The 1,120,865-nt window shown below is 41.0% G+C and overlaps 5 protein-coding genes, 8 long non-coding RNA genes, 1 other non-coding gene and 1 pseudogene across 68 annotated transcripts; 8 read left to right on the top strand and 7 right to left on the bottom strand.

Moving 5' to 3' along the window:
• The first annotated feature begins 68,647 nt into the window (after positions 1 to 68,647).
• CA10 (carbonic anhydrase 10) lies at positions 68,648 to 603,774 on the top strand. The gene is given in 10 exon segments (NM_001266383.1): positions 68,648 to 68,845; positions 69,750 to 70,380; positions 158,236 to 158,310; positions 301,862 to 302,004; positions 488,583 to 488,768; positions 582,690 to 582,785; positions 587,151 to 587,223; positions 598,151 to 598,305; positions 600,508 to 600,682; positions 602,522 to 603,774. Coding segments are annotated over 9 exon segments (987 nt in total). The 5' UTR covers positions 68,648 to 68,845; positions 69,750 to 70,319; the 3' UTR covers positions 602,545 to 603,774.
• A 125,640-nt stretch (positions 603,775 to 729,414) lies between these two features.
• On the top strand, positions 729,415 to 730,388 carry LOC708557 (large ribosomal subunit protein uL30 pseudogene; annotated as a pseudogene).
• Positions 730,389 to 896,619: 166,231 nt separating this feature from the next.
• On the top strand, positions 896,620 to 962,108 carry LOC144335575 (uncharacterized). The gene is made up of 3 exons (XR_013406499.1): positions 896,620 to 896,717; positions 897,518 to 898,046; positions 960,913 to 962,108. It is a non-coding gene; the product is annotated as an uncharacterized LOC144335575 (long non-coding RNA).
• On the top strand, positions 908,336 to 909,462 carry LOC704758 (peflin). The gene is made up of 2 exons (XR_013405859.1): positions 908,336 to 909,003; positions 909,128 to 909,462. It is a non-coding gene; the product is annotated as a peflin (transcript).
• LOC144335586 (uncharacterized) lies at positions 933,262 to 934,483 on the top strand. Its single transcript, XR_013406511.1, has 2 exons — positions 933,262 to 933,767; positions 934,034 to 934,483. It is a non-coding gene; the product is annotated as an uncharacterized LOC144335586 (long non-coding RNA).
• On the bottom strand, positions 941,194 to 977,610 carry UTP18 (UTP18 small subunit processome component). Its single transcript, XM_028836348.2, has 14 exons — positions 977,237 to 977,610; positions 974,500 to 974,612; positions 971,299 to 971,397; positions 969,033 to 969,100; positions 964,243 to 964,331; positions 961,727 to 961,852; positions 960,411 to 960,585; positions 957,632 to 957,732; positions 957,262 to 957,352; positions 951,956 to 952,079; positions 949,338 to 949,512; positions 943,467 to 943,609; positions 942,132 to 942,170; positions 941,194 to 941,344 (listed from the first exon to the last, which is right to left on the bottom strand). Exons 1-13 carry the CDS (start codon positions 977,576 to 977,578, stop codon positions 942,146 to 942,148), a joined length of 1,671 nt encoding a protein of 556 aa, XP_028692181.2. The 5' UTR covers positions 977,579 to 977,610; the 3' UTR covers positions 941,194 to 941,344; positions 942,132 to 942,145.
• MBTD1 (mbt domain containing 1) lies at positions 977,051 to 1,062,014 on the top strand. Of its 50 annotated transcripts, none has more exons than XM_077971124.1 (20): positions 978,081 to 978,328; positions 978,958 to 979,021; positions 1,013,879 to 1,014,080; positions 1,018,206 to 1,018,339; positions 1,019,090 to 1,019,206; positions 1,019,628 to 1,019,742; positions 1,021,320 to 1,021,402; positions 1,029,275 to 1,029,391; positions 1,031,700 to 1,031,817; positions 1,034,770 to 1,034,904; positions 1,035,479 to 1,035,567; positions 1,036,091 to 1,036,325; positions 1,036,959 to 1,037,014; positions 1,037,340 to 1,037,444; positions 1,043,638 to 1,043,785; positions 1,045,485 to 1,045,567; positions 1,045,977 to 1,046,211; positions 1,046,708 to 1,046,785; positions 1,052,489 to 1,052,680; positions 1,058,785 to 1,062,014. In XM_077971124.1, the coding sequence occupies exons 9-20, from the start codon at positions 1,031,706 to 1,031,708 to the stop codon at positions 1,058,901 to 1,058,903; spliced, it is 1,587 nt and encodes a 528-aa protein (XP_077827250.1). In that variant the 5' UTR covers positions 978,081 to 978,328; positions 978,958 to 979,021; positions 1,013,879 to 1,014,080; positions 1,018,206 to 1,018,339; positions 1,019,090 to 1,019,206; positions 1,019,628 to 1,019,742; positions 1,021,320 to 1,021,402; positions 1,029,275 to 1,029,391; positions 1,031,700 to 1,031,705; the 3' UTR covers positions 1,058,904 to 1,062,014. The 50 variants fall into 50 exon arrangements, with proteins under 50 accessions (XP_014974739.1, XP_028692173.1, XP_028692174.1 ...); XM_077971130.1 differs by having other exon boundaries at positions 1,021,323 to 1,021,402; XM_077971135.1 differs by lacking the exons at positions 978,081 to 978,328; positions 1,019,090 to 1,019,206 and adding an exon at positions 977,203 to 978,043 and having other exon boundaries at positions 1,013,905 to 1,014,080; positions 1,021,323 to 1,021,402.
• LOC144335582 (uncharacterized) lies at positions 978,957 to 988,633 on the bottom strand. Its single transcript, XR_013406507.1, has 2 exons — positions 987,593 to 988,633; positions 978,957 to 979,649 (listed from the first exon to the last, which is right to left on the bottom strand). It is a non-coding gene; the product is annotated as an uncharacterized LOC144335582 (long non-coding RNA).
• LOC144335591 (uncharacterized) lies at positions 981,373 to 985,985 on the bottom strand. The gene is made up of 2 exons (XR_013406516.1): positions 985,646 to 985,985; positions 981,373 to 982,318 (listed from the first exon to the last, which is right to left on the bottom strand). It is a non-coding gene; the product is annotated as an uncharacterized LOC144335591 (long non-coding RNA).
• LOC144335576 (uncharacterized) lies at positions 1,038,442 to 1,039,407 on the top strand. The gene is made up of 2 exons (XR_013406500.1): positions 1,038,442 to 1,038,684; positions 1,039,095 to 1,039,407. It is a non-coding gene; the product is annotated as an uncharacterized LOC144335576 (long non-coding RNA).
• LOC144335579 (uncharacterized) lies at positions 1,039,851 to 1,041,964 on the top strand. Its single transcript, XR_013406504.1, has 3 exons — positions 1,039,851 to 1,039,916; positions 1,040,271 to 1,041,030; positions 1,041,397 to 1,041,964. It is a non-coding gene; the product is annotated as an uncharacterized LOC144335579 (long non-coding RNA).
• On the bottom strand, positions 1,052,021 to 1,057,814 carry LOC144335588 (uncharacterized). Its single transcript, XR_013406513.1, has 2 exons — positions 1,057,091 to 1,057,814; positions 1,052,021 to 1,055,199 (listed from the first exon to the last, which is right to left on the bottom strand). It is a non-coding gene; the product is annotated as an uncharacterized LOC144335588 (long non-coding RNA).
• A 6,436-nt stretch (positions 1,062,015 to 1,068,450) lies between the features above and the next one.
• Positions 1,068,451 to 1,074,382, bottom strand: NME2 (NME/NM23 nucleoside diphosphate kinase 2). Of its 5 annotated transcripts, none has more exons than XM_077968403.1 (5): positions 1,074,235 to 1,074,382; positions 1,072,987 to 1,073,116; positions 1,071,620 to 1,071,721; positions 1,070,206 to 1,070,318; positions 1,068,451 to 1,068,708 (listed from the first exon to the last, which is right to left on the bottom strand). In XM_077968403.1, the coding sequence occupies exons 2-5, from the start codon at positions 1,073,110 to 1,073,112 to the stop codon at positions 1,068,591 to 1,068,593; spliced, it is 459 nt and encodes a 152-aa protein (XP_077824529.1). In that variant the 5' UTR covers positions 1,073,113 to 1,073,116; positions 1,074,235 to 1,074,382; the 3' UTR covers positions 1,068,451 to 1,068,590.
• A 3,440-nt stretch (positions 1,074,383 to 1,077,822) lies between these two features.
• On the bottom strand, positions 1,077,823 to 1,086,979 carry NME1 (NME/NM23 nucleoside diphosphate kinase 1). Of its 2 annotated transcripts, none has more exon segments than NM_001204515.1 (5): positions 1,077,823 to 1,078,134; positions 1,078,593 to 1,078,705; positions 1,079,738 to 1,079,839; positions 1,084,830 to 1,084,959; positions 1,086,926 to 1,086,975. In NM_001204515.1, coding segments are annotated over 4 exon segments (459 nt in total). In that variant the 5' UTR covers positions 1,084,956 to 1,084,959; positions 1,086,926 to 1,086,975; the 3' UTR covers positions 1,077,823 to 1,078,016.
• Positions 1,086,980 to 1,087,208: 229 nt separating this feature from the next.
• Positions 1,087,209 to 1,093,129, bottom strand: LOC144335584 (uncharacterized). Its single transcript, XR_013406509.1, has 3 exons — positions 1,093,060 to 1,093,129; positions 1,090,495 to 1,090,561; positions 1,087,209 to 1,087,334 (listed from the first exon to the last, which is right to left on the bottom strand). It is a non-coding gene; the product is annotated as an uncharacterized LOC144335584 (long non-coding RNA).
• Positions 1,093,130 to 1,120,865: the final 27,736 nt, after the last annotated feature.

Here is a 1,120,865-nt window from a genome sequence, read left to right on the forward strand (position 1 = left end):
AGACTCAAAACCCAGTGCTATTAGCTTTTAAATACCAAGTATCTCACATTCTCTTAAATCACTGGTAAGATCACAAGACTTCAGCATAAAACTCTTTAAAATATCCTAGATCATAACCGATCCACCCCACACAAACACTTGAAATACACTGCCTTTTAAAATGTGAGTTGTTAAATCTTCTTCGGCATTTTGTTTATTTTTAGTACAGTAAATTTACCATGGCCACATGTTATCTATAAGACCTGCTAGGGCTTTCTCCTCTCAAGCACATTGTACAGTATATCTTTTGTTCCAGACACTACCCAGTGTGCATGTCATAATATCTTTTCAATAAAATATGTGAACTTGTGCAGAGGGAGTCGTGGGGGGCAAGAAATTGGAAACTCAAGTCACACACTGTGTAAGCCACAGGGAATCAGGCCTTATGTGTTTTAAATGAAATCCTTTCATCTTTGGAGACGCCTCTGCGGCTCTCTACTTAACTGAACAGGTCTGTTTCCAGGACGTTTTACTCATCATCAGACCTCCTCACACTGCAGGGTGACAATGTCGTCAGCACAGAGCCAGAGACTTCTCATTGTTTCTAATATAATTGGTTGCTTTCACTCATTTCCTCATTCTTCTTTATTTTATTTTATTTTTTCTTAATTTCACAGACACCCAGCAGAACTAATGTAAGTGCCCTCACTGCAATCTCTTTTCCAAAAAGAGAAAGGGGGTAGCAGGTGGGGGTCACACATTTGTTCTGCTTGAGTGTTCCTGTGTTTCTCAGCAGAACAATTAGACTTTTTTTTTTTTTTTTTCTGGTGTCTCTCACCAGACCATTTTAGCTTTCCTAAAATAAAAGTGAGGATTTTAAACCCCACTCATCTCTCAGCTCCTGTCTCACTCTCACTCATATGCTAAGGTTTGTAAGGGTCACACGTCTGGATTCCTCAGCACTTTCTTTCCTTTCTTTCTTCTCTAGCTCCTTGTTTCTCATTTGATTCACCAACAGGACATTACCTCTAGTCTCAACTGTTTCTCTAGACCCCAACTAATGGAAACCTAATCGCATTGTCTTTCTTCTCTCCATACTTCCTCAGATTCCTGGTTCTGAGGGCTGGAGGATCTGGAAGTGGGTTTCTGTGTACCTGTTCTGTTCTGGCGACATGGACAAAATATATCTTCTGCTTCGTACTCACCTTCCATGTAGTTTGTTCAGAAGAAAGTAGAGACAGCTGGGAAGTGATCCACATGCCAGATGATATCTAAAAAAAAACTAGTAGGATTTTGAGAAACAATTCCAAAAGAAGAGCTTTTAGCTCAGATCATCAATACATGAAAACCTGAATACCTAGATATCTGAATACCTGAATACTTGATACCCAGTTATCTGAATATCCAGATTCTGAAGAGTGGCAAAATACGCCACCCCCAAATATGCCACTTTGGCATAAAGATTATTTTGAGCTGAAAGTGAGAAGAAGTGGACACAAGAAAAGCTCTCTGCCCTCCCCTTATTTGCCCAAAAGCAGGACCTAAATTTACAAAGGAACCCCTCTCCTCTCTACTTGTGAAGGACAAACTTTTAGGACCTTTTCAGCACCAGCATAGCAAGCTGTACTGACTAGCCTTTATCACCATTTATTTGCTTTCCCACAATTTGCTGTCCCTAGGAACTCTAAGACCTTTTTCTTTGTCTTGTCAGCTCTCTAAAAATTTGCTCTTGTTTGTGGAAGAAGCTATATTAGCTGAAGTTATAAGCTACCTCTTTTGAGATTTACTCATTTCCTAGGTATCTCCCTTGTATATAGGAGATATAAATGTTAACGAACTCCTGTTTGTTTTCTCTCTTCTCAATTTGTCTTTTTTTTTTGAAACAGAGTCTCACTTAGTGGCCCAGGCAAGAGTGCAGTGGTGCAATTATGGAACCCTCCACCTCCTGGGTTTAAGCGATTCTCCTGCCTCAGTCTCCTGAGTAGTTGGAACTACAGGCACATGCCACCATGCCCGGCTAATTTTTATATTTTTAGTAGCGACAGGGTTTCCTCATGTTGGCCAGGCTAGTCTCGAACTCCTGACCTCAGGCAATTTGCCCGCCTCGGCTTCCCAAAGTGCTGGGCTTACAGCTGTGAGCCACCACGCCCGGCCTTCAATCCGTCTTTTATTACAGGGGTCCCAGGTAAAAACTCAGAAGGGTAGAGGGAAATTGTTTCTCCCCTACAACTCTTCCAAGAATATCTGATAAAGTTCCCTGCTACTAGGTTTATGCCTTTCCAAACCTTCATCACGATCTGCCAGAGTCATCTCTCTGAATGTGAAATCTGATGCATCACAGGGCTATTCATATCTTCCATAAGCCCCTAAGCCTCCAGGATAAGGTCTTGGTCTTTAGCAGGGCACACAAAGCCCTCCAAGACCTCGCCCTTCTGACTCCTACAGCCCTATCACTTTCCTCTCAGCTCCTTCTCCCACCTCAACATGAATCCTATGTTCTATTCACATTCAGTAAACTGCAGATCACTGGACTGCATCCTGCTCAAACATCTCCCTCTGCTCAAACTGTCATTCTTGTCTTCATCCACACACAGAATACCTCTTGAGTTTTTAAAACTAAGCTCATACTATAAATCCTGTTCCTCACAATTATCTTCAGGGAAAATTGAAAACCGTATATCTAGAGTCACAAATTTATTTTACACACACATTTCTCAGTACATGAGCAACACTTCTGAGATATTTTTTTTTAAAGTTGTCTTTTCCCAGCAAGACTGTAAGTCCTTTAAGGGCAAGGGCAGGCCTGTCTTATTCATTACTGACTCCCCAAGGTCTAGCACAGTGCCTGGTACATAATAGATGCTCAGTAGCTCAGTAAATGTTAAATGGATGAATGGTGGTAGTACATTGTTGCTCAGGCTGGAGTGGTGCAGTGGTGCAATCTCGGCTCACTGCAACCTTTACCTCCTGGGTTCAAGTGACTCTCATGCCTCAGTCTCCCAAGTAGCTGGAATTATAGGCATGTGCCACCACATTCAGCTAAACACACACACACACACACACACACACACAGACAAACACACATATATGTACTTGTAGTAGTGATGGGGTTTCACCATGTTGGTCAGGCTGTTCTCGAACTCCTGGCCTCAAGTGACGAGCCCGCCTCAGCCTCTCAAAGTGCTGGGATTACAGGCATGAGCCAATTCACATGACCATTTTCTTAAAATTAGTATGGGTTACAATGGTTATTCATTCTCTTTAGAAATCTACCTCTGAGCACCTGAACTAAAACTTAAACTGGAATCAGTTTATACATTTTCCTCCACTGATTCTGACCTGTACTTTTCACCCAAATCAGGAAAGGAATCTTCTGCTAATTTTGATCATTTTATCCTAAGGACCACAGGACCCCAGGGGGAACACTAGGTCAACTGTGACATTTAGTATGGTATTTTTTTAATTATGCAAATATCCATCTGTTCAGATACCATTTGGGGGCTCGTTTAATGTGTATAATTTAGGATAAAGGGGATAAAACTAGAAAAAGTGCATCTCGCTTTGGCTCCATAGAAATCTGAGTGCTACCTGATTCATTTGAAGCTATGAAGGGGCTGTGTTTTAATAGCGCATCTTTTCTCTTTGGTCAGAATTCTAAATCTTTTTAATTGCAGTTTAAACACCTGTAGCCAAATTTTAAATGTCTTTCTCATTTAAATTCCAAACATTAAAATTCCAAACATCTTGATTATGTAAATGGTAAAAGGAAAGGACAGAGTTTTCTTTAAGATTTTTTTCCCCCACTCCCTCCCACTGCTCCCAATTGTGGTTCTTCTTTAAGCCCCCAGCAAGGTGGCTAGGTTTCCTGGATTACCCCGAAGTTCATTTTTGGAATAGAACAGGAAGGCTAAATCCCAGCAATGTGTTTTTAAGACACAAAAAACAGTAAAAAATAGCCACCATTTGTTCAGCACCTATTATTTGCCAGCCACCACAAGGGCCCTTGAAGCAAATCTGTTATATATATTCAATCTTCATAACAGCCTACAATTTAGTATTATCAAACCCATTTCTCAAGTTAGGAAACTGAGGCTAAGGTACAGAAGCAACCTGTCCCAGGTTAGATATCAAGTGACAAGGCTAGGGTTTAGAATAGAAGAGCCTGAGTCTGCGTGATCTCTTTACCACACCACTTCCTTCCAAATGCCTGTTTCTGCCAGGACACATGGGTAGAAAATTTTTAAATAATTAAAATTGACAAAGGAGGTTGATAAAATGGACAGAGACACAGAGGAGTATGCTTTAAAAAGAAGACAATATACAAAATGAATAGCCATTGTAATCCATACTAATTTTAAGAAAATGGTCATGTGAATTGGCTCATGCCTATAATCCCAGCACTTTGAGAGGCTGAGGTGGGCTGGTCACTTGAGGCCAGGAGTTCGAGACCAGCCTGACCAACATGGTGAAACCCCATCACTACACAAGTACGTGTGTGTGTGTGTGTGTGTGTGTGTAGCTGGATGTGGTGGCACATGCCTATAATTCCAGCTACTTGGGAGACTGAGGCATGAGAGTCACTTGAACCCAGGAGGTGAAGGTTGCAGTGAGCCAAGATTGCACCACCGCACCACTCCAGCTTGAGCAACAAGAATGAGATGAGACAAAAAAAACAAAAGGCCTGGCATACATGCCAGGTTGAGGTGAGGAGGGGACACTATCACAAAGATTCATCTACTGAAGGTCTTAAGGAGCTTGCCTTTCAGTTTGAGACCCACTTCTGTATTTCCACCTTACTCTGGCTTCCTGTGAGACCTACTTCAGCTCTGCTCCACCTGATTCCTACATGGAATGGTCTTCATCGTAGTTTCATAACATGATTCTGCTCTTGGATATTTCTGATCTTTTTTCTAGTACCTCATTTATGTACCCTAGATTCAAATGTTTGAATCTATTCCTCCATTCCTTGCCAATCTGCCTCTAAGAACTGGCAATGTCTATACCTGAGTATTCTTTATTCTGATCTGTAGCCTTTATTTTTTTAACCTCGTTATTACATTTGTGCATCAATGGTCCAAATACTTTGCCTTGCCAGCTTGAAGTATCATGGTGTGCAGGAAAGAATCTGCAACAGACCAATTTTAGGAGTCATGTCAGGATATGTAAGCTCTTTGGGTGTCATTTTTTTCATCTATGAATTGTGAAGAGTAAAAAGTTACCGTCCAGATGTACTTAAGATTAATGGAAATAATCCATGTGAGAATGCCGTGACACAAAGCAAGCACTCTGTGAATCTTATTCGCTCAGCACATATTGATGCTCTGTCTTTCTGAATGCTTGGAATATACTGATGAACATAACAAAGTTGAGTCAGATAGCAAACAACAGACAAATTAACAAAGTTTACACTATGTGATAAGTGATTTGTGCCATGTTTAAAAAAAGCAGAAAAAAGTATAAACAGGAGAATCAAGAGTGCAAGAGGGGGTGATGGGAGAGGTGTAGGTCAGAGTATTAAAGAGGAGGATGAGTGAGAGGGTTAGAAAGTTAGCCAACTGATATCTGGAAAAAGAGAGTTATGGGCAGAAGAAATAGCCATTGCCAGTGGGAAATTCAGGGAACAATAAAGAGGACTGTGATCTTGGAGTGAGTGATTGAGGAAGAGACTGGTTGGAGATGAGATCAGGGAGGTTAGAGGGATGGGATATGTAGACCTGAGGACATTGTAAGGGCTCAGATCTTTACTTTGAGTGAGATGTTAGTTGACTTATCTTTCCTTTGGAGCCTGGTATGACAGTTGACTTTTCAGAACTTTTCTTTGTTTTCATGCATACTCTGCGTCTTGATTTTAGCACTAACTACTCAAGGGAAGAAGCATGTCCTATTCATCTTTATAGTGCTAATGCCTAACATGGTGCCTAGAACATAGGCCATACTCAATGAACATCTCTTAAACTGATAATATTGTTTTAGATGCTTATCCTGGGAATTTTTTAAAGATAACATAATGCTTTTACCTGGTTAAAATGTACATGACACTTGAAGGCCACTAGAAAATAAAATCTTATAATAGGCCTTTTCTAGTTTCTCTCAAGTCCCAGCCAGAGATGGATGTGTGCCCTAGCAGCATATTACTTACCCTATATCAGACCATTTAATAAAAAGATATAAGCTTGGAACTCAGATGACCTAGGTTTGACAACCAGAAATACCACTTACTAGTTATATGATCTTAAATAAATTATGTAATTCTTCAAAACCTTTTATGTCAGACTAAATGCCATCCAAATCATGGGATCCAATGAGAATCTAAAAATATAATGTGAAGGAAAACATTTTGGTAAACTGCATTGCAATATATGAATGTTAAATGTTCTTATTATAATTTAAGCATTAGCTAATATTTGACATGAAAATATAAAATTGTCCCTAAAAATTACAAACATACTATTTGGCAGAACCAGAAATTATGTTGTGTTTCTCTGGATGCTCAGTGAGGAAGGACGTCTTTCACCAAAGGAATAAATACTTCTGTTGCTCTAATAATTTGCCATACTGTTAAATTTTTTCTCACTCTCCTATGACAACTTTGCTTATGTTAGGATGTTCTTAAAATAGAATTTTCCCAATTAAGAGTCCATTAAAGTCCGTTAAAGATACAGAAGGTATTGTGCCTGATCATAACTTCAAACCATTCAAAAACTTGGCTATGAGGTGCTAAATAAACTCAGCTCTCCATCTGTATGCTCTTCATTGATTGCACACCTCTCTGGGCACCTACCAGATCCAGGGGTGGAGGCTCCATGATTCCAAAAGGGTTTGCTGAGTTCATCCCAACTAGCCTGTTGGGAACAAGTAGGGAGCTTCCCAGTGCCATTAGCAAGGCAGTCACCCAACTGATCCAGAGGAGTCCCACCTCCCAACTTCAGCCAAATTCTTTTCAAAACTGACTCTGTTTGTAGATATACAGGCTTTAAGCACTTCCCACAGAAGATTATATAAAACTACAAAGAAAATAGAGAACTGCATTCATTTCCCACGACTGGGTGGGATAACATATTCAGTTTTAATTGACTCTGGAGAATCCAAGTCAATTAGATGAAGGGTATAATAGGAACAAGAAGCTGTATTATTTCACTAGCTTGATTATTTTATAAAAATAGAAAGAAATAAATGTAAAATTTGAATAGTCCCACAGCATTGAGATGTGCCATCTATACCAGGCTGTTTTGAGCCACTTGGGGTACATCTCTTTATTTTAAAACTAGCTGAAAAGTGGATTTGAATATTCAATAGTCTGAGTCGTGCACTCTTCTCTAAAACATTAGTTCCGCTCTGGCCAAATGAGCAAGCCACTTCTGGTGGGTGGGTTAAGTACATACGTAAGAGTAGAGCCAGATATCAACATATTTTTTGAAATGGTGAATTTAAAACTAGGAATTCTGAGAGAAAAAAATAATTAAGGATTATTTGACATTAATTACCTACTATGTTCTACACACTGAGCTATGTTCTTTGCATGGAGGGATACATGCATTTCCTGAAGTGATTCTCAAACAGTAGAAATATACAGAAAATCAGGGCAAAACAATTTACTTGCTATGGATTTTTTTTTCTGAGGGGGAACTGAAGAGGAAGTGGTTGATTTTGCACACAAAGAAAGGTGAATTTATGGAAGTTTTCACTAAGTCAGTGAGGTAGGTCTTGCAAGATTAAAAGGATCTCAACAAAGAGAGGTGAAAGAGACAGCTATTCTAGGCAAGAACACCACCATGTAGCTCTGAAAGTACATGGAACATATGGGCTTGAGAATAGCTCTGTGTCTAGATCATAAAGAACATATTGGGAGAGAAAGGTAAGAGAAAGTAAAGACTGGGGAAATGGAAAGAAATAAGGCTGGACATGTTGAGTAAGTTTAGATTGTAAAGAGAATTGTTCTGCTATCGATTTTGAACTTTGTATTATAGGACTTCAAGAGCTACTAAAGATTTAAAAGAAAAGATATGACATATCTAGATTGGAAACACACACAAAAAATATGTATTAGGTTAAATATCATTAAAGAAAGAAACAGATCTCTGGAAGTACTAAGTTGTTTAAATTCTGTGTCAAACTGGTAATATTTTACCCAGACCTTGCATTAATCACTGATTTTTTTTATAATCATCCTTTTAGTCAACAAATATTAAGTAAAATTCCTGTACCATGCTAGATTTCTGGGACATAATGTTGACTATGACAAATGTAGTTCTCGTCCTCATGGAGTTTACAATCTACTGGGGAGATAAACATTAAATATATAAAAGAGATAATGCAGGTAATTACTGATCTTTCTACAATAACATGCTGAATAGCCTCAGGAACTCACTGGTACTGAGTTACAAAGATTTCAGATTTAGTTCATCATTATCCTTCTCACCAAATATGTGTGGGAGTTATTTTTTGTTAAGTAACAGACTACATTTTTTTTAACTATGGTATTTGCCAGTGAATTTGAGGTTTAGCGGCCTCAACACAACCCACTGTAGTATCTGCATGATTTTTTGCTATTGCAAACATTTATAAATTACTGGGAATCATTATATTTTGCAAGAGAAAGAAATAGTCAAGCTTTTCTCAGTTGGAATCTTTGAAATGTATGGGTTCACTGGTAAAAAGGACAGATGGCTGAGCTAATGTTAGTAATTGCCAAGAAAAAAGTCCACTGTTGACCTAAAAATGCAATGAAATCTATTCCTTTATAACTTTCCACTGACTGTTTAGCTTAAGTCCTAATTATTACAAAATTGAGAAAGGATTTCTTAACATTAGAAGATTTCCCTAAGAACATAAGAATATTAGGCCACATCTCTATATGTGCCTGTTAACCCATTTACTTCACAGCTTATTTAACCAATTTTCTTTGGTCTGTAATGCATCCAAGAATTTAATTAATCACATGTCATACTACAGGAATGAAGGTGAAAGTTAGTAGTGAAAGTTAGCGAAAAAGTAACCCAACAATTTAATATAAAAATATTTTTATGAGAGTATCTTTTTATCTAAAAACTTAAATTCTCATTAAGTCGTTTTAAAATGTATAACCAATACCCTTTTGCATTTTGATCATAACAGTGCACTACTTTCCTAAGGCTGATATAGCAAAGTATCACAAAGTGGGTGTTTTAAAAAACAATGTGTAGCCTTACAGTTCTAGTTGCTAGAAATCTGAGATCAAGGTGTCTAGAAGGTTGGTTCCTTCTAAGGACTGTGAAAAAGACTCTGTTCCATGCCTCTCATTTACTATATAGTGGTTTGTTGACAATCTGGAGTGTTCCTGGCTTATAAATGCATCACTAGATCTCTGCCTTCATCTTCCCATAGCATTCCTCTGTATGCTATGTCTGTTGTCTATCTCCAAATTTCCCCTTCTAATAAGGACACCAGTCATATTGTGTCAGGGCCAATCCAAATTACTTATTTTAAATTGGTTACCTCTGTACAGAACCTGCCTCCAAATAAGGTAATAAGGTCGTATCCTGAGGTACAGGAGGTTAAGACTTCAGCATATAAATTTTGGAGAGACCCAATCGAACCCGCAACCAGTATTTTCTGAGCTGAAAAATAAACTTTCTTTTCAGAAAAAAAAAAAAGAAAACCTTCAGCATCTTTGCTATAAGCATCAAATTGCTTTATTTCCTTTTTCATACTCAAGGGGTGTGTGTGTGTGTGTGTGTGTAGCTCATTTTTATTTTTCATGCAGCCTGTACTTGGGAATTTTTTAATTGTGAAAATTAATGTTGGAATACGAGGTGTATAGCAGACAATTTTGGTGGTGGCTGCCTAGCTCAAAACAAATACTCCTTCTCTGAGATGGACTCATAGCTGACAGGATTATGCTCTGGAAGCTTTGCCTTTTCTGTGTGACCCTACCCCACTGACCATCTAATCCAAGGATAGATGCCGGACCTGGAAAGACCCCACGGGATTTTGAAATTTGGAGTAACAACATTTGGAAACTGGGAACAATTAAAGCTGATGTGTTGTTACTCGCCCCCCCAAAAGGTCCAAAACTTCTCCTGAGGAGGTGTCTATGCTGTCCTTATTCCTTTCCCTAGTGAGGTTCAGTTACTCATTTCTTCCCTCATTTCTGTAAGATACCCCATTGTGACTACAATAAAATATTTTTTAGTGTGCTTATGCTTCTCAGGGTTATTTTTGTTGCATGTGACCAAGAGAATCTTAACAAATACAAGTGGCTCTGCAGTAATCTATGTCCCATTTGTGCACTTCTGGTTCTTTAACCCATATAATTTTTTCTGGTTCATGATTGCAGATGATACTCCTGGCTCCTGTCAATCCATGTCATTAGTCATAATGGGAACTCAGGGCAATAGTAAGAGTTTTTGGGCAGAAATCCATCCCTACTCCTAGAAAAGCAATAAAAAGCGTGCATTTTATCCATGTTGGGTCTATAATATAATCTTTGTATATACCTAATTGTAAAAACATGTTGAACTACCAAGTTTATTTTTTGATTTCAAAATAATAGAGAATAATCTGAAATAAGTCAAAGTCAGGAGCCCTTATTGAGGAAAAATTGCAATTAAAGATCCGTGGAAGTTAATATTTACAGTCCATGATTGTCATTCAGCAACTTCCATCAGAGTTTCTGCTTTTACCTTCCACAGAGGCAAGAGCAATTGCTGTTGCCTCTAAAAGAGAATGTATTAAATATGGGCACTGGCACACAGCAACCTAAGCCCTTCTGTCCCACTCATTCTTACACAAGAGCCCCTTGATGACCAAACATTGCACCCAAGACCTCTTTAGGGTTTTGTTATCATTTGCATAAATAAAGGCCAAAATTATAACTTTTTTTTTTTTTTTTTTGAGACAAGGTCTTGCTCTGTTGCCCAGGCTGGAGTGTAGTGACACAATCTCTGTTCACTGCAACCTCCATCTCCTGGGTTCAAGTGATCCTCCCACCTCAGCCTCCCTAGTAGCTGGGACTACAGGTGCACACCACTATGCCCAGCTAATTTTTGTGTTTTTAGTAGAGATGGGGTTTCACCATGTTGGCCAGGATGGTCTCAAACTCCTGTCCTCAGGTGATCCGCCTGCCTCAGCCTCCCAAAGTGCTGGGATTGCAGGCGTGAGGCACCACTCCCAGCCTTTTTTTTTTTTTTTATGTTAAGTTTCCTTAAAGGAGCTTCTAATTAGTTTATCAACTGCCACTTAAGACATTTGCAAGCCTATCTGTAAAACTCTTTGTATAGTGGAATGAGTAACAGCAGAGAAAGTTAAGGGTTCCTCAACTTTGTACAAGAAATATGCATCAACATCAGACAGAAGGGCAGATTTCCATCAATGACTTTGCATTATTTGATGACTCCCTGCTCCATCAAATCTCCTAGGAAGGAAAGAGTTGTAGCACTGAAACTCCACAATAAGTTTCTGAGAACTTAGCTGTGGCTTTACACAGAGAGTTGCAAAGCGTTGTAGCTCAAAAGAAATGCAGGTTATATGGCAATACTAATGCTCTGCACAGATTTGCTTCAACCATGATATCTACATTAATCTTTTCTTTTACCTGCAGATCTCTAGAGAATTCTTAGCTCAAGACAATTTGGTATAGGCAACTATGGAAGCTCATCAGTGAGTGAAGGAAAACAGGTTGGGTTGGAATAAAATCTAGGTGGATGAATTAACTAAATAGAAGACAAGCACTTGATGGCACTAACCCACAGTACAATCACGATATTCAGAAGGATGCGGTAAGGTTGAGTTTATTCTAATCCTGTGCTCTCCTGCTACAGGAAATAGCAAATCCAGGCAGTGGAAGCATTCTGGTTACAAATGAAACATCCACATGGAACAGGAGCACAGTCAGCATCAAAGGCTGTAAGTAACAGTGTCTATCTCTAAAACAGATGGGTGTTAAGGACTTAGTGAGATGTCAGTGTCTCAGCAAAGTGTCCTGGGCTTCACTAGAGGAACCAGCATCTGAATCAAGACACCAATGTAGTAGTTCAGAACCAAAGCTCCACAAACCAATGATTTTTCCTTTGTTTTGTTTTAGTTTTTGTTTCTTAAAGTGGTGATATGGTTTTGTTGTGTCCCCACCCAAATCTCACCTTGAATTATAATAATCCCCATATGTCGTGGGAGGGGCCCGGTGGGAGGTAATTGAATAATGAGGACCAGGTCTTTCCCATGCTGTTCTCGTGATAGTGAATAAGTCTCATGAGATCTGATGGTCTTATAAAGAGGCATTCCCCTGCACACACTCTTTTGCCTGTCACCATGTAAGACATCCCTTTACTCTTCCTTTGTCTTCTGCCATGATTATGAGGCTTCCCCATCCATGTGGAACTGTGATTCCATTAAACCTCTTTCCTTTATAATTTACCCGGTCTCGGGCATGACTGTATTAGCAGCATGAGAACAAACTAATACAAGTGGCAAAACCATACAGGTGGAGTTCCCAAGCAAGTTGGCTAGTATACTGCACTACACAAAGAAGAGTTCCAGGCCCCATCAGCTAGAGTGACTGGTTCTGGTACTCTGCCCCCTACCTTGCTCAGGTCTGACTAAGAACCTAGGCAAGGTATATATACCTTTAGTTGAAGTGCCTTCAACATCTGAGCTGACTCATGTCAAGGGAGGCAGGAACTAACATTGTGAGCATCTAATATTTGCCTACCTAGACTCATTTTTATCAGCCTATTTTCTTTACACTGACACCAGCACAGTACACATTTTTCCAAGTATTTCTGAGTTTATGTAATCCTCATCATCACTTATATAAAAGTTGGGTTTTATGTTACTTGATAAAAGCTACTATTGTTTCAGTACCTACTGTATTCCAGGTACTGCACTAGGTATTTCAAATACAGTACTAATTTTCAAAACAGTGCAAAATAGGTATCCTTATCCTCAGAAGAGGTAGATAATTTTCTCAAGGTTATAACACAGGGCTGAGATATAAACCCAGATACATCTGACTCCCAAGCGTGTGTATCTTGCATGTATCTTGCACTACATTTCCCTGAGAAATGTTTAAATTCATTTTGATGTAAGTTTTCTGTGTGAAGTTTTTAATATAACCAGTTAAACATAAGCTCTTTCCTTCAACTTGAGTTTGATTTCAATGTATGTTCCATCCTTTAAAAATACTTTTCATATTGAAAAGCAGTTTTACCAGAATAAACACTGACCAGAAATGAGATGTGAGATCTCATGCCAGTGAGTCATGTGACCTTGGGAAGTCTTTCACTTATCTAGGAAAATGTTCTTACTTAAAAAAAAAAAAAATGTGGGGGAGTAAAGACTAGTAGTGGGGGAAGGATTAAACTTGAAAAATTAAACTCTGAGAGTCTCTTCTAGCTCTCCCAACTTAAGGGTCTCTCCAATCCTTTAAAATCCATTCTCTTTATATATTTTAAACACTACCTTTTGCAAGGGAGTCATAAGCAAAAAGACAATTTTAAATTTACTTTAAAGAAAAAATTATCAACTGTCTGCATATCTCAACAAGTTAGTCAACTTTCTTCACTTTTGTGCAACTTATGAGCATGGCAATTATGATATTTGAAGTTGACAACTCAAAGCTATTTGAAGCCTTGTTGACCAATGAAAATGTATAAATATAGATAGCAAATAAATCAAGTTCTTGTCTTCAACTAAAAATGCATTTTCAACATAATTCAATTTAAGGAACCAGTATTTTAGTTTTAACCATGAAAATATCATTAGATGGTATATGTGGAAAGAAAAAAAAAAAGGAGACTAGATATAATCATGTCCTTCACAAAAGAGTTGGCAATTGCAATGTTAGTACTGTAAATAAAAGTGTTTTCAGACCTTAAAATAAAAGTCTGTGGAATGCTTCAGGTACACAGCTGTAACAAAATCACCTATCTGACTGCCTTTGTGGCCTAAGCTAAGGACTATATGAAAGAGAGAAAGGAAGGAAGGAAGGAAGGAAGGAAGGAAGGAAGGAAGGAAGGAAGGAAGGAAGGAAGGAAGGAAGGAAGGAAGGAAGACCTAGAAGGAAGCACTTAATAGACTGCTTTGACTAGGTAATTTTTCACCTAATATTAAGTGCAGATGGTTAGAATAGTTCGTCGTGATTTTGCAGTGTGGTCTCAGGTTTATTGCTACAATTAATTTCTACATTTCTGTGAAGGACATTATACACTCCATTCCCATCATTTTAAATAATAAATTAACTTTAGTGCATTTTTGCACTCGCTTGAATGGAAAAGATGAAGACCAATTGATAGGCTCTGAGTTTTTAGAACGCCTTTCAACAAGATTAAAAGCATAAGGCATCCCAAGTCGGCTCTTCTAAAAACAGAAAGTAGCCATCTGCTAGGGCTGCAGAGCTATTCTACCCTAGAGTGCTGAGTAGTCCAGCAGAACAGACAAAGCACAAGGTATACTCCTTGACCAGACTGATCCTTAGACAGATTTGTGGCTTTGTGTGCTTTCAATCAACATATTGTTTGAGGTGCCCTCTATTTCTGTGTGACATAACTAATGAAAAGAAAAAAGCTACTTGTAATCATACCAGAACTAGAAAATGAAAATAACCCCAGTGAACTTGCTAGCAATCCTAAAGAATTCCTGGGTTTCCCTACGGTTATTCGAGCTAGCAGGGGGGACTAGGGAGGGAAATTGCGTTGCTCTTTATAAATGAAATGCTATGTTGGGACTTGGGTAGAAAGGGGAATGAAATTATTTTAATTTTGTTTGTTCATTTCATTTTTTGCTTTCTTCCAGTACTTCTTTCCTGTTTGTAAATCTTCACTCATCTTTAATCCTTTCTTGCTTGCCTTTCTACAATGTATGATACTGAAAATTGTGCTGGAAAGCCAATTCTCAAGGAAGTCTCTTCTCTTAATTTACTCTCCAATTTCTAATGGGTGCGTTTTTCTGAGGTCAAAGCATAAAGCTTGGGTGAATTTTTATTCCGTTAAAGACAGAACTCCATCATCTTTATTTAAAAATGTGTTGATATCTGATGGAAAGACCAGACACCTGAAGAGACATGCTGACTCTTAATTAGTTTTAATGATTAACCCATGTCCACTGAAAGCAGCTTTGAGAACACAATACTACACTTTATTGTTCATCAATGGATTGAAAACAGATATTTCAAGAGATATGTGTGGCAAACACTGTTAGCTGGCAAAGCCAACAGCCATCCTCCAGCCAGCCCCTTGTTCCTTGCCTACCTTCATCTATAGGCAGAGAAGGCTAAACACTTGTCCAGTCTCCCATACAGCTCACAATGGCCATGTGAATTTCAGGCAATGAGAGGGGAGCAGAAGTCTGATGGGGGCTTCTGGAAACGCATGTGCTTTCCTAATAAAAAGAACAAGTAAATTGGCATTTCTTCCTTTATCTCCTTTCTTTCTACTTTGGATGCAGATGTAATGTCTGTAACTGTTGCAGCCACCTTTGAGGCAACAAGTATAAAGACAAAAGCCGAGAAGCAAAAGATAATGGAGTAAAACTAGAAGCAGATCCCGAGACCCTGATAACACAATGAGCCAGCTGAACCAACAACTTACCTCCATATTTCTAGTCAATGAAAAAACAAACAAACAAACAAACAAAAAAAACACCTCTATTTGTTTAAGCCACTGTTTTTCTGGTTTTGTTTCTTGCCATTGAAATCCTTCCAAATGATAGGGCAGTTGTGTTTTCAACATCTAATAAGCTACTTTTTTGTGGTGATCATAAAATCTGGCATTTGTTTAGCATTTCCCAACTTATAAAGTTGGGTTTTGCCATATATTATCTCATTTAATCTGTACAATAGGATGGTAAAGCAGGAATTACAAACATAGCTTTAAAGATGAGCCCATTTAAGCACAGAGGGTTTAAAGTAACTTGCTCAAACTGACAGAAAGAGAATATGGCACAATTTAGGACTTGAACCCTTAGCCTCTGACTCCAGTTCCCAGCTGATCATAATTTTCTCATATTGGAAACCAAACCAAACTCTCGTCTTTGCATATTTATTATGTTCTTCATAATCCCTGAAGTACTTCTGTGAATCAGTCTTTAAAAGATAACAGACAGGAATTAGATAGAAATTATTGAACTCATAGCTGGAATGAACAAAAGCGCTTTGATAAAGCCTGAAGTTTTAAAGAGGAATAGTAGGAAATATTCAATTCTAAGGATTTCACAGGCTACTAAAAAAGACAAACATATAAACAAGTTATTCTAAATATGATATAGAGTGGGGGTAACGGATGGATGTTTATTGCAGTACAGGAATCCTAATGCTTCCTTTAGGGGAGCGGAGATGAGGAATGCGTGAAGGTGGAAGCCATGGAAACAAAAACAGGTCATGCCATTAAACAGTTCTGTATGGCTGTGATATATTTGGAGTGGGGTGATTTATAGGGCTTCAAAGCCGAACATGTCTAGATCATCAAAATTCTTATAGGTAGTAGGGTTTTTCTATTTATGTGGGTGATTAAGATCAATAAAAATATTTCAAACATGGTCATATTATATATAGAATTATATTTTTGAATATATCTTTGGCATCAGGCAATAAACTGGAAGTAGACAAGACTGGAGACAGGGGGCGAGTAGGATGCTGGGGCAAGCTTCCCAGCAAGATATAATGAGACCACAAACTCCAGTAATGTCTGTGGGTTGCATAGAAGGAAACAGATTGGAGACATATTCAGATATTATAATCTATGGGCTATAGTAGACAACTGGACACAGTTGGAGGGGTGGTTGGTATGTGAGAGGGAAAATATAGGATTTTACGCAGGTTTCTGGCTTGGGCTACTAAGGAGGTGGTGGTGCCATTTATAATAGAAAATACTGGAGAAGTATAGAGAGGTAGAGAGGCATAAAAAGGAAAATAAATTCCACATTGCATATGTTGAGTCCGGTAGCCTTTTAGAACCTCCAGATAGGGATGTTCACCAAATAATCAGAAATGAAAGATGTAATTCAACAAATATTTCTGGACTGGAGAAATCAATTTCTGAAGTTATGGAAGTAAATAAAATCTCACTGGGAGCATGTGTAGTCAGAGAAGAAGAAAATAGAGCTTTGTAGGAACACAGACATTTAGTGAGGAAAAGCATGGGATCCAGTAAAGGGAATGAAGTAAGAGAAACCAGAAAGGGAGGAGAAAAGCAAGCAGAGAGAAGTTCTTTCCAGAAAGCTTCCAAATAGGTCTCAAGAAGTTAGTGAGTGGACAATAATAATCTTAGTAATAATATATGACATTATTGAGCACTTACATGCAATATTGCTTTTAATCTCTGTACTGTCAATTATCATGAAGAGGTTAAGTAATATAGGGGCTGAAAATTTACAATTGGATTGTGCCACAAGCGGATCTGAAGAGGTTACATAATTATGACGATGTTAAGTAATATAGGGGCTGAAAATTTACAACTGGATTTTGCCACAAACCAATCTGACCCTCAAAAAAAAAATGGCATTTCCATCAAATGGGGAGTGTAGAAGTCACATTGCAACAGGCAGAGAAGTGAGTGGGAGGTGAGGAAGTAGAAGGCAGTAAGAGGAGTCTATCCTTTTTAAAAAGCTTTACTGAAAATAGAAAAAGAACAATAAAAATTTCAGCTATGGGTAAAGGGTGAAAAGAGGTAACTACAAGAACAAAAGAGAGGGTAGAAGTGATGGAGCAGGGCCCCTGAGAAGGTGAAACAGGATGAAATCATAGGCTGGGCAGAGGAAGAATTAGCCATAATAGAAAGAAGCACACTTCTTCCTCTGAGAACAGTGGGAAAGTAATATGTGCGACTGCAGTATTTGATGACAAATACAAACATATAAATATCAAACTGGAACTGGCATACATCCAGCAGTTAACTTACAACTGCTCCAGTCATTTTTGACCAATGGCCTGTCTTGATTAGACGCTCATCTTCTGTGCCCAGTCTGTGGGAAGTCAGCTTGTGCGGATTAGTTGCTTTCATATTTCAAGCTGATTTGATAACTGAAGAGAACTCTAACATTCTCTATTGGCCCGTGAGCAAAGCTCAGACTTTAAGAAGAAACATCTTAAATTAGTTGCCCCTGGAAGCAAGACCAGAGATTCAAATTTTAGTGCAAGTAGTTTATTTGGGAGAGGAGCAAGTATGGCAGGGAAGTAAGGAACTGAGACAGAAAACAGAAGAAAGTTAATGCAGGGACCACCATAAGCAGATTCCTGTTGTGGGCAATTGAGGTCCCATTTCCTTGAAGAACTCCAAGAGATCGTGCCAAACGCACCTCAGAATTGACCCTCTTCCAGTGGAGGGACAGGAATCTGGAATATTTATCTGCCAATAACTGTTAGTCATTAATGAGAGCTGCCGTGGGCTTGTAAACTCTCTGACACTTCCAGCCTGCCCTGCGTGTGCACTAAAGCATGTTCCCATAGCCAAAGAAAGCTCTAGGCGGAGAGGCAATGATGTTAACAGTGAGAAAGCTTAGGAAACAGGGACCAGACACCAACAGTGTCTACTCAAGCTCCTCCTCATGAATGGCACTTCTTTGGATAGCAGTGGAGTTTGAGGGAAGGACAGATACAGTCCCCTCCAGTGTTTAGCCATAAGGGAATACATTCTGAGGAGAGTACTACCAGAAAAAGTTCCTATTCTTTAGTTATGGAATTTTGATTAGAAATTAAAAATAAGCAGCTTTGAAATCATAATAGACACATAAAAATGTACCAGACTTGTAGTTACAAAAATGTAGGTTCACGTTCCTGGTGCCTGCCACTTACTGTGTAAACTTGGGACAGTTGCTTGGTCTCTGGAACCTTCAGTTTCCTCATCCATAAACAAGGATTATACTTCCTCTGCTATCTAGAAAATCAAGTTATTGTGAAAATCCAATGACATCATGCACATAGGACTTCTCCAGCCATGAGATTAAGGGGAAGAAGCATTCCAATTAGACTTATGGAAACTACGAAACAGCATGACTGTGTGTAGAAGTAGAGGACAACCATGAATTCCAGTAGAAGTAGTTTGGACTTGTTTCTATAGGCAACATGGAGCCATAGAAGTTTCAAGTGGGAGAGCAGGTCTGTAGGCATATATTTTTGAAAGATCACTTTGACAACTATGTGGAGAAGAGTATATATTGCTTTTCAGCAAGAGAGACAGAAACTGGAGAGAGGAAGACCAGTTAAGATGTTATATTAAAAATCCCGTCTCTGAAATTTATCTAGCAGTCTCCTTTTGGGTGAGAAGGTGAGGGTTGAGGAACAGGCAGAAAAACTGAGGAAGGAAGTGATATCCAAGAAATAGCCCAAAGGTTGATTAAGTTATTATTTGATTACTTCCCCAACTCAGTGATCAGGGCTCAATCTACACACAGTAATGAGGACTGAAAATTCAGTTTACAGCTTGAGAAGACATATGTGCAGGGGGACAAAATTACAAGCAGCCTTTGGGGTAAAATGAAGCCTGCACATACGCTTATAAATACACAAGACATCCAAATGGTCTTCCTGATTCAGCTCAAATTAAATACAGTTACTTTTGAAAGGTTAGTGAGCTTGGCTTTTGCTGAAGTGTTCCTTCTCCACACTTTGTTTTAATATTGCACTGACAAATTGCCTTCACTTTGAGGATTTATTTCCCTTCAGATACAGCTCACCAAATAGAAGCTGTACAGTCATAACACTTCAAGGGGGTGATTAGTGGTAACGGGTAAAGGGCGGGGGATGGGAGGGTGGGAAGAGTACTATGTGCAGTGCTATTTCGGGAAGAGGAAGCTCCCCCAGAGCCAGCTGAAAACATCTGCCACCCAGGTTTTCAAGGTGTCATTAGCCCTAGGGCTAGTCAGCACTCTGGTAAGCCACAGAGTGAAATTCTGCACTTGTGACAAAGACCAGGTAATCACACAGCCCAGCGGTCCTCTCTCAGAGCTTGCCCAAGAGCAACAATTCAGTCAGAGCCTAGAAAGGGGAAGCTGCCTTCTAATTCAGATCTGGGCTTCCAAGGATCTTGTCTTGACAGCCGCCAGGCTCTTGTCACTGAGAAATGAACAAAGCCGTTTCAGTGCAGAGCAGGCAGCCCTCTGGGTAGCCAGACTCCTAGGAAAAAATAGTCTGCCCTGTTTTGGTCCCTGCTCATGAACTCCCCTGGCAGCAATGCCTCCAAGGTATTTCTGTACTCGCAGCTGCCACTGGTTTTTCCAATTCATTGAGGAGGAAGCCTGTAAGAAATCAGATGTAAAAGCACAGAGAAAGGGCTGGTTTAGCAAGCCCTTAGCAAGGTGGTGGCATGTCCAAGCCTTTAATAAATCTAAGGTTTTCTTATTTTTCTTTTCCAAAGTTGTTTTTCTAATCTCATCAACTTGATGAAATGCTGACATTACAATTTGGCTTACTATTCTGCCAAACATCTAACCATGTTTAATGGCCTCACTGGGTTTTCATGGATATACAAATAACTTAATCTATTTATTGTATAAAGTTTTATGACTTTGGAAATATGCAAACACCTATGGTACCATCGCCACAATCAAAGCAAAAGACATACTCAACGCCTTCCAAAGTGTCCCATTGTTTTTATTTTGTTGTTCTTGTTTTATTTTTTATTTTTTTACTTTTTGTGCTAAGTACATTTAACATGAGATCTACCCTCTTAACAAATCTTAATATATGTAATACCGTATTAACTGTAAGCACTAAATTGTATAATTAGATCTCTAGAACTTATTCATTTAGCATAACTGAAGCTGTATACCCATTAAACAACAACTTTCCATTTCCCCCACCCCCATCCCCTGGAAACACTCTTATATTCTCTGCTTCTATGAGCTGTGACTATTATATTCAATCCACAAGTTCCATGCCCATGGATTCAACCAACAATAAATCAAAAGTATTTGGAAAAAAATACACATAGATGTTTGGAAAAAAACAGAAAAACAATACAATATTAATAATATAAATTTAAAAGTACACTATAACAACTACATTGTATTAGGTATTATAAATAATCTGGAGGTGATTTAAAGTATACAGAGGATATATGCAAGTTATATGTAAATACTATGCTATTTCATATAAAGAAGTTGAGCATCCACAGATTTTGATACACTGTGGGGTCCTGGAACCAATCCCCTAAGCAACAATTGTATAGATAACTCAAATAAGTGGAATCATGCAGTGTCTCTCCTTCTGTAACTGGCCTATTTACTTAATATAATGTGCTCCAGGTTCACCCATGTTGTAGCAAATGGCAGGATTTCCTTCTTATTTAAGGTTGAATAATATTCCATCGTATGCATATACCACATTTTCTTTATCCATTCATCTGCCCGTGTTCATTTGCATTATTTCCATACATTAGCTATCGTGAATAATTGATGCTGCAATGAGCATAGGAGTGCAGTTATCTCTTTGAGATCCCAGTTTTAATTCTTTTGGATATATACCCAGAAATGGGATTGCTGGATCATATGGTAGTTTTATGTTTAATTATTTTAGAAACTTCTATACTGTTTACCATAGTGGCTACACCATTTTGCATTTCCACTAATATTGTACAAGGGTTCCAATTTTTCTATATCTTTACCACCACTTGTTACCTTGTGTTTTTGTTTCCCTAGTCAACAATAGCTGTCCTTACACATGTGGGTGATATCTCCTTGTAGTTTAGATTTGCATTTCACTAATGATTAGTGATATTGAGTGCCTTTTCATACCCGTTGGCTATTTGCATGACCTCTTTGGAGAAATGTTTGTTCAAGTCCTCTGCCGATTTTTTAACTGGGTTATTATTGTTATTATTTGCTATCAAGTTGTAGGAGTTCCTTATATATTTTGGACATTAACCCCTTATCAGATACATGGTTTTTAAATATTGTCTCCCATTCTGTAAGCTGCCTTTTCATTCCATTGATTTGCAGATTTTTTTTTTTTTTTTTTGTCATATGTAGTACCACTTGTCTATTTTTGCTTTTGTTGCTTGTGCTTTGGATGTCATCATATCATCAAAACATCATTTCTGAGATCAATATCAAAAAGTGTTTTCTCTATGTATTCTAGCACATTTATAGTTTCAGGTCTTACATTTAAGTTTTTAAACCATTTTGAGTTGATTTTTTGTACAGCATGTAGATATTTAGTTTTCCCAGTACCATTTATTAAAGACACTCTCCTTTCTCCGTAGTGTATTTTTGACACCTTGTCAAAGATCAGTTGAACATATATGTATAGATTTATTTCTAGGTTCTCTATTCTGTTTCATTGGTTTATATGTCTGTCTTCGTTTTAACGGTAGTATTGTAATATATTTTGAAATCAGGAAGCATGATGCCTCTAACTTTGTTATTCTTTCTCGAAATCATCTGACTATTTGGGGACTTTGTGATACCATATAAATTTTAGGATTTTTTTTTTCCTATTTCTGTAGAAAAATGCCATAGGATTTTGAAAAGCATGGCACTGAATCGGTATATAGCTTTGGGCAGTGTGGACATTTTGACAATGTTAAGTCTTATATCTCCTTTAATTTTTTAATTTTTTTATTTGTTTGTTTTCAGTGCACAAGTCTTTTACCTCCTTGGCTAAATATATTTCAAAGTATTTTATTCTTTTTTATGCTATTGTAAATGGGATTGTTTTCTTAATTTCCTTTTTGGATGGTTCATTGTTGGTATATGGAAATATACTATGTGTTGATGTTGTATCCTAACAGTTTACTGAGTTTATTTATTAGTTCTAGTTATTTTTCTGTAAAATATTTCAGGTTTTTTTTTTTTCCTATAGGATCACATCATCTGCAAACTAAGATCATTTTACTTCTTCCTTTCTATTCTGGATGCAAAAATTCTCAACAAAACACTAGCAAACTCATTTCAACAGGACACTGAAAAGATCATACGCCATGATCAAGTGGAATTTATCCCTGGGGTACAAGAATAGTTTACCATATGCAAATCAATAAATGTGATACTTTAGGAATAATCTCTAATGCTGATACGGAAGTTAAGAAGAAATTATTTAGGCAGATAATGAGGGTAAGGAAGTCCTTGGTAAGGTTTTCCTTTTAATGAAAAGCAGCCCCCATATCATTTTGTTTTCTATCAAAGTGCAGTCTGTAAAATCAAGCTGCAGACCTACACAAGCAAGCAGGAAGCTTGCACAGGTGAATGCCAACAGCTGTGACAATGGGAAAGGGGTTCCCTGGGGACTAGGCATGCTCAAAATGGCGGCACCATCTTCCCCTTTCCTTGTCAACCAGTGCACAGTAAGGAGCAAGCAACATGGCTGTCAGCCAAGTAGAGACCCCACCTGCATAATAAGATTAGGGTGGAGCGGCCAGCTTCCTCACCAGCTATGTAAATATCACACCTGCTCCAAACAATCTTTGGGCCTTACGTAAATCAGACACTGCCTCATCAAACCTGTCTATAAAACCCTGTGCTCTCGGCATGGGCCAGAAGTCCCACTCAGGGACCCCTCTCTCTCTCTCTCAAGAGAGATATTCTCCTTTCTGTTTCTTTTGCCTATTAAACCTCTGTTCTTAAAGTCACTCCTTGTGTGTGCCTGTGTCCTTGATTTCCTTGGCATGAGGCAACGAACCTCGGGTACTACCCCAGACAACTATTCTGCCTCAATACACTATATTAACATAATTAAGGATGAAAATCACATAATCAGTTCAATGGATGTCAATAAAGCTAGACAAAATTCAACACTTTCAAGATAAATATGCTTAATAAACTACAGAAGAAATGTACCTCAATATAATAAATAAGCCCACAGCTAATACCATACTTAGTTGAAAAATTAAAATATTTTCCTCTGAAATCAGGAACAAGAAGACAAGGATGTCCATTCTTGTCATTTCTATTTTAACACAGTACTAGAAGTTCAAGACAGAATAATCAGCCAAGGAAAATGTTAGTTTTTGTGAGGGTGGTGGTGACTCCTTCTTAGTCAGTAGAAGGTAGGGTAAATTCAATCCATTACCATAAATACAAAAACCACTAATAGGCAATCATGAGCTCCCAGAGGCCAGAGGTGGAACAAAGATTTCTTCACCTTTCTCATCAAATAATCTATCAGTTCACAGAACAAGATTTCTTGTCTCTTTTTTCCTCCTTTCTATCCCTTCCTCTTTTTCTACTCCTCTACTCTCCTGCAATGGTTAGAGCTCCATCTTGGAGAAAGAGAAACAGATCTTCTTTCAAACTTAACACTCTGGATGGTGACGGTCAGTCCTTCTTTTAAAGAGGTAATCTTATTCAACACAAACAAACTCTTCTCTACACTCTGTTGACTTATTTTCATAGCATCACTTCAATGTATTGTTATACAAACAATGTCTCTACTTCACCATTTTTTTTTCTTACTGAACACCTCTAGTCATAAAAGGAATAAAAGTAGGCAGAAGAGTATAAATGGAAAAAACAATGTACTACTACAATCTTGTTTCTGCTGCTGATAGTTGTTATTACTGATGTTAATACTTTATCATTATTATATATTAGATAGGAGCTCTCTGCACAGACCCAAAAATCCAGTAATTGAAAATTTTCAGTGTTCTTATGTAATAAATGTTCAAGTATCCAAAGATTTTCTAGTGAGTAACTCAAAAACTCTTTTGTTATTGCAAAAGAAAGGGCAAGGTATAAAAAGTAAATCTTAGTTCAAAAGCCACCATCTGAAAAAGAGTGGCAACAACAACAAGATAAGGAGAATTGGTTTACAACGCATTAAATCCAGGTATTAGAGGAGATGAAAAAGCAAATTAGGAGCCAAATCATTGGGAAGCTGATTCCAAAGTTGGGTTAGAACTGGAAGCAATACACACTCAAAGCTGAGCCAAAAAGCAAATGATATGGAGCTCCTTCTAGCACCCCTGCCTGGAGCCAGGATTGGTTCTGGAGCCCAGACATCCTGGGCTGCAGGCTGGGATTAAAGAGAGATAGCTGGCCCAGTCAGAGGCTGCAGGAAGTGAGAGCTGATGTTCCTATCATCTGTTAGAATTTGTTATTCACATTTGATTTCAAGAAGATGGGAGCATCTTTATCTTTCAAAAACAAGAATAAACTCTTTTAAATTCTGAATATTGCAATGGTAGTGGTGGTTTTTTAACATGTTTGGATGTACATTATTGTTACTTTACTCTGAATTAAACTTTTAAACCTGCTTGTCAAGCCCCAGCTGGATCCCAGAGAGACAAAAATACGTATTATCAAACTAGAAAAGAAGTACTTGTGCAAATATATATTCTCTGTTTTCAAATAATAACATCTGTATACAATTAAATCTAACATAATAGCAGAGAGTTTTCAATTATATTGTCTGGACCTGCTATATTTTTCTTGTTTATCAGAGAACAGTTAATCATTATTGAATTATTTATCTCTGCTCAGTTTACAGTAAAGTTTCAGCCATAAGGCTAGTGAACGTTTCTTCTCTCTCCTTCCTGCCTCACGTACAAGTTTAGAGAAAACAGAGCTGGTGGGTGTATTAGTTCATTCTCACACTGCTATGAAGAAATAGCCAATACTCAAGACTGGTTAATTTATAAGGGAAAGAGGTTTAATTGCCTCACACTTCCACATTGCTGAGGAGGCCTCAGGAAACTTACAATCATAGCAGAAGGCAAAGGAGAAGCAGGCACCTTCTTCACAAGGCAGCAGAATGGAGTGAGTGTAAGCAGGGCAATGCCAGACACTTATAAAACTATCAGATCTCACGAGAGCTCACTCACTATCATGACAACAGCAGTGGGGAAACCACCCCCATGATCCACTTGCCTCCACCTGGTCCCACCCTTGACATATGGGGAATATGGGGATTATAATTCGAGGTGAGATTTGGGTAGGGACACAGAACTAAACCATATAAGTGGCATGTTTGCACTATTGCTTCTCTCCGTTGTTCCCTTATATACTCTTCTCCACATAGCCAGAGTTATCCTTAAAAACAATTGTTCTCAACTGTGGGTGATTTTGCCTTTAAAAAGACATTTGGCAATGCCAGGGAACATTTTGGATTGTCATAATGGGGGATTGTGGTGGTGCTGGCATCTGAGATGTAGAAGCCATGGATGCTGCTGAACATCCTACAATGCACAGAAATCCCTTCACAACAAAGAATTATATGATCCAAAATGTCAATAGTACTGAAGTTGAGAAACCCTGCTTTAAAACTTTAGTTAGATCATGCCACTCTTCTGCTAAAATCACTTCAATGGCTTTCCATAAGACTCAGGATGAAATTCAATTCCTTTTTGAAAGTACATGATTATAAATACATAAGTAAAAACATACATAAACAAATTACAAGATGTTTGCCATCTTCCATTATCTTGTTAAAAAAATTAAGCTCAACCAAAAGGGTCTCTGGGATAAGTGTCATATGATTTAGACAGAGCATAAAGGTCACTGGGTGTAATAGACATGTTTGAGATGGAGGAAGGACATTTCATGTAGCAACTAATATAATCAAAGGAGCAAAAGTGAAAAAATTGAAGATTCATGAAAAAGTGCACAGGCTAGCCAAAATAGAGGTATCAGGTATAGGAAGGAGTCATAAGGGAAAGGAACCAAAATTCAAATGCTGCATTTATTGTAGAGAGTCTTGAATGTCAGAATTTGTGTTTTAGTGATATGAAGCCATTAAAGATTTTCAGGTTGGGTAACAACAAATTGAAATCTGTGTTTTAGGTAGACTTTTAGGGTATTACAGTACAATACGAATTACAGAAGAATGAATGAAAACAGGAGATAAGAAACTATAAGAACCGTTTGAGTGTGATGTAATTTGTACCTAAACAAAGGTTGTGCAGGTAGTGAGAGCAAACAGGACAACAGCAAAATATTTATAATGTGTCAGGGTTTTAAAATGCATCCAGCAACAACTGGTAAATGCCATGGCCAGAAAAATATTTTGGCACTGAAAATAGAAAGAATAATATTAAATTTTCCACCCCAAAAGCTACTCACATAGGACACATCATTCATGTATTTATTATTAAATACTCAGTGACTGTCTATATGTATCAGACAATGCTCTAGAGGCTTGTAATTTATCAAACAACAAAAAAGACAAATGTTTCCCTCATAAAATGTATGTTCTTGTGGAAAAGATAGACAATAAACACATATGTAATGAAATAATAAGAGAACACAAATGTTTAATTTTATCATTTTAGCAAGTACTTAGTGAGACCCTAGCCTAACTCAGTATTTTTGGAGGTGAAAACAAAAGCATATTTAAAACTTAAGCTCAAAGTCTCACAGTCTTGCTGGCAAGACAAGACTAATGCACACGTCACAGAAAACTACATTAGACAGCATAAGATAGCACCATACAGTTTACAAAGCTTATGTCCCTTAACATATTTGACCATCACAACAATTATTTCAGGCAAAAATTATGATGTCTCTATTATAAAAGAGGAAACAGAACCTTAGTGATTTATTTACTAATCAAAGGTTCCAGAACTAAAAACTGTCATAAGCAGTACTTGCAGTCAACTTTTACCATCTAGCCTTTGCCTTTTTCATATAACAAGAGAAGACTTATAGTTGTTGCCAGTTGTGAATTCCCAAGGCCAGGTGCATGCGCTGATGAGTATTTCTTTGCTAATACAGTTATTATTTTAACTAGTAATTCAAGTGTGGTCTAATGATGCAGGTACATACTACATGCAGTATATAATTTATGGAGTCCGGTTCCCACAGTGTCAGATTATAAAGAGATGATCAATTACTGAGGCTTCTTGGGTAACTTGAGTTGAGTGGGAGGCAGGAGAGTAACCAGCACATGGAGGAGTTGAGACTTACTCATTGCCTCATTTATCATCCCACCATCAGCATCCGTTGGAGGAGCTACCAATTAGGACAAGCTTCCAGAAAGTTATTTTAAAATCACAACTTCCGTTTCAGAAGTGTCATGAATTGGCAGCAAAGTTAAAGTTGTGTGGAATTGCATATGTTGTATAATAAACAGCCTAAAATTTGGAATCAGAGGATCTTTATTCAAGCCAGATTAAATACTTTAGAGAGTGTAACTTCAGGAATCAAGTAACATTTGGTTATTGGCCTCAGAATCTTTGTAAAGTGAGGATTATGACCATTAAATACCATTAATACCATGTAAACAGCACTCAATAAAGGTGCAAAATGTACTGTTAACTTGGGTTACTTTGGAGAGGTTTTTTTTTTTTTTTTCCTTACACTCTCTGTTTTATATGGGAAAAATGTAAATAGATTTTAAAGTGACTTTTCCAGGTTCTTTTGAGCATAAAATAAGACAAATTTTATAAATTTTAAAGATGTGTATGTGTGAATTGTCATCATCATTGTTATTCTTTGAGAACCATCTCCAAAACATTTTGCCCCATGAAACAATGATAAGACCTGTGAGAATCTGTCTTTCCAAATTTAATGCACTTGTCCAGCACCCAAGAAAGATATCACATGGGGCCTAAGAGTGCAGACTTTAAAGAGAACAGAAATTTTAATTCTGGTTCTGCCCCTTTCCAAGGATTTAAACTAGGGTCAGTTTCTTGAAATGTTATTAAAATTATTTTGAGGTGTTTTTATAATTACCTTTATAAGTATCAAATTCTCATCCTTCGTCTCTCTATCGTCTGATTTACTCATCAATCTTCCTCTTTCAATACACTAATTCTCTCTTCAGCTGTGTTTAGTCTATTCTTTGGTCTGTTTCCTGAGGTGTTTGTGTATATGTTTGTTTATAAATTTTATTATTCATTATTTTTATTTAGTTCTTTTTAAAAATATATGTTTTCATCGTTTTCTATTATTTCTCAAAAATTCTATACCTTATTTTATCTGTCTGAACATTTACATGTAGTTAATTTAACACCCATATCAGAGTGTTCTATTTTCTGAAACTCATTGTGCATGATTTCTGTAATTTGCTCAGTTGCCTATTTGTCATGTCACTGTATTTCCTTGTGTGCTTTGTAATTTTTGCCTGTAGAATGATTTTTATTGGTCCTAAGAAAATAATTCTGAGGAAGTTGCAACTGTTTCTATGTTGTGGAGGGTCTCCTAGGGGTAGTTTTATGATCAGCCTTGTAAGGGCCTAATAGGACTCAGTTTCAGACCAATTTTTACACTAGTGTCTGGCTAAGGGCTTTTGCATATAAAGATAGTGTATGAATTTAAGCTTCATAGGCATATGCGGCTCAATATTTTTTATTCCATTTCCCACATTGACTCTCTGAATTCATGCCTTTGGGGAGATGACTGACTTCTCTGAAGCACACTGGAGGTGATAAATTTATCTAAAAAGACCTCCCTTCCTATCTCCCAGAGTTAACAAGGGACCATAGTTCCTATTTCAACGAGAGGTCTAAGGCTTTGAAGCCAGGCTCTATGAAGGTGTTTATTCCCTAACCCTAAGGCATATATCCCATGTAATTGCCCCATCAACCATGCCATTTCATAAACCTCAGGGATTACTTTTTCCATTCTAGTGCAATAGTTGTAAAATACCTTTTAAAACATTTACTTTGGTGCTATATTTATATTATGGTAATGATTATTGTAATCTCACCACTTTCACCAAGCATTTATATGTGTTTGAAATATGAAGCAGGAGACCTATATAATTCATTTGTACATCTTGACTGGAAGATCCCCCTTTACTGTTTTGGAGGTGGTATTTTTATTTTCTTCATTATTATTCTAGATTCAATATAATTCTCATTCTTAAGACATCATAAAAATTTGTAAACATAGGATTATCTAAAATGCTACAATTTGAAAGGATAAAGTTCTAGTGCTATAATGAAAAGACAAAAATAAAACTGTTGAAGCTGTGAGGGGCGGCAATCTCAACGGACTTCTCCTTGTGATGCTACAAACCAGAACTGCCACCCTTGTTGAAAAGGGAGAGAAAGAATGTAAATGAGAACAGATGCTCTCCTGGGAGACACTGGATTCCTAAATACTGGTAGTGTTCAAAGAGAACAAGAACTTCAGCCTTCATAGTAACAGAAAACACAGCTGTATTAACTTTTATTCGCTTTTCTTAAGGGACCAAACAAATCATTCAGCAATTATTTTCAAACAGTTTATCATATAGTTTTAAGATATATATTGAGAAAAGAACAAAAATCAGGGTTTATGTAAGACATTGTCATTTTATAGCCTATATTCTATAGTAGGTTTTTCAGCTTGAGTTATTTGCCCTTAAGGATGGAAAACCAATAAACTTTCTTTTCATGTGAGAACAACTGGAATACATTTGGAGACAGCTAGCCAGATCCCACACTATTCCTGCAGCCAAAATTCAGCCCTCAACACACATGTTTCTGACTTCTACTTCTGCCAAAATAATAGACTGCATAACCAGGAAATGTCCCCACTAAAACACTTAGGAAGTCTACAATAATATGTTGAACAGATTTGAAACTCATAGCTAAAATTCTGAGAAGGGAAATTCTTGGGGACAAGACATAAAAAGAACACTGAAAACTACAAATGTAAATAGGTGAGCAGAAGTTGCAACTTCCCTAGGAGATACTGTCAGCCTGTATGATCTGTATTCGTATTGTTATATTCATTATCACAGGAGTTGAAACCTCAGGCCAGTGGGAAATACGGATATGGAACTGAAACCTGCATCAAGCTGAGCAACCTTGACAGTGGGATTAGTCAAGTATTTCAAAGATACTTTGTCTGCTTTTGCTTGTTCTTTGCATAGGAAGACAAGCCTGCCTTAAAAATTCATAATTATCAATTATGTTACATATGGATTTGGTGTCAAATTTATATCATCTGCATAGAGAATGAACTTCTAAACAGAGAAGAGAATATTAAAATTGATCCCAATTTGTAATACCTGAAAATTCTAGGCAGGAGAAAATTCCAAACCACCTTAGAGAAACATGCTTTTAAGCCAACCAGGATTTTCACAGGGAAAGCCAGTCTAAGGAAACTATCACATCCAAAATCATAAAAGAAGTGAAAAATAGCCAACCATGAGTAAGAGATCGCATGCAGGCATGCGCGTGTGCACACACACACACAAACACACACACACACTGAATTAGGCTACCAAGAAAATCAGATTGTAGAATAATCTGAAATTATGAAAAATTGTATTTAAAATGAGTACGAATAAGAAGTAAGAATTAGAGTAAGCAAGCAATCTGTGAAAAAAGAACAGATGTATTTGAGAAAGAAACACATAACACTTCTGTAATTTTAAATTTTTTTATCGTTTAAATTGAAGGATAACTAATGGGTTAAAGGGCAGATTGCACACAATGTAAGGCAGCTGAAAAATACATAGAAGAAAATTATCCATTATGAAACAAAGGAATTAAAGTAAAAAAAAAATATGAAAGGGAGGTTAACAGGGGAAAGGGAAGGTTCACAATATACCTCAATATATCTGGTAGGATTTCTAGAAAAAGAAAACAGAGTATAGAGAAAATATAATGTTTGAAAAAATAATAGCTGAGAATTTAGTACAACTGATAAAAGACAACAATCCTCAGATTTTCTAAACTCGGAGTCTTACGAATAATTTGAAAAGTTAATGACTAGACATGCAGTAAAATGCAGCACACCAAAGATGATTAGAAGGTCTAGAAGGCCACTAGTGGAAGGAAGATTACAACAAGAGTAGCCAGAAGACAGTGTTATTTCTACATGTTAGCAATGGAAAATCCAAAAAAGAAATTAATGAAGCAATTCCATTTACAATAGCATTAAAAAGAATAAAATACTCAAGAATAACTTTCTTTAAGTGTAAAACTTGCACATTGAAAACTATAAAACATCCTTGAAATAAAGAGCAAAATAAATGAAAACACATCTGTGTTTATGGATTGTTAAGATTGCAACACTCTCCCAATTGATCTATAGATTCAGTGCAATCTCTACCAAAATCTCAGCTCACTCTTCTGCTGAAATTGACAAGCTGATCCTAAAATTCATATATAATTGCGGCATTATTCATTGGGGAAATGCACATCAATACCACAGTGAGATATTACTTCTTATCTTCTAGGATAGTTATAATTTAAAAATGGAAGATAACCAGTATTAGTGAGGATTTGAAGAAATTATAACACTCGCATATTACTGGAGGGAATGTAAAACGGGGTAGCCACTTTGGAAAACTGTTTAGAAGTTGTTCAAAGCTTTAGGCATAGATTTACCATATCATATAGCAATTCTTCCGCTAGGTACATACCCCAAAGAATTGAAGACATGTGTCCACACAAATATGTGTACACAAATGCTTATTCATTATTCATTCCAGCCAAAAAGTGGAATTAAAATATTCATCCACTATGAATGGATAAACAAAATGTGATATATCCATACAATGAAACATTATTTATCCTTATGAACGAATGAAGTACTGGTTCATGCTGCAACATGGACAAAACCTGAAATCATTCTGCTAAGTAAAAGAAGCCAGAAAAAAAGGTCACACATATTCTATGATATCATTTATATGAAATGTCCACAATAAAGAAATCCATAAAGATGGAAAATGAGTTAGTGTTTTCCAGGTGCTGGTGGAAGGGAGGACTGAGGAGTGACTGCTAGTGAACATGAGGTTTATTTTAGAGATGATGAAAATGTTCTGAAATTAGACAGCAATGAATTTAATGTGTAATGATTGCACAAGTTGGTGAATACACTAAAAACCACTGAGTTGCACACTTTGAAAGGGTAAATTTTATGGCAGATAAATTATATCTCAACATCTCAATTTTAAAAAAAAGAAAAAGAAAAAGAAAGGTAGGAGCCCATGAAGGCAAGCCACACTGTGCAAACACATCAAGTCTCTGCTCACACAACCTTTATGAATATCCCATTGTCCAAAGCAAGTCCACATGGTCTAGACCAGAATGAACTGACAAGAAAGAACATTTCACCAATGAAAATGTTGAGGAGTGAACATGTACTGAGCAATCATCCAATGGAACATAACTCATAATAATTTATAACTTTGACTGTATAAAATCATGAAGGAATTAAAATACTAGACAAAATCAACATATAAAGTAAATGACTTAAAGCATTTTAATATTATTGTATTGATTAAATGGACTATACAAATATTACAACCCAAATGTCCATCAGTGACAGACTGGATTAAGAAAATGTGGCACATATACACCATGGAATACTATGCAGCCATAAAAAAGGATGAGTTCGTGTACTTTGTAGGGACATGGATGCAGCTGGAAACCATCATTCTCAGCAAACTATTGCAAGAACAGAAAACCAAACACCGCATGTTCTCACTCATAGGTGGGAACTGAACAATGAGATCGCTTGGACACAGGAATGGGAACATCACACACCGGGGCCTATTGTGGGAAGTGGGGAAGGGGGAGGGATAGCGTTAAGAGATATACCCAATGTAAATGATGAGTTAATGGGTGCAGCACACCAACATGGCACATGTATACATATGTAACAAACCTGCACGTTGTGAACATGTACCCTAGAACTTAAAGTATAATTAAAAAAAAAAAACTTTTAGACTTAAGAAGCATATTTTATATTTGAGTAACACAAAAATCAAACATTTTATACACATATGTATACACGTATGTATTATATATACACATATTCATATTTTCTAAAACAATTGAAAAATAAAAAGGGAATAAAAACTACTTAATTATTTCAAGAAGGTAGAAAAGGAAGGAGAAAAAGAGGTAAAGAGAAGCCTGGTGAATAGAAAGCACAAACTAAGATGGTAGCAATAATCCCAAATACATAATTAGTCATAATGAATGTAAAGTGCTCCAAAACCGTCAGGTAGAAGACAAATTTTGAGATTACAATTTTAAAACAATAAATGCATTTATATGTCATACACAAATGAGAAGACAGAAGGTTTTTTTTTTTTCATTTTTTTGCAAATACAAATACTCCCTTTCCCCTCTTAAAGTCTTAAAGGCTCTAATGAAAACATATTTAATTAGTATTTCAAAATCATATGAGCACTTCACTTCAAATTAAGGACATTTAAACTCTGTACAGGATTTTTCTACATTCACCGTCATATCTGCCCCCATTGTTGGTGGCAAAGAGTAAAGGTCAACTTCTCCAAGTGGAAAAACAGGCAGACTGACAGAAATTTGCAAGTGATCTCCTGAATGCACATTGGGGGAGGCTGGAACATGAAGCATATTGAATCTCCATGTGATGAAGGAACTGAGATATAGTCTGTGACAAGGAGCATATCAGGGGACTCTTTCTCCCCGACTCACTATTTTGAATTGTACAGAAGCTTAGTCAAATATGGAAGCTATTAAGGTGAGGGCTAGAAAAGCAGCAAGAAAACTGTCTGAGGTCAGTTGCTGCAAACCACAATTCCTATATTAGGTTCTGGACACAAAGACTACAGTTCAGCAACCTATTTGATTTGAAAGAAGCAAATAGACAAATAACCTACTAACCTTTAAGATAATTGTATTAAGAAATAAGGAAACAAAACATAAGCTTATCTAACTGCTATATGATTGATTAACCCAGGGGTCCCCAAACCCCAGGCCACTGACCAGCACCATGGTACCATGGCCTGTTAGGAGCTGTGCCACACAGCAGGAGGTGAGTAGCCTAAGCGAGCATTATCACCTGGGCTCTGCCTTCTGTCAGATCACTACTGAAGTATTAGATTCCCATAGGAGTACAACCCTATTGTGAACACGCATGCAAGGGATCGAGATTGCACGCTCCTTATAAGAACCTAACTAATGCCTGATGATCTGAGGTGGAACAGTTTCATCCTGAAATCATCCCTGTCCCCATCTATGGAAAAATTGTTTCATGAAACTGGTCCCTGGTGCCAACAAGGTTGGGGGCCACTAGATTCACCCTTAAGAAAATTCCCATGTCCCTGAGCTCACACTGTGTTACATAGACTGCTAAAGAGGTACAACCACCTATACGCAGAAAATGGCCTTCTTAAATCTAGCCACAGAGAGCAGTGTAAAAAGAACAATCCGTTAGAGAACACCTGGGCCACCAGATTGACTAATCAAGACTTTCTGCCTTTATCAGAGATGAAAATTCCTACTTTCTGACCTGCAGGATATGACAACTGCCATGGATATATAACCACTGTATACTATTCACCAATATCTACCTCTTCAAAGAGGAGTCTTATACCATCTGTACACCACAGTGTATTGGTTAAGTTAGATGTAGATAAATTTATAATTTAGGCATATATTAAAAAATGAGGAGGAGCAACATCCCAAAATGACCAAGAAAGCTATACATCAGTTAAGGAGGAATCCCGGACTTGAACTTTTTCCCTTTGAGTGAGTTTTATCTATGAAAATGTAGGTATGGGAGGGGGCGGAGCAAGATGGCCGAATAGGAGCAGCTCCAGTCTCCAACTCCCAGCGCCAGCGACACAGAAGACCGGTGATTTCTGCATTTTCAACTGAGGTACTGGGTTCATCTCACTGGGGAGTGCCGGACGATCGGAGCTGGTCAGTTGCTGCAGCCCGACCAGCGAGAGCTGAAGCAGGGCGAGGCATTGCCTCACCTGGGAAGCGCACGGGGGAAGGGAGTCCCTTTTCCTAGCCAGGGGAACTGAGACACACAACACCTGGAAAATCGGGTAACTCCCACCCCAATACTGCGCTTTAGGAAACAGGCACACCAGGAGATCATATCCCACACCTGGCCGGGAGGGTCCCACACCCACGGAGCCTCCCTCGTTACTAGCGCAGCAGTCTGTGATCTACCGGCAAGGCAGCAGCGAGGCTGGGGGAGGGGCGCCCGCCATTGCTGAGGCTTAAGTAGGTAAACAAAGCTGCTGGGAAGCTCGAACTGGGTGGAGCTCACAGCAGCTCAAGGAAACCTGCCTGTCTCTGTAGACTCCACCTCTGGGGACAGGGCACAGTAAACTAAGACACACAGACACCTCTGCACAGACGCAAACGACTCTGTCTGACAGCTTTGAAGAGAGCAGTGGATCTCCCAACACGGAGGTTGAGATCTGAGAAGGGACAGACTCCCTGCTCAAGTGGGTCCCTGACCCCTGAGTAGCCTAACTGGGAGACATCCCCCACTAGGGGCAGTCTGACACCCCACACCTCACAGGGAGGAGTACACCCCTGAGAGGAAGCTTCCAAAGCAAGAATCAGACAGGTACACTCGCTGTTCAGAAATATTCTATCTTCTGCAGCCTCTGCTGCTGATACCCAGGCAAACAGGGTCTGGAGTGGACCTCAAGCAATCTCCAACAGACCTACAGCTGAGGGTCCTGACTGTTAGAAGGAAAACTATCAAACAGGAAGGACACCTACACCAAAACCCCATCAGTACATCACCATCATCAAAGACCAGAGGCAGATAAAACCACAAAGATGGGGAAAAAGCAGGGCAGAAAAGCTGGAAATTCAAAAAATAAGAGCGCATCTCCCCCGGCAAAGGAGCGCAGCTCATCGCCAGCAACGGATCAAAGCTGGACGGAGAATGACTTTGACGAGATGAGAGAAGAAGGCTTCAGTCCATCAAATTTCTCAGAGCTAAAGGAGGAGTTACGTACCCAGTGCACAGAAACTAAAAATCTTGAAAAAAAAGTGGAAGAATTGATGGCTAGAGTAATTAATGCAGAGAAGGTCCTAAACGAAATGAAAGAGATGAAAACCATGACACGAGAAATACGTGACAAATGCACAAGCTTCAGTAACCGACTCGATCAACTGGAAGAAAGAGTATCAGCGATTGAGGATCAAATGAATGAAATGAAGCGAGAAGAGAAACCAAAAGAAAAAAGAAGAAAAAGAAACGAACAAAGCCTGCAAGAAGTATGGGATTATGTAAAAAGACCAAATCTACGTCTGATTGGGGTGCCTGAAAGTGAGGGGGAAAATGGAACCAAGTTGGAAAACACTCTTCAGGATATCATCCAGGAGAAATTCCCCAACCTAGTAGGGCAGGCCAACATTCAAATCCAGGAAATACAGAGAACGCCACAAAGATACTCCTTGAGAAGAGCAACTCCAAGACACATAATTGCCAGATTCACCAAAGTTGAAATGAAGGAAAAAATCTTAAGGGCAGCCAGAGAGAAACGTCGGGTTACCCACAAAGGGAAGCCCATCAGACTAACAGCAGATCTCTCAGCAGAAACTCTCCAAGCCAGAAGAGAGTGGGGGCCAATATTCAACATTCTTAAAGAAAAGAATTTTAAACCCAGAATTTCATATCCAGCCAAACTAAGTTTCATAAGTGAAGGAGAAATAAAATCCTTTACAGATAAGCAAATGCTTAGAGATTTTGTCACCACTAGGCCTGCCTTACAAGAGATCCTGAAGGAAGCACTAAACATGGAAAGGAACAACCGGTACCAGCCATTGCAAAAACATGCCAAAATGTAAAGACCATTGAGGCTAGGAAGAAACTGCATCAACTAATGAGCAAAATAACCAGTTAATATCATAATGGCAGGATCAAGTTCACACATAACAATATTAACCTTAAATGTAAATGGACTAAATGCTCCAATTAAAAGACACAGACTGGCAAACTGGATAAAGAGTCAAGACCCATCAGTCTGCTGTATTCAGGAGACCCATCTCACACGCAGAGACATACATAGGCTCAAAATAAAGGGATGGAGGAAGATTTACCAAGCAAATGGAGAACAAAAAAAAGCAGGGGTTGCAATACTAGTCTCTGATAAAACAGACTTTAAACCATCAAAGATCAAAAGAGACAAAGAAGGCCATTACATAATGGTAAAGGGATCAATTCAACAGGAAGAGCTAACTATCCTAAATATATATGCACCCAATACAGGAGCACCCAGATTCATAAAGCAAGTCCTTAGAGACTTACAAAGAGACTTAGACTCCCATACAATAATAATGGGAGACTTCAACACTCCACTGTCAACATTAGACAGATCAACGAGACAGAAAGTTAACAAGGATATCCAGGAATTGAACTCATCTCTGCAGCAAGCAGACCTAATAGACATCTATAGAACTCTCCACCCCAAATCAACAGAATATACATTCTTCTCAGCACCACATCATACTTACTCCAAAATTGACCACGTAATTGGAAGTAAAGCACTCCTCAGCAAATGTACAAGAACAGAAATTATAACAAACTGTCTCTCAGACCACAGTGCAATCAAACTAGAACTCAGGACTAAGAAACTCAATCAAAACCGCTCAACTACATGGAAACTGAACAACCTGCTCCTGAATGACTACTGGGTACATAACAAAATGAAGGCAGAAATAAAGATGTTCTTTGAACCCAATGAGAACAAAGATACAACATACCAGAATCTCTGGGACACATTTAAAGCAGTGTGTAGAGGGAAATTTATAGCACTAAATGCCCACAAGAGAAAGCAGGAAAGATGTAAAATTGACACTCTAACATCGCAATTAAAAGAACTAGAGAAGCAAGAGCAAACACATTCGAAAGCTAGCAGAAGGCAAGAAATAACTAAGATCAGAGCAGAACTGAAGGAGATAGAAACACAAAAAACCCTCCAAAAAATCAATGAATCCAGGAGTTGGTTTTTTGAAAAGATCAACAAAATTGACAGACCACTAGCCAGACTAATAAAGAAGAAAAGAGAGAAGAATCAAATCGACGCAATTAAAAATGATCAAGGGGATATCACCACCGACCCCACAGAAATACAAACTACCATCAGAGAATACTATAAACACCTCTACACAAATAAACTGGAAAATCTAGAAGAAATGGATAATTTCCTGGACACTTACACTCTTCCAAGACTAAACCAGGAAGAAGTTGAATCCCTGAATAGACCAATAGCAGGCTCTGAAATTGAGGCAACAATTAATAGCCTACCAACCAAAAAAAGTCCAGGACCAGATGGATTCACAGCTGAATTCTACCAGAGGTACAAAGAGGAGTTGGTACCATTCCTTCTGAAACTATTCCAATCAATAGAAAAAGAGGGAATCCTCCCTAACTCTTTTTATGAGGCCAACATCATCCTGATACCAAAGCCTGGCAGAGACACAACAAAAAAAGAGAATTTTAGACCAATATCCCTGATGAACATCGATGCAAAAATCCTCAATAAAATACTGGCAAACCGGATTCAGCAACACATCAAAAAGCTTATCCACCATGATCAAGTGGGCTTCATCCCTGGGATGCAAGGCTGGTTCAACATTCGCAAATCAATAAACATAATCCAGCATATAAACAGAACCAAAGACAAGAACCACATGATTATCTCAATTGATGCAGAAAAGGCTTTTGACAAAATTCAACAGCCCTTCATGCTAAAAACGCTCAATAAATTCGGTATTGATGGAACGTACCTCAAAATAATAAGAGCTATTTATGACAAACCCACAGCCAATATCATACTGAACGGGCAAAAACTGGAAAAATTCCCTTTGAAAACTGGCACAAGACAGGGATGCCCTCTCTCACCACTCCTATTCAACATAGTGTTGGAAGTTCTGGCTAGGGCAATCAGGCAAGAGAAAGAAATCAAGGGTATTCAGTTAGGAAAAGAAGAAGTCAAATTGTCCCTCTTTGCAGATGACATGATTGTATATTTAGAAAACCCCATTGTCTCAGCCCAAAATCTCCTTAAGCTGATAAGCAACTTCAGCAAAGTCTCAGGATACAAAATTAATGTGCAAAAATCACAAGCATTCTTATACACCAGTAACAGACAAACAGAGAGCCAAATCAGGAATGAACTTCCATTCACAATTGCTTCAAAGAGAATCAAATACCTAGGAATCCAACTTACAAGGGATGTAAAGGACCTCTTCAAGGAGAACTACAAACCACTGCTCAGTGAAATCAAAGAGGACACAAACAAATGGAAGAACATACCATGCTCATGGATAGGAAGAATCAATATTGTGAAAATGGCCATACTGCCCAAGGTAATTTATAGATTCAATGCCATCCCCATCAAGCTACCAATGAGTTTCTTCACAGAATTGGAAAAAACTGCTTTAAAGTTCATATGGAACCAAAAAAGAGCCCGCATCTCCAAGACAATCCTAAGCCAAAAGAACAAAGCTGGAGGCATCACGCTACCTGACTTCAAACTATACTACAAGGCTACAGTAACCAAAACAGCATGGTACTGGTACCAAAACAGAGATATAGACCAATGGAACAGAACAGAGTCCTCAGAAATAATACCACACATCTACAGCCATTTGATCTTTGACAAACCTGAGAGAAACAAGAAATGGGGAAAGGATTCCCTATTTAATAAATGGTGCTGGGAAAATTGGCTAGCCATAAGTAGAAAGCTGAAACTGGATCCTTTCCTTACTCCTTATACGAAAATTAATTCAAGATGGATTAGAGACTTAAATGTTAGACCTAATACCATAAAAATCCTAGAGGAAAACCTAGGTAGTACCATTCAGGACATAGGCATGGGCAAAGATTTCATGTCTAAAACACCAAAAGCAACAGCAGCAAAAGCCAAAATTGACAAATGGGATCTCATTAAACTAAAGAGCTTCTGCACAGCAAAAGACACTACCATCAGAGTGAACAGGCAACCTACAGAATGGGAGAAAATTTTTGCAATCTACTCATCTGACAAAGGGCTAATATCCAGAACCTACAAAGAACTCAAACAAATTTACAAGAAAAAAACAAACAACCCCATCAAAAAGTGGGCAAAGGACATGAACAGACATTTCTCAAAAGAAGACATTCATACAGCCAACAGACACATGAAAAAATGCTCATCATCACTGGCCATCAGAGAAATGCAAATCAAAACCACCATGAGATACCATCTCACACCAGTTAGAATGGCAATCATTAAAAAGTCAGGAAACAACAGGTGCTGGAGAGGATGTGGAGAAATAGGAACACTTTTACACTGTTGGTGGGATTGTAAACTAGTTCAACCATTATGGAAAACAGTATGGCGATTCCTCAAGGATCTAGAACTAGATGTACCATATGACCCAGCCATCCCATTACTGGGTATATACCCAAAGGATTACAAATTATGCTGCTATAAAGACACATGCACACGTATGTTTATTGCAGCACTATTCACAATAGCAAAGACTTGGAATCAACCCAAATGTCCATCAGTGACAGATTGGATTAAGAAAATGTGGCACATATACACCATGGAATACTATGCAGCCATAAAAAAGGATGAGTTTGAGTCCTTTGTAGGGACTTGGATGCAGCTGGAATCCATCATTCTTAGCAAACTATCACAAGAACAGAAAACCAAACACCGCATGTTCTCACTCATAGGTGGGAACTGAACAATGAGATCACTCGGACTCAGGAAGGGGAACATCACACACCGGGGCCTATCATGGGGAGGGGGGAGGGGGGAGGGATTGCATTGGGAGTTATACCTGATGTAAATGACGAGTTGATGGGTGCAGCACAGCAACATGGCACAAGTATACATATGTAACAAACCTGCACGTTATGCACATGTACCCTACAACTTAAAGTATAATAATAATAAATAAATTAAAAAAAAAAAAAAAAAAAAAAAACACCTAAAAAAAAAAAAAAAAAAAAAAGAGGCTCATAATTAAAATATGCCTAGAGAGGCAAAATCAAAAAAAAAAAAAAAAAGAAAATGTAGGTATGTAGGTATATTTTGAATAGCAAGGAATATACTTTCTTGAACATCTGTTGTTTTCAGCTCAACATCCATTTACCCTCCTTCTGGGGACAAGACCATGAATTTCCTTTGAGAAACTAACTCACTTTCTTTCTCAGCCTGGTGGATTTGGTTGGATTAACCCCATACCTGCTCAATGGGCCCTAACTAGCTAAAACCAATAAATGAATCCTAACTCCCTCGGAACAATGAGATGAACTCCATTATGAGAGAGGGGGAGAATAATGAACTCTTTTTTTTGGTTTGGTTTTTAATTCTTTGTCGGCAACAGAGTATGTACCTATCTCTATGAAATTACTTGGTAGTGATCATTTTGTTTATTTGGTAGCTCTATGATTTAAATAGATTATTTTGATCAATTTCCTTCTTTTTTTTTTTTTTTTTTTTTTTTTGGACACAGAATTTCACTCTTGTTGCCCAAGCTGGAGTGCAATGGTGCGATCTTCGCTGCAACCTCTGCCTCCCGGGTTCAAGCAATTCTCCTGCCTCAGCCTCCCCAGTAGCTGGGAGGGGATTACAGGCATGTAACACCACGCCCAGCTAAATTTTGTATTTTTTAGTAAAAATGGGGTTTTACCATGTTAGCCAGGCTGGTCTCGAACTCTTGCTCTCAGGTGATCTGCCTGTCTCAGCCTCCCAAAATGCTGGGATTACAGTCATGAGCCACCGCACCCAGCCTGACCAATTTCTATACAAACACTGACATTAAGCTTAATGTATGACACTATCTGCAACATTGAAATCACCAGTGGATAATCAAAGGAAGCCTATTTGTAAAATATATGTTGGGTAGAGGAACAAAATCAGGACATGGGTTAAAAAGAAAACAAAATAAAACCTTGGTTAAGAGGGCAGACTGGTCTGAATAAGTTCTCTTCTGGTTCTGAAAACTACTGAGGGTGTTGAATTAATGTCTTTCAAATAAGGATTTGTATTAGCTTTCTATTCTGCCATAACAAATAACCATAAATGTAATGGCTTAAGACAACACAAATTTATCTTTCAGTTGTGTAGGTCAATCTGACTTTTGGTCTCAGCAGGTTAAAAGCAAGGTGTTGGAAGTGTTGTGTTTCTTCTGGAAGCTCTAGGAAAGATTCCAAGTCCTTATTCATTCAAGTGGTTGGCAAAGTTCATTTCCTTGTGCTTATAAAACTGAGGTCTCCATTTCTTTACTGACTCTCAACTGAGAGTCATTCCCAGCTTTTAGAGACTGCCTGCATTCCTTGGTCATGGCCCCCTTCCTCCATTATTAAAGTCAACAATGACAAGTAGAGTCCCTCTCATACTTGGAGTGTCTCCTCTTTCTTCTTCATCTTCTCTCTCTGACTAACCCTTCTGCTTTTCTCTTCCACTTTTTTTTTTTTTTTTTGGAAATGGAAGATTGGGCCCACCTTGATCATTAGGATAATCTCATTTCAAAGTCTTTCCCCGTAATCACAACTGTAAAGTCCCTTTTACCATGTAAGGTAACTTATTCACAGATTCCAGAGACAAGGGTGTGGACATCTTTGGCAGGCCATTATTCTACCTCCCACCACATTGTTACTATAATTTTAGCAGGATTTCAAGGAAATGTGTTTCAGAAATGGAAAACACAGTGGTGAATGTTTATAAGAAGCAATTCAGTCCAGCTATCTTAAAATCAACCAAGCATGTTGTTTGTAACATTTGCACAAAGTGAAAATGGCCCTCACTACCCAGATTGACTGACAAGTAAAACACACTACTTATCTTTCAATGACAGCTATGGTCCACAGTGTGACACACACAGAAGAGACATCCTAGGTCCTTCCTTCCCTATAAATCAAGGGTAATAGTTTGGGAATAATGAATTACTTTCACATTGGGCCACTGAAGTACATGATCATAGATTATTCTCCTCTGCCTAACATATTATCATTTCTCCATCTCCAAATTCTGTTTAGCTAGACATAGCAGGTCCAATGTAGCCTGTTAAGATAAATGTAGAAACTATCATCCTCACATTAAGGTTTGTCTTAATTTTATTGTGTCTGTATCCAAGCAAGATGCATTATTCCTTGATTTATTAAAATTCAAATCCATCTACACAGAGAATAAGAAAAGAGAAAAGCAATAGGGACCAGAGGTGGAGGACTCTAGTCTCTACTCAGTTACAGTAGTGCCCTTGGCCATGCCGCTTCCCTCTATAGATTTTCTCAGTTGCAAAATGTACACATATATTCTTAGGCCATTTGAGTTCTGGAAGTCTACATGATTAACCATGTCAGAAACTGAATCCAAAAAGTTCTTTGAAATCTCATTTTCACTGAGAATCCCAATTTATTTAGGACCCTATGGGATAACGCTATTTTAATATTTAAAAACATATATTAGGCACAAGTATACATATGTAACAAACCTGCATATTATGCACATGTACCCTAGAACTTAAAGTATAATAATAATAAATACATAAATAAATAAATTGTAAAATTTCAAAAAAAAACCATATATTAATTTATGCTGTTAGCTATTAGCAATTGCACATTACTTTTTTCAACTCATCTTTGGAAAGGTTATTTTTCTCATGTCTTGAAGAATAGAAAATGCATATTGGCAGTAAAGTGTGGTTGTCAAATATACAGGATCTATCTACCTCAGACTATCTGGGCTTAATACCCTGACTCCTACTTAGTAGCTATATGATTGTCAAAAGATAACTTAATCTCCTTGTGTATCTGTTTCCTCATCTGTAACATAAGAATAATAATAGTTATTATGAAAGTATATGAGAGGAGTTAATGAGTTAATACTAAATTCTTATTGCTCAGCCTGACAGACAGCAAACATCTAATAAATGTGAGCTATTATTACAAAACTCAAAGGTTCTTTTTTAAAAATAATAATAATAATAACTGAAGGGCCTCCCTTAAAATAGTCACAAGGCCCATTCTCAAATTTGAATCAATTCTCAAATGCCTGGAATCCTCCAGCCTATGGCAATATTCAGCTGAAATTAAAGCAGAAAAGAATCCAGGAATGCACATACAATGAGGCTCTCCTTGTAACAGTGGTGATAAAACTTAATTGAGCCAAAGTTGTTTTTTTCTGTATGCTTTTAAAGCATGTATATAATTTCAAGCAACGCTTGGATCCATCAGAACAAAATATCTCATCCAAAATTAAGGCCTGTGATTCTACACTTAAAAAAAAAAAAAAAAAGAGGGGCTGGGGGAGATGGGTGTGAGAGTCACAGTTAAGCAGGCTCTGAAATGTGCCAGGAATCCTTTGACATTAGTGCTAGTGATATTCAGGCTAGAGCCAATGCTTGCAATGTAAACTCTGGAGCATAACTGCAGCTTCTGCGAAGGTATCATTTTTCCTTCTCTCCAAACATTAGAACTTAATCCTCATTTGTAAGTCTATAACACCAGCAAACTGACAGTGTGCCTCCTGTCACCCTTTTCTTCAAAGGTGAGTCTCAGGGGCTAGGTCTTCTCTGCAGAAACAGGATAGGAACAGATGTGACAATCAGTTCTATTTGTCGTTTCTTCTGGGTCTTCCCAAAGTAAAGAAAGGTCTCTAAGAAGAAAAACTTGGCAGAGATGATGATGATATTGGTAAGAAGAAGAAACACCTTTAAGTGTCAGCACTTTATCTAACTAGTACCTCAACAAATAACAAATTCATGAGATGGGAGTATTTGGGTCATATTCTGTGGAAGAGAACCAAGGCACATCCAGGATTAGTAACTGGCGCAAGGTCACTACATTATTTAAACCTCTGTTTGAATTCAGAGACCCTCACATTGACCACTGTACTTTATTGTCCCCATAAAAACTGCAAGGAGGGTCCCCCTCCACCCCTTCTCACCTCACCCTGGCACAGTGTCTTTCCCTTGTCTCATTTTTCCTTGGCATCCAGGCTCACATTCAGTATATTTGTTTACTTACGAAGGGCTTTGCTCCAGTGATTAAGGACCTAACGCGGATAATTACTCTGTGATTTGCAAGCAGTGCAGTGGCTGGTATTTCAGGAAGTAGCATTGCCGTATAAATATTACCTGTGTGCTGTGTCAGCTTATTGCCCACCTTGAGAGCAATCTCCCTGTTAGTTTTATGGCACATTAAGTCCCCTTTTGGAATGAATTGGTTTTGTGTGAGCCGGAATGGTTACATCAGAATAAAAGAGTAAACAGCAGGGATGACTGGAAAGCTATAAAAGAGACGCATTAGAGGAAGGGAAAGATGGTGGGAGGGGGGAGGCATTTAAAGGAGACGTTTAAAATGATAAACTAATAGAAATGGAGTGAGAGTCCAAGATGGTTATACTTACTGCAGACAGTCTGACTGTTATAGCAAAGGGACGAGTCAGAGGATGAAAAACAGGCCGGGCGCAGTGGCTCACGCCAGTAATCCCAGCACTCTGGGAGGCCGAGGCAGGTGGATCACGAGGTCAGGAGATCGAGACCATCCTGGCTAACACGGTGAAACCCCCGTCTCTACTAAAAATACAAAAAAATTAGCCGGTAGCGGGAGCCTGTAGTCCCAGCTACTCGGCAGGCTTGAGGCGGGAGAAGGGAGTGAACCTGGGAGGCGGAGCTTGCAGTGAGCCGAGATCGCTCGAGATTCAGTCTTAAAAAAAAAAAAACAAAAAAACCGCTCTACAGGAAGGAAATTACCTGGGAGGGAGTGGGGAGAAGACAAATACTAATAGGTATTATATGTCTACCTCTGTCTCTTCTTGGACATTTAAGTCAGCTGCGGACATGCACTTACTTTTAGGGACCAAGGTGACACCACGCGCAGTCTTCCATCTTGCCTCCGCCTCCAGGCCCTTTGCCGTTGCCAGGAGAAAGGGACAAAGAGGGACTTCAGCACCATGTGCCAAGCACTTGTTACAGGAACCAAGGTGCTGATGGGTGTTTCCTCTGCTAACATTATAACCATTGAAGCCAGAGAGAATTTTGCATATTGTGGTATGCCTGATACTGGCAGGAAGCGCTCAATAAACATTTGTTTGTTCAAAATAAATAAACGAATAAATAAGACGATGTACTGAGCAGCAAAGTCCATCTCTAGAAGTGCCAATGAAACTGGATTTCTTGGTATGAATTTCAGTACAAACCTGGAGCCTCTCAAATGCTGTTTTATTTACTAATTACAGAAGATTAGGGGCCTGGAATTTGGTCAAAGTCCCTAACTTTAAAAAATTTATTAATTTTGACATTGCTTTGTGTAGGAATTTATAATAGTACAAAAAAATACAATAGTTCCTCTATGTACTCCTATGGCGGGGGAGCAGTCTCTATGATGTATAATTAAACAAAACCAAATCAAGGTGAAGAAAAATATTTGGAAAAAGGAATGCAAGGAAATATGTGTTTGCTTTGCTTATTTCAAAGAGTCATAGAAAAATTTAAAAAATTAAAATGGTAACCTGTGGGAGGAAGAAAGAAAGAGGATACAGAGGACTGAGATTACAAGTTAGAAATGTCTAAATATATCTTGTTTTATACCTTTGATCTTGGGATAAAATATATATTTAACATAATTAGAAAATAAAAATATAAAAGCAGTTTCTAAAACTAGGAATCGTAATGAGGCCGGGCGCGGTGGCTCAAGCCTGTAATCCCAGCACTTTGGGAGGCCGAGACGGGCGGATCACGAGGTCAGGAGATCGAGACCATCCTGGCTAACCCGGTGAAACCCCGTCTCTACTAAAAAAACACAAAAAACTAGCCAGGCGAGGTGGCAGGCGCCTGTAGTCCCAGCTACTCGGGAGGCTGAGGCAGGAGAATGGCGTGAACCCGGGAGGCGGAGCTTGCAGTGAGCTGAGATCCGGCCACTGCACTCCAGCCTGGGTGACAGAGCGAGACTTCGTCTCAAAAAAAAAAAGAAATCATAATGAAATCAAGGAACTTGTGTATTGAGTTGGTGGCATCGCTATACATAGGATAATTATTTCAAGTGCTTTCAAAACATGTTTATTATACTGAATATCTCTAGTAAAATACATGCTAAGAACAGCAGACTATTACATATTTGGAAAACAGATATATCTTTACATTTGTGGCAGTCTTGATAGTTATTGTGAGACTGTCATGAATTTTAGAATTTCGAAAATTAATGCTTATGTTGCTGACATTGGGAACAAAGATTTTTGATGAAAGAATGAAGTATAGCTCTAAGCTTAAACTAATTTAAAAGTTAGTAGCCCAAGCAAGCTTATTTTGAAGTACCATAAACTTATGTGTTTTATCTTCAAACATAAACATGCACTTATGTGTGTTTACAGACACACATGTACATACATACACACACATGCATACATGTATGCATATATTTCCCCTTCTGATTCTGTGTACTGTAAAGACCTAGAAATTATGGCCAACCTAGGAGCATTGAACACCCCATCATACAGAATATGGTCTCAAATATCAGGACTGTTTGAGAGTTATTGACAGAAATTGTACCAGGTGACCTTGTAGCATTTCATCAGACCAGATAGCAAGGAAGTTATCAAAACCATGTTGCTTTTTTACTTACTAACCTATTCTGGAGCAAGTAAAAATGATTTTTATTAGTCATTGTTTTTTATTTATACTAGTTTCTTCTTCCATTTGGTGTAGTGCACACATACGCACATTTCATGAATTATGGTGGATAAATATAAACATGACTACATTTGAAGGAAGGGAAAAGGAAAACCACCAAAAACCCATTTAGACAATTAGAACCTACTCTTTACATCTGTCATATAAGCTGCTGAGAACTACTCTCTTTAAATCATTGTTATATGCTATTAATTAACTTGAAGTCTTGACTATTCTTTGGCTTTTCCTTTTAGCTTTTGTTTCAAATAAATATTTCAATTTGCTATTGTTTTGCTCACATTCTATGCTTTGCTTTTCAATACAAGTTAAGCACAAGTATTTTTATGTTTTTACTAAAATCAATAAAAGGTTTATGTTGCCTTTAATAGAATAAATACAGAAGAAAATGGATGAAATTGGCTGCTAGAGTATTTCAATTATGCAATTTATAAGGTGTATTAAAATCTCCCACAATTTTAATTTTTTCTATTTTCAAAAGTTATATTTTAAAAATATATGTGACATTTTATTAATTGGTGCACAAGTGTTTACAATTGTTATCTTTTATTGCAGACTATGCTGTTAGTAGCATAAAATAAGCAGCTTTTGGCCAGGCGTGATGGCTCACACCTATAATCCTAGCATTCTGGGAGGCCGAGGCGGGTGGATCACGAGGTGAGGAGATCCAGACATCCTGGCTAACACAGTGAAACGCTGTCTACTGAAAATACAAAAAAAAAAAAAAAAAAAAATTAAATTACCAGGCATGGAGGTGGACGCCTGTAGTCCCAGGGAGGCTGAGGTAGGAGAATGGCGTGAACCTGGGAGGGAGAGCTTGCAGTGAGCCGAGATCGTGCCACTGCACTCCAGCCTGAGCAACAGAGTGAGACTCCGTCTCAAGAAAGAAAGAAAAAAAAAAAAAAGCAGCTTTTTTTCCACTTAATGTTTCTTGCCTTGAATTATAATTTCACCTATGCCTTCATTGTCCTGGTACATTTGTCAGATTGTACATTGCATTCAGTCCAGTCAGCAAATTTGATGATGTAATTTCAGAGATAGTTTTCCTCTGTCTATAGAATCTCTGTGGGGATAAATGTCTCTAAACTATAAAAAGTATCCTTTTCAGCTTAGGTACAATAAAAGGGAAGACCCAGGCTACATACTCTATTGCCTCTTAAAAAGCAGATAATTAAGTGTGGTCTGTAGACTACCTGCATCAGAATCACCTGGGATGTTTGTTAAAAAGATAAGCTGCAAGACCCCACCTAAGACACGTGGAGTCCGAGTCTTTGGGGAATAAAGTCCTGGCGTCTGAAGTTTCAGCAAGCTCCTCAGGTGGTTCCTATGATCATTGCAGCTTAAGAACAACTGAAACTGAAAAAAAATAATGACAAAGCATCACTAAAATAAATTCACTTTTTATGTATTTGGATGATTTTACATGGAAAGCTTCCAAATTAACTTTTTCTCTGTGCAGGAAGAGTTAAGTATTTATTAAGATAAATGGACAATATTTATGGAAAGATTATTTCCTATTCCCTCTCTCTTACTAACTCATAATAGCAGAAGAAAAAGAGGTAGCATAGTATTCAATTTGCCCTCTTTCCTGCCCTAGATTTTTCTCTCATTTTGCCCAAATGTTTTCCATTTTCTACCTTTACCCTATCTTTCGCTATTACTGCCTTCCTATTTATATTTCATGATCCTCACCTATAGGATCTTTTGTATAAACAAACCAAGGCTTTTTTTTAAATTTTTTTATTTTTTGCAAAAGGAAACAAAATAACCCCACACATTTGAAATGATAACAATGTGTTAACATGCTCTGATTACATAATCAAGGTTTCCTGTTTTCGTTTTATTCCTATGCAACAGAATTTCAATTTACCAGACCAAATATCTCAGTACTTTTGCTGTCAATCAATGAAGCTGTAATATGTAATTCAATCATCATGCATTTCTTTCCCCACTGAACAAACATTTACTGACTTTTTAGATTAATCTTTCGGCTGAAGTAACTGGAAACATTGTCAAGCACATAGCAGTGTATAATAACTAGATTAAGTCCCTTCCCTTTGCCCAGGCATTAGTGAGACAAATTTTTGTTTATTCACTTTGTTTTATTAGGTCAGGTCATCAAAATGGGACTCTTTGTAAGCTTTAAATGACATTTCAATTTGTTGAGTACATTCCTAATTGAATTCTATACACTTTCCCCTTGGGAAATATTTGCCTTACAGGCCCCTATGAAGCAAAGCCTGCTGCAATGTCACTAATGAGTTCAAAATATCTATTAGCAAACAAAGGTTTTGTTTGATCCTTAGAGACACAGTACAAATGAAATAAATGGACCTGTAGAGAAAATCTAATTTAACTCTTTCATTTTTACATATAAGGAAACTGGAGTACCTAGAGATGGAAAATTTCTTACTCAAGGCAAAATTATAAGTGACAAAGCTCAGAAAACTATCTGAGTTCTAGTCCAGTGCCACAGTGGCTATGCCTGGCTATCAGTGGGATATGCCAGGATATTATTTTTCACATTACAATAAAACTTTTCCTTGAAACTACTGATTCTCTGCCAGTTTGCAAAACCATTATGTCTTTGTTCCACAATAAAATCTTTAGCTCCTCTTTTTCCTCCATCCCCGTGTGTTGATAGTTCAACACATCCTGTAGACACTACCCTGGAAATAAATTCCAAATCCAACCACTTTCTCTCATCTATGACCCCAACATCTCTTCCCTAGTCTGCAGCTGTAGCTTTTCTCAGATGATCTCTCTGCTTCCACTTGCCATGTCCTCCTCTTTGTTGTTACCTGTGTCAATTCTCTACACTGGAGATAAAGCCAGCAATTTTCTCAAAACAATAAAGCCTTTGAACCAAACACTTAAATGACTTCTACAGTCCGGTAGGAATAGAATCCAACATGTTACCATAGCCTACAAGGTTTGACAGCGTTTGATTCCAGCCTACCTCTCTGACCTCGCCTCCAACTACCCTTCCTCTTGTTCACAAATCTCTTATGGTTTTTCATACCAAGTTCATTATCTTCTGGGTCTTTGTGCTTGCTATTAGCTCTGTCAGAAATGCTCTTTGGACTCTGCTACTTTGTCCCTTGCTTTGATCAGGTCCCAACTTGAGTGTTACCTCCTTAGCAAAATCTGTTCTTATCACTTGATCTCAAAGAGCTACCTGCTCTCCACCACCCCACCACTTTCTATTACCTTATTCTACTTTAATCTTCTCATTTAGCTATCTGATATATAATTATATAATGATATGTTTACTATTCCTCAACTACAATATAAGTTTTATAAGAACAAAAAAAGTGTCTATTGTGTTCATCTCCAATGTTTTACTATCTGGAGCAGTGTCTGTCACGTAGTAAAGACCTTAATTAATATTTATTGAATAAATAAGCATCACTTTCTAGAAAAAGCAAAAGCATATATATACACACTCACCCATACACCCATATACAAACACACCCCATCTGTTCTGGTTAGACCACATGAGAAATACTGCATTTAATTCTACATCCTCTTTAATAGGTTGAATAAATGAGGCTCTTTATCTTTCACAAATGAATAAAAAATTATTTGAAAACCAAAAAAATCACCACCCGAAAAAGCAGTAAATGGAGCATGGGTAGAGTCTGAATAGATGAACATTTTGGAGTAAAAGTTGCAGGCCGAGCACGGTGGCTCACGCATGCAATGCCAGCACTTTGGGAGACCGAGGCGGGCAGATCACCTGATGTCAGGAGTTCAAGACCAGCCAGGCCAACATGGTGAAACCCTGTGTCTACTAAAAATACAAAAATTAGCCAGGCATGGTGGCAGGCACCTGTAATCCCAGCTACTCAAGAGGCTGAGGCAGGAGAATTGCCTGAACCTGGGAGGCGGAGGTTGCAGTGAGCCGAGATCATGCCATTCAACTCTGGCCTGGGGGACAAGCGCGAGACTTCGTCTCAAAAAAAAAAAAAAAAAAAAAAAAAAAAAAAAGAAAAGGAAAGAAAAGAAAAGAAAAGAAACGGCTTTAATAGCCATAAATAACTAAAAATAGAATGGACATCAATATGAAATCAAGAGTCTGCAATTATTGAAGATGTCCAAGGTATAACCCGGACAACCATTAATGAGCACAGCTATAGAAAGTAGTTTAACACAAAAATAGACAGCTGCAGGAGGTGGTCTTATTTGTCTGTTCCAATCCCAAGGTGCTCTGATACAAAGATTTTACTCGCATTAACATTATTTAGAGCATTTATGAAATAGTTTCTTAGAAACTGTTTTCAAAGTCTGTGGTTCATTCTTTAGAATATACTTATTACTGACAAATTCAAGATTGCTGAAGAAAGTGAGTGATAAGGCTTGTTGAAAATACTTTTTTATACTTAAAAAAATCGCTGTGACTGTTATATGGCTACTTCATTTTGCCATGACTTTTAAAATTCATTTTTCAAATAGGAATTCCCATATTATTTTGAGAAATGATAAAATTGGAAACATCCTTTTCTGAGGTTCCTCCTTTGAAGAACGAAATTGTTTCAACTTGCAAATTTTGATTTGCGTGAATAAAAAAGAAACATGCTGAAATCATCAAATTAAATTACAATCTCATCTCTTGCATAACATTCATAAGTTTCCTAATATATGCAAAGCGATTAAACGAAATATCTCATTTTAACGCTTTCATAACAGTAAACATCATTAGTGTCTCTATTTTGGTGATATGTAATTGAAGATAAGACACATTGAATTACTTGGCTCATAGCTAATTGAGTGCAGACCAGGTCTCAAAATTTGATTCTAGGTTAGTGGTCATATTATTCACCTCACCTTGATCACTTTGGTCTAGAATGAAGACCTTAACCAATGCTGCAAAATTCCAGACCCCACCAAAGGTACATGGAAAAAATAATTCTGGGAAGTCTACTTTTTATTTTTTCTCAAACTATGCTGTATAGGAAGTTTTCTATTCAACCTCCTCGTTGGAATGTTCTGGCTGTAAAGCACAATAAAAATGTCAAAAATTATTCTTTCCTGTAATGTGGGCCTTTTCTTGCCAGCGTGTAGAAAGCAATGATGGGTTTTCAATACACTTGATAAATTGTCACACTCTTGTTATTTTGTTTTCCAAAATCTATTTACATTCCATGGCTTTATATTAAGCTTGGGTTACTAACTCGCACATTTATTCTAAACTTAATTGAATTTTTATTACTCATGATAAAATTGGTGTTTTGCATTTTGCACAATATTTCTCTGCTGTGGACTTTCATAAGGTACAATTATGCAGGAATCAGAGCCTGGAGCAATTAATTATTAATGAATGGAATAAAGATATTAATGTTTATTTGTAACAAATGAGAGGCTACATTTGCTTCCCTCAATTGTCACAGCAGACCCTGGATTTTGATAGCCCTTTCCTTGCCTTAATTAGTCAATTCCAGTCCCAGGATTATAATAGCTAGATTGTCTAATATTAAGATACTATCTGAAATAGGTCTTTTATATGTATATGTGTGTATATAGATAGACATGCATATGAAAATATATACACATATAAATATGAATTCACACACATATGTACAAACATACAAATATACACTCATATACACATAGGCACACACATATAAAGTGTTTCCCACTGATATTTCTCGTCAGATCAACCACTGAGTAACTCTGTAAGGTAAGGAGACTCAGTATTACTCTCTTTGTTCCAAAGATGAGGAAAACAAGACTTGGAGATTTTAAGTGACTTACCCAGTATCACACAGCCAATAAGTGGTGAAGCCAAGACTCAAGTTCTTATCTCACTGATTCCAAAGTCCACAAACACTAAATGCTCAGGAGCTGACAATAATGACCCCCATTAGGGTTTGGGGAGTTTATTCTGTACTAGGCACTTTGCATGTAATATCTCATTCATTCTGCTAAACAGCCATAGGTTAGATACTAATTCACCTGTTACAAAGTCAAAAAACAAAACAACAACAACAAAGACTGGGGCTGGAAAAAGTTAAGTAACTTTCCCAGATAACTTCTAAATTGCAGAGCCATGACATCAACCCATGTCTTTTGGTCCCTTTTACAGTTCTTGGAAACTCATCTTTCCGGTGTTTTTCCTCTCTGATAAGAACAAGAAGAAAGACTTGTTAAGTGAATGCCGAATAAATATTTGCTTAACACAGAAATGTCTGCTTGAATAATAATCTATTAGATTATGTCTAATCTAATAATCTATGAGTCTAATAATCTATTAGACATAATAATGCAATAATATAATTATGCCATACTGGTGAGTGGGGAAGGGATATAGAATAAGATGCATGAGAACCATAACTTGGTATACATTAAACATCTGGTAAATACTGTCTTTTTAAATTCCTGGTTGGTATGTTTCATAAACCACATATTACATTTTCCAATTACAATTTCATATAGAATTAGATGAATTAATTATTATCTATGATGTGTTACATGCTTTTTATTTATATTCCATTTCATTGTTTCAATCTATATAAAACATGTTTTTTTCTGCTTTTGCAAAAGAAATTGTGACTTAAGCACTTCAGTGTCTTTTAAAATCTCATAGGTGGAGAATGGCAGACTTCAGATTCAAACGTCAGCCTTCTGATTCAGGGTGCAGTGCCTCTTTATCCACTGTATTCTCCACAGTGCCTGAGGCTGGCACATCTTTAAGTTCAAGGCAACCCATTTCTTTCATCAAAATTTGCCCAAATGTATGGTTGATATTGGGCATTCCTCTTCTGGATTCCTATAATGGTTTCTGAAACTGCAGGTTGGCAGCATTGCTTCTCTCATTCAGATGACCTCAGGGTCAAGTTTCTGAGCCAGAAAACATTTTATTATTATTATTATTTTATCATTAACATTATCTTCTGGTAAGTTCTAGGGACATGGAAATGAGGCAACAACCTTGGTGTGATCAGCTATTTGGAGGCTAGTCCCCACTGTGATTGTAAGGAGGGCTCAGCCATTGACTGTGATGGCAGCAAGCCAAAGCTGTGGGATGACAAATTTGAAGGTAGAAAAGAGACTGTGGGGTAGGCTGCTTAGTTTCATAGGGTACCAAGAGCTTAGCTCAAAAGCAGATTTTTTGGAAAGCCAAATACATACGAAATTGTGGGTTAGATATCAGAACTGCTATTGAATGAGGGAGAAGTGCACTGGTTCAACATCAAGCACAGTGAAAAGCTTCTGAGGAGCAGCACTTCATCCTGAAAACCCTGCAGTATAACAACCCATGTAGCTCTACAACATTAGAGGCTAATTTTTCTTTCACTCAAGTCCTGTCATTGTTGGAATTAATGGGTGTGACCGTTATTAGCCTATAATCTTTTTTTTTTTTTTTTTTTTTGAGATGGAGTTTCGTTCTTGTTGCCCAGGCTGGAGTGCAGTGGCATGATCTCAGGTCACTGCAACCCCCGCCTCGCAGGTTCAAGCGATTCTCCTGCCTCAGGCCCCAGAAGTAGCTGGGATTACAGTTGCACACCACCACGCCCAGCTATCTTTTTTTTTTTTTTTTTTTTTTTTTGTATTTTTAGTAGAGATGGGGTTTCACCATGTTGGCCAGGGTGATCTCGAACCCAGGTGATCTGCCCGCCTCGGTCTCCCAAAGTGCTGGGGTTACCGGTGTGAGCCACCACACTCAGCCTAACCTATAATCTTTTCACTCCCAATCCCTCCATATTCTGTGATGCTATTGCTGAGTCTCAACCAAACACATTTCTCTTTTGTCGACTTGCTCTCTATTAGGTTTTTGCCAACAGGGAGTGCTAGAGGGAGCCTAGAAAACAAACGGTGCAAAGAAAGGACTTGATTCATTCAGTTTTGCATACCGGTTTTGCAGTTGTCTCCCCAGCAATAGCTCTTCACTTCAGCAAGCAGCAGTTGCTTCCACTTTCCAGTTTCTTCCAGCAGTCTCTGAACCAGCCTCCACTGGGTCTCATTGTCAGCTGAGATGGAGGCTGTACTCAGAGGTCTAAGTTACAGCTCCTCCTCTGAGTTCTAAGGTGCCAGTCCAATGGAACGCACCATCTCTTGCGAGGTACAGTTCCTGGATTGTCAGGGACCCCTCCTCTAGGCTTCTAGGTTCTGATCATCCTAACCTCTTTATGTTGTCTGCCTGGTCATAATGGTGATAGCTGTTTCCTAGAGTTATTCTCTGTGTGTTAACTTGGTGTTTCTTGGTGGCTTTTTAGTCCTCCAGTGCCTGTTCAACCAATTCTCTACTTTAAATTCTCTCTGAAAAATAACTTGCTGTTTCTGTTCCTGGAAGGACTCTGCTTGGTTTTTTGGATCTGCATTATCTAGTTTGGGTTTCCACCAGAGTAGACCAAAATGTCTTCCCCTCAGTGTGAATGGTTAGACTGAGGTTCTTAAGTTCCCTTACCCCTAGGTACCTTTATTTTAAATTTGGCCATTGCTTCCCTACATGGATAAAGCATCTCCAGCCTGACTCAAGGTTGCACCCTGCTGGTTGAAAATAGATAGCTGGTAGACAGGAGGTGAAAAGAGGCTATCCTGATACAGCTCAGCTGCCAAACTGGATAAAATCAGTCCCTGAACCAATAGAGACTCTACTCTTTATACCAATGACCCTTATTCAAACTTTTTATCATTTGATTTTGTGACACTTTCATGCCTTATACCTCATTTGTAAATTTATTTTTTATTTGTGTTTTACTTTTTTAGAGACAGAGTCTTGCTCTGTCACCCAGGCTGGAGTGCAGTGACACAATTAGCTCGCTGCAATCTCGAACTCCTGGGCTCAAGCAGTCCCCCCACCTCAGCTTCCTGAGTAGCTGGGAATACAGGTACATGGCACTTGGCTAATTTTTTTTATTTTTGTGGAAATGGGGTCTCACTATGTTGCCCAGGCTGGTCTTGAACACCTGGTCTCAAGTGATCCTCCTCCCTCAGCCTCTTGAAACTCTGGGATTACAGGCATCAGCCACTATGCCCAGTCCCTCTACACTTCCTTAAGAGCCATTGTAATTAAAGTATATTAAAATCAATTTTTCTTTGAAAATATTATGAAACTTCTAATGGTAAATGAGAATTTTAGAGTAGCACCCACTTTCTACTTGATAGGAAGCCCTATTATTTATCTTTGATTATTGAGAACTATCCAACAAGCTAACTCAAGTAGTTATTGATTGAGCTGAATCCAATAACTCAAACATTATTATGGCAACATCTCCAAAATTACTACCATCTTCATCTGAAATGTACTTATACAAGAGGAGAAAAATAGAGCTTATTCTGCTCATTTTATTTCCAACAAAAATTGACTGAAACGAAAAGGGCAAGTTGCCAGTCTGTATCCCATTTCATGGGAAGGAAAATGAGAAACAGCCACCAGAAATTGCTATTTTATCATAAGAAAGGTTGGGTGAACACAGATGAAAAGAATATAAGTTTTTACTTTAATAGTTGATCATTTAAACTATATTTAAGATTTCATTCACATTCATTTAAAAATCTATTTTCCTAAAGAAATAATAATTTATGAAACATGAAAATGGAATATCATCTTATATGTGATATTTATGTTCTTCCACATCCCAAGAGGAAATTCTCAGTATAAGGTATTATTAACTCATACAAGTCTTAAAAGATTCATTAAGAGAAAGCATTTGAACTAATGAGATAAGAACCATTACTTAGTCATATGTTTATGTGACATTTACAGCAACCTTGATATTTTTCAATACCTGACAATGGCATGTTTATATTTTTGTAGGAAAAACTCTACTTTTGCAAGCTTCTTTGATCTCAATTGTTGTTAACTCTGTCATAAAATTATGGCTACTCATAATATCTCCTGTCCTGCTGGGCAGCAGGCTTTTTTTGCTTTCGTTAGTTTTCTTCTCTGTCTAGTAGCAATCAGAGAACACATTCAGAAATTTGAGGGTTTTCTGCTACGGTAACTCAACTCTGACTTTATTACATTCACACAATAGAATCAATGAGAAAAAAAATCTGTTGTTTTGAAGCAGGATACAATTCAGGAAATCTCATTTGCAGGAGAAGAAAATTAACTAGATCTCTATAGCAGGGTCTCATCTTCTGTACTGATTTGGAAATGGAATTCCTTTCAGAGCCCTCCAGTTGCAGTATTCCTCCCTTGCTGAACTTCCTCAATGCTCTGAATAAGTGGCATGTTATTTCACACAAGGATTTGATGTCTAATACTGTTAAGGTGTGTGTTCATGGTGGTTGGGTGGGACCAGGAGGATCTCTTTCCCCAAAAGTAGACTGCAGTGCTGGCGAGTGCATACCCGGGACTGAACCTGTGGTCAAAGAATGGCCCTTTAAGGAGATGTGTGTAAAAGTGTGGTCTTAAGGCACTTGATCTTGAGACATCTCAAACAAACATGAAAGATGCTACATGTGTCCCCTGACCATGAAGACAGTGGCCAGGAGTGGAAAGAGAAGGGGCAAGGGGCATGGGCTTCAGGGAAGGAAGACTCTTGTCCGAGACCTCTGACTTTTCATAGTGGATCTGTCTGACACACCCATTATTTGTTAATTTTCCTAATAAATAAATGAGACCCATAACTCTATAATCTAGCATGTAGACATTGCTGAGTAGAGAACTACAAAGAGTCTTCCAAGTGCAAAATGAAGCTTAATACTTGTAATTTTAATGCTAATCATTGGAAAGGCAATGTAAAAAATAATCTCAGCAAATAGTTTTGAAATCTAACGTGTTAGTTGCTAACTCTAAAATTATGCAAGCTGCGGTGAAAGCAGACTGTTGTGTGAATTAAAGCCTTTCTTTACACCTAAGAACCATTATGAAACTAAAATATTCTATACTGATCTATAACTGCTACCTGATAGTAGGGCAGTTGACTCACAGAGAAGAGCGAAGGGTTCCCATTGGTATAAAACTTCACTGGAAAGTGCTTAATGTAAAATAAACACACACCACCCAATCACACCCACACACATACACACACACACAAATGGTCAGGTAGAGTTGAAAGTGCATTGGACAGAAAGAACCAATCCAAGAAAAACATCTCCCACTAAAATGCATGGTTTTGACTAATACATTTGCCATCTATGTTTCAGCTGTTGCACTGTGTTACTTGGTCACAAAAGAAATAATGATGGGAATGGAAGGTTTATAAAAACTAATAATTAACTAGGAAGGCTGAAATTCTGACTCTGCCCCTGCTTTTGCCTCTGTTTGAACTCGGACACATCACTTGACCTAATCTTAAGCCTCCATCTTTCCACATAAAAAAATAAGGGAGTTGGACTACATTAGGACTGAAAGTATATTAATGTGCACCTACAATGTATTAGGAAACATTTATCATCAAATTCATTACAAAAAATGGAAGAAAAAGTAGATTTATTTGAATAAACAAATAAACAAACCTATTCAATTCTTCAGCAATCTTTTACAGAATGCCTGCTATGTACTCATTGCAAATTAGTCTTCCATTTTTAAGATCTTGAGTTAAGAAGGCTGGATATTTGAGAGAAATTAACTTAAATAAAAGAAGAAAAGTGTAGCATGGGTTTTACTACCTTTCAAAATGATGCCTAAAGCCTTAGCCCACGTGCCACAATCTTAATGTGAACTATTTCATCAAACTCATTATCCATTTGCCAAAATTCAAATAGCAAATAAGGTATAGCATTTTAATTCTTTGATGTTGGACACAAATTATAGTATGGGTGAGAAGAAAGTCTATTTTTAAAATATAATGAGCACTGGTGGTAATTAAACTATTATCTATTCTGATGTCAAAGAGAGGTAAATAATCTATTTTCCTAATGGTGTATGTCATTTCGGCATCCTCACATTCTTTGTACAGAGAAATGAACTGCATCCACTCAAATACCTTAACATCTCCTCTTGATAGACTCATTTATAGAGAACAAGGTCTCATACCAATTCCTCAAATAACTCACATGAACTCACTATTGAAAAATGTAAGGTGCATTACCGTATAGATTGAAAAGCGGCAGCTTTTTTTTTTCAATTACTTTATGAGAAGCTCCACTGATCTACACTTGGCATTCTTCATGTGACCCATATCAATCTGCTTGCGATAGGTAGAATAATGACCTCCTCAAGATGTTAACATCCTAATCCCTGGAGCATGGGAATGTGTTACTTTACATGGCAAAAAACATTTGACAGATGTTATTAAATTAAGGATCTTGAGATAGGGAGACTATCTTGAAATATCCAGTTGGGTCCAATGTAGTAATATAATCCTTATAAGGAAAAGAGAGACTCCGGGGAGAAGATGTGAGGATGAAAGCAGAAAGTATAGGAATATCATTTCTGGAAGACAGCCGTGAGCCAAGGAATATAAACAGTATCTAGAAGACAGAAAAGGCAGGGAAAAGATTCTCCCCTAAAGCCACCACAAAGAATCTGCCCTGCAGATTTGTTTCAGATTTTGACCTTCAGAAGTCAAAGATACATTTTTGTTGTATCTTCTGGTTGGCGAATGCATCCGTGTGCTAAGAGGGTGGCACATCCTAACTCCATGGGAGAAACTCCTGGGCTCAGGGCCCTTCCGGACCTTGTCCTATCTACCTCTTCATTGGTATCTTTTATGATAAACCAGTAAATTTCAGTATAAATAAATAGTATAATAAATAAATATATTTTTGTTATTTTAAGTTACTAAGTATGTACTAATTTATTACAGCAGAAATAAGAAGTTAATACACAGCTCGACAGCCCCAGTCTTCACACTGGATAGCAGATTACTAGTCCCCCTTTTGAAGTTCTTTCCTCCCTATTAACTTTTTTATTTAAATATAATGGTCATACACTTTCTTCAGTGTTTTTATTTCCACCTGACCTTAGTCTACACTGAATATCTTTTAATTTTTTTTTAATTTTTAGTGCTTATGGATATGTAATGGGTCTATATATTGAAAGAGTATATGAGGTATTTTGACAAAGGCATGTAATGTGTAAAACTCACATCAGAGTAAATGGGGCATAGGGTATCCATTACCTCAAGCATTTATCATTTACAAACATTCCAATTATACTTTTTAAGTTATTTTTTAAAGTACGATAAATTATTGTTGACTGTAATCGCTCTGCTATGCTATCAAATATTAGATCTTATTTATTCTAATTATATTTTTGTGCCCATTAACCATCCCCACTTCCCTCACACCTCCACTACCCTTCCCAGCCTCTAGCAAATATCGTTGTACTCTCTATCTTCATAAGTTCAATTGTCTTCAATTTTAGCTCCCACAAATTAGTGAGAATATGTAATATTTGTCTTTCTGTGCCTGGCTTATTTCATTTAAAAAAAAACCTATGGTTTTATCTATGTTATGTCAAATGACAAGATATCATATGTTTTATGGCTGAATAGTACTTACTGTATATATGTACCACACCTTCTTTATCCATTCTTATCTTAACGACCCCTTAGGTTGCTTCCAAATCTTCAGTATGGTAAATAGTGTTGCTATAAATATGGGAGTGCAGATACCTCTTCTATATACTGATTTCCTTTCTTTTGGGTATATTAACTTAAGAGTAGGATTGCTGGATCATAGTTAGTTCACTGCAAAAGTAATTGCAGTTTTGCCATTACTTTCAATGGCAATTACTTGCGTAACTAAAAAAAAATTGTTAATTTTTTGAGGAACCTCCAAACTGTTCTCCATAGTTATTACACCAATTTACATTCCAAACAACAGGATATGAAGTTCTCTTTTCTTCATATCCCCTCCAGTACTCATTATTGCCTGTCTTTTGGATAAAAGCCATTTAACTGGGATGAGATGACATCTCACTGTATTTTTGATTTGCATTTCTCTGATGAATGATAATATGGAACATCTTTTCATATAGCCATTTGCCATTGGTATGTCTTCTTTAAAGAAATACCTATTCAGATCTTATGCCCATTTTAAAATCAGATTATTAAATTTTTTTCCATTGAGTTGTTTGAACTCCTTATATATTTTGGTTATTAATTCCTTGTCAGATAGATAGTTTGGAACCCCTACTAACTCCTGGGGAGTCCCTTCGTGGTTGACTCATCTGGTCATAATCCCTGTTATCACCAGTGTCTTTACCATCCCCCACCTCCGTTCTGCCACAGGTCTGCCCTTTGTGTCGCTGTCCCTTCTACTCCGTGATTTGAGGTACCACCAAGGTTGGTTTCTTCTTCTCCTACCATCTCCACATTGGTTTCAGAACTGTGGCAATTCCCCTCATCATTTTAGTCCATGTGTTTGCAGGAAATTTTTCCAAAATAAATTACAATGTTTGTAAATAGTTATCCGAAGAGCTGGTAGAAAGGAATAACATTGAGGCTAACTTGTCACTGGTCACCAGATGTGATTACTCTCAGATCAGAGTTACATTGCTAATTTTATTAGGTCACTTCAGCGTACCTTTCTGTCTTATAAAGCCTTCCTCCCTGCCTAGCTCACAGCCCACAACCCAATGACAGTAGTCAGCTTTCCCAGCACCATTTCACATCCGCGAGTGTACATAGACACTTCAACCTATCATCCTTGCTTAATGAACAAAGCATTTGTTGCTCAGCCACAGTTTAAGGCTCATCTTTCGAGTCTTTATTTCTATCCCAAGAGCTGCTTCTCTCCAAGTCTGGCAAACCTGGGTATTTTCCACTGCCTCCAAAGGAAATCTGCCCAGTTAATAACAAGGAATTTTACCCTGTGGTACCAACAGGACAATTACTTTATAATATAATAATCCAATACCTGTAAAGCAGATAAAGATATAGCTACAACATCAGAGCTATTGGTTTTACACCAGAGCTTACAAATCGCAGAGAAATACAACTCTTTTAATATTTCTCAAAGTTTAAGTAATTAAACATTTTGTATGGAAAAACAACAGTTCAGTAATGTTGAGTTTCTCTAAGCCTAGTCCAGCCACACTTTTTAAAATATCTATTTATCATTACAGTTTCTGCCTTACATTTTCAAAAAACTAATTCATTCATTTAGCTGGATTATTATCAAGTATAACTGACCTAAAACAAACTGCATGTGTTTAAAATGTATACTTTGATAATTTCTGACATATGTGTACACCCATAAGCCATCAACATAATTAAGATAATTAATATAGCCATTAACCCAAAAAGTTTCTTATGCTGTTTGCAGTCTCTCCCTCCCATTCCTCCCCATTTTCTGGCCTGCCTCCCCAGGCAACCACTATTCTGCTTTCTGTCAGTAAAGATTAGCCTACATTTTCTAAAATCTCGTATAAATGGAATCATACTATATGCACTCTATTTTATCTAAATTGTTTCTCAGTGTAGTAATTGTGAGATTAACCCATATTGTTCCATGTTACAATAGTTCATTACTTTTGTATTGCTGCATAATTATTTCACAATTCAATTGTCTATTGATTTGTTGATGGGCATATGGGTTGTTTTTAGTTATATCTATTACAAGTGAAGAACTACGAACATTTGAGTAAAAGTATTGTATAAACATTAGCTTTTCTTTCTCTAGGATAAATATCTATGAGCAAAATGGCGAGGTCATATGCTTTATATATATTAATATTTAATTTTTAAGAAACTGCCAGGCCAGGTGCGGTGGCTCATGCCTGTAATCCCAGCACTTTGGGAGGCCAAGGCAGGAGGCTCACGAGGTCAGGAGATCGAGACCATCCTGACTAACATAGTGAAACCCCGTCTCTACTGAAAATACAAAAAAAAATTAGCCGGGCACAGTAGCAGGCACCTGTCGTCCCAGCTACTTGGGAGGCTGAGGCAAGAGAATGGCGTGAACCTGGGAGGTGGAGCTCGCAGTGAGCCAAGATGCGCTACTGCACTCCAGCCTGGGTGACAGAGTGAGACTCTGTCAAAAAAAAAAAAAGAGAAACTCCCAAACATTTCTCTAAAGTCGTTGCATAATTTTACCTTTTCACCAGCAATGTATGAGAGTTCCAGTTGCTCCATGTTCTCACCAACATTTGGTATTGTTTTTTATTTTGTTTCGTTTTGTTTTTAGTTTTAGCCAAACTAATAAATGTATACTGCTATCTCATTGGAGTTTTAATTTTTATTTTCCTAATGACTAATAATGTTGAGCATTTTTCTATATTCTTAATTTCCATTACTATATCTTTATAGTAAAGTATTCAAATCATTTGCCCATTTTGAAATTTTTGTTTTAATAAATTGAGTTTTCAGAATTATTTACCTATTTTGCTTACAAGTCATTTGTGCCATATATAATTTTCCAATATTTTTTCTCAGACTGTGACTTTTAAAAATTATTTAAAATTGTCTTTTGAAGAAGATTAGTTCTTAATTCCAACAAAGTTTAATTAGTCATGATGTTGGTGTCATATATAGAAAATCTTCGTCTAACCCAAACTTACAAAGATTTTCTTTCTTTCTTTTTTTTTTTTTTTTTAGCAGTTTTAAAGGCTTAGGTTTTACATTTAGGTTTATTTTGAGTTAATCTTTTTTTTATATAGTGTAAGGTATGGACTGTAGTTCATCTTTATTTTTTCTCAAAAATAGACACCCAAATATTGAAAATGCAATTTGTTAAAAAGACTATTCTTCCTCCAAGGAAATGAGTGTGCACCTTTGTTGAAAATCAACTTAATCAATATATGTCAGTCTATTTTTAGACTCTCTCTGTTGTATTGATTTGTTTATATTGATGCCAGTACTACATTGTCTTGATTACTATAGCTTTACAAGCCTTGAAGTCACATAATTTAAATATTCCAGCTTTGTTTTTCTTTTTCCAAAGTGTTTTGGCTATTTTAGTTCCTTAGTATTTTTATATGGATTTTAGAAACAGCTTGACAATTTCTATTTTAAAATTTGCTGGGATTTTTATTGGGATTATGTTGACTCTATAGACCAGTTTGGGGAAAATTGGTATTTTAACAATATTGAGCTTTCTCATTCGTGAACATGGTATATCTTTCCATTTATTTTGGTAATTTTATCTTTTTGGTAGAAGTTAGGGGTAGCTTCATTGCTAACTTCTCTTTCCCTCTGGCATCTAAGCAATTAAAAATAGAAACATTTTCTAAATGGGTATGGAACTGTCCTTAAATAGAGCTTGATGTGTTTCAAAATGGCATTTTCCAACTATTCACCCCAAATTCAAAATTAGAAAATCACTTGTAAGGATGGTTGGGTCTACAAAGAAGGCTCTAAATATGCTTTCCTAGCTGCATACATGATTGTGACTGGCCCCAGAGCTAAGTACTGCAAGAAAGCAGAGATCTTACTGGCTCTGCTCTTTAAAAGTGGCACAGAAAATAAATATGCATAGGTACACACACTAAAATTGTGAGCTCAGTGTGCCTGAGGGCAGCTTTACCAAGAGAACAGAGAAGTGGGAAAAGTGATAGTTTTCCTTTGTCTTCTAGTACAGTTTGCTTGGCCTCTGATAAATGCACCCTAATGAAAGTCAAACACTTACAAAGTTTACCATCAGATGAGTCATCCCTTCTTCTATGGTGTTGGTACAGGAAGAACCCAAAGGAATTTAATATTATCCTCTCTTGGAAAATGGAAATATAATTCCTTGCTTTCTACAGGACAATTGGTATCTCTCACACTTGGGTGGGCTTGGCCAAGACTCTCTTAAATGTGTAAGATACTTGCACTTAATTTGTAGTGCAGAAATGTAGAGGAGTAAGCAAGGAACAAAAGATAAAGGCGGATATAATGTGGAGAGATTCTTTGTAGTTATTTAGATAAACATATAAGCACATTAAAATACGAAAAGGGCTAAGAATATTTTCTAGCTTCATGGACATTTTTTTCCACATGTCTTTGGTTTGTTTTGTGGACTAAAAAAACAACAAAAAGGGGAGGCAGAATTTACTTAAATTTAAAGGCTTCTACTTAATGCATTTTTTTACTGAGTTATTTTCTGTATTAAGATGGTGAATTTCTCAGAAAAACATATAGCAACCTACTCTAGAAATGTGGTAGCCTAGAAATAACTCAAGAATGTATGGCTCTTTCTTCTAGCAATTGCTAGTATGGAATCAATATGTTGGGGACTATTGTGTTCATTGCTGTATTCCAAGTGCCAAAACCAGAACTGACATCTAGCAGGGGCCAAAATTCTGTCATTAGAAATGCTTTTGATTACTTCTGATTCCCAGTGATCTTTTCCTTCTCCCAACTAATGTAGTCGGGTTCTAAATTGCATTGTCTACTATTACATTTTCATACCACCTTTGATTACCTTCTAGCTGTCATGTGTGTACTTCTGCTCTCTTTAAGTGCAAAATGACCTCCCCAAGATGATATTTTTCATTTTACAGAGCATATAAATATGTGTGACATGATTTCTGAGTTTAGACTTTCCAGCTATGGTCTCTACACTACTGATTAGTAGTTGTGGAACCTTGGGTAAAGAACTACCCAGGTATTGTTTTATTGTCAGTAAAATGGAAGTAATAATGACATTTATGTCACGGTCACATTATGATGATTAAATGAGATAATTTATGTAAGGCATTAATAATGCTTCACACATAATCTTCACACATAACAATCAATACACATAATACTTCATACATAACAATCAATACATTCAAATTTGTTTTTTAACTAACAAATATTCTCATATGAGTTGTCTTTTTAAAAACTGAAAGCACTTAGTGGCTTCAAAATGGAATTTTCTTTAGGAATGCTGGAGGTGAGTATGCAGACTGAAAGGGTGGAAATAAAGTATTGTTTTACTAGCATTGGCTCTTAAAGCAGAATATAGAGGGATATATGGTCTGCAGATTTTTTGAAAGCGAGGATAATGTATTTTCAATTACAAAGCCCAAGCATCTTGCCACAGTGTTTGACACATATAAGACACTTAATAGTTGCAGAATTCATTAGTAAATGAGTGGGTGGTGACGTAAAAATTCAGGCACCCTGCTTCTGCTTCCAGAGAGAGCTCTTCTGCCAGCGTTGTTTCCCCACCCAAGCACAGACGGTAGGTCGCTGTCCACGGTTCTGAACTCTCTCCAGGATGGAATCTGCTCACCTTTGTCAGACTACTTTTTTTTCTCCCGCTCTCCAAAAAAAAAAAAAAAAAAAAAGAAAAAAGAAAGAAAGAAAAAATAATAATAATAATTAATAATAGTTCTTCATTCTTCATGCAGTCTACTTTCAAGGCACGGAGACAAACGCCCCCATATGTTTCCCAAATGGGCTAATTCTCACTGTCCGGAATTCTTTTAATGTTCTGAAGTTTCATTCTTTTCCCTGCTGAGCCTGGAAGCTCTCTACATACGAATGCTGGATTTGTTTCATCTGGGCCTAGATTTTTAATGTGTTGACCACCTAGAGTCCTTGGCCTTTGTTTCACAGAACAGATCTCACGGCCATATCTCCTTTAAGAGTAGGCAAGTCGGCCGGCGGTTCCTTTTTCGAATCCCTAGAGTCGGTGGGACTGCGTAGCTCTGGCTCCTGCAGCCGCCCAGCCCAGACAGCTCAGAAAGCTGCTGATCTGCTGTGTGCTCTCTCTTGTTCCTCCGTCTTCTCCCCGCCACTCAGCAAAAAGACCCATCAGACTCCTGGGCAGTTGGAATCCCTTCAAGAATACCGGGAGCACTGTAATGTAACTCCTTTAGCTCCCACTCCGCACCCTCGGATGCCGCACAGCCTGGGGGCTGGGATCAACACGGGAAGATTCACTAGATTGACTCTGTGCGGATGAACGGCACCCTTTCCTTCCCCTCCTCCATCTCCACTTATCTACCCTTTGTGCAGTTCTTCGACGGAGGTTTATACTGAAATAGCTTCTAAACATCAAAAATTAAAAGTGGATAAAAAATCCCCGCGGGGTATGTGTGTGTTTATGTTTGTTATGTGTGTGTTCATCCGCGTTTGTGCAAAATCTCCTAACGTCACAGTTCCCAATCGGGACAAGCGCGCCGAGAAATCCTGGATCTTCCCAGGGATTCCCTCTACGCTCCCTCCTCTTCGTCAGTCAGTAACCCCAAAGAGGTAGGTTTGAGCTTTCGCAAACCACCACTGCAGCGATGGAAGCAAACAAATCTGTTGAGATTTTGTCTTTCCCCTTTCGTTCCCAGCCCTCTTAGGCAAACAGTCCTGAGCACAGGGTTTTCTTCAATTCTCCTGCATCCACACTGAAACCGGGTGCAAGTCTTTCCTAGGCTATAGACAGCCCGCCTCCCCACGATACCTTCTGCGGACCGGCTGCCCCTGGCCTCGGCCGGGGTGGGCGGGTGGTGCTCGCGCCGCCCCTACCTTCCCCTGGGGCCCTGGAGCGCCGCGCGCTGGGTGTGTGTGTGTGCGCGCGCGCGGGTTTGGTGGGGAAATCTCCTTCAGTGGAAGCTGCTGAGTGTCGTTGGCGGAAAGTATCCTGGAGCCCAGCAAAAGCCTCCAAAGCACTAGAGCTTCCCTAAAGAAAAGCAGAATAAAAGAAAGACAAGAAGGGAACCCCGTTCCTCTAAAGCTGGGGTTTCCAATAGTCCCGAATCCTCCTGGAGTTGGGCGAAGGCGCAGTTGGCAGCAGCTGCTGCTGACACCCGGACTTGGAAAGGCGGTGTTCCCCCCTTTCGCGAGGAGGGAGGCAGGGACTTGCAGGCAAGAGTTGCACCTGGTCTAGGAACCTGCAGAGAAAAGAACTCTGGGGTAAGTAGTGTTCTGGCACTGGAGCGGAAAGGGGGAAGGGGTGGGGGGCATGAGAGGGACGAAATGGAGAGGGCAGGCAATAAATTATGCAAAAAAAAAAAACTCCAATATTTCGCAGCGGAGGGAGAGCACAGCACAGCACTCCCAGGATGAGTCCTGCCTGGGTCTCCCGCGCCGAACCCGCAGCACGAAGTTCTTTTTAAGAAGAGAAACTCGAAAATCCTGGAGGGTAACAGAGGCAGCCAGGGCGGTGCGGAGTGCGGAGGCGGCTGCCAGGGACTGGGGCCGAGGCGGCGGCCAAGGTGGCCTGAAGCTGTAACACCCAGCCTCTTCCTCCTCCTCATGGCCGAGCTCAGCCGCACCTCCCCGCCCGGGCCTCCTGCATCCGCCCCCGGATGCCGGGCTGCGGAGCTGACGCTGGGACTCCCGGCGGCGGCGGGGACGCTCACCTGGCCGAGCCTCCTTCTCCTCCTCCTCCTCCCGCCCCCACCTGCCCTCCTCCTCTCTGAGTCGGGAAGCATCGGGATCCGTAGGCGAGGAAATAACGACCCCTGCAGTTGCATTGCGGAAAATCTCGGCAGCGGCGCTAGTTGCGGGCGATGGAAGCCAGGCAACTGGGGGTTCTGGGGAGTCTAGGAAAATAGCAAAGAAGCAGGAAGCGCGCGCGCGACCTGGAGAGTCCGTGGGCCCCCGCCTCGCCCCAGTCCCCGGGGCCCAGCCCTTCCCCTTGGCGCCCTGGACGCACGGCCGGAACCCGGCTGAGAGGCGGCAGGCTGCGCGCTGACTTGGGGAGCAGGGAGGGTCGGCGGAGGCTGCCGGCGGCTGGCGGTTTCGGGCAATAATCCCTGCCTCTCTTTCTCTGTGTGTCTGCTGTGTCTGCTCCTTCCCCGCCCCCCGGAAGCAGGAGAAGAACGGCCCCGGAGCGCAGCAGCCACCCTCCGACCATGCCCCGGTGAGGGGGGCGGACTTCGAGGGCAACTTGCCGCGGACTGCCTGGGCTTAGCCAGCGAGCTACGCGCTCCCGGGAGCCCGGAATTGCACGGCGCGGCCCGGCGGGGGGCTATCGTCTATGTCTTCTTGGGGCGCCAGGCGAATCGGGGTCTTGTTTTTGCTGGAAGAGCCCAGTGTTGGTGGCTTCAGGTGGCTGCCGCCGCCGCTGCTAGTGCGGTTTCCGCTGCTGGTGCGAAGAGAAGAGACACGCGAGCGGGGAGACCTCCGAGGCAGCGAGGCATCGGACATGTGTCAGCACATCTGGGGCGCACATCCGTCGAGCCCGAGGGGAGATTTGCCGGAACAATTCAAACTGCGATATTGATCTTGGGGGTGACTGTCCCTGGCCGGCTGTCGGGTGGGAGTGCGAGTGTGCACTCGCTCGGAAGTGTGTGCGCGTGTGTATGTGTGTGTGCCGTGTCGGGCTCCCCCCTGCCCCCCCTGTTTTCCCGTCGAGTGATGCACTTGGAATGAGAATCAGAGGATGGAAATAGTCTGGGAGGTGCTTTTTCTTCTTCAAGCCAATTTCATCGTCTGCATATCAGGTACGGGACGCGCCGAAGTCACTGGCTGATTTGGGTTATGTTGTGATGTTTGGGGTGTATGGGGTTTTATTGTATGTAGCCGCGGGGCGGAGAGGGGGGTGGCGAGACCCTTTCAGTTCTGCGGGTTTGCCGCCTTCAGAATCAAAATCCTTCTCAGCCCAAGGGTGTCTGAATGTGTGTGTGGGGGGGGCCGGGGCGGGACGGGGAGGGTGGTTAGGATCTGTGTGCAGTCCTGGAAGGGTGAAGGAAAAAGTGGTGGGGGATGAGAAAGAAGAGCCAGATGGGTGTTGATTTTCAACTGCTTTCCTGGCTGAGAACTCTGGCGCCGAAATCCGAGCCTTGGCAACCACCACCCCCATCCCCTGGCTTTCAAAGTTCCCAAACTCGGTGGTTCCTGGCTGGCAAAATGGACGCGGGGCCCTGCCCGGGTATCTAAACACTTTCAAGAGACTGCGGGAGGATGCAGGACTGGAGAGTACCGGCAGGGATCAGATATGTCCTCCATGCCTTCCCCAAACACATCAGGACTGATTGCGATGTTTTGAAACCTGCTGGCACACCCTCCTCTACCCCTCAATTTTCTTTTTAAAGCACTACAGTGTCACAAATACCACTTTACATCATGGTGTTTCTTAATTCCCAGTAGCAAGGATGTGCTGGCTCAGACCTCTCAGTCTACTTGGGCCTGTCTGTGCTTTTAAGAGCAAACGGGATTTCAGGGTGTTGAGGTGAAGGAGGTAGGGCTTGTGGACACCTGTGCCTGAGTGTGTTAGTACGGGTTCTGGTTTTTGAGCAGTGTCTTTGTTGGTGCAGGGAATTGGGGATGGGAGGAAGCTGGGAGGGAAAGGGGAAAGCCCCTGGCCCAGCAGTATTCCCCAGTTCCGTGGCTCCTCCCATTGAAGGCACCCACCCCATTTCCCTTCACACCTGCCACTTGAGCACCCAAGGAAAAGCCCATTTGTAGTGCTGCCTTCTGCCTGCATTCCTTCTGCAGAACTGGGGACTCGGCCAACTTCCCATGAAGTCATCAGAAGAGGAGAGCAGGATATTGCCCCTTTGAGCAGCCACATTTAAGCAGCATTGGGGTGGAGAGACATGTTTCCTGCCTCTTCCTTCAACCCTGTCAATCCCCTCCCCTTAAACCAGACCTGATTCTTGATAGGAGAAAACAACCCTAGTTCTGCCCTCACCCTGGACTCTGTTCCAAATCCCAGTCTCGCTTCCAATTTTCTCCTCATAGGGAAGGAATGGGACTCTGTTATCCGAAACCATTCTATGTGGGACTTGGTTATCCTATTAAGAAATTTGTCTCTGTGATACATCAGTGAGATGTGTTGTGTACCTGGCAGACAAGAAAATGTGCCCTGGGGTCACCCCAACTCCTGTAGTGGGACTTCTATTATTCCATTCTGCATCTAGGAGTAAAAATTCTCAAGTGACTTGTAAAGATTTGTATCAGTCATATGTCCAGATATGAACTGGGTGGCATCTCACAAGGCCATATTTTACATCTTTCTCTTCTACATGTCTATTTCAAACTCTCTCTCGTTCCGGAATATTTGACTAGTTATAAAATAGCCTTTCCTTACTTTTCCCCAGTATCATTAATAATTTTCAAATCAGACAAGCCATCTGAGTACCTTTAAGATTTATAAAGGGTTAACATTGATTAAGGCTCTGGATTTCCTCCAGCATCCTCTTTGTCCCCAGCCTTTACCCTGAGTTTGGCCAGGCAATCACCGAGGGGAACAGGCTGGGAAAGGGTCTGATCTTAGCCTCCAAAAAAAGCATTAGTGGGATACCTGTCACAGCTATATTTGATTTGGTGTATCAGCAACTAAATTATTCAAATGGAAGCATTAGGAGGGGGGTTATTTCCAACCCAGGAGGAGTGCTATGGAGTACATGGCCTTTCACATGTATTTACTAAATAATCATTATTGCTATGTAATGAGAGGATAAAAGTGTAAGCAAAATTGCTAGCTATTAGCTAAACACAGAAAACTAGGTTAGCGTTCCAAATGCCTAGTTAGGATCTGCATTAATTTGCACTTTATGAAGACATTTAGGCAGGGATGCAACATCATATACTCTTTATTTTACACATCCATAAACAACTTTAAAAGGCCATTTCTTCTCCATGGTCAGGATGGCCTCATCCTCCTGTAAGCAGAGCCACTCATTTAATAATGCCCATGTATGTGAGAATTATTATTAGTAATATGATTATGACTCACAATTGCTACAGTTTGGGAGACTCAGACTCCATTCTTTTTCTGTCTGGCAGCCTTAGAATGTATAGGAAATGCAATGCACTAAGGTTGAATAATTGTGGCTTTGAGAGAGTTTAGTGGATCTTTCTTTTCTGTCTCCATGATTTGCAGTTTTAATTTACTCATGACTGAGCTCTACTGAAAGGAACATAACCCTGTGATCATAGAATCTGCTAAATCTTAAATTAAAAAAAATTTAAAACAAAGCACCTCTTTAGCATCTTGGAATGAATTTTCCTGACCACTAAATGGGTGCTAATCCTTACAGAGTTACCAGACATTGATACTTAAAGCACTGATAGAGTTGGCTCCATTACTGAGAAACACCAGGCTGGAAAAGGCTAGTAGAAGTCTGCAGTCTAAACACTTTACAGAAGGAAAATGTTGGTAGTAGATTTGTCGTATGGAATATATATTGACTGAATTTCATTTGGTGGCATTTGCTTTCAGGAACACACTGGTGCTTTGTAGCTTAGTGTTTTGTTAACAGAAGGTTCCAATACTTCCTCTAACCCACCCTCAAATTTCTCCATGGGCCTATTTGGATATATTGCTTAAAGTACAGACACCTGAGCTTGGCATGTTTGATGGTTCTGCACTAATAATTTGGTTTTGATGAAACTATTGGAAAATGGGACTGTTTGGCCAGGCTTAGCTAGATGCTGGGTCAGTAGCACATATGTCTTTTATTTGCGAGATCACATCAGCTTTGGCTACTTAATGCAACACAGCTAGGCTAAAGGGCATGATTTGGGAGTTCTTCTGGCTTTCCATTAAACTCAGATCTCACTTTGCTGAAAATGTAAGGCATCCAGGGTCTATGAAGAGATCAGAGAGTTAAAGAGAGAGAACCAGAATGATTTTTCTGTGTACTGCAAGAGCACCATTCCCCTCCTACCAAAGCAGCTCAGATCAGCAAGAATGTATGCTTAGCAGCATGAGGAGAGAATTTCCTGGTCAGACAAGAGCTGCCTAATTTAGTTTATACAACGCATCCTACTTCCTCCTTATGTAACTTTACTTCTTTGTCAGTTTATTCATAATAATAACATCAACAACCATTTGAATTATGTGGCATTTTCACACATTTTACATATATTGCACATATTTAATTCATCTATTCTTAGAATTTGTGGGACAATCTTATAGATATAGCAACCAAAGCCCACAGAGCTTCAGCCTAGAGGTTTCACATCCAGGTCTACCTGAGTCAAAATTCAGTATATCATTTACGTTTTGGTTCAAGATTCCTTTCAAATATTTTTATTTAATTTTTTTTATATTGATGTCTCTGAAAGAATAAATTGGGTTAAATGAATGTAAGTCTTAGAGAATTTGGTAGTAAAAGTTTAGATGATTACAGTTTAGAGCTAGAATTAAGGTAGCATTTGAGTTGTACATTACCCTGTCAATCAAACAGATGAGGCTATTACCCAAATGCCTCTAGCATCTTAGGATCAGCAATCTCTACAAGAAAGGAATATTTCCTACATTGTTTTCCTAATCTTAACATTAAAATGGCATAACTTCAGTTTTCTTATGTGTAGAAAAGAGATAATAGTACACATACCACATGTTTGTTCTATCAACTAAATGAGATATTGTGTCCAATGATTTTCACACAGCACAGTTTCTATCACATAGTAAGCAGGCAATAATGTCATTATTTCCTACAAATCTGATATTGTATAGGCTTAGTTCATGGTGGAGTAGAGCTTTTACCTTTTTCCATATCAACTTGTTTAAAAGCAAAAAGAAAACCATCATCAGCAAGCACATCTATAACATTGAGCACAAATCTTATTTTCCAGGAAGCTTTGGCTAAACAATTATGAAAAGTCTCTTAATTTTCCTTCCCATACAAATGAGACTGGTGGCATTAAGCTTTGGTGCATAGTCATGAGCGTAACCCACTTTATCCCTGTAAGTCCAATATGGAGTTGAGGCTTGGAAAGTTTACTAAACTACCTGGAAACCACGTAGTACTTATTACCCAGGGGATTCACAGAATTTTTCTTTCCATTGCATATTATAACGCAGTATAGACCCAACTTTAAAGTGCCTCAAAAATGGCAAACTACATATGCTTTCAATATGGCTCAAAATAGAATGTCCCCCAATAAAAAGTCCCACCCTTACAATGACTACTTATCTGATGATCTCCTTAGCAATGTGGCTTCTTTAAATCCAGTTTCCCATGTGATGTCATATAGCCCAGTTACTGACAGATAACCACCATCATAGATAAAACTCTCCAGATAGTGAGTCAAGAAAGTCTTTTGGAGTTGTATAAAATCTCAAGGGCAAAAATAAATGTCAATGTGGACTGCCAGTCCCTTGGCTGGGGAGAGGGGTTTGAGTACCAGTCCAAGTCAGTAACTAACATCTCAATTTATCACCGTAATTAAGCATTATATACTTGGGCCTAAGGGTTAGGTCAAAAAGAGATCCAAGTATCAGAAATGTGTATGATAGCAAGTCATTATAGAAAGAATATGGAAATCAGAAGACTTTTCCTTCAATACAACTCCACCTTCATTACCTTTATAACTTTGGGCAGTTTTCTTGACCTCTCAGAATCTCAGTCCTCATCCATAAAATAAAAATAATATTTGCTTTGCCTATTTCAAAGCATTGCTGAGGGAAACTTCAGAGAGTTATTCTTGAATAAACATGTTTTGCATTATGCAAGTGTAAAGCATCTGTTTTACACTATATATGCTTTACACTATATATGATCCATACTTAAGATACAGTTATAGAAGCAAAGTTGAGATACATACACACAGTTTATAATGATATAATGTAATATGAGTAATGTTTATTTGTTAAGATATTCTTATAAATGCAATGTTGTAATGCTAAAATGCATTGTGATATAAACGAATAAGAATAATGTCTAATTGTTTAATAATTGGCATAAATTATATAGAAGGGAGAAGTCTAGACATGAAAGAAAAGGAGATTGATTTTGGAGATTTTGATGAAAGAGACAGAGGGGACCTCATCATCAAAAAGGAGGAATAGAAACGAGGATGTACGCTAAAGAATGTCCCAGCTGAAATGAAAGATTCACTTTGGGAGATACTGGAAAGTTGGGATGAGCCCACTTAGGGAGCTATTGAATTGAGAGAATATGAAGTATCCTAATATGGTTATTCACTTTGTGACTTTTGTTTTTTTATTACGGATCTTTGCATCAATTCAATGGATTCTTGGTTAAAATTCATTTGAAATTCTGACATTTCTTCGGATTTTAAATTTCTGTTGCATGTCTACAACTAGCACTGTACTTTACAGAGTTTGTAGCCTGTTTGAGATTGTAGACAGTTGAGTTGGAGTTCTTCTGTAGGGGGTGAACTGGAGGGGACTGGAGGTAGGGTCTCAGCTTGCTCATCTGTAAAACAGATACTTACCTCTCAAGGTTGTTGTTCCTACAAGGTAATTATAAGGATAATAAAACACCATTTGTGAAATGGCTAATGTGGTATCTGGAATACAGTAGCCATTAGCCAATACATATCATATGAGAGCAAGCCTGGGTTTTAGAGCCCAGATAGGCAGACATGTGAATTCTAACTTTGGGATTCACTCTCTGTGTGGTCTTGGATAAGTAATTTAAGTTCTGTGTGCCTTAAGTCCTCATCTGTAAAATGTGAGATCTAGAAAATGTACAAAAGAATCTGCCATACTGCCTGACGTGTTATTAATCATTCAGTAAATTGAAGTTGCTCCCATAAAATTATCATCATCATCATCATTGACATCAATAATAATACTTGTTGACACTTTGGATCAGTTTTTCTAAATGCCAATTAATTATTTAATCATTTATTCTATGTTCAACAAAAATGTATCGACAGCAAACTGTATGCCAGACACTGGAATCACAGAAATGAACAATACTTGGTCCTTAGTATTTAACAAGAGAGTACATGCTGTAAAATAGAAGTGTGTATAAAGTATAATAGAAATATAAAGGAAGAGCAATTAACTCTGTTGTGGGTAGATACAAGTGGGGAAGGGAAAAGATTTATAGAAAACATATGAGCTAGACCTAGAAGAATACATGAGATTTCAACAGAACATGGAGAAAGAAGACATATCATGTGGCGAGAATAGTATGTTCATAGACAAGAAGGCATTTAAAAAACAAAATATCAAAGTATGGTGGATTGGGCATATGGAGTGGATGGGTTGGAATAAATGACTGGATATAGGGGTTACAAAAATAACCTTAGGCCAGTGCGAAGGAGATTGTAAGCCACGATAAGAAGCTTAGACCTTACCTTTTACTTATGAGGAGCTAGCTAATGGGGAGCTAAGGAAAATGACATAATTGGGTTTGTGTGCAACTTAATATTTTTACTTTGATTGTAATAAGATATTACTTAGAAACTCAACTCCTTGTCTTCTTTTCCTGTCAACATTTATTCTTGATCACAAAACCCATTAAAAAAATCCTGGCCTGATAGATCAATTAGGCCATTATGGGACATTCTAAGTGATAGACTTTTTTAAAAATTCATTTTTATAAATCTCTTGTGGCTCTCATTTATCCTGTTGAGATTTGGTATTTTCAGGTTAAGCAAATACAAATGTCTTCAATTTTGTACTTGAAGAATAATAACAATGTCTTTAGCATTAGATGAAGGCTAAGATAAATGAATCATCTGTACATGCATTGGTGTCATGAAGATTAATTGTGGGCTAAGCAATAGATACACTATTTGACATAAAACAGATGCTTGAAGCACTACAAAGCATTGTGTAGCAGTTTTATCTTATTACATTCTGTTCAACTCTTATTTCCAATAGAGTACATATTCACTTAACAGAATATACCCCTGGTTAACTAAATGATATATCCAATTTACCCACTCTATGGTTCAGTTAGTATAGAATGAGTGTAGAGACCTAAATTGAAATGGTTTTCTTTGTCCCCTTAATCATTCAACATTTATTGAGGGCACACTGTACATCAGGTACTCAGAATCCAACCAGAATAAGTAAGACAGTGACCTTTTCCTCCAAAAATTCTTCATCTAGTAAGAGACTGATTTTTTAAATATTGGTAGTCACAGCAGAATGTGATAGGCATTGTAATAAAAAGAGGTATAGAAAGTGTTTGAGGAGAAGAGAGCAGGGACATCTGACTCATCCTGAAAGTAGGAGGGGTAGAGAAGGAGAGTAAGTAGTGTTAGTAGAGGATGCTTAGGGTGAGTCTCCAAGGATGTTAAAGAGTTGTTGTGGAAGATTTTGGCTAATTAACCAAGAGGGATGTGATGAGAGATGGATGAACATATGAAACAGCATTTGCAAAGGAAGGGAGATTAGATAGGACATAGGACATGATTAATTCAGGGGACGGTCAAAAAGTCAACATGGCCACAACTAATGAGTGTAGTGTGATGGATGAGGTTGAGACGGAAGAGTATATAAGGTATGTAATTTCAATAACAGTAATCCCTTGCATATAATATTGTCAGTAAGAATCACCTAGTGCCCCTCTATGCAAGGAAGGCATCTTTTAAAGGCCCAAGGAAGTATGCAGTTTGCATCCTTCATTAGGAAGAGACCAGTCAGTATTAAAGCTTTGGCTCTTGTCCAGCTATGCTCCACTTGGCCCAGATCATTTTCCAGTGTTGTCCATGGTTCCAGATGGTTTCCCAGAAGCTTTGGAGTAATCCAGATATAGATTACAGAGTTTATATCATCTCTTTACTTAGTTTATTGCCATATATTTACACCCTGGGAAAAAAAAGCCAGGACCCTACTGACTGATCGTGAATTTTACAGTATGTCTATTATCATCTTACTCATTGATTAGTGAAGGTTTTCTGTAACTTTTTTGCAGTTTTTATTTCATGTAACCTTAAACAGAACTTTAAAGGATTTCCAGCAGTGAGGGATTGGGGTGGGAAGGTTTGGGTGATGAGAAATGATCTAGGATCACTTTTATAACAAAGCCACAATTGCTGTTTATTAGCAAGATTGGGCTGGTAACGGGATAGCCAGTGTGGGGTTTGATTACATTTGCATTAGGGGGCCATCAGCATGGCAGTGGAGAGATTATCAATGGTTATGAAGGAGACTGCATACAAATGCCTTTGCCTGCTGATCTGGGAGAGGTGGTACTTTCGTCACAGTAAATGAAAAATTAATCTTTAACTTTGTCCAATACTTCATGCCTGGTGGCTGAAGGGGCTGTCAGTAGGAAATGAGGCCTGTGACTTTCAGGTGAGTTTTCCAGAGCCAAGTCTTGCTGGCTTTGCAACACATTTGGCAGCAATGCCAGAGTTGGAATAAACACATTTACTGAAGGATGTGAGTCAACATATTCTCTTTCTGCTCCCCTCTCTCTCACTACACACACAGCTACCTTTTACCCTCAAGGAAAACAATTCTGATAGCTGCAATTATTGAGGGAGCATAGGCCTGTCCTCCAACACAAGGTTAGAATAATAATAAATACCTCAGAGGATTCTTGAAATAAACAGTAAAGTAATATATATGGAAGATTTTTTTCCCTGTGTTTAATATATTTGTTAATTTATTCCACAAATGCTAACGAATGCCTCCTATGAGGTGGGCACTGGGCCAGGCATAAGATACAATGTAGCAAACAAAACAGCAATGGTCTTTGCCCTATAGAATGTGTATGTAGTGAGACACAAATGTGTGTGTGTGTGTTTCCCATTACCCAACCCAGTGCCTGGCATTTAGAAAATGCTCAATAATGAATGACTGAATTAATACATAAATGAATAACAAGGAGCGATTGAGAGTGGCTTTTCCACATTCAGGAGAGACTGGGGGACAAGATCTGAGGCCATGAGGGAGGGGAGATGAAGATGACACCTCTTTCAGCTGTTGTCTTGCTTCTACTGCATGTAGGTTTTTGAGTGTGCAGAGTCACAGAGAATGGGAACCTTCCCAATGAGCAATATGTTTGATAGTTTTCTAGTCCCTGCTCTGACTCATATTTCCATTTGACAAATCATCCTTATTTGGGGCACCTTATAGTTGTTTAAAATGTATTTTGGCTCTTTCTGTATTTATGACACCATACCAAAGGTTTGAACTAGGACAATTAAAGATCGGTGAATACACTGTCATTCTTTTCTCCATGTCATCTCTGTTCCTTCTTGAGGAGATTGCTTAGAACATGTATGGTATTTCTTACCAAGTTCCTACTTGGGAGGAAACAACACTTTAGAAAGCTCACTGTTCCCTAGTTAGTGTTGAACTAGAGTGCTTGAGGGAGAATAGCCTACCCCACTTTTTAGTCTTGATGCAGAGCAATACAGGAAATTACTGTGGTCTCTATGGTGTTTTCAGTCTTGTGTCAGAAAACATTACTTCCCCTCTGGCCTTCTGTAACAGAATTGTGGTGTAGTTGACTAGTTCTTACCAGAGAAGAGCTGACAGCCAAGGAATTGAAAGAACAGAGTGGATTTGCTGTCCTTGGCCGTGAATTCACCCTGTAATCACCTGGTTAATCTTTACAACTGTGAGATTGGTCAATTGGATAATGTTGTTGTTTGCTTGTAATCTTAATTACAGAAAAAAATAAAAAGGGGTTATAGAAAAAAAAGGGGCCCTATTGTTAATTTCTCAGTGGATGTTTGGGGATTTTAAAGTGAGACATTGGTGAGTATCAGGTTTCTATTGTATGACCTGGGTGTGAATAGAAATATGTCACTTGATGTCTAAGTCTTATAATGCACCATAATGATACTGGCTCTAAGTTACAGTGATTCAAAACCCTGTAGAGTGGAATACAAAGTAGTGAAGTCATTATGTTTTATTTCTGTAACAAGTTTCATTCCTGTTTTTCCACTATGGTGTAGTTCTTTGTGGCCTTTTAGTTTTAGTTTTGTTTTAGCACTAAGTTTTATTGGCTGAATGAAAGCCATGTGCTATTTTAACTGTATAAGTTAGTGAAGGCTTTTTTTTTTTTTTTTTTTTTTTTTTTTTTTAAATCTGCTTTCAGAACTGCTGAAATTAGAGCTTGACTAAGCCAGGTAAAGGCATATAATGTGCCACATCCAAAGTAAGACAAGTTGAACAACTTAATGAATGAGAGTTGTGTTTATGCCTTGGTTGTTTAGGCCAATCATGTATTGTTTTTTTTTTTTTTGAGACGGAGTCTTGCTCTGTCGCCCAGGCTGGAGTGCAGTGGCCGGATCTCAGCTCACTGCAAGCTCCGCCTCCCAGGTTCACGCCGTTCTCCTGCCTCAGCCTCCCGAGTAGCTGGGACTACAGGCGCCCAGCACGTTGCCTGGCTAGTTTTTTGTATTTTTTTTTAGTAGAGACGGGGTTTCAACGTGTTAGCCAGGATGGTCTCGATCTCCTGACCTCGTGATCCGCCCATCTCGGCCTCACAAAATGCTGGGACTACAGGCTTGAGCCACCGCGCCCAATCATGTATTCAATTGAGATGTTCTTTCTTGACCAGTGCTCCTCGCAAGACAGGGACTGTATATGCAAAGTGTTTTAGTGTCACAGACATGAGTGAAGCCAGGAATCAATGAGTGTATTTTATGCCAAATATGATACAATATTAGAAAAAAAAATTTAGGAAAAAAATTATTCCCCATAGACCAAATTTTTGTTTACTAAATTTTGAAACAGTGACTTTTCCAATTTGTACTTTAAAAAGAAACTTTGTATCTTAAATATTTTCCCATTTTGCTTCCTAGTTGTGTCAGTTCAGGATATCCTGAACCCTGACACATACACTTTGCAATCTCAGTGACATAACACAATGGAGGCTTACTTCTTATTTGCATTAATTGTCCAATAGATGTCAATGTATGTGTGTGGGCATGTAGGTACTTGGTGAGAGGAAAGAGATACAAGAAAAAAAATTATGTCATTAGTAGTGACTTGGAGTCTCAAGGTTGATGGGGGCTCTGCTACCTCCTGTGGTTTCCAAAGTTTTCCTGGGCATCGATATCACCAGATGGGGAAAAAAATGTGTAGAGGAAGACCACGGGAGGGGTTTTTGTGGGCCAAGAAGGAAAGCTGTGGGCATCCTTTCTGGTCAGTCACATTACCACATCTTATTTTTATTTTTGTTTTTTTACCATGGGGTTTCACCATGTTGGTCAGACTGGTCTCAAACTCCCAACCTCAAGTGATCCTCCTGCCTCCGCCTCCCAAAGTGCTGGGATTACAGGCATGAGCCAAAGTGCCCAACCAGCCACATCTTATTTATTTATTTTATTATACTTTAATTTCTAAGGTACATGTGCACAACATGCAGGTTTGTTACATTTGTATACATGTACCATGTTGATGTGCTGCACCCATTAACATCTTATTTTAAAGCACTTGGAGAGTTGTAGGCTAGCCTTGTAGCCAGGAGCAAAGGGAAAATGGTTTGTGAACAACTAGCTAGTATCTGCTACTTTAATATGCATTTTTTTCTTATATTTCCAGAGTAGTTTATTCATCTAAAATCGCATTATGTATATTTAACTTTTCCCTTGTTTTTAAGCATATATGTTGTTTCTAGTTTATGACATTTTTTGGCATTTGTTTTTATCCAAGTAGATATTTATTGAATTATTTTTAAAAAATAATCTCAATATTGTGATTATTGGGTCAAAGAGTATGAAGTTCCTTATCATTTTACTGTATTATATCCGAAAGTAAAGTATAACCTGTTTATGAGGCTCTAGTAATGTGCTTGAATTCCTTGAGAGAGTAAGCAAGTATATAGAATAGTGACTAATCTTTCAAAGATCCTTTCAGCAATGGTTTACCTCAAAATCTATTAAACAAACCTAAATAGCTATGGCATTCAAGATGTTATTTTGCATAACAAGTTAGATCAGAGACAGGAAACCGTGGTTAAGAATAAACAAATACCTTTTCTAGGTCTAGAATTTTAAACCTTCTTAAGTATTGTTCCTGGAGGACATTTTTATACATTATAGGAAAGCTAGAATTAGGCGATTTGCTAAAGAGATGACTAGGATGGAAGTTAGGACATGTTGTGTTTAGCATTAGTTTTGCCACTGCTACTTCTGTAGCATAGAGGAATTAATTCTACTATTCTGAGGCCAGTTTTCTCCTTTTAAACAGGTTAAGCATATTGGAGTAAGTAGTTTCTAGGTCCCTTTCCAACTTGGGAACTTTAGTATGTTAACAGACTTTTACAGAAAGTTGTTCAAATTTGCTATTCATGCTAAACTTACCCAGTCTTTGAAATGTTGAGGCAACAAGATGAAAATATGGGAAAATCTTTCACGACTTGAGTGAACAGAAAAGTGGCAAATGACTTTCTAGATGGGCAATCATAAGATAAGACATTATGAGAAAAATAACCCAAATAATATTTGTTGAAGATTACCTTGTCACCCTCTAGTGCAACACTGGGAAAGGGTCTAGGGGTCATTGACTGCTACAGATTTATTGAAGAGCATTCATTGAAAACATTATACATTGTTTTACTTTGTAACCTCAACTCTGCTGTTTCTTATTGTGTGACTTTAGGAAGTTATTTAACATCTCTAACTAAGTGTCAGTATCCTCATTTGTAAATTGGACGTAATAACACTTATCTTTGGAGTTAAGCGGGCTTGAAATAAAAAAATGCGGAGCCTGGTGTTTGGCATGTAGAATGCACTTGATAAATGGTGGCTTTTGCTTTCGTTATGGCTGAAGCTAAAATAATAAAAGACACATGGAGCAAAATTAGGAAGGAATTTGGCAATATCATGTAAAACATGGCGATTAAATGAGCCAATGCATGTGAAAATGTTTAGCACAATGTCTGCACATAGCACGTAATCAGTTAAGGCTGGTTGCATCTGATTCACTAGGGGAAACTAGAATGTTTGGGGAATATTTTAAAGGTAATAAAAAGGGAGATAATGATGTCTTTTCATAGCATCATCTTCAGAGACAGTTTACTGGGTCTGGCCCATATGTTCCTTTAATAATTTTTTAAAAATTAAGAAATTAATGCCACCTATTTTTAGTTTACAACTGCACTTTACATTTATCAAAACCTCTCATGTAGACATGTGGTCTCATGTAATCCAATAAATATTCGGCCTTGACAGTAGTGGCATAAATAGAATCCTGGCTCAGGAATTTGCTGCTTATTTTTTCCCACTTAATACATTAGTAAATTCTAGGTCATTTGCCAGAGCAGTAAAGAAGTGAGGTATTATTATGGTCTAATCCATTTATGATAAAAGAGATACTATTTACCCTGCAATTTTTGAAACTGTCACTCATTTTTACTGAAATTTGGCTTCTCTATTTCCTTTTCATTGCTCAGTTTTACCTGCTTCCCCAAGCACTAATTTGTGTTTATGATAACCTTACCCATGTTTTTTTCAACCTATTTACAACATGAAAACATAGCTTTGATTTGTGTTTCATATTCACTTGACAGAAGGATTTTTTTAAATGATAATTAAATGCTGAGCTATTCCTGGGATTGCGGTATGGTTCCTTTTCAAATATATCTGATCTGAGCATTTCAGCAAAAGGCATGAAAGGAAAACCAACAAGAAATAGGACAGATGATAAATACTGTATTGATGTTAAGTAAAGACAAGCAAACTGTGACCTGAGTATGTCTGTCTCTAGGGAGCCTGCTTTAGAGCTTTTCCCAGTGTTTGTTTTTTTTGTGGGATTTTTTTCCTCCAATCTCGTTGGTAGAGGCTGGATTACAACTGAGAATGCAGAGATTAATGGCCTGCTGTGACTAATCCACTAAACCTCTACTCCTGTTTCTCTTAAATTGATTGTACTTAGAGAAGCTGAGTATAGACCCACCCCAGCTAGCCTGATTTTAGGTCCCAGGGATTTAATGAGATCCAGTTGCTTTAGGTACATGGAACCTTCATGGAACATCATCACTTTTTGCATTTGGGCATTATTTCATTAGTTGCTGATTAGTTCCCAATGTATTATTTTTATAACCTCTCTTTTTTTATTTTTTTATTTTTTTTATTTTTTTTAACCTCTCTTTTTTTAAAAAGAACATTTTTCACATGATTATATTTTAAAATTTTAACACTAATATAATCCAATTTAAAATAATTTGGAAAAAAGAGAAAAAACAGATCACTTATAATCACATAACCATAATACAACTATTATTAATATTCTGGTTTGTTTCTTTCTAAGCTTTTATGTATATAAGCATTTTTTACTTATTTAAACTTTTAATTATTATTATTATTTTTTAATTATTATACTTTAAGTTCTAGGGTACATGTGCACAATGTGCAGGTTTGTTACATATGTATACATGTGCCATGTTGGTGTGCTGCACCCATTAACTCGTCATTTACATTAGGTATATGTCCTAATGCTATCCTTCCCTGCTTCCCCCACCCCACAATAGGCCCCGGTGTGTGATATTCCCCTTCTTGTGTCCAAGTGATCTCATTGTTCAATTCCCATCTATGAGTGAGAACATGTGGTGTTTGCTTTTCTGTTCTTGCGATAGTTTGCTGAGAATGATGGTTTCCAGCTGCATCCATGTCCCTACAAAGGACATGAACTCATCCTAACTTATTTAAAATTTTATCACACTATTGTGTTTGGCCAAAAATTCATGTTAGATAAATATATGGTTTGTGTTCATCAAAGCAATATCCTCCTAAAATGTAACCCAAATAATGTGAAAATAATTATATACATAGATGGATAGATTTGCCATTGATGGAAATTAAGATTTAATGCTAAATCAGTGCACTGGGTTTGTATGAAACTTGAACAAAATTTAAATTTACAAATATTTTATTATTAATCTGGTGATCTTAAAAAGTAATTCATAGGAAGATAAAAAGATGACAAATGTAATTATAGTATTGGGGATTTTTGAGGAGAGGGAACACTGGAGAAACAATTTAGAAATGATGTTAAAAGTGTTTTATTTAACTGTTAAAATGCAGAAATATGTTTAAATCCACTGAGATGCCATATAGCTTGAGTTGAGAATGATTAAGAGGTGCATTTAAACCCACACTCTGCCTCTTACAAGCTGGTTGGCTTTGGGTAAGTTAACTTCTTATGTATCTCAGTTTTCTAATCTGCAAAATGGAGATAAAAGTAACCCCATCAGTGATTTCTTATAAGCATTATTAAATGACATATGAAAGTAAAGCATTTAGTACAGTATTATCAGGCAGATAATAATGGCTTAATAAATGTGATTTGGTATTAGCATCAAATTCATAACATGTGAGATGCAGCCAACCATAGTCTCTTTGTAAAGGAGGAAGACTATTTGAGTTGGCTGCTTTGTAGGGGATATGAGCTCAGAAACCTTCAGTACCTGTCACTGACTCTTAAAAATAAAAAGTTCACACTGTTGAAAGTGATGTTTTAAAGTCTTCCATGATGTGCCATAGACTGACCTTTCCAACTTTGCTCCAACTTGCCAACTCAGGATTCTATGCAGCACCTTGCAGATACTTCCCTGTGCTTTTGCTCATGCTGTGGTTTTTACCTTGTTTTGACCCACCTGAATCCTACGTGGCTTACTCATAGGTTCTCACATATTCAACCAGAGGCTCCTTTGTGAATACTGTTATGAGCAGTCCAGCCAGCAGCAGTATCTCCCCACAATGCCCCATCGGCTCTTCCTGTCCCCGGTGCTGCCCATCCACTGGCTGCCTTTCTACTTTCATCAGGAAAATTCACCATGGCCAGGATTCATCTAGGGTATCCCCGCCCTACTCCTAATGCAACATCCTCATTGGTTGGGTTTTACTCTCCAATCCGTAATAATAGGTTTTTCCACATTCTCACCAGTAGTCTCTGCTGGTTTAGGTTTTTTTTTCTCTTCCCTAACCGACCTAGTCCCTTCTAGATATAACACAACTCAGACCAGAGCTCAGCAAACAACAGCCTGTGGACTAAATCCAGCCCACAACCTGTTTGTTTACAACTTAGAAAACTAAGTTGTATTGGGACACAGTCATGCTCATTCATCGATGTATTGTCTGGGACTTGTTTTACATCACAACAGCAGTGTTGAGTAATTGCAACAGAGACCATACTGCCTGCAAAGCCTAAAACATTTATTATCTGGCTTTAAAAAAAAAATTAGTGAGAAACGATTGAATCAAATTCTTCCAACAGTTAGGAGGATAAACTGGGTGCCTGGATAATAATTTTTTCTTCATGCTTCCAACAGGTAGGAGGATAAACTGGGTGCCTGGATAATAATTTTTTCTTCAATAAAGGATTGATTGAATTTTACATGTAATAGTCAATTTTTAAAAGCTTTGAAGCTTCAGGAACCTCTGAACTATCTTGACTTTTGTGGATACCTTGGCCATTTTACTACCCTAAAAATGCTTCAAGCACCTTCTACTCTCAGAAACCAAAAACAAGAAACCTCAGTTTGTGCTGGTTTGCATTTATAAAGCTGCTTTTGCTCTCAGAGGAGCTTAGAGTAGCTCTGGACCCACCCAGGCAAACATTATGGGGGAAAGCCACCCTCCCCTAAGGCATGGTTTGCGCTGGGATGCCAGTTTGGCAGGGAAGGAGCAAGCTTTCTGAGTACTTTGCTTCTGCCAGCTCTTTGAAAAAATAACCCTTCTCTTTGGGGAACGAAGGTCAGACCATATTCAGAAATAAGAACATCACCTGGAGAACAAGCAATTTTAGGAATGACAACCTGAGAAATCAAACCTTTCCCCCTGATGATTGAGACAGGCCAGACTCATAACCCAGGCCATGATCAGCTTTTGCACTTGGATAGAGCATTTTCTCTCAAATAACAAACTCAATGAGCTTTACCGGGCTCTGAAAGATGACTGTTGTCCTCTCTGCACAGATGGCAAAATTGAAGTCAAGAAGCAGCGGCTTAGGCTGGCCACAGAGGGAGTGGGTTCTGGCAAAGACCCGGCAGGGCTCACAGGAGCTGGACTCCCAGCCCTCTTACACATGGTATTTGTACTAAGTCCCTAAAGCAGATTTCATAATGCTGCCTAACAAAGCCTCTTTGGAACTCTAGAGCAGGGGCTGACAAACAGTGGCCCACTGATCAAATCCAGCCTACTGCCTGTCTTTGTAAGGCCCAGGGTCTAAGAATGGTTGTTAGATTTTCAGATAGTTGGGGGAAAAAATCAAAAGAGGAAATAATATATTTCATGACACATGAAAATTATATGAAAACAAATTTTGGTTCATGAATTGTGCTTGACTGAAACACAACCACACCCATTCATTTATGAACTGTCTAGTATCTATTTTCAATGGCTACCTTTACACCACAGTGGCAGAGTTGAGTAGCTGCAACTGAGCCTAAGGTCGGCAAAGCTCAAATTACTTTCTATCTGGCCCTTCCCAGAAAAATGTTCGCTAACCCTTGCTCTAGAATACACATAATACATTAATTAAAATAAACTTTTATTGAAGTGCAATAAGCATAAAATGCACTCACTTTAAGTATATGGTTTGATGAGTTTAGGGTAAAAAATGTAGTCCTATAAGCACCACCGCAACTAAGATGTGGAACATTTCCATCACTCCCCAAATTTCTGTATGTTTCTTAGTAGTCAGTCCCTCTCCAATTCTTGTGCGGGCAAACACAGATCTGATCTCTGTTAGTGGTAACAACCTTTAAACAATTATTTAGAAAGGGTTTCAGATCACTAGAGACCGTGTTGAGGGAAGGTGGTAGTGGTGGGGGATATTTGAAAACATGAAGTTGATTTTATTATTTCATTTGATAATTCCTTAATTCACTCCAAACACCCACTCCAAACAGCCACTTAACTGTTCATAATATTAGAACCTAACAGGCACTGTGCAAAGTGCTCTCCATTTATTATCTCATTTTATCTCTAACCCTATGAGGGAGTTCTTCTCCATCTCTGATTCTATTGAGAGGAGACAGGCACCCAGGTAACACTGGGGAGCACACAGCTGTTAAGATGTAAGCTAAGATTTGAATGTGGACCTGTCTGAATCCAGAGTCTGAGCTCAGCCACCATACCACATACTTATTCAGTCTTCACTATGAGTCTGTTTGGGAGCATAATATCAACATTTTTAGAAGAAGGAAGCTCAGAGAGGTTAAGCAACTAGTTCAAGTCACCCAGCTACTAATTGCTACAGTTAGGATTTGAACCGAGTTCTCCAAACTGCAAGCAGAAGACACTGAAGAGAGAGGGATGGAAATGCATTATTTTGAGGGGAAAAAAAAATCACCTTCTCTTACAGTTGGATAAAGTAAGAGCCATATGTGAGCAAGTTCTAGATAATGCAGAGGCGAGTGAGGCAGTAGGCAAAAAGCAGTTTTAAGCCAGATATAACTTTGCTTTCTAAACTAATGGCTATCCAAGACTATTTAATTTAATATAAACAATTAATGACTGTAAAGTGCTTTGAAAATCACTGAGGGGTGCATCCATGCTGACCAGAATCAGTAATCAAAATGTCTCTTGTTATTCCTTCACAAACAGAATTCTATCTGAATTGGTCTGTTATATTGAGAAGAGATGAAAATCAAAGTCTCAGAACAGACCTCCATAGGATATTCTCTTTCTCCCCTCCCCCTACACCAGGTGTTATAAAGAACAGCGCAGTTTACCAACTCCTAGTTTGAATGATTGCATTCCATTTCTTCAGGGTCTTTTTACGAAGTACTTGGCACCTAAATGATGCCCCAAATGATTGTCTGCTGTTCCAATGTTCTAGGAGCACTCCGTCAGCCGCCCTGAAGGCCCTTCTTACAATCTAGCACAGGAGGCGATGTCCATTGGGTTCCTTAGTTATAAATAATAAAACTTTCAGGATTACTATAAGCAGAAAAAAATTTTATTAAAGCACTGGAGGTGCTCACAAGGTCTGAGGGTAGGCCAAAAAATAGGAAGTGGAAACTGTACTTACAAGGATATATTATGGCATTGCTCTGAAAAGGGTTCCTGCCCTTTTCAGAAATAGCCAGATCTCATCGCTGGTGTGGACTGAGCTCTATACACCATTGGTATCCAGAAGCTGGACACTGCTGCTACTAACCTCACCAGAAGATGGATTTGTTATCAAATCTGCTTCCTCATGCTGTTCACTTTAGAACCATAATCTCAGGCATCTGAATGACTAAGTTCAGTCACACGCCTCCTGTTCAAGGTAAAGTATAGGATTCTACCTGGGTGGGACTGGATACAAAAGACAGGAAATAACTGCAAACATAGTGAGTTGGCTGAAGAATAGCCTCCCAGAGATGTTCGTGTCCTAATTCTAATGCCAGGAACCTGTGAATATGGTTATTTTACATGGTAAAAGGGATTTAGCATTCATGATTAAGGATCTTGAGATTGGGAGATTATCCTAGATTATCTGGGTGGGCCAAATGTGATCACAAAGGTCATTATAAAAGAGGGGCAGAATGATCAGAGTCAAAAAAAGAAGATGTGAGAACAGAAGCTGAGGTTGGATTGATGCACTTGGAAGATGAAGGAAGGGAGTTACCAGAAATGCAAAAGGCCCCCAGTAGCTGGAAAAGACAAGGAAATTAATTCTTCCCTGGAGCCTCAAGAAAGAACACATGCCTGCTGACACCTTGATTTTAGCCCCTTAAGATTCATTGCAGATTTCTGAGCTCCAGAACTGTAAGATAATACATTTGTGTTGTTCTAAGCTACTAAATATGTAGTAATTTGTTACAGCAGCAATAGGAAACTGATGCACATAGGATAGGCATTGAGAGTGTGATGACAGTCCAGGGAGCATGACAAATGTCCACCACAGCTGCTGTGAAGGAAAGCTAGAAAAATTATTAATATTTCCCGCATCCAGTGCTCTCCACTTTTTGAGAGCATTCTAATAGAGTCCTAAAGCTAAGTTGGGTGAATAAGCTAAGTAAAATTGCTTGTGACCGTTCAGATTGTTCGCCCACTTTATTCACCCCATGATTTATTCAATAAATGTTCCATTTATTAAATAAATATTTACTGGAGTTGAGTGCCAAGCACTGTGAAAGATATTATGGCTTCAAAAGAGAATAAGAGAGTAAGACTCAAAGCTAACAGTCAAGAAATTCACAGATACCAGACTTATATTGAGCTGATTTTCAGTTGTCTCTTCATATCAAATCCTACCCCAAATTTATATTGTTTGTTTTGAACAATAGGAGTTAGGATGTTGAGATGATTCACAATTTATGCATAAAAGCATTATACTGAAATGAATATTTTCACTTGAATATCTAACAGTAGTCAATATTTATCTAACAGTAGTCAATATTTATTGAGTGCTTCCTGTGTGTTACAGATAACAGTAATATTTTATATTATTTATTTCATTTAATTGTTACATCAACCCTGGGAGAAATGGATAGTTGTTCTCCCCATTTTGCAGATGAGGAAGCTGAGGTTAGGAAATATGACCAAATTCATATTGCTAGGTAAGAGAGCTGGGATTTGAACTTCCAGTTATTTGACTTTTGGGTCCATACAGTTTTGCCACCCTTCCTCCCTGTGTGCCAAGCTCTGGCCCAGGGACTCACATGTGTGTGTGAAAAAAAAAAAATCCCCACATAAGTAAACCTCAAAATTTAATAGGTATGATAAAATGAGCTATACAAATACAGAAGAAGAATTTATATAGATTTCCAAGTTGACTAATTTTTATAGGGAAAAATTCCTCATTTGAATATTAATTACCAGGTCATTTGGTAAAAGTTCACATTATTTTACAACTGAGGTATTTTCCAAAACAACTCTATGTTGCCTTCACTAATCTAGGTGCAAAATTTATTCTGTTAGATTATTTCCATTTCAAAATCACATCTCACAAGGAATATACATGAAATCTACTCTCCCTATCACCTCCTTCCCTCCATCCATAACAGTGTGAATACTTCGGCCAATGATTTTGTTTATGTTAATACCTTTTGTAGCCTCTTGCGGGAAATTATTAGGCTCAGAAAGGGACAGACGGAACTCTCCAGGACCCTATTTCTAGCTGGATGTCTCCCTTCTGCAAAACTCATCAAGCATCCACACAAAAAAGCTGAAGCTGGCTGGACTGTGAGCAAGACACACAGATAGCACCCTTCACTCCTAGTCTGAGTAGTTAGGGTGCATAGGATTCCATGACCGTGAAGCTAGGGGCCATGTCTTACACAAATAGCACCCAAGTGTTTTGCTCCTTAAATTCTGGGAACTGCTGTTGGCTGAATTACCTCTCAGCAGTCCTGTTGACAGATGGTGTAACTTGCTCATTAAATCAGGATCCTCCCCATTCCGAGGGCCCCAGGCATGTTAGGAGACAGACCTGGTGGTGTTTTCTAATGTTAATGGTCTGCAGCTCCAGAGCGAAGATAAATATTCTACTTTATTGTGCAACCACTAACTTAAGCCTTACTGGGTCTGCTCCCTTCATTTTGACAGGGCACATTTAGAAAAGTGAAATGAAGTGCTTTTAGGCATCCAGTTACTCCATCCGTCACTTTCTCTTATATTCTGCCAGCCTCGTCTTTTTCTCTGAGACTTGCCTCCACACAGTGCTTTACATCAGTGACATACAATATCCTGAACTAAAAAGAGACCTTACTAGTCCAGAGTTCAGGACTTAACTTTGGTTTTAAGGCAGTATTGTGCAAGGCTTATTTATTTGGAGAGCTTGTTGGAAGAAACCACAACAGCCTATGGAAAGAGGGGGCCTGATATAAAGTCAGTATGGCTCCAGCACAGATAATAAGCATGATTATTAAACAGCCATGTTTAACAAGTTGCATGTGTATGCTAAGAGCAATGGGAAGCCAGGAGAGGGCCTTAGGGTGGGGGTTTCACATGATCATAGTTATGCTTTAAGAAGACCTCTCCAGCTACAGAGTAGAGAATTGAGCAGGAATGAGAAGCAGAGAGGGGAGACAAGTATCAGCTGAAGAATGACAAGATTCATAAATTTGGGAAAACAGCTTTATTTCTCATAAAGCATTGCAGCCTGCAGGGTGCCCATTTCCACAGGCTAGGAAGCATAGCCTCTTTCCAGAAGCTAGAAACAGACACTTTCAAGGGAGAGGCAAAGGGAATAGGAGCATGTGCTGAACAGGGTGGCCGAATATACATATTTAATAAGCTATAGGAGCAGTCATGAATATTCATGAAAGGAGAAACGTGGTCCTGTGCAATTGAGCTTTATGCTTATTCATGGGTCCCATGTACCAAAAAAATGGTAGCATTAGCATGATCCAAGGGTGGAGTTTTAAGCTCTCTGATGTCAAAAGGTGAAGCAGAGGACACAAAAGCCTTTACTGCACATTCTCTGTAGGCTGGCCAGAACCACTGCATGGTCAGTGGTCTTATCTCAGGCAAAAAAAGGAGAAGCAGCATCAGGTGCTTGGTTAGTATCAAAAGTGGAGTCTTTCCAAAGAGCTAGTTATGCTCATCCCTTATGGAGGAAAGCCTAACACGGTTAGCAAGGGAGGGGTATACTGAGGCACATCTGACCTCTCATCCTGTCATTGCTGAGAACTCAATTTTCAAGGTTACTCTGGGGTCCCCTTGGCAAATAGAGGGTCCGTTCGGTTGGGGGTGCTTAGGATTCCATTTTTATTTCTCACAGGCGACCTCACGAGGGCAGTCAGGAGGCTCTGGTGGCAGTCTGGGTTGGAGATGCAGGTAACCCGTTGAAGGTGATGGCACACGTGGAGAGCAATGGCCAGCATCAGGAGCTGTTCAGGATGTGGATTAACAGAGCCTGATGAACTGTGTATGGTGGGGGTGAGGGAGAATGGTGAGTCAGAAAGAAACCAGGGTTCTGGCTCATGCATGGTGTGGATGGCAGTGACATCCACGGTGCGAGGGCACAGTGGAAGAGGCAGCTGTCATGTGTAACCTGCACCCTGCTTTGAGTCACACAGAGAATTGCAAAATACTGTGAAGGGAAAAGGCAGATATGCAGTTGTAGGAGGGGAGAGAAAAAGAAATAATAACCCAAGAAAGAGAAGACAATTCTTTCTCCCATAGAGTATACCAAGGCATAAGAACAAACAAACTTACTACTGTTATTATTGTTAACTAATATTGGCAGTGCCGCTATCACTAGCTGCTGGTATTGATTGTTTAGTTCATGTTTAAACTTTACAATAGCCTTCAATTCTTACAAAAATCATGTGGATAGGCATTATTTATCATGCCTATAGAGGTGAACAGATATTAAATAATATAATATCTGTGATATTAAATAATATAAAGACAGGCTGGGCACAGTGGCTCACGCCTGTAATCCCAGCACTTTGGGAGGCTGAGACGGGCGGATCACGAGGTCAGGAGATCGAGACCATCCTGGCTAGCACAGTGAAACCCCGTCTCTACTAAAAAATACAAAAAAATTAGCCGGGCGAGGTGGCGGGCGCCTGTAGTCCCAGCTACTCGGGAGGCTGAGGCAGGAGAATGGCGTGAACCTGGGAGGCGGAGCTTGCAGTGAGCTGAGATCCGGCCACTGTACTCCAGCCTGGGCGACAGAGCGAGACTCCGTCTCAAAAAAAAAAAAAAAAATATAAAGACAGAAAGCTGTGGGTAGATGAGCTAAGATTTGAACCCAAGTTTGACACTAGAAAGTACACTCATAACTCTTAAAGAAAACCATCACTTCCCAAGGGACAAATAAATAGGTACAAGGTTACAATAGGTTAAGAATAAAGTACTGAGGAACAAAAGATGGGAGGTTATTTTAGGATTATTTCTTGGAGAAGTTGAGGTTTAGGATTATTTTCTGGAGAACTTGAAACATTTTGTTTTGAATGAGTCTATATATGTCAAACCTTTGGATGTGAGCACATTAGTTCGAAGTAGGGAAGAAATGAGATTAATAACGTATGGAGTGAAGATGGCACTGGGGAAACAGCTCTTTGAAACATTCTGCTTTACAACCTTTTATTATGCTACCTTGCCAGTGGTTGAAAGCTGAAACGCTTAGCTTGGCGCACATCACCAGCATGATATGCTAAGACACCTTTATAAATCTCACTTCCTGCCTCCCCTTGCATGCACCCTGTACAGTCATAAAGCATCTTCCCTCCTTCGTTCTTTCTTCATTCTTTAATCTGCTATTCATTTAGTGATCATTAATTGAGCATTAGCTAATATGTGCCAGGAACTTTACTAAGGCCTGGGGATATAAGGATAAATATCCTCAAGAAAATGATGAGTGGCTATAATATCCAGAGTCGTAATTCATTGCATAATATTTTAAAATATGCTATTACAAACATTGTATCTATTAAAACAGAGGCCAGAAGAGGGTACGGCTTTGTCTAAGGGAGGTAAACTTTGAGCTAGAGTTAAGAACAAGTAAAAATTTGTCAAATTCATAGAGCAGTCGGAAAAATGGAAAATAGTGTTCTCTGTAAATGTCGATTTGAGACTTGAGCAGTTTCTGATATGCAACTGTTTTTTTTTTCTTGTTACCACTTTTTGCTTCGCTTTCCCCAAATCCTGAAGCCTCTTCTTCCAGTCTCCCATTTTCTGTTTCCTTCCACCTCTTCCCTGACTTTCCAGATTAAACTCAGAATTGCGGATCTCTGACAGTTTCTCTCCTGCTTTGCTAAATGTCTATTTAAAAAATAGACATTTAAAAGCCTTCTGTGTGTCTCCTGCTATGTTGTGGCTCTCCTGCTGTGTGAATTGAAGCTCCCTGCCCAGAGGATGGATGCCCCACTGCTGGGTGCACTGGAGGCTCCAAGGCTTACCTTAGAGGTTTGCACCGTGGGCTGTGATAAATGACAGCTTGGCTTTTGCTCCCCAGGGTCAGTCACCTGTTCCATGCCTGCTTTCACCAAAGGGCATGGTACCAGACTGCTTGCTCACCAAGAAGGTGAGGCCCGGGCAGGGCAGTGAAGCAGCTCCATGCAACATGGATTAGGTCCAGCCCGACTCCCAGCTTTTCCTTACCTTCGGAGTCATAAAATCCTTATCTGCATTCTCAGCCTGCCCATGGTCCTCTGGGCTGCTCCTGAGAAGAGGTAGCACTGATTTAAGCCCTATAATTCCACCCCATATATTAGGCTCTGCTCCAAGGTACTCTTGCTGCTGTCTCACTGTGGTCCTGTGCATCAGCTGAGCCACGAGGTGTCACCTGTGTCTGGACCAAATCCCCAGTTTGTACCCCAGTCCTGATGAGCGCCCTCTCTTCCGTACCTGGTACATGCATTTCTGTTGTGTTAACCTATACAAGGACCTTGGAATCTCTAGGCTTAGGGCCCCAAATCCTCCCTAAATTTGATTCTAGAACTGCCTAGAGGCTAACTTCACTAAAACCAAGTGTGCTCAGATGACCAGAGCCTGAGGAAAGATGCCGAATTCTGCATGTTCACTGTGCCTTCATTCCCTGTTGCTGTGCCCCACATATAAGTCAGAAACCCAGAAGTCAGATATTGGTCTTCATTCTAATTATTCAGAATAATATAGCAGTTAACAGGTACAACACACCTGCTTTCTCCTTTACTGTGCTTAGCACTTTAGAAGAATTGACTCACATAGCTCACAACAGTTCCAGGAGTGGCACTCTGTGGCATGGGGATTCCAGTTTAGGCAGTCCTCTTTCAGAGTCCATTTTCTTAGCCCCCCATGTGCTTTACTGTCTGCCTCATCTGGACCATATCCTGCTGTTGTCATGCTCAGTGCCTCTCCAGTCAAACCATCTCTCTTGCAGCATCTTCCTCTGAGTCCGCCTCTCCACAGCTTCCACAGCTCTTGGGGGCAAGTTGTTGTAATTGTTTTTTAATTTAAAAATAAAAATAGTATATATTTATCATATGTAATATTATGTTTTGATTTATGTATACATTGTGGGATAGGTCAATCAAGCTAATTATGCATATGTATTACCTCACATTCTTATTTTTAAAAACACTTAGAATCTACTCTTTCAGCAATTTTCAAGTATACAATACATTGTTATTCACTATAGTCACCATGGTGTACAATAGATCTCTTGAACTTATTCCTGCTGTTTAATTGAAATTTATATCCTTTGGTGGTGTGCGCCTGTTGTCACAGCTACTCAGGAGGCTGAGGTGGAAGGATCACTTGAGCCCAAGAGTCTGAGGCTTTAGTGAAGTATGGTAGTACCACTGAACTCCAGACCGGGCAACAGAGCAGGACTCCATCTCAAAAAAGAGAAAAAAAAGAAAGAAAGAAAGAAGGAAAAAAGAAATGTATATCCTTTGACCACCATCTCCCCAATCCCCACCATCCAGTCTCTAGTAACCACCATTCTACTCTCTGCTTCTATGAGGTCAACTTGATTGTGTTCCACATATAAGTGAGATAATGTGATATTTGTCTTTTTTCTGACTTATTTCAATTAATGTAATGTCCTCTAGGTTTATACATGGTGTTGCAAATGACAGAGTTTCCTTCTATTTTAAGGCTGGATGGTATTCTATTTGTGTGTATACTACATTTCTTTATTCATTCATCCATTGATGAACATTTAGATGGATTCCATATTTTAGCTACTGTGAACAGTGCTGCAGTAAACATGAGAATGCAGATATCTCTTCAACCTCTGATTCCATATACTCTGGATATATACCCAGAAGTGGGATTTCTGGGTCATATGGTAGTACTATTTTTAATTTTTTGAGGAACCACCATACTTTTTTCTTAATGGCTTTTCTAATTTGCATTCTCACCAACAGTGCACAAGGGATCCCTTTTCTCCATACCCTCACCAACACTTGTTATCTTTCATCTTTTTGATAAGAGCCATTCTAACAGGGATAAGGTGATATCTCATTGTGGTTTAAATTTTTATTTCATTTCACTGGTGATTAGTGATGTTGAGCATTTTTTCATATACCTGTTGGCTCTTTATATGCTTTCTTTTGAAAAACATCTATTCAGGTCCTTTGGCTATTTTTAAAGCGAGTTGTTTTATTGCTATTGAGTTTCTTGTATATTTTGGATATTAACCCCTTATCAAATGTATGGTTTGCATATATTTTCTCCCATTCCATTGGTGTTCTCTTTATTCTGTTGATTGTTTCCTTTTCTGTGCAGAATTGTCAACAAATCTTGTTCCAGTCTGGCCCATTCCCTGTGTCCAGGCTGATGTTAAGTAATTGAAACATATGCAGTTGAGTCTTGAGATGATGTTAGAGAGGACTCAAGGACACCGAAAAGACCATGTACAGCAAACTGTAAATTAGGCATTTAATGAGTACTTACTTTGTACTCATTTATTACTATTTGGTACCATTTATGTTCTCAGCTGTCTTTGGTACTATAAAAGGATCACATGAAAGAAAGTCTCATTGGTTAAACTCTTAGACTCTAGAACCAGGCTGCCAAGATTCAAATACCTGATTCACCACATAGTATATCCGTGTGATCTTAAGCAAGTTGTTTATCCTCTCTGTGCTCAGTTTTCTCATCTGCATTATGAGGATAGCAATGGCATCTACCTCATAATGTTCTTGTGAAGATTAAATGGATTAATTCATGTAAAGCATTCTTCACTCAATAAGTTAAAAAAAATTTGCAGTGGTGAAGAAGACAATTATGAGAAAGGAGAGTATGGCAATATGTTCCCTGCTACAAGAAACTTTTTGCCTAATAAGGGAGATGATGGATCACATAAAACAATATAAGACCATATATAATTAAATGCTAGTTTGGTTGATGAATATCAGAAGTTAATAAGGTTTCTAATAACTGTTGGGGACAGTTGAGGAAGGCAACATGGACTATGGCTTTCAGGATGAGTAGTCTACAAAGAGGTAGAGGAGAAAGTGGTGGCTTAGTCTTCCTGACATGAAGGCCACTTCTTTCAATAAAACACTGTTAGTCCTTGTTACAGTGTTTGTTATACATTATTTCAGTTACCATTCAAATAAACAAGAACTCAAGAGACTGGGTCTAACTGAAATAGTGAGGATTTGCTGTAGTCATGGGTAGGGTATGATTCATCCTTGGGAAGTAGAGTATGAATTGGAAGGTGATTCAAGAGATAGTATCCAGATATTTAGCTGTCATGGAAGCCAGGCAGTCAAATCAGGATTTCCCTCAGCAGCTGAGTTGGAAGGCAGAATGAAGGCATGCCCAAAAGACTAAAATCTGTAGTTAAATGCTAGAAGAAGAAGTCTGGGAAGGAAAGTTAGAAAACAGGGTTTAGAAGTGAAGGGCTGCAAGATATGACAGTCTCCATTTGATCAATTAAGGCAAATTAATTCTACTTAACATATCAGATAAATTAACTCACATGAAGGCATCAGATCTTGCATCAGTGGTGTCATATGAGAACGGGCCATAAAGCAAATGGTTCTCAGTGGTAGAGATAGGATTAGAAACCATTCCTATCTGGAGGTTCTGATGTGAGAATTACCTCCTGAAAAGATGCCACAGTGGGCAACCATGAAGGCCATTGTCAGATTCAGCAGGGGGAAAATCAGTGATCTGGGATTATAAGGGAGAACTTTTGTGAAGCTGAGTGGTAAGTATATCTTTCTTTCAAGATATATTTATCAAGTTCCTACTGTGTTTGAGGTACTGTTTTTTTTGAAATGGTCTTGGAGACAGAGGTGACTCATCCATGCATTTTTCAGTTGAGAAGCTAACAGGCTAAAAGATAAGATACATCCTATTGACGAATAACTAATGAAAGGTAGAAAGCAATGCCTGATGCAAGGGACGCAGAGATAAACAGCCTTAGGAGAGCAGAGAAGGGAATGATTGCCTGCAGCAGAGCCCAGTGGCTCATAGCCCCAGAACTGGTGTTGAAACCACCCAGCCCAGATCCAGATTTCTGCTCTATGACTTAATAGCCATTATGTCCCTGGGTAGACTTACATACCTCTTTGACTGTGTACTCATTTGAAAAATGTAGATCAAAGCAATACCTATCTTACAAAGTTATTTTGAGGATGTATTTTGAGGATGTATTGAGATAGTATGTTCAAAGTATATGTCAGTTCATCAATGGTAGTTGTTATTAATTCCAAAGAACAATTTTAATGGTCAGCTGAAACACAGGTTCACAGGATATCTGTTGTCAAGGATCTAGCCTTTTAAGTACTGTCTGAATTATTGTGAGCATGTGTTCACATCTTATTTCAGCTGAAAACTGAAATAAGAAAGGACAAAGAAGCATTAAAAAGGAGTTCACTCCAGTGAAATGAAAAGGGGGGAACCATTGCCAGCTGAGCTCCTTTCACCTTGTGGGATTTACCTACTGAATGTATGTTCATAACCCTCAGAGAGCTAGAGGACACCAGCCTCTTCTGCCCAACTGATACCTCCCTAAAATAACACAGAGATGCTTAACTGGAGTGGATTCTGTTGGTGAAAGTGTACATTGTTACTTTATTGGAGGGCAAGTCTGCAGTGTCTATTTAAATTTAAATGGAGGAAAGGAAGTGAATACTTCTGAAGCCACAATCATACCTCTTAGTGTATACCCTGGAGAAATATGCATGCATGTGTGCTAGGAAGCATATACAGCATAATACATCAGAAACAGCCCAGAAGCCCACCCGTCAGAAATGGGGTAGGTGAAGTGTAGTAGTGGATCCATGTAATACGATACTATGCCACAGTGAAAAAGAATATGCTAGAACTCGATGTCCCCACATGGTAAGGTCTCCAAGACATATGTCAAAAACAAACTTGCTGGACAATATATAGAGCATGGTATTTATGTAAAATCCATATATATGTTTGTGATTACATACTAAAAACTCTAGAAGGATACATACCAAATTGATAATCAGTTCATGACTGGGGTAAGGTTATGATAAGGGAGGAGAATAGGTAAGAGGAACCTGAGTCTTTTAAGTACTGTCTGAATTATTGTGAGCATGTGTTCACATCTTATTATATAATTGCAAATAAATATACAAATATATAAGTAAAGTAAAGAGGCCAGTGCCGTCCTCCATTTGCTACATTCTCTCCTCACTCCTAGTCAGCTTTCAAAAAGGTTGACATCAAAACATTCTTTAGCAACATGTAATATAGAAAAGGCATTGCTTAGTTTATTTTTATGTATTAATCCTTTATAAAGCTACCTAAAGTATGCTGCCATTTTTTGAAATTTTGCAAACAGTTGCAAAATTAAATTTGATTCCTAAGTTTCATGGGTAATGATTTAATGTTCTCCCATGCATTGCTGGAATTCACATATGCCCCAAATAAAAATGAGCCACATAGAAATATAAATAACATTTATGTGAGATGGACAGTCCTGCTTAGCTTGTTTTTCAAAGTGGGCATGAAAATGCCCATTTAAAATTTATGTTTAGACAGGAAAATTACCATTATCTCAATAGTATAAGAAAAAAATAATAATCCTGGAGATTGATGCTTTCAAGGGCACAACAGTAAATGCATGACTTTTCCAACCATGCAGATGGGTTAACCAAACATTCAGATGAAGACCGAAGCTGTCAGCCAGACATTTGCTTATTTTCAAACATCTAAATGACTGATGGATTTTTTTTTTAAATTCATGTGTTGGCTCTTGGAAAGGGCAAATAGACACTGCATTACATCAAAATTAAAATAATAGCAATAAAGGCATATGCTTGATCTGTTTTCAAAAATGCATTCCTATTCTTTCATATGTGAGCCTCACAGCCACCCTTGCTAGTTATTTAAAGCAGAAATTATTAGCACCATTTTATAATGTTATTTTATAACATTGAGTTTCAGAGAGCCTTTAGCAGGTTTGTCCAGGACAGGATGAGCAATATCATAGCCATGTTTTCCACATAACACTTACCACTAGTATATATTACATTGTATATGTGATTATCTTTTTTTAATCTGGTCTAACTCCCTTACTGGAAAACCTTAGGAGGGCAGAGGCTTTGCTTATTCCCTTTATCACCTAGAATAGTACCTAGCACTTAGGTAGAAAGTGTTCCATAAATAGCTGTTGAAAGAATGAATGAATGAGTGAATGGATAGGACTTGAGCCTGAGCTAGCACCCAATCCAGCATTCTTTCCACCACATCAGTCACTCTCAAACAATAACATCAGTCACCTTCAATCAGTCACCCCCAAACATCAGTCACCCCCAAACAATGGAAGCACTCTATGAAGAATGGAAACTGAAAAGATGGAAACGAATCTACAATAAGGAAAATCAAGGAGAAACTGATCACAGACTCTTCTGGGAAAGGCAGGAAATACATTAAAGAAGAAAAAAAATATTTAAGGATAACTGTTATGGGAGAAACACCTTCATCCCCAAACTGGGAAGGTGTCAAGAGACCGAAGAACGATTTGGACAAGTGCAGCTTGGCAAGCAGATGAGTTAAATTTACATATAGGGCACTCCTGGATGGTAGGCAGCAAGGCACTTCCAGAGATCCGCCCCACTTCCCATCTCTAAGCTGCTTTTAAGCTAATTCTCTGGCTCTTAGGCCTATTGCGCATGTGTGATGGGACTGTTTTTCTTGATAGGTTCTTAGATACTCTAGGATGTTTGGGTTCTCAGGGACACCTGCTCTTTGGCTGGTCACCGTGACCTCAGCTCACCCACCAGCTGGCTGTCAAGATGCAGGCAGTGGGTATACACCCTTAAGTAACCTGATGGGGGATCCTTCACACTACAGTAACATTGGAAGAGTCAGTAACTAAGTGCTTATCAATGAGACACTGGCAAGGAGGTACCATGATGGCGGAAGCACTCAGACAGCAGGGGAGACTGACACCAACACTGACTCGGGGCTTCCAGAAGAATGTGACACCTCAGCTAAGACCTCACAAACACCGAGTTGAAATTTTCCTAGCAAAAGCGATGAGGGAGGCAGAGGGAGCTGTGTGTGCAAAAGCTGTGAGGAGAGACAGACAGTGATGTGTATGTGGAAACCATAAGTAATTCATTATGGACAGAGAATAGCGTCAGAGGGCATGGTAGGTACAGGAGAAGATAAGACCAAGATGTAAGCAGATCCAGATCATGAAGGGCCTTGACTGCCACGTAGAAAGATATAGACCTTATCCTGAGAGCTGTGGAAACTGCTGAAGTAACAGTGTTGTGGGCACAGAGGAGAGCAAGCCTCACTCAGTGAGAAAGGTTCCTAAGTCATACTTAACAAGTTCTAGAAGGATGAGTTGGAATTTGCTAGGTGAACAGGGTGGGAGAGGCATTGAGGATGAAACAGCATAGGCAAAGGCTTAGAGGCATGAAGGTGGAGGACAAGGGGCCTGCCAGGTTGGCATAGTTTGGGTACTATGGGAATAATGAGGAGTCATGAAAAAAAAAAAGCAGGAAATTCAGACAAGCCAAATTATGAATATCTTATATATCATGCTACAGAATTATATTTTTATTCCATAGGCACAGGAAGATATGGCTCTCTAGTATCATCCAAACCTTCTTACATGACTTATGTCACCTCTTATGTCAGGCTTTAAGCAACTGCATGCTGTATACCATGTTGAGGTCCTTGGTAATATAACAGAATCCTGGGGAAAGGAGACCTGGTTCTGAATCCCAGATCCATCACTTACTGAAATCTGAGGTCATCACTCTTAAATTCTCTGACCTTCAGTTTCTCTGTCCATAGAATGGAACCAAAAATAACTTTTGCATTGCCTGCTTCATAGAATTGTGAGGAACCACTCAAAAAGTGTGCAAGAAATTATCCATGCTGGACCCAATTGTGTAGATGGGAAATGGGATGAAGGAGAGAGGATAAATGCAGGACTAGAGAGGGTAAACTAGTGTGTTGGAGTGGCAGGAAGTACAGGATGGAGCACCATAGTGAAAATAAGGAATAAATGAGTGTGGTTAAGGTTGTGTACTATCTTGAACAAGTTACTAGAGAGTTCAAGTGGGACAAATCCAAAAGGAAGCATCTGTGGAACATATCATTGATTTGTTAGCCAACAGGTGTGAATGAATAAGGTGCTTTATAATGTCTCTTAATGATTGTTCTTGACCAAATGCTTTTTAAAAACAGGGTCCCAAGGCTCTGCTCCTGTTGGATGCCCATATCTATCTTAATATGGGTTTCTAATCCTGATGCCTTTTAAAGTTTATTCAGATGTTAAAACAATGGTGATAAAAGAAGGAGCTCCTCATTCATTTATTTATTCAATAAATATGCACTGAGTCTGTCTGGAGAAAACACTGCAGGATATTAGGCCACACAGGTGGTTCCTGCAACTCAGAGAGCTTACATTCTAGTAGATAATCTTGAAAAACTTCTGGAAATATTATTTTCTTAATGAGTTATATCAAGCTTCGGTCAATGGCTTTGGGTCCCTTGGACTGCTTTCCTTCCATGTATTTATAAGCCTTGTATTCATTCACACTTGCTTAGAAACTCATTCCTCTACCAAATCTCTTTCAGTCATTTGCCATAGCTGATTTGTTTCAACAAAACAATGATTCCTACCTAGGAGGTCCTTAGGTCCCCAAAGAACTAGAAAGCTGGTAATGGAGATCTGGATTATTTTTCAACTTTTAAATGAAAACAAGACACACACACACACACACACACACACACACTGCATACATATATATACACACATATATATATACATGCACATATATATACACATATATATACACATATATATATGTAATCCTGTTATTACTATACCAAACTTTTTTACTTATTGCAGTTTTATAAAGCTAGATGAAACATGGTATAACTACCATTTCTTTCATGTCACTCTTTTAAGTTAATATTTCATTATAATTATTTTTGAGAACTCAGTATTTCAAAATACCTAATGAAATTGCAGCATTCTTGATGAAGCTGGGCAGGCTGAATTGTGGGTCAAGTATCTCCGCCTTTGATCACAACTGTGTTGGCTCCCTCTGGCAGTCACAGGTGATCTCCCACTGATCAGAGGATATGACTGGCAAATTTAGATATCTTGGTGTATTAAATGGTGGACAGAATTTATGCACAAATTCATTCATAAATGATGTATTTCAAAACACAAGCCCTAGTTGCAGGTGGGGAGAAAAAGAGTCTTTGATGGTATAAAGCCTGGTAATTATTGATCTGAAAGGACCCTGTTTGCGAAACAAAACCCAACATACAGCAGAAATGGAAAAAGTTGATGTTAAATTTGGGACTTTCCAATTACAGTTTATCTTGAATAAAAGCCATAGCATTTGAACCCAAGAGGCATATTTAAGCTGTTTAAGAATGCTTACGTAGGATCTGCCCTCCATTCCACTTGTACTAATTCTGGGGCCTCTGATTTTTTAAAATAAGATGGGTAGCAATATTATGGAAGGCTGTATCAGAAGACAATACCCTTGTTCTTTCTAGTGATACAAGAATTATCAGTAATTTGGAGCAGGGCAGGGATAAGCATGAGATAAGCAAAGAGCTTGCCTTGGGTGCAAATTTAAGAGGGTGCCACCGAGAAACTCCTAAATCAACATACGTAATATTTTAATAAAATATTTTTAAAAAATCAAACTTCATGCAAAAAAAATCCATGATGAATGAAATATCCAAATTTTTAATGAAAACATAATCAGCATTACTGATTTTCTCTTTTGTCTTAGGCTTTAAAATGGCTCATGATGGTACTGCTGAATTTTATTATTTAAAATTTTGATATTTCGTTCACAATGAATTTATCTGCATTAACTTCTATTTTTAAAAATGTATTGCATTAGAATATAATTTATCTATCTCAATCACCACTGAGCTTTTTAATGCACCTTAAATTTTGCCTTACCTTCCTAACTTCCATCAACTAGCCCCCAGCATCTGTGGGTTCTTAATACAAATTTGACTTTGCAGTTCATTTGTCTGGCTTTAGAACTTTTTCTTACTCTTCTCCCTCTCCAAGCTGTGTTAATGGCTGTTTGGGTAATTCCGATTGAGGTGTGCATAAAAGGCTATTTGCTACACAATGAAAGGCAGTAAGAAGTGTATTCGTGGATGAGATGTTAGTTTGCTGCTGTTGGTGCTAGGATAATAAATACTAAATTCTGAGAGACGCGCCAGAGGTTAGGGACGAGTGAGTAGGTCAAGGCTCCTAATGATCAGCTTCTTGCCTACAGGTTCCTGGAGGCCATTGGATGAGAAGGCAGCACAGGTGTGCAGCAGGGGCAGGATTGTTGTCTGGGAGATGAGCTTGCTTTTGTAACACAGTTTTCACTGTGTTCTGAGCTGTGATTGACCCAGTGCCTTCTAGCAGTGATTAGAAGTTAATATTTTGCCCTGGTGTGTGTGTGTGTGTGTGTGTGATAGCTAGAGATTCCCTCATTGTTTTCCAGTTTATGTGATTTCCAGAGGATGTCCACTGAGGGGCTGCAATTCTTTTTTTTGAAATGAAGATCTCTTTCTAATGAAAATTATGGAATGGGTTCACAGCTTCACATACCTAAGCATTGTAGAATGATTTATGGAAGAACTATTCAGCACCTCTGTTCTGCAGTACATACTAAGTATTAGGCTTTAGTTTGCATGCTAAGCAGAAGTCTCTTTTTTTTCTTTTTGAAGCAATATCCCTTCCACCCTAGGCCTTCTCCCTATTTTAATGCTAATGAGACAGTTTTGCCAATAATAGGAGAATCAAGGAGTTCGGAATGTCACCCTTGTCTTCTCATTTTGTCAAATCAACTAACCAGAGATGAGGCAGAGAAGGTGAATCCTTTAAGAATGCTTGGAAGGAACTCTTAGTGTATTTGCCATAACATTGGCAAGAGAGAAGGTGATTCAACCTTTTGAGGCTATCTGCTATATGGAAAACTCTGACAGCATTTGAGTAGATTAGACACCAAACCACAAATGGCAAAGACATAGAAACCAGTCAGATTATTGAAGGCAGAGGAAGTGATGGGTGAAGATTTCAACAGAACAGTGGAAGGTATCCAGGTTAATATGTAGTCATCATTTGAGCCGTCCTACCATAGACAAGTTCTCAGAAGGTAATGATACAGGATTTTTCCTCCTTAGTTCAGCTAAAATCCAGGTTCTTGTCTCACAACAAGGAAAACTTAGACATGCAGACACATTGCAGAGTGAGGAAGGTGGATTTATCAGGTGAAAAGAAAGCTCTCAGCAAAGAAAGAGTGGGTACTGCCAACAGGATCCCACCTCACAGATTGAATACCAGGCTACCACAGATGAGCTCAAGAGGCCAGCCTCCTCCCCTTGCATGAGGCATGAGTTCCTGGTGGCTCCGCCCCATTGCCCCAGTGCACATGGGCCACCAGTCCCTTGCAGGCATGCCCAAGCAAGACCCTGTGCAGGTTCCCCTATCTGCACAAAGACATCTGGCATAAACACTTGTGGGGCAGGTCAGAGATTCTCCAGGGACCCTTCCTTATCTGCCTCCTGCATCTATCATTCCCCCCACTAAAGAAGTACATCTAACTGCTCTAAGGATAAGGATAAGAATAAGGATAAGGATAAGGATAAGGATAAAGACCAATATTAACTGCTTCCTGCTGACAGGGGGCGCTGTTTTGGGGAATCGGCAATCAGATCTCCCTCACAGGCCTATCTAAGGGTCCCTGGTAAAAGGGTTGATCATTGAAGGCTCCGGTGGCAGGACTATTTGGAGTATTTGGAGTTTGATGGCCTGAAGGTCAGAAGAGACAAACTGGGTTATTGGAAAACATGTATCAAAATGAAACAAAAAGAAATGGGTAAGGGCTGCTCAAAAATCCCAAGGCTGCTGGCACATACAGGTAACTGGTGACTATAGTTATGCTTGCTAAGATTTGGGTGCATGGGGCATGACTTTGGTTAGCTCCCTTGGTCTTATTTTCTCAAAAACGATACCTCTGGGTGATGGGCACCCTATTCACTCCTATTACCTGCCAGGATTTGCAAGGTAACTGCCCAGAACTAGAATATTGATCCAGATTTTTACATTACCCATCTCTTTTGTTTCTTCTGAGCTGCAGCTGGAGATCACTGGTTGGTTCACAGGAATAAGCAGAGTTAGTTTATAATATGGGGAAAAAAATCTTAAAACAACTAATGAGTCTAGAATTTAATGACAAATGTCTAAGTTTTAGAACATAATTTCTGTCTCTCCAGTCCTCATTCTTGTTAAAAACAAATCATGATTGGACTGAGTTGTTTGAAAAATAGACTTTAGTCTTATACTTGGCCTGATTATTTGCATAAAGTACAGCACAAATAATTATTTTTATATAGGCCTTTCAGATTGGCTTTGATGGAACTCTGTTCCACAAAGAATCTGAGATAGGACTTTTTTTTTCTTTTTTCTTTTTTTTTTTTTTTTGAAGATCAGCCTGGCCATAGTTTTGTACCCTCAAATACCTGAGTTGTATGAACTCCTCTCTTCTTGAGGTCCCAAGAACATGGGGTTCCTGGACCTGTTAGAAAGTGACATTCTTTATTTACCACAAGTCAGGAATCCTGTACAGGCTCCTGACCATACAAGGTATGAGGCCAGTCTTCCCAAGGGACTTTTACTGGCTGTGCAAGTTGAGCTTGATTCCTTAATGGGACGCATATCCTTCCAGTCAAAGCTTTGATAAAACAACCAGTTTCTCCACTTGCATTCTGTTGCAAAAGAAAATGGATTCTTATTGCATTGACACAAATAACTATATTGCCATAAGTCACAGATACTCAGGACTAGTTCCCAAATTCTGGAGAAGCCAGGCAAAGAGAAACAATTTTGCTTCAAATTTTGTTCACAGAATTATACTTTACTCAATTATTAAAGGCCATAAATAGCTCAAAATAAGTTTCCTTGACTCTGAAAAACAAAACAAGGATCAGCAATGTTCTAAGCAAAAATTTAAGAAGGCTACTTCAGTTTTCTATTAGTTCAGTTCATTCTGTTAACTCTTGTTCTGTTTGATATTCATTAACATTTCAGCTCTTCATGAACCCTGTGCATTTTTGTTTATTCCAATGTCACAATCTCCAAAATTACCAGAAACCTGCATTTGAGAGCACCTGTCAAGTTCTATAGCTGATTATAAACCATCTTTTGAACAGGATCAAAACAAGACAACAATTGTCTGTGAATAAAAAAAAAATTCCAGGTAGTTACAGTCAAAAACACCATTAACAAATAAATTTGGTTATCTCTGTGGTTTACAATAACTTAACATAATATCAACCTTAATCAAGATTGATAGCATTTACCTAGACATTAGAATTTTAGACATCTCATACAATTTTGGGACATATATTAATATTATTCCCAAAATTATAACCTGAAGAAGATTAAACATCATTTTAGCAATCCCATGTACCTTAACATGTCAAATAATCCTGTTTAACTCTCTTTTGGATGCTCCAGGGGCCATCTGTAGCATCCAAAATCTGGGGTCAGAAAAGACAACCTGAAGCTGAAATTTGATTCAGGGAAGCCTGTTAAATATGTTAAAAGTTTAAAACACTTGATGTTATAAAATAGAATTTCAGATTACCATAAGTTATTTATTTTGCCAAAATGATGACTTAGGAATTTTAAAACAAGGCAAAAAATCGTTACTCATTAAAAGGGAAGACTTAGTTTTCCAAAAAATTTTCCTCTTGTTTTTTCTTTCTTTTCCTTGGCAGTCTATCCACAAGGTAAATGAAAATCGCTCATTATCCTTTACTAGTACATGAAAATCTTGTACAAGGGAGAGAAAGCCAAATTTCACCCTTATGTTAATAGTAATTTTACTCTTACTATTAATGTCAATCCCAATTTTCTAATGAAATCTTATAGACAATTCTATCTAATCTTAACCAGTTTGACCACCAGGTGAGATCCTTATAATCCTTCCATAACCCTCTACAAATTTTGCTAAAGAGCAGATTAGTGCCTTAAGAAAACCTTGTTGTGCTTTTACTTCAAAGTTCCATATACAGAAAAACCATATAATATCCTTTTGAATAAAAACCATATAATATCCTTTTGAATTTAGTCGATGTTCAAACACAGAATTTCTTTTGCAAGATTCTTAGAAACCTTCCACAATATGTTTAAACCTTTAGCTTTATCTTATCTAATTCAAAACAATTATTTAGCCCTAGGCAAAAATTTACATTTCCATGCCTTCTTATAATCTTTTACTAAAAACACATTTTACTGTTCTTACACACCTTGCATGTAAATCCATTTTCAGTGGTCTCAATTACATGTTATAGTGGTAACTCTTAGCAATTTTTAACTGTAATGTAAAATCTGGTAAGTTGTTTTAATTATGTACTAGGTACCGATACACACTTTGACTCCTTCCAGCATAGTTAAGGGAGTGGCTAATTCCATATGTCCCCAGGCCTGACCATTTGTGAAGCAGAGAAGTTGAACAGTTCTCAACAGCTAAAGAAGCAGTTTATAACCTTAAAATATTTAGCAAACCTAGTATTTGACCCATATAATTTAGACCACCTATTTACATTTTAACAACATTTGCATTTTACCAATAATCTTTAGAACTCTTTTTATTTCTCAAAGACTAAAGTCATATTAACTAAAAGGCATTATGGCTTTTATCTTTCCTTCAAAAATATTTGATCTAAGTGCTTATTTTTCTTTAAGCCAATTAATTAGAGCTCTTTTTTATAGACGTCACACACAACACATATATAACTACACAGACAGAAGAAGATCCAGTAGCTATAAAATTTTTCATTTGCCAATCTCAATTCTCAGGGTGGAGAAAAAAGAAAAAAAAAATCCCAATCTCAACAATCCCAATTGGATTATTCGCCTCAGAATGGAGCCCTTTAAGAGCATGCTGTTTCCAGGGCCCAATAAACAGGTATATCTGAAAGACAAAAACAGATTTTGAGAGGGATTTATCTGCTTCTAATTCCTGGGCTTCCATGAGGAAAACAGAGGCTCCTCCCAAAATGGAATCCATGGTGCCTTTTCTGTCTTTCCCAGGGAGTCCCAGGCCATCAGAAATTATCTTGCGGCCTCCCATGCACGCGTTAAGAGTGGCAAGGCAAAATGGAGAAAAATAATTCAGTCAACTGAGGAAAAACCTTTTTTCAGCAAAACAAGATTCAAGAAGAGAAAAACATAAGGGCCTTTTAAATACACCTATAACTTGGTTATACACTTCTAATTAAGCTGAGCTCTCTTTAAGAAAATCCTTTTAAATCCCTTATTAGCTCACTTTAGCCATGCCAAGCAGCCGATATATCTAGCTTTTGAACTTTATCAAAAGTAACCTCACCAGTGAAACCAACAAGCCTCAATTAAGACACACAAAGCATACCAGATTGGCTATAGCTTAAGACCAACCTCATAAATCCTTTTTCATTAATCAGAACTTTACAGATAATAGAAACAGTTATTCTTAGCATTCCTTTTACTGGTTTGCACAGGGAGAGGGAAGCCAAAAGTCCGACTGGTAATAAAAAACTTTTACCCTTTTGCCAGCATGTCAGGCTTCTGGGTTCCTTTCCCCTGAGCTCAACCCCAAGCCAACTAGACTGAAGGTGAATGGCTACTCATCTAGAAAGGGTAACAGGCACCCCTAGTTCCTTTCTCTTTTTAGCGAATACCCAGGGCATATGAGTGAGAGAAGGAAAAAGCACCCTTTTTCCTTCTTCCATCTTTTTATTTCTGAATCCCAGTGGCCATGACAGGGTGCTGCCCATGGGTGTCAATGTGGCTTTCACCCATGTTAATAGGGAGGCCTGGGGGAGGGATTATCTGCTTTTACCCATGAACACCATGTCCTGCCTGCTGTCAGTAGCCTTCAAGTTCCAAAGCCTGGAATGGAGTTTGGGACAAAAATGTGTCTCATGGGGTTGCATGGATTCCTTATAAGCTGAATGTTAAGGCCAAGCTATGGAACTGAGTCCCCCTCCGAAAAGGGAGAGAAAAGAGTGTCTTGTGAATTGGGGTCCTGGCCTAGTTAAAAACACCTTCTAAAAGGAAAAATCTCTCACAAAAGTTAATTCCTGATAGGGTGAAAAAAGAAGAAAATAATAATAGCTTAAGTGCGGGGCTGGAAAGATGCCTGGGGGAATAACCTCTTATTCTTATGTAAATGGGTTTCTCCAACAGGGAGAGAAACTGTTTTGTTTGTTTGTTTGGTTGGTTGGTTTTGAGATAGAGTCTCGCTCTGTTGCCAGGCTGGGGTGCAGTGGCGCAATCTCAGCTCACTGCAACCTCCCCCTCCCGGGTTCAAGTGATTCTCCTGCCTCAGCCTCCCAAGCAGCTGGGAGTACAGGTGTGCACCATGACACCCAGCTAATTTTTGTATTTTTAGTAGAGACGGGGTTTCACCATTTTGGCCAGGATGGTCTTGATCTCTTGACCTTGTGATCCACCTGCCTTAGCCTCCCAAAGTGCTGGGATTACAGGCGTGAGCCACTGTGCCCGGCTGAGAGAAACTTTTAATTGATGTTGGACTGAGCTGGATCCCTTGGCCAGGAGAGGGGAAGACTCCTGGTGCATGGCAGGGAATGCTGGCCAACTGACCATGCAGGGCCCTTGGGCCATGTGCCCAGCCCCAACCGAGAGGAGCAGGGGGCAGAGAGCTGCTGCTCACCCATCTGTCCTGTGCATTCACCTGTGGCCATTGGGGTGGGGGTGGAACACCCCCAATACTGTAAAAGAAAAGATAGCTGCCATTACACTCCTGACAAAAAGAAGGAAATTGACATAGAAAAAACTGGGCTGGATTGAGGCCAACATTCCTGACCCCCAAGAGTGATAAGGTGAGTCTCAGCTTTCTCTACCTTTAGAAGAAGTCAGAGGACAAGAAGGCTACAAAACAAAAGGGAAAGAGATGTTCAGGTCCTCATTTTACTCACCCTTCCTCAGGTCCCCGTATGGGTCATCAATATGATGCAGGATTTTTTGCTCCTTAGCTTGGTTAAGATCTAGGTTCTTGTCTCAAGACCAGGAAAAATTAGGCACACAGACACATTGAAGGATGAAGAAAGTGGATGTATTAGGTGAAAAGAAATCTCTCAGCAAAGAATGAAGGGGTCCTGCCAACAAGCTACCACCTCACAGACTGAATACCAGGCCACCACACAGGAGCTGAAGAGTTCAGGCTCCTTCCCTGCATAAGGGGTGAATTCCTGGTGGCTCCTTCCTATTCCTTCAGTGCATGTGGGCATGCCCAGGAAAGACCCTCCGTAGGTTCCCTTATCTGCACAAAAACATCTGGTGTAAACACTTGTGGGGTGGGTCAGAAATTCTCTAGGGACCCTTCCTTATCTGCCTCCTGCATATATCAGTGGCAGAGCATAGCATTAGGGGACCCCAGTGGATGAAGAATGGCTGGGATGCAATGACTTAGTTTTTAGAATCACTGACATCAGTCAACACTAGTAACTCTTTCCAGAGAAACACAGGTAGTCTGAAGCCAGGACCTGATAGGTAGAAGGAGAATTTTAGAATTAATTATAATATTATAATTAGGTCCTATTAGTGGAAGGAGTGGGGTAAGATACCCACAAGGCCAGAGAGAAGACTACCAGATTGATAAACTCCAACTTGTTATATCTCCATTTGTAGGACCAGTGTTGGTCCCAGAGAAGGAGGCAGGTTGCCTCTATAGCTGACATGTTAAGTAATTAAAAGAATTACTAATTCTACCCTCTTACTTAGCAGTGACAGGGTATGCCAGCTTATATTTATAAGGTATTTACTATGGATAGTTCAAAAAACTTCACATGTATTAGCACATTTGGCCCTAATGACAACTCTATGAGTTTAATACTAGTATCCTTCCCATTTACAACTGGGCAAACTGAGGCTCAGTGGATGGATAAGCAATTAGCTCCAGATCACAGCAGTGGGATTGGGATTGGAACCCAGGTAGTTTAGTCCAGGAGTCACATTCTTTACCGCTATGCTTATGGAGTTTATCCAAGCAGATCATCAAGCTCCAAAATAAGAACTCTAGTGGTCCAAAAGGAACAGAAATCTGAGGGTGTAGTTAAATTTGAATTTGGTGCCATATCTGGAAATAAGCCTCTTCCCCAAACATCTAGGAAACAAGGGTGGCTGCAGTGAATTGGTGAATATGATAAAGAAGCTTCATTCAGGAGACTCACTTGTAAGTGTTTTAGCTTAATCTTTCCAGAAAGTTTTAGAATTCAGGCATGCCTGTTCATTCGTGCTGACTCTGGGGAAACTACTCTGAATTCAATTGAATTCAAGTTGAATGTTCTGTCAACTTGTGGGCCTTTTGATGCTGTTCAGGACCCCATCCCATCCTCCTGTTTTTGCTACAGGAGCATGCCTTCTTCTCAAGACTTCACCATTCCCGGTGTCCTGATTTCCATCTGAGTCTTTGGGTCTAACCTACACATTATAACTGAAGTTGTTAGAAAACAAGGTTCAGTGACTGATTAACAAACATTGTTAGCCTGGGATGCTAGTTAATTAATTTTTATTTTAAATGAAAACACCTTAAATTACTCACTTGAAATGTAAATACATATTTAACTTTAGCGTTTTTTATCTTCCTTCAGTAGGAGGAAGTAGTATGGCCATTTTCTTGTGTTTTGGTTAACAAATTTACGTCATGTGGATTTTATTTTCCCCTGAAATTTCTATAATATTAACTATCTGAATTTAGCAACTAATTACTTAACTGCATGGCAGTATCTTTTCCATTGTTGTCTTGTACTGTCATTGAACTCATTAATTGCTATTTAACTTTTCATAGGCTTGTCTTGTTTTCCCAAGCAGATGATTAACTCCCTAGGATGGGAATTTTACCACATTGATTTTCTCCATGGTGCCCAGGGCAATGCCTTATGCATATGGGCATCAGTATACATGTTTTTAGAACTCAGAACACTGACCTTTTTATTATGAACCTGGCCATAAGGAAAAAGTGGAAAGGAAGTGAAAGAGAGAGAGAAAGAAGTATAATCTGTTTATTGATCTGTATTTCTCAAAAAGGTGGGTTTTCCAAACTTCTACTAATTTTACCCCCACTTTACATTCCTACCTTACAGAGGCTGTGGCCCTCTGTTCATCTTGAGCATCTAATCTGGACAAACTTGTAAACTCTCTTAGGAATTCAAGGTTTATATTCTAAGCCAATCTCTGATCCTACAATCTCTTTACAATCTCTAATTGATTCTAACCATGAGAAAACACTGCAAGTTCTGAAAACAAACCAGTTGTTCTACCAGAGTTGTTAGTCTGGCCATTAAATATTTTAGGCAGAGGAAGGAGGTTTGAAATCTGTGCTTGAGCTTTTTACTGAAGCCATCTTCCAAGAATAAAGTGAGGAAAAGAAATGGCTTCTTCCCTTCTGCACAGCTGTTACAGAATAGCTAGAACACCTAGAAAGTATCCATCTGCATTCAGAATGTTGGAGAGACATTCCAAACTTATCCATGAGAAAAGGCAGAAGGGCCTCTGGGTGGTTCTGTTGGCATGAGAGCCAACCATATATATGGGGAGAAGTTTATTTGTTCTTACTGTTTATAATAATAATGGCTCATAGTTATTAGATCCTGAATACATGCTAGATGCTGGTCTAGGCACTTTGGATATTTAAACTTACTCAATCTTCACATCAATCCTAAGTGGAAGATAGTATTCGTTTCCTCTTGATGATGATATTGAGAAACTTTCTGAAAGTACCACAGCTAAGAAGTGATAGAGCCAGTATTTAATATCATGGAGTTTGGCTATAGAGCAAGAGTCAGCAAACATTTTCTGTAAAGGGCCAAACAGTAACTAATTTTTGGCATTGTGGCCAACATGGTCTTTTTCTCACCTATTCAACTCTACTGTCTAAAAGAGGCATAGGCAATATGTAAATGAATGGGCATGGCTGTGTTGTAATGAAACTTTACTAACAGAAACAGGCAGAAGAGAGATTTGGTCCTTAGTTTATGGGCTTCTAATCTAGGGCTCAGCTATATTCCTTTCCAAAATTAAAGTCTGTTTTTGCCATTACAGTGGATGTATTAATACATGTGAGAGCTAACTTTTTGTATTGCCCATACCAAATTGTGAGTTTTGGTTTTTTTACTTTTTCTTCTTTTCTCAAATACCTCATGATCCTAATAGAACTAAAATGAAAACTGGTGAATTAGGGTAGTAAATCCACTTGTTTTACACACATGAATCTCCTGAAATTCAACAACTAGTCTTTAGATATTCATTTCCTTGACTTCACGAGGGTGATGATGATGCAGAAAATCCCCATTTCCTTTTTATATGTTATCTGTTGGCCGCTCCCAATTAAGACTCTTGAACCACTTGCCAGGTTTGTTTTCTGAATTCAATTTAGTCTCTACCAGTAGAGAGAGTATTAGATAAAAGTACAAGAAAAGAGCTGGTTCCTCAACCTGTTTAGGCTCCTTTTTATTTGTCCCCAGTCACCTGAACAGATGTGAAATCTCTGGAAGGGGCTGATTAATGCAGAAGGAGATGGAGGTAGAGCCAGGAGCACTGAACATAAAGTTGATGGTAGAATAATTACTACTAATAATTGACCTTTATAAATCACCTTGTGATTTACAAAAAGCTTTCCTCCATTCCTACTGATGACCAACCCAGCTCTTTCTTTCTATCCCTGAGTGTCTGGGATTTGTCCTAATGGTGTTTCAGAGTGTAAGGCTGCTGATACAATCTAATCTGAGCAGGTACTGGGACCTGTGTACATTACTTATTCATGCATTTGCTGATGGAGATGGAAACCCAAGCATGACATCAGTAGATTCACAAGGCAATCCTTCACATCTTCTATCTCTTTAAATCTGGGTTCTTGCTTGTCAAGGAGAAGAAAAAGTACATTATTTAAAAGTGCACCTGTCACTTACGTGCTTGGAAACATGTCACAGTGAATGGTGAAACATTATTAATTCCTTTTGCCTTCGAAGAATAATTCATGCACTTACAAGTGTAATCTGCATCACAATGAAATATTTGGACGTAAGCGTAGGTGTAATTAGCACCAGAAAATCTCTGAAACAAGAGAAGCAAGAAAATTTACAGTTAAGTGAGCTTCATACATAATCAGTGTGCCAAGGAATTTAGGGGCGTGCTACAACCTTGTGTAGTCTTAGCGATTCTGAGGGCCGGTGAAGGGGAGGAATGTGACAACTGTTTCCAAAGATTCTGGACATGTAGATGAGAAAAAAGCTATTCATGCTGGCTGTGCGTAGTCTATGCAATTTAGATTTTTTAATTTAGTTCAACTATTTGTTGAGTCCCTGTCATGTCAAAAGCTTGTATTTGGACATAGAATGATACAAATATAATAATAGTGTAGTGGGTGCTTCTGGTGCCTTGCCCAGATCTCCCTTACATGGTTGCTGTGAGTATAGGTTGCTGTCAGCTCACAACTGCCCTATTCTTCATGGAATTGTCTTTGGCCATGGGAGCTGCTTGGACATGGAGGATACATCCTTCTCTGCCCACACAGGAAGGCAGCCTCTATCCAGTAACCAATGGAGATGGAGGGTTTGAATCGGAGGAGGATAGAAATGGCTGGACCCATCCCAAGAGGAAACCAACCTTGTGGTGCAATTTATGCTTCAGACCTCCCTGTGGGATCAGGCTGAAGCTAGAGTTCAGCTTAACTCCTCCCCCGACTCTATCTTACTTCCCTAACTCCTTTCTTTCTGAGACTTCTCCTTCAAGTAAATTGCAGACACCCAAATCTCCATCTCAAATATTACCTCTAGAGAGCCCAACCTAAGATACAGTGCTATTATTCATCACATCAATTGCTAGGGGCAAGCATTGGCTAAGAAATTTACATAAATGTCATTGGATACTTACAGTAACTGTTTTCCTATTGGAATTGAGGCTCAGAGAGGTTAAGTGCCCAAAACCCTACGGTTAGTAAAGTTGGCCTTCCAGGATAGGTCTGTCAGACTCCAGAGGACTCATTTTATCCTGCTGTCTGAGTTAAGTGAGGCACATGATCATACCTGCTCCCTACCCACAGGAGCTTACAGTTTAACAGGCAGAGAAAGCAAATGAAAAGCTATTATCAGAGAATGCAAGAAAGGTTATGGAGATCCAGGGGAGGGAGAGCTAGCACTCAGTTGAAAAACATGACTAGAGATTGTATCACATGCTTATACAGAGACCATGCTGATCTCTCAATTTTTTCAGTTGGACTCATGCCGGTGTCTGGTCTGGGGTATTTTATGCTTTGTGTTTGCAGAATAGTCATGTGGATGAGATTAGGAAGGTATGAGCATTCATAGTTATATTATATAAGCTCCTCATACACCTGTTGCAGATAAAACTTCTGTGATCATGATACCAGAGGAGGCATGGGATGTGATGCCTCTAGGTTCCAGAGACAATAGGAAGAGGGTCTCAAATTCTTTAATTTAAGTCAGAAAGGAAAATGATTCTTCTTTGATATTGCCTTCTCTGAGATTAACTGCCCGAAAGTCATGAAACACACTGTCAATGCTCCTGTTCCTATCTTTTGGACCACTGATCTAGGATAGTAATAGTGAAGATGGAGAGAATAATGGAATGTGAGACATATTTTTGAACTAGACCTGATAGAGTTTAAAGACTTGCTCAAGGGATTGAATGTGACTTGCATTAAACTCCCTCTCTATTATTTTCCAGTCCCTAGAAACTAATAGCCACTATTTTGTCTATAGTCCTCAGACAGAACACAATGTAATCTGCATTAATCTGCAATAGTTTATTCCCCAGCCAGGAAATGGGCTGCGAAAAGATTACAACCTTCTACGATGTTGCACACACAGTGTCTTGTTCTGGAAGATACTCACACTGAATAGAACTCTTGCTTTGGAAAAGTTAGTGCAGAATCACACTCAAACATTTCGTCTCTCTGCACTGTTGCTTTGGTTTTCCCCTGGAAATATGTGGTTTATTTTGTTTTTTTCTCTCTTTGGAAAAGAAGATACACATATATAAATCCATATAGCCCTAGCATCCTTAGAAGGACTTGAATGTTTTCTCAGAAAATCTCTTAGAGCAAAATTTTAGATATCAGAAAATAGTACTTATTATCTGTGGGATTTGGTCTTTGTAGGGAAGGTATATAATCTTCTTAATTATCATTTACAACATGAGTGTAATGCCCCTATGATTCCCTTCCTAGTATTGGTTTTGTTGGTGGTGTTGTAATAAACTTACAGATTAATTTGGGGAGAATTGACAGCTTTATTATGTTGAGTCCTCCAATCTGTGAACATAGTAGGAATGTCTCAATTTATTGAGGTCTCCTTTGATTTCTTTCATCAGCAATTTGTAATTGAATATATAGATCCTGTGTTTTTCACATTTTTTAAAAAAGTTTGTACTTAAGTATTTTATTTTTCCATAACTTGTTGGGGTACAGGTGGTATTTGGTTACATGAGTAAGTTCTTTAGTGGTGATTTGTGAGATGATTTTGGTGAACCCATCACCGAACAGTATACACTGCACCATATTTGTTATCTTTTCTCCCTTCCTCCCCTCCCACTCTTCCCCTCAAGTCCCTAAAGCTCATCACATCAATTTTTTTTTTTTTTTTTTGAGATGGAGTCTCCCTCTGTCGCCCAGGCTGGAGTGCAGTGGCTCAATCTTTGCTTACTGCAACCTCTGCCTCCCAGGTTCAAGTGATTCTCCTGCCTCAGCATCCTGAGTAACTGGGATTACAGGCACATGCCAACATGCCTGGCTAATTTTTTTGGTATTTTTTAGTAGAGACGGGGTTTCAGCATGTTGGTCAGGCTGGTCTCGAACACCTGACCTCGTGATTCACCTGCCCCGGCCTTCCAAAGTGCTGGGATTACAGGTGTGAGCCACCATGCCTGGCCCATTGCATCATTCTTATTTCTTTGCATCCTCACAGCTTATCTCCCACATATCAGTGAGGACATACAATGTTTGGTTTTCAATTCCTGAGTTACTTTGCTTAGAGTAATAGTCTCCAATCTCATCCAGGTCATTGCAAATGCTATTAATTCATTCCTTTTATGGTTGAGTAGTATTCCATCATACACACACATATATATAGATATAGTATATATATACACACACACATATGTGTGTGTTCTTTACATGCATACACATATATGTGTGTGTATATATATACCTAATATTGATTTTTAAGAAGCAAATACAATTATTCATTTGAAAGTGCCTGATAGAATTAGTGCCTGGCTTATTCTTTTAATAGAATAAATGTCTGGCTAATTAAATGCAAGGACGTTTTATTTTTAAAAACAAATTCTGTTCTTGAAACTTGGTAAATTTTCACTAGGCCAGATTATTGCTAAGTCAATCAATTTTACGTTGTTGTATGTGGCATTTTCTGCTTTTTCTCATGGTAGAAAAGAAGTTCTTCCAGCATTGCCTTGCTCTTTCTTAAATGCTCTTAATGTTTGTTGCAAGGATGGAGGATTATACTGTGCTCACCTTGCCTGAGCAAATGTCTTCTTTGAACTGTGACTAGGGACTGGGTAATCCACCAAAACGATGGAAGCAAAAGTTTGCTGATCACATTGCAGATCTGCTTTGAGAAGGGAAGTAGTACGGCTTTTAAATAATGTTTCTGCTTAGGGACTCAGAGCCAACTGTTCTCCCTTGGACTTGAAGGGCCTCATCATTTCATTTTTCCCCCCAAATTATAAGAATCTGCAATAAGTCTCTAGAATCTGGTGTTGGACTTTTTTCTCTCCTATGTTCTAGATAATAAAAATGTTACAGGTTTTTCAAACTGTTCATGTTGAGACAATAGTTGCAGCTACAAGTATGAGGAGCGTTGTAAGGAATAGATTCTATGTTTTCTAGAAAATTGTCATGGGAAAAAAGAAAAAAATAACCTTTTAAAAGAGCTTTAAGAGGACTTATCTTTCTGAAAATTCCTCCCTGTCATTTATATGTGCTCGAGGTTAGTATGACTTGAGTCCTAATATATTGGAATTCAAAGGAACCCTGGAGATTGCATACCCTCCTCATTCACTTTATGGCAAGAGTAAAAGGGAATCAGAACTAAATCTCAAATTAGGACTAGATCGCAGGGCACCTGGCTTCTAACATGGGGTGCAGTCCCTACCACACCAGCTTGAGAGATTAAAAAGGAGCCTTGTGCCTGTCTAGCCCCAACCTTCTCCTTTCACAGATGAGAGGGTAGGCCCATGTGAACTCGGATCTTCTGGCTCCTGGTCATGGTTCTTCTTAAATTACCAAATATATGGAATCGAAAGATCTTTCAGGAAGCAGAATATTCAAAAACAGAGCAGATAATATGGGGTTTTATACACAGAAGTCTCTCCACCGTACTCATAATTGACCTTGAAAAAGTGTGTTCGAGTTGAAAAGGCCAATAGTTTCTAAAAATAGCTGTACTTTTTGTAGGACATGGTCAAAAACAGGCATGTACTCCAGCATGTGGCCAGTAGAGGGCGATCCAGTTAATACAATCTGAACTGTGGGCTTTCAATTAATGCATGGAAGTGAATAAATAAAACAAAGAACCAAGTTAGTCTAAATGTTTTAAAACAAACCCGTTAATCAATATCTGCTAAATGCAGGAAACCAATTTTTCTTTATCTACTGTAGTCATTCACCAAGGAGTATTACAGAGTTATAGCATAGCCTGTTACAGTTCCTTAATTAAGCCCTAGAAATCCAGGCAGCTTGCTCTTCCATCATTGTCAGGGCTCTTGATGGCCATCAGGTGGAAGATAGGCATGGCACTTGGCATGTGTTTTTGTAGCACTTATAGCAGTATCTTCATATTAACAACAACGAAAAGCTATACTCTTCCAGAGTGAAAGGACCTCTTATCAAATGTGATGGGGAGTAGCTCTTAACTCATTCCTCACACCTCCCCTTTCCTCCCTATTCAATTTTCAAGGACTCAGCAATAAACACATCGATGGTGGAGGATTCCACCTCCCTGGCTCACTCCACCTGCAGCATAAATCAGTTCTGCTCTTGATTAGAGCTATGGGCGGGTTGCAGCATTTGGAAACAGAATGAATGATCAGGAAGACTCTCACAATCTTGAGACACAGGCAAAATTAGTGTGGCACGTGAAGGCAAGGGGAAATTCCCTAGTAATCCATTCATTTGTGCATTTAGAAAACATTCCTTAAACCCTTGATGCGGGCCAGCCCCTGTAGCAAAAGCTAAGAAATAAATACAAGGAAGATCTTTGGCTTTACTTAGGAGTCAATCTGGGTATTTTCTTGGGCAGGAAATGTATTAAGAATACTCCAGAGTTTTCGACTTTTATTGAAAATCGACCATTACGTGCAGTTATAACAGCTGGCATTTACTGAACATTTACTATGTACTAGGCCTCTGCTAAAAACTTTTCATACAATATTTCATTGAATCCTCATAACATACTTCTTTTATGCTGTTTATAATCTCCTGATACACAAAGGTGTTAGGTAGCCCAAGGTCACAGACCTGGAGATTAGTCACTATGTCTTATATACACACACACATAAAATGCTCATCCACAGTAAGGGAGGGCTCAATAAATGCTTTAACATGCTAATAATAATAAGGTATCATTTCGTGAGACTTGCTGTGTGTCACACATTATGCTAAGTAATTTCCATCTTACTTAATCGCCATGAACACTTCCGTGGCAGGTACTGTTGTTATTGTCATTTTGTAAGTGAAGTAGGTAAGAACTTTGCTCAAAGTAATATGGTAGTGAGTGCAAGAATAAGGATTTGAGGCCAGGTGCGGTGACTCATGCCTGTAATCCCAGCACTTTGGGAGGCCGAGGCAGGCAGATCATGAGGTCAGGAGATTGATTCCATCCTGGCTAACATGGTGAAACCCCATCTCTACTAAAAATACAAAAAATTAGCCAGGCATGGTGGCGAGCGCCTGTAGTCCCATCTACTCGGCAGGCTGAGGCAGGAGAATGGCGTGAACCCGGGAGGCGGAGCTTGCAGTGAGCCGAGATTGTGCCACTGCACTCCAGCCTGGGCGACAGAGCCAAGATTCCATTTCACCAAAAAAAAAAAAAAAAAAAAAGAATAAGGATTTGAACCTGGGTCTGATTTCAGAGCTGGAGAGTTTAATAGGAAGCCAGTGGGTTTTTAAGCTTTAATGCGTGTAGAAATCATCTGGGAGCTTGAATACAGGTTCCTTGAGCCCGGGCCAGTGATTTGACCCTAATCATCTTACAAATCACCTGAGAAGCTTTTTAAAATACCCATGTGGCCCCACCCCAGCCTAACTGAACCAGAATCCCTGGAAGTTGGGGGTCTAGACTTCAGGTGAGTCTAATGTGCAGCTAGGTTAGTGATCTTTCAACAGTCTGGGTGGCTCTCAGGAACCCCTTATTTTTTTTATAAGTACTCCAGCAAGAAAAGTTGCCTAAGCGCCACTGTTAATTAATCTAAGCTTTATCTAACCTACTGGGAGAAGAGAAAAATGTTGTCATCTGTGCAGCAAATGATGAATCGACGGAAAGCCGTAGCAGGGCCAAGACCAGCGAGAGGCACCCAGGGCCCACAATGCAAGGAGTCAATGCTTAGGACTTGGGAGAGAGTGAGCACCTCCTTAAGTCAGTACCCTCAATGCTTCACTTGCTGTGCCACAGAGTCCAGCACCTGGGAAACATGCCGGTAAGGCACAAAGAGAGGAGGAGAAGGAGGTAAGGTTGGAGATTTCAAAGAGGGTTGGATCTAGGGGTGGGAGAATGGATATTTTGACAAAGTTCTCCCAGTAGTTACTGTTGTTTGTGCCCTTGTTTGAGAAAGAAAGATAAGAACAAGGCAGGGAGGGCCAGACACAGTGGCTCAAACCTATAATGTCAGCATTTTGGGAAGCTGAGGCAGGCGGGTTGCTTGAGCTCAGGAATTCAAGACCAGCCTGGGCAACATGACGAAACCCACTCTCTAAAAAAAAAAAAAAATTGCAAGAATTAGCCGGGCCTGGTGACGCACGCCTGTAGTCCCAGCTAGCTACTCGGGAGGCTGAGGTAGGAGGGTTGGCTTGAACCCGGGAGGCCGAGGTTGTGGTGAGCAGAGATTGTGCCACTGCTCCCCAGCCTAGGTGACGGAGCCGGAACCAGACACTGTCTTAGAGAAAAAAAAAGAAAAGGCAGGAGGTGTGATGAGGGACCCCACCCTCCTTTGTAAAGGGAGCCAAAGCAGGAATGAGCAGGTGCTGATTGCCTAACGGATGTTCTAATATCATCTTAAGTCCATTAGACTTGTGAAGCAGGTGTTCTTTTATTATTATCCTCATTTTATGGATCGCAAATGGAATCTTGGTTAAGCATGGTCATTGGCCTAAGGCCACAGAACTTTAGGTTCTGCAGAGCTAGGGTTTGAACCTAGATCAGTCTGGCTCCAAAGCCCAAGCTTGCTTCACTACATCAGGCTGCCCATGTGGAAACATCTAAGGTGTGAGGCAGCACCCACACAAGTGTGAAATCATGTCATCCAACTAACCACCCCAAGTGCTGGGGGGACTGCCTCGTACAGTAAGGAGAAACTTGGGTTATGAACTTGAAACAAACGAGAGCCTTGGAAGAAGAAATGCAATGAACTGCATCCTTCATTTTGTGTATATGAATCACCAACAGTAGTTCCCAGCTTTGTGACTAAAGACAAACGTCAATGCCGAAATCACCCTAGTTCATCCTAGCTGCAACATCAAATAGTCATGGCCACCTAATCCAGTAGGGAAGCCAGCAAAGGTTGAGTTTCCCTAATTTAAGAGTCAGCAATCTCGGGCACAGGCAGAGACTACTGAGTTGCTCTGATTAGGCAGGAGCTTACCCAGACTCACTCTTGAGCAAGATTGACCAGCTCCCTGTGGGGGAGCAAGAATGAGATTCAGGTGACAACCAGTGGTATAAAAACTGAATGTGTGAACAAGCGCAAACCTGCCTCTCTGGCCTTAGAAGTCACTGTGGATTGTGCCGTGGATGACTGGAAGCGTGATTGGCAGGGATTTGACGCTGGGGCAAATGATAGAGCTCGTGGTCATTGAAAAGCCTTAATTATCTAACCATTGGAGGTGGTGTGCTGGTGCCCAAAGAACGAAAACAATAACGCTATCCTCCTGTGCTAAATAGTGGGGAAGTCTTACAGCTGTATACAAAAATTACCAGGGAAGATGGTTTTACAAAACACAGGTGCTGGGTATAACCCTCAGACTCTGATTCAAAAGATCTAGTGACGTTCTCAGCAATTTCAAAATCTCTAGGTTATTCTGATGATTACCTTAGGCTGAGACAGTTCTAAAAGTGTAAACCCAAAAACAATGAAAAGGAGAAGTGCATGCACATAGCAGGTTAAAAAAAATCTAATAAATGAAAGCCCTCGAGGATGTCTATTCATGTCAAGAGTAAGTGACTTCCATAGAGGATGAAGGATAAATAAGAATATACCTGGGATGACATGAATTTTGGACCTTGTGCAAGGTTTACTCATTAAGAATGATGTCTCTTTCTTAGATCTGTAATGAAGTTGAGGACAATTTTATTTACAAACATTCTTGAGAAGAATACTGGTAAAAGATAAACGGAGGCACAATAAAATTGTATAGAGTTCATCTGAGCAAACAGTGACTCATGAATCAGTCAGCAAGTGGTTCAGGTTTCCACTGAAGAAGTCCGAGGGGAAGGCTTTTATGGTGAACACAGAAGCAAGGCAAGGAAGATATCTGATTGGTTTTGGTTATATAGTTGCCTCATTTTGTCTATACTACTGGAAAGTTTCTAGTTGCATAACTCTGTTGGCAGCTTTTGATTGGTTCAGTTTAAGTTTCATTTTTCTTAATGTTGGCATTTATAAGAAATAGCTCAAGCTAAGTTCCACTTATGATTGCAAATCAAACAAGTTTAAGGTCACTTTCAAGACCTAGCTATCTCTGTCTGCTCTAGAATTTTTCATGCCTGGTCTCCATTTTATTTTGTTTTAACAACACTGCATTTGCTTGAGATAATCGCTCAGCAAAATTGTTTACTAAGGAGGTGAGAAAAGATAGAGACCTCAAGGACATGTTTAAGTAAACAAAGATGTTCCACAGACAGCCTTCTAAGGAGGCCGGCCGGAATTCTCTGCCGGAATTCTCTGGAGGAGTCTCTGTTTTCCTGAGAATCTTGGTGTTTAGGTTGGCAAGTTACGAGCTGAGAGAGTGTTATATTGGGAGTTAGAATACATGGGAAAGTAATTTGAAATTCCACAAGAGGAGGGGACAGGATTCAGGAAAGGTGTCAGGGTGGCTAAGGAGGGATTTTGGAGAGCAAAATTGTCTGTGGATTTTAAATTTTAGTGGAAACAATATGCCCTCCAAAAGATCCTTTATAATGACTCAATCGCTCTTCAGTATGGATGACCAAGGAAAAAGTGAACAGAAGAGAAAGAGAAATGGAAGAAAGGAAAGAAAAAAAGGGAGGGAGAAAGAAATTTATTAATTTAGGTGTTCATTATTTACCTTTGAATATTTCTATTTAAACCCTATGCTATATATAAGTTGATTTCATCCATACCCTAGGAACAGCTAAAATTTGAAGTGCCCTTGAGAAGAATACACACCCCAGAGGGTAGCACTGAAGAGACACTAATTAGTAGTGAACAGTTCAAAAGCAGCCCAACAAGTGATCAACTCTCCATACCTAAATCTCTACCTAGAGAATTTGTTGGTTAACATAAGAATATTATAATTTTTTATTGGTGAAATGGATGGTCTTCAAGACATGTGGATTGGTCAAAAGCATCATACAGGAACCACAGCCCTTGAATAAGCCCAATACAGCAAGCCCAAAAGCTGTATGCTCCTTTCTAGTGGTAGCCCTCACTTAGGGATCTGTTTAATAAGTCTTATGTCCTGCCACTTAATAGATAATTTGCTTGGCTGATTTTAACTGGAATACTGGCTGAATTCTGCTGCTGACATGATGTCACATTTGCCTCAAGTAATCTTTTTATACGAGGGTCCTTTTGAAGGTGTCTTAAAGAACAGAGATTGTGCTTCACCATCTCACATGAGGAAAAAAAATTGTGTACATGCTCATGAATAAAAGGATGTATGTGTTGCAGAAATCAGCCAGATACATGTTTTCATTGCAACATCTCACCTAGTGGCTGGGTTGGGAGGAGGGGACTTAGCTCTCACTTGTGTCTCATTACTGGACGCCATCAACATGTACCCAAAAAATCCTGCCAGCTGGGAATGGTGGCATCAGCTTACATTATTCTCAGGGTCGTCGAGACTAGAATTCTTGGGGGAATATGTTAAAGTCTGAATTTTGCAACTACATTGACTTAGAACCAGAAGAGAGTAAGCCTCATTTGTGCAAAGGATTAGCTAATATCTGGACTGTAAGTCAGAGTAGCAAAAAATATTTAGAAGGCATCATAGACAATGAAGATATCATTATTTCCTCCAAAGCGCCTACCAAAGCTATAATACAGTACAAGAAAGACCTTGCTAAGCATGTAATAAAACTGAGAGAGATCAAAGTAGGGCAAGATCAATGGTGGGTGACATTGATGGATATCAGGAAAGGCTTGATGAGGGTGATATATTTGAGATGTTCCTTGGAGGAGGAGTGGGAGTCTCAGCATACCAGCATAAGAGACAGGGTATGGGGAGAAGGCTGCCAATGGCACCATTTTAAGTGTCAGAAATAGTGTGGGAGAATTGAGACAGGATGAGATGTAGTTCCATAATTTTAAAGCATTTTTATGCTGTTGAGGATATCATATTTCCTCTCCCCATTTCTGTTCAGAACTTGCTTACCTCTTTCTTGCCCTCTTTCATGTAGAGTTTTGCTTTTGTTTTTGTTTTCACTTGTAGTTTGTGGGGTCCCACTAAGTGTCGGCTTGTCTGTTTTTCTTGAGAGTCCTGTTGCCCTTGAGAATGGGTTATGTTTTTTTCTCAAACATAGAAGAAAATTGAGGCAGACAGAAACCCCTATACCTTTTCACTGCCCAACTAAACGATCTGTATCTCTATCCTGTCTCTTCCAGTCCTGTTTCTATGAAGATGATAGATCTGTGCCTATCAGAAATCAATCCTAATGCTTTGGTCTGGATCCCGGTCATTTTCACTTTCTCAAGGTCTTTGCTTCTGCAATGATATCTTCCTTTATTCCTGAATCATCATGTTATCCCCCTCAACTAGTCCATTTCCATTATTATACAAATACACTCTTGGACCTCCTATTAAAAAATTGATCTCTTGTTTCCTTCCAACTACCACTGTCTTCACTCTCTTCACACAAAATCTTGAGCTTATTATCTACAGTCATTATTTTTACGTCCTTTCTGACATTCTCAACCCATCTGATCAGACTTTCCTCCCCACCACTCCACTAGGGCCACTATTATCAAGGTCACCAGTAATCTGTGTATTGCCAAATCTGGTGGGTTTTTCCTTGTTCTTATCTACCATGACCTTACAGTAACATCACATATAGTCAGGCCTTGCCTCCTTGAAACACTTCTTTGAGCTCATAAGACTCCATATCTTCAGTCTTCCTCTTTTCATTCTTCCTCTGCCTGAACTGGCCACTTCTCAAATTCCTTTGCTGGTCTTTCCTCCTCTGATCAATCTGTTAGTATGACATTCCCTATGGATATGCCTTAAGAGCCGTCTGCTGAATGTGCCAGGTCTTTTGCTCTTGCCCAACAGCTCATTGATTCTTCAGGACTCTTATTTCCAACAGTCAGCTTGGCACCAACACATGGATGACTGGCAGCCATCTGAAACTTACCATGATCAAATGAAATTCTGGTGTTCTCTTCTCAAACATCACCCATACGACAACTTTCCCAAACAAAGTAAGTGACCCCAACAGCCAACTGATTGCTGAAGCCAAAAACAAACAGAAAAAGTAGCTACCCAGTAATTCTATCTGAAGCCTTATAGAGTCTATCTCTAAATCCCAAAATCTCAATGATCACTAAGGCTGCATGTCACACTTAGAATAAAATCTATACTCCTGACCCTGACTCATGTAGGTCAGCAGGATCTAACCCCTTTCTACCTTTTCAATGTCAGTGTGTTCTATCCCAACCCCCATTCATTATGCTCCAGGCAGTTTACTGGCCTTCCCGGTCTGTGAGCATATTAAGCTCTTCCCTGCTTCAAATCTAGTACAATCTATTTTCCTGCCTGTGATGCTTTTTTTCTTATTATCTATACACGACTTCTTCCTGCTAGTAATTCAGGTCTGAGCTTAAATGACATCATCCTGACCACCCAATCCATAGGAGCCACCCTGCCACCCTCACCTCTTGCTGTTATTTTCAGCATAGCACCACCATATGAAATTCTTCTTGTTTATTCATGTATTTTTAGAGCATATCCGACCCCAGCAGAATACAAATTCCGTGAGAGGAAGCACTTTGTCTCAGTACCTAAAGCAATGACCACCAGGTGTGAATGCTCACGCACTATTTGTTGAAGGAATGAATGAAACCTTGTAAAGATGTGTCTTAGAGCCTTAGCTCCCTGGAGGATTTCTTTAATATAGCAGTGGGCCTTTGTACAGCTAAAGAAGCTCGGGTGCATTGTTGGATGCATGCTAGGTATACCTTCTCTATGAGCTGGCCCGGTAGAGGAACAGGTGGGTATTACAAGCCCCTCCCAACATCACTAGCCTCCAAACTAGTGTAGCTGCAAAGATATGTGTATACAAAAACATCTCCATGAATGGACGATGAAGTAGTATTGACTTTAACTTTTGCCCTTCCTAAAAAGACTTAGAGGACTTAGGTCAGTACGTGTCTATAGTGTGACACTGTTGTCAAAGAACTGATTTGACATTGGGCTGGGTCGCTAGTGTTGGGTCAGAATCATGGTGGTGTTGGTTCGTCTACATTTTAAGCTGCAAAGACCCTTGCTACTCAAAATATGGTCCTCAGACTAGCAGCATTGGCATCACCAGGCAAGTTGTCAGAAATACAGAATCTCGGGCCCCAGCCCAGGCCGTCTGCGTCATATCTGCAATTTTTTAAAAATGTAGATGTTTCATGCACACACTGAGGTTTGATAAACACTGTGCTTAGACTATTTTCCCATAAACCTACATATTGTTCTGAGCACTATAATGTATGAAGGATAAAGATCTGAAAGAGAGTGATTGGGATGATGAGAATACCTGTAACCAGGACACAAGTGAAAGTAGCTCCTTCCAAATACGACGGTCAAATATGTAACAGCAGTTCTGGGCACCAGCCCATCAGAACAGGCCAGCTTCAGCACAGGCGTAAGGTCCTGGTGTACCTCCTACACCCTGCCACCCCCTTAGTTGATATAGAAATATTGGGGGGCCTTCCCTGGAAGAGTGGCCAGGTGATGGAGGAAAGATACACAAGAGGCCTATGGCAGTGGATACTTATTGCAGGCAAGTTTTATAAAAATGTCTATTTTAATAAATGGTATGGTGACAGGGTGAATATCTGTTAAACTCATCCTCATTCTGTCCTACCTTTGTTTCTTGTGCATACCACTATTACTGGGCTTACCATGTTGTATCGTTAGTTAATTTGATGTCTGTCTCCTCTATTAAACTGTATCTCCTTGATGACTTGATCCAGGTTTTATTCCTGACTTTGATGAGTGCTTAATTTGTGTTTGCTGAAATGAATAAATGAGTAAGTATGTGAATGAATGAATAAATGAACAAATGGATATGTAAGGCAGTGATATGAAAGAAAGGTCAGACTTATTCTGTGTCATCCCAGAGTGCAAAACCAGTGTATTGGATAGAAATATCAACAATGCAGATTTGGGTTCAATTTTAAAAAAGAAACTTCTGAAAATTAGAAGTGTGAGAGAAATTGGTTGAGCTTTGCTGGGAGAAGTAAAATTGAACCAGAATTATTCAAACAGTCTAATAAACCATTTGATGTACAAAATATATAAACAAGACTGTTTATAGATAAATTCCAACAGCCATAAATGTATGAAAAATTTGTTCAGCCTCACTGGGATTCAGGGGAAATTAAAATTGCAGTAGCATGCCATTACAAACCCATCTATTGACACACATTTATGATTATACAAACTGTGGCCAAAAGATGTGGTGTTTTAAATTGTTATAACCACTTCAGAAAGATCTAATTTATTCCAAGATAGGCATACTCTACAATTGAGTAATTCTGCTTCTCAGCATCCATTCTAGATTTTTTTAATGGGATATCCTAGTTCATAAACAATGAGACCTACACAAAGATATTCATTGCAGCATAATTTAAAATAGCCAAAAATGGCAGAAGTGAGGTGGATCCAGCTATTTATTTGTAAGAGAATGGACAAATCCATGACCATTTATACATTGCAGTTAAAATGAATGGATTGTATCTGCATTATGATAAATGAAAAAAGCAAGTTACAAAGGATAACAGGGCTAGATGCATTTTCTATAACTTTAATGATACCCCATACTATATTATATGAAGACTGTGAATAGAAAACAAAAAGCATATATACAAATGGCTTTCACTAACCTCAGAAATGAGGTGCCTCAAGGGAGAGGAGAGAAAGAGAAAGCATACAGAGTAGAACTTCAACCCTATCTGTATTTTTTTTTTCAAGAAAGAAATCTTAGCACATGTAGCAAAATATCAATGGCTCTTCCAGAAGGATCTTGGAGACATTGGTATCTATTCTGTTATTGCCTGAGCTTCTTGGAATCTGATATGTAGTAATTCTTAAAAACTGAGGGATACCAATTGTCATGGTTGTTGATGGGAATGGGGGGATAAAAGATTGTTCACTCTGTCCTCAGAGCCAGTTCTCATCTCTCTCTTCTGTAATCAGATGTACCAGAGTGTCCAGGAAATTTTTCTCTAAAGATGGGGAAAAGAAGGTAGACCAGTGGTTCAAGTTCCTTGGTCATTATCCAGCCAAGCCTTTTAAGACACTCTTACAGGCTTCTTGTTGAGATTCCTTCTTCCTGACAGTAGACGGTGTGTTTTCATTAGTGAGAACACCCACTAAGTTCCAGAAAGGAAATGTGGGTCAGAGAAAAAGTGACAGATGGAGAGCAATGAGATGCTCAAGCTGTAGTGGACACTCAGGTCTGCTGCATTTTTGATGTCAGCCCATTTACCCCTACATTGGCAGCCGGGTGAACCCTGCTACCCATGCTTTCTAGCTCACAGTGCTTTCCCCAGTGCATTATCCCAAGAGATATTCACAATATCTGGGAGGTAAATAGGGCTAGCCTGGTTTTTAGAGGTGAGTGGGCAAAGGTTCAACAAATTTAAACCAAGATTTCACAGGTAATAAAAGGACATCTAGACTCAAGCTAAAGTTTTCTGACACTGAATATTGCTCTCCTTTTATACCACCTTTCAATTTCTGTGCTAAGCACCTTGTTCATTTACTACGTCATGTTATATCCTTACCTGCATCCAACACGGTTTTGAGGTATTGAACAGCATACATAAAACATTTTCATGAGAATGGAAATGGGGCTGGAGTTTGGGGAGTGAGGAGCAGAGAGAATGAAAGTAAATATACCAAAACCTAGGCTAAAATGATTAATTTAGTATTGAATTCGTGTGTGCTTCCTGACACAGGTGAGACATGACAGGATATATGGTTTTATTATCTGATAAAGGGAATATTGCCAGAGTGTCAGGAGAGACAAATGTTTTCCTTGGACCTTAATTATGAATATAAAATGGATAGATCATATAAATTCTTATTGGGGAAACTGGTATAATTACAAGTATATTTCCATTTTCCATGCTCTTCTCACTGACAGAGTGCTGTTTGGTTGATTATTTGCTTTTTAAATTGAGATTAACATACAAATGCACAAATCTTAATTGTACAGATTAATTTTACACATGTATATGCCACATAACTATCACACCAATCAAAATATGGAACATTTTTATCACTCCAGAGGTTCACCCCCACCCCTTCCCAGTCAATTACCAACACCCTTTACCCCCACCCAACAGAGGAAGAAAATATTCTGACCTTTATAACTATGAACTTGTTTTACATGTTTTTAAACTTCATATAAATAACATCATGCAGAATGTACTCTTTGGGTCTGACTTCTTTCACTCTACAATCTGAGACTCACCTATGTTGTTCAAGGTAGGAATTGTTCATTCTTTCAATGTGTAGTATGTATGCCATTGTATGAATGTACAAAAATGTATTTCTCCATTCTTGTGTCAGTAGACATGTGGGTTGTTCAGTCTTTGGCTACGATAAATAAAGCTGATGTAAACATTCTTGTACATGTGTTTTAAGTAGACGTGCACTAATTTTTTTGCATATATACCTACGAGTGAAATTGTCGTCATAGAGTAGACGAAATTTGTAGTTTTTATTAACTTTAGAAGGTAAGGACAAACACATTTCCAAAGTGGCTGTGCTAATTTATATTATCACCAGCAGTATATGAGAATGCCAGTTTCACCACATTCCTGTCAACACTTGCTATTATCCATTGTGTTAATTTTAGCCATTCTGGTGGTGGTAGTGTTATTTCATTGGGGTTTAAATTTGAGTAATGTTGAGCAAGTTTTTATATGCTTACTGGCCATTTGGATATTCTCCTTTATCAAGGGTCTATCAAGTCGCTTGTCCATAAATGAACAAAAGACTTCGTCTTTTCCCTATTAATTTTTAAAGTATTTCTGGATACTGTATGAGTATATTTTGGATACAATATATTCTAAATTCAATAATTTTGCCTGGATGTATGTATCTTCTCCCAACTCATGAGTTACATTTTCACTCTTTTAATGATACCTTTAGGTGAACAGAAGTTCTTAATTTTAAAGAAGTCCAATTAATTGTTTCCCCTAGTGTCCTGCTAGTGAAGCCTTTGCTTACCCCAGTTTCCTGACGATACATTCCTATGTATTCTTCTAGAAACTTTATTGTTCACTGTGACATAATTTTAAGGACATAATTTTTTTTTTTTGCTTTATACATTTAAGTTTTTAAAATTATACTTTAAGTTCTGGGTTACATGTGTAGAACGTGCAGTTTTGTTACATAGGTATACATGTGCCATGGTGGTTTGCTGCACCCATCAACTCGTCCCCTACATTAGGTATTTCTCCTAATGTTATCCCTCCCCTAGTTCCCCACCCCCTACGGGCTCCAGTGTATGATGTTCCCCTCCCTGTGTCCATGTGTTGTCATTGTTCAGCTCCCACTTATGAGTAAAAACATGCAGTGTTTGGTTTTCTGATCTTGTGATAGTTTGCTGAGAATGATGGTTTCCAGCTTCATCCATGTCCCTGCAAAGGACATGAATTTATCTTAAGGACATAATCTTTAGAGTTGAATCTTTCAGGCCCCAACTTTCCAATTTACCAGATGAATGATGCTGATCAAGTAACTTTGAACTTCAATGTCCTCGTGTAAATAAGGTAAAACCTACCTAATAAATTTCTAGTGAGAATGAAACAAGATATACGTGTAAAACATCTAGCACAGAGGAGACTCTCAGAAAATTTAATTATTACCCTCTTTTCCATTCTACCGCATGAAAGCTAGCAATGCTTAGGAACACTGGTCTCTTGCACTCAAAATATTAATAAATTAAACATTTATTTATACTAGCACAATGAAAACACAAAAGTAAGGTTCTCTTAGTTGAAGAGACAATGACAAGAGAGGAGTGAAATGACAACACAAAAGTTAAGTAATGATTAAAAACCCCACAGGGAAGTAAAGGATAAATTGCTAAATAGGTGAACATTGTCATAAACATTTAGAGAGGAAGAGTTGTTTCAATTCACAGCAACACAGGAGATTTTCCATGGGTTGGTGATGGTTTTGGTCAGGATGTAAATAGCATTTGTACAGAGAGGGAACAACCTCAGATGAGGTCTGTGGATGTGAGCACTGCATTTATAGGGGACACTTTTCTAGTTGGCTGGAGCGAAAGATTTGCTTAGATGAAGATGGGGAGATAATTCTATTAGTTAGTTAATTCATTAAGTCAACAAGTTAATATATTAAGCAGCTAGTATGTGCCCATCTCTATGTTGCTTGGTTTTTCCAACTATGTGCCCTCATTTACTTCCTTGATACATGTATGTGTACATATGTATCTACATATACGTATATGAACAGTAAGTCCTCACTTAACATTACCGGTAGATTCTTGGAAACTGACTTTAAGTGAAAAAACAAATAAAACCATTTTTTTCATCAACATTATAAAAATGACATTGAATGAAATGACATTATTGAAAGGCCTACTATACATTGTTTTACTTAAAGCTCCAGTTTCCAAGAACCTATTAACAACATTAAGTGAGGACTTACATAGACAAATTATTTTACCTTTTATTTTTTACAGAGAATAAATAGAAATCAAAGGCCATATTATCTTACCGAAGCTAAGGAAAAAGCAGCTTAAGAAGATGAGCTCCATGGTGCTCAATGCTCAGAGAGCAAGTACAGTAAGGACTGGGTGAAGGACATTGGGTCTACAACATTAGAAAACCCTATCAAGGATACATTTATTTTGTCTTAGGAATGAAGATCAGGTTGCAGGAAGTTAAAAAGAGAGCTGGTAGGAAAGGAATGGAGGTGGGAAGGATGGAGGACTGGTTGCTCTGCTGCCTTTATACCTGTGGGTTAGGTCAGTTTACATCTTAGGCCATGGATTTCCCAGCCTATAGGTTAGGAAGAATAGCCTTTATCACAGAGAAGGTACACTCTGCAAGCATGTCCGCATACCAAGAAGGGTGTTACTCCAGGGTCCAAGGGGACTCATTACCAAACAGCCATCTTCCATTTTCTGTGAATAGGTGGCCTTTGGACAAAATTCTTCTGTGAGCCTCAGTTTCCTGATTTGTAAGAAAAGTTTTTGGTTTTATCTTAAAAAGTTTTTTCCTCCTCTTAGGATTGCTGAATGGCTTGAATTAAATAGTGTATATAAAGTAGCAAATACTAGTGCCAGAAAAAGTAAACGCTATAATAGTCCCCTTCCCTTCTAAGAAAAAAATTCCGTGGACAAGAAGGAAGGAATGTGGTACAGGGAATAAGACAGAGATAGACCCTGAGAAAAATACAAGCAGAGACACTCATAGAAATGCACACAAAGAGCAAGAAACAGACAAAGAAGAGAGTCAGAAGGAGACAGGGACAGATACAGAGACAGATAGGCAGAGAAAGAGAGACAGAGAAAGACAAGGTGTTTTAACTTGTCCCTCCCACAGAAACATGTATCAATATGTAAAAGTTTGCGTAGTGATTTGGAAGCCCAGGTGTGTGAAGAGCATAGGCAGCATATACCTTTCAAAGGTAACATTTATCCCATTTTACACATGACTTATAAAACCTCACTGGCTATGCAGAAAGCAGGTCTTTCCAGGGCACATTTATTTCATTGTGCAGTCCTCTTATGAAGTCCTCTTAGGAAAACCTGCATCGTGGAGCTGGTTCCCTAAAGTGTTTGCAATTTCTTGCTAAATTGAATTCTGGCGCATACAGCAAGGTTCCCCCCCCACAGCAGTGTTCATTGTCTTCTACAACTGCAAATCAAAGTTGAGTCCAAAGTGTCACCAAGTTCCCTGAGCTTAGAGCTTGAAGTAACACTCCAGGCTGTTCTCATCATTAATCACCCTTAGGGTGGTTTCTCTGATTTAACATGTATCTTTTATGCATGAGCAAAATGAATAACTGAGAATGGGGGGACATTATTTAGCCAGGAGCACAGTGGCCAGTGTGCGGGAGTGAGAAATTATGCTCAGAAACGGTCAATGTCCTGTGGGTTTTCTTGCTCCCATCTATAGCACTGAAAATGAAATATTAATGTTGGGAAAACTAATTATTGTTACCACTGAGAAGATTTTGTTAGGGTCCTCAGTGAAATCGGGGTCACTGGTTCTGGGAAGCTCGGCACACACTGGGAGGTTTTACCTTTTTAAAAAATTTTATACCATTTTTATCCTAATCATAAAAAATACACATTACAACAAGAAGTTGGAAAATATTGGTGAGAAAATTAACTTCACTTCATCATCATAAGACTTGAAAATAACCTCACTTAACATTTGGTTGTATTTTCTTCCAGATATCTTTTTCCTTCTCAAAATTATGATCATATTTTTTATACTTTTTTGTATCCTGATTTTTTTTCAGATAGTATTTTTTGGTGAGGATTTTTCTGTCTTTACATAATTTTCAAAAAACATTATTTAATATTTCTTAGTGTGAGTGTTCCATGATATATTTAGCTAATGCTGTATTGTTCAAAATCCTGTTATTTGTAAGTTTATTAATAAGACTGTGTAGTCAGCAGTTATTTACATAAATCTTTATCTTCCTTGGCTCATGGCAACTCCGCTGGGGGATCCACTTATCTTTCCTTTAAAGAAGCCCAGATCATCAGATAATCTACATAGATCTGTAACCCAGTTTTACACCATGTTCCAGTTCATCTCACACAGGGGTGTGGGCAGAATTTATTTTAATTTCTCTGAATGTTCTGTGAGAGTTAGGCTGCTGGTCTACCTAGAATGCACAAAAACCCTTAGGTTTAGGACAAAGAGGAATCTGCATTAACTTAAAGATGCTTTATTTACAGAAAAAAAAATAGTTATATTCTATTCACCTATTTTAAAATTTTCATTTTACATTTAACTTTTAAATCTATCCAGGATGTATGTTGTGACAAATAAAACAATTTTTGTTACAGTTAGCCACTTTTCTTAGTAATTGTTAAACAGCCCACTTCTTTGCCGTAGATTTTGATATTTACACTGTTATATCTTATATAAAAATATGCTAGGGAATATTTCAGCATCATCAATGATATTTCATTGACCTGTCAATTACTTATCAATACCTCATCATATTAGTTATTACAACCTTATAAAGTTTTGAAATCTCCACAAGTAAGTCCCTAGAATTTTCTTTTTTAAAAATCTTGTTTGTTCTTCCATGTAATTTTGGAAACGGTTTAAGTTACTGAAGAATCCCTTAATGTTACTGAATTAGGGTTTCATTAAAACTACACCTATCTAAGAATTGATGCCTATTTGGCCTATCACTTTTGAACTATAAGGATTCTCACTGATCTCTATCTTACTGATTTATCTATCTTACTCTTCCCTTCTGAGGTGGTTTTTTTCTAGCTAATTTTTAAAAACACATGTTTAAGGTTATCTAATAACTTGTTTGTTTACAACTATACCTGTTTTTCCTCACCTATTTTAAATCATGGCTTCTTTTAAGCATACTGGAAAAACTACTGAGAATATGTGAAATACTAATAACCCATCATTCTAAAATAATAAATATTAACATTTTGCCGTATTTGCTTCTGATATTTTAAAATAAATAAAATTTGTAGTAATCTGTGTAACCTTTCCCAATTCTATTCCCCATTCTTTCCCTTCCTCTCAAGGTAGAGAACCAATTTTTCAAAGTTAGTATGTATCCATGGTTTTAACTTTACCACATGTGCATGCATGCATGAAATTTATAGTTTTATTTTGAGAGTTTTAAAATATGCATATTATAAATGTCATATAAAATATATATACATTTCATATTATCAGTGTTCAAGTAAACCTTATTTAATTGTTCTATTGCTTACTATCTACTGCTATTAATCTCTTACAGTGCCTAATTTGTAAATCAAACTTTATCATAAGTATGTATGTATAGAGGGGGAAAAACCAGTGTAAATAGTCACAAACTATCTGAGACTTCAGGCATCCACTGAAGTTCTTGGAACACAATCCCCTGCAGAGAAGGCAAGAATACTGTAACACTAAAGACAGTTGTTGTGAATTTAATGAGTCAATACATATATAAAATGTTTAGAACAGTGCCTTCCCATAAAAGCTATTTAAATGTTAGCTATTATCATTTCTTCTCTTGGCTAACTTTTGGCTGCTAAGAACACCTTGGAATCCAACTGAAGTCCAAGACCTAATGCCAGCCCACCCTTGGTCTCTGTGGTGACACTTTCACACATTGTACACTCACCAGGACCGGCATCTTTTCATTGAACACCATAGTACGTGTACATATAGTGACACAAAAACTCAGTGAAGGTCAATACTGGTGTATTTCTTGCACAGTTCTGTAATCTTCCTATCCTATATTTTTGACCTTGAAAATTAGAGCACAACATTTGCATCGGCAGCATGCGGAACATTTTCTGTGTCTGGTTTTGCCTGCCTTTTGAAATTCATGATTACATGATCCTGCGTGTTCCAAAGGAAGTGAAATTGTAGCACTGTAGAGCATTAGCCTAATGATGGAATTGCTTACTTTCTAAACAAAACATAATCCGAGAAACCTGGCTACCATGATAAAAGTATTTTATTGACAGATTTATATATGATCTATAGTGTATTTTTCACTTTTGTGCTTGGTGATTTTTTTCTTTTCTGAAAGTTAAGGATGCTGTGGCTCTTACTAATGGCATCTGCCTCACCCGTGATTTTAAAAAGCGTAAGGGTTTTCTTCTTTTCATTTCTTGCTTTTGTAACTATATGCTGGCATGCAATATTTATAACAAAAATACGGTGTTCTTGGCATTCCCAGAAATTTGAGAAAACTATTGTTTGAGAGGAAAAAAATGTCTATTTTGAAGTACATTTGCCTTTGTTCATTGAAAGATTAACTTTTAGAGTGGGATCTCAGGGAAAGCAGGTTCCTATTGGTTCTCTCTTTTCATTCGTAATAATCTTTTTGATGTATAAAGTGAGTAGACCTTGAGGGTATGTGGTAGACTGCTGGAGGTGGATAATAGAAGAACAAAAGGTGCTTACTGTAACTTGTGACCCAGGAACGTGCCAAACTGTTCTTCCACTCAATTTTCCTAGACAGGGTGCCCATCCTCCTCTAGGGTCACTTTTCTATATGCCAACAAGACAGAATCTCATTGTTACACGTTTCTTTGGTAGAATGACTGCATGTGATATTAAAAAACTTTGGAGTTTACTGACTACTTAACTAATTATCCTAAATAACCGAATTCAGATGTTCTGTTTAGCTGACAACTAATTCTTCCTTTTACAACTTTTTTAATTCAAGGGTACATGGGCGGGTTTGTTACATAGGTAAACTTGTGTCATGGGGGCTTGTAGTACAGATTATTTCATCACCCAGGTGTTAAGCCTAGAGCCCGTTTGTTGTTTTTCCTGATCCTTTCCCTTTCCCCCACCCTCCATCCTCCAATAGGCCCCAGTGTGTGTTGTTCCCCTCTATGTGTTCCTGTGCTCTCATCATTTAGCTCCCCCTTGTGAAAACATGGTATTTGGTGTTCTGGTCCTGTGTTAGTTTACTAAGGATAATGACCTTCAGCTCCTTTTAAAATCCTTTTGTATGTAGTTGATAGAGCAGCAATTTGGTCACCAGAAGCCCTCATAGTGTTGGCTCCTACCATTAGCTCTTCTGAGTTTTTATTCCTCTAGGACTCTGTTTCCCCATCTGATAAATAAGGGGGGCATAAAACACTGTCTTAAATCTCCCTTTCACATGTATAATTCTATGTTGTATTTTCATTTTTCTACTCATACTGGCTCATAATTAGGGGAAAATAAATAATTTCTGTATAAGATAATTATAACTTATTATATTCAATATTTTGTAATATAACTCATTCCGGCAGCTATTCTCACTGTATAGAACAGAGTTGAAGACAGCATAGGGAATCATGTTGAATATTTGCTGTTGAAGAAAAGTTATTCAGGGAAGAGGGAACCATTCTCCATACCTTCTACCACTCAGCCTTTAATTCCTCTAATAAGCTTATTTTCTTGACATTTACCTCTTTTTATCTAGCATTTAAATACAAGGAAAGGGGCCAGGTGCGGTGGCTCACATCTGTTATCCCAGCACTTTGGGAGGCCAAGGCCAGGAGGATCACCTGAGGTGAGGAGTTTGAGACCAGTCTGGCCAACATGGCAAAACTCTGTCTCTACTAAAAATATGAAAAATTAGCCGGGTGTGGTGGCATATGCCTGTAATCCCAGCTACTCGGAAGTCTGAGGCATGAGAATCACTTGAATCCAGGAGGCAGAAGTTGCAGTGAGATGAGATCAGGCCACTGCCCTCAAGCCTGGGCAACAAAGCGAGACTTTGTCTCAAAAATAAATAATTAATTAATTAAATACAAGGAAAGGTATCTGGGTCATCAGGTTTCTAGTAATTGTGTCTTCTGTAGCCAGTTGAGTTGTTTGTATTGACTTATTGGCTGGCAAATGGTGAGTAAGAAAGCAAGTGAAAGAGATAGGTTGCAGGAGGACTGAGAGAAGGTGCACATTCTTGATTTCATTTAGACAGCAAACATACAAGACAAAATATGTGTCAATATGTGGGTGACCTGGTAGACACCTAAGTTCCCTACAGGCAGAGTCTTCAAAATGGCTAAAGCTGTATGTGGCAAAGACTGCTAAGTGTGGAGATGTTACATAATTTATCATCTAAACTGGGACATCTTTGAGACCCCACTTTATAATAATATTGGGACAACAAATGCAAATAGAATATTCTAGGCAAATTAGAAGTTATAACCACTCTGGCTGCATGTTCTCCAAAACATATTTACTCCTCTTCTTGGTCCATCTTAAGAGGGTGGAAAACTTTCAAATTCTCTTCAGTATCATTGTGGTGTGTGAGGGATTCTACAAGACTTCCCTCAGTTCTATCCAATCCAACACCACTGTGTAGTCCACAGCTGTACTACATTTCCCTAGCCTCCTTTTACATTTAGTTGTATTGAAGAGGCTAAGTTCTAGTCAATGAAATGTGGGCATAAGTAGTGAATATTATTTCTAGGTTTAAGCCAGGAAAACAACTTTTGAGAAATCCTCCCTGCTTTTTTCCATTCTGGCTTGACCTATACAGCATAGTGGCCTTTGAAGTCTCGTATTGCAGATAGCAGAGCCACAGGATAGAAGAAACCTGGGTCCTGACTTGGAGAGCAAATCAGGAAAACCAGTTTGGAAATTTATATGTATGAGAAATAAACTTGTACTACGTCATTGAAATTCTAGAGTTTGCCTATTATTTCAGGTAAACTAGCATTGTCAACACTATCATTATCTTCATTTGTATATTACATACAGTTTAACCTAGAATATATTAAAGACATCCCTTTATTTCTCATTGCACTGTAAACCACTCCAAAATAAAGACCTAGAATGAATATTCAAACATAATGAGTATGTTCTAAATACTAATATTTTCTGGATTTGATTGAATTGAATCATATTGAATTGGACTGAAATGAAATGAATTGTATACAATATGGTAAGAAACTTCAGAGATAATAAAGCTTTCTTTTATCTGGAGAAGCCATGGAAGGTTTCTAGAAGGTAGTGTTTGAGCAGACACTTGAAATGTTGGTTTGCTTTGGATATACAGTAAAGAATATGATACTCCAGTAAAAGTAAATAGTGTGAGCACATGGCAAACATCACCAAGAGCAGATAGTTCAGTCTGACTAGGATGTAGGGTCAGTCAGTGAGAAACAAATGTCTAAATTTACTTCAGCCCAAATACATTTACAGGGCACCTATTCTGATAGGAGGACAATCTCATGAAGAGGTGATTTAAGAAAAATATATATGTGATAAATAAATGTATAAAATAAATGCCATGAAAGCACAGAGAAAAGATGCCCAAAGGAGATAGGATGAGTTTTGGAAAACAGGTAAGTTAACCACACCATACAGTTTGTTGAAAGTTTCATTGGAACACTTGCACATTATTGTGTAACCAATAGGGATTCATTGAAGGGCTTTGTGGAGAGCCTCGAAAGATGATCAATGAGTTTGGACACGGCTTTGTAAATAGTTGGTAAATGAGCTTCGTAGGAAGACTCTGTGCATGTCTTTCACTGCCCCTCAAAAGTGAAAGATGACATGGACACGGTGTTGCTGTAAACAGGAAATGTAATCATGCAGGAGGTGTGAAGACCACAACGGGGAGTATGGATGGACACAGGAGTCCAGTTACTAGGGCCTTTGTCTAGGATCTGTGTCTAGGTGGTAGAAATGTGAAGGAAAGAATGGATTAGAGTTATAGCAGAAGTAGAGTCAATGTTTTCACTCCATGGGTATTGAAGGCAAGTGTGTATCAGCTAGGATTAGTTTCAGCTATGAGTGATGGATAAGTCTAAATAAGATGGGGAGATTTATTTACATCTTATAAATGTAGATCATGCAGGGATCCCAGCTCTTTCTATCTTGATGTTGAAAATAAGGCATTTGCATGATGGTTCATGATGGCTATTTGAAGTCTAGTTATCATGTCTACATCCTAGCTTGCTGAAATAGGTGAGGAGAGGCATAGCATTTTCTTTTAGCCCTTTCTGGAACTCATACATTTCCTAACATCTCATTGACCAGAACTTAGTCACATGTCCACACCTAGCTACAAAGGAGATAGGGCTACATAGTCTTTATTCTGTGATGTCTTACCAGACATCATGCAGGAAACATGTGGTCTTTGCTGGGACAAAGCCCAGGGAATGCCCGATGCCCGGTAGGAAAGAAGGCAAAATGACCTATTAAGTCAATTTGCCATGGTGGGACATAAAGCCACATGCAAACCATAGAAAAAGGCCAGAGCAGATATATGTATATCATAGCTCTATGTATTTTTGTCCTCCATTCTGATTCTGATCCGCACAGCATTTGCTGAGCATGCACAATATGACAGGTACTGTCACATACTTATAAGTGGTAGAGCCAGCGAATTATGACCTTATCTGGGCTTTCCACACAAGAAAACTTTGGCTTTCCAAACCAGAGTTTTCCTTTTTAAGGAAGAAGGAGAAATAAATATTGGGGGATTTAGTAGCACTATCTTTGCCACAGGCGCAGAAGACAGTTGTGATCATGAGGTCCTGGAAAATAGCAATATTCTAATTAGTAGGCTGCTGAAAAGCTTGCATGGAACTGGAATAAAAAATCCAGGTGGGGAATATAAATTTGAGAATCATCCTCATTGAAGTAGTAGCTGAGATAGGGATGGTCCTCAAATATCCTCAGATACAACTCTCCAGACAATTCAAGTTCCAAATTTTAGTTTGGTCTTGGTTATTTATATAATGAAAATCTAGTTTGGCTTGTGTGGAAAGCCCAGATATGGTCATAATTCACTGGCTCTACCACTTATAAGTATGTGACAGCACCTGTCGTATAGTGCATGCTCAGCAAATGCTGTGTGGATCAGAATCGAAATGAAGGACAAAAATATGTTGAGCTATGATATATCTAAAAAATCTGCCCTGGCCTTTTTCTATGGTTTGCATGTGGCTTTATGTCCCACCATGGCAAACTGACTTAATAGGTCATTTCACCTACTTTTCTACTGGACATTGGGCTGTCTCTGGGCTTTGTCCCAGCAAAGACCAATGTTTCCTGCATGAGTTCCCTGAATCAGTTGTTTTCCTGCTGCAAGTCTTATGTTCTGTTCCCCAAGTTTCTTCAGTGACTGTACTTTTACTCACAAATGGCGTGAATGTCCTCAGAGGCTCCTGAAGTCTTTTTTCCGTCAGGCAGGGCTATCTTTTTTCTTCCACAAGTTGGCTCATACTTTACAGGAGTTTTCTTGGTAACTAAAATTAGACTACCATTCACTCTAGCAATCACAGTATTGGGTATCTACTCTAAAAAAGAAATCATTACATCAAAAAGATAACTGCATTCGTATGTTTATAGCAGTACTGTTCACAATAGCAAAGACATGGAATCAGCCTAAGTCTCTATCAATGGGTAAGTGGATAAAGAAAATGGGGTATATCCATACCATGGAATACTATTCAGCCATAAAAAGGAATGAAATCATGTCTTTTGCGGCAACATGGATGGAACTGAAAACCATTAGCTTAAGTGAAATCCGAAACAGAAAGTCAAATATCACATATACTTATAAGTGAGAGCTATAAGCTATAATATGTGTACACATGGAGATAGTGGAATAATGGACCTTGGAGACTTAGAAGGGTGGGAGAGTGAGGGGGATGAGGGATGGGAAATTCCTTAAGGAGTACAGTGTACCCTTTATGGTGAGGGTTACACTAAAAGCCTGGACTCCACCACTAAGCGATATATCTGTATTTAAACAAAAAAAAAAACTGCATTTGTACTTTTTAAATTTATACAAATATTTTTTAAAAAGAGAAATAATTTGCCCAAAGTGACACAATTAGTAGTAAATTTGTGATTTAACTACAGGGTGCCATGTATTTTCCATCATTTCACACTGCCTTCCAAAACAACCATTCTGCTTGATTCCTTTCTTTTCATTGCATTTAGCCTTGCTGAATTCAAGCTTAAGAGAGATACAAGGAGATTTTAGTCTCATTCAGAGATTTTAGCTGTGATAGAAAATTTTATGTGACATGAGATTAATCCCATAATTGACTAACCCATTGATTTTAGGAATTACCAATAGTTTCTTTCCAATTGTAGTTTAAAAATGGATTTATTACATCAGTATGCTCCTAGCATTCTGAATACAGCACATACACATTTTCCTTATGGCTGTGATTTATGGGAGGCTGCATGAACCTGGGCATGGACTTGGACTCTTTTGATCTGAAGTTTCATCCATCTGTTTAAAAACATAAATATACTCTACTACCAAAAGGAGCTACAATATTTACAGAGAATAAGTCTGTACCTGATTCCAAACAGATAAATAATAGTAAAAATATGGAACAGATTTCTATGAAATGTCCATCTCATGAGCTCATGACAGAACAGATTCATCCATTAGAGTAGTGATGCTTCTTAAGTTGCCTATTTGTCAGAAGTCAAAATTATATTTAAATGGTTAATGTTATTTTATTATGTATTTGTCCTGAAGGTACCCCCAGAATTTTCCTTTCAGAAATAATAATCTATACTTTTGTGGCAATGCAGATTGTTATAACATTTTTTACAAAGTAACTTGACATATATACTTCGGTCCCTTGACTCTGATTTTGGCTCACTGTGCTAAAGAAAGGTCTAAAAGAGGATAAGCAAGGGAAGCTTTGTACCTGAAAAGGTTAAGTGCTGTATTCAAACAAGTAGATAACCAATAGGGAAGGAATAATTGGTAAATTATGGCGTATCTACTAAAAGAACTATTATCTGCACATTAAAAATAATGAAAAAACAAGATGTAATGTTTGGTGAAAGAAGCAAAAAAAATTATAGCTATCCTCTTAAAATTACAGAGATTAGAGGTAATCTTTTTGTCCCTTTTCTTTTGTGTTCCACTATTATTGTTTGAGTTATACTCTTCTTTGAATTCTAAGGACCTTTTATCATTAAACTTATTCCAAGGAAATAATAGAGGGTAGTCATCAGAGTGAATATTTCTGTAAAACTTGTCAATAACATTTATAAATGGAGGTTCACATGTCATTCTCCCTTTCCTAGATTTATTAAGCAAATATTTGTTAAACACTGTGCCAGCATACCCCTATGATATGTGTTGCATTATGGAAGACAAAGCACAACATTTTTACCCTTGAGACAGTTTTAATTTAGTCAGGGAGAGAGGAGTAATAGCAAAATATACAATAAAAATATACAAAGAAAGTGTTGCAGCCATGAGGAGACTAAAGAGACATGGCAAGTAAATGTAACATGGGATACTGCACGAGGTCCTAGGGCAAAAGGACATCAGGTGAAAAATGTAAGAAATCTGAATAAAGCGTGGACTTTAGTTAATAATAATGTGTCAGTATTAGTTCACTAATTGTGACAAACATACCATATTCAGCATAGAATGTTGACAATCAGGGAACCTGGGTATGAAGTATATAATGAGAACTCTGTATTATCTTTGTAATTGTTCTATAGATACAAATTTCTATAAAATAAAGAGTGTGTGTATATATATATATATAGAGAGAGAGAGAGAGAGAGAGGAGAGAGAAAGACAAAAAGATAGAGTGGGAGAGACAGAAACGGCACTGGGCTATTTTCTCTTCTTAACTTTAGTGGCCTCTTCCTCTTAGTCTCATTTTGCACTTGTATCCTCTATTCAGCCTTAAAATATTGAATATCCTGGAGTCCATTCAGTGTCCCTTCTGGTTCCTTTCTTCACAGTTCTCACAGTCTTGGTGACCTCTCTTAGATTCACGGATTTAAATATTATGTATATGTCGAAGAGCTGTAAACATAATCTCATCTTGACTTCTCAGAACTCATTTTATATCCAATGGCCTATTTGATGTCTGTCTCCCCATAAATGCTTACTAGCTATCTCTAACAGAACTGTTTACTTTATGCTCCCAAACTACTCCTCCCTTAGTCTCCCTGGTCATCTCAGTAACTGTCAAGTCACTCAGACTAAAAAAGGGAGTTTTCCTTGGTATATGGTCTTCAACTTCCCTCATCCAGTTCATTACCAAGTCCTATCCATGCTTCACCTAAATCTTATGATGTTCTATTTTCACCAGCACTGCCCTCATTGAAGCCACCACCATCTTTCTCCTGGGCTGCTATCTACATTGTCTGGTTTCATTTTTAGCCTCTCTCTCCCCCGTATCTACTATTGTCACACCTATTGGCCACTTTTAGTTTTCTTAAAGAAGCCAAACTTATTTCTGCCAACTTTCAGTCTCTGAATCTACCTGAAATACTACCACTGTTGATCTTCATGAAGCCAGATTGTTTTCGTTATTTAAATCTCTTATTAAGTGTCATAATTTCAGAGACCATCACTGTCACACAATCTAATATGTTCTTCCAGTCACTTTACTACCTCACCCTCTATATTACAGAGTACTTTTCTCTGATTTTTCTTATATATTTGAATTCAGTTCTTTTCTCTGTCTCCCTCCCGGAGAATGTATTAGATTTATGCAAAAGTAATTGTGGTTTTGCCATTACTTAACAGCAAAAACCACAATTACTTTTGCACCCACCTAATAACTTCATGGAAAACAGGAACTTTGTACCCTCAATGCTTAGAACACTTACTGACAATCATAGGTACTCACTAAATGTTTCTTGAATTAATAAGATTGATAAGTGAGGAATAGACACTAAAGTCCTGAAATTCAGGGAAGTGAGGGATTACAGTAGAGTTGGAATGATCAGTACACCTTTCTTGAAAGGAGTGGGAATTGGAGAGGCTTTGAAAATTAAGTAAGACCAGGTCAAGAAAAAGTAGACAAAGAGGGAATTTCAGGGGGGAAAAGTGCAGAGTGAAGGTGTGAAGAGAGTAATAAACATGGTATACTTGGGGACAGCAGGAAGAATGACTCTTGTAAATATTATGAGAAATGATATTAAATGTGTGGTAAACCCATATTGCAGAAATTCTAGAATACTAGGCTCAGAATTAGCCATAATAGGGACCTTCCTCTTATTGATTTTAAACTGTATTTACTTTTGAGCTTCTCTCTCTCTCTCTCTCTCTCTTTTTTTTTGGAGGGGGTAGGGGTGTGGAAATGGAGTCTCGCTCTGTTGCCCAGGCTGGAGCGCAGTGGTGTGATCTCGGCTCACTGCAAGCTCTGCCTCCTGGGTTCAAGCCATTCTCCTGCCTCAGCCTCCCGAGTAGCTGAGACTACAGACGCCCGCCACCACACACCTGGCTAATGTTTTTGTATTTTTAGTAGAGACGGAGTTTCATCGTGTTAGCCAGGATGGTCTCAATCACCTGACCTCATGATCCGCCCGCCTAGGCCTCCCAAAGTGCTGGGATTAGAGGTGTGAGCCACCGCACCCAGCCTTTAGTTTCTTAACAATAGTATCATGCTAAGCTTTTTAGGTGAAAGTAATACAGGCTACCCACCATCAATATTTTTTCTTATCTCCCAACACAAGTGTAATTTTGTCAGCTTGCTTAGGTCTGGTCCAACCTGCAAGGTGATTCTAGGTCATACCCATCTTCTCTGCTTGGAAATAGTTACTTTGTCACCCATTAGCCAGTTCAATTCTTGATGATCTGAGTGTCCTAAAGTTTTTATGGTAAGTGGGGGTGTCACATAGGGTGGAGAGATAGAAATGAGTTTCATCCTGTCTGGAGAATTCAGGAAAAGCAAAGAATGACAGAGATGTAAATAGTTCCAGGTATGACACATTTTCCCCTTTGCTTTTAAATGAAACACATTGTGCTAAATAAAAGTGGGTTTGCTGAGAGGCTTTGATTTCCCTAGGCAGGGTGTCAGCTCCTGGTGCTCTTCCATCTGTCAAGCACGTGTGGGCCTGTCAACCAAGTTGAAACCACTTTTGTCCACATTCCCACTGACCACAAATACAGGCGTCACACCCACAAGTCTTTGGATATAGACTAAAACCTCCCAAGGATTGTGTGAGCTGGACTGCAGGTTGGTATAATATACAACTTCACCACCACATTTATCAGGCATTCACCCAATATTTTTCTGGCACTTTTATGTACTAAGTTTTTGCATAAATAATGGATTTTTTTTTTTTTTTTTTTTTTTTTTTGACAGAGTCTTGCTCTGTCACCCAGGCTGGAGTGCAGTGGCGCGAACTCTGCTCACTGCAACCTCCATCTCGCGGGTTGAAGCAATTCTCCTGCCTCAGCCTGCCACGTAACTGGGATTACAGGCATGGGCTACCACACCCTGCTAATTTTTGTTTTTGTTTTTGTTTTTGTTTTTGAGATGGAGTCTCGCTCTGTCGCCCAAGCTGGAGTGCAGTGGCATAATCTCAGCTCACTGCAAGCCCCGCCTCCCGCATTCACGCCATTCTCCTGCCTCAGCCTTCTGCGTAGCTGGGAATACAGGTGCCTGCCACCACGCCTGGCTAATTTTTTATATCTTTAGTATAGACGGGGTTTCACCGTGTTAGTCAGGATGGTCTCGATCCCCTAACCTCGTGATCCGCCTGCCTCAGCTTCCCAAAGTGCTGGAATTACAGGCGTGAGCCACCGCGCCTTGCCAAATAATGGAATTTTAAAATAAAATATATTCTCTGACCTCAGGAAGGTTACGGGTAGGTGGAAAAGAATGATATGGAAACCGATAGTGTGGGGCACTATCTAAATGTTAGAATGTAGGACCACACATAATACAGAGAGTGCACAGAAGAAAAATACCTTCCCGGTGTTGTAAAAGTCAAGCACTTGAGGAAGGGCATTATCCCCGTTGGTCCAGTGAGTGCCATGCAGCTCAATGGGGCTGACATTTTTGGTTCTTCTGATGATCCACACACTTCTCAATGTTCCTGCTCCCCACTTAAAACACAGAGTTGGCCATTCAAGGAAAGACAGTGATGTCATGGATATGCATCCAATGTTAGAAGTACTTTTTTACCTTCCAACTTATGGTGTTTCCTGGTCAATAGACTTGGTACCTTCCTCCTTGAATTTTCCAGTGGAGAAATGCAGTTTCTGAGGGAAACAACTGTTCAGGGCTTCTACAATTACATTCAAATGAGGTAACTACAGCAGCGTATATACTCTGCCTCTCCTCTATATCTGGCTCCATCTTTGCTAGTTGTAGACCACTTGGCACAGGTATAGCTTGGAAGCTCATTTTTTGCAATGTGTGTGCTTATGGTTTGGTGTGTTTTGACTGATGGTGAAGTTTTATTAAGCAATGTCCCTTCCCTGACTGCATCCCTTTGTGAGGGCTCCTCTGTTCCCTGTTGCACCGTTTCCTTCCCCACCTCAACTGTGCTGTCTCAGATGTTGCTTTTAAGTCTTGTTTCCCACCAGGTCAAGAGACCACTGTAATTTCCAAATGGAGGTATTTCACAGTTATGTTATCTCTGAACCTAAGTTAGTTAAATTAGTTGACTTGGAGCAGTAAGCTCTGTTAATGATAGGGATTTACTTACAGTCCAGATCGCGTCATCTTTGGAAAGTTTTAGTCTGGATCGAAAGACTTGTTGGTGTGATGCCTGTATTTGTGGTCAGTGGGAATAGGAACATAATTTTTTCAGTTGGTTGGCAGGCCCATACTTACTTGAGAGAGTTTATGGACTTGTGGGAAGAATAAAAGGGGATTAAGATATTGTTCAGGTCTTTATTGACTGGTTTCAAAAACCCAACATGGGATCAGGCACGGTGGCTCATGCCTGTAATCCCAGCACTTTGGGAGGCCGAGGTAGGCGGATCACAAGGTCAGGAGATCAAGACCATCCTGGCTAACACAGTGAAACTCTGTCTCTACTAAAAATACAAAAAATTAGCTGGGCATGGTGGCGGGCGCCTGTAGTCCCAGCTACTTGGGAGGCTGAGGCAGGAGAATGGCATGAACCAGGAGGCTGAGCTTGCAGTGAGCCGAGATTGCACCACTGCACTCCAGCCTGGGCGACAGAGCAAGACTCTGTCTCAAAAAAAAAAAAAAAAAAAAAAAAAAAAAAAAAAAAAACCCAACATGGGTTGTGGGTCTTGTTTATATAAGGCTCCACCAACTTTGGTGGTTTAGCCCAATGGAAATCAGGTGGAGAGAGGGAAATACTCAATTTTATGTAGATGCTGGTGACCAGTTTCAGATCTGGAAAAGATTTAGTATGACACATAGCTTCTACAGTACATATTGATTAGATACCAGGTACATGTAATCAGAAACCCATATATTTCAACATTCTGACTTTTTTGTAAAGTAGCTCACTTCTTAACATTTAAGTAAGAGAGAACTGGATAACAAAAATCTTTTAGATCCAAGACAGGACTGAGCAAACTATGGCCTACAGATCAAATCCAGCTCTCTGTTTTTGTAAATAAAATTGTACTGGCACACAGCTACACCCCTGCATATTGTATACGGCTGCTTTTGTGCTACAATGGCAAATTGAGTAGTTGGCACAGAAATAGTATTGGCTTCAAAGCATAAAATATGTATTATGTTGCCCTTTATAGAAAAAATTTGCTGACCTCTGTTTTAAGATCCCAGCCTCTTATAAGTGCGATCCCTTCTCTGTGCAAGAAGGGATCACCAGAAGCCTCTGTTCCATCCAGAAACTTGCAAAACACTTTGCTGTTTCTTCATCCCCAGTGATGGCTTCTTCAGCTATCCCATTCATTCTGAAGTAGAATTATGTAAGATAATTCTGCTTATTTGTATAAGAAGCCATTGGAGCAATGAACGTTGTCTCTCAAAATCCTGAGATTCAGAGTTTCCTTTTGAAACTCATCAGTTCTCAAACTGCCACAGTGAAAAATAAACCAAGAACAAAATTGAAATAGATTTTTCCTTGCTATGTATATCTTTCCTCTGGCAGTGATGACAATTTTTATTTTCAACACAATTTTTTTAATTAGACACCTGGATTTTTCCCAGGGGCTGGTTGCACATTAAAAATTCTGATCCATACCTAGGCAAATAGGAGGAGAGAATGCTGTAAAAGCTCAGGCGGCTCTCTGTTCACCTGTTTGCTCTGAGGAATTCTCAATTAGCTCTTCACTCACTTCAAATCACATGTAAACAACAACAAGATGACTACCAAGGATCTGGTGGGAGGCGTTAAAATAGGAATCCTGTATTTCTCTAGGAGCTCCGTCTATAATAAACTCCTTGTAGTACTGTGGCAGAACTTTAAATGAGTTACCTTTTTAAATGTGCCATCCTGCCTTTCTAAATTGCCCAACAGTATGAGGCTAGACTGAGCATCCAAGGGCATTTGAAAACATTACATAAAACACCTTTATTTTCTTCAACTCTAATCTGCAGCCATTATATTTTGTAATTGACAGACATCAAATGGGCTCTTCTGGCTGATTGATTTTTGGAGGGTGAATTTGGTTCTTCACGAGGCATATCACAGACAGCTAACAGGAGCTCTGCAGTTCTACTGTTATAATAGGCTTTATTCAGATGGTCTGATTGTCTTATTACCTGCTAAAATCTTACATAGTTCTACTTCTGAACGGATGGGTTAGCTGAAGAAGCAATGATTGGAGATGAAGAAAGAGCAAAGTGTTTTGCAACTGTCTGGATGGAACAGAAGCTTTGGGTGATAATCTTGTCAGTTCCAATACTTTTACTTACACAGGGGCTTCTTTCTTCTTCCTTCTAGATAGATGTTTCTTAAATTGATATTTCAGTTTGACTGATAGGTTGTCCTTATAGGGGAGTGTAGAAGATGTGCACATGTAAGAAAGAGATAAAAAGAGGGACTAGGAATGCATCTAAATATCTGAGAACCTAGTCATCTTACTCAGGTTTTATTAGAGTTAGCTTTCCCTTTTTTGCCATCTTGACAACGCGCATCTATGCTTTCTCTTTTTTTCCTTACTGCTTTATCCCTTGTAGAAATGAAAGTTTCTTGATGATATGGTCAAATGGCAGGAAAGAGTAGAAAAAATATTTGAACATATTATGCGGTGGCAAATGTATTCGGTAAGACACTGCAATTCAGATATGTGGGGAAAGATGTATCTTTTGTCTACTTAGACAAAGCACTATCCTCTGATTAGTGTTCAACATGTTTCATTTTATCCTCTTTTAGCACACGTAAGTACTATAAATAGCACCTTTACGTCAGTGACTGTCAATAGGAATGTCACTGTTTCTGGGGGAATATTTTGGAAATAGGTGAGGGCACTTAAGATTGTTATAATGAAAGAGTGGCAATTAGCACCAACTAAAGGGGGACAGAGATGTGATGCTCTGCAACATATAAGATAGATAGAAACAATAATAAATTATCCCATGTCCCAACAGACATTCAAGTGAGTGGAAAAACTTTTATTTATTTGACCCTCCAGTGAAACTCCATTTTGCTTATGCACACAAAGCATGTCTTACAAAGTTTTATTATACCTGGTTCTTTAGCAATGCAAAGATGTAAATCAAGAGAAGGTGGTACTTAATTGTGTTCTCATCTTTGCCAAGAGTTCACTATTTTGGAAAATCATGTACCATTGAGAGCAATGCGACTTGTGGATTCTGGAATCTCTAATAGAATACAAAGTTATTTGTGTCTGTGTCAATCAAACATCCAACTTCTTCATTTTCTCTTCTAGTGCACCATGCCTGAGTATTTACATATTGAAATATGTAATATTTTGTTTTACATTATGTTCCTTGTATTCCCCCTTGTATTATAGTCAAAGCACTCTATTGATTATATTGATTATTTTTCTTTTTGAAATTATGTATGTAAATTAACACTCAACAAATTTTTTTAGTAAAGAGCCATGGAGGAAACATTTTAGGCTTTGTGGACCAAATGGTCTCTGTCATAACTATTCCACTCTGCCATTGTAGTGAGAAAGCAACTCTAGAGAATATGTAAATAAATATGTGTGGCTATTTGGCAATAAAACATTATGGACACTGAAATTTGAATGTAATATAATTTTAACTTTTCAAAATTTTTTTTCAACTCATTTTTTTTCTTTTTTTTTTATTATACTTTAAGTTCTAGGGTACATGTGCATAACGTGCAGGCTTGTTACATATGTATACTTGTGCCATGTTGGTGTGCTGCACCCATCAACTCGTCAGCACTCATCAACTTGTCATTTACATCAGGTATAACTCCCAATGCAATCCTTCCCCACTCCCGGCTCCCCGTGATAGGCCCCAGTGTGTGATGTTCCCCTTCCTGAGTCCAAGCGATCTCATTGTTCAGTTCCCACCTATGAGTGAGAACATGCGGTGTTTGGTTTTCTGTTCTTGCGATAGTTTGCTGAGAATGATGGTTTCCAGCTGCATCCATGTCCCTACAAAGGACACAAACTCATCCTTTTTTATGGCTGCATAGTATTCCATGGTGTATATGTGCCACATTTTCTTAATCCAGTCTGTCACTAATGGACATTTGGGTTGATTCCAAGTCTTTGCTATTGTGAATAGTGCCGCAATAAACATACGTGTGCATGTGTCTTTATAGCAGCATGATTTATAATCCTTTGGGTATATACCCAGTAATGGGATAGCTGGGTCATATGGTACTTCTAGTTCTAGATCCTTGAGGAATCGCCATATTGTTTTCCATAATGGTTGAACTAGTTTACAATCCCACCAACAGTGTAAAAGTGTTCCTATTTCTCCACATCCTCTCTAGCACCTGTTGTTTCCTGACTTTTTAATGATTGCCATTCTAACTGGTGTGAGATGGTATCTCATTGTGGTTTTGATTTGCATTTCTCTGATGGCCAGTGATGATGAGATTTTTTCATGTGTCTGTTGGCTGTATGAATGTCTTCTTTTGAGAAATGTCTGTTCATATCCTTTGCCCACTTTTTGATGGGGTTGTTTGTTTTTTTCTTGTAAATTGTTTGAGTTCTTTGTAGGTTCTGGATATTAGCCCTTTGTCTGATGAGTAGATTGCAAAAATTTTCTCCCGTTCTGTAGGTTGCCTGTTCACTCTGATGGTAGTTTCTTTTGCTGTGCAGAAGCTCTTTAGTTCAATGAGATCCCATTTGTCAATTTTGGTTTTTGTTGCCGTTGCTTTTGGTGTTTTAGACATGAATTTCTTGCCCATGCCTATGTCCTGAATGGTACTACTTAGGTTTTCTTCTAGGGTTTTTATGGTATTAGATCTAACATTTAAGTCTCTAATCCATCTTGAATTAATTTTCGTATAAGGAGTGAGGAAAGGATCCAGTTTCAGCTTTCTACTTATGGCTAGCCAATTTTCCCAGCACCATTTATTAAATAGGGAATCCTTTCCCCATTTCTTGTTTCTCTCAGGTTTGTCAAAGATCAGATGGCTGTAGATGTGTGGTATTATTTCTGAGGACTCTGTTCTGTTCCATTGGTCTATATCTCTGTTTTGGTACCAGTACCATGCTGCTTTGGTTACTGTAGCCTTGTAGTATAGTTTGAAGTCAGGTAGCGTGATGCCTCCAGCTTTGTTCTTTTGACTTAAGATTGTCTTGGAGATGCGGGCTCTTTTTTGGTTCCATATGAACTTTAAAGCAGTTTTTTCCAGTTCTGTGAAGAAACTCATTGGTAGCTTGATGGGGATGGCATTGAATCTATAAATTACCTTGGGCAGTATGGCCATTTTCATGATATTGATTCTTCCTATCCATGAGCATGGTATGTTCTTCCATTTGTTTATGTCCTCTTTTATTTCACTGAGCAGTGATTTGTAGTTCTCCTTGAAGAGGTCCTTTACATCCCTTGTAAGTTGGATTCCTAGGTATTTTATTCTCTTTGAAGCAATTGTGAATGGAAGTTCATTCCTGATTTGGCTCTCTTGTTTGTCTGTTACTGGTGTATAAGAATGCTTGTGATTTTTGCACATTAATTTTGTATCCTGAGACTTTGCCGAAGTTGCTTATCAGCTTAAGGAGATTTTGGGCTGAGATGATGGGGTTTTCTAAATATACAATCATGTCATCTGCAAAGAGGGACAATTTGACTTCTTCTTTTCCTAACTGAATACGCTTTATTTCTTTCTCTTGCTCAACTCATTTTTTTTCAACCATTTAAAAATGTAAATTCATTTTTAGCTCTTGGGCAGTACAGAAATCAGGCAGTGGGTCATATTTGGCTAGTAGGCACTAGTTTTCCAATCTCCGTTCTAGTGAACCATACTCAAGCATTTTCACGTTGAAATACATATTATTATAAATTTCTTGTATTTTTATTTATAGTATAGTTAAAACACTACATTAAATTTTTAAAGTGATGTGTAAATACTGTAAAAATTTTTTTTTGTAAAACAATTAGATAAAAAGCTTAATGTAAAACAAAAATTGAGGGCTAAGTGGATATTTATTTGGGGTAATGAAACACATGCAAGAGAATGCAGCTTCCCCAATGACTGTCTCGTAGAATAAAGAGAGAAGCCTGGATTTATGGTTTAAGTTGTTTGATGACAGTCAGCAATCCTGATTGGATAAAACTTGGTGTGAGTTTTTATAGAACTCTGAAGTTTTTGCCTGTGATAAGGAAAACCAGTCCTGGCTTATCTCTGATGCAAAGCTGTTATGTGATGTTTATCGTTCAAACTTTCAAGATCTTAGAAGTGTGCATTTTTCCCAGGCTTGAGACATTTTACATGTCTAGCAGAGCTAGGCTGAAGTTTAGTGAATTATCAGGGTTGGGGTTTGGTTTTGTTGTTGTTGTTTTTTAGTAGGTTGTACTTTCTGTGAATTTTATTTAATTATACTCAAGGTAAGAATTACAAAGTGGTTGTTTCATAAGAGGGCCATTAGATATCTGATCTCACAGGTTTCTAAGCCTTTTGGATTCTCCCCTGGCTCCTATGATGACTGTCTAATGAACGGGGAGAAGGAGCGTGAGTCAGGCAATACCAAGACCCAGAGGAAGAATCAGAGCCCTTTCTGAACTCTAGAGAAATGTTCTTTGTCTACCCACTTGGGGAATTTTGCAGCCATAACCAAACCTTGATTTGGCTTCTTGACTTGGTCAGGTCTAAAGACCTCCTGGCTGACTTCAAATCTCCTTGTCTTTCCCTGGTGCTACAAATTCCCAGAGTCTCAATTGAATCTTCTGCCTGACTCCCTGGTTGGACAGAACATTTCTGGCTTCTGCTTTGAGGTCACTTCCTCCTTTGCCTGCTGTCCCAGAGCAGATGCACTGGCTTCCAACTCAGTTGACCTCGGGATCTTCCTCAAGGGTTATGGAAATGTCTGAACTCTATCCACACCACAGGGGCAATAAGAATACCAGGAAATCCAGTGTACTTTGGTGTGTCCATGCCTGAGATTTGTGCTGGGCAAATTTGAAGGCATTATTTTTTCCAGAATCTTAAATAAGCTCTTTGTCTCTCTTCTATTTGTTTTTAAAGTCCCCTAAGCCCACTGTCAGTTCCAGAAGGAGTGGGCTTCAGTTTCACTTATCCTATGTCAGAAAATCTTCAACCACAAAGATACAAGCCTCAGGGCTCTTAATATCCTAGGAAGAAAAAGTATCTTCCCTGTACTATGAGAAGAGACTTGAAGCTAAACAGTACAAACTTATCTGGAAGCTAGAGAAATCTAGTAAATCTTCTCTCTATACAAAGCTTTGCATTCAAACCCATTGTCTTAGACCCATTCTTTCTAACTCAGAATGATGAGTCTTTCCCCTAGAACTTTGAAGAGGAAGGTAGGGGGGAAAAACCCCCACCAGAATTAAAGAAGGAAAGAAAAAAGTGAAGGTTTAACATTAACTCTATAGTAGCCAAATTACAAATATGATTGATTCACTTATTTTCTTCCAATGTGGCTAGGAATTGAAATATGAATGTAGTTTAATAAAGGGATAAGCAAATTTATGTAGCATGTATACTTTGGGGTTTGCATGCATGTGTAATGGCATTGTCCCAATTCACTTGTCAACTGTCATGAATTCAAGGGTTTCCCTGAGGTCATGTCAGCATGACCTTACAGATCTCAACAATATTTTCTAATATCTTGAGCCCTCTGCACTTAAGCCCTGTGATGTCAAAAACCTTCACCACAGTTATTTATATTCTTGTTTTCATTTTCCTGGGACCTAAGGAAAGCTGGCTGGGTATACCTTTCAGCCTTCTACACTGGCTCCTTCAGCAAACTTCAATCTCTCCCAAAACAAGGGTTCCAAGGACATACATGGATGGGATATGCCTCCTCTCCTCAATTTCAGCAGGGTGTATGTGTGTGTGTGTGTGTGTGTGTGTGTGTGTGTATGGGGAAGATGATGAGGACAGGTAGCAGGGGACTTAAATACATAATTACTATCTCTTTAACATCAATTAAAATATTTGAGTACTTTAAATAAAAATTTGGTTTTATTTACCCATCAATGATCTATTTGGGAAAAAAAAAGGAAGGGAGAAGGAAGGTTCTGTTGTAGTATGACTTTGGGGTAGAAGAGGATTATTTTATGGTATCCACCCTTGTTGCTTGGACAGCTGGGACACAGTGCTTCTCTACTATCATCTTAGTCTCTCTTCTTTGCTTTTCCTTTAGCTCAACAGAATTCACCAAAAATCCATGAAGGCTGGTGGGCATACAAGGAGGTGGTCCAGGGAAGCTTTGTTCCAGGTAAGTACACATTAATTCTTATTTTTTTTTTTTATTGAAAACAATTAGAATGAAAGCTAGCATTATTTCCAGGATTTTACATTGCAAAAGGTGAGGCAGTCTAATTTATGTGTGCAATGAATACTCCATCAAGACAAAGTTTGTTAAGTAACAGGCAATTAGAGTACTTTTTTTTTTCCATCTGAGCCTGCAGTCTCAATGTCCTTCAATCGATAGGATACCCTCAGGGGCAGGGGGATAGATGATTAAGGGCCGAAGCTCTGTCTGCTGACATTTGGTTAAGTGAGGAAGAGCCACTTCTTAACATTAATGAAACAGGAACTATGAAAAGACTGACCATGGCAATGGAGCTTGCTGGAACACATGCTGTCACTTTAGCAGCATCCATGGCCAGGACTTAGCACATCGGGCCAAGTATCAGCTAAAAATACCAGGCAAAGTGGATCCTGTCAGCATGGGGGCAGAGGACAGAAAACTGAAGACAGATTAAAGCAAGGATTATATTATGACTTTAGTTCAGAAGCAAGGTGGAGGGTCCCTGTGTCTCCTCCCACTACTCTTACCCTCATTATGGTCCTCTTGCTTTTGCTGCTTTAGTAAAGAGAAAAAGCAAGCAAAAGGCAAAGATAGAAGGGAAGGCAGGTGACATATTTCAAAGTATTTTTAACTGCTCAGATGTGAGAATAAGAAATAAAGCACTCAACAGGAGCCAATGTGCAATCCCTACTCAGGCACTGAAAACAGAGGGCTGGAGATGTCAGTTGAGGTCTCTGTAGTTGGTGGCAAATAGAAAGACCAGTGTCCCAGGTCACTTCATTCATTCTTGGCTCCTATGTCTTCTTTTCCTGTCCTTCTGTAGAGTCTATTACACCAGCTGTGCAGAGCTAAGCAAGTCACAAAACCCCTCTGGGCATCATTTTTCTCATTTGTATGATGGGGCAATTATTCGTACTTGTGAGGCTTTGCAGTAGGAGGAAAGCAGGCATGGTAAGGGAGAGTGGGTGACCCAGGAAAAAGCCAAATGGCTGCCAAATAGCTTCAGAAATGAACATTATTAACTTGATAAATTTACTATGGCACATCTATTCTATGGCCCAGTGAACATAGAAACTGAACTTGATTAACTCATCTAGAAGTGACCAGGTTTCTTATGATAATGTTAGAACAATTTCATTGGCACAAGCTATGTTCATGTGAAATAATATCGACAAATGGCATTCAATTCTTACAACTGAGGACACTCCTTTTAAAGAAATAGAATGTTTATGTACTTTTGGCCTAGGAAATCTGTCATATTCAAGATATCTCAGAAGTTACATTTATAATTATATTCTTGTACCTTGTGAGTATGGAATTAGAGAAATAAAGGGTATTCTCTCCAGGTAATAAGAAGTCTTGCTAAATTAGTACTATGCCTGAAGAGAACATCCTCTGTAGTGATTGACATGTCCATGGGTAGAACTGGGTGGTCACCGCAAAATGTTGTGTGTCTGCCTCTTATTTTTTGATGTTTTCTTCTCTGTTGTCACATTCTTTCTTTAATGTGTTCATGGCCCTATTTTGAGTTGGTTGTTGCTTCTAAGACAACCACAGGAAATAATTTTTATTGTCCCCTTATGTGTTGATATAAAGGAACTTAACTTTTCCTTACTCTCAAATTTAATTGAGATACTATGTGTAAACCTTACTACATGGGAAGCAGTGAGGTGTGCAAGTGTGATTATGGCCTCTGAAGTCAGACTGGACGGGACTTGAGTCTGCGTTCTGTGGTTTCTTGTTGGTAGAACTGTCAGCAAGTTACCTACCCATTCTCAGCCCCCTGGGTTCTTCATCTGTAAAATAGAGATAAGAAATCGGTTTTGTGAAGTTTGCTGAGGATTAAATTACAAAACGGAGGTAAAGTGCATATGGTAATGTCTGGTGCATGTTGAGTCAGTGTATGTCCATTGTTGGTATCTGCTTGAGAAGAGGGAGACAATTACAAACTGGAAAGTGTAATAATGTGTGTAAGGGTTTCTCAAGATGCCTGAAACATGGGGGATGCTTGAATTTATAAGGTAAAGGGTTTCTACACAGTGGACAACTAAAAGATGACTTCCTCATCCTCTGAACGTAACAGTTCTAAAGCCTTTTGTCTTTCTGGTAGAGGAGATTGGTATCTGATGATTCCATGTTCTAAACTTTTGGGAACTCCAACTCTGTTGAAAAGGATAAGAGTCATGAGAATTTGTGAATTAAGTAACTGAACCTGGGCTCTAACATCTGACTCCAGATGACCTACTTTATCTGAGTGGGTGGTTGTGGCAAACAATGGACCCCTTACCTCTTATTACTTGACTGTGAAGTTAAGAGTGTTCTTCAATTTGTTACTGAGATTTTTTTCAGGTTATGGATGTGTGAAATAGGAGAGAACTTGATATGACTGAGCTAGTTTTATCATCCCATAAGTTCCTCACTAAAGTGTCTAGAAAGAATAGTCAGTTGGTATAACAGTTGTGAATCTGTGACTTCAACAAAGCTGTGGTAGATAAAAATATATGAGCTCTATAACAATGGTGGGTACAAGGTTAATTCAGCACACAAATGCCCTACTTTGGTCAGTTCAATAGCATTTATGGAGTACCTATCTTGTGCTGAGCACCAAGTTTGGGCGGTTAATAAACAGGTAACTGACACATGATTCTTACTCAAAGGTGAGCCTACAGTCTAAAGGGGAAGATAAGCCATAAATCCATGACTCAGGATAACAAGGGCTCCAGTAGGGTTTGTAAATGTAAAGGAGGCAACACAATATTGGGATTCTGCCTGCCTAAGTGTTTAACAGATGTTGTTTACCTGCTCAAACCTATGCCTTCCTCTGACCTCACCCACAACTAGAATCTGTCTTGCAGGCAGAGCCCTGACTATGCTTGCACATTCACCCTCCATACCATCATACTCTCAGGGAAGGAGCCCCTTATCAGCTGCAGAGGGTTACTCTTGGCTGAGATTTACACCAGCAATGGTAATTCTGGTCTTTTCTTATTGGTTTAGACATTGTGATGGCTAATTTGATGTGTCCATTTGGCTAGGTATGGTACCCAGATATTTGACCAAACATGCCTGGATGTTGTTGGGAAGATGCTTTTTAAGACCAGATTAACATTTGCATCAGTAGACTTTGATTAAAGCAAATTATCTGTATAATATGTGTGGGCCTCATCCAATGAGTTGAAGGCCTTAAGAGAAAAAGACCAAGGTCCCTGAAGAAAAAGGGAAATCTACCTCCAGAAGCCTTAGGCCAGGAGCAGCAATATCAACATTTCCCTAGGCCTCCTGCCTATTGGCTTGCCCTGTACGCATCATCCTTGCCAGCCATCATGTGAGTCAATTCCTTAAAGTAAATAAATCTCTCACTGTCACCCCATTCTGTTGATTCTCTTTCTCAGGAGAACCCAGAGTAATACACTAATATAGACATGCACATGTGATACACAGTTCTATTCACGCCATGTAAGGAGAAGCCTTCTGAATAAACTTGGGTACAAAAGACACACTAAGATGGCAAAATGAAGAGTTGAGAAAATTCCATATCTTCTATGGCTCACTTAAGGGTTGAATTCACCATGGAACTGCCTCACCACTTATTGTGTTAAGTGATGTAACAAACTTCTTACTGCTCGAGCCACTTTGAGTCAGACTTTCTGTTACTTACAGCCTAAAGCAGTCTTCTAGGGCCAGGCATCTCACTACAAGGCTAAAGGAAGAAAAGAAGTTAGAAGTGGGTCCTGACAAGGTTCAGGAATACTCAAATTGGAGAAGGGTGGGAATGTGAGGAATATTTGACAGTACAGGCAAAGAGGGATTGTATTAGTTCATTTTCATACTGCTTTAAAGAACTGCCTGAGATGGGGTAACTTATAAAGGAAAGAGGTTTAATTGACTCACAGTTAAGCATGACTGGGATGCCTCAGGAAACTTACAATTATGGCAGAAGGCAAAGGGGAAGCAGGATACCTTCTTTACAAGGCTGCAGGATGGAAAAGTGTTGAGCAAAGGTGGAAGAGCACCTTACAAAACCATCAGACCTTGTGAGAACTCACTATCATGAGAACAGCATGGGGGAAACCACCCCAAGATCCAATTACCTTCACCTGGTCTCTCCTTTGAAATGTGGGGATTATGGGAATTATAATTCAAAATGAGATTTGGGTGGGGACACAAAGCCTAACTATACCATACCACTTTGGGTCCCTCCCAATCCTCATGTCTCTGACATTTCAAAACCAATCTTGCCTTCCCAACTGTCCTGCAAAGTCTTAACTCATTTCAGCATTAACTCAAAAGTCCATAGTCCAAAGTCTCACCTGAGACAAAGCCAGCCCCTTCTGCCTTTGAGCCTGTAAAATCAGAAGCAAGTTAGTTACTTCCTGGATACAATTGGCATTGTATGGTACAGGCATTGGGTAAATATAGCGATTCCAAATGGGAGAAATTGGCCAAAACAAATGGGCTATACAGACCTCATGCAAGTCCAAAATCCAGTAGGGCAGTCAAATCTTAAAGGTCCATAATGATCTCCTTTGACTCTGTGTATCACATCCAAGGTCATGCTGATGCAAGAGGTGGGTAGCTCTGCCCCTGTGGCTTTGCAAGGTACAGTCTGCCTGCCAGCTGCTTTCACAGGCTGGTATTGAGGGTCCACAGCTTTTCCAGGTGCATGGTGCAAGCTGTTGGTGGATCTACCATTCTGGGGTCAGGAGGATCTTGGTCCTCTTCTCACAGCTCCACTAGGCAGTGCCCCAGTGGGGACTCTGTGTTGGAGTTTGCACCCTGCATTTCCCTTCCACACTGCCCTAGCAGAGGTTCTCCATGAGGGCTCCCCACTGCAGCAAACTTCTGCCCAGACATTCAAGTATTTTCCTACATCGTCCAAAATCTGGGCAGAGGTTCCCAAACTTCAATTCTTGGCTTCTGTGCACCCACAGGCCCAACACAACATGTAAGCCACCTAAGCCACCAAGGCCTGGGGCTTGCACCCTTTGAAGCAACAGCATGAGCTATATGTTGGCCCCTTTTGGTCACAGCTGGAATGCAGGGCACCAAGTCCAGAGACTGCACAAAGCAGCAAGGCCTTGGGCCCAGCCGAGGAAACTTTTTTTTCTCCTAGACCTCTGGGCATGTGATGGGAGGGCTGCTGTAAAGACCTTTGACATGCCCTGGAGACATTTTGCCCATTGTCTTGGCTATTAAAATTTGGCTCCTTATGCAAATTTTGCAGCCAGCTTGAATTTCTCCTCAGAAAATAGGTTTTTCTTTTCTATCACATCATCAGGCTGCAAACTTTCCAAACTTTTATACTCTGCTTCCCTTTTAAACATAAGTTCCAATTCAAAACCATCTCTTTGTGAATGAATAAAATTGATTGCTTTTAAGAGTAGCCAAGTCACATCTTGAATGGTTTGCTGCTTAGAAATTTCTTCTGCCAGATACCCTTAATCATCTCTCTTAAGTTCAAACTTCCAAAGATCTCTGGGGTGGAGCAAAATGCCACCAGTCTCTTTGCGAAAGCATAGCAAGAGTCACCTTTATACCGGTTTCCAACAAGTTTTTTTTTATCTTCTGTGTTCATCTGTTCTCATGCTGCTAATAAGGACATACCCAAGACTGGGTAATTTATACAGGAAAGAGGTTTAATTGACTCACAGTTCCATGTGGCTGGGGAGGTCTCACAATCATGCTGGAAGGTGAAGGAGAAGCAAAGTCTTGTCTTACATGGCAGCAGGCAAAAGAGCTTGTACAGGGGAACTCCCATTTATAAAACCATCAGATCTCATGAGATTCATTCACTACCACAAGAACAGCATGGGGGAACCACATCCATGATTCAATTATCTCCACTGGCCCTGCCCTTGGCATGTGGAGATTATTACATTTCAAGGTGAGATTTGGGTGGGGACCCAGTCAAACTATATCACCATCTGAGATCTGAGCCAAATCATATCACCATCACTGAAATCTGAGCCTAACTGTATCACCACCTTAGCCTGCTATATTTTATTGTCCATATCACTATCAGCATTTTGATCAAAGCCATTCAACAAGCCTCTAGGAAGTTCCCACATCTTCCTGTCTTCTTCAAAGCCCTCCAAACCATTCCAACCTCTGCCTGTTACCCAGTTCCAAAGTCAATTCCACATTTTTGGGTATCTTTATAGCAGCACCCCACTCTCTGTGATACCAATTTACTGTATTAGTCTGTTTTCATACTGCTATAAAGAACTGCCTGAGACTGGTTAATTTATAAAGATTAGAGGTTTAATTGACTCACAGTTCAGCATGGCTGGGGAAGCCTCATGAAACTTACAATCATGTTGGAAGAGGAAGCAAGGCACCTTCTTCACAAGGCGGCAGGAAGGAGAAGAGCTGAGCAAAGGAACCACCACATATGGTGAAACCTCATTCAGTGTCAAGAGAACAGCATGGGAGTAACTGCCCACACAATTCAATTATGTCCCACCAGGTCCCTCCTACAACATATGGGGATTATGGGAACTACAATTCAAGATGAGATTTGGGTGGGGGCACAGCCAAACCATATCAATGGGCAAAGGCCTGAAAGCTTGGAAGAGAATGTTCACTAGTGCAGGAAGAGCTCTGGTAATTAAGAGCAGCAGGGGCCTAATTATGCAGGGCCATACCAAATGGGAGTTTGGATTTTACCCGAAAGGAACTAGAAGTTTGGATTTTACCCTAAAGAATCAAAGGAGAGGTTGAACTCTTACAGAATTCAAAGTCAGAGAAGAGGGCCATATGAGCTAAGATAGGAGCAGGGGAGGGGTCTGGGGAGGGTGCAGCTTCTAGGGTTAGGGACCTTGTCTCTTTCCACACCCTATCCCTCCAGGATATACCTCAGGGCTTCCATGCACCAGGGACTCAATGTTTGCCAAACAAACTTGGGTCAGAACAGACAGCAATCTTTGTTCCTTAAAGAAAAAGACAAAAGCTTGACTCTGGAGACAGTCAAGGGCTGTTCCTCAACCCTTAAATTGAGTTATAAAATAATAATAACAAATACATCAGTACAATCTGCAGTACATGCTATAAAGGGAAAATACTCAAGGTTTTGAAAAGCCTAGTAGAAATAGTCTGGAAATCAAGGAGAGCCTCCTTGTGTAATCTAGGAGAAGCTTAGCTAAGGAAGGACATTGCTAGTGCAGAGTGGTCTTAGACCAGCTGTTTAAGGCAGAAGCATGAGCCTCAAGCATGGGCATGACATGTATGAGAAATGGAACAAAGCTCACTGTGGCCAGAGTGCAAAGTGGTTGGAGATTGGGGTGGTCAGGAGCCAGCTCATAGAGGGTCTTGTGGGCCACATAAAGTATTTGAATGGAGATCCTGGAAATAAAGGACAATACATAGTTATAAGCAATTTATTCTTCCTCTGAGATCTGGGAAGCAGGGATTTCTGAGGAATTAGATCACAACTTATTCGGCAGCTTAAAATCGTAATACAGAATTCCTCTGAATGATTAATAGAGGAACTCATTGCTGCCATTTCTGATCAGCATTGGACCCAGCAGGCTACTTTGGCTCAAGACAGCATCATCTGTTGCATTCTATAAATTGGGTACAAATGATTTACCCAGGTCAATAACCCTCCCAACATGCTATTTCCCATCTCTTTCTTTTTGGGTAGTTTTAAAATGTAAAGATTATTGGACAATGAAGGTAATTATACCCAACCATCTACAGGTTACCACTGATGTCTGTTTATCAAAATGTCCATTTTCTTTTTTGTTTGTTTGTTTTGTTTAAAAAAGTCTCATGCTTAACAGAGGTAAGGAGTATAAGCTCTTCTTTCTCCACAATACTCCCAGGAAAGAAATCTGGCTGGATGGTGAGGGTTACTTGCTGATCCAGGATGGCCAGCCTGGGGCTGTGTATGCTCTTCATTCCTTAATTCATGGAGTAAGTGGTACCTGCACTGATTTTTTGGTCGCTACATAAGAATTAGCACTTATTCAGTAGCTTATAATTACATACATTTATTGTCTCAGTTTCCTTGGGTCAGAAATCTGGACATGGCTTAAATGGATCCTCTACTGAGTCCCATAATGCTGAAAAAGGTGTCATTCTGGCTGCATTCTCATCTGAAGTCAAGCTCATGGAGGTTCTTGGCAGAATTCAGTTCCATGCAGTTGTAGGGCTGAGACCCTTGTCTCCTACAGCCTGCCACTGCTGCATAAGCAGTTCACAACACAGTTGTTTGCATCTTCAAGGTTGGCAGAAAAGTGACTCATTTACTTTGAATCTCCGCATCCTGAGAAGACCTGGACTCTCTTTTAAAGGTCAAGCCTACTCAGTACAACATGCCTTTTTATTAACTCAAAGTCAACTGATTAAGAACGTTATTCACATCTGCAAAATCCCTTCATCTTTGCCAGAAACGACAATCTAATCAAGGAAGTGAAATCCCATTATACTCACAAATCCCACTCATATTAGTGGGTGTGTACACTAGGAGGTAGGAATCTTGGAGGCTGTCTTATTCCATTTGTGTTGCCATAAACAAATACCTGAGGCTGGCTAATTCATAAATAATTTTGAGATAAAGAGATTCATTTGGTTCACAATTTTACAGGTTGGCGTACAAGAAGCATGGCACCAGCATCTGCATCTGATGAGGGCCTCAGGCTGTTTCTACTCATAGTGCAAGTGGAAGGGGGGCAGCATCTGCAAAGAGCACATGGTGAGAGAGGAAGCAAGAGATATAGAGAAACTGCCAGGTTCTTTTTAACAACAAGCTCTTACAGGAACCAATAGAGCAAGAACTTACTGATTACTGTAAAGATGGTACCAAGCCATTCATGAGGGATCTGCCTCTATGACCCAAACACCTCTCATTAGACCCCACCTGCAACATTGCGAATCAAATTTCAACATGAGGTTTGAAGGGTCAAATATTCAAACCGTAGCATTCCACCCTTGGCTCTCCATGCCTCACATCCTTCCCACATTGCAAAATACAATCATTCTACCCCAATAGTCCCCAAAGTCTTAACTTGTTCTAGCATCTACTCAGAAGTCCCAAATCCGAAATCTCATCTGAGACTCAAGGCAAGTTCCTTCCACCTATGAGCCTGTGAAATCAAAAGCAATGCCTCTACTTCCAATATGCAATGGTCGTACAGGCATTAGGTAAGCATTCCCATTCACAAAGACAAAAATTGGCCAAAAGAAAGGGGTAGCAGTCTTCATGAAAGTCTAAAACCCAGCAGGGCAGACATTAAATCTTAAAGCTCCAAAATAATCTTCTTTGACTCCATGTCCTGCATCCTGGGCACACTGATATGAGAAGTGGGCTCCCAAGCCTTTGGAAAGCCCTGCCCCCACAGTTTTATTGGGTGCAGCCCACATGGCTGCTCTTACAGTTTGGAATCTAGTACCTGCAACATTTCCATGCTAGTGTGGCTCATTGCCAGTGGCTATATAATTCTGGGGTCTGAAGGGTGGTGCCCCTTTTCCCACAGCTCCCCTGGGTACTGCCCTAGTAGAGGCTCTCTATAGGAGTTCCTCCCCTGCAGAAGGCTTCTACCTGGGCACCCAGGCTTTCCAATACATCCTCTGAAATCTAGAGGCTTGGCAGCTTCCACCACTCTTGCATTCTAGGAGCCTACAGACTTAGCACCAAGTGGATGCTGCTGAGGTTTATGGCTTGCACCTTCTGGAGCAGCAGCTGGAATAGTATGTGGGGCTATTTGTGTCTCACCTGGAGCTGAAGCAACCTGAATGTTGAGAAAGCATACCAAAGTGGCTTCGGGGTAACTTGGGCCTGTTCCCTGAAACCATTTTGTCTCCTAGGCCTGCAGGCCTATGATGGGAGGGGGCTACAAAGATTTCTGAAAAACCTTTATTCAATTTTCTTGATTCTTCACACCCGACTCCCTTTTAGCCATGCTAATCTCTTTAACAAGTGGTTACCCCTCAGCACCATTGGATTTTTCTCCTGAAAACACTCTTTCCTTTCCTGTTACATTGCTAGACTGTAAATTTTTCATGTTTTTATATTCTGCTTTCCTTTTAATTATAAATTCCACCTTTAGGTAATTCCTTTGCTGCCATATCTTACTGTAAGCTGTTAAAAGTAGCCACATATTAGCCAGGGATGGTGGCAGGTGCCTGTAATCCTAGCTACTTGGGAGGCTGGGGCATAAGAATCACTTGAACCTGGGAGGTGAATGTTGCTGTGAGCCAAGGTTGTGCCACTGCACTCCAGCCTGAGCAACAAAAAAGAGTCCATCTCAAAAAAACAAAACAAAAAACAATAAAAAAAGCTATACCATTTCTTGAAAGCTTTGCTTTGCAGCATATAGTGAATTTCTCCCTCAGAGGGAGAAAGCCTCAGAAATTCACTATGTGACCACCCCTTCCAAGAGACCCACATTCAGTCTCCCTTTGATAAGCCAGTAAGCTTATCCTTCAATACATCCGCATTAAATGATAGTTAAAGTCATTGCATTAGTTTCCTATAGCTCCTTGTACTAGTCCTTTTTCACACTGCTATAATGATACTACTGCTATAATGATACAAGACTGGGCAATTTATAAACAAAGGTGGTTTAATGGACTCACAGTTCCACATGCCTGGGGGAGCCTCAAGAAACTCACAATCATGGCAGAAGGTGAAAGGGAAGCAAAGACCCAAGGCAGGAGAGAGAAGAAGCCAGCAAGGGAGGAACCATCGAACACTTATAAAACCATCAGATCTCATGAGAACTCACTATCATGAGAACAACATGTGGGGAAACTGCCCCCATGATCCAATCACCTCCCTCTACGTCTCTCAACACCTGGGAATTACAATTTAAGATGAGATTTGGGTGGAGACACAAAGGCTAACCATATCGCTCTTGTAACAATTTACCCTAAAGTTAGTAGCTAGAAACAACAGATTTATTATCTTACCATTTTAAAGTTGGACACACTAAAATCAAGGTGTCAGTAGGGCAGCCTGCCTTATGGAGGCTCTGAGGAGAAATCAATCCCTTGCCTTTTCCACCTTCTAGAAGCCACCTGCATTACTTAGTTCAGGGTCCCTTCCTTGCATGGCTCCAGCCCATGCTTCTGTTATCACACATCTTTCTCTAACTCTGACCCTTCTGCCTCCCACTTTTCAGAATGTGATTGCATTTGGCCCACCTGGATAATCTAGGATGCTCTCCCCATCACACGATCCTTGACATAATCATATCTGCAAAGTATATTTTGCCATATAAAGTAACACATTCACAGGTTTGGAGGACTAGAATATGGACATTTAGGGAAGACTGTTATTCTTTTTTTCATACTCACATTGTCTCCAAAGCTAATGGAAGCACAATAACCTATCACATGAACATTCGATTTTGTAGTTGTCAATGCTTCCTCACTCATGTTACTTCATTCAGCCCTTACAAAATTTGCACTCATACTCCCCTTTTTCCAGATGAGAAAACAAGTTAAGTAAAGTTATTGTCTAAATTTCCAATGCAGATCAACATGGAAGCAGGTTTGTAAATAAGCACATTTCGAATCCAGTGCTCTTTCCACTACAAATATGTATAAATATGAGTAACAAATGATACCTCTTCTTGGATAGACAATAGTACTGTTCTGCTTATATTCTAGAAAAAAATGAACTAGAGGCAAAAATAAAATAAAAGGCTATATATCAGATTAATCCACTGAAAACTCAACACAAATCTATCTTCTCTCTAGACATGATTTAGCATTTGGATATCATTTATTACATTTTAGAAAGCCTTTCCAGGTGTCATCTTTCAAAATAAATTTTTTATTTTGGAATGACTTTAGATTTACAGAAAAGTTATACAGGGAGCTTCCATATACTCTTTATCCAAGGTCCCCAATTTAATGTCTTACATTAGCATATACATTTGTCAAAACTAAGAAACCAACCTGGATACATTACTGTTAAACTAAACTACAGATTTTTTAAAATATCCAAGTTTTTCCACTAAGGTCGTGTTGCTGTTGCATAATCCAATTTAGGATACCACATTACATTTAGCCTTCATGTCTCTTTAGTCTCCTCTGGGCTGTGAACGTTTCTTAATCTTTTGATTTTTTATGGCTGGCAGTTTTGAGAAATACTGGTGAGCTACTTTGTATAAAATTCCTGAATTTCCGTGTGTTTGATGCTTTGATTAATCTGGGATTGTGAGTTTTGGGGAAAAGTTTCCTGGAGATAGAGTTCCATTTGCATTACATCCTATCAGAGGGTACGTGGTATCAACATGTGTTTGTCTCATTTGTGACAACTTATAAAAAAAAAAAAAAAAGACACGTATTTCTATCACCAATCAGTAAATGTGGAAGATTCAACAAGGCTAGAGATTGATCTTTAGTTGTAGAACAAATGAATGATGGAGTTGGACCTAGAACCAGATCACCTGTATTAACAGGTAGTACTTCTCAAATTGGACTGTACTCCAAAGCCCCTCCTGAGGTTTTACTTTAGGACATCAATTGTTTTGCTACAAAAGTGTATATAAACCTTTGTGTTTGAGAGTAGAATTTTGTTTCAAGTTATCTTAAGAATAAAACTTGCATTTTAACAAGCCCTGTGGCATACTGAATAACTCTTTCCATTGAAGGTAGTCGTATTTCAGCCATTGAATTTTCTTGGGCAGGAAGTGTGTGGGTGAGCACACCAGTATTTTGTCCCCCAGACTTTGTTTTTGTTATCAACTGTCTTCCTCCTTTGGATAATAGATGCAGCAACGGGTTTTGGAAAATGCTCAGTGGATTGTGTCTTCCACTGACCGAACATGAGATCTTAGGCGAGTCACTTAGTATATCAGGACCTTGTTTTCCTCATATAGAATCGGGGTATTGAGCTGTGTGGTTTTCAAATAACCATTCCAGCTCTGATACTTTTTGTGAGCTTGCTAAGATTGATTTGGAAGTTATAGTTAGCAGCCTTAAGGAATAGAATATTGATTTCATTCACAGGATAATTTTATTATGTTATCAATATCAGTGTAAGTGGAGGCAGTGATGCACATCTCTCTCTAGATTTCTGATTTTTCATCTTCAGGAGGAAGCAAGCAGAATTTAATGGATATATTCTCTCAGTATGAGAGGGTGATGTTACACTGACTCACCCTCAATTAGAAATACTTTGTTTTTTCCCCAGAAATTGGGATGCATAGTGTGTAAAATTTACGCAGAGCCTGATGTGCCAGACACTCTACCAGACACTAGGGATACAAATAAGAATAAATGACAACTCCTGATCTTAGGAGCTCACAGTTGAGTTTAGAGACAGACATGCAAATTAAGAGTTACAGTTTAGCCTAATAAAGCATGTGAGACATGAGTGGTGGGATCCACACATGTGGATTGGCTGCAGAAAACAGAAAACAACTAACCCCACCTGTGGGGTCAGAAAAGGCTTTGCAGATGAAGGCTTCTCTTGACATAGGACTTAAAAGATGAATAGTCATCTGCCAGGTATGCAGGATAGAAAAGATCATTGCTGGTGGCTTAAACATAGTGAAATCTGAACTACTACGAAATAACAGATTGAAAACTTTATGTAAGCAGTAAGCAGTCCTATTTATCATTTCATCTGTGAAAGTCCCTATTATTACCACACATCAGAGCTGCATGGTGGAAAGCCCACTGGACCCAGAAGGTCATGCTTTGGATCCCACTCCATTGTGTTCCAACCATTTGATAAACAGTAATGTTTGAAAATCACCTAATGTCTCAGAGCCTCAGTTTACCCATTTGTAAAATACAGTAAGACCTGTGTCTCAAACATTTTTGTAAAAATAAAATTTTATATTAGAGCTAGTCCTGCATCATAGACTATGAAAGTATACAAAGACATTACTATTTTTATTATTATAATTTTGCTTTAGGCTATTTAAAGTTGCATAAAAGCAACCTGATCAGTTGTGCCACTACTGAGTTCCTAACACATCCTTCTGATCCAGGGAGGCACGTGTAAGGCTTTTCAGTATGTGCCAATGACAGTGTATTGTACTTACAGACACCACCTCGTGTAAGTATATATAAACCTGCATATATATTTCAGCACTGAGAGGGTTTGGGTCATGTTGCAACCATCCAATATGAAGTACTCCTGTTGGGTAGGCTTTTGTACCAATCCTTCTCAGAGGTTCATGGCTTTCCTGGTCACACCAGGAAATTTCTAGCCAATCAACACAAGTGGTTCCAGCTAATCAACCCCTTGAGAAGCACTTTGGAAATTCAGGACCTACACAGTCAGAAGTGCACAAAGGAAGGAACATAGGGAGTCTTCCATGCTGGGTGCAGGCAGTAACAGCATGCACTGTCTGGAGAGACATTTAATAATAATAATGAAACCCACCGAAAGTTTGACCTGCTTTTTATTATCCCCAGGTGCTGGAAATTGTAAAAATGCCAGTGATAAAACACTGTACTTCGAAAAACCTTTTGTTGGTCTAAGGTTTAAACAATTGCTGTAGTTACTGATTTTTTTTTTTTTTTTGAGACGGGGTCTTGCTCTGTCACCCAGGCTGGAGCACAGTGGCACGATCTCGGCTCACCGCAAGCTCTGCCTTCTGGGTTCATGCCATTCTCTTGCCTCAGCTTCCCAAGTAGCTGGGACTACAGGCGCCCACCACTATGCCCGGCTAATTTTTTGTATTTTTAGTAGAGACAGAGTTTCACCGTGTTAACCAGGATGGTCTCGATCTCCTAACCTCGTGATCTGCCCGCCTCGGCCTCCCAAAGTGCTGGGATTACAGGCATGAGCCACCGTGCCCGGCCAGTTACTGTTGAATTTTAACAATACAATTTACCCTTGAGCAATGTGGGGATTAGGGATGCTGACTCCCATGCCGCCAAAAATCCATGTATAACTTTGATTCCCCCCAAACTCAACTACTAAGAGCCTATGGTTGACCAGAAGCCTTACTGATAACAAATAGTTCATCAACACATATTTTATACATTATATGTATTATATACTATAGTCTTACAATAAAGAAAGCTAGAGAAAATAAAATGTTATTAAGAAAGTCATAAGGAAAAGAAAATACATTTACTATTCGTTATGTGGAAGTGGATCATCATAAAGATCTTCATCCTTGTCTTCATGTTGAGTAGGCTGAGGGGGAGGGAAAAGAGGAAGGGTTGGTTATGCTGTTTCAGTGGTGGCAGAGGTGGAGGAGGTAGATAGATGGGGAAGCAGGAGAGGCAGGCACCCTCGGTGTAACTTATTGAAAATAATCTGTGTATTATTGTAATCTATGTATTTCACACCCCGTGTTGTTCAAGGGTCAATTGAACGTTTTTGTTACCGTTTCTTTACTAAGCGCTGTATTTTACATAGAATTTGATTGGGGAAACTCATTATTCAGTTAGCCTCCAACACAGAGGCATTCAGCTACATGACTTTTGTTCCAAGAGAACATTCCAAAGGGTTCCAGATTGGTGGAGCCACTGTAGGACAAGTCGTGTCTCCAATCCCTGTTGTACTACATACTCCTGAATTTCAGCAGTTCATATAAAATGAACAATAGCCCTGTGATTGTAAACACAAAGAACAGAACTGGAATTACATCAACTATGTCATTTTGTGTGACTATTTGGAGCTTTTATTTCTACTTAAAATCAGGTACAGCTTTATTGAAGAGCAGCTTGGTTATCTGTTGATACTTTGTAAGGGTAAGTAGTACTCATTGTGTTGTTGTATGATAATGGGATTGTTTACAGAATACACAGCAGGATACTTTCACCTCAGGTTATTCCTTTTTGTCAGGTAGAAGAAAATCAAAGACAGCAAGACTATAACCCCCAACCAGGAATTCTACTTCTTATAACTGCAAAAGCATGACAGTGATATGCCTGTGGATACTTACAAAATGTAGTTTCTATAACAGTCTTAAAAAAGACAAACTGTATAGCAAAAGCTTTTATGCAGCAAGTATCCAACATGGGATGCTCTTACTTTGAAAATTTCACAACACAAGCAAGCCAGCTCCTCTTTCCCACCCCAGTCTCAGTTGAAGGACCCGTTTTGATGATCATGGCTGAGGTTAGGGGGCTTCTTTCTCCCCACCAACCCACTTCATGACTTCTTATGAATAGACTCCATGGTGACTGATGATTTTTGGATTCCAACTCCAAATTACCCTGCAAGCTGCCTTCTTCCCTCACTGAACGGAATTGGGTCGTCAGTTCCTGCCAAGTGCCCTTGCCTCCTTTCCAATCACCAACCACCAATCACTCTCATTTTGGACACCTCCTATTCCTTTCTGGAGGAGTGCACATTTCTAGGTTTGAGGGCTCCTTTGCAGCCGGCTGTGCCTGCTCTTCCTCATGTCACCTCCTAAAAGGTAGATTTCCAGAGCCTCTTCATCTGCCATCTCCTCTTCTCACAGCTTCCATCAGTGGTCACCTGCTTTATGTGAACTACTACAAAATCTCCCACCCTAGTTCCAGTCACTTCCCAGTTACCTCCTCATATTCCAAGAATTTGGTCAGCTTTACCTCCCCATGTGAGCACCTGAACTTCACAGGGTGTAGCTAATATCAATTATAAATGCTATTATGCTTTATTTGAGGCTATCTGCCTTATTCTTGGAGATATGATGGCTTCCCCCTGAAGGATCTTTCTGACACTATATCAGTTGCCCAGAATTATGTCTCATTTTAAAGAGTTTTATATTCAGACCATGCCATTCTTGCATTTATTTTTACTAGGAAAATATTACCTTTTTATGGGTAATCAGGAGATAACAACCTTTCATCTCATCAGTCTGAAACTGTATCAGTAATATATTATTATAAAACTTTTTATAATATATCACACAATAATATATCAGTTTCACAATGCATTTACACTCTTGATTTTTAATCATGCATTTGGTGTTATGACAACTACTTTTTCTTGAAGACATTATTGGAGCCTCCAACATGTTGTTCTAATGATAGCTTTCTAACCTTGTTTCTCAGATATCACACTAAATTTGTTTTACTGCCTAGATTATTTCTATTCTTTTTCATATATTGTGATATACATTTAAATTCACTTTATAGTTTTGGAAACTCCATATTTCAGTTTTGCTTTGCTTTGATTTTCACAGGAAGGGTATATGAGTGATGAATTTTCTGGGTCCTCAGGTGTCCAATAAAAGGTTTTTCTTCACCCTCACACTTTATTGACAGTTCATCTGGTAATAAAATTCTAGTGTCAAAATTACCTTCCTTCCTTAAGATATTCCTAGGTGTTACTCTATTGCCAGCTTGAAGAGTCCCAGATAAGCCTGATGCTTTTGTAGATAAATGTTCCCTACCAGACCAGGCCTTACTGGCTTTTATGATATCATCTTTATTCTTGAAGTTCAAAAATGTCACTGCGATATATCTAAGTGTATATGTTTGTTAATTATTTGTGCAAGGCAGAGATTTTTTTTTCCTGTTTTGTTTCCTGATCTATAAATGCTAAGAACAATGCCTGGCAAAAAGTAAGAGCTCACTAAATCTTACCGACTAAATGAATATTCAAGTCACTTCTTAGAAAAATTTTCTTCTATTATTTCTTTGATTATCTTCTCCCGTCTGTTACCCCTACTCTCTCATTCTGGGTAGGTTTTGTGACACATGGGTTTTTATGCCTTTTTTTTCTTTCCATTTATAATTTCCATATCATTTCTTTGCACTCAATTTCTATCTGCCTTTTAATATTAATTTTTAGATTTCCTTTCTTTATCTTCCATATTTCTTCTTTGGCTTTCAACAATGTCCATTCTTTTGTACAGGACTTCTATTACCATCTTAAATTTTGACAATTATATCTTAATTTCCAAAAACTTTTTATTTTTCTATTTGTTTATGAGTATTTTCTTATTTTATAGACATATTAGTTTGCTAAATTCTTGCAAGTATATTGATTGAACTTTTTAAAAGTTTTCTTTCATTTTTTATGTTACCTCTCTTTGTTAATCTTGGTTCTTCTCTCTCATGCTGTTGATTTCCGTCAGATGTCTGGTTATGTTTATCTGTTTGTTCCTGCTTTAAACAAAGAGCTCAGTTGGTATTGGAAGCTGGTATGATTTCCTGTGCAGTTATACCTGTGCCTATGATAGACCCCTACTTTTAATGAGAAAAAAGGAAACAATGCTGGTTGCACTATCTTCCTTCAAGATACAGGAGCAGAGGATAAAGAGACAAGTTGGTGAAATCTATTTCTAAAGTAAGGAAAACATTAGGAAGTGATATGTATGGTTGCATTTTAGTCCTCTAAAGAATTGTCCTTATTTTTTCATTTCTGTGTCAGCTGTATGATTCTGAAGTTACCTTGGTTTGGTCTGCTTCTCTCTGGCCCCAGGCACACAGTAGGAAGCCACCACACACACACATCACTCATACTCACTCTCTCTCTCTGTCTCTCACACACACACATACTCACACACGCTGTATTGCTTTACTGGAAGGCCCTTTACATGGTTTCAATATGGGAGCAAATGCCATATCCAGTCTTAGCATTAATATGCAAACGAGGAGAAAGAAAAGCAGCCAAGGCTTTCATAGGTTGTACTCTAGTTATTGCCCTATGTAAGCTGCTTCTGCTCCCAGTACTTTTGTCAGCAGGTTTAACCTTTATCTAAGGAGCCAGTGAGAAGTTAGGAAGAAAAGCGATTATACTGCAAGGAGTTTATTCTCAGTCCTAGTTATTTATTTATTTATTATTTTATTAAATCTGATCCTATCCACTTGATATCTTCTGAAAACTCCTCAAAATTCCTGGTCCTACAAGTACCACTTGTTCATGTTTATTGAAGTTGTTATGTATTCATTTCTTTTCTAATATCTTTTCTGTAATTACATGTGGGGAGCATGCATGGAGGAGAGAGTAAATATGTGTGCCTTGAATGATAATGAGCCAAAACTTAGTGAGTCCTCTTTTCATACCAAACTGGTTTATCCTTCTTAACTCCATTGTTTCAATGCCTTGCCAGATCTGAGAAGCAAGTCAATGGCTACTAGTCAGGGTTGGTGAATGCCTGTCTTTAAAAAAAAAAGAAAAAAGAAAAAGCCTTTAAGTTCAGGGGTACAAATGCAGGTTTGTTTGTTACACAGGTAAACTTGTGTCATGGGGGGTTGTTGTTCAGATTATTTCATCATCCATGTATTAAGCCTAGTACCCATTAGTTATTTTTTCTGATCCTCTCCCTTCTCCCACCCTCCACTCTCTGAAAGGCCCTGGTATGTATCGTTACCCTCTATGTGTCCCTGTGTTTTCATCATTTAGCTCCTACTTATAAGTGAGAATATGAAGTATGTGATTTTCTGATCCTGTGTTAGTTTGCTAAGGATAATGGCCAGTAGCTCCCTTTATGTCCTTGCAAAGTACATGATCTTGTTCTTTTTTATGGCTGCATAATATTCCATGGTGTATATGTACCACATTTTCTTCATCCAGTCTATCACTGATGGGCATTTAGGTTGATTCCATGTCTTTGCTATCATGAATAGTTCTACAGTGAACATATGTATGCATGTGTCTTTATAGTAGAATGATTTATATCCTTTTGGATATATGCTCAGTAATGGGGCTACTGAGTTGAATGGTATTTCTCTCTTTAGATCTTTGTGGAATTGCCACACTGTCTTCCATAATGGTAGAACTAATTTACACTCCCACCAACAGTGTATAGGCGCTCCACAACCTCATCAGCATCTGTTATATTTTGACTTTTTCATAATAGCCATTTTGATTCGTGTGAGATGGTATCACTGTGGTTTTGATTTGCATTTCTTTAATGATCAATGATGTTGAGCTATTTTTTGTAGGCTTGTTGGCCATAGGTATGTCTTCTGTCGAAAATGTGTGTTCATGTCCTTTGCCCACTTCTTGATGGAGGTGTTTTTTTCTTGTGAATTTGTTTAAGTTATCTATAGATGCTGGATATTAGACCTTTGTCAGATGTATAGTTTGCAAAATTTTTCTCCCATTCTGTAGGTTGTCTGGTTACTCTGTTGATAGTTTATTTTGCTGTGCAGAAGTTCTTTAATTAGAACCCATTTGTCAATTTTTGCTTTTGATACAATTGCTTTTGGTGTCTTCATCATGAAATCTTTGCCCATGTCTGTCCTGAATGGTATTGCCTAGGTTGTCTTCCAGGGTTTGTGTGCCTTGTTTCTTTCCTTCTTTTCTTCTCTCTCTTCATCCTTCCCTCATTTCTTCCTTTCCTTTCCCTCTCTGCCTCCCTCCCTCCCTCCCTCCCTTCCTTCCTTCCCTTTTGTTTTCTTTTCTTTCTTGTCAAAACATACATTTCAACCCAGGTACTAAACAGGGTTTGGGTGTATAGCAGTGAACAAAACAAATATGGTCTTGTCCTCTCAGCTTATAATTTAGGAGATGAGGCAAATATCAACCAAACAAGCCTATAATAAATACATATTTTCAAAGTATGCACATTCTATGAAGGAAATAAGAGTTGGGGGGCCTTGCTGGGAAGATGCCATTTGAAGGGAGCCCTGAAGGTTAAGTAGAATTTGTTCGGTGAACCAGCAAGGTTAGTAAGTTGCAACAAGGTGGAGCACAAACCTCAGAAGTCCTTGAAGTGATAGAGAGCTTGGCATGTTGGTAGATGATAGAGAAAGCCAAGGAAGGAAATGAAGGACATGAAAAGATAATGAGAAGCTAGGAAGAAGAGGCCTTGTAGGCCATGTGAGAATATTGAAGCTTAAGTCTTTATTCAGTAGTGAGCAATTAAAGAGTGTTAACCAGTGTAGTGGCATGCATGATATACATTATTGACCAATCTGTTTAGCCGTTGTGAGGAGAATCGACTAGAAGAGGGCAAGCGTGGAGCTGGAGAAACTGATTAGATGTCAATTACAGAAGTGCTGTGGAAATGTTTTGGAGATAATGTCTCCAGAACATACTGATGTATTGAATCCCGGGGCGGGGGGAAGCAATGAAGGGTGAATCTTAAGTTTGGATTTTCAACACCTCCATGAATGATGGTGCTGTTGTCTGAATTCAGGTTTGGGGTGGGGAGAGTCAAATAGTCATGTGTCACTTACCACTGGGGATATGTTCTGAGAAATATGCTAGACTATTTCATTGTCATGTGAACACACCATAGAGTGTACTTACACAAACCTATGCAACATTGCCTACTGTACACCTAGGCTATGTGGTATAGCCTGTTGCTCCTAAGTTACAAACCTACACATTAAATCGCTGTCCTGAATACTGTACGCAATTGTGGCATAATGGTGAGTATTTGTGTATCTAAATATGTAAACATAGAAAAGGTCCAGTAAAAAATATGGTATTCCAGTATAATCTTATAGGATTATGGTTGTATATGCAGTCCACCATCGACTGAAACGTCCATATGTAGTACATAACTGTATTCTGTTTTAGTCATGTTAATTTTGATGCACTTGTGAAACTTTCAAAAGAAGGCATCTTGTTGGCAAGAGAAGTCTGAGGGGACATACACATTTGTCTCCTGCCAACATACAAAAGATATTTATATCCACTGAGTGAATGAAATTGACTAAAGAGAAAATATAGCTTTCAAACAAAAGATTAAGAATGAAGAAAATACAACACTTTAGGAGATGGGCAGAGATGCCAAAAGTTTCACCTACTATGGCAACTCACATTAATATAGGACTGTGTGAACATAGCGAGGTTTTGTTTGTTTTAACAAACACTTGTAAAACACTTACTTTGTGCCAGGCATGATTCCAAGCACTTTGCAAATTTTAACTTATTTCTCATAACTTTCACATAAAGGAATTATTATGATTGTTGGCCGTATTTTACAAGAGGAGGCATGTGCAGGTTTAGTAACTTACTCAAGGTCACATAGCTAGTAAGTAGCAGAATCAGGACTCAAACCCAGGCAGTCCAGCTGCAGAATTCACATTGAGTACTCTGCCACGATACTATTCTGAGCATCCCGTGGTCACACCTGGATTCAGTGAGATTCTCGCAATCATAGGTGAATATGTGAGATGGGAATGAAAGTACATCTGCTCCTGTTAGCCTTCTGGATCTTGATTCTTCCTAACTCCCGCCACTTAAAGTCAATATTGCTCAAACTCATAGCTTTTAACTACAAAATAATTCGTATATATGTCATTTTATTGTATGCCTTCTGCTACCATTGTGGTTTCAGGCTTTCAGAATATTGTGATAAACTCCTACCTTGTTTTTATTTTCTCCAATCATTTTTTAGGCACTACAACAAAATTAATCGAAGCACAACAGCATCCTATTATATCCTTGATCAAAACATTCAGTGACCTCCCATTTCTTGTAGGGTAATGTCTACACTTCTCTCCTGGTAGCCAAAGCCATCTGCAATTTGGCCTCAACTTCTAAGCTCATCAGTCACAATTCCCCCAGCATGTAGCTACTGCTGTCAACCTGGACTAATTAACTCTTCCCTGGGTATGTCCTCAGCATTCTCAGCTCAGCAGCTTTGTCATGCCTCTCAGCATATTCAGATTATTTTCCTACTCTACCCCACCCTGAGGGCTCCTATACCTGCCTGTTGGAATCTGACTCGTTCCACACAAGCCAGCTTTAGAGTCCCTCGTTTCATGACTCCTTGGTTTTTCAGCTGGAAGTGATCAAATTCTATTCTGAATTCTTAAACTTTCTTTGTACTCTTTACAATAGACATCACATTATAGGAATTTGTGTACAGATTGTCAAGTCCTAGAGGGCGAGTAATTTGTATCTTTCCACCCGCTATACTGCCTGCACGGTGCCTGGCTAACAGTAGGTGCTTAAAGTATTTATGTACTTGATAAACAGATGCAAGAAATCGCTCTCAGCTGCTTCTTTCTATCTGATTAGTACCTGCAGAGCACTGCCCCCTTTGTCTTGCTTTCCAGTGGAATGCTTCTGCTTCCCAGAGGCATTTGTATCTTGGAGTGATTTATTACGTCTTTTCCTGAAATATATACTAAAACCAAGAATGTTAAGTGACTGACTCCAAAGTTAAGCCTTTTGCAGACAGGGTGAACTCTAAACAAGACTTTTTTTTCCCCTAGTTGGGCTCTCAGCAAACTGCCTTTCTGATGCTTCAGCAAAATAAATAAAACCAAAAACAAAGGTTTGGTTTTTGTGTGCGTGTGTGTGTGTGTGTGTGTGTGTGTGTGGGTGTGGGAGATTGGAGGGAGCCATTGGTGTATAGATTAGAAGCAAGTCTTGAAAATTCATTTGTTTTCATCTAAATAAGACCAAATGAAACTTTTTCAGGCTTTTATTTTACTAATATTTTTTCACCATAAAACATATTTTCTAACTGGAATTTTTTAAGTTGGAAAGAGTTATTTTGCAATACTTATGGCTAGATATTCTGGGTTTTCATATCAGGAAAATAAACATATATTAAGTTTTAATTTTGTAGTTTTAGTAATAAAAGCAAGATATTAAATCACATATATAGTATGATTAAATTTTTTATATTCTCTCATAACTGTATAAGAAAAACTCTGGAAGGAAAGCTGCAAAAAATAAGTATTTATCTCTGGATGATAGTTACTGTCTTTTTTGTACATTTCTACATTTTCTATCTTTAAAAATAATTTGCATGAATTTTATGTGAAAATTTTGTTAAAATTGAACTTTCATTTAAAAAGACTTATGAAAAAGGGAGATGTTGAGAGTTTATAGTCTAAAATTTAAGACTTGCAAAAACTTGTAGTCTTTTAAAAATCTATTTTATTGAGATATGATTTACTTACAGTAAAATTCTTTAATTTCAAATTTACAATTTTATGAGTTTTCACAAGTGTATACAGTACTGTAAAAGCAGGATATGTAATATTTTTATAATCCCAAAATGTTCCCTTGTGCCCCACTGTAGTAGATGAACTCCTCTGACCCCTTCATCCCTGGAAACCAATATAATTTTACATTTCCTAGAGGTTCATATTAACAGAAACATATGCATATAATCTTTTGCAGCATTTCTTTCCCTTAGCATGGTGCTTTTAAGGTTCATCCATGTTATATTGTTGACTGTATTCGCGGTTCATTCCTTTATATTGCTGAATAGTGATTTATTCTATACATACATCACAATCACATATTGATGAACAATTTGAGCTGTTTCTAGATTTTGTCTATCTGGAATAAAACTGGTATCAGCATTCATCTGAAAAGTCCATGTATGAACATATGTTTTCATTTCTCTTGATTAAATACCTAGGAGAGGAATTGCTGCATCTATGGAAATGGCTGTGTGGTCTTTTATTTTTAGTTTGTTAAAGTGGTGAATTAATGATTTGTTTGTGAATGTTGAGCCAACCTTGTATTTCTGGGATAAACTGCACTTAACTATGATATATTATTCTTTCATATATTGTTGTATTCCATTTGCTAATACTTTGTTAAGGATTTTTGCACTTGTGTTCAAGAGGTAAATTGGTCTAAAAGTTTTTTTTCTATATAATGTGTTTGTCTGGTTTTAGTATCAAGGGGATTCTGTGTCTGGTCTCATGAAATGAACTGTGAAGTGTTCCATCATCTTCTATTTTCCAGAAGATTAAATATTTGGTAGAAGGCATCAGTGAAACCATCTAGGCCTAGATAATTTCTATAAAGATTTATAACTACTACTTCAATTTCTTGAATTGTTATATGACTATCCAGATTATTTCTTCTACAATAAGCTGTAGTAGAAAGTATTTTCAAGGAATTTGTCCTTTTCATATAAGTCGTTAAATTTATTAGCATAACATTACTCATTATATCCCTTTAGTATACTTTTAGTGTCTGTAGAATCTTAGTGATAAATTCCTTCCTTCCCTTTGTACTATTGATAATTTGTACCTTTTATATATTATTTTCTTATTTAAAAAATTTTTTTAACTAGAAGCCTACCAATTTTATTAATTTCTCAAAAGAACAGTTCTTGGTTGGTGTCACCGATTTTCTTTTTTCTTTGTTTTCCATTTCATTGATTTCTCCTCCAAGCTTTATTATATCTTTTTCTTTATTTTGGGTTCAGTTTTCTCTGTTCTAGTTTTTAAACTGAAAGCTAAAAACCTTGCATGCATTATTTTTTCATATAAGAATTTAGTGCTACAAATTTCCCTGTAGGTACTACATTAGCAACATCCCACAAATCTTAGTATGTGTGATTTAATTTTTATTCAATTCAAACTATTTTCTTCTTTCTCTGTAATTTTTGACCCATGCGTTATTTAAAATACACTAGTTAAGTTCCAAATATCTTAAAATTTTCCTAGGTATATTCCTATTACTGATACCTAGTTCATTTCTGTTGTGATTGTCACACGTCTTAACTTTTTAAGACTTGTTTTATGTCTCAGAGTATGATCGAATTGGAAAACATGCCATGTGCACTTGAAATGAATACATATAGTGCTGTTATTTGGTGGAGTTTTAAAATAAATGTCATTTAGGTTCCATTGGTTGAAAGTGTTTTTCAAGTCTTCCATACATTAACTGATTTTTTCATTGTTAGGTAAATTATTTAATAAGGTGTGCTGAAATCTCCAACTATCCTTGTGGATTTCCGTATTTCTTCTTTCAGTTCTAGCAATTTCTTTTTATGTATTTTGAAGCTCTCTTATTAGTATATGGAAACCTTACAACAGTACACTTCCATTGCCCTCCTCTTGGCTTTGTGGTATGAATGTCATATATTTTATTCCTACTTGTGTTATAAACTGTATTACAATTGTTATTTTCACTTTAAATCAAAAGTTATCTTTTGAAGAAATTAAAAATGAGAAAAATCTTATTTATCCAAATATTTAACTTTTATTATGTTTATTCCCTTGTGTAGATCCAAATTTCCATCTATAAAACTATCATTTTCTATATGATTTTAGTACCTCCTTAAATAGTTGTTTGAAATATTGCAGCGCTCTCGCCAATGAATTTTTTAATATTTTTTTTTCCTGAAATGGGCTTTATTTAACCTTTATTTATAACATGTGTTTTTACTAGATAACAAAATCTAAGTAGGTTGGTTGGTTAGTTGGTTTTCTGTATTTGATATTGCATCAGTTAGATTTGTTTTGCATAGTTTTAAGTAAGTTTCTAGCATTCTTTGTATCTCTGTATATAATATACTTTTTAGTTTGCCCACTTCTAAGATTTTTTCTTTGTTCTGGTTTTCATTTATTTAGTTATGATGCATCTTATTATGGTTTTATTTATGTTCAATTGTTTATGGTTCATTGAGCTTCTTGAATTTGTAGGTCTTCATAAAATTTGGAAAGATTTGGCCATGATTTCTTCACAGTTGTTACCGTCACCCACTTTCCAACCTCGATTCCTTCTGGGATTCTAGTTATACATATCTTAGATTGCTTGATAATGTTTCACAGGTTGAGATTCTGTTCAATTTTCTTCTTTATTTATCTTTGCACTTAAAGTTTAATAGTTTCTATTGCTGTTTCTTCTAGTTCAAAATCTTTTCTTCTGTAGCATGTAATCTGCTACTAATCTCATGAAGTGTATTTTTTTCATTTCATATATTTAAATTTTTTATGTCTAGAAGCTCCCTTTGTATATTTTGTAAAGCTTCCATTTCTCTAAAGAAATTCCCAGGCTGGGGGCAGTGACTCACATCTGTAATTGCAGCACTTTGGGAGGCTGAGGGAGGTGGAAGGCTTGAGCTCAGGAGTTCGAGACCAGCTTGGGAAACATGACAAAACCCCATCTCTCCAAAAAATGCAAAAATTAGTCAGGTATGGTGACATGCACCCATAGTCACAGCTATTTGAGAAGCTGAGGTGAGAAGATTGCTTGAAGCCTAGGAGGTTGAAGCTACTGCAGTGAGCAATGAGCATGCCACTGTACCCCAGCATGGGCAACAGAGGGAGGCTCTGTCTTAAATAAAAATAAAAAATAAATTCCCAGAAACATACAACCTATCAAGACTAACCATGAAGAAACAGAAAATCTGAACAGACCAATAGTGAGAAAAGAGATGAAACCAGTAATCAAAAACCTCTTATCAAAGACAAACCCAGGAGCAGATGGATCATGGGGGAATTCTACCAAACATTTAAAGACGAATTAATACCAGTCCTTGTCAAACACTTTGATAAAGTTGAAGAGGACAGAATTCTTCCAAACCAATTTTACAAGGAGAGCATGACTTTCATATCAAAGCCAGATAAGAGCACTAGGAGAACAGAACATTACAGGCCAATATCCCTGCTGAACATAGATGCAAAAATCCTCAACAAAATACTAGCAAATTGAATTCAACAGCACATTAATAGAATCATACACCCTGATCAAGTAGGGTTTACCACTGGAAAGCAAGGATGGTTGAACATACAGAAGTCAGTAAACATGATGTACCACATAACAAAATGGATTATGAAAAACATATGATTATCTCAATAGATGGGGGAAAAGCATTCGACAAAATCAACATCTTTTCATAGTAGAAATTCTCTACAAATTAGGTATAAAAGAAATGTACCTCAACACAATAAAGGCCACATATGACAAGCCCACTGCTAACATTATACACAACAGTGAAAAGCTGAAAGCTCTTTCTCTAAGATCAGAAACAAGATAGGAGTGCCCACTGTCACAACTTTTATTCAACATAGTACTGGAAGTTCTAGCCAGAGCAATTAGGAAAAAGAAATAAAAGAGTCAGATCAGAAAGGAAGAAGTTAAATGGTCTCTCTCTGCAGATGACATGATCTTATTTATAGAAATGTTAAAACTCCACCAAAAAAACCTGTTAGAACCAATAAATTTAGTAAAGTTGCAGTATATAAAATCAACATGCAAAAAATTTTGTTTCTGTACATTAGCAACAAAATATGCAAAAAAGAGATTAAGAAAACAAACAAATTTACAATAGCACCAAAAAGCATAAAATACTTAGGAATAAATTTAAGGAGATAAATGATCTATACAGTGCAAACTATGAGATACTGATAAAAGAAGACATAAATAAATAGAATGATATTCTTTGTTAATGAATTGGAAGGGTTAACATTGTTAAAATGTTTATGCTATGAAAAGTTATCTACAGATTCAACACAATTCCAGTGGATTTTTTTTCACAGAAACAGAAAAAACATCCTAGATTTCACATGCAACCACAAACAGCTCTGAATATCCAATGCAATCTTGAGTTACAATAACAAAACTGGAAGCATCACACTTTCTGATTTCAAACTATATTGCAAAGCTCTGGTAATCAAAACAGTATAGTACTAGAATAAAAACAGACAAACAGACCAATAGAACAGACTAAGAGGTCAGAAATAAACCTGTTTGCATCACTCAACTCATCTTTGATAAGGATGTCAAGAATACACAACAGGGAAAAGATAGTTTCTTTAATAAATGGTGTTGGGAAAAATAGATATTCACATGCAAAATAATGAAATTAGACCCTGTTTTACATCATACACATACAAAAACCTTGAAATGGATTAAGACTTAAATGTAACATTTGAAACTAATACTCCTAGAAGTAAACGTAGAGGGAAAGCTCCTTGATACTGGTCTTGCCAATGACTTTTTTGATATGACACCAAAAGCACAGGAAACACAAACAAAAATAAAGAAGTTGGACTACATAAAACTAAAAAGTGGCTAGGCGCAGTGGCTCACGCCTATAATCCCAGCACTTTGGGAGGCCGAGGTGGGCAGATCATGAGGTCAGGAGATCGAGACCGTCCTGGCTAACGTGGTGAAAACCCGTCTCTACTAAAAATACAAAAAATTATCCGGGCATGGTGGCAGGCGCCTGTAGTCCCAGCTACTTGAGAGGCTGAGGCAGGAGAACAGTGTGAACCCGGGAGGCGGAGCTTGCAATGAGCCAAGATTGTGCCACTGCACTCCAGCCTGGGCGACAGAGTGAGACTCCATCTCAAAAAAAGAAAAAAAAAAAAAAAAAGCTTCTGAACAACAAAGAAAAACATCAAGATGAAAAGGCAAACTATAGAATGGGAGAAAATATTTGCAAATTATACATCTGATAAACAGTTAATATCTAAAATATATAAGAAACTTATACAATTCAATAGCAACCAAACCAAACAAACAAACAAACCCTAATTTAAAATTGTGCAAATTATCTAGATAATTTTTTTTTTAAAGACATACAGTTGACTAACAGGTACATGAAAAGGCATTTAACATCATTAATCATAAAATAAATGCAAATTAAAACCACAACAAGACATCACTTCATACCTTTTAGGATGGCTATTATGAAAAAGACAAGAGATAACAAATGTTGGTGAAGATGAAAGAAAAGTGAACCCTTATACACTGTTGATAGAAATGTAAATTGGTACAGCCAGTATGGAAACAGTATGGAGATTCCTCAAAAAACTTTAACATTGAACTACTACATGATCCTGCTGTCTCATTTCTGGGTATATACCCAAAGGAAATGACATCAGTATCTCTAAGATGCCTGCAGTGTCATGTTCCTTGGAGCACTATTCATTATAGCCAAGAGATGGAAACAAGCTAAGTGTCCATCGATGGATGAATGGATAAAGAAAATGTGATTTTCTCATACACACACACACACACAGGAATATTATTCAGATGTAAAAAAGAAAATCCTGTCACTTGCCATGACATGAATGAACCTGGAGGACATTACATAAGATGAAATGAGCCAGGCATAGAAAGACAAGTACTATATGATCTCACTTATATGTGAAATAAAAAAAAAATTGGAACTCATAGAAGCAGAGGGTAATATGGTGATTGTCAGAGCCTGGAGAAGGGGAAAGAGCAGAATACAGCGAAAATGGGGAGATGTTCTTCAAAGAGTACAGACTTTCATTATAAGATGAGTAAGTACTGAGTATCTAATCTACAGCGTGGTGACTGTATTTAATATCATATTATATACTTTAATTCACAAAAGGAGTAGATCTTAAGTGTTCTCACCACACATTCACACAAAGGGTAATTACATGAGATAATGCATGTAATTTGATTGTGGTAATTATTTCACAATGTACACATGTATCAAATCATCATGCTGTGTGCCTTAAATGTATACAATTTTTATTTGTCAATTATACCTTAATAAAGCTGGGGAGTAAAAAGCTTCCATTTATCTTCTCATCATGCTCATACTTTTTGTCTACTTCCTGAACATGTGGAAAATCATGATAATAGCCATCTCAATGTTTCTGTTTGCTAATTGCATCATTTGTGTTATTTCTACTTTTGTTTCCATTGATTGATTTTTCTCCTGGGCATAGGTTATCTTTTCTTGCTTCTTTGTATGACTTGCCATTTTGAACTGATGGTAGATATTGCGAATTTTACTTTTTGGGTTGCTGGATTTTGTCATATTCCTTTTCTAGTGTTGGATTTTCTTCCAGTATGCAGTTAAGTTACTTGGAATCTCTTGTAGCCTTGGAAGCTTTGCTTCATTAGGGTAGTTCCAGAAATCATTCTAAGGCTAATTTAGCCCCTCTACCAAGACCATGCCCTTTAATGGGTTCTACCTGATGCTATGTGTATTATTTACCTGTGTATTTCCTCTTTACCTGTTGGGAATACAAACTCTTCCCAGCCCTTTATTACCTTCAGAAATTGTTGTGATTACATCTTTTCAGTTTTCTCCCCAGGCTTTGGGTAGTCTTCTCTCAAGCATGCTAACATTCATCCTCAGCCAAAGACTCAAAAAGACCCATCTGCCCCATCTGCACATTTCTGGCAGTCCATCTTGGTATAGTTCCTTCCTCTTCAGTAACATGCACCATGATTTCTAGCTGCCTTGGTCTCTCCAAACTCTGAACTCTGTTCCCTCCACTCGGTGAGGCTACTGGATTTGGTTTGGGTTCTCCCTCTCTGTGCTTTGACCTGGAAACATATTTTTCAGATGATGCTCTGGGCCATTTATAAGGATCATCTTGTTTGTTTCTCTTCTTTCAGGGATCATTGTCCTGCAGAGCCAGCTGTCTAATGTCTGAAAACCACTTTTTATGTATCTATACTAATTATCTAATTGTTTAAGGCATGAGGGTAATCTCATCCCTGTCATTCCATGGTGGTCTGAAATGAAAGTTTCTTTAATCATTCTCTATTTGAAGACCTACATTCAACATCTCTAGAATGCAGAGAAACCTTTCAAGGAAAAACAGGAAGCAAATTACTATCATAGAAAAGGATATGAGGGCCCCCAGTACCTGTAATAAAAATGATACCACTAGTGGAAAACAAACATGAGCACTCATAAGTAGAACAGATACCTGATGTCAGAGTTCCATGTTTACCGATGAAGATGAAAGCTCATGTCTTTCTTCCAGGGGAGATGGTGGTTTTTCTGTTATTGATTTTGAAGGTGACTTGAGAATGACTCCAAAAACAAAAGAGGAAGAAAAAAAGGGATCTTAATTCTATAAAGAATCTTTGTTACTTCCTAGCTATATCATCTCCAACTAATAGCCATTTGACCTCTCCTTACACACATTGTGTGTCTAGTCAGTGTCAGCTTCTGAGAAGACCTGTTCTAACGCAGGATTGCTTGATCCTTTGGAATCTTCTCTGTACCATTTAATCAAATATCTCTTCCTCCTGTTTATCTGCCATGTCCTCCTGAATAACATAGAATGTATTGTGTTCAACATGAATAATTGACGACCATTATGAGGTCTCTCTTAAATCGTCTTTTATCTGAATTACAATCCTCTGTCATCTTATAGAGAACATGACTTTCAGACCCTCTTACTGTGCTACCCATTATTCTTTGGACAAACTCTGATGTGTTACTTTTACACTTAGCAGATGATTACAAGAAATGAATACTCTAACTTAAATATAGAGTGAATGAGTCAATTACTTCCCATGACAAGGAAATTAGATTTCTATTAATGCAGCTTAAGGTGGTATTAACTTTTTTCAAATGTGTAGAGATTTAATTTCTAGGTCTATCTGGAACTGAATGTAATTTAAAACACATTTATTTTCTACCCAATTGATATATGGGTAGCAGAGATGATCACAGGGAGCCCATTGGTTCATCCATCTGTCTGGGCTTTGGATAGAGATTCGTGCTGGTTTCAGATCACTTTAAAAAAAATCAATGTAACTTTCATTCCCTGAATTAAAGCCAGGGCCTACTGTTTAAGATGATCACTTCTCCCCTGAAATTTTCTGTCAGCTTCCAGCTGACAAAAGGTGCTGTGTGGAATGGAAGTATGTTTTTAATCGCTGTCAACAGTGAGAATAGGAACTTAATCCAATATTTAGAGGAAAAAGTTACTCATCCTGGATTTCAGTGCTATAATAATAATACTCATAGAGAAATTTGTCTAGTATGTATTTACTTTCTTGGAATCATATCAAGAATAAGAAAATAAAGACACTCTCAGATTCCTAAGAACCAAATTGTCAAGATGGGGGAGAATTAATCTACATTTCCCTTATCACAGGAATTTCAGAAGAGTAAATAATTATAAAATACATGAGTTGGGAAAATTTTAGAAATGATTTAATTCCATTCTCTCACTTTACAGGTAAAGAAAGAGGCGAAGACAAATAAAATTATTTCCATGTGGCCACATAGTTGGTTTGTGACGGAAAAGGCCTTCTGACCCCCAGTCAAAATTTCTATGACACTATTGAAATATTTCTTGAAATATACCATGTTATTAAATTAATTCAAAACAGGACTCAGAGAAACACCAAGTCTTACTTGCAATCATATTTTGATGCTAAGGCAAAAAGGAAAGGATAAGCAAAAAATTGGCAAGAGAAATGTTTGAAGAGTGTAGAGCAGGGAGGAAGTCAGGAGTCCTACAATTTATTGTCTCTTAGATACATAGAGTTGTTCCAGTTTTGCACAATGCCTGCAAAATATATTGTCTTACTTGCTTCTCATCACAATTGTATGAGGCAAGCAGATGGGACAGATCTGATTTCTCTCCTTTATAAATCCGTTTTTTATACGTGTATCTCTTCTTGCCTCAGCAGTACAGATGCCATTTACTAGATCAGTTAATGGATGCCAAGTCTCTATTTGCATCTTGTTTTAATGTTTAATTCAGTTCAATCTTGTGTATTCTAATTCCTAAAAGCAACATGGTATCAGAACACTGAAGTATTATAAGAATCATATTCAATTGTGTACTGACACAAGCTGCTCAATTTGGGCAACAAATCGGTACCCTCTCCAAGCTTCTGTGCACTCATTCTTGAAATGGGAATAATAACACTATTTTAAAGTTTATGTGATGATGAAATTACTTGTGATAAGTGTGCCTAGTAGGTACCTGGTTACTTTCCTCTTCTTTGTAAGCCATCCCCACTCCCACATCCTCTCTCTAAACTTCAGTTCTCTGTATCCCACTCAGTTGTTAGTTTATGTGAATAACTTCTTGATTACTTTTCTTTTGCTTGTCCTGAATTATTTAGAAATGCATTTTAAGCATGGCACCTATTTCCTCCATGCTTTCAATACTGCTTATTGAGTGCCTTCTGTATATCAGGCACTTGGATACAATAGAACAATTAGATAGAATACAGACCAACAGAGAGGGAGTCGTTTTTCACCTTGAGGCACTGAGGAGGTAAATAAAAGAAGCATGGGTTGTGGAAAAAAAATGCTATAAAGAGTGTTGGGCCAGAGGATAGTAGTAGGTGGGCAAGATAACGAGGGTCTGGTATGGAGCAAGAATCAAGCTTTAAGGTATGAGAGAATTATTTCCTCATTTTAGGAAAAGTTAAGGGAATTCTTCACTGAAGGAGCAGGATGACCAAAGGCACAGAGGAGTCATGGTGTGTATTGGAAAAATACAGACTCTGCATGGTTAAGACAATCTTCATAAAAATGTCTAAGGAGGTAGGTGAGGCTGGGCTAGTGTTGTCTGGGGATCACAGAGAGCTTGGAATGTCCTTGGGGAGAGGGTGAGAGTAAAGCTTTCAGATTTTTATTCTTCTTGAGGTTTTTAGGAGGAGGGTACTTTGTTCATTATGGGGAGAAAAATTGCGCTTTGACTTAATTTCTGCTTATCCCCTTTTACCTTCTTACATGCAAGTGTTTATTTCTTTATGAAATGTACACAATGCATTCCACCCAGTATAAAGCAGAGGTCTAAATTGCCTCTGCTGGTTCTAAATCTAGGTGTTACTCACTGATCTTTATCTTGCTTGATCACTGGAGTATTCTATATTGTTGACGGCAACTCCTTCTTAAAATTATTCTCTCTTAGCTACTTGGATGATGTCTCATGATTCTTCTTTTCTACTTCTCAATGCTGACTTTTTAAGCATTGGTGTGAACTCTCTTCTCCCTACATAGTATTGCAGGGTGATATTTCACTTCCATCTATTCAACTGCCAACCCGGGGATTTCGAATTTGGGTAGCCAAGATCTTTCTTTTGAGTTCCAGACATTTCCATTTCGATATCCCACTGATTTCCAAAATTGACATCATCATCTTTTCTTCAAAATCTTTTCCCAATTCTTGGGTTACCACATCACTTGTCTTAATCATTCTCTGCTCCTTCACTTATAATGTAGACTTTAGCATGCCACTCTTCTGCCACTCTCTGCTCATTGCCCTCCCTGAGTCAGGCAGGGACTAGAGTCCTTCATTTTCTGGCCTTGCCCGCCTCAGTAGCTCCACCTGCACCTCATACTCTAGTTCATTAATGACTGAATGTATCATGCTCTGATACATCACTGGCTATGATAACAACACTAATAACAATTGCCCATATTTATTAAGGACTAATTGTGTTTCAGGCACTAGGCCAAAACACTATACATTCATTATCTTATGTAATTCACACATCAACCCTAGGTGGTCAGTTCTTTTATTATCCCTACATTTGGAAGAAGATACTGAGGTTTACAGGTTAAATAACTGACCCAGGCTTGCAGCTAGTAAGTGGCAGAGCCAGAATTCCTACTGTGAAACATAATGCCATGTTGCTTCTCTTATGCCTTACACAATCTGTTCCCCCTACCTGGAATTTCCTCCCCTTACCTGCCTATTTTTCCTGTTCGATGACTATTTATTCTTCAAGATACTCCAGGTGGCCCCTCCTTCAAGAAACCAGGTAATTATCTGGGGTCCCAATGTTTCCTATGCTCCCAGGAGTCTTACATACTGTATCATCTATTATCTCATTTCTTCCACTAGACAGCAAGCCTCTAGAAGGCAAGGGCCATGTCACATTTATCTTTATATACCCAGAGTCTAGCACAGCACCCAGGATACCATTGTCACTTTATATGTTATTTTAAAATAAACAAGATTTTGAGTGAAACCCAAATTCTTTTACTTGCTGTCTGACCTCACTTTCAAAATTGGATCAGTTCTATTCATTGATCCAATTTGGCCTCATTCTATTCATGTATAAAATGAGAAAGTTACATTAAAACAGTGGACACCCCCACATGTGGTCCTTGGCCCAGCAGCATCGACATCCTCTGGGAACTTGTTGGAAATGCAAATTCTCAGGCTCTACCCCTACAGAATCAGAAAATCTGGGAGTGGGGCCCACCAATCTGTGTTTAGCTCTCCAGGTGATTCTGATGCATGGAATATTTGAGAACCACTAGACAAGGCGTTGGCCAACTACAGCCTGAGAGTCCATGAACCAAATCCTACCCAAGGCCTGTTTTTCTATGGAAAAGTTTTGCCAACTTCTGCATTAAATGCTAGTGAAGCAGGATATTTCCCTGACCCCTTCATGGGACTCACAACATGGGTGCCTCATTTACTTAGCCCGCTTCCCTCAACTCCTCGCAGGAGAGAGTTCATGAGCGAACAAGGCAGGAACTGGAGTGTATCAGTGTTGGAACTGACAGGCTGCATCTGCACCAGCAGGGGTGAACTCCATGTGGGCCCCGCGGCAGCATCTAGGTGGGGGTGCCTGCGACCCCTGAAGCCCCAGAGGATGTGTTACAGTGCCCTTTTAGCACTGCCCTCTGTGGATGGCTTAAATGTTAACAGCTCAGTGAATCTTGTCTTTTTGTGTGAAGCAGCTGCCCTCCGCCAGCGAGGGCAAAGGGCCAGTGCGACAGCTTTTTGTATCCACACTCATGGTTCTCGAGCTCTTGTACAGCATCCAAGAAAGTGAAGTCACACAAACAAATTGAAGAATGGTAAATGCAGGAGATTTGATTGTCGATGAAAGTGGCTCTCATTGGGAAGGGGAGCTGAAAAGGGGACGGATGAGAGGGTAGGTAATCTTCCCTTGAAGTCTAGCCATCTCTGGCCAGATTATTCTCTGAAGTTACTCTATCAAGCCATCCCTCTGAAGTCAAGCCGCTTCTCTCTGACATGCAGCTGCTCCTCCTCTCTGCTGGCTGAATCTGGGGTCTTTATAGGCACAGGATGAGGCGTGGTGGGGCCATGGGTGCTTTATGAAAAGGAAATATTCAAGTGGAAAAGCAGGGATAGAATTTCTTACTTTGGGCTGCTGTTTCAGGCTTTTCAGCTTGAAGGTAGAGCTTCACCAGAGACCCACCCTTTTCTGGCTAGAGTTTCTCTGCCTCCTGTCCCTATGGGTAGTATCACCAAGGAGCCTTCCAGGTATATAGTTCTTTTGTTATGAGCCCAGTGTGATATCTCTGTTTCTACCTTGTAATAAAAGTTAATTCTACTCCCCTAACCTTAGTTTTCTTGTCATGAAAAATGAGATTGAAATAAGGTTATCATCACCCATCCCAGCTCTCCTGTCCTCTACCTAATTGAGCTGTGCACTGCATTGTTTATTTTTATTTCACCATCACTTATATTTATTCCTGTAGTCTCTCAGAGCTTTCAAACACTAACTCATTTAGCCATTGTAGCACTGTTATTAGCCATATTTTATAGGTAAGGAGTTGAGACTTGGAGAGGTAAAATCATTCTCCCAAGGGGTCATGCACTGGTGAAATGGTTGAGCTGGACTGGATTGGACTCAGACAGCTTGGCTGCAGATCCCCACTAATCTCCCCATAAAATAGAGGGGACTGGTATGTAACCATCCCCCAGCTCTATCAGATCTAAAAAGCCTGCCAATTTGTGTTACATTTCCCTCTTCTAAGAAATAAAGATGCGACCGGGCGCGATAGCTCACGCTTGTAATCCCAGCACTTTGGAAGGCCGAGGCGGGCGGATCATGAGGTCAGGAGATCAAGACCATCCTGGCGAACATCTCTACTAAAAATACAAAAAAAAAAAAAAAATTAGCCTGGTGTGGTGGCGGGCACCTGTAGTCCCAGCTACTCGGGAAGCTGAGGCAGGAGAATGGCGTGAACCCGGGAGGCGGAGGTTGCAGTGAGCCGAGATCACGCCACTGCACTCCAGCCTGAGCGACAGAGTGAGACTCCGTCTCAAAAAAAAAAAAAAAAAAAAAAAAAGATGCAGTCACAGTTAAAGGCAACTATGTACATCTTAACTGATTCTCTTCTTTGCTTTTCTACCTAGATCAAACCACTGTCCAAGACTCTATATTTGCATTCTCATGCAAGCTTTAAAAAACTTATATTGAGATATGCTTGACATAGGCTGTACATATTTAATATATACAACTTCATGAGTTTAGAGATAAACACACACTCATGAAACCATCACCACAATCTATGCCATAAACCTATCACCTCCATAAGTTTCTTTCTGCTCTCTTTATCATTATTTCTAGTATTTTGTGTGTGATAAGAACATTTTACATAAGAGCTACACTCTTGACAAATATTTAAGTATACAATACAATACTGTTAACTATAGGCACTATCCTGTACAGTAGATCTCTAGGACTTGTGTATTCCAAGTGTGGATAAAGTGAAATTTGTGCCTTTTGACTAATACCTCCTCACTTACCCCTTCCCGAATTATTATCAACCACCATTTCACTCTGCTTCTATGAGTTTGACTAGTTTAGATTTCACATATACCTGATATCACACAGTATTTGCATTTTTGTATCTGGCTTATTTCACTTAGCGTAATGTCCTCTAGGATCATTCATGTTGTGGCAAATGGCAGGATTTTCTTCTTTTTAAAAGCTGAATAATCTCATAGGAGTGCAAACCCTATTGTATATAATTGATCAAGAAGAGATAGTTTCACTCTCATGTTCATTGCAGCATTATTTACAATAGCCATGCAAGCCTTTTAATGTATATATTAAACAGTTTGTGGTACCATTTCCATGCTGTTAATCTTTATTGGTATGGTATCTTACAGTACATATCTTTCTGTAGCTTGTTGTTTTCTTTTTCCACTTAATATGTTTGTTGAGACTTATTTATTTTGATAGATCCATTGAGTTTTAGTTCATTTAACTGCTGCATAGTACCCTATTAAATGGATTTACTACAATTTATTTTTCCATTCTGCAGTTCATGAAAACTTAAGTTATTTCTAATTTTTCACTATGGTAAACAATATTCAATGAACATTCTTTTGTATTCTTGGATACACACGTGGGTTTATATCAGGAATTTGATTTCTGGATTATAGGTATGTGCATCTTCAATTTTATTAGACACTTCTGCAGTGTTCTCCAAATTAGTTCTATCTATACATGGAGTATTAATCTATATCTTTATCGGTACTTGGCATTGTCAGTCTTTTGTATTTTTTCGGTGTGAAGGGGAAAAATGAAATCTTCTAATTGTTTTCTCTGGGTTCAAATTGGTATGAGCCACAGCATCCAATTGTACTACTCCATATCTTTGTCCTTGCTGTTTCATTTTGTATGAAACATTCTTCTGATTCTCCACTTAACAACATCTATTTTTCCTTCGTGATCCAATGCAAAAATTTTTCTGAAACCTGTAGTGGCCCACCTTCCTCCAAATCCATGGTTGGAGTTGGAGTCATTGCCAACCACTTAATAAGCCAAATATCTTAGTTCTCTTCACTAATGCTTCGATGTATACCTCAATTAGGGTTCTCCTTTGTGTTTCAAGACATTTAGATCCTAATTAGGATAATGTTTATGTCAGTTGTCCTTGCAGAATTATTGATACTGCCCCCTTTCATTCTCAAATGTCACCCTGTTTGGATAATGAATCAATATTGACCCTTATGCTAACTCTATTATGGGCTTTATTGGAGTACATTGACATCCCATGTTGGCCCATTTTTCTCTCTGGCAAATCTGAGATCTCTTAGACTACTGATATTTTCAAAGTGCCTGACTTCCAATATTTGCTCAATAAATGTTTGCTTCTAGCCAGCCACTCCTTTGTCATCCAGAAGGAAGGGTTCCAGTCATACTTTATTATCTTTTCATGGGGCCTGACTTGGCCCAAACCCAACTTTTCCTTGCCAGAGAGAAGTGTAAAGAACCCTTTCTGTGCAGAGGCATAGCCCATTTTCTTATGAGCAACCAGCCAAAAGGAAGGTACCATGAAGACAGTAACTAAAGGAAAAGAAAAAGGCTGCTTTGTAATTTTACTTCAAGCTTTATTTAAGAGTTGAGTTTCATGAGATAGATTAAGTCAGCGTGTTTCTGGCATGCAAAAAGAGGTACAAAGCCTTATGGATTACAATTATTCAGAAAGCTATCAAGCAGACCAATGCATAAAAGGAATTGCTCTTCAAGGAAGGTTCTTTGCAAAATGAAAATAATAATAATAATAAAGTGATATTGATATCCTTTGATTGCCTTGGAAATACTAGTTTATCGGCTCCTATAAGGTACTGTGGTTCATCCCACTATATTAGGTTTAATGGAAAATCACATAACCAGCTATATTTTTAACCATGTCTAGGATTTAAACCATTCACTGGGCTGTAGCAGTAGTGGGTAAGCACAGAATTATACATTTTAGTTTGTGCATTGATATGACCTCTCTGTTGGGTTGAGAGGGCAGAAAAGCCAGTGCTTTTAACTTACTTGATGTTTATTTGTGTGTATTAGAGATGTTTACTGTGTTCGTGGCAGCTCTTGTATTTTTTCAGAGTGCTTTCAATTTCAAATTTCTGTCCCTCTGTTAAAATTCTGTATTGCCCTAAATATGTGGTCATGGTAACTATAGCTCAAAAATTTCAGGGAAGCCAGACATTCTCAATTTCTAATTTTTATCAACTATATGTTTTCTCCATCATTTGATTTAAAGATTGAGTAAGTTATTGCAAAAGGGAAATTCGGGGGAATGGGAGAAGATATTAACATTAATTAAACACATGGCATCAGCAAAAAACTGTGTAAAAAACTCTTTACTTATTATTGTCTTTAATCCTTGAGATGTTAGAAACCCTTGATATTTAAAAAAAAATTTTGAGAAACTCTACTAGAAAATGATAGAGCTTTATATGAATCCTTTACATTAACAGTCACAGAATCCCATGTTATTCCTATTACACAGTGGTGAATTGGTGAACACTACCTATATTCTAAAAGTGTCAAAATTTACAAGATTGGGTACAGTTAAGTAAATGTGTTTGTGCTTTACCTGTCGGAGAGTTGGAGTCACAGCCAGGCACGGTAGCTCACACCTGTAATCCCAGCACTTTGGGAGGCCGAGGTGGGTGGATCCCTTGAGGTCAGGAGTTTAAGACCAGCCTGGCTAACAAGGCAAAATCCCATCTCTACTAAAAATACAAAAATTCACCAGGCATGGTGGTGCGTGCCTGTAGTCCCAGCAACTTGGGAGGCTGAGGCATGAGAATCACTTGAACCCCGGAGGCGGAGGTTGCAGTGAGCTGAGATCATGCCACTGCACTCCAGCCTGGGCGAGAGTGAGACTCCATCTAAAAAAAAAACAAAAACAAAAACAAAAAAAAAGTTGAAGTCATTGCCAACCACTTAATAAGCCAAATATCTTATTTCTCTTGACTTATGCCTTGATATATACCTCTATTAGGGTTCTCCAGAGAGACAGAATCAATAAAATATGTATGGATAAATGAGAAGAAATTTATTAAAAGCATTGGCTCATGTGATTATCAAAGCTTAGGAGTCCCATGACATCCTCAAGCTGGAGACCCTGGGATGCCAGTAGTGTGGCTCAGTCCAAGTCCAAAGGCCTCAGAACTAAGGAAGCTTGTGACAATTCCCATTCCATGACCAAAGACCTGAGAGCCTCAGGTGGGGAAAGGGGTTGCTGGTATAAATTCTGGAGCTCAAAGGCTGGGAGCCTGAAGGTTTTGTCCAAGAACAAGAGAGGAAGAGTGTATCCTGGTTTGAGCAAATAGATTGACACATTCACCTTTTCTGGACTCGGAAGGATGAATGGTGCCTTCTCATATCGAAGGCAGATCTTCCCCACCTATTCTACTCAGACCCACATGCTAATCTCCTCGGAAAACCCCCTCACAGACACCTAAAAATAATACTTTACCAAGTTTCTAGGTATTCCTTATTCCAGTCAAGTTGAAACCTAAAATTAACCATCACAGTACCCAAAGCCTGCATATTTAGAGCAGAGATGGAAATGGAATCCCATTTGTACCTCCTGTGCTTCCATTTACGTGGGATTCTTCAATTCCCACAGGACTAAAGCAAGTTTCCTTTGCCAGCCTGAACATCCCTGTCCCACCTCCTCCTCTCCATGGGTGCTGCTTCTGGGTACACACTCTTTCTTCCTTTCATCCATTGATGTTATCCCACTGTTTTGCAACTCATCGTTAAGCGAGAAAGGTCAACAGGCCCTACGGCATGATCTTTAAAAGGCTGATAATGTCAAGATAAATGCATTCTCTTAAATCTGTTTTTAAAGGCCAGAACCATTCATGCATTTCTAGGAAAGGATAATGACATCAAAATTATTACCAGGAGCCAGTCCCTGTGATCATCAGGGGCAGCCAGGATTTACTGCTCAGCTGGACAGAAGCCTTTGCTACTACAAGCCTGTGTTTCATCCCTGGTGGACTCAATTTTAGGGTATGAAGAGCAAAGTCATTCTCTCTGCACTCTGCAGCAAAGCAGTATGTGCTCTACACAAATGAACAGATGCCCTCACTTGACGTAAAAAGTCTTATAAAAGTCTTTCTCTCTTAAAGTATAAATACATAGTGTGTGAGATGTATACATATGTATTATAATACAATAAATTATAGAGTAGATCCACTTTTTAGTTCAGTTACATAGCTTTTTTCATACTTGGATTTGAAATGAAACATATGGCTAAGGAGTTATAAGTTTCTTAGAATATTTGTGATCAAGGTTCTTAATTTCTTAATTTCTTTACTTTTCTTGAGAGAGTCAAGCTCAAGGTGACTGTGAAAGTCACTGAATGACTGAATCAGGTACCACTATTGGCCAAACATCCTGGCAGGCACTTTATGTCTTGCTGACCTCCCACAACAGTGATGGGGATGGCAATCTTTGGTATTTTACAGATGAGAAACAGCAGAAGCCTTGAGAGGTTGAGCAACCTTCCTAAGCCTGTTGTAGGGTGGTGGGGGGCCGGGGGCGGGTGTGGTTTAACTCCAAGACCTGTGCTGTATTAATACACCCCTGTTTCAATCTCAACAGGATTATTCAAGGTTCAGAAACATGGTGCTCTATCTAAATCAGTGTGTTTGCTCTAGAATCAGGAAGAGCACTCAGAAGTTGTGGGAATAAGATTGGGCTTGTTGACCAAAGCATGTTTTGATACCATCTCTTGAAAACTTAAACGTGAGATGATAACTGTTCGTCTCCTATGATGGTCTACCTAAATTAGGCAAGAGGGGGTCCAGGAGATCTAGGTGGGTTCCTTCTTGGGTTTAGAGAAGTTATGAGAAGGCAAGATCTAAGAGGAACTTCAGCAATGAATAAACATAAATGGGCTCAAGTAAGTTATAGAATTAACTTATAATTTAAAACTGAAGATGTTCAATGTTTACTAGTGAAAAACCTTAGACATTGACATATTTGGGCTATGATAGCACCCTCAAAGGAATTATCTAGTCATTTTAAATAATATTACTGAACAGGGTTGAGGGACAGGAATAATGTTGGAAACGAAATGTTATGCCAGAAAAACACGTTCTCCGGGCCACAAGCTGGGAAGAGTTTTAGTGTAAGCTATGTGGGAAAAGGGAAAAATTGAAATGTAAGAGTTAGTGTTAGCTTCTTCATGGCTCTAAAAGTCCTATCATCACAGCAGAAGCTTTGTGGGCACTCTAAGAGTCAATAATTTTGTGGGTTTGCATTAGAGAAGTGGACGGTACGTCTAAATCAAGGTGATGACCCCACTGCTCTTGACCAACACTGGCCCTTTGCAATACCCTGGCTCATAGCTAAGTGTGGCTCCCTACTTATTTTGTCCACACCCACTATTATTTTTAGTTGCTTTTCCAGAGCAACGGCCTCCAATATTTGCATGTGATGCAACTGGCTGGTAGAATCTTCTCTTGGGAGGGCTCCACTGCCAAAATCTCAAATGGTTGTCTAGGAACTTCAGTCATACCTCACTTCATGCCAGATCTGTACCTTTAAAAGGTTTTCAGGAAATCATTATTTTACAATTCCAATTTCACTGAAATGCCACAAAGCATGAAATATTTTGAAGTTTTTTAATAAGGAAAACTAGAATAGTTTTGTGAAAGACAGCTATACGTATAGATCCTTGATGCTTTTTCTGTTGATTGTATTTGCATAGAATAGGTTTGTTTAAAAATGAGAACCCACTTGTAGTCAGTTTCACTATTGGGAAATACTGATTTCATATCTATATCTCCTTGCTAAAAAATTGAGAAGTGTAAGAATTTGGCCAAATGTAACTCTGCAGCCTCTGCATTTTGTTAATAACATCATAGTACCTCATGGGGTTTTTAACACCATCATTAAGAGGAGCTCATTTGGTTCTCACCTTTATTATCTCATTTATCTTACTATCCCTGGGAGGCATGGACTCAGATATTGCTGCTTGTATTTACAGAGAGGAAACTCTGAGAGGTCAGCCAATATAAAGTGATGGTCAGCAAGATGGCTTTAGAGAGAACTCACCTCAGCCAAAAGCAGTCCAGCCTCCCAGTGTTGAAAGTAGGATCCCAGAAGCTCCTGACACAAGGGTTTGAGGGAAGGGAGATTCTGTCAAATGACTGTCTCTGTCTCCTACTTGTTTCTCTCTACCACTTATTAGATACACTGTGTCACTGTGGACAAATTACTCAACTCTGACTCACAGTTTTCTTATCTGAAAAATGCAAAGCGTTGTATCTACCTCACTTCTGGAAAGAGATTCTTTCCTAAGAAAAATTAGCTCTGATTCTGAGTAGGGGTGAGGGGAAAAAAGTGAATGAGGGTCTGCAAAAGGGAATGAAGTCTCCTGAACATAGCTTCTGTAAGAAGAGTGGCATAGTCACTGCTTCAGCCTCAGGGCTCCCTTCCTTCCTACACTACATAGATTTTTAAAATATAACTTCTCCTATGTGCATGTCGTCTTTCCCCAATTTTAGATCCTAGACTCTCAGAGTACCCAGCTGGGGCAGACTTCAGATAATTATAGTTCAAACCCCTCTTATTATAGATGAGAAAACCGAGAACCAATGAGGGGATTCCAAGAAGAAAGCCAGTCTGTTGCATTTCCTTTCCTCTAGAAGAGGGGTCTCCAACACCCCCACCCTCTACCCCCATACCAGTCCGAGGCCTGTTAGGAACTGGGCCACACAGCAGGAGGGTGAGCAGCAACAGATGAGGGAAGCTTCATCTGCATTTACAGCCACTCCCCATGACTCACATTTCCACCTCAGCTCCGGCTCCAGTTGATCAGCAGCTGCATTCGATTCTCATAGGAGGGCAAACCCACATGTGAGGGATCTAGGTTGTGTGCTTCTTATGAGAATCTAATGCCTGATGATCTGTCACTGTCTCCCATTGCCCCTGGATGGGACCACCTAGTTCCAGGAAAACAAACTCAGGACTCCCATTGATTCTACATTATGGTGAGGTTGTATAATTATTTAAATATTTCAATGTAATAACAGAAATCAAACACACAATAAATGTGATGTGCTTGAATCATCCTGAAACCTTTGCCCCAACCTCCAACCCAGGTCCATGGAAAGAATGTCTTCCACAAAACTGGTTCCTCATTCCAGAAAGGTTGATGATATGGTTTGGCTGTGTCCCCACCCACACCTCATATTGAATTGTAGTTCCCATAATCCCCATATGTTGTGGGAAGGAGCCCATGAGAGGTAATTGAATCATGGGGGTGGTTACTCCCATGCTGCTGTTCTCGTAATAGTGAGCTCTCTCAAGATCTGAGGGTTTTATAAAAGGCTTTTCCTCCTCTTGTTTGACGCTTCTCCTTGTTGCCACCATGTGAAGAAGGATCTGTTTGCTTCCCCTTCCACCATGATTGTTAGTTTTCTGAGGCCTCCCCAGCCATGCTGAACTATGACTCAATGAACCTCTTTCCTTTATAAATTACCTAGTCCTGGGTATGTCTTTATTAGCAGCAGGTGAACAGACCAATGTAGTCGGGGACTGCTGCTCTAGGAGGTTTTCTCTCATCACCTGCCTCTGTTTTTGAAAACTCTAGGTCTCTGGGAGGATTAAGCTAGAAAAAAGGACATAGTAGGTGCTGTTGAGTAGAGAACTATGGGACTAGTATGAGAGAGGAAAGTGAGATTCCTCAAATCTAGAAAGACAGTGGTGGTTCAGAGGAGACTTTGAGGCTTATGTAATTTTACTCTAGTGCACATTTATTCCACAACTCACTTTGATGAAGAATCTTCAGCTGCATGGGGCCCCTAACCCAAGTCACTCTGTTCCACCTCAGTGGAAGACCCTTTAGCTTTCTTAGACAATTTCCTCTGTCTTCACTGGGACAAGTTAACTTATGAATGGGAGCCCATATTTGCTAGAATCTTAACCTCAGCCAGATTAGAGGAAAACTGTTATTCTTCCCTCAATTTAAAAGGTATTTTCCTTCTGTGTGTACATGCATGTGTACACACACACACACACGTATGTAATATACACATTATATATACATATATACTATGTGTATATATATATATATTTCTATGTGTGTATATTTCTTTGTACATAAAAAAGCGTAAAAGTACATCCTGGCCAAGTTTATTTCCTCAGCCTTTCCCGTATGGGTTCCATCTCTTCCCTGTCACCATCAATTCTGTCTTTATCTACAGCTTGAAAAGCAAACATCAAGTCCATTTGTATCAACAAAGTTGCCTATCACATGCTGAAAAGGCTGGTGTTTTATGCATGTTTTACTTCTCTACAATCAAAAATATCTCAAGTTAAATGAAGACAGGAAAGGCATTCATGAATAGAAATGGCAGTGTCCTGATTTTATCATTTTCTATCTAGGTGCCTTACCCATTTGGTTTAAGTGGCAGTTAGATTTTTTTTTTTAATTATCCTCTTCTAAAAATGCCGTGAATTTGAAGCAAAAAATCCATCTAGTCCTATGTAAATGAGCCTTGGGAAAATTGCTTTCTATTATCGATATTTTCCAGCAAGAGCCACAGTGAGGAATGTGTCTCTTCTGAAGCATGTGCTGTTTCTCCTTGGAACCTTGCTTAGTAATCATCCTGAAACTCTGAGCTATATAAACTGGTATGAAGTCCTTCTTCAAACTCTACGACAATGAGGAAGCTTTATTCTCTCCTTGACATTACTGGTATGAGGGAAAATGGAGTAGAACCCAGGTGGACCCAGGTGGAGGCATGTCCTATGTCACAGAGACCCTGTTTAGGGCACTGGCGCCCTGATTAGAACTCAGCAAGTTCAGTCAGATAGAGGCTCAGAAGCATGACCACTTTACAGTAGAAAACATGTTTTAAAAGCAGCAAATATTGGACTTCCCTTTTTACCTTGACCTTAATATACAGTATGTGTGTATATTTAAGACATTTTTTTCCATGGACCGGGGTTGGGAGGGAAGGTTTTGGGATGATTTAAGCATACATACTTACTGTATATTAAGGTGAAGGTAAAAGGGGAAGTCTAGCATTCTGTCATAGCTGACTTTTTGGGAGACTGTATATATACATATACTGTATATAGGATATCCTCTTTCTTCCTGGTAATGATGATCATTCTTACTTTATGACCGTCATCACGGTCGTCAATATCTTAAACACAATAATCATTCTCACTATCACCATTATCATAGCTCTGACTTATTAAGCAATTACCATGAATGAGACACTATTCTAAGCACTTTGCATCTTTGTTATTTACAGTCACTACCAGCTGTAGTATATAATTATTTATGATTATCATTTTAAGAAATCTGAAGCTTAGAGACAAAAAGTTATCTGCTTATAGAGGGAGGCCTGGGCATCATCTGTGAATGAGGAAGTAGCCTGTGAGGGCCCCAAAGTGCTTCTGGATATCTTCCAAGACACAGTATACCACGCTGTTACTTCCTTTACCTGGCTCCCTTCCTCTGCTTCCCTTTGGCTTGGGATTTCTGGCAGTAGCTTTACCCCCTCCCACCCCCCACTGACTCCAGCTTGTGATTTGGCAGCCTCTCAAGCATGCATGGGTTTATAGTGAGGTCACATTGCCCTAGTACTCTCACTTAGGGCAACTGGTGACTAGGACTGCAGATCTTAATGTTACTTAATAGGCTCAACATTATTATCTTCTTACATAACTTAAATTTGGCTCACATTTCACATATGTGACTACATCTAAGTAAAAATAAGTATATTATGTGTTCAGTCTATGGCTAGGATTATGACAGTATAAGAAGTATCACCTCAAAAGGGGATGTTCTCCTTCTGGCTATGGAGGATTAGCTTAGATCAGATTGATCCTTTCACAGAGAACTAGATAATGTGCATAAAATGATTTAAAAATATCCCAGAAGGGATTTTAGAGTAACTGAGGTTACCAAGCCCTAAGCAGCCAAGAGCCCAGATAGAAGGGAAGTGCAGAATAAGGTAGGAGCCATGTTTGCTGAGATAATGGTTGAGAATTTTCTAAAACTGATAAACACACTAACCCACAGAGACAATAAACTTGACAAACCCCAACAAGAATAAAATAAAATAAAACTACATATAGGTAAAACATAGTAAAACTGTTTAAAAAAAAGTAAAAATTTTAAATAGAGACAGAAGAAAAAAGAGACATAACTTTTAAAGAAAAAGAAATAAAATGCAGACTTCATTCAACACAAATTATATCGTTGCCCACTTTTTAATGGGGTTGTTTTTTGCTTGTTCAATTGTTTAAGTTCCGTTTACATTCGGGTTAGTATAGTAAGCCTTTGTTGCATGCATACTTTGCAAATTTTTTTTTTTTTTTTGCCATTCTGTAAGCTGTCTGTTTACTTTGTTGATAGTTTCTTTTGCTGTGCACAAACTCATTAGTTGAATCACATCCCATCTGTAAATGTTGGAGGTTTTTATGTTGCAATTGTTCTTGAGGACTTAGTCAAAATTCTTTGCTAAGGCCATGTCCATTAGGGTATTTCCTAGGTTTTTTTCTAGGATTTTTATAGTTTTAGGTCTCACATTTAAGTCTTTAATCCATCTTGAGTTAATTTTTGTTTACAGTAAAGATACAGGTTTAGTTTCATTCTGCATATGCACAGCCAGTTATCCCGGCACCATTTATTGAATAGAAAGTCCTTTCCCCATTGCTTATTTTTGTTGACTTTGTCAAAGATCAGTTGGTTGGTTGTAGGGAAATGGCTTTGTTTCTGGGCTCTCTATTTTGTTCCATTGGTGTGTGAGCCTGTTTTTGTACTAGTGCCATTGCTGTTTTGGTTACTGTAGCCTTGTTATATAGTTTGAAGTTGGGTAATGTGATGAAGTCTAACTTTTATTTTTTGCTTAGGATTGTTTAGCCATTTTAGCCATTTGGGCTCTTTTCAAGTTCCATATGAATTTTAGGATTGATATTTCCAATTCTGTGAAAAAAGACATTGGCAGTTTGCTAGGAATAATATCAAATCTGTAGATTGCTTTGGGCAGTATACTCATTTTAATGATATTGATTCTTCCAGTTTGTGAGCATGGAATGTTTCTCCATTTGTTTGTGTCATCTGTGATTTCTTTCAGCAGTGTTTGGTAGTTCTCCTTGCAGAAAATTTTCACCCCCTTGGCTAGATGTATTCCAAGGTATTTTTTTTTTTTTGTTACTATTAATAGGATTGTGTTCTTGCTTTGGCTCTCAGCTTCAATATTATTGCTGTTTAGAAATGGTACTGATTTTTGTACACTTATTTTGTATCTTGAAACTTTATTGAAGTTGTTTATCAGTTTTAGGAGCCTTTTAGTGGAGTCTTTAGGGTTGTCTAGATATAAAATCATGTCATAAGCAAAGAAAGATAATTTGACTTTTTTTCCTATTTGGATGCATTTTATTTCTTTCTCTTGCCTGATTAGTCTGGCTAGGAGTTCCAGTGCTCAGTTGAATAGGAGTGGTTAGAATGACATCCTTGTCTTGTTCTAGTTATTAAGGGGCATTGTTCTAGCTTTCACCCATTCGATATGATGTTGGCTATGGGTTTGTCACAGATGGTGCCAATAATTTTGAGATATGTTCCTTCAATGCCTATTTTGTTGAGGGTTTTTATCATGAAGGGATTTTACTGAAATCTTTCTGTGTCTATCAAGATGATCATGTGATTTATATTTTTGATTCTGTTCATGTCGTGAATCACATTTACTGATTTGTGGATGTTGAACCAACCTTGCGTCCCAGGAATAACACCTGCTTGATTGTGGTGAATTAACACTTTGATGTGATGCTGGATTCAGCTTGCTAGTATTTTGTTGAGGATTTTCATATCTATGTTTGTCAGCGAGAGTAATTTGTAGTTTTCTTTTTTTCATCGTCTTTGCTGGGCTTTAATGTTGAGCTGATGCTCACTTCATCTAATGAATTAGGGAGGAGTCTCTCCTCCTTGATTTTCACTTGATCTTAGCCAAAAGGCCGAGAAGCAGTCTCCTCCTTGATTTTCTAGAATAGTTTCAGTAAGAATTGGTACCAACTCTTCTTCGTATGTCTGGTAGAATTTGGCTGTGAATCCATTTGGTTCTGGGCCTTTTTTGGTTGGTAGTCTTTTAATGACTGATTCAATTGTGGCACATGTTATTGTTCTGTTCAGGGTTTCAGTTTCTTCCTGATTCAATCTTTGAAGGTTGTGCATTCCTGGGAATTTATCCATTTTCTCTAGATTTTCTGTTTGTGTGCATAGAGGTGTTCATATTAATCTCTGAGTAACTTTTGTGTTTCTATGGGATTGGTTGTAATGTCACCTTTGTTGTTTCTGATAGTGCTTATTTGGATCTTCTCCCTTTTTTCCTTTGTTAATCTAGCTAGTGGTCTATTGATCTTTTTTATCCTAACAAAAAAAAAACTTTGGTTTTCTTAATCCTTTGTATAGATTTTTATTTTATTCAGTTCTGAAAAGAAGACATACAACATTACTAATTATCAGAGAAATGCAAATCAAAGTTACAATGAGATATCATCTCAAGTCAGTCAGAATGGCTATTAAAAATAGAAAAATAACAGATATTGGTAAGGCTGCAGAGATAAGGGAATGCGTATACACTGTTGGTGGGAATATAAATTAGTTCAGCTACTGTGGAAAGCAGTTTGAAGATTTCTCAAAGGACTAAAGATAGAACTACTATTCAACCCAGCAATTCCATTGCTGGGTATATCTCCAAATCATTCTCCAAAATAAATCATTCTCCCAAAAAGAAACATGTACTCATATGTTCATTGGAGTGGTATTCACAATGACAAAGACATGGAATCAACCTCAATCCCCATGACTGGTGTAGAATTTCAAAATTTCTGTGATTTGCTTTAATTCTTAAAAAAATGTCATTCCATTTATTCTGCCTTCCATAACTTTTATTCAACTTTTATTTTAGATTCAGGGGGTACATGAGTAGGTTTGTTACATGGAATCAACCTTGATACCCATCAATGGTAGATTGGATAAATAAAATGTGGTACATACAAACCATGTAAAACTACATGGCAATAAAAAAAAGAACAAAATCATGTCTTCTGCAGCAACAGTGAGTGATGCTGGAAGCCATTATACTAAGCAAACTAACACAAAAGCAGAAACCCAAATACTACATGTATGCATACATGGTGGCTAAACATTAGGTACACATGGACATAAAGATGGCAACAATAGAACTAGGGACTACTAGAGGGGGTAAAGAAGGATGAGGCAAGGGTTGAGAAACTATTTATTGGGTACTATGTTTACTACCTGGGTGATGGAATCAATCATGCCCCAAACTTCAGCATCATGCGATGTACCCATGTAACAAACCTACTCATGTACCCCCTGAATCTAAAATAGAAGTTGAATAAAAGTTATGGAAGGAAAAAAAAAATGGAATGACATTTTTTAAGAATTAAAGCAAATCACAGAAATTTTGAAATTCTATACCAAGTAAAATTATCCTTTCAGTGTAAAGACAAAATAAAGACACTTTTAGACAAAAGCTGACAAATTTGTAGAAAACAAAATACAAGTGAATTCTTTAGGCAGAAGAAAAATGATCTTAGATTGAAGCAAGGAAATTCAGAAGGTAATGAGGAAAAAGTAGACATATAAATTAATATTGACCATATAAGGTGATATTAAAATATAATGCTACTAATATTGTTTTGAGTTTAAAATTTATGCAGAATTAAAATACCAACCCCCCAAAACAATGACATAAAATATGGAAAGGGCATCATTGGATTTGAAGCTTCTAAGAAACTTGCATTGTTCAGGAAGTGCCAAAAATATCTGAAAATATATCATCCAAATTGTTTAATATGAGGTAATGTAGATTTAAGGCAAGAAATATTACTAGCGGTAAACAGGACATTTTATAATGATAAAAGGGTCAATCCACTAAAAAGATGTAGCAGTTCAAAATTTGTACTCACCTTAAATCAGACTTAATTTCAATAAAGCAAAAATTGACAAAACTAAGTGAAGAATAGAGAAATCTATAATTATAGTAGGAGACTGTAACAATTCTCAACAACTGATATAACAAACTTTTTAAAAAAAATCCAGAAAACACAAAGCAGATTGTGTGTGTGTATATATATATATATATGTATGTATATTCTCTTCACAGTGATATTACACTGTAAGTAAATAACAGGAATATAACTAGAAAATTCCCAAATGTTATTCCCAAATGCTGGAAAATTAGGCAACGTATTTCTAAATAACCCATGGATCAAAGAAGCAATTACATTGGAAATTACAAAATATTTCTTGCATATGCCTACTTTGATCTGGGGCTTCTGGGATGCTGGTAATGCTCTATTTTTTAGTGTAGGACCTAGATTTTCGGTGGCAAACACATAGATGTATTCACTTTGTAGAAATGAATCGGATTATATGCTCATCTGTGCACTTTTCTGCATGTGTTGTATACATCAATTTAAACATAGTAAAAAAATTATAAAGAGTATGCTTGGATTGTTTCGTGTAAGAAAATATCCAAATACCTTCTATCTGCTGAAAACTGCTTGTGGGATTGACAAATTAAAACCAAACCAAAATAACCCTTCTCTCCCAGTATTCAGAGAGGGTGAATCAGTCAAAAATAACGTTTTTGCTATAAGAGACAATGCAGAGAAATATTAACATATTTACAATGTACAAATTAACATAAGTGGCTACCCTAAATTTCATTAAAATATATAATTTCACAACTAACATTTTGTTCATTAAAGAGAATAATGGCAATAAGAATCTTGACCCTAATTTTGAACCACTGAAATGTCTGAATCTTGGTGTTTGTGAAAAGAACCTAGAATTCTGTGTATCTGTTTTGTGCTGCTATAAAGGAACACCTGGAATTTTGTAATTTATAAAGAAAAGAAGTTTATTTGTCTCGTAGTTCTGCTGGGTGTACAGGAAACATGGCATCAGAAACTTCTTGTGGTGACAGCCTCCGGAAGCTTCCAATCATGGTGGAAGGAAAGTGGGAGCAAACATGTCACATGGTAAGAGAGGGAGCAAGAGATAGAGGAAGGAGTGTCAGTCTCTTTTAAACAACCAGATATGTGAACTCACAGAGTGAGAACTCACTCATTATCATGGGGACAGCACCAAGCCATTCATGAGGGATCTACCTCCATGACCGAAACACCTTACACTAGGTCCACCTCCAACACTGGAGGTCACATTTGAACATGAGATTTGGAGATGGCAAAACATCCATATTATTTCTTCCCTGGTCCAAATTTCATGTTCATCTCACATTCCAAAATACAGTCATCCCTTCCCAATAGTCCTCCAAAATCTTAACTCATTCCAGCATCACTCAAAAGTCTAAAGTATCATCTGAGACTAAAGGCAAGTTTCTTTTAACTATGAGATTGTCAAATCAAAAAAAGTTATTTATTTCCTGTACAACAATGGTGGTACAGGCATTGAGTAAACATTTCTATTTTCAAAGGGAGAAATTGGCCAAAAGAGAGGAGTAACAAGCCCCACGCAAGTCTGAAACACAGCAGAGCAGACATTAAATCTTAAATCTCCACAATAATTTCCTTTGACTCTGTTTCTTGCATCCTGGGAACATGGGTACGAGGGTTGGCCTCCTAAGGCATTGGATTGGCCTGTCCCTGTGGCTTTGCAGGGTACAGCCCACATGGCTGCTCTCACAGGTTGGAGTCGGTTACCTGTGGCTTTTTCAGACTGAGGATATAAGCTGTCAGTGACTCTACCATTATTTGATCTGGAGGGCAGCATGACCCTTCCTATAGCTCCACTAGTCAGTGTGCTGGTGGGGACTTTGTATGGGGTCTCCAATCCCACACTTCCCCTCTGTACTGCCCTAGCAGAGGCTCTCTCTGAGGGCTCATCCTCTGAAGCAGGCTTCTGTCTGCTTTCCCATACGTCCTCTGAAATCTGAGTGGAAGCTGCCAAGCCTCCTTCACTCTTGGGCTCTGAGGGCCTGAAGACTTTGCACTATGTGGAAGCTGAAAAGGCTTACAGCTTGTGCTATTTGAAGCAGGGGACTGGAGTTGTACCTGGGATTCTTTGAGCTGCAGCCAGGAAGTGGGGAGCAATGTCCTGAGGCTGTATAGGGAAGCAACGCCCCAGGTCTGACTCATGAAACCATTCTTCCTTTCCGGGCCTCTGGGCCTGTGGTGGGAGGCCTGCCTCAGAAACTTGTGAAATTCCTTTGAGGACTTTATCCTGTTGTCTTGGCTATGAGTGCTTGGCTACCATTCAGTCATGTGAATCTCTCTAGCAAGTGGTTTCTCCACAGCCTGCTTGGACTATTCTGAAAATGATCTTTCCTTCTCTACTATGTGGCCAGGCTGTAAATTTTCCAGAGTTTTGCACTCTGCATTCCTTTTCATTATAAATTCAAACTTTAAGTCATTCCTTTGCATGCACATCTAATTAACTGTAGGCTGTTAGAAGCAGCCATGCCACATCTTGAATACTACTGTTAGACATTTTCTTCCACCACATACCCTAAGTCATCCCTCTTAAGTTCAAACTTCCACGGATCCCTAGGACATGGACACAGTACAGCTAAGTTCTTTGCTAGCTTGTAACATGGGTAAAGTTTACTCCAGATCCCAATAACTTCCTCATTTTCATTATGAGATTTCATTAGCCTGGACTTTGCTGCCAATGTTTCTATCAGCATTTTGGTCACAACTACTTAACAAGTCTCTAAGAATTTCCAAACTTTCCTTCATCTTCCCACCTTCCTCTGAGACCTCCAAACTCTTCCAACATTTGTCAGTTACCAAGTTCCAAATCTGCTTTCACATTTTCAAGTATCTTTATAGCAGTGTTCCATGCCACAGTACCAATCTTCTGTGGTAGCCTGGTTTGCATAGCTATAAAGGAATATTTGAAATTGGGTAATTTATAAAGAAAAGAGGTTTATTTTGCTCACAGTTCTGCAGAATGTACAGAAAGCATCTCACCAGCATCTGCTTCTAGTCAGAGCCTCAAGAATCTCCCAAGCATGTTGGAAGACAAAGGGGAAGCAGGTCAAATGGTGAGAAAGGGAGCAACAGAGCAAGAAAGAAAGTGCCAGGCTATTTTATTTTAATTAATTAAATTATTTATTTATTTTGAGATGGAGCCTCATTCTGTTACCTAGGCTGGAGGACACTGGCATAGTGTCAGCTCACTGCAACCTCAACCTGCTGGTTTCAAGCAATTCTCCCACCTCAGCCTCTTGAGTAGCTGGGATTGCAGGCATGTGCCACCATGCCTGAATAATTTTTGTATTTTTAGTGGAGACAGTGTTTCACTATGTTGGTCAGGCTAGTCTTGAACCTCTAAGCTAAAGTGATCTATCCACCTCAGTCTCCCAAAGTTCTGAGATTACAAGTTTGAGCCACCACATCTGGCCCCAGGCTCTTTTAAACAGTCAGGTGTCTCACAGAACTCAGAGTGAGAATTCACTTGTTGCCTTGAGGACAGCACCAAGACATTTATGAGGATCCACCCCCATGACCCAAACACCTTCCTCTAGACCCCAACATTGGAGGCCACATTTCAACATGAGATTTGGAGTAGGTGAAACATCCAAAGCAAAGCAAATTAGCTTTTTGCAATGAATGCAATGAATACATTTACTGAGTGGTCATTGAAATTCCCAGCAATCAGGAATGCACTGGAAATAGAGTTAATGAAATGGTGGGAATGGTCCTTCCTTAAAAAGATATCTCTCTCCTGTAGTTGTAAGGCTTTTCTTTGTTTCTTCTAATTTCTTAGGACAAATTGTGCAATTAAGAACAGAAAGATTGCCTGTATTATGGGAAAGGCTGGCTACAAAGCACTCTGGATGCTTTGCATAGAGATGCTCTGAGCTGCTTTGAATCTGGTTGTCTGAAAGCCCCAGCCTGTTAAAGCTCTCAGTTCAAGCTATGAACTGAGATACTCCAATGCCTCTCCCAAAGGATTCTCTTTCTCCATCCATCCCAACCCTTCTCCAGTGTCTACTCCAAGGTGAGCAGAAGTAGACAAGGTGAACGGAATGTCTACCTCCACTCACCTGGAACTCTGATGTCTACTTCCACTCAACTGGAAACTACCTTCTCTGAGGAGCTTCCATTCTAAAAATGATCCTCCCCACATCCAACGTGGTTGACCTGAAAGAATATCTGATTTGTTTAAATAAAAAGCAGCATTCACAATTAGATCCTATGCCAACAACTTGTAGCCTAGGACTGGTCCACAGAAATTATTAACAGTGGATGTTCTTAGGTAAGGTTTCAGATCTTAGGCTTCAGAAATTATATGCAAATTTTTCATATATGTGCTCGTTTCTTGAAGAAACGGTGAAATGGAGACTTTAAGCTTCCTTCAGACTCTCAAGGAAGTCTCTGACACGAAGAATTTTATGTACCACAGGCTTAGAAGAAATAACTGGAAACCTGTGGCTTATAAATCCTTACTTCTCATCAGTCACTTGCACCTCTGGCAATTACCTTCCTCCTTAAGCCTTAGTTTTCAATTTGGATAACTTTCTCTCCAGTTCATTCAAGATCTAGCTATTAAGTTTATTAGGATTTGTTCATTTCTTCAGTGTTCTCTGCATCATGCTCCTTGTTGACAACTCAGTTTATGAACTGTATCAGTCATTGAAAATATACTATTTGGGACAAATTCCCTGTTTGCCTTTAAGGAGCTAAAAGGCAAATGAAGAGGAAACTAACAACATCCGTGCAACTTACATCAAGTCATCAGCTTCATGACCCAACCCGAGCAGGATGTCAGTTCCAAGGACAAATGGCAGCAACAAAAAATAATCAAGTATTGTCTCAGAGGTTTTGTTCTTAGAAAAAGTGTCGTTATACATTTATATACTTCTTCATTCCAGTTTGTTGTTTGTTTTTTGTGTTCTGTGTTTTCTTGGTCACTAGAAGGGATCACTACACTGAAGTTAGTACATCACCTTTTATTCTTGGTACATATATGTGTTGTGTTCATAATTATTGCACATACTATATGTGTCCTTTGCAACCTACCTTTTAAATTATATTTTGAAATATATTCATGTTCATATATGTAGGTAAAGTTTATTTATTTGATCTTGAGGATTACATTGTATAAATGTACCACAATTATTCATCCATTTTCTTCTCTGACATGTTTGCCCAATTAATTGCAAGATTTTGCTGATGTGAATAAATATCTTTGTTTTTCAAATATGCATTTCTATGAATTACAAGTGAAAATGAGCATCTAGTTACTTGCTTGGGTATCTTCTGTGAGTTTTTAGTTTATATTATTTGCCTATTTTTTATCAATGTGTCAGAGTTCTGGATACTAACATTATATCACTTATGTGCCCAGCAGATATCTTCTGTCAGTCTCAGGCATTTAACTTTGTTTATACAATTTAAATGACAATTTAAAATGTTAATATGACACATTTATCTACTTAACTAACTTTTCCTTGATAGTTGATAGGTTTTGTACCTTATTTCATTAATCCTTCCCTATGCTAAGATTATAGAAATGTTATATTTCTCTCTAAATTTTATAATTTTTCTTTTCACATTTTGGTATTTTATCTGTATGAATTTCTTGAATTGTATTAATATGAAGTAGGGATCCAATTATTTCCCACAGCCAGTTGAATCACTAAAATTTGTTAAATAGTCTATCCTTAAGTCTGTATTGATTTTAATGCCACATTCTTCATATTCCAGCTTCCCACATAATGCATGTGATTCTGGGCTTTCCCTTCTGCCATCGGTCTAGTTGTCTACAACTTTTACTTGTATAGGTCCTAATATCATCTGGCATAATTAGTCATCATTCCTTATATTTCTAGACTTGTGTTGGTGCTTTCCTTTTTCATATGAATTTATAATTTTTCATTCATAAATTAATATGAATTTATAATTTTTCATTCATAAATTAATATGAATTTATAATGTTTCATTATAAGGTTGAGTTATTTTTAAATGGTACCTGATATTATCTTTTAATATGGAAGTTTAATTCCAATTTTCATCCTGATTACTGGTATATTTGGTCAAACTTCTGCCACTTTCTATCATATTTTTGTCATGATTTATCTTTGCTTCCTCTAGTTTCCTAGAGTTCTATTTATATTCACTTAATAAATAGTTAAACTTGTACTATGCTTACATAAATGAACAGAATTGAAATTTGATCAGTGTAGCACAGTAAGCGCCACATGAATGTGGAAACTGTGGCTATGAAGGGTCAACTATACTATGTTATTTTATGCAAAGGACTTGAGCAACTACAGATTTTGGTATCAGAGTGGGATTCTGAAACCAGTCCCCTGTGGATACTGTGGGATGACTGTAATCTACTTCTGAATATGTAAGTAACTCAGACATCACAAAAACAAAACAAGAAGTCAGTTAAATACTATCATCGAAGACATAAGGGAAGACTAACAAGGCACAAATATATACTTAAACAAGTTATTTCTTGGAAGTTAATCTAATTCTTTCCATGTTCCATATCTCTTCATCTGTCTTTTAAATCTTTCTATACATTTCTCTCTATATGCTGAATTCTATGTGGCTTCTTCACTTCTGTTTTTCAATTCTCTAATGCCCTCTTTAGCTAATCATAGCGGTTGTTTAATACACCCACTGCATTTTAATTTTATTCTTATAATTTTCATTTTTATCTGTCTATTCTGGTTTCTTTTTAAATCTGATTTTTCTTTTTCCCATAGGGGGTCTTGTTCTTTCATTATGATTGTGATTTCTATCTCTTCTGTTACATTTTTATTATAGATATGTTGTCTTTTTCAAGAGTATATATTATTTTTGATTCTTACAGCATACATTATCAGTTTAATTTTAGCTTCTGACTATTCCTGTGTTGATTTATTTACTCCTGTTGTTTCTAATTTTGGTTAGGAATCTTTTATTCAATGGATATCCCTTTTTCTGTGGAAGTTCCTAGTGAGGATGGTTGTAAAAGTGTTTCTATAGAACAATTTTGTTCTTGCTTTTCCAGGTTCCCAGAGAATGATTGTTTTGTCAATTTAAGAGTTTCTCATACTCATTGTAGGATTTAAGTTAAAATTTCTTATATGACATTGATGTCTATATATACACCTTGGCCAGCAAGTAAGCTACATTGGTATTTTCTTTTCTTTTTTTTTTTTTTTTTTTTTGAGACGGAGTCTCGCTCTGTTACCCAGGCTGGACTGCAGTGGCCGGATCTCAGCTCACTGCAACCTCCGCCTCCCGGGTTCACGCCATTCTCCTGCCTCAGCCTCCTGAGTAGCTGGGACTACAGGCGCTCACCACCTCGCCCGGCTAGATTTTTGTATTTTTTAGTAGAGACGGGGTTTCACCGTGTTAGCCAGGATGGTGTCGATCTCCTGACCTCGTGATCCGCCCGTCTCGGCCTCCCAAAGTGCTGGGATTACAGGCTTGAGCCACCGTGCCCGGCCGGTATTTTCATTTTTAGATAAATAGGAATAGTTTTCCTAACTCCCTATCTACAGCAGAGGAAGCCCTCTCAGGGTCAAGCCTGGGCCAAAACAAACAAACAAACAAACAAACCAAAACAAAACAAAAAAAAACCACAATGCTAACAGCCACCTAACTTTAAAATAGGACTTTTTTTATAATTAACACATTTCCATTTCGTTTTTTATGTTCAAACTTACCATTCTCCAGTTTTCTACTCTTACAAAGAGAATTATTTGATATTGAAAAATTGTAGACAATTAATTAGAAAATGTTAAATTTGGTATCACAAAATTACACATGTAGGTGGGACACAATCATTTGCTGTGTGTATGATTCCATTCTTTACATTAAAAATTGTTGATCATACTGAACATAGTTTAACTTTGAACCATTTACATTTCCTGGAGTACTTCCTCATGTATAAAGTAAGCATATTGGAATAAAAGATATCTAAAGGTCCTTTCACCTCTAAAATTCTATAAACTTTGATCTTTGCATATAATAGATATTTCATAACCAGGTGACTTAGACTCGGCTTCTGTCAGTTTGGATAGTAGGAGATAGTGTGTTATCCCAAGTCCTGATATATGCATGTATGTGATTCTCTGTTTTCTCACAGATCCATACTCAAATTTTGATTTTTCTACCTATCTTCTGTGTGGCCATTGTTAAGTGACTCAGTGTCTCCAAATTTTAGTTTCTTACCTGAAAATAAGGTTAATAATGCTGAATTAAGGTTGTTGTAAGAATTAGGGATTTCGAAAGAATCGGCAAAGGTTAACATCTTTTTTCCCTCAGTTTCTTCGTCTGTAATATCAAGATAATAACCATCACAAAATCATTATAAAGATTATGAGATATTGTAATAAATTGCTTAGTATTAATATTAAATCTAATAAATGGCAAGCTACCATAACCAACTCAGTTCATGGCATACTGGGGCTCCCAGGTGGAAGGTCTCCTTGGCCAATCCCTCCCTCATTCATCCCGGATCTGTGAACCCTGTTTGGCTTCACAGACTATTCTGCCACTTTTTCTGTGGATTGCATTAAAACACAACTGTGTTCACCACCATACCCTTGAGACTAGTTACCTGGGAAAAACAATTCTCATTTCTGAGTTTCTACTTATTTCTTCTATGATGCTGAAGTCATTTCTCCATTAGCATGTATTCTGGTCTCTGTCTTCTTTATGACTCTCTCTTCCCCGCCAGTTGATAGACCCTTGTTTGTATCACGATCTCCTGTAGTTCTTCCTGGTCACTTAACATACGTGCAGTCCTTGTGTTGCATGTGTATTTCATATACATTTTTATTATAAATTGGGAAATAGCTCTCCCGTGTTACAGAGCACTGATATATAGTAAAGAAAAAAATCCAAATGTTCTTTTGGCAAAGTAGATTTTTTTTCTCATTTGCTTTAATAAAGCATCTCATGTTTTATATATTGGTTAATAGAACAAAATTATTTGGCTATAACTTCTTCTTATGATGGACTATTCCACTTTATTATGATTATTTATAAAAGATTAATACCCAAACCATTGAGAGTGTAATTTTTAAAATTGCCCTAATTATTTGCACCAGAGCATACTGTCATGATCATGACCCTGAGGACAAACTTCATTTACCTCATCGAAGCAGAAACTCAAGTTCTTGTTTACAAGTCTGATCATAGGTCTGTGAAGCCCATGATTGCTAACTTTGTGGAAAATGTTCATCATCATCTTCATAATCATAAATGATTATGATAAATGATCATTAATTGTAACATAAATGATAGGCTCCATATATGGTATTAGGAGCATATGTACATACATTTTAGTATTCTTAACAAACATTCTCCAGAGCCACAATTACAATTCCCAGTTTTTAGGCATAGAAAGTAAGGCTCAGAAGGGCTAAGTAACTTCCCCATGTTGGTCATTAGCTGACTCAGGACAGGATCCCGTCTCTGTGTCCCCTCTCCCCCTGCCAACTGCTTGTGTGTTTGTAGCATTCCACTTTGCACGCTTCTTCTCACCATTTTCTACAGTTAATTTGCTGAAACTTGACTTCATTCCCTGATCATTGAATTTAAACCTTAATGATATATCTACTGATAGAATGGGTTTAAGTTTTTGATTTGATTACGTCAGCTTTTCTGAGTCTAATTGAAATAGCACTGACATTTAGAAAATGCATTTAGAATGCATTAAATGCATTCTAAAAATGCATTTAGAAAAATGCATTTTTCTAAAATAAAAATATATTAATAAGTCCACATTGAATAAAACATAAAAATATCCCAGGCATTCTTTAAGTTATTTAGTGGTGATTTCTGGGATTTTTGTGCACCCATCACACAAGTAGTGTAACTGTACCCAATGTGCAGTCTTTTATCCCTCACCATCCCCCAGCTTTTCCCCCAGCGCCCAAAGTCCAATGTATCTTCTATGCCTTTGTGTCCTCATAGTTAAGCTCCCACGTATGAGTGAGAACATATGACGTTTGGTTTTCCTTTCCTAGGTTACTTCACTTAGATTGATAATCTCCAGTTCCATCCAGGTTGCTTTGAATGCCATTATTTAATTCTTGTTTTATGGTTGAATAGTATTCCATGGTATATGTGTATATACATACACATACACACACACAGCACATTTTCTTTATCCACTCATTGATTGATGGGCATTTGGGTTAGTTCCATATTTTTGCAATTGCAAATTGTGCTGCTATAAACATGCGTGCGCAAATATCTTTTTTGTGTAATAACTTCTTTTCCTCTAGGTAGATACCGAGAAGTGGGATTGCTGGATTAAATGGTAGATCTACTTTTAGTTCTTTAAGGAATCGCCACACTGTTTTCCATAGTGGTTGTACAAGTTTACATTCCCACCAACGGTGTAAAAATATTTCCTTTTCATGGCATCCATGCCTACATCTATTATTTTTTAATTTTTTTATTATGGCCATTCTTGCAGGAGTGGGGAGGTATTGCATTGTGGTTTTGATTTGTATTTCCCTCATAATTAGTGATGTGGAGCATTTTTCTATATGCTTGTTGCCCATTTGTGTATCTTATTTTGAGAATAGTCTATTCATGTCCTTAGCCCACTTTTTGATAGGATTGCTTTTTTTTTTTTTTTCCTTGCTGATTTGAGTTCTTTGTGGATTTTGGATACTAGCCCTTTGTTGGATATATAGATTGTGAAGATTTTCTCCCACTCTGTGGGTTGTCTGTTAACTCGGCTGATTTATTTCTTTTGCTGTGCTCTCACTTTTTAGTTTAATTAAGTCCCATCTATTTATCTTTATTTTTGTTGAATTTGCTCATTCTGATTTAAAATGTGAGTTTTGAATCATAATTTTTTATCACTCTAAAATTAAACATCTCAGAATTATAAATTTAAAAGAGAAATTATCCAACAAATTATAATTGACCTTTGCTTTAGAGGTACTCTGAAAGCCTGGTAATTTTATGTAGCCTTGCTACAAAGCCAGTGTTGAGGGATTGATTCTTGTTAAAAGGAAGGAAGGCTTTTTAATGATTGCCATTCTAACTGGTGTGAGATGGTATCTCATTGTGGTTTTGATTTGCATTTCTCTGATGGCCAGTGATGATGAGCATTTTTTCATGTGTCTGTTGGCTGTATGAATGTCTTCTTTTGAGAACTGTCTGTTCATATCCTTTACCCAGTTTTCGATGGGGTTGTTTTTTTCTTGTAAATTTGTTTGAGTTCTTTGTAGGTTCTGGATATTAGCCCTTTGTCGGATGAGTAGATTGCAAAAATTTTCTCCCATTCTGTAGGTTGCCTGTTCACTCTGATGGTAGTTTCTTTTGCTGTGCAGAAGCTCTTTAGTTTAATGAGATCCCATTTGTCAATTTTGGCTTTTGTTGCCGTTGCTTTTGGTGTTTTAGACATGAAGTCCTTGCCCATGCCTATGTCCTGAATGGTATTACCTAGGTTTTCTTCTAGGGTTTTTTATGGTATTAGGTCTAACATTTAAGTCTCTAATCCATCTTGAATTAATTTTCGTTTAAGGAGTAAGGAAAGGATCCAGTTTCAGCTTTCTACTTATGGCTAGCCAATTTTCCCAGCACCATTTTCGTGCCCTTAGGACATCTGCTCTCCAGGTGACATATCAGCACCATAGTTCAGCAATCTTCATACTGGCCTGGTGAACAAAATGATTAATTAAAAGGCAAACAAGTGAAAAATCCAAACATGATCATTTCCTTTATGTTATAATCTATTCATCAAATATTTATAAATTGTTTTGCTTTGTATAGAACAAAAATTAGACAAATCCTGGTCTTAGAGAGTTTACAGTCCTATAGAAAAGAAAGTCTATGTCCATAGATCACTGTCTTATGGCATAGAAAACAACAAGTGGCATAAAAGAGACATGTTAAAAAAATTCAAAATTAAAAGAAATTATTTCCAGTTGTCACTATAAAGAAAAGCTTTACAATAGAGGGAGACTGACTCTTGAAGGAGTGAGATTTAGACTTGTAGTGTCTTTAAGGGCTATGTTCATATTTGTAGAGATGAGATAGACTAAGATAAATGGCAAAAAGACTCACTTGTAACTATTAGAGAAATATCTGTTGAGTACTCTGTGCCAGGCACTGTAGTAGGCACGAAAGTCAAAACGATAAGAAGCACTTCCTATTCTCTAAGAGTTCATCGTCTAGTGTTTAGGTGAGGAACTGAGGGAAAGGTGCGATGTTAAACAAAGGAAGGCAGAAAAATGCCAAGCCTTCAAGAGCAGCATCTGCTCTTCTGTTCGCTAAGAGGGAAAGGTATTCAAAAGCAGGATCAAAAAAGAAGCTCAGATAGGAAGCCCAATACATTCTTGTTTCAATTCCATTTTTGTTTTTTACTTGAGCAAGTTAAAGAACTTTATGTATTTAGGCTCTACATGACACTTGAGACAGGTTATCTTTCAAAATTTCCTTAAGTAAAAGAAAGATACTGGAGGATCTGTAACTTACAATATGTAAGTTGTCAAGATGATGTTGCCCTTCTTCTGATTCAAACACATAGCAGTAATAGAAAAAAATAAAAAATTGAAATGAGAAAGCCTCTAGAGTACTCCATTAAATTATTAACACACTTAACCAATGTGTAAATTATTTAGTTTCTCTATGCTGGTCCCTCCAAAAGGCAATCATACATTAAATACCTTATGCACCCTGTTCCCTAGCAATTGTTCTCTAATACCTTATCTTCTCAATAAAAATAGTTCTTATGTTTTTATCTAGTCATGTATTCTGAACCATCTCATATAAAATTTACTTTGTTCCCTCTATGATTTTTATTCCATTTGGAATATAGTCAAATCTTAATCATTGATTTTATCAACTTTCTTTGTAATAGTTTTCCTCAAATGGTTTAGAAATTTGTTTGCAAAAGAATCCCCTGGAAAGAAGCAATAATGAATAGAAAACAAACAAGAGATGATCAATACAAGTAAAACTGGCCCTTTGAAAATTAAAACTGATTGTATTAAAGAATAAATAAGCAAGACTGATTAAGAAAAAAGAGAGACTGAATAAGTAATGAAAAAAATAATGCAACTGTAGATGCAGTGGAATGATAAACCTATGGTACTATTTTGATCAGTTATTTTATTACAGCAAATATTTAAAATGTTAAGAGATGGACAATTTTCTTAACAAATTATTAAACTTGCTTGAAAAATTAGTTTGAAACCAAAATGAACCAGTAGCTATTATAAAATGTCTTCCTTAGAAAACTATAGATATAAATGGATATATGAGTAAATGATAGTATATATATAGTCCCAACTGTTTCAAAGAATAGAAAAATAAAGAATGCTACCAATTCATTTTATAAGGCCAATATAGTCTTAACATCAAGAGGAGATAAAAACAGAAGAGGAAAAAAAAGTATAAGCTCGTGTGTGATCATATATACAAAATTGTAAATAAAACACCAGCAAATTAAATCCAACAGAGTATTAAAAATACATTGAACTATTTTTAAAAAGCCTTTTTCTTCCAGGAATATGACAGTCAGCCACTATCATAAAAATTCACAAAAATCTCTCAGTGTAATTCTGTACATTGATTAAAGAAAATAATCACACAATGACTTCAATAGAAGTAGGAAAAAATATTTCTGAATGTTAGCATTATTCATAATAAAAATTCTTATCGACCTAAGGTTCAAATACACTTAATCTATTGAAGAGTATCCACCAACATTCTCTAGCAAACACCTTACTTATGGATGAAATGTAATAAATCTTTCCATTAAAGACAGGTATTTAGTAAGATATAAGATATTCAGGGCTACTGCTAGCACTTAGATTTGTTACTGGAAAGAAAAGAGAAGAAAATAAACTATAGGTTGATTGGAAAAAAAGAAAAAAAATTGTCACTATTTGAATATGATATGATTATATAGATATTTGAAAATGAATTTCCAGCCAAACTGTTAGAAGAGTGTTTAAAAGGTTTATTGCACATCGGATTAATATAAAAACTTGAGAGTGTTTTTATACATCAGCCATAACAAAATAGAGAATATAATAGGAAAAGAATTGCCATTGATAATAATGACTACAAGCAACCTGTAACTATGTACATAATATGTGTAAAAAGCCTTTAACAGCAATCAAAAAACTGTAACATGCAATTGAAGGATCTAAAAGATTGGATGAAAGAGAAAGAATCACATGTGCATGACTGGCAAAAGTTAATATAATGAAGACATTAATCTCAGATTAACCAATTTAATAATATTCTAATTAAAATTCCAAGAGGGTCCAAGAATCACAATGATACTTTTTAGAGGATGTATTTATAAAGAAATATATTCTTGAACTTGAATGAGCTAGATTTTTCCATTTCAGCAATGAAAAATCTCAACCAATCTTGTGTGAAAAAGCAAATTGCAGCATAAATACTATATGATTACATTTATGTAAAACTTTTAAAAACTCAAATGCTATGTGTTATGCGGAGATGCAGATAGGTGATAAAAATATATGAATAACAATCAGAAAGGATATAAAACAGCTTTGGGACCTTGATTACCTCTAGGGAAAGAGGGAAAAAAATGCTTAAAAGTGACGAAAATTTATCTTCCACTACATTTGCATTTTTCTCACAAAGAGAGATTTGTTGAAAGAATGGTAAGTGTTAACATTTGCTAAATCTGAGTAGAAGCACATGGCATTAGCATTTTAATATTATATTCCAAATTTTATGAAATTTTTATTGTGATATTTTATAATTTTAGCCCCAAATTTAGCCCCAATTTTATTGTGATATTTTATAATTTTCTGCCCCATTTTCTTTTTCAGTATAGCTAGTTGGGAACAAAGGGACAGAATAGAGTAATTTGCCCATCATGAGTTCATCCTTTCTTCTGTAGGAACTGCTAGTGTAATGCTGGAGCAGTCAATAGAAATAATATCAGGTGCTACTTCCTTGTACAGACACAGAGACCAAAATCTCTGATCTCTGTTGATCAGCGATTTTATAGTATGTGCCTTCAGCACCATCTTCTCTTTGGCCATCTCATTGCCTTACCGATTACATGGGATAAAAGTTGCAACATGGCATCACCCCTAAAACCAAACGAAGCTCTGTGTGGGATGGAAATTTTTATACATAAAGGCAGTCTTTTTTCATCTTCTTTTTGCTTTGAACCTTTAAATCAGCTCACCCTCACCTTTCTTACCTCTTCAAGTATCACTCTTCTCCTTCCATGTCCAGATGTTGAAAGTAAATCTGATTTATGGCCCATCATTCTCCAGACCCTGGTTGTTTATCATATGACCAATTAGTATGAGTCAGTAGAGCCAAGAGATCAATACATTTTAGAGAAAGTTCTCTGAAACAGAATTTGTGAGGATATAAAAGGACTCTTTTGAAAAGTTTATCGTTACATCAACATAGCAGACAAAACCCCAATGGCTCCCCACTACTGCTACCCTGGACCATGGAAGTCTGGGAAAGAATTGTCAGTCCATGAAATGGTTTTGATAGCTATTCTCCAAACCAGTTAAAGGGAGCTCTGCCAGGCAGCATGCAACACTCATGGTGTCTCCTATTGACAAAGTACCCTAAAGAGTCATAATGTGTGATGAGTATAATACCACTGAGGCATAGACTGGAAACACACAGTGTGATCTGGCCAATCTCTTTGGCCAGGGAGTAGCCCAGGTGGACTGCCCACCTTCTTCATCTCAATAAGCTTTGGAAGTTGTCTATTATTCATTGTTTAGAGATCAATAATTAATGGAGATTAAATGTTTCTTTTAAGATTCCAGTAACTTCACAATAATGTCACAACAGTAATGTGGAAGCATAATGAGGTGTTGTGTTTATTTTGGAAGCAGAATTTATTTTTATGGATTATTAAATGATTTTATTAATGTATTTGTAGAATAATTAAGGTCCTAAAGGGTTCACTGAATTATTATTTTGTACTTTACTACGTTTTATGGGATAAATGATGTGCTATAGAGGTATTCACAACTTGAGATTTATGGAGATCCATGATCTTGGTTATATACTTCAGAATAACTTGCTAATATACCATTGAAGTTCAAAAGCACTTTAGTACTTGAGGGTCTTATTTCTTAAGTCTTCGTTTTACTTTATTTTAGACAAGTTTATGACTTGAGGGGAAAAAAGAGTCTCATTCTTGACCTAGCTTTGGATGTCTGAGAACAATTAGCGAATTTCTTCAGAGGCTAAAAATAATTGGGGATTTTAATAATTTTATACTAAAAATAGAGAGTTTTGCATTAGAGGATGTGATTGGTCTGTCATCTTATAAAACAAGACCTAGTCTTGTTTTATCATTTAGCGTTTATCACTATCTCATTCGTATTTTTGAGGCATTCTCTGAACTTCTCCATGCCTTACTTTCTCTAAAAGATTGAAAAAGTACATATTAATTATTAAAACACTTCGAGCATTTTGTAGAAATGATGTGAAAATAAGGTAAGATAGTGTCATGTGTACTAATCATGCAAAAGACGTAAATTCCAGATCTCCAATGTTACATCATTTTATTAATTCTCTGGTTAATGTCTAAGGCATAGAATGGCTGTACTAAGAATCTCTACTGTGAACTTCTAAGAAAACACATACATGTGTCTTTTCTACAGTGTTGGTTATAAATTACAGTTTTGGTGGAATGAGCAAGATGTTATACTTATTTTAGAAATATGCAGCTGACTTTCTTATTGACTGGGTAATTTTGTTGTTCTGATTCCTAAACAGGTTGGGTACTTCTCTCTATGTCTTTTGGTTTGGGTTCCAGTTAAGAAATTATGAAGTGAGAAATTTGTTTCATTAACTCTTCATATGCATGTGTGTATATAAAATGCATTGATTGCAAGTGACTGCTAAAGGGTAACATAGGGAAATCGTTACTTATCATGGGGATTTATTCTGGTGCTGAAAAACAAGATATTAAATTATACTATAAGAAGCAGCATAATTCAATGAATTTTTATGATCTGTAAAGCTGGGCAAATTGCATTGCAAATGATAGATGGATTTTCAGCATCAACATCTACAAATAAATCATCATAAGTAGATATTTTGATGTATTAATGTAACTAGGAAGCAGCCCTTTGGGATGTGCATGTTATTTTTGGTGGTCGTCCTCATAGAGACAGATACTTATTAGGTGTTGTGTTAAGTTTTTGTTGTTGTTGTTGTTTTTAGATTTTTACTGTAAGTATCTATTCTGGATATTTTTAGGAAATGTTTTAATCCCTTAGAAATAAGCTTTTTTGCACATGGAAGTGGGAATAGATACTAATTTGATTAGCTCAGTATCAAAACATAGTAAAAGCTGATGAAAGTCAACAGGACAGTTGGGAAGTCTCTTTCTCTGTCTTTTCCTTAAAGAAAGCCATTGCAGCTAAATGTAGCCATTTCCCTTTTGTGTGAACTTTTGTTTTCTACCTGAGTTGCAAGCTCCTTTCAAATCTCTCTATCTGAAGCTTCTTCTACTCCAATATCATTGGATAAATAACAAAATAATGAACATTCCTGTCTGTCTTTCCTTGATCTATTCAAAATTGTAGCCTAAAAATTATTAAAAAGGAAAACAAAGGTTTCATCTACTCATTCTTTTAACGAATACTAACTGACCACCTACGGTAATCAGGGACCATGCTGGAGCCTGGGGAAACAGTGAGCACAGCCCCTGCCTTCAAAGAATTTATAGTAAAATAAAAGAAATACATATGCAGTCTAGCTCTTACAATGTACTGTGGTATTTGCTTGATAGGGAGATGGTAAGGTATTATGGGAACCCACAGGACAGGCATCTTTATAAACTGGGGGGCATCCTTGGGGAGCAATGATGGTGTCACAGCGAAAAAGGGGTGAGGGAAGACTTCCAGGAGGAGCTGATGGTCAAGTTTGACTTGAAAAATATAAATAACAGTCAGGTTATCTGTGGCAATGGGAGCAGCATGTACAGTGGTCCACAGGTTAATGGGACTATATTCAGGGATCAATAAGGAGATCGCTCTGTTGACAGGTCCATCGTATAACCTGAGGAACAAAGTGGAAGCAGCTTGATATCTAGAAAGAACAAGAGACTTGGAGACAGCAAACCTCATTCCTGTACAAACCTTTCTCTCCTTATTTCTGAGGGTAGGATAATCCTACATAGAGAAGGAAGGGTTGTATAATGGAAAGAGGTCAAGGTTATAGCCAGTCATAGAGCTCAAATTCCAACTTTAGAACTTGCTACTTGTGTGGGATCTTGACTAAACTTCTCAGTCACAAATTTTTCATATGTTAAAAGACAACAATAACATCTAAATACACGGTAATAAGCACACTGACTTCTTGCGATGCTTGCATGAGGTAATGTGGAAATGTCTATGGAGTGCCTGAATGTTCATCAGAGGGGTTTAATGGATATGTTTCCTTTACCTTTTTGAAACTTTTCTAATTACTGAAATGCAGAACTTGATTCTTTCTCCCTACATGAATTTTAAGAATAAAATAAAATTATGCATTGAAAATAATCCATAAATAAGTGTAGATATAGTGCGTGCTCATTATTTATTTTTGTGTGGGCATACATTTAAAGAACCCCCTGAAGTCTCACCATTTGTTTAGATACTGGGCTCTCTTTGACTCCATAACTGTCCATCTTCCCTCCTCTACATTCTTTGTTCAAATGACCCCAATGTAGTCCCAGAGGCACCTGGACTTTTTATGGCCCTGTATGAATTTGTAGGCTTGGCTTACATGCCTCTGGCCTCCCCTCTCTCATTGATAGAGATCACTGCTTATCTTTCTCACACACCTTACCTCTGCAGTGGGCCAACCAAGAAGCATTTCCAGGAGATTAATGTGTTTTTTTTTTTTCATTTATAACTTTTCTTTTTTTATTATTATACTTTAAGTTCTAGGGTACATGTGCACAATGTGCAGGTTTGTTACATATGTATATATGTGCCATTAATTGAAGTTTCATGGGAGTCTTGGAAGCACTTGTTTGCTTTAATATCTGTGGGTTCTTTACTCTCTTCCTAACATATTTTTGGTAAAACCAGGATAAATCTCAGAGTGGCTATCAGGTTATCTGTCTTACATGCTTCTTGCCCCTCCTTATTTTTGACCTAGAAAGGAGGCTAGTAGCCTTGAACCTCAGGGTAACTGTTGCCTTCAGGGTCAGCCAAATGAAGGCTGCCCCGAGCTCTCCAGCACAGTGACTTGGCTGTAACACTATTGTGTGTATTTTTCATGAAGATAAATGCTGTCTCCCAAACACATTTTATCATAGAAAGATGTGAATGGTAGTAACTTAAAATCTGCTTCAGGCAGGATAGTTTTGAGAAGATACATATATAACCCTAATAAAGTTGGGCTGCCTTATGGTCTATTTCTATACAGTGTAGTACCCTAAAGAAAACACAAATCCACTTTCTTTTTTTTTTTTTTTTTTGAGACGGAGTCTCGCTCTGCCGCCCAGGCTGGAGTGCAGTGGCCTGATCTCAGCTCACTGCAAGCTCCGCCTCCCGGGTTCACGCCATTCTCCTGCCTCAGCCTCCCGAGTAGTTGGGACTACAGGCGCCCGCCACCGCGCCCGGCTAGTTTTTTGTATTTTTTTTTTTTTTTTTTTTTTTGAGACGGAGTCTCACGCTGTTGCCCAGGCTGGAGCGCAGTGGCGCGATCTTGGCTCACTGCAAGCTCCGCCTCCTCGGTTCACGCCATTCTCCTGCCTCAGCCTCCTGAGTAGCTAGGACTACAGGCGCCTGCCACCGCGCCCGGCTAATTTTTTGTATTTTTAGTAGAGACGGGGTTTCACAGTGTTAGCCAGGATGGTCTCGATCTCCTGACCTCGTGATCCGCCCATCTCGGCCTCCCAAAGTGCTGGGATTACAGGCTTGAGCCACCGCGCCCGGCCAAGAAAACACAAATCCACTTTCAAAAAGTTATAATAATCTTTACTAGGATGTCTTCTAAAAATGGTAAGAGATTACATGGCATGACAGGGAGCAATATCCCCTATAAAAAACAAACACATACTTCCCTATAGTTACTTATCCTTTAATTGCTTACAGAAAGGTGTGACAGCAAAGGCAGAGAATATCTACTATCTCATTTATTCTTATTCACTTCACTGAAAAACAACAAACACAGTTTTCTTCTACTTCTTTCATTCACTCCTCTATCTTCCAAGATCTGTTCGCTGTCTAGGTTGAGCTCTGCCTTTTTAGACTAAATCAGTATAGGCTTTCTGGCTCTTTTAGTTCTGCATCACAAGGTTGAAAAAACAGCATGGATAGTCTATGGTTTGGCAAACTTTTTCTATAAAAGGCCAGGTAGTGAAGATTTTGGGGTTTGCAAGCCACACAGGCCTCTGTTGCATATTCTTCTTTGCTTTTTACAATCCTTTGAAAATGTAAAAACATTCTTACCTCATAGGCCACACAGAAACAGGCCTCAGGCTGGATTTGACCCATGGACCTTAGTGAACTAATCCCTGGTATATGCAATAAAGGCACCAGGTCTTCTTAGACTAAGCCCTCAGGAGTGAGACAATTAACAATAAACAGAGTGCTCAGTACATGTCAGGCATGGTATCAGCAGCTTACTTATCTTAGCTTGGTTAGTTCTCAGAAAAACAGTTTGAGATAAGTACTGTACTGTTTCATTATTAATAAGCTGAGGCTTAGAACATCATACCCACCCCCACCCCCCAGCCAGTTGATCATCTGTACTTGAGAGTTTAATCCTCATTACCATTTAACTTGATACAACATGAAGAGATAACTTAACCTCTCTTAATATTTGAACCTCAGTTCCCTAATCTATAAAAAAGGGATACTATTATTATCCTCATAGGCTTATTTTTGAGAATTAAATAAACTGATATGCATAGGCAATGTCTGACACATGCTTATACGTCCCATACTTATCAGCTCTATCATCATTATTTCAGTGAATTAGATTATTGGTCCTTGTTCTACCACTTGCCAGCCATATGACCTTCAAGCAAGCCATTTTTATACTCTGTGCTTATTTCCTCTTAAGGAAAGTGGGTGTTAACAGCATTTCAAGATTACTCTGAAGATCCATTGAAGAGAGCTAGCAAAAGTCACAGAAACATACAAAAGTAAAATATAATAATTACCATTAATTCACGACTATGTGCCTAGCTTCATCTTGAGGTCTCCAGATACATTATCAATGTGCTTCTCACAGCAACTTTATAAGGCAAACGTTTTGACAGGTGTGGCCACTAGCTGTGAAAGCACTTGAAATAAACAAGGTGTTAAACTCATGTGTGGAGTTATTGCTTTCACTATACCTGCATGAAACCAGGACATTCAGCAACCATAGGTCTTGCTCTCAACCTTCATCTTCATCACAGACTTCTTCACATCACTGGCCCAGGGCTTGAGGACTTCCTTGAAATGTTGCTCACATCATGAAGTCCAAGATATAATTCCCAATGGTGATTCTTACCTTCACAACAGCATCACCTGTTAATTTAGCTTATGATTATTTAAAATGCAAATTGCCTATTTTGTGAACTATCTGTGAACAGAAAGAAAAAGCCCTTAGCACAATTCTATGTCATGCTTCACTTTCACCATAGAGCCAGAGGAACTAATTATTGATTAAGAAACAGTTTCAGAGTTTGATCAGAGAAGCAGACCTGATAGGAGCCATAAATAGTAAAGAATTATAACAAGGATTGGATGTTATGCAATTGTGGGTGCTGGATAAACAGTCTACGTGAAGCTACTGCTTCTGTGTCTTAGTGCTAGAGCCTGAAGCCCACATGTAAAGCAGTAGAGAAGAAAAATGGGATGTGAAGTCGAGGAAACAGGGACAAAATGGACAGGCTGGGACCTATGAGGACAGATGAAACATACATTAGTCTCTCCCCATACCCAGCTTTCAACTTCGATGATGGAATGATCTGCAAGAAGAGCTGGCACCCTTCTTCAGAGATATGAACACACAGAGGATATCCAGCAGGAACTGAAGGTGCTGCAGACCCAGTCACTGCCTCACACTAACAACTCAGGCTGGCAGAAAAGTGACAAGGCTTGTGCACTTCAGCAGTGCCTCATACTCAGCACCAACCTTGCCCACATAAAAAGAACATGGCTGACACCTTACTTCTGCCTTCCAGTCCCACACAAAATATCTCTTGTGGCCCACACTAACTCAGAACTGCAGCAAAAGAACTTTTCAAAAACAAAATTCCAACTTAGCTACGTTGCCACAACACATATCCTCCATTTTCAATACATGTGTGATGCTCTAGAACTGTTTTCCCTAACTCTTAGCCCAGAGATTTTCCCACAATCCTCTGCTTCTCTGAACTTCCTACTCCATAAACTAGAAGAATGCCTTCCTCATGGAGTGATTGCACAAGACAATGTTTATAAAGTACTCCAAACAGTACTGGCTTGGCATTCTAAAAAGTACTATCTTCTTTTTCTTGATGTCTACTTAGAGATCAAGAAAACATCTTTAATAAGAAATGTAAATCTTTTGGAGGGAAAAAGTATGTATTGTGTTACTCAAGACAAGTATCATTAATTCAGAGCCACCCATGATTTTAGATTATTCACTCCATTAATTCCCATTACAAGTCAGTAATAGAGAGTCAGTTCCAATTTCACCAGACCAATTTGGAACTTGCTCTAGCTCCAGTTTATGTGAAGTGGAAGAAATGCACTATTCTATATGGAAGAGAGAGAGAAGAGGTGGAGAGACTCATTTGATTACTCTCAGCTGATGGCCTACCTGACACCCCTGGATTATTACTGAGAATTATTCTGTGATCAAAATAAGGTGATTAAAACCAGAGTCCTAGCATTAAAGTGAAATTAAACTACACAGTGTGATTTTGATATTAGACTCTTTCCCTGTGGTGTGTTGCATAATAGAAACCAATTGAAAATAATAGGTATTAGGACAAATAAATATAAATAAGCTGATATACTGCCAAAAATGGGCCGGGGAGCCCACAGTGAAAGGGGGTACTGCCAGAGTTTAGAGCATTATCTTTTAATTAATAAAAGGAAAATGAGAAGAGAAATCCACTCAAGGAAGAAAGGATGGTGCTCTAATTTTATAAGGTTGGTGTTTTATGGGATAAGAAATTCCCAGGGACAGGCATTAAAAGAAAGTAAAGTTAAATTTATTCTTGGCTGACTACACTCAATGAAGAACTACAGGAGAGCAAATACTTCTATCCCATTTTTTCTGGATGGCCATTCTCTTGTCTCTAGTTATCTATAGCACCTGCAGTCTGAATGTGTAATTGAGCACAAAATTATTATACTGCTTTCATTGTTCCTTCATTTTCTCCCATGAGGAGTCATTTTTATTGTTGCCCAGTATGTAGCAGTCTAGGGTGGATGAACAAAGGACGTGGCTCTGTAAAGAACATAGGCTTTGACCTGGGTCCCCACCTAGTGGAACAACTTAGCATCCCAATACTTCCTCTGTCTGTCTGCACTGGGCTGGGTCCAGGGAGACCTATCTTTTACCTTGGCGGATGCTACAGTTAATATGCTGCTCTCCAGTTTGCCACTTGGTAGCCATAATATCCACCTGTTTCTGTCTCTGTGGTTCCCACTAGGAAAGTGACCTTAGGGTTGTCACGGGAGGCTGACATTGTTACAACAGCTTATGCTGAGTTTCTTCCATTACTCTGAGTGCTTCTTTCCCTGGGACTCTGGTGTGGTGTGTACGCAGTGGTGGCAGTTTTCTTTGATGATCCCTGAAAGTATTGCCCTGTTCTTTTAATTTTTTAGACCAAGTTATTTTAAATATGATTTCTCCCAGTTTGAGTCAGATAATATTTGTCTCAACATTGTGTTACATGTAAAATTCTTTCCCCCTCACACACACAAAAAAATCAACATGTTTCATGAAAGAATCATGGACAGTTTAACTCTCTTCTGCCACCAGATGAGTTTTCCATCCCCTGGAGAGTGTGAGAAGAACTTTGCTGAGCATGATTGCAAATTTCAAAGTACTTTTTTCCCTCTTTGTCTCAAGGTATCCATAGGTTCCTCATACAGTCAAAACTCTTGGAAACCATTTAGCTACCCTGATAGAAGTAGATTTTCATAAATAATTGATTTATCCATGGACCAAACTAAGAACATGCCATCTACTAATTTTTTATACTTTTATGTCACCTGGCATGATGCAAAATGGAATTATATTTATTCCACACATACTTATTGAGGACTTACTCTGTGCCAGGCTAGGGCTAGGTATGCGTGGATAAACAAAACAGTGCTAGGTGTGGATGGATGAACAAATCATTACAAAGCTTATGAACAAGTGCAGAAAAATACAGCAAACAAATAATCTACAATGGTAAATTAGGGTAAGTACTATTAAGGAAAAGAACCAGATTCTATGAGAAAGATGATAGCAGGGATCAATCTGGGTTGAATATCTAGAAAGATCTCTTGAGGTTGAACATAAGCCAAAACTTAAAGGGTCAGCAGGGACCAACCAGACAGAGGGATTGAAAGTCATGAAGCTTAAGGTACAATCTAGTCTCTGTCACCTGGAATCTCTGAACCCCTAGCCTACACCTGTAGGCTGTGAGAAAGTTAGATATTTTCAGAAATTCATAAACATCTTTGGATCAAGGGGAAATAGTTGTGCATATTACAGAAGTTCTCTTGGTGACATTTTTACCACCTGTGATTGTTTTGTGTTTGGCTGGCCTGGGGTCCTCAGCTGTGATTTACAAGGTAAGTTTTTGTTCTCATTTGGAGTGACCTGCTATGGTTGGGTGTAGCTGTCTGTTAGCCCTTTACAAGGTGGGTGTCAAAAAGGCCAAGTGGGCGTGATTTTTGGTCTACTGAATAAGCATTTTTATGAAGAAGATGGAGTCATGAAGAAATTCTTACCAAGTAGAGAAAAGTACATGCTGTAAGCTACAGACAATTTGAAGAAGAGGGCATATTTAGGAAATTAAGAAAAGTTTTATGTATCCTGGAATATGAGATAGGAAATTAGGCTGGAGAAATATAAGAGGACCACACTGGGAAGAGTTAAACCATGGGCCATGTCAAGGAGATTGAACTGTTTTTGTGAATAAGTCAGACCTGATGTAAATTTTTGAACCAGTGCTGCTTAAAAATAATAATAATTTAAGGAAGGAAGATACTAGTGGCAAAGAGGTTATTGTAATTGTCCAGGCAAGCGATATGGAGGATCTAGTTCACTGACGGCGAGAAGAGATATGAGCTATTTCTGAAGGAGAAAACACCATTTAATATGAAAAGGTGAAAGAGGAGAGGGATATGATTGTGAAGTGTGGAGGACAGGGTGGATGATGACACCATGAATAGGGAATGTGGGAGAGTCAGTATTTGAATGAGCTGCTTCCTCATTGGTACTCTTCCTCTGACATGAATAACTACTTACATATTTGCTTCTCTTGGTTTACTGGGAGCCCCTCAAGGACAAAAATGTTTTATTTATTACTGAACCCACAGTACAGGTGACAAGGCACATCTGAGGAGTTCAGTAAGTAGTAACTACTATTATCATTAAGCTTTCAATAGTTGTGTTTGAGTGAATGCATGGATAGCATGCTTTTGACAGTATAATAGTGAGTTCTGAAGACTCCAGAGAGAATGATGGGAAGTTCATTGAGAGAAATTCTCTTTAGATGAATTTATTTCAAGGAGGAGAAAAGTGACAGCTCCCCAGGGAAGAAGAAATGTAATATGTGAGGGGACACAAAAGCTGACCCAGTTTGGTTCCACTGCTAAAAGTCAGCCACTGGAAAGGTTTGAAAGCAAGAATAACACAGGAAATTAGTTCTGAAAATCCAACCATCTCAGTTGAGTCATCCTTAGGCCCGGATAGTCAGAGAACCTTTGCACAAAGAACACATAACTTTCTCAGATATTACATAAATTTTGGAATTAACCTTGGCTATACTTTTCTAAGTTTGCATCCTCTTTTTGTTAGACCTAATTCCCCTTATTTAGGGAATGTCACCAAATGTAAGGATTTAATATAACTTTCATGAAAATGTTAAAGTGGCCTGATGAGGTTTTTAAAATTTTCTCAATGGTTGAATGATATCTCCCTTAATGACCGAATTTCAATTATTTAGTTAAATCATTATTTGCATATCTTTTTTTATAAAAACAATGCTAAAGCACATAAACAAAATTCTTAGTTGAAAATTCAGCATTTGTGTTTCAAGCATCTTATTCCTTATTTTTTAAACTTATTTGTAGTAAGTGAAGCACAACATAAAAGCAATTAACAATTTTAATTAAAGAATGACATTTTTCTAATAATCCAAATGCTGGGTGTTGGGTTTTATTTCTCTTGGTGGTTTTATTTGTACCAAATATTTTATAACTTCAGATGTGAGCAATAAATCATATTACATGGTTTTACTCCTCTATGATAACTTTGTTTATCAATCATAATCTTGATATTTTATCAGTTTTATTCTCTTTCTTCTTATATGGCTATGCCTATTTGTTGATTTCTGGGTACCATCACATTCAATTCCATTCAAGCATCTTTTGTAGTAAACTATAGGAAAGAAAAAAAGACCTATAGAAAAGGAAAATTTGTAAGTGGTAAAAGTCTAGAAGAAAACAAAGTCTGAGAGGTGATTCTTTAACACTGTTTTTAGAAAAGTGTTTCTGGTCCATCTTATTAAAACCATTCCCCTTGACAGACAAAACTCTACCATGAATATGGATATAATGAGGTAGGTGCTTTTAGGATCTAATATCATAAAATATTTAAGTCATTCAATTCTTTTTGCTGGAAGTCCATACTTAAGTAGCTTTTGATTAAAATGTATATTTCCCTATAATTTTTAATAAATTTTAGGGCAAGCTGACAAGAATATTTATTATAAATCAATAAATTGATCTATATTTATATAGCTTATTCTAAATTTAGTCTGTATAGATCAGATACTCAAGTCCAGATCTCTGTAGCATTGATGAGAAGTTTCTGGACTTCCAAAATTAGAAACCAGATACTGAACTACAGTAAATTCACCAAGGTAGCCTTCCAACTTAGCTCTCCTAAAGACAAACCAATCTCATTTCCTACTGTCTCTCAGGACTTCTGCAAACCTTCAGTCAGATGTGTCCTGCCCAAAGCTCCTTATATTAGAGTTGAAAAAAATTAAAGCCTAGAAAAGAAATGTGACTTGACTAAGGTCACATGCAAATTTGGTCTCTTGCCCGATCTATGTTCCTTCCATTGTACCATATAGGGTCTTAATACATCATTATCCTTGGAAGTCTAAGGAAACAATATTATCCAAGTCATAGCGGGAAACAAAACTCTTGGATTATGTATCAACCTAATCCTTACTCTTGTACCTCAGTGGGCAATGGGGCTACATGCAATTGAATACACTGTGTGCTTTTTTCTTTCTGATGGAGTCGGAACCTAGACAATGTCTATTCACTCTTTAAGATTCACCATTTGTTGCCTCCAGTTTCAAAGTTTTTCCTATTTCACCAAGTAGGGTTAGTCGTTCTCTCTTCATCCATGTGCATCTCTGTTACATGCCATATAATATATGCCACATGATATTAAATATGTACCTATTTTATTGCCTATTAAGATGTGAACTACTCTAAAAGAGTAACTACTGGTTCCTTATCTCTGCATGCCAGCCCCCGTCACAGCATCTGACACTTAGTAATTTCTCGATAAAAGAAGAGAGGGAACAAAGGAAGGAGGGAGGTATAAGAGAGAGAAGAAACTTGAATGCATCTTCCCCTGGGAGAGACGAGAAGAGGAGGTGTATAAATTTAGGCAAAACCACATATACGGCTCAAAATAATACTTATTTTTAAGGCTGATTTGGAAGACCTTGAGTTATTTTCTCTTCCTATCACCTTAAGGATAATACAATGATAAATTATTAGAATTTTTCTTCACATTCCATGGCGAATTTAAATAACAGTGCCCTTAGAACACCTGAGGCACTGGGGAGAATTTCTGTTCATGATTACACAGATGCTAATAAATAACTGTATCAGTTCTCCAAAGTGACCTCATGTCAGACCTGAAGGATAGTTGGTTCCAGTGGCAACTGAGATGCTGCATCAGTTGAACAGATGGGAAAGAATCAAAGTGTATGCTTGAGAAGAGATCCTTATAACATTCAGTGTCAGAGACAACAGTAGATGTTAATCCAGCAGAGCTAATTCTGTAGTAGGGAGTGAAATATTATTTAATCAGCAGTGCTTCATACATAATTCAATTAACTGCCTTCACGCATCAGTATTAACGAGAACAGGAGCTTGGATTAATGTGCAAGAGCCTCATAAAAAAGCTCCCAGCCTACCTAAGTGCTGCCAAAACTTAATAAAATCCTGCCAATCAAATCCCGGTATCTGGACCCAATGCATCAGTGCACCGATGTTACAAATTATCCCAAGCACTTCTTATTGTTTCCTAATTCTTTAATTATGCTGATATCTGCACTAAAATGTTTAATTAGTGTATGGGGGAAAACGAGTAAGATTGCCTGCCACTTCCTTGACTATCAGTATTTAGCATCAAGTAAACAAAATCGAATTTTATTGCAAATAATGTTTAAAGGCAAGTTCAGCTTTTTTATTCTGTAAATCTTGATAATTGTAAAGGAAACAGCAAGTTGGGTTATAACAATCTAAAAGGCTGAGAAGATATTGAGGATGCCAGAAGATTGAGTGCTCATCTATCCATTATCTTTCAGTGCAGGCTCTGGACTTTGGGAACCTTAGTTTTGTCCTGGTTGTTTTTGTTTGTCTGGTGTCAGGTATTGGAGATGCGTATGTGATACTAACAATCAGGCAATCAGGGCCCCTTGAAAGAATAAAGAGATCTTCATTACTCTGGATTTTTGAGGATGAATAGATATTAGCCTGCATATTCTGGTCAAGTTACTATTTTGGAGAACTGGTAAATAACTATGCCTAATGTGCTTTAAGACTATGCCTGAAATCAGAGAATGGAAGGCAATCAGTCCAGTCTTTACAGCCTTTATTTACTTTGCAAGTTTTGTGTACTTCCTGTGTATCAGGAACTGGGCTAAGCTATAGGCATATAGAGAAAATATATAGTTCTAGATCTCAGAAAAGCAAAGACTTACTGGAGGAGACATACGAATGTGCAGAGAAACATAATAAGGTCAAGAGTGATGATAACAATGATGGTGATGATGAGGATGACAGAGACAACTATTGTTTTAACTCTTTGTCAGTCACAGTATAAATTTTGTTTTACTTAAGCCTCATAACCCTTTAAGAGGGGTATTGTAACTCCTTTTTTTATAGTAAAGCAAAAATGAAACTTACAGACACAACAGGACAGTGGTTGCCTCCAAGGAGGGAGGAAGAGAATAGAATTGGAAGGTTCACAGCTATATCAGAAACATTTAAAGATCTTTAAAAACCAGAACCAAACTAATATAACAAATGTCAACATTCATGAAAAATTGAGTGGTAGAGTAAATCACGGATGTTTTGCTTCTCTGTATGTTTGAAATGTTTTATAATTAAAAAAAAACAAAGGAACAGTGCCCAATTTGCAGTTAAGTGAATAAGGTCTGTGATGGAGGGCCCCAGAGTAAGATGACAGGGCAGAGCTGGAGTGGGCAGAGGAGGGGGTGGTTATGGAAAGTTTTCCAAAGACTTTAGGCATGCCTAGCATCAACAAAAGGCATTTATTTATTTATTTTGAAATGAAGTTTCGCTCTTGTTGCCCAGGCTGGAATGCAATGGCGTGATCTCGGCTCACTGCAACCTCAGCCTCCCAGGTTCAAGCGATTCTCCTGCCTCAGCCTCCCAAGTAGCTGGGATTACTGGCATGTGCCACCATGCCTGGCTAATTTTGTATTTTTAGTAGAGACAGGGATTTTCCATGTTGGTCAGGCTGGTCTCAAACTTCCGACCTCAGGTGATCAGTCCACCCCAGCCTCCCAAAGTGCTGGGATTGCAGGTGTGAGCCACTACGCCTGGCTTAACAAACGGCATTTACTAAGCACCCGTTTATTCCTGGCATTGTAGTAAATGCCCAAGAAGGGAAATCGAGCTAACCTAGACCCTGTCCTAGGATGTTGATGATGCAGTTGTAAGTAAATACAGGGGTCGTTGCTTACAAAGATTATTCAGCAACAAATACATCTGAAATACATCTAAAGGACAAATACATTTTGGAGGGAGTTGACATGGACATGTTTGCAGTTGGCCATTAGAAAAGTTTTAATAGAGGGATAATATCAAGTTGAGGCCTCAAAATTCCTGTGATTCAGTAGGAAATGTATTGAAGGAAAATGCTAATGGATTATCATTTGTCAGATGCTGGACTCTGCACTATATTTTCCATCATTTTTCTCATTACTGTCGGAAACCCTAGGTGATAAGTTAAAATGCCAAATTACAGATGGAACCTGCGATTCATAGTGGTTATCTAGTTCACGTTGACGCAGTTAAAAACATAAGGTTCAGAGAGCCTGAGTAACTTGCCAGAGGGCATACAGCTCTTAAGTGGTGAAGGTATATGCACACCATGGTCGTCTTTATACCTCTCCAAAAAGGGCAGATTCTTCTCCCTGTTTCTGGCATCTGCTTTATTTGAGGCAAAGACTGGGGCCATCTATGATACAAGTGTTTTTTCTGACCTGGCAACACCTCTTAGGAAAAAACAACTAGATGTTGACAGCCAAAGTGTGCATCCACCTAAGGGCACAAAGAGCTCCCCTACCCATACCTCTCAAGAACATCCCAGCCACTTTATTGCAGTGAAGTGAGAAATAGAGTGCGGAAAGTTCCAACGGAAGAAGAATTGGACCCTTTCCAAAAAGCAGGCATGTTAACTGAGAAAATGTAAATGAAATTAGATTGATTAGAATAAAAAGCAAGAGAATCTGAAAAGAGGATCACTAATTGATGTGCAATAAAACTTATCACCTAGATATCAAGAAAGTGGTTGTTTGGATTTAGAATTATCTCAGCTTTGTACTTTCTCCCCTCCTACTTCCTTTATGGGCATTTCACTGGTTAGCACAACTTCTACTTGTAAAACTCAGATCTGTTAGGTTATCAGTTAGATTAATTTTTTTTAAATTAGGAAAACATTTTAGCAAAAATTCTGTTTGGATATTATACAATTTCATAAATATTTTCTTAATATTAATGTGAAATGATAGACACAGAGCTAGCACCTGGCAGGTGTTTTGACCATGACTGTCACACAATAATATGTCTACTAGCACCTATAAAACAGAGATCTTGAGTACTGGAAATTCTGGGGCAATTGGACCTGGAAGGGCAGTCATAGCAGGAAAACACAAATGAAGCCGTCCCTCCCTCCCTTCTTTACAAACACATTTACTGTATTAAATAGTTGTTGTAGAGAAAAGATGTATAAGATATATATCTTTGAAGAGCTAGATGTATCTTAAGTAGAAGAGACAGATATATAAACAAACAATGGTTGGTTAAGACACTGGATTCTGGAAGCAGGCTACTTGGTTTCAAATCCCAACTCCACTAATTACTAGCTGGGTGATATTGAGCAAGTTACATAATCAATTAGTGCCTGTTTTCTCTTCTGTAAAACGTGGATGATAGATCTTGTAAAGCATTAGCACGTAGTAACCAGCACGTAATAATTGCTTTTTGGAGGAATGATGGATATGAGGAGAGAATTGCAGCAGAAAACAGGTTAAGGAACTGGTAAAGAGCTTCTAGAAAGTGATTGAGCTGGATATAGGTAGTCTTGCTACTCAAAGTGTGGTCTGTGAACCCAGCAGCAACAGTATCATTTGAGTGCTTGTTAGAAACAGATTCTGTTCCTGTGTTAGTTTGCTAGGGATAATGGCCTCCAGCTCCATCCATGTCCCTGCAAAGGACATGATCTCATTCTTTTTTACAGCTGCATAGTATTCCATCGTGTATATGTACCACATTTTTCTTTATCCAGTCTTTCACTGATGGACATTTAGGTTGATTTCATGTCTTTGCTATCGTGAATAGTGCTGCAGTGAACATACTCATGCATGTGTCTTTATGATAGAATGATCTCTATTCCTTTGAGGCCATTATCTTTGGCAAACTAACACAAGAACAGAAAACCGAATACCGCATATTCTCTTATAAGTGGAAGCTAAATGGTGAGAACACATGGACACTTAGAGAGGAACAACACATACCGGGGCCTTTCAGGGGGTGGACCATGGGAGAAGGGAGAGGACCAGGAAAAATAACTAATGGATACTAGGCTTAATACGTGGGTGATGAAATAATCTGTACAACAAACCCCCATGACACAAGTTTACCTATGTAACAAACCTGTACTTGTACCCCTGAACTTAAAAGTTAAAAAAAAACAAAAACAAAACAAAACAAAAAACAGAGATTCTGATATAGTAGCTCCAGGATAAGGACTAAGATTCTGCATTTATTACATTTTCTGGGTGAAGCCAATGCAGCTTCACCCAGAAAGCTGCATTGAAGCTTTTGAAGAGCAAGGATCTAGAACACACTGTCCAATATGATAGGTACTAGCCACTTGTAATTGTCAAGCACTTGAAACAACTATGAATTGAGATGTGCTATAAGTGTGAAGTACACACAGGATTTCAAAGAAAGATATCCAAAAAAAGGTGAAATAGCTCATTAGTATTTTTATATTGGTTATATTGTTGAAACTATAATACATTGGATATAGTAAGTTAATAAAATATTAAATTAATTTCACATTTTTTCATTGTACATACTAGAAAATTTAAAGTTATATATGCATCTCCTATTGTATCTCTATTGAACAGTGCTGCCCTAGGACATTTTTACCAACAGATTTCCCTATAATATTGCATCTCTAAGTATTGTACTTAGAAGCTGACACCAGTAGAAAGGTAAAAATAAAGAATGTTTATTCTTGGGTAAGAGTAAAGAACCCGATACTTTAAAAATGATTTTTATTTTATTTCTTATTACAACAATGTTGCATATTTACTGTATGATAGTTTTTAAAGGTAGAAACAGAATGGAAAATAATTAAATTATCCACAAAAACCACCACACTGAAACAACTACTGTTTAAATTCTGTTTTATAGGTACTCAACATCTAATAATATACTTTTAAATGTACTTTTTAACCTCCTTTTATGAGAATCTTTCTTCATAGGCATTCTGGAAACCATCCTCTCTTGGTTTTTCTCCTGTCTTACTGACTGCTATGTTTCATTTTCTTACCTTATTTCTCTTCATCTTCCCCACCAACTATACTTGCATATTTAATAAGTTTCTCAAAGTTTGTGTCTAAAACCCAGCTCGATTTCTGTCTCTTAACCAGACTTTTTCTTTTTCTTTTTTAACTTAGTGGTTGCACTGGGGTTTGCAAAATACATTTACAACGAATCCAAGTTCACTTTCAAATACAACCATACAACTTCACAGGTAGTGCAAGTTTCTTAAAGTATTCCCAATTCTTCCCTCATTTCCCTTATGACATTACTATTATTCATTTCACCCATCCATAAATTATAGTCACAAGATACATTATTATTTTGAACAAACTTATCTATTAGAGTACTGAAGAATAAGAAGCAGAAAAGATTTTACTTTACTTTCGTTTATTCTTTCTATAACATTCTTCTTTTCTTATATAGAACTTAGTTTCTGACCTATATTATTTACCTTCTTCTGATGAATTATTTTAACATTTCTTACATGGCAGGTCTGCTGATGACAAATTCCCTCAAATTTTGTTTTTCTTTTGAATTTCAATTTTCATGTATTTGTACTGTACCCCTCTCTTAATTGCCTTTGGTGAATAGTTGATCTATTTTGAGTTGTTATTTATTGTTGTTACTTTTTTCCATAGAACAAAATATCAGATTTAGTAGTCAGATCTACAGTTTTTCTGTCTTTCGTTTATTTTCTGCTTTTATCTGGCACACAGAATATTCTGAATAAATATTTGTTGAATGGATTATTAAGTAAATATTTCCTCATCCTTTTCTTATCTTTTCTACATTTTTTTTTATTTCCATAAGTTATTGGGGAACAGCTGGTGTTTGCTGATATCAGTAAGTTCTTTAGTGGTGATTTGTGAGATTTTGGTGCACCCATCACCCGAGCAGTATACAGTGCACCCTATTTGTAGTCTTTTATCCCTTGTCCCTCTCCTACCCTTTCCCCCAAGTCCTCGAAGTCCACTGTGTCATTCTTATGCCTTTGCATCCTCATAGCTTAGCTCCCACTGATGAGTGAGAATATATGATGTCTGGTTTTCCATTCCTGAGTTACTTCACTTAGAATAATAGTCTCCAGTCTCATCCAGGTTGCTATGAATACCATTAATTCATTCCTTTTCATGGCTAAGTAGTATTCCATCATATACATATGTGTATCACAGTTTCTTTGTCTACTTGTTGATTGATGGGCATTTGGGTTGGTTCCACATTTCTCCAATTGCTAATTGTGCTGCTATAAACATGCATGTGCAAGTATCTTTTTTGTATAATGACTTCTTTTCCTCTGGGTAGATATCCCATAGTGAAATTGCTGGAGCAAATGGTAGTTGTATTTTTAGTTCTTTAAGGAATCTCCACAGTTTTCCATAGTGGTTGTAGTAGTTGACATTCCCACCAGCAGTATAGAAGTGTTCCCTGTTTAGCATATCCATGCTGACATCTTCTGTTTTTTGATTTTTTGATTACAGCCATTCTTGCAGGAGTAAGGTGGTATTGCATTGTGGTTCTGATTTGCATTTCCCTGATCATTAGTCATGTTAAGCATTTTTTCGTATGTTCATTGGTCATTTGTCTATCTTCTTTTGAGAATTGTCTGTTCATGTCCTTAGCGTACTTTGTGATGGGATTGTTTGTTTATTTCTTGCTAATTTGTTGAAGTTTGTTGTAGATTCTGGAGATTGTTCCTTTGTCAAATGTATAGATTGTGAAAAATTTCTCCCACTCTGTAGGTTGTCTGTTTGCTCTGCTAACTGTTCCCTTTGCCATTCAAAAGCTCTTTAGTTTACTTAAGTCTCAGCTATTTATCATTGTTTTTTTCTTTTCTTGCATTTGCTTTTGGGTTCTTGGACATGAAAGACCTAAGCCAATATCTACAAGGGGTTTTCTGATGTTATCTTCTAGAATTTTCACAGTTTCAGGTCTCAGATTTAAGTCCTTCATCCATCCTGAGCTGATTTTTGTATAAGGTGAGAGATGAGGATCCAGTTTCATTCTCTTACATGGGGCTTGCCAAATATCTCAGCACCATTTGTTGAATAGGGTGTCCTTTCTCCACTTTATTTTTGTTTGCTTTGCCAAAGATCAGTTGGCTTTAAGTATTTGGGTTTATTTCTGCATTCTCTATTCTGTTCCATTGGTCTATGTGCTTATTTTTATATCAGTACCACATTGTTCTGGTGACTATGGCCTTATAGTATAGTTTGAAATCAGGTAATGTGATGCCTGCCTCCATATTTGTTCTTTTTGCCTAGTCTTGCTTTGGCTATGTGGGCTCTTTTTTGCTTCCGTATGAGTTTGGGAATTGTTTTTTCTAGTTCTGTAAAGAATGATGGTGGTACTTTGATGTTAATTGCGTTGAATTTGTGGATTGCTTTTGGCAGTATGGTCATTTTCACAATATTCTACCCATCCATGAGCATGGGATATATTTTCATTTGTTTGAATCGTCTGTGATTTCTTTCAGCAGTGTTTTGTAGTTTTCCTTGTAGAGGTCATTCACCTCCTTGGTTAGGTATATTCCTAAGTATTTTTGGTTTTTTATAGCTATTGTAAAAGGGGTTGAGTTCTTGATTTGATTCTCAGCTTGATTGCTATTGGTGTATAGGACAGCTACTGATTTGTGTACATTAATTTTGTATCTGGAAATGTGCTGAATTCGTCAGGTCTAGGAGCTTTTTGGAGGAGTCTTTAGGGTTTTCTAGGTATACAATCATATCATCAGTAAACAGTGACAGTTTGACTTCCTCTTTACCAATTTGGATACCCTTTATTTTTTTCTCTTGTCTGATTGCTGTGGCTAGGACTTTCAGTGCTATGTTGAAGAGGAGTGGTGAGAGTGGGCATCCTTGTCCTGTTCCAGTTCTCCGAGGGAATCCTTTCAACTTTTCGCCATTCAGTATTATGTTGGCTGTGGGTTTGTCATAGATTACTTTTATTACATTAAGGTATGTCCTCTGTATGCCGATTTTGCTGAGAGTTTTAATCATAATGTAATACTGGATTTTGTCAAATGCTTTCTCTGCATCTATTAACATAATCATGTGATCTTTGTTTTTAATTACATACATGTGGTGTATCACATTTATTGGCTTGCATTTGTTAAGCCATCCCTGCATCCCTGGTATGAAACCCACTTGATCATGGTGGATTATCTTTTTGATATGTTGTTGGATTCAGTTATCTAGTATTTTGTTAAGGGTTTTCGCATATATGTTCATCAAGGATATCAGTCCATAGTTTTCTTTTTGGGTTATGTCCTTTCCTGGTTTGGGTATTAGGGTGATGCTGGCTTCATAGCAAGAATTAGGGGGAGTTCCTTCTTTCTCTATCTTATACAATAACATCCAAAGGATTGGTACCAATTCTCCTTTGAATGTCTTAGAATTCTTAGAATTCTGCTGTGTATCTGTGCAGTCCTGGACTTTTTGTTGGTAATTTTTAAATTACCACTTCAATCTCACTGCTTGTTATTGGTCTGTTCAGGGTATCTAATTCTTCCTGATTTAAGCAGGAAGGGTTATATTTTTCCAGGAACTTATTCATCTCATCTAGGTTTTCTAGTTTATGTGCATAAAGGTGTTTGTAGTAGCCTTGAATTATCTTTTGTATTTTAGTCATGTCAGTTGTAATATCTACTGTTTTGTTTCTTAGTGAGGTTATTTGGATTTTCTCTCTCCTTTTCTTGGCTAATCTTGCTAATGGTCTGTCAATTTTATTTATTTTTTCAAAGAACCAGCTTTTTGTTTCATTTATCTTTTGAATTTTTTTCTGTCTGTTTCTATGTTATTTAGTTCTGCTGTGATCTTGGTTATTTCCTTTTTTCTGCTGGGTTTGGGTTTGATTTGTTCTTGTTTCTCTAGTTTTTTGAGATGTGACCTTAGAATGTCAGTTTGAGCTCTCACAGTCTTTTCAATGTAGGCGTTTAGGGCTATGGACTTTCCTCTTAGCACCGCCTTTGCTGTATCACAGAAGTTTCGGTAGGTTGTGTCATTATTGTTGTTCAGTTCAAAGAATGTTTTAATTTCCATCTTGCTTTAGTTTTTGACCCAAAAGGAGCGGGTTACTTAATTTCTGTGTATTTGCATGGTTTCTTCTTACTTACATTTGTTTTGTATCTCTTTTTCTATCATACTATTCTGTGAGATTGTATAGAGAATTATAGATGGGTAGATGTATATTTCTTGGTGAAAGGGTAGAGCGCTTTCATTACTTTAGTAGTCTAATAGAATCAGAATTCATTAAAAGTTGAAAAATACCAGATTAAGAATAATTTGGGGAGAATAATCAAAATACAATAGCCATGATAGTTATACTATTCAAAGTTAACTCTTGCATAGAGACTTCATGTTGGAAATATTTGCCAAAAAGAACAGAAATCAAGGTGCTCTTACCAAAATAGTTGAAAAGGTCTTCCACCTTTTAATTTGGCAAACTTCACCTGCCACCCAAGCAGTGACACTACTGTCCTTGATTTGTTGGCATAGGATTTTAAAAATTTTATCTCCAATCATGAAAGTGTGAGGGACTAACAAAGTCATTGACTTTCATTATTGTTGTCCAGGAACTAGACCACCTTGTTGCTGGTTGTTTGCTGAAGCTTTATTTAATTACAGTGTTCTTTTTATGCTTGATATACAGCCAGAGACAGTGTCTTATTTTGTTTTGCTTTCGTATCTGACTTTAAATCAATAAGAAGTATACAAATGAAAGGTGAAATGCATATGCAGTCATCTGGAAAAAAAAAACACTTTTTTTTTTTTGTAAACTGGGGTTCACAAAACTAAGGCCTGCCATACATTCTCAGAGTTATTTAAGTAGAGTATATTATTGCATTCAAGAGACAGAGAAGAGGTACTCTAGCTACAGATAATTTATTGAGATTTCCATGGTACTTTTGATATTGCATATCATACTGGAATAAATCAGCCAGACAAATCAGAAAGCCTTATGTGAGAGAGATTGTGTACAATAATCCCCAATTTGTTTTTAGGAAAGAAAGAAAAGTTATTCATGATGACAGAAAGCACTCTCTGTTATGAATGCCCTAGATAGGAATATAGCTTGAAAAGTGTTCAGGTTTGCTGATGCGCACAAAGCTGACAGGGAACATTAAATGGTGAGTAATCTGGACAGAGTTAGTTTCATGATGGATAAATGGCACACTCTATTAAGGGTGACCAAATATAAAACACAAAAGAGTTCGAAATGAAGGAAATAGAAAAAAATACATCATTTCCTATAACAAAATTGAAAGCAGACTCAAAGATGTGAAAATAGATTAGGCTTGAGATAAAAAGCAATATTAGTGTAAGGGAAAACTCAAGAAAAATAATCTAAAATGTAACTGAATATCTTAAGCTGAAATCATCTTTATAAAGTTGGCACCTAATCTAATTTTAGGAGTGATGGTATTTCAAAATTTCTCTTCCTATAGGTCATTGGTCCCTCATCAAACAGTTATTTGACACTTACTATGAACCAGACCCCAGGGGCAAAGATTAATATTACAAAGTACCTGCCCTCAATGAGCTCCTAGTCTTGTAGAAAAGAGACATGAGCAAATATATTTAAAATATCTAAAGTTGATGGTGTAATTTATTGGGAAAAGGTTGCGGTATTTTTCAGTCTTGAGTGAAGAGTAGGGCAGAGTAGGGCTTTAACCATCAGGGAAAAGGAGGGAGAACATTTCAAATAGAGAAAGAGACATAAAGGAGTCTGGACCACCAGATGTAGTTTGGAATGGCCTTTGCTGTTGCAAATTACTTCAACCAAAGTTTGAACATGTGAAACTGGGATGTTCTTGACTTAATGCTATGTTTTTGAAGGCTGGAATGAGTCAGGGCATTGCATTTCCGTCCCTGGACACCTTTAACTTGTGAACACGAAAGGCTCCATCGTGTATGACAGAATATAGCTGCATGTCTGGATAGACCCTGATTGCACAATTTAAGTCAACCAAAAAGCTGAACACAATGTGGTTGTTGACAGTAGTGATGAGAATCTTCCTAACTTCACTGCCTTTATTGCCACCACAGCTAAATCCCCAGGGGGAAGTTTGCACACAGCAGACACGCTGGCAAATGTTAAATACCAGGTAAAACACTCTTTGAAAGCACAGTGCCTGTATTATTTATGCATAATTTCTCCTTGATGTTTACCTAGTCCCTATAGTTCTACATGTTTGAAGAGGGAGGAAAGGTTCCAAATAATTTGTATAGTCTGACAGTATATTATAAGTTAAAATTTCATGATTAAGAATGTAGTTCCACATCTGGTATTTGTTCAATCTATAAGCCTGAATGGCAATTTTCCAAGTGTGCCTTAATTTCTTGATACCCTCATGTATTATGTTGGGCTTACCTGTAGAAAATGTTAGGGGAAGAAAGATAATAAATAAATTCAGCTGGTTCTTATCATTTAAGTGAGTTATTTTGTCTTATGCAGTATCTTCCCAGTGTTCAGACCAATTTCAGTACTGTCAAAATCTGCTATTTTGATTATCATTTGTTGTACATCCCAGTAACGGGGGAGAAAAGAAATTAAATGGCTGTCCTAGAGCGGGCAGAAGCAAGTATCAAGTTTTATTACTAATCACATGGGTAGTCTTGTAGAAATGAAAATATAATGTATTTACAGTGAAATGCATATGCTGTAACTGTAAAATTCAGTGAATTTTGACAAGTGTAAACATTTGTTTAATACACCTCCACCAAGATATAACACTTTCATGACCCCAAGGAATTTCCTCGGGTCCTTTCTCAATCAACCACCCTCTCAAGTGAGAATCAATGCTCTGATTCCTTTCACCATAGGTCAGTTTTGCCTATCCGAGAACTTAGTATAATATAGTCCTTTAATATGTATTATTTTTCTGTTTGACATTTCTGCTTAACATAATGTTTTTGAGATTCACCCATGTTGTATGTGTCAATCGATCTTTGCTTTTTACTTCCAGACAGCATTTCACTGTATCACTCTATTACAGTTTATCTATTTTCCTTTTGATTTTTGAGGACCATTTGGGGTGTTTCAGTTTGGGGTTATGATCAATAAAGATGCTACGAATATTTGTGTGCAAGTCTTTATGTCAACATAGATTTTAATATTTATTGGGTAAATATTTAATAGTGAAAAGGCTGAATCCTATGGTAAGTATATTTGTAACCTTTTAAAAAACTATTAGAACTTCCAAAATGGCTGTGCCATTTTATTCTTGCAACAGCAGTGCATGAGTATTGGAGTTGTTTCACCTTCTCATGAGCATTTGGTGTCACCAGTGTTTTCATTTTATCTGTTCCATTGGGTGTGTAGTGATAATCAATTGTGTTTTTAATGTGCATTTTCCCTGATGGCTAATGATGTTGAATAATTTTTCATGTGCATGTTGTCCAGTTGTAAATAACAGTTTGTGAAGTAACTGGTCAATGGAACAGAAAAGAAAGTCCAGAAATGAGGCTGCACACCTACAACCATCTGATCTTCAACAAAGCTGACAAAAACAAGCAATGGGGAAAGGACTCCCTATTCAATAAACGGTGCTGGGAAAACTGGCTAGCCGTGTGCAGAAGATTGAAGTTGGGCCCCTTCCTTATACCATATACAAAAATCAACTCAAGGTAGATTAAAGACTTAAATTTAAAATCTAAAACTATGAAAACCCTGGAAGACAACCTAGGCAATACCATCCTAGACATAGGAAAAGGCAAAGATTTTGTGACAAAGACACCGAAATCAATTGCAACAAAAGCAAAATTGACAAATGGGATCTAATTAAACTTAAGAGCTTCTGCACAGCAAAAGAAACTCTCAGTAAATGGACAACCTACAGAATGGAGGAAAATATTTGCAAACTATGCATCTGGCAAAGGTTTAATACCCAATATATATAAGGAACTTAAATGTATAAAAGAAAAGCAACCCCATTAAAAAGTGGGCAAAAGACATGAAGGGACACTTTTCAAAAGAAGACACACATACAATCAACAATTATATGAATAAAAGATCAACATTACTGATCACTAGAGAAATGCAAATGAAAACCACAGTGAAATACCATCTCACACCAGTCAGAATGGCTATTATTAAAAAGTCAAAAAATAACAGATGCTGGCCAGGGTAGAGAAAAGGAAACACTTACACACGGTTGGTGGGGATGTAAATTAATTCAACCATTGTGGAAAGCAGTATGATGATTCCTCAAAGAGCTAAAAGCAGAATTAGAATTCAACTCAGCAATCCCATTACTGGGTATATACCCAGAAAAATATAGATCATTCTAACATAAAGACATGTGCATGTGAACTTTCATTGCAGCACTATTCACAATAGCAAAGAAGCAAAGACTTGGAATCAATTTAAATGCCCATCAATGACAGATTGGGTAAAGAAAATGTGGCACACATATACCATGGGATACTATGCAGCCATAAAAAACAGGACCATGTCTTTTGCAGGATCACAGATGGAGCTGGGTACTTATCTCTGGGTACTAATCCCTAACAAACAATAGCAGTAACAGAAAATGTAGCTCCTGCATTTCATGGAATCCATGAAAACAAATAAGGCCTGCCGTCCATTCTCAGTTATTTAAGTAGAATATATTATTGCATTCAGGAGACAGAGAAGGGGTATTTTACATATAGATGATTTATTGAGATGTCCATGAGATTTCTGTTTTCATTCCTATGAAATGCAGGAATAGAAAACCAAATACCACATGTTCTAACTTATAAATGGGAGCTAAATGATGAGAAGTCATGAACACAAAACAACAGGCACTGGGGTCTACTTGATGCAGGGAGAGAACGGAGAGGAGCAGAAAAGGTAACTATTGGGTACTGGGTTTAATACCTGGGTGATGAAATAATCTGTACAACAAACCCCAATGACACAAATTTACCTATGTAATAAACATTCACATGTACCCCCAAATCTAAAACAAAAGTTTAAAAAAAAATAAGATGTTTATTTTGTATTACTAAGATATTTGTTCTGGGTACAGGTTATTTGTCAGATATATGTTTTGCAAATATTTTTTTCAATCTGTTATAGGCCTCTTTCTCAATAAGGCTGTGTCATAAGTGGGGGAGCAAATACCCCTTGTGGGGTCTTTAAGGTTCATTCCAGTATGGTCATGGAAATTATACCTGGAGAGGCATAAGAAATTAAAAGATTTATTATACCCATAGGTCCTAGAGAAGGAGACACCACATGCTCAGAGAGCCATGCAAAGTCACCCAAAAGCTAAACGCTTATGGCAGGCAGGGACGAAACAGAATAAGGACCTCTAGGCAAGTGGCTTTACTGAGGGTCATGGGTGAAGTAGCTGTGGCATGCAGGAAGCCTTCTTGTGGGTAATCTGAATGTAACTGAGTTATTATGGAGGGGAAAGAAGGAGTAAAATGATGAAGTCATCATGAGACTTACTGCTTGAAAATACACATGTTAGGGATGAGTACCCAGAGACGGGCCATGACTAGGTAAAATTTCAAAACAAGTGGAGTGGGTGCTGGCATTCAGGCAGCCATGGAGACAACAAATAGCTTTACATTGCAAAGGCCTTTTAATGAGGAGAAGATTTTTCATTTTGATGAAATATAATTTATTCATTTTTCAATTAATGGTTAATGCCTATTGTGTTCTGCCTCAGATATTATTGCCTACTTTAAGACCAAAAGGCTCTTTTTGTACATTTTTGTGTAATTTTTATAGTTTTAGTTATCCTGGTTCATTGAAAACGATATGATATGAAGTAGAGGTTAAAGTTTGCTTATTTTTTCCTATATGAATATCTAGTTGCAGCAGCACCATTTGTTGAAAAGAGTTTATTTGCTCCATCATATTGCTTTGGTACTTTTGCGAGCACACGCGCGCACACACACACACAGACACACACACAGAGACACAAATCAATTGAGTATGTAAGCATGGATCTATTTCTGGGCTCTTAATTATGTTCCATTGATCTATTTGCTTATATTAGTGTCAATACCTCACTATTTTGATTATTGAAGCTTTACAGTAAGTTTTTAAGTTATCCAACTTTCTTCTTTAGATTGTTCTGGCTATTTTAGATTATTTGAATTATTATATAAACTTTAGAGTCCATTTGTTTCTGTTAAAAATACAAGGCTGCTGAGACTTTTATAAGAATTGCATTGAATTTTTAGATCTATTTAAAGATGAAAGACTTTTTATTAATACTGAGCCTTCCAAACCCTAAGCATGGTATATCATTCCATTTATTTAGACTTTCTTCAATTTCTGTCAGCAATATTTTAATTGTATCAGAATTCTTACACAGCACCCATTAAATTTAACCCTAAATGTTTTATGATTTGAATGATATTTTGAATGATTTTTTGTTTTTATTTTTCAAATGTTTATTGCTGGTATATAGAATACCAATGTTTTTCTAGATTGGATTGTATTCTGCAATATTAGTGAATTCACTTTAGTTTCACAGGAATTTTTCTTCTGTAGATTTCTTAGAACTGTACATGTTCACAATCACGGTGTCTACAAACAATGATGGCTTTACCTCTTTACAATCTCTATGCCATTTATTTTTATTACTTTATTGATCTGTCTGGGGCCTCTAGTAAAATTTTAAATGAAATGCTGTTAATATACATCTGTGTCTTTTTCTAGGTCTTAGAAGTGTTGAATATTTTATAATGTATGACATTAGCTATAAGTTTTTAGCAGATACATTTTATTAGTTTGAAGACTTCCCCCCATTTCTAGTTTGCTAAGAATTTTTCCATGATTGGCTGTTTAATTTTTAAAAAATAGATTTTTTGAGCCAATCTAAATGATTATATGCTTTTTCTCTTTAATATTTTAATGGAGTAAATTCTATTAATTTTGTATATTTAGCCAACCTTGAATTCCTGTACTAAATTCATTTAGTCATTATATAGAACCTTTTTTAAAAAATGTGTTACTGGGTTTTGTTTACTAATATTTTATTAATAATTTTTGTGTCTGGGTTCATGAGAGGTATTGGTCAGGATTTTGAGGGATTTTTTCCCTTTTGTCTGGATTTGGTATAAAAGATATGCTATTTTCATAAAATAAAATGTAAAGTTTTCCATCTCCTCTATTGTCTGAAAAAGTGTATGTGAAATGGATATTGTACAGTTCTTAAATATTTGATAGTATCACCAGTGAAGCCATTTGTGCCTAAGAAATATTTAATAAAAATTAAGTTTCTAAAATGTATACAGGGTTGGTCACACTTTCCATTTCTTGTTCTATTAGTTTTGCTAAGTTTTGTTTCATGGAATCTGCCCATTTAATCTATATTGTAAAACTAATTAGCATAAATTATATATAATCTTTATTGTCTTTAGAATGTCTGTAGAAAAGTCCCTTCTTTTGCTTCTGATACTGCTGATTCTTGTTTTTCCTTTTTATCTTGATCAGTTTTATTAATTTTAAACCTTTTCTTCAAATTTTGATCTTGTTGATTTCCTTTATTCTTTTTTTCCACTCTCATTTTTAACATTCCCTTTCATTTACTTTCAGTTTAATTTGTTCTTTATTTTATCTTCTTAAGATGAAATCTTAAACCATTGCTTTTATAGCTTTTATTTTCCTTTCTAATGTAGACATGTAACACTATAAATTTCCCCCAGAAGAACTGCTTTAACTGCATTCTACAAATTTTAATATATAGTGTTTGTATTTTCCTTATGTTCAATAATTTTTTTAAATTTCCACTGGGTTTCCTTGTCTGACACATAAGTATTTTAAAACTGTGTTGTTTAATTTCTAAATATGTGTTTATTTTCTTAAAATAATGATTAACTTTTAATGTGTGACAGTGTGGCCAGAGAACACAATCTGTATGATTATTGATAGTCTGAAATAAACTGGTAGACTATCTATCTTGAAAAGAATATGTATCCTGCAGTTCTTATGTGTAATGTTTTAATTAGGTCAAGATGATTTATAGTGTTATTCAAAACTTCTATATCTTACAGACTTTTGTTCATTTCTTCCAACAATTACTGAAAGACTGGTGTTATTGTTTTTAACTACGATTGTGAATGAATCTAATTCTCCCGTTAGTTCCAAAACTTTGAGAGTTTGAGAGATTTTCTATGAAATGAATGCATTTAAGATTTATGTCTTCTTGATGAGTTGTCACTTTCAACATTATAAAATATGTGTCATTATCCATGATAATACATTACTTGGTGAAGTCTAATTTGTAAGATATTTATATAACTATATTGGCTTCTACATGATTAACATCTCCATAATGTTCCATAATGTTTTCTCCATCCCTTTTCTTTTGACCTGTGTCTTTGTGTTTAAAGAATATTCCTTATAAACTGCATATAGTTGACTCTAGCTTTTTTTTTTTTTTTTTTTTGGAAACAGAGTCTTGCTCTGTCACCCAGGCTGGAGTGCAGTGGCACAATCTCAGCTCACTGCAAGTTCCGCCTCCTGGGTTCTAACGATCTAGCGATTTTACTGCCTCAGCCTCCTCAGTAGCTGGGACTATGGGCATGGCCCACCAAACCCAGCTAATTTTTGTATTTTTATATTTATTTATTCATTTGTTTTTGAGACAGTCTCACAATGTCGCCCAGGCTAGAGTGCAGTGAGGTGATCTCGCCTCATTGCAACCTCTGCCTCTGGGTTCAGACAATTCTCCTGCCTCAGTCTCTCAATTAGCTGGAATTACAGGCATGTGCCACCATGCCTGGCTAAGATTTTGAGAGACGGGGTTTTGCCATGTTGGCCAGGCTGGTCTTGAACTCCTGGCCTCAGGTGATCCACCTGCCTTGGTCTCCCAGAGTGCTGAGATTATAGGCGTGAGTCATTTCGCCCAGCCAGACTCTTGTTTTTAAGCATAATCTGACAGTCTTTGCCTTTTAAGTGGGCCATTTAGTCTGTTGACACTTAATATAATTATTTACAGTTAGATTAAGCACACTATGATTATATTTTCTACTTTTCTATATTTTCTCTTTGTTATTTCATTTTTGCTTTCTATTTGTGCTGTTTGCTCTGTTACTTCAGCTTCTCCTTTTCTACCTCCTTTTAGGTGAACTGAATAATCCTTAGTGTTCTATTTCCTCTCCTATATTGACATTTTTGCCATGCCTTTTTGGGTTACTATTTATTACTCTAGAGATTATAATGTGCATGTTTAACTTATTGCAGTCTATCTTCAAAATATTAACTCTCCAAGAAACACAAGTTCTATTTACCTACACATTTTACCATTTCTTGTGCAATTTATTCTTTCAACTAGATATGTGTTCCATTATCCTTTAACATAAAAATCTTATGATATGACATTTCTTGCCTTTCAAATTCTCCTCATTTTAGTTTTTTACTGAAATGTCTTTATTTTACCTTTATATTTGAAAGCTATTTTGTTGGGTATAGAAGTCTGGACTGTGAACAGGAGTTTTTTTCAGCCCTATAATGTGTCCCCTTTTCTTCTTACTTGCCTTGTTTCTGATAAGAGGTCAGCAACAATTCTTATCATTTTTCTCTTGTATGTAATGTGCCTTTTCTGACAGCTTTTAAAATTTTATTTTCAGTAAAATAGTAAAATAAGTTTTCAGCAGCTGGACCATTAATTCTTCAAATAATATTTTTGCCAAATTTCTCTCTCTCTTCTCCTTCTAGCACTTCAATTACACATTAGACTATTTGGACTATTTGACATTGTCTCACAGGTCATTGAAGCTCTTTTCTTTCTTTTTTTCTTCCTTTTTTTTTTTTTTTTTTTTACAGTTTTTTTTGTTTTGTTTTAGTTTGCATGACTCCTTTTATCCTTGTCTGCGAGTTTACTAGTACTAATTTGGCATTGTCCATCTACTGATAAAGCTATACAATTTCTTTTCTTTTTTTTTTTTTTTTTTTTAATGAGATGAAGTCTCACTCTGTTACCAGGCTGGAGTGCAGTGATATGATCTCCGCTCACTGCAACCTCCACCTCACGGGTTCAAGTGTTTCTCCTGCCTCAGCCTCCCAAGTAGCTGGGATTACAGGCTCCCACTACCATGCCCAGTTAATTTTTGTATTTTTAGTAGAGAAGGGGTTTCACTGTATTGGCTAGGATGGTCTCAATCTCCTGACCTCATGATCCACTTGCCTCCACCTCCCAAAGTGCTGGGATTACAGGTGTGAACCACCGCACCCAGCCTACAATTTCTTTAAAAATTTCTGTTGTAGTTTTCAGTTGTAGAATTTCTATTCTTTTTTGGAGCTTTTCTTTAATGAGATTCTCTATATAATCTCATCAAGGTAATAAGTATATGCTTACTTTCTCTTTTTGAAGAAAAAAATGGAACATATTTATGATAGCTAATTTTGCAATCTTTATCTGTAATTATCTGCTAATTACAGCATGAGTCTTACCCATATCTATTGACATTATACTTCCCAATTATGTGTCATATTTTCCTGCTTCACGTTCTAGTAATTATTTTATTTTCTGATGTACATTATGGTCACTTCATATTTAGAGCCTAAATATTACTGTCTTTCTTTAAAAAGCAATGTCTCTTTTTAACAGAGGATAGTTAATTTTCTGGAGAATCAGATTTATGCTGTGGAGACTTGGATTTGGCTTTGTTAGAATGGGTCTAAAGACGACTTTAAGGCTTGTGTATCCTTATTTATTTGCAATTTTTATGAAATTTCAGCTGAATGCTTGAGGCATTAGGAAAGTCTCCCCACTCTGAATGTCAGAAGTATGGTATTTCCCCATATTATGCAGGCTTCAGAAACTCTGTTCAGCTCACAGTTCCCCAGAAGTTATTCTCTGCTAGACCTCAACAAAGTCTAGCCTTGCTTATGTACTCTGTAATAGTCACTACAGTCTAGGAGACTCGTAAGCAGATTTCTGGAGCTCCTTATCTGCAGAGGATCCTCCTGTCCTCTTCCCTGCTGGAAGGTTCCTGCCCGTCACAATCCCTGTAGTCCAATGTGTTTCCTTCATCCAGTTGAGAACGCTCCTCTTTGCATGGGCTCCACTCCATATGTCAAGATTTGAAATGTGCCTCCTGGCAACAATTCAGGATCAAAAAAAAAAAAAAAAATGTGGATCTCACTCGGTGTGTTTTTCTTTCACAGATAACAGCCTTGTCTTCTCTCTTATCCATGTCTGAAAATAGTAACTTCTAGTCATATAGTTGTTTACGGCAGGACATTTGGTCTGGTATTCATTACTCTGTTATATCAGGAACTGAAAATGGTGATGCTAATTAGCATTTAATACTAAATTAGATTGAGACCCTATAGAATGCTGCCTCATCAATTGGCTAGTACTCTGCAGACCCATTTTCCAACATTTTGTAATCAATTTGACCACATCAGCCTGAAGTGATATGAGTAAAATTCTGTCCTTGTGACTCTCAATAGCCTTGCTTGCATTTTTCCTCATTTTTATTTAGGTAGCATTTGGATGGTCTCTTGATAAGCTGGCCTTCATGTTTTGACATGTTCTTTTAGTACTGTTTACTAAGGTTTTGGTTTTTTTCTTTATCATTTCTCGCCTTTACTTACTAATTTAATCTTTTCCATTGTCTTCAGAGGTGGAAAGATTAGCACACTATGCTAGATATTTCACTTTTTGTTTTAAGATGTGGTTTTCAGAAATGTGTGATATTTTCAAACAGCCTCTTTTCGATCACCCAGTACATTGTGCTATTACAGTATATTAGATTTATATGTTCCTGAATCCACTTCCTTTAATGGATGAACCTCTTCTAAGACCAGGAGTCTTACAAATCTCTATATCAATGGTTTTATCCACCTCTATATCAATTCTTATTAATCTCTGTATCTATAACAGTAATGAAGGTCACAACTGTTGTTTTCAAATAACTTAGATGTTCAGAAAAGTGCATTATACAAAACTTAGTTTAGAATACCATCGATAATCTTGAGTATTAACTTCAGATATGGAATCGAAAAGACTGAGGACTTTATTCGTTCTCAATATTAGTGAAGATACAAATATTAGAATTATTTCTAATATTAGAAATATTAGAATTAGAATATTAGTGAAGATATGAAGTAAAATGGCAAATTATGACCATTGCATGGTTTTTCAGCTAGTCTCCAAAAAATTTTCAGTGTTCAGTCTGAACCTTTCCATGACCAGAAAAAAGAAAGGAGAACTGAGTAATCTCACATTTCTTCTGTAATCTTGTTCTTTTTTTGATTCCCCAAATGGCATGCTTCCCTTATATAACTCACATATCACATTTTCTATAATTTCTGGTTCTATTTTGTTATGTAATTACATATGCCCATATCTTTTTCTTCCTCCAAGGCTGCAAGATATTTGAAATTAAAAAATTGTGCTTATTTTTTAATCCCCCTCTAGTGTGATCAAATGACTACTCTGACAAATCAGTAGAAACTAAATAAATGTTGGTTGGTAGAATACAAATATAATTATTATAAATTGAAAGGAAATCTTAATGAAATTTTCAATTTTAATTTTTATAATTTCTAAGAAAAATATTTAAAATTATATTAACTATGTTATACTAGCTTAGGCTAATAAAATAGATGTCTAGTATCTTTAGTCTATGTGTAAACAAGTAAGAATAGCTTTTTATTAACACAGGACACTATGAAACAAGAGTTCTTTTTAAAATGGTAGAAATGTAAAGCTCAAAAATGCATTAGTATTTTTAAATATTTCCAATATCTTGTTAAAATTCTGGTTGGCCTACTAATAAAAATCAGTAAATAAGATTAACTTTCACTCCTACATTAATGTTATCTGAAATAGCACAAGTCCTGATTAAGCAAGTAATAATTTTCTATAGTGGTTGCTCTCTAGCTAGATCATCCCCCAAAAATGTTAACTAAGCTTTATCCTTCAACAAGAAAAGCCTAGACTTTCTGAAGATTTCCTTTATAATACAGGATCCATATCTCATACGCAGATGTATTTTTGATTTATCATGCCCGAGGACAGGCTTAAACAAAATCTCACTAAGTATTTTCTGCTTCTTAGGAGAGAAATTGTTGGGTAGAAGTTTCATATGATTTTTCCGCTCTTAATCCTATGAAAATAGTAAGCATAATGTTGCCTTTTACAGATAAGAAACTGTAAGCTCTGAGTTGCCTGTAAAAATGAATGTGTTGTATTCTAGGTTCATTTCTAGGCAGTCCTCATGGAAATGTAGAGTGGTTTGAGAAAGTCTCAAACCCCTGTGGTTTGAGACTTTCCAAAAATGTTGGTCTGAGATTAATGAACATTTTAGGTCTTTAGTTTATGGAAATATTCCAATCAAGTCAAAAGTCTGATCTGGAATTTATTTTATAGTATATTTTGAAATCCGTATTTAGATCATACCCACTAATGAATGAACACCAGTTACATATAGTACCTACCCAAATATGGAATGATCAGGGCAATATTTCCCATGCAAGTCCATTTTGTAATCAACTAAATTTTCATCACTGTTTGCCCACTTTCTCTACTGCTTCTCTTTCCAGTCTCAAAACCACTTATTATTGCTGATTCTTCTTGGTTTCCTCTGTGTAGGTATTTTACCTTACAATATAAATGTTATTTTATTTTTAAAAGGAAATAGTAAGAAAGCAAACGAAACTTCTCCGTGATTTGTGATAAACAGAATAAACAAAATGCTGAATATTTTCAGGATAAAAGAATAAAGAATCTTTGAAGAATATGCTTTAGTAACTTAGAAAGACTGATGGATTAGATCACAAAAGGATTAATGTATATCATGCTTATCTCATGCGAGCTAATGGTTCAAATAATTCTGAATGAGCCAGATAGGCATTTCAGCATTGGATTAGCAACACATCTATGCTCTGCTATAAAAAAGTATGCAGGGTGATAACAGAATCGCTTTTCCTCTCTGAAAGCTGTATAGGATAAAATTTAAAATAAGCTGCAGTAGTAGCTTTTAATTCCGATTTTTAGACTTTCTGTTCTCTTTTTATTTCTCATGTGTAAGAAGAACAAAAAATAATAAAACTAAAATATTCCTTTTACTTCGTGGAGGACATTTTTTTTTCTTTCCTGAAGGAAATGCCTTTTTGGATAATTCCTTCTGTTTTTCATATATATTTTTAATCCACAGTCTCATACAATTCAATTGAAGAATAAGACTTTCTAGATGTCATAAAAGGATATTTGAGAAGATTGTGCTTTAATAGGATTTAAATGAAGTAAAGACTTAGCTTGGGTAGCTCAGAATTGGACAAGCTTTTGCCCAGCCTTGCATTGTATCTTTTTAATTAAAGAGCCTATGAAAATTCTATTTGGAGTAAAAATTTACATTGGCCTGAGTTGTGTGTTCCATCTCTCCCCTTTCCACTCCTTGAGCTAGCTGTTCTGTGAGCTTATATTACTCTACAAACAGCCCACTCAGTAGCTCCATATGCCTTGGTGGTTTCACTGCAGTTAGAGCATCCAATTCCCACTGTCAGACAGCTGTGAAAAGAAGCAAAGAGCATTTAAGGGGCAGAGAGGGTGGTTTCTCAGAGCAGAATTTTTATTTTTATTTTTCCATTTCTTTGTTAATACTGTTTCCCTCTGCCTGGAGTGGACTTTTTTGCTTATTTCCTACTCATAAGATCCCCACAAAAATTTCTTATGGTTTATTTCTTTTATAAAATTTTTGATCTAAACTCCATTGCTTAACACAGTCCCTTGCACACAGAAGGTACTCAATAAATATCCACCTGCGTGGAAATATGAATATGTAGCTGAGTTGAAATAAGAACTGGGCTGTTTCTTATGGTTCTAATCTATTCTTTTATTCAACATAGCAGATTAGGGAAGACGTTCTAGAGGGGACAGTGTTCTCCTCTAAGACTGTCAATCGGTTTGCTAGAAATAAAGTGAAAAAAGGCATCACATTTGAAGAACTATTAAGGGAAAATAGCAAAGCTATGAGTGTGGTGTAGTAGTGATAGAAAGGATATAGTCATCTAGACTCAGACGCACTGTGAAATTACAGCTCTGTCCACTTACCAAGTATGTGAACCTGGGCAAGTGTTTAACCTAGATGAGTGTTTTCTCATCTGTAAAATAGGAGCCATTATTTTACCTGGACTGTGGTGGCATATGTAAAGCATCTAGCAAAGTGTCTGTCACAGAGGAGATGGTAAATAATTTGTAATAACCATATAATTGTTGTTAATTAGTTCATTGTGGTGGGAGTGTTGAGTGGAGAACTAGGCAGGAGGTGAAGCTCAAAAAGCATGCTTGTTTAGGTTTTGAAGACATTTTACATGATATTTGGAACAGATTGCTGCCCTTTATCCAAATATATGTGGGCTTTTGTTTTCTTTCTTATCAAAGCTGGGCGGAGAGAAAAAAAAAATCCATGCTTCGATGATTCTTTAAGACCTGAGCAATGCCTATTAGATGAAGGCAGCTTAGAAAAAAGATATTCAATGTAGTTCAAGTTAAAAACAAAAGAAAACTAATATTTAATAGGGTTAAAAATGAGATTGTATTCACCTTATAGGTTTGTTTTCAAGGTAAATATTTAAACTGAGTAAATCATTTTTTCCTAAAACTACTTGGTGAGTATTATCATGCCCTTCATTGCCACACAAATACAAATTTGAATTTAAAATCTTAGATTACAATGTAGAAGCTAATTGAAGCAGTTCACCATTTTTATTTTTTATTTATGTACAATAAAATTCACTCTTTTGTGGTGTATAGTTCTGAGTCACGTAACCACTACCAGAATCAGAATACAGAACAGTTCACTCACCCTTCCCTCAAGATCCCCTAGTATTACCCTTCTGTGGTCAATATTAATCCCCATTTCCTAACCTTTGGCCACTACCTGTCTGTCTCTATAGTGTCTGTTTCTTTAGAAAGTCATATAAATGGAAATGTAAAATAGGCAACCTTTGAATCGGTTTTTTGTTTTGAATCTGTTTTGTTTTTGCTCAGTGCAATGTATTTGAGATTCATTCATGGTGTTACATGTATCAGCGGTTCATTCCTTTTTATTACTGAGTAGTCTTTCATCTATAACACGGAATACTTCTCAGCAACCAAACCACAGTTTTTTTATCCACTCACCAGTTGAAGGACATTTAGGGTATTTCTAGTTTGGAGTGATAATGAAGAATGCTGCTATAAATATCTGCTGCTATAAATATCTGCATACAGGTTTTGATTGAATATAGTGTTCATTTCTCTAGGGTACTGCTGTGCTGTGGCCTAGGTGGGTTATAAAAGATGTATGTTTAACTTTATAACAAATATCAAACTGTTTACTAGAGTTGCTGTACTATCTTATGTTTCCTCCAGCAATGTTAGAGTTTCTCTTGCTCCATATCCTCACCACACTTGGAATGTCTCTGACTTTCCTCTCTGTTCTCAGCTGGAGACAACGCTATGCTTGTAAATGGATCATGTGGTTAGATTACTTATACCTCAATAATCTCCCTTTTCAATATAGGGTAACACACAGGAATGATAGCATTAAGCTGGAAAATATTGGGAAGTCATTTTTCGTATTCTACCTCCCTATTTTTTTTTTATAATTTCAACTTTTATTTTAGATTCAGGGGTACATGTACAGGTTCATTACATGGGTATATTTTGTGATGCTGAGGTTCAGAATATAAATGATTCTGTCACCAAGGTAGGACCTGACAGTTTTTCAACTCTTTGTCCCCTTTTCTCACTTTCCCCTGTTGTAGTCCCCCATGTCTATTGTTCCCATCTTTATGTCCGTAAATACCCAAGGTTTAGGCCCCACTTATAAGTGAGAATATGCAGTATTTCGATTGCTGTTTCTGAATTAATTTGCTTACGATAATAGCCTCCAGCTGCATCTATGTTACTGCAGAGGACATGATTTCACTCATTTTTAAAGCTGCATAGTATTCCATAGTGTAGATGTACCACATTTTCTTTATCCAGTCCACCATTGAGGAACGCTTAGGTTGATTTCATGTCTTTGCTATTGTGAATAGTGCTAAGATGAACATACAAGTACATGTGTCTTTTTGGTAGAATTATTTATATTCATATATATATGCGTGTGTGTGTGTGTGCGTGTGTGTGTGTGTGTGTGTGTGTGTGTATATATATATATATATATATATATATATCCATATCCAGTAATGGAATTGTTGACTGAATTGTAGTTCTAAGATTCTTCAAGAAATTTCCAAACTGCTTTCCACAGTGGCTAAACTAATTTACATTTCTACCAACAGTATATAAGTATTCTCTTTTCTCTGCAGCCTCACCAGTATCTGTTGTTTTTTGACTTTTTCATAATAGCCATTCTGACATATCAGATGGTATCTCTGTGGTTTTGGTTTGAATTTCTCTAATGATTAGTGATGCTGAGAATTTTTTCATATGTCTGTTGTCTTCTTTGAGAAGTGGCTGTTCATGTCTTTTGCCTGCTTTTTAATAGGGTTGGTTTTTGACTTGTTAAGTTGTTTAAGTTTCTTTTTTTTCTTTTTTTTTTTAAATTTATTTATTATTATTATACTTTAAGTTGTAGGGTACATGTGCATAACATGCAGGTTTGTTACATATGTATACTTGTGCCATGTTGGTGTGCTGCACCCATCAACTCGTCATTTACATCAGGTATAACTCCCAATGCAATCCCTCCCCCCTCCCCCCTCCCCATGATAGGCCCCGGTGTGTGATGTTCCCCTTCCTGAGTCCAAGTGATCTCATTGTTCAGTTCCCACCTATGAGTGAGAACATGCGGTGTTTGGTTTTCTGTTCTTGTGATAGTTTGCTAAGAATGATGGTTTCCAGCTGCATCCATGTCCCTACAAAGGACACAAACTCATCCTTTTTGATAGCTGCATAGTATTCCATGGTGTATATGTGCCACATTTTCTTAATCCAATCTGTCACTGATGGACATTTGGGTTGATTCCAAGTCTTTGCTATTGTGAATAGTGCTGCAATAAACATACGTGTGCATGTGTCTTTATAGCAGCATAATTTATAATCCTTTGGGTATATACCCAGTAATGGGATGGCTGGGTCATATGGTACATCTAGTTCTAGATCCTTGAGGAATCGCCATACTGTTTTCCATAATGGTTGAACTAGTTTACATTCCCACCAACAGTGTAAAAGTGTTCCTATTTCTCCAATCCTCTCCAGCACCTGTTGTTTCCTGACTTTTTAATGATCGCCATTCTAACTGGTGTGAGATGGTATCTCATTGTGGTTTTGATTTGCATTTCTCTGATGGCCAGTGATGATGAGCATTTTTTCATGTGTCTGTTGGCTGTATGAATGTCTTCTTTTGAGAAATGTCTGTTCATATCCTTTGCCCACTTTTTGATGGGGTTGTTTGTTTTTTTCTTGTAAATTTGTTTGAGTTCTTTGTAGGTTCTGGATATTAGCCCTTTGTCAGATGAGTAGATTGCAAAAATTTTCTCCCATTCTGTAGGTTGCCTGTTCACTCTGATGGTAGTTTCTTTTGCTGTGCAGAAGCTCTTTAGTTTAATGAGATCCCATTTGTCAATTTTGGCTTTTGCTGCCATTGCTTTTGGTGTTTTGGACATGAAGTCTTTGCCCATGCCTATGTCCTGAATGGTACTACCTAGGTTTTCCTCTAGGATTTTTATGGTATTAGGTCTAACATTTAAGTCTCTAATCCATCTTGAATTAATTTTCGTTTAAGGAGTAAGGAAAGGATCCAGTTTCAGCTTTCTACTTATGGCTAGCCAATTTTCCCAGCACCATTTATTAAATAGGGAATCCTTTCCCCATTTCTTGTTTCTCTCAGGTTTGTCAAAGATCAGATGGCTGTAGATGTGTGGTATTATTTCTGAGGACTCTGTTCTGTTCCATTGGTCTATATCTCTGTTTTGGTACCAGTACCATGCTGTTTTAGTTACTGTAGCCTTGTAGTACAGTTTGAAGTCAGGTAGCGTGATGCCTCCAGCTTTGTTCTTTTGACTTAGGATTGTCTTGGAGATGCGGGCTCTTTTTTGGTTCCATATGAACTTTAAAGCAGTTTTTTCCAATTCTGTGAAGAAACTCATTGGTAGCTTGATGGGGATGGCATTGAATCTATAAATTACCTTGGGCAGTATGGCCATTTTCACGATATTGATTCTTCCTATCCATGAGCATGGTGTGTTCTTCCATTTGTTTGTGTCCTCTTTTATTTCACTGAGCAGTGATTTGTAGTTCTCCTTGAAGAGGTCCTTTACATCCCTTGTCAGTTGGATTCCTAGGTATTTTATTCTCTTTGAAGCAATTGTGAATGGAAGTTCATTCCTGATTTGGCTCTCTGTTTGTCTGTTACTGGTGTATAAGAATGCTTGTGATTTTTGCACATTAATTTTGTATCCTGAGATTTTGCTGAAGTTGCTTATCAGCTTAAGGAGATTTTGGGCTGAGACAATGGGGTTTTCTAAATATACAATCATGTCATCTGCAAACAGGGACAGTTTGACTTCTTCTTTTCCTAACTGAATACCCTTGATTTCTTTCTCTTGTCTAATTGCCCTAGCCAGAACTTCCAACACTATGTTGAATAGGAGTGGTGAGAGAGGGCATCCCTGTCTTGTGCCAGTTTTCAAAGGGAATGCTTCCAGTTTTTGCCCATTCAGTATGATATTGGCTGTGGGTTTGTCATAAATAGCTCTTATTATTTTGAGGTACATTCCATTAATACCGAATTTATTGAGCGTTTTTAGCATGAAGGGCTGTTGAATTTTGTCAAAAGCCTTTTCTGCATCTATTGAGATAATCATGTGGTTCTTGTCTTTGGTTCTGTTTATATGCTGGATTATGTTTATTGATTTGCGAATGTTGAACCAGCCTTGCATCCCAGGGATGAAGCCCACTTGATCATGGTGGATAAGCTTTTTGATGTGTTGCTGAATCCGGTTTGCCAGTATTTTATTGAGGATTTTTGCATCGATGTTCATCAGGGATATTGGTCTAAAATTCTCTTTTTTTGTTGTGTCTCTGCCAGGCTTTGGTATGAGGATGATGTTGGCCTCATAAAATGAGTTAGGGAGGATTCCCTCTTTTTCTATTGATTGGAATAGTTTCAGAAGGAATGGTACCAACTCCTCCTTGTACCTCTGGTAGAATTCAGCTGTGAATCCACCTGGTCCTGGACTTTTTTTGGTTGGTAGGCTATTAATTATTGCCTCAATTTCAGAGCCTGCTATTGGTCTATTCAGGGATTCAACTTCTTCCTGGTTTAGTCTTGGAAAAGTGTAAGTGTCCAGGAAATTATCCATTTCTTCTAGATTTTCCAGTTTATTTGCATAGAGGTGTTTATAGTATTCTCTGATGGTAGTTTGTATTTCTGTGGGGTCGGTGGTGATGTCCCCTTTATCATTTTTAATTGCGTCGATTTGATTCTTCTCTCTTTTCTTCTTTATTAGTCTTGCTAGTGGTCTGTCAATTTTGTTGATCTTTTCAAAAAACCAACTCCTGGATTCATTGATTTTTTGGAGGGTTTTTTGTGTCTCTATCTCCTTCAGTTCTGCTCTGATCTTAGTTATTTCTAGCCTTCTGCTAGCTTTCGAATGTGTTTGCTCTTGCTTCTCTAGTTCTTTTAATTGCGATGTTAGAGTGTCAATTTTAGATCTTTCCTGCTTTCTCTTGTGCGCATTTAGTGCTATAAATTTCCCTCTACACACTGCTTTAAATGTGTCCCAGAGATTCTGGTATGTTGTATCTTTGTTCTCATTGGTTTCAAAGAGCAGCTTTATTTCTGCCTATTTTCATTTATTTCAAAGATTTTTTTTAATTTCTGCATTAAATTTGTTTTTTACCCAAAAGACATTCAGGAGCAAGTTGTTACATTTCCATGTGATTGTGCTGTTTGGGGCAGGGGATTTTCTTGGTGTGGATTTCTAGTTTTATTCCATTGTGATCTGAGAGTACGGTTGGTGTAATTTCAAATTTTTTTTGAAATTATTGAGACTTGCTTTATGGCCAAGCATGTGGTCAATCTTGGTGTAGGTTCCATGTGCACTTGAGAAGAATGTATATTCTGTCGTTTCTGTGTGGAGTGTTTTATACATGTCTATTAGGTCTAACTGGTCAAAATGTCTAATTTAAGGTCAGAATTTCTTTTAGTTTTCTGCCTTGATGATCCATCTAATGCTGTCATTGGGGTACTGAAGTCCCCCATAATTACTGTGTGGCTGTGTAAGTTTTTTCTATAGTTCTAGAAGTTGTTTTATTTATCTGTGTGCTCCAATGTTAGATGCATATATATTTAGGATAGTAAAGGCTTCTTGTTGAATTAAACCCTTTATCATTTTTAATTGCGTCGATTTGATTCTTCTCTCTTTTCTTCTTTATTAGTCTTGCTAGTGGTCTGTCAATTTTGTTGATCTTTTCAAAAAACCAACTCCTGGATTCATTGATTTTTTGGAGGGTTTTTTGTGTCTCTATCTCCTTCAGTTCTGCTCTGATCTTAGTTATTTCTTGCCTTCTGCTAGCTTTCGAATGTGTTTGCTCTTGCTTCTCTAGTTCTTTTAATTGCAATGTTAGAGTGTCAATTTTAGATCTTTCCTGCTTTCTCTTGTGGGCATTTAGTGCTATAAATTTCCCTCTACACACTGCTTTAAATGTGTCCCAGAGATTCTGGTATGTTGTATCTTTGTTCTCATTGGTTTCAAAGAACATCTTTATTTCTGCCTTCATTTCATTATGTACCCAGTAGTCATTCAGGAGCAGGTTGTTCAGTTTCCATGTAGTTGAGCGGTTTTGATTGAGTTTCTTAGTCCTGAGTTCTAGTTTGATTGCACTGTGGTCTGAGAGACAGTTTGTTATAATTTCTGTTCTTGTACATTTGCTGAGGAGTGCTTTACTTCCAATTATGTGGTCAATTTTGGAGTAAGTACAATGTGGTGCTGACAAGAATGTATATTCTGTTGATTTAGGGTGGAGAGTTCTATAGATGTCTATTAGGTCTGCTTGTTGCAGAGATGAGTTCAATTCCTGGATATCCTTGTTAACTTTCTGTCTCGTTGATCTGTCTAATGTTGACAATGGAGTGTTGAAGTCTCCCATTATTATTGTATGGGAGTCTAAGTCTCTTTGTAAGTCTCTAAGGACTTGCTTGATGAATCTGGGTGCTCCTGTATTGGGTGCATATATATTTAGGATAGTTAGCTCTTCCTGTTGAATTGATCCCTTTACCATTATGTAATGGCCTTCTTTGTCTCTTTTGATCTTTGATCTTTGATGGTTTAAAGTCTGTTTTATCAGAGACTAGTATTGCCATCCCTGCTTTTTTTTGTTCTCCATTTGCTTGGTAAATCTTCCTCCATCCCTTTATTTTGAGCCTATGTATGTCTCTGCGTGTGAGATGGGTCTCCTGAATACAGCAGACTGATGGGTCTTGACTCTTTATCCAGTTTGCCAGTCTGTGTCTTTTAATTGGAGCATTTAGTCCATTTACATTTAAGGTTAAGATTGTTATGTGTGAACTTGATCCTGCCATTATATTAACTGGTTATTTTGCTCGTTAGTTGATGCAGTTTCTTCCTAGCCCATGACATTTTTTTTTTTGAGGGGGGAGTGGTTTCTCAGCCTCCTAAATCTGTAAATATATGGCTTTCCACAGATTTAAGAAGTTTCTAGCTATATTTTTTTCTGCACCAATCTCTTACCTGTCTCCCTCTGGGATTCTAGTAACACAAATGTAAGACATGTCCCACAGGTCCCTGAGGCTCTGCTCATATTTTTTTATTTGTGTTTTCTCTCTTATTTATAAAGGATTATTTCTGTTGATCTACTTTTCAAATTCAGTGACTCTTTTTTTTTCTGGCATCTCCATTCTACTATTGCATTCATCCAGTATATTTTTTAGTTATTTTTATTTTTAAAATATTTACTTCTTGTTTATATTTTCTATTTTTTTTTACAACATTTCTTTCCATCAATTTAAAAAGAATATTTTTCTTTTCATGGAGGATGGTTACAATAACTACTTTAAAATCTTTGTCCAGTAATTTCAACATATGGGTCACCTTGGGGATTGATGTGAGTTGACTGACTTTTGAGATGCTCTTTTCTATTTTTAGCAATTTGGGATTGTCTTATGGTCTTTTGAGTATTATATATTAGACTCTGGTCCTGTTAAAATCCTCTAGAGAAGATTTTTCTTTTCTTTTCTTTTCTTTCTTTTTTTTTTTTTTTTTTTTTTTTTTGTCTTAGCAGGTAATCAATCTCCCATGGTTCTTGTCATAAGTCTAACCTCAACCTGCTTTATGTAGACTTTGGTTTCTATGTTAGTTTAGTTTTCAGATCCTTTGTAGAGCTAGTTTGTCTGCTCCCACACACATATCAACCACCCAGGGGTCAACCTGAGCTTCGTTCTATATCATGGTTTAATTATTAAAGCGGTTGTTATGCTGCCTTGGTTAATTTCAACACATGTGCCAATTAGTGGTGAGCCTGAGACTTCACACACAAAATTAGGTGTACTTTTTCTCTATCACTTTCTCCTCCATGGTTTCTCTTCACTCACTAGTCCCCAGGGGCTTATTTCTCTGGTCTTCTGTCATAAAAGGCAGGGTTTTAGGTTTCCTGTGCTATTTCACACTTCCCATGATGACTTGCTTTCCTTGAGGGCAAAACAACCAGAGACTGGAAAGAGAAAATTAATGAGGATTCATACACATACACACACACACACACACACACACACAGAGAGAGACAGAGAAAGAGAGAGAGAATTACAAGAACCCAGTTTTCCAGTTTCTCTGCTCATAAAAAAAAAGAATGTCTTTCAGAGTTTGAGGTGTATGCATAGCTGCTGCTTTCACTATGCTAAGGCTTTGTGACTGGGGCCTTTCTAGGATAGAGACGGGTGCATATGTTTCCCTTGAAGCATTTACTGTCTGTGCTTGATGTGCAGTTCTGGGACTTGGGCTGTCCTGGGGTCCAAGCTGGAGGATTAAGAAGAAAACTGAAAATACCTTTAAACTTACTACCATATTGATACTACTTTCCATTTTCATTTTGTTCTGCAATTCACCTGTTATTATTTACTTTTCTGAATTTTCAGATAGACTCCTTACATTTATTTATTTGTAATCAATGGGAAATGGAGGGTGATATACGCTTATTCACAGCCAGAACTGGAACCAAACCAAATTATTATTTTTTCTTCTATTGGTATTCTCATGTTTTCTTCTTGTTTTGTTTTTGCTTATCTGTTTGTTTTGTTTGCATTGTGTTTACATCATGAATATATTAGCCTAATATGTTTGAGTTTTAAAATAATTTTTCTTAGCCTGCCTTGCTAAGGTATATTTCTCTTTTCCTGTAAATTATCTAGAGAAAAGAGCCCAGATATTACTTAGGGAAAAGCCATTCACAACTGTTTCAAAAATATAATGAACTATAATATTGAGGGAAAAATAATACACTTTTATATTCCCTGTCTAGTGTTTTTCTTCTTGCCTTTAAGTTTTCCTCCCTGGGCACAATTTTGAGCTATTTATTTACTTTAATAAAAGCAAACATTTCACCATGTGCTATCTAGGAAAGGTAATGAATCCAGCAGCAAATGGCCTGCTTTGAACATAATTTCTAAATGAGATTCATGTGAAATACCCTCACTTACCCACTCAAACATACACAATTTGGTTGCTTGCCCAGGGAATTGAACCTAAGATCTCTTGGTAGAGCCAAAGAAATGAATGCCAATTACCAAAAAAAAAAATAAATAAAACTCTCAGTTATTTTCAGTAGAATCATACTTACATGGAATTTGACGCAATTATACTACCACTATCTGTTGACTACTCTAATTCCTAATACTACACATATTTTTCTTTTCAGCTACACACGTCATTTAATGAACTTCACATTGAACACTTACTATATGGTAGTACTGTGCCACAGATTGAAGGCACGACAAAGATGAATTAGATGAGTCCCTGCCTTCTGAGAGTAAAGGACACAGAGGCATGCACAATTTACGAGACTATTTGTCAGACTGTGCGGAGTGCTGTATTTTACAGAGACAGAAACAGCCTTCTCTGGGAATGCACACAAGGGAGGGATGATTCACCCCTCTCGGAGGGAGTGAGGAAGGTTTCCTAGAAAGACAATGCTTAAAATTAGCTTTAAGGTTGCATTACACAGTGGATAAGTACAGAATACAGGGAATGTCATTCAAAGCAGGAGTATCAGCAAAGGCTTGGAGGCTTGCAAATGCATCGCACTCTAGGAGAGCAGAAAAATAGTTCAATATAGCTGGTGTTTGGCACACTCCATTTTGTTTTTATTCTCTTGAACTAAGTTGTATTATTTTTCTTACTTCGTGGTTTGGGCAGTGATGGAATTGAGCAAACTATGAAAACCAGGACTTGGACTCTAAGTACATGTGCTATTGCAAGTGCTCCTTGGAGGCAGTAATAGATTGTTATAACTTGGCCTTCACTTGCATGCACCCTCTATGTGGAATGTGCTTCCTATGTGACTCTCCAGAACTCCTCAATCTCCTGCCTTCATCAGTGAACCATATCATCACTCTCTCTTTACAAAAAAAAGTTTTCGTATATTCAGGGAGTAGCAAGTAACTTATTAAGAGTCGACATCATCTTATTCATCCCAATGTTCTACCACCATGTCTATGAAATTAGATGGTCTCATAATAAACAGAAGGAAAAAAGTGATAAATGTAAATGTTTCAGTAGAACCAGTGGGAACAAGGTCTGCCTTGAACACCTTGGAATAACATTTCTTGCTGTTCTTTCAATTTGTATAAAATCGTTAAGAAATAAATCCAAGTTCTACTTTAATGAACTCACAAAATACTTGAGCTCATCTATTACCCTCTATTCTGTAGAATATAGGCATATTTTAAAACTGAGGAAAAAAATCATATTTTTTGTAAAAGAGCTTACTATTTCAAGAGAAAATAAAAGCAATCTGGGCCAGTGCTGAATACAGAAAACTGGGATTTAAAGAGGTAAGACTACAGGTGACATTTGGACTTAATTCTACCATTCTGTACAATAGCATGAACAACATCTCCTACCTCTATTCTTGAGACTTGGAAGAGCTTGGCAGAGGCTAAAGGGCCCCCGTAGCATGTGTAGCTCCCTTAAAAATGCTGACTGATTTCCGTCTGCTTTGGGTGTGGGTTAAAAAAAAAGCCTCTGCTTTTTTGTAGGTCTAAAGAATAAAAAGTTTTTTGCTGAACCAGAAGGAACAGGAAACCTCTCACCACTGCCAAATGTATCATTTTGATTTCCCCATGATTTCTTTTCTACCCTAAAGGCTTCAATGGTGTTTAAGGATGGGTAAGATTCATAGTTAATGGATCAATCCAGATCCACTTCCTGTTTTTGCTAATACAAGCAGTGCTGCAACGTGCACTGTTGTATGTTTCTCTTACTCTACATTAAAAATCAAATGAGAAGCTAAAATGTCTATCCATTGAAGAGAATTATTTTTATGTATTCACACAATAAAATACTACACAGAACATTCAATAAGTGAACTACATCTACAAAAATCACAAATGTATTGCTGAGTGAAAATCAACATATGTACAGCTGATCTATATATAGAATGATGTCATATGTGTCCAACAACATATGAGACAATCAAATATGACTGCTGGGATACATACATGTGCAGTGAATATTTAAACTCATGCCAATTAACCATAAATGCTTAATCAGGAGAGTGATTAATTCTGAGTAGGAAGAATTAGAATAAAGTCTCCTTAGAATCAAGGAGATTTTTATAGAGAACCAAGTATTGTTTTATATCTTTAAAAATAATCTGAATCAAATGGCAAAATATTGAGATTTGATAAAGATGGAAAATGAGTATACAGGTGTTTTTAATATCATTATACTTTTCTATAAAATGTTTCTTCTAAAAATTATTAGGTGGGAACTGTCTATACTATATCTGCAACATTTTTGGAAATCTGAAATTAGTCCAAATAAATTTGTTATTTTAAGTTCTGGGATACGTGTGCAGAATTTGCAGGTTTGTTACATAGGTATACATGTGTCATGGTGGTTTGCTGCACCTGTCAACCCGTCATCTAGGTTTTAAGCCCTGCATGCATTAGGTATTTGTCCTAATGCTCTCCCTCCCCTTTGCCCCCACCCCCTGATAGGCCCCAGTGTGTGATGTTCCCCTCCCTGTGTCCATGTGTTCTCATTGTTCAACTCCCACTTATAAGTGAGAACAAAAGTTGTCAGAGCTGTCATCGGTTTACAAATGACTTTGTCTTTAGGTCTAATCAAAAGAACCAGAACTTAGAGCAGAAGACTTTGAGACCAGAGAAAAAGCTTGGGTGGAGGAGTGATTCATTTTGGCTGGAAGGTTTCTCACAAACAGGAGCCTCTGATCTGAGCCTTGATTCTTAGGGAGAATATTGATTGATGAAGGAAAGAGGGGGAAAAAAGCATACCCAAGAGAGTGGACAGCCAGTGGCATGTTTGAGGAGTGGCAAGTTGTCACTGTGGCCAAAACCTGAGTTACCTGGAGAAGTGGAGCAGAAAATGAGGTTGGACTGGAAGCTGAATTTCCAAAAAGCACGTGGCTTGCTATGCTGAGGAATGCGGACTTTGCAATGTGGAAATAACAAAGGTTTCTATGAGTGGTGACAAAATGCAACCTGTTTAGCAGTGTGAAGGATGGTAGAGATGAGTTGAGGCCATCAGGAAAGCCACTCAGAGGTAATGAGGCTCTGAGATCAAAGAGGTGACCACTTTGAGATCCAGAAGGATGAAGGAGCAGTAGGAAACCAGTTTCTCTCTTCTTTTTTGCCTCTTGCTTTCCTCTTTCTCTTTTTCACTCTTTATTCCTTTCAGTACTTCTCCCAAAGTTTTCAGTTCCTTTATGAAGGCCATCAAATACTCCACCCAAGAGCTGGGCTATTTTTAAAAATGAGGTGCAGTGTATTCTGTGGGAAGGTCACCAGTAATAGAGCCTCAAACTTCCTATCTCTTTTGTGAATCTTGACAGCCTGAAAAGAAGCATACATTATCTGTTACACAGACTCCCTGGAAGGAACTGATGTTCTTTCCTCTGGAGCTGTAATGGGGTCTCTACAGAAAGAAGCCTCATCCCTCGACATGCAACCTCTTTTCATTTCCTTACAGAGGAGCTGCTTTGTGCCTGCAAAGGGCACCAGGGCTTCCAATTTAATAATTCTGAATATCACCGTTGCACAGTATTGTACTCATTTGCAGTCTCTCCTGTGCATCTTTGATGACCTTTCTTGGCTTCAGAGAAAGCGGAATAAAAGCAATCTGATCAGGACTTTATTCCAGCTGGTCACTCTCTGATTAAATCAGTGAAATCAGTGCCAGATTTTACAAGCATCAGAACGCTGGGTTGGGAGTGAGGATATCTGGGTTTTTTACTTGCTCTAGGACCTAGTGCCTTAGCTTTTTTATTTATAAACCAGAGAGCATTATTTAGAAATCCTCTAAGCCCATTCAAATCCTAAGCTTACATGACTCTGTGACTCCCTAGAGTCTACAGATGAACTGTCATCATTTGTTCATATTTTATGACCATCTGCTGAGTGCAAAGAAGTGGATGCCTCAAGTGCTTGGAAATGCTTAGAGAGAGCTGGTTGGCTTGTGCTAAATTTACATTTCAAGGGAGGCATAAAAATGGAAGTAAATGAACTTTTTTAATGTTTAGTTTAATTTTGCTCAAAACAATAAAAATTTAGGAAAGGGAGCATTGGAATTTGAAACTGAAATTGTAATAGCATACAAGCTTTGTCAAACTGGCTTGTAACACTTTAGTTTAAAAAGTCACTTATCTTTGAACCTCAGTTTTCCTTTCTGTCAAATGAGAATAATGTTTGTTTCTCAGACTTTGCAGAAAACAAATGATAATGGATTTGAAAATATTTTATGGTGGAAGCTCTAATCACAACCGAGTAATATTTATCACTATTAAAATTGGTTTTATTTATTGGTTTAACTTTGTTGGAGCACCGAGCAATTGCCAGGTACAGTGTCTGGCACTGAAGTTTTATTATTCAGTATTGAAGCCTTGCTTTTCCTTTTTATTTTTGATATTTGTACTTTTATATGTCTAAGAGCAACAAGTTAAAAAGTTGTAATGTAAGAAAAGATGCCATCACAATAACCAAAATGATAAAATATTTAGGAATAAAATTAATATGCAAGATATATATGAATTAAAATGCTACTGGTATATTATATCAAATATATTGTGCAATATAAATATATACAGTGTTCCTTTTGTGAATTAAAAAATGTTCGGCCGGGCGTGGTGGCTCAAGCCTGTAATCCCAGCACTTTGAGAGGCCGAGACAGGTGGATCACGAGGTCAGAATATCGAGACCATCCTGGCTAACACGGTGAAACCCCATCTCTGATAAAATAATACAAAAAATTAGCCGGGCATAGTGGCAGGCGCCTGTGGTCCCAGCTACTCTAGAGGCTGAGGCAGGAGAATGGTGTAAACCCAGGAGGCGGAGCTTGTAGTGAGCTGAGATCCGGCCACTGCACTCCAGCCTGGGCGACAGAGCGAGACTCCATCTCAAAAAAAAAAAAAAAAAAAAAAAAAAAAATGTTCAATGCTATTGAGAAACACCAAAAGAGACTCGAATAAAAAGTGGCTAGTTCTTGAGAAGACTCAGATGTCAATTATCCCTGATCTATAAATGTAATGCAATTCCCAATAACTCTTCCAACAGGAAAACCAGACATTCTGATAACAAAGTTCAAATAAAAAACACAACAACAATATCTGGGGACTATTCATATCAGATATTAAACAGGTATTCAAACAATGTGGTAGTGGAGATGGAAAAACAGAGTGTAATGGAATACAATTTAAAGTCCGGAAATAAACCCAAATGCATGTGGGAATTGAATATATAATAAAGATGGTATTTAAAATGAGTTAGGAAAAAAGTTTTTCAATAAATGTTTGGATCAACCAGATAGCCATCTGTGAAAAATAAAGTTAGATCCATACTCACAGCTTATACCAAGATAAATTCCTGATGGAGCAAATATTTAAATGTGAAAACAAACTGGTACTAGAACAGACTGTATCAGTCTGAGTCCAATCAGGAGGCAAACCACACAGTGATTTAAACAAGGAAAGTTTGTATAAGACTTTGAATCTAGGCTGCATGCAGTGACTCACACCTATAATTCTAATACTTTAGGAGACTGAGACAGGAGTATCTCTTGAGGCCAGGAGTTCAAGACCAGCCTAGTCATTTTTTAATTCTCCTATTTTGAATGACCTCCACAAAGCAAGTTACTGTAGATAAGTCGCATAAATCTTTGAATGGGTTTTTCACATTGGATGAGTCACTGCTGCTACTTCCCCTCCACAAATGCGTGTGAGTCTCAGCTTTGGGAAGAAGGAAATAAAGGCAGTGTGTGCTTTGGAAAGCACCAGAGCAGAGCCATGTGCCTTGTGCTCTGAGTCTCTCATATGTCACTATTGCTGACAGGTAACTCTGGATAAGTCACTTTCCCTTTCTATTTATCATTAAAAAACAAAAGAGCTGGACCAGGTGTCTCTTAGTATCTTCTTAAGACCTAACTTTTTAAAAAAATTTTTACCATTTGTTACGGTTAAATTGTATTCCCCCAAATTTATTGATCTTCTTTTAGTTTTAATTTTTTTTTTTTTTTTTTTTTTGAGACAGGGTCCCTCTCTGTCACCCAGGCTGGAATGCAGTGGCATGATCCTGGCTTATTGCACCCTTGAACTCTTGAACTCCTGGGCTCAAGTGATTTTCCCACCTTAGCCTCTCAAATAGCTGAGCATGAGCTAGTGTGCAGTTACATCCCCTTCCCCAAATGTACAAGTTGAAGTCCTAACCCCCGGTACCTCAGAATGTAACCTTACTTGGAAAAAGGGTTGTTGCAAATATAATTATTCAAGTTAAATTAGAACTCTCTCCAGAACTGTGAGACAGTAAAGTTCTGTTGTTTCACCACCCAGTATGTGATACTTGTTACAGCAGCTTTGGCAAACTAATACAACATTGGAGAGTCACATCACTGGTGGCAGAGGGAAATACAAATGCCATTCAAGTGAAAGAAAATTACATCTTATTTTGCACTTACCTGTTCATGCAAGCTGTTCTGTTCTGGTTCTAATAGAAAGTAGAGTTCCATTTTAATAATTTTGGCAGTTAATTTTCTCTTCTTCCCAAAGACTGTTTGAACATCACAGTGTTTTGATTTATAGCTCAAGAAACTCAAAACCACATGAGAAAACTCTTACTCATGCCACTATATATAGCCAGAGATGAGCACAGCATTAAAAAATGTAGCCACATGCACATAGAAGTTATTGTGTGTACAGAATGTTTCCTCCTGGATGCAGGATTCAGCAGTTTCTCCCCACTTAGGTTCTCCCTCCCAAGGCAACCTCAGCAGGTTCCACGAGGTTGTCTTGAAGATCAGATTTTGTTCAGTATGGTAGCAACTCTTAGAGTACAGCTGCAGTTATTGATTAGTGCAAAGGAAGGAAACTCAGGCATGTGAAAAATAATCTGGTGTATCCAATAGTAAAGTAATGGGTATGTTTAATAGTCATAGAGCAACTCATAAAGAACCCATCACCCAAATTTTCACATGGAAGACAAAAAGGTATTTGTATATGTTTCTCATTTTTTAAAAAAATCATTTTCTTTTGAGTTAGCTCTTTGCTGTAAGGGATGTTGTTACCAAAGACAATTAAGTCTGATTTGGGCAACTAAGCCCTAGGAGTTATAAGTTAATTAAGTAATGGAGCATCATATGCAAATTAAGTAACTAAGCTGGGGAGCAGGATTTTGATTGATTTTTCCTGTTGCAAGTAGGGACAAAGTGAGTGAGCCAAGGCTTTGCTTCCTTGGGCAGTTTTTATGGTCCTTATTGAAAGAAAAGAAGAAATGTCCTTAAAACAGAAACCAAGAGGGAGAAAGAAAATCTGTTAAAGACAACTTGTAAAGGTGAACTAATAAGGTCCTTCTCATGATTGGCTCAATATCTGTTGGAGTTTTCATTATAAGAATCTTGGAGGAGGAAAGTGAGAACTTTCAGGAGAGTTTGCTGCTACATTACATTTCATGTGCTTTGAAAATAATCAGGGATATGTATCATGTAGGAATTAAGCTAAGTTAGTCTGACACTTAGAAAAGCCGGCAAAGAATGATACATATTTGTCCCTTAAGTTGTTGATCTCCAAAATGGAATGTGCAAGACAATCCATTGGGACCTAGGAGGAAAGTATTATTCATCTATGTATTTGGCAGGTACCTCAATGCCTACTAAGTGCTGTGCACTATCCTAGGAGCTAAGCACATAGCAGAAAACAACAGGTGAAAACTCTCTGCGCTCAGCTATTTTACATTCAAATGGGAGGAATCAGACTAGCAATATAAATATATGCTATGTTTATTGGTGATAAGTGCTGTATCATTCAGGGTCTTGGGAAGAAAAAGGTGGCATGCTCAAAGTAAATGAGGAGAGTGCATGAAAAGCTATTTATAGAAAGCTAGGCAGAGTTTAAGAGAAACTAACAAGGAATGGTGAAGTCATCTAGGGGCTTCTAATAATAGAGAACTATCTCCTCCAGGGGAAGGAGCGGTGGCCCAAATGAAGAGGAAGCAGTGATTAGTGTTAGGAGAAGGACACCCAATAGGAGGTGTGACCTTGGAAGAGGAAAACAGCCATTTCCCATCCATAGCCCTGCAAGGGTGGTTGCTGATGGAATAAATGTCCAGGCATCTCTCCTCTCACCCTCCAGCTCCCTGCGAGTGCTTCCTATTGGCCAAACCCAAAGAGAAGCCATAATTCAGGGGAGCCCAGTTGAATGTAATCCATGCAAATCAGCCTCCTAGGGCACAGAAAAAGGACAAAGAAGGGGAAAGCAGTGTCTGCAAGGTAAACAGAGAAACCCAGCACAAGTGTTCTAGAGTAACAGGAGAAGGAGGGTCAGAGGTAACACAGGAGGTCAGAGAAGGCCTTCTGAGATTGACTTTTGAGCAGTCCTGAAGTAGTTGAGAATATGAACCAAGTGACTAGTGGACAGAGAGGCATCCAGTGCAGGGATGGTGAGACAGGGCATGTTTGGCAAGGCTAATGATCAGTAAGAAAGTCAGTGTGACTACAACTTAATGAGAAGTCGCTGGCTGATATTCAATGTCTTGGAGGGTACCCAATACTAATTGTTCCTAATTGTACTAATAGTGTAACAGCATCCGTATGTAATTTATGAATAAATATTCATATGGTGGCATTGCACGCTACATTTTTTTCCCTGATAGGGATATACTATCCAACATTTTTTGCAACTACTGCCTTAAACTGAGTTGCTTTAAAACATTGCAGTTAAGTGATCTTGTATAATGGCAGGCTGCACAGGGGCCACAAAGCTCTATAGTCCAACATCCATCTTCACAGATGAAGATTAGCCCAGGGTTCCTCTATGGAACATCACCCTCAAGTCTAACCTTCTGTAGTTCCTGCTCAATGTTTGCTTCCATACATCATACTCCCCTCCTACTTTATAAGATGCTGAGGGCCAACTGTCTTAATAAGGAGTTCTATGTTGGCTTACATGCTAAATGAACATTCTTTGGCTGTGGAATCTTGGCCACAGTAAGAGACTAACCTCCTTGCCTGTGCCTTAGAACCTCACCCACACAGCTCTAAGTGGAAATTTTGACAAAGGAATCAGTGTGAAGAAATTTCCAGCATATGTGCAGATATTCAAACACTGTCATTTTCTGACAGGTACTTATGGCTTGATTGAAGGCAGAGGCACAGAGTTAAAATTAATTCATGAATGAGTTTGAAAATAGAAGTGTAAATGAGACCATAATTAAAGTTTTTACTAATTCTTCTTCCCAGCTGTAGACTTTTCTGTGAGTTAGTTTTAGTTATATTTAGTTAAAAAGTTAAATTTTAGATGCAGTAGCATGTGTGCCTTTGAATTACACATATTATATAAATGTTTTGGGTTTCAAACTGTGACAAAGACATAAATTGCATCTTAATTGTTTGATAGTTATTGCAATCCCAACTAAATATTGGGCAGAAGAAAAATCCTGCTTCCCCAATTACGTATGTTAAAGATATTCTAAGTTATTTAAATAGGGATAACAAAATATTCTCATAGAGATCATAGTATCCTGTTTTTTTTTTTTTACTTCTTAACAATTTCATTTATTTTTCTTTAATTATGAAACAAATGCTTACTATTAAAAAATCACTGCTGTTATCACTCAGTATATTATGGACATCTTTCAGGACAGTAATACTGATCTATCATGTTCTTTTTAATAGACACAGATTAATCACACATTGTTAGCATGTAAATATACCTTCCAAAATATATGATATCAGCAATTTAGCAAAAATCTGTGTAACTCTGTTACAAGTAATAAGTTATGTCAATTAGGGCCCAGTGAAGAAAATAGAAACCATGCAATTATCTCAACTGTGAAAATTTAATATAAAATAATTGTTTAATTGGATATTAGAGGGCTGGAAAGGCACACACAGAAAAGACCCTGGTGCACCACAAAAATCATAATAAAAGGAACCAACTACCACTTCAGGGAGGGCAGAACAAGGAGAAGGGACTGGGATAAGAATTTAGAAGCGGAGCATTGGAGACCACAGAACTGGAGACCCAGAGCAAGGCTTTCCCCACCTCCTGTTGAGGACTCTGGAGCTTGGAGGAGGCCCTTGCAGAACTGGAACCCAGTCCTCTGGGAGCGTTGCGGCTGATTGGTGTTGGTGTCTCCAAGGAGTTATGATGAGTCTGGCTCTAGGAATATGGGAGGGTAAATCTGAAGAGTGGAACCAAGTGCCAGGGCAATGACCCATCACTGGAATGATGCCAACAGGAACAGGAGGCAAACAGGAAGAGCTCCAGCCTTCTGGTGTCCCTCTAGATTTCCTATGGGCAGAGCCTGCAGGAATGAGCTGACAAAGCAGAAATATGGCTTATTGAGCCCCAGCCCCAGCAACACAGGTGGAGTGTAGAAAAGTGGATTGAAAATGGAGAGAACCTGACAGGGCTCGTAGTCTTGTTGCTAAGTCCCAGCAGTAAAATAAATTCCACTGTGTCTAAACTTGAGCTCAGTTTCCTTGGCCTCCCTTAATTGAAGTCCTAAAGGATAATTAACCTTGACAACAACTAGCAGGTTGAAGATGGATCTCTTTGCTGTATGCCAAAGTCCCCAAGAATGAATCTAGATAAAAAGTAGTTGGGGTTTGGTCTAACCCCAACTACTTTTTTCTTTTTCCTTGAATTTCTTGAGCCTTGCTAACATCTCTAGGATAGACATGTTTCATATTCTCCTAAGAGGGGAACGTCACAACTGGATATAAGTTGCTGCATGTTATTCTATGGGGATTTGCAGGCAGAAGTGTTTGAAAATGCTCAGAGAGGCTGATAAATAACCTCACAGCCAGCTCCTGCATCATCTCAGGATTGTCAAGGTGTGCTAAGTGCACCGTGGCCCCCGCACATGATGCTACAAGAGGGGCTTGAAAGAAGGAGCAGAAAGTTTTAGTCAGAAAGAGGTAATGACTTAATCGATGCTACAAAGTGCTGCATTGTTAAAACTTTGCATGTGTAGTTTTACCCTAGCTCCAACAAGACCCCTGTCTCACATTAAGAATTCAGATTATAGTGTTATATTAAAGTGAAGTTAAACATCTGTCTGTTTGCTGGGAGAATAATTTCGCTGAGTATAATGTGCCTTTACAATTGAGTAGAAATATTTGCACAGCACTAATATAGTCTGCAAAGAGACCGGCAAGGTCACGTCTACACTGACAAGAACATATGCTCTGTTTACAAACCCCAGGTATGTGAACCTTTGTCAGATTTTATGAGGCTCTCCCATTCACTGTAGCCATTTGGGCTGCTCCTACCAGTCTTTTACAGCACACAAATAAAGGTGACTCAGAAAGTCTAAACAAGGTCTTTGGCCTTTTTTTTTTTTTTTTTTTTTTTGCACATGAAGATGCATTCTAAAATCAAGATGTCGCATTGTAAAACGTGCCCGAGGGCCTCTAAAGAACAAGGTGGATTCTACATACAGGAATACTTGAATAATTACATTATAAAGACCAAGTAAAAAAATTCTGTCATTTCTGAGACAATAGAAGCATTCATCATATTTTTGGTTTTACTGTTTTTCTCTCTGCTTATCAATATTTTATTTTTCAATTTAGATACTCAAATTGTGCTCACTGACAGAAATGTGCAAATATATGAGAGCCAGAGCAAGTAAACAAGCATAAGAGAAAGGTCCATCTGTGTGGTGTAGTAGCATTCACTCAGAATTTGTATTCAGGGTACCTCAAAAATTCACTTCTCATTCATTCATCAAACAATGTTTATTTCATTATCATACTATAAGCTACAAGGAATATTAAGATGCAAAAACATGGTTTCTGCTATTGTTATAAGACATATTACAAATGGTGTAAGAGAGACATTGGATACAACAGAATTTTAGAGGAAGAAGAAAGTACCACTTAATGTAAGGAGCATTGAGGAAAATCCTCAAAGGAAGCAATACTTGAGTCCAGCCTTGGAAAATGAGTAGGATTTGAATGAGTAGGCATGCCAGGTGAGGGACATGGTGTGATGGAGAAAGGAAAGCACTAAGACACACTGGAAATGTCAGACTCTCATCCACTCAGAGGCCAAGATGAGGAGCCACAGAAGACAAGCCCCATGGGGTGGATTGCTGCCAGACAGCACAGGACACTGAAAGCCAGACTAAAGGAGGCTCAATGCACCAGGGGCAATGAGGAGCCATTGACTGTTCTTAATCCCCAGGGATACTACAAGCATCTGATCAGTAGGTTGAAGTAGTTAAACTAAATCAAGTTCATTAACATATGTCTTACCTCACACATTTAGTTTTTTGTGGTGAAAACACTTAAAATCTGTTCTTAGCAATTTCCAAGTAGACAATACATTGTTTTTAACTATAATTACCGTGTTAATACAATAGATTTCTGGAACTTATTCCACCTAACTGAAATTTTATATCCTTTAACCAACATCTCCCCAGTTGCTCCTCTTGTCCTAGCACCTAGTAACTACCATTCTGTTCTCTGATTCTGTGAGTTCAACTATTTTAGAATCCACATGTGAGTGAGATAATGCAGTATTTGTTTTCTGTGCCTGGCTTGCTTTAGTTAATATGCCTCACCCCCTCGGTTCATCCATGTTGTGACAAATGACAAGATTTCCTGTGATCTTTTTAGGATGGTTTGGTCATAGCCCTCATCTGGCCTGAATTTCTTATCTAGCACAAATTTCAATCATCATCCCCACCTTTCCTAAGTGTGTTTTTTCTTATATCTGAACGTAAGTACCAATCAGCAGTTCAGGCTGTGTGACTGTGAGAGGTGTAATCTTGTATGGGGAGAAGGAGAGAGAGACTGAAAGGGAGTGAGAAATGGAAATAGACTACCTGATAAGGGAATCAAGGGGGAGGAGGCTTAAAAGGCAGGTGAAAATATATGGAAGACCAATTTAGCCCACCTCAACATTTTGCAGAAGGCTAGCTCTACTAAGTGGTTTTATTCTGATACTTTGATGACAGTCCCAAGAAATGAGGTTGCTAATCCCCCTGTTAAGTGGTAGAACTGACTGATGTGGGAAAAGAAAGAGCAAACTCAGCTGACATGGGCTTACCTGGCACCTTCAGAAGGCCCACATAATGCAAGAGCCTCAGCCCCACAGAGTCTTCTGTCCCTACCCCAGAATGAGTCTGTATTGATTTAATCTGAATTTAGCATTAGATGACAAAATTGAATGTGTGCCATCGTTTTCAGTTTTTCTTCAACGAGGCAGGAAAGCCTGTGGTGTCCCAGCAGGGATATTTACCCCACCTTTGATGGAGCCCCCAGTCTCCAGGAAAGCTAATACTCTGAGCTCCAGCACCTCAGACCCCCTGACACATAAAATGCAGTCTCTAAAACATCAATTGGTAGCTGAGCCCTCCTGTTATTTGTTTCCTCCTCTGCAATTTTTCTTGAGATTGGAATGGATTCATCAGCCAATTAGGAAGAAAACCAGCCAATTAACTAAATTCCTGTTAGCGTCTCCTGTCCAAGGGCAGGGATGAAAAGGAGGAATTCTTGTTCGGTATAGAGAGGTCTCCCAGGTCTACTTTTTGACAATTGCTAAGTGTGACTGCCCTTTCTCTCCTTTCCTACAAGGGGAGGGCATACCACCTGCATTTTATTCCCGGGTCTACCCGGATCATCCCAGTTGACCCAGAAATTCAGAAAGAGGGTACAGGGAAGTGGAGTCTCTTTATCATTTCCTTGCTAATGAAAAGAGATGTGATAAGAAAAGTTAATTGGTTTAACAGAATATAGTTCTCCGTAGTGTTAAAATTTGACCCAAATAAGCAGTCTTATTTTTCAAATGTTTTAATTGTGAAAGTACTACCTGCTCATTGTAAATAGCTTGGAATATACATATATGTTAATATTTACCTGTAATTTCACTATCCAGAGATAACGTCTATCCGCATTTTGGTTATCTTTTTGTCCCTCCAGTGCACATTGTTTTATATATTTGAGACTATATATAAAAATTTGCTGTATTGTTAAAATTTATGTTAATGATGGCACCAATATTCTTTATGTAAGTATACCTAATTTGCTAAACCATTCCCCTATTACTGTTGCACGTTTAGATTGTTTTCAGGGTTTCATTGTGCTAAATTATGTTCTGGTTAATGTGTTTGTGCATAAATCATTTTTGGTTTTTAAATGCAGCTTGTTGTTTCTAACGTGCTGATGAGTTGCAGACTCCCTTCCCGTAAGGCGGGGGTAGCCTGCAGAGGTAGGCCATTGAGAAGCAGGGTCAGGTTGCTGGCAGTGCCTGTTGGGGGCCACATACTGGTTAAAACTTCATGGCCCCATATCTGATAAACAGATTCTTAATTCCAGAAACAGGATAGTCCTGGTATATTCACTGATTAGGACCTTAGGGCTGACTGGTGATCATTAAAATAGCACAGGATGATGAATAAACCATTATGACAGTTCATTTTATAATGTGGGAATTGGGAAATCCCCTTTCTATAACAGAACTATTCATGTCGGCCATCTAAGACATTCTTTTTCTTTCTTGGGATTAGAACACTCGGTAACCTTTATCCAAAGGTTGTTTGGTGGACAAAGAATTAGAACAAAAGGTGGACAAAATTGAGAGCAATGGTAGGTCCCAGTGAAATTTTACTAACCCCACCAAGAGATACTGTTCTGTACCTCTGTCAAGGGGCAGGGCAGGAGGCAAAATTTGAATGTTTGTTTCTCTGTTCCATATTTCGTTATCGACCCTTTAGTCGACATATTTTTCCTTTTAGGCCTGTCATTGTTAAGGTCATGTTGCTGACCTTGTAAAGCCAAGAAAAACCTGCTTTCTTCCAATAAATGTTAATTTCATCTGCTGGTTTCTCCTATTATCATGACCTATGGACAACTGCATGGGAAGCACCTGGGCTGCTTGTTAAATAATGCAAATCTCCGGATCCCATCATAGACTTATTTAATCAGTCTCTGGTTTGAGTCCCAGATTGCGCTTGCAACAAGCACTCCATTCAATTGTTGTGTATCCTAAAAATCACAAATTAAAACAATATAGGATCACATAGTAGTTAAGGTGTATAGGCTCTGGAGCCGGACTGCCTTGCTTTAAATACTTTCTAGCTGTAATATTTTGGAAATTTGCTTCAAATCTCCTTGTGTCTCCGTTTTCTCAACTCTAAAATGAGGATGGTAACTATACCTACATTCCAGGAGTGTTGTTAGGATTAAAAGAGTTAATACATATGTCAAACACTTAGAATGGGGCCTAGAATGGGTTTAGTATTTAATAAACATTAACCATTTAACCACAGCACTAGACCAACTCTCTGTTTATGGCATCCTGCAAAGACCTTTGACCCTTTAACCATTATTCCTTGTTTCCCTTTCTTTGTCAACATTAGTCTATTCCCTTATTCCCTCGCTGAACTAGTATTAGCCAATGCCTCTTATGCTCATAGTCTTGCTAAGCCCTGAAATTAGTGCTTTATCACTACACTAAGCCTTCATTAGTATATATTTACAGTTATCAGTAATGCATCACTTCTGATTGCTTCTAGATTTGGATTTTGCTTCCTGCTCTTTAGAACAAAAAGAAATTTTAAAAGTTGCCTCCTTCTGAGAAAAGAAGGTGTACAATCTCATTTGGTGACTTGGACTTTATACAAGGGGCTTTTGTTGAACTGCCAAATGAAATCATGCACTACTGTATAAGGTAGTAGTGAAACCTTTATGTTTTGAGAACGTGCTTTATAAACCATAAAGTAATACAAAAATTAGAGCTCCCCTGATTCAGCCAGATTTCTCAATGCAAAAATAAATAATAAATAAATAAACAAATAGAAAAGGGCAGTAAGGGTAGTCTTATGATGAATCTGGAGCTAACGCTTAGGCTGCTTACAGAGGAAGCTTCTTAGAATGTGTTCACTGCTGATCTAATTTCTGAGCAGTCCTTGTGACTGTCTTAGGCATCATGGCCTTTAAAACTCAAATGTTCTTTTCATGTCTTGTCACCATGAACTGGTGTTTCCTCAGGGCAGTTTGAGTTCTCAGTGAAAACCAGGGCAGCACTTCCAGCTATACTGAGAAAACTTCGTACTTTCACTGTTTCACACTTAACACACAAAAATGTTGAACTTTAATGTCTGGAGCCATTGATTTGAGAGAGTTTTCTATGCTTGATTAGTTTCTTAAAAAAAGCTTAGCTTAGATCAGCATGAATTTCTTTTGCTGGATTATTGGGGATCTCCTAGGGAGGCTTCAGGTTGGAGTAGGGTTTGTTAAGCACCTTGGGAAGCAACAGTAAAGGAAAAAGCCAATATTTATGCCATATATTTAAGTAAGTATGACAACATAAATACGTTCCTTGTGTTTTAGTACATTAACTTGAGCTGTGGTCCTGTCTAGGCAGCAAAATTGTACTGAAATACAGAGACCCAACTGACCAAGAGAGTGCTGCTCATTTGTATGCATATTGCAATGTAAATATGAATAATTAGAAACCAAAAATGTATAACAACTGACAAAGCACATCTACATTCATTCTTCATTGAATCTTTGTACAGTAGTCTGTGGAAATGAGAAGCATCTTTAAAAATGAAACCTAAGGACAGGTGTACATTCTTTTATGTTCTAAAGTCATATTGACCAGTGTCAAGGTCTCTTGAGGTGGTACCATTTTACTACTTCTTCTTCCAACTTGATTATTGGACACAGTCTTAAACCTGTTTTTCATGATTGGTACAAGGATGGATCAAATGTTTGCCATAGGGCTATACTTCTGAAAGCTCGGAGCATACCATGCTCATGAACATAGAAATGAGTAAAATGCTTCTCTGTTTATAGTCTAACTCATAAACTTCTTCTATTCCCTTTCCCACTGACCACTGCAAATCTCCTTACTAATCTGCTTTCTTCCTTTAGTTTTGTATCTTGAATCACTCTTTCTTTTCCTGTTCAATTTGGTATCTCAACTTTGGACTTCTGCCTTACCAAGAATGTGGTCAAATCCCCACTGTATCTGGTATTCATACTTTACAACATGGATAAACAACACCATGTTTCTGGAATCAAGCCTTATCTATCACTTCATCTGGGGAGGGTTACAGGATAATAAATAGTCATCCTGAGTAAATGCCTAGCACTGGGCCTATCACAAGTACATGCCCAGTAAAATGACTGCCCTCCCCATTCCCATCATTTGCCTCATCTTCCACTAGTATATATCAGGTTTTTACTAACTTTTATCTCTCTTTTTGTTCTTATTTAAACACCATTGCCTGTGGATCTACCAATACTGGACACTTGTCTTTGGAATGATGAGAGATGGAAGTCTCTGTTTTCAAGAAATGTTTATCCTAGTTGAGGAGGCAGGCATGTACAAACTTACAACATAGTGAGTATTAGAGAAATGCCCAAAGATCACAAGGGCATATGACTCCACTGGAAAGAGTCTAGAACAGAGGGAATGGAAGATGGGAAAACCTGCTTAGAGGAGTCATTGACCTGCACCTTGAAGAATGAGAATATACTCTATGCATAGGAAAGTAAGGAAGGATGCTCCAGGCAATGCAGCCACTGCAGGCAAAGGCTTGTTAGTGGAACTGCCAGGAGCCCTGAAAGGCTGGGCATGCGTTTGGGTACAGGGTGGTGAGGAGTGCCAGAAAGTCACTGAATCTATTTTTCTGCTAGTGTTATTTTGAATACAAGAGATTTTCTTTAAAAACCCTTTAGAGATATTTACTTTTGGTCAGTCACCTTTTATAGGCCCAGGCCCTGTAATTAGGTCTTGTGCCATATCAGAGTTCCTGATCTTGAAGAACTTGCATATACTTAGGAAATGCATTTTTAAAACAGTGAACAACATAACCATGCATAATTAAGTAGGAATCCTCTAGCACCTAACCAGCTTCTCTAGAAATCCAGAGTGATGATTTCAATAGTAAAGGATGATGTAATGCAGGGATTGGGATTTAAATTAGGGATGCTAAGAGGTATAGAATTTGACTAGGGGCTGTAGAAAGTAGAAAGAATAATTAAAGCAAATGCACAAAAGTAAGCGTGAGCATATTGTGTTGTTGCGGGTATTGAAGTAGAATAATTCTCCACTCATTCTACAAATTGTATTGTAAGATCATAGTATGACAAGGACGGGAGGGAAAAATGGTATGCAAAGCAGACACTTGGTCCTGCCCTCTCTCATGCATCTATCCATTCATCCATCCACCCATTCAATAAGTAGTTGTTGCATATCTACATTGTGTCAAGTATTGAAATGGAAACTGGCAACATCACAGTGGCATCAAATCAGAACTCCAGGGCTCTAAGGGAACACAAGTCTAGAGTAATCTCATCCTTATATTGCTGTGCACTAAATTCTGTTGTGGACCATGGACCTAGCCCAGTTGTTAGTCTTGGTTCTTCCTTGTCTGCCAAGCTCTCACGTCATTTGCAAAAGGCCTGCAAGATTTCCTTCCTGGCTAATAGGAAGCGTGATTATACAAAAGTCTAACAGGAAAGTTAAGAGGACAAGTGAAATGTGTTGGTCAAGACACTATATCATAGAAGCAAAATCTAGCCCCTCAATAAAAAATACGTCACACATTTATTGGACAATGAATCCCAGTGCAAAATCATTAAAACACCAACAGATCATATGTGGTTTCGTGCCATCTTTGGTGACCAATTGTGTTGTGTTTGGGCTCCAAGACTCGGTGGCAGCATGAAGGTTATTTCTCCTGATGTCTCATGAAGATAAATAAGCCCTGTTATTTGTGTAAATAATAAAGAAAATACCCTACATCCACATAAACCTCAAGACAGACGAACAGTTGGAGGTTTCTGTAGAATTCAACAAATGTGAAGACAATAAGAAATTGCAAAAACTGAGGTATCCACTGTTGCAATGGGCTCTAAGGCTAAGTTCAACTGACCTCCATATACAGTTATTAATAGGTGATAGTGTTTGCAATTCTACTGTACCCTTCATTATTCACCTACTTTTGACATATGTGTAAGGGTATAATTTTGCATGTACATACAGAGTGAGTGAGTGTTAAAGGGATAGAGGGACAGTGAGATGTTTATATACTAAAATAGATAAAGGATAGTGTATTCCAAGATATCCAGATGTTTTGCAGGATTTTAGAAGTGCTTCACCAGATGTTTGAATTTGTAGGAAAACATCACCTGATACTGTTTTGGTGAACTTTCAGAATGTACAAAGGCTGAAGAAGATCACCTATTTTCAGTGGTCGTATTATTTTATCTGGCATTTAATTCTCATGTCCCTGCTGGTTTCGACATTACTGGTATTTGCTTCTGAAAGTCAAGAAGATTCAGCTTTTGTAGAAACATCAAGGAGGCCATGTGATTATCCAGAGGCATCAGCCTGGTCGTTTTCTTCAGAGTTGAGTAGGTGGAAATAATTAATGGGCTGGTTTATTGTCATACATTGAGACATTCCTCTCTTTGTGGTTTTAATTCCCAGCTTCAATCAACTAATTTCAGGTTTTATCTGAAGCACCCATAATTACCGGGGGCAAGAAAAATTGCCAGCCAAATGTAACCTGATAATGCTTAATACAACTGTTAGACTAAATCTTAAACCTGATACAGGCACACAAGAGCTTAATGCCTACATAAACCAGACTGTATTTTATGCCTTCCCCTGGGTTTTCACAAGAACAAGTCACCTGATTCAGGAGCCTTAATTCTCAGAAAGCAAAATATTGAGGAGGAAACAATGATGGCAGCTTAATTCATCTTAATTCCGTGCTGGGTCTGAGCAATGAATGAGAACAGAATGAGAATAGGAATTTTAGACCTGGATTCAAATCACCAGCTCAGCTGTGCACTGGCTGAATATCATTGGATAAATTACTCAACTTGTTGAGCCTCAGTTTCCTATCTATAAAATGGGAAAACTAGTACCCATCTTTGGGGACTGCAATTATGTAGAATTTGATGTAAATCTACCTTCTTTCTGGTTTCCCACCAACGGCATACTCCATGACTTGGTGAGTAAATAGAATTGGCTATGATGGCCATTGCTAATTTTGTTGTTTTGAGTTTTCACTATCACTTTGGTGGACAAAGATATTCAGCAAAGTGTGTCCTCTTATGACCCTGATTTTACAAAGGAGGAGACTGAGGCTCAAGAGAAAACATGTTTGGCTTAAGTCAGGGCACCAGGTTAGGAAGGAAGTATAGCACAGGAGTTATAAGAACAAGGAATCTAGAGCCAGAATAACCTGAGTTTTGAATTTTGACTTCACCACTTATCAGGGTGTTTTTTGTTTATCTTGAACAATTAGCTTGACATCTCTATGTCTCAGATTCCTATAAGACTGGTGAGAATCAGGGCAATAGTAAGGTCTACCTCCAAGGTGATTAAAAGAGTAAATTTTCCCTTGAGGGCTTTTTGAGGAAAGGGGCAGGCACTGTCCTCTATCAAGTATGACTGAAGTACATAACTACCTGAAGACATGAGGAGGAGCCAGATAACCTCTGACAGTCTTGTGCCCCCAAGAATGCTCCAACAGCATAAGGGTTCCTAGGATCACTAGTCCTAACTCCAGATTTCCCTGGAGCTTGGGTGTTTATGGTCCCATAGTGGTGGCAGGGGAAGAGCAGCGTCTTTTTGATCAGGAAGTTTTGTCGTATAAATTACCATAAATGTTACTACACTCAAAACAGCATGCACTTACACAAGAATACACAAATAGATGAAACAATCTAGAAAGACCAGAAGCAAATCCAGTACGTAAGGAAACTTAATCTGTGATCAAAGGGGCATTCAGTTTGATGGTGAAAGATGGTTTGTTTAATAAATAATGCTGGCACTATTTACTTTTTACCTGGGAAAAATGTTAGACTTCTGTCTCATAGCATATACAGATATTAATCACTGGTATATATTTTAATCAAATTGTAAAAAGTGTAACAATAAAAATATTTTATAAAAATTTAAGGAAAACATATATATAACCTGTAGTTGTAAAGGCCATCTTAAATGAGAGCGAAAACTCAGAAACCTTATAAAGAAAATTATGAACAAATCCAAGCATACAAAATGATAAAATCCTTATATAGCAAAATACCAAAAAAACAAGGTTTAAAAGCTAGAGAAGAGGCTAGGAGAAAATATTTATACCATATCACAAAAGGTCAGTATCTCCATAATTCACATGACAGCTAAAGTTGAAATGAAAAACATAACCCGGAGAAAAATATGTGAAGAATATGATCAGAAGATAAATGCAAATAATCAATGAGCATATAAAATATGCTAGAAATATTTCTAGTAACTAGAAAATGCAAATTCAATCAGTGAGATACCATTTTTTCCTATAGATTGCTAAAAATAAATAATAAATAACATCCAATACTATGGAGATTGAGGGGAAATGGACACATCACACATTGCCGATAGGAGAGTAAATATTCATCACCGTCACTACCAGTATCTTTGAGACTAATTTGACAGCATCTATTAAAATAAAGCATGTGCATACCTTGACTGAACAATACTACCTTTAGGAATCTTTCCTACTGAAATGGAAGCACTAGTATGAAAAAGAATATCTCTGAGGCCATTTATTGCGGCATTGATTTTCATGGTAAGGTAAGATGGAAATAACTTTAATGTCTTTCATCTAGGGAATGATTGAGAAAAGTGAAGTGCATTCAAACTATAGAAGTTCTGTAGCTTTACACAAGAAAGAGTAGCTCTATTAGTATGGACATGGAGGGACATCCATGGCATAATGTTACTTTTTATAAAAATATTTCTTTTTTAGAAAAGAACCTCTCAAAAAAAAAAGTATATATATATATATATATTTGTATGTGTGTTTGTAGGAGCACACTAAAAGATATTGAATGATGCCTAATACACTTTCATACTGGTTTCCTCAGGGCCTCACTGGAAGGAGGAAGAGATGATTACCTCTTGCTTTATATACCTGTATATCATTTGACATGTTACCATGTGTGCATTACTTTGTTTTTTTTTTGTTGTTTTTGTTTTTTGTTTGTTTTAAAGAAATAAACTGATCTCAAATTCTAGTTCCCTAACCTACTTGGCCAGGTGACCTTAGAAAGCCATCTGACGTCTTTGAGTATTATTTTCCTCACCTGTAAAATAACAATATTGAGGAGGATTGAGCAAGATAAGATGTGTCAAGTTCCTAGCACAGAGCTTGTTAAACGGGGTGATCAGCAAAAGAGAAACCCTCCTCTTCCTTTCTCTTTACCTTCAGTGATGTGTTTTCTGGGATCAAGCCAGTGACCACTGGAACCAAGCACAAACAGGAAGAAGGATGAAGCTGCTGCTGCACAAATAAATAATCTGACAACTTCCAAAAGCTACATTAAAATCATTTTTATTTGGAGTTAAAAACCCTCTTGGATGATCCACATCGCTGCTCACTGCCTCCATTTATCCAGACACTGAGATCTATGGATCTAAGAAATAAATGCACATGGCTGATTGAAAGTATGGAATTAAGCAACTAATCCTCTGACCTAGACTCCCATCAGAGCGCCCTGTTCTGAAACCAGGCTGGGTTGGGTGGGCATCTGAAAGTTGCCTCCCTGTACCCTTCTGCCTGGATCCTTCACCCTCATCTGTCTCTGCCCTGAGAATGCCACAGTGTTGGAATCACGGTGTGGTTCATGCTGTTCCCCCTCCTCACTCAACCCCTTCTCCAATGTTTTAAATCCTTATTATAGAGCCAACATTATGCTAGACCATTTATAAATACATTCTCACAATCTTCCCAACAACTCTGTGAAGTAGCTGTCATCCCCGTTTTTACAGATAGAGAATGAAGCCACCTAATAATTTAGCCACCTTCTTTTGGTTCTGTGGTAAGGACATGGTACTACTGATCTTTCCCCCATAGAATAATAGCTGTATGGGAGAAATATTGGAGAAGTCAGAAGATGCAGTGGCTTAAATTTTCCCTGTATAATAGTTTGTATTCTGGTGATAATCCATCTTAGTTGTTAGGACTAGTATATCTCTGTTTGAGGAAATGCTTCAATGTTTTAACTAGCTACAAGATTAAAAACACAACCAAAGCAATAGGATTAAAACAATGCACTCTCTACTAGTAAGGCTTGCCTTAGCACTTGAGAAAACAGCCAGATCAGCTTGCTTCTTGCTCTGAATTAATTTAAGCCTTAATATACACATACCTTTATTATAACACTTATCATATTTTGTTAGAACTATTTGTTAGCTTGCCTATCTTCCCACCATACTGAGTGTCCTGAAGAGTGGGAACATTTTGATTTATCTTTCTATCCCTGGTTTATTAGATACAGTCCATTAATTTTTTAGATGAATGCACAAATTAATGATTATGGGTTAAATAGAATATATGCAATTCCTTAGAGGTTCCCAAGTGACAGCCCTAGTTCTCAATGGGAGAAATTACCTTTAACAATGGGCAGCCCTAGTTAAGGACCCTCCATGTGCTATGAGTCGGAGGCCCTGCAATGGAGGAAGAATTCATCAGCAAAGGGGTTAACTTTAAGGCCAATTCCATCTATGAAATAAATCTGAAATCAGAAAGGGACCAAAAGCCTGCAGCAGTGGATATTTTAAACTTGCTCATTAATAATGGCTCAAAGTGGAGATTTATTACTGTTGAGAAGAGAGGAAGAGACAGTAAATCAGGATTGGTGAGGAAAAGAGCAAGGGAAAGATATGAGTTCTTATTTAAAATGTATTCATATGCTTTATAACCCCAAAGTAGAGATTGCTATATCGAAGTGGAAGGCTTTATTTGTAGGACTGAATTCACTATAGATATGTTTTATGCCAGTGTTCATTTTCCCAACTTTCATTTGCTTTTCCTTGACCGAAAAGTAGGGGACTTAGTTTATAGCTTGAAAACGAGAAAAGATTGCTTTAGCTGAGTGTCTTCATGAAAATATTCCTTGCTTCAAAGAATGGTTTGTAAAGCACTAGTTGGATCCTAGGAAAACACGATTTTATTGGCACATATTTTGAAGAGAATAATTTTTAAAACATTCAATTAGTTCTGCCTTTGAGATACAATTTAAACACACCCAAAGCAATAGGATTAAATTCATGTAAAAACCTATGTCCCCAGCTGTTGCTTGGGAACAAATTCTTTTCCCATTCAAACTACTCCAAGGATAGTCAAGCTTGCTGTTGGCTGTGTTCCACCTGAGGCAGATACCTGCCTTTAATTCAAAAATCAGACCATGGTACTTCCCTGCTAAACTCTCAGTGGCTTTCTATTAATTTGGAGTAAAATGCAAACCCCTTAGTGTGGCCTGCAGAGCCCTGAACCATCTGTTCCTGGTCTACCCAGCCAGCACCATCTCATCTCATTTCGCTCTTCTCCTCATCTGGTTCATCAGGCTTAAGTCAACTGACTTCCTCTCAGTTCCTGAACACATCCAGCTCTTCTCTGCCAAGACCGCTCTCTTTTGCTCTGCCTTGGACATCCTTTCTCCTGCCTCTGTATGAAAGCAACTTTTCCAGTCCTTCCAGAGTCTACCAGCTGACCTTTCTAGAGAGACCTCCCTTGACCATGCTACCTAGGTTTTCTCTCCCATACATGCTTTAAGCTATGATCCATTACCATCTTGTCTCCCACAACATGCTTACCAAAAACTTTACACAGATAGACATATAGAAACTTGTTTGTCTCCCATATTTCCCACTAGCCTGCAAGATTCATGAGAATAGGAACCATATCTCTCATTCATAATTGACTTCCCAGAACTGATGGCAGTGCCTGACACATAGTAGTTCCTCAGTAAAGATTTGTTGCAACAACTTTCAGTGCCAATCCTAATGCCTGGCACATCAGAGGCTGTCAGTAAATGCTTTTGAATTGAATTTATCGTGTTGCCATAGGACTTAGCAAATTCACATAAGCTGTATAAATTAATTCCAAGTGCCTAACATCCTGCCCACAACAGCAAATTCTGCTGGCTCAGGACAAATGAATAAGGAAGATGCTTAAAAGCTCAATCTAACTTTGTAACACCTTCTCTAGGACAAAGATGTCATCAAGGCCAGTTTTAACTCCCTTATCGGACTTGATTCCTCTGGTTCCTTGCTCTTCTGACCTATTTGTTTTTGGTGAAAACTTTGTTGTTTTAATCTGGACATTGCCAAGGTGTGTTATTAAACAGCTGGAGCTTTTTTATTTCATGGGTCTGAACAAGCAGCTGAGAAGTTTTGCTTTGGGTTTGCCAAGGCGCATGATTTAAGCAGTTGAAATCACAGAGTCACTGAGCATCTTTCATAACTCACTGGACCCAGAGCCAAGAGAACGTTTGGGATTTGTAATTTATGATAAGAATGGCAGTAGTGCCATTGGGAAATATTTTGGCAAGATAACACATCGCTGTGATGCAGCAGTTAAGTTCCATGGTTTAGGCTGTGTGAAAATTAATTTGCAAAAATATTCAGGTCTGTTTTGTGTTCTAGTTTATATGTAAATTAGAAGATTGTACAACAAGGATGCCAGGGATGATGGAATTCAAACATCATCAGACTGGTTGTCCATTAATTAGAGTGATTCTTTATTTTGCTTTATTTACATTTTCTGTCAACAATAAGTTGTATTGATCAAGTAAACAAAAGACACAGCATTAGCTAATAAGCCATGATAATGGACACTTTAAAAATAAAAGTTTAAAAATCTGATTTGGGAGGATAGCCATGGAAACTAAGAGAAAGAATTCAACAATATTTCGCTTAGCTTGGAAATAGAAGCAGTGCCTGCCACAGCATTATATAAGCCACTTTTACTCCTAAAGGTCACTTTTATTCCTAAAGGTGACAACATTATATAAGCCACTTTTACTCCTGAAGGATAACACTATGAAGGGTAGTTAAGTATCAGAACCTTGGGTATAAGTGAGAGTTCTGTGCACACCCACAGGGCGAGTTTCTCACTCTAAATACTGAAGCCTTCATTCATACACCCATTCTTGCTCTGCATGTAAAGTGAGCCATCTGACTCCTATGCCCCAATAGGCACGGGCACTTCATGCCCTCCTGTTTTCACAGCCTTCATTCTAAACCATTTCCCGAGAATCTAGATTACGCCACATTTGCAGACCTAGTCTGGTCCATTTGGCGCTTGAGTTCCCTGGACTAGCTTCAATACCTTAATTACTGTCCCAACACTTAACACTGCTTCTAACAGCAAAGACTTCTCATTTTTATCTGCACTAAAACCTTACTCGGTGCAGCTGACCCCAGAAACTATCCCTGGAGCAGCTCTTTGTGTGCAATCATCCCCATCAGGTCTCCTCAGAGGCCTGCAGATGGGACCCAAACACATGCCTGAATTGAAGTATTTTCACACCCAGGCCATTCTGTGTATATTACCCCATGGTTGTATGGCTACTTTAAAATCCTAAGTGTATTCAGAATAGTTGACTTTCAAAGCAGTTTGATTCCAACCTTTGCACTTGAAATTTATTTTAACTGGAAAATTGGCACTAACGTTACTCTTGATTTACCAAAAGAGAAATGATGGCAAAAGTCTTACAGGGGTCTTGGCAACAATTAACTGAAATTTCCTGCAATGATCTGCTCATGTATAGAGCCTGCTGGAAAATAAGGGGTTTAGAGCAGCAGAGGCTCAGTAGCACTGGAAATCTTGAGTTCTGTTCTTTACTCTCTCCTTCCTCGCCTTTACCTGGCTGTGTGACCTAGAGTGGAGGACTTTACTCCTTACCTGTATGGCCTTAAATCCATGTAATGAATTTAAGTCAGACAAACTCTAAGGTGGCTTCTGTTTCTGAAAAGCTATTAATTCATAGCTGATTTAACATCAGCAATCCAGGGGTAAATAAACTTAGATACCCGTTCAGGACTGGATCCAATGAGAGACACAGCTGGGCAGGGGAGAGTGTTTCTCTGTTGTTCCTCGATTGGCTGAGCAGGTGATTAGCATCAGAGACACAGGCTTTGATCGTGAAGTGGGGATATAAAACCCTGAAGCTGTTTGTCATAAAGAATTCCATGCCCAATAAAAGGGAAGGCAGATGTTCGCATAAAGTTTTTGCTGTTTGTGTTTTTGTGGGGGTACTTTTTGGGCATGACGTTTATTAGTGAAGTACAGCAGCAGCTGCCCACCCATGTTGCCACATAATAGCAGTCTTACAATCCATTTATGGGCTTGGAATTATTTTTGTTAATGCTTTTCATGGGAGTAGATGAAACGCAATGTGCACCAGCTGTAACTACTTTAATTATGCAGCTGCCTTCTAGGGAGAGCCCCGCAAGCATCATAGATGTCTTCATTGTCAAAGAGGTTATTGTCTCACAGAGTTTTAAAGGTAAAGAGGTGCTGTATTACTTTTCTATTAGTGCTATAACAAATTATCACAACTGCACAGCATAAAACAGCAGACATTTATCTTCTGTTTCTGGAGGTCAAAAGTATATGTATATGTATGTATATATAGGCATATATATATTCTCAAGGGGTTAAACATCATGGTATCAGCAGGCCTGTATTCCTTACAGCAGGAGGCTCTAGGTGGAGAATCCATTGTCTTGCCTTTTCCAGCTTCTAGAGGCCACCTGCATTCCTTGGTTCATGTCCCCTTCCTGTATCTTCAAAGTCAGCAGAGTATTATCTTCTCTCCTGGCAGGTCTCTGTTTCCATACATATATCTTTACTCTATATCTCTGACCCTCCTACCTTTCTCTTATAAGGACTTTTGTGATTACATTGGGCCCACCCAGATAATCATAGATAATCTCTCCATCCCAAGACCCTTAATTACATCTGCAAAATACCCTTTACCATCTAAGCTAGTATATTCACAGGTTCTGAGTATTAAGATGTAAACATCATTGGTGGGGAGCTGTTATTCGGCCTACCACAGGAACCATGAAGAATGAGTCAGGTCCAAGGGACACATGACTTACCAAGGGCCACTCAGTTCACTTGTGGACGTGCCATGACTGTATCCCTGGCATGCTCACATTTGCCACTTGTGTGTGGGTTACTGAGAAAGACTGCTAGGAAGATGCCCTAATGAAGGTTTTATTTTCATAATTTGAGATGATTGAGGGATAAATAAATACAAGATCAAGTCAGTGTTTTTTTTTAAAAGAGTAGTTTAGAAAAGACAAGTTTATATTTATAATATAAGTGCATTCATAATGCAAGAACTTTCTTAAATATTGTAAGTCTTTCTAGTATATGGTACCTTCTAAAGGTGGAATAACTTGTAATGATAACATATTTTAAGCAATGATAAGAAATGACAGTGCTGAGGAAGCACATGCACATGTGTCAATATTTCTCCTCTTCCTCCTCCTTCTCTTTCTCCCTCTGTAACTCAGGCCATTGCTACCATTTTGAAAGTCATTAATGACTGAAAAGCCAATTCAAACTCCTTAAACTAAAGGAAATGGTCTACCAGAGGCTTGTGGGCATGGATGAAACCAAATTAGATATTTGTCATATTTTAAAATGAGACCCATCTTATTTTGATGTTGAAGTGTTTGTCTAGGCCAAGGAACTTATTTTTAGTTCTCCTCCCATGTCTGTTACAGTTGCCTATAACAAATAAGAGAGTCACAGAATTTGAGTATCTTTGGCAAGTGTCTGCCAAACTCCTCTTTTGCCTTAGTTTTCTCCATCTATGCTATAGGCAAGAATGATGGCTACTGTAAGTTAAAGGCTTTATTCAATTTGAGTTTAATTAAACTTGAGTTTCTGAGAGGACAGATTCATTTAAGAAAGCTAATGTGATTGTTAGGCTCATCTTCTCCAGGAGTCACTCCCTGCCTCCCCTCTACCATGGCAGGGTTGGCTTCCCCTCATCCAGAGTCTCGTAACATACTCAGCCTTACACTAGTGAACCTCCCCAGTGTGTTCGTTATTCTAGTGCTTACCTGCCTTCCTCGAGATTCAGCCTAACCCAGGGTGTGATGCAAAATAGGAATTCACTGCGTGTACTATGGGTGAATGAATGAATGGTCATATAATCTCAGGGGAATTTGAAGGACACATGGATCCAGAGACTCAATGGAAGTACTGAGAGGGGCAGGGAAAGGCTGAAAGTATAGTTTTGATCTTCACTGATATAAAATTAGTAGGCTGGCTTCCCACCCTTGCCCTGAAAACTTTCTTAAATAGAAATAGAACTGGAGACTGCTACAGAAATGTATTCTAATAGATGTTTTAATGTGACACTGAAAATGAGTGGATGGTTTCCTTTGGGTATTTGTGCTTAGCTCTCGATGTCATTTTTCTAGCTATCAAATGAACACCAATTTTTTATCTACAGGTACATTAGGTTGATGACACAGTGTTGAACTAAACAAAGATGAAGTCAAGTTGCTAAGCTCTTGTCTGACACTGATTAGAGAGCTCATATAAGAAGTCACTCCCTCAGTTTAGTCTTGACAGTCCAAAGAAAAACTGTGTATACTGAATGACGCTTTCCTTGAAAAACTTCTAAATAGGATAAGGTTGATTTTCACATCATTCTTGCCAGATAGGAAAAGCAGAGCATCAACTCAAGGGAATTGCTGAATATTTGTACTACCTCAGGCATATCGCAAAGATGATATGACCTGAACAACGATGTTAGCATTAAAGTGGTAATGATGGCTGCACTCAACACAGAAACTACAGGATGAGTAGGCCTCAAACAAGAAAATCTGATGACAAGAGATCATGAAGGTAGGACTTAGAGAAGTGGACCAAGATTCAGGCCAGGAAAATACCGTAGCAACCCCCAAGTATCTCCATGGGTGGGAAGATTTGGTGGTTCTTTTCCATTTTACCACTTTTGTACATAGCTCTGTTTGTTTATGTTGTTTCCCCAACCTGCTACTCAGCCTAATTCTACAATTTCTTTTTGTTTCTAGTTCCTTCTTTCTGGGGATTGGTGAACTCAGCTTGGAATCTTTGCTCTGTGGGGAAACGGCAGTCGCCAGTCAACATAGAGACCAGTCACATGATCTTCGACCCCTTTCTGACACCCCTTCGCATCAACACGGGGGGCAGGAAGGTAAGCCACCATATTGCTTCCATGGTTAACCTGAAGATGGGGCCATCTTGATTCTGAAGGCTGAGCCTCAAGGCTTCAGTCTCTGTGATGAGTTTGTCCTCCCACCTAGGAATACCACAGACTTCAGACCTGCCGCCATTAGAAAAATGTCTACATTGTGCTTTTTCACCCTAGTCACACTTTTGTGCTTCTAATTACCCTGTACCTCCTGGAGGTTGCCTGAAGTCTTATCAGACAACGTTGGTACCCCCATAAAGGACAGAAAGATAGTGGCCACCCCTGCCTATCATGCTGGGAAAATCTTTCCTCTAAGAAACTGCTTTACTAGGCCTTCTTTTAACCTCAGTGAAGTGGGAAAACCAATTAACAAAAATAAAATCAGACGTTTATCATCTTGGGAGGAAAAAAACAAAAATCACCTTAGATGATTTATATAAAAATCAATAATCTTCCTAGGGGCATCTTGCTTGCTAAGAATCCTAGCTCCTGCACAGAAATGCTGAGCTGGGCTTTGTGATTCTCACACCTGAATCCCTCCCTCGCTCTCCTCCCCCCATAACGAGCTCCTCCTTAATTTGTGGAAGAGCACAGTTAGTTGCCCATTGGGTCTTCTCATCACTGGAATCAGCATTTCTCTTGCTGGTTCATGTCTACTTGGCTATCTTTTACTGTTGAGTATGTGTTAAGGGTAGAAAAGAAATGCAGATGCAGAAAGTTGTGTTCAAAGGTAATTTAGCTGTTAACTCAAGAGAAATGGAAAATAATTTGTGTGCAAAAAATTGAGGTTAAAATTATTGACAGCTTTTGTTAATACCAGCAGCTGATACTTTAGGGTTTGGACTCATTGGGCTCTGTTCTGTCTTCCTTTGCACAGTCTGTTCAGTATAAATTCCATGAAGTTTGTATGTTAATTTTTCCCCTTCTGATATATTGAAATATATTTTCTTGTACCATGTAACTGTCACAGACACACACACCCCTAATGACTCATCCAAAAGCTGTAAGTGACTTTGACTCAGGTCACAAGTCAGGTTTTAAAAGACATTGCATGTGTCCCACACCATTTAGTTATGCAGTATTTGTGTACTGTTTTAAATATGAATTGAGAAGCACTTTTGTGGAAAGGTCATATATAGGTCATTTGGTTTATTGCTCCTATTCCATATAAAACTATGTTATCCTAATTATTGTTCCATTTACAGTTTTATTTTTATAAATCCTGCAAGGAACTTGTCATGGCTTCTAAGTATATTTCTCTTTTAAAAGGTGAATTATTTATTTAAAGTCATGAACACGTGTGAGTTCACTGGTCAGTATTTAAGAAGGGAACATTGCAGTTATGAATAAATATTCAGTCATCCTTCCTTTCTTGGAGAGGGTGATGTAGGAGATAATTGCATTCTAGGCAATAGAAAAAGCAGGGAGGAAAAAGCCTGAGACTCAGAATGGGGTTTGGTGCCTGAGTTCCAGAATTCACCTGAAAGGTAGCCAGCAAGGCTGAACCCAGATAGCGAAGAGGGGCTTGCAAGATGGTAGGCTGGAGAGGACAGTAGAAGGCAGGTCCCGAGGCAGTGTTCAGGAGCTGAATCCTTTGCCTGAGAGTTATGGCAAGCATTTGAAGGGTTTTTAGATAAAGTATAGATTGGAATTGAGATGGAAAATGTGTCAAACTAACACAAACAATGGATATATAATTTTTACTTTCCATCAGAATGTCTTAAAGGAAAAATGTTGATGTGAAAGAAACAAAAAAAAAAAGTCAACACAGCTTCTCCCTAAAATGTATTGGGAAAGAAGAGATTGGGAGATAGTCTAGTGGTAAAAATCACTCACATGTTATGATTTGGGGTTTTTTTAAAACAGATGATTTTGTATCTTTCCAATTCAGTAAAGTATACCTGATCTAAACCAATTTTCAAATGCATTGGAGTTTGGAATCTTAGCAACATTTACTTTTCACGATGTAAATATTTATATCTGGCACAATTTTTGTTGTCAGTGGTTTGAAGAGCTGAGAACTGTCTAGATGGTTCCTTTTGCATTTGTGAAAGGTAGAAAATAAAATATAGTTGGTCGTGATAAACTAATTGGTAATGAAATGCCTTAATTTGATAGAAAATAAGTAAATCATGTTTGCATCACGTTTTTGAAGGTGATGTTTAATGAGTTGGAAACTTGTTTTGAAAGTGAGAATTCAAATCGCTGTTCTGAATTTTGTTTTCCCTTAAAGAAATACCCAACTTAATCGATCTGAAAATCACCCTGTAAGACTGGGAAGTTTTGTAGAATTTGGGCAAGATGTCACATTTCAAAGTCTGAGCCCAGCTGGGTGTCAGTAGGTGAAATGCAGCCCAGTAACTATGTGTTTTGTGTTGCATTTTTATCCACAAGCATTATTCTTTCGGGTGTTCAAGTGTATCTTATGCACAAAACTGTGATGCAGCTCTCTGGAAGCCCCTGACTTGTGTTACTATGTTTATTTTAATGTATTTGACCTGACATTGGGCTCAAATGAAGGAAAAAGGGCTTTTCTTACCATAGTTTAAGGCTAAAATTCAACCTCAGTACAAGAATAACAAGGAATAATAGTTATTCCTTATTCTGCAGTAACTTTCTCATTCTATACACTGTGTCTTGAATGTAATAGAAAATATTCATTTTTACTTAAAAATGAGACTTATTTCACCTTTTAGCCTCATGTGACAGGTTGCAGTCAAAATGTAGTTCAAACTGTGTTTCATGCAAAAAGTTATTTAAAATATTGTATATAATTACCTTCAGGCTATGTACATAAGACGTAATGTATATGAAGCATACATGAATTTTTTTGTTTCGACTTGGGTTCCATCCCCAATAAATCTCATTATATATATATGAAAATAGCCAAAATTAATAAAATTTGAAACACTTATGATCCCAAACACTTTGCATAATGGATATTAAATTTGTAATTGTATTTTTACAAATGGCACGCCCTTAAGGCTGGGTTGTATGTAAATATAAGACACCTACCTTGGAACCAATCCCCAGCCTTTAACGCCATTAAATTTAATGCCCAATTGCTACATTGTTTGGAGCTAATTAATCCATTGTAGTTAAAGCTACTAAATTAACTCAAGAATCAAAAAGGAGGATGGGGAGGTAATTCTTTGTAGTTTCAGGTTGTTTAAAGTCTCCGTATATGAAGAAGTTTGATTATGATATAAATGATGTTTTACACTGTGTTAAGCCTCACTGACTGTTTTAAAGATCGAGACCCTTGTTAGCCACTGAACTTGTAAAATTTCACAAAAGTTTCACCTTTCATGTCTTTTTGCTCAGACCAAAGTGAGTGTAAGCAGTGTGTTTGTGTTTTAATTTTAGTGTACTAGTCACATAAGTGAGAATCTTGGTAATTTGAAAATGAAATACAGGATGGGAAGGTTACCACAGAGTAAAATACGGATAACTTCAATGAATTATTTTGGAATATAGATATTTGCTTTGAGCATTTGATATAGGTGGGAATTGAAAGGTTGTGAGTTTAGCTTTCAGGAAGGAAATATGGCACATAGAAACCTATCTGCTGATCTAAAATACCTAAAAGGAGAAAAAACATATTAAAACTGAGACTAAAATCCTCTTGCCGATTCTACCATTTTAACCAAAAATTAGTCCTGCCAACTTTTCTCATCTGTTAACTCATTTAATAGAATAGACACCTCAGTAGTTAATGACATGACAGTTCCTTAAATATAAAAGGTAGGATCTATCATATGTTAAGTATAAAAGGTAAGATCTAAACATACTTATCATATGTTAAGTATAAAAGGTAGGATCATATGTTAAGTTTAAAAGGTAGGATCTGAATATAAAAGGTAGTTAATGACATGACAATTCCTTATATGTTAAGTATAGAAGGTAGGATCTAAAAAGGAGACTGGGATGAAGGATAGTACTGTTTTATTTTTTCTTTTCTAAAGTTTCTAGATTTGCTTAAACAGACTTGCATTAATTTGGTAATCTGAAAAATACTTATGTTCTAACCTCTCTTTCCATTTCATTTCAAAATATATTTGGAGTTATTAAATGTGGTAGATAGAATAATGTCTCCTCCCAAAAATGTCCACATCTTAATCCACAGGACTTCTAAGTGTGTCACTTTACATTGCAGAAGGTATCCTGAAGATATGATTAAATAGAGGATTTTAAAACTGGAAGGTTACCCTGGACTATCCAGGTAAACCCCTTGTAATCACAGAGTCCTTAAAAGGAAAAGACAGAGGCAAGAGAGTCCGAATCAGAGAACAGAGACGTGAGGATGGAAGCAAAGGTCGGAGTGACGCAGGGCCACAAGCCAAGGAGGCCTCTAGAAACTGCAAAGCGCAAAGAAACAGATTCTACCTTAGAACTTCCAGAAGGAATACAGCCCTACTGACACCTTAATTTTAGCCCAGCAAAACTGATTTCAGATTTCTAACTCCCCAAATATAAGATAATAAATTTGAGTTAACTTGAGACACTAATTATGGGGTAATTTTTTGCAGTGCCAAAAAAAAAAAAAAAAACTAAAATAATAGATGTGAACATAAAAATTGTACTGGTTTACTAACCACAAATCAACAAATTATTTTTAAAACTTTTTGGCATTTTTGTAAAATTATAGTCAGAAACAGCCTTTTTCCTATACAACGGGGAAACAATTAAAATGAATTTAATCACAGATTCACAGCAGCTTAGATTTGTGACAGCACCTTTGGAAGCCAACTCCTGACACTTCCAGTCCAGTGCTGGAGTCTAAGTTCCTCTCCACCCTCAGTATCATCTAGTTGTTTCTAGGAGTTCTAAACTACCGGTAGTTCTTCATTTGGGTCCTGTGTTTGGTCTCTGCTGCAGAATATTTGACAGCCATTTTTTTCTTTTACTGTTTTAAAGTGGATGGTTCAGTGACATTGAGTACATTCAGGCTATTGTGCAGTCATCACAACTATGCATTTTTGTCACTTTTTTGTCATCCCAACTTGAAACTCTGTATCCAGTAAACAAGAACTCCCCATTTTCCATCCCCCTAGCCCCTGGTAACCTCTGTCCTACGTTCTGTTTCTATGAATTTGCCAGCTCTAAGTACCTCATAGACGTAGAATTACATAATATTTATCTTTTTAATGTCTGGCTTATTTCACTGGGCATAATGTTTTCAAGGTCCATCCATGTTGGTGCAGGTATCGAATTTAATTCAATTTTAAGGCTCAATAATACTCCATTGTATGTATATACCACACTGTGTTTGTCTGTTCTTTCTGTCGATAGACATTTGGGTTGCATCCAGCTTTTGATTTTTGTGAATAATGCTGCAATGAAAATTGGTATACAATGAACTTTTTGAGTCCCCTGCTTCCAGTTTTTCTGGGTGTATAGCAAGGAGTGGACTTACTGGGGCATATCTATGTTTAACTTTTTGAGGATTGTCACACTTTTTTCCACAGTAGCTATACGATTTTACATTCCCATCAGCAATACACAAGTATTCCAATCTTTCCATATCCTCACAGAAACTTGGTGGGGTTTTTTTTGTTGTTGTTATTTATTTTGAAATAGCCATCCTAATGGTTGTGAAGCGATCTCTCATTGTGATTTTGATTTACATTTCCCTAATGAATTGACAGACTTTCACGGACATCCAGTACAAGTTTTTGGAATACAACCTGTTCCTGATACAGAGTATAGAAGATCTTGAAACCTCTAGGGAGGAGATAGGTGGTAGAAATAATGTGACCTTAGCCTAATGACACAGTCAGGAATATAAGAAGTCAAAAGAAGCAGGGTGCAGTGGCTTGCACCTGCAATCCCAGCTACTCAGGAGGCTAAAGCGAGAGGATTACTTGAAGCCAGGAGTTCAAGACCAGGCTGAGCAACATAATAAGACCCCGTCTTTAAAAAGAGAGACAGAGAAAGAGAGAGAAGCAAACAAGAGAAGAAACTGACCATCAGCAGACTGTGGACCTACATAGGTTATCTCAAAGAAGCAACCTTTCTCCCATATGTTCAGGTTTCTTGTTTGAAATTTTGCCCAGTAGAGGCTAAAACTACTGTTGTCACCAACTTCCTTTTGATTTCTAGATACCTGGGGCTTATATCAGGGAGAGTCTCAGCAGGAGACATGGAACATGGTGAGTCATAAGGATCCCTCATAGAGGGATCATTTGTAACCACCCCAGGTCTGGAAGGGGTGAGGAGAGGGAGTGAGGACCAGAACCTGGAGACCAAATGAACCAACCATGGAGAGGAACACCTGACCTTCAGGGAGGGAAGCAACCAGCTCAGGGCAACCCCTAAGAATGGAGCTGGGGAACAAGGCCCTGACTGTACTCCTTTCCTCCCCTCTTATGGAAAGAAGGCAGAAGCCAAAGGAGCTTACTGAATCAGTCCATGCAAGCCAGCCTCCAAGCCCCTAAGCAAGGTAAAGATGGATCCAAATGGACAATCGGAAGACATCCAACTCAAAGCTATAGGTGTATCTACATTGAAGTTTCCATATTTCCCATGAAATAAATATAAGCTAATAAAACTCATACTTGCTTATAAATCAGGTATAAATGCTTCAGCCTGGCATTCACAGCCCTTGTAATACAGCACCAATTCTCCTTTCCAGAGACATTTACATTATACTTTGTACACACCTTTTATTCCCAGCGAGAGTGTAAACTTTAAAAAACAAACAAAAAACCTGAATGCATCTCACCTTTTCCTGGGATCTGTGCTTTGGCCACAATATACCCTTCACCCCACTTGCCTAAGAAGCCTCAACCCCTGCTTTTAACCTCTGTGGCTCCAATACTATCTCTTTCATTAAATTCCTCTTGATCTCTTTAGCTAACTGTGAAATCTCTCTTTATTTGGCTTCTTAAGCACCTTACTTATATTTATTTTAGGATCTGAACCTTGCCTGTAATATTAATATTGCTTTCCTTGTAAGGAATAGTAAGACAAATATACTATAGATATTAGCCCTTAGATTAAGAGCTCCTTATGATAAATATGCTTTTGTATTTTCATTTTGTATCCTTGGGGTCATCCATGACAGTGCTGGCTGATTTGAATTGAACGAAGAGTACCCTTGCTTACCAAAAAATGTGTTTAGGTGGAATTCACCAAAAGTTGCTATGATACAAGTTGGAGGAATGTGAGAAGGCCCATGATGAAAAATAACTTTGCTATCCAAAGAATCTGTTACTAAAACTAATTTTCAGTTATGTTTTTATGACCATTAAAATAAGTTGAAATAATAAGAAATGTGAATTGGCTCGGTATTTAAAATCTTATCACTTCTCTATTTTAAAATTTTCCTGTGAACCTGATTGCAAAATTTAGTTGACTTTATTTAATCATTGCTATTCATAGCATGTCCACATTGCTATGTTCTGAAACCTTTTATGTTTGAGGCTTCAATGTTCCTTCAAAAAATTTATGATATATTTGGGAGAAAATATAGATACCCAGAAGTTAAATGGCAGTAACTGATTTAAATAACTATTTGAGATAATAATGGAATCAATGTTAAGAAATGATTAATTAGCAAATCAATCATCTTGGCATTAATGTTTTAATGAGAGTAAGAAGTTGGGTTGGTCACACAAGACTTTATGGAAGTGGTAGGATATGAGCTAGCATGAAAAGGGAGGTAGAAGGAAATGTAACTTACAGGAGGATCTTAAATGTCAGATGATCTTACTCCATATGCAGAAGGTGGAAAGAAAGGAAAAAGGTAGATTGATTTTGTCATCTAAATGTGTTGCCATGGTGCTGATTTTTATTGGATAACTATGTTAAATTTTCCTGGATAAGTACCTTACCCATTTAGAACTCACTAGCTGTCTTTAAGCACCAAAGGTCTTTTTACACTGAAACTCTGATATGAAAATGGTATATATAATTGTATGTATATTTGTGGGATAGAGCAGATCTTTAAGAGCTGCTGAAAAAGTGGATGCAATTCTTACTCATCTGTATTTTGTGGATAGACAAATTCCTTTATTGGCATATCAATTATATCCTTTCCAGGAGAAAGTGATGGGGGTCTGTTTATTTAAATTTAATTCTAACCAAAGGCTTAGCGATGTGGAAAGGACAGTAACTCTAGGAAAAAAGTAGGTATCTTATCTTAGAAACAATGGTAGCAGGGTAAAAAAAAAAAAAAAAAAATCTAGGCTAGGCTTTGTCCGACATGGATATGAAAACTTCAAAAGGCAGATTTTTTAAATATCATGATTAAAATTGATGTGATCTCATTGCCTCATGGACGATGGCTCTAGTGGATTGGGAAGCTCTTAAAAATAAGATCATGGTAATATAATTACAAATGATAGTACCAAAAAAGGAACTGGTAGGGGCTAAAGATATCGATGTGGCTGCATGGGGAATTTTATGAGAAATAATATTGTTAAATGGCATGTAAGAGATGTAGGAGAAAGGGCTTACAGCCAAGGAAGACCAGAAGATAAATCATTTGTAAATGGTTTCACAGAGAATAAAGCCCAGGACAAGTTGAAGTTTCCAGAAAATGAGGAGAACTTTAAAAAGTTGTGGTTAGGGGAAAGTAGGATAAGTAAGACAATGTATACCTCCATTTGGGAGAGAATACATGGCCATGGATGACCAGATGTGAGAACTGAGTTTGAATTTTAGATTGCCACTGTCTAGTCAGCACTATCATAGATAAATGTGAGAAGGTACTGGCTGGTTCAAAATGAACCAAGCTTATCTCTGATTACTAAACAAAGGGTTTATTTGGCTTACTTCTCTAAGCTTCAGTTTCCTCATTTGTAAAAGGAACATTCATCATTCTACCTCCCTCTCAGGGTGGTGGTGGAGAGAATTATATGAAAAAATGCACTTATTAGGCAGGTTATAATGCAAGTTATCAAGCCAGTGACTGGCAGAGAAGAACATGTTGTTAGCTACCATCACAGGTATTTTTGTTGTCAGCAAGAAAACATAACTCCCAGTTGAATTTGTCAAACTAATGTTTGCATTAGAATTCATAGCATATGTAGCAAGAAGTGAAGTGATTTCAACTCTTTGGAAGACAGAAGAATTCAGAGCCACCTCGCTAGTACCCCAAACCCAAAAGGCATAAAGATAAAACTTTCCTCCCAAATATATATTTACATAAAATGTCACAGATTCAGGCTGGGCAACATATTCTATAAGAACATTACATATGAAAAAGTAGAGGAAGTTAATGGATAATCTGCTCAGTTGAGCAAATAGCACAGGGACAATACCAAGAGATGAATTCAGCCTAATTACACAGTACATGAGGTTCTACATCCATGAAAACTGAGACCATTGTCATGCAATACCCTTCACCGAGAAGACAGTATCTGGAATGTTAGCATCAGTTCCCCTAGTGCCGACAGTCAGATTAACTAATAGAAAAGACATTGACACAGTAAAGTACAGAAGAAGAGGAAGAAAGTAATGAAAAATGAAAACATTTTATATTTAGTTTTCTCTTTCTATGCAACTATTGGAAAAGAAAATATTTTAAGAAGTCATTACAGCTGACTTTTAAATGTACCTTTTCTGTGCAGGCTCAGACATAGAACTAGTTCTGCTGTTTGGAAGTAGCTTTGGCCAGACTTCAATTCAGAATAGGAATTCGAGCTATGTGAAAATTGAATGACCTTCTGTTTCATTGAGACCCGTGGCACAAAAAGAGTTCTGATGGGCACTGAGGGGTACTTGAAATTGTAGAACACAATGAAGCATCAGATAAGAGCTTTTGACTTGACCTGTGAGTCCCCTTCCAACTTTGATGTACTTTGATTCTGTATGAGCAGTGGTTCGATGGGATGTGTGGAATATATTTGCTTGCAGCCACCCTGGAATGAGGATTTAACTAGGATGTAAATCCTCCTAAAGGAAAGCACCCTATAAAGCACTAGCATTGGAAGAAACTTGCATTGCTTCTCAACCACTATCAAAATTATTCCTGAAAGTTTTGGATACAGGCTCTCTCCTTTGGTATATTGTACTCTGAGTAGCTGGAATGAAGGATTCAGAGCAAAATGAATGTTATAAAAGAGGACTTTGATTACAGATTTTAAAAATGAGACCAAGGTAATTGTGTTTGTACTCAGAGCAGAGCTTTTTGCAGAGAGTGAAAGATTTCAGTGTGTAGCAGTGAAAAGTGATGAAAGATAAGCAAAATGTGAAAGACTAAGATGCTGTATTTTAAGTTGGGAAATGGATTCAGTGCAGAGTCATTCTGTTGTGGATATCAGGTTCTCATGCACCATTGCTGAGCTTAGATCTTGGCTGAGGATTGCCGCTCACTGTCTTGGCGGTTCCTTGTAATGTTTACCTCTTGACATCATCCAGAAAATCAATGCAGAGTCATTAAGCAAATCTCCCAAGGAAACACCTGCTTGTTGGCTTTAGTATTTCATAAGTCTCTCTAATTCTCTCTCATTCTTTACTCCTCTGGTGAGTATTAGAAAGGACTTTGCTCTTCTTTCCTGCATCATGTTCCTTTATTTCTCTATACTTCTTCTCAAATTTTTTTCCATTTTTCATCTCTTTTACTCTCTTAGCCTTTTCTTTTCTCTCCAGTCTTTATCTCCAACCTCCTCTCTCCCTTTCATCATTTCCCTGTCTCTTTCCCTGTCCTTTCATTTCCTCCCTCTTTTCTCCTGGTTCTGTGTACATATGACAAAGGAACCTGTGCCTTCTCTTTTCTGTATGAGTGAAATTGGTTCTCCATTTTCATAGAACACTTTAAACACAGAGAGATTGACAGTTGTACAGTTTTAGTGACAGTACTTAAATGAGAGAAAATTCAAGTTATCCCAGAACTGAGTATAATTTTTATTAAAAATTATGGAAGGACCAACTTCAGATGTTTAATTAATTTATAGGCAGATGAACTCCTAAAAGAGAGAATGTTCTTCAGGAATCTCATGAGTTCAATATCCATCACTTCATACCACTTTAGTTTTCTGGTTACATAATCCCACAGATAAAACTAACAGGCATTTGGCTGGGAGCGGTGGCTCACGCCTGTAATCCCAGCACTTTAGGAGGCCAAGGCAGGCAGATCATGAGGTCAGGAGTTCACGACCAGCCTGGCCAATATGGTGAAACCCCGTCTCTACTAAAAAAAAAAAAAAATAGCCAGGGATGGTGGTGCACACCTGTAGTCCCAGCTACTTAGGAAGCTGAGGCAGGAGAATCGCTTGAACCAGGGAGGCGGAGGTTGCAGTGAGCATAGATCATGCCACTGCATTCCAGCCTGGGTGACAAAGTGAGACTCCATCTCAAAAACAAACAAACAAACAAAACAACTAACAGGCATTTTACAAAACAACCAGCCTCTTAAACATAGGCAACAAAATGTGTTATTCACATAATACTGCTTAGAGCCCAGCTCTCTTACCATCCATCTAAACATGGAAGAGAAAAGAAAAAAAATGACCTAATTTTTACAGACTTCTTTCCAGCTAACTTCACCTGTGTAGCAGCCTAAGACAAATGGTTTTTCATTAGTTAAAAAGATGAGACTTGTAGATCTCCTGGACAGTGGCAGAAACAGCCACACACACCCAAGATAAGCTTTTGATGTTGATCTTAAAAAGCTGGTATCAGTTGTATGTTCTCTCCAAGAAGGCTCTAAAATTGGTTGATCTACTCCTTGTAAGCCTGACCATTTGAATAAACTCACAAAGTTGTTCTATGTAAACCTCAGACACTTTGAATCCTATTAAAGGAATATTATTGCCTATAAACTGGGTATCTTTGGTTGCAAAATAAAAATAAATAATAATGTATCCACTACCTCAGAAAAGAAATATAGTAGATTCTGTTTGAAAGGCTTAAGAAAATGCTCATTTTCTTCTAAGCTTGGTTTCTGAAACAACTAAATTAAAACTGAAAAACTGGAATAAATAATGCAATTTGAGTGGTCTATGCAGCGTAAACAGTTGAACATCTGAGCAGCTCTCAGACTTAATTTTTCTGATGAAGATTTAATATCATATGGATACGACTTTATTAATGTTGCATGAAAGATTAAGAATAGCTAAAATGATCAATCTCTTTCCAGTATCTCATATTTTTAATGTTTTAAAAAGTTAGATGTTTTAGTTCCTTACTCTGTAGTATGCTAGGGCAAAGATCCAAACTGCAAATAATGTTAAAATAAGCCATTCAGCTTAATATCTGTTTTTCTCGTAGAGCAAACCCAGTGTCTATTCATTAAGGCAAGAGTTTTATTTTGTTAATGTTATCTTTGCCCACCTAATGTTCTGAACAGATTAGTGTTCTGTTTCTAGTCAGATCTTCATCAGATGTGACACTTGATATGATGTTAGTCCATCCTGGCCCTTAGCTCTGAAACATGCATGCTCTAACCCACATGAAACATTTACATACAATATAAGATGAAGGTACATGATTTCATTTTTACCAATAGGTGAAAATGTATATACCCACACAGTTTGGTATGTTACATCTAATAGAAACCTATCAAACTAGCAGCATCTCACCTGCCTAAAAATATTTTCTGCCACCTTCATATCAAGAATATTTTTCACATCTCATCTAAGGAGCAGAGATTTTTCTCAATTTGCATTTTCCTCTGAAATATTCAGAAACTTTTTTTTTTTAAGTTAAGGAAAAGCCACTCTTGCTTCCCTTTAAGCCAAGTAGCTATTTTCACTATTCTCAGTATAAGCAAAATGCATTACTTGCACTATGATGAAGAAAATGAATACACATTATGCTTAGTACATTGCTGTTTAATGCATCGTTGCTAGGTAGGTTTGAATACAGAAATCAATTCAGAGTTTGTTGACTCTCACATCATTTATTCTGAGCTTGTCAAATTCAAATAGAATAAGATTTTCACAAAATTATCTGTTCAAAATAAGGGTTGTGTCACCCTTCCAGAGTCTGATGCTCTCTAAGCATAGGTTTAGAGCTTGAGATGAGGATTCTTAAGCAAATAATTTTCTGAAGAAGATTCTCAGGTGAAAGCTGCAAGGGAATGGGGGAAGTAGGCCTGGGGAGAAGTTCAGCAAAGATAATAGTTTAACTGGAATCCAACCATAGCCTGATCCCATGGTAATATAGTTTGGACATTGTACCCTCCAAATCTCATGATGAATTGTTATCCCCAATATTGAAAGTAGGGCCTGGCAGGAGGTAATTGGACCATGGGGGTGGATTTCTCATGAATAGTTGAGCACTATCCTCTTGGTGCTGTCCTTGTGAGTGAGTTCATATTAGATCTGGTTGTTTAAAAATGTGTGGCATCTTCCTTGCTGGCTCTTGTTTCTGCTTTTGCCATGTAACTTGCCTGCTGACACTTTTTCTGCCATGAGTAAAAACTCCCTGAGGCTTCCCAGAAGCTAAGCAGATGCCAGTGCCATGCTTGTACAGCCTACAGAACTCTAAGCCACTTATACCTCTTTTCATTATAAATTACCCAGCCTTGGCTATTTCTGTGTAACAATGCAAGAACAGCTTAACATACACGGGGACCTCCTAAGCATGAATAACACCAAAGTGCTGTGATCCTGCCATGCACTCCTAGGGCCTAGGGAGGCAGCCTTCGGTACCTTCTAAAAGGCACATCTCTTCCCTGGTACTCCCAGGCAAGGTGTCTCCTGTACAGTGGTGTCCTTAAGGAGTTGGCTTATCCTGCCTTTCAGAGCCCATCGTGTGTATCTATTCCCACCTCCACATTGGGTGCTATCAATGTGGTGACTTGAAATCTACCATGGTAGGGGTGTTAACACCACAGAAATCTGCAAATGCTACATAGAAGCCCCCCCTTTTTTTTCTGGAGAGCTGGATGATAGAGATTTATCAGCACATCACTGTTCTTCTAGGTCAGGGGCAATTCCCAGAAGAAAGGTGAGTTGATTGCAGCCAAAATTAATAGAAGCTGGGGGACATGTCCAGTGGCCTCAAAAAGTGAACCCAGGTAGATCACCAACTATTGCAGCCGGTGTTGGAAAGAAAGCCTCAGATTCATTACAAATACTCATATTCGAAAGGACTCCAGTGGCCATGGTTTGGCCTCCTGAAGAATGATTCCAACAGAACTGCCTGTGCCCTGTATTTCAGGTCCCCCAGGCCCAGTTGCCACTATCTCCTTCACAAAGGTGAGGGGCAGGGGAAGAGCACAGGCCTGATTACATGGAGCTATGACTTTTCTTAGTTTCATCTTAATTCCTCTTTTAATACATCTTTGTGTTAGTCTGTTTTCACACTGCTGATAAAGACATACCCAAGGCTGGGTAATTTGGTAATTTATAAGGGAAAAGAGGTTCAATGGACTCACAGTTCCACATGGCTGGGGAGGCCTCACAATCATGGTGGACGGTCAAAGGCGTGTCTCTCATGGCAGCAGACAAGAGAATTTGTGCAGGAAAACTCACCTTTATATCAGATCTTATGAAACTTACTCTCACAAGAACACCAAGGGAAGACCCACCCCTGTGATTCAATTACCTTCCACCAGGTCCATCCCACAACACATGGGAATTGTGGGAGGTACAATTGCAGGTGAGATTTGGGTGGGGACACAGCCAAACCATATCAATATTCTTTCTTTGCTTGCGTCCTCCAAGACCATAGTTCTTCTAGTGGCAGCTTTGCAATGATAAGGTTGGCATATAGGTATGGCTTTTGCCCAGTGCCTTGGCAGTCACAATGTTCTCATCTTCTTTACCAGTTTAAGCTTCTACCCATCCAGAGCCTGGGAAGTCCTGGGCTATTTCACAACCCAGGTGCCAATCAGCTTCTGGCCAATGACACTGTGTTTCCAGCACCATAGCATTACAACACTGTAAATGCATGCTGGAAATATGTTCAAAATCTAAACAGAGGAAATAGAGGGGAGCTTTTAGGCTTCTTCAAGCATGTGATCTTTATTCTACACATTGCCTTTTAATGATTCACAGTTTCTGAATATAAAAGTTAAGGTTGTTTTTTGGTTTTTTTTTTTTTTTTAACCAAAATCTTAATAGCAGTGAGGAAATAGGCCTATGCCAAGCAGTTTTGAGTTCATGCTGTTCAATCAATTCAACGTATTACTAGCATTTTCCTCAAGAGTGTAATATATGACAACTGCCAAGCTTTCCTTTTGCGATTACAAAAAGGACAGATACTGGAGTGAGCCATATTTCTGCACTGCAGGGATATAAAAAATGAACTGCTAAAAACGGCCCGGGAGGAATGAATAGCAATAAGACATCAATGTCATCTGTATACTGATTTGTGATGAATTTTCAAAAGGCTTAATGGTATGATGCTATGATATATAGGGGCCTCCTGAAAGTTAATAACTGTAAGTTATCCACTTGGAGGAATGTAATGGGGGAAAGCGAGTGGTCACAGATAATATATAAATAAGTAACTTTATTAATATAGTCAAACTGTTCTGTGTTGTTGGCCTCTGTGATTAGAAATCTAAAATTAAAAGAATCATGGAGACATGGGAAAGCTGAATGTTACACAGACTCCCAGGATTACACACTTGGTGAGAACTTTAATTTGACTTTTAATACATTGGAATCAATCTGTTAAAGGGAAGAATGTAAGAGTTTGTCAATCACCTTTCAGAGGTGAAGTAGTAACAGAGACTTTGAAGGGAGGCATTCAAGTGGGAGCAACAAAATCTGTTTTGATGAACAAATTGTCCTTGCCAATTACCATGAGATCTGGTATTTCCTACATGGATGGTGTAACACGGTGTAATATCCATATAGGATGGTTGAAATGTCAACAGATATGAGGCATAAGATCTGCATAAAGATGACCCCTTTCAATCTATAGTCTGGGTTCCTTTTGGCCCACTAATTTTTATGGCTGTGTCAGATAGCATCTGGTTAGCAAGGTATGTAATATACAGAAAGCAGTCAATAAATGTTTATTGAATGAAATAATAAATAGATGAATTCTAAAATGCCTCAGATCCTGGAATTACCAAATAGATGAAAAAGGGGAAAGGAACTAAGTATATTGAATACTTACTACTGCCATTTATACATACATATTTTATCTCATTTAATTCCCCAAATGACCTGAGATGGCCAGTTTTACAAACCAGAAAACTGAAATGTGCAGTTGTTAAATAATTTACCCAGAGTTACAGAGATGACAAGAAACAGAGCTGAGTTTTAATCTTAGATTGTCTGACTCCAAAACTGGTTTCCTTTCCAGAACGTTGCACTGAAACTGAAGACAGGGGAGAAATAGATTCCATCCATATCAGGGGCTTAGGAAGAAGGCAGCATGGGTCAGAAGAGTCCTGACCTTCAGCCAATTTCCTTCTCTTTGCCATGTTTTGAGAGCATAAGGGAAGGTGGGTGCTCTGATATCACCATATTTCAGCCTATTAATTGCATCTCTGCAGCCTGTTTGTTTTGGCTCTAGCACTATACATATTTTATCCTTAGGAGTGGTGTTACATGTCTGCTTTGTTTTCTGATCATTGCTCTCTTCCCTGGCAAGGTGGCGAATCACATACTGAATGTCGTTTCTGAATGGGTAATTTTTTTACACCCTTCATCAAAAAAATGGCACATAAAATACCCAAGATAGTTATCATCACTGCAGCAGTTCTGGCAGCTAGAGAGTCAGGGGAAAACACATAGTTTTAATTTCTAGGTCACGATATGTATGTTTTCTCTCTGTAAAAAATGGCAGTGGTGCTCTCTCTGTCTCCTCTGCAGTCTGTCTTCTTGGCTCTGTCTCTTACTTTGAAATGAGGACAGACCTTAGTATTTTTGCAGCTGGGATGTTCACCCCAAAAGCATGACTGTACTTTGGAAACCATAATAGGCACATTTCCAAGTTCTTCAGGGCTCAGAGTGGATCAGGAATAACTTGTAAAGTCATGAGCCTCAAAGGACTAGCCAGTGTAAATGGCCTGTCTCTGTTTCTCCTAGGCAGTCATCCTTTAAGTCATTTCATATGATGTGCATAATTTAACAGGGGCAAAGCTGACACATCCCTGCCATTCATTTCTCAGGCTGCCCTCAGTTCTCTGTGGATAATAATAATGATAATAGATGGAAATTTAAGATTTGTGCGTCTCCTAGTTCAGGGTTAAGATGGAAAGGAATTCAAGGGTGACCCTCAGTTCCCAAGTCACACCAGGAAGAGGACAATCAAAGGTTTTTGATTGCCATAGTATTTGGCTCAGCATCCCCACCAAACACTATTACTGCCAGCTTACCCCAGCCTCCCAGGGTCATCCCTTCTGCACAGTCCTGGGAGACATATGTTTCCTTGGAGGCTGGTGCTTGGGGATGTGTGGTCATTCGGACTTCTCTAACCCGACAGCATTCTACTCCACTCTTGCAAGCACTGTTGAAACATGACACAGCTACTCCCATCATGAGAGTGGTATTTCTCCAAAGAAATAAAGAAATTGTTTATTTCCCAAGCCTGAAAGGTCTGACCTTGAAGGGACTTTAGTCTTTCGAGTTTCCCAGAAGATGGCATGGCTTTCCCAAATTTCACAAAAATCTCAAACAGTTTAAAACAGGATCCCTGAAGACTTGCTAGGATGCCATTTGAGTGAACTACACCAGGTGAGACTCAGAGACTGAGTCACCAACACAAGGATGTCTCTGCTAGGCATATATGTCTTTAGACTCACCCTGCCTTCAATCCTTCAGCTGCCAAAAATTGGTGCATTTCCTCCCCCCTGCTTTTCTAGAGATTCTCACTACCAGTTCCAAAGTTTCCTTTGCTATTTCCTGAGAGTGTCCTGAAAGCTTTATGTAAATGTGTCTTAGAGGCTAGAATCAATACCGTTGTGATTCTAGAGAGATATGCAAATTCAGCTCCTACTTAACTCCCTGTGCACAGGAAAGAAATTCCTCCCACTATCCTGCCATTCAGGAGGAAGCCTTAGTTAATGGATGCCCTCCACTCTGCCCCTTAGCTTCCACCTCTTCCCCAGCTATAAAGAGTGGGTAAAGCCATTGGGTTGAGCTTTTCCTCCTGTAACTGAAGGATAGATTCTTAGCACAGACAAGTGAACTGCCTAAAGAAGGCTATGAGGTTTTTTGAATGCTATTAATGTGAATGCAGCATTATTAGAATGTACTTTGAGTTTTAGATGGATATTTTATCCTTTTGTTACCAAGGCTTTTCAAAAGATAAAATATACATTATACTGCATGGAGTATATGAAAGTTCAGTAAAATATGATAATGTTGCTTCACACGCTGTTCTCTTGGGTATGATATCAGGAAAATGTTTTCCTCTGACAGCCTCTTATAATGGATGAAAATATTCCCTTTCATTGCACACACAGTGCAAGGTTTGAGGCATATTATTGGAGTCAGGTAATCTGCCTCTGAAATACTGGTATTTGAAAAGCAAATTTAAGGCTTAGGACGTTTCAGCTTTATGATCATTGACACTGATGTTAGTAAACTCTTTCACTGGCTATGAAGAAGAGAAATGGCAGGCAAGTTTTTTCTTTTTTTTCTTTTTCATTGCCATTTGCTTTGTAGTGACTGCACCATATGGAGCACAGTAAATAAACTATGAAGGTGGCAGGATGCATGAAAACAAGGAGTACACCTGGACTCCAGGGGTCCCTAGCAAGTTACTTTACTTGTAGTAAAGTACAAGTACTTTACTGACTTGTAGACTGTAGCTAATATTTAAACACGGTGGTGAGGACTACAGTTTACTGGAATGCCCCCATTATTGTACCTAGCACACAGTGTTTCCACAATTTAATTTTAATTTTACAGTGAAATAGCTGACCCTGGAAATCATGTCAATAGAGGCTACTCATGTAATATCCTTGTGATTTGAAGTCGGTGTTATTTATTCCGTCAAGTTTACTATACTACTTAGTCCACGAAAGAGGTAATGATGCTACATATAACATGGTGAAATAGATGCTAGATTTGTGGGCTTTATAGAATGTGGTATCTGTACTTGTTAGTCTTCATGAAGTGCAGTAATTTACATAAATTACTCATGTAATCGCTCATGTAATTATAATTTGTCATATATTTAACCATGTCTAATGGTCTGTTTGCTTATCTCTGAGGCTACAAATTATTTGGCACATAGTAGGTGCCCAATTAATATGCACCAAAATTGTTGGTCAGTGCTTGATAAATGCTTATTATGTTTATTTGGACTAAGATGACCAAACTAGGTTAAGAATATCCAGAAATTTGAATGATTTCATTATCACTTCTATGATGTTCCTCAGAAAATGACAAGTAGATATTTCAGAATTCTACAGATTCCGAAGAGGTGTCTCCATCATGTCAGATGATTAGTGCCTAACTATAGACCAACCAGACTTCCATTTTGGTTTTCAAACTCCTTTTGTAGCTCATTACTATTCTGTCTCATTCTTTTACACTTCTCAATTGTCCTTTTTGTATCATTCCAACCAGAAGTCTCAACTCAGCCTTTCTTTCCTGCTTGGCAGATCAAATATACGCAGGGCCCATTGCAATACAGAACCATCCATATAACATGTCAACTTAATGGATCTGGTAATGCTATGTAGAACGAACCATTTTCTCTAACTCTTCATTTGCTTGTTCAATTTGGATATGCAAATAATATCCAAGATCATTCTCTCACTTAGTCTGCACAACCTCATGAAGTCGTCAAGGCAGGGTGTTAGTTATTGCTGCAATAATGCTCTCTAACCACCATAAAAATCTCAGTGGTATAAAATGTCAGCATGTATTTCTTGCTCATGAGTCTTCAGGTCTGCTGGGGAAGGTCTGATTCAAGCTTCAAGTCAAGATCAGATGTATACTATGGCCCAGGGTGAAGAGGCAGCTACCTAGAGCTTGCCCCCTTGACTGAGATTAAAAGCTCCTGGAGGGGCAAGTGGAACCACACAATGCCACATAATGCCTTAGGTTCAGACTTGGTCCACAGCCATCTCCACTTTTATTCGACTGGCCAAGGTGCATGATCATCTGTGTATCCCACCCACATTCTTTTCACTGCAGAGACTGGCTTTTACTTGAAAATGTAACATAGAACAGTTCAGAGTTGACAAAAGTGATAAATTGAATGTGTCCCAAATGTGTCCCCTCCCTGCAATGACAACCACCTTTAAGATTCATTTTGCTTTACAAAACTTAATTTTATGAGCAGTTTGGGGGAATTGCTATTGGTATTTTGTAAAGGACATTGTGTCATTGGGTCTTCCAGAAGGAAGCCCCAGATGAGAAATTTCTTTAACCCTAAGTGCTAGAAAAACCTCGCTTCCTTTGAACAATCGATGTGTGTGTGTGTTTTGTTTTGTTTTCCTCTCTATAAGAACGGTGTAACGATGCTGTCCATTTCCCTTTGAGTGTCGAGGCCTTCAGAGCCAAATTTTCACTTGTAATAAAGTTAGAGGAACTTTATAAGCTGGTGAATTACTCTGGATCCTGCCATTCTATCTGAATTTGTCTTTAATCTGCTTTGATTTTTGTGTTGTTTTTGTTGTTACATGTAATGTTAGACACAGTATGTTTTTCTTATCCTGTAAGCCATAACAAGTCTTTTGTGAAATGAGGCAGGGTAGAAGGAAGAACAAAACAATTAAATGAAGCTGTGCACCATCAGGAACGGCTGATTCAAAAGAGGGATATCAGCTGGTGTGTTTCCCTGCTCTTTCGTTGTTATCAATTACCATTGGTAGAAGGATATTTTGTTTATAATCAAAATTAAACTAAATCTTTGGAGATTAAGTTTTCTGAAAGAGCTTAAGGGCAGGATCAAGGGGGATTGAGCACATTGTCTCTAATGCTGCCCTCTCACCATGCCCCTCTCTAAGCCTCTCCTCCCCCCACCTTCCAGGATGAACCCACAAAAGGACATGAGCCTCCCCTTCTGTTATTAATTCCTATCACCCTGCTTCTCATGGTGCATCTGGTTTAAACAGCTTCAGTCACCAGGATATGAAAAGAAAAGATGATGATAAGAAGAGGAGCAGATAGATTAAGCAAGCAGTGCAGGGCAACATTTTATTACATGTCCATAATTTTTTAAATTGAAGCGAAAAATATTTCCAATTACAGAGTGGAAGAACTTGCAGTAGTTTAAAAGAGCCAGTGCAGGAAAAATGGTGAAGGGGCTATGGGATGGCGGGCAGGCTGTTGAATAAAGGGGTCTTTCTCGACATTCTTGTTACTTTCTGCAGTTAACATCGATGAGATGCGAACATTGAACAAGAGTGAATACTGCAAATCTCAGAGGTACTAAATGATCTAAGAGAATAGGATGCTTTTTCTGGGAAAGTAAATTATAAAAAGCTGAGCCTCCAGTTGACTATTAAATAAAAAGCTATCAAAAGAACATCTGCAGAAGATTCCCTGAAATGGGGTCTTTGTCCTCTGAGTAGATGATTGGAAATTGACAGGTTCCATTTCATCTCAACACTGTAATTTTGCTCTTATGAAGGGTTGCTTTTTATTTCTAATACTTGCCATGTTTCTTTAGTGTCTTCCCATGTCTCAAAATAGCTCAATAAAAAGAGCAGAGGACGCTGAGCTTCCCCCTTTCAAATTTACAGCGTTTGCCTCTGAATTTCACCTGACTTGCGTGGCTTTCAATTCCTTGAAATCGTGGTAGCAAGCTGGATTCTTGGTCTTCAGATAAATAGTGACTAATTCTGCAAGCCTGACCTCCAGTTCCAAAGAACTCTGAGCTCCCCTTCAGTGTAATTCTACAGAACCAGGGATGACATCCAGTCTTCTTTGGTATTGCTTTAGCTGGAAAAAAAAATGAGTTTTTATCTTTAACAGAGGCCAGGAAAGAGATATCTCAGTACACCTTTCACCTTCTGTCTCACCTGTGACGAGGAAGTGCCTGCGCATTTATAGTGACTATGGGAAAGACAGCACGGCTGCTTTGAAATATCATGTGCGCTGGAGCATGCGTTCACTGGAGGTACAGTCTTCCCTGAAATGTAAGCAGCTGTATCTCTGGCTTTTGCAGAAAACCAGATGAAGTAAAAAAATCAGTTATGAAAGGCAAGGACATTTTATTCAGTGAGAGTGGCCTATTTTACTAATGTCTTTGTGTCGATATCAGATTAACATAATCAGAGTTTGATTCTCTCTGCGTTTGGACAGATGTTACAGTCCATGGCTTTCCTAGTGATTTGGTAAAGTAGGGTACTAAATACATCACTGGAATATAAGTGGTGACACTGTGGGTTTTAATCCAGTGAATGCGACAGGAGTCATTTGGAAGATATAGCATCATTCCTTATCTGAACTGGCTTTTTATTTAGTAACTGGATTTGTGTTTCCCCAGTAGTCAAGAATGAATGTGGTCAGTATACTTAGCTATTCCTATTGGCTGCCTCCCATTTTATTTTGGTGTAGAGCTAGCTAATAGCAAAAGTGTCTCAAGTGGAAGTCCAGAACAAGAAGATATGGAGTTGAATGCTGTCAGAGGAAAACCCGGCTTCTTAACAAAATCAAATCCAGCAGGCAGCAACTGCCAACATGATAAATATTCTAGTCTTTAATATCAGTGTACATACTGGGCAGAAGAAAAGGAGAAATTATTCACACACTCAAAATTTGTTAAAATTATGTCATTTGACTTCAAGGGAGAGAGGCCTAAGGAAATACAAAGTTCAGACGGAAAACTCGGGCTGAGCCTGACTCTGGGCTCTCCAGGGACCTTCTGATGTGTCAACGTGACCAAAGTAATGACACCGCCATGCATGAGCTCTCCCAGGTTCACCATTTGTGGGAATGAGTTCTTTCAATTAATCTGTGTGCCTTAGCAACTGCAAGTTTCATCTGGTACCAGGTGCATGCAGAAGCAAGGGCAGAATTTCAAATGGAACTGAATTTCTAATTGTAAGTTGGAATTGCCTGGATGGTAGTGTTTGTGGGGCAGAGAACACAGTGCCTTTGAGATCATACAGTACTGAATCTGATCCCAGCCCTTCTACTTTATTCATTAATTTACTCACTATTTATTGAACACCTGCTATGTGCCAGGCACTGTTTTAGGCTCTGGGAAGATAACTGAAAATCAGACAGATGAGGTTTAAGCACTGGTAAAACTTACATTTTCATGAAGGTTTTACACGTCAGGTTCCCCAGGAAACAGCCTCTGACGTGGACATTCTGCCACAGGAAGTTCATTGAAAAGGGCTCTCAGGTTTAAGTCCTGCGGGAAAAAGGAAGTAAGAAGGACTGGACCATGAGACAGGCTCAATAAAGGCTGCAGCTGACCCCGTGGAAAGCTCTAAAGCTGGGATGACCCTTCAAAATGGTCCCCCATTGTGCCGAGGGAACCCTCATCTTTAGACAGGTGTATAGGTCAGTCATTGACTGTGGACTTACCGGGAATGAGGTGCAATCTTGGACAGGGGCTCTTATCAGCTAAAGACAATCCTGGGAAAGAGATGGCCACTGAGGACTCCCAGCAGTTGGGGGAATAAGTCCTTCAGCCTTGAAGAGGGATCTGGTCAGGAACAGATATTAAACCAATAAAGTACATAAATATATATACACACCCATATACGTATATATGTAAAATATTTTTAATGTGGTAAGTTAATAAAATAAATAAAACAGAATGAAAAAAGGCCGGGGTTGCTATTTTAGATGGGGCAGCCAGGAAGGCCCCACTGAAGGAAGAGGTGACATTTGAGCCAACCTAAGTGGAGTAAGCAAGTGAACACCAGGAAGTTGATTATTGAGCCAAAGAGAACAGCTGCTCAAAGACCATCAGGTGGTACGGATTTGGCACATTCAATAAACAGGAAGAAGGTTACTATGAACAGAGGACAGTGAGCAGAAGGTGAATTCAGGTTACAGAAAAACGGCCAAAAATCTGATTGTCAAGAGCCACATAGGCTATGGAAAGGAGTTTGGTTCTAATGCTGATGTTATAGGAAACCACTGGAAAGCTTTCAATAGAGATTGGAAAGACTTGGTGTAGGTTATTAAAAGATTGCTCCAAGTGCTGTGTGTGAAGTTGACTGTACAAGGTAAGGATGGAAACAAAACACTAGGAAGCCACTGTGTCATCTGGAAGAGACATAAGACATAGTAGATGCAAGGTGCAGATAAGTGATGTAGTGCAATATCTGTCTCAAAGGTAGGGCAAGCAGGACATGCAGATGGATTGGACATTGGTTGTGAGAGAAAGAGAGCAGTCATTGAGTGAATGGCCCTTTGATATATTGAGATAGAGAAGACGGAGGGAGGAGTGGGTTTTGTCAGGGATGAGAGATCAGGAATTCTAATCTAGAGTTACTGAGTTTGAGGTGCCTTTTAAACATGCAAATAGAAATGTCAAATAGGCAAAACACATGTCTGGAAACTATGAGAGAGAGTGGAGCTGAAGATATAAATTTGTTGGTCCATGACATATAACAAATATTTAAAGCCAGGGGCCTAGGTTAGACTCTCTAGGGAGTGAGTGTAGTTAGAAAACAGGGCTAAGAATTGAGTCCTATGGTATCCCGACGTTTAGAGATTGGCAGGCAAGGGAGGCACCAGCAATGGAGACTGAGACGGCACATCCAGTGAGAAAGGGAAATCCAGAGAGTGTGGTGCCATAAAAGCCAAATGAACAAAGCTTTTCCTGTAGAGAGCAATTAGCTGATCATTTGATTTAGCAAGACAGAAGTCATTGATGGGAGCAGTTTCAGTGGAGAATAGTTGGGGTGAAAAGCTGCTTGGAAAGTTGATAAATGAATATAGAATGAGATAGTGAAGGCAGTATAAAAACCATTAAAAATTTTTTGACATAAAAGGGAGCACAAAATGGGGGTAGGCTAGCTAGAGAGAAATAGGGATCAAAATAAGGATAGATATTCATCCAGGAAATATTAGGATATACTTGTGCTGATGGGAATAATCCAATTCACTGATGATGCTAAGGAAAGACAGATTCTCTATAGGTGTCAAGTCCTCCTCCACGCAAGAGAATGTGGGATCCTATCCAAGAAAAGAGGTGCAGGCCATCAGTATGTGAAGGGACAGCTCACCCCCACAACTGGAGGGACAGAGGAGGGTTTCTGTGTGAGTGCAGCTGGGGAAGTAGGTTTGGTTGTGGGAAGATAAAGTAGCTCTGCTTTATGTTCTCAAGTGAGAATCAAGGTCATCAACTGAGAGTGAGGAGCGGTAATTGGAAATTTGGGTAATGGGGAAGGCAGATAATAAAATAGCTAGCCCTGAATGTGGGAGCGTGAGTTGATTAGGGCAATGTGGGAGAATGGTGAAACACACTTGAGATTTATGGTTACAGATGAAATGATAACTGTATGTCTTTATCCAGATTCATTAAATAGCTTGGGGATAAGAACAGAGAAGACAGAGAGCTAGGTCCAACCAGCTATAAGGAATGACATGTGAGTTTGATGAAAGAGAGCAGCAAAGGGTTGAGTTGTTAAAAAAAAAAAAAAAAAAAAAAAGGACTGATAGGGATGATGGGCCATGAACTCTAAGCAGGTAAGGAGGAGAGCCAGAAAATGATAGAAATACCACTTACTAGCATGTGGCACTTCTATGCCTTGTGCCAAGAGGAGAAAAGAAGTGTGCCCAACTTAACCAACAGTCAAGAGCTTACTCTGTGTCATACACTTTTAGATCACTTCTCAACTCATCTTTACAACAGGCCCAGAAGGTCAGGGGGAATTAACTCCACCTGAGACTCAGCGCAAACCATTTACCCAAAGCCTCCTGTCTCCAAGCCTAAGCCCCATTTTCCACCTCAACGGCTGTCTTAGTACCACAGGGAAGCGTCAACTGCAATTTATGGAGCACTGATGGATAAACTTTTTGATTTCCAATCTTAGGGCAAATATTCAACCGCTTATTTTGTCATCATGAAGAGAATATAGAGAATTTACTTACATCTTTGATGGTTGAAATTCTTGTATGCCTTACAATTATCTATCATGCTGAACATGAGAGCAAACCAAGCAGCCACCTTAGGAGGTTGGGAACATGTAAATAGTATTTTTTAATGTTTCTAGATCTCTGTGAAAATGTAACAAGTGAACCGAGATTTAGAGGATTAAATAATTCATCTAAGTATACTGAACTAAAAAGTGGCAGAGCAACTGACCTTAAACCAGCTCTGAACAAGCTGGAGAGGTCCAAATTCCATAGGGTTTGTATTACATGCACTGCCTCCGATGGGCATGAGAAGCAGAAGCAGCCTAGGATAGAGGCTCCTTCACCGAGCCTACAGGTAAAGGGGGCTTAGGGATAGATTAGAGGAAGCATTGGCCCTCTTGGGTATGAACTTAATACATAAGCAAACTGAGCTAGAACTTGCTCCTTGGGCATATAAAATTTCCAAATGCACATTTTTATTGTGAGGTTTTTTTTTTTTGTCCTTTTTATGACTTAAAAGCTTGTCATGTGACTTTTTTTCTGTACTCTGGTGAAAAATGCCTAGAAAATATAAAAGGAGCTCTGGGCCTTCTTCATGGATAAAGGGTGGGTGAAGTTGGGGGACTTTCTCTCGCTGCAGTGGCTAATTGAGTATTCAGCCCCAAAGCTGTGAGCATGGCCATTAAAAGGCAAGGAGCTGGGCCAGAGGAAAAGAAAAATGGTGGGAGAAGGCTAAGGGGTTTGGATGGATGAGCCAGTTTAGAAATTACAAAGATCTCTGATATTCCTATAAGCAGGTAGCCTCATTCCTCCACATTGGTCAAAGGAGAGAACAAAGGCGACAGCACTGTACTGGTCAACATGACCTTGTAAGCATATAAAAAGAGGGTTTTTTTGTTTTGTTTTTAAAGAGCCATATACTATATACATCAAGGGTTATCTCAGATTGTCTGGGACTTTCTCAGTTTTAACACTGAGATTCTTGCATCCCAGAAAGCCCCTCCATCCTAAGCAAACAGGGTCGGTTGGTCGCCCTGTGACGCATACCAGATAAACAGAGACTACTTATTTCAAATATGCTTGCTTCTAGTCCCACACACATACACACCAGACCACACATTTTCCACATACATGTCAGGTCATAGATTTTTCCATTTTTGTATAGAAGATATGGCAACCCTGCTACATCCAGGGAACCCAGAAAATTTTCTCCCATTTCTAATTATCCAAGAAAGAATTAAGACCTTGATAACAGAAAATAGCTTACTACCTTATTCTCTTTCCTTTGTGTTCTAAGAATTCTCTGCCTGCCAGAATATTTTGGAGCTCTCTTCTCTTGTTCTTGAAAGTGTAGTTTTTGACATAATGTAGATGGGGTACAAGTGTTGGCTAATTAAGTTTTGACACATCACCATATTCTGTGAGGTGGCTACAGCATCCTTCATGTAGGAGGGGAAAAAATTAGAAAGAGTATAGGTTTTGCATTACTTCTAACATACGCACCCTGATGCCATCTGTTACCCTCAGCAGAGGATGCTTCAGGTTGGGAGTTAATGCTTTACTATGAACACTGTGGATATGATTGCAGTTTTCTGTCCATTAGTGTGTGCCTGGCTCATTGGGCAAAGAGGAACAGTCCAACATTACACTCCATATATAAACTGAGAACAGGAAGATTAGCATCTACTATATGCAGGGCTGTAAAGGAGGAAAAGGAAGCAGCAGTGTCGTAAGAAATAGCCTATCAGATTATTACAATAAAGGATATAAGCAATATTAAGTAAGCCACTTCCAATCAGCACCTGCAAACTCTCCTTTGAATAGCCAAGCCTTGGAGGAAATACAAAACTTCTCATGTTCTAGTAGAGGGCTGCAAAGACTCACCCTTGAATCAAAAGGATAGATCACATGCTTCTTACACCACTAACTATCCTTTGCCATATTTATCACTTCTGATTTAATGTAGGTCTATATAATCATTTGGTCAATCTTAAATTTCCCACTAGATGATAATCCTTGAGGATAAATATGTTGTGTCTATATTAACTGTGCATCCTCAGAATTCAACGCAAAGCATGGCAACAAGAAGGCAGTTTTTATTTGTTGAATAAATGAGTTAATGAATGATGAGCGACGTGTCCCTTTTCTGAGAGCCCACGACACTTCATTATGTCTCCTTCACATTACTGATTCTATTGTGTTGTACTTCTAGATTTAATTAACTACTTCCCCCACTATAAGCTACCTGAAGACAAGCATCACTGAATGCCCAGCACTTTCATAGTTCTCTGCATGCGATCAATGAGTGTTGCATGAATGGCAGAGTAAAAGGTGGGATACAACTGATATTCCTTTGATTTTGCTGAGAGTTGTAGTAAACTGAATTTACAGCAGACATTACACAGAACCTTCACCCATAAATATCTTAGATAGCTGATATATTGATAGGCTTGTCTTTCCTGCCAAGAGGAATCAGGGCTCACAGATAAGCTGTTGTCATGGAAGAAAGCACTGAGTTAAGAGTTAAGATTGTGTTCTGTGTTCAGGTTTTTACTAGCTCATTGTGTGGCCTTGGCAGGTAACTATGCTCACTGTCCCTCATTTTCTGTAACATGGGCATTGACAATGCCTAGTGTCCTAGTCTCCCAGGGCTCTTGTAAGGTACAAATGGGGAAAAAAAAGAAGATAAAAATAAATTTACTGAGAAAAGCATACATCATCATGACACCTGAGGTGACATTTCTTTACGTTTCATCAAAGACACCTTTCCCTTTCTGAGCAATCTGTAACCATGTTTCTCTTTTAGTGAATTCTGTAGTGGTGCCTCCAAGAGAGAATGGTAGGAAATACATTTTTACCTGATGAATAGCAAAATCTAACCTAGGTTTCCTCGAGGCCCCAAAAGATCCTTTGAGAAAAAACATTGCCTAGTCATCTCCAGAAAAGAAATTGCACATCGTCTGTTTATTTTAAATACATTTTCTTGTATTTTTCCATTGTAACAAGGGTTTATAAGAGAAAAATAAGGGGGAAAAAAAGAAAGGAAAAACTACACATAGTTTTACCTTTGAGAACCAACAACTATTAATATTATACTGTATTTCTGTCCAGGTTTTTCGGTAAGTTGTTTTTCCCTTATAAAAGATAACATTTTATGTCTTGCTTTTTCCATTTCTCCACTTTATTTTAAACTCTTGGTAACATTATCTTGTACTAACTTTATAACTTAGCTTTGTAAGATTGTTCTGAGGACAAAATGAGAGGGTGAATCTGTTCCTAATGATACCTAATGAGGAATCAATAAATGTTAGCTGCTGCTATCATCAACAACAACATTGTCATCATTATTAAAATTACCATGGTGTACCTAATGTTTTCTTTTGAGACCGAGTCTCACTCTGTCACCCAGACTAGAGTGCAGTGGCACAATCTCAGCTCACTGCAACCTCCGCCTCCTGGGTTCAAGCAACTCTCATGCCTCAGCCTCCTGAGTAGGTAGGACTACAGACATGCACCACCATGCCCAGCTAACTTTTGTATTTTTAGTAGAAACAGGGTTTCACCATGTTGGCCAGGCTGGTCTCGAACTCCTGATTTCAGATGATCTGTCCACCTCAGCCTCCCAAAGTGCTGGGACCTGATGTTTTCTTGTGTTAGACATGTAGTGTTTCTGAAGTTCAGATATTAGAAATAAAACCTGCTACACTGCTAACTCCTTTTTAAATGAAATGTTTAAGGAATTATTTCACTGTTGCTTTGCCATAATCAAACCCTCTCAAAATGCAAGGAACATAAAAAATTGTAAAATTACATAACATTAATAATGTTTCCGCCTTTAGCCTTCCTACACTGGACTCACAAGTAATGTACATGAGTGATATAACTAGGATATTAGGAACGCCCGTGAGAACTTATCAAGTTCCTGGCGCTCATATTCATAGCTCTGTTTGCCAGCATGTGTAGCTTAGAGCATTTAACCTTTCAGTAGACTGTTGCCTTCTTGTCATCATCACTAAATAGAAGCAATACTCCATAGAAGCTGACTCTAACCTGGACACTTTTGCACATACAGAACTATATCTAGATGATTTCTGCCTCCTGGGTCCTGTCCTACAGGACTAGAATGGGCCCATAGGAGAGGATTTGAAGGCCTGGACTAAAGAAGAAAGGGTATTTATAGAGGCAGCACACCAGTGATTAAGCACTGGGGCTCTGAGTTCAAATCCCATTCTGTTATTTTTTAGCTGTGTGATCTTGAGTAAGTCACTTACCCTTTCAGAGATTCATTTGTTGACATATGTAATGGGGATAATAATAATAGTACTTACCTCACTGGGAAGGATTGTGGAGACTTGTAGCTATATGTGAAGTGCTCAGTGCAGTGCCCGCTGAAGAGATGCACCCAAGAAGTGTTAGTGCCTATTGTTGTCGTCGTCAGTATCGTTTATTTTCCTCCTCCTTCCCTGTCTCTTCCACATCCTCCTTCTCAAAGTGACCTGAAGTAGGGTTTCTGAGACAGAACATCAATTATAATCAAGAGGAAGAGCTAAAATTATAGCCTGGAAAGTGGTACCAAGTGAAATTTTAAGGGTAAAATAAGATGAATAAATAAGAACAGGAGTAAAAAAATATCTGCCATAGAAGATAAAGAGGAGGTTAGATTAGGGAAAGAAGTTTAGACCAAGTTTATGAAAAGTGTGGAAAGTTTACATCAAAGATGGTTTCATCTGGCTCTTCTTTGGCCTCTGCCCAAATGATCCACTATTCACTGGGGACTGTTCATTTTTGACTTAAAAATAGATGAGAGAGAGAGAGCTCAGTCTTAGAATTGGCAAAATGCAAAGTATTACACCTAACATAAGTAGACAGTGATATCATTGCATGATTCATATAAGTGAGGGATAATTTTATCTTAGATTTATATTCTTTTTTTACTTTCATGCATGATCCAGCCAGGTGTATCACATGCAGAATATCACAGTATAATATAGAATATATATGAGCTATCAAGTGGAGACATCTGACATGATGGGCTGAGACAGCAATATGAAACGCTAAAGGAAAACTCACCAATAGTGTCTCCTTTTTTTTTTTTTAATTTTTAGATAAGGAACATAAACTGTAGTTTGGGTTTCTCTCTGTATGTTAGACCCATAAAGCCCATATCTTTTTCAACCATATAGCAAGCCCATTTGATTTTAACTAGAGTTACTTAGAAAAAAAACACATTAAAAAAATCCCTTCATTCCATTAAGTACAGACTTTTAAAATATTTATTAAGGCAGGGCACAATGGCTCACACCTGTAATCCCAGCACTTTGGGAAGGCGAGGTGGGCGGATCACTTGAGGTCAGGGATTCAAGACCAGTCCAGTAAACATGGCGAAACTCTGTCTGTATTAAGCAAACATTAGCTGGGCATGGTGGCCTGCACTTGTGGTCCCAGTTGCTCAGGAGGCTGAGGCAGGAGAATCACTTGAACCTGGGAGACAGAGGTTGCAGTGAGCCAAGATTTCGCACCACTGCACTCCAACTTGAGTGATAGAGTGAGACCTTGTTCAAACAAACAAACAAAGAAGCAGAAGAACCCTTATTAAGCAGGTTCAAAATCAATTAAGATTCAAATAGATGGATAAAGTCCCCATCATAGTGAGAAGAAGGAAATCATGTTTTGCTAAGAACACAGTCTAGGCTTGATTTCATGAGAATGATTTGCCATGTGAGAATGTCAATACTTCCTCCTATATACCTCCAGGAATCCATCCACTTCTCTGTGTACTCCCAACTCCATCCTAATCCAGATCATCCTCCCTTTCCAGGGCAACTTAATAATCTTCTCATTGATATGGTCCCCCTTTATGTTCCAATTCATATTCCATTCTCTTTATCCAGAGGTTTTGAAATTAGAATCTCATCACCTCCTACATTAGCACTGTTTAAAGCCTTTCAGAAGTTTTTCAAGTGTTCATCTGATCTCAGAAGCTAAGCAAGGTCAGCCCTGGTTAGTACTTGGATGGGAGAACTTTTCCAAGTGTTTACGATAAAGACAAAATTCCTCATCATAACCTCAGAATAAACTCATTGAACCTTTTACTATTCCTTTGTAGTAGTTATGACCATTATAATTTTACTTTCACTTGTGTAATGATTTAAATTCTACCTGCCTTCTCCACTGTACCAGAAGCTCCACTGGGGCAGAAACCACATAATTTTACCCAGCACACTACTTAGCAAATAGCAACTGTGAAAATGAAAATGTATTCAATAAATGAATGCTATTTTGCCCTCACTTGCCATTGAATCTGGGCAAGGGACACCAGAAGTAAATGCTTAGGAAGCTGGGTTCCGAATTTTTGAACTCCGAATTTTTCCTCTATTGCCAAACTACATGGCCATGCATTTGATGCTTTCTGTGACTTTTTCTGCTAGTGTGGAAGAATGGAGAGGACATGGCCTTGATTTAAATCTCAACTTTGTACTTAATAACTCAGACTTAAAGAAATTTCTGAACCTCTCACTCTTAGTCCATTTGGGGTCCTGGACCCAGGGACTTGGGAACAACAGCCACTGATTTCTTACAGTGCTAAAGGCTGGAAGTCTGAGATGAGGGTACCAGCATGGTCAGGTTCAGGTGAGGTCCCCCTTTTGGGTTGCAGACTCCCAATTCCTTGTATCCTTATGTGGCAGAAAGAGGGCAAGAGAGCTCTCTGGGATCTCTTTTATAGGGGCATTAATCCCATTTATAAAGGGATTTATCCTCATGGCCTAATTGCTCCCAAAGGCTCCACCACCTAATACAGCCACATCGAGGGCTAGAATTTCAACATGTGAATTCCGGGGGAACACAAACATTCGGTCCATTGTACACACTAAGCCACAATTTTGTCACCTGTATGAAGCAAGGAGGCTATGAAGATTAAATAAAATAATGCTAGCGAAGCACTTAACAAAATGCCTAGCAAATAATAAGCACCCACGAAAGGTGAAAGGGTAGCAATTATTTTTGTTATACTATTATAATAATTACTATCACTAATACTTCTGTTATTTTTAATATTACTCTGTCCAGAACTTTGTGATCTGATTACAAAAGGTCTTATGACTACTAAAAGTATAAGCTCTTAGAGGATGACTTAAAGTATTTTTCACCATAATAAAGGTGACAGTGCTATAAATGGTTCCAATCGTTTCAAGGATGTGGTAAATGTCTGGCGGGTGGGGCGCGGGTTGGGATTCCAAATTTGTGAAATGTTTCTACTTACTTAGATTTGGAAATACTCATGACATCAGTTTTATCCCCTCTTATGGTATAAACAAACAAGGCTATTCTTAGTAACTAAAGGTGATGGGGGCAGGGGCAGGGGGTGATCGTATTTCCTTATTAGGGTGATAATTGCTCACAATTTATTCAACATTATTATTAAATTAGTATTGAAAAGCTAATTTCGTGCTTCATGAAGTGGCAAATTCAATTCATATGCTAGGAAGGCAAAAGAACCAATATGACATTGACCTGGATAATTATGTCCCACCCTAAAACAAGGCAAGGTAAACCTTTCACATGACTTTGGAATGAATGACCTTTTCCTTACCATCTTCTTACTAAGTAAGGACAGGACATCATAATGGAAGTCCCTTTGTTAGAATTTATTGGCCTGATCTTTTTCTAAGTAACAAATTGTTGCATTTTGTTTGTCCTGCTCAGGAACAGATTTGTCACTTGCTAACATGAAATGAATGAATTCCCCATATTATGTATGAATGAGGTCGAAACAGTCTCTGCATCCCCAAAGTGTCATCATACTCTTTATCCAGTCTTGGCTTTGGTTTACAAAGAGCTTCAATCTTTGAGGGAGGAGTCTGTGAAAGCAAGCCTTGCTTCATCTCAACCTCCCTCACCAAGCAATCATTTCTTCAATCTTCACTTTGTACAAGTGGGTAGCAATTTTTTTTTAATGAGGCTGCTATGTTTTCTGTCTGAAGAACTAAACTCAGACTCACTGATGTTTTCTCGAAAAAAGGAGTTTTTCTTCCTTGGGACTAATCTGATAAGGGAGTGGTTAGTTTAAGAAGTAGCCTTACAAATTTATCATGGTGTTTATTGTGGATAGAGTTGTTGAGGTTACTTGCCTCAGTGTTTTATATGAAGCCCAAGGAAAAATTTTGGTTAGACCAGAGTACCTAGAAAAATGGTATCACTGGAGACTATGGCCACTGTTTTGCGAGGTTATTATGGTTTCTGGGATCGTTATACTGGATATGTTTTCCTTCTTGCTTTGAACACTGGAATGCTCCGTACTGGATTTATGACTCAACCCTATTAAATCCCTGAATTTCTGTGAACTCATGTACCCCCAGTGTCCTCTTATTATCCTAACCTTATCTTGCTTTTACCATCATCAATTTGTCTATTTTTGTTAATTGTAAAAGTAATGTTACAAGTTCAAGATTAAATACCATAGTATCAAGTTAAGTCCCAAGGATCGCTATCTAGGGAAGTTCATTGTTGACAATTCAGCATTGTATATCCTTTTAGACATTTCCCTAAACATAATCAAATACCTAACATATGTACATATATATATACCTACATGTGTATGCGTAAACAGGTGCGTGTGTGTGCACATGCTTTTCTTTACTTAGCAATATATGGACATTCTTCCACGGCAGTACATAAAGTTCTACTAAATTTTTTTTTAATTGCTTAGTATTCCATGGTATGGCAGGTCTTTATTTTGTCTAGCCATTCTGTTGTCAAAATTGAAATCAACTTTTCTCTCTTCAAATAATCATACACTGAGTATCTTGCAGTATACATTCCTAGAAGTAGTCTATATAGAAGCATCTATATTTTAAAATTTCTAAGGGGTACTCCTAAATATCTATATTTTAAATTTTCTAAGGGGTACTCCTAAATTACCTTACATGAGACTGAACCAATGTAAACACTAACCAATAAGCTATAAGAATGCTTGTCACTTGAGGTCAGGAGTTTGAGAACAGCCTGGGCAACATGGCAAAACCCCATCCCCACTAAAAATACAAAAATTTACTAGGTGTGGTGGTACTCACCTGTAATCCCAGCTACTTGGGAGACTGAGGCACAAGAATTGCCTGAACCCAGGAGGCAGAGGTTGCAGTGAGCTGAGATCATGCCACTGCACACCAGCCTGGGCGACAGAGCGAGAATTTGTCTCAAAAAAAAAAAAAAAAAGGAATGTTTCTTTCTATACACTCTACTAAAATTTTAAAAATGTTTTCCAATCTTTTTGACAAAAAATGCATCTTGTTTTAATTTCCATTTCTCTCATCACCAACGTGAACATTTATTGCTATGTTTGTTAAACATTTCTATTTCTTCCTGGATCAGTTTCTAGTTTACATCATTTACCCATTTCTCTACTGACCTGTTAATTTTTTCTCCTTAATTTGTAGATTCTCTTTGTATGTTATTGGTGCTAAGCATTTATTAAATAGACTGTAACAGTTTTTTCTCTTTCATATTTTATTCAGTTTGTGACTATTGCTACAAAAAATGTTTAATTTTTTGCTTTCCAAACTGCTGTTCTTTATGACATTTATGTCTCAACTTTATATCCTATTCTTAATTCTTCTCATCTCTAAGGAGTCTGGATGGTCACTTTTGACATTCTCTTTACCTAAAATGTTATGTACGTGAGTGCTTAAAAATGTCCAAGAATTTTGATTTTCCTATTTTTTTTTTTTACTTTTCTATTATAACTTTGCTTTTATATCCAACTTTATTGCAGAGAATGTGACTTGTAGGATATGAATCTTTGCATATTTACTGAGATTATCTTTGTGGTCAACTGTAGGATCAATTTTTGTAAGTATTTTATAGGCATATAAAAGGAATGTACAATCTCAGTATGTCTGGAACAAAATTCAATGTTTCCTATTCCTTAATTCCTTTCTTTCTTCCTTCCTTCTTCCCTCCCTTCATTTCCCCTTTTTCTCTCTCATTCTTTCTGGATTGTTAATTATGTTATTGAAATTCTCCATATCCTTAATTTGGTATCTACAAAACTTTTCACTCTCCCCATATGTATTTTATTAAAATTATTCTTTTATTCTTTTTTCTTTTATGTATTCTCAGTATTATTCATGACTATTATAACATTGTAAGAACATATACTTTTATCAATGTGAATTATGCTCTGTTTTGTGTATAATGTTTTCTGTCTTGAGTTCTACTCTGATTATAACTCTTAGGTCGTTGTTGTACTGTCACTGGCTTAATAAATCTTTGTCCTTTTTTTTTAATTTTCAACTTCCTTGTGTGGTTTTGTCATAGGTATTCCTCCTTAAGCAAATATAGTGGTGGTGTTTTGTGTGTTCATTTGTTTGTTGTTTTTCTCACCCTAGACTGAGAGTTCTTTAAATTAAAAAATTCAGACTAGTGCCCCAGCCCTGCCACACCACTGCCACTGCCAGTGCAAGCACATGCAGGAACACTGACACCCCACTCCCACTGGTACCTCTCTTTAGCCAGCACGTGTGCCCCATGATGCTGCTGTAGTTGCTAGCATGTGTGAGTGAGCACAGGTCCCATGGCCAGTGCCCCAACAAAACACTTTGGCTGGCACCCCCCCCTCCCTCATTGAGTATTGTGGCTAGGGAACACCTCAACCCCTCTTGTACAGCAGATTTCTAACCTCAAGGGACTAGAGAACAGAGCTGGGGGCTGGGTACCAGGCCCCCAGAGTTAGAGCATACAGCCCAGGAGTACTGAGCTGAGCCTTTGCCCCCTAAATATTCCAGAAATGAAGCCAGTTGACTGAATCCACTTTATACCACAATCAAACACCCACAGGCCTCAAAGGGGGGGGAAAAAGCAATAAAACCCATCCAAAGGGCAGTAACATCAAATATAAAAAGGAACATCATCCCATACACATAAGAAAAAACCAGCATAAGAACTCTGGCAACTCAAAAAGCCAAGATGTCTTCTTATCTCCAAACAACTGCACTGGTTCTCCAGCAACGGTTTTTAACCAGGCTGAAATGGCTGAAATGACAGACATAAAATTCAGAATATGGATAGGAATAAAGATCATTGAGATACAGGAGAAAGTTGAGACCCAATCCAAGGAATCTAAGGAATATAATAAAATGATACAGGAGCTGAAAGACAAAATGAACATTTTAGGAAATAATCAAATTGATCTGATAGAGCTGAAAAACGACTTCAAGAATTTTATAATACAATTGCAAGTATTAACAGCAGAATTGACCAAGCTGAGGAAAGAATTGCAGAGCTTGAACACTGCTTTTCCAGAATAACTTAGACAAAAATAAAGAGAAAAATAAAACCACCAAGAAATATAGGATTATGTAAAGAAATAAAATCTACTACTCACTGGGATCCCTGAAAGAGAGAGAAAGCAAGGAATTTGGAAAATATACTTGAAGATATGGTTCATGAAAATTTCTGCTACCTTGTTAGGCCAACATTCAAATTTGAGAAATACAGAGAACCTCTGTGAGATACTATATAAGATGACCATCCCCCAAGACAAATAGTCATCTGATTCTCCAAGGTTGAAATGAAAGAAACAAATGTTAAAGTCAGCTAGAGAGAAGGGGCAGGTCACCTACAAAGAGAACCCCATCAGGCTAACAGTGGACCTGTCAGCAAAAACCCTAGCCCTGAAGAGATTGGGGGCCTGTATTCAGCATTCTTAAAGATAAGAAATTCTAACCAAGAATTTAATGTCCTGCCAAACTAAGCTTCATAAACAAAGGGAACATTAGAATCTTTTTAGACAAGTAAATGCTAAGGGAATTTATTACTTCCAGACGTGCCTTATAAGAGGTCCTTAAGGGAGTGCTAAATATGGAAAGGAAAGACTATTATGGGCCACCACAGAAACACACAAATGTATAGACCATTGACACTATAAAACAACTATACCGTCAAGTCTGCATAACAACTAGCTGCATAACAACTAGTGACACAAAGCCAGGATCAAATCTACACATATCAAAATTGAATGTAAATAGGCTAAATGTCCCAATTAGCTGAGTGGCAAGTTGGATAAAGAAGTAAAACCCAACTATATACTATCTTCAAGAGACCCATCTCACATGCAGTGACACCCATAGGCTCAAAGTAAAGGGATGTAGAAAAATCTACCAAGTAAATGGAAAACAAAGCAGGAGTTGCTATTAATTTCAGACAAAATAGACGTAAACCAACAACAATCAAAAAAAGACAAACAAGGGCATTATATCATGGCTAAGGTTATTCAATTCAACAAGAAGACTTCACCTGAATATATATGCACCCAACACAGAAGCACCCAGATTCGTAAAACAAGTTCTTAGAGAGCCACAAAGAGACTTAGATAACCATACAATAATAGTAGGAGACTTCAACACTCCACTGATAGTATTAGACAGAACACTGAGGCAGAAAACTAACAAATACGTTTGGGAACTGAGCTAGACACTTGACCTAATGGGCATAATAGAGACCTACAGAACACTCCACCCAAACACAACAGCATAGACATTCTTCTTATCTACACATGGCACTCTAAAATCAACCACACAATTGACCATAAAAATTCTCATCAAATTAAAAAAATATATATTACCAACCACACTCTCATACTCCAGTGCAGTCAAATAAGAATTAATGCTAAGAAGATTACATAAAACCATACAATTTCATGGAAATTAAACAACCTGCCCCTGAATGAATGACTTTTGTTAAACAACAAAATCAAGGTAAAAAAAATTCTTTGAAAATTTTCTTTGAACTAATGAGAGCAAAGATACACCATACCAAAATCTCTGGAACACAGCTAAAGCAGTTCCAACTTAAGAAAAAAGTTCGTAGTGCTAAATGCCCACATCAAAACATTAGAAAGGTCTCAAATTAACAACCTAACGTCTTAACTAGAGGAAGAAGAAAAATAAGAGCCAGCCAACCCCAAAGCTAAAGACAAGGAATAACCAAAATCAGAGCTAAACTAAATGAAATTAAGATGAGAAAACCATACAAAAGATAAATCCAGGAGGTTTTTTTAAAAGAACAAATAAGATTGACTGCTAGCTAGACTAATAAAGAAAAAAAAAAAAGAAAGAAGATCTAAATAAACACAACCAGAAATGGCAAAAGGGATGTTACTACCACTGACCCCACAGAAATATTAAAAAAAAAAAAACCTCAGAGACTGCTATGAATACCTCTATGCACACATACTAGAAAACCTAGAAGAAATTGATATGTTTCTGGAAATGTACAACCTCCTAAGATTGAACCAGAAAGAAACTGAATACCTAAACAGACCAAGAATGACTTCTGAAATTGAATCAATAATAAAAAGCCTACCAACCAGACAAAGCCCAGGACCAGATGAATTCACAGCCAAATTCTACCAGATGTGTTAAAGAGCTGGCACCATTCCTATTGAAACTTTTCCAAAAAGTTGAGGAGAAGGGACTCGTCTCTAACTCATTCTACGAGGCAAGCATCATTCTGACCAAAAAAACAGGCAGAGACACAACAAAAAAGGAAAACCTCAGGTCACTCTCCTTGAAGAAAATAGATGCAAAAATCCTCAACAAAATACTGGCAAACCAAACCCAGCAACACATCAAAAAACTAATTCATCATGATAAAGTAGGATTTATGCCTGGGATGCAAGTTTGGTTCAACATAGGCAAATTAATAAATGTTATTTATCACATAAGCAGAACTAAAAAACTACATGATCATCTCAATAGATTCAGAAAAGGCTTTCAACAAAATTCAACATCATTTAAAAAAAAAAAAACCCAACAAACTAAGCATTGAGAAAACATATCTTTAAACCATAGGAGCCATCTATGACAAACCCACAGCCAACATCATACTGAAAATGCAAAAGCTGGAAGAGTTACCCTTGAGAAGCAGAACAAGACAAGGATGTCCAATCTCACCACTCCTATTCACCATAGTACTGGAAGTCCCAGCTAGAGCAATCAGGCATGAGGAAGAAATAAAAGACACCCAAATAGGAAGAGTGTAAGTCAAACTATCTCTGTTTGCAGACAATATGATTCTATACCTAGAAAACCCCATAGACTTTGCCCAAAAGTTCCTAGGTCTGATAAACAACTTCAGCAAAGTTTCATGATACAAGATCAATGTACAAAAATCAATAGCATTTCTATACATCAAAAACATCCAAGCTGAGAGTCAAATCTAGAACATGATCTTATTCACAATAGCTGCAAAAAAGAACAAAATACCTAGGAATACAGCTAACCAGGGAGGTAAAAGATCTATACAATGAGAATTACAAAACACTTCTCAAGGAAATCAGAGATGACAAAAACAAATGGAAACACATTATATGCTCATGTATAGATGAATCCATCTTGTTAAAATGGCCATACTGCCCAGAGCAATTTATAGATTCAATGCTACTTCTATCAAATTACCAACGACATTCTTCCCAGAATTAGAAAAACTATTTTAAAATTAATATGTAACCAATAAAGAGCCTGAATATCCAAAGAAATCATAACCAAAAAGAACAAAGCTGGAGGCATTGCATTACCTGACTTCAAATTATACTACAAGGCTACAGTAACCAAAACAGCATGGTGCTAGTTCAAAAACAGGCACACAGAACAATGGAACAGAATAGACAGCTCAAAATAAAGCTGCATACCTACAACCATCTGATCTCCTACAAAGTTGAGAAAAACAATGAAGAAAAGGACTCCCTATTCAATGAATGGTATTGGAATAACTGGCTAGCCATATGCAGAAGATTGAAACTGGGCCCCTCGCTTATACCATATACAAAAATCAAATCAACTCAAGATGGATTAAAGTATTAAATGTAAAACCTAAAACCACAAAATTCCTAGAAGATAACCTAGGAAATACGATTCTGACATAGGCTCTGGCAAAGATTTCATGATGAAAACACTAAAAGTAATGGCAACAGCAACAAAATTGACAAGTCAGACATAATTGAACTAAAGGGCTTCTAAAGAGCAAAAGAAACTATCAACAGGGTAAACAGAGAACCTACAGAATAGGAGAAAATATTTGCAAACTATGTGTCTGACAAAGATCTAATTCCCAGCATCTACAAGCAACTTAAACAAATTTACAAAAAAAAATATTAAAAACTGGGCAAAGGACATGGACAGACACTTTTCAAATGAAGACAAACACATGGCCAACAAGCATATGAAAAAATGCTCAACATCACTAATCATTAGAGAAATGCAAATCAAAATGAGATACCATATCATATCAGTCAGAATGGCTATTATTAAAAAGTCAAAAAGTAACATGCTGGGGAGGTTACAGAGAAAAGGGAATGCTTATACATTGCTGGTGGGAGTGTAAATTAGTTTAGCCACTGTGGAAACAGTTTGACAGTTTCTCAAAGAACTTAAAACGGAACTACCATTTGACCCAGCAATCCCATTATTGGGTATATACTCAAAGATATATAAACCGTGCTACCATAAAGACACATGCATGCATATTTTCATTACAGCACTGTTCACAATAGCAAAGACATGGAATCAACCTAAATGTCCATCAACATTAGACTGGAGAAAGAAAATGTGGTACTTATACACCTTAGTTCGCAGCCATAAAAGGAATGAGATCGTGTCCTTTGCGGTAACATGGATAGAGCTGGAACTCATTATCCTCAGTAAACTAATGCAGGCATAGAAAACGAAATACCACATGTTTTCACTGATGAGTGACAGCTAAACATTGAGTACATGTGGACACAAAGAAGGGAACAACAGACACTGGGGCCTCCTTGAGGGTAGAGGTTAGAGGGAGGCAGGAAGGTGAGGACTGGAAAACTACCTACCAGGTACTGTGTTTATTACCTAGGTGATTACACAATTTGTACAGCAAACCCCCATGACATTTACCTATATACCAAACCTGCACATGTACCCCTGAACCCAATATAAAAGTTTAGAATAAGTTAATAAAAATATGTGCATATTATTGTATGCAAATAATACCTTGATGAAGCTGATTTAAAAAAAAAAAAGAGCATGGAACATTGCATATTTCTAGAATAGTTTAGAAAAATTCAACTGATAGTCATTCACTATATTGTCTCATATATTCTTATTTTATGTTTTTTATTCTTTATTTTCTTGTTTTTTATTTACAGTTTACCTCACAGTAGCTTAAAATTTTCACCTTACATTTTTGTTCTGCTGGTGAACATCCTTAAACTTGTCACAATGAGAAATTGTTTTCATGTCCAAATAAAAATACAGCAGTGTCTACAACAACTTCACTTAAACGAAATACAGGTTGTATCATTGATATTTTAGAACTTCCCTTTATTTCTTCCTTACTACCTCTTTGATATTATTAAAAATTATCTTGAATTTTGGTTCCAGATTGTTAATTTTTTACTTTGTGCCTCTTCTGTTTTATGACTAACTACTTAACAATTCCATTAAATTTCACTGCCATATTTTCAACCATTACTTAGTATTAGCTATAAGTTTTACTGATATCCTTGCACATTTTATTGGTATGTTATGTATTTCTGTTTTTCAACTTTATCTTGCTGAAGTACAACCTGAAGTTTTTTGTTGTTGCTTTGTTTTCAGAAAAGGTTATGTGGGTGGTAAGCTTTCTATGTTCTTAAATGTCTAAAAATGCCATTCCTCTCTACCCCATACTTTAATGATAGGACTTGAGCTTGAAAACGTACTTCTTTAGCTTTTTACAGGCACTGGTCCATTGTTTTCCTGTTTTCTGTATTGTAAATGAGAAGTTTGATGCTAGCAATTAATGTAGTGGTCTTCAGAAACCCATGTTTCTGAACTTGACTTTTAATTCCATTTCTACCACTTACTAACTGTAGAACTGCATAACCTCAGGGATCCTCTTTCTCCATATCCACATACAAATAGATAAGAGTGTGGTATAGGGTGCTAGTGTGGTGAAGATTAAAGTAAAATACTTAGCTCAAATAAATAATGGGCTCAGTGATGAGAATAATAATTCATTTATACCAACCTTACATTTTTTTATGGGAGCTTGTAAGATTTTTCTTTATCCTTAGGGATTCCAATTTTTTACAGTTTTGCCATAAGGGACTCAGTTGGCCTTTCCTTCTCTGAAAACTCAAGTCCCTTTCCAGCTTCGAGTCAGTCTTTCTATTATTTATTTGATTGCATCATACCCTCCATCTATATCTCTTTCTTTCCTTGTGATTTCTCACTACAGAGTTATTGGGTCTATTGAGTCTGTTCTCCATGTGTATTAGTTTCCTATTGCTGCTGTAACAAAGTACCACAAACCTGGTGACTAAAAACAACACAAATTCATTATTTTAATTTTTTAAAGGTCAGAATCTGAAATGGATTTCATTGGGCTAAAATCAAGATATCAACAGGGTGGCATTCCTTTGGAGGAATAAAATTTCTTATTTGCATTTATGAATCAGGATCTAAGAAAATAGAATTGGTTCCTGAAACATAATCCTCCTTATATGAAAAAATTATTGTGTCTCCAACAATGGGTGTAAATTCTTAAGACAGAAGCCCTGGCTCCTCTCAGGGGTTGGGGCACTGGGAAGTCTTTTCTTTAGTAGGTATGAGAATTTATCCTTTAGTAGCCCATTATGGTAATCAAAGTTCCTTGGGAGTTCAGTGCTCAATTTTTTTCGATGCTAGTGCCCACGCTGGGACCCTCTCACAGATGATTCACCAGTTTATTCAGGGAGCTATTCTTTCAGCTTTGCTTGGGGGACAAACGCGGTGTCAGCCTTTTTAATGGGCCAGCTCTTTCAGGTCTCTTTATTCAGTCACCCCTCACCTTTCTCTGCCTCCTGATCTTGGAATCCCCCAGAATTTTGCTGGGAAAATCCCTTCTTTCTTCCATTTTGTGTTATGAAGTATTTAGCTTTTTGATATTCTCAGACAATATGTTACTATCTGCCTTACACCTTTCAGAAATTCCTCAATATTCTCATCTGCCAAATGCAACCTCCCTATACTTTTCTAATGATGTTAAAATTTTGTCCTCTTTGTGAATATCTTGTGTCATCTAATGGAACATGAGGTTGGAAACATGCATAGTCAAATATCTTGAATTCTAAATTCTTTTTTCTATTGCTTATTCTATTGCCATATATGTGTTTCTGTACATTATAACAAATATTTCTCAAAAATGTATACTTGAATATAAATTATATAGACAATAGATAAGTAGATAAAAAATTTTGATCTATTGACCTCACAAACACAGGATCTCTGATTTTGTCTGAATAACCGTGTTATTTACTGGGTCGATTGCTTGTTTGGCAAGCATATCTATGCCTGGGCTATGTTACTCACTGGAGTTACTTTTTTAAAATAAGCCTTTTAATTCTTCATGGTGTCTATTGTTTGTATGATTCAATTTTGTACTTTAGTTTCATTCTGAACATTTAGCATACATTATAGATTATCAATTTATCTCATTCAGTAGTTGGTTAGAGAAGTCTGAAGATCAGAGAATTCATTTCCATGGACCTTAGCTTTTCCTATTTCTAAATTCTTTACCAGAAACCGGACTCTCTTTGGTAGTTTGACTGCTTTCTATCCCTACAAACACTGAACACTGTATTTAAGTCATAGACACAAAATCCCTCTTCTATAGTCCAAATGCTGATTTTACAGTCATCACTCAAAATACCCCAGTAGAAATGCTTCCCTCCCCACATCCCCTGCCATGGTTGCTGTGTTTCTGCATCTTGACAGAGAGCCCTTTACTATAACCCTGGCTTCGGGCTTAGAGCGTGGATTTTCCCAACATCTGTACAGACAATTTCCACCCATGTAGAACCAACGTGGTTTTATGTTACTCTCAATCATTCGTGGTGACTTTATTTTCATTTTTTCATGAGGATATCACATATTTGTTTATGTATTTTGATTATAGTCTTTTTATCTGTAAGTTAGTCTATAACTTGATGTTATGCAACTTACAAAAACAATAACAATAGTGATGATGACAAGAATAATAATAAACATCATTTACTGAGTATGAAGTAGGTACCAAGTGCTTTTATAAACTATCAATTTTAAGTGTTTTTAACTGGAAGTAATGAAAAATAAAGCCATAGTGTCTAATACAAGTAGTTTATTTTTGTCACATAATGAGAAGTTTGAGGATTTGCAGCTGCTAGTGTTGGTCCAGTTGTTCAATGTTATTCATAATGAAGCCTCTAGTACTCACATGGTCTTTTCCCCATTGTGCTAAAATGACTGCATCAACTCCAGCCATCATGCCCACAAGCAGGAAGAAAGGAGTATAAAAGGGAGGAACCTGTATCAGAAAAGTAAAAGTATCATTGAGACTGTAGCTGATCCCATCTATGTCTGATTGGCCAGAATAGTAACGCACCAACTGCCTTAGCTGGAACTGGCTAGGGAAAATAAATGTGGAATGGAGGTTGGGCCAACTAACCCATATTGGCAATATATTTGCCATAACAAGATTATCTCATTTTATATATTTCTGCCATTGTTATTCCTCTAAGGATATCGAAAGCCAGAGAATTTCTGTGATTCATGCAAAATCACACCATTGGCAAGAGAAATGGCTGGATTTGAACCTATCTCTACTTTTCTCTGAATTCTCTTTATTTCCTTTTATTACACTGTCTCCCAGGATTGTTTACAACACAACAGTATTTATAATTAAAGCAGAATTGAAGGAATAAATGAATTAATGGCTTCCTAGCATTGTTGTTTATGCAGATGGCTCTATATAAGAGATCATTGTGTTAAAGGCCTTACTGAGTCAGCTTTGAGAGACAGGTGGAAAAAGGCCGGGAACAACTAGCCTGGATTCAAATCCCAGTTCCACCACTGACTCATATAGGACCATGAATCCAGCACTCATGTCTCTGCATCTTGAGTTCTCATCTTTCTCTTTGTAACTGTTCTCTTCAAGTCCAGGTATGTATTACAACCAAATTAATCATCAAGCAGTGTTTTATTCCCCTGCTCAAAAACCATAGTAGTTCTATGGTGAATGCCATGAGCTAGCTACTCAAAAGGGACTCATAGTTACCTTTTCCCTGAGCTTTCTTTGCCAAAGACTTGGAAAATAGAAAATACTCAATTTATCAGCCTCCCATATGGGTCTGGATGGCATGATACATTCCTAGCCAGTGAGATGTAGGTGACAGTCTTGGGAGGGGATTGGCCAGTATGTCCCTTGACTCTTAAACCGTCTTCCTGCTTATAGTGCAGACATGGGGCTGGAAGGGGAGCAGTCATATTCCCATCATGAGAGTGAAAGCCACCTGTGCAGAATGACAGGGCAGGGCAAAAGGAAAGAGCCTGAGTCTTCCATGGCCTCCTGAGCCACCATACCAACCCTCACCTGCTTGCCTCCTAACTTCTTGTTCCATGGAATAAACCAACTGCTTTTCATGTAAACCACTGTCTGTTATATTTTTCCATCAATTGCAACTGACTGCATTCTTACCTGACAACACTTTCCAAGTAAAATGAAGCCCTTTACACCAATCTTGAAGATGCTCTAGAGTCTGGCCTCAACCTTCTTCCCAGACTTTTCTTCCACTTCTTCCATTCACAAACTCTATTACTCATCCAAACCAAATCGCTAACTGTTACCACCTCTGTTTCAAGGCCAGGCTGAAGTCTGACCTCCGCATTCAACAGGTCTTCCTCATGTTGCCTGACTGGTGCTATTTCTCATTCCTTAGAACTTTAGTCTTCTTTAATACTTAGTACTTTCTCTCTTGAATTACATTTATTTGGCTATCTATCTCATCTCTGCCTTTGTGCATTACTAAAAGTCTTATTTTCACTACCAACAACCCCTCCCCAATCACACACACCACTTCCATCCCCACATGGCACCTTGCCCCGGTGAATCCATAGTGTCTCCATGGTAATAAATGGGTAGTAGTAGATGTGATTGTTTTGGGCTATTTCCTCTTGTTTTAAATACCACTGATAATCATTGGAACCTCTTATTTGTCTCTACTGCCTTTTGCATCTTTTTCAATCAAAATTATTTTCTTAGATCTGGAATTCCATCTTTCCTGAGCTATTGTTGACCTACTTACAAAAACCTGTAGAGGAGGAGAAATGGCCTTGTTTGCAGTGTTTGGTTCATAAGACTCTTTCCGGGCTGTCTGCTGTGCACTGAGCAGAAACAAGTTTTTAATTCTCTCCTTGACAGGCAGGCAGACTGGTCTGTTCTCCTGGCATAACTGTCAACTAGCTCCAAATTCAGTAACCTCTGGATAAGTATAATAAAAGCAGCTTTGCATACAGGGACCAAATTTGAATTCAGTCCTCTATAGAGCCTAGCACAGTACACTATATGTACTAGTGACCCAATAAATGTTTTTATGGGTTTGAAACTATGGTTTGAGTCCAAATTTTCAAACAGGCTTACTTTGCTTTAATATTCTGTTCACTCATTTTTTATTTATGTGTATTATTCATACCCTGACTACTTCTCAAAGAGATGTGTGGTAACTAAAAGCTACAGGTACACCATAACTATTAAATCATTCAAGCGAGGTTAAAAAGGCCAAAAGCAAACAACAAAATAGCCTAGTAGTAGGGAGACCTAGGGTAGGGTCTTAAAGTTCAGCTCCTTTGTTCCTTCCAACAAAATTATGGATTTGGTATTTTTTACAAATGAGGAAGCCAAGGATCAGAAATACTGAGCAATGGCAACAGGTCTTATACTCGTGAATTTAAGAACCTACAACTCAAATCCAATATCTGCAGATGCTATGGTCTGAAGTCTTCACTCAGTTTCATGTTGTGATTGAATAAGATTCTAAATACCCAACCTACTCTATCCCCATGAATGAACCAAAACACAGACAAGAGAGAGATTATTAAGTAAAAATGCATTACAACAACCAGAAGTTAACTGGAGTGTTCTATTCTGTGAAGTTCCCTGCAAAACACTAAGCCACTGGCGCATTAGTGGAATATCAGGAGAGAAGTGCCCCTAAAATTCATCCAGTGTTGCTACCCCCTTTTCTTCAAATGAAGAAAACTAAGTGAATTGAGCTGCCTAAGATAATCAATGTAAAGGGTTCATAGGTGCCAACCTACTTCCCTGGGACCGCTTGGAAACTGGGAGATACCAACTCTCTTTCTGTCTAGAGATTGAGGTCAGAAAGTCTCAAAGCATGATGTCTCCAGTGGGTGTTCAGCTAATGAAAAAGTTTTCACAAAGCTTTCTTTGGCAAAATCATATTTGGTCATATGTTTTGTTACCTTTGATAGAAACCTTCTTTTCATACAAGCAGGTGAAACTTCCATTTGAAATTTGTAGTTAAATGGTAAGTGATCCCACTATTGATCTGGCAAAGATAGAAATGCTCCTATGGGTGGGGAAGTTCAATTATAATGTAGGCAAGCCCAGCAGCTAGTGTCTAAAGATGGCTCCCAATTACCCACACTTCCCAGTAGTCATGTCCTCGTGTACTCAAGTATTTGTGCACTGGATTCTTTTTTATTTTATTTTATTTTATTTTATTTTATTTTGAGACAGGGCCTCACTGTCATCTAGGCTGGAGCACAGTGGCGCAATCGTGGTTCACTTCAGCTTCAACCTCCCAGGTTTAGGTGATCCTCCCACCTCAGCCTCCTGGGTAGCTGGGACTACGGGTGTGCACCACAACACCTAGCTAATTTTTTTGTATTTTTTGTAGAGACAGGATTTCACCACATTGCCCAGGCTAGTGTTAGGCTCCTAGCCTCAAGCAATCTGCCTTCTCCAGCCACCATACCTGCCCACCTGCTTGATTCTTGACTACCCCTGTATAATCAATAGAATGTGGTAGAGGTGACACTGCATGACTTCCACATCCAGGTCATAAAAAGCCTTGCAATCTCCTCCTGGGTCTCTTGAAATGCCCACTTGTGGGACTCTACCTCACAGAATTCAGCCACCATGCCCAAGAAGCCAAAGTCTAGGGAGGCCATGTGTTGTTATTCTGATTGGCACTCCCAGCTGAGCTCCTGGCCAACTTCTAAGAGCAACTGTCAGCCTTCCAAGTGAGCCATCTTAGACAGCCATGCCAGAGAACCTTCAAATAATGTATCTCCAGACTACAATCATATTAAAGACCCCCAAGTGAGAGTCACCCAGCTGATCCCAGTCAATCCATGGAACCATGAGTTATAATAATAAATAACTGTTTTAAGGCACTGAATTTTGAAGATGATTTGTTATGTAGCAATAGGTAATGGGAACAGAAGAACACACTAAAAAGGTTATTTTTCTCTCCAGTTTCCACAAAACTCAGTGGCAAAACATTATCAATATCTACCAAGATCTAGAAGATGGTCAACCTGGAATTTATTTAAACTCCTCTCCCATCCTACCAGAGATTATGTCATTTCCAACTAAGTTATTTGTTTCATTCCTAAGCAAGAGACACAAGGGATAGAAGGATCTTGAAAGAGGAATGCAATTTAAAAATATCTGTTGAGATAGGTATTATGACATTTGAAGGAAGAAAAAACAATTTAGGATGCTTTAAGAGCTTTCCAATGTTTACCTTCAAATTATTTCATGCTCAGCTATAGAAAGTAATCCTTATTCTACTATTTAGTTACGATTTAGTTTGGAGCAGTCTACAATGGCATGGTGTACCGTTTAAAGATTTTAATGTAAATGTTCAGTAAAAGATGGTATTTGCAGGTAGCTTATTTTATCTGCCAAACTCTGAACCAAGCTAATTTTCTTCTATTTATGTATCTTTTCTTTTTTCTATGTCCTTTTCCTTCCTTCGTTACTTCCTCTCTCCTTTCCTTTCCTTTCTTCTCCCTTTCTTTTTTTTTTTTTTCAAATCAATACCACCTTCTGATTATCTCTTACTGGAGACAAAGAAATCTAGAAGATGTCATATTTCAGGGACTTCCCAAGTTTCAACTATCATGTGAAGTGATCACACACAGTTTTGTTTCTGTTTTTGTTTTTTCTTGAGACGGAGTCTCGCTCTGTCTCCAAGACTGGAGTGCAGTGGCGCGATCTCGGCTCACTGCAGCCTCTGCCTCCTGGGTTCAAGCAATTCTTTGCCTCAGCCTTCTGAGTAGCTGGGATTACAGGTGCCTGCCACCATGCCCAGCTAATTTTTTTTCTTTTCTTTTTTTTTTTTTTTTTTGCATTTTTAGTAGAGAAGGGGTTTCACCATCTCGGTCAGGCTGGTCTTGAACTGCTGACCTCGTGATCCACCTGCCTTACCCTCCCAAAGTGCTGGGATTACAAGCATGAGCCACCACGCCCAGCCAACACACACTTTTATTTTATTTAATCTTCACAATAGGCCAGCCAACGGGTGATGTTGTTCCCATTGTGCAGATGCGGAAACTGAGGCTGAGATGAATAACTTACCAAGATTCACTGAACCAAAAGTAATTGACAGAGCAAGGATCCCAAATATGTTATTTGTTAGTCCAAAGACTTTGCTGTTCCCATCATATAACTCTGTACCTGAAGTCTACATTTAGTTCTGGGTTGCTGAAAAGTATACAGAATGGCTGCCCAGAGTTTCTAGTCATCGCAGAGTCCCCGCCTGCCTTCAGGTTTGATTGCTAACAAGCTCTCAAGAACTGCTGCTCTCCTCCATTCTGTGTTTCTGCCTTGTAGGCCTGCCTGCCTCAGCCTACAGGCTGCTTTCTGGGTGTCTATTCTCTAAGGGCAGTTCTATTGGAGGAGGTGAGTATTTAAGAAGACCCTAACTTGAAGACAAATAAACCTATACAAAGACTTGTGTGCGGTTTTTTTTCATGTTTTTTTCTTTCCAGCTTTTCAAGAATAGGATTGTATTAGTCAGAGTTCTCTACTGAAACAGACTTATGGGATATACATATGAGGAGGTTTATTATAGGAATTGGTTTACATGATTAGGGATGCCAGGAATTTTCATGATCTGCTATCTACAAGCTGGAGAACCTGGAAAGCCAGTGGTGTGATTTGATCCCAAGTCCAAAGGCATGAGAATGGAGCAGGGTGCACACGGAGCTAATGGCATAAGTCCAGGTTCTAGTTTGAAGGCCCAAGAACAAAAAGTCCCAGGGCAGGAAAAGATGAATATCCAAGCTCGAACAGACAGCAAATTCATTCTTCCTTTGCCTTTTTGTTCTATTTGAGCTTTCAACAGATTGGATAATTCTGGCCCATTCCGTGAGGACTATTTTCTTTATAGTTCTACTGATTCAAATGCTAATCTCTTCCAGAAACACCTACACAGACACACCCAAAAATAATGTTTTACCCGTTATCTGGGCATCTGTTAGTGCAGTCATGTTGACACATAAAATTAACCATCACAATGGTGACCACAATAAACCATATACATGGATTTAGGGATGGGTTTCCTTAATGTAGGTATTCTCATTTAGTATTCTCATATTCTCCTGGGAGCTTATTGCCAGTGCACATTCTAGTACACTACTGCAAAGATCTGATTCCAGGGCATCTTAGATGAAACCCAGGAATTAGGTTTTTTAAAAGCAGTCAAGTTATTCTAACAGAATGACTCTAAGATTTTGTAGAACACTGTTTAAAGATAAGATCAATTGCACTTTTCAGTTACATTGTGAGAGGGAATTGTTACTCCAGGAAGTTTTTATAGTTGGAAGGTACAGTTTTTATAGCCACTCTGTCTCATCTATATCTAAGACCACACTGCCACATTCACCCACAATGCTCAAAATACCTCTAAAAACAGCTCTAAGGGATGGTCTTTAGAAAACAATGCAAGTGGCTATGGGCGGATTCTCCCCTTCACTTACTGGATGGGCATTGGCTGTTAGACAGCTTAAGTCCATTTTTTGTCCTCCTGAATAGTCTGTTTTGTGTGCTCCTATGCTAATCTCTCTGTACTCTCTGACCATGACTAAGGCCTTTCCTCTAAGGCGCTTGTTTATAGTAACTTCCAAATGCCTTAGTTAGAAACCTCATCTTTCCCACCTACTTATTGGCTAACTCTGTAGTACATACATCCTGGGGCCCAGTGGCCTAAATTATATTTGCTGTTACTTCAAATCTTAAGAAGGCAAATCTACCCTAATTCTTTAATTTGGTCAAAGGTGTTTAGCATGCAACTGTTACAGTGCAAGCACTGGATAGATGCTGGGGGTTGGACTAAAGGAAAAATGAAGAGATAAGGAAGGCATTGGCCCCTCTCTGAAAGATCTCCCAGTTGAATGGAGAAGATCTGGGTTGTCATGATTCTCCACCAATACATTCATGTGCTAAGATGATAAAATTTCTAATGAGAAAAGGGATAACTGAAAGGGACCCAGAAAAAAAGGTTGTTAACTGTTCATATGGAAGGTTTCAGAGTGAGAACTGAGCTGGTCTTAGGAGAATGGGTAAGATTTTCACAGAGAAATATGTGTCATAAAGGAAAAGAGGAGTAGATGGGGCTGAAGGGGAGAGAAAGAGCAAATAATGGGAGTTGTGAACATGTTTGTTTGAGGAAGATCCAGGAGTTCCTCTTAGTAGAAAGGGGAGATACTGAGGGAAGTGATGAAAGCTAAGAGTGAAAACTTCAGTGAGGACCAGTTTGTCTAAGAACATGAATGCTGTATCCAGTGTTTGAACCTTTGTCCTCTTAGTCATGAGGAGCTAGCAGGGGGATTTAGTCATTCAACAAGTCTTTATGGGTTGCATCCCACCCAGGTATAGCAGTGAAAAAAAATCGACAAAACTCTGTGCTTTCTTAGAGCTTGCATTCTTGTATAAAGAGAAAGACAAAAAACTTAAGTAAAAATATTTGTATGTCCTATGGTGCTAGGGGTTGAATTGTCTCCCTCAATAATATATGTTGAACCCCTAATCCCTGATACTTGTGAATGTGATTTCATTTGGAAATAGTCTGCAGATGTAGTGAAACTAAGATGAGATCATACTGGATTAGGGTGGGCATTAAATTCGGTGATTGGTATCCTCATAGAGAAAGGTCATGTGAAGATACAGGAACACAGACAAATAAGGAAGAAAGCCATGTGATAATGGAGAAAGTGATTGGAATGATGTGTCTACAAACAAAGGAACTCCTAGGATTGCTGGTGACTACCATCAGGTAGGACAGAGGCACGGCACAGATTCTCCCTCAGAACCTCCAGAAAGAAACAGCTGTGCCAGCACCTTCATTTCAGAGTTTGTGGAGCAATACTTTTCTGTTGTGCTAAGCCTCCCGGTTTGTGCTAATTTGTTACAGCAACACTAGGGCACTAATCATTTTGTACTAAGTGCTATGAAGAAGAAAATGCTGAAAAGGTTAGGAAATACAGAGAAGGTAGGAGAAGCTGTGTGCTATTTTAAATACCATAGTCATTGGAAAGCCTCAATGAGAATAGAACATAGAGACCTGGACGAGTTAAATTTGCAAGCCATTGGATGTTTGCAGGGGAGAGTGGCCCAAGAAGGGAGAACGGCAGATGCAAAGATCCCAAGACACCTGTTCTAGAGAAAGCTTGGAGGCTGGAGAGGGAGAGTGGAGGAGTAGAGGGCAATGAGGTGAGAGGGAGCGCAAGGATTTTGCTTTCAATTTGAGCACACAGAGGAATTTACGTAGGGCTGCGAGCAAAGTGGCCATATGTTTTAGAGTTTTACAGCATCACTCTGTGTTGAAAATTACTGAAGTTTCTCAAAGACTGAGTCCAGGTGTCCAGTGAAAAGACCATTGCAACAATCCAGGGAAAGGGTGGCTGTGTCTTGACCCAAGGAGGCAACAGAAGAGCTATTGAGAAGTATTCGGAATCCAAATATAATTTGAAGGTAGAGTCAACAAATTTTGCTGATAGGTTAAATGTAGAATGCAAAGAAAAAAGAAGGGTCAAGGATGACTACAAGGTTTTCTCTTGAGCAACTGAAGGGATTGAAGTTATCCTTTATCATTTTGTAGAAGAATATAAGAAAAGCAGATTTGGGAGAGAATATCATGAGATGAGCCAGTTTTGAGTATGCCTAGTTTGACATGTTTGTCAAACATCCAAGTGGAGACCTTAAATAGGAGGTAGAGTGTGTAAACCTAGATTCCTGGACAGGGTTAGGCTAAAAGAAAAATTTTGAGGTGTATTTGACATAGACGATATTTAAAGCCATGGCTAATGACATCATGCTAGACAAAAGGCTTAAGGACTGAGCCCTGGAGCACCTAACATTAAGATGGGGAGGAGTTGAGGTGGAATCAGAAAGGGAAACGAAGATGGAGCTGCCAGGGAGGGAGCCAGAAAACTAGAAGAGTGTAGTATCCTGGAAGACAAAAGAAGAAAGGGTTCTAAGGCAGAAGGAGCTGTTCATGGGTCAAGTATGGTAAAGACTGAAAATGACCACGGAGTCAACAATATGGAGGCCATTCATGAGTGGCCTTAAAGAGCAGTAGAAGTGAGTGGGAAGGGGGATCATTAGCATATATTCATGAGAAAATGGGAGGAAAGGATTTACAAATGAATATGGATAACTCTTGAGGACTTTTAATGTAAAAAGCTCAGAGAAATGGAGTAATAATAGCACAAGTGGGAAGAGTGATCAGGAGGGGATGTTTTTTTAAGTTGGGAAGAATAGCAGAGCATTGAGTATACACTGAGAAGAATGATCCAACAGAAAAGGAAAAATTAGAGGAGAGAAAGAATTATTATTGTATTATTTTTAAGTTGATGTGCATGTGTTTGTGTATGTGTGTGTATGTCCAAGTTTGTTAACCCTCTCAAAATGAAATCAAACCAAAGTTTACTCCAAAGTGCTAAGGAGTAAATGTGACTGACAGTAGTTGTTTAGTTTCACTCCCATTACTGCCCCCCTTCCCAAAAGGAGATGACTCACCACTAATAGTTTAGTGTGAATTCTTCTAGACCTGCACTGTGCACATAAAATCGATCCTACGAACAAAATTTTCCACCAGTACCTTACCCAAGATGTACCCAGCCAGGATTATATCTGTTGGGAGCACAACTTTTTTCAAGAGAGAAGTGTCAAACTATTACTCTATTCTGAGAAAGGAGAACAAACAGCAACTTCTGAGATTTTAAAAAGAAAACCTTCCTTGACCTCTTTGTAGGCTCCCTAGAGAGGGAAGGAGGATGGCAAGGTTAGGTCTCTAAGCTGACAAATTCCAGTCTTGACTCAGGCTCTGGCTGGCAGGGACCGTTGAAATTGTTTGTGTAGGAACAAGAGAGCTGACCACAGAGAGCCACGCTCGCAGCTGAACTCAGCCCAAAAACCATAGGGAGCATCACTGTACGAGTACCAAGTACTTGACATCCCAAATCAGGAGGCATCATCACAGTCAAGTGTTACCATCATAGACTTGACTATGCCAAGTCGATGTAGTCAGGTGACACCTGGAGAAAGCCAGCCCCATTTAGTTCCATCTTTTGAGTCTGGAAGATGGATTGCCATCCTCCCCCAACACCCATACACACACACACAATTTACAATTGGCATTCATGAGGTGCTGAGGTTTTGGGGCAATTCTGGGGATAGGCAATCTCAAGTGGGAGATCCTGGATTTTCTTGTACTAAGGCTTATGGGAATTCAAATGATCAGCTGGGAAAAATGAAAAAGAATATGATGATATAGCACGATAATATGAAACAGTTTTTCATCAGTTACTTATATTTTGTATATATAAATAGATAGCTATCATATAAAATATTTTTATAAACACATATATATGTAGTGAATACTGTACATGTTATATCATTTTGCAAGTTTTCTTTCTTTTTAGCCAACAATGTAACATATGCATCTATTTTAAAGTCAGGCTGTGTAACTCTGTTCTTTTTTTTTTTCTTGGTTTTTTTTTTTTTTTTTTTTTTTTTGCCACTGCAAAGTTTTCCACAGTATTCAATCATGTCTATTGATGAACCATTAGCATTCTTTCACTTTTTTACTATTACAAATAGTATTGCATCTAACATTTTGCACATGTGTCTTTATGCATGTGAGCCAGCATGCCAATAGGATATGTATCTAGAAGTGAAATTGCCAAACCAAAAACTCACAAACTTGTAGTTTGGATGAGTTCTGCCCACTTGTCTTCTCCAAAGCTGTCTTCCTCACATTAACAGTGAAAGATGCTCCGTTCCTACCCACCTCCCACACAGCTTTGCCAAACCTGGATATTACCAGTCTTTGTAATTTTTGACAATTTAATATGGAAAAATGCCATCTCATTATTGATTGAATTTGCATCTCTTTGTTAGTGAGGTTCATCACCTTTTCATGTGTTTGCCCTTTGTATGTAAATTGCCTATTCATATCCCTGTTCTTTTTTTCTATCAGATAGGCTGTGTTTTTCATATTGATCTTTGGTTTTTATACATTATGAATATTAACCATTCTTATGTTTTAGGTGTTGCAAATTTTTTTCTTTTTTATCATTTGTCTTTTTGAGTGTGTTTATAGTGACTTTTGCTGGTGTACAAAAGCTTCCATTTTTAAAATATACACCAATCCTTGTGAATTCTGGGTTTCATCCTTTTCTTGGTAAAGCCTCCTTTAGTGTAAGATTATAAAAATATTATGCTATTAATAATTATGGTTTTTTATATTTGTGTCTATAATCCATCTCAAAATTTTTAGTTCATTGTATGATAAAAAGATAAAGCTTTTTCTAATTACCCAACATATTAAATAGTCTAATCACCACTAATTTGAAATACAACTAAATTTCTACATGTATATATAGAAATATGTTCTGTGCTCCCTCTTTCAGTTTCTTTCTTCATCTATCCATGCACTATGAACATTATCTGTTTTTCATGCTTCCACATAGGTCTTTCATTACTTATTTTTTATTACTGAAACTTACTGGATATGCCAATAAACAAGGTTTCCTATAGGAGATTGGCAGGGAGTCAACAGTTAAGTTGGGAACACCAGATGCACCACAGTAAGGAAGGCTTGCATTCTAAAATATGGTGTATGTATTAAAAATGTGAGGTGCGGTTAGCCCAACAGATCAGGAAATAATTGCCACTGAAAAGACATTTTGTGGCAGGCCACAATGTCTCACACCTATACTCCCAGCACTTTGGAAGGCTGAGGCAGGAGGATCACTTGAGCCCAGGAGTTCGAGACAAGCCTGGGCAACGTGGTGAGACGCCATCTCTACAAAAATTACAAAAATCAGTTGGGTGCATTGGCACATGCCATCCCAGATGCTTGTTAGGCTGAGGAGAAAGGGTCGCTTGAGCCCTGGAAATGGAGGTTGCAGTGAGGCAAGATCATGCCACTGCACTCCACCTGGGTGACAGAGCAAGACCCTGCCTCAAAAAAAAGAAAAAAAAATTTTTTGTTGCTGACAGTTTCTAAGAGGAAGGGTCATGCCAGTCTACTCAGTACCACGCAGGGACATACCAGGGTTGGTCAGGAGGAATAAAGGGAGGAGGGAACTATGGAGAAGAGCCTTTCTTATGGTTTCTGCTGGAAGAGGCAAGGCAAGGAAAGCAGGGTTGGGATTGGCTAATTTGGTAATTTCAGCAGGTTCTGGGGTGACTAGAGCAGGTGGTTAGTGGCCTGGAGTATGAGAGCCCTATAAAGGAGATAGTTGAGGTGTGGATTCTGGATTGGCCAGTTTGCATATGAAAGGCATGCTTAGAGGCAAATTGGTCATTATGTCTAGGAATTGGCTAACACCGGGAGGGGCACTTCCTCCTGAGTCACCAAGGCCCCAGATATCAAAGCATACAGAAAATAGAAGACATGATTAATACACCTTTACTCAAGGAGTGCCATTGGTCAGTGAAATTTACTCATGGACACATGTCACTTCCTTTTCTTTTTAAAAGAATTCTCCTCTCTTATATGGATAAGAATAATTTAATAGGGGACTTGTTTGCATTTCATTCCTGCTCCTCATGCTCACAGTTTCTCCAGGATTCTGTTGGGAGCAATAACTTCTCTGCAGTGAGCTTTTCATTGGTCAACTTTGGGACGCTCTGTTCTCTGGTCTTCACTTCCAGCCAAGCCTATCTTACTTGTTCTTTATCATTCAGAAGTTTCTCAAAGTTTCTATTTATTCCTGTTTTCTAGAGTTTTCATTGATTTAGTTCTTTATTTTAGACCTTTTTGTTCATCTTAATACTATTGAGAAGTTTGGAGTTGTTAGATAAGTGTGCTCAGCTCCACCATCTTGAGTGGCAATCCCATGGTAGACTTAATGAAGTAGAATAGAGAGAGGGCAGAATCACTGGGTTAGATAGATAATCTTGGGAGTAGTAAGGAAGATGAGTAGAAGAAGAAAATAATTAAAATAGGACATTTTAAAGGCTTATGCAGCTATTTGTAGTATTTGTCTCCTCAGTAATTCCAATTCTGGTGGTTTATCTTAAAGAAATAGAACTACACATAAAAAAATTCACTGTAACACCATGTTCAGTGGAAAATAATTAGAAGCCGTCTGAAATATCTGAGAGTAGATAAATGGCTACATAAGTGTGATAACCAACTGATAAGATACTAGTCAGTGGTTTAAGTTCCATTTTGAATAAACTGAATCATGGGGAAATTCTCATGTTATAATGGAAAATAAAAAGGAAAGTTACAAAGCTATATAGTATATGTTTTTATTTAAAAATGAAACCAATAATCTAAAATACCAAAAGTGGTTATTTTGAGATTTGGGAATTATAGAATTTTATTGTTATATTCATTATCTATCTATCTATCTCTCTCTCTCTTTATACACACACACACACACATATATATACACACACACATATATATAAAAATGTGAAAAAGTTGAACTGATGAGTTCCTTGGAAGAGCACCCTGTTTGTCAGTGAATGAATAGTTATAAGTTTGAAAAACATTTCTTTGGCTCATATTATGTATTAAAATCCTGGAAAATGTAGAAAATTCCTCAACACATGCAATCATCTAGTTGAGTAATTAAAATGAATACCTGGATCACAGAAGATAATGGATCAAAGATTCTTATAGGTGGAAGTCCAACTCACACATTTTGCAGGTATGAACCCTGGTGCCTACAGAGTTGAGTTCTGATCTGCCAGTTAGATCAGAGCCAGGGATACATTTCAATCTTGAACAATAATGTGAAAAATATCCTATGACAGATTGTGATTCTGCCAGGTAGGTAGTATAAACTGTTCACATCCCTAAATAGCTGGGATAACTGCAGGAGTTTTCCTGAGTCTTGTCAAGTTTTGTAGGGTCGTACTTCTTACCCTTCTACAACTAATGCAGGGGCTTCTGAACTTGTCTACTCATCAGAATTATATGGAGAACTTTTAAAAATATGTTAAGTCTTAGGCCTCAGTGTGGTTAAATCTTAGAAACAGAATTCCCAACTTTCAGGAAGTAATTCAGATGCACTGTCAGCTTTGAGAATCATTGTGTTTTTCTTTTTTTTTTTTTTTTTTGAGACGGAGTCATGCTCTGTCACCCAGGTTGGAGTGCAGTGGTGTAAGCTTAGCTCACTGCAACCTCTCCTTTCCGGTTCAAGCAATTCTCCTGCCTCAGTCTCCCAAGTAGCTGGGACTACAGGTGCATGCCACCAAGCACGGCTAATTTTTTGTATTTTTAGTAGAATTGGGGTTTCACCGTGTTAGCCAGGATGGTCTCAATGCCCTGACCTTGTGATCCGCCCGCCTCAGCCTCCCAGAGTGCTGGGATTACAGGTGTGAGTCACTGCGCCTGTCCGAGAATCATTGTGTTTTTATATCTCTTTACCGCTCTTTACATTCTTAGGAAATGGACAAGCAGACAAAAAATGTGGAAAAGTTGCTGGTTAATGAAAGACCTTCTATACACTGACCTATAGAAGACAGGTTTTAAAATGTCTTAGTAATACTGATTGTCATTTAGAAGAGGATGTTTGCACCAACACAGTGATGCTACCTCCTTGAACCTTAGATGGTGTGCCAGCACACCTGTTGGTCAGGTGGTCAATTAAATGGGTACTTACTTTACTTCGTATCTTTGAATTTGATTTATGGCCAAGGTACATTGAAGAAGCTAAAGTAGTTCTGCTAATTCTTTACAGAGAGTAAAAGTTGTGAGTTTATCAAAGGGAGAATCATCATGATGCAGGATGATCAGAGAAGGGTAAATAGTTATAATAGTAACAATCATTCACTCCGAACTTCTTTTGAACCAAGAACTGTGTTAAATGCATTACCCACATTTGTCACATAAATGCTCACAATAAGTCTATCACACAGGAATTTGATTTAGTCAAAATAAGCTAGCAAGCAATCTGAAAATACCAGTGGATTTAAACAAAGGTTTATTTCTCACGTGTACCTCATGTCCATTTGAGGTTTGGCAGGGGACTCTCTTCCATGTCATTTCTACTCAGCAACATTGGCTGATGACATCTCCACCATCTGGACTGTAGGTGGTTGCTAAAGCTTGGGGGAGGGAAAATGGAGCAGTGTGCAACAGCTCCTACACATGTCCACCGTGAAGTGACCCACCCCACTTTCACTCTGGCCAAGCCAATTCACATAGTCACATGCAACCTAAAAGGAGCAAGAAATGAAACTTTCTCAAGTGAGGAGAATTGCAGAACTAGAAATATTAGTGAGCTGCATGCACTAATATCTGCCATAGTGTCATTATCCCTGATTTTAAAATCAAGAAACTACCTAATTATAGAATGGCAAAAAAATTTAAGACACCTCCTGATATCAAGTACTGACAAAGATACAGAACAACTGGAGCTCTCAGGTGTAGCTGGGGGGGATACAAAATGGTACAGATGCCCTGCAAAATAGCTTGGCAGCTTCATTTAAAGTGAAACATATACTTACCATATGGACCAGGATCTTATTTATGAGTTTTTACCTTAGAGCACTGAGTCCTCACTGAAGTCAATTTTGCCCCCCAACATTTGGTAATGTGAGGAGACATTTTGGTTTTCACAACTGGCTCAGAGGTTCTTATGGGTACCTAATGGGTAGATCCAAGGATGCTGCCAAACATCCTGCAATGCACAGGACATTCCCCACAACAAAGGGTTATTCCACTTTAAATTCAAGATGGAGACATTTTGCACTGAAGAAATAAAAACTGCCAGGTACCCTGACTCATGCCTGTAATCCCAGTACTCTGAGAGGCCAAGGCAGGAGGATCACTTGAGCTTAAGAGTTTGAGACCAGCCTGGGCAACACAGAGAGACCTCATCTCTACAAAAAAAAAAAAAAAAAAAAAAAAAAGATGAAAAAAGTAGCTGGGTGCGGTGGCATGCACCTGTAGTCCCAGCTACTCAAGAGGCTGAGGTGGGAGGATTGCTTGAGCCTGAGAGGTCCAGGCTGCAGTGAGCTGAGATCATGCCACTGTACTCCAGCCTGGGCGACAGGGTGAGACCTTGTTCCAAAAAAAAAAAAAAAAAAAAAAAAAAAAAAAAAAAAAAAAAACAGAGAGAGAGAAGAAATAAAATTTTATCTTCACATAAAACCTATACATGAATGTTTATAGCTGCATTATCCATATCACTGAAAGCTGGAAACAACTCTCATGTCTTTCCATAGTTAAATAGATAAACCATGGTCCCCCATACAATAGAATACTACTCAGCAATAAAAAGAAATGAACTATTGATAAATGCAATATGAATCTCAAAGACATTGTGCTAAGTCAAGGAAACTGACTCCAAAAAGTTTCATGTTATTCCATTTATAGAACATTCTGGAAAAAAGAAATAGGAATAGATAACAATCAGTGGTTTCTGGGAGTAAGAAGTGTCAGAGAGTGGTGAAGGGGAGTTGAGTTAAAAGGAACTGCTTGAGGGAAAGGTTGGGGATGTTGGAATTGTTCTGTATTCTGATTTTGGCAGTGGCTACACGAATCCACATGTACTAAAACTCGTTGAACTATATACACCACCCCCCAAAAAAAATAAACTTTAGTAATATAAATAAATTTTTAAGTTGAAAAAATTAAAAATAAGTAAAAACACAAAAGAACAGGGCTGAGAGACTTGTCTGTGTCCCAGAGATTGGGGTGCAGAATAAAGAATAGAACCCAGATTAGAATGACTGCAGAGACAGCCTTCTTCCCCATTGCATAAAGCTGCCTCCACACGAAGAAGGACTGTGAGCTGTAAACAGAGCTTAAATGACTTTTAAGTTCAAAAGTATTTGTTGTTCCATTGTGTTGACTCTTGAAAGTGTTAAGTGTATTATGGTGACTTGGTAACCTTGTAATAATACCATGGTTCTCCATCAGTCTAAGAACACAGATCTAGATCCAGGTCAAAACTACATTTCTAGGCTGGGCACAGTGCCTCATACCCTTAATCCTAGCACTTTGGAAGGCCAGGATGGGAGGACTGCTGGAGCCCAGGAGTTCAAGACTAACTTGGGCAATATAAGGAGTAGAAGCAGCTCTCCTGGTTCCTGGCAAATAAAGGGAGACCCTATCTCTAAAAAACATTTAGAAGTTAGCTGGAAGTGGTGGCTTACAACTGTAGTCCCAGCTACTTGGGAGGCTGAGGTGGGAGTATGGCTTGAGCCCAGGAGGTCAAGCCTGCAGTGAACCATGATCACACCACTCCAACCTGGGCAACAAAGAAAGACCCTAAGAAAAAAAGAAAAGAAAAGAAAAGAAAAACAGAAGAAAACAACTACCTTCCTTACTCACTACCCCTCACCCTACCCTATACAGGATGCCCAAGTGTAAGCATGGAGACATATCAACTGGAGGAAAGACCCAGTTTAAGTTGCAATAGCCTTGGGTAAAACCAATACTCTATAGGAGCAATAGAAGCAGATGCTGAATTTGGTGTTAGAGTTATTTCAACTCAAATCTACACTTCATTTTTCCAGACCTTCATTTTGTAATAATCTTGCAATGGTTAATTCCAATAGTGAGCCATTGCTTGAGGTATCAGAAACAAAACCAGGAAGAGCTGAGTATCAATGCTTTCAGTACATTTTACATGTGGAACAAGGTTAATGTAATAGACCACGTTAATAATGAGGTCACCTGGTGCTCTCTCATATGGCTTTCCTGGTGCATGTGGTCAGAGGCTTTTCTAATCAGCTCTGCCCACCTCCTGACATTTTAATCACTCAAACAATTACTATTGCCTGGGAAACAAATTTGAAAATGAATAAAAGAGCAGATAAAGGGGAGCTGAGTTTTCAATTTTTTTTTTTTTAATAGTTACTCCAAGAGTAGATGCTCAGATGAGAACTTGTTTAATGGAATTAATAAGATGGTGTTAGGGGTTGGACACAACCTCCACTAAGAATGGACATAAATGAACCCAAACCTGATTCTTAAATCTCAAGGAAAATACACCACATAGTCCTGGCCATGAAAGCCACAGTCTTGTAATATTGTTTGGTATCCTTCAAGTATTTCTATGTACAAAAATGGACTTAGAGCATTGGTCTAGATTCTTCAGGAAACAAATATAAACATTTCCCCTACACTGTACACAGAAAGTTCATAAAACAAACCATGCTGATTACAAGCCATAGTTAACTGGGTCTTTTTCTTTCATCGAGAAAGGAGGGTTGGCAAGTCTGGGAAGAAAAGGAACTCAAATTTATTAAGAACACACAACAGTAGCCAGGCACAATAATAAGTGTTGCAAGTGCAGTGCACTATCCTATGTGCCTGTGTAATCCTCCCAAACACTGCTTATCAATCAGGGTTTAGTTGCAGAACACAAACACGTTTTTGGTCGTTTTAGGCAGTGAACTGTGTATTTACATCATTGAGAGAGCTGAAGAAAAACACTAGGCTGGACACTCAGCAGTGACTCCCGGAACAGCACTGTGGAAACCAGGAGAGTTGCTTCTACTGTCACAGTCAAAAGGAGTGGAACCAAAGGCCCACCCCATCCAGCACAATTGACTCTCGGCACCCCCACGGCCATCATGGACACTAGAATTGTGCTGCAGTGAAGCCCAGCATCTCCACAGCCATGCTTGCCAATAAAACCAAAAAGCAAAAAAATGGCCTCTCTCTTGTATCTGCATTTCAAACAAGTACATCGCATTGGTGGAACCTAATTCTCTTATGAATGCTAACTCCAAGGGAGTGTGGGAAATGTAGTTTTTAGCCTCCCAGGTTCTGTAATACTGAGATCAGGATGATAGAACGATTGCTGAGTGCCAATTACCTAATACACTGCACCCTGTGAAGGAGTTTATGTTTTTCCAATTCTTTATAAGAAAAATATCGAGGCTCAGAGAAGTGAAATAAGTTTAACAAGATGGTACAAACTGAAAAGTAGCAGTGCCAGCATTTGAACCTAGTTGTCTATCCTCATTGTCATCATCTATTGGGTACTTACTCTGTTCTGTACATTGCTCTAAGTACCTTCAAATATTATTTTATTTAATCTTTACTGTAACTCTGTTACATAAGTATTATGGTCCCCACTTTGCAGGTGAGGAAAAAAAAAACAACGCAGAGACTTAAATAACTTTCTTCAAATCCCAGTTAGTAAAGATTAGAGCCAGCACACTTAGAAACTAAACTCCAGCACTTCTTTTCCTACAGCACATTGAACTCTTGACAGTGGGTGTTTGATCAGCACCATTGTTGATATATATCTCTCAACACTCTTTGAGACACCAACATTCCATGCACATGGAGTAAGATGGTAATCCTCTGAAAATCACTTAGGTGCTTTTGGCTAACTGGTGTGGAAAGTTTGAGGGCTCTTTAGAGCTAAATACTTGGTGCAGTGCTGGCAAGAATCTAACAATAAGCTTCCTGAAAATAAGAGTCCTAATTTGTAGCCTTTACCAGTCTCTGCGATATAAATACTCCAACCATGGCCAATTTCAAGCTACCAGTATGGTATCAACCAGTTTGCAAAATTCCTGAAAATTTAACAATTGGCTCTTGCAAGCTAGTATGAGCCAGCTCCAGACGGCTCTGTAAATGGTTTCTATTTGCTCAGGGTCTAGGATACCCTTACAAGGAAACTTCAATCCTTTCTACATTTGGAGTTTTGACATGTATTAAGATGTCTAAACACCAGAAATCTCTTGACAGAAGGCAGACAGCAGAGAGAGACAAAGAGGTCTCTGAAGGGGGAAGAACACCGTAGGTTTGTCATAAATCTGGTGGGATGGGCTTGATAATTTCTGAAGAAACAATGGTTTGGGGTGCTACTCTTGAACTTGCTTGGTCTCTGACCCCTGTGTTAACTATGAGCCCTAGAAAGGAGAGACAAACTTTTAGTGATTCAAGACACTTTGCTGGGGGAAGCCTTTATCACAGGTAGGTGAGTAATAAAGCTGAAAAAACGCCATGACTAAGGTTCCAAGTCATTCTGTGGAATAACTCCTATTCTTTGTGCTATCAAAAGAAGGGAAAGGTATTTCCATTCTAACCAGAGACTTACAGGAGCACCAGCACTGCAGAAATTCTCCATAGAAAAGACCAAGTGTAGCTACTGCCTTTCTGCTGTCTTTAATGTGCTGTTTCTTACCTGGGTATGCTTTTCCCATTTCTTTACCAATAAAAAAATCCTATTCCTCAGTCAAAATTTAAATGCCATCTTGTATAGGACACTGGGACCCTTTCCCAAAATCTCTACAGTTGGGGTAATTCTTTCCTTTGTTTATATTATCTTTTAAGGTACATATTTCATTCTTGTTGGTATTAGCATTAATTGCCTACACATGAGTCTCTGAGGGTACATGATGAACTCTCAAGGTAATGGTGGTAGCTCATTTGTGTCTGTGGTTCTGTTCTCTGGTACATAGAAAAGGGCTGTCGCATACGCATGCTCAGTAAGTAATGCTGACGTTGCTTATATAGCAGGCAGAGAAGCAACTGGTATTAGAGTGCACTCAAAAAAAAAAAGAGGTTAAAGAAGAAGGAAGGGCTGGCATGGTGGCTCACGCCTGTAATCCCAGCACTTTGGGAGACTGAGGCAGGTGGATCACCTGAGGTCAGGAGTTCAAGGCCAGCCTGACAAACATAACAAAACCCCATCTCAACTAAAAATACAAAAATTAGCCAGGTGTGTCTGGGCACGATGGCTCATGCCTGTAACCCCAACATTTTGGGAGGCTGAGGCAGGTGGATCACCTGAGGTCAGGAGATCATGACCAGTTTGGCCAACATGGTGAAACCCCATCTCTACTAAAACAAAACAAAACAAAAATTAGCCAGGTGTGGTGGTGGGCACCTGTAATCCCAGCTATTCTGGAGGCTGAGGCAGGAGAATCGCTTGAACCCGGGAGGCGCAGGTTGCAGTGAGCTGAGATCATGCCATTGCACTCCAGCCTGGGCAACAAGAGCGAAACTCCAACTCAAATAAATAAATAAGCCGGGCATGGTTGGGCACACCTGTAGTCCCAGCTGCTCAGGAGGCTGAGACAGGAGAATTGCTTGAAGCCAGGAGGCGGAGGTTACAGTGAGCCAAGATTGGGCCACTCCACTCCACCCTGGGTGACAAAGCAAGACTCTGTCTCAAAAAAAAAAAAAAAAAAAAAAAAAAAGAGGTAAGGAAGAAAGTAAAGAAGGAAGGAGGGGTGGAAAAAGAAAAGAAATCTCTACCATTCAATGTTTTGTCTAAAGGGTGAGGGTACATTTTTCCCCATTATCTGATATTAAAAACATGTTTTTAGAGAAAAGCAAAGAATCTCTTTAGAATATCTTGGAGCTAGCTGCCTGAGTCATGGCATAAGAATAATCCCCCCACCCCCTCTATTTCTTATTTGTGATTCATCCTTTCTAGGGATACACATGTTCCCCACAAGAAGTGTTTACCAGTGAAGTTATCCTTGGCAAAGCCATTGATCAGAGGGCAATTCAGTCCATGTGCCAATGCTTCCTTGATGGCGGTTGCTTCCACGAAGAAAGCACCTTATTCACTTTGTTTTCTCTAGCATGTCAATAAGTGCTCATATATAATAAATGTGTGCTCACAGCATATATAATATATATGGATGTATGTGGTGTTTTGTATTCCACGCCTGAAAGAACAGCTGATTTATTTCATAGCTTTTATGAACTGTTTTATTATTCTCAACAACATCACATCCATTCTCTTTGCATGCATATTTTATAGCACCTTGATGGACTTATTTGATTTGACCCAGTGTTTTGATGACAGCACAGCCATAGGAGGTTCACATTAGCTTACACAAATCATTTGCTCAAGTCACTTTAGAGTGTGATCCTGCCCTCAGGTGATTTGTGGACTGCCAGCTCTTTCATGATGGGCAAAATAGCATAGCATGCCCTATAAAGCTATGGCTCAAGAAAAGCTCTTGGTGATTCTTGGATCAGCAGGGCAATCTCCTAGGAGGGTCTGTTAACTGTATAAGTACAGTCAGTCATTGACAGAATTCTGTCACTGGCTTTGACTCAATGTGATTCTTCTGGCTGCCAACGTCCTTATAGGGAGAGGCTAAGACAGAGCATCATAACTGTATGTCAGATTATTGAATCCTAAAAGATCATGCAGTGATAGATTGGTCTTGGTAAATACTAATTAAAGAGTGGTTTAGGCAGGAAGGTCTGAGGATTGGCTGCGATGACTTGGACAAGCACTAAAACTTGAGAAGCCCTGCTTTAAGAAGCTCATGATCTTGCCAGGGATGTTAACAAGGGCTCTAATAGACATCTTTATACAGTGCTTTAGGAGCACAAAGAATGTAGTAAGAAACTCCATTTTGGGTAGTTGAGGCCAGTCTTCCCAAAAATTGACATTCAGACGTTTTCTCATCCTTAGATTTTTTTCCTACTCTGGCAGACAAACTGCTTTTTTATATCATTATTTTTTGTAGAGACAGGGGGTTTGCTCTATTGCCCAGGCTAGTCTCAAGCTCCTGACCTCAAGTGATCCTCTCCCCTCAGCCTCCCAAAGTTCTGGGATCACAAGCATGCGCCAATATACCCAGTCTAATCGGCTTTCACTCCGAGTCTCATGATGAGTCAAAATGGCTCTGTCCAGGGTTCTGAAACTTGCCTCATAAATGTCCTTCATGTAAAATCAGTTCAAGGATCTGACAGGGAGTCTCCTGTTAAGTTTACTGCTGTGTTTTATATTGTTTCCTGGTGATCCCATATTAAACATACCTGGGAGGCCACAGGAGTAAACTTTCACGTCAGAAAACTGAGTCTAGAAGAGGCCTAGCAACTTAGCCCCCAGCACAAAACGAGTTGATGTCAGGACCAAGAAGACCAGCTCTTAGGCTTTCTGACCTTAAAGAAGCTACTCTTTGCATGACATTGGGGTCTTTTCCTGGTCCATTTGAAATGGTTTGTGATTGGATCTGTGGCCATAAGTTAGTGTTCAAGGCTGAAATTTTCATAACATCAACAGAGATGAACTTCTTAATCTTATTAATATTTTATTCTTGTCTGTGTAGCCTTAATTTGTGGCAGTAGTCCTTTTTCTATTGGAGTTTGACTTTTCCCCTTGATAATTTATATATAAAAACTATTATGAGCGTCAAAATCTTTATATACCAGTATATTTTGAATGGCATTAGAGGTGTATAAATCTTTTTTAAAGTAATATGTTTCCATCAAAAGTAATTAGCATAACTTAAATTAGACATTATCTTGACTTTCCATTTTTTAATACTTGTGTGTGCATGTAACCTTTTATAACATCCTTTGTAAAAAACAAAAAAAAACTTTTGGCTTCAGGGCTAACTTGGAATTTCTTTCTTAAAAGATTTGAGAATGATCGTGAGTGTTCTATATCAACACTCTTGGGCAAGAATCGAGGAGAGCTGGTGACCGTAAACACTGAGTGGTGTCCAACTGAGCTGCCCAAAAGTGTTATTTGTAAAGGAAGGTCATAAGGCCAAGCAGGAGATGTCAGAATATCAGGTGGTTAGTCTGAGCAGTGCTGGACTAGGAAGAGAAAAAACAGGAATCAAATCTTTCAGCTAGAGATGCAGCTAAATCAAGGCCACAACTCTGTGGAATTTATTAAAAGGGAGGCCAGAAGATCAGGAGACATATCAACAAAAGTCAGGCAGAGATTGGGCAGGGTTCATAGTGTAAAATAAGGTCAGTTCAGGGATAAATCTTGTAATTTTAACCACTGAGTGCCTTTTACTAGGAACTTGACACCCTCATACTGGGTAAGGCAGGAGACAGCATGCTTAAAGCAGTAAGCACCTTCTGAGCAATAGGTCAGTTTCTCTCAGAAGCCGTACCACAAGCATGCATTTATAACCCATGGCAGTAAAAATAATTTGAGCATTATGAGAAGGAGTGGAATAGATTCTGGTGCTTTGTGTAAAAACCTTTAAATTCCCATTTCATTAAAAATTCTTCTCTGCAGCTGGTAGCAGAGATTACCATGGTTCACCATCTGTGCGGATTAATGTTTGCTTAAAAAGAGAGAGGGAGAGTGAGCAGCAGATAAGATGAATGATTTCCAGATACAAGAGAAAGCCAAAGTAGAATATCTTTGTGTGTGTGTGTGTGTGTGTGTGTGTGTGTGTGTGTGTGTATGTGTCTTACACCTGCTTTATTTGAATTCTGTGATAGAATTGTTTAAAGAAAACCCAGGTTTATTTATTTTTAAAGACTGAGTAATGTAGAAACAGTCGATCATCATCAAACTGTTTAGATTTACATTTTATATAGAATTCGTTTTGAGAGGATTTTAGAATCTGTTAGAAATAATTTGGCATGTTTGGAAATTTCTTTTTACATTTCCCATTCTGGGAAGATTTTTCTTGATACTTACAGATTGAGTTCATGAGGCAGAACCCCAGATTCTATCCTGAGGGGACCAGATTACCAATTCCCTCTAGGTCTGAATCTAATCAATTACAGACATGCATCTCATCCATAGACTGAATTAGCTTCAGTAGATCACTGAAGTTGCCTTCCAGGAACTGGAATTGCTAGTGAACTATGAAAACAATAGAGGTAGTTTTTTGCTTGGGGTCGGTTGGTTGGTTTGTCTGTCTGTTTTAGCACTGGCTGTGTGACAAGTGCAGTCTGTGCTTTACCTGCAACGTCTCTTTAATTCTCACAACCACCTAGAGAATAAACACGGTGAGTATCTCTTCTCATTATAGAGGAGACTGAGACTTAGAGAATTTAAAGAACTTGCTGCACTTCAAAGCTAATACATGTTAAAACAGATATTTGAATTCAGATCTGTCTTCCTCGAAAGACCATGCTCTTAACCATTACACTCTACAGTCTCATTCAGCAGTTAGGTTATTTCCAATTCTATTTAGGCAGTTTTAGACCCCATCTTAATATTGAGAATCTCGTTTCCTTGAAAATAATGCTTTTTCCTTTCAAAATGCCACGAGTCACCATTACCAGAGCAGAAAGCATCTTACTTACTGCTATTATACTTGCTAATCAATTCTGCATCACTGCCCAGTGTTATAAATGTGTAGTTACCTATATTCTATTGACATGTGGCCTCATTTCTTACTGAAAAGGGCAGTAGTCTTAATTTAGAGACACTTTTTTAAAATAGCACAGGGGAGCCAAGGAAATATGTCAATCTCATTGCCAATCAAACAGAAATAAACCATTGTGGTCATTCCTCATACCTGGGATCCATCAGCTCAGTGTGATCCAGGTACTTCTGAGTCTTAACTTCTGAATTAAGGGGACTATTCTGAGAAACTGTTCTTCTTACCATTATTTTCAAATTTCCCTTTAAATTTTATATTGATAATTATCTAACTTGCATTAAAATATTCAGTATTATTTTATAGGGTTTAAAAACCACTATATGGAGCTACATTTCTGCTAAGCTTTACAAAATGAAACATCATAAACCATGTGACTATGTTAGAAGAAATCAGGATTGATTCAGTGGTTGACTAGCCAACCACCCTAAAAGCGGTATAATGGAAGGTGAGGAAGCCCTGTCACTTCCAAAGATGAAGCCAGGAATTATAAAGTCGAGCAGGTATCTTGAGTGTTAGTTCAATGAAGGTCAGCAATGATGTCCAGGGTGCAGAAGGAGCAAGGGCAATTAAGAGGCAGAGGTCTTAGCATCAGCTAGTTGCTTATGCTCTAGATACAGAGAAAGCTGTCATGGCTGAGGAGTCACTGGAAGCATGGTCCGCTTTTGGGGAAACACTGATAAGAGTGAGATGAGAAGAACACAGGAAAGAAAGGAGTAAAACCTAGCTGCCAAGAAAAATAGCCATGAAGTGGCAATGAGGTTTAGGGGGAGTGCAGAGGGCATGGTTACTTAAAGAAGCTGTTATGTGAACTCCAGTCCACCTTTAAGCAAGACATGGAGACAATATACTATTTTTAGAGTCTTCTTCCTACTCGAGGGATGGAATAGTTCCTAATCTAGCACCTCCCTGGGGCATTGTTGGCTCAGACATAGGGAGCAGTAGTCCTTAACCAGAATAAGTCAGATTAAGATTAATGACAGTTGAAATGGTCTTAGTGACACAGTCAGGAACTGGCAGGACATGACAGAGACTTTTAACATTGCCTTTGTTTATTTGGCAATAGCCATTTATTTCCTCATTTGATGTCTCTTCAGAGTAAGTCACCAGGGCACAGTTAACAGGGAGATAAGGGAAGCCAATAGCTCATTCACTGCATCATTTTTATATCTGCCCCGTTCAGCCTTCTTTGAATGGTACAAAGGGGTGCATGGTCTCATCTTATAGAATCAACGTAGTTTCCTCTGTGAATATTTGTCTAGCTTAGTGCTTCTAGTGAGCAAATGCATCTTGCTTATTTTTCACATTCACCAGGATATGATATAGATGCAGACTAACATCATAGATGAGGAAAGCATGAACCATGGCATCTCTCAGGCATGGATTTAAAGCTTAGCTCTAGCACTGATGAGCTATGGGGCTATAGGCAAGCTATTTCAGCACCCATGTCCTCATTTCTGAAATTAGAATAACTTGTATCTCACAGGGGTACAGCAAGGGTTGAATGAGACAACACATATTATATTATCTGGTTTTGACAGCATATTGGCTCCCTCCCCTCCTCCCTGAGGCCTTGGACACTGCCCTGTGGCCTGGCAGCCTAAGGAACATGTCCAGCCCACTCTGGAGGATCATTGCACTATAAACGTCTTTTCAAATTTTTCACTAGCCAAGAGGAGTCTTAGACATTTGGTCAGCAGGAGGAACTCCCTATTTAGTAGATTCATTCATTAATTCAACAGATTTTTATTGAATACCTACCATGATCCAAACACAGATTTAAAAACTAGACATACAGCTGTGAATGACTAGATAAAAAACACTTGCCTTCATGGAACTTACATTCTAGCTGGGGAAGAGACAAGCAAATAAACCAATAGGCGAATTATATAGTGTGTCGGAGGTTGGTGAGTGCCATAGAGAAAAATAAAGCAGGAAAGAGAGATGAGGAGTGTCAGGGTGCAGCAGAATCAACGCAATGTGATATGTACCAGCCACACTTCAGAAGGTAATGAAGAGACCCTGAAGAATTATTTTGAATTAAAGGACCTCAGAGGGAAGGTCCGTTCTGCCTGTTCCCATCCCCACTGTCCCTAAGACACTAGGTTCCTCAGGAAGATGCTGCCCCTTCTTAGTCCTGGTATTCTTGGCACCCAAGCACAACATCTGACACATACAAGGCACTCAATAATTGTTTGTTGAACCAAACTGCACTCCTCAAACTTTGTTCAGGAGCCAATGTGCCCTTTGACACCTGAAATATCAGTTTGCATTAACAACTCCACCTGCATGCCTCAGTTTGACAGGCAGTGAGCTGTGGGCCTGCATGTTGTTTATTGATTTGACTAATAATAAGTAATGGAGTGACCACTCAAGTGACATTAATGTGGAAGGAAATGAACACCATAATTGAAATGCTGTCCTGCGTCGAGGCACCTCTGTTACTGAGAGAAGAATTTGATTTTCTTACACAGTGTTTTCTGTTTCACTTCCTCAGCTCTCAGAACTGTAAAATCCCATTGAAAAGGTGTGAAAGGCAAAAGCAGGGTTTTAAGTAGAAATTCAAAGTCTGTTTCACAGTAGTAAGAAATGGTGATAGTGGGATGAACTCAATGAAAATAGGACAAAGCAGAGAAGGAAATAGAACAAGAGATGTGAGGGCTTCAAATGCCAGAAGTAAATCTATCCAGAAAAATAAAGATAATTGGCCAACTCTCCTTCCACAAAGTTAAAACAATGGCCTTGTCTTGACTTTTATTATTCACTCTGTTATTCATTTAGCAAATATTTATGGACCACTTACCATGTTTTGGGTTACTCTACTAAGCAACTTACGGTGCATAATCGTTATCCCTATGTAATAAAAGAATTGGCTTTCCTTTTTCCCTGGTTCCTGGGAGGTAACCACTAAACTTTTGGAATTTCCCAAGTGATAGAAATGTCTCTGTTATCCATGGTGGACCCCTTGGAACATACACCTGATAGTTTTTGCTAATGAGGTGACTCATGGTGGGCTCCCACATAGATTATGCTAATAAGGTGAGTCAAGGTGGGAGCTGGCTGCATTAGAAAGACCAACTGTGTGATTAGAAGGCTGGGGTTTTGAGCTGCCTGATATTAACCCAACCCTGGAGAAAGGAAAGGGACTGGTTATTGATGGCCAATGAATCATGGCCAATGATTCAGTCAATCAGTGGACATAATGAAGCCTCAATAAAAGCTCTGGACACCAAAGCTTGAGTGAGCTTTCCTGGTTGGCAGTCCTATAAGTATTGTCATATATTGATGTGCCAAGAGGGTAAGACATCCTTGAGGATGGTGGGAGCTTCACATTTAGAATCCTCCCAGACTTCTTTCTATACCTCTCTTCTTTTGGTTAGTCCCTGTTTGTATTCTCATCACAAGTATAGCATGTTCCTGAGTTCCGGGAGGTGTTCTCTTGAATTACCAAACCTGAGGGTGTCCATGGGGACCAGTGAATTTGTATCCAGTTCATCAAAAGTGACGGTGGCCCAAAAGACCTCCAAACTTGTGACTGGCATCTTAAGTGAGAGGAGTGTGTAGAAAACTATGCCCTTAACTGTGAAGCTTGAACTAACTCCAGCTAGTTCTTCAAGTATCTCAGAGTCTAGCTAGCAAAATCAAAGAAAAAAAATCACATTCACCAAGCAACGGGAAGGCTATTTGCACACAAATACATCCTAGTATGTCATGAAAGGGCAAGGTCCGTGCCATCTAACTCACGGGGATAATCAAAGGTGGCCTTCTAGACAAAGTAAAACTTGAGCTGGATTTAAGCATAACTAGTAATTAGCAAAGCAAGGCAGGGATTAGGTAATGGAGACAGAAAGAGCAGCATATGGAATAACTTCCAGATTCATCCTTGTGCCATCTGAATCGATGATGATAACAACAACCGTAGTAGTGGCTACATTTCCTTGGAATATTTTTATGTGAAATGTGCTTACTGTTTGTTGACTTATACAATACCCCAAAACCTCATCAAGAAGTTATTGTTGTTCGTATTTTCCAGTGAAGTATATGAGATTTAGAGGGTGTATACAATTTACCCAAAGTCATCCAACTAGTGAGTTGCCACACCTTTGCTTCACGCTTCAGTTTATGTTATGGAGTGAATATTTGTGCCTCCCCTCCACATTCATGTATTGGAACCTTAATGTCTAGAGTATTGATATTTGGATATGGGGCTTTTGGTGGGTAATTAGGGTTAGATGAGGTTGTGAGAGTAGGACCCTCATGATGGGATTAGTGCCCTTTTAAGAAGACACATCAGATAGCTTGCTCTCTCCTCTCCCTAACTCCCCCCTCCCCCCCACCCCCCCCCCCCCCACAAACACACAGAGAAAAAGGCCATATGAACAGATGAAAAGGGCCCTCACCAGAACCCAACCACAATGGCACCCTAATCTTGAACTTCCAGACTCCATAACTGTACAGAAATAAATTTCTGTTGTTTAAACCACTCAGTCTGTGGTATTTTGTTATGGCAATCCAAGCAAAGATAGTTGCTGAACCCAGAACTCTTATATATGATTATTGCACTGTATTTCATTTGGGAAAAGCAACTTAGCCTCTGGAAAATATGATTACTGTAAGGCACCCTATCTCCTCTAGAGTATAATGCACACCTTGAGGTGGGAGAAGGTGCTAAGTTTGAAGCCCCAAAAAAGACTCCAGTTAAAGGCTGGTTCTGTCTCAAATCCTCTCTTATCTAAATGAATAGAGCTGTAAATTTCTGTGGTAACATATTCTTGTTACTGGCTGCTAAAGAATCCTAAGAATCTCAGTGCAGAAGGGACTCCCCCATCTGATTCTAAGTTCAAGCAGTCCTCCAACTTAAGCTTCACTAATACTAGTTGGAGCAAATTAACTACCTTCCTAGGTAGCTGATGCCTTCATCATACAGATGAGATCATTAGAAAATTTCTTCAAGGGGTCGAAATTTACCACTGTGTGTTTTCCACTAATTGGTCCTGACGTTATCTGTGAGAGAATTAAGGCAAAAATTAATGGCATTAGCAAGAGGGTGGGTGTTGTATCTGGTTCTATCTGTAAGAGAATTAAGGCAGAAATTAATGGCAGTAGCAAGCGGGTGGCTGTTGTATATGGTGGACCATACGAGAAGTCTTACAGTTCTGTTTTGAACCCTTTCTAGCCTTACAGAATCCATTATAGTTCATTTTAAGAAAATCATGGGTCTGGAGTGCTTTTCAGATATAGCCTTTGGTGATTCATCTTTCACTATAAGCCTTTGAAGTGTCTAGTCATATACATAAGTAATCTTTTATTCAACTCTTATTTTCTGTGTATGCATTCATTGTTCACATTAGACTTATTTTATGTAAATCAAGTCCCTCCATATGAGGGAAACAAAGCAAAGCCAGATTAATTGGCTAATTTTCAAAGACTCATTGCAGCGTTTTTTCCCATGAAATTTTTATTATGCTCTCTCTTTGCTATGCTGAGTCTCCTTTGAAACAACAAAATGTAAAGTTGGTATACAGAAAGTCGACCCAAATCATCTCATTTAAACACACACACACACACACACACACACACACACACACACACACACACCTCCAATTGTGACCTAGTTGTCATTTTATCAAACTCAGCAGGTTTAAAATATAATAGGGGGAAAAGAGTTTTTCACAGGTAAAGCTTTTCCTAATGCCTTTCTAATCCTATACTTTGTGTATGTACACCTTTTTTTTTATCTCTCTCTCATCTTTATTTTTCCACTTTTGCCATTTTAACTCATGCATTTAGAAAATTTCCGCAACGAGGCTGGTTCTGCAATGTTGGAGAAACTGCAAACTGAATTAGATTTCTGTTAGAGGGAGGAACTGCTGCTGCCAGAATAAAAAAGCGAGGCCAGCAACACTTTGCTAGGAGCAAACACTAAGCAGACACTACTAAGGGTATCAGATCTCTCCCTGGCTTCGCAGTCTCCTTTAGCACCCCCTACTGGCAGAACCTAACAAGGATCAGCTGGCAAAGCAGAAATGCAGTTTCCTAGTCCTTAGTCCCAGCACCTCAAAGCAAAGTACGGAAAGTTAGATGTGAAGCTGAGGGACAGTGGCTTCATAAATGGCATGGAAGGTATTTTATGTTAAGATTTCAGAGGGTACACTTTCTGTCCTTGGCTTAATAGGAGGTCAGCACAATACAGCCCACAAGTTGTGGGGAGTAGGATTAAGTCAAATACTTAGTGTAATATATTTGTCCCATTCTCACTCTATTTTTGTTTGCTTCCCCATATCTTAGTCTATCAGGATGGCTGCTGGACGGGCGTCTATTCTGAATACCCCTAAAGGTATTTTAGTGGGAGAGAGAAATCAATAACTGCTATGTTGTGTTTATATATACATATAGCAGAGCAACTATTGATACATGGCCATATCATCTCTCTATATATAAAAATATGATATATATTACTGGCATATATAAATATATCATTAAAAGTCTATAGCCTGTTTCTGTTATATAGGTAAAAGCCTAGGAGGAGGAGAAAACCTAACTTAGGGAAAAAGCATCCATCCTCCAAGACTCTCTAGGAAAAGTGAATGTGGACAGGGTCCAACCATGCCCCACCAGTTGGTTCTTTCCTTCAGTTATTCTTGCATATCTGCAGCATGGAATGTCAGGCCTGCCTCCTCCATATTCAGAAACATCACATATTTGGCCACTATCCTAACCATTGTTTGCAGTCAGACTTCCAGCCATTCAGTTTCCTGGGTTTCTTGGAGAAAGAAAACAAGAGAATGCTGAAAATAAAGCCTTAAGACTGCTGAGGCAAAGAGAATTGCAAATCTGGTTGTGCTTGAGTCTCTACATAATTGGGTGGTTCTAAATAGGAAGGGCTAATTTCATGGGGTCAGCACTGGATCCTGTAAAAGCATATGCCATTTAAAAATTAATGCTTGCAGTCTGTCTTTGAACAAAACATCTTTATACATTATGTATATATTATATGCAGTATATGACTATATATAATTATTGTAGGTTTATGGGAGATAAAATCTTGTCATTTCTTTTTTATTTACTCTCATCTTCATCCAAACTACTTCTGCCCACAGTGTACTTCATGAAAACTATCAGAGTAGTCTCCTAAAATCTTCATGCCATCTCTAATCCATTCTCCATGCTGCTGCCAGAAGGTGACCCTGATTGTGTCACTCCCCCACTGAAGACACAATGATCAGTGGTACTGTAATATTATAGTGGAGCTGAAAAATTCCTGTTGCCTAATGACATTGTAGCCGTGGTAACGTCCTAACACAAAGCATTACTCATGTGTTTGTGATGATGTTAGTGTAAACAACCTACTGCACTGCCAGTTGTGTGAAAGTATAGCATATACAATTATGTACAGTACATAATATGTGATAATAAAAACATGTTAATGATTTATTTACTAAACTAAAAAAATAAAAATTAAAAAAATAAAAATAAAAATTAATGCTTGATGAGTGCTAAGTCCAAAGTGTCTCAAGAGACTAGGGGAGAAAGGGTTTCCGGGAATGAAATTTGGAAAGGACATAAGGATGAAATGGGATATGTCTGTAAGGAAGGAAGAAACATGTGAAGAAATTCAGTTCTAATAAATTAGGAGTAAGTAAATCTTGCTCTGTCTTTGCACACTTCCTTTTCTGCATCCCTGTAGCCTGACACAGCCCTGTACAAACAGCCCCTCACCTCTCACCATTGTACCCTATCCTTATCCAATCTCACCACTCTGACCTTTAAATAAGAAATATAACGTTTATTCTTATGTGTATCATGGCAATCTTCAGCCACACAAACCCTCAGAATTCTTAATATAAGCAACTGATCCAACAATGATGATCCTGTTTACCAAAAGTTATGTTAACATCTATGTGGCTCTTTATACTTTACAGTGCCCTTTTGCATCACAGCTTTTAGTCTTCACAAAAAACCTGTGAAACAAATAATATTATCCTCATTCTTCATTTTTCATATGAGAAAACAGAGGCTCGGAGTTCATGTAATGTGCCCAAAATCACATCATCAATAGCAGGTAGATCCAGGACCTGGACTCAGCTCTCCTGATGTCAATATTGACAGTCCTTCAGTGGCCTGTGTGAAACATGGCACAAAGAACCATGTACCACATAGCCTTACTGTGTGACTGGGTATCCCAAGGTGATTTCAAAACCCAGTCACAAGTATATTCTTGGCAGCTCTCCTGAACCAAGTAATTCCAGTGTGAGGGAAGAGGGTAACAAACGTGGCCAGTGCAGAGACATTAACATACTAGTTTGGGACGCTGACAATTGTTTACCTGCTGTCACTCACTCACAGACATGGCCAGGCAGCAGTGTCAATCTTGCTGTGGGCTGGAACCCCTTGGTGAAGGAGGCGCAATCTCGGTTCACTGCAATCTCTGCCTCCCGGGTTCGCGCCATTCTTCTGCCTCAGCCTCCCGAGTAACTGGGACTACAGGCTTTGAGTACTCTTAAGAAAGTGATTACAACACTTTCTGGTATGAATTTGGTCATGAAATTTCACTCTGCCACAGGTTGAAGAACTCTGCCCTGATATAGAAGAGAAAAAGATATCAATCCAATAATTAACTAGCATTTAATGTTAATTATTAACATGTTAATTATTAATAATTTATTATATAATTAACATTGGGCACTTACTAGATGCTTTGTATATCTCATTTAATTCCCACCACATCCTATATATGGAGGTACCCTTGTTGTTCCCATTTTGCAGATGGGAACACCGAGACTTTGATAGGCTAAGTGACCTGCTCCCATAGGGATTAAGAGGCAGCTCTAGGATTCAAGCTTAGTCCCTCTGACTCTAGCACCTTTCCTCTTAATCACTGCGTCATATGACCTAGACGTTAACGTTGTCCTTAACTACCCTTCACTAGCCACTGAAATTATTTCCGTATGATGTTTCTCTCAGTAGGTTTGCACAAATGTGCTAGCCATAACAATTTACAATGTTCCAGCAGAGGCAAGGACCAAGACACATAGGAGCCAAGTGTTTTAATAACTTCCTGTGCTAGCAGTTACAAAAATGGAATTGTTTCTGCAGGTTCAAAGAATTAAAATATGGCAAGGTAGAAGGAGCTATTAAAGCCAGCTTTCAGAACTACGGCTTTGCCCTTGTAAACAACTTTTATATACCCCTTTTGGAGTGTGTATAATGAAATGACTAACATTTTCAGCTGTAACTGGAGCTATTACCCAGCAGCTGACTGTTTTGTTGCTTGAAATCTGTTCAGGAAAACACTGAAAATTGGTGGAAAGGGTACACTATGGGGACTCCTTGTCTCTGCACGGGAACATTTTCCTCGTCGTCCCAGTGAAAATGGCCTGCAGGTGAATTGCACCCATGCCTTCTCAGTATAAAATGAGGCTCTCATCTGCCTGTTTTGCTTCTGCTTTTAATACCGATGTCCCTTCACTCTTGCTCACTAAAGTGGAACATATGGTTTTCTTTATTTTTAAACTTCTCCAAAGAAAACTACAAGTGGAAGATTCCAGGTGCCCACCTAGAATTCTGAAACTTACATGATTTACATTTTTGGTGGAAGTTCCAAGAGAGATATATAATGAGTCACTTCTCTCCTCTTCTGTTTCTCAATTTACATAATAATATAGTTACATGTCACAGTTATAAATATTAAGAAAAAGTTAATAGGAAGTTAACTGAGCCTGTTTTCCTCTGAATTTCAGAGTGGGCCTCTGAAGACCGAACAACTGAGGCTAAGGAGAAACCCCTGAACTTCTCATCCAATTTCAACCCTGACTGTGCTAAAAATGAGTGTTTTCTAAGGACAGATGCTATCACAGAATCAGAGAGGTTGTTGTTTTACTTGCTCCTGCAGACTAGACAGGAATCATAAAATTATGAAAGCAGAATATTGTGCTTGTGTCATCCACTGTCTCTTATGTCATTCAGATCATAAAGATAGACTCTGTTCTATTTTCAACACTTTCCTATGAGAATGGCTGTGGGAATAGAACATTAGGACTGTTGCTCTTCCCCCAAATCCAATAATAGTTTTTTGCTAACAGTTTGTTGCAATAGTAATTTGATGCATGAAGCCATGCGTGTCTCGGTCATATCGTGACAGATAAATTGGGCCAGCTTCATTATCTGAACCAGATTATTGTATAGTGCTGCATGGTGTGGTGATTAGGATTCCTAAGAGTGACCTTGAGGAGCTATGCTAATGACAGTTCTTTTCATCTCTGGCTTTTCCTGGTAAAATACAGAGTCATGCTCTTTGCTGCCAAAATCAGTAGCATGTGGTGGAAGGCGTACACTGCAGGTGGGAGTAAAGCAGCATTTGAATCTGATAGCCTTTTCTTTAGTCTTCGCTCTGCCATGATATGCAGATTATGTCATTTCTCAGAACCTCGGTGTCCTCATCTGTAAAATGGAATAATAATACATATTTAGGAGGGTTTTGGCAAAGACATCACAATTGTAAAATGCCTGGAGATGTTAGACACTTCGTAAATGACATGTAATATTATGGAGTACATGGTTTGGTAAATAAAAAACAATAGTTTCCATTTGTTTGGAGGATAATAATGTTTTGAATCCTTGATTTATGTAATTGTGGTATCACTTTCCTCCTCAAAACAAATGAATTGCTCTGCACTGCATGTAAGATCAACCTCCCTGTCTCTGTCTCCTGTAACATAGGTACACACAAACACCTGCAAAATCCATAATTCAGCCACCATTCACTCTGGACCATTATCCTGAGCCATGGACTTTATGTTCTGTCAGTCATTTAGAATGCCAATTACTTCTTTCTCTGCATGTAGAACCATTTCGTCAGCCTGTTGAGCCCCATCTGACCTCCCCCTCTTTGGAGCCTTTCATAAGTCCCCTGATTCAACTTGGGGCTCCTCAGACCTCCAGGTAACCTTTCATCATACCTCCATCCTAGGACTCTGCACAAGCAGCTTGTAGTAAAGGGATCTTGAAGCTGTCTTTCTGCCCCATGAGAATGTGAGAATCGACTGGGAATGGGAATTGTGGCATATTCAGCTTTGTATTCCTCTTAGTTGTGGACCAAATACATCAGTAAAGGCTGGTTTGTGCAGACGTTTGGTGTTTATGCTACTCCTATCACTGCTGTGAATTTTCTACTTGTTTATCTATGATTTGCGTGCCTTGTCATTATTTTTATGCTCCTTGGCGGCCACTTGCTTTACAACTATCTGCCCTTTTATATTAAGTGTTTCTAGACTCCTTGTGGTCTCATGTAAAGCATTTGGGGACCAGGAGAGCTGTTGTTGTTGATGTTGTTTTACTGAAATGTCTCCCTCACCAGTTTTCATGTGGTTGACCCCTTAAATAACCAGAATTAACCTCGGGAAACAAACTATGAGTTTGCAATGCAGAGTTTCTGCCAGAGCTATTGCACGGAAGGAAAGAAAGATCTAATACATTAGGTTTGGATATGCTTTAGACATTTTAATCAAGCATGTCAGGCCTTCTGCAAATAGAAAGCACTGGCAGCAAAGAGCCAGGATCGTCCAGGGAACAGGTCGGGAATGCTAGAAACAAACATTAGAAAGTTCACTATCCTAGTACCCTCTTCAGCTTAACCCTTGCACATTTGCCCTGGGCACAGGTGCAGGCCTGCTCAGAGCTGAACGAACCTTACTGTTTGCTCCTTCAGCCCCCCGTTGATAGATAAGATAATTGAGTCCAAAGGTGAATCAGCCAGTCCAGGTCCTGTTGGCAATTAGGGAGGAAAGCAAAGACCATGACAAAAGTCTTCAGGCTCCAAGTCCCCCGCTCTTTCCTCCTCTATACCTTGCGGCTACTTTCTGTACACTGATTACTCGTGTAGTTCAAATTTTGACATTTTAAGGATTCATTTAAGGAATTAATTGCTACTTTCATCATTACCGCTTTTTACTTTGAGGCAGCACCAGATTTCAACATTATTAAACTCTGCAGCTCCATGAATGTTGAAGAAACCAGCCAGTACCTAATTGCCTTCATGCATTACCTACCAGCAGAAAGCTGGCCTGGATGAACATCTGTGTGTAGCTTTTCATTTTCTTTATGGTCCAGGCACTGTGCTCCTCAAGAAACTGGTTCTGTCTTTGTTTCTTTGCATTTCTTTCCTTTCTTGCTGGAGTTGGGGTGGAAGGGGATCTCAAATGCTTTTTGAGTTGTTTGCACCTAGGTCAACTATACTATATTTTGCATTTAGCATCATTGAAGTTGAGATGGGTCTTATAGTCAATGGTGTGTGATAGTTTAATTTTCAACTTTATTTCTTAAAAGGATGGTGCATATTACAATCTTGCTATTGTGAATTTTAAAGGTCTATTATAGTTCACATTTTACAAGGTGCTTTTCTGTATAGTCATAAGAACTAACATATATCAAATGCTTATTGTGGACCAGGCACTGTGGGCTTGGTGGGAGACAGTAACTATTTTACCTCTTCCTCATAATTCTTCAAGCTGGCGTTATCCTCCATTTTATAGGTAAGAAAACCAAAGTAAAGTAATTTTGCCAGTGTAACAAAGCAATAAGACACAGAGTTCTAGCCACACCCAGGGTGATTTTAATCCAAAACTGGTGCTCTTTCCACCTCTCTTCCTCTCAGGTTTTGCACTCAGCCTCCCCCAGAACCAAATGGGTGGTAAGAGGGACATCAGAACACTGACTCTGGAGTTACCTGGAGCCAGTTACTCAATCTCCCTGTGCCTCCATTTTCTCCTCTGTGAAATGGGGGTAAAAAGAGCATAAGGTACTTGTGAGGTTTAAGTGAGTTGAGCTGGATAAAGCACTGGCACCCTAACTCAACACACACCAAATGCTAAGGAAAGATGAGTGATCACATTATTCCCTGGTTTGCTTCATACCCTGTGGGCACCACAGTAAGCTTTGAATATGCTCCAGTTCCTTCTGTTAGGTCATAAGCCATGTGGCCAGAAGCCTTTAGAGTGCCTTGTACCATACACCCTCTTCTAGGAGAGAGAAAGGGGAACCACAGACTTGATGCCTCTGCCTTCCAGGGACCCTCCACAGTCCTGGGATGATGACTTGAGCAGAACTCACCTTCCTTAGATGCTGCTGTCATTAGGAAGTGACTCCTCAGCCATCTCATCTCTTCATGCATGTTTCCCAGGCTAAAGGGGAGCTGCCCACAAAACTAGTCCCTGAAAACTACTCATGCCACTAGTAATAAAGCCAAGAGGTTGAGTGCATCCTGTTCATTTACAAATTGCACGGACATGCATTTCACTCTCCTCTGGAGAAGCATTTCCCGGCGACAACTCTACCTTTGCTTCCCAATGCCTGGTCCTAATCCTAGGTCTCCTGCATGACCAGAGACTGTCTGACCTCACTGAACATTAACAATGTCCAGCAGGGCTGAAGCTGTTGCCACCCCTGACCTGTGAACCCATTTACTTGGCCCCAGTTTCTCACCAGGGACCACTCGTTGGTCAGAGTAACCTCCTGAGGAGGGTGGAGAAAGAAAACTGCTGAGCAAGCCAACTGGCTGAACATTCACTGAGAATCTTGGCAAGGAGAAGGTGCCTCTCATCCATGGCCAAGTGTAGGACCAGAAGGTAAACATCTGAAGTGTATCTGAGAGCAGGTGCGGAGACTGAGTCATAAAGTATGCCTGTATAACAGATCACCAAGGCCAGATGTATTCATTTGTTTTCACACTGCTATAAAGAACTTCCCTGAGACTGGATAATTTATAAAGGAAAGAGGTTTAATTGACTCACAGTTCCACATGGCTGGGGAGGCCTCAGGAAACTTACAATCATGGCAGAAGGGGAAGCAGACGCCTTCTTCACAAGGCAGCAGGAGAGCAAGCATGTGAAGGAGGAACTGTCAAACACTTATAAAACCATCAGATCTCATGAGAACTCACTCACTATCACAAAAACAGCATGGGGGAAACCGCCCCATGATCCATTCTCCTGCCTCCCTCGACACGTGGAGATTATAATTTGAGATGAGATTTGGGTGGGGACACAGAGCCAAACCATATCACCAGGGCATCCTACAGTGGACAAAAATAGCTAACGAGTCTGGAGAACTGAGGAACCAAGAATAGAAAGAAGCACAGATTGGAGTAAATGCACCAAGAGGTGACTTGGGCTAAATCCAACATCATGGGCAAGTGCCTCTGTTGGGGTTTGGGGCACTTCCTATATGGGCAGGCCATATATACTTAAAGGAATCACTGGGACAGACATTCTAAGTACCCAGAACTCCCTGCCCATGGAGCAAGACCCCTGACCAGTGTAGGGACAGCAAACAAGCTCCAGGCCGTGCCCCACAGACTAGCCCTTGTCCAGCCTTATGCAGAACAGCCTGAGGAGCAGGGACACCAGGTGGCAACGCTAAGGCTTTCAGCATTAGATCGCTGTAGTATTTCGTCACCCCACTCCCAATTAGCAGTTTCCGTGGGGTTTATTATGCAGTTAAATATCATCATTGGGACTTTAAAAATATTCTCTCTTTTATTAAACAACAAATATATTAGCATTCAGTTTAATATCTCTCAGTAGACTCAAGCTCTATTTAGCTATCCACTTGTCCCCTTTCAATTTTTCCAAGGACATAGGATAAAGCCCCCCTATTTCTAAATAAAGTGCATCTTCATTTAAATAAAACAGCTTAGACAAATTAGGGTTTCTAAATTAAACATTTGTAAAGCCATTGTTCTCTTAAGAGTTAAGAGAATGGGACAGATCTGAATTATGTAAGTAGCATGATGGAGGAGTGGTAAATTTAAAAAGTAGTGTTAATCTGAACTTGATTAATTGTTTATTTTGTGGCAAGCATTGTGCTGAGACACTCAGGTGCCAAATCTCACTTAACCTTGACAACAACACTATAAGATGAGTGGAGTTCTTTTTCTCATTTCACCATGTGGTAGAAATGATATTGGTTAAGTTTAATAGGTTCCCCCAAACAATACAGCTCTTAAGAGGCAGATTTAGAGTTTACATCTAGATCCTTCTGATTCCACAGCCCAAGTGTTTAACTCAGCATAGGGCATTTAGATTCAGACCTGGGTTTAAATTTCAGCTGTGTGACTTTGGGAAAATTACTTTACCTCTCTGAGTCTGTAATCTGAAGGTTCATCATCCCTACCTTAACTGCCATGATGACTGAACTTAACATATAAGCAAGTGCCTAGTAGTACTATAATAGCACTATATGTGACACATATTTACTACTTAAGAATTATTACCCAAATTCCTAAGTATTTCAGAAAATTAATGGAGGCTTTTTTTTTTTTTGCCTGCAGTTTCTCTGGCAACTTCTCATGGCAGGCTTTTTTGCCTGCAGTTTCTCACCTCCACTTACCATTATAGTGTGGAGAACACAGACAAACCTGATCTCCTCTCCTCTGACTTGGTGCAGCTGAAATCTGTTTGAATGGAGCTGGGCTGCGATCATGGTTGAGTGTCCATCCACCCTGATACTGTCTTGCAAACATGGACAAATGAATGTTGCAAGTGACAAACCCAGTGCTGCCCTGATTCTAACACTGGCCCTGAAAGGTTTAAAGGCCGCATGATGCTGGCTGGGTCCTGGGTAGAAAGTGTTGCCTTTATATTTCTTCTACTTAATTATATGACCCAAAGGAGAAGAGCAGCAGATTTTGTAAAGCCATTTCAAATAGAAGTCTTTATTATGTGTGGACTTCTGGCTAACAGCCAGATAAAGAGCTTTTCCTTAATTTCTTTCAAAATACGAGGATTTAAGATGGAACTGAAAGTGGGGAAAGAAAGTTTAGCAAAATCTGAAGTTTGGTGAAATCTAAACCTCTTAATTAAAAGAAGTTAAGTGTTTGGCTCAAATTTCCCAATGTTTGAAACAGGAAAAAGTAATTCATGAGGAAACATGGCTAAAGGGACTAGGGATTTTATTTGACAAAAGCTGGTTCAGATTAGTTCAACAAATATTTACCAAGAACCCAGTATTTGCCCATCACTAGACAAAGGGTGATAAGTGGATAAGTGGATACACCCCTTGACTTCCAGAAGCTTCCAGTCTGTTCAGGAAAAGACCCTAAAATAAGTTGCTTCAATATAGAATTTTTAAAAATAGTAAAATTATATCATAAATTTAAAATAACCATAAAATATTTCTCATTCATTTGCCACATGCCTTCCAAATGCTTTACATGTATTAATTAATTTTATCCTCAAAACAACCCATGAGGTACATATTTCTTTTATTCCCACTTACAGGTGAGGAAACTGAGGCAAGATGGCACAGCTTGAGAATGGCAGAGCTGAGGTTTGAATGCAGGCTTGGCTGGCTCTGTTTGTGCCTTCTTTCTGCTGTGTACCCATGTCCTCATCCAGGAGCAGGACCACAGTGTTGAACAACTTCAGGGGCCACTGTTTGCATCATAGGTTACAGGCTGTAGAGTTGGGCACTATCTAGCCTATGAAGCTTGTCCAGCCTAGAAGACAGTAAGACGGGCATTAATGTACTCATTTCATAGGGTTAGGTGATACCCCAAAGTCACACAGCTAATAAGTGACAGTGCTGAGGCTTGGAACTGGATCTGCTGCCCCAATGCATCTTGGTCTTTCTAGACTCCATGCTGCCTCCCCTTTGCTCCTCAGAAGCTACTATGTGAGCATAGGGAGAATTTAGTATGGCAGCGTGGTCTGCAGGAATGGTCGGGGCAGGCACTGGGAAGAAGGGGCAGCTTGCCCTTTAAACTGTGACTTCCCAAAGGGTCTCCATAACCTGCCCTCTCAGAGGCTGCAGCTCTCCCTGCACTCACATGAATCCGCACAAATAAGCTGCTTCATTCCTGTCATCACTGCAAAGATTCTATCGGAAGAAACCAGACAAAAAGTCAGCTGAATTCAAGTTTGCCAACTTCACTCACTTGCTCAACACATGCACCGAGAACTTACTAAGTGCTGGGCGCTGTTCTAAGAGCTGAGGATACAGTGGGGTGCAAGGCCCTTGCTTTCATGAGGCTTCTATTTCAGTGCAATATCTGCTGCCTATGTGTCCTTCCAAATGTAACTCAACCTCTTGCCCATCGGTTCTCCCATCCATGAAATGGAGAGAGTAGTACCTGCCTCATAAAGTTGTGGGGAGGCTGAAGTGAGAGAATGAATGTAATGTGCTTAGCAGAGACCTCACCTATTACAGAGACCTCACCTATTGCAAGTGGTCAAGAAATCTCAGTCTGTTCTCCACCCACTTGCCACCCTACAAAATGCATGCAGACAGACCTGCCTTTGCTGCTGGCATTCCTCTAGGTGGTGAGTGTACTTGTTTGATGCTGCATAAGTTCTGTGGATTATTCCAAGACCATTTGACTAGCATGGGTTAAAGCAATAAACTGGATCTCTGTGTTCCTCTACTTTATATACATTATGATTCTGTATATGAAACCATAAAACTCAGGACAGATTTATACATATGCCATGCTGCATATTTTCATAGAAATGCTTTTCCAGGCACCTGTAATACACTGATATATGTGAGCAGTTTCCTAAAGTTTATTTTTCATAGATCTCTCTTAAACTGCATGTAAAGTGACGTTTTATGGTTTAACTTTTGTTTTCATGACACAGCCCCAATTTGCATCTCTGCCATAGCATTCAGGACTTCCCTGCTTACAGCATGTGTATTTCCCTGTCCTTGAAGCATTTCTTCGGGAAGCTGTTTCTAAAGACCCCAGTTTGGCATCTTTCCTGAAGAAGCCAATCCTTCTGTGACTGTCTTGTGGAAATGGACTTGAATTATTCACATCCCATATCCAACTTGCTTATGGGATATTAATGCAAAGAAACAGAGTGGTCTCATCCTTGGTGTGGTCAGAGCCCTTGGCATGACAGCAGCTGTGAAATCTCATTGCCTGTTTCCCAAGTGGTTTTATTTGCCTGGGGTTGACTCAGCCTTTCTGACCTGTACTTTCTTCCATCAAGTTCTGAAACAAAATAGAAAAGAAAGAAATGCACATCCACCAAGTTCCTTCTATGAGGCAGACTCTTTATGGAGCACTTTGCAGATCTATAATCTCACTAAAGACCTGCACATTTGGTAGTATTGACCTTATTAAAAGAAATAGTTGCAGAAAGATTAAATACATTGACCAAGGTCATATGGCTAATGAATGGTGAAACCAGGTTTCAAGTTCAGATCTACTGACCACAGATCTTTCTGTTGCATCAAGCCCTCCAGCATCCAGGACACTCAAAGGGGTTCTAGGTGGGCAGAGTGTAACCTCGTCATCTCCGTTTTAATTACAGGAAGCCATTTATTTGAACAGTCATTCAACAAACATTTTATTAAGTGTATCGTATGTGCTAGACACTGTGGTAGGTGATGCATGTGAGCTAGCCACAACTGCATATATTTAAAGGGACTCCAAAAAACTTAGTTTTATATGTGTGTGGATGGATAGATAGATAGATAGATAGATAGATAGATAGATAGATAGATAGATAGATATTGAGAAAGACAGTCAGTCAGTCTCATTCTGTCACCCAGGTTGGAATGCAGTGGTAGAAACACAGTTCACTGCAGCCTCAGCCTCCTGGGCTCAAGAAATCCCCCTGCCTCAGTCCCCTGAGTAGCTGAGACTACAGGCATGCACCACCATATCTAGCTATTTTTATTATTATTTTAGAAACAGGGTCTCACCATTTTGCCCCAGCTGGTCAAGAACTCCTAGACTCAAGTGATTCTCCTGCCTTGACCTCCCAAAGTACTAGGATTGCAGGCATGAGCCACCATGCCCTGCCCACAGCAATTTTTTTAGTTCCAAAAGGATCTCTCACGACTGCCTCCTGCCACTATAAATGTTTTGTAAGGAAATACTGACTCACATAGTGACTATTTTCTTCCTGTGACTCCAGTTGTCCCAGGCTCATATTGGGCACACTCAGAGGAGGTGCTTCCTGAACATTTTGGAATGAATCAATGAATAGATGCATTCACGACAGCCCTAAAGAATATATGGCACATGTTTGTTTGCTTATGGACATTCTCCACAGGTCAGTGCTGTGTCCACTGCCTGCCACAGCACCTGGAACAGATTGGAGGCTTGCTGAATCAGTATGAGTCAACAGATAGTTAATATCAGACCAATTTAGGCACAATTGGAAACAATCATCAGATGCATCAGAAATGTCACCAGAGTCAAGATGAGTGTGAGGGGAGTGAGGCACAAGCCTCAGGTGCAGAATTTAAGGGGACACCAAAAAACTTAGTCATCAAGATAAATAGTATTTTAATGCAATATTTTAAATATTCAGGACAGGATCTGAAAGGACTGAGACCAGGATAAGTCAACAGAGGCATCAACAGATGCATCAAGAGATGCATCAACAGAATGAAGAGCTGGATCCTGCCTCTGTTTAAAATTTTTATTTTTTCTTCCTTTCTTGCATTAACTTTGGTTTTTAAAAATATTGCATGAAAATATTATTTATCTCAATCACTGAGATTTTGGCACCTCTTAAATTTTGTGCCCAAGGTGAATGCCTCAATTGCCTTAACCTAGCCCTGGCTCTGTAAAGCCAGTAGAAGTAACTGAAATTCCATGATGTCAGATTCTATGAAAGGTACTTTGTGTACATAAAGTTGCAGAAGGTCCCCAAAAGGTCTTGTCTGGAAAGTGCTGTTCTGATCTCTGTTTTACAGATAGGGTGGCTCACACTCAAGGAGACAAGTCTCAGGACACACACCTGAGGTGTCACAGATGAATCACAGATGCACTTGAGAGATTGAGCTTCTCAGTCCCCAAGGAGTGCTGGCTAGTAGCTTTGGTTACAGAGACCCCTGGATGGCTGCCTCCAACCAGATGAAGCCTAGTGCATTTACCCCCGCATGCTGCATACATAATATATCCCACTGATTCCAGCCATTGTAAGAAGTAGGATGATTTCAAGTACCATGTTCCTGCTGCCAAGATGACAGCAATTGTAAGGTGCTCACATTTGTAAGATATATCCCAACTTAAGAGATTTTATCATGCAAAAAAGTGCATTTTGGAATTAGGTGAAATGCGTTATCATCATATCCCAAGTGACCATGATATTGAAAAAAGTTGGGGAGACTGTACTCAAGGGTACACTGCAATAACAGACATAAAAGGACTTTGGCATTCTCTAAATATCCAGAAGTCCATTCACCACCCCCAGGCTGTCAAAAGCTGATGTGATTCCTGCAATGAAACAAACTTTAACAGAAAAGCAGAGGATGCTTAAAAAGGAGACTATTTCATTTGCCTTCTGGAGCAATTTCCCTGAGAGAGGAAAGATTGCAGTATTAGTTGTCTGATTATATTATTCTTGGGTGGGTTCAGAATTTTAGCTACTTACAAAATTATTTGGAGCCACAGATTAAGGAGAGAGGGCTGATGCAGTGCAGCTGATGTGAGACTCAGACTCTCTTTTAGTTACCAGCCTCTATTTAAAGTAAATCTATGTTGAGCTCCAGAGATTCCCTAGCTGTCATCCAGGGCGTCATAGGATGGTTTTGGGTTTATTATATAACACTAAACTATCCATATTATTCCACGTTGTACTGATCTGCCTACCCCACCAGGCAATTATATCAGCACACCTAATTAATTTCATTCCAAAATATTACATTAAAATTTATTTAGACTTATTCACAGTGCTACTTTGATCCATGTCAGCCACTGGCTTCCTGACCATTTTAGGGCATGATCACAAAACAGCTGAGTCTGCCTCCCATCGTGTACTTTTCTAAAACATATCTACCCAGCACAGACCCAAATCAGCCCACAGTGGTAGAGCAAGCTCGACAGCATTAGACTTGCATGATTTGCTTAAAAGGCTTGAAATTCTGCCTCGTGTCATTTTTATCAAAATTCCAAATCAGATGTAGTAAAGAGTAAAACATCCTTTTTGCTGGTGTTCAAAAGACTATGGAGAGATTAATATGGAGGGGCATGGCCTGAGGCCAGACTGCCCAGTTTTAAACTCACCTGTGCCTCTTACTATGCCTCAGTGTCTTTATTTGTGAAATGAGGATAATAACAGTACCTACCTGTTAAGGTTGTTATGAGGATTTCCAGGGCTAATATCTGTAAAGCTCTTAGATCATTGTGCAACAATGGGCACATAAGATTGGCTGGCATTTCTGACCATAGGCAGCCCCAGCTCAGGGTTTCCACACTCAGTCATCAGAGCTTGTCTATTCATCCAAGGGGTGTGAGCCTACAGTTCTGAGGCTGCTGTATAAGTGGATTTGCTTCTCCTCTCCTGCTCTGACCTTTCCTTCTTCAACATTGGATGGATGCAGTTATCACCTGAAAAGTGGTTCCTGATTCATAATGATGGGTCTTTAACATATTGTGCCCAGTGCATGGCAGGCACTTGATAAATTTGGGTGAAATCGGGCAAAAGACCAATGCCGCCTCTGTAGACCTGTGGTATGTCCGTAAGTGGTTCCATTTTCTCTGCTCCATGCTGAGGTATCCTCTCCCTTCCTCACTGGAAAAACTGTCGAAGCAGCAAACTGCCCTCACTGGGCTCTTGAGGGATCAGGGAGACCAGAGATGAGCTATTCACGTAGATACATGAATTCCCTTGAATGTCCTCTAAAGCTTACTGGATAGAATGCCAGTGTTGGCATTCATGCCCATGAGCATTTTTCAAGGGATATGAGAAACTTCAGATCATTTTTGAAACATCTAAGGTAATAAAACGAATAAATCACATTCACAGAAGGCAGTCGCCCTTTATTTAGAATCTTCACATATCAGAGATGATGGGCCTATATGACAGAGCATTCTGTGCAAGAAAGAAGCCCACTTTTTATCCTGTCAGGAAAAGAGGTGGATAAGGAGTAGAAATAAAGTTATGAAAAGTTATCAGAGCCTTGGGAGATGAAGGATCTGTTCAATGCTGAGTGCATTTTGAGTATACTTTTGAGTTGGGGAAATTGGATCTGAGGGAAAAAAGGGGACTGTATTAGTTGTTTATTACTGCATAAAAATTATGCCAACGCTCCGTGGTTTAAAACAATATTTAGTATAACACAGTTTCTGTTCATCAGGAATTTAGAATTTGCTTCACTGGGGTGCTAGCTCAGGGTTCCTCAAAAGTAAGGTCTACTTTCAAGACGGCTCACTCACATGGCCATGGCAGGAGGCTCAGTTCCTCACCACGGGGTCTCTCTGCAGGCTGCTTGAGTAACTTCAAGATTTGACAGCCAACTTCCACTGGAGTGAGAGATCCAAGAGAGAGTGAGCACGGAGGAAGCCTCAGTGCCTTTGTATCACAGTCTTTGAAGTTATCTCCTGTGCTGATGTTCTAGGGCAGCCATAGCAAAGCACCACAAACTGGTGGCTTAAAACAATAAAAAAAATTATTCCCTCTCACATCTGGAGGTGAAACATTCAAAATCAAGATGTCAGCAGAGCTGTGCTCCCGCTGAAGTTTCTACGGGAGGAATCCTTCCTTGCATCCTCCTCCTTCCTGGTGGCCACTATCAACCCTTGGCATTCCTTGGCTTGTAGATGCATCATTCCAATATCTGCCTCTGTCTTCACATGGCTGTCTTCTGTCGGTGTTTCTATTTGCCTAAGAGCACCAGTCATTGAATTAGGGCCAGCCATAATGACCTCATCTTAACTAATTATATCTGCAAAGACCCTATTTCCTAATAAGGTCATATTCCGACGTTCTGGATGGACATCAAATTTGTGGGGTGGGTGGGGGTGTTTCTATACAGTCCACTCTACCTACCATCATTTCTGTTTTGTTTTATTAATTACCACTGAGTTATACGTCCAGGCCACACTCAAGAAGAGCGGAATTAAGCTCTGCCTCTTGAAGAGAGAAGTATCAAAATTTTTGTGGACATATTTTGGAACTACCTCAAGCACAGTGTCACACTTCCATTCCAGATACCTGTTATGCTGGGACTTTCTGGTCTCCTGAGGTTGTGTGGCTCCGTGAAAAGAGAGAAGAATATTTGCAGACATTCCATGTTATTTAATGACAATGGATACCTAGAAAAGGCTATTTTAAGTGAGTTATCTTAAAATGAAAACCAAAATTCATTTAAAGATGAGTGAAAATATTTTGACTTGGACTTTACATTGAGAATGTATTTAAAAATTAGTATCTTTTACTTAAATTTGAAAAATATTTCAGGTAATATAACTATTCACTAATTCTTGAAGGATAAATTGTCATGTTTTGTTTCAACTTTTGGTGCAATTTTTCTGATAAAAATTACATGATTTCACAACATATTCTTTACTTAAAGTTTGACTTTCTCAACATTATAAAAAGGGTTATTTTGCAAATTTCAGGTATTTTAGCAATATTCCCCAGTTCTATTGGGATTCATGGCATTCTTTTCTAAAAGGTTAAACTATCATTATCCTTAAAAATTCCTCTTCTTCAAATAAGCTCTAGTAATGTTTCTGTCACATCATCATATCAATAATTCTGCATGTGATTCCAGCAGCTCTTCAATATCACTTTTTTAAACTTCATGAATCTCCCATTTCTGGCAGAAATTTAAAAATTTACCTTATGATCAATTTACAGAGCATTTTTATAAGACTATTTTATAAGAGTTGGTGAGAGATCGGTTATGATGTTGACTAAGATTCCAGTGTTAAGTCGAGACTGATTTTGAATGGGGACTGACTTTATAAGTGGTCAATTCAGTGACGACTATTTTCATACTATTGTGAATTTACTTTTCTGTAAAAGTTTGCAACAGTGGAGACTCCTATCATGAAAACCAGGCAATAAGAACTCCCTGAATTTTTCTCTTCTTTCTACAGCTACGCTTCTATCCTCCTAAAGATATCATTAAAATCTTTCTATCTTCTTTAATGCAATACCATAAAAAGTAATAATATTAGAATTACTTTGAAGGGAAGTATATTGCTGTAGGGGAAGGTTGGCATACATAATTAGACACTATTACTAGTATCTAATTGCATCATGAACTTCTTTACGAAAGATGAGCACACATCATTTCAGATAACCAAGAGAAGATCTGGTACCCTGATTTCAAGGGAGACTTCACGTGGGGGAAAAAAATCGACCCCAACTGGATTATTCCATTTCATTTTAACCTGACCTGTAGCAGAGGTCTACAATTTGTTCTTCAAAAGTCCCATGAAGTCTTAAACCAGTGTGCAAGGCAAAAACCAGTGTAACAAAAATAAATGACAGGATGTCTTTTCTTACAAATGTCATGGTTTATTCAAAGGCTGTGTAGTTACGGAGTCGTCAATTTAGTAAGTTTTTTGAGCCAAACATTAGAGGCCCAGTCATGAGAAGCTGTCTGCCTTTCTTTAGAGAATGGCCCCTTCCCACAGCAACCCACTCCAGTCCCACTTTACCCACTTGGAATGTGCTAGATGCCTGAAGTTCCTTGCTGTCTTCAAGAACAGATTGCCTCCACTGATGGAGATGTTTCCACGGTTTGTTTCTTCTGCAGCTGTTTTTCTTTAACCTTCACTTTAGCTTGTTTCTGGGTGAATTTTGGCCATCACCTCAGTATCTCTATCAATCCCAGCTTCAACACATTCACAATGGATTTTTAGCAATGGAGATGGTCAGTGTACTTATCATTTGCAAGTAATTTAATAAGCCTGCATATATGCATTCTGCTTGTTCAACTTTTGGAAATAACCCATTCGTAGCTCCCATTCTGCACATTTTTCTGCAACAGAAATGAATTTTTGGTTGTCTCTCAGAAGTTCATTTATAAAAACTTAAAGCCAGCTGAAGATATGGGGTCAGGTTGTGTGGTTCCATACCATATACTGTTAACTTTCTCAGACTAAATGTTTGTATTTTCATTGATATGACTCTTACTAAAAGCAAAAAAAAAAAAAAAAGGTTTAATATGAATGAAAAATAAATGATCAGTTATACATATTTCTCTGTGTAAGTGTATATGTGAAAGAGTTTCATGCCAACGATGCCTTATCTTTTACAAGGATATGTTTCCAACAAGTAAACCTAGTGACCGTGACTTTTTAAAACTGCACATGATGTAACATATAATGACTGCTCACTCTAAAACTGCACACATTCTGATAGTGAACACAGAGTTATCTGACATGGCGCAGTGCTCAATCTCAGTAGTGTTTAATGGATAAACAGGAGATATTTTCACATTTATGCAGCTGTTGCTCACAGGCAACCAGTTCTTTAGATCTTCAGATTTTCTCTATAATTGTCACGCGGTCCATAAGCAGACTTCCTTGTCCCAGAATCAGTGTATCTTCTTGAGCCTGGTCCTATTCTAATAGCATCCTTTGTGATTGTTTTTGTTTTTTCTGGTTTTTTTTTTTTTTAAGTATTATATGTAGAGAATAACTGTAGCAGATGCTGTTGGCTATACACTTAAAATCTGATCTTCTCTTCTTCATTGATGGAGTAGTGATTTTGTTCAGGTAGGCCCTCTCAGAAAACATGACTGTATCCCCCCTTGGGGGACAAATTCCAAATAGTCTAAGACTATCACAGGAATCCCATACTGCTTATAAGTGACTAGGTTTAGAGCTATGCACACAGACCTTGTTCAGACCAGTGAAATGAGAAAGTGTCAGTGCATTTATGGGAAATATTTATTTGGTCTTAAAAAGAGGCAGAAGGAGAAGACAGCCCCTTCTCTTCCTCTTGTCATTGGCATGCCTGGATATGATGCCTGGAACTGCTGATGAAGCAAAACTTGGAAAGGAAGACAGGGTCACAGTGAAGTGGGGTCAGTGTCCTAACATACCCTCCCTGGAGCTTTCCTGACCTGTGGGCACCTTGCTCTGGGAAATAATAAATCTTAAATTTAAGCTGGTTAAGTCCAGGTTTTCTGCTCCTTTTGCCAAAGCGATTTGAAAAAGTAGCCAAAATAATAAATCAACCCATACTGTAGGCTTTGCTTGGAGGGAGCTTCTGCCCATGTTTACTTGGTGATTTTGAAGACTAGCCAAGGTTTCTCTGAAGTGCAATGAACTGTAGTCCAATTTCTCATGAAACCTTGTGCTTACATCCTGCTATTTATCCTATTTATTGGAGTTTATTTGTAGGTTTGTCTTCCCACACTCACACTGGGAATTCCCCTTTGGAAGAGCCAGATGTGCACCAGAAACACTACCATAAGCACCAGTCAGTAAAATGTCACTAGCAAAGAAGATGCACTCTTTTTGCACACTGGTTTACTGGGGAAGACGCTGCCAGAGTTACAGACAATACTAGCGTCATAGCTGTGTGTGGAGGCCATGAAACCAGGAAAGGGGACTATGAAAATTAACTATCAGTATGTGTCTACACACAGTCACATAAGATGGCAATTATGAATGACATGCAGACTGAAGATGGCAACTATGAATGACATGTGGACTGAAGGCTTAAGGTTGGTGTGGGAAGGTGAAGTCTGGATATGCTGCTATAGGAAAGGGAATGGAAGGAACCAAAAGAACTAGTCTGTCTTATGGGCAAACAAAAGGGACTTGGCATATCAGAAACTGGTTCTCTCCAGGAAAGCAGGATCCTGACTACCTGGTTGAAAAAACTGAAGGTCATTACCATCTCTCTCTACTCCTATCACTTAGCCTTCGAGAATATTACTTCAGCTCTACTTCTGAGCAACCACATGGGTCTCATGAAAGGGACTCAGCTCTGGTTTGCTTTCTGTTTCTTAAATGATAAACTATGAGTTTATTCTCCCTGAGGTCTGCCTCTGTTGCTGCTTTGGTTTCAGTGCTGGTCTGTAGTCATAGCCACAGCCACACTTCTTTTTGGCTGTGGTTTTGATATTGTATTTTCATACTCAAAACTTCTTGGCCTTCTATCTCATAGTCAGTTTCCTATAAATGATAGCTTCTCCGTTTGTACTTTCCTCTGTACTTATATGATCCGTGGTAATCTCAGACCCAATATATTCAAAACTGCAATCATCATCATTCCCATCCTCAAGCTAAGACCTACTCTCCAAAGTCAAAAACACAGGAAAGAGTCTTAATTTTTCCCTCCCTTTATCTGTTACCTACCAACTCTGTGTTATTATAGATTTAAGAAACTATATTACGTGTGTGTGTGTGTCTGTGTATTAAAGGTTGGGATTGGGTTCAGAGTTCAAGTACGTCACAAAAAATCTATTGTCAGGACAGAAATGCCCTAATAATGCAATCAGAAGAACTGCATTCTGCCTTTTTGTCCACATCAGACATCTAATGAATGCGTGTCAATTATCCAGTTTGCCCAGAAAGGCAACAAACTCAGTAAAAACAGCATGAGCTCTGTGATAAAGCCTGAGTGTGAAACCCTATCTTGATCCTTGCTAGTGGTGTGCTCTCAAACTAAAGAAATAGTCAGCACTTAGTGGGGTCTGTATTAAATATTCTACCTGCCTCGCCAGTGAGGTGGACACTATCATTAGCCACTTTCCCAGGTGAAAATCTTGAGGCTTAACATGATTTGTCCAAGGTTACACAGTTCAGTTATGGACCCAATATTCAAATCTAGTTCTGCCTGACTCCAAAACGGGTATACTTAACCACTATACTCTATTTACTTTATGTACTTGATCCTGTGTTTTATCTGTAAAGGGAGTCGGGTGTTTACTTTCTAGAGTAAGCATAAGGAATAAATGATACAATAGAAGGAAGAAACCTGCAACAGTGTCTGACACCGAGTAACACTTTATCTAAATGTTAGAGACCCATTGCTCATTGACTAGCTATGCCTTGCTGATTCCTGGAATTGATTTTCCTGTGGATTCCTTTGCCAGAGCTATATTTGCCTCTCTTCCAAAGTTTTCTAATTTTATATTTCAGTCTTCTTCCCATGTAGGACTTTGGTTTATTTTAGTTAGTTGATTATAGGCCAATCTCTTTCTACCAAGCTACAAGCCCCTCCAGGGTCCCCTGTCATTACTTTGTATGTCTAGTTATCAGCTCACACCTGGAGCAGAATGAGTACTTACCTAATATCTGAGGAATAAGTCAATGAATTTTTCATATCATTTCTGTTTTTAACTGCCTCTTTTACAAGGTAGTGCCTTTTTCTTTTTTTTTTTTTTTTTGTCTGAGACAGAGTCTTGCTCTGTCACCCAGACTGGAGTGCAGTGGCACGTTCTCGGCTCACTGCAAGCTCCGCCTCCCAGGTTCATGCCATTCTCCTGACTCAGCCTACCTAGCAGCTGGGACTACAGGTGCCCGCCACCACACCTGGCTAATTTTTTTGTATTTTTAGTAGAAACGGGGTTTCACCGTATTAGCCAGGATGATCTCGATCTCCTGACCTTGTGATCCACCCGCCTGGGCCTCCGAAAGTACTGGGATTACAGGCATGAGCCACCGCACCCGGCCAAGGTGGTGCCTTTTTAATCACAACATTCTGCACATGGTAGGGAAGCACTGGATATGTTCAAAGCCTGTTGCTTCTTTTGCTTAACAATGAACATGTAATTAACTAAGGATGAAAACCATGATTTTAGGCATTTGTGTCTCTTCCAACAAACATTTTGTAGTGCCTGCCTTGTGCTAGGTACTGTGTTAGACATCAAGACTACAAATGAAAATAAAACAAATCAATCTCTGACTTTGGTGGTAAGCACACGATTTTGTAGGAAAGAAAATAAAAAATGAAAACAAAATAGCTTTATTATTCATAGAGGTCTATAAAGGGCACAATGATGGTAGATGAGTAGGAGTGATTCAATCTTTGATGGGAGAAGTGGAGATGAGAAGGGCAGGAGCAGGGTCATGGAAGGTGCTGGAGAACTAATCTGCAGGCTCCCTTGAGCATAACTGTGTGTTTTCCAACCATCTTCTTTGTGTTTGAGAAGTACAGGGTATGTATGTAGAGATATTTGCTATGTAAAGGGGAAGGGCTCTTGCTTTACTATGCAATGTCTCATTGAATTTCTATGGAAGTTTTGATAATGCATGAAGTAGTTCCACAAAATAATTGTCAGTCTTCAAAGAAACCAAGAAACAAGGCTCTTTTCCTCTGAGTGTTGACTGCAATCGGCGCCTCATGGCAATTAAGCAGTCCCATCCCCTATAATTGAGTTAGTGCACAAGCCACTTCATACATTTATTTCTCAGGATTGCTGAAGCTACAGCAGTCCTAAGAGCCACATTTTCATGGAAGTGGGGGGTTGGAGGCAAATAGGTGTTGATTTAGATGCTACTGGTTCCATCAGGATCTTTTCTACAATATAAATATTTAATATGCCAGGACATTAAGATATCAAGGGTATATATACAAAAGGCATAGGTTAATACTGAGACTCGGGCAAGATGGTTTAGTAGAAATGCCCTAAGTTCAGAACGCAGAGCCAGGAATCTTGATTTCAGTCTGTCATTTGCTTCTTCTGTTGACTTAGAGGTAAATCAACTGTCTCCCTGGGGCTTAGATTTTTAAAATCTGTTAATGTATATTTGTAAAATGAATGAATTAGTGGAAGAATGTAAGATGAGGATCATAATACCTGCACCACCTACTTCGTAAGAGTTTTAAACAAGGTAATTAATTATATGTTGGAAAGATAAAATGCTTCAAGACACATGCCCTCCAATTTTTAAATCAGTGGTGATAAATATCACTGTCAGGATTTCAGAGTCTGAGAATGTACAAATGCTTTCATCATCCAAATTTGCCCTTGACCAGGAGAAAAGAAATATTAACTTGAAGAGCAGATGTTATATTGCATTTTTATTAGATAATTAACTGATTTGAAACTCTAAATATCTAGCCTCCCATGGACCTGACTCAAAAATAAAATTTAAAAGTTAAAAATAATGGAAAGTTTTCAATAGCACTGAAATAATGACAAATAACTATAATAATCCCTCATATAGGTGTACCTAACATATATAAAATATTTTACATTTTCACATTTGATCATGCACAAACAGAAGGCACTCTGATGAAGCAGTGGTTCCAGCTAATGCTTTCAGGGAAACATTGCATAGTGGGAAAGACAAATGCTTTGGAATAAAGGAGGCCTGGGTTCCAATCTTGACTTGTACCACCAATGTCACTTCAGATAATTATTTCATAACTCTAAGCCACAATTTCCAGACATCAGTGAAATTGATCTAGCCTTTCATACCCAACATTGTAATGTGGTCATGAGAATCAAACGAAATTTTATATACTTATATCAATCTATCCCTTTAATCTGTCAAAGGGTAGACCCTCAGAAACGTCAGCCCTCATGTCATCGCCACTGTAATTGGTAGAAGAAGGTCCTACTTTTATAACAGGTGCCAGGATAATGCTAAAAGATGAGGTTCATATTTTCTGGACACTGGACTTGCAAAGGAAAGCTGTGCAAAGGCCTGCTAACTCTGTTTTGCCTTCCGGACCTCTTCCTTGGAGAATCTTCCTGAAGGCTTGGAGCTTACATAGGACTAACCTCAGTCTTTTTCATTGACCTTCCCAAGTTTGTGTGTGTGTGTGTGTGTGTGTGTGTGTGTGTGTGTGTGTGTGTGTGTGGTCTGAACTCAAACCAATGTATATGTACTGCTTCTTATGGCATTATAAATGCTCATACAATATTTCATTCCCAAGTCCTTCCTTCTCCCCAGCCTCACACCCCCTTTCCCTCCTTCATTACTCCTTTATGCCCAGCCAAGTAAAACCTTCCAGTGGAAGGAACTAAGTATATACACTAAGAATGAAAATGCATAGCAAGCTCCTTTCATTCTCTTATACTCAAGTATGTTCATCTTTGGGGAGTATTTGCTGTACCCACACCCTCCCTGTCAAACCCCACTCCATCAATTGCCTCCCTCCTTTGTGCCATCACAGTTGTCTAACATTCAGCATGTTATATACAATTATTTTTTTACAAGTCTCTTTTCCTCATACACTGAGAGATCCTTAACAAATGTGTCCAAAGCACTTGGCCTGGGCACTTCACAAATATTAAGTATTGGCAAATGAATGAACCTGTGTCTTTTTCTTCTCTCAGAGCCTTTACTACCTGGTGGGGAAGGGTGGGGGCTCCCCACAGGCGAGTGGGGGGAAGACCTGGGTTACCCAAGTGCCCCGTGCATGTGCTGTGGTACCTCTGCCCTTAGACAGCTTGGACATGGCTGCCTCCATCCTGTGAGCTCTGACTGCAAAGGAGGAACCTGACTTCTTTACCAGACTGATTTTGCCTATATGTTGGGTCCTGCTACCTTTTTCAAAGTGCTTTTACATAGAGCATCTCACCAAATTTACAAAGGATTCATGGGGTTTTGGGAAGAAAGATCACAAAGGGAGTAATGACAGTTTTCCTTAGCAGTGTGTTTACCTAAAATGGCAGTGAGAAATGGAGAACCAACCTTTAGCTTATAGACAGGATGCCTTGCTTTTTGGCCAAGTCAACAAAGGCTGTTGTAGTCCTATTTGTGTTTGCTTCTCACAGTCCCTTCCCAGTGCATGAATGAAAAGTGTGTATGGAAGCATAAACCTGCGCTGAGAGGTATATTGATGATGGCTGAGAGTATAAATCTGTTACATGCTATTTCATTTTTTTTTCTGCTCCTCCTTCTCTTTTCTCTCCTTGCCCTTGGGTCTTAATCACCATCATCATCAACACCATCATCATGCCTTTATTCACGTTCTTCCTTCCATTCCTCTTCTATGTGGCTAAGTCTTAACATTCTAACTCAAATGTCACCTTCTCTGACCTTCCTTGCAACCCTTCTCTGCTGCAGTACCATTCTGTCTATTACACTCTTATGGCACTGAGCACTAGCCCTGCCTATTAGGTTGTTTAAGTAGCTGACTTCCCACTTAAATCAGAGGCAGGTGTTATATGTTATTTTTTTATAAAACACATAAAGTACTTAGAGCATTGCCTGGAGGCAGTAAAACTCAATAACTATTAGGAATTACTGTTGTTGGTATTAACCCCCCCTCCCATTGCTCCATTTCTTGGCACCAAGGAGGTATAATGTGAATGTTTATTTTGTTGAATCCAAAGATAACAACACCTTTCTTAGAAACCTAATTTCATTTTGCCTTCTGCTAGTTTGCTTTCAGTGCCTATACTGAACTCACCATGTAGCAGAGGAGGAAAGCCTGATTGCTGAATGGGAGTGGCAAGCCATAGATAGCTAGGATATTTAAGAAGTACAGCTGTGTTGTCAGCAGGCCACAGTTCCACCTCTGAAGTGCCACAAAGTAAATCTTGACTCATAAAATATATGGGTCAAGGGAAAGTGGTCTCTCTTCTCAACCGTATACTCCAAGGCATAGCCTCCACTAAAATGCCAACCTTGCTGCCTGCTGCTGAAAGCATCTGCCCCATCTTGTGTACCCAGCATGTATCACTCTCTGTGGTTAACTCTTAACTCTTCCAGTGGGAGGGGCTTAGACTACCTGCAAATGGGGGCTGACCTCAGTCTAGGAATAAATACCTTCCTGAGAAGCTGATGTTCAGCTGCAAGATGTTTACCTACAACAACCTTGAGCAGCCAGGGCACAAGGTCGGATTGCTTTTGCTGCTTTTTTGAGAATTATCTTATATTCTTCCTATATAAAGTGAGAGTAACAGGGATGGCTTGGTCCCATTCCCAGAGCACAACCTCACACTATGTCTGGCCAACTCAGCTCCTGGGAACCGCTCTCTGTCAGAGACCGAATAGAATTGTCGTACTGATCCTCTGCCCATAAATTTGCCCAATAAAGTCTGCTTTTGCATGACACTGGGATGGTTGCCATTACTTCTAGTCCCCACTAATGAGTATCTTTAATTCCCTTGACAACCATATGAAGTAAGTTTAATTGGCACCTTTTAGCAGTTGAGGAATCTGGAGCTCAACTAATTTCAGCAACGTGCTCAAGGACTCACAGTAAGTGGAGAAGTATGGGTTCAAAGTCACGTTTGTGTGACACCAAAGCCTTATTACTTTGTCACTTGCCTCATGTGGAAGCTTCTGCTCCTCATGGAGAAGGGGGACCCTGTGCTACATGATCCTCAGAGCTCCTTGCCAGCACAGATGCATGGAGTCAGCTGGCGTCTCTGAACCTGCAGTTAAAGAGAAAGTGCAATGTTAGTGCCTCGATTTTATTATGATCATTTGGACAGCAAGCAACTTCCCTTTCTTCTAAGTAATTGCCATTGTACAGATGATGTCTTTCAGGCGCAGGAACAGAGAATCTGAGGAAGGAGGTAGGTCCATGAAAAGTATTCATTCTCTTCCTGTTTTCCCAGGAAATCCCAGGAAGTGCTACATGCAGTTACTTTATGAATTGAAGTCTGGGAAAAATCTCTAAACCCTTCTCATGCATGCATCATATGTTGCTTTTCAAAGGGAAAGAATATGCATTAAAAAGATATGTTCAGTCTTAAACCTGCCTTTGAGCATCCAAGATCAATTTGAAGGCTGATTAAGTTGTGCTCTATAGATTTCTATAGACAAGTTCATCAAGGCATCCATTCCTCTTCCCCTAATGATGCTGAACCCCAAGTTCTTCTCTGAAGTGCTTTAATTTTCACTTGGCCATTGCAAAAAGACAGTGACTTAATGAACTGCAAATAGGAAAAGAAAGTTACATAAATCATCTTCGCATCCTTTTCGCATGGTGGTCGTACCATGACTATTCTTTCCTCATTACAGTGCCTCCAGTGGCTTCTCCGTACTTGGCAGTGGAAATTAAATTATAAACCACATTTTCAGCAATGTGATACACCAATAAAAACATAAAATCATCAGGATAAATAACAAAGATGAATTTATGTCAACATAGTACAATATTATTTTACCCTGTGTTACCATAATTTTCTCCCAGTTGATTCGTTAGATCTTTTAGAAGATGGTTGCCTGCTATTTTTTATATATATATATATATATATATATATATATATATATATATATATATATATATTTCAGAACTACTGTCTATCAATGAAAATTTTACAAAACTGACTTCCAGGAAAAGACTACTGCACAGTACCCTTTTCTTATTCTCTGACAGACAGTCCTGCCTTTCAAAATGATAAGATAATGAGTTTGTGGTTTGAACACAGCTCTGTGTTTTAAACGTAGCATTGAAAATTAAAGTGAAGTATTAATTAAAGATTAATCAAAAGTGCTAGACCCCTAGTAAGTTCAGTGCTTTTTGCTTAATTCTGAATGGCCCACTTTGAAAGAGTATTTCAGCTGAGCTAGAATTTTAATCAGCTGGCTAGAAGTTGGGAGAATAAGAGAAAGAAAGAGAAATAATCCTGAGGGTAAATGTTTAAAAATGCATCAAAGGCTGTTGGAAAATAAGCTCTTAATCTGTGTCGTGTTGGAGGGAAAGAATGTTGACAAGAGGACAGGATGCATTGGTTTCTTCTGGCCTCCAGGGTGGTGGCCTTCCTGAGATCCATCAGTGAGAATGGCCAGCCGGCTTCCCTTTCAGAACAAGCTACCCTTACTAATGCTCAAGGGAGAAGCCTGGATACCTGGAGGACTTCATAGTCATTCTCCCAGCAGAGGCACTAAGGGAAGAGCAGAGGAGTCTACGCCTGTGTTTGGCTCCAGACGGTCTCTTTAAATTCAGCACCCCTCTCAGCTGGAAGGGCCTCTCCATCCATTCCAGAAACTCCTGTGTGGCTGGTGTTGCCCTGCCCCTAGCTCTCACAGAATTTTGGATCTCAGAACTGAAAAGGTCCTCAGAAGCATCCACCCTTACTTCCCTGCCTCCATCTGAAGCATGAATCACCTCTATAGGTGATGTGCTGCTTGATTACCCCTAGTGACAGGAAACCCACCTCTCCCCAGGGTCACTCATTTCACTGTTGCCTAGCTTATACCCCATGTCCTTTCTTCTGTTGTTCAAAATTTCTCTCCAGTAATATGATCCTTATCTTCAATCTCTGGAGACTAAACATATATGTGAAATTGCTGCTTCACAAGCCAGTGCTGCTGACACTTAAAGAAAATCACCTTAAAGCTCCTGGTTTTTCTCCAGGAAAATCCTCAATGGTCATCAGGCAACCTGCTACTGACATTCCTGTTCAGTTTCCAGGTACTGAGGTTGAATGCAAAGAGCCCAGGTAGACTGGATGAGTGATTCTGCTCAACGCTTACCAGATTCTTCCTTCAGATCCATCATGAGCATCTTTAAGCCTTTGAGTCATCACCTGTATAAAGGTGTTGTATGAGATTAAATAAGCTGATGCACATAACATTGTTCTGCAACACACCTGTAAGCGCATATCTGTGGAAACCCTCACCTTACACGTGGAATCAACTACCTCTTTTCAAAAATTACTGGGTTATATACATGTGTTGTCAATCACCCTCCCTAGAAGGACTATGTGTCAGAACACTCCACACTACTCCTCCTCCTCCTCCTCCTCCTAAAATAGTTATTGCTTATCATGTTCAGGAATTGAGTGTTACTATAGCATTCAGTCTTCACAACAACCCATGAGGCAGTGCTATTGCTATCCCCACATTACAGATGAAGAAAGAGAAGTGAGGAAACCCTTGCCCAGGTTGCACTGGGGGTGTGGGAGAGCCAGATTCAAACCCAGGTGTCTGACCATGGGTCCAACTGAAGGCCCTGAAGCACCTAGAAGTTGGCCTGGGGAAAAAAGGAATGGGAATCTTCTAGGAAAGCTCTGTCTTCTAGGAGCAGAGTCCCATTGCCAGATCTTGTCAAAGAGGGAGCAAGCTTGGAGTGGGACTTTGGTAGGAATCAGTTGCCTACCCAGCAACCCCTCCCCTCCCTTCTTTCTTAATAGTAGAATCTGAATGTCTTAGCCCCTGTCTAAGCTTACCATGGCTATCACATTCTTCCTTGTCAGATCCTTTTGCAACTAGGGGTGACCTTATAACCCTGTCCAGTCCGTGAAAAATAAGGTGGAAGGAAGGTCTTTTTCTGCTGCTGCTGCTGCTTTTCCTTTTCTCCTTGGAACAATACATTTTGATGATATCTTCCTCTTTTTTGTTTTCCTTTTCCTCTTGGAAAAATAAATTGAGAAGATGTGCTACTTGGAGCCATTGACAGTCTTCTTGGTCATTGACAGTGACCGTTAGACAACCAACCTTAAGATAAAAAGTAAACTCACAAAACATGGGAAGATAGAGGCTGAATCCTTACTGATACTTTGAGCCACCACAGCAACCCTGAAATAACCTATTCCTGCCCCATACTTCTTGTCACTTGACAAGAATCTGAATTGCAAACAACAGCATCCACCGTGGTCAGGAATCTGAATTGCAAACAGCATCCACTGTGACTAGTTCAAATTTTAAAAACAGTAATTTTAAAAAGATGTTAGGGGACTTGCAGACTCTCCAGGAGGGCCAGAGAGAGCCAGGCTTTGAAACTACAGAGACAAGAACAATGTCCAACCACGCCTTGGGAACTGTTTTAATGAAAGCATCACCATCATAGCTATTGCTCTCAGCTCCAGTTCTGCACATGCTGGAATGCTAGAAGTTCTGCTTGGCTTCTTGGAAGAAGTAGCAGCCTCTACCATGATGAATCTCGGCATAGTGAGTGCCCACATGTGGCCACCCCCTCACATTGCTCACTCATGAATTCAAGTCTTACATGGGTATATTCGATTGGTATAGGTTGGTGAAAAGTAACTGCAGTTTTTGTCATTACTTTCAATGGCGAAAATACAACACAAGTTCAAGCCTGTAGTCTAGATGCGAAGAGGTCTGGAAATACCAGTTTTCTAGTCTCCTATTTTTGAGCAGGGAGGACTTGTAATGTTAGATTTTAACTAAAATATGGGCAAGATGTGGAACAGCCACAAATGGCAAATATCTACTAGAGTGACACAAACACATCATCATTCCTTAAGCCAGTGTCAGTCAAGTATTCTGTTTCATGGCTCTCTCCCCTCTGTCAGGTGTGAAGTAAGCAGAGAGGCTGCATGATGGCCTCTTTGCTGAAGCAGAAATGTCAGCTTTGTATCCCTGGAACACTTGGGCCCTGACCCTGCAAGCTCAGGGTTGTGACAGAGCCATTTAATGAGTTGAATTCCTAAAGTCATTCAAGAGTTGCAACTTTTTGGCATCAACTGATCATAAACCCTTCATGAATAAAAACAACAGAAACTACAAAACACGGAAACATAGAATTGTAAGGCTGGAATGGATCTCAGAATCTTTTTCTTTTAAGAACAATACTTTTTCTAAATCAGGTACATCTGAGAGAGAGAGAGAGAGAAGAAAAAGACATCCCTGGTCTACTGTGCAAGAATCTCATCCATTCCTACATTCAGAGAGTGTTCTGGGATCCCAGCACACTCTTCATGTTCAGTCACCTATGTGTAAATACTTTCAATACTTTCTTGACTTTTTTCTTGTTCCTTTTTTTTTTTTTTTTTTTTTTTTTGGAGACGGAGGCTTGCTCTGTTGCTCTGTTGCTAAGCTGGAGTGCAGTGGCGCAATCTCAGCTCACTGCAACCTCCGCCTCCCGGGTTCAAGCGATTCACCTGCATTAACCTCCCCAGTAGCTAGGATCACAGGCATGTGCCAACACAGCTGGCTAATTTTTGCATTTTTAGTAGAGATGGGGTTTCACCATATTGGCCAGAATGGTCTCGATGTCTTGACCTCGTGATCTGCCTGCCTCAGCCTCCCAAAATGCTAGGATTACAGGTGTAAGCCACTGCACCTCTTGAGCTCTTTATGTCTACATTGACTCCTTTCTTTCTGTGGGTTGGGCTACTTCTAAATGTCATAGCAAAGTTTCAAATACCTTATGTTCTAGGAAAGAACAAGGTCTTATAAATCAACCTAACCTGGACTCCAATCCTGTCTGAATGAGTCCTTGATTGAGCAGGCCACTTGCCTCTCTGAACTAGAGTTTCCTTGTTTGAAAAATTGGGATGATAATTATAAGCACCTCACTGGACTGGTATGAGAGTTAAAATGCTGCTATGCTAAAGAAGGCATCTAGCACGATGCCTGGCATATACTAGGTACCTAAATAAATGCTACTTTCCCTTCTCTTTCCCTTTGTGGTCTTTCCGCTTAGGGGGGTGCATTGATTGTCAATTGTATTCTTCCCTTACCACTCTTTTTCCTAAGTATTAGCATGAAGCTTTTCAATGTAGCTCCTCATGGCTGTCTTCATTTGCATAGCACTGTCTTTGCAAGATGTCACAGGGGTAATCTTTTGAACCCCCATGGAACATAGCCTCAGCACCTCACTGCTCTGTTTCTGTAACAGCTTGGACAATCCAGACGTATAATGAGTCTTTATAGCCACCAAAGCTACAGACTTGGTAAAGATTTCAAACACTTTAAAAATTAATGGAGGAAACTGCAGGGAAGCTGCAATGGGCTGCTTAGAGGATTCCAAACACATTCATGGGGGCAGTCTTTGAGCTGTTACCCTTAGGCAAGGATTGGCAAACCTTTTTCTCTAAACAACCAAGCAGTACTTATTTTAGGCATGCTCTTTTTTTTTTTTTTTTTTTTTTTTTTTTGCTTTTCTTTGTTTTTTTGTTTTATCCCTTAAAAATATGACAACCATTCGCAGCGTGCAGGGCCGTACAAACACAGGCTCTGAGCTGGAACTGACCTTGGGGGGTGGTTTACTGACTTAAGTAACAACCAGACATCTTAATAAAATCAAGGAATGAAACCCTTCACTTATGAAATAATGAAAATAGCTAACATTTAGTGGGCACTTGCTATGAGCCATGCACTATTTTAACATAACTCTTCATAGCAACTAGGTATTTTCATTATTCACATATTACAAATAAGAAAAGAGAGACAAAAAGATTAAGCAACTCAACATAAATGTTAACCAGTAAATCTTTGAAAGATTTATTCTGTGAACAAAATGCGTTTAGCTATGACACCACCCTATTGGAAAGTTTGAGCATGAAAATTGTTTTGTTTTCCATGTTTGTTGTTCTTGAAGCTTTGATTCCTCCTGGAGTGTCTTGAGTTAGTTTTCATATTTGTTTCGATGGTGGAATTTACTGGGAGGTAGTCTAAATATGTGGGGAAGTAAAAGTTTGGGACGCCTTATTTTGGCTATAACAAGTCCTAGGAATTCATTCATTCAGTAAATTTTTTTTAGTATCTACCCAATGCCAAGCCCCACATAAAACCTTAAGAGGAGGGACAATAATACATTAAGGTCTCTGACCCCATGAAACTCATGGTCAGAGGAGGAAGATCAACATGTATGCAGAGAAATGAAATGCAATGTAACGAATGCTTGCAAAAGCATTTGTTACATGCGCAGGAGCAGGTACAATGGGCAAGGGAATAGCCAGACGAGCTGGGACATGTGGGAGACTTCAGAGAGAAGAAGGCTGGATGCAGAGGGATGTTCTGAGTTTGAAGAGGCCAAGGCTGTCTATATCTCCAGGAAAACCACTGTCTGCAGTGCCCAGCCATAGGCCACCCCCTTAGACCTCCTAACTCCCTAGTCACAAGAGGCTGCGTTAGTTTGTACAACACCAGACACAGTCACAGATGAATTCTACAATCTCAGTGAGTTTGTACAGTAGAAATTTATTTCTTACTTGCTCTAAGTCCAAACAGTGGCAATGGGAGGAGGGGTGTAGAGGAAGTTCATGTCTTCAGAGATGGAGGCTGAAGAAGTGGCTGCCATCTTCAATGCGAGGTTTCCAAGTTTGTCCTGGGTATTGACATCCTGCCCAGCATATGAGAGAAGAGAACAAAAAGGGGAGAGTTTTATGGGTCAGGCTTGAAGGTGGTCCACATTATTTCTGACTACATTCTGTTAGCCAGAACTCACATGGCCACACCTAAGTTTAAGGAAAGCTGGGAAATGCAGTTCATTTTGTGCACAGGAGGAAACAGAACCAGGCTCGGTAAAGAGCTAGCCAGCCTGTGCCACAGAGCCTACTCAACCACCAAGTACTCACAGAGCCCATAGGATGTGTTAACTCTATGTCTAAAGATGGGACTAGTAACGATTTCCTGTCAGCAAGAGATTAATTATCTGTAGCTATTTTATTTAGTGCAATCACGAAAGAAATATATAGATATTATGTATGCTGTTAGCTGGTAAAAGGTATAAGAGTTTGCCAAAATATGTCCCTAAAGCTCTATTTCTCTGAGATTTTCTTTCCGCAAAGGGTTCCTCAAGTAAGAAAACTTGTAATGTCTATATATTATATTCCATCAATTCTAAGACCAACATTTTTCACATTTTAACATCTTTAGTGATACATTTTATAATAGACTTCTTACACTTTAATTTGTGTGTGTGTGTATGTGTGTGTGTGTCTTAGTGGTGCATAGTATGCACGAAAGCAAATGAAATGCTCTGAGAAGTCCTGCAGATTGAAAATAAAAGGGGGTGGTAGTGAGATAGTCTTTTAACTTTGTGTCTTCCAAAGGTATTAGAAAGTAATTTTTATGTCACTAGTATCTATTAGATTGAATGTTGCATGGTATGCACTTTGCCAAAACTGGGAAAAACGGTGAGAGCTTTGAGTTCAGTGCCAGGTGGAGTAGCTGTCTGCTAGGTCCAGGCTTGCTAGGAAGGCCTCATAAAGAAAGTAAAACCTTGAGCAGATGAATCATGAGGGTCCCAGTAGGAAATAATAGCACTTATTAGGAGAACTTGAGGAGAGTTTGGTAGAGGGAATGTTTGCAAAGCTGTGTGCAGAGTATAGAGAAACCACAGGAAGAATGCAGTGCCCAGCACTGGCTGTCACTGCCTTTAGCTATTTGAATGAGAGGGCCAGGTAGAGAGAGCTGCCTTGAGGGCAGCAGTGACCTCGGTTGAGGGACATAGCCACACGGATGAGATCCTGAGTAGGGAGAGGACAATAGAATAAATACCCTGGCTTCTTGTTCCTTCCTCACTCCAGTCTCCTGCCAGGGCCCCTCATTGGCCAAACCCAACCAGAAGCCAGAGAATAAAGGAGCCGCTGCTGACCCTAAATCAGGGGCCTCCCTAAAGGCCGGCCTCCCAGAGCAGAAACAGGTAGGAAAGAGTGGAGGCAGGAGCTAGGTGTAACTCTGAATATCCACACAAGCAGGGCTCTGAAGGATGCATGGAAAATAGACTAAGCATGATTAAATTCGCCCAGGGAAAAATGTGATCACCTTCCAACTGCCTCATTGCTTCATAGCTTATGAAGTCCTTTCATATCATCTTTCATTTGCTGTCACAACAGCCCGTGAGGTACACTGAGCAGGAGTAATTATCCATATTTTACACATGAAGAAGTTGCCTTCCTCACGTTGGAGCTGGAAAGGTCACGTTGGAACCTGAAGGCAGAATTTCCCGGAACCAACCTGGTGCAATTTCCACCATGTCAATGATGCACTTTGCTGACGGTGTCCCAGAAGGGTCATCTCCATGAAAGGACATTATCATTAGTCACCTGCTGCTTTACTTTCCAGTAGATAGTACACTTCAGTTCTTCCATGTGTATATAGCACTTTATACTTTCCATCCACAGTATAAAAAGGTCATGGAAAATCCACAAAAACCTGAGGCCTTGCAGCAGCTGAGAGGCCATTCCTACTGGGCAGGCCCCATTCCCCTGTACCCCCTTCAGCAAGTACTTATTACCATGCTATTTTGCACAATGCAAAGATGAAATTACACACAATGGATTAAGAGAGATTATAAGTGTCTAGAGTAAAAGAACAATAAAGTATGTTGAGAAATTGAGAAATTAAGTGCTATGGGCATTCTAGGAATGATAGAGAAGTCCTATCTTGGAGTATCAGGGAAGGCAACTGGTTCAGTCTGTCAGAGCCACCGTCTATACTGCCTGTTGTGCAACGTTCAAATCATTTTGTTACATTTCCTTTATCATGGAAGAGGTAGCTTTTATCTGAGCCTTAGAAAAGGCAAGAGTTAGGATGAGCAAAAATGGGAGAGGGGCATAGGCTGTTTGTATGTAATGAGTATGCAATTGAAAACAAAAATAAACATGCAAAAGTGAAATATGTGAAGTCCAGTTGATGTACATGTTGTGTAACAGGTTTGGTGTCCTGGTTCAAAAGATGGAATTCTGAAGTCAGACTAACTGGGTTAAGTCCATGCTCTGATGCTCACTAGCTGTGTGACCTTGGGCAAGTTACTTAACCTCTCTGTGCCTGCTTTTTCATCTATAATAGGCAGCACATATAAAACAGACAAGGTTTACACCCCATAGGGTTCTTAGAAGGATTACATAAGTTAATTCATGCGCAGTGCTGAGAAGACGGCCTGGTACAGAGTATATTCTACATTAATAATTTTAATAATGTTACAAAGATGGTCCCAGAAGAGTTAAAAGAGGAGGAAAAAAGCATCAAAGCTTAATTTAACTTCAGCTTTTGACACAATCTTCGATAACATACCTTCAGCAGTTTTATGCATTCCTTAATCCTGTTCTTTTCTTACACGTGTGGACACAGTCAACAGGCAAATGCAGCGAGGCTCTGATTGAACTGAGAAAGCATTGCTTTTGACATGCCTAATGATTTCCATTTTTGTTCCTATTAGATTAGATTAGCAGACGTATGCTTCCTCTTGCTAGATTCAGCTCTTTCGTTTTTCTGTTTTCCACTCATGATCACAAAATAATAAAGAAAATGCAACAAAATGATCCGAAAGTTAAACAGCAGGCAGTACAGACAGTGGTACTGACAGACCAAACCAGCGGCTAGCCAGCACCGCTGCCAAGGCCATGCCTGCAAATGGCCATTGGTTAGTAAAGTGAGGAAGTCAGAATGTGTGAAGCAACAGTGAGAGATATCACACAGTGGTATATGATCAGTCCACCATAGTTTAAGAATATAGATAAAACACACAAACATGCACATATTTCAAGAGACCGATATCCCCAAAGTCTAGGAGCAGTTGCCCAAAGGTCTGGAGGGAAGAAATGCCCAAAGAATAAAAGATTCAACATATAAGTATGATTAGAGTGCAGGGCAGGAGTCAGGGTGTTGTTAAGGATGGGATCAGGGCTGGTCTGAGCCATATTGAAGTCTGAGGCAAAAGGAAGAATAGTAAGACTGATCTTGCCTTTATTTAAAATGTTAAAGTTTTATTCATCCTAGTGTTTTTAGCATTAAAATTTCTGAGTTTTTAAAGTACACTACAAGTTATTTTAAGCACATTGCAAGTTATTTATTTTAAGTATATTACAATGTTATTTATTTTGATTATTGAATGTTGGTGCCTTCTTAAATTGTGCAGGGAGACGGGTGCCTCTCTTCCCCGCACCAACCAATCCCTGGCCCTGCTAGAGTGTACCTGAAGGGATGTATTAAATGAGATGTCTTCAAACTCATCTGGCACAAGCTTAAATCCTGGCTCAGATCTGATCCCAGCCACATCCTGAATATGTTACCATGGGTAATTTATCACCTCTTTAAACTTTTGGTCTATTTCTCAGTGAAAGAGCCATAAAACCTAACTCATATGTTCATTCATCTACCAATATTTATTGAGCACCCATTATGTTATTGAGGCATAGGGACTCTAAGTTAACAAAACAAAACATCCCTATTCTTAGGATGTTTTCATTTTAGTTTGAGAGAGCAATAATCAGTAAAAATAATATGAAATGTCATGTAGCCTAGTTATGGTAAATGCTTAGAAGAAAAATAAACCAGGTTGGAGTGACAGTGAAGGCAGCAGAGAGGGGTAAGAAAGAAGGACAAGCTTAGAGAAAGGTTATAAAAAGGAATAGTGGGACAGTTATGTCTAACATGTGTGTCACAATGCCTAACACAGCTTAATGACTTAATAAATGATTTATGTTGCCCTAGCTAGAAAAAAGGTAAATTTGGGATGACAAGTGGGGACCCACAGACATGGCTATGCTGCCACCTATGAAGTTGAAACTCCAGAACTCTGGGCAGTTCTAACAATTCTACCACTAAGAGCATTAAGTGCACAGACACAGTGTTCAAGTCTTAAGAGTTGTCCTCATCCACTGGTTCAGCTCTGGGAGCATGAAGGTCTCTGGCTCTGAGACCTGGAAAATGGAGTAATCAGAAAAGTTCCACCCTGTTCTCCCTCCATAGTGAGCACACCTAGGCTTCATCCAATTACAGAGAGAACAGAGGAGAACCCAGATATGCAGAAGAGAGTAAAAATGACGGGCAGAACTGGAAAGCAGCCCCTTGGCAATTGGTATCCAAAGTGAACATGATTCCTTTCCAAATCAGCATCCAACCATGAGTAGAGAACACCTGCAAGGCCGTCGCCCTTGGCTGGAACCAGAGGGGCTGCTCCTTACTCTGAACTGCAGCAACTTGAGTGCGTACACCCACCATGGCTTCCTGGAGTCGGCTGATCTGTCCTGGCCCAGTCATGTGGCCCTTTGCCAAGGTTCTGATGTGAATGCCTGGGCATTTCACTAACTCCTTTCTTGGCTGTTGGCTTCCAGCACAGCAACATGTAAAGAAAGGAAAGATCCCTCTTCTTCATCTGGACTTTCAATGTCTGTTAAAAATCAAAGAAAACACAAAAAGGGAAAACAAAAGTAAAAAAATAAATAAATAAAGTGCTGCCCAGGTTAGAAAAGGCAGGGCTTGTGGAAATGTTTAAACTCTCTCTGTTGATAAAACCTCTAGTGGATTATTAAGCAGCAAAAGTGGGTGGGGGGAGGGCAGTTGAATAAGGCTATGTCTCCTCCTTAGGCCATTGTAGAAGAATTCTGGCTGTCATTCCATCTAGAAACACCAAAAATTTCACAAATGACTCATGGTCTTTCATTCCTTTAAGTTTTCTCACATGATATTTGGACCCCCCATCAAATACCTTCTTCCCTCCTTTTCTGCCTGCCTAACACCTTCCAATTCTTCAAAACTTAGAACAGATTTCCAAGAAGGACTCATGACCAAGTCCAGTTAGATGCCCCCTTTTTTGTGTATCTAGTGCACCACGCTACACATTATTTCTACTTACATTTATTGAGTACCTACTCTGTGACACTGTTAACAATTTCTAGAAATACTTCACTGAACCAAACCAGCTTTCATTCTAATGGAGTGCAGGACAGTAAACACCTAAATAATTTATATATGTCCAGAAAAGTTAAGCAGGAGAGTAGTAATAATGGGAGAATGCAGGTAGTAATAATGAGCGAGTGTGGTCAAAGATGGTTTTTCTGTTTTTGTTTTTTCGTTTGTTTGTTTGAGACAAAGTCTTGCTGTGTCACCCAGGCTGGAGTGCAGTGGTGGATCCCGGCTCACTGCAGCCCCTCCCTCTCAGTTCAAGCTATTCTCGTGTCTCAGCTTCCTGAGTAGCTGGGATTACAGGAGCATGCCACCATGCCCAGCTCATTTTTGTATTCTTAGTAGAGACAGAGTTTTCCGTGTTGACCAGGCTGGTTGTGGTGACTTCAGGTGTTCCACCTGCCTTAGCCTCCCAAACTGCTGGGATTACAGGCATGAGCCACCACACCTGGCCAAGGATGGGGTTTTTAATATGAGATATGAGCAGAGGCCTAAAGAAAATGAGGGATGATCTACGTGTATATCTGCAGAAAGGAGAGTCTAGGCCAGGATTGGTGTCAAAGTCTCTGTAAAAACTCTCAGGTGAGCATGTGCTGGAAGTCATCAGGGCCAAGCAAGGAGGCTGATGTGTGTGAGCTGGGCTGGAAAGGGGTGACCACAGGTGAGAGCAGAGAGTGTCCAGAACCAGATTATCCAGAACCTTGTGAGGAGTTCAGATTTTACACTGAGTGAAATGAGAAGCCACTGAGGAGCTCTGAGCAGAGGAGTGACATGTTCTGACTTAGGTTTTTACAAGTTCTTCCTGACCCCTGGATATAGATTAGACTGGATGGGAGGGAAGGTAAAAGCAGGAAAATCAATTAGGATGCCATTCAAATTAGTTTGTGGAGAGATGGTAATCATTTGGACCAAGGGAGCAGCTGTGGGGAGACAGCAATGATCAGATTCATGATGTATTTGAGAGTAAAGCTGGCATGATTTGCAGATAGATGGACTGCAAGATACAAGGGAAACTGAGGAGTCAGTGACGATTCCAAGGTTTAGTGGATGTTCTTTCAATATTGACTTTCTCTCTTTCCACCTGTCCATGGCACTTGACCTACTTCAAAGTGGTTAGGGATTCACCTGTCTCTATTTCCTTTTTAACTGTGGGCTCCCATGAAGGGAAGGAGGTTTTTCATTTGGTTTCGTCTACCCAGCATCTAGCACCTGAATATCCAGCACTTAGCACCTAGTACCTGGCATGCATTATGTGCACAATAAATATTGGGAAGAAGGGAGGGAGGGAAGGAAGGGAGGGAGGGAGGGAGGGAGGAAGGGAGGAAGGAAGGGAGGGAGGGAGGAATTAAGGAAGAGAGGAATTAAGGAAGGGAGGGAGGGAGGGAGGATGGATCTTTGAAGAAATCAATCAGCTACAGCTCTTCTACTAAGGAGTTCTACCTGGGGTAACAATCCTCGAGATTTCTACTGGATTTGCTATCCAAACTAAATCACTGCTCAGTTATTCTACCGAAAAGAAACACTTCTGCACCCAGTTTGTGGTCAGTAAGAATAATAACTGATGTACAAGTTAGATGCAATGTATTATCTGACATAACCCTCACACTAATTCTGGGAAGTGGTCTCAATGAGTAGGTGCTAGTATGCCCATTTTACAAATGAGAAAATTGAAGCTCCAGAATCTTGAGCCAATTGCCAAAGGTCACAGCCAATAGGTAAGAGAACCGGGAGTCAAATTTAGGTCTTCTGACTCTAAGCTCCTTGCTTTTCTGCCCTATTACAGTAGATTGGTGTTAAGTAGTCTTCAGGTATAGGTGGAAATTTTCAAATATGATTCAGACTACAGGAAATGAGTTTATGTGTCAGAGATTTCATCTAGACATGAGAAAGAACTTTCTCAATAAAAAGACTATCTGATATTCAGAAAGAATGTAACAGGTTCAAACTATGAGCTCAACTTTGCACAAGAAAATCAGAGCGGGGGAGGGGAATCCCCAGGTTTATAAAACAAAATCATTGCCTTCAAAAGATTATAACCCATGAGTCATCCAACAAACACTGACTGAATGCCCACCGTGTGTCAGCTGGGGAGGTTCACATACACGCACAAGATAAGAACACTTTGGAGTGGGAAACTGTGTAGGTGCAAACAACATTCTAATAACTCACAGTTGAACGGAGTATTACCGGGGGCGGGGAGGGTCTCAGGTTCATGTTCTGGAGTCAGACTTCTTGGGTTCAACTTGCAAGCTGTGGAACTTGGGACAAGTCATTTAACCTCTCTGTGCCTCATCTACATTACAGGAACAATGGCAGTAATAGCCTCATCAGGTTCTTATAATGATCAAGTGAGAAAATGTATACGGGAACTCAGCACAGAGTAAATCCTCAAACACGGACAGACAGAGAGGGGGATAAACAAAGAGCAACAGGCAGACAGAGACAGAGAAACCAAGAAACAGAGGGAGAGAAAGACAGAGATGGGGAGCATACATTTCCCAGTAGGGAGCAGGATTTGAGTAGAGCTCTGGAGGCTGAGTCTGGAGGCAACAGGAAGAGAGGGGAGGGTTATTCACTGGACCGGAAGGCCTTCCACGTTCCAGGCTCTGGCCCAGCTGGGAAGAGAACCCCACCTGCACTACTTCATATTAGAAGAAATATGAGCGCAGGCTTTGGGGCCTTGGGAAACCGCTGGAAAGTTACTTTATTTTTAGGCTGCAAATCTGCTAAGTGACTTCAGAAGGTGACCACATTTCAGTTCCATTAGCTCATCAGCAGTTTCTTAATGAGATTAATTAGCCCCAAACAGCTCCCATCCCTGCAGGGTTCTGCAGAGAGCTTGGTTGTGTGTGAGCCAGCAAGCCTGTGACCTCTGTCAGTGGCGAAGAGGCCTGTTTCCTGGGCATCAACTTCACCCAAACTTAATGCTTCAGACATCTCATAGTAAGGGTTTGTGGTGCCATGGATCTCTGGAGCCACCAAGGTGAGGATCAGCTCTATGGCTATGAAGGAGGCTGCCCCAGGTGCAGATTAAATCAAGTGGCCAATACCAACTCTTGACCAGAAAGAAGGCATCCACAGGAGATCTAACTCAGGAAGTTTAAAGTGTATATGGTGGTTTCCTGAGTACCCACACTTGCTGACACCAGAACACAAAATAAATACATATTTAAATTCACATTTAGTGATTCCAAGCAAGAGACCTAAACTAACAGTGATTTTCTAAGATGCTGTTTTTCTCAGTTATAAAACTGGGCAGATAGCCATGGCTGCTTATGACTTGTTTTTTTAGCATCCTTTTTATGGACCTCAGGATGACACATCATAGCCTCTTTCCTGCCCCATGAGTAAATTGTACAAAGGAGGCTTTTGATGTAGGAGCCTTGTGTTGGGCAGCTAAAACAGTAACTATGATAACAGCTGCCTTTATAGTCTTACTACATGCCAGGGACTTTACTACATGCTTTATCCACATCATCTTATTTAACCTCTCGACACCCTGTGAGTAAGGGCTATTATTATTCTTGTTTTACACATGAAGAAGCCAAGAATCTGCAGGAGGGAAATGAAAGAGCCCAAGATCCCATGGTTTGTCAGTGGCAGAGACACCACTGAAACCCAGGTCCTTCTGAAGCCAAAGCTGGTGAATTTAATGTTGCACATCTACCCTGAAAGAAAAGGGACACATTAGGTGCGACTTCTGCACTCAGAGAACCATCATCTCAAAAGTGATCCCTCCTTCAGGAGTCAGTGAAGTAGTGTGGAGAACACAGGGCTCTAGGAACCAAGGACCAGAGTTCTAGTTTCAGGTCATACTTCCCGGGAGACACAAAGCAAATCCTGTTGCCTCCCTGGATGCTTGTTTCTTCAACAACTAAAAGAAGGGTTGGTTTAGAAAAATGTGCTAAATGCCCTTCCAACGCTGGCATTACATCATTCTACAATGTACTGCGGTAATAGAAGCAAATTAGATATAATCAAATAAAAAGAGATGCTACTTTTGGCAGCTGTCAGTTTTGTATTTCTAAGAAAATTAACTCTTTTTTAGTGCAGAGACTTCAAAAAGAAAGATTCACCCAGCTAACTTATTTCCTTTCTTATTTAAATGAGTTTGCAATTACTCAGTGAGGTAGGATAAAGATTAGGATTCTGTTCTGACAGTTGAATGAAGTGAGGCTCAGAGAGGTTAAGTGGCTTACTTAGGATCACACAGCAATTCAACATCAGAGACAAACAAGAATTGACTTGTATCACTTGAAAGACCATTCTGGCAGTAGCCTTGTCACAGTTACACTTGGCAAACACATACATTGCACAAAGGCAGTCAGATGATGATACTAATGGCAGTAAAAATGATGGAGAAAGCAATGTTGGGCTGTATAGACTGCTGGACATGGAATCAAGCTAGGTTACAATCCCCGCTCTGCCACTTACTAATTACACCATGGTGGGCAAATTCTTTGACTAAACTTGTCTTTATATGGTAGTTTCCTTCTCATATTTTCTTAACCCCTCTGTGACTCAGTTTCCTCATCTGTAGACTGGGCGTGAGCATATCTTCTGCACTGCTACATACCGGTATGAAGGGATGTACCACTAGAAAGATATGGGACAAACCAGCTTTGGTCTTCTGCCCCATGCATGCCTTCCAGATCTGAGGATGTTGGTCTACCTCATCAAAGGAAACCCATCAATACAGTTAACTAATTCAAGCAAGTGACAAACGGGGCTACAGGTTCTGGCTTTAAATTCAGTTGGCCCAACATCCATAGGTGGCAGGCATGCTGTGTGTTCCCTTGTGCCCAGCTTCAGGCATCCCATTGAGCCTGAGGAGGGTAGCATCCTCCCAGGCTTTTTATCTGCATAAAGAGCCTGCAGTGCATCCCTCCCCACCATCGCTTACAGGAGAAAAGTAAGGCCTAGGGCAGAGGTTGCAAACTTTTTCTTAAAGAGACAGACAATAAATGCTTTAGACTTGCAGATCATTGGATCTCTGTCTCAACTACTCAACTCTGCTATGAAAGCAGGCACAGACAATATGTAAACCAATGGGTGTGGCTGCATTCCAGTGAAACTTTATTTACAAAAACATGTGGATTGTAGTTTGTTGACCTCTGGCTTAGGGAAAAGCAGCCCCACTTGGTGATCCATAAAAAACCCTCCCTTCATCTGTTGTGCATTTCCATACCAGTTCTCCCATTTATTCCTCCCAGCCATCCTGTGTGGATAAGATTCTTTCTAAGAGCAAGTTTGGAAGCCAAGCTCAGAACAATTAAAGGGTTTGGCAAGGTTAATTAGAGCCAGTCAGGATAGGCTAACGGCTTTCACAAACATCTCCAATATCTCAGTAGATCAACACAAGAAAGGCTTATTCCTTGCTTACACCATAGCCCAATGAGGGAAGACAGGACTTTGGTGGAAGGGAGGACTCTGCTCCATGCAGTCATTCAGGGACCAAGCTCCTTCCACCAAAGCAGCAACTCAATATTTTTGTGCCATGGTCCTCTTTGACAGTCTGGTATGTCTATGGACCTTTCTCTGAATAATGTTTGTAATTCAATAAAATCTACAACAAATTTGTAATGTGGTAATATGTGTGCTTCTGTATCGATGTATTATGAAACAAGATCTTGCAGCTACTCTGATAACTACTATAATTACAAAGTAGTGATGAGTAAAAATATTATTTTGAGATAGTTGATGTAATAAGTATAAGTGATACGAAAATATCTCTGATTTCTATTAGAAAATTAGTCATGCATACCAATAACACTACAATAGTTGGTGCTTACATTCATAATGAAAAAACTGCTTTCAGTTAGAGGTTAGTGACAATAAAGAGGCCATTTTTCATGGAAAGCAGTTTGGAGGTTCTTCAAAAACTAAAACTAGAGCTACCATATGATCCAGCAATACCCAAAAGAAAGGAAGTCAGTATATTGAAGAGCTATCTGGACTCACATATTTATTGCAGCACTGTTCACAATAGCTAAGATTTGCAGCAACCTAAGTGTCCATCAACAGAAGACTGGATAAAGAAAATGTGGCACACACACATAGCGGAGTACTATTCAGCCATGAAAAATAATGCGATCCTGTCAGTTGCACCAACATGGATGGGATGGAAGATCATTATGTGAAGTGAAATATGCGAGGCACAGACAAACATTGCATGTCCTCTCTTATTTGTGTGATCTAAAAGTCAAAACAATTAAACTCAGAGAGAGAGTAAAAGGATGACTACCAGAAGCTGGAAAGGGTAGAGAGTAAAAGGATGACTACCAGAGGCTGGGGCGAGGTAGAGATGGTTAATGGGTACAAAAAAATTAGAAAGAATGAACAAGACCTACTATTTGATAGCACAACAGGGTAACTTTAGTCAATAACAATTTAATTGTATACATTAAAATAACTAAAAGAGTGTAGTTGGGTTGTTTGTAACACGGAGCATACATGTTTGGGGAGATGGATATGCCATTCTCCATGATGTGTTTATTTCACACTGTGTGCCTTGTATCAAAACATTTCATGTGCCCCAAAAATATATATACCTACCGTGTACCTGCAAAACTTAAACAAGTTTTTCAAGAGGCCATTGTCCCCCCCTCTCAAATTCCAGCATCCACTGACTTCTTGGGGATCTAGGGACTGTTATGCCCAGACCGTTTATTCCCCGAAGAAGACCACCAGAGTCCAGAGTCAAAGCTAAGCAGCAAGGATCTTTATTACAGGTTCGAACCTGGAACTCTCACTCGCTCGCGAAACGAGACGGGCAGGAGAGCTCCCCCACTGAGCTCCGAGCAGTGTTATATAGTCTAAGAAAAGTGGGCATAGAGTTATTATACAAATCAGATATATGATTGGCTAGTGTTTGAACAAGGCGATTTGGCTAACTATGATTGGTTCCCGCCATTTCTGATATTTCGGTTCAACCTTTGAGGCGGGAGAGCAGGTTTATGGCAGCAAGAGTTTATCTTACTTAAACACGTCTTGTGACCTTGCCTCAGAACTTACAAAATCTCTGGTACGTGCAGAAAAACAGATACTCACAGAACTTACGAAATCTCTGGTATGTGCAAAACAAAATCTCTGGTACGTGCAGAAAAACAGGTACTCACAGAACTTATGAAATCTCTGGTATGTGCAAAGATTAGAGAGCAGAACAAAGGGTGTAGCGGGGAGGGGGCGGGTACACATCTATCTTTGTGTCCTTTCAGGACCTAAGTTTAAGAACTCCTGATTCATTATCTCAGTCAGATTTCAGAATCCTCCCCTGGATTCTCTGCCACTGGCAGATGGTAAAAAGGAGCACAGATGGAAGGTCTCATGGATGGCTTAGGGGCCTGATCATTTCACCAGCAGCTCACTGCCAGGCACTAAGTGACAGGACTCTACCAACCCATGGTAAGAGGCAGGGAGGAGCTCACTGTGTGAATTTTATCTGTACCAGGAAGTAGAGGAGAACTATATGGCAGTGAGCCCCAGAAGCCTTTCTCACACTGGTGCAAGCAGGACTTGAACACTGACTTTCAGGCAACCGAGCAATGCTGTCTTCAGTAATCCAAGCTGCCTCAATAATTAGACACGCAACCCAAACCATCTCACTTCCTTTAGTCCAGGGTTTCTCCACATCAGCACTTTTGATATTTGTGCAGGATAATTCTTTGTTGTGGAAGGCTTTCCTTTGTATCATAGAGTATTCAGCATCATCCCTGGCCTCTGCTCACTAGATGCCAGTAGCGCCCACCTGGGGTGACAGCCAAAAATGTCCCCAGATACTTTCAAATGTCCCCAGGCAGGAGGCGTGGGGCGGAGTTGCTTCTAGTGGAGCACTGCTGTTTCAGTCTCTTTACCTAATTGTTGGTGTTTAGTACTGTCTCTGGAATGTTCAACACAACTCAGAAAGAAAAGCCAATAAGACACCAGAAGTTTCACTACACCTTTCCCTGAACTCCCACCCCTGAACCTTTGGCCGGATGTTTTAGAGAGACAAGAGAATCTGGGCCAGCTACACAGTGATGTGAAATTTGCTCAGTACAGGTAACTTAGCATTTCATTGGCAACAAGTGGAATTTAACGGGGGTTGGAGTGGTTGCCCAGCTCTGTTTAGCCAAAACAGCTAGGAAACCGAACAAAAAAGGTTGTTAAATTTGTTATGGACAGAGGGCTGTAAGATGTTTCTGCTATTACTGCAAGTCAGCTGCATATTGACTCAGAAACAGAAGAACTGGTTTTGCCAGACACACGACCTTGATCAAATTACTTAGTCTTGATTATGCTAAAGGTTCCACAGAACAGGAGTACAGCGAAACCCAGTTTTACAAAATACTAATAGAAGGCAGTTTCTCTTTCAGGTTATATGTTTTAGCAAACATATTTAAACAAAATTAAGCAGGTTTCCTTACTGCAGGACTTATCAGAGCCTTTAATTTGCCTTGCCCTTTTTTCTAAGTAGGGGACATAGTATTTCCCTCTCATACATTTCTTCATAGAGTATCTTGAGGGACTAATATTTTCCCAAAACACATTTTATATAAAATGCCTCTGGAGTCTCTAGGCCTCAATTTCTTCACACTCACACTGGTGTAGTAACATCTGTCTTAGCAACCTTCCAGAGCTATTGGGAGAAGAGATAAGAAGACACTCGAGAAAGTGCTTTGTAAACTCTGAAGAGTTATAAAAGTTTAAGAGGTCATTATTAATGCATATTTATTAATAATTTACTACTAATAAAATTTTGCCTGCCATTTCTTCAATGTTGAGTTAATGAATGTGACAATTGAAGTAACTGAGGCCCCGAGAGGTTAAGGTCTTGCCCAAGGTCATGTAGCTAGAAATGAAGTCACAGACCAGATTAATTAAAATGACAAATACCGAAGCACTCTGAGCTCTGGAAAAGCACTTTCTGCAATGTCAGTGGCTTCTGTCATTGGTGTGGTTATGATTTTGACTGTAGTAGGAAACGAGGCAGTAGAAAATCAAACAGTGGCATAAGCCACCCGAGAGCTTGGAAACACTGAGGAAAGAGTGCTAGATTTAGGGTCAGAGCTAGGTTTCAGCCCTCTGCATTTGACTTGACTTTTTGAACCTTTATTCCCCTATCTACAAAGTAGGAATTTTTTTTTATAATACCTGCTGCTTCCCAAGAGTGGTTGGAAAAGCCAGCATATTCTATGGGACATCAGGATTCTAGTGTGGGAGTGGAGCCATTCGGAGGCGAAAGCTTTCACTCTCACTGTACAATTGCACACAGCTTTATGGAGAACCCACTAAAGCTGCAACTCTCTTTGATGGGCAGGTCCCTTCACAGAAAGCAAGAGAAGCAGGTGGAATGATCCTAGACCTTCAGGTGAAACATGCAAACAACCATGCAAAATAACATTGAACTTAGGGTCACCCGAGAGTGAGTTACTGGAGTCCTGAACGGGGCCTGATCATCTGAAAGCGCTCCATGGGGGAGGAGGGGCATGTGCTGACCACCTCTTATTTCACATGTAAGCACAGGCGTGGCCCCTTACAGCACCCTGGGAGAATGGGGCAGGCCAGTGCCTGATGGAAGCCAATGGATTTATGCCAAGACTGCAGCAATTTGAAAACCTGCACTGTAGGTGTGCAGTACTGAAGCTCCACGTTCTGATATAATGGCACAATTATGTCTCAGCATTGATGCAGTGCTTTATGCTTTTGAAGTGTTTTACAACCATTAATTACCTGGACTATTAATGTGCCAGATACCATCACTGGAGGAAGCTGCTTCCTTCAGAGCACAGTGCTCTTGTTCCTCTCCCGGTGGCATAATTTTTAATCTGTTATCTATGACCCTCTTTTCTATTCACCCTGCGCTTTTTCTATTCACTCTGTGCTTTTTCTATTATCCGATTTAGTCCAAGTGAAATTTTAATGCCAATTGAAATTTTTAAAGTAAATAAATTACCTGGGCATGTTTATTTCTAAACAGACCCTGACATAAAAGGAAGGCTTGCCTATTGTGACTGTTCCCTTAGTTGAAAATGGGGAGCTCTTTGGGAGATGGTTAAGCAGGTCCCCTCATCCTGATGGCTCTCATCAGTACTCCAAGAGTGCTGTCAGAAATCCTCCCCTGAGCTATTCCTTGCTTTTTCTTGTACTCAAGCCATAGACAAGCAATCGGCCTGAGAGCAGGTGGGACTCAGGACAGCATTACAAAAGGATATCTTAGTGCCCAAAGATAGGACTCCTTAGACAAAGAAAATCTGATGCTTATACTTTTTATACCAGAGGTCAGGAAAAGAGTTTAGATAATTAATTTCCTTCTCCATCATTTATCTTATCACCTAAACAGTTCTTGAATCCATCCACAGATCTCCAGCTTTGCTCTCAATGCCTCGTGCAAGGCCTCAGCATCCGTGGATTAGTGTAGCCAGTGGGGCGCTAGTAAATGTTTAGCAATCAATTGGAGAAAGCAGAGCAGAAGCCTTGGTTTGCAGTGTTTTCCAATTTCACTGGTGTAAATATTTTCACTATGGCAAATTTCGTGGCAACATGATGACACTAAACTTGGGATTGGAAAGAGATGCACAGTAGGACACCATTTTATGCTATCTCTACCATATAGATACAACCAATGCTAATGTACTCCAGAAAAAACATAAAAGTATGAAAAGAATTAGGAAGTGATGAGTTTTGAGAATGTATTACCATTGTTTTTAATATCTTTAAATGTATTCAGTTATAAGTTTATATAACTTAATTTGTAGTAGTGCTATGTTTAATACTTGGCTTGCAAAATTCCTAAAAATTTGGCAATCAGCTGACATGAGCTGGTACAGGTGGGCTCCCACATATTAGTGACTACAGCAACCTTTTAGCAGTGCCATTGCCTTCCAGACAAAGACAGGAACACATCTGCAGTTGAACAGGTTGAGTGTATTGCTGTGCGTAATGTGAGATATCATGAGGCATATCAGCAAGAGGTACTGGGAGGGACTTACAGGATTCAGATTTAGATACTTTGGAGGACAGTTCAAGGAAGCAGGGCTTCACTCTGGACTGTGTGCTGTCAGGAAATGGGGCTAGTTATAAGATTGTGTATCCTAGTAAATCTTATCTACACAGAGGAGGAATGCAGCAGGGCTAAAACTGTAATTAGTAAACCATTACTAATAAATCATAATAAATAATGCTACTATAAAGACACATGCACAAATATGTTTATTGCGGCACTATGCACAATAGCAAAGACTTGGAACCAACCCAAATGTCCATCAATGATAGACTGGATTAAGAAAATGTGGCACATATACACCAGTAATACTATGCAGCCATAAAAAAGGATGAGTTCATGTCCTTTGCAGGGACATGGATGAAGCTGGAAACCATCATTCTCAGCAAACTATCGCAAGGAAAGAAAACTAAACACCACATGTTCTCACTCATAGGTGGGAATTGAACAATGAGCTCACTCGGACACAGGGTGGGGAACATCACACACTGGGAACTGTCGGGGGGTGGGGGCTGGGGAAGGGATAGCATTAGGAGAAATACCTAATGTAGATGATGAGTTGATGGGTACAGCAAACCAACATGGCACATGTATACCTATGTATCAAATCTGCATGTTGTGCACATGTACCCTAGAACTTAAAGTGTAATAAAAATCAGCCACTCATATAGGCCAAGAAAGGGGAGTATTTGGTCATTTTTATAGTTGGACGATGTTCATGCTTTTTGTTTGCATTCAGTTTTTTTTTTTTTTTTTTGAGAGATGGAGTCTCTCTCTGTCATACAGGCTGGAGTGCGGTGGAACAACTTTGGCTCACTGCAAGCTCCGCCTCCTGGGTTCAAGCAATTCTCCCACCTCAGCCTCCCAAGCAGCTGGGATTACAGGCATCCGCCACCATGTCTAGCTAATTTTTGTATTTTTAGTAGAGACGGGGTTTCGCCACGTTGGCCAGGCTGGTCTCAAACTCCTGACCTCAGGTAATCCACCCGCCTTGGCCTCCCAAAGTGCCCAAAGTGCTGGGATTACAGGCGTAAGCCACTGTGACCAACCTGTGTTTTTTGACTTGACCCATTGGAATTGCAGTGGCCTTGTCTGGTGTGGTTGGAGAAAATGTTTATGTTGATCAAGCAAGCATCAAGTCCTGGCTGATAGTCCCAGCCCAGCTCCTGGAGGGTCAGGGGCCACTTTTTCTCAACAGGGATACTCACCCCCAATCTTGTGTCACCCAAATGTGGCTTTCCATACTGCTGAATTTTTTTAAATGCTGATTTGATCATGTCATATCTCCAATTACAAACTCTCCAATTGATCTCCTTTATCCTTCAAAGCTTCTGGGGCTTCTTCTTGAGCTTCATGTAAGCAAGTCCTGCCTGACACTTCCCAGCTCCTCTGCATACCACGTTTCACCACTATTGTCTGCCTGTGCCGTTCTCATGCCTTGCAATGCCCTTCCTCCCTTCCCTCAGCCCTCTCGCTCTTGCCCTGATTCCGTGGAGAACCAGTTCATCATTTAAGGCCTATCTCACTGCCACCTCCTGCAGGAAGCCTTCCCTGACATCCACCCCGCCCCATTCCTGTCCAGGCTAGAAACCCTTCTTAGTGCTCCAAAAAAATAATTAACTCAATAAATATTGAGCGAATGTTTTCTTTTTCAAGCTTGGTTTGAGCATTTAAGAATTCAGGTAGAAATAAGACAGACATGGTTCCTGCTCTCTTGGATTTTATATTCTAATGAAAAGAGATAAACAATCATATTTGTTTAAAAATGACAAACTGAGAAATGTAACCAATGTTGATCAATATTTTGTATAGATTTAAGATTGGGGTCTATGGGAAATGACTGGATGACTACTACAGACCAGGCCTTTCTGCAGAGGTGACAATTTGAGGCTGGAAGCTAAATGATAGCATTCTGTCCCATGTTTTGGTCTCATGATCTGATTATGGGCCCATTTCCCTTCCAAGACTCAGAGAGGCTGGACGATGGCTTATATATCACTTCATTCCTAGCCCCCAAACAAATATAGATGTTTAATGAATATCTGAGGAATCAAAGGCCGCTCTTTGTCATTCCTTATTGCGGTCGCTGCATTATATTTGACATAATTTACTTGACTCAATTGTGATTCACTGAAGGAAAATCACCCCCAGCCTCAACCCAGCACATCCTCCCCTTCTGCACCCCAACACCATGATCATGGGGTCATTCTCACCTGCCTGCCTTTCTGAGCTGCTGTTAATATCTTCCCCAGTATGTCCACATATCCAAATCTTACCCACTATACAGCCCGGTGAGGTCCTCCATTGTTCGGGAAAGCTTTGCCAGCTACTGAGGAGTTTGTCAGTCCTGCAGCATCTGTCATCTGTATCACATGATGGTCCTTGATACCAGGATGTTGCAGAGAAGCCACTGGATGTGCTACAAAGAGCATGTTAGTAAAGCCCAAGAGATATTAATTTAAATCCTGGCTCTAGCACTGTCTTTCTGTGGGACATTAGACAAGTCATTTAACCTTTCTGAACCTGCTTTTTGCATCTCTTCAGTGGACAAGCTTCCTTGAGATAAAGAGCTATACTTTTCTTAGGTATAATAATTTTGGTATAATTTATATACAGCCATAATGTTGGTATCTTACTTATCTTTGTAATTCCAGTATTGAACACACTGCCTGACACATAACAGGTGTTTAGAAATGTTTGTGGAATAAATGAATGGGAATGATCATACCTACCTTCATTAGGGAGGTGTTTATGAGAAAACTGATTTCAAGGGTCTAATAAGCAATAGGTCAAAATAAACTGTTTACATTCTTACATTAGCCTCTATTTTTTCCCTATCACTTTTGTTCCTTTTATTTGCATCGTTGTATTTTGTTTTTGTTTTTGTTTTGTTTTTTTTAGCCCGCATAGTGCTATGAGAAGTTCTAGATGCCAACTCAGGGCTTAATAAACTTCAATTTACTGATTTAAAACTATAATGTTATTAGTAATATGAGAAACTCAATAGCTTTGAAAAACAGAATACATTCAGAAAGGAAGCCTTAAAGATATTGAAAATGAATTTTGTTTGTCTTCAAAGATGTCATTTTTGAAATTATAAATATAGTGCATATTCTTTAAGGAAAATTTGGGAAATATAGAAAACCAGAAAAAGAACAATATACTCTAGTTTTCCTACCTAAACATAATCACTGTTGACATTTAGTATATTTTATTTTTATACATGTGTAATTTTGCTTAGTCGAGACATGCTATATGGACAATTTTGCTTGCTTTCTCTACTTACCATATTATAAGCACTTTCCAAGCTATTGTTGGATTTTAATAGCTGCATTATATTCCCTCTAGCAGATGCATTATGGTTCACTTAAGCCTTTCCTGTCATTGGTCATTTATTTGCTTTCTATTAGTTTCTATTGTAAATAATAGCAGTAAGCTGTTCTATGGAACAAGAGTCTTCCACTAAAACAAAACAACATCAAAAGTTCAAGGAACAGAGATGCAGATGTACATCTAAAATTGTCTGTAGAACTTTTGGATGGGTAAAAAAGAAAAAGGAAAAAAGGCTATACGTACTGCTAAAAGAAAAATAAAATTCCTTAGATCTAATCTCCATTGGTATAGGTTGAAAAGTCAGAGAAAGAGGATTTCAGAAGTTAATTAAGAAATAACAAGCAAGTTGAGTAAATTGCCTAATCTAAACCCATTAGATAAACATTTATTGCAATACAAAATCTTGATGACTATAATTAACACATTTACAAACTCTCGAAGAAAATTAAAAACCTTTCTTCAATTGACTGAAAACCAGCAGCTTTTTCTAGCAGAGCTTATGGCTGGGCTGTCGTGTTCCCTGGGCTGTGAGACTGGTCAGCAAATTCCCTAAGCCTAACATTCTTAAACCTGGTCTTACCTCTCAGAACTGTAGTGAGAACTATGGGATATGACAGTGGAAACTTTATTTTTCATTCATTACATCTATTGACATATAAGTTGCATTCAGAAATGCACACAGATCTTAAGAGAATATCCTGGCAAATTTTTATCCACGTCGATACCCCTATGTTACCTCTACCAGATCCAGACACAGAACATTCCCAGCACCCTGCAAGGTTCCACTAGTGTTCCCCATCAGCCATAGCCACTGGCACTATTAAGACTTCAATCACTATTTTGCCTGTTCTTGGATTTCATGTAAATGAAATCATGCAGTCAGGACTCTTTTTTTGTCTGAAATCTTTTGCACATCATTGTGTCTGTTAAGATTTACCCATGTTTGTTTTGTGAAGTGGTAGTTCATTCTTTTTCACTGCTATATAATGTTCCATGTTGTCACCATACCACAATGTTTACACCCATTCTACCACTGAGGAATGTTTTTGTTATTTCTATTTTGGGCTATTATTTAAAAAGGTGGCATGAGCATTTTTATGTCTTTTGGTGGACAACAGATATAAGCATTTAAGTGTTCTACGAATTAATGGTGAGAAAACAGATCCAAGAGCTAGAGGACCTGAGTTCTTGTTGGAGTTCTGCCATTTCCTAGTTGTGTGATTTTAGACAAATCATTTCATGTCACTGGTTCTAAATTTCCTTAACAATAAAATGAATAAGGGCTTTTCACTCTGAGAATGCATGGCCTTCTGACTAAATACCTGTGTAACCTGAAAGAAAGTCCTTTCATTTCTGTGGGCCTCAGTTTCATTATCTATAAAATAAAGCAACTGAAGTAAATGCTCTCCAGGGTCTCCTCCAGCTGCAAATTCCATGTTTCAAAAGAGTTCACCATGGTGTGCCTCCTAGAGACAATCATTGCTTTCTACAGGGAAACACCCAAGTGTCCCAGATGTGGCATTTCTTTCCAAGAGCCACTAGCCAGCAAAAGAGCTTGGAAGCAGAAGGCATAGGTTTGCATCTCAACTAATACCTTAGACATGCACTTTAATCTGCCTTGGTTTTCTCATCTGTAAAATGGAGATAATGAAATTTGACTTTCCTCCCCTCAAGCCTGTTACATGATCCCCTGCTCCTTAGCTTCCTTCAACAAGACCACAGTCCCTCTCAAGGGGACTTTTACTATCTTGTTAAACCAGGTACTAGCCAGCACCACATAACATAATGCCTGTTATCTTATAGGTGCTCAGCAACAATTTCCCCAGTGAAGGAAAGTGCTTTGAATACTATACATTATTATCGTACGTTATATTCCTTGTGCTGATGGAATTCAATCTCAAGGTAGATTCATGTACTCACATGAAATTATGCATTGCCTATTTTGTACATTAAATTATGCTTCTTGTTGTGGAGATTCAAAACATGAAGCATGGTCTTGATCCTTGAAGAGATGCATCATTCAATTCAACAAACATTTATTTCCTGAACACCTGTTACTGTACCAGGCATAGTGCCAAGTGCTAGAAATAGAAGGAAAAACAACATATAATTCTTTTTTCTTTCTCATTTTTATTTGCTTATTGAATTTACCATTAATTTACTTGTTCAGTGAGATGTTTTCCCCCATGCAATCCACCAAATGAGTTGATAGCCTGATAGACATGTAAACAGATTATTAACGATTGCATATAATTGTTTGTTTAATGAAAGTGTAAATTGAACTCCATGGAAGCAAAAGCAGAAACACTGAGAAAGTCTCCCAAAATGGGTCACATTTAATTAGGCCTTAAAGAATGAGTTGAATTCAGCCACATAGAACTAGCCTTCTAACTGACCTTCCTGCTTCCCTCTTTTGCCTTCCTCTAAAATAGTCCCTACAAAACTGTTCAGAATTTTTTAAACGAGGATTGAAGTATGTCACACTGCTATGTGAAACCCCTTAGTGATCTCCCAATGCTCCCGGAAGAAAACTCAAGCTCCTCACCATACCACAAAGCTCTGAATGTTCTGGACCCTGACTCTCGCTCTGCTCTCACCCTTGCTCATTAAGTGCAGCGGCCTCCTTTCTGCTCCTGGGCTAAGCTCTTTCCTTCCTCCGAGCCTTAGCCTTTGCTATGCCCTCTGCCAGAGGGCGCTTCTACACATTGCTTGCACAGCTGGTTTGTTCTCATCCTTCAGATATAACTTCACCACTCTCTTCCTCATTTGCTCAGTCATAAAGGTCCTCAATCCAGACTCCATTGAAAACTCCCTGGGGAATGAATTGTCTAGAAAAGGCAAATCTATAGAAAGCAGATCAGTGGTTGCCCAGGGATGGGTGTGGGGAGTTACTGTAAATGGGGAGGAGGAAGCTTTTTGGGTGATGGAAATGTTCTAAAACTGAACTATGGAGATGGTTGCACAATTCTGTAATTTACTAAAAACTATCAAATTGTACCCTTACAGTGGGTGAATTTTATGGTATGTAAATTATTCTTCAATAAGGCTGTTTTTAAATTTTTCTTGGGGAGCTTTAAAGAATACTAGAACTTGGACCTCATTCCCAGAAATTCTGATTTAATTGATCTGAGAATGGGGCCCAGGTACCCATAGTTTGGAAGTTCTCCAAAGGATTCTGATGTATAGCCACAACTGAGAACCACTGCCTTATCTTATCACCCTGGTTATTGCCTTCACAGCACTGTAATTGTCTTAGTTACTCAATGGTTTACTCAGTATTTGTCCTTCTCAGGAATTATAATGAAATATCCCTTAAGGGAGAGACTTTTACTCAATCACCTTTGAATCCCCAGTTGCTAGCACATAGTAGCTGCATAATATGTTTATGAAGTAAATGAATAGAATAGTGGAAGATGGAGGGAAAGCACTCACTAAGGCACAGAAACGTGAAAGAACGTGGCATGTTAACATGGCGTGCTTGCCAAACAACTGCCCAGAGTGGCAAACGTAGCTGGAACTAAGATGTTTCTGTGAAAATCATGCAGACAGTGCTGAAACGGACCACTGAGACCAGGAGTCCCAGCAAGGCAGTCACGTAACCCTGCAAAGCAATGTGGAAAGACTTCAGACACAGCAAATGCAGGTCCTCCGCAGAGGAGCCCAGCAATATGGAATGGAAAGTTCAGGAAAAGTACTGTCTCTCCCTTCCCTAGTTCTCCACCCTCAAAGGGGGAAAATTAGCAATTGAGGAACTTAAGACCTTCTGGCAAAAAGAGGGTTAAAGAAAGTGCTATAAACCTGTGCAACCCCTTATGGTTGATTTTGCGTTCACTAAGATAATAAAACAAAGACAAGTTACTAAACAATAAAATATAAATAGCATCACGTACATATTTAATTAGTAAAAATGAGCTAGAAAGTTTTCAGGCCCCCTCCCCCATTCTCAGTGAGATGTGTGTAACTTTATTTCTCCTGGAAAAGTACATTCATTTGTTCTCTTTGGTGCTCTATTCAAGCTGCAAGAGTGAAAATGGAAACTAAGGCAGAGTCTTGGTGAAGACTGGGATTCTATATTAATAGAGACATTTCAATAAGGGGAAACCAAAACGTCTGACCTGAAGTCAAAAGCTGACCATGAATGCGATACAGGGAGCAGTTTCAAAAGAGAAGACCCAATAAATAAAAGGAGAGTCTAGGCTGGGAGGATCTTGTGGGGAGAGCAAGGTAAGCAAGATGGGGTGGACCTTGCTCAGAGTTCAGTAAGCGAGCAGCTTTCTGTGAAGAGGATGAATGAATGATTGGCTAATTTTGTGTGGCAGATGTTATCAATGACTTTCCATTCTTGTTCTCTTTTTCTCCAGATTCATTTATAGAAATTTGTATTTTTTAATAGGCTTGACACTGGAGGAGATAAGTTTAGAAAGCACAAAGATTGTTTAAAAATCATCATAGATAGGACTAATTTAACATTTAAATATGTGCCAGGCACCATTCTAAAAATTGCATAATAACTAATTTAGTATTCACAATGACTCTATGAGCTGGACACTAATTAATATGAAGAAACTGGGGGATAGAGAGGTTTAGTAACTTAGTCAAGATCACACAGCCAGTCAGTATCCAAGTCATACCATGAACCAAACAGCTCAGCTCCTGAGTTTATGCACTTAACTACAACACAATTCATACAAAATACAATGTGGAAGAAAGTCTCTTTGATTATCATTGCTTTGTCTGCTTTTTCTTCTCTGACAAAAGGAAAGATGCTCGATTCCTTGCAGTTCAGTAACTTACAGGTTCACTGCAGTGAAAGTGAAAAACATTGAAAAGTAAATTTAATTAGTTCGCTGGTAATTATTGTCTGGCTAAATTATACTTTAAAATTTAATATTCCAGTCACCACTTAATTAGCAAACTGAGTTGTAGAGGATAGCCTTATGCTCCTAAACTGACTAAAGCTGCAACTTAAAAATCAGCATTGTACACATTTCTCCTTTTCCTAAAATGTAGTATTTCTTTGCTTATTCCTTCACACCACCCAAAAAAGGTAGAAATAAACCAACAGTTTTCCATGATTTCAAAAGAGGCAGAAATTTTTTTGGTTACCATATTAGATTGTAAGGCCAGGAGAGAGACTGAGAAACCGGGATTTGGAGAGAAGAGGCAGTAAGGAGAAAGCGTAGTCTCCAGCTGAGGCCTGGAATGTAGGAATACAGGAGCGGGAGATGCTGTGGGAGAGCTGTCCGGTTCCTGCTGCCATGTGGGACAGCGAAGACTGGGAAAAGGAGGCCCCATCGCAGGAGGATAAAAGGCAGGGCCACTTCTACAGTAATCGCTAGGCAGAAAGCCCCATCCTTATCAGCTTCTCAGGGCACAAACCCCAAACCTATCTTCCTGAACAGCCTTCCTGCAAGATTATCCTAGTTGCCCACAAATCAGAGAGTTGAAAACTATCCATTTTCTGGGAGGTGTCAAGTGATGTCAGGGAAAATAAGGAAAAAACTAGTTTGCACTGTGTTAGCATAATCCCCCCATTTAAACCAGGAGTAGCATGTTAATTCTGTAGCCAGAAGGGTGTCTTGTCATCACTGGCAGAGTCCTGAGATTTTGGAATATGAGTCTTGCTGTCTGCTACTCTGCACTTAATGTCAACGAGATGGCTGTTTTATCACTATTGGGAAAGGAATGGGGCACTTAAATACAGGGCAGATTCAGCAGAGCCTGGAAGCAGATAGAGCTTGACTCTTTGGAAGTAGGTACAGGTTGCAGAGCTGTTGGCTGTTAGATATCATGTCTTAATGAGCATGGCATGGACATGGCAAGGCCCTTCTTCACCACAGCTGTCAGTGTCATCTGCACACGAACTGCAGGTGGGGACACTCTGGGGATACCCCTAGCCATCTGCCCCTCAGGCTGAATCCAGACTCAGCAACCCCCCTCTCACTTCAGGATGAATTCCCAGATGTCCTTTTTCTCAAATGTAGGGAGTGCTTCTGGGTTGTTTGTTGTTTTTTGTTTGTTTGTTTTTGTTTTCTGTTTGTTTGTTTTTTTCAGACTTCAGGCACACATGATCCAAGCAGAGCCTGCAGATTACATTAGACTTGGTCTGAAGGCACTAGCCTGAGGGGAAAGAGTTTTCTCAAGTGAAAAGTGTCTTACTTCTACAGATTCCAGGTACTGATTCTGCTAGGCATTTGTGAAGATCACATGAGTCAAATAGATAAAGCCCGTTTGGACAGTGCATGGCAAAGTGAGCTCTATGTTAGAGATCACTTGTGATCATCTTCTGACTCGGCAAATGAGAAAATGGAAGTTCAGGGAGATTCAATAAATTGCCCCACTATCATGTGATAAAAAACAGAACAGGATGGAAACCAGGTATGCCTGAATCCAAATCATTCCCTGCTAGGATACTGTCTCCCTGAGAGGAAATTAATGAGACGTAGTGTAACAGGCAGAACTCAACTCTTCCACAAGCCCTAGCTAAATCCATAGATAGGCATGATCAGTAATAGTTGGCTTTTCACCTGACGTTCTAAAGCAGCCTCAGAATCCTTCACAAGGTATGCCAAGCAGTCACTTTCCACCATTTGGAATCCAGATGAAGAATGATGCTATTTGCCATCTCTGAGTCGTAATACCCAACTGTAAGCATCTAGACCACACCCTGCACCTCCTCCCCAGGAAGCTTCATCAGTTGTGGTCTATCGGTAATTGTTCTCTGAGCAGCGTCTTCAGTAAGGCTGATATTGAAACTTCAAAAAGAAAATCTCACATGTGTTTAATACAAGAACCGCTATGGGATTTACACACCATGATCAAAGACTTCCTGGTGTCACTGGGTTAGATCCCTATCATAAAACGTGGGTTGTCTGGCACTAGAATTCCTTCTTCTTACTGCACTATAATTTTCATGAAGTTCTGCTCTAAACCTGGAATCATTCAGAACAAAATGCCAGCCGAAGAGAACTGTAGTGATATAGACGCAGCATCTACCACACTGCTTGCTCTTCTCTTTCTAGATTTTGTTTCGAGAAAGGTATCTGATCACACTTTTTTTTCATTGTCTGTCCCCACAGAACAATTCTGCAGCTCATATAAAGTTCACATATATGGAAGACAGAACTGAAGAGCCTATTTTTTAAAATTTTTTCCTCTAGTGTGAAAATTAGAAAGCACACACTCATGCTGTTAAGAAAGTACATGACAGCCTGCCAACAATGAAGCTATTATCTTATCTTTCCTAGATGAGACTTGTAAATTACAAGAGGGAGAAACTAATTCTCCCTAGTCCCCAAGGGAGACTGGAGATTTACTGATGACCACAAGGTGGATGAGTGAACCTTTCATGTATCCTATTGTCTATTAGTCAACAGCTCTGACTACTCTTCACCCAAACAACAGCAAACATGTGTGTGGTTTTACACTCTCTTCTCCATGGAAGCTGCTACGGGGACCAGATGTCTCTTGCCATGACAAAGCACTCTCCTTGTTTATCCTAGTCACATCCCATTATAGGAGAGAGAGAAGATTCTTGAAGGGTGTGGGAGGCAGAAGTGACCTCCAGTCCCTAAGGGAAAGGCAGGTCCATTCCACACTCAGAGATCCACGCCTACAAAAACACAAGAGATTCTCAGGCAGACCAGACACTCCTACAATAGAACTGTAAAGGGAATGACAGAGCGGCAGGTAGGACCAGAGAGGGCAAGTACTTCTTCTGGGCATACCTGCTGAATTTGATGAAGGCTGGGAGTCAAAGATGGGTACTCCCAAAATCCATTAATCTAGGAAAGATATCTGAGCCTAGAAATGGAATCCGAAGACAGAAAGATCTACTTAGTTGAATAGATTTAACTTCAGATGCTGTTTCTTCAACACGTGCCGTAATTCATTGATTCTAATATGCATTTTCCATATTTTAACATCTTCAAAATTAAGATACGTCTTATAATTGATGATCTGTCATAGTTCACTTGGTAATGTTTTTTCTTGGTGTATATTAAATAATGATGTCTCTTACAATCTATAGCATCATAGATTTTACGAAGTATGGTTAACTTAGCCAAGCTTATAAGGTACTGTGCTGAGTAACTTTAAAGGAGTTGTCTCATTTGGTTCTTTTTTTGTAGAAGGTTTATTGAGACACCATAAAATTCTTCCATTTCAGGTGTATAATTTAATGGTTCTTTTGTACATCCACAGAGTTGTGCAACTACCACCATGATCAATTTTCAAACATTTTTATCACTCTGTTAAGAAATGCAGTATAAGTCACCCTCATTTCCCTCTGACCCATCCAGACTTAGACAACCACTAATCTACTTTCTAGCTCTATAGATTGCCTATTCTAGACATTTTCTATAAATGGAATCATAGCATATATAGCCCTTTGTGTCTGTTTTCCTTCATTTAACATAATGTTTTAAAGGTTCATTCATGTTGTAGCGTGTACCGGTACTTCATTCCTTTTTGTGTCTGAATAATATTTCATTATATGGGTCTACTACATTCTATTCATCTACTAGTCAGTTGATGAACATCCAGGTTGTTTTCCCCTTTGGCTGTTATGACTAATGATGTTATGAACATTTCTGTGGACATATATTTTTATTTCTCTTGGGCATATACCTAGGAGTGGAAGTGTTGTATCAAAAGGTAACTCTGTTTAACTTTTTGAAGAACTTCCAAACTGTTTTCTAAAGTGGCTGCACCAACATACATTCCTCCAAGCAGTCTATGAGACTTCCAGTTTCGCCGCATCCTCATCGACACTTGTAACTATCTGACTTTTTTATTTTAACCACCCTAGTGGGAATGAAATGGCATCTCACTGTGGGTTTAACTTGCTTTACCCTGATCATTATTGATGTGACCATTCTTTTTATGTGCCTTTGAGACATTTGTATATCTTCTTTGGATAGTGTACTCAGTTTTTGCAACAAACTTTTATTGAGCCTTTACCCTATTCTAGTCATGTAAGAGACTTATTGCTGACTAATTATTTACTGTCTTCTATTTTCATACTCTTTGCCACATAATTTGGTAGCACTTTCTCCTTTTGACTCTGAACTTAGCCACATGACTTGCTGTGGCCAATGAAATGTTAGGATATTGTACCCAAGGGAGTCTGTTGGGGGATGAGATTCATGGTGGAGAGCCAAGCTGCCCTATCATCCCAACTAAGACCATACTAGATCAGTCAATAGCCAGCAAATCCCCAGATAGATGAGCAAACAAAGCAAGTTTAGCAGAGCTGCCTAGATGACTTGCAGATAACCACAGAAACATGAGCAAATCCAGCTAAAATCATCAAAACCTCAAAGACTTATAAACTAAATAAATTGTTATCTGCCACTGAGGGTTTATGGTTATTTATTTTGCAGCATTGTTAAGGAACTAAATAACTGATATAAGACAGTGTCTTAAATACTGAGGATAAAAAGATGAAAGAAGTGATTCATGCCTTCCAAGAACCATATTGAATTGGGGAAAGCAGAAAAGTACCAGCAAGTGGTACTTTACTGTGCTGCAAAAGACATTTGGACACTCCTTTGACCAAGTAGCTATGACTGCCCATTTTTCAGAAGAAAGCTTTCAGAGTTTGTGGAACAAAGCTTCCTAGCTACTCCCCACTATTTCCCCACCTTGTGCATTTGACTGGCTCCCTTGATGTTCACTGCAATGTATCCTGTACCCACATCATGTTCTTCCTGGAGCCATTAAAAATGTTTGGTGATGCGCAGAGTTGGCATAAAATTTTAATTATGAATCTTGGTTGCCCAAATTAGTGTACTAGCATAACTTTAATTAAAAGTTACTGCTTTATATTCCTCTCAAGTCCTGCCCTGATAAAATGTTTTATTATCCTTCCAAGTCTGTGTCTTAAGCCTTCTCTGGCTTCTCTTGCCTTTTCCTTGAGGCATTTTGGGTTGGCCATACTTGTGCTTCTCACTAGTGACAATGCAACTTTAAGCCAATTAAAAAAAATTCTCAAGCTGCATTAGCTTTTATGATCATGTTTTCTATGTTGACATTTTATCAATCATTTTCACTATGCCTGGCACAGCTAGATGTGCCAAAAAGTAGTAACTTAAGCTGTGTCTCTCAAGTAAAATTATTTTTGTATTTTTTTTAAGTTCTAAACCATCGCCTCCAAAACAATAGCCTCTCATTAGGGATATTGTAAACCAGAAGTTTTAGCCATTTTAAGGATATAGATAAATGCCATTGGGCATGTATGAAAGCTACGAAATTTCTTGCCTAAAACAGACACAGATGCACCTACACAACAGTATTCATACATTTTCAGAGACTGATCTCTAAAGCTTTAGGGTCTTCCTAAAGCCTTGAGGTGCCCACCTAAACAATGTAGAAGGAACCTGAGCTTCCGTAAGAAAGGAGGATTAATATTTTTGATCAATAAATGTGCTTACCCAGCCAAATGTCCATGTGTTGTATTATGAATATAGAAAAATAGGAAGGAAGCTGTGGCCATGATTAAGGGACAGGGCATGTGCATTGTGAGAAGGAGCAAAATAAAAGAGGTGAGTGCATTTATTTCTAGTCTTATAGTCCCATTTCTGTCAGGGCTTTGCTTAAGGCAAGTCACTTCCTCTCCTAGGGCCATTGTGTCCTCTTCAATAAAAATTGCAGGGAGGGGTGGATATTTGAACTGTGATCAGTAGCCCCTACATGCTAGTCTGTGGATGTGTGGCAGATTAGCTACATCCAAATGATTTGGAAATCTTGCCAAATATAGATTTCTTTCTCTCTCTCTCTCTCTCTTTTTTTTTTTTTTTTTTTTTTTTTTTTTTTTTTTTTTTTTTTTTTGAGATGGAGTCTTGCTCTGTCGCCCAGGCAGGAGTGCAGTGGCGCAATCTCCACTCACTGCAACCTCCACTTCCTAGGTTGAGGCAATTCTCCTGCCTCAGCCTGAGTAGCTGGGATTATAGGTATATGCCACCATGCCCGGCTAATTTTTGTATTTTTGGTAGAGATGGGGTTTCACCATGTTGGTCAGGCTGGTCTCAAACTCCTGACCTCATGATCTGCCCACCTCAGGTTCCCAAAGTGCTGGGATTACAGGTGTGAGCCACTGTGCCTGGCCTCTTTCTTTCTTTTTAAGGGAGTGGAGGGGTTTACCTGTTAATAATTCTGATTCAGTATGCCAGGGGTGGTGGGGCCTGGGAGTCTGTGATTTCTAAATACCCCCCAGATGGTCAGTAGGCATAGTCAAGTTTAAGAATGACTGGATTAAATGATCTTCAGGTCAGGTGACCTCATGAGTCAGTGAGGTTGTGTGTGTGGGTGTGGGTGCGTGCGCACACACATGCATGCTATGATTTAGAACAGGATAGGGTTTGAAGCCTGACCATGGGAAGTCCACAGAAACAGCAGCACACTGCACTGTGTGGACAACTGGATATCCTTTTTCATGCTGCTTTAACTAAGCCCTCAGTGCCTATTCCATGTCCAAGTTGGCTGTGTCATCCACCAACAGCTGGGGCTACCCATGACAAGGCTGCCTGCCTGTCTGATGCTGGAGATGCACTCTGGAGCTGTGCAGAGACTCTCTTGGTCCATCTTCCTTCTGATGGGCAGCTGTTCTGGCAGAAACAGCTGGCAGATGGTCTGTGGCTAGAAACCTAAATGTGCATGAGATACTTCTGGGAGTAAAAAGGAGGCCTTTAAAGATGAGAATAATGACTGAATAATTGTTAGGGAGGTCACTATCCCTCATCTTTAAAGACACCTATTGTATAGTTTATAGAAGAAAGTGCCAAGGTCTCTAATAGTTGTGGGAGCTGGCTTTGCTGTGACCTCTCCAGGCCTTGTGGATGGCTTGTGTGAAAGTAGAGGGCTCCTTGCACGGATGCAAGCAGGCTTAGCAATGGACAAGACTTCAGGGAGTTGGAGAGGAAGAGGATGAAATGACAGATGTTACATTAAAGTTAGGAGAATGGCTGCCCTCATTTGAAGAGTTCCAGGCACCCTAACTGTAGATAGAGAAAAAGCCCAGAGCAATACAATTTTATGACTATCGTTGTGAACTTACATTTAACCCAAAGCTAGAGTGCTCCAGGATTCATGAACTTTACTCAAATTACCTAAAAAATACTAAGACTAAGGAGTAATAGGTCTACTAATCTGTTTTGTTGATTCAATCTCCTCCCTATCTCCCCCACCCCATAGAATATAGATTTCTCTGCACAGTGCCCTAGAATAGCCTCAGGACAGTGCAGATGGGACACTTGAACTTGCAATCCCTGGGGGTGAGGGGAGCACACTGGCCCTCTTTGAAGTCTTTGCACACTGCAGTAGAAATGGCACTGGGTCTGTGATAGGGCAGGCGATCTCGGTCAGGCTTTCTCATTAACTTCCATGAGATCCCAGACAAGGCACTTTCCCTTCTCTGGGCCTCAGTGGTCGCCTCTAAAAAAAGAACAGGATTGGAACACAGACTCTGTACAATGCTTTCCATCGATAACATCTAACTCCATGTTAGTGGCCTTAGGAAAGAAGGTCAAGGGCCAGGTCATCAGAGAGATGTCAGCAAAAACACTGGATGAAAAATCAGCACCCCCAGGTTCCAGTCTCCCTGCTGCTATTTACTAGAAACCTCTGTCTCATTCCAGTCTGCAAGTCCCATTCTATAAAATAAAGCTCCTGATCAATAGCTCTGCTTTCTGTGACTTTTTTATGCCATGATTTTCTTGTGCTTTGAATTCTCTCTCACTTCAATCTACCCACAAAATCTATTTTTGGAAAGCAGGGAGATCTGACACATTTGGAAGCATTCATATGTGGACACTCACACCTATTCCTTCCTACAACTGCCCAGGACACTGATGCCCTGTGAGGATGAGGGCCATGCAGAAGTCACCTTGTGCCTCCCTGGGGTCAGCCCTGAGCTCTGTCAGCACTGGACAGATCTGAGAAAGACTATTTTCAGTAAGGGCACTTGGGTCCTTTACCTCCTGGAGGGAGTGATGCCAAGAAACACAGACCTGCACCAAAGGCACCTTTGTTATGTTAATATAAAACAAAACCTCAGTCACCCACAATTCTTGTAGCCACTGTATTCTGAGTCATTAAATCTTCTGGTTGACCATGTGGCAAATACTTTTTCCTTTTCTCTGGCTAAAAAGCCCTTCCAGAAATGTGTTTCCTTTTCTCCGGCTAAAAAGTCCTTCCAAAATGTGTAACGCCATTGCTCTTCTTTGGTAATTGGAACACATTGGTGAGAACAGAATTGTGTTTAGATGGCTACTGCATTCCTGGGGCCTCGCTGCCATCATTTCGAATGTTCATCCTCACTGTTTTATCTTATGGTGTAGATGGCACCAGAGACAGCTTTGTGTATGGATCAAGCCCAGGAAAGTCCTCAGGAAGTGCATTTTTAGAAATGAGAAAGAAAATATGCATTTACTAAGCAGGGGCTGTATGTCAGACTCTGGGCCGGGTACTCTACGTGCATTTTATCCTCCCACCCACACAACAAAGCCTCACATTGGCCTTTTTCAGTAAATGAAACTGAGCCATAGAGAAGTTAAGACTTATGGAAAATCTGGAACTGAACCTAGACTCTTTCCTGATGCCATCCTGCATTCTTTGTGGTCTCTCTCCCAAAGCAGAACTAGCAAAAACAGTTCTGATTAACTGAGAGTCCCAGATAATTCCCTCTAATCAACTAAGATTTTACAATAAACCCTATTTAAAGTGAGAATTTCGCATGTTTTGAAAAACCTCAAGTATCTTGCCTTATAGACATGGGAATGCCTTTGGTTAAGCTGCAATTGCTACATTTCCTGGGTTGTACTCTCTACTTTTTAATTTCTCAACTTTTTCACTCCACTGTAGATTTATTGTATTTACCTTTGAAACTCTGACAATCTCTATTCCAGTGCTCTGCACAGAGGCCCCAAATAAATGTTTGTTGAAAGAATAAGGAAATGATGATGTTGCATGTTATATGTAGTGTATATATAGATATATAACACATGATACTTATATGGTTTTATATCTTTGGTGTCATTTAGTAAATATCATATGATTCAATTTTAAATAAAAATAGAACCCTAGTTGACTAGGAGGGGAAGTCTTACAGCCCAATACGGAGAAATTAAAATTAATACAATATAGTGGGATGACACCTGCCATCCCAGGAGTAAAAGGACATAGTCTCCACATCCACCTCAACCACAGTTAGCTATATGACCTTGAACCAAGCATGTAGCCTGTCTGACCTCAGTTTTCTACTGGTAGAATGAAGAAGGGGCACTTCCAGCAGCTTTCTTTCCAGTTCTTACACCCCTGTCTATACATGGGGGAGTGCAGGCAGCATAACGCCCTGTTGACAGGCTCATTTTTGTTGTTAACAATGGAACCAGAAACAAACTAAAAACACACCTTTCCCTCTTGTGATATTCAAGAAATTCAAGGTGACTGGTGTAATTAACTTCTCTCCATGGGCCTTTCGAGACCCAACAAAAACCCTGGCAGGAAAGCAGTTGTTTTAATTTGCAAATATCTGTCCTGCCTAGTTCAATTCAGCTTTTTCCCAAACAACTACCTGGCATCTGTTGACTTTGCAAAGGTGGGTCCCACAGTCACCATTTGCTGTTTGACGTGTTGTGTACAAAGAGAAAAGGACTCTGAAAAGCAAATCCCCATCAGACTGCATGGGATGTCCAGAATCTGCGCATGCTCAGGCATTGGAAGGCAGATGGAGGCACAGCAGGTAGATAAATGATAACCCCACACTGAATGCACAATTGACAAAGAAAGGTCAGAAATGAGATGGTAAGGAAAGAAAGCACAAGGAACACCAAACATCTGTCTGAAAGACACAAGGGAAAAGAAATTGTCTCTCCTCTACCGATACCATGTGGGTCTGTGTACTAATTTACCAATCAACAGCTGTTCAGCGATTCCACTGTCCATTGTGCTGGAGACAAGTTTATTACCAAGCTACAGCAAATATCTCTACACTCAACCTCTAACCAAATAAACCTTTTGTTTTATCCTTCCATCTGAGCCAACAGTTTCCACACAGGACAAAACCTGGTTTCTGTGGGGTATCCAGCCTCTCGGGTGATAATGTAATAAGTTTTTAGCAAATTAAAGATTGTCAGGGATTATCATTCCAGTCTTGATTCAGTTTGTTGCAGTCTGTGTTCTTTCTTCCTTTTCAACCATGTGGCTAACTGATAGGGGCAAGCAAATAACCCTAATCCCACTCCCATCACATGAAACCGCAACCACATGGTTTCCATAACATCTTACTTTTTGTTTCCTTGATTTTTTCCCCAAATGGCCATTGATACAAAGGAAGTTGTCAGGACATTCAGGCAATGCAAGAAGTTCATACCCCAGCATTCTCCCAATTCCCCTCCACCCCAAGTTTATGTTAAACCGTAAAGCAAAATTTTCCATTTCTTGAGTTCACATGCAAGGTATGCTGGGTCCTCTGCATTGGCCATAGAGAGAGAAGAAAGATGGAACAGCACAGACAGGGATAATGTGACTGGAGTAATCAACTTTTCTCCATGGACCTCACCACAACCATCAAAATTATTGGAAGAAAAGCAGTTCCTTAAGGGTCTGCAATTTCTTCTTTGCTCTTCCATTAACTATGGCCATCCTTGGGCAAGTAGCTTACACCCTTGAACCTCTGCTTCCTCTCCAGTGAAATGGAGGCAATAATATATACCATATAGTCTTTTTGAGAATACAGATTTATGCAGATTTGAGATAATGTTAAGATGACAAAGAGATGTATAAACAAACAATTTTGCTCTATTGCTATATAGTTGTCATAAGAGTTAAACAAGACATTGATCATCTCTAAAGTTTACTCACACATGATTTATGACTCCTCACTGTGTAATGCAGACCAGCCTCTCCACTGGTTGTGTTGATCTTGGTGCTTATTTTCCTTCCTTTTCTTTTTCAGATGTATGAAAGCATAATTAATAGCTACCAGTTCATTTATTTTTTAAAAAAATTAACAGCATGCTAGGATGATTGTTTTGCACAAATCTAGCAACTAAGGCTAGGCTTCTACATGAAGCTTAACTCATTAATTCTGTCTTTGCCTTCTATCTAAGTGAATTGCCTTTTCATAATGTAGTTATTCAGACAAACATATGCTGCCACCAATCTTCTATTGCTCAAGTACTTTGAAGCTGTTAAATGATTTGATTACGCTTAGCTATGATCACATACCTCCTATTTGCAAGTGAGTTTATTAGGTCTTGTTTCAACACTTGCTAAACCTCTGTCTTGTGCAAAACATTGAGCTGGAGATGGAAAAGCAAAAGGGATTTTGAAACTAAACAGAATTGGTCTCTATATCTAGCTCCACCATTTGCTGTCTTCATTGCTTGGAGGAAGTTGCTTCACCTCTGTATGTCTGTTTTCTCTTTGGTAAAACTGAGAAAGTAATATCCTTCTCTTCCATGAGAATTACCTGTGATAGCTCTAAAGCATCTGGCATAATACCTGAACTCAGATTAGATACAGTATAGCATCTCTTTATTTATTTCTCTCTCACTTGTTCTTCTCTTTCCTTCCCAGCCCCACCCATCATGCATGTTTCTCTGTGCAAAGATTATATAAGTGTCTATTGTCAAGAGCTTAACATCTAATAGAACAGAAATACACATAAAGAATTTTAATACAAATCAGAATTACATAGGTTCTAAAATAAAGGTTCAAGCAAAGTTCCATGGAATCACAGTGGAAGTGGATTAATCCCAAAAATTTGAATAGATTTACAGGGTCTTCAAAAGCTATTAAAAGAAAGAATTCTGTTAATAGTAAGTGGGAAAGATAGAACATTCACTTAGATAGTTAACTCAAAACAGCTGATTCTACCACAGCACCATGAGAAATTCATTTGGGTCTGGTCATCCGAGTTGGTGGCACCACAGTGAACATGATTCCTCAGACGTGGGGATTCATCTCCTTATGGACCACAATGAGTTTCCTTAGGGTCTTCATCACTGACAGTTTCCCTAAAGTGGACCAGAAAGAATGGGATTGATTCAGGCAATCCAAAAAAAAAAAAAATACGTTCATATTATCCTGTTATAATCAGTTACCAAGTCTAGCACTTGCAAGGGGAGGAGAATTCACAGGGCATTTTATTTAACAAACAGTTGAACACCCACTGTGCACCAGGCACTCTGCATTCCAATCAAAATGAATATACAGATGGAATATTAATTTTAACTTTGTAAATGAAGATAGAAATATGAGAATTTCTTGTAATATTGTCATTTGATTGCATGAATGGGTTTTGAATAGAAATTTAAAATGAGGAACTGTTCTATTAGGCAATAGTAAACTGGTACAATAGACAAGTCATGAAATTTGGAATGCCTAGACCTTAGTCTAGCTCTTCTATTTACTAGGAGGTATGTGATAAGAATACCATTACCATTACCATGCACAGAGAACAAACTATATCATGGGTACTTACATAAACTCACTTATCTTTCCAAAAGTGCTTTGAGGTATGTATCTTGGTTCCCATTTTACAAATGCAGAAACTAAGGCTAAACGAAGTCAAGTAACTTGTCCAAAGTCACATGGCATGTAGTTGGTGAAGCCTGGAATTAAACCTCAGTCTGTCTCACTTCAAAGTGCATCCTCTTAAGCAGCATACTGTGCTGCTTCCATGCCAGTTGGCTCCTGAATAAGTTTCCACACCCCCAAAGCAGAGATAATATATATGAAAGTGGTGATGTACTGCAAAACACTATACAGATGTTGGTCATTACTTTAAAGTGGCATTTAGTGCATTGTTAACAAATGTTAATATGAATGAGATGCACAGATGGTAGAACCTTTAAAATTGATCCACCTACTCATCTTACCTTGTCATGGTAACAGAAGGAATTTGTGACTAAGTTTATCTGGACACACATTTAAGGCAACCAATATTTTTTTTATTCCATTGTTTTTCCCAATATAAAGATGAGTAGACAGAATCCCTGCCCTCAAGGTACTCACAGCTGCTTGCATTTGCAGGCAAATAAATTGCAGTTTGTTTTTGGTGAATTCATGAAAAGAAGTGTGTTCAAGGTAGACAAATAGCAGAGAGGAAAGAATGCTCACTAGAACTGGGAAGGTGACAGGTCAAGAGGGTGAATCATTATGGATTTGCCAAATACAAGAGGTATAATCCCAACCACATATCCATTAAGCCAGAGATTTATTAACTGCAACTCAGAGGACAGTTGCTACAACAGGCATGTCATCCTGTTTCACACAGGAGCCAGGTTCTAGCAGCAGGCACATTAGATCTGCTGAGTTCCCTTCTCTTCACATCATTGAGGCAAGTTACCATGGGCCCAGCTGAACAAGGGAAATCAGAGGCTGGGGCTCCAGCAAAGCAGCACGTTAAACAAGGGCTCCTGGATCTGGAAACTCTAGTTTTTGCAGATTTAGAAAGCTGCTACTCAGAGTGAGTCCTGGCTCTCCACTTGGTTAGTCTAAGCATCTGATGCATGATGGCTCCTCCCATTTCCAGCAACCAAGGAGGCCACTAAGTTAGATGCTGACCCAGCTTCACCCAGCAGGGCAAGGCTGGAGCTGGCTGCTGCTGGCACAACGTGTGGACTCCCAGGAGGGCCCTTAGGGTAATGGAGATGTAAGATAATATGACTCATACAGAGAAGAGGTCTAGGGGCATCACTGATCTTCATCCCTTAGTCATCTCCACAATATCTCCTAAGGCTAAGAACCAGAGTCATTTCCTGGGTTTCACAAGCCCCTTACGAGGGTAAAAGGTGAGGTGGACCTACTATCCTAGGCATGGAAAATGGAAAATGGGTCTCTAAGTGTGAGTGTCCTGAGCACCTGTGTATGAGAACTTGGCATGTGAAACAGGCTTAGGGAGCCATTACAAGATGAGGTCAGAGAAGGCTTCCCCAAGGAAGGAAGAATATGTTAGTCAGGTGGAGTGGAGGCAAGAGTGGGCAGAGAAACACGTTTCAAAACTGAGGGAGTACCATGAGCACACACTCAGAGGCAGCAGGTGGTGAGCTCAGGAAGCTGTAAACTATGCAGCATGTGCTGGAGTATTGCAGCAAAGGAGGTGGCCTTGGAGAAGAAGGTACTTGCCAGGATTTGTTGATGGAACATAGAAGAAACTCATGATGAAATACTAAACTTGCTTCTATACGTTGCAGGCTGTAATCTGTTAGTATACAATAAATTACAAATAAATATAGCATCAAAGCATTACCATCATGTAAATGTCTCTTATTAGAAAACTGTAATTGGACTGGGCACGGTGGCTCACACCTGTAATCCCAGCAGTTTGGGAGGCCAAGGTGGGTGGATCTCGTGAGGTCAGGAGTTCGAGACCAGACTGATCAACATGGTGAAACCCCCTCTCTACTAAAAATACAAAAATTAGCCGGGTGTGGTGGTACACACCTGTAGTTCCAGCTACTCAGAAGGCTGAGGCAGGAGAATTGCTTGAACCCAGGAGGCAGAGGTTGCAGTGAGACATGCCAAGATCATGCCACTGCACTCCAGCCTGGGTGACTGAGCAAGACGCTATCTCAAAACAAAGAAAGAAAGAAAACTGTAATTGAAAATTAAATTGTATGACAAACACTATACATGCCATTGAATGTTAGAGGAAAGGAAGAAAGAGTGGATTTATTTAGTTATTCTGTAGTTGTACATTCTATCTAGAGGTATTGAGGTAGGTTTTTTAATCCCAGTCTTTCGGGGAGGAAACTGAGGCTCTTGGGGGGCAGAAGTATAAATTACTTTGCCTAGAATCACAGACAATTAGCAATAGAACCAGGACTTTAATCTGTGTCGATTCACTTCCAAAGCTGCTGCTCTTGCCTTCTAAGAACCATTGAAGCGTTCAAGAAAATCATCCTAAAGGAGGAGATATGGGGCTCTATGGAAATGCTGTATAGCAGGTTGCTTTGTTTGTTTTTTAAAAATTATTTTTACTGATACATAATAATTGTACATATTTATGGGGTATGTGTGATATTTTGATACATGCATCCAATGTGTAATGATCAAATTAGGGTAATTAGGCTATCCATCCCCTCAAACATTTAGTTGGAGGTCATCAGGTTAAGCAAAATAAGCTAGGCACACAAAGACAAATATGGTAGATATTTACAGAACATTTCACCCAATGGCTGCAGAATACACATTTGTTTCTTCAGTACTTGGACCATCGTCAATGGTAGACCATATGTTAGGACACAAAACAAGTCTGAAAACATTCAAAAAACTTGAAATACTATTGAGCATTTTCTCTGATCATAATAGAATAAAACTAGAGATCAATAACAAGAAGAATTTCAGAAACTAAACAAATACATGGAAATTAAACAATCTGCTTCTGAATGACCAGAGGATCAATAAAGAAATTCAGAAGGAAATTGAAAAAAATATTGGAACAAATGATCATGGAAACACAACATACCAAAAAGCAACAAAAGCAGTACTAACAGGGAAGTGTATGGCTCCAAGTACCTGCATCAAAAAAGAAGAAAAATTTCAAATAAGCAACCCAACCATGTATCTTAAAGAACTAGAAAAGCAAAAGCAAACCAACCCTAAAATTAGTGGAAAAAGTCTTTTCTTCTCTCCTTTTCTTTTCTCTCTTTCTGTTCAGTTCTTTTTTTTTTTCTTCTCCTTCATTCTTCTCCTTGCCTGCCTCAGTATAGGGAATAGAAAAAGGCTGAATTGGAGTTAGGTGGTCCTTACTGAGAATTCCAACTCCAACATTAATCAGCAAAAATAGGAAAGCAACTTGACCTTGCTGGGGTTTGGTTTCTTTATGTGTATAATGTAGACAGTGGTAGCTAGTTTGTGTGTTTGTTGTGAAGACTAAATGTGAATATCTGAGTTTTTATCTAGCCATTAATACTATTTAATTAATCCATTAATCAGAATACCCAGTGTGTGTGAAACACTGTTCTACATTTTGAGAATAGAGCAATGAGCAAAAGCAACATGAGCTTTCATACTTCTCTAATGGGCCATTCAATAAGTATTCATTTTCAATGTAGTTCCTGCTTTGGGGGCATTGTCCTGCTTATCATTGTCTCTGAAATATGGGAAGGAAGGAAAGAAAAAAAAATCATTTCTCTTCAGCCAGTAGAACAACTCCAGGGAAAAGAGATGATTATTTAGACAACACTTGGGTGATTGTTGATAAAAAGTCTACATTCCATATTATGTCACTCAGGATTCATGGTTGCAAGCAACAGAAATTAACTCTGGCTGTCTTATGCAAAATGGAGATTTTTCTGGAAGGAGATTGGTGGGAAATTAGAAGAGCCGACTTGGAGCAAGGGAGGCCAAGCACCAGAGACAACCACATGCTGGTCAGGAGGCTGTCAGTGACACTGCCACGTCACTGCTGCCGTCACTACTCTACCACTGCTGGGTCAAGCTGATGTCTGCCAAGCCATCGTTTGCTATCACATACTCAAGATGCAACATCCTGCCTCCCTGCTGAACCAGAAATATTGGAAGGATCTAAGCCCCAAGTTTCCAGAGTGGAGGACAGGCATTGAGAACTGCTTTCCTGCCAAGACCATACACACTGGAGGAGAGACAGAGTCCCTCTTGGTCAAGGGAGTTGGATGCTGTACAATCAGAAAATGGACACACATCTATCATATTTTTCTTTCTGTTTTCCTGGCTCCATGGAGAATGAAGAGATGAAAGAAGCAAGCTTGGCCTTTTCTTATCAGAAAGGAATGAAGCAGTGCTGGATATCATCTGCCATTGTTAAAAGGAAGATTCTAGTCCAGTTGGCCTTGATTTCCTTTTGATGGAGAAAATGTTTTCTCCATGAAGATCCCTAGTATCAAACCTGTTCTGCAAAGAGACTGCACTGATGAGCTGGTTTGTCATCTGTGATTACAGCATCCAGGTGCTTGTGTGATGGATGGGAAGCCTAGATTTTCAGGCAGCTGTTATAATGCTGCTTAGCATATAAAAAGAGAAAAATATTTTCATTTTTCCCATATGTCAAAAGAGTGGTGATTCCCAAAGATGAGAACAAGTTAGTAGTACATTCTTTGGAGTAATCAGATGACCATGGGGCAAAGGTCTTTTCAAATTAAGTCTCTGAGTATTTAACAAATGTCTGCTTTTCCACATTAGGTTGGGTACTGAGAGAAAGAAAATATTCAGCAAACAGTCTGGTTGGGGAAAGAGACTAACGTACATGGAATGAATTAGAACATCGGAAGACAGTGCACAAACTCAGGCTTAAGAGTCAGATAAGTCAAATCCCAGTCCTGCCACTTACTGGCTGTTAAGATTTGGAGCAAATCTTCTGAGCCCTGTTTCCTCATCTACAAAATAGGAATAATAACAATACCTCTCTCATTGTTATCTAATACCTACCTCATTATATAAGATATAAAATGGTATACATACATTGTTAAGGATTATGCCTAGCACATAGTAAGAATTCAAAAACTGTTACATGTCATGATCTAAGAGCAAAGTCTATATGGCATAGGGATAAAGGTGTGACTTAAAGGGGAAAAGAAAAGGAAGGTGTCACATGCAGACAGAGAAATAGACACAAAGACATCCTTATTAGCCATTCATTGAGTCCTATTGTGTTTCTGGTTCTATGGATGACAAATGAATTGGTCCACTTTCAAGGAATTCGAAGTCCAGTGGATGAAATGAACAAGTAGATTTTCATTATTAATGCAAGTGAGTTCAGATAATAAGAGGCCATTTGATCTAGAGCCTTCATTGAAGACTTCCCCTCTGGACTCATGGCCAAATAGCATCTCTCCTTATTTAACCTGCTGGAAAAAACAAAGCACCTTGCTTCTAGGGCCTGTGTCCAAACTCATGACAATCCCACATCTCCATCTTCAAATGCCTCCCATTTATGGAGAAAGTGCCATGAATAGCAGCCAACATTTTACAACACCCACTAAATGTCAAGAACTGTGCTGGATTTATCTCAGATATTATAAGAATATTCACAATAGTCCTCTCAGGAATTACTTTTATTCCCATTTTACAGATGAGAAAGATAAGGCTCAGAGATGATAAATCACTCGTCAAAGCATGTCTTTACCATTTGAGTCCCTTCTTGATCTCATCTTTACCAAGCTGATCAGATTCATCTTTTGTCACACCTTCCCTCCCAGTTCTTCCTCCCCAAGCTCTACACTCCAACCATCCTGAACTACTCATGATAGACACACATTTAGAAGAGTGTCAAACTGTGGCCCACCGGCCAAATCCGGCTCTCTGCCTGATTTTGTAAACAGTTTTATTAGCCCACTGCCATGCCCATTTACTTACATGTTGTCATGCTACCACAGCAGAGTTGAAGCCATATGATCCACAAATCCTAAGATCTTTGCTTCTTTGCTCCTCACAGAAAATGTTTGCTGACACTTGCTTTAGAATTCGAAACCGCCAGGCTCTTGCTCACACTGGTCTTTCTGCCAGGTGTGCCATTTCTTTCATCAGGACATAACAAGATTTGACTTTTGACTCAATACCCTCTGAGAAGATGTCCCTAATTTTTCGAGGAGTTAGTCACTTTCTCTCTTGAGTTGCCACTGCTCTGTGTGTACTTCTACTCTTGCATTTGTCATATTTTATTGCAGTTGTTCATTTAGGTGTCCATGTGACCTTGTATCCTTATACCTCATCATGCCACTCAATTCCTTGAATATATTGGGCTCTCACTTAATATGTATGAAAAGAAAATGAAGTCCTTGCTGATTTCCCTGCTTCTTAGCATATTGTAGTCAAATAATGAGGGGATCTCAGAAACGGTGTGGTGGCCAGAAAGAGCCACTGGGAGCTGGAAGCCAAGACTCAGAAAATGTGGCATCTCATCTTTAGTTCTCTCATCTTATCTCCCAAGTAGCGCTGAGCAAGTCCCTCCACCTTGCTGAGCCTGCATGCCTTCATCTGCACCATGAAAGGATTAAACTAGATTATCTCAAATGTCCCTCCCTGCCCGAAAAATTCTACAAGACTCTGATATCTATAACTGAAGTTTAGCACTCTAAAATACAGTCAGGAAGACATCTAAGTCACAAACTCTCTTTTTTTGTCAAAGGAGGTTTCGCTACAAAGAAGCCCAAGAATGTTCTAGAAGTCCAGGTTGAGTGTCTATGATTACACTCTAGAATCTATTTAAAGTTTTTTTTCTATAAAAAAGTATTAATTGCCAAATTATGATGTTCCTTCCTGTTTTCATGTGTGTTGGATTAGAACACTTCTCACTCAGCATCCACAGGGAGAGATACAGCCTCTGGATACTACATATGGCAAAGCCAAGCCAGAAAGGGGTGGCTGATGTCACTGTGGTGCCCACCATCATCCAACCACAGGCAGCACTTCCTAGCCCCAGTCAGTTCCAGCCTTCTCCTGAGGCACACTCCCTAACTTGTCTATGACAAGAGGCACACAAATTACTTTCCAAGGTACAGATTTTCAGGTTCCTCACCCAAATCCATGAATCTGAATTACCTAGGTGGGGCCAAGGAAGCTGTGTGTTTCACGAACAGCCTCAATGGTTCAACAGGCAAGCTTGGGAATCCCGACATAGAAGTCCGACTCCAAACGTGAAGTTCTACTGGATCCTAAGCCACAGAGGTTCAGCGTCACTGTTTGGTTGAAATGGCAATCCATTTGTCACCCAAACAAAGGGTAATTCCGGGAAAGCATTTGCTGGAGGGGATGCATTTTTCAAGACCTGCTGCAGCACCTTCAGATTAGGCTCATTTGCACACCTGCATATTATCCCCCAATTTTCCAGCATAACCCTCTGTGAATCATTGCAGTTTTGCTAATTGAATCTGAGAGCACCTGTTTCTTAATATTAATGCATCACATGGACACAGAATTTGTAATGAATCATTCTAGGGGGAAGAATGATGAAATTCAAAACAGAAAAGTAAAGTGTTCACTATTCATCTGCAACCTGATAACTTGTGGCCAGAATTCCATCTGGGAAGATGTAGGGCAGAGCAGGGCTAGCAGACAGGGAGCCTCGAGACACCAAGCCCCTCCACAGGGCTCTCACTCAGGGCACTTACCTTTCTCCCATTTTTGGAAAGGGAAAACGGTACCTATAACCTGCCAACTCCCAAACACCTGTTCCGTTGCACCCTGGAAGTCCCCCTCCCTGGCTCTGAGGTCTTCAGTATTATTATAGCTTTCTGTTTCTTCTCAGTCCCCAGGCTCTGCACTTCCTGCCACAAACTCTCTCTTGATCTTGCTGTAGATAAAATGGTGCTAATCCAGCTGTCAGGGCCTTCCAGGAGGTAGAAGCCTGAGTTCCTGGGTCCAACTTTGACCCAAGAACATGAGGCTCCAGTGTTTCCATTTCCTCAGCAGTTTCCGCTAAGCAGTTTATTTCTCCAGGAAACACTTACCCCTCTCCTCCTCCCTGAGCAGCCTGAGCTACAGGCCCCATTTCTGGGATCCCCTCCATTTGTTGTACCTTCTAGCATGCTCTCCTCTGATTGTCCCGGGAACAGAAACTGCCCTCCTCGCCTCTGAGTCCCATGCCTCGCACAAGGCCTGGGAAAATGTAGGCACTTTACCACTTTGAGTTGAACAAATGATTGACACTGAATTGTTTCCTCTGTGTAAGGGTGTTAGATGTGATTTTACAGCCATCAGGACTATTACCATGTGGTCAAGGTGTGTTTTCTGCAATCCCGACTAAGTTGATGGAACAAAACCTACTAGCAAAGTGTGAAATCCCGTAAGACCTCATCATCTGGATCACCTGTTCGGTAGCCTTATACTTAGAAAGCTATCTGAAGAGTACTCATACAGCGATCCATGCCCCTGAACAAACTTACAGGCAAGGCCAGCTGGCCAAGCTTGACTTCCACAGAGCACTGAGTCTGAAGGGCTGTGAGCCGTGCCTCTGTGCTCCTCCAGTCCATCAGTTGAGTCTGGGGAGAGCTTTTTATGTGCCCAATAGTGGCTTTGTCCCATGAAACAGGACCTTCAGAGTTAGTGGGTCCCAAAAAGACTAACCCAAGGTAAACAAACACCCAGAAGAAGGCAGCATAAACTGAAGGCCCTATTATTTAGAATGAGCATGCACTTTCTGAAGACTATGTCCTTTACCCAAGACAGCTCTCTTTACTATCATTTGTCAACAAAAGGTGCTTGGACTCAGAGAGCAAAAGGGAATAAACATTCCTGAAGGATCTTTTCTATCTCAACTGAGGGGAGCACTGTGAGCCAATCCTGCCTCATAACAGATGAGGCTCCATCAATAACCACATTATATATACATAATATATATAATATATAAGTATATATAAGTATATTATATATAAAGTATATATAAATATATAATATAATGTATATATTATATACATTATATAATATATGATATATAATTATATATAATACATTATATGTAATATATAATATATAATACATTATATAATATAATTATATATAATTATATATAATGTATATTACATATAATGTATTATATAATATATATATGGACAGTGACAGACAGGGTCTTGCTCTGTTGCCCAGGCTAGAGTGCAGTGGCACAATTATAACTCACTACAGCTTCAACTTCCCAGGCTCAAGCAATCCTCCCACCTCCTCCTCCAGAGTAGCAGGGACCACAGTTGCATACCACCACGCCTGGCTACATATTTTTGTTTTTTCTAAAGACAAGATCTTGCCATGTTGCCCAAGCTGGTCTTGAGCTCCCAGGCTCAAGCAGTCCACCCAAAGTGCCGGGATTATAGGCATGAGCCCCCATGCCTGGCCTATAAATATTAATATCTGCAATTTGGCCATTGTTTCATCTTGTGCCCAGACTGGGAGTTATTCTATAATATTTAAGATGAGTTTGCACATATCTGATCATTCCCTTTGTAGTTGTCCCTCAGTATACACAGGGTATTGGTTCCAGGACTTCTAAGTCTACCCAAATCCTCTCATACTCAAGCCCTGTAGTGGGCTCAGCAGAACTCTTGTACAAAAAAATCGGCCCTGCATATACGTGGGTTTTATATCCCTCAAATACTGTATTTTTGATCCACATTTGGTTAAAGAAAATCTGTATATAAGTGAAATATGTTATTTTTATTAGTCAAGCTCTAAACTGTCCTGAAATCTTTCCTGATCTCTTAGCTGGTCCATCTCAAAGCCGACTCAACATCGCCACCACTTGGATCTTTCACAGGAACTCCAAACTCAAATGTCCAGAATCAAACCAATGGTCTTATTCCCAAACCAAGGCCTCCTTCCATCTTTCCTATCCAGTAAATGCTACTACTGTTCACACAATTGTAAGCCAGAAACCTACAAATCATATTTGATTTCTCTCTCTTTTTGCCTCTCGTGTTGTTCAGTCTACAAACTGTTTCCTACATTAATTCTCTGGCAGTGGATTCAGCCCTGCCCCATTCCCCTGGGGTTTTATTTTCATCAGGGTTCATGGCCACCTAACTACCAACTGCCTCTGGCTTCCTCTGGCTGTGAGAGTCTGCTCTGCCCAATCACAGGCAGGCCTAGAGTGCCAGGAACAGTTCTTGGTCACTGACTGCAGTTGGTGTATGAAAAACCTGACTCCCATGCCCCACTATACAGATGAGATTCTCCAGGACTGAACTGTCCAATACATGTAGGTACTAGCTACATGGACTACTGAGGTCTTGAAATGGGGCTAGTGCTAACAACTGACATTTTAACTTTACTTAATGTGGACTAATTTAAATTGAAAAATTAATAGTTCAGTTACTGGAAAGCTTTCAAATGTGTTAATATGATCTAAGTTAATGAATATTTTTTTCAACTACAAGTTTTATGAAATTTAAACATAGATCAAGTACTTATAAGAAAATCTGGTACTCAAGTTGAGATGTGCTGGATTTTGAAGACTTCATATTAAAAATGCACGTAAAATATTAATAATTTTTATTTTGACTACCTGTTGAAATGATCATCTTTGGGATAGATTGAGCTTAAAATCTATATTCTTAAAACTGATTTTACCTGTTTTCTTTTTCTTTTGCTAATGTGGCTGCTATAAAATTGTATTTTTTATATTTATTATTATTATTTTTTAGATGGCGTCTTGCTTTGTTGTTGACGCTGGGGTGCAGTGGTGCATTCTCGACCCACTGCAACCTCCACCTCCCAGGTTCAAGTGATTCTCCTGCCTCAGCCTCCCGTACTATAAAATTTTAAACGATGTATATGACCCCACATTGTTTCCACTGGTCAGAGCTGCTCTAAGGCCTGTGTCCCAGTGAGATCAAGCTCCAGTTGCCCTCACTACAGTAACTTGATTATTCATGCTTTATTGACCTCCTCCTTTTCCCTTTCTCACTATCACCTTCTGCTATTGCTGTTTCCTGAAATCACTTCCCAGATAAATTATGATATTTGGGTCTCAACCCAGACTAAGACACCTAAACCATCTCCATTGCAGCAAGGTGAGTTTCTGTCTCTATGTCACATTTGGATTATGGTAATGGCTTCCTAGGTAGGTTCCTAGCTTCTGCTCTTGCCCTAATTCATTCTTTTTTTTTTTTTTTTTTTTTTGAGACCAAATCTTACCCTGTCACCCAGGCTGGAGTGCAATGGTGCAATCTTGGCTCACTGCAACCTTCACCTCCCAGGTTCAAGCGATTCTCCTGCCTCAGCCTCCCGAGTAGCTGGGACTACACGTGCACACCACCATGCCCAGCTAATTTTTGTATTTTTAGTAGAGATGGGCTTTTGCCATGTTGTTCAGGCTGGTATCAAACTTCTGACCTCAGGTGATCTGCCTGCCTTGGCACTAATCCATTCTTTATACGACAGCTAGGGTGACCTTTGCAAAAGCCAAATCTCAGCATATCTCACCCTTGCTTTAAGGCCTTCAATGGCTTCCCATTTCTAAGATCTTCTCTAGATCTTAGAAAACACCTAGAGTATCCTAAATCTGACCCACAAGATCCTGCACAATTGGCCTACCTTACCAGCTGCATCTTGCTGTATGTCCCATTCCCCTTCTGTTTCTGTTTCAGCCACACCTGCCTCCCTTCAGGTTCCCAAGTACCATGTGGGGAGATCATCCCTCATTCTTTCCCACATACATACTGTGCTTGCCCTCTTCCTGCTAATCCCTCAGAGTCCTGTTTAAATGTCACTTGCTCAGAGAAAACAACCTTCAACTTCCAGACAAGACTGTGTCGTGCTCCCTGTTAGACATTCTCCCAGCATCCTGCGCTTCTTTGCTTTGTCTTTATTGCCATGTAATTGTGCATTTAATTGTTAAATGCCTTTCTCCACCACTAAAATACATACTTGATGAGGACTCTTTATTTAAAACCTGTGCCCTGACACATAGTAGATACCCAATAAATATGTGTGGAATAAATAAAAGAACAGCTTTGCTATTTACAATAGATTCTTATTTGTGTTGGAGATGGCTAGTAAATAACATTCCCTACCCACCCCCTTGTACCCTGCATGGTTTAATTAAGTAAGAGAAAGACCCAGGAGTCAGGTGAAGGCCAAAATGTTAGCTTTATGGATGATGAAAACTATGTTGGGGATCCAGCTAACTGATGCTGCAAAGTGAATTTGAGAGCATTGCCTACACCATCACCCCAAATTAAACTTACCCTAAACCGTCAGGCTGACCTCAGAGAGGACAAGTCTTTACCATTGAAGTCCCAGCACAGCCAAGAGAGTAAACCAGACTGTGCCCGCTCTGTGAGCAGGCCTTTCAGAGCAGAGAGCGTGGCACTGAGCTTCACAGGCCCAGTCCTTTCACTCAAGTCACCAGTCAGAGAGGCGAACCCCTCCCCCTTTAGAGGAGTGAGAGGGGGGCAGAGAGTCCAGAAGTGTCTCCCTGGGAAGAGTCCCTTCTCATGAGTCAGGAGGCATGAGGAACAATGGTCCCCCAAGGCCTGGGAACCTGCTTACTCATCTGTAAGAGGAGGGGAATAAACAGCACTGTTAGGAGGGTCGGGTGAATTGGGGCACATGTAAGTGCCCCCACATGGTACATAACTATGGGGTGTATGTATTAAAAACCTCTGCATGCACCTTGGCTGGCTGGCATCCTGCTTTCTTTCCTCATCTTTCTTTTAATAAAAATAAAAATTACTTATGGTCTGAAAAAACTGGTTTCTGGCCCGTGGCCTTGAGCCTAGATGATGACCTTGAATGGGCCGGGCGCGGTAGCTCATGCCTGTAATCCCAGTATTTTGGGAGGCCAAGGCAGGCGGACTCCCTGATCTCAGGAGTTTGAGACCAGCCTAGGCAACATGGTGAAACCCCGTCTCTACTAAAAATACAAAAAAAAAAAAAAAAAAAAAAAAAAATTAGCTGGTGATGTGCGCCTGTAGTCCCAGCTACTTGGGAGGCTGAGGCAGGAGAATTGCTTGAACCTGGGAGGTGGGGGTTGCAGTGAGCTGAGATTGCGCCACTGCATTCCAGCCTGAGCAACAGAGCAAGACTCCATCTCAAAAAAAAAAAAAAAAAGATGACCTTAAATGAAGCAAGGTTTCCACTCACCCCTCCCACCAATCTAGCATTATATTGCCACCCCACTCACAGAATATAATAGCCAAACAGATTGTTTTGCAGGCTTGCGGGCAGGGGGAGAAGCTAATTAAAAATGTGCTAAAGTCCTTTGAAAATTCATAAGTAAGAGCTAAGGTTCTAGTTTGGTGCTTACATTCTGACAGCCTGACAGCTTCATGGGTTGAACTCTTTTGAAAAAGTAACTTTAAAACTTGCATAAATTGCACCTTTGTATTTTAAGTCACACAGGCATGACAACATGATTATTCATGACTTTGGAGAATGTTCTTGACAACAAGAGGACATTAATATCCCCAGCCCTATACCAAATTAATAAGAAGCCCTGAGAATCAAAGAGAACAAAGAAGCAGAGGCCCTTCTCCATAGGAAGAGAGAAGAGTCTGTGCTTTGAAATGTGCTGGGACCTGGGGTGCCACTTATAAAAAGACAGGTGTGTGTTTCTGGCTAGTAGCTGATAAATATGCTCAGGCAGATACTGCTGAAGAGACAGGTCTGTCTACCAGCAACCAAGCCAACTTTGATTTGCTTTGTGTTGTAAGTAGCAATTGGACTTCTGAGGGTTCTGAAAGCAGGAAGGAAAAAGTATCCAAGATGCCAGAAACATTCAGGTGGAAAGCACAAAACAATCAAATGGAGGCACAACCTTAAAATGATAGCTTCGATGAAGATGACAGTTCATCGAAGTTGTATTATGCATCCAGCACTGTGCTGAAGCACATGACATGGGACCCTGAGGAAGGCATTATCATCTTTATTTCACAGAGGGGCAAACTGAGGCCTGGGCTGGTTAAACAGTTTTCCCATGGTCACACTGACTATAAGGAGCAGAACCAAGATTTGGACCTGAGCAATCTGGTTCCAAAGGCCCAGTGAGATCCTTTCCATGATGATAATCCTGCAGAAATCTAGCAACTTCTCCACCAGGCTCTGAGGGTGTCTTCCTACTGAATGTCTACTTCATCCTTCTCTCTGCTTCTCAGACAGGAGATGACCAGCCCGCAACGCCTCAGTTTACATCGCCTGTCTCTAAGAGACCACCCCAGATGTCATCTCCCTAGTCCTAGTCCCAAATTAGAAAGACAATTATCTGAGCAGCTCAGCTTCAGTAAAGGATCCATACTTGAGTCAATCTTCTATGACCAGGGATGGGAATGTACCACCCCAACCTGACTTCCAGAATGTTCTCCACACTGAGCAACCTTTGATTATGAAAGTTTTTGCATTCTCCTCTGTCTTTTATATCATAGAATCTCTCCTCTCTACTAGGTTACTCAACAGATACTTACCATGTAGAATACAATATGTTAGTCAGGTAGGAAATAGGAAAGTGACTAAGATGCTGACTCTGTCTTCAAGGAGCTTATGGCCTGGTGGTAGGGATCACTTGCTGTGTGCACATAAAGCAATGCATGGCGTGTGTGAGTGTTGTGTGCATGAATTACAGAGATGCTAAGTGCTCTAAGAGTTCAGAGAAGGGAGACGTCAAAAGGTGCTCTCCTGGGGTGCTCCCCAGAGGCTTCTGTTGGTGGTAGAGAGGTAGAAAAAGCACGGGTTTTAGAGTAAATGTCTGTTAAAATTCCGTTTCATTTTGTGACTTCAACAAGGTACTTGAACTTGAGTCTCAATTTCCACATTTGTAAATTAAGTCTAATACCATGTATCTCACATGACAGTTATGACAATTAAGTTATATAACTGTGTTAACCGGCCTAGTTAAAAAAAAAAAAAAAAAATGCTTCTCTCTTTTCCCTCTCCTTGTCTTCTCTGTTCCCATGGCAATTGTAGGCCTTACCTCATTTTAACCTGGTGGCCTGTCTCTGTATCTGTCTTTCCATCTTTGCCATTTGGAAAATCCTCCAGGATTTAGTCAATATTTTAGTTCTCTTCGTGGCCTTAATTACTGAAACATGAAATGTTAGAGAGAGATATATATCAAAAACAGCCAAGTTTAGGAAATCTTATTTTATATCACTTTTTTTGCTCCGTATCATTCAACAGTTTCATTCATTGTAAAATAATAAGCAAGTACTTATACTGATTTGCATTTATTTGCATATATCTTTATAATTGTTACCTGTGTGGGCATCATAGTATTAGCAGTAATGATAATACTAGTAATTATTAATAGTGACTAACTACGAGTACCTAATGTTTGTTAAGTAATTATTATGTGTTATGTACTTTTTTAACTATCTTTACATGTATTACCTTATTTAATCTTCACAACAAAACAGTAGCCACTGTTGTTCTCCCCATGTACAAATGAGGAAAGTGAGGCACAAAGAGGTTCACTTGTGTATGAGAATGAAATAGAGGAAAGTAAGTAGGAAGAGACAAAGGACTCAGCAGCAACGCAGAGCACTCCACCAGGCATCACAGGGATGGTAATTGAATGCTGATTCTGCACAGCATGTGGCCACAGATGAGGCACATACACTCTGTGAGAGGCTTCGTCCTCACTTGTGAGATGGGATGCCTGCTCCTACTTCAGAGATTCCTATCTGGGAACCATAGGAGAATGGATGTGTGAACACTCTCTGTAAATGGTAAAGAGCCATATTGACGTTAGCCAGCTTGGCATTGGTCAAGCCTCACCTCGCTGGTCTCCTCCCCTCCTGCCCTACTCCATCACTCAGAACCTAGGAAACCGTTGGTCCAAGTACAAGTTCAATCAGTGCTTGCTAAGTCAACAGGAAAGAGTCAGGGCTGGCTAACATTCACTTTCTCAAATTTAGGATGAAGTGGCAAGGCTGAGACATAGTGGGACTGCCACCCATGCCAAAAGGGGGAAAGGCAGAACTTGAGATTTCCAAGTGTATGACTACTGAGTTTCATGGAAAATTGGAGTCTCCAGATCCACCGCAGCCATTACAGAGAGTAGGCAATGCTGGGCGTGGCGTGGGAAAACTCCATTTTCTTACTTCTGGGAGGTGATATAATAGGGAGAAGTCCTTGCAGTGGGCAAGCCTGGCTTGGTGACCTAATTTTGTCACCTCCTAGCTCTGTGATTTTGGACAGGTCAATCATGCTTTCTGAGCCTCACTTTTCACCTCTATAAAACAAGTGTAATATTAGTGATATAGTTTGGATATTTGTCCCAGTCCAAATCTCATGCTGAAATATATCCCCAGTATTGGAGATGGAGCCTAGTGGGAGGTGTTTGGCTCATGGGGGTGGATCCCTCATGAATGGCCTGGTGATGAGTGAGCTCTTACTCTCCGTTCATAGGAGATCTGATCTTTTTTCTTTTTGTTAAGACGGGGTCTCACTCTGTCACCAGGCTGGAGAGCAGTGGTATGATCTCGGCTCACTGCAACCTCTGCCTCCTGGGTTCAAGCAATTCTCCTGCCTCAGCCTTCTGAGTAACTGGGACTACAGGCATGTGCCACCATGCCTGGCTAATTTTTGTATTTTTAGTAGAGACGGGGTTTCACCATGTTGGCCGGGATGGTCTCAATCTCTTGCCTTGTGATCTGCCTGCCTCAGCCTCCCAAAGTGCTGTGAACACAGGTGTGAGCCGCTGTGCCTGGCTGAGATCTGGTCTTTTTTAAAGTGCGTGGCTCCTCCCCCACCACCCGCTCTCTCTTGCTCCCACTTGGCCATATGAGATGCCTGCTCCCTCTTTGCCCTCCGCCATGAGTAAAGGATCCCTGAGGCCTCCCTAAAAGCCAAGTTGATGACGGTGCCATACTTCCTCTGCAGACTGCAGAACCATGGGCCAACTCCACCTCTTTTTTTTTTTATTAATTACCCAGCCTCAGGTATTTGTGTATAGCAATGCAAGAACAGCCTAATACAATCAGTACCAGAGCTCGTAGGGTTACTGTGATGATTCAGTGAGATACTGTGCTCAGCACAGGGTCTTGCACATAGGAAACAGTTGAGCAAATTTGCACAGTACAGTGTAGCAAATATGAGTACTAATGGTGGTATTTTGTGCCCCTCCAAGCCTAGGGTTTGCGGGGAGGGTTTATGTCTCCTTAGTTTTCATTGTTTAGGGGTTCTTTGTTTCTCCATAGCATATGGAGAAAACACAGGATATTATAGCCATACTTGGTAACTTGCTGCTCACCACAGATAACTATGATTTAGAGCATAACGTAGAAGTCATGCCTGGAAAGCTTTTTACTTCTGCGGGGAGTGGGGAGTGTGTCAGGAATGCGTTTTACAATGTGGAGCTACTGTGCATTCTTATGAATTAAAAACAGACAGGCACTCCCAAACAGCTCTAGGAAAAAAAAAATACTACAGAGGCTATTTTTAAAATGTTTAACCTCAGTCCTATAAAAGAGCAACAGAGATATAGAATCTTAGATTCAGGAGGAAGCCTCCTAGATCTCCTGTCTAGCCTTTCTACAGATCCTCCAGCAACTGGCCTAAAAAAGACTCATAGTAGCAACTTTATGGCCTCAGAGTAACAGAGGATACACCCATTTCTTAAGCACAAATGGACCCCCATATTTACATATTGCCCCACATTGCTATTTGATCATTGCCTGTGGCTGAATTGCGGCTGTCCTCCCATCATCAACCACGTTGGCTTCTCTTATATCCCCTCTTTACCTGGTCTGGGGCTGAACAATCAATTCATGTTGATCAACTGTTTTAGGATGCACTGGTGAGTGCCCAGGAAGTAGTGTTTAACTCACTAGCTATATTGAATATGCTTTTTCTCTGGTTCAGTTCAAACAGAAGGATGACCGAATATATACCTTTGATGTACTGCGCTGGTCTCATAGGATTTATGTGAGCCTGAATCCACCCCTTTTTACATATGGCTGATGTCTACCCATTCTGCTAGACTGATGTCAGGTTTTATTTCCTTCCCAGAAATGTTTCTGAGTACCCTTTAACCCACTCCCCATCACCCCCAAATACACACACACAGTGTGAGTCATTAACTTCCTCTACATATTTCACTAGCACCCTTTGCAAACCTCTGTCTTAGCACTTGCCATTTTGTATAGAATTGTGTATTTACTACTCAGTCCCCACCAGAGAGATGACTCTCTTTTTTATCTTTCTATTATATTTCTAGTTCTAGCACACTGCCTGGCACCTTGTGATTGCTTAAGAAATGCTGGATGAGTGACCCAATGTGCCCAGTGGTAGCAAAAACTGCACCTTCAGCTCTCCCACCCACTAGCTTGCCATGGATCCTGGGGTGTCATCTCAAGGGAATCTGTCCATCCATTTTAAAAACTATGAGCAGGCTAAATATTAGTCATCCAAACGCTGTTTTCTCATTGAGTTGCCTTAACAAATGGCAAGAACAGATGGCATTCAAGACATGTTGTCATTATAAAAGTATAAAAATGTTATTTGTTTTTAAATTAAAAAAAAAAATACCTGCACATCACTGCAGACAATTTCAAGAGCAGCCCTGGAAAAACCGGTGTAGTGAAGAAATACTGTGCTTTTTTCTTCTCAGTCTTGCTGTGTCATCAGTTTTCATCATTGACCCTTTCCTTTCTGAAAATGAGATGAACTCTCAAAATTGAGTTCTGAGACAAGTTTGATTTTCCTTTGTCCTAACTGGAAAGAGAGCTTTAACAGAGATCACATACCCACTATGTGCCGAGTACTAGCTTACATGACTTGCAGCATAGACTCACAGGCTTTGCGCCACATTGTTTAATAAGCATTAGCAAAATTTTACCATAAAGTTAAAGCAGCAACGATGGAGAGAAGGTAACTATCATCACTGTGGACTTGATGTAGTGCCAGGAACTGAAATTTAAAGTCAGGGACCCTGGCCTCATAAATGTCTCTCCCCATGTAAGCAGATGACATCCTCATTGCAGAAAAAGTACCAGCCAGCAACTCTTACTGGCTTGCCTTATTGAAAGTTGAGCACTAAGATCAATAGAGCAATATTTTATGAAATTCAATTTATCAGAAGATTTGACGTCTTAAAGATGATGGAATGTCTTATTTATTGGCAATCGTGGAAACTTCAGGAATGTTTGGCATACTGAATGCTAAAGCCCAAAGTTGATTTGAAATTTCCTGTCCTTGAAAGAAGACAGTGATGGAGAGTCACTTTTGAAAGCTGAATCTCAATCCCAAACCTTTGCAGCTATTGTACAAGCAGGCCAAGATCCCAAGCCGAAATGAAAGTGGCGTGTGCCATGAGTTTTAAGAACTGCTGCTACCAGAAGTAAAAAATAAACAAGAAAAAAAAAACCAAAACAGAACATCTTTACGTGGATCCAGGCTACAAAAAATGTTAGCCTTTATCCCTACCCTGACTTTTTCCCAAATGAAGTTGTGGCAAATAATCAGATTACAACTAAGAGTCACTAAATGCAATGTAGTATCCCAGCTTGGATTCTAGAACAGAAACCAGACACAAGTGAAAAAACTGGTAAAATCTAAATAAAGTCTGTAGCTTAGTTCAGGGGTCCCCAACCCCCAGGCCATGGACTGCTCCCCATTGCTCACATTACTGCCTGAGCTCCACCTCCTGCCAGATCAGTGGCAGCATTAGATTCTCTTAAGAGTGTGAACCCTATTATGAACTGTGCATGTCAGTTAAGTTGTGTCCACCTTATGACAATCTAATGACTGATGATCTGTCACTGTCTCCCATAACCCCTGGATGGGACCATCTACTTGCAAAAAACAAGCTCGGGGCTCCCAGTGATTTTACATTATGGTGAGTTGTGTAATTATTTCATTATATGTTACAATGTAATAATAATAGAAATAAAGTGCACAATAAATGTAATGTGCTTGGATCAGCCCAAAGCCGTCCCCCAACCCCTAGGTCCCCGGAAAAATAGTCTTCCACGAAACCAGACCCTGATGCCAAAAAGGTTGGGGACCACTGGTTTAGTTGATAGTGGTGAAACAATGTTCATTTATTAGTTGTAACAAATGTGCAATGATTACATAAGATGTCAACATTAGGGGAAGCTGGGTGAGGGATATATGGAAATCTGTGTACTATCTTTGCAACTTTTCTGCAGACCTACTGAAATTATTCCAAAATAATACAAGTTTAAGAGGTTCAAATCCAGAGGAGGATGAAGGAGGATCCTTCACTGAGGATGAAGTACTAAAAAGAATGTGAGATATGGAATTCACCCAAGGATGAATGAATTATGAGTATGAAACTCCCCTCTTCTTCTGTTAGTAGCTAACTATATGATTAAGCTAAACTCCCTGAGCCTCAGTTTTCTCACCTCTAAATACAGGCATAATTAAACCCTCCTCATACAATTATTATAAAGATCAAATTAGACAACATTTAAAATGAACTTGCAGTTAGTAAATGTTCAGTGCACAGTAGTTGGATTTAGTCAAAGGCCAAGACAAGGTAGAAAAGTCAAAAGTTAGAGATTTTTTTTTAAATCACAACTAATCTCTGCCAAGGCACCTCCCAAAACTTCTGGACAATGAGTTTTATTTCAAGGATGGAGCAAGCTAATGGGCTTTGCCAGTCATTGCCTATCAAGGACCTCTGGCAGAATGTTGAACTTAGCACAATGCACTTCTCACCTTAAGTAAACACTTCCTAATTAACACATTATAATTTTGAGCCCCCTGAATCATGGAAAATTTTTCTTTTCACAAGTTATTTTCACGAGTTACTTGAGTTAACAGCAACCTTACTTTCCTGGCTAAAGTCCATTTTAGATAAGAATTGCTTCAAGGGAAAGAATACTGATTCTGTTTATAACTTATTTTTTCTTATCTTTGGTGTTGGAGAAATAAAAATAAGCAAAAATAAGCAAACTGACATATTCATTTATCTCCCCCACTTCCCTGCAAATAGATAGATCGCCCAGCAAATTAAATGTCTGTTAAGGAAACCACAGCTCAGAGAAGTTAAGCAACCTGCCCAACACCATGAAGCTAAGAGCAAATGAGCCAGAACTTGAACCTGACCCCAAGAGCTATCCTTTCTCCTGCTATGTTGCCTGTCCACTCCACTGGAACCAAGTTGAAAAATGCTAGTGAAACCAGTATTTCCCACCTGGTTCTCCCGGCCAGATCAGAGCCTCCGGGCGTGGTTAGATAGCATGCTGGAGATTCATCAGCTCCCACATGGAGACTTGTGGAATTCGTTTTCATCCACTTCTAACTTTAAAACCAAATAAGTACCTTATTGTGGGGTGCAGATTATAGCATCAAGCAATTCCAGCAAGCCTGAACATGGAGTTCTTGCTCTTAGAAGGTCTATCTTGGGCTGGAGCCTTTTAAAGAGACACCATTGGCTAGGGCTGCACTTGGCTTCACCACCATCAAGTGCCTGGTTTTTCCTCATACCTCGTAGGCAACCCTGAATTAGGATGAGTTTCCAGCACCATTGCTTACTTTCGAGCGTTCCTGAACCCTTTTGCTGCCCAGCATTCCTGTTTTTGAATTGCATCTGTTTGTTTCACCTTCAGGACCACCTACTTTCTCAGGCTGGATTTCACACTTGGCACTGCTTACCTCGTAGTGATCTCAGCTTCTCTTTTCAGCTGTAATTTACTCTTGGCTCTCAGACTACTTACCCCTGACTTTTCCAGATATTCGTCTGTCTGGCTGGCTGGAGCCATCTCAGCCTGATACCCTTCTAGTTCTGGACTCTCCCCTGGTACCCTTCTAGTTCTTGACATTTCTGCTGGATTGTCTACAACCAACACCCCCTACACACATGCACGCGTGTGCGCGTGCACTCTCTCTCACACACACACACACACACACACACACAGAGAGCTGCCTGCCTTGCAAGCTCTCATTAGCATTAAATGCCAAGTTTCAGGAATAACCAGCCTTCTTGGTTACAAGTAAAACGGAGATCGCTGCATTAATGCAGTAATGGAAATATAATGGAGGAATTTATTGTCCCTGAAAGACAATATCTGCCACACAAACCCCATGGGATATCTCCAGACAGTAAGTAAAGCTCCACGGCTCTAATTCCTCTGGCCCATAATTATCTTGGGAAGACCGTGACCCTGCAGTTCTCTCTATTAAGAGTATATTTCCTTACAAAATGAACTGTGCTGTATTGAATCGCATCATTTTGATCACTAGAAATTGACATATTGGGCTCATTAGCCAGGAAGTTGGATAGTTAATTTATGAGGTTTCTCAGAGCCTGTCCCAGACCACTCATTGAGGGAGCTCAACAGCCCACGATGAGATAGAAGAAAGTTACTCCAGCAGAGTGGATTTATTTTTCTCTCATTACAGAGATAATGAACAGAAAACTTCCCTGGTACAGATATCGCTTTCCATCCCTTCTCCCCCCAACCCCAGAATGACTTTGCCTTATTGCAACCAGATACCATTTGATGGGCGAACAGTCTTATTCTGCTCATTAGCACCATTTTTCATTTAAAATCTTCAACTGCTGAGATAAAAAGATGATCTAAGTATTTGCCTTTATCTTTAATATTTAAAACTGTTCACACAACCTTTTAAAAATCAAATATTGATGCTGCTACCTGTTGTTCTTCAAAGTGGAGCAATTATATTGCAGGCCCTTCACAGTAAGTCTGCCTTTATTAGAAATGAGAATGGGGATGTTAAGGAGACATTTATTTCCCTGTCTGTGGCCTCTGCCCCCATCCCCATAGGGTGGAGAGCTAGGAAGAGCATTTGGCTCTTAATCAAGAAATGTGCTGAGGCAGCCACTTGAAAGCACCTAGTGGGCAGGCTGGCAACAAATACAGAGATGCTAGGAGCATCCTCAGGGTCGATTCTGCAGAATGGTACTGGGCCCTTGGAGTCATGTACCCTCCTAGGCTCTTAGCCATTTTGCCACAGGAGGCCAGTTTGCTACAACCTCTGCAGCCTGGATTCTTGGGGAACCGCAGTTCTGGGCAATGGGATGGTTCCACACTGCCCTCTAGTGACTAGGCTCAGAAGCTACATGTATCACACAGTCCTTTGCATTCAGCAATTCACGGAGGACCTGCCCTGCCCTGTGTCGAGGACTGGGGATGTGGAGGTGAAGAAGACACACAGCCTGTTCTCCAAGCATTTCTCATAGTGGAACATGGGAGCAGATAATTACAAAGCAACGTTTATGTGTTATTACACTTAAGGATGTCATAGGAACTCAGGGAAGCATCATCACCAAGCCTATGGGGTTTCAAAGGACTTTGAGGAGGTGGTCTTGACAAATGAGAAGGGGCTTTGCAAGCCTAGGAGAAAGAGATGCAGCTCAGGGCCTGATTGTGAAGGGCCTGTTGTGCCACTACAAGATTGTGGGCATGAGCGGTCAGGAGACAAAAGAATTTCATAGAGATACTGTGTATTGTCCATTTAAGATGCACATTTTTTTTTCATGTTTCAGCATCTCTTTAGGAGGCCTCCCACAAACAACTGCATATTTTATTTGTAGATTTTTTTTTTTACTTTCATGGTGGTTCATAAAATCAGGATATATTTCACAACCTATGGCATATTTCAGGAAATATGGTAAAATAAGGGCTAAAATTGGGCCATGTCTAGGGGACAGAGAGGAGGGGTCAGAATAAGAAGAGGGAGCGAATAAGATACATTAGCAGAGACAGAGAGAATGGGCAGATTACAGAGGGTTTTTAGGACGTGAAATTTATTTAAATTGTTGAATGAGTGTATGTCAGATGAAGAAGGAGAAGAAAAGGCTCGTCTGCTAAGTGTGTGTACGTGTGTATATAAACAACTGGAAGGAACTCATGAAAATAGGTTTTACCATGAGCATTCAAGTTCATTGACAGCAAAAGAGGTAGGGGGATTGCATAGCAGAAATGCACCATGAAATCACCTCATTGAGTGGAAATCTGAGAGGCTTTTCAGTGGACTAGAATGGTGAAAGTGGGACAGAAAGGGTGTTAAAATGGATCAGATTATTTCATTTGGACCCTCTGGGTTTATGATTGTCTTCTGTTTATAGAAAACAGGAGCACAGAATTGCATTTAATTGTCTCTAATTCATCTGGTGAACATGCTTTCCTGATATTAGCTGGATCAATTGTACAAATAACTTCAGAACCACTCAATACTTTTGTCATGGATGAGACTGAAGGGTTCCATTTGCTTTCCCGTGCTGGATAACCAGAGAGCTGATTTTAGGGTCATTAGATGGCAATAAAGACTCCCCACCCCCACAGCACATACTCCACTGACTTCCCTCAGTAGGCATTTCACTATATTAAAGACACAAATTGGCTGATATAACTGTTGCTTTGAAGCCATGAAATGGAATATCAGTTGCATAAACTGAGCCACATATTTCTGAGATATTGATTATTGCAGTATAAATCTTCTCACCCCTAAGGTAAAATCCTAGCTGGTGCTGTCAGCTACTTGATAATCATGCCATTGGGCTTTTCTTGGTTGTTGATTTTTATATTTTATTCCTATTAGGCAAAGACCAGGCAAGAGGGAGAAGACCGTTGAAAGAGGTGTGGTAGGAGTGGAGGTGGGGGTGCACATCACAGAGGAGGCACCGAGAGTGGGGGCTTGCCTCGATATAGAAAGGTAGCAAATCTGGAGAATTGGTGTAGGAGGGCAGAGCATAAAAATGGGACATTATTTCCTAGGAAAAGTATCTTTTTTAAACATGATTTATTTCAATTTGTAGTGGGAAAGGGTTGGACAGATGTGCATTCAAATTCTCCCTCCTTTTCTTGCTAGCATATGGCCTAGGCAAGTTATTTAACCCCTCAGAGCCTGGTGTTCCTTCTTTGTGACTCAGATATAGTAATAGTTTTTACCACACAGATTTTGGTGGAAAGTAAATAATAGAACTATGTGAAGCCCTAGCAAAGAATCTGTCACACAGTGGCTGTTTGGCACCTACTGTCGCAGATCGTCTGTGCAGACCCTTCCCAGCAGCTGCTCCTGTTCCAATCACTCCGGGAACACTGGACTCGTCACTATTGCCATTCCCTTTGCATGCCTTATATTTGCCCATTCCCAAGCCTTCACTGATTTTATTCCCTATTCTAGGTATCTCCAGATGACTACATCCTATCCATGCTCTAAGACCCATTTCAAATGCCCAGTCCTCTGGGAAATGCCTGTTGTACCCATGGACACAAATCATCTCTCCTCCTTAGAGCCAATAACACATGCTCTAAGACCCATTTCAAATGCCCAGTCCTCCGGGAAATGCCTGTTGTACCCATGGACAAAAATCATCTCTCCTCCTTATAGCCAATACAGCAGCTCAGCAGGCAGTCAGCATGGGCTCTTTCACATGTATTATCTCTTACACTTATAGATCTGCAGCCTATTTACCCTCACTGAGCCTCAGTTTCTTCATCAAATGGTGATAATAAAAATATTCACTTCATGGGGTGGTGGCAAGTATCAAGTTGCTAATGCATGCACAGTTGCAGCCATATAGAGCTCCATAGACGGTAGTGATATTGATGGATGATTATTAGTAGTATATCTAGATTTGACCTCTAGTTAGAAAATGTAATCTCCTTGGTTGCCTGCTTCTAGAAAGGATGCGTGCAGATTCTAGAAATTTCCGTGGTCACACCTCACTTGTTAAGGGCTTCAGTAGTAGATAGCAACAGTGGTGAATCCAATAATACGTGCATGAAGGGTAGAGACCTGTTTGGGTTTTGGTTGTGGATGATGTTTATTTATCAGTTTAGGACCCAACGCCTTGCTTCCACGGCACAGAAAATGTTCATTACACTTGCAGAGCCACTGAGAAATGCAAATACGTGAAAACTGGACAGCAATGTGAAATATCAAATTCACAGTCATTAACTGACAAGACCAGGAGCTTTGATGAATAGAATAAATGATTGACCTTCAAGATGGGAGCAGAGATTATACAATCTTGGGAGGAGGAAGAAGCAGCGAAATGAAAGCCCCTGGGAATTCTTCCATCATCCCCCACCAAATATACCTGTGAACAAAAGGTTTCCCACTTTTATGTCATTTATCTTTTCAGGTTTTTTTTAATGATGTTCAGATTCAACCAAATTCTTAGGAGAGATATTAAGAGGCTTATAATTTAGATAATGGGACACATTATGTATTCCTAGTAAATAGCACTAAGCTATGCATTACTGAGTTTCAACATCAATAGATTCTAACTGCCAACCCAGGCGACTGTCACTTGGCTGCTCCCAGGGTGGTTGGCCCATAAAACTTGCAATATGAATCACACACACAAAAAGAAAGAAACCTCAACAGATAGAGGGCTATCTGTCTATTTTGGGGATAGGAAACAAATATAAGTTACTGGCATTAGATGCCTAATTTATTCATGGAGTGTTCAAGCCTCTTCAGAGCCTGGTATCCTCAGCAGCTGCCCAGCTGGCCACTCCTTAATATAGCTGTGTTTGCATGAGGGAGGGCGGCCTGTGAAGGAAGACTGACCAGGCTGCACTTCCAGTATGGCAGCCACTAGCCACATGCCGTGATTGAGTCCCCGAAATGTGGTGAGTTCGAATTGTAATGTGTTTTGAGTACAAAATACATATTACATTTCCAAGATTTATGAAAAATGAATGTAAAACACCTCATTCATAATTATTATATCAATTACATGTTGAAATAATATTTTGAATATATTGGGTTACATGAAATATACTCCTAATGTTAATCTCACTGTTTTGTTTCATTAATGTGGCTACTAGAAAATTTAAAGATTGCAGATGTAGCTTGCCTTCTGTTTCAGCTGGATAGCTGCTGTATTGTACAGGACTCTTGTAACAGCCCAGGTTATACCATCAGATGTGGTTGTCTACAGAGTATCTCATTTCACTTTAAAAATCATTCTGTTTATTTTCAAAATTCAAACAAGATGAAAGAGCACAAAATGAAAAATGAGTCTTGCATCCCATCCCCTCCTTTTCCTGCATTTCTTTCTGTCCCTCCTCCAGAGGCCAGCTCCCAGTGTCCTGAATACTGCCCCAAAGACATGTAGGAGACGAGAGATGATGCTCCTCCATACTGCCACCATCTCCACCACTCCCTGCTGTCACACACCTGGCCTGTCTCACTGATTTACACTGCCTGCTGACCACTGTGGCTATCTGAGTGCGTCCTAGAGCACAGCACTCACAGTGAGCGAGAGCCTAGACACCATGGGAAATAAATATTACATCTTGAACTTGCATACAATGAAATGAGGAATGAGCAAAGAGACTTACTATCTAATTATCCCCCAAGCATTTGCTATTTCTACTTTCTTTGAAAAACTGGCATCGAGGATGTTAACATCTGACCAGTGACGACCACACGGGGAATGTTAAGAAAATGATCTATGGACCCTGCCAGTGTCCTGTGCACCATTGTGTCCCACAGGCACCCCTTAAAAGGCATTTTCCTCTTTGGAGATAAAATAACTGGAGATCGGGAGTTATTTGCCTAAAGCCCTGTGAATCAGGGATTGAATTAAATGACATTAAACTAGAAATAAGCTTTCTAAGGCAAGTTTTAGTATGTTAATTAAAGCAGCCTAACCTTGAATTTTCGTAGTTTAGGGAAAAATGGTGGCCTGAAGATGAATCAAAGTATAACCCACTACATATATTTAGAAAGAGCTTTAGTGCTATATCTTTATAATTATCAAAGCAATTCCTTAAGGCATGAAGGGAGGATGGAGAAAGGATAAAAAAACTCACTCTATATTACTGTGCCCCTTCCCCCTGCACTGAAGAACTGTCAGACTCAGTTCAAATGAACATCAAAGGAAGCCCGGAAGAGGAAGACATCAGATTCCCGAGTCCTACCTCAGACCTACTGAGGCAGAATGGGGGCTGGAGCTTGGACCAGGTACCCAGATGATGCTCAAAGCAAAACCTTATCCATTTTCATTCAACAAATGGAAACCAAACATTTTTCAGGAATCAAGAAAGGTAAATAGACATCCAGTCATGCCTATATTATCCTTACAAAAAGTTAAATATATTAAATATAGATTATTACATATAATAAAAAATATATTAAATAGTTTATATATTACATATTTACATATAATATATTAAATATATTTGATATATTAAAGTATATTTTAAGCACACGGAGCAAAGAAGTGTACTCAACCCAATCTCAATTTGGGCTGGCATTGACAGCTAAGGTGGGTCCCCAACTCATGAAAGGAGCAGCAGCACAGGCGATTCCATTGGGGACATACTGCTAATCAATCAGCTGGTACCATCTTGGTTCCAGTAACTTTATCCAGTTGGCATAAGACTCCAGCCATTCACTAAGTAAGAAGTTAAAAAAAAAAAATTGGATCCAGACAACCAACAATGATGGGCTTGACAAGAACTCTCCAGGCTCTCCACATGCTAGTGGGCTAAGGTTTAAAGCAGAGTTTTAACCCAGGTAAAGGAATTGGAGAACTAAACCAAAAACCCCGACTGAACTGGGGTCATTCGGACTCGGCCTGCTTGTTGACGGTTAAGAGAAGCACGGTGAAGCATAAGGAGATTGGCTTTAGATCGAACAGTCTTGCATTCACAGTCTGGCTCTTGAACCCGCAGGCTGTATGAGCTGAGCACGTGGCACCACCCTCCTACTGGAAAATGGGAAGCTCATGCTGACCTCGCAGGTTTTGTGTCAGGATTTTAAATGTTCATAAGGCATCTGAGCAGACACAGAAGACAAATTATCAAATTTAAATTTTACTTATAATACGAAATTATTAAAATAACAATATTAAACTATTAAAACCATTGGTTAGCAGTGGTGGTTCAGTAAGAAAGAAATACATGGGACTCGCCCCTGGAAACCCATGTACCAGGGTTGTGAGGGAAAAACTCATTCCAGGTACCACTCTCTGAAGTGTGCCTTCCTGGTCAGAGGCTGGGCAGCCTGAAGTAGGTGAAGGGCTTCAGTGCCAATGACTACGTGTGTCAAGAACATGTTCGGCCTAACGCCAGTCATGAGCCCATGGTATCCTTGGATTGGATGGAGGAAAGGGAGCATTCTCTTGACTTAGCCCATGCCTTAGTGAACCAGGCAACATCATTCACACCTGTTCTCTGTGTCTTCTGTCATTACCACCATCAATCAAATTGAAGAGATGCTTCACTGCAATGGTGCCACCTAGCATCCCTGCAGAGTGTGCAAATAAATCATCTATTATTTGAAGAGTCAATATTATCAAAAACAGATTCAATGTTTTTAATAATAATAGGATTAATACAATAAGCAGCACATGTGATCATTTCATCTAGTTTTTCAGTGTAGATGCCAAAATCCTATTCTTTTCACAGAGGAAACACAGGCTGACTCAGATGGATGGGTAAGAGAAAGATCAGAGTAAACTTAGCATTACTAAGGAAAAAAAACACTATTTTCCCTGCAGGGTTAAGAGTAGTGGGTGAAATCTTAGAAGTACGTCAACTCCTGTACCCAATCCCACCAATGGTAACTCAAAGCAGATCACTCCATTCTGGTTTCATTTTCTTATGTACCTACGTCTAAGCCACTTTCTTCCTAACAGCCCCAGCCTATGAGCTCCAAATATTTTCCTTCTGCTTTCTTTCAAAGATGCATTGCAAAAAAAAAAGAAAAAAGAAAAAATGCATGCCTACTCCTAAAGCTCCACACCCTCTGCCACCGTGCTCTCATCTAGCCTCTAATCTTTTCCATTTGTAATCAATACTATGAAATCTACATAGCATAAAACATCTGGACAAACACTGAGAAGAGCCCAGTATCTAGATACACAGTGTCATGTAAATGGCAGGTCCAGATGTCAACTTGAATTGTTTCTATTTTTCTGTAGGCTGTAGTAGTTGTATATACACACACTTATTATAGTACTCTAGCATTTCTAACTTTGAGTCAGTATTCTTAGGTACCCTCAGCATAAGATAATTTAAAGGAAAAGCAAGAGAATAAGAGGAGGGGGAAGTGTGTCACACAAAGCAAGAAACAGTCAGTGGGTTGATTTCTAATCTTGGGTTTGCTGCTTGTTTGCATAATCCTGGACAGCTCACTCAACCACTCTGTGTCTCAGTTTCCTGGTTTATTGAATAAGAAGTTGGGCTTGATGATCTCTGAAGTCCTTTAGCTTTAGAATCCACACACCCCTAAGTTTGCTAATCTGTATGTCTGCTATGCTGCACTGAAGCCAATGATTTGACTCCAGTTTTTGGCACTAATTTTTTTTCTTGCATTGATGCTTCCAGAGTTCCCATGTAAGTAAGCAGCACACTGGCTTTTTGTATTCACTCTTTACAAATCAACCCTTTCATCTCTTGAGCTACTTTGCAGAAAACTAGACTAAGTGGTGTTCTTAAATCTCAGACTCACTAATTACATTGCAAAGAAGGCCTATTACACACCTCAGCAGAGTGGCCAGAGACATATAACAGGAAACTTCGGTTGCAAAGAAAGGTCACCTAATTCATGACATGGCTGTTGGACCTTCTTCACTGAGTGGCCTTCCAACATTATGGGCTCAGCCACCCAGTTGCTCAGCACTAGGAGAGGCAGGTATGACCCATCTCTCAACTCCCAGCAAGCGAGGATTGAAACTGCCCTGCCACCCTAGGTCTAGACCAGGTCTGGACAAATTAAACCCAATCTGGCATAACCATGCAGGCATCGTATTTTAATTAAGAATTGATTCCTAACCCCAGAAGCATTTTAAAAACTTACCTCATCTCCCCAACACTCTTCCTACCAACTCTGACTTCTCTTTCAAAGAGCTATAGAATGTGCAGTCAAATAGGCCTGGGCTAGAATTCTGGGACTGCCAATTTCTAGCTGTGGTGCTTGAGGTAAAATCCTTTAACCCCTTTGAGCTTCTGTCTCCTCATATGTAGAATATGGATAATACCTTCCTCACCTGGGCAGCATAAGGATGAAATGAGATGATGTATAGAAAGGGCCTGAATACACGGCCCAGAGTACACCACAGTCAAGCCACTGTTGTCGATGTTGTGATCCATCACCACCCAGTGTGTTTACAGTTACGTGTTTTATAGTTATAGTAAAAGAAAATCTGTTGATTCAAGCTCATTCTTGTTGGTTAAAAAAAAAATCTGCTGAATAAGACTGTATCCCAAATCCCAAAGACAAGAATGCCAGCTCTCCTATGTTATCAGTGAACAGGGCCGAGGTGCCAATTCCATATAGAATAGTAAATAAATAAAAAGGACATTATTACATTTCTGAAATGTACATGGTCACTGAGAAATGGGAGTGCACCCTCTCTACAGTGACTTAGAAGCTGCTCTTTGAGACCCTGGGAAGAGCATGAGCTTTGGGTCATGAAGATTTGAATTCTAGTCCCCTCACTTTTTCCTTTTGTATTTTTGAGTAGAACTCTTAGCCTACCTGTACCTGGTTTTCTAATCTAAAAAGTGGTACCACACCTGACACATAGTAAATCCTCCAGATTAGTAGGTGTCCTCCACCCTTCCTTTCCTAACTAACTGGGTTAAGAATGCAAGTAGCTCCTGTACATGTCAGATGGGCCATCTCTTCCTTCTACACGACTGAAATTCTGTTTCCTCTCAGCTACTCCATGTGTGGTGTTATATTTCCATTTGAGCTGTAGATAATTATTTTTTACTATATTAGAGGAGATCTGAGTCAGACTGCCTTGAGAGAGAACATATCGGAAACCTCACATAATCTTTGTGTCACATCAAGCAAGTAGCTACTTATTGAATCTTTTGGAATTTCTGAAGGTAAGATTTCCTCTAGCTTAGCTTTCTGCAATAAACATCCACCCTACAAGCACTATCTCCATTAAACCAAAAGACCTTTGACGTGTATTTTGTGAATTGGTCTTTGTAAAAAGATATACCTCCTCTTCTTTTTTATTTCAAAATATGAGTTTATACAACATCTAAGACCAAAAACAATAAGGGATTTACATCAAAATAATCTCCACGGTCCCATCTATACTCAAGGATAAACCTGCCTTGTTCTTTAACAAGAAAATTTAAATTATTTCTTTATAATTGTTCTATCATTCAGATGTGCATTTTTTCAAACTGGTTCTCCTTCCATGTGACTGACATTTGGAAAACAGTCTTTGTTTAGCTGACTTTTAAAATTATGTGATGTAGGAAATATATAGATAAAATGCACATGTGTTTGTATTATATATAATATATGTATATGTATATATAATATATACAGATATAGATAAGGTAGCTATATAATATATGCATGTATATATACACACATTCATATTTGTATAATATATATAACCCTTTATGTGTGGTATCAGAACAACTACTTGGTTAAGAGCTATTTGAACAGATGTAATAAAGAAGGCAAATAGAATTTGAAAATAAGTGTAGTGGTTAATTGATGTGTTAACTTGGCTGGGACATGGCACTCAATATTTGGTCAAACATTAATTGGGATATTTCTGTGAGAGTGTCTATGGATGAGATAAACATTTAAATCAGTGGAATTTGAGTAAAGCAGATTGCCCTGCATAAGGTTGATGGGCCTCATCCAATCAGTGGAAGGCCTCAAGAGATCAAAAAGACTGACCTCCCTGAATAAGAAGGAATTCTGCAGCAGGGGACCTTCAGAGGTAAAATGCAGCATCAGCTCTTGTCTCCAGCCTGCAGGCCCACCCTGCCAATGTCCATTATTAGATGAGACAATTTCTTAAAATCTCTTTATTTTACCTGTGTGTGTGTGTGTGCATGTGTTGTCTCTTTATTTTACCTATATATATGTATACACACTATTTTACCTATATATATATATATGTATACACACACACACACTATTCTGTTTCTCTAGAGAACCCTGAGTAAACAGTAAGTAATCCTAAACATCCTGAACTCCAAAATACTGTGAGGCTCCTACACTCTCAACCCACCTCTTGAAGAAAATGCCGAAATATTATGTTGTTAAATAACCATCTCTGGCTGGGTGTGGTGGTTCACGCCTGTAATCCCAGCACTTTGGGAGGCCGAGGCAGATGGATCACCTGAGGTCAGGAGTTCGAGACCAGCCTGGCCAACATGGTGAAACCCCATCTCTACTAAAAATACAAAATTTAGCCAGGCATGATGGCAGGTGCTTGTAATCCCAGCTATTCGGGAGGCTGTGGTGGGAGAGTCACTTGAACCCAGGAGGCAGAGGTTGCAGTGAGCCAAGATCACGCCACTACACTCCAGCCTGGGTGACAGAGCGAGACTCCGACTCAAAAAAAAAAAGCTACACAACTTAATAATTTCCAGTGCTTAAAAGCATAGGCTTTAGAGCCAAAGATAGCTGAGGTCAAGTTCTGGCCCCAGACTGATGGCGGTTTGCTTCTATGGAAAGTGCCATAGAAGCCAGGTAAGACAGGTATGCCCTGGGGGAGGCCTTTCCTCCACATGTGGGTTTAACCTAATATCTTCCCGCTGAGAATAAGCAAATGGTAGGGTGTCAAGTACCACATCATGTTTGGTGCTGGGTTTGGTGAGGGAGAAATTGTGATGATTAACAGAGAAAGTTCAGGTTCAGAATTTACCACCACCCCCTGTGACACCCAGTAAAGGTTCTAACCAAGATGCCATCTGTTATGAACAGGATTGTAGATGACTTTCAAAGAAGGAAAATTTTTCTTACCTTAAAAATACATTGACCGGCTGGGCGCGGTGGCTCACGCCTGTAATCCCAGCACTTTGGGAGGCCCAGGCGGGCGGATCACAAGGTCAGGAGATCGAGACCATCCTGGTTAACACAGTGAAACCCCATCTCTACTAAAAATACAAAAAATTGGCCGGGTGTGGTGGTGGGCGCCTGTAGTCCCAGCTACTCAGGAGGCTGAGGCAGGAGAATGGTGTGAACCCAGGAGGCGGAGCTTGCAGTGAGCTGAGATCGCGCCACTGCACTCCAGCTTGGGTGACAGAGTGAGATTCCATCTCAAAAAAAAAAAAAAAAAAAAGCATTGACCAAATTTATTTCCCTCTAACATAATGGTGTCACCAGAATGAAAAAGATGACCCTATTTATTAGAGGGTCTGCTACAGACTGCTTCAAAGCACTGTGTTTGCTATGCAAGGATATCTAATTTTGCAAAATAAATATACCAGGCTAAAATTTTTGCTTTGCAAAAGAACGTATTACTTCTAGATGGTTTCAAGTCATCAAGATAATATTGATTGACATAAAACCTGGACAGGCATATCTGTGGAGGACCTATTACCTGCTTCCCTCAATATATGTAGCTCCAGTCTTAAACCAGTATGAATTCTGCAGGTGGGGAAACTGAGGGATTTCCTTAACCTTCGGGTTTCTCGAAGCCTCCTCCTGGGATGAACTTCAGCAGCCTAGTGTCCAATTATAGTCCTATCTTTTCCTGAAAAAGATCCCACTTTTTCTGGAACTGCCTAAGATCTGCAAATACAGACTGGAGAAGAAATGAAAATCCCCAACATATTTTTTATTTACTTATTTTTAATTTTAATTTTAATTTTTTTATTTATTTTTGAGATGGAGTCTCACTCTGTCACCCAGGCTGTAGTGGTGCAATCTCAGCTACTGCAACGTCCACCTCCTGGGTTCAAGCAATTCTCCTGCCTCAGCCTTCCAAGTAGCTGGGATTACAGGCACACACCACCACACCCAGCTAATTGTATTTTTAGTAGAGACGGAGTTTCACCATGTTGGCCAGGCTGGTCTCAAGCCCCTGACCTCAGGTGATCCACCTGCCTCGACCTCCCAAAATGCTAGGATTACAGGCATGAGCCAACGTGCCTGGCCCCCCAACGTATTTTTTTTTTATCTGAAATGAGCAAGGATACTTGCGTTTGCTTACATCGAGATCATTAGTCTTGGAATCAGAAGACCTGGGTTTGCCACCTGCCACTGTGTGATTCTGGATAAGTCACTGAACCTTCACCAACCCCCACTTTCTTTCTTTGCTGTTAAAATGGATATCACACACATCTCACACCTTATTTTGCAGTGAATTAAGATAAAGCAAAAAGAGCTGTGAGGCAGCCAGAGGCAACCTGGACATCCCTTGCAGCTCCAACTTCTCCATTCTGTTTTGTTTCCTGGTCTGTATAATACAACTTTTTTCAACATGCTGTGCACCAAAGTAGTTCATTGAAAACACAGTAATTAGCATTCGAGATAAAATGACACTGCTGCAATGTTAATTACTAGAGTGCAGATGTACCCTTAGATATCATACATAACGTTGTCAAGCCTTTATTTTTAAATTAAAGTGCAACAAACCATACCCTGGCTACACAGCTTTTTTTTTATTAATACAAATTAATGTTATTTCGGTGTCTAGGGAAAGAGTGGGGATAAGGGGGTGTTGCATCTCATTGTAAGAACACATAGGAAAATGATAGCAGTTATGGATTGCCCATAACTTTGTGCCCCCATTCAGGTCTCTCCATAATGGAGTGTGAGCTCCATGATGGCAGGAAGAGGGACTGGCTTTGCTCACAGTCATACTGTCCCCAGCTCCTAGCACACAGTTAGGTGCATTGAATGTTTTGTTCTGAGTAAATGGCCAACTGAATGAATGAAAGAAGACAGAGCCATGTATGCAGAAGGGGTCTGGAAGTGGGATCGAAGAACTAGAAGGCACTCTGGTGTATTCCTGCTCTGGTTTGGGGTTTGCTTCATGGCCTTTAAGATGATTGTGCATTCTCCTCATGTCTAGCACCTTAAAACCCAAAATGAGAGGCCAGTGAATCCTCACAAGGCAGAAGTTAGCTCCAGTTCTTCAGGATGACATTTAACAAGCAACATTATATTCCACCAGGCTCTGGGAATTTGGGAAGACATGGGGAAGAACAACGAGAAACCTTCAGTATCACCTGGGCACCCATGCCATAATAGCCAAGAGTAAGGGAAGGAAAAGAATGAACATCTGTGACCATTGCATATATTAGTTAATTATCACAACCTCGTGAGGGCAATTTTTACCAACTTTTTATTGTTGTAAAATACATATGACATAAAATTTACCATCTTAACCATTTTTAGCGTACAATTCAGTGGTGTTAAGTACATTCATATTGTTGTACAACCATTACCACCATCTGTTTCCAGAACTCTTTTTATTTTGTGAAACTGAAACTTTATACTCATTAAATACTAACTCTCTCTTCCTCCTTCAGTCTCTGGCAATCATGATTCTACTTTCTGTTTCTATGATTTTGGCTACTTTAGATACAGCATACAAGTGGAATCCATTTACATTTAAAGTAATTACTGATAAGAAGGGACTTTGTCATTTTGCTATTTGTTTTCAATATGCCTTACAGCTTTTTTGTCTGTCATTTTCATGGAGGAAATTCTGTTATCTCTGTGGTTAAAAAAACTGAAGCTTCAAGAAATTAAGTAAACTACCCTAGGTCGCATGGCTAATAAGAGGCATACTGAGAATCTTTTGACTCCAGGGCCCCTGATTTTTCCACCCGCTGGTGCCAATGTGTTTCCCAAGTACTGGGAAAATTCAGGCAAGCATAAAATGTAGTCAGTGCCTTGATTCAATGGGCAAGAATTTTCTTGGGAACATTAGACAGACATAGATGAAAGGATTTCTAGAAGTGTTAGGAAGCCCAAGATACTTGACTAATTACACAAAGCATGCATGTCATAGGAACTTGGAGCAATGTTTTTTGTTGCCTTTTATACCACAGAATGTCACTGGATTGAATCCCATGGTTCTGTGCTTAATGTCATTTGAAGGGAATTACAGAGATCCAGCCCTGCTGTGTGGGATCTACTCCCCATAGCAGATGGATGCAGCAATACATAGTAAATGCTGTAATAATGTGCACACTGTTTGACCTGGAATTTGCATAATGAAATATCTCTGGATTAGTGAAAAGATTGATCCATAAGGATGTTTATTACAGATTTTTTTTTTTACAATAATGAAAAAGTGAAAGGACTGTAAAGATTCAACAATCAGCTATATATTTTTACAAGGAAACATGATGTAGACATTTCAAAGTGATATTGCTAAAGAATAGTTAATGACATGGAAATATCTATATGTTAGTGAGAATAACATATAAAGTCATATATACATACAAGTGAAAAGTCTTTATTATATATTCATAATGCACATATATAAAATGATCTCATTAAAATATGGGTCTATAGGTATGAGTGTGAAAATTATATGCCAAAATATTAGTGGTGATTACTATCTAATTGTGAAATTGTGGTCTATTTGCTATCCCATATCTTTCAAACCATATAATAATGCCTATGTATTATCTTAATAATTAGGAAAAATAGGTTATATTTAGAGATGGAAGTCATGTCAAACACAAATCTGTCTTGAGCTATTGCACTGCAAAGGAAGTTATGGGAAATAAAAAGAAGACAACTTCTGATTATCTCACACTAACTAAATAGACATTTATTTGAGCCTGGAGAACAGGAGTGAAGTCATTGGCATGGATCATTTGGTTGCAAGGAATAGATAACTTGAGGTTAAAAAATGTGTTGGTAAGGCATAGAATATTACAAAGTACAGTTCGGGCCTCTAGAAGGAACTAGATCAAAGAGACACAAAGACATCTGAAGCTAAGTAGTTATTCTCCCCATTCCCTCCCCTCTTCCCCAGTGTGTGGTCTCCTCTGTCAATGTTGGGACATCTGCCTCAGTCCCCTCTCTCTGATCTGACTTTCTGTGCTTAACAGTATGGTTGGGACCGGGCGACCTTGCAGTTAAGGAACTCAGTAGTCTCTGTTGATAGTTCCAGATTTCATAGGAGAAAGAAGATGACTGACTTAGTGTATATCAGCTCCCTTTTGCTGCATAACAAACCACCCCAAACTTTAGAGACTTAAATAATTTTTTTAGCTCCAAGCCTGTGGTCAGTGGGCATTTCTGATCTGGGCCAGGCTAAGCTGATCTCAGCTGGGCCAGTCAGCTAGTGGATCAGCCACAGAATAGCCAGTCTAGACAGCCTCTCCTGGAATGGCTCTCCTCACTGTGGTCCCATCCTCCAGCGGGCTAGCCCAGGCTCATTTGCATGGTAGTTCACGGCTCCAGGAAGAAATGAAGAAACATGCGTGCCCTCAAGGTCTACTCTCAGGACTATCATATTGTGTGTAGCACATGCTGTTGGCCAAAGTAAGTGACAAGGCCAGCCCAGACTTGACGTAGAGAAATAGCATCTTATCTAGATGACAGCAGTTACAAAGTCACATTGTTGGGAGCGTAGTTATAGGGAGGGGAAGAATTCCTGTCATTTTTGTAAACTGCACGTAATCTCTAGAGGCCAAGCCTGACATGAGCTCCATGCAGTAGCTGCACCACATTGCCATTTCCATATAATGTCATTGGTCGATGTACCAGGGAAGGTGAGTCTAGGGAATCCACTATTTCAACCTGGAAGTGACACTTGTCATGACCCCTCCCAGCCCATGGCCCCCACCAGTCACATGGGCTCCATTCTACAGTAAGGTAGCAGGAAACAAAATGAGTCACTGGAGTATTTGGTGAGCATTATGGTCTCTGCCACGGTGAACAACCCAAGAGCTACTCATTCACAACACCAGTGTCAGAAAGGTGGAAGGGGGGCAGGAAAATGATAGCGCTATAGAGCATATATATGGAAACCACATCTAATGAAGGTATCAGAAGTTAAGGAAGCCCTTCAGGAATCACTAGGGCTGAAAGCTTGGCCAAAGAAGTCAGAGTAAGTAGGAAGAAAATCCAAGTAGTTCAGCCTCCTGTAACCCAGAAACACGCCTTCCAGACTCATTCAATGTCTCCCCTAAGCTCTAGATCCTACTCCCAAAGCTAAGCCAACCCAAGAGAGTAGGAAAGTAGAGTTTCAGATGGGAAAGAGTGTTCTAGAATCAATTGTTGTTGAGAAGTGCTAAGGTCACAGTCAGGAAGATGAACCTGAACATCAAGGCCCAAAAAGGAAAGAAAGAAGGAAAACGAATGCCCAGCAGTCATGTTAGCAGTTTGGAGGGGCTGGAGCAAGATGGAATCAGGAATAAGGAGTAAGTCTAGGAATCTGTGAAACTGGAAACTTGAGTGAATCCCTTTAGTTTAACACTTGAGGCCCACAAGCTATGAGGATTCTGTGCAATGTCTGGTTGCAGGGCAGGAAAAGGAACTAACCAAGACACACCATATAGGACGCTTGAGAATTCAGACCTAGGCTTTCCATCTCCCACGAGCGTCTGCTTCTGTTCACTCATTTTCTCTTCCCTGTCTCATTTGGCCTTCTAGTATCTCACCCCTTACTAACTGCCTTCTCCAATTTCTCAGCTGAGATTTAGAACTCTTGCAGTATCTTTCCATTCCAAACACTTACAGTAAGAAGGACAAGTTCATGTTTTATAAGATGCAACGCACAAAATATTAGTCACAATTGGTGAAGTCTCCTGTGAGTTCTTACCTCAAATTCCTAAGCTATCATGTGGTTTATGCCTCACAGAAATTACCATAGATCCCACATATACCCTCTGGGGCAGCTGCCACTCCCTACTCCACATGTGGATTTAGCCCATCTTCCCATCAAGAGGAAGCAAAAGGCATTGATCCAAGCACCATGCTGGGTTTGGGGAGGCATAGAAGAAGGAGGGCCTTGCTTGACCTGTTGCTAATTGCCTTGCAGGTCAGTGGGACCATGTACAACACTGGAAGACATGTATCCCTTCGCCTGGACAAGGAGCACTTGGTCAACATATCTGGAGGGCCCATGACATACAGCCACCGGCTGGAGGAGATCCGACTACACTTTGGGAGTGAGGACAGCCAAGGGTCGGAGCACCTCCTCAATGGACAGGCCTTCTCTGGGGAGGTATGTTAGTCTGTCAAAGTACTAAGTTTAAATGTCAACGTACAAGATTGGGTGCCTGTTTATATCCAAGATGGGATAACATAACAAAGAGATTTTCCCTAATCTATGAAATGAGAAGACCCATGCATTCTTTCTCCATCTGTCTTTTGCAAATTGGCATCAAAGTCAATAACAAGCTTCTAGTATTTTCCAGGGAAGGCTACAATGAAACTAACTCTTTCTTTCTGAGACACTGGTGTGGCTCTCTTGAGACTCATACCCAATGATATTTCTAGAGCATTATTTCAACCCCAAACCCTCACCTTATATATATAATACGTCTTTACTTACACCTATCTGGGTGATCAGCCTCTCATGTGTCACATATGATAGCACAGATTCCATAACTTTTCTTTTGAATATAATGAGTCATATTTGCATAAAACTATAACATACCATAAAATAAGTGTCAGGCAACTCAATAGGTTTCCTGAGTTTCTGCAAAATGGAAATGTCACTGTGTGCCACCATCAACCCAGACAGAACTCAAGCCACAGCAGAGAGCCCAACCACAGTTTCATTTATAGGACAAAAGCTGTGGTTTAAACAGTTGTCATCTGTGGTGTGACACTTCACAAGCAGGGTGTAGGTAATTTGATCTCTTTTACATTATAGTGGAGGGCGTTTATGAATTAGAGATCAGGGGTCCTTAGACCCTAAATGCCCTGTAACTAGGTTTCTGTTTAAGAGTCCTCAATAACTGATGTCAGGAAGGCTTTGAAATTACAAAAATATGTATCGCATGTGGTCTTTTCATTTTTTTAAAGATCATGTATAAATCTGGCCTTGTTTTTAGGATGTTAAGGCCAAGCACTAGGAAACAGACCCACAATCTTAATGAGTCCAGCAGCCAGATTTTAATGTGCATTCAAAATGCATCAATAAGAGCCTGCCTAGGCACTCATCTAGTTACCAGGGATACAGAGATTAAAAAAAAGAAAGGCTCCTACCACAGAGGAACTCAAAGAGTGCTATATTCAAGTCATTAAAGTATAATGTCATGCTGTAATGGGGATGTACAAAGGCCCTGGCAAACTCAAAGGAAGAAGTGACAAATTTTGCTTGAAGGGGTCAGGAGAAGCTTCACAGAGAAGGTGCCCTTTGAACTGGGCTGTAAAGAGAGGCAATGAAGAACAATTTTAAGACCATCAGCTTTGGAGTCCAGTGACCTGAGTTTTGTAGTCTCGCTTTGATACGCACTGTGTGATCTTGGGATGTTACTTGAGCCTTCTAAGGCACAGTTTAGATACCTCTAGAGGTTATTTTAAAAATTAAGTGGGATTCCAGGTGTAAGAACACTGAAAGTATTCAATGATTGATAAACAACAATGATAAAGCAGGAAATGAGGGCTAGTGTGAGCAAAAGCCCCGAGGCATGTCAAGGCAGTGTGTGCTGGAGAAGCTGCATGAAGATTTCATCTAGCATTTTATCTGTGATCTATTAATAATGACTGTATAGACAATAGGGTTGAGCTGTAGGATGGATCTCCCTCCTGGATCTGTAGGGAAAAAAATTCTAGGATTCATTAGGGATGTCTGCCAAAGGCATTGTAATGCCAGGCTCCCAAGTTGCAGATTCTGAACTAGAGTACAACAAGAAATACAGTGAAAGCAGGACAGAAACTCAGAATTTGAGCATAACTGGGTACTTCCAGTCTGAATTAGAGAATATTCAAAGTTAGATGAATTCTTGCTCTTATTTTAAGGTTTGTAATTATTTTATCCATTGGCTTACTTGCTCATTTTTTTCTTTTCCGTTATTTCTTTTTCTCCCCCATATCCTGTCATATTCCAGCACCTATCACAGCACTGCCTCAGAGTAGAAATAATTTTTAAATGAATAATTGATAAAATGTAGACGTTCAGTAGGCTAAAATCTTTACATTGTATTATTCTTTACTGACACTTGTTTCTCCAATATATGGTGAGGGTGCTTTGTAACTTATACATGAACCACAATTTTAGAGTAAATGAGTGCTTCCAAAATCCCTAAGGGAAACATATAGTAATTTGATCTCTTAGTGTATGAATTTTCCTAGACCTACCCCAGACCACAGGTATCAGGTACACCAAAGAATTTGCATTTAAAAAGTTCCCAGGAGAGTCTGACGATTAGGTTTGTGAAGCATTTCCACAATGGTACATTATTATGTGTTCCCAGTGAAGAAAGCAATGAGTGAAGAAAGCATGTAAGCAGGGTTGCAAATCACAATGAACTGGGAAGCCTTGTCAAAATACTTTCCTCTCAGTCCTTCCCAAAACCAACTGAATCAGAGTCTCAGGATATAGGGTCCAGGTTTGTACATTTGTAAAACTTTCCCCAAGAAATTTTGTTTAGCAATCACTATGCCAATTTTAGGTGAAACTCCGCCTGAATTATCCCAGTTTTCTAAACCAAGGGGACTTAATCAACAAAATCACACTGCATAAAAGGGGGGAAAGGAGCACACTTTGGTAATTGTCCCCTGGAAATGGCAAGGCTGGGTGCTGTCTAGACTGATGAGACTTGGAAAACAGCTTCCCAAGTAGGGTGGTCACACACACACATCCACTACTTCAATGTAGGCTTGAGCACTGGCCTCAGCATAGGTATAATTATACCTTGCCCTGGGTAGATGCATTCATCGAATCACATTTCTTTCCAAACCTCTCAATGTCAGGGGTCTATGGACGAACTGGTATGGGTTTAGGTGCAAGATACCAGAATTTCAGAGTCCCCAAAACAATGTTATATGCAAAGAAGTGCGATAAGCAATTGACCTTTGAGATCCCATTTAAGGATTTCAGCCAGCAACAAGAGTTTGGCATCTTCTATGTAGCCTAAGGGAAGATACCTATAGATGGAATTCAGCTACATATGTGTTCTAATGATGAAAATAATACACTGATGAAATGAGTTTCCCTCTGAAAATTGTGACTTCCTATTACTGGAATTATTTTATTTATGTATTTATTTATTATTTATTTATTTATTTTGAGAGAAAGAGTCTTACTCTGTTACACAGGCTGAAGTACAGTGGTAGCACCATCACAGTTCACTGTAACTTCTAACTCCTGGGCTAAAGCAATTCTTTTGTCTTGGCCTCCCAAAGTGCTAGGATTATAGGTGTGATCCATTGCACCCAGCCCCATTACTGGAGTTATTAAGCACTGAACAGAATTTGGTTACTCCATAAAAGTGACTCACACTCAAATGAGCAGGGGAAACTGTCAGTTTTAATGTATCTTCTGATGCTGAAATTTTATACAATTCGTAATTTTTTTTTTCTTTTTTTTTTTTGAGATGGAGTCTTGCTCTGCCACCAGGCTAAAGTGCAGTGCCATGATCTTGGTTCACTGTAACCTCTGCCTCCTGGGTTCAAGCAATTCTCCTGCCTCAGCCTCTCTAGTAGCTGAGATTACAGGTGTGCACCACCATGCCTGGAGAATTTTTTTTTAATTATTTTTTAAGTAGAGATGGGGTTTCACTATTGGCCAGGCTGGTCTTGAACTCCTGACCTCAAGTGATCCGCCCACCTCAGCCTCCCGAAGTGCTGAGATTACAGGCGTGAGCCACCACGCCAATCCGTGATTTTCTTATAGAAATTTCCTTCAATTGTATTCTACTGAGGATTAGCCTCAGTAAAAGTCAATATATCTCACCCTGAAGGTTAACTTTTTTAAAAACGAATTTCAACTTTTATTATAGATTAAAGTGTACACGTGCAGGTTTGTTATGTGGGTAGATTGCGCGAATCTGGTTAACTTAATTTTGATTTTGTGCTACCTTCAAAGCCACCTTTGGCCTCTATTTTTGGCTATCCTTTGAGAGGACCCAAGTAGACACTTCTAGCAAGAAAGCATGTGTTTATTTTGTTGACAGTGAATAATCACATTGCCATCTGCCCTATCTATCATTGCTGATCGTGATAAGTCAATTAATGGCAGGCATTTTCCTTGGCACAGTGCAACAGTCGTTATCTGAAGAGCTGTAGATTAATTGCAGTCTTGTCTAGTGAGGTTATTGTAATTGATGGTAATCATTTGCTTTGTTTTATAAAGCTGCGTGGATGTATGACACAGTCAGCAACTGCATTTTTATGAAAATTACTCATGTCCTACACAGAGAACTCCTGGATTCCTTGTTGGGGGCTGGTGATAAATGAGCATATTCAGGGATTCAAATGTCTCAATTTCTTTAAGAAGGAAAAATTAACTTTTTAATAAGTAAGACCCTTAGCTTGCTAATCATGTCTAAATGGTTAATGTCCAGTATAAAGTAGGGTATTTATGAAAAGAAGAAAATACATTAGCCAGGCAAAAAATAATGTTTAAAAAGAACCATGGCTTGGATTCCATTGCAGTAGTGGGGCTAGACAAGAAGAATCTTCCTGATTTGGGATACATTGGACAAGGTCATTTAAAAATCCTTCCTTTAGTTCTTCTTTTCAAGCGGGCAGAGGGGTACACTGAGAATTATACCAGCCACTTCATGCAAGATCTACAGCCAATTCCTCCTGTTAATTTCATCCACTCTTCACACGCTCTTGTGCTTCCGCCATGTGGTAGACTCCGAGCTAGGCATGGGCCAGAGTGTAGCTTCTGCCCACAGATGTGTAAAGTCTATTGAGGGATATGTATATTGATAATACCACATAATATGGATTATATCTGAAGCTTATTCCAGAAGGGGATTATGAAATAGCTCTCTCTGGATAGCATAAGGGAAGAAGGGGTGAACAGCTGTGCAAACTGACCCACTTGCTGCTCCCTCTGAAAGCAAGGTAGAAACACCTTGACCTTGCTAGATCTCAGCCTCTGGAATCTCTGATCCTGCTCAAAACACATGTGAGAGAGGGAAGAGTCCACAGCTGTTGCTATGGTGATATAGATAGGATGTGTTTAATTAAAAGGGGAGAATTGAGGTCATATGTAAAATATGGGGCTTTCTCTTGCTTTCTCTCTCTCTCTCTCTCTCTCTCTCTCTCTCTCTCTCTCTCCCTCTCTCTCTCTCTCTCTCTCTCTCAGTGGCTCTGAATCAGAAAAGAGAAAACAATTATCTCAGAACCAACAACTGAAACTAAACAACAGAAAATGCAGGCCTTGTCCTCTTCCAGGAATCAATTATTTGCATCCTTGAGAGGCTGGTTTCACTAAAGCAACACAAATTTGTAGGAATAAGCAACTAACATCAAATTGTCCTGAAGTGTGCTAGGGTATGAAAAGTGCTGAGGAGAACATCCTTGAGCGCCAGGGCCCCATTAGGTATTGAATGACTTGTGAGGAGTGCTCAGGCAATGTAATTAGCACTTTCCTGCTCTACCACGACCTCCTGGTAGAGATGGTCCGTTGACACAATTGGAGATTGAGAGGGAATGAGGATTGGGATGTTTAAGGACAAGTACATGGACAATACATATGGAAGCGCTACTTATATGCCACGGTAAAGCTGCTCCCTCTACTCTGAATGCCAGCCCCATCTCCCTTCCCCCATCCACCAGTCCCCCATCATAGCTTCCCAAGCCCCTTACTCTCCTCCCAGACAGGAAGGTGCTGCCTCCCATTGACTTCCAGAGGATCCTGTGTATTCATCTATTATAGGGGTTTACAAACCATACCCTGTGGGCCAAGTCCAGCCCAGGAGCTAAGAATGGTTTACATTTTTAAAGGATGCTATTAAAAAGAGAGAAACTGACTGACCATATGCAGCTTGCAGAAGCCAAAATATTTACTACCTGGCCTTTTTAGCTGACCCCAATCTATTATATTGCCCGTCACTGTGGGTCTTGTAACTGTTTAATCTCACTTCTATTGGAACCATAGTCATTCGTTGATGGGAATTTTATACTGATTATTGCTGTGTTCCCAGCATGTCATACATTGTCTGAACGTGAGGATAGTCAATAAATATTTGCTGAATGAGGGAATAAATACCTTGGTAAACCTCTTAAGGACAAGATCTATTCATCTTTGCATGCCAGGCACCTAGCACAGGGCCTGACATACAGTCAGTGCTTAAGTGGTGTTTGTGCAGTCAACAATTCAGTCAATCATTTGTGTCCCAGGAACAAAAATCTTATAGGCTTTTGTCCCCTGAAATTCTGATGTTGCATCCATTGACTATACAGGAAATATACAGCCCCATTTAACTTGAAGATGGAGCATTTAAATGAAGGCTACCCAAAGCATTAAATTCCATTAGAAACAGTAAAAGAGGAAGAGTGGTTCAGTCTGCAGTTACTACTAAGACGTGTTCTGGAATTTCTCTGGTAAAGAAATCTGCTTTGAGAAATTCAAAATGTATTTAGAAGGCACCCACCTAGCCCTATCCTAAATGTGGTAAAGGACACAAAAGGATTGAACAATTTAAGTGCTACCCTGGAGCGATTTAAGAGCCATTGGAAGTACAGGGCATAGACTTGAATTAATTACTGTGTAGCACAATCTAGAACTCACCCAGTCGTGCCCATAGGTGGCTGCAGAATCTCACTGCCAACACTTGGCCACTGTTCATGCTTTGTGGTTTACCTTCATTCATTCATCCAGTTAACAAATATTGATTGAGTGTCTATTATGTGCTACAGTGAATAAAACAAATAAAAATGTCTACCTGTAAGGTGCTTATAGTCTAGCGGGGGGAGACAGATAATAAATAATAACATAATAAATGAGTAAATGTACATGTCAATTTAGAATATTATAAATGCTACAGAGACAGAACTAAAGCAAAACAAGAGAGATCAGAGAATGAGGAGTGGAAGGAGTGAGCTACAGGTTTAAATAGCGTGGCCAGTATAGGCCTCAATGAGAAGATGACATTTGTGAGGTTTCTAGGGAGATGTCTGGGGAAGGAAATTCCAGGCAGAGGCAATAGCAAGTACCATGGTTTTGAAGTGGGAGGGAGTTGTGAGCATGCAAGGAAGAGGAGAAGCAGCATGGGCACACGTGTGAGTGATGGGGAAGGAGGTCAGAGAGGTCAGAGCATGGCCAGAGGCTGCTGCAGACCACGCAGGTCCTCTCTACAGGCACTTTGTATGGACTTTAGTTTTTACTCTGAATAAATTCCAAAGCACAGGGACAGAAATTCTCCCATTTGATCATAAACCTCAAGGAGGTTGCTCTCAATGTTACTACCTTCTTGGGGAAACAAAGGCCCAAGACCATGCAGGCAATAAATAACCAAGATTGGACTTAACTCAGGTCTTCTGATTTGTAACACTACCTAATGTAGCCCACAGTTTATCCATAAGCCCAATACGAATGATTACTCATCTGCTCTGGGCCCTAGCTTGGTAGGGAAATTCAAAGACTGATAGGCCATAGTGCCTGCCTGTAAGGAGCCTACAGTATAGTAGAGGATCCTGTCTTTCCAATCAGACTGTTAACTCTCTACAGTCGCAGAGTATGTTGTACTTTTTAAATATCTCCCCATACACATAATGGGCACCGGGTACATATTGCTGAGTAGAGATTAAATGAGTAAATGAAGATAATTTAAGAATGTAGCTTTCAAAGTATCCAAATTATGCCCAATATATCATGAATTCAATTGTGAGTCATAATGGCAAACCTAATAAAGTTGTCAATATTAACAGAGGTTCTAGAATTTTTTATGTTAAATTATTCACAAATACAAGGAAAGTAAATTCGGAGTACCTGGGAGAAATAATGGAACAATTGAGAGTCTGTGTACCAGAAAAATTCATTTAGATTCCTCATTTCAGCCCTGGAATTATGCCTAGGATCAGACTAAGGAGCTTTGCCAATGCTAGACGTCAAATTTCTAGATTCCAAGAGCCAGTCCCACCAGAGTGAGCAAACTGGCCTTGGAGAAGCAAAGCAAACAGAGGCAGAAGCTCAGATGGTGGTATGGCACATTACAGCGATATCAGCAAGCAGATGATGACTCTGATCTAAGGAGAGGAAGTTCTCCCTCTGGACATTTTTATAATTACTTCTGGGAAAGCACAGCCCAATCAAGTCAGCAGTTCCTGAATTGCCAGTATTAGACCACTAGTGCAGCCTGAGAGAGAGGGCATTGCATTAGAAGACAGCCTCCTGCAGTCAATTCATTATCCCATTGACTCCAGCCTAATCTGCATCATAACTCTGGCCTGGACCCCCAGGATGGCATATGACAGCCACCATCCTCCTCCACTTGACTCTGATCTCTCTGCTGATGTTTCATCGGAAGCAAGGAGGGAGGTGTTACATTACAAAAGACAATATTAAAGACACGCATTAACTGGAATTTGATCAGGGTTCTGCCTCAGACCTGTCACCATAGAGACCATGGCTATCATTTTACAAGTGTTGAATGAGACCTTCATTTATTTAGTAATCAATGACACTGCAGTTACAGGCATGAGTACCGTTCACCACACTTCCATGAACTGGCTGTGTTTTTTAACTCATTTCCAACGCCACAGGAATAAAATCAATTGGAAAAGGAGGGGTTAAATAAGAATGACCTATATTCATTGGGACTCTGATACTCTCAATGGCCGATGAAAATTTGTAGAGGTTCTGTGAAAGGTCACATCTCTCATTTCCAGACATAGACCTGGACTTGGAAAGGACAAGTCTACTCCAAGTGTCCACCTAAAGAGACAGTGTCAGAGGGAGGAACTTTTGAGGCCATCTCTTCCAGTGCACCCCCTGTAGGTACAAGGGAAAAATCAAATGTCAGAAAGGGCAAGAGACCTGCCCAAGGTCACGGAGATTTAGCAGTAGAATTAGGACCAGAACCCAAGTTTCCTGACTCTTAATTGGAGATTTTTAATTTTTTAAATAAAATTTAGAATTCTGTCAAATCCCAAGATTCAAAAAGCCTTTTTAGGTCACCTGGTTTAGTCACCTCATAGAGCAAATAGAGCCTGAGAATCAGATTTCCTGCATTTGTGAGCACAGCCCCATCACAAGGGCATTTATAGAGTCAGCCTCAAAATGGCAAAGACATTGGCAGATTATTTTACAAAACATAAGCCATGATGAGCATCCATGAGGAAATGGATCTAGAAATCACCAAATCACCCCTGAGAAAAGACCACCAATGTGAGAGCAAGCCATAATAGTGCCTGATTGAGATAAACATGAGAATTAAAGATTGGAAAACTAAAATACACTATCTTAAAGATTCTTCCTTGGTCTCAATATGAAAAGGCAATCATACTACTGCATTAAGAACCTAAGAACAGAAGCAATGCTTTTGTGCAGTTTAAATCTCCCCCGCCCATGTTCCCCAATAACCCTTCAGAACAGTTCAGTGATATTAAATATAAGTAATCTAGATAATAATATTGCTAAATTAAATCATTCGATGTCTAGCTGCTCCATGGATGTGCTGTTCTACAATTCAAAATAAAGCCATTTAAAACCCCTGGATTCATTTGCACTGACATATCGATAAACTTTTGCTGAAACAAAGCTAATCATTTCAATAGTGCCAACTTAATTGCTCGCCCAGTTGACAGATAATAAACAGACCTGAGGATTAAAATATGAACTAATTACCGCACTCACTTCCATTTACTTGATTTCATGTTCCATTAATTTTTTCGCATCATTTCTGGTGGAAGCCTTAGATTTATGGTTGCCCCAAATGAATTATGCCACTTTGTTGCCTGTGCCATGCCTGTGTTCAGAATTGGTTGGAAAGGGCAGAATTCTGGGCAGTAAATATTTAGCCAAAGCAGCCTAGGATATAGTAAGTGAAGGTAATTATCCATTCCTAAATACCAGCCAGAGTCAGTTCTATAAATCTATCCCCATCTCCGCAGTAAAAAGGGCAACAGTAGGGTTACTCTCATGATTATTCATTGGATCTGCTGGTGAGAGGCAGACTCCAAGAGCAATGGTTGGCTTGGCCTGGAAGGGGGGCTGTAGGGAAGCAGGGACAAACACACTAAGGGGAAAAACACTGGCCTGAGAGTTGGACACTTGGGCCACCGGACAGAGGGCAACATTTTGACTTAGAAGATCTGACTTCAACACTCCTCTCTACCGCTTACTAGCTGCGTGATCTTGGAAAAGGCAGAATTCAGTAAACCACTTTGCCTTTTTGAGTCTTTTAAACTGGGAAATGGGGCTAATCATGCTGGTTCTATATATATATATAACTGTATAATAGATAAATATATATTACCGTAATATATATATATATCAATTGGAAAAGGACGTGTTAAATAAGAATGACCTATATTCATTGGGACTCTGATACTCTCAATGGCCGATGAAAATTTGTAGAGGTTCTGTGAAAGGTCACATCTCTCATTTCCAGACATAGACTTGGACTTGGAAAGGACAAGTCTACTCCAAGTGTCCACCTAAAGTGACAGTGTCAGAGGGAGGAACTTTTGAGGCCATCTCTTCCAGCTCACTCCCTGTATGTACAAAGGAAAAATCAAATGCCAGAAAGGGCAAGAGACCTGCCCAAGGTCACGGAGATTTAGCGGTAGAATTAGGACCAGAACTCAGGTTTCCTGACTCTTAATTGGGGATTTTTAATTTTTTAAATAAAATTTAGAATTCTGTCAAATCCCAAGATTCAAAAAGCGAGCCATATATGTATTTTATATATATATAAAATATATATAGCCATATATATAATATATACTATATAAAATAAATACATAATATATATATAATAGGGTAATTGTGCAATGCAAAGCAAACTCTTCTGTGATAGGGCTTTTTAAGCCATAAAGTGCTGTACAAGTCAGTTATTGGCTAGCCAATGACTAAGTTCTAAGGTTCACCTTAGAACTCATCTAGTCCAAACCAAAGATAAGATACATTAGCATAATCACAGTGAACTAAAACGACTTCTACTATCAGCTGTAACTTATTGAGCATGTACTTTGTCTCAGGCATTGTGCTTAGCGCCTTATCACACCCGGTCCTCACAGTAAGCTTGTGAGCTAGCACTCATTAGTACCATTTTATATTCAAGGAATGGAAACCTCGAGAGGTTAAAGAACCTGCTTTCAGTCTCATGGTTGGTCCAGGGAAGAGAACCAGGTCTCTGACTCCAGCTATGCACTGAGTGACCTTAGACAGTCACCTTACCTCTCTGGCTCTGCCACTAAGTAGCTACTTGATCCTGGGTAAGTCCATTCTTCTAATCATAAGTGCCTGATTCTGTTACCTGAGATGATCTTCCAGTTCCTCTCAGTTCTACATCAGCCTTAAGAACTGATGTTTCTAGCTGTAAAGTGAGACAGGAGCCTATTTCTCCAAGTAGTACAGCAGCAGTGTGAAATATGACACAGCATCATTCTGTGTTCCTGCGGAGGACCGTGGCTTCATTCACCTTCCCCTCCCAGACGGACAGCTACTGGGAAGTTACCCACAGATGTACAGTTATATTTTTTCTGTCTTCTTTATAACAAGCAAGGCATTGTATATCTGTAAATTTGTGTATAAACACATCTATTTGCCTCTGCAGAGCACAAGAAACCGTATTCCTTAATCTCAGAGGTAGCTTGGGTGAATTCATTATCTCGCTTTGGATCTATTTGCTGAGCTAGAAATTTCTGGACTCAGCCTTGGAAATGAATCCTGCAGGAGCTATTTGGCAAAATGAGCTTAGCCAGGAGGTTTTAAATCACACTCTCAGCCAGGAAAAAGGGGAAGGCCCAGGGGCCACTAGATAATCTGCATCAGAACTTAGCATCCTGGCACCAGTTTTTCAAATCAAATAATTGTGTCTGCTTTGGGAAAGACTAATTGTGTGTGGACTCAAATGGCCACCCCAGAACAGCTGCTATTTCTGTAAGGTCCTCTGTGGGGGTCAAGCATTTCCTGCCTGTTGCAGCTGCCTCTTTAGGGCTAATGTGTTCCCATGACCCAGGTTAAGGGCCATGACCTACTTGCATGAGCAGCTGTTAATTGTGAAAGTGAAAATTGGTGGAGTTATTCATTCCTGTGTTTGAATCCTGGCTCTATCAGCTGTGACCCTAGGCAATTTATTCAACCTCCTTGTGCCTCAATTTCCTTATTAATGAGACAAATATGAGTGATGTCCATTCTACAGGGCGGGTTTCCCCAGCTTTGTCGAGGTATAGTTTGCAAAAAGAAAAATTCAAGAATTTAAACTGTACACTATGATGCTTTCTCACAAATACATAATTGTGTAACCATGACCACAATGGTCTAGAACATTTCTATCCACCCAAAAAGTTTCTGTGTTCTTCTGCAGTCCTTCCCTCCTACCCTAGCCCCTGACAATCACTGATCTGCAATCACTAGAGTTTTGCCTTTCCTGAATTTCAATCCGTGGACTTATACAGTATATAGTCTTTTTTTCTTTGTTTTTTTTTTTAGGTTATACAGTAGAATTAACTTTTTTATTTTGGCATAAAATTCTCTGAAGTTTAACAGGTATATAGATTTGCATGGCCATCAGCACAATCAGGAGACAGAACAGTGTCACTTCATAGAGTAGTTGTATGGATTCAGGGGATCAATGTATAAAAAGTGTTCAGAATAGTTCCTTGCACAGAATGAGTGCTCAAAAATTGTTGTTTTTATTAGCAATGACATGCTTCTTCAAGATGCATCACCTGTGGTTCACATTTTTTTTAATAATTTCAACTTTTATTTTAGATTTGAGGTGGGGGTACACGGTCAGGTTTGTTGCTTGGGTATATCTTGTGATGCTGAGGTTTGGGATACGAATGATCCCATCACCCGGGTACTGAGCATAGTACCCACCAGTCAGTTCTTCAACTCTTGTTTCCCTCTCTCCCTACCCCTCCAGTAGTCCTCAGTGTCTGTTGGTGCCATCGAGTATCCAACGTTTAGCTCCTACTTATGAGTGAGAACATGCAGTATTTGATTTTCTGTTCCTACATTAATTCACTTAGGGTAATGACCTCCAGCTGCATCCGTGTTACTGCAAAAGACATGATTCTGTTCCTTCTTATGGCTGTGTAATATTCCATGCTGTATATATACAGGGTCAGCATTTCTATCCTCCATCCACATCTAACAAGAATCCAGAGTAGCACCCATGCAGAAAGTAAAATTCTGAAAAATTACATGAGCAGTTGTGAGTTAGTTCCTGACACCCTTATTCTAAGAAGATGAGTCAGGGGCCCTTCTGAGTGCTGTTTTCTTATCAGTGTCAAGGCTCCCTGCTGTAGGGCTACCAGGAGAAAAAGGCTCCTCCTTCTTTCCCTTCTGCCTTCTGCCATTGGATGACACAGCATTCCTCCCCTCTGGAGGATGCAGCCTCCACCAGAGAACTGAGCCTGCTGGTGTGTTGATCTTGGACTCCCCAGCCTCCAGAACGGTGAAAAATAAATTTCTGCTCTTTTTCACTTACCCCATCTCAGATATTCTGATAAATGGACTAAAACACTCACTCAGGCCTGCAGAAGACAGTCAAGCCCCTGCTAACCGCACTGAATTGTGGAGAAAACCCATCAGCTTGAGGTCCTGCAAGAAGCTCCCTCCCATTCCTGGCCTCCAGGTGGTGCCCTTCCCCGCCCCCAGCTGGCAGTTTATTCTTGCAAAGACTCGCAAATAGAATATTCCTCATTCCTTGTGAGTTTGAAGCAAAGCCCTGAGCTGTCTAGACAGGATGATCACCTGCCCTGCCTTGCCTGAACAGTCCAGTTTGACACCAGTTAAGTCCTGGTATCACTGTAATACTACAGTACCTCCTTTCACCTTCAAAAGTGCTCCAGTTTGCACAATGAATCATATATGCTCACCCTAGGACTAGGTGACCTTTGGCAAGCCACTTAATCTCTCTAGATCTCTTTCCTTTCATCCAGAAATGAAAGGACTAGAGCAGCTCTTCCAGCACCAAGAGGCCTATGGAAGTAAAATATCCTTGCATAGGTTTGTCATCACGTATAAACCATTCATTAAGGAGTCATGGTGCTATCTTGAGAGTCAGAAACACTGATGTGTAATAAATTCTTTGTGTAACATTGGAGCCCCACCACCACCACCACTGCCAAAGATTAAGTAGACACTTTGTAACCACCCTCATACCTCCTTTAAGGTAAAATCTTGGGAAATTAAGTCATTTGATGTAACATCAAAAATTAAAAATTAACATCAAAAATTCTGCTCACTTGGATGTGTGACCTTTTCTTGTTATGATGCTGGAAATATTGAACCTCCTGCTCCTGCCACTACCATACTAGTAGCTTGCACACACTCACACACACACAGAGACACGCCGTCATACCTCAGTCATTTTGCACCTCCCAGGTAAAACTCCCCTGTGGTTAATAAGGTATTTTACTAGAAACTCTAGGTTCCCCTTGAACCATTTTGCTTTGTATAATTAATTACAAGTTAAATGATTTCTCTGCATTGAGCACCCCTAGGAAGCAACCCCAGGAATTATCAGCATCATCTACTTAGGTTTTGTTTCAATTCTGGTCTTTAGAGAGCCGAAACAGCAAGACAATTCTGTCACCTCCAACTCCTCCATGAATCCTACTGGTGTCGGCATTTAGCCTCCTTTGCCATCAGACAAAAGGGAGAGTGTTTCTGCTCCAAAAAGCAGTTGCAGGCTTTGCTTTTAAAACCTCAGGGGCATCCAAACACTCAATCCTACAAAGCTCTAGTGCTGCTTCTGGAGTATTCATTTAGCTTGATTTACATTATTTTAATTTTCTTAGGGGTGCCTTTACTAGCTGGAGGGTGATATTTCCCCCTTAATTAAAGAACAAGTTGATTCCAAAGCACTCAAAACAAAACAAGCCCCATTCAAACCCTGTCTCGCTTGTCACTTTCTCCTGCTGTTCCCTGTCTGCTGAGTGCTTTTCAGCTTCCCAGCCTCCCTGCCTTCTCAAACTGGAAACAAGGTGGAACAACAGCGAGAGGCAAAGCGCGGCTTTCAATGGAACCAGCCAGCCCTTCGTTTCAATTCATTTAATTTCCTGGAGCAGATGGCAATTTGGGGAGGACCAGGTAGTGTTATCTCTATCTCATAGATAGAAAAACTATATCAAGTTAGTAAAATTCAACAAAAATTCATATAACTAAGCCAGGAACTGTGCTAGCTCAGGACTGCCCCCGAGAACAAATCCTGCCACTGTCCTGTGAGGGCTCTAGTTCCTGACGGCATCTTAGGTAAAGTGCTTTGGGGTGTGAGTAACAGAAACGCACTCAAATGGGATTAAGTTAAAAGGGAGATTTCCTAGAAGACTTTTGGGATATGTCGTAAAACTCAAGGGTAACTGGGCAAATGAAGGAACTGGAAGCCAAAACTGAAACAAGGTCATGAGCCGGGAACTCACTCCTCCTCCATTGCTCATCTCTGCATGATGGCCTTTATTCTCAGTTCTCCCCAGGAGCTGTCTTTTTTTATTATTATTATTCTCTGTGTATATAGAGGGTAGAAATGGTTCCACTTCAGCTCCCAAGTTTATGCTCCTTTGGCACAAGACCTTCTTGTACTGACTAGCTGGCTTACTCTTTATCCCAATTCCAAATTCTTCAAAGAAGAAATTCGATTTTCCCAGAGAGTATCTGATGTCCTCTCCGACCCAATCAGCTATCCATCTGGGATGAGGTCATGCAGATAAATAGGTCTTGGTTACCTGCCTATATGGTGGGGAGAACAGTTATCTGGAGAAGGCAGACACTGTCAGTTGTGCAGACACCCTAAAAGATGTCTGCCACGGTGGGGAAGATAGACATTTCTATTCAGATCAGCCTGACAAAATTCACAAGCTCAAGTGCTGTTGACACATCCGACTCAAATCAGGGGGATGGAGAAGGCTTTCTGACATAAGCAGGATCTTGAAAGAGAAGCATGAGCATAGCTACAATGGGATAAAAGCATCCCAGACAAACAGGAGTATCACCCATTAATAGAAAGAATAACTGTAAGCAATCCATAATGTACACTCAAAGAATTTAGCATCTTGTAATTGAGTGTCACAACAATCTCACTCATCACAGGGACATCAGTGGCACATCACAGCCATGTGACTCATCTTCCTGGCTGCTAACATTGTTCTCCCTCTCCTTCCTTTCTGCCAGTCAATGCAAAAATCACAGGGTGGGCTCAGATGAGTTGCTCAGGCGTTACCATTAGCTTCAAGCAAACACATTTGAATGACAGCTCTGCCACCTACTATGTGCCTTCTGATAAATTATCTAGGCTCTTCCCAAGTGAGAAGAATGGTAATAATAATAATAAATAATAATAATAACAATAATGTTAACCTCAAAGGGCTGCTGTTGGGATAAAATGAGTTAGTATGAGATAAAGAACCTAAGCAGATCTGGCACAGAGTACTAGCACTTTGGGAGGCTGAGGCAGGTAAATCACTTGAGGCCAGGAGTTCAAGACCAGCCTCGTCAACATGGTGAAACCCTGTCTCTACTGAAAACCCAGCCCGGTATGGTGGTGGGTGTCTGTAATCACAGCTACTCAGGAGGCTGAGGCACAAGAATCGCTTGAAACCGGGCGGCGGAGGTTGTAATGAGCCAAGATCTTGCCACCACACTCCAGCCTGGGCAACAGAGTGAGACCCTGTCTCAAAAAAAAAAACAAAATTTTTTTTTTCCAGCCCCTTCCCTCTCTGTCTTTTCCAGTAGTAGGCTGATGAGACGTCATAGACTTTAAAAATGCAGACTTTAGGTATGTGGTCTAACATAGGGACAGAATACTTAAAACAAGGACTACCCCCACCACCAAAGAAGGAAGTTTTCTAACATAATGGTCCTTCAGATATGTCCTCATCTCTTGTCTCCCTGTCAGTTTCTAGAACTCAGAGCAAAAAGAATCATTTATATTGTTCCAGATTACTCATTGACCAGGATCCATTTCCCTTTTTTTCTTGAGACAGAGTCTTGCCCTGTCACCAGGCTGGAGTGCAGTGGCGCAATCTCTGCTCACTACAGTCTCTGCCTCTTGGGTTCAAGTGATTCCCCTGCCTCAGCCTCTGGAGTAGCTGAGACTAGGCATGCGCCACCACGCCCAGCTAATTTTTGTATTTTTAGTAGAGATGGGGTTTCACCATGTTGGCCACAATGGTCTCCATCTCTTGACCTCATGATCTACCCGCCTTGGATTCCCAAAGTGCTGGGATTACAGGCATGAGCCACTGTGCCCAACCCCATTTCCCTTTGTTGATGTGGAGCCTGTTAGGTGTGCACCGTCCTGTGCAGCCAATCTTCCTAGCTCCCTGTTGTCCACGCCCAGTCAGGGACCATCTTATCCGGGCAGAGGAGATTGGTCTATAACAGCTGTATTTAGTATTGGTCCCTTCCAAGGTAGTAAAACAACCCAAGCACTTTTTTTTTTTTAATCCCTGTGTTGATTTATCTTTTTAAGAGTCCCAGATGTAGGACACTTTCCAAAAACCTTTTGAATATTTAAGTCCAAGATATCCCCACTGGGATAGTTTTTCCATTATTAATGTTTTGAAAAATGTCAACAGGTTAGAAACACACAGCTTTCTTGGGCAGAGGTTAAGCTTGATCAACATTGCAGGTTATATTGTTTAATTTTTGTGCTTGTTGTAATTAAAAGTTTAGTTACAGTGGACCTTTAATATGGAAGATGCTTTTTTTTTTTCATACTGGCATGCATTTGATTTCTTTTCTAAAGGAAAAAAGAATGTTTGCTTGAGTTCAGAGCTGGGTCAGGGTTGAATTTACAAAACCACTACTTTCTTAGCTGCAGTATGACTCGCTTTATTGCAAATACACGTTAATTCCTTTAACCTCCCTTAAGTCCCTGTTGATTTTCTGACCAGATTTACAAAACATTTCTGTGAGGAAATAATACCCAAAAGATGTAGAAAAGGAATTCAACTCAGGAAAATAGATTCCTACATTACAGTCTGAGCAGTGTCTCTGCCTTCCTCATCAAGGAAACAGAAGAATGACTAATCCAAAATAATGAATAATCCAAAACTCTGTATGATGAATAATATTTATTCCTCACAGATACCTGAGTTCCTACTGTGTGAATTATTTTGCCAATCTCTAGGTTCAGTTAGGAGTAATTCATAATTCTTGCCCTCGGGGAACTTCCATTCTAGTAAGGAGATATTTATAGTCTCTCTTTGCTCATGTTGTGCTAGGAGAAGGCACTGTCTGCAATAGGAGTCCTCCATACTAAGCCACTGCCAGGGGATTATGGCACATCCAGATTGCTTGGACTTGATTCTTGGCTCTGCTCCTGGTACTATCCTTAGGAAAGTTATTTACCACTCCCTGCCTCAGTTTACTCATCTGTAAAATGAGAATTATAGTGGTACTAACTTACACCTCGCTGATTTATTTTCTGTGCTGATTCATTGGCCATTTAGGAGAGATTCCTATTCAAGACTTATTTCCCTTTATCTGACCATGTGGATTGACTTGCCTTTTATTTTCTCTGAAAAGAAATGCGACCTCAATATCCACATCCACATCATTAGCGAACACAGAGATTTATGAGGTTTAGTAGAAACTATATGATATCATACAACTCATGCCAGCTGGTGTGAGGCATGATGCATGTGCCTCTTTAGTCACCAGCAAATGAAGAGGGAGCAGCAGAATTTGCTAATACCTGAAATTTAGGCAGTGTCTAAAGCACGGAGCAAAGCAATTGATTGTTTGTCAACCTGGCAGTGATAACTGTCAGAAAAAAAAAAAACAACCTTAAGGAGATGGATGCTAAAGAGTCACAGTTGCCTGTTGGCTTTTCAAGCAGGGCCAGTAAGCTTAAGAAAGTTTCCAAGCCCGTATGAAAAGTCCACATGCAATGGGCTTCCCTCTAACCCATGTGCCAATACTTCTAGGGGCTGGGGCACCTACTCACTCACTATGTGTCTGTTTGTGTGTGTGCGTGTTTGTGTGTATGTGTGTGTGGTGATACAGGAAAAAAAAAAAAAGATTAAGCATCTGAAAAGATGACATTGAATAAAACCTTAGAGAAATGAGGGAGATGACCATGAGGGTAAATAGGAGAATAGTTTCTCCATAAGGAGCTGCCAGCACCAAGGCCTAAGTATGGAGTGTGCTTGGTATGTTTGAGGAATAGCAAGGTGGTCAGTGGGGCCAGAGGTGGAAGGGGGGACAGACTGTGCAGATTGTGTGGGCCAGTGTTGGGACTGTGGCTTTCCCTCTGGTGGAATGGGATTCATTGCAGGGTTTTGAACAGGGGAGAGGCATAGCCTGATCATGCCAAGTTTGCTCCTACACTGGAAGCTGTTCCTTCTCTCTAGCATGCTCCTCCCCCTGGTCTTTTCATGGCCAACTTCTTATTATTTGGGACAACTGAAACTGTCCCTAACCACCCAGTCACTCACAATCACATTACTTCGTTTTGATTCTCTGCTCAAAACTGATCATTCATTGATAATTTTTTGTGCTTACTTACTTCATTATTCTCTATCTCCTTTCACTAAAGAGCAAGCTCTGCTAATTCTCCTCCTCTTTAGTGTGGTGGGCAGGACTTCGTAACTTGCTTCCAAAGAAAAGCAAATGGAAAGGGAAAATAATATCTTCACAGAGAAGGAACCTGGCAGACACCACCTGGGCCAAGTGATCAAAGCTAACTGCACCAGGGGCATCATGTGGATATTGGGTACCTCTGATGTGATGAGAAGGGCACTTTCCCTCTGTGATATGTATCCAAAAATCCATAAGCCCAGAATAATTGTAAGAGAGCATCAGACAAACATGAACTGAGAGACATTCTACAAAATATCTGATAAGTACCCATCAACAGTGTGAAGATCATGAAAAGCAAGGAAAGACTGAGGATCTATCGCAGATTGGAGGAGACTGAATAGAGATGACAACTAATTGTATGTGAGATCCTGGATTGGATCCTGCAACAGAAAAGGGACAATAGCAGAAAAAGTAGTAGAATCTGAATATAGTCTCTAATTCAGAGTGTTGTGCCAATGTTAACTTCTTAGTTTCAATAATAAAAAAATTAAGGGAAGATGGATGAAAGTTATATGCAAACTTACTGTACTATCTTAACTCTTCTTACAAATCAAAATTATTTCAAAATAAAAAGTATTTAAAGGCCCGGCACTGTGGCCCACACCTAATATCCCAGAAATTGTGAAGGCTAAGGCAGGGATCACTTGACCCCAGGAGTTCAAGACCAGCCTGGGTAACATACCAAGATCTTGTCTCTACCAAACCACAACAACAAAAAATTAACTGGGTGTGGTGACATGCACCTGTAGTCTCAGCTACTCAAGGTACTGAGGTGGGAAGATTGCTTGAGCCCAAGTGTTCAAGGCTGCAGTGAACTATGATCATGCCACTGCACTCCAGCCTAGGAGAGAGTGAGACCCTGTCATTAAAAAAAAAAATTTGGCCGGGCACGGTGGCTCAAGCCTGTAATCCCAGCACTTTGGGAGGCTGAGGCGGGCGGATCACAAGGTCAGGAGATCGAGACCACAGTGAAACCCCGTCTCTACTAAAAATACAAAAAATTAGCCGGGCGCGGTGGCGGGCGCCTGTAGTCCCAGCTACTCGGGAGGCTGAGGCAGGAGAATGGCGGGAACCCGGGAGGCGGAGCTTGCAGTGAGCCGAGATCGCGCCACTGCACTCCAGCCTGGGCAACAGCGTGAGACTCCGTCTCAAAAAAAAAAAAAAAAAAAAATTAAGTCTTTTTTTAAAAAAAAAAAAAAGTCCTACAAAAGTCTTTTATTTTAAAAAAAGAAAGTTCTGCAATAACAGGGGCATTGTCTTTCTTTTCTCACTGCTGTGTTCCTAATGTTTAGAATGGTAATAGGCACTCAATAAATATTTGATAAATAAATAGGATGGACATGAAGTAAAATCAGAGATGGCATCTTTAAAAAAATAAATGAAGCATTTAAAGTGGTTTATCAAGCTCAAAGTACTTTGCAAGTCACTATTTACAAATAAAAGGACATATCATTATTATCCTATTTTGATTTTTAGAATAGGAGGACTGCCTACTTCCTGAGGCATAGTTGTAAAAAGTGACAGCTTAGCCCAGGACCCATGTGAACCACTGTATGTGATCAAGGCATTTCTGAGCATCATTGACATGCAGCCATCTCTGTTCATAAAGATCTTCTGAATCAAAGGCTCTGAAACAAAAGAAACTTCATTTTAAAGTAAAAAAAAGAAATCATCTTGGTGACATCTCATTAATCTGGGTTCATTAAAAATGTGTGGGATTCCCCTCCTACTCCACAGGTGATTATTACTCTGAAAACACTCATCAGAGATGGGGGGAAGACCCTCCTGAAGAATTAAAAATGAAAGCAGGAAATTACATCCTCTCCACACCCTTCCTCCCCACCCCCCACAAATGCCAACTGCTCTGTGAAAGGTGTCCTCAGAAGGCTCTGGTAGGAGATAGTCCATTGTTGAGGTGTCTCCACTTTTGGAAATACAAACTCGCCTCCCCCAAGATGGTGTGGAGGCAACAGGGAGAGAGATGAAAGAGGTTTAGCAGATAGCTGAAGAGTGGGTGGCATTGAGACAAGGCTGCAATTGACATGCATCACACACCCATGATATCCATCTATCCACCTGCCCACAACAAACAGGGAAGCAGCTGATGAAACCGGCAGGCCACTACCTGAGAATTAGAAGACCTGAGTTCTGATCCTACCTGTGCCACCAAATGATTTCATTAAAGTTCATTTCCCCTTTCTGAGCCTCTTATTTGTCAAATGAGAGCAGTTCTCTGAAAAATCTCTGAAGTCTTTTTCTGGCTCATTCTAGATACATGTTAAATATTTTTAAGTACTCTGTTCTATGCTTGTCATAGTAGGGGAACAGAATATATATAGAATATGCTCTGTGCTTTCCAAGGGCTACTGGTATAGTTAGGGGGAAAAAATAGATATCCATTGGAGAGTTAAGTAACAACACAAGGCCTAGTTGATTAAGTATAGACAGATAATGCTACTGATTTTTTTTATACATTAAAAAAAATTTCAACTGGCAAATTTAAAATGTATTTATTTTTGGTGTATAACATGTTTTGAAATATGTGTATTTTGTGGATGGGTTAAATCAGGCTAATTAACACATACATAATCTTGCATACTTATCGTTTTCTTGTGGTGAGAATACTTAGAAATCTAATCTCTCAGCAATTTTGAAGTATACAATGCAGTATGTTGTTAACTACAGTCACTGTGTTGTACAATAGATCTCCTGAACTTATTCCTCCTGAATTTCAAAGGATTCAAAAATTTTGAATCCTTTGACCAACATCAGGATTATTGTAAAAGGAGAGCAAGGTGTTACCTGAAGTAGTGTAGATCCGCCTCTCAGAGAAAGTGGGACTTGTGCTGGACTTAAAGGAGGCATCACATTTACCTAAACAGAGAATGAGTATTTCCCAGTTTCTTCTCTGAAAACCACATGTTTCTCCAGCCCTTTGCATAGGCATTTGTCTGCCCCGAACACTCCATCCTGCTGCCCTGTTTGCCTATCAAATCCTACTTCTCTTTCAAGATTCAGTTTAAATGTGCACCTGAGCTATGAAGACTTCTACCCCACCAGTATCACCACTTTCACTCCTCGACAGGGTGAATGACTCTTTGGGGCTCTTGCAGAATGTATAAATGTGTTCTCATTACACTTCACATTTTTTTGTACCTAGTGGGTCTTCCCACCCCCAAGATGGTTCAGGGTTCCTGTCCTGCTTAGAACACAATGTCCATCGTAGAGTAAGCACTCTATAAATAATGAATGCACAAGTGCACACACATATGAATAAAGAACAAGCCCAGAGCCCACTGCAGCTGGCTGTGAGTATCTGCCTTCACTCAAGCCTGAGAAACAGGCATGCAGGATGGGTGCAGAGAAAGGGCAGAGAAATCTCAAGAGAAAAAAGGGTCTCTCTCAGTGAGCTGACACACCACCCTGGATGCTGGAGAAGAGTGAAACCAAAAATCATTCTTTATCAATCAGCCAGCAAGTGGCCACTGTGTACTTCCCTTTGCCCACTCCCACTTCCTAGGGACATGTGGAGACCTCCAGGAGGGCTGCACTGCTGGTCCTGCCACAGAGAGGGTTACTGGGAAAGCTTTCCTTGCCTTGTTGATATGCTGGGCAGTGGTGCACGCTTCCCTCCCTGAAAAGTGTGGCTCACGCTGATGAAACCTTGACATTTAGTGAAACTAAAAAAGAGGAAGATGTGCATTCTATTAAAGTTCAAGCCTACAGCAATGAGAAAACCAAGAAACCAAGCCAACTTACTGGTCCTTTCTCAAGTGGGTTATTCAAAAGCTATTTTCAAAGGAGCTCCGGCCCACTCATCAATCTTTGGCTGTCCAGGTGCAAATAGGAGCACACCAGCTGGTCACAGCAACGTGTGTCCTGTCCTGTGCAGAAGCCGCTGAGATCTCTGCATGGAGCAGGGTCTTTGGAATCAGATTCCAGTCCTGCCGTTTACTGATTGTGTGGCCTTAGACTTCGCCTTTTTGAATCTCAGGCTGACCATTTGTGAAATGGGATATAATTCCTTTTTTGCTGGCTCATTATGAGGAATGCATATGGTGACTATTGAGGACCATAAAACTGCTCCCACCAGAGCTGGCTCCTGGTAGGCACTCAACAGTGAAAACTGTTATCGCTAGATTAGCTATTACTGTGCTCTTTATCTTCAAGTATTTACTGAGCAGCCAGTAGACTCACACCAATGTGCTGCGCCCTCGGTAAGCACAAGGATATTTAAGAGGGGAATTTCATGGAAGGAATGGAATTTTCCCTGGGTCTTCAGGGATAGGCATGGTTTAGTTTCATTCTCAAGTCAGGAAGGGAAATATTCTCTTTTACATTATATTTTCAATTGCAAACCTTCATCTCTTTAAAGAGCAGGTAATTGTTTTTCCACATTGCACAGATATCATAATGATATTCTGAGAAAACAAAATTTAAAAAAGGAAAAAATTTACCCACAGTTCTCCACCCCAGTAAATCAAAACTGCTTTTGATTTCCAAAGTTCAGAGTAAGGGCAGTTTTATTAGGCAAAGACAGAGTGAGGAATGACGTTTCATTCAGAAGTGGTTGGGCCTCTTTTACCTCATCCAAAGCATGGAAATTCTAGCCCATCTTATACTTTTGTTGGCAACTGCCGGTGTTTATAGTGAGCCCATTCTGAACATTCAGGTTATTTAAAAGTGCATATCCCAACTAGACCCTCCGAATTACATATATGGAAAAGTTTCCTTAAGTAGAAAATAAGCAGGCAGAACCAAATAGCCTCAATACATCTCCCAACCAAGGAATGTCACTTATTTTGGCAATATTCTTTCATATTCCATCCATTACAGAATTCATGAGAATGGGTGTGTCTGTCACTCTACAAGGACAGTAATATAAACTGCACTTGCTGGAAGTTCTTTCTTTCATTTAAAATAACTGTTTACAGAATCTCACACTTTCTAATTCTATCCAAAACCTCATTCCTCTCCAGCCCCCTCAAAATTCCAAACTCCCAGCACCCCTCATCCTCCTGATTACTATTTGTCAGGCCTGTTCATCTGCCCTGCAGCACTGTTGGGAGCCAGGACTCAGGGCAAGGGATGTCAGAGCCCTTGGTTTCTCTCGCAGGTACCCAGGGCAATGCCAGGCACCCCATGGGCACCCAGTAAACATGGGCTGACTGGCTGCAGTGGTGCCCCAGCTAATGAGTGCCAGGCTTTTAATCTGTACTCAGAAATGTGAGGACAGATGGAAAAGAGGGCAGAGGGGAAAAACAGTTTCACACTGAAGCCCAGATAGCATTGTACCAGCACATGTGTCAGACATGAAGGATTCTGATTTCGGCAAAGATAAAAGGGTCAGCAAGCACCCTCTCTGAATGACAAGTAGGCTAAAAAATATTTCAGTCTAATTCTGCTTTTTCCACATCAAAGGAAAGATGAACTGAGTTTCAAAAAGCTTCCCCAGAGACCATATGTATGTAATTCCTTGATATTATAGGATGTTATTTCCCTAAAGCGTGTGTCTTTCCCATAGATGATATCTGCAGGAGCACTCAGTAGATGCCCTGTCTTGTCCTGCGTGGTACCCATCACCACATCCCAGGCACCAATCCTGGGCACAAGTAGCACTTACCGGGTGTTCACATCTTAGGTTCTGAACCACGTTCCTCATACTGAATCCATCCTTTTCTTGAACCTTTTGGCTTCAACTTCATGATTCATCTTCCAATTTCATCCCTAGCCTCACCTTTTGAACTTGACATTCAGCACTAATTTTTAGCTGCAACCTTGATCCTCCCTGTCACAGTTCAAGTTCTCCCACCAACTACATGTGCTAGGCTAGCTTGAGTAAGTACATGCCCAGGTTTGACTCATCCCTCACATTCTCCTTCCCTTGGGGTCTTATTGGCCAACTGTCCCATTTGGTCCAGTCCCACATGTGGGAACCAGGCAGCATCTTGAAGGGCTCATTAATAAAGCTGAGTGTTATTAGTCTAATTACACTTTTCCAATCTTTGTCTCAACAGGAGGGAAACTAACTTGAGGAGGAGTCTAAGTTTTACAGGCAGTGGTATTGGCAGGGAGGGGGAAGGTAAACCCTAGATTTACTATAAAGAAAATCTGCACTGGGGGTCTAAATGATATAACCAAAGGAGAAAGTACCAAACTAAGAAGACAAATGGGTTTTGAACCCAGCTCTACCAGTGACCTTGTGGCTTTGGGCAAATCACTTCCTGATCCAGGCTTCATTTTCCATTCACAAAATGAAGGGATTTTGCCACATGATCTCCAAGATGCCCTCTGGGTTTCATATACTTTGATTCTTTTATTGTAAGTCTGAGATTCCATGCTCTCATTTGGAAAATAGTGATAATATGTCTAGTTGAAACGTCCTCCCAAGGCTAGTATGAGTATCAAGTAAGAAACTGTATGAAAGTCCATGGCGCACTGTTAATTTTGGTAAAGGAGCAGGGGATCGGGGACCCTGAGGCCATTGCACAACCTACTGTTTAGCGGAGTTACTTACATGAGCTATGACTGCAAAAATGCATCCCTCTTTCTCATTTCTTCAATTAAAGAAAACTTAGAAAACACACAAAATGGAACCGGATTACAGGATACCCAAATCAGTCCTGTTGAAAAGATGCTTCTTAGGGGTAAAATGTCACACACACCAACAAATTTGCAATGGACCTTAATGTTGGAGCAAGGAGTTGGGCCACTGGAATTAGGCCAGATCATTGAAGTGGCTGGGGAGGCATGAGGGAGAATAAGCATTCACACAGTGCTATTGCCTTCTAGTCACTCTGGGTGCATTAGGCAATTCAGCTGTCTCTGAAATAATGCTGTAAAAGTATAATTCATTATTATTATATGTTTTTTAACACCAACAAATTCTCCAGTTCTCCAAACACCAGCTGACTGTTCTACAATTTAATTCAATTCTGAGACTTATCTACCTAAAGTTAACATCAGATCCCAAGAGTTAAAGTGTTTCGTTTCATCAGACTCCTCCTACTTCAGAGGCCAATCATAAGTCTAGGCTTCAAACTGACTAAGCAACTACAAATCCTACAACCCCCCTTCATGTTTGATAATTTGCTAGAATGACTCACAGAACTCAAGGAAACATAATAACTCTGGTTTAGTGTAAAGGATACAACTCAGGAATAGCCACATGGGACAGGTACACAGCGTAAGGTTGCCGCAGGACTAGGGCAGGGATGAGGAATATGCAGATTATGCAGGAAGCTTCTAGGCCTTTTTTGGGTGCACCACCGTCCCAGCACCTCAATATGTTCACCAACTGGGAAGCTTATCAAATCTTGTGAAGACTTTTTTTTTTTTTTTTAATTATGACCCTCACCTGATGGACAGAATTTTTTTTTTTAATTCACACATCTTAAAGTTTATTTTTAACTGGCCAGGTGCGGTGGCTCATGCCTGTAATCCCAATACTTTGGGAGGCCAAAGTGGGCAGATCACTTGAGCTCAGGAGTTTGATACCAGCCTGGCCAGCAAGTGAAACCCATCTCTATTAAAAATAGAAAAATTAGCTGGGTGTGGTGGCAGGCGCCTGTGTAATCCCAGTTACTTGGGAGGCTGAGGTAGGAGAATCACCTGAACCTAGGAAGTAGAGGTTGCAGTGACCCGAGATCACGTCACTGCACTCTAGCCTGAGTGACAGAATAAGACTCTGTCTCAAAAAAAAGTTGTTTTTTTTTTTTTTTTTGAGATGAAGTCTCACTCTGACCCCTAGGCTGCAGTGCAATGGCATGATCTCGGTTCACCGCAACCTCCGCTTCCTAGGTTCCAGTGATTCTCTGGCCTCAGCCTCCCCAGTAGCTGGGATCACAGGCTCATGGCACCATGCCCAGATAACTTTTTTGTATTTTTAGTAGAGACAGGGTTTCGCCATGTTGACCAGGCTGGTCTCAAACTCCTGATCTCAGGTGATCTGTCCACCTTGGCCTCCCAAAGTGCTGGGATTACTGGCGTGAGCCACCACGCCTGGCCTAATAAAGTTTATTTTTAACTGACAAATAATAATTTTGTATATATGAGATACAATGTGATGTTTTGATCTAGGTATACATTGTAGAAAGAGCAAATCAAGCTAATTAACATATACATCACCTCACATCATTTTTTTGTGGTGAGAATGTTAATCTATTAGCAATTTTGAAATATACATTATTGTTAACTTCGATCACCATAGAGCAGAGCATAATAGATCACTAAAACTTATTCCTCCAGTCTACCTGAAATTTTCTACCCTTTCTCCTTCCCTCTCTCCACCAACCTCTGGTAACTACCTTTCTACTCTGTTTCTGTGACATTGACTTTTTTAGATTGTACATATAGGTGAGATCAGTTGGTATTCATCATTCTGTGCCTGGCTTATTTCAGTTAGCATAATGTCCTCCAGTTCCATCCATGTTGTTGCAAGTCATACAATTTCCTTCCTTTTTAAGGCTGTATAGTATTTCATTGTGTATATATACCATATTCTCTTTATCCATTGATGGACACTTGTTGTTCAAGACTTTTTATAGAGCTTGTATCTCCAGCTTTCAGACTGGTGGATGGGACTGAAGTTTCAGCCCTCTAATGAGTTGGTTCTGCTGACCAGCCTCTTCCTGAGGCTATCTAGGGTCCCCACCTTAAGTCACCTCATTAGCATACACTCAGATATGATTAAAAGGGCTCATTATGAATAACAAAAGATACTCTTATCATTCAGGCATGTCCACTGCTTCCAGTATATAATACTGTGCTATAAAAGGAAGTGCAGAAGACTTCCTCGCTGTAGTAGGTTTCCAAAGATGGCAGGAACCTATTGAATAGATTACTCAAGTAATAGAATAATTCATTGTAGATGTCCCGTCCTACTTAAGATTCCTGCTGTCTACATATTCCAAGCCAGAAATTCCAAGTGTTTTGGAAATTCTGTGGCAGGAACCACAGACAAAAACCAAATAATATTTCTTATTATACCACAATTATTATTACTCTTATTATTATTATCATCCTTTCAGTGCTGGAAAACCAGGGTCCAGAGTTTTTATGCCTATTATGTTCTAGAGTTGAGAACCAAACTCCAGCCTATCTGGATCAAAGCCCACTTCACTGCCTTCTTAAAAGGCTGCAAAAGTTTTTGTTTGTTTGTTTGTTTTTGTTTTTGTTTTTGTTTTTGTCTTTGTTTTTTTTTTTGGTGGCAGGGCCTGGCTCTGCCATCCAAGCTGCAGTGGTGGGATTACAGCTCACTTCAGCCATGAACTCCTGGGCTTGTGATACCCCCCGACCCCAACTTCCTGAGTAGCTGGGATTACAGGCTCATGCCACCATGCCTGGCTAATTTTTTTTTCTTTTTTGAAGACAGGATCTCACTATGCTGCCCAGGCTTGTCTTGAACTCCTGGCCTCAAGTAATCCTCCCACCTCAGCCTCTCAAAGTGCTGGGATTTCAAGCATAAGCCACCACACCCGGCCAATACTTAACCTTTTAAATCACCCCAACGTAGGACCGGGATATCATGAATGAAAGACATCCGATGGGTCTTAACTTCTCTTGAACAGAGGCAGCTCTTCTTCCTATTTGTAAACATGCCAAAAACATTTTCTGAGACCTGCTGTGTCCCAAACTCATATTAGATGCTGGGCAACAGGGGTAAATACACCATGGATCTTTCCTTCAATTCCCCAGTGATTCAACTTTCTTGTCTACTTTTCAGCAACAGGTGAATTCCAGGTGTTACCTAGGTTCAGTGGTGAGAGGTGTAGCTATTGCACAAGTTTTGTGAGGACAAGTTGAAAAGAACAAGGAGGTGCCATCTGAGAGTTTAAAATTTCATGCCTTCATGCCTCAATTTGCAGGCGATGTCATGCATCATTTATGTGGGGGTTCTGGTGGCATTTATTTTATTCAAAGCCCATTTATCCTGGACTTTTTCTAGTGCTGTGTGAGATTTTATGATTCATCAAATCCCTCTTCTCCATAATGTAGTTTTGCACGCATGCTGATGTGTGCTATGCTCAGATGAGCTCTCAGATGGGAATAAAGAACTGGAGTGAGGTCAGAGGAAAGTGTGACCATATTTGGACCTGGCCATGCTTCCCATGTGTGATGCTGTGCTGTGAATAGAGGTATAGAAGACATCCTCAGGGCAATAGTATGAGATATGGAGAAAAGAAAAAACAAAGTGTCTTTTTTCTATCCTCTCATTCAACAATCAACACTTCTGTGACCTCTGGTTGCCAAAACATATGAGGATTTCTTCCCACGGTCAACCAAGCAATCAATTCTGTAGCAGACACCAGCTGGGTGTTCTCTTATTCAATTCAATTCTGATGCTATCTACTTGGAGATAGCAACAGATCCCACAGATGGAGGGCTTAGTTCCCCCTCCCCACCCCCAGAGGCCAATAATAAGCACAGGTTGTGATGCGTGTTCCCATGACCACCTTTTTGGATCAATTAATTTCCTAGAGTGGCTCACAGAGATCAGAGAAACACTTACCAGTTTACTACAAAGGGTATCACAAAAGATACAAATGAACAGCTGGGGGAATAACTGTATAGGACAAGGTATGGGGAAGGGTTGAGGAGCTTCTATGCCCTCTCCAGGCCTACTGCCTTCCAGGAACCTCTAGAACTCAGTGCTTTTGAGTGTTTATGGAGGCTTCCTTACCTAGGAACAATTGATTAAGTCATTGGTCATTGGTGATTAGCTCAACCTTTGGCCTCTCTCTTCTTCCTGGAGACTGAGGTGGAGCTGAAAGTTCCAATACTTTATTTTTATTTATTTATCTATCTATTTTTACTGTAAGCTGCTTTGGCTTTTATTTTTAATCTTTTTTTCATAAGTTATTGGGACACAGGTGGTATTTGGTTACATGAGTAAGTTCCTTAGTGGTGATTTGTGAGATTTTGGTGCACCCATCACCCGAGCAGTATACACTGTACCATATTTGTATGTCTTTTGTCCCTCGCCCCCCTCCTACTCTTCCCCTCAAGTCCCCAAAGCCTATTGTATCATTATTATGCCTTTACATCTTCAAAGCTTAGCTCCCACATATCCGTGAGAACACACAATGTTTGATTTTCCATTCCTGAGTTACTTCACTTAAAATAATAGTCTCCAATCTCATCCAAGTCAGCAAATCGTGTTAATTCATTCCTTTTTATGGCTGAGTAGTATTCTCTCCTATATATATATATACCAGTTTCTTTATCCACTTGTTGATTGATGGGCATTTGGGTTGATTCCAGGATTTTGCAATTGTGAACGGTGCTGCTATAAACATGTGTGCACAAGTATCTTTTTCGAATAATGACTTCTTTTCCTCTGGATTGCTGGATCAAATAGTAGTACTACTTTTAATCACATGGTTCATTTTCCTGGCAACCAGGCCCATGTTGGGCTAGCCAGGTGCCCACCAAGAGTCATCTCATTAGAACAAAAGAGGCTCCTATCACCCAGGAAATTCCAAGGGATTTAGGAGCTCTGTGTCAGAAAATGGGGGTCAAGGACCAAATGTTAAAAAATTCCAGCACCCCTGTCTACAAGGGCATTAGGAGCTCTGTCTCAGGAACTTAAGCAGAAGCCAAGCATTAGAACAAAAAAAAAATTCTCCTAGCACTCCTACCACTCAGGAAATTACAAGGGTTTTAGGAGCTCTGTGCCGGGGACTGGGGACAGAGACCAATATGTATATTTCTTATTATTTCTCAAGTGACGGTTCCAAAGATGGCAGTAACCTATTGCACAGATTACTCAAGAAGCACTATAATTCATTTCTCTGTGTCTCATCCTGGTTAAGATCTCCCTGCCAACATATTCAAAGCTCAGAAGACTATAAACTTGATGAAGAAATGCTGGACCTACCATGACCTTGGCCAACCTTTGGCTTTCTGTTGAATGAAAAACCAATTTCCTATCATTGTTCAGTAATAGGTCTTCAGATTGAAGGGTGCATAAAGGAAAGGATTTTATACCTAATTCAACATTTGTTGAGGCCAGTGATTCAGTAGGGTACACAGCACATGCTTAAACAATTCCTCTACAAAATGCTATGGAGGGAACTGTAGCTTAATGAACCCCAAGTGCATACATTGGTAGGTGGTGAGACAGTATTTGAACCATGTCACTGACATCACCTTAGGGGCAGCCCTGCTACCCACTCCAACGAGAGCCCAACCCTGGCGGGCTGGCGAGAACCAGGAGGGGACAGAGAAGTAGCCAATGGATGGACTTATTGCCATTTTTTTCTCTCTCTCTTTTTTTTTTTCCTCTGAATAAATATCACTTTTCAAGGCCAAAAAAAAGTGGGGGGAACCATGAACATTTTAGACATCCTTTTATTTGGGGGTGTGCTTCTCCCAAAAATACTGATCCAGTTCCCTCAGATTAGTCACATCCAGGCCCAGGGCTCTTCCATCCCAACCCAATTCCCTTGAAAATGATTAAAGACTCTATAATATATCACTCAATCTCATTTGCTGGATCAAATCTAGAGAGAGAATTGCTGAGTAAGGTGACCCAGGGGACCGTCTCCAGGTGGGGAGCAAAAGAAAGAAAGTAGTAGCCATTTTCACAGTGTATTGTGTAGTATTTATTGATTTAGGAAAACAAACACAAAATTCTGAATCAAATTACTTGGAGGATGATTACCAGAGTCTGGGAAGGGTAGTAGGGGCTGGAGGGGAGGTGGGAATTTTTAATGGATTCAAAAAATGATAATTAGAAAGAATGAGGACCAGGCGCGGTGGCTCATGCCTGTAATCCCAATACTTTGGGAGGCCGAGGTGGGTGGATCACCTGAGGTCAGGAGTTCAAGACCAGCCTCGCCAACATGGTGAAACCCCGTCTCTACTAAAAATACAAAAGTTATCCAGGCGTGGTGGTACGGGCCTGTAATCCCAGCTACTTGGAGGCTGTGGCAGGAGAATCGCTTGAGCCTAGGAGGCAGATGTTGCAGTGAGCTGAGATTGAATCAGTGCACTCCAGCCTGAGTAATAGAGCGAGACTCTGTCTGAAAAAAAAAAAAAAAAAAAAAGAATGAGTGAACAAGACTACCATCTGTTCACACAACAGGATGACAATAGTCAATAATAAATTGTACATTTTAAAATAACTTAATTGTACATTTTAAAATAACCAAAATAGTGTAATTGGATTGTAACACAAACGGTAAATACTTGAGGGGATGGATACCTCATTCCCCATTTTGTGATTTCACATTGCATGCCTGTATCAATACATCTCATGTACCCCAAATATATATACAAGCATTATTTACCCACAAAAATTTTTAAAAAGGAAATTTTTTTTAATTACTTGGAAACTTCTCCCCAAAAATGTTTTAATCCTCCCTTATTTTGTTCTTTTCACCACAATAAACTTAGAACGTGAGAACATGAAGCTATAAGAACTATGATTATTGAAAAGCTAGAACTCTTATAAAGTACGGATAATTTGAGAAAAGGGCTCTTGTGTTACCAGGCTCTGCTATTTTTTTCATTCTCTGAATAATGAGCACCTATTTAGCCAGAATCACAAATGTGAAGGAAGAGCCGTGATTTTTAATTCCTCCCTGCCCACTATCTCCTTAGGAAACAAACTGAAATCATCACACATAGGTGTAGATTTAAAAATTGAAGTTCTGTAGATTTCTTGTATCTGTGATTCCTTCTTCTCTCTCCATCTGAGCACATCCTTGCTTACATCTCAACTAAGCTTCTCCCATCACCATCGAAGTCCATTGTCTTAGCAAGAGCAATCATCGCCTTCTCAGTCACATCTCCCATGTTTGAAACCACAGTGTGTCTCTACCCACCCACCTGAATGTGGCCTCATCAGGTATCTGGAGAAGGTCCAACCCTGTAAAATAACCATAGTGATGAGGACCCCAACCCACCTCCCAAAGAGCTCCAGAGGGAGGAAGGAAATTATTTTTCTAGTGCAAGTCACAATACTTGGCCCTTTTTATACATTGCCTTAAATCTCTCAAACCCCTGTGAAAAGATAGGTATTAGTGTACCCATTTTACAGGTGACAAATGTGAAAGGATACAGAATTTGCCCAAGATTACACAAATTGAAAATGTTGGAACTGGCAGTCAAACTCAATTTTTTATGGATTGCAAAATCTATGCTTGTTCCCCTATGAGACTGTACCTCTTTAAGAAAGAGATGGATGGTCACATATAATATCACACCCTGCCTCTCAAATTGAAAAGGGGCCTGAAGTACCTTTTGTAGAGGCCTCAGGAACTGGTGTCAGTGCTTATACCAGCACAAATGCACACATATACAGACAGAGCAAGAGAAAGAGAGACTGGCCTTTCTCTCCTTAGGGGCATCATGGCCCCTTACACTGAACACTCAGTGTTCTTTGACTATAAGAAGAAGAAAGCCACTCTAGTTAATTTAAGGATTCGTTTATTTGAGAGAATACTAGGTAACTCGTAGAATCAAGGACCACAAAAGGCCAGGAACATCAGGTCAGTACCAGGGATCTCCAATTCATTCTTTCTGAGCACTGCCATCAAACTGACTTGTCTTCATTCACCTTCCATTCATATTTCACTCCACTTATAATTCAGATTCCTGGGAGACTGAGTCTGGCCAACCTGTAAAGTCATGGACACACCCAGGAGCAGGGTACTGGGATTGATATCCCCCAGGGCCATATGGAAATGCAGGAGGCACAGTTCTCCAAATGAAAGGAAGGGTGCTGTTACCAAGGGAAGAGGGATAAATAGATGCTGGGCAAGATAACAACAGATGCTTGTACCCGCATTCTACTCTTTGCTCTAATAAGTAAGCCTAGTGATTAGAGAAGCTCTTGTTTGGTCCTAGACTTAAGTGATAACTAGGGAGTGATATTTTTCAAAAGATATAGAGCCAAAATTTGTATTTTTTTCAGGCCCTATTTTTCTAAAATGACTTACCATCACTATTGTCCTTAGGTCCTCCCGTTGTCCCCACTAGACATCATTGATGGGTTCAGAAATGCATATTTCTAATAGTAACCTCACACTGCCTGTTAAACATCTATGCCCTTGCTGTGGTCATGACCCAGCCAAGAAATGGCCAATCATAGGCTCCTTTCTCCTTCTGACCATGCCTGAAGTCCAGCCATTGATCCAGTCCCTTAATCAATGGTAAGAATGATGCTCAAACCATTCAGTGTGTAAGATCATCTTGAGTAGCATCTCCCAATCCTTCCGGATCTCTAAAGTAGGAAAACACTTTCTTGGGAAGTTACCCGATTGAACAAATGAAGTCTTCATGGTCCTGGTGAAAACCTCACCTCCAATTTACTGTTTGGCTGAGTTTTTGTGATGATCTTCTGCTCTAGACCCACAGATAGCTGAGGACACGACAGATCATCAGACAGTGGGAACACCAAGTCACAGAGTTCCTGCAGCTCTGTGTCCTGTGCAGACAAAGCCACTCACCCTCCTCCTGCCTTTATGGAAGGAAGGTGGTAGGCAATGTTACTTTGTTTTTGGCAAACCCCCACAAAGAGAAATCATTCCACATAGTCTGAGAGGGAGTATAGTAAGTGTTGTGCATAGAGACCTCATTAATGGCCAACACCTGTTTTATTTGCAACTCACCATCTTTCTAGTTAAGAAGCGTTCAGAGCCTGACCTGCAGACTATATTGGGAGATAAAACAATGAGATGCTCACTCTCAATGTGCCTGGCTTTATGGAGTAGCTTCATTCCTACAAGTGTATTCTGTAGATCAATATCAATCCCCGGTGCCTATTGACTTTACCGCACAGTTCCAGTATTGCTTTATCTTTACAGAGTAAATTTTTATTATTAGAGGCTTCTAATCCTTTAGCTTTAAATGTCTCTATGCCTGCACTTCAGCCTTTCTGCCAAAGAAAAACATTTCATGAGAAAAAGCTAAATTACTAAGTATATTCATGTGCCATTTCTCCTAATCCTAACAAAAGCCCTGTCATGTTGTGATATTTCCCTATTTTAAAGATTGGACAACTGAGGTACAAGACCTCATTCCTAATGAAAAAATACACAAGGGCTCAACCCATGTCTTCTGATGGGACTGAACCTCAAGTCGCAGTTATTGCTTCATCTTCAGTGGGTATTTGTGAAATGTGTAGAAAGGGCATGGAAGCTGCATCATGTTCAGTGGACACTGCAAGTGATCTGTTTGCCATTCATTTAACACACATTTGTTGATGACTCATTATATTCAGAAGTGAACAAGATAGTGTCTGGAGCCTGGGGCAGCTCTCACTTTAGAATAGGCTTGTTTATCAAAGACAACTTTCATCTTGCCTAAGATCACTCAACAATCTCTATGAGGCAGAAGTTCCTTGGTCCAGTCATGTAGACTTCCTGCCCAGATCCCATCCGGTAGCCACTGTCCCTCTCCTCCAGCAGCTGTGACTTTGTCTGATCACACCTCACAGCCACCACTTTTCCTGGGGGATTGCCCTCTGCTAATTGCTCAACAGGCTACACTCCCACATTCCCAAGTCACCCCCAGCAGAAGCCCACAGCCCATGACTAATAGATACATGCCAAGGGGCATCAGAGGCTGATCTTCTTGCCTCAGGTGGAACTAATTTTGTTGTGAGATTCATACTCCAGCGCCTTCCTATGGGCTCAGACTGAAGCAATCTGCAGGCAAGTCAAAAGCTTTGCTTTGATATTTGTTTCAACTCTGTCCCACTTTCCTCCTTCCCCTTTTCCGGGGACCATATCATCAGGAAAGTACTTGAATTAGACTCTCCATCACAGGCTGTGTCTAAAGGAACCCAACATAAGACATCTAGATTGACTTCATTTTGCAGCAGAAGAGTTACAAATTTTTAGTGTCTGAAAAAAATCTGTATTTCATGTTTTCATTCATTCAGATTGGGCCTTCTCCTAAAATTAAATAAAACCAGCAAGATCTGTCTTTGCAGGATTTTGTTTGTACTGAGGGTAAGGAAACAGTCATCTCTTAAAATATTCAGGACTACTAAAATACAACAGGTGCATTGCCAGTTTCCTAATAGTATATCTCGAAACCAATTTTTTTGTGAGAACGTCACACCCACTGATAGGAGTCATGAGTTTTTGCTTTTGAGTAGTGATATGAACCTAAGTGTGAGTTGCATTGAAAATTAATGTACTGCCTGCCTGATCATTTTCACAGAGCCTTTGGTGAGGTTGATGTTGAGCTTGTTGGATAATTATCTGTTTTTTAAAAATCTAAGCATCCTTTTGTACATCGTGTTTTCTGTTTGCAAGTTTCGCTTCAAGTTTACTGAACCGTTTAATTAAGTGTTTAAACTTCTAGAGGTGTTGATTGATTCTAATCAGTATTTTCTGCTATTCTAATTGAAGGCTTCCTCTCTTGGACTATTGTCAGTGAAGAAAAAAAAAAAAAAAAAAAAACGCAAAATGTTGTTCAGTCTTTGGCATAATCTAACACAAATTTAGTTGGCCCCATGATTGCATGAACTTCAGGAGGTCAAAAGAGAGCCAATTTCTCTATGTTCTTGAAATCGCAGAGCCAGCCCCAGGAAGAGACTGTGCTGCAGGTACAGGGAGGACGTGCAACCTCTGGCTGGGACTTAGACTCCGAGCCAAACCACTTTCAGCTTTGGCAGTTTTCACTCTTCCTGGAAACTCAGTCGGGGGATGTTTTGCAGGGACCCTTACCACCCAGAGGAAATGATTTTCTCCTTTAACCACTCTTCTTTTCTCAGAAAAACAAAAAATTACCCCCAAACTCCCACCTTCTGTGGTAACACCCCAGGCAAAGGCAAATTTAGTCCCTAGAATAAGAGCTGCCCAGTATCGAGTAGGTCTTTCTGCTGGTGGTGAGAAGTCAGGCTTCTAAACTCTAGGTATTCAGACAACCTGGGTGTTGTGTTTATCTGGCCTTTAGAATTGCTCTGGAGAGAGCGAGAGGGGAGTCCCTGCCAAAACAGCTCAGGGAGCTCCTCCAGCCAGCGGGCACCTGAGACATGGCCCCTCGACTGCTCCCCAACTTCAGCTTTTGAAGACCAAGTTTTCTGCTGCCTTCAAAAATATTTTCTGGCAAGCTGACTTTGGTCCCTCTTGAGACAATTCTGTTCTAGTTGACTTCTGTTCAGCACAAAATAATGTATTATGGATATTGCATTTTTCTGCTAAGAAAACGTCGGCTGCTAAACTAGATCAAACCACCCTCCAGTTCTTCAGTGCTGACTCATTTTAATTATTGAACTTTTCTCCCTGGAAAGTACACTCCGTGCTGTTTGTCGAGAAACTGGCAGTTTTAACACAATTTGGAAACTTTTCATAGATTGATCACCCCGGAAAACAGGCGGCTGCTCACCAGAGAAATTCTGCAGTTCAGATTAGTTTGCTGGGTGATGACACTGAAGAAGTGAAATGTGTGGGGTTTCTCCCTACCACCCATTCCAACTCCCTGGCTCCTCACAAGACAGTGCCACTGCATGCAGCAAGGAGCTCTTGTTTTCTGTGTACTTCTGTGGGGTCCAGCTCTAGATCTGTGACATGCTCACCAGCTCACCTAAGTGAATACAATCCCTGACTCTCTCCAGATTTGTTTCTTACCTCCATCTAATTCAGTCATTCCCATCCAGCCATACCTACCTTCTCTCTCCCTTGGGAACACTCCAAGCCATTCCCTACCTTAGGACACTTGCATGTGCTATTCTGTCTAGTAAGTTCCGCTTCTAGTCTAGGTGGGTTTGCAACCCTGGCTGCATGTTAGAATAATTTTAAGCCTTATCTTGAGGTCAATTAAATTTCAACCTCTGGAGGTGGGGTCCACTATCTATTTTTAAAAACTCCCAGGTGATATGAATGCACTTCAAAGGTTGTGAGTCATCACTTTTAATCTTCATGTGGCTGGGTCCTCCCATTGTTCAGGTCTCAGCACCAAGATCTCTTCCCAGAGAAGCCTTCCTAATCATCCTATCTGAAGGAGCCTGAACTCTAACCCCTGGAGCTCTACATCACTCACTGATTTCATTATCTCTACAGTACTCATCACTCTCTAAAGTTATCTTTTCTATTTTTTATTTATCGTTTGTCTTCCCCACTGTAATTCAAGCTTCAAGAGAGGGATTTGTTCATCTTGTTGACTTCTGTATCAGGACATCTGCCCAATACGTAGCAAGTGCTCAAAATATATTTGCTAGATGAGCAAGTAAATGAATAGATGGATATATGAATGAATAGATGAATGAATGAGTTTCTGCCCTTAGAGTCTGTATTAGTCAGGGTTCTCTAAAGGGACAGAACTAATAGGATAGGTGTATATATGAAGGAGAGTTTATTAAGGAGTATTGACTCACACAATCACAAGGTGAAGTCCCACAATAGGCTGTCTGCAAGCTGAGGAGCAAGGAAGCCAGTCCCAGTCCCAAAACCTCAAAAGCTGGTAAGCTTACAGAGTGCAGCTTTCAGTCTGTGGCTGAAGGCTGAAGGGCCCTGGCAAACCACTGGTATAAGTCCAAGAGTCCAAAAGCTGAAGAACTGAAGGTCCAATGTTCAAGGGCAGGAAGCATCTAGCCCGGGAGAAGGATGAGGGCCAGAAGACGCAGCAAGTCTAGTCCTTCCATGTTCTTCTGCCTGCTTTATTCTACCCATGCTGGAAGCTGATTGGTTGGTGTCCACTCAGATTGAGGGTGGGTCTGCCTCTCCTAGTCCCCTGGCTCAAATGTTAATCTCCTTTGGCAACACCCTCACAGCCATGCCCAGGAGAAGTACTTTGCATCCTTCAATGCAATCAAGTTGACACTCAACCATCACAGAGTCCAAGTTAGTATTTTTGATAGTATACTTCACTTGATAAGAGCTGCCCCTCAGCACACCTGGGGAAAAGTATACTTGCTCTACAGACATTATTTTCTACTTTGAGTTCCTCAACATGAGGATTCAAAAAGTTTTAATAAACAACAACAAATTAATTTAACTACAACCTATCACAAGTTGCATATTGATATTGAAAATCCTGTGAAAGTCTAAGTGTTCAATGCCTCCCCTTCCATGTGTCCCTTCAGCATGGCCATCAGAGCAGCAAGTCAATGCTTAGCCATCCAGCACTTGTGCCTTCCCCACCCAGTGCCAAGGCACGGTGGAGGCATGAGAGCTCTTTTCTTTCCCTCTCTATTTGGTCTCCCACCTTTCAAAGCTCCTGAGAGAAGTATTTAAATAATATGCTGGTCTTCAATAGAATCGCTTGGAAGGACTGCTGGAGACCACTTGTAATCACTGAAGCAGCAAGGAGAGATCACGTCTTTCATGATTTTCTTCCACTTTTAGTGCCATCTTCCACTCGCTTCTACTTCCAGATCCTTCCTGGGTTGGTGTCCTACCTTAAATGTCTCCATGAGTGTCTTATCCACTCAAGTGTCTTCATCATGAATTGCCGGCAGCTCATCCTTTGACCAACACATGTCCCAACTTGGAGAAGCCTGACGAGTTCTGGGAATCACCACCACCGTGTTTCTCTTACACAGAGCTGCCTCCAGTTTTTCTGTAAAAACCAAACCACTATTCTCTAAAACAGAAAAAAAGGTACAACTTCAAATTTGGCCATAAGGTATTCAAGAAGGGATTCCATTTTCCTGATTAAGGAGAGGAACATGAGAGAAACACACACACACACACACACACACACACACATATTCATCCTCTTTCCTTCCTGCACACCTGCTCAGCAGGCACAATGCCTGTGTTAATTCATACTTATATAATAAATTTATCCTCTTTCCTTCCCTGGAAAGTGGATGAATAATGGCAGACTCTGCCATTTCCTATCATTTTGGCTATTAATGCACGTCAGCAAGTGTGTTTTGGCTTCAGAGGACACAGAGATATTTCTGGTAACCTGTGAGAGCTAATTCACCTTCAGGAGGTGAGTAGCCAAATATTTATATCTTATCAGAGTCTGACTCATTCTCCACCATTGCAAGTATGTGTCACAGTGCCTAAAGCTTAAGCTGGGTATCAGGGACATCTAAGGTCCCAGACTGACTCTGTAGTCCAGAGGATTCAGAAATTTGATTTTAGCAGAATCTCTATAAAGAGAATGCTTGGGGAGCCTGGCCCACACTAACCTTATAAGCCAGGACAGTTTCTGAGCATACAAATAAGGCTTCACCCCAAGAAGTGTACTGACCATTCATTCACATAATAAATATTTATTAAGCACCTAGCATGTTGCTTCTGTGAGAATCTAGGCACCGAGGAACAACAGGGAACAAAAAAAGAACAAAAACTCTTTTGTAATGGAACTTAGTGGGAGAGACAGACAACAGACAAATATGTAAAATATACAAGGATCAAACAGTGACAAGTGCTGTGGGTAAAATAAAGTAGGAGATGAGTTATGGGAAAAGGCGTCCAGTGTAGGGTGGGGATTGCAGTGTTAAATGAGGCAGTCAGGGAAGGCCTCAGCTAGAATGTGACATGTGAACAAAGACCTAGAGGAGATGGAAAGGCCAGCTTTCAAGTTTCTGGGTAGAGAGGTTTCCGGCCCTCAGGCAGGAGTGTGCCTGGTGTGTGGCAGGACCACTGTAGCTTGAACCTATGTGTTAGGAGAGAGTGCATAGGATCAAAAAAGTTGGCTGATGTAGAATCCTGAAGGTTTCGGGGGACTGGATCTGGATATGGGTTTTCTTCTAAGTGTGATAGGGGCCATCAGAGGTCTTCAAGTAGGGGAGTGGCATGATCTGATTTAGCTTTTAGCAGGTCTTTTCTGGCTGTTAGCCAAGAGGAGACCATAGAGGGTAAAGGCCCCAGCAGGCAGGCCTATTAGGAGGCCACTACAGTCATCTGGGAAAGAGATACTGACAGCTTGAACCAGGGCAGTAGCAGCAAAAGGAGAGAGAAGCAACTGGGTTCTGCATGCATTTTGAAAGGAGAGCCAATGCAAGTTGCTGCTATACTTGGTATGCTGTGGAGAAAAAGAGAGGAGTCAAGGTTTAGAGCCACCTAAAGGAACAGGTTCCATGAGAGCCCATTTCTGGCAAATGGGTTTACTCAGGAATCAAATGCAGACCAGATAGACAGTTAGGTGAGCACAGAATTATAACAAAGTAATTCATCTCAGTGGCAACAGCTTTCACTTAAGAGCCCTGAGTGTAGGCCAGGCCCTGTGTTAAGCATGAGCTTACATACTCCATTTCCTCTTCCAACAGCCCAATGGTAAACATACCATTATCCCCATAAATGAGGAAATTGAGGCTCAGAGCACAGTGACTTGCACAGCACTGCACAGCTACTCAGTGCTGGAACTATGACTTCAACCAGGCCCGTCTGACACGACCTCAACCACTGTGCTACACAGATTCCTACTCAAAATGCTTTTTAACCACATTCAAGAACAACTATGGATTGTTCTTTTTCCTCTAGGGCTTTTTCAACTATTTAGCCAACATTCTAGACTGAAAAACTACCCCTACCTTGCACAGTGGCAGAGACCCTTGGTCAAATTCTGTCTCTCTGGCCTTTTGTTTTCTCCATCTCTCCCTGTCACCTATACCCTCCGTCAACAGCTCAGCAGTGGCTTCACAGCTATTGTTACATCCATTTTGGTTCAAAAGTGTCCTCCCCCTTAGGTTTGAGAGACACCCCGGGCTACCTGATGGGGTTTAGAGAGCACCTTGCTCTTATGTGCAGTGAATTTGCAACATATAGGTGGCTTTCTTTTGAGGCGTTTTTTTTCAAGTGAATTACCCCAATAAGGATGCTATTTCCTGTCCTCATCTCCAGGTGTGAGGAATTCATATTTGTCAGCCTAGGGCACTTACCATATTCTCCATATTTGTTCAGAAAAATGCTTGCTGAGGGCCCTCTATGTGCCAAGCACTGTTTTAGGGAGTGCAGTAGTGAGCAAACTAGACCCAGTTCCTTCTCCCATGAGGCTGGTAGGCTGGTGGGGCAGCAAGATGTTAACTAAGGACCCCTCTGCTAGGGTTAAGGGTTAAGGTTTGTGCTCTGAAAGGAAGAAATATTGATCTATGTGTATATATAGGAGCCAGGCCTCACCTGGGAGGTGAGAGAAAGTGTCCCTGAAGAAATGGTGAGTAGGCTCCTATCTGAAGGATGAGCAGTTCTCCCAGGATAGAAGATGGGGAAAGGTACAAGTGGTCCACACGGAAGCCTTGTAATAAAAGGAAACATAGCAAGTTTAAGGAGCAAAGAAAGCAAGTCAAAGCTTAATACAAAATGAGCTGGAGAATTGGGAAGAGCTGCAAAGACCTTCCTTAAGAATGTTGATCTTTAGCCAAAGAGGAATAGAATCCACCACTACACCACTACAGGGATGAATGAAAAAGAAAGATGTGACAGATTTTCTTTTTTTTTTTTTTTTTTTTTTTTTTTTGAGACGGAGTCACTCTGTTGCCCAGGCTGGAGTGGAAGGGTGTTATCCTGGCTCACTGCAACCTCCACCTTCACCTCCACCTCCCAGGTTCAAGCAATTCTCCTGCCTCAGCCTCCCTGATAGCTGGGATTACAGGTGCATGCCATCACATCAGGCTAATTTTTGTATTTTTAGCAGAGAATGGGGTTTTTCCATGTTGGCCAGGCTGGTCTTGATCTCTTGACCTCAGGTGATCCACCACCGTAGCCTCCCCAAAGTGCTGGGATTACAGGTGTAAGCCACCACACCCGGCTGTGATAGATTTTCTTTTGAAAAGGTGATTCTGCCTGCACTGTAGAAGATAGAAGATAGAGTAGATGGGCAAGGTGGATAGAGTAAGATAGAAGATAGAGTGGATGGGCAAGGTGGACACAGGAGACCACTGACTACATTATTGCACTGTCTGCACTCACATGATGATCTCATCTTACACTGAATTTGCCTGCACAGAGAATCTTAGCATATCTGACCATGAAGAGATCATAGAGAACATTCCTTGAGTTCAGCTACATTATTTTATGGATGAAAAATATGGCCTAGAAGCCCAAGACCACAGGGCTGCTTAAATTACAAAGTCAACTCTCAAACCAAGGTCTTTTGACTTCACGCCTTGTGCTTGTAACCATTGTTTCAGTTATGTGCATTTACATGAAGCCTGGGCTCTTTCAAAGTATTGATTGTGTCATATTTAGTATAGAATCTCCAGTGTTTGGTGGGAGTAGCAACTCAGTATGTGTTGGATGGATGAATACAGAGATGGGTGAATAAATGGCTGGAAGAATAGGCAAATAGATGGATGGATGATGACTGGATGATGGATGAATGAATGAATGATAGATGCATGCATGCATTGATGGATGGATGAATGGATGGATGGATCGATGGCTAGGTACATGGATGGGTGGATTTGAAAGGATACTTTTTTATAATCCGCAAGCTTCCATAGAAACAATCGAAATAGATCATTTTTCCTTTAGTGAAAACCATACTTCATAACCTTTCTCGAGTCATGGCAACCACTCTTGGGCCACAGCATCAGTGTGACCCCACAGGACATCCTTCCTTATCCAAGTCTGTGCCTGGGAACCTCAGTCCCTGAAAGAAGGTGATAAACTTACTGCAGTTGTTTGGAATGGCAAGCAGCCCGGGACTGGTTAGGTCATGCACTGACTCCTTATTTTTCCTGGAAAGGAGCCTAGCTTGCTAACTGTCCAAATTGAATTTTAAAAACTTTAATTAGGTCACCACAAAGGTTTGTCTCCTTTAATGGCAGAAAGCCCAGTTTCCTAAGTGTTTCCTCAGGAGCCCATCCTTTGCCACCCCACGACTCTTGTACATCACACACCTCATTAAGGGAGGACCCTGAATGGAATGCTGATGAAATATTATCTTGAGTGTCAACAGTATGGAGGTGCTCAGAAAACGGCTCAGAGACTATTGCCAAAATACACCCTTGACACACATCCTCTCATTTTATTCTCAAAACAATATGGGATGGGGTGGGGTGGGGTGGGGAGAGAATGAGGCCTTATCTCAATTTTGTAAACAAAGAGAATGAGACCATAGAGTCTAAGGGGCTGGCCCACCCCAGGGCCAATACACAGACTCAGATCTGCTAGGGACACTCCCAGTCTGGAATATCATTATCTTTCCATGGAAAGATATTATCATGGAAAGATAATGATATTCCAAATGTGCTGACTTCCTTGTTGGAGTTATTTAGAATGTAATCACTATACTAATGAACAAATAAAACATGTTTGTCATCAGCCAACATTTATTGATTACCTATTATGTACAGTACATTTTACCAGAGGCTTATCTCAGGCCAACTGGACATTCCTCTTTTCCCTCAGAGCATGAAACTAGGGACCTCATTCAAGTTCCCAGTCAGCCGCTTTCTCCACAATACAACCTAGAGAAAGACACTTAGCCTCCCTGAGCTTCAGTCTCCTTCTCTGCTGAATGGGCACAGTGATTTGTATACAACCTCCCAGCAGGATACACACAGAACATGCCAAATTGAATTATTTGAGAAGAATATATTACAAAAAGACCATTCCCAAAGGCCTGGGTAAGGGAGCCACCAGAGAGAATGTACTAACCCGGAGATAGAAAGAGCCTGGCTGTTACTACTCCAAGGTCTAAAGAGACAAAAGGAAGGAGAAGGTTATAGGAACTGGAAAGGGAGAGATTCTTGTAGAGTTGGCATCCCTGAGAGAACCAGGAACCTTTGGGACACAGCCAGCCTGAGACAATTTCACAGAGCAGGAACCAGGGTAGAAGGGCCCTGATCTCCCTGTCTACCTCCCTCTGGTTTCCTTCCAGGGTGGCCATGGCAGGAACCTTTGATAGCCAGAGGTATGGGAGCCAGTGAGTGCCATGCACACGCTAGGACTCCAGGCAGAGTAGAGAAAGGAGAAGAGGGAGTCTGGGGTGCAGGTGGAAGCCACCGTCACACAGCACCTGCTCTGCCTTCATGAAAGTGATCTTATAAAGGTAAAGATATTCTGTAAAAGAGAAAATGTCAACTAGTATGCAAAATTTTCTACAAGCCTGAGAGTAAGAACGACCTGTCATCAGCCGTCTATTGGCTATCTAGTGTGCCACCAAGGATGATAGTGATTGAAAAGCAGAGGCCCAGTAGTTCAAGGCAAGGTCATGTAAAGGGCTCCAGATCCAGGCAATGCTGGATCTGAATCTGGATCTACTGCCTGCTAGCTGAGTAGTCACAGCAAGTCTCTCAACCGCTCTTGGCCTCTGTGCTCTCATCTGGAATGCAGAGACCATAATATCTATCTTGCACAGTGCTGTGAGGTTCCAAGGGAACAGAATAGGAAACTCACAATGCCGGGCACATAATAGGTGCTCAAGAAATATATTGTAAAGTGAATAAAGGAATGATTTTTAGGACCCCTTCTGACTCTCACATGGTAGGGGTCAGATTCTCCAGTCTGGTTGGCTGATTCTGAGAAGCATTTGTGAAATCTGGGTAAGGTGCCAAGCTGAGGGCAAGACCCAGGGCAGGATGGGGTGGCCAGAGGTACGCATGGTGACTACAAGGTCCACAGAAGGAGGTTCTGAGTGGAGACAATGTGTCTCAGAACTCTGTCTCTAGTCATAAAACCTTTTGTAGAACAGTGGCAGCCTCTAGGTAAACGGAATGTGAATGCAAGCTAGAAACTTTGATAGAATGTCTAATTTGTCAAAATAGGATTTTTCTGGCAATACAGTACAAATGACTGTGAAATTGCTTTCTTGGCCAGTTACCAAACATGGGTGAGTAATTGAGAATTAACTATTATGAGACTTTCATTTGGGGATATAAATAATATTTAAAGGGGATTAAGAACTTGAAGGAAGGAAGCTGCCATTTGTGAGTATCACGGGATCCTACCAGCTCATATATTGAAGGTCCTAATCTTTGCAGTTTACTGAGCAGAGGTCAACAAACAAGAAACATAATAAAAATAAATAAGAGTGTTATGGGTTGAATCATGTCCTCCAAAAAGATATATTGCAGTCCTAACCCCCAGAACCTCTGAACGTGACCTTATTTGGAATGAGGTCCAGGGTCTTTGCAGATGTACTCAATCAAGTTAAGATGAAGTCATACTGAATTAAGGTAGGCCCTGATCCAATAAATGATGTCCTATGAGAAGAGGGAAATTTGGAGACAGACAGAAGACAACCATGTGAGAACAGAGGCAGAGGCTGGAGTGATGGTGTCGCCAGCCGAGGAATGCCAAGGACTGCCAGCAACCACCAGAAGCTAGGAGACAGCATAGAACAGATCCCCCTCCCAGCCTCGAGAAGGAACCAACCCATCCAGCACCTTGATCAGACTTTTGAAAAAAAAAAAAATTATTCTGTTTTTTTTTAAGTTCTGGGATACGTGTGCAAGGCATAGAAGATTGTTTCATAGGTATACGTGTGCCATGATGGTTTGCTGCACCTATCCATCCATCCATCCATCACCTAGGTATTAAGCCCTGCATGTCTTAGCTTAATCCTGATGCTCTCCCACCCTGCTCCCTCCACTCCCGCCCCCATAGGCTCCGGGGTGTGTGGTGTCCCTCCCTGTGCCCATGTGTTCTCATTGTTCAGCTCCCACTTGTGACTGAGAACATGCAGTGTTTGCTTTTCTGTTCCTGTGTTAGTTTGCTAAGGATAATGGCTTCCAGCTCCATCCATGTCCCTCAGTTTGTGGTGTTCTGGTAGCCCCAGGAACTTAACGACCGCTTATGGGATGTTAGGCGATGGTAAGTGCTGTCATGAAAAGCAATCCAGAGAACAGATGAGAAGGATTAGGAGGAGAGGCTAGGCAGGCAAGGGAAGAATAGAGTAGTTAGGACAGGCTTCATGGAGAAGGTGAGCAGATGGGAGGCCGTGAGGGCGTGAGCCAAGCACAGGTGGAGAAGAATGTGGCAGCAGAGGAAGCAGGTGCCATTGAGGCCCATGGAACTGTGCCATGTTCAAGGAGCACCAAGGAGGCCAATGTGGCCAGAGTGTGAGCAAACGGAGGTGGGAGAAGGGGCCAGAGAAGACGTCAGACAAAACCCAGGGGTCTTGTCATCCATTGCCAGGATTCTGCTCTTACTCTGAGTGGGGCGGGGAGCTTTGGGAGGGTCTGTGAACAGTGCAGTGATATGATCTGAAGTATGACTTAAAACACTCCCTCTAGCTGCTGCACTGAAGACAGATGGAAGCAAGACAAGGACAGCAGGGAGACCTGTTAGGTGGCCACTGCAGCAACCCAGCTAAGACTACTTCACTGACTGGGACATTCACCAGTTTTCCAAGGACACTCTCCTGTTTCAAAGGCAGAGCTGGGATTCCAAGTCTGGTTCTCTCTGCAGCATCATGCGGCCTACCATCCAATGGCCAGGCCTCTAGCCACAGCCATGATGCAAACTTATTCTAACATCTTGAAAAGAAGGAAGGAAAGTACTTTGCATGCCTTCCCCCGTCCTTTACCCTCATTTCTGATGTCTACCCCTTGGGGATGTTGCAAGAATCAAATAAAGGAACAGCTGTGGAAACATTTTTGAAAAAGCATGAAGCACTAAATGCAAGAGATTATAATTAATACTAATAGCAGTCACCTCTCTCTCTTTATCCTACAACTGTCTGCTTATAAATACCACCAAAATAATGTCTCATAAAGAGATTGATACCCACGTGGGGATGAAGCTGGTATACACATCTGCTGGGGGGAATTTTTCATTTAATAGATTTAATTGTAACAAGATCAGCAATGCCCCGTTACCATGGGCCATCTGTCGGGACATGCAAGTAGACTTGTCATGCAGAACTGGACCGTCAAAGGGCACAGCAGTCTACCAACATGCAATCAAGCAATAGATTTTTTTCTGTATTTTTAAAAATGATGACTGTTTTTTGTTATGCTCTGGAGAAATGTCTTGGCTGAAGCTAAGCAAAAAGTGGGCATGAGAGACCAGCAGACACCTGCTGGCAAACAAGCCTTTTCAGGAATTAGTAGGCCTGGGGGCTGTGTCTCTGGTTGCAAGAAAGGGAGGAGGTTAGTTCAAAGAAAACTAGAAAGCACTATGGAGGCTCCTCAAAAAATTAAAAATAAAACTACCTTACTATCTAGCAACCCCACTTCTGGGTGTGTACCCAAAGGAAATAATTTTTTTTTAATTAATTTTTTTTTTGAGACGGAATTTCACTCTTGTCACCCACACTGGAGTGCAATGGCATGATCTCGGCTCACTGCAAGCTCCACCTCCCGGTTTCAAGCGATTCTCCTGCCTCAGACTCCTGAGTAGCTGGGATTACAAGCGCCCACCACCACACCTAGCTAACTTTTTTGTATTTTTAGTAGAGACAGGGTTTTACCATGTTGCCCAGACTGGTCTCGAACACCTGACCTCAGGTGATCCACCCACTTTGGCCTCCCAAAGTGCTGGGATTACAGGCGTGAGTCACCACGCTTAGCCCAGGAAATAAACTATTTGTATCCTGAACAGATATTTGCATTCCCGTGTTCACTGCAGCCTTATTCATAATAGCCAAAATATGGAAACAACATAATGTTCATGAACAGATGAATGGGTAGTGAAAACGGAATATTATCCAGCCTTAAAAATGAAGGAAATCCTGCCATTTGCAACATGGATGAACCTGGAAGACATTAGGCTAAGTGATATAAGCCAGGCACAGAAAAGCAAATACTATGTGATGTCTTATATATGGAATCTAAAATAGTCAAGCTCACCGAAGCAGAGAGTAAGTGGTGGTTACCAGGGGTTGGAAGGAGGGGCAAATTAGGAGATTTGGGCAAAGGGTACAGTATCAGTATGCAAAATTAATAAATTCTGGAGATTTAATGCACTGTAATGTGACAACAGTTAACAATACTGTATTGTGTATTTGAAATTTGTATGAGGGTAGATCTTAAGTGTTCCTACCAAAGAAAAAAGAGAAAAGGTAACTATGTGAGGTGATGGATATGTTAATTAACTTGACTGATTATTTCACAGTGTCTACAAATATTAAAAAGTCATTCTGTATACCTTAAATATACACAAATGCCTTTTATCAATTATGCCTCAGTAAAACAGGAAGAAAAGCAGAAGGGAGACAAGAAAATGAAGGGCACGATGGTGTCTCTTTGTCAGATACCGGTCCTAAGTGAAAACTGAAGAAGACTTGCTTTGACAGTGACCTTGAAAGGCTTGGAGCACACGCTGCTTCACTTCAGGGTCCAGATGAGCCAGCCAGACGGAGGGTGAGGGAGCGGAGCATTTTCTGAGTTTCTAGGGAGAACCTAGCGACAGCAGCCAGAAAGGATGGGAAGCAGCAACAGTAGCAGCAGCAGCATCTGCTGTGTCTGGCAAGGTGATGAGGAAGCAGCAGGACCCAGCAGGGAGGCAGGAAAGCAGTATCCCACAGAGGGCAGCAGCTGCTGGGCAGAGAGGGGCCACCCCCACAGGACTTCAAGTACCTAATGCCACCACAAGTCCAGAGCTAAAGAACAAAATCAGATGGCCACCTGGCCCCAATTATAAATGACCAGAGGAGACATCACGGTGGTGGTCGAAAAGGAGGGTGACATCCTGTAGGTGTGCAGGTTTGGCAAGTAGTGAAATGGGGCATTAAAATTATTCACAACTCCAGGATGAAGTAGCCTGGGGGAATCCAGGTAGCAATAATAATAGCTACATTCCTTAGATATATACAATATGCCAGGCACTGTACCGAGTGATTTCATTCATGAAATCATTTGTTTATTCATTCAGTGAATATTTATGGGGTGCCTTCTATGTGCCAGACTGTGTTCTAGTTGCTGGGGATACATCAGTGTAAAACACAAAGACCCTGACCCTCATGTGGCTTACATTCTAGCAGCTGGAGATAGCTACCAATTAATAAATAAATACAATGTCTCATCTACAAGGAGATGTTAACTGCTATGGAAAGAAGAGAAAGCAAAGCAAAGGGTCTTGAGAGTGGCAGGAGGAGGATACAGAACTAATCAGAGGAGTCAGGACAAGCCTCATGGAGGGGGGGACATGACAGCCAAGACTTGATGTGGTGAGCCATTTGGGGATCTGAGAAGAAAATGAGCAAAGGGAAGAGCTGGTACAAAGGCCCTGAGGCAGGCACTTGTCCAGTGAATTTGAGGAATGACTAAGAAACTAAGGCAACTGGAGAGAAATGTGCTTTGGGGAGATAAGCTCAGAGATGAATGGGAAACCCAAATCAGGTAGAGCTTTATGTATGTTTAATCCTCACCATGAAACTAAAATACATGTTACTCTTCCCATTTTACTGATAGGAAGGCAAAGGTACAGAGAGTTTAATTTGCCCACATGGAGATAATACATAGGTGATGGTACTGGTACAGTCCAGCTCTAACACGATGCTTTTTTTTTTTTCATTACATTGCATTATTATCTCTTAAGAGGCCCCTGGGATATACCTACCCATGTGCATAAATTAAAATCAAAGTCCTGTGGTTTACTGATTTCCCAAAGCCAAAACACATAGACACAGATATATGTACATATCAATCTACAGGATGTCTCTTCCCTCTATTGTTTTCTTTGCTATGCAAAACTTATTTTAGTTTGATGCAACTATATGTTTGTTTTTTGCTGCCTATGCTTTCGTGGTTCTATCCAAGAAGTCCAACAGTTCATTGAAATAAATGAAAACAGAGACACAACATGCCAAAATCTCTGGGATACAGCAAAAGCCATGTTAAGGGGAAAGTTTATAGTGCTCAACACCAGCCTGAAAAAGTTAGAAAGATCTCAGATTAACAATCTAACATCACACCTAGAGGAACTAGAAAAACAAGAACGAACTAACCTCAAAGCTAGCAAAAGAAAAGAAATAACTAAAATTGAGCAGAACTGAATAAATTGGCAATCCAAAAATCCATGCAAAGAATTAAAAAATCCAGCAGGTGGCTTTTTGAAAGGATAAACAAGATCAATAGACCACTAGCTATATTACCAAAGGAAAAGAGAGAAGATCCAAGTAAGCACAATCAGAAACTGTGGAGGTAACATTACAACAATCCCATAGAAATAAATAAATTTCTGAAAATATGCAACCTCCCAAGATTAAATGGAAACCCAGACCAATATTAAGTTCCAAAATAGGATCAGTAATTTAAAAGCTACCAGCCCAAAAAAAAGGCCAAACCAGGTAGATTCACAGACAAATTCTACCATATAAACAAAGGAGAGCTGGTACCTACTCTACTGAAACTATTCCAAAAAATCAAGGAGGCGAGATACCTCCCTAACTCTTTCTATGAAGCCAGCATCGCCCTGACACCAAAACCTGGCAAAGACACAACAAAAAAGAAAGCTAAAGGTCAATATCCTTGATGAACATAGATGTAAAAATCTGCAACGAAAAACTAGCAAACCAAATCCAGCAGCACATTAAAAAGTTAATTCACCGTGATCAAATAGGCTTCCTTCCTGGGATGCACGGTTGGTTCAATATATACGAATCAATAGATGTGATTCACCACATAAACAGAATTAAAAACAAAAACCGTGGTACATGTATACATATGTAACAAACCTGCACGTTGTGCACATGTACCCTAGAACATAAAGCATAATAAAAAAATTTGAAAAAATAAAAAAACAAAAACCATATGATTATCTCAATAGATACAGAAAAAGATTTTAATAAAATCCAACATCCCTAAGTGATAAAAACCCTCAAGGAACAAGGCATCAAAGAAACAAACTCAAAATAATAGGAGCCATCTATGACAAAACCACAGCCAACATTATACTGAATAGGCAAAAGCTGGAAGCATTCCCCTTGAGAACTGGAAAAAGCGAAGGATGCTCACTCTCACTACTTCTATTCAACACAGTACTGGAAGTCCTTGCCAGAACAATCTGGCAAGAAAAAGAAATAAAAGCATCCAAATAGGGAAAGAATAAGTCAAACTATCTCTCTTTGCTGATGATATGATTTATCAGTGCCAGCAGCTTTTTGACAGAGTCTTTAGGGTTTTCATTACATTGCATTATTATCTCTTAAGAGGCCCCTGGGATATACCTACCCATGTGCATAAATTAAAACCAAAGTCCTGTGGTTTACTGATTTCCCAAAGCCAAAACACATAGACACAGATATATGTACATATCAATCTACAGGATGTCTCTTCCCTCTATTGTTTTCTTTGCTATGCAGAAGACTATAGTTGCATCAAACTAAAATAAGTTTGATGCAACTATATGTTTGTTTTTTGCTGCCTATGCTTTCGTGGTTCTATCCAAGAAGTCCAACAGTTCATTGAAATAAATGAAAACAGAGACACAACATGCCAAAGACTAGAAAACCCTAAAGACTCTGTCAAAAAGCTGCTGGCACTGATAAAATTACTTCAGTAAAGTTTCAGGATACAAAATCAATGTACAAAAATCTAGCATTTCTATACACCAATAACATTCAAGCTGAGAGTCAAATCAAGAACACAATCCCACTTACAATAGCCCCCCATACACACACACATATCTCAACACATCTAAACAAGGAGGAGAAAGATCTCTACAAAGAGAATTACAAAAACAAACAAACAAAAAACTGTGAAAGAAATCATAGAGGACACAAACAAATGGAAAAATATTCCATGCTCATGGATTGGAAGAATCAATATTGTTAAAATGGCCATACCGCCCAAAGCAATCTACAGATTCAATGCTATTCTTAGCAAGCTACCATCATTTTTCACAAAAATAGAAAAAACTATTCTAAAATTCATATGGAACCAAAAAAGAACATGATTAGCCAAAGCAATCCTAAGCAAAAAGAACAAACCTGGAGGAATCATATTACCTAACTTCAAACTATACTATAAGGCCACAGTAACCAAAACAGTATGATACTGGTACAAAAACAGACACATAGAACAATGGGACAGAATACAAAACTTAGAAATAAGCTATACACCCACAGCTATCTGATATACAACAAAGTGGGAATAAATAAGCAATGGGAAAAGGACTTCCTATTCAATAAATGGTGCTGTAATAGCCAGCTAGCCATATGCAGAAGAATGAAACTGGACCCCTACCTTTCACCTATACAAAAGTCAACTCAAGATATATTAATGATGTAAATGTAAGACCTCAAACTACAAGAATCCTAGAAGAAAACAGGAAACACTGTTCTGGATGTTGGCCTTGGGAAATAGTTTATGAATAAGTCCTCAAAAACAATCGCAACAAAAACAAAAATTGACAAGTGGGACCTAATTAAACTAAAGATCTTCTACACAGCAAAAGAAACTGTCAACAGAGTAAACAGACAACTCACAGAATTAGAGAAAATATTCACAAACTATGCATCCAACAAAGCTCTGATATCCAGAACCTACAAGAAATTTAAACAACCGAAGAAGCAAAATAATAATAATCATCATCCCATTAAAAAGGGGGCAAAAGACAGGAACAGCCACTTCTCAAAAGAAAACATACAAGTGAACAACAACAAAATGTTCCATGTCACTAATCATCAGAGAAATGCAAATCAAAACCACAAAGAGAAACCATCTCATACGAGTCAGAATGGCTATTATTAAAAAGTCAAAAAATAACAGATACTGGCAAGGCTGTGGAGAAAAAGGAAACACTTATGCATTATTGGTGGGAATGTAAATTAGTTCTGCCACTTGGAAAGCAATTTGGAGCCTTTTTTATTTTTATTTTTATTTATTTATTTTTTTGAGATGGAGTTTCGCACTTGTTGCCCTGGCTGGAGTGCAATGACGCGATCTTGGCTCACCGCAACCTCTGCCTCCCAGGTTCAAGTGATTCTCCTGCCTCAGCCTCCCAAGTACCTGGTATTACAGGCATGCGCCACTATGCCCAGCTAATTTTGTATTTTCAGTAGAGACAGGGTTTCTCCATGTTGGTCAGGCTGGTCTCAAACTCCCAACCTCAGGTTATCCACCCACCTCAGTCTCCCAAAGTCCTGGAATTACAGGTGTGAGCCACCGTGCCCGGCCGGGGGTGGATTTCTTAAAGAACTTAGAACAGAGCTACCATTCAACCTCACAATCCCATTATGTGGTATATATCCAAAAGAAAATAAATTGTTCTACCAAAAAGACACATGCACTCCTCTGCTCATCACAGTAGTATTTACAATAGCAAAGACAGGGATCAACTTTGGTGCCCCCCATTAACAGTCAACTGAATAAAGAAAATGTGGTACATATACACCATGACATGCTATACAGACATAAAAAAAGAATGAAATCATGATTTTTGCAGTAACATGGATGCAGCTGGAGGCCATTATCCTAAGCAAATTAATGTAGAAACAGAAAACCAAATACTGCATGTTCTCACTTATAAATAGGAGGTAAACATTGGGTACTTATGGACATAAAGATGACAAACACAAACACTGGGGAATACTAGATGGTTAGGGGGTGGATAGGGGGTCAAAAGCTGAAAAACTATTGGGTGCTATGCTCAGTACACCTTGGTGATGGGGGAGTCATATCCCAAACTTAGCATCATGCAATATACCCAGGTAACCTGCACATATAATGCCAAGTCAAAAATGTTGAAATTATTTTTTTTAAAGAAAAATATATAATTGCCTAGAGGAGTCTAAACTGTTCTAAACCAGTCAAAACCAGCTAAAACTGGCTGCCACTGCTTTAAAACAGTTGAAGCCAGCTAAAACTAGTCAAAACAGTGGTTGAAGCCAGCTAAAACTGGTCAAAACTGGATGAAACCAGCCAACATTGGCTGAAGCTGGCTAAAACCAGTCAAAAACCAACAGAAACTGGTCAAAACCAGCTGGAACCAGTTGGGCCCTACTGAAACTAGTCAAAACTGGCTAAAACTAGTAAAAATCTGTTATAACCAGTGGAAATCAGCAGAAGCTAGTTGAAACAAGTCAAAAGCAAATGAAACCAGCTGGGCTAGCTGAAACTGGCTGAAACCAACTAAGACCTGTTGAAACTGGCCAACACCAGCCAAGACCATTCAAAACTGGTGGAAGGAGGGGGGAGGGAATGCATTGGGAGTTATACCTGATGTAAATGACGAGTTGATGGGTGCAGCACAGCAACATGGCACAAGTATACATATGTAACAAACCTGCATGTTATGCACATGTAACCTACAACTTAAAGTATAATAATAATAATAATTTAAAAAAATAAAAAAATTAAAAAAAAACTGGTGGAAACCAGTTGAAACTGGTCATAGACATCCAAAACCAGTGATGGCTGCTCAAAACCAGTCAAAGCCAGTCGCAGCCAGTTGAAACTGGTCAATTCATAGTAACACTCCTTGGTGTTCATTTAAATTAATAAAAAAACTTATTTCCACATGAAAACCTGCACACAAATATTTATAGGAGCTTTATTCATAATTGTGAAAACTTAGAAACACCAACATGTCCTTCAATAGGCCAATAATTAATGGATTAACCATGGTGCATCTACACAATGAAATACTTTACCATGATAAACAGAAATGAGAGCCGAAACAAGACAAGGATGTTCATTTTCACTGCATTTATGCAACATAGTACTGGAGGGGTCATGAGCAATTAAGCAAGAGAAAGAAATAATGGGTATCCAAGTTGGAAAGGAATAAATCAAATTATCCTTGTTTGCAAATGAGATAATCTTAGGATTTTTTTAAAAAAAAAAACTATCATTCCCACGGTTAATGGTAAAAAATATAGCTAGCTAGCTAGCTAGATAGATAGGTAGGTAGGTAGGTAGATAGAAAACAAACTGTAGCATTACTATATGTTGTTAACAGTGATCAATCTGAAAAAGGAATCAAGAAATCAATCCCATTTACAATAGCTAACAAAAAAACCATAAGAATAAATTAACCAAAGAAGTAAAAACTGTCTTCAAGGAAGCCTATAAAACACTAAGAAAAGAAATTGAAGAGGACACAAAAAAATGTAGTCGGATATCCCATGCTCATGACCTGGAAGAATTAATATTGTTAAAACATCTGTACTACCCAGGATGGTCTAGAGATTCAAGCAATCCCTATCAAAATACCAATGACATTGTTCATAGAAATAGAAAAAAATCCCAAAATTCATATGGAATCACAACACATGTCAATTAGCTAAAGCACTTTTAAATCAAGTTTTAGGAGCCATGTTTTATTTTTAAGTATCCCGTGGGTTGGGATGTTTTTTCTCAGCAACATCTGAAATTGACTCAGGCCAATATAACAAGGGTAACAAAGGTATCAAGAACACACAGTGGGGAAAGGACAGTCTCTTCAATAAATGGTGGTGGGAAAACTGAATAGTCACATGTAGAAGAATGAAATTCGACCCTTAACTCACACCATGCACCACAAAAACCAACTAAAAATGGATTAAAGACTTAAATGCAAGACCTGAAACTATGAAACTACTAGAAGAAAACATAAGGGAACATTGGTCTATCACATTAGTCTAGGCAATGATTTTTTTTATATGAACACAAAAGCACAGGCAACAAAAGCCAAAATAGACAAAGGGGACTACATCAAACTGAAAACCTTTTATGCAGCCAAGGAAATAATCAACAGAGCGTAGAGACAACCTACAGAAGGAGAGAAAGTATTAATATTTGTAAACCATATACCTGATAAGAAGTTGACATCCAAGATATATAAGGAGTTCAAGCAACTCAATAGTAGTAAAACCAACCTGATTTTAAAATGGGCAAAGGATCGGAACAGACAGTTCTCAAAATGACATGCCAATGACAAATAGGTATGTGAAAAAATGTTCAACATCACTAATGATCAGACAAATGCAAATGAAAATCACAGTGAGATATCACCTCACAACTTAGAATATCTATTACCAAAAAGATGAAACATAACAAGTGTTAGAGAATATGTGCAAAGGATGTGAAGAAAAGGGAACCCTGGAACACTGTTGATGGGAATGCAAATTAGCATAGCCGTTACAGAAACAGTATGAAGATTCCTCAAAAAAGTAAAACTACCATATGATCCAGAAATCCCAGTCCTGCTATATGCCAAAAGGATATGGAATCAGTATATTGAAATGATATCTGCATACCATGTTTGTTGCAGCATTATTTGCAATAGCTAAGATATGAAATCAACCTAAGTGTAATGGTAAAGAAAATGTGGTGGATATACACAATGGAATACTACTCAGCCTTAAAAAAAAAAAAAAAAAAAAAAAAAAGGAATTCTGTCATTTGAGACAACCTAGATGAATCTGGAAGACATTATGCTAAGTGAAATAAGCCAGGCACAAATACCACAAGATCTAACTTACATGTTGTATTAGTCCATTTTCACACTGCTATGAAGAAGTACCAAAGACTGGGTAATTTATAAAGAAAAAGAGGTTTAATGGACTCACAGTTCCACATGACTGGGAAGGCCTCACAATCATGGTGGAAAGTGAAAGAGAAGCAAAGGCATGTCTTACATGGCAGCAGGCAAGAGAGCATGTGCAGGGGAACTGCCCTTTATAAAACCATCAGATCTCATGAGACTTATTCACTATCACAAGAACAGCACGGAAATACCCATCCCCACGATTCAGTTACCTCCCACCGGGTCTCTCCCACAACACATGGGGATTAGAGGAGCGATAATTTAGATGAGATTTGGGTGGGGACATAGCCAAACCATATCACACATGGAATCTTAAAAAGTTATAGAAGAGAAAAATGTTGGTTACCTGAGGCTGGAGGAAGGTTGGGAGATTAGAGAGATGTCAGTCAAAGTATACAAAATTGTAGTTAGAATAAGTTCAATAGCCCTACTGTACAACATGATGACTATAGTTAATAGCAATCCCTATCAAAATATTGTGGTATTAAAAATTGCTAAGAGAGCAGCTGGGTGTGGTGGCTCACAGCTGTAATCCCAGCACTTTAGGAGGCCAAGGCAGGCGAATCACCTGAGGTCACAAGTTCAAGATCAGCCTGGCCAACATGGTGAAACCTCTGTCTACTAGAAATACAAAAATTAGTTGGATGTGTTGGCATGCGCCTGTAATCCCAGCTACTTGGGAGACTGAGGCAGGAGAATCACTTGAACCTGGGAGGTGGAGCTTGCAGTGAGCCATGATCACGCCACTGCACTCCAGCCTGGGTGAAAGAGTGAGACTCCATCTCAAAAAAAAAAAAAAAAAAAAATTGCTAAGAGTAGATTGTAAGTGTTCTCTCCACAAACAAGTATACGAAGTAATGCATATGTTAATTAGCTATATTTAGTCAATCCACAATATATACGTATTTCAAAACAACACATTGCACACAATAAATATATTTAATTTTCATTTGTCAGTTAAAAATATAAATAAATTTTTAAATGCTAAAGGAAGGAAGAAAGGGAGGGAAAAGAGAGAAAGAAAAGGCATGTTGTCTGCACCACAGGGCACATGGAGGCTGGGGACAGCTCAAATTGTAAAGGATGTCAGTCTCCATACTGGAAGTTGTCACTGGCAATCAGCAGGTCACATAAAATAGAATGTTATCCAGCACAAAGTCAATATTCTTCTTACTGTGGCATCATTTCCTTATATCTCAATAACCCCATTATTATTTCAAATTATATTTATCTCAAAGTAGAAATAAGTACATGTGGATCATTCACTTTCTCCTTTGCCAATTTATGACAAATGATATTCCATTACATATTCATGTAATCATTCATTCATTCATTCGAAATGATTGGGAGTGTTTGATGCCATGAAAAAAGAATGGCCCTTGGAATCAAATGGCCCTGGGCTGGAATCCTGACTGCTGTGCCACTCTTAGGAGCCTTACTTACCCTAAGTTATTCAGCCTTGCTAAGCCTTAGGGTTCTCATTTGTAAATGGTGATTTTTTTAAAATCCCTGCTTTGTAAAGTGCTCAGCATAGTATTTTATATAGCAGATAATAATTGCTGTTATTTTTATTACAAGCTTCCCATATTCCAAAAACTCTCCTGGGTACTAAGGATGCCAACATAAGTGAGCCAGGGTCTCTGTCCATAGGGTGCTCCCTTTCTCTGAGGGATGATATGGTTGAGAGCACCACATTGGGAGCTGAAATGCCCAGGTTTTAATCCTGGCTCTACTGCATGCTTAAATCTCTCTGTGCCTCTGTTTCCCCTTATATAAAATAGAGATAAAAATAGGACTTGCCTCATAGGGTTATTGTAAAAATTACATGAGTCAATATATACAAGTGTTAGGACAACACCTGGACTGTTGTAACAGTCAAATAAGTGCTTGGTAGGATTGTATGTGGTAGGAGAGATGGACATGTCAGTAACTAATTGTAATACACAGTGATAAGTGCTATAATAGAGAAAAGAATACAGGGACAAAGGAGGAAAGGATCAGTTCTTTTGAGGTCAAGAAGGGCCTCCTAGAGGATAGATACTTGTACTAAGTCTGGAATAAAGAGTAATTCTGCAGGCAGATGGGGAAAGGGATGCAATTCAGGCATAAAAGATGGTACTGCAAAGTCATTTAGGCATGAAATAGTCCATAATAATATAAAACAAGAATAATGATAACATTTAATGATATTAGTTCCAAACACAGACATCATCTCATTTAATCCTCACAGCAACCTAAGAAGTAGGGATGAATACTATTTCTATGTTATAGACAAGAAAGCTAAAGCTTAGGGGTGTTTAGTAGTTAAACTAGCCGGTCGTGCAAACCATGATTCAGAAGAGATTACAGCAATGCCGAGGTCTCCAGATTCTTGGAATTTTATTAATCAGTGTATTAGTTATCCATTTCTGCAAAATTCATTATCCCAAAATTTAATGACTTAAAAGAAAAAATATTACTTCACACAGTTTCAGGAATCTGGGAGTGGCTTAGCTGGGTAGTTCTGGTTAGGGTTCTTCGAGAAGTTGCAGTCTGATGTCACCCAAAGATGCAGTCATCTGAAGGCTTGACTGGGGTAGAAGATTCTCTTCCAAGGTGGCTTACTCATATGGGTGGTGAATCAGTGCTGGCTGATGGCTGGAGGCCTCAGTTCCTCACCACACACATTTCCCATAGGGCTGCTTGAGTGTTCACATGACATTGCAGCCATCTCCCACCAAAGCAGGTGATCCAAGGGAGCATAAGAAGGAAGTTGTGGTGTTTTATGATGTGGCCTTGGAAGTCGCACACTGTCATTTACTCAATATCCTGTTGGTTTCACAGTTCAACTCTATGCAACATGAGAGGGAACCACACAGGAGCATGAATATCGGGGGGCAAGAATCATTAAGGAGTATTCTTGGAGGCTTGATACCACAATCATAACTTTTTTTAGAAAACTAGAAACTTTATTGGGTTATCACAGTTTTTATTTTGTTGAGGAAGTTAAAATAAACTCCCAAATAACTTGTTATATATTATCAATAGCATTTTATAAGAGCAAGGACATTTTAATACCAATAAAGCAAGAAGTAAATAATCTCAAAATATAAGCAAGTTGTTTCCATTTGATAGAAACACAGTGTATTTGTTCTCATTTCACTTTGGATTGACAAAAAATTGACCTGGAAACCACTGGTATAAACTATAGAGCATGGCCACTACAAGCCATAAAATCAAGCTAGTTTCTCTGGGCCTTGCTTTCTTTCACTGATAGAATTCATTCATTCATTCATTCATTCAACATGTATTTATTGAGCACCTATTATGTGCCAGGCTCTATATATTAGGCATTGAGAATTTAGCAGTGAACAAAATAGACTAGGTCCCTGCTTCATGGAATTTACATTCTAGTGAGGGCTTGTAGGTGAGAAGAAAATACTACATGGTGATAAATGACTAATTTATACTGAATGACTAAGACTGATCTAAGAAGGAGACATCTTTATGGTGTCATCTAAATGACAAGACCCAATGAGCCCTGTGAAGATCAAAGGAAGTACATTTTACACAAATGAAATGGTACAAAATTTCAAACATGGGAATGAGCCTGATGGATGAAGGATGAATGATACAAAATGAGATCAGAAAGGTAAGATGCAGAAAGTCATTGAGGGCTTCAAAAGTCAGGACAATGAGCTTGGATTTTATACTGCATGGGGTAGAAGTCATTGGAGGTTTTTAAGCAGGGGTGTGACATGACCTGGTTTTAATTCTACGATTACTTTGGATACAAGAAGGATAAGTGAGTAGAGAAGAGCCAAATGTAAGCAAAGACTAATTAAAATTTGCAGTGTTACAGGTAGGACTTCACGGTAGAATGATGTTGGATGTTTTCAAGTTGGAACTGAAGAATTTGCTGGTGGAGTAGCTGTAGGTAGTGAGAAAAAAACAACTAGAATCAAGCTAACGTTTGGGGCTTGAGAGATCCGTGGATGGGGAAGTGGGGGGAAGCTTCCCCATCCACTGACCAAGTGTGAGATGATCAAGTGTGAAATAAGGATAATAATGAAGTTTGTTTGGTCATATTACATTTGAGACACTATTTCTACATCCAAGTGGAGAGATTAAGTGGGCAACTGGGTATAGAAGTCTAGAGCAGTGGTTCTCAAACTTGACTGCACATTGGAATTACCTGTAGTTAAAACTAATGTCTGGATCCCACTCTTTAAAAAAATCTTAGACATTAAGATTGTAATACATAGAAAACTTTGAGACCCCCTGACTCAGATATCCTCAAGGTGATTGTAATACATAGAAAACTTTGAGACCCCCTGACTCAGAGATCTAAGCTAGGCAGTGGTCAATTGAAGGTATAACTTTGAGTATCTTCAGGGTATAGATGATTCTTAAAAGACACAGGACTGGTTGAGATTCTTTGGTGAGATAGATAGGGAAGATGAAGAAGAGAAAGCTGAGGCCCAAGTCCTAGGGCACCTGTATTAATCTGTTCTTATGCTGCTAACAAAGATGTACCTATATCTGGGTAATTTATAAAGGAAAGATGTTTAATTGACTCACAGGTTCACATAGCTGGGAAGGCCTCACAATCATGGCAGAAGGTGAATGAGGAGCAAAGTCACATCTTACATGGCAACAAGCAAGAGAGCTTGTGCAGGGGTACTCCTATTTATAAAATCATCAGATCTCATGAGACTTACTACCACAAGAACGGTATGGGGGAAACAGCCCCCCCCCACCATGATTCAATTATCTCCACCTGGCCCTGCCCTTGATCCATGGGGATTATTACAATTCAAGGTGAGATTTGGGTAGGGACACAGCCAAACTGTGTTAGCAACCAAACCCTGGGGCACCCCAGGTTTGGAGGTTGAGCAGAGGAGCTGGCAAGGAGCTTAAGAAGCAACAGCTTGCATTGAACTCAGAATGGGTGTCAGGCCATTTGTATTCCTCTTTGTGGAGTATCAGGTGCCTATAAGGCAGGAGTTAACTTGATCTTTCTCCTCCGACTTTTCTGGGGTTATTTTTCTACAACAGGGACCGGCCTCTTCAGCCTTCATCTCTGTCGATTGTTTGGCTGCCTCTCAGGCCCATTTCTATTCCCTGGTCAGTGTAATGCAAACCAATTCATTTAGCAGCTGTTCCTCCTTCTGATTGTTTGTTCCAAGACATATTATTTTACATTTGTCCGCATTAAACTGCATTTTATCATTCATTATCCCAAGTCTTTCAGTGATCTGGGCTCCTCTGCATTTGATTGCAAGGCTCAGAGATTTGTGGTGCCTGCAAAAGCCATCATTTGCAGATTTGAAATCCTTCTTTCAGGGCCATTACGTGGGTCATTAGCATCAATAACACAGAGCAGTTGTACCTGGCAGCTTTGCAGAGGTAGGAGGAGACACAAGGGGCTGGAGATGGGTTTGTTTTCTTTACCAGAAGACACAACAACACTCTAGCCCTCCCATTTCCCACTCCCAGCATCTGGGACTTCCCTTCTAGTCCTGATGATGACACTGAGAGTCTCAAGTGATTTACAGACTCCAAATCTGAGTCTTCATGTCATCTTCCCCATCATCCGTAGCCTCCAGAAATCTCAATAATAAACTGTTCACAGCAACATGCCTCTGGCTATCTCTAAGCTGGGTGTATTTTTCAGCCATCCCTAGCCTAATTGTAAGGGATATTTCTGGAGATCAAACATATATTTGTATTTTTAGCATGAGAGCCTCAGATGGCTATATCGGGTAAACCATATGTCCCTCCTAATATCCTATGATTTGCCTTTGACCCACATGTGAGACCTAAGAAGGTGTTCAAGTGGGTAATGCCTGTCTAATTTTTGCAGTCAGGAATTCAAGGCCAAAGGTGGAGCTAAGAAACAAACCCCCACCAGGCATCTAAGTATCTCTTTCTCTGCTCCTTTTAATGACATTTGATTTCATTATTTTCAGCTTACACTTTTTAATATTTTAAGGCATCATAAATTCTTTTTGGATGAGTGAGAAATAGAGAATCCATTTATTTTCTTCACAATCACTTTGAGAGCACGAACTCTGGGCCAGGTGGTGGATCCAGAAGTACAGAGGTCATGTAGGCATAATGAAGTTTCCAATCTCATAGTGAGCAAATTAATATTAAAGAGAACCATTAAGCTTTAAATGTATTTTTTAAATTCTGCTTTTCTGAAGCGCATTCCCACCGGTTTAGTCCCCAGATATGTCAGTGATGTAAGCTGTGCCTTTCAACCAGGGCATGGCACATTTTGGGTAGTTGAAATGATTTGGGAGGCTGGCATTTAGTACTTACCAGATGCTAGGTGCCCTGCTATGCTAGGAACCAGCCTCCACTCACATGACAACAGCACCCCACTGATAAACACTGGGAAAGGTGGGGGTGCACTGGTTTCCTATGGCTACCCTAACACTACCACAAACGTAGTGGCTCAAAACCACACACATTTATTATCTTATAGTTCTGGAGGTCAGAAGCGCAAAGCGGGTTTCACTAAGATCAAGGTGTTGGTAGGGCTTCATTCCTTCTGCAGGCTGTAGGGCAGAATCTATCTTCAAAGCCAGCAATGGCCAGTTGAGACCTTCTCACGCTCATCACACTCCAACCTCTGGTCCCACATCACATCTCCTCTGCTCTCCTCCCTCCCCTGTTCATTTGGAAGGATCCTTGTGATTATGTTGAGCTCACTTGAATAATTCAGCATAATCTCCCCCATTTTCTCAAGACCCTTAACTTAATCACATCTGCAAGGTTATTTTCTCCATGTAAGACAACGTTTTCACAGGCTCTGGGGATTAGAACATGAACATCTTTAAGGACCTATTTATTCAGCCTGCCGCAGGGTGGCACCAGGCTTAGGAGTCTGAAGGTTCTCTGACAGTCTCAGCCACTAGAGAGTGATCTAGGTAACCCCCAATTATCCTTCCTAAAGTGGCAGTCCTATTAATATTCATTTATTCACATTAATCCAGTGGCGCACTGGCTGTCACATATCAGGAGTTTCAGAGAACACATGTGCACATGCCTTCAGAGGGTGGCTTGTCCCGGGGTTTCTTGCATTGAGTAGCAGCCTTTGCCAGAGAGCACTTTTCATACTTTATTTCATCTGTTAATAAATGCAAATTCCTTGTTTTCACATCATCCACGCTATGTGAAGTCACCCAAAAGTGAGAGAAGTCCAAAGCTTTACGTATTGCACAAAAAAGAAACTGGTTACACAGATAATCAACTCCATCAGGACTGGATAATATTAAGACCTCACAGGCAGCTTTACCATTTGCAAAACGTTTTCCCGTGCATTATCTCACTTGGTCCACACAATGGATCTGGAGGCAGTCAGAGCAAGTGTGATTTTTTTAAATCACCATTTTACAGATGAAAAAACTGTGACCAGGAGAGCTTTAGTAACTTGCCCAAGGTCACAGAGCTAATAAACTGCACAGCTGTAACTCAGTCCTTGGACTCCAGTTACCGCGGTCATGTCCTCTCCACCACACTGACTCTCAAAGCTCTAAGGAACTGATATGCAAAGCAGATACAAATTTTAAGCCCATCTTGTCTGAGTCTTAATTGGACCTGTCATTGCTAAGGAGGCAGCATGAAGCCATGAAAAGGGTTTAGAATTAAGGGTCAGGCAAAACTACTTTCCACAGCTATATAACTTGGGGATGATGAATTACAGTCTAATGAAGTGTTTTCCAATCTAGTCTGATCATTAGAACCCCCTGACGTGATGATTAGAAATACAGATTTTCGTGTTTCCCCAGAGAGTAGGATTCAGTAGGTCCAAGGGAGGGACAAAGACCTCTGGATTTATAATAAGCATGCCTGATCGTTCTTACAAGCAGGCAAATTTGGGAAAGAATCACCCACAGGATTTTTTGTGTGAATTAAATGGAATGATGTATGTATCAAGCACCCAGCACTGTGCCTGCCACAGAGGAGCCCTTCATCAGCGTCAGGTTTCCCTTCGTTGCCCCATCTTTATCAGGGCGTGTTCCGTCTTTCCATTTCCTTACATTTGGTTATTAATGGTAAGGGGACAAGCTTCTGTTTCCAATTTATATACAAAATTTCAGAATGTTCTCATAGAATATATGCCATGGGTAGGTGGGGTAAATGGGACGAAGCCTTGGGTGGTGGCAGTAAATGGTTGCTTAAGAAAGAATCCACTGGGTTTACTGAATTCTCTTCATTTTCTGTGTTAACTGTAATTCACCATCCCCTTTCACCTTTATCCAGGAAGCAGGAGTATCTAGCCCAACGCATTTATTTTACTTACCTGCGGATTTATAAAACCCACCTTCTGCCTTGAGCCCTGAGTATATTATACTCATATAAACAATAAACCCCATATAATCAGTCTTGTCAACCAAACCACATCCCCTGAGATAAATTCAACCTCCTCACGGTGGCAAGGGGAACTTTCATTTTGCCAGTGGGTTCAGCTTGTACCTTGGCCCAACTCTCAGAATAAACACCCACATAAATCCACCTGGCCTCCCATCTTATCAGTGTGACTGCCCAACCACGATTTTAGAAACCCGATGGCAGACTCGACCCGGAAAACGAATGGCCTCTTGATGGCCAGAGTTTCAAGAGTCTTCTTCCCCAGGCGGGGCTCTGCAAAAAAAAAAGGTTGTCCCTACCTAGAGAACAGGAGCCATGTCTTATTTCTATCCATCCCCAGGATTGAATGCAATGCCTGGCATTAGAGGAAAACATGGTATGTTGAATTTACAGACCATAGAGCTTGGAGATTTATGTTCAGATTTTTTGCTAAGACAAAAATCAAAGCAATCCTGCATTTCTCCCTTCATCCCAAACAGCCACAAATCAGAAAATTAAATACCCCATGTTCCCACGTCTAAGTGAAGCTTAATAATACATACCAGTGGACCTAGAGTATGGCCTTATAGACACTGGAGACACAGAAGGGTGGTGGTGGGTGGGGGACAGGATGAGAAATTACCTGATGGCTGCAATGTATGTTATTTGGGTGATGGTTACACTAAAAGCCCACACATCACTACTACACAATATATCCATGTGACAAAACTGCTATTGTACCCCTTACATTTATACAAAAGACTATAGTCTTTTTCCCAACCATTTAAAAATGTATAACCATACTTGGTTCATGGGCCATACAAAAATAGGATGTGGCCTGCAGGCTGTTTGCTGAATCTGCTATATGGCATCCATGTGACCATCCCACTGCAAATCCTTTAGCATTCTTGACTCCTGGGGAGTAAATATCAGGAGACGTCCCCTAATTATTATGACAACCCAAAACAGATGTTTCCAAACAATCCCTGGGGAACAGGGTGTGGGAATGTCACTCCCCAACTTTGAGAACCACTAAGTTCCAAATGCTCACCCAGAAATCCAGTTATACCTGGCCTTCATTATTGCTCACAGATACACATGTAGTCCACCATACATTTGCCCAGTTGGTTTAATCTTCCAGAGCTGGGAACCAGAGTGTCTATGTTTATCTTTCCCATTCAGAGGGAAGCTGGCAGTCTGGACAGCAACCTGGCTTAAGGCTTTCGACACTGAGCTCTGCAGTCATACCACCTGCTTTCCTTATTTCCAAGCCTACGCATTTACTAGATTTCCTTCCTCCTCAAAGGCTGCCACTCAGATCCTACTCACTGGCCAAGCCACTCATATGCTCTTCCTTCATGAAGTCTCCCCTGATGAAAATAGCTGGAAATGATCTTTCCCTCCCTCTTGAAATCCCCTATTACTTTATACCAGGGATAGACAATTTTATTTTCCTGTGAAGGGCCAGATAGTAAACATGTTATGCTTTGTGGGCCATATGGTCTCAGTTGCAACTACTCAACTCTGCCTTTGTAGTGGGAAAGCAGTCATAGACAATATGCAAACAAATAGCGGTGACTGTTCCAATGAAACACTGCTTACAGATGCTGAAATTTGAATTTTATATAATTGTCAGTTGTCATGAAACAGCCTTCTTCAATTGTTTTGGTCTGAGGTTTTTCCCAACCATTTAAAAATGTATAACCATCCTTAGTTCATGGGCCATACAAAAATAGGAAGTGGCCTGCAGGCTGTTTGCTGAATCTGCTGTATGGGATCACCTTTTATTGTGGTTTTCACACTCTAGCCCCTCAGACCAGGAACACAGGCTTCACCTCCGTGCTCTTAGAAATACAGAGTCTCCATTCAGGAGGCTGACGCAGGAGAATTGCTTCAACCTAGGAGGTGGAGGTTACAGTGAGCCGAGATCACGCCACTGCACTCCAGCCTGGTGACAAAGCAAGACTCTGTCTTTAAAAAAAAGAAAAAGAAAAAGAAATACAGAGTCTCAGACCCTGCCCCAGACATAATGAATCAGAATCTACATTTTAACAAGATTGCCGAAGGATTCATATGCACAGTACAGTCTGACATATGATGCTCTGATTTACTGTACACTTGTTTGTGTCCATGTCCTCCACCCCCACCAATAAATGGTAAACTCTTTGAGGGTGGAGAATGACTGTAGCATACAAATAAGAAATGCAATTGCTTTGGAACATGAAGGAATGAATGAATGGAGAAAGCTTAAGTCTACAGGCAATCCTTGTCCTTGTTTCCCTTCATTCTATTATTAGTCTCTCCCAAAAACTTGGTTTCCTATTTGCTGGCTAATCCATTAGGGAAGGATAGGGCTTACTGTACCTAAGACTTCCTTTGCTAATTAAGATAAAGAGAGAGACAGAAACTTGGAGACTTCAGATCATCTCAAATTGTTTAATGGAGAAAAACTGCCAATTTTATGCTCCTGGATCTGTCTCTCAGAACTTGCCTGCATCTTTCTCCTTCACATTTTTCTCTTGACTGCATTAAACCATTCCTACGGCCCTGTCTTAGATGTTCACCTGTCTTAGAAGCAACTGAGTTATTAATAACTTTCATAGTTCCTGATTTTTACCTGAAATCCCTGGACCAGCAAGGCCAAGTTAATGACCACATACACATGCTGGTGGGCTGCATATTGGCCACCTGAGTTCCCCACACCGACAGGGATTTTTAGTTATAGCCAGAAGCAACAGAAGTAAAGTATTTTTTAAATGGCTTTGCTTTTCAGGAGTAACTAAATCAGTTATTCAGGCTCAGCCTTTCATCCTTTATTGTTCCATAAACATATATACATATATATTTTTAATTAGTTTAATAGTATAAAAGTAACCATTTTAAAGTGAACAATTTAATGGCACTTAGCACAGTCATAATGTTATGCAACCACATTTATCTAGTTCCAAAACACTTTCATCATTCCAAAAGGAAACCTCATTATCTATTAAAGTCACTCCTATTTCTCACTTCCCCCAGCTTCTAGCAACCTGTCGCTATGGATTTACCTGTTCTAGATTTTACATATTATTATACAGTATGGGAGTTTTTTTGTCTGCTTTCTTTCACATAGCATGTTTCCAAGGTTCATCCACATTGTATTTTTAAGTTTTAAGAACATTGTATTGTAATTGTAATTTCTTCCTTTTCATGGCAGGATAATATTCCATTTTGTGGGTATAATTGGAATTTCACAGCAGGATAATATTCCATTTTATGGGTATACCACAATTTGTGCATTCATTCATTGATGGACATTTGGGTTGTTTCTACCTTTTGGCTATTGTGAATAGTGCTGCTATGAACATGGGTGTAGTTTTCAGTTTGGGTACCTATTTTCAATTGGCAGCGGGTAGGGGGAGTATATCCCTAGGAGTGGATTGCTGGGTTATATGGTAATTGTATGTTTAACTTTTTGAGGCACCAAATTGTTTTGAGCACTTACTCTGTTCCAAGCACTGAGTTGAAGAGTTCACAAAATAGTTCACTTGGATGACAAACATCTAGACCCAAGAGGCAGCAGAGGGCCAAAGTAGTTCAAAAAGTCTTTAGGAATTTGTGACAGTTCTCTCTCACTCCCTCTACTCCACCCTGTCTCCCTCTTTTAATGTACATACTTTTTCTTTAATTATCAGCAATGATTAATAACAGCAATAACCACTTCTATTCGTTCATTCTCGCATTGCTATAAAGAAATGCCTGAGACTGGGCACATTATAAGAAAAGAGGTTTCATTGGCTCACGGTTCTGCAGGCTGTACAGGAAGCATGGCAGCATCTGCTTCTGGGGGGACCTCAGGGAACTTACAATCATGGCAGCCCGCCACTGCACTGTCTTCATATGGCTGGAGCAGGAGGAAGAGCACAAGAAGTACTACACACTTTTAAACAACCACATCTCATGATACTCACTATCAACAAGAACAGCCCCCAGCAGATGGTGCTAAACCATTCATGAGAACTCCACCCACATGATCCATTGACCTCCCACCAGGCCTCACCTCCAGCGTTGAGTATTACAGTGGAACATGAGATTTGGGTGGGGACACAGACCCAAACCATATCACCACCATTTATTGAACAAATATTATTCCATGTAGTAGATATTAACTCATTTTGCAGGCTCAAGTAGCAGAATCAGAATTTGAACCCCAGTCTGTTTGACCACAAAATGTATGCTCTTTCAACACACTACATTACCACTTCTTGACAGCACAAACAGGAAAGGCTTAAAACAAACACCAGATACCAAATCAAGGCTGCTCTTGGCTGTCAGGAAGCCACAGAGGGCTACTCTGTGGCCAAGGATTCTGTGGTAGACCCATCATTACATTTGCAGGCTAGCCTGAGTGGTAAAGAAGAGCACAGTCTCAGGATTACTAAGACAACCCTGGATTACTTCTGCCATGACAAGTTAAGAGCCCCTGCCATGACATGGAACCGAGGTGACTCTGCCTGGAATGGTAGGGTTTTGCAGCTGTAAGTGAAGTGGGTGCAGATAACTTGCTAAAAGTGGGGAATATTGCATATGATTCACTGTATTTAAGTTAGAGAAGACTCAAAGCTATCTCTAAAGCAGTATCTGTCACTCATTTTGCAGCCAATAGGGTTTCTGATGTAAGAACAAGGATAATGCTGCACCTACATCTATCTCAGAGTTTCTCAATCTTGAGTAATCATCAGCAACCCCTAGAGGGCTTCTTAAAAACAGATTCCTGGGCCTCACCCCCAGAAATGCTGTTGCAATAGGTCTGGGTGGGGCCTCAGATTCTACATGTCTAATATGCTCTCAGGTGATGCCCGTACTGATGGTGCCACTCACAACAGACAATCGGTAGAGGAGTAAGAGCAAGTGAGCAAGAGGAACAATTGTGACAGATTCCCAAAGATGACTTGAACTACTTTGGCCCTCTGGTCTCCTCCTGGCTTTAGATGTTCACCCTCCAAGTACACTATCTTGTGAACTCTTCAACTCAGGGCCTGGAACACATAAGTGCTCAACTTTAAAATACAGGAAAACGATTTGGGGGTTCCTCAAAAAGTTGAACATAAAATTATATAACCCAGCAATGCCGGTCATGGGTATATACCCAAAAGAACTGAAAACAGGTACTCAAACTAAAACTCGTACACACATGTTCACAGACTCCACTTTAAGTAGCACTAGCCAATCTTATTTGTGCCAAGACCCCCAATAACCAGCCATTGCTGACTTACCATTAATACTTACGACATTACAAGCATCATGGTGCTTCATGTCCCTACCAGATATGTGTAGATCCTTCTCAAAAGCAGAGTGTTCCCATGGGAGTATCTCTCACATGTGAACATCTTGCATGTGTACAAGAGAAAATGTTAGTCTGGTACAAAAGTAATTGCGGTTCTTGTTCTGAAAACTTAAAACTAATGGCAAAAACCACAAGTACTTTTGCACCAACCTAATAGAACCACTGATTCAGAGAATTGGGAGTTGTTGTTTTGTTTTGTTTTTTGAGACACAGTTTCGCTCTTCCGCCCAGGCTGGAGTACAAGTGATAAAATCTCAGCTCACTGCAACCTCCGCCCCCAGCGTTCAAGCAATTCTCCTGCCTCAGTATCCTGAGTAGCTGGGATTATAGGTGCCCACCACCACACCTGGCTAATTTTTGTTTTTGTTGTTGTTTTCATTTTTTGTTGTGTTTTTCCTTTGAGATGGAGTTTTACTCTGTCACCTAGGCTGGAGCGCAGTGACGCGATCTCAGCTCACTGAAACCTCCCCCTTCTGGTGAGAGATGACAATGTGCTAGCAGCCCTCACTCTCTGGGGTGCCTCCTCTGTAATGTCTGTCCCTGCTTCCAGTGTAGGACGCTAGCCAAGCCCAGAGGAGTCCGGCCTCTAGGGAGCCCACCACAGCCTCCCCAGGCCAGCGGCCCCCACTCAGCCCACCTGGGCCTCCTCTCTCACTAGGAAGCCCTGCTGCTTCTTGCAGGCCTTTGACCTGACGGTGCGCCTACCATGCTGTGCCAGTGTGAGGGCTTCAGCCCGCCACTGCACTGTGGGAGCCCCTCTCTGGGCTGGCCGAGGCCGGTGGGGCTCCCTCTGCTTGCGGGGAGGTGTGGAGGGAGAGGCGCGGGCAGGCGGGAACCGGGGCTGTGCTCGTCGCTCACAGGCCAGCGTGACTTCAGGCGGGCGCAGGCTCCGCAGGCAGTGCACTCGGAGCACAGCCTGCGAGCACCACCAGCCCAGGGCAGTGAGGAGCTTAGCACCCGGGCCAGCAGCTGCGGAGGTTGCGCTGGGTACCCCAGCACTGCCGGCCTACATGAACCCCACTCGAATTCTCACCGGGCCTCAGCCCCCTCTCCACGGGGCAGGGCTTGGGACCTGCAGCCCGCCATGTCTGAGCACCCCCTCGGTGGTGGGCTCCCATGCGGCCGGAGCCTACCCGATGGGCGCTGGCCCCTGCTCCGTGGCACCAGGTCCCATCCACTGCCCAAGGGCTGAGGAGTGCAGGTGCAGCGTGGGACTGGTGGGCAGCTCTGCTGCAGGATCCACTAGGTGAAGCCAGCTGGGCTCCTGAGTCTAGTGGGGACTTGGAGAACTTTTCTGTCTAGCACTCTGTGTCTAGCTCAGGGATTGTAAACGAACCAGTCAGCACCCTGTCAAAATGGTCCAATCAGCTCTCTGTAAAATGTACCAGTCAGCAGGGTGTGGGTGGGGCCAGATAAGGAAATAAAAGCAGGTTGCCAGAACCAGCAGTGGCAACATGCTCGGGTCCCCTTCCACGCTGTGGAAGCTTTATTCTTTCGCTCTTTACAATAAATCTTGCTACTGCTCACTCTTTGGGTCCATGCTGCCTTTAAGAGCTGTAACACTGAAGGCGAAGGTCTGCAGCTTCACTCCTGTCAGCGAGACCACGATCCCACCAGAAGGAAGAAACTGCAGACACATCTGAACGTCTGACGGAACAAACTCTGGACACACCATCTTTGAGAACTGTAACACTCACCACGAGGCTTCATTCTTGAAGTCAGCGAGACCAAGAACCCACCAATTCTGGACACACTGGGTTCAAGCAATTCTCCTGCCTCAGCCTCCTGAGTAGCTGGGACTATAGGTGCCCACCACCATGCCCAGCTAATTTTTTTATTTTTAGTAGAGACGGGGTTTTGCCATATTGGCCAGGCTGGTCTCAAACTCCTGACCTCAGGTGATCCACCAGCCTTGGCCTCCCAAAGTGCTAGGATTATAGGCATGAGCCACCATGCCTGACTGAGAATTGGGAATTTTAAAGGGCACGGATCCCATTCACATTGCTCAGGCAACACAGAATAATGACAATTATGCTAATTACTCCTCCAAACCTCATGGCAGTTTGGAGGACTATGCTTTTCCCTCCTCCAGCCGCCTCCATGGGCAGCGTCCTCTGCAAACCTATGCTTTCTTACCTCCTTGCCTCTTCAGAACTTACCTCTTACAAAGGAGTGCACAGCCTCCTGGAGATGGTTCTGTTTGTTTAAGGCAACTGGGGGCAACAGCCTATGTGCTGAAGATGAAACAGGAGCCGTGTTAATTTTGCGTTAATGACAGCAGAGCAATTTTCTTACAGGAAATAACTAGTTACCTTAATCATTTTAAGTAGTTATTAGCAGCAGCTAAAAAGGATGGCTATGCTTATCACAATACACGCACAAAGGAAATGAAGACATGAATAACAGGACCTTAAACAGACTTCTGGCATCTTCCTTCTGGGTGGTATTAAATGGTATTAATCTTTTTAACTGACTTCAATCCTGAGTCCACAGCCATGTGATAAAATGTTAAGTGAACTGCTGGAAATAGAGGTGGTCCCCCCAGATTTATTGTGCCAATTTACCAGCAGTGGAAGAGCACACCACTGCTGTGAGAAAAGCCATAGAAAAGAAAGAATGACAGGTAGATGTATGGATTAATTAGTATAATGCAGATAATAGCATCTTTTCCAATATTAATACTTCTTCAGAGGCTGTTCTATATATGTCTCTGGGAAAGAAAAAAGCTAGAATATATTGTTTGCTATTTCATCCCATCCCCCTCACAAGATAATGATGAGAGTTAAGAAATGAATAAAACTCAGACAACTTTATCCAGACCACAGCCACACAATAAAAAAGTAACCACACAAGAAGGACAAAGTGCTTGTTCAAGGGTTTTACGATTAAGACATGTCAAGTAATTTTTTTCCGAAATAAGAGGACTATTTTTCTTCCCTGCAGTGGTTGTGCTTGTGAAAGGAATCAACTGGATCAGTTCAGAAAAATCATCTATCTCAACAAAGTATATTTAGTGCTTATGATGTGTCAGGAGCTGTGCTAGGTCCTGGGGAAATAATTTCTATGAAACACTGTCCGGCCCTCAAGCAGCTCTCATTTTACTTGGGAGATATCCTACACACAAATCATTGCAATATAGAGCAGTAGAGGCCTTAATAGAGTTATGTTGTGGGCACGATGGTGGCAGAGAGGCATGCATGAGCATCTCTACCTGGAGGATGAAGCCTGGGCAGGTTTTTGAAGGATGACTAAGTTTTCCAGATGAACCTGGGGAGGGAAGGACATTCTAGGAGGAGGGGAAGGTGTGTTTACAGATACAGATGTGCAAACAGCCAGGTCCATGCATTATGTGGACTGGGCAGGGAGGTGAATGGTGAGGCTGGAGGTCATGGAGAGCCTTTCGGGCCAGATAAAAGAGACTGGACATTTCCCAGAGGAAACCAAGGTACCGCTGAAGGATTTCCTCTGCAGGGAGGTGAAACGTTTAGACCTAGAGCCATCACAATGGCTATGGAGAGACTGGCTTCAAGAGATGTAAGGTTGGAAGCAGCAAGGCCAGTTAGGAACTGATGCAATAATAAGGTAAGATTACTTGAGGCCCTGATCTGAAGCAGTAGCACTGGGCATAAAGAGGACAGGAATAGTTGCAAGAACCATGAAGCGTATTACAAAAATTCACAAAACTTCGTGACTAATGAGCTCTCATGAATAAGGAAGACAAAAGAGTCTCCGTAGGCGCCCACGTCTATAAATGTAGCACTGGGAGGATGATTGCCATGTTAGAGGGGACGAAGGAAGAGGAGATTTGGAGTGGAGTTCAGGGTGGCAGGATAATGAGCTTGACTTGGAATAGGCTATTTGAAGTACAGAATTCCCACTGAGTGTTCATAAGTCTTTCTTGCATAGACGCAATGATTCACTACAACCTGCTGAGGTAGCTGCATGGACTGCTTGGGGCCATCCCTTGTCTCTACCATCTGGGACATCAAGGTTCCTGCTTACCAAATGCCAAAGGAGAGTGAGCCTGAGAGAGAATCCAGGGCTGGCTGGGGCTGGAGGGCTCATTTTCTCATCACTGCTCAACCCAGCTCTGAATTCATGGACCAAGAAAGCAAAGAGTGGCCCTTTCCTGAAACCATCCAGTGTGACAGGCATTAAGGCCACAAGACTGTTCAACTCAGAAAGACCAACAAGAGAGGTGTGTGTTTTGTCTCAGCCAAGACAGAGTCAAGAGTATCCATTTCTTGAGCATGCCTTAGAATAAGCTAAGTTGATGGAGTTCTTCCAAATCTCCCCTCCTGCAAAGCCGCTGGAACTCCCTCCCCACTAGAAAGCAGCCAGAGCTCAAGGAACTCATTTTAACTATTCCAGGAGAAGATTGGGACTGGCAGGGTGGGGGATCTGGGCTGGTAGAATTCATTTATGTTCAATTCAGCTCCCCTGGGCAAATAGCCCTGGCTTGGGAATCAAGAAATGAGCTTTTCCTGAATTTCTGAAGTCCTTTCTGAGACACTGCAGAGGACTCTGAAAATAGTGCAGGCTATCTGGAGTTCACTTTCATTCTGGCTTCTGGTTAAGAGCCAGGATCTGATATTAGGCTCCTGGGGTTCGAATTCTAGCTCTTTAACTTATTAGAAAAGTGAGATATTGGGTAAACTACTTAACCTCTAAGTTTTGGTTCCCCGGCCCCCACCACTCTGCAAAAGAGGGGTGATGAAAATGTTATTACCTAACCCCATAGGGGATTCATTGGGAGGCTCAGATAAGATAATGCTTGTAAAACACCAAGTACAATGCCTCGGTGTTGTACCCAATAAATGTTAACTGCATTACTGTACTTAGGGCAACTGATCCCAACCCAGGTGCTAGTTACTCGATTGCAAAACAGTGACTAAAACCATGGACTGTTAGTGAACATTATAGCGCTGGCATGCTGTGATCCTGTATGCACCGGGCATTGAGCCATCTTTGTGGTGGTGGTAGCAGCAGTAGTATTGTTTGTGTGTGAGAGTTTGTATTTTGGGGAAGAGGTAATAAGAAATGTGGGAATATGGGTAACTTAAGATTCTTGAGTGCCTATTGCATGTCTGGTGGATACTAGGTGTTTTATATGCATTAACTTACGTAATTCTTACAACAACTGAGGAAATAAACAGTATTATCTCTACCCTAAAGATGAAGTTCAGACAGGTTAACTCAATGCCCTAAGTCAGTTATGAAGTGGCAAGGCTGGGGTTAGATTTCTAACTCTTCTTACTACATACAGGCTATGGAGGAACCGCTACAAGCAAAGAAGCTATCATTGAAAGCACAGTCAAGTCCACATTTTAATGTTACAAGATTTCAAAAGGAGGAAGAGAACAAATTCATACAGGAAAATCCAGAAGGCCAGCATGGAGGAGATAGCAATTTAGGAGGGGCATTCCACTAACAGAAATTATAGCCAAAACAATGGCCATTCCTGGTAGAGACAAACCACATGGATAAAGATCCAAATGTGGCCGGGTGCAGTGGCTCACACCTGTAATCCCAGCACTTTGGGAGGCCAAGGGGGGAGATCACGAGGTCAGGAGATCGAGACCATCCTGGCTAACAGGGTGAAACCCCATATCTACTAAAAAATACAAAAAAATTAGCTGGGCGTGGTGGCGGGCGCCGGTAGTCCCAGCTACTCGGGAGGCTGGGGCAGGAGAATGGCATGAACCCAGGAGGCGGAGCTTGCAGTGAGCTGAGATCGCACCACTGCACTCCAGCCTGGGTGACAAAGCGAGACTCCGTCTCAAAAAAAAAGCGACGCAAATGTGTGAAACTGTGAGGCATGTTCAGGAGGCATCAAAGAGCCCCTTCAACAGTAGGTGTATGTTGTAAAAGAGGAGGTGAGAGGAGGCTGGAAAAGTCAGGATTGGGCTGTGGAGAACCCTGAGGGACAGCTCAGGGCAGGGAGCCTTGAATTCAGGTGGGAAAGAGATAGCATTAGCAGCTGGGAAGAGCCAAAGGCCGGCCCCCAATCAGAACCTGCAGGAAAGGGTTAGTGCTGTGCCTGGGGTAGCTCCTACCTAGAAGACAGAACCTGAGACTTACAGCTGGCAGATACACCAAGTCAGCTGTGCCCATTTCTCCACAGCTGATATGAAGTAAAACACTCACTACAGGAGTGCAAGGGGACTTCATTCCACAGGGGATCATTTATTTAGCCACCCTCTACGTCCCAGAGCACTTCCATCTATTGGAGGCAAGATAACTTGGTACTTAACATTTTGTCTTTGGCATCAGACACAAGCTCTTGTTCTATTAAAAACTGTGTGACCTGGATACATTACTTAGCATCTCTAAGCCTCAGTTTCCTTAACTCTAAATTGGAGGTGATAAGGTTCTCATACATGGAATTTTTGCGAGGATGAAATGAGGTAATGCATGAGAACAGGCTATCACAGCCCTGGCTCACATTATAGCCCAATAATGTTCACTAGAGTTCACTAGTGGTGGTGTTACTCATTGTGGATATAAGAGATAAGCACCTGGAAACTTGGGGAAGTATGGATGCTACAGATAAATCCAGAGAAAGAGCTGGAATGGAGCTCAGGGATCACTGAACCCCTCAGCCAGGGCCCAACAAGAGAAGATTAATTCCCCAGGTTCATGCATGAGTTGGTGTCCCAGAGATTCCAGGAAAAAAATTAAAAAAGGAATGCAGACCCAAACAATCAGGGAAGCTCTCCACAATCCTTGGTGAGAAGGGGCTGCTTCTGCAGCCCACAAACCAGGTCTAACATGTGGCTCTGCCTTTTACTGACTGAGTGACTTCAAGCAAGTTATTTTACCTCCCCCACTTCAGTTTCCCCATCTGCTAAATGGGGACAGTAATCCCTGCCTGTACACCTGCTGTGAGAACTGAATGAGATGACCTCTGTAGGGCATTGAGGACCCTGCTGGCACATGGGAAACAACTCTCCTTAAATGGTAGCTACTATAATTCTTTTAAATTGAAGGTCAGGCAAGATAGGATGGGCAGATAAGAGTAGGGAGGTGTATCAGTCCATTTTCATGCTGCTCTAATTTATAAAGGAAAGAGGTTTAATTGACTCAGTTCCACGTGACTAGGGGGGTCTCACAATCACAGCGGAAGATGAAAGAAGAGCAAAGGGACGTCTTACGTGGCAGCTGGCAAAGAGAATGAGAACCAAGTGAAAGGGGTTTCCCCTGATAAAACCATCAGAACTCATGAGACTTACTATCATGAGAACAGTATGGGGGAAACCACCCCCATGATTCAATTATCTCCCACCGGATTCCTCCCACATGTGGGAATTATGGGAGCTAAAACTCAAGATGAGATTTGGGTGGGGACACAGCCAAACCATATCAGGAGGGTACACCAGACAAAAGCAGCAGCTTGACCAAGTCTACAGATCGAAAATAGACTGTGTCTGGGAATCAGAGACCTGGATTTAAGTCTAGATCTGTTGATAAACAACTAAGTGACTTTGGGTCGTCAGCTCCTCCTGTCTGAAAGACAGTTTCGAAGCATCCTGGCCTCATTCACAGAAGGGCTATTGTTTGGGTTCAGAAAGGAAGTGGGCAGGAAGATACATTGTAAATTATAAAGCTCTGCCTGCAAGAGCTGGTTTTCTCTCTCCCTGGACTGAAAAATGCTTGAGGCCAAGACTGAGTCTCTTCTTGAAATTGCCCCTCCCTGGTACAGTAGCTGGCATAGCATGCATGCCACCACTCTGTGGATGGGAACCACACTGTCCCCACTCACCCTTAGGAATGCCTCAGACTCTGGCTACCCAAGGGATGAAGACCTTCCCCTCTAGCTGACCCAGTTCTACTGGAAACAACCTTTGCCCTGACAAGAGGCCCCAGAGCGAGCCACGGTATTTGGGGGTGGACCCTCTGCGGAATGGTTGGGCCTGGGTTACAAGTATAGGGAGGAAAAAATTACAAATGGAATCTGCCCCAGAGAGATCGGGACCAGTGGTTTCCAAGTAAAGCCACAGCGCTCTCACATACACACAGATACACTTGGAATGGATATTGAAGTCTTAATATAGACTGCCCACACGCCTGTTCCCAAGTGCTGTCAGCAAAATGCTGTCTCTGTTTCCCTCCCAGAGCATATTTTGGAAGCTTAGGACAAGGGCACCATCTGGACTTCCCTGCAGTACAGTGAGAGTAATTTGGCTTTCCCTCCTTCTGTCTCCTTTCCCCACTGTCACCCCCAACTCACCTTTCAGTCACAGGATGAAAGATCCTTCCATAAAAACAAAATCCACTAGGAGAGGAAAGAACCAGCTGCATCCTGCACGGAAGTGACATTGAATGACCACACAGGGTGCATGCAGCAGGAAGGATGTTCCAACCCAGTCATTTATTTTTTGCTTGCTCAGCAGAAATGTGTAGCACAAGAAACTATCATTCTTCCAATTTACAGATAAGGAAACTGACTTTCCTAGCCACAGCCCTCCATCTGGGCAGTACGCACACATATATACCACAAGGGCTGTTTTAAAATGGGTAGGAGGTATTTGGGATTGACATCATGATGGAAGTACTGCAAGCAATTAGTGGGAGTAGTGCAAAGTTTCTAAAGGCCCTGCAAGCATGGGACAGTCACACACAATGAAGACTTGTTCAGACCCCACTGTCCACCGATCTCTAGTAACACTGTCTGGGGAGCAGGGGGAGAGCTGGATTCTGAGATTTAACTTGGCCCAAAAGCCCTTCCATCAGAATTCATAATTCCTTCTTCAATGTGATGCGTTCCTGTGACTCCCTCCCTCCTATGTGGCATGTAAGAGCCCGTAAAACAGATCTCATTGTCTTCTGGCATTTCGCTTCATTTCAAATTGCAGCAACAGGCTAGAATCAATATGACTATCCCTGGATTGTTCAAATTAGTTCCTGAATCATTGCTTTTGTACTTTTCCACATAAATGTGGGTACTTTCTTGGTATTTGGTTTTTCTTGCCATTTATTTTCCAATAATTGGATGAAATGTGTCTTGTTTCTTGGAATAAGCTAATACTTTTCTGTGCTCGCCAAAAGTTGTTTTGTGCTCATTACTCATCTTTTATAATCTTCTTGGATGCTTTTCCCAATTTTTCAGAAGCCTGCGTTGGGATCTCCTATTCCCTGCAATCTGAATTGATACATCATTTTCTTATTTGCTTTTTTATTTAAAAAAAAATAAATCACTAAATAATTTGTGGTGCCTTGTATAGTTAAAATATTAGTAATCAGACAGATATTCAAATTACTTTTAACATGTCAAGTACTGGCACATGAGATTATTAAATTTGGGTGATTTGATTCCAGGCTCACCTGGCTCACCAAGAACCTAGGCAGGCTCTGGAAGGGCAGGAATAGGGGAAAGTTGGCAGGCAGTTGGCAATGTGATTTCTGGCAGAATCAGACACCACCATTGAGAAAATGTGCTATAGTAAAGGGTCACTTCCCTCTAGAGTTTTCAACCGAGTGTCAGAAACAAACCTGCTGTCATCAACATTCCCTACCCCTGCACGTACAACCCCCTTCTCCATCTTCAAACTTTGGATGACTTTCCACTGTTCTTAGGATAAAGGCAATATTCTTACCAGGGTGTCCAAGACTGAATGTAGTCTATACTTACCTTTTTCTCCTGAGTCAGCCTACCTCATTCCCCTTCCCTTCTGGGCTCCAGACTCTTCCTCTTACACACGATGCTACAGGACACTTGCACATGTGCCTCCTACTACCTCTAAGGTCTTCCCTCTTTTCATCTCCTCATGCCCAGCACAATGCCTGGCACATGGGAAACATATACGGGTTTGTTGGAAGAATCAATGAGTGAAGGTTTGAGATATTTTATTTGGATTTGGTTTGATTACACCTAAGCATGATCAAATGGAGAAACCAGAAGTCACAAAGTGTCTGCCAGGAGGCCCTGGGACTAAGCTGTACATTCATATTTTTTGCCCATGTCCTTGCCTAGCCTTCTTCTCTGTTGAGACAACCAGCCTGGTCCCATAGTTGTCCATTTGCAACCCCAGGCATAAACATGCTGCCTACTGAAACTTTGGTTTAAATATTTGGTTTCAATTCTACATACAATCACATACCACATAACATTTCCTTCAATGACAGGCTGCCTATGTGACAGTGGTCCCCTAATTTACAATACCGTACATTGCTTGAGCCTTTTCAATGTTTGGATACACAAATACTCACCACCGTGTACAATACAATTGTGTATGGTAACATGCTGTGCAGGTTTGTAGCCTAGGAGCAATAGGCTATGCCATATACCATCTAGGTTTATATAAGTACGCTCTATGATGTTCACACAATGACAAAATCACCTAATAATGCATTTCTCAGAGTGCATCTTGGTTGTTAAGCAACGTATGACTGTAAGTTGACTTTGATGAAAACTCAGGAGGCAACATCCTATATTTCCCATCAGTGTTTTAGAAGAATGACAAAACACTGTCCTTAAAATCTCCATGTTTTCCAGATAAAGACCCTGAGGTCTAAAAGGGGGCAGTGGCTCACCGAGCACACCTACCTACTGAGTGGCAGAGCTGTCATTCAAACTCAGCCCCTTTGACTCCCAGTCCTGTGCTCTTTCTAGTATCCATCCCCCACAGTCAATCCACTGTGGGTTTAATGGCTTTGGAATAGACTAGTGTGTGTTTCTGCTTATTAAGTATCATACTTTATGCAATTAATGTGTGCAAAACCAAGCCTAGTTCTGTTAACATTTTATCCAAATTGCTGTGCAGCTTCGTTTACAAGAGGAGAGAAAACCCTCCTCTCTTATCTAATAGATGTTATGTGTCTATTTTCCATGAATATGTCAGTTAGGACAGTAGACACCTAAAGTGACTCTTCTGAATTAACCCTGAGTGAATAAGAGGACTTTGGCAAGCAGTGGGTGAGGATTCAGTCTTTCCTTCCCCCAGGATGGGGACTAAGTGTGAAGTGAGCTAGAAAAGTCTTTTCTCAGTCAACCCTTTGGTGTGCATCTATTGCAGGTACTGAGAGTCAGTGCCCCTGGATATTTGACAAATCACATTCCTCTTCAATTTAGTTATATCTATGCCAGTGAAGCTATAAACCTTTATGAATAACTATAAGAGGATAAAACTTTGCATTGTGGTCTCCTGAAATGTCATTCAATCACATTGCCCTCTGGACACCACATTGCTGAAGCTTTCAGAGCCTTTCTCAGCATCACAGAGACATGCTTTGGCCTAAATTGTCTCATGATCGTGTAGAAGCTGTCTTCCTTGTTCACTCCAGAGCTCAGACCTCAGGCAAAAGACATCCCAGGCATCCGGCTGAAGCATCGGATTCTTTTTTTCTTTTTTTGTACAGTTTATCCATTTAAGTGAGAAGTAATTCCACTAAAATGGATGTTAATTTGGTTAGCTATATCTAAATATAAGTAGTCCCTATTGAGATGTTCATGGCCCTTTTTTTCTACTTCATTCAATCGATGTGCTAGATCACATTGCAAGATTTCTCCAGCATTGATTTACCCTTAACTCCTGATATGAGCCCTACTTGATTGTAATAAATTATTTTTAATGCTTTTTCCACTAGCTAGTATTAATTTTGGCTTTTTGCATATGTGATTGTAAGAGACATTGGCCTATTTTCTCCTCAAATATCTGCTGAAATATACTTGTAAACCCATCTAGACCAACACTTTTTGTGGGTAGGAGATGATCAAAAATAATTCTTGCCTTTATTCAAATGAACTACATAACATTAAATCTCTACAATTAAAACAAAGCGAGCCTTTACTAACACTATTTATGTGGGCTCTGGAATGACTTAATAAATATTTAACAAAAATGCCCTATACATACCAGTACAGTGGTTCTCATGGGACAAACTCTTCCACAGAAATGGCAATGATCCTAAAAGAGAAAAGGTATATCGTTTGAGACGTGTTCAGTATATCTATTTTCATAATACAAGAATACGAGCTACAGAAAGACAAGACTGGCAAAATCTTCTTGGTAGTCATCAGACAATAAGATAAAGTAAGATACAAACGTGAATAATATATGGACTCTCAGGAAATACAGTCCCAAAAATGTGTGAATGGCCTGACTTTGTTATCTATGGAACTTAACACATCACTTCATTCTAGGGCCTCTCCCTTTATCAAAGCCCCAGCAGCCAGACATTTCTAGTAATAAGCATTGCAACTCCCATTTAATGAGGGTTTAGTTTGAGCCAGGCACAGAATTTGAAGCCTCCTTTATCTCATGTACACCTGAGCTCATTTACATGTTTTAGGCTTATTTAATCAGCATGATTCTTTGAGTAGTTATGTTGTCATCACAGTTTTGCCTATGAAGAAACTGGAGTTCAGAGAGACCAAAAGACCCAGGAGTTGGAGCCAGAGCCAAACTCTCCTCATCCAGGCCCTGTGTTGTGATGAGTTTGAAGTCATAGGAGCATGGGGAGGAAATAGGTTTAATTAAAATCAGCAAAGGTTTCAAAAGGTCCTGCAGACTTCACCGTTAATTCATAGATGGTGGCAGCCACTGCCTAGAAGTCACTTCTGGGAGGATCTGGACGTCGTTGCAGGGGGCTCATCCCACTCTGGCTTTCAGCAGCTTCTTTAATAAGAAGTGGAAGAGATACAGATGCTCTGGGGAAAGGATCATAGAAGAAAAGTTGGCTTCTAGAAGCAGCTATTTCAGAATGTTTCAGGGGAAAAAAAAAAGCATCATGGGACTTCCCTGATTCTTTGTGTGTTATCTCATCTGTTTCTCTTATTTGCTTATACTCTGCCAAGTTCCTGAAAGACTGTGTCATTGATTATCTTGTTTCACTCTAATGACAATTCTTAGATGCATCCCTATATTATGGATTAAAAAAAAATAATCAGAGGGGCTAAGTAGCCCCAACTTACGTGGACAGAAGAGGTATCTGACTAGGCTTAAGGTCTTGCATTTTCCAGCATGATCCTGCACCCAAATATATCACTGTACATTTGTGCAAACTCCTATACAACTTGATGAAAAATGTGCTTTAAAATCCAAGTTTTCTTATCTTTGGGGGGAAAATAATTGCATTTCACTCTGGTTTTCTAGGTTGGTATGATAGCCAGACCACATCTGGGGATCTTCAGTCAATGAAACTATGGAAAATTCTTTTTATTTTTAGCCATAATTGCATTCCATATCCTACAATGCAGAAAATCTCATCACCAGGCAGACCCATGATAATTGCCAAACCTTAGGGTGAGAATGTGGTGGTTGGTAAACATCAAACTGTGGTCTTCTCTGCAGAGTGTGTGTGCTCTTATGCATAAAGACAAACTTGTTAATGACTTTCTATAAATAAGTTCTAGCTTATAATTGTTGCAGCAACAGCTGCTGAAATGTGATCTCCCCTCAAATACAGAACACCTTTCCTTTTCTCTTTACTTTCTTGTAGAAAGAAACTATTTGCATGCTCTAAAGTGAAATAGTCACTGTCACTTTTTGTCTGTGTGACCTCAGAAGAGGTGTTTAACTTCTCTGTACCTTAATGTCTTCGCTTCACCTATTTTAGGAACAAATGTGGTAATATGGGTGAGCTCTTTTAGGCTATAGAATATACAGCATTCATCTCTGAACTTCTGGGATCTGGCATAGGGTGGGCATTTTGGACCTATACACGTTGACTAGAATTCAGCTTATTTGAGTTGAATATGCCTTAAAAAGTTTAAAGGACCGTAGAAAGGTGACAATAGTAATCATCATCATTTAAAGGAAAGGGAGAGCTTAATGTTTAGGTTCTCTCAACATGTATTTTCCTTCTATCTGTGTAGAACACTTACTGGAAAATATATGTCCTGGAAGTTCTTTATTCATCTCCCAAATTAAAACTAGCAGGGGTCAGCAAACTACAGTCACAGACCAAATCTAGCCTATGCTGTGTTTCTGTACCTTTACTGGAACCCAGCCACGCCCATTCTTTTATATTTTTCCATAACTGCTTTCATACTATAAAAGCAGAATTGAATAGTTGTGACAGGTACTATATAGTCAGCATAGATAAAAATATTTACTATCTGAATTTTTACAGGAAAAAGTCTGCTAACCTTTGAATTACAGTATGAGCCATTCAGAATGCATTTCTCTTTAAAAGTTCTCACCTCATTCAGTGTCTGGAACACAGTGAGTGCTCCCCAATAGGTGACATCTTCCTCAAGTTCCCTTGGGAGAACAGACTCAATGTCAGATCCACAAAGGAGACCTGCACATACCTAACCCCTATTTCTGCAGAAGCTGAAGGCTGTATTATCTATTGCTTGTATAATAAATATTGCATAACAACAACAATAATAGCTAATTATAGAATGCTTACTGCATGCCAGGCCCTGGGCTAAGTGCTTTTTTATATTCCGTTTTATAGAATCATCACATTATTATTACTATCCCTGTTACAGATGAGAGACTTGCTCACCTAATGGTACCCAGGGGTGAAAACAGGCTTTGTGACCCATACAGCCCAATGTGATACTCAGTGTCTTGTTTCCCATTAGAGACACCCTTTGGAATTCCAGACTGTTCTTCAACCAGTTCAGTCAAGCGCTTTGTTCTCTCTGTCCCTTGGGACATCACACTTCTTTGTACAATAGACAGCCTGCATTGCTTCATTCATTCATTTAACAATTATTTCTGCCTTGATACAGTTAATATGTACCAGGTATAGGGGATGTCACAGGGGCCAATAAGATAGAGCCCTTGCCTGGATGAAGTCTAAAGTCTAGTGAAAGAGGTGAGCATCATCAGTCACACGACAAATGTCAACATAAAACTGTGATATGTATTTTGAAAAGTACAGAGTGCCATGAGAGTGTGTCATGGGGATCTCCCTCAACAGGTGGCCCTTGAGCTGAGATACAAAGGAGTTCATAAGTAGGAGTCAAACAGCGAAGGGAGGGAAGGGTATTCCCTCCCTTCTCTGTTTGAGGGAAGAGAAGCATAAGAAACAGAATCATCACATGTTCTAGGAAAGGAAGAAACCCAGTATTATAAGGGAGGCTGAAAGAAAGACACTGAGCAGAGCACAGAAAACAAGGAGACATGGTTAGAAAAGTCAGGGGTCCCAGATGTGCATTTTTATGTTACAGGCAAGGGGAAGCCACTGGCGTGTTTAAGCAGGGGTAAGGTCATAGCATTGTCACTCTGAATGCCATGTGTGGTCTTCTAGTTCCAAGGCTGCTCTTTTGCATTCAAAGGGCTTCTGCTAATGGAGCATCATGCTGAGAAAGGCGATCTAAGGTCTGAGAATATAGCCTGTTGCCCTCCTGAGGCATGAGGGGTGAGTGAGCAACCCCCGGCATGCACTGGTGCATCACCTTGCTACCACAAAATGAAAATTCGGAGACCTGTGCAACTGAAGCTGCTCCCAGCTTAACCTATGACAAGTGTGGCTTGTGTCAACTTGGAAGCCTGCTTGCAGCAGGTCTGCTTATTTAACACAGAGGAGTACTTGTCTATTAGCTTGAAAGCTGAATTACTGGTCACCAAAGGCTAATGGTTTTCAGGCTTCCACTTCAATTAGGTGCACAGGAGAAGCTTTGCCTCTGGTCCTAAGAAAATTCTAGGACATAAGTGAAATTCTTCACTACCCTTAGGATGGAATCAAGACCCCCTACCTTGGCCTGCCAGCTCTTCATGGTCTTCTCCTGCCTTCCAATACAATTTCTCCTCATACCACCCTCCCTTACTTAGGAGTTGCCCAATAAGCACATGTCGAATGATTGGATCTATGAATGACTGTATAATCATGGGCAAGACATAGCTCCTCTTTGATCCTCATTTTCTTCATTTTTAAAAGTAATGGGCTGAGAACTAAGGCCTTGGTTTTCTCTAAGACGCCTTCTAAGACTCTATGAGATGCAGAATTGGTATTCATTCAGCAAATGCTTGCCAACATCTCCTCTGAGCCAAATCCCATCACCAGGAATGTGATGATGGATATCCATGCCCTTGAGATGTTTACCCAAAAGTAGACACAGACACAAAGAGAATAGTTTCAAAATAGCATATGCTTGAGTATGAACTCAAATAGTCACAGGAACTGGGCACAATCCCAGCTCTGCCACTATCTCTCAGAGGCTTGGTGTCTCCATGACTCAAATGGAAATAATGGCACTAACTCATGGAAGTTTTCAAGAATTAAATGAGATGTTTCTGCTGCCATCATCTCTGGCACAAAGAGGTGCTCAACAAATGTTGGTGATGATCATCAACAAGTGGTGATGATGACTTTTTTTTTTTTTTTTTTTTTTGAGACGGAGTCTCGCTCTGTCACCCAGGCTGGAATTTTCAGTGGTGTGATCTCAGCTCACCGCAAGCTCTGCCTCCCAGATTCACACCATTCTCTTGCCTCAGCCTCCCAAGTAGCTGGGACTACAGGCACCCGCCACCACGCCTGACTAATTTTTTGTATTTTTAGTAGAGACGGGGTTTCACTGTGTTAGCCAAGATGGTCTTGACCTCCACGCCTGACTAATTTTTTGTATTTTTAGTAGAGATGGGGTTTCACTGTGTTAGCCAGGATGGTCTTGATCTCCTGACCTCGTGATCCACCCGACTCAGCCTCCCAAAGTGCTGGGATTACAGGCATGAGCCACCGCGCCCAGCCGATGATGACTAACTTTGACAATGATGTTCAGCACCCATGTGACTGTATCAGGTGTCCATGGTTTACATCTGTTCTGATCACCCAGTACCCATGCCATTTTGGTTGCAAAATATTTTGAATTTTGATTAGAGTTCTCCAAACAGAATCAATAGGCTATATACACAGATATATGAGAGATTTATTGTGGAAATTTGCTCACAATTATGGAAGCCAAGAAGTCCCACAATATGCAGTCTGCAAGCTGGAGAACTAGGGGGTGCTGAGTGTGTAATTCCCAACCCCAAACCATAGGGAGAGAGGTGATTGCTAGTATAAATCCCAGAGTCTAAAATCTGGAGACCCAAGAACCAGGAGCTCTAATGTCCAGGGGCAAAAAAAGAGGGATGTCCCAGCTCAAGGAAAGAGAGATAATCCTCCACCTTTTTATTCTATTCATACCTGCAATAGATTGGATGTTGCCCACGCCCACTGATAAGGCCAGATCTTCTTTACTCAGCCTACTGATTCAAATGCTAATATCTTCTAGAAGCACCTTCACAGGCACACCCAGAAATAATGTTTTTCCTGCTCTCTGGGCATCCCTTTGCCCAGTCAAGTTGCCCATATAAAATTATCACAAACTTGCCTCCTGGATGAGAGCACCTATGAGAGCAGAGAGGAGCTACACTTGGTGCTCAGAGATAGTATTTCATGGAAGGTGTCCTGGAGAAGATGAGACACAAAGAGAATAGTTGCAAAATAGCATGTGCTTGGGTGTGAACTCAAATAGTCATAGGAACTGGGCACAAACCCAGCTGAACTATGAGGTAAGGAAGGGTAAGCAACGCTTCCTCAGACCCCATTTTGCCCTCCTCTATACCAGAGAGATCTTTCAAAAATGCACATCAGATCAATTGGTTTCTTCTATAACACCTGTTACTTCCTATTGTATTCAGAATAAAATCAAAGCTCCTCACCATGATCTACAAAGCCTTGCATGAACTGATCCCATCTTGAGCCACCTTCATCCTTTCCCAGCCATTCCTAGCTGCTTGTCCCTATCTCAGGCTCTTTGCATTGGCCATGCTCTCTACAAGTGATATGCCTCCCTCTGATCTTCCCATACCTGAGTCCTCGTCATCAGAATTTGGCTCAAATGTTAGCCTACCCAAAGGTTTTCACCAACCATACTACAGAATGTTGCTCCCACTTCTGCATCCCTGCCCCCATTCTTTCCAATATTGCCTTTAACTTTGTAAGTCAAAATCTTGTTTTGTTTCCTTCAAAGCTATCTTTGCCACCATCTGAAACTATCTCTAGGAGGACAAAGACCTTCTCAGTCTTATTCCAATTGACCTTAGCACATAGCTGGCCCTTAAAGATGTTTTGAACTAATGAATTCCAGGTCCACGTAAAGGATTGAGGTGAGGTGGCCTTTCTGAGATGAGAAGACAAGGACAAGTCACATCAGATCATGAAGGACTTAGATATAGAGAATGCACTGGATCATGGCACCTGCCATGTGGGAGCATCATGACAAGACTGGTAATATTCTCCCTGGAAGACTGCCTGTCATTTCTCAGTCTTGCATTTCCAGGAAGCTTCTCTAGGAGGATACTCGCCTAAAACTAATTTTAAAAATCAAGATTATAAAATAATTTCCAGGAATCCAGGTTTAGCCCTTTCCCATGGTAATTCCAACTAAACTAGCAGAAGTCCTCAAGGCATCTCTTTAATGAATGTCTTAGATTCTTGAATTTGGTGTTTAATTAGCATGTCATCATCAGCCCCCAAAGAGTTTGCTCTCATTGTCCCTGCAATCTTAGTCAAATCATGCACTTGCTCAGACAGTTGAACAATCACTTATTGATCATCTGTTTCACATCAGACACTCTGATTACTGTGCATAAGCCTTAAAATTGGGGCTCAGTTAAGGTATAGCTTAGGGCCCATCTAAGTTATTCAAAAATTCAGACTTTAAATGGTTGAGATTTAAAAGTGTTACCTATAAACGGCAAAAAGAAATCCACAGGCATCACTTTCAGAACTCATCTGCCAATCTGATACTCTGTCCCTAGCAGGATGTGATTTGCATATTGCTGCTCCCCAAGCCCAAATTCATGGTAGGAAAGCAGTGAACCCCACTTTTCTCCAGACCCACCTGGACCCATGCATGCTGTGAGTGGTTAGTGGGTATTGGGTTGGCATTCTTGTGCCTGACTAGGGAAGAGCAAAGGCAACAGCTGCAGGAACTGTGATCACCACCAACAAAGACCTGGAAGGCAGTAGAAAGGAAGCAGCACTTTTTCATGGTTAAGCCCTGCTGTTGGTACATGACCTGGTACAGGTCCCAGGTTATCCTTGATGCCCAAACTGTGTTCTTACAGCTGAGAACAAAAAGCCTGGTGACTGTCAAGCTGTCTCCTGAGTTCTTCTGTTGCTCCTAGATGTTCTGTTGCCTGGGGAATCTCCTGGTGCCTCTTCAGCACACAAACACACACATTCTATAAACTGCAAAGGCCTATAGAGCACATGTCTGCCTTAATAGCCGTCACCTGAAGTTAAACACCCCCCAAACTCCCACCTCTATTTTCTCCTGGTTCCAATCTGCTCTCTTACCGTCCATGCTGATTATCTCATTCCCCTGCTCAAAGCCTATCTATTGCTGACATTCCAGGGGTCCTATGATCCGGACTCAGCCTGTTTTCCGACATAGGTGATGCATGTGCTCCTTAACCCACCCAAACTGAAGTAAAGAAGGGGTAAACAGCCAGACAAAACAGGACTCTGCTCACCAGCCAACAGTATCGGCTATAGCAGCACTTCCGAAACTTTAGCGTGCATCCAAATCACTAGGAATTTGAGAAAATGCAGATCTTGATTCAGAAGACCTGGGATGGAGCTCCCGATTGTGCATTTCTAACAAGCTCCTAGATGCTGCGGCTGCTGCTCATCCCTAGAGCACACACTGAATAGCCAAGCTCTGTCATCTTATTAACATCTGACTGGGGGTCAGAAAGAAAATGCTCAAAACTCATATTCAAAATAGCTTTATTTCTAGAAGGTATTAACTATAAATTCACCAGTTTTGTAAAGCAAAAGATCAATTTCATACGGTTCAACCTAACACAATAGACAGTCCAGCCATCAACAACTGCTAATAGAAACCAAAGCCCCTGATATCAGAATCCTAGCCAACTCACCTTGGAACAGACAGGAGGCACGACTTCAGATCAAAGTTTTAAATGTGTTAACTTAAGCTTAAAGCACAGCACAGCCTCAGCCCTGTACTTGCCAGCTCCTTTCTTACAGTGTCTGGCTCCCGAAAGAATCCCACCCTGTGGGGCAACCCATGGCCCAGGAGACTTCTTCCTGCCTTTTTCTGGCTTGCAAGCTGGACAGAAGGATCACTCCACTGGATTGCCTTTCACATCCCTGCTCTGGTGTTCAGAACATGCTGTAACATCAAGGCATGTCTGGAAGCACTGGCACATTCCCTGGCGGTTTTGTCGGTCACCTGTATCAGTGGGAAGAACTTAGCAGATGGCAGGGTGTGTTTTGTTCTCATTAGAAGCTTACTCAGCACTGGAAGGGAGGTGTGCTGAGTGTGTGTGAGAACCCCCCAGTCCCTGGTTCTTCCACCTGGCAACATTTCTCCCCCTGCAGAAAGTCCTGGTTGTGTGGGGGTACAAGGGAGGGGGTATTAAAAGTCCTGCAGAGGCAGAGCAACCCCTGCCTGCGGTTGCCTTTCTGATGGCAGAGTAGCTACTGTAGAATCATCCATCTCCATTGGCAAAACTCATAGGTGAAAAAGCAAAAAGCAAATAGGATATTTCAAGAGCAACAGTAATACGTGCTCTCTTCATGAGAAGTTCCACTACTGCTCAGGAAGCTCAGGATATTCTCAGATTCAAGGTACTGTCCATCTGATTAGGCACCGATGGGATATTAATGCTCATTGATTATGTTCCACTTGTTCTCAAGTCCAACCTCCCTCTAGCTGGTAAGCTTTTGATGAATACAAGTATCACCCTACATCAATTAAATCAGAATGTGAGAAGGCATAGACAGGCACAGGTGGGCTTTAAAAGCACCCAGGCGATCTGGATGCACAGTGAAGGTCACAAACCACTGGGTTAGATATGGTTTATTTTTCTCAAAGTTCAAGGAAAAGCATCTTTTTTGATCATCACATTTCTCAACTTCCAAAACTTCACCTTTTTTAATGCAATACAAGAGATTGGCAATAATGAGTACTCTCCTACACTTTCAGAGTCACAAATCACTTCTATGCGCACCACCTTATTGGATTTTCAAATCAGCCTGTGGAAAATGCTAACACCATTACAGAAAGATATATGATGTGCTTGCTGTGCCATTGTTTATAAGAGACAAAAAAAAAAAAATGGAAACAACCCGAAAGCCAGTGAGAAGATGTCTAAATATGTTATGGGCGTTTGTGCAACTGAGAATTGTATAGTTATTAGGAAGACTTGGGGAGATCTATATGCATTGACTTAGAGAGATAGCTACAAACTACTTTTAAATTTTAAAAAATCAAGTTCAGAATCATAATTATGAATCGTCCCTTTCTATTTTTTAACACTTACTGTGGACTAGGGAATTTATTGTTTTTTATACCCTATGTGTGTTTGTGTGATTTATAAGCACAAAACAAGTAACCACAGGATGTACACTAAACTGTTAATAGTTGTATGTATGGTGTGGACTAGAATTAGAAAGAGGTGGTAGGTGGGCATCACTTTTTTTACTTCTATATTTTAATTTGTTAAAAAATTATGCTTCCGGCTGGGCGCAGTGGCTCACACCTGTAATCCCAGCACTTTGGGAGGCCAAAGCAGATGGATCACGAGGTCAGGAGATCAAGACCATCCTCGCTAACACGGTGAAACCCCGTCTCTACTAAAAATACAAAAAATTAGCCTGACGTGGTGACATGCACCTGTAGTCCCAGCTACACTGGAGGCTGAGGCAGGAGAATCACTTGAACCTGGGAGGCAGAGGTTGAAGTGAGCCGAGATCATGCCACTGCACTCCAGCCTGGGTGACAGAGCGAGACTCCAACTCAAAAAAAAAAAAAAAATATGCTTCCATACTGTTAAGAAAAAACTATTTTAAAATCACAGCCCTGAGATGAATTTTAAGGAGAGATCATCTTACGCATTTTTCAGAGGAAACAATTGATCCCAGTGATGTGGGGTAACATTATCATGTGGCTTAAAATTGCTGAAACATCTGTTTGAACATGTATGTATGCTTGTGCACAATTTTTAAAAATGAATTTAAAAAAAAATAAGTAACAGGAAAAAGGCTCAACAGGTGGACTGATCCCTGTTGAATGAGGAGGAAATAGAGTCCTGCACAACCAGATGACCGGAGCAGGCTGATGCATCAGAAGCCTGATCCATCAGCTACTACTGCATCTTGCAGGCTAGCCAGTTTCATCCCAGGTGATGACTGACTCAGGACCTAACAGTTCCCTGTTTGCCCCCAGGCTGCGAGGAAGATTTACTGGCTGCCAGTGGCAGCTGTTGGTGCAGCAGGGACACAACGTCCACCCCTACAGGGCAGTTCCGTTCCTAACAAGGAAAATTCACTTTACACGTGCTTTAGGGGAAATGTCCTGGAATGGAGCCAGAGCCAGATGGGCTCTGAGCTTATTAAAAGCATGCTTGTTACCAGAAAACATTTGCAAATATGTGTGGGTATTTTTGTGTGTGTGCATGCATTTTACACACACGCGAACACATATCCCTCTGAAATCCCTTCAATTAAGATTGTCTTCCAAATTGTTCAATATACTTTGCAGTTTACCCTTATGTAGGGGCAAGTGCTATGCCTCCTACCTTTTAATGTTGGATTATTGTTCTGATTCTTGTTTTTCCCTCCTGCCAGGTGCAGCTCATCCATTATAACCATGAGCTATATACAAATGTCACAGAAGCTGCGAAGAGTCCAAATGGATTGGTGGTAGTTTCTATATTTATAAAAGTAAGTCTCTTGCATTCCTTCATTCTTCTCACCATCCCCAGCTCAATCAGAATACCAATTTATGGTCTCTGTTGGAGTTAGAAATATTAAAAGGGGTGCTATCCATGCCTAAGAAAACTACGGGGTGATGCCTTTTATATACATGAGATTTATGAAAAATGAGGTCCCCTGCAGTGAGATGCAAAAATGATGAGCTCCATTCCAGAGCATCTGGGCCTGAGGATTCAAGCAGCTTCTGTCCTAGAAAGAAACAGGCGGCTGGATCCAGGAACAGGCTTTGGGACCCAACTAATGTAGTCAAATCAGAAGGATGTAATACTAGAAGGGCAGGTGGCTCACTAATGCCCCACAGGATTAAAGTCCTGTTCACCATTCAGCTGCCCCTTATAAACACAGGACGCAGCGAGATGTCTCTCCCCTCCAGGCACTGCACTGAATAGCTCCTTCCAGCTTCCTCACAATTGCTGTGATCATCGTCTTTCCGTCTTACTCTCCCACTTCTTCATAAGCATCCCTGGTAATGAGATTACCCACACTGACTTGATAACATTCTAAGGAAATTCCACATCTCCCTAACAGTCAGCAATGACAACATAAAATCTCCAACCAAGCACATTCTAATTTGTTAAAAAAAAAAAAATACCAAATACCTTTAACATTTTAGCAGATGTAGAGAGAAGCAGGTATGCAAATTTTTTAATAAAAAAAGAAATTGCTTTCCTAATTAGAAAAAGTTTTTAAAAAGCAATGTGTGGCAGTTCCAACCATTAGCAGTCACCATGCTAGCCCCTGGGGACGTTTTGGCCAGATCATTCGAGAAAGTGCCCCAATCAGAACTGGGAATCTGATGAAGATGATGAATAGAAACCCAGTATTTGCCACCAGGGAATTTTAACAGGGCTGTCATGATGACATCATTATTACTCCAAAGAATGGGTACCTGGGGCACTACTCCCTCTCCCCACCCTGACAAAAGCATTACCCCGTGCAATAGGCACTTCACCCTCCCTGGTCATTCATGCCATGCCCCCTCCTAACTTCCTCACCCTCCCCTCAGTCAGATCGTGGCAGACCTATGCACTGGGCAGGGGCTCGACGGAGCATCTATGGCATGTTGCTATCCATGGCTACTAAGGTCAACCTCCTCTGGCTTGTCATTAGAAAAGAGAGGAAGGGACATTTGGCCAGGGAAGCATATTTTTAGGCTTTCATGCCTTTAGGATACTCGACACAACATCTCAAAGGAAACTGGTCCCAGCACAGATCCTAATGGTATCTCCTGGCATCATCACAAACCCTGGAATGATAAACAGTAGATTTCTGAATGCCAGACACTGTGATATGTATTTTACATCTATTTTATTGTTTAGTAATAAATTCAGAGTTGGGCATTTGTGTTGTATCTTACAGATGAGTAAAATCGTTCAGAAAACCTTTGGCATTTCACCCAAGTTCATGTCGCTTATCACAGCCCAGCCAGGAGAGGATCCAAGTCTTCCCTGACTTTAATACTCATGAAAGAATGGCTTACTCATTCTATCCCTTTCCAATAGAGCTGGGAGAAAGCAAGTGAGGGCAAGAAGGGAAACCATGACATTTTAAAACCTTTTTCCCATGCTCCTCACAATCCCATGCTACTCATAAGCACAGGGCAAATTCCTGTATCTCTTAATGAAGCCCTGATTATGGCATTGATAACCAATTTGTACATTCAACCTGGGCCGCACTTACTGTGAAGCCTGTAGATATGTCACAATATTGTCATGTGTGTCCAGGAGCTCACCTCCCCCTATGGCTTTCCCAGCACAAATCCTGCCTGCCCCAGCAATTCCTGTCCTTTGGGGAGTGTCTCGACCTTGGTCCTGACTTTGCCTCACGTGACTGAAAGCTTGAATCAGTGACTGTCATTCCGGAAGCACAGGCACATGACTGCTGACAGAGTGATGGATACACTGGGAAGCCAACAGCAAACTACTGGTGTGTTTCACAAGCTCCTACAGAAACGTTCATTCCTACCGAGCTCATGACTAGCAGTTGGGGTTAGCAGGTCCTGGTTGCTTGCCCACAGGTTGTTGAAAGGAACTTAGCCTGTAGACCCTAAGGTCAGTGAAGGGATAATGACTAGCTCCTGTATCTTCTCAGGTCAGTTTCACTCCTAGGGATGAAGCCCTTCTTTCCCTGAGCAGACCTAAAGCTTTCTTGCTAGATCTCAAAATAAGCCACAACATTTCTGTCTTCCCTCCATATAATCAACTCCCAGAAAATCAACTCCCAGACAATCAACTCCACCATGAGTTATTTATGCTGTGGCTGACCATTCACTCATCTCAAAACTCTGATGGAGCGTGGGGTACTACAGGCCAGCCCTCTGCTAGGCACTGGTACCCAGAAGTAAGACGAACAAAGCTCTTGGTCCCTAAGGGTTCACAGCTTCTTGTAGTTGTCCTCCCCTCCTTCTGAACTCTCTGCCCCTCCCTTTCCAGCAGGGTGGGCAGGAATGGGATATGACAAGCCCCACATCCTGGTAGTTTAGCCCTAGAGTTATCACCCTGGCTAAAAGCTGAGCCATAAAAAAGTTGGAGTTACTGTCTAAAAGGAGATACTTGCTTATCTGTTTTATTTATCTGTGTCCTCCACAAATCTCCCACCCTTGCTGTGACCACAGGGAACTGAGATTTGGCTGTAATTGCTGCTCAATCACACACCATTAACTTCCCACTTAAGCTCACTTATACCAAGTACATATTTTATCCTCTCACCCACGCAGCCAACACACTAGAGCCCACAAATCATCTGTGTGCACTTTGGAAATTTTTCAATTATTTTTAATCAGCTCAAAACAGTCTGGTCCCAACATAAGAGCTGCCCAGACTCACCAGGTGCCAGGAGCTCAAGGCACCCAGGGAGTAAGGTACATAACAGATCCCTTACCTGCCACAACAATATATTCCTAGCCATCTTTCTTTCATGGGGTGCATCAGCACCAGGAGCAGGCTTCAAGCTATCTTTTAAATGACTGAAGAGGATGTCAAAGTAGATGTTGAATATAGCACTGAGGGGAGCAACAGTATTTAATTTGGGACTTTTTCTATTTAGGGGTGGACTTTTACCTCCATTGGGTGTTGTCACTCACCAAGCTCCCTTTGGTGTGTGTCTCACCACAACACAGCCAGGAAACTGCAAAAAGAGAGACAGATGGTGGGAAAATAAACAGTCTGTGCTTTCTCTAAGCTAAAATTACCTGTTGCTTATCTAATAATAATAATCATCTGCTGCAATTTTTCCAACCCTCAGATAAATCAGATTTAAAATGTTGATGTGTCACAACATCCGATTAGCCGCTGAGGCATAAATTACAGAGCAGAGCTAAGCAAGGTAGGAGAGAAATGACTAGGATGAACAATGGTACCCCAGAAAAGGCTGAGTAAACAAATGTTGTTAAGAAAACCCTTTTCTCATGTAGGGCCACATCACAGTCTCAATGATAGTTCCCTACTGAAGCCCCTGAAAACCTGGTTTCTTCTCCCAAAGGAGGAATTTGAAGCTATAAGGGCATAGGCATAAAATGGGAATGGATCCCTGAACATCTGGTACAATGTTTGACCCATGATAGACCCTCTGCAAATATTTGTTGGATGGATGGATGGATGGATTGAATTACATGGCTTATGACGTACTCAATTCATGCAATAATGAGCAGTGATATACCAAGATCCTATACTACTTTTCAGTTTTTTTTCCCATTTCCTTATACCTCTATTCTGGGTATTCTTTATGTCTCGCTCTCTACCTAGATGAATTTCCCCTTCCTAACATGCCAGTCCCTACCTTGCTTAAAAGCCTGACATCATCTGGCCCCTGCCAATCTTTCTAGGATCACCTCCTCTTCTTCCCCACACTCTCAGCTCCAAGTACACTGAAGTCCTTGCATGAGCATGCCTAGTTCTCACTTCCTCGTGTCCGTGTATGTACAGATTTCTCCGTATGAAATGCTTTTCCTTGCCTTTCATCCCTTTTCACACTCTATCAGCAGAACACTTTGTTAACTTCTACCCACCCTCCCAGACGCATGACTTAAATTCTCAGGTGGTGGCTGGTCTTCCTCCAACATCATTACACCAATGACTCAATCATGGCACTCTCCACACTATATGAGAGTGGTTTGTTCACTTACCTGTCTTCCTCTCTAGACTGGGCTGTCCTTGAGAGTAGGGACTCTGGCTTTGCTCTCTGAATTTCCAGCTGTCATTGTGTTTGGCTCATGGTAGGTACTCGGTAACTATGAATGAATAAGTGAATGCCACGGGGAGATGTTTGTCCTGCAAGAGTGATGGCCAGTCATTAATATTTTCTTTTCTCCTCCAGGTTTCTGATTCATCAAATCCATTTCTTAATCGAATGCTCAACAGAGATACTATCACAAGAATAACATATAAAAGTAAGTTTGGTTCAATTTCCTCTACAGCAACTATTCTATAAAGGTTAGACCTGCCTGAAGGCAGGAAGCCAGAACTGATGATCTCCATGGGCCCTTTTCAGTTTCATGATCCTGCAATTCTGTTGAAAGTCACTCTGGAGAGTAGGGTTTGGCTAAGAAGTAGCTCATTTCAAGCAGAAGTCCCTAGTCATCCATGCCAAAGGCGATAATGATTATGATTATGGTGGTCATCTTTATCCCACAGATTGGTAATGAGCCAGGGGACTCTGCTGGCTGATACGCTCCACCATGTCAGCTGGCCACAGTTGGGGCTTTGCCAATGATGGGATTGAGAAAGCACTCATCAGGTACTATGGATCCGATCGCAACACTTACAGAAGTCCTCGGCTAGACCAGTTCTGTGTGTGTGGCTGGGTCTCCTTTCCAGGCAGAGATAGGATGGCATCTCTCTTTATCCACATGTGTGGCCCATGGATGTAGAGGACTTTGTCCAGTTTCCTTGGGTTTCCAGAGTGTTTTATCCCCAGACTCCTTACACAGAAGAGAGAACAGTGCAAAGTTGAAGGAGGAAGGAAAAAGATGCTGCTGTCATCCCCAGCAATCCCAGAAGGTGCAGGATTTGGGAAAAGTTGGGTGAGATGGCACACACCAATAGATGAAAGAAATAATATGAGGATAAAAAGATTGTCTCTACCTAGTTAGGAGTGAGCAGGATACTGGGATTCAAGTCTTGGCTTTGTCCTTTATCAAGGAGTTTCCTCACTTTGACTGTCATTCATCTTGTAAAGTAAAAAAGCTGAACTTCAAGTTTCTAAAGTCCTTCTAGGTCTGGGATTCAGAATCAAGCAATAGGTAAATAATGATTCTCACAAAAGTGAAAAACAGTTGGCAAACATCCCAGCACCCCACATCCCCTTGGTGTGCCCTTCACCAAGCCAGGAGCTCAGCTGTGTCTGCTGCTTCTATCTCCAATGGCAATGTGGAAAAAAAAAAAAAAAAAAAGAATGTGTACAGATCTCATCTTGGACTGCCAAGGGAGAGTATGGAGAATCCTTCACTCAGCCGTTTACTCACTTATCCGACACACATTTCCTGCATGCCTTCCACATGACAGACACCAAGTGAGGCTCCAGGGATGGAAAGATGGCCCAGACAGCAGCCCTACAACTACCAGGTGCTCACCGCCAAGTCCCTCCCATCTGCAGAGGCTGGTAGGGCTGAGGAATGAACCTGGAGAATCCCACTCCACCTAGACAGACATTTCCCAGAAGAATGAATTAAGTTGTCTCCAAGCATATTCTGCCTTTTCTCATTAGTATTCTTGTGGAGTCCTCTCTAAGCACACACTTAGATTGCTCAGCTAAGGGAGATATTTCTGTCTTGTGTGTAAATAGCACATTTATAACTGCCCATAAAAGATTATTATTCTTTTAACTTTTTTGATTAAAAAAGCATGAAAATTAAGTAAAATGTTTTCAAATAATCTTGGATTTGCAATTTAGAGACCGTGAAAATGCATGAAATCACACATTAAGCCCCAACACACAGTCTAACAGATTGCCAGTTGCAGAGTAAATCATTAGAGGGACTTTCCTCCCCACCCCACCATCCCGCCCCCAGCACTGGTCTGATTAATATTAAATGATGTGGCTTGGGCCACCAAGGGAGGAGCAAGAGTGGGGAGGGAGTGGAAGGGGAGGCAGGGAAGAAGGGAAAGACAGATGGAAGGAAGGAAAGGAAGAAAGGGAGGGAGGGAAGGAAAAGCATTCCAAGTGTGGAGAGCTACATGCACAAAACCTGGAGAGTACTGAAGGCCAGTGAAGAGTTCAGAGGGAGGAACTCTGTCTTCATCAGCTCTTCGTCTCAGTGCCTAAGACGAGGCACACCCAATAAGCACTGGTGATGGCCTGGGTGAATAGAAGGGTGAATGGCCTCTTTCAGGAGCTGTGACGGGGCAGAGGGAGTGGCAAGAAAGATGTTCTGGAGCCAGATCTTGAGCCATGTTAAGGTGTTTATGCAGAAGGCAGGCAGACATTTAAACACCCTTACCACCTCTGAAGACACATTCCTAGAAATACAAATAGAAGACAGCAGGAGCACCCCCGCTTGTGATCCCCATACTCTATACCTCTCAGGGCCCAGGGAAAAGAAAGGGGAGCCAAAGCAAGATAAAGAGATCCTGGCCTGCATGGGGAAAGGTAGTTGATTTAGGCCCCCTAATAACCCTAATAACAGGAATTTTGAGCTCCTATAATCCAGCAGGGAGTAATGGAGGTGTCCTCTGTAGTGACCTTTGTCACATACCTGAAGGGAGCAGCACTGCAGGGATAATGATGGCCGATTCATGGGAATGACCTCAACACTGCTTTGCCCAGGACACTGTGGCAGAAAGGGATTGATTTGCACAGCAGAAAACCACAGCTCTCTTTTGTCCCTACGGCAGCCAGAAAGTTGGCCCAGTGGCAGGCAGGGGAGTCTGGAACAGGAGTCATTCACTAGAACACAGCCAGTGGGTGGGAAACACAAGACTGGAAGTCTCTCCCGAGGCTCTCCAACAGGCAGCAGGTTAGGCCAGCACTGGCCCATAAATTCAGGTTACGATGAAGACAACTCAGGCGGCCCCATCAGGGTATCCTGCTGCTGTCCTTCTAAGTGTTCGAGAGACAGAAATCAACCCCCCACCCCACCATTCCTACCATGCTACTGAAGGACACCTAACCTCCACCCCTGCCCTTTCTACTGCTGCTACCCAGAACTTCACACCAGCATAGCTTCAATTTGCTCTGCTCATTTAGATGTAGTATCCACTCTGCAAGGTGCTGAGCCACAGGATTATGGAGATGATGCTTACTGAGCACTTTCCACACACCAAGGTCTATGCTTTACATGCAGGCCCCTTACCTAGTGCTAATGAAGTCCTTCAGAGTGGTATGATTGCCATCCCCAGTTTACAGATGGGAAAAATCAAGGCTTCAAGAGGTGAAGTCATTTGACCAATGACACACATTTAATGGCTGTATCAGTCAGCAACTTCTGCGTAATAAACAAGCATTCAATGATAAGCATTGATTTCTTATTGCTGCCTCTGTGGGTTGGTAGGGGTGGCTCTGCTTCCAGTTACAGGTCTGCGAGTGAGCTGAAGCAGCTCAGCTCCACATGGCTCTCATTTTTCTAGGATCGAGATGATATCCAGGGCAAGTAGTTCTCATGGTAGAGGGAAGAAATAAGTGATGTGACTTAAGGCCTAGTCATGAAACTCACACATTCACTCTGTCCACTTCCACAAGCCAAAGCAAGCCATATGGCCAAGCTCAACATGAAAATCCTCCCAAGGAGATGAAGATGAGGAAGAAGTGAACATTTCCTGAAAAATACTCTATTCTTCCATGGTGGAAGAGCAAGGATCCAAATACGGGTCTTCCTGGGTACTGTTTCCTCTGCTTTTCCTTCCTATCATGCTTTCTCCCTGAGGAGGAAGGAAAGCTTAGGTCCAGGGTCTTAAAACTAATTGCAATGAAGATACTTTCACATTCCATGAAACTTATTAGTACGTTTCTCTTAATTCCAACTTTGGTTCAGTTTGAAGAAGCATCTTTTTGCTGTTTGCATGTGCCTCCACTTGAAAGGGACATATACTAACCACAGAACTGATGGGAACTTTGGCAGTTCAAGTCCATCCTGACCTAAGCTCTCTCCAACTCCTGCCTGGCATGGTACCTCCAGTGGAAATCAGTCATTCAGAGGGACACAGTGACATTGCCATTATTGCCATAGTTACCAGAGAAGGCACAGAGATTAATTCTAGAAGGGATCGGTCTTCTGCAAATCTGCCCTTTGAAGGTCATTGTAACAAAAAGCCAATCTAGGAATTTAAGCAGAGTGACATAATCTGCTGACAAAAGGATTGCCTCAATGCTTGGTTGAGAATAGACTACAAGGGGTAGAGTCAACAATAGAAGAGGATTGCAGCAACCCAAATGATGAGACGATGGCACTCACCATGACCAGGCTGATGGGGATTGGCAGGGAGATGGTGAGAAATAATTGGGTATATTTTAAAGAAAAACCCAAGAGACCAGGCACAGTGGCTCACACCTGTAATCCGAGCATTTTGGGAGGCCGAGGCAGGTGGATCACGAGGTCAGGAGTTCGAGACCAGCCTGACCCCATCAGGTCAGGTCAGTAGAGATGGTGAGACCCCACCTCTACTAAAAATACAAAAAGTAGCTGGGCATAGTGGCACGCACCTATAATTCCAGCTACTCGGGAGGCTGAGGCAGGAGAATCACTTGAACCTGGGAGGCGAAGGTTGCAGTGAGCTGAGATCACACCATTGCACTCCAGCCTGGGCAACAAAGCAAGACTCTGTCTCAAAAAAAAAAAAAAAAAAAGCCAAGAAGTGTACTGATATATCTGATAATACGTCTGATGTTTTATGTGAGAGAAAGGGGAGTGAGGGATGACTGTAAGGCTTTTAGCCTGAGCAACTGCAAGGAAGACATTTTCATCCACTGAGATGGGGAGACTGTAGATGAAGCATATTCGTGGGTGGGGAGGAAATCAGAAGTTTTGAACATGTTCAGCTTGAGATGTTTATAAGGTACCCACGAAGTGGTGTGGAGTAGGCAGTTGGATATATGAGTCTAGATTTCAGGAGGGAGAACTGGAGATATAAATGTGGAAGACGTTGGCATCCAGATGGCGTTTAAACGTTGGTGAAATCCTGGGAGTAAGAATAAATAGAGAAGAGAGGCGGGACATGTCCTCACTTTTGAAAGAGCAACTCAAATCTCCATGACTTAGGATTGAAAATCACTTCTAAAGATATCTTTAAAATCCCACCCTGGAAGAGGCTCCCGCGTGGCTGCCTCATCGGCTCGCTGAGGTGGTGCAGGGAGCTGCTGCAGGCATGGAGGCACTGGGGTGAAATCACAACATGGCAGCTGGAAGAGACACAGTCCATTTGCCCAGTTTGTAGGATTGGGCACAGAATGAATGACCAGGAAAAAAAAGGGGAACTGTGCAAAATCATTCTTTTGAGTCAGTTAAAAAAAAAAAAAAATCAATGCCAGGAAATTCATACAAGGAGTAAAGAGGGAGAATCTCGCCAAGAGGATTGGGAATTTTGGAAGCTACATATTATGCTGGTAAAGGCACCACACCCATGGGAGGCAGTGTGTTCTAGTGAAGAGAGATCTGGGCTCCTATCCTGGCTCTACCACTTCCTTTTGTTGCCTGACTTCAAGCAACCTTCTAAACACCTCCCCCATCTGTAAGAGGAGGATATCATTGCTGATGCTGAGATGCTTGGCGTGAGAATCAAACAAGGTAATGAGTCAAATGCCTGAACAATGAGCGGTATAAACTAGGTGTACAATGAACGTGTATTTCTAAGTTGTCCTAAGGTACATGACTGTCAAATCCAGCTTCCTTCAGGGCAGGAGGCAGGTGCTATGATGCCAAATAAAAATTATGTTGAAGGTAAATGCAATACAGGACACAGAGTCAACAGAATTTGCTTACTTTAAATGAAACACCACTCCTGTGCTTGAATCCATGCAGTGGATGGTAATGAGTTAATGAGATTCTACTACTTTCCTTGCAAGCTTAGATTTCATATGTCTGAGTGAAACTTATAAAACACTCTAACTGGGACTGACAATGAAAAAAACCAGCCTGAACTAAATTTGGGCTGAATTTAGAAAGTCTTCTAAAGAAAATCCATTTTATTAAAGTCAAATTCCCCTTCAACAGATTGGAGGTGAAGACTGAAATCATGACATTGAAAAATAGATTTTCTGAATGGATTTTCTGGAGGAGATACTGGTAATTTACTTGAAGTATTTTAATTTTTTAATGTAGTGTATACGAATAATACTAATATCTCTCATTTTTCTTGTGTTAATTAATTGGCATTAATTAACAGAATCCCAATTAAATAAAAGGTAGTATTCTTATTTTATCTACCCGATTTCATTAAGCTAGCATTATTTTTTAAAGAGATTTTATGCTATTTTCAAGTGGCTAAACTAGTGACCGATGGAGTGTAAAGAGGCTTCTTAAGTGGGTAAGAGGGAATAGTTATTAGAACACTGCATATAAAACACTTTCTTCCAACATCCTAGGACAGTATTATTTTAGTAGCTTCATTCTCCTTCAATGTCACATGCCCCATTCATTTCATGGGTAATAAATACAGTGGTGAGCTTTAGTCCAATAAGAATCCAAAAGATCACAAATTTCAAATTTAAAAAGGTATGGTGGCCGGGCGTGGTGACTCACGTTCATAATCCCAGCATTTTGGGAGGCAGAGATGGGCAGATCACCTGAAGTCAGGAGTTCGAGACCAGCGTGGCCACCATGGTGAAACCCTGTCTCTACCAAAAATACAAATATTAGCTGGGCATGGTGGCAGGCACCTATAATCCTAGCTACTTCGGAGGCTGAGGCAGGACAATCAGTGGAACCTGGGAGGTGGAGGTTACAGTGAGCCAAGATCACGCCACTGCACTCCAGCCTGGGCAACAGAATGAGACGCCATCTCAAATAAAAAATAAGAAAAAAAAAGAGATAGGGCTATTGTCTTAAAGTATTTCCTCTAAGGAAATAAAACCACACCACTGAAGGCATCTGGAGGAGAGCTTTCAAATACAGCGTTTTAACACGTGGCACAAGCCCCTTAAAGCATTTTTTTCAGTCTTACCCGTTTATAACTTTGCTTTACCCGCTATAACTTTATAACCTCCCCCAACCCCCAGATATTCTATTCAGCTAAAAGATGAATGTGTAGGCCAGGACAGACTAACTTGGAACTGCCTTAAACTTCTCAGTTCTTTGGGAAGTGTTTTATGCGCCGCTCCTCAGAGGGACGCAGTGTTAAATGTGATGAAATATGACCAAGGAGTTTAAGCATATTGCTCCTGGTGCCTTTCTCTATGCTTAATTGAACTTGTACTCTCATTTCAAAGGAACGGCTTTGGAAATGTTTTCACAGAATGCGAAATGCAGCACACCACTTTCCATGTTGCAATCTAAGTAGTTACTCATGTCAGCAAGGAACAGAACAGGCGCAGCTCACCTCCATGAATCCAATTCTCAGAGGCCCCTTTTTTCATTTATTGTTTGTGTAAAACAAAATATCATATTACTTCATTCTTTAGTAATTGCCTTTTTTCATTTCAGTTGAATTTGCCTCAGATTACAAGAGGAAATGTCATTCTATATGAGAAAATTGCCAAATAGTTCCATATTGATCAGGAACTAGTCCAGTATTGATCTCTGAAACTGCCGTGCCTTGTTCTCATTGGAATAGTTCTCTTTGAATGGGAACTTCATAAGCAGGAAGCCAGGCAATATTAAATCTCATCAGTGGTCCACATGAGTAAGCACGATGCATTTCACAGAGGCTGCCTGTTAAATGCAGACTGAAAAAAAAAAAAGCTCAGACCGAGGGAAAGTTTTCCCCCACCCACCCCATGTGGTCCTAGGCGTTTTATCACAGTGTACATCTCCTACAAAAAGAAAAAGTCAGCTTGGGAGTTGTAACCATGACTAAGAACTCAGTATAAGATAAATCACAGGTTCATCAAGAACATGTCAAAAAACCAAAGGTTCAGCTGTCAACTTCTGCAGTCATTTGAAATAATAAAATTGGGTGATAAACTACACACATATATTCTACACTTATTGATTATCCAAGATCCAAGGGGTCTTCCTTTACTGTAAAGATATAGCCAACACATACAAAATTACAACACTGTCATACAAAAATTTGACCTGCCTAAGATAAATTTGGCTAACAAGCTTATTTATGTTGAAAGATGTTTTTGGATCCTAATACTTGAAGATGCAATTTTCCAGGACTGTCTGGTACCCTCAAATAAGAGGTTACACTCTTTTCCATGAAGGAAGAATGAGTTGCTGGCAAAGCTACCATTAGAACTCAGACTTGAATTAGGACTCTTGACTTGACATCTAGGATTTGCCCTTTATAAGCTATTTTCTCATATGACAGGTAAATAGCTGATAGAGATATGAGAGAGAGATGAAAGAGAGAGAGAGAGACAGAAAAAGGGGATAGGTAGAGAAACCTCTCTGTAAAACTATTCATGAAACTTGATTTGAACATCTGTCCTCACTTCCACCAATAAACATCCTTAAAGCAAGCAGAGGCATGCAGGATCACTCCCACCGGCCTCTGAGCTTCACCCCAGATTTGCATCTTTGTTCACAAACAACTCTGACCCCCTCTAGATCTTTGCCATCCTTACTCATGAATAGAGCCATGGAAGTTTAGAGAGAAGAATTGCCCTTCTGGTATATTGGTTCTCAGTCTCCTTTCTGTCTATAATGCCCAGACGATAATGCTGACAAGAACCAAACAATGGTTTTCTGCTGGCTGCTGCATGGACAAGATAGTATGTGACTAAAAACTAGTTCCCGGCCTAGTTAGCCCTGGAAAACACCCCAGCATACCTTGACATTAGGGCTGAAAACTTCTGTTTTACTCATGTTCTTCTCTTGGGTCCTTCTGCTTCTGTCCTATCAAACATACCAAGCAAGCTTCAATAGAGAGAAAAGAAGATGTAAAAACTTTAGCCAGTGTCTTTCAAATCCCAATACCTAAAAGACAGACACTGATTCAATGGCAGCCTCTGAGGCAGCGTGATGAGTCATGAAAACAAACATGACACATTAAATGCACACCAACTCAGCAATGTTAATATGAAGGTACAGGAGTCTTTGGTATGGAAACATGGTAATACCATAGGGAGATGGAAACAGGGCAGGCAATCTCACCCTAATGTCTTAGGGTGTGACACATGGGGGCGGGGATGGTATGCAGCATGTATTTAAGCTGAGGACGCTGACTGGAACCTCAGAGATGCTTCCCCTCATCCGACAGATGATGTCATCTCTTTCTCCCTTGCTTTTGCCCAGCACTGCCGGCAAGCAGAGCCACTGAGCAGAAACCATTTCATTCGTTCATTCAAGCAGTGTTTACTATACACCCATTATGTGGTGGACTCATGCTGGCATTTGGGGGCTCAGAGATAAAAGATGCAAACCCTACCCATGAAGGCGCACAGTTTAGTAGGGACAGTCAAACAGGTAAATAATGATTGGCAAGCTAATTCAGTAAATACAGTGAAAGAGGTGGGCACTGGCCCAGCTGGGGAAACCAGGGAGTCCTTGAGGAGAGGAACAGTAGTTATCCCAGGGAAGCAGGGCAAGGACCCTCCAGGGCAGGGCAGGAGGATGTGACAAACCTGGACCGCACCTTGTGCTAGGTGCTTGAGAAGCATGATCCCGTTTATTCCTCAAACAAGCCCATGAGCCAAGTACTCCAAACATCTGCATATTACAAATGTGGAAACTGAGGCTCAGATGGTTACTTATGGGTCCAAGGATACATGGACAGTGAGCAGCAAAGTCCGCTCCAACTGAGATGTGAGTCTAAAGCTCACTCTCTCCACTCTGGGTCTTTCCAAGTTCTGCTGTGTGAGGATACAGAAAGGGCAAAAGGTAGAGTATAGGTATTAACAAGATTTGCAGAAAGAACACAGTGGGGAATGAAAATGTCAGGACAGCAGAAGCTGCCTATGTCCTCTGATGACTGTTGCATCTTGGAGAGGGAGTGGACAACGAGGGATCTCCTGGCAGGACCTCAGTGGATGTAGTCTGGGGTATCAGCACTATGGTGTTTTGGAAACTTGCTGTGTGTAAGAAATCCCTGAGCATAACCTTTGCCTCTTGCTCCTAGCCTATACCACACCTCGGCCCCCAATATTTTCCACAAATATAGGTGCAGCACAAAGGCTGGTTATAGTTTCAAAGAAACAAAACATGTTCCTTTTATTTACTCCAGTCATGCCTGGAATGCCTCTCTTTCTACTTCTTCACTTCTCCCCACCACCCCAAATAAAATAAAATGCAATAATAACAGCATGCTAGAGTACGCAATGTGTTCCCCGTGCAAGCTTGGTTAAGCAAATCACATTGACCTTTAACAAAAATGTGCCGAATGCTTCCTTATCTTATTCAATATGTTAATCTTCAGGCCAAACCACCATTAGAGCAAGCCTCATTAAGTGCAGATCTGATCATGCAACTCCCTGGCTTCAAACCCTTCAGTGGTTCCGCATTGCCTCCGGATGAAGCCCAAACTCCCAGTAGCGCTGGAAAGACCTTCTGGTGTGGCCTGTGCTGACCCCACCAGCCACATTTCTCACAGCAGCCCTCCCTCCCCTTGCATCTCCATGTCCCCCTGCAGCTCACACTCCGTTCGTCCCCAAGTACACACCACTCTTGCCTTGGGTCTTTTTCTAGCATTGCTCTGTCTACAGTGGCCTTGACACCCTACCCCACTGCCAGCTACACACTGATCACCTTCTGCTGTTAAAGATGCAGTTGAAGTCAACTCCTCAATTCATTCCTTCCTCAGTCCCCCGCACCCCCGCCCCAGACAAAACTCACAGCCTCTCTTGGGCCCAGTGCAGATTTAGGTCAGTGTCTCTATGATGCCTTCTGCATTCACTTAATTATTTCCTACTCACCTATACCTGGCTTAGTGCCTGACACGTATTAGGGATTTAAGAGGCAGTCAGAGACAAATGCTGATATCCGATGTTAACTTATTATGTTGGCCCCGATATATATATGTGTGTGTGTGTGTGTGTGTATATATGTGTATATATATATGTGTATGTGTATATATGTGTGTATATATGTATACATGTATATATGTGTATATATGTATCTATGTACGTGTATATGTCTACATGTATATGTGTGTATATATGTATATGTGTATATATGTATACATGTATATATGTGTGTATATATGTATATGTATGTATGTATATATGTCAGCAATACCATCCCTTTCTCAAGAAACCTAATTTTTAAATCTTCTTTCCTTCTCTAGATGATGCATATTTACTACAGGGGCTTAATATAGAGGAACTATATCCAGAGACCTCTAGTTTCATCACTTATGATGGGTCGATGACTATCCCACCCTGCTATGAGACAGCAAGTTGGATCATAATGAACAAACCTGTCTATATAACCAGGATGCAGGTGAGTTTCTCTCTGGTCCTTTAGCTAAAGGAAAAGAATGATGTAAAAAAAAAAAATCACTGAATTGTGGAATGCCTATTCTAATAGTTTACTAGGACCATTATAACAAAGTCCCACAAACTGTGTAGTTTAAACCAATACAAACTTATCACCTCACAGTTCTGGAGACTAGAGGTTCAAGACCAAGGTGTTGGCAGCATTGCTTCCTTCAGTGGGATGTGAGGAACAATCTGTTGCATGCCTCTCCCCTAGCTTCTAGTGGTTTGCTGACAATCTTTGGTGTGCTTTGGTATTTAAAAGCAGCACCCCAAGCTCTACCTACATTTTTTTTCTTTCTTTTTTGAGATGGAGTGTCACTCTTGTTACCCAGGCTGGAGTGCAGTGGCGCGATCTCGGCTCACTGCAATATCCACCTCCTGGGTTCAAGCGATTCTCACGCCTCAGCCTCCTGAGTAGCTGGGATTACAGGCACATGTCACCACGCCCGGCTAATTTTTGTACTTTTAGTAGAGATAGGGTTTCACCATGTTGACCAGGCTGGTCTTGAACTCCTGACCTCAGGTAATCCATCTGCCTCGGCCTCCCAAAGTGCTGGCATTACAGGCGTGAGCCACCATACCCAGCCTCTACCTCCATCTTTATAAGGTGTTTTCTCTGTGTCTGAGGCTCTGTGTCCAAATTTCCCATTTTTATAAAAACACCTTCTGTATTGCATTAAAGCCTACCCCCAATAAGCTTGTCTTAGCTAATTCCATCTGCAATGACTATTTTCCAAATAAGGTCACATTCTGAGCTACTGGGGGTTACCAGTACCTTCAGCTTATGAATTTCAGGGGTATACGATTCAACCCATATGCCTGGGTTTAAAGAGCCAGCATCCAAAAGGCTTAGCCTGAGCTAATTATAGAAGCATCTCACCTGTCTCAGTGGGAAAAGACAGCCATTAGTTCCCAGGGTGCATTCTACAACTACAGTGTTCAGAAAGCAAGCCAGCAAAATGGAAGATGTCATCATGCATTTGAAAAAGTTGGGTTTTAAAAAGTTAAATAGATTCCATTCTTGAAGGACTTCTGGGGTCCTTAAGTGCTAATACATGTGTCAGTCTTCAAGAGGAAGTGGTATGATATGTAGCGTTTCGCACACATATTTGAATGTGGGGTTTTTTTGGATCATCTCGCAGAGTTAGTACTCCTCAGAACTTGACGGAAGGCAGATGGGTCCTCCTGTGTGAGCTCAGCTACACAGCTTATTGTGCTCTTCAGGCCTGTCACCCACCTCTATGAAATGAACACTCCTCTTCTTTATTGAGAGGGGGATAAATTACATGAGTTCGCTCCAGCTCTGACATTCTACGACTGTGGGAGTCTATAACAAATTAAAGGAGAGATGAGCAAAGGAAGCAGAAGCCAATCTCCTTGATGGGATATGTGTTCCCACCTGACAACCATCTGAACAATTTGAAATTCCTTATCCCATCTGTATTGATGAGGACTCACTAGGTGACAGGCAACAGTAACTCCCCGCTTAAGCTTAGAAAAAGCATTTATTCGAGAGCCACAGGGGCATCTTAGAGAATTTAACATCAGAAATTGACATCAGAAATTCACTGAAATGGGAACCCCAGAAGTGCTTTCTCTCTGCTGTCCTCTTGTCACCACACATTCACTTCATTCTTCTCTCCTGCTAGAGACCGTCTTCTTTGGCCTCACAGTCCTGTGGCAGAACACGGCTGCAAACAGTCCAGCCACGTGGCCCTCATAGTCTCACAGAAAAGAAACCAAACTGGTCCAGCTTAGTTTAGCTCTGACCCACGGACCAGTCACTATGATCCAGGTAATACTATGTGGGAGTCATGGAGTTATTGAACCAAAGAGTATCAAAGAACGAACGAACCCTGGAGAAACCTAACCAGATTTCCTCCTTATATGGATGCTGCATTTGAGGGTGACAGAGCGCAAAAGTGACTTGTTCAGAGGCATACATAGGCTAGTAAGCTAGAAGCAGGGCTGGCTTCATGCACGGAGGCATAGTGGGCCTTCAGCTCAACTGAACCCATGGAAAAAAGGGATTCTGTGGGGCTTATACAGCCCTTTCCTCATACAGCTGATACCACCTAGCTTGGCCACAGTCTCTGTGGTCTTATTTCTTCCCTAGTGCATTTAAGAGGATGGTTGGATCTCACAGCTACTTCTCTCTCCTCAGATGCATTCCTTGCGCCTGCTCAGCCAGAACCAGCCATCTCAGATCTTTCTGAGCATGAGTGACAACTTCAGGCCTGTCCAGCCACTCAACAACCGCTGCATCCGCACCAATATCAACTTCAGTTTACAGGGGAAGGACTGTCCAAACAACCGAGCCCAGAAGCTTCAGTATAGAGGTGGGTGTGGTGGCTCAGAGCGTGGAGGATCTAGGCCAGAGCTCAGTCTCTCTGCTTAGACCTGTTCTTAAAGGCCTGGCATTATCTTCCATCATAGGAATGATGATTATAAATGACAATAACCATCACGCTCCATTTGCATGGTGGTGAAGGTCTTAAGTTTTGATATATGTGATATAGACATCTGTATGAACGCATCTAGGTAGCTAGGTAGGTAGGTAAGTGGGTGGGTGGATGGATGGATGGTAGGTAGATGGCAAGGTGTAGAGGTTTGATATATGTGAGAGAGATATATATATATATATATATAACCTTTAAATACACATATGAAACCTTTAAAACCCCTGTAGATCAAGCAAGACAGCTTCTTTTTATTGCCATTTTATAGAAGAGCCCAGAAAGGCTGATGCTCCCAAGGTTATCTGTTAGAACAGGACAGCAAAAAGCATTAGAGCTTTTAAGTATATGCAAGAAAGACCCCCTTTTCCCTAGAAGGTTAACAAATACTCTAAAGGGCAGGCCATTAGGATCCAATGGGATAATTTGTGAGTGTATCTTTGCCCAGTGCTATGTCCCTAGAAATGGTTATTATTCCTACTAAAGGGGACATTTAAGGTGACATCTGCCTCCTGTAACTCTGTGATCCGCACCCAGCCCTCTCTCTCTTCCCTTCTGCATACTACTAAACATCTGTTAATCATTGTGGTAAACATTCACTGTAGAAAGAGGCACGATGGGGTCTTGGAGGGCCCTGGACTGGAAATCAGGACATCTAAGTCCTGGGCCGGGTTCTAACAAGCTGTACAAACCCAGCCACATTGTTTACCCCCTAGACCTGGCTTCTTCATGACAGTTCCTATGACATCTACTTCACAGTTTGTTAAAGGAAGCAAACAAGAGCCTGGATGGGGAGGCCCTTTGTAGCAATAACATGCTCCCCAAATAGGAGGGCTGTGGTTATTACCAGACAGCTTTTAGAAGCAGCCTCCACCACTACTCCTTGATCCTCCACTTCATTCTTCCTACTTCCCCCATGTTCCCTTCTTTTTTGTCTCTCAGATACACTTGCGTGCCCAAACTACATATTTTCCACTCCCTTCCAGCCAGAACTACCAGAAAAGTAAATACCTAACTCATTCATTGCTTCTTCTCATTAGTCAATACCCCTGTATTGTGTTCCTAGTATGTGTCAGTTAGTTGGGTGATGGGTGACAGATAGGACCCCTAGCCACACAGAGCATATGGTCTACAACAGGAGTCTACACACTTTTTCTATAAAGGACAGAGTAAATATGTTAAGTTTTGAAGCCATAAAATCTCTGTGGCACTCTGACATTATTGTATGAAATCAGCCATTGATAATATGTAAATGAATGGGTATGGCTGTGTTCCAATAAAACTTTATTTATAAAAACAGGTATTGTGCTGGATTAGATGTGTGGACTGTTGTTTTTCCATCCCTGGCCTAGAGCAGTGTCATCCACTAGAACTTTCTGTGGTAATGGGAATGTTTTCATGATAGGTTGATTACTATCCTGCATTGTCCAATACAGCAGCTACTAGCCATATGTGGCTATTGAACATTGGATGGGTGACTAGTACAATGATGCAACTAATTTTTTAATTTTAATTAATTTAAATGTATAGTATGTTGGTCAGTATAGGCCTAGAAGGTCATGGAGAATTGGAAGGGGGTAGTTGAAATGCACATAAGTAAGCAGGCATTTACAAAACAGTCCCGTCCCCTCTGGAGGAATTCCGTAAAACTGTGCAAATTAATTGAATATGCCTCATTTTATGTTGTATGTGTGATTTTTTTTTCTCTCTCTCTCTCTGCAGTAAATGAATGGCTCCTCAAGTAGGGAACAAAGCCAAGAAGAATCCCACCTCAGTGAAATGCTACAACTGTGAATTGACGTAACCTAGAATGTCCCCCCTTCTTGCTTCTCTCTCCTTCTTTCCCCCAAGCCTCATTCATTCTTGGGATTGGCCCTTTCTTCATGAAAAGTGTCTGCAAAACCATGGCAGAGGAATACATCTCTCACACACTCACAAACACACACACAAGCACTTGCACATACATACACACACTCTCTTACAACCTCCATCATGGGAAGTCAAGTTTCAGAAACAAAAGTCTCATTCATAAGGTCTTAGAAGAAAATAACCAGTTAACCTGATTACAATTTTGATACCGTTTTCCTGAACTAATAAATCTACCCAATGAGACTTTTCAGCCTTTGTACATACAAAATTCTTCCAAAAGAGAGAGAAAATACAGCTCTGATGGCATCAAACGGACTTTGCATCAAGTAATTTCAGATAGTGTCCTAGGATCCTTTGAGGGTGCTGGTAGCAGGTGAGCAGGACAAAGTTGACCAAGGACACTTATTTCTAGATTATGATTCTTCTGTTTACTCAACAATTTAAAAAGAAAAAAAAAGGACAGACATTGAAGAGCTACACATTGTATATATATCACCACAGACTATAAAGAAATGGAATTATTTCCTTCTTTGTCACATATCTGTAGTAGGATTTGCCAAGATCAGAAATGACCCATTTGCTGTTTCTTGTTTTCCAAAGGTCATACATTGTGTTTGGTTATTGTTACCAGCTCAATAAATGTGTTTAACGAGTTAATTTCATTTTTCTGGCTTTGGTCTATTCTCCTTCCTTACAGGCTAAGCCCTGGCTCCATGCAACTGCATTCTTTGATTTCACTTGTTCCTTCATCTACATGTTTTGTTCATTTGCAGCCAGTTTTTACTGAGTTTGTGGCAATCAGGAATGCATTTGCTAAGCAAGTATAACTTTAATTCCACTCCATGGCTCGATCATTCACATGAGGTGAGCTTCAGCCTGAGATAGCAGGCGACAGATTTCTTGCGTTTCAAAACTGCCATGCCCCCCTGTGATGCTCCCGTGAAGGAATGCACTTTGCCTTGTAAGTTCCTGGGAAAGGGGTATCTTTTCTCTCCAGGTGCAGCCAGATCTCACAAAGTACAAACGAATGCCTTTCTTTTCTTGTTTATAATGGTCACTCACTGTGTTTGGTTACTGTCAAGAAATCAATAAATGTGTTTAACAAGTTACCCAGTACCTATGTCTGACTTTATTGAGAGAGAGGATGCTCCCTGCTGAAGTCTCTGAGTCCTGCTGGGTGCAGGAGCAATTGCATATGAGACTGGCAGGGCAGCCAGAACAGCCTGTCTGGCCATTCCCAGAGCCAGGTAATTAATACCCTGTTGAGAAAACATATAGGCTTAGCTGCTGGAAGAGAATACTTGGATGTTTGTTCAGTGGCCAAATTAAAAATAACTTTCATCTCTCCTTTCTGTCACACTCTCCTGCAAGGGGGAAAGCTCAGGCAAGGAGAGTCTGTGCAAATGAGAACATTGCCAAGCATGTGAAAAACTTTAGCCCAGTGACTAGATGGATTGACAAGGAAAATTTCAAAACACTCAGTTATTTCATATTCAAAATAATATACTTAACTGGATTTTATCTTTTACTTTTTGCGTCAATGTCAGACACACGGCAGCCTTAGCTATGATGGCATCTAGGCCTATTTCTGAGCAACCTTATTTTTCCAGAGAACCAAATATTCACAAAGGTTTAGGGTGAGCAGGTGGCAATCTTTATTTATGTGGCTTGCTGCTGCTTCTGAGGTAGAATCTTCCTTATCCTGCAATGGCAGGCAGCGATATAGTATAACAGCTGAAGAATATGGATGGTAAATCAACTTTACTCTGCCTCTTGCCTGCTGTGTGACCCTAGGCAAGTTGCTTTACTTCTCTATCGGTACACTGGGGAGGTTAATAATTGCCTCTCTGAGTTATGAGGCTTAAACACTATGTAGCTACTTAAAGCAGCTTGCACAATACCTGCAATGACTGTTCTATAAATGGTACCAATAGTAGAGCATTTGTATGACCTGCCTATTAAAAGTTTATCTGAATCATATCATGCCTTCCTTTACAGGGTGGTGGTAGCATCAATCACAAGGACACCAGAGTGACAGCAAAAAAAAAAAAAAAAAAAAAAAAAAAACAATAGATACCCAGCAGACTGCACATAGATAAATGCCTGCGATGTGTTGAGTAAGACAAGGAAAAGCACAAGTGAGGAAGGAAAGCAGGCATCTGGGTTTCTAGGCCCCACCCCATCACAGCATCCTCTCTGACATTGGGCAAGTCAACTCCCCTCCCTGGGACTGAGTCCTTATTGACAAATGGTTTGGACAAGACGACCTCCCCTGACCTTTGCACTCTTCATTCCCCCAGCTGTGCCTCTCATTCAGTTCTTTAGTCCAGTGAGAACAAAGAAAAACTCAGTCTCTCACCCCTAGGGTCCCTGGGCAGAGGCAGACTTTCACCTTGGCCAAACACGACTCAAAATGGGGCAAACTGGCTCCTGCCTCTGACTTTCTGGGCCAGTCCTAAATGCCCCTTTCTCCATACTCACTAGATTTCCCAAACTATAAAAAGAAAATATAGTCACTTTGCCCTCACAATATGCAGGAGTAATAAAAAGACTAGCTAGATTAGTACCTCTCAAAAAAAAAAAAAAAAAGCGGTGGTAGTTTTTAAAGTACCAAAGAGCCCCTGGACTTCCTGAGCACCCATGGGCTGCAAAATCTATTGACGTATTTTTGTTCTTTGATGTCTTCATCTAGGACTTGGTCTGATCTGGGTCTTGATCTCTTCAACATCACTAATCATCAGGGAAATGCAAATCAAAACTACAATGAGATACTACCTCATACCTGTTGAAGACATCAAGGAACAAAAATACATTAATAGATTTTGCAGTCCATGGGTGCTCAGGAAGTCCCAGGGGAGCGGTGCCTCCTCTGTGCTCCACAGTGTGTGCCAATAGGCCAGCTTTGCCTGTTGGAGCCCTGGCTGACATGAGCACCCCTTCCTTTTTGGAGAAGAAGTCTACAATCTGCAAGGAAACACATGCTAAGCCTCAGTTCTCTCCTCTGCAAAATTGGGGAGGGAGGTAAATATACACCCGAGAATGCTCTGGACAAATTGAATGAAAAAAAGAACACACCGAGGTGGGTGGATCACCTGAGATCAGGAGTTTGAGAATAGCCTGGCCAATATGGTGAAACCGTGTCTCCACTAAAAATATAAAAATTAGCCGGGCATGGTGGCATGTGCCTGTAATCCCAACTACCTGGGAGGCTGAGGCAGGAGAATCACTTGAACCCAGAAGGTGGAGGATGCCGTGAGCCAAGATCCATCACTCCACTGCACTCCAGCCTGAGTGACAGAGTGAGACTCTGTCTCAAAAAAAAAAAAAAAAATCATGTGGAAATCCACAGCACTAGCCCCTTCTTGGGGATACATTTTGTGGTTTTCAAGACCATTAGGGCCTTGTTCCAGTCTCCCTCTGTAGCAGTTAAGTTTCCATGGTGACATCAGGACAACCATAACTCGCTGCACTAAATGTGTCTGGAACGTGGTACAAGACAGTGAGATAATCACATGGAATCTGGACAGGAAAGCAGTCCTTGACCACAGCCCATAACACACACATCAGGTCAAAGAAGATGATTGACAATGGTCAATTAGCATATGCCCACACCCACAGGGTGGACCCTTCCTGCTGGAACCCAGAACACCTGCAGCTCATAAGAGTATCTCAGTTTTCCTGTTCCAGAAATCCTAAAAGTAGGACCTCTAGGAGCAGAAACTCACTGTAACATTATTCACCAACTGGCACAACTAAACATAAGGAAAGATCTGCCAAGACTCCAGTTGAAAAACACATACTATTATTGATAAGGTCTACCATAGGTTGCACATTTTGTGGTCCAGGCCCTGTGCCAAGCAGCTTACAAGTATCATCTCATTTTACCCACACAATGACCCATAAAGTAATCACTACTGCTGTCCCTGGGTTATAAATACAGAAATGGACTTCTTATAGACCAGGTGATAGCCTCAGGATCACATAGCTCATAGGTGACAATGCCAGACTCAACTCTTCTAAGCCAGTGGTTCTCAAAGCATGGCCCCAGCCATCAGCATCACTTAGGAGCTGGTTAGAAATGCTCATTTTTATATTGCACTGCAGACCTATTGACACTCAGAGGGTGAGGCCCAGCCATCTGTGTTTTAACAAGCCCACTAGATGATTCTGATGCACACTCAAGTGTGAGAATCACCATAAATCAAATATTCATCCCTACTACTTCCTACTCTAGAGTTTCCCAAACTTTACTACATATTAGAACCTCCTTAGCATAATGTCCTGCAAGTTCATCCACGTTGTGGCAAATGGCAAGATTTCCTTCTTTTTAAGGCATTCCATTGTATGTCTATGCCACATTTTCTTTACCTGTTCATCTATCAGTGAGCATTTTAGCTTTTATCCATGTCTTTGCTATTATAAGTAATGTTGCAATGAACGTGGGAGTACAGATATCTCTTTGCAATCCTGATTTCAATTCTTTTGGGTATATACCCAGAAATGGGATTGTTGGATCATACACTAGGTCTATTTAATTTTTTGTGGAATCTCCATACTGTTTTCCATAGTCTGTACCAATCTACATTCCCATCAACAGTGTACAAAGGTTCCCTTTGTCAATATTTGTTATCTTTGGTTTGCTTGATAATAGCCATTCTAATAAGTATGAGGTGGTATCTCATTGTAGTTCTGATTTGCATTTCCCTGATGATTAGCGATGTTGAACACCTTTTTGTATACCTGTTGGCCACCTGTATGTCTTCTTTGGAGAAATGACTATTCGGGTCTTTTATCCATTTTTTAATCAGATGATTTGGGCTTTTTGCTATTGAGTTGTGGGAGTACTAAATGAAATAAGCCAGACACAGACAGAAGAACAAATACTACATGACCCCATTTATATTAGGAATCTAAAATAGTCAAACTCATAGAAGCAGAGAGTAGAATGGTGGTTACCAGGACCTTGGGGGAGGGGAAATCAGGGAGGTGTTGGCCAAAAGTCAAATCGTTTTAGTTATCCAGGATGAGTAAGTCCTAAAGATCTACTGCAGAGCATAATACCTATAGCTAACAATGCTATCCTTTACATTTAATAAATGTATACATAAAAATAATAGGGTAGATCTTATGCTAAGTGTTCTTATGACAAGACGAGGAAACTTTTAAAGATAATGGTTGCATTTATGCATTGTTTATGGTGATGGCTTCAAGGGTGTATACTTATCTTCAGACTCATCAAGATGTATATACATTAAATATATACAACATTTTTATGTCAGTCATAAAAACATAATTCAATTATATAGATGTCATTCATTTTATATGTCAATCATAAAAATATATCTCAATAAAAGTACATACTAATAATTTTTAAAAAGAATCTCCTAGAAAGTTTTAAAAATCCCAATGCCCAGGTTGTACCACATATCACTTAAATCAGGATGTCTGGGAGCAGTAGCCAGGCTTCAGTGTATTGTAAAGATCTGCAGATGATTCCAACATGCAGCAAACTTTGGGGATCACACCTCTACCTAAAGGACCTTCTCAGTGGAGGGTTCACCTCTGAGGGGCATCCATGGAAGCCCAGAAGTCAGAGTTATCTAATGGCCATTCCCTTTTCAGAATCAGATCCAGATTCCTATGCATGTTAACTATTTTGGATGGTCTCAGAATGTTCCCTATCCCAATTTTCTCCTTCAATTAACAGGTCCAGAGTTTGAATAACAAATCTCTCTCAGAAACATTACTATTTGAAATACTGGTTTGGCACCAGCCTTCTAAAATTCACTCCAAGTCATCACTTCTAATAACTCAGACTGCAAAGCTTCCAAGTCCTCAGACTATTACAAACAAATGAAAACAAGCTGTGAGTCAGGACACCAGAAGTTCAGAAACATACGCTGTGTCCATCACTAAAAGTTATAAGCCAGCTATGGCCCATCAGTTCTAACTCCATCGTGTCTCTTCCATGCCACATTCCCTCCCCACAACCCTTCAGTCCTGTGACAATGCCTAGTCTGAGCCCTCATCTTCTTTGGCCTGGACTACAACAATATCTACCCAGAAGGTCCTTCTGCCTTCAGTCTCCAGATAAGTGAGAGACCCTGGGTCAAGAGTGTAAAAATACCCAAACACGGTTCTCATATAAAGGGAACCTGAGTTCACCCTGAATAAATGTTGAAGGAAATTTAGGCTGGGCTGAGGAGTAGGTAGAAAACAATCTCAGGCACTTTCCAGAGAGGAGACCAAAACACAAAGCTACACAGAAAATCCAGCAGGGCAGCATTCCAAATTGATTTGGTAGAGAAACAGATTTCAGGCGCAATGCAAGAGGGCAGTACCTGGACGCCAGACCTGGAATGGACATAAGAATCAGGACTCAGGAGAATTGCCTGAGCAGCTCTTCACAGGGCATCTGAGGTCTTAGCCACGGCCCAGGTGGGGAGGAAGGGTTAGAGAGTCACATTCTGACCCAGACATTGCCAGCCCACTCCCATCTCATCACTAGGACTAACGAACGAAAACCTCCAACCAGAACACATCTCCCAATACTCAAACTTTCAATGGTCCCCAGTTGTTTCAAGGTTAAAGGATCAAATTCTTTCACAAAGCCTTTCTTAATGGCTTCTCAGCAGAGGTCCAAAGACTCGTGTCTCAACCCTCCTGATGAATGTTACGGGGCCAGCTACCCCAGAACCTTCACTGACATGCAGACGCCCACTCATACTTTCCAGCCTCCTAACCATAGTCCATGTCATCTCTCAGCTTAAAATGCTCTTTTTGATTCTTCCTCACCCATGGAAACATGATATACCTTTAAAGAGCCCTAGCTCAAATGCCACTTCACAGGATTCCTTCATATCCTTAGGGGAAATGATTTCTTCCATCCTCTGAGCTCACACAGCATATTGATTATATCTCTAATTAACATTTACTTCACTCAGTTCTATGTTAGAAATGTGTGTATGTAATATATGAAGAACTTCATGTGGTTCTGTATTTTCCTGTCTGCACGTGCCAATTTGAAGTTCCCTAAAGACAGAGATGATCTCGTCATTCATCTTTGTCTCTCTCCCTTCTATGCATAGAAAGAAATAGAAATCATATCATAATACTTTGCAAAATAGGAGATACTAAAAAATATTGCTACATAGAATTTTCCTATGGGATGGAGGATAGCATTTGATTCTTTTCAATTCAGAGTTGTTGACCTATGTAGCAAGTATGTATCAGGCAGAGTGCTGGGTTATTTTACAAATATTTTACATACATTATTTTATTTGGCGCTCCTAGCAGTTCTGCCAAGTAGTTCTTGACCTTATTTTATAGATAAGGAAGTTATCAAAGAGATAACCATACACATGCAGGATCATATAGCTGGTGTCGTACTGGAAATAGAAAGTTACAGCAAAGGTTGATGCTAGAGAAGCCTCAGGTGAACATGTCTTAGCTGATGCCAGAATGGAACAGTGCTTCCCTTTGGGACTGTAGTCATCTAGTCCTATTCTTTATACTGGATCTGTTATGGTCTGAATTTTTTTTGGTTTTGTTTCCAAGACAGGTTCTCAGTCTGTCTCCCGGGCCAGAGTATAGTAGCACAATCATAGCTCACTGTAGCCTCAATCTCCTGGGCTCAGGCCATCCTCCCACCCCAGCCTCCCACATAGCTGGACCACAGGTGTGCGTCACCACACCTGGCTAATTTTTATTTTTAGTAGAAAAAAGGTCTCATTATATTACATAGGCTGGTCTCGAACTCCTGGGCTCAAGTGATCCTCCTGCCTCAGCATCCCAAAGTGCTGAAATTACAGGTGTGAGCCACCATGCCTGGCCTAATCTGAATGTCTGTCTCCCTAAAATTCATATGTTGAAATTTTAACTCCCAAGGCAAATGTATTAGGAGGTAGGACTTTTGGGAGGTGATTAGGTCATGAGGGTGGAGCCCTCATGAACGGGATTAGTGTCTTTATAAAAGAGGCACGAGAGCGATGCCTCACCCCCTTCTACTATGTGAGGACACAGCAGGAAGGCACCATCTATAAGACAGAAAGTGGACCCGCACCAGACACTAAATAAATCTGTTTTAATCTTGGACTTCCCAGCCTTCAGAACTGTAAGAAATACATTTCTGTTTTTATCATGCAGTCAGTTTATGGTATTTTGTTTAAATAGCCAAAATGGACTAAGATAGGACCTAAGGTATAGGAACTCTGCCAATGGCTCCCAACCCCAGACCAATTAAATCAGTCTCTGACTCTTGAGTCCATGCCATCAATAGATTTTTTAATTATTTTTTAAGTCACAGGTGATTCTATTCTTCTATCTGCAAATATATCAAGACATTTGCTTTCCTCTAGAAAACAGCTTCCAAGGGAAAAAAAGATATTTGCCTAACAGTTCCAAATACATATAGGTTACCTGGCCCTGGAACAGATGCTCACATAGAGTGGTAGGATGGAGACTGGATGAAAGAAAATAACAATTCCTTTAGGGGCCCAGGATGCTAGGTTCTGACACATGAATTCAGTGAGATGTGCTACGGGTTGATTATCCCTTATCTGAAATGCCGAAGTGTTTCCGATTTTTTCAGGTTTTGAAATATTTGCAGAATACCATTTTTGAGCATCCCAAATCTGAAAATCCAAAATTCAAAATGCTCCAATGAGCCTTTCCTTTGAGCACCATGTCAACACTCAAAAAAGTTTTGGATTTTAGAGCATCTTGGATTTCAGATTTTTGGATCTGGGATGCTCAACCTGTAGTAGGATTTCTAGAGCTGATGAGGATACTCACCCCTCCCACCCAAGTTGGCCTCTTTACCTCTGGGGTCAGATTCTGAGAATTCTAAGGATACTGAATGGTTAACTTCAGACAAGAGTTAAGAGGAGGAAACAAGAGCCAAACTGTCACTGTGCCCGAGTGAGTGGCAGCCTCACCCCTGTCACCAGACAATGAGATAAGATGCTTCTGCCTCCTGGAGTTAAGGTGCCTCATGGGAGAAATGGATATAATTTCTTTTCTCATAACCTAATAGGTTGTGAAAACAAAACCAGAGAAGAGATGAGAAAAAGCTTGGGGAAAGTGTTAAACACATGTCAAATAGTGCTAACAGAAGGGATGCAAATACTTTTGCTGCAGTGAATGAAGATGCATTGCTGGAAAATGTGCATAGCTAGGGAACCTGGTGGACATACATTCAATAGCCATTGAGTGAAGGCCTACTATGTGCCAGGCACACGCCTTGTCCACAAAGGAACTTAGTGTAGAAGGGGAGATGTGGCCCTAGTGGATTTTGGGGATTTACCTCCCTGATAGAGATTTTAAAGGTAAAAATTTGAGCTGCATCTTAATAAATACTTTTGGGAGTTGAGAATTGTGGGTTAGAAGAGAAAGACCACTTTGGAAATTGTAGGAGGAAGAAATAGATTCTAACAGAGGCTTCTGAGAAAGAAGACTTCCCTGATGAATGCCATTTCAGCTGATAAAGCTCAAAATGAAGGAACACTAGTTTGTGGGTGTGCCCCCAAAATAGTGAAGCAGCCAGTGTGGCTAAGATCATCTGTAGGTGTCAGTCAGCTCTTTCCTGCAAGAGTTTTGCTGGGTCCCTTCAGAGCCGAGGCTGACACACCTCCTCTAAGTCACTTCATTTGCTGGACACTGGAGACTTAGCACCTGGCTTTGGACCAGGCACAGTGGAGAAAACTGAAGGATAAGTAGTGGTCATTGCCCTCAAGAAGTTTAAAATCTAATTGGGAAGACACAATAAATGAGCGTGGAACTCTTGCAATCTATGTGACAGGAATATTTAACACTCAGCAGTTATTTTCAAACTGTCAGATAGGCAAGTTGGCTAAGTATGGTTGTATAGTCAGCACACTGCCCAAATGTGCCCAGCTGAGAAGAAGACTAAGGACCTCCTTTTACAATTCATCAGCCTAGGGTAAATGAATGGTTCTTGTAATTCACACAAAGACACTGCTTGTGCTAGCTGAGGGCCAAAGAGCAGCAACTTGAAAAATGATAGGAAATTCAGAAATGAGGAACAAGGTCTTGATTGAAAAGCTCAGTAGGAAGCTTTAGTGAAGAAAGAGGGATTTGAATTATGCCTGCCAGGTGGCAGGATTGGAACTGGTGGGAGGCAGGATGGTATTCCAGACAAACAGAACAGCTGGGGCTAAGATCTGAAGCTAGAATGAGCCTGGCAGGTGCTCTGGGCATGATGAGAATTCACTGGCTTAGTATAGATCAGTTGAAAGTAGACTAAGGAAAAATCAACTGGGTTTGATACAATGGGTCAGAGAGGGAAGGCAGTGTGCAAACTAGAAGTAGCAGGTACTCCTGGGTCTGCTTGTGTCTTCTAGTCTGGGCTCTGCAATTCACATGCTGATGACACTTGACAATTATGTTATGCCTCTGAGTCGAAGATTCCTCATCCACAGAAAGCAGAGGAATCTCCCTTACCCCCTTTGCAAGCAAATACACAAAAATGAAATGGAGAGAGAGCTACCTACTTCATGAGGTTTCAGAGAGGTTTTCTTAATATAACAAACAATGGGAAGCCATTGTAAGTCGTGAGCAAGAATATGGCATAGTCTGGGCATATATCTGAGACACAGATCCAGAGAACCCATGGAGGGGAGGAAGAAGGCAGCTTTAGATCCCTACTGGTCAGGTGGGAATAAGCGCAAAGCCCCAATCCTCTAAACTTGGTGGGTGTCTTCTTCCTGTTCCTGAGAAGCTGACTTCCCAGGTTCCTAGGACTCCTTGTGTTAAAGGGACAGCCCAGTGACTCAACCACCTTGCCCAGGAAGAAATTTCAGTCACCAGCTGATGAAAGAGCTGCTCTGGATATTTGAAAGATCCTAATACAAACAGGGGTCCAAAGGGAGACTGCAGGAAGTAAGTACTGAAAAGAGAGGATAGCAGTGATTGCTAATATTCATTACACACAGACTATGTGCTTTACAGGTATCAATTCATCTGATTATCACAATCCTCCTATAGGGGCTGTCATTATGAACTCCATTTTACAGAGGCGAACACAGAGGTATGGAGAGGCCAAGCCCCTTGACCAATATGGTTCAACCAGTAAGTAGCGAAGAAGAGAGCCAGGTATCAGAGTCCTCACGCCTCATCACTCTGTCATAGTGCCTCTCAGAAAATGTGGTGGCAAAAAACACAGCAGAGATTAATTAAAATAAGTAGCCAGAATATACCCCAAGGAACTGAAAACAGCTATGCAAACAAGTACACATCAAGCATGTTTACAGCACCACAAGTCACAATAGCCAAGAGGTGGAATCAGCCCAAAAACCCATGGATGGATGAATGGATAAGCAAAATATGCTACAATGACTATTATTCATCCATAAAAAAGAATGAAGTACTGATATACACTACAATACGGATGAGCCTGAGCACATTATGCTACGTGAAAGAAGCTAGACCCGAAAGGCCACATGCTGCATGCTTTCATTTCTATGAAATATCCAGAACAGGTAGATCCATAGAGACAGACTGGTGATCACAAGGGATTGGAAACAGAGGGGAACAGGGAGAACTGCTTAACCAGTATGTGGTTTCCTATTGGGGTAATAAAAATGTTTTGGAACTAGATAGAGATAGTGGTGGTACAACTTTGTCAAGGTACTGAATACCACTGAATTGTTCACTTCTAAATGGTTAACCTTATGCTATGTAAATGTCACTTCAATTTTTATTTTTATTTTTTTTAGATGAATCTTGCTCTGTTGCCCAGGATGGAGTGCAGTGGCACGATCTTGGCTCACTGCAACCTCTGTTTCCCAGGTTCAAGCAATTCTCCTGCCTCAGCCTCCTGAGTAGCTAGGATTACAGGTGTGTGCCACCACGCCTGGCTAATTTTTATATTTTTAGTAGAGACAGAGTTTCACCATGATGGCCAGGCTGGTCTTGAACTCCTGACCTCAGGTAATCCGCCCACCTCAGCCTCCTAAAGCGCTGGGATTACAGGCATGAGCCACTGCACCTGGCCTCACCTCAATATTTTTAAAAAAAAAATAAGTAACCAAAGCCCAGGATAGGCAATGCTAGGGAGGAAAGCACCTGCTCAACAGGGGAGGAAATTACAGGGAGGCATAGAATCTACGAACAGCCTCTGGCTCATGTCCCCCACACAGCCTTGCTTAAACTGAACTTTGTTGTATCACTTGGTTGGTGGGAAAATACAGTAAAGAGCAATGCCTGCTAGTCACTGAATACCTTCCATGTGCCAGACATTATGTTAAGCACTTTACCAGCATTATTTTATCCAATCCTTTAACAGTATTCTGTAATTTAAAAAAATACTTGTTGTCCCTAAGCACAGTAAGCCCAACAAAGGTTCAGAGTGTTGAAGGAACTTGCTCAATAGCCTAGTCTTAGTAAAGTGGCAGAGCCAGGATTCAAGCTCTGGTCTCTCAGATTGTTCAACACTACACCTTGCTATACTATTCCTCTGTCCCTGAAACTTCACAATCCCTCCTCATATCTGGGTTACTCTGAGACTGGTGAGATCGCTACTGTAGACATCCAGCAACACTTTCACCTCAGCTATTTACAATCCTTTGGGCAAAGAGAAGTGAGCTCACCCTTCCACTAGCAGCTTGCAGTGGAGTTACCTGCCTGCCTGAGTTTAAACTAATAGCATGCAGCTTGGCCATGCGGCTTCCAATTTTTTTCCCTCATTCAGAGGTAGACAAGTAGTCATTGCGGCTTAGAGCAATTGTTTTGTTTTCAGTGAATTAAAACAACTGTCAAACCACTGAGGCCATCTTCTAGACTCTTGTTACAGAATTATTCAGAAGGGAAGTTTGCATGATAAAGATGCAAACCAATTATAGAGAGAAGCGCAGCATCAGAGGGAACCCAGACTCCTTCCTGCAGTCTGCAAAGTCTGCAAATAACTACGGATCTGTCAAACACCCAAGGGAAGCAGAGAATGAAAAATGGATAATAAATATTTTCAAGAGGAGACTGGACACTGACAAGAGGAAGTGATACAAGTGGCCCAATTCCAGGAATTCAGACAGCTTAACCTTCACTCAAGTGGCATACAACCCGGGCTTCCCAGAAAAGCCAGAGTTGGGAAGAATTGATGACACCAAGGAAAGCTTCGTAGGAGAGCATAATTTAATAAAGAGAGAGGAGAAATTTGGTTACCCTTGGTGCCAGAAACCTCAGGAAATAACTACTCTACCAACCTCAAGGAGCACTGACACTTCAGCCCACATTTGAGATCAAAGACAGAGCTAGTTGGGCTCTCCTTGAGCACATTCTATAAAATTGCTGACTTACAATTAAAGTCATAGATTGATACTGATAGTTTTTAGACTTATAACAGAAAGTACATCTATATTAGCAGAAGCAAAGCAAAGGTAAGACTTTGATTTGGGTGAAGAAATTTGCCAAAGCTGGGATCTTTTTGTGTGCCAGCTGCTCCCGCCCACCAGAGGTACTGGCCCATCACCCAACCTTGGTTCCCCTGGTGTTGAAATGTGGCTACATGGTGAGTTACTTTTTAAATTGAGCAGAAACAGTTCTAGAAGCTCTGAATAGAGACTGGCCACTTTCTAGGGGAAGTCTGATTATCAACAGAAGAAAAAAAAAAGGTGGGCTTTGAATATGGGTTCCAGTCCCAGGGTTTCACCTTACTAGCCAGGCGACATGGATGAGGCACTTTCCCTCTACGGCCCTCAGTTTTCTCACATAAATGGGTAGGGTGTTACTTTCTATTCTCTTTCTTTTTTCACTGAAAACACATGTACATGTTTTACACAATACTTGGTGAAGCTTTCTGAATTCTGACAGCTCATTTACTCTGGTCCTTCCTGCATTACAGATGTCTTGTTCTTCATATGCCTTTTTGAAAGGCTTTCTTGTATTGTTTCATCTGAAGGTCCCTTCTTCCTTCCAGATTATTAGTAACTTGATGGCTCTCCCGCTGTGCAATGATTGAAAGTTATTTAATTTTTTTTTGAGCCACAGTTTCTTCTTATGCAAAGCAGAGATAATGAATAATAAATAATCTCTCATGATTGTTGAGAAGATTAACTGAGTTAACATGTGTGAACATGACTAGCATATTTTTTAAAAGCCTAGCATAGCATTGGCCACAGAGTCATGATCAGATAAGTGTTATTTTTATCTAAGAATAAAATGACAAAATAGAGGTGGTATCTCCTCCACATACTAGAAATGTTTCCCCTGAATATTTCTATTTAAAGGTTCAGCACATCAAGCACACATTTGTCCAGCTAAAGACTAGGAAGAGTATATTAATGAGTGAAGTTAATTCAAGCTAGCTGCTATAAAAACCTCAAAAGTTTAAGATAATAAAGATTTCTATTTCTCTTACATTACAGTTCAATATCAGCATCAACTCTCTTCAGTAGCTGTCCTCCAAGCAGGGGGTGACTCAGGGATCCAAGTTCTTTTTCCCACTTAGGATACTGCTGTATTAAACACAGCCACTGAGTTAGTCAGGATTCTCTAGAGGGACAGAACCAATAGGATAAAAAGGGTGGTGGGGAGGGAAAGAGAGAGAGGGAGAGGGAAAGAGAGAGAGGGAGAGGAAAAAAGGGAGAGGGAGAGGGAAAGGTGAGGGGTGGGAGAGAGATGGTAGGGGGGAGAGAGAGGGGGGAGAGAGATGGGGAGAGAGAGGGCGAGGGGGCGAGGGGGGAGGAGGGGAGGGGGGAGGAGGGGAGGGGGGAGGAGGGGGGAAGAGGGGAGGGAGGGGGAAGGATGGGGGAGGAGAGGGATGGGGGAGGGGGAAGGATGGGGGAGGAGAGGGATGGGGGAGGGGGGAGAAGGGGGGAGAAGGGGGGAGAAGGGGGGAGAAGGGGGGAGAAGGGGGGAGAAGTGGGGAGAAGGGGCGATAGGGGGAGAGAGAGAGAGATGGACTGAGTGGGGAAGATTTGCCCTCAATGTGAGCAAGTACCACCCAATTGGCTGTGGGCCTATCCACATTGAGGGCTAATCTTCCCCACTCAGTCCATCAATTCGCACAACATTCTTCTCTCAAAATACCCACACAGACACACCCAGAAGTAATGCTTTACCAGTTCTCTATGCATATCTTAATTCAGTCAAGTGGACCCTAAAATTAACCATCACAGACACCAGCATCAGTTTTGAAGAAGAGAGTCCTTTGCTTCTAGCGGCACAAAAGGAAAAACCAGTGAGTTTGTGGACAATGACTCATGAGGTCTAATGGCCAGACTGGGAAGTGTCATCTGTTATTTACGGCCACATCTTATTGGCCAGGATCCAGTCACAAGGCCCACTCTAAATCCAAAAGAAACTGGAAATGTAGTCTTCCTGTGTGACTAGAATGGAGACAAAATCGTTTCATGAGAATGTGGCACTGCCCCCAACACGGTCTGGCCTCAGCCCTGGATTTTACATGACTGTGGCATTGAATGAATGCATGATTTGATTTCTCAGCAGCTCTTACCATTCATGTAGCTGTTTCATTCATTCTTTAATTTATTCATTTACGTATGTATTCATTCCACATTAATTGGGCATCTACTATGTGCCAGGCATTATGCTTCCTCCTCAGATTACAAATAAGACATAACGCTTGCCTCCAGGGAGTTGCTCATCTAGCAGGTAATAGATAAGCAAACAATTAGACTATAGTATAAAAGTGTCTGCAATACAGACAATTCTTTTTCTCAATACAGACCTGTACAGGCAGTACAGGAGACTTGACTCACCTCACAAGGGGAGGGCCACCTGTGAAAGTGAATGTCGCTGCAGGAACACAAATGCTTAGACACCTGAGTCCTGGGCCCTCTTCATCCACAAGTCCCAGGACAGAGCTTCCTCACTTCCCCAGGGTGCTATAGCATCTCCATTCCCCTTCCAGACCCATTTTCTTTATCCTGCTCTGCACCCCAGGAGACTGACCTTGGCACCCATTAGCAAGCTCCCTGGCTCTCATTCCCATTTGGGACCAGTAGTAGTCCTGTGACAAGCAAGAGACTAGAGGATTGGGAGAGAGTGAGGTGGAGGTATTTATTCCCACAGTTCTCTCTCCCAGGCAGCAGGCTGAGTGTCTGGATTCTCTGTGAAAGGCCAGAGCTCCAGGGACCAGCCCTTCCTGCAGCTACAGGCCTCAGAGAGCAGCTGCTTCCTCCCTCTGCCCCGTGGGTTTCATTTACCCATGATGCAAGTCTCCACCATGTTCCCTTGGCTAAAGCATTTATGCTGTATGTGTCTGGGTACCTGGTAACCTTCCCAACAGAACAGCTACGTCCCATGTCAAAGCTTCGGAGGATCTAGATCTCATCAAGACTCACAGATCCAGGGCAATGTGGACCCTCACTGCAGCCTCCAGGCCCAGGAAGATGTGGGATGTGCTAGAAAGAGACTTGAGTCTAGGCCCGGATGGGGCAATAATTTGTTTCACAAATATGGGCAGGTTCTTTGGTCTCTCTGAGGCTCATTTTTCTTATCTGTGAAAATAGGGTGAAACTATCCCTTTCTTGAAGACTAAATGAACAATATAGGTGCAGTGCTAGCCAGAGGGGAGCCTTCAATAAAAGAAGAAAAAATACCAGAAAAAAGAAACTTTTTTCTTTCCTTCCTTCCTTTCTTCATTCTTTTCTTCTATCCTTCCACTTCCTTCTTTGTTCCCTTCCTCCCTCCCTCCCTCTTAAATTCCTCACCCATACAGTAAAGGAGGGAATTTTAAAATCAGATTTAAAACAACACATCTTAATTAAGCATCCTACCGTGGGCAAGCAACTCTACAGCATGCTGTGGAGGACACAAGACGATGTACGCCCTATGCCTTCTTCCAGAGAGGTTAGGACTCTGACAAGGGAAACGGATTATCAGTCCCTGCATCTGAAACAGGTGGAGGTCGGCCAAAACTTGAACAAAACACAAAGGGAGCACAGTGCAGGGAGCAATTACCCAGAACTGGGAGATGGGAAACGCATCCTGAAGGAGTTCAGGTCTGAAGTTCTGAGTTTTCTATAGAACAGTTGGGACAATTACCTATTCACGCTAAGCACCTCATCTCCTACAGCAACCTGTCACCGTTCAGCAGGTTGGGCCTGACATCCAATTCTTCCCTGGGCAAAACCCTCTTCAGAGTGTAAATGACATTTTCTTATGGTTTTGTCCAAAAATAATAATAATAATAATGCAAAAAGGAAAAACCAACATTGCTGTACACTGTGGGCTCCTGACTGCAGTGTTAACAGAGATGATTTGTTGAGAAAGTCTCCAGAAGGTTCCCCTGCAGCCCCCTGGGCTCATCTGACCTCTCACTTCCTGCTTGTATCTGTCAAGTGCCGCCACTGCCCTTGGAATAAAGATGAAATTCAATCCACTTAGTACTGTCCATAAGGCCTTTTATTATCTGACCCCCACCTTTCCCCACTGCTCTCAGACCCCAGACTCTCTGTCCTATACCCTGTGTTCTCATCACACAAATTACCGGCAAGGCCTTGAACAAATCACAGTACTTCAAGCCTTGGTATACGCTTTTTCTCTCTGCTTGAAACATCCTTCCCCAAACCCCTCTCGTCACCGGCGTAGTAAAAGCATTGTAAGTACCACTTCCTGCCAGAACCTCCCCTGAATTTGCCATCTGCCCTTCCTCTATGTACGTGTCTGTATTGCAGACACTTTTGCCCTGTACTGTAATTGTTTGCTTATCTATTACCTGTTAGATGAGCAACTCCTTGGAGGCAAGCACCATGTCTTATTTGTAATCTGAGCAGGAATCATAATGCCTGGCACATAGTAGATGCCCAGTTAATGTGGAATGAATAGACATGTAAATGAATAACTTAAAGAATGAATAAAAGAAATAACTAAATGAAGGCTAAGAAGAGCTACCGAGAAATCAAACCATGCATTCACACAATGCCACAGTCATGTAAACTCCAGAGCTGAAGTCAGCACTCGGGGTCCTGTGCAAGCCGATGTGTATGCACTCTGGAGAGAGGGAACAGAGCAGCCCCTCAGCAGCTGGACAGCAAACTGCTACTTAGATGGAAGAAAGAGCCATAGTTAACTCTTCCTGCACTCTTATGTCATAGGTATAATTACAGTCTTCATTTTACACATTAGGTAACCAACACATGCCCAGGGTCCCACAGGTAATGGGTGGTGAGCCAGGATCCACACCTGGGAAATTTGACATCAGAGCCACCTGCTCAACCCCTACACAATAGCCTCCCAACTTGGGGATACTGTCATCAGTTCCTCATCACTCCCCAGGTCTCACAAGACCTGGCTCCATTTCTTATACTTGCCTTGAATTACACAATGCTACCTGAACCCTGACAGTCAATGCCCTGCACCCGACCTGCAGGTCTGTGTTTCCTATGACCCAGGAGGCCAGATTCAAGGTCCTCTGATGAAGGCTTTGGGAAGGAATGGGAGCAAAGGCCAGGATAACACATGAAGGAGACCTAAGTGGGCCTCCCTGAAGTTCAGGGCAGGAGGGCACAGGCTGCCTGGATAAAATATGCCAGAGGGTGGGTCCCAGGCTGGCATTTTTTTTTCTGGTAGAGACAGGGTCTTGCCATGTTGCCCAGGTTGGTCTTAAACTTCTGGCCTCAAGTGGTCCTCCCGCTTTGACTTCCCCAAGTGCTAGGATTATAGGTGTGAACCACTGTGCCCAACCCAGGCTGGCATTTTAAAAAGTAAAGTTCTAACAGCCCACCTAGAATGCTATTCCTAAAGCTTCTCCTTATCAATTCCCAAGGCACAAGCCTGGATAAGGAATCTGCTCAAATTGTTTATTGTTTCTCAAAGGAAATGTCACCTAGGAGCTGTCAGCCTACGTCTCAGAGAAGCCTAAACTAAAAATATCAGCAGGATTCTGAGACTCAGAGACTCCTTGAGTAGTAGAGCTGGAATAATGAACATAATAATGAAAGCAGCAATGACTACATGTGCCAGGCCTCAGGATACATACTCGATATATGTTCATCCAATTCTCAAAACCCTCCCTGCAAAGTTAGTATTATCATCATGGTTTTTATGGCCAAACCATCTCAGGATCAGAAAGATTAATTAACTTGCCTAAAGTCAAATCGTTAGTGTCCAAGGTAGGAATCAAGCCCCCACGGGTCTAATCTCATTTCTCAAACCCTTCCCACTATAGCAGCATTAGCCTACTGCCTGTTTGTGTAAATAAAGTTTTATTGGAACACAGCCGTGTTCTGTGCCTGCTCTTGTGGTACAACAGTAGGGTTGAATAGTCCCACAGAGACCATATGGCCTGAAAAGCCTAAAATATTTGCTCTCTGAACCTTTATAGGAACAGTTTGTTGATCCCTTTTTTTATACCTTGCTACTTTGGAGAGTTTTTATTCCTACCTTTAAGATTATCCAAGTGATGTACAGATAAGTGACTTACCCAAGGCCACACTAGCTCTCCTCACTGGTTTTCACTCAATAAATATTTACTTCTTCACTGTGCTATTTACTCTGAGGAACAGGAATTGGCTCCTGTCCACAAGGAATGTAACCTACTGTTGCAAAGACAGATGTACCAAAAACAGTTTCTGAACACAAGTCAGTACATACTGCATATTGCCACACATCTCACTTCAGGCTCACCTCCCGCAACCCTACCCATCCTTTGTTACACTCTGGCCTTCCTTCTGTTTCCCAGCAGGTTATTAAAGACCAACCACAAGGCAGAAAATAAGTCTTGCAGGGAGAAGCCAGGAAATCAAAACAACTGGATGTAGGCAAGAAAGCAAAGTGTGTGCAGGTCCGGCTGAGTGGATGGGAATGGAGGCTGTGAACACTTTGTGGGTAGACTGGGAACTCAGAAGCACCAGACAGAAACAGACATCCCATGTCAGGGAGCTGACAGATGTGCAGGCCTCTTTATAAAGCTGATGCTTCAGCTCCACTTTTTATAGGAAACTTGGGCTGCTTTTTCAGTTGCACAGAAAGCGAGAACTCAGTCAACAACATCTTCTTAGTTGCAAACTCCCAAGTGCCTGATCTGATGTGAAAGGTCTACCTGAATTTCTCCCTTAGAGAGCTAAGGAATTTGTATGAGAATCAGTTGAATGACTGCATTAGCTACTCCTGTTACCTAGACTAGGCCAAAAACTACCTCATGGAAATCAAAACTCATTTTGGCTGGTGAACAACAAAGACATCAGAGACAAAGGAGAATCTTGGCCCTCACAGGGTCATAATCCAGTAGAGAAGAAAGGACATGTACAAAGAAGCAACATGATAGAACATGCTGGGCTTTTGAAGATACGGGTTGTAGATCTGGCCCTTCGGATTGACCCTTTACAGGCTATCAGGCCCCAGGTAATTGAATTAACCTCTCAGACCCTCAGCATCTTCACTTCGAGCCTGGTGATGATCTTGCCTATGACATAGGGCCACTGTGAGGATTAATGAGATTATTGTCGATATTAACAAGTAGTTATTAACTAGCATTTCTCTCATACTTTACAATTAACAAATCACTTTCCACTTAGTGTTTTCATAAATGGTAAGAGTGTTGTGAGAATTAAATATTTGTGGAAACACTTAGATCATGCTCTTTTCCTTGTAACTACGGAGGACTTTGCCTGAGCTGCCTCATTTGATCCTAAGGGTCTGTTGCCCAGGAGTTGTCACATTGGACCTTGGGGGAGGCCCATTCTTCTTGAGGGAATTTACAACCAGATAGATTGACATATAGAGTCTTGAGCAAGTTATTTCTTTCTGAACTTCAGCTTTCTCCTCCATAAAATGGGATTATTACCACTTAGGTTGTTGTGCTCTCAAGAAAGAGTTCCCAACACAGTAGAGGAGAGAGAGAGGAGAGAAGTAGGTAAATAATACCTCTTCACCAAAGGCAAGCCATTCCCTAACTTAGAACAGAACACAAGATTTTGTTTTGTTTTCAACTGCAATGAAGTTTCAGGTCAAGAAGCAATGATATACTGTGGCAACTCATGCCAGCTCACAGAAAGCTGACTGTAAAACATTCAAGAATTTTGCAGGCTAGTTGTTAAACCGTTGGTGGTTTGAAATCAGCCACGGTGGAAGCATTTACACCATGGAAATTGGCAAACACTACAAACTAGGCTTTTTTCATCTTCCTGGAGAGCTGCTTCACCAGCACACCAATGGCAAAGTTAACAACTTGGTAGCGATCAGAGTGTCAGGGTCAGTGATTAGAAATTCACCCGGGAATAGAATGAATGGAAAGCTGTTTTAAACAACATACTCAATTCTATAGTACTTCAGACATAAGGGGGGGCCACAATCCTTTCCTCAAAACAGGGGCTCTTAAAATTTTCTCCCAGTCAAATACACGTCACAGGAAAGACACATAAGTCTGATTTCCTCCAGCACCCTGCCTGGTGCTCCCCCATCTCTTCCCATCCACTGAAGAAAACATATCAGAATGCCACACGTGGGGGATAATACTTCTATAAACATAATCTCGAGGCTGCTCCCACTTTTCCTAAGTACACTGTTTGCAAACACTGTTACTTCATTACTACCAACAAATTGGTTATGACAAACTTCACCAGAGTCAAGACCCAGCTATTGAGAATAATCATACTAAGCAGATGATGAAGGCTCACAACTTGTACTCAATCCAATGCCCTCATTTTTCAAGCTGACTTAAGAGCTGCTAATGCATTTTCTGAACTGATTTGGAAAAAGAGAGAAAAATCATCTCAGAGGTGACACTTGTGATTTTACACTTACGTTTCCCCATAAGCAATCAGTCATTCACTCATCTATCTGTTCAATAAACACGTGGTGACCCTGTTGCGTCCCCCATTCTCTAGCTGCTGCCAGGGGTGGCCAACAGAAATGTAGCCTTGATCCCTTTCTTCTCTTTTTAGACCCTTCACTAGCTCCCCGAATGTCTGCAGGGTGGGTTCAAACTTGACCCTGAGATACAGGGCTCATATCATCTGACCCCAGCATATGTTCCCAACTGCACTTTTCTGGAATGACACATGCTCCCACATCTTGACTTGTTCTTATAAAATAATTGGGAACACATTCTCAGGATTAAAATTTTAAACAATAAAAAAAATACATGAAGTAAAAAAAAAGTTCCTCTTTGTCTTCCACCTCTCACCCCCAATGTCATCCTCTGCCCCAGAGGAAACCACATAACATTTTAGGTTCTATCTATGTAGACTTTTTAAAAACGCATTTTCACATTTACAGTGTATGTATGAATGTATTGTTTGGATTTTTAAAATAAATAAGATCATATATATTTATATGTATTATATGCTATATATAATATGCAAAATAATTTTTTTACTTTATATCTCAGAGATCTTCCTGTGTCTTGGCATGTGTGTATCTCTCTCATTATTCTAAACTGTTGTCAATTTCCATAGTGTGTATGTGTGTGTATATATAATTATTTAATCAACTTCCACTTGATGGACATTTAGGTTAAGTTTTTCACAATTGCAAACAATTCTGTAATGAGTATCCTTGTACATATCAGTGCACATGAATAATATTTCTGTAAAACAAAAATCTGGAACTGGAATTTCTGGGTGAAAGTACGTTCATTTAGAATTTCAACAGGTACAGCCAAAACGCCCTCCATAAAGATTCTACTGATTGGTACACCCATCTACAGTGTATGACTGTTCCTATTTTCTCACAATCCCATCCAATCCTGATCTTTCTTACTTTTTCATTTTTTGCTGATCTGATGGGTTTAAAGAATAGTATCTCATTCACTGTCACTTAAATGTTTATTTTCTTGGTTACTGGAGTATGCAATTTTTCAAATACTTATTGGCACTCTTTTCTACTGTAAATTATCTGTAACTCTTGACCATTTTTCTGTTGGGTTGATAAGGTTGTCTTATCTTACTGATTTGTATGAGTTCTTTATATACTAATAGGAATAATCCGTTGTCTATTAAATATGTTAATTCATCACTCCCTTTGCTTTTTAAGAGGGCTTGAATGAGAAAAAGTCTGATACAAGATTTTTTATAATATATAATCCCTACAAACACTTCTCTACTTATATTACTCATCCTTAAATAGGTGCAACTGTATCCGGAATTGGTGGGTTCTTGGTCTCACTGACTTCAACAAGAATGAAGCCCCGGACCCTTGTGGTGAGTGTTACAGTTCTTCAGGATGGTGTGTCTGGAGTTTCTTCCTTCTGGTGGGTTCGTGGTCTCGCTGACTTCAGGAGTGAAGCTGCAGACCTTCGCCTTTAGTGTTACAGTTCTTAACGCCACGGGTCTGGAGTTGTTCATTCCTTCCAGTAGGTTCGTGGTCTCACTGGCCTCAGGAATGAAGCTGCAGACCTTCACGTGGTGAGTGTTAAGGCTCATAAAGACTGCATGGACCCAAATAGCAGCAAGATTTATTGCAAAGAGCTACAGAATAAACTTCCACAGCATGGAAGCGGACCCTACCGGATTGCCCCTGGCTAGCTCAGGCAGCCTGCGTTTATTCCCTTATCTGGCCCCACCCACATCCTGCTGATTGGTCCACTTTACAGAGAGCTGATTGATCCATTTTGACAGAGTGCTAGCTCAGTATTTACAAACCCTGAGTTAGACACAGAGTACTGATTGGTGTATTTACAAACCCTGAGCTAGACACAGAGTGCTAGACAGAAAAGTTCTCCAAGTCCCACTAGGTTAGCTAGATACAGAGTGCTGACTGGTGTATTTACAAACCTTGAGCTAGACACAAAGTACTGATTGGTGCGTCCACAATCCCTTAGCCAGACACAAAGGTTCTCCAAGTTCCCACTAGACCCAGCAGCCCAGCTGACTTCACACAGTGGATCCTGCACCAGGGCCGCAGGCGGAGCTGCCTGCCAGCCCTGTGCCTCGCGCCCGCACTCCTCAGCCCTTGGGCGGTCAATGGGAACGGGCGCCACGGTGCGGGGGCGGGGCTCGTTGGGGAGGCTAGAAGCCGCGCAGGAGCCCACAGTGGTCCGGGGAAGGCTCAGGCATGGCGGGCTGCAGAGATCCTGAGCCCTGCCCCACCGGGAGGCAGCTGAGGCCCAGCGAGAATTCAAGCACAGCGCCGGCAGGGGACCCTGCACACCCTCTGCAGCTGCTGGCCCGGGTGCTAAGCCCCTCACTGCCCTGGGCTGGCCGGCCGCCAGCCGCTCCACGTGCGGGGACCTGCCCGCCCACCGAGCCCACACCCACCCGGAACTCGCACTGGCCCGCGAGCGATGCGCGCAGCCCTGGTCCCCACCTGTGCCTCTCCCTCCACATCTCCCTGCAAGCAGAGGGAGCCGGCTCCGGCCTTGGCCAGCCCAGAGAGGGGCTCCCACAGTGAGCTGAAGGGCTCCTCAAGCACTGCCAGAGTGGGCACTGAGGCCGAGGAGGCGCCGAGAGCAAGCGAGGGCTGCCAGCACGCTGTCACCTCTCACAACCATGGCCCCTTTCTGTGCCTGTGGTACTCACTGAGCAATCATGACATTCTATCCCACTGAGCCTGAACATAGCCCTTGAATCTGTGCCAATGCAGTGCTCCAGCTAGCTAACTTGAATAAACCAAAATTGGCCCAGTAGAGTAAATCTTTCTGCCACAGCAGCTATAAAACATACATGGTGAATGTTTAAGAATGGTCCTGTCCAAAGAAGCATCATCCCTCAGTCCTTAGTTTCTAGATTAATATTCAAGGGGTTTGCAAAACTTCTCTGTCCTTGGCCAGGTCGCAGTGCTCTTATAAATGTTTAAAATAACATTGTTACTTGTGTGCACACCCTCCTTATCTCCTTGGGAGTTGTTTTTGGGAAGGGTGTGTTATTATCCTTATTTTTAAAGTTAAACTGTAAACTAAGTTCCTCCCACAGCTGGCTTGGCTTACATGCAGGAATGAGCAAAGGCAGTTAGCCTGTGAGGTCAGAAGCAAGATGGAGTCAGTTATGTTCGATTTCTCACTGTTACACTCACTACTAGGAAGCCAGACTGGATGATGACTGCAAGATTTTGTTCTTTCTTGTCAACTGTTACTTTCATCCTCCAGCTGAAAGTCCCATCAAAAATAATGTTTATGCTACGTATTTTCCTCCAAATGTGAATTCATTAATTCAGCCATATGATCAGGTTATCCTTAAATCAATGAAGAGTAAATATTAAAATACTTTGTTGAAGAGCACGCTAGCAGCAGTGAAGAGAGGCATGGGTGTGACAGGTTTTCAAAAGGAGTTTAGCATGAAGGATGCCATACATGCTGTTGCCAACACTTGGAACACAGTGACTAAAGACACAGTTGGGCACGTCTGGCACAAGCTCTGGCCTGCGACTACATTCAGTAATGATGATGAACAAGATGGTGACTTTGAAGGATTCTGTATGTCAAAGTGAGGAAAAAATGATGTCTAACCTCCTTACATATGCAAAAAATATACCTTCAGAGTCCATCAGTAACCAGAAACGGATATCAAATAAATTTTTAACGTTAATAATAAGGTTACAGTTGGTTCATTCATTGACCGACCGTGAAATAGCAAAAGTGATTGTAAATCAAGGTGATTGAGATAACAGTGACAAAGATGACATTGTTAACACTGCAGAAAAAGTGCCCATAGACAACATGGAGAAAATGTATACTGGGCTTATTTAAGGACTAGAGCAGCATGTGTTCATAACAGAACAAGAAATCGTGTCAGTTTAAGCCAAAGAGAGTCTTCTAAGATAAAAACCATTGTTCATGAAGCAAGTGATTCTGGAGGAAACAGCTTTTAAATCCCATCCAGCAGAATGCCTGCCTCCTCATCCCAAGTGACCCATGTCCTCGTCCCTCAACTGCTTCTGATGTTTCTTCTCAGCAAACAAAACTGAAATACAATGCAGAGTAACTTAAGTCAAAACACAACATCGAAGGTGGAGACTGAAAGCCTGCTCTTGTCAGCCACTGCTGATGTCTAACAGCAGATGCAGATATTATGGCAATGCTGTTGTGCTGCTTAGTTATCCTGAGCACATTTTTTTTTCACTCTATTAATAGCATGTCATGTTTTCTAATGTTAAGTACCTATGGGTGAATAAATGTAAGAAAATGATTGCTTATGGTAGCATATAAATTCAGTCAGGAATGACGGTGATGTCAAATAACCACAGATCATCCACATAGGTGATGCGATAGAGTCCTTTGCTTTTTTTTTTTTTTTTTTTTTTTTTTTTTTTTTTTTTTTTTGAGACGGAGTCTCACTCTGTAGCCCAGGCTGGAGTGCAGTGGCCGGATCTCAGCTCACTGCAAGCTCCGCCTCCCGGGTTCACGCCATTCTCCGGCCTCAGCCTCCCGAGTAGCTGGGACTACAGGTGCCCGCCACCTCGCCCGGCTAGTTTTTTGTATTTCTTAGTAGAGACGGGGTTTCACCGTGTTAGCCAGGATGGTCTCGATCTCCTGACCTCGTGATCCACCCGTCTTGGCCTCCCAAAGTGCTGGGATTACAGGCTTGAGCCACCGCGCCCGGCCCAGTCCTTTGTTTTCTTATGGTTCAATGTACACAAACTGTTTCATGCACAAAATTATTTAAAATATTATATAGAATTACCTTTCATATATATAAATACGTATGAAACATAACTGAATTATATGTTTAGACTTAGGTCCAATCCCCATGATATCTCAGTATGTATATGCAAATATTCCAAAATCTGAAATCTGAAACACTTCTGATTTCACGCATTTTGGATAAGGGATACTCAACCTGAAGTTTCTATCTGATGAGTACCGTTGTGTCCGGTGATTCATGGCCCATTGTGCAAACCTGGGCTGGCCCTGGTTTCATAAGGCTGAATCTGTCTCTTGGCCTTGAACAATATGTCTCCAGCAGATAAAAATTAGGGATAGAGGAGGTATACTCCAAGTCACAGAGCATGCACACAGGAGACATGCTTGTGAAGCTGACACAGGCATCCTTACCAGTGGTGCTAGAAGAAATTGATTTCCTCTTCTGTAAAATGTTTTTCCTCCATTCACACAACACTTCAGACACCAAATGCATACCAAGAAGTTCTCCACCTCTCTGGACACCTACTGGGTGTCCAATAATTTAATTAATTTTGACACTACCTTAAGTTAGCATCAGATCCTGCAAGCTAAAGGCTCACTCCACAAGATTGCCCCAACTTCAGATGCCAGTTGTAAGTCCTGACCTCTTATACTTCTGATCAACTGACTATAAACTGGGGCTTCGTACCATCCCCTCCTTGGGTTCAATTATTTGCTAGAATGGTTCATAAAACCCAAGGAAACATTTTATACTCATTTTTACAGGTTTGTTATAAAGGATACAGCTCAGGAACGGCCAGATGGGAGAGGCATGGGGCAAAGTATGGAGGTGGAGGGGTGCATGGTGCGTCCTTCAATGCCTTCTTTGGGCACATCATCCACCCTCCCATCACCACCCGAAATCACTCATTAGCATAAACTGAAGTATCATCAAAAAGTGCTGGTTATGAATAACAAAAGACACTCTTATCATTCAGAAAACTGCAGAATTAGAAACTCGGTTCCCAGAACCAGGAACAAAGACCAAATGTGTTTTTTGTTATACTACACTTCTGCTGCATGAGGAAAAGAGGAAGTAAAGACAAGCCTGAGAGTGCATGATACTTGTGTCCCTGATATGACACGCCACCTAGGAAGCCTATGCACCATCTCCTTCCCCACTCCCTGTGCATTCCTCAACATTGCTGCTCTTATCTCCTTGTTCTATAACTGTGTTTTTACTTATCTGGAGCTGCTTCAAGGTAGGGATGAGGCCATATTCTAATTTTTCAGCCTAAGAATTTGTCATAGTGACTGAAACTCTATAGCTATTCAGTAAATGTTATCGCACTAATAAATGAATGGTCATTGTACTTAACAGTGAAGGCAGAACTATTCTGTGTTGAGCCCTATGCTAAGAACATTACATACTTTATAATTTAATTCTCACAACACTATGAATTTGGAGTTATTATATGTATTATATTGCTGGTGAAACTGGGGGTAAGTTAAGTAAATTCTCTAAAATCATATGGCTTATATGAAAGTTGTCAGAATAAAAATGGATTCATTTGTGTCAAATAGCCCTGACAAATCGAAATGTGGAAGGCCGTGAAAAGAGAATTCTCATGCATAAATGGCTAACAAAAACTGTCAAAGACTGCAAAAAAACACAACCTTGCACAAAGGCCATCATAACTTTATACAAAAAAATACTTCTGCAAGGACATCTGCCCAGTAACAGACTGTCCAACCTCAGACTGGTGTCACTCGTGTTATTAATCCTTGTAGCCAAGGATAATTATGTCAAAACAGTTATGCAATTCTCCTCATTTTTTCTTTAAAACCCCTTGTCTTCTTTTACTTCCCTGAATACTAGGGCATGTATATTCCCATTGCAATGTCCTACTCCCAAATAAATATCATTTACTTTTAGAGAACCTCTCTCTTTTTATTTAGGTTGATGTATAGGCCATTCTTAACATCCCTATAAAGAAATACCTGTGACTGGGTAATTTGTAAGGAAAGGAGGTTTAATTGGCTCATGGTTCTGCAAACTTTCCAGGAAGCATGGTGCTGGGCATCTGCTTAGCTTCTGGGGAGGCCCAGGAAGCTTTTGATTATAGCAGAAGGCAAAGGATGAAAGCAGGAGCAAGAGAGAAGGGGACAGGGTGGGTACCACACACTTTTAAATGACCAGATTTCCAAGAACTCACTATCATGAGGACAGCACCAAGCCATGATGTATCTGCCCCCATGATCAAAACACCTCTCACCAGGCCCCATCACCAGCATGGGGGATTACAATTCAACATGAGATTTGGGTGGGGACAAATATCCAAATTATATCATTCTGCCCCTAGCCCCTCCCAAATCTCATGTCCTCTCACTGTTGATGAAGAGGCAAACTCTGTAAAATATTTAAAGAGACTTATTCTGAGCAAAACATGAGTGACTAATGGCCCATGACATAGCCCTCAGGGGATCCTCAAAACATGTGCCCAAGGTGGTTGGGCCACAATTTGGTTTTATACATTTTAGGGAGACATAAAGCATTAATCAATACATGTATGATGTACATTGGTTTGGTCTGGAAAGGCGGGACAAAATAAAGTGGGGGCTTCCAAGTCATAGACATATTCAAAGATTTTTTTGATTGGCAATTGGTTAAAAGAGTTATTATCAATAGAAAGTAATCCTTCAGTTACAATAAGAGTCGTGGAGACCATGGTTTTATCATTCAGATGAAGCCTCCAGGTAGCAAGCTTCAGAGAGAATAGATTATAAATGTTTCTTATCAGGCTTAAAGAGTCTGTTCTATCAGTAATTCCAAAAGGAAAGTGGGTACAATGATGCATATCTGTCTCCCCCTTCTCATCATGACCTGAAATATATTCTTTAGTTTAAATTTGGATGCCCTTGACCAAGAGCAGGGATCCACTCAGATGGTTGGTGGGGCTTACAATTTTACATCACATTGCAAAATACAATTATGCCAGGAGTTCCTCCCAAATCTTATATCTTTCTCACATTGCTAAATACAATCATGCCTTCCCAACAGTCCTCCAAAGTCTTAACAAACTTCAGCATTAATTCAAAAGTCCAGTCTCCTCTGAGACAAGGCAAATCCCTTCCACCTATGAGCCTGTAAAATCAGAAACAAGCTGGTTACTTCTTCCAAGAAACAATGGAGGTATAGGCATTGGGTAAACTTCTCCATTCCGAAAAGGAGAAGTTGGCCAAAAGAAAGGGACTACAGGCCCCATGCAAGTTGAAAACCCAGCAGGACAATCATTAAATCTTAAAGCTCCAAAATAATCCCTTTCAGTTCTATGTCCTACATCCAGAGCACACTGGTGAAAGGGGGTAACTCCCATAGCCTTGAGTAGCTCTACTTTCGTGACTTTGCAGGGTTCAGCCTCCAAGGCTGCTCTCACAGGTTGTTCAGTGCCTGTGACTTTTCCAGGAACAGGGCAAACTGCCAGTGGATCTACCATTCTGGAGTCTGGAGAATGGTGGCCCCTTCTTATAACTCCAGTAGGCAATGCCCCATTGGGGACTCTTTGTGGGGCCCCCAACTCCATATTTCCCTTTGACTTTGCCCCTGCAGCAGGTTTCTACCTGAGCACTTAGGTTTTCTCATACATTCTGTGAGATCTAGGCAGAGGCTGCCAAGCATTCTTCACTCTTGCATTCTGCACACCCGTAGGCTTAATATCACGTGGAAGCCACCAAGACTTACAGCTTACATTCTCCAAAGTAGCAACCTGAGCTGTACCCGGGCCCTTTTGAGCCATGACTTAAGCCAGAGCAGCTGATTGTGAGAAGCAATGTCCCAAGGCTGTGCATGGCAGTGGGGCCTTGGGCCTCACCCACAAAACCATTCTTCCCTCCTAGGCCTCTAGCCCTGTAATGGCAGGGGCTGCCACAGAAGTCTCTGAAATGTCTTTGAGGTATTTTTCCAATTACCTTGGTTATTAACACTTGGCTCCTTTTTAATTATGCAAATTTCTCTAGCAAGTGGTTTCTTTCAGCCCGCTTGAATTCCTCTCCCTAAAAAGTATTTTCTTTTTCTGCCAAGTGGTCAAGCTGCAAATTTTCCAAACTCAATTTGCTTCCCTTTTAACTGTAAGTTCCAACTTTAGGTCATTTCCTTGCTCCCACATTTTAGCACAGGTTGTTGGAAGCAGCCAGGCCATATCTTGAACACTTTGCTGCTTAGAAATTTCTTCCACCAGATACCCTACATTATCACTCTTTAGTTCAAACTTCCACAGATCCTGAGGGCATGAACCGAATGCAGAAAAGTTCTTTGCTAAGGTATAACATGTATGACCTTTGTTCCAGTTTCCAATAAGTTCCTCACTGCTATCTGAGATCTCATCAGCCTGGACTTTACCATCCATATCACTATTAACGTTTTGTTACTATTTACCCCATCTCTAAGAAGTTGCAAACTCTTCCTCATCTTCCTGTCTTCTTCTGAGCCCTCTAAACTCTTCCAACCTCTGTCTGTTACCCAGTTCCAAAGTTGCTTCCACATTTTCAGATATTTTTATAGGAATGCCTCACTCTTGAATACCAATTTTCTGTGTTCAGCAATGCTTGCATTGCTATAAAGAAATAGCTGAGACTGGGTAATTTATAAGGAAAAGAGGTACGGCCGGGCACGGTGGCTCAAGCCTGTAATCCCAGCACTTTGGGAGGCCGAGATGGGCGGATCACAAGGTCAGGAGATCGAGACCATCCTGGCTAACATGGTGAAACCCCATCTCTACTAAAAAAATACAAAAAAAACTAGCCGGGCGAGGTGGCGGGCATCTGTAGTCTCAGCTACTCGGGAGGCTGAGGCAGGAGAATGGTGTGATCCCAGGAGGCGGAGCTTGCAGTGAGCCGAGATTGCGCCACCGCACTCCAGCGCAGGCGACAGAGCGAGACAAAGTCTCAAAAAACAAAACAAACAAACAAAAAAAAAAAAAAAAGAAAAAGAAAAGAGGTTTAATTGGCTCATGGTTCTGCGGGCTTTACAGGTGCTGATATCTGCTCAGCTTCTGGGAAAGCATTAGGAAGCTCATAATTATGGCAGAAAGTAAAAGAGTAGCAGGCACATCACATGGCAAAAGCAGGAGCAAGTGAGGGAGAGAGAGAGCAGGGGTGGAGGTGCCACACACTTTTAAATGACCAGATCTCACAAGAACTCACTATCACGAAGACAGAACCAAGCCATGAGGGATTCACCTCATGATCCAAACACCTCCCACGACGTCCCACCTCTAGCACTGGAGATTACAATTCAACATGATATTTGGGTGGGGACAAATATCCAAACTGTATAAATTGAGAAATAAAAAGAAAGGCAATCCCTGAGAAGCCTTGAAAGCTGAATCCCCAGCCACAACAGGATGAGAGATCAGACGTGCCTTGTTATCCCTCCTCCCTCACTAACCACCATTAGGCTTTCTTCCCTAAGGGTTAAACAAAAAGAGTTCTTTTAAAAGACTCCACGACTGATATCAACCAACCACCTAATGCTACCCAACCATTCTGGGGTTTCCACACAACCAACCAGCATTCCTTCCTAATAAGGGACCACTGACCATGGAGTGATTCTTGCCAGTCTACAGACGATACGCAGCAAGGGTTTTTGTGTCCTCTGCTTCACCCTTTGATGTCAGAGGGATGAAAACTCCACCCTCAGATCATGCTAACACTGCCCTTTTTTGCACATAGGATCCAGAGAGCGACATGAAACTCAGTGTGCGTGCACGTGTTTCTCATTCCATAAACATCCATAACTCCTCCTGGAGCTTATTAAATATGTATATTTGGCCACTTCATTCAGCATAAATTCACGTTCCCTTTGCCCCTCCCTCAAAGTGCCTGGTTACTGGCTCCTAGCCCAAGGCTATGCTTCCCAGCCTGTTAGAATGGCCACCCTGCAAGCTACGATCCTTTATGAGAAGTCAAGCTCTCCTTTCCAAATTAATGAACTTCATCATTCTCCATTTGATGAGGTTAACACTTATAAGTGGTAAATCCAGAAATAATGCCAAGATCTATCTGAATTCAAAGCCCACTACTCTGAATTATTATTCTATACAGCCTCTAACTGAAGTCAGGTTCACAGGTAGGCAGGATAATGTCATTGTCTTTATGGAGCAAAAAGAATGAATACGCATGCAGGATATAAAATATTCTATATATAAAAATAGGATATTATAGCTATTAGAAATAAGATGAATATTCATTGATAACAAATTTATAATATATTAAGTGAAAAACAGCCATTTTCAAAACAATAGGCCCCATTATATATAATATATAATTACAGAAAAATATAGAAGAAAATATACACTGTGATATTACAATAATTATCATGGGTCTTGTGCATTTTTTATCTTCAAATTTATCTGTATTTTCTAACGTCTAATATTTTGATTAAATTCATACACATTATCCTTGAGATATTAGAAGACAACAATGCTCTCAAGACATGAGTCCTTGTGCCAGCTAGCAACTGATAATCAGAGATGTGAAATAAAACAGTATAGAATATTACATTTAACAATTAATAATAATGACCCCATTTTACAGATAAGATCAGTAAAATCCAAAAACATGGAGTGATTTACTCAAGTTTACTAAGCTCCTAAGCAAGATATTCAGGATCACAGCCAAATAAAAATACTGCATGTTCTCACTCATAAGTGGGAGTTGAACAATGAGAACACATGGACACAGGCAGGGGAACATCACACACTGGGGCCTATCATGGGGTGGGGGACTAGGGGAGGGAGAGCATTAGGAGAAATACCTAATGTAGGTGACGGGTTGATGGGTGCAGCAAACCACCATGGCATGTGTATACTTATGTAACAAAACTGTAAGTTCTGCACATGTACCCCAGAACTTAAATATAATTATTTTTTTAAAAATGTCCTCTCCCAACTCAGGTTATCTCCAGCTTACAACACATCTGACTTCTTCCAGCAGGTCTGAATGAGGGACCTCCTGTCAGTGTCAAAAACAGCACCTGATATCTCCTTGCACTAAACTCCCTTTTCCCTGCTGCTCTCTCCCTCCCACGGTGACCTCTGAAAGTATCCCAGGATGGAATGCTAACTCATTGCTGAGGAAGCACTTTTAAATACAGCAAAGGCACAAATAGACAAGAAATAGTAAAAGCTATAAAATAAAAATGAAAACAGAGGTCAACCAAAGTCCCTCAACCAAATCTGGCCTTCTGCCTGTTTGTGTGAATAGTGGTATTGAAACACAGTCATGCCCGTTCCTTTACATGTTGTTTTAGACTGCTTTTGTGCTACAGCAACAGAAACTGTATAGCCTGAGAAGCTGAAAATCTTCCCCATCAGGCCCTTTACAGAAAGGGTTTGCTGATCCCTAATGTAAACAAGTAAATGTTGTTAAATGAAGTTTAGCATAAAGTTGCCCCATTTTTTTTTTAAGACAGGGTCCCAGCCTGACCAACATGATGAAACCCCGTCTCCACTAAAACAAACAAACAAAAAATACAAAGATCAGCCAGGCATCGTGGCACGTGCCTGTAATCCCAGCTACTCAGGAGGCTGAGGCAGGAGAATCTCTTGAACCCGGGAGGCAGAGGTTGCAGTGAGCTGAGATTGCACCACTGCACTCCAGCCTGGGTGACAGAGTGAGACTCCATCTCAAAAAAAAAAAAAAAAGACAGGACCTCACTCTAGTGACAGAGTGACTCCACTGAGGTGGAGTATAGTGGTGCAATCACAGATCACTGCAGCCTCAACCTCCTAGGCTCAAGCGATCCTCCCACTTCAGCCTCCCAAGTAACTGGGACTACAGGCATGCACCACCATGCCCAGCTAATTTTTATATTTTTTGTAGTGAGGGGGTTTTGCCATGTTTCCCAGGCAGGTCTCAAACTCCTGGGCTCAAGCAATCCACCTGCCTGAGCCTTCCTTACGTATTTTACGTATTTTAAGTTCAGCCTAAAGATTTCTCTGTACATAGTGAACTATAACATAAATGGAGGTGTAAACAGACTGTAACCCACTCTGGTGCCAATCGCCAGGTTTTGGCCATTCAAACTGTGTTCAAATAAGGCAAAAGCTGAGCTGTAACCCATAAAGCTGTTTCCATACCTTCCTTCCATTTTCTACACATCACTTTCCTCTTCCTTCTGTAAATCTTCCACCACAAGTGGTGGAATCTGCAGTCTGTCTGAGCCTACTCTGGCTTAGGAGGCTGCCTGATTCATGAATCATCCTTTGCTCAATTAAACTATTAAATTTCATTTGGCTAAGAATTTTTTTAACCATCTACTTCCCCTTTTGGTGACACTCATCAACAAGGACCATCAAACAATCCCCCACAAGCTTCAGAGGTGGCCACTGAAGGGCGTAAGTTCACACAGTCCCTCCTATTAACTTCAGCAGGCACACAGCCCAGAAGCAGATAACACAGACACCCAGATGGGCCCTCAAATGGGAACACTCAGATCACGGCTACACATTTAATGTTTGCCATTTTCCTTTTTTTAAATTTTTAATAAGAGAAAAACACAAACCCCTAACTAAAGGTCAATAAGACAGTTAACAAAGAGTGACGACAGGGCAAGATATGAGAGAAACACTGTCAACGCAATCTGCAAGATTCCACCAGTCAAACAGCATCGATAAGGAATAAATGGGCCATCCAAAGAGCTGGAAAAGGTCAGGGAAGACTACACAGATGATATTAAAAAGGAAATAAGGAAAATTGGAAAAGGCAGAGTATTCATAAGTGGGGGCAGGAGAGACAGATGGACTGTCACAGAGGGTAAATTGCTCCGAGAGAGAATGAGAAATATGCCAAGAGCTGAGAGAAAATCAGATCCTGGGCCCACGACGCAAGGTGGGGAAAGGAATAATAAAGACAAGTCTGCAAGCACAGTGATGTACAAATAGTGTTTTTTCCAGAAATAGACTAATAAAATGCAGATGAAAACCATCAAATTGAAAAATGCTTTTCATCTCCTGAAATGCAGCAGCACTATGTCCTGAAAAGTGTATGGCCGTGGAAGCCGGTTAGAAAGGGGTTGGAATTCAGGCTCCATCACTTAATAGTTCACCCACATCAAAATAAATTTTACTGAGAAGGAATTCTCTAAGTGACGCTGCTTACCTAGCTTGGCTCACTATAGGTACCAGAATCTTGACTGATCCCAGTATTTACATCATGGGTAACATTCAGAATCTCTAACAGTAGTTATGCCATCAGCCCTGGCCAGAGTAGATGCCTATTGGTAAGGCATAGAGGTGTGTGCTAAGCCAGCATGAGCCCTGATATGAGACACAGCAATGCCTAGGGTGGATTTGTGAAGAATGGTTAGAGCCTTAGTCTGGAATGAGAACTACTTACAATGTGAATGTGTATGAGGTGGACTAGAAAAAGATGTGAATCTTGACCCTAGTCTATGCTTACTCTTCAGGAAGGGCAATGATAACTCTCAGCGCTGGCCTAGGATGGATCCTCCTTCCTTCCAGTGTTGAGGATCACCTGTTTTTCCCACGTTGGCTTCTTGCTATAGGCCTTCATAACTAATTCCACATGCTCAAAGAGAAATTCTTAAGGATTTAGTCATTTTTCACTGATTTCTGCAGAAGGCAACATTTTCCTCTAATGTAACCCAGTAAGCACAAAATATTGGCTGTGTGTATTCCTATCAGGAGAAATACTCATGTTTTTCTCTTTTTTTTCTTTTAACCAGAGAGCTCAGGAAGGTGGCAGAGCCTTCCACTGTGACGGAGGAGGGTTTTCATCACCTCTAATGAGCAGAGACACTTTCTGATTGAGATCTGAGCTGGAAATGGATGGAAGATATGTCACCTTCAGCTTTCTGAGCCTCAGCTTCCTCATCTATAGAATGGTTGTAGCAGAATTCATAAATTATTTTAGTAGCTGATACATGACGAAGCCTGAACTTCCTGGATGAAAAATACCCTGCCACCCACCCACCAGAAAACACCTGTGTCTCTCACCTTATCAGTGAGGAAAAAAAAAAAAAAGCAAGAATTTGGTTTTAGGCTAATGTATTTTAGTGGAAAGAACACAGTCTGAGACCAGGCCTAGAGGCCCAGGTTCAAAATTCCATCCTGGCATTACCTGGTTATGAGCTCTTGCACTGACTGTATTCCCAGCTGTCGAATAAAAGTTCAGATCTAGAACAACAGTTTCTCTGGAGCTCCAATAAGATGCTTCAGGGACCACAGAGAATGAGGCTGAACACTGGGGACCTTCTCCCCTCCCCATTATCAATCCATTTTTACCTGAACCATTTCCCGTCATCTGTTATATATATTATGTAGTCACATCACATTTCGGTTGATAAAGTGGACCATTACTTAAGAAGATAAAAAGTTTAAAAACCTCCCTTAGCATTCCATGCTTCTATAACATGATCCTTTTTTTCAATCATTTAAAAATATTTTTGTAAGATAAAAATGTAGTGCTTATGTTAAAATGCTAAAGCAGAAAGAGAAAGAAAGAAAGGGAAAGAGAAAGAGAGAGAGAAAGGAAAGAAAAGAAAGAAAAGACAAGACAGAGAGAGAGAAAGAGGGAAAGAAAAAAGGAGAGAGAAAGAGAAAAGTAGCAGGCAAAATATGGAGGATTAAGTCAAGTATTTAGCAGAGAATAATAAAAAGTAATAAAGGGATTTTTCTCTCCACTTCAGAATGGAACTGGGGTGAACACTGGATTGGTACTATTTGTCCTAAATTGCCTATGTATCAGGTCTTTTTGGAAATATTCTGAAATCCATATTATCTTGTCTTCTTGTCTTTATGTCTGAACTGATCCACCAGAAGGCACACGGTCTGCCCAAAAGAGCCGAGTGTTGGTTTCCTATCGCCACTCTAACACAAATTTAGTGGTTTGAAACAACAGAAATGTATTACCTTACAGTGCTAGAGGTCTAAACAGGGTCTCACTCTGCAAAAATCCAAGTGTTGGCAGAATAATTTTTTCCAGGAGGCTCAAGAAGACTCTGTCCTCTTGCCCTTCCCAGCTTCTAGAGGTTGGTTCCCCACATTCCTGGGCCACAGCCCCTTTTATCTTCAATACCAGCAATGGCCATTCAAGTCTCTCACATACATTACTCTGACCCTGACTCCCCTGATCCCTCCTTTCCCTAGTACGGACGCTTGTGATTTCACTGGACTCAGCCAGATAATCCAGGATAAACTCTCCATTCAAGGTCAGCTGATTGGCAGCCTAAATTCCATTTGCAACCTTAATTCCCCTTTATCATATAACATAAGATACTCAGCTTCTGAAAATGAGAGCATAAACATCTTTGTGGGGAGGAAGGGAGGACGTTATTATGTCAATCACAGGCAGTTTCCAAGGAAGGAGGTTTCAGGACCTGCCAGAGGCAGGAGGTAGTTGGGAAATGATGGAAGGAGAAAGGGTTATTACCAGTTATCTATAAGCACTAATGTCAAGGTAGAAAGATAAACTGAAAATGGAAGTATCAGGAGTCCAAGATAAATGTTGAGAGCTCTGGTCGAGCAAGTCAGTGTCAGAACTGGATGTATGTATTAGAAGTGGGGATGGACTCGATAGGAAACTAAAACTTACAGAGATGATTGACCCAGTGACACTCAGGTTTTGTTTGTTTGTTTGTTTGTTTGTTTTAGGGGTTTTGGTTCTTTCTGGGTTTTTGTTGTTGTTGTTGTTTTCCAGACTTGGTCTTACTTTGTTGCCCAGGCTGGAGTGAAGTGACGCTATCATAGCTCACTGCAGCCTCAAACTCCTAGGCTCAAGCGATCCATACACCTAAGCCTCCCAAGTAGCTAAGACTACAGGCAGGTACTACCAAGACCTGCTAAATCTTTTTCAATTTTTTGTAGAGATGAGGTCTCGCTATGTTACCCAGGCTGGTCTCAAACTCCTGGGCTCAAGCAATCCTCCTGCCTCAGCCTCCCAAGTCACTGAGATTACAGGCATAAGCCACCACACCCAGCTGACACTCAAGTTTCAGGTGAATTCTAAATCATGTCTGATTCCAAAGCCCATAAACCACTGGGCTATCATCCTCCCTATCACATACAGCTTTTACAACAGAATTGGCATGTTTTGTCAGACTGGGGGAAGAGTCTTAAAAAAAAATTATCATTCAGTAACTTCACATTTTTAATCTAAAATGAGTTTGTAAAATGAAAAATACACTTAAAATATTTTTTTTAATTCTCAACTTGTAACTTTTTATTTTAAGAATTTTTTAACCGTACTTTCTAGTATCTGATAATCAACAAGCACTGTGCAAGGCACCTTAAGCTATGTATTTGGAAAATGTTTTCGCAATTGACAAGCAGTTAACAAATGTTGGTTACACTTCCATTTTAAAAGCATTGCCTGGGGAGTGTTGAGCTTGGTGTTAGAATCCTGTCTGGGTATTGAGGAACTACAGACAAAAACTCTGCCTCAAGGTCTCCATCCCTTTTCTCTATTCACTTCTCTTTCACTCCAGAAACTGTCCACTGTTTCCTCCAGGTGTCTGAACATGAGGCAAAGTATTCAGATCCTTTTAGCTACGAAGGGAAAAAGAACCATAATTGAATTCTGTTTTCCAGAGTTTATTGTATGAATTCAAATTGGCATTGATTCACTTCTAGCAGAAAATTCACTCACCAAATACCTTGACATTTGAAACAAAGATAGCCTCCTTTTTTGTAATCTTAAGAGCAATAGAAAAATGCCTTTCAAGACTGAGTTTCGGGGCCTTCCATCTGCAGATTCCCATTCAGGCTCTGATATTGCTGTCCTTGATGTATTACCTTCCATAGACAGGCTCTGGGTAACACGGTGAGAATCCTGGCCCACAAGAAAATGAGGTATTCTCCAAAGGTAGTACTCATAACTGACCAACAATAGCTAGTCAGGTCCCAAGAGATAGAGGCAATACTCGAGGAAAGCCAGCTTTCTAAAGCGAAGCCAGATCACATCAGTCCTCTTCAATTATTCAACGATCCTCCACCACTTACAGGACCCATGCCAAGATACTTAGTGAAGTACAAAAGGCTCTTCATAACCTGGCCTCTGCTGATCTTTCCAGGCTCACTTCCAAGCCTTTCTCAAACATGCAGCCAGTCAGAGCCCTGCACTCTGGTTCTACCAAACTTGTCATCGTTTCCAAGTGCACCTCATCTTAAGGGATTGACACACGCTCTTTGTTCTGCCTGGAAAGCAAATTCTTTACCTCAACCTCCACTCTGTTGACTGAGCTAGCCCTTTGGAAGCCTTTAATACCCACAGTCAAATGTGATCCCATCTAACCATCCATCTGCCTATTGTTGCCATAACAGTTGTATCATATACGTATCTTCACAAATATGTATAACCCAGAAGCAGAAAAGGCAAAGAAAAGGCATTGTTTCTATCCACAGCTGTTTTGCTTCCCTTAGTCATCCCAAATCCAATGCTAAGATTGAATTTCTCTCCTTCTGTGATTTACACCCAGAGGAGTATATACATCTGCAGAGGCCAGCCTCAGAGTATCTGATTTATGGACCGGATAAAGTCAAGTTCAAATCATGGTCCTGCCCCTTATTATTATTTTATATTACACAAGTTACTTAACTCTTCTGATCTTTAGTTGTTCTATTCTGCAGAATGGGGGGTACTAATATCTACATAATAAGAATTTTGTATAAATTAAATGATATAACTTAAATAAGAAAACTAGTAGTGCCTGGCAAATACTAGGTACTCAACAAATGGTGTTATAAAAGCTTCACATATAACAACTTAAAAGTTCACACTTTAATTTAAAAAACAAAAAGAAAATATATATACACATTACATTTCAAACTTAGTATCCCAAGAAGTATAACTGAAAGTAGTAAAGGCATAACCAAAATGGAGAAAAAGTGGGTGAGTTACGCAGCCTCCCTAGGTGACTGGTCATTAACTCCCTTTCTTTTGTGAAGGGAGGTTCAAAATGTCACAACTCTAAAAGATCCCAGAGATTATCCAAATCTAACCACCCAACATTGTACTTTTCAAGAAGAAATCAAAGACCCAGTGGCACTGCTAAGAAACCTTACAGGGCCTAGAAGCTTCAAAGGACAAGGTCAAAAGTAAGAATTTAGCTGCCTCAAATTCGTTTTTGAAGCAGGTGGGACATAAATAATACATAAAATAAATAAATAAGATTAATCATTTTCTTCCTAACAGCAGCAGAGACTGTCTGCCTCTGATAAACCAGAAGCCAAGTGCAAAGACCCTGTAGATGAGAGGCAAATACTAGCCTACATGCAATCACAAAAGGGGAAGACCCAGATAAGCAGCAGATCATGGTAAAAACAGTCTTCAAAGGAAGAATATGAGTGACAAAACATACCTTATTTATAATCAGCAACTAGGAATTAATGTCTCCTTTCTTAACCAAGAAAGGCTTTTGTGGGAAAGTATGAGCAAGTGTGAAGTCAATTTATTATAAGTTACTGCAAACAGGAAGTTCCCCAAAGCACTCACATTATTTCTAAGAGCGTCTAATCACCTAAGGCTAGCATTTCTTCCCTTAAGTGATACTGATGAAGCATTTACAGATGGTCCCCAGCTTGCAATGGTTCAACTTTGATTCTTTGACATTACAGTGAGGTGAATGCAATATGCATTCAGTAGAAATCGTACTTAGAGTACCCATACAACCACTCTACTTTTCACTTTCAGTATTCAGCAGATTACATAAGATATTCAATACTTTATTATAAAATAAGCTTGTATTTGATTATTTTGTTCTACTATAGGCTAATGTAAGTATTCTGGGTACATTTAAGGTAGGCTAGGTTAAGCTATGATGATCAGTAGGTTAGGTGTATTAATTGCATTTTTTACTTAAGATATTTTAACTTTCAATAGGCTTATTAGGTTGTAACCCCATTGGAAGTCAAGGGGTAACTGTATTTATTCAGCTAATATTTATTGCACACCTATTAAGTATCACACACTGTTTATCTAGGCACTAGGAATACTAGCAAATAAAACAAAATAAGGTTCTGCCTGAGACGGGAGACAGAATCAACAATTTTAAAAGCCAGATAATTTTTATGGAATGACAAGTGCTCCTTGGAAAAATAAAGCAAGATGGTACAAGGGAGAGAGCTACCTTCGTGATACAAATCTACCTTCGTGATACAAATCTCTCTGGCAAGGTGATGTTTGCAATGAATGACAAAGGATTAAGCAAATGAAAATCTGGGAATAGTGTTCTAAACAGAAGGAAACATAAGTTTAAAGGCAATACAGAATAAGCCTGGTTGGTGTTCAAAGAGCAAGAGGAAACCAAGTGTGGTTAAAGGAGAAGGAGCAAAAGGAAGACTACAAGGAAAAGAGGTCAGAAAAGTGATCGGAAGAGGACAGATAGGGTCAAGTCTATTAGGCCGGAGAAAGGAGTTTGAATTTTATTCCATAACTGGAAATTATTTGAGACTTTAAACATGAAAGTGAAATAATCTGACTTAAATTTTCATTATCAAGTTTTAAAATCTTCAATATAATGGAAGTCAGTATCTAAAATAGGTGTCCCTAGAGGAAGAACCCAATGCCAGTAAGCAGCAGAGCTTCCCCTAGAGTGAGTGTAAAACAGTAGCTTAGATAATATGTGAATATGTGCATGTAACCCAGATAAGTCCTAGGGCCCACACGACTCAGTGTCAGTATCATTCATGCATTCATTCATTTATTCATTCAACAAATATTTATTGAAAACTAAGTGCTGGACATAGAGCATTAAATAAAATAAAATATATCTCCTGATGGATTTTATATTTTGAGAGGGAAATAACCAATAACACACACACAAATATTTAAAGATTAGTACTATGAAGAAATATAAAATAATGCAAGATGCTAAAGAACACCTGGAAATAATATTTTTGATTTTCCTCTTTTTAGAGGGAAAGTCCCTTTAATAAATGGAGATTTAAGCATAGAGCTAAATAAGCCATGCAGCTATCCAGGGACAGAACATTCCAAGCAAGGAATAAACAATCACAGAAGCTCTGAGGCAGGGGCATGTTTCCTGTGTCCAACAAACAGCAAAGGCCAGGGAGGCTCTGCCATTGCAACAAAAGCAAAAAATGGCAAATGGCATCTAATTAAACTAAAGAGCTTCTGCACAGCAAAACTATACACAGTGTAAACAAAATACAGAATGGGAAAAACATTTTTACAAACTATGAATCTGACAAAGGTCTAATATCTAGCATCCATAAGAAACTTAAATTTACAAGAAAAAACTAACCACCCTGTCAAAAATTGGGCAAAGGACATGAACAGACACTTCTCAAAAGAAGACATACATGTGGCCAACAAGCATATAAATAAAAGCTCAACATCACTCCTTATTAGAGAAAGGCAAATCAAAATCACAATGAGATGCCATCTCACACCAGTTAGAATGGCTATTATTAAAAAATCAAAAAATAACGGATGCTGGTTGTAGAGAAAAAGGAATACTTAGACACTGTTTGTGGGAGTGTAAATTAGTTCAACCATTGTGAAAAACAGTATGGCAATTCCTCAAAGACCTAAAGACAGAAATATTCAATCCAGCAATCCTACTACTGGGTATATGCCCAAAGGAATAAGTCATTCTATTATAAAGACACATGCATGTATATGTTCATTGCAGCACTATTCACACTGGCAAAGTCATGGAATCAACCTAAATGCCCATCAATGAGACTGGTAAAGAAAATGTGGTACATATACACCATGGAAAACTATGCAGCCATAAAAAAGAATGAGATCATGTCCTTTGCAGGGACGTGGATGAAGCTAGAGACCATTATCCTTGACAAACTTACACAGGAACAGAAAACCAAATATCACACGTTCTTACTTATAAGTAGGAAATAAATGAGAGCACATGGACACAGAATGGAACGACACACAGTGGGGCCTATCAGATGGTGGAGGGTGAAGGGGTGAGAGGATCAGGAAAAATAACTAATGCCTAGGTGATGAAACAGTCTGTACAACAAACCCCCATGATATACATTTACATGTGTAACAAACCTGCACATCCTGCTCAAGTACCCCTGAACTTAAAAGTTTTTTAAAAAGAATTATTAACTAGTAAAAGGTAGTTTGGTGCTAAAAGAATTTAAAGAACACTTTAAGGAAGACAGAAATAGCAAAAGTAGGGAGTAGCTACTAGTCATGGTGCTATAGTCCAAGGCTGGCAAGCTGGAAGGTACCCAGTGGGGTGCTAGCAAAACAAGCTGGAAGGTGGGCACTACAGAGTCTTCTACAAGCTGCTAACAGCCACATGATCCGAGGAAGAAAAGCATCCTAGAACCTAAAGAAACACCCCCCCTTCCTCCTTCTGCTATGCCTTGCAGTGTCCCTCCAGTGCCCTCTCCTGACAAAGCCTAATATTCTGCCACCTGGCATTGAAATGTTTCCAGGGTCCAGCTCTACTACCACAAAGCAGAGCAAAGAAGGGTGCATTTGGAGCTAAAAGTCAATAAATTGGTAACTAGTGTAATAACACTGTAAATTATTTGACTCTAGAATGAGTTTTGAAATCCTTTAAAATAAGTCTTGAACAAATCCTCTACCTTCTTCTTATTCAAAAGCACCTTGGTTATTTCTGGCCTTTTGCATTTCCAAATGATCATTGGAACCAGCTTGTCCATTTAAAAAGAACAAAGTTTTAACTTGCATTGAGATTGCATTGCATATATAATCAACTTGGGGAATGTTGACTTTTCAAATCTTGAGTTTTTCCTTGCATGAACGTATTAAATCTATTTGTTTTTACATTGTTCTTAATTTTTTTCATCTTCTAGGTACAAGTTTTGTCAGTCTTTTAGATGTATTTCCAGGTGTTTGGTATTTTTGTTTTGTGGTCATGAATTTCAGGTCAAACAGTCATTACAGTTACAATTTTTCTTCAGTTACATTCAGCTTCCATGGGTGGAGATACAGTGTAGGAGGAGAGAGTTAACCTGAGATAGTGTTTGTCTTATTGAGTGAGACAGGGGAAAATAGGAGCAAGAGAGTTGCTCCATAACAAAAGATTTATGCAAAGGGCTACAAACATGGGCCTTGAAATTTAAGTTGGGTAACAGGGAAAGTGGGGTCATGAGAAAGATAATGGACAATGGAAAGTGTTGAGATTAGTGGATTGAAGGTCTGTGTGGAGTCAAAGAGTTACTAGAATGAGGCATGTGAGGTAGTCAACTGCAATAATGTGAGATGGTAGTCTGTAAGTACAATGCTTGAAACTGTAATGACAAGGTCTTAGTGAGCACTGTTCTATGGAGCTTTCTGCAGTGATGGAAATATTCTACATCTATGCTCTTCAATATGGTAGCCACTAACCACACAGGGCAATTGGGCACTTATAATGTGTCTGGTGCTACTGAAGGACTAATCTTTATTATATTTTATTAATTTCAAATTTAAACAGCTGTATGTGGGTAGTTACTGTTCTATTGAACAGCACAGGTCTAGTGTATGACCATGACAATGTCTGGCTGAGTGCGGGGAAGGACAATCATTGGAGGTGAGGTAGCCAAGGAACCGAAAAGCCAGGACACTGGATGGGTCATCCATGTGGATTTTGAAAATACCAAGAATGATGGCAGGACTGGGGATGGAAAGAAAGAAGCAAAAACAGTTTTTTTGTTTTGTTTTTTTTTTGAGATGGAGTCTTGCTCTGTCACCCAGGCTGGAGTGCAGCGGCACTATCTCGGCTCACTGCAACCTGCGCCTCCCGGGTTCACGCCATTCTCCTGCCTCAGCCTCCTGAGTAACTGGGACTACAGGTGCCCTCCGCCATGCCCCGCTAATTTTTTGTATTTTTAGTAGAGACGGGGTTTCACCACGTTAGCCAGGATAGTCTCGATCTCCTGACCTTGTGATCCACCCGCCTCGGCCTCCCAAAGTGCTGGGATTACAGGCGCGAACCACCGGGCCCGGCCAGTTGCTCAAATTTTGAATGGATGAGTTTAACCATCAGAACTGCAGAAGACTGCAACAATGAAGGGCAGTGGATGATACGGTCTGAAGGAGCTGGGTTCTTTTTTTTTTTTTTTTTTTTTTTTTTTTTGAGACGGAGTCTCACGCTGTTGCCCAGGCTGGAGTGCAGTGGCGCGATCTCGGCTCACTGCAAGCTCCGCCTCCCGGGTTCCCGCCATTCTCCTGCCTCAGCCTCCTGAGTAGCTAGGACTACAGGCGCCGGCCACCGCGCCCGGCTAATTTTTTGTATTTTTAGTAGAGACGGGGTTTCACTGTGGTCTCGATCTCCTGACCTTGTGATCCGCCCGCCTCGGCCTCCCAAAGTGCTGGGATTACAGGCTTGAGCCACCGCGCCCGGCCTTGGAGCTGGGTTCTTTAAGGATGCAGAAGAAACAATGGTCTGGAAGTGAGCATGAGGAACAGACAGTACCTTCAGGACCAGTAGTTGGCAGGAAGTGGGGGAAGGAAAAGCTACAACATGAGAGGATATAGGGGAATCAGTGGCTTCAGGGGAGAGTCAGTTTTCATATAGAGCAAGGAAAAGAAGTAATGTTATAAATAGAGTTTGAGAGTGCTGGGAATTTTGCTATTAACAGACCAATGAGTTCCAAAGGGCAGAGTGGAAAGATCTGAGGAGTTAAAGGGGTGATATATTGGGTCAAACTGGGGATATACAGACCCATAACTAGATGAGAGTCTGGGTGAAAATGGGTCAAATAAGAAGCTTGAAAGTCTTGGTAAGTGGGGTAAACACACATAAGGGTATGATGCAACTGGTCCTTGTGGTTACTTAGGGCACTGGCTTTCAATCACTGCTGACTGAAATTCGCCAAAAGAAATGCCTCATAGCAACACTAATATACAGACATCATGTAAAACAACCTGGAGGTTCCTCAAAAAGATTAAAAGAGTCCAGGTGCAGTGGCTCACACCTGTAATCCCAGCACTTTGGGAGGCCAAGGCAGGCGGATCACAAGGTCAGGAGTTTGAGACCAGCCTGGCCAATATGGCAAAACCCCATCTCTACTAAAAATACAAAAATTAGCCAGGCGTGGTGGCGGGTGCCTGTAGTCCCAGCTACTCAGGAGGCTGAGGCAGGAGAATCACTTGAACCCAGGAGACAGAGGTTGCAGTGAGCCAAGATCGCACCACTGCATTCCAGCCTGGGCAACAGAGTGAGTCTCTGTCTCAAAAAGAAAAAAAAAAAAATCAAAATAGAACTGCCGTATGATCCAGCAATTCCTCTTCTGGGTATGTATGCAAAAAAAAATAAAATCTGTATGCCACAGAAATAACTGAACTCCCACGTTCAATGCAGTGTTATTCACAATAACCAATCATGAAATCAACCTAAGTGCCCATCAATGGATTTTTTTTAAATGTGGCACATATACACAATGGAATACTGTTCAGCCTTAAAAAAAAAAAATAAGGAAATCTTCTTAGTTTCAACAACATGGATAAACTTGGAGGACATTATGCTAAGTAAAATAAGCCAAGCACAGAAAGACAATTACTGCATGATATCACTTATATGTGGACTCTGAAAAAGTCCAATTCAAAATCAGAAAGTAAAATGGTGGTTACCAGAGACTGAGAGCGAGGGGTTTGGGGAGATGTTGGTGAAAATATACCAAATTTCAGTTACACGGAAGGAGTAAGTTCAAGAGATCTATTGCACAACCTACTGACTATAGTTAATAACAATATATTGTATACTTGAAAATTGCTTGGGGAGTAGATTCTAAATGTTCTCACTACAAAGGAAATGTTAAGTATGTAAGGTAATAGATATATTAATTAGCTTAATTTAGCTATTTCATAGCTAAATTATACATTATACACGATATGTATACCCCCACCCACCCACCCACCCACATATAGGTTTGGGGTTTCAGGGAGTACCTTCGCCCGTCTGCCAAGTGAAGACTCAGCAACACGGCACTATCTATGAAGCAGAAAGCTTTCACCAGACACTGAATCTGCCAGTCCCCTGATCTTGAACTTACACACACACACACACACACACACACACACACACACTTATAATGTATAATTTAGCTATGAAATAGCTATATCAAGATAATTAATATATCCATTACCTTGCATACTTAACATTTCTTTTGTGGTGAGAACATTTAGATTCTACTCTCCTAGCAATTTTCAAGTATACAATATATTGTTATATTGTGTATACACACACACCATGTTGTACACCATGTACATACAATCATTGTACACCATGTTGTATACTGTCTTAGTCTATCTGGGCTGCCAGAACAAAGTATCTTAGATCATGTAATTTGCAAACAACAGTTCTGGAGACTGGGAAGTTCAAGATCAGGGCAACAACAGATTCAGTGTCTGGTGAAAGCTCTCTGCTTCATAGATGGTGCCCTGTTGTTGAGTCCTTACATGGCAGGTAGGCAAAAGAATTCCCTCAAACCTCTTTTACAAGGGCACTAATCCCATTCATGTGGGCTCTGCCATCATGACCTAGTTACCTCCCAAAAGCACCACCTTACCAACACATTGAGTATTAGATTTCAACATATGAATGTTGGAGAAACAAAAATATTCAAACCATAGCAAATATAAATATATATAACTTTTGTCAATTTAAATTTTAAAAATACTAACATAAAAATAAAAGAAATGCTGCATTAATATACATATGGTGAAACAAAGTTTTTAACAACTGATACCTGCCTTTACTATCTGTCACACAGCTTGTTTTTTAAATCTGTTTATTTCCTTGTCTATTTTGTTTTCATTAGAAAGGCAACATACAGGTCACAAGACATGGAACTTATTCCACTACTCTGTAAGTTGGGAAACACTGGCTTACAAGGAGGGGGATAATCAGATCTGGTTATGTCCTTCTTGGAAATGGTCTCTTGGACGGTTTAGTCAGGGGAGGCAGGGAGTTTGTATATAGGGTGTTGAAAGGTGAGAACCACAAGGTCTTCACAGGTTCATGGAGAGCTCTATGGATCCCCTCATTTTAAATCCTATAAAGAGGACTGGTGAATCCAGACAAGAAAAAGTCTTGCCGTAATATGATGTTGTCATCAAAGACTACAGATTAGTTAGCAACCAAAGCAACTTTAATTCTATATGCATCTATCAGGAAAAAAATATTAAAGATCCAATTTATAATCTACAGCACTACTTTTTTTTCAGAGCAGGAGTGAAAGTATATTAAAAACCTTTAGAACATTAAAAAAAAAAAAAAAAAAAAAGGAAAGTACAACTTGGAAGAGGACCAAGCGAGCAACCTGAAAAACCAAGTGCGCCCACAGCACTACTAGTTAACACTTCCTCAAATCCTCTTCCTAATCATCGTGGTTTCCAATTTTCCCACAAGCCAAAGCTACACTGGAACCTCCTCCTTTCCAAGCCCTCGTCAATCAAATCTCAACCTCAATGGCCCTAAATACTGGATGCTCAGTTGAATCACCTAGGCAGTTTTATTAAAATGCCAGTCCCTAGACCAGTTAAATCAGAGGCCCATGCATTGGTATTTATTTTTGTTATTATACTTTAAGTTATAGGATACATGTGCAGAATGTGCAGGTTTCTTACATAGGTATACATGTGCCGTGGTGGCTTACTGCACCCATCAACCCATTATCTACATTATGTATTCCTTCTAATGCTATCCCTCCCCTTGCTTCCCATCCCACCGACAGGCCTGGTGTGTGATGTTCCCCTCCCTGTGCCCATATGTTCTCATTGTTCAACTCCCATTTATGAGTGAGAACATGCAATGTTTGGTTTTCTGTTCCTGTGTTACTTTGCTGAGAATGATGGTTTCCAGTTTCATCCATGTCCCTGCAAAAGATATGAACTCATTTTTTATGGCTGCATAGTATTCCATGGTGTCAGTCTATCATTGATGGGCATTTGGGTTGGTTCCAAGTCTTTGCCATTGTGAATAGTGCTGCAATAAACATACATGTGCATGTGTCTTTATAGGACAATGATTTATAATTCTTTGGGTATATACGCAGTAATGGGATTGCTGGGTCAAATGGTATTTCTAGTTCTAGATCCTTGAGGAATGGCCACACTGTCTTCCACAATGGTTGAACTAGTTTACTCTCTCACCAACAGTGTAAAAGCATTCCTATTTCTCCACATCCTTTCCAGCATCTGTTTCCTGATTTTTGAATGACCACCATTCTAACCGTATGAGATAATATCTCATTGTGGTTTTGATCTGCATTTCTCTAATGAGCAGTAATGATGAGCTTTTTTTCATGTTTGTTGGCCACATAAATGTCTTCTTTTGAAAAGTGTCTTTTCACATCCTTCACCCACTTTTTGGTGTTTTTTTCTTGAAAATTTGTTAAAGTTCCTTGTAGATTCTGGATATTAACCCTTTGTTAAATGGGTAGATTGCAAAAATTTTCTCTAATTTTGTAGGTTGCCTATTCACTCTGATGATAGTTTCTTTTGCTTGCAGAAGCTCTTTAGTTTAAATTAGATCCTGTTTGTCAATTTTTGCTTTTGTTGCCATTGCTTTTGGTGTTTTAGTAATGAAGTCTTTGTCCATGCCTATGTCCTGAATGGTATTACCTAGGTTTTCTTCTAGGATTTTTATGGTTTTAGGTCTTACATTTAAATGTTTAATCCATCTTGAGGTAATTTTCATATAAGGTGTAAGGAAGGGGTCCAGTTTCAGTTTTATGCATATGGCTATCCAGTTTTCCCAACACCAGTTATTAGATAGGGACTTTTTTCTCCATTGCTTATGTGTGTCAGGTTTGTCAAAGATCAGGTGGTTGCAGATGTGTGGTCTCTATTCTGTTCCATTTCTGAAGTCTCTATTCTGTTCCATTGGTCTCTCTCTCTGTTTTGGTGCCAGTACCACGCTGTTTTGGTTACCATAGCCTTGTAGTATAGTTTGAAGTCAGGTAGTTTGATGCCTCCAGCTTTGCTCTTTTTCCTTGGGATTGTCTCGGCTATACAGGCTCTTTTTTGGTTGCATATGAAATTTAAAGTAGTTTTTTCTAATTCTGTGAACAAATTCAATGGTAGCTTGATGGAAATAGCATTGAATCTATAAATTACTTTGAGCAGTATGGCCATTTTCATAATATTGATTCTTCCTATCCATGAGCATGGAATATTTTTCCATTTGTTTGTGTCCTCTTATTTCCTTAAGCAGCAGTTTGCAGTTCTCCTTGAAGAGCTCCTTCACATCCCTTGTAAGTTGTATTCCTAGGTATTTTATTCTTTGTAGCAATTGTGAATGGAAATTCACTCACGATTTGGCTATTATTGGTATATAGGAATGCTTGTGATTTTTGCACATTGATTTTGTATCCTGAGACTTTGCTGAAGTTGCTTATCAGCTTAAGGAGATTTTGGGCAGAGACGATGGGGTTTTCTAAACATACAATCATGTCATCTGCAAACAGAGATAATTTGACTTCCTCTCTTCCTATTTGAATATGCTTTATTTCTCTTGCCTGACTGCCCTGGCCAGAACTTCCAATACTATGTTGAATAGGAGTGGGGAGAGAGGGCATTCTTGTATTGTGCCAGTTTTCAAAGGGAATACTTCCAGCCTTTGCCCATTCAGTATGATATTGGCTGTGGGTTTGTCATAAATAGCTATTATTTTGAGATAAGTTCCATCAATACCTAGTTTATTGAGAGTTTTTAACACGAAGGGGTGAATTTTATAGAAGGCCTTTTCTGCATCTATTGAGATAATCATGTGGTTTTTGTCATTGGTTCTGTTTATGTGATGGATTATGTTTATTGATTTGCATATGTTGAACCAGCCTTGCATCCCAGGGATGAAGCTGACTTGATTGTAATGGATAAGCTTTTTAATGTGCTGCTGGATTCGATTTGCCAGTGTTTTATTGAGAATTTTCACATTGATGTTCATCAGGGATATTGGCCTGAAATTTTCTTTTGTGTCTTTGCCAGGTTTTGGTATCAGGAGGATGCTGGCCTCATAAAATGAGTTAGGGAGGAGTCTCCCATTTTCTATTGTTTGGAATAGTCTCAGAAGAAATGGTACCAGCTCCTCTTTGTTCCACTGGTAGAATTCAGCTGTGATTCCATCTGGTCCTGGATGTTTTTGGCTGGTAGGCTATTAATTCCTGCCTCAATTTCAGAACCTGTTATTGGTCAATTCAGGGATCTGGCTTCCTGGTTTTGACTTGAGAGGGTATATGTGTCCAGGCATTTATCCATTTCTTCTACATTTTCTAGTTTATTTGCGTAGACATGTTTATAGTATTCTCTGATGGTAGTGTGTGTTTCTGTGGGATCAGTGGTGATATCCCCTTTATCATTTTTTATTGTGTCTATTTGATTCTTTTCTCTTTTCTTCTTTATTAGTCTGGCTAGTGGTCTATTTTGTTAATCTTTTCAAAAAACCAGCTCCTGTATTCATTGATTTCTTGAAGGGCTTTCTCGTGTTTCTATCTCCCTCAGTTCTGCTATGATCTTAGTTATTTCTTGTCTTCTCCTAACTTTTGAATTTGTTTGCTCTTGCTTCTCTAGTTCATTATGTTAGGGTGTCAATTTTAGATCTTCCCCGCTTTTTCACGTGGGCATTTAGTGCTATAAATTTCCCTCTAAGCACTGCTTTAGGTGTGTCCTAGAGATTCTGGTATGTTGTATCTTTGTTCTCATTGGTTTCAATGAACTTATTTCTGCCTTAATTTAGTTATTTACCCCGTAGTCATTCAGGAGCAGGTTGTTCAGTTTCTATGTAGTTGTGCGGTTTTGAGTGAGTTTCTTAATCCTGAGTTCTAATTTGATTGCGCTGTGGTCTGAGAGAATGTTATGATTTCCATTCTTTTGCATTTACTGAGGAGTGTTTTCCAATTATGTGGTCAGTTTTAGAATAAGTGCTATGTGGTGCTGAGAAGAATGTATGTTCTGTTGATTTGGGGTGGAGAGTATATAGATGTCTATTAGGTCCACTTGATGCAGAGCTGAGTTCAAGTCCTGAATATCCTTGTTAATTTTCTGTCTCATTGATCTAATGTTGGCAGTGGGATATTAAAGTCTCCTACTATTATTGTTGGGAGTCTAAGCCTCTTTGTAGGTCTCCAAGAACTTGCTTTATGAATCTGGGTGCTTCTGTATTGGGTGTACACATATTTAGGATAGTTCACTCTTCTTGTTGCATTGATCCTTTTACCAATGCCCTTGTCTTTTTTGATCTTTGTTGGTTTAAAGTCTGCTTTATCAGACTAGGATTGCAACCTCTGGTTTTGTGTGTGTGTGTGTTTTTCCTTTCCACTTGCTTGGTAAATCTTCCTCTATCCCTTTATTTTGAGCCTGTGTGTGTCTTTCCACGTGAGACAGGTCTCCTGAATACAGAACACTGATCTTGACTCTATCCAATTTACCAGTCTGTATCTTTTAATTGGGGCATTTGGCCCATTTACATTTAAGGTTAATACTGTTATACGTGAATTTGATCCTGTCATTATGATGCTAGCCGGTCATTTTGCCCATTAGTTGATGCAGTTTCTTCATAGTGTTGATGGTCTTTACATTTTGGTATATTTTTCCAATGGCTGGTACCAGTTTTTCCTTTCCATATTTAGTGCTTTCTTCAGGAGCTCTTGTAAGGCAGGCCTGGTGGTGACAAAAATCCCTCAGCATTCCCTTGTCTGTAAAGGATTTTATTTATCCTTCACTTATGAAGCTTAGTTTGGCTGGATGTGAAACTCTAGATTGAAAATTCTTTTAAGAATATTGAATATTGGCCCCCACTGTCTTCTGGCTTGTAGGGTTTCTGCTGAGAGATCTGCTGTTAGTCTGATGGGCTTCCCTTTGTGGGTAACCCAACCTTTCTCTCTGGCTGCCCTTAACATTTTTCCTTCACTTCAACCTTGGTGAATCTGATGATTACATGTCTTGGGGTTGCTCTTCTCGAGGAGTATCTTTGTGGTGTTCTCTGTATTTCCTGAATTTGAATGTTGGCCTGTCTTGCGAGGTTTGGGAAGTTCTGGATAATATCCTGAAGTGTGTTTTCCAACTTGGTTCCATTCTCCCCATCACTTTCAGGTACACCAATCAAACATAGGTTTGGTCTTTTCACACAGTCCCATATTTCTTGGAGGTTTGTTCATTCCTTTTCATTTTTTCTCTAATCTTGTCTTCTGGCTTTATTTCATTAAGTTGATCTTCAATCTCCGATATCCTTTCTTCTACTTGATTCGGCTATTGATACTTGTGTGTATGCTTCACAAAGTACTCATGCTGTGTTTTTCAGCACCATCAGGTCATTTATGTTCTTGTCTAAACTGGTTATTCTAGTTAGCAGTTCCTGTAACCTTTTATCAAGGTTCTTAGCTTCCTTGCATTGGTTAGAACATGTTCCTTTAGCTCAGAGGAGTTTATTATTACCCACCTTCTGAAGCCTACTTCTGTCAATTCGTCAAACTCATTCTCCATCCAGTTTTGTTCCCTTGCTGGCAAAGAGTTGTGATCCTTTGGAGAAGAGGCATTCTGGTTTTTGGAATTCTCAGCATTTTTGCACTGGTTTTTTCTCATTTTTGTGAATTTATCTACCTTCGGATGGGATTTTTGCACAGTTGTCCTTTTTGATGTTGATGCTATTGCTGTTTGTTAGTTTTCCTTCTAGCAGGCCCCTCTTCTGCAGGTCTGTTAGAGTTTTCCCAGGTATCACCAATGAAGACTGCAGAACAGCAAAGATTGCTGCCTGCTTCTTCCTCTGAAGCTTTGTCCTAGAGGGGCACCCGCCAGATGCCAGCTGGAACCCTTCTATATGAGGTGTCTCCATATCAGGAAGCACAGTGGTCAGGGACCCACTTGACTTTTCCAGTGGCTAGTACCAAACAGAGGCAGTCTGTCCCTTAGCAGAGCTCCTGTGCTGTGCTGGGAGATTCACTGCTCTCTTCTGAGCCAGCAGGCAGGAATGTTTAAGTCTGCTGAGGCTATGCTCACAGCTGCCCCTTCCCTCAGGTGCTCTGTCCCAGGGAGAAGGTAGTTTTATCTATAAGCCCTTGACTAGGGCTGCTGCCTTTCCTTCAGAGATGCCCTGCCCAGAGAGGAGGAATTTAGAGAGGCAGTCTAGCTACAGCAGGTTTCCGGTGCTGTGGTGAGCTCCACCCAGGCTGAACTTCCCTGTGGCTTTGTTTACACTGTGAAGGGAAAACTGTCTACTCAAGCCTCAGTGATGACAGAGCCCCTCCCCCCACCAAGCTTGAGCATCCCAGGTCAACTCCAGACTGCTGTGCTGGCAGCAAAAATTTCAAGCCAATGGATCTTAGCTTGTTGAACTCCATTGGAGTGGGATCTGCTGAGCTAGACCACTTGGCTCCCTAGCTTCAGCCCCCTTTCCAGTGGAGTGAACAGTTCTCTCTCACTGGTGTTCCAGGCACCACTGTGGTATGAAAAAACATTCCTGCAGCTAGCTTGGTGTCTGCCCAAATGGCTACCCAGTTTTGCGCTTGAAACCCAGGGCCCTGGTGGTATAGACACCCAAGGGAATCTGCTGGTTGCAAAGACTATGGGAAAAGCGTAGTATCTGAGCCAGATAGCACCGTCCTTCACGGCACAGTCCCTCACTGCTTCCCTTGGCTAAGTGAGGGAGTTTCCAGACCCTTTGCACTTTCCAGGTGAGGCAATGCCCCACCCTGCTTCTGCTGGCCCTCTGTGGGCTGCACTGTCTAACCAGTCCCAATGAGATGAACTGGGTACTGTCAGTTGGAAATGCAGAAATCACCCACTTTCTGCATTGATCTTGCTGGGAGTTGCAGACTAGAGCTGTTCCTATTCAGCCATCTTGCCCGGGAGTCCTCACATTGGCATTTTAAAAACACTCCCAAGGAGGTTCTAACAAGCAGCCTTGCCTGTCTCAACACCCCTTGCACTCTTCCTTTCCCTTCCTCCTTCTCACCATCTGCCATTGTTATTTTTTCTCTCAAGTAATCTTAGCTGGATAGAGGGAAGAATGCAGATGAAAGGATGGTAAAAAGTCAAACAGAAAACCCAGAAGTTTACCTAGTAGAGGTTTGGAGTGGAAAAGATTCTACGACGATACTAATAGAGTCGTAATTTTTCTTGGCTGCCCCATGTATAACTACAGAAAGAAGAAACAGATTTTGGGTGCATGAATAAGCAAAAACTGCCTAGTTAACCATTATGTCGGTTCATTATCAAGTATGGGAAGGCTAAAGTGTGCTTTTCTATCTGAACTATATTTCCTGTGATCTTATATGTACATTATAGTCCCTGGGTATAGTCCCTGCCCTTTTAACTATAGGGCTGCCTGGGATCAATGGGCCAGAAGGACTGTACCAAACAGAAGAGTATTCAAGTGTATACACACTTTGCAGAAGAACTTTTAGCAATGCAGAATTTCCTCTAATTTAAATGTAGTAATAGGAGATGACCTTGTTTTTTTTGATAAGTAATATTTGTACATATTTTGGGGGTAGCATATTTTGCTATATGCATAGAATGTGTAATCATCGAATCAGGGCATTTAGGGTATCCATCACTTTGAGTATTTATCATTTCTATGTGTTGAGAATATTTCAAGTACTCTCGAATATTTTGAAATGTGTAATACATTGTGGTTAACTATAATTGCTCTACTCTGCTGAATATTAGAACTTATCCTTTTTACATAACTGTATATTTATACCCATTAATCTGTCTTCATCCTCCACTCCCACTGCACACCCTCCCCAGCCTCTAGTACATATAATTCTATTCTCTACCTCCATGAGATCAATTTTTAGCTCCTACCTATGAGAGAACATGCAACATTTGTCTTTCTGTGCCTGCCTGATTTAACATAATAATCTCCATGAACTTGTATTTTTGAGGTCTGGAAAACTTTTTAGAAGAACTATATAATATGCATAAATTGATCAGTAGCTTAATCATTTCAAAGATAGCTTGGAAAATCAATAATTGCATTATTTTCATCAGAAATCAACATTTTTCTCTAGCATTTTCTACCCTCAAAGGGGACAAGTGGAAAGAAAAAGTGAGAAGAACAGGAAACCTGAAATTACACATGTACGAAGTATTTTAATCCCTCTCCACAAAAAGGGGATAAATGTTCAGAAAGTAAGGACAGTTGTCCCAAAACGTGCTCTTCTACCTGAAGCTCCAATATAAACATCTGATGATGGACATAGAGGATGGAGAAAAATATGTCAAAACCACCGTTCTTTAAGTGTCCCCAAAACAAAACTATTGCAAGTTAAATTATCACTGCTACTTGGAGACTGCTGCATTTTTTGCCTGTTTCTGATGAACACCTCCTTCTGTTTCACTCGTTTGTATTTTTTTCTCAGTTAAGAAAGTATTTTCCATGACTTTTAATATGAAAAGCAAAGGACAAAAGTACAACAGGGTCATGACTCACTTATATACTCTGAGTTTTACAAGGAGATACCAAGATTCACGGATCCATGAAAAATCCTGAGTCCTGCTCAGGGTTTTCCTTTATCAACGTCAGTTTGCTTTACATAACCTCTTTTAGCTCAGTGGTTGGTTCAACCCCAGGGAAAAATGAACAGGCCCAATGGTCCTTCATTGTAACTAGTCCAAAGGACCATCAGCTCCTGTGTCATGGGTATATGAAGCAAGAAAAGACTGTTTGGACCTGAGAAAGTAATCTTGGCAGTGGCCAAGGCAGAGTCTTCAGCCTTCATGTTGGAGCCATCTTTGTTTCCCTGGCTTGGTGTCAAGAGGCCATGGAGATAAAAACTCAGCAAACCTAAGAACTATGTGTAGACATTATATTTTTACCCCCTAGCAATTCTTTGGGTTGTCAATTTGATAGGGCTCAGCTGGGATGGCTCATCTCTGTTCTACGTGGTAACAGCTGGGCTGACTCATCCATTTATGGTCGGTTTTCAGGTCAGCTGGTGGCTGGCTGACCCAAATGAACTCAGTCACATGTTTGTCAGTTACCTGGGGCTTTCAACCAGTATGCCATGCCTCTCCTTTGAAAGACTTCTCTTCCCCAGTAATTAGACCAGGCTTTTTCCATGATGACAGGGGCATTCCATGAAGATGACAGTAGCAGTTGCAAAGCCTTTTTATTTTGGAGATGGAGTCTTGCTGTGTTGCCCAGGCTGGAGTGCAGCGGTGCGATCTCAGCTCACTGCAAGCTCTGCCTCCCAGGTTCATGCCATTCTCCTGCCTCAGCTTCCCGAGTAACTGGGACTACAGGTACCCACCACCACAACCAGCTAATTTTTTATTTTTATTTTTTATTTTTTTAGTAGAGACGGGGTTTCACCATGCTAGCCAGGATGGTCTCGATCTCCTGACCTCATGATCCACCCACCTTGGCCTCCCAAAGTGCTGGGATTACAGGCCTTTTAAGGCTGAGCCTCAGAAGTCTCAGATGTCACTTCTGTAGCATTCTATTAGTGAAAGTCACAAGGGCAGCACAGATTCAGGAAGTAGGGAAACAGACTCCATGTGTGGATGAAGGGAAAAACAGTCACATTGCAAAGGGAGAAGACAAGGAGGCATCATTTATTGGGGGCCAGTATTCCAACAAACTACCACTGTCCTCCCTCTGGCCCCAGTGATTCATGTGAAATACATGAAATATATTCACCTTCTCCCAAGATTCCCAAGTTCTCTTTTAATCACAGTATCAGGCTCAGTCATGATTTCATGATCTGTAGCAGGTTCTAATACAGTCAAGGTTGTTTGGGTACAGCTCCTCTTGATTCAAAGACACTGTGGGCTGGTAATTTGGGCAGGGCTCAGCTGGGATGGCTCCTCTTTACCCCACGTGGTGTCAGCTGAGTTCATTTGTGTTTTTGTGATCAAGTGGTAGTTTGCTGGGCCGGATAGTTTCCAGTGACCACTGTCTGACATTTGGCAGTTGATTGCAACTACTGACTGGGAGGGCAACATTCTTTTCCATATGACTTCTCATCCTCCAATAGGTTAGACCAGGATTTACCACAACGACAAAAGCATTCAAAGCTAGACTTTGTCATTTCATGGGTGTCTTAAATTAACATTGTGTTGTATACGGTGTCCTTTAAAAATTGTCACCATATACAGTCTTAGCGGAGGCCACATTCCCCCAGAAACAGACCCTGAGACAAGGATTTGAGTACAGGTAGTTTGTTTGGAATGTGATCCCAAGAAACATGGTTAGGGAAGTGAAAAAGTGAGATGGAGATGGGAAGAATGTCAGTCAAGAGTTTGTTGTCAACAAGGTTTCGACTTGTGGAATCCTAAGCTCAATCCACCTGGGAAACATTGAGAGGCAAGGCAGTACCCACCACAGAGTTGTTCCTCTCAAGCAGTGAGGAAGCCAGGTTATTTATCCTCCAGTTCCCATATTTCATTGACCAATAGCTATTCCCAGGGTCATTAAACTCCCAATACTTCCAGTCGCCCCACCTGCAGGTTTAGAAAATCCTGAAGTGTAGGATTTTAAGAGCTTGCAGTAGGGTTAATCAGAATATGCTCAAACAACAAGTACCAAAAAAAATGCAGGTGAGACATGAGTAGTATTTGCTTCAAAACTTTATACTAGCAAATCTCAACTCAGAAATGTGTTGTATTCTAAAAGTTTATATGAACAATTTTAAACTCAGTATTTTGTAAAAAAAAAAAAATTATTTTTATATATGTATATATATATTATATACACACATCTTTTTCTTTAAAAAATTTGTAGATGTATATATACATGCATATATATATATTCAGAAGTTCTTAACTTTAGGTCCATCAAAGGAATCCCAAATGGTCTTGATCCCCCTGAAGCTTTAGATAAAATGCTGACAGTAAAATTTTCTGGAAAGAGCATCCACAGCTTACATAATATACTGTAAGGATTCCTGACCTCAGATGGATAAGAAGCACTGCAGAAGAACACAGGACTAAGAGCCCTACGTTTAAGCCTTAGCTTGGCCATTTGAGCAAATTTCTTAACTTCTTTGTGTCTCTTATGTTCTCATTTTTAAAGAGGAAAACAATAGTACCTATTTCATAGGATTGTGAGAACTAAGCTCAGGAATATAGCACGAGCTGGTGCCAAAATAATATAACTATAGCTGATCGTAACCTGAGCTGCTAAAAGTATCTGGAACAATCAAAATTCCCAGCTCTGACTGGGAAAATCCTGTAGATTTTTATTTATAAGTTGTTACCCCAATATCTCCAACTGTCTCCTCCCCAACTATGTGTGGAGAAAACCTAGACAACGTTTCTCCCTAGCATTTGCTTTCCCGATTTTCCGACTTGCCAAGATTCTAGGTGAATTTTTTTTTTTTTTTAAGACAGAGTCTTGCTCTGTCACCCAGGCTGGAGTACAGTGACACAATCATAGCTCACTATAGCCTTGAACTTCTGGGCTCAAGCAATCCTCCCACCCTCAGCCTCCTGATTAACTGGGACTATAGGCATGCATCACCACACCCATCTAATTTTTTTTTCCATTTTAGTAGAAATAAGGTCTCCCTATGTTGCCCAGGCTGGTCTTGAACTCCTGGCCTCAAGTGATCCTCCCACCACTGCCTCCCAAAGTTCTGGGATTATAGGCATGAGCCACCATACCAGGCCTAAAGTGAGAAATCTTAAAATTAGCGAGACATTTAAAATAGTCACCTTGCTTGAAAAGCTCACCACTCAGATTGACTTTACATTGTTCCTTTGATGTAGAGCTTCTCTGCTCAAATTTGCTAGACAACTGCCAAAACGTCAGTGTAGCACCACATAGGTTGTCTATTACATGCTCGTCCCTTTAAATGAACCCAGCCTGATCTTCCCAACATGTCTGACTTTCTAAAACTGAAATTTAACCTAAGATCCCCACCTCCAGAATTAGCCCAAGCAACAATCCTGCTCACTAATTCTACCCTGCTTCTACCTGTTTTTATCTTCCTCCTTCATGTTCTGACCCCCATTTGATTCCAAATCTTGGTCCTAAGATTGGTGTCCCCTCATTAACTACCCCACTTAAGATCTGTTGGATCTCCATACTTTGGGGGCACAAATTTGCTTCTCTGCAACCTGAATTCCATACAGGGACTAAGTAGTGGGTCTCCTTCCTGCCTTCTTCCACACTGGGAGAGAAGAACTGCACATGGTCAACTGTGTCAGGAGTTAGGGTCTAATGTAGTTCTCCCAGCATTGTCGGCTCATGCCCTTCTTCATCTGGTGCCCATGGGTCCAGACTGAGCTGCCCATAAGCTGCCCATAGGCTTAGGTTATTTTATACACGAGTAAATACACAAGTATCAAATAACCTAAGCCTATGCCAAACAAGTGGCTTATTCCCAGTGATCAGTTCACATGAAAACTGCATACCATGAGGAAGCAATCTCAAAGACACCAGGAATCAAAGCCAAGGGTGGCCACAGGGCACTGTAGGTGAAGGTATTAGGTAGAAGAAAAATTTGACAATAGAAAAGGCAGATAGCAGGAAGGCCACAAGTTGTAGAAAAGTGGAGCCGTTCTACATCTCAGTCTATGAGGCTGAGCACCTGCAAGAATGTTCTAGGTCCATGCCAGCCCTTGAAGTAACATTAGGTGAACATTGTTTTTGCTTGAAATCAAAATTGTCTTTACTAACAATGGACTCTGCCTTCCTCTTATTGAAAGCTACGCTGATTATCAGTGTCAATGATACAAGTGACATGAACTCATAACTAGCATAAATTTAATTTTTCCTATGTTTTACCACTAAAATGTTAGCCCAGTTTCTTCTCATTTTTCCAGGGATCTTCCAAATTCTCATCAAGAGGCAGCAAATGGAAATCTGCTCTTAGAATGGTTAGCTCCGTGAAACCCAATCATTTCCTCTAGTGGAGGAGACAGAACTACTAGGGTAGGGTTGCTATATTCTGGGCTATTTGTTACCTTTTTTTTTTTTTTTTTTTTTTTTTTTTTTTTTTTCACTTCTCTGCTCAAGTACAAAGCAATCTTCAGAGGCTGGTTTAGTTCCAGAAATAAAGCATAAAATTTAAATACAACTTTCTCTTGTAGTGCAAATAGAAACGAAAACATGTCACACTTTTTGCCTGCTCATGGTTGCAAAGAAAGTACAGGTCAAATCAGGTGAGATGCTAATATCTGTATTTAGAATTTGTTAAGAATGTATGAAAAAAATACTTAAAACATAACACAGAAAAAAAGAATGCATATGAGGGAAAACAGTAACTCAACAGTGCATAATCAGACAAACTCCTTGACTGGATGGTCAAAATTAACATCAGTGAGGGACAGATGGAGATGGGCACCTTCAGATGTGATACCTTGAGAAGGACATAGAATTCTTATACAGCATTCAAGCAAGGATGCATAACCTGAATCCAACCACAAGGAAACATCAGATAAATCCCAAAACAAGGAACTTTCTGTTAAACATAAAAACAGGATTGTAGCTTCAAAAATATCAATGTCAAATGATAAAGGCTGCAAAAAGTTCCAAATTAAAGGAGACTAAAGAGATGTGACAACTAAATGAAATACTTGAGCCTACATTTATTTCTGTACTGGTAGTGAAAAAAAGAAATGCTACAAAGGGCATTATTGAGTTAATTGACAAAATTGGAATACGCATAGTAGATTAAAGCATCATATTAGTGTTAAATTACTGAAGTTGACATATAAGAATATTCCTATTCTTAGGATATACATATTTAAAGTATTTAGGGATAAAGCGGCATGACGTATACAAACTTATATCAAAAGGTTCAGAAAATGTGTGTGTGTGTAAAAAATCAAAGCAAATGGGCTAAAAATGTTAACAATAGCTCATCTGGATAAAGAGTGTAGTGGTGGTCTTTGAACTATATACTATTTCTTGTAGCATTTCTGAAAGTCTATTTTCTAATAAAACGGGGATATTTTGGCTTTTGTTTTTTATTTGTATTCATCAGTACTTTTAGAGTTATGTTGCTTCATTTACCCTGAATGTCACATACAAGAACCTTGAATACATTCTTCTTTTAAGATGAATTAAAGAAACAATAGCCCAGCAAGAGGGAAAACTAATGTAAAAACCAATGAAAACAGCAAGCCTTGCGCTCTCTTCTACCTCCATGTCAACCAAATGTCTTTATTAACCTAAATATTCTAGTACACATATCCAACAAGATGTCATCCTGTTCTCAGGTATTTTTAATTGTCTCATTTCTCTATTTGTGCCTGGTGAGAGGGTCCAGTGGCTTCCAAAGATATCTGGAAATTCTGACTTTTCCCATCCTAGCATCACACTTAGAGGGGGTGACCAACTCTTCCCATTTGCCTGGGACTAAGGAGTTTCCTGGGATATACAGTTTCAGTGCCAAAACTAGGAGAGTCATTAAGAGTTACCCTGCCTTATAGTTCTGAGTCCTAGCTACTCTGGTTTCACTCCCAACACCTACAGCATCTTTTTTTTTTCTCTGGCCCTCACCAATCTGGAACTCAGCCCCTTTTCTGTGGTGACACTTCCCATCTGCCCCAAAGTGGACACTACTCTCTCTCAAGTCATCTGAGGAAGTAGGTGTCTCAAGATCTGAGCAGTGAGGAGTTTTACAGCACCACAATGCTCAATCACCTGTCCCTTGGTTTCTTGGCTCTCTTCACTCTGGCTTCCTTCTGAAACTCAACTCTTCTCAAGTGTACCCCTGGAACCTGCACTCCTGAGTCTTCCTTTGGATAATCTGAAACTTTATTATTATTATTGTTATACTTTAAGTTCTAGGGTACATGCATACAATGTGCAGGTTGTACGTGTCTTTATAGCAGCATGATTTATAATCCTTTGGGTATATACCCAGGAATGGGATGGCTGGGTCAAATGGTATTTCTAGTTCTAGATCCTTGAGGAATCGCCATACTGTTTTCCATAATGGCTGAACTAGTTTACAGTCCCACCAACAGTGTAAAAGTGTTCCTATTTCTCCACATCCTCTCCAGCACCTGTTGTTTCCTGACTTTTTAATGATCATCATTCTAACTGGTGTGAGATGGTATCTCATTGTGGTTTTGATTTGCATTTCTCTGATGGCAAGTGATGATGAGCATTTTTTCATGTGTCTGTTGGCTGTATAAATGTCTTCTTTTGAGAAGTGTCTGTTCATATCCTTTGCCCACTTTTTGTTGGGGTTTCTTCTTGTAAATTTGTTTGAGTTCTTTGTAGGTTCTGGATATTAGCCCTTTGTCAGATGAGTAGATTACAAAAATTTTCTCCCATTCTGTACACCAAAAGCAACGGCAACAAAAGCCAAAATTGACAAATGGGATCTAATTAAACTAAAGAGCTTCTGCACAGCAAAAGAAACTACCATCAGAGTGAATCTGAAACATCTTAATATGTTTCACTAAATAAAGAATCAACTGGGGCCGGGCGCGGTGGCTCAAGCCTGTAATCCCAGCACTTTGGGAGGCCGAGATGGGCGGATCACGAGGTCAGGAGATCGAGACCATCCTGGCTAACACGGTGAAACCCCATCTCTACTAAAAAATATACAAAAAACTAGCCGGGCGAGGTGGCGAGCGCCTGTAGTCCCAGCTACTCGGGAGGCTGAGGCAGGAGAATGGCGTGAACCCGGGAGGCGGAGCTTGCAGTGAGCTGAGATCCGGCCACTGCACTCCAGCCTGGGCAATAGAGCGAGACTCCGTCTCAAAAAAAAAAAAAAAAAAAAAAAAAAGAATCAACTTCATGTTTTTCACTTTAGAGGCCAGAACCCTGGACAGTGACTTTGAAATTTCTGCATTTTTTTCTCTGCCGTCTCCTCTCTGATACTGAAAAATATTTGGTATCATGTAAGAGAATAAAATATATTCTGCATAATTTGAACTTTACATGTCCTTTTATTCTAATTCTTTGAAAATAGCAATTCATGGTTAGCATGTAATAATATCTTCAATATGTATATTTCAATATAGAATGTTCAAAACACTCCTACATACATCACTTCATTTGATTCCTGCATTATCACTGACAGGACAGATATACGATACCCAGTTAGAAGAGTCAAAGCCTGAAGCTTGGATAATTGATGTAATTCACTAGAAAGCAACAGAGCTATGCCTTTGATCTAAGCCCAGGACTCTTGCCACCATTCCACAGCCTCATGTTAATTCTGCATTAACTAAAGTGTCCAATTAACCAAAAAATTGATTTCTGAGCCATGCAGTATATCAGAAAATTTCCCTAAGATGATGATAGAGCAGCCCTGGGTGGGTGAGAAGAAATTCCTTTCATCCTATTAAGAACTACTGGTCTTTCAAGAACCACATGATTATCTCAATAGATGCAGAAAAGGCTTTTGACAAAATTCAACAGCCCTTCATGCTAAAAATGCTCAATAAATTCGGTATTGATGGAACGTACCTCAAAATAATAAGAGCTATTTATGACAAACCCACAGCCAATATCATACTGAATGGGCAAAAACTGGAAAAATTCCCTTTGAAAACTGGCACAAGACAGGGATGCCCTCTCTCACCACTCCTATTCAACATAGTGTTGGAAGTTCTGGCTAGGGCAATTAGGCAAGAGAAAGAAATCAAGGATATTCAGTTAGGAAAAGAAGTCAAACTGTCCCTGTTTGCAGATGACATGATTGTATATTTAGAAAACCCCATTGTCTCAGCCCAAAATCTCCTTAAGCTGATAAGCAACTTCAGCAAAGTCTCAGGATACAAAATTAATGTGCAAAAATCACAAGCATTCTTATACATCAGAAACAGACAAACAGAGAGCCAAATCAGGAATGAACTTCCATTCACAATTGCTTCAAAGAGAATCAAATACCTAGGAATCCAACTTACAAGGGATGTAAAGGACCTCTTCAAGGAGAACTACAAACCACTGCTCAGTGAAATCAAACAGGACACAAACAAATGGAAGAACATACCATGCTCATGGATAGGAAGAATCAATATCGTGAAAATGGCCATACTGCCCAGGGTAATTTATAGATTCAATGCCATCCCCATCAAGCTACCAATGAGTTTCTTCACAGAATTGGAAAAAACTGCTTTAAAGTTCATATGGAACCAAAAAAGAGCCCGCATCTCCAAGACAATCCTAAGTCAAAAGAACAAAGCTGGAGGCATCACGCTACCTGACTTCAAACTATACTACAAGGCTACAGTAACCAAAACAGCATGGTACTGGTACCAAAACAGAGATATAGACCAATGGAACAGAACAGAGTCCTCAGAAATAATACCACACATCTACAGCCATCTGATCTTTGACAAACCTGAGAGAAACAAGAAATGGGGAAAGGATTCCCTATTTAATAAATGGTGCTGGGAAAATTGGCTAGCCATAAGTAGAAAGCTGAAACTGGATCCTTTCCTTACTCCTTATACGAAAATTAATTCAAGATGGATTAGAGACTTAAATGTTAGACCTAATACCATAAAAATCCTAGAGGAAAACCTAGGTAGTACCATTCAGGACATAGGCATGGGCAAAGACTTCATGTCTAAAACACCAAAAGCAACGGCAGCAAAAGCCAAAATTGACAAATGGGATCTCATTAAACTAAAAAGCTTCTGCACAGCAAAAGAAACTACCATCAGAGTGAACAGGCAACCTACAGAATAGGAGAAAATGTTTGCAATCTACTCATCTGACAAAGGGCTAATATCCAGAACCTACAAAGAACTCAAACAAATTTACAAGAAAAAAACAAACAACCCCATCAAAAAGTGGGCAAAGGATGTGAACAGACATTTCTCAAAAGAAGACATTCATACAGCCAACAGACACATGAAAAAATGCTCATCATCACTGGCCATCAGAGAAATGCAAATCAAAACCACAATGAGATACCATCTCACACCAGTTAGAATGGCGATCATTAAAAAGTCAGGAAACAACAGGTGCTGGAGAGGATGTGGAGAAATAGGAACACTTTTACACTGTTGGTGGGATTGTAAACTAGTTCAACCATTATGGAAAACAGTATGGCGATTCCTCAAGGATCTAGAACTAGATGTACCATATGACCCAGCCATCCCATTACTGGGTATATACCCAAAGGATTATAAATTATGCTGCTATAAAGACACATGCACACGTATGTTTATTGCAGCACTATTCACAATAGCAAAGACTTGGAATCAACCCAAATGTCCATCAGTGACAGATTGGATTAAGAAAATGTGGCACATATACACCATGGAATACTATGCAGCCATCAAAAAGGATGAGTTTGTGTCCTTTGTAGGGACATGGATGCAGCTGGAAACCATCATTCTTAGCAAACTATCACAAGAACAGAAAACCAAACACCGCATGTTCTCACTCATAGGTGGGAACTGAACAATGAGATCACTTGGATTCAGGAAGGGGAACATCACACACAGGGGCCTATCATGGGGAGGGGGGAGGGGGGAGGGATTGCATTGGGAGTTATACCTGATGTAAATGACGAGTTGATGGGTGCAGCACACCAACATGGCACAAGTATACATATGTAACAAACCTGCACGTTATGCACATGTACCCTACAACTTAAAGTATAATAATAATAAATAAATTTAAAAAAATAAAAATAAAAAAAATAAAAGAAAAATAAAAGAAAAGAAAAGAACTACTGGTCTTGTAGGTGCAGCCAGGTGCTACCTGACAGGAGCCTTTACAGCTAAATCAGACTAATTAGGCCCTGAACTGCCAGTGATTATTCTCTTACCCTAGCAGAGTATGAGAGGCTCTCTGGGGCAGACATTGTGTCCATTTCAAAGCCCTCTAGCTTTAGGGTACAGGTAGCTCCATCCATTACCATGACTTTCCCAGTCTCCTTGGCTCTCCCTTCTGCCCTGCCTTCCACTTTCTGTGCAATGTTGTATCTTGAGCAATGTCAGTTTAATTTAGCCTCCTATAAATCCACCCTACATGATTTCTTTGCATGCTAATTCCCATCAATTGCCCTTTCTTGTTCAGCTTTAGCAGCCATTCACCTACTTCCAATTCCTTCATGTCATGGGCCTCTTAGTTTTACCTGACACAGACAAGATCCCATTTCATCTCTACCACTCACAAAAAGCTATCCTACACTTTATCCTAATAGCTTCTGTCTTACCTTCTTTCTCCCAGAGCTTGCTAGGAAAACAAGACAGTGTTGCTGTGGTTTCCTATCTGAGTCTCTTTTTCAAGGCTTGAGGTCAGGCCTAGTGGAGATAATGACAAAACAGAGTCCTGGGGACAGATTCAATAGGATTCCTTAAAGCCAACAGTTATGAACAGAGGTGGAGCAGAAGCTAAGAGATAGCCAAGGATTTAAACCCAAATGATGCAATTGATTTATGGGTCTAAAACAGAGCTTCTAAGTCCAGCACTAGTAAATATCCTGGGTTGCATAATTACTGTTGTAGGGTAGGGATCCAATAGTTGTAGGTACCAGTCCATGGCCTGTTAGGAACTTGGCCACACAGGAGGTGAGCAGCCAGCAAGCCAAGGAAGCTTCATCTCTGTTTACAACCACTCTCTGTCACTCACGTTGTTGCCTGAGCTCTGCCACCTGTCAGATCAGCAGGAGCATCAGACTCTCAAAGGAGCACAAACCCTACTGTGAACTATGCATGCAAGGGATCTAGGTCATGTGCTCTATGAGAATCTAATGCCTGATTATCTGTCACTGTCTCCCATCACCCCAGATGGGAGCATCTAGTCGTAGGAAAACAAGCTCAGGGCTCCTACTGATTCTACGCTATAGTGAATTGTATAATTTTTTCATTATATATTACCATGTAATAAAAAGAAAGTACACAATAAATGTAATGTGCTTGAGTCATCCCAAAACCATCTCCCCCACCCCCACCCCCACACCGGTCCATGGAAAAATTGTCTTTTATAAAACCGGTCCCTGGTACCTAAAAGGTTGGGGACTACTGTTGTAGGGGACTGTCCTGTGGACTGGAAGATGTTTAATTCCAACTCTGTCCTCTACTCACTAGAAACCAGGAGCATCCCCTCCAAGTTGTGACAAACAAAAATGTCTCCAGACATTGTCAAATGTTCCCTGGGTGGGGAGAAGAAATGTCACCTTCCCCCACCGAGAACTACTGACCCAAGATATAAACACAGGGTCTTTTTCAGAGAGACAGTTACACTTTTCGGGCCAGGTAAATGAGAAAGAGAGAAGACAGCAAATTGCTAAATTGGGTCAAAAACTGATAGCTTTTACCACCATTAAGAGTGATATGCCCCAAACTCATGCTAACTGAGAGCTGCACAAGTCTACATGACTTAAGAGAATAGAGGTTAATGTGACCTCATAATTGTCTCAGATTGTCTTCCTTATTAGTCTAAGATAATCTGCAGCATGTTAGGCAGCTGCTCAGCTCTGCAGCCCACATCTTTACGATGATCATGAACTCTCCCCTAAAGTTCTAGGCAAAGAAGCCTAATTTCCCCCTTTGTAGTTTATGTCAGGGCAGCCGCACAGATCTGTGTCTACTCTAGGTCAGTTCATTATGTTGCCTTTGTTATTAGCCAGGTCTCCATCAATTGGGAATGATTTTGGCTGAAAAATAATTTTTAAAAAGGAATATTCACTTCTGTTTAAACTAATTTGAGCAAATTAAGGATTTTTATTTAGTTTAAACAAATAAGATTTTCCCCCATAAGAAGTCTGAGAGTAAACAACTGATAGTAGCTCAATGATTGCATGGCCAATTTCTTAGTAATCTTCTTAGCCTTTCCCATGCAGTTCTAAGTTGGATGTTTCAGCTCCAGGTATTTGATCCATGTGTTCTCAGGAGGAAAAAAAGTAGAGATGATGTCAGCTGTGTTCATCTCTTTATGGGGAGAACCATTCCTGGGAGAAAGGAAGGCTGAGAAATGAGCATTTAGCTTTTCTAGCCTCTACAGAGCAGGTGAGCAAAATAGGAGTGGGTACTGGATTAGCCAAACAGTAAAGCCTTACATAGCCTCCACATTCAAAATTTCCCAAATTATCACCCTATTACTCCCTTATCTAAAAGGGGAAAAGGCTACCAAAATGAAGCGTCTTAGCAGAATGATAAAACTACTCATCTACTAAGCCTGAGGTGATTACGAAGTTCTCCCAGAAAATTCAGGGAAAGCAGGAAATATCTCCAACAGTCAGTCCCCAGAGTGTATCTGTGAATAAAATTACTTACCCTAACAAGGAAAGGAAGGAACAAGGAAGCCAAAAGGTCAAGAAAAACATATTGCTGGAAGGTCAGTCCCATTAGTAAGAAGGTAGGGCACACAGTCAGAATGCCTCTTACTCTCAGCCCTGTGGGGCAGGATGACCAACATCAAGATCATTTCCTAGAAAGGTGTCAAGGACAAAGCCAAGAGAGTGGCTCAAACCAGGAGGCAAGCAAAGTGTGGAAAGGGAACCGGGAATTAGAATCAAAGTGAAGACTGAGCCACGAGAAAGCCATGAGCAAGAAGCGGTGGAATGGGAGATTGGGAGGGGGTCTACAGGAGGTTTGAAAATAGAATCTACAAATGCCAGAGCAGGTTTTCCAAGCATTGATAAGGGAACCATGCTTATTAAATGGGACAGAAAGGAGAAGATACCTGCATTCCAGAAGTCACCACATGGTTTACCTACTCAGCACACACTCTTGCCTTTAAGCTGCTTGGAAAGAACATGGCTGGAATCAAGGTCAAAATGTGCTAGCAGCCAGCAATACCAGCTGTTGTTGAGATGACATCAGTGAGGTAAGGTGCCTACCAGGCTATAGAAACTGGTTCTTCTTCAGAGAGGACCCCATCAATTCAAGGTATCATGTCCAAAGGGTATAGTAAGCTCAAGCCTGGTCTGGGTGAGTATCAATGCTGACAAGTCCAATCTGACAGAAGAGCACAATAGCAAAACTCAAGAGTGGAGATTTCATGAAGTCAAGGGAAGGGTATGCATTATTCGAGTGATCTACTTATTCATTATAGGACCCTTGCTAGTGGCTGGGGGAATGAGGAGCATGATTCAATCCCCCATCAAGGTCGTAGCTACTGGAATACCACTCCTAACCACCTCACTGGGGAACCCAACGAGGGAGGATATCAGCCAAGGAAACTGTCAGAGATTGGTTTCCAAAGGGCCATGCATAGTGAGGGCAGTTCAGGTTGAGACAGGTTACAAGCCAAAGTCCATTAGAGAGAACCATGAATCCAATGCCAAAGAGACCAACACAAATATAAAAGCCAAAGGCCCAGAGGAATAATGTTGTGGGGGCAGTGCTAAGGGTTCAGAGTTGGGCAGGGACAGCACTGAAGCAGAAACAAGCAGGGAGAGTGCAAGCCAATTGCAATAAACAGCCCTGAAGAAACCATGGCTCACCTTCATCAACTGGTAGATAATTGGTGCATACATGTGAGACTGTCCTAAAGGTCAGAACAGGCCAACACCAGACAAGTTTAAGTGTTCTCCTGGAGAGCCAGGCAGTCAATAAGCCAGAGTCTAGTCTGGGGCTAACAAAGTAGGCAATGCTGTGTGACTCAGAAGCATCCCTGATGTATCTCTGAATTTCAACGTAGAAAACTTAAAATTCCGAGAACTACCAAGTGATGGTGCTGTGGTCATTAATACATTCCCAGCCTTTGCCCTAATTGACGGGAAAGAGGGTGAACTTGGGCTCCAGGATTGGTCCTTCACCCCAGCGATGAACTGAGTTCACAAATTTAAAAAATAACTCGAAGCAGGTTTTGCCTCAATTTTAAAGGCTTCAAAGCATATCCTGGCGACTGTGGCTGATACAACATTTTTTAAGTAAACTTGGTTTTGAAGTACAACACATATACAGAAAAGTGCACTAATCAAAAGTGTACAGCCAGATGAAATTTTGCAACATGAACATACTGTGTAATCAGCACACAGATCAAGAAACAGAATATCTGCTCCCCAGAAGCTCCCATCATGTGCCCTTCCAGTTTGACATTTTTAAACTTTTTATTTTGAAATAATTTTAGATTTCATGGAGGAGTTGCAAATACAGTAGAGAGAGATCACATATCACCCTATTTCCCCTAATGTTAAGCTCGACTTTATTCTATATTCACATTTCTTGTCCCTCTACTAAGCCCCTGGTCCCTGTCCTGACCTTCAGCCCTGATTTTCTGTAGACCTGTGCCTACAGTTGGACATAAGAAATGGGCGGGCTTGCATTCAGAGCTTCAGATCCCAAGAAACTCACTGAGAAATGACGGCTCCTGAGCAAGAATTCTGCAAAGAATCTGATTTGCCACTTTGAAAAAGTCTGTTTCCTAACACATTAGAGCCAACATTTTATAGCACACACACACAGGGCCAGAGCGATAGGGAGAGGCCATCTTGATGTCCCCCACTATTCAAAAGAACAATTAGTCACTGCAAAAAAAAAAAAAAAAACACACACACAGGTCATCTTTTTAAATATGCCCGAGATTTTGCAAGATCTTCTAAACATTAATTTAAAATTTTTTTCCACCTAAATCTCCCAGTCATTTTTTTCTCATTCTGTTCTCATGATTCACAGTAATGTAATTAGGTTGGATTCTAAATTTTATCATTAATTAAACATGTAAGAATAACCAAGGCTTAGTAGATTTGTCAGGTCACCTGTAATTACCAGAGTCCTGCTAACAAACTAAACCGCACACTCACGACTCTTCATCAGTGTACAAGGCTGTAGTGTGGCTAGTTCCAAACTCTCCTGGGTATCCTGCTAGCACAGGATATACATTATCATTGACAATTTGACAACAGAAATATGGTAACAAAGACAATTAAAAAAAACAAATTTGAACATACTAAAAGTTGTGACCTCAATAAAATGCCAGCAATCACTCCCTCCAATTCCAGGTAGTTCAAAGTCTATCACCTGATCACCCCAAAGCCAATATGAAACCAGTCATCCAATTGGACTCCCAAACCAATGCAAGAAAAAGAGGAACATACACAATTAGTTTAATTAACATACCCGATAAAACTACATATTGTTAGTATTGCCGCCAGCTGCATTTAACAGAAACCCGACATTAACGTTTCAGTCCAAGCGTGTATTGTTTTTGAGTAACGAGCAGTCCACAGGGAATTGACTAGGGTTGGTACAGCTTCTAGAGAAATCTAGTAAGGACGCAAGCCCATTCCAGCTTATGCCTCCACTGAACTTGTTTCTTTCCTTATGTTCACAACTTAGCTGCACTTATTGCATATATTTTTTTAATTAAAAACATAATTTATTCTTACAGTGTAAATAAGAAATTAAAAAAAAAACAAAGCTTAAAAATGATTCCAAACCCAATCAACCAGAAGTAACTAATGTTATTTGTTGACTATCATTTATGATAATTCCCATTTCCCATACAGGTAAAAGTATGGATGGATAGGCAGAGAGAAAGACGGCTAAGCAGATAAAAGGTAAATAGATAAGAACAAGGCTATGCTTTATATACTACCTTTAGTTAAAATGATTAAACCTTTTTAAAAGGTATATAGAGAGTGCTGTATCATCTGAGTTTTCACAGGCTTTGAAATATGTGTCTATGGCCTTTATATCTGAAAAACATCGTGGCTGAGTATAAATTCCTGGATCAACTCTTTTCCAGAGACTCCATAGATACTTCTCCACTGTCTTCTAGCATTACATGTGGCTGTAGAGAAGTCTAAACCTCGGGGCTCCAATCAAATCATGATTCCATCAAATGATGATTAGAGGCTCATTGTTTGCTCCTCATCCACCAAACTTTTCTCGTACCATGTCTAATCCATCAGTGGACACTTCTTACTCTCTTCCAAAACATACCCCAAGACTTCACATTCCCCTCCATCTCTACTACTTTATCCCTCTGTTCCAAGTACTATCATACTTGTTTAGGCAACTGCAATAGTTGAACTGCTCTTCCTGCTTCCACCGCTGCATCTCTTCATTCCACCCTCCACACCCTCAAGATTAGCCACCATAATCTTCCTGACAGTCAGATCATGTCAGTTTATTTTTCACTACTTAAAACCTTCCAGGGCTGTTATTTATAATAACCAAAATCTAGAAACAATCCTTGTGGCCATCAATGGGTGGGTGAATAAGCAAAAGGGGCTATCTATACCATGAACTGCTACTCAGCATTAAAAACGGAAGAAACAAAGTATGGGCCACAACATGGATGAGTCTCGAAACCTTAAAGAGATCAGTGAAATCAGTGAAAGGAGTCAAATGCAAAACATTACATATTATATGATTCTTTTATAGGAAATAATTGAAGACAGAGTAGACGAACAGTTGCCAAAAGCTGGGCGTGGGAATAAGGAATGACTGCGAAGGAGCAGGAGAAATTTGGCGGGGCAGGTGGGGGCGGGGGATGATGAAAATGATATAAAACTGAACTGTAGTGATGTTTACAAACCTCTGCAAATTTACTAAAAATCATTTAATTGTATACTTGAATAGGTGAGTTTTACGATACGTAAACTGTAAACTATACCTCTTTTTGAGATGGAGTCTCACTCTGTCACCCAGTCTGGAGTGCAGTGGTGCAATCTCAGCTCACTGCAACCTCCGCCTCCTGGGTTCAAGGGATTCTCCTGCCTCAGCCTCCCACCTAGCTGGGATTATAGGTGCTCACCACCACATCCGGCTAATATTTTCTATTTTTAGTAGAGACGGGGTTTTGCCATGTTGGCCAGGTTGTTCTCAAACTCCTGACCTTTGATGATCTACCTGCCTTAGCCTCCCAAAGTGCTGGGATTATACCTCACTTTTTAAACAGGGGGCCTCCAAGAGTATCCATAATACGTCAGATAGTCTTCTTCCCGACTTACAAAGCCCTACATGACATGCCCCTTACTCACATGTCTGTCATTAGTATCTTCCACTTCTCCATCCAACATAAGCATCCTCTGTGCACACTATGCTTGATCCCATCTTAGGGCCTTTGTACTTCCCAACTTCCAAATAGCTGACTCCTCCTTGACATTCAGATATTGGCTTAAATGCCAGCTTCCTAGAGTAGCCCTTCCCTGAAAGACATAAGCTAAAATAGCCACCTATTAGCTACACCATTCTGTTTTGATTCTCTGTATTGCCTTATTTCCACCTTATGTTTTTCTTGTGGTTTATTACATGTCATCATTCACCAGAATGTCCAAGTGAATTGGCACCTTTTTGACAGGGTATCACTAGTCCCATCATATCTTCCTACTCATAATATCAGGGGATATTCACTGAATGAATGACTGAATGAACAATTGAAATTATCAGAAAGTCATACAGAAAAAAAAAAAATGCTTTTCCAAGAAAGAAAACAGGAGTTTCCTGTGCTTGCTTTGAGTTTAAAAGATACCAAAAACATTAGATGGCTTCTTTGACCTGGACAATAGTAGCAACGAGACCATTTGCTCCTCATACCAGAAGAAATGGACTCCCATGAAACCTCCTAAAAACACAGAGGAACCTCTGAAATTAGTTATTTGAAAGAATGTTGGTTGTTCTGCTCAAGGCACGTTGAGTGTCAAGGAACAAACCCATTTTAAATAGCTCCAGTGAAGGAGTTTTTTCTAAATGTATGAACAACAGTCAAATAAAAATCTAAGAATTCATTGAGACAGGAGCCATGACTATTTTCTACCTATCAGAAGCTATTTGGGTCCATTGTAACTTTTCTTGGCTATCAGCAATTTAGTTCTTGATAGTTTTTTAGTTTCCTTCACCAAGACCTTGACCCTGAACAAATGTGACGTGGGAGAGGTAAGTTGATTTGCATAAGAGTTAAAGGAACTGGTCTGAGTACCAGTGGAGTGCTTAAGTGGAGTGCCCTGAAGGAAGGAGAACATGGGGCTATGAACAATTAGAGTGGAAAGAATGTAGAAAGGGAGAAAGGAGGAATCTAGGGAAGGTACAGCAAAGCTGACGTGGGCAATTCTAGGCTATTGGTTGGGGAAAAGCAGGTCTAGAGGGTGAAAGACTTATTTTACTTCCGTACAACCAACATAGAGTACTATTATTTCAATATGTAGTCTACATATTAAGTAGCTATTTCATATTTTTCATACTGAATCTTTGAAATCATTGTATATTTTGTATGTATATCTCATATTTCAAGTGCTCAATAACTTCATATATCTAGTGGCTACCACATAGATCTATATGGGTGCTTCGATACAGACAGGCACTGCATTAGGCAACAGGGTACTAAGTTGCAAACTGCAGTTTCTGACCTCAAATTGCACACAGCCAAGATTGTCAGAATCTTGAACCTAAATTGTGCCTACCACTGTGATTCGGATAAGATCAGGCAAGTTAAGTGAACTGGCCGGAAAAACCCACCTGAAGGCTTTTTAAATTAGAATCCAAAAAATCTCCTGAGGAAGAATTCTTCCTACAGAAATAGAGCCAGAAAGAAAAGCCAGTACTGGTAATGGATCCTTAAATTATTGCAAAAGAGAGACAATTATGAGAATCAGTATGATCTGTTTGCAAATCCAACTCAAGTTCCAAGACACTCCCTGCCCAAATCACGTCATTTTTTTTTAAACAGTGAATATTTCTTTCTTTTATGGTATAAATAATAATCATAAATTTTTCTCAAAGAGGGATTAGCTAGGCGTGGGGGCGCATGCCTGTAGTCCCAGCAACTTGGGAGGGTGAGGCAGGAGAATCGCTTGAACCTGGGAGGCAGAGGTTGCAGTGAGCCGAGATTATGACATTGCACTCCTGGTGACACAGCAAGACTCTGTCTTAAAAAAAAAAGAGTTTGTGGTGATGGTGGTTGTGGGCTATAAGAGTGAGAGGGGGACTTCTTGTAAAGTTTGTCTTGGCACCCAGAGCCTCTCCTCTCATCGGCTGTCACTGTCTTGTGCTCTTTGGAGACATCATATCCAGGTTTGGAAACAGATGTTTTCATTCCACTCCATGAGTTCCACTCCCTGAGTGATATATCCTGCACGCTGATAACAGCAGATGGCCATTCCCATCGTGGTGGCAGCATTGCCGTCTGTCTGTCTCCTGTAGCAATTTGTGAGCCTCAGAAGCTGGTGTTTTTAGTGCATTTGTGCTTGGTTTGTGGCAAATGCCAACCCACACAAAGCAAAACACCAAGATGCAACATCAAGGACACAAGCCCAGGCAGAATGGTTCACTCAGTAATCACATATACGTCACCTCCACGGGAGCCTCATGTGGCAGCGACAAGTGATGGAGAGGAAATGGCACCCTTTCCATAGGGAGTTATATGAGGAGGCAGGTTATGGGTTCAGAACGAGGAAGCAGTGTTATAGGCTCCTGGGTGAGTCTAGAAATCCAGAATAAAGTATAGAAGAGAGACACTAATTCGGAAAAGGAGATAGTGATCCAGGGGTGAGTGGTCAGGACAGAGAAAAGGGTCCAAAATCAGGAGAATGTTTACAGCAGAAGTCAACAAACCTTCTGTAAAAGGCCAAATAGTCACTATTTTAGGCTTTGTGGGCTGTAAGGTCTTTGTTGTGACTGCACGATTCTGCTGCTGTGACATGAAAGCAGTCACACGCAAGTCAAGTGAATGAGCATGCTGTGCCCCAGTAAAGCTCTATTTAGAGACACTGAAATTCAAATCTCATGCAACTCTCATGAACGATTCTTCTTTTGATATATTCTTCAACTATTTAAAAATGTAGGTCAGGCATGGTGCCTCACTCCCCTAATTTCAGCACTTCGGGAGGCCAAGGCAAGAGGATCTCTTGAGGCCAGGAGTTTGAGACCAGCCTGGGCAACATAGCGAGACTTCATACCTACCAAAAAAAACAACTAGCCAGGCATAATGGTGCATGCCTGTAGGCTGAGGTGGGAGGCTGAGGTGGGAGGATAGCTTAAGCCTAGGGGTTTGAGGCTGGAATGAGCTGAGATTGCACCACTGTACTCCAGCCTGGGCAACACAATGAGACTCTGTTCTGAAAATTGAAAAAAAAAAAAAAATGTAAAAACCCATTCTTTTACTTTTTTTTTTTTTTTTTTATACTTTAAGTTCTAGGGTACCCATTCTTAGCTTGTGGCCATGCAAAAAACAGGCAGAGGGCCAGATTTGGCACAGGAGCAAATTTGCCTACTTCTGGTCCAGAACAGCACCATCCAATAGAAATATGGTGTGAGTCACATATGTAACTTAAAATTTTCTAATAGCCACTTTAAAAAGTATAAAAAACAGGTCATTGAGGAATTATCCTAAACTCTCTAAGATTAGGCTAATAACTCTAAAACGAAGGCTAATAGAAGTAACTCACAGCATTGCTGTGATGACTAAATGACCCAGATCACGTGAAGTATCTAGAACAGCGCTGAGCACACAGTAAGTCCTTGATAAACAGCTTCATCGTTACCCTCTCAAAAAAGCATTAAAGTAAAATTTTATTTAATTACATATAACCAAAATAGAATACTATTATGTTAATATGTAGTAGGTAAATTCATTAGTTTTACATTTTTCATACTGAATCTTTGAACTCCATTGTATCTAGTGGCTGCCACGTAGACCTAGAGCACAGGTCTCAGGCAAAGATGAATCCCCTATCAAAGGTCAGAGTCAAGCAAATAGAGCAGATCCTGGAAGAAGTAGACAATATCACACAGAAAAGGTAAAGTCCAAGGTCAAAGAGGTGGGTAAGTTACTGGCACCTGGGCAAGCACCAAAGCAGACCATGGCCCAGGATTCAGATGAACATCTGGGAAGCAGAGACCTTCTGGGCCAAGCACAACAGGAAGCACTTCACATTGATTCTCTCATTTAATCTTCACATGACCTTATGGTATTTTCTCTTTTTTTTTTTTTTTGAGATGGAGTCTCACTCAGTCGCCCAGAGCTGGAGTGCAGTGGCATGATCTTGGCTCACTGCAAGCTCCGCTTCCTGGGTTCACGCCATTCACGCCATTCTCCTGCCTCAGCCTCCCAAGTGCCTGCCACCATGCCCGGCTAATTTTTTCGTATTTTTTTTTTTTAATAGAGAGTTTCACCATGTTAGCCAGGATGGTCTCAATCTCCTGACCTCGTGATCGGCCCGCCTTGGCCTCCTAAAGTGCTGGGATTACAGGCGTGAGCCACCACGCCCAGCCGACCTTGTGATATTCTTACCTTCATGTTAGGAGTTAGATGCTAAAGAAAATGATTTGTTCAAAATCATAGGTGGTAGGTAAGTGGTGGAGTAGGATTTGAACCCGTGTCTGTCTGGTTCCAACTCCCACTCAGCTTCTTAATTACACTGCTTCATGCATAGCCAAGGCAATGAGGGTGCATAAAAGCTCAGAACCCAGGGGAAGACACTGAGCAATGATGTCTCATGCCTCCATCTACTCCTCTCCATCCTGACTGCCCAGGCTCCAGTTCATTCTGTCTTCACCTCTTACCTGAGCTAGTACAGCAGCATCAACCCCGGTCTCAAGTATCTCCAGCTTCAATTTTTCCACCATTCATCTGACAAAATAATTTTCATCAAGCCCAATTCTGGGCATATCCCTTTCTGGCTCAAGACCTTCCACTGGCTTCTCTTGGTTGCGGGATACAAACCCAAGTTCAGAAAAAATAGATCCTAGGCTCCCCCGTCTTACTCTAATTAGCTCTGACTTCTAGGCATGGCATTCTAGACTCTCTGTGCCTCAACCTATCACTGCCTTCACACTCCTTGACTTCTATATTTCAAGAAGGTGTGCTAGAATCTAGTCAACCAGCCATTGACCCCCTGACACCAGCTTTTTCCCAAACACAGCCTATGATGTTTACATCTGTGCCTGGGGGTCACATTGTTCCTTTAACTTTAAAAGACCTTTCCCTCTTGTCCTCCCTGTTCTGCTTGTATAGACCCTACTTGTTTCAATCACATTGCTTCATGAACCTTTGGATCCCTGATCCCTCTTCTGGACTCTCCTGATACCATGTCTGTGCCACTTGTATAGCTCTTACTACTTCCTACCTTATTTCTCAGATATATGGTGTGTCTCTGCCTTTCTACAATGTGAGCTACTCATGGAAAGGTTTGGTATCTGTCTCCCATAGCATATGCAATAGCGTTTCACATTAATGGATCAGGTACTTGGTATGCTTGTTTAATTAAAAAACAAAACAAAAAAACCGTGTTGGTTGAGTTGAATTGATCATGATGCTTAAAGTATTTTTTATCCAATTTCTTCCTTAAGCACACTCAAGAAATTTTAGGCTGGATGTGGTGGCTCATGCCTGTATAGTCTTAGCACTTTGGGAGACCATCACGGGCAGATCACTTGTGGTCAGGAGTTCAAGACCAGCCTGACCAACATGGGGAAACCCCATTTCTACTAAAATACAAAAATTAGCCAGGCGTGGTGGTGGGCGCCTGCAGTCCCGACTACTCAGGAGGCTGGGGCTTGAACCTGGGAAGCAGAGGTTGCAGTGAGCCAAGATCAGGCCACTGCACTCTGGCCTGGGCAACAGAGTGAGACTCCATCTCAAAAGAAAAAAAATTTTTTTAACCGAAACAGTGTACTACATTAACCTAAAAATATAAAATTCAGTAACATTCAGCAGGATTTTAGTATGCCACCATTCACTAGAAAAGGGAGCCACGCGGCTAATGTTTCTGTTTGCTTTGGCTGTTAGGAAACTCAGTTGAAAATCTAGTGCTCAAGGACAAGAACATCCTTAACCTGGGCTTTTATTGTCCCTCTAACCCCCTTCTCCCTTTAGTGATTCAGTGTTTGTTTAAGCCAACTTTAAGTATTGTTTATTAAAAGCTGCCTGGAATACTTTTGAAGGGATGTGTGAGAGGGAGTAGATATAAGTCCTAAACCAATACTATTGGTAGGATGAAGCTCCTGAGCTTAATCATGAGACATAAGCAGGAGGAATTCTGGGCCCTTAGTCCCCTGGGGGCAGAAATAAGGGGAAGAGCCAGGATCAAAGGGATGGAAACTAAGAGAAACGACTCAGCATCAGAGCTAGTCCCTAAATGGGAAACCATCAGTCCAAAACCCATCATCCAGCAGGATGTGGTGGTCTCAGGTTTGACTGGGCTGGAGCTGCAATGCAAAGGACCCCAACTTAGAGTATGGGACATGGTTGCAGGGGGAACCAGGCAGCAGCCATATGCAGAGCCAAGAAATAAGTCTCATCTGATGGCTAGAAATGATTGAAAATCCAACTTCCAGAAGGAAGGTTGGCAAGACCTGGAAGGGAATCAGGGTCTCCATTAAAGAACAGGGATTCACAACCAGACTCCAGCCCCAGTGTGTGACAACAGAAATGGACAGGGAATCCAAGCAGAAACAGCTATGAAGAATGAGCAGTAACGTTGAGACTAGGGGAATTGAGATTCAGTGCCATGAATCCCTAAGTCCCTCGGGAAATCCTAATAGTGGGCTCAGAGCCATACACAAGTCAATAGTCTTAAATGGATGTCACTTATCTGTTAGCCTAAAGATTGAAAGCCTTGCCCCCTACAGGAAAATGTAATAGGAAGACACATAAGATGACAGTTTTCTGTTTTGAGCAAGGGCCTGAGAGAATGCACAGCATGGCGGGTTAGCTTTGATAGGTTTAATGGACAGGAAAACTCCAGACAAGAGGCCAAGGGCCAGAGAAGGTATCTATACAGGCAGAAAACGACAGAGTAGAGAACACCTGTCAACAAGGAAGCAGAAGCCTCCCAAGAGGGCAGCCTCACCATTTGGTCAAGAGTCAATTCTGTTAATATGGAAACCACATAAGATGGAAAAAGGAACAGCACTTCCTCCCTGCCATGATGGATACACTTTCTAACTTCACAGCAGACATTGTTGTCCCATTTTACAAGGGAGGAAATGGAATGAGTGCTTATGTGCCCAAGTCATCTAGCTATGACAAGTCAAAATTCAAATCCAAGCCACTGACTCTGGAGCTGGTGCTCTTACCACACACTGGTCTGTCATCCAATAAGAGTTGACCCGGCAATCCCATTACAGGGTATGTACCCAGAGAAATATAAATAATTCTACTATAAAGACACATGAACACAAATGTCCATTGCAGCACTAGTCACAATAGCAAAGACATGGACTCAACCTAAATGACCATCAATGCCAGATTGGATAAAGAAAATGTGGTACAGTTACATCACGGAATACTACACAGCCATAAGAATGAAATCAAGTCTTTTGCAGGAACATGAATGGAACTGGAGGCTATTATCCTTAGCAAACTAAGGATCAGAAAACCAAACAGTGCATGCTCTCACTTATAAGTGGGAGCTAAATAAGAACTTATGAACACAAAGAAAAAAACAAGAGACACTGGGGTCTACTTGAGGGTTAATGGTAGAAGGAGGGAGAGGAACAAGATAACTATTGGACACTGGGCTTAATATCTGGGTGATGAAATAATCTGTACATCAAACCCTTGTGATACATGTTTACCTATGTAACAAACCTTCACATGTACCTCTGAACCTAAAAGTTTTTTTTGGCTGGGCGTGATGGCTCATGACTGCAATCGCAGCACTTTTGGAGGCCCAGGCAGGTGGATCACTAGGTCAGGAGTTCGAGACCAGCCTGACCAATGTGGTGAAACTCCATCTCTACTAAAAATACAAAAATTAGCCAGGCGTGGTAGTGTGCGCCTGTAATCCCAGCTACTTGGGAGGCTGAGGCAGGAGAATCGCTTGAACCTGGGAGGTAGAGGTTGCAGTGAACCAAGATCGTGCCACTGCACTCCAGCCTGGGTGATAGAGCAAGACTGTCAAAAAAAAAAAAAAAAAAAAGTAAAATAGAACAAAAAAAGGAAACAAACTAAATGAAACTTCTGGAGCTCACCAAATACTCCCTTGGCACTGGGCTGGGGTACAAAGTCTCCCCAGTGAGGTCAGTGCTCTCTTGCCCTGGGGCTGCAGGTACAGGGGGCTTCAGGAGGGAAAACACACATCCCCAAGGTGAGCTGTACTCACACCATGGAGAGAGAAATTCCAGTCCCCAAAGGTGCCTGCTGCTGCTTCAGTTCATGGAACTGATTATGTCTGCCAGCTCCTTGGGCAAAGGGCTCTGCTGCAAAGCTGAAAGGTCAAGTGCACTGTTCCTCACCACCTGACGGTTGGGCCAGGCTGGCAGCGAGGGCTCCAATCTGGACAGTTACACCTGCTAAGAGCACAGAATGCCTCAGGCCTGCCCTACCCGCCTTGACATTTCCTCTTTAATTGCCAATCCTTGCTTTTTACCTCTTTGAGAAGCTGATTCATCCATTCAAGCCATAGAGCTGGTGTGCAGTGGTCCTCTGAATTCTAATATGCCAAGAGTTTTCTCAAGCCGTATTTAATGGGAGAAAGCGCATGCCTAAATCCATCTTGTTTAACAAGCATTTTTGATGCTTTCTGTGCACAAGCAACTTTGCAGGCATTGTGGTAGACCCATGGTTTCCCAATCAAGGGGAAGGCAGAAACATATCACTAACTGAAGTTAGTGATGCCGAACCTATATAAGAAATCTACAGAAGCCATGATTAAGGGCAGGGGAGGAGGGGGGAAGAACCATTCAGTGGGGCCTTAAGTCCTCACCTTGTACAGTCTCTAGGATGCTTTCATCTAGTAGGTTCCAGGAAAATAACATCCCCTCCTGGCCACTGACATTTTCTGCCTTGTGCCATGGGTATCCCCTCTCTGTTCTGCTGAACGGTATTTTAATCAACTGCTGTTGATATTTACACCAGTAAATCCCTCAACTCCCCAGGTTGTTGACCCTGGATGCCTGTGTTCCCTTGGACATGGGGGAGGGAGGATTAAGGATTAAAACTATGTTACTATATTCCCAAGAAGGGGGGCTTTGTAGTGAAAGAGTGCCTGTTCTTCATTAAGAATTGCAAGACAAGTTCCCCTTCTCTGAAACTGGTTAGAGAACATTTGAGTGTCACCATCTATGACAAAACCAAAGTCTCTTTCCTTGTTAATAATCAATTTGTGTCTCAAAACAGAAGGAAACTCAACATCAAGGGAAAATTCTAACCTATGCCAAGAACTTCACCGCAGAGGTGGGTAATAGGGTTTATCCTCTTTTCTTCGCTGGAGAGACTTTTTTTTAGAGAGAGTCTCGCTCTGTCACCCAGGCTAGAGTGCAGTGGTGCCATCTTGGCTCACTGCAACTTCTGCCTCCCAGACTGAGGCGATTCTCCTGCCTCAGCCTTCTGAATAGTTGGGATTACAGGTGCCTGCCACCACACCTGGCTAATTTTTATATTTTTAATAGAGACAGGGTTTTGCCATGTTGGCCAGGATAGTGTTGAACTCCTGACCTCAAGTGATCTGCTCGCCTTGGCCACTCAAAGTGCTGGGATTACAGGCATGAGCCACTGTACCCAGCCGAGAGACTTAATTTTGGTTTCCCAAAATTTAACCATCAGTTTCAAAATACTCTCTTCTAATATCCCAAGAGTTCCATGAAATTCCCAGGTAAATAGTACTCCTGGCAACACGTACCACTGAACCAAATTTCCCACTCCAGCAAATGGATTCAGTTTGTCTCTCAAAACCACACAGCACTCATACAGTATACACACATATGTATTTGTAGTTAATAATTATGTAAAGAAAAACCTAGAAGCATTAAGTCACAAAAGTAGCAAGAAGCAATTTCTGAGCCCAACCTAGGAATGTGACAATATTCAAGTCAGAAGCCAGGACTGACGGCAAGTTATATGATGTATTGTAACAAGTGGTTCAGAACTAAGACTGTGAATGGTGAGACAGTGCTGGAAGTTCACTTTTATATGCTCTATGTAACCTGGGACAAACCCAATCACCTAAAGGGCCAGTCAAGGGTCAGATAGGGTGGCCAGGGTCTGCTGGTCCACAAGTGGGCTTGAACATGATGGTTAAGGGTTCCTAGTTCCACACTGAACTCAGTCGAGAGCAATTCCTTCTCTTGCCTGTGCCTATGCAGAAGTTTGTTTCAAAGCTGCCCTGAAAGAGGGAAAACTTGGGAGGGAGTTGGGATTAGGGGCACTTGGGATGAATTGGCTGCCCCTGGAGTTCGCCTTGACTGATGCTAATTGAATTCTAATTGAAACCATCCATCCAGGCCCCAAGTGCCCCTGAAGGAAACTTCAATATCCGGAAGCCACACCCCAGGGAGTTTGCAAGCCCCTCTCTCCTCTTGCGCAATTCCACCAAGTACATCATTTGTCCATTAAACCTTAATATACCTTTGGAGACTCCGCAGATTGCCCTGCTAAAGACAAAAAGCACAGCCTCTATTTTGGGCTGCCCTACAAAGCTAGGTTTTGACCTGGCAAGACTATTACAGTTCATTTAGCATCATTGCTGTGCACCATACTAATTAGAACTTGGGGACTCTTAAAATCACTGGATTATGCAGTGTTTCCTCCCAAGTCTTTCTGTGTTGTGGTCCAAATCCTTATGAAATTTGTATTCAATGAATAGAAACCGGGGAGGAAAGACATGGGGAGTGAAGGGGAGTAGCTAGAGGTGAATCAGAATGTTATATTGCTTCACTGGGTAAACAAGCTCTTCAAACAGCCTTTTGTTCATTCATTCCACAAACAATTACCAATCCCCTACTATGTGCAAAGTATTAATTATTCCAGAACCTAGAGATACAGTGTCTCAAAAGTATGTATTTTAGTGAAAGAGGCCAAACAGGTGGAAATGAATACATGAAATACTTACAGGTGCAAAGTGCAATCAAGAAAAAATGGGGCAATCAGATTAAGAGTAGATGGAGAAACAGGGGTTAAGTATTAGTCCCTTCCTACACTGCTATGAAGAACTACCTGAGACTGGGTAATTTATAAAGAAGACATTTAATTGACTCATAGTTCTGTAGGTTGTACAGGAAGCATGGTTGAAGAGGCCTCAGGAAACTTACCAATCATGGCAGAAGGCAAAGGGGAGCAGGCACGTCTTACATAGCCAGAGATAAAGGAGGAGAGATCAAGCAGGGAGGTGCTACACACTTTTAAACAACCAGATCTCATGAGAACTCACCTATCACAAGAACAACAAGGGGGCAGTCAGCCCCCATGATCCAATCACCTCCCACCCAGGCCCCTCCTCCAACACTGGGGATGACAATTCGACTTGAGATTTGAGCAAAGACACAAATCCAAACCATATCAGCCAGGGTTGATGGGAAAGCCGTCTCTATGGAGATGACATTTGAATTAAGAGCTGAACAATGAGAAACAGGTTTGTGAGAAGCTCTGAGGAAAGAGTACTCCAGAGGAGGCATAGCCAGTATAAACAAAGGCAGGGAAGAACTTGGCATGTGTGAGGGTCAGAAAGAAAGCCAGAGACAGTTAAGACTAGAGAGGTAACCAGGTACTCATAGGACCTTGTAGGTGATGGAACAAGATTTGCGGGGGCTGGGGGGCGTTTTCTTAAATGAAATGGAAACCACTCCTTAAGCAGTAAAGTGTCCTGATCTGATTTCTACTTTAGGAAGATCATTCTGGCTACTCTATGGAAGATGGACTGGGAGAGGGGGCAGTGGATGCAGAAACAGAGCCAGAAAGATCAGTTAGGAAGCTATTGCAAGAGTCAAGCAAGAAATAATGCCTTGTACTGGATAGGAGCAGTGATGGAAAAATGTGGAAACAAAGTCCATAGAATGTATTAACAGATTGCATTTGGGAGTGTGTAGAAAGAGGAAATAAAGCTCAGGCTTTGGGCCTGAGGGATGAGGTGGATGGGGGTACTCTTTGCCAAGATGGAGAGACTGGAGTGAGAGATGGAGCTGGAAGAAAATCCAATGCTGCATTTGGCCACATTTTGTTTGACATGACAATGGAACATCCAAGTGGAGATGGGAGGAGGTGGCTCTTGGATACCGAAGGCTGGTGCCTGGGGAGAGGTGTGTGATGAGGCCTCAGCATGAGAAGGATGAGGTGGGGTCAGGTCACCAGAGACCAAGTGTAAATGAAGAGGAAAGCCACTGAGGTCAGAGTCCCAGGCCTGGAGAGCCTGGCTGGGGCAGGGGAGCCAGCTGAGGGATCTAGGAGGGAAAAAGAAGGGAGAGGGAAACCAGGAGAGGGGTCTCCCGGAGGCCTAGAGAGAGGTTAGCCCTGTCAAATGCTGCTGAGAGCATCGGTCAAGCAGTTTCTGGGACTAACCACTGGTTTTGGCCGAATGTGGTCACAGATGACCCTTATTAAGGGAGTTTCCTTGAACAGGTGGCAGTGACCACCCAATTGAGGAGTCATTAGAAGAAAATGGGAGGTGAGGAACTGGGGAGAGTGAGTGTAGACAATCTTATTTTCTTACTAAGAGAAGCAGAGGAATTAGGTAATAGCTGGAGGGAGATGCAGGGGTCAAGACAGGACATGGATCTTGTTTTGTTTTAAAGATGAATGTCAATGGTCTGTCTGTGTGCAGTGGATGTAAGCCCACAGAGAAAAATCGGTTATTCGAGAAAAGGAGATAGTCACTGGAGCAGAGTCCCTGAGGAAGCAAGAGGGGGATAGGATACAGGAACCAAGAAGATGTATCAGTCTAAGTCAAGAACACTGCCCCAGCCAAATCACAAGGTCATTCCTAAGGCTTAATATGCAGAGAAGGGTTACAGACAATAAACAAAGAGGCAAATATAGAACTAGGAAAATTTCTAGTAGTAGCATTATGAAGAAATAAAACAGTGACATGACAAGGAGTGACAGAACAGGAAACAGGCTACTTCCAGCCATAAAGGCCTCAGTCACCACAGCCCAGTGGCCCTGGCCCTGTTCACAGTGCTCAGTGACAAGCTGGAGCCCAGGTGGAAAATAGTTTGCAAAACCAATATTCCTCAAGCCTGTTTTATTGGCTAGATGCTTTATAAGTATTCTCTTATTAAAGTCTAGTTTAATCCTCACAAGAACCCCATGCAGTAAATATTAGCCTCATTTTCCTGATAACAATACCGAGACTTAAAAAGCCTAAGTGGGCTGGGTGTGGTGGCTCACGCCTGTAATCCCAGCACTTTGGGAGGCTAAGGCGGGTGGATCACCTGAGATCAGGAGTTCAAGACCAGTCTGGCCAACATGGTGAAACCCTGTCTCTACCAAAAATACAAAAAATTAACTGGGCATGGTGGTGGGTGCCTGTAATTCCAGATACCTGGGAGGCTGGGCAGAAGAATTGCTTGAACCCAGGAGGCAGAGCTTGCAGTGAGCCAAGATCATGCCATTGCACTCAGCCTAGGCAATGGAGCGGGACTGTCTCAAAAACAAAACAAAACAAGCCTAAATGCTTCCTCCAGGGTCAAGCAGCCAGTGAGCATCAGAGCTAGGATCTAACCTCACATCTGCCTGATTCCAGGTATCAGCAATCAGGTATTTTTTTCCAACATCTCACGTTGCATTTCTTTTATAAACGCTACTGACCTTTATTTATTATGCTTGGCATAAATGGATATGCTCAATAAAAAAATATATAAAACATTCAATTTTTTTTCAGCAAACCACCATGGCACATGTATACCTATGTAACAAACCTGCACGTTCCACACACGTATCCCAGAACTTAAAGTATTAAAAAAAAAGATGCCAAGACCATCATATTGACGACAAAAACCTATTATGTGGTTGTAGGGACATTTCTAAGGGGAGGTAGTGTATGGCGTGACGTGGGAGAAGGTGAATGGAACCTTCCTCAAATTCTTCCCCGTACTGGAGCAAGCCTCTCACTCCCTTTCTAATCCTACATTTAAAATTTATCCTCTGGGAAATCTTCCCTGAATTCCCTTTCCGATCCTGTTTCTCAGTATACATCTTCTGCATCATCTAAGAGATACTATTTACCTGGAAGGTAATGAAATATGAAAGTGGCAGGCACTTAGTGTGTGTTACTATATTATTGCTATTATTACTGCTTTGCCCTTTATTGTTACTGTTAATATGGCATCAATTGCTAAAAGCTTTCTCAGACATGGTTTCATTTGTCCTGCCTCTCTTCATCCTAAGATACACAGACCACAACACAAAAGAAAAACAATGTAGATAATGTTCATTTGTACCCAAGTAACCAAATCCTGGCTGTAGCCTGCAATCTTGTAAAGCTCATTCATAATGCAAAGGTACAACGAATTCCATCCACATCACAGCTTTCCATTTTCCCTAGCTCATTGCTTGAAGTCACACATTATAAATTGCCTTTTATGTTATCTCTCTATTCCAGCAAACCCTTCCCCTAATCCTTTTGCCCTGCCCAGAGCCCATGCTCTGGGGCTGCCTGCAGCAAGCCACCAGCAACTGCTCTTTGTAAAGCTATCGATTTCTATAAACTACTTTATTAGTGGTCATTATTATTCTGTTTCTAATCACCACTTTAATTAAAGTTTTATCATCCACATTAAAGAGGGTATATGACTTTTCATAGGCTGGATGGTTCTCTCCCAGCCATGAAGCATTCCTGTGAAATTGGCCCAATGGACTCTTGGTTTCAAGGACTTTCTGAAGCCTGACTCTGTCCGGGACACAGGTGTGTGTATTTATGAGAGAATGGGGTGTAATGCATGGAGTTCCCTCCTCAGCAGCCCCTTTGTCTCCCTGGCTCAGGAACCCCCTCTCCCCAATGGCAAGTGCTCAGTGGTCACATAAGAATGATCTAGTCTCAGAACTGAAAGTACCACCTAACTTGAATAGTCTGTAAATTCAAAAGGGGATATTGATCAAGACTTCAAAATCTCCATCAAGTCCACATTTCTTATCATACCACCTTTCGCAAAATCTTCCCCGCTTGCACTAAGATCTAAATAATAAAGAGAAGCAATTGCTTCTCTGACCAAACCTACATCCAGATAGAATAATTTGCTGATATATCTGCCCCCACAGGCTCCCTGAACCCTCTCTTCCCATGCTAAACTGAGCTATTTGAGGGGAAGGGCGCATCTGAGTTGATTTTGGATCTGCAATATCAAACCCAGTGCCACGAAAACAATGGGTCTTCAGAGGGTCTAGAGTGACGTCAGTGACTATCCAGGAGGCCGAGCCCACAGTGGAGGGTAAAATAGAATCGAAATGGGTACTGCCCTTCAGGGCCCTCTCCTTTGTATTTCTCCTAGAGTAAGAAGCAGGAGAATGTGTTCTTTGCAGTATTACTCACAATAGCCAAAGGATGGACACAACCCAGTGTTCGTTGATGGACAAATGGATAAACAAAATGTAGTTATATATGTACAATGGAACATTCAAAAGGAAGGAAACCCTGGCCAGGTGTAGTGGCTCATGCCTGCACGCCCAACACTTTGGGAGGCCGAGGCAGGAGGATCACTTGAGGTCAGGAGTTTGAGACCAGCCTGGCCAGCATAGTGAAACCCCATCTCTACCAAAAATGCAAAAATTAGCCAGGTGTGGTGGCGTATGCCTATAATCCCAGCTACTCAGGAGGCTGAGGCAAAATAATCGCTTGAACCCTGCAGGTAGAAGTTGTGGTGCACGGAGATGGTGCCGCTGTACTCCAGCCTGGGTGACAGAGCGAGACTACAGCTCAAAAAAAAAAAAAAAAAAAGGAAATTCCGTCATATGCTACAACATGGATGAACCTAAAAGATATTATGCTAAGTAATGTGAGCTCATTACAAAAAACTTTATATTATTTCACTTATATGAGGTATCTAGAGTAATCAGATTGATAGACAGGAAATCGAATAGTGCTTTACCAAGGGCTGGGAGGAGTGGAAATAAGTCATTAAGGAGCTTCTGTTCATGGAGATGAAAGATTTCTGGAGATGAATGGTGGTGATAGTTACACAACAATGTGAATGTACTTAATGCCACTGAATGTTTAAAAATGGTTAAAATGGTTAATGTTATGTGTATTTTAATCACAATTTTTCAAGTGGGGAGGTATTCTTTGTTATCTAGGGGCCAGGAAATACAATGTTTTTGCAGTTAGATCTTTTTGTCTCCTCCTGGGGTTCCAGGAAGTCTAACCACAATGTGGCACAAGTCACCAATTGCATTCATACTTTCATCAGTGGACACTGAGTGCTACTGTGTGTTAAGAACTAGAACTACAAAAACAAAGTGTGCACACCGTGCAAGGGACATGCTTGCAGTCGGCGGCACCCCACAGCCATCAAACCCTCTGGGGCCGCATGATGTTGTGTTCCCTTCCATTCCTACCGCGTGGAGCCACCCTGGGTTCTTTCAGAGACAGGGAGAATGCCCCTTACCCAAGGCTCTGTCTTAGGTTGTCGGTGGGCCTGATGCCACTCTGCTGCCCAAATCCCGTGAGATCCTAGTGCAAACAGTCCTTGTCCCTCAAACTGACAGCTCTCATTCCAGGCTCAGGGCGGGTCCACGGGGCCACCCTAGAGACAACACCATCTCTCTTCCTCACAGGGCTGGGACTTGCCTTGGGCGCAACTTGAAAGGGGTGCCAAAAAACCTCACAATCAAGATAAAGAATATGTTAATGCAACATTTTTTAAAAATCAAAATGAATGCAAAGAATCCCAAGATGAGCAAAACATCAAAACTTGAAATAAAAACAGGATTAGTATTACTGATTCGTCCTTTTGCCTCAGGCTTCAACATGGTTTGGCTTGACACTGTTCTTGACCCTTTGTTCATTTGAAACGTTGATGTTTTGTTCGTTGTGATATGTTGTATTCATACTTTGTGTTTCAACTGTTTTTCCATTGCATTACAATATAATTACTGAGTTCTTGGGCACCCCTTTAAGTTTGGGCCTGAGACAAGTGCCTTACTTCACCTCACCCCAGTCCAGGCTCTACTTCTCCATTTCATTCCCTCTCCCACCAGCAGCCAGGACCCTCAGCAGCCTGCAGCAACTCGGACCTGCAGCAATGCCTCCCAAAAGATAATTAAGAACCCACCTGGTCATCAAAGAGAAAGCAGTATCAATCATCCCAGGCTCATACCTTTAGGACCAGGGAAGTGGGGGCGTCTGTGGGGGAATTGAATGTGTGTGTTCCTAACCACAAGTTCGTAGGTGGGGATTCTAGCTTTCAATGTAAAAGTACTAGGAGGTGAAAACTTGTAAGGTGTATTATTCTGTTCTCACACTGCTAAGAAAGACATACCTGAGACTGGGTAATTTGTAAAGGAAAGAGGTTTAATGGACTCATAGTTCCACATGGCTGGGGAGGCCTCACAATCATGGCGGAAGGCAAAGGAGGCACAAAGTGACATCTTACATGGTGGCAGGCCAGAGAACATGTGCAGGGGAACTCCCCTTTATGAAACCAGCAGATCTCATCAGACTTATTTACTGCCACAAGAACAGCATGGGAAAGACCCAGCCCCACCATTTTCTTCCACCAGGTCCGTCCCATGGCACATGGGGATTATGGGAGCTACAATTCAAGATGAGATTTGGGTGGGGACACAGCCAAACTATATCAGGAGGTGATTAGGTCGTGAGAGTGGAGCCCTCATGAATAGGATTAGTGCCCTTATAAGAGCTTTCTTTCTCTCTGCCCGACCCTCTCACCCTCTCTCATGCCCACCCCACCCCATGTGAAAACACAAGGAGAAGGCGGCCATGTGCAATCCAGAAGAGGAAGCTTGTGCGAATTACACCAAGCTGGCACCCTGATCTTGGACTTCCAGCCTCCAGAGCTGTAAGAAGTAAATTTATGTTTTTTATAAGCCACCCAGTCTATGGTGCTTTGCTGCAGCAGCCTCAACTGGCAGAAACAGTCTCTGTCCATATGCTCCCGCCCATCCCTCCCACCAGCCTGCAAGCACTTACAGAAAGGCTCTGTGCTGCTTCCTTGGTGTCTGTATCCCGGGCCCCTAGCGTAGCACTTACAATAGGACATGGTCTCAAGCAGTGTTGCCAAACTCACTTTAATCCCTCTAAGGGTCCCTGCGAGAAATATAAACAAGTATATTTACTTCTACACCTTCTCATTTGCCTCACGTGAAGTTTCATAACACATGAGGTTTCATAGTTTTATAGTTTTCTTCTTCCTTTTCTTCAATCCAGGCTTCTTGGAGAGGTTAAGCTGCTTTTTAATCAAATACATTTCCCTTGCAACCTGTTCCTCACATCTCTATCGAGCAGGTCACAGACTCTTGCCTGTAATTACCCCCTATTTTCAGCTTTGCCGCCTAAGCCTTCACTGTGGAGTTCATCCCCTGCGAGTAATTTTCAGCTGTTTTGTGAGCTCAAACCAATCCCCACCCCAGCCCCCGACAACTCTTAGACACTTCACCGTTCACTATTTTATTTCCTTAATTGGATTTTAATTTGTCTCACTAAACCCAGATTTACTTGAAAATTCCTCATCCCATGTTTAAAACTGCAAATTGAAATGACACATACCTTGCAGAAGAAGGAACAGGATGTAGGTCAGGAAAATTACAAAGGGCAGAAAGAGCCAAAAGAAAGGTCAGGCCGGGCGCGGTGGCTCACTCCTGTAATCCCAACACTTTGGGAGGCCGGGGGTGGCGGGGATGGATCACGAAGTCAGAAGTTCGAGACCAGCCTGGCCAACGTGGTGAAACCCTATCTCTACTAAAAATACAAAGATTAGCCAAGCATGGTGGTACACACCTGTAACCCCAGCTACTCAGGAGGCTGAGACAGGAGAATTGCTTGAACCTGGGAGGCAGAGGTTGCAGTGAGCTGAGATCACGTCACTGCACTCCAGCCTGAGCAAGAGAGTGAGACTCCATCTCAAAAAAAAGGCCAAATGGACCAGTTTTGGTTCACAAAACCATCTAACTTGTGAGTATAACAGGACCACCTCATGGCCATTTTACAATGTTACATTCCCAGAAACTTCCAAACTGAGATTCAAAAGATGCACACACTGAAAAATAATAAGTCTTTATTTTGCTCATCATTGTCTCTCACTACTCCCCTCTCTTGGTAAATCAGTAACCACTCTTTAGCTTCCCTTTGATCCTCCCCATTCTTTATCCTAAGCAACACAGCAAGGCCCAGGAGCTATGCAGGTGATCTGGGGATCCCTCCAGAAAACAATGGAGAGGTCAACGCTGTGAGCACTTAGACACTGTATTACTTGTGCCTCTGTCACACACCCATTGCCTCTGAATCTGTTTCAAGGCAAATCTGCGGCAGGTACCTTAGTTCAAGTGGACAGAATAACAGCATCTCCCTTTCGGCCTGAGGGACACAGAGAGTGGAGGTTGGGATGGAACTGGTATACAGGATAAGAGAAGCTGTTCAGTAGGACTGACCCATTGTGTGCAGGGGCTCCTCAACCCTGGCTTTTGAGAAGGTGCTGCTAGGTGCCAACTCATACCTGCATCCTGACTCAACTTCAGCACATCTTTAGGAATAGGTTTCCTAAGCTGATAACCTGGTATATTAGTCTATTCTCACATTGCTATAAAGAACTACCTAAGACCAGATAACTTATAAAGAAAAAGGGTTTAATTGGCTCACGGTTCTGCAGGCTGTATGGGAAGCCTGGCCGGGAACTCCTCAGGAAAGTCACAATCATGGCGGAAGGCAAAGGGGAATCAGGCACATCCTATAGCAGGAGGAAGACAGCAAAGGGCTAGATGCTACACACTTTTAAACAACCAGATCTCATTAGAACTCACTCACTATCACGAGAACAGCAAGGGGGAGGTCCGCCCCCATGATCCAATCACCTCCTACCAGGCCCCTCCTCCAACACTGGGGATGACAATTATACATGAGATTTAGGTGGGGGACACAAATGCAAATCATATCACCTGGCTTCTATGCCTTCCCTGCCCCTGGGTTAGTGTTTCCAAACTCCCCTGATGATAAGCATCACCTGGGTACTTGTTATAACTGAATTCCAGCCCCATTCCAGACCCACTAATTGAGAATCACCTGTGGAAGGACCCGGGGAGCTGTATAATCAGCCCCAGGGGATTCTTTTTTTGGTTGGTTGGTTTGGGGGAATTTTTTGTTGTTATTTTGTTTGTTTGTTTTTTGTTTTGACAGACAGGGTCTCTGTTGTCCAGGCTGGACTGCAGTGGCTCAGTCATCACTCGCTATAGTCTTGAACTCCTGGTCTCAAGTGATCCTCCTGCCTCAGCCTCCTGAGTAGCTGGGACTACAAGCTCATGCCACCATACTCAGCCAATTTTTAAAAATTATTTTTTGTAGAGACAACTTCTCACTATGTCACCCAGGCTGGTCTCAAGCCATCCTGCAGCCTTGGCCTCCCAAAGAGCTGGGATTACAGGTGTGAGCCACCACACTCGGCCCCTAGGGGATTCTTAACAGCAATGAAAACTGGGAAATTGATGATGCCCGGTCCCTGCCCTCATAAATTCTGGCCAGGGTTTTTCAACCTTGATATTATTGACATTTTGAGCCAAACAATGTTTTGAGGGGCTGTCCTGTACACTGAAGGAAGCTTAGCATCCCTGACCTCGACCCACTAGATGCCAGTAGCACCTACAACCCGGTTATAACAACCAAAACTATCTCCAAACATTGGCAAATACTAGGAAGTGTGAGGCAAAATCCATATGGTTGAAACCCACTAGTCTAGGGTGTGGCCTGAGCACTAATAGTTTTTGTAAAGCCCTCTGGATGATTCAATGTGCAGCCAAAGTGCTTTAGCACTTCTAAAACCATAATGTGCATGAAAATCACCTGTGGATTTTGTTAAAATGCAGTTTCTGATTCTGTAGGTCTGCGTAGGGCCTGAGAGTCTGCATTCCTAACAGGCCCCCAGAAAACACTGATGTTGCTCGTTGGCACTTTGAGAAGCAAAGCTAAAGATCATCCTTTAATGGGGCCAGTCACGAGGGTTATTTTATGCAACTGTTATAGCAAACTAGTTTTCCCCTGAGTCAACAAAGATGAAATCACCATAATGCAAGAGTGGAACTTACAAGCAAGGTCCATGGAGTGGGGAGGATACTGACAGGTTGCCCACCATTCAATCTCCTGGAGAAATGATTTGCAGAAAGCTACCTGCACAGGTTCTCCTGCATACTGCACCACTAACCCTGAGGACCACAAATTAGCCATTGGTCTGGAGGCTCTCCATGGATGACAAGAATCACCTGACTCCCTCCAGGGGCGATAGAAGGGCAGGGGTGGGTGGAGCCCAGCCACAGATGACTCTGATCTTCCTGTGTCAGTTGATGTAAGAGCAGTCCTTTGCCCAGATAATTCTTATTTGTTTGTTTGAGATGGAGTCTCGCTCTGATGCCCAGGCTGGAGTGCAGTGGCAAGATTTCGGCTCACTGCAACCTCCACCTCCTGGGTTCAAGCGATTCTCCTGCCTCAGCTTTCTGAGTAGCTGGGATTACAGGCGCCCGCCACCACACCTGGCTAACATTTCTATTTTTTTTTAATAGAGACGAGGTTTCACCATGTTGGCCAGGCTGGTCTTGAATTCCTGACCTCAACTAATCTGCCCACCTCAGCCTCCCAAAATGCTGGGATTACAGGCGTGAGCCACCATGCCCAGCCTTGCCCAGATAATTCTCTTTCTCCCTTAGCAATAGCTTTCTGGGGACAGAAAATGGAATGTAACAGAGTTCTTTGGGGGAGACTGCAAAGGAGGGACAGAAAAAAACTTGGGAGTAGTAAGTTCAAGGCTAAATGTCAGAATCTTCCTGTCTAACCCTTTGGACAGGGGCTCTGGCCTGGCCACGTGCTAGGATTCTGAAAGCCTAGAATTCTTCATTTGAAGCTTTAGGAAATCCAAGAATGTGCAGTTCCTAAAACCTTACAATAAAACCAACTTCCAAAAAACCAGAACGAGTTGAAAATTTTTAGTAAATTAGCATAAGAAAAGGTGCTTCCTTACCATAATAAACCAAGAGCAGCCAGCATCATTTTTATCAATGAAATACTAAAGACATTCTGAGAAATGAAACAGGGATGTCCACCATCACCACCATTACTTATCTTTATTATTTATTGTTATTATTCAGGTAACTCTAGCCAGTGACTGAGGAAATAAGAGAGAAAAAACAGTATAAATATTGGAGGAAAGGAAAAATGTGATTACCTGGAAACCCCAAAAGGATTAACTGAAGACTTTTGGTCTAATAACAGTTTGGTAAGCTGGCTAATTACAAAATGCAAACACAGAAATCAATAGCATTTTTATGCATGCCAAGTCTAAAAAAAAGTCTAATAATTTACGCTCTTTCCCCACGCACTATAAAAAATAATCCATGAGGATTTTAAAGATATGTTCACAATTCTTTAATATGTCTCTCAAGAAGTGAGGCTTCATTTCACTCCCCCAGTCTTCTGACTTGGGTTCAGTCTCTCCTCTCTCTCTCTCTCTCTCTCTCTCTCTCTCTCTCTCATCACTTTCTCTCTGTATGTTCCGGGGAAAGCTAGCTAACATATCATGAAGACACTCAGCCTATGTAGATCCCCACATGGCAAGTGTTTCAGTTCATTTTGTGCTGCTGTAACAGAATACCACAGATTGGGTCATGCATAGAGAACAGACATTTATTTCTCACAGTTCCGGAGGCTGGAAAGTGCAAGATCAAGGTGCTGGCAAATTAGGGCCCAGTCTCTCTGCTTCCAAGATGGTGCCTTGAATGCTATATCCTCTGAAGGAGAGAAACATGCGTCCTTATATAACAGAAGAAAAGGAGAGCAAACTCACTCCTGCAAGCTTTTTTTGTTTTGTTTTGTTTTGTTTTTCCGAGATGGAGTTTTGCTCTTGTTGCCCAGGCTGGAGTACAATGGCACGATCTTGGCCCACCGCAACCTCCGCCTCCCAGGTTCAAGCAATTCTTCTGCCTCAGCCTCCTGAGTAGCTAGGATTACAGGCATGTGCCGCCACGCCCCGCTAATTTTGTATTTTTGGTAGAGACAGGGTTTCTCCATGTTGGTCAGGCTGGTCTCGAACTCCTGACCTCAGGTGATCCGCCCACCTCAGACTCCTAATGTGCTGAGATTACAGGCGTGTGCCAACTCGCCCAGCCCCTTGCAAGCCTTCTTTACAGTGGCATTAATGTATTCCTGAGGGCAGAGCCCTGATAACCCAAACAACTCCCACTATGCCCCACCTCCCAGTGCTGTTGCATTGAGGATTAAGCCTCCAACACAGGAATGTGGAGGGGAAAAAAACGTTCAAACCACAGCCGCAGGAAACGAAGGCTTACCAGCAACTTGGAAGCAGCTTCTCCCACTAATTGAATCTTGAAATGACCGCAGCCTCATGAGAGAGCTTGCACAAGAACCATGCAGCTAAGCTGCTCCCAGATTTCTGACTCAGAAACTGTGAGATCATAAATGTTGTTTTAAGATGCTAAGGTTGCAGTCATTTGTCAAGTAGCAATAGATAACTAATATAGGAGATTTTGTTGCTCAAGTGACCAAGGATCTCAGCTTGGGTGGTGCTTGATCAGAGTAATGGATGACAGGCAGAGTTGGAACAATCCTAGAAATACCAATTTAGGTGACATTTAAAAGGGCTTGGTGCTACCCAAGGAAGAGCAGGATAGATCTGGAAGAGGTGAATGGAGAGAGAGAGAGTGACACACAGTTGGCAGGATGGGTGACCAATGATGAGGCATCTAGCCTGCTTTGCTGCGCACCATGCAAGGTAATGCTCCCCTTGCACCCTTTAGTGAGCCTTCGGGAAAGATTTGAATTGTTTTTAAATTCTTTTAAATATCAGCCTTGTGTTCTGCCAAATGCGACACTGCTGAAATCTGTGTCAGTTGTGAAACCACAGCTGAAATGTGGCAGTTCAGCTTTATTTGCATATCAACCATATCAATAATAACCAGTTGGAAATGTAATGGGATAATGGAGGGAAATATTCCTTTGTAATAATAACCAAAAATTGCATAATGTCTAGCAATACAGCAATCATACAGGCTTTATATGATATAAGCAATAAATTGTTACTATGGGACGTACAAGCAGATTTAAATAAGAGATAATCAGTCATTCATTTAGTCAAAAAACCCTTGGTTGAAAGATCAAGGCCTTAGAGAAAATAAAAGGGAAGCAATTTAAAGTGTATATATGGTTTAAATATTAATACGTATTGTAAAACAGGATGAGCAAACCCTGTAGGAGCTATCGCCTTCCAAAACAAGCCACAGACGTTGGCATTAGAAATCTTCTTTAGGAGAAAACCCTTTTCTTGAAAACCTTTTTTGAGCAAGCAATTCTGAAGCATCAGGGTGTTCTGGGGAAGATTATCCTCAGAATCTTATATTTTGAACACAATAGTTAACAGTTATGTCTTTTATAAATTTAAATGTAATGGCTTTTCTTACAATCTCTCATTTCACAAAATCATCAAAAAATGACCTTCTAGAAATTGTGACAATACTAAAGGTAAATTTTCAAGACCTCTTATTATATCTTGTATGTTGAGAATTAGAGTATAAACTGACTTCCTCTCTCTGAACTACCCCATTGACCAGTTCGTGTGACCTACCAAGGCAACGATTGTTAGCCTGTCACACACATTTTTTAAAACTGTTCATTTTAAATTTTATGTTATACAAATGTGAAATTAAGTAACTCATACTGAGGTAGACAAAATTGTTGTAATCATTGCATGTATGCCCACATAGCTCTGCTATGTCAGTGAGTGATATTACTATTCCCAGTTTATAAACAAGGAAACCAAGGCCAAGGGCACCATAGAATACATTGCTAATAAGTGGCAGAGCTGAGATTCAAACCCCAGCAGGCTGGCTCCTACCTTCTTAGCCACTATGTAATCTCAATGTTCAGTATAGAGAATTAGTTGCAGCCATTAAAAATATTATATAAGAGAGGCTTAAAAACTGGCTCTCAGAAGCCACAAAAAGGCTAAGTGATCTAGCATGACCCACTCTACTCAACCTCTATTTAGAGAAGCTCTGCTTTCCATTTTGTTTATTGGGATTCCACAAAAGATTTCATTTGTAAGACTGATTAGAATGAGTGTATTGAGGAAGGAGAGGTTATAATCAAAGTTATAGAAGAATCTCTAATGACATGAGGAAATGTGAAAGGAAAGAACAATTTTCCAAGCAGTATATATAGTAGGACCCCTATTTGTAAACAAAACACACACGCACACACACACACACATATATGACTAAATAAAAACATTTCAAATAGTAACAATGGTGGAAATACAAGGGATTTTTATATTTTTATTTGACTTTTCTGAATATTTTTAATTTTGTACAATGGATATTTTTAATTTAAAAAAAAATTAAGGCACATAAAAATGCCCAACATCATTAGTCATTAGGGAAATGCAAATTAAAGCCACAATGAGATACCATTTCATACCCACTAATGGCTATAATAAAAAAGACATGCAATAATAGATGTTGGTGAGGATGTGGAAAACCAGAAACTCTCATTTATTGCTGGTAGGAATGTAGAAAGGCACAGCTATGTTGGAAAACAGTTTGGCAATTTCTTAAAAATGAAACATGAGTTTTCCTTATGATCCAGCAATTTCAGTCTTAGGTACCTACTCAAGAAAAATGAAAACATACGTGCACACAGACTTGCACGTGGACGTTCTCAGCAGTGTTCTTCATAATATCAAAAAATTGGAAACAACTCAAATGTCCATCAACTGGTAAATGAATGACTAGACAAAATATGGCACAGACACATATAATGTAAACTAGTCAGCACGACCAATACATGCTATGACATGGATGGACCTCAAAAACATGATGGGCCAAGAGACCACATATTGTATGATTCCATGTACATGAAGTATCCAGAAATGACAAAGCTATAGAGACAGAAGGTAGATTACTGGTTACTTGGAGAAAGAACAGAGAAGAGGGAAAGATGTATATTAGTAATAAATATGCTTGAGAGATCTTACTAAGATTATAAGAATATTGGTTTTTTTATTTCAATATTTTTGGGGGAACAGGTGGTGTTTAGTTGCACGCAAAAGTTCTTTAGTGGTGATTTCTGAGATTCTGGTGCACCCATCACCCGAGCAGTGTACACTGTACCCAATGTGTGGTCTTTTAACCCTCACCTCCTTCTCATTCTTCCCCCTGAGTCTCCAAAGTCCATTATATCACTCTTATGCCTTTGTGTCTTCATAGCTTAACTCCTGCTCATAAATGAGAACATACGATGTTTGGTTCTCCATTCCTGAGTTACTTCACTTAGAATAATGGTCTCCAGCTCCATCCAGGTTGCTGCAAATACCATTATTTCATTCCTTTTGATGGGTGAGTAGTATTCCATGGTGTATATATACCACATTATCTTTATCCACTCATTGGTTAGGCTGGTTCCATATTTTTGCACCTGCAAATTTCACTGCTATAAACATGCATGTGCAAGTGTCTTTTTCATATAATGACTCCTTTTCCTCTGGGTAAATACCCAGGAGTGGGATTGCTGGATCGAGTGGTAGTTCTACTTTTAGTTCTTTAAGGAATCTCCATACTGTTAGTGGTTGTACTCATTTACATTCCCACCAGCAGGGTAAAAGTGCTCCCTTTTCACCACATCCACACCAATGTCTATTATTTATTGAGTTTTTGATAATGGTCATTCTCGCAGGAGTAAGGCGGTATCTCACTGTGGTTTTGATTTGCATTTCGCTGATCATTAGTGATGCTGAGCATTTTTTCATATGTTTGTTGGCCATTTGTATATCTTCTTTTCAGAATTGTCTATTCATGTCCTCAGCCCACTTTTTGATGAGATTATTTGCCTTTTCCTTGCTGATTTGTTTGAGTTCCTTGTAGATTATGGATATTAGTCCTTTGGTGGATGCATAGTTTGTGAATATTTTTCCCACTCTATGGATTGTCTGTTTACTCTGCTGATTTTTTTGCTGTGCAAAAGGTGAAATGATAAGAATACTCTAATCTGATTTGTGGTGATAGATGTGCCACTTGGTAACTGTAATAAAAAATCATTGAATTGTGTATTTCAAAAGGGTAAATTATATGATATGCCAAATTTACATCAATAAAATAATTTTTAAACAATGAAAACAACATGAGGAGAACATCTGGAGAGACTCCAAACCATAGGAGCCAAAAACAGGAAGTAAATCCAAAAATTAAGTGGGACAGACATCAAAGTGAGTGACAGGAAAAACAAAAGGAGAAAGATTATTCTAAATAGTACTTCTCAAACTTATCTCAGAAAGAATCCTACTGGTGGTAATGTGAATCCGTATATCCCCTCTGGAAGGTCATCTGTCAATATGTGTCATGCTTCAAATGTTTACAGCTACTTTAACTCTTCAATTCCACTTCTAGTAATGTATGCTATGGAGTATGTTGGACAATTGTTCAAAGATGCATGAACAAGGATGTTCACCACAGCATTGTTTATAAGAGCAAAATCCTGGCAATACCCAAGAAATCGAGATTGGTTTTAAAAATTATGGTGCATTCATATAACTAAACAGTATGCAGTCATTTATTTAAAAATTCATTCTTTGGAATGATATTTATTGCTATGGAAAGATGTCGATAGGACATTATTGAAAAAACTTGCAAAAAAATGTAAACTAGCCTAGAAAATATCTAGAAGGTTATATGCCAAAATGTTAACAACAGTTTTCTTTGGTGGATGGGATTATGAATGCTTTTATTGCTTTCTTCTTTATAGCAGCCTGTATTTCTACCTATGGAAAGGCATTAAGGTATTTCGATAAGGATAGGGCCTTTAAAGCAAAGCCTCCATTCCATCCCCTATGATACTAGCTTATGTCTTGAGCAAATTATGTAACTTCTCTCAGCCACACTTTGCTCATCCGTAAAATGGGCATAGCAATAGTCCCTTCCTTCGCGTGTTGCTCGTGCATGTAAAGTGCTTAGCCCAGTTCCTGGCACAGATTATGAGCTCAATCAGTATCAATTCTGATAATTTTTCAATAGCAATACTTAGAGTCCATAATTTCTAGAACACATAATAAAGTTATTTTGTCTAATTTTTTTTAAAAATAACAATGACTGAACAGAGAAGAGCAAAGGCGCAGTAAGTGTTGGCAGGGAACAAACACCAGATACACACGTCTTTACCTTTTCTCTTCTCCAAAGCGTGGCATGGTCTGCTCTTCTGCTCACACTGCCAAGGCTCCCTCCCTTCCCTCTGGGAGGCCACGGGGGCCAGAGATGCTGGACACTGCACCTGCTCCCCCGGGGAGGAAGGTGCCACATTGTATATAGCTTGATTTGTTTCACTAGCCTTAACAGTTTCTGTAACAGACGCCTCATCTGCACAGAGCTTGTGTTTGCAGGACAGACCAGAGGAAAAACGTGTTCCTGTCTGCTCCCTCACTGACTCCCTTCAGCCAGGCTGCAAGGAGAGGTGGGGGGATGGCCAGGATTTTAGATTGGGAAACAAAGCAGAGAGATGCCAGGACTCACAAGAGGTCCTACTCCAACGAGTACCCAAGCCAGGACCTATGGCCCACAGTGCTATATGACCTTTTCATTTACAAAGTGCCTGAATGTCCATCGTGTCCACTGATCCTCACAGCAACTGCCCTTTCCTGAGTCTTTCATGCAGGCCCACCGTGCAGCCAGCAGCCAATAAAACCAGACCTTGGTGTTTTCACAAGGTTCAAGACCCCCACGGTCAACTGCACCTGAACCACCCCATTCGCCACTGTTCCTAACACCCCTGATTTCTGAATTAGTGACTCATTTCCCATCAGTGACCCTATCTTATTCCTCAGAAACAGCTCTTGCTGTAGGGGCATCAGACCACAGGCCTTTTGTGTGTGCTGTGGGGAGAGGAGAGGAGGGGAAATAGGAATGGGGGAATAATCATTCCATGAGATTCTTTGGGAAACTTTCTTTGCCATTCTCAGTGGGGTTTTATACCTCCTTGGCCCTCCTGGGAATGCTGCAACACTGCCTGTATGTCTACTTAACCACAAGGTTCAAGAACAAGAAAAAAAAAATCCCAGCCTATTCCTGAGAGCTTACTGTCAACTTCCAAGGTGTGGCTATCTTCTAACAGGTCCAGGCTCTAGGACTACCTGAAGTCTGTTGTAGGATCAGTTTACATTCCAGCTAGTATAGGAATACTTTAATCCTCAGCCTGCAAGAGTTACACACATTTAGTAAAAACACATGATTCCTGCTCATGAGCTGGAATGTATTAGAAGGAGCTCCTCCCATAAATAAGATGCTGAAATAGGAGGAGGATTCTAGCGCCAGGTTGCAGTAGGAGGGGTTTGCCCAGAGTAATGTATGCAGTCAGAGGGGTCACAGTCATAGCTAAAGGAGCAATGCCAAGTATCAAACATGAGAGGTCAGGGGATGACAAAAACGAATGGATGAATGAAAATAAGACTCTTTGAACTCGCTGACATAGGCTCTGCGTAGAACAAAGTCCTCCTGACACTCCCATACTGTATCATTTCAGGTCCTCTGAGCAGCAGCCCTCAAGACAGAATCAAATGTGCAAAATATTTATTAGGGAAATGGCCATGAAAGACAAATGGTGAAGGAGTAGGATAGGCAAGAGGAGTGTGTGCAAGTCTGACACCTGGGAAAGGAGAGAAGGAAGGAAGAATTGGGTAGGAAGAGCCTCAGACTGCAATGCAGTTCTGAAAAACATTTGACCCGGCCAATACAGAGTCTCTAAGCAAAAGTTGCCCATTAGGGAAATCCAGCACTGTACAGAAATAGGGCTGTGCTAGTAAGCCAGCTGCACCCACCATTGGTTGGAAGCAACCTGGAGAGTGTGGCCTTGGCCTCCATGGAACAACAGCTGGAAACTGTCACTCAACTATTCTCCCTGCTGCAGGTCCTCTCAAAAGAGGCCTGAATGGCATACTTCTGCTACTGCCATACCTTCCAAGGGCCATTCTGTAGACATGTAGTTCTGTCTTTATGGGAGCCTTTTCCCAATCTGGGCATTTGCCAACACACCCCAAACCATGAAATGATGTCCACCCAGACGGGATTCTTTCCATCTCCGCCTACAAGCCACACAGCAGCTCTCACCACTTTTTCAAGACCAAGCAATATATAGTTTGTGAACCCTCAGCCATTTCTGAGATCAGATATCCTGCTATTTTTTGCCAAAATTAAGTATTTTGAGGCAAGTCACTTGCTACCAGAGTTCTCATCCTTAGTCACCCAAAGAAAGGCAAGGACTTTTCTCCATCTCATCATTCTTGTATTCTAGCTGACTGCTGCTTTGTACTTCTTCAGTCTTGAGTCTAGAATAGAGCCTTCCTACTAAACAAAAAAAAAAAAATCAAAGAAACAGAAATAAATCTTGTAGCTCCATCCACTGAAAAACTCATTCCATTGTTAATGTTAAAAATTCTGTATCTTTGGCCTCTTTGTCAAACTTTATGTCACTCCTAGGTTTAATGGGAATCTGATCCTCACCTGAGGATAACTTCTACCCCACTTTATACCAAATTTGATTTGGATCTTTACTGGATCCCCACTACCACTTTCTAGACCTTATCCTTTTCATCTTCCCCTGGGGGTCACACCACTGGGCTTGATCACCCTTAACTTCTACACATCTGACCATCCAGCAACCTCTTAGCACTTCCTCTCATTCCCTGAAGATGTTGGAACCTACTCATGGTTTTCTGCTTTACCCCAGCGGGAGATTTCAGTCTCCATATAAATAATGAATTCAGTAACCTAGTCTTGGGCTTGGGCTTGGAGAAGGAGTGGGTTACAAGACTCAGGAACAGCAGAGTGTTGGAGAAATAATCCATGAAGTGGAGCCTGGGAAGACCAGGCAACTGGAAGAAAGTAGCATATGTGGAGAAGAAGGCTGACAGAGGGATGTCCACAGGCTTGGGAAGCTGGTGACCTGAGGGAGTATGTCTATTTAAAAGAATAACTACTGCACACCTATTTAAATAGCTAAAACCTAAAAAATAGATGATGCCAGTTGCTGAATGTGGAGGAACAGGAGCTCTCATTATTGCTGGTGGGAACTAAAAATAGTGCATTACTTTGGAAGATAGTGTGGCAGTTTCTCACAAAGTTAAACATAGCCTTACCATACAATCCAGCAATCATGCTCTTTGGTATTTGTTCAAATGATTTGAAAACTTAAGTCCATACAAAAACGGACCAAGAATGGCCCTAACATTCTCCTCACCTTGTCTACACTTTAGACAGGTTTCTCCCTGACCCTAGGTCCCTAAACCTCCCTTTTCTTAGATCATTTACTTTAGAAAAATTGCAGTAGTAAATTCTTTCTCTGCCCCTTTATGATGGAAATCTTCTTCCAGCCCCTTGCCAGTTTTGCCACGCAGGAATGTTTCAAGGACCTGGGAGCTGTCCCTTTGAAATGTAAACATCAATAAATATAGTGCCCCTATCTCCCAGACTCTGTGGAAGGAGTCTAACTTCAAAAATGCTGATTAATAATCACAAATGCCCTGATCACATTAGCCAACCTTCACCTTAATATCCTCCAGTACTCTCCAGTACTTTTTCACTAGCTCACCCCAGCACTTAAAAAAACTTTCTTTTTTTTTTTTTTTTTTTTTTTTTTTGGCCGGCCAAGTTAATTTCAATCTCTCTCCCCTGTTTTAATAGTCTGGAGTAAAATCCCCCTTGCCTATTTAACTTGCCCAGTGCAATTACCTTTGACAAAACTTACACACAAATGTTTATAGGAGCTTTGTTTATAATCATCAATAACTAGAAGCAACCAGGATTGTTGTCCTGCAACAGGTAATAAATAAACAAACTGCAGTATATCCATCCAGTGGAATACTATTCAGTAATAAAAAGGAATGGCCTATCAAGCCATTCAAAGTCATGGACGAATCTTTCATGAATGTTGCTAAGTGAAAGAAGCCAGTCTGAAAAAACTTGACTCATATGACATTCTGGAAAAAGCAGAACTAGAAAGTCAGTAAACAGATCAGGGGTTGGAAGAGAGGAGGGTTTTTTTAGGGTGGTAAAACTATTCTATATGATAATATAATGGTGGATACACAGCATTTTGCATCTGTCAAAATCTATAGAGCTTTACAACACAAAGTAAACCTTAATATCTGCACATTTTAAAAATTCATTTGAGTGGTCAGGAGATTTCACAGTGGAATGCAGACTGTGATGAAATAATCTGCCTGTATTACAAATGTATGAAATAACCTTTCTGAAGGAGGTGGAGAGAACTATTCTGACCTATATTACTTTGTTGCTATGGTTTGGACATCCCCTCCACTCATGTTGGCCTAACAATATTTATAGACATGTATATATAACCCTCCACTCTTTGAGTGTGGGTAGCACAGGGTGACTTCCTCCCAAAAAATACAACATGGAAATGGGGAGGGGAGAGGAGTAACTTTGCAGCGGGGAAACCTGATACACACTACTTCAAGCCAGTTGATCAAGGTCAACATCAACAGTAATAAGTCATGTTGACAGTAGGTCCCCATGATATGATGTGATGAGAATGGCACTTGACCTTTGGGGTTTCCTCTCAACATCTCATAACTCCAGTTTAATAAGAGAAAAATGTCAGACAAATCCCCAGAGGGACATTCTACAAAATGCATGACCAGGACTCCTCAAAATTGTTAAGGTCATCCAAACTTAGTAAAGCCTGAGAAATTGTCACAGCCAAGAGGAGCCTAAGGAGATGTGACAGTTAAATGTAATGTGGGATCCTGGATGGGAACCTGGAAGAGAAAAAGGGAACTAGATTAAAAACTAAGAAAATCTGAATCAAGTATGGACTTTAGTTAATTATAAAAGTGCACACCTGCTATATGCTTTTTGCTCTACACACTTTTCTCCCATGGCCCTCTTTGACTTGAAGTTGCCTCCTCATTTCCCTGCTCTCCTTCCCTGGCCATTACTTGTTTTTGTCACTCATTAGATTACAAGTTCCCTGGAAGCAAGAACTGTGTCTGCCGTGTTCGTTATTGCATCAGTACTTAGCACAAGGATGCCTGGGACATAGCAGGGAGTCAATAAATTTTTAATGAATAAAAATGAATTCTAAAAATCCTTCATTTATCCTGTGCCCCTCTGGCTGATATCCAGTTTCTCCTCACTTGCTCATCCGAATTTCTCAAAATGGTAATTTACAGTTGCTTTCCACACTTTTTCTCTTTCCATTTTTTTTTCCAATCCACTAACATCTGGCTTTTGCCTCCTGCAACCACTCCATTGAATTTGCTCCTCTTGGGTCACCAATGACCTTCAGACTGCCAAAAGCAACGGGCTTTTGAAAGATGCCCTTTCTCTATGTTCCTGGGCCCTGTGCTAGATCTCTCAATAATACAATTAACCTTTTATGTGTCTATTTCTTCCACTACACTGAGATCACCTTGAGGACAGGAATTGTGTCAAGATTATTCACCTTTGTATCCTCAGCACGTGGCACATTTCTCAGAACTTAGTAGGTGCTCCACAAATTCTTGTTTTTGGTTGAAGTTATAAGGGGTTGACAGCAAAATGGAATTATGCATGAGGAGCAGCTATAAGAATGTGTTTCTAAAACAAGACTGCAAAAGGCACTTTGTGTCGAAGCTTCTTTTCTACAGACTGCTTTCTTCATATGTGACAGTTTAAAGAAACTTTGCCCAGTCAAGAAGAAAAGGGAGAGGAAGAGAATTCCCTTGGACTCCTCACTCATGATGCTTCAGCAGTTCTGAAACACCACGACAAACTCACGAGCCCACTGTGGGCAGATAAACCTTGTATTAAACAAGAGTTCTCTGACTCGAAGCAGTGCGGATGGACAGGTGCGCACTTACAGGCACACATACACCTGCCTCCCCACATCCTTAAGAGGGGGCTACGCAACCATCAGCAGTGTAGGCAGCAGCCTCAGGGACAGTGGTAGTGTCTTCCTGCCTGAATAACATTTCCTTTACCTACTGGCTAATGATGAATGCCTGGCCTTCACTTACCCAGCTTAAGGGGTTTAGTCTTTCTTTTTTTTCTTTTTGGTCTTTTCAAAAAAAAACATATTCAGCAGAAAGCAGCAAGTTACCCAGCTGTTACCCAGCCATTGTCCCAGTGAAGATGAGATCCAGCTCCTTCCCTGAAGGAAGTTGTTGATGGAGGGGGACAGCAGAGTGTCTGCATGAAGGAGTGGAAGGAGCCCACCAGGTGCGACAAGGCTGGACAAAACTGAAGGTGCCACCAGAAACGTCCACTTAACAGGTTTGCCTGGAGTCAGCCTTGCAAGGAACTCTGCTTGTGATGGCTCATTTACTTCTCAAATTGCTGCAGAAAAAAATAGGGAAGAAAGAGGCTAAGAGATGAAAGAGAATTTTCAAGTAGACCTCCTGCATGAAAAATACTAGTTCCGGTTCCACCTGGGGTTCACACAGCAAACAGGTTTAAAACCCACATCGAACATTGGCCACTGAACTATAGATATGACCATGCATAGGTTTTTCTCACGGCTATAAAGTTTCTTCAGGACAGAATTCAGACTCATTAGCATGGCACTCCAGACTCCAATATACATTTCAGGTCCCATGTGACATTCCCCAAGCATTCTCTGTGTCTTTCAATCACAAGACTTACTGCTGAATTCAGGACACTAGGATTTTTATATCTCCACACTTTCTCTCTGTGACATTATAACTTAAAATCAGAGATACATACTTGGTCTTCATCCCTGCTTCCTGGCACAGAGCTCCTAAAACCCCTGTAGATAGGGGTGCTAGGAGAATCTTTTGTTCTAATATTTGGTCTTTGAGCCCAGTTCCTGACACAGAGATCCTACAACCCTTGTAATTTCCTGGGTGATAGGAGTGTATGACACAGAGCTCCTAAATCCCTTGGGATTTCCTAGGTGCTAGGAGCCTCTTTTGTCCTAATGAGGTGACTCTTGGGGGACTCCTGGGTAGCCCAAGATGGGAGCTGGGAACCAACCACGTGATTAGAGGTTTGGAACATTCAGCCAACACCGAGCCTCCAAGGAGGAAAGAGGGATTGAAGGTTGAGTTGATCACCAATGGCCAATGATCTGATCAGTTTTGCCTATGTAACAAGTCCTCCATAAAAACCTAAAAAGGTTGAACAATGAGAACACATGGACACAGGGCGGGGAACATCAGACACCAGGGCCTGTTGGCGGGTGGGGGACTGGGGTAGGGATAGCATTAGGAGAAATACCTAATGTAAATGTCGAGTTGGCGGGTGCAGTAAACCAATGTGGCACATGTATACCTATGTAACAAACCTGCACATTGTGCACATGTACCCTAGAACTTAAAGTATTAAAAAAAAAAAAAGTAAAAGGACTAGGTTAGGTCAAGGAAGCTGCTGGATGGCTGAACATATTGAGGTTCTAGGAGGGTGGAGAGGCCGTGGAAGTTCCTTAGCCCTTTCCACATGACTTGCCCCATCTGGCTACTCATCTGTAACCTTTGTCATATCCTTTATAATAAATGACTAAGCATAAGTAAAGTGTTTCCCTGAGTTCTGTGAGCTGCCCTGGCAACTTAATCAAGCCTAAGGCGGGGGTCATAGAAACCACAATTTATCGCTCATGGGTCAGAAGCACAGGTCACAACCTGAGCTTGCAATTAGCATCTGACGTTGGGGTGGGAGGCAGGAGTCTTGCAGGACTGAACCCTCAACTTGTGGGATCTGACGCTGTCTCCAGGTAGTGTCAGAATTGAATTGAAATAGAGGATACCCAGCTGGTGTCCACTGAAAAATTGCTTGCTTGGTGTGTGAGGAAACCTCCCCCATGAATCTGGTGTTAGAAATGTTGTGTTGAGTAGTACGTGAGAGGGAATAGAAAAATAAACACTTCAGTCTTTGGTTTTTCTTATGTCTATTACTCTTTATCTGAAATATCCTCCCTCCTTTACCTTCTGGACCTAGTAGATTTATATGCTCCATCCGAAGCCCAGCTTGCCAATCCTTCACTTGCTTCCCCTTGCAGAGCTTTGTACTACTTTTTCTATTTTCTCAATGATACAGTAGTCACACTTTATTATGGTGTTGGAGATAGAAACTGTCAATTAACTCCTATTCTTGTCCTCTGGGCTCTAACTGGTAGAGAATGGAATCAAAAAAGGCTCAGAGTAAAATCAGCCTCATTAATGATAAAACTAGATTGGAGAACATGATTTGAATGAAGTCCTAAATGTGCTTTCTGCTCTCTGCCTTACTAACTGAAGAGAATTAGCCCCTAAGAAACAGCTGGCCTGCTCTCCCTCCCGCATTCACAGGCCAAGAAGCTGGAACAGAAAGAGCCAAGACCTGGGCTGGGCACGGTGGCTCACGCCTGTAATCCCAGCACTTTGGGAGGCCGAGGTGGGCGGATCACCTGAGGTTGGGAGTTCGAGACCAGCCTGACCAACATGGAAAAACCCCCACCTCTACTAAAAACACAAAATTAGTCAGGCGTGGTGGCGCATGCCTGTAATCCCAGCTACTCGGGGGGCTGAGGCAGGAGAATCGCTTGAACCCAGGAGGCAGAAGTTGCAGTGAGCCGAGATTGTGCCATTGCACTCCAGCATGAGCAAAGAGCGAAACTCCATCTCGAAAAATAAAAATAAATAAATAAATAGGAAGAGCCAAGACCTGACTGGTTAAGCAGGAGGCAGGTCCTACCTGGTATGTGCACCCTTCAAAGACTGGCCATGCAAAGGGCCTGCTTCCATCAATCCAGGGTTTCTCAGCCATGACGACACACTAAAATCACCTGGGAGCTTTAAAAAACACAGCTGCCCAGGGCTTACCTAAGACCAATGAAGTCTGGAGGTAGGGCCTAGGCGTCAATATTTTTTTTAAGTTCTCCAGTTGATTCTAATGTGAAGCCAGGGCTAGGAATCTCCAATTGAGTCTAAGCGGCCAGAAGGAAACACAAACCAACCAGTAGACAAACTAGGCTAATAATGTCAATGGCTTCCCTGCTTCACCAGTCAGGCTAGCTCTGCCCCTTCATTAGAAAAAGGCGAAGAATGGAAGGAGAACTAGAGGGTCTCTATTCACTTCTTCCTTGCTGGCTGGGCAAAAGCGTCATTTGTTCTCTTATGGGCTGAGGAGGAATATGAGAACAAATGTTTTCATATAATACTTCACTTGAACTTCACACTTTCTGTGTGATATTCAGGTAGGCAGAATTCTATGTCACAGGGGAGGAAAGTATTTATACGCTGTCATCCTTTTCTTTTTTTTTTTTTTTTTTTTTTTTTTTTTTGAGACAGAGTCTCACTCTCTCCCCCAGGCTGGAGTGCAGTGGTGCCATCTCAGCTCACTGTAACCTCTGCTTCCAGGTTCAAGCAATTCTCCTGCTTCAGCCTTCCGAGTAGCCAGGACTACAGGTGTACACAACCACGCCTGGCTAATTTTTGTATTTTTAGTAGAGATAGGGTTTCATTTTGTTGGCCAGGCTGGTCTTGAACTCCTGACCTCAAGTGATCCACCCGCCTCGGCCTCCCAAAATGCTGGGATTATGGGCATGAGTCACCGTGCCTGGCTCTTGTCTATTTGACCTTCACTTCATATTTTATATTTTTCTGATTATAAAACTAATGCAGGTTCACTATGGAAATGTATGAACAGAAGTATAAAGCATTAAATAAAAATAAAGAATTCTACTACCAACCACACAGCTATTGTTTTGTTGTATTTCCTTCCAATTTTGTCTTTTTCCATTCTCATTTAAAAATATATACCTTTATGTATTTTTTAATGATTACATTATATTCCGTTATGTGGTTGTATGACTTATTTAGCCATTGTCCTCACTTTAAATGTTTAGGATATTTCCAAATTTATATCATAGTAAATAAAGTTATAGGAACTCTCTTAACCATATGGCTTTCTACATTTTAAATTATTTCTTTAAGGTAAATTATTATAAATGGAGCTACTGTGTCAAAGAGTATGAATATATTTTTAAGAATCTTGATACATTTTTCAAAACTTCTTTTTGGAAAAGTTTTTGCCAAGAGAAGCCATAGTTATTTATGAAAGCAGAAAAAACACTGAGTTTTCTCTATTAGTGACAACTCAGTGTGTTTTCTGACACGTTTTAGAAGTAAAAGGGATTTCTGCTTTTCATTCTTCAGGAGACATCTTTTATTTTTTCTTCTGTAAGAGATGACAGAGGTACTTCTAAAGTTCGTCATCTTTATAACAATCATCATTTGCTTTTCACTATTCCTGGTTCGACAACCAAATGATTCCAGTAGATCCTGGGTAAAAGATAAATGAGGCAAGAAAAGCCAATCAGTTTACCCATCATGCTTTCCAAGTAATAAAGACCTTTTGTGTACTCTCTCTGTGTCTACAAAGCCAGTAAAGCAGTTGTGACAAGTTTCACAAGTATCCTGTTGCTGCTGGAAGAAAGTGGGGCTCACAGAGACCATTGTCCAATGTCACAGGTTGGCAAGGATCCAAACACAGATTTTTGTTTGGTTGGTTTTTGGTCTTGGGTTTTGTTTTGTTTTGTTTTTCTGGTTTTTGGTTGCTTTTGGTTTGTTTTTGTTTTTGTTTGTTGTCTTGTTTGTTTGTTTGCTGTCACTTATCTGTCCCAGAAGTAGCCAAGTCTTCTGTCTCTAAATCTTGGTACTTTGCCCCTATGCCTCAGCTGCCTCTGTCTCATGCTGTGTATAAGGTGGGATACAGACATCATTTTTTTAAATTTAGATGGTAGTGTGTTGTTGTGAGGGTTTTTGTATTTTTTTTTCTCCTTCAACTTTTATTTTAAGTTCAGGGATACATGTGCATGATATGCAGGTTTGTTACACGGGTAAACGTGTGCCATGGTGGTTTGCTGCACAGATCATCCCATCACCTAGGTATTAAGCCCAGCATTTATTAGCTATTCCTCCTGATGCTCTCCCTCCCTCCCCTCCAGAGGAGAGGAGGTCCCTCTCCTCTCCACCCATGCCAACCCCAACAGGCCCCAGAGTGTGTTGTTCCCTCCCATACATCCATATGTTCTCATCATTCAGCTCCCACTTATAGTGAGAACATGTGGTGTTCAGTTTTCTGTTCCTTTGTGTTAGTTTGCTGAGGATAACAGCTTCCATATTGATCCATGTCCCTCCAAAGGACATGATCTCATTCTTTTTATGGTTGCACAGTATTCCACGGTGTATATGTACCACATTTTCTTTATCCAGTCTATCACTGATAGGCATTTAAGTTGGTTCCACAGACATCATTTCTTACCAAAGATATTCCACATGTCAGCTGAGATCTCCCTGCCTCTTGAGATGTAGATGAGATCACCTAATCCCTTGCACTAATTTTCTAGGGCTGCCTAGAAACAAAACAAAATACCACAGACTTGTTGGCTTAACCAACAGAAATTTATTTCTCACAGTTCTGGAGACTGGAAGTCCAAGACCAAGGTAACAGCAGGGTTGGTTTCTCCTGAGGCCTCTCCCCTAGACTTGCAGACATCTGTCTTCTCGCTGTGTCCTCACGTGGACTTTTCTCTGTGCACGTGCATCCGGGTGTCTCTTTTTCTTCTTACAAGGACACCAGGGTTACTGGAGTATAGCCCCACCACCATGACCCTGTTTAACCTTAAATGCCTTTCCAATGGTTTTGTCTAAGGTAGTGGGAGTTAGAGCTTCAACATACAAATTTTGAAAGGACAGAATTCATCCCATAATACCCTTTATCCCACCTCCCACAGAGCATAAAGCTCTCCCAACTTGAGGTGGGTTCTTGGTGGAGAAGTGGTGGGAGCAAGGAGAGAAGTGCCCCTCTCTGGCTCCAAACTCCATCTTTCGTAAAATTAAGTCATTGTATTCATCTTGTCTCCATTCAACATAGATTCTCTCTCTTCCCCACTTCCTGTTGACACAGAAGTGAGAAAGAGATCTTGTGTTTTCCAGGGTGAAATCATTCTCAGGGGCCATTTGGGTGTATATTTGATATTATTAAGAAGTCCAGGGACCAGAAGGGATAGAAAAGGTCTCTAAGGACAGTTTCAAATTGAACACCAGACAGCCTTGTTCTTAGGAGAACAAGCTTATCACATTTGAATCCAAGTATCTAGTCTCAATCGGTTAGAGCCCAAGGGAAGGAAAGCTGGTTAACTTATATTTCACATCATTAACCTCATAATAATGTGTGAATACCGTATCACAGGGAAGTAGAGAAGATCCACCTATGGGAATGTTTCACTGGCTACCTAGTCATGTGGTTCTAAGCCTAGTGCCATCCTGTAGGCTCTTCTCTCATGCTTTGCCTTCCTTTATTCCTCCTGACTCTTGCCCTCTTGAATTGCTCCCTAGAAATTCTAAATTCATCTCCCTCAGTTAGGTAGAGTCTTTCCGCTCTCCCCAGCTCCCAAAGATAACCTCTGCTCCAGACTGCCTTTGAATAGCCAGACTGAACCCCTGGAAGGCTCAACAGAATGGAAGGCCTTCGATTTAACCAGCTCTACTTTCCTCAGACTCCAGTTGCAATTTAAATAGCATTGTGTCTTCATTACTCAAACAAATCCTAATAATGTTGATATTAGTGAAGATGAATGTTTAACAGCTTGGGACTGAAATGATGAAGTTGCTAAATAAAGAATGAGGTCAGAGTTGCTAAACTGCTTGAAAAATGTCAGCTGGGATGGATAAAAGGGCATGCTGTCCATGAGTGGCTTAAGAATATAAAGTAGAAGAGTCTGGGAGAGAAAGTTAAGTGAATCAAGCTATAGTCCTAGGTGTGCATTTAGTCACAGTCAATGATACACTTCAGTCCTGAAGCCATTGCTTATCACCTGGGGTGGGTGGGGCAGAGGTGGAATCTGACCTTGGGGAGAGACAGAGAGTGAGAAACTGACAAAGAAAAGATGTTAGGGTAGCTGCCTCTCTGCCTTAGCCACTGAGGCCCAAAGGAAATGAATTTTGACTCATTCCATTCAGCGACTTACAAGCAGGAAAATAATTGCAGTAGAAAACCAAACCGTGGGGTTTAAAAAGAAAGAAGACATAGAAGAACCCCATAGAGTGTGCTGTAATGTGGGCTTTCATTCCTAGCCTCCATAATAGCAGCTCCCATTTACTGATCACCCCCAACTGTGCCAGGTATTGTTTAAACTGGAAACAACCCGAAGTTTGTTTAGCAGGAAAATGGATAAGCACACTGTGGTACATCTGTACATTGGACTATTATTCAGCAATAAAGCGAACCAACTATTGATACACACAACTTAGATGGATCTTAAAGGCATTGTGCTGAATAAAAGAAGCAAGTCCCAAAAGGCTGAATGATTCCTTCTAGTGGATATTCTCAGAAAGACAAATTATAGTGATGGAGAAAAGAGAAGTAGTTGTCAGAGGTTAAGAGTTGGGGAGGGTGTAATGATAAAGGGGTAACTGAGGAATCTGTTCTGTATTTCCATGGTTGTGGTGGTAACACAAATCTATGCAAATGTTAAAACTCATAGAACTGTGCACTCTCAAAAAGCCAATTTTACTCTATATTATTTTTTAATAATTTTAATAAAAATTAAAAAGCAATAATGGAGAGAATGTGGAGAAATAGGAACACTTTTACACTGTTGATGAGAGTGTAAATTAATTCAACCATTGTAGAAGGCAGTGCGGTGACTCCTCAAGGGTCTAGAACTAGAGATACCATTTGACCCAGCAATCCCATTGCTGGGTATATACCCAAAGTGTTATAAATCATGCTGCTATAAAGATACATGCACATGTATGTTTATTGCAGCACTATTCACAATAGCAAAGACTTGGAACCAACCCAAATGCCCATCAATGATAGACTGGATAAAGAAAATGTGGCACATTTACACCATGGAATACTATGCAGCCATAAAAAAGGATGAGTTCATATCCTTTGCAGGGACATGGATGAAACTGGAAACCATCATTCTCAGCAAACAAACACAACAACAGAAAACCAACCAACACATGTTCTTATTTATAAGTGGGAGCTGAACAATGAGAACACATGGACACAGGGCAGGGAGCATCACACACCAGGGCCTGTCAGGGGGTGGGGGGCTTGGGGAGGGATAACATTAGGAGAAATACCTAATGTACATAATGGGTTGATGGGTGCAGCAAACCACCATGGCATATGTCTACCTATGTAACAAACCTGCACATTCTGCACATGTATCCCAGAACTTAAGGTATACTTTTTTTTAATCATTATTATAAAATAAAATTATTCATTTAAAATAATCCATCAACCTAAAAATTCAAAAATACACCTGCACTAAATGTGTATATGACGTGATTCTTCCTTATGTTTCTCCAATTCCCAGGTTTCCTCAGAGATGCCCCAAGGGCTAGGGTAGCAGTGTAGAGGAGGCCCAGCAGACAGGGCTTTCCACTGCCCTTCAACCAGAAAGCTCCACTCTAACCTGTTTTCTATATTTAGGTCTAGGAAACATTTCATCTGAACAAATTAAAGCTTGAACCATCAATATAACAAAACCTAGTAACAATTAGCATACATCGAGAGCTTACTATTGCCAAGCACTGAACAAAGTTTTCTCAGATGCATTATCTCATTCATTCCTTCATTGAATTTCACGATTAAGAGATGAATTATCTTAAAGATGAGGAAAATGAGACTAAGAGAAATTAGTTAACTTGCCGCAATCACCTGGATAGTGAATGGCAATGTTACTGTAGAGGGTCTCGACTGCAAGTTTCCTGGCATTTTGAACACAGAATTGGACAAAACACACCACAGAGCAAGGAAAGACTGAAACAAGGAAAGCAGAGATTTATTGGCAATGAAAGTGCATTCCACAGGGTGGAAGCGGGCCGAGTGGCAGCTCAAGGGCCCCAGCTACACAACCTTCTGGGGTCCAAATACCCACTAGAGGTTTCCCACTGGCAACTTGGTGTACACCCCATGCAAATGAAGTGGTGGCCTGCAATCAGTCTGACTGGTTGCAGAAAGGTTGCTTTCTGCAACCAACCAGAGGCTGAAGTGAAGCTACAAAAGTTAGGCTCCTATGCAAATATCTAATTGGTTACGGGAAGCAACCAATCAGAGGCTGAAGTGAAGTTACAAAGTTGCACTCCTCTGCAAAGGAAGACTTGGCCTCCAAGCAGTCTGGCTGTGGAAAGCAACCGATCAGAGGTACTTTCAATTTTCCATCTGCCGCGCCGAAAAGGGGGTGGTTTGCAAAGGGAGTAGCCTCATCCTTTTGTTACTGAGGCATGGAAGGTTGGGGTTTTCCTTTCAATTTAGTTCTAGGAAATCAGCATGAATTGGTCTTCTGTTTCTGACTCCAAACCCTATTCTCCTGCCTCAGCAAAACAGAGATTGGCACCGTGGCAGTGCCTCTCAGGTCCTCCATGCTGGAAGGGTAACAGGCCCACAGCCCTGATGCACTCTGAAATCCACTGCTGCTTTCACATAAAGCCACATGTCCCGGGGCTGCCCTGGGCCAATGACTGAGCACAGCAGGGGTGCTATTCTGGGGAGATGCGAGGCTTTTCTCACATATGAATTTGGCTCTAGATTCTCCATCAGCGTGGCTCCTTAAAGCTATTCTGCAGTTCTTCCCTTCCTTCCTTCCTTCCTTCTTTCTTTCCTTCCTTCCTTCTTCCTTCCTTTCCTTCTTTCCTTCCTTCCTTCCTTCCTTCTTCCTTCCTTTCCTTCCTTCCTTCCTTCCTTCCTTCCTTCCTGCTATCCTGTCTGCATGGCTTCCTTCCATCTCTCTCTCAGGGGCCAAACTTGCAGCAGTCTGATGCCTCTCCTGGACTTCTCTGTCTCCCTTCCCATTTTCCCTCATCAGGAAATTCATCTTTCCCGATGAATCCTTGCATGCCTAATTCATCTTGATGTTTGCCTCTTGAAGGACCCAGACTAGCACATCTTACTCCAGAAGTCAAGTTCTCATAAGCTTTGCAACAAGGAAACAATCCAAGTCTTAGAGATAATAATATTTAACATGGGGTTGTTGTAAAAATTAAGCTTCCTAAAGGCATAAGAATGATCAATGGACTTTGGAGACTTGGAGGGGAAGAGTGGGAGGGAGGTGAGGGATGAAAGACAACAAATATGGTGCAGTTTATACTGCTCAGGTGACGGGTGCACCAGGTTCTCACAAATCTCCACTAAAGAACTTATTCATGTAACCAAGTACCACCTGTATCCCAATAACTTATGGAAAAATAAAATTTAAAAAAAAATTAAGCTTCCCGACACAGATGAATCCCCACTGTATGCCCTTCACCTGGCTTGTAGTATATACTCAACAGTTATTGGATGAATGAAATGAAATGAAGTTTGTATGACCATTAGCTAGGAGGGATTTCATGAAGGCTTGTTGTCTTCTGGCATTTGAAAAGAACAGAGGCAGGAACAGCAAGTGGAGTCCCTCCAGGCATCTGGCAGTCCCTACCTGAGTGTCCATAGGACCACAGCACTACCAGCCTCTTCCTCCCTCCAAACCCAGCCAGACGCGGACAGACCTGGCTGCCTCTTCTCACCCCCATCAGCTTTTTATACAAAGAAGAGTTTTCATGCTGTCATCCCAGCTGGCCCCAGAGCTCATGAAAGTCACTTCATGGGCTGAAAAAGAAAAAAAAAAGTCTCTGTCTGAAAGAATCACTCTTATAAAGTGCCGTGAATTGGATGCTGACCTGGAGTTGACCAGAGGAATTTTTCAATACCCACTTTTATATATAAAATTTGTAACCTTTCTCTTTTCATTGAAACTAGGTAGTATTGACAGAGTAGAAATTTCAGGAAAGTATGTTTGGGACTTAATAGGAGTCAGCCCGTGGTAATCGCGGCTACCTGCAGTTCCATCAAGACTCCTAACCAAAAGGAGAAAATAAAATCAGAATCAATACTTCCACGGGCACGCAGTTTAAGAACTTTGCAGTGATTTGAGCAGAGCCTCCTTCTGGCACAGCCAGCTCTCATTCCTGCCACAGGCCTGTTTCTCCATCATTTGTCAGTTGGGAGACAAAGAAGGAAGAATTGAAGAAGGAATAAATGGAAGGGGATTCCAGCAGAGAGACAAGAAATCCATCAGCAGGGAAAGGAGACCAGAACTAAAAACCAACCAGAGAGGAAAACAGATGCTTTTATGTAACAACAGAGCACCAACTCTTGCCTGTCAATAGTAGGCAAGGGTCCTTGTCTTCAGAACTTGCAGAAAAATCAGAAAATGTCAGATCTTGAAGGGTACAGGAGAATCTTGTTTTGAAAATAAAACTAAGGCTTAGACAGGCCCAGCAACTTGCTCAAGATCTTGAAGAAACAGGTGAAGAAGGGGCTAAAATGTAGCCCCCGTCATTCAGAATCATTACACATAGGCCTATTCCTTCTCACGATAAAGGATCTCACTACTTGTAAGTTTCCCTCTTTCCTCCTTCTTTAGTTATCTAGAGGACTCGACTTTCAACTTTCTTTAAGTCTTCCAGGACCCAAGCACCTAAGAGTTTATCAAGTTTCACTTCCACTGGGAGGTGGGGTTCATGGGTTGGTGTATAAACATCACAGGACTCAGAGACTTTCATCGGCAATGCCTGACAGGAAGACCTGGACTCATGGTGCACAGCAGGAGATGGAGGCAGGACAAGGTGTTAAGGGACCCTCCCCTATAGGACAAAGAAATTGGGCCCAGGTCCAATCAGAGCTTTCACATCATACCCTGAGTCACCCTCTCCACTGCTCCCATTGTTCTTTCTTTCTTCCTCTCTCTCTCTCTCTCTCTCTCTCTCTCTCTCTCTTTCTTTCTTTCTCTCAACAGGGTCTTGCTATGTTGCCCAGGTTGCAGTGCAATGGCACAATCATAACTCCTTATAACCCCAAACTCCTGGGCTCAAGCAATCCTCCCACCTCAGCTTCCCGAGTAGCTGGGTCCCCCATGCCCAGCTAATTATTTTTCTTTTTTGTAAAGAGAGGATCTCATTGTGATGCTCTGGTCTCAAACTCCTGGGCTCAGGTGATTCCTCCTGCCTCAGCCTCCCAAAGTGCTGGGATTACAGAAATGAGATGCCGGCCCAGCCCCGCATGGTACCCTCTTCCAATTAAGCATGACTGAAAATCCTAAAGAACTGAGATCTGATTATTCACAGTCTTTGTGTAGAGGCGGGGGGCTTGATGAGTTGATCTTTTGCCAATCAAAAGAACCCAGCTTTTCAGAGTGGCATAATTTTCTCCTACTCATGAGATCCTACTCCACAATTCTATCTCTGGAGTGTTTGGGGTATCTTGCAACCAGCACACCACTGGCAATTTGGAATCAATGGAAAACGGGGGAATAAGTGAACAGTGAACACAAAGGAAAACACTGTTCCATTTGGCTGCACATGTCCAGCAAATGAAAGCGTGCAATAGATTACCCATGAATTTCCAGTAATACAACGTTTTAAAAGGCTTCTTTGAAACCCAGATGTCTCTCAAATAGCTGAGCTGAAGCCTTGTATCTATACCACAGACTTTTAAATTTCCTTCCCCAGTTAATGGGCTATTCATACTTTCCACTTCTTCCTGAATCAATTATGATCATTTATATTCTGTCAGAAAATCATCCATTCTTTTGATATTTTCAAATTTGTTATCATGTAGTAGAATTTTATCCTTCCCTTAAATATCTATTGTTATATCTTCTTTCTAATTCCTCATGTTGTGTGCTTATGTTTTCTCTCAATTCTTGATTTGAATTGCTAGCACCTGGTCTATTATATTACTTTCTTTTATTTTTTAAAGTTGTCATAATCTTTATTTGCTTTACATTAAGCATATTTGTTTTTTAATTACTGAATTAAATTTTTGTATGCAGTTTATATGCCTTGTTTAAAAATAAAGGTATTTAAGGTCATGCATTTTCCCTGAGTCCAATTTTGGTCATATCCTATAACGCTGGATATCTAGCGTCCTCAATGCCATTATTGTCTAACTAGACTCCAAGTGTACTTTTTTTTTCCTAAGACAGAGTCTTGCTCTGTCATCCAGGCTGAAGTGCAGTGGCACAATCTTGGCTCACTACAACCTCCACCTTTCGGGTTCAAGCAATTCTCATGCCTCAGCCTTCCAAGTAGGTGGGATTACAGGTGTGCACCACCACACCCCACTAATTTTTGTATTTTTAGTAGAGACAGGGTTTCACCATGTTGGCCAGGCTGGTCTTGTACTCCTGACCTCAAGCAATCCACCTGCCTCAGCCTCCCAAAGTGCAAGTGTACTTCTTAATTATTCCTTGACCTAAGAATTGTTTAGGTGAATGTTCTGCATTTGTTTTGTTTTTCGTTTTCAAGCGGTAGCAGTTTTATTTCCACTTTTATTTATTAATAGCATTATAGTTAAAGAATGTGACCTGTGTAATTTTGATGAAGGAAAAAGAGAACAGTTTAAATTAACTGCAGAATTGCAGAGATCCAGCAGCCCGAGGGAGGAAGCTGAAGCTATAGGACACTACTGCAGAGGTTTAATCTCTGTGTTTACAAATTTATTTGCCATGCTAGAGTGGTAGCCAAGAGTCAGCCGGGGAGTGCCCCCATGCGTTGTCTGGCAGAAACATCTGTGCCAAGTACAGTCTGTAAGTAGGCACTACACTGGCATAGAACACTTAATGGGCTTCTTGCATGATCCAGACATTTCTCTCTGACTGGCTGCTGCCCACTCTTGCCTCCAGTTGGCATCCCTCAGAATGCAAAGATGTCTGAATTCTGGCAAAATATCTCCTGCTCACCTCCCAGACACACTGGTTTTAAGTATAAAAGAAGTCATGAATCCAATCAGTCCTTCTTTAGATCCATATTTAGCAGACAGGCTATGGTTTCTGGCATATGTGTCTATAAACATTTCTCACGTCCTATGCAGATTTCTCCTTCCTTTATACTCATGGCCATTTCCATGAGATTCTCCAAGGATAGGAACTAGATCCCAGTGCTGAAGTCACTAACTTCCTTAGAAATTCACACTGCCCCTTTTTCTTTTCTTTTCTTTTTTCCCTGCCACTCAGAACAATAGTCTATTGGCAAAGTACTCATTAGTGGGTAGGTTAATATTTCCTCTTCAGACGTGGACTTAAGGATAGAAAACTAAATGCATTGAAAGCAGCACCATTACAGAATGTGCTCTGCCTAAGACTGGTTTTAGCTGAGCTTCAGGGCCACACTCTACTCCTACCAGAACAGCAGATGTCCCTGAGTCACCAGAGCTCACCGTCAATCATATCTTATGTCTGAAAATAAATCCAGCATTAGGCAGCTGACCACATATGTGCCTCTGAAACTATGGCAACAGAAAGTCCTTTTACCTCTGTGTCCCAATTAAAAGTGTTCTGTTGGCTGTAATTGGGGTGTTTGGTCTCCAAAACTAATAGATCAAAGCAATCACATAAGCCTCAAATGTCACTATCATACAAATTGATATTTCCCATGCAAGCAGCTAATGAGTGGTCACACCAAAGAGCATATGAAATTGAGGTTACAGAGAATAACTGGATAAATCCATTTTTGGATCCTTTTCTCCATGTTCCCAACGCACCCAAGATTTGAAAACTGATTGAATGTTGCAGAGGGGGGAGAAAGGACAATGGCAATTTCAAGTTGGATGTCCAGGAGGATACAGGAGCTTTTAACAGAAATGGGGAGAAAATTCTTGGAGTAGGTTTCGTAGAAAGAATGACACATGTTGAGAAATAAATGTATTCAAGTCTACTGTACTAGGGTAGCCAGGTGTCTGGCATTGAACCAGGGCACATAACATTTGAGTTTTCTGCCTGGTTTCTAAAAAAAGATTAACTAGTAATATGAATGTCTTCTTTTGATCATTATACTTTCAGATTTGTTTTATTGTTGTTTCTGATTGATTCTTAATGAGCAATAGCATGGAACAACTCTGCTTTTAGTTTTTTTCTCTGATAGTATGAAATGATCAATAAACAAGCACTTAAAAAAATGCAACTAAAAGATCTTTCGTGTGATCCCTGTAATCTTTTGGTAATAGGAAAAATCCTCTGGTAACATAAACAAGCTCACTCTCTAATAATCAGTTTACTAACACAAGTAATACTACTTAATAATGTAAAAGGCTATGGGGGGGAACAAAGGTATATGTACACATTTTTTTTGCTCTATCAGAGGAATATGTTTGACAAACAATAGGAAGCTCAATTTATAGTAGCTTAATCAACTCAGAAAGTAGGCGGTTGCTGATATTAGTTCAGCAGCTCTGAGTACAATTTTGTCTTCCAGTCACCATTAGACCAAGAGAATTGCATGAGATTTGGCTCAAGCTCAAGCCAAACCCTTGCAATTCTCTTGACCTAATGGTGACTGGAAGATTATTCTGCCTCTAATATGTCATCCAAATTCTAGGCAAAAAGAAGAGGGTTAAAGAGAAATGGCATATTCGCTGTGTCTTCCCTGCTGTAAGGGAACCTTCTCAGCAATTCCACCCAGTGATGTCACCTACATCTCATTACCCAGAATTGTGTCACATGGTCATCCCATCTGGAAAAAAAAAAAAAAAAAAAAAAAAAACCTGGTAAATGTAGTTTCTTAGTGGATGCATCATCATCTTTTAGCTGGAATTTTGCTAATAATAAAGAAAGGAAAATAGATACCGGATAAGTGGTTAGTTACCATCTCCCCTCTCTATTGAACTCACCCAGAAGGACTGGCATTTTTCTGGCAGCCATCATGCAGCATTGAATCTAGGGTTTCAAGAGGTAAGCCATACATGATCTATCATTAAAACGAAGGAGTTCCCATCAAAAGACGTAGGATCAGGTTCTGGCTCTGCCACTAGCTCCGTGACCTTGAACAACTAAGTCATTTACTTTCATTCCTAATCTGTAAAATGAGAGAACTTAAAGCAGTCATTGTAAAAATCCTGAAATCCTATGCTTCCATTGTAGAGCCTTACCTGGTAGATATCAAAGTTTTCTTATGCTCCTCTCCTGGACCCTGTGCCCTACCTTTTGTTCCTGGTAGACAAGGAAACATTGCTATAGCAGTCTATCCAGAACCTAAGAGCAGTATCGCTTCAGGAACCATGTTGCTTTGAATAAATAAAAATAGTTTCTTCTATCCCCTATAAAGAGAATGTTGAAGGGCAATGGTGGTTCTAAGGTAATGCACATGATCCACTTCAGCAAGGCTCCTGGGCTGTGTGTGACTGGCACACCTGTGTCCAAGACAAGAGGTCATCTGTGGAAGTCAAAGATAAGAAATCCATCATCTTATGGATCTTCCAGCAGACGTCTCCAGACAGTAGCAACACTGTCCACCACCATTGCACACAGACCGCCAGGAAAACAGCTGGAAGTGGGATGGGAAAAGGGGAGGAAGTAGGGAGGACAGGGAAGTAAGAAAAGCTTAGGGTAACACAGGTAACCTTGCTCAGATCTACAACACTGTGAGGTCTATAGTGTTTTCTTTGGCAAATTTACACCACACCACCAAAAAGGAAAAATTCACTTTCTTCCTACTCCCTCCATCCAGGAAACCTCATCCTTTCTTAGCTAAACCCACTTTCCCAGCTAGAAAAGGAGGGCTGCTCTATTGGTTACATGCAAGAGGTACCAATTATGCTTTGCATCAGGGAACCTGTCTTACTAGTTACACCACTGTAGGTGAGCCCTGTTCAAGCCAAAGAAATTTTACAGTCTTCCTCTCTCTTTCAGCTCCACCTACCACCTTCTCACTGCATCAAACTTACTGGTGGATGGAGACTTCCATTAGCTGCCTCTGGTTAGCTGATAAATTGGGCTTTGGAATGCTTCTATGACTTTATATCACCCATTAAGCTCTTTCGATATTTAATAATAGAAAACCCTGACCTCTGTTGGAAATAATCCACAAAGGAGTACAGCAAATAGAAGAATAGAAAGTGCCTCTTTCCCATGTAAATTGCACAGGCTAGAACAAGATTACCGAAGAGTCTGAGGGACCTCTGACGGGTAGATAGTGCAGTAAACCACCATGGCACATGTATACTTACGTAACAAACCTGCAACTTCTGCACACATATCCTGGAACTTAGAGTAAAATTTAAAAAAAGAAAGAAATGAGCTATCAAGCTATGGCAGACATGGAGGAAGCTTAAATATTTCTAAGTGAAAGAAGCCAATCAGAAAATTTGTGATTCCAAAAATATGACATTTGAAAATGGCAAACTATGAAGACGATAAAAAGATCAATGGTTGCCAGGAGTTAAGGGAGGAGAAGGATGAATAAACAGAACCCAGAAGATTTTTAGGGCAATAAGACTATTCTGTAGGATACCCTAATGGATACATGTCATTATGTATTTGTCAAAACCCACATAATGTACAACATCAAGAGTGAATCCTAATGTCAACTGTAGATTTTAAGTGATAATGATGTGTCAGTGTAGGTTCATCAATTGTAACAAATGTACCAATCTGGGGCCACAAATCCATAGTGGCAGAGGTTGTGCATGTGTAGGGATGGAGGTATATGGCAACTCTCTGTGTATATCCCTCAATTTTCCTGTGAACTTAAAACTGCTCTAAAAAATAAAGTCTATTAATTTTTCAAAAATTTATTTGCTGACCTAAAAATGAACATAGATGGTTCTAAACCCTCTTCACCTTCCAAGAAACTAACACCTCAATGCTTCCCAAAGAGAGATTGCTAGAAATTTAGGAGCATCTACTGATTGCAAGCATTTCTGTTCAGTCCTGTTCTCACCACTGTGGCCAATTGACTCTTTACTCTGCCCACTGAGCTTTAATTTCAATGACTGCATTTTTCATTTCAAGGTCCCTTTGGTTGTCCTGCTTCATTTTTCCCGATATTTTCACTTTCTTCTATTATAACCTTGATGATTTTCTTGGTATACTCATTTCATGGTCTCCACTAATAGCTCTGTTACTGGAAGCTCTTGGGGCTCCAATCCTGCTGTCTCTTTTGCCTAGTGGCTCTTAGATATGGCAGATGGTTTCCTTGTGCGTTTTGTAACTTTGGTTTTTGAGTTCAATTCTAGTAGAGCTCTATCTGTGCAAATACCAAGCAGCCTGAGTTAAGGGTCTATTCAGCTCTCCAGGGTAGTTTTGTATTTGCTTCTGTGGTCATTCCAAGGATATTACTTGCCTAGAACCAGTGCCATGTTCATTTTTCAGTTTAATGGCTCCCAAGATCATGCAAGTAGAATACATTAGAATCTCAAACTTGTGCAAAAAAGTGTGTTGTCAATGAATATTGTTATGCATTCTCAAGGGGAAATTTATCCCCCACTCGGAACTCAAGAGAAGACAAATAAATCTCACTATAGTATATCAGCCAGTGAGTGAGCTTTTTTCTATCTATCAATTTCTCCAAAGGTGTAGCTTTTCAATGCCCCAGATTTTTTCAGTGATCTCCATTCCAATTTCCTGCCACAGAAGGGCTCAAGATCTCATCTCCCATATCCATTTGAGCTTTAAAATCCAGAAGCCTTATACATTGTTGGTGGGAAAGTAAATTACTACAACCTCTATGAAAAACTGTATGGAGATTTCTTGAAGAACTGAAAGTAAAATTACCATTTGACCCAGCAAGCTCAATACTGGGCATCTACCCAAAGGAAAAGAAATTGTTATATTAAAAAGATACCGCTCTTTTTCAGGCTAGAACCATGGAGGGTGTAGAAGAGAAGAAGAAGAACGTTTCTGCTGTGCCAGAAGCCCTTAAGAAAAAGAGAAAGAATTTCACAGAGCTGAAGATCAAGCACCTGAGAAAGAAGTTTGCCCAAAAGATGCTTCAAAAGGCAATGAGGAAGCTTATCTATAAAAAAGCAAAGCACTATTACAAGGAATACAGGCAGTTGCACAGAACTGAAATTCAAATGGCAAGGATGGCAAGAAAAGCTGGCAACTTCTGTGTACCTGCAGAACCCAAATTGACATTTGTCATCAGGATCAGAGGTACCAATGGTGTGAGCCCAAAGGTCCGAAAGGCATTACAGCTTCTTCGCCTTCGTCAAATTTTCAGTGAAACCTTTGTGAAGCTCAACAAGGCTTCAGTTAACATGCTGAGGATTGTAGAGCCACATATTGCATGGGCGTACCCAAATCTGAAGTAGGTAAATGAACTAATTTACAAGCGTAGTTATGGCAAAATCAATAAGAAGTGAGTCGCTTTGACAGATGACACTTTGATTGCTCGATCTCTTGGTAAATATAGCATCATCTGCATGGAGGAGCTGATTCATGAGATCTATACTGTTGGAAAACGCTTCAAAGAAGCAAATAACTTCCTGTGGCCCTTCAAATTATCTTGTCCATGAGGCGGAATGAAGAAAAAGACCACCCATTTTGTAGTAGTGGAGATGCTGGCAACAGGGAGGACCAGATCAACAGTCTTACTAGAAGACTGAACTAAGGTGTCTACCATTATTATTTTTCTAAGCTTGTTGGTTAATAAACAGTACCTGCTCGCAAACTGAAAAAAAAAAAAAAAAGATAACTGCACTCGTGTTTGTCACAGCACTGTTCACACTAGCAATGTCATGGAATCAACCTAAGTGTCCATCAGCAGATGATCGGATAAAGAAAATATGGGATATACACACCATAGAATACTATGCAGTCATAAAAAAACTGAAATCATGTTCTTTGCAGCATCATAGATAGAGTTAGAGGCCATTATCCTAAATGAAATAACTCAGAAACAGAAAATCAAATACTGCATGTTTTGACTTATAAGTAACAGCTAAACTCACAGACATAAAAATGGAAATAATAGACACTGAGGACTCCAAAAGGAGGAAGACTGGGAGGAGGGTAAGGATTTTAAAAATTACCTGTTGGGCTGGGTGCAGAGGCTCACATCTATAATCCTAGCACTTTGGGAGGCCAAGGCAGGAAGATTGAGCCTTCTTGAGCTCAACTCCTGCTTGAGCCCAAGAGTTTGAGACCAGCCTGGGAAACATGGTGAAACCACAACTCTGTAAAAAAAAAAAAAAAAAATACAAAAATTAGCTGGGAATGGTGGTGCATGCCTGTAGTCCCAGCTACACAGGAGGCTGAGGTAGGAGGATCACTTGAGCCCAGGAAGTCAAGGTTGCAGTGAGCCATGATCACACCACTGCACTCCGGCCTGGGCAACAGAGTGAGACCCTGTCTCAAAAAAATACAGACAAAAATTTTTAAATGGCCTACTGGGTACAATGTTCACTATTTGGGTAATGTTACACCAGAGCCCAAACCTCACAATTATGCAAAATATCCATGTAACAAACATGCACATATACCCCTTGAATCTAAAATTATTTTTAAAATAAAATAAAACAATGGCCTAGCAAAAAAAAAAAAAAATCCAAGCCCATTATTTACCAGCAACAATAAACTCTGGATCCTCTGAGACTGCATGACTATCGGCCCTAGTTTTCAGCTCCCTCTGGTTCTAGGCATTTGAAAAGATGTTTGTTCAGGTTAAATTTTGTTATCACTTATGACAATTTCTAATGTTTATGGATAAACACTGGGAAACTAATCCTTTCTGAAAACTACTAGTAAGCCTACATTAGTATAAAACAACTAAATATCTTATGTCATAGTTGCTCAATGTGTTATAATGTACATTTGAATTTACGTATAATGTGTGACTATGGAACAGTCTTTTTTCCATATCATTATGAATGAGAATAGATGTAAAAATCAAGAATAAAATCTAATGGTGAAAAAATAAAAGGATGTCCATTACATTCTATTGAACATTTCTAGGTATTTTCTAGTAGGAAGGTTTTCAGACTACTTAGACTCCTATCTTACTGGAAATGGAACCAGCAGTTACATTAGATGCATTACTCCATTTAATCCTCATCCCAACCCTGCAAGATAGATAATCATACTCCCATTTCACAAATGAGGAAATTGAGACTCATAGAAGTTACCTAATTTTATCAAGGTCACACAACTAATGCTGTCTGATCTCAAAGACCACATAATTCTCCTTATCTCATATTACTTCTTTGGAGAGCCAGCCTATTTCCTCTACTGTGCCTGAAAGAAGGGAGTCCAGAGTTTGTGAACAGTTTAAGCCAAAGAGTCCTTTGAATGTTCTCCTTGAAAAACAGTCTTGAGAAAAAAAGTTTCTGGCAAGGTTCCATTATTAATTATAAGGGTGAGTGGTAAGCCAAAGAATTATGAAGCCTGGATGTGACTTGACATCACCTTTGGGGAAACCATCAAGAATCCCTGAATAGGCTCGTGTCTGAGCACACAGAGAGAGAGAGGCAGACCTTCCCTCCCCAGGTAGCCAGCCCCATTTTATTGAAGGGTGGGTCAGCAGAAGGTTTGGAGGATTAGCTCTGCCTGAAATCTGTAGGAGAAAGTGGATACAGGAGAGGTTAATGTCCATGCTGAGGAATCATGAAGCTGATAAAAATCTGGATCATTGGGTTAGAAGCTGGCCCAAGGCCAGACACAAAATATAGCCATAATGGGAGCCTTCCCAAGTAGAAAAAGGTTATTAGTGGAATCACATTAATCACAATGATTAATGCTGAAACTCAAGCCTTTTATTATGTAAAAGGCTCAAAAGAGTATATTGGCAGAGAGGGAAAGGGTTCCAATTTTGCAGAAAATAGTGAACCAAAGAGGTACAGTAAATACTCAGGATGTGATTTGAAAATCAGAAACCTGGACGGGTCACACAAATCATGCTTAAAAGCTGCTTATGCAAAGAAATTTGCCAGAAAGCAAATATGCCTACAGATGGCCCATCAGGAGGCAGTTGGGTACTCCCAGCTTGCTGCAAGGGCAGCCAGGCCAAGGGAGAGGACAAGGCCAGGAGGGGCCCAGGGTGTGGGGTGGAATGAGAACACAAGCCAAGAACAAAGATCTCACTGTCCACAATCCTCCCAGAGTCCTCAACCTGCCAAGGGCAATGCCCAGGAGAGGTCATCTTGGAGCTCCAGGGCCTTTAAAATCTCCTACCCTGGACCCGTTGGGGCAGAGGAACAGTGCTAACCAGGTATGACTTGTGAGTCGAAAGAGAAATTACAAAAAGAAAAAATCCCAAAATTTAAAACCAGTGCTGAATCAAAATAAAAGTACACAAACCAAAGCCTCACCCATGAATCCAAACCAAGCTGGATGAAAGGTTGATCAGTGATAAGGGAGACTGAGAAGAATGAGGCCATTTAAAAATGAAGAAGAAAGTTTACACTGGAGAAAGTCTCTAAACCGGAATTAGGTACTCAGGAGGCTTCTGTGGTCTGACCATTACCAATGGCAGGGACCCAGCTCACAGGCAGGAAAGGACCACGAGTGTCCTTCCATATTCCTGGGCTTCTCAAACTGAGAGCAGACCATTAAATAATTATTCCCTGCCTTACATCTTATAGAAAAAAAATTCTGGAAGAAGAGAGGCAAAGTATGTGTCTTTTAAAATTAATTTTTAACATGCTTGTTTCTAAAAGGATCTAGGGTATGTCCCACTATTAAAGCATATGCACATGGCAGTTAAATAAAGATGCTTGGCAAAGACTGGCTCACTCTTCACCAAACCCATTTTCTCTTCCAGCCAATAACATATGAACAGAAATATTAGTGCCACTTTCAGGGCTGGCCCGTAGACACCTACTAGGCATGACCACCCATAGTCTTTCTTCATTTCCTGGCTAAATGCAGGAGGCTCTGAGTGGAACGACTCTCTGGGTCCCTGAATCTTTGCCTGTGGGACAACTGCCTGATGATCAGGAAAACACATTTGCACTTCACATGGGAAAACAATTCCGACTGCGAGAAGCCACTATGACTTGGAGGATTATTGTTACAACAGCTGACATTATATTTAATACAGAAGTTGGTAACTTGAACAGGAATACTGACATGATAAAAACTAAACACAGTATTGGCTTAGCACTCAGGTGGCAGGCAGAGAGGAAACTATTCTCAGAGCGGAAAGATGGAGACCTACAATATTCCATGGCAAAACATTACACTTGTCACCTGGCATAACTTGGAAGCCAGAGCATGTGCCAACTGAGCCTATAGCTCTGGAAAAGAAGTTGAAGAAAAGCTCAAATTTTTTTTCTGCTTTTAATAAGAAGGAAGAGGGAGGGAGAGAGAGAAACAGAGATTGAGTCAGGGGCCTCTAAGGATTGTAAAATCCTACGATTTTAAGGCTGCAAACAGTAATAGATTAGACTGAAGGAAGTTAAAGAAAAAGGACTCCCAGAGAAGAGTGTATTCCCAGCCAAAGCCTCTCATTATGACGCCCTACCCTCTATGGCCTTTCTGTTCCAACATGAGGCTCCCTCAGCTCCTTGCCTCTCTAGCACGTGCACAGCCCTCACTGAGGCTCTAGGGAGCCTCTCATTCCCTGGACATTGTTCATGGACCCTGAGGAACTGGAGAACTCTCTCAGGCCCAGCTACATGGAAACTTCCCTCAGCCATGTCTAATCTACATCCGGCCTCAACCACTGTGATATCAGACACCATAGTGCAACTGGAGCATCTCCAAAGGCCTTGCAATTTTCTTAGTCTATGGCTTAAGAAATATGAAGTTCCCTGCCACCGGGTTTTCCCCTACCAACCTCTCCAGGTGCTTCCACCACCCCTTGATTCTCCTCTCTACTCCCAGTTCTTTCTACCCATACCAGAAGAGATTCCTTCCTCCTATTCCTATATGAAAGAAAATCACCTCTAAGGAAGGTCTTTCAAAAATATTGACCCTCTTATGACTAGGCACATCTAGGCTATAAGATCCTTAATAGCAAGGATGCCTTGCCTTCAGGACTCATCCAGTGTCTGATGTGAAGTAGGCACCAATGTATTTTTGGTGAAATAAGCTGAACTGTAGTAAATTAAGGGACAGAGGAAAAGGGCTTGCAAGCAAAAAGTGGAAGAGAAGCTCCAAGGTCTCAAGATAAAGACCTGGGGAAGCAGGGAGCAGTGGGAAGGGTGGTGGAGTTGCAGAGTGTATCTCTTGCCTGTGATAAACTTCCCAAGAGGACTTCTGCATTCAACTTGTTGCAATCCCTGTTTTCCTGCAAACCCCAAGAAAGGAGTACAGGCATGACTGCATTCACTCACAGAGGTCCAGACTTAAAGCCTAAGCTGTATTCATTATAATTCAAACACATCTGGGCATGAGTAGAAGGCTGGTGGGGCAGGTCTTCCAAGGATCAGTTTGCATGAGGCACTAAGGAGTCCCCTGGGAAATAATCCATCCCAGGGGAAGAAAGAGTTGAAGGGGAAAGTTTGAACCAAACAGAATAGAGGGTCAGGAAGGGAGGGGCAACTTTGAGTACAGCATAATGTCTATCTTTCAGCTCATTGTCTAGTCTAGTCCCTGTGGATCTGTGCCAGAATCCAAGATAAAGGACACTGCATTAAAAATAATTTTTAAAAGAGAGAGTTTTATCTTTTTTGAAAATATATATATATATATTATTCAGTTGGTACTACAGAAATTGAAAGAAAGTTTGAGATCTATGGAGAGCAATCATATGTCCCAGTTCTCCCAAGACAGTCCCAGTTTGCACCTGTTGTCTCAGCAGGTAACCCTGTTCCCTGTTCCAGCTTACTTCTGAAGTGTCCTAGAAGTTGTATGGTCACCCTGGTTCTGAGGGACATTTTGGGGATAAATCTAGGTAAGTCACACACTCTTTTTCTAACATATAATGTTCTTGTGTTCATAAAAGGAGTCTCCTACTACAAAACAAAGAGAACAGGAAAATGAAACAAATTGCATTTTCATATGAGACTAGGTGATATCTGTAACCCAGAAGAACATGAGATGAATCCAGAAAGCAAATAGAAGAATAGTAAATGGCTCAGCAGGGCAGACTGAACTAACACAGAAGTGTCTTTAGAGGGACTTAACAGTGAGAAGAGGGCTAACATACCCTGAAGAATCGAAGAAAAACTAAGGAACTGGAGATACCAGCTACCTAGAAGGCAAGAGTAGAACCATCACTGTGTGCTATAAAGAAATTATCCCCTCAATATCCCATCAGGAGATGGGATATAGATTCTCTACATGAGTTGAACCAGACTTGCCTCATCTCAGGGACACCAGGCCCAGAGGAGGGCATGCGAATCAAACTCAAACCAGGGAGAATTAACTGAATACTGTATCCTGAATCTGAGACTCTAATTATTTTCCCAGTTCCAGCTTCAGAACATTATCATTTAGCCTTCCATTCTCCAAGAAGATTTTAAAAAATAAAACACCCTGGGGGTGGAGGATTGAAGGGAAAACCTATAAATAATGACATTTGGGGCAATTTGCCTGGCCAGCGAATTTTCCTACTTGAAACTCTGTAAGTCAACAAGACCAGCCCAAGTCTAATCAGGTTTTTAGTGCCTCATTCTTAAATATGAATGGGCACCAGGCTTTGGGGCAGCTGTCGACGTGAAAGACAGAGGCTAAAACAAACAGGATAAAAAGAACAGTGGGGATAAACAGAGACAACATAAGAAGCAAGAGAAAAATGTTAAGAAAATTATAATTAATGATAACCAATGACTTTAGAGAGTGAAGAAAGATAGGCTACTATCTTCCTAAAGAAAACAGTCAGAGAATATAAGTAAGCTCTTAGAAATTTAAATATTATCTCCAGATTTTTTAAATTATTGAACAAAAAGATAGAGGTGGACATTAGGAGAGGAAAACTGAGGGAAACGGAGGATCAATCCAAGTGGACAATACCTGCCTCATAGGAATTCCAAAAACAGAGAAAAAAATGGGGCTCAACAGAGTGGGTGGCACATGGCTGCAATCCCAGCACTTTGGGAGGGTCATGTGGGAGGATAGCTAGAGCCCAAAAGTTTGAGACCAGCTTGGGCAACACAGTGAGATCCCATTCTACAATAAATAAATAAATAAATAAATAAATAAATAAATAAATAAATAAAAATTTAAATTAGCTGGGGGTGGTGGCATATCCCTGTAGTCCTAGCTATTCAGGAAGCTGAGGCAGGAAGCTTATTTGAGCCCAAGAGTGCAAAGTTACAGTGAGCTATAATTGTACCACCACACTCCAGCCTGGGCAACGGAGTGAGAGCCTGTCTCTTAAAAGAAGAAAAGAAAAGAAAATTATCAAAGAAATACTACAAGAAATTTTTCCATTTGGACAATCATTCAAATTGAAAGAACACACCAAGAATGTAACATACTGAATGAATAAAAGCACATCATTTGTGAAATTTCAGAACATTATGGATAAAAAGAAGATTTCAAAAGATCTTAAAAGTTTCCAGGAAAAAAAAACAAGTCATGAAAAAAATGAAGAAAGAGAATAGCATCAGATTTTTATTTTTTTTTTAATTTATTTATTATTATTATACTTTAAGTTGTAGGGTACATGTGCATAACGTGCAGGTTTGTTACATATGTATACTTGTGCCATGTTGCTGTGCTGCACCCATCAACTCGTCATTTACATCAGGTATAACTCCCAATGCAATCCCTCCCCCCTCCCCCCTCCCCATGATAGGCCCCTGTGTGTGATGTTCCCCTTCCTGAGTCCAAGTGATCTCATTGTTCAGTTCCCACCTATGAGTGAGAACATGCGGTGTTTGGTTTTCTGTTCTTGTGATAGTTTGCTAAGAATGATGGATTCCAGCTGCATCCAAGTCCCTACAAAGGACTCAAACTCATCCTTTTTTATGGCTGCATAGTCCATGGTGTATATGTGCCACATTTTCTTAATCCAATCTGTCACTGATGGACATTTGGGTTGATTCCAAGTCTTTGCTATTGTGAATAGTGCTGCAATAAACATACGTGTGCATGTGTCTTTATAGCAGCATAATTTATAATCCTTTGGGTATATACCCAGTAATGGGATGGCTGGGTCATATGGTACATCTAGTTCTAGATCCTTGAGGAATCGCCATACTGTTTTCCATAATGGTTGAACTAGTTTACAATCCCACCAACAGTGTAAAAGTGTTCCTATTTCTCCACATCCTCTCCAGCACCTGTTGTTTCCTGACTTTTTAATGATTGCCATTCTAACTGGTGTGAGATGGTATCTCATTGTGGTTTTGATTTGCATTTCTCTGATGGCCAGTGATGATGAGCATTTTTTCATGTGTCTGTTGGCTGTATGAATGTCTTCTTTTGAGAAATGTCTGTTCATATCCTTTGCCCACTTTTTGATGGGGTTGTTTGTTTTTTTCTTGTAAATTTGTTTGAGTTCTTTGTAGGTTCTGGATATTAGCCCTTTGTCAGATGAGTAGATTGCAAAAATTTTCTCCCATTCTGTAGGTTGCCTGTTCACTCTGATGGTAGTGTCTTTTGCTGTGCAGAAGCTCTTTAGTTTAATGAGATCCCATTTGTCAATTTTGGCTTTTGCTGCCGTTGCTTTTGGTGTTTTAGACATGAAATCTTTGTCCATGCCTATGTCCTGAATGGTACTACCTAGGTTTTCCTCTAGGATTTTTATGGTATTAGGTCTAACATTTAAGTCTCTAATCCATCTTGAATTAATTTTCGTATAAGGAGTAAGGAAAGGATCCAGTTTCAGCTTTCTACTTATGGCTAGCCAATTTTCCCAGCACCATTTATTAAATAGGGAATCCTTTCCCCATTTCTTGTTTCTCTCAGGTTTGTCAAAGATCAAATGGCTGTAGATGTGTGGTATTATTTCTGAGGACTCTGTTCTGTTCCATTGGTCTATATCTCTGTTTTGGTACCAGTACCGTGCTGTTTTGGTTACTGAAGCCTTGTAGTATAGTTTGAAGTCAGGTAGCGTGATGCCTCCAGCTTTGTTCTTTTGACTTAGGATTGTCTTGGAGATGCGGGCTCTTTTTTGGTTCCATATGAACTTTAAAGCAGTTTTTTCCAATTCTGTGAAGAAACTCATTGGTAGCTTGATGGGGATGGCATTGAATCTATAAATTACCTTGGGCAGTATGGCCATTTTCACGATATTGATTCTTCCTATCCATGAGCATGGTATGTTCTTCCATTTGTTTGTGTCCTCTTTTATTTCACTGAGCAGTGGTTTGTAGTTCTCCTTGAAGAGGTCCTTTACATCCCTTGTAAGTTGGATTCCTAGGTATTTGATTCTCTTTGAAGCAATTGTGAATGGAAGTTCATTCCTGATTTGGCTCTCTGTTTGTCTGTTACTGGTGTATAAGAATGCTTGTGATTTTTGCACATTAATTTTGTATCCTGAGACTTTGCTGAAGTTGCTTATCAGCTTAAGGAGATTTTGGGCTGAGACAATGGGGTTTTCTAAATATACAATCATGTCATCTGCAAACAGGGACAATTTGACTTCTTCTTTTCCTAACTGAATACCCTTGATTTCTTTCTCTTGCCTGATTGCCCTAGCCAGAACTTCCAACACTATGTTGAATAGGAGTGGTGAGAGAGGGCATCCCTGTCTTGTGCCAGTTTTCAAAGGGAATGTTTCCAGTTTTTGCCCATTCAGTATGATATTGGCTGTGGGTTTGTCATAAATAGCTCTTATTATTTTGAGGTACGTTCCATCAATACCGAATTTATTGAGCGTTTTTAGCATGAAGGGCTGTTGAATTTTGTCAAAAGCCTTTTCTGCATCAATTGAGATAATCATGTGGTTCTTGTCTTTGGTTCTGTTTATATGCTGGATTATGTTTATTGATTTGCGAATGTTGAACCAGCCTTGCGTCCCAGGGATGAAGCCCACTTGATCATGGTGGATAAGCTTTTTGATGTGTTGCTGAATCCGGTTTGCCAGTATTTTATTGAGGATTTTTGCATCGATGTTCATCAGGGATATTGGTCTAAAATTCTCTTTTTTTGTTGTGTCCTTGCCAGGCTTTGGTATCAGGATGATATTGGCCTCATAAAATGAGTTAGGGAGGATTCCCTCTTTTTCTATTGATTGGAATAGTTTCAGAAGGAATGGTACCAACTCCTCCTTAAAAAGCAATATTGGAAGCTAGAAGAAGATAGAGTAACACATTACACACTCTGAGAAAAATAGTTTCCAACATAAAATTCTATACCCATTTAAACTATCAATCAATTTTTAAAGTAGAACAAAAAGGATAGAATCTTATAAAATATATCTGCCATATTTCCCTTTCTCAGAAAACTACAGGAAATGGGCTCCACAAAAATGATGGAGTTAAACAAGAGAAAAAAAAAAGAGTATATCGCATCCAGGAAATAGGAGATTCAAGATAGGAGAAAGGCAGAAGGAACAGCCAGGATGACATTCAGGGAACAACTCTTTATGACTAAAGCAAGGGAAGAAAGGATCTAGGAGAAGTTAGCCTCTAAGAAAGGTTAAAATGCTAATTGATTTTAACATTGTCTGGCAGGTACATGAGAAATTATCCCCATAAATTTTATAAAATTCATCAGGGAAGGGTGAGAAGAGACACTAAAATAAACCAGGCTTGCAGCACATTCAGCATTAATCATTAGGTCAACTTGCTCTTTGATCTGCTTTCTCACAGTCTTTTTGGTGCCTATTGCTTCAGAATCACTGTCACAGCTTCAGAACCTGTTACAGGATTATAGTTCCAATGACAGAAAACCAAACACCACATGTTCTCGCTCATAAGTGGGAGTTGAACAATGAGAACACATGGACACAGGAAGGGGAACATCACACACCAGGGCCTGTCAGGGCCCTGGGAGGGGTTAAGGGAGGGTTAGCATTAGGAGAAATACCTAATGTAGATGACAGGTTGATGGATGCAGCAAACCACCATGGCACATGTATACCTATGTAACAAACCTGCATGTTCTGCACATGTATCCCAGAACTTAAAGTATAATAATTTAAAAAAAGATTATAGTTCACATGAACTACTCTACAGATAACAACTTAAACATTATAAAATGTTCACTTTTCCACTTAAGATATTCTTTCATGTCCTGTGTACCAGTGGAATTACTGACATCAGCTGGTCTGAAGGACCCCATGAGAAGCTGACTCACCCAAAAAAAAGTGTAGTTTCCTCATCCTGATGATTTCATTCCCTTTACCTCAACCAATCAGTGACACTGATTTTCCAACCCCTCACCTTCCATAATCCCCTTAAAAACCCCAGCCCAGAACTCCTTGGACAAATGGATTTGAGGGTCTCCTCCCATCTCCTCACTTGACACCCTGAAATCACTAAACTCTTTCTCTGCTTCAAACCCTGCTGTCTCAGCATATTGGTATGCTACTGCATAGCACGCATATAAAGGTGTTGGTCCTGTAACACATGTGGAAAAATTGAATTGAGTGGAATTTCATAGAACTATGGCAAGATGTGGAAAGATTTAGCCCAAGATTCCTGAAAATAAAATAAGTAAAAATAAATGAGATACTTACCAATTTTTGGAAAAATAAGTTGTTCAAGAAGGAAGTAAAATAATATCCTCTTAACTCATCCAGAATGAGTAAGATCAAACAATATGCTAAGAACAGTAAATATGGACTTTACTATGGTAATGTAGTCTTATAATTATATTGGGAGGGTGGGAGATAGCAGGTGGTAATAGAGATTTAAAAGTCTCATCTCCCATAATAAACACTGTCTAGAAGTGGTTAATCAAGAGAGAGCAGCATGTCTATATTATTTAGAAATATCAAGGTAAATATCAGAAGAAAAAAGATTAAAAGCTAAAAGCGACTACTCCTGGAAAGATGGAGGAAGGTTATTAAGAGGGGAAAACTGGGTATTTTTTAAATAAGTATTTTAGCATTACTTGACTTTTTAAAATTACGGGCATGTACTTCTTCAACAAAAATAAAAATACTCTTCTAAAGAGTAGGACTTCTTTGTAGGCTCTTTTTCCTCCATCTAGTAATTTTTTAAATTACAATAATAAATCTATGTAAGAAGATGGGAGCCTAAGGCTTTAATGAGCGGTGAAAGGCATTATCTCCATTTCAAAGCCATTGCTGAAGCACAGAACAGACCCAATAGCCTGAACAGTGAGTACCAAGGAGGTTTTTCATAATTTCTGGTATCCAGAACTGTGTGAATTGCCTTCCTGAGTTTAGGAAAGTTTCCACTAGAGTACTACTGCCTCCCCAAGTCAGATTCTTGTTTCCCCAGTCTTCTTTGCAGCCAGGGCATGGAGCACAGGCTTCAGTGTGAAGCAAAGTGACGTGAAGAAGGAGGCACAATATGGGAGCCCTTCTGGCAGAATGGGAAAGCATGGCAGGGTTACAGCTGGCCCTCAAAGGCAGCAATGGCAAAGGTCTTAGCAGTCAGCATGCCAGGCCCAGCATTGGCACCATGAGCCACATTGCCCCTACACAGCAGGAAAAGTGAGCAGTCAGCCCATGTAGTTGGGCTTTGTTTCTAGCTGTGTTGCTCAAAGCCTGATTCTCTGATCTCTTCTATGATTCTTTAAACAACCTGGAATCATTTAACAAATTCGTTTTCTGCTTAAATTAATTAGGGTAGGTTTCATTACTTTCAACTACGAACCATAACTGGTACAGTGAGCCAGACCAGCATAACCTGGAATGGAGATTTATGAGAGGACAAAAGAACACTGAAATGTCAAGATCCAGAGGAAACTCCCTTGTAGCAACCAGAGCAGGAGGAAAGGAAAACAGCAGAAGAACATGGTAGCTTGGAGGGCTGGGTTAGTAGACACTTGAAGATGTCATAGTCTCCCTGAACTCATTGCAATAAATTTTAGGATGGGCTGGAATTCTGACAAAGCACATCAGGACAGAACCAGAGAAGTATAGTTTCATTATTGTAAAGTGATGAGCTTAGTTCTATCCCTCGAACTGATGTGTCTAGGAAGCAAAGTCCAGAGTAGTCAAAGACTTGAACAGAAACCTATGTGTCACATTGAGCTTCTCGTGGGTATTACAGTCCTCTGCTCAAACCCTCCAATGGCTTCCCCATCTTATTCAATGAGTCCCTCCCCAACATTAAGCTTCTGACCTTACTTCCTACCCCCTTCACTCCTTATGCCCCAGCTACTGTTTTTGCTATTCCGCAAATCCAGACATGCTCCAACCTCAGGGCCTTTGCACTGGCAGGGCCCTCTCTCCATAACACCTTTCCCCAGATTAAGCCATATGGCTCGCCATTCCCTTTTTCCAAAGACTTAAATGTGGCCTGCTCTGACCATGCTATTTTATATCTCACGCTTCCCAAGCACTCCCCAAACCTCTGCTTTTTTTTTGTCATAACACTCAGTGCCATCTAGCTCACTATACAATTTACTCAGTTATTCAGTTATTAACTGTCTCCCTTGACTAGATTGAGGGTGTTGGATCTCAAGTGAAGCTAGAGAAGCTATTTGTTCATTTTTAGTTTCTGTATCAACTGATCTTCAAAGGAAGCAAAGTACTTTTAGCAGCTCCATGTTTCCAAACATGGCTGAATTAAAAGCAGTCGAATTCTACTGGCCTGAGGATGGCATGGCTTGCCTTTCACCTGAAATGAAGTCTAAAGGGTAATCAGCATGGCAGGCCAACTCAGTCTCTAATTGACGATCTTCCACAGCCCGTTAGCAAACAACTCAGAAAACACCAATCTCTGCTCTCAGGAGCCTTCCAAAGCCGCCTAACAGCCAAGAAGATCAGATTCCATTATTGTCTTCAAATCTGAAATCACTGATGTGAAAATGAAAACTCCAGAATACATACACAGGCACGCACACACACATACACACGCACACACACACACAAACATACACACACTCTATACAATAGGTAGTACATTCTCTTACTCCCAATTTGAGAAGCTGACATTGTACCAAGACTTACTACTAATATCAAGCATGTGAATGAAATGAGAATGGTTGCCCCTCCCTGGTGCAGAATTCCACTCATCCTAGTGTCTCCAGCAGTGTCCACATTTGGAAATAAGAGTGAGGTGTGTGCTGCCAGGGTCTGGCCAGCACTCCTGAGAATTCAGGCGAGCAGCCGCTGCATTGTCTCCGTCAACCACGTGCTCCTGCATGGTCCTGGCCCCACCCAAGGGACTGTCAATGTAACTGAAAACCACAAGCATCTGGAGGGCCACTTAGGGTCTCTAAACTCCCTCCCAGATGAGTGGGGCTCCACCCAGGCTGGATTTCCGGAGCATGCCAAGTGGGCGTGATGGTAAGGCACATCCGCAGAGTGAAATGGAGAGCAAAAGGAAATGGAAAACTGTGCCATCTTAGTACATTCGGGCGGCTATAACAAAATACCACAGACCATGTGGCTTATAAACAACAGAAATGTATTCCTCACAGTTCTGGAGGCTGAGAGGTCCGAGGTCAAGGTAAATTCAGTGTCTGGTGAGGGCCTGCTTACTAGTTTATGGACAGCTGTCTTCCTGTTGTGTCCTCACATGGAAGAAGGGGCAAGGGACTTCTTTGGGCCCTCTTTTTTTTCTTTCCTTTTTTTTTGTTTTTTGTTTTTTGTTTTTGTTTGTTTGTTTGTTTTTATTTTTTTGAGACAGAGTCTCACTCTGTTGCCCAGGCTGGAGTGCAATGGTGCAATCTCAGCTCACTGCAACCTCCAACTCTTCCTCTTGGATTCAAGCGATTCTCCTTCCTCAGCGTCCCAAGTAGCTGGGATTACAGGTGTGCACCGCCACGCCCAGCTACTTTTTGTATTTTTGGTAGAGACGGGGTTTCACTTGTTGGCCAGGCTGGTCTCAAACTCCTAACCTCAGGTGATCCGCCCTGCCTCAGTCTCCCAAAGTCCTGGGATTATAGGCAGGAGCCACCACACCCAGCCATCTGGGCCCTCTTTTAGAAGGGCACTAACCCCATTCATGAGGACTCCCCTGTCATGACCTAATTCCATCCTCATGTCCTAATTCACCTCCTAATTCCATCACACTGGGGACTAGTAACTTATGAATTTGGTGGGAGACACAAACATTCAGAGCCTAGCATGTGCAAAGACAAAGAGCATTCAGAAGCAAGGAACCTTCCGAATCATCAGGTCTAAGGAAGCAGGCAGAGAAGACAGAACAAAATTGAGTCTAGAGGCTCTACCCAAATGCAGGACAGATGCAGCAGACAGGTGCAGAAAGCAGTGCCCAGAGTGGTTCCCTTGGTACCAGGGCACGGAGGAGAAAAATGTTTACAGAGCACGTGAGGTCTCATTCTCGAAGAGCGAGGTGGCAATTGAGGATCCTGAGCCATACCAGACTGTGGGGGAAACAGTCACTGAGAAGGTGGCTGGCATCACTGCCATCAGGGTTGATGGAGGGCCTAAGTCCATGTGGAACACAATGAGGAGGACGGAGAGCAGCAGCCTAGGATTCCAGGCAAGAGAAGGGCATTGAGTAAACATGTGCTAGCCCCTAAAAGCAACACTGGCCACTGCAAAGATGTTCAAACATTGATTTTTCATAAGCCAAAACTTTTTTTTAGAGACAGAGTCTCGCTCTGTCATCCAGGCTGAAGTGCAGTGACACCATCATAGCTTACTCTAACCTCAGCCTCCTGGGCTCAAGTGATCCTCTGACCGCAATCTCCCCAGTAGCTGGGACCACAGGCATGCGCCACCATGCCCAGCTAATTTTTTTAAAAATGTTTGTAGAGATGCAGATCTCACCATGTTTCCCAGGCTGGTCTCAAACTCCTCAGCTCAAGCAATCCTCCTACTCTTGTCTCCCAAAGCGCTGGGGATACAGGCGTGAACCACCGCACCTGGCCCCAAACTTATTTAAGTACACTGAGCGATGATTTTTAAAAGAACCTGTTGTGATATAAATAATCTCTGAGCCGCAGTGTAACTTTAGATCCCCAGATATTTTAATTTCTTGAAGCAAGTCGAACAAGTACGCAAATAGGACTTATTCTCAGCGTTTCTACCCTCCCTGCCGCTAGGAGGGTGTATGTAATAGGTAGTCCTCCCAGGCAGGAAAGGAAAAACAAAACCTCCCTGAAGCTAAATTCTGCAAAAAAGAGGAGGACCCTCTTACTTGATCCTGATGGGGATCAGAATATTGGCCATAAAAAATTATTTCAGATTCATCCAGTTTGGTTATCTGCATAAAATACCTAAAGAGAATCTTTTTTAAATATGTCATTTTTAATTGACAAATAATAATTGTATATATCTATGGGGTACAATGCAACGTTTTGATATATATATACACATTGTAGAAAGATTAAATCAAGCTAATTAACATATCTACCACTTCACATTTTTTTGGTCTAGTGCAAACATTTAAAATCTACTTTTTAAGCAATTTTAAAATATAATTTTTTATTTTACTTTAGGTTCTGAAAATACATTATTACTAACTATAGTCCCCATTCTGTGCGATAGAACTTATTCCTCCTAACTGAAACTTTGTATCTTTGACCAACATTCCATAACTTGAAACTTTATGAAGGCAACAAAATAATTCCTTAAGAATGTCAATTATATATACCCAAAGGATTATAAATCATGCTGCTATAAAGATACATATACACGTATGTTCATTGCGGCACTATTCACAATAGCAAAGATTTGGAATCAACCCAAATGTCCATCAGTGACAGATTGGATTAAGAAAATGTGGCACATATACACTATGGAATACTATGCAGCCATAAAAAAGGATGAGTTTGTGTCCTTTGTAGGGACATGGATGCAGCTGGAAACCATCATTCTCAGCAAACTATTGCAAGAACAGAAAACCAAACACTGCATGTTCTCACTCATAGGTGGGAACTGAACAATGAGATCATTTGGACTCAGGAAGGGGAACATCACACACCGGAGCCTATTATGGGGAGCAGGGAGGTGGGAGGGATTGCATTCTGAGTTTTACCTGACGTAAATGACGAGTTAATGGGTTCTGATGAGTTGATGGGTGCAGCACACCAACATGGCACAAGTATACATATGTAACAAACCTGCACATTATGCACATGTACCCTAGAACTTAAATAATAAAAAAAAAAAAGAAAGAAACTTAAAAAAAAAAAAAAAAAAAGAATGTCAATGACCTTCCTTCTCCTTGGTAAGGACACCATCTAGATTACTCTGCTTGTCAATACACAGCAAACAACAGAGAATATGTGGGGAATTCTCATTCTGAGTCCCCAATTTCCTACACAGTACAAACCACCAGCAGACTCACGAGTGTTCTTATCTGTCCTAAATCCTTTTGTTTATAGTTAGGTTGCTTTTGGCAAATGCTACTTTTGACTTATCCTCTGCCTTTGCAGCCATTTAATATACAATTTTTAAGTTCTAGAAGACTTGTCAAACTGCAAGCCCTTTTGGATTTAACACTCACAGTTTTGACCATGCTTGAATGGCACTGAAGGCCTAGGGCATCTACTATTTTGCAGTTTTATTGAGGCACAAATTTCAATCCTATATTCTACAGGATCAGTGGTCTGAGCCAAGTTATCAACTTAGCTAGTGAATAAACCTACTTGGATCCCCAAATCTGCATTTCAACATGAATCGGTCATTCTCTCCTTGTTGTCATGTACACCATAAGTTTTATGAAGTAACTGAAGTTTTGTTTCTGTGTGCAAAGTTGCTCCCAAAAGAAAATCAGCTGCTGGTGCTGATGATAAAAATGAAGAAAAAGTGAAGATGTCTCAGTAAGTAACGGTTCTTGTCAGAGAATTGAACATTCAGGGTAGAATGTCACATTTGGCATCTATAATCTAATAGACTCCACTGTGCATTCTATATAATAACAATAAAGGCAATTTGTAAAATGGCTTCAGGACATTTTATAGCCAGCGTAAAACAAAAATTGCTCATTGGGTGAGCAGTAAGTCATTTTTGTAAGAGTCACTTACATTTTTCAGTTACACTCACAAGGAAAAAGCACATGCTGGAATGGTGGGGATTCCTGTTGCTCTTGAGACATACGTTGACTAGCAAAGACACGTCTCAACCATCAATTGTATTAGGTTTTTATTCACCGGCAGTTGCAAAAGGTTTTGCTCTCCGCAGCCCCCTGTGCCACACGGCGGCCGTGTCTGTGATGTTGCCACCCTCTGTCTCTCTAACGTGAGGACTCCGCGATGACAATGGCTCTTACCTGTGATTGCCTTTCATGTACTCAGGTGACAGATAGGGTGGGGCCTTCATGGGTGGACCCTCCTCCTGCCTGGACTTAACTCTGAAAATAGCTCCCTCTTGAGACAGAGAGATTCATATGGTGACACTCCCTGGCTTACAACACTGAAGAGCCCCCAGAAATCACAGTGACTGTTCAATCATTTTATTTGTTCACTTACTCATTTTTCCTTTTTATGTTATGCCCTTAAAAAATAAACAGCACAACTCTTCATCATCTTGAAGACCACACCTCTTTGTGATATTGGCCATCAACCATTTGAGTACACATACACACATTATTACCTGGGGAAGATAAAATTTTCTAATGTGATGGACCTAACCTTAACTCCCAGAGACACGCCGAACTGCAAAGGTTCTCATCTCTCTTCGGAAAAATAGCCCTCCTTTTCACCATTTTCTCACAAGTTGGGCAGAAATTCCATGGCCACTGAGAGGGGCCATGCTTAGCATATTTGACACCTGGGGCAAATTATTTTATAATACCCCCCTCCTCTATAACACAGAATTATTTTCAGCAATAATCATAAAATAAAATAACAATCATTTCTTGGGAAATTCAGAGAGTAATAAGTTTCTTCTGTTGAATCTTCTATGTATAAAATAATGTCAGTAAAGTTAAAATATTATGGTACCTTAGATGACCAATCCCCAACATTATGCAGTATACCCACGTAACAAACATGCCCATGTACCCCTTAAATCTAAATAAAATAAAATAATAATAAGGCTGGGCGCGGTGGCTCAAGCCTGTAATCCCAGCACTTTGGGAGGCCAAGATGGGCGGATTACGAGGTCAGGAGATTGAGACCATCCTGACTAACACGGTGAAACCCCGTCTCTACTAAAAAAAATACAAAAAACTAGCCGGGCGAGGTGGCCTGCAGTCCCAGCTACTCGGGAGGCTGAGGCAGGAGAATGGCGTAAACCTGGGAGGTGGAGCTCGCAGTGAGCTGAGATCCGGCCACTGCACTCCAGCCTGGGCGACAGAGCGAGACTCCGTCTCAAAAATAAATAAATAAATAAATAAAATAATAATAACAAATAAATATTACAGCACAAACAGGAAAAAAATGAATAATTTAAAGCTTTGTCATCACCTATACTCCCCTCCCCAGTCAGCATGCGCCCAGGACTGAGAACATCTGCAAAGGGGCAATGAGGTCAGCAGCTGCCTTGTTAAGATCATAACACACTCTACTCTGGCTGTATCATTCTCGATTCCAATTACTAAAATTCAAAACTATTTTAGTAAACAGACGCTCAAGATTTCTCCCAGGATAACACGGTGTCCTCGATATTGCCTGCGTTTTGGCCAAATTAGTGCAGATTCATGTCTGGTTCTCTAGTTACTATAGATAACTTCCTAGAAACATATAATGGCTTAGATAATGTCTCCATAATGTACCAGTCATTATCTTGGCAATTTTATCTTTTTTGAAATATGTCTGTGCATAGAATGAGGTCCTCAAGTCAGAAAATCCATGCACAATAATCTCCACGCACAATAATTCTTGTGGGATGCATAGGCCTCTTAGTCCATTCCTATAGCTGCTCTCTCAGTCTGGGCCTTTCCCTTTATGTGTTTTACAAAACTGTTGGTACCTGTATTTCATATGCATTGCCATTCCTAGAAAGTAAAATTAGCCTCTTCCCAATTCACTTAATAAATATTTACTGAGTCCCTGTTCTGTGCCAAGCACACAGAATATAAGAGGGAACTAAACAGTCCCTGCCTTCAAGGAATTTAAGTCTAGTTAGAATCCAGACAACACCCAGTTAATCACAATATAGGAGCTTTTGATGAAGCCTTGGCTCTCTGACAGATGACAGTACTTCTTCCCTTTGTGGACTTGGTAAAGATACTCTGTAAGACCAAAGACCTGTTCATTTACACCAATTACAAAAGGGAAGTCAATGGATGCCTGTGAGTTCTATAGTCTTTCTATTGTGAACTTGCTTATTTGTAAAGTATCTGTTAGAGACTTTAGAAATAACAACTCTCAGTACCCAAAAGGAGAACAGAAAGGCTGTAATAGGATGACATCATTGCTAATCACCCAGGTCTAAAACAAGCAGGTTACATAAAGAAACAGCAGCAATGGCAGAGCCTGATGCTGGACTTGCCCTCTTCTGTGTGTACCTCATAAAAGGAACTGGAGCTAGGCTGCTCTCCAGGTCTGTGTGGGTCTTGGAAATAGTTCAAGGAGAGAGATCTCGCCCCTAGAGTGCTGAGAAGGCACTTCTGTCAAATTCTGATTCTTAATGTTACCGTAAATAGAAAATGAAGAAAGTCTTTCAAACCACTTATGAGGAGTATCTGCTTATTAGAGTTCTGTGATATTCACTTTATTGCTGCGGTCTGGAACCAAACTTGCAATATCTATGAGGTATGTCAGTATTTATATTCCAAAGATCTGCTACAGGGAGGGACTTGATTACTATCAAGATATTTAAAACCAGGGGTGCTTTAGCAAATTAAGTAACAAATAAGCCCCAAAACAGCTCAACTTCTAGGTAGATAAAAGAAACCAATCCTTGCCCTAGCTGCCTGACAGTGGAAAGAACAATCTCTTTTAGGGGAAAATATTATCTATTTCAGACTTTACTATTCTATTATATATAATGTGACTCGTAACCAGAAGAAAAAGTAGTTAACACAAGTAAGTAGTCTCACAGATGATCAAGATGTTGGAATACACAGAAAATATCTCTAAAGTAATTATTATTCATATAATAAATAAACTAGAGCACACTATCAATAAATCGGGTGAAAAGATGGGAAATTTCCATAGATAAACGGAAACCAAGAAAAAACAAACTGAAAAATAAAATATCCAAATTGAAGAAATCACTGGATAGCCTTAACAACAGACTGGACATATCAGAAGAAATGATTGTCCAGGTGTGGTGGCTCACGCCTATAATCCCAGCACTTTGGGAGGCCAAGGCGGGAGGATCACTTGAGGTCAGGAGTTCAAAAGCAGCCTGGCCAACATGGTGAAACCAGTCTCTACTAAAAATACAAAAATTAATTGGGCGTGGTGGCATGTGCCTGTAATCCTGGCTACTCTACTCGGAAGCCTGAGGCATGAGAATCACTTAAACCTGGGAGGTGGAGGTTGCAGTGAGCCAAGATCGCACCGCTGCACTCTAGCCTGGATGACAGAGCAAGACTCTGTCTCAAAAAAGAGAAAAGAAAAAGAAGAAATGATTAATAAACTTGAAGACAGGTTAGTAGAAATTATCCAAACTGAAGCATAGAGAGAAAAAATATATATAGGGGAAACAAAGAACAAAGCATCAGAGACCTCTGGGACAACATCCAATGTATAATTGGAGTCCCAATTTCGTGTTTGAAATGCTCGAATAATAGCCAAAAATTTTCCAAAATTGATTAAAATTATCAACCTCCAGATTCAGGAGGCTCTACAAACTCTATGCAGAATAAGGGAAAAGAAGCCTACACCTAGTATATCACAGTCAAAATGTTGAAAAGCAAAGATAAAGAGAAAATCTTAAAAGCAGCCAGAAGAAAAAAGGGCATATTGCATTCAGGGGAATAATAAGAACAATGAGTGACTTCTCTTTAGAAATAGTGGAAGCCAGAGAACAATAGAATTACATATTTTAAAAGCTTGAAAGCAAAAAATAACTGTCAACATTAAATTCTATACACAGCAAAAGTATGTTTCAAAAATAAAGGAAAAATAAAACTCCCACCTCCAGCATTTTTCTAGTTTTTCTAAGTACAACTAAAAGCACTGAACATTATATATAAGTGAAATATAAAAAGAATCAGAAAGATGAATAAAAGGCAGACTGGCTAAGGACCCCAGGATCCAAGGAGTGACTTAGTGGTGAGTTCCGTGGGTTTTCTTTTTGCCTCCTATATCTGACTTGGAGACAAAAAAAAAAGCTAGCAACCCAGAAATGCCAACAGGCACAAAAAACAAAAGCCCTGGCAAAATCCTGACTGCTCCAGCCAAAAAAGCAGGAAAGGGGCATCCTAGCAGACAGAAAACTTAAAGACAAAAATGACTTTGCTTCAACCAAACACTACAAAAAAAAAACTGTGAGCACACTCCACCCACATCAGTAAAGGCCAAATGAAAAGCCTGGGCTTCCACTCTCACTGCAACAAAACACTCCAGTGGCCCTGCCAGGGTAGGTAGTGTCAGAGAAGGACAAGCAAGAAGCCAGGACTTTCATCCCTGACAACTTGCAATGGGCATCCTCTGACCACAGGATCAGTGGAGACCACACAGGGAGCCTGCACTTGCACTCCTGCTCAGAGGTAACAAGAAACCACCCACACACACTGGCAGTCCACAGAGGTTAAGTGGGGAAACTGGAATTATACCTTCAGCTGTCAGGATGAGGTGGTGTTTCCCCTTCCCCAGCCGGAGCAATGTTAGAGAAAGCCAACTAAAACAGAAGGTTTAAAAAGGATCTAAAATTTTAAGATATAATATGAAAATCAGGTCTCAATAGAAAATCACTCTCCATGCTAAGAACCAAGAATATCTCAAACTAAATGTGAAAAAAAGGCAGTAGATTCCAATGCCAAAATGACAGAGATGTTACAATAATCTAACAAAGATCTTAATGCAACCATGATTTTTTTAAAAGTACTTCCACAGCCTGGGTATGATGGCTCATAACTGTAATCCCAATATTTGGGAGGTGGGAGGAGTTTGAGACCAGCCTTAACAAAGAAATAGAAAGTCTCAGCAAAGAAATAGAAGATATAAAAAAGACCCAAAGGGACATTTTAAAACTGAAGAATACAATAACAGAAATAAAAAGCTCAGTCGATGGGCTCAACGGCAGAGTGGAGAAAACAGAGAAAAGAATCAGTGAACAGGAGGGTTCACTGGTTACATACTGTTGAGGTTACATAACCTCAACAAAGAAAAACTAGGCTGAAAAAAGAAATGAACAGAACCTCAGGGCTGCAAACAAAACAAAACAAAACAGGACTCAGGACTGTAACAAAAGACCCCATTTTCATGTCATGGGAGTCCTGAAGAGAGCGGATAAAGAAGGCAGGGCTGGAAAAGCACTTTGAAAATGTAATGGCTGAAAACTTCCCAGGTTTTGCAAGAAACGTAAACTACAGATTCAGAAACCCTAGCATATCTCCAACAGGGTAAACCCAAAGAAATCTGCTCTGAGATGCATCATAATTAAACTTGTGAAAACTAAAGAGAAAGAAAAAACCTTGAAACAACCAGAGAAAACAACATCTTGTCTATGAAAAGACAAATGACAGTGAATTTCTTATCAGAGGAGTGGTTAACGCTGGCCAGGTTATCAACAAGGCAACTATTTCTATAACTAAATCTTCATATGGGTGGTGGCAACATGATAAAAATTCATCCTAGCTGTACACTCAAGATGTGTGCATTTTGGTATGTAAATTTTTCCTCAATAAAGTACTGTAAAAATACAGTACCAGCATTAAATGTTGGTTTGGAATAAGAGAGAGAGACCTGGGAATAAATTAGCTATATCATAGTGGACTCCTCTATAGAGTGGCCTAAGATGGCTTTGCCACACATAAACTCTTCTCCCACCACTCAGTCTACTGGTGGGAGAACAAATAAAACTGTCTTTTCTAGTGAGTTTGGCTGTTTCAAATGACTCCCTTAGCACATCAGGGTGGTCGGACTGTAGGGTCAGACTGTAGGGGGTCAGACTGTAGCCCCCCTTTTTATAATGTGGGTATATATATATATATATATACAGGGTCTCGCTATGGTGCCCAGGCTGGCCTCAAGCGATCCTCCTGCTCTGCCTCCCAAAGTGTTAGGATTACAGGTGTCAGCCACTGTGTCTAGCCAATGTCTCCTTTTAAAACCTTCTTTTTGTTGTCTAATTAACTCCAGCCATTTTATGAACTAACCACTGTTTTCAGAGCCTAGTTACTATCCCAGAGATTCTCACTAAGGCTTTCAACCCTCATACGAATTACACTAATCTGGGACACTTAAAAAAATAAAAAACAAAAAACAAAAAAAACGAACAAACAAAAGAAAAAAAAAAAACACCCAGGCCCACAGACCAATTCAATCAAAATCGTTGTGGTGGGTCCAGGCGTAGGACTGCCATTTGAAGCTCCTCTGGTGATTTTAACATGCAGCCAGGACTGAGACTGCCTGCACTAAGCAAATGAGCACAGCAGAACCGCAACCTGATCCGATCCAGATCTGACTACAAACAGACCCAAAGCAGGCAGCACATAATTGGGTACAAAAAGAAAAAAAAAGGAAAAAGAGTCCTATTCCCAATCCAGGCCAAGGGGCGGGAGTGGGAGGTGGGGGCAGATTTTCCTCTGTGTTAAGTGGCAATGATTATGAAAGAGCATGTCAGGCTACTTAGGTTTTCTGGACAGCTCCATCTCCAGCAGGAGGCCTTTAATTAAGCTCGGTCCCCACAGCACATCAAGAGACAACTGGGAAAAGAAACCCGCCATCAAAACTTCTCACTGGACTCAATCTCCAGATCCAATTCAATCAAAAACATTTCCCCACAAGCTTTATAAGAGTTTTGTGTCCTCAGCCTCCAGCAGCTTTGAAATAGCCTGTGGAAGACACCTGCGCCCTGAACTCCAGACACTTTTTTATTAAGTCTGACTCTGAGAGAGTTGGCATCAGTGCAGGACCTCTTTGCAAGTCAGGCAGATCCTTGGCTATTTGTGCACAAAGTCCCAGCACAAGAGTGCTGTGAAATCTAAACACTTGCCAATATCGGTAATGACCCCGGCTTTCCGCAGACTCTCCTTTTGAGGTCTAATGGCAGGTGTAAATAACATCTCTGCCCTGGAACTGGTATTGAGTGTGCTGGGGGTAAACCCTGAATAAAGCAGTTTTTCCTTGCAAGCTCCCCATCTCAACTCTAGCCCTCACTAAAGCATACCCTCTTGGCTGGGACTTGGACACCTGCCTTGTATCTGCAAGCCCCCATCTCTCTCTGGAAGCTGAACACTGCCGTTTGTACCCCTGTAAACAAGTTATGAACTTGCTACATGTAGATATGAAAATGGACACCTCACCCTCTTGAAGCTCTATCATCTTCTGCTTACATGCCCACTTTCCTGCCCAAAACTGGGCTCCCTGAATTCCAACACCTGCTAACACAAGCTTAAATAAGCATTTCAACATTGAATATTGGATCTCTAAGACACCCTTATCAACTCTATTTGATTTCAACATTGGCTATTGGATCTCTAAGCCATTCTTATCAAATCTATTTGATTTCCACATTGGCTATTGGATCTCCAAGCCACTCTTATCAGATCTATTCACTGCAGCTGGGTGAGTGTCCTCAGCCTCTGTCTGAGCCCAGACTTCCTGCACCTCCCAAGGAGCCAAGTTCCTGAGCTTCCAGCACATCTCATGAAGACCCCATCAAAGTTCCGACCTTTGAAAATCCAGAGTTCTTCAGGTAGAAATAAATAAGTATTCTTCTATTAATTTACCTTTTTCCCCAAGAAAGAACATTGATTATACATATACACAACAATAGAATTTTGGACAAAAGAGAATTGCTTTGCCCTAGAGTGGCAAGTAGTTTTCATCTCTAGTAACCCTAATCAATCAGCAGGAGCAGCTAGAGAGCCACTTAGAGAAGAATTCTGAAGCTGTCTCTCGACTCCACTTGAAATCTTATCTTGATTGATTAGCAATGTCTGCCATAGACAAAGATGGGAGTATCAGGATTATGTCAAATATCATCAGACACTGATTCTACTCCATATTAGCAGCAGAGTCAGGTCTAAAACCCAGGTTTCCTGACACCCAGTTGTTCCCATATGCCATTACACAACATCTAATAGACATGCATCCAATATTATAAAATAGAAACTAGGTATGATCCATTGCATTCCAGAACTCTTTTTGCCTTGAAATGTCTTTACATGAAAAATGTCAAGTCTTTAGTAAGTTAAAGGGTTGGTTTGTGGATCATTAGCAACTTGACTGTAAAACCTGAAAGCAGATCATTGGGAGCTGTCACTAAATGACCGTCAGAGAGAAATTAACCTGAAATTAAGCTCAGAGATGATCATATAAACTAGTGGTGAAATAAGACATAGTTTATAAGAACTCCATTTCCCTTGAGTTTTTCAGAATCATGTCTCCTAAGGAGATAAATACATTCTCAAATTGCAAAGAAAAATAAAAGGAGACATAATATTTTCTCTTTGGTGCTCTTCATAAGGTGTGAAAATGATTCTCTTTGGGATACATGATTTATGAAGTTAAACACTTATTTGAAAAGAAAAAGAGAAGTTTTACAGTTTTACAGCAATTTTCTTGAGTTAATGGATTAGCCAGAAATCCCATGAAGAGACGTAATACATTTCTCCCAGGAGAAGAAACCCCTAAGCAACTCTTCTCATTGTAACGGAGGTGTAATGAGACATGATGGAATAACCAGTAAATTGAAAGGATATCCAAGGACTTGGACCTGATAGACATGAGTTTCCCAGGAAAGAATTAGCAGAAAGAGGGAAGGAGGGAACTCTGGTTCTGAGAGCTCAATAGTGTAGACTGCCCAGTGGTCACTGAGCTCTGCATGGCTGGCACTGACTGTGGACCTCTGGCTAATGCGGTGAGGGTTCACATTAGATGGGAATAAAGTGAAAGGAGCTTCTCCATGGATGAAGAAGGATAGCCAGCTGCCTGTAGACTTGCCGAATTACTGTTTTTCTGGTTGATTTGCTGTCATGCTAGCAATTCGCAGCATTATGCTACTTGACTCAAGTTTACAGACCATTGTTTAGGTAACAGGGCCCCTGTACTTGCCCCTAGTAAGGACTCAGAACCAGCTGCCTGCCCTTGGTCAAATCTGTGTCTCACCGTCACCTTTTGAATCTGCAACACAATCTATAATAGCAGCATCCTGGAAGAATAATGATCCTCGACAATAAATGGACAGAGGGTTCACCTTCCATTACAGCAAGAGTGACTTGCTGCCTGCCAAAGCTAAATAAGTTTTTTGTTTTTCTTTTTTGTTTTTTTGTTTTTTGTTTTTAAGAGACTGAGTCTCGCTCTGTTGCCCAGGCTGGAGTGCAGTGGCACAATCTCGGTTCACTGCAACCTCCGCCTCTTGGGTTCAAGCAATTCTGCTGTGGCCTCCAGGGTAGCTGGGACTACAAGTGCGCATCACCATGCCCAGCTAATTTTTGTATTTTCAGTAGAGAAGGGGTTTCACTTGTTGGCCAGGCTGGTCTCGAACTCCTGACCTCAGGTGATCCGCCTGCTTCGGCCTCCCAAAGTGCTGGGATTACAGACGTGAGCCACTGTGCCCATCCCCAAATTAAGTTTTTTAAAAGATCCAAGATAAAACCTGTGTCACACCCATAAACTTCACACACTGAAGCTACGTTGGAATTTCTGTGCACACAGATAAAGATGCTCACTGATTTTTTTAATCTACTTTTTTTAATAAAAGAAGGCAAAACAAAATTATATCAATAATTCTTGTGGACTGGATCTATATATCTATGTCAAGCAACTGCCTTTGGCAATTTTTTCATTTTTTAACTGCATAATTATAAACCTGCAAGAGGTGTGGTGTATAATGAAGTCACTGATGTAACCTTAACTGGCTCCCTACTAATAGGTGTCTCTCTCATTTTGCAAATTATAAGCTGCAAATGATGGCTTGCCTGGAAAGCAGTGATGGGAACTCATGAAGCTTAGCACCAACAGTTAGAAAATGCCCATGAGAAGCCATTACAGGCAGATTTATTATGACATTACACAATACATGTATGGCATTAATTATACCCTCCAAGTTTTTGCTAGATTGCAGCCCCAGATAGTGTGTCAGGCAGTAACACCCCATCCACAGTGTCTCTTAGCCACTTATCAGTGACATCTTTGTCACGAACAGCCTGCTGCACTAGAAGCCCCCAGGCCCAGGCTCAGAGGACAGGCTCCAAATGTTCCAGCCTGTCTCAGTCTGGAAGGCAGCCTGGTGAACTTGAGCTAATGATAAGAAAGCAGTACCCTCCTCAAAAAAAAAAAAAAAAAAAATCTCAAGATTGAAGAGAAAATGAGAGATTGGCTGAGAGGCAACAGGACTACAGAATCGGGGAGAAAGAACTTGGAATTATTGAGCAAAAGCAAAATAGTGCTAGAGATGGAAGTAGGAGAAGAGGCAGAGAAGATGTCTTCATATCTTCAGATTATTGATTCTCATGCCCAGAAGGGATCTAAAACTTCCAGCCAACACTTTGGTCTTTAAACCCACCAAAAAGGCAGACAAACCCCCCTGCACAGCCCAATCACAAAAACTTTTCACTTCCAAGATTGTTCATTTTGTCTTAGCCAGCTCTGACGATCAGCAAGTTTATCTTTCTGTTGAACCAAATTCTGTCTCCCTGTAACTGACAGCTGCTAGAAGAAACCCAGAATGACTGCTTCCTCCTTCAAGTGATAATAGCAGCTTCAAGTATGATGAGAGCTATTGTATCCCACAGATGACCCTTCCTCAATATAGCATCGATGCATCTGTTTCTGACCCATGGGAACACTATTATCAAAAACAGAAAAAGAGAATTTTTTAAAATAAATAAGTGTATAAAATAAACACATGGAAGAACTCTGTGATAATAAAGAACTGTTAAAAGATAATTTTCCCCAAAAAAAGTAAAATCATGACATTCATATAGATATAAACTAAACTTGTGTTCAAGATTTTATTTCATTCATGACTGAATGAGGGAACCACTAAGATGTTAACAACCAATTCAAAGGACAAACCAAAGAGCAGACACATTTATAGATGAAGAATATCGAAATGAACATGCAAATAAAAGCAAAACTGGTTTCTTTCACAGTAGGAGAAAGAAGCCAGTTAAGCCTCTATGTGGACAGGACAAAATTTGCATGTCTATAGATAATAATTATTTTGCATTGCTAATAGTTACCTACAATTTTGAGGTTAAAATAGCTCAAAGGCAATGTATTCCTTTCCTAGGGCTGCCTTAACAAAGTGTCACAAATGGGGTGGCTTGAAAAGCAGAAATTTATTGTCTCACAGTTCTGAAGTTTGAGCATCCACTATCAAGGTGTCAATAGGTCTGTGAGAAAAAATCCATTCCATACCTCCCATCTAAGTTCTGTTGGTTTGCTGGCAATCTGCTATATTCCTTGGGCTATAGAGGCATTGCCCAGATCTGTGCCTTCATCTTCACATGACAGCACTCTCCTTGTGTGTGTTCATGTCCAAATTTCCCCTTTTCATAGCAACACCAGTTATTGAATTAGGGGAACACCCTATTCCAGTATAATCTCATCTTACATCTGCAGTGACCCTAATTCCAAACAAGGTAATAATCTGAGATACAGGGAGTTAAGTCTTCAACATATTAATTCTGGGGGGGACGGAATTCCATTTATAACAGGTGCAAAGCTCCCATATAATCAGAATAAAATAATCTGAAAGAGTATGCTCTAAACAATGCATAAATTTCCACTGAAGCACAAACTTCTTCCCTACCTAACCACGTAGAGAACTTCCATTAAAATTTTCAGGAACTATTGAAAGAGTGATACCTGGAGACCTGGATATTTAGAACTAATTCTCAGGGATTTTTTTGTGTGTGTAATTTGTCAAAACATTGTAAATTCTGTTCTGCAGATCATTCTCCAATGACCTGATGGAAAAAAACATCCACAATTCAAAAGGCTAAGTAAATTGCCTACTGCTGCAAATGTGTCCACTTGCTTAAAAATTTTGTCTATGCAAATTTTAGCAGATGCTGATTGAGCTGGGTTAAAAAAAAAAACTCTGTTATGATAGCAATAATTTATTTCTATAGTGCTTTCTAACGTAATTTTCATGACCTTTGGAGGTAAAGAGTTTGGTTCTGTTAAAAATAATTAAATGGGAAACTACTGGACTGGGTACTCTGACACCCTGGCTTCCTACATAAGCAAACCAAAATAAAACTCAGAATTTAAAAGAAAGCAAAACAGGCTAGCAAACTTACAAACAACCAACTGGGATTAGTTATATCGTCTTGAACTTCCCACCAGGATAATCCAAATAGAGAAACTGCTCAAACTCTAACCAAGTAAATAATTTCCTCGCCATGTTTCTGCAGTTACCCTACAAAAGCCTTCCCCTCATGCCCCTTACAGAGAGCCCTTACCCACTTCTAGTTTGCCTGTTTCATGAATCACTGTCTGCTCAAAAAACCGTTTAAAATTCCAATGTGCCAAAGTTTATCATCATTTTTTTATGTACAGAAAAATTGGAACGTAAAAGTTTATATTTTAACAGTCCCCATCTAGCCCAATATGATGGCCTATGCCTGTAGTCCCAGCTACTTGGGAGGCTGAGGCAGGAGAATCACTTGAGCCCAGGAGGTCGAGGCTGCAGCAAGCCCTGATTATACCACTGCACTCTAGCCTGGGTGACAGAGCAAGACCCTGTGTCTAAAAAGAAATAAAATAAAAATTAACAGCTCTCATGTTATAAATGGAGAAGTGAAGCTCAGAGTATTTAAATCTCACATAGTAGGTGCTCCTCTGAGAAGAAACTAGACTTAAATCTCCAGAATCAGAAAGCTTGATAGAGACTGTGTGGCAAACACAGCTTCACTTTATTGTTGTTCTACCTTCTCTTCGCCTTTGCCCAAATGTCCTTATCAATTCTTTAAATGGTTGAGTAGTGTTTGTTTCTCAACCCACATCCACATGCTTTGTTGAAATAGAGCAAGGAATAAAGAAGTTAAAAAGCCACACAACCAGGATCCGAATATGGTAGCAATGCTTCTGCCTATGTCAGCACAGCTACTAGGTAATGGGTCCTGCCCCACCACCTCCTCTGTGGGTCTGGTGAGCAGGACTGGTGAGCAAAACTGATGCTCAGAGTCCTGGAAAAACCTGTCAAGTGCCCCAGATTCTATGTCTCATATGCATAGTCAGGGTTTAGGAAAAAAGAACATTTCGGGAGAATTACACCCTCCTGTAGCACCTTCATGTGAACAAGATCAACAAAAACAAGACATGTGGGATCTCAGAACTGCAGAGGAGCAGCGTATGTTATGTGACAGGGACTGGCACCTAGCTAGCAAGTGTTCAATAAATATTAATTTAGTGAATGTTCTCCTTTCCATCCCTTGAGTAAAGCCAGATCCACACAGCATGCAGACATAACTCGTCCCTTTCAGACATGTTTATCTTGCTTTTTTCCAGTATTCAAAAGTTAAAGAGAAATATAGAGTTTGGTTTACAAGATGAAAACGTTCTGGAGCTCTATTGCACGAAAACATGAATAATGAGTGCTACTGAACTGTGCACTTCATCATGGTTGGAATGGCAAGCTTTTTGTTACTTTTTTTTTTTAAGAGATGGGGTCTCACTGTGTTGCCCAGGCTGGAGTGCAGTGGCACCACGATGGCTCACTGCAGCTTTGACCTCCGGGGTTCAAGCAATCCTCCCACCTCAGCTTCCTGAGTAGCTGGGACTACAGGCAGGTGCCACCATGGCAGGCTAATTTTGTTTATTTTTTTGGTAGAGATGGGGTCCCCCTTTGTAGCCCAGGATGATCTCAAACTCCTAGGCTCAAGCAATCTTCCCCTCTCAGCCACAAAGTACTGGAATTACAGGCATGAGCCACCACACCCTGCCTATGTTACATGATTTTTTACCACAGTTTTTTTTTAAGGAGACCCAGAAGCTTTCTAATCGGTTATGGTTATTCCTCAGTCATTATTGATTCAGACAACTTTTTTCCTATAGGAGACTGAGGTTTTCCTCTATACAATTGGCAGGTAGTTAGGTGAGGAGATACTCCTTTACTCTTCGCCCAAATTTCCTTATCTATTTTTTAAACTGTTGGCTAGTATTTGTTTTGGATTAATACTTGCTGACCTTTGTTTTGTCAAATGCCAGGTGTTGGTTATACCCATACATTCACACTTTATTAGTATGCACATGTTAACTACAAAAGCGAAGGGAGGGAGGACCAGAAAAATCAAGAAAGCCATTTTAAATGAAACTGCTTGCTCTAGATATCTTTGGGGAAGAGGCTGCTTTTCAAAAAGGATTCTTATAATGTCCACCCCCTTTCTCAGATTGAGGGTAATTTGGATCCAAGAAAATCTGTGTATGAATTCTGCCCCCGACTCTCTACACCCACCCCAAACATAACTATTTCCTCAAACGCTCCCTCTGTGGGTGTAAAGCAGCAGCAAGCAGTGAAGTCCATTACTCAAATATAAATTGCGTGGTGACAGCAGGGGGAACAGCTACTTTCTGTCCCCAAACTGAAGAAGGAGAGTCCTCAAAGTACCTCCAAATAGATTGTTTAGTTATCAGGTATTTACTGAGCACCAGCTATGTGCCTGACACCACGCTAGTTTCTGCAGACGGTAATTCGAGATGTGGCACACATTTCTGTGCAGTTACTTGCTGTGGATGGGCAATTCTGATTCCTGCAGGCAAATCATTAGCTGTTCCCTTGCACGTACAGAGGCACGAACCAATGTTGCAGTAGAGTGCAAATCCCTCTCACAGACTTAGCAGTGTTTTTATATTTCTCACAGCTCCAAACTACATGTTTTTTCTTGCAAAGGATCCATGTGAATCAAAGGACTTACCTTGCTTCATAGGCCTGTCACAAATAAAATTAATCTAGCAGGAAAGAGGCACCCCTCCCCTGGGTATTATCCACAGTAAGGATGAGTGCTGGGCCAAATTCCTTCATGCAGGACTCCTCTTGTATCTGAGAAGCACTGAGAAAAGGGGCTGGAGAGAATCTCAGGAACTTTCTAGCCCCAACTCTTCTTATTCTAACGGGAGAATCTGAGGCCCAGAGATATTAAGCAACTTGCCCAAAGTCACACAGCTGGAGCCAGAACCCAGATCTCCCAGAGCCAGGCCAGGGACTTTTCCAACACATCCTAAAGAGCTTGGTTTGATTTTAAAACATCCCCTCCTCCTCCTAGTGATCCGTAATACCTGACACTTTATTAGATGTTTGCTTGCCATAGGTTTTGCATTGTTGGGGCCTTTTTTTTTTTTTTTTTTTTTTTTAAGAGACAGGGTCTTACTCTGTCACCCAAGCTGGAGTGCAGGGGCTGTCATAGCTCACTGCCCGCTCAAACTCTGGGCTCAAGAGCTCCTCCTACCTCACCCTCCCCAGTAGAGGAAATTCTTTGAGTACTTCTTTTGAAATTTCACGAGAGCTATTAATATTACTGGAGACTTTCAGACAGTAATTTTTAACCACGTGTAACTTGAAAAAAAAAATGCATGAACTCCATACCAAACCTGCTGACTCTGAATCTTAAGGATGACTTTTAAGCCTCACGGGAATTTCTGAAGGCCAGAAACCACGGCTCCAGGTTATTCCAGAATCAGTCTGGGAATGGTCCCTTCACAGGGCATAATTTTTTTCAGGGTCTTAGTATTTTATTGATTTTAAATGTACATATCATTTCCAACTATACCTACTATGCTTGGGCATGCTTAGTCAAGGATTACACAGAATCTGCCTGGAACATGAGACTACATTGCACAGGCTAATGGTTTATTGCCATTTCAAGTAGCTCTTGGGTTTTTTGTTTTTTTTTTTTTTTTTTTTTGGAGGGGTGTTGTTTTGTTTTGTGTTTTGAGACAAGATCTGACTTTGACATCCAGGCTGAAGTACCATGGCATGATCACAGCTCACTGCAGCCTCGACTTCCCAGGCTCAGGTGATTCTCCCACCTCAGCCTCCCGAGTAGTAGGTATGTGCCACCATACCAGGCTAATTTCATATATTTTTTTGTAGAGAGTTTCACCATGTTGCCCAGGCTATGGTCTCGAACTCCTGGGCTCAAGCGATGCACCCACCTCGGCCTCCCAAAGTGCCAGAATGATAGGCATGAGCCACCACACCTGACCTCAAGTAGATATTCGTTAAATGTTTGTTTAATATCTATTTAGTGGGGACAGGATCAGGCCTAACTTTAATTTTTTAATATAGAATTGGAACTTTTCTTTTAGATTCAGGGGGTACATGTGCAGGTTTGTTAAAGTGGTATACAGCATGATGCTGAGGTTTCGGTGTGACTGGTCCCATCACCCAGATAGTGCACGTGGTACACAATAGGTGTCTTTCAGCCCTTGACCCCCCTCCCTCTTTAGCTGTCCTCATGTTTATTGTTCCCAACTTTATGTCCACATGTACTCAATGTTTAGCTTCCATTTATAAGTGAGAATATGGGGTATTTGGTTTTCTGTTCCTGCATTAATTTGCTTAGGATAACAGATTCCAACTGAATCCATGTTGCTGCATAGGACATTATTCTATTCTTTTTTATGGCTTCATAGTATTCCATAGTGTATATTTACCATATTTTCTTTATCCAATCCTCCACTGATGGGCACCTAAGTGGATTCCCTGTCTTTACTATTGTGAACAGTGCTGCAATGAACATACAAGCACATGTGTCTTTTTGGTAGAACAATTTGTTTTATTTTGGGTATATAACCGGTAATGGGATTACTGAGTTAAATGGTAGTTCTGTTTTAAGTTCTTTGAGAAATCTCCAAACTGTTTTCCACAGTGGCAGAACGAATTTACATTCCCAGTGACAGTGTATGAGTGTTCCCTTTTCTCCACAGCTTCACCAGCACCCATTGTCTTTTGACTTTTTAATAGTAGCCATTCTGACGGTTGTGAGATGTTATCTCATTGTGGTTTTGATTTTCATCTCTCTAATGATTAGTGATGTTGAGCATGTTTCCATATGTGTGTTGGCTGCTGTATGTTTTCCTTTGAGAAATGTCTCATAGGGCACATTTATTGAGCAAAATCATTTCACAGAGAAAGAAACAAATGCTTCTAAGAGTTAAGAAAGTCAGTAAGGGCCGGGCTCACGCCTATAATCCCAGCGCTTTGGGAGGCTGAGGCGAGTGGATCACGAGGTCAGGAAATCGAGACCATCCTGGCCAACATGGTGAAACCCCATCTCTACTAAATATACAAAAATTGGCTGGGCTTGGTGGAGCACACCTGTAGTCCCAGCTACTCGGGAGGCTGAGGCAGGAGAATCACTTGAACTCAGGAGGTGGAGGCTGCAGTGAGCCGAGATCGCACCACTGCATTCCAGACTGGGGAGAGAGCGAGACTCCATCTCAAAGAGAAAAAAAAAAAAAAAAAAAAAAGAAAAGAAAAGAAAAGAAAATCAGGAATGTGCACATACAAAATCTCCACTTTCATTATAAAAACAGACATGCTGGACATGCTTACGAGGCAGGTTCAACCCCTTGCAAGCTGCACTTTTGCTATTTGCGTGAGTCCAGTTAGAAGATGGAACACTCACACATGCAACTGACATGAAGCTTATTATTTACAGACTGCAGGCGACAACGGAAGACTAGGATTCATGACAAGCTGGTTCCCTCAAGGCTCAGGAAAGCTGCTCAGGCAGATGGAGGCTCATCTCATCTTCTCATGCCCCACTTTCACCACAGCTGGGGCACCCTAGAAAGCAGCCCACCCTGGGTTCTATACCCCAGAAGTCACAGGATCGCTGCGCTGAAGTGCTAAAAAACATCCTGTTTCTAGCAGGGACTGGAGGAGCCCAGGCTGTTCTGGCCAGTCTCTCCTTATCTCAGGATGTTGAATTCCCAGTACCTTCTACAGTTATTCTTGAGAACTACAAGTGAAAAACTGAAACTGGGTTGGAAAGTGGGTCGGTCCTAGACTACCCAGAAGAGTGTCCTATAATGATATTTTGTAATATATAAAAATACATAGTACGGGATAAACGAATTGTCCTATATTCATACAATGAAACAATATCCATCAATAAAAGGGTATAAATTAGTGAGACAAGTATCAATATGGATGAATCTCAAAATGATGATGTTGAACCAAAGAAACCACACAAAAGAGTGCATATTGTGAGATTGCATTTACACAATGTTCAAGAACAGACATAACTATCTATTGTAATAAAAATTAGGCTAACTCGTAGGAGAGATCATACTACCAATAAAGGGACCAAGGAAAAATTCTGGAGTGAGAGAAATCGTTTTTGTTTTTTTTTATTTTTTTGAGAAATAATAAAATTTTTATCTTACTCTGTTGCCCAGGATGGAATACAGTAGAGCAATCACAGCTCACTGCAGCCTTGACTTCCCAGGCTCAAGCGATCCTCTCACCTCAGTCTCCAGAGTAGCTGGGACTACAGGTGCACACCACTACACCAGGTTAATTTTTGTAATTTTTTGTAGAGACAGGGTTTCTTCATGTTGCCCAGGCTGGTCTCAAACTCCTGGGCTCAATGATTTGCCTACCTCAGCCTCCCAAAGTACTGGGATTACAGGCATGAGCCACCACACCCAGCTGAGATAGGTTCTGTCTTAATGTCACATGTATGTTAAGTACACTTAAGATTTTGTCTTTTACTGTATATAAATTATACCTTAATAAAACATCATTAATATGAAAATTCAAAAAGACAAAATACAAAGCTGTATTCAAAAACAGGAGGAAAAAAGGAGCAGAAGGATATAAAATTGAGGGTAGTAACTGCCCATAGGGAGAGAAGGCCTGAGTCAGTGCATGGCGCTGAAAATGAGGCTTACCTTTACTTTTAAGAGTTTCTATCTCCTATGAAAAGCAAATAGGACAAAACCATTTTTAATTCTGGACTGTTAGATTACGAGTGTTTGTTAAATCACCCACTGTACTTTCCAGGTTTTGTTTTTGTTATTGTTTTAAGAAAGAAGAGAAATCAATGTGAGAGAAGGCTCGAGTCATAAGCAGAGGCCACATCTTCTTTCACCGGGTCCAGCAATCTTTCCACTCTCCAGAGAGGGCTATTAAAGGAGTTCTTCCTCAAATGTGTGCATTCTTCAAGAAGCTTGTCAATGAAAGGACATGTGTGCTAATTGGTGTTTTGCCTTATAATGTTTGCACTTCATATTCAGTTTGGGGTGTTAATGGGCTCCGTTTATTCACTCAGCTGAAAAGATGAGCCATAAACTCCCCTCTGAGAATGTTTTATATCTTAGTTTTCTCATCTATAAAATGAATTGATTGGACCAACTGATCTGTAACTTCCCCTCATTCATTCATTCATTCATTCAGCTGCTCAGATTTTTTTTTTTTTTTTTTTTTGGCTTTCACTATTTGCCAAGCCCTGATGCTACGTCTCGTTCAGATCTGACGCACGTACAAATTCATTCAATCATGTATTCATTACATATTTATTAAGCATCCCTTGAATGCCAAGCTCAGTGGCAGGCAGTGGCCAACAAGCTGAGAGAGGAGCTGTGGATACTACTGACCCACAGGCCAGGGGATGCTTGAACCAGACAGGAACTCATCCAGCCCAGCTTTGTAACAGGTGAAGGAAAAGAGATCCTGAGAGAGACTGTGACTGACCCAAAGTCAGCTACCTGGTTAGGGGAAGAGCCAAGGCAAAAGCTTGGTCTACCTGCTTCCAGATCTCACTGAAGCTGGTGGTCTTCCTAGAGGACAATAGAATAAATATCAGGGGTGTGCATATATAAATGCCAAGTTGCTTTCACAATGAAGAATGGCCATAGGAACCCAGAAGAGGAAAAGCATAGCTTCTGACTAGGGTCGTAGGAGAAGCTTGAAGGATGGCTAGCATTAGAAGCAGGTGAGAATCCAAGAGAACATAACAATCAGCAAAAGAGAAGATGCCAGAGGCACGAAAACTTGCTCAGTGTTCAGGAACGGTGAGAAAACCAGTTTGGCTTTGGCAGAGAATTCAGGAAGACAGTAGGTATTATACTGGGAAATCATTGCTATTTATAGATTCTTCCAGTAGATTTGGATGTTTGTGGACTTGGTATTGTGTCATGAACACTGGAAAGAATTAGAAAACTCAATCCTTTATTCAAAAAACCTGATTCTGCAGTTCCTGCTAAGTTCCAGGCTCTGTTCTAGCCCACTGGCAGTCAGCCTTTTCTACATGTTAGAGTCACGTGGGAAGTACATATATGTCAGACACACATGATAACAATAGCTTAACTTCAGAAGAAGAACATGTGTTCAGAGTTCTGCACTAAAGAATCCAGCACTGGCCAACCTGGAGATTCATTCCTTATCTGTGAGGAACATCTGAAGGCCTGGCCCAACCCATGGAACCCAGGTCATACAGGGGATTGAGGCCCTTTATTTGGGTTTAAATGAAGGTTGCCAGGTGGAGGTTGTTAAGGGGAGGGTGCTAAGTGAAAATGCTATATAAACTGCATACTTTTGTAAGCAGTTGTGGTTCTCCTGTCCAGCCCACCAATGCTGGACCACCCTGTATGTAAGTCCCCTCAATAAACCCTATGTTTCATTCACTGGCTCTGGGTCTCTTCTTTAGCCTCTTGAACATGGTGCCACTGCTGTTGAAGTTAATAGGAGTCTGGCATGACAGTGTATTACTCAGTTCAGGTACATAACAAAGTACCACAGACTAGGTGGCTTAAACAACAGAAATGTATTTTCTCACAGTTTTGGAGACTAGAAGTCTGAGATCAAGGTGTTGGCAGGGTTGGTGTCTTCTGAGGCCTTTCTCCTTGCCATGAAGATGGGCATCTTCTTCCAGTGTATTCACGTGGTCTTCCTCTGTATCCATCCATGTCTTCATTATCTTTTTTTTTTTTTTTTTTTTTTTTTTTTTGAGATAGAGTCTCACTCTGTTGTCCAGAATGGAGTGCAGTGGCGCAATCTCAGCTCACTGCAGCCTCCGTCTCCCAGAGTCAAGCGATTCTCATGCCTCAGAGTCCTGAGTAGCTGGGATTACAGGCATGCGCCACCACAACTGGCTAAGTTTTGTATTTTTAGTAGAGACGGGGTTTCACCATGTTGGCTAGTCTGGTCTCAAACTCCTGGCCTCAGGTGATCCACCCGCCTCGGCCTCCCAAAGTGCTGGGATTACAGGTGTGAGCCCACTGTACATGGCCATCATCACCTCTTCTTATAAGGACACCAGTTATATTGGATTAGGGACCACCCTAATAATCTCAGTTTACCTTAGTTACATCTTTAAAAGCACTGTCTCCAAAACAGTCACATTCTAAAGTACTGGGGATTCTAACTTCAACATATAGATGGAGGTGCAGGGACACAATGCAGCCCAATACAGCTTTGAAAACATAGCAGTTCTGGAGTCCCAGAATTGGTCTGGATGGGGCCTGGCACTGGTATTGTTTTATAAGTTCCCAAGAGACTCTAATGTTCATCCAGCATTAAGAACTACTAGCTGCAGATTCTAGTGCCAATGCAAGCCAAAAAAAAAAAAAGTAGGGGGGCAACATACTTTTCCCAGTTATAAAATGAGCCAGCTGGACAAAACAATTTTAAAATTCATCTTAGTAGTGAAATTTCATGGTACAGAGGGAAGCAAATAGTCTCAAGCCTAATTCTTCTTTTCATCCTAGACACTGTTACCTTTCATGGCATCCTGAGAAGAAGTGGCACATTTGGGGTTCACGAGTAAATGTAAAGAACTCAGAAAAGTTACAGGAGGATCAACTTCTAGCCAATCAGGTGTTCCCCAGTAATACAGTTGGGCAGGACGCTCATGGCATTCTGCCTAAGTGCTATTGCAGCTGAAAGCTATCGGGAAAGCATCAAGGGGCCCTGCCATTAGCGTCTCTGAGCAGCTGCAATGGGACTCCTCTGAAAGCAAATTTGCACAAAGACTATGGTATGCTAATTAAAATGGAATTCTGTGTGGATATTTCACTTGTGGATTAGTTAAATGCAATTAGCATCTGGGGCAGAAAGGGGACTTCAGGAAAGAGGCTGAGCTGGGGACATTTTTGGGTGGAACGGAAGAGTTAGGCTTTAGTTACGGTGCTTAAGGGAGCTGACTCTGCCGTCTCCTTGGGAGCTCTGTTATAGTGAGACAAAAATCCACAAAGCAGGCTGGGGGAACCCAGGCCATATGATAGATTCCGTGGGTTCTTGAGCTTACACCATCTTTCTTTCTACTTCTCGTCTTGCTTGCCACCATTAGGAACGTAATATAATAAAAGCAGATTGATAAACGGCATGTTCACTTTTAGCCAGCTAGTAATATGAGACATCAAATTGCATGTTTCTGGAAATTTCCTACAATGAAGCTTTTAAAAGGCAGCAGGGTGGGGAAAGAAGGTGAATTCCAAACTGCCAGGTACAGTGGACTATAGGCCAGGAGAGACAAATCACTGGAGGGCATGTGTGAATTCAGAGAACTTATTTTTCTTCCCTCTGCCCTAAGGCAAGACAAAAAAAGGCCTGGAAATAGGGGACAAGAGATGGTGGAAGGTAAACCAATGTAGGGGGGGCATAGTAGCTCAAGGTCCTTCAATTAACGAGGAAAAAACAGGGAATGTGAAAGAAAAATATGAGAGAATCCTCTGGAAGTTTAGGTGTGTCTGTAAATGTGTGGACTAACATGCTATTTATTTTTTTTAGAGTCAGGCCAGCCCAGACTGGAATGCAGTGGTGCATGACAGCTCACTGCAGCCTTGAACTCCGGGGCTCAATCAGTCCTCCCCATCAGTTTCCCAAGTAGCCAGAACTACATGCATGAGCCACTGCACCAAGCTCCCTACGGTGCTCTTTCTTGACTAATATTAGAAATTGAGAGTCCCACCAATGCCGTGCATAGTACAAGACATGGAAAGGACAATAAAGAGACGGTAGCAAGCATTTCCAGACAGGAAACGGCAGAAGCGCCCCCTAGCAGCTTGCACCTAACATGGATAAGACCCAGAAGGTATCCATGCCCCGGGGAGAGGAGATACACGGAAGGCGACAGTCTTGGTGGGCATGCTTGACCAGCCATTTCTATGGCAAGCAGCAAAGTGACCCTGGAGTGGAAGACTTGAAGGCCAGCCTGCCCTAGCCCAGGGGGATCCCAACTGCAGCCAGAATCAAGTCCGAAGTTCCCCTAAAGAGATGGCTAGTGTATCCGGTGGGGTCCAGTCAGGAGACAGAAACCATGCCAGTTATTTCAACAAGAAAGAATGTAAAGAACTGCCAACTAGGTAACTGGAAATGCCAAAAGAGAATTCTAGGGTATCATGGAAGTAGAGACTGAGGGAAGAGTCCCTAATCCCCTAAGGCTGGGGGAATAAAGGAGAGAGATTGTAATTATTGACAGTTGAAGCTTGAATCAGAAGATGTTCCATGGAGGTGAAACTCAGATCCATGAGGGCAGGGTGCCAGCCAGTTGGTGCCGATGTCTCTAGGGATACAGGAGATAGCTGGTTCTGTGGTGTTGAAAAAACTGCAGAGTAGATTCAGCGGCTGCTACACGGAGGCACTGCTGCCGCCAGGGTGCATCGCTAGAGCGATGCTCAGAGACAGACAGGAAGCCCAACGGAAGGCGGCCATCCCCTCTCCCTGCTCCAGCCTGGCAGTCTGTCTCTCTCTCTTTCTCTCTAGCACCACCTACTGGCAGAGCCTAACAAGGTCAGCCGGCAAACAAACTGTTCACAGTCCCAGCCCCCAAGATCCCAAGTATAGAGTATGGATGTGGGGGTTTCGATCCAAGAAACAACAGCTTGGCAGTAGCAATAACTGGCACAAATGGTCAGTCCCTATGAGGGACCAGACTGTATATACAAACAACAGTGAACAACCACCAATCTTCCTCTGGTATTTTAGAATTAAAGGGATTCTCTTCTTTCTGTGCCCTGTTCCTCCCTGATAACATGGTTTCTAACCATGAGATCCAAGGATTCCTCAACTTACTTTGCTATTGGTCACCATCTAGAACTCTGGAACTCTTTAGGTGCAATGTTGCTGCCACTACTACAAGACTGACCTCAAGAAGAAAGTGGTGTAAGCAAGACCTAACGTCACTTTAAGTCTGTCCACACCTTCATGTCAAAACTTTATGGCACCACCAATACAACTTTATTGAAGGTTTAGGCATTACCAAGGAAAATTATCATGCAGAACAGGAAACAGCTCAAAATTGAATATTAGATATTACTGTTGCTAAAGTTTATCAGACATTCTGTCTTCAAAGACTCTCTGTCCTTAAGGCTTGATCTGCTATCATATTCCTATGCTCTATTTTCCTATTCTCTTACTTCTTTGAGTTCCAGGCCCCAAATCCACAAGGGCGAGCTGAAAAGTCCTGCTGATTTGTTGTCTACAGCAAATTCAAGTCCATTGTCTCAACTTCTCAAATCCAGAATTAGCCTTGAGTCTCTCTTTTCATAAGCAAACGTCCATTATCAGGCTTTCCTAAATAAAACAATATTTTTCCCCTAAGGAAAATTATACTACTTCCCTAAAATACATGAACAACGGATGTTAATATTTTTATGATTCTTCTTTCTTTCTTCTCAATAGTTGTCCTGGAGTAGACCCTTCTGACACATCATGTCTCAGAGTCACTTGAATCTTCTGAACTAAACATATTGGACAGATCATAAGCTAGTCATATCTGCCTGTGGAGCTTCCATTTCCTCCTCAGCAAAATAAGAGGGTTGGATCAGATCTAATCCAAGATCTCTTCCAACAATATGATTCCATGAATATTCATATAAATTATGAAATTGATTGGTTCTTCTTTAGCTTTGGCTTTCTAACAGCTACCACAATACTTGATCCATAATAGATGCTCAATAAACATGCATCAAATGAATAAATGAATCAAAGAATCATAGTCATAATTTTGTAGTTTTTTTAACATCTACAAGGGAAGGAGAAATCCAGTTGTGAGTCCCATGTGTGGCGAGCTGCAATTGGTCAATGAGCAAAAAGACACATTAATGATTCAAAAAAGGGAAAGTATATAATTATATCAACAGGTATGTCAAAAAGTAAAATATTTTATAAGCTCAAATTAATCAATTCATTTGCTCTTTCAGTAAATAATTTACTCATGGCCTACAGGCACTAATCTAGCCACTGGGGACAAAAGAGATAAAAACCCATGTCCTCACAGAATTCATTACATTCAAAATTAAAACTTTTTTACAATCTAGGAACAGAAAAAAACTTTCTTAACCTGATAAAGGATTTTTTTTAACCAAAAACCTACAACAAACATTATAGCTACTACAAAAACCTTAGAAGTACGCATATTGAAGTCAAGAATTAGTTGCGCACTGTCTCCTTTTTTATTCAACATTGTAAAGCAGGCCCTAATCAATGAATTTACATAAGAAAACTAAATAAAATGCATAAGAATTAGAAATAAAGACTTGCAGATTGCTGACACAGAAAATTCAAGATATCTAAAAATTATAAGAATAAGAGAATTCATCAGGATTGCCAATTGCAAAAACAAAATTTTAAAATCAGTGGAGTTCCTTTATACCGATAATAATTAGTAAGAAATTATAATAGAAAAAAAAGTACCCCTTGTTGCAGCATTCTACATACCTCTGAATAAATAAGATGTGTAAGAACTTAATAGTGAAATTACAGAACATTATTGGAAATTCTCAAGAACACCTAAAGACAGAGCTATGCCATGTTCATAAATAGGAACAATTCCATATAGATTTTTTCCAAAGCAATCCGTAAGTTTATGACAGTGACTGCCTCTCTGAAAAAGAATTGAAAGGACAGAGAGAGAAAAGGAAATAAAAGTGAGTTTAGGAACAAAGGTGACTCAAGTTTATCTGTAAGTGTCTATTTACTTTATAGTTTTTAAAATGAAGGAAAAATGGGAGAGGAAGATTTGCTGGACCTAACTCCCCATTCGACTAAGCCTCCCTGACCCATAGCCTTCTCCCCTCCATGGAAGCAATCATCTATCTGTTCTTTGGAAGGGAAAGGAAAGGTAGCCACTGGCTGGATCAAAAGTGGACCGCACAACCAGTTCAAGGACTGGCCAGTAGTCTATGATGCGGCCTGAAAGAAAACAATGGGCTAAGCCAATCAGATTTTTTTTCCCCCAACACATGAACTGGAGGCACTGAAAAAAAAGATACCAGCTGCTATGGTCGGAGCTGGCAAAAGAGTTACTGAATCTTTTTTTTTTTTTTTTTTTTTTGAGATGGAGTCTCACTCTGTCACCCAGGCTGGAGTGCAGTGGCGCGATCTCAGCTCACTGCAACCTCCACCTCCCGGGTTCAAGCGATTCTCTGCCTCAGCCTCCCAAGTAGCTGGGATTACAGGTGCCTGCCACCATGCCCAGCTAATTTTTTTAAGTATTTTTAGTAGAGACAGGGTTTCACCATCTTGGCAAGGCTGGTCTTGAACTCCTGACCTTGTGATCCAACCACCTCAGCCTCCCAAAGTGCTGGGATTACAGGCGTGAGCCACTGCGCCCAGCCAAGAGTTACTGAATCTTGTAAATGGGTGTTCTGGAGTGAAAATCTGCAGCCCAGCAATGCTAGGGCCATGGTCTTCCCAAGTCTGGCCATTCAACTTTTCCTGGGTTTCCATGCATGCAGCAAACTGTCAATAAACTCCAGTACTTGAAGCAACTTGGGTGGGTTGCAACCAACAACATCCTGCTAACAAACCTCTTCACCTATGAACTGAATGGCATCCCCTTCCAACTGCTGATTATTGTCATCCTCCTCTGGACCTAAAATCAATCAATCAATATCTTTCTCTCATTCTCATTCTCTCTCTCCCGCCCCCCACCCATGCCTTGCCTCCTTCATGTCTACACATTTAAATACATTCAAGTCTTCAAGTCTCTTTAATCCTTCCCTCTGTCTTAATCAGTTTGAGTTGCTGTAACAAAATACCATAGACTGGGTGGTGTAAACAACAGAAATTTATTTCTCACAGTTTTGGAAGCTGAGAAATCCAAGATCAAGGTGCTGGTAGATCCAGTGTCTGGTGATGGCTGATTCCTGGTTTACAGATGGCCATCTTCTCATTGTACTCTTATATGGCAAAGAGCAGAGGGGGAAAGGAAGCATGCCCTCACATGTCTGTTTTTGTTGTTGTTTTGTTTTGAGACTGAGCCTCGCTCTGTCGCCCAGGCTGATGTGCAGTGGCAGTGGCGTTATCTTGGCTCACTGCAACCTCTGCCTCCCAGGTTCAAGTGATACTCCTGCCTCAGCCTCCGGAGAAACTGGGATTACAGGTGCCTACCTCCATGCCTGGCTAATTTGTGTATTTTTAGTACAGATGGGATTTTGCCATGTTGGCCAGGCTGGTCTTGAACTTCTGACCTCAGGTGATCTGCCCGCCTCGGCCTCCCAAAGTGCTGGTACTACAGTCATGAGCCACCGTACCCGACCTTCATGTCTTTTTATAAGGGAGCTCTTTGGCGCCTTCCATCTTGTGAGGACACTGGAAGAAGGCACTATCTATAAGGAATGGGCCCTCACCAGACACCAAATCTGCTGGCAACTTGATCTTGGACTTCCTAGCCTCCAGAACTGTGAGAACTAAGTGTTGTTTATAAACCACCAAAAGTCTAAAGTATTTTGTTAAAGCAGCCTGAACCAACAAAGACATAAATATTAACATTCCTTACCATTTTTAACCATCCTAATGTTGAATGTCTTAGCCCTGAATAATTTCACTAATAGTAAACTTAATTTTTAAAAGTCTACAAATTGGTCAGGGCCACCTGTATAGAACTATATATTTGGTCATTAATTGCATCTTAAATTGATACAGCTATTGCATTCAAATAAAAGAGTTCTCAACTCCCTGACTTTTACGGAACCTCAATTAAACCTGTTTATAAGCTGGTTCCCTTGAGCAGCCTCAGGGATGGAACAAAGAGTGAAGTTGTGTGGTTCATGCAAAGGTGTCTCTCTCAATCAAAAACAGACACTAAGGACCCTGTTTTAAAAGGTACAAAGCAAACCTGGTTCCCTCTGAGACCACAGAGACTTGTTGGCCATGTCAGAGAAAGAGTTAAGCTTCTTGTTTCCCCTTTGAACTTCATGCAAATATAAATGGTAAGTGCAGAAAATGTAGCAGCTTTGGATTTGCGTCATAAATCACAAGCATGAGCAGCAGCCTTTCTTCTGGCAATTTTAGAGTTTATTATGTTCTGACTCATGCAGTCAAGGATGATATCAGCACAAACTCAGTTAAGATATATAAGGTGGTGACAACCCTGACTGATGCCCACTTTTAGCTTCCCATTTCTGAAAGTTGAAATGTGCCCTTTCTCCCTCCAAATGCAGTAAATTCACATGGACTTAGAAGACACCTTTCCAAATAAGATACCAAACTTCACGTAAGGGCATTTCTCTTGAAGGCAGTGGATACTATTGCTGGCCCAGTTGGCTGCTCCACTTCTGAAGAATTCTTGAGTGTGACTAAGGCCAGGAGCCCCATCCCAGTCGTTGTGGATCTTGCTATAGGGTAGTTTAAAACTAGACAGATGACGGGCACAGTGGCTGACACCTGTAATCCCAGCACTTTAGGAGGCTAAAAGAATCACTGGAAGCCAGGAGTTTAAGAATGGCCTGGGCAACATGGCAAAACCCTGTGTCTACAAAAAACTTTAAAACTTAGCCAGGTGTGGTGGTGTGCACCTGTAGTCCCAGCTGCTTGGGAGGCCGAAGTGGAGGATCACCCGAGCCCAGGAGGTTCAGGCAGCAGTGAGCTATGATTGTGTCACTGCACTCCAGCCTGGGCAACAGAGCGAGACCCTGTCTCTAAAATTAAAATAAAGGAAAATAAATAAATGAAAGTAGACAGAAACCAATCTCGCTGCTATTCACTTGAGAGATTTTGTCATCTTCATAAACCCAAAGGGCCTGATAGGAAAGTTAACAGCTACCAGGGCTCTCTCAGGGGTGCCCAGGATCAAGATTGTAGTCGCTTACCTTCAAGATGGCCACCATCAATTCTTTTCTCCCTACAGACATGTGTTCCCCTCCTATCAAGAGGTGGAGCCTATTTCTGAGTGCAGGAATAAATAGAAAATATTTCCCGAGGTATTCGTGCATAGGCAAAGCTTTCCTTGAGTCCTCCAGGCTATTATGAGCTTTCTCCTCCAGGATATTGTACCTTCCTCCACCGCAGCACTTACCTCATTATGTGTAACTCTTCTATACCCACAAGACTGCAGGCCCCTTGGCAGTTCCAAGCCAAAAGTCTGGCAGGTGATGGGCAGCGCAGCACAGTGATTAACTCCAAGGGTTTAGAAGATACCCTATACCACATTCGAATCCTGACTCTCCCACTAAGTTTTAGAAGTATGATGTTAGACAAGTTATTTGACTTCTCTGATTCTTAAGTTTCTCCATCTGCAAAAGGGGGTAAGAATATCTCATAGTGTTGTGTGGTGCAAGCATTAGATGAGATAATGTGTGCAAATGACTCAGCACAGGGCCTGGCACAGCAAAGCCTTCACTAGGTGGTGGCTAATATTATTAGGTACTCAACGCATGTTATAGAGCAAATGAAAACACTTCTAAGCTCTCTCTGGCCCTATGAGATGGCTTCTTGTATTTCTCATCTATCATCCCCTTTAATTGATTGCTCTTCACTTCGGCTACACAGTATTATTACCTGCGAAGCCTTAAAAAGTCAGATACCAAAAATAAATAATAATTTTTAAAGCATACACACACACACACACACACACCATTCTGATACCCTGGTTGCCTTTCAGGCCAGTGAAATCAGAATATCTGGAGGTGAGACCCAGGCATCAGGAGCTTTTATAGCCTCTAAGTGATCCCAACATGCAGCCCAGGTTGAGCACCACTCCCTTAAATGGAGGCATTTCTCAAGGACCAGTCTTTGGACCTCTGCTCTTCCTCATCTGCGTGGCCTCCCTGTGGGATCACATCCCTCTCACGGCCTCACTGTCTTCCCCTAGGCTGGTGACTCTCAGGACTCTCCTCTGGACCTATCTCCTCTCCCAAGCACCAAATATGGATTTCCCTCTGCTGTCTGGCCCTTTCATCTGGATAACTCACAACACTTTGAATCAACAAATCCAAAACAGAAGTCTCTGTCTTCCAACCCCACCCTCAACCTACCTCCCTTGTGGGTTTCCCATTTCAGATAAGGGAAAGGGCAGATTCCTAAGTGCTCAAGCTGAAAATCACAAAATCATGTCTTTCTCTCCTAGCCCTGAAAGGATGGGCTTGGCCAATTGAAAGCCCACCTCCCTATTCACTTTCATCATTGAAAGGAGGTTTCCAAGTCACTGAATCTACTATCTCAGTGCTGAGAGCGTCATTCCCTGTTGTGCCAAGAGGAGCCACAGCACAGATTTAAGAACAAATTCCGGAGCCAGAATATTTCTTAGATTTTACTCCTAGCTCTGCCACTTGTCATCTGTGTGAACTTGAGCAAGTTGCTTAACTCCTTTGCTTAGCTCCTCCATTTGTAAAGTGGAAATAATAATAGTACCAACTTATAAAGTTGTCATGAGGATTAAATGACTTAATATTTTAAGCTCCTTAGAATAGTATCTGGCACATGGTACTAAGCATTGTGTAAGAGCTTGTTAAATAAATAGGGAATCTGAGTATGTGTTAACAAGCCACCTAACAAGCATGTAAACCCCCTCAGGGCAAAAATAATGTCTTATTGGTCTAGAACACATTAAGTGTTCAAAAAATATGTGAGTGCTGATAGCTGGTGGTAGAAGGGGAAACTGATACGTTTCTGGAGGACTGTTAGATAATATGTATCAAAATCTTTAACATGACTATTATTTGATCCAGTAATTCCAACTCTTAGAATGTTTTCTATGGACACAACTAAAAAAATGTGAAAAGATGCATCTATAAGAATACTCATTGCAATGCTGTTTATAGTAGCAAAAAAAAAAAAAAATAGAAAGAGCCTAATGTCCGTTAACAGAGAATCGGTTACATAAACCGTGAGACACATACACAATGGAATATCATGCAGCTATTAAAAGATGATGGGGCCAGGTATGGTGGCTCACATCTGTAATCCTAGCACTTTGGGAGGCCAAGGTGGGAGGATCACTTGAGGCCAGAAGTTCAAAACCAGCCTGGGCAACATAGTGAGATCCCCCCACCATCTCTTAAAAAAAAGTTTTAAAAATTAGCCAGTCATGATGGCATGCACCTGTAGCCACAGTTACTTGGGAGGCTGAGGTGGGAGGATCGTTTGAGTCCAAGAGTTCAAGGCTTGCAGTCGCCCTCCAGCCTGGGTGACAGAGCAAGACTTGTCTCAAAAAGAAAAAAAATGCTACATATCTGTATTCTGAGAAAATGAAAAGATGTCTAAGATATATCATTAAGCTTTAAAAGCAGGCTACACTACAATATACTTTGATTTTTTTTTGCACATACACGTATATGTATTTACATATGGATAAAAAGCATCAAAAAGATGTCAATTTAAAAATAAATTTAAAATTAGAGAAAAAATCAGAAAGAATGCATATTAAATGTTAAACGTTATTACATCTGGACAGTGAGATTATGGGCATTTGCATCTTTTTTGTCTTTAAATTATAAAATGATATATTTATTAACGTGCTTTTGATTGAAATAATACCAAAGTATATGTACTAAAAAAAGAAAACAGTCCCTTCAACCTCCTGATCACTCACACCAAGTAGTATTCTCCACATGCAGCTACACAGTTTGAGGTGTGAACTTCCTAAACTTGTGTGTGTGTGTGTGCATTCAAACATACTTGAATGTTGTATATGGTTTTTGTTTTTTTTTTTTTTGAAATGCCCAAAAGCAAGTACAAGAAAGAGAGAGGAGAAAGAGAGAGAGAGACTGACTTAAAAAAAAAAAAAAGAAAGAAAAAAAGGCCTCAAAGGTTTAGACTCTGCCTGGCCTTTAGCTGCTTACGGTAATTTCAGTGAAAATTTAGACTTTAGATTTGCCCTCTTCATGAGTCTAGCTTTGCAGAGGTTGAACTCCTACTGCATGCCAGGCCCTGACAGTTGGCAGTGTCTGGTCTGGTATGCAGTAGGTGATCAATACATATTTGTCTGCTGGTAATTGCTAATACAACTTTTGAGGTTTTCTTTGGTCTTGAGGAACTGGTACCTTGCAGCATGTGGTTTGCTTTCTTTTTTTTTTTTTTTTTTTTTTAATTATACTTAAGTTCTGGAATACATGTGCAGAATGTGCAGATTTGTTATATATGTATATATGTGCCATGATGGTTTGCTGCACCCATCAACCCATCATCCACATTAGGTATTTCTCCTAATGCTATCCCTCCCCTTTACCCCCACCCCGTGACAAGCCCCAGTGTGTGATGCTCCCCTCCCTGTGTCCATATGTTCTCATTGTCCAACTACCACTTATGAATGAGAACATGTGGTGCTTGGTTTTCTGTATCTGGGATAGTTGTTGTGTTAGTTTGCTGAGAATGATGATTTCCAGCTTCATCTATGTCCCTGCAAAGAACATGAACTCATCCCTTTTTATGGCTGCATAGTATTCTATGGTGTATATGTGCCACATTTTCTTTACCCAGTCTATCATTGATGGGCATTTGGGTTGGTTCCAAGTCTTTGCTATTGTGACTAGTGCTGCAGTAAACATACATGTGCATGTATCTTTATAGTAGAATGATTTATAATCCTTTGGGTATATACCCAGTAATGGGATCACTGGGTCAAATGGTATTTCTAGTTCTAGATCCTTGAGGAATTGCCTGTCTTTCACAATGGTTGAACTAATTTACACTCCCACCAAAAGTGTAAAAGCATTGCTGTCTCTCCACATCCTCTCCAGCATCTGTTGTTTCCTGACTTTTGAATGATTGCCATTCTAACTGGTGTGAGATGGTATCTCATTGTGGTTTTGATTTGCATTTCTCTAATGACCAGTGATGATGAGCTTTTTTTCATATGTTTTTGGCCCGATAAATGTCTTCTTTTGAAAAGTGTCTGTTCATATCCTTCACCCATTTTTTGATGGGGTTGTTTTTTCTTGTAAATTTGTTAAAGTTCCTTGTAGATTCTGGATATTAGCCCTTTGTCAGACGGGTAGATTGCAAAAATTTTCTCCAATTCTGTAGGTTTCCTGTTCACTCTGATGATAGTTTCTTTTGCTGTGAAGAAGCTCTTTAGTTTAATTAGATCCCATTTGTCAATTTTGGCATTCGTTGCAATTGCTTTTGGTGTTTTAGTCATGAAGTCTTTGCCCATGCCTATGTCCTGAATAGTACTGCCTAGGTTTTCTTCTAGGGTTTCTATGGGTTTAGGTCTTACCTTTAAATCTTTAATATATCTTAATTTTTGTATAAGGTGTAAGGAAGGGGGTGCAGTTTCAGTTTTCTGCATATGGCTAGTCAGTTTTCCCAATACCATTTACTAGATAGGGACTCCTTTCCTCATTGCTTGTTTTTGTCAGGTTTGTCAAAGATGAGATGGTCGTAGATGTGTGGTGTTATTTTTGAGTCCTCTGTTCTGTTCCGTTGGTCTATATATCTGTTTTGGTACCAGTACCATGCTGTTTTGGTTACTGTAGCCTTGTGGTATAGTTTGAAGTCAGGTAGCATGATGCCTCCATCTTTACTCTTTTTGCTTAGGATTGTCTTGGCTATACCAGCTCTTTTTTGGTTCCATATGAAATTTAAAGTAGTTTTTCTAATTCTGTGAAGAAATTCAATGGTAGCTTGATGGGAATAGCATTGAATCTATAAATTACTTTGGGCAGTATGGGCATTTTCATGATATTGATTCTTCCTATCCATGAGCATGGAATGTTTTCCAATTTGTTTGTGTCCTCTCTTATTTCATTGAGCAGTGGTTGGTAGTTCTCATTGAAGAGGTCATTCACATCCTTTATAAGTTGTATTCCTAGGTATTTTATTCTCTTTGTAGCAATTGTTAATGGAAGTTCACTCATGATTTGACTCTGTCTGTTCTTGGTTTATAAGATGCTTGTGATTTTGCACATCGATTTTGTATCCTGAGACCTTGTTGAAGTTGCTTATCAGCTTAAGGAGATTTTGGGCAGAGATGATGGGGTTTTCTAAATATACAATCATGTCATCTGCAAACAGAGATAATTTGACTTCCTCTCTTCCTATTTGAATATGCTTTATTTCTTTCTCTTGCCTGATTGCCCTGGCCAGAACTTCCAATACTATGTTGAATAGGAGTGGTGAGAGAGGGCATCCCTGTCTTGTGCCAGTTTTCAAAGGGAATGCTTCCAGCTTTTGCCCATTCAGTATGATATTGGCTGTGGGTTTATCATAAATAGCTCTTATTATTTTGAAAAACATTCCATCAATACCTAGTTTATTGAGAGTTTTTAGCATGAAGGGCTGTTGAATTTTATCAAAGGCCTTTTCTGCATCTATTGAGATAATCATGTGGTTTTTGTCGTTAGTTCTGTTTATGTGATGGATAATGTTCATTGATTTGTGTATGTTGAGCCAGCCTTGCATCACAGGGATGAAACCAACTTGATTATGGTGAATAAGCTTTTTGATGTGCTGCTGGATTCAGTTTGCCAGTATTTTATTGAGGATTTTCACATCAATGTTCGTCAGGAATATTGGCCTGAAATTTTCTTTTTTTGTTGTTGTGTCTCTGCCAGGCTTTGGTATCAGGATGATGCTGGCCTCATAAAATTAGTTAGGGAGGAGTACCTCTTTCTCTATTGATTGAAATAGTTTCAGAAAGAATAGTACCAGCTTCTCGTTGTACCTCTTGTACAGTTCGGCTGTGAATCCTTCCTGTCCTGGGCTTTTTTTGGTTCATAGGCTATTAATTACTGCCTCAATTTCAGATTTTGTTATTGGTCTATTAAGGGATTCACCTTCTTCCTGGTTTAGTCTTGAGAGGGTGTATGTGTCCAGGAATTTATCCATTTCTTCTAGATTTTCTAGTTTATTTGCATAGAAGTGTTTATAGTATTCTCTGATGGTAGTTTGTATTTCTGTGGGATCAGTGGTGATATCCCCTTTATCACCTTTTATTGTGTCTATTTGATTATTCTCTCTTTTCTTGTTTATTAGTCTGGCTAGTGGTCTATTTAGTTAATATTTTCAAAAAATCAGAACCTGGATTGATTTTTTGAAGGGATTTCATGTCTCTATCTCCTTCAGTTCTGCTCTGATCTTAGTTACTTCTTGTCTTCTGCTAGCATTTGAATTTGTTTGCTCTTGCTTCTCTAGTTCTTTCCATTGTGATGTTAGGGTGTTGATTTTAGATCTTTCCACCTTTCACCTGTGGGCATTTAGTGCTATACATATCCCTTTAAACACTGCTTTAGCTGTGTCCCAGAGATTCTGGTACATTGTGTCTTTGTTCTCACTGGTTTCAAAGAACTTATTTCTGCCTTCATTTTGTTATTTACCCAGCAGTCATTCAGTAGCAGGTTGTTCAGTTTCCACGTAATTGTGCAGTCTTGAGTGAGTTTCTTAATCCTGAGTTCTAATTTGATTGCACTGTGTCTGAGAGACTGTTATGATTTCCATTCTTTTGCATTTGCTGAGGAGTGTTTTACTTCCAATTATGTGGTCAATTTTAGAATAAATGCTATGTGGTACAGAGAAGAACATATAGTCTGTTGATTTGGTGTGGAGAGTTCTATAGATATCTGTTAGGTCTGCTTGATCCAAAGCTGAATTCAAGTCCTGAATATCCTTGTTAACTTTGTCTCGTTGATGTAATATTGACAGTGGGGTGTTAAAGTCTCCCACTATTACAGTGTGGGAGTCTAAGTTTCTTTGTAGGTCTCTAAGAACTTGCTTTATGAATCTGGGTGCTCCTGTATTGGGTACATATATATTTAGGGTAGTTAGCTTTTCAGGTTACATTGATCCCTTTACCATATGTAATGCCCTTCATCTTTTTTTATCTTTGCTGGTTTAAAGTCTGTTTTATCAGAGACTAGGATTGCAGCCCCCGGTTTTGTTTTTTTTGTTGTTGTTGTTTGTTTGTTTTGCTTTCCACTTGCTTGGTAAATCTTCCTCCATCCTTTTATTTTGAGCCTATGTATGTCTTTCCACATGAGATGAGTCTCCTTAATACAGCACACTGATGGCTCTTGACTCTTTATCCAATTTGCCTGTCTGTGTCTTTTAACTGGGGCATTTTGTCCATTTATATTCAAGGTTAATATTGTTATGTTTGAATTTGATCCTGTCATTATGATGCTAGCTGGTTATTTTGCCCATTTGTTGATTTAGTTTCTTCATAATGTCGATGCTCTTTACATTTTGGTATGTTTTTGCGGTGGCTTGTACTGGTTTTTTCTTTCCATATTTAGTGTTTCCTTCAGGAGCTCTTATAAGGCAGGCCTGGTGGTGACAAATTCCCACACATTTGTTTGTCTGTAAAGGATTTTATTTCTCCTTTACTTATGAAGCTTAGTTTGGCTGGATGTGAAACTCTGGATTGAAAATTCTTTTCTTTAAGAATGTTGAATATTGGCCCCTACTATCTTCTGGCTTGTAAGGTTTCTGCAGAAAGATCTGCTGTTAGTCTGATTGGCTTCCCTATGTGGGTAACCCAACCTTTCTCTCTGACTGCCCTTAACATTTTTTCCTTCATTTCAACCTTGGTGAATTTGATGATTACGTGTCTTGGGGTTGCTCTGCTCAAGGAGTATCTTTGTGGTAGTCTCTGTATTTCCTGAATTTGAATGTTCGCCTGTCTTGCTAGGTTGGGGAAGTGCTCCTGGATAATATCCTGAAGTGTGCTTTCCAGTTTGTTTCCATTCTCTCCATCACTTTCAGGTACACCAATCAAATGTTGGTTTGGTCTCTTCACATAGTCCCATATTTCCTGGAGGCTTTGTTTGTTCCTTTTCATTCTTTTTTCTGTTTTCTTCACACTTTATTTCATTAAGTTGATCTTCAATCTCTGATATCCTTTCCTCTGCTTGATCAATTCGACTGTTGATACTTGTCTATGCTTGACGAAGTTCTTGTGCTGTGTTTTTCAGCTCCATCAGGTCATTTACATTCTTCTCTAAACTGGTTATTCTAGTTGCAGTTCCTGTAACCTTTTATCAAAGTTCTTAGCTTCCTTGTGTTGGGTTAGAACATGCTCCTTTAGCTTGGAGGAGTTTGCTATTACCCACCTTCTGAAGCCTACTTCTGCCAATTCATCAAACTCATTCTCCATCCAGTTTTGTTCCCTTGCTGGCAAGGAGTTGTGATCCTATGGAGGAGAAGAGGCATTCTAGTTTTTGGAATTCTCAGCATTTCTGCACTCGTTTTTCCTCATCTTTGTGGATTTGTCTACCTTTGGTCTTCGATGTTGGTGACCTTTGGATGGAGTTTTTGAGTGGTCATCCATTTTGTTGATGTTGATGCTATTGCTTCCTGTTTGTTAGTTTTCCTTCTAACAGTCAGGTTCCCCTGCTGCAGGTCTGCTGGCATTTGCTGGAGGTCCACTCCAGACCCTGTTTGCCTGGGTATCACCAGCAGAGGCCACAGAACAGCAAAGATTGTTGCCTGATCCTTCCTCTGGAAGCTTAATCCCAAAGAGGCACCTGCCAGATGCCAACTGGAGCTCTCCTGTATGAGGTGTCTGTCAACCCCTGCTGGGAGGTGTCTCGCCATCAGGAGGCATGGGGTCAGGGACCCACTTGAGGAGGCAGTTTGTCCCTTAGCAGAGCTTGAGCGCTGTGCCAGGAGGTCCGCTGCTCTCTTCAGAGCTGGCAGGCAGGAACATTTAAGTCTGCTGAAGCTGTGCCCACAGCCACCCCTTTCCCTGGTGCTCCCTGCCCCAGGGAGATGGGAGTTTTATCTATAAGCCCCTGACTGGGGCTGCTGCCTTTCTTTCAGAGATGCCCTGCCCAGAGAGGAGACATCTAGAGAGGCAGTCTAGCTACAGCAGCTTTGTAGTGCTGCGGTGGGTTCTGCCCAGTTCGAACTTTCCAGTGGCTTTGTTTACACTGTGAGGGGAAAACTGCCTACTCAAGCCTCAGTAATGGTGGACACCCCCCACCCCACCCCACCAAGCTTGAGCATCCTAGGTCGACTCCAGACTGCTGTGCTGGCAGAGAGAATTTAAACCAGTGGATCTTAGCTTGTTGGGCTCCGTCAGGGTGGGATCTGCTGAGCAAGAGCACTTGGCTTCCTGGCTTCAGCCCCCTTTCCAGGGGAGTGAATGGTTCTGTCTCACTGGCATTCCAGGTGCCACTGGGATACTAAAAAAAAACTCCTTGGCTAGCTTGGTGTCTGCCCACCCAGCCACCCAGCTTTGCGCTTGAAACACAGGGCCCTGGTGGCATAGGCACTAGAGGTAATCTCCTGGTCTGCAGGTTGCGAAGACCATGGGAAAAGCATAGTTTCTGGGCTAGAAAGCACGGTCCCTCATGGCAAAATCCCTCATGGATTCCCTTGACTAGGGGAGGGAGTTCCCTGACCCCTTGCACTTCCCAGGTAAGGCAACGTCCCACCCTGCTTTGGCTCACCCTCCATGGGCTGCACCCACTGTCTAACCAGTCCCAGTGAGATGAACTGGGTACCTCAGTTGGAAATGCAGAAATCACCCACCTTCTATGTGGGAGTTGCAGACTGGAGCTGTTGCTATTCGGCCATCTTGCCCAGGAATCTCACTGTATAAGGTTTTTCCAAGCTTTCCGATTCAAATAAAACTGGCAACGTTGCTTCCACAACCTCCTAGAAGACAAAGGCTCTTCCTAAGATTTCTATGAATCCCCAAAGACATACATTTTTGTGACCTCCACCGACTTTGAATCCCTAATCTTACCAAATTCTGTCTTGTTTCTGAATTCCCTTCCCCATCTGTTCTTTCTTCTGCATTCACTGATCCTAATGTGTGTAGGGTAAACACACCTGATAGCATCATTGAAGCACACCCTTAGAACAACCCTATATGGCAGATGCACCTGAATGCGTGTTCTGAGCTAGAGAATCCAGGAGTGGCCAACCTGGAGATTCATTCCTTATCTACAATAAACATCTGAATCCCTGGCCCATCTGGTGAAACATTGACTGAGGCCCTGAGTTTTGGGTTAAATGAAGATTGCCAGGTGAAGGTTGTTGGAGGGAGGGGAGTAAGTGGAAATGCTACATAAACTGCATGATGACCTTTGCAGGCAGTTGCGGTTTTCCTCTCCAGCCTGCAGCTACTGGGCCCTGTGATTGTCTTGTCCAGCCTGCTGTCGCTGCACTGTCTCCCTTGTATGGAAGCCCCTAATAGGACCCCATGTCTTGTTTATTGGCTCTGAGTGTCTTCTTTGGCCTCTTGAGCCTGGTGTCTTCACTATTGAGGTTAATGGAGGTTCAGCACAATGATGTGCGACAGAGTTTTTATGGGTTTCTTCTGATTTTGCCCAAATCACTCCCATATTGCTAGAAGGATTTACTGAGTATTTGATGCAATGGCTGGGGACTTATTTTACAGAAAAAGAACTTGTAACCTAAAAATCCCCGTTCTTTTATTTTCATTTCAGGTTCAGGAGTACATGTGCAGATTTGTTACCTAGGTTAACTGGTATCACGGGGGTCTGTTGTACAGATTATTTTGTCACCCAGGTACTAAACCTGGTACCCAACAGTAAGGTACCAAATTTTGACAGGTTCAAAATTTCAGTGAAGGAAGTAACTGTGGATGTGGTAGAAACAGCAAGAGAACTTGAATTAGAAGTGAACCTGAAGATGTGACTAGATTGCTGCAATCTTGTGATCAAATTTGAATAAATGAGGAGTTGCTGCTTATGGATGAGCAAAGAAAGTGGTTTCTTGAGATGAGATTTACTCCTGGTGAAGATGCCATGAGCATTGTTGGAATGACAACAAAGGATTTAAACTATTACAGAAACTTAGTTGATAAAGCAGTGGTAGGGTACCCAATAGTATCGGGTTTAGTACCTGAGTGACAAAATAATCTGTACAACAAAATTAATATGTTTTTCTGCTCCTCTCTCTCCTCCTACCCTCCACCCTCAAAGAGGTCCCAGTGTCTGTTGTTCCCGTTTGTATCCATGAGGTCTCCTCATTTAACTCCCTCTTATAAGTAAGAATATGCACTAGTTTTCTGTTTCTGCATTAGTTTGCTAAAGATAATGGCCTCCAGCTCCATCGTGTTCCTGCAAAAGACAGAAACATGATCTTGTTCTTTTTTATGGCTGCATAGTATTCCATGGTACCTATGTACCACATTTTCTTATCCAATCTGTCATTGATGGGCATTTAGGTTGATTTCATGTCTTTGCTATTTTGAATAGTGCTGCAATGAACATTTGTGTGCCTGTGTTTTTATGGTAAAATGGTTTCTATTCCTCTGGGTATATACCCAGTAATGGGTTTGCTGCAGCAAGTGGTATTCCTGTTTTTAGCTCTTTGAGGAATCACCACACTGCTTTCCACAATGGTTGAACTAACTTAAACTCCTACTAACAATGTATAAGTATTCCCTTTTCTCCGCAACTTTACCAGCATCTGTTATTTTTTGACTTTTTAATAATAGCCATTCTGACTGGTGTGAGATGATATATCTCATTGTGGTTTTGATTTGCATTTCTGTAATGATCATGATATTGAGCTTTTTTTCATTTGCTTGTTGGCCACATATATGTCTTCTTTAGCAAAGTGTCTGCTCATGTCCTTTACCCACTTTTTGATGGAATTGTTAGTTATTTCTTATAAATTTGTTTAAGTTCCTTATAGATGCTGGATATGAGACCTTTGTTGGATGCTTAGTTTGCAAATATTTTCTCCTATTCTGTAGGTTGTTTACTCTGTTTACTCTGTTGATAATTTCTTTTGCCGTGCAGAAGCTCCTAGGTTTAATCATATCACATTTGTCAATGTTTGCTTTTGCTGCAATTGCTTTTAGTGTCTTCATCATGAAATCTTTTCCCGTTCCTGTATCCAGGGTGGCATTGCCTAGGTTATCTTCCAGAGTTTTTATAGTTCTGGGTTTTACATGTAAGTCTTTAATCCATCTTGAGTTGATTTCTGTATATGGTGTGAGGAAGGAGTCCAGTTTCAATCTTCTGCATATGGCTAATCAGTCAACCCAACACCATTTATTAAACAGAGTCCTTTACTCATTGCTTGCTTTGTAGAAGATCAGATGGCCATTGGTGTGTGGCCTTATTTCTAGGCTCTCTATCCCCATTCTCAAAAATCCTCCTGCACCACCACTCCCATCCCCTGCAATGGGAATTTCTCCTCACCACTTTTCTCAATGGTCTAGAGACTCCAGCTAGGTTTCTTGAGCTTTCTATATTTCCCAAGACCATCCTCACATTTCGAGCTTACAAACTGTTCAACAAAAGGTCATGTTCTCTAGGCCTCATCCTTAAGGTGACATATTAAAGACCCCAAAACACATTGTTCAGCCGAAGCATCCAGATATTTCCCCAGATGGTGCCCCAAGGCGGAAGTGGTGGCTCAGATGATTCCACAGAGCACTGCATGGGTAACATCTTCCTCTCTCACTCCAGAGGAACTATAAATATTTCTTGATAAAAGGTGAATTTCTTTCAACCCAAGAAAACTGATTTTTAAAAAATAAAAAGAAAATAACAAATAAAGCATGAATTTCTAACTCTTCCTGTTGAGACATCCCTCCTGTTTCACTGCCTTTAGAGGGGGTTTCTTCCTAATACTGTCATTAAATAATGTTATTTCAGTGCCCAGAAGCCTCAGCTCAGTCAACCAATTCCAGGAGCCCCATATTTAGCTTATATCATGGGGGAATTGGGAGGGATGTCCCTATGGGATGTCCCTATCTTCAACGGTACCATGTGTCCCTCTCCCATGCTCAGACTCGCTATTTACCCACCTCCCTTTTCTCCTAACAGTTTGAAAAATCCCCTTAGGAAAATCTCCCGAGAGTCAGAAGGAAGTTCTAAAACTCCTTTGAGATGAACCTCACCATGAGGGTGGTGGGTGCAGGTACACTGTCAGAGAGCCAAGTACACATGGTCTGAGGGCCAAAAAGTTCCCTCAGGTGAAAGCAGGCAAAGGAGGCCTCTGAAAATTGCTCGGAAGAATCAGCAGCTACAGACACAGGATTTCTTTAAAGTTGAAGTCTTTGTTGAAAGACATGCTTGGACTGATGGAAAATCCCTACCCAGCCCACCTGCCAAGGCAGAAGCCCAAGGAGACTGGCTGACACAGCACAGAAAGAAATTAGGGGTACAATGGACTCCCTGGTAGAAGCTGCGTGCTATCAAGCTCGGGGCAGATTCTAAGGAAATGCAATGCAGGGCCTGGAGAGGATAATTGTAACGTGTGGTTAGACACGTTCTGGAGATGTTATTACAATACTGGCAGGGCCCTGAAGCAGAGGAGCGGGAACTGACAGTCAGTCTCCCAGTTTCTGCTTCAGAAGCCAGCAACTGCCTCGGAGCTTCAAATGCCTCGGTCCCTGTGGCTGGCTGCTTAACAACATTCAAACAGGTAGCTAGAAATGCAGAGGGAAGCGGGGACTCAGACACTAAATGTTGACTGTGTTCCAACAGATAGGAGAAATGTTGTCCTCATATGTGTGTCAAAGAACAGTTGCTGGAGACAGCGTGGGAACTGTGAGCCGGCTCCCAGAGAGAGGCCCACCCCAGACTGTCCCAAGGTGGCATGACCAGGCCTTTGGGATTCTGCCCCTGACACTCAAGATTCAGGGGAGTGGGACAGGCCCCACCTCTGTCAGAGGGTTTCCAGCAGAGACCTACTTGGAGTCAGCTATCCTACTGATAGAGACAGCTACAAATTGCCTCTTGGTGCTTAGCAAAGAGAACGTGACAGATCCACGAAAGAGCCAAGAATGTGCCAAGAACCTTCTAAGGGCAGAAGAGACAAAAGCGAAAAGAAATGCCCTCTGCTCTGAAGAAGCCTGAGGTCTCCTGGAGACAGAGTTACACAATGCAAATCATAAAGCAGTAAAGTGAGGTCAGTGGTTTACGCAGGTTCAGATGCTCTCCCAGGCCTGGATGGGGTGTGTCTATGGCACCCTGTGTTTACTCTTCAATCGCTGTCTTTTCTCTCTGCTTCTCCTACTATACTGAACATGCAGAGAGGAGGTACTATGCCTCAGTCAACACCATATCCCTGCCATGGCATCATGCCTCACAGTGGCAGGTTCATTTATCTAAGCGAAAATTAAACACAGAACACATATGTTAGTTGGAAGGTAAAAACTGAGACGTTCACACCCTTGAGAAACAGGGTACATGGCAGGAATACAGAGAAGTGATCTGAAAGAGGCAACACCTAGCACAGTCCTCAAACCAAAAGAGCTCTCCCTCTCATTTGGAAGAGTAGATGAAAGAATCCCAGACGTGGGTCGGAAGGCAGGGCTGCTGGTTCACCTGGGCCTCTGGCGCAATGTGTGGTCAGGTGGTTAACCTCCTGAGCCTCACTTCCATGGTCTCTAAAATGGGAATAGCCACACCCTCACTGCCCACCTAACCAACCTCATCAAGTTGTGGAGAAGCTCACACAGTCAATGAAGAGACAAAATATAAAATAGTGCTATCAAGTGCTACTCAGGAGTCAGGAGCTATTGTTCCTGTGCTTCCCATTGGATAGGCATGAAGGCCACGGCAGGCCCAGCAGCAGAAGTAGAAGCTCAGGGTTAGGAGAGAAGAATTGGCTGACACCTCCTGCCTGCCTCTCTCATTAGCTCCAAGGAGTCCCACAGCGCCCCTTCCTCCTCTGGGCCCTGGGCCCCATGCACACATCAGCAGACCAGAACCACCTCTTCCTCAAGGAGAGAGGCCTGGCCCTTCCCCAGCCTGGGCAACTTGAGCTGTGCTGCCCTGGACCACGCCCATCTATCAGAAAACCCACTCCTGCATTGCTTGACTGAGGCCACTCTGCATGGTGTAAATATCACTCAGCTGGTGCGATGGGTTGAATCTTTGTCCCCTCCAAAACATATGTTGCAACTTAATCCCCAGGGTGGCAGTATTGAGAGATAGGGCTTTTAAGAGATGATTGGGTCCGAGAGCTCTGCTCTCATGAATGGATGAGTGAATTCCTGGAGTCACGGTTATCATGGGAGTGGGACTGGTGGCTTTATAAGAAGAGGAAGAGACAGCTGAGTTAGCACGCTCAGCCCCCTCACCATATAATGCCTTGTGCTACCTCAGGACTCCACAGAGAGTCACCACCAGCAAGAAGGCCCTCACCGGATGTAGCCCTTGACCTTACACTTCTCAGCCTCCATAACTGTAATAAATAAATTCCTTTTGTTTATAAGTTACTCAGCTTCAGGTATTCTGCAACAGAATACAGACTAAGACACCTCAGGGGGAGGAAACCTCCACTCTGGTCTCATCTCTGCCTCACTTGAGCTGTGTGACTTAGGAGTGGGCATCCAACTCTTAGGAACCCTGTTTCCACATCTGCAAAGGGGGGGTTTCCAAGATCAGACTTTCTCAATCTCAGCACCATTGACATTTCAGGTCAGATGATTCCATATTGTGGGAAGCTACCCTGTGCATGTTTAGAGTCTGGCCTTGACCCACCAGAGGCTAGTAGCACACACCCACCCCCATCATGACAACCAAAAATGCTTCCAGACATCACCAAATCCCCCACAGTTGAGAACAAATAACCTAGCTGATTCCTTAGGGCCTCCAACCTGCTTGGACTTCTCCAGCCCAGGCACTCTGCCTTCAGTACAGGCTTCCTTTGCTTGAGACAAATGCCGCCTCATATCAACCACCACCTCCTCTTTAACAACCACACCCAAAACAAAGGCATTCTCCTCTCTCCATGGGTTTCTTCAGTTACCTGCATTCTTGTATTCCATTTAAATGGTGGTCAGGCATGGAAATCTGAGCAGAAAGGATCCAGCTGTCATGTCACAGGGTCCAAAGGAAAAGGGAGATTTCTGGAATGGCCTTGGAGTCAAGCAGATCTGAACGTGAATCCTGGCTTTGCTATATGTCCTTCACCAATTCACAGAATCGCTCCAAGCTTCAACTTCCTGTCTATAAAGTATGAAAATAAAATAATTGCATGGGGCAAACATGAGGATTAACTATGTTGAAAGGGCCTGATGCTCTGTCTCCTCCACAGTGGGCTCTGGATGTGAGGTCACTTCTGCCCTGCTCTGTAGTTGTGTTGATGGCAAGGAACTCAGTGATGGGGAGTCCCTCCCCTCCAGCTCTTTGAACTGACACCTTTCTCAAACCTAAGTTGACACTGCATGGCTTTGCTCCATCTCTCTTGGCTGTGGCAGCGTGTGGCCAGAGGCCCTGGCCCATTTTCATCTGGCCTCAGCAATAGATGCCTGGTCCACGGGCCAGCTCTCCAGTAGGAAAGTCAGTCCTCATCTTCAGAGCTCTGCCACCAACACGAAGCAATTAAGCCCATCTTCACATCGTATGGATGTATCTGGACTAAGTGGGAAAAGCTTCTGGGGAATTCATTACTTGCTGAAAACAGAATCCTCTTAACCCTGCTTCATCTCCCTTCCTGCCCATCCTCCCCAATCCTCACATTTCAGTAATTTAATAGGAAGGAACCAGAACCAACAGGAAACAGAGCTGCCTGTCTGTTTGCAATAAACACAATAGAATCTCACTTCAGAACAAATCCAGGAGCACAGGCTCGCCTATGAGTCACGCCTACTGATGAAGGATCCCCTTCCCCACTGCAGCAAGGAGACCCTCCCCAAGACCGGGAAAGGCATGCAGAGAAAGCACATGAACTCTGCAGTGTGTGTGTGTGATGTTGGCCTGTCTGCTCAGCCTTTCCTCTGTCAGATAGAAAACATCAGAGCAGACCAAGAACTTCTGGAGGCCTTGAGCAAGTTAACCACTCTATGCCTCATTTGTTAAGTAGAGGTAGTAAGAGTACATTACCATATAAGGAGGTTGTGAGGATTGAGTGGGTTAATATATAAAGCACTTAGGACAGTACCCAGGATATACTTAGTACTATATAAGTGTGCCATGTTTTTGTTATCATCATTATTACTATCCTCAGTCTCTATTCCTAGTTATTTGGGGACCCCAGAGACAGATGAGATCCAACACAGCACTATTATCCAAGCTTACATGATTGTAATCACAATCAAAGCCAATGTTGATTGAGAACTGACTGTGCGTATGTTTCTTCATTCTTTATGGCCATTCTATGTGGCTGGCATCATTATTATCTCCATTTCATAGAAAAGAAAACAGGCTTAGGGAGTTTGGGAGACCTATCCAAGGACACCAATAAGCAAAGGAGCCACTAGATGTCACATCCAATTTGGCTTAGGTCTCTTCACTCCAGAGCCTGAATGTCACTAGGTGGCATGGCCTGCACTTCCCAGCACTTCCAGAAATTTCTGAAACACAGAGCACATTACTTGCCACAATGGGGTCGCAAACAACAGAAAGTGATTTTGCCTAACTTAAGCACAAAGGGATACCAGGGAAGGAGATCAGAGGCTCTGGGAATCCACTGGAAGGCTGGGACCCAGGCCTGGACGCTGCTAGGGGGCACAGACAGTTCCTGGAGGCAGAAAGAACAGAAATGGTCCCAACGCAGGAGCAGGCAGGTCCAGGCATCACCAATGGATGACGTTTGCAACCTTTTCCCATTTGCTTGAGATTCAAATTCTAGGGAAAAAAGCGTCTCTTCGGCAGGGTTTGGGTCACATGTCCCCCTCATGTTTATTGGAAGTCAGGGTCCTGCCAGACTAAAGCCACTGGACAAAAAGCAATTGTCCCAAAGGATACCAAGGCACTGTTAGGAATGAGACATGGATGCCAGAGGGCCCCAGGCATGCTTGCCAGCACCAAGAGGCTTCCAAGAGTTTTCACATCATGGCACATGAGGAAAAGAGTGAGTACTCTGATGGGGGATGAGTCAAGTTATCTTGGGTGTGACAGAGCTAAATAAGAATCCTAATGTGCTAGAGTTTGAAGGAATCTTGGAATTATCTCACCCAGCCTCCCCCTTCCCCTTTTTTTTTTTTTTTTTTTTACAGACAAGGAAAGAAAAAATGGTGGGTTACCAGAACCACACCACATGTTGCTAGTAGAGCCAGGACAAAGGACTCTGCAGCCCATCGGTGCCTCTTCCACTAAAATACTAATGATCTCCCACTATCCAGAAGCATTGCCACCCATTCCAAACACCAAGTCAGGCCCCTGTGCAGTCCCAGAGATCTTTCTGGGGTCTGGAAAATCAGGTCAGTCATCTACTCTAGGGCCTCCCTTTCCTGAGCAGCCAGCCAGAGATGCCTTTAGGGAGGCAGAAAACCATAGAGAAAGGGGTAGCTCAGCCAGCCCTGAGACACCTGTCCACACACATTGGATCTGAATGGGAAGAAGATTTGTTGCTCATGCCTTTCCCCTTCTCCATCCCCCTCCCAGTGTGGTCCTTTGCTGTATCCTCGCATCCCTGAAGGGGTCCTCAATATTCACTGTAACCAGACTTCCCAGTGTTCTGATGTGGGGGAGTCTGGGGGTTCCCTCGGCTGAGACACACCCAGGTGTCACACTCAGATAAAGATGGTTCTGTCTGTTCTTGGTCTTTTGAGTCGTGACATCTGGACTGCCATTGCTAGTGCTCTAATTTAGACTTTGCATCGCTGCAGAGGCAGAAATAAGAAACAGGGGGCGAGCAAGAGTGCAGGGATGGGACGGAATATGTGCTCCCAGGTGCTAGAGGGATGGCCCCTGTCAAAAAAAATTAACAAATGCTAGTTTTTGTAAATTCTAGCTCAGCTATGTGCCAATAAGGAATGTGGGCACAACCATATATGACATTACCTAGGGGCATCATTAACCTGTCGACTCCATCCACTCCTTGTTTATATACTAAGTCAGGGTCATGCAGATAAAAGTCTACAAATAGGGTGCAGTGTACACTGCCCAGGTGATGGGTGCACCAAAATCTCACAAATCACCCCTAAAGAACTTACTCATGTAACCAAACACCACCTGTTCCCCGATAACCTATGGAAATTTAAAAAAAAAAGAAGTTACCTATCACCTAGTCAAACTTCTGGATGGGGAAGAAAATTCATCGCCCCAACTGCTTTATAAAAAGCTTCTGAGGCCAGGCACGGTGGCTCATCCCTGTAATCCCAGTACTTTGGGAGGCCAAGGCAGGTGGATCAACTGAGGTCAGGAGTTCAAGACCAGCCAGGCCAACATGGCAAAACCCCACCTCTGCTAAAAATACAAAAAAAAAAAATTAGCCAGGAGTAGTGGTGCACGCCTGTAGTCCCAGCTACTCAGGAGGCTGAGGCAAGAGAATCGCTTGAACCCGGGAGGTGGAGGTTGCAGTGAGCTAAAATCATGCCACTGCACACCAGCCTGGGTAACAAGCAAAACTCTGTCCACCACCACCCCCCCAAAAAAAAAGGCTTCTGAGAGTATTGATGCTGCTACCAGAAAAATGGCTTAGACAAGAGCAGACTTCCACTGAGAAGGCAGAAAGTCATTAATACATTGCTCTTCCTCCTTTCCAAATGCAGTAAAGCTTGTGTTCCCATATTCTAAAATGGGGCACTCTTTGAAACTTTCAAGATCATGACAAGCAATAAAACACTGAGACACTGTCACGGATGGGAGGAAGCTAAGGACCTCTATCAACTACACACAATGTGGGATCCCAGGTTGGATACTGGAACAGAAAAAAAGACATTCGTGGAAAAGCCGGTGAATTCTAAAGTCTGTAATTAATAGCATTGTACCAAAAAAGGTTAAGAGCAAGGCAAGCTGGATGAAGGGTATTTGGGAATTCTGTACTATCTTTGCAACTTTCCTGAAAATTCAAACTAAAAAGTTAGTTACAGTGGGGAAGGGATCTCAGATAGGGCAATGGATGGACCGCCCCTTGGTACTAAGCCCAGCATGGGTGTGAAGGGAAGCCTTGGATGAGGCACATTTAAGAGCAAATCTAGCTCAACCTCACTCAGGCCTTGAACATTCAGAACCACTTTGGCAGAAATGCCAGAGAAAGAAGCAAAGAAAAGGCCGAGAGTTCGTCGAGTTAACAAGCAACACCAGCAAAAAAGCCAGGAGAGATCATGGGGACTTATCTCATCCTTGTGAAAATACAAAGCAAAAAAACATCAAGCTGGGCCAGATTGGGTGGTAAGCTCCCAGATTTTAAAAAAAGAAGAAAACATGAAAAAAAAATTCTGTGATATTTAATAAAGGAAAACCTTAAAATTTTAAAGTAGCATTAAAAAGGGAGCCAAGGGGTCAGGCAGACAAAGGGTGGAGAGGGGACAAAGATAAACACCGGTGTCCTCTGGTCACAGGGGAGCAGAAATCAATCTGACTGCGCAAGCAAACTCCCCAGAAGCCAAGCATGCCCTTGCCAAGTCCAACTCACCCTTCTGAGGCTCCCTACCGGGTCGACTGCTGGTAAATATGACTGCACAGCACCCCACGTGGTGAGCAGGCTGAGTCTTGCATAGGGGCTCCCCTGGCTGTACATCTAGAGCTTAGAAAATAGCAAAACCCCACACATTCCCCAGCATCTCCACCTACTATCTGCAGCCACTTTCTGGCTGAGCTCAACCAAAATACTTTCAGCTGAAAAGCAAAGGTAGCAAAAACTCCAGGAAGTGGTCTTCGCATCCAGGACGCAACTCAGAGTCTGTAAACTTTGACTCTCTGTTTTTCTTCTTTTTCCACCAATTTATTTGTTCATCCAGCAGCTGCCTAACTGCCCAATGTGTTCACCTTGCCCGCTGCCTAGACCCAGCTGATACATCAAGACAGGGGAATTGCAATAGAGAAAGTAATTCACTGCAGAGCCTGCTGTGCGGGAGACCGGAGTTTTATTATTACTGGAAGGATCACAGTTTTTCAGGACAGCTTGGTGGGTGGGGAAAAGCCAGTGAGCCAGGAGTGCTGATTGGTTAGGTAGGAGATGAAATTATAGGAAGCTGAAGCTGTCCTCTTGTGCTGAGTCAGTTCCTGGGTGGCGGCCAGAAGATCAGATGAGCCAGTTTATCAATCTGGGTGGTGTCAGCTGATCCATCAAGTGCAGGGTCTGCAAAATATCTCAAGCAGTGATCTTAGGAGCAGTTTAGGGAGGCTCAGAATCTTGTAGCCTCCAGCCACATGATTCCTAAACCATAATTTATAATCTTGTGGCTAATTTATTAGTCCTACAAAGGCAGTCTAGTGCCCAGGCAGGAAGGAGGTTTGTTTTGGGAAAGGGCTGCCATCGTCTTTGTTTTAAACTGGAAACTAAGTTCCTCTCTAAGTTCAGCCTACACCCAAGAAGGAATAGCGCAGCTTAAGGGTTAGAAGCAAGATGGAGTCGGTTAAGTTAGGTCTCTTTTACTGTCTCAGTCATTATTTTGCAAAGGCGGTTTCAGCTGCACAAGCTGATGCTCAGAATTCTTACAGATTTGATCCTCTTAACTTCATTAACTAGCCTGCCAAGTTATGCTGTTAGTTACGAGTTCTATATTTCTTTTCAAAGAATCAACATTGTCAGTATGTTCAATTCTTTGCCTTCTACTTTTAAACTTCCTCCTAAAGCAACCTTTTTCGATTACTGCTCGACCCTGACTCATTTCAATCACCTGCTCCACCCTGACATTCCAATTACCTGCTACCTGCTCGGCCCTGACTCATTCTCCACCCACCCTGCATAACCATTTTTTCCCGCTAAACCACTCACCCCGTCACTCTCTTTAAATTAGCCAATTGGAATTAGTTCAGCCTGTGCGGTCTCTCCCTAGCCAATAGGGGAATGGCACAGCAGCAGGGGCCGCGGGCCTCAGGGATAAGAACCCTTTCCCCTCCCTTGTGCGCTCACCATTGCTCCATCTGTAAGGGTGCACCCCTCTATAGAAGTACATTGTCTGACTGAGAATTTTAAAAAAAAAAAATTTATATTCGAGTGCTATTTCTTTTGCGGCACCAAAACTTTATAACACCCATCTCAGAGTTAAGGAAGCCAATGGTCAGTAATGTTAGTTAAGCTCAGGTGACTAAGAAGGTGCAAAGCTGGGGCAAAAATAGGTCAAACTTGAGGGCCAATGTTGTGTCCCCAACATCATAGTAGTGAATTGCTTACCATGTGTAAGGCTGTGGGAAAATATAGAAAACTTTTTTTTTTAATGGTCCCTGTCCTTAAACAGATGAACAAAGAAACCAAAAATGCCCACATGTAATTCAATTGAATAAATATTTCTTAATAATTAAATCTAAATGATAGAAGTGGAACTTGAAATTGCAATGGAAGTTTAAATGGATTCTTAAACTATAAGAGGCATGCTCTAAGAAAAAAGTTAACATAAAATTAAAATTCCAAATTATTTTGGCAAAACTGGAGGGACGTGATCACTATTTCATTTGTGTAATTGTTGGAGACATATATTTAACTACGTATATTAAATGTAAACACAAGTAGAATATGAATTCATATTAGAACTTCTAATTCACTGGAGATGAAGAAAAAGGAATCAACTGTATCGACAAAATAAGTAAAGCAGAAATGAGGGAACCAATAGAAAGTATAATAAAAAGAAAGCATAAAATTAAATGGCAGGAGTGAGACCAAACCTCCTGGATGCCAAATTCATGTGAGAGGGTTAAATTCCACTTTGAAATGATATAGGTCCTTGGGGATGGGTTGGAAAAACAAAAATCCAATTATATGCAATTTATAATAGGTGGACCTAAAACAAAATGACACAGGAAAGGTGAAAACAATTGGATGAGCAAACATATATCAGATAAAAGCAAACAAAAAGAAACATGGGTAGAGATATTAAGGGCTAAGAATAGAATGTTAGGCCAAAAATTTAAACAGTTTAAAGGCAGGATATTCTTAATGATAAAAGGGCACTCCGTGAAGAAGTAGCTATAGTCATGAAAATGTATGCAGTGAACAATCTACAAGGTAAAGTCTCTAGAAATGCAAAGCAAATTCAATTAAAAAAAAAAAAAAAGCACAGTGAGAATCCAAAACACCGCTCTTCAAATTTTGTAGATTAAACAGACAAAAGAAGGAACGAGTATAGACATCATTTTGGCAGCATAATTATCAATCCTGATTTAATAGATATGTAGAAAGAGAACCATGTACACTAAAAAGGAAAATATATTCTTTATTCCCATAGAAGATTTAAAAATAGGGATCATGTACTTGGCCACATATGTTTTTTTCTAAAAAGTTAGTATTTTACAGGTCACGCTAATTGACTATAATTAAACAAATTCAGAAGCTAATAATTAACAGATAAGCAAACAAAAAATTGTAATCATTGGGAAAACCTGAAAATTATCCTTTAAATAACTTGGGAATTTTTTTTAATTATTAGAAATAAAATGACAAAATTGCCAGGCTGAAGCCTGTAATCCCAGCTACTTGGGAGGATAAGGTGGGAGGATCGCTTGGACTCAGGAGTTTTAGATCAGCCTGGGCAACAAAGTAAGATCCCATCTCTAAAAAAATAAAAATTAAAAAATTAGCCAGATGTGGTGGTGCATGCCTGTAGTCCCAGGTGCTCAGTAGATTGAGATGTAAATATAGCTTGAGCCCAGAAGTTCAAGGCTGCGGTGAGCTATAATCACACTATGGCACTCCAGCCTAGGTGAAAGAGCAAGACCTTGGTCTCTAAAAAGAAAAAAACAAAAAAGATAAATTATTTAGGGCTAACAAAAATTAGATCACTTCTTTTCAAACTCTTTGGGATATGGCTAAACCCATACTTAGAGGAAAATTCATAGTCTTAAATTATTTATTAATAACTATTAGAAAGATTTAAAAATGAATTACACAAGTAATGAGCACATGAGAAAATATTCAACATCATCAATCTTCCGAGAAATTTAAACCATGATAAACTACCACTACATACCTGCTTAAATTGATAAAATGAAAAAGATAGACATCGTGTAATAGAAAAGATAGACACCATTGAAGAGGATGTTGAGTAACCAGAACTCTCGTACTTATTGGTAAGAATGTAAAACGGTGTAACCAACTTTGGAGAACTGTTTGGCAGTTTCTTAATAAGTTAAATGTACATCTACCCTATAAGGCTGAAGTTTTACTTCTAAGTTTTTGTGATTTAATTAATTATTTAAAAGTGTTTAGAACAGGGCCTGGTACACAGTATAGGGTCAATAACTAATAGCCGTTATTATTTCAAAAGAAAGAAGTGTGTGGCTAATAGTCTAGGTGATTTGGTAAAGTCAAGCTCGTGTTCCCTATTAGAAGGTCTTATAGTTTAACGACAAGATCATTTACCAGTAGTGTGAGCACCCCACCCTCACTAGGAGAATTTACTTCTGTCTTTTTCTATGAACAGTAACAGAAAACATCTTAACAGGGATAATACCCACTAGGCCATCTGAGCCAGAAAACAGGTGTAAAACCTAAATGTCCTATTGCCATTTCCTCCAATCTCCTTTCCCAAAATGCAGGAACCATGCTGAGGGGGCAGAAGAACAATGCTGAGGGGGCAGAAGATCAATGCTGAGGGGCACTGGCAAGTCTCTTGTTCATCTGCAAGCTGAAAACATTTCGCCCATGCCCTTATCTGTGAATATCCATCCATGGAGGGCATCACGATGTAGAGAAAGCAGCCGGTACTTGGGTAGAGTCCACCCGGGTCTGAATTCCAGCACGGTGGCCTGGGCCAGTCCCTGCATACCAGACCACCAACTTCCCCATTGGGAAAACCAAGAGGATGACAGGCACCTGAGATATTTCACCTAAAGCAGCCTCTAGGACATGGCATGTGATACATTTTAATTCTCTTGCTTAGTCAAATCTTTCCAGGTTGCAAGTATCTCCTTTGAAATTTTAATTGCCTGTATTGTTTGAATTTTGCTTACAATGAGGATGTATCACTATATAATCAGAAGAAACAACAAAAACCCCCCACTACATGGGGGAAAAAAAAAAAACGCAATTACTCTGGACAAATAACCTTCTAAGCATTGATCAGCTAATCCCTTAATGAGGCAGACTGGATAAGAGTGTATGGGATGGGCGGTCAATGAAAACTGTCAACAATAATAACAACAACACCTTACAGCTGCATAACACTTGTCCATTTACAAGGCACTTTCAAGCATGTAATTTTGATTTGTTCTAACAACAAAGCAGCACAAGCTCTTCTTCCTTCCAGGTATCTGCCCTCCCCTCCCTTATGGCAGGGTTCTGTGGCCCCATCGGAGAAGCTGTCAGAGGCTGTTTCAATAGACACAACTTTGTCTCCATTACACCATCCTCATCCTGCTCTGTATTCCTCCAGAGCACTGATCACTACCTGAACCTAAATACATACAGATCTATATTTATATCTTTATTTATTTATCTAGATAAATCTAGCACCCGGTATGTGTTAAGAATTAAAGAAAGAGGAAAGAAACATGAAAGGTGGCTCAACAGTCAAGGACAGGTTTATTTTAGAGAAACCAAACCTGAGAGTGGCTTCTGGCCGAGTTAGGTCAGAGCCCACTCTCTTACAAACTAAGGGTTTTTAAGGATTCAGGGTGGGAGAGTTTCTCAGAGGTTTGGACTGCTTCTGTGTCTCTTTGTTGTGCTTCTCTGGGAAGGAGAGTTTTCTGTCTGTTCTCATACATCTTTCTGCAGCTGCAGACATACCCCTGAGTCTACTTTTAGCTTCCCTATCTTAGTGCACCTGAAGGGAAAGGAATGTGCTTATTAAGGCCCACTTTCACTGGGGCCCACCGTATGAGGGTGAAGTTTGGCAGTTACCCAAGAGACTCTCCCCCTACCTCCCTCTGTGCCCAAGCTGTCTTATCTGTGTTTTACTGTCTGCTCTTTCTGGTTGCTTGTTGTTAGTAGTTATTTCCTTGAAATGCATGAGGCTAGAAAGGGAGCTGGAACTTAAATTAGCAGTGTTTATCTGAGATGACGGTGCTCCTGCTCTGTCAGTATGTATGTAGCCTATCTCCCCTACCAGAATGCAAGCTCTGGGAGATATAGAACTGTGTCTGTCTTACTTGCTGTTGTATCACCGGGGGTACATAGCAGGCACTCAGTAAATTTGCACTGTGTGAATGCATGGCTGTGATAGGTGACCTCTAGGATGGCCCCCAGTGATCTCTCCTCATGGAACCCATCCCCTTATGGTATTTCCCCTCCTTGAGTCCAAGCTGGACTGAGCAACTCTGTTCTTACAAATAGAATACAGCATAAGTGATGGAAGTCAACATGATAAAGGTCCTTTTCAAGATTGGGTTATACAAGGACATTTGGGAGTACTTTCAGATTCTCCCATGCATCACCAGCATCTCTGTCACGAGAACACTCAGCAGTTCATGGAGAGGCCTGTGTGGTGAAAAACTACTATGGCCCAAGTTGTGTTCCCCCAAAATTCATACGTTGGAGCCCTAGGCCCCAATGTGACTACATTTGGAGATAGGGCCTTCAAAGAGGTAATTAAGGTTAAATGAGGACATGAGGGTGGGGTCTAATCCAGTAGAACTGGTGTCCTTATAAGAACGGGAAGAGATCCCAGGGATGCACAGGCACAGAGAAAAGGCCACATGAGGACACAGGAAGAAGGCAGCCATCTGCAAGCCAAGGATAGAGGCCTCAGGATTCACCAACTCTGCCAGCCCCTTAATCTTGGACTTCCAGGCTCCAGAACTGTGAGAAAATAAATTCCTGTGGTGTAAGCCATCCAGTCTGTGGTATTTTGTTATGGCAGCCCCAGCAGACAGGAACCAAGGGTATGCGAGTGAACTTGAAGTTGAGCCTTATGATGACTGCAGTCTTGGCCCACAGCTTGATTACAATCTCATGAGAGACCCAAAGCCAGAAGTACCCAGCTAGGCTGTGCCCAGATTCCTGACCAACAGATACCGAGAGATAATAAAATGTTTGTTGTTTTAAGCCACTACATTTTGGTGTAATAACGCAGCCATAGGCCACTAATATAGTGAATGAACACTTTCCTGAGTTAGATCAAGACTGGTTTTATCATTGGCCCCTGTTCATGGGCAAGAAAGCTAAGCCTCCAAAAGGTAGAATGACTTGCCTAAGGTCAAACAGCCTGGCAGAACCTGTCAAGGGAGAGCAGAGGAAACCAAAGATGAAGTTCGGCCTCCGTGCAAGTTTTGCTATGGGCAACACTGCCAGGCCTATTCAGCTGGGGACACCAAGATACAGAGAACATTCCTGAAATACCCCAGAGTGTCACTTTAATGGTCTCCTTGGAGTCTTTGCTGCCAGACAGAGTTGAACAAGAATTGGAGTTTTAACAAGGTTCACCTTGTTAACCTGGCCACATGCAGTAACAAGCTCCCTTGGACACAGTCTAAGAGAACCACCTTCGTCACACCAAACAGTGTGCTACTGAGGCTCATGTCAGAAAAAAATCCTAATGTTTGTGGTCTTATCAGAAATTATAACAGCAAAGACTTACAGAACATGTACTGTGTTCTAGGCAGTGTTCTAAGCACTTTATTATATTCATTTAATTCTCTGAGGTAATTCCACAATCATCCCCATTTTATAGGTGAGGAAACTGAGGCGCCTAAAGGGGCTGAGCAGTTTGCCCAGAGTCATATAGTTAGCAAGTGATAGAACCAAGATTTAAGGCCAGGTAGTTTAACTCCAGAGTTAATACTCTGACAAATTTTTCTCTAAGTCTTTGCATTATTTAATATCCCCAGTATAATAGTAAGTAATTTGCTGGCAAGGCTCTATATCCCAAAGCCTCTCTAGCTTTAAAATACCAAAGTGAAAAATAATCACAGCACAAGAAGGCATCTTGCCATGCCCCAAGGAGAACCTTTTAGGGGCTCCCCACTGCCCTCAGAGTGGCTGATGAGGCCCCCCAGGTTCTGACTCCCAGCCTGTGTTCACTACTCCCTCCCCCACTCAAACAGCCTGATTTCCTCTTTGCTGTAACCCAGGCACCCCACATCCTGTGCCTTCCTGCCTTTGCAGAGGCTCTGCCTGGGAAATCACCTTCACTCATCTCCCTTCCTGCTAAGCATTGTTTATTCTTTGCTTCTGGGGAGTTTCACCTTCACACTAGTCAGGAGCCTTAGTCCTGCCCCCACCACCCTGGAAACCCTGGCCCGGCGCTAGTGTGTTATCCCTTCTCACTCCCTCTCCCACTGGACTCTGATTTCTGCAAGGGCAAAAGCAGGTTATTTGTCTTTATATTCCCAGCAATTAGCAAAGCACCTGGTTCCTATTAAGTACCAGTTTGTTGAATGAACACAAGCCCTCCAAAGAACCTAGCAACACTGTTTCATTTCTCACTCCAACTGTCTCCACTGTAAGGTCCTGGAGCATAGACCATACAAGGGCCATACTGGAAGGGGCCCAACAGAGATGCCAGTTTAATCCAATCCCTTCAATGAACAGGTGGAAAAACATTGCCTCAACTAGTCAAGGGCATCATAGGAGCACAGTGGGGTCAAGTTTCCAGACGTCTAAGCCCCAAGCAAACACTCAAAGTCATCTGTATTCGTTTCCTGTTGCTGCTGTGAGAGATTGTCACTATTTTTGGAGGGTTTTTTGTTTAGGTTTGGTTTTGGTTTTGGGGTTTTTTTTCTTTTTTCTTTTTTCTTTTTTTTTGAGCCTTGCTCTGTTACTCAGGCTGGAGTGCAGTGACACTATCTCAGCTCACCGCAACCTCTGCCTCCCAGGTTCAAGTGATTCTCCTGCCTCAGCCTCCTGAGCAGCTGGGATGACAGGCACATGCCACTTCAACCAGCTGATTTTTGTAGTTTTAGTAGAGACAGGTTTCACCATGTTGGGCAAGCCAGTCTCAAACTCCTGGACTGTCACAAATTTAGTAGCTTAAAAACAACACGCACTTATTATGTTACAGTTCTAGAGATCAGAAGTCCAAAATGGATTTCACTGGGCTAACACATCAAGGCGCTGGCCGGGCTGTGTTCACTCTGGAGGCTCTAAGAGTGATTGGCTCCCTTGCCATCCCAGCTTCCAGAGGCCACCTGTGTTCCTTAACTTGTGACCCTTTCTTCTTCAGAACCCACAGCGTAACATCTTCAAATCTCCCTTTTCTTGGATCTCTGCTTCTGTCACCTCCTCCTGCCTCTCCTGCCCCCTTCTTTTCCCTATAACGGCCCTATAATAAGGACCCAGGATAATCTCATCTCATGACCCTTAATTTAATCAAGGCTGCAAAATCTCCCTGCCATGTAAAGCAACATGTTCACAGGTTCTGTAGATTGGGACGTGAACATCTTTGAGGAGCCACTGTTGAGTCTACCGCAGCATCCTTATGTTTCTGATGTTAAAACACTCGTGATCTGACAGCATCTTCCATGGGCAGGATGAAAACAAAACAAAACAAAACAAAACTTCACCAATGTCCAAACATATTTCATTCTCTTTTTCCATTGTCTAAATGTCTAGTTTTGAAGAACGGGTAAAAGTGGTTTATATATACTTATATAAAATATGATATTATATACTAATGACCACAGTCTATTCCTCTGTAACATTTATGTTTTAGGCATGCATTTCTAATATATTAATTCTTCTGATTGATTCCATACAGAGTCTGTAATACTTAATATGCAAAGAGAGTGGATAGAAGGAAGTAATGTTTAGTGAGTATTGCTATATGTCAGGCACTCTGGGTCTTACCTAATGTAAGCCTCACAGTAGCCTTCTGACCTTGGCTCTGTTATCTCCTATTTCATAGATGAACAAACTGACTCTTAGATGAGGTAACTGATCTAACTGATAGAGCCAATAAGTGACAGAATGGGTTTGAAATCCAGATTTATTTGACTCCAGAACTCATGGTCTTTCCACCAGACCTAGTGGTGTCCCCAAAAAGTTCAACTTTCTTTTAGCTGCCTGGTTTATTGATTGATCCAGAGGAAAAGGGAAAAGAGGGGAAGAGGAGAAAAAGAGAGAGAGAAAGAAAGAGAGAGCAGGATGGATAAATTTGGGTGGAAATTTCCATGTGCAAAGCAACTTTGGGGAAGCCCTTCTCAAGGGAGTATGGATACTGTCCACCAAAATCTGCAGTAAGGTCCAAGAGACTGCTGGTTGCTAGGCAACTCCTCTCCGACCACACTCCACATCAATCTAATTAGCAGATTTCACCTGAGTTCCAACAGTTGCTAGGTAACTCTCTGACTGGGGCCTTTTCCTCTCCCCTTCAAGCCACTTCTGATCCCAAAAGAAAAGAAGGGTGTGTTCGTAAAAAAAAAAAAAATCCACTGATGGTGTATCTATCTACAAAATTCCCCTGTGCTTTCACTATATCCACCAAGAGTAAGCAAACCCAGGAAATGGAATTCAGTGGTTCTGATGTTGCAAAAAAAAGGGGATCCATGAGCCAGAGAACTGATACTTTAGGGACAAAAGACTTATGGGACAGGGAAAGGCCAGAGACCAGGCTGAACTATGTTTGTGAACCACTTCAGACAAGAATTCCTATTGGAGACTCTAAAAGGACTGAGCTTGGAGCACCCTGAGAGGGAGGAAGGGGGGCTAATATTTATGGGCACCTGTTATGTACCTGGCAACGGGTTCGATGGTTTCACAAACACCTCATTTAATCTCCACAAAATTTCGGTCAGTTGGGTAGCTGTTACCATCTACATTTTACCGATGAGAAATTGCAGTTCAGAAATAGTAAGTAATTTGATCACAATCACTTGCCCAGAGGAACTTTAAGTTAAAGGCAGGACTGTCTGACTAAATTTCATGCATGATCTTTCCACTACTCGCTGCACATTCTCCTGTCTCCATGGGGCTATCTCCACAGGATGACAAGTACTATCATGCATTCAATATAACTTCAGTATTAAAACAGACTACTGCAAACGAAGATACAAGCAGAAAAAAGGTAAATCCCCTTCCCCCGTTCATTGCCAGGGACTTAACATTACCCTAAGGCAGTGAGTGATTCTCAAACTGTTTAATCCCTGGATGCCTTCACAGTCTTAAAAATGAGTAAGGACCCCAAAGAGCTCTTGATTATATAGGTAACATCTATCAATACTTGCCATATCAGAAATTTAAACTGAGAAATCTCTACAAATGTACACATTAATTCATCATTAAAGTAACTAATAAACTCATTGCATGTTAACATAAATATCTATTTTTACGTAAAGTAACTTTTTTTATTTTTTTTGAGACGGAGTCTCACTCTGTCGTCCAGGCTGGAGGGCAGTGGCACAATCTCGGCTCACTGCAAGCTCCACCTCCCGGGTTCATGCCATTCTCCTGCCTCAGCCTCCCGAGTAGCTGGGACTACAGGTGCCCACCACCACACCTGGGTAATTTTTTTGTATTTTTATCAGAGACGGGGTTTCACCGTGTTAGCCAGGATGGTCTCGATCTCCTGACCTTGTGATCTGCTGACCTCGGCCTCCCAAAGTGCTAGGATTACAGGCGTGAGCCACTGCACCTGGCCTAAGTAACTATTTTCAAAAAAAAATAGAAGAGTGGCACTGTTTACCATCCTTGTGGACTTCTTTGATGGCTGGTTTCCTGGAAGAGTTAGGTTCCTGTGTCTGCTTCTGCATTCAGTCTGTAGCATCATCACATGCCAGGCATCCCCTGGAACATTTCACTCTCCTCCACTGAACACCGGTGAGTCAATGACAGTAACATAAACAAATAACGTCTTATATCATTATGAAAATAGTTTTGACCTTGAAGACCCTCTGAAAGAAATCTCAGAATCTCCCAGGGCTCCCCAGAACACACATTGAGAACCACTGCCTTAAGGCACAATAGCTGGAAAGCCCAGAATGCATTCCAAGTTTGACTGTCTTCCTTCTGTTTTTTCAGCCAATTGTTTAAGAAAACCCACATCTTTCTTGCCTGTAGCATTTTATGGCCCCTGAGAACCCCCAGCTATCCCTCTGGTATGCTGTCTTTGCAATGCCATCTGTGAAAAACAAGATTCAAATACTGGCTCCAGCCTGACAGGAATGGTTAGAAATATCAAAAGTTTCTGTGTTCCCAGCAACCTTTCCCCCACCTCTTCTAGTAACTGGTACAGAAAGAAGCAAGAGACCCGCTGGCCTGTGATTGGTAGAAGGGGATAGGCATTGGACTCGGCCAGGCCAATTAGAACCCTTTCCTGAATTTTTTCACCCTGTCTTGCAATTTATCTTTCCCCCGAGGTATTAGCATGTTATACTGGATCACCAGCTTTATGTCGGTGCTTTACAGTCATCCCTCCTGCCCTCCCACCTCAACCCCACACTATGATGTCACATATTGGAAATTCTATCAGATGACTTCTGACAGAGCTTTTAACACTGAGGTTCTGCCCTAGGTTTGTTTGCTAAACAAATGTCTCATTGTCCCTGAAAAATCTCATCTTGGCTGGCCATCAAAGTCCACAGCCTGGAACACTGACAGGCATCTCTCTGCTTCCTCCCACCCTCCCATGCACTTACTCAAATTCCTTTTCCAGGGACTCAAGCCTTCTCTGCTTTCACAGCAGTGGCGAAGCAGCTCAGGATGAATATATGCAGCTTCCCACCTTGCAGCTAAGTGCCATGGTATAACATGCCTTTTGTCTTTGTGTGAGCCATTCCTTCTGCCTGGAAGTCAGCTCAATACACTTTAGCAAATATTTATTGAGCACTTACTATGTACAGAAACATAAAAGACAGTCCTGATCTTCAGAGAGCTCACATACAGGAGGGAAGCTGAGACATAACCAATAACTACAGTAAGAGCTAGTTGATAAGATTTATATATCACCTAGGACTCTTAGGACTCTTACAGTACAAATGATAGAAGAGGCATCCAAAACTGGCTTAGGCAAAAAGAAGGATTATTGGTTTTCCCAACGGACAAATCTAACAGATGTTAGCTTTGTGCTGTTTTTTTTTCACTTACCTCCCCCACCCCAGATCCATTCTCTGCCCTTCTCTGCTGTGTTCTGTGTCTGGAAGGCTGACCTTAATCTCTGGCTTTGATTGTTGTGTGCAGTCGATGCAGGTGCCAGCAGAAGATGAGAAGGCTCCAGGAGGGTAGGGTCAGAGCATTTGCCTCCCCCAGCCCATTCCACTTCCTGCCTGCCTCATCACAGTCTGCCAACAGCTGCATTTCTCTACCACCACCACCCCCTTCCATGGCTCAGCTCCTGTCAGGCTCTGGTACCACTGTTCCCTCCCCTCACCCCTTCAGGACTACGGGTACTAATAGCTTCCCTCTGTTGCTAGTCCCTGAGTGATTCACTGTGCTTTCTCATTCCCCTAATCCTCCTTCCACACCTCTGCAAATACTCCTGGCATTAGCCTTTCTTCTGTTATGTCCTTTTGTGTATTCCGTCTGTTTCCTGCTGAGAATCTGACATAAGTTTGATGCAGAGGCCCAAATGATGACATCGAGAACTGGTTTCTTCTCTAGGTTCTGCTATACCTGTTGGTTCAATTCTCAGGCAAGTTCTCCCCTCCTGGCAACAGAGTGGCTATTGCTGAATAGAGCCTCCTATCCTTGAGCTGTCAAGATCCCAGGCAGTGGAAAGAGGGTATCTCTCTTTCCTGTAGCATCCACTGAATTCTAGTCACCTGCCCACCCCTCAACCAATCACTGTGGCTAGAGGAATTCAGTGGTCCGACATGCCAGGCGTGGCCATGGGATCCACCCCCAAAGCCAGCAATGGAGCCATCTTCATCTAACACCTGTGCCCTTAAGCATGAGGAAGGAGTAGCCCACAGGAAATTCTAGGTGCTGTCACCAAAAGAAGGAGGAATGAGCCGGGGTGGCCCCAAAACAAGGAATTTCACTTCAGTGCGTCACAAAAGAAAGAACCAGGTGGAGATAGAGAGATGAGAGGAGCCACCAGTAATAAAGATTGTCCCTCTGTTGATTATGCCAGAACGTTCATGTCCCCCTTTTACTTCAAAGGCTATTCTCAGCCTAACATGCTCACTATTACTCACCAAGAGGGTGAGACACCTCTGCATATTCCTCCATGATTCTCTGGACCATAGACTTCTCCCAGAATACTCACAGGAATATGTCTGCTGCCACTTCATTTCAAATTAATAAACTAATCCAAAAGCTGAAGTTGAGGCGTATGCCAAGCCTCATCAGACTTGGTGACTTCTTTCAAAATTTTCATAATATGCATGGATACATGTGAACTTCAATAAGTTGTAACAGACATGCCCTTTTATTCCGTTTAATGCAGCAAATATATTGCATGCTGAAGTGGAAGCATTTTGTAAATTGAAAAGCACCATACAAATAGCAGACATAATTAATGCCATGTTTAAGCAATATGCTGGGCCCTGTCCCACCTGCTCAGCCCTGTAAGACTGCAATCCCAGCCTCCGTGCCTGGCAGCCAGTACTACCAAAGGTAGGTGCTTCACATCCACTATCCAACTTCCAAACAGCCTATTCCACTACCCTACATCCCAGCCTGCTGCAAATCACGAAGCCTTGTGACATCATTACTCCGGGTGTCCTCCCTCTTCAGACTTGAGCCTTCCCAGGTAGGACCTTGTCTCCACTCCTGCCCAGTTAAGTCTCGCCCTGGCTGCATGTCTCAGACCATATGATAGAGGGCCTGCCTCTGATCCAGGATGGGCAAATACTCCCTTTCAAGATGCAGTTGGTTCTGGTGTCCTCCTGACCCTTCAGAAACAGAGTGCACAACTCTGAAGAATCCTGAGCCACGGTCCCTGAGAACAACACGTCGATTATCTTCCAGGATGCTCACGATATCAAATGCAGGGAGAGAGTGAGATACGGCAAGCCCCTAGAAAGAACTCTTTGATGGTGAGACTATGGCACACGTATCCATCAGTGCCTTAGAGTCTAAAACAATGGCTGATAATCTTGTAATCAATTAAATCTGATTCCTCTCTTGCCAATTTGTTGCCCTTCTGCACTTTCTCCTCCCTCAATTTGGATATCGATATCTGTGGCCATACAACTTAGATGTGAAAAGCAAAAATTGTAGGATCACATGACCTGTTTTCAAATGTAGGCACTGTCCCTTATCAGCCATGTGACCTCAGGCAATTCACTTAACCTCTCTGAACCTCACTGGTAAAATAAGGATAACCATTCTGCTCTACCCACCTCACCAATGCCTGCAGATTAAGTGAGACTGTGAGTAGAACACAGTAGACGCTCAAAAAAGAGATGTGTGAACTATTACTATTTTATCATTATCATTACTGTATTGGTCTGTTCTCATGCTGCTAATAAAGACATACCAAGACTGGGTAATTTATAAAGGAAAGAGTTTTAATTGACTCACAGTTCCACATGGTTGGGAGGCCTCACAATCATGGTGGAAGGCAAATGAGGAGCAAAGTCACATCTTACATCGTGGCAGGCAAGAGCGTGGCCAGGGGAACTCCCCTTTATAAAATCATTGGATCTCATGAGACTTATTCACTCTCATGAGAATAGTACAGGAAAGACCCTCCCCCATGATTCAATTACCTCCAACCGGGCCCCTCCCATAACACATGGGAATTATGGGAGCTACAATTCAGGATGAGATTGGGGAGGGGACACAGCCAAACCATATCAATGACTATTAATAAAACTTGAGAGGACATAAGTCCCATTTTTCCCCTTCCAATAATCATACAGCACCCCCCAAATCACCCCTCAAATATAATCACCTACTTCAACCAAGCTCACGTCCCTCCCTGACCACCAGGGCACTGTTTGCCTCATATATTTCTCTTTAAAAGTATCATTACTTGGAACTGAACTCTCCATAGAAACCCAGAGAATAAATAGAAGCGGCAGGTTTTCAGTAGTTTCCACTCTGACTGCTTCAATTAAATAAACTCCACACAACTCTTCCATTAGCATGTGGGTGGAGAAGCCAGCAATGTCTCAGCGACCCTCTCTCCATGGTTCACTCAGACCATCCAATTATTTTCAGCCAATAACATCTCCTTAGCTGGTCTCTTTACAAGTAACCTGTGCCAATGTCTGCATGAAGAGATGTGGTTGGGACAAGTCTGCTGTAACCTTCACATCTCTTACAAGTGCTGAAATTATAAATGTGTTTCGAATCATGAAATTCTTTATCAAGTACTTTTTTTTTCTTCCAGCGTTTCTCCAGCATCTTCTATTAGCAGACTCTTGAACTTATAAAAAGGTGAACGATAAATAAATGGAAATAGGAATCCTCAGCTTGGTTGAGAACAAATGAAATATAATCTATATAAGGAAAGTCCTATGCCTGGTGGGGCACTCCACGAGTCAATGTGCACCAGGCAGAGTTCCTACATATTTCCCCATGAAGGCTTTCTTCAGGGCCACAGGTAGCCTGCTCTCTTGTTCCCACCAGATACAGCCAGGTAGCCTCTCAAAGATGTGGCTTGGCTGGCTGCCAGAGGAAGAGATTTCACTGCAGTGAGATGAAGTTGCTGAGAAACAAGAAGAGAAACCCTGGCTTTGGTGTCAGTGAGAGATGTGGGGAGTGAAGGATGAGGGTGCCCGGAGTCCACACCTGCTGCAAGGGAAGCAGTTCTGCATTTGGATTTAGAAAGCTTGAGGGTGATATAGAAAAGTGCCACCTCTCTACCAAGGAAAACAATGAAGTAGTCTGAAAGAATGATTCCAGTTTGCAAAAACTAACATGTAAGACTCTCCAAAGCAGATTGTTAAAAGAAAAAAGCCAGTTGCGACTTATCTACAGTATTCCACGCGTGGAAAAGAATACATAAGCACATGCAAAATAAAACTATGTATTTCTATTGGTATATAGATAGATAGATAGATAGATATGCATATATCTATATATAGAGAGAGAGATATGTGTGTATATATATATATAGAGAGAGAGAGAGAGTACATGTGTAGAAAAACATCTGGCATGTTAAACACCTAACTATTAATAGCAGAGTCCTGAGAGAAGACTGGGTTCGGGGTCGGGGGGAGAAAACTCAGATCCCACCATTTCCAATTTTTGTATTAAGCTCATTCTGATTTTCCCCATTCTGCATGTGGGCAATTTGAGATCTTAAAAAAATTGCCCAGAGACCCAGAGAAGTCTCTGGCCTTTTGCATGAACATTGAACATCTTTGTTTTTATACCTGAAGATAATGGCCTTTGCTCCCTTGGTGCACCTGTGCATATAGTAGGTATCGTGTGCACACGCTTCCTCTAGCTAGTGACTCTCAGACGCTGCCATCGCAGTGCTTTCTCGGGTACTCTTGCTTCTGTGGCCACATCAGCATCTCTGCATCCTGACTATCCCTACTGTAATCGGATCGTACTAAACTCTCTCCAGGATTATTTCAAGAGACTCCTAAGTGGTCTCCCTGCCTTTCTCTAATCTGCCCTACACTTAACTCCAGGGAGAGTTATCTAAACCACAGATTCAGCAACATCACCACTTGAAACTCTTCAATGACTCTTGTCTATTTCCACCACAGTTCTCAACTTCAGGGTACACCAGAATCATCTGGGAGCTTCTCTAAACGCAGATTTCTGGGTCCCTCCTTCAAAGGCTCTGATTCTGCAAACCATGATTTTTTTTTAACAAGCATTTCAGATGATGCTAATGCAAAGACTATGGGGATCAAATTTTGCAAAACACTAATCTTAGGCTAAAGAAGCCCTAGTTCCTTAGCATGGCCTTCAGATTCTTTATAACCTGGTGCTTACTTACTTCTCCAGGCTTACCTTGCACCTCTCCACACCTCATACGTTTCCTTCCAGCAACACAGAACAGCTTCTTGACCCCCACTTGCTGTTTTGCCCCCAATGCTGTTGTCCTCAGCTGTCCCAAAAGGCTCTCTTTGCTCATCCACCACCACTCTTCATCTGGCTGATGCCTACACAACCTTTAAAACTCAGCTCAGGCATCACCTCCCTCAAGAAACCTTCCCCAACAATCCCAGGTTATGTTACCTGCCCCCACCTCATCCATCTAATAGGTAAGGTACATGTCAGGCAAAGCTCTTACTCTGTTCCCTGGATTTCGTAGAATTCCTGGATTCTGAGGTCCTTGTAACAAGTCTGTGTCTTACTTGTCACTTGACTTCCACAAGAGCTAGCACAGAGCTTGGCACACCGTGGGCAGTTATCGGGGCATGCTGTGGGCAGTTACAGTGGTACACTGTTGGCTGATGGTCGGATGAGGCCACAGCAGGGAAAGACTTTTCAGATGACATTTCCTTGAATCCACAAGAGCAAGTTGGCCAAGAGATGATAAACTTGCCCCCAACCCCTCCTCAATCAGTGTTTCTACTCAACCTAAACTTTAGTATTTTTCCAGCCTCACACACACATACAAAACGCATCTAGCAGAAGTTTGGCTCCAAAAAATTCAATAACCACTGCTACTGAGAAACAGGATTTTGCTCAACCCCCTTAGTAAACCAGACAGCCTTATGCTGGGTGAGGTTCTTACTCATCTCACAGTTTGCCACCATTCTATCTTCTGACCCTATCCTCACTACCAAATTATTTTTAATTTCTGGAAAATACTCACAAGGGCCTTACCTCCAGAGAGTAATGGCTATGCTTAGGGGCAAAAGTAAAGAATGAACTTTCCCTCTCTCCTTGCCCACAACGTGGGTTTGGAGGTCCCTCATGAGTGACTCCATGAATGTTCACCTCATTCCTGAAGGATTTGTGCTAATCAATCATAGCCCTGTTTGATCCAGGTTACCAGTTTCTGACTTGCTGCTGTACACTGGACATCACTAAAAAGAGATAGGGAATGCATTCCCAAACTTACTTGACAAACTGTCTCAAAGGACTAGTGTCCCCTGAAATATATTTTGGTAAATGCTGCTTAAGAAACTACTCAATCTTCAGATTTGCTCAACAAATGCCCCAGATATTCCAACACATTGTCTTAGGATCCAATGCTTCATTCCATTTCCAGGGCAAGCTATGGAGTTGGGGTAGAGGAAAGAATGGACCTTATTTAATCGGGATAACTTCATTTCCCTGAGACTTCTGAGGGAACCCAGTCCATCAGAAAAGGTGAACAGTAGGAAGTACTGTAGAGATTATATCCAATGCTCTTGTTTCCCAGCAAAGAATTGTAAGTGCCAGATAGCTGGGGGGGAAAAAAAAAAAGGTGTCTAACTTCACAGCCACACAGTCATGGAGCTAGGATCCAGAACAAAGTTCTAACTCAAATTCAGAAGTCTTTCCACTACACCATGCTGCCTTCAAATCATTTATTATATCTGCAAGATATATAATACTTTCACCTCCCCTGCAGAAAAACAACATGTAGTAATGCCATTGGGTGGTTAATGCATCCTAAGTAAGTAATGTACTTCTGCAAGATCTCCCTAGATCTATCCTCTCTGTTTCAAAGACCCTTTCACAGCCAGGCACAATGGCTCACACCTATAATCCCAGCACTTCGGGAGGCTGAGGTGGGCAGATCACTTGAGGTTAGAAGTTCAAGACAAGCCTGGCCAACATGGTGAAACCCCCTCTCTACTAAAAATACAAAAATTAGCAGAGTGTGGTGGTGTGCACCTGTAACCCCAGCTACTCAAGAGTCTGAGGCACAAGAATCGCTTGAGCCCCGGAGGCAGAGGTTGCAGTGAGCTGAGATCATGCCACTGCACTCCAGCCTGGGTGACAGAGTGAGACTCTTATCTCAGAAAAAAGAAAAAAAAAAGCAAAGACCCTTTTACAACCATCCCTTTTTTCCATCTCAATCTCACTACTATCAAGTGATTTTTAAATTCTAGAAATTATACACTAAGCACTGGAAGGCAGTGCTTACCCTCTGGGGCAGTCAAATAAAGCCTTCCCCTCACTCTTTATGCATCACATGACTTTGGAAGTACTTGATATTCAAATATTGCTAATTCTAATAATGTCTCCCTCAAAGCTCTTTCTGACCCATGGAACTATTCTGTCTTGATTGTCCCATCCACAGCCAAATTTCCTAAAAAATGATGTACTATCTGTCACATCCTTACATACCATTCACTCTTTTTCATCCAATGTGGCAAAGTATCAATAGTTGATCAGTTTGCCGAGATGGGCGGATCACGAGGTCAGGAGATCGAGACCATCCTGGCTAACACGGTGAAACCCCGTCTCTACTAAAAAATACAAAAAACTAGCCGGGCGAGGTGGTGGGCGCCTATAGTCCCAGCTACTCGGGAGGCTGAGGCAGGAGAATGGCGTGAACCCGGGGGGCGGAGCTTGCAGTGAGCTGAGATCCGGCCACTGCACTCCAGCCTGGGTGACAGAGCGAGACTCCGTCTCAAAAAAAAAAAAAAAAAATACATTCACATCTATTGTTGTTGACATATGTGGACTGGGTTTCTGCCATCTTACTTTCTGCTTTCTATTTATTTTAATTTACTTTTTCTTTGCTTCCTCCTTTTCTTTTACTACACTGTCAGGAGCTGAGGGAGATTGTGTTTTTGTTATTAGAAAAAGAGGGAATGAATACTAAGTAGGAAAAGCGAGAATTTTACTACATGCTGTTCAAATAATTTAAAACTAACTTTTTCAGGAGCACCAATTACTCACGAACATTACATTAATTGCAAATCTTTCTTGTCTATTCATTATAGCAAAGCTGGCAGACCTCTAATTTTCTAACATTTCACAATATGTTTCATTTCTCCTCTATTCGTTTAAAATTTAGGCCAGGTGCAGTGGTTCACATCTATAACCCCAGCACTTTGGGAGGCCAAGACAGGCTCTTGAGGTCAAGAGTTCGAGACCAGCATGATCAAATGATGAAACCCTGTCTCTACTAAAAATATAAAAAATTTGCCAGGTGTGGTGGCGCACACCTGTAATCCTAGCTACTTGGGAGGCTGAGGTGGGAGGATCACTTGAGCCAAGAGTTAGAGGTTGCAGTGAGCCGAGATTGCGCCACTGCACTCCAGCCTGGGTGACAGATGAGACTCTATCTCAAAAAAAAAAAAAAAATTATTTTAGTGGCTACCCTTAAAATTTTACCAGAAATACTTAGCATAACAAAGTCTAAATTATTCAGTATCTTAAATCCATCCACACTTCAATAAGACAAGGGCCTTAGACTACTTCATTTTCAATCACTGCCTCCCAATATATGTGTTCTTATCATCTAGCATTTTAGCTCTGTCCTTTTTGTTTTCTCACAGATTTTACCTTATCATCATCATCTTCATCACCGTTCATCATTATAAACAGACAATGCTTATTTACATGTACTGACATGGTTTCTGATTTATTCACTCACCATTCCTTCTTACATCTCAGATATTTTTCCTGGATCATTTTCCTTCTGAAGTCCAATCCTTCAGAAGTTTCCTTAGTGAACGTCTGCTGGTGATAAATTCTTGGCTTTTGTTAATCTGAAATTTTATTTTGTAGTCTCATTATTACTGTATAGATGATTCTAAATTGTTGGTAATTTTCCTTTGGCACTTTGAAGATATTATTCCATTGTCTTCTATCTTTTGTTGTTGTTAGAAAGTCCACCATCAGTCTAATAGCTGCTTCTTTGTTCATGATCTGTCCTTTTTCTCTAGTTGCTTTCAAGATTTATCTTCATTTAGGGGCTCTGCAATTTCACTATAATAGGTCTAGAATAGATTTATTTTTATTTAGCCTGAATGAGATTTGTTTTGCTTCCTGATTAAGAATAACTTTTATCAGTTACAGAAATTATTTCTTCAAATATTTCGTCTCCCCCATTTTCTCTGTTATCTCCTTCTGTGATCCTGATAAGACATATGTGACACATTCTCATGTGATTCTCAATGTCTCTTGTCTCTCTTTACTATTTCTCAATTATTTATCTCTTCATGCTTCATTATTTATAATTTTTTAGACCTATATTCCAGTTCACTAATTCTCTCTTCATCTTCCTCTTATCTTTAACACATTCACTGAGGTTTTAATTTCAACAATTACATTTTTATTTCTAAAATGTCTATTTTCCACCTTTTAAAATCTGCCTGACATTTTTATGACTTCTTGTTTCTTGCTCACAGTTCATTTCATCTTTTGTATCTTTAGACATTTCATATTTAATTGCCTTATATTTTATATCCAATATTTACAATATTTGAAGTCTCTGGAGATCTAAATCTCTTATTTCTATTCTACTAATTCCCATTTATAGTGGTTTGTTTCCTTGTATGTTTGGTAATATTTTTACTGTAGGCTTATATTTTATAGAACATAATCTTAGGAATTCTGAGGGCCTAAACTGCCTATTCCTCTAGGCAGGACATGTTTACTCCTGTCCGATTCAAGGGACCCTACTGACTCGGTCTTGACCCTTTCAGCTCCTCTCCTTTGCCAAGGTTTCAAGATCTAATCTCCCATTTGCAGAGTTGATATTATATTTGCCTATCAAGAAGTCCCCCTGTTTGAGTTTGCTTATTGCTCACAGTTCCCTTCTTCCTGATCTGTGTTTAACTCCCTGATTTATGAAAAATTTTTATTTGGCTTTGTTCTTCCTCTTGGTGATTTCTCTTATTTTCAAAAGTAAGATATTAATTAATTATTAAAAATTAAGGCCAGGCATGGTGGCTCACTCCTCTAATCCCAGCACTTTGGGAGGCTGAAGTGGGTGGATCACTTGAGCTCAGGAGTTTGAGACAAGCCCAGGCAACATGGCAAACCTGTACCAAAAGCACAAAAAATTAGCCAGGCATGATGGCATGCATCTGTGGTCCCAGCTACTCAGGAAGCTAAGGTGGGAGGATTGCTTGAGCCTAGGAGGCTGAGGTTGCAATGAGGCGTGATCCTGCCACTCTGTCATCCAGCCTGGGTGACAGAGTAAGACCCTGTCTCAAAAAAAAATTATTAAAAATTATAGTTGATTGTATTTAGCATGAAGGCCTTTCATAGCATTTTGATGCTTCAGCCCAATGTAGCCTGGGTCTGACCGCCTCACTCCATTATAACTATTCTCACAAAAGTCACTGGCAACCACATATCACGTCCAGTGGCTTCCTCATTCCAGCATTCATTCAAATTGACATCTTTGTAGCATTTGTTAATATTAGCCACTAATGCCTTGTTAAAATTCTGTGCTCCCTTGGTTTTTGCGACAGCTCTCTCTACCTCCTCCACCTCTGGTTATTCTATTTCTCTGATTATTTCTCCTCTATCTTTTCACTGACTCCAATTCCTCTATCAAAGCCTTAAATAAATGCATTCCCCCAGAGTCCACTTCTTTACTTTCGGTCATGTTCTCTTCCTGGCCTCTCAAAATCACTTCTTGGTATCAATTAATGCCCATTCAAACTTATCCATCCAAATATTCATGATGCCTAAACCCATATCAGCAGCCCAGGCTCTCACACAAATGCCATTCACAGACCTGCCTGAGTCCCACTAGCACCCCAAGCTGACTACATCTAAAATGAAACTTATTCCACCTACCCACAATTGTTAAAAACTTGCTCTTTGTCCTTTGTCCTCTATCTGTGGTGATAGCATGTCCATTCCCAACGTCGTTCAAGCTAGAAGTCACACTACCCTTGACTTCGACTTTCCCTCCCCCCGTGAGGTGTCTTTGTCAATTCTTCCTGTCTGTCACAACTGCTATTCCCTCGATTCAGATCTTCATTTTATCTTGTCTGGATTCTATCAATAGCTCCCTAACTCATCTTCCCCACCCTCCTCACTCCATCTTCATGGTGATGTTACCACAATCTGATCACATTATCTTCCTTCCTTGACTAAAAAATTACATTTATGATGACTATAAATACTACTTAAAGTTTCCAAAATTCTATGATATAAAAAGTAAAAGGCATAGAAGATATATAGACACACTAAAAATATGCAAAAGAATAGATATGTGTAAAAGATAGATATAAAAAAACACCAACTAGTAGTTGGATTGAGGTGATAAAATTCACCACAGATTTTTCTCTTTTGTCTATTTTTCATAATGAGGTTATACTACCTTTTCAACTGAAAAACATAAACTTATTTTTTTAAATTAAAACTCTGACGTGTTCCCATCACCTATAGCAGAATTTTCTAAAGTGCTTTGAGCTGTTAACCTGTCTTAGGTGAAGAAAAACAAAAGGAAACTTGATGATCAAATAACTTTGGGAAATACTTGATAGACAAAGTTAAACAGGTCTCTTTGCTGCATGATTTCTTGGGGTTTTTGAATTATTAATGTTCATTATGAATCTTCAAATGGGGACAAGAGTATTCAGTGATACCCAAGGTGATTTCATCTTTAAACTCTATTTCTGCAGAATATATCAAAAGACAGAACACTTTTTTGGAATCTCTGCCCTGTAGGAAAAAAGAATGTAACCTACGAAGCTTTTCTTAGCCTGGTTCTGCCCACTTCAGACTCCTCCGCCACATCCTCTCTTTCCAGTCGGTATTAGGTTTCTATTGCTGCTGCAAAAATGACCACAATCTTGGTGGCTTCAACAACACAAATGTATTCTCTTATAGTTCTGGAGGTTGGAAGTCCAACATAAGTCTCACTGAACTAAAATCAAGGTGTCGGCAGGATTGTGCTCCTTTCTGAAGGTTCTGTGGGAGAATCCCTTGCCTTGCCTCTAGTGTTTCTGGAGGTCACCCACACTCCTTGGCTTATGGCTCCTTTCTCCATCTTCAAAGCCAGTTAAATTCAGAGTGAGTTGAGCTTTTCTCACCTTGCATTACTCTGACTCCTTCCTCTGCATCCTTGTTCTATTTTCAAGGACATTTGCGACTACATTGAGGCCTGCTGGATAATCCAGGATAATCTCCCTACTTTAAGATCAGTTTATTGGCAACCTTAATCCCATCTACAACGTTAATTCCTCTTTGCATGTAAGGTAACATCTTCACAGGTACCAGGGATTAGGATGTGGACATTTGGAGGGCGGGAAGCATATTCTGCCAAGCATATTCTGCCTACCACACCACCTTTTACATTTCCTTACCTTTCTTCCATAGTACCCTCTACACTTTTCACCAAAGCCACCTATTATTCTCAGAGATAAAATTTTTCATACCTCTACTTTCCTCTACCTCTAATACCCATTCCTAGCCTCACCATTGTCTTATCTATCCAGAGCATTCCTACTTATCCATTGAAGTCTTGTTCAAATCTCACTTCCTCTATGAATATGTCCCTGAATCCTCCAAGTACAATGGGACACTCTGGGCTCCTATATTATTTTGTTCATGTCACCCAGATAACACTCATCATACTGTATTGCGTTCATAATAACATAACAGCTAACACTAATTCAGCACTTACTAATGTGTCCATCACTGTGCTATGTGCTTCACCCACATTATCTCATTTTCTCTTCACAGCAATCTTATCAGGTAGGCATTATTGACCCTTCGTCTCCTCCTCCAGCCCTAGATGATGAGCATTTACAATGCGTGAACCCTCCATGCCTCCTTCAATTCCACACCATCAACACCTCATTCAAGCTCAGTTCATTTGGATCTGTTTAACTGCACTGCTAGTTCCCTGAGCCAAAAATGGCCACCCTACTAAATGCTGGAATAAAAGCTTTCCTGTAGGTCACACTGAAGGCCTATGACATCTGATCTATCTCAAGTCTTGGGATCAGGAGCAAATATGTCTGAACTTGGTACATGACAGATCACAATGCAGCCCAGCTGTTTGAAGAGCATCACACAAAGCCCTCGATGAGCAAGAAAGAACAGCTTGTAAGGCAAGTGCTGCATCAGAAGCATATTTCTGCTGTAGCACCTGCAGACACCACTGTGGTGTCCATTTGGTCATGTACCCCTTCTAAAAGAATGAGCCATCCAGGCCTGACACAGTGGCTTACACCTGTAATCCCAGCACTTTAGGAGGTCAAGGCAGGCGAATCACTTGAGCTCAGGAGCTTGAGACCATCCTGGGCAACATAACAAAACCTCGTCTCTACAAAAAATACAAAAATTAGCCAGGCATGATGGTTCATGGCTGTGGGTCCCAGCTACCTGGGGGGCTGAGATGGGAGGACTGCTGGGACCCAAAAGACAGAGGTTGCAGTGAGTTGAGATCACGCCACTGCAATTCAACCTGGGTAATAGAGCAAGACCCTGCCTCAAAAAAAAAGAAAAAAACTGAGCCATCCATCACTGGCTGATGATTCAGCCCTTAAATCCACCATGGAATAAATATTTGTTGAGTATAGCCCGTTACATATTAGTATAAAATAAACTCACTGATTAATAAGCACATCAGTATATTGAATGGCAACATTTCTTCATGTAATAATAGTTCCTGAAGACATGTCACACTGGGGGCATAGACAATGAATAAAACCAGGCTCCTGCCTGTGAGGATGTCATGGTTCCATAGGAATAACAGACCAGAAAACAAATTTGTACAATTGGGCTGTGATGTGATAATAAAACCCCTGGACAGTTGCTTTATTGCATAAGCCTCAGGTTCCTCATCTTTGCATTGGGGATAATTATAGTATCTACCTCTATAGGGTTTGTGTGAGGATCATAAGAGTTATGCATTTAGGGAGCTCAGATGGACAGGAAGACACAGGGGGTGTTTTGTTTTGGTTTGGTTGTTTTTTTGTTTGTTTGTTTGTTTGTTTGAGACGGAGTCTTGCTCTGTTGCCCAGGCTGGAGTGCAGTGGTGCAACTTCTGCCTCCCGGGTTCAAGCAATTCTCGTGCCTCAGCCTCCCAAGTAGCTGGGATTACAGGCACCCGCCACCACACCCGGCTAATTTTTTGTATTTTTAGTAGAGACAGGGTTTCACCGTGTTAGCCAGGATGGTCTCGATCTCCTGACCTCGTGATCCGCCCACCTCTGCTTCCCAAAGTGCTGAGATTACAGGCGTGAGCCACCGCACCTCTCCACAGGGGGAGTTTTCTATAGAAATAGTCTCATCCCAGGGGTGCCCATAAGGGAAAGGATGGTCCTTGCTGCTCTACCCTAGGGTTTCTCTTTGACGCCAAGTTATGCCGCACATGATGTTAGCCTAAAGAACTTGGGCTGAACTGTTTACAGCCAGTAATTTTACAATCCTTAACAAAGAAAGTGTAATCAATGGTTACATTTGTGCAGGGTATTTGTGGGGGCTTTGGAGGATGGAGGAGCTTACTGCTTGTATTTATTGTGACTCTAAATCTTTAATAATAAAACAAATGTAAAAAAAAGTTTGCCATCAGACTAGAAGTTCCAATAAACGAAATGGCAGAAATCAGTGGCTATACATTTTATCATGAGGAATGTTTAGACTCTGAAGGGTAATAAATAAATGGACAATGAAAAAAATTAAAGAGCTCAGAACAGGGTCTGGCACCTAGAAAACCCTGATTAATGTTGACAATGCACAAAGATCTGTGGAAGCAAAGAGGGGGATGGGTGCTCGTGCAGAGCTGGGAGACACTTCCTGGTGAAGTTTAGGCTGGGCCTGGAAAGATAAGGAAATGTTTACCCACCCAGAGAAACAGGGGAAGAAGAATTTAGGCTTAAATTTTTAGTTTCGTTTAGGGAAGAAGAGTTTAGAGAAAATAGCAAGGACAAACGCATTAAGATTTGAGCTAGGCCAGGCGCAGTGGCTCACCCCTGTAATCCCAGCACTTTGAGAGGCTGAGGCGGGCGGATCACCTGAGGTCGGGAGTTTGAGACCAGCCTGATCAGCATGGTGAAATCCCATCTCTACTAAAAATACAAAATTAGCCGGCCGTGGTGGTGCATGCCTGTGGTACCAGCTACTCAGGAGGCTGAGGCATGAGAATCGCTTGAGCCCCAGAGATGGAGGTTGCAATGAGCCGAGATCATGCCACTGGACTTCAGTTTGGGCTACAGAGTGAGACTCTGTCTCAAAAAAGAAAAAAAAAAAAAAGATTTGAGCTACAGAAATAATGCTATTTGTCCATCAAACCCATTTCTTTGTCCTCTTGGGCACACAACTCAACTACATTTCCCAGCCTCCTATGCAGTTATCAGGGTCACACAATTGAGTTCCAGCCAATAAAATCAGAACAGAGTGATATAAGATCTGGCTTCTAAAACTTCCTAAGAATCCACCCATACCCTTCTTTTTTTTTTTTCTTTTTTTTTTTTTGAGACAGTCTCCCTCTGCCATCCAGGATGGAGTACAGTGGTGTAAGCTCAGCTCACTACAACCTCTGCCTCCCAGGTTGAAGTGATTCTTGTGCTTCAGCCACCTGAGTACCCAGGATTTCAGGTGTGTGCCAGCATGCCCAGCCAATTTTTATAGTTGTAGTAAAGACAGAGTTTTACCATGTTGCCCAGGCTGATCTCAAACTCCTGACCTCAAATGATCTGTCCACCTCAGCCTCCCAAAGTGCTGGGATTACAGGCATGAGTCACTGTGCCTGGCCTCATCCATACACTTTATCCTCTCATCTCCTGGCTGGATGACTCCAGGGTGAACTTAAAATCACTTGTAGAGATGGAAGGAGCCTGGATCCCTGAGTTATTGCTTGGAGGAGAGCTGCCCAGGAAAGCTGCCAAACCAGGAACATCACATTAGACTGAGGAAAAGCAGTATATAAAGTTTTATTGTGTTAAGGCACTGATATTTCACAGTGTATTTGTTACCTCAGCAGAGCCTAGCATTACTTACCTTAATACAATATAAAACCTTATCTTGAGCTTAAACAATAACTAGGAGTTGTTCACTAAAATTTAGATTTGTGTGAGAAAAGGCTGGAAAGATATTCAGGAATCAATTTGCAAAGGAGCATAAATGCCTCACTAAGGACTTTGGGCCTTGTCCTATAATCAATGGGAAGTTATTAAAGATTTTGACTACGGCAATAGCAAAATCAAAGGTGTGCTTTTGAAAGATCACCCTGCAACAGGGAGGAAGGAGAACCTGGGTGGAAGTGGGGCTGAAAGTGGAAATTCAGTTATTAAAGACCATTAGTTAGTGAGGCCTTGAAGGCAAAGAGTGTATCATGCCCAGCATTGCTCCGGGGCTTAGCCCAGTGCAGGTCCTCAGTGCAGCTGGGTGGATGGAGAGATGGACGGGTGGACAGGCAGATGTTATTACAGAAATCCTAGTGAGAGGTGATGAGGCATGAACTAGAATGGTGGCAGTGGGGATAGAGAGTAAGAGACAGACTGGAGATGTATTTAAGGAGTCTGAGTGAACAAGGCTTGGGGACCCGTTGGCTGTAGAGATGATGAATTTCCAAGAAACATCAAGTTCTGGGTCTTGAAGTCAGAGCCTAGAGGCAGGGAAGATAAACAGTAGAGGAGAGCCCTGTCATGAGCCAGGCTTTCAGAAGGACCATCTCGAGACCTGGTCTTTTTCCAGACTTTCAACACCTATTTTCCTACAATCTCTGCAAAAGGTTTTGCATCCCCCACAGAGATAGAGGAATTAAAAGAAGAAGATGTATCCATTTCCTAATATTTCCAGGCTGCTATTGCCAGGTCTCTGGAAGGTCTGTATTCTCCCTTCATTTCCCCTCACTCCTTTCCGTGGAAAGTAGTGTTTTCTCATAAATTCTCTGCCTTAATCTCTTGGGGGTTCCTCAGTTTTCTGATTCTGTGATTCCTCATTTTGAAATTCCTCCCACCTTAGAAGTCAATGATGATCTATGACAGGAATCAATAAACTTTTTCTGTAAAGGTCCAGAAATAAGATATTTTAGGCTTTGTGGGCCGTGCAGACTGCCACAACACCTCAACTCTGTTGTTAAGCCATAGATAATACGTAAATGAATGAGCATGGCTGTTTCCCAAAAAAACTTTACTTCCAAAAACAGGCAGTGGGCCAGATTCAGCCTGTGGGCCACCGTTGGCCAACCCTGCCCTAGACAGACCCAAAGCCATATTGGAGTGGAAACCACAGCCAGAAAGGAGAAGACCCGATCCCTGGTCTTCTTTTGCTATGTCACCATGAGCAAAGACCATAGAATCTCCCTGGACCCGAGTTCAGGAATAATAGGGATATTGTTATCAGTTATTCCTGCCATCCCTATATTGCAAACAAAACAACTGACTACTGTTACATCCCAACCATGTGCCAGGGACTTTCTACTCCATATTTCATCGAATCCCCAGAGGAACCCCATGATGTATTATCACATCCACTTTTCAGATGAGAAAGGCAGGTTTCAGAGAGGCTTACTTAACAAGGTCTATATTAGTCTGTTCTCACGCTGCTAATAAAGACATACCCAAGACTGGGTAATTTATAAAGGAAAAAGGTTTAACCCTTCACATGGCTGGGGAGGTGTCACAATCATGATGGAAGACAAAGGAAGAGCAGAGGCATGTCTTAGATAGCGGCAGGCAAGAGCATGTCCAGAGGATCCCACCTTTATAAAACCATCAGATCTCATGAGACCTGTTCGCTATCACCAGAACAGCAGGAGAGAAACCTGCCCCCATGATTCAATTACCTCCCACCAGGTCCCTCCCACAACACATAGGGATTGTTACAATTCAAGGTGAGATTTGGGTGGATGGGAACACAGAGCCAAACCATATCAATGTCACATTGCTTAAAAAAAAAAAAAAGGCAGAGCTAGGATTTGACTGTGGATTCACCTGGTTTCAAATTCAACCCCCTTCCAGTATATCACACTGTTCCCCAAGGAGAGCTACTGCCAGGGAAAAGCTAGCCGACCAGCTCTGGCCAGAGAGGCCCTCAACCTCACCACCACTTCCCCAGGTCTGGTCCTCAGCTTGCAAGGTGAAGAGTTAATTGACCTGTCTCTCTTGGACAAACCCCCATTAACCAAGCTCATAAAAGACTTCTTATAATTCAGAATGCCAAAGTGTCTGTTTCTCATGGGGGATCCCATTCCTCATTTTTTGTAACTAGAATGTTCTAGCCCCTAAATCAGTGCACACCCCTTCCCAATATCAGGGCACACAAAGGTCAAATTAAAATCCCAGTGGTTGTGGAATCAGCCAGGGGAAATGGGAAGCCAAGGTGAGGCCCAACTCATGATCCATCTCTGGACATAACAGGGCCTGGAATCCTCATGGCCCCACATTCAGGTCTCAATGACCAGGACATTGCTGTCCACTGCACCTTTCTGTTCTCTCTCTGCCTCCCCATTTTCCCGGGAAGGAAAACTGGTCACTGGTGGTGGAGGTATCTGAAGATGGACAGACATACAGTCTCTGCTTTTCAGACCTGTTGCTGTTCTTCTCCACAGAGATCTGAACTAATAGAGACAGGCCCAGAGTGCAGCACGAGAGGTGCAAGTCAGACCTAGGGCATAACTTGATGGCTCAATACCTCCCTTTTAATGACTCATTCTTTCTTTCTTTCTTTAATAAGTGTTTATCTTACTCCAAATACAAGTTCATTTTAGGAAACTTCAAAACTACACTAAAGAAAATAATTATAAATCAGCCATAATCCACCATCTTAACATAATTGACTGAAGACTTGGTCAATATTTTGGAATACAGACATTCAACCTTTTTTCTATACATGGTAGTATATATACACATAAGAATGTACATATACGCATATGTACATACACATACACATATATGCTTTTATAAGACTGGCACTGTCTTGTATATGCTTCCTGGTCACTTTTTTTCTTCACTAAATAATATATGGCAAACAATTTCTTTCCTTTTTTCCTTTTTTTTCTTTTTTTTTCTTTTTTTTTTTTTTGAGAGAGAGTCTTACTCTGTTGCCCAGGCTGGACCGCAGTGGCATGATCTCGGCTCACTGCAACCTGCACCTCCCAGGTTCAAGCAATTCTCCTGCCTTAGCCTCCTGAGTAGCTGGGATTATAGACGTGCACCTCCACACCCAGCTAATTTTTGTATTTATAGTAAAGACGGGGGTTCACCGTGTTGGCCAGGCTGGTCTCGAACTCCTGACCTCAAGTAATCCACCCGCCTCAGCCTACCAAAGTGCTGGGATTACAGGCGTGAACCACCGCACCCAGCTGGCAAACAACTTCTCATGCTGCCATCTTATCATCCTGATCATTAATTTAATGGTTGCATGATAGCCCATTACAAGTATGTGCCATAATTCATTTTCCCAGTTCCCCTTCTGTTGAACTCCTTCTTCCTTTAGCTGCATTAATATCCACCAATTTGACAATAGCTTGTCCTGGGAACCTTCAAGTCTCTTAATCCCTTGCCTTATTTTTATTAGTCATGCTCTCTGCCTCTCCTATCTGAACCATTCTTCCTCACAGCACGCTCTGGGGTCTAAATAAGGTGTGCGCATTAAAGCCTTCTGTGTGCTGTAGAGCATGGTCCCCAGGGAAGTGCTGATTGAGCCTGCGTATGAGAAACCGACAGTAGGCTGGGATTAGCACCAGGGAAGAATGTACCGTGGAGTGGGGTTGGGGAATGACCTTGGGTTTTCTATCCCCGGCCTCTCCCTCCAAGGATCTGCAGAAACCCACACTAGAGAACAAGGGAGTGGGACTGGGCAGGCAAAGGCCAAGGTGCATCAGTGCCCAGCATCGTCAACTGGGACAGCCCACGGTGCTCCTGTACTGACTGCAATCACTCATGCAAACACATACGCGCACACACACACACACACACACACACACACACACAGACACCAGAGTCTGCCAAGAATATGAAGCTCCTCGATGTCAATGTCAGAACGAAAAAGTCCCCTTCTTCCTGTGGCTGCTGAGAGAGCAATGAGCATCTGGGCTCTGGATTCAGACTCTCTGGGTTTGAATTCCCAGCTCAAATCCTACCAACTACAGGGCCTTGGGAACACTGCTTAACTTCAACACAGCTGTACACTGCACCTTTGTAAACTGGTGATAAAATAATGTCTACCTTACAAGACTATTTGAGAAGCATGAAATAATGTACATTAAGTGTTAACATATATGCCCAGCACCTAGTAAAGGCTTAGCAGGCATGAGCTATTTTTATTATTATTATTATTATTATTGTTATTACTGCTGTTGTTAACAAAGGTTAAGTGACATCTCAGAGCCTGCTACACAGAGAAGAACCTGAGCCTTGATAAATTCCAGCTCACTAGGGCCCATAACAACTCCATGATCACAGCCATAAACCACTGGGGGCACCTTCAGCACGCTGGCTGATATAATGCTGTACGCTGGATGACAGAGGCCAACCCATAAATAAATCAGACCAAGCTTCAAAACCAGAGCGTGCAGCCTCCTAAAACTTACCAGTGTGCTTGTCATTTCAGCTTCCACCCTTTTTCCATCAGCAGGGTCCCAGGGCCTAAGTTTCCACAACCTGTCACCACCTGCAGGTCTAATTAAGAAGGGAGGCTGGGTGTGGCAGTGTGCACTTCTAACCCTAGCTACTCAGGAGGCTGAGGCAGGAGGATCAGTGGAGCCCGGGAGTTCCAGGCTGCTGTGAGCTGTGATTGCACCATTGTACTCCAGCGTGGGCAACAGAGCAAGACCCCATCTCTTTAAAAAAAAAAAAAAAAAAAAACGGGAAAAAAGAAGAAGAAGGGAAATGGGAAGTATCGTGGTGGAAGCAAACAAAGGCACAAGTAGGAGGCGTGTGGGGATGATGTAATTGGCAGGGGAGCTGTCTGAGGATGCACAGACCATATAGTCTTTACTCTTCAGAGCCTGTTGCTGTTCCTCTCCACAATGATCTCAACTAACAGAAACAAGCCCAGAGTATAGCATGAGGGATGCAAGTCAGACCTACGACATAACCTTATGGCTACAACAACAGTTAAAACAGTGGCTGAGAAGTCAAAGTTGTTTTAGCGTATCTTTCCTCCAGGGTGTCATTAAAAAGAAAAACAGATTGGATCTCCCTGGTTCAGGCCAGACTTCCCCCGCAGAGGGGAAGAAGAGGACGGTGAAACGGGGAAGAGGAGGCAGTGAACAAAATAGGAGGGAGACACATGCTGTACCTGTTGGTCACATGCTCACTTTACTCAGAGATCAACTGCATAACAAGTTCATATGCTTTAAAGTCAATCATGACATTAATTCCAAAAGGAGATTTATTTCCTCGCCTGAGTTGAAAGTCCTGTATTGACACATGTCTGCTACTTGGCACTCTTCTTGTAAATTAGTGCCTCTTTCCATCAGGGTCTGCATGCTGATGAGAGCAGGTGGTTTTTAGTAGCAGAATCAGGCTTCGGCTGCCTGGTTTGAAATTATACCCCAGGGTACAGCTAGATCCCAAGCAATTCACTCCTTCTAGGCTGACAACATCACCACCACCCCACCCCACCCATCATGGGAGAAGGTGATCTTCCTGAGCTCTATGAGATGGGATGGGGTTCCTTCCCTGCTCCCTCATTCTCTTCTTCCCACACTCACTTCTTCCTGAGTCAAGGTCTTTGGTAAGGCTGTAAAAGACGCACTTTGTTAGGATAATGACACCCCCGGGTTCTCCTTTAAGAGGCTGTAGATAATGACAAACCAAGGGTTCTTGGTCATACGGAGGTTTTACTTGGAAGACTTGGCAAGACATGCAGTGCCCAGGGTTGGGCCTATGATGAAGCCCTTCAGGGTGGAGCTGGGACTCTGTGGGGAGAAGCAAGAGCCTGAAAAGACCAAGAGGGTCCCAAGGTGGGAAGGGGACAAGAAGGAAGGGGATCAGAGAGAAAAGAGCCTCCCAGGCATCTAGTAATAGGAGTTCGATATGGACAGAAAGGTGGTCAAATGAAGCAGGAAGGAAATGGCTTATATCCTCTGGAATTTGTGTGTTTTTCTTGGTCGAGTGAGGGTAAGACTTTCATTCTGGCAATAGTTCACATAACCACACCCCACCAGATGTCATGGGCATTACCAAGGGCTTTGTCCTACACCGAGACTCTGTCTGTCTTTTTCTGGTGGCACACTGAGAGCCCAAGAAGGACCACATGAAAAGAGTAACAGCAAATAAGGATTTGTAGTTTACTGCCTTTCAGGTGCTGGTCCAAGCACTGTATGCATATTAATTCATCTAGTTTTCTCCACAGCCCTCTTACAAGCATAGCTCATATCCCCATTTTATAGACGAGGAAACTGAGGAGCAGAGAGGTTAAGGAATTGCACAAGGCTACACAGCTAGGCAGTGGATGAAGCTGGGATTCAAATCCAGGCAGTCGGGTTTCAAGGAAAGGCCGTGGGCCAGGATCAGAGCTGAGGAGTAGAGCTTGAGGCCATGTCAAGAAGTCTGGAACAAGGAGATAAACAAGATAAATGGGAGAGGAGGTCAGGGGCAAACATGAGTCATAAGGGAAGAATCCATGAGTGCCTAGAACATCTTCTAGCATTCATGACTTATTTGGGGGTGCAAAGAAGTATGGGGCATGGTGTGTGGATGGTCCCACCTGGCTTGATGGGCCAGGAGTAGTAGATGTACCAGATAAGCAGCACGTTAGAGAGTGAGATACTGACAGGTTCTGCATCTCCACCGACGACTCCTGCATGAGACCTTTTTGCCCTCTCTGATCCTTTCACTATATCACATAGGAAGAGCCCACTAATGAATCAACACATATTAATTGAGAAGCTCCCATGAGCTAGGAACTGTGCTAGGTGCCAGGGGCATAGGAGAGTGAACAAGACACAGTCCTGCCCTTAGGTGCTTGCATTCAAATGGGCCCGGAGGAATAAATTTTGAGCAGGAAAAGGAGAGAGAGAGTGGACCCATCTGAAGGGATGCTTTGAAAATAAAATTCCAGATACAATCTGGAAACAAAGCAATGTTTTCGCAGCCCTTCTGTGTCAATCTGCAGGGAATGTCAGCATTAAGCAAACCAATTTGATCACTTTAGGGAATTCTCTTGCACGTGGTACAGTAAGTTTTTAAGGTTTAGCTAAACACCAATAAATTGTTCCAATAATCTCATAATAATCAGTCATTCGGATCATTTTCATGAATTCCGTATTTTTTAAAGTGATATTTGAATGCACTTTGCAAATTATGGTGCCTCCCCCAAATGGTATCTAAAGCTCATGATAATTTTCAGTGACAGTATTTGTGTGAATATGGACACCATTCATTCTTTTATATATTCCACAAGCGATTATTCGGTGCCTGCTCTATGCTGGGCACAGCATGCTATGTTTGCCCTCAAGGATCTACGGCATAGCAGGGACACACTATTGTGTGCCAATTACAATATGGCCACGAGGCACTGAGTGGGGTGAGTACCCAGTACTAAGGAAGGCCTAGACTTGTGGAATAAGAGGCCACATGAAGCTAGGAATTCACATCCTAGCTAAGACCCACAGGATGCATAGAATGGCCAATAAAATACCCAAATAAGAATCCTGCTGTCAGCTGGGCGCGGTGGCTCATGCCTTTAATCCCAACACTTTGGGAGGCTGAGGCAGGCGGATCTCTTGGGGTCAGGAGTTCAAGTCCAGCCTGGCCAACATGGTGAAATCCTGTCTCTACTAAAAATACAAAAATTAGCTGGGCGTAGTGGCGTACGCCTGTATTCGCAGCCACTCAGGAGGCTGAGGCAAAAGAATCACTTGAACTAGGAGATAGAGGTTGCAGTGAGCTGAGATCACACCACTGCACTCCAGCCTGGACTGCAGAGCGAGACTCCGTCTCAAAAAAAAAAAAAAAAAAAAGGAATCCTGCTATCACTTCTGGAGAGAATAAAAGCTCCAGATTCAGAAAAGCCTAGGTGTAAATCATAGCTTACCAGTTGGGTGTTACTGGGCAAATTCCTTCATTTCTGTGAGCCTCTGTTTCCTAATTTCGAAGATAAGCACACCAACATTCACTTTCCAGGCTCAGTTTAAGGATCACTTGTAAATTGCCCAGCACAGCGCCTGGCACACAGCACATACTTAATAAACGGGAGCCATTGTTTGTGTGATTGTGGGAAGTCAATAAACAGTTGTTCCGTTCAACAGACCAGGAGTAACCCTGAGCTGACAGACACAGGCAGCTAGGCAAAATAAAGGAAAAACGTTACCATATTTCCTCAATAACACCTGACTTCGCTTTGGAAATAAGAAGATTTTTCCTCCCTCTTCTCTCATACATTGTGATTAACTAACCTACTCCAAAGTGGTAGAAATGCCACTTCCCCCTCCAATAAGTAATAAGGTGAAATTTTTCTACATGCTCTGGGCCACCTCTGGTCTCATCTTTGTGAGCCAGCAGGAAGACTCTCCTGAGTGCTGAGGGTGACTGGAATTGAATCATTTGGCATGAAATTGGGGAATGCACCATAATAAATCAGACCCACTCCTGCATCCTGAAAGAAGCAGGCACCTAAGAGACTCAGATGCCAGATCTAGCTGGGAGGCCCCACCTGCTGGGGCCATAGAAGGTTGCATGCATTTCTGCACAGTTGTTGAAAGCAAGGCTATTGACAGGTCATGCCACCTATCCTTCTGACTCCAGAACACCGTGCGCTCACCCAGTGGACATAGACAGAGCCTTTGATGTGTGCAGACGTGCTCAGAAAAGCAGATTGCTCAGGCAGCAAAAACAGATAGTGGGAAAAGCAGAGGCTCCGAGTCTGACAGTCTAGTTCAGGACCAAACCTTTATTCCATCTCTTGCTAGCTGTGTGTCTTTGGGCAAGTTGCTCAACCTGACTGAGCTTCCTCATTTGTAAAAATGAGGATTATAAAAATACAACCACATTAGTTTCCTATTGCTGCTATAATAAACACTGCAAATTTAGTGGCTTAATACAACACAAATTTATTCTCTTACAGTTCTAGAGCTCAGAAGTCTGAATTCAGATTCACTGGACTAAAGTCAAGATGTCAGCAGGGCTGGTTTCTTCCAGAGCATCTGAGAGGAGAATTCATTTCCCTGCTTTTTCAGCTTCTAACAGCCACTTGTACTTCTTGGTTCATGGCCCTTTCCTCCGTCTTTAAAGTACATCACTCCAACTGCTGCTTTATCACACTGCCTTCTCCTCTGACTCTGACCCTTCCGGCTCCCTCTTATAAGGAAGGGCCCTTGTGATTACACCAGACCCATGTGGATAATCCAGGATAAGCCCAATCTTAAGATCATTAACTTCTGTCTGCAAAGTCCCTTTTGCCGTGTAAGGTATCATTCACAGATTCTGGGGATTAGGATGTGGACATATTTGTAGGGGTCATTATTCAACCCAACGACACTACAAAAGAACAAAAAAGACATGTATGTAAAGCACCTAACACAATGCCTGGGACTCAACAGGCCCTTGGTAACCTTCCCTCCTTTCCTCTTCCCCCTGGACCCCCACGGGACACTTGTGCCTGGAGGGATCATTGCATAGGCGCGCCTTGCCTTTCATGCCATAGACACCATACCGTGTCTTCACAGCTGACTCATCCAGCTCCACTTGGAAGCTGCATATCTTACCACTGAGACTCTGACTGTTCCTGACTCTCTGATGAGGCACCTCTCGTCATCTGTGACATTCTTCTGGTCAGGGGTTGTTTGCTTTCAAGGAAAAGAAACCTTCTTGGGCTAGATTGAGTCATTGTAGGGCTACAACAAGCAATCAAGCATCCAGAGACAGGAAACTGGGTCGCAAGGGACTTGGAAACTCCACAACTCTCCGTCTGGACCTTGGCACATCTCTGCTTCTCTCTGCTTAATCCTCTCAAAAGACCAGCTTTGGGGCAAGGCTTTAGAGTCTCCCCGAATACCTTCAGCTTGCCCGTGGGCCTGGCTGGCCCTGGCTCCAACTCTGGCCCCAACATTGCATGAATGTCCCTTGCCCAACACCATCCCATCCAGCCAGTCTCTATATCCTTTCATTCTGTTGATCAACAGAGATTGGTTGGCTCAATGCATTGGTGATACCCCTGAGTTAGGTGTCCGCCCCAGCTCAGTCAGCCCTATGGTTAAGGGGCTGAGATGGCAGAGGACAGACCTAGACCCTTAGATCTCTCTCCACACCTGGGAGACAGAGAGTATTCTCCAAAAAAGGCGATCTGGGCCGACACTCACTCCAAAACACAGATATTTGACAACCATCTTTTTTTTTTCTTTTTTTTTTTCTTTTGAGACAGAGTCTGACTCTGTCGCCCAGGCTGGAGTACAGTGGCACAATCTCAGCTCGATGCAACCTCTGCCTCCTGGGTTCAAGCGATTCTCCTGCCTCAGCCTCCTGAGTAGCTGGGACTATAGGAGCACACCACCATGCCCGGCTAATTTTTTTTTTTTCTTAGTAGAAACAGGGTTTTGCCATGTTGGACAGGCTAGTCTTGAACTGCTGACCTCAGGTGATCCACCCGCCTTGGCCTCCCAAAGTGCTGGGATTATAGGCATGAGCCACCATGCACGGCTGACAAACCACCCAATCTCTAAAAGGGATCCAGAACTCTGCTCATATTCAAAAGTGACCATTAGTTTTATTAGTGCTTGGAATACCCAAGAATCATTAATAACAAACTGCCTAATGATTAAGAATGAGAACTCCATGAATTGCTAATCGCAAATTCCCACTTCCTTGCCTTGGAAGCTGGCAGCCTAGTGAAGTAAAAGGCACCAAATGGGCCCAAAGTCTAATGCTGCCAGCTGCTCTGCCCCTAGAAGCAAAGATGTCCATTTCCTCCAAGGCTTCAGAAAGCCCGAAACATACATAACAGTGCCTAATTTGGGAACTTTAGAAATGTCTTTCTCTATTGTTAGACCTAAGACAATTTTTCAGCAAGACAAGACAGCCCTGCTGTCTGAGCTTTCAATGACTAATGCAAAAATCACCCATTTAAGGAAATACAGAGTTGAGTCTTGATTTCAAAAAGCCAAGAATTAGAAGGCAGGCAGAGAAAGAGATAGAATCTGATCTGTTGATCAGACCACAACTTGCCCACACCCCAGAATAATGGGAGATGGAGTCACCATGCCCTGGAGGTATCATTGGTGTCATTTGTAACTAAGATCTTATGGGCCTCATTGGCTGTTCTCCCAAAAACGATGTGAGGACATCCCTGTGTAGGTGAGCCTCCTCTCATCCCCTAGTCCACAGAAAGGTAGCCAAATCAACATGAGCTGGCACCCATCTAGAGCCCTCTAGACCTCGTCTGTTTCAAACACACTGGAGAAATGGAGGTAGTTTAGAAGACTCTTCATTGAAACAGTGGTACTCCTGCCCATGGGGGGAGGCGGGAATCCTTCTAGGCCAGAGTTGGCAGGGTTCTGCCTTGCTGCCGAGCCCGGCGTAACGGAACACAGAGGGAATGGGAGTGAGATTCGTGCTGCGTATGTTTATCAGCCCGTTTCCAATTTTGTGTCTGAAATCAAACAGCCAAGGATCTGCATGCCTTGAATTTTAATCTGTCCCTTTAGGGCAGTCACAGGTTATGAATACAGAGTTCCCGGCAATGGTGAGCCAGATATGTACATATATTTATCCTGTGCGTGCCTTTACCAAGGCCTCAGCATAGAGGTCCTGCTGGTCTTATTTTAGCCGAAATTCTTGTGCCAAAAAAAAAAAAGAGGCATTTTTATTTCCATCCAATAAACACCATCTGACCATGCTCTGGAGGCAGCCAGGTAGCTGATGAAATCTCATTTCCTCTCTTGAACAGTGATCTACTCTGACACCTCAGTCCCCAGGTGACCATGTTCGGAAAGAACTTCGTTTATCAGGGATGTTTGGCCTCCACGAAAACAGATTCTTCATTTTCAAAACATCTTCTCCATGGTGGCAAAAAGAAACCAAATACTCATTCTATGGGGCCTCAAAATTGAAATTGAAGTTAAAATGAATATCAAAAAATAAAACATTAGAATTTTATGAGTAGCCATTGATTTTTAGATATTTTGAATGTATGGATTTCTTTTATGTGGTCTTAATGTTATGCATTCCAATATCTTTGGCCTTGCTCAGGATTTTTAAAAGTTATATGTTGTCTATAGATGTGAAGGTTGAGTTCTAAATTATGAAAAAAACAAAGCGATGCCTTTTTTTTTTTTTTTTTTTTTTTTTTTTTGAGACAGGGTCTGGCTCTGTCACCCAGGCTGGAGTGCAGTGGCATGATCTCGGCAAACTGCAACCTCCGCCTCCCAGGCTCAAGGGACCCTTCCACCTCAGCCCTACAGGCATGCACCAAGATGCTTAGCTAATTTTTTGTATTTTTTGTAGAGACAAGGTTGCACCAGGTTGCCCAGGCTGGTTCTGAATTCCTGAGCTCAAGCGTTCAGCCTGCCTCAGCCTCCCAAAGTGCTGGGATTACAGGTGTGAGCCACCACGCCTGGCCAAGATACATTTTTCGAGTAGGAAAAGATAACATCACAAGCAACTCCAGAAGTTTCCTGTAAATCAAAGTACCTGACATTCAACTTGGACTCTTAACCAAGTCTAAGTCTACATATTTAGCAAGTGTATACTGAATGGCTGATTGGGATTTAATCCTATTTAACTTGCAAATATGAAGAAAGAAAAAAATTGAGACAAGTTTTTTTTAAGGCAAATTGGTTTTATTTTTGCAGAATCAAAGGGCAGTGCAGCTTTCTTTCCCCATTTCAAGCTGTCTTCAAGATGTCTGTTTAAACCTAATCAAAGGCTTCTTCTCTTGCATACCATATCAGTGTTTCTGAAATTATGGGTGATCAACCACCATAAAGCTGGAAAAGTATGAAACCACGTTTTGTTTTGTTTTTAATTTAAGGTCTAGTTTGGCAAATGGATTGAATTATGTAGTGAGCCTACAAACTACATGTCAATTAAACTTCTTCTGGGCTTGGTAAAGAAAAAAAATTCAACCTTCTACGAGGGGAAAACTTTGGCCATGAGCCACTTTTGCAAACATAATTGTAGAAAAGAACCCCAATTTGCACAAAGACATTTATCTTTGTACCTTTCCTACTTTAAATCAGTCTCAATGCTAAATGGGCCCCTTGCAGTTCATTGATTTCTTTCTCCATTGCCTTCAAGGACAAGATTTCCTAGAAACAGAGTTACTAGGAGAATTAACTCTAGAAGGTAGATTGAAAACGCGGAGAATAGTAGATTCTCCCATGGGATGGGCAACAAGGCACTGTTCTGGAGCCAAGAGAGTAATCTCACTGGAAACTGAGGGAGACTAAAAGCTGTGCCCAGAAGCCTAAAATGAGAAGGCAGATCACAAGGTCAGGAGTTCGAAACCAGCCTGGTCAACATAGTGAAACCCTGTCTCTACTAAAAATACAAAAATTAGCCAGGCATGGTGGCGCATGCCTGTAGTCCCAGCTACTCAGGAGGCTGAGGCAGGATAATTGCTTGAACCTAGGAGGCCGAGGTTGTGGTGAGCCGAGATCACACCACTGCACTCTAGCCTGGGCAACAAAGCGAGACTCCATGTCAAAAAAAAAAAAATGAGAAAGATATATTGGATCTACCCTTTGCTCTGCCTCTAATACCCTTCTTAACCTCTCCCCTCATTTTTTCAGCTGGAAGAACTTCCCATCCTTTGAGCCCAGACAAATTGACACCTTCTCACTAAAGCCCATTGGTTTTATTGGCCAAATGAGGATAATCTCAGAGGAGAAAGGGTTTTTCATAAGGATGGATGAGTAATGGTCTGAAAAGGACCACGGAAGCAGGAGGGAAGCTAATACTTAATCTACACCCCATTGACCAAAACCTAGGCTTTTCCACACCTGACCCTGTGTACCTTTTATCATGCTGTAACTTAATATATTGTCTTCCCAGCTGATTCTACCTCCTCCCCACACTCAAAACCTGTGACCATGAGCCCCAGAAGGTTCAGGACTGTATCCCAGGATCTCACACAGGATACAGCCTGGGACATAATCATCTCATAAGGTTCATAATCATCATAAGGTTTCAGCTTATATTTACTCTCCCTGACTTGAAATCCATCGTCCCTTCCTGATTGCCTGCCCGTAGAACTTCAAGCTTCAGCATAAGACAAAAGCCTAATAGAGACTGTTTAACCAACTTGCACAATTGAGAACAGCGTAAACTTGTAACTATGTGTATATCTCCCAGGGTTCCGTTTCTCTGATTAAACCTAGTATTGTCTTTTTTTTCTTTTTCTGCGTGCTATGATGAATGGTGGAGGCCCTCTACCCTCAGACACAAAGAAAGACAGCCATCGTTGTTCTCTAAATCCGGAACTATTGAGTATAACAGGGTCCAGGAAAATCCTGAAGGCAGGAATTCCTTCAGAATTCCTAAAGAAGAAAGTACTGATGCACTCCCCAGCTCAGCCACAAATATTCAATCATGAGCCACCATTTGGCACCTAAAATGTTTCCACCTGATACCCAGAAATCTGTAGTCTTCTTTATTTCCCCTCTTACTGGCTCACTCTTCCCCTTAAACTCAAGACTGTGTGCCCAAACTGACTACGGTCAAATACACGAACCACAAAACAACCATTGCTGTTGACTGAAGTGTGTTTGAAAATGTTGACTCTTGACTGGCCTTACCCTGAAAAATAGCTGTACACTGGTGAGTGTCCACGTGTCATCTTCCTTTCCCCAAACAGTGCACCTCAACATCTTTGAGTGTCTCCAGCCTTGGCCCAGTGTTCTGGACCTCCAGCCCACAGTCCCTTGGGAGAATTTGAACTTCTAAAGTTAAAAAAAAAAAAACCTGGAAAGTAAAGAATGCTGCTTTCCACTGTCTCTTCACTCCACAGAACCAATGGCAAGGGCAGCTCACAGTCGCCAGCAGGGAGGGTGAACAGAGGGAACAAGAGTCTCCCACAGATCAGCCTCAGAACAAACACCCTCCACCCTGTGATGGTGGTTGCCAGCTCTTCTGCCTGCACTGCCTACCCATTCTCTCCACAGCCACTGCCCTGCTCCAGATAGACACACACTCACAATACACACACACACACACACACACACACGGTTCATTCTTAGCACCTCCTACCATCCAGTGCTCCAGCTGAACAAGTGCGGTGGCTCTTTGATCTGTCAATTTATCTAGGCCAAACATGATTTCCCAAAATTTCCTTCCCCGTGGCTTCCCATTAGGTTTGACCACAGGTTGGGGCAGAATCATTGCTGTTTTTGTAGCTCAGAGGTTGTCACTTACATGATGACTCACCTTATTGGCACTGGGGCAGCGTCAGGTCTGCAACTGTCCCACCTTCCCCTGGAGCCGCCGTAGCCCTCTCCGACGCGGAGCCAGGTGTGCATTTAGCTCTGTGATGAAGGGTTCCTGCCTCCCCCACAGTATGATCACACCATCCAGGCTGGAGGCAGTGAGGATGCTGCAGGTTCTAGTCTGTCCTCGTGGGTTCTCACTCATGCTCATGGGTTCCAGCCTGTCTTTACTCTCCCCTACTTGAAATCCATCCTCCCTTCCTGACTGCCTGTGGGAGAACTTCAAGCTTCAGCATAAGATAAAACCTAATACTGTTTAACCAACTTGCACAACTGAAAACACAGTAAACTTGTAACTATGTGTATATCTCCCAGGATTCCATTTCTCTGATTGAACCTTGTATTCTCTTTTTTTTTTCCCCCGTATGTTATGATGTTTTGATGTGTGTGTGTGTGTGTGTGTGTGTGTGTGTGTGTGTGTGTGTGTGTGTGTCAGAGCCTTGCTCTGTCACCCAGCCCAGGCTGGAGTACAGTGGCACGATCTCAGCTCACTGCAACCTCCACCTCCTTGGTTCAAGAGATTCTGCAGCCTCAGCCTTCCAAGTAGCTGGGATTACAGGCACCTGTTACCACGACTAGCTAATTTTTATGTTTTTAGTAGAGAAAGGGGTTTCGTCATGTTGGCCAGACTGGTCTCGACTCCTGACCTCAAGTGATCTGTCCACCTTGGCCACCCAAAGTGCTGGGATTACAGGTGTGAGCCACCGTGTCCGGCTATGTTTAGATACCTTAATAACATTTCTAGGTGGGGAGAGACTGCCCCTCCCTGAGCTAGCCAATTCTTACAGAGAGCAAAGGGATCAGCCAGGATACGCCTTAGATATACAAACCAATCAATATAGAGCCGCACCTCTTCTCTCTGGCTCGTGATCCCCAGGAGGCAATACTCCTCTACCTTCATCATCCCAGGGCTTGTACCAGGCAACTGAGGACCGTTGGTGCACACACACAAAGTTCATTCTTAGCAACTCCACCCTTAAGCTTGGAGTCCGCTAAAATTATTTAAACTAGCCCACAGGCTGTGCCTCCCCTTTCTAGGACCTGAGAGTACAATCAACTTTGTTTTCCTGAGCCTCCCCTGTGTCTCCTCTCGTGGCCACACCTAAATGACCATTACATTAAAAACACGGGACAAATCTTGGCTGATACAACATAAATGCTAGAAGACCCTTCTCTTCTCCATCAGCTCTGCATCCCCTGGGATTGGACCGCTGTGTCCCTCCTTTGATCTCACTGCAATGAAAAGGCATTTTCTATCATCTCTGCGGTGGGTGTTATCTTTATTTGCCCCATGCTCTTTCATTCCCATTCCTGGATTATACCCAACCAGGGGCCAATAAAAGAACCAAATATCCCTCAACAAACGTGACCCAAGCTGAGGCCATTACAGTCTTTTTACACTGGAGCTGACGGAATATTTTCTTGCTTTGGGGGTCATGGAGAAAGCTCCCCTGAAGGAAAAGGGAATGAAACTTAATGAAATCCAGCAGAAAGAAGTAGAGATGAGCGAGAAACTGACAAACAGAGACTCAGTTCTATCACACGCTCCTGATTTCCGTCATGACATCACTCACACCAGTCCATGGACATCACTGCAGGTCCATGGCCCTTCACAGCTGTGGCCTATTTATTTTGCTTCCCTGGAGGACCTTTCTACAAAGACTATTTACTAAAATACAAATTCCTCAACACGGCAAAGGATTCCACCATCCACTAAGATGAGGAAACCCTGTTACGGGCTCAATTGTGCCTCTCCTAAATTCATTCGTTGACGTCCTAACTCCCAGTATCTCAGAGTGTGACTGTATTTGTAAATAAGGCCTTTAAGAGGTGATTCAGTTAACAATGAGTCCTTTAGGAATCTGAGCGGGAGATACCAGGAAGTTGTACATGTGGAGAAAAGATCATGTGAGGACGCAGGGAGAAGGGGGCTATCTGCAAGCTAAGGAGCAATTACCTTGGGAGAAACCAAACCCGCCAATGCCTTGATCTCAGACTTTCAGCCTCCAGCACTGTGAGAAAATAAATTCCTGTTTCTCAAGTCACTCAATGTGTGGTACCACGTTATGCAGCTGATCCGACCAGGACACTGACCATAACGTCTCCATGAAGAGTCACAGTGTGTACCAACCAGGTAAAGGCTCTGTGAAGTCCTGCAGTGAAGATGACTTCTTGCCTTCAAACTGTGTTTCCTGAAGTTCTTTCTCTATTCTCTGCACAGAGCTGCCATGATCAAGAAGGATGGCAGAGAGAAGGTCATCTGGATATCAGTAAAAATTATGTTCTTGCTCTTCAGAAATAAAGAGGTGAAGAAATAATTGTCAAAACATTTACCAAATTATGAAAAAGGAGGGATGTTATAAAAATGTAGACAGCTTCATGGTGTAAAGATAAAAACACCAAACTTAAAACCAAAGTTCAGATTCCATCTCTGCTATTAACTGACTGGGTGACTTTGGTCAAGTCCCTTCTCCTCTCTGACCTCAGTTTCCCCATTTGTAAAGTGAGTGGTCTGGCTGGTGATCTCTTTAACTAGGTTTTCTCAGAAATTTGCTGGCATGCTAAGATTTCTTAGAGATTCCCTAGTTAATCTACCAAGGTCTCTTCCTTGTTTCCAAATTCAGGTTGAAGTTTCTTATTGTTGCTGTTTTAAATTTGAAAGCATATCTCATAACTTGGTTCCCAACTCCTCTCTGATGTTTTCAGTTTTCCTGATCTTTAATTTTTTTTCTCACTCTGTCACCCAGGCTGCAATGCAGTGATGCGATCACGGCTCACTACAGCCTCAACCTCCCAGGCTCAGACAATCCTCCTACCTCCGCCTCCAAGTAGCTGGGTCTACAGACATGTACCACTGTACCCAGCTAATTTTTTTTTTTATTTTTTGTAGAGATAGGGTCTCCTTGTGTTGCCCAGGCTGGTCTCAAACTCCCAGGCCCAAGCAATCCGACCGCCTCAGTCTGCCAAAGTGCTGGGATTACAGGCATGAGCAATCGGCACTCAGCTTTAATTTTTTTAACCTTTAACTGTTGTCATAAAATAACATTTTGATAAATTACCAGGATTTCCCACTTCCACGCATTTCCTTTATCCTTTGCTCTTCTTTATCCATGGATATGAGCATTCATTCTATAGTTACCATTTCAAGGAAAAAAATCACATAGCAAAATACAGAGAGAACAAGTGAGTCATTCTTGGCTTTTTGACTGAAAATCCTAAAATCTGAGTGGGTTTGGGGCATAGAAGAAACATGAAAAAGAGCAAAGCTGGACTAGCTGGAGATTTCCTGGAAAGACTTCTGGTTCCAAAATGGTAACACAAAACTCTTTCCACCGCCTTTCCTTCGGAAAAATTATCTCAAAATAACAAGCGGAAAAAGATACCAGAAATCCACATTAATGAGGCTACAAGATATCTGTAAAATCAAACCGTGACATATAGAAATAGAGAATGATGGAGGAATGGAAAAGGGCATGGCAGAGAAAGGTCAAAACTGAGCGTCCAGAGGAAGAGATCATCAGTGAGAAGAAAACCAGTTCACCCCTGAGACCCTCAGAGAGGCAGAAAGGACTGGAGGCAACAGATACCTTGAAGGGCGGGGCACTAAAAACAGGGGGCTTCTTGAGAGTCTGCATAAAGAAACAATAGAGCCTGTGATAGCCAGGCTTTAAGATTTCCCACAAAGATCCCCATCTTCTGGTATTCACACATTTGCATTATTTCCTGCACATTGCATCAGGATCAGTTTATGTGACCAGGAGAAGACAGCAGAAACGACAGTAAGTCATTTCCAAGATTAGGTTATAAAAGACACTGCAGTTTCCACCTGGGTCTCTCTCTTTCTCTCTCTCCTCTTATGGTTACTAGTGTCATCTTGATTGGACTGAAGGATGTAAAGTATGGTTCCTGGGTGTGTCTGGGAGGGTGTTGCCAAAGGAGATTAACATTTGAGTCAGTGGACTGAGAGAGGCAGACCCACCCTCAATCTGGGTGGCTACAATCAAATCAGCTGCCAGCACCCCTAGAATAAAGCAGGCAGAAGAAGGTGGAATGAGCAGATTTGCTGAGTCTTCATCTTTCTCTTGTGCTGGTTGCTTCCTGACCTCATACAGCAGATTCCAAGTTCTTCATCTTTGGAGTCCTGAACTTAGACCAGTGGCTTGCCAGGGGCTATCAGGCCTTTGGCCACAGAGTGAAGGCTGCACTGTCGGCTTCCCTGCTTTTGAGGCTTTGGGACTTGGACTGATCCACCAGTGGCTTCCTTGTTCTTCAACTTGCAGACAGTCTGTCGTGGGACTTTACCTTGTGATCGTGTGAGTCAATTCTCCTTAATAAACTCCCTTTCATGTATACATTTATCCTATTAGTTCTGTCCCTCTAGAGAACCCTGACTCATACACTCCACTCCACCTTACTCCTTCTCTCTCTTTCTTTCTCTGCCTCTCTCTCCTTATCTCATCACTAGCTCTATGGACTAGTACAGGACTTCTCAACTGCAACACTGAAAGCTAGAAGAAAAGGAACCAACACCTTAAAATTCTGACTGAAAGTTATTTTCAGCCTAAAATTCTTGCCATCGCCAAACTATCAGTCAAGTGTGATGTAAGAAAAGATACTTTCAGATGCTCATGGACTCAAAACAAAACACCTCCGTTCACCCTTGTCTCGGGAAACTGCCAGCAGCTGTGCTCCACCCACGTGAAGGACTAAATCATAATAAACAGAGCTATGGGATTGAGGAAGCAGAATTTCCAACACAGGAGAGAAGTAAGGGGCACCCCAGGGTGACGGTTATGCAGCAGGTGGAGGCACCCAGGACAGGCTGGGGCAGCAGGACAGAGGGTTCCAAGAAAGATGACTCCAGGGTAGGGAAAAAGGTTTGACTATGTGGACATTTGTATCAAAGACTATTTCATAGACTTATTGGAAGATGTGAGGAGGCTTAGCCAGAAATGCAAAGAAAACAAGAAAGCAAATAAAATGTCACAATTATTAATGTTTTAAAAGAGTTGTGCAAGAAACGACATAGGATCAAAGCACATTCCATAGTGAGCAGTAATAGTATAGTTATAATAATGAAACACTTGATATGCACAAAAACCTGCAATACAACTAGATTAGAGGGATGAGAGCATTGAAGAGGGTGAACAAAGGCAAAATATTCTCATCTACCATAGTAGGAATTAAGTAGAGAATGTCTAAAGTGGACAAATCAAGAGAAAGCCATATACATGTATTATTTACAAAGCTGGGGAAATAGCTTTTTTTAAATGGAAAGAGTTGCCTCTGGGGAATGAGAAGGAGTGGAAGTGGAAGATAGGCAGGTCAGTGTTGCTCGTTTTTATTAAAAGACTTTTAGCACAATTTGTCCTTCATGGACTGATGCTGGGATGAGGGGAGGATGCCTTGGGAATGACAGCAGAGACACCACCAAGACCTTGGCATTCATTATGTAAGACTCCCAGAATCCACCCCGCCACAGGAAATGGGAGAAGGACCCCAAAAAGACCATTCATTAAGTGTCCTTCATCCAGCCTGAAAAGGGCTTGACATAAATATTAAATTCAGTCATAGAACTTGAAGCTACATTTCTTAACTACATAAGTAAACAGACTGATATTCGCAACCATTAGCAACACGGCCCAGAAGAACTTTCTGGAATGGTGGAAATGTTCTCCACTGTCCAGTGTAGTAGCCACCAGACACATGTGGCCATTGAGCCCTTAAAATGTGGATAGTGTGACTGAGGTCCTGAATTTTTAACTTTATTTAATTTTAGTGAATTTAAATGTCAATAGCCACCTGAGGCTAGCGGCTGCCATAATGGACAGCTGCAATAGAGTATCTCCCATTACATCAGTCTGTCCTTCAACAAACGTGGGGGCCTACTGGGGTGAGGCCCTGTTCAAGGAGATCGAACAAGTCATGCTAGTCCCTTTCCTTACAGAGTATCGGGCTAAGTGGGTGAGGCAGACACTCATGGTTCCCATGTGTGGTGCCATGAAGGACAGACAGGCTGGTAAGGGAGAGTATCACTGTGGCTCCTCATTCAGATGGAGAAGTCCTTTCAGGAAAAGTGGGCAGGAACAGAGCCAGAAAACAACGGTCGGACCAGAGGCTAAGGTATCTGTAGGCCCAGGCTTGAGGGAAGACAAGGACCAGGAGATGAGGCTGTGCAGGTGGGCAAAACCACATTGTCAGGGCCTCTTGGCCAGCCTGGAAGTTTATATTCTACTCTCAGTGGCACGAGCAGATTTCCATTTTAAAACAGGAATTAGGCTGGGCACGGGGGCTCACACCTGTATTCCTAGCACTTTGGGAGACCAAGGCGGGCGGATCACCTGAGGTCAGGAGTTAGAGACCAACACCAGCCTGACCAACATGGGGAAACCCCATCTCTACTAAGAATACAAAAATTAGCCGGGCGTGGTGGCAGGCGCCTGTAGTCACAGCTACTCGAGAGGCTGAGGCAGGAGAATCGCTTGAACCCCGGAGGTGGAGGTTGCAGTGAGGTGAGATCGCACCACTGCACTCCAGCCTGGACGGCAAGAGTGAAACTCAGTCTCGAGAAAAAAAAAAATGGTGAATTGAACTCCAGTTGTGTGGAGAATGACGTGAAGAAGGCAGAGTGAACGGGTGAAGACTTGCAAGGGACTGCCCTGGGTCTAAGGGCGAGTGACGGTGACTCGGGCCACGCTGGAGGCGGCTGAGGCGTGACCAGGTCGCGGCTGTTTATGGGAAGAGTCGCTGTGGTTGTGGGAGGGGACGAAAGGCATGGGGGAGCGGGCCTAGAGGAGCCCACGTGAGGGGAAGGATAGCGGATGAATCTCGCCAGTGGTCTGGATCGGCGCTGCAGCTTCTTGGATCTGGGGCTCTGTTCTCCACCCAATCTTGGAAGGCACGAGGGATGCAGGGGTGGACCCTTCAGCTCCCAGCGGCTGCTCCATAGCCTGTCCAGCTCACTACACAGCAGCAGCACCCTCTGGTGGCCCAGGCCCCTTTCCCCACCCCACATACCCATCTCACTCCAATCTGGGTTTTCACTGCAGGTCCTTACTTTCACCTGGAGTTCTTGTCATCAATGAATCTCTCTCCAGGCCCCATCTCCTCGACACCCCACTCCCCAGAAGCCTGTCCTGTGTTTTCAGAGCAAAGACCCCCATGCTCAGGACAGGGCTGGGGCCTCAGGGTTAAGGGGCTGGGCATGGGAATGGGCTGAATTCACAGCGAGGGCTGCGTTTCCAGGATGAGAATGTAACTAGAAGTCCAGGGAAGAGCCAACATCCCAGAGTCTGTAATGGAGGGAGGGGAGCAAGAACAGACCCCAAGCAGGATGGAAGGCTGAGGAGGCCACGGGCAGAGAGCCCTTTCAAGACGGTTCTCGGGAAGACTCCCCCGGCCAGTGGCACACGGGCAGGGGCCTTTTATGGCCTGTCTATGAAGGAGTTCTGGGCTGAAACAGAGCCCCTAAAACCGCCTCAAGGAAAACATTTAACTCTGGTGAAATGTAAACTCTAAAAGGCTGGGCTGTTTTCCTTTGCACAGAAAAGGCGCCGCACCCCAAACTCCGCAAAAGCCTCCCTACCTGGGACCACGTGGTTGGGGTCCACACTCTGAAGGAGCTGGTGCTCTGGGGCAGCACGGTCATGGCCATGTGTCTCAGATCCAGCCCGTCCATGGGCACAGCCATGACCCCTAATACTGCCCGAGGCTCCACTCGGCGCCTCCCTAGACCCCAATGAGCTTATATTGGCCTTTTCTCCTTCCCATAACCTGACCGGTCTGAGTTCTCAGGTGTGCACCCTTTTCTCCAGCTGGTGTAGGGGGTCCCCATCTGAGTGGCTCAACTAAGAGGATGCCTGTTTAGGCATATCTGGGAAATCTGAGGAATCAATGAGACGCCCTCCACCAGTGATCTGTGTGCAAAAACGAAACAGGGGCCTCCCGGGATGTAGGGACCTCAGCTTAAGAGAAGAGGAAATGTGATATATAAACTTTTGGAAGGAGAACTTTTTTGGAAAGGTTAGTGAAGGTAGGATGATTCTGACCACAGTCCCGGAAAGAGGAGTTGGCTGCAATAAGAGCCCCGTGACAACCTCTGCAAGGTGGTGTGAGAGGAAGCAAGACCTGCTTTGTAGCCTATGTTCCATGCTCCAGTGTGACACACACAGCATAAATGCCACCTCCTCCAGAGGACCTCCCAGTAACCGACACTAGGTAAATTCTCCTTGCCATATGTTCCCACAGGATCCTGTGCTTCCCTCTCAGCATTTATCAACTTTCTCTGGCACTTGCCTGTCGGCTTACCCACCTCTCTGCTGGACGGAACCATTATGAGCCCACAGGCCACATCCATCTTGTTTGCTGTTGTTTGCCCAGCACCTGCAGCAGTGCCTGGCACAGGACTTGGAAAGTCATGATGCAAGTGTAGACACTTTCCCCATTTCAGTGAGGAACCAGGTTCCTTCCGAGGCAAGACACCTGCGCTACCCACTGACATCAGGTGCCAAAGACCTCCTCAAGGGGCTGGCAGGAACTCAGAAGAAGTTTCAGCAGCCACAGTTCTGCAAGCAGGAATAAAAGCATAGGAAAGCTGCATGCATGTGCCTGCAACCCTGAAACTGGCCTAGCTAGGAAACAACTATGACACACACTAGGACATCCTAAGCAAAGGCTACCAAGGTCAGGGCCACATCTCTCCCATCATAGGTTAAAAGTGCAAGGACTAAGTTGTTGCAGATGGATATATAGAAAAGTAAAGCTTCTAGGCCCAGCATGGTGGCTCATGCCTGTAATCACTTTGGGAGGCCGAGGCAAGTGGATCACCTGAGGTCAGGAGTTCGACAGCAGCCTGAGTAACATGGCAAAACCCTGTCTCTACTAAAAATACAAAAATTAGCTGGGCGTGGTGGTGGGTGCCTGTAAACCCAGCTACTAGGGAGGCTGAGGCATGAGAATCACTTGAACCCAGGAGGTGGAGGTTGCAGTGAGGTGAGATCGTGCCACTGTACTCCAGCCTGGGTGACAGAGCAAGACTCCATCTCAAAAAAAAAAAAAAAAAAAAAAGTAAAGGTTCTAATAGAAGCAACAACATTTCTTCAGCTTTACAGACACTGTCAGATACCACGACAATATTCATTGTCTTTTCTCCTGACTTAAATCATTTTTCCTCAGCCACAGGACCATCAGTTTAGAATCTGATGTACAGCTATCAGAGAGAATAACAGACACTTGCTGCTCCAAACTTGACTCCTAAAATAAGATAATAATTCTTTTGACACCTCAGAGAATATTCCATCAGTTGGTCAAAAACGGATGAAGCCATCTAAATATATTTCCAGAACTCAGGAAGGGTTGATTTAAGCACATTTTTTCCAAAGAATTGGAGAAGGGGGTAGAGAAGAGACTGCTGATTCTTAAGCCCAGAAAAGTCATGAATTTACTACTTGACCGCAGGCTAAAACCATATTAATTTCATTTCAAATGTATGTATCCAAGCTAAGAGAGGTTGTCGTGAAAGCTTTAAATCTTAAATCAAATGTTCTTTCCAATAAGGTCATTAGTGACAGGCTGAAATGTTGCAAGGGATGTATTACATGATGGATGTTTGTCATTTATTCACAGAAAAATGCTACAGTGAGCCTAAAGGGTCATTTCTCCAGCCACAAAGTATTCTCAAGGGGCAAAGCTGCCAAGCAATGAAATCCAAATTGCTCTCCTCCTCTTCTCACCATGTTAATTACTCCTGAACTTTGCAAGGACAAGCATTCTGCTCTCGATCAGCGGTCTCCCGCATTGCCAACGGAAGTTATAGCCAGTATGTTTGAACATGTGCTCTTCAAGAGATCACCAAACCCCAGAAAAGGGAAAAGGAAGAAGAACTTTACATCATCAGAAAGGTCTGGTGGCTTTCCCTGAGCATGAAATTTATGGACATTTTTACATGTTCGTATTTGGGAAGAACCAAAGTAACCAAGAATATCGCTGGACCAGAGGTGGATGTGGGTTCAAATTCTACCAGTTGGTACATGACCTGTCATGGGGCCATTAAGTATCAATACCACTGCTGTGTCCCCCAGCATCTACAACAGTGATAATCAGACAGTTGCAGAATCTCCCTGAAGTCCCTATGAACAATCTAGGGTTGCACAGAACAGAGTTAAAAAATAACTAGGAAATTTGAGATTGCGTAGGCGTAGGCAAGGTTAAGACCTGACCCCACCACTTCCTAGCTGGGTGACCATGGATAAAATGTGTAGCTAAGTAAACAGCCTTTCCCTAGTGTCCCACAATTCCTCCCAGAATCCCCTTCTTTGCCCCAAAGCCTGCTGGTATCCTCACTGTCACGGAACTATAATAATCAGCTAGCAACCATGGTTGCAATAAGCAGAATACCACTCATATATATACAGTTTACAAAGCATTTTCAGCATACATTATCTCGCATCTTTCTCCTGACAGTCTCTTGATGGAGGGAGCACAGGGCTACTTCCCTGTGTTATAGGCCAAGAAGAGCTCAGAGAGATGAAATAATGGGCCCAAAACCACCCAGCAAAGAGATGCGCCGGGACTAATACTGGGAGCTCCAATGTTCTCTTTCTGCACTGTGCTGCCTCCTCACTCAGCACCCAGCAGTACCCACCAGTCACCTGGCATACACAGGGGTATATAACCATGCCACAGACTACTCCAGGGGGCCTGTAGGAAGCCTGTGGTCCCAGGGGAAATGACTGCCCTGGACTGGGCTTTATGAAGGATGTCATCTACAATAAAATGAAGCCAGGGCTGTCCTTGGAGCAAATAAATTGGCTCCTGCATCACACTCAAACCTTTTCTTGAATATTACAAATAAGAGTTCATGGATGTCCATAGAAATGGCCATATCATGGTGATACTGCTGCTCTGGGCTCCTCTGGTAAACTATCTTCCACAATATTGGATTTTCTGTTCTGAATCTGCATGGAAAAGTCATTATAGAAATTATAATTCTCTACCCTCATTGTAAGTTGACAAGATGAACAAGTCACCTTTGATATCACATTCAAGTGGCATTTGGTATGGAAAAAACTTTGTAATTTACAAGTCTTGGACTGGCAGCATTGAGCCACATTAGCCAAGCACAAAATCTGGAAAGTCTAATGGCAAGGCAGCCTCTTCTCTTCACATACATTGAAAAAACAGCTCTTCAGGACCACTCCCTCCCTGCTTATTTATGTCTTTCCAGACTGCTAGAGTCGGAGCCAGGCACCCTCAGTGTCTAGTAGTCTTATAAGTGGTCAGCCTTGGCTAGGCTTTGGGAGGCTCTTGCTCCTGTCCTGGGGGAGTCCATGTACCTGATCTTTTCTGCCAGGAGAGACCTCAGGGATGGTTTTATCTTATAGCCTCATTTTACAGACGAGAAAACTGAGGCCAAAAGAGTTGAAGGCCCTTGTCCAGAGACAATCAGCAATTTAAGATATGAGCTCCGATGCTGTTAAAGAGACACACTAAATGAACCAAAGCAGCCATGTTTTTCCTAGTTCCCCATGCAGTAATATATTCAATCGCTTTTCTTTCTTTAGGGTAAGCATAACTCTTTTGTGCCACCAAGCTAAGCTCTGGGCCTTATACGATCCTTACATCAATGAAACAAAAGACACACCTGATTTGTCTCATTTTATAGATGAGGAAGCTGAGATGGAGTTGTCCAAGGCCACAAAATGAAGAAGCAACAGAACCAGCATCCAAATATAGTTTGGCTTAGCTCCCAAGTATGCTCGCTCTCCTTCCTCAACCTGTGGAGTGTACAGAGACCTCAGCTGGGTTGTTCTGGAGACTGGCACTCACCTGGAATTTGGAAGTTTGGTTCTAGGTAGGCTGCTGAGCACCTGGTCCTTGCCGTCCCAGAAAAGAACCCTTTCCGCTTAGCTGTCAGGGGAGCCTGCAGCCGTCAGATGCTTACGGGCCACCTGAAGATGTGGAAGCCATTCTCCTGAATGCCCAGAAGGTGCCCTTTGTGAACAGAGTAGCTGGGAGTCTCTACCTTTAACCTGCCACCACCATGACTTAGCTCCTTTCCTCTGGCATTGGGAAGCCAGCCAACCGCAAAGACTTCTGTCAGGAGAGTAGAAAACCTCCTAAGCCAAGAAATGGAGCAAAGGTCTAAGAGACATGAGACTCAGACCCACGTGACTCAGACTGCCACCTGAAACCTGCCTCGCACTGGCACAAATGCCCTCCACACCAGGCAGCCCGCCTCCCCTGGGCCCTGGGCTCCATGCTTCAGGAGTCTGCTCGCTCAGAGGAACGGCAGACTGCCTCTGTATGCTAGTGCAAAAAGGAAAGCAATTGATTTTGTTTGGGAGAATTTTATGTTAGTCCTTTTTATTATCTCAAGAAGGGTCATGGAATCTACTGAAGCAAAATCAATTACAACCATGCTGAGGGAGGCCAGAGCAGCCCTTTGGCTTTGAGCAAGAGGCAGGTCCCCAGATGAGAAATCCTAGCCTTTGAGTGGTTGCTGGTCTTCTCCCTGCTGGCTTGGAGTCATGTCACCCTCTGCTCTCTATAAAGCTCCTTTGTCACCTGACTGGATAGCCCTGCCCTAAGACCCACAGTATGGGACAAGGGGGGACGCTGGTCCACACTGGACCAATTGATTCCCTCTCCTAGAAATTGAGAATTGGGATCCAGAGCCAGATAGCCTCTGAATGTGGCTGGAACAGAAAGGACATTAAAATGGTAACTGGGGAAAGGGCATCTTCTACCACATGTTCTAAAAAGCAGGGGAAACCTGTCTGAACAGAAAAAGAAAAAACTGATAGATAAAAAGAAACAGAAACAAAAGGTAGGGTGGAACTCTGGCAAGTCTTCAGACCCTGGCCGCAGACCCCCTGACTAGGCATGGCTTCCAGAAGGAACTCTCTCAGTTAGGCCGGCTCAAGCTGGTATGTGCTGTTTGCAACCAAATATCAGAAATATTTTTCTTCAGTTTCATAAATGTAAGAAAGATACCCCACAAATTTGTTCAGATGTTTTCTTTTTGTCCTTTTTTTGAGATGGAGTCTCGCTCTGTTGCCCAGGCTGCAGTACAATGACACCATTCTCCGCTCACTGCAACCTCCACCTCCCAGGTTCAAGGGTTCTCCCACCTCAGCCTCCCAAGTAGCTGGGACTATAGGTGTTTCACCATGTTGGCCAGGCTGATCTTGAACTCCTGACCTCAGGTGATCCACCCACCTCAGCCTCCTAAAGTGCTGGGATTACAGGCATGAGCCACTGTGCCTGGCCTCAGCTGTTTTCATTAAGAAACAGGGCCAGGTGCAGTGGCTCACGTCTATAATCCCAGCATTTTGGGAGGCTGAGGTGGGCGAATCATGAGGTCAGGAGATGAACCCTGTCTCTACTAAAAATACAAAAAATTGGCGGGTGTGGTGGCAAGCGCCTGTGGTCCCAGAGGTGACAGAACAAGACTCTGTCTCAAAAAAAGAAAAAAAGAAGAAGAAAAAGAAAAAAAGAGGTAAGTCCACAGAGATAGAAACAAATTGTCAGTTGCCAGGGAGAAGTAGGGAGTGACTGTTTAATAGGCATGGGGTTTTCTTTCCGGGTGATGAAAATGTTTTGGAACTTGGTATAACTGCTGGTTGTACAAAATTGTGAATGCACTAAACACCACTGAGTTGCATACTCTTAGATGGTTACTTTTACGTTTGGTAAATTTCACCTCAATTTAAAAAAAAAAAAAACCAGCTTGTTATGCCTATGAATATCAGGAAGGTCCAATAAAACGCACATTTTGCCAACTAACTTGCTGAAGTATCTAATTCATTTGTCCATTTATTCATTAATGAGAACACATATACATAGTATTGACCACGTGCCAAGCACTGTGCTGAGAATACTGTGGTGGCCAAGATAGACATGAATCCTTGCCTTGGAGAGCAAGATGGACAATTAGCAAGCTGTAACATTAAAGTACTTGTTTTTGTCCTCCAGCACCCATGCCTCCTTTCTTCCAGCAACAGAACTCTCCAACAAATAACGTATTCTCTCTGTGTGATACAGAAAGGAGGCTGGTTCTACCCACCCCTTCCAAGAGATCAGTCAGAATACTCCCATCCTCCTGGCCACAACGACTGGTTTGGAAATGGACACTTGACCAAAGGTGAACCAATGAGAATCTCCCTGGAAATTTTCTACCATTGGTATTCTGAAAGACTGTCTTTTCACTGATGTTGCTAAGCATGGGATGCTGGGGCCATCTTGCCCATCATGTGGAGATAACTGGTCCAAGAAGTAGAGGGAAAGAGAGAGGGACCGAGAGCCCTACAATTAGCTGTCCAGTGTTATTTCACATTTCCAGTGATGAAGCCAAGAAATTATCTTGCTTTTGCGTTAAGCTAGTTTGAGTTGTGTTTAATCACTTGTATTGAAGATTTTTTCATTGCGAGGAGGACAAGGGATGTACTTGATACAGTGGAAGCTCACAGCAGGCATTTCTATTAGAGCACAGGTTATATGAAGTGTTTTTTCCTATAATTTACATGTACATATAGGATTTCAACATTGATTGACTAGTGAACATTTATTCTCAAACTGCTGTTGCTATACATCACTACACTATGATTTCCAAAACGTTTTATGAGACCAAGCACAGTGGCTGATGCCCGTAATCCCAACACTTTGGGAGGCCAAGGCAGAAGGATCGCTTGAGGTCAGGAGTTCAAGACCAGCCTGGGCAACACAGTGAGACCCCATCTCTACTAAAAAATTTTTTTTAATTAGCCAGGCATGGTGGTGCATGCCTGCAGTCCTAACTAGTCAGGAAGCTAAGGTGGGAGGATCCCTTGAGCCTAGGAGTTTGAATCTACAGTGGGCTATGATCATGCCACCGTACTCCAGCCTGGATGACAGAATGAGACCCTATTTCAAAAAATTAATTATTAATTAATTAAATGTTTTATGGCCACTGCTGTTTGAGAAAGATTACACCACAACATACCATCTCTTGAGCCCTTGGAGAACAGTCTGTAAGGGAGCCATTCCTAGGGCCTCTGTGTTTCCAGATCCCTGAGGAAATAGCTGGCCAAAGCCACACAATGGCAGTGGCAGGGCAGGGGTAACCCTCAGTCTCTGGAAGCTCAGAAGAGCCTGAATTGATCATGTACGTTTCACATTCTTCATCACATCCTTCATTCCAGCAGGACTGAGGCTGGTTTCCTAGCAACCCTGCTCCATTCCTGTCCACCCACCCAGAATTACAGTCCATTCTTCTTCCCTAGGTTACTAGAATCACTCCCTGATGGTCAGATTCTCAAAGTCTACTACCTCCCTTCTCCCTTAACTGCCCCCCGAGGAAGTTCTCACTATTCATCACACATGACATTTACATACAGCTTTACCACTTATAACATGCTTCCACTCACCTTTCTTCCTCAGACACTCACCGCCACCCTACGAGGTAGGAATTACTCCCTTCAATGTACTGATGAGGAAACCGAGGCTCAATAAAGGAACCAGGATGGGACAATTAAAAAGAAATCACGCATCTCAACAGACTGCTGTCCACATGATTACTCATAGGCTGAACACTCTCCCACCCTGGTTTCTGGCCTTTGCCAGTTGATTCTGTCATCGGTCTCATTGAAACTCTGTGACTCTTGCTGTCTTAACTGGCAAGGGATCTGATCCTGCTTTACCTTCCAGGATGCAGTTTCCACATCCTGCCCACATTCTTGGGGACATCTAGTCTCTTACTAGATGGGTGTTTTGCTTTTCACCCATCACAGACATCTCAGGAGGTCACAGGGTCACAGGCATAGGACAATGGTTGGAAAACACCAAATCCAGGAGGTCTTTTGACAACCTGAAGGTTTAGGTGCCTGTCAGTTGTAGCTAATACATAGGTTAACAATAGGGATACACAACATAATTCAGGATATGGCTGATGTTTCCAAAACTAATTTGACATTTATGGCAAAGAGAACTTAACCCTAACAGGACTCTGCCCTGGCTCCCTGGGGTGGGCCAGGGAGCTCAGTTCACCAAGGTGGGGGCGGTTTCCGGAGAAACCAGAAGCAAAGCAGTTTCTCCAGAAGAAGGTGCTGATTAAGCAGAGGAGATTGTGCAAACTGTTCGATTCCATTTAAAATTATGAGAAAAAACTCCAGGAGACCTTGTGTCACAATGTCAGCCACAGCAGTTGTCTGTGACAAGGCTGGCCATTCAGAGCCTGGTTACCAAGCCCTGGCAGCAGGAGTTTATCTTACACAACTGTGTGTGTTTATGTGCATGTGTGCATCTGTGTGAGTGTGTGTAGTTTTATGATTGTGGCATATAAAATTACTGTTTTGTTTTGTTTCTGGGGGTTTTTTTGTTTTGTTTTGTTTTTTTTGAGATGGAGTCTCGCTCTATCACCCAGGCTGAAGTGCAGTGGCACAGTCTAATAACCTCCCTGGGGAGTCTAATAACCTCCCCATCCCCTAGGGTTCAAGCATCTCTCGTGCCACCCGAGTAACTGGGATTACAGGAGCTCACCACCATGCCTGGCTAATTTTGGATGATTAGAGATGCAGTTTCGTCATGTTGACCAGGCTGGTCTCGGACTCCTGACCTCAAGTGATCCTCCCACCTCGGCCACCCAAAGTGCTGGGATTACAGGTGTGAGCCACCGTGCCTGACCTAAATTTGCTGTTTTTCTAAGACCAAAGCAGCTAGGTCTCAGAAATGTTATTTGGTTCAAACTAATGTTTTGAAAAATGGAAAATTCCATACTCATGGATGATGTATTCACAACCCTCCTCGGAAAGTTTACTTTTCAAAACCCACAAGCAACACAAAGGACTGATTTGGCTTTCAGTTGATGAGTATTAGAAGTAAGGGCCCGAGGGAGACTGGGCCGTGCTCTCAATCATGCCCAGTCCCTGGCAGCTCCGGCAGGAGGCCTCACAGCTGCCTATCAAAGGCATCATCTGCTGTGACCAAGTCAGACCCTGCTTATTCTACTCCGAACTCCTATGTGCCTCATTTGCTAGCAAGATGATCTTGTTCTCTGCTTCCGTTTCCCCTTCATGGACTCCAGCACTTCCTCTGCTTCCCAGCAAGTGTGAAGGCTTCCAGCACTCCAAGCTCAACTTGCAGTTCCACTCCTGGTTTCTCCGACTACGAGTGTCTTTTCCTTACCATACACCCGCTCCCGAACCCTCTTTCCCCGCTACGCCTCATTCAATGCCAGCACACCACAGGATGGCTTTCGTGAATGTTTTTAAATGTCTCAGAAATGTATTACAATGGAAATGTTTGTCATTTTTATCCAGGTCTATTCCCCTAAAAATGTGGGCTGTCTTGAGAAAACTTCAATAAGGGAGGATGCTGCTTTCAGAGAAAAGAGACTCCGGGAGAAGCTGGAAACCTTGCAACCTTATTGAGGACCTGGGGAAACAGAGGCCTGGGAAATGGCAACCCAATAAGGGGCACAGTTGGCCAGAAAAAAAATGAGCTGTCCAGGAAGGGATGAGCCCTCAAAAGCTACCCATAGGAGTTTTCAGGGTCTGATTCACGCTAGGTGGGCTTCTCCAGGAAAACATCCCAAACTCACATACCCTGAGACAGGCAGTGCAGCCTTCGGTTCAGATGCTGCTGCTGGCAGTCCTGTGGGAGGAAGGTAGAGACTGAGAAGAAGGAAGGGAAGTGTGCAGAGGAAGTCAAGAAGCTAACATTACTGGTATGGGGGACCCACCAACAAGGCTTGTACAACTTCTCCACTATTTACAAAGCAGGCATTTCACCAAAACAAGGCTCTTTAGTTTGGTGATGTTATACAAAGAGTGCAATATTTGGGACATATTTATACTAAAATATTGTTCATTGTTTATCTGAAATTCAAATTCAACCTTTGTCCTGTATTTTACCGGCAATCATAGGAGGGTGGGGAGGCTTCCAGAAGTGACACAAAACTACCTACCCAACCTGTGATGACAGCCTACCCACACCTCTCCCCCAAGGTGAAACCTACACTACCATCAGCACGAATGAAGGACAGGCTCACATTTCAAAGGGAGAGTCAAGAGGGGTCAGGATGAGGATGCGACAAAGAAGTGCTCCCAGCTCCCTGCAACCAGCCCGGGCTCTGGCCCAGTTCCCAGACCAAGGGTCTAAGCATACATGGTGTAAGTAGCTCCCACACCTACCTATCCATCACCTCCAGGAAGTATTATATCCCTCACCCTGTGACACCTTCCCCGAAGTACATCTGTGGTCCCCACAGCAGCCTTTTCAAATTTTAATCTTGACTATGTAAATGACAGCTGTAAATGATTATGCGAATGGTTCACTGTAAAAGAAAGGGAAAATAGAAGAAACCCTAAGTGAAAGAACAACAGGCAATCCTATTGTGCTGAAATGTTCTCTTGCAGTCTTTTCAAATGCATATATGAACTTCTTTTTACGTAGCTGGCATCATACCATACATTCATTGTTTTCCCTTGTTTTTACTCCAGCTGTTTTTTCATTTGACATCATCCCATTCAACTCAACTTTAGTCAATAAATATTTACCAAATGTCTGCTATAGGCGCCTCACTGTGTGCAGAGCAGTAAACAAGCCTGACACAGCCTCTGCTCTGTGCTGGTTCAGAGTGGGAGTCAGACACTGAACAAGAGAGATAAAAAGTGAATTAAGTAGTCTCCTACAAAGTCTGCAATATAATTCAATTGTACATTTTGCTTTCGAGGAAATATGTTCTTAGAAATACCGAGAGAATGTTTTAAAGGGTATATTTAAAGTAAATATTTTGTGCATGACTCTAAATGGTAGAACATTTAAATGAAAATAGGTATTGCCTATTTGAATTTATTTGTGCACCACGTGAACCCCGAGGCTTCCTGGGATTGCTACTTAACAAAGCACTGTGATGTCTGAAGGGCCAACATGTTCTTCTACCGCATGATTTTGGGGGCTGCCTCCAACACTTTTGTGTGACACTTTTGCGTGACTAGACTGTAAGTTCTTTAACATGTTATAGATAAACATTTACATTAATTCTAAACATTTACTTTTATAATAACAGAGCAATGAACATCTTTGTGCATGAATATCTGTGTGTACAAATCTGATTATTTATTTGGGATAAGCTCTATCATCCATATAAAGAATGAGTCTGGGGCAGAGATTGGCTGGTTATACGCAAAACCTATTTCCTCATTCTCCCAGGCACAGGCTAGACTACATTTCTCAGCCTCCTTTATAGTTAGGGATGGCCTCATGACTCATTTCTGGCCAATGGAATGAAGGCAGAAGTGATGTTTCCATCCCCATTGGGGCTGGCTGGAATATCTCCCATGTGTGCTCCTCCATGTTCTTTCTACTTCTTCTAAGAGTCTGTAGAAGCCACATGTTGAAAATGGAAGAGTCCCAAGTTGGAAGGAGGTTGGGTGCTAGGATCACCATTTGAGGAAGAATTACCCACTAGCTGGTCAGGGATCAGCCATTCTGAACATTACACAAGCAGGAAATGAACTTCTGTTGTGGTAAGCCACTGAGATTTTAAGTCTTATCTGTTAGAGCCGCTAGTGTTAACTAATACAGGAGTCCTGCCTTCACTTCCCCTGCCTGAGTTCAATCCAGGTATGCCCAGCTGGACATCTCAGGTGGTAGAAATGCTGTGGTCCCCACTCAAAGTTTCCTCTCCATTCGCCTGTGCACCTCCCCAGTTTCACCACAGGAACCAAGCCCCAGTCTTGTTCTTGATAGTCTTCCTCCCTAGGAATTGTCCCAAAAGCTGAGCCTCAGTGGAAGCTGCCCTATCCAGATATCCACCTGGGAAGATCCCAGAGAAAGCCACCGGCTGCCTACCCTGGGATTTGCTTTGCAGCCTCTGCATCTAGAAGGCCAGCACCGATTTCTACCCATGAAACAAAAAGAATCTATATACATCGCAGGATAAATCACCCCACAGATTACAAATAACCCATTCTCCAGGCTCACTGGCACTCATTCTATGCCCGGAAACCTCTGTGTCATTTTGTCTCTATGTCTCTTTCATCAGAAAGCAAATGGACAATGTAGCTCTGTTCTGGGAAGAGCTATGGGTTACTGCAAATGGAAGTGTCTGACTATGACTGCTGGACTGCCTGGAGTTTGGGTCAGCAGGGGATGTCAGCTTTTCAATCCCTCTCTAAAAGCCCCTTCCCCCAACTATGCATTAGGGAGCCTTCTCTGTAGCTGGAAGACAGACACTCAGTGTTCCTTCCTGGAGGCTGCAAGTCCATCCATCCTTGTGCTGTGACTGCCATCTTGTGGCAGAGAGACAGCAAGGCAGTGGGCGAGGATCCAACCAATGACGAGCCTCCCAAGAGCACCATGAGATGATGGTTAAAATCAGAGTTCCTTCCAAAGCCCTTTCCTTTGTCTGCCCCACCACAAAAAAAAAAAAAAAAAAAAGTCCTGCTCTCTGTTTACCATTCCCCAAACCATATGCTTTGGGGATTCTCTGCAACTAGTTTTTTTATTTAGCTATTATAAAAATAATACATGCCCATCATTTACAAATTTATTCCAGGTGCAGTGGTTCACTCCTGTAATCCCAGCACTTTGGGAGGCTGAGGTGGACAGATCACAAGGTCAGGAGATCGAGACCATCCTGGCCAAAATGGTGAAACCCCATCTGTACTAAAATACAAAAATTAGCCAGGCATTGTGGCACGCATCTGTAGTCCCAGCTACTCGGGAGGCTGAGGCAGGAGAATTGCTTGAACCTGGGAGGCGGAGGTTGCAGTGAGCTGAGATTGTGCCACTGCACTCCAGCCTGGCAACAGAGCCAGACTCAAAAAAAAAAAAAAAAGAAACACTACTGAAGAATTTAAAGACTAAAGTCACAAGTCACCCCAAATGCAGCCACTCTGAACTAGCCAGCATTAGTACGTGGGGCAAGTCCCTGCAGACATCTCTCCATGCCACCACAAGCAGAGAAGCAGATGGCCCAGTAAGGGTTCAGAGCTTGGGCTCTGGTGCCCGGCTGCTGGAGTTCCTGGTTGGCTTTGCCACTTCCTCATTTGTGACCTTGGGCAAATTCCTTAACCTCTGTGTATCTTATGTTCTCACCTTAGAAACAGGGACAACAGTGGCATCTCTCACAGAGTTGCTATAAGGACTTCCTCTGCAAACCTCAGAGCACAGTGCCTGGCACTTGGTAAACATTCACATGTCAGCCACTGTTATGATGGATGGATGAACAGGCAGATAGTAAAACACACTTTTAGGAGAAGGATGTTTAATGTCGCATGTTACTTTTTTTTTTTTTTTAGTTTTAGTTTTCCCCTTCTTTTCACGGGCAGTGATGCATGTTACTTTTTACTTTAAAGCAAAAAGTATGAACTGTGAAAAGAACAGGATAGGGAATCCATAATTGGAGAGACTAGGAACTGAGTAGCTGAATCCTCCTGAGGCCACAGGTGATTAGCCACATGTCTCCTGACTGGCTCTTCATCCCCATCGGGTCTCCCCTGCCAGCAGCATGCCACCAGGGAGGCTGCCCCTAGCTGTAGCAGTTCCCACTTAAGTAGTTCTCAATCAGGAGGAACAAGGTGTGCTGATAACCAACCAGTGAGAAACGGAATTAGGAGAGGAAACCCATCCCGCTGCTGGCACAAATCTATGAACTGGTACAAACCCGTACATTGCTCTGTCCAGGGGCTTCAAGGCCACGGAGGAGGGCGAAAGAAACCAGCGGCCATTTCTGCAGTTGTGAGGGGCAGCGGGGGCCACATCACACCTCCTCACTGCCTTCAGGCACTGCCCCCAACTGTGTATGATGCAGGCCTTCTCCCAGCCCCCAGCAGAACACGGACCTGCCCTGGCTCCGACTCCCCAGAGCCCGCACTCAGGTGATTGGACCTATTTCCACTCCAAACTGTGGGTGAGATGGCCCTAGTGATGCAGAGCTGGCCATCGCCAGGGCCAGCCTGCTTTCCAGCCCCCTGGTTTCCCCATCCAGGATTTGAAGAGTAAACCCAGAGTTTCCCAAAGCAGTCAAAGGAGCCCTGAGAAGAGTCACTGGGATGGAAGGAAAGCTCCTGCCACATAAAAATGGGGCATAAAAGGCTATGTGCAATTCCCCTTAGGAGTCCCATACACCTGTAGGGGAAAAAAAGAGGCTGGCAGGCTGGGAATGTGCTCACAGAAACAGCCAGCCTTTGGGAGAATGCCAAGTAACAAGGGTATGGACACTCCCTCTTGCCCAGGACAGAGGCACACACCCTGGGGCCGCAATTCTCCTTTCATCTTCCCCTCCCCTCCTGCAGTGAGTGGAGGCCTGGACAGGTAAGAACGTCCCACAGAAAGGCATGTCCATGACGAGGCACTGGGAAAGAGAGAACAGCATTCCCAGAAATGTGTCCCAGGATTCTGCCAGACCACAGATTTGTCACATTTGAGTAGCCCTGAGAAGGCCCCTAGATCTGTTCGTGTACTAGTTGGCTTTGTAAGTGGACATCAGATTTGGATTCTGGAAACTTGGGCTCAAGTCCCAATCCAGGCACTAGCCATGTGACCTTATGTAAGGCATTCCCCATCTCTGGGCCTCAGTTTGCTCAGCAGCATGACAGGGTGAATTAAGAGATACCTCCATGGCCTCCTCCAACTCTGACTCTACAGTCCTCAGTAGTGGCCGTAGCATGGAGAAAGGAGAGGAGGAGTGATAGGTGAGGCTCCTGCTCAAGTTAAGTCCATCCCCAGATGCAGCAGAGGAATGACTGACTGGTTATGTTTCCACCTTTCTATCTGCCCAAAACATGCCTGCCCTTGTTTAAGGAAGGCAACTCCTGATCTCCACCTTGATTTCACATCAGAAAAACATCAGAGAGACTCAGAGTGCAGCTGGACAATCCTCACATTTTACATCCAAAGAAGATAAAGCCCCGAGAGTGAGAGGCAATGTTGACAGTGAAACCCAGTGAGACCCAGTAGGACTCTGGGTCTACCTCTGCAGAGTGACTGCAGGCTTTCTGAAGCACGCCATCCTTCTGATTGAGACTGCCCAGAACCACAGGGGCTGAAATGGCACTAGGGGCACTAGAGTGGTGTGCACAGAGTATGAACATAGGAATTATTAATTCTAGGAATCCAGCTGCATTACAGCCCAATTATTTGCATAATCTCAACAATGGAAGTTTCACACATTTGGAGTTCATTAAATAATTTTTCTATCTTGTAATAAAGTTGAAATAATGCAGTGGTTCATTCTGTGGATCTAAAGAAAGCAATGGACCCTGATCTTGACCCTGATTTCCCAAAAACATAAATGCCTGATTTTGAAACAATTTCAAAGGGTTCCCAAACCCAATGAAACTCACAAATAATCTACTAGGTGTCCTGGGACCCCAGATTAAGAGTCCCTGGAGAAGAAAGACCTCAGGCTTTTAAAAATTGACAAGTGGGATCTAATTAAACTAAAGAGCTTCTGCACAGCAAAAGAAACTATCATCAGAGTGAACAGGCAACCTGCAGAATGGGGGAAAATTTTTGCAATCTATCCATCTGACAAAGGGCTAATATGCAGAACCTACAAAGAACTACAAGTGAAAAAACAACCCCATCAAAAAGTGGGCGAAGGATATGAACACACACTTCTTGAAAGAAGACATTTATGCAGCCAACAAACATGAAAAAAAGCTCATCATCACTGGTCATTAGAGAAATGCAAATCAAAATCACAATGAGATACTATCTCACACCAGTTAAAATGGCAATCATTCAAAAGTCAGGAAACAACAGATGCTGGAGAGGATGTAGAGAAATAAGAATGCTTTTACACTGTTGGTGGGAGTGTAAATTAGTTCAACCGTTGTGGAAGACAGTGTGGCAATTCCTCAAGGATCTAGAACCAGAAATACCATTTGACCCAGCGATCCCATTACTGGGTATATACCCAAATATTATAAATCATTCTACTATAAAGACACATGCACACGTATGTTTGTTGCAATGCTATTCACAATAGCAAAGACTCGGAACCAACCCAAATGCCCATCTATGATAGACTGGATAAAGAAAATGTGGCACATATACACCATGGAATATTATGCAGCCATAAAAAAGGATGAGTTTATGTCCTTTTCAGGGACATGGATGAAGCTGGAAGCCATCATTCTCAGCAAACTAACACAAGAACAGAAAACCAAACACCGCATGTTCTCACTCATAAGTGGGAGTTGAACAATGAGAACACATGGACGCAGGGAGGGGAACATCACACACCAGGGCCTGTCAGGGGGTGGGGGGTTAGGGGAGGGATAGCATTAGGAGAAATACCTAATGTAGATGACGGGTTGATGGGTGCAGCAAACCACCACGGCACATGTATACCTATGTTACAAATTTGTATGTTCTGCACATGTATCCCAGAACTTAAAATATAATTAAAAAAAAAAAAAGAAAGAAAGACCTCAGGCTTCTCAGCTAAAATTCTGAGGTTCAAATCTCAGCTCCACTACTTTCTAGTTATGTAATCTCAACCTATTTCCAAACCTCTGAGCCTCCATTTCCTCATCTGTGAAGCTAAGGTTAATACCTCCTCCCTCGTAGGATAGTCATGGGATTGAAGGAGATGTGAAATCCTATAATACAGGGATGCTGCCAGGCTTGCAGTCAGTAATAATAGGTGATATAAACTGAGTGCTTTCTAAGCACCAGGCTCTGCCCAATGCAGTGTATCTGCACTATCTCAACACCACTAGGAGGCAGGTACTGTTGTGATCCCTGTTTTATAGATAAGGAAGCTGAGACAGAGAGGTTAATATTTGCCCAAGATGGCACAGCTTCTAAATGGCACAGCCAGTCAGTGGATTCCACAGTCCATGTTTCTAACCACTGCATCATATTATCTCATTAAACAAATTGAATTTACTCCAGAAGTGTGGCTTTAAAAAAATTAAACTCAGAGAAGGAAGAAGAATGGAAAGAAAAAGATAGATCTTGGTGAGGAATGAGTTGACCTAAAGGCCCCTTTGCCAACCTGTCCATTTTGTCCCTTTCTAGGGACAGAGGCAGAAAAGCAGTGTCCTGAGCTCTGGGCAGCAGATGGCCCTGAAGCTCCATCTCACCCAGGTTGGGCCGGCCGGTGCCTTGAGGACACATTTCATGTGCAGGCACTGCTCAAAAATGCTTTGCAAAAATCATCCCATTCAATTCATCCCACACACTCACAGTGCTATGAGACAGATGCTACCACTGGCTCCATTTTACAGGTAAGAGAACTAAAACACAGGTGTAAAATGCCCCCCACAACCACTGCTGCCCTAAACTACTTCCCACCACAGGGTCTCATAAACAGTTTTGGTAAAATGCTGAGAGAGGATAGTACTCTTGACCCCCTTTGTGGGCAGGAACTGGAGTGGCTCGTTTCACTCAGCTCACCACTGGCCACTCCTCTCAGGAGGGAGAGTGTGAGTGAGCGAATACAGGAACCAGAGCGAACGAACACTGGAACTGGAACCAGCTGGTCACTCTTCTCTGGCTGGAGCAGGCTCTGTGTGGGCCCCACGGCAGCGTCCAAGCGTGTTACAACCAGTGCTCTTTCAGCTCTGCCATCCGGATCAGCCAAGTGCCAGCCAGCTCAGTGGAGGGTCAGAGTGACAGCCTCTGGCCTCTCAGCACCCAGGTTCTTGTCCAGCGTCCAGGAAGAATCAGGTCACATGGCCTGTCTGAAAGGCGATGAATGCGGAAGACTTTATTGAGTGGCGGGTGGCTCTCAGTGGAAAGGAAGGCTGGAAAGGGGATGGGAAGGTGATCTTTCCCTGAAGTTCAGCCATCTCCGGCCGGGCCCCTCTCCGAAGCCACACTGTCTGAAGTCAGCCACATCTATCCATAGTCTCTGATGCTCAGTTGCTTCTCTGCCCATTGTTCAGCCGCTTGTATCCTCGACACTCAGCCTCCTGTGTTGTTCTGCCAGCTAAAGTTTTTTATGGGCACAGGATATGGGTGACGCAGGCCAAGAAGGCAACATTTAGACAGAAAAATGGGGTCAGCTGTTTTCACTTAGGGTGCAGCTCCAGGCTTAAGGGTGAGGTTTAGCTGGGAGCCCAGCCCTTCTGTTTCAGTACGATGGTTAAAATCAGAAACTTTGGGGCCAAATCCAGTAAAACGTGTGGGGGTGGGGAGAGGGGCTGTTAGGGAAGAGGATTAAATAAGCACAGTCCACATACCACACATTGGAGCTATTTCTACCCCATGTGAACTGCATGGGTGTAAGGAACATGGCTGTTCTTTGGTCAAGGATAGGCCACGGTAAGATGTTTACATCCCTGTGTGTCTCAGCGAGTTCAGAGCGCAGGTGTATAACTCCACTTGTTATCACAGCCATGTAGCCATCACTACCTGGGAAGGCCATCACTTCGCTCTACACCACTATTGTCTATAAAAGGCATAATTGCCCTGTTGACACTGTGCTGGCGCCCAGAGAAAGAGAGAGAGAGCCAAAGCTGTCCATCTGCAAGACGGACAGAGTGGAACCACGGCACTGCTCGCCCTCGTGCCCAGAGAAAGAGTTAAATTGCTGACCCTGAAGGTAAGAGAGAGCAGGCCACGCAGCTGTGTGTGGGGGCCGCCAGACCAAGCAGCTGAGACAGGGTGGACAGTGTGAGAAAGCTGTTGATAAGAGCTGCTGCTGAATAAAATAATTCACCTGCCTATGGCCCCCCAAGTGTTCTTTGTGTTCATCCACTCGCTCCCTCCAGATCTCAGCATGACCTTTGGCGTAGTCATGAACCTGACAATGGGTGTGTCAGGACTCATCAGAGTAGCCATCCCAAGGCTGGAGAAGATAAGTAGAGGAAGTGAGCTGGCAGATTTTAGTCAGAAAGTTGTTGGGTGAGGCAGGCAGTGTTTTAAAGGAGGAAATTGGAGGCCTGAACCCCAGCTAGAAAATAACAACCCACTCTGATTTTCAGAGCCCCTGGGAAAACTCAGCACCCAGGGCTCTGACATAAATGACAGTGGGACACAGGAACAGCCCTTGCCCCATCCCCTCCAGCCAAGTGAACCAGACCTCATTCTTTGGCTCTGAATTCAGCCTCCAGATAAGCAGCAGCAAGTCAGTAGGGACAGGACGGAGACTTTCAAAGGAAGAAGTGCAGGACCACGGAAAAGCTGACACCCTGTCTGCATACGCATCCTCACACCCCTCACCTTGCTTAAAAATAGTTGTTCCTAATCTTGGCCACACAGTGGAATTACTCAAGGAGCTTTTTAAAAATACCAGTCTCCTCTAGGGATGGGACTTGGAGATTCAAGTGTCAAAAACCCACCAGGTGGTCTTCATGTGCAGGCAGAATTGAGGATTCATCCTCGATTTGTCACCCATCATGTCCTATCAAGGACACCTGCACTCTAAGTGTGGTCCACAAAGCCTCTGCCTCAACATCGCCTGGGGACTCATTAGCAATCCAGAATCACAGCTCCCTCCCCAGTCCTCTAGACTCGGAATCTGCATTTTAACAAGACCCCCAGATGATTCATGTGCACAGTAAAGTTGGAGAGATGCCAGTTTAGACTCTTACGACCCACCCACCACCCCGTTCCGTCTAAACAATCAGCAGCTGTTCCACTCCCCACCTCCCTTAGCCTGAGACAGGAATCAAGATGTAATGCAAGGGTTCCCAAGTTTTAGCATGACTTAGAAGCATCTGAGCAGCTTATTTAAAATACAGATACCCAGGCTCAGGTGTGTTTAACACACACTCCCCACCCCAGGTGCTTCTGCCCCAGGTGCTCCAGAAGCTGTGAATGGAAAAGCTGTTATCGTGAAAGCACAGAGGTATTGGAATCAGGCGAATCACACCCTAAATTCTGACTCTGCCACTTGCTATCTATGTGAACTACAGGAGTCACAGATGTCTCTGAGCCTGTTTTCTCACCTACAAAAATCAGGATAATGACATCTCACTTACAGTGATGTTATGGCTCGTATTGTGTCCCCCAAAAAGATAGGACAAACTCCTAACTCCCAGTACCAGAAAATGTTACCTTATTAGGAAATAAGATCATTGCAGATGTAATTAGTTAAAATAAGGTCATCCTGGAATAGGGTGGGCTCTTGATCCAATATAACTGGTCTCATTAAAAAACACACATATACACAAGGGGAGAATGCTTTGGAACAACAGAGGCAGTGACTGAAATGCTATAGGTGCAAGCCAAGGGACACCAAGAATTGCCACCACCACCAGAAGCAAAGAAGAAGCAAGGAAGGCCTCTCCTCGCTCCAGGTTTCAGAGGGAGTGTGGCCCTGCTGACACCTTGATTTCAGACGTCTGACCTCCAGAACTGACAGTTTCTGTTGTTTTAAGCCACCTGGTTTGTGGTGCTTTGCTATGGCAATGCTGGGAAGCAAATACCAGTGAGGGTCAACGATTAGAGGGTTAATATTTGGGAGATACTACAAATACAAGGTATCAACAGAAATGGTTCCCATCTCCTGTACCATACCCCATTTTCTGGTTTTCCAGTCCTTTGTCGGCATTCAACACGACAGCACTACAGCACTACAGCTGCCCACTCCTTCAAGGAGCTTTGGGTCCAGAGTAAAGCAGCAGGGAAAATTCTTTGCAGGGTAACACACGAAGATACTCAGTCCTGGCTCCATAAGCAGCCAGACAACAGCTCTCAGAGCAGAGCAGTGTGATCAAAACCTAACTCTGCCTGTGCCAAGTCCACAGCAGCAATGACCCCCCCGCGTGGCCCCAGCAGCTGTCAGCAACCCAGAGGAAAGCCTTCTCCCTGAGTGACCCACTGCTCCCCCTACCCACACCCCAAAGAAAAAATTCAAAGGATGGATCAAATAACTACTCAGACTTGGAAAATTATTTCAGAAAAGTCATAAAATCTTAAAAGGAACTTTGAGTGATGCCAACTGGATTGAGTAAAAGAGAAAAGAGATGCAAGGACAAGGTTATTTGAATATGAAAAGCAAAGAATGGCTCTTAGAATGAATGAAGAATTATAAGACATTCCTGCAAAACGGGACTTAGAAAGCATCTCCCATCCCCGCTGTGGCAGAGAGGGCGATGAGCTCACCCTGAATCATTTTACAGATAGGGAACTGAGGCACAAAGACAGGAAGGGTTATCCAAGGTTACACAGGTGAAACAGAGCTAGGACCTGAGACTTCTGACTCCCAGCCTGGTGCTCTTTCCAACACTAGAATTCCTGGGAGGATGCCTCATTCGTTTGTCTGTAGAGGGTTATTGAGTCCAAGCTGGTCTGATTGTGAAAGGTTCTCTCAAGCCACAGAGCTATGAGCATGTGAAAGAAACCCGAGAGTGTGGCAGCAGGGATCCTTCCACTGAAGTCAATACAAAGAGAAAAGTTTTGTTTTGTCATAAAAAATCAGACCCAGAAACCCTGCCAGGCAGCAACTCTGGACAGTGCTCCTCTAAGCCCACGTGTAGACTTTGCCCTGGCGTCTTTGCTGCACAGACAGAGAATCTGCTGGGCTCCCCTCACCTTAGATTGTATCCTGACCCTTTGTTATGGACGGAATGTTGGTGCCCCCACCAAAATTCATACGTTAAATCCCTAACGCCTAATGTGATGGTATTAGGAGGTGGGGCCTTTGGGAGGTCATTAGGTTTAGATAAGGTCATGCGGGTGGAGCCCCTACGATGGAATTTGTGTCCTAACAAGGGGAGACCAGAGCCCTCTCTCTGCCATGTGAGGATACAGTGAGAAGGAGGCTACTGTGAGATGGAGGCCATCCGAAAGCCAGGAGGAGGGTCCTGACCAGAACTCAACCATGTTGACACCTTGATCTTGGAATTCCAGCCTCCAGAGCTGTGAGAAATAAATGTCTGCTGTTGAAGCCACCCAGTCTATGGTAATGTTACAGGGAGCTGAACAGGCATGAGTGGTACTTAGACACTCACTAAGAATGCTGGGTGATGGTTCAGCAATTATGACATTGCCTCTCTAAAAGTGATAAATTAAGGCTGGGCACAGTGGCTCACACCTATAATCCCAGCACTGTGGGAGGCCAAGGCGGACGCATCACCTGAGGTAGGGAGTTTGAGACCATCCTGACCAAAATGTAAATGTTTAGTAAAACTCTGTTTCTACTAAAAATTAGCTGGGGCTGTGGTGGCGTGTGCCTGTAATCGTGGCTACTCAGGAGGCTGAGGCAGGAGAATCCCTTGAACCTGGGAGGCTGAAGTTGCAGTGAGCCGAGATCGCGTCACTGGACTCCAGCCTGGGCAACAAAGGGAGACCCTGTCTCAAAAAAATATAAAATAAAATGAAAGTAATAAACCAGCAGCTGGTGCTAGGGAGAAGCCATTTCCTTAAGGTCCACAGCTGTTGCACTGAAGTGTTAATTGCGGCCGGGTGCAGTGGCTCACGCCTGTAATCCCAGCACTTTGGGAGGCCAAAGTGGGTGGATCACCTGAGGTCGGGAGTTCGAGACCAGCCTGACCAACATGGAGAAACCCCATCTCTACTAAAAATACAAAATTAGCTGGGCGTGGTGGCGCATGCCTGTAATCTCAGCTACTCAGGAGGCTGAGGCAGGAGAATAGTTTGAACCCGGAAGGCGGAGGTTGCTGTGAGCCGAGATCGCGTCATTGCACTCCAGTCTGGGCAAAAAGAGCGAAAGTCCATCTCAAAAAATAAAGTGTTAATTGAATGCAGATGCCAGGAAGAAGCAACTTCCCAGGCATCTGCATTAAGACACAAAATGGCGGAGTATGACTTTCCAGGGGCACTCCACCAGAAAAGGGAAGAACCTCAGATGGGCATGCGTACAACTTCCTAAGCACACTGCATGTTCTCACTTCCCAAGCCTAAGAAGGGCACTGCACACGTGGGCAGCCCATCCTAAGGGAAGAATCATGGGAAAGAGTCAGCCTATAAAGCCCTAGGATCACACTTAAGCTCCGCACTTGACGTTCAGGTGCCCACTTGGGTTTCTTCCAAGTGTACTTTTCTTTCTTTCTTGTTCTAAAGCCAATTTAAGTAAACTTCCACTTCTGCTCTGAAACTTGCCTCTGTCTCTTTTTCTGCCTTATGCCCCTCAGTAAAATTCTTTCTTCTGAGGAGGCAAGAATTGAGGTTGCTGTAGACCCCTATGGATTCACTGCCGGTAACGGGGATATCTTCCACCAGTAATGGTATTTTGTTATAGCGGCTTGGACAGAGTAAGACATCCTTAAAATCCTAGAATGGCTCATCCAGAGGGGGCCTAAGGAGCATTCTGGTCAAACCACCTCATTTAACACCAAAAGCCAGGCCCAGAAAGGAAGGACACATTTGGAATGGAATAATGAGAATAGCAATGGATGGTGACAATAACAGATGCTTGTTAAACAGTGATCATGCTAACCATGTGTCAGGCACCGCTGCATAGTACTTTCATGACCTCCTTGAATTCTCATGACAACCCTGGGAGGTACTTGTATCAGTTGGGGTTTAGTACAAGAAACTAGGTGTGCTGGCTTGCGCCTGTAATCCCAGCACTTTGGGAGGTCAAGGTGGGGGGATCACGAGGTCAGGAATTCGAGACCAGCCTGGCTAATATGGTGAAACCCCATCACTACTAAAAGTGCAAAAATTAGCTGAGCATGGTGGCATGCCCCTGTAATCCCAGCTACTTAGGAGGCTGAGATGGGAGAATCACCTGAACCTGGGAGGTGTAGGTTGCAGTGAGCTGAGATTACATTATTGCACTCCAGCCTGAGTGATAGAGCAAGACTCCATCAGAAAAAAAAAGAGAGAGAGAGAGAGAGAGAGAGAGAGAGAAACTGGAACAACTCTGGGTATTTTAAGCAGAAAGAGATTTAATAAAAGAAATTAGGCACTACAAAATCATTAAAAGAGCTAGAGAAGTAGGCTCTGGCCTAGGTGCCAGGACTGATGTCCAGAACAATAAGAACTAGTCAATTTTGGGAGATGCTATGTCTAAGGCTGACGCTAGACTACTAAGTCCATGACACAGCCCCAGTGCTGTGAGCCAGAGGTCAGAAACCAGAACGAGGAATTTTCTGCCCCCGAATACTGTCTCCGTAACCACTGCTCATTCCAGGAGGCTGGAAGCAGGATACTAGAACACTGCAATAAAACCTTTTACTCTCACTCCCTTGCTTGCCAGCAGAAGGGTCAGGAAGAAGGCCTGTGCGTGGCCTCACTTGGCCTTCCAAATACTGGGCAAGTGTCTTTAATTATAATTAGACTCTACATTCTATTCTAAGCCCTAGCCGCAAAGCATCTGAAAAATGTAGATTGTTGCTCTCCAGGTTCCATAGTATGGGAAGGCAGCCTAGAAGGAGAGTGGAATGGAGATTGAGCAAGCCAGTCCACAACACTGCTAGCCAATCCATAGTCATTACTAGTGTCATTTCTGCGTCTTACAGATAAAAAATGAGGCATAGAAAGGTTCAGTAATTTGCCTAAGGTAACACAGAAAATCAGCGGTGGAGCCAGGATTTGAACCCAAGGGATCTGACGTCAGGATCCTCACTCTTAAAATGATCCCTTTCAAGAAAGGACAGTTTGCAACTTTAGACAGCATATTTACAAAAGAGATATACTTTTTGCTGCAGAAAATGACCAGATAAAGCTCCATTTTTTGACATTACACTATCACAAAATTGTCAATATGGGACTCTAAATTCAGCAGAACTGCTTGAAATAGAGTTCAGATATCTAAGAAGTTTTTTAAATAGCCGTTGTATAAAATCTAGTCTCACATGTTGATGGAAATGGAAGGATGAAGTAACACTATGCTATTCAACTCAGAATATCCTAGGAGAACACAGAGAAGCAGAGACCCTATAGCCTTGGAGCACCAGCAGCTTGTCCTGGCTTCTTCATGAATGGCCATGAAGAAAGGTGGATAGGAAACTGTAAAACTACTAGAAGAAAACAGGAAAAGCTCTACCTCACTGGTCTGGGAAAGTATTTCGTAAATATCATTCACTTCACAAACACTGGCAACAAAAGCAAAAATAGACTAATGGGATTGCATCAAACTAAAACACTTCTGCACAGCAAAGGAAACAACAAAGTGGAGAGACAACCTACAGATTAGGAGAAAATATTTGCAAATCATGCATCCAATAAGGCACTAATACCCAAAATACATAAGGAACTCAAACTACTCAATAATAGGAAAACAAATAACTCTTTGTTTGTTTGTTTTGTTTTTGAGGCAAACTCTCACTCTGTTGCCCAGGCTGGAGGGCAGTGACATGATCTTGGCTCGCTGCAACATCCACCTCCCAGGCTCAAGCGATCCTCCCACCTCAGCCTCCTGAGTAGCTGAGACTACCTAATCTTAAGCAGGGACAGGTGCATGCCACCATATTCAGCTAAATTTTTTTGTTTCTTTTTGTTTTTGGTAAAGATAGGACTTCATCAGGTTGCCCAGGCTGGTCTCAAACTCCTGGGCTCAAGCAATCCAGCCGCCTTGGCCTCCCAAAGTGCAGGGATAACAGGCATGAGCCACCGCACCTGGCCCACTCTATTTTAAAATGGGTAAAAGACCTGAATAGCCATTTCTCAAGAGGCTGTATAAATGGCCAACAGATATATGAAAAAATGCCCAATGTCACTAATCATTAGGGAAATGCAAATCAAGGCCACAGTAAGATATCACTTCATCCTAGTTAGAATGGCTATTATCAAAAAATAACAAATGCTGCCAAAGATTTGAAGGGAGGGGAATTCCTATACATCGTTGGTGGGAATGGAAATGAGCATGGCCATTGTGGAAAACAATATGGTGGTTCCTCACGAAATTGAAAACAGAACTACCATATGATCCACCAACCCCACTTCCGGGCGTATATTCAAAGGAATTGAGATCAGTATATCGAGGAGATGTCTGCATCCCATGTTCATTGTCACGTCATTCACAATAGCCAAGATCTGGAAACAACCTACGTGCCCGTCAATGAATAAATCGATTGTTAAAATGTGGTGTCTATATATACTATAGAATACTATTCAGCCTTGAAAAAGAAGAAAATTCTGTCACTTGCAGCAACATGGATGAATCTAGAGGACACTATGCTCAGTGATATAAGCCAGGCACAGAAAGACAAATACTACACATGATCTCACATATATATGGAATCTTTTTTTTGAGATAGAGTCTCACTCTGTCACCCAGGCTAGAGTGCAGTGGCGTGATCTCGGCTCATTGCAACCTCCAGCTCCTGGGTTCAAGCAGTTCTCCTGTCTCAGCCTCCCAAGTAGATGGGACTACAGGCACCTGCCACCACACCGGGCTAATTTTTGTATTTTTAGTAGAGATGGGGTTTCACCATATTGGTCAGGCTGGTCTCGAACTCCTGACCTCAAGTGATCCACCCGCCTCTGCCTCCCAAAGTGCTGGGATTACATGCATAACCCACCGCACCCAGCCATATATGGAATCTTCAAAACCTGAACCCATAGAAGCAGAGTAGATTTTCAATGTCCTCACCACAAAAAAATGGTAAGTATTGAGGTGATGGATATGTTCATTAGCCTGATTTGATCAATTCTACAATGTCTACATGCATGGAAACATCACATTGTACCCATAAATATATGTGATTATTATTCATCAATTAAAAGTTTAAAAATTAGCCAGGCATGGTGGCTCATACCTGTAATCCCAGCACTAAGGGAGACCTAGGCAGTAGGATCACTTAAAGTCAGGAGTTCAAGACCAGCCTGGCCAACATAGTGAAACCCTGTCTCTACTAAAAATACAAAAATTAGCTGGGCATGGTGGTGTGCACCTGTAGTCCAAGCTACTCGGGAGGCTGAGGCAGGAGAATGGCTTGAACCCAGGAGGCAGAGGTTGCAGTGAGCCAAGATCGTGCCACTGCACTCCAACCTGGGCGACAGAGTGAAACTCCACCTTAAAAAAAAAAAAAAAAAAGTTTAAAAATTAAAGTGGATTAATTCTGAAAAAATAAAAAGAAAGCAGATAGGCATCTGGAAAAGGTACCAGAACCTCCCCATTCCAAGGTTACTTATCACAGAGTTGTGAATGGATGTCTGGGGGTGATGCTATAGAACAAAGTCATCAACGACAAGCGACAAGCAGTGATTCCCAAACCCTCACCTGGGATCTAGGGTGCAAGACCCACAGATCTGCCCTGTGGGCAGTGAGGAGAGATCAATGAGCAGCTGTCCTCACCCTTGGGTGCCTACCTCCTTTCTTCAACCTTACAAATCTGACCTGTGGATATGAGGTCTAAAACCCCCATCGACATAAGTCTGATTTTCTTTCTGCTCTGTCTCCAACACAGACAAGAAGAGAACCTTTTAGGTCCCAAAAGAAAAATGATAAATTCCAACAAGGTTTGAGATTAATTGCATTTTTCATTTTTTATTTAACTCGCTTTGCTTTCTATGGCTCCAGGAAAGCATGAGTGGTCTGTAAGGGCTGTCCCTTAGCCGAGTATCATAATCTTTGCTAATTCAGGACCATGACATGCATGGAGGAACAAATGGATAGTTACATAGATAAATTGACTCTTGGTGGGTAGATGAACTGGTAGATAAATAATGCTATAAAGAGAGAGAAACAGAGACAGAGAGAGTAAATCTTAAACAGTCAATCAGCAAGGCCAGGGCTGGAACAAACACCATCTCCCTAGAATTTCCCAGAAGAATGTGGCTTCTGGAAGGCTTCTAGGAGTGTACATCGAAGAATATTCAAACTGCCCAAAGAAATAGCAACAACAACCACAACAACAAAAATCAGTTATCCAACTACAAAAGAGTAAACAGAATAATTATGAACCTCAGCAATTAGAAATAGAAAAGGAAAGAAAATGGAAAGAGAGACTTAGGAAAACCTTAACACTCCTATCTACTGCCAGGTTCAAAGTAATGTCCAAACCAATCAGCAAAACTCCTAAGAGAAGCCTGAGGCTGCAAGAAATCCTTCTGAGGTCACTGAGTCCCTACCCTGCCGGAGGGAGGCAGAGCAATTCCTAAGTCGCCCTCCCCTGGAACAGAAGCTCGGATCCCAAGGGCTGATTCCTGAGCCTTGGAGAAATACTCTTTAAAATTAAAGAATTACTTGGCAGGTTTTTTCTTCTCTTGCCTAGTCGTGCATTACCAAAAGGAAGAGTACGCTGCAACTGTCACGTCCAGTGACTCCACCCTCAGTCTAGGAAGGAGCTCACGTGTGCACTGTCATCAGACAGATTTGTCCCTAGAGCCAAGATGTTCTCTGCAGTCTCAGTTATAACGCCCAGAAAATTAGATCCAAGGCTGCTGCTGTTTCTGCAGACTGGCATTGGTCAGTTACAGGCAGGGCAGGGAAGGAGTGGATGGAGAAAGTAATTACCTGTTTTGAATAGGGATGGCAGGGAGGCAGTATGGGGGCGGGAGCAACATGCACAGATCTTTGGGTTTTCATTTCTGCTCTGCCAGATGGCCACTGTGTGCCTGTAAGCAAGTGACCTCACCTCTCTGCCTCTCTGAACTTCCACTTTCCCATCTGCAAAAAGAGATAGTAGTGCCTATCCTCTGAGGTTATTTCAGGATTAAAGATTATGCATAAAAGGGCCCATCCCACAATCCGTGAAAGCTGTCATCATGGTCATCAGCCCCTGTCTGGCTCTCAGGACCACCCCGCTGCTCCAGCCCTGCCCACAGCTGAGGCTTCTGACTCCACGTGCAGGTTCTTCCCCTCACTTCCCTCCAAAAGGCAGCTCCAGGCGGAATGTGTCAGCTCTGCCTCAGTCTTCCTTGCTACTGTGCCAACTTAATAGGGTGGCCCCAGCATTAGAGGTGGCCTTTGACCTGGTGTCTGCCTCTAGTTTCTTGGTCTCATCAACTATGCAGTGGTCTTACAGAGTACCTGCTAACTCAGGTCCCTTCTGAAACAGACATCCCGCCTGGCTCCTGCCTTACTCTCTCTGTCTCTCTCCCAGAGACTGGACCTCCGCTCTGAGCCCCAGTCTGGTGACAAATGCTTTGCTATTCAAAGAGAGACCTCTGTACTAACAGAATCCTAAGCATCTCCCACACCAGGATCCCTGTTGCTGGACTCTGCCCACGTCAACCGCCACCACTTGGTTCAGTCCCACCCTTGTTGCAGGCTGCCTGCCAGAGATCACCAGATACCTCCCTCCTTCCTGCCAAATCTTTCTCCCTCTGCAGAATGTGGTTTGGTGGAATAGACACAAATTATAGAATCAGACTACCCTGCACATCTGTGTGTGACCTTGGGCAATTTCTTCACCTCTCAGAACCGCATGTATAAAATGAGAATAACAACAGCCTCATTGGGCCATGGAGGAAATTCAGGGAAGGGCATGCATTGCAAGCCTGGCACCGTGCCTGGCATGGAGGCAGTGCTCCCTAAAGGCCCACTCCCCTTTGCCTCCTGCCATCGCCAATGGCCTGTAACTGGTCATGCCCACCTGAATCCAGAGGTAGAAAGTGGTCATTAAAACAAATTGTCACTTGATTCTATAAGCCAGGTGGCACATGACAGCCATTAATTTTTCACATGAAAAATGGCTCTGCTAATTGAAAAACATCAAAAAGATTGAGGTTTACACAAATGTTCAGCTCTGTTTATTTTTTCTAATTTACTTTTCAGCAGTCAGTAAGAACTTAATGAGCTCTCATTTATGGCTTCCTCCCTATTTATAGATATTGGCGCCTGCGGTGTTCTAGATGTATATACTGAGAGCATTCAGCCTGGGCTACATGGCCAGTGGGGAACAGTTACAATACCCAGGTAAATTCCAGACAGGAATTACTGCTCCTCAAAAACTTAGCTAATACACTGTTCATTAGGAAAACGCCACAGCTGGTACTTTACATGGGCTGGATACTGTTTTCCTCTTCTTGGGACAAATTTTTCTAGCTTTAAGTTTCAGTTGATATGACATGAAAATAGGTAACATTTATGGAGCAATTGCTCTGTTTCAGACGCCACATTGTGCATGGTATGTGGATTCTTTCATTTCATGCTTGTCATAACACTGAGGAAAATACCCTTATTAACCCTGTTTCCAGAATAGGGAATTAAGATGTAGGGGAAAATTAAAAATGTTGAAACCCAATTTTCTCTGGGTCCAGATTCCATATTTTTATCATGGCGTCTACACAGGCATACCCTCTTTTCAACAAGCAGAGAGCCAACTGGTGAGTTCCGTCCATTTGAGGAGGAGAGACAGATATGGGAGAAGAGCTAAGAGTCAGGAGACATGAATTCAAGTCCCACATCTTCCAAGAGTCCTCAGGACCTTGAGCAGGTCCCTCACCATCTCTGCTTTGAAGTTTAGAGGTCTGGGGTAGGGCTCGAGCCAGAACGTGGGCACCAACCCTTCTTCCCCTCCCACTGACCAGCTAACAAAGACTAGGGGAATTAGAGTTTCAGATTTGTTAATGGCCAGTTTTATACCCCCAAACCACCCAAAGTAGAGCCCTCTGACAAAGCTGGAATGGCAAACACAGATTAGACAGAGGGCAAAATGGAGGCCTCTGACTCCTGCCCCAGATCTAGACCTTGGAACCCACCAGACCGTGAGGATGTCCCACCTGGTCAGGCTTGGAGTGAGAACAGAGGTCTTTGAGTCAGGGGGCAAACAGGTCAGAAAGATAGAGTGGAGCCTCTTTACCACTGCTGAGGCACCAGAAACCCTGCCCAGCAGCAAAACATGACTCAACCAGTCCTCTAATGAAGAGAAACAGAAGGGCAGAGAGAGGAACAGAGCTTCCCTGAGCAGGGAGACATGAGAGCAGAAGTTCTCACCTCCATGGGCCAAGGTGGGGGGTCTGCGGAGAGGAGGAGAAAGATCCCCCTAAAATTCTTGACCTGTAAACTGAAAGGCCAGACCCCTGAAGCAAGAGGCAACACAGATGAATGAGAGGAATGGCTGCCACTATGCAAAGTGAATGGATTCAAGAAGTTTGCTTGTACCTGACTGCAGACTAAAGACACAGCAGTGGGAAGGTTGGTACCTCTGGTTTGGAGAAACTGAAGATGATCCCTTTGAGTTAAGGACACTGTCTTACTCATTCTGTATCCCCCACACCCTGCACTGATGGAGCCTGGCTCAGGTCAGGCACAATCACTATCTGTTAAACTAATGAGAGAATGAATAGAAGGGCTGTGGTTTGTCATCTCCTGAGACAAGAAGCCCACAGAGCTGCTCTGAGACATGATTCATAAGCCTTCGGGTGCTGCAGGGATGGTCACCCATGTTGTACCTGTTCATTTTGACTCCCAGTCACATATTAACAACCAAGATGGCAGCAGTTCTCACAATAGCATTTGTGGGGAGATGACACAAACATAAATAAATTACTTCTAGAGATCAGCGTGTTACAGCCCAATCACTTGTGTAACCACATACCTCACACCTTGGGAGTATAATAGAAATTCAGCCTGAAACCCTGGGCTCCCGACTCGCATTCTGGTGCTCCTTTCCTACACCACAGAGCGCAGCGGATGCTGCCGTACAGGCAGAGCTACACACAGCACAGGACTCAGTGAAGACCCCATCTACACTCAGGCCAATAACTCTTTTTTCTTTTCTTTTCTTTTCCTTTTTTTTTTTTTTTTTTTTTTTTTTTTGAGGCAACATCTCATTCTATCACCCAGGCTGGAGTACAGTGGCGTGATCTTGGCTCACTGTAGCCTCACCTTCCTGGGCTGAAGCAATCCTCCCACCTCGGCCTCCCAAGTAGCTGGGGCTACAGGTGTGCACCACTATGCCTGGCTAATTTTTTTATTTTCAGTAGAGATGAGGTCTAGCTACGTTGGCCAGGCTGGTCTCAAACTCCTGGGCTTAAGCAATCCTCCCACCTTGGCTTCCCAAAGTGCTGGGATTACAGGCTTGAGCCACCACACGCAGGAAAGAGTTCTTCTTACAAACTGCTTCTGTCAACACTCCTAACCTTGCCATCATCCTACAAGTAACGAATAGTTACAATACGCTTCTTGGACTTCAAATACAAGTGCCAGGAATACACAGAAATATATGCGTGAGTTCTCTTGCAATCTTATGTTGACAACTGAACCAGTGAGGTCAGGCAGCTAGTAAGCAGCTGATCTGGGCTGTGGTCCCAGATATTCCCTGAGCCAAGGCCCAGGAAGAGCTTGTTCAAGAATGTGATGTTTAAGCTGAGCCCAGGAAAATGAATAAGGAGGAGTTAGCTTGGGGAAGGGGATGAGATGGAAGCTCCTACAGGGAGAGGGAGGACCACTTTCAAAGTCCTTCAGGTGGGAGTGCCTATGATTTTTCCATCAGACCATGCTGCCTCACAAAACCTCATTTTATGAATGAAAACAGGACTTCCCCCACAACAACAAGCTTGTATCATATCACAGGAAAGGAAGGAAGGGGCAGGGAAAGCGAGGAGGGGACAGAAGATCAAATTATTCCCCTTTCCAATATGACAACATCCTTTTCAGCAGATCACTCACCTTGGGAGATGCTCCATAAAAACAGAGTTCTGAGACCAAATAAATTTGGGAAATAACCACATAGCTATGTCCTCCTCTTGACAAGTCACACAGCTCATTAACCATTTAAAGACCTTGAGAAGTCCTGCAGCAAAGAACATGAGTTTCTCCAACCCATTTGACTACTTCTTCAATCAATACCTATTTAACATTCTACAGGATATACGTCAGGGAAAGCCTTCCCTAAATTAACTTCAACAGCCACGTGGAAAGTGCTAACTCCGACCTCGGCCCCAAGGACCAAAAGCTCTTTAATACCACAGTCTATTGTGCCAAGTTTCCTATGCAGTCCCGTGAGCAGCATCGCAAGTGCCCTGGTCAAGCCCCAGGCTTAAAGCACCCATCCCCAAGACAAGGGGTGTGTGGAATGAAGCACACGCTCACTATTTGATCCCTGGGAAAAGGGAGGAGGAGGCATGACTCGAGCTGGCTTAACAGAGATTTACTTCACCAGTATCCTTTGGAATGGATATCCTGCATGATTGAGCCGGGCTTTGTTCAATTCTCAAAGCAATTTGCCAGGAGCGAGAAAGGAGCGCTTAGAAAAGCAAGTTGGTCAGTCCTGGATGATTACTTCTTATTCCAAAACAATTACTGTAAAGGTAAAATGGGTTATGTTGCTGTAAAAAATATGACTCTCTCCAAACAGTAACACATGGATTCCCACCCGGAGCCATCAAGGCCACAGCCAAAAGCAGACCGGGCATAGGAACTCGGGGGGAGACGCTTCTGCCCGTCAAACAGTACTGATTTAAAACAGAATTAACACAGATGAAGGAGGGCTAGATAAGTAGGGATTGTGGGGGGCAGTGATGGGGTCCCCTGAAGACAAGTACCTCCTTAGCAGTCTGAGCCCATCCCTACCGAGTACCCTGAGATGTAAAAAAGACAAACACCCAGTTTCCTTCTTCTTCTGCCTCAACCTCCAGACCTACTGGGCCTTCTAAAAGAAGAGGGCTAAGTAGGATTTCTCAACCTCAGCACTGCTGACATTTTGGTTTGGTAATTCTTTGTTGTGGGGGGCAGTCCTGTGCATTTTGGAATGTATAGCTGCAGCCCTGGCCTCTACCTCAAATACCAATAACAATCCCTCCTCCTCACCCAGTTGTGACCATCCAAACTGTCTCCAGACATTGCCAAATGTCCCCAGGAGGTAGGAAGTATGGGCAAAATCACACCTGATTGGGAACCACAGGATAAAAGCAACATGGACATGGGAGAAGGATCCAACCAAGTCTTTGGATCCAGCCCATCGCCAAGAGAAAATTGTGCTCAAGACTGGCCTCTCCAAGAGAGCAAAGAGGAATGCATCCAGAAGTTGTTGCTGTTGGCCCCTTTTTTGGGCACCGATGGAACAAGAGGGGTCTGAGTGCCCAGTCACTGGCATCACAGCCACGTGCCCAGCCTGCTCCATAGAGGACACCAAAGAGCCTTCCTGATAAGCCAAGTCATTCTAGGCAGCCACTCCCCTTACCTAGCCTGGCTTCCAATCATTCCTTTGCTGGTTGAAAGAAGACAAGTTAAAATATGAGAGTATCTTGTAAGACTCAGGGAGACTAAGTAGGAAGAGTTTGATAACTGTTTCTCAAAACTAAAGATGTTCATTGTTCCCCAACTGACAGCCAACAGATAATGTTGCTATATAATGGCCTGGGTTTGTTTCTCACAATTTATTAATAAGCTGCCATTAATATGAACTGCCTATGAATGATAGAGTGGGAAGAATGCCTTGGCTTGGTGTTAGATGCTGAAGTACGGCTCCTAATGCTGACATCTGTTCAAGATCACTTCACTTTAGCATCCCCAAGCTTTCTCTCCACCATAAAATGAAGAAAACAGCAATATTCCAAAACCCACCTCCCTGGGTTGTTGCAAGTCTCAAATGCAATGTGTGTGAAAGTGAGTTGCAAATGCAGAGCACCAGGCTGATGTCAGTTGTTTTTAATAACTCATCAGGTCAGTTTTGACTCACTTAAAAGTAGACATGAGGCAACAATTTGCAGAGGAGAACACTGGGAAGAAATATCTGCTTTGAATACAGTGATTAAGGGAAGCTAAGATGGAAGAAAAATGTGGAACAGTGTTTTTAAGATTCTAAGAGTGATTATTAAAGCATCTCAGAACTCTTAGGTAGAGAAAAAATAACATTGCTCTTCAAAGTGGTCCTTTCTGTGTCTTTTTTTCCACTTTCTTAGCCCTTTATTCTCTTTTCCCCCATTCACCTCATTTCCATCTCTGCCCAGACCCCTGAAGTACCCTTAATTGTCATTGCCAGCCTCATCCAGAGCCACTATGAAGCGTTTAACTGCTGATGGCACCAACAAGGCACTGTACCGAGAAAATTACTATTGGTGTAGGAGGGAAGGAGGAAGACAGGGAAAGAGAGAGGCAGGGAGAGAAGGAGGAGGTGAACAGAGAGAGAAACTGGGACCTGATCTCTCTTAAGCTTTGAATCTCAGCCGTGCATCCAAACCTGGAAGTCGGAGGGGAAACTAACATTGACTGGGGACTTAGCATGTGCCTGGGACTATGCTAGGAGATTCACGTAGCTGCTCACATCTAATCCTTGCAGCATTCTTAAGTAGGGCAGCCTTCCCAGAGCATGTTCCATGTAACTGCAATGGAACTACAATCGCATTGATTCAACCAAAGTTTACTGTGCTTTTTCTATGTGCCAGACACCGCTAGGTAACTATAAAAGCAAATATTTATATAGGGCCTATTATTTGCCAAACACTGTTTTATGTATGTTCATTTAATCACAACAACTTTATAAAGATGTTATTATTACCATACCAATGTTACAAATGAGAAGAGTTCAGTTATTGCCCAAAGTCACACAACTAGTGGGACAGGCAGACTCTCAGATGGTCTCCGAAGACCCCACCTTAGGGTATTCACACCATTGCATAGTCTCTCTCCCTGAGTGTGGACTGGCCTAGTGACTGCTTCTAACCAACAGAATATAGCAAAGGAGACAGGCTATCACTTCCATAATTAGGCTACATGAGATTGTGCCTTCCATCTTGCTAGCAGACTCTCTTCTTCACTGGCTTTAATGAAGCAAAATGTTATGCTGGAAAGGTCCATCTCCAGCCAACAGCCCACACGGAACTGAGTCCTGCCAACAGTCCCATGAGTTTAGAAGCGGATCCTTCCCCAGCAGAGACTTCAGATGAGAACCCAACCCTGGCCAGCACCTTGACTGAAGCCTCATGAGAGACACTGAAACAATGACTCGGCTCAGCTCTCCTGGATTCCAGACCCATGGCAACTGTAATATAATGAAAGTGCATTGTTTTCAGCCACTATGCTTGTGGTCAATGGTCACATGGCAGTAAACAGCTGATACAACTAGTAAGGAACAAAGGTGGGGCTTGTGCTCAGGCCATCTGGCTCCCAAGCCTGTGTCCTTCACCACTACATTATATCACCTTTCATGTCTAAGGGGATATTCTGTTTGTTTAAAAAAAAAAAAAAAGTGGTAACATAAGTCTGGAAATGTTGAATATTATACTGCCTTCTTGAAGATTCACATTGCAAGAAGTCCTATAGTGAAGAAGTGTCTTTATCTTCACCTGACCCAGCATTGCTCATACTTTTCAAATCACAGATTTCTTTGTTTATGTGACACCTGTGGCATCCCACAAAACCAGAACTCCATAGAAGGGATTTTAGAAATGTTGAGACAGGTATAATCTCCTTATTTTACAGATGAAAGAAACTAAGACTTGGAGAGGTTCAATATTGTCAGAAGTCACACATGACGGTGGTGAGCCCGGATTTGTGGTCTGACTCAAAGACCCATCCTTCTCCCACCAATCTACCCTGAAAAGGGAAGGGCAGACAAAATGATGTGGTGAGTAGGGTGGGGAGGAGTTGGGGAGTGGAGAAGAAATCACCTGAAGCAAGCACTATTTGACTGATCAGCGGCCACTGCTTAAACCACAGCCAATCAAACAGTCACCAGCCTCACACCCGGAAGCCCTCGGTGCCCAGGTGATAGCACCTGAACACTGGGAAAGGAAGTCTCATCTGCTGGGGCCACAGCTGCAAAATGACTGCGGTGAGAAAGGACAGGTGGGAAGGTGCAGTCCAGTAAGCAGGGGAGAGAGCCCCCGGGACCTGTGTCTACAGCATGTGCAACCCCAACTTTCTTTTATGCCCTGCTTTGCCTGGACAAGCAGGTCCCGAGGCCCTGAAAGTGCTGCCTACAAGCAACCTAGAGGCCTGCTGTCCTCTTCGGCCAGGTGGCCACCTACACTCATGCCCTGTTTGAGGGAGCTTGGCATCATCACCCCTAATTAGCTCATCCTTTGAACTGACCTCTGAAAAAATGTCAAGAAGGAGAGAGGAACACTGCCAAGTGGCTATATTGTTGCATGCTAGATGCTGAACAAACGCTATAGCATTGAATCCTAACAAGCTTCCGAACTGGTGACTCTCCTGCCTCTCCCATTTTGTAAGTGAGAAAACCGAGGTTCAAAAAGATTAAGGCATCTGCTCAAGGTAAGTAAATGGTAAGTAAACACAGGTGGATCTCACTCCAAAGCCCAAAATTCATTTAAATACAGTTTGGAGCAGGCAGAAGTTTCGTAGAAACCCTTTTCCCGCTCTCCACATTTCACATAAAGCTGATGAAACATAGATGCATTGCGAGCTTTCAGAGAACGAGCAGTGTCAGAGCAAAGCACCCGCTCTTCACAAACACTCGGCTCTTGCTAGCTTTCCAAAAAACCTTGGTGCTAAGAACAACTCTAGGAGGAACGTTTCTGCCCCATCTGCGGACAAATGTAGAAAAACAGCCTCAGGGGTTAGCTTAGGATGTGAGGTTTTGGTTCTCTTTTAATGGCCATTTTTATAAGTGAAATGAAAGGAACTACACTTCCCGAAATAACAGAGGGGGAGTTTTGTCATCCAGGATGTCTTGGAAGCTGCATGGGCCAGACAGAGCAGAGTCCGTCAGAGGTAGAGGCTCTGTCTTGTACGAAGCTGTGGTTCTGGTGCACCACCAGCATACCAACGCGAGCAGGATCCACAACAGCCCTTTGTGTACACAGGCTGTGAAAGCAGATGTCTTCGTTAATATTCTGCAGGGCTACTCCTAGGCTCACATCTCCTTCCGCGTATGTGTTTGTTTGTTTGTGTGTGTGTTTTGTAGATTCAATCACCCCTAGATGGGCAAATAACTATGAATCACTCCATCAATCCACAGAAGAACACGAAAAGGAAATGTACATGTAATGAATTAACTGCCAGACCCTGCATCAAGCACTGAGCACACATTTTGTTGTGTAATGCTCAACTTGCAAGGCAGACCCTCCCCCATCTACTATCCCCAGTTTATAGATGAAGAAAGAAAGGCTCTGAGAGGTTAAGCCACTTGTGCAACACCACACAGCTAGTCCACGGTCAAGCCAGGATCTCACCCAGGTCAGCCTGGCTGCAAAATGCACATCCATCTTCTGTACCGTGCTACTTCCGAAGGGAGAGACATAAAAAGAAAAATGAGCAAACACTAAGGGGTCCCAACTGCATGCATAGTGTCTGTGCTGGCTGCCTTCCACATTCAATCCTTACGGCGATCCTGCAAGGTACATCCTACCATGCTCATTTCACAGATGAGAATGCAAAGGCTCAGAAAGGTTTAATAAATTGCTACGATGAGCTATGATCTGAACCTAGGAATACCTGACTCCAAAGCCTGGGAGCTTTCCACCACACCATCAGTACTCATTGACACAACTCTGCCCTCTTCCCCAGCCCTCCACTTCTACTGCCCCACCCCTCCCTAACCCACTCCAGGAGCACTGACCCAGGGAGGTAAAAGAGACAGACTGGGAGCTAGACTGGCTGTTTAGGCACCAGCATAGAGTGGGTTTGGGGGAATCACTGTTTGTCTCAGCCTGCTACAGTGAGTAAGGGTGGATTCTGGTGACAGTAGGAATCATTTTCATTTATGGAGCTGTGTGTGTGCACTGGATGAAGGAAGGGCTTGGGCAAAGGAGAAAGCATATTTGTTGCCTCTGGCCCAGTTATTGTGTTCATGCAGCTTCAGTGGTCACATCTGTAAAGTGGGGTCAACCCAACAGTCCTGACGCACCTCACCCTGCAGGTGCACAAGTGGAGGAGAGTTGATTTCCGGAGAGAGCAGCGCCCTGAGGCAAATGCCTTTGGCCCAGAGCTAAAATCATTCAAGCACCAAGTAGCCAAAAGAAGTCACATGAGACTCTACAGGCCCATCCTATGTATTCACCTTTCCTATTCCACTCTCCCTTCCTCTTAGTTCTAAAAGATTCACTTATGTTACATTATAACCTCTAGTTTGTTTATTTTTGCCTAGATAAACAGATTTGCTTTTTAGGGGGTCAGATTACATTATATAATTCCAGTTTTAGTTTGCTACAGCTACATCCATTTAGGGAAGCCTCTTAGAATAATAAAACATGGGTTTACTTCTTTGTTTTGAGACAGAGTCTCACCCTGTTGCCCAGGCTGGAGTGCAATGGCGTGATCTCGGCTCACTGCAACCTCCTCCGCCTCCCAGGTTCAAGCGATTCTCCTGCCTCAACCTCCCGAGCAGCTGGGGTTACAGGCATGCACCACCATGCCCAGCTAATTTTTGTATTTTTAGTAGAGATGGGGTTTCGCCCTGTTGGCCATGCTTGTCTCGCACTCCTAATGTCAAGTGATCCACCTGCCTCGGCCTCCCAAAGTACTGGGATTGCAGGCGTGAGCCACCGTGTCTGGCCAATAAAACATGTTTTAAGGAAATGTTTCAAAAATGAGTCTCCATGCTCTTCCAGGAGGCAAGAGGTCGCAGCCTAGTGCCCTGTCTCGCCCTGTGTTCCCTTTGATCCCTGCACAGCAGACTGCCATGCGTCGTTACTCTCATCATCCATCCATTTATGCATTCCTTCCTTCATTCACTGAAATGTACTTATTTATCTATTTATTCAACGCCTACCAAGTATCGGTTGCTTGGGAAACATGGTCATGGATGAGCAAAAATAAGCACGGTCCTTCTCATAGAATTTAGTGTCTAGTGGAGGGGAAATGAATTAATATGTCACATGCAAAAAAAAAAAAAAACAGTATCTCTAAAAAACACGATAAGGGCATGGAAGGAACAGTACATGATACTTTGAGAGCAAATAACAGAAAGACCTGACCTGGTTGAAGAAAATAATGCTTCTGGCTGGGTGCAGTGACTCACGCCTGTAATCCCAGCACTTTGGGAGGCCGAGGTGAGCAGATCACCTGAGGCCAGGAGTTCAAGACCAGCCTGGCCAACGTGGTGAAACCTCCGTCTTTACTAAAAATACAAAAATTAGCTGGTGTGGTAGTGGGCGCCTGTAATCCCAGCTACTTGGGAGGCTGAAACAGGAGAATCTCTTGAACCCTGGAGGCAGATGTTGCAGTGAGCCGAGATCGTGCCACTGCACTCCAGCCTGGGTGACAGAGCAAGACTCTGTCTAAAAGAAAAATAAAAAAAAGAAAAGAGAAGAAAACTTGAGGTGTGGTCTAAGGCACAATAGAGCTAGGCATGGTGGTGCATGCCTGTAATCCCAGCTGCTCGGGACGCTGAGGCAGAAGGGTGGATTGAGCCCAGTAGGTCAAAGCTGCAGTGAGCTATGATCACACCACTTCACTCCAGCCCGGGAGAGAGTGAGACCCCATCTCAAAAAAAAAAAAAAAAGGAATGGGGTGGAAGGGGAGTTCCAGATATGATCAGATTTGCATTTTTATAGTGGGGAGAGGGGGGGGGTAATTTTCCTACAGGGTACAGTGTTCACTATTTGGGTAATAGGTACACTAGAAGCCCAATCCCTACCAGTATGCAATATGCACATGTAATAAACAAGCATATGTACCTCCCTGAATCTAAAATCAATCAATCAATAATAAAAGATCCCTGGATGCAGGCTGGGAGTGGAGACAGTGCAGGCTCCAGGGCATGTGAGGAGAACAGATGGGAGAATGTTACAGAACTCCAGGAGAAAAGTGATGCTGGCTTGGACTAGGGTGGTAGTTACAAGTTAAAGAATAATGGATAGAGTTCAGAGCTATCACAGCAGTATCACTGACAGATTCAGTGACCGGAGGGTGAAAGGAGGAGGCACCAAGATTGACTCTTGGTTTTGAGGCTGCCTAATGGGATGGCTGGGGATGCCATTCATTGAATTTATCACCCACGGTGTGCCCAGAACAGTGCCCAACGCCATGAGCCACACAAAGGGAGCACTGGTCTTGGACCCTTCCCCTGTGTCCATAACTTACTAAGGCCCAGGCTTCATAATCTCTCATACAAACCCACCCAAACCATTAAATGGTTCCATGCGAAGGCTGTCATGGTTCCCCTGGCTGTGCTCTAAACCCTGGTCACAGTGAATTCCACATCCTCTCCATCCCAGAAGACGCCAGGCCCCATTCCAAATTCAGTGCTTTAAACAAACAAAAAAAAAAATCAGCAAACTATCACAAGAACAGAAAACCAAATACCACATGTTCTCACTCATAGGTGGGAATTGAACAATGAGAACACTTGGACACAGGAAGGGGATCATCACACATCGGGTCCTATTGTGGGGAGGGGGGAGGGGGGAGGGATAGCATTAGGAGATATACCTAATATAAATGACGAGCTAATGGGTGCATCATACCAACATGGTACATGTATACATATGTAACAAACCTGCACATTGTGCACATGTACCCTAGAACTTAAATTTAAAAAAAAAAACAAAAAAAAAACAAAAAACAGGCATGGTTCCTGCACTGGTGTAGAAGTGAACTTGAACTTACCCTCCCAAGAGTCCACCCTGATCCACAGTCCCTCTTGCAGCCATTGTCACAGACCCTTTGGCTGGCCTGTGACCTGGCTCTTGGTATCCATTCTGTTCTAATTTTCAACAGCTTCACATACATTTCCCACAGCCCTCATCTCAGTCGTGCATCTGGTGCACGATGACTGAATTTGGCCCTCCTGCTTTAAATCCTGCATGCTCTAAGGTCACAACCCTGTCCCCCATCTAGCTCCTTCCACCACCCTGAAGGTCAGTCTTCTAGGACTAAAACACTAGGAAGACAGCAATGAACAGCCCTGGGACAGAAACCAGTGCATCAGTTTAGGGTTTTCTTTCGTTTTGAGGGAGAACAGTTAATTCATAAGAACATGATGATGACCTAGATGGTTGAAGATTACCAGAAAGCAGGAATAAAAGGGGTTAGAATTTTTCCGTGAAGTCGCCATCATAAAGAGAGGTAGATTTCCTCCTGAAGGAAAGCTCACTGGGTTCTAGAAAAAAGACCAAGCTTGAGTCACCACTTAACTGTTTAAGTAAGTGATGTTAGACAGATCACATCATGAGTTTGGTCTCTCTCCCCTGTAAAGCAGAAAATAACACCCACCCAACAGGGGCATGATGAGATCTAAATGCAGTCATGGGAACCCACATGGTGCTGTACACAAGTAATTCTCGTCACTGCCAGCAGGTCTGCAAGGCTCATTCTAAAGCCTGAATCTTCACATTCACTTTCTCTAAACCTGTTTCCTCTGCCCTCCATTCAAAGGGGTCTTTTGGTCTGCAGAAGGCTGCCCTAGTGGCCTGATGGGTACTGTCCCTCTTCTTTCTCATCCACAGGCGAAGAGAGTGATGCATTCAGGCCCCAGAATTTCAGCCCAGTGGGCACCCTCCTTGCCAGTGCCCCCAACCCTATTCATTATTCAATCAATAAACATTTAGTGTAGAACGACTTGGTATTGGGCACTGTTTGGGGTGCTGAAGGTATAGAAGTAAAAAAAATAACACAGCGGCCAGGCAAGGTGGCTCACGCCTGTAATCCCAGCACTTTGGGAGGCCGAGCTGGGTGGATCACCTGAGGTCAGGAGTTCAAGACCAGCCTGGCCAACACAGTGAAACCCCGTCTCTACTAAAAATACAAAAAAAAAAAAAATAGCTGGGCATGGTGGTGGGCACCTGTAATCCCAGCTACTCGGGAGGCTGGGGCAGGAGAATCACTTGAACCTGGGAGGCAGAGGTTGCAGTGAGCCAAGATCGCGCCATTGCACTCCAACCTGGGCAACAAGACTGTGACTCTGTCTCAAAACAAAAAAAATAAATAAATAAATAAATAAATAACACAGCACCTCTTAAAAAGTCCATAGTCATGGGAAAATAGCTAGGTAAACAGGCAAGTGTTCTATGATAAGTCATGTACCTTTAGATAAGGCAGGTGCTTGCATAAGATAAAAAGACAACAGTGAGGAGGAAGATTTAGCCAGCAGGAGCCCACCCAGGAGGCTCCCAGAAGAGGTGAAGCTTGAAGAAGGCATAGGACAAATGCAGTCAAAGTGAGATCTTCTGGGGCCATGAGCAGGACAGAGATGTGGAGGAGAGGAAGCCTTTCTTGAATCAAAGAAAGCCATATTAGAAAAGAGAAAGAATTTTCCCCTTCTGCCCTTCTTGGGGTGTTTCCCTGCCAGGTCACAGAATTTTTCATCACGGTGGAATCAAACATTCTTGGATTGGAAAGTGAGACAGCTCACTCATGCATGTTCTTTTAAAAGCATGTGACAATAAAACCAGTGACCTGGTTAACAGCCTACATGGTTGTCTTCTTTTCTTCTTTCTTCCTTTGCTTCCCTTTTACCTGAAAGGGGCAAACATGATGTATACCACCACCACTGATAAATTAGACACAAACCCTGAGCTGAGCAACTTTGGGGAAAGTATAAACCTTTTTTTTTTTTTTTTTTTTTTTTTGGTAGTAATCACATGCACATGATAATCAAGGGACAAAGAAATTAGCAGACTCTTCCAGTTACATTCAAAACTCCAACCCTGGCATTTACTTGAAAATATTAAGTACCTTCAAGGCAAATCATTGAAGTAGCTGAGAAGTCTCTACTGCAGTATTTAATGATGCTTATAAATCCTAAAACCCTCATGGGACCATTCCTGGCTGGTGATGGAACAGTGTTTGATGTTACTGAAATTGTGAATGTTTAATTATGTCTAACAAAGTTGGTTATCAATAAAATGTGCATCCATGTCTGAACTCAATCCATCTCTTCCTGTCATTTAGGATGACTGGGAATCAGTTTGAATGGGGTTAGTGAGCTTTTTCTGTAAAAGTCCAGTCAGTACATATTTTTAAGCATTGCTGTCCACAATGTCTCGGTCAAAACTATTCAACTCTGTCGTGGTAGGGCAAAGGCAGCCAGAGATAATCCATAAGTAAATGAGCAGATCTGTGTTCCAATAAAACTTTATTTATTACTTTATATAATAAAGTTTATTAAAAACTTTATTTACTAAAACCACAATTTGAATATCAGTTTTCATGTGTCATGAAATATTATTATTCTTTTGATTTTTTTAACCATTAAAAATGTTAAAATGTTGGGTATGGTGGCTCATGCCTGTGCCCTCATTTAATCTTCACCAAGGGCCTCTGTTTATTCATTTTATTTTATTTTATTTTTATTTTTTTGAGACAGGGTCTGGCTTTGTTGCCCAGGCTGGAGTGCAGTGGTGCAATCTCAGCTCACTGCAGCCAACAAGGCCAAGGCTGGAGGACCACTTGAGCCTAGGAGTTCAAGACCAACGTGGACAATATAGTGAGACATTGTCTCTACAAAAAAAAAAAAAATTTAACTAGCTGGGCATGGTGGTGTGCACTTGTAGTCCCAGCTACTTCGGTGCCTGAGGTGGGAGGATCACTTGAGTCCAGGAAGTGAAGGCTGCAGTGAGCAGAGGTCTGGAGGCTGAGGTGGGAGCATTGTCTGAGCCCAGGAGGCAGAGGCTGCAGTGAGCCAAGATTACGCCACTGCACTTCAGCCTAGATGGCAGAACCAGACCCTGTCTCAAAACAAATAAAAATAAAAATAGTAAAATGGGCTGGGTGCAGTGGCTCACCCCTATAATCCCAACACTTTGGGAGGCCAAGATGGACAGATCACCTGAGGTCACGAGTTAGAGACCAGCTTGGCCAACATGGTAAAACCCTGTCTCTGCTAAAAAAAAAAAAAAAAGAGAGAAAAAAAAAATTAGCCTGCACGGTGACACATGCCTGTAGTTCCAGCTACTCAGGAGGCTGAGACAGGAGAAGCAGAGGTTGCAGTGAGCCAAGATCACACCACTGCACTCCAGCCTAGGTGACAGCAAGACCCTGTCTCAAATAAATAAATACATAAATACATAAATACATAAAATGAATAATCGGAGGCCCTTGGTGAAAATTAAATGAGGTGACATGTATAGCAGACAAACATTCAGGAAGAATCCAGAACGTTCGAGCTCAGGGGGGATCTGAGTGCTCTGTAAATGCCAGCTCTGTTTTTCCCCTACTTTCTAAGTGTCTTACAACCAGTGTTTTCTGTTTATTTCTCTATCTTTGTATCTAATCTTCCCTTGTAGCAACTGATTAAGTAATGAAGCATGAGAACAGATTTGCTCCTAACAGGCGGAAAACCAGCCCCGGCCCTTGTTGACTTGAGCCCTCCCAGGCTGACACTTTTCCTCTTGGTGTGGGTGGCCTAAGCCTGGTCCTGGAGGGCTGGGTTTTAACTACCATTAAATATCAGGGAGAAACTAATGAAGCCACAATTGATTCATCGAGCTGGATCCCATCTCCCTGTGAAAGAGTCCCATTAGAGATTCAGGGTCTCTTTGAGGGGATTTACAGCGGCTGCAAATATCAGTGGCAATTATATGCGTCTCTTCTTTCTTATCAAGCTGCCACCCTCTCCTCCCCCTCCCTCAAGTGCCCCAAGGTTTACCAGTCACAAGCACCACAGGTCAGAGCATCCTCCACCAGACTCACTGTGTCCCATGGGCTGGGTAGCAGTGGGGGAGCATCTCTCCCCCACATGAAAGGAAATCCTAGAAGAAATAAGGAAGCCTGAGCTTCCTGAGAGCCGGAGAGTGGAATCCAAGTGGGATCTTCAAGATCACCTGAAGCTGATTCTTTCTAACTGTGAAACTCTCGAGAAGTTATTTTAAAGAGGCATGGGCCGGGCGCGGTGGCTGACGCCTGTAATCCCAGCACTTTGGGAGGCCGAGGCGGGCGGATCACGAGGTCAGGAGATCGAGACCATCCTGGCTAACACAATGAAACCCCGTCTCTAAGAAAAATACAAAAAAATTGGCCGGGTGTTGTGGCGGGCGCCTATAGTCCCAGCTACTCGGGAGGCTGAGGCAGGAGAATGGCGTGAACCCGGGAGGCGGAGCTTGCAGTGAGCCGAGATTGCACCACTGCACTCCAGTCTGGGCAACAGAGCGAGACTCTGTCTCAAAAAAAAAAAAAAGAGGCATGCTCTGACCTACTGCTTCTTGAGGAACAGGATCAGAAATCCTCTCATTTCAAATGCTCCGTATCTGTACTAGTCAAGGTTCCCCAGGCAGACAGAACCAGTAGGATATATGAAAAGAAATGCATTAGGGGGCACTGGCCCATGTGATTACAGAGGCGGAGAAGTCCCATAATAGGCCATCCACAAGCTGGAGAATCAGAGAAGCCGGTAGCATGCCTCAGCCCAAGTCCAGAAGCCTCAGAATCAGGGAGGGCCAACAACACAGACCCCTGCTGGAGACTGAAGGCCTGAGGGCCCCGGGAGGCCGTTGGTACAAGTCCTAGAATCCAAAAGCCAAAGACCCTGTAGTCTCATGCCCAAGGAGAAAAGGCATCCTGCTCCAGAAAGCGGGGAGAGAGAATCCTCCTTCTTCTGCCTGTTTGTCCCAGCCTGGCCTTGAGCTGATTGGATGGTGCCCACTCACACTGAGAACGGGTCTCCCTCTCAGCCCGCTGACTCACATGGTGAATCTCCTCTGGAAACACTCTCACAGACACACCCAGGAATGATGGACTCCACCAGCCATTGAGGCATTCCTCAACTCAGTCAAGCTGATACCCTAAGATTAACCATCACAGTCTCAGATCTTAAGAATGCCCAAGGACATCTATTCTGGCTGGCCAGTATGCTAAAGCTGATTGGTGCCATCGGGAAGAGCTGATGAGATTCACTAGAGATGATGCAGCTTTAGCGTTAGGAATCAGTGTCCAGATTTCTGCCTCTTCCTGCCTTTCGATGCTGAACTTGCCTCTCTGATCCTCAGTATCTGAACCTCTAATGCCATGGGAAGATGGAAATCATAGCTCCTAATGTGAACCAAGGAGACAGCATCTGTTGAGCTTTTGGGTTTTCCTACGAGTACTTCTTCCAGGAAGGTCCATCAAACCTTCCTCTACAAAGGTTTGTTCCTCCAGTGAGCTCTGCAAGGGCAGAGAGTGCCTCGTGCCCCTCACGATCCCTAGCAGCCAGCTGGGTGCAGGACCCAGCAAGTGCCCAGTAAGCATCTGCAAAGCAATGACAGCATGCCTGGAATCTACTTAGAGAAGAAATCAAATGGCCATTGTTCACAGTTGGCCAGGTCTGCCACAACAAAGTACCACAGGCTGGGTGGCTTAAACAACAGAATTTATTTTCTCACAGATTGGGAGGCTAGAACTCTGAGAGCTGGTTTCTTTGGTGGCCTCTCTCTTTGCCTTGCTGTGTGTCCACATGATCATCTCTCCGCCTGTGTGTTTTCCGTGTCCTAATCTCCTCTTGTAAACACACCAGTCATGTTGGTTAGGACCCACTCTATGACCTCATTTTATCTTAATGACCTTTTTAGAGGCCCTATCTCCAAATACATTCACATTCCAAGGTACCAGGGGTTAAGACATCAATATGAATTTTGGGGGGACACAGTCACTGCCTATATCCCCACCCTTCTGCTTTGCCCTTGTAGCTTCGCTTCCTGGGGTCTCCATGCAAGTCCAAGGGTGGAGACGCCATACCTGGCTACAGCCACCTCAGAACCCACCATTCAGAAAGGCCTCTGTAAGTGACTTGGGTCCCTGACAATTACTCCCTTGTGCCTCTGACCATGTGCTCTTGTTCCTAGAAGCAAGCGTGGGGTAGCTGATAGGACCTCTTGTAGATTCCGCTATGTCCTCTTCTCCATGGGCAAACTCTTTACCCTCTTGCGGGCCTGTGCTCTCACCCTTCACCCCCTCAGCCCCACCTTGGTCCAGACCCTCCTGGATCCAACACCTTCCTGAGGTCCACAGACCCCAGCAGAGACACACCCCTTTGGTGTCAGGCTCCCACCACCCTGACTTTGTCCCTGGCCCCTGAGATTCATCTGCTGTTTTTATCTCCTGTCCATACGCCTGCACTTCTCTGCACTGGGATAAATTTTGAAGAGTTAACTAATATGTTTTCCCCACCATCCATTTTTTCCTAGCCAGCCCTCCCTACCTACAGCTTCTCTTATGTCCATCCCCCTTGCCTGCCGCATCTTCATCTGCACCAGCAGAAGGGGAGGAGGAAAATCTGCTTTCTGCTGATCACACCTTCTTCCCAAATCTTCCTACTTTATACCTGCTCCTGTGGCTCTGGAGCTTAATGGGTAATAATTTGCCACCTCTCTTCTCTGTTCTGCCCAATGCTGGTCTCCTCGCTGGTCTCCTCTCTCTTGGGGAGAATCAAAGGGCCTGGATAAACAGGGTGTGGGTGGAAACTGCATCGATGAGTTCCTTACCCACCACCCTCCCTACAACACACACATCTGAGGACCTTGGTTTCTGATCCCACCTCACTCCCTTGGCCCCTGTCATGGAATAAATGTTTGTGTTTCCTAAAAATTCATACATTGAAATCCTAACCCCCAAGGGGATAATGGAGGTGGGGCCTTTGGAAGTAATTAGGTCATGAGGGTGGAGCTGTCATGAATGGGATTAGTGCCTTATAAAAGAGACCCCGGAGAGCTCTCTAGCTCTGCCGCCTGAGGATAAGAAGTCAGCAGTCTGCAACCCAGAAGAGGGCCCTAACCACAAGATTGTTGTGGCCCTGATCTGACCTCCAGCCTCCAGAACTGTAAGAAGTCAATGTCTGTTGTTTACAAGCCAAGCTGTCTTGATTGTTACAGGAGCCCAAACTAACTAAGACAACCGCATCTGAGGCTGGGCACAGTAGCTCACGTCTGTAATCCCAGCACTTTGGAGGCTGAGGCAGTTGGATCACAAGGTCAGGAGTTTGAGACCAGCCTGGCCAACATGGTGAAACCCCATTTCTACTAAAAATACAAAAATTAGCCAGGCACGGTGGTGCACGCCTGTAATCCCAGCTACTCAGGAGGCTGAGTCAGGAGAATTGCTTGAACCCGGGAAGCAGAGGTTGCAGTGAGCCAAGATTGTGCCACTGTGCTCCAGCCTGGGCAATAGAGCAAGACTCTGTCTCAAAAAAAAAAAAAAAAAGACAACCCCATCTGGAGAAAATTAAAAAGGCTCAATCTTTCCCCTGGGCGCAGAATGCCCTTCTTCCCCCTGCCCTAGGAAAGCCCAGTCACCTCTGAGGAGGCAACAACATCCTGGCACCTCCCACTTGCTTTCAGTGCATCCCCACGTCCATTCTCTCATGGAACGCTGTGCATACCTCTATCTGAGCACCTGTAAGACTGTGTTCCACCAGCTTATGTGTTCATCATCTTTGTGTTGACTGTAAACTTCACTTTGTACCCTGTCCCCCAGAATCCAGCACCTAATCTGGCACGCTGAATGAACGAACGAATGAATCAATGAATGAGTGGGCAAGTAAGTGAATAAACTAACAAGCTTCCCTGGAGTGATGGCATAGGATTGTTTCTTAACTATTTTGTATGTTTCTCCTCTTTCCAGCTTCTATATCACAACTCAGGATGATTCTAAAGGGTCGTACCAGCTTCAGAGTTCCCTGGGGGCTGCCTGAGGCTTTTACTGGGACTTCACCAGTGCTCAGCTTCTTCATCTGCCCCATGCTGCTTCCACCTCATTCTTTCCACAGGTGTTGATCCCAAGCACATTCCCTCCTGCATACAAAGAGCTTGCTTCTGGGAACCCTCATGCTACAAGTCATTAGGAACATGGATTTTGGACACTTCTAACAAGCCTGAATTTGGTCCTGGCTTTTCTACTTACGTGTACTGTGACACTGAGAAAAATTGCCTAACTTCTCAGAGGCTTCATCTGCAATAGAAATGAATTCACTGAGTAGTGGGAGTTCAATGAAATGTTGTTTGAAGCACATTTAGCACAGCACCTGGCACACTGATAAGTGCTCACTAAAGGATTATTTGTATCATCAATATTGCATGGTCCAAGGAACATGGTAAGGCTATGGAACACACAGAAGCCAACTTGACTGGCTACAAGGCCGGCCTCAAGAGAGGTAGGTCCACTCTGGCTTTCAAGAGGTGGTGGTTGGGCCTGTATTCATATGGTAGTGGTACCTGGATTGTGCATGATTCATGGGCTGTATGATGGGTTCTTTGGGAGTTGGTGGGATTTCAGAATGAAGTCTGTAGTCTAGGGACTCCTCAAGCAAGTTCCATGCATCATGGGGAACTAGAATTTAATCAGCTGCTAGAGAAAGCAAGAATGCATTTTTCCAATGGTGCAAGTGATATTGTCCTAGGGGGATGTAAGTCTGAAATCTGTATCAGACTATGCAGGGAGGTACTGCTGTTCTGACTGGGATGCTGGAGACAGACCTGAATACATGCACAGATATGTTGTGCTTTGAGTAAATTTGGCTTTGTTTAATCTCTTCTCTTAGTCTTAGAAGCCACGTCTGAGTAAGCACTTTTGTCTCTTAAAACATCAGGAAACACAAAAAGGATGGTCCCTTGTTAAAGGTCTTGGATGTTCTGTTCTCACTTAGTCTTATTAATGAATACTAGGCAAGAGAGTTTCAAAAACAAATAGGACCATATCCCTACTCTCGAGACACTGATATTCTTATAGGAAGAAACAGATATATATATATAAATACAAATTGTAAACCTTATCATATAAAGTAGTCATTTGTCCACTAACTGGCTATTTAGTGCTAGGCGCTGTGTTTAACGTGGTAGACACAAAGATGAACTAGATGTTGCTCCAGACCACAAGAGACAAAGTTTAGTGGGTACAAAGTGCAGTGGGAGCAGTAAGGAAGCAAAGAAGGAAAGCCTGGAAACAAGAAACGAATTCTGAGCCAGAGCCTGGCTGCAGTCATGAAAACCAGCCCAGTCCTGATGTTCCAAAGACTCTCAGACACCCCAAGTCTTTATTTTGTCACTACCTGGAAATAATGAGGTAATAATAAGGCAAACCCAATGCACAATCAAATGCAGTAAACCTATTTCATTGCATTCATTTCAGTGGCTAGCAAAATGTAAATCAGATTTCTGCTTAATGCAACTTCCCAGCACCTACTCCACTAAAGAGAACCCAACTAAACAAGTATAGTCTCTTTCTGGTTAGTATGTCCACAAAGACATACATTAAATATATTTTTATACATGCCAGAGACAATTAGAAAATCCTTGCCCAGTCCTCCAGCAAATAACCTGTGATATAAATTTATTAAACTGGAATATCAGAAGTTTCTAGCTTCTGATGGTAGACTGAACAAATATATTTATCCCCTCTCATTTTAGATTTCACTAAATTTATAGTAAAGGAATGAAACACAATATATGCCCACAAAAAAGAAAATGGGGGTAAAGGCCTCATTGTGAATAGAGATTTCTGCAAAATTGTAGATATCAGGCAGCCAGTGGCAGAGCGATCGCTGGTGGAGCAGAGCAAGCAAGCCCTAGCAGTGTGCTCTGAGGGGGGCTACAGACAACAGGAAAGCCAATTTGCCCTCACAGAATGCACAGAAGTTCAGAGACTCCACACTCAGAGAAGCACAGGAGTGAAATGCAGGGTTGAAAACAGAGAGATTAATTAGAGATTTTTAGGAAGAGGACACCCCTCACCTGTCCCTTTGCCATCACTAAACCCCATCCCCCATCTTCGCATAACACTGATGAGTAGGCAGGCATTTCCCCACACCCACTATGGCAAAGACTGGAAGTTTCTCTTCTGAAAAAAATATCAGGATGGTCGCAGTAGCTCACGCCTCTAATCCCAGCATTTTGGGAGGCCGAGGCAGGTGGATCTCTTGAGTCCAGGAGTTTGAAACCAGCCTGGCCAACATAGTGAAACCCCGTCTCCACTAAAAATACAAAAATTATCCAGGTATGGTGGCTCGTGCCTGTAACCCCGGCTACTTGGGAGGCTGAGGCAGGAGAATCTCTTGAACCTGGGAGGTGGAGGTTGCAATGAGCTGAGATCACACCACTGCACTCCAGCCTGGGTAACAGAGTGAGACTCTGCCTCAACAACAACAACAAAAAAATCAGGCTATCCCAGGGAAAAAGACCATCTCATTCTGGCCTTCTCCTCCAGCATAGCAACAGTATCTTCCCCATTCACCCAAAGCAAAGCCTGCCAATCATGCAGTACTTCCTTCCTACTCAGAGTTCCAATCGGCTTCACTATGCCCCACTCCTGTAATCAAAAGGACCAGCCAGGAATCACCAGGTTACTTGAGAAACACAGGGGAAAAAAACTCCAACATAAAAAAAGATAAATAAGAAAAAGTAACATTCTAACCAGAACATCTATCATTATTTTCTTGAAAGAGCGTAAAGATATTGCACCCGTAAAATAAGAAGACTTTTTGAAGAATAAAGTTAAAAAACAAGAGTTCAAGAAATTTAAAAGTATCTGCTAAACTATGAAAATTTAACAAAAAATCAGAAGATAAAGTCAGAAAGCAGAACAAAACACAGAGACAGAAGATATGAGAGGAAAAAATGAGAGATATTTTAATTCAAGAGGTCCAAAATCTATTGACTTAGGAGTTCTGTTATAGAGAGATAAACAGAGAAACTAAGGAAGGTAGAATTACTGCTGAAACAGTTCAAGTTAATTCCCAGAGCTGATGTTTACAGATAGCAAGTTCCACTGAGAACCCAGAACAAGGGATGCAAAAAGACACAAACCAAGAGACATTACGTAAAATCCTGCAGTACCCAGAATAAAGAAAGGATTCTAAAAGCTACCAAAGAAAAAGGCAAAAAATTTAAAAATTGCTTTGAAAGTAAATAGAATCAGAATAGTATCAGATTTTGTAACAGTAATACTGTCTACCAGAAGAACAATGCAGAATTCTAAGGGATTTGATTTTCAGATTCAAGTAGTTATTTTCAAGTTCTAAGAAAATTTGCCTCCAATACATCCTATTTTAGAAAGTTATTTGAGAAAGTGCTAGGAAAAAGCAAGGGACTTAACCAAGAAAATGGAGAATGTGGGAGCCAGGAGACAGAAGCCAACCACCAAGAGAACAGTCAAGGAGAATCCCAGAGTCCAAATGGGAGCAGAAGGAAGATTCAGGAAACAGATCAGTGCCTGGTCTAATGGCACAGCTGGAGGAAAATACAAAATCAAACTGAAGATATGATAAAGGAAGGCAACATAATAAATTAATTGTAATCAAAATATACCATTTCCATTTCTAGTTAATAATACTCACTTAGTCATAATAACAGAAAAAACTAAACATAATAAAATTACTATATTGGAAGGACTGAATAGGGGAAGGGAGACTGGTGCAATAGAGATAAATTCTCATTTAAATGTTACAGAAGGAAGTAAACATAAAATGTCTAAAGATGATACACCATGAAAAAGTAGTATTAACATATTATCTGGAGATATGGAAGCCGCTATCAGGAGAAAGGGCGAAAGGGATTCCAAATGTCTGCCTCTAAGGAGTAGGACTGAGGACTTCCTTCTAGGACTGGGGCCCATGTTTAGGAGAAACTGCACACCATAAAGACACATCCAAAAAACAGAATAAAACCATTATTGTTTCAAATCAAGCTCAAACACATTTTTTAAACTACAAGACATAAAAGAACATTATAAATCAGAATTAGAAAAACTCAGAAGTGAAGTGACAGAACTCAGGAAAGAATTGAAAGAAAAAGTATTTCAGAAATGAAGACTAAACTAGAAAGAACAGAAGATCAAATAAACATGTTTATTTATTTTATTTTATTATACTTTAAGTTCCAGGGTACATGTGCACAACATGCAGGTTTGTTACATAGGTATACATGTGCCACGTTGGTTTGCTGCACCCATTAACTCGTCATTTACATTAGGTATTTCTCCTAATGCTATCCCTCCCTCTACCCCCAACCCCACAGCTAGCCCCCATATGCGATGTTCCCCGCCCTGTGTCCAAGTGTTCTCATTGTTCAACTCCCACCTATGAGTGAGAACATGTGGTGTTTGGTTTTCTGTTCTTGTGATAGTTTGCTCAGAATGATGGTTTCCAGCTTCATCCACGTCCCTGCAAAGGACATGAACTCATCCTTTTTTATGGCTGCATAGTATTCCATGGTGTATATGTGCCACATTTTCTTTTTTTTTTTTTTTTTTTTTTTTGAGACAGAGTCTTGCTCTGTCACCAGGCTGGAGTGCAGTGGTGCAATGTCTTCTCGCTGCAAACTCCACCTCCCGGGTTCACACCATTCTCCTGCCTCACTTCCCGAGTAGCTGGGACTATAGGTGCCTGCCACTGTGCCCAGCTAATTTTTTGTATTTTTAAGTAGAGACGGGGTTTCCCTGTGTTAGCCAGGATGGTCTCCATCTCCTGACCTCGTGATCCGCTCGCCTTGGCCTCCCAAAGTGCTGGGATTACAATGACACATTTTCTTAACCCAGTCTGTCATTGATGGACATTTGGGTTGGTTCCAAGTTTTTGCTATTGTGAATAGTGCCGCAATAAACATACGTGTGCATGAGTCTTTATAGTAGCATGATTTATAATCCTTGGGGTATATGCCCCATAATGGGATCTCTGGGTCAAATGGTATTTCTAGTTCTAGATCCTTGAGGAATTGCCACACTGTCTTCCACAATGGTTGAACTAGTTTACACTCCCAGCAACGGTGTAAAAGTGTTCCTAGTTCTCCACATCCTCTCCGGCATCTGTTGTTTCCTGACTTTTTAATGATTGCCATTCTAACTGGTGTATCTCATTGTGGTTTTGATTTGCATTTCTCTCATGACCAGTGATGATGAGCATTTTTTAATGAGTCTGTTGGCTGCATAAATGTCTTCTTTTGATAAGTGTCTATTCATATCCTTTGCCCACTTTTTGATGGGGTTCTTTGGTTTTTTTTCTAGTAAATTTGTTTAAGTTATTTGTAGATTCTGGATATTAGCCCATTGTCAGATGGGTAGATTGCAAAAATTTTCTCCCACTCTGTAAATTGCCTGTTCACTCTAATAGTAGTTTCTTTTGCTGTGCAGAAGCTCTTTAATTAGATCCCATTTGTCTATTTTGGCTTTTGTTGCCATTGCTTTTGGTGTTTTAGTCATAAGTCCTTGCCCATGCCTATGTCCTGAATGGTATTGCCTAGGTTTTCTTCTAAGGTTTTTATGGTTTTAGGTCTAACATTTAAGTCTTTAATCCATCTTGAATTAATTTTTGTATAAGGTGTAAGGAAGGGATCCAGTTTCAGCTTTCTACATATGTCTAGCCAGTTTTCCCAGCACCGTTTATTAAATAGGGAATCCTTTCACCATTTCTTGTTTTTGTCAGGTTTGTCAAAGATCAGATGGTTGTACATGTGTGGTGTTATTTCTGTTCTGTTCCATTGGTGTCTCTCTCTCTCTGTTTTGGTACCAGTACCATGCTGTTTTGGTTACTGTAGCTTTGTAGTATAGTTTGAAGTCAGGTAGCGTGATGCCTCCAGCTTTGTTCTTTTTGCCTAGGATAGCCTTGGCTATGCAGGCTCTGTTTTGGTTCCATATGAACTTTAAAGTACTTTTTTCCAATTCTGAGAAGAAAATCACTGGTAGCTTGATGGGGATGGCACTGAATCTATAAATTACCTTGGGCAGTATGGCCATTTTCACAATACTAATTCTTCCTATCCATGAGCATTGATTGTTGTTCCATTTGTTTGCGTCCTCTTTTACTTCGTTGAGCAGTGGTTTGCAGTTCTCCTTGAAGAGGTCCTTTACATCCCTAGTAATCTGGATTCCTAGGTATTTTATTCTCTTTGAAGCAATTGTGAATGGAAATTCATTCATGATTTAGTTCTCTGTTTGTCTGTTATTGGTGTATAGGAATGCATGATTTTTGCACATTGATTGTGTATCCTGAGACTTTGCCAAAGTTGCTTATCAGCTTAAGGAGATTTTGGGCTGAGACGATGGGGTTTTCTAAATATACAATCATGTCATCTGCAAACAGGGACAATTTGACTTCCTCTTTTCCTATTTGAATATCCTTTATTTATTTCTCTTGCTTGATTGCCCTGGCCAGAACTGGCAACACTATGTTGAATAGGAGGGGTGAGAGAGGGCATCCCTGTCTTGTGCCAGTTTTCAAAAGGAATGCTTCCAGTTTTTGCCCATTCAGTATGATATTGGCTGTGGGTTTGTCATAAATAGCTCTTATTATTTTGAGATATGTTCCATCAATACCTAGTTTATTGAGAGTTTTTAGCATGAAGGGCTATTGAATTTTGATGAAGGCCTTTTCTGCATCTATTGAGATAATCATGTAATGTTTGTCATTGGTTCTGTTTATGTGATGGATTACATTTATTGATTTGCATATATTGAACCAGTCTTGCATCCCAGGGATGAAGCCAACTTGGTCATGGCGGATAAGCTTTTTGATGTGCTGCTGGATTCTGTTTGCCAGTATTTTATTGAGGATTTTCGTATCGATGTTCATCAGGGATACTGATCTAAAATTCTCTTTTTTTGCTGTGTCTCTGCCAGGTTTTGGTATCAGGATGATACTGGCCTCATAAAATGAGTTAGCGAGGATTCCTTCTTCTTCTATTAATTGGAATAGTTTCAGAAGGAATGGTACCAGCTCCTCTTTGTGTGTCTGGTAGAATTTGGCTGTGAATCCATCTGGCCCTGGACTTTTTTTAATTGGTAGGCTATTAATTATTGCCTCAATTTCAGAGCCTATTACTGGTCTATTCAGAGATTGAACTTCTTCCTGATTTAGTCTTGGGAGGGTGGGTCCAGGAATTTATCCATTTCTTCTAGATTTTCTAGTTTATTTGCATAGAGGTGATTATAGTATTCTCTGATGGTAGTTTGTATTTCTGTGGGATCAGTGGTGATATCCACTTTATCATTTTTTATTGCATCTATTTGATTCTTCTTTTCTTCTTTATTAATCTTGCTAGTGGCCTATCAATTTTGTTGATCTTTAAAAAAAAAAAAAAAAACCAGCTCCTAGATTCATTGATTTTTTGAAGGGATTTTTATGTCTCTATCTCCCTCAGTTCTGCTCTGATCTTAGTTATTTCTTGCCTTCTGCTAGCTTTTGAATTTGTTTGCTCTTGCTTCTCTAGTTCTTTTAATTGTGATGTTAGGGTGTCAATATTAGATCTTTCCTAATCTTGTGGGCAGTTAGTGCTACAAATTTCCCTCTACACACTGCTTTAAATGTGTCCCAGAGATTCTGGTACATTGTGTCTTTGTTCTCATTGGTTTCAAATAATATCTTTATTTCTGCCTTCATTTCGTTATTTACCCAGTAGTCATTCAGGAGTAGGCTGTTCAGTTTCCATGTAATTGTGCAGTTTTGAGTGGGTTTCTTACTCTTGAATTCTAATTTGATTGCACTGTGGTCTGAGAGACAGTGTGTGATTTCTGTTCTTTTACATTTGCTGAGGAGTGCTTTACTTCCAACTATGTGGTCAATTTTGGAATAAGTGAGATGTGGTGCTGAGAAGAATGTATATTCTGTTGATTTGGGGTGGAGAGCTCTGTAGATATCTATTAGGTCTGCTTAGTGCAGAGCTGAGTTCAAGTCCTGGATATCTTTGTTAACCTTCTGTCTCATTGATCTGTCTAATATTGACAGTGGGGTGTTAAAGTCTCCACTATTATTGTGTGGGAGTCTAAGTCTCTTTGTAGGTCTCTAAGGACTTGCTTTATGAATCTGGGTGCTCCTGTATTGGGTGGATATATATTTAGGATAGTTAGCTCTTCTTGTTGAATTGATCCGTTTACCATTATGAAATGCCCTTCTTTGTCTCTTTTGATCTTTGTTGGTTTAAAGTCTGTTTTATCAGAGACTAGGATTGCAACCCCTGGCTTTTTTTGCTTTCCATTTGTTTGGTAGATCTTCCTCCATCACTTTATTTTGAGCCTATGTGTGTCTCTGCACATGAGGTGGGTCTCCTGAACACAGCACACTGATGGGTCTTGATTCTTTATCCAATTTGCCTGTCTGTGTCTTTTAATTGGGGCATTTAGCCCGTTTACATTTAAGGTTAATATTGTTATGTGTGAATCTGCTCCTGTCATTATGATGTTAGCTAGTTATTTTGCCCATCAGTTGATGCGGTTTCTTCCTAGTATCGATGGTCTTTACAATTTGGCATGTTTTTGCAGTGGCTGGTACCAGTTTTCCTTTCCATGTTTAGTGCTTCCTTCAGGAGCTCTTGTAAGGCAGGCCTAGTGGTGACAAAATCTCTCAGCATTTGCTTGTCTGTAAAGGATTTTACTTCTCTTTCACTTATGAAGTTTAGTTTGACTGGATATGAAATTCTGGGTTGAAAATCCTTTTCTTTAAGAATGTTGAATGTTGGGCCCCACTCTCTTCTGGCTTATAGAATTTCTGCCAAGAGATCCACTGTTAGTCTGATGGGCTTCCCTTTGTGGGTAACTGGACCTTTCTCTCTGGCTGCCCTTAACATTTTTTTCTTCATTTCAACCTTGGTGAAGCTGACAATTATGTGTCTTGGGGTTGTTCTTCTCAAGAAGTATCTTTGTGGTGTTCTTTGTGTTTCCTGAATTTGAATGTTGGCCTTCATTGCTAGCTTGGGGAAGTTCTCCTGGATAATATCCTGAAGAGTGTTTTCCAACTTGGTTCTATTCTCTCCATCACTTTCAGGTACACCATTCAAACATAGATTTGGTCTTTTCACATAGTCCCATATTTTGTGGAGGCTTTGTTTGTTTCTTTTTACTTTTTTTCTGTAAACTTCTCCTCTCGCTTTATTTCATTAGTTTGATCTTCAATCACTGATACCCTTCCACTTGATTGAATCGGCTATTGAAGTTTGTGCGTGTGTCATGTCGTTCTTGTGCCATGGTCTGCAGCTCCATCAGGTCATTTAAGATCTTCTCTACACTGTTTATTCTAGTTAGCCATTTGTCTAATCTTTTTTCAAGGTTTTAAGCTTCCTTGTGATGGGTTCAAACATCCTCCTTTAGCTCAGAGAACTTTGTTATTATCAACCTTCTGAAGCCTACTTCTGTCAGCTCATCAAAGTCATTCTCCATCCTGCTTTGTTCCATTGCTGGTGAAGAGCTGCAATCCTTTGTAGGAGAAGAGGCGCTCTGGGTTTTAGAATTTTCACCTTTTCTGCTCTGGTTTCTCCCCATCTTTGTGGTTTTATCAACCTTTGGTCTTTGATGCTGGTGACCTACAGATGGGGTTTTGCTGTGAATGTCCTTTTTGTTGATGCTGGTGACCTACAGATGGAGTTTTGGTGTGGATGTCCTTTTTGTTGATGTTGATGCTATTCCTTCCTGTTTGTCAGTTTTTCTTCTAAGAGTCAGGTCCCTCAGCTGCAGGTCTGTTGGAGTTTGCTGGAGGTCCACTCCAGACCCTGTTTTCCTGGGTATCACCAGCAGAGGCTGCAGAACAGCAAATATTGCAGAACAGCAAATATTTCTGCCTGATCCTTCCTCTGGAAGCTTCATCCCAGAGGGGCACCCACCTGTATGAGGTGTCAGTCGGCCCCTCCTGGGAGGTATCTCCTAGTTAGGCTACACGGGGGTTAGGGACCCACTTGAGGAGGCAGTCTGTCCATTCTGAGAGCTCAAACACCATGCTGGGACTACCACTGCTCTCTTCAAAGCTGTCAGACAGGGTCGATAGACACATGTATCTTAAGAGAAACAGATGAGGCTCAGCATGGTGCTTCATGCCCGTAACCCCAGCACTTTAAGAGGCTGAGGTAGGAGGATCACTTGAACCCAGAAGTTCAAGACCAGCCTGGGAAACATAAGGAGACCCTATCTCTATTCAGGAAAAAGAGAGAGAGAGAGAGAGAGAGAGAGAGAGAGAGAGAGAGAGAGAGAGAGAGAAGTGAAAAACAGGAAAAAAAAACTTAAAAAAAAAAAGAAGAGATAAAAAGAACTCAAGAGAAACTGACAAATATTGAAGGAAAGCAAAGAAGATTGTACATACAGATAATAAAGTCCCTAAAAACACCACAAGAAGGGAACAGAACAGACACTAAAAACTATAATTCAAGAAAACTTTCCTGAAATAAAAAAAGATTCCAGACTTCATATTAAAGCAGTAGACCTCATCCCTGAGGATATTTACCCAGAATGACCAGTACCAAGACATTCCAGTAAAATTATTGTACTTTAAATAAAAAAGTCTTTAACTATAAAGAAAATTAGAGTACAATATTTAAGAAGGGAAAGAAATTCAGCTTATTATCAGACTCTTCAACATCAATATTTTATGGTAAAGGAAATGGAATTCACATATTTAAGATGCCCAAGGAAAGAAAAAGTCGAGGATTTTATAGCCAGTAAAACTGATCTTCAATTGTAAAAGGCACAGATAAGGTCAGAATCGCCATGGCCAGCTATCCGTACCGGCAGGACTGCCCAGGAGCTGCAGGACAAGCACCAGGAGCCCCTCCGGGTAGCTACTACCCTGGACCCCCCAATAGTGGAGGGCAGTATGGCAGTGGGCTACCCCCTGGTGGTTATGGGGGTCCTGCCCCTGGAGGGCCTTATGGACCACCAGCTGGTGGAGGGCCTTATGGACACCCCAGTCCTGGCATGTTCCCCTCTGGAACTCCAGGAGGACCATATGGCGGTGCAGCTCCAGGGGGCCCCTATGGTCAGCCACCTCCAAGTTCCTATGGTGCCCAGCAGCCTGGGCCTTATGGACAGGGTGGCGCCCCTCCCAATGTGGATCCTGAGGCCTACTCCTGGTTCCAGTCGGTGGACTCAGATCACAGTGGCTATATCTCCATGAAGGAGCTAAAGCAGGCCCTGGTCAACTGCAATTGGTCCTCATTCAATGATGAGACCTGCCTCATGATGATAAACATGTTTGACAAGACCAAGTCAGGCCGCATCGATGTCTACGGCTTCTCAGCCCTGTGGAAATTCATCCAGCAGTGGAAGAACCTCTTCCAGCAGTATGACCGGGACCGCTCGGGCTCCATTAGCTACACAGAGCTGCAGCAAGCTCTGTCCCAAATGGGCTACAACCTGAGCCCCCAGTTCACCCAGCTTCTGGTCCCAGCAGTGGAAGAACCTCTTCCAGCAGTATGACCGGGACCGCTCGGGCTCCATTAGCTACACAGAGCTGCAGCAAGCTCTGTCCCAAATGGGCTACAACCTGAGCCCCCAGTTCACCCAGCTTCTGGTCTCCCGCTACTGCCCATGCTCTGCCAATCCTGCCATGCAGCTGGACCGCTTCATCCAGGTGTGCACCCAGCTGCAGGTGCTGACAGAGGCCTTCCGGGAGAAGGACACAGCTGTACAAGGCAACATTCGGTGCTGCTTCGAGGACTTCGTCACCATGACAGCTTCTCGGATGCTATGACCCAACCCATCTGTGGAGAGTGGAGTGCACCAGGGACCTTTCCTGGCTTCTTAGAGTGAGAGAAGTATGTGGACATCTCTTCTTTTCCTGTCCCTTTAGAAGAACATTCTCCCTTGCTTGATGCAACACTGTTCCAAAAGAGGGTTGAGAGTCCTGCATCATAGCCACCAAATAGTGAGGACCGGGGCTAAGGCCACACAGATAGGGGCCTGATGGAGGAGAGGATGGAAGTTGAATGTCCTGATGGCCATGAGCAGTTGAGTGGCACAGCCTGGCACCAGGAGCAGGTTCTTGTAATGGAGTTAGTGTCCAGTCAGCTGAGCTCCACCCTGATGCCAGTGGTGAGTGTTCGTTGGCCCATTATCGTTACTACCTGTGTTCCCTCACCAGGCCATCCTGTCACACGAGCCCATTTTCTCCAAAGTGGAATCTGACCAAGCATGAGAGAGATCTGCCCATGGGACCAGTGGCTTGGATTCCACCACACCCATAAATCCTTGTGTGTTAACTTCTAACTGCCTGGGGCTGGCCCTGCTCAGACAAATCTGCTCCCTGGGCCCCTCTGGCCAGGCTCTGCCTCCGCGGCTGGGACCCCTCACTTGCCTGCCATGCCCTGCTCGGCTTCAGTCTCCAGGGGACAGTGGGCACCTCTCTCTGCCAATACTTTTTTTAATTTGCATTTTTTTTCATTTGGGGCCAAAAGTCCAGTGAAATTGTAAGCTTCAATAAAAGGATGAAACTCTGGGAAAAAAAAAAAAAAAAGGCACAGATAAATGTTATCAACACACAATAAATCCCTTGCCTCACATCCCCCAGTTCTAAATTTTTATTGAAAAGGTCTAAAAATAAGGCCCAACCTCAGTAGTAATGATCATCACTAGCAGATTGTGGTCTTGACACACAATTTTGTATTAGGGTTCTCTAGAGGGACAGAACTAATGGGATAGATGTATATATAAGGGGGAGTTTATTAAGGAGTACTGACTCACACAATCACAAAGTGAAGTCCTACAACAGGCCACCTGCAAGCTGAGGAGCAAGGAAGTCAGCCGAGTCCCAAAACCTCGAAAGTAGAGAATCTGGCTGGGCGTATTGGCTCACGTCTGTAATCCCAGTACTTTGGGAGGCCAAGGCAGGTGGATTACCTGCAGTCAGGAGTTCGAGACTAGCCTGGCCAACATGGTGAAACCTTGTCTCTACTAAAAATACAAAAATTAACCTGGCATGGTGGCACACGCCTGTAATCCCAGCTACTCAGGAGGCTGAGGCAGGAGAATTGCTTGTGCCCGGGAGGCAGAGGTTGCAGTGAACTGAGATCGTGCCATTGCACTCCAGCCTGGCTGACAGAACAAGACTCTGTCAAAAAAGAAAGAGAGGGAAGGGAAGGGAAGGGAAGGGAAGGGAGAAGGGAAGGGAGAAGGGAAGGGAGAAGGGAAGGGAGAAGGGAAGGGAGAAGGGAAGGGAGAAGGGAAGGGAGAAGGGAAGGGAAGGGAAGGGAAGGGAAAAAAGAAAAGAAAAGGGGGGTGAGGGAGGGAGGGAGGGAGGAAAGGAGGGAGGAAGGAAGAAAGAAAGAAAGAGAAGCCAAAAGTGCAATCTTCAGTCTGTGGCTAAAGGCCCAAAAACCCTGGCAAACCAGTAACGTAAGTCCAAGAGTCCAAAAGCTAAAGAACTCAGAGTCTGATGTTCGAGGGCAGGAAGCATCTGGCATGGGAGAAAGATGAAGGCCAGAAGATTCAGCAAGTCTGCTCTTTCCATCTTCTGCCTGCTTTATTCTAGCCACGCTGGTAGCTGATTAGAATGAGCTCAGATTGTGCCCATTCAGATTGAGGGTGGGTCTGCCTCTCCCAGTCCACTGGCTCAAATGTTAACCTGCTTTAGCAGCACCCTCACAGACACACCCAGGAACAATACTTTGCATTCTTCAATCCAGTCAAGTTGACACTCAATATTAATCATCACAAATTTCTTATCCAAAGTAACCAGTGATTCTCAGAGAAATGGCTCATTTTATGTCTGGAGCAGGAAATATATGAGATGAGCCTGGAACACTTCTTCATGCCAAATGATAAGGAAACTAAAAAACCACTACGGTCATGTCCAAAGGACTTAGGATCAAACCTGAAGAAGCTTCCACTGACCAAAGATGGGGGACACCTTGAGCTTCACTGATGATAATAATTGCAATAGACCAGGGGTGTCCAATCTTTTGGCTTCCCTGGGCCACACTGGAAGAAGAGTTGTCTTAGGCCACACATAAAATACACTAACACTAACAGCTGATGAGCTTAAAAAAAAATTGCAAAAAAAATCTCATATTTTAAGAAAGTTTACAAATTTGTGTTAGGCCACATTCAAAGCTGTCTGGGCCGCATGCAGACTGTGGGCCGCAAGCTGGACAAGCTTGCAATAGACTAAAACCATCAACTATATTTAAACCTATGGATTCATAATGATATTTTTAAAAATGATTGGTCACCCTCAGAGGATGATAGGGAGCTAATTCATTGTCTTGAAAACTGGTAGGTAAAGGGGGAAAACTCCAGCACTAATCCAGCCTTTCCCACAGGAACTGCACCACTGGGTAAACAAATAACAAACAAGGGTAAGTTTCCCTTTACAAAAGCATCCCAACTAATAAATGGAAAAAAAAAATGATAGAATATCACCATTCTGCAGCCCTCAATAAAGTACGTATGAACGGTTACAAACATAAAAAGAGAGACCATTAGATATTATGCATTTCCTATAGTCATGCATAACACCACCAATAATCTTGCCAAAGAAACTGAACCTGGCTTCTAATCCAGTCTCTGAACTACCTGTCAATTTGTAGAAAACACAGAGGTCTGAGGATTATGCTTAACTGCACCATGAGTATGTAATCAACAAAACTCAGACTATGGGAAACTCTACAAGCCGAATGGCCTGAACTCTTCTACAGGTAAATTGTAAAGAAAAAAAAGAGGGATGGAGGAAGAATTTACTGAATAATCATGGCTTCACAAAATTATCACATTTTTTTAAATGAGCAAGACTAGAGTATCTTAAGATGTACATTTGGACTTTAAAAATAAACTTTAAAAAGCAAGTAAATGATTACTACAAAAGTCAAGAGAGTGGCTACTTATAAAGAGATAGGGGTAGGCAATTGGGATGGGGGAAAAGGGCACAGGTTCTGGGGTGGGTGGCAAAGTTCTACTTCTTAACTCGGGTGGCGTTCACAATAATTCATTAAGCTGTGCATTTGTTAGGTGTGGGTTTTTGTATCTGTGTTTTATTTTTCAATAAAAAAAGTTGAAGTATGCTTAAGTAAATTGAGAACTTTGACTCACAGAGTTGATGGTAGTATAAACTGATAAAGGTTTTCATAAGGCAATTTAGCCATATCCTTCTCTATTTCAAATTCATATTGGTCCCATGTGCCTCATGGGTTTGGAGCAAATGAAGTCATGAATGTCACTGTGGATGGATAAATGTGAAGGACAAAGATAAACATCTAAGATAAACTCGGGCTGACCAAGCCCCTACTAAGTGCCAGGGACAGTGCTATGCAAGGCTCTTTACGTCAACTCACTGAACCCTTTACACAGGTCTGTGAGATAGTAATAGTCATTTCAGATGTGGCACCCGAGGCTCAGAGAGAGGTTCAGCAACTTACCCAGCATCACCCAGTCCACAAGTGAAACACCCCTTCATTTCAGAAGTGAATACTCCAGAGGTAAGAAAATAAGCAAGCAACAGCCCTACCCTGCTAACCTATCAAACAACAAAGGATGAAATCAATGCTTTTACTGAACAAAATGGAACGTTCTTGGTAATGTGTAAAAGCAAGAAGCCCAGAGGCCTTGCGTAAGAAGTTATCCTTTGTATAAAATGCAAGTAAAAACTCATTCGTATCTTTCCAGTAATGTCAAATATATATTATAATACTTGATATAAAATTAAATCATTCTGCAATTTTCAAATGCACACATATATGTTAGGTTTTATTTCAAGTTGAAGGGAGTCAAAGTAATTCCACCCAATAGACAACTAAGTTAACTCCCAGCTGAAGGCTCAATGTACTCACTGCATGAGCAGGAACCCTCCAGCCTTCCAGCAACTGAATAGCCCTCCTAAATCCTCCGGAGAGGCCTGCATCCTGGCCTCACAGAAACAAGTAGCGTTTTGACTGGTGACTTTCTGGAAACTAACACCAGGCAGAATTCTGACAGGAGGAGGACAAGCTGGAAGGAAAGAGAATTCACAAACATGAAAGTCGGTCAGGCAGGTCCCCAAGGGAAATGCCATTCATTTCAGAGGTCACTCAGAGGAAGAAGGAGCACTGAACTGAGAGTCAGACCACCTGGGGTCTGGACTGCCATTCACTGGCTCTGTGACCTCAGATCAAGTCATTTAACATTTCTGAAACTCAGCCTTCCCAGGGGTATAGAAGGGTTAATAACACCTGCCCTGCCTATCTCCCAAGGCTGCTGTAGGGATCAGATGAGAAAATAATAACAGCTGGCATTTATTTAATGCTTGCTATGTGCCAGGCAATGGGCCATGTGCTTTATATGTCATAGCACCTCTTATTTCTCCATCAGCCCTCTGAAGTAGCTTTGATTGTTGTCCCTCTTTTACAGGTGAAGAAACTGAGACTTGGAGAGTTTAAATAATTTGCCCAAGTTAAGGCTGACATTAAACCAAAGTAGACTGACTCCAGGTTCTGTGTTCTTAACTCTGATGCCACACTGCCTCCTAGAGCACATCTCTAGAAGGACCTTGTGTACTTAACACTCTACAACAGAAGATGGCAGTATGGTATGAACTGTCACCTATAACACAATTCCTCCAAAAGTGAAGCAGAGGGATGCTTCAAGGACACTTGTAAGCAAAGATTGAGGAATGTAGGGAGATTCCAGGATATAAGTCCTCCAGATGCTCAGTCAGACGAGACAGACTCTGGTAAGTAGCAGGAGGGGGCATTATATCCTCCCCCCAACTCCAACCCCATCCCTGAGAGCTAGGCTCTCTAGAGAGAATTTCCAGTTTCTGGGATTGCATGAGATAGTCCACTTTTTGCAGAGGAGACAAAAAAAGACCTTTGAGCACAGAGTCAAGGCCTTTGTCACTTTCTAGTGATAAAAGACAGGGACCCCACAAAGACACTGGAAGAGCATTGGGCACTGTCATAGAAAGAGCATTAAAGCACAAATCAGGATGCCTATGCTCAAGTGTGAAGACCTGGATCCCAAGCCCAGCTCTAACATTAATTAACAAGTCATTTAACCTTGGACAAAACCTTCCCACTGTCAGGAATAGATGAACTTCTAAGGTACTCAATAAACATTTGATTCCTACAACCCTATCTTCTCTACCTTAACTGGCCCATGGGCACCGGGATGAAGGGAGATAAGTCAGCAGTTATGAAGTGCCTGATATGTACAATGTACAGTCCAAGTCTTAAAAATAATAGTAGGAGTAATACATATGAAGAGCTTACCCTGTGTGGGACCCAGTGCTAAATGCCTTATCAATGTAGCAATGCTATGGTAAGAAAAGTTAAAAGACAAAATGATTACCCCATGGAAATAAGACGAAATGATTACCGTATCCTTTGAAAGTCATAATAGAGCACTGTGTAAGAAGGAAGAGTCATAGTAGCATTTTTTTCTTTTTTTTTGAAACAGGGTCTCACTCTGTCACCCAGGCTGAAATGCAGTGACAGGACCACAGCTCATTGCAGCCTTGACCTCCTGGGCTTAGCCTCCAGATTAACTGGTACTACAGGCGTGGGCCACCCACACCTGGCTAATTTTCTGAGAGACAGGTTTCATCATGTTGCCCAGGTTGGTCTTGAACTCCTGGGCTCAAGAGATCGGCCCACCTTGGCCTCCCAAACTGCTGGGATTGCAGGCATGAGCCACCACACCTAGCCCACAGGAACATTCTGTTGCCAAACTGAAATGGGGAGGTGGGCAGAGCCATCAAAGAGGAGAGACCCACTGGAGACCCAGGAGCTTCAGGAAGAACCCAGGGCTCCAAAAAGAGAAGCAGCCAATAAATGCACAGGGAGCTTTCACAGTAAGACAAGGAATTCCAGAGGACAAGGGAGAGCAGGCTTGAAGAGAAATGGGGTGAGGGGAAGGCGCTGGCATGAAATACTCCTGGTCAACTTCTACTCACTCTTCTGAACTCAACTTAAATATGGCTTCCTTGGGAAGACTTCCAGGACCCTTCAGACCAGGTCCTGTTTCCTTGCCCTATGTTCCCAAAGCACTATGCCTTTCTCTTTTGGTCATGTTTGCCCAACTTGTAATTAACTAATCCATGACTTTGCCTCTGTGAGTGCTGGGAATCCAGCGTGAACCACATAGTGCCTGACATCCACAGGAACTCCATTGATTCTCATTGGGTGAATGGGAGGAGGGATGGGTGGGTGGATGGATGATCTGAAAATCCAGATGAGGGCAACAGAAGGAAGATGTTGCATTTGAAGAAGCAAGGGTTTGGGAGAGAACAGGAGGTATATAAAAATAACAGCATATAACCTTACTGGAACTTTTGGGAATTTGATTTTATTTTACAGAAAGCATATAGGCAAGCCCATATATGTTTTCTGAAGAAGAAGTAGGATCTACAATGAGGGAATTTTATCACTGCTTAGCTGTCAATGAGAAAATGCATTTACTGGCTGCTGGCTAATTCAGCTTCATGGTTTATTTTCAACTCATCATTTTAAAAACTGACTTGAATTTTGCCTGCAGCTACCTATAGTTCATCTGTCCTTACACCGCAATATTCCCTCTCAAGCTCTTCTTTACAATTTAAACTCCAAATAGTCCCAATTCCAAATATTCTGACTTGCTGTCTACAAAACATCAAAATACCTCAGAATTTTCATCATTTCTACATTCATACCATGCCTCCAAGACAGCGTCTCACGTCTCAAAACGGCACAAAAATCCCTAGTTAGCCCATGTATCTTGATTTGGGACTCAGCAAATGTGCTTTTAGCTCTCACCCCATATTTACTCTGTAAACCAAACATAAAATTCTAAACCCCTCAACTGACTGAATGGACTACCACCTCTCCGCCAAGGGCATTTCCAAAGTAAACCTGAAAAACTAGTTCAGGCCATGATAGGAAGGGAAGTCCAACATCCCTCATTATACCCTCCTCCCTTTGGAATTCAGGAACAACTGATCAGCATTATCATTACAACAGAGATATTAAGACTGACAAAACAGACTCTTTGTAGCAGTAAGATACCAAATTCCAACCTGACTCTAGCATCACATGACAGATAGCAGGCCCTGAAAGAATTCAAAGTATTTTACCCAAAAATGTATTTCTTTGACATTTTTTGAAATGGCCGTGCAAAACTCTCTCTTGTAGGGAAAATCCATAGTATGTAGAGAATCCCCTTCCCTTTCCAGGTCTTTTCGTGATCCAGGAGATAGTTAATTAAGAGTCTGGCACATTTTTAGGTCTGATAAGAGAAAATTGCCATCTATTCTCTCTGAAGCCAGCTACCCGGAGGCTTCATCTTCAATAATAAAAACCTTGGTTTCCACAACCTCTTATCTTAACCCAAATCTTCCTTTTTATTGATTCCAGGTACTATAATCCCCCCACTTCAGCCTCCCAAAGTGCTGGGATTATAGGCATAAGCCACTATGCCCAAGCTAGAAAATCTTTGAATCCACCTACAAGTTGGAAACCCTCCAGCCCTTCAAGTTGTCCAGCCACTCCAGACCCAACCAATGTATACCTTACATACATACACGCTGATGTCTGCCTGTATCTGAGACAGGTCTCAGTTAATTTAGAATATAACCTTAGATAATAACTTAACTCTTTCAACCAATTGCCAATCAGAAAATATTTGGGTCTTTTTTTTGGGGGGTGGGAGGATGGTGCATGTAGGATATAATAAATTCTTCTTCAAAGGTGTTAGCCTGTAAATTGCTAAGTACAATGAGTTCTGATATCCTCTCCAAAGAACCAATGTATCAGTATGTTCAGCTCCCCTGTTCTTTGTTCTTCATTTTAAAGTTTAACTTCCTTGTTCTTTACATCTCCTTGTCCCTAGTTTCAGTAAACAAACCCTTCCTAGCCTCTATCACCTGCTTTGACCTTAGTCACCTTTGGTCACCTGCTCTGACCTTAGTCATCCTTAGTCACCTGCTCTGTTCTTAGTCATCCTGAGCCACCTGTTCTGTAACTGCCCTTCCTGCCAAACTACCCACCCTGCCACTCCGGTTCATACCCCTGCTCTCTTTAAAATAGCCAATCAGAATTAGCTTAGACTGTGTGGTCCAACCCTAGCCAACAGGGGAACAACACAGCAGTAGGGGCTACCTGTGTCAGGGATAAGAACCCCTTCCCCTCCCTTGTTTGGGTGTGCTCTCACCATTGCTCCATCTGCAAGATGCACCCTTCTATAGAAGTAAAATTGCCTTGCTGAGAAAATTCATGTTCAAGTGCTATTTCTTTCGCGGCACCATAAATTTATTTCTAACAGTGCAGGAGGAAAGACAAGAGCTCACTCTGTCATCCAGGCTGGAGTGCAGTGGCTCACTGCAGCCTCAAATTCCTGGGATCGAGCTATCCTCCCACCTCCCACATAGCTGAGACTACAGACACGCACCACCGTACATGACTAATTTTTAAAATTTTTTGTAGAGACAAGGTCTCACTATGTTGCCTAGACTGGTCTTGAACTACTGTGCTCAAGCAGTCCTCCCACTTCAGCCTCCCAAAGTGCTGGGATTACAGGCATAAGCCACTGTGCCCAAGCTAGAAAATCTTTGAATCCACCTACAATCTGGAAACCCTCCAGCCCTTCAAGTTGTCCAGCCACTCCAGACACAACCAACTTATACCTTACATATATGCACACTGATGTCTGCCTGTATCTGAGACAGGTCTCAGTTAATTTAGAAAGTTTATTTTGCCAAAGTTGAGGATGCACACCTGTGACACAGCCTCAGGAGGTCCTGATGACATGTGCCCAAAGTTATTGGGGCACAGCTTGGTTTTATACATTTTAGAGAGACATGAGACATCAATCAGTATATGTAAGAGGTACATTGGTTCCATCCAGAAAGACAACTTGAAGCACTCACAGGTAAGTGAGAGACAAATGGTTGCATTCTTTTGAGTTTCTGATTAGCCTTTCCAAAGGAGGCAATCAGATGTGCATTTATCTCAGGGAGCAGAGAGATGACTTTGAACAGAATGGGAGGCAGGTGTGCCCTAAGTGGTTCCCAGCTTGACTTTTCCCTTTAGCTTAGTGATTTGGGGACCCCAAGATTTATTTTCCTTTCACATTTCCCCCCTTTTCTTTTGAAAAGCTTTTGGAGAAAGCATAGTAGAAGGAAATGAGTCTCTGGTCTCAGGTTTCATCTGATCTCTCATGGCTAGGACAGTTTATTCCTAGATAGGTAGGTCCCAAGTTATCAGGACAGTTCACCTTTAGCAGGCTATGAACTCTCATGTCCTATGAAGAGAAAATAGGGAGAGGAATGGTGAGAAACAACAACAAACAAAAGAACAATCCTGGAAAACTGATATAGGCCACGTTACTCTGGAGTCCATACATGAGTAAGCAGGTAAGAAAGTGGCTTATGTATGTAAATTGTTGCTGCTATTTTCTTCTGAAGTTTAAGTTGTCTAGCTTTAGTTTGCAGAGTTTTAAGAAAGCACAGCTTAGTTTTCAGTTATTTCAAATTAGGAAAATGGTGGGCGGGGGAAGGAAAAGAAAAAAGAAAAAAATTGAAAACATTATTTTGGAGACTTATAGCCAGGAAAAATTAAAATTCAGTCCAAACTGTAGAAAATAATAAAAACTGAAAAACATTAGGCAAGACTAGAATCTAACAACAGATGTATTATAGTTTTTGAAATATAATTTTTCTCTCTCCAGTTACCCATTTTTACAAAAGACAAATTGTGGTAGGACCAATTTCCTTTATTATACTTGGCCAGACTATTTGTATAAAGTGAAGCAAGAATAATTATTTTTTCACATAGGCTTTTAAAATTGGCTTTGATGGAACTTTGTTCCATAGAAGGAATCTCAGATAAGAATTTTTAAAGCCAAGCCCCGTCATGGATTTGTACCATCAAATACCTATATGTTGAGTAAATTCCTCTCTTCTTGAGGTCCCAAGATAACTTGGGGCTCCTGGACCTATCAGAAAGTGACATTCTTTACTTACCACAGGTTAGGAACCCTACTCAGGAACTGTGTAGACATGGTATGCAGCCAGTTTTCCTAAGGGACTTTTATTGGCTCTATAAGTCAAGTTTGATTCCTTAAAGAAAAGTACACCATTCCAGTCAACCCTTTGGTAAAACAACCAGTTTCTCCAATTGTGTCCTGTTACAAATGAAAACAGGTTCTTACTGCACTCATGCAAATAACTATATTGCCATAAGTTAAGAATACTCTCAAATAGTTTCCAAATTCTGGAGAAATCAGGTAGCAAGAAGCAAATATGCTCCAAGTTTTGTTCATAGGAGTGTACTTTACTTCATTGTTAAACACTAGCCCAAAAGAAGTTTCCTTTACTCTGAAAAACAAAATAAAGGATCAGCAACATTTTAAGCAAAAACTAAAAAAGATTACTCCAGTCTTCTATTAGTTCAGTCCATGCAGTTAATTCCTATTTTGCTTAATACTCGTGAATATTTCAGCTCTCCATGAGTCCTGCCATTTTTCCTCTATTCTGATGTCACAATCTCCAACGTAATCAGAATCCTGCATTCAAGAGCACCTGTTAGAGTTTTATAGCTAATCAGCTATAAAACCACCTTCTAAAGAGGACCAAAACAAGACAACAATTGTCTGTGGATGACAAAAAGTTTTAGGACAGCCACAGTCAAAGACACAATTGATGAGGAGTTACCTCTGTGGCACATCATAATTTAACATAACAATTATAATTATTCCTGATAACATACACTAAGTCATATCAGAATTATAGGAGTTTCCCATAATTTTGGAACACATACCAATAATATACAAATAGAGTCCAAAGAAAGCCAAAAACCATTTCATGTTTGACAATGCTTCCTGTATATTTTTTATACTAAATAAGCCAAATTATGTCATTTTTTGACTTTCGGGAAACTAATATCTTAAAGGAATATTTATGTCAGAAAAAGTAATAATTTATAATTTGATTTTGGAAAGTTTGTCAAATATCAGAGGTTTAAAACATTTGATATCACAAAATCACAGATCATTGTGAAATAAGTCATTCATTTAACCAAAGTGATAACTCAAGGACTCCAAAAAAGGCAAAAACGTGCATTCTTCAAGAAACGTAATTTTCCAAATAATAAACCCTAATAAAAAGAGCATGAAGACAATTAATCTTTCAAAATTTTTTAAATTGTATACTTTTAATACTGATCATAAAATATAAGTCCCATAAGCCTTTTACAACCATTATAAGCTTTATGAAGAGGTTGGTTAATACTTCAAGAAAACATAGTTAATATGACAAAGGGGCCCATATGCTGGTTTTACATCAGTGTACCTTTCACATTAATGGTTAATTTATAGAGAAACTGAACTTATTTTCTCTCTCAAAATCTGCCCTTATAATCTCACTCACCTACCTTTTCCACGATAGCCCCTGGGCCCTGAGGAGTTAAATAACTTTCATTTCTGGCCATTTGTCTCAGGAACATAGCTTATTTTGATTGGCATCTTCTGCCAGGCCAGAAGACAAGGCTTTAATTACTGCCAGTGTTTAAGATTTAAGAAGACATAGTGTACTTTTTATTTTTTATTTCATTTTATTTTTTTTTTTTTGAGACAGAGTTTCGCTCTTCTTGCTCAGGCTAGAGTGCAATGGCATGATCTTGGCTCACTACAACCTCCACCTCCCAGATTCAAGCAATTCTCCTGCCTCAGTCTCCAGAATAGCTGGGATTACAGATGCACATTACCACACCCAGCTAGTTTCTGTATTTTTAGTAAAGATGGGGCCTTACCATGTTGATCAGGCTGGTCTTAAACTCCTGACCTCAGGTGATCTACCTATCTAGGCCTCCGAAAATATTGAGATTACAGGCGTGGGCCACCATGCCTGGCCTGGTGTCCTTTTTAGACCCAAGAGTCAAAGCCCTGTAACTCAACGTCACAAAGACTTTAAAAGCACATATAGAAAGATACACCGATGTAATCATCTTAATTTTAACAAAACCTTTTCACGCCTGTAATCCCAGCAATTTGGGAGGCTGAGGTAGGCGGTTCATAAGGTCAGGACATCAAGATCTCCTGGCCAACATGGTGAAATCCCTTGTCTACTAAAAATACAAAAGTTAGCTGGATGTAGTGGTGCATGCCTGTAATCCCAGCTACTCGGGAGGCTGAGGCAAAGGAATCACCTGAACCAGGGAGTCGGAGGTTGCAGTGAGCCAAGATCACGCCACTGCACTCCAGCTTGGCAACAGAGTGAGACTCAAAGACTTTTTTAATCTCAGTTTTTTCCTAATCAAACTAACACTTAATAATAATGGCATGGGAATTATTTCAATAAAACATAAAATCTGTTAAGACAGTTACCAAAATGCAAAAGAAAAGACCTTCTGCACTGCACAGAATATTATGTTGGAAGAAAACATTTGCTTTAGACCTTTAATGAAACATTGTTAGCATAAGGCCACAACAAACAGAACCTGAGTGGGGGAGAAAAAAAACTTAAGCTGAAAATGGTTTGAAGAAGAGCATTACTATTTCATGCCTTTTGAAAGGGAAGAGAAAACCAAAAATAGCAAGATGCAATAAAAATTGAGCTTTGGGTTTAAAAAAATTAAAATATCTTAAGAACAAATCAATCCCTTAAGAAAATTTCATTGTTCTGGCCAGGCACAGTGGCTCATGCTTGAAATCCCAGCACTTTGGGAGACCAAGGTGGGTGGATCACATGAGGTCAGGAGTTCAACACCAGCCTGGCCAAAATGGTGAAACCCTGTCTCTACTAAAAATACAAAAATTAGCCAGGTGTGGTGGTGGATGCCTGTAATCCCAGCTACACGGGAGGGTGAGGCAGGGGACTCACTTGAACCTGAGAGGCGGGGGTTACAGAGAGTTGAGATCGCACCACTGTACTCCCAGCCTGGGCAACAAAGTGACACTCTGTCTCCAAAAAAAAAAAAAGACAATTTCATTGTTCTAAACAATTCTTTAGTGTATAAGTGGTTTTTTTTTTTTTACATCAAACCCAATCTCTCGAAAGACCATTATATTTTTCCTTTAATTACAGACAACTTGATTATATAAATGTTTTTGGTATTTTTTTTAAAATACTCTTATTGTGGCTTATAGATACCATCCATGACATCCTGGGACTTTCTGGGTTGTCCTGAACATCTCTCTTTTTTTTTTTTTTTTTTTGAGATGGAGTTTTGCTCTTGTTGCCCAGGCTGGAGTGCAGTGGTACGATCTCAGCTCACTGCAACCTCCGCTTCCTGGGTTCGAGGAATTCTCCTGCCTCAGCCTCACGAGTAGCTGGGATTACAGGCACCTGCCACCATACTCAGCCAATTTTTTCTGTTTTTAGTAGAGACAGGGTTTTACCATATTGGCCCGGCTGGCCGGTCTGGTCTTGAACTCCTGAACTCACATGATCCACCCACCTCAGCCTACCAAAGTGCTAGTATTAGAGGCATGAGCCACTGCGCCTGGCTTGAACATCTCTCTTTCTTAAACTACCAGTCATTTTATTCTAGGACTAAATTAACCATGCAAGATTCTTTCTCATATGAAATCATTTCTCTTGGCTGGGGACGGTGACTCACACCTATAATCCCAGCACTTTGAGAGGCTGAGGCAGGTAGATCGTTTGAGCTCGGGAGTTTGAGATGAGCCTGGCTGACATGGTGAAACCCCATCTCTACTAAAAATACAAAAATTAGCTGGGTATGGTGGCGTGCACCTGTAATCCTAGCTACTTGGGAGGCTGAGGCAGAAGAACTGCTTGAACCCAGGAGACAGAGGTTGCAGTGAGCCAAATTTTGTCACTGCACTCTAGCTGGGCAACAGAGGGAGACTAGCTGGGTGACAGAGGGAGACTGTCTGAAAAGAAAAAAAAAATCATTTCTCTTTAAGCTTTCTTACCAAAAAATACCTCTTTATTTCTATAACTTTCTTTTTCTGTTTGTTTTTTGAGACAGGGTCTCACTCTGTCACCCAGGCTGGAGTGCAGTGGCACGATCTCAGCTCATCACAACCTCTGCCACTAGAATTCAAGCAATTATCCTGCCTCAGCCTCCCGAGTAGCTGGGATAACAGGCGCACACCACCACACCTGGCTAATGTTTGTATTTTTAGTAAATATGAAGTTACACCATATTACCCAGGCTGGCTTCAAACTCCTGGCCTCAAGTGATTCACCCGTGTCAGCCTCCCGAAGTGCTGGGATTACAGGTGTGAGCCACCATGCCTGGCCTTTATTTCTTTTTTTTTTTTTTTTTTTTTTTTTTTTTTTTGAGACGGAGTCTCGCTGTGTCTCCCAGGCTGGAGTGCAGTGGCCAGATCTCAGCTCACTGCAAGCTCCGCCTCCCGGGTTCACGCCATTCTCCTGCCTCAGCCTCCCGAGTAGCTGGGACTACAGGCGCCTGCCACCTCGCCCGGCTAAGTTTTTGTATTTTTAGTAGAGACGGGGTTTCACTGTGTTAGCCAGGATGGTCTCGATCTCCTGACCTCGTGATCCGCCCGTCTCGGCCTCCCAAAGTGCTGGGATTACAGGCTTGAGCCACCGCGCCCGGCCTGGCCTTTATTTCTATAATTTTCTTTACATCTCTCTTATTTCCTGGTTCCTTTTACCTTGATTATACATAACCTTTAAGCATTGAATTAGACAAAAATTATTCACCTTTTTCAAAAGGACACTTTTTTCAAGAAGGAATGTTTTCCTACAAGATATTTTTATTGGAAAAATACCCAAATAATGAAATATCTATTATTTAATTTAACATAAGTTTAGATTCTAAATTATGACAAGTTTGTCTACAAGTATTTCTCCCATTACATTTACCTAATTATTTTATTTTGTTTACCTAGTTTATGAAAACTGCGATAGTCATCATTTAAAGCTATGAAACCGCCATTGCAAAATTATAACTGAAACAGTGAAAAAGATATGACTTAATCCATCTTGCTTCTAACCGTCAAGCTGTCCTTGTTCATTCCTGGGCATAGGCAAAACTAACTTTGGGAGGATCTGAGTTTATAGTTTAGCTTTTGTGATAGCTAATACTGAGTGTTAACTTGATTGGATTGAAGGATACAAAGTATTGATCCTGGGTGTGTCTGTGAAGGTGGTGCCAAAGGAGATTAACGTTTGAGTCAGCGGGCTGGGAAAGGCTGACCCACCCTTAATCTGGGTGGGCACAATCTAATCAACTGCCAGCTCGGCTAGAATAGAAGCAGGCAGAAAAATGTGAAAAGAGAGACTGGCCTAGCCTCCCAGCCTACATCTTTCTCCTATGCTGGATGCTTCCTGCCCTGGAACATTGGACTCCCAGTTCTTCAGTTTTGGAAGTCAAACTGACTCTCCTTGCTCCTCAGCCTGCAGATGGCCTATTGCGGGACCTTGTGATTGTGTGAGTTAACACTTAATATTAAATCCATATATATATATATATATATATATGCATGTATGTATGTATGTGTGTGTATTATATATATATATATATTCCATTTGTTCTATCCCTCTAATGGAATATATATATAATTAGTTCTATCTCTCTAAAGAACCCCAACTAATACAGCCTTGAAACAAAGACAATAACAATCCTTTCCCAAAACAGACCTCCTTCCTGCCTGTAGACTAGACTGCCTAAAGCCACAAGATTAGAGGTTATAGTATTTTAGTAAATAATTCAAGCTGTAGCTATCTTCATTAAACCAATATCAAAGTCTTCTTTATTAAAAATTACACAAGCAAAGATCATTGTGTTTGGGGCTGGATTTATAGTTTTGTAAACCCTATGCCAAAATTTTGACACCTTATAGTATTTGGCAGGGATAAGTGTGAAATTGCTTGAACAATAAATACAAACAAAAATGTATGCTGGCAATTCTTATGACATTTCTAATATTACTTTACCAATAATTTTAAAGCTAGCTTATTTATTAAAGATTTTACTTAAGTCACATAAACTTGAAAAAGCATTTGACTAGTCTTTCCTTTTGTTCTGATAAAGTATTTAAGTGCTTTCATTTTTCTTCAAGCCAATTAATTAGAGCTTTTTTATTATTATACTTGAAGTTCTAGGGTACATGTGCACAATGTGCAGGTTTGTTACACAGGTATACAAGTGCCATGTTGGTTTGTTGCACCCATCAACTCGTCATTTACATTAGGTATTTCTCCTAATGCTATCCCTTCCCAATCCCTCAACAGGCCCCAGTGTGTGATGTTCCCTCCCCTGTATCCAAGTGTTCTCATTGTTCAAATTCCCACCTATGAGTGAGAACATGTGGTGTTTGGTTTTCTGTACTTGTTGAGAGTTTGCTCAGAATAATGGTTTCCACCTTCATCCATGTCCCTGCAAGGACATGAATTCATCCATTTTTATGGCTGCATAGTATTCCATGGTGTATATGTGCCACATTTTCTTAATCCAGTCTATTATTGATGGACATTTGGGTTGATTCCAAGTCTTTGCTATTGTGAATAGTGCCACAATAAACATACATGTGTATGTGTCTTTATAGCAGCATAATTTATAATCATTTGGGTATATACCCAATAATGGGATCAGTGGGTCAAACGGCATTTCTAGTTCTAGATCCTTGAGGAATTGCCACACTGACTTCTACAATGGTTGAACTAATTTACATTCCCAGCAACAGTGTAAAAGCGTTCCTATTTCTCCACATCCTCTCCGGCATCTGTTGTTTCCTGACATTTTAATGATCGCCATGCTAACTGGTGTGAGATGGTATCTCATTGTGGTTTTGATTTGCATTTCTCTGATGGCCAGTGATGCTGAGCATTTTTTAATGTTGCTTGCATAAATATTTTCTTTTGAGAAGTGTTTGTTCTTATGTTTTGCCCACTTTTTGATGGGGTTGTTTTTTTCTTGTATATTTGTTTAAGTTCTTTGTAGATTCTGGATATTAGCCCTTTGTCAGATGGGTAGCTGGAAGAATTTTCTCCCATTCTGTAGGTTGCCTGTTCACTCTGATGGTAGTTTCTTTTGCTGTGCAGAAGCTCTTTAGTTTAAGCAGATCACATTTGTTTATTTTGGCTTTTGTTGCCATTGCTTTTGGTGTTTTACTCATAATGTCATTGCCCATGCCTATGTCCTGAATGGTATTGCCTAGGTTTTCTTCTAGGGTTTGTATGGTTTTAGGTCTAACATTTAAGTCTTTAATCCATCTTGATTAAATACCTTATACTATTTTGTATAAGGTGTAAGGAAGGGATCCAGTTTCAGCTTTCTACATATGGCTAGCCAGTTTTCCCAGTACCATTTACTAAATAGGGAATCCTCTCCCTATTTCTTGTTTTTGTCAGGTTTGTCAAAGATCAGATGGTTGTACATGTGTGGTGTTACTTCTGAGGCCTCTGTTCCTTTCCATTGGTCTATCTCTTTGTTTTGGTACCAGTACCATGCTGTTTTGGTTACTGTAGACTTATAGTATAGTTTGAAGTTAGGTAGCATGATGCCTGCAGCTTTGTTCTTTTTACTTAGGATTGTCTTGGCTATGCGGGCTCTGTTTTTGGTTCCATATGAACTTTAAAGTACTTTTTTCCAATTCTGTGAAGAAAATCATCAGTAGCTCGATGGGGATGGCATTGAATCTATAAATTACCTTGGGCAGTATGGCCATTTTCACAAAATTGATTCTTCCTATCCATGAGCATGGAATGTTCTCCCATTTGTTTGTGTCCTCTTTTATTTCGTTGAGCAGTGGTTTGTAGTTCTCCTTGAAGAGGTTCTCACATCCCTTGTAAGTTGGATTCCTAGGTATTTCATTCTCTTTGTAGCATTTGTGAATGGGAGTTCACTCATGATTTGACTCTTTGTCTGTTGTTCGTGTACAGGAATGCTTGTGATTTTTGCACATTGATTGTGTATCCTGAGATTTTGCCAAAGTTGCTTATCAGCTTAAGGAGATTTTGGGCTGAGACGATGGGGTTTTTTTTTTTTTTTTTTGAGACGGAGTCTTGCTCTGTAGCCCGGGCTGGAGTGCAGTGGCCGGATCTCAGCTCACTGCAAGCTCCGCCTCCCGGGTTTACGCCATTCTCCTGCCTCAGCCTCCGGAGTAGCTGGGACTACAGGCGCCCGCCACCTCGCCCGGCTAGTTTTTTGTATTTTTAGTAGAGACGGGGTTTCACGGTGTTAGCCAGGATGGTCTCGATCTCCTGACCTCGTGATCCGCCCGTCTCGGCCTCCCAAAGTGCTGGGATTACAGGCTTGAGCCACCGCGCCCGGCCTGGGGTTTTCTAAATATACAATCATGTCATCTGCAAACAGGGACAATTTGACTTCCTCTTTTCCTATTTGAACATCCTTTATTTATTTCTCTTGCTTGACTGTCCTGGCCAGAACTGCCAACACTATGTTGAATAGGAGGGGTGAGAGAGGGCATCCCTGTCTTGTGCCAGTTTTCAAAGGGAATGCTTCGTTTTTGCCCATTCAGTATGATATTGGCTGTGGGTTTGTCATAAATAGCTCTTATTATTTTGAGATATGTTCCATCAATACCTAGTTTATTGAGAGTTTTTAGCATGAAGGGCTGTTGAATTTTGTCAAAGGCCTTTTCTGCATCTATTGAGATAATCATGTGGTGTTTGTCATTGGTTCTGTTTATGTGATGGATTACATTTATTGATTTGCAGATGTTGAACCAGCCTTTCATCCCAGGGATGAAGCCAACTTCATCATGGTGGTTAAGCTTTTTGATGAGCTGCTGGATTTGGTTTGCCAGTATTTTACTGAGGATTTTTGCATCGACATTCATCAGGGATATTGGTCTAAAATTCTCAGGAGGATTCTTTTTCTATTAATTGGAATAGTTTCAGAAGGAATGGTACCAGCTCCTCTTTGGACCTCTGGTAGAATTTGGCTGTGAATCTGTCTGGTCCTGGACTTTTTTTGGTTGGTAGGCTGTTAATTATTGCCTCAATTTCAGAACCTGTTATTGGTCTATTCAGAGATTCAACTTCTTTCTGGTTTAGGCTTGGGAGGGTGTATGTGTCCAGGAATTCATCCATTTCTTCTAGATTTTCTAGTTTATTTGCATAGAGGTGTTTATAGTATTCTCCAATGGTAGTTTGTATTTCTGTGGGATCTGTGGTGATATACCTTTTATCATTTTTTATTGCTTCTATTTGATTCTTCTCTCTTTTCTTCTTTATTAGTCTTGCTAGCAGTCTAACAATTTTGTTGATCTTTTCAAAAAACCAGCTCCTGGATTCACTGATTTTTTTGAAGGGTTTTTTGTGTCTCTATCTCCCTCAGTTCTGCTCTGATCTTAGTTATTTCTTGCCTTCTGCTAGCTTTTGAATTTGTTTGCTGTTGCTTCTCTAGTTCTTTTAATTATGATGTTAGGGTGTCGATATCAGATCTTTCCTGCTTTCTCTTGTGGAGAGTTAGTGCTATAAATTTCCCTCTACACACTGCTTTAAATGTATCCCAGAGATTCTGGTACGTTTGTTTTTGTTCTCATTGGTTTCAAAGAACATCTTTATTTCTTCCTTCATTTCATTATTTACCCAGTAGTCATTCAGGAGCAGGTTGTTCAGTTTCCACGTAGTTGTGCAGTTTTGAGTGAGTTTCTTAAACCTGAGTTCTAATTTGATTGCACTGAGGTCTGAGAGACAGTTTGTTGTGATTTCTGTTCTTTTACGTTTGCTGAGGAGTGCTTTACTTCCCACTATGTGGTCAATTTTGGAATAAGTGAGATGTGGTGCTGAGAAGAATGTACATTCTGTTGATTTGGGGTGGAGAGCTCTGTAGATATCTATTAGGTCTGCTTAGTGCAGAGCTGAGTTCAAGTCCTGGATATCTTTGTTAACCTTCTGTCTCATCGATCTGTCTAATATTGACAGTGGAGTGTTAAAGTCTCCATTATTATTGTGTGGGAGTCTAAGTCTCTTTGTAGGTCTCTAAGGACTTGCTTTATGAATCTGGGTGCTCCTGTATTGGGTGGATATATATTTAGGATAGTTAACTCTTCTTGTTGAATTGATCCATTTACCATTATGTAATGCCCTTGTCTCTTTTGATCTTTGTTGGTTTAAAGTCTGTTTTATCAGAGACTAGGATTGCAACCCCTGCTATTTTTTCCTTTCCATTTGTTTGGTAGATCTTCCTCCATCACTTTATTTTGAGCCTATGTGTGTCTCTGCACGTGAGATGGGTCTCCTGAATACAGCACACTGATGGGTCTTGACTCTTTATCCAATTTGCCTGTCTGTGTCTTTTAATTGGGGCATTTAGCCCACTTACATTTAAGGTTAATATTGTTATGTGTGAATCTGATCCTGTCATTATGATGTTAGCTGGTTATTTTGCCCGTTAGTTGATGTGGTTTCTTCCTAGCATTGATGGTCTTTACAATTTGACATGTTTTTACAGTGGCTGGTACCAGTTGTTCCTTTCCATGTTTAGTGCTTCCTTCAGGAGTTCTTGTAAGGCAGGCCTGGTGGTGACAAAATCTCTCAGCATTTGCTTGTTTGTAAAGGATTTTATTTCTCTTTCACTTATGAAGCTTAATTTGACTGGATATGAAATTCTGGGTTGAAAATCCTTTTCTTTAAGAATGTTGAATATTGGGCCCCACTCTCTTCTGGCTTATAGGGTTTCTGCTGAGAGATCCGCTGTTAGTCTGATGGGCTTCCCTTTGTGGGTAACTGGACCTTTCTCTCTGGTTGCCCTTAACATGTTTTCCTTCATTTCAACCTTGGTGAATCTGGCAATTATGTGTCTTGGGGTTGCTCTTCTCAAGGAGTATCTTTGTGGTGTTCTCTGTATTTTGTGAATTTGAATGTTGGCCTGCCTTGCTAGCTTGGGGAAGTTCTCCTGGATATTATCCTAAAGAGTATTTTCCAACTTGGCTCCATTCTCCCCATCACTTTCAGGTACACAAATCAATGTAGATTTGGTCTTTTCACATAGTCCCATATTTTTTGGAGGCCTTGTTCATTTCTTCTTACTCTAATCTTGTCTTCTTGCTTTATTTCATTAATCTGATCTTCAATCACTGATATCCTTTCTTTCACTTGATCGAATTGGCTATTGAAGCTTGTGCATGCATCACAAAGTTCTTGTGCAATGGTTTTCAGCTCTGTCAGATCATTTAAGTTCTTCTCTACACTGTTTATTCTGGTGAGCCATTCGTCTAATCTTTTTTCAAGGTTTTTAGCTTCCTTGTGATGGTGTAGCACATGCTCCTTTAGCTCAGAGAGGTTCGTTATTACCGACCTTCTGAAGCCTACTTGTGTCAGCTTGTCGAAGTCATTCTCCATCCAGCTTTGTTCCACTGCTGGTGAGAAGCTGCGATCCTTTGGAGGAGAAGAGGCACTCTGGTTTTTAGAGTTTTCAGCTTTTCTACTCTGGTTTCTCCCCATCTTTGTGGTTTTATCTACCTTTGGTCTTTGATGCTGGTGACCTACAGATGGGGTTTTGGTGTAGATGACCTTTTTGTTGATGCTGGTGACCTACAGATGGGGTTTTGGTATGGATGTCCTTTTTGTTGATATTGATGCTATTCAGGTCCTTCAGCTGCAGGTCTGTTGGTGTTTGCTGGAGGTCCACTCCATACCCTGTTTGCCTGGGTATCACCAGCAGAGGCTGCAGAACAGCAAATATTGCAGAACAGCAAATATTTCTGCCTGATCCTTCCTCTGGAAGATTTGTCCCAGAGGGGCACCTGTCTGTATGAGGTGTCTGTCAGCCCCTACTGGGAGGTGTCTCCCTGTTAGGCTACATGGGGTTCAGGGGCCCACTTGAGGAGGCAATCTGTCTGTTCTCAGAGCTCAGATGCCATGCTGGGAGAACCACCATTCTCTTCAGAGGTATCAGACAGGGATGTTTAAGATTGAAGAAGTTTCTGCTGCCTTTTTTTTTTTTTTTTTGAGATGGAGTCTCGCTCTATCACCCAGGCTGGAGTGCAGTGGTGTGATCTCGGCTCACAGCTCTGCCTCCTGGGTTCATACCATTCTCCTGCCTCAGCTTCTCTGAGCAGCTGGGACTACAGGCACCCGCCACCATGCCTGGCTAATTTTTTGTATATTTAGTAGAGAAGGGGTTTCACCATGGTCTCAATCTCCTGACCTCGTGATCCACCCACCTCGGCCTCCCAAAGTGCTGGGATTACAAGCATGAGCCACCGTGCCTAGCCTCTGCTGCCTTTTATTCAGTTATGCCCTGCCCACAGAGGTAGAGTCTATAGAGGCAGTAGGCCTTGCTGAGCTGTGGTGGGCTCCACCCAGTTTGAGTTTCCCCCCCACTTTGTTTATCTACTCAAACCTCAGCAATGGCAGATGTCCCTCTCCCCACCAGGCTGCAGCCTCACAGGTCCATCTCAGACTGCTGCGCAAGCCTTGAGCAATGCTCCGTGGGCGTGGGACCCACCAAGTCAGGCATGAGAGAGAATCTCCTTGTCTGTTGGTTGCTAGAACCTTGTGAAAAGTGCAGTATTTGGGTGGGAGTGTCCCATTTTTCCAGGTACAGTCTGTCATGGCTTCCCTTGGCTAGGAAGGGGAAATCCCCAGACCCCTTGCGTTTCCTGGGTGAGGCGATGTCCTGCCCTGCTTCAGCTCGCCCTCTGTGGGCTGCACCCACTGTTCAACCAGTACCAGTGAGAGGAACCAGGTATCTCAATTGGAAATGCAGAAATCACGCATGTTCTGCATCAATCACACTGGGAGCTACAGACCAGAGTTGTTCCTATTCAGCCATCTTGGAACGAAAATTAGAGCTTTTATATATTTTTAGTAGTGAAACATTGTGTACACAACACATAATTACACAGACATATTAGGCATACCAATACAAGTACATCTGATAGATTCATAAGACCTACTTTTCTTTTCCTGTCTTAGACTTGCGAACTCCTGATAACCTGTTTCATTACCCCGGCAGTTGTCAGCTAAATAGCCTTAAATCTGCATATTGAAGGAAACAACTCTTAGATGAAAAATCAGGTAACGAAATTTACATCTCAAGGTACAGAGAGAAAAAGTCTGGTGGTGCTAGAGGGAGATTAAAGATGGATGCCAAATCAAACATAAAATTATAGAAATGTATCATAGGATTGTATAAGGAAATCAATTTTATTTAGATAATAGGGACTATCTCCCTTTTAAGTGGATCTCTGATCTCTGGGCAGAGCCACCTGAATCCTGGATCTCCAAAAAGGAAGAATTACTGTGAGGCTAGACCTCATGATACTTTTCCAGTGCACGCAAAAAAAAAATTTTTTAAACAAAGACATTTCTAAGTGTCTAAACTACATTCTTCCTTAACAACCCAAGAGTTGCCTCTGTAGCAATAACTATTTTAGTTAAAAAAAATCAGGTAACACAATACAAAAGCAGTTTGAGAACTGAGACAAACTTGTCTGTTTACACTCTTTGGATTCCATAAGGAAAAACAAACATTTCCCAAAAGGGAGTCTGGCACCTTCTGTTTTCTTTTTTCTTTTTTTTTTTTGAGACAATGTCTCGCTCTGTTGCCCAGGCTGCAGTGCAGTGGCCGTGATCTCGGCTCACTGCAAGCTCCGCCTCCCAGGTTCACACCATTCTCCTGCCTCAGCCTCCTGAGTATCTGGGACTATAGGTGCCCGCCACCACTCCTGGCTAATTTTTTGTATTTTTTTTTAGTAGAGACGGGGTTTCACCATGTTGGCCAGACTGGTCTTGATCTCCTAACCTCATGATCCGCCCACCTCGGCCTCCCAAAGTGCTGGGATTACACCTTCTCTGTTTTCTTTAAGGAACTTCAGACTATTATAAACTATTTTAGGTCCTTCATGCAGCAGAGGGTGCAAAAGAAAGGAGGGACAGCAGAAGCAAATAAAGAAAACGGAATTCAGTCAACAGAGAAGAAAAAAGCTTTTGTTCAAAAAAAAAGACAAGGTCCTAAGAGGAAAAAAAAAAATAAAGTCCTTTAAAATACAAACACACACACGCATGCATCTTCGATGTTAGCTTTTAATTGAGCTGACTTTTAACCATTGAGTTCCTTTAAAAAAAGTCTTTTTAAATTTCATTACTGTATTTCAAATAGGAAAAATTGCTGCTATTTCAGAAGTATCAGGTATGAAACCAGAAAGGGCTTCATTTAGGGACAAAACCCAGGCTATCGTGGTGATAAAAAGAAGGCAGAACATTAGCTATGGAACTCCACTGTGGGGTGACAGCCATTGCTCTTACAGTTTGGCCTGGCTACCCAAAAGGTGGCCTTGTTATGTAAATAAATCCCCTTAAGTAATCAAAATCAAAATCAAATAGCTTTCCTTTTTTTTTTTTTTTTCCTTTTTGCTGGCCGTTATCACCTTTGTGTTAACGAAGCCATTGTCACCTTCCCTTCGTGGGAAGGGGGGTATGGGGGGAGTATGGGGGAATTGAAAAACAGCCAGCAAGAAGGAAAAAAAAGGAAAGATTTTTGATTTTGACTACTTGAAGGTTTTGTTTACATAACAAGGCCACCTTTTTGTGTATGTGTGGGAATTTAGTCAATTCAGAAGGCTTGTTCCCCATAATTTGAAACTTTCTTTGGATTTGATCAAGTCAGATACAGTTGGTCAAACCCAATGGGAAAAAGGCTGAAACAACAAAAACAGAGACAAACAACAACAAAAACGTTAAGCAAAACAAACAATCGCACAACTTATATGATTACTGAGCACTCTAATGGTAAGGAGAAATTAAGACTAGCTGGTTGTTAACCTTAACTTTAGCCAAGACAAACGCCAATGCAGTTACTTACCTGGGGACAGGTCTCAGGCTGAAGACTGCTCTCTATTATCCTAGAAGCAGGAAAAAAACCTTCAAATTCGCCTTCCCTGGTTGGGAGCAAGTTCAAAGTCCTCAAGAAGTAACCTGCCTTCCATTATCATGGAAGCAGGAAAACTTGCCTTCCTTGTGCTGGAGGAAGCAAATAAAATTAAAAAAAAAAAAAAAAAGTTGTACAGCAAAATCAGATCTTGACCAAATTGTGAGAGATCAGGGATTCTCTGGAGGGCATTCTTCCAGGCCTCAGCAAATTGTCCTATTGGTTTGAGCCATAAAGATAGCTCAAGATGGTACCAAGCACTGATAGGAGATTTGTCAAAGTTCGGGGGGGGGGGCACCTCCACTCAAGAGTTCCTTCCTGGTTACCAAAATGTGAACCCTGAATATCTGAGACAGGTCTCAGTTCATTTAGAAAGTTTATTTTGCCAAAGTTGAGGACTTGCACCTGTGACACAGCCTCAGGAAGTCCTGACAACATGCGCCCAAGGCAGTTGGGACACAGCTTGGTTTTATACATTTTAGGGAGACATGAGACATCAATCAATATATGTAAGAGGTACATTGGTTCTGTCCAGAAAGGTAGGACAACTTGAAGCAGTGAGGGGGCTTCCAGGTAACAGGTAGGTGAGAGACAAATGGTAGCATTCTTCTGAGTTTCTGATTAGCCTTTCCAAAGGAGGCAATCAGATGTGCATTTATCTCAGCACAGGGATGACTTTGAATAGAATGGGAGGCAGGTTTGCCCTCACCAGTTCCTGGCTTGACTTTTCCCTTTAGCTTAGTGATTTGGGGGCCCCAAAATTTATTTTCCTTTCACGCCTCTGTCCCCCTAAAATATCTAAAATCAAGCTATAACCCAACCACCTTGGGCACATGTTCTCAGGATCTCTTGAGAGTCTGCATCAGGCCTTGGTCACTCATATTTGGCTCAGAATAATTTCCTCAAATATTTTATGGAGCTTGACTCTTTGTTGCCAACTTTTTGTTCTATCTGTAATCAAGTCAGTTTTTTTATAAAATAAAAAAAGTTTATAAAAGTTTATAAAATTGTATGTCTAACATATGGAGCAAGCATTGAACTAAATGCTGGAGACACAAAGGTGAATAAAACCTAGCAGGAAAGAAATAAGTTGACAAATACATGTCAAGAATGTGGAGGCGGGAAAGTATTGCTTTCCCTGATGAACTAGTATAAACTCCTCTAACATTATGAATCACCTAACTTGTGTTACCCATTGTTCAGTGGCAGAAATCAAAATCACAGCTTGAGCAAACTAAAATAATAACAGGAATCATGTTTCACTCATGAGATTATGAACAACATCTAGTGGTGAACAAATACAATAAAGGGTACAGGTACCACAGTAAAAGTCCATCCAGTTTACCATTTAGGACCAAAAAATGTAGACAAGGAATTCCAACTGAGTCTTGCTAGGTAAGCGATGTTTGAAAGGAAGCAAAGGAAAAAGCAAGGGAGACACATCAGCAAAACAAAGTCATGGAGGAGAGCAACAGCTTGGCTTATTCAGGGAAATTACAAGTAGCTCAAGATACGGGCAGCCTCCTAGGAGTGAGAAAGCTGGAGAGATGTGAAAAGGCCAAACTAACAGGCCTTTCTAACAAGCTAAGGAGCTTGAACATCATCTTGCAGCTGACCATGGTCAAAATGATTATGATGACTGTAACTAACATTCACTGAGAATGTGTTCCGGGCCAGGTGCTGTTGTAACTAATCCTACAAGGCAGGTCTGTTTTTATGCCCGTTCTGTGTATGGAGAAATTAAAGAGTGTTTGGGAGAGATGAGCTGTTGAAGAATGTTAAGCAAGTATAGCATGTTAAAATGTGCATTCTTAAAACACATCTCTGTATATACTACAGATGAAATAATACACCTTGCCTTTGCTTCAAAATAAACCAGAGTTTGTGGGTGAGGATATAAAGATTTCCAGTTGTTGAATCTAGGTGATGCATACTATTATACTAATCTCTCATCTTTTTTTCTTTTTTTTTTTTGAGACGGAGTCTTTGATCACCCAGGCTGGAGTATAATAGTGCAATGTCGACTCACTGCAACCTCTGCCTCCCAGGTTTAAGTGATTCACCTGCCTCAGCCTCCCAAGTAGCTGGGATTACAGGTGCACACCACCATGCCCAGCTAATTTTTGTATTTTTAGTAGAGATGGGGGTCTCGCTATGTTGGCCAGGCTGGTCTCGAACTCCTGACCTCAGGTGATCCACCCGGCTCGGCCTCCCAAAGTGCTGGGATTACACGTGTGAGCTAACATGCATGGACTCATCTTTTATATGTTTGAAGTCTTGCATAATAAATGTTTAAAATAATCGCTGGCTATAATGTGGGCATCCAATTGAAAAGTAGGCAGTGGGAAGTAATAAAACCAGTTAGAGGATTGTTTGATAAGCGAAAGCTGATGAGGGCTGGGGAAGTGGCGGTATGCTAGAGAGAACAATCTTTTTTAGTAAATTTTTAATTTTTGTGGGTACATAGTAGGTGTATATATTTATGGGGTACATGAGATATTTTGATACAGGCATGCAATGTGTAAGAATTACATCATAGGGCTGGGCACGGTGGTTCACGCCTGTAATCCCAGCACTTTGGGAGGCTGAGATGGGCGGATCACCTGAGGTCAGGAGTTCGAGACCAGCCTGACCCATATAGTAAAACTCCATCTCTACTAAAAACACAAAAATTAGCCGTGTGTGGTGGGGTGCACCTGTAATCCCAGCTACTCGGGAGTCTAAGGCAGGAGGATCACTTGAATCTGGGAGGCGGAGGTTGCAGTGAGCCGAGATTGTGCCACTGCACTCCAGCCTGGGCGACAGAGCAAGACTGTCTCAAAAAAAAAAAAAAAAAAAAAAAAAGAACTACATCATGAAAAATGGAGTATCAATCCTCATTTTATCCTTTGTTTTTATCCTTTGTTACAAACAATCCAATTACACTGTTATTTTAGAATGTACAATTATTACTGACTATAGTTACTTTGTTGTGCTATTAAATACTAGGTCTTATTCATTAGAGAGAAAAATTGGAAAAATATTGCTTTGAACTTAGTCTTTGTGGTCGGGGGTGGGGTAGAGAAAAATCTCAAGTTTAAAGTCAGTCTAAAGTACCTAGCTTATGTGACAGTTAATGGAGAAGCTTTAACATTACAGGGAACATAAAAAGAGAATTTGGGAACAGTGGAGGACAGAGTATGGAAATGTGTCAAGTTTGGCATGCCAGTGAGGCACCTAGGCCAGTGGTCCTTTAATAAGAAATGTACATTGAGGTGAGACCGGTGGCTCACGTCTATTATAATCCCAGCACTTTGGGAAGTTGAAGCAGGCAAACTGCTTGAGCCCAGGAGTTCCAAGACCAGCCTGGGCAATATGGAGAAACACTCTCTCTACTAAAAATACAAAAATCAGATGGGCGTGGTGGTGTGCCTCTGTAGTACTAGCTGCTCGGGAAGCTGAGGTGGAAGAATCACTTGAACCTGGGAGATCGAGGCTGCAGTGAGCCACGATCATGCCACTGTACTCCAGCCTGGGTGACAGAGCAAGACCCTCTCTCAAAAGAAATGTACATTGAATGTACCCCCAATGTAAACATATCTGTTTATGGCCAGGTGCAGTGGCTCATGCCTGTAATCCCAGCACTTTGGGAGACCAAGGCAGGTGGATCACCTGAGGTCAGGAGTTCGAGACCAGCCTGGCCAACATGGTGAAACCCTGTCTCTACTAAAAATACAAAAATTAGTCAGCCGTGGTGATGGATGCCTGTAATCCCAGCTACTCTGGAGGCTGAGGCAGGAGAATCGCTTGAACCTGGGAGGTGGAGGTTGCAATGAGCCGAGATCACGACATTGCACTCCAGCCTGGGCAACAAGAGCAAAACTCCATCTCAAATACAAAAACAAAACAAAAAACTGTATCTGTTTGTAAGTTATCTCTATGATCTACAGCATGAATACATTATGTAACAAAAATACTTTTTTTAGACAGAGTGTCACTGTGTTGCCAGGATGGAGTGCAGTGGCACAAACTTGGCTCACTGTAACCTTTGCCTCCCAGGTTCAAGTGATTCTCCTGCCTCAGCCTCCCAAGTAACTGGGAGAAAACTACTTTTTACACAGCATAGAAGTTCTAGTAAGCCGGGCGCGGTGGCTCAAGCCTGTAATCCCAGCACTTTGGGAGGCTGAGACGGGCGGATCACAAGGTCAGGAGATCGAGACCATCCTGGCTAACACGGTGAAACCCCGTCTCTACTAAAAAATACAAAAAGCTAGCCGGGCGAGGTGGCGGGCGCCTGTAGTCCCAGCTACTCGGGAGGCTGAGAAAGGAGAATGGCGTAAACCCGGGAGGCGGAGCTTGCAGTGAGCTGAGATCCGGCCACTGCACTCCAGCCTGGGCGACAGAGCGAGACTCCGTCTCAAAAAAAAAAAAAAAAAGAAGTTCTAGTATTTCTTTCCCACAATCTAAAGGGCTGTATCTCATACCCTTAGAGTATGCAAACCCTGCTTTGTGGACCACTGATCTATGTCAAAATGATGGCTTTGGGACCAAGATGTTCAATCTGTTGAAACCTCAGTTTACTTCCCTGTAAAATGACAAATGTTATTTTCCTCACAGAGGAATGAGAATTGTATGAGATTCTATGTATATATTACTGAGGTCAGCACAATTACAGCACCAGGGGGTCGGAAGTGCTATCCACATTCCCACAGCCTACCTTCTCCCCAAGGCTCTTGCTCCAGCCTCCATTTCCTTCAGTTTAAAAGAAAAGAATGGAAAATGCTTTGTTTCTTGTGTAATGACTTTGCAGATGCATTTAAGTATCTTCCCAAGTAGCTTAAGAACTCTTCGAAGCTGAGTAAGCACCTGACTTCATGGGCATTTGCTTGCCTCCATCCCATCCTCAAACTGGAGGTGCAGATATGCCTACAAACCCTTCAGCTGGTCGGCTTAGAACAGGTTACATATCCTCATCAGAAACACACACATACCCACACACACTTAACGTCCATCTGTAAGGCAAATAACTTTTCACCATACTTTGTTTAAACAGAGGAAACGTCTTCCTAAGACTAATCATTATTCGGTCCACTAAATATTAGTAAGGATGAGGGGAGAGATGAATGGGATACATCAAAGATTTCAACTTGTCGATTTATCACTCAAAGTATACCCAAGTACATCCTGTGTGGCTCTGGATGGCAAAATATCACCTCACAGCTCAAGATGGTTTCCCCCAAAAACAGGGATACGAGCCACTTTCATGCTGTCACAGCAACTGCCAAAAGAGCATCTGTAAAGAAGTTCATGGCTATGAGCTCAAGATGGTTTCCCCCAAAAACAGGGACACGAGCCACTTTCATGCTGTCACAGCAACTGCCAAAAGAGCATCTGTAAAGAAGTTCATGGCTATGGATCTCATTTCCTTGAAGAATTAACTTTTCTCTGGTTACAAGGAGACGCAATGAAAGCCTGACTCAAATCTCTAACTTCCACTGAGGGGGGAAAAATTAAACGTTAAAATAAAAGACACAGGATTAGTAGCATCTCTGTCTGCAGAACAAATAGCACATCTGTCTACCTTGGAGATTAGAACTGGATTCTTTATTCTGCTCCTAGTAGTGTATAAAAATGATCTAGAGAGTTTAAAAAAGAACAGTTAAAATTTAGACTCTGCTTCCATCATTTTCTGCAGAATAAGTTCCTATAATTGTCACACTTCTGGGAACTGAAAACCACACGCAAAATAAGCACATGTAAGGCTTGGTGTCCATTTCTGAAATGATTTAGCTGAAGCTAAGGACAAGGTGACAGCAAAAAGCTCCAAAAGCCTTGCCTTCAACTATTCATGTGATCCAATGCTGCCCTCTAGCAATGGGAGAGAGAAATAGCACTAACAAGCCCACTGGTTTCAGGAATTTGAGGTTTTAGCATTAATACTATTTACTATGGAAAAAGTTGCTGAGAAAGGAAATAGGGGAAGTGTCTCCACAATTAGATTGCAATAGTCCATCTCAAGATGAAATGTTCTTTTAGAAAGATGCTGGGATAAGTTAACACAACCCACACCTATTGGACTGCTCTACATCCTACGTCCTCTCCAGCTGACCCAGGAGAGCCTTGAAGACACAAAGGGACCTATTACTTCACTGGGCAGAGCTACTTTCTGTTGCTGAAAAAACTCCCTCCTCCGCCCTGACTTCTCTCTTCCATGTTTTAGTAGAGGGTGGGGCTGAAAGCTATTAAACCTAACTTGATACTTCTCATAACACCCGCCCAACCCCTTTAATGCTGCTTAAATGCACAACATAGTATCAGTTCTTCCTAAGAAATGTAAGGACTGGTCTCAAGCAAGGTTATATTATAACTATGGAGCCAGCTGTCAACCTTGAAATACAAATTAAACATTTAAGTTGGCATAATGAACACTTATCTCCAGGAAGGGCAGTGGCTGATAATCTGTAGGACAAGACTACCAGGTTTACTATGCCCCCTCTTCAAATAACAATGACAATGATTTGAAGTAATAAGCCCAGAAAAGCCTTTTCATTTCCAAAATCACCTTTCCCAGAAGACTTGGAAGTTCAAACTTCACTACGTGAGATTTCACTGCTCTATATCAAGCCGACTGACCTCCACAGCTCAAGAGACTACCTGTTAGCTGATCCCCTAAAGCAAAGAGAGATCTATTCAGGAAGGGGGAAACTAGGCATCAGGGTTAGCTGTGAAGTATGAGAAAATCTGCTTATATTTTATTTTTGGCTACAGACAGGTGTTTCCAATTTCTCATGTTTAGTCTTAAATGCATCCAAGTTTGTGTGTGTGTGTGTTGGGGGTACTGGGAAGAACCAGATACACTTATTTTCAAACAAAAGCTGCCACATGTTTATTAAGACATTACCGGCTCTTAAGCACACTGACTCTATAAATCATTTTCCATATATTATCACACATTCGGGAAAGTTTCTGAGACGATATATCAAGACAGGCTTATCTTGTGACTCAACTGGACCTGAGGAAAGAACAAAAGAAATTAAATACCTGATTTATAGCTGCTGGTCATCAACAAACACGTACTGGCAATGTAATCTTTAGAGACAGGATAGCCAAACTGCTTTCCCCTCCTGGCTAAAGCTTTGCCCAAAATGCCTGTAACTTCAAAAATCCTTTGTCCTAATTAAATATATATATCTGCATTCTCAAAGTCTCTCAACATTCATTAATCTCTGAGGAGACCAAACAGTCAACTGAGATGAAGAGGCCAATTGCAAAGCTCAATCTCAGAACCACTGCATCTCAGACCCGAAAGGACACTATGAGAAGGGAAGGATGTTCTATGGTTTGAAATATTGGGCAGTAGAACTAATGGCCAGGCCCATTATCCAGCTCTGTGAAACAGGGCAAGTTGCTAATTTCTCAAGAAACATATATATAAGAGGATTTAAGCTCATACAAGCTATAGCTATATTTGAAGACCCATCTCTCTGTGTTATTAAGTCTTTTGTGGATTAAACATGCTCAGTAATTACAATTTTGATGAGAATTATTGAATGCAACATTAGAGATCAGACCTCAGAAGAACCGAGCCAGATTATTGTGATTTGGGATAAGAAATTTCCAAGGAAGGTTCAACTTCAGCTAGACGGTTCCTGATCTACTTCCATCCCACCCCTCTAAATAAAGATGCGGTAACCTAGGGGTAAAGAAACAAAGCTCAGCTAATGTGCTGCTTCCACCAATTGACAGCAATGGATGTAACCTTAAAACCGGCAGAATTTGTAAGAAAAGGGTTTTCTTACTTCAAATAGTCTCTTTAGAAGTCTGAGTAATGGTGCAACCTGGGAAAGTGAAAAATAAGTCATCTAAACTTTGTAATTACCCACAGTATTTTCAATTAGATCACAGAGTGGCATTTAGGAAGATTTTAGCAGGAAAAATATGTAATTACAATCATTCACACCAGGCAGTTAGGTTCAGACTCGTCAATCTGACATTCTGGAGGATTCGAATGCCTCAGATTTTAGATAACATGAGTAAGCTTACTCCAAAGTTTCACATGGGGGTCTATGAAATACCTGATCAGAAATAATCAATAAAAATGTCATCAGTCCATTCCAGTCACTGGTATAGCTAGAAACAGTCTCATTCTACAGAGCAATCCCCTGGTGAAAAATCTAATGGCCTTTGGGTCTTAGAGAAAAGAAAATTTCAGTTATAAAAACACCAAAGGATTTGGAAGAGAAGTGCAATAAGAATCTGCATCCTTTTATAAAATACAAAACTGAAATAGAACCACTCCAAATCTGATCTGAAATGAGACTGATGAAATTATCCTGGTATAACCCATTTTCCTTTCAAAGTAAGTAGAACTTTAAACTACATTATTGTCTGGTATATTCTTCTTTCACAACTATTTCCTCAAAACCAATTTACATTCCTCCTTTTCTTCACTCCTGATTTTAGTTCATTTTGAAAGCAGGAGTTCCCTAAAGCATACAAACATAAACACAGGGTTCTATGTAGCATTCACTAGCAACACAAGGAGCAAGGAAAGAGGGCTGTGATTTACATCACAAGTTTTCTACTGAAAACTCTTTAGTTTGCCCTGAAGATCCACCTTGTCACCTATATCTTCTGGCAATGATGTAATCAGGTTTTGTTTGTTCCTGTTTTATAGCCAAGTATGTCGGGTACAGAAAAGAACCTGGACAGTGCATGTAAGTTTTGGTTATCTTTGTGCTTAACACCCTTATTTACAGCTTACAGCTACAGGGAAAGAAACACCTTTTAAAAAGAAATCAATTAAATCTAGTGGAATAAACTGAATTATTAAATCAGCAAAAGTTCATCCAAACATAAGGCACCAAGAAAGTGGAAATATTATTAAAGTGGCTACTTTTCCTCAATTTGACATTCTCAAAATAGTGCTTTCCAAAAAATATATATATTCCCCTGGTGAACTTTTCTGCTAGTGACATTTTATGGTAGAAAAATACCCAAAGATAATGAAGATGAGAGTCAAGATAAACAGGCTATAATTTACTAATTGTAGAATTAGGAATATATAGTATCTCTTCATACTGTCACACGTAGTTTATAGGTATCTCTGACTTTTAAACATAAATAATACCTACCTATACATCAGGGCCTTGCCCTTTTCATTCCCCAAGGCAAAGTATCCACTTCTTGGAGAAAAATCCATGGTATGAACATGAGAAATATTCTTCTTTTTAACCACTGGGAAGTTTGAAAATACTGTACAGGAAGGAAGATGAACCTGCAGGAGATAATAAAAAGCTTTAAACTGTAACAACTGGGAGCTCATGTTTCTTAAATTGTAATCTTCGTTCTTTCTGCTGAAACATAAAGCTCATTCTGATTGTAGCACACAAGAAAGTACAGTCTATTAGTGCAGCAAAGTATTCCAAAATCAAGTTTGATCTTTCATTTTTTTTATTACTTTATTTTTATAGTTAAGAGACATGACTGCAGTTTTGCTACATGAATTTCTTGCACAGTGGTGAAGTCTGGGCTCTTAAGTGTCACCATCATTCCAATGGTGGACAGGGGTGTCCAATCTTTTGGCCTCCCTGGGCCAAAACGCAAGAAGAACTGTCTTGGGCCACACACAAAATACACTAACACTAACAACAGGTGATGAGCTAAAAAAAAAAAAAAAAACTCATGTTTTAAGAAAGTTTACAAATTAGTGTTGGGCCACACTCAAAGCGTCCTGGGCCGTGGGTTGGACAAGCTTGATGTACACTGTACCTATTAGATAATTTCTCGTCCCCTAACCCCCTTCCATGCTGTCACCCTTCCAAGTCTCCAATGCCTATTATTCTATCCTCTGTGCCCATGTGTACACATTATGAAATTTTATCTTTAATGTGTTATTAACTGAGAAGAAAAGGAGGAAAGAGAAAAAAGCATCAACACAGCATCTAGCATGATGCCTGAGAGATTCAAATGTTTGTTCAATGAATAGATTAATGAATACACTAAAGCAAACAGCACCCACTCTAGCTTAATGGCCACAGTAAAGAATACTAAAATCTGATCACAGGGAAAAGAGATTTTAAACATGAAGATTCATCTGGTTAGTCAAATGGTGAAAAAAATGAAACATTATAAAGTCTGATTTTACATAACTGAAACCTAGGCAAAGTCATACCACATATAGTCTACTACCATAAAATTGCCATTTTGTACTTTTAATTTTCAACTATTGTATATACTCTTTGCCTTTTACAATTTCTCCTCAAAGAGAGCTGAATCATGAAAATCTAACTCCAAGTGAAACTGTCCTGATTTAGAGACAGCCAAAAGCTCACCTCAAAGCCAGACCTAAGTATGAGGAGGAACACACACATCTCTTTCTCCAGAATCTACTTCCTAAGTTCAAGAGACAGGTCCTCACCCAATTTGTGGATGAATAAAACCCAGGTGTGGAAGCAGTTACCTTCAGGCCACAATTGTAACAACGCTCACTTTCAGATGTTCTCTTAGCTCTCCGAAAAGATATAGCACCTTGATGTTCAAATACATATAACCGTTACCATTCAGCTATTTACCTGGGCAGTTAGTCATCCTCCACACTTTCAGGTCACACTTTATACCATCAATCAAAGTGATTTTCACAGACAAGTGCTGGGTAAAACCCATTGATACATACACCTATTAAACTGCTTTCAGTCAGTCACACACTAGGCCAAATTCTGATACATACTTACCGACCATTTTGTCAAGAAAATACTGTTTACAGTGAATCTCCAAGCCACATTCAATTATTTTCAACTTTGCTGGAAGGCAGGTTCTGCCTGCACAGCACAGCATCAATGTGAAGGCAATGGTGCTAATGAGAAGTGGTCTTGACCCATTAAAGCTAAGTTGGCAGTACCCCAATTTGGTCTTCACTTCTAAAGTTCTTAAATACCACTCTCTATACAGGTTCCTCAAGAAATTACTTTTTTATATTAAGTATATATATTTTTTCAAGCACTTAGTAAAAAAGCAGACTCCTGTTTTATAGAGAGAAGCCACAACATGGATATTGCAAAAATTTATTTACATTTAATTTGGGAAGGCAGATATTCTACAAATCTGTGATAAGTACCTTGGTTTAACTGTGTTTCGCTTGTGTTATTGTAAGTTTGTATCCTCCAAGCATGCCCCAACTATGAACAGATGATCCAAAGCATCAGGAAAGCAGATGACCAGGAAAAAAACATTTGCTGCAAGGGCTAAGGACAAAGCTGTCCTACCTCTGCCTTTTGTTCCCACCTTCTTCACCTGATACTACAAAACCATGCCTCAGGCATTCACTCACCAACTTTCCTGGAATGACTTTGAAGTTTGGGGAGCTAGTTTTCTGACTCTTCCTCATCAAAATACACTAGAACCAACCTTTCTATGTGAATTTTTTTTTTTTTTTTTTTTTTTTTTTGAGATCAGGTCTCACTCACTGTTGCCCAGGCTGGAGTGCAATGGCGTGATCTCAGCTCACTGCAACCTCTGCCTCTTGGGGGCAAGCAATTCTTCTGTCTCAGCCTCCGGAGTAGCTGGGATTACAGGTGTGGGCCACCACACCCAGCTAATTTTTTTATTTTTAGTAGAAATGGGGTTTCCTCTTGTTGGCCAGGCTAGTCTCAAACTCCTGGCCTCAAGTGATCCTCTCACCTTGGCCTCTCAAAGTGCTGGGATTAAGGTGTGGGCCACCGCACTTGGCCTATTTTTAAATTTTATTTCTGCTACTGACTTGGAGTATGGGGGAAAGGAGGTGGATTGTTTACAATGTCCTCCTAAGACATCAATAGTCTCTACCTGCAAGTATCTACACTTCCCCAGTGTAACCTCTCACTGCATTGGTGAATCTTCCCTTAGGCCAAAGATCTCACCTGATTAAAACTACGCAGTGCTCTGACGTCTATTTATAGTCCCTGTTTTAAAAGCTACAATTGAACTATTAATTAGGAAAAATGCCTATAAAGATCCGACTTCTTTAACTCCTGGCCTCAGGTGATCCATCCACCTCAGCCTCAAAAAGTGCTGGGATTATAGGCGTGAGCCACCGCAGTCGGCTTTCTAATACCATTTCTATCACAACAGTTAAGTATCCAGATATCAAAATTCAACAAGTAAAAGCTCACTCATCCTTGATTTAATGGGTAGAAAGTTCCATGACGTTCTACTACATCCAAAATTGTCGATGTAACAGGAATTTGACTTCTGAGTCTCCTGCTATTCCAACAGCTGAAATTCACAGTCATTTGTAATGGGATGACAAAACTGTCTGAATCATTATAAGGGATTGATTGCATTTAACGATACTAACAATGTTTTACCAAGGCATTATGGAGCTGCTATGCCTGGCTTCTTTCCATTAGATATCATGGTTGACTACCATTTAAAAACTCTGATTTGGCTTTTACTAATGAATTCCATGTGTGATTTTGCCACAATAAAAAAATATATAAATGCTGTCATGATCACTGAAGCAAACTATGCAGAACTATTATATGCCTTGCAGAATATATTATGTCAACAGCAGATAGATCCCATGGTTTTCTAAAACAATTTACTACCATTAAAGTGATAAAAGGTTAATATTACTAGTACACCACTCCCATTAGGGAGCAGGGATTTTAAAGCTGACTTGAATTAGAACCTTCTCATTTATCAAATGATTCATTCAACAGAGAGGCAATAAAATGCTATGCTGTATTTTTCACTCTTTTTCCAGCAAACCATTTTGTTGTTGTTGTTGTTTTTGAGACAGAGTCTAACTCTGACACCCAGGCTGGAGTGCAGAGGCACGATCTCGGCTCACTGCAACCTCCACCTTCCAGGCTCAAGCGATTCTCCTGCCTCAGCCTCCTGAGTAGCTGGGATTACAGGCGCCCACCACAAAGCCCAGCTAATTTTTGTAATTTTAGTAGAGATGGGGTTTCACCATGTTGGCCAGGCTGATCTTGGATTCCTGACCTCAAGTGATCCACCTGCCTTGGCCTCCCACAGTGCTGGGATTACAGGTCTGAGCCACCACGCCCAGCGCAACAAAACATTTCTTAAGGAAATCATATGCAGAATCCCAATATATACTAGAGACAACAATGATACTGCTCTACATGATACAAGTAGGCGCTTAGCCTCCTCCTTGCCCTACATGCCATATAAAGCCCTGTGCAGAATCTAGGGCTCTGTGGAATTCAGCCAGAAAACCAATGAACTGCTAGAAAAAAATGTGGCATCCAAATCACAATTCTGCCCTTTATTAACTGTTTACTTTGGTTAAGTTAATCTCTGAAGAACTGTTATTTGGCTCAAACTTTTTGTAGAACTCTTTGTAAATCTTTGTAAACTATATATTCTAATATATATAGTTTATATTAGAAACTGACAAAGCTGACGGCAGATGCAAGGCTTTTTGCCAAGTGAGCACAACAAAAATAACACACTTTGTAAAGTGTGTACAATCTGGTAGTATACACATAGCAGCAAATGCAATTCTGCTATTCAAAGTTCTATGCCTTCTGTATACCTGGTGCCTTGAGCAAAAAATTAAGTGAATGAGGAAATTGGTTCTGCCTGAAGAGTAGGAAACTTCACAGAGATGGGGTGACACTGAAGCTGAGCTCTAAGGTTGGGCAGAAAAGAGTTTCCATAGGCCCGAGGCTGCTATCCTTAGAAAGTTCTGGGCCAGGCCCGGTGGCTCATGCCTATAATCCCAGCACTTTGGGAGCCCGAGGCGGGCAGACCATGAGGTTGGGAGTTTGAGACCAGCCTGACCAACATGGTGAAACCCCGCCTCTACTAAAAAAAAACAATACAAAAATTAGCTGGGTGTGGTGACACACGCCTATAATCCCAGCTACTCAGGAGGCTGAGGCAGAAGAATCACCTGAACCCAGGAGGCAGAGGTTGCAGTAAGCTGAGATCACGCCACTGCACTCCAGCCTGGGCAACAGAGCGAGATTCCGTCTCGGGGGGAAAAAAAAAAAGAGAAAGGTCTGTTTACAAGGGTAGCCATCGCATGGTGTTGGAGAACTTGACTAGCACACAGTTCCTCATCCTGGCATGAAACTTTCCCTGAATGATATGGGTAGCTCACTGTGCCTAAACTGTTTGTACAAACAATGTGGTTTATGCTAAACACCCGGCTTTTCTTCTGGGAATCTAGAATTTTGGTACATGCTAAGCAGAAGGGTACAAGATAGGCAGAGGTGGTACCTATATGAACTCCCAATAAAAATCTTCCGCAATGAGTCTCTAATGAGCTTCCCAGGTAGAAAACACTTAACACATGTTGTTACAACTCATTACTGGAGGAATTAAACTGTCCTGTGTGACTCCACTAGAAGAGGACTCTTAGACGGTTTCCTCTGGACTTTACTCCATGTACCCTTTCCCTTTGCTGATTTTGCTTTGTATCCTTTTCACTGCAATACATTTTAGCCATGAGTTCAACGAACATATGCAGAGTCCTGGAAGTTGTCTATAGTTAGCCACCAAACCTGGAGGTGGTCCTGCAGATTCCTGACACAAAGGTTATATTCACAGGTACTATCTAGCTATTTAAATTACAATACTTTTACACAATTTAATTTTCAAGTTCAACTTACTTTCAAAACCCAAGAACTGCCTCCGTTCCATTAAGACAACAGGCCTTAAAAAGGCAGATGAGGAAAGAAAATTGTGAAGGAAGGGTTTGCCTTAAATATAGTCCTTAACATTAACACTATAAGAAACCTCTGAAAACGAGGACCACTTTAGGAATGGTGAGAATGGACAGCAAAGCTTTCCTGAAAGAACTGACATAATCAAAAGTGGTGGTTACTGTGCATCCTTCCAACAACCACATCCAAAAGCTACAATACTAGTAATTTCTACATCAAAAGAAGCCACTGTTTTAAAAATAATTCAACACTCTCCTTTCCTGTTACTCTTGCATGTTTCCAACTTAAATTTAAAAATTAACAACGATAAAGGAGTAATGAAATATTTACCAATCTGACTGCTTCTTTCATTTTTTCTGAAGCAATTGCCAAGATTTCTGAAGTAGGATTGAAGGTCAGAGAAGTAACACCTGTAACCAAGTTCATTATAGCTTTTATTGGCTTTGGGTTTGTTTCTTGGAGACAAGAATCTTGATTGTATATATTTACCACTCCACAATTGGAACTACAAAGAGAAAAGGGATTAAAGTAGATTAAAAAACAAGTAAAAGGGCTTTCACAACCTAAGTGAATATAGATTTAACCCCACAAACTGGTATTTACAGGAATCATATGTTACAAAGAGTCCAGCTATCACCACTATAGCCACAGATGTCCTATAGAACCTCCAACCAAACAGGTTGAAAACAGAATTCAAATTCTCCCCCTTCTGTTGACTTCTTGAAGGTTAAACTTTACTGACTCTTCTTGCATCCTGTTTCCTTCACAGTCACCTCTTTCTCCACTGATTCTTGTCCTCAGGATTCTATTTCTAACCTACTTCTAGTGTCTCACTCATCTCATTTACTCCCACAGACCACCTAATCACCCACCACATCCAAATCAGTGCCTTTAGTCCTAATTATGCACTGCATTCCTAACGGTTTGTGGGGGTGGCCACATGCATTAATTATCTCTTCTAACACCATCACCCCTCCTCCCTTCCTTCCGCCTCCTTTCAATGACAATTCCACTCCTCTGGTTGCACAGGCCTGGAGCCTGAGAACGTGAATACTTCTCTCCCACTCCTCATCATCTAAGCATTTATCAAATACATTACAAACATCCTTTGCCTATTCCCCTATTGCCATTCCTACTGTCCTGGTGACTCATTACCTGATGCCTGCCTATTGCTGCAGTGACCTCAAGGCTCATCTCCCTGTCCCTTTCTTCCTCTTCTAAAAGCTTAAAGATTTGCTTAAGATTCTTTAAGAATAACTTTAAGATTCTAAAGCCTTAAATGGTCTTTAGAAAAGCACATCAGAAATCAATTACACTGAAGGGCAATTAAAATTAAATGAGTTTAAGCTACTAGTATTAGATTCTTTCCTATATAGGCCCTTCAAAGGTGACTAATAAAAAGTGATACAAAAAACAGAGGGCAAGGAAGACTGGCTTCACAAATTTGAGTGAAGACCATTTTTGTGCAGTTTTTCTTGCCCCACATAGAGGCAAATGCAGGTCTTCTTAAAACTACTTATAGTTTAAACAGCAGTCTTCATTTTAAAGGAGCTTGATTCCCAAAAGATCTGCTACTCATGAACTGCTGCCACAGCACACACTACCCTGGCAGATGCTTGGCTTGTGCTGAGATGTCCCTCGCTACAGGCTTGGCACAGGCATGGGTAGGAAAGGAAGGGGTCTTCATCAGGGCACTCCCCCTCCAAGGGATCTGTTCCTGTCTTACTGTCTAAGGCAGATGGCCTGGTCTCCAAGCTCCACAGCCTAGTTCTACTTGCCTTTCCTCCCAAACTCCAATTTGCAAATGGTGGTAGGGATATATATACAAGTAGTTTCCCCAGTTTTAACCTGGAAGGAGAGAGTGAACAAAGAGTAGAGAGCATGCTAAGTTTCTGGACAGCAAGACCCCTTGACTTCCCATCCCAGGGAGGATTTGACTGAAATCACTTCATGGCTCAATTGTGTTTGGTCTAAGAAAATCATAAAAGCCTACTTCTTGAAGTTATAGAATTATGGGTGCTAATTAGTGGTTTAGTAAGGTAGCTTAGAATTACTGCAAAGTATCCAATGCCTCATCCTCCCACCCTGCATCTTCAGAATCAAGTAGGAGAACACACCCATCTTTTCCCCAGTGTAATAACCAATTTTTTCAGTAATAGCACAATGTGGTCTAGATAATATTTTTTAAGTTTCTACAATACTATCAAATGGTATTTCCTAGAAACATGTTTTTTATTTATACCCTCAGTTGGATAAAGGAAAAATGCTTTAGGTATCTTAAAGATTTAAACCCAAAGTTAGACTTACCTCCTCATCAATGACAAGAAGCTGAAAATATTACAGGAAAACTTGATGTGACCAAACAGGCATTTTAAATAGGAAAAACTACAATGACATAAGGTAGCGCCAGCATTTTCTTTGCTAAAAAGGCATTCAACTGTAGTTATAGTAATCCCTCCTTATCTGCAGGGCATATGTTCCAAGACCCCAGTGGATGCCTCAAACTGGATTACTGAACCCTATGTGTACTGTGTTTTCTCCTAAACACACATCTCTGTAAAAAAAGTTTAATTTATAAATTAGGCATAATAACAGACTGACATAACTAACAATAAAACAGAACAATTATAACAATATATATCCTAATAAAATTTACATGAATGTGGTCTCTTGCTCTCAAAATATCTTACGTAGATTTCAGATTGTGATTAACCACAGGTAATTAAAACCACAAACAGTGAAACTGCAGATAAGGGGGGAACTACTGTAATATTATTATTCAACACTGCACAAAGACGATAAAATGAAAAAAGCTCAGCTGGGTTGACCAATTTCCTAATTACTGAATAGTTTATAAAGAGAACTACTCACGCACCATCTAGTATATTCAATTCCTTAACATATTCTCATTAGCACAATGTGATTAAGGTTACAAGAATCTCTCTTACCCACAAGCAACATACTGTCCATTCCTAGATGTGGCAATGCTTAATCCATATAAACTGCCTTCATCAACAAATCTGTTAAGGCACTTCCTTGAGTTCACATCCCAAACATAAACTTCTCCATCCTCTGAATAAAAGAGTGAAAAAAATAGTTGTTACTTTTGCTTTAAACTTGAAAGGCAAGTAAACTGGCCACTCTCAGTCCCTCTTAATAGTACAGGAGACTACAAATACAGACCTATTATAACCCTCCTAGTTCTGGAAAACTGGACTAAGAATATTTCTTTTTTCTTTTTTCCATTTTTGAGATGCAGTTTTGCTCTTGTCACCCAGGCTGGAGTGTAACTGCTCCATCTTGGCACAATGCAACCTCCTTCTTCTGGGTTCAAGTGATTCTCCTGCCTCAGCCTCCCAAATAGCTGGGATTACAGGTTTGTGCCACCATGCCCAGCTAATTTTTGTATTTTTAGTAGAGACGGGGTTTCACCATGTTGGCCAGGCTGGTCTCGAACTCCTGACCTCAGATGATACACCTGCCTTGGCCTCCCAAAGTGCTGCGATTACAGCTGTGAGCCACCATGCCCGGCCTACGAATATTTCTTGTATACATTCACATATACAGAAGAAAACTGCATCAGTTAGTCATTAATAGACAATACCTTTAGGTTTACATGAAAAAATCACAAGCTGTTGGTTTGAGTTGAACTTTTAGAAAAAGCTTCTAAGTTCCACTCAGATAAATTATTGGAGCAAAAATCTGAGGCAAAACAAAACACCACTCACTAGCATAGCTCTTCCAACATCTATCAACAGGTATTAGAGTACCTCATAGGCAAGATTAGTGATTTACATACCAAACTGTTAATGATGATGGAAGAGGAAGAAGTGAAAAACGAACTGATCCAGAACACAGGAATTTATAATTAAGACACATAATTTATCTATTACCAAGTTATTTAAATGATAAAAAATGCTAAACGCAAGCTTACAAATAAGCACAGATAGTTTACTGAAATGACCATACACCCATCTCAAAAGTGGATCCTCACTATTTTACCTCTTCCTTTTTCTAGTACCTCAATATCCTTCCTTTTAGGATATTGCTCTAAACTTCACCCTTCCAAATGTACTCTTATTCTCCCAACAAGAATTCAGTGAATCTCAGTTTCAACTCCCTAACAAATAAAATGTTCCAGGCTGGAGTAAGGTGCAGGTGAAGCAGCAGTAAAACATATTTGGGAAAACTGAATAGGATCAAGTTTTTAAACCTTTGCCTTATATGTTTGCCTGTACATTAATGCTATAATAAAGGAAAGTGTTTAAAAATTAGTCTCTCAATAGACTAAAATGGGAAGAGATCAAAAGCAAGAACATCTAGAAAGCAAGTACATGAAATGACCATGAGTTGATGACTTATGGCAAAAAAGGCAGCAAAGAATCCATGAGATTGCCAGGCATGGTGGCTCATGCCTGTAATCCCAGCACTTTGGGAGGCCGAGGCAGGCAGATCACTTGAGGCCAGGAGTTCGAGACCAACCTGGCCAAAATGGTGAATCACCATCTCTACTAAAAATACAAAAATTAGCTGGGCATGGTGGCACACGCCTGTAATCCCAGCTACCTGGGGAGGCTGAGGCATGAGAATTGCCTGAAGCCAGTAGGCAGAGGATGCAATGAGCCAAGATCACGTCACTGCACTCCAGCCTAGGAGACAGAGCAAGACTCTGTCTCAAAAAAAAAAAGAATTCATGAGTAAACAAAGACAAAACCTGTAAAGTCAGAAAAAGGTAAACTCTTCAACTCTTTTTATCTCAAAATATTCTTTTCATGTAAAAATGTAATGTGAACAGTATGTTACCAATCACATAAACTACTCCATACAGAATAAGAAAAGGGTCTGCACCCAGTGGCTCACACCTATAATCCCAGCACTTTGGGAGGCCAAGGCGGGCAGATCACCTGAGGTCAGTAGTTCGAGACTAGCCTGGCCAACACTGTGAAACCCCGTCTTACTAAAAATACAAAAATTAGCCAGATGTGGTGATGTGTGCCTGTAATCCCAGCTACCCAGAAGGTTGAGGCAGGAGAATCGCTGGAACCCGGGAGGCAGAGGCTGCAGTGAGCTGAGATCGTGCCACTGCACTCCAGCCTGGGCAACACAAGACTCAGTCTCAAAAAAAAGAAGTGGCTGGGTGTGGTGGCTCATGCCTGTAATCCTAACACTTTGGGAGGCCGAGACAGGTGGATTGCCTGAGCCCAGGAGTTCGAGACCAGCCTGGGCAACACAGGGAAACCCCGTCTCTACTAAAACAAAAAATTAGCTGGGCGTGGCGGTATGCACCTGTAATTCCAGCTACTCAGGAGGTTGAGGCAGGAGAATTGCTAGAACCTGGGAGGCAGAGGTTGCAGTGAGCCGAGATCATGCCACTGCACTCCAGCCTGGGCAACAGAGTGAGACTCCATCTCAAAAAAAAAAAAAAAGAAGAAGAAAAGGAGGAAGAAGGGGAGAGGGAGGAGGAGAACCATCAAAATTTCAAAATTACCCCTAACTTACCAAGGCTCAACTTTTGATTTCTCCTTCCCTGCTTTCTTAGGACCTTATTATAAATTAGACAGCCGTGACCAAATTTGTAAATACATTACATCTGCATCCAATTCATATACCAAATTTCAGTACCTCTGCTGACCAATCCTCCCCACCTCTTTTCCCTTCCCCACCTCTTCTCCCCTCCCTGACTTTCTCTCTCCCAGGGCCAAGGGTCATTTCATCAGGAATGTTACTCTGAATTCCTTCCTTCCTTCCCTCCCTCCCTCCCTCCTTCCTCCCTCCCTTCCTCCCTCCCTCCCTTCCTCCCTCCCTCCCTTCCTTCCTCCCTCCCTCCCTTCCTTCCTCCCTTCCTTCCTTCCTCTCTTCCTTCCTTCCTTCCTTCCTTCCCTCCTTCCCTCCTTCCTTCCTTCCTTCCTTCCTCTTTCTCTTCTTTTCTTTCTCTTCTTTCTGGTCACAAAAACTAGTATAATATAGAAAATATAGCTACTCCTGGCCTTTTATTCATTGATTAGAAACATACAAATGTAAATAACCTTGTGAAAGTCTGATTCTAGGATAAAAACAAAACAAAAATTAATGTTAATACTAAAATTAATCCTTTTTAAAAAGTTAAATAATTTTAATTAATGCTACTAATTTTATTAACGTTAAATTACCAAATGCTCCTAGCTGAGGTCAAATAAAAATTATGCTAAAAAGCTGTACAGAGATTGCTGACTACTACTCACAGAGCAGAACCACTTGAAAGCCTCCCACTACCAAACACAGCATTAACTATGCTAAGATTATGTAGCTCTCCCAAGGGATGGCCCCCACGGTCCTTTGGGATACAGAATAAGAGTCAACAAGGCTTAGGGAAGTCAGAAAGGTAGAAGAGCAGGACAGTGCAGTTAATTAAAAGAGCTACAGAAAGGTCAGAAAGGACAATAATGAAGACAATTTAAAACATTATCGAAGTCAAGAGAGTATTGTTACAGGAGTTGATGATTTTAAGTAACTTTCAAAAAGAAAGTCAGAAAACCTTCAAATGAATCATCTTTTTTTAAATAATGTCTGCCTTATCTTTTTAAGAAAGGTAAGACTACTTACTTAAAATCATGTCTCTTAAGATAATTGTAGATTCACATACACTGTAAGGAATAATACAGAAAATACAGTGTGGTCTTACTTTACCATTTCCCCCCAATGTTAACATTTTGCATAACTACAGGACAACATTACAACCAGGATAGTGACACTGATACAGTCAAGACACAAAACTTCCTGTCACCACAAGGACCCCTCCTGTTGGTCTTTTTTTTTTTTTTTTTTTTTTGAGACGGAGTCTCGCGCTGTCACCCAGGCTGGAGTGCAGTGGCCGGATCTCAGCTCACTGCAAGCTCCGCCTCCCGGGTTCACGCCATTCTCCTGCCTCCGCCTCCCGAGTAGCTGGGACTACAGGCGTCCGCCACCTCAGCCGGCTAGTTTTTTGTATTTTTTAGTAGAGACGGGGTTTCACCGTGTTAACCAGGATGGTCTCGATCTCCTGACCTCGTGATCCGCCCGTCTCGGCCTCCCAAAGTGCTGGGATTACAGGCTTGAGCCACCGCGCCCGGCCTCCTGTTGGTCTTTTACAGCCACCTCCACTTCCCTCCTGCCCTCAAATCCTCCTTAAACCCTCACAACCACTAATCTATTCTCTGTATCTATGATTTTGTCATTTCAAGAATGTTAATATAAATCAAACTGTAGTGGAAGTTTTTCCTTTGCCCTCTGAAGGTTTCCTGAAAACCAAGTGACAAAAGATAGAATAGGGAAAAAAAGGCATATAAAATTTTATTTTAATGTTCATAGCACGGGAAATCATATGAGAATGATTACCCCTGAATAACCTTTTACATAAGCATAATCTTCCCATTCTTTCCCCAAACATGTTAAAACTGCATGTTAAATTGTTAGCCCTCCACTATTATTAATGAGAAGGCAATGGCAACAAAAATGAATTCTAAAAATAAATCCGATTTTCTACCTAAAAAGAAACTTAAAACCAAACACGGCTTTTCGTTAAATTCATATATATATACATACATATATATATATATATATATTTTTTTTTTTTTCTTTTTTTTGAGATGTGATCTCAGCTCAGTGCAGCTTCTGTCTCCCAGGTTCCAGCGATTCTCTGCCTCAGCCTCCCGACTAGCTGGGATGCCTGGCTAAGTTTTGTATTTTCAGTAGAGACAGGGTCTTACCATGTTGGCCAGGCTGGTCTTGAACTCCTGACCTCAAATGATCCACTCACCTCCGCCTCCCAAAGTGCCGGGATTACAGGAGTAAGCTACCACACCTGACCCTAGTTGTTTTTTGTTTTTTTGTTCTGCTTTTGTTTTTTTTGAGACAGAGTCTTGCTCTGTAGCCCAGGATAGATGGCTAAAAAAAAAATTTATTGAGATGGAGTCTCGTTCTGTCCCTCAGGCTGGAGTGCAGTGGCCCAATCACAGCTCACTGCAACCTCTGCCTCCCAGGTTCAAGCGATTCTCCCACCTCAGCCTCTCAAGTAGCTGGGATTACAGGCCCGTGCCACCACGCCCGGCTACTTTTTGCATTTTTAGTAAAGATGGAGTTTTACCATGTTGGCCAGGCTGGTCTTGAACCGCTGACCTCAAGGTATCCACCCACTTCAGCCTCCCAAAGTAGTGTGATTACAGGTGTGAGCCACCGTGCCTGGCCCAAAATTTAAAATGTAAAAATATCCTTAGCTTCTTTCAAGTCATTGACTTACCCGAAGAGGCATACACTTTCTTACTATCTGAAGAGAATGTGGATGCTGCAACCCTTCCATTAATTTTCATGCTTCCAATCAGTTCTTTGGTCTAAAACAATAAATATTTATCAAACTGTTAGAAAGTATACAGAAGAATCACACAATGTAGAGAAAACTAACCTAGTTCTCTATTTTCTAGCACCTACTCAACTGTATTTTTCCCTGTAATCAAAAGGTCTACCCCAACTGCCAACAACTTCTCTCCAAGTCCCACCTGTGCTCCTCTACTTAGAGATGCATATTTAAGGACACACTGAGTTAAGGTTCAAGACTATGCCTACACTAATGTCTTGTGGGAGAAGAACAAGTAGCAATAATAATGCTTTACCTTCATTGCTAGCAAATGCAAATATCCAGCAATGCCATTTATGAGCAAGAAGGACCCATCTGAGGAGACTTCAAAGCTCCTCACTATCTTCTCTTTCAAACCTAAAATAGGAGATAAGGCAATTAAATAAAGTTTAATACAGTTTTCAATAAAACTATCATCTATTTACAAATGAGTTTCTTACTTTTTAAAATATGTAAGTGGCTCAAATTAAACAAAACCCTGGCTCAGACCCTGAATAAGTCTAAACCCAGGCATCACTGAGATTGACCCAAACATAAGGTCACTACAAAGCACTTAGCAAACTTCTCTTCTTTGTCCTGGTTAGCATTTACCATTTTACTTGCAGGCCACAGACTCAGCTCTCCAAACAGTAAACATATCAATTAATTTTCCAAATATATGCAGTAATACCGCTAATTAACTAAAAGGATAAATTACACTTCTTTGTCACAAAGTTCATTACCAGAAGGGAAATACACTGCCAGTAGAGACAGCCAAAAACATAAAAACATATACAAACTAGCTGCTGGCCACTTACTAAGCAGCTCATGATGGAGAGGAGTCTCATCTTTAACTTTGTGAGACAAAAAAAAAAAAAAAAAAAAAACCCAAAACTTTTCACAATATGTCAGTTTACTTAAGGATTGACTAGCTTCTCTGGATGTGACACATGTAACCAAATCATACGAGAGCTAGGTATACAAACCAGTCAACTTACTTACAAAAGGACATGTCTTTTTCCATGACTGAAAGGTTCATATTGACTATACAGGAGACTCTTCCTGACATCAAAATGCTTAGAGAGCCAAGTTACTCTTTAAAAAGTTACCTAATAGGATGCATCAGAATGCATACAACTGGCTACCTCCAAAGAAGGAAAGTAGGTAGCCAGGGAGACAGAGCAGAAGAGAGTTTTCACTATTCATTCGTTTCTCCATATTAGACTTTTATACCATGTGAATATATTGCCTAGTCAAAAATATATGTCTGTATTTTTAAAATTTTAAGTTACTAAAATACTAATTAGAGAAAAAGGATTTACGAAAATCTGGTTAAGGACCCTTGTTCCACTTCAGGAAAATGCAGATTAAGGCTACTTTCCACTACTACAAACTAAATATCCCACTCTAGTCCTGCCTCCCAAAGACTACATCTTAGTTCCCTTGCTTGCACTCATGCTTCCCAATATTATTTCAGACACATATTTCCAAGCACTGGGGTTACTTCTGCTGATGACCAGTCTCCTTACTATGAAAGGCACTTCACTATCCCTAATAAGGGTAATTTTAATCGCAATTTCTTAATAAACCGTATGTACTGACTAAAGTATACTGAAATAGTTCCAAACATAAAGAAAATATCATTTCATGATGAAGCAGAGACAGGAGGCTCATTCTAGCACCATGTGAAGCTACAGCTGGAAACCCCTACAGACCTAATCCTAACAGCACAGTATCAGGCAGTGGAAATGTGAAAATAGAAAAAGGAGAAATACTGGGAAGGAAAGATCAATGCCATGTCTCCAGAGGAGGTGGTGACTAGACACACGCTCCTGCACACCTAGCAGATCCATGGTAAAGATCACTAACTGTATCTTGGCCAACGCATGGTGTGCTTTCTCCCAACAGGATGCAAGACAAGGAGACGCCAGAATCTATTACTTTTGATTAGTGAAATGATATGTAAAAATAACAACTACTACATATTGCTTTCTATTTCAATATGAGAAGATGGTTTAAGGCTTTTTAACCACATGAGGTCCATGGACCACAGTATCACCATCACCTGAGAGAACTAAAAATGCAGAATCAACCCACCTAAGACCTACAGAATCAGAATCTGAAGCTTAATGAGATTCCCCAGGTGATTCATGTGCACATTTACTTCTGAGAAGCTCTGCCTCAGAGTAAACCAAGGATCTACTCGGAAAGGATCAAAGTGTCAGGAACACAGGAAAGAAAAGACTGGAAATGCTATTAACATCATAAATGTTTCTAAAGTTGGCCCCATCTACTTTCAGCCACTAGTAGAAAAATGGTTGTACAGAGCTACTCTTGTCCTTTCCAGCCACACGCACGTGCAGTTTAATAGGGAAAGCACCAGTGAGCCGTGCCATATGCCAACACTACCTCCTGAGATTAGCCAGACAACCTCATTAGAAGGGCTTTGGTTCCCAAAGGATGCATGAAGGTGTTGGTGTATTTTAGGGTATAAAGGAGTAGGGAAATACAAGAAAAGAACGGGTATGGTAGAGGGCAAATAAATTTTCACCTCCTAAAAAGGCATTATTTTTAAGTAGTTCATTCTTTAAAATACAGAAGTACCTCCAAAAGCAGTGCTTTATTCCCCCTAAATATAAATTAAAATTTTATTATAACTAACACTAAAACTACAGAGTATCCAAGTTTCCTGAAGATCAGAGAGGTGAAACAGTTTGTCCAAAGAAATGGAATCCGGGTCTTCTAGCTCCATGGCTCATGCTTTTTCTGCTGCATCAACTGCTAACTTTATAGCCAAGTATTTGCAATTGTTTCTCTGGTTTAGGGGGAATATATACTTCCAAATTACGATCATTCCATAAGTGTTCAATAAAAAAGTTCACTGGTTTCATTCAAATGCATTACCTCAAAAGCACAAAGACATTTTCCAAATACTATACCGAAAAAAACTCTTATTTTTAAGAATCCTATGGAGTGAAAAAAGTGGTTGTAAACACTGCTATATAAACTCACCTGAGGGGGGATGATTGGTTGCATGTGTTCAACAGAAATCTTACCTCTCAATTGATGCACAGGAATTAACTTTCCAGCTAGCATGTCATAGACATAAAGAACCTTGCTGTGGGTACTCGTGGCTAAAACTTCTTCCCCATTAGCACTAAAACAAGCCTTAAAGATTGGAAACCTTTCCAAATAGATGCTCTGGATTTTAGGATTTGTTTTCCCATCAACCTATAAAGAAGTACAAATTGGTTCTTTTGATTATTTCCATGAACCCTGTATCCTGGTAGTATATACTTTTCACTACAAGCATTCATTTAAAAATACATACCCAAGGGGCTGAAGGCTGACTTAAGCAGCCATGGCCAATGATTTAATCAATCATGCCTATGTCAATGGGCCTTCATAAAAAATCTTAACAGAAGGGGTTCAGAGAGCTTCTGGTATGCTAAACACATGGAGGTGCCGGGGAGGTGGCATGCCCTGAGAAGGCACAGAAGCTCCACTCTCCTTCCCCATACCTTGCCCTACTAATCTCTTGAGTTTGTCCACCCACAGATAAGGAAATAGAGTCAGTCGCATCCAAACTACATGAACTGGACCAAGTGTTATTCCCTAAAAGAAAACTGGGATACCCTATCCAAAAGGAGATACTGTGAAGCACCTGCAGGACTGAATGGTTACATTTGTGACCATGTGTTCACCATCTATAACCCCATCAAAGAGTGACATCCTGAAGTGAAGGGCCAGGTCTGTTGTTTATTGTTGCAATCCAAGAAACTTATCAGGGTACATTAGTGTTAGATGAATAAACATGGAAGACGCAGTAAAGTCATGAGGTCATATTATTGCTTTGCTCTAATAACTCACCAGAAAATTTTAAAAACACGTTTTTATAGAGATAATATATTCACTAACATGATTAATACATTCATCACTTCTCAATCTATTATTTTAAACCAATATTTTGCTGAACTTTTATATTCAGTGGAAGAAAAATTTTACTCCAAATCCCCTATTACGGCTCCTTGTACACTGAAGTCATACAGGTGCATTCAATAAAAATGTGAGTGGGCAAGGGATGGTGAGCTACCAAAACTGTGAACAGGCAAGGGGTGAGCAGCTGTGATTGACAATAGTGACAACAGACTTTGGAGCAAGAAGCAAGGGCAGTATGCTGACTGGATGTTCTATTTTGTACTTCCAAGCAAATGAACTCTGTCACTTCCGTTGAGACTCAGCTATGCTTTGGGCTATGACATTTTAGCCATGAATATTTTTTTTTCAGTATTTTTGCATTTGGGGTTGCAAATGTCTGGTTCTTAAATAAAAATAATGCATTAGAAATATATAAGTAAATAAGGACGCACACCTGAAATAGTGATACAGCATTATCTAATCCAGCGACCATCACAATCTGTGCACCGGGATGGAACTGCACAGATGAGATCCGAGCAACAGTAGGACGTTCAGCATTCGCAGGCTGGCAGTTCTTCATCTATAGGAAATGAAAGCTGGGATTTTATCAACTGAAATGAATTAACATTATTTCCTTTAGAGTATAAAGAAAAGACATTATCGTTTACAATTCAGGAAAAAAAATGCACTGGAATGTTAACCAAAGGACCACAACTCTAAAAAAAAAAAAAAAACCGCAGCTCTGGCACCAACTAGCAAGTCACTTTACCACACAAGAATCCATTTTTACCATCTTTCAAATAAAAAGATTAAATCATTAAAGTGCTTTCCATATCTAGAAGTCTGTATGTATTACTCATTCTTAGAGCACTAGTATGTAGTCATTTCCCCAAAATACATCCATTTGTGTTAAGAGACTTTCACTTCTGAGGAAATTTCACTTAAAACTTCTACTTTGGCACCTGGCATCTTTGCATTCATGGCACAAATGCAAGAGGCACCACACAGTTGTCCCCACAGTTCTTCGATTGGCACAGGTTGCTTGCTTTATTCTGTTAGGGTACACGGTTCCAAGTTTAAAGTAATGGTAATCTCATCCATCACCTGGACTATTTTGTTATTTATTTTGTTTTTACAGGTTTCCCCTTGAATTTTTAAAACTCAGTTAAAAACAAAAGTGTTTTGTTTGTAGTCACTGAAGGTAAATTTTTACGGTAACTATTACCTTTTTTTTGAGACTGAGTTTCGCTCTTGTTGCCCAGGCTGGAGTGCAATGGCGCAATCTCGGCTCACTGCAACCTCTGCCTCCTGGGTTCAAGCAATTCTCCTGCCTCAGCCTCCCAAGTAGCCGGGATCACAGGCATGCGCCACCACACCCAGCTAATTTTGTATTTTCAGTAGAGACGAGGTTTCTCCATGTTGGTCACGCTGGTCTCAAACTCCCGACCTCAGGTGATCGGCCCTCCTCAGCCTCCCAAAGTGCTGGGATTACAGGCGTGAGCCACTGTGCCCGGCCATGCAGTAACTACATTTTTAATGGAGGTGAATTCACCCTGTGAAGGCCTGATGAATTGTCCTCATAAGGTGGGAGAGACAAAATCACTCTAATTTATCATAATAGGTTCCCCTGCCCCATTTAAATACTCCTGCCAATGTGTAATAAGATACCTATGTTGCCAGGCGCGGTGGCTACGCCTGTAATCCCAGCACTTTGGGAGGCTGAGGTGGGCGGATCACTGAGGTCAGGAGTTCGAGACCAGCCTGACTAACATGGAGAAACCCTGTCTCTACCAAAAATACAAAAAAAAAAAAAAAAATTGCCAGGCATGGTAGTGCACGCCTGTAATCCCAGCTACGTGGGTGGCTGAGGCAGGAGAATCGCTTGAACCCGGGAGGCAGAGGTTACAATGAGCCAAGATCACGCCCTTGCACTCCAGCCTGGGCAAAACAGCAAAACTCCGTCTCAAAAAAACCAAAAACAACAAAAAAAAAGATATTTATGTCATAGAGGGATCTGTTAATATGACAGATATTAAACTAAAGTACTGTCTGCTAATATGATGGATCTAACTAAAGTACTGTGCTAGGTAGGCAGCTGGTTACCACAATGAACAAGCTAGACATAGTGATGAGTTAAAAAGTGAATAGTGTAGACCACTTCAGACAAAGTCTTGTCTAAGGTGCCATCTGAGCAGAAAAGAAAGAATGAGCTAGCTATTAGGACTGCCTGAAGACAAGACAGGCAGAACAAAAGAGCAAGAGCAAAGGTTCACTGGCAAGAAAGGACCTAGCAGCATGTCCAAGAAACAGAAAAAATGCTTGTGTGACTCAAGTGGGAAATCATGGGAAACGGGTCTGAGATGAGGCTAAGGATCCAAGCAAAAGCCAGATTGTAAAGGGCAGTGTAGAATACGATAAGGAATTCAGAAGTTTTCAAAAAGCAATGAAAAGTGACATGATCTGATGTTTTATTTTTAAAAGATCCCTCTGGCTGCCATACGAAGAATGATTTAAAAAGAGGTAAAGTGGAAGTAAAGAGCCCAGTCACAAAGCTACTGCAATATGCCAGATAAGAGATGACAGCAGTATGGACTAGGTTGATGCCAATGAAAATGAAGATAAACCAAATAGGATTCCTAGAATTATTGGAAAATTTATTTATTTATTTATTTATTTATTTAGAGACAGGGTCTCGCTTTCACCCGGGCTAAAGTACGGTGGTTCCATCACAGCTCACTGTAGCTTCAAACTCCTGAGCTCAAGCAATAGGAACGTAATACCTCTAGAACATTTTTGCAAAAGGAAAAACAAAAACAAAAAAATAATAACATAAGTATTTACCAGGGCAAAATGACAGCAAACGTATTTAACCCCAGAGATAATAGGAATCCATACATCTGTTACTGGGAAGCAGATTACATTGCAGAGGTAAGTAGTCGGATAGGGTCCCCCAACTTCACTGACTCTCACCTTCAAGATTCCTCTTGGAAGAGAAGTTGATGTGGATATGAAATTCCCAGTCCTTTGCAACAAATCATCTTCATCCTCTTCACTTTCATCTAAGTCAAACAAACCCAGAAGGCTGATCTTTAGAATCAAGGAGCTGCCCCTCTACCTACCCAAAACTTCTATGAATATATTTTCAACATCAACTCCCTTTCCAGCCTCCCAACTTCAATTGCTTTTTTTAAAGTTGCAATTGGCAAAAACAAAACAGGAAAAAAAAAAACCATTTAAAGGGAAGAAAAAGATGACACAAAGCTTAACATCCATAGTTAAAATCAAAATTTAACTCTAGAATGAAAGACTAACACATACACAGATGGTTACTAAAACAAGATAAAGTGAAATAAAAGTTTAAAGCCAGCATTTCATTTAAAAAGAGCAACTCATAATCACGGCAAAATTGGCAATAGGTTGGCTACTGATCTAGCTTAACAACTCACATGAATAAGAACCAGAACTTTTAGCTGACTGATCAGTCAGCAATCTATGTATCAGAACTTCAAAAAGAGCTAATAGGGCTGCTTTTCCCCTGGAGATGACTGATGATTCCCGTGGAGACAGCTAAGGAGCTGAGCAAACTTAAAACACTTGCGAAGCTAAGAAGGAAAAAACTAGCTCCAAGCTTCTTGACAGGGTCTGGTAAGCCACCAGGTTTTGGATTGAGGCCACAAAGGGCTACCACTAGGATTAAAGGTGAAATCAAAGAATTATAAGAATATCTTCCAAAAACTGAAACTCTGCTTCATAATTCCTCATTAAAATAAAACGTTCTGGGATTGCTAGTGTCCCCTGCCAAGCTAGCTACCTAGAAGTAAACAAATAAACCATCATTCTAGATCTAATTAATCGACATTATTTTTCATATGAAATGTTCATCACTCAATGAAATACAACCAGACAAATACTGACAAGATAACTTGACTAAAAACCAAAAGGAAAACTAGACAATCCCCACAGGGATCTAGACAACGGAATTATCAGATACAAACCTTAAAAATACTATGTTTAGGCCAGGCGCGGTGGCTCACATCTGTAATCCCAGTACTTTGGGAGGCTGAGGCAAGTGGATCACCTGAGGTCAGGAGTCCAAGACCAACCTGGCCAACATGGAGAAACCCCGTCTCTACTAAAAATACAAAAATTAACCGGGCAAGATGGCTTGTGCCTGTAATCCTAGCTACTCGGGAGGCTGAAGCAGGAGAATGGCTTGAACCTGGGAGGCAGAGGTTGCACTGACCTGAGATTGTCACTGCACTCCAGCCTAGGTGACAGAATAAGACTTTGTCTCAAAACAAAAACAAAAACTATATTTAATGTAGTTAAAAATGAAAAACAAGACTCAAAATTGAGCCAGAAATCTAGAATATTTTAAAAAGAAATTGTACAACTGAAAAATACAGTAATTAAAATTAAGCCCCCAACAGGCCGGGCATGGTGGCTCATAACTATAATCCCAGTACTTTGGGAGGCCGAGACAAGTGGATCACTTGAGGTCAGGGGTTCAAGACTAGCCTGGCCAAAACGGTGAAACCTCGTTGTCTACTAAAAATACAAAAATTAGCTGGGCGCGGTAGTACACACCTGTAATCCCAGCTACTTGGGTGGCTGAAGCAGGAGAATCACTTGAACTCAAGAGGCAGAGGTTGCGGTGAGCCAAGGTAGCACCACTGCACTCCGGCCTACAAGACAGAGCAAGATTGCCTCAAAAAATAATAATAAATTAAATTAAGCCTCCAATATAGGTTTTTAACAGTTTACCAAATTAGCTGTAGAGAGAATTTGTGGTCTAGAAAATGAATCAGAAAAATATACCCAGACAGAAGTACAGAAAGAAAAAGGATAAAAAACACACTGAATGCCAACGTGGGCAACATAATAAGATCCTGTCACTACAAAAAAAAAATTTTTTTTAATTAGCTGGGCATGGTGGCATATGCCTGTAGTCCTAGCTACTCCAGAGGCTGAGGTGGGAGAATTGCTTAACCCATGAGGTCGAGACTACAGTGAGCCAAGATGACATCACTGCACTCCAGACTGGGCAACAGAGTGAGACCCTGTCTCCAAAAAAAAAAAAAAAAAAAACCAAACCACACAGAATAGGTTGAAAATATTTAATATACATATTACTAATAATCCAGAAAGGAAGACTGGAACAGAAACAATACTTGAAGACAAGTGAGAATTTCCAAAACTTACAGAAGCCATCAAGCCAGTTCAAAAGTACTATGAAGTCTAAGCAAAATACAAAGCAAGCTAAAATGATGGGGGGAGGGGATAAACAAGGAGCAACACAATAAAACAACTCATAATATTAATGAATTGCCATTGATTTTTGGAAGTGTGGTTATGTTCAAAAGCGAGAATTTTCTTACAAAGAAACTCAGTAAATATGTACAGATAAAAATTACACACTGGAGATAATTGTGAAGCTGAGTGCTAGTCACTATTCTGCCAACAATAAGTATACCTTCAAGTCACTATCTCTTTGAACCTCTCTGATGTACAAAATGAATGTATTAGACAAGCATACCCCAGACTGTAGTAGACTGACTAATTGCTGACTTAATCCACTTCCTTTTTCTCCTGTGTACAAAGCCAAACTACACTTCCTAGGATCCTCTCAGTTAGTGTGGCCTTATGACTGAGTTCCAGCCAACAAAATGTAGGCAAAAGTATCCTGTACCGGCCGGGCGCAGTGGCTCAAGCCTGTAATCCCAGCACTTTGGGAGGCCGAGACGGGCGGATCACGAGGTCAGGAGATCCAGACCGTCCTGGCTAATACGGTGAAACCCCGTCTCTACTAAAATATACAAAAAACTAGCCGGGCGAGGTGGCAGGCGCCTGCAGTCCCAGCTACTCAGCAGGCTGAGGTAGGAGAATGGCATAAACCCGGGAGGCGGAGCTTGCAGTGAGCTGAGATCTGGCCACTGCACTCCAGCCTAGGCGACAGAGCGAGACTCCGTCTCAAAAACAACAAAAAAAAAAGTATCCTGTACCATTTCCAGGAAAGGCCAATAAAAATCCCTTCTTTCTCCTCCTATAAGCCAAGTGGATGTCAACATCTCAGGCAACTATGGAAGAACCAACCTAAAGATGACAGAATTTCTATAAACTTGGGTCCCTAAAGTAAACCATCACCTTCCTACTACCCCAATTTTATGTGCTGAAAAAATCAACTTCAATTGGATTATGCCACTGGGATCTGTGGGATTTTGTTTCAACAGCTAGCATAACCATATCTAAAATTACAGGACTCTAAAATGTTGTGGGGTTCTATAAATGCACAATAAAATGGACAATAAAATTGTTTCATACAGGAGGACAAACTGGTGATCTAGGGTCTAGAAGTATGCCAACAAAAAAATAGTCAAAATAACGAGGGATATTTAACGTATTAAAAAACAAACATGGAAAGAGCCTTCCCAAATAAGAGAAAAAGAAGATAATCCATATGTTTCAAACGGTAGAAGTAGAGAGTTGTTGGGAAATAAATTTCAAAATAGGAAAAACTGTCTAACAGTTCTTCAAGAAAAGGGAAGAAGGGGAAGAAACAGTTTAGTAAAAAGTACAGTATTTAGGCCAAGCACAGTGGCTCATGCCTGTAATCCCAACACTCTGGAAGGTCAAGAGTTCAAGACCAGCCTGGCCAACACAGTGAAACCCCGATTCTACTAAAAATACAAAAATTAGCCAGGTGTAATGGCATACACCTGTAACCCCAGCTACTCAGACAAAACAATCTCTGGAACCCGGGAGGTGGAGGTTGTAGTGAGCTGAGATTGCCCCACTGCACTCCAGCCCTGGGTGACAGAGTGAGATTCCAACATACACATATACACACACACAGAGTACATTACTAGATATATTTAAGCAGAGGATAATGTAGAAAAGATTACTGCAGTGGATAAAGTCAGGCCACATCACTAAGATTCCTTCAACCTCTGAAAGCAAATGGCTAGAAACAAACACGGTCAATTTCTACTTAATAACAGACTGTCTTTTCTAATAGAATTACATAAAACACTGGCTCTTTGTATGGGCTCCCTGTATTTACATACCATGCGGACTAACAGGCTAGGGAGAAAGGGGACAGAGGTGGTGGTCATAAACTGAAGCTCAACGGACATCAAGGATGCTAAGGAAGGAGCTCCTACATGATGTGAGAGGATATACTCTGGACTCTCAGGATTTCAAAGGTTAATTCCAAGTCGAAAATGTGTAACTCCAAGCACACAAACCAGATTTCAGCTAAGCCATCCATATTTATAACAGCTAAACTCAAAAGATCGAAAAAGCAGAAAATAGCCATGGTACAAGTTAAATTTAAAACCTACAGTCAAAAAACAGATTTTGTTTTTTGGTTTTTGTTTTTTGAGACAGGGTCTCACTCTGTCACTGAGGCTGGAGTACATTGGCACTATCACAGGTTACTGCACCTAGTCTTCCCTGGCTCAAGCCATCCTCCCACCTCAGCCTCCCAAGTAGCTGGGACTACAGGAACACACCACCACGCCTGGCTAATTTTTGTATTTTTTGTAGAGGCGGGATTTCGCCATGTCACCCGGTCTGGTCTTGAACTCCTGGACTCAAGCAATCCACCCAGCTTGGGCTCCCAAAGCACTGGGATTACAGGCGTGAGCTACCCAGCCAGGCAAGAAATACCAGGTTTTAATGAGCCTCATAAGAAAGTTCAAATAATAACAAACAGGAACGGGGACTTACGTACTAATTTAAACAGAGATATCAACGCTCACCATCTGAAGATGTTGTCCGCTTAGTAGTCTCTGCCCAGGCAGGTACTCCTCCCATGGCATGTTGGAATCTAAGCAAAAATATTTGAAAAGTAAATTTATGGCAACCACTACATGTCCATAAAGCTTGACACATTTAAAGCATATAGGTTGGATCACCCTTGAGAATATGTATGGACTCTCTTTCAAAGAAGTTAACTATCTTTAAGAACAGAAGTTATCTTTACTCACACAGAACAGTCCCAACCTGCCTATATTGGAAACTTCCATGAACCTCTGCCCACTTAAACTAGTCCTGGATACATATTTTTTGTTAATTATTTTCATCTAGTTACATGGTTGTCTTATTTGTTCATATCAACACACCCTGGATATCAGGACTATGTAAAGAAGTCTCTGTGGTTTATGCCACAGTACATAGACTACACACTAGAACACGTCTGAAAGAAATTGACCAGATTGGTAAGAATACACAAAACCTCATTATGTATCATCTGAATAAAACAGAAGTACTTCACTCTGGCAAAAGTAAGCTTTAATAGAAGCATGATAGCTGTGTTCTTAAGAACTGGTACCTGGAAGAGGGCAAAGAGTTGTTTTAATTTTTTGATGCAGAAGTACAGAGTAGCTCATTAAGCTAAGCCCACTAGCCATAAACAACTAGAAACCCGGACAAAACATATGAAACAACTTTTTTCGGAAACTGGATGACAGCATAGGACTATGATCCCTCAGGGAAGGGAAATAAGCAAGATGAACCCCATCACCACCACGAAATTTCCCCTAACAGCGTTTATAAAACCCTGGCACAAAGCTGAGAAAAAGATCAGACTTGAAAGAGACTGACACAATTGGACTTTCAGGGGCAGTGTACGGTACACATCATCTTAAGATACTCCTCACCAAAATATGTCATTGAATTCTAACCAAGACTTTAAGCCCAACTTAAGAGGAATTACAGATGACAGAACAAGTTAAACAACACAAAGAAAAAATAATCAGATTGAGGGAAGAGGAAATGTGAAGTGACTAATTAATGGAGAGTTTTCTTTCGAGGTGATAAAAATGTTTTAGAACGGAAAAAAAAAAAAAACCAAAAGAAATGTTTTAGAACTAGACTGAAGAGGTGGTGGCACAACATTCTAAATATACTAAATGCCACCAAATTTACACTTTAAAATGGCTAACACTGTTATGTGAATTTCACCTCAATAAAAAAAAGGAATCTTAAAATTTCAGAATATGGGATATTCTACAACAGGTCTGAACACTTAAAAGATAGGTAATGGCTGAGCACAGTAGTACACGTCTGTATTCCCAGCACTTTGGGAAGCCAAGAAGGGCAGACTGCTTGAGCCCAGTTCAAGGCCAGCCTGGGCAACATGGCAAAAAACCTCATCTCTACAAAAAAATACAAAAATTACCTGGGCATGGTGGCATGCACCTGTAGTCCCAGCTACTCAGGAGGCTGAGGTGGGAGGATTTCTTGAGCCCAGGAGCTCAAGACCAGCCTGAGCAATGGAGTGCAACCCCGTTTCTACAAAAAAATTTTTAAAATTAAGGTGGTAAAGGCCTGTAGTCCCAGCTATGGGGAGCCCAGGAGGTAGAGGTTACAATGAGCCATGACAGCACCACTCCATTTCAGCCTGGGTGACAGAGTGAGACCCTACCTCAAAAAAAAATAAATAAATTTAAGGGACATAAAATCCAAATAAAATGTATGCACCTTACAACAACTGGAGAAACTAACATGGACTAGCCATAAACTATTAATTTTAGGTATGACAATGGTATTGTGAATATGAAGAAAAACATCCTTAATCTTAGGAGATGCACATTGATAAATTTATAGGTTAAGTGTCCCATTATCTGTACCTTACTCTCAAATACATTGGGAAAGCATACACATCCCCCAAATATATATAGCAAATATAACAAAATGTTAAAAACCATTGAACCCAGGTGGCAGCCATTTAAATTTTTGAAAATGTTCATATTATAAAATTATGATTAACCACATGCAAATGAACAAGCAAGTAAGCAATATCATCACTGATTATATTTGAGTGGTAAGATTATAATTTTTTTCCAAATTTTCTTTGTGTTTGTGCTTTGTCCCCTCTCCTCTAAAACTACAGAAATTCAGTCACTGCCCGCAATAGTAATCCTCTGTTTCAAAATGGAAAACTACACAAGAAGCAGTTACAGTTAATGACTGGGCATTGGTTATACACACCTCTTGGTAAATCATACGAAAAAAGACACTTACTCTTCTTTAAGTCTCTTTTTAAGGTTGTCTTTCGAAAGTTTACTTTCGCTAGCATTTTTCATCATATCTTTCCGAAACCGATTGTTCATCATGTCAACCCTACAAAACCAGAACAGCATATTTTTAAATAACTTTTAAACAGTTAATATAAATAGCTGCTGCTTTTAGCACCTGGAGAAAAATGTTTAATGAAACGATGTAAGTCAAGGTTTTTAAGATGTGAACATTTCAAATGCATCTTCTGTTCTTCCTAAAACAAAAAAGTAGTCTCCAATATTTCAGATCATCTGGTTTACACTTTGGGGAGCTAGTATTTGAGAAAATTCATCATGACTTATCTACACAAAGTTTATGAAATTATCCAAAATAAATCCCAGGTAAATCGAAGAGTTAAATATATAAAGAGCAAACCTTAGGCCCGGCGTGGTGGCTCACTCCTGTAATCCCAGCACTTTGGGAGGCTGAGGCGGGCAGATCACGAGGTCAAGAGATCGAGGCCATCCTGGCCAACATGGTGAAACCCACCTCTACTAAAAATACAGAAATTGGCTGGACTTGGTGGCACACACCTGTAATCCCAGCTACTCAGGAGGCCGAGGCAGAAGAACCACTTGAACCCGGGAGGCGGAGGTTGAAATGAGCTCAGATTGTGCCACTGCACTCCAGCCTGGGCAAAAAAGTGAGACTATCTCAAAAAACAAAACAAAACAAAACAAAACAAAAGTCAGGCATACCGGCTCATGCCTGCAATCCCAGCACTTTGGGAGTCAGAAATGGGCGGATCACTGAAGGTCCAGCCTGGCCAACGTGGTGGAATCCCGTCTCTACTAAAAATACAAAATTAGTCCAGCGTGGTGGCAGGAGCCTATAATCCCATCGACTCAGGAGGCTGAGGCAGGTGAATCGCCTGAACCTGGGAAGCAGAGGTTGCAGTGAGCCAAGATCATGCCACTGTACTCTAGCCCAGGCAAGAAGAGCGAAACTCAGTCTCAAAAAAAAAAAAGAGCAAACTTTGAAATACTATGAAGTAAAAATACAGGCAAACATTTGTCTCTCTCTGATAAAGAACGACTTACTATTAAAAACAGCAGTAAAAATAATGAAGGAAAAGATTCACAGATTTGACTACATAAAAATTTAAAACTTCTATGCACAGAAAGCTGGGGAAAACCTACAATAAATCTAATATATAAAGGTTTGAAATTCTCAATATGTCAGGAACTAACATACCAAGATTATTTAAAAAGTATCCAACAGACAAAGACATAATAAAGAATATTTATAAGAAATGAGGCCAGGCATGGTGGCTCATGTTTGTAACCCCAGCACTTTAGGAGGCCGAGGCAAGCAGGTCACTTGAGGTCAACAGTTCAAGACCAGTGTGGCCAACATGGTAAAACCCTGTCTCTACTAAAAATACAAAAATTAGCTGAGCATGGTGGCATGTTCCTGTCGTCCCAGCTACCTGGGAGGCTGAAGCAGGAGAATCGCTTAAACCTGTTAGGTGGAGGTTGCAGTGAGCCAAGATCGCGCCACTGAACTCCAGCCTGGATGAAAGGATTAGAGTCTCGGAAAAAAAAAAAATGACAATGACTAAACACAGAAACGTTTTCCCAAAACAAATTGGGTAGAGATACTACCCACGACCAAACTGACAAAGTCTGAAAAAAAAACAAATAAACCATTGCATCTAAGAATAGACTGAGGCCGGGCGCGGTGGCTCACGCTTGTAATCCCAGCACTCTGGGAGGCCGAGATGGGCAGATCACGAGGTCAGGAGATCGAGACCATCCTGGCTAACACGGTGAAACCCCGTCTCTACCAAAAATATAAAAAATTAGCCAGGTGTGGTGGCGGGCACCTGTAGTCCCAGCTACTGGGGAGACTGAGGCAGGAGAATGGCATGAACCCAGGAGACGGAGCTTGCAGTGAGCCGAGATCGCGCCACTGCACTCCAGCCTGGGTAACAGAGCAAGACTGTGTCTCGGAAAAAAAAAAAAAAGGAATGAACTGAAACTGACACCTTTCAATGGGAACACAAACTGGCAGAACCTCAAAGCATGCAGTCTGGCAGTACTTAACATGAGCCTTAAAAATAACTGTGCTCTTTGATCAAGTAATTCTACCTCAAAGAATCTTTCCCAAGGCAACAAATTAGAAAATAAAGAAAGGTTTCTTCATAAAGAGGTGATAAACATTAATGCTGAGATAATTTGCATTAAAGGGAAAAGTAAGGCTGGGCACAGTAGTTCATGCCTGTAATCCCAGCACTTTGGGAGGCAGAGACGGGTGCATACCCGAGGTCAGGAGCTCAAGACCAGCCTGGCCAACACAGCAAAACTCCGTCTCTACTAAAAATACAAAAATTAGCCAGGCATGGTGGCACACACCTGTAGTCCCAGCTACTCGGGAGGCTGAGGCAGGAGAATCACTTGAATCTGGCAGGCAGAGGTTGCAGTAAGCGAAGATTGCATCACTGCACTCCAGCCTAGGTGAAACAGCAAGACTCAAAAAAAGTCTCAAAAAAAGTAATTTTTTAAAAAAAGGTAAAAAGAAAATCTACCCAACAACAGCCATGTAAATTATGGTTAGTTCACATAATGGACTACAACAGAGCCATTTTTAAATGTCTATTTTTTTTTTAAGTAGGGAGAAATGCTTACAAACAACTTTATGTAGAAACTTTATGTAGAAAAAAGCAAAATGTTATATCAAGAATACAGTACATTCTCATCTATGACAGTTCCTATGGTGTGAGCTACCTTCTTTTTAGCCTTTACTCAGTTTCAGGCACTGTGCTAGAAGTTCTACATGTACTATTTCATTTAATCCCAACAAACTTCTGATGTAGTTACTATCACTGTGCCCATTTCACAAAGGAAAAAATGTAGGTTCCAAACTGCCCATGGTCAATTAGAAACTGGCCAAATGAGGAGGCAAATTGAGACCTGACTTCGAACACTGTATTCTCTTAGCTATTGTATACAGCAAAGAGGAGACTGAGACAGAAGTATGATAACATGCTAACAGCAGTTCTCGCTCGGTGGTGGGATTAGGAACCATGGAAGATCTTTTCTATATTTTCAAGTATTTTTCAAATCTTCCCTTAATCACAAATTGGTAAAAAGAATGATTTTTAAATCTGCAAAATAACTTTTTTAAATGTCCAGAGGGATTCAGAAGAAAAGTCAGGCAACTTACATTTCCTCATCTTCATCATCTTCATCCACCCAAACTGGCTTCTTTTGAGGTGGAAAATTACCTTGTGCTTCATTCTCCACTTCTGAGTCACCCGAGTCTTCATGTCCTTGAACCTACAGCAGACAAAACACCCTCAAGCACTGAGATTTTCCTATTCCATGACTGCAGACACATAGGCCTTATACCCAAATGGTTCACAGAATGTTTTCTCTACCACTCGCCGATGAAATAATGGGACAGAATGCTACCACTGCAAATGCTGGAGGCAGAGGCAGAAAATGGAGAAACCAGAGAATGGCACCACCAGCTGGACAGGTGAGGCAAGATGGAACAGCCGAGGAGAAAAAGTCAACACTCAACACGCAGAAAGGAAAACACCAAGCAAGACAAGAACAAAAGGTGAGTCTGCAGATGAAACGAGGAGAAATGTCAGAACTACAGAAATTACAGGACCGGAGGCAAACTAGAGTCAAAGATATCTCCATTTTCCTAACCTGTTTTTGACCCCCTACCTCCTTAAGAAACTTTATACCAGCAGAGTGCAGTACCTCATGCCTGTAATCCCAACACTTTCAGAGGTCAAGGTGGGAGGACTGCTTGGACCCAGGAGTTCGAGTCCAGCCTGGGCAACATAAGGAGACCTCGTCTCTACAAAAAAATTTTTTTAATTAGCTTGGTGTGGTGGTGTGCACCTGTGGCCCCAGCTAGCTACTTGGGAGGCAGAGACAGGAGGATCACCTGAGCCTAGGAGGATGAAGCTGCCTTCTGAGCTTAAAGTGCTCGGAGAATTGTGCAGGTGTAACTTATCTGTGACCAATAGGAAGAGCAACCAGTTACTATTAGCAAAAGGGAACTGGAAGACTAATAGGTGTCGCTGCACTCCAATCTGGGTAACAGGGTGAGACTGTATCTCTAAATAAGAAAATAATAAATACATTTATACCATCAAATCTAAATTCTAATATTATAAATGTATACCATAAAGTTTATACTATGAAATCTAAATCTAGGCCAGGCGCAGTGGCTCACACTTGTAGTCCCAGCACTTTGGGAGGCCGAGGCGGGCAGATCATGAGGTCAGGAGTTTGAGACCAGCCTGGCCAACATGGTGAAACCCTGTCTCTACTAAAGATACCAAAAAAAAAAAAAAAAAAAATTAGCCAGGCGTGGTGGCACACACCTGTAATCCCAGCTACTTGGGAGGCAGGAGAACTGCTCGAACCTGGGAGGCGGAGGTTGCAGTGAGCCGAGATGGGGCCACTGCACTCCAGCCTGGGTAACAGGGCGAGACTCCGTCTCAAAAAAAGAAAAAAAAAACTTTGGGAGGCCGAGACGGGCGGATCACGAGGTCAGGAGATCCAGACCATCCTGGCTAACACGGTGAAACCCCGTCTCTACTAAAAAAATACAAAAAACTAGCCGGGCGCGGTGGCAGGCGCCTATAGTCCCAGCTACTCGGGAGGCTGAGGCAGGAGAATGGCGTAAACCCGGGAAGCGGAGCTTGCAGTGAGCTGAGATCTGGCCACTGCACTCCAGCCTGGGCGACAGAGCGAGACTCCGTCTCAAAAAAAAAAAAAAAAACCTAAACCATAGAATACCCCTTGAAGTGAGTTTGAGCTTCCCAAAACCACAGGACAGAAATGTCCAAGTGGTTTCTACTTGCTCTACTACCAGTCTAATAAACAGACTTCAAACCCAACAGCTCCCACCTCAGTACACTCTTCCTTTTCCAGACGACAAAACTGTCACAAAGTTCAGTTTCCAGTAGCAGTTCTGTACTTCCCAAATAGATTGCTGCCACTTCTCCCACAAGCACCCGAAGGAGGCTCTGGTAAGCAGCTGACATTAGATGGGTCAGCATTTGTGTAAGAAACATGGACTGGGTAATGTTCGGTGCGCTTTCCTCCGCCCCCTATCTAAAATTTCACAGGCCTCCTCTAGACACGCTCATCTCCCTTTACCGTATGTCCTTTTTTCTCTTCAGCACTTGTCACCAACAAACCTGAAGTTTACCGGTTTATCTCATCTATCTTGTCTCTGCCACTAGCATACAAGCTCCAAGAGGCAGGGATTTTTGTCAGTTTTGTCCATTGCTGTGTCTCCTCCAGTGCCTAGAACAATGTCTGGGACTCTCAAGAAAAGCCTGGTATAGAATTAAATGGATAGCAAAATGTGTGCAAAAAGTATGATGAATCACGCAGGGTTTGCCATTGCCAGAGAGGGTATCTGGCAACCAACAGGTTCCCCAATATTTGCTAAATGAACGAAATTCACGATCATTCTCAAAATCCTGTGGGTCTCACAGTCACTTGGGGAGATAGTTACAACGCAGATGCCCAGGCCCGTGCCCACGAATTGATTCCATCAACGAAATGGAATTCCTAGATCACAAGGAACTGAGGCAGGTGATCAAAAGACCACATTGTTTGGGGAGAGGCTAGCGGAGCCGAGCAGCGGCGAAAGATGCTCACTACCACAGTTCGCAAAGCAGATACCCGAGCAGCGGCGCCTCCGGGGGCGGAGAAAGGCGCGGTCCCCGCCCTCCAGACACTTTCAGTCTGGAGCAGGGAGGCGAAGGACCCGCAGCTGCGACCCTCGGCGCCCGCGTTCTCAGGCTCCCTCCCACCTGAGCGCTCCCCGCCGCCGCAGGTCGCCCAGGCTCCGCCCCCCAGAGCTTCACCGCCCACCGCGCGCCCCGCCCGAGCGCGCCCAGCCCGCGCGCCGCGGCCTCCCTCACCCGCGGGCCCCGCAGACGCCGCAGCAGAGCGTCCTCGTCGTTCTCGACGTCGCCGAAGACCAGCTCCTCCAAGCACCGCTCCACGGCCGGTTTGTCCTCCTCCAGCGTCAGGCGGTTCCGCTGCCGGAGCCGTCTCTCCTCCTCCGCCGCCGCGACTGCAATCGCAGCGGCCGCAGCGCTCGGCCGGGCCGGCGGTTTCCGCTGGGATGAAGGGGCAGGCTTTTGGGGAGGCCGGCCTGGCCCTGCTCCGGCTTTCCAGTCCGGCCTCGTTCCGGGCTTCCGTTTCGGCTTCGCTCCGGTTCTCCGGTCCAGTTTCATTCGTCTCCTCCGTTCCGGCGGCATCGTTAGGTTTGAGGAGAAACGCAGGCGCTCACGTGGAACCTCGCTGCGCATGCGCCCAGGCACCTCCCTGGCCGCCGCCGCCGAAGCCCCTGGGGCCGGAAGGAGCCTGCGCAGCCTCTTGCCACGTGACCCGCACTCCCTCCCTCTACGTAACTCTCACTCCCCTACCCAGCCCCGCCCCGTGTGGGAGTTCCTCCGGGAGGGCCAATCTTCCGGGTGTAGGGGGAAGCGGCGTGACTGGAGTGGAAAATTTTTCCAACACAACTTCGCAGCTGCAACATATTGAAAGGAGCGCAAGAAAGCCCGAGTATACACTCGGACAGCTGAATGAAACTTCTGCTTTTCCTGTTGACTTTAACCAGTGGATTTAACACAAGCTCCAATGCGCTTTCCACCTCTCGTCTTGGTACGGTCCTTGGAGTACGGAGCCTGCAGAGGGTCCCACGCTGGAAGCGAGTGAGGAGGGTATGTAGGGAAGTGGGCCAATCGGGGCGCGGGTCACGGCGCAGGCGCGCTGGGGAGGGAGGGCTATGCTAATGTTGTTGATATCCTGGGGCCACCCGAGTTAAAGGGGGGAAATCCGGGGGCTGCCGCAGCCGCCACCGGTCTGGGCCCAGCCGGGGGCCCTCTGTAGTCGCCGCAGTCCCGGGGAGAGGCACCTGCCCCCAGCCCGGGGAGGGGGCGCCGCGGGCTCGGGGAGCACGGACAACCCCTACCCATGAGGCCCTGATGGAAAACACAAAGGATCTGGTGAGAGCCGAGCGCGGCAGCCGCTTTGTGTGCCAGGTGGGGGGGACGCCTGCAGCTCCCCGACCCCAGGAACCCCGCAGCTCCCTGACCCTGCTCCCTGGCCTGCTTCTCCATCCCACGCCCCCTCAATCTCCGGAGCCCCCCCTCCCCCTTCCAGCCGTTAAACGATTCAGGGGTTCCCCTCCCCCCACCCCGTCAGCCCTGGACTCGTTGGGGTTCTCTCCATCTCCTCCACCCTCTAGAAGAAAAATTCGAGAAGAAAGTTTTTCTCTGCGTCCTGCCCCCGCCCCCTGCTCTGGCTAGGGGGGAAAGGCTGGATCCGAGACTTTTCCTTTTTTAGCCACCCAGGGTGGGAGAGTGGAGTAGTCCTCTCTTCTTCGCGGGGAGGGAGAGCATAGTTTTGGTGCTTTGCAGGGGTAGGAGTCTGTCCGGCTTGGGGCCAGTGCCGCGAGGCGGTTTGCACGTGGAGGTGGAAATATTGAAAGGGGGCGGGGTGGGCACGTGCGGGAGAGGTGGGAGTGGTGTTTGGGAAGCAGCCTCCAAGGCTGCGTATTTAAAAGGGTTTCAAGTCGGTGGGCTTCTATGACCATTGCGTTCTCCTTTGTGAAATAAGAATCCTAACATTTCAGAGTCGGAAGAGACATTAGAGGTCATCTAAAGCAGCCGTCCCCTCTGCAGCCTCTCTGACAAGGGGTAGGTAGTCTGACCCCTGCTTAAACCCCTAAAAGCACTGAGCGCTCACTACTGCCCTGGAAAGCCCATTTTTCAGTAGTTCTAATTGTTGTCTGCCTACCCTTGTTAGACCCTTCAGTCTCTCATTCATGTCCTGGTTAAGTTGCTCCTTTTTTTACTTCTCAAATTTTCTCTCACATCCTCCTCACCCACCCACTGCTCATTGGCCTATATTTTGTGTGCCAGGAAAGAACAGCAGGGAAGTGGAGGAAGGGGGGGTTGAGAGATAGTGAGGGCCAGCCGAAAACTTTGCTGGGTCAGTGTCAAATGTGCTGCCTTACATGCCTGAAGGTGTTTTTTCTACAGGAAGCTAAATAATTACAATATGGGAATTTCATGCCTGTTTTCTCTCACGAGTGCATCTTTTTGAAGTCAGAAATTTCAGCGTCATCTCCGTGGTTCTTGTATCGCAAAACACATTTGCGGATTACCTAAATCACTTCTCCTAAGGATGTCTAAAACTGTTAGGGATGGTACTGAAGCATCACCTGATAGAGGGATGATTAGATGATTACCGCCCCCACCCATTTGACCTGTGTTCCTCGGGAGCTAGTCTTTCCTCCAGGGGTCCCTCTTCCAAATGCTTTTACTCCTTTTTTTTAAGTAACTATCTTTTATGAGATTTGAAATTTATGGACCATTTTAATACTTGTTTAGAGTTTACAATATTTTTAATTCTCCTTACACTAGCATACACCAGTACTTATCCCTGGCTGGTTGAGATAGGTCAGTTGAAACTATTGTCACTGGGTGTTTCTTTAACATTCATCCTTCATTTGGTGAGCTGTGCTGCCTCCAAAAGTAGTTTTATTGGCCTAAGAGTCTTGGATGTGCCTGTTTCTCCCTAATATGGTGAAGTGGGGGGTCAAGACATAACAGATATAATGTAGAAATAATGCATCTGATTTAAAAGCCAGCAAATAAATTTCACCTTAAGCCCCAGTCTCCTATTTAAAAGGTTAGACTCAATTTTTCTTTCCTCCTTTTATAACTTAGAGACTATTGCTTTGCTCTTGTGTACTTAGACGGTTATTTTATTTTTCGTTTGTTTACCTCAACACCAAAGAGTGTTTAGAAAGAAAATAGCTGTGCTTTTTTTTTTTTTTTTTTTTTTTTTTTTTTTTTTTTTTTGCATCACCTCCTTCTCTGAATAACAAGTAGCTTCTATCTAGAACCCCATACTGAATGCTTGTAAGTACCTTGCAAATTATGGTAACATCTGTCTTGAATAAGTATTTGTTCATAGTGCCTTATGTTGTTGCGTCATGTTTTTTAACCATCCAATTTCTAACTTTCTGTAACGTTTGACATAAAATATTTCCTCTAAATCTACTCACTAGAATTCAGCTTGTGAAAAAAGAATCAATAGAGCTGTAATAATAGTATTTTTAACATTTTAGTTAATAAGGAGTTCCAGGTTGTTTTCCTGCGTACTTTAAACGTGAACTGTCATGACTTAAGTTGACTGACTTTGGAGACATTTGCATTCTAAACATACTAGACAGGAACAACTGGTTTTATTTTTAAGACACTGCCATATTCTTTAAAGCTGATTATATGTTGACCTTATTATCTAAACCTTTCTAGATGTTTTAGTGCTTCTTTTAGTCCCTCGAATTATGTTGAAAATTGAAACACTTTAAATTGTTTTCAGACATAACAGTGGTCAAAGGAAAATATAGTTTAAAAGTGAAAACATATTAGTATAAATACTAAAGCACTGAATTACTAAAAGCCAAGAGTGCTCAGTAGTCTGAGTAACCACATTCGAAAATTAGACAGACAAGTGACATTCTTTGGGTTGCTCTTTGTTTCTCAGCTTTTCATCTTTAAAATGTTTGCTAAATAAGATATAACCTTTCACACTTATGTATCATTAGTCTGAGGGTTTCAAAATTCAAGAAAGAGAATAAAACCATCAGGACAATAAAAGAGAAAGGACTTACAATAGTTAAAACAAGCTAAGATGTGTCTCCTAACACCACAGTATTCTTAACTGCCCAAGATGACTTTTGAATTTATGCAAAAATTGCAGATAGATTTAATCATTATTTTTTTAATAAACCTTGTCTTAAATATTTTTTTTACCCGCAAATTTAGAATTTCTCCTCTTGCTTTGCTGGAACCCATGATAAAAGGTGAAAAGGGAAATAATTCCTATTTGAACAAATCCTGAGTATAAGATAGGATGAAGTGATACAGTAGGAAGGGTGCTGGCAGTGAGGTTAATGTCACAATTCTACCGCTGATGAGCTCTATGGCCCTTGTTGGACAAGATCCTGTGCCTATGTTTTCTCATGGCAGTTGAAGGGTTGGTGTAGTATCAGCATAATCCAATAGAAATTTCTGCAGGATGGATATTTCCTAAATCTTTGCTCTCCAGTTATGGTAGTTACTAGCCACATGTGGCTGTTGAGCACTTGAAATGTAACTGGTAGAACTAAAAATTGAAGAACTCAATTTTTAATTTTGCTCTTTTAATGAATGTAAATTTAAGTAGCCAAATGTGTGGCATACTGGACATACAGACATAGTACAGTGTTTTCTAAGCATAACTAATCATTAGAATTACTTCTTGGAGACTCTTGTTAAAATATAAAAACCTCTCTCATTTAACTTATTTAGTAGATATGCAGTGGGTCCTGGGAATGGGTTTTTAACGTATATCCCAGAAAGTTTATCAGATTGGTTAGGGAAACACTCCATTAGGAGATTTCTGAGGTCCCTTCGAGTTCTCACTTTAGCACTGATAATTTAGAATATAGTGCAATAGAAGTGAGCTCTGGACAAAGTCGGCAAGGTAGCTCTCTGAACTGCAATTTTAGGAAAGTTGCGTAACCTCTTTGAAAGCTTCACTTTCCTCATCTGAAATACGGGGTGAACATCAGCCCTTCCTCCTGTAGTTTCTATAAACCTCCTCTCAGATGTTATGCCCGCTGTTTAAAAAAATGTAAGCTGCTATAAAAGATGAGACAAGTCATAAGATAAAATGTTAAGATGTGTTCCCAGGCTTTCCTTTTTTTTCCTTTTTCACTGTGTTTAATTCCTACTACTAGTCTGTTAAAACTGATTGTATGCAATACTCATTAGTTTGTTCAACGTTGTGGCCCAATTATTTGGCCACCATTTGCAGTTTAATTGTAGGACGGGAATGTTAAGTCCAATACTTCTTTGTATTTCTGGTGCTAAGCATAATGATTTGTATATATCATTCAATAAATATTGGTTAATATTAGCCAGGTGTAGTGGCTCAAACGCCTGTAATCCCAACACTTTGGGAGCCAAGGGTGGACAGATTGCTTGAGCCCAGGAGTTCAAGATCAGCCTGGGCAACATGGTGAAACCCTGTCTCTACAAAAAAAAATAACAAAAATTAGGTGTGGTGGCACACACCTGTAGTCTCAGCTACTCGGTGGCAGAGGTGGGAGGATTGCTTGAGTCTGGTGGGAGACCGAGGTTGAAGTGAGCCATGATTGTGCCACTGGACTCCAGCCTGGGCGACAGAATGAGACTCCATCTCAAAAAAAAAAAAAAAAAAAAAAAAGTTTATCATCATGTATTACTTTAAGACTTCTAAGCTTTCAAATTTGCTAGAGGTTATTTTATACACCAGAGAAGTAGCCCCCTTGTGTATATGTATGTGTTTAACCCAACTTTGTTGTTCAGTGGTTATATATCTTCTGAGCAACCAGTTCCAAATATATTTTTTAAAGGTAAACACCAAGAGAATGTTGTTATTTCAGATCAAGTGTTTTTAGGTTATATCAAATCAATATGACATTGAATAAGCTAAGCTGTTTAATTTATTTTCTCACTGTTTTTTTTTTTTTTTTTTTTTTTGAGATGGAGTCTTGCTCTATCGCCCAGGCTGGAGTGCAGTGGCATGATCTCGGCTCACTGCAACCTCCGCCTCCCGGTTCAAGCCATTCTTTTGCCTCAGCCTCCCGAGTAACTGGGACTACTGGCGAGTGCCACCACACCCAGTTCATTTTTGTATTTTTAATAGAGGCAGGTTTTCACCATATTGGCCAGGCTGGTCTCAAACTCCTGACCTCATGATCTGCTCACCTCAGCCTCCCAAAGTGTTGGGATTACAGGTGTGAGCCACCACGCCTGGCGCGTCTCTATGTTAACATACTAATAAATGATCTTGTTTGATCGTTCAGACCACATTTGCCCTATAGACCCAACTTCAGTATGAATTCTATTATTTGGGGTAGAATTGATAGCTGATAATGATCTCAGGGAACCTCTAGGCTACTGCTTGTTTCAGACTTTATTTTGATATGGTCATCTTACTTTTAATTAGCTTTCCAGATTCGTACTTAAGGATTCATAGCTTTCTTCAGGAGAACTGAAAGTCTATTCATGTGAATTTTTTTATTTTATCATACATCCTTCCTGTGTGGTAAGTGATGTTTTTCTTACTTAGAAGAGAGGGAAACTGAGACCCAAGTAATTGCTACATCCAAAGTCATAACAGTGATAGGACTAGAAGTTGAACCCAAAGAGATAGAAATTTGTATTTCTTGTACATCAAAGAATGAGTTCCTTTTCTCACTGTTGCTTTAAATCTTAAATATTGCTATGTAGAATATTGTCCTCTCCTGTCATTCTCCTGGGTACTTTTCCATTTCTTTAGGTGGGTTATTCAGAATTACTGGTTTCGGTTTCCTCTTGATTGTATCATTGACGTGAATTTATTCTTGCTTGCACATTGAATTTGTGGGAAATAAAAACCCAGTAATCCCAAATCCTTACCATTTGTGTTCGTCATAACAGTAAGCTTAGAAAGAAGGAAGGCATTTCTCTTTACACTGATGAGTTTTATCACTATACCAGAATGTGCTTTCATCCTCATACTATAATAGAATGAAAAAGAGGCCTGCAGGAGTTAAATAGCTCTTGAGCTCCTACCAAGTTCAGTCATCACAGAGTATGTAGTAATTTCTGTTTTGTACTTTGTGATCTCATGCATACAATATTCAAATATAAGTTTCTAGAAAATACTTGTTCCATAGCTAAATATAAAACTTGGAAAGTTGTTTGAGCCACTGCTCCCAGTGGGTTTGGATAATGAAGAATTGGTTGACTTCTGATGAGTTTATTCATATCTGATGAGTTTATTCATATTGAAATTATACTGTTATTAATATTACTTGGCTGCATATTTATTGACCTCTGCATTTAAGATTTCAAGTGTTTTCTGTCATTTCTCCCAGAGATGTTTAGTTTTGTTGTAACTTTTGTTTGATTATACCAATAAGTTAATGACTATGGGCCGGGCGCGGTGGCTCAAGCCTGTAATCCCAGCACTTTGGGAGGCCGAGATGGGCGGATCACGAGGTCAGGAGATCGAGACCATCCTGGCTAACACGGTGAAACCCCGTCTCTACTAAAAAATACAAAAACCTAGCCGGGCGAGGTGGCGGGCGCCTGTAGTCCCAGCTACTCGGGAGGCTGAGGCAGGAGAATGACGTAAAACCCGGGAGGTGGAGCTTGCAGTGAGCCGAGATCGCGCCACTGCACTCCAGCCTGGGCAACAGAGCGAGACCCCGTCTCAAAAAAAAAAAAAAAAGTTAATGACTATGCCTTTTAATTCCCTTGTAGATTTCATAGGGACGATGGTTTATCTAGGTGACAATTACAGTAGGACAGTGAAGTTATGTCGTGATTTGTGATCTCTTCTTTAATTTTGTCACTATACAAACCTTTTGTTTTATTTTTTATTATAGAAGTGCACCTACAATGTTTAAAAAAAAAAATTTGAAAAGTTAGATTCATCTTCCCATTCTGCTCCCACACTGTTAAAAGTTTAACTGCTCCTAAGGTCTTTCTTAGGGCACATAAAAACAAACATACATATATTGATCTATGTATATGCCAGTGTATATTGTTCCTTTGAATAAAAAGTGAGTCATACTGTGATATATTTTATTATACTATATATGGTGATTTATTTTTTCCACTCAGTATTTTACCTGTTGCTCATCATTCCCCTGCTGATTGTAAGATTGTCTCCAGTTTTTCATTATTATTACATTAGCAAACATCTTTCTACATATTCTTATGTCCTTGTATGTATTATATATGAGTATTTCTGAAGGACAGATTCCTAAAAATGGAATTACCTTATCAAAAGGCATAGCCATCTTAAATTTTCATGTGTAATGTCAAATTGCCTTCCAGAAAGATAGTATAAGTTTACCTTCCTACCAAGTGTATATGAGCACTGTTTTTCCCACATATATTTACTGATATCAGATATCATCAATCTCTAAATATATAGCAACTTAATTTTTTAATGTACTATATACTTCATACAAATTAGCTTTTATTTTTATCAAATACATGCACTTCATAGTACAATAATTAAACAATGCTAAAAGTATTCCAAAAAAATGGTTCCTTGTCCAGTTCAGCTCTGATGAGATAACTACTTTCATTCTTTTAGCTTTTTCATGTAGTATCTATCTCTCTTAATTCTAAAGTTTAGGCTTATTTATTTAGTGTATTAATTTTAGACATTAGTGATTTTATAGTAGACAGGGAGTTAGCATAACCCAAATATAAAGCAAGGTTTACATACCTACAGTCATCCCATCTTCCTATATGCAAGACCTTAAATAGTCATCTAATATGATTTGCAGTTTTTCGGGGGTGTTTTTTTTTTTTTTGAGACAGAGTCTCACTCTGTCGCTCAGACTGGAGTACAGTGGTGCGATCTCGGCTCTCTGCAACCTTTGCCTCCCGGGTTCAAGTGATTCTCCTGCCTCAGCCTCCCTAGTAGCTGGGTCTACAGGTGCCACCACCAGGCCTGGCTGATTTTTGTATTTTTTAGTAGAGACGGGGTTTTACCATATTGGCTAGGCTGGTGTGGAACTCCTGACTTCAAGTGATCCACCCACCTTGGTCTCCCAAAGTGCTAGGATTACAGGTGTGAGCCACCACACCTGGCCTCAGTTTTATTTTGAAGAGCAAAATGTTCAAGAGGCCACATTACCTGAAACATACTTATTTGATGCTTGTTTTCTATGCTTACAGAGGCTAGCTGACAGAACCAGTATTCAAGGGGGAAAAAAGAAAGAAGGTTAAAATTTAAAAGGTTTTAAGATAGTCCCATGATTTATATTATTAGTGTTCATAGTTGTTATATGATCTTGGGCAAGTTGCTTAGCCTATTTGGGCCACTGCCTCCTGTAAAATGGGAGTAACACTTATAAGGTTTAATACGCTGCTACAGATTTAAGTGCTGAATGTGCCTGACACATACTAAGCATATTACAAATATTATAATAACCATAATAGAGTAGTAACAAAAATAGTCCAACATGGCTGGGTGCAGTGGCTCATGCCTGTAATCCCCGCAGTTTGGGAGGCCGAAGGGGGCGAATCACTTGAGGCTAGGAGTTCGAGATCAGCCTGGACAACATGGCGAAACCCCATCTCTACCAAAAATACAAAAATTACCCAGGTATTGTGGCACACACTGTAATCCCAGCTTCTCAGGAGAGTGAGGCATGAGAATCACTTGAACCTGGGAAACAGAGGTTACCATAAGCCAAGATCATGCCACTGCACTCCATCCTGAACAACAGAGCAAGTCCAATATTAGGTTATTGTAGAATTTACAAATAAACTCCTATAGGACGAAATGTGTTTTAAGAGTTCAACTCATAAATTTAGCTTATTTCTCTACCTATAGAGATTTGTCGATTCTTATAGGTAGAGAAATAAACCAAATTCCAACTGCTCCTTATGCTCATTTCTCTGGGTGTTAAGAGTGGGAGAGGGAAGACTTGACAAATTTACTGAAAGAGGTATGGGAGCATGAAAGCCTTAGACAAGGTACAAAGATCCACTCACAGAAAGAGAAAATCCGAAAGAAGTTCCAAAACATTGATCACAGGTTTGGAGTTTGATAGTTCACAGCTCTATGTATAAAGAAGAGCTTAACGATAAGCAGTACCAGAATTGGTAGCTTTAAATTATAAGCATTGCCTCATAAGGGAAACATGAAGACTTGGAGACATGGCAGTGAAGAAGGAGGAAGAAGAAAAAATTCTTCAGGAAAAGAAAAAAACTGAACTTAGAGAAGAGGGTGTTCTTGAACTAGCAGCTCTGCCTATGAAACGAACAGAAATAGAAAAGAGCAGGCCACATCCATGCAGAACTATAAGAAAAAACAAACAGGAAATGTGAATCAGCATTTCAACTGATGAAAACTACCCCCATCAAAAACAGCAGGAAAAGGCTGGGCACAGTGGCTCAAGCCTGTAATCCCAGCACTTTGGAAGGCCGAGACGGGCGGATCACGAGATCAGGAGATCAAGACCATCCTGGCTAACACGGTGAAATTCCATCTTTACTAAAAAATACAAAAAAACTAGCCGGGCGAGGTGGCGGGCGCCTGTAGTCCTAGCTACTGGGGAGACTGAGGCAGGAGAATGGCATGAACCCGGGAGGCGGAGCTTGCAGTGAGCCGAGCCGAGATCCGGCCACTGCACTCCAGCCTGGGCGACAGAGTGAGACTCCGTCTCAAAAAAAAAAAAAAAAGAAAACAGGAAAAAATTGACACAGTGCTCCAAGTGAAATTAAACATCCTGAAACCAATGTTGAGAGATTTGAAAAATAAAATTAAGAAATATTCTGAAACAAATATAAAACTTGGAACAGAAAGGAACAAAAAGCATTAAGAAATGAACACAAAGTAGATTAAACAGAAAAATAGAAGATGAAATGATAACCAGTAATGAAGTTTTAACATTCCCACAGGACAAAATTGACCAAGTTGAAATGGGAGATGGATCCGAAGTTTACTGTATATAATTGGTGTCCTTAAATATTTAAAACTATAATCCAAGAAGACTTTCTGGAAGTGAAAAGAGATCTGAATCTAGACCTCAGAAGTTCATACCAGAAGGCACACTTAAAGATACTTCCTAGTAAAGCTGTATGACTGTAAAGATGCAAAGAATTCTCAGGGTCTCCAGGCAAAGATGTGACATAGAGGCAAGAGAATTAATTAGCCCATTGTCAGATTTCTCAAAAGCAACGTAACAAAGCAAGACAGCAGAGCAGCATGAGGAAAGTGACTGCTAGCCAAGGATTTTATATCCAGCTAACTGTTGTTCAGGTATTAAGACTGCAGAACAACAGTTTTAATATGCAAGAACTCAGGAAATACTCTACTTGTTTACCCCTTCTGAGGACACTCAAAAAGGATGACTTTCATCTAAAAGAGATAGTTGGGAAATTTCCTACAAAAAGACTGTGACAATAAGTATTTCAGATATCTTTTTGAACTAAGATTAAAACCAATAGTGGGGACCTAGAGAATACAGTAGTACATAAATGTTATACGTTCTGACAAAGCAGAAAGAATGCAACTGAAATATAAGGGGATGGGAAAGGGAAAGAAAAGGAAAAACTAAGGCCATGTGTGGTGGCTCACACCTGTAATCCCAGCACTTTGGGAGGCTTAGGTGGGTAGATTACTTGAGCCCAGGAGTTCTAGACCAGCCTGGGCAACATAGTGAGACCCAGTCTCTACAAAAAAAAAAAAAAAAAAAGTTTAGCCAGGCGTGGTGGTTCATGCCTGTAATCCCAGCTACTCAGGAGACTGGAGTAGGAGTCTCATTTGAGCCCAGGAGGTCAAGGCTGCAGAGAGCTGTGTTTGCCTAACTGCACTCCAGCCTGGGCAACAGAATGAGACCCTGTCTAGAACTGTTCTTTTCAGAACTAGAATAAGATTAATTACTGTAGTTGAAATAATATGAGGGAGTCAGAGCCTACCATCTAAAACTGAAAGACCAAATAGAAAAGATTAGGTAAGAAAAAAGATACAACATACTATAAAAGCTATTAATATAAAGGTAAGCATATTAGGAGGACTTTCCAAAATACTGAGAGAAATTTTTTAAGGGACAAAGAAAAGTATGATGGAATAGGAAAAAAGTGTACAGTACATAATGCACACCCTAATGATAAAATATGTGGAGAATTGAGAGCAAACATAAAGGCCAGGACAAAGATGTACCAGGCAAATAGAAACCCCAAGAATCCAAGACTGGCGATGCTGATAGCAAAGTAGAATTCAAACCAAAAAAAGCATTAAATCAGACAAAAGAGAACAGTTTATAATGCTAGAAACCATGATTCACAACAAAGAATAACAGTTAAATATGTACCAAATAGCACAGCAACAATCTGTATAAAGCAAAATCTGTATGAAGTATAAGAAGAAATAAAAAACTAAAATCAGAGGACTTTGGTTTTTTGAGACGGAGTCTCACTCTGTCGCCCAGGCTGGAGTGCAGTGGCCGGATCTCAGCTCACTGCAAGCTCCGCCTCCCGGGTTCACGCCATTCTCCTGCCTCAGCCTCCCGAGTAGCTGGGACTACAGGCGCCCGCCGCCTCGCCCAGCTAGTTTTTTGTATTTTTTAGTAGAGACGGGGTTTCACCGTGTTAGCCAGGATGGTCTCGATCTCCTGACCTCGTGATCTGCCAGTCTCGGCCTCCCAAAGTGCTGGGATTACAGGCTTGAGCCACCGCGCCCGGCCTAAAATCAGAGGACTTTGACACTTAGCACAAGATGTAGTAGATAAAAAAAGGATATAAAAGATCTAAATAATATAATGCAAATCTTCAAGTATATCCCTAATAATCAAGAATATACTGTTTCCATCCCACATCCCCCCCCCCCCCCCCGGTCTCCCAGGCTGGAGTACAGTGGCATGGTCACAGCTCACTGCAGCCTTGACCTCCCCGCCTCAGGTAATCCTCCCTCCTCAGTCTCCCAAGTAGCTGGGACCACAGGTGCACACCACCATGCCCAGCTAATTTTTTCTTTTTGCTTATTGTAGAGACAAAGTCTCTCCATGTTGCCCAGGCTAGTCTCAAACTCTTGGGTTCAAGCAGTCTTCCTGCCTTGGCCTCCCAAAGTGCTGGGATTATAGGCGTGAGCCACCATGCTGGGCCAGAGAGTATGTTCTTTTTAAACACAGAATATTCACAAAAAAATTGTCCATTTATTAGAAAACCATTAGTAGGTCCCATACAAGAAAACAAAAACCCAAAAAGCAAAAGGACATTGCACTTCCGTCTTGAAATTAAGAAACCTTGTATTATGTATTCACAGAAAACCTTGTATAGGAATTTGTGTGGCACTTTTATTCGTAATAAAATCTGGATGAAGAAAGGGTAAGCTGATACATTGACAAATATTACTCAGCAATAAAAAGAAACCCTTTGTACATGTAACATGAATGAATCTCAGAAATACTATGCTGACTGGAAGAAATTAGACACAAAAATATCCATGCGATTTTATGCCATTTATATAAAATCTTAAATATATACAAAATATAGCCAAAGCTGATAGAACTCAGGATTGGGGAGAGCTTGAGTGGGAAAGGACAGGAAAGAGCTTTCTAGAGTGACAGAAAAGTCCTATATTTGGATAAGTGTTTAACAGCATGCCTTAATTTTAAAACTTTTTAACGGGTAAGAGGGAAACACAAATTGCAAAGTTTCTGGAAAATGTTGATAAGGAAAATACTACATAATACTACCTACCAGAATCTGTGGAATACATTTAAAGCAGTGAGCAGAGGAAAATTCATAGCCCTGAACACTTACATAAATGAAAATCAATTCCCAATTCAGAAATGAACAAAGTAAACCGAAAGCACAAGAAAGGAAATAAAGATAAAAGTAGACGTTAATGAGTTAACAGAAAAACTATACGTGTAGATGATGAATCAATCTTGGACTCTTGAGGGAAGAGTCACATAATAGATAAGTCACTAGCTAATTTAACCAAGTGGGGAAAGGGAGAAAGCACAAATCAAATTTTAAGAAATGACAACGGGAAAATAACATTGGATACAGAAGAAATTGAGAACTATTTTAATACAGAACTATTTTGCACACCTCTGTACAAATACATTTCAAAACCTAGATGAAATGGATAATTTCTTAGGAAAATACAGTTTAATAAAATGGACCTCATTAGAGATGAAAAGAAAATAACACCAATTTTCCTAGAAGAAATAGAAATTTGTCAAGGAACCATCCCACCAAACACCAGGCCTAGGTGGTTTCACAGGGGAATTCTGCCTGATCAGATATTCCCGATGCTACATGAATATAGAAAATGGAAAGCTAATTATTTTTATGATGTAAGAGTAATACTGGACTGTGCGCAGTGGCTCACACCTGTAATCCCAACATTTTGGGAGGCCAAGGTAGGAAGATCACTTGACCCCAGGAGTTTGAGATCGGCCTGGGCAATTGTTGTGAGACTTCAGCTCTACAAACAACTAAAAAATTAGCTGAGCACAGTGGTGTGTGCCTGTAGTCCCAGCTACTTGGGAGGGCTGGGATGAGAGGATCACTTGAACCCAGGGGTGTTGAGGCTGCAGTGAGCCAAGATCATGCCACTGCACTCCAGCCTGGGCAATAGAGCAAGACCCTGTCTCAAAAAAAAAAAGTAATACTGATTCTTAACCTGATAAAGATAGCTCAAAAAGTGAAAATTACAGAGATACCACATACAGATACTAATGGAAAACTATTATTGTGCAGTCTCTCACACCATATTACAAAAATATGATGAGTGAGTTTTATACCAGGAATACGAGGATGATTCAGTATTTAGAAATCTATTTATGTAATTCACCATATTAATCGGTCAAAAGAGAAAAAGTTGTGTTCTCTTTATAGAAGCTGAAAAAGCCTATGACAAAATTCAACACGTGTTCCTAACAGAAACCTTTCAGAAAATATGAATGGATGAATACTTCCTTAACATATAATATTTTTATTTTTATGAATACACACATACGCACATGTACATAGCCTTAACCCTAAAGCCAGAATCTTATTAAGAAACACCACAATCAAGAATAAAGTAAGGATGCCCATTTTCTCCATGACTTAACATTATACTGGAAATATGAGCCCATACAGATAGAAAAGAAAACAAATGGCCGGGCACGGTGGCTCACACATGTATTCTCAGCACTTTGGGAGGCTGAGGCGGGTGGATCACCTGAGGTGAGGAATTCGAAACCAGCCTGGCCAACGTGGTGAAACCCCGTCTCTACTAAGAATTTTTTTTTTTTAATTATCCAGGTGTGGTGGCATGCGCCTATAGTCCCAGCTACTCAGGAGGCTAAGGTAGGAGAATCGCTTGAACCCTGGAGGCAGAGGTTGCAGTGAGCTGAGATTGCGCCAATGCACTCCAGCCTGGGCAACAGAGTGAGACTCTGTCTCAAAAAAGAAATTAGAGACGTAACAGTGGAAAAAGAAGAAAAGATTCTCTGTTAGTGACATGATTGTTTATCTAGAAAGCCTTAGAAAATCAATGACAAAATTACCTTCAAACAATTCAGCGAGTTAGGATATAAAATAATAAACCTTCATGTAGTGAGAAAATAACCAGTTAAGAAAATACAACAAAAGAGAAGATGACAATAGCAACAACAAAACATAGATTGAGCATCCCTAATCCGAAAATCCAAAGTCCAAAATGCTCCAAAATTTGAAACTCTTTGAGCACGGACATGACACCACAGATAAACCACATGGCAACTGAGTGACACCTTTGCTCTCTGCTGGTTCAGTGTACACAAACCTTACTAAATGCACAATTTTTTTTTATACTGTATAAAATTATCTTCAGTCTATGTATATAAGTTGGATATGAAACAAACAAATTTCGTGTTTAGACTTGGGTCTCATCCCCAAGATATCTTATGTGTATGCACATATTCCAAAATCTGAAATGCTTCTGGTCCCAAGCATTTTGGATAGGGAATACTCAACCTGTAATTAAATTCCTAAGGATTTACTTTTTAAAAACGTGTTAAAAACCTATGTGAAGCAGGCTATATAAAACATTCCCAAAAGACACAAAGCAGACTTGAACAAATGGAAAGACATCTGTTGTTCTTTAGATATATCAAAATGTCACTTTTTCCCAAGTTAATTCGAAATTTAATGAGATCCTAATATAAAGACTGATAACTTTTTGGTATAGAGTTGAACTATCTAATACTGAAATGCACTTGGAAAAATAAACATGCAAGAATGTAAAAACATTAAGAGATTTTTGAGGGGGTTTCTAGCTCTGCGAGATATCAAAATACATTCCAAACCCTTAATGATTCAGAAAGCAAGACATTGACAAAAGAATAGACAGACCAGGGAAATAGTGTGAAATCCAGAAATGGACACAACTACATATGGAAACCTAGCACTTAAAGTGGTATTTTAAATCACTGAGACAAAGATGGACAGTTTGATAAAAGATGTTGGTACAACTAGATAGCCATTTGGAAAAAATATTAGAGCTGTTCTTCATGCCATACATAATAATAAAGTCCAGACACATCAGATCTAAATATAAAAACTATACAAATGCCAGGAAAAAATATGGGAAAATTTTTCTGTACCATGCTTCAGGAAAAAGTTTTCTGACTCATCAAGGTACAATGAAATAAAATACTGATAAATTTTGCTACCTAAGATATTTTAAATGGGAAAAACTTCATGTGCAAAATCACAATTTTCCATACATACAGATAAAGGGTAAATGTAAATTTCTCAATGCCAAGAACTTTGAAGAAAATTAAGACTAAAAACCCTAAAGAAGAAAAAAGGTAGAGGTAGGCACATAAAACCACAAAAAAGAAGATAAAATCCTCTAGGGCCGGGCGCAGTGGCTCACGCTTGTAATCCCAGCACTTTGGGAGGCCGAGGCGATCAGATCACGAGGTCAGAAGATCGAGACCATCTTGGCTAACACCGTGAAACCCCGCCTCTACTAAAAACACAAAAAATTAGCTGGGCCTGGTGGCACGCTCCTGTAGTCCCAGCTACTCAAGAAGCTGAGGCAGGAAAATCGCTTGAACCTGGGAAGCAGAGGTTGCAGTGAGCCGAGATGGTGCCACTGCACTCCAGCCTGGGCGACAGAGTGAGACTCTGTCTTTAAAAAAAAATGCTCTGTAAAACTGCCCTGAGTGCCCAGATCTTGGCTTTCAATACCAGTTCTTTGCTAATAAGGACTAGAGTTCCTTGGAAAAATTATTGATTTCAGGGCTGGAGCAACATAGGTATAAAATGAGCCTGGAATATCTTGATATGCAAGAAAGTAAGGAATTCCTCAAAATACAGATGGAAGTATGTCAAAAGGACATTAGGAGGCCTGGCTTGGTGGGTCACGCCTGTAATCCCAGCACTTTGGGAGGCTGAGTCGAGCAGATCACTTGAGGCCAGGAGTTCGAGACCAGCCTGGCCAACATGGTGAAACCCTGCCTCTAGTAAGAATACAAAAATTAGCCTGGCTTGCTGGTGCACACCTGTAATCCCAGCAACTCAGAAGGCTGAGGCACAAGAATCACTTGAACCCAGGAGGTGGAGGTTGCAGTAAGCTGAGATCACGCCGCTGCACTGGCAACAGGGGGAGACTGTCTCAGGAAAAAAAAGGCACACAAGAACGAGTTCAGGGGCATCATTGTGGCCAAATCTGGCATATTTCGAACCCCAGAATAAGAATAGTGATGAATGATAAACCACTGGGAAAAAAATAGAAGTTAGTGAATTCATACTGATAATGAATAGGTAGGTATGTCAATAAAAGGGAATGATGACAATATTTCTTGCTGACTGATAGAAAAAAGTGCTGGAGTTGGGAAATCGTTTTGCAGCCACCATATTAATGATTGGTTTGGCACAAGTTATCATTAGATGCCAAATTTAAGAATGGCGGTGAGACTTCAGTGAGAAACAATGTGATCATATTTCAAAATGTGTCCCTGAGGTTGCTGTTGGTTGCAAGGAGAAATACATAGTATACAGTGGAAAACTGGACTACACCTTAAAAAAGTAATCAAAATTAACATCACTAGTGAGAGACAGATAGGAACCTTGTGACTCTGGTTACGATATCCTGAGGTCAAATGTAGTATTATGGGGTACATAACCAGAGTCTCCTAAGGACACAGGCACATCAGATGAACCTCAAATGAGAAGCATTCTGTTAAGGGTGAAGGGGCTTGCTTGCATTCTTCAAAAATAATTTCAAACCAAACATGTTGGTGTACACCTGTAATCCCAGTTACTCAGGAGGCTGTGGCGGGAGGATCATTTGACACCAGGAGTTTGAGTCCAGCCTGGGCAACGTAGGGAGACCCTGTGTCTAAAAAAAATTAAAACTAATCTTCCAGATTAAAGGACACTAAAAGATAAATATGACTTTTTAATTTTCATGTGATCCTGGTCCTGAAGGAGGAAATGCTATAAAGACATTGAGTCAGTTGGAATGTGTATGGTGAATTAGGGGTAAGTATCATATATTGTCAGATTTCCTAAAACTGATAACTATACTCCAGTTACAAGAAAATGTTTTTATTCCAAGGAAATGCACTTTGAATTATTTTGGGATATGTAACTTTCAAATTATTCAGAAAAACTATGTGTTTAGAGAAGAAAAAATGGGGTAAAATATTAGTAATTGGTGAGTTTGAGTAGAGTACACAGGACTTCATTGTATTATTCTTCTAACTTTCCTGAAAGTTCAAAGTTATTTCCAAATAGCTTTAAAAAAAAAAAAAAAAAAAAAAAAAAAAAAAAAAAAAACAGTGACAACTATACTGGCATACCATTTTTCATCCATCATTTTGGGAAAAATTCAGACACTTGACAATACATTCCCAGTGCCTCTGGGGAAACAAGCACTCTCAATATTGCTGGTGCAAATGATTACATTTCTTTTGAGTGGAATTTGGCAATGTCTAACAAAATTACATATACATATATCCTACCCAGCAATCCCATTTCTGAGAGTATACCCTGGAGATATACCATGCACAGTGTAAAAACACAGATACATAAGTTTGCTGCAGCATATTTGTAATTGCAAAACGTTGAAAACTAAATGTTGAAACAAGAAATTTATTGAATAAACATTCACAATGGAGTACTATGCAGCTGTAAGGATAAGGAAGATGTCAGTGCACTGAAATGGAATGATTTCCAGGATATATTTCTAAACGAATAAAAACAAAGGACAGAGGAATATAGTATGTGACTTTTGTGTAGGAAATGGAAATAAGAAAACATATGTATACCTGTACATATTCTGTTTACTTTTTCAAAATGTACACAAACAAGAAGGATGAACCAGATAGTGATAAAGTTGGTTACCTGCTTAACAGGGTGGGTGGTGAGGCAGGGAAGGAAATGACATTTCTTTGAGTTACACCTATTTGTATAGTTCTTTATTTTTGCAAGAAGGATGATCTTTCCAGTAGTCCCCCCAAAAATGAAGTTAATCCAGTAAGGATGATGGAGGAGACTAAAAACCAAAAGCAAACCAATTCTAACTTATCTCAAGTCAGTAACAACCACATTGAAATAAATAAGCTAATCCAAGTAACATTTGTACTCAGTAGTCAGTCTAGAGAGAAGTGACTGCAAAGAAATACTGAACTCTTAACAGTTTTTTTGTAGTGGTATGCTGTAATGCTTCTGTAACTATTTAAATGTCTAAAAGGGTTGAGCAAATGAGTAGATAGGTTTTGTTAAGAGCCAGCATTCTGTTGAAAAAGACAAATGTGAAGTGTGGGAAGGTGAGAAAAAAGCCCTTGTGGGGATGGCTTGGAATTGGGGATTTAAGTGTGAACTCATAGTTTTTGAAAATACATGTGTGTATACATATGTCACATACGTGTGTGTATATATTCTTTGTCCAGTGGAAAGGCCCAGAATCAAAGAGATACCCAAATAGCAATAAGTACATTGAATACCTAGATCTGTATTTCTTATATCATTCCCCACTAAAAGATCCCAAGGCTGTTAGGAGAAATGTTTGGTTCCAGGGCTGGCACAGAGAAATGGTTATAAGATAAGCCTGGAATATCTTTTTATGCCAGAAAGTAAGGAAATGCTCAGAAAATGATAGAGGCATATCAGAATGACACAGGAGTAGGCTCTGAGGGGCTCCCACTGACCTACTCTGGGACGGTATGATCCCCCAGATAATTAAGGACAATAATGAGTTATAAAACCTTGAAAAGTAGGCTGGGCGTGGTGGCTCACACCTATAATCCTAGCACTTTGGGAGGCCGAGGCGGGCAGATCACTTGAAGTCAGGAGTTCGAAACCAGCCTGGCCAACATGGTGAAACGCCATCTTTACTAAAAATACAAAAAAAAAATAGTAGGCTTGGTGGCAGGCGCCTGTAATCCCAGCTACTTGGGAGGCTGAGGCAGAAGAATTGCCTGAACGTGGGGGGTGGAGGTTGCAGCGAGCCGAGATAGCACCACTGCACTCCAGCCTGGGCAACAGTGAGATGCCATCTCAAAAAAATAAAATGAAACATTGAAAAATAGAAATCCATTAGTTGATAGCAATAGTAAGTAAAAAGAGAAAAAAGAGAGCTCTTCCTTAGAGAATGCTGACTGCTGAACATACAGGGAATGTTGGGGTTGGGAAATCATCACAGTGAGAGATTGGGCAAGAATCATTGGATCCTAAATCTTGAGTGAAAATTTGATGAGCTGAATATTTGCATTGTCTTTTTAAGTGTCTCCCCATAGATTGCTTATTAAAGAAAATAGCAAAAGTACAGTGGAGAAACTAGACCATATATAGACCAGGACATTAAAATTAACACAAGCCAGGTGCAGTGGCTCATACCTGTAATCCTGGCACTTTGGTTTGGGAGACCAAGGTGGGAGGATCACATGAGGCCAGGAGTTTGAGACCAGCCTGACGAACATGGCAAAACCCTGCCTCAACGAAAAGTACAAAAATTAGCTGGGCGAGGTGGCGCACGTGTGTAATCCCAGCTATTCAGGAGGCTGAGGCAAAAGGATTGCTTGAACCCCAGAGGTGGAAGTTGCAGTGAGCCGAAATCACACCACTGCACTCCAGCCTGGGTAGCAGAGGGAGACCCTGTCTCCAAAAAAAAAAAAAAAAAAAAAAATTAACATCACCAATAAGGGACAGATTGACATCATGCCTCTGGAATCGATGCCTTGAAAATGATAGCATCAATTAGGCAGTGCAACCTAAGTATAATCCTGAGGACACCTAAAACCCAAAACAAGGAAATTTTTATTTTTTAAAAAAGGAAATCTATACAGAAGAATTCCAAATACTTTATATGAATACTCCACTCTCAAGAAAGGGAGTATAACTCCCTGCTCCTTAAGTGTGGGGTATACATAGTCACTTTGTTCCAAGGAGTATAGTTTGGGAAGGAATTCAGAGTAATTTCACAGCAGAGAAACCTGATAAACACTAACTCAACCGGATGATCAAGGTCAATGTCAACATTGATAAGTCATGTTAGTAGGTATCGTTGAAATGCTGTGATACCAAGGACACTTTACCTCTGGGTGTACCTGCCAAAAACATAACCCCAGCCTGATAATGAGGAAACTATCAGACAAATTGCAATAGAACAGACAGCAAAATATCCAACCAAGATTCCTCAAAACTGTCAAGGTCATGAAAAACCAAGAAAACCTGAGAAATTCTCACAACCAAGAGAAGCCGTTTGACACCTTAAATAATGGAGACTTAACGGTGACTAAATGTACTGTGGAATCTTGGAACAGAAAAGAACAGTAAAAATGAGGGAAAACTAAGTATAGACTTAATGACAGTGTACGTATCAGTATTTCATTTATTTTAGCATGTTCAATGCTAATTTAAGATGTTAATGGTGGACACTGGGCCGTATGGGAACTCTACTAAATTTTCACTTTCACTGTAAATTTATAACTTCCGAAAAAATAAAGTCTTTAAGAAAAAAAGACTTTGAGAACAGTTATAGATTTATAGAAAAAGGGTAAAAAGTCTTAAAGGGACTGCATTCTTAAAAGACATCAAATATAAAAAAAGATAAGGTCTCCTTCTAGATTAAAGACCAAGGCACATGACAAATGAAATACAGGACCCTGGACTGAAGAAAAAAAGATCTTGTAAAGGGTGTTGTTGAGTCAGTTGACGAAACTGGGGGATGGATGGTAGATCAGATGAAAGTATTGGGTTAATGTTAAACTCCTTGAAGATGATAGCTGACCTGTGATTATGTAAGAGAATGTCCTTATTACTAGGAAAGGCACATTGAAGGATGAGGCAATAATTCTCAACTGGGATTTTTTTTTTTTTCTCTCCTGGGAACATTTGGCAATGCCTAAAGGCGTTTTTGGTTGTCACAGCTGGGGGATAAAGGCGAGTGTTACTGCCACAAATGATGCTGGACATCTCGTAATGAACAGGCTAGCCTCCTATAACAAAGCATTTTCTGGCCCAAGGTAATATCACCAAGGTTAAGAAACCCTGAGCTGTGCTTCTACTTCTGATTTACAGGTAAAAGGGCTTAAAGAATATAAACCATTCATTAACGGTTGAGAGGGAAAAAATATACATGTTGAGAGGAATAATTGGGAGAAAATGTTAATCATTGGTCAGTCAAGATAAAGGGTGTTTAGATGTTCTTTGTATTGTTGTAACTTATAAATTTATAAATAAAAAGTTAAGTATTTTATGGTAAAAACCTATAACCATCCTTAAAGTGATCTTATAATAAAGGACATGATCTTATAGTAAAGGGCAGTAATTTAAGTTTAGTGAATTAAGCTTTATGAAAAATAAAAAATGTATTAGTTGATACAAATAGACATTTGATCTTTTACTCTGTATCCCCTAAACTGTTTTTATTCAAGTTGATGAAAAAAAATTGTTTTTTTAATCTCATTGGGAAATGAGAAATGAGGGGCCACCTTGTTTTCACACTTACCCACTTCATTGACTTTTTTTTTTTTTTTTTGAGACGGAGACTCGCTCTGTCGCCCAAGCTGTAGTGCAATGGCGTGATCTGGGCTCACTGCAGCCTCCTCCTCCAAGGTTCAAGCAGTTCTTCTGCCTCTGCCTCCCGAGTAGCTGTAACTACAGATGCACACCACCGCGCCCAGTTAATTTTTGTATTTTTAGTAGAGACATGGTTTTTACCATGTTAGCCAGGCTGATCTCGAACTCCTGACTTCAAGTGATCCATCCACCTCAGCCTCCCAAAGTGCTGGGATTACAGGCATGAGTCACCGCACCCGGCCCACTTCATTGACTTTTATCACAAGTTTTGTTTAAATTGCTAGTGTTTATATAGTACATAAATAGTATTTACAGCTTCCCAGCCTGTCACTGTACTGTTTCCTTTCTGATACAACTTTGTTTCCTGCAGTTACTGATTGGTTCACTTTTTTCATTTAGTCAGTGTTGAAAGTACCTGTTGCCTTTTTCCACATGCTGCTGCAACAAGCTCCAAACACAAAGATTCGTATTTTTCCTAGAGCCCTTCCAGAGCCATCATCCATCTTCTTTTTCTAATACAATCTGGTTGCTGTCTAAACCTGCTATACAGCTGTAACCCTGAGACATCCCTTTATCACTGCTTTAGAAACTCCCATTACCTCTGTGCTGTATTGAATCATGTAGTTCCTAAATCAACCATCTTCCTCTTTCTTAGTTACTTTGATGTTACAGTGAAGCATGTCTTCTAATCATCTCCTGAGAAAAAGTGAACATGAGAGCTAAGTTTTTTGAAAGGGCTTCAGGGGCATATCTGAAAATACATTTTCTACCCTTAGACTTGGTTGATAATTTGGATGGCTATAGATTTTTTTTAACAGCCTCATTGAAGTAAAAATTGACAAAATTAAACTGCACAGAAACATAGGTGTACACTCATGAAACCTTCACCACAATCTAGATAGTATATTCCTCATCTCCAAAAGTTTTCTCACGCTTCTTTATAACTCCCATTTTCCACTCCTGGCTCCCACCCCATCCCCAGGTAATTACTGATCTGCCTTCTGTCACTATACAGCTAGTTTGCATTTGTAAAGAGTCATACAGTAAGACTTTTTTGGTCTGGCTTACATTCATAATTGTTTAAAGGTTTATCCACACTGTCTATCAATAATTCATTCCTTTTTATTACCAGGAAGCAAAATGGAATCATTGTATGGATGTACCACAATTTGTGTAATCACTTACTGATGAGCATTTAAATTGTTTCCAGTTTGGGGCTATGATGACCATTGGTGTTTATGTCTTTGTATGGGTATAAGCCTTCATGGAATGGATGGTAGGTGGTGGTTTAACTTTTTAAGAAACTGCCTGCTTTCCAACATGCTTGTACCATTTTACATTCCCATCCACAATGAATGAGAGTTCCATTTGCCATACTGACTGTAGGGACTTTTATAAATTTTAATCATTCTAAGAGGTGTGTTACAGTATCTTATGGTTTTAATTTGCGTTTTCTCAATAACTGCTGATGTTGAGCATCTTTTCATGTTGCTACTCGCCATCTGTATATCTTTGAATTTCTGTTTAGATCTTTTGCCCCTTTTTATGAATCGAGTTATTTCAGTCATTGAATTTTGATACTACTTTATGTTTCTAGATACAAATCCTTTATCAAATCTATGATTTGCAAATGTTTTTCCCAGTCTGTGCTTGTCTTATTCTCTTAAACATCGTCTTTCAAAGAGCAGAAATTCTTCATTTTGACGAAATCTACTTTATGAATTTTTCTTTTTTCTTTCTTTTCTTTTTTTTTTTTTTTTTTTTTTTTGATATGGAGTCTTGCACCATCACACCCAGGCTGGAGTGATGCCATGATGGCATGATCTTGGCTCACTGCAACCTTCGCCTCCTGGGTTCAAGCGATTCTTCCGCCTCGGCCTCCTGAGTAACTGAGATGACAGGCATCTGCCTTCATGCCCAGCTAATTTTTGTATTTTTGTAGAGATAGGGTTTTACTATGTTGGCCAGACTCGTCTTGAACTACTGACTTCAGGTGATCTGCCCGTCTTGCCCTCCCAAGTGTTGGGATTACAGGTATGAGTCACTATGCCTGGCCAAATTTTTTTTCTTTTATGGATCATAATTTTTTTTGTCATAGCTAAAATCTTTTTGCTTAACACAAGGTTGTTAATATTTTTCCCACAAGTTTTTGAAGTTATAGAACTTCTTACATTAACTCTTACATTTAGGCCTATGAACTACTTTCAGTTGATTTTTATATATGATGTGAGGTATGGATCAAAGTGATATTTTGGCATATGAATGTCTTAATTCTTCAGCACTGTTTGTTCAAAGACTATTTTCTTTTTCTCCACTAAATTGCCTTTTAAGCTTAGTCAAAAATCAATTGACCATATATATCTATAGATAAATAAGCAAACAGAGAGAGGTGATGGAGGTTCAGTCAGGGCCTGCGAGGGCAGCAGGCGCCTCTCTGCCTCAGGCCTTGTGCCACACCATTGGACTGTGCTGCATACTAGGAGGGCCAGAAGATGAACAAGACTAACCTTGATGAGCAATGCACAAAGTGGCGTAAAAAACATAGGCTGGACGCAGCAACTCATGCCTGTAATCCCAGCACTTTGGGAAGCTGAGGGGGCAGATTACTTGTGGCCAGATGTTTGAGACCAGCCTGGCCAACATGGCGAAACCCTGTCTACTAAAAGTGAAGGTTGAAGTGAGCTGAGATCGTGCCACTGCATCCCAGCCTGTGCAACAGGGTGAGACCCCGTCTCAAAAAATAAATAAAAACATAGTGTCATTACATAGTGTGAACAAAACGCTGGGGATATAGATATCTATAGGTATAGATATGTGAATCTATAGATATGTATAGACTTTGTAGATGTCTATAGATATATATACACTCCATAGATATAGTTATCTACATAAATATCTATAGATATCTATATATAGACACATATATAACCATAAATAGACATACATATAGAAAGAGACCGATAGATAGATAGATAGATAGATAGATAGATAGATAGATAGATAGATGTCTATTTATGGACTCATTATTCTGTTTCATTGATCTTTTTGTCTGTATTCATGTTGAAACCCTACTGTCTTCATACTGTAGCTTCATAATATATCTTGGAATCAGGAAGCTTTAGTCTTAACTTTGTTCTTTTGAAATTTACTTTGGCTATTCTAGAGCCTTTGAAGTTCCATATGAATTTTAGAACCAGCTTTTGATTTTTACCCAAAAATCTACTGTGATTCTCATTGGATTGTGTTAATCGTAAATCAGTTTGGGAAGGATTGACATTTTGATCCATGAATATAGCACATCTTCCATTTATTTGGATCTTTTTAAAATTCTTTAAGCAACATTTTGTCATTTTCAAGATACCAGTCTTGCACATCTTTTACCAGATTTATCTCCAATTGTTTCATAATTTTCGACTGTATTTCTGTTTCTAGTTGTTTGTTGCTAGTATATAGAAACACAACTAATTTTTGTATATTAATACTATGTCCTCCAGTTTTGCTGAATTCACTTATTAGTCCCAATAGCTTTTCATAGATACCATCGGATTTTCTACATAGCTAATGTGGTGAATTTATTGATTTTCAAATGTTGAATTAGCTTTACATTCCTGGAAGGAACATACTTGGTCATGTTATGTTCTTTTTATATATTGTTAAGTTCTATTTCCTAAAATTTTGTTAACAGTATTTTCATCTAGCTGGGCATGATGGGTCACACCGCACTTTGGGAGGCTGAGGTGGGTGGATTACTTGAGGTCAGGAGTTGGAGACCACCCTGGCCAACATGGTGAAACCCTGTTTCAACTAAAAATACAAAAATTAGCTGGGTGTGGTGGCACACGCCTGTAATCCCAACTACTCAGGAGGCTAAGGCACGAGAATAGCTGGAACCCAGGAGGCGGAAGTCTCAGTGAGCCAGAATCTCACCGCTGCACTCCAGCCTGGACAACAGAGTGAGACTCTGTCTCAAAAGAAAAAAGAAAAAATTTGCATCCTATATTCATGATATTTATTCTGTAGTTTTCTTCTAATTGCTTTATCTGGTTTGGGAATCAAAGTAATGCTGGCCTAGTAGAATGAGTTTGGAAACTGTTTCATCCTATTCAGTATTCTAGAAAAGTTGGTACATAGGCCAGGCATGGTGGCTCACCCCTGTAATTCCAGCACTTTGGGAGGCCGAGGTGGGCAGATCACCTGAGGTCAGAAGTTTGAGACCAGCCTGACCAACATGGAGAAACCCCACCTCTACTGAAAATACAAAAAAAATTAGCCAGGCGAGGTGGCGCATGCCTGTAATCCCAGCTACTTGGGAGGCTGATGCAGGAGAATTGCTTGAACCTGGGAGGCGGAGGTTGCAGTGAGCTGAGATCGCAGCATTGCACTCCAGTCTAGGTGACAAGAGCAAAACTCCATCTCAAAAAAAAACAAAAAATGGTGTAAAGTCTATAGTATTTCCTAAGTAGAATTCCCCAGTAAAGCCATTTGAGCCTCGAGTTTCATCTGTGGGAAGATCTTTAACAAATTCAGGTTTTTCAATAGATACAGGATTATTCAGGTATGTTTCTTTATGAGTGACATTTGTTTCTATGTCTCTGAATGAATTTGTCCATTACATCCAAGTTATCAAATTTAGTGTCATAAGGTTGTTGATAATACAGTCTTTTTAATATTTTAATATCTGTAAAATCTGCAGCAATGTTACTCTTTTGAAGGGGTGAGGGGGGTGGACAAAGTCTCTGCTCTGTGGCCCAGGCTGGAGTGCAGTGGCACAATCTCAGCTCACTGCAACCTCTGTCTCCCAGGTTCAAGCGATTTTCCTTCCTCAGCCTCCTGAGTCTCTACGACTACAGGTGCACACCACTACACCCAGCCAATATTTGTATTTTTAGTAGAGATGAGATGGGGTTTTGCCTCATTGGCCAGGTCGGTCTTGAACTCCTGACTTCAGGTGATCCACTCACCTCAGCTTCCCAGAGTGCTGGAATTACAGGCATGAGCCACCATGCCTGGCCTTGTGTTACTTCTTTCATTTATGGTATTGGGATATTGGTGTCTTTTTTTTTCTGTCTCTGATTTGAAGTTTGTCAGTTTTATTGATCTCAAAAAACCAACTTTGTTTTCATTTTTTTCTTTTTTCTATTTTTAATTTCATTTATTTTCACTTGGAGCTTTGAGTGTAGATTTTCTAATAAGAATTTTTTTTCTTTAGAAATCTGATGGAAATATATTTATCAGTCTTGGTGTTGAGAAGTCCACTGATATTTTGATTCCCTTCTCTTTTTGTGTAGCATAGTGCCGAAGCTTTTAATAGCAGTATTGGCAGAGTTTGAATTGTTATAGTGATGCATGTTGGTATAAATTTTTTTTTAAGTCGTTAAGCTGGGCTTACATGGTCTCTTTAAATATGGATGCTCCATTTTGGTCTTGGAAATTGTTTTGTTGTGTGTGTGTGTGTGTGTTTTTAATGTAACTTTGTTCCCGTCTGTTTTCTCTTTCTTGAATATCTCTTAATTGGATTTTGGATCTTCTAGATTGAGCTCTTATTTTTTTCTTTCTTGTTGCCTTTTTTCTCATGTATACACACACACACATGCTTTTTGAAAGATTTCCATGACTTTATCATCCGTTTGTTGAATTTGTTTTGCCATTTTTGTTTTCAAATTCCAAGGTCTATCTTGTTCTCCGATAGTATCCTATTCTTGCGTCTCTGAAGAATTCATTATATTTTTTTGGAGTTTTCTTATGCTGTTTGCTTTTCTTCTGTTTCCTATAGATGCATCTTTCCTGGAGATTTGTTTTGTCCTTCATATTCTTAGAGGCCTTTCTCAAATGATCAGTGATCCTTGCCTGTCCACTCATATCAAATGGTTAGGTACTGAGCAACTGATTGGACTGTCTACCTGAGTAGAGCTTGTTGACTGCTGAGCTTCACTGTGGTGATTGGTTGCTTTTTAATATCTTTCCTTTGATGTTCTGCCGTTTTACTATGATCTGTTTAGATGTAGATATCTTTTTGTTGTGCTTAATTTACATTATAGTTTTATCTGTGAATTCATGTTCTGTCTCTCTCACTTTCTCTGTGTGTGTGTGTGTGTGTGTGTGTGTGTGTATGAAGGTTTCGCTCTGTCACCTAGGCTGGAGTGCAATGGCACAATCGCAGCTCACTGCAGACTGAACCTCCCAGACTCAAGTGATCCTCTCATCTCAGCCTCCTGAGTAGCTGGGACCACAAGCACATACCACCACAGCTGCCTAATATTTTTTATTTTATTTTTGTAGAGGCAGTGTCTCACTTTGTTACTCAGGCTGGTCTCAAACTCCTGGCCTCAAGCAGTCCTCCTGCCTTCATCTCCCACAGTTCTGGGATTATAGATATGAGCCACTGTGTCTGGCCTAATTCATGTCCTCATTTCTGCAGAATTCTTAGCCAGTATCTAATTCAACATTACCTTTCTCCATTCTCCATATTCACCCCTTTAAGAATTCTTATTAGACTTTTATTGGATCTTTACATTCTGTTCTCTTATTTTGACATCTTATTTTCCAGTTTTCTGTTTTTCTTTGCTGCATTTTGAGTGTTTTTCATGTATCTTCGATTTTTTAATTCTCTTTAGCAATGTCTGACAAGTTGGTGCTTGTTTTATATTGTTTATTTTTCAGTAATATTTTTATTTCTTATTAAACAACTCATAATGCTTATTTTATGTTCTATCTCTGTCAATTCCAATGCCCAAAGTATTGGGGATTCTTAATCAGTTTCTCCTGATGCTTGCTCATGCTGGATTATTTATTATGTATTTGCTATTTAATCATGCGCTCATAGTTGATAAAATTGGTGGGAATACTGAAAGGCCTGAATGGTAGGTGACTTATTTCCCGATCTAATTTAGGTTTGCTTCTACTAGGTGTCAAAGGGCACTGGTAGCATGGAACCACTTTAATTTCTTGGCCTGGGAATTCCCTGACCATAGAAAGGAGAGAAAATTTCAACCTCAGACTTACTCATGAGGTCAGGCCTGTGATTACAAAATCCCAGAGAAACCTCTTCACCCAGAGCATGTACCTGAAATGCTCCCTTGTAGGTCTTTTGCACGTAATCAGTTTCTTTCTCACTGACTCTTTCAGTGAAGTTGTAGACCCTTTCAGGGGTTTTGGTCTAATGTAGGAGTTTCCAGTTAAGTGCCCTCATAGTAAATAAAAGGTAAGTTTTACATAGGGTAAATCAGTTATAGTTTATATATTAATATTTCGTTCACTGGTATTCTATCCTAATGTATTTAAAAAAAAAAAAAAAAAAACTTAGATCACCATAGTATTTGCAAGGGGAAAAAAGTACCAAAAAAAAAAAAAAAACACTTTAGGAAACCACATTCCCTAAGAAGAATAAAGCTTACCAACGAGTGTTGCTCAGATTAGGAGTATGTCAAGATATTCATTCCTGCATACTTAGGACAGTCAGAGGTCTTAGGCTGGGTGCATCCAGGGGTTTATTCCCCTTGAGTTGTACAGATGATCATTTTCTGTGTGCTAGGATCATAGAAAAGATCAGAGAACATTTCTCTAAGACGGTCCTAAAAGATGCTCTAGAAAAGACTGCATACCGCATATTCCTCTTTAATCACTATAATGTTCATAAGCATACTAAAGTCTCCAGAAGACCTTGACTTGAGGAAAATTTCCCAAACATCTTTGACCATGGTACTTTTTAAAAAAATACTAATAGCCTGTAACTATTGAAAACAAAATATCTATAATCATTGACCTCCTGAAATTTTAAGGCTATATTCCCTGAAAATAGAGTCGGAATAAGATATTCTGGGTTGACATTTAAGTCAATAATCTTACATTAGCTGCTAACCAAGCTGGCTATATATTAATAGTAGACAAACCTATATGAAAACTATGCATATAAAAGGTCTGGCCGGACACAGTGTCTCACACCTGTAATCCCAGCACTTTGGGAGGACAAGGCGGGCAGATCACAAGGTCAGGAGTTTGAGACCAGCCTGACCTACATGGCGAAACCCCATCTCTACTAAAAATACAAAAATTATCCGGTTGTGGTGGCAGGCACCTGTAGTCCCAGCTACTCCAGAGGCTGACACTTGAACTCAGGTGGCAGAGGTTACAGTGAGCCAAGATCGTGCCATTGCACTCCAACCTGGGCAGCAGAGCAAGACTCCATCTCAAAAAAACAAGAAAGAAAACTATGAGTATAAAAGGTCACCTCCAAATGGAGGTGAGCTGTACGACTCTATTAGAACTTAGAATCTAGCCAGTGTTTGTTAAATGTGTAGAGCAGGCACTGTGATAAATAGTTCGTAATGTCTTCCCATTGCCGCCAGGAAAAAAAAATCCATTTCTTACCCTGGCCTACAAGGGCCCTCATAATCTGGCCACTACATCCTCTTCTGACCTCATCTGCCATACCTTTCACACTGGGTGCCAGCCACACTGGCCTCCGAGTGTGCTAAGTTTATTCTAGCTCGAAAGCCCTTGTCTTGCACTTTCCTTTGCCTAGAATATGCCAGCATCAGATGTTTAAATGGCTGCCTTTTTGTCCTCATGGTCTTACCTCACTGAGGTTGTTCTTCACTGCTGAATCTCAGCTAATCGCCCCTGCTTGAGTGACTCTACCCTCACACAGCCTTGTTTGGTTTCCTCCTGCCAGTAGCTTAGTCTTCCTGAAAACCATGGATCTTGTCTGCTTTGTATGCTCTTCTGTCTTTAGCCTTGGTTACGATGAGACTCACAAATACTTGATAAATAGACGTCAAATGACTAAGAGAAGAAACCCATAACTTGCAGAAGTTCACAGCTAACAAGTGTCAAAGTTGAGTCTGAACCCATGTTTGTCAGAATTCTGTGTTCATAACACCACACTATATCTAAATGTGTTTGTCCCATTCCCTTCCGCACTGTCAGTTCAAAGTGCTGTTAGAACTTTTCTTTTGTATTGCCTTCAAGGTCTCATTTCTTCTTTTAGATCTCCTGATTGTAGCAAATCTTGATTCTTTGACGATACCTTTGATTTATAGAAATACTGAAAAGTTACTCGGAACCAAGTCTGCTGAATCAGGTAGATGACCAAGCTAGGGAAGACTGATGCGGGGAACAGGAGGAGTAATTCCGAAGTGACCACAAACGATAGGTTTTTGTTTTTAAAATTGTATCTAAAAGGGAGTATTAAAAGAAGTATACTGGCTGGTCGCGGTGGCTCACACCTGTAATCCCAGCACTTTGGGAGGCCGAGGCCGGTGGATCATGAGGTTAGGAGATTGAGACCATCCTGGTTAACACGGTGAAATCCCGTCTCTACTAAAAATACAAAAAATTAGCTGGGCGTGGTGGTGGGCGCCTGTAATCCCAGCTACTCAGGAGGCTGAAGCAGGAGAATGGCGTGAACCCAGGAGGCGGAGGTTGCAGTGAGCCGAGATCTGGCCACTGCACTCCAGCCTGGGCAACAGAGCGAGACTCCGTCTCAAAAAAAAAGGTGTACTAAAAACAGCTGGGCTGTGGCAACATTATTAGAACATGTATATAACCTCCCAAGGGGACTTCTTTGGTAATGTAATATTTCCATTGTGTGAACTAAGAAGTCAGTTTTTGTAGCTTTCATAGTTACACCTGATACAACTGAAAATTAGTTTCCCGTCTCAATGCAGATGTTAAATACCTGACAATGACAGTCTCAGTTTATTCCATAAAACCGAGAGACACCTGGGGATGGTTTTATGTTGTCAAACTTTGGGCAACAGATTTCAGCCTTGTTATTGGTCATGTAATACTAGCTTTGTTTTCTGGTCATTTAATACCAAAAAGAAGGTAAGCTAGCCAGGAAAAAAATGTTAGCTTAAATGTAGTGCCAGAGGATAGAAAAAAACTATTTCTGTATAGCAAAAGAAAAAGAATAGGTGCCAAATCTCAAATATTCTTGAGTTGATAGTTTTCATCTCTCTGGTTATAACTCACTTAATATTTTATCATGGTTTGAGTTTATTTGTTTGTTTGGTAGAGATAGGGTCTCCATATGTTGCCCAGACTGGTCTTGAACTCCTGGGCTCGGGCAGTCCTCCAGTCTCAGCCTCCCAGAGTGCTGGGATTGCAGGCGTGAGACACTGCACCTGGCCCATTTGTTTTTTCTTTTTCTTTTTTTTTTTTTTTTTTCCTGCTCTTGTTTGTTTATTAGGTTTAGGGACATGAGCTGGGCCTCAGCCAGTGGCCCGTCGCCTGTTTTTATTTTGAATTTGAGATACCTTTCTCATCTTTGTTTCTTCCTTCCCCCCACCAAGAAGGACTCTTACTCTGTCACCCAGGCTGGAGTACAGTGGCACCATCTCAGCTCAGTGCAACCTCTGCCTCCCCGGTTCAAGCAATTCTGCCTGCCTCAGCCTCCTGAGTAACTGGGATTTACGGGCACCTACCACCAGGCACAGCTAATTTTTTTTGTATTTTCAGTAGAGATGGGGTTTCACCATATTGGCCAGGCTGGTCTCAAACTCCTGACCTCAGCCTCCCAAAGTGCTGGGATTACAGGCGTGACCCACCGTGCCCAGCCTCCCATATTTTTTTGTCCTTTTTATTGTCTCCTATTTTCTTTTCACTTCTCACAAAGCCTGTAGTTTCGGAATTTATTTTGGGAATGGTTAGAGTAGCAATATTCGTTTTTTGTTTTTTTGTTTTTTGTGGTTTGAATGAGGCAACATCTTGGAGGAGACATAAGACTAGCATTCACTAAAGATGATATAACTTCTTTGTATTTTTCTTTGAAAAGGAAATTTTTTTAAAACTTTTATTTTAAGTTCATGGGTACATGTACAGGTTTGCTACGCAGATAAATGTGTGTCAAGGGGGTTTGTCAAACAGATTATTTGATCACCTAGATACTAAGCCTAGTAGACTGGTACCCATTCGTTATTTTTCCTGGTCCGCTGCCTCCTCCCACCCTCCAATTGGCCCCAGTGTCTGCTGTTCCCCTCTATGTGTCCATTTGTTCTTATCATTTAGCTCCCACTTATAAGTGAGAACATGTGGTATTCGGTTTTCTGAGGAAATACTGTTTAACTTGAGAAAATTGGATTGGGTTTCAAACCATTGTTTATGTTTTTTAAAAAACTGAATAAGAATATATATGTAGAAATATTATCTCCTGCAATTTTTGAATTATTTGCTATCTTAAAATTGTAAAAGGTAAAATTTTCTCTTTTTTCTTTTTTTTCTTTTTTTGAGACGGAATCTTGCTCTGTCGCCCAGGCTGGAGTGCAGTGGCGCAGTCTCGGCTCACTGCAACCTCTGCCTCCTGGGTTCAAGCGATTCTTGTGCCTCAGCCTCCCGAGTAGCTGGGACTACAGGCATGCATCACCATGCCCAGCTAATTTTTGTATTTTTTTAGTAGAGACGGGATTTCCCCATGTGGACTAGTCTGGTCTCAAACTCCTGACCTCAGGCGATCTCCCTGCCTCAGCCTCCCAAAGTACTGGGATTACAGGCGTGAGCCACTGCGCCTAGCTGAAAGGCAAAATTTTCTGTTAGACCCTCCAGAGCTCTTAACAGTGATTTTTTTTTCTTTCCTCTTCTAACATGATAAAGTATCCAGCAAAGTGGTTCTTGGTTTTGGGTTTGAGACGGGGTCTCACTCAGTCGCCCAGGCTGAAGTGCAGGGGCACCATCATGGCTCACTGCAGCCTCGACCTCCTGAGGTCAAGCTATCCTCCTACTTCAGCCTCCCAAGTAGCTGGGACCACAGGTGCAAGCCACCACACCCGGCTAATTTTTGTGTTTTTTGTAGAGATGGAGTTTTGCCATATTGCTGAGGCTAGTCTTGAACTCCTGGGCTCAAGCAATCCACCGGCCTCGACCTCTCAAAGTGCTAGGATTACCGATGTGAGCCACCATGCTCAGCCAGCAAAGCGAATTTTTTTTTTTTTTTTTTTTGAGATGGAGTCTCGCTCTGTCGCCCAGGCTGGAGTGCAGTGGCCCAATCTCCGCTCACTGCAAGCTCCGCCTCCGAGGTTCACACCATTCTCCTGCCTCAGCCTCCCTAGTAGCTGGGACTACAGGCGCCTGCCACCACGCTCGGCTAACTTTTTGTATTTTTAGTAGAGATAGGGTTTCATCGTGTTAGCCAGGATGGTCTCGATCTCCTGACCTCATGATCCACCCACCTCGGCCTCTCAAAGTGCTGGGATTACAGGCGTGAGCCACCGCGCCCAGCCCAAAGCAATTTTTAAATTGCTTTGTATGTTGACTGGGCGCAGTGCCTCACGCCTGTAATCCCAGCACTTTGGGAAGCCAAGGCAGGCGATTACTTGAGGTCAGGAGTTCAAAACCATCCACGCCAATATAGCAAAACCCCGTCTCTACTAAAAGTACAAAAATCAGCTGGGCATGTTGGCACACACACCTGTAGTCCTAGCTACTCGGCAGGCTGAGGCACAAGAATCACATGAGCCTGGGAGATGGAGATTGCAGTGAGCTGAGATCATACCACTGTACTCCAGCCTGGGTGACAGAGCGAGACTCTGTCATCAAAAAAAAAAAAAAAAAAGAAAAAACTGTATTTTCTGGATACTCCAAATTGGTCTAGAAGTTTAGTTTTAGAGATGAAACGCAAATTTAAAAATCATGTTTGTTATGTATAATTCACCACAATTTTTATTTTATTTTATCTTATTTTTGAGACATAGTGTCTCTCTGTCATGCAGGCCAGAGTGCAGTGACATGATCTCAACTCTCTGCAGCCTCCACCTCCCAGGCTCAAGTGATCCTCCCACATAGCTAGGACCATAGATACGTGCCACCACACCCAGCTAATTTTTGTATTTTTTGTAGAGTCAGGGTTTCGCCATGTTGCCTAGGCTGGTCTCAAACTCCTCAACTCCTCAAACTCCTCTGACCAGCTTGGCCTCCCAAAGTGCTGGGATTACAGGAGTGAGCCACCACGCCTGGCCCACAATTATTTTTATATGATTTTTTTTTTTTCTTGGTAGATAAGGAGTCTCACCATGTTGCCCAGGCTGGTCTAAAACTCCTGATCTCAAGCTATCCTCCCACAGTGCTAGGATTAGGCTGGGCACGGTGGCTCACGCTTGTAATCCTAGCACTTTGGGAGGCTGAGGTGGGCGGATCACCTGAGTTCAGGACTTCGAGAACAGCCTGGCCAACATGGCAAAACCCTGTCTCTACTAAAAATACAAAAATTAGCTGGGTATGGTGGCATGCACCTGTAATCACAGCTACTTGGGAGGCTGAGGCAGGAGAATCACTTGAACCCAGGAGGCAGAGGTTGCAGTGAGCCGAGATTGCACCACTGCACTCCCGCCTGGGCAACAGAGTGAGACCCAGTCTAAAAAAAAAAAAGTGCTGGGATTATAGGCATGAGCCACCATGCTCATCCCATAATTAAAAAGAAAAAAGAAATCTGGGCGAGGCACAGTGGCTCACATCTATCATCCCAGTGCTTTGGGATGCAGAGGCAGGACATCCTTTGCGGCAGGGGAGGGGGCTCACATCCATAATCCGAGCATTTAGGAGGCTGGGGTAGGCAGATTGCTTGAGACGAAGCATAAAAGACCAGCCTGGGCAACAAGGCAAAACCCCATCTCTACAAAAAAAAAACACAAAAATGTTTCTGGCATCGTGGCACTTGCCTGTAGTCCTAGCTACTCAGGAGGCAAAGGTGGGAGGATCTTCTGAGTGCGGGAGGTTGAGGTTGCAGTGACCCAAGATTGTGCCAGTGCACTCCAGCCTGGGTGACAGAGTGAGACTCTGTCTCAAAACATTAAAAAAAAAAAAAAAAAGAAGAAAATGGTTATTTCTCAGGGCTATGTTTTCATTTATCAAATCTCATTTACCAGAATTTGTGCTAGGGTCTTTTAGCGGGTGTATGTGAGTGCTGTGTCATGTGTCACTGGTTTCTCTACTTCAAAGACTGAACATTCTTCACGATCTGAAAGGAAAAGAAGAGATTCTTTCGGGATGTTTGACGGTTATGATAGCTGCAGTGAGGACACAAGCAGCAGCTCCAGCTCCGAAGAGAGTGAGGAAGAAGTCGCTCCTTTACCTTCTAATCTCCCGATTATCAAAAACAATGGCCAAGTCTACACATACCCAGATGGTAAATCTGGCATGGGTGAGTATTTATAACCTTCACCTGTTCTACAGCTTTGTGTTTAAGGGTGTGTTTTTATTTGGTTTCTTCTGTCATTTCCCCTTCCTTAGAGTTGTTAAGGGGCAGTTTGAAGAGCTGACGTTTATAGTTCGAGATAAGATCACTGAGTTGGTGTTTAACTCTATTTTGCCTACCTCCCAGTAGAAAGCAAATAAAACAAAATAAAAAACGAAAGGCCAGTGAGAAACTTCATGTGGACATAAATTTAGTAGTTAGGTAAGAAATGCCTCTGTAACTGAAAGTAAAAGTGCATAGGATCATAGGCTTATATAGTTGAAAGAGACATTCAAGGTTGGGCTCCCTCTTCTGTATTAATTTCTTACAATTTCTGTTTTAACATAACTGGTGATTGGGTATTCTCTGACACAGTAAGGAATTTCTTTCTGCCTAAAGTCTGGCTTGAAAAAGAAAAAGGAAATGAAAAAGGAAGCAGTTTCATTTCTAAGTATCTCAAATTACTAGAATAGTCTCTTTATTGAACCAAAATTTCCTTCCTCCAACTTTTATCTTTTGGTCTTAGTTTCGCCTTTTTAACTTTGCTTCTGGGAGTCTGGAAAGTTTTGCTTTTTAAAGTTACACAGCATAATTCTAATCCTGGTTCTAATGACATCTCTTTTCTCCACAATGGAACCCTTCATTCTAGTTTATCTCTAAGGCATACCAAGGAGCCATAGTTGCTTCAACCATTTCTCTCATGGTGTATCCCAGTGATTTAGTTCTTGGATATCCTGGTCACTCTGTTCTGGGGATACTACCTCAGATTATGTGGTAGTAGGGTAACAAGTCACCCTGATTTGCCTGGAACTGTCCTGGTTTTACCATTGAAAGTCCCACATCCTGGAAATGTGGGAATGAAACAAATGGTCACCCTGTGTGAGGCCAGAAGATAGTTCAACCTTTATCTCCCCTTTTCAAGACACTGTTTCCATTCATGCCACCAAAATTGCTTTAGCTTTCTTGATAATGATAATGAACTTGTAAATAACTGATGTCCTTTGACCTTTACCACATAAACCCAATTTAAACCAGTCTTCTCACAGTTAACTTTTTAAACCCACGATGTAGGACTTTGGATCTCTCAATATAACGTTTTTCTTACTAACTTTCAGTCTTAGAAATTTTTGTTATTGTTGTTGTTGTTGTTGTTGTGACAGTCTCACTCTGTTGCCCAAGCTGGAGTGCAGTGGTGCAATCTCGGCTCACTGTAGCCTCCGCCTCCCGGGTTCAAGCAATTCTGCCTCAGCCTCCCAAGTAGCTGGGACTACAGGCCTGCGTCACCATGCCTGGCATATTTTCGTATTTTTAGTAAAGATAGAGTTTCACCATATTGGCCAGGCTGGTCTCAAACTCCTGACTTTAAGCGATCTGCCTGCCTTGGCCTCTCAAAGTGCTGGGATTACAGGGGTGAGCCACCACATCCAAGCTTTTTTGTTTTTTTTGTTTTTTTTGAGACAGTCTTGCTCTATTACCCAGGCTGGAATGCAGCAGCAAGATCTCGGCTCACTGCAATCTCTGCCTCCCGAGCTCAGGTGATCCTCTCACCTAATCCTCTCAAGTACTATAGGCACATGCTACCACACCTGGCTAACTTTTGTATTTTTCAGAGACGGGCAATTTTCACCATATTGCCCAGGCTGGTCTCAAACTCCTGAACTCAAGTGATCCATCTGCCTCAGCCTCCCAAAGTGCTGGAATTACAAGTGTGAGCCCCTGCACCCTGCCCAGTCTTAGAAATTTTTGATTGCTAATTCTGTCATCTAGTATTGAATGCTGTGTCATCTAATCTTCCAGTTTTATATCATTTACAGTTTTGATAATTCTGCCCTGTTGGTCCTATTCTAGTCTTTTGGTTAAAAAGTTGAATAGCATGGCCAGGTGCGGTGACTCATGCCTGTAATCCCAGCACTTTGGGAGGCCGAGGCAGGCAGATCATGAGGTCAGGAGATCAAGACCATCCTGGCTAACACGGTGAAGCCCCATCTCTACTAAAAATACCAAGAATTGGCCAGACATGGTGGCATGTGCCTGTAGTCCCAGCTACTCGGAAGGCTGAGACAGGAGAATTGCTTGTACCTGGGAGGCGGAGCTTGCAGTGAGCTGAGATCACACCACTGCACTTCAGCCTGGGCGACAGAGCGAGACTCCATCTCAAAAAAAAAGAAAAAAAAAAAACCCTACCTGGGTGTCTTCTACTCCAGCTGAAATTTCTCAGTCATGTTGTTGGAGCTACATGAGATTTTATCAAATGTGTTAGCTCCTGTTAGTGTATATTCTTGCCGTGGTTTTATTGTAACATACCAGCCTAGTAATCCTATCATAAAAGGAAATAGCGTTTGTTGAAGCTTTGTGTGTGCTAGCGTCTGTTTTAAATACCAGAGACAGCAGATGAACAACACAGAATAAGTTTCCTGTCCTGATGGAACTTGCATCCTACTTGTGAGAATTCTAGTTTGACATGTATAATTTCTGGCAAAGATTCGCTGTTTCTTTGGGATCACAACTTTTCTATCTAGGTGTTCAGAACGTTCTTTAACAATCTGTTCTAGAATTTTTGCAACAGAAAACCATTTAGTTTTTTCTCCCAGTAGATACCCTTTGTTCACCTGCAATCTTCTGGCACTTTTATCTTTTTTCCATGATTTCTTATAGATTTGTAAGTAAGTACAGTTGTCCCCTGGTATCCATGGGGGATTGGTTTCAAGACTTCCCTCAGATACCAAAATTCACAAATGCTCAAGTTCCTTATATAAAATGGTGTGGTATTCACATATAACTTATGCACATCTGTCCATATACTTTAAATCATGTCTAGATTACTTATAGCTAATACAGTGTAAATGCCATGCAAATAATTGTTAATACTATACTGTTTAGAGAACAATAAGAAAAAAAACAGTCTGTATATGTTCAGTACAGATGCAATTTTTTTTTCCTGAAATATTTTCAGTCCACTTTTAGTTGAATCCACAGATACAGAACCCATGGAAGCACAGAGCCAACTGTACCAGTTAAACTACAGGCCTCTCCAGTTTACCTGTTTGGGTGGAGGCTTTAACTCACTAAGGCAGTTATTTGCTATGTTACTTTTTGTTTATCTTTTTTAAACTTCAGTTCTTGTGAACCTTGTTCTAATTCTACATTTCAGATTATTGTCTATTATGCAATAGTAAGTAGCCAAGAGTTCTGCTGTCCCACTATCACTGGTTAATAATAGAGCACCTACGTCAAACTTTTTTTTTTTTTTTTTTTTTTTTGACTCAGGATCTCCTTCTGTTGTCCAGGCTAGAGTGCAGTGGTGCGATCATAGCTCACTTTAACCCTGAACTCCTGGACTTAAGCAACCCTCCTGCCTCAGCCTCCTGAATAGCTGAGACTACAGGTGTGTGCCACCATGCCCGGCTCTTTTTTATTTTTATTTTTTGAAGAGACTAGATCTTGCTCTCTTGCCCAGGCTGGTCCCATCCTCCTGGCCTTGAGCCAGTTATCCTGCCTCGGCCTCCCACAGTTCTGGGATTACCGGCATGAGTCACTGCACCTGGCCTCTACCTCAAATTTGAACCCATTCCTTTTTTCTTGTCCCCCAAACATAACTTGAAGGAATCTTCATATAGCTCTTAGCATTTTTCCAAGTATTACCTCTTTTTAAGTTTCAACCTTTGCAGTATTTTAAAGGCCTCTGTTATACTTTGTTATTAATCTTCAATTGTGTGGCACTTTTCATCTTTCATGTGTAATCATTTCAAAAGCTGGAATTTGTTGTATATGAAAATGCCTGGTACATGGTAAGCACTAAGGAAATGTCGGTTGAATCCAGCGTATCTGCCCTGTTTCTGTTGACCCTTTGCAAAGCCTTTCAGACCTCAAGCTACTATCAGACCTTCTAGAACCCATCACCATGGCACAATACCAGTGTTCTCTCTGACTTCTCTGTGCAGGCTTCTTTATCATTTGTATAGGAGATAGAAGAAATGTTCAAGGCAAATTTTTAAATTAAAACTTTCAGATGGCAGGATAAATTATTTAAACTGTTAGATGAAGATTGCTTTTATTATATCATAATGCCAGTGTTTTTATTTTGTTAATTAGCTACCTGTGAGATGTGTGGGATGGTTGGCGTCCGAGATGCTTTTTACTCTAAAACAAAGCGTTTCTGTAGCGTTTCATGTTCAAGAAGTTACTCGTCAAACTCCAAGAAGGCAAGCATTTTGGCCAGACTTCAGGTAACGGTACAGAAACCTTCTTACTTATATCTGTTATTTCTATGGCTTTCACCATTTATCTGTCATTTGACTGTGATTCGCTGCACTTCACCTCTGCCCACTCAGTTACTGTTTTATACCCACATCTTGAGGAAACATGTGAGCCCCAAACTTTGTTCAGCCTATAAAATTGGAAAACTATTTTAAATGGATAAGACATACTATCCAAAATAAATGATTATTTGCATAAGTTAATTAAAATATCCTTTTTCCAAATAAGTATAAACACTTTTTTATATACAGAAATCGAAGACATTTTCCTGTTTCCCTTTGTTTCCTTTTGTGTTAACATCAAGGTAGAATCTTTCATCATTTGGGGGGAAATAATTTAATCTCTGGTTTTATTTTCTCATCTCCTCGCTTTGTACTTTTTAGTACAATCCATTTGATACCTTGACCAAATGTATTTGGTTAATCCAACTAACCTTTTTGACAACGCTCATGGTATGGAAAGAAAATCGTCTTGCTTTAAATGTACATCAGTGCCTACAAAATGACTGGAGACTTGACCGTTTGACTAAGTTCTTACTATTGTATCATGTAAACAACTTTTTAAAGGCATTAACTTAACTGATTTTTGCAGTATTTTTATTGGATGATCACAGTGTTCTCATTTAATTTATTATTGTGATCATTATATAGCACTGAAAGGGTTATTTAAATCCTCCAAATTAAGGAAATACATCACTTAGATGTATTTCTATATTTCAGATAGACAGTACCTAAAGATCCTGAGCAGTGGTCTGTACCCAAATGGATGGCAGTTTGTCACACTGTGAATTTGGCCCATGATCATTTTGTCATTGATCTTTTGCGTTAGCACTAAAGGTATAAACCTCAGTCACTTGCTCTTTGAACATTAAATTATCTTCTCTTACCATATAAATAGCAATGCTTGGCAACCTGCATGAGTAAATAACCACTGGTTCTATCTACTATAAGAAGGAATCAAGTATCCACCACAGCCTATATTTTAACATCTTGTGGGATATAATTTTTTATTAACATATTAATTTGCGTATTGCTGTTGTAGTCTATGCCAGCTCTGCTACCCATATTAGATAACTACATTGTAGCAGAACTCCAGAAAAAAATTCTCATGTTAAAATTCTTGTATGTTTCCTCTGCTTTAATAATTTTCTAAACCCTCAATGTTTACTGAAGCAGAATGTGTAGTATGCAGTCCAGTTAAATTGTGGTGGTGGGGGGATGAAAAAGAATCCTATTTACTTAACTTTTCTTGTTTTAGGGTAAGCCTCCAACAAAGAAAGCAAAAGTTCTTCAGAAGCAACCTTTAGTTGCTAAGCTAGCCGCATATGCTCAGTATCAAGCTACCTTGCAAAATCAAGCAAAGACAAAAGCAGGTAATATTGGTGAATCTGACAGAGATGAAATATTTGATATTGATTCGTTTAGTGTTAATTAATTTTGTAATTAATTAAATTGTAATTTTGAATTCTGTTTAAGCTGTTTCTATGTCCTGTTTAGCACATTACGGCTCTAAGCTTCCTAATGGTTGTTTAGATTTCAGTAAATTACTCTAGAAGATTATAGTTGCATGCATAAGTTCAGGTGCTTTTGGCAATCTCCTTAATGTTTTTGTTTGGTTTATTATTTACGTTTCATGTACTGATTCTCTGAATTGCGAAGATATTAGGCAAAGAAATAGGACATTCAGCAGGCTTCAAAGGGATTGTGAGAAGAGGAGTAGTAAGAGGAAGAGATTAAGGAAAGGATCATTTCTAATAAGAGTTTTTTTTTGGTTTGTTTTTGTTTTTTTGTTTTTTTTTTCTTTTGGAGACAGAGTCTTGCTTTGTCACCCAGGCTAGAGTCCAGTGACGTGATCTCGGCTCACTATAACCTCTGCCTCATGGGTACAAACAGTTCTCATGTCTCAACCTCCCTAGTAGCTGAGACTACAGGTGCACGCAACCACACTCGGCTTATTTTTGTATTTTTAGTGAAAATGGGGTTTCACCATGTTGGCCAGGCTGGTCTAGAACTCCAGACCTCAAATGATCCACCCACCTCAGCCTGTCAAAGTGCTAGGAATACAGGTGTGAGCCACAGCGCCCAGCCAGAAGATTTTTAATAGAAGTAAATAGAAAGTGAGGCAGTAAGTGAGTAAATAGAAGGGCAATAAGTGAGTAATGAGGAGAGCAATAAGAGAGTAAATAGTGAGAAGGGCAACAAGTAAGTAAATAGAAGAGGCAATGAGTGAGTAAATAGAAGTAAATAGAAAGTGAGGTAATTAAAAGTGATATGGGGTAGGTATCTCACTGAGGTACATGGCAAGAACTGAATGGAAATAAAAACACAAAAGCAGCCACAGCAGTGTTTGTCATTCTGTACACTTCTCTCAACTTCTCTTTGCTCCCCTTAACTGAAGAGCTTGTACCTCACTTCCTCAGGAGCATGTGTCATGTATAGAACAGTTAAGAAACTCCTGGCCAGGCGTGGTGGCTCATACCTGTAATCCCAGCACGTTGGGAGGCCAAGGCAGGTGGATCAGGAGATCACGAGTTCAAGACCAGCCTGGCCAATATGGTGAAACCCCATCTCTACTAAAAATACAAAAATTAGCTGGGTGTGGTGGCACGCACCTGTAGTCCCAGATGTTCGGGAGGGTGAGGCAGGAGAATCACTTGAACCTGGGAATCAGAAGTTCCAGTGAACCAAGATTGCACCACTGCTCTCCAGCCTGGGTGACAGAGGGAGACTCAGTCTCAAAAAAAAAAAAAAAAAAAGAAACTCCTGTTTGTTTGCAAATATGATATAAGCCAAAGCTCATGCTATTTAGAGAAGTTATTTGATCTTAAAGAAGATGTTCTTTAAATGGGATAAATTAATTTTATGTCCTTTCACACATTTTAACCGTGATAACCTTCTTATAAATAAAAGATGTGAGAATTGTAATATACGTAAATTTGTTTGATTTTAGCAGTCTCCATGGAAGGTTTCAGCTGGGGTAACTACATCAATAGCAATAGCTTTATAGCTGCGCCAGTTACCTGTTTTAAACATGTAAGTACAGAATTTCTCACCTTATTTTGAAGTACTTAGTCATTGTTTAAATCTGAAGGTACAATAACACCTAAGCATCTTATCCTTAGAAGGTGTTTGTTTTTATGCCTTGTAATTGAAATCCTTCTTTTATTATTATACTTAATAATAGTTAAAAAGAACTTATGTAAGTTTTGTAAGTACAAGTTTCCTATAAAGAAATTGCAGTTTGAAGTTATTTTAAACAGGGAGAAGTACTAGTCTTCTAAGTACTAATTTTCTTTTATAATATATTTGTTTTTTAAATTTTTTGGTAAAGATACGGTCTCGCTATGTTGCCCAGGCTGGTGTCAAACTCCTGGCATCAAGCAGTCCTCCCACCTTTGCCTCCCAAAATGCTGGGATTACAAGTATGAGCCACCACACCCAGCCTCATCAGATGTTCATATTAAGTTGAACTGCTACTTTATCCGGGCACAGTGGCTCAACTGTATTCCTAGCAACTTGGAAGAATGAGGCAGGAGGATCACTTGAGGCCAGGAGTTCAAGACCATCCTGGGCTACATAGTGAGACTTCTTTTCTACAAAAAATAAAAGTAAGTGAAATTGCTAGTATTGTGTATCAAAAATATGCATATTGACAGTGTCATACGATTTGACCTAACGGAAACCATTCATTGTGTATGTTACTTAAATATGCAGTTTGACCTGATAATTCAGAAGAGGAAGGATCTTTTTTCTAATTTTTTTGTCTCCAAATGTTAAGTCACAAAACAAGGAACTATTAGGTAGTAACATAATATTGTGAGCTGAAATATGTGCTGTATATATATCGTGAGAAACCCTTTAAAAGGTTTTCTTTTCAGCAAGTGGATTGTTACAGAGCATTTAAAATAATTTAGAATTGTGTTTAAAATATATCTGATGGCAAGTTCTTTCCTTTTGATTTATTCCTTTAGATTTCATTAATTCTCTCCAATACTTTTTTAACCTGACTACAACTTTAATTAATACTTAAAGATCCTTTCTGCTGCTATCTGTGTTTAAGAAGAAAAGAGAATTTAGAAAATACATGAACTTTGGTTTGCGCTTAACATTTTATTAATTTAGGGCTTTAGGCCAGGCACGGTGGCTCCCAGAACTTTGGGAGGCCGAAGCGGGCGGATCACCTGAGGTCAGCAGTTCAACCAGCCTGGCCAACATGGCGAAACCCCGTTTCTACTAAAAATACAAAACTTAGCCAGGGGTGATGGTGGGCGCCTGTAATCCCAGCTACTCGAGAGGCTGAGGCACGAGAATCACTTGAACCCAGGAGGCAGAGGTTGCAGTGAGCCAAGATTGCGTCACTGCACTCCAGCCTGGGCAATAGAGCGAGACTCAGTCTAAAAAAAAAAAAGAAAAAAAAATTAAGGCTTTATTTTTAGATAACAGCATGTGAACAAAACTGAGCTTAGGTTCCTGTTGTAGAAATCTGAGTGAATTTTCACTCATTTATGGCCTTAGTAAAGGAGTTTGATCAAAGTCAAGTATATTAATTTGCTAATTCTCATTCTTGAAAATACGATATGAAGCCCTTAGTCAGTGACATCTTGCCTTAAATGGCATCTTATTTCTGTGTAAAGTAGGTGATTTATTTTGCTGTAATGTTGATAATAGTGTCATATTTGTGAGAAATATTCCATACACAGCAATGGCAGTTTTAAAGAGAGATCTTTAAAAAGAAAATCTTTAACTCTCTTCTCTTGGTATATTACTTTCCTGAAGGTCAGAAAGTTCTCAGTTACAGTAACTCTTTCATCTCAGATTCCTGAAACATTTGTCCGTTGTCTCCTTCTGAATGGCCTTTCTCTCTCTTTGTATCTATTTTTGTGTTATAAACCATATAAAACTGTTTTCTGTAAGTAGTCAGGGTATTAAAAAGAATAGCATTTCAACCCCAGAAGCATATTTTATTTTCTGTCCAAATCTTTGAATTGTTATACTGTTATATTAAAGTTATTTATGAGAAAATCTCTGTGGTAGTAATGAACTTGATTGACTTTGTTCAACTCTGCCTTTTTTGAGATTGAAATGTTCTATCATAGGGGATCGAGCAGCTAACCTCACCACACAATTAATGATAAGAATGTGGAGCCTCTGCTTTCTCACTCAGAAGTGAGGCATCTGTTTCTCAATTATGTAGACCCAGTGCCTTCCTGTTCCATTTACCTCTGTTTACTGCCTTCTCCTTATCAAACAGGAAAAATGTGTCTTAGTAATTCCTTGGTATGTTTTTGTACAAAAAGCTTGCTTTCTTACCTTAACCGGCATATTCATTTGAAGCCATTTGGTTAAGGGGGCCATACCTCATGCTGCACTTGATTTTGTCCTTTAGAGTTGACTCCTGCTGGTTGTCCCCTCCGAGACAGTTTTCTGGGTCTCTAAGGAGAGTTACTAGCTTTGTCTTTAGAAAACCTATAGTCAGGAGCTAAGAGTACAAGATCCTGCCTTGTATCATCAAAGTCTTCTAAGACTTGACACTTGCTCTGAAACTGGTTTATTAGACAGGAAAGCCTCTTTGTTCCAGACTCTACACCTGCCTTCTCTTCTACTTGAGTACAAGTTGGGAGCTTTTCCTGCTCCTAGGGGATTATTTTTCAAGCACAGTTTACGAAAGAACACCCAGCAAGTAACATGTAACACGGAAGCGGAGCTGTCGTGATTGCATCAGGAATTGGGATGGGGGTGCTGTCAGAGCCCTGGCTTCTTTAACTTAACCCAGCCTCTTCTAGAATAAGAATCCCAGATAAATACTTTCTATTTTGTAGCACTTAGATATTATTGTGATTAGTTCTAAAATCATAGAATTTCAAGAATATGATTCTTTCCATGGTCTGTCTATAAGCTTCTGAGAATGAACTTTCTACAGAGTAGATCATACGACTATATCCTTTTTGATAATTCCTGTAACTCTTCATAGTGTCTTATACTCAGTCACTCAATTACAACAGTATCGTACAATTTTTTTTTTTTATAATCAGCAATGGAAATCAAGTCCCAATTGTCATTTAGTATATCTACTTAGGCTGGGCACAATGGCTTACACCTGTAATCCCAACACTTTGGGAGGCCAAGGTAGGAAGATGGCTTGAGGCCAGGAATTTGAGGCCAGCCTGGTGGTCAACATAGCAAGACCCTATCTCTACAAAAGTGTATGTGTGTGTATATGTGCATATATACATGTGTGTGTATGTGTATATATGTGTGTATGTGTGTATAATATACACACACATATATTTTAGTATAATATACTAAAAAACTGTATATTATGATTGGCTGATATGTTTTTTATTGTATCTAGGGGTTAGTTTTTCAGACCTTTTATTTAAGCATCATAATTGCCCTTTTTTTGTTGTTGTTGTTGTTGTTTTTTGCTTGCCATATATTGGGTAAGAAGTCCCCTTTTCTCTAACAAAAATCTTAGACCTCAGAACACAGGATAAGAGGAAACTGCATTGATTGTTCTGGCAGAGATGGGGTGTTGCTACCAGAGCCTTGGCTCCTGACATTTGAACACCCCATCCTTGACAGTTCCTGAGGCTGGAAACCACTAAATTGGGTAATATCACTTTTAATTAATGCTAAATCATATGGTCACAAAGCTAGAAGGCATCTTTAAAATCATTTGGTTCAGCTAGTCCATGTCTTATAAATGAAGAATTCTTGCTACTTTTTTGAGTAGCTGGACTATAATTTTCAGCTTTGGGCTTTAACCCATTTTTCATAATGCAAGTCTTTTTTTTTTTTAATGTGTGTTTTATTTAAGCCCCTAAGAGCAGTATCCATATCTATCCTAATGGTGGAAAAATCTCCAAAATAATAATGCCAGTTAGGTGCAATGTATAGATCAAAGAAATTAACAGATTATTTTCTATTAGTAATTTAACTTTAACCCAGCGGAGCCTTCAATTGATGTATGTGTATTCAGAACATTTGGCTTTAAAGCACTGTAGCCAAGAGCAATGGCTCACACCTGTAATCCCAGCACTTTGGGAGGCCAAGGCAGGAGGGTCAGTTGAGCCCTGGAGTTTGAGACCAGTATGGGTAACATAGTGAGACCTCATTTCTACAAAAAAAATTAGCTGGGCATGGTGGCACATGCCTGTAGTCCCAGCTACTCAGGAGGCTGAGGGGAGGGATTGCTTGAGCCCAGAAGGTCAGGACTGCAGTTAGCCATGATCGTACCACTGCACTCCAGCCTAGGTGACAGAATGAGACACTGTCTCAAAAAATAAATAAAAATAAAGCACTCTTCAGGCCGGGCGCAGTGGCTCACGCCTGTAATCCTAGCACTTTGGGAGGCCGAGGCAGGTGGATCATGAGGTCAGTAGTTTGAGACCAGCCTGACCAACATGGTGAAACCCCGTCTCTACTAAAAATAGAAAAAAAAATTAGCTGGGCGTGGTGGCGGGCGCCACCGTGCAACTTGGGAGGCTGAGGCAGGAGAATTACTTGAAACCGGAAGGCGGAGGTTGCCGTGAACTGAGCTTGCGCCACTGCACTCTAGCCTGGGCAATAAGAGCAAAACTCCGTCTCAAAAATAAATAAATAAAGCACTCTTCATTATTTTTTAATTACTTAAAGACTTTAAATTGAAGCACTTCTATTTCCCATTATTTGCCATGTGAAATCAAGTAAAACTTTTTTTTCCCCTAGGTATTATAGCACGGGCCAAAATGTATAAATGAACATAAAGTCGTCTTTTTTCAGTTATATATTTATAGACTTCAGATTTCTTCTGTTTGGTACCTAAACTAATAATCTCATATCTTACTGATGCTGTCTTTACTTAGATCAGAAATGTTAAAATCATCCCATTTTCTCTCTCATACAGTTGTAGTTTGTACCAAAAAAAAAAAAGTCCTTTGTACACATATATGCAGAAGCTTTTCAGCTGAGTTTATCATACTTTCTCTTTTCTTTTTTTTTTTTTTTTTTTTTTTGAGACAGAGTCTCGCTCTTTCACCCAGGCTGGAGTGCAATGATGTGATCTCAGCTCACTGAAAACTCTGCTTCCCGAGTTCAATCGATTCTCCTGCCTCAGCCTCCTGAGTAGCTGGGATTACAGGCCCGTGCCACCACACTCGGCTAATTTTTGTATTTTTAATAGAGAAGAGGTTTCACCATGTTGGTCAGGGTGGTCTCGAACTCCTGACCTCGTGATCTGCCCTCCTCAGCCTCCCAAAGTGCTGGGATTACAGGTGTGAGCCACTGTGCCCGGCCACATACTTTTTCATTCTGCCTCCACAGATACCCTCTTGTTACTTACGTGACATATTCTAATCCTCTTTCTTGTGCCTGACCTATATGTATGTCAGCTTTTTTGAAGGGATAAAGTTACCATGTTTTTTTTGTGGTGTGTATCATGTATACTTTCAGGTTTTAAGGAAAGAAAAGGCCCTTTTGTGTATGTACAGTAGCAATAGTTTAGAATAAAACTCATTATCTATTTCTCAGGTATGTGCTTGTTAGTAAAATCTTTTTCAAGTGAACTAATTTTTTTTTCCCTAGTCGTGACCCCACACACAGGACTGTATTAAAGGTTGGAAAAAAATCATATTACTTCATCTCCATTTTAACTAAAGTTAAAATCTTCAAGGTAGCATCCTAGATTGCAGAATTTTCCTTCTAATGGAAATAAAACTTTAAATTAGTTTCTGGTACTTATTAGTGCTCCATCTCAGTTAGCTAGTCTGAGTGTTGCCATGAAATAAATTCTCCACAGGAAAGCAGTGAAATAAACATTACCTGTCTTGTCTTTTTTTTTTTTTTTTTTAAACAGTCACATTCCTTCGCCCAGGCTAGAGTGCAATAGCACGATTACAGTTCACTGCAGCCTCGACTTCTTGGGCTCACGTGACTCTCCCACCTCAGCCTCCCAAGTAGCTGGGACTACAGGCACACACCACCATGCCCAGCTAATTTTTTGTATTAATTTTTTTCTATTTTTGGTAAAGATGGGATTTCACCATGTTGCCCAGGCTAGTTGCGAACTACTGGGTACAAGCAATCCTCCCACCTTGGCCTCCCAAAGTACTGGAATTACAGGCATGAGCCATCACACCTGGCCCTGTCTTTCCGTATGTTTTAAAGAAAGCCTAACTTAAAATTTTTTTTTTTCTTTTTTTTCTTTTTTTTTTCTGAGATGTAATATTGCTCTATCATCCCCCAGGCGGGAGTGCAGTGGCGCCATCTTGGCTCACTGCAAACTCCGCCTCCTGGGTTCAAGGGATTCTCATGCTTCAGCCTCCTGACTAGCTGGGACTACAGGTGCGTGCCACCACACCCAGCTAATTTTTGTATTTTGGGTAGAGACAGGGTTTCACCTTGTTAGTCAGGCTGGTCTTGAACTCCTGGCCTCAAGTGATCTGCCCACCTTGGCCTCCCAAAGTGCTTGGCATGAGCCACCACACTGTGCCAATTCTTTAGTGATACTGGTTTAATACGGTTTTTTCAAAAAAATTATGGACTGTTTTATGCGTTTTGTTGTTGTTGTTGTTGTTTTGAGATGGAGTCTTGCTCTGTTGCCCAGGCTGGAGTGCAATAGCACGATCTTGACTCACTGCAGCCTCCGCCTCCTGGGTTCAAGTGATTCTCCTGCCTTAGCCTCCCAAGTAACTAGAACTACAGGCATGTGCCACCATGCCCAGCTAATTTTTGGATTTTTAATAGAGACAGGGTTTCTCCATGTTGGCCAGGCTGCTCTTGAACTTCTAACCTCAGGTTATCCACCTGCCTCAGCCTCCCAAAGTGCTGAGATTACAGGCCTGAGCCACCACACCCGGCCGCCTTTCAAATTAGTAACCAGTGCTTCCTGTCTTTTTACATATGCATAGCATTATTTCAGCCTTAATCTTACTTCCACCCCAGGCATCCCATTTTCCTTTTTGTCCTCTCCTTGGACTCATCTACCTGCTACCACCACCCTAAAAGATAGATTCTGGTATCAAAAGGTGAGTGGAGGACAGGCACAGTGGCTCATACCTGTAATCCCAGCACTTTGGGAGGCTGAGGCAGGCAGATCATCTGAGGTCACCAGTTAAGAGACCAGCCTGGCCAACATGACAAAACTAAAACTACAAAAATTAGCCAGGCTTGGTGGCACCAGCCTGTAATCCCAGCTACTCAGGAGGCTGAGGCAAGAGAATGGCTTGAACCTAGGAGGCAGAGGTTGCAGTGAGCCGAGATTGCACCATTTCACTCCAGCCTGGGCGACGGAGTGAGACTCTGTCTCAAAAAAAAAAAAAAAAAAAAAAAAGGGTGAGTGGACTTTATGGAGAAGACAGGAACAGTTTTGTTTTTTTTTTCTTTTTCTCCTTTCTACCAGAAAATTCTAGTAAGTAGTACTTAGGAACTCTCATTTCTTTCTACTTAAATTTCTGTAATGTTTTCTCCCCTTTTTGGCCAAATAATATTTCATCATTCTCTGCTATATGTACTTTGCCTGTTAGTCTGAAGACATTTTAATGATGGCTTTTTGTACATTTGCCATCTGATTGGGATAAATTATTCCTTCTTGGTTACCTATATGCGACCTCAGGTCTTGTCTCTGCCCACTTACAGATTAATATTAAAGATTGTATGGTTATCTTTGGTTGGCAGCTCTGCAGAGGGAAGTCTCTATGTCTGCCATAAATCATCGTGTGTGCAGTGCATCAGCCCCCTGAGAGTCTGAATACTAGCCAGCTGAGCTGTTGGACCATCTGGGAATGATCTTGAAGTCCAGCAAATAAGACTTCCCACCCAGTTATTTTCTTACAGTCATGTGGAGGTTGTCATACATTTGTGTTGGGGACCCCTCAGCATTTGGATTTGGCCATGTCCTGCAGGACCTGATGACAGCTTACCTTGCAGGGAAGGAGAGTCGCTCCCAGATAGCCCTCACGAGTGGCCCTGGAGCAGGAAGTGGTGGAGCAGATCTTCCTTGTTTGGGAGGAGCCTGAGGTGGACCTCGCGTCCTGAGTCTGGAAGGTAAATTTGTTGTTACCTGTAAATTATGGTTCTGCTAGTTCATGCTATGCCAATCCAGACTTTCAGAGGTATCCCTCCTGCCAGCAAGCGAAGACAGATGACTTGGACGAAGATGGCTGTCAGGCCCTGGGTCATTTAGTCTTCCACAGTTAAGAATATTCATTTTAAACTAAAGGGCAGACATATCTATGAAATTACCATATTATTTCAACACATTGAGCACATACTATGCTATGACTGTGGTGCTCTTTCTTGTTGATGTTTTTGTTTCTTCATTTTTTTTTCTTAGAATGAACCATATGGATTGGTTTAAGAGGGCCTAGCAGAACCACAACCTTACAGGCAAGAACAAATGTCACTTTCTGCTACTTTCTCCTATACCAATCCAGACTGTAGGGACCAAAAGTATCCTCCACCAAAGTGAACATAATTTTTTAAGCAAGCATATTGACATTTTGTTTTCTTTAATAAAATAGTATTAAAAGTTTTCTTCCAACAAATGTTAAGGCTTTAAAAAAATAAAAGTCAATATGACAGATTGTCACATTTAGCTCAAAAGGGAATACTGTATGCCAAACTCACCAGTGACCCCCAGCTCATTAGCATAAGCACGCCTCTTTCTTCTCAGTGAAAAATAAACCCAATTCACAAATTTGGTAACCAGACAAAGAGGGATGGATGCTGCACTGCATTCATTTAACTGCATCTCTCTGCTCTAATTGGTACATCCTCACAAAAATGCATACATGATCTTTGTGTTAATATATGTTAGCTTAGTTTATGTTACCTGTCTTCCTTCTAGTTTCTCCTTTTTTGATCATATCTGCTGGCAATAGGGATGGCCCTACAGTCTAGAATGATATAGGGGAAAGATAGCAGAACCTGAAGAGTCCAGTCTTTCAGTTTAAAAAAGAAGAGGTAGTCACAATGAATATATTATTTTTTGCACAAGTCGAGGCGATAATTATATGTACCCTTCCAGAATCGCAAATAGTTGAGCTAGTCCATGTCTGCCAGTTACTGAGTTATACTCATTGCTTACTATTTAAACCATTAGCCATTAATTGATTCTCTTTGGTTTCTAGACGTATCCAACTTCGGTATTTGACATTCTCTTCCTCTCCTTCAGAAATTCCAGAAACTACTGAGAGAGTAGGGGTTGAATGTTGTTTTAGGCTAATCCTCCTGTTGGGTGAGCATCCACCAAAGTAGGAGGGGCCTTGCATGGAGGACATTTGCCTAATGTTCAAATTGGCTAGTTCATGTAACTCCTGGATATCTTTGCTCATCTTTGAGCTTTGAGGCTATTTTGGTTTTTCCTGATTTGTTCATACTATCAAGTCTTTTACAACCTCACATAATCCTTTTCTTTGTGATCAAGGTTCTAAATTTAATGAGAAGCTGATTATCCAGAGCAACACAAATTGTAGTATTATCAGCATTTATATTCTTAAATGTGCTTATTTGATTTAATTTACCATTGCATAAGTTCCAAGTAATTGTGAATTACCTTGAATTTTAAAAATTAAAATACAGTGGAAACTGTACTTCGGGAACATCTGTTAGATTTTGGAAAATCCCTTCATGGTGCTCATTTAATTGATTTTCCGAGTCCCCATCTTAACCATTTGCTGTGGGAGGCTAGTGATTACCAGTTCTCACATTGGAAGTTTTCTCTTTATAGTAATTTCTACATGAGAAATTTTGAAATAATTGAAATAGTTTACCATGGTACTCGTCTCCAAAACTCTTCAACTCCACCTTCTTAATAACTTTATTCAATGCTTTTCCCTCATGTCCATCTTTGTGGACTCAATTTATATTCTGTGAATTTAACTTAAATTGAAAATTTTCGTTTCTCTTATTCATATTGTTGGAAACCACATTGCTGATTGGAATTGTTTTTCTTTCTGCTCTTTGGCCAGATCTTTTTAAATTAGAAATTAGGATAAAGTATATTCATTCAGTACATATTAAAAATAATAAATTTCTTAAAACAATTTAATCCTATTAAATCTGCTATTGAGTTTGTAATTCCACTCTTAGAAAAATTGCTGCTTAAATCTTATATTAGGACAGTATCAAATTTTGAAGTCAGCATGAATCTAGTCTAACATATGTGAATTCTCTCTTCATCTTGTTTGTCACTGAAACTGACTTTTTCCAGATAGAATTCTATGAAACAAACGGAATTAAAATGGCATTTTTAGTTTAATATTCCTATTATTGATGGTAATGCTTAATTTTCATTGATATGTTTTAGACTTTATGTTAATAAGACAATAATTTAATGATTTTTATATGACAGGCACCTATGGGGACCTGCTGGGGTGATATCTCAGAAAATGTGAGATTAGAAGTTCCCAATACAGACTGCAGCCTACCTACCAAAGTCTTCTGGATTGCTGGAATTGTAAAATTAGCAGGTGAAAAGCATGAATAATAATTTAGAAGAAAATGCAGTGATCCTTGTAACCTTTTGTAAAAAAGCATGTTTATAAATTTTGCAAGTATTGCCAAATAAAAAATACGTTATGATAGAGGGCAGAGATTGGCAAATTGTTTTCCGTGAAAAAGCCAAACAAATATTTTCAACTTTGCAGGCCGTATGATCTCTATCACAGCTATTTGTCTCTATCATTATAGCATGAAAGCACCCTTAGCAATACATAAAAAAATGGACATGATTGCGTTCCAGCAGAAATTTGAATTTCATATAATCGTTATGTATCATGAAATATCCTTTTTTCTCTTCAACCATTAAAAATGTAAAAGTCATTCTTAGATCACAGTCATAAAAATAATCCAGCAATAGACCAGATATATAGGCCATAATGTGTATGTCACTTTGAAAAGTAACAGAGGTTGAGATACTAAAAAATTGATAAGAGCTGGCCACAGTGGCTCACACCTGTAATCCCAGCCCTTAGGGAGGCAGAGGCAGGAGGATAACTTGAGCCTAAGAGTTCAAGACCCACCTGGGCAATATAGTGAGACCCATTCTCCATTTAAAAAAAAAAAAAAAAAGTGATAAGAACCTTAATACCAAATTTATACAATTGTTGATAATTTTATGCATCTTGAGTTCTTCCTTTCTCTTTATTCCCACTGCCTCCACCATACCAAGCCCTTTACTGCTCATGAAATAAACATGTTAGGAATCTACTGTGCTAGACAATGTGGACAAAGGATGATATCCAGAAGTATAAGGCTTGTATTTTTTCCAGCATGTTCACATCTGCCAAATGTTGACTACTACCAGGCATTAATATGACAAGGTACTCAGTGAGCAGTGTAGTCGGGCAGTGTAGAGGAGAGGCAGGCAGCCACTCATAAGAAAAGTTATCTTTTACTACTGTGACAGATTTCTAACTCCTGCTACTCTCTAGTTTTATTTCCGGCATTCTCCTCAAAACACTGCAGACTGCTCTACTGTGTACTGCTAATTGACTTAATTTACCTAAAAATTATTTTAAATTTATTTTTATGTTCAAGCATCTTTTATGGCCTCTTTGTACTTAAAGGATCAAGATGGCCAGCGTTTATGGCATTCATGGCTATTGATGAGTTGCTCCATATACCACATGCCAGATGTGTTGTAGTTCTCCAGCATAAATGATCTGTTGTGATGAGGCCAATCTCCCTCCCTCCTTTATACAAGCATGTTTTTGTCACCTCTGTGCCTTGGGTTACTCTTGCAAGAGTGTCCCAACTCTGTACTTAACTGTACTGCTACCCAGGTCAATTCCCCATCTTTTTCTTGAAACATTTTCCCAGCTGTATAAGCATTCGCTAAATGCTTGTATTAATCTCTACACTGTAATTTAAAACAACAGCATATTATCTTTGCCCTGGGTGTTTAAGTTAGTTATATTTAAATAGCTCTTAAAATCAGTGCATTTACTATCCAAAAATTACTTCTTCCTTCCATCTCCGATTTTACATTTCTCTTTTATCTAACTGCATCATATATCTTCTTTAAGCCACTTTAATGCCATTGTAGAAGTGAGCCTAATGTTAACCAGAAGCTAGAGTCAGCAATAATTAGCAAACTCATAAATTGTTCTAAGAAATTATTGGATTTTAAAACTGAACATTTAATGCTATAAATTTTCACAGACATGAAAATGCTGACTGAACTTGTCTCCTAGCCTGAAATACACATATATTGGCGTTTTTCTGTTTCATTAAAGACCTTAAATTAAATCTTAATCTTTTGTCAACATAAAGTTGATAAAATTATAAATAGGATATATTACATATTTTTTGTACTTTCCAAGAATAAGGCTTCCTATTTGCCTAGGACATACAGTTTTTAACTCATTTTACATAATTTTCTTTGTGTTTATTGAACTTTTTACCTGGCATATTCAAATCTTATTTCTAAATACATACAACAGAAAAATTTAGATTCTTAAAGTAGCTACATTCAAATTACCCAGGAGTAATTGGCCACCTGAGCAGCTGGATAAAGCAGTTTCTTTGAAATATACTTCAAGGCCAGGCGCGGTGGCTCAAGCCTGTAATCCCAGCACTTTGGGAGGCCAAGGCGGGCAGATCACCTGAGGTCGGGAGTTCGAGACTAGCCTGGCCAACATGGTGAAACCCCATCTCTACAAAATACAAAAATTAGCTGGGCGTGGTGGCACACGGCCTGTAATCCCAGCTACTTGGGAGGCTGAGGCAAGTGAATCACTTGAACCCGGGAGGCAGAGGTTGCAGTGAGCCAAGATCACACCACTGCACTCCAGCCTGGGTGACAGAGCAAGACCCTGTCTTCATAAAATGTATATATATAATTATATAAATAAATATATAATATGTATTTTATATGCTTATACATAAATAAATGTCATATGTATAATTTTATGTTTTTATTTATATATATATATATATGCGCGCCTATAATCCCAGCTACTACTTAGGAGGCTGAGGTAGGAGAATCACTTGAACCCAGGAAGCCAAGGTTGTAGTAAGGCAAGATTGCGCCACTGCACTCCAGCCTAGGCAACAGAACAAGACTCCATCTCAAAAAAGAAAAGAAAAAGAAATTATGGGTACAATTGAAACACATGTAAGGAGGCCATGCGCTGAAAACAGTTGAACTGTTTGCACTGAACAAATGATTCTCAATGTTTGGTCAGTAGACCAGCAGCAACAGCATCACCTGAGGACTTGTTAAAAAGGCATATTCTCAGTTCTACCCAATATCTACAAAATCAGAATCTCTGGAGGGGGACCCAGCCATCTGTCTGTTAACAAACCCTGCAGGTGATTCTGTTGCAGATAGACACTAGTTTGACAACTGCTGTCAGATGCTGTATTGTTTTATTTAATTTTATTTTCTTACTATGCAGTGATTTATTTCTGGGTTTCAGGTTACAATGCCCTTTTAAGATATGAAGGATTTGAAAATGACTCTGGTCTGGACTTCTGGTGCAATATATGTGGTTCTGATATCCATCCAGTTGGTTGGTGTGCAGCCAGCGGAAAACCTCTTGTTCCTCCTAGAAGTAAGTAGCTTATTTACCCTTAACGTACTTTTTTATATGTGTACTTTAATGCTGTTTTACACATAGCAATGTTAAAGTATTATGGAAATTAAAGGCCAGGTATGGTCGCTCACACCTGCCTGTAAATCCCAGCACTTTGGGAGGCCGAGGCAGTTGGATCACTTGAGGTCAGGTGTTTGAGAGCAGCCTGACCAACATGGCGAAACCCCATCTCGACTAAAAATATAAAAATTAGCTGGGCATGGTGGTGTGTGCCTGTACTCAGGAGGCTGAGGCAGAAGAATCCTTGAACTGGGGAGATGGAGGTTGCAGTGAGCCAAGATCGCACCACTGCACTCCAGCCTGGGTGACAGAGCGAGACTCCATCTCAAAAAAAAAAAAAAAAAAAAGAAAGTAATTTTTTGGTGTCAAGCAGCTTTTTGCTGGCAAGGCATATACTTGCTTTCTCTATATTTGTTACCTTTCAGAATGTTAATAGTCTGACTTTGCAAGGAAATTTGTTACTTTTTTAACAAATAATTTATGAAGCAGTTCTTTTTTGCCAAAGTATGACTGGTTATTTCTTCTGTTTTAGCTATTCAGCATAAATATACAAACTGGAAAGCTTTTCTAGTGAAACGACTTACTGGTGCCAAAACACTTCCTCCTGATTTCTCACAAAAGGTAAAAACAGGATCTTATAAAGACTGAAGAGGCCGGGCGCGGTGGCTTAAGCCTGTAATCCCAGCAGTTTGGGAGGCCGAGATGGGTGGATCACGAGGTCAGGAGATTGAGACCATCCTGGCTAACACAGTGAAACCCCGTCTCTACTAAAAAATACAAAAAAAAAAAAAACTAGCTGGGCGAGGTGGTGGGCGCCTGTAGTTCCATCTACTTGGGAGGCTGAGGCAGGAGAATGGCATAAACCCTGGAGGCGGAGCTTGCAGCGAGCTGAGATCTGGCCACTGCACTCCAGCCTGGGCGACAGAGCGAGACTCCATCTCAAAAAAAAAAAAAAGACTGAAGAGCTCTAAAAAACAAGGGTAACAAAGAACATTTTTAAGGAATTGTTTTAATTTTGTGAACCAGATGATGTGTGTTACATTTCAAATGCATTCAGTATTTTTTACAGTATAATACGAAAATTTCTTGTAGACAAGAAATTCTTGTCATGAATTTCGAGCAGTTTTTTTTGTATGCTTTTAAGGTTTCAGAGAGTATGCAGTATCCTTTCAAACCTTGCATGAGAGTAGAAGTGGTTGACAAGAGGCATTTGTGTCGAACACGAGTAGCAGTGGTGGAAAGTGTAATTGGAGGAAGATTAAGACTAGTGTATGAAGAAAGCGAAGATAGAACAGATGACTTCTGGTGCCATATGCACAGCCCATTAATACATCATATCGGTTGGTCTCGAAGCATAGGTCATCGATTCAAAAGATCTGGTAAGCACCTGTCACAAGAACTCCTGTCAAAAGCATCATTGAGGCTGAATTATACTAGTTGGTTATTTTTCTCTGCAGAATTGCACAGATCAAAAATAGCATTCTAGTTTTTTGGGCTGCTTATTCTACCTTAATTAGTGAAGGTTCACACCATGTTAGTGTCCTAATAAATTTTTTTATATTCTTTCCACTTGTTCTCCAAAAGAATGAACTTTTGGTCACAACTACAGTTATTTCTTTCTTTTATTATTCAGCCTATTATTCAGCCCATTTGAAAGATCTAAAGATCCCTTTCCCTTTCCATTCAATTTTAATCAAAATAGCAAGATGAAATGTGGTTAGACTTAATACTAAGCACATGAAAACATGCTTCTAAAGTTGTAATTTTCTAACTAGGGAATTACATTAAAATTATGAGCATTAAAATTGGCTGAATATATTTAAAAGCATATATGCACATGTACCCTGAAGAGAGAAAAGACTATTAAAGAATATTCACCCCAAATGTAGAAGGCATGTCTTTTTGCCATGTTTTATAGTATGACATACCTTGTGAGTTTGAAGCCTTCAAAGAACGTGGTTTTTGGTCTTCTCACAAATGCTGACAGATTAGTGTGTAACTTTTCCTTGTAGATATTACAAAGAAACAGGATGGACATTTTGATACACCACCACATTTATTTGCTAAGGTAAGAAGTTTTTATAAGAACCCTCATTTGTAAATTAGGTTTGAAAGAGGGTTGTGGGTTTTTTCCTAAAATTACGGAAATCACAGTTACATGTGTTCACTTAAAAGAATTAAGACCTTGTAAATTCATAGGTGTCACAACTCTTTATTATAATTATTCTTAAATTCTATTTGTCTGAATTCTCTCTAAACTTTGATGGAAGTTTGAGTTATAATACTAGGTAGGTAGGAGAAGGCACCTGGTAAATCTTTTCACATTGGTAATATTTTAATTATTAAAATAACAACATTTGTAACAGTAGATGTGCTTTCATATAATTCTTTAGGTAAAAGAAGTAGACCAGAGTGGGGAATGGTTCAAGGAAGGAATGAAATTGGAAGCTATAGACCCATTAAATCTTTCTACAATATGTGTCGCAACCATTAGAAAGGTAAGATAATAGGTTTTAAAATATAGAAATGCAATTATAGGATTTGGGTGTAAGCTAATAGAAGGAGTCCCCAAGCATATTCATTTTGACATAAAATGTGTATGTGTGTGTATCTTCACTGGAGAGAAGGTTGCTAGGAATTTCAAAATAAGTTTGAATTCCTGATCTTTCTTATATAGTTTATTGTCAAGATTGTCATTTTGAGTCTGCTACATTTACTTGTGGAAGTATATCCTAATTTAGAGGGAAAATATTTATTTAAGTTACTTCTAGTCAAGGCTAGTCCAATTCAGAATTGTAACAAGGCCAAGTTTATCTTCAGTTTCCTGTGTTTCCTTTTTAGGCCCTTTTCTTCCTTTTGGTGGTAGTTTTTGCTTCTTTTCTCTTTTCCCCCTCATCTGAAACTGCTCGTACAAAAAGACCTAGAAGAGAGATTCTTGGGTTTTGTTTGTTTGTTCATTTTTTTGAGACACAATCTCTCTCTGTCACCTAGGCGGGAGTGCAGTAGTGTGATCACAGGCTCAAGTGACCTTCCCACCTCAGCCTTCAGAGTGGCTGGGATCACTGGTGTGTCCTTTCATGCCTGGCTAATTTTCTTATTTTTATTTTTGTAGGTACAGGGTCTCCCTAGGTTGCCCAGGCTGGTCTCAGACTCCTGGGCTCAGGCAATCCTCCTAAAGTTCTAGGATTATAGACATGAGCCACAGCGCCCAGCTTTTTTTTTTTTTTCTTTTTAAGACATGGTCTCACTCTGTCACCCAGGCTGGAGTGCAGTGGCATGATCTCAGCACACTGCAACCTCTGCCTCCCAGGCTCAAGTGATCCTCCTGCCTCAGCCCCCTGAGTAGCTGGGACTACAGGTGCTGGCTAATTTTTATATATTTTGTAGAGATGGGATTTCACCATATTGCCCAGGCTGGTCTCGAATTCCTGGACTCAAGTGACCCACCTGCCTCGGCCTCCCACAGTGCTGGGATTACAGGCATGAGCCACCACGCCTGGCCTTTCCTTTTTTTTTTTTTTTCCCTGAGATGGTGTCTCGCCCTGTCACCCAGGCTGTAGTGCAGTGGCGTGATCATAGCTCACCACAGCCTTGAGCTCAAGCAGTTCTCCCACTTCAGCTTCCTGAGCAGCTGGCACTACAGGCACAAGCCACCACACCCAGCCAGTTTTTTGTTGTTGTTGTTTTCTTTAGCAATAGGGTCTCACTGTATTGCCCAGGATAGTCTCAAACTCCGGAGCTCAAGCAGTTCTCCTGCCTCAGCTGAGTAGCTGGAATTACAGGCAGGGGCCACCTGCCTGGCTAACATTGGCGGTTTTTTAAGGCCCCAGGTGAATATCATGTACAGCCATGGTCTAGAACCACCTAAGGAAAATCTGCTTACATAAAGGTGTAACTTAAGTCATAATTTGCATTTCAACGGTTTAAAACCTTGAGCTAAAAGAAAAACAATTATGATGGCCTGGGCATGGTAGCTCACACCTGTAATCCCAGCACTTTGGGAGGCTGAGGCGAGCAGATCACAAGGTCAGGATATCAAGACCATCCTGTCTAATACGGTGAAACCCCATCTCTACTAAAAATACAAAAAATTAGCCAAGCGTGGTGGCGTGCGCCTGTAGTCCCAGCTACTTGGGAGGCTGAGGCAGGAGAATCACTTGAACCCAGGAGGTGGGGGTTGCAGTGAGCCGAGATGGCGCCACTGCACTCCAGCCTGGGCGACAGAGCGAGACTCCATCTCAGAAAAGGAAAAAGAAAAACAATTATGATGACTGCCATGTCACATGGTCAAACAGCTGGACAAGACTGGCTCCAAACCCTGTTCCTCCTCTTTTCCTGACTAGTGATCAGAATGACCCAGTAAGATTTAAAACAGGCCGAGGCAGGCAGATCACAAGGTCAGGAGTTCGAGACCAGCCTGGCCAATATGGTGAGACCCCATCTCTACTAAAAACACAAAAATTAGCTGGGCATGGTGGCAGGCGCCTGTAGTTCCAACTGCTCGGGAGGCTGAGGCAGAAGAATTGCTTGAACCCAGGAAGGGGAGGTTGCAGTGAGCTGAGATTGCACCACTGCATTCCATCCTAGGCAACAGAGCAAGACTGTCTCAAAAAAAAAAAAAAAAAATTTAAAACACTGATTCCTGAAACACCTTTATCATGTTAAAAAGGAAAAAAAAAAAAGGCCAGGCCAAGTGGCTCACACCTGTAATTCCAGCACTTTAGAAGGGTGGGTCACGAGGTCAGGAGTTCAAGACCAGCCTGGCCAACATGATGAAACTAAAAATACAAAAAAATTAGCCGGGCCTGGGGGCAGGCGCCTGTAATCCCAGTAACTTGGGAGGCTGAGGCAGGAGAATTGCTTGAACCTGGGACACAGAAGTTGTAGTGAGCTGAGATCGTGCCATTGCACTCCAGCCTGGGCAACAAGAGCAAAAACTCTGTCTCAAAAAAAAAAAGAAAAAATTAAAGGCTTGGTGCGATGCCTTACGCCTGTAATCCCAGCACTTTGGGAGGCCAAGGCGGGTGGATCACTTGAGGTCAGGAGTTCAAGACCAGCCTGGCAAACATGATGAAACCCCATCTCCATACAAAAATTAGCCAGGTGTGGTGGTGTGCGCTTGTAATCCCAGCTACTCGAAAGGCTGAGGCAAGAGAATCACTTGAACCCGGGAGGCGGAGGTTGCAGTGAGCTGAGATCTAGCCACTGCCCTTTGGCCTAGGCATAGAGTGAGACTCCATCTCAAATAACAACAACAACAAAAATCACATAGATTCCCACGATCTACTCCATGTCTACACGATCAGAATCACAGTCAAGGCCAGGCTTGGTGGCTCACGCCTGCAGTTCCAGCACTTTGGGAGGCTGAGGTGGGAGGATCCTTTCAGTTCTAGCTACCACCCATGTGACAGCAGTCTCTGTGTCTGTTGATTCTAATTACTGAGAAAGAGTCTGAATAGCTGAGCTAAGCCTTTGGTTTGGGTCCATATGTGATACATACAAGTCCCTAGTCCAGTCACCTGTATTTAGAAGAATGAAGAAAGGAATCCCATGTAAGTGGGATAGTTCTGTCCAGAGGTCGTAGGCAAAGCTGTCAAACTTGAGAGTAGTAAATTTAGTGTACATGTTTACCATATAGAAATAACCAGAGAAAGGAACTTGGGGGAAGAGACCAAAAGATAGTGTGGAACCAGTATTACAGGCTTTAAACACTTGGTCAAGTGATCCGAGAGTTTTTAGTAGACAGGATAACTTGGTGTAAAGGTTCTGGCCTGAACAGAGACTGGACTGAAGGAAATTTTTACTAAGAGGGGCAGCATCCATAGAGGATGGCTGAAAGCAATTATATCAAACAAGATAGCAAAGTCAAGACAGATTAATGGCAAGTTGAGGTAGAGTTGTGGAACATGGTGATTGATTACCTCTAAAGGAGTAAGAGGAGTTGTTGATTTGACACCCTGTACTAACTCAGAGAATACGTTCAGCATGCAGGTAAAATGCTGGACCGAGACACTGGAAGAGAGGCAAACTCATGATAAAACTTCAGGAATCACTGGTGTAAAAGTTGATCATTATAGCACTGGGGTGGATGAGGTCATCAAAACAGACAGAAAAAAGCTAAAATCAGAAACGTGAAGGTTGGAGGTGAAAGAGCAAGTACCAAAAGGAATGCAGAAGGAATGATCAGAGAGATGAGAAGATTGATTGGTAGACCAGAATGTGATAAGAGACTAGGAGAAAATGTTTCAGAAAGTTAAGAGTAGGTTGGGTGTGGTAGCTCAGACCTGTAATCCTAGTACTTTGGGAGGCTGAGGCGGGCAGATCGCTTGAGCCCACCTTGGCCCCCAGGAGTTCGCTACCAGCCTAAGCAATAGGGCAAAACCCTGTCTCTACAAAAATTAGCTGGGTGTGGTGGCACACCTATAGACCCAGCTACCCAGGAGGCTAAAGTGGGAGGATCACTTGAGCTCACGGAAGTTGGCTTCAGTGAGCCATGATTGTACCACTGCACCTCAGCCTGGGCAACCGTGTCTCAAAAAAAAAAAAAAAAAAAGTAGTGAGCAAGTAGCAGATACTCAGTGAGGCTGAAATTTGAGGAGGGTAGTGCTGGGGGAAAAGGCCACTGGGTTGGGCAAATTAGGAGTTTATTTGTGAATTTAGCAGTTTAGATAAAGGCAAAATACTGCAGGAAAAAGCCAAAAACAAAAATTAAACAAATAAATAAAAAATATAAAGGAATATTTGGGAGGCAGAGGCAGGAGGATCACTTGAGGCCAGGAATTCAACCCAGCCAACATGGCAAAACCCCATCTGTACTAAAAATACAAAAATTAGTCAGGTGTGGTGGTGAGCACCTGTAATCCCAGCTACTTGGGAGCCTGAGACAGAAGAATTACTTGAACACAGTAGGGGGAGGTTGCAGTGGGCTGAGAATGCATCACTGCACAACAAAGTGATGCATTGGACAACAAAGTTGCACTGGACAACAAAGTGAGACGCCATCTCAAAAAAAAAAAAAGTGTATATAATAATAGATAAAGACAAAAATCAACTGCAAGGAGTTGCGTATATGTAACTTGAATTGAGTCTTTGGGTGAATAGAATTTATTCTACTATTCTATAACTTTGAACCTATTTTAAAGTAAAAAAAAATTTTTTTTCCCCCTTTGAGACAGTCTCGCTCTGTCGCCCAGGCTGGAGTGCAGTGGCATGATCTCGGCTCATTGTAACCTCCGCCTCCCAGGTTCAAGCAATTCTCCCTGCCTCAGCCTCCCAAGTAGCTGGGATTACAGGCGCCTGCACCATGCCTGGCTAATTTTTGTATTTTTAGTAGAGACAGGGTTTCACCATGTTGGCCAGTCTGGTCTCGAACTCCTGACCTCAGGTGATCTGCCTACCTTGGCCTCCCAAAGTGCTGGGATTATAGGCATGAGCTACCGCGCCCGGCCAAAATATTTTTAATATAATGGAAATTGGGAACATTAGAATATAAGAGATGGTCTTTTGAAAGCAAAATTCCAATGGTAATAGGACAAGATGGGGAAGTTTATCTTAGTTTTAAAGAGTGGGGGCAGCCTGGCCAAGGTGGGTGGGTCACCTTAGGTCAGGAGTTCCAAGACCAGCCTGGCCAACGTGATGAAACCCCATCTCTACTAAAAATACAAAAATCAGCTGGGCATGCTAGCACATGCCTGTAATCCCAGCTACTTGGGAGGCTGAGGCAGGAGAATCACTTGAACCCGGGAGGCAGAGGTTGCAGTGAGCCAAGATCAACCCATTGCACTTCAGCCTAGGTGACAAGGGAAACTCCGTCTCAAAAAAAAAAAAAGGCGGAGTGGGGACAGCCGGGAGTGGTGGCTCATGCCTATAATCCCAACACTTTGGGAGGCCAAAGCAGAAGGATCACTTGAGCCTAGGAGTTTGAGACCAGCCTGAGCAACATGGTGAGACCCCATCTCTACAAAATAAAAATTAAAAAATTAGCCAAGTGTGATGGTGTGCACCTGTAGTCCTAGCTACTCAGGAGGCAGAGACAGAAGCTACTTGAGCCGGGGAGGTCAAGGCTGCAGTGGGCCATGTTTGCACCATTGCACTCCAGCCTGAATGACAGAGCAAGACCTTGTCTCAAAAAGGGGGAGTGGGTTACTTGTTACAACAGTCTCTGAGGCGTGAAGAAACAAACAAGAGGACCCTTAACGTGGACCAGCCTTAGCATCTGCCATAGAGGAGTATGGTTATCTGTAGCATAAAAGAGATGAAGTTGGAGGTTGAAGAAAGTGGAGACGGTTTGTAAAAACTCTATGTGATAAATCAGAAAGAAAGAAGTAAAAGTGATATCAAGTAGGATTTGGAGCCTAGCTGAAACTAGATAGGTAAATTATAAGAGCACTCAGCCCCAGTTTCATGATGCTGCGACAGCAGGCAGCTATAGCCATGGTCAAAGGCACTGCTTTTCCCAGACCTCTGAGGTCAGTTCTAGGTAATCCTGCTTTTATTTCTGGAACACACTAGAATTTACATAGGTTTTTTTCATTAGAACTTCTGTTATTTAACATAACTCAATAGAGAAGCATGTTTCACTTTGAAGAGACCTTTATATAATAGATTTTCCTTTCTTTTAGAATGTCAAAGTATTATTTTTGTAATAGTAGTATCTAATTTCAAGTACTTAGAATTCTCTTAATTTAAAAGGTGCTAGCTGATGGATTCCTGATGATTGGGATCGATGGCTCAGAAGCAGCAGACGGATCTGACTGGTTCTGTTACCATGCAACCTCTCCTTCTATTTTTCCTGTCGGTTTCTGTGAAATTAACATGATCGAACTTACTCCACCCAGAGGTACTTCATCCTAATATAAACACTGGAGTTTAATCTTTACTTTCTTCTTACATGGTTTCCATTTACAACATTTAACACAGCTCTAGATTTCCTGAGTATGTATATAATGTGTGTGGATATACATATACATACAGGAGCTGTAGGTTGCTCTAAAAATATAAAGTACTGTATTCTAGCTTACTTTAATAAATTACAGTAGTATATAATTTTTCCTGAGCATCTGTGTATTTTATAACATGAATTGGTATTCTCAAACTCTGTTGAGTCAGTAATACAGGCTCAACAGGCTATGGCATATATAATTTTTTTTTTCCCCCAGTAAAGACAGGGTCTTACTCTGTTGCCCAGGCTGAAGTGCAGTGGCACAATCATAGCTCACGGTAACTTCCAATTCCTGGGTCCAAGCAATCCTCCCACCTCAGCCTCCCTAGTAGCTGAAACTATAGCTGAAAGGCACAACCATGTCTGACTTTTTTTTTTTTTTTTTCTTTTTTCTTTGTATGTACAGACGGGACTCTCACTGTGTTACCCAGGCTGGTCTTGAAATCCTGGCCTCAAGTGATCCTCCCACTTCAGCCTCCCCAAAGCACTGGGATTAGGAGTGAACCACCACATTTAGCTATGTGGACTTTTTTTTTTTTTTTTTTGAGACAGTCTCGCTCTGTCACCCAGGCTGGAATGCAATGATGCTATCTCACCTCTTTACAGCCTCCACCTCCCAGGTTCAAGTGATTCTTGTGCCTCCCCTCCCAAGTAGCTGGAATTGCAGGTGTGCACCACCACGCCCAGCTGATTTTTCTATTTTTAATAGAGATGGGGTTTCACCATGTAGGCCAGGCTCATCACAAACTCCTGGTCTCAAATGATCTGCCCACCTTGGCCTCCCAACGTGCTGGGATTATAGGTGTGAGCCACTGCACCCAGCCCTATGTGGACTTATAAAAGGATGGCTGTTTTACTCATGGTTTAACCAGTCATTTTCCAAATTTTAATACTTGAGCATTAAGTTGTTCCTCTAAGAAAGGAGGAAAGCTATAACAGAGGTCTATAAACATGGCATTTGCTCAGCCAGTTTTCTTTCTTGCAAGGAAAGAAAAATATCACTCCATAGTATTAGGTGCTAGACTCTTCTAAAGCCTAGGATTGAAAGAGCAAGTGTACCCTTGTAGTAAACAGAAAAAGAGAGCCACTTTTGCGTTACACTAAGTGGGCGTACCAGTGTTTCTAGAAAGGGGAGGGAAATCTGTGTAACATGGAAGAATTATTGCACTAGCAGTATAAATCATATAGGCCAGGTGCAGTGGCTCACGCCTGTAATCCCAGCACTTTGAGAGACTGAGGCAGGAGGATTGCTTGAGACCAGAAGTTTGAGAACAACCTGAGCAACATAGGGAGACCTTGTCTCTACTAAAAACAACAAAAAATTAGCCTGTCACAGTGGCATGCACGTGTATTCGCAGCTACTAGAGAGGCTGAGGCAGGAGAATCACTTGAGCCCTGGAGGTTGAGGCTGCAGTAAGTCGTTGAGAGCACTACTGCACTCCAGCCTGGGTGACAGAGCAAGACCCTGTCTCAAAAAAAATAAAATTGATCATGTAACCTATGCTCTTAAGATTTTGTATACTGTTACTTTTTGTCTGCATTTTAATATTATGCTAATTTTAAATGAACTGCTAGTTAAACCAGTTGTGTTTTTTAGGTTACACAAAACTTCCTTTTAAATGGTTTGACTACCTCAGGGAAACTGGCTCCATTGCAGCACCAGTAAAACTATTTAATAAGGTAAATTTAAATGGCAGCATAATTATGTGAGGACTTATTAATGCCCCACAAATACAATTTATGTTCATAAAAATGTCTTTGCTTTATATTAGAATTTCTCATTGGAGATGTAATATAAACAGATATATAGCAATGAAACAATATGAATATTTTCTTTACCTAGGAATCAAAACTTGTTTCCAAACTATGTTTCATGTTTAATCCGAATGAAAATGAAATGAATACTTTTCCTAACTAGTTTTTCAATGCTTCACCTTCATATTATGTTTAAATAGTTAAAGAATTATTTGGAATTTTTGGTTTAAATTATGTTATTTACCTTGTCGCGTCTGTTTTTTGCTTTCTTAATGGTAGTAGGGTTGCGCATTCTTTCTTTATACCAATATTAATGTTTTCTTCTCTGTGTCAGGATGTTCCAAATCACGGATTTCGTGTAGGAATGAAATTAGAAGCAGTAGATCTCATGGAGCCACGTTTAATATGTGTAGCCACAGTAACTCGAATTATTCATCGTCTCTTGAGGATACATTTTGATGGATGGGAAGAAGAGTATGATCAGTGGGTAGACTGTGAGTCCCCTGACCTCTATCCTGTAGGGTGGTGTCAGTTAACTGGATATCAACTACAGCCTCCAGCATCACAGTGTAAGTTGGTATACAGAAAAGGTGTCCTTTTGTAAAAATCAGCAATTCTCCAGAGGACTATCTCACATAAGTCATCTTTTGAGCTCACAGGACAAGAATATACCTATGTCTGATTGGTTGCCAGGTAAGACATTAAGACTCAACAACAATATCACAGAATCAGACCATGTGTACCATGGCAGTGTGAATCCAATAGTCAGTTACATAATGACTATAGAAACACAACAGTCACCAAATTAAACTAGACTTACTATTTTAGTGAGTTAAAAATTACAGACTAAAAGTTTATTGGTATGTAATAAATGGTTTTGAGTAAATAGTGGAATCTGTCTCGTTTTGAGGCTGTGGTTTTGTAGGAACAAGTATCCTTATTTTCAGACCATGATGTACTTAAATAAGTCTTGGTAAAGATAGTTCATCTAAGTTGTATCTAGACAACTGTATCATCTAAATTGTAAACAATTATCTGGTACCAATTTTCCTTTTTATTTTTCAGCATCAAGAGAAAACCAATCAGCTTCATCAAAACAGAAGAAAAAGGCTAAGTCCCAGCAATACAAAGGACATAAGAAAAGTGGGTCACCACGTGGTGTTCACATACATTTTCTAATTGTTAACTAATTGGAGTCACAGTGTTCTTGGACAGAAAATGCTATCTCTTGTGAGAACTGATGATTGTGCGTTATGTATTGTGCTTAAAGGTGCAGTATGCCATAAAAGGCAAACCCTTGCAATAATGAGAAACACTGATGTTTTACTGACAGGAGAAATGATTACCACAGTATTTAAAGTATACATGGTAAAGAATAGAGCCTGTGAATGACTCTTGAAATAATATGTAAAACCTACTAAAATTTAATCCTTTTTAAAAACTTTATTTAAAAAGAAAAATTAGCAGCCGGGTGCAGTGGCTCACGCCTATAATCCCAGCACTTTAGGAGGCTGAGGCGGGCGGATCACGAGGTCAGGAGATTGAGACCATTCTGGCTAACACGGTGAAACCTGTCTCCACCAAAAATACAAAAAATATGCCAGGTGTGGTGGCGGGCGTCTGTAGTCCCAACTACTCAGGAGGCTGAGGCAGGAGAATCGCGTGAACCTGGGAGGCAGAGGTTGCAGTGAGCCAAGATTGCGCCACTACCTCCAGCTTGGGCAACACAGCAAGACTCTATCCCAAAAAAACAAACAAAAAAACATTAGCAGATGCTTGATGCTTACAGTAGATGTGAAGCCTAATAAACCCATTTTTCTTAGAAAGCAAAACTTTCTGGAGTGATACTGGTAAGAAATCCAAGTTGATGGCAAACAAGCTTTACCAAATCTTTCTAGAAATGCTTTCTATACTAAAAAATTAGCCAGGCGTGGTGACTCATGTCTGTAATCCCAGCTACTTGGGAGGCTGAGGCAGGAGAATCACTTGAACCCGGGAGGCTGAGGCAGGAGAATCACTTGAACCCAGGAGGCAGAGGTTGAGGTGAACCGAGATCGTGCCATTGCACTCTAGCCTAGGCAACAAGAGCGAAACTCCATCTCAAAAAAAAAATTTTTTTTCTATGCTATGTTTTACCTTACAGTGAATTGTTGGCATAAGCCAAAGTAATATAAAATATATTGTTAACTATATTTGATTTTTTTAAATCTAATTCCCCATCATAGAAAACCATAGCTTCTCTCTTCATAAAACTTGTCAGAGAATATTTCATTCTTTTGTGTAGGTGTGTGTGTGTGTGTGTGTGTGTGTGAGACAAGATCTTACCTTGTTGCCCAGGCTGGAATGGAGTGCAGTGGCACAATCTCCACTCACTACAGCCTTGACTTTCCCTGGCTCAAGCAGTCCTCCCACCCCAGCTTCCTGAGTAGCTTGAACCACAGGTATGTGTTGCCACACACTCAGCTAATTTTTGTTTTTTTTGTAGAGACAGAGCCTTGCCATGTTGCCCAGACTGGGCTCAAACTTCCAGGCTCAAGCGATCTGCCTGCCTCAGCCTCCCAAAGTCCTGGGATTACAGACATGAGCCACCACACCTGGCCATATTTCATTTCATTCTTAGATAAGGTTATATATATATCTATATAAATATATATATATATATATATTTTTTTTTTTTTTTGAGACAGAGTCTCAGTCTCTCACCCAGGCTGGAATGCAGTGGTATGATCTTGGCTCACTGCAGCCTCGACTTCCCGGGTACAAGCAATTCGCCCACCTCAGCCCCTGGAGTAGCTGGAACTACAGGAGTATACCACCATGTCCAGCTAGTTTTTATATTTTTACAAAAATGGTGGTCTCACCATGCACCATGTTGCCCAGGCTGGTCTCAAACTCCTGGGTTCAAGCAATCAATCCGCTGCCTCAGCCTCCCAAAGTGCTGGGATTACAGGTGTGATCCTCTGAGTCTGGCCAATTTTTATTTAAAGATACTTTTTAAGTTGGACTGGACGCCGTGACTCATGCCTGTAATCCCAGCAACTTTGGGAGGCCAAGGCGGGCGGATAGCTTTAGACCAGCCTGGACAACATGGCAAGATCCCATCTCTAAGAACAAAAAAAGAAAGAAAACAAGCTATTTAAAAAATGTAAAAGTACACTTGAGGATTAAAACTGAAACAGATTTTTCCAGCTGATTTGCCAAATGTGCTCAGGTACGTGCCGATCTGCCTCAGTTACAACCTAGAGACTGAAGTGGCAAGAAGAATCAAATACACTCTGTTCTAAACTTTCTGATGTTTGCTTGTTAAGTGGGAAACTAAAAAATTTCTACTGTCCACTCTAGTGGTACTTTGAAAAATAGGTTTTCTCCCAGCACAAAAGCCATGTCAGCCACACAGAAGTAGCAACCTACAGGCCTGTCTCTTGACCTCTTGTTTATAGGCACAAGCCTCCCACAGGCTCAGAATTATTTTGCCCACCAGCTGCTTGCCAGGTCTGATACTCACCTAAAAGAACTTTAGGGAGCATTACCAAACCAGCCTGATGAAAGGGAATTATCATATATGTAAGTGGGTAGCAAGAATTCCCATGGGAACTTCATTTATGTCAGTGGGCTGACAATAGCAGGTATGACCACTAAGCTTTCTGTGAAGTAAATAACAAGTCTGCTTTCACTTTCTGTTGGATAAGACTCTGGAATTTCAGAATTTTCTTTCCAAGATGTCAATTTAAAAATGGTTTTTACTACTCAGTGGCTATATGACATTGCTTTTTAGAACTAATCTGTGAGCTTTGTGTAGACAATTGGTTTGCCTCCTTCAGCGTGACTCTTGTAGGATTTGTTTCTGACTTGGGTTTAAACTGTTTTGAATTAATGGGCTGGGAACATGGAAAGAAATGTGTAATTAATGAAGAAGTATTAACACCCCAGTTTTTAGTGATATTTACCATTACTAGAGTTCTGGATTCACTGAAAAAATGAATTTTGGACTACATGTAACATATTCTCTAACTATAATGTTTTACTATTTCCTAATAGCATGACATCATCTCTAATACCTTTAAATTGTCCTTTGGACATAGAAAAGAAAAGAACTGTGGACCCACAGTACCTCATTAGATGCCCTTGGGACCAGATGTGCTTTGGAATTCAGAATTTTTTGGATTTTAGAAGAGAAATATAGTCTGTGTAACATACGTTATTTAACACTCCAGACTGAAGCACTTTCTAAAGCAAATATATATATAAATATTTACATTAAATGACCCAAAAAAAAATTATAAGTGGTGTCACCAACTGAGGTACGGCTTTGTTGCCAAAGTTTTTTTTAAAAAACTTCCTGAGGCCAGGCGCAGTGGCTCACGCCTGTAATCCCAGCCCTTTGGGAGGCCGAGGCGGGCGGATCACCTGAGGTCAGGAGTTCAAGACCAGCCTGACCAACATGGAGAAACCCTGTCTCTACTGAAAATACAAAAATAAAAAAAAAGCCAGGCGTGGTGGCGGACGCCTGTAGTCCCAGCTACTCGGGAGGCTGAGGCAGGAGAATGGCCTGAACCCGGGAGGCGGAGCTTGCAGTGAGCCGAGATTGCACCACTGCACTCCAGCCTGGGCGACAGAGCAAGACTCCATCTCAAAAAAAAAAAAAAAAACCTTTTTGAATGTTGGAATTGAGGATAAGGAAGTGTAGTGCCGCATCAAGCAGCAGCTTTCACTCATGGTGCCGCCTCCTCTTATTTTTTCCTATTAGTCAGCAAACAGTTTGTTAGAAAGTTTTCTCACTAAGCTTTAGTTACACAAATAAGTATTTGGGGTTTAGAAACCTGTCATCCATTGCAGGCAAACTGATATCAATATCAGATGGGCTATAAAACCTTTTGTTTGTTTTTACGTTTGCCTTGATAAATTATCATATTCTGGCTCTGTTGTTTCATCGTATAGCTTGTTGGTCTTTTTGAACTTAAGATCATCTGTTAGTGGTATATTCTTTGGTAGTGCTTATTGTGCAGAAACAGCTGATGAGCTTCATTCGTCTAGCTTGCTTTGTAGTAGGTTGTGTTCATGCCACGAAGGATGGATAATTACTAACACTTTTGAGAATAAGTATAAGGTTCTGCCACAAGGATCATACACACTCTCTAGTCTCAAAAGCCTCTTTTCCTTAAGATGTGGTAATTCTAGAGCGGGAAAAGCAGCACTGGTTTCTGCTTTAAATCTCACCATTTTCAGGGACTACTGTAAGTAGTAAGAGTTGGACATTACTCCTTGCGTTTTTATCTCTTGAGTATGTAGTATATTAGGAAAAAGTCTGAAGTTTTTGTTGCATGTGATTTTGGTTTGGCTCTTGAGAATTGAATCTACTCAATAACAGCTTAAATCCCACATCATTTTACATAGGAATACTGTGTGGCTTATTATCTTTTAGTTTTGATTTTGTGAAGCGTAATTTTTTATTGCTCTTACTTGGTTTATTCTATCATCTGGAAGAAAACAGACATAACTCAGTCACAAAGATAAGGATCCTTCCACTTTTTTTTTTTTTGAGACAGGATCTTGCTCTGTCTCCCAGGCTGGAGTGCAGTGGTGTAATGTTGGCTCGCCACAACCTCCGCCTCCCGAGTTCAAGTGATTCTCCTGCTTCAGCCTCCCAAGTAGTGGGATTACAGGCATGCACCACTACTCACTGCTAATTTTTATATTTTTAGTAGAGACAGAGTTTCGCCATGTTGGCCAGGCTGGTCTTGATCTCCTGACCTCAAGTGATCCACCTGCCTCAGCCTCCCAAAGTGCTGGGATTACAGGCATGAGCCACACTGTACCCTGCTGATCCTTCAACTTTCAATATGATTAATGTACTATACTTGATTCTTCAATATTTGCAGAGTTCAGAGTATTTTTTTTTGGTTGGCAAAAGCATTATATGTGTCTTGAAAGGATTATATTTGTATAGGAAACTATAGCTGAAGGGTGTGATACTTTTTTTTTTTTTTTTAAGATAAGGTCTCACTTTATTGCCCAGCCTGGAGCACTGTGGTGCAATCATAGCTCACTGCAGCCTTGAACCCCTGTGCTCAAGCAAATCTCCCACCTCAGACTCTGGCATTGCCCAGCTAATTTTTTTTATTTTTTGTAGAGATGGGTCTCACTCTGTTGCCCAGGCTGTTCTTAAACTCCTGGCCTGAAACCATCCTCATTCTTCTGCCTTGGCATCCCAAGGTGCTGGGATTACAGGCATAAGCCACCATGCCCAGCCTGATAAATTTGTTTCAGAAGAAATCAGATTGCTTAAGAATGTGCAGGCAGTAAGCTTTGAATTTGGAAGTACTTTTTAGAACAAGAATTGTGTTTTCTAAAAGAGTGAATTGTGAACTAAAAAGTTAGGGGAGCACATTTCATACCAATAACATCCTACACCCAGATAATACATTTAAACTGTTTTACTTTGATTTCTCCAACCAGTGTTTGGGCTTATATGAGCTATGAAATGCTACCCTAAAAGTAGTGTTTTAAGACGCTTTCTTTCTTCCTTTGGGTTTTTACCCCATCTCAAGCAGAGACGTTCTTGAAAGAAATTAGCCAGCTGTTCTTAAAGCTCTCTGTAATTCATTTTACTTTGTCTTGTTTTAAATTTGAGAGTCAGAACTAGTATTACCAGACTCTCAGAGAGTAGAAACAATCTCCCCCAACACACACACTCACTCTCTCTTCCTTGTTTTCAGAAATACAAACTTTGCATAATTGGTTCTCTTTTCAGAGTGTCCTGTGCAGCACAGCTTTCCTAGTTATATAATGCACTTTTCTTACCACACATGTAAGTGAAAGCTTACTTTAGTCTGACTTGATATTTAGAGAGGAAGATGCCAATTGGGAAGAAGCCTGTCAGTTTGTCGAGCCTGCCCATGACAGGTGGGGTGCGGAGGAGCTTCTCTGGTGACGAAGAGTTGACTCCTCCTCCATATCGAACCCTTCCAGCACAGACAGCCCCGGAGGCCTTCCCACCTCCCAGCACTAGCCGAGAGTTCAGTCCCAGCCTCAAAACAGGTAATTAGTCACATCAGCATCTCAGGTACTTCAGAGGGTAAAAGTACTGGGTAGGGTGGTGGGAGACAAAGCATGGTCTGGCATGACAGATGCTGACTCATTGGATTTTTTTTCTTTTTCTTTCAACTAAAGAATTCATTTCACTAGTCCTTAGTAGTCACTTCACTAAGACCAAACGTCAGGGAAGGATTTTTACTTTGTTTTAAAATAGTTCCGAGCTTCAAATAAGGGTAGTTGGAATTGTGAGACAACTTGGAATATTTCATGGTTTTTTAACATTCCGCATTGCAGAATTGTATGTGACTTGACCTGGGAACAAAGTGTGTCATTAGGGATAAGTCCGATTAAAAAGACAGAAAAGGCTTTGTTCATAACATTTCATAGTGTCTCATTCATGGAAAGGATGTGTTTTCAGTTCCAGTTTAATTTTAGTTTTGGCAGTAACATTGATCACAATCTTAGTTGAATAACAAATTTGGAAATTGAATACCTGCGTAATTTTTTTATTTCCATAAGTTCATGATTATGTATGTATAGTGATTAAGTAGTCAGTGGCATTTGATTTGAGTTTAATTGGTTAGGCCAAGGTAGTAGATTATAAGGAAGACTACAGAAGGCTTTGCCCTTTTTAATTACTAAGAACAAGCATGGTATTATCATAGGGTATGAGGACTTCACTTAGGCATGATGAACTTCAGGCCTGAGTACAGATCAGATCATACAGCTTCAAAGCCAAAGTTATACCTGCTTTGGCATGTGTTCTGCTATATGCTAACTATTGCTTTTAGACTAAATTGTTTTCTCTAATCAGCATTCTTTAAAATGTCTTGTATGTTGAAAACCTAGGTGAGACTTTTGTTACCTAGCTCTGTTTTCTTCTTCTTCTTCTGTTTGCTAATATTTTTGCACCTATGGGGGTTTTCTTGTTTGTTTCCGTTGTTGGTTGTTTGGGGGTTTTCTTTGCCATTTTAGGATACGTTCTTTAGCTTTTCCCTCCTGCACAATGTATTAGGCCACCTTGCCCCCTTCCCACTCTGTTTCTCTGAAGATCACTGTGATATTCTTACATCCAGAGGAAATTACACTACTACTTTTGTATGAAAAACTAATGAGGATTGTAAATCCAATGTTACCTGCTCTTTAACGGAAAAATGTTCAAAGTCTAAAGAGCGTTCCAGTTTCTTTTCTTGTCTAAGTTTTTTTATTTTTGCACTTATTTATGAAATAGTCTTGCATTACTTAATTAAGTATGGATATTGTGAGTTCCAAATATATTTGAGCTTTTGTTGGATCTTGGATGTATTTTCTTTAAGCATGAGGCTGGTTTTGAAGATATATGTCACATTTTGTGATAGGTTACTGGTTCATTTAAAACAGAACATCTGGCACTGGCAAAACCCAAGAATTTAGAGTAGACCTACTAGATGGAAACTACCCGGCCTCCTACGTGACTTCCTTCTTCCACTGGTGTCTATAGTATCTTCTGAGCTAGGGCACAACTGGTGGGGCTTGGTGTGATTTTTCCCTGATGAAACTAAGTAGGGACTGCATTGGTACCTTAACTATCTGAAAGCTATGGTTTAATTAGCGGTTGAGAGAGTTTATTATTTACGAGCTTCGTAGCTGGAAAAATGTGATTTCGGTTAGCTTATCTCCTGAAATGTTAGTGATTAGTGTCAACAGAGTGACTTCCTTCTAAAAACAGAGCTAAGAAAAGGCATTTGTGTGGAAAGTGACTTTCAACCACAGGATTTGTTTTATTTCATCCATCATTTATTGAGAAGGGCTGGAAAGGAGAAATGATTTATGTGAAGATAACCAGACAGGCTTTGTTTTAGATTCCATGAAAACAATGAAACTTTGCATTAAAACATTGCGCATCTGAGTGAATGTTTCACCTTTATCTTGAGTTACTTTTTTTAGCACATCATTTTCATATTTTAACATGACTAGAAGCATAATCCAGAAATTTGTTGTTAGCAGTAATGCATATAGCTTCAGGATAGGCTTTAGAATCTCAACTTACCTTTCTTACTTTTTTTTGAAAAACATGCGTTTGAATGAGCTTGATCTTGAAGCACAGTAATTCTTTTCTCATTCATTTAGCCATCCAGTCATCATAGAACAAGATACTGTTTTAATCAACCTTTTATTGTGGGTACTGCACCTTTAATGAAACTTGGGTTTTGTTTTCCTTTCCATGTATGTATTTTCTCCGTATTGTTAAAATGGCCCTCATGCTGAATGACTGCACGCTGGCTAGATTTGAAGGATAACTGTCATACATTTGATGTCATTCCTCATAAAAGCATTTTTATTTATATTAAGTAATTTTTTTAATGAAAGGAAGAACTAACTGCACAGTCTCGTTTGCTGTACCTTTGAACAGTCTGATGGGTGTTTGCTATGATTATATGCATAACGTATTCACTTTTCTGTCTTTGGCCTGTTAAATTTTTGATCACCAGTGCCAAAACCAGTACCAAATAAAATAAATTGCCATCTCTCAAAAGATTATTCTTGGCCAGGCGCAGTGGCTCACGCCTGTAATCCCAGCACTTTGGGAGGCTGAGGCAGGTGGATCACCTGAGATCAGCCTAGCCAAATGAGGAAACCAAATTCGAAACCAGCCTGGCCAAAATGAGGAAACCTCATCTCTACTAAAAATACAAAAATTAGCCAGGTGTGGTGGTACACGCCTGTAATCCCAGCTACTTGGGAGGCTAAGGCAGGAGAATCACTTGAACCTGGGAGGGGGAGGTTGCAGTGAGCTGAAATTGTGCCACTGCATTCCAGCCTAGGCAACAGAGCGAGACTATCTTAAAAAAAAAAAAAAAAAAAAAAGATTATTCTTTAAATTAGCAAGTAAGATGTCAGCAGCCATTATTTTTAAACTAATTGCTTGTAACTAAAATCAAGACATGGGCGAGGCACATCTTTTACTTTGTCTTGTTTTAAATTTGAGAGTCAGAACTAGTATTACCAGCCTCTCGAAGAGTAGAAACAATCTCTACAAAGTATAATCCCAGCACTTTGGAAGGCTGAGGTGGGAGGATCACGAGGTCAGTAGTTCAAGACCAGCCTCACCAACATGGTGAAACCCCATCTCTACTAAAAAAATAAAGACATGAAGTATTTTTCTGACTGTACTATTTGACTTTAAAAGTTGTAACAAATTTAATATTGTTCCACATGACGACACTGCCATTCCTTCATGAAAAACTTAAATGGCATACTACCTATCCAGATACTCTGCTGAGTTCTCATTCTCCTCATCAATTGACTTTTTTCTCTGTATGAGCAGTTTCCAATTTACATCCCATATATATGTATCCTCTCACTTCATTTGTTAATGAAAAGATACATAATAGAGAAAAACGGAGAACTTTTACTCTTGATCTGGAGCCAGATGCCTGCAGGGGCTGGTGGTTACCTGTGTGAGTATTGTGGGCAACCTGGGCAGTGAGCTCTGTGGTGGACAGAGATCTCAGGCTGCCCAGATTAAGGGGGTAGTAAGTAGCCAGTCAGTTCCCAATGATCACAGCTCTTTAAGGATGCTGCACTCATGTTTCCAAGTCTATCTACTTTTCAGATTTTCATGTGAAATCTCTTGTATGGAAATACTCAGTCAAATATGTAAAGAACCATTCAAATGTATAAAGAGGCCAGGCGCGGTGGCTCACGCCTGTAATCCAAACACTTTGGGAGGCCAAGGTGGGTGGATCACATTTGGCTAGGAGTTCAAGACCAGCCTGGCCAACATGGCAAAACCCCATCTCTACTAAAAATACAAAAGAATTAGCCAGGCTTGGTGGCGCACACCTGTAATCCCAGCCACTCGGGAGGCTGAGGCATGAGAATCACTTGAACGCGGGAGGCAGAAGTTGCAGTAAGCTGAGATCACACCACTGCACTCCAGCCTGGGTGATGGAGTAAGACTGTGTCTCAAAAATAAAAAATAAAAAAGCACAGGGCCCAGGCAGGGGTGGAAAAAGCAGTTTCTGACTTCTGATTTAGCAGATCCATGTATGCTAAAGAAGTTGGGAAAGAAGGTAGCATTGCTCACCATGGGACTAGATTCCAGTGGATGTGTTAGCACAAAAGACCGCCTCATCTGTTCTTTAAATTATTTGAGCTCAACTTTGGTTAGACAGTAACTTTCTCGCTCTGTCGCCCAGGCTGGAGCGCAGTGGCACCATCTTGGCTCACTGCAATTTCCGCCTCCCGGGTTCACGCCATTCTCCTGCCTCAGCCTCCCAAGTAGCTGGGACTACAGGCACCCACCACCATACCTGGCTAATTTTTTTGTATTTTTTAGTAGAGATGGGGTTTCACCATGTTAGCCAGGGTGGTCTCAATCTCTTGACCTCGCGATCCGCCCGTCTCGGCCTCCCAAAGTGCTGGGATTACAGGCTTGAGCCACTGCGCCCAGCCAGACAGTAACTTTAAGAAACCCGAACACAGCCAGGCGTGGTGGCTCACGCCTGTAATCCCAGCACTTTGGGGATGTGAAACTGAAAAACTGTTTTCCATACTAAAGACCTACAGAAACATGGCTATACTGTTAATCTGTTTTCGTTAAAGAATAAGTCATCAGATAAGAACTCAGGCAGGCACTCAGCATTGAACTGGCCCCCTGCCTTGTCCTCCCACATAGCTGGGACTGTAAGCATTAGCCACCACACTCGGCTCAGGAGTTTAATATTCGTTTTTCTTCGTAGGAGAAGAGGTGTACGCAGGGTCTCACTCTGTCACTCAGGCTAGAGTGCAATGACACAATCATAGGTCACTGTAATCTCGATCTCCTGGGCTCCAGCAATCCTCCTGCCTCAGTCCTGAGTAGCTGGGACTACAGGCTTGCACAGCCATACCCAGCTTTTTTTGTTTGTGTTTTGTAGAGCTGGGGATTTGCTACATTGCCCAGGCTGCTACCACATCCAGCCCAGATTTACTTTTTTAAAATGTATGTTACATCCTTATATAATTTATAATTTTTTTAATGTTTTGATTTAACATCAGATTTATATCTTTTTCTTCAGATAATGTTTTTAATAAAAGTACTCCTTGGGGCCAGGCGCAGTGGCTCACACCTGTAATCCCAGCACTTTGGGAGGCTGAGGCGGGCGGATCACGAGGTCAAGAGATTGAGACCATCCTGGCCAACATGATGAAACCCTGTCTCTACTAAAAATACAAAAATTAGCTGGGCGTGGTGGTGGGCGCCTGTAGTCCCAGCTACTCGGGGCAGGGGGGAGGAGGAGGGGGCGAGGTGCTGAGGCAGGAGAATCGCTTGAACCCAGGAAGCAGAGGTTGCAGTGAGCCGAGATCACACCACTGCACTCCAGCCTGGCTACAGAGTGAGACTCCGTCTCAAAAAAAAAACTCCTTGGGATTAATAATATATTAAAGTCATATTTATTGTGTTGGTAATTAAGATTGTACTTAAGAGGCCGGGCGCAGTGGCTCACGCCTGTAATCCCCAGACTTTGGGAGGCCAAGGCGGGTAGATCACAAGGTCAGGAGATCGAGATCATCCTGGCCAATATGGTAAACCACATCTCTACTAAAATACAAAAAATTAGCCAGGTGTGGTGGTATGTGCCTGTAGTCCCAGCTACTTGGGAGGTTGAGGCAGGAGAATCGCTTGAACCGGGAAGCGGAGGTTGCAGTGAGCCGAGTTTGCTCCACTGCACTCCAGCCTGATGACAGAGCAAGACTCCATCTCAGAAAAAAAAGATTGTACTTAAGAACCATGAAAGAACTACATCATTGTTTGTACAAACATTGACATAAAAGTGAATACTTGATCACAAAATTCTCATCCCAGTCAGATTAGTGAGCACCATTACCCTGAACATTTCATTGAAGATGTCCATTGTGCAGTGTGCATTATGCAGTACTGTTCCTTTCCAGAATGTTTCTTAACTGCTAATGTACTTGAAAATTAAAATTAACTGAATGCTCGTACTTTAGGGACTTAACTTGAAGTTACTGAAGAAATGAAGAAGTCTTAATAACTGTGAAACTGATGGAACATGAAGATCATAGGCAATCTGAGTACTCTAGAGAGCCTTAATGCCCATATGTTTCTCTCTCCCATTCAGTGACGACACTGCAGCTGAAGGAGGAGTTGCTGGATGGAGAGGACTATAATTTCCTCCAAGGAGCGTCTGATCAGGAAAGCAATGGCTCTGCCAACTTCTACATCAAACAAGAGCCATGAGGTGGCTCAGAAACTGAGGGCGAGAGGGGAAGGATTTTACACAGGACTGATTTATAATCAATCCAGCTGTACAGGGGGCTATTCTACTGGGACATTTTGCTAAACATAGAAGATTTCAGTTCCACATTTTTCAGGTGGGTGGGGAAACTATTTTAGTCGGGGGGGTGGGGTGGGAAATTTTCAATTTATAAAGATGGACAATTTTTGTGTTGTATTTGAAGCTTTTGAAAGAATTTTGTAATATTTTCCAACTTTGGATTTATGTGCATTGTTAACAAGAACTGAAATTCTAACTTTTTTGGTAAGATTAAAGTTTAGGTAGCAGGATTGAAGGAAATGATTTAAGAAGGATATAGGTGTTAAATGCAAATGAACTGTCATTACAAATGAACCTTTTTGGTACCTGTTGGGAGATTTTGGGATTTTTTAGAAGTTAGGCCAGTCACATCTCCAGCTTCCTTTGCTGCAGAAATATGCAACTGAACTCCTCATGGAGGGGAGGGGTCATCACCACACAGGTCATGGAAGGGGTCATTATTTCTGCTTGTTGGCATTTTATTGCAGCCCATTTTAAATGTTTGTACAGAAATATTTTTCATTCTGTGAAAATTTATTTGGAGTTCTATACGAAACTGGAAGAACTCTGGATACTTTTATATGTTCTCTTTTAATTAAAAAAATGATTAGAATTATCCTAACACTAAAGTGTTAAACTGGAATGGTTGACAGGATATACAGGATCTCAGTCTACACATTGAGGGGTTGGGGAAAATGCAATGTTGTTCTGAGTTTATTTTCCTTTCTAAAAAAATACCCCACGAAAGGGATTCTGATCAGTTCTCTGCCATTTCCCTCTGTCTGTGAAATAACAACTTGGTATAACCACAACCAAAAACAGATGTTCTGTATTAGGAGAATCGAATCGAAAGTTACTCAAAGTCAAAATAAGTTTAGATTTCAAAATCATTCCAGCTCTGCTTTTATCTGTCCTGGATTTGGTAGAAAACTAATTTGAAAGAGAATTTAATTTTCTTAAAATTCCGTATATATATATATGATTGTCTTTAATTGTATTCAGGATTTATTTTAATAATAACTGATTTGGACCATGTTGAACATTCCCTGTTTTAAAATTCACATGACTTCCTTTTTAAAAAAAAAAGGATACAAGGGTAAATTGGTGAAAGGTTTGCTCTCTGCATTTTCTAACTTTCTACTGAGTTGTGACTGAATGAGAGCTCTCTAGCGTTTACCAGTGAGGTTCATAAACTAAACTCTCAGGAATTAATTGCATCTGTTCTAGAAGTGCTTCTGGGTCTTAGCCTGGCCTCTTCAGAGTGGTAATATTGACCATCTCCTCTGGAATATAGGTAGGGCTAATTAGAAATTAATCAAAATGATTAACCTCTACAGTCCTTCAGCCTATGGAATGCTTTAAAAAATGTTAATGGAAAGCCCCAGGAGACCATTTTAGGTAAGATTTTTGTTTGAATTTTAAAATGCATAGAACGTTTAAAAAAAAAACCAGCAATTTATTTTCTAAAATATTGCTCTACTTTTGGGAATAATAGCATTGGTAATACGCACAGGTTTACCTCATTCTATGCAAGAGGGGTTAATAACATAAGGTTTTATAATAGCTACTGGAAGTAAAATTTGTTACTTTATAGTGTAAGAATGTATGGAATCGCATGTCACCATTTCTTAATACTGACTCTTTAGGGGCATAAATGCAGATCACATCAACGCAAGTTGATTCTCATGTGTCAAATATATGTGAATTCAGCTGTTAAATTACTGGATATTTATCTTAACATTGCTGAGAGGGACCTACTGTAAATGTGACATCCTCACACTTCCCATATCTTTAACTTTGAAAAATCTTCTCGTAAACTTAAAAGCCTGGAAGTATTCCAAAGCAAGGGTTACAGCAGTCTTTATTCTCAGGCTCACTGAATTAAACCCAGGACTAATTCCACAGCACAGGCACAAGAATCCTGTTGTATGGTGTACTCTGCCAGTACCTTGGATTTAGGAGCTCCATGGGGAACTGAATAAACCAGGAGAGAGAGGATTTGGAGCTAGTCAGTCCTGGTAATCTATGAAATGCTCATTTATACCCCGGTTTCATAAGCTTCCAATTCTATAGCAAACCCAGGCTCTGAGTGTTCTAGAATTCCCTAATTCATGAAGTGTTTCTTGTCTTGATCCCTTGACCAACAGTTGAAGGTTGGTAAGGACTTTCCTACAGTCTAAACACAACCTAAAGCGCTCTTTCATTGTTCACACACTAACTCCTCCTGCTGACGAACCGAAAAATAATTAATGCAGAGGAGATTTATGTCTTAGCCATAACTCCAGTTGTACAACTCAATCGCCCCATTCTCTTTTACGGTTCAAAACTGCTGACCTTGGGTTTTTGTTTTTGTTTTGTTTTGTTTTTCCTGTTAGGATTTATTTGGGGACTTTTGGTAGTGTAAACTCTTTAACCTTTTCCTTGCTGTGTATGAGGAAAGCTAAAGCTGTTATCAACTTCTTATTCTACGATACTAACACGGGTTTTCAGTGTTTGTTTGTTTTGATTATTATTATTTTGCGTGATGTGAATACCCTCTCCCATCAATATTTGTATTATGGTGCTATATATTGGTAATGATCCTTTAATATTGGGAAGGGATTTTAAAAATACTGTGATTAAACTGGGTTTCTTCCTTTGATTTTCATATTTTAAATAAAGCCACAGTCATTTATACAAAAGAAAAGCATCTGTCCCTGGGCAAATCTTTTGAGGACAGAGGTCAAAGTAAACTGCATAAGGTTTTTACATCATTTCTCTATGTATTTGATATAGAAATCAATATCTGTACAAATTTAATCTTTTATTTTCTTGGTAACTCGTGATCATTGAGAAAGTGTTTGAAACTTTCTCATGAAGTGTATATATAATGGCGTGAAAAATTCCTTTGGAAAAATTTATGTTCCTTTCATTTTTACCAAATTGCAAATTTTCAGCATGGATGTGAAAAGCATTAAAATTATAACTTTGTGTACAAGATGAAAATAATTCACTAAATTTGCCCTTTTTTACACAAAATAAAATGTTAAAGTTAAGCTGGATTTGAGCAGTTCTTTAATATGCTTTGGTTTGGGGGGTTGCTTTTCTATTGCATGCCCTCTATAAGCAGTCAGAGACCCCTATGAAAGTTGGATCCGTCCCTTCCTCTAACAAGGGGTAGCAGGCACATGAGTGCTGTGAGGAAGAATTTACCACTTGCTGGTGAGGGAGCCAAGAGTAGTATGGTTAGACATAGGGACGAGGTTACATTGGAGGTGGGATTGCAGGGGCAGGGAGGGAAAGGGCAAAAACCACAGCAGGAGCCGAGGTGAACAGGGACCTTTATGGGGAAATTAAATCATCTGAGCTAGAACATCATGTTTCGGGGTTGGCATGCTTAGTAGGAGACTTTTTTTTTTTTTTTTTTTTTGAGATGGAGTCTCACTCTATCACCCAGGCTGGAATACAATGGTGCAATCTTGGCTCACTGCAACCTCCACCTCCCATGTTCACGCCATTCTCCTGCCTCAGCCTCCTGAGTAGGTGGGACTACAGGCGCTCACCACCACGCCCAGCTAATTTTTTCTATTTTTAGTAGAGACGAGGTTTCACCATGTTAGCCAGGATGGTCTCAGTCTCCTGACCTCGTGATCCACCCGCCTCAGCCTCCCAGAGTGCTGGGATTACAGGCATGAGCCACCACGCCCCGGCTAGTAGAAGCCTTTTTTTAACTCCGTTAACCTCAGCAGCAAAGTGAATCAGATGTAAATAAAGTATCCCAGCTAACTCCCTTAACATTACAAGGGAATGCCAAAAAGCCCTCCTTTTCCAACAGCTGGCTCTTTGGAAAATTATTCAACTTTTACTGCAGATGCAGTTGGTAGAGATTTTTATGAATTGGGAAAGGATATGTAAGACAGTAATGAGATGGACTGGGTCTCTTCAGGGATTAATGTCATTCTTTAGAAAAATATAACGCATTCCAAGAAAAAAGCCTAATTTCTGCCCTATTTTCTACCTTAATTGGTTTGAACAGTTGCCATAGTAAGCTGGAATTCCTAGGTTGGTGCTTATTTACTATCCCATGAGTTTTGACAAATACATACGTATATATTTATATATATGGGTTTTTTGCTTTTTTTTTTTTTTTTTTTTTTTTTTTTTGAGAAGGAGTCTCACTCTGTCACCAGGCTGGAGTGCAGTGGCATGATCTCGGCTCACTGTAGCCTCTGCCTCCTGGGTTCAAGTGATTCTCCTGCCTCACTTGAGTACAGGCACACACCACCACACCCAGCTAATTTTTATATTTTTAGTGGAGATGGGGTTTCACAATTGTTGGCCAGGAAGGCCTTGATCTCTTGACTTCATGATCCGCCTGCCTCAGCAGCCTCCCAAAGTGCTGGGAATACAGGCATGAGCCACTGCACCTAGCTTTTTTTTTTTTTTTTTTGAGATGGAGTCTCACACTGTCACCCAGTGCAATGGCACGATCTCAGCTCACTGCAACCTCCGTCTTCTAGGTTCCAGCAATTCTCCTGCCCCAGCCTCCTGAGTAGCTGGGACTACAGGCACATGCCACCACGCCCGGCTAATTTTTGTATTTTTTAGTAGAGCTGGAGTTTCACCATATTGGCCAGGTTGTCTTGAACTCATGACCTCGCGATCTGTCTGCCTCAGCCTCCCAAAGTGCTGGGATTACAGGCATGAGGCACCACACCTGGCCAGATATATTTCTTGAAACCATTACATGCCTCTTGGGAAACTAGTTATGCCCAGAAACAAGTGTCTCAAGAACTCAAGGGATGTTCCTGCCTTGGCCTCCCAAAGTGCTGGGATTACAAGGCATGAGCCACTGCATCCAGCCAAGATAATGCATTTTAAATAATAATGTACTTTCACTATTTTTTTTTTAAGTTTATTGAAAGCATGAGATGTTCTGAATGATATGTCATTTTCAGCCAGGCGCAGTGACTCATGCCTGTAATCCTAACACTTTGGGAGGCCAAGGTGGGCAGATTGCTTGAGACCAACCTGGCCAACATGGTGAAAGAGCATCTCTACGAAAACTATAAAACTTAGCCGCGCGGATTTGTACACACCTGTAGTCCCAGCTTCTTGGGTGACTGAAGCACGAGAATCACTTGAACCCAGGAGGCAGAGGCTGCAGTGAACTGAGTGAGACACTGCTCTCCAGCCTGGGCAACAGAGCCGAGACTCTGTCTCTCAAATAAATAAATGAGGTGATACTTTCACACACCTAGCTGGTGCAGGATTAGGACCTAAACCAAGCCTACTCCAGAGGCAGTACTTTTTTTTTTTTTTTTTTTTTTTGAGACGGAGTTTTGCTCTTGTTGCCCAGGCCGGAGTGCAGTGGCACGATCTCGGCTCACTGCAATGTCCACCTCGCGGGTTCAAGTGATTCCCCTGCCTCAGCCTCCCAAATAGCTAGGATTACAGGCATGCACCACCACGCCCTGCTAATTTTGTATTTTTAGTAGAGACAAGGTTTCACCATATTGGTCAGGCTGGTCTTGACTCCTGACTTCAGGTGATCTGCCTGGCTCGGCCTCCCAAAGTGCTGGGATTACAGTTGTGAGCCACTGCACCCAGCCCAGAGGCAGTAACTTTCAATCTCACCCTAGTCTACTCCGTATTTCTCATTTAGTTCTAACAAATTGAGTGCTAACATCCAAAGCCTTACTCATCTTTCACCACTACAGGTTGATGTCACTTACCCTCCAAACTCACTTCCTCACATCACTTGGGAAAGTATTTAAAGACAGATTTAAAAAAAAAAAAAAAAAAAAAAGGCCAGGCACGGTGGCTTACGCCTGTAATCCCAGCACTTTGGGAGGCCGAGTTGGGTGGATCACAAAGTCAGGAGTTCAAGACCAGCCTGGCCAACATAGTGAAACTCCGTCTTTACTAAAAATACAAAAAAAATTAGCCGGGCGTGGTAGCGGGTGCCTGTAATCCCTGCTACTCAGGAGGCTAAGGCGGTGAATAACTTGAATCTGGGAGGCAGAGGTTGCAGTGAGCCGAGGTCACACCACTGCACTCCAGCCCAGGCGACAGTGCAAGACTCCGTCTCCAAAAAAAAAAAAAAAAAGGCAGTAAAGCATAGTGGCCGTGGGCATGGAGTCTGAAGACAGCGCTCGGGTTGGAAACTGGCACCTCCTCCACTGGCTAGTTATGTAACTTGGCTCAGTTTCCTCCATTGTAAAATGGGGATACTGGTGCCAGCCTCCCAAGAGTCATGAAGATGCAATGAATGCATGTATATAAAGTTCTTTGAACAGCCCTGGCAGAGTAAACCCATGCTTTGCTGCTGCTCCTAACCCAGGTACCTCCACCAGCATGCATAAGTGTCACCAGGGAGCACAGTGAAATGCAGGTGCTCAGGCCCTGCCCCAGACTCTTAAGATGTTTATATTGGCCGGGCGCGGTGGCTCACGCCTGTAATCCCAGCACTTTGGGAGGCCGAGGCGGGCGGATCACAAGGTCAGGAGATCGAGACCACGGTGAAACCCCGTCTCTACTAAAAATACAAAAAATGAGCCAGGCGCAGTTGTGGGCGCCTGTAGTCCCAGCTACTCGGGAGGCTGAGGCAGGAGAATGGCGTGAACCCGGGAGGCGGAGCTTGCAGTGAGCCGAGATCGCGCCACTGCACTCCAGCCTGGGCGACAGAGCGAGACTCCGTCTCAAAAAAAAAAAAAAAAAAAAGATGTTTATATTAAACTTCTGCTTAACTGTGATGAGAATGTAGCATATATAAACATATATGAATTATATTTGAAATTGAGGAATGATTTTTAAAATGTTAAACTTATTACCAATTGTTGACTAGAAACTAGAATCTTTACACTTTCTTTTTTGTACTAAAGCATTAAAAGTATTTCTTACTTCATTCCAAAGGAAAATTGAGCTGTTTTCTCTCTACTCTGTCAGTGACCTCAACACTTCTGACACTAGATGTAAGGGGGCTGTTTCCCTTCACACTGAGCAGCTCTCCACCAGACACCAGCTGGGGGTCCTCTCCTACAATTCTGATGCTGTCTACCTGAAGTCAGATCCCACACGTTAAGGACTCCGGCCCCCAAGACTGCCCGTATTTCAAATGCCAGTTGCAAGCCCCAGCTTATGACTTTGTTCTTCTGACCAATTGGCTATAAACTAAGGGTTCCCATGACCCCCTTCTTAGATTGAGTTAATTTGCTAGAGGATCATAGAACTCAGGGAACCACTACTTACATGTATTGGTTTAATAAAGGATATAGCTGGGCACAGTGGTGTGCATCTGTGATCCCAGGTACTCACGAGGGTGAGTGGGGGGTACTGCTTGAGCCGGGAGTTCAAGGCTTAGCCTGGACAACATAGCGAAACCCCCATGTCTAAAAAATAAGGGATATAGATAGACCAGATGCATGGGGCAGGGTATATGGAAAATGGCATGGAGCTACACTCTCAGAGTGTCCCACCCTCCAAGCACCTCAGCAATCTGGAAGCTCCCCAAACCCTATTCTGGGGTTTTACGGAGGCTTCATTACATAGGCATGATTGATGGCATAATTGGCCACTGGTGAGCAATTGAACTTTAGCCCCTCTCCTCTTCTTGGAGGTTGTAGGGAGGCTATCCAGGAGCACCCACAGCCACTGGTCATCTCATTAGCATATAAGAAACCTAACATTTGAGATTACAAGGGTTTTAGGAGCTGCGTGCCAGGAACTAAGGGCAGAGACCAAATATGTACTTACGTCACAATGTCATTGTCTTATATTTACTATAGCAGTATACATAAAAAGCATAGAAGAATGGTCGGGCGCAGTGGCTCACGCCTGTAATCCCAACACTTTGGGAAGCCGAGGCAGGTGGATCACAAGGTCAGGAGTTGAAGACCAGCCTAGCCAAGATGGTGAAACCTGTCTCTACTAAAAACACAAAAATTAGGCCGGGCGCGGTGGCTCACACCTATATTCCCAGCACTTTGGGAGGCCAAGGCGGGTGGATCATGAGGTCAGGAGATCGAGACCATCCTGGCTAACACGGTGAAACCCCATCTCTACTAAAAATACAAAAAATTAGCCGGGCGTGGTGGCAGGCGCCTCTAGTCCCAGCAACTCAGGAGGCTGAGGCAGGAGAATGGCGTGAACCCAGGAGGCAGAGTTTGCAGTGAGCCAAGATCGTGCCACTGCACTCCAGCCTGGGCGACAGAGCGAGACTGTCTCAAAAAAATAATAATAATAATAATAATACAAAAATTAGCCAGGCGTGGTGGCAGGCACCTATAAACCCAGCTACTTGGGAGGCTGAGGCAGAGAATTGCTTGAACCAGGAAGGCAGAGGTTGCAGTGAGCCAAAATTGGGCCACTGCACTCTAGCCTGGGTAACAGAGTGAGACTCCATCTAAAAAAAAAAAAGCATAGGATTGTCATATATAGGAGTGACATTTAGCTTTTACCATTTTTTTATAGGAAATGTACATTTATAATTGATTCCAGGTGATAGTGCTACAAATGATTTGTATTGACAGGTGCTATTAACATTTTACAACTGTTTCAATCCAGCAAAATTAACCTCAAAAGCAGGGAATATGCCTGTAGTAACCACTCACTGCATCTGGCCCAGGAAACCAGCAGGAATAGATATCTCATCCCAGGGAAAAAAATAAAGGCGCAGGGTTGCTAGGGTTGCAGAAATATGTACCAACTATAGGCCAAGCACTAGGTTAGCTGCATATACATAATTTCATTAATCTTGCATTACAGTGGTAGGCATGCCCATTTCACAGATGTCTTTAGGCTTCCACTTCCTAATAAGTAACTTGCCCCATCTGTAATCAGCAGATATATAAATCTAGAGTATTTGCCTAGTCTGTATGTTTCACTCCAAGTTTCAAGAAATTTTCTTTCTTACAGGTGGCCAGGTGCAGTGGCTCACACTTGTAATCCCAGCTACTCAGGAGGCTGAGGCTCAAGAACCACTTGACCAACTAGGCTTCAGCCCAGGAGGTGAAGGTTGCAGTGAGCTGAGATCACACCACTGCACTCCAGCCTGGGTGACAAAGCGAGACTCTGTCTCAAATAAATAAATAAATAGGCCATGCGCGGTGGCTCACACCTGTAATCCCAGCACTTTAGGAGGCCAAGGTAGGCAGATCCCCTGAGATTGGGAGTTCAAGACCAGCCTGACCAACATGGAAAAATCCCGTCTCTACTAAAAATACAAAATTAGCAAGGTATGGTGGTGCATGCCTGTAATCCCAGCTACTCAGCAGGCGCAGACAGGAGAATCGCTTGAACCCAGGAGGTGGAGGTTGCGGTGAGCCAAGATCATGCCACTGTACTCCAGCCTGGGCAACAAGAGTGAAACTCCGTCAGGATCAGATAGATCATTCTTTGACAAGCAGGATTTAGATGTAGATAATGCTACTACAGCCAGGGAACCAAGTCACTTCTTTCAGCTCAGTATCAAATAAGCACAAGGAGACAGTATCCAGCTTCCAAAAACTTTATTGGCAAACATGCTCTATAAAAGAATGATCAATCCTGTTGCCTCTAAGTCAGTGGAATGAAGAGCTGTGTCCAGGGACACACCACGCCGTGCTGAAGGAGACTGCTGCTATGTCCACCTCTTATTCATAGACCCAGTCATGAGCACAAGACTTGTAGTCAACCAGTTCTTCAGGCTTAAACCATAGGCTGATTTCTTTTTCAGCACTTTTTACTGAGTCACTGCCATGAATGATGTTCCTAAGAAAGAAAACAATTACTAGTTGCCATGTTTTAAAGTGCAAAAGTCTGTTTAATGGGTACCGCAACGGATAGCCACTCCAGACTTTTTCAGCCATATTGCCACTTGAAGCAGCAGACCAATTTATACCCCCAAAGCACTTCCTTTTAAAAGCAGCTATACAACTGTAAAGGTGCTTGATTCAAAACATTCCTTGTTTCAACTGTATTACGCTTCCAAGTCTGGCCTCCCCATCAAAAGAGTGTTTGTACCCCAAGATTGCTGATGACATAAAACACTCCTCCTCAAATTTTGGAAAATACAGTAATATTCAAACCCACTCCAGATCAACATCCCAACTAGATATGATGTATGCGTTATCATAGGCCAGCTCTGCTGCATTTTCTTATAACACTGATTTGCAAAGCCCAACCATGACATAACACTGCTTATTAATAACAATCCCTTTATTCCACTTGAACCTCACAAGTTTGTAAAGGTTTTGAACAGATTGTGTAGAGGTGAGGGAAATCAAAAGGTTAAATGTCACACCTATGGACAAAGTACTCATGGATATGGCTAGAACGCTTCCCTTCTCCACACCTAGCATTTTCTGCTGTGCTACACAGGAACTACCACATACGGCCCCCTAAAATTAAGTAACCTAGGGAAGAAGCTATGTGTGAAAGCTGTTTTGTTTTGTTTTGTTTTTTGAGACAGAGTTTCGCTCTTGTTGCCCAGGCTGGAGTGCAGTGGCGAGATCTTAGCTCAATGCAGCTTCCAACTCCCGGGTTCAAGCAATTCTTCACCTCAGCCTCCTGAGTAGCTAGGATTACAAGCATGCACCACCATGCCTGCCTAATTTTTTATTTTTAGTAGAGACGGGGTTCATGTTAGCCAGGCTCCAGGCTGGTCTCAAACTCCTGATCTCAGGTCATACACCCACCTCGGCCTCCCAAAGTGCTGGGATTACAGGCATAAGTGTGGCCTGAAAGCTTTTATACAATGATAATCACCACCTAATTTATGAGTTTGGGCCAGGCATGGCCTGAGCTTTTATACAATGACATGCCCAGCCTGAAAGTTTTTATACAATGATAATCACCAACTAATTTAAAAAGTTCAGGCCAAGTGCGGTGGCTCATGTCTGTAATCCCAGCACCTTGGGAGGCCAAGACAGGCGGATCACCTGAGGTCAGGAGTTCGAAACTAGCCTGGCCAATGTGGTGAAACCCTGTCTCTACTAAAAATACAAAAATTAGCTGGGCGTGGTGGCATGCACCTGTAATCCCAGCTATTTGGGAGGTTAAGGCAGGAGGATCGCCTGAACCTGGGAGGTGGAGGTTGCAGTGAGCTGAGATGATACCACTGCACTCCAGCCTGGGTGACAGAGGGAGAGTCCGTCTCAAGAAAAAAATAATAATAATTCACAGATTCTTCTGAAAGTAGGATGCACCTGATGTCTGCTTTAAATGGTGTTGCATAAAAGTCATCCACCCTCCTGTCCCCGGACTTACCTGCCAACCTGAATGCAGAAGTCCCCACGAATGGTGCCTGGCTTAGAATCTGCTGGATTGGTCTCCCCAAGCATCACTCGGCCTGTCTTCACCACGTTCAGCCCCTCCCAGACCTCAGAAGTGTGAAAATGGATTTATAATCAGATCTGCCACTCAGGACAGGTAGTGTCTAACATTTACTCCTACCTGACAGGACACATCAATGAGACCAACCAGTGACATGATTATCAGCTAACCCCAGCAGAGAGTAGGGGCCTACCTAAAAACTCCATTCCAAATGTATTGCTAGGATTCAAAGACAGGTCTGCCCAACTTGGGGACTTCCCAGTTTAGCTGAGACAGAGATAAACAATGTTGAAGAATCCTTATACAGCCATCGACAAAGAAAAACTAGTTAAGAGAGGAGAAAATGGCCAGTCTGGAATAGGGTTAGTGGGAAGGGCATCCCAGAAGACTGCTAGAACAGGGAAAAGAAAGACTAACATGCAAGGGTCAGGATTCCAGGGAAGAGCAGAAGGAAGAAAAAGGGGAACAGGAAATAGGTCTACTTTCTCAACAATTTCACTGCCTCCCTATTTTACTCTCTCCTATTCTTTTCACTCCCAATTGGACATTAGCACCATCCAGAAGAAATTGCTTCTAGTATAGGATTTGAGAACTTCTTAAATACTTACATTTGAATTTTTCATGAGAAAATAGGAAAAAATTTTTAATCTAGGAAACATTAAGGTCTAGAACACTTGTCAAACAAGAAATTTAATACTTTTTTTTTTTTTTTTTTTTGAGATGGAGTCTTGCTGTCACCCAGGCTGGGGTGCAGTGGCGATCTCGGCTCACTGCAACCTCCGCCTCCCAGGTTCAAGTGATTCTCCTGTCTCAGCCTCCTGAGTAACTGGCCTCCTAACTGGGATTAACTCCTGGCCTCAGGTGATCCACCCACCTCAGCCTCCCAAAGTGCTGGGATTACAGGCATGAGCCACGGAGCCTGGCCCGGAAATTTACCATTCTTGTAGGCAGTGAGATTCTATTTAACTCTCGAAAAATTTACCTGAAAACATCCTTCCCTTATCTTTTTTTTTTTTTTTTCCTTTGTTGAGACAGAGTCTCGCTCTGTTGCCCAGGCTGGAGTGCAGTGGCACGATCTCAGCTCACTGCAACCTCCGCCTCCCCGGTTCAAGCAATTCTCCTGCCTCAGCCTCCCGAGTAGCTGGGACTACAGCCGTGCACCACCACACCCAGCTAACGTCCTTCCCATTTCTAAGGTCTGATTTGCTTTCTCCTCCCAAGCTCCTAGTTGCTCAGTTAACTAACTTCAGCAGGTTCCATTCATAAAATAATTTAGGTGAGGGAGATGTCTAAAAAAGAACACCGAGCACTTTTTCCCCATTTTCCCTCATTCCCCACAACCACTCACCATGGCCACAACCGGCCCCGAGTTCATGTACTTCACCAGCCCGGGGAAGAACGGGCGGTCTTTCAGGTCAACGTAGTGCTGCTTCAGGTGTTCCTCAGAGGCCTGGCATTGGAGAGGACGCGCCAGTTAGGAGCTAAGCTGGAAAGACTCCAATCCCATCCTCTGGACCTCCCATTAGCAAGTCCGGTTTTATGTTCTAGCCCACGTTCATAAGCGGTGTGTGGAAATATATACATACTCACACAAATATTTTTTAAATCCCATCCAAACCATGAAACTAATGTCATTTTAACAGAAAGACTGTTCTTTTTTGCTGCGTTGTTTTGGTTTGTTTTAGGAGACAGGGTCTCCCTCTCATCACCCCGGCAGCGATGCAGTGGCACATTCATGGCTCACTGCAGCCTCAACTTCCAGGGCTCAAGTGATTTTCCCACCTCAGCCTCCCAAACAGCTGGAACTACAGAGGCCCCCAACCATGCCCAGTTTTTTTTTCTTTTTTTTTCTTTTTTTGTAGAGACAGGGGCTTGCTATGTGGCTCAGGCTGATCTCCAACTCCTGGGCTCCACCCACCTCGGCCTCCTAAATTGCTGGGATTTTAGGCGTGAGCCCCGCGCCTGGCCAAGACTGTTCTAATCGTAAAGACACCCTCATTCTATCAATGACATTAGGGGTTGTGTAATCCTAAGAAGTAGGTGGTTTGAAGATCTAGATTTAGGGAATTAAATTTTAGCTGCAACTGAAGTACATATGTTAGGTCACATGCCAGGCAGAGGTCACATTAAACTCCCCTGGGCTACTCACAATGCCCTTTTAAATATTTCAGATGGTAACTGAGAACATTCTCTTCACCGATGAGCCTGCTTGAATTTCAGTACTTACTTATCCCTAAGTGTAGGGATTCAGATCTGTGCCCCAAATTTAATGTGGAAAATATAGTTCCTGCCCTATGCTAAAGGAGGAGCACCGCACTGGAAGTCGGAGTTTCAGACTAAAGCAAAGGACATTCTAAGTCTCCATTCCGTGCCTAGGTGGACCCGCGTGGGCAGGCGCAGGGGGTCTGGGGCACGGGGTTTCTCCGCTCCCTGCTGCCTCCCTGCGGCCGGTGGGCAGGTGGCGGCCCGCGGGAAGGAAGCCAGACCCGGAGGGCGAGTCACGCTACCCGCGCTTCACCTTCCCAAGGGCGTCTGTCCCCACCGCCCCGGCAAATGGTCGACCGGCCAGAGCCGCCCTGGGCGGGGGCAGCGGGGAAAGGGATTCTCGCGGCCGCGAAATGGACTCGGAAAGGAGACGCGGACAAACCGCCGCCAGGAGGGAAAAACACCCGCGAGCCGGCTGCAGCGGGGGAAGGGAAGACGGGGGCGAGTTACCCGGAGGAACTTCATGGCCACGAGGCGGAACCCCTTCTGCTCGAAGCGCTTGATGATCTCGCCCACCAGGCCGCGCTGCACGCCGTCCGGCTTGATGGCGATGAACGTGCGCTCGAGGTTGGCCATGGTCCTGCGAGGCGAGAGGTGCAGTCAGGGTCCGGACCGAGGCCCTGGCGTGGCCCGCGGAGGCCACGTGGGCGCCGCCAGGCCCGCCTCCCCCACCACGCGCGGCCGCGGGGACACGTGGCTTCCCGGGCGCTTCCGCCCCGCGCAGGGCCGGCGTCACTCTGCGGAGCCCGAAGGCCCGCGGGGCGCAAGCTGCAAAGGAATCTCCCGCTCCGACCCCGCGCGGGACCTGCGGGAAATCGGGGGACGCCCACAGACCGGGCCCACCTGCGGCCGTGCAAGCGGAAGAGGGAGCCGGAGGAGTCGCCAAGGGATGTGCCCCACCGCCTTACCGGGAAGCTGGAGGGGCCGGGTGGCGGCGCTGCGCTGCGAGAGCAGAGAGCTGGAGGGACCACCACACCCGGGAGCTGGCAGCGGAGGAGGGGCGCGGGGCGGAGCGCGACGTGGCCACACCCCGGAGGACCTAGCCTCTCAACCCGCAGGAACGCCCCACCCGCCCGGCCGGACGCGGCCCGAGAACCGTGTCCACGCCCAGCCGGGGCGCGCCCTCGCCGGGCAGTGATCAAAACGAATCCAGAGACAGGAAGTGATTCCTTCTCCACCTGGACGTCCTATGAGTTCAACTACGCACGTCCCAAATCCCACTCCTCACCTCTCAGTACTTCCCGTGAACCCAAAAGCTCCTAGACACACACACACAGAACCTGCTCCTGTGCTCGAGTTCTCTACCCCGGTCAAGGCCATCTGCTGCTTTCAGCACCGGCATTAACCTTGACTTGACTCTCCCTCCCCGTCGTGCACCCACAGTCCTTATCCTCCCTACCTCTGAAATCCAGCCTTCCCTCCCCTCTGCTTGAGCCCTGGTTAAGCCTCGGCCTCCCAACGGGCCTCGATCTCACCTCTCCCCGCAAACCGGGAGCCTCGCTCAGCACCTGAGACGGCCATCTGGTCCTGCCCCTGCCCTGCCTTTATGACTCCCCCTCCTACAGTATGGCGTTCAGACTCCTTAGCGAGATGCTCTTTTCACAGGATGCCCTGCTGCCTGGCTGCCGCCTCCCCACCTACATTTCCAGCCCCAGTCAGCTGCCCCACTCCCACCCTGAGATAGGGATCTCTGCCCACCTGGCACTAAAGTGCGGTCGAGCTTTCCAGTTCACCCTGAGGCGCGCCCCTGGACCCTGAGGAAAGTCTAGACCGTGTCATAGAGATCAGGCCTGTCATCGACCTGTACACACTTCCTATTTGCAGTGTGTAAACTGCAAACAAGCTCCCTTTGGTGATGCCCAACTTCCCTGGGGTGGTCACGAGCCCCTCTCAGCGCCTGCAGCACTGACTGACAGCCGCACAGCAGTGGTACTGCCCTGACATGGTGGGCGCCCGCTTGCTTCCCCTCAGGACTCTGAGCTGACCACAGCAATCATGCCATCACCCGAGTGCCCCTACCACTGCGCTGATTACCTGTCACTGGCCAGATAGATGACAACCTGGCCTCTGTCACACCTTATCTGCTTTCCAAACTTCTAGTTACAGAGCATTAGCCCACCAGACATTGACAATGACTGTCATGTGCCCTCATTTGGGGGCACTGTATTTTTTGGCTTCCATCTGAAGCACACTCTTATTTGGATTACCAAATGTCAACTGTGGAAACAGCTCTGGAAATTTCACGGACTTTTCTCTGTCCAGGGGAGAGCTATCTGCCCCTTGGTCAGGTCACTGATGGCTACTTAGGGTACAGTCAGGACCACCCCTCTGCTTTCACCTCTTCTTTCCTTCCTGGGAAGACTGTCCTTAACTGGGGAGGCTGTAACCCTCCAGCTTCACATGTTCATTCCCCAAGTCCTGGTATGCTCATCTCACGCCCCAAAACAAACAGGCCACACTTTGTGTAAAATATTAATAGAAATTCAGGCCAGGTGGAGTGGCTCACACCTGTAATCCCAGCACTTTGAGAGGCCGAGGCGGGTGGATCACGAGGTCAGGTGTTCGAGACAAGCCTGACTAACATGGTGAAACCCCATCTCCACTAAAAATACAAAAATCAGCCGGGCGTAGTGGCGCATGCCTGTAATCCCAGCTACTCAGGAGGCTGAGGCAGGAGAATCGCTTGAACCCAGGAGGCAAAGGTTGCAGTTAACTGAGATCGTGCCACTGCACTCCAGCCTGGGCAACAGAATGAGAGTCCATCTCAAAAATTAAAAAAAAAAAAAAATCATCTCGCCCTCATCTGTCCATAAAGGCAGCCCACCCCAACTATCCTCTTCTCCCCGCTCTTGAGAAGTCCCTTCCCCTCTATTGCCTCTACCGAAGCCAGATGAACAGGAAAGATAAGAAAACCCTCAGCAGGCAGGCGCAGTGGCTCACACCTGTAATCCCAGCACTTTGGGAGGCTGAGACAGGTGGATCATCTGAGGTCAAGACCAGCCTGACCAACATGGTGAAAACCCGTCTCTATTTTTTTTTTTTTTTTAGACGGAGTCTCGCTCTGCCGCCCAGGCTGGAGTGCAGTGGCCGGATCTCAGCTCACTGCAAGCTCCGCCTCCCGGGTTCACGCCATTCTCCTGCCTCAGCCTCCTGAGTAGCTGGGACTACAGGCGCCCGCCACCGCGCCCGGCTAGTTTTTTGTATTTTTTAGTAGAGACGGGGTTTCACCGTGTTAGCCAGGATGGTCTCGATCTCCTGACCTCGTGATCCGCCCATCTCGGCCTCCCAAAGTGCTGGGATTACAGGCTTGAGCCACCGCGCCCGGCCAAAACCCGTCTCTATTAAAAATACAAAAATTAGCCGGGAATGGTGGCACACGCCTGTAATCCCAGCTACTCTGGAGGCTGAGGCAGGAGAATCGCTTGAACCCAGGAGGCGGAGGTTGCAGTTAGCCAAGATCGCACCATTACACTCCAGCCTGGGCGACAAGAGCGAGACTTCATCTCAAAAAAAAAAAGAAAGAAAGAAAGAAAAACCCTCAGGCTGGGCACGATGGCCCACGCCTATAAGCCCAGAACTTTGGGAGGCCCAGGCAGGCAGATCCCTTGAGCCCAGCAGTTGGAGACCAGCCTGGGAAACATGACGAAACCCCATCTCTACAGAAAATACAAACATTAGCTGGGCGTGGTGGCACGTGCCTGTAGTCCCAATTACTCCAGAGGCTAAGGTAGGAGATCACTTGGGCCCAGAGAGGTCGAGGCTGCAGTGAGCTGCTGTGATCACACCACTGCACTGCATCCTAGGCGACAGAGTGAGACCCCGTCTCAAAAGAAAAAAAAATTTTCAGTTTCCCTTGCAGCTAGATGCAGCCATATGCCTAAGTTCTAGCCAATGGGATGTAAGAGGAAGTGGAGGTTGTAATTCAGAGATGTCTCTTTAAAAGGGATACTTCTTCCACTTCCTTTCCCAACTTGCAGGAACATGGGGGGGTAATCCAAGTAGGACTGATTAGAAGGAACCAGGTGTGTGTAGACCACCTTAAAGATCAGAGCCTTACCACTATGACCACCTCTACTGAGTAGTTAGGGCTTTTTTTTGAAGACAGGTCTCACTGTGTCACCCAGGCTGAAGGACAGAGGTGGGATCACAGCTCACTGCTCCAACCTCTGGGGCTCAAGCAATCCTCCTACCTCAGCCTCCTGAGTAGCTAGGACTATAGGAATGTGCCACCACACCCGACTAATTTTTAATGTTTGGAAGAGATGAGGTCTCACTCTGTTCCCCAGGCTAGTCTCAAACTCCTGGGCTCAAGCAATCCTCCTGCCTTGGCCTCCCAAAGTGCTGGGATTATAGGCATGAGCCACTGCACCCGACCACACTTGAACTTTCAAATGAAAGAGAAGTACATTTCTATCTTGTCTCCATTAAAGCAACCAAATCAATATCCTAACAAATCAAAGCTACTTACAAGACCTCCTGCTTCATTTGAGGCCATCCCAGGGACCCAGGCCTACTGTCTACCTAGCTTTTCTGATTTTCGGAGGAATTACAACTTCCCACACTCCCCCATTCACTGAATCCCCAAGAGCTTCTCAAGAACAGGATGGATATGTTTTTATTTAAGAGACTGGTCTCACTCTGTCACCCAGGCTGAAGTACAGTAGCATGATCATGGTTCACTGCAGCCTTGAACTCCCGGGCACAATCCTCCTGCCTATTATGCCTTCCCCATAGGTAGAACTAGAGGTGTACAGCACCAGAGCTAATTTTTCTTTTTTTTTGTAAAGTCAGTGTCTTGCTGTGTTGCCCACGCTGGACTTGTACTGGCCTCTAGCGATTCTTCCCCTCAGCCTCCTGAATAGCTGGAATTAAAGGCATGAGTCATTGTACCCAGCCTAATTTTTTTTTTTTTTTTTTTTTTTTTAGTGAGACAGGGTCTTGCTCTGTTACCCAGGCTAGTCTCCCACCTCAGCCTCCCAAGTAGCTGGTATCACAAGCACAAGCCAGCACACCCAGCCCTCATGTATTATTTCTGATGAATCCTCTGCACCTAGTCCAGTCTTGGCCATGTAGCAGATGCTCCATAGATGCCTGTTGAGTAGCTCCATGCCAAGAGTGGAAGGGACGCAGGGGTTAAGAAGGGCAGGCAAAGAATGCCTGTGTGTATGTGAGATCTCAATATAAATAATTTTTATAGTATTTACATTCTCTATTAGGTCAGGTTATTCAGTGTACATGAAAAGAAGAAAAAAAAATACAACAATACAAAGTAACCAACTCAATGAATCCTAAGTTGGGAGGAAGCATTTTAATCAGATGGTAGGGGATGGTAACACTGTACAGGGAGCACTCACAGCTCCAAGAGCTTCCTTCCAAATTATGACGAAGTTCCTTTAAATAACTAGATTTCCTAGAGCCTGGTCCTCTGCCCATGGGAAGGAGGAGAAATGGATGTGAAAGCATTGTAGCCTGCTCTCCTGTCATTCATAGATCCAGTTCTGAGCACAGCTCATGTAATCTACCAGTTCCTCAGGGTGAAACCACAAGCTGATCTCCTTCTCTGCACTCTCCACGGAATCACTGCCATGTATAATGTTCCTGGGTGGAGAAAGAGATAGTCACATGACCAAGACCAGAAGGATTAAAATGCGCCCATTGCCAGAAATCTACAGCCACGGCAGCATAAAAGCTGAAGCTCCATGGACATTAGACCATGTTAAAAGAAAAAGCCTACAATGGCCATTCATGTAAGGGTGAAAAATGCCCTCCCCACATTCAGCCCTCCCGGTCACACTGGTGCAAACAGTAAGAGCCTTCAGGAAAGACTGTGGCCAGCAAAGTGTGTTGTACCAGGTTCTACACTTCGTGTAACGGAGGTACAACTACAGTGATTTTAAAAACCAAAGCCAAACACCAACTTAAGGGGGAGGAAAACAATAAACTCCGATAAAATCAACCTGCATATGGTATCATGTCTACCTCCAGCCTCAAAAACCCAAATCCTTGTGGCAACTAAATCAGATTTTGGAAAAGGGGGAAAAAGAGCAAAATCTCACCTGCCAACTTGTATGCAGAAGTCGCCACGGATGGTCCCAGGCTTGGAGTCCGCAGGGTTGGTCTCCCCGAGCATGACTCGGCCTGTCTTCACCACATTCAGCCCCTCCCAGACCTCCAAGGACAGAAGAAGATATGGTCAAAGAAGAAAACCCATCTCAGCAGAAAATCTGGCAACTATTAATCCAAAAATAGGAAAAAATAAAAAGGCCCCTTAAGATGACATTCATTCACTGAACAAATATTTAGAGTATCCACTTATTCCGGCACTAGGGATCCTGGTCTCCCTGCCCTGATGCTTGCCTTTCTACAATGTACTCTCCATTCAGCAACCAGAGCAGCCTCCTTAAAATGCCAAGTGTGGGCAGGGCGCGGTGGCTCACACTTGTAATCCCAACACTTTGGGAGGCTGAGGCGGGTGGATCACGAGATCAGGAAATCATGACCATCCTGGCTAACACAGTGAAACCCCGTCTCTACTACAAATACAAAAAAATTAGCCGGGCGTGGTGGTGGGCACCTGTAGTCCCAGCTACTCAGGAGGCTGAGGCAGGAGAATGGTGTGAACCCGGGAGGCGGAGCTTGCAGTGAGCCGAGATTGTGCCACTGCACTCCAGCCTGGGTGACAAAGCGAGACTCCATCTCAAAAAAAAAAAAAAAAAGGCCAAGTGTGAAGTGTCCCATAGCTTCCCAGCACTCAGGAACTACATGGTCAACACACCCCTAAGAGAGGAGGCCCCTGCCCATGCCTCTGAACTCTTCACATCCCAACTTCTCTCCCACCCATCAGGCTTCGGGCATTTCAATTCTCCTCCCATACTTCAAAACGCCAAGCTCATTCCCACCCTGGGACCTTTGCACATGCTGTTTGCTTGGCTGGAAATGTTTTTCACTGTGATTCTGTACATAGCTGGCTGCTTCTTGTCATTCAGATCACAGCTTAAAATTTGCATTCTTTGATCATCCATTCTAAAGTGATCACTTGCTACTCCTATTCATTTCTGGGCCTATCACTAACCATTAGCTGATATATGAAAATAGATATCTATTTGGTCTCACTCATGACTGTATCCCCAGTGTCTAGAAGAGAGCCTAGCGCAGACGACAAGCAATGCATACTTGGAGTATCTCACACAGGCACACTCACCATGGCAACTACCGGCCCTGAGTGCATGTATTTCACCAGGCCGGCAAAGAACGGACGGTCCTTCAGGTCAATGTAGTGTTCCTTGAGAAGGTCTTCAGAGGCCTATTCAACAGGACGGAGAATGAGAATGGCCCCAAACCATCTAAGAACATACAATCCATGTAAATTCCCCTCATCCACCCTGCTATGTAAAACATGAGTGGTTGGGCTCACTGATTCTGTTATAACCCAATTCATTCTCCACACTGGAAGGGAGCAGTGACAGGACTAAAAGTACTTCTCCAATTTTATATCAATTGTCTCCCTATTGGCATTGACTGATAATAAAACCACAGAACATTAAAATTAAATTCAGCTATCTCATTTTTAAAAAACTCAAACTCCTGGGCTCAAGTGTTCCTCCTGCCTCAGACTCCCAAATAGGTAGGACTGTAGACACACACTACCAGACTTGGCTAATTTTTAAAATTTATTTATTTATTTTGAGACAGAGTCTCCCTCTGTCATCCAGGCTCGAGTGCAGTGGCGCGATCCTGATTACTGCAACCTCCACCTCCCAGGTTCAAGTGATTCTCCTGCCTCAGCCTCCCAAGTAGCTGGGATTACAGATGCCCGCCCACCATGCCCAGCCAATTTTTGTATTTTTAGTAGAAACAGGGTTGTTGGCCAGGCTGGTCTCAAACTCCTGACCTCAGGTGATCTGCCTGCCTCGGCCTCCCAAAATGCTGGGACTACAGGCGTAAGCCACCACGCCCAGCCATACCTGGCTAATTTTAAAAAATTATTTGTAGAGATAAGGTCTCACTATGTTGCCCAGGCTGGTCTCAAACTCCTGGACTCAAGTGATCCTCCAGCCTCGGCCTCCCAACGTGCTGGGCTTACAGACGTGACCCACCATGCCTGGCCCTCAACCATCTCATTTTAGGCAGGAAAATCAACAATACAATAAATTTCCATTCCCAGAGCAAACCCCAAATAAAATGTTAGAAGGACACCAGGGAGCAAGTCTTGGCATTTGATGAGCAGCAAACTAAACCAGGCCATTACCCAGGGATGCTTCACGTTTACTCAGAGGATAAAAGCCCAGCGTGATGACCGTGTGATTCCCAAAGGTATCTGCAAATCACCCAAAAGTAAATGACATCTAGCAATACATAATTCTGCTGAAAAATGGAAAATTAGCCGGGCGTGGTAGCGGGCGCCTGTAGTCCCAGCTACTCAGGAGGCTGAGGCAGGAGAATGGCATGAACCCAAGAGGCAGAGCTGGCAGTGAGCCGAGGTGACACCACTGCACTCTAGCCTGGGTGACAGAGCGAGACTCCATCTCAAAAAAAAAAAAAAAAATGAATTAGAAGTTCTCATACTGCAAGGCTAATATGTGGGAACAAATCACGTTAGCTAGAGAACAAACTATCTGCTTAACAGTTTCAACTCAATTTGGCTGTGTTCTCTCTTGTACTGCATATGTGCTTGTTCAAATCTAACAGGGTCCCATGGTTTTTCCAGCTCTGTGGTACTGCGCTGTATGACGCGTATCGCACACATTAGAGACACACACAAATGTGGAGACTGGCAGCCCAAAAGCCCCATCATTCAGCCACCAGTTATCACTTGCCAAAGTAAAATTATATGGCCACGTAATCATTCCGTGGTAGGGATCCAACCCTCGCCCTGTCCTTTCCTAGCCAAATGGAAGACTTTTGTCGTGAAGTCTCCTAACAGACACTGAGGTGACCCTCCCTTACCAGAATACTCTTTTAATTCTATTAATTGGTTCCAATTATCTTTTTGTTGGTTTTGTTGTGTGTGTGTTTTGAGACAGCGTCTCTCTGCCACCCAGGCTGTAGTGCAACGGCATGATCATAGCTCACTGCAGCCTCACACTCCCAGGATCAAGCAATCCTCTTGCCTCAGGTTCTCAGTAGCTAGGACTACAAGTGTGCACCACTACACCCGATTAACTGATTATCTTTTTTTGAGATGGGGTCTTGCTCTGTTACCCAGGATGGAGTGCAGTAGCTCGATCTCCATTCACTGCAACCTCCACCTCCCAAGTTCAAGCCATCCTCCCGCCTCAGCCTTCCTGGTAGCTGGGACTACAGGCATGGACCATCACACCCAGCTAAACTTTGTATTTTTAGTACAGATGGGGTTTCACCATGTTGGCAAGGCTGATCTCGAACTCCTGACCTCAGATGATCCGCCCACTTTGACCTCCCAAAATGCTGAGATTACAGGTGTGAGCCACCACACCAGGCCCTAACTGATGATCTTTAGTCTGCCAAGCAGATCATAGGCTTTTTTAAGGGCTTGGGGGTTGGGAACCTCAAGTTCTCCCTTGCTTCCTACCTCCACAGCAGATTTAAATAGCCCTTTAGAGTCATGGCCGCTATCCTTCCATCCATTCTTCACCAAACCCATATATCCTTAATAGGAAATTCAGGCCAGGCGCGGTGGCTCAAGCCTGTAATCCCAGCACTTTGGGAGGCCGAGACGGGCGGGATCACGAGGTCAGGAGATCGAGACCATCCTGGCTAACACGGTGAAACCCCGTCTCTACTTAAAAAATACAAAAAACTAGCCGGGCGAGGTGGTGGTCGCCTGTAGTCCCAGCTACTCGGGAGGCTGAGGCAGGAGAATGGCGTAAACCCGGGAGGCGGAGCTTGCAGTGAGCTGAGATCCGGCCACTGCACTCCAGCCTGGGTGACAGAGCCAGACTCCGTCTCAAAAAAAAAAAAAAAAAAAAAGGAAATTCAATGTAAAGGAGAAAATGTCTGCGCTCAGGGGTCAGAGAGACTCAAGTTAAAATCCCAGCGGCATCACTGTATGCTATCAGGCACATCACTGAACCTCTTCAAGCCTTAGGTTGCTCATCACTAACAACCACGAACACAGGAGGAAGTACTTCTCAAGGCTGGCATGAAGACTAAATCAGGAAACATATGTGCCCAGCATATGGTAAATGCCTGATCAACAACACATTCATTTCATGTTACCTTCTGCTGTGATCTATATGTGTCCCCAAAAGTTCCCATGTCGGAAATTTAATCCTTGATGCAACAATGTGGGGAGGTGGGGCCTAATGGGAGGTTTTAGGTCATGAGGGCTTCACCCTCATGAATAGATTAATGTCTTATCTCAGGAGTGGGTTTGTTATAAAATCAAGGTCAACCCCCTCTTGCTCTCTCTCTAGCTCTCTCTCACTCTTGCACTCTCTTGCCCTTCTATTCTGTTATGGCATGATGCAGCAAGAAAACCTACATTAGATGCCAGCTCCTAGAGCTTGGACACCACATTCTCCTCTCGGCATGAACATCAGTCTACCCTCTTTTACGTTAAAGCAGTTTTCTTTTATTTTTTTGGAGATGGAGCCTCCCAAAGTGCTGGGATTACAGGCGAGTCACCACACCAGCCCTAAAGCAATTTTTCTAAAACATCACATAGTAAGTAAATTGAAAGTCAAACTAAAATTTAAAATGTACTAGAAAGGTCCAAAATTGATGCCCTTTTAGGAAAACATACTATCCCCTATTTATTTGAGAATTGGAATTTTTTTTTTTTTTTTTTTTGAGACGGAGTCTCCCTGTTGCCCAGGCTGCGGTGTGGTGCAATCTCGGCTCACTGAAATCTCCGCCTCCTGGGTTCAAAAGCAATTCTTTTTTTTTTGGAGATGGGGTTTCGCTCTTGTTGCACAGGCTGGAGTGCAATGATGCGATCTCAGTCACTGCAACCTCCACCTCCCCAGTTCAAGCAATTCTCCTGTCTCAGTCTCCCGAGAAGCTGGGATTACAGGCGCATGCCACCAGGCCTGGCTAATTTTTGTATTTTTAGTAGAGACAGGGTTTCATCATATTAGTCAGGCTGGTCTCCAACTCCTGACCTCAGGTGATCCGCCCGCCTCGGCCTCCCAAAATGCTAGGATTACAGGCGTGAGCCACCGCACCTGGCCGGTTCAAGCAATTCTTTTTTTTTTTTTCCTTTTTTTTTTGAGACAGAGTCTCGCTCTGTCGCCCAGGCTGGAGTGCAGTGGCGCGATCTGGGCTTACTGCAAGCTCTGCCTCCCGGGTTCACACCATTCTCCTGCTTCAGCCTCCTGAGTAGCTGGGACTATAGGCGCCCGCCACCTCACCCGGCTAGTTTTTTGTATTCTTTTTAGTAGAGACGGGGTTTCACCGTGTTAGCCAGGATGGTCTTGATCTCCTGACCTCGTGATCCGCCCGTTTCGGCCTCCCAAAGTGCTGGGATTACAGGTTTGAGCCACTGCGCCCGGCCGGTTCAAGCAATTCTTATGTCTCAGCCTGCCGAGTAGCTGGGATTACAGGTGCCCGCCCTGACACCCAGCTAATTTTTGTATTTTTAGTAGAGATGGGGTTTCGTCACGTTGGCCAGGCTGGTCTTGAACTCCTGACCTCAAGTGACCAGCCCGCCTTGGCTTCCCAAAGTGCTGGGATTACAGGCATGAGCCACTGTGCCTCGCCCAGCCAAGAATTTGAATTCTTATCTCTAGAATGTGTTTAAAGAGGGGTTACTGGTCAATCAATCCCTTGCATTTATCAGAAGATTGCTTTGTAAGTAGCTTGCAGGTACATCTGCTCTCTGCTATTTCAGGAGAACCTCCCCAAAACCAAAACCATAGTTTTCCTCCACAAGCTCCTATGGTACCTAATAAATGCTAGACAATAAGCATTGATGAGTGTCTAGTAATTGCTGATGGAAGATTTTCTTGCTAAAAACACAACCTGTCTCAAAGGGGGAAAAAAATCTCTCTAAAATTATCTGCTTAGGAAGCTCAAGACCAAGAACTCAAACATGCTCAGCTGAGTCAAAAATTACAGAGATGCAGTCATATGTGGAACTCTGCACTGCTTTTCCCATAGCAATGCACCTCATATTACAGAGACTATTTTGGAAAATCCTAAACGTAGCCAAACGCTAAGGCACTGAGGTGTTTCCAGGTCTCTAGATACTTGTGTCCACTCTGTCCACTCTACCATGAAGAAGTTTAAATAAGAAAGCCGGGGAGAAACAGGTTAATCACAGTGTTCTCCCATACTATGAAGAAATCAAAATGGGAACAATGAAGTCCACTCACTTGCATGAATTTCAGACCAACAAGGCGGAATCCTTTCTGCTCAAAACGCTTGATAATCTCTCCGACAAGACCCCGCTGGACCCCATCTGGTTTGATGGCAATGAAGGTCCGCTCACAGTTGGCCATGGTCCTGGGGATAGGCAGGTAGAGGAATGAAACGGCGCTGAATCACTTGCCTACATCGTCATCCTCCTCAAGCGGATTATCCCATAAAGCTGGTTCAAATCTGTCAGGTCAGCTGCAGGTCTCCCTCTGCTAAAAACCCAGTTCCTCCCCAGTCCCCTCATCTATGAACAAATATGTCAATGTGGGAAAGGATCCAAAAGCAAGGACTATAATTTCTATCCCATTTGATTTATTTTATTTTTGTTTTGGTTTTTGTGGTTTTTTTAGAGATGGGGTTTCGCCATGTTGCCCAGGCTGGTCTCAAACTCCTGTCCTCAACTGATCCACCCACCTCAGCCTACCAAAGTGCTGGGATTATGGCCATAAGCCACCGCGCCCAGCCCCTTTTTTTTTTTTTGGTATGGGGTCTTGCTCTGTCGCCCAGGATGGAATGCAGTGGCGTGACCTTGGCTCACTGCAACCTCCACTTCCCAGGCAAGCTATTCTCCTACCTCAACCTCCTGAATAGCTGGGACTACAGGCGCGTGCCACCACGCCCAGCTAATTTTTGTATTTTTTTTTTTTTTTAGTAGAGATGGGGTTTCACTATGTTGGCCAGGCTGGTCTCCAACTCCTGACCTCAAGTAATCCACCGGCCTCAGCCCCCCAAAGTGCTGGGACTACAGGCATGAGCCCCGTGCCTGGCCACCATTTGATGTAATAAGCTTCTTTTAAGCATCTACTGTGTACCAAACACTGTGGTGGAACTAGGATACAGGAGGTAAAAACTATCTTTCTCAGTAATCAAGCTTGGGAGAAACTACACTGATACAAAGTTTTACTAATGTGAAAGTGATGTCTGGCACAAAGCAGTAAGAAATAATAGTTTGACTTAATGTCACATCCATAGCATTAGGGGTTTTAGAGAATATATCTTTACAACCCCCTTCGTTTTACAAATGAGGAAACAGGACCAGAGCACCAGAATGAAGGCCAAAACCCAGCATTCCCAACCCATTAATCCATTCTTGTAATGTATGCTACACTTTACAATGCAAAGAATATTTTGACTAGCCAATAAACGGTGGGGTGTGGGAGAGCTACAGACATTAGGAATACCTGATACGGGACATCATACTGAAAGGAAGCCTAGAGAGTACCTATTCTGTCCAGATCCCTCATTTTACAGAATACTGGCTCATGACGTACCCTGTATCACATCTTGAGATGGGAGGCCCCTCGCCTTGAAAGACAATCTCTGATGTACACAGCAGCTCCACCTATTGGCCCCACCTTCCTGTCCTTTAGTTAACCTCTTCTTACAGCATCTTAGCACCGTAGCCCAATTTTCTGTTTGTGTGTCTGCCTCCCCACCGGTCTCTGGCCTGCATACCAGGCTGATTTACTCCTGTGTAGGTCTATGGTACCTAGCCACAGGGCCTAGCAGTCAATAAGAGCAAAGAAAATCATTTATCATCACTCTGCAACTTCCAAAAAAAAAAGAGACAAAGCCCAAAGACTGCGGAGAATCGCCCGATGGGGTGCGGGGCAAGAATATTGTCCAGGAGAAAACAGGACTAAAGTGCCAGAAATAGATCCTAAAAATGTCCCTCCACATCGATCCCGGTGACACAACAGTAAGCACTCAGTCCTTGCTGAATGAATGACACACACGCCCGTCATTTATTCAGCAAGGCCTTATAGAACGCCAACTCCGTTCCCGGCACTGCTCTCGACAGAGGCAAATAAGGCACAGCCCTGTCGTCGCGGCCTGACGAGAAAGGCGGCCACCGACAAAGGAGAGTCCATGTGGCATGGGATGTGCGCCGACCGGTCTGCACTTGTCCACAGGCGCTCCCTGCCCCTCCTCCCATCCGATCCTCCTCGCCGCCTCTTAGAGCTGAACTGACCTCTTCACTAACTCCTCACCTAACTCTCTCCGGCGACTACACTCCTTTCCTTTCCCTCTCAGGATCCCGAACACCTCTTACCCTTCCAGCTGCTTAGGCTTGAACTCCGGCTGCAGCCGCCGGAACCCGAAACGCGCCGGGGACCCACGTGGTTCGCAGCACTCGCACGCACGGAACGCTTCGGCGCAGATCCGCTGCCGGAGAGCCCATTTTGCAGAACACCGCTCGCCCACGCTTCCTCTTGGGAGTAGGCAGTCATTCTAGGGAACAACTTTCTACTGTTTAACTTCCGGCGCTAGCTTTTTCAGACCTTTCCGGTTAGCTGCTTGCTTTTTTCCCTCCACCCCCGGGTTCTCTGACTCACTTCCTTTGTTCGCGAGCAAATTGGCTTCCCGAGAGGTGGCGCTCACACTTTGCATGACGTCCAAAAAGCGCCTGACCTAGAAGTAAACTTTTCGCTCCCGCTTTGTGTTTATTCACCTTTTCTAACCTGTCAAGCAAAAGATTTTATTGAATACCTACTATGTGGACGCATTATTCTAGGCCCTAGGGATACAACAGTATGCTTTCTTGGAGCTTCTGGGAGGGACAGGAGTATAGGAAAACAAGAAACAGATAAGCAAATTAATATGTAATAGATCTCATTATGTAAGTGCTGTGAAGAAAAGGCCAGAGAAATCTCTGAGGAAGTGATAATAGAATGGACCTGCATGAAGTGAGCGAGCCAGCCCAGTGATTCCCTGAGAGCCAAGTATTACAGTGGATATCGAGTGGTAGAAAATGCCGTTAGAATAGAGCCAAATCTTACGCTGTGAGATGCCAATACGGATTTTGCACAAGGCATCACATCATCACTGACATACTTTTTCAAAAAAACATTCCCACTGCTCTCAGGGGAGAGGTACAAAAATGGAATCAGGAGCCTTTTCAACAAATGATGCTGGGTAAATTGGACAAATATAGACCCAAAGAACCTCAACCTAAACCTCACACCTTATACAAAATTCACTCAAAATGAACCATAGATTTAAACATAAAACAATAAATCACTGATGGGGAAAAAAAAAGAGTTAAAAAAAATTCTCAGGACCTAGGGCCAGGCAAATAGTTTTTAGACGACACCAAAAGACCAATCTATAAAAGGAAAAAGTTGATAAATTGGAACGTACTGAAATTTAAAACTTTTTTGGCCTAGCACGGTGGCTCACGCCCATAATCCCAGCACATTGGGAAGCGGCGGCGGGAGGATCACTTGAGCTCAGGAATTCGAGACCAGCCTGGGCAACATGGTGAAACCTCGTCTCTACTAAAAACACAAAAATTAGCAGGGCGTGGTTGCAGGCGCCTGTAGTCCCAGCTACTCGGGAGGCTGAGGCAGGAGAATCGCTTGAACCCGGGAGGCAGAGGTTGCAGTGAGTCGAGATTGCGCCAGGGCACTCCAGCCTGGGTGACAGAGCGAGACTCGGTCTCTAAAAAATAAATAAAATAAAATAAAATAAGTAAAATTTCATTATTCTCCTGTTTTGTTTTGTTTTGTTTTTTTTCTTTTTGAGACCGAGTCTCGCTCTGTCGCCCAGGCTGGAGCGCAGTAGCACGATGTCGGTTCAGTGCAAACTCCGCCATCCGGGTTCAAGCGATTCTGGTGACTCAGTAGCTGGGACTACAGGTGCCTGCCACCACGCCCAGCTTTTTTTTTTTTTTTTTTTTTTTTTTTTTTTAAGACGGAGACTCGCCCTGTCGCCCAGGCTGGAGTGCAGTGGTGCGATCTCAGCTCACTGCAACCTCCGCCCCCCGGGTTCAAGCGAATCTGCTGCCCCAGACTCCCTAGCAGCTGGGATTACAGGCGCCCACCACCACACCCGGCTAATTTTTGTATTTTTAGTAGAGACGGGGTTTCACCATGTTGGCCGGGTTGGTCTCAAACTCTTGACCTCGTGATCCGCCCACCTCGGCCTCCCAAAGTGCTGAGATTACAGGCATGAGGCCCCACACCCTGCCCTAATTTTTGTATTTTTAGTAGAGACAGGGTTTCGCTATGTCGGCCAGGCTGGTCTCGATCTCGTGACCTCAAGCGATCCATCTGCCTCAGCCTCCCAAAGTGCAGGGATTACAAGCATGAGCCACCGTGCTCGGCCTTTTATTTATTTATTTATTTATTTATTTATTTATTTATTTATTATTTATTGAGACGCAGTCTTGCTCTGTGGCCCACGCTGGATTGCCTTGGCAGATCTCAGCTCACTGCAACCTCTGCCTCCCGGGTTCAAGCCATTCTCCTGCCTCAGGCATGCACCACCACACCCGGCTAATTTTTGTATTTTTAGTAGAGACGGGGTTTCACCATGTTGGCCAGGCTGGTCTCAAACTCCTGACCTCAGGTGATCCATCCACCTAGGCCTCGCAGAGTGCTGGGATTACAGGTGGGAGTCACTGTGCCCTGCAGAAAAGAAATTTAAAACCTTTGCCCTGTGAAAGACCTTTTGAAGAGGACAAAACAACAAGCTAGAGTGGAAGAAAATATTTCCAAACCACATATCAGATAAAGGCCTTCTCTTCATTTGATGATTTGAATATTTGAAGAACTCTGAACACTCAACAGGTTAAAAAAATCCAATTAGGAAATAGGAAAAAGACATGAATAGACATTTCATTGAACAGGATATACAGAGGCAAGAAAGCACATGAAAAGATGTTCAACATCATTAGCCACCAGGGAAATTCAAATTAAAACCAAAATCAGATACTACTACCTGCTTACCAGAATGCTATGATGAAAAGTAGTGATACACCAAACGCTTAGGAGGTATAGAAACTGGATCCATATTACTGGTAGGAATGTAAAATTGTACAGCCCCTCTGAAAAAGTTTGATAGTTTCTTATAAAACTAAACATGTGCTTACCATATGACCCAGCCATTGCACTCTTGGGCGTTTATCCAACAGAAATGAAAACTTGGCTGGGCGCGGTGGCTCACGCCTGTAATCCCAACACTTTGGGAGGCCGAGGTGGGCGGATCACAAGGTCCGGAGTTTGAGACCAGCCTCGTCAATATGGTGAAACCCTGTCTCTACTAAAAATACAAAAATTAGCCAGGTGTGGTCGTGGGCGCCTGTAGTCCCAGCTACTCGGGAGGCTGAGGCAGGAGAATGGCATGAACCCGGGAGGCGGAGGTCGCAGTGAGCCAAGATCGCACCACTGCACTCCAGCCTGGGCGACAGAGCGAGACTCCGTTTCAAAAAAAAAAAAAAAGAAATGAAAACTTATGCTCTCTGTTCATACAAAAACCTGTGCACAAATGTTCATTGTAGCTTTATTTGTTATAACTGAAAACTGGAAGCAACCCAAATGTCTTTCATCATGTGAATGGTTAAACAAACTATGCTACATCCATACCCTGGAATGCTACTCAACGAAAGAAAAAAATAACAAACTATTAATACATGCAATATACGTAATTCCCTTGGATAGATTTCAAGGGACTTATGCTGACTGAAGAAAAGCCAATCATAAAAAGTTACATATTGTATTATTGCATTTATTTAACATTTGTGAAATATTAATAACATAAGTATAGACATGGAGGATAGACTAGTTTAGTGGTTGCCAGAAATTAGAGATAAGGGAATGGGCCAGGTATGGTGACTCTCACCTGTAATCCCACCACTTTGGAAGGCTGAGGTAAGAGGATCCCTTGAAGACAGGAGCTCAAGACCAGCCTGCACAGTATAATAAGATACTATCAGAGGCTTTTAAACCAGAGCAACTCCATCTTAAATAGGGGCTGGGTAAAAAGAGGCTTAGACCTACTGGGCTGCATTTCCAGGAGGCTAGGCATTCTTAGTCACAGGATGAGATAGAAGATCGACACAAGGGCTGGGCACGGTGGCTCATGCCTGTAATCCCAGCACTTTGGGAGGCCGAGGTGGGGGATTACCTGAGGTCAGGAGTTTGAGACCAACCTGGCGAACATGGCGAAACTCCGTCTCTACTAAAACTACAAAAATTAGCCTGGCGTGGTGGTGCACGCCTGTAGTCCCAGGTACTCGGGAGGCTGAGGCAGAAGAATAGCTTGAACGTGGGTGGTAGGGGTTGCAGTGAGCTGAGATCGCACCACTGCACTCCAGCCTGAGCAACAGAACAAACCTCCGCCTCAAAAAAAAAAAAAAAAAAAAAAAAAAAAAAAAAGCGGCCAGGCGTGGTGGCTCAAGCCTGTAATCCCAGCACTTTGGGAGGCTGAGACGGGTGGATCACGAGGTCAGGAGATCGAGACCATCCTAGCTAACACGGTGAAACCCCGTCTCTACTAAAAAAATACAAAAAACTAGCCAGGCGAGGTGGCGGGCACCTGTAGTCCCAGCTACTCGGGAGGCTGAGGCAGGAGAATGGCGTGAACCTGGGAGGCGGAGCTTGCAGTGAGCTGAGATCCAGCCACTGCACTCCAGGCTGGGCGACAGAGCCAGACTCCGTCTCAAAAAAATAAAAAAGATCAACATGAGACACAGATTACAAAGACCTTGGTGATAAAACAGTGGTAAAGAAGCTGGTCAAATCCCACCAAAACCAAGATGGCAACAAAAGTGACCTCTGGTCACCCTCACTACTCATTATATGCTAATTATAATGGATTCACATGCTAAAAGACACTCCCATCAGCTCCATGACAGATACCGTGGAAACGACCAGAAGTTACCCTATATGGTCTAAAAAGGTGAGGAGCACTCAGCTGGGGGAGAGGGGAAATTGCCCATCCCTTTCCCAGAAAACTCACAATCCACCCCTTGTTTAGCATATAATCAAGAAATAACTGCTCTGCCTGTAGAGTAGCCATTGTTCTCTTATTCCTTTACTTTTTCTTTTTTTTTCATATGGAGTCTCCCTTTGTCTCCAGGCTGGAGTGCAGTGGCAGGATCTCGGCTCACTGCAAACTTCGCCTTCTGGGTTCAGGCAATTCTCTGCCTCAGCCTCCCGAGTAGCTGGGATTACAGGAACCCACCACCACGCCCAACTAATTTTTGTATTTTTAGTAGAGATGGGGGTTTCACCATGTTAGCCAGGATGGTCTCGATCTCCTGACCTCGTGATCCACCCATCTCAGCCTCCCAAAGTGCTGGGATTACAGGCATGAGCCACCGTGCCCGACCTAGTCCTTTACTTTCTTAATAAACTTGCTTCCACTTTATGGATTTGCCTTGAATTTTTTTTTTCCCACCTCAAATTCTTTCTTGTACGAGATCCAGGAACCCTCTCTTGGGATCTGGATCAGGACCCCTTTCTGGTAACAATACTGTCGCTCCAAAAAAAGGAAGAAAATGTTTTTAATTAGCTGGGCATGGTGGCACATGCCTGTAGGCCAAGCTACTCAGAGGAGGCTGACGCGTAAGGATCGATTGACCCCAGGATTTCGAGGCTACAGTGAGCCATGATCACGCCATCGCACTCCAGCCTGAGTGACAGAGCAAGACCCAACTCAAAAGAATATTAAAATGAGGCTGGGCCCGGTGGCTCACGCCTGTAATCCCAGCACTTTGGGAGGCCAAGGTGGGTGGATCACAAGGTCAGGAGATCAAGACCTAGCTAACATGGTGAAACCCCATCTCTACTAAAAAAAGTACGAAAAGTAGCCGGGCATGGTGGCGGGCGCCTGTAGTCCCAGCTACTCGGGAGGCTGAGGCAGGAGAATGGCGTGAACCCGGGAGGCAGAGCTTGCAGTGAGCCAAGATCATGCCACTGCACTCCAGCCTGGGCGACAGAGCAAGACTCCATCTCAAAAAAAATAAAATTAAATTAAGGAGACGGGGAAAAGGCATGGCCGTATCCATAAGGAGATCGCACAGGGAATCATAGAATCCTGTGGATCAGAAGGGGTAAAACCACCAGAGTGACAATCCTTGAATGCTAAGAAGTATAGACCTTGAACTGTGGTTAATAGGAAGCCATTAAAGTCTAGAAATAGGACAGTGACAGGAGAAACATCTTAACATTCTATGACTCAATAAAACTATTGAAGGCTGGGCGCAGTGGCTCACGCCTGTAATCCCAGTGCTTTGGGAGGCGGAGGTGGGCAGAGCATGAGATCAGGAGCTCAAGACCAGTCTGACCAACAAGGGGAAACCCCATCTCTACTAAAAATACAAAAATTAGCTCACTTTAGAGAGAAATAGACTAAAAGAAATGACCCATTTATTTAAGATTATACTGGGGCAGTGACTCATACCTGTAATCCCCAGCACTTTGGGAGGCCAAGGCGGGCAGATTGCCTGAGCTCCGGAGTTCCAAACCAGCCTGGGCAACACGGTTAAACCCCATGTCTACAAAAAATACAAAAAAAAAAAATTAATGCAAAAAAGAAAGAAAAAAGATTACAGTGGTCTATGGGGAGGCTATGTTTTCCATGGAGAATCTAGCTACAGTCTGGAGGATAAATTGGACCGGGAGAGGCTGGAAGCAAAGAGACCCAATAGGAAGTTATTGACATAATCAATAATTGGGGCTGGTCATGTTGGCTCATACCTGTAATCCCAGCGCTTAGGAGGCCAAGGCTGGGAGATCACTTGAGGTCAGGAGTTCGAGATCAGCCTGGCCAACATGGTGAAACTCGGTCTCTACTAAAAATACAAAAATTAGCTGGGCATGGTGGGCACCTATAGTCCCAGCTACTCGGGAGGCTGAGGCAGGAGAATTGCTTGAACCTGGGAGGCGGAGGTTGCAGTGAGCCGAGATCGCGCCACTGCACTCCAGCCTGGGCAACAGAGCAAGACACTGACTCAAAAAAACAAAAAAAAAAACAAAAACAAAAAACAAAAAAAACAAGCATACCATGATAGTGCTTAAGAGCATGGGTCTGTTTTCAAAACATGTGGGTGTAACTCGTGGCTGAGTCACTTATTATTAATAGCTACATGACCGTTGACAAGTCATTGAACCATCTCTAAGCATCAGTTTCTAGAGTTGCTAGAGTTGCTAAATGGAGTTAATAATGGCCCCTACATCAAAAAATTGTTGTGAGAATTATATATAAGTAATCCAATAAAGATTTAACATGGTGTCTGGCACACAGTAAATAATAAATGTCAGCTGTTTGTTCGGGCTTTTTAAAAAATAGTTTTGGGTGACAAAATTACCTCTAAAAAGCTATAAACAATAATAGTATTAACAGAAATAGGGAAGACCAAAGGAGCCAGCCAGAGGACTGAGTTTGATGTAATGTGAATGATGGAAGATGGTACAGAGAGAAAGTGTGCAGTCATCAACGGAAGACATTTATCTGGGGTTCAGAAGAGATGTTATCCCTGAGGAGAGAAGTGGGAATTTTCTGCATAAAGGTGATCTTAAAAGGTCTGAATTTTCTGCATAAAGGTCTAAAAAGATTTAGAAGGGGTGATAATTACCATTCATTTGTTACATAACAATTGATTATAGCCAATAGTGATTGAAAGATTGCTCTGTGCCAGGCACAAAGTACCTTGCCTGAGTTAATTTGTTTAAGTTGCACAGCTACTCTGTGAGTAAACACAACTGTTATCCTCATTTTTTCATGTGAGGAAGCAGGCTCATGGAGACAGAGTAACTTGCGCAAGAGCAGACAGCTCTAAGAGGTAGAACCAGGGTTTTGTGGGGGTTTTGTGTGTGTGTGTGTGTGTGTGTGTGTGTGTGTGTTTTGCAACAGTGTCTCTCTGTTGCTGACCTCGGAGTGCAGTGGCGCAATCTCAGCTCACTGGCGCAATCTCAGCTCACTACAGCCCTGACCTCCCAGACTCAAAAGATCCTCCCGCCTCAGTCTCTCTAGTAGCTGGGACTACAGGTACATACTACCAAGCCAGGCTGATTTGTGTGTGTGTGTGTGTGTGTGTGTGTGTGTGTGTGTGTGACAGTCTCACTGTGTCACCCAGGCTAGAGTCCAATGGCATGATTTTGGCTCACTGCAACCTCTGCCTCCCAGGTTCAAGCAATTCTCCTGCCTCAGCCTCCCGAGTAGCAGGGATTACAGGCGCACGCCACCAAGCCTGGCCAATTTTTGTATTTTTAGTAGAGACAAGGTTTCACCATGTTAGCCAGGCTGGTATTGAACTCCTGACCTCAAGTGATCCGTCCATCTCGGCCTCCCAAAGTGCTGGGATTATAGACGTGAGCCACCGTGCCCAGCCGATTTTTTTGTTTTGTTTTGTTTTGAGAGGGAGTCTTACTCTGTTGCTCCGGCTAGAGTGCAGTAGCGTGATCTCGGCTCACTGCAACCTCCACCTTCCGGGTTCAAGTGATTCTCCTGCCTCAGCCTCCTGAGTAGCTGGGATTACAGGCACCTACCACTATGCCCAGTCTAATTCTTTTGTATTTTTAATAGAGATGAGGTTTTACCATGTTGGCCAGGCTGGTCTCAAACTCCTGACCTTGTGATTCGCCCGCCTAAAGTGCTGGGATTACAGGCATGAGTCACCATGCCCAACCCAGTCTGTACAGTGCCAGAACCCAGGCCCTTAACCATGTGTGTGCTGCCTCATGATGCACAAGGCTTTATTCTTGGGTTTCACTGCCATGCAGTGAGATGGGGTGCAAATAAATCATAATGAGACAAGGAAATTACATAATTGGTTTTTATTTGTTTTTTATTATTATTATATAGAGACACTGTCTCCCTGTTGCCCAGGCTGGTCTCGAACTCCTGGGCTCAAGGGATCCTCCTGCCTCAGCCTGCCAAAGTGCTAGGATTACAACTGTGAGCCACCACGCCTGGCCAACATAATTGTTTTTAAATGCAACTTGAGACCAACAAGACACCTAGCTCTAATACTGTACAAAGAATGGAATTGATTCAGGACGTGACTCCCTGTTATTAATGATTTAAGGAATCAGAACAACTAATGCATTATGCCTGTGTGTGAGAAGAGAAAAACATCTTGGGATGCAGGGCAAAGAGAGAACATTCATAACACCAATTGAGAATGAGCGCCCAGGGAATCTTCACTGCTCATAATCAAGAATGAAGTATGAGCCCTCCCACCTCTGACTCCAGAGTCAACCAACAAATCAAACAGCAGGATCATTTGGTGAGGGTAATTGCCTGTGCTTTACAAAACCCACACATAGGTCATCTGTCTGCTTCTTGCTCTGGAATATGCATAGGTAAACGACCTCCTCAACGCTTCTGAGGCCCTGATTCCTGAGGGAGGGAGGAGGAGCGTTTTTTGGGAAATGTGCATTATTTGCTGATTGGGGAAGGTAGTCATGAGGGACTACTCACATAGTCTGGTGCTACAATCATATGAGGCAGGCACTATTCTTATTTCTATTTGACAGATGGGAAAACTGAGTGCAGGAAGGTTAAATAACCTGCCCAAGGCCACAAAACTAATAAATGGCAGAGCCTGGTTATGAACCCTTCTTACTCATGCTCCAGAGGTCACATTCCTTTTTGTTTTCTTTTTTTTTTTTAGATAGGATCTTGATCTGTCACCCCAGGCCGGAGTGCAATGGTGCAATTTTGGCTCACTGCTGCCTTGAGCTGCTGGGATCAAAGGATCCTCCCACCTCAGCCACTCAAGTACCTGGGACCACAGGTGTGTGCCACCATAACCAGCTAATGGTTTGGTTGGTTGGTTTGTAGAGATGGGGTCTCACTATGTTGCGTAGGCTGGTCTCAAACTCCTGGGCCAAAGCAATCCTCCTGCCTCAGCCTCCCAGTGTGTTGGGAATACAGGCATGAACCACCACACCCAGACCAGAGTTCACATTCTTTTTTTTTTTTTTTTTGACTGAGTTTCACTTTTGTTGCCCAGGCTGGAGTGCAATGGCATAATCTTGGCTCACCACAACTTCTGCCTCCCGAGTTCAAGTGATCTCCTGCCTCAGCCTCCCGAGTAGCAGGGATTACAGGTGCCCACCACCATGCCCGGCAAATGTTGTATTTTTAGTAGAGATGGGGTTTATCCATGTTAGTCAGGCTGGTCTCAAACTCCTGACCTCAGGTGATCTGCCTGCCTCAGCCTCCCAAAGTGCTGGGATTACAGGCATGAACCACCATGCCCAGCCCAGAGCTCACATTCTTAACCACCATACTGTGTACCATAGGCTATGATGTCCTCAGAAATCATAGACTTTCCTGGTATAATGAAACCTTAACGGTCACAATCCAAACCAAATTACATCAGTCATGTTTCTCCTTCTATTGAACTATACTACCTTGCTTTGAAAGCCTTTCTGCTCTTACTTATCAACAATGATTCTAATACCATCGACCTTTTCTCCTTAAGCTCCTTGACCATCTCTCCATTTATTGTTTTTGTTTGTTTGTTTTTTGCTTTTTGTTTTTTGTTTTTTTTTTTTGAGACAGAGTCTCGCTCTGTCGCCCAGGCTGGAGTGCAGTGGTGCGATCTCGGCTCACTGCAAGCTCGGCCTCCCAGGATCACGCCATTCTCCTGCCTCAGCCTCCCGAGTAGCTGGGACTACAGGCGCCACCACCATGCCCAGCTAATTTTTTGTATTTTTTTAGTAGAGACGGGGTTTCACTGTGTTAGCCAGGATGGTCTCGATCTCCTGACCTCGTGATCCGCCCGCCTCGGCCTCCCAAAGTGCTGGGATTACAGGCGTGAGCCACTGCACCCAGCCCATTTATTGTTATATTCTCCAATAACCTTCTTCTTGTTTCCATATTCTGAGATTAGGTACAGTAAAGCCTTTAGCAAAACCACAGGCTCTTTGCCTGTAACAGTCTCTCCACTTACTTTGACCTTGGTACAGTCTTTTAGGATAAACTTCTCTGGGGAAAAGGATTATGTAGATGAAGAGGCTCAACATTCAGCGTAGTGATTTAGCATTAATCTTCTTGCTTTGATGTGGTTTGACCCTAGACGCTATTGGGAGTCTTTGACATAGGCCTGATATATTTTGTCTTTACCAATGGTGATTCTTGACTGGCTCCAGCTCCTCTTTGTCCCTTCAGTCTCTCTAGTTTGGAGCTGAATATCATGTAATCTATAATTTCTAGAATACTATTTTTGTTTTTGCTTTCAGATGAGGTCTCGCTCTGTTGCCCAGGCTGGAGTGCGGTGCCGCAATCTCAGCTCAGTGCGTTCTACACCTCCCAGGTTCAAGTGTTTCTCATGCATTAGCCTCCTGAGTAGCTGGGATTACAGGCATGCGCCACCATGCCCGGCTAATTTTTTGTACTTTTAGTGGAGACAGGGTTACACCATGTTGCCCAGGCTGGTCTTGAACTCCTGGCCTTAAGCAATTCGCCCGCCTAAGCCTCCCAAAATGTCGGGATTATAGGTGTAAACGACTGCAAGCCCGGCTACAATACTATTGTTGAAGTGCCTTTTTGTATTTATCAGGATACGCTAGGTATCCTGAGACTTCCCTCATCTCAGTGGTTTAACAGAACCAAACTTTCTCATTCACCTAAAATCAAGGGCCAGCATCTCTTCCATTAGCTGACCCCGGCAGTGACTCTAAGAATCTTTCAAACATGTAGTTCTGCCATCTCAGAACAAGGCCTTAGTGTACCACTGTGGAGTAAAGAAAGCTGGAGGATCACACAATACCTATTAAATGGTTGGTTTGGCATCCAGGTGACACCCATCACTTCTCCTTCCAGCCCATTGACCAAACTAGTCAAATAGCTCTGCCTAAAGCTAAAGGATTTAGGAAATATGCGGGAATCCTTGGCGTTCTGTGAGACAGGGATGTCTTTGCCTTTTTCTCACTAATATATCACACACTGGCTGTGCGCAGTGGCTAGCGCCTGTAATCCCAGCTCTTTGGGAGGCCAAGGCAGGCAGATCACCTGAGGTCAGGAGTTTGAGACCAGCCTGACCAACATGGTGAAACCCTTTCTCTACTAAAAATACAAAAATTGGTTGGACACGGTGGCTCACACCTGTAATCCCAGCACTTTGGGAGGCCAAGGCGGGTGGATCACGAGGTGAGGAGTTTGAGACCAGCCTGGCCAACATAGCGAAACCCTGTCTCTACTAAAAATACAAAAATTAGCTGGGCATGGTGGCATGCTCCTGTAGTCCCAGCTCCTCAGGAGGCTGAAACAAGAGAATTGTTTGAACCCGGGAGGTGGAAGTTGCAGTGAGCCAAGATAGAGCCACTGCACTCCAGCCTGGGCAACAGAGCAAAACTCCATCTCAAAAAATAATAATAAAATAGGCCGGTGTGCTGACTCACGCCTGTAATCCCAGCACTTTGGGAGGCCGAGGTGGGCGGTTCACGAGGTCAGGAGATCTAGACCATCTTGGCCAACATGATAAAACCCCGTCTCTACTAAAGTACAAAAAATTAGCCAGGTATGGTGGCATGCGCCTGTAATCCCAGCTACTTGGGAGGCTGAGGCAGGGCAATCACTTGAACCTGGGAGGCAAAGGTTGCAGTAAGCTGAGATTGCGCCACTGCACTCCAGCCTTGCGACAGAGCAAGACTCCATCTCAAAAAATAATAATAATAAATAATAAATAAATAAAAATACAAAAATTGCTAGGCATGGTGGTGCACACCTGTAATCCCAGCACTTTGGGAGGCCAAGGTGGTGGATCACGAGGTGAGGAGTTCGAGACCAGCCTGGCCAACACAGCAAAACCCTGTCTCTACTAAAAATACAAAAATTAGCTGGGCATGGTGGCATGCTCCTGTGGTCCCAGCTACTCACGAGGCTGAAACAAGAGAATCGCTTGAACCCTGGAGGTGGAAGTTGCAGTGAGCTGAGATCATGCCAGCTACTCAGGAGGCTGAGGCAGGAGGATCACTTGAACCTGGGAGGTGGAGGTTGCAGCGAGCTGAGATCACGCCACTGTACTTCAACCTGGGCAACAGACCAAGACTCTGTCTCAAAAACAAAACAAAACAAAACAAACAAACAAAAAAACCACCAACAAAACAAATATGTCAGACACTGCAGTCTTTATTTATTTATTTATTTTTTGTTGTTGTTTTTTGAGATGGAGTCTCACTCTGTTGCCTATGCTGGAGTGCAGTGGCACCATCTCGGCTCACTGAAACCTCCGCCTCCCAGGTTCAAGTGATCCTCGCTCTGCCTCCCAGGTTCAATCGGTTCTCCTGCCTCAGCCCCGACTAGTAGCTGGGATTACAGGCAAGCGCCACCATGCCTGGGAGGATTTTTGTACTTTTGTATTTGTAGTAGAGACGGGGTTTTGCCATGTTGGCCAGGCTGGTCTCGAACTCCTGACCTCAGGTGATTCACCTGCCTCGGCTTCCTGAAGTGCTGGGATTACAGGTGTGAGCCACCGTGCCCAGACTTTTTTTTTTTTTTTTAGACAGAGTCTCACTCTGTCGCCCAGGCTGGAGTGCAGTGGCATGATCTCAGCTCACTACAACCTCTGTCTCCCAGGTTCAACCGATTCTCCTGCCTCAGCCTCCCTAGTGGCTGGGATTACAGGCATGCACCACCATGCCCAGCAATTTTTGTATTTTTAGTAGAGATGGGGTTTCACCATGTTGGCCTTACTGGTCTTAAACTCCTGGTCTCAAGTGATCCACCCTCCTTGGCCTCCCAAAGTGCTGGGATTACACCAGGGGAGCCATTGTGCCCCCCGCCAAACACACTGCAATCTTTTTATTTTCTAATTTTTTTTTTTCCTTTTCTCAGCTTTCTGATCTATTTCTGAAACACCATGATCTTATCTCTTCCTTTCCCAGTCTAGTCCCGGCCCATATACTTGTACTTTGGGCTTTAACCTTCTACCTCTAAATCCACTAATTATAGCTTAATCCAATTCTTGTTCTTTGGAGTGTTTTAACCTCCTGCCAGATGACTGCCGAAGCTCTTTAACTTACATGCCTTACAGTTGAGATATTTTCTCCCTCTTCCCCATGTCTAGCTTTGAATCTTGTCATTTATCAGGAGTTACCTAGCTGACAGTGGTCTGAAAAGACCCCTGAATTTTCTATAATTGGAGCTTTTGAAAAAAAAAATTTTTTTTTTTTTTTTTGAGATGGAGTTTCGTTCTTGTTGCCCAGGCTAGAGTGCAATGATGCGATCTCGGCTCACTGCAAACTCCGCCTCCCAGGTTCAAGCGATTCATGTGCCTCAGCCTTCCAAGCAGCTGGGATTACAGGCACCCACCACCACGCCTGGATAACTTTCGTATTTTTAGTAGAGATGGGGTTTTACCATGTTGGCCAGGCTGGTCTTGAACTCCTAACCTCAGGTGATCTGCCCACCTTAGCCTCCCAAAGTGCTGGGATTACAGGCATGAGCCACCTGGTCCAGCAAAAACAAAAACAAAAACAAAAAATGGTTTTATACAGAGATGGGATCTCACTATGTTGCCCAGGCTGATTTTGAACTCCTGGCCTGAAATGATCCTCCCACGTTGGCCTCCCAAAGTCCTGGGATTACAGGCATGAGTCATTGCTCCCAGCCAATTAGTTACTAAGAGCAAGAAACACTCTTTCTCTGAAGTAGGGTGAAGAAAGAGAGATGGAAGAAACACTGAAGGGATAAAAGCAGGTTGAACAAATCCTCTGGAAGCCAGGTCCAAGAGCCATTCCTGGTCCACTATCTCCCTAGGACAGTTTATTATTACTATTTTGTAACAGGATCTTGTACTGTCTCCCAGGCTGGAGTGCAGTGGTGCAATCACGGCTCACTGCAGCATTAACCTCCCAGGCTCAAGTGATCCTCCTGTCTCAGCCTCCCAAGTAGCTACGACTACAGGCGCAGGCCACCACACTTGACTTATTTTATTTTATTTTATTTTTTTAATTTTTAGTAGAGACAAGTTCTCACTCTGTCGCCCAGGTTGCCTTAGACAGTTTAATACAGGTCAGACATAAAGGGAAAAGGCCACATAAGTCTGGCAGAAAAGGGTCTTCCTCTTACAGTTTATACACTAGTCCAGTGATTATTAATGTTGTGCTTTTGTTTTAAACACACTATAAGATTAAACATACTTTAAGCAAGCTTGTCCAACCCACAGCCCAGGGCAACTTTGAATGCAGTCCAACAGAAATTCGTAAACTTTCTTAAAACATTGTGAGTTTGTTTGTGATTTTTTTTTTAAGCTCATCAGCTATCATTAGTGTTTTGTTTTGTTTTGTTTTTTTGAGATAGTCTTGCTGTGGCCCAGGCTGGAGTACAGTGATGCAATCTCGGTTCACTACAACTTCTACCTCCCAGGCTCAAGCAATTCTCATGCCTCAGCCTCCCCAGTAGCTAGGACTAGAGGCAGATACCATAGCACCCAGCAAATGTTTGTATTTTCTTTTTAGTAGAGACAGGGTTTTGCCATACTGGCCAGGCTGGCCTCAAACTCCTGACCTCAAGTGATCTGCCTTCCTCAGCCTCCCAAAGTGCTGGGATTACAGGTGTGAGCCACTGTGCCTGGCCAGTGTTAGTGTATTTGATGTGTGGCCCAAGACAATTCTTCTTTTAATGTAGCCCAGGGAAGCCAAAAGATTGGACACTCCTGATTTAAGGAAACTTTTTTTTTTTTTTTGGAGACAGAGTTTTGCTTTTGTTGCCCAGGCTGGAGTGCAATGGTGCAATCTCGCCTCACTGCAAACCTCCACCTCCCAGGTTCAAGCAATTCTCCTGCCTCAGCCTCCCGAGTAGCTGGGATTACAGACATGTGCCACCACACCCTGCTAATTTTGTATTTTTAGTAGAGACGGGGTTACTCCATGTTAGTCAGGCTGGTCTCAAACTCCCAACCTCAGGTGATCCACCCGCCTTGGCCTTCTAAAGTGCTGGGATTACAGCCATGAGCCAGTACGCCTGGCCAGGAAACTTAAAAGAAAGAAAAATTAATCCTCCCAACCTAAAAACTGTCATTGTTTGCATACTTCTTTCCAGTCTTGATTTTTATATGTTGGTAATTATACCAAACATACAACTAGCCAATAAGCAATTCCTTTAAATGGTATGTATCCCTGAGAAGAGAACACATAAAGTGTTAGTCATTTACGTAGTAGTAAGAATTAGCTAAGGTAGCTTTTTTTTTTTTTTTCTTTAACAACCGATTGGAATCTGTACACTAAAAGTTGGGTAAAGAAAAGCAGGGGAGGGGTAGCTGATAGGTTGGTGGGAAGTGCTGCATTTGTGACTTTGGGTAACTCATGGCAACAAGCAATCCTTAGGTCTTGGGGAATGGAGGCCATGGGGGTAGAATATCAGAATTAGAAAAAGGAGTAGAAGAGGGAAATAGTTGGCTTCAAAAGCAAATTTGGCCAACCTAACATTTTAAGATTTGGTGAACAGGATCTTAAAACACACCTATTCCAGCTGGGCATGGTGGCTCACGCTTGTAATCCCAGCACTTTGGGAGGCCGAGGTGGGCAGATCACTCGAGGTCAGGAGTTCAAGAGCAGTCTGGCCAACATGGTGAAACCCCATCTGTACTAAAAATACAAAATTAGTTGGGCATGGAGGTTCACACCTGTAATCCCCGCTACTCGGGAGACTGAGACAGGAAGATCGCTTGAACCCAGGGGGCAGAGTTTGCAGTGAACCGAGATTGCACCATTGCACTCCAGCCTGGGCAACAAGAGCAAAACTCCATCTCAACAACAACAACAACAACAAAACAAACAAAATCCTTACCTATTCCAACTCCCATGTTGCATTTCTCTTGACCACATCCCTGCCATATGCTGTCCAAGTCAGGTGTGAGAACTGCGGTGGTGGAGACTCCACTATTTCCCAAGATCCCCGTAACTAATTTTGGACAACTCCCACTGATATTTTTTAAGTTCTTTTATTTTTTATTTTATTTTTTTTGAGACAGAGTCTCGCTCTGTCACCCAGGCTGGAGTGCCAGTGACGTGATCTCGCTCACTGCAACCACCACTTCCCAGGTTCAAGCGATTCTCCTGCCTCAGCCTCCTGAGTAGCTGGGATTACAGATGTGCACCACCACGCCCGGCTAATTTTTGTATTTTTAGTAGTGATGGGGTTTCACCATGTTGCTCAGGCTGGTCTCAAACTCCTGACCTCATGATCAGCCCACCTTGACCTCCCAAAGTGCTGGGATTACCGGTGTGAGCCACCGCGCCCGGCCTTTTCTTTTTTTTTTGAGGCGAGTCTCACTCTGTCACCCAGACTGTAGTGTAGTGGTGGGATCTCGGCTCATTGCAACATCTGCCTCCCGGGTTCAAGCAATTCTTCTGCCTCAGCCGCCCAAGTAGCTGGGACGACAAGCCCGCGCCACCACGCCCAGCTACTTTTTGTATTTTTAGTAGAGATGAGGTTTCACCATGTTGGCCAAGTTGGTCTCAAATTCCTGACCTCAAGGGATCTGCCTGCCTCAGCCTCCCAACGTGCTGGGATTACAGGCATGAGCCACCGCGCCCAGCCTAAAGTTCTTATATTGAGAAAAAATGCACGTCTTGAAAGCTTTGGTTATCATCCTCCCTCTAGCCTTCTCTCTATATGACACGCTATTTGAAGACAGCTCACTAATGTCACAGGTTGCTCTTCAATAGCATAATCGTGTCCAGTGACTTCAAACTTTCTTCTCAAGACTTCAAGTCCCCTCTCCAACCAGGACACTTTCCTCAAAAATACCTGGCCACTGTAGTTTCCAAGGGATAAAAGTCAGTTGGCATTAACACTTAAAAAGCAAATAGGGCATCCTTCCAAGAGACTGGAAAGCCTGCTACAGATATGCTGGGTGTGCTTTTGAAACAGTAACATGCAGGCCGGGCATGGTGGCTCACACCTGTAATCCCAGCACTTTGGGATTACAGGCCAAGGCAGGAGGATCACTTGACGTCAGTCATTCCAGCCAGCCTGGGCAACATAATGAGATCCTGTCTCTACAGAAAAAATGAAAAAATTAGCTGGGCTTGATGGCATGCACCTGTAGTCTCAGCTACTCAAGAGGCTGAGGAGGGAGGCTTGCTTGAGCCCAGGAGTTCAAGACCAGCCTGGGAAGATCATAGCTTACATTTTGCATTAGTCTATTTTCACAATGCTGACACAGTTCCACGTGGCTGAGGAGGCCTCATAATCATGGCAGAAGGTGAAAAGCATGCCTCACATGGCAGAAAACAAGAGAAGAGAGAGCTTGGGCAGGCAAACTATGTTGTTTTTGTGTTTTTTTTTTTTTTGAGACTCAGTCTTGCTTTGTCACTCAGGCTGGAGTGCAAGTGGTTTGATCTTGGCTCACTGCAACCTCTGCCTCCTGAGTTCAAGCGATTCTCCTGCCTCAGCCTCCCAAGTAGCTGAGGACAACCTCAGGTGATCTGCCAGCCTCAGCCTCCCAAAGTGCTGGGATTACAGCCATGAGCCACCATGCCCCACTTCTTTTTTTCTGAGGTGGCATCTCGCTCTGTCACCCAGGCTGGAGTGCAGTGGCATGATCTCAGCTCACTGCGACCTCTGCTTGTGTTCAAGCGATTCTCCTGCCTCAGCCTCCCAAGCAGCTGGGACTACAGGTGTGTGCCACCACACCTAGCTAATTGTATTTTTAGTAGAGACAGGGTTTCACCAGGTTGGCCAGGCTGATCTCAAACTCCTGATCTCAGGTTATCCACCCACCTCAGCCTCCCAAAGTGCTGGGATTACAGGCGTGAGCCACTGCGTCTGGCTGAAAACTCCGTTTTATTGTTTTGAGATGAAGTCTCACTCTTGTTACCCAGGCTGGAGTGTAATTGCGCGATGTTGGCTCACTGCAACCTCCACCTCCCGGATTCTAGTGATTCTCCTGCCTCAGCCTCTCAAGTAGCTGGGATTATAGATGCCTGCAACCATGCCCAGCTAATTTTTGTATTTTTAGTAGAGACAGGGTTTCACCAGGTTGGCCAAGCTGGTCTCAAACTCCTGACCTCAGGAGATCCGCCTGCCTCGGCCTCCCAAAGTGCTGGGATTACAGACGTGAGCCACCGCACCCGACAAAAACTCCATTTTTAAAACCATTAGATCTCAAGAGATTTATTCACTATCATGAGAACAGCACGGGAAAGACCTGCCCCCATGATTCAATTATCTCCCACCAGGTTCCCCCTAAAACACGTGGGAATTATGGGAGCTACAAGATGAGATTTGGGTGGGGACACAGAGCCAAATCATATCACGTTTATTGAATATTTATATGCCGGGCACTAATCTAAGTGCTGTGTGTATATTATCTCATTTAACCTTCACAAAAACCCTATGAGATAGGTACTGTTTTTCTCAACCCATTTTATAGGTGAGAAAACAAGTAGAAAGAGTAACTTCACAGCTAGTAAGAGGCAGAAGCACAGTTCAGACTCCGCAGCTAACCCCAGATCCTTGCACTCTCAGTTGCTGTTGTTTGTTGCTGATGCTTGATGAAGATTTTGAATTTTAATGAAACAGTAAAGAATACATCCCTCTGGGGCTGGGCATGGTGGCTCACACCTGTAATCCCACCACTTTGGGAGGCCAAGGGTGGGGGGTGGATCACCTGAGGTCAGGAGTTCAAGACCAGCCTGGCCAACATGGTGAAACCCTGTCCCTACTAAAAATACAATTAGCTAGGTGTGGTGGCACACACCTGTAGTCCCAGCTGCTTGGGAGGCTGAGGCAGGAGAATCGCTTGAACACAAGCAGAGGTCGCAGTGAGCTGAGATCATGCCACTGCACTCCAGCCTGGGTGACAGAGCGAGATGCCACCTCAGAAAAAAAGAGGTGGGACATGGTAGCTCATGGCTGTAATCCCAGCACTTTGGGAGGCCGAGGCTGGCAGATCACCTGAGGTCAGGAGTTCAAGACCAGCCTAACATGGTGAAGCCCCATCTCTACTAAAAACACAAAGTTAGCTGAGTGTGGTGGTGGATGCCTATAATCCAGCTACTTGGGAGGCTGAAGCAGGAGAATTGCTTGAACCCGGGAGGTGGAGGTTGCAGTGAGCCGAGATCATTCCATTACACTCCAGCCTGGGCAACAAGAGCAAAACTCCGTCTTAAAACAAAGAAAAGAATATATCCCTATGGGTCTTGATGTCTACTCATTTCATAGTGAACAATAGAATGTTATCTCCTTACGTTCAACATTTAATTGACATTATAATGGGACATCAGCCCTGGATATTTCTTCTTCCGGAACTATGGTCTCATGTCAAACATGTGCTATTATTTAGCTTTTGACTTAGGAATGTGGAACAATGGAGGTACAATGAGGCACTGGGCTGACAGTCCAACATAGCCACAAACTTACATGTGACTGGATGATTCCTCAGTTGTAAAATGAGAGAAATGGACTCCACTCACTGTTGGCTAAGGGCCTCCTAATACTGAAATTTCAGGTCCAAAGGAATCATTCTCCCATTGGGAGGTTCCAATACCGTGGCAGAAAGAAAGAAAGAGCAAATATATATCTTGAAAGGCGCAGACTCTCTGGTGCCCCTTGAGTCACACATATTAGTTGAAATGAATAAATATTTGTTCCCTGCTTCTGACGTGTGAGGCTGTTGATGGGCAATAGTTACTATGCGTAGGTTCTCAACTGGCTCTGTTGCCCCTACTAAAAATAAACCACGGGGTGTTAGGGCTGAGTCATTTTCATACATGAATATGTGGAGGAAAAAAGTGACAAAGGTCACAGGGGATCTACGTGTTATTTCCCTTCTGATCAGACACCACCCCTTGTTCCCAACCAGTCCTCTTTTTCTGTTGTATTTCAGATAAGCTGTGGACCTTAAATAGAACATATATTCCACAGCATGTTATTGTGTTCCAGTTGTTCATATCCTGTTCTCTGCTTGTGGATTGAACTTGTCCTTAGACCTGGGATTTTTTCCTTTTGTTTTTGTTTTGTTTTCGTGTATCGTTTCTTTTTTTTTTTTTTTTTTTTCAGACGGAGTTTCACTCCATTGCATAGGCTGGAGTGCAGTGGCACGATCTCGGCTCACTGCAAACTCCGCCTCCCAGGTTCACACCACTCTCCTGCCTCAGCCTCCCAAGTAGCTGGGACTACAGGCGCCTGCCACCAAACCCGGCTAATGTTTTATATTTTTAGTAGAGACAGGGTTTCACCGTGTTAGCTGGGATGGTCTCCATCTCCTGACCTCGTGATCCACCCACCTCGGCCCGGCAAAGTGCTGGGATTACCCGCCCAGCCTTCATTTTTGTATTTTTAGCAGAGACAGGGCTTTGCCATGTTGGCCAGGCTGGTCTCAAACTCCTGACCTTGGGTGACCCACCCACCTCGCCCTCCCAAAGTGCTGGGATTACAGGCGTGAGCCACCACGCCCAGCCTAGACCTGGGTTTTTTAATGTTTTTGAGGAATAATGGTTGATGTTAGCTACACTGGTAACTGGACTTTGCAAAGTGATTTCATATACATGGTTTCTTTGGAACAGCTGGTCATCCCCCGGTGATGGGGCAACGCGAGGACAAGTTCCCGGTATTCACTTAAGGTAGTAAAGTCTTATTGGAACAGGACTCATCCTAGGGTTTTGTTGTAGGGTAGTTTTTCTATTCAGCTTTTGGGGATTATTTCTCACCTTCTCGAATCTCCTTTGTCCGCTCCCCTCTCCCCAGGGCCGGTGCTGTCTTTTTGCTTTCTGCTCAAAGCCTTGAACGCTTTAGGCCCTAATTTTCTCAGCAATAAAATGGGAGGAAAGGTTGGGAAGAAAAACACTAAAATTCTTTCTTTCTCTCCCTCCCTCTTTCTTTTCCTTTCCTTTTCCCTTCCGTTGGTCCTTCCTTCCTTCCTCCCTCCCTCCCTCCCTCCCTCCCTCCCTTCCTTCCCTCTCTCCTCTCTCTCTCTCCCCCTCTTTCTTTCTTTTCTTTCTGATGGAGTCTCATTCTGTCACCCAGCCTGGAGTACAATGGCATGGTCTCAACTCACCAGGTTCAAGCAATTCTCCCACCTCAGCCTCCTGAGTAGCTGGGACTACAGGCACGTGCCACCACGCCCGGCTAATTTTTGTATTTTTAGTAGAGACGGGGTTTCACTATGTTGGCCAGGCTGGTATCCAACTCCTGACCTCAGGCAATCCACCCACCTCGGCCTCCCAAAGTGCTGGGATTACAGGGGTGAGCCACTGAGCCCTGCCCCAAGTTCTTTCTTAATCTTCATTTTTTTCCCCCAAATTTGCTTTCCTAAGTAGTGACATGAATTCCAAAATTATCTCAGGTTTATTTCCCTTACCCAGCAAAATTCACATTCCCTTAGGGCAGCTGATTTCAAATAGCTATTTGGTAGAAACAGTTGACTAAAGAAAATGTAAAGGGTAGGCCAGGTGCAGTGGCTCACACCTGTAGTACCAGCAGGTGCGAGCCACTGTGCCCAGCCTATCTCCTTTGAGAGGCCAAGGCGTCTAGACAGATCACTTGAGCCCGGGAGTTCGAGACCAGCCTGGGCAACATGATGATACACCCGCCCCCGCACCATGTCTACAAAAAAATACAAAAAATATATATAATAGGTAAATATTGGGCCAGCTATGGTGGTTCACACCTGTAATTCCAGCACTTTGGGAGGCTAAGGCAGGAGGATCAATTGAGGCCAGGAGTTCAAAGTTGCAATGAGGGATGATAGTGTCACTGGGAGTGCACTGGAGTTAGCCTGGGTGACAGAGTGAGATCCTGTCTGAAAAAAATAAAAATAAAAAGGGTAAATGTTGGATGATGTGTTTCATAAAGTAATTCTTCCTAGGAGTATTATTTACAAATAAGACTTTACTACATTTATAAATTAATGACTTTAAAAGATCTGTACAGCGACCATCATTTTTTGAGATTTAATCTAGAAGTATCTCAAACCAAAGGAGTCCAAAATGAATTCATTGTTTTATTTTATTTTATTTTTTTTTTGAGACGGAGTCTCAGTTTGTCGCCCAGGCGGGAGTGCAGTGGCCGGATCTCAGCTTACTGCAAGCTCCGCCTCCCGGGTTTACGCCATTCTCCTGCCTCAGCCTCCCGAGTAGCTGGGACTACAGGCGCCCGCCACCTCGCCCGGCTAGTTTTTTGTATTTTTTAGTAAAGACGGGGTTTCACCGGGTTAGCCAGGATGGTCTCGATCTCCTGACCTCGTGATCCGCCCGTCTCGGCCTCCCAAAGTGCTGGGATTACAGGCTTGAGCCACCGCGCCCGGCCTCATTGTTTTATTTTCAAAAGCTGCTTTCCTTCCTGAATTAGCTCTTTTGATTGGTGGCACCACCATTTACCCATTTACTCAAACCAGAAATCTGTGAGTCCCCTTTCTATCCCCATCTAAAACTACCAAGGTCTGTTCAGTAGATCTCTCAAATGTTTCTCATACCCATACCATTGCCATTATATTAATATTAGCATAGATGGGCTGGGCATGGTGGCTCACGCCTGAAATCCCAGCACTTTGGGAGGCCGACGGTGGGGGGGGTGGGTGGATCACAAGTTCAGGAGATCGAGACCAGCCTAGCCAATATGGTGAAACCCTGTCTCTACTAAAAATACATAAATTAGCCGGGCGTGGTGGCAGGCGCCTGTGATCCTAGCTACTTGGGAGGCTGAGGTGAGATAATTGCTTGAACCTGGGAAGCGGACGTTGCGGTGAGCCGAGATTGCGCCAGTGTTCTCCAGCCTAGGTAACAGAGCAAGGCTCCATCTCGGAAAAAAAAAATACATATTAGCATAGAGGATGGGGAGGCATCTAGGAAGACTAGACAGACAGAGACTGAATGCAAAGAGAAAGATCTAAGTAAGATCAGCTTAAACATATGCACCAAGACTTCAGCACCAGCCACATCTTTGTTGTTGTTGTTTGTTTGTTTTTGAGAGAGGGTCTTGTTCTGTCACCCAGGATAAAGTGCAGTGGCACAATCATCGCTCACTGCAACCTCCAACGCCTGGCCTCAAGCAATCCTCCCACCTCAGCCTCCCAAATGCTGAAACTATAGGCATAAGCCACCATGCCCGGCCTCACTTTTTAGTCTGGGAGATTGGCAAGATGGAAGCAAAAAAACAGGAATGGGCTGGGTGTAGTGGCTCACGCCTGTAATCCCAGCACTTTGAGAGGCCAAGGTGGGTGAATCACGAGGCCAAGAGATCGAGAACATCCTGGCCAACATGGGGAAACCCCGTCTCTACCAAAAATATAACAAAATTAGCCGACGTGGTGGCGGGCACCTGTAGTCCCAGCTACTTGGGAGGCTAAGGCAGGAAAATCACTTGAACCTGGGAGGCAGAGGTTGCAGTGAGCCCAGATTGTGCCACTGCACTCCAGCCTGGCAACAGAGCGAGACTCTGACTCAAAAAAACAAAAACAAACAAACAAACAAAAAAACAATCAAAAAAAAAACAACAACAACAGCCATGAAGAGAATAAAACTGTCAGATATGTGCCCACATTTTTGGAAGTCCAGGTTTCATCCCAGAGAGTAGGAGATGGGCTGGATAATGGAAAGTAATCCTGAGGACCCTACCCTCTTCTCATCTGGGGCTCAGAAAGATGCTGCCCTGAAGGCTACCCGATACCAATCTAAAAAACAAGCGTACCAAACTGGCTGTGCTGTGGGATCAGGCCATGGAAGGCTCAGAGATTTATCTTTCCGCAGTCTAGCGTGGATGCTGGGGTGGGGTGGGTGGTAGACAGCAGGTGGCTCTGAGGAAAGGGCTGCAGTGAAGGCTACCATCACAGCCACACTTCAGAGATGTCTCGGGTAGCATTAGAGTCAAAAGTGGCCAAGTTAGACAGGAAACAATGCTGAAAGAATGGATTCTGAGTTCTGGTAGCTCACAGCTACAACTCTCAAGGCCAGTTGGATATTCAGAGACCAAGAAAACAAGGAACATTGTTTCGAGACCAGAAGACACAGAGCAAAGGTCACTATATGAATCAAAAGGCTCCATAAATCTTTATCTACCTTGATCAACTAACAGAAGCCATATTTCACCCCCCCCCCTTTTTTTTGAGGCAGAGTCTCACTCTGTTGCCCAGTCTGGAGTATAGTGGCACGATCTTGGCTCACTGCAACCTCTGCCTCCTGGGTTCAAGTGATTCCCCTGCCTCAGCCTCCTGAGTAGCTGAGATTACAGGTGTCTGCCACCACGCCCAGCTATTTTTTTGTACTTGTAGTAGATACTGGGTTTCACCATGCTGGTCAGGCTGGTCTCGAACTCCTGGCCTCAAATGATCCACGCACCTTGGCCTTCCAAAGTGCTGGGATTACAGGCATGAGCCACCACGGCCGGCCTATATTTAGCAAATTTTCTTCTTTTTTTTTTTTGTTTTTGAGACGGAGTCTTGCTCTGTTGCCGAGACTGGAGTGCAGTGGCGCAGTCTCCGCTCACTGCAACCTGTGCCTCCCGGGTTCAAGCAATTCCCCTGCCTCAGCCTCCCGAGTAGCAGGAATTACAGGTGCCTGCCACCATGCTTGGCTAATTTTTGTATTTTTAGTAGAGACAGGATTTCACCATGTTAGCCAGGCTGGTCTTGAACGCCTGACCTTGTGATCCGCCCTCCTCAGCCTGCCAAAATGCTGGGATTACAGGCGTGAGCCACCGTGCCTGGCCATATTTAGCAAATTTTCTTTTCTTTTTTTTTTTTTTTTGAGACGGAGTCTGGCTTTGTTGCCAGGCTGGAGTGCAGTGGTACGATCTTGGCTCACTGCAACCTCCGCCTCCCAGATTCAAGCAATTCTCCTGCCTCAGCCTCCCGAGTAGCTGGGACTACAGGCGTGTGCCACCATGCCCAGCCAATTTTTGTATTTTTAGTAGAGACGGGGTTTCACCATGTTGGCCTGGATGGTCTCGAGCTCTTGACCTCGTGATCCGCCCACCTTGGCCTCCTGAAGTGCTGGGATTACAGGCGTGAGCCACTGTGCCTGGTCCATATTTAGTAAATTTTCTATAGTGAATATGCATTCCTTCTATAATTGGGAGGACAAAACTGAGGCAACCCGAGGTAGGAGGCAGGGACTGGACTCCAGAGGCAGGGGTTGGACACTGGACCAAACCAAGGACTGGCTTTAAAAAGCCCTAGGGCGGAAGCAGTTTTCTTTTGTTTGTTTGTTTGTTTGTTTGAGACGGAGTCTCCTCTGCCGCCCAGGCTGGAGTGCAGTGGCCGGATCTCAGCTCACTGCAAGCTCCGCCTCCCGGGTTTACGCCATTCTTCTGCCTCAGCCTCCCGAGTAGCTGGGACTACAGGCGCCCGCCACCTCACCGGGCAAGTTTTTTGTATTTTTTAGTAGAGACGGAATTTCACCGTGTGAGCCAGGATGGTCTCGATCTCCTGACCTCGTGATCCGCCCGTCTCGGCCTCCCAAAGTGCTGGGATTACAGGCTTGAGCCAACGCGCCCAGCCAACGGAAGCAGCTTTCTATAAGACATACCTATCAGTGTGCCCTATCAGTTTACCATTGCCATGGCAACACCTGAAAGTTACCACCCATTTCCATGGCAATAACCCGACAACCCAGAAGTTACAACCCTTTTCCTAGAAATGTCTGCATAAACTGCCCCCTATTTTGCATATGATTATAAGTGGGTATAGATATGAGTGCAGAACTGCTTCTGAGATGCTATTCTGGGCACACTATGGGGTATCCCTGCTTGCTAGGAACAGTACCTCTGCTGCTGCTCTACACTGCCACTTCAATACAAGTTGCTGTTTAACACCACCAGCTTGCCCTTGAATTCTTTCCTGGGAGAAGCCAACGACCCTCCCTGGCTAAGCCCCAATTTGGGAGCTTGCCTGTCCTGTATCAAACCTACTGTTTTGAAAACATGTCCTTTATTCCCAGATGAATGCAGCTCTATGTGTACAAAGTATACTGAGAGGTGGTGGTGGGCCTCCTCTTCGTCCGCTCAGCCCAAGTCAGAAAAAGTGGAGACAGAAAATAGACCTGCACACAAATATGACCAATATTCCTTCGCCCCATCAAAAACAGCCTCAATACTGGGATTCCTGCTTCAACGCGTGTACAGACTCTTCTTAGAGGCAATTCCTGTGAATCCAAAGCTCTTGAGGAACAGGGAGTAAAACAGAATGGCTATTGTCTAGAGGCCTTCTAACTTCCACCTGGATACATTTACCCATCTTGTTTTGGCATATTAAAAAGGCTTTCAAGGACAGGCATAGTGGCTCACTCCTGTAATCCCAGCACTTTGGGAGGTTGAGGTGGGAGGATCACTTGAGCCCAGGAGTTTGAGACCAGCCAGGGCAACAGAGCCAGACCTTGTCTCCATAAAAAGTAAAAAAAAAAAAATTAGCCGGGGTTGTGGCGTATCTGTAGTTGGTAGGCTGAGGGGGAAGAATCCCTTGATCCTGGGAGGTCAAGGCTACAGTGAGCAGAGATCGTGCCACTGTACTCCAGCTTGGGTGACAGAGTGAGACCCTGCCTCTTAAAAAAAAAAAAAAAAAAAAGACTTTGGCCAGGCATGGTGGCTCACACCTATAATCCCAGCACTTTGGGAGGCTGAGGCCAGTGGATCACTTGAGGCTTGGAATTCGAGACCAGCCTGGCCAACATGACAGAAACCCCTGTCTACTAAAAATATAAAAATTAGCTGGGCGTGGTGGCACGCACCTGTAATCCCAGTTACTCAGGAGGCTGAGCCATGAGAATCGCCTGAATCTGGGAAGTGGAGCTTGCACTGAGCTAAGATCATGCCACTGCACTCCAGCCTGGGCAATAGAGGGAGACTCCCTGTCAAAACAAAAACAAAAACAAGGCCGGGCGCGGTGGCTCACGCCTGTAATCCCAGCACTTTGGGAGGCCGAGGCGGGCGGATCACAAGGTCAGGAGATCGAGACCACGGTGAAACCCCGTCTCTACTAAAAATACAAAAAATTAGCCGGGCGCGGTTGTGGGCGCCTGTAGTCCCAGCTACTCGGGAGGCTGAGGCAGGAGAATGGCGTGAACCCGGGAGGCGGAGCTTGCAGTGAGCCGAGATGGCGCCACTGCACTCCAGCCTGGGCGACAAAGCGAGACTCCGTCTCAAAAAAACAAAAACAAAAACAAAAGGCTGGGTGCAGTGGCTCACGCCTGTAATCCCAACACTTTGAGAGGCCAAGGCAGGCGGATTGCCTGAGGTCAGGAGTTTGTGTTGAGTCTGGCCAACATAGTGAAACCCCATCTCTAGTAAAAATACAAAAAAATTAGCTGGGCGTGGTGGCATGTGCCTGTAGTCCCAGCTACTTGGGAGGCTGGGACAGGGGAATTGCTTGAACGACAGAGGCAGAGGTTGAGTGAGCTGAGATCGCACCACTGCACTCCAGCCTGGGCGACATAGCGAGACTCCATCTCAAAAACAAAACAAAACAAAAAAAACAAGACTTTCAAAGGAAACACTGAGGCCTCAGAAATATACCCTTGTGTTTTTCATTCTGAGCCTGGAATTCCTTAGTTAGACTGCCTCACCAAACATGTTTTAGTTTGTATCCAGTGATGAATTACTTATCATTTCACACTGCCATGACCAGAGGGCCTTGTGCCTGGGGAACCCTGTCTTCTCTTCCTTTTTCAGTGACTCTCTCCTTGCAGGTGGGAATATGTCGTTTGTGAAACCAGAGAAATTGATTCACATAGAAATAACTGTATATGTTCCAGAAGGCTAGACAAACAACAGGACTAGTAATTTCAGCCTTCCAGTGATTATAGTTATTGTGCTTAGGAAGAAACTCCTCCCTTCCTGCCCTCATTAACTGCTCCCCTCTGCTGCCCCCGTGACTGTCTTCACTATTTTTGCAAGGCCAAGGAATCTCTTGAAATGGAATTTCCTTCCCTTTAGAAATCAAAAGTAAACACTTAAAGTCCACAAGATAACCGATTTTTCCTTAACAACTCTTACTTAATGATACTCTCTTTTTTTTTTTTTTTTTTTTTTTTGAGACGGAGTCTCGCTCTGTCGCCCAGGCTGGAGTGCAGTGGCCGGATCTCAGCTCACTGCAAGCTCCGCCTCCCGGGTTTACGCCATTCTCCTGCCTCAGCCTCCTGAGTAGCTGGGACTACAGGCGCCCACCACCTCGCCCGGCTAGTTTTTTGTATTTTTAGTAGAGACGGGGTCTCACCATGTTAGCCAGGATGGTCTCGATCTCCTGACCTTGTGATCCACCCGTCTCGGCCTCCCAAAGTGCTGGGATTACAGGCTTGAGCCACCGCGCCCGGCGACTACTTAATGATACTCTCATTGCGGTCAGGGGTGGAAGTTGGGAATCTATCCAGCCAATTGAATATAGGAAGTAGTAGTACTGCCTATATAAGTAGGAGTTCACTAACGGGATTCAATATCAAGACCCTGTCTCCTGTCTGTCATTACAACCTATTATACAAGATAATCATAGAGTTTTAGAACTGCAAAAACCCTTTACAGGTCAGGCACGGTGGCTCACGCCTGTAATTCTGGCACTTTGTGAGGTCAAGGCGGGCGGATCACGAGGTCAGTAGATTGAGACCATTCAGGATCCAGGCTAACATGGTGAAACCTCGTCTCTACTAAAAATACAAAAATTAGCAGGGCGTGGTGGCACATGTCTGCAATGCCAACTACTTGGGAGGCTGAGGCAGGAGAATTGTTTGAACCCAGGAGGCGGAGGTTGCAGTGAGCCGAGATCGCACCACCGCACTCCAGCCTGGCGACAGAGTGAGACTCCGTCTCAGAAAAAAAAAAAATGGGGGGGCTAGGTATGGTGGCTCACACCTGTAATCCCAGCACTCTGGGAGGCTGAGGCGAGCCGATCACCTGAGGTCAGGAATTTGAGATCAGCCTGGAAAACACGGTGAAACCCCATCTCTACTAAAAATACAAATATTAGCTGGGCGTGGTGGCAAGCGCCTGTAATCTCAGCTACTCAAGAGGCCGAGGCAGGAGAACCACTTGAACCCAGGAGGCAGAGGTTGCAGTGAGCCGAGATCGTGCCATTGCACTCCAGCCTGGAGGACAAGAACGAGACTTCCTCTCAAAAAACAAAACAAAACAAAACAAAAAAAAGCCTTTACAGATTTTTCTTTTCTTTCTTTCTCTTTCCCTCTTTCTTTCCCTTTTCGCTCTCTCTCTCTCTCTCCCTTTCTTTCTTTCTTTCTTTCTTTCTTGATGGAGTTGTGGTCTTGCTCTGTTGCCCAGACTGGAGTGCAGTTGTGCCATCACAGCTCACTGCAGCCTCCACCTCTTGGGCTCAAGTGATCCTTATGGCTTAGCCTCCCAAGTAGTAGCTGGGACTACAGGCCTGCACAAGCACAACCTGGGCTTTATTTTTTATTTTTATTTTCAGAAATGGTCTGGCTATGTTGTTCAGGCTTGTCTCAAACTCCTACCCTCAACTGATCCTCCCACCTCAGCCTCCCAAAGTGCTGGGACAGATTTTCTAATAAACCCCTTCATCATACAGATGAATAAGCTGAAGTTTACAGTCCTTATCCTTGTGACTGTCACTGAGTGGGTAATCAGCAACTACGAGCTCTTTTGTTTATGGCCTAAGTTGTTCAAAATGACCAGTCCATACTAGAATATAAGCTTCCTAATTTCAACACCAGTTTCTTTCACCTTAATCATACTGAGTGATGTGCTTTCATTGGGTCTACTATAAAAATCATTATAGCCATAAATTTTATTTATTTATTTACTTATTTATTTGAGATGGAGTCTCGGTCTATGGCCCAGCTGGGATCACAGGCGTGAGCCACCATGCCCGGCCAGCCATAACTTTTACTTCATTTAGTTTTTTAATAGCTTGAGATATAATTCACATACCATCTGATTCACTCTTTTAATGTGTAGAGTTGAATGTCTTTTAGCATATTTCCAGCGTTCTGTATTCATCATTATAACCAATTTTTAGAACATTTCCATTATCCCAAAAAGAAACCCCATATCTATTAGCAGGCACTCCCATTTCCCCTCATCTGACCCTGTCATGCCCCTCAGACCTAGCCAATCACTAAATTCACATTTCATATGAATGGAATTGTACAATATGTGGTCCTTTGTGACTGACTTCTTTCACTTAGCTTTTTCAAGATTCAGCTTTGTCGCTGGGTGCGGTGGCTCACGCCTGTAATCCCAACACTTTGGGAGGCCGAGGCAGGTGGATCACCTGAGGTCAGGAGTTTGAGATCAGCCTGGCTAACATAGTGAAACCCCGTTTTTACTAAAAATACAAAAAATTAGCCGGGTGTGGTGGCACACACCTGTAATCCCAGCTACTTGGGAGGTTAAGGCAGGAGAATCGCTTGAACTCGGGAGGCGGAGGTTCCAGTGAGCTAAGATTGTACCATTGCACTCCAGCTTAGGCAACAAGAGCGAAATTCTGTCTCAAAAAATTCAGCTATGTCATGGCATGTACTTTAAAATTCTTTTTTCTTTTCTTTTCTTTATTTCTTTATTTATTTATTGAGACAGAGTTTTGCTCTTTTTGCCCAGGCTGGAGTGCAATGGCGCGATCTTGGCTCACCGCAACCTCCACCTCCTGGGTTCAAGTGATTCTCCTGCCTCAGCCTCCCAAGTAGCTGGGATTACAGACATGCGCCACCACCCTGGCTAATTTTGTATTTTTAGTAGAGACAGAGTTTCTCCATGTTGGTCAGGCTGGTCTTGAACTCCCGACTTCAGGTGATCCACCCGCCTTGGCCTCCCAAAGTGCTGCGATTACAGGCGTGAGCCACTGTGCCCGGCATCTTTTTTCTTTTCTACTCTTTTTCTTTTTGAAATGGAGTTTTGCTCTTGTTGCCCAGGCTGGAGTGCAATGGCTCGATCTTGGCTCACTGCAACCTCTGCCTCCCAGGTTCAAGCGATTTTCCTGCCTCAGCCTCCTGAGTAGCTAAGAATACAGGCGCATGCCACCACGCCTGGCTAATTTTCTATTTTTGGTAGAGACAGAGTTTCTCCATGTTGGTCAGGCTGGTCTTGAATATCCGACCTCCGATCTCAGGTGATTGGCCCGCCTTGGCCTCCCAAAGTGCTGGGATTACAGGTATGAGCCACTGTGTCCTGCCAAAAAAAATTTTTTTTTTTCCAGAGATGAAGGTCTCACTATGTTGCCCAGGCTGATCTCCAACTCATGGCACAAGCCATCCTCTTGCCTTGAACCTCCCAAAGTGCTGAGATTACAGGCACGAGCCACCACGCCCACTCCCCTCCCCTCCAACGACTTTCTTTTTATTGCCAAATAATAGCCCATTGTATATATATGTCACATTTTATCCATTCATCAGTTGATGGTTATTTAGCTGAATTTTAACTAAATGTTATCTCATAACTGGCAGAAGCTTATAATCAAGACATAAGTGTATATCTTTCTATGTTGAATTTATACCTAAAGAAGTATACTTATTAGGAATGACAAAATCTCTTACTTGAAAAATCGATACTTTTTTCTTTTCTTTTCAAAAATGTTTTTTGAGATGGAGTCTCACTCTGTCGCCCAGGCTGGAGTGCAATGGCATGATCTCAGCTCATTGCAACCTCCGCCTTCCGGGTTAAAGCAATTATCCTGCTTCAACCTCCTGAGTAGCTGGGATTACAGGCACGCGCCACCATGCCCGGCTAATTTTTCTATTTTTTAGTAGAAATGGGGTTTCACCATGTTGTTCAGGGTGGTCTTGAACTCCTGACCTCGTGATCCGTCCACCTCGGCCTCCCAAAGTGCTGGGATTACAGGCATAAACCATCACGCCCGGCCGATACTTTTTTCTTTAAATTTTCTGATGCGTATGGTAATACTGTGGAAAGAAAAAGTAAAGCCTGCCCGTATGTTTTTCGGCTCTTCCTGATCCCCCAGGAAAAGAGAGGCATGTATGTAGGTAGATCAGGTGAGTGATAGCCCTCAGGAAGAGAAAATAAAAGGATTCACATCAAGACTTTTTTTGGTTTTCAAGTATGAAAGGTTAAGAAGAGAAAGGGCATTTGGGGCTCACAGCCAACCAGCTGGTCGGCATTCCTACTACCCAAACATCTAAATGACATAAGGGTGAATGTGAGGTGAGGGTGAGAATGGAGAAAACACAGGAAGCAAATTCAGTCCCATCCGGCACTTTAGACTTAGTATTTTCATCCTTGTCCTTCCAAATTTATAGGTTTGTTCTTGCCCAACCTTCATATTGTTTTTGTGGGTCTCCAGGTGGGTCATGCGTAGGAAACTTTAGGGAACTACTTCATACTTGGTGGGAAGTACTTGAACTTGTAAACCCCAAGCTAAGGGTAGTTATGATCCCGGTGGGTGGCCAGTTCTCCCCCTAAATCTGTTTATCCTGCCTTTCCTCCCCCTTTTCTTAAACGAGTCGGGACGGAGAAATGAGTCACCTAAGGCGGGGAGAAGGGACTTTTGAGAGTGTCTTCCGTCCCATTTGCGGACGTCAGGTGAGCACACCGGGAAGCGATCTTGACTCAGCCCGCTCTGGCGTGGGCGTTGTGCCATTCCCCACACGTGACGCTCTGCCAGGCGGCAGAAGTCTCACTTGTCATGGGACTTATTCACTCCAGTGACTCCACCCCTTTCCTCCTCTGCTCCCCAACCTCCCACTTACCCTTTCCGCCCCACTTCGAGACTTGAGGAAAGGAGGGTGGCTGGAGCCTGGAAATGTCCCCGTCCCAAGTTGGCCAGAAGTAGCAGACACACTATTTGGGAAAGTGCAACATGTAACTTTTCAGTTTCACCCTTCTCCAGAATGCTATCACCCTTCCTGTTTATTTTTTAATAACTTGAGATATAATTCACACGCCATATGATTCACTCGCTTAACGTGTAAAGTTGAATGTCTTTTAGCATATTTAGAGTTATGTATACATCACTATAATCAATTTTTAGAACACTTTCATTATCCCAAAAGGAAATCCCATACCTATTAGCAGTAACTCCAATTTCCCCTCATCTCACCCTTGCTCTTCCATAGCACAAAACAGCCCTATTCTAGTCGAGACCACCTTTCCACTTAGGTAGACCCTGGTTATGGTTTTTTCCCCTCCCTTTCTGTTTCCCATTTTTTTCGGAGCCCGGAATTCTCAATCTGGAGAACTGGTTTGAGTCCCGGCTCAGCTCGTTTCCCGTTCCAGGGGCGTGACCTTGAGAGCACCGCCACTTTTCCGGGCCTAGTTTCTTTGTCTGTGAAACGAGGTCCAAACATCTGCCGCTTTACGCCCGTTGTGGGGATGAAGTGAGAAGGTGCTTTGTGAGCTTTAAA

The sequence above is a fragment of the Macaca mulatta genome, chromosome 16 (genome assembly GCF_049350105.2).
Source record: "Macaca mulatta isolate MMU2019108-1 chromosome 16, T2T-MMU8v2.0, whole genome shotgun sequence".
Lineage (NCBI taxonomy): Eukaryota > Metazoa > Chordata > Mammalia > Primates > Cercopithecidae > Macaca > Macaca mulatta.

What these genes read in the sequence shown, in the direction of transcription:
- UTP18 (XM_028836348.2), bottom strand. Translation starts at nt 977,578, where the DNA reads ATGCCGCCGGAACGGAGGAGACGAATGAAACTGGACCGGAGAACCGGA. An exon ending in TCCTGTGCATCAATTGAGAG is followed by an intron (nt 957,733 to 960,410) that starts GTAAGATTTCTG and finishes CTCCTATTTTAG; the next exon opens with GTTTGAAAGAGAAGATAGTG. An exon ending in TGCATTTGCTAGCAATGAAG is followed by an intron (nt 957,353 to 957,631) that starts GTAAAGCATTAT and finishes TTATTGTTTTAG; the next exon opens with ACCAAAGAACTGATTGGAAG.
- MBTD1 (XM_015119253.3), top strand. Translation starts at nt 977,906, where the DNA reads ATGAAACTTCTGCTTTTCCTGTTGACTTTAACCAGTGGATTTAACACA. An exon ending in AGATGGTAAATCTGGCATGG is followed by an intron (nt 1,014,081 to 1,018,205) that starts GTGAGTATTTAT and finishes TTTGTTAATTAG; the next exon opens with CTACCTGTGAGATGTGTGGG. An exon ending in TGGCCAGACTTCAGGTAACG is followed by an intron (nt 1,018,346 to 1,019,627) that starts GTACAGAAACCT and finishes TTCTTGTTTTAG; the next exon opens with GGTAAGCCTCCAACAAAGAA.
- NME2 (XM_077968403.1), bottom strand. Translation starts at nt 1,073,112, where the DNA reads ATGGCCAACCTCGAGCGCACGTTCATCGCCATCAAGCCGGACGGCGTG. An exon ending in TGGCCATGAAGTTCCTCCGG is followed by an intron (nt 1,071,722 to 1,072,986) that starts GTAACTCGCCCC and finishes CTCCAATGCCAG; the next exon opens with GCCTCTGAGGAACACCTGAA. An exon ending in TTCTGCATTCAGGTTGGCAG is followed by an intron (nt 1,068,709 to 1,070,205) that starts GTAAGTCCGGGG and finishes TTTCTTTCTTAG; the next exon opens with GAACATCATTCATGGCAGTG.
- NME1 (XM_015119229.3), bottom strand. Translation starts at nt 1,084,955, where the DNA reads ATGGCCAACTGTGAGCGGACCTTCATTGCCATCAAACCAGATGGGGTC. An exon ending in TTGGTCTGAAATTCATGCAA is followed by an intron (nt 1,079,840 to 1,084,829) that starts GTGAGTGGACTT and finishes CCTGTTGAATAG; the next exon opens with GCCTCTGAAGACCTTCTCAA. An exon ending in CAGGGCCGGTAGTTGCCATG is followed by an intron (nt 1,078,706 to 1,079,737) that starts GTGAGTGTGCCT and finishes CTGTCCTTGGAG; the next exon opens with GTCTGGGAGGGGCTGAATGT.